This window comes from Elephas maximus, chromosome 6 (assembly GCF_024166365.1).
Source record: "Elephas maximus indicus isolate mEleMax1 chromosome 6, mEleMax1 primary haplotype, whole genome shotgun sequence".
NCBI lineage: Eukaryota > Metazoa > Chordata > Mammalia > Proboscidea > Elephantidae > Elephas > Elephas maximus.
The window spans coordinates 18,867,294-20,020,726 of record NC_064824.1 but is presented as its reverse complement, the minus strand read 5'-3'; the positions used below and the strand labels follow the sequence as shown (position 1 = coordinate 20,020,726).

General features: G+C 42.2%; 8 protein-coding genes and 1 long non-coding RNA gene across 37 annotated transcripts; 7 read left to right on the top strand and 2 right to left on the bottom strand.

Annotated features, from left to right (window-relative positions):
* The first annotated feature begins 54,399 nt into the window (after nt 1-54,399).
* CFAP221 (cilia and flagella associated protein 221) lies at nt 54,400-201,618 on the top strand. Of its 6 annotated transcripts, none has more exons than XM_049889160.1 (24): nt 54,400-54,583; nt 56,296-56,481; nt 58,951-59,051; nt 71,016-71,102; nt 71,266-71,364; nt 73,596-73,696; nt 121,757-121,860; nt 132,755-132,914; nt 143,535-143,655; nt 143,740-143,851; nt 144,036-144,144; nt 146,625-146,712; nt 150,679-150,768; nt 153,015-153,113; nt 156,866-156,968; nt 158,489-158,625; nt 170,765-170,845; nt 171,499-171,606; nt 171,695-171,829; nt 177,869-178,027; nt 179,948-180,039; nt 188,221-188,313; nt 195,250-195,345; nt 201,433-201,618. In XM_049889160.1, exons 2-24 carry the CDS (start codon nt 56,343-56,345, stop codon nt 201,539-201,541), a joined length of 2,523 nt encoding a protein of 840 aa, XP_049745117.1. In that variant the 5' UTR covers nt 54,400-54,583; nt 56,296-56,342; the 3' UTR covers nt 201,542-201,618. The 6 variants fall into 6 exon arrangements, with proteins under 6 accessions (XP_049745117.1, XP_049745118.1, XP_049745120.1 ...); XM_049889161.1 differs by having other exon boundaries at nt 56,266-56,481; XM_049889162.1 differs by lacking the exon at nt 188,221-188,313 and having other exon boundaries at nt 54,402-54,583.
* A 13,951-nt stretch (nt 201,619-215,569) lies between these two features.
* TMEM177 (transmembrane protein 177) lies at nt 215,570-218,766 on the top strand. Of its 3 annotated transcripts, none has more exons than XM_049888931.1 (2): nt 215,570-215,688; nt 217,025-218,766. In XM_049888931.1, the coding sequence occupies exon 2, from the start codon at nt 217,047-217,049 to the stop codon at nt 217,980-217,982; it is 936 nt and encodes a 311-aa protein (XP_049744888.1). In that variant the 5' UTR covers nt 215,570-215,688; nt 217,025-217,046; the 3' UTR covers nt 217,983-218,766. The 3 variants fall into 3 exon arrangements, with proteins under 3 accessions (XP_049744888.1, XP_049744889.1, XP_049744890.1); XM_049888932.1 differs by having other exon boundaries at nt 215,570-215,692; XM_049888933.1 differs by having other exon boundaries at nt 215,570-215,700.
* Nucleotides 218,767-334,375: 115,609 nt separating this feature from the next.
* On the top strand, nt 334,376-579,692 carry PTPN4 (protein tyrosine phosphatase non-receptor type 4). 9 transcript variants are annotated; one of them, XM_049889146.1, is made up of 28 exons: nt 334,376-335,157; nt 386,251-386,405; nt 420,748-420,855; nt 437,640-437,682; nt 437,781-437,859; nt 441,197-441,241; nt 441,500-441,552; nt 442,099-442,219; nt 444,751-444,838; nt 477,425-477,513; nt 489,469-489,532; nt 493,907-494,079; nt 506,992-507,060; nt 508,325-508,405; nt 517,568-517,693; nt 518,934-519,092; nt 527,911-528,070; nt 530,737-530,820; nt 530,912-530,968; nt 537,973-538,129; nt 543,359-543,525; nt 544,641-544,731; nt 544,815-544,876; nt 548,623-548,769; nt 550,280-550,408; nt 553,071-553,219; nt 554,549-554,684; nt 568,051-571,472. In XM_049889146.1, the coding sequence occupies exons 2-28, from the start codon at nt 386,268-386,270 to the stop codon at nt 568,279-568,281; spliced, it is 3,006 nt and encodes a 1,001-aa protein (XP_049745103.1). In that variant the 5' UTR covers nt 334,376-335,157; nt 386,251-386,267; the 3' UTR covers nt 568,282-571,472. The 9 variants fall into 9 exon arrangements, 8 of the variants coding, with proteins under 8 accessions (XP_049745103.1, XP_049745102.1, XP_049745105.1 ...); XM_049889145.1 differs by having other exon boundaries at nt 437,760-437,859; XM_049889148.1 differs by lacking the exon at nt 568,051-571,472 and adding an exon at nt 571,488-579,692 and having other exon boundaries at nt 334,377-335,157; nt 437,760-437,859.
* Nucleotides 579,693-595,384: 15,692 nt separating this feature from the next.
* On the top strand, nt 595,385-816,643 carry EPB41L5 (erythrocyte membrane protein band 4.1 like 5). 11 transcript variants are annotated; one of them, XR_007518074.1, is made up of 26 exons: nt 595,399-595,585; nt 604,508-604,695; nt 627,368-627,472; nt 667,680-667,722; nt 668,668-668,746; nt 671,139-671,183; nt 671,354-671,406; nt 674,290-674,410; nt 674,562-674,649; nt 675,475-675,563; nt 678,339-678,408; nt 688,895-689,064; nt 690,424-690,530; nt 691,828-691,855; nt 702,545-702,587; nt 702,993-703,108; nt 737,104-737,261; nt 744,232-744,329; nt 751,398-751,526; nt 759,512-759,576; nt 766,965-767,055; nt 776,936-777,010; nt 792,299-792,340; nt 792,664-792,797; nt 811,083-811,253; nt 812,714-816,641. XR_007518074.1 is itself a non-coding variant. In XM_049889154.1 (25 exons), the coding sequence occupies exons 2-25, from the start codon at nt 604,516-604,518 to the stop codon at nt 795,162-795,164; spliced, it is 2,226 nt and encodes a 741-aa protein (XP_049745111.1). In that variant the 5' UTR covers nt 595,398-595,585; nt 604,508-604,515; the 3' UTR covers nt 795,165-795,194. The 11 variants fall into 11 exon arrangements, 7 of the variants coding, with proteins under 7 accessions (XP_049745116.1, XP_049745111.1, XP_049745114.1 ...); XR_007518075.1 differs by having other exon boundaries at nt 811,083-811,257; XM_049889154.1 differs by lacking the exons at nt 811,083-811,253; nt 812,714-816,641 and adding an exon at nt 795,065-795,194 and having other exon boundaries at nt 595,398-595,585; nt 792,667-792,797.
* A 69,750-nt stretch (nt 816,644-886,393) lies between these two features.
* Nucleotides 886,394-892,238, bottom strand: TMEM185B (transmembrane protein 185B). The gene has a single exon (XM_049889143.1). The coding sequence runs from the start codon at nt 892,045-892,047 to the stop codon at nt 890,995-890,997; it is 1,053 nt and encodes a 350-aa protein (XP_049745100.1). The 5' UTR covers nt 892,048-892,238; the 3' UTR covers nt 886,394-890,994.
* Nucleotides 892,239-931,949: 39,711 nt separating this feature from the next.
* Nucleotides 931,950-999,672, top strand: RALB (RAS like proto-oncogene B). 4 transcript variants are annotated; one of them, XM_049889142.1, is made up of 6 exons: nt 931,950-932,074; nt 941,642-941,774; nt 982,020-982,185; nt 992,080-992,288; nt 995,736-995,913; nt 998,557-999,672. In XM_049889142.1, exons 3-6 carry the CDS (start codon nt 982,072-982,074, stop codon nt 998,674-998,676), a joined length of 621 nt encoding a protein of 206 aa, XP_049745099.1. In that variant the 5' UTR covers nt 931,950-932,074; nt 941,642-941,774; nt 982,020-982,071; the 3' UTR covers nt 998,677-999,672. The 4 variants fall into 4 exon arrangements, with proteins under 4 accessions (XP_049745099.1, XP_049745096.1, XP_049745097.1 ...); XM_049889139.1 differs by lacking the exon at nt 941,642-941,774; XM_049889140.1 differs by lacking the exon at nt 931,950-932,074 and having other exon boundaries at nt 940,603-941,774.
* Nucleotides 995,909-997,215, bottom strand: LOC126078542 (uncharacterized). The gene is made up of 3 exons (XR_007518072.1): nt 997,058-997,215; nt 996,736-996,857; nt 995,909-996,303 (listed from the first exon to the last, which is right to left on the bottom strand). It is a non-coding gene; the product is annotated as an uncharacterized LOC126078542 (long non-coding RNA).
* A 51,285-nt stretch (nt 999,673-1,050,957) lies between the features above and the next one.
* Nucleotides 1,050,958-1,055,694, top strand: LOC126078066 (serine/arginine repetitive matrix protein 1). Its single transcript, XM_049888103.1, has 4 exons — nt 1,050,958-1,050,983; nt 1,053,457-1,053,566; nt 1,054,065-1,054,207; nt 1,054,530-1,055,694. The coding sequence occupies exons 1-4, from the start codon at nt 1,050,958-1,050,960 to the stop codon at nt 1,055,418-1,055,420; spliced, it is 1,170 nt and encodes a 389-aa protein (XP_049744060.1). The 3' UTR covers nt 1,055,421-1,055,694.
* Nucleotides 1,055,695-1,055,797: 103 nt separating this feature from the next.
* INHBB (inhibin subunit beta B) lies at nt 1,055,798-1,060,543 on the top strand. Its single transcript, XM_049889138.1, has 2 exons — nt 1,055,798-1,056,287; nt 1,058,713-1,060,543. The coding sequence occupies exons 1-2, from the start codon at nt 1,055,852-1,055,854 to the stop codon at nt 1,059,486-1,059,488; spliced, it is 1,212 nt and encodes a 403-aa protein (XP_049745095.1). The 5' UTR covers nt 1,055,798-1,055,851; the 3' UTR covers nt 1,059,489-1,060,543.
* The last annotated feature ends 92,890 nt before the right edge of the window (nt 1,060,544-1,153,433 follow it).

Below are 1,153,433 nucleotides of genomic sequence, written 5' to 3'. Positions count from 1 at the left end.
AGACGACAAGATTATAGAAATGGAGACCAGATTAATGGTTGCCAGGAGTTAAGGAAGAAATGGAGTGAAAGGGAAGTGAGTGTGACTGTAACAGCGCACCACGAGGCACCATGAGGTGATGGAAAGGCTCTGTGCATTGACTGTATCAGAGTCAACGTCCTGGTTGTGATATTGCAGTATATATACCTTTGCCAGTTGTTACCATTTGGCCAGTGGTACGGATCTCTCTATTACTATTTCCTACAACTGCATGTGAATCTACAATTATCTCAAAATAAAAACGTTTAATTAAAAAAAAAGGAGACAATCTAAATATCTAAGAATGAGATAATGCCCAGCTGATTAAACTGTGGTGAATCCATTCAACCAGATATTTTCAGCCATTATACATGATTAAGAAGATTATTTAGCGACCCCATAGGACAGAGTAGGGAGCCCATAGGGTTTACAAAGAGCAGCTGGTGGATTCGAACTGACGACCTTTTGGTTAGCAGCCTGAACTTTTGACCACTGCGCCACCACGGCTCCTTTTTAGCGGTATGGACTATTAAAAGAATACCATGGGAAATGAGAAAAACCGGATGCCAAATTTTACATACAGTATGATTGTAATGATATAAAATGTACCAGCTTTTCAGAGAAAAACACCAGAAGGAAATACATGAAAATATTATGAAAATTACAATAAATTTTAAAATAGTATGTAAATATGTAGAAGAAGGTAAATACTTATACATATAATGTGTACATAGCCCAGCTATCACTAAGTGAGCATGTTAACAGAATTGCCATTTGTTGAAGGAGTAGAAAAGTGTTACTAGTGAAATGGGGTAGTGGTTCAGAGACAATTTATTAGAAGAAGCTAAAATGCTATTTCTTTCAATCAGGGTTTGTGAACTGCGAATCAAACTACTACCATCATTACGGATTCAGTAGAAGTCCCCATTCCATCTCCTTGCCCCCTTTCCTACCACTAGTGCTAACCTCCTCTGCTAGAGACTGACTGTTCTTTGTTCCCACAATAATCATTCTTCCCTTCCTCTATCGTATTCAATATTTTAACTGGGTCTATAATTGTCCATGTAGAGATGATGGCTTCTAATTTCACAGCAACTAAGTTTTGTCCCCACCACCCAGCTATCAGTCTGTGGTGGTTTGCAGTTGCCGTGATGCTGGGAGCTACGCCACCCATATTTCAAATACCAGGAGCAGGAGCACGGCAGTTTTCATTGGAGCTTGAGACTAAGATAGACTAGGAAGAAAGGCCTGGCTATCTATTTCCAAAAATGAGCCGATGAAAACCTTATGGATCACAACAGAACATTTTCTGACTTGCTTGCCTTGGACATATCCTCACGAGCAATCAATCGCTAGAGGGGACATCATGTTTGGTGAGGGCAAAGGAGACCCTTGGTGAAATGGAGTGGCACAATAGCCACAACAATGGACTCAACATGCTGGTGACTGTGAGGATGATGCAAAGATTGGGCAGCACTGACAGCAGCTAACAACAAATTTTGTCCAAGTGACTAGGTTCTAGCAATGATATTGGGTCAAAAGTCACGTGTGGAAATTCTATCTTCTGTCCGTGAAAGAAAAGGAGCACACTTTCCTCTTCCATGTGCGAACATGGTGGTGAGCCATATTCAACCATGGAGACAAGGACAACGTGTGAGGGTAGACTGCTCTGCTGGACTCGGGGGATAAAAACCGTCTGGGCTGTGCTTCTGAATTTCCACATTCCATCACTAGACAAAGTAACTCAGGAAATGAACTGTGAAGGACAGAGAAAGGGCATACTGTTGATAGAATTATTGGTCCCAATACTTCATTCCCCTATAGGAACTTATACATATGACCTCACGGTAGGTGGAGTGTACTTCTTTGCCTTTTAACTTTGAGGTTGACTCTATGACTGTGGTCAGTGGAGTATTTGTAGATTGGATGTGAACAGAGGCTTCAAATAGGCTTGCACAGTTGGGCTCTTCCTGTAGCGTTTCTGCACCTGGGCTAACCTCCTGGTCTTAGGCTGAGGGCCATGTGCAGCAGACCTGAACATGACCCACAGGCTAGAGCCAAGCCAGCTAAGTCCAGCTCACTTGCAAACACATGAATGAGAAAAACTTATTGTTGAATGCCATGGGACTTTTATGAGCATTTTTTACGCAGCATAGCTAACTGATACAGGATGGGAAAGAAAGATTCTAGGGCAGGATCAATGCGTGTGGATAGAGGTGAAGTTTCCCAACAGTGGGAGACAATTCGCACTGTGGGGGGTTGAAGAAAGTGATGCTCCTGCAAAAAGGGCTGTCTTGAGAGCAATGGAGCAAGATTAGAATTGGAGGAACATCAATGATGGGATTGCCTTCTGTCATGGATTGAATTGGTTCCCCCCAAAATACCTGTCAACTTGGCTAGGTCATGATTCCCTCGTATGACTAAATTATTGTCTACCATTTTATCTTCCGATGTGATTTCTCTGTGTGTTGTAAATCCTATCGCTATGATGTAGCGGCAGTTATACTGATGAGGTCTACAAGATTAGGCAGTGTCTTAAGCCAATCTCTTTTGAGATATAAAAGAGAGAAGCGAGCAGAGAGACATGGGAACTTCATACCACCACAAAAGCAGTGCTAGGAGCAAAGTATGTCCTTTGGATGTGAGGTCCCTGCTCTGAGATGCTCCCAGACCAAGGGAAGGCTGATGACAAGGACCTTCCTCCAGAGCCGACAGAGTGAGAAAGCCTTCCCCTGGAGCTGACGCCCTGAATTTGACTTGTGGCCTACTAGACAGTAAGAGAATAAATTTCTGTTTGTGAAAGCCAGGTACTTGTGGTATTTCTGTTACAGCAGCACTAGATGACTAAGACACCCTCCAAGAAGAGTTTAACTTCCTGGATGTTTTTCCCTTAAATTACAGAAAAAACAATAATCAGAAGACGATTTAACTGTTTCTTCCCATCCTATATTTCTTTTTGTTGTGCTCACTTCAGCGGCACATGTTCCATATTTCTTTTGTTGTCACTGCTGTTGAGAATATACACAGCAAAATATACACCAACTCAATGGTTTCTACACCTATAATTCAGTGACGTTAATTACATTCTTCAAGCTGTGCAACCATTCTTTCCTTCCTTTTTCGAGTTGTTCTTCCCCCATAACCTAAACTCTCTGCTCCCTAAGGTTCCTATCTAATCTTTCGAGTTGCTGTTGTCAGTTTGGTCCCATATACAGGCATATCTCACTTTGTTGTGCTTTGCTTTATTGCGTTTTGCAGATACCGCATTTTTTTTTTTACAACTTGAAGGTTTGTGGCAAGCCTGTGCCAAGAAAGTCTATGGGCGCCATTTTACCAACAGTGTGTACTTGTTTCACGTCTCTGTGTCACATTTTGGTAATTCTAGCAATATTTCAAACTTTTTCATTATTATTATGTCTGTTGGGGTGATCTGTGATCAGTGACCTTTGATGTTACTACTGTAAGTGTTTTGGGGCACCACAAAATAAGCCCATATAAGACGGTGAACTTAACTGATAAGTGTTGTATGCGTTCTAACATCTCCACCGACCAGCCATTCCCCTATCCCTCTCCCTCTCCTCGGGCCTTCCTACTCCCTGAGGCACAACAATATTGAAATTAGGCCAATTAATGACTCTACAATGGCCTCTAAGTGTTCGAGTGAAAGGAAGAGTCGCAAGTCTCTCACTTTAAATCAAAAGCTAGAAATGGTTAAGCTTAATGAGGAAGGCATGTCCAAAGCCAAGATAGGCTGAAAGCTAGGCCTCTTGCACCAAACAGTTAGCCAAGTTGTGGATGCAAAGGAAATTTCTTGAAGGAGATTAAAAGTGCTACTCCAGTGAACACACAAATGATAAGAAAGCTAAACAGCCTTATTGCTGATACGGAGAAAGTTTCAGTGGTCTGGGTAGAAGATCAAACCAGCCACAATATTCCCTTAAACCAAAGCCTAATCCAGAGCAAGGCTCTAACTCTTTTCAATTCTATGAAGGCTGAGAGAGGTGAGGAAGCTGCAGAGGAAAAGCTTGAAGCTAGCAGAGGTTGGTTCATGAGGTTTAAGGAAAGAAGCCATCTCCACAACATAAACGTGCATGGTGAAGCAACATGTCCTGATGTAGAAGCTGCAGCAAGTTATCCAGAGGATCCAGCTGAGATAACTGAGGAAGGTGCCACACTAAACAGCAGGTTGTCAGTGTAGACAGAACGGCCTCATATGGGAAGAAGATGTTGTCTAGGACTTTCACAGCCAGAGAGAAGTCCACGCCTGGCTTCAAAGCGTCAAAGGACAGGATGACTCTCGTGTTAGGGGCTAATGCAGCTGGTGACTTTAAGTTGAAGCCATTGCTGATTTACCATTCTGCAAATCCTAGGGCCCTTAAGAATTATGCTAAGTCTACTCTGCCTGTGCTCTACAAATGGAACAACAAGGCCTGGATGACAGCACATCTGTTTATAACATGGTTTACTGAATATTTTAAGCTCACTGATAAAACCTATAGCTCAGAAAAAAAAAAAAAAGATTCTTTTCAAAATATTACTGCTCATTGACAATGCACCTGGTCACCTAAACCTCTCTTGGAGAAGTACAAGAAGATTTATGTTGTTTCCACGCCTGCTGACACAACATCCATTCTGCAGCCCATGGATTAAGGAGTATTTTTGGCCCTTAAGTCTTGTTATTTAAGAAATACTTTTCATAAGGCTATTGCTGCCATAGATAGTGATTCTTCTGATGGATCTGGACAAAGTAAATTGAAAACCTTCTGGAAAGGATTCGCCATTCTAGATGCCATTAAGAACATTTGTGATTCATGGGAGGAGGTCAAAATATCGACATTAATAGGAGTTTGGAAGGAGTTGATTCCAACCGTCATGGATGATGTTGAAGGGTTCAACACTTAATTGGAGGAAGTAACAGCAAAAGTGGTAGAAATAGCAAGAGAACTAAAATTAGAAGTGGAGCCTGAAGATGTGACTGAGTTGCTGCAATCTCACGACCAAACTTTAACGGATAAGGGGTGGCTATTTATGGATGAGAAAAGAGAGTGGTTTCATGAGACGGAATCCACTCCTGGTGAAGAGGCTGTGAACATTGCTGAAATGACAACAAAGGATTTAGAATATTACATAAACTTAATTGATAAAGCACTGGCAGGGTTTGAGAAGACTTACTCTAATTTTGAAAGAAGTCCTACTGTGGGTAAAATGCTATTGAACAGCATCGCATGCTACAGAAAAGTCTTTTGTGAAAGGAGGTATGTCATGGATTGAATTGAGTCCCCTCAAAATATGTGTCAATTTGGCTAGGCCATGATTCCCACCATTTTGTCATCTGATGTGATTTTCCCGAGTGTTGTAAATCCTACCTCTATGATTTTAATGAGGCAGGATCAGAGGCAGTTATGTTAATGAGGCAGGACTCAATCTATAAGATTAGGTTGTATCTTGAATCAATCTCTTTTGAGATATATATATATAAAAAAAAAAAAGGGAGCAGAGAGACAAGGGGACCTCATACCACCAGAAAGCAACAGTGGGAGCACGCCGTGCCCTTTGGACCCGAGGTTCCTATGCTGAGAAGCTCCTAGACTGGGGAAAGATTGATGACAAGGACCTACCTCCAGTGCCAACAGAGAGAGAAAGCCTTTCCCTGGAGCTGGCACCCCAAATGAGGACTTCTAGCCTCCTAGACTGTGAGAGAATAAACTTCCGTCTGTTAAAGCCATTCGCTGGTAGTAGTTCTGTTATGGCAGCACTAGATAACTAAGACAAAGAGTCAGTCGATGTGGCAAACTTCATTGTTGTCTTATTTTAAAAAAATTGCCACAGCCACCACGACTTTCAGCAACCACCACCCTGATCAGTCAGTAGTCATCAACTACCAGACAAGACCTTCCGCCAGCAAAAAGATTACAACTTGCTGAAAACTCAGAAAATGGTTAGCATTTTTTAGCAATAAAGTATTTTTTAGTTAAGGAATGTTGGGCTTTTAGACATAATGCTATTGCACACTTAACAGACTATATTATAGTGTAAACATAACTATTAAATGCCCTGGGAAACCAAAAAAATTCCAGTGACTCACTTTATTGCTCTGCTCTGGAACAAAACCCAGGTATTCTAAGATACTCCTGTAGATAGTTCTCAAAACAGCATAATACTCAGGGCAGACATTTTTTACTAGTTACACTAATACTTGGTTTTAAAAAGATTTCAGGGCATATTTTTGGTTTAAGATTTCAATATTATTTCAAGGCAGTAGCCTCAGGGATTCAGCCAGCTTCCATGGCTCCGGAAATTCTGGAGTCCATGAGAATTTTAAATTCTGTTCTGCATTTTCCCCTTTTGATCAGGATTCTTGTATAGAATCTTTGATCAAAATGTTCAGTAATGGTCTTCACACATGGGGTCACCGTGAGTTGGAATTGATTTCATGGCAACTAACAACACAGGCCTATCTTCCAGAAGCTGACCTCCAACAGTGGAGATAATGCAGGAGCCTAAGCACCAATAATACAAGCCACCATAAGAATGTAGAAATGTGTTTTCCCAGCTGCAAGTGACTCGCTCTTCTCAAGGCTTGTTCATGGTAACTGTTTTATGTTTTTTTTATAACTATTCTTAAATTTCAAATCAAACAGTTCTAGGGCAAAAAAAAAAAAGTTCAGTAATGGTAGCCAGGTACCATTCAGTTCTTCTGGTCTCATGGCAAAGAGGCAGTTGTTCACGGAGGCAACTAGCCACACATTTCATTTTCTCCTATTCCTGGCTCTCCTTCCTCTGTTGATCCAGGCAAACAGAGACCAATTGTGCCTTGGATGGCCACTTGCAAGCTTTTAAGACTCTAGAGCTATGCAGCCAACTAGAAGGTAGACAGAAGCACTAAATGCATTATTGTGCCAACTAACAGAGATGTCCCATGAAACCAAGGCCCTACATCTCCAAACCAAAGAACCAAATCCCACAAGGTGTTTGATTGTACGTAAGCAGCATCAGTAGCTACTCTTTTTTTTGGACATTGTTGTAAATATGTCTATCACGAAACTTTTGCCAATTCTACTTTTTACAGCACTTACAGTAATTGGCTGTGCAACCCTACCTTTAATCCATGAGGTTTTTCCATCACCATAAACCAAAACTCAGTACTCCATAAGCAACAACCCCGACTTTTCCCCTCCCTCCGCAATCACCAATAAACTTTGGTCTCTAGCATCCTATGTATCTTTTACCCTTGGTCCTTTCATGAAATCTAATAAGCCAAGATAACTGGGTGTGGCAGTGGTACACCAACTAAAGAAACATGTGCCTGCTGGACGGAACCAAATTCTGCTGGAAGGTCTGAGTCCAGGGTTTCCTGGTGGTGACCAGCAGTGAGTAAATGAGTGGGGCCCACCGGGCTGTTAGGAATGGCTAGGAGGAGCATGCTGCCCAATGGAGCAACCAACCACCTGGTAGATGACTTGAGGGGAGTGTGAAACAAGCCCCCTTATTACCTAAATTAACCTAGAAAGGGGAGGAAAGCCTGACAAATGGGAGCTATATGCACATATATGTGTATATATAATTATATAACTTATTAAATTTTAAGGAAACCCTGGTGGCCTAGTGGTTAAGTGCCACGGCTGCTAACCAAAGGGTCGGTAGTTCGAATCCACCAGGTGTTCCTTGGAAACTCTATGGGGCAGTTCTGCTCTGTCCTGTAGGGTCGCTATGAGTCAGCACTGGTGTGTTTTTTTTTTTGGTTTATTAAATTTTAAAGTATTATAATTTGCTTGAGTTTACAAGACAGAGGAGTCAAAATGAAAGCATTGCTAAACTTCATATACGATTTTCCTCAAAAAGAAAAAAGAGCTATTCATTCTGAAAAGACCCGTTTAAGCAGTTAAAAATAAACATTGAGTTTGGATAAGTGCATGGGTTTTCTTTTTTTTATTATTGCTTATTATTGTTGTTAGGTGCCATCAAGTTGGTTCCCACTCATACCGACCTTATGTACAATACAAAGAAACACTGCCCGGTCCTGTGCCATCCTCAGAATCATTATATTTGAGCGCATTGTTGCAGCCAATCTCGTTGTCAAGCTCTCATTGAGGGTCTGCCTCTCTTTTGCTGACCCTCTACTTTACCAGGCATGATGTCCTTCTCCAGGGGCTGACCCCTCCTGATAATATGTCCAAAGTATGTGAGACGTAGTCTCAGTATCCTTGCTTCTAAGGAGCATTCTGGCTATAGTTCTTCCAAGATTTGGTGTTAATACCAAAAAGTATATTATGAAAAATAGCAGTTCCTTACCTTAACCTTTCCCTGCTCTCTGGAGGCAATCACTTTAAACTCTTAGGTGTTTATACTCATTTTTACCTCCATATTTTAAAATTATATTCTTAAACTATTATTTCTTGGCTTATTAATTTGAAATATTATCCTAAACTCCCTATTATGGAAGATCAATATTTAGATGTCTTAAAAATCTCCCTACAAGATATACAAATCAAAACCACAATGAGATACCACCTCACCACCACTAGGACAGCTAAGACAAATTAAAAAAAGAAAATAAAGGAAAACAACAAATGTTGGCAAGGATGTAGAGAAACTGAAACCCTTACCTATTGCTGGTAGGAATGAAAAATGGTACAGCCACTATGGAAAAAGCAGTTCGGCAGGTCCTCAAAAAGTTAAACACTCAACAACTATAGCCCACCAAAACCAAACCCATGGCCATCAAAGCAATTTTGACTCAGAGTGACACTATAGGACAGAGTAGAACTGCCCCATAAGGTTTCTAAGGCTGTAAATCTTTACTAGAGTAGACTGCTGCCACATCTTCTGCGGAGCAGCTATGGGTTCCGACTGCTGACCTTTAGGTTAGTAGCCAAGCACTTAACCAGTGCACCATCAAGGCTCCTTTTATAGAACTATCATATGATTCAACAATTCCACTCCTAGGTATATACTCAAGAGACTTGATAGAAGTGATGCAAACAAACACATGTATACCAGTGTTCATTGTAGCACTCTTCACAATTGTCAAAAGGTGAAAAAGGCTTAAACGTCCATCAAAAGGTGAATGCATAAACAAAATGGGGTGCATACATACAATGGAATATTACCTAGCCATAAAGAGAAATGAAATCCTGACACATGCTACCACATGGATGAACCTTGAAAACATTATGCTGAGTGAAGTCAGTCAATTACAAAAGGGCAAATATTGTATTATCTCACTCACATGAAATGGCTAGAATTAGGCAAATGTATATAGAGACCAAAGTCTATCAGTAGTGACCAGGGGAGGGAGGGAGTGGGAAACTGAGAGTCTTTATTTAGGAAGCATTGAATTTCTGTTCATGGTGATGGAAATTTGGCAAAGGATATTGGTGATGATTGCGTAACATGATTGATGTCACTAAATTCCTAAACTTAGTAAACCTAGTGCCGTCGAGTCGATTCTGACTCATAATGACCCTATAGGACAGAGTAGGACTGCCCCATAGAGTTTCCAAGGAGCGACTGGTGGATTCGAACTGCTGACCCTTTAGTTAGCAGCCATAGCACTTAACCACTATGCCCACTAAATTATACACATGAAAAGCATTAAATGGCAAATGCTGTGTTGTATATAGTTTTACAAGAATCAAGAAAGAAAAATGTCCCTACGTATACTTATCTCCCCCATATACTATATGTACTTCTCTTCATTTAATTTTTAGTTAAATAAATGGTCTGTGTTGATGACTTACTTTGACTGCAAAATATTGTTCACGTTGAATTGTGTGTAACGATATGTTTCTTGTCTAACACAACATTTTCTTTATCCTGAGGTCAATAATTGCTTTGCGTTTGCACTTGCTGAGCTTTCTATGTATATACCCTGGTGGCGTAGTGGTTAAGAGCATGGCTGGTAACCAAAAGCAGTTTGAATCCACCAGCCTCTCCTTGGAAACTCTATGGGGCGGTTCTACTCTGTTCTGTAGGGTTGCTCCACAACAACATGTATGGTGAATTTTTCCAAGAGTTCCAGTGGCTCTGTTGTATATCTATCAACAGTTCTACTTGTTTTTCCTCTTGAGATTTCTCTCCCACAATCCTCCTTCCTCTTGTTCCGATCTGGGCAGATACACCACTGTGGTTTGGGGTATCCCCTCCCCTACTCTCTTGGTTAGGGTCCTGTTTCCTGGGTACCTTGTCTTTCTTCTTTTACTCCCTTGTTTTGCTGAAGCACATTCTCTAGTTACTTCCAAATAAAGTGTGGATAGGAGGTAGATTTTTGAACGCTTGCAGGAGTAAAGAGCTTTTTATGAATGTGATTAATTATCAAATCAATTAATAATTTCAGTGGAGAATTCTAGGTTGAAAATAATTTTCCTTCCAAATTTTAAAGGTATTGATCTTTCTCCCTGTGTTGTTGATGAGAAATCAACCTAACTCTGATTCCAAATCTTTTGTATATGCCTCTTTTGTTTTCTCTTTAGAAATATTTAGAAAAATTTTTTGTTCTTAATTATTTTGAAATTCCTTGAGGACATGGTTCTTTTTTTTTTGGGGGGGGGGGTTTGTTGTTGTCTTTTTTTTATTAACTTTTATTAAGCTTCAAGTGAACGTTTACAAATTCAATCAGTCTGTCACATATAAGTTTACATACATCTTACTCCGTACTCCCACCTGCTCTTCCCCTATTGAGTCAGCCCTTTCAGTCTCTCCTTTCGTGACAATTTTCCCAGCTTCCCTCTCTCTCTATCCTCCCATCCCCCCTCCAGACAAGAGTTGCCAACACACTCTCAAGTGTCCACCTGGTATAATTAGCTCACTCTTCATCAGCATCTCTCTCCCACCCGCTGACCAGTCCCTTTCATGTCTGATGAGTTGTCTTCGGGGATGGTTCCTGTCCTGTGCCGACAGAAGGTCTGGGGAGCATGGCCGCCGGGATTCCTCTAGTCTCAGTCAGACCATTAAGTATGGTCTTTTTACGAGAATTTGGGGTCTGCATCCCACTGATCTCCTGCTCCCTCAGGGGTCTTCTGCTGTGCTCCCTGTCAGGGCAGTTATCGGTTGTGGCCGGGCACCAACTAGTTCTTCTGGTCTCAGGGGGATGTAGGTCTCTGGTTCATGTGGCGCTTTCTGTCTCTTGGGCTCCTAGTTGTCGTGTGACCTTGGTGTTCTTCATTTTCCTTTGCTCCAGGTGGGTTGAGACCAATTGATGCATCTTAGATGGCCACTTGTTAGCCTTTAAGTCCCGAGACACCACATTTCGAAGTGGGATGCAGAATGTTTTCATAATAGAATTATTTTGCCAATTGACATAGAAGTCCCCTCAAACCATTTTCCCCAGACCCCCGCCCCTGCTCCGCTGACCTTTGAAGCATTCATTTTATTCTGGAAACTTCTTTGCTTTTGGTCCAGTCCAATTGAGCTGACCTTCCATGTATTGAGTGTTCTCTTTCCCTTCACCCAAAGCAGTTCTTATCTACCAATTAATCAATAAAAAACCCTCTCCCTCCCTCCCTCCCTCCCCCCTTCGTAACCACAAAAGTATGTGTTCTTCTCAGTTTTTACTATTTCTCAAGATCTTATAATAGTGGTCTTATACAATATTTGTCCTTTTGCCTCTGACTAATTTCGCTCAGCATAACGCCTTCCAGGTTCCTCCATGTTATGAAATGTTTCAGACATTCGTCACTATTCTTTATCGATGCGTAGTATTCCATTGTGTGAATATACCACAATTTATTTACCCATTCATCCGTTGATGGACACCTTGGTTGCTTCCAGCTTTTTGCTATTGTAAACAGAGCTGCAATAAACATGGGTGTGCATATATCTGTTTGTGTGAAGGCCCTTGTATCTCTAGGGTATTTCTGGGTTGTATGGTAGTTTTATTTCTAACTGTTTAAGATAACGCCAGATAGATTTCCAAAGTGGTTGTACCATTTTACATTCCCACCAGCAGTGTATGAGAGTTCCAATCTCTCCGCAGCCTCTCCAACATTTATTATTTTCTGTTTTTTGGATTAATGCCAGCCTTGCTGGTGTGAGATGGAATCTCATCATAGTTTTAATTTGCATTTCTCTAATGGCTAATGATCGAGAGCATTTTCTCATGTATCTGTTGGCTGCCTGAATATCTTCTTTAGTGAAATGTGTGTTCATATCCTTTGCCCACTTCTTGATTGGGTTGTTTGTCTCTTTGTGGTTGAGTTTTGACAGAATCATGTAGATTTTAGAGATCAGGCTCTGGTCTGAGATGTCATAGCTGAAAATTCTTTCCCAGTCTGTAGGTGGTCTTTTTACTCTTTTGGTGAAGTCTTTAGATGAGCATAGATGTTTGATTTTTAGGAGCTCCCAGTTATCGGGTTTCTCTTCATCATTTTTGGTAATGTTTTGTATTCTGTTTATACCTTGTATTAGGGCTCCTAATGTTGTCCCTATTTTTTCTTCCATGATCTTTATCGTTTTAGTCTTTATGTTTAGGTCTTTGATCCACTTGGAGTTAGTTTTTGTGCATGGTGTGAGGTATGAGTCCTGTTTCATTCTTTTGCAAATGGATATCCAGTTATGCCAGCACCATTTGTTAAAAAGACTATCTTTTCCCCAATTTACTGACACTGGTCTTTTGTCAAATATCAGCTGCTCATACGTGGATGGATTTATATCTGGGTTCTCAATTCTGTTCCATTGGTCTATGTGCCTGTTGTTGTACCAGTACCAGGCTGTTTTGACTACTGTGGCTGTATAATAGGTTCTGAAATCAGGTAGAGTGAGGCCTCCCACTTTCTTCTTCTTTTTCAGTAATGCTTTGCTTATCCGTGGCTTCTTTCCCTTCCATATGAAATTGGTGATTTGTTTCTCTATCCCCTTAAAATATGACATTGGAATTTGGATCAGAATTGCATTATATGTATAGATGGCTTTTGGTAGAATAGACATTTTTACTGTTAAGTCTTCCTATCCATGAGCAAAGTATGTTTTTCCGCTTAAGTATGTCCTTTTGAATATCTTGTAGTAGAGCTTTGTAGTTTTCTTTGTATAGGTCTTTTACATCTTTGGTAAGATTTATTCCTAAGTATTTTATCTTCTTGGGGGCTACTGTGAATGGTATTGATTTGGTTATTTCCTCTTCGGTGTTCTTTTTGTTGATGTAGAGGAATCCAAGTGATTTTTGTATGTTTATTTTATAACCTGAGACTCTGCCAAACTCTTCTATTAGTTTCAGTAGTTTTCTGGAGGATTCCTTGGGGTTTTCTGTGTATAAGATCATGTCATCTGCAAATAGTGATAACTTTACTTCCTCCTTGCTAATCCGGATACCCTTTATTTCTTTGTCTAGCCTAATTGCCCTGGCTAGGACTTCAAGTACGATGTTGAATAAGAGCGGTGATAAAGGGCATCCTTGTCTGGTTCCCGTTCTCAAGGGAAATGCTTTCAGGCTCTCTCCATTTAGAGTGATATTGGCTGTTGGCTTTGTATAGATGCCCTTTATTATGTTGGGGAATTTTCCTTCAATTCCTATTTTGGTAAGAGTTTTTATCATAAATGGGTGTTGGACTTTGTCAAATGCCTTTTCTGCATCAATTGATAAGATCATGTGGTTTTTATCTTTTGTTTTATTTATGTGCTGGATTACATTAATGGTTTTTCTGATATTAAACCAGCCTTGCATACCTGGTATAAATCCCACTTGATCAGGGTGAATTATTTTTTTGATGTGTTGTTGGATTCTATTGGCTAGAATTTTGTTGAGGATTTTTGCATCTATGTTCATGAGGGATATAGGTCTATAATTTTCTTTTTTTGTAATGTCTTTACCTGGTTTTGGTATCAGGGAGATGGTGGCTTCATAGAATGAGTTGGGTAGTATTCCGTCATTTTCTATGCTTTGAAATACCTGTAGTAGTAGTGGTGTTAACTCTTCTCTGAAAGTTTGGTAGAACTCTGCAGTGAAGCCGTCCGGGCCAGGGCTTTTTTTTGTTGGAAGTTTTTTGATTACCGTTTCAATCTCTTTTTTTGTTATGGGTCTATTTAGTTGTTCTACTTCTGAATGCGTTAGTTTAGGTAGGTAGTGTTTTTCCAAGAATTCATCCATTTCTTCTAGGTTTTCCAATTTGTTAGAATACAATTTTTCGTAGTAATCTGAAATGATTCTTTTAATTTCATTTGGTTCTGTTGTGATGTGGTCCTTCTCGTTTCTTATTCGGGTTATTTGTTTCCTTTCCTGTATTTCTTTAGTCAGTCTTGCCAATGGTTTATCAATTTTGTTAATTTTTTCAAAGAACCAGCTTTTGGCTTTGTTAATTCTTTCAATTGTTTTTCTGTTCTCTAATTCATTTAGTTCAGCTCTAATTTTTATTATTTGTTTTCTTCTGGTGCCTGATGGGTTCTTTTGTTGCTCACTTTCTATTTGTTCAAGTTGTAGGGACAGTTCTCTGCTTTTGGCTCTTCCTTCTTTTCGTATGTGTGCATTTATTGATATAAATTGGCCTCTGAGCACTGCTTTTGCTGTGTCCCAGAGGTTTTGATAGGAAGTATTTTCATTCTCGTTGCATTCTATGAATTTCCTTATTCCCTCCTTGATGTCTTCTATAACCCAGTCTTTTTTCAGGAGGGTATTGTTCATTTTCCAAGTATTTGATTTCTTTTCCCTAGTTTTTCTGTTATTGATCTCTAGTTTTATTGCCTTGTGGTCTGAGAAGATGCTTTGTAATATTTCGATGTTTTGGACTCTGCAAAGGTTTGTTTTATGACCTAATATGTGGTCTATTCTAGAGAATGTTCCATGTGCACTAGAAAAAAAAGTATACTTTGCAGCAGTTGGGTGGAGAGTTCTGTATAAGTCAATGAGGTCAAGTTGGTTGATTGTTGTAAGTAGGTCTTCCGTGTCTCTATTGAGCTTCTTACTGGATGTCCTGTCCTTCTCTGATAGTGGTATGTTGAAGTCTCCTACTATAATTGTGGAGGTGTCTATCTCACTTTTCAATTCTGTTAAAATTTGATTTATGTATCTTGCAGCCCTGTCATTGGGTGCATAAATATTTAATATGGTTATGTCTTCCTGATCAATTGTCCCTTTTATCATTATATAGTGTCCTTCTTTATCCTTTGTGGTGGATTTAAGTCTAAAGTCTATTTTGTCAGAAATTAATATTGCTACTCCTCTTCTTTTTTGCTCATTGTTTGCTTGATATATTTTTTTCCATCCTTTGAGTTTTAGTTTGTTTGTGTCTCTAAGTCTAATGTGTGTCTCTTGTAGGCAGCATATAGATGGATCGTGTTTCTTTATCCAGTCCGTGACTCTTTGTCTCTTTATTGGTGCATTTAGTCCATTTACATTCAGCGTAATTATAGATAAATAAGTTTTTAGTGTTGTAATTTTGATGCCTTTTCATGTCTGTTGTTGGCAATTTCCTTTTTCCACATACTTTTTTGAGCTGAGACGTTTTTCTTAGTAAATTGTGAGATCCTCATTTTCATAGTGTTTGACTTTATGTTAGTTGAGTCGTTACGTTTTTCTTGAGTTATGGAGTTGTTATACCTTTTTGTGGTTACCTTATTATTTACCCCTATTTTTCTAAGTAAAAACCTAACTTGTATTGTTCTATATCGCCTTGTATCACTCTCCGTCTGGCAGTTCAATGCCTCCTGTATTTAGTCCCTCTTTTTGATTATTGTGATCTTTTACCTATTGACTTCCATGATTCCCTGTTATGTGTATTGTTATTTATTATTTTTTTAATTAATCTTAATTTGTTTGTTTTTGTGATTTCCCTATTTGAGTTGATATCAGGACATTCTGTTTTGTGACCTTGTATTGTGCTGGTATCTGATATTATTGGTTTTCTGACCAAACAATATCCTTTAGTATTTCTTGTGGCTTTGGTTTGGTTTTTGCAAATTCTCTAAACTTGTGTTTATCTGTAAATATCTTAATTTCGCCTTCATATTTCAGAGAGACTTTTGCTGGATATATGATCCTTGGCTGGCAGTTTTTCTCCTTCAGTGCTATGTATATGTCGTCCCATTCCCTTCTTGCCTGCATGGTTTCTGCTGAGTAGTCTGAACTTATTCTTATTGATTCTCCCTTGAAGGAAACTTTTCTTTTCTCCCTGGCTGCTTTTAAAATTTTCTGTTTATCTTTGGTTTTGGTGAGTTTGATGATAATATGTCTTGGTGTTTTTCTTTTTGTATCAATCTTAAATGGGGTTCGATGAGCAGCTTGGATAGATATCCTTTCGTCTTTCATGATGTCAGGGAAGTTTTCTGTCAGGAGTTCTTCAACTATTTTCTCTGTGTTTTCTGTCCCCCCTCCCTGTTCTGGGACTACAATCACTCGCAAGTTATCCTTCTTGATAGAGTCCCACGTGATTCTTAGGGTTTCTTCATTTTTTTAAATTCTTTTATCTGATTTTTTTCCAGCTATGTTGGTGTTGATTCCCTGGTCCTCCAGATGTCCCAGTCTGCATTCTAATTGCTCGAGTCTGCTTCTCTGACTTCCTATTGCGTTGTCTAATTCTGTAATTTTATTGTTAATCTTTTGGATTTCTACATGCTGTCTCTCTATGGATTCTTGGAACTTATTAATTTTTCCACTATGTTCTTGAATAATCTTTTTGAGTTCTTCAACAGTTTTATCGGTGTGTTCCTTGGCTTTTTCTGCAGTTTGCCTTATTTCATTTGTGATGTCTTTAAGCATTCTGTAAATTAGTTTTTTATATTCTGCATCTGATAATTCCAGGATTGTATCTTCATTTGGGAAAGATTTTGATTCTTTTGTTTGGGGGGTTGGAGAATCTGTCATGGTCTGCTTCTTTATGTGGTTTGATATGGACTGCTGTCTCCGAGCCATCACTGGGAAACTAGTTTTTCCAGAAAATCCGCTAAAAAAAAATTCAGTCAGATCCCTATCAGAGTTCTCCCTCTGGCTCAGGCTATTCAGATGTTAATGAAGCCACCTGGGGAGGGTGGGGGAGGGATCAGAGAGATAGGAGAGTAGCACCTCAGAATATAGCCAGAGTTGCTTGTCTTGCTTGGAATGACTATTATATGAGATTTCCGCGGGGCGCGTGGCCTATGTGTGCTGTCTGTGTGGAGATTGCCCCCGGGGGGTCTGGCCCACTGGAGTCACGGTCAGATCCTCAGCTGCCAGCCTGGGGCGGTGCACTCCTGACTCCAAAATCAGTCGCTGCCTCCTGGGGACTCCCCGTCCCGCCTACTGCATTGCTGCGCCGCCTCCACAAACCGGCTGGGCTCCCCCCCGGGGTCAGCTCAGGTGAGCGGAGCAGCTCCCCGTGCCTACGCTGCGACCGCGCTTCCTGGCTGGGACGCCACTCTCCCCACTCCAAGACCCGTCACTGTCTCCTGGGGCCTTCTCCCACCGGCTGCGTCGCCACGCCGCCTGCGCGAATCGCCTGCCCCCCCGCCGCCGGGGTCAGTTCAGGGGGGTGGAGCTGCTCCCCGCGCTTCCGCCCCGTCAAAATCCCGGCAGGATGGCTCCCCAGCTGGGACGCTGCTCTCCCTGCTCCAAGACCAGTCACTGCCTCCCAGGGACTTCTCCCACCGGCTGCGTCGCCACGCTGCCTGCGTGAACCGGCTGGGCCCCCTCCCGGAGTTAGCTCAGGGGGGTGGAGCAGCTCCCCGCGCCCGCTCCCCTCCTAAATCCCGGCGGGACGGCTCCCCGGCTGGGACGCTGCTCTCCCCGCTCCAAGACCAGTCAGTGCCTCCCGGGGACTTTTCCCACCGGCTGTGCCGCCACGCCGCCCGCGCGAACCGGCTGGGCCCCCTCCCAGAATGAGTTTGGGGGCCAGGGCTAGGCCTCTTGTTTGTGCCGTCTGCCCCCCTGGGCTTTGCCCCAAATCGGGCGCCGAAGGTCACCTGACTGGTACGCTGGCTCCAGGCTCTGAAAACAATCGCTGCCTCTCCGTATTTGTTCGTTCTCCATCTCTAAATCTGTGTTTGTTGTTCAGGGTTCGTAGATTGTTATGTATGTGATCGATTCACTTGTTTTTCCGAGTCTTTGTTGCAAGAGGGATCCGCGGTAGCGTCCACCTAGTCCGCCATCTTGGCCCCGCCTCCGTTCACATGGTTCTTTTTTTTTAGTCATTTGGAAACTCAGTGAGCCTTTAAATCTGAAGATCTGTGTTCTTTATTTCTGGGAGTTTGTTTTTTATGTTGTATTATTTATTTTATAATTTCCTCCCTTTCAGTTTCTCTATTCTGTCTTTCTGGAATTAATTAATATTAAATATTGGCAATCTGTATCTATCCTCTAATTTTTTTTAAAAAATCATAGAAGAATTTTTTTCTATGATTTTGTCTTTGCATTCTTCTTTCCAGGAAATTTCCTTGACATTATCATTCAAGATTTCTAGTAAATTTTTTGTAATCATATACTTAATTTCCAAGTAGTCTTTCTTATTCCCTAATTTCTTTTTCATAGCATCTTCTTTTTGTTTTAAACTATTTTTATCTGAGGATATTAACTGTGCTTGTGTGCTTTAAGTTTTTTCTCTTCTCTGTGTGGTCCCTCTTTCCTCTAAGTTCCTTTTCCCTGTTTGCTTGCTTTCATCTTGGAATCCTTCCTCAAACGCCGTATTGAAGCTGAAGCACTAGAAACAGCCACTGGAATCTCTGTGGATCTGAGTAGGTTTGTTGACTGGTTACCTTCACTGCGAAATATTCAGACCAGCAGAGATCTCGTATGTCAGATCCATAGGAATTTTCTCCTCTGTGTCTGGGTCTTTCCAGGGTGCTGCAGGCCCACTGAAGAGTTTTTTATCAGTTGCCCCCACTGTAGGCATTTAAGTTACTTTTCTACACTGATAGATACCACTTCTTTATTCACTTTCCATTTTCCAAAGATTTCTTGAAATATCTTCCTCATTGTTGCATTTTGTCTTGCTCTCTTTGAGTTTGTGGGTTTATACCCTTTTATTCCTTTATTGTCCCTTTAAGAGGGTTTCCGGAGGGCAGAGTACATAAACATATGTGGTCAATCTCCCAGTTTTAATTGGATGGAATAAGTACATTAAAAAAATAGATTCTCTACTTAATGGTATTAAGAAATTACTGTTACTTGGATCTTGGCTGAAAGCGGAGAATACTAAAAAGATGTTTACCTGTGTTTTATTGACTATGCAAAGGCATTCCACTGTGTAGATCATAACAAATTATGGATAATATTGTGGAGAATGGGAATTCCAGAGCCCTTAATTGTGCTCATGAGGAACCTGTACATAGACCAAGAGGCAGTCATTCAAACAGAACAAGGGGAATACTGCGTGGTTTAAAGTCAGGAAAAGTGTGCATGACAGTTGTACCCTTTCACTATTCTTATTCAATCTGTATGCTGAGCAAATAATCTGAGAAGCTGGACTATACGAAGAAGAACAGGGCATTAGGATTGGAGGAAGACTTATTAACAACCTGCAATATACAGATGACACAAGCTTGCTTGCTGAAAATGAAGAGGACTTGAAGCACTTACTGATGGAAATCAAAGACTAAAGCCTTCGGTATAGTTTGCACCTCAACATTAAGAAAATAGAAATCCTTACAGCTGGACCAATAAGCAACATCATGATAAAGAGAGAAAATACTGAAATTGTCAAGGATTTAATTTTACTTAGATCCACAATCAACACCCGTGGAAGCAGCAGTCAAGAAATCAAGTGATGCATTGCATTGGATGCATCTGCTGCAAAAGACCCCTTTAAAGTGTTAAAAAGCAAAGATGTCAGTTTGAGGACTAAGGTGCCCCTGCCCCAAGCCATGGTGTTTTCAACTATGTATACAAAACCTGGACAACGAATACGGAAGACTGAAGAAGAATTGACGCCTTTAAATTATCATGTTGGCAAAGAATATTGAATATAACATGGACTGCAAGAAGAACGAATGAATCTGTCTTAGGAGAAGTACAGCCAGCATGCTCCTTAGAAGCAAGAATGGCAAGAGTTCATCTCACGTACTTTGGGCATGTTATCAGGCAGGACCAGCCCCTGGAGAAAGACATCATGCTTGGTAAAGTAAAGGGTCAGCAAAAAAGAAGTCTCTCAACAGGATGGATTGACACGGCGGCTGCAACGGTAGGCTCAAACATAACAATGATTGCGAGGATGATGCAGGACTGGGCAGTGTTTTGTTCTGTTCTACGTGGGGTCGCTGTGAGTGGGAACCAACTGGACAGAGGCTAACAACAGCAACAACACATACACTTTCCTCTTTATTTTCCAAGTTTGACTCTATGCCATCTTTGTATATGGAACTCTTAAAATATTGCTAAAATCATGTAAAAAATTGGGTTTTTAAATATTTACACAACAAAATCTTTCACACAAATTTTATCTTTTTCTGGGATTTTGAATTAAATTTCTTTTTTCTGGTTTCTCAGAAAATTCATAGGCCTTTATCTGCTCAGAAATATATCATAGCTGTATTTCAAGGTTCTAAATGCTTTTGTGTCTCAATACCTATTTTTATTTTTTTTACCTAGCTAAGGTTGGGTCCACTGAAGGTCCTAAGTTTACATCTGTTGCTTGATGATTGTGTGACAAACTTTCACCTTTCTTTTCTTTAAGAAATTTTCTCAGATGGTGGATGTTACATTTTGTAGTGTGTCTTTAGCCTTTGAGCCAACGATTCTCTGATGGGAAAGATACCTTCATTCTTAGGTAGGTTGATTTATACTGTATGGTCCCATCTTGGGACTGGCTCGGACTGAGGGAGAAAATCTATCCTAATCTTTTTTTTTTTTCTCTTGGATACACGGTATTAGAATTGGGAGGAAATTCAATCTCTCTCATTTCTAAAGCATGTAAACTTGGAAGCTCCGAGGTAGTCATATTTTATCCTTTAGAAAGCAACAGAAAAAATCCAGTCTCAAAGACAGAGACTAACAAAGCAGACTCTAAAATAAGAAAAAGGTCAAGAGAGTTCTTTAGTTATTTTAGAGTTTGGTTTGGGGCTCAAATCTGAAAAGTTAAAATCTGGAAGGAGATATAATAAAAATGTATTAAATTTGGAGATGGTGGAAAGATTCTACATCAATTTACTTATCACACTTATTTAAGTACTTGTCCACCCAACTTGAGGTTGGAAAGAAACAGTTTCAAGGGGAAAAAAAAATTCAGTGAGAAATGAGAAGAGGGAACTTATTATCATATAACCAGATCAAAACACAAAATTTTGGCAAATGTTTATGGGGCGCCATCAACTCCATGGCAATGAGTTTATTTTACTTTACCATACACCCAACAATCTGCTCGTCACTGGGGATGTGAAGAGGAATAGTATAAGGTTCCTGCCCTCGAAGGTCACGGTCTCCAGGGGGTTCAGCATGGCCACTTGCCGGAGGGCATAGCGATAAGTGCTATGATGGTGAAAGCACTGGATGTGGGTGTGGCACTGAGGAGGGCAGTCAGGCTGGATGGGAAGGGAAGAACATCTTGCCACAGAAGGGGATGCTTGGAGTGGGAATAACTGTCCAGACGAAGTGGTGGTGACAGAGCAAGGGCCTTCCAAGCAGAGGAGCCAGCATAGGATGGAAAGTCAAGCAGTTATGGGGAGGAACAGTGGGGGAGGTGAGGAGATAGGGTTGCAGAGGAAGCAGGGGTCAGATCATGATGGACCCAAAGAATTTTCAGCAGAAATAACATTATCAAGTCTGCAGTTGTGAGCAGAAAAAGAGGACATTCAAATGGCCAACAGATATTTCAAAAGGTGTTCAATGTCATTAGCCATCAGAGAAATGCAAATCAAAACCACACTGAGATGCCATTTCACTCCCTCTTTTTTTTTTTTAAGATGGCTAGGGAGCCCTGTGGTGCAGTGGTTAAGAGCTTGGCTGCTAACCAAGAGGTCAGCAGTTTGAATCCACCAGCCGCTCCTTGGAAACCCTATGGGGCAGTTCTACTCTGTCCTATAGGGTCGCTTTGAGTCAGAATTTATTTGACAGCAAAGGGTTTGGTTTGGTTTAGGATGCCTAAGATTAAAAAATAAACAAACCAAAAAAAAAAAAAAAATCCCAGAAAATAACAAGTGTTGGAGGGGATGTGGAGAAATTGGAACCCTCTTCAACTGTTGGTGGGAATGCAAAGTAATACAGCCATGGTGAAAAACAGCCTGGCGGTTCCTCAGAAAACTAGAGGTAGATCAGCCATATGATCCAGCAATTCCACCCCTTGGTGTATACCCTAGGGATCTAATAGAAGTGACATGAACAGACATATGCACACCTATGCTCATAGCAGCACTATTCACAATAGCAAAAAGATGGAAAAGCCATCTAAGTGTCAAGCTTAGACTGGGTTCACTAGAGAAGCAACACCAGTGAAGTACGTAAACATACACAGAGATTTATAGCAAGGGAATGGCTCATGTAGTTGTAGAGGCAGGAAAGTCCCAAGTTCATGGGTCAGGCTGGAGGCTTCTCCTGGCTCACTTAGCTGCAGGGGCTGGCAAATCCAAGACTGGCAGGTCAGAAAGCAGGCCTCTGTCTCACAGGCTAAGGAGGTCAATGGATTCCAAGACTGGCAGGCAAGCTGGTAGCTCAAGACCCAAGAATAGCAAGTCAGATGAACAGGAGCAAGCAAAAACCAGAGAGCTTTGCCAGAAAGTCCACCTGTCTTAGTCCTTTAGTGCTACTATTACAGAAATACCACAAGTGGACGGTTTTAACAAAGAGAAATCTATTTTCTCACAGTAAAGTAAGCCAAAAGTCCAAATTAAAGGTGTCAGCTCCAAGGGAAGGCTTTCTCTCTCTGTCGGCTCTGGAGGAAGGTCCTTGTCCTCAATCTTCCCATGGTCAAGGAGCTTCTCAGGTGCAGGGACTCTGGATCCAAAGGATGCGCTCTCCTCCTGGCGTTCCTTTCTTGGTGGTATGAGGTCTCCTACTCTCTGCTTGCTTCCCTTTCTTTTTATCTCTTGAGAGATAAAGGGTGGTATAGGCCACGCCTCAGGGAAACTCCCTTTACATTGGATCAGGGAGGTGACCTGAGTAAGGGTGGTGTTATAATCCCATCCTAATCCTCTTAACAGAAAATTACAATCACAAAATGGACGACAACCACACAATACTGGGAATCATGGCCTAACCAAGTTGACACATATTTTTGGTGGGACACAATTCAATCCATGATACCACCAATATTGGATGCAGGCCACATCCCCAGTGAAAATCCCTTTTAACTGATTGACTCCTCATAACAGATCTCATCGTAGAGGTGATCACATTATAACAGATCTCATTATGGAAGTAATTATTACATCATTACATAGCCACCAAACTACATAAAAACTGCCTATCCACTGAGAATCATGTCCCAGCCAAGCTGACACACAACTTAACCATCACAGTCCAACCCTTGTCAACTTGGCACCCATATACAACTCTAAATGAAGACAATTATAAAGTCATACTTGCACCTAACATGATACAACTAACATGAGTACAAATGAAAACACACCAGCCTTATTTACATTTTATATTTTATAAGTGAAGAAAACAAAAATATTTGATGCACACATACAAAGCAGAAATATTCATAACAATTACAGTCCTTGTTTCTGCAACTGACCACCTGGTTCTAACTGGTATTTACAACTACCTTCTTCCACCCCCCCTCCATTCTGTATTTCCTTTATCCTCAGCAAGCACCTCACATGGTTGTGGTTCTTTGCCTGGTGGGGTGATCCATACCTTCATTTCTGAAAGGCCTGGGCCGTTAGTAGTCATGTTGGAATTTAGTTGCTGTAGTTTTCCACTAATGTTAACCACAGGGGATAGTAGTATTAAGAGACATCCCAAGGGATTTCCTGCATTCCAGGCATACTCTTCTTCACCTCCGTTATGTAATATCAATCTGATTTCTTCTTGGTAATCAGGATCAATCATACCAGCCAATACAGTAACTCCTTTCTTTGCCTGTTGATTTGGAGGCATGAGGTGTCCAAAGTGGCTAGGTGGCATTCTTAACTTCCAGTTCAATGGAATCAGTGTGTGTCTCCTGGTGGGAATATTCCTCCCTTTAAAACTAAGACCTCTGTAACCACACAGCCTAGGGTCACTAGGGGTAATAGTGAATGGTGCCACTCCCATTCCCACCCCTTGATTCCTGGATCCATGAATGCTGGCTATGGGAGAAAAAGCACCATATATTTGACACTGGTTTAGAGCATGTACAGCCTACTGGAGAACATTACCCCAACCTTGCACGGTATTGCCACCTAGCTGGTGCCATAATTGTGTCTTTAGAAGGCCATTCCATTGTTTTTTCAAGCCAGCTCCTTCAGAATGATGGGGAACATGGTAAGACCTGTGAATTCCATGAGCATGGGCCCATTGCCAAACTTCATTTGCTGTGAAATGAGTCCCTTGATCCAAGGTGATGTTGTGAGAGATATCATGACAGTGGATAAGGCATTCTGTAAGTTCACGGATGGTAGTTTTTGTAGAAGCATTGCATGCAGGGAAGGCAAATCCATATCCAGAGTAAATGTCTATTCCAGTAAGAACAAAAGGCTGCCCTTTCCACGATGGAAGTGATCAAACGTAATCAACCTGCCACCAGGTTGCTGGCTGATCACCTTGAGAAACAGTGCCGTATCAGGGACTCAGTGTTGGTCTCTGTAAGCAGATTGGGTGCTCAGGAGTAGCTGTAGCCAATTCAGCCTTGGTAAGTGGAAGTCCATGTTGCTGAGCCCCTGAATAACCTCTATCCCTGCCACCATGGCCATTTTGTTCATGAGCCCATTGGGCAATGATGGGAATGGCTAGGGAAAGAGGATGACTGGCTTCCATAGAAGTCATCTTAGCCACTTGATTGTTAAGATCCTCAACTGCCAAAGTTACCCTTTGGTAAGCATTCACATGAGACATAAATATCGTCACTTCTCTGGCTCATTCAGAGAGGCCTATCCACATACCTGTTCCCCATACCTCCTTGTCACCAAATTTCTAATTATATTCCTTCCAAGTCTCTAATCAGCCAAACCATTGGCCACAGCTCAAGAATCAGTATACAATTGCACAGCTGGCCATTTCTCCTTCGAAGAAAAGGGAACAACCAGGTGCATTGCTCAAAGTTCTTCCCATTGAGAGGATTTCCCTTCACCACTGTCCTTCAGGGAGATCCCAGAAAAGGGTTGTAAGGCTGCCGCTGTTCACTTTTGAGGGTGCCTGTATATCGTGCAGAGCCATCTGTAAACCAGGTACGAGTTTTGTTTTACTCAGTCTGTTGATCATAAGGAACTCCCCATGAGACCGTAGGTGCAGACTGGAAGAGGGCAGATAATGTGACAGGAATGGAGACCATGAGCATTGGGTCACTTCTTCAATGCACTTACTCGAGCCTTCAGGTCCTGCTCAGGCCCGATCTTGTATATACCACTTCCATTTAATGATGATGTGCTGCCAAGCATGTATGACTTTAGGACTTTGTGAGTCAGACAACACCCAGTTCACGATGGCATAGGGCTGCAGGGTTGATATACCTTGAGGTGGGACAGTGAAAGTGTATTGCTAGCCTTGCCAGCTGAAGGCAAACTGCTTCTAGTGGTTCTTCAAAATGGTTATGGAGAAAAAGGCATTAGCCAGGTCAATACATGCATACCAGGTATCAGGAGGTGTATTAATTTGCTCAAGCAATGAAACCACATCTGGAACAGCAGCTGCAATTTGAGTCACCACCTGGTTAAATATTCAATAACCCACTGTCATTCGCCAAGATCCATCTCTTTTTTGCATAGGCCAAACAGGCGAGCTGAATTGGGACCTGGTGGGAATCACCACCCTTGCATCCTGCAAGTCCTCGATGGTGGCACTAATATCTGCAATCCCTCCAGGAATGCAGTATTGCTTTTGGTTTACTATTTTCCTAGGTAGGGGCAGTTCTAATGGCTTCCACTTGGCTTTTCCTGCCATAATACCACTTACTCCACTTGTCAAGGATCCAATTTGGGGGTTCTGCCAGTTGCTGAGTCTATCTATCCTAATTATGCATTCTGGAAATTGGAAAATCACTACAGGATGAGCTCAGGGGCCCGCTGGACCCACTGTATTTTGAACCGGAGTTAACTCCATTAATAACCTGTCGTGAATTGAATTGTGTCCCCCAAGTATGTGTTAACTTGGCTAGCCCATGATTCCCAATATTGTGTGGTTGTCCTCTATTTTGTGATTTGATACATGTTTCCTATGTGTTGTAAATTGTAATCTCTGCTTGCGGATAAGAAAGCAAGATTAGGTTATGCTGCAGAGTATTACTCAGGTCACATTCATGATCCAATGTAAGGGGAGTCTCCCTGGGCTGTGGCATGTATCACCTTTTATTTCACAAGAGATAAAAGGAGAGAGAAACAAGCAGAGAGGGAGGGACCTCATACTGCCAAGAAAGTAGTGCCAGGAGGAGAGCGCATCCTTTGGAACCATGGTTGGTGTGCCAAGAAGCTCCTAGACCAGGGGAAATTTGATGACAAGGACACTCTCCCAGAGCCAACAGAGAGAGAAAGCCTTCCTGGGAGCTGGCGCCCTGAATTTGGACTTCTAACCCCCTAGACTGTGAGAGAATAAATTTCTGTTTGTCAAAGCCATCGACTTGTGGTATTTCTGTTAGAGCAGCATTAGAGAATTAACACATAACCTGACCTCCATATGCCCCTACTCTGACTGGTGGGCCACAGTGACATTTTGGGTCTCTTGGAATTAGTGTCAGTTCAGAGCCAGTATCCAGTAATCCCCCAAAAGTCTGATTATTTCCTTTTACCTGATGAACAGTCACTCTCATGAAAGGCTGTGGATCCCTTTGGGGGAAGGCTGGGAGAAAGATTAACAGTATAAATTTGTGACAGTGTAGTGGGGTCCTTCTTCAAGGGGACACAGCCTACCCTTTATGCAAGGGGTTGTAGGTTGGTAAACTGGCTCAAATCTGGGATTTGATTGAGAGGCCAAGACTCTTTATTCTGGCGATTTGAGTTAGATGGGTGTTCACCTGACCTAGAATACTTCCACTTGTACAAGTCACATAAATATTTAGTAGATTTCTGACCTACTTCACTCCTAGGGACACCATGACAAAGTAGCCAACGCCACAAGTCCATATGAGTCAGACTATTCTGGTTACTGCTTTGACTCCGCTGTGCATTACAGTAACAACCACCACCTCATCTTTGTTGATTGAGTGGCGTCACTTGGCCCCTACCACCATGGGGACCAATCAGCCCCATTGTAGTCTAAAAAAAAAAAAAAGCACCCATTGCTTTTGAGTTGGTTCCAACTTATAGCAACCCTATAGGACAGAGTAGAACTGCCCTACAGGGTTTTCAAGGAGCAGCTGATAGATTTGAGCTGCCAACCTTTTGGTTAGCAGCTGAGCTCTTAACAATTGTGTCGTCAGGGCTCCAAAAACAGGGGTCTGGGTGCACTCTAGCTACAAAACCAAACCCATCGCTGTCAAGTCAATTCCAACTCATAGCAACCCTATAGTATATTGCAGTTGGGTGTCAATCCAGTTACAGCAGTTCCCACTGTCACATCTGACTTACATAAAATAGCAATCACAGCAGTCTTCAAGGATTCTAGGGCTCCCTTCACAAATTTTTTCCTCACCATTGTGGTAAAAGGTGTGTCCTCTGAGCACTCCATGTGTGGGTCTGTGGATCTAATCTAAAAAATCCACTCTAACATGCCAATTTCCCTAAGCCTTTGGATTCCTTCTTCTACAGTATACCAAGGCAGGTCTGGAGCTGCAACTTAAATCAAGTGTGGGCTACTGCATAATCCACGCTTCAGCAAAACAACCAAATAAACTATTAAATCCTTTCCTAACCTCTCAAGCTGAAACATTGAATGAAGTATCTGTGCTTAGTGGGCCCACATCAATAAACTCAGAGTGATCCAACTTTATGTTCCTTGTGCCATTATCCACACACTCTTAATAGTCATTCCCGCGCACATTCCTCAGGTTTCTGTTTGTACATATTAGAAAACTCAAGTAATTCTTTTGGAGTATAGCATAACTTCTCCTGAGTCACACTTTGTGTTTTACCTTTTGGGCCTCATTGGGACTTAAGCCTAGTTATAGGACTAGAACAAGGGGATACTGCATGGTTTAAAGTCAGGAATGGTGGCATGAGGGTTGTACCCTTTCACCATACCTATTCAATCAGTATGCTGAGCAAACAATCTGAGAGGCTGGACTATATGAAGAACAGGGCATCAGGATTAGAGGAAGACTCATTAACAACCTGCATTATGCAGACGACACAACCTTGCTTGCTGAAAGTGAAGAGGACTTGAAGCACTTGCTGATGAAGATCAAAGACCACAGCCTTCAGTATGGATTACACCTCAACATAAAGAAAGCAAAAATCCTCACAACTGGAACAATAAGCAGCATCATGATAAACGGAGAAAAGATTGAAGTTGCCAAGGATTTCGTTTTACTTGGATCCACAATCAACATCCATAGAAGCAGCAGTCAAGAAATCAGATGATGCATTGCATTGGGCAAATCTGCTGCAAAGGACCTCTTTAAAGTGTTGAAAAGCAAAGATGTCACCTTGAACACTAAGGTGTGCCTGACCCAAGCCATGGTATTTTCAATTGCATCTTATACATGTGAAAGCTGGACAATGAACAAGGAAGACTGAAGAAGAATTGACACCTTAGAATTGTGGTGTTGTTGAAGAATATTGAATATACCATGGACTGCCAAAGGAACAAACAAATCTATCTTGGAAGAAGTACAACCAGAATGCTCCTCAGAAGCAAGGATGGCAAGACTGTCTTACACGCTTTGGACATGTTGTCAGGAGGGATCAATCCCTGGAGAAGGACATCACGCTTGATAAAGTACAGGGTCAGTGGAAAAGAGGAAGACCCTCAACAAGATGGATTGACACAGTGACTGCAAAAATGAGCTCAAGCATAACAATGATTGCGTGGTGCAGGACGGGGCAGTGATTTGTTCTGTGGTACATAGGGTCGCAATGAGTTGGAACCGACTCGATAGCACCTAACAACAACAACCTAGGACTAGAAGCAAATATGGGTGGTGGAGATGTGTTCTGAGAACATTCATGCAAGGCATCTGTCTCAGGAGATGCCCCAGGCAATGACCCAGATGCCTCCCCAGAGGATGACTCAGACAAAGGTTCTTCAGACATAGATGGATTAATCTCATCAAATGGGATGAAGGGGCTAATGGTTTTACTGAGAAGGGTAGCTTAGCAGAAAAAGATGGAGTAATCTCTTCAGATGGGAGTGAGAGGGCTGGTTCTGTCAGCAGGAGTGATTTGACGGAATTTAGGGGCTCAGTGTCCCCAGCTTTCAATTATCTGCCCATATGTCCCCATCTCAAATTTCAAGATCCCATTTCTTCCCAATCAATGTCCTCACTTTAACTTCAAACATGATCCGAGGTTGGGAATTCAATTGGCATTGTAATCCAGCCACTCTTACGGTAAGATTCTGGGTTTGGATTTTGGCAACATCAGCTCTGTTACTACAAGAAATAAGACTTTCTTTCAAGGCACAAGTGGAAACTTTGACGTCATTTATGCAGTGCTTGAGCTGTGACTCTGAAACTGAGCTCATCTCTTTCACTACTTTGTCTGGAGAAAGTAGGACTGACCAACGATCTTCCTTATACTTCTCACTTTGACAAAATAGTAGAAAGGTATCAAACATGTGATTACCCAGGGCCTCGCCTCTCACCAATACTTGATCTATTTTTGGTGATATTTTCTTACTTCTATTGCAACCTCATGTCACGGATTAGCAAAGCCTTCTTTACTATTGGAAAGAGGGTCATCAACAACTTTAAGAGTAACCAGACTTGAGAACCAATTTAGAATATTTACCCTTACAATTTTGTTTCTCTAGAACCACTTTTGGTTCCAAATGTCTTAGACTGGGTTCTTTAGAGGAGCAACACCAGTGAGGTGCATAAATATATATATAGAGAGATTTATATCAATGAAATGGACCACATGATTATACAGGATGGAAAGTCCTTGTGTCAGACTGAAGGTTTCTCCTGGCTCACACAGCTGCAAGGGCCAGCAAACCAAAGATCAGAAGGTCAGAAAGCAGGCCTCTGTCTCACAGGCTGCAGAGGCCAATGAATCCCAAGATCAGCAGGCAAACTGACAGCTCAAGTCCCAAGACTATGAAGTCAGATGAACAGAAGCCTGTCACAGGATTCAGAGCAAGCAGAAGCCAGCAAGCTTTGCCCGAAAGCCCACCCATATTGGATGCAGGCCACATCCCCCGGGAAACCATCACTGATCTCATCATGGAGGTGATTACATTATATAAAATCTTGTTATGGTGATGACAACATCATTACAGAGCTGCCAAACGACATCCTCTGTGCCAACCGCTGAGAATCATGGCCCAGCCAAGTTGGGCCACCTAACTATCACAGTGCCCATCAATGAATGAATGGATAAGTAAAATGTGGTACATACACACAATGGAATTTGACTCAGTGATTAAAAAAAATACAAGTTCGCAAAACATCTTGGGACATGGATGAGCCTAGAGGACATTATGTTGTGTGAAATAAGTCAATCACAAAAAAAACAAATATTGTATGTTTTCACTTTTATGAAATGACATGAACAGGTAAATATACAGAAACCAATGTTTATTAGTGGTTACCAAGGATGAGGACATGGAGAAGGAGAGAGGGATTCACTATCTAGATAGCAGATACTAGCTATTTCTGCTGATGGGAAAGGTAACACCAAATGAGGGTGAAATGAACACAACTTGACAAAGGTAAAAGATGTCACTAAAATGTACATTATAAAAAAGGACCTGTTGATAACAACTGTGGCATATAAAATTTTGAAAAAGCAACCAAAAAATATACGTGCAGGTATATATGGATGTATGTAGGCATATATGCGTATGTTGTTGTTGTTAGGTGCTGTTGAACTGATTTTGACTCATAGTAACCCTACGTACAACAGAACAAAACACTGCTTGGTCGTGTGCCATCTTCATAATCATTGCTACGTTTGAGCCCTTTCTTGCACCACTGTGCCAACCCATCTCGTTCAGAGTCTTCCTCTTTTTTGCTGACCCTCTACTTTACCGAGCATGATGCACTTCTCCAGGGACTGGTCCCTCCTGATAACATGTCCAAAGTGTGTAAGATGAAGTCTCCCATCCTCCTTTCTAAGGAGCATTCTGGCTGTACTTCTTCCAAGACAGATTTGTTAATTCTTCTGGCAGTCCACGGTATACTCAATATTCTCCATCAGTTCTTCGGTCTTCATTATTCATTGTCCAGCTTTCACGTGATGAGGCGATTGAAAACACCTGGCTTGAGTCAGCTACCGCTTAGTCCTTAAAGTGACATCTTTGCTTTTTAACACTTTAAAGAGATCTGTTGCAGCAGATTTGCTCAATGCAACGCGTCATTTGATTTCTCAACTGCAGCTTCCATGGCCATTGATTGTGAATCCAAGCAAAATGAAGTCCTTGACAACTTCAATCTTTTCTCCATATATCAGGAGTTGCTTATTGTTCCAGTTGTGAGGATTTTTGTTTTCTTTATGTTGAGGTGCAATCCAGACTGAAGGCTGTGGTCTTTGATCTTCATTAGTAAGTGCTTCAAGTCCTCTTCACTTTCAGCAAGCAAGGTTGTGTCGTCTGCATAATGCAGGTTGTTAATGAGTCTTCCTTCAATCCAATGCCACATTCTTCTTCATATAATCCAGCTTCTTGGATTATTTGCTCAGCATACAGATTGAATAAGTACTGTGAAAGGATACAACTCTGATGCACACATTTCCTGACTTGAAACCACACAGTATCCCTTGTTCTGTTCAAATGACTGCCTCTTGGTGTAAGTACAGGTTCCTCATGAGCACAGTTGAGTGTTCTGGCATTCCCATTCTTCGCCATGTTATCCATAATTTGTTATGACCCACACAGTTGAATGACTTGGCATAGTCAATAAAACACAGGTAAACATCTTTCTTGTATTCTCTGCTTTCAACCAGGATCCATTTCACATCAACAATGATATCCCTCATTCCACGTCCTCTTCTGAATCTGGCTTGAATTTCTGGCAGTGCCCTGTCAATGTACTGTTGTAACCACTTTTGAATGATCTTCAGCCAAATTTTACTTGAGTGGGATAATAATTGCTACATTCTTTTGGATCTCCTTTCTTTGGAATGGGTACAAATCTGGATCTCTTCCAGTCGGTTGGCCAGGTAGCGGTCTTCCAAATTTCTTGGCATAGATGAGTGAGTACTTCCAGCCCTGCATCCATTTGTTGAAACATCCCAACTGGTATTCTGTCAATTCCTGGAGCCTTTTTTTTTTGTTTTGCCAATGCTTTCAGTGCAGCTTGGACCTCCTTTGTCGGTGCCATCAGTTCTTGATCATATGCTACCTCCTGAAATGGTTGAATGTTGACCAATTCTTTTTGGTACAGTGACTCTGTGTATTCCTTCCAGTCTTCTTTTCTTACTTCTTGAGTCATTTAATATTTTAACCATGGAATCCTTTGATATTGCAACCCAAGTCTTAAATTTTGTTTTCTGTTCTTTCAACCTGAGAAATGCCGAGTGTGTTTTTTCCTTTTAGTTTTCTATCTCCAGGTCTCTGAACATTTCATTATAACACTTTACTTTGTCTTCTAGAGCTGCTCTTTGAAATCTTCTGTTTAGCATTTTTACTTCATCATTTCTTCCCTTTGCTTTAGCTATTTGATGTTCAAGAGCAAGTTTCAGAGTCTCTTCTGACATCCATTTTGGCCTTTTCTTTTTTTTTCCTGTCTTTTTAATAACCTCTTGCTTTCTTCACGTATGATGATGTCCTTGATGTCATTCCACAACTCACCTGGTCTTCAGTCACTAGTGTTTAATGTGTCAAATCTATTCTTGAAATGGTCTCTAAGTTCAGGTGGGTTATACTTGAGGTCATACTTTGGCTCTGTGGACTTGTTCTAATTTTCTTCAACTTCAACTTGAACTTGCATATGAGCGACTGATGGTCTGTTCCCCAGTCTGCCCCTGGCCTTGTTTTGACTGATGGTATTGACCTTTTCCAACGTCTCTTTCCATAGATGTAGTCGATTTGATTCCTGTGTTCTCCATCTGTTGAGGTCCGTCTGTATAGTTGCTGTTTATGTTGTTGAAAAAAGGTATTTATAACGAAGAAGTTGTTTGTCTTGCAAAATTCTATCATGCAATCTCTGGTGTCGTTTCTATCACCAGGGCCATATTTTCCAAATACCTATCCTTCTTTTTTGTTTCCAACTTCTGCATTCCAAATGCAAGTAATTATCAATGTATTTTGATTGCATGTTCGATCAATTTCAGATGGCAGAAGTTGGTAAAAATCTACAATTTCTTCATCTATGGCCTTAGTGTTTGCTGCATAAACTTGAATAATACTTTTATTATCTGGTCTTCCTTGTAGGTGTGTGGATATTATGCTGTCACTGACAGGGTTGTACTTTAGGATAGACCTTGAAATGTTCGTTTTGACAATGAACACAACACCATTCCTCTTCAATTGGTCATTCCCACCATAGTAGACCATTTGATTACCTGATTCAAAATGGCCAATATCAGTCCATTTCAGCTCACTAATGTCTAGGATATCAAGCTTTGTTCCGTTTCATTTTTGATGACTTCCAATTTTCCTAGATTCATACTTCGTACATTTCACTTTCCAATTAATGGATGTCTGCAGCAGTTTCTTCTCATTTTGAGTTGTACCACATAAGCAAATGAAGGTCCTGAAAGCTTGATCCATCCACGTCATTAAGGTTGACCCTAATTTGAGAAGACAGCTCTCCCTGAGCCATATTTTGAGTGCCTTCCAATCTGAGGGGTTCATCTTCTGGCCCTATATCAGACAATGTTCTGCTGCTATTCATAAGGTTTTCACTAGCCAATTTTTTCAGAAGTAGATCGTCAGGTCCTTCTGCCTAGTCTGTCTTAGTCTGGAAGCTCAGCTGAAACTTGTCGATCAAGGGTGACCCTGCTGGTATTCGAAATACTGGTGGCAAAGCTTCCAGTATCACAGCAACATGCAAGCCACAACAGTACAAGAAACTGACAGATATGTGGGGAATATATATATATATATATGGGTATATATATATATGGGTATATATATATGTGTGTATACGTAGGTGTATGCATATGTATATGCATGTATGTGACTGCACGTATATTCATAAATGTAATAAAGCACAAAGGAGACATAGTTAGGAATATTTCTTAGACATAACCAAACACCTCACGGGATTGGCTTTCTGGGTTTGAAAGATTAGGACCACAGTCTCATGGGACATCTCAGTCAATTTGCATAATATAGCTCATAAAGCTATGAACCCAAAGACTCAAAGAAGAAACCAGTCTGTAGGGCAAGTAGTCTATACTAACCATAGCCTCATCTACCCTGAGCCCAGAACAACTAGATGGTGCCCAGCTACCACTACTGACTATTCTAATCAAGGCCACAATAGATGGACCCTGATAGAATGAGGGAAAAATGTGGAACAGAACCCCAAATTCCTAAAGAAAAAAAAAGCAGACTTACTGAACTGGTTGTGACTGAAGGACTCCCCTGAGGCTATTGCCCCCAGATGCTCTTTAAACCTTGAACTGAAACTAACCCCTGAGATCACCTTGTAGCTAAAAACAGATTGGCTCACAAAATAATGCATATCACCTGTAAGTACTGTGGTCCTTTAAAAAAGCACCCATATGAGATCAAACACTCAACAACTACTTTAAAACAAAGGTGAGAATGTAAGGAGGCAGAGAAACTAGATTAATAGGAAGTGAACAGCCAGAAGAGAAATAATGAGAATGTTCATGCATTGTGAAGAATGTAACCAATGTCACTGAAGAATTTATGTAGAAATTGTTGAATGGAAGCCTAAACTGTTGTGTAAAGCTTCACCAAAAACACAGTAAAATATTATTTAAAAAAAAAGGTTAGTCAGAGGAAGTTCACCTATGTTAGTCCTAACTCTCAGGAGATTGGAGGCAAACCCATCTGTTGAAAATGAGGGCGGGGGAAGTGGTGAGTGAGGCCAGGAATTCGAAAAGACAGGTGGAGATCTGGAGCAGCCTCTGAGAGACGGTGAAGGAACCAATCGGGACACGTGAAGATTCTGGAAAGGACTCTGGAAAACTCTGGAATTGGCCGGCTCTTCGGGGATAAGTCTGGGACCACAGGACATGATCATCCAGGGAGGACCTCTCTTCAAATGGGCCTTCGAACCTGTGGAACGAAGAATGTTGAGGCTACGTGGGCCCCAGGATACTCTTATTTCCTTGAGCTGGGCAGCCTTCTGTTTGGAATGTAAGCAAGCAGACAGGATCTGAGTGTTGTGGGTTTTACTTTGGACTGCAGGTTGTGCCTGAGCCTGACTGAAGATCAGCAGTGAGACACCTCAGCTTGCTAAGGGCAGAGAAAGAGGGACCCAAATGAGGGCCACTGCGGTGGTCACTCTTGTGATGGAGCCCTAATCCCAGATGTTAAATCTGGCTTTTCAATAAGGTGTGTGAGGAAGAGAGGCTATGCCTTCCTTTGGCATGGAGGAAAGTCAGGGCCCTTCTACCCAGAGTAGGAGCAAGGGGGTAAGGAGGGTGAAGGGAGGTGAGTTCTTTCGGAACTCCAAAAGGTGATGCCAAAGCCTGGAAAAGGACTCCCCTAAGTAGTGTATTAAGTGGTCCCTCCTCCCATTTGTTTCATCCCTGACCCCTTCAATGAAAAGTTCTATGTAATTCACTATTGTTCTGTCTTTCATAAAGGGAGGTTTGGGAAAGAATCTAATGACAGCCCTTGGGTCACCAGAAAACCAGGCAGATTTCTCTATTGGGGTAGAGCATGCGCTAGTTAAGAACACCCGAGCTTGAGCTCTCACCCCCACCTCCATGTCCAAGTGAGTTGCCTTGGACAAATGGCTCCACCTCTCTATGAACCTCAGTTTTCTCATCTGCACAATGGGGGTGATAATTGGTGAGGTAAAAATTAAATCAGATAGTTCAGGGAAGGACTTAACAGAGTGCCTGGCATGAAGAAAGTGCTCAATAAGTTGACCTGTAAGTGATCATCATCATTACTATTACTCACACATTAATTTCAGGGGTGGTCAAACTTTAAAAAGAAATCCAAGAAAACATCTTCAAAAAATCAGAAAATGATTTTTAAGGTACACAAAATACCAGCGACCCTCCTGTGAAAAATAAGCAATAGCCTATCCCCAGGTGACCCTTGCAAGCTGTGATGGTTAGGGTCGTGTGTCAACTTGGCTGAACCATGATTCTCAGTGGTTTGGCAGTCGTATGATATGATCACTTCCATGACGAGATATGATATAATGTGATCACCTCCATGATGGGATCTGCTGTGAGTAGCCACTCAGTTGAAAGGGAGTTTCCTTGGGCACGTGGCCTGCATTGAATATAAGTAGACACTCTGGCAAGGCTAGTGGGCTTTTTGCTCACTCTGGATCCTGTAGCTGGCTCCTGTTTGTCTGACCTCTGGTTCTTGGGACTTGAGCTAACAGCTTACCTGCAGTCTTGCCTGCCCATCTTGGGATTTGTAGATCATTGTAGCCTGTGAGCAAGAGCCCTGCTCTCTCACCTGCCGATTTCGGGTTCACCAGCACCTTCAGCTATGTGAATCAGGAAAAGCTTCCAGCCTGACCCACGGACTTGGGACGTTCTAGCCTCTACAGCAGCGTGAGTCATATCCTTGATATAAGTCTCTCTATATATATGCTTTGCTGGTTTTCCTTCTTTAGAGAACCCAGCCTAAGACATAGGCTTTCCTGAAATTCTGCTCGCCTACCGCCACCATGCTTGTCAGCCCCTGGGTCCAGATGCTCCAAGGAAAGAGGAACCACCATGTACCAGAGACCTCTACATGCTTGGTGGTCTTATGTCTCTGAGCTGTCAGCTGGGAAGGGATGCGGTGAGGAGAGGGAAAGGTGGAAACGGAGGCTGGAGAAGGGCTCAGAACCCAGTGCAGGCAGAAGTCTTTTTGTCTGGCTTGGAAATGGGTTTTCATCAGTTACGTCTGCTTCCTTTGTCTAGCCCAGATTTCCTTTTACCAACTCCGCTGCTCCAATTCCAATATGCAGTGAACACCTATTGTTTGCCCTGTTAATGCAGCTGTCCTGAAACACGATAAACGTTCAGGCAGTAGTTTGCAAATGAGGTTATTTTGCCCTCCTCCGACCCCCCAGAGGATATTTGGCACTGTCTGAAGACATTTTCTATTCACAATGGGGGGGGGGGGGCGGGTGTGACTGGCATCGAACGGGTAGAGATCAGGGATGTTGCTAAACACCCTACAAAACACAGGGCAGCCCCCCACAACAAAGAATCATCCAGCCCAAAGTGTCCATAGTGTCCAAGTTAACAAACCCTGCTTTAAGGAAAAAGCAGCCCCACACATTTAACTCGCTAAGGATATCAGTTGGCAGTTTGCCAGATGCCATGGATTAAAAAGTCCTACCTTGAATGACTATTTTTCCATTGTTTGTTATTCCCATTGTTTGTCACTTATGGGAGCCCTGGTGGCACAGTGGTTAAGAGTTCAGCTGCTAGCCAGACGGTCAGCAGTTCTAATTCATCAGCCACTCCTTGGAAATCCCACATGGCAGTTCTACTCTGTCCTATAGGGTCATTATGAGTCGGGATTAACTGGACAATAACAGGTTTGCTTTTTGTCACTTATGTATATACAACTTAGCAAAGCAACAAGTTCTTTCAAGATTACCTTCGTCATTACCTGTTGCCATATGAAACTGCCACAGCTTATTTAAGACCCCCTTCTACGGACATCATCATTTTGTTAATTCATTCATTTATCAATCAGTCAAGACACACCCATCGAGCCCCCTCGTACACTGTGACAGGCTCTAGGAACGAAGGGATGAACAAGACGAGTCTCAGTGCCCCACCAAGCTCAGAGTGTGTGTCAGAAGAGTCAGGGCAGGATGGGGGAAGGACGGATGTATTGATAAAGGATTACAATATCATTCCAGTTAAAAGTCCTCATGAGATGGGGGTGGGGCAGGGGGAGACATGGTCAATGCTTCCCATGGGAGGCCTCAGAAAACTGCCCCCATCAGCCATTATGACTTTCTGGTTTCCATTTGCAAGGGCCCCTTCTAACACCTTCCTGGATGGAAAAGTGTGCGGGGCGGGGTAGTAGTAAACAGTTTGGCCTTAATGACTCACCATTAGGGGGTGCCCCCGATCTCCTTGAGGAGAAGGGGGAGCAAAGGAATAATAAAAAAAATTATATGAGTATCCTTAAATTTCTTAATCAAGTGTCTGACCACCCAGAGTCAAACAAACAGAAGGAAAGGAGGGTTCAGAGGCTGGGACGTGTTCCAAGCAAAGTAGGTCAATTCTATTTCTACTTATCAGAGGCGTTCTCTGGCAAGAAGTGTGAGCACGACCTCTGGTCTGGATAAGCCCATAAGTAACCAGAGGACCAAGATTGAAACACAGGAAACCACCTCGTGGTAACACAAGACAGTACATGAGTGTTCAATGATTACATGAATATGTAATAGACAGAACCCCAAGTGGTTGGGAATCAAGAGGTCTGGGTTCTGTGCCCAGCTCTACCACTACCTTGCTCGTCTCCCGGCTGGGAAGGTCAAAAGGAGGGCACTATTGCCTCTTCCACCAGTGGGCACTGAATAACATGAATAATGCCACTAGGCATGGGACCCTGGTAGTGCAGTGGTTAAGCATTTGGCTGCTAACCATAAGATTGGCGGTTCAAATCCACCAGCTGCTCCTTGGAAACCCTGTGGGGCCTTTCTACTCTGTCCTGTAGGGTCACTATGAGACAGAATCCACCGCAGTGGGTTTGGTTTTTGGAATGCCTCTAGGCTGTATTTGGGGGCAGTGGAGTTCAGTGGTAGAATTCTTGCCTTCCATGTGGAAGACTCAGGTTCGATTCCCAGCCAATGCAACTCAGGTGCAGCCACCACCTGTCTGTTAGTGAAGGCTTGGGTATTGCTCTGATGCAGAACAGATTTCAGCAGAGCTTTCTAGACTGTGGACTAGGCCTGGCAATCTATTTCTGGAAGATCAGCCCATGAAAACTCTCTGGATCAGAAGGGTCTGATATCCTGCATGGGGTTGCCACGAGCTGGCGGCCGGCTGGATGGCAGGTAACAACAGGCTGTATTTGGCTTTAAATTGTCCCAGGAGGCGTTCCCCCAGTACTGCCACTGAGAGGAGGCTCCAAGGTTACCGGGGAGCTGGGGGCAATCCCCAAATTCCATTCTTCCAAACCACTGCTGCTGGACTGTCATGGTGCTACCAGAAAGATGGGCACCTCCTGAGAGTCAGCACAGATATCCAGCTGGGGAGCAGAGATTTTTTGATAGAATCAAGCAGCAGGGGCCTATAGGAAGCAATGTATCACTGCACATGCATGAACTTACCCTGGACAGAGCTTGGAGACTCAGAATTCGGTCCCCACGCACTTTCCTAGGGGAATTTCTTGGGACAGGGGCCTTAGGGGGCCAGTTTGGAATCCTGGTGGGAGGGGTAATTCTGGAATGTCCCTGGAGCCTTCCAGCCTGGCAGCCCCAATCCAGCTGTCTCTCATTCAGGAATCTCCCAGAGGGAAAGGCCCGGGGTTCTTAGGAGTTTCTGTGGGAAAGAAAAGCCACCCACACCCTGCTGCTTTCTCTTTTCTCTTCAGCCCTCCTCCCTGGACCCGGTTTGTGGGTACCAACTACTTCCAGGAGCCCCTGATACGTAGACTTTAGGAAGCCAAATCCCACAGGGGAGGGGAGGGAGGGAGCTACAAACGGTCCCCATCACAGGTCCGGAAGCTCCAGGCAGAGTTTTAGGAGGTTTTCCCATCTGCGCACCGGTGCAAGTGAAAATGTCAAGGCTTTGGAGCGGACAGATGCCGGTTCCAATCCTCTTATCCTGACATAAGGAGCGCTGGTGGTGCCGTGGTTAAGCGCTCGGCTGCTAACCGAAATATTGGCAGATCGAAGCAGTTGGAACCCACCTACCAGCCCCTCCGCGGAGAAAGATGTGGCAGTCTGCTTACTAATGATTTACAGCCTTGGAAACCCTACGGAGCAGTTCAACTCTGTCCCACAGGGTCGCTACGGAGTCGACTGGACCGCAATGGGTTTGTTTGTTTGTTTTAATCCGGACATGGGGACAAGATATTTGGCCTCTCTGAGCCTCAATTGGGAAATCCTGGTAGTGTAGTGGTTAAGGGCTACAGCTGCTAACCAAGAAGTCGGCAGTTCGAATCCACCAGGTGTTCCATGGAAACTCTATGAGGCAATTCTACTGTGTCCTATAGAGTCACTACGAATCGACTCCACGGCAGTGGGTTTTTTTTTTTTTTCTTTTGAGCCTCAGCTATTTTTTTGCTGTTGTTATGATAACACCAGCCTCGAAAGGTGAGTATGAGGTTTCAATGAATTAATGGAGGCAAAGCGCCTAGCACAGAATAGGCACTGCCAGGGACAGCTCCAGAATTTCTATCCAGAAGGGACTTGGAGGCGCAGCCTGGAGGGTGGGGTCGGGTGCAGGGCAAGGGGATTTATCACAGCGGCCTTAGCCTGGCGCACGCTGTCTTTACTTTTGAGGGAGGAAGTCCTCTGAGAAGAGCTGGTAGATGATTGTTGCAGGGGCAGCGGGGAGAGGGAGAGACGAAGCCCCTCCGCCGAATATGTGCTGGTCTTCCTCCACACCATCCCGGGTGGGACCCGAAAGGCGGCAAGACGGCTCCCCCTTCGGATCCCTGAGAAAGGGGTGCGTACTCACCGCGTGCGCGGAACAGGCGAGAAGCAGCAACAGCAGTGACAGCAGGTGGGGGGGCATGGTGCCCAGCGCGCTCCTCCGGCCGCGCCCCGACGGCTGCGGGTCTGTACCCTTGGAGGGCTCTGGAACTCAACTCCTCCCGAAGGGTCTTAAGCCCCGGCTGGCAACCGCGCGCTGAGGAGCCATGGCTGGGCCACCCGACCTGCAGCGGGCCGGGGCTGCTACTCCTCCGGGAGGTGTCTGCGCGCGCTAAGCCGCCCGGCCCATTGATAAGGACGCGGCGCGGCGGGCGCGCCTCCACCCAGCGGGACTGGCGGGGTTCGGTGGGCGGGCGGGCGCGCGGAGGCTGGCAGGGGAGGAGGCAGAGTGAGGGCGCGGGAACCTGGAGCTGGCTCCCGCAGGCTCGTTCCCGGGCAGCGGAGACCAGGAGGGGGCACGCTGGCAAAGCCTTCCAGGCTGCCATGCCCAACCCCAAATCAAAAACCCTTTGCTGAGGAGTCGATTCAGACTCATGGCGATCCCATGTGTTACAGAGTAGAACAGTCTCATAGGGTTTTCTTGGCTGTAATCTTTACAGAAGCAGTTAGCCAGGCCTTTCTTCCATGACGCTCACCACTGAGTGGGTTTGAACAGCCAACTTTTAGGTTACTAGCCAAGAGCAAACCGTTAACGCCACCCAGGGACCTATACTCCAAGCAGAGGCCCTAAAATTCGGGAAGAGCGTTGGGTCCTAAATTCTGGATCTGCCCTGCCATGACCTTGATCGGTGCCCATGGGCAATTTATGCTGCTATCTGTGCGTCGGCTTTCTAATCTCTAACAATACATTAATAATACCAAGGTTGGGGTTGAAAGAGTTGTGAATTAGTGCCTGTTAGGTAGGGTTGCTGTGTAAACGCATAGTATATATATTCAGTGGGACAGCTCCCTTCCACTTTTCCGATTTTCACTGTATTTTTCTTTTTATTAAAGTCATACACACTCTTTCCAGAAGTTTCGCTCTGCTGAGCACCCTCACACAGGAAAACAATTCTGCTTTGTGATCAGGGGAGACCACAGAGGATCGTCTGATACACAAGGCACTGAGGGGGCTGCGCTGAAGATGAACAACCTGGAGGCTTTGACTTTCCTAGAGTCCCTGGGAAGTGATTCAGGCATCAGGCAGATATTCCTGGTAGCCTGATCCAATGTCCTGGAGGTTGGCATTGACCTTTCAATACAAGGCACCCCAAATAGCTCTTGAAGACTGAATTTTTCATTTCTGTTTCTCCTCCTATCTTGACCTCTCTCCTAGGCACTTAAGTACCAGCTCATTTAATACTTCAATACCCTCTAGGTGGTGTTATGCCTGTTATGGATTGAATTATGTCCCCCCCCCACCCCACCCATAAAAATGTGTATTAGCTTGGTTAGGCTGTGATTTCCAGTATTGTGTGGTTGTTCCCTATTTTGTGATTTTCCTGTGTGTTATAAATAACAATCTCTGCCTGTGGTTAAAAAGGATTAGGGTGGGATGTAACACCCTTGCTCAGGCCACATCCCTGAGCCAATGTAAAGGGAGTTTCCCTGGGGTGTGGCCTGCACCACCTTTTATCTCTCAAGAGATAAAAGGAAAGGGAATCAAGTAGAGAGTTAGGGACCTCATACCTCCGAGAAAGAAGCATGGGGAGCAGAGTGCATTCTTCGGACGTGGGGTTCCTGTGCAAAGAAGCTCCTAGTCCAGGGGAAGATTGACGAGAAGGACCTTCTTCCAGAGCCAACAGAGACAGAAAGCCTTCCCCTGGAGCTGACACCCTGAATTTGGACTGTTGGCCTACTTTACTGTGAAGAAATAAATTTCTTTTTGTTAGAGCTATCTGCTTGTGGTATTTCTGTTATGGTAGCACTAGATGACAAAGACAATGCCCATTTGACAGAGGAGTGCGATGAGGGCGAAGGAGGATCAATGGCATTGCCAGGTACCTGCAGCTTAGAAGCTGAGACCCTAAGCCTGGCTCTACACTTCTGTGGCTGGCCCTGATTCTCTGTAACTGGCTTTGCTTAGACTGCTTAGGCTGTTAAAGTAACATCATGTCCTAGCCCGTAGCAGCCTTCCTTGCTGGAGGAGGGTGTTAATAAGGTGAAGTTGATAAATCACAGCAGGAAGAGAAGGAAAAAAAAAAATGTTTTCAACTGCCAGGTCCAAAATCAATACTCAGTACACATCAACCGAAAGAATACACAACAACTGACTCTCTTGTAGGAACTTTTCTACAGAAATATTTACCCAGGGGGCCCGAGGATGTACGAGCAAGGATGTTTGTGGAAGCACTATTACAGCAGCGGAGAGCCGGTGATAACGTATGTGGAAGAACACTTAGCCCACCTCTCGTCTTTTCTTCCTCCTGGGAATCGCCTGTTGGTACAAACTCCCTGACACCTATCAGTTGCCGTTAAATTGATTCCAACTCAGGGCGACCCCACACGTGGCACAACAGAACTGTGCTTCATAGGGTTTTCAGTGGCTGATTTTTCAGAAGTAGCTCGTCAGGCCATTCTTCCAAGGTGCCTCTGGGTGGATTCGAACTAACCTTTCTGTTAGCGGCTGAGTGTGTTAATGGTTTGCACCACCCAGGGACTCCAACCTCTCCCTACTCTCTCATCAGCCCCTCGACACACACACACACACACACACACAAAATGATGCATTTGGAATAAGGAACTGACATGCATAGTTATGGTCCCTTCTCTCCCTGCTTTTTGACAGCATGCTACCTGCAGAGACTCTGTGACTCAATTGCCCTGGGCCAGCCTCTGGGCGATGGTCAAGGTTCTGCTGGCTATGATTCAGTACTGTCAGTGACAGGATGGAGGTCTGTCTAATTCTGGGGTTCAGTGTTAGAAAACCCACTTGCCCGTGAGTATAAAGCCCATCCTCCAAGAATGACTCTATCACTAATACAAGTGATATTTGGCCTCATTTATCTTAATCTTATTTCTCAATTGGTTCAAGATTCAGGCTGGAAAGAAAAATATTATTTCCTGGGCTCCCTGAAGGCCCAACACCCTAAACTGCATTAGAAAACAGGACATGATTTTCACTGTAGAGATTTCTGTGCTGCTTGAATGTCTTCTGTAGCAACTGCACGAATTGCTTTACTGACTGAAAGGAATAAAAAGAAAGCACAGAAATGCAATCCGTGCCCTATAGCAGAGCCTCATGATCTCCAGTGAAAAAGCCATATCAACGTTTGTTCGGGGAAACTCAAGAAATTTCCGGCCCTTAGAAAGCCATCCTTTAAACGGGACTCTGCCTCTCAGGCCATTGAGAAAAGGGCCTGAAGGGCCCTGTGTGAGGCCCTTGTACAAGACGTGGATGCAGCTAGTGGCTTCATAGAGCTTGTCTGAGAAAAGAATTTCACAATAGGAGGGGAAGAGAAGGGATTGGGGGACTAACAATGTATTTAACACCTGCCATGTGCTAGAGTCTGTTAGGAATTTGGGGTGCTTTATCATAGCTGATCCTCTAAGACTATATCGTGGGAATATGAGACTTTTCCTCCAAGACTATATCGTGGGAATATGAGACTTTATGAGGATAAGCTCTTGCCCTCATTGACACAGTTAACAAGGGGTGGAGTTAAGATTTGAACCCAGGACAGGGCTCAACACATGCCCTTTGCACTGTACTAAGATTCCTCTCAATCATGAAAATGACTTCCTTATCCTTGGACCTTCCAAAGATCTTTTGCATACGTTATCTCAAACAACTCTGTTATCCTCAAAACAACTCTGTGAGGTAGCCGGCAGGGTTCTGGCAGAAGAAAAGGTCACTTGATCAAACGGTTTGACTGAAGAGGTATAATAGCAAAACTATGTACGGAGGTGTGGGCAGGGTTAAGGGAACCAGCAAGGGATGGTGAGGCCCCAGGGATTCGTAACAATGGGCTGAAGGGGCAAGAAGAGGAAACGGTGTCCCCAGGATCTGACAAGAGCTGTCCTTGGGAGAGGGTTTACCTCTGGCAGCTTGGTCATAGAGGAATGCAGACATTGTCAGAACTGTGGCCTGGCAAGGGGGTCAGGTGGTGAAATAAATACCCTGACCTCCCTCTTCTTCTGTCTACGGATCTCGTGGTGATATCTTCCAATCGTGGAGCCACTCAGAAGCCAGAGACAAGGCAGATAGGGAGAAACTGTCCATAAAAAAGTTTAACCCCCTGGGTGGAGAAGGTAGAGAATGGATTTGGGAGGGGGTGAGCTTACAAAAGGAGAATAACCCCACTTGGTAATGTCATTATACCCACTTAACAGATGAGGAAACTGAGATTTGAGAAGCCCAACTCAAGATTACACAGCTAGTAGGTAGAACTGCTGGTACTTGAACTCTGTTTTTTGGTTCTCAGCCTTGAGCTGTTTCTGTGACACTTAAATCTATTACACTCAAATCTAGGGACATAAAACAACAGAAATTATTATTATTATCTCAGAGTTCTGGGGTTGATTGAGCTCATGCAGATGGTTCTTGCTTAGGTTGCAGTCAGACGAGGCTAGGACTGGAATTACCTAAAGACTTGCTTACTTGTATGTTGGGGCTTGGGCTGGACAGCTGGGGCTCCTCCTGCACCTCTCTCTGCTGTCTTCATGTGGTCATCCCACTGTGGAAGCTTCACAGGGAGGATGGACTTCTTACATAGCAGCTCATGGTTTCAAAGGTGTGTGTCCCGAGAGAGAGCCCGCTGGAAGCCATATCACATTTTATGACCTACCCTCGGAAGTCACACACGATGCCACTCCAGCTGCTTTCTATTGTCATGATGACCACAAAACCTGCCCAGATTCAAGGGAAGGTGACCTAGACTCTACTTCTTGATGGGAGAGGGGGAAGGTTCTAGAAAATATGTGAGACCATAAATATTGTTTTTAAAAAATATTTTATTTATCTTTGGTGAAAATATACATGGAAAAACCTGCTCCCATCCAACAGTTTCCAGACATAATGATCAGTGACATTGGTTACATTCTTCATATTGTGCCAACATTCTGGTTATTTCTGTTCTAGTTGTTTCATTCTCATTGACTTAAACTCCCTGCCCACCCCCCCAGTCCCAAACCATCTCCTGTATGCTTTAAAGTAGTTGTTGGGACCATAAACATTGTTACCGCTGCTGTGGGGAAACACCATGATTTGTTGTTGCAGTTAGTTGTCATTGAGTCAACTCCAACTCATGGTGACCTTATGCAAAACAGAACAAAACGTTGCCCTGCTCTGTGCCATCTTTGTGATCGTTGGTGTGTTTGAGTCCATTGTTGAGGCTGTGTGTCAATCCATCTCACTGAGTTTCCCTCGTTTTCCACACTGTACACCCTTTACACTTCATTATAATCCCCATGAGCGACAGAAAGGGGGCTATCTCTTTGATCTTCTCCCCCTTTCCTTGCTTTTCAAATTTTTTATTTTATTTTATTGTGCTTTAGGTGAAAGTTTACAGCTCAAGTTAATTTCTCATTCAGAAATTTATACATGTACTGTTTGGTGACATTGGTTGCAATTCCCACTATGTGCAAGCACACTCCCCCCAAGTTCCCTGTGTCCATTTGTCCAATTCTTGTCCCTTCCTGCCCAGTCGATCTCATATATTTGATTGAACTAAGAAGCATGTTCTTCATGTGTATTATTTTTTGTTTTATAGGCCTGTCTAATCTCTGCCTGAAAAGTGGGCTTTAGGAATGGTTTTGGTTCTGGGTTAGCAGAGTATCTGGGACCATAGTCTTGGGGGTGCCTCCAGTCTCTGTCAGACCAGTAAGTCTGGTCTTTTTTCATGAATTTGGATTTTGTTCTACATTTTTCTCCACCTCTGTCAGAGCCCTCTACTGTGATTCCTGTCAGAGGCATCAGTGGTGGTAGTCGGGCACCATCTAGTTCTTCTGGCTTCAGGCTGTTGGAGTCTCTGGTTCATGTGGTCCTTTAATCCTTTGGGCTAATATTTTCCTTGTGTCTTTGGTTTTCTTCTCTTTTGCTCCAGATGGGATGGGACCGGTAGATGTAGATGATGCAAAAAAGCCACTCGCAAGCTTTTAAGACCCAAGACTCTACTCACCAAAGTAGGATGTAAAACATTTTCTTTATGAATTATGTTTTGCCAGTTGTCCTAGATGTCCCCTGAGACTATGGTCCTCAGCCCCCAGCCCCAGCTACTATGCTTTTGCTGTGGTCCAGTTGTGCTGGCTTCCCCTATATTGTGTGTTGTCTTTCCCTTTTTCAAATTGACACTTGTCCGATATCTAGTTAATGAGTTCCCCTCTTCCTCCCTCCTCACCCTCATAACAATCTAAGAGCTATGGTTGCCAACCAAAAGGTCGGCAGTTCAAATCCACCGGATGCTCCTTGGAAAATGGGGCAGTTCTACTCTGTCCTATAGAGTCACTATGAGTTGGAATTGACTTGACAGCAACACGTTTGTTTGGGTTTATTTTCTTATCACCCCAGTGAGATAGAATGTAAGGGTAAATACAAACCCCTGGGTTAAAAAGGGAAAGAGAACTTTCCCTGCTCCCTTTTCTATCAGTATTTCCTTTAGAAAACATGTAATTATAAATCCTTTCTCTGATTCTTTGAGATGTATGTAAATCTTTTTTAAAGGCTAAATGAGCCTTTTATGAGTTTTGCATCCCAGGAATGTCTTCCTTGGAGATCTTGGAACCATGTCTTTGAAGCTGCAGTCAGACAAGGCTAGGACCATCCAGAGGGGTGGTACCCTGTCTCCTGTCTCTGGGAAGTTAGCCTGGGTGCTTGGCTCCACACTGTCACTTCCTGCTTGTCAAAAAGATATAAGAAGCTTTATTTTTCCTTCAGGTGAAGACAGTTAAGATGCATGGAATGAACTGCACCTGCCTGGCTACGTAAGAGCGTGAGATTTCTTTTGTCTTTGCAATCTGCTTTGCGGATGGCCTGTGATGTGCATCACAGTCTGGCTTAATGTTTAGTTAAGAATAAAACTGTCTCATTCTTTTCTACATTTTGTGAAGAGGATTTATTGGATTAGCAAGAGATTTTATTTTTAATTATTTCCCCAACAAGAAATCATGTCTTAACATACTAGTTTTGCATTTTTCCAACGGTAAATAAACACTTGGAGAACTAATCAAGCACATTCATGTGATAAAGATTTACTGAGTCCCTGCCCTGTTCCAGGTGCTCTGCTAGAAGGATGGAGGCCTAGGGAATTGCTCTTGGCAACCTCAGCCCTATACACAAAGCCATGATGTTATCTACCATCATAGACCCCCTTCCCAGGAGGCCCAGAAAGATGACTGAGGCTGGTGTTCAAGACTTAAGAGGCTTGCACAACCACACATTTAACAGACCTATTGGTTGGTTGAAATAAGAAACTGTGGATGATATTGCAAACTGGTGATAAATCCTATGAGAGCATATAATAGGAGACCTAACCAAATCCTGTGGGGCAGCTCTACTCTGTTCTATAGGGTCACTATGAGTCAAAACTTGATGACAACAGGTTTGGGTTTGTTTTTTTTTTTTTTTGGTTGGTAACTAAGCCTGGAGGGTTAATGTACGAGGTTAAGCTATATCATTGACCATTTTTGTAGGCCAAATACATATGAATATCAATAATTTTATAAGGCGTAACCTAAGAGACATCTATTGGTTTTGTCTGTCCAGTCTCCATTCCCTCTTCGTCTAGTATAAGAACCTCCCGCACCAACTCTCAGACCACGTGGCTTGGGTGGGGCTTGCATGAACAGCAGTCCCCTCTTCCACCTCCCCCCCCCATAAGCATGTGATCCAGACTTGGATGAGGACAGTAACCTCTCCCTTCTCAGCTAACCTCAGTGATTGGTTCAGGTATGAGCGCATGACTCAAGCTGGCCAATAGGAGTAGTACCAACAAACTTAAGTGTTGGCATTATCTTCGAGCTAGTTAACAAGATTGTCATCTAGCTTTTCCGTAACATGAAAGATCCTGGCTGACTATGAAGTCCACACAGAGTGGAGAGATCCAAGAGAAGATGAGAGACAAACTTATCTGGCACCTAGATGGCACAAACAGTTAACACACATCTGCTAACCGAAGGATTGGAGGTTGGAGTCCACCCAGATGTGCCTTGGAAGAAAGCCCTGGTGATCTGCTTCCAAAAAATCGGCCATTGAAAACCCTACGGAGCACAATTCCACTCTGACACACGTAGGGTCACACGAGTAAGAGTCGGGCTGATGGCCACTGGTCTAATTTTTATTTTTTAATACACACAAGCAGGTAATTTTGTTTTATTTGCTGGTTGTTTGTTTTTAAACAAGGCACTTTGACCACTTTTCCCTGACTGGTTACTGCAGGAGTCCTGACATGTACTCAAGGAAGGCTTCCACGGGGAAGTGACTTGTGAGCTGAAGGGGCTGGTTTGGGGAGGGGTGAAGGGAGCACTGGGAGGGTGCGAGGAACTGGCGTCCCCTGGGTGTTTAAGTCTAGGGGCTTCGACCAAATGACTACTCAAGTTCAGTGAACTTGCTCTGCCCCTCGGGTGCTACATAAACCAAACAGAGGCCTGTCTTCTCCTGATCATGAGCTTTACTGGGAGCTGAGCTAATGTATTATTGATGAGCCATAAATAATGGGGCAAGCGTGATTTCCTCTTCAGTCTCGAAGTACAAAGGTATAACACTGACATTTTAATGAGGTTTTTTATGGTGCAGGCTTACTGTTTACTCTCTCGAAATACGGGCTGGCTTTCGCAGGAAAGCAGTTTCCCTTTACTTTTCTTATTTTCCTTCTCCATTTGTCAGAATCCTTTTGAATATTTTTATAAAATATTATAGTTAAAACAAATAAAATAGAAAAGAGCAAATAAAGCCATATCTGAAAGACAATGTGGCCAGTGCTCCTAATCACTGTGTGGCGCAAAGAAAGGTCAGCTTCTCATGGCACACCCCAGCCTCCCAGAGGTCCCACATTTCTGCCTGATAAAGCAATTTGGCATAAAGCAAAGAATGGTGGAAAGAGACAAATCTGGGTTCAAATCCCCACTTAGTCATCAAGAGCCATGTGACCTGGGGCAAGTTACTTTACCTTTCTAAGCCAAATAATGTCCACCTTTCAGTATGCCATGTTAGAAATAAGTCAGTGCAATTAAATTATCCAATTATACAAATTAGGATGCCCTTGGTTGCAAATAATAGCCAAACAACTCACACCGGCTTAAACAGAAGCATCTGTGTTGGCTCATGTAACTGGGAGTCCAGAAATAGAGTGAAGATAGGGTGGACGAACGCATGGCTCAGGCTCTGTTTTTCCATGGTTCTCTTGGCTCTGCCCTCCTCTGTGAGTTGGATTGCCTCAGGCTGGTAGCAAGATGGCTACAGCACTTCTGGGCCTTGTATCCACAATCAATGCATAAGAAGAGAGAATGTGGTACTCTCTTAAGATGTTGACGCTCCTCCATCAAAAAGTGGTGTCTGTGTTCCCTCTTCATATACTTGGGTGGACCCTTGTAACTACACTGCTCAGTAGAATGAGGTGAAAATGATGCTGCACAGTTTCCAAAGCTAGATCATAAAAGGAAACACAGCCTAAGCCTGGCTTTCTTCTAGCATATTTGCCCTTGGATCCCAGCCACAATGTTGTGATGAAATCCAGGCCACATGGAAAGGCCATCCTAGCCAAAAGCCTCATCTAGGCTCCCAGCTCAGAGTTTTAGCATCAAACACCAAATGATGCCTTCAGATAATTCCATTTTCTCACTTTCAGGTCTTCTAGGTGAACCCCAGACTTAATGGAATAGACATAGCCATCTCCGCTGGCCTCATCTGAACTCCTGTCCCACAGAAACCATGAGAGATAAATAATTACAGTTGTTTTAAGCCACTAAGTTTGGGGATAATTTGCTATGGAACAATAGCTAATGAATACACCATAACATTTTTAAACAATACTGCAAGGCAAAATCCATTAACAGCAAAGTCAGAAATTGAACTGGGAAAAATTTGCAACACATATCACAGAATAGAAGATTAGTCTGTCTAACACTGAAGAGCTCCAACAACTCAATAAGAAGAAGACCAAGAACCAATGGAAAAATGGGTAAGGGACATGGACTTGCGGAAAGGGAAACACAGACATCTCCTAAACACATTAAAACATGCTCACCTTCACTCATCATTAGAGAAATACAAATTAAAACCACACTGAAATACTTTTTTTTAACCTATCAGATTGGCAAAAGTATAGAAGTTTTATAATATGTTCTGTTGGTGATGCCATAGGAAAACCAGCGCTCTCATGCATTACTGGCAGGAGTACAACTTAACACAATGCCCATGGAGGGTAATTTGGCAATAAAAAAACCCGTCGTTGTCGAATTGATTTGGAATCATAGCGGCCCTATAGGACAGAGTAGGCCTGCCCCATAGAGTTTCCAAGGAGCGCCGGGTGGATTCGAACAGCCGACCTTTGGGTTAGCACCTGTAGCACTTAACCCCCAGGGCTTCCAATTTGGCAATAGTAATCAATATTACAAATGCACAGACCCTTTGACTTAGCAATCTTCTATGGGGTTTTTCCTACAGATATAAACATATGTATATGAACTAATGATGTATGTACAAGTTAGTAGAAATGATGCATGAATTTGTATAAAAAATCACACAACACTGTTTATAATAGCAACAGATTAGAAACAACCTAAATATCCAACAATAGGGGACTGGTTCAATCAATTATGGAATATTATGCAACCATAAAAAGTAATAAGGAGGCACTTCAATGCACAGACACGGAATGATCACCAGATATATTTTTAAGGGAAAATGCAAGAGTCAGAAGAGTAAGCTAATCGTCATTGTAAACAAGGGGTAAACGTCTTAGATATACGAGAATACACATGCTTGTATGTGTATAACACATCCCTGGAAAGACAAATAACAATCTGATAACACTGATTACCTCTGGCAAAGAAAGCCTGGTGGCTAAAGGACAGGGAAAGCCAGGAAGGAGCTTTTGGACTTCTTGAATTTTGAATTTCCTAGATTCATATATATATGAGTGGTGGTGCATTGGTTAGGGCGCTCGGCTGCTAACTGAAAGGTCAGAAGTTTCAACCTATTAGCCATTCCATGGGAGAAAGATGTGACAGTATGCTCCTGTAAAGATTTACGTCTTTGGAAACCCTGTGGGGCAGTTCTACTCTGTCCTGTAGGGTTGCTATGAGTCAGAATCGTCTTGGTGGCAAGGTTTTTTTTTTTTCCCTTGCCTTTAAAGGGCTGTCAGTCTAGTGGGGCAGAAGACAGGCACCCCAAAATTGTTGATGACAGGGGCCACAGGAGCATGGCACGCCCCTGAACCCAAGCTTCCATGGCTTTAAGGCCCTGGTTGACCCACCTCAGTCCACGCCTCTATTCCCTGTGCTACCGGAGTTTATAGCTTCTGTGCCTGTAGCACACTCATCTCATTGTATCAGTGTTGGTAAAGGCTGGGACACTTTCGTATTCTGTTCATATAAATGCTATGTGAAACAAATGTGGAATACCTAAATGAATTGATTAATTACTAAGTACCTAAGACAGCTATAATTATAGGGCGTGAGTTCAGTGCTTCTCAAACTTTAATGTGCTTATGAGTTTCACTGGGGTCTTATTAAAATGCAGGTCCTGTTTCAGTAGGTGAGGGGCAGGTGAGGAGCCTGAGTTTCTAAAGAGGTCTTTTGCCACAGTTGACACTTTTGAGTAGTGAGTGTTCAGAAATCATTGTATGTCAGCACATTTTCAGCTATAAGAAACAGATGATGGGATCCAGGTACCAAACAACCAGGAGCTCAATGACATCATCCCGGGTCTTCTTCCTGTCTCCCAGCTCTGCTGTTTTCTTCACCAGATTCACTGTATCAAGGGGGCTCCTTATGGCCTCTGACGGTTGCTGCCATTCCAGGAATCACTTCTGGACTACTATGTCCAGAGGGCCAAGATACTGCAACTATCTATGTCTCTTTCTTAGGAAGGAGGAAAGCTTGTTCAGAGGTTTCTGGAAGACTTTCCCTAATGTTGCCATTCCTAAACCAATCTGAGAAGGGAGAGCAAGAATTCTTTGATTAGCCACTGCATAGAGTCAGTCATACTGTGCTAGCTTGTGTGTTGCTGTGATGCTGGAAGGCATGCCACTGCTATTTCAAATACTAGCAGGATCACCCATGGTAGACATGTTTCAGTAAAGCTTTCAGACTAAGACAGGCTAGGAAGAAAGGCTTGGCAATCTACTTCCAAAAATTAAAAATAGTCAGTGAAAACCCTATGGATCATTACAAAGTATTATCTGATAGAGTGCTGGAAGATGAGTCCCCTAGGTTGGAAGGCACTCAAAATACACAGTGGCCGCAACAACGGGCTCGAGTATACCAATGATCGTGAAGATGGTGCAGCACCGGGCAATGTTTCATTCTGTCGTACATGGGCTCGCTGTGAATCAAAGCCAACTGGGTACCAATTAACAACAATCAGGATCTACTCCCGGAACTGGGGAACTGGGTGTATGGGGATACGGTGAGAAACATGAGCAAAGCTGGGGTTCTTTTAGCAAGAAAGAAAGTGGAAGAAGCCAGCAGTGTCCCCTACACTGTTACATAAAATTTGGTTAATTGATTTGTAATATATAATTTAGTTAATTGATTATATAGAGACCTACATTTGGCAATCCTTCTAAGAAAACAGTTAAGTACCATGTTAACTAGTGTTACCCAACACCCATCAAAAAGTGTATGGAACCAAGCATGATTTGAGTTTGGAGTGGAAAGCTGTGGAGCTATGGAAGACAGTATCTGTTGTCCTGATATGTACATCCTTGCGCCGGCAACAAAACAGAAAGACCAAAGGCAACCTATTATGTAAGTAAATAAATTTTTCACCCACTTCAACAGTTATTGAGTAATCAGTGTGAGCAAAGAGCAGTGTCAAGAGTTGTGAGAGATGGAGGAGGACCCTACAGATCAGAAGAGACTTAGAAGGCCTACCAATCTATCACAATGTGTAACTTTTATTTGAATCCTGATTCCAACCGGCAAACTCTAAAAAAGCTATTTTATGACGTTTATGAGACCATTGACCGCTGAATATTGGAAGATGTTAAAAATTATTGTCACTTTTTAAGGTACTTGCATTGTGATTATCTTAAAAAAAAAAAGTCCTTGTCTTTTGGAGGTACACTTTGGCATATTTATAGATAAAATGTTATCTGGGATTTGCTTCACAATAATTCAGTAGTGGAGGGAGAAACAGATGAAACAAGATTAGGCAGGATTTGATAATTGTTGCAGCTGGGTGTTGAAGTTTCATTATACTATTCTGCCTACCTTCATGTATGTTTGAAATGCACTATAATAAAAATGTAAAAAAACAAGCCAAAAAACTATTTGAAAAAGTAGGGGAAGCTCCACCCCCTACGCTTGGAGGCCCCGCCCCTTTCGGGCCCCCTCTTTCCCGCGAGCGGCTGTTTCCGGGTTTCCAGTCTAGCGTGTCTCCCAACTTCCCCATTTCCTCAGGAACGCATTAGTCTCACACCTCGAAAATCGCTCCGTCTTTCCTCCCCACAGGCCTCTCAGGCTGCGCCGAGCCCGCAGAAGTCACCCGCAGCCTGCAGTCCTCGAGCCGCAGCCGCCGGCTCCCCCCACGGCTTTGGGAGCATGGTCGCGTCCGGCCGCCGACCACGAGGCGCGTCCGCGTCGTCCTGGCAACAGCTCGGAGCGGGCGACGCGGCCGGCCGAATCTCGTCCCGGGAGCCGTCTGCAGTGTGAGGGCCTCGGACCTGGGGCCGGGGGTGGCCAAGGGGCGGCCGCCGAGCTGCCGGGGCAGCCCGAGCCCTGGGCGGGGGGGGGGGGGTGTACCTCCGCAAGTCAGCCTGGCCCGAGGTCGGCGGGGAGGTCGGCCCTAAAAGGGTTGAACGAGGCTGGGGGTGGTGCCTGCGTCTGGAGTCTTTCCCTACCCCTAGCACCCTAGCACGGAAACCCTGGTGGCGTAGTGGTTAAGTGCTATGGCTGCTAACCAAAGGGTCAGCGGTTCAAATCCGCCAGGCGCTCCTTGGAAACTCTATGGGGCAGTCCTACTCTGTCCTATGGGGTCGCTATGAGTCCGAATCGATTCGACGGCACTGGGTTTTGGGTAGCACCCTAGCAAGAAAGGATGGGAAAAGGGGGCCCCGAGGAGAGAAGGCCTTTGGCAAGGATGAGAGGGCCCGTCCCGTAGAAGAGGGGGTGGAGGGACTGAGGATGTGTGCGCGCGCGCGCCCACGCAGAAGGGTGACAACCACCTTAGAGCATCGGAGCGTGTGTGAAAACGGTTTAGCTCGCTCTGACTATGCCGGGACTAGGGAGAGAAGGGGTGGGAATGTGAGCTGGGGCCAGTTGCTAGAGGGACTGGAGAGGGGAATGAAGGAGGGGCGTGGGAGATTTTCAGCGACGCTATGGGTTTGGTTTGGTTTGGTTTTGGCTACTGCGAGGGTGGGAGGTGAGATGAGCGCCGATCCTTAAACACCTCCTTCTGTATATTCACAGTATTTTGCTTGATGCTGTAGGGAAGAGGCTCGTAAAATATCTTAGGTCTTGGACTCCTTTAGGAATTTAAAGTCGTGGGCTGTCTCCAAAACACACACACACACACACACACAAATGCACACGTGATTTTACATTCAGTCTTGTCGCAAAGCAGCCCAGTAGCCCGTCCAGAGGCCGCAAGTTAGGAGACTCTGCTATGGAAGATGTAAATTAGTGTGAGATTTGTAAAATACCATCTCAAGGCAATATGTTGTTAATGTCAAACGAATAGTAAAGGCGGTACTTGCTAAAGAGCTTTAAAGGATGTGGGGATCGGTGTGGACTTTTTGAAGAAGGTGGAACTTGGAATGAGTGGGTGAAGGGAAGACAAAGCTAGCAACAAGTGTAGCATAAGGCAGAGCCCACAGGGCTCTTGGAAAGAGCACCAGCGCAAGCGGATGACTGTAGGCTTCCCCACCTCCACCTCGCCCCCTACTGGAGAGGTGGTCCGGAAGGTGCCTCATAAATGTCAGGGCCAGCAAAGAGTGTCCCCAAATGTTAAAGGGTTCCAGGTCACATACATCTAAGACACTGATTTGGGGAAATCCAAGAATAGAAGAGGGCTCTTTAACTGTTTACTTCAGTATTTTCCAAACTTACTTGACGGTGAGATTCCTTACTTTTTTCTTCTCATGCCCTAGTAATAGCTCAAGGAACATCTCATGGAAAACATTTTAGGAAAAGTTATTGAGGAGAGTTAAGGACCATTGAGGGGTTTCAAGCAATGGCATGATATTGGGTTGTGATGTGTGATGTAAGAAAATTAATGGGGCAGCTGTGTGTGGGAACAGAGTGGCCAGCAAAGAAGGGACTGTAACCCATGGCAGTGACAAGAAGCACATTTGTCAAAGACTGAGAGAAGAATGTGTGTGGTTTCTCATAGATGATTATGCTGCTACTGTTTTCATCCCAGGAAATGACCTTTGGCTCTAACAAGAAGACTTCGTTTTTCACGATAAAATGGCAGTGGTGAATACCCCAAGCAGCGAGCTAAAGAATGCCAAAGAATCATTTAGTAAGGTATCACCCCTCCTTTTGAGGAACCTAGTGGAGGAGCCCAAGAAAAGAACAGAAGTACCTAATCACCTCCTAGAATCAAGTAAGTGATTAGAAAACAGATTCACTTCACAGCAACATTTTCCCAGAGAATCCAAAGTCCAGAAAGCGTAATGGGATTCTTGGCACTAATGTGTTTATATTGTTTTGTGGGCTCATAACAGTTTTTTAAATTAAAAACAATGGTTTTATTTTAACTGATAGATTTTGTGGTGTAAATTAGCCACGAAGTTCTGTGGCTTCCACTTCCTCAAGTGCCCTTCCTGTCTGTCTCCACTTCCTGTTTCTCATCCTCAGCCTATCGCCGGGACTACTGTGGTGCTTTCCTCCTTGGACATACCCCCAGACCTCTCTTTACATCTCCATCATTTCTTCTCTAAAACCCTGGCTGGACCTTGTTCCTGTCAGCCCCAGTACTCTCAGTGATTCCCCTTGCATACAGAATAGAGTTGCTATTTCTTCCCTTGGCATTTGGACCCCTTTACTGTCTGATCTGAACCTGCACATCCAGGGCCATCTCCACACTGTCTCTGCATTCCTCCGCGGCTCCAGCCGCACCATGCGACTCCTCACTCCTTGAAGACCACGTGCATTTTACACCTTCTTACCTTTTCTATGCACATCCTTTAGCCTAGAAAACCTGGTAAATCCGATAGTTACTATGTGAAAAGCTAATAGTTTTGCTTGTTATTCTCATTGAATCCATATGACAACCTCATGAAAGGTACATTCTATTTTTATTTTACTATTGGAGAAGCTGAGACTCAGAGAGGTCAAGTGAGTCTTCCCAGGTGGTGCAACTAATAAGTGGAGAGTTGGTGGTCAGGGATTGGAGCCCAGGTCCAGGCTCTCTACTGTCATGCTCTCTTGCTTCCCACTCACTCTCCAAGGCCCATCTGAAATGCTGTAATGGAAAATTTTCTGTGACTCTTTTGCAGAGTACAAATTAGTATACTTGCCCATTTCTGGGCATTAGCAGAAAAAGGCCAGTTTTACATCTATTTTGTGGCCCTAAAAACAAAACAAAACTTTCAGCATTAAAAAAATAATAATAATAATGATAATTTCAGCACTTAAAAAATTACCAAAGAATAACCTCCAGAGATCTACAGTCCCCATCCCAACCCTTCAGTTTGGCCCAAAGCTGAGGACCGCAGCAGGTCACCTGGTGAGGGGCAACCACACAAATCATTTCACAGCCACTGCAGGTGTGTCTGTGGCTCACGTGATTTGGATACAGCCAAAGTTGAATGGTTATCATTTGTAAGGAATTGGACAGGGCCTTCATGTTGAGGGGAGCAGTTTAGTGTAGTGGTCGGAAGCAGACAGACCTGGGCTTGATTTTTAACTACCTCCTGTGGGCAAGTTGCTTTACCTTGTTGAGTCTCAGTTTCTTCATCTGCACAGTAGAAATAATAGCTACATCATAGGATTGGCGTGAAGATTATAGGCAAATGTATACACAGTCCTGCCTGGCACAGAGTACTTAATGTTGAGTTAATTCTGACTCTTGGCAGCCCCACGTGTGTCAGAGTATAATTACGCTCCACGGGGTTTTCAATGGCGGATATTTTGGAAGTAGGTCACCAGGCTTTCTTCCAAGGTGCCTAGGATGGATTTGAACCACCAACCTTTAAGAAGGGGATTATGAGTTCTCCTCAAGTCTCTAAAAAAAAGTCTCTGCTCCTGCCTAAATAAAGAGCTGGGAAACGTTTTGTAGACCTGGACACTTTTGTGAGTTCAACTATTTTAACCTGGTTCTCAGAACTGAAAAAAAAATATATATATATATATATGCTCATGCCACAGTAAAAGCTGTCTGAGACTTTGCTGTCCAGAGCGATCGTTACTCAGAGCTTTAATTGTTATATACCACGTTGTAATTCCCTTCAGAGGAAATCAAATAATAAAAGCTAAATTCTCAGTAATAAAATTAAGCACTTGGTGCTTGTATCTTTGACCTGAGTATTCGTTACATAATAAGAAATTGCAGGGTTATGCAGACCAGAGACAAGGCTTGCACTTTTAAGGAGCTGGTGTTTTATTACAAAGATTTATACAAAGTGTGTGGAAAACAGAATTGTAATAGGTAATAAACAATATATATGATGGTAAAGGAAACCCTGGTGGTGTAGTGGTTAAGTGCTACAGCTGTGAACCAAAGGGTTGGCAGTTCGAATCCGCCAGGTGCTCCTTGGAAACTCTATGGGGCAGTTCTACTCTGTCCTATAGGGTCGCTATGAGTTGGAATCGACTTGACAGCACTGGGTTTGGTTTTGGTTTTTAGTTATGATGGTAAAATCTCCCAGGTGATGTTTAAAAATGGATAGGGAGAAGCAGTCCAGGTTATCAGGAGCAGACAGTTAATCTTGTTGACAGCTGCATCTCCCACCTGAAACTTTCTGTGCTTAAAATGTCCCAAATTAAAGACAGCCTATGTTAATCGGATCTTCTTTAACTTAATATTTCATTTTATGTCTCATAATGTATTTATCTACATTGCTTTTTATAGAGGTTTATGCAAAACTTCTGAATAATAAGATCATAGAGGCAAAACCTGGCATATTGCATTTTGGAGGCTATGAAGTAGAAAAACAGCACCAACAGGTTCTGGTAGGTACTTTCTAAGTGGGATAATTAGTCGCAATAATGAAACCACGTGTGTGTTCTGGGTTTATATTACTCATTCATCTGAACAGCAGCAGCATCAGTAGAAGTACGGGTGTCAGGTGGGCCAGAAAGGTAGCTCTGGGGTGAGAAATTTTTACATTGCATTGATGTCCTTGAGAAGTACCTCCCCACCAACAAAGGCTCCTCCCAGCACTGTTTCCAAATAGATGTTGTTACTGAGTGAGTCTTTGGGGCCAGGTACCGTGTTGTGTGTTTTACTTTATTTTAGTCTTTATAAGAAGTCTGTGGAGGATATATTATTATCCCCATTATGTAGATGAAGAAACGGAGATTCCGGAAGGTTAAATACTTTGTTCAAGGAGACACAGCTACTACGTGATGGAGAGAGAATTTAACTCATGGGTTGCCTGCCTCCAAACCTCTCCTTCCATGCCTGTAGCCCCAGGGGAAGTGGGGGCTCTTTCCTGAGAGGTTCCAGAGAGGCTTCTCTTTAGCCTGGCTTGAGCCAGATGCCATGCCTGAATCAGTCATTCTGGCCATGCTGGCTTCTGCCTGGCCAGGTCTGGGGTGGGGGGGTTACTTCCACTGAGCGGGCTCTGGGAGAGACAGATGGAAGGATGGACTGCAAAGTAGCCAAGCTTATTAGCCACTGCAGGGTCCCACAGAGCTACACCAAAGTCTAGTCCTTCCTGGGTTCCGTTCATCGACCTGGATGTTCAGACTGGGGTCGGCTCTGCGTGACTACAAAGTCCAAGCTCCCATACTAAAATGAACCTCACCATTTGAGTCGGTAACCTCACTAATTCGCACTGGGCAGGACACCTCAGAACTACCCCGCATGGGCCCGAAATCTGAGCCAAACTGGTATAGGACGTGTAGGAGCTGGGTAGAGATGGGCCTTGTCATGTGGGCCCTCTGAGAACTTGGCTTTGTATGTGATGATAGCCCTCTGGCCTTGTGCTCAGCCACCCCAAGGGTCTCCACTTTTAGGCGTGGTGCAGATCTTAGAGTGGATGTTTAGGAAGGAATGCTGATTGTCTTATTAGACCGTGCAGAGTGCAGAGCCTCACGTCACGGGAGGGAGCTGACAAATGGTAAAGCTGTCAGGAGGTGAGTTCCTCTCAGGCGTCTGTAATGAACAGAGGAACACGCAGTTTTCATGTCCCTCATGCGTTTGAAGGTCACTAGAGGGATCAGGCGAGGAACCTATTAGACGTGAAGTGTTTCCTCTCAGGAAAAGAGTTAGAATTTAAAACTATGAATAGGAACTTCACCCATCAACCTCCAGTGGCACCTTTCTGAGAACAGAGCATCAAAGACCATGGTTAATAATTCATTTTGGAACTTTTCCTGGTTATTGGGCTTGGCTGCAACAATGGGCTCAAGCACAGCAATGATTGTGAGGCTGGCGCAGGACCGGCAGTGATTCGTCCTGTTGTCCAGAGGGTTGCTATGAGCCGGAACTGACTCCACGGCACCTAACAACAACAACAATGGTGATGACAGTGTAAACTTAAAACCATTATTATTCATAATTATTCTTTTTCAGCCACATGTATACCGAAAGCTAAAAGAGAATTTTATTTTCTTCCTTTTTACAGCTTTATTGAGATATAGTTCACATTCCATACATTTTGCTCATTTAAAGTTTATAGTTCAATGGGTTTTAGCATGTATTCACAGATTGTGCACCCATCACTACAATATAAATTTAGAACATTTTCATCACCCCAAAAAAGATGTTACTTAACAGTCACTCCTCATTTCCCCACAAGTCCCCCACTCCTATCCCACTGCTGTTGAGTTGATTCTGACTCATAGCGACCGTCTAGGACAGAGTAGAACGGCCCCACAGGGTTTCCAAGGCTGTAATCTTTGCAGAAGCAGACTGCCACCTTTCTCCCGCAGAGCGGCTGGTGGGTTTGAACTGCTGACCTTTCAGTTAACAGCTAAGCACTTAACTACTGCACCACCAGGGCTCCTTACCAATTCGCCAGCCCTAGGCAAACACCTACTTTCTGTCTCTATGAATTTGCCTATTCTAGATATTTTTTTTTTTTAGATATTTCATATAAAGGAATTCACATAATATGTGTTCTTCTATGTCTGGCTTCTTTCACTTAGCTTTCAAGGTTCACCCATGTTGTAGCATGTATCAGCACTTCCTTCCTTTTTCTAGCTAAATAATATACCATTGTATGGATACACCACACATTATTTGTCCATTCATCTGTTGATGGATATTTGGGTTGTTTCCGCTTTGGGCTATTATGAATAATACCACTGTGAACATCTGTGTATATGTTTTTGTATGGAGATACATTTTAATTTCTCTCGGGTAGGATTGCTGAGTCCTGCGGTAACTGTGCTCAACATGTTGAGGAACAGCCAAAGTGTTTTTCCAAAGTGGCTGCATCATTTTATATTCCCACCAGCCACGTGTGAGGGTTCCAACTTCTTTATATTCTCAAAAACACTTGTTATTGTCCATCTTTCTGATTATGGCCATCCTAGTGGGTATGAAGTGGTAGGCCATGGTTTGGATTTGCATTTCTCTAATGACTAATGATGTTGAGTATCTTTTCATGTGCTTCTTGGCCATTTGTATATCTTCTTTGGGGAAATGTCTGTTCAAATCCTTTGCCTATTGGTAAACTGGATTATTTGCCTTTTTACTGCTGGGTTGTAAGGGTTCTTTACATATTCTGAATACGAGTCTTATCAGATATGTGGTTTGCAAATGTTTTAGGCTGGGTTCTCTAAAGAAGCAAAACCAGTGAAGTGTGTATGTATCTATTTATATATAGAGAGATTTATATCAAGGAAATGGCTCATACGGTTGTAGAGGCTGGAAATCCTAAGTCTGTGGGTTAGGCTGGAGGCTTCTCCTGACTCATGTAGCTATAGGGGCTGGTGAACCCAAGATCAGCAGATGAGACAGCAGGCTGATGGCTTACAGGCTGCAGAGGTTGATGAATCCCAAGATCAGCAGGTAAGCTGCCAGCTCAGGTCCCAAGAACCAGAGGTCAGATGCAGGATCCAGAGCGAGCAAAAGTGAGCCAGTTTTGCCAGAAAGCTCACCTATATTGGATGCAGGCCACACCCCCAAGGAAACTCCCTTTCAACAGATTGGCTGCTCATAACATCCCGTGACGGAGGTGACTACATTATGTCAGATCTCATTATGGAGGCAATTACATCATTACATAGCTGCCAAGCTGCATCATAACTGCCAAACCACTGAGAATCATGGCCAAGTTGGCAGACAACCATAACCATCATAGCAAATATTTTCCAATCTGTGGGTTGTCTTTTTACTTTCTTTATGGTGACCTCTGGTGCACAAGTTTGTAATTTTGATAAAGTCCAATTTATTTTGTGTTGTTGTTGTTTGTGCTTTTGGTGTCGTATTTAAGAATCTACTGCCAAATCCAAGTTAACAAAGATTTTACTCCTGTGTTTTCTTCTAAGAGTTTTATAGTTTTAGCTTTTATATGTAGGTCTATGGTTCATTTTGAGTTAATTTTTATGTATAGTTTGAGATAGGGGGTCCAGCATCATTCTTTTGCGTATTGGTATCCAGTTGTCCCACTACCATTTGTTGAAAAGGCTGTTCTTTCCCCCATTGAATGGTCTTGACACCTTTAATAAATATGTATTGAAATGTAATGGTTTATTTCTGGACTGACAATTCTACCCCACCGATCCTATATGTCCTATATGTCTATTCTTATTCCAGTACCACACTAGCTTATAGTTAGTTTTAAATTGGGAGTTGTGAGTCCACTGACTTTGTTTTTCTTTTGCAAGGTCATTTTGGATATTCAGAGTCCCTTGCACTTCCATATGAATTTTAGGATCAGCCTGGCAATTTCTGCCCCCCCCCCCCCCAAAAAGCCAACTTTGATTTTGATAGGAATTGCATTGAATCTGTAGGTGAATCTCAGAAACCCTGGTGGCGTAGTGGTTAAGTGCTACAGCTGCTAACCAAAAGGTCAGCAGTTCAAATCCACCAGGCACTCCTTGGAAACTCTGTGGGGCAGTTCTGCTCTGCCCTGTAGGGTCGTTATGAGTCGGAATCTACTCGATGGCAGCGGGTTTGGTTTTTTTTTTTAATGGTACTACTAAGTTAATGATAGATGTTATAATTTTGTCACTACTTATAAATTAGGCCATTTTCATCTCTTTGGAGTCAGGGGAGGAGGACTCAGCTTTATTAAAATAGACTTTTCTGGGAATCATGTAAGTCATCATTAGCTTGCCAAAACGTCCCTAATTTCAAGAAAAATTGACATTCTTTCCAGGATGGCAATTATTAGAATTGATAAGAATCAACTGGTAATTTAAAAAGTTAACATACAAAAAATATGCAATAACATGACTCTTTTGGGCCATGACATAACTTTTTTAAACTGGTATATATATATGTATGTATATATATATATTTTTTGCTTAGTATAATGTCAGTAATTCCAATAATGCTACTAAATTTAAAATTATTCCTTCATCTTCATAATTTTGTTTATATTAACCACTACTTTATTTTTCTCTAACAGATTCTTTTTTGTATTTTGTTATCCCCAATAAAACTGTACTCTTTAGTGTATATTATCTTGTTTTTAATAGAGTTAAGGATTTCCTTCTGTTCAATTCCACCCATATTTATTAGTAAGAGCATCCAGTATGTGCAAAGCAAGGAGTCCAAGCATTATGGAAAATAAAGTCAAGGACCTTTCTGTGTAGTAGAGGGCATTTTAAAAACATCAAACAACTTGAACATGATAACAAGCAAGCAAGGTGGCATGACGGAGTAAGAAGGAAATGCTCTGTGGAGAGACGATGCCATCTCACCCAATAACCAATTGCTGTCAATTTGATTCCAATTCATGGCAACCCCATGTGTGTCAGAGTACAACTGTGCTTCATGAGGTTTTCAGTGACTGATTTTTCAGACATAGATCTCCAGGCCTTTCTTCTGAGGTACCTCTGAGTGTACTTGAACCACAAGATTTTGGTTAGCAGCCAAGTGCATTAAGCATTTGTACTACCCAGAGACTCCATCTCACCTCTACTGGAAAATTTAAAAAGGGCTTCTGGGGGAGGAGGCATTTGGGATAACCCAAAAGCTATATGAAGTGAAGTGAAGGTATTCAGGGTATAGAGGAAGACGTGAAGACAAGTTTAGGGTGAGCAAGCATGAGGAATATTTGCAGACCAGTGTGCAATCTGGTTTACCTGGACTGTAGGGTTTTTGGAATGATGTAATGGCAGAAAAAAAAAAAAAAAAATTTTTTTTTTTTTTTTTTTTTTGATGGGAAATACGGGCTGTGACTAAATTATCAACATAAGGAGTTGTGTGTAATTCACAAAGCAGCAGGAAGCTAATGAAATGTTTTTGAGCAGGGGAATGATGCTTTGAGTAAGATCAAATTAGTGCAAGTTTAGAGGATAGATGTGGTTCTCAACCTCGTGTTCATTATCACCCCCTAAGGAGAAATTAATGAGAGAAACTAAATATTGAGGAGTAACATCTTGTTGAGCAAGGTTGAGCTTTGAAAGATCGTAAGCCATTGTAATACCTAAGATTTGTTTGCCCTCCCAAGAATCAATTTTCATCTCCTTGAGAACAGAGGCCATGTTTGACTTTTGTACTGCTGCTTCCCCAGTACCTAGCACAGCACCTGACACACAGAAGGCCCTCGGTGCACACCTGTGAATGTAACTGAACTCACTGTATTGGAAGAGATTGACTGGCCAGGGACTTACTCATTCTGTGGAAATACATTTTAAAGCCTAATTAATTATATTGTTTCTATAAGACACTAAAACAGACAGAAATAGATAAAAGTACAAAATGATTTAATTATAATAATATTCTGGATGTCTTGAGAGAGTCAGCCTCCCGTTTCAACCTGCAAAGTTAAGCAGAAGCCTAAGGCGGTTACCTGGAGATTCTTACAAAACAAGGGGAAAAGGCAACCACTCTACTTTTATCTTGGTTTTGCTGTAGGAAACTATGCAGATTTTCCAGGAACTGAGATTGTATGTGCGTTTGAAACCACAATATATTGTTCATTAACATTTGAGATTGATCTTGATCGAGACCTGGTTAGGGAATTTAAAATATTTGATTCACATTGAAATCAGTGTTTCAATTTACTTTAAAATTTGCAATAATGGTTTCAAGGTTACTCAACACCAAAGATTCCTTAAATTATTTTTTTCTTTGTGGAAAGATTCTGCCTGGGAAACTATATTTATTAAGTAAATAATCCATTTTTCCCATGAGAAGACCAATGTTGCTGTTAATAGCCTAAAACAAAATTGTTAGTCTGTACGATTTTAAGTAAATTTCCTTTAGGTTTTATGAAATAGTAACATTAGTTTTTGCTTCCCTATCACAGCCTTTGCAGACCCCCAAGGATCTTGTTTATCAAAATGGCGGTCACAAATCCAGTGATTGAAGTGTACAGGGGAGGGGGGAATTGAAGCCCCGGTATAAACGTAGTGCATCTTTGCTCTCACATTTTGGAGAAATACTTTATAGAATAAAAATGTGAAGTAAAATGTAAGATCAACATGAATTTTAAGATGGAACACTTTAAAGAACTTACAGGGCTGCCTGAATTTTGTCCCCAGATCCTTGGGATTAAGTGTTGGTCTTCTCTGCAGAAAGTTTGTGAAACTCTACCACTGAGGGGAGGTGTTAAAAGACCCCAGCTTGGAGGCTGGAATGTTGTAGTTGGAAAAATACTGTTAAGAGCTTGGGGCTGGCAGTGCACACCCCTCATCCGAAGCCAAGGCTTCCCTGGCAGACAGGTTCTGCCCTGCAGTGTCTGGAGAAAAATAGAATCTCCTGAGGGGAATCAGAAGGCAGAGGGATTGTGTGAGATGCAGAGATGGGAGGGAGGGTGAAGAGACCTGTGAGTCCTGGTTGGGAAATCCCTGTAAATGTGTTAAATTCCTGACTGCTTTGTGTTGGTAATTTTTAAAGGGGGGCAGGGGCTATGTTTCCTATTAGAGTCCATATGGTGCTCTGCGGAAGCAGCAAAAAGGAAGTGGGAACCTGTGGGGCAGGAGCGGGAGAAGATCAGCTCCCATGGGAACAGAGATTTTGGAGGGCTTGGGACTTCCAGTGACCCCAGACTTGGAAAAGAAGGGGAGATTTTAGGCCATTTTATCTTGCCACAAGGGGCAGAGGGGCCCCAGCTAACAACTGGGTTACACATGCTTTATTTTCAAATAAACTTTTAATATTAACTTAAAATATACTTTTTAAGTGCTCTAACATGGTTTTAACATTTTCTTTATTTCCTCCAGATTTTTTTCCTTTGAATTATTATTATTTTTTTCCCTAGTTTTAGTTGTAAATGGAAAGGCAAGAATACCATTTTTTTTCCTCTGAAAGAATATTATTTTTAACAAGTTAAAAAATAGAACTGACTCAGTGATGAAATGTAAAAGGAAAGATAGGGAATATGGTTTGGGCGTTGAGATGTGTCGGGCTGAGACTTTAGGATGTAGTGGAAAGGGCTGGAGACTAGGGTTCTACACCTGGCTCTGCCACTTCACATCCTATAACACCAGGAGCGATACTCATCATAAAGTAAGGGCTTGGGCTAAATAACCTCTTCGAGTCCTTCTAGGACTCAGGCAACACAGTCTTTGATCGGACAAAGAGCACGGATTATTATAGCAACCAATGAGCATTTGAAACAAAAAGTTGAGAACTGAAAAATTAGTACTCTCCAGTATTCCCAATATTTTTTTAGTTGTGTTTTATATGAGCATTTACAGAGCAAACTAGCTTCTCATTAAACAATCAATACACATATTGTTTTGTGACATTGGTTGCCACCCCTATGGCATGTCAATACTCTCCCCTTCTCACCCTTGGGTTCCCTGTTACCAGCTTTCCTGTCCCCTCCTGCCCTCTCCTTGCCCCGGGGCTGGTGTGCCCACTTAGTCTCATTTTGTTTCATGGGCCTGTCTCATCTTTGGCTGAAGGGTAAACCTCAGGAGTGACTTTAGTACTGAGTTAAAATGGAGTCCAGGGCCCATACTCTTAGGGTTTTTCTAGTCTCTGTCAGACCAGTAAGTCTGTTTTTTTTCTTGTGAGTTAGAATTTTGTTCTACGTTTTTCTCCAGCTCTGTCCAGGACTTCCAGTATATTTTTGAAGTTAGTCTCTTAGATGTTTGCTAAAACATGAAGAGCAAGTTGTTCATTTTTTTGACTCAATTTGTTAAGTTTTGCTATTGTTGTTAGAGAGGTCAAAAGTCAACTTTCTTGTCCTCTCTCTTCCTACACTTCTTTTACCTAAATGTCTCAGTTTTTGTTTCATCCTGTTACTTCTTATTTCTCTATTGATCCAAATTAACAATTCCAGGTCAAGGATCTTTTATGGCCCCTGGACACCCTGCTAACTCAGAACTGAAACCATTCCTGAAGTCTACCTTTCAGCCTAAGATTAGACAGGCCTATAAAACAAACAATAACACACCTGAGGAACATGCTTCTTAGTTCAGTCAAGTGTACCAGACCAAATGGGCAACATGTGCCCCAAACAAAGATGAGAGAACGCAGGAAGGGCTGGAAAACTGGGCAAATGGACACGGGGAACCCGGGGTGGAAAGGGAGAGAATGCTGACACATTGCAGAGATTGCAATCTGTCACAAAACAATTTGTATAAATTTTTGAATGAGAAACTAATTTGCGTGGTAAACTTCCACCTAAAGCACAAAAAAATTAAAAAAGCATCTTTTATGGAAAGTATTAGCCAAATGATATATCTTGTACTATCACCAAAAACCAAACCAAACCTGTTGCTGTGAAATTGATTCCGACTCATAGTGACCCTATAGTTTAGAGTAGAACTGCCCTATAGGGTTTCCAGGGAGCAGCTGGTGGATTCGAACTGCCAGCCTTTTGGTTAGCAGCCAAGCTCTTAATCGCTGCACCACCAGGGCTCCGTACTATTACCAGCGGGATCTATTTTGTTTTATGCTTTAAGCAAATCATTCCATGTTTTCTTATTGTTAATTTTTGACTCACTTAACAATACTATCTAAGGAGTTTTATCTAAGGAGTTTTACCATGCCACCTTCATGCACAAATGTGTGGTGGGTATATTTGGATTTGTTCCACCACACTCAGGTTCGAGGAAGCATCTGGTTTCTTTATTTTTCTAAATCAAGATCTAGCTTGGCCCCTTGCCCACAGGTGATGACTGAACCTCTGTTCTCAGGAGTTCCAATGTCCCTCTCCCCTGGGACCAATGTGGGGAGTACGGGGGAGGAGACACTGGCACTGAGCCAGCCCAGCAGCTCAGAGCTCAGACTCTGGTCTCCAACCCATGATGCCACTTGTTGCAAACTGACCTAAATCAAATTACTTATTTCCAATTATCAGGTTCTTTCTGATACTGATATTGATAGACTGATAGACTGACGTTGGGAGGTGGGAGCCATCAGTCCCCTCCCCGACAACCTGCTACCAGTTTTTTGCAATAAAAACAGTTCCTAGAAGAAATTCTGCCACACATATCAACACTTATTAGCAAGCAGGCAAAAAACAATAATTATGCTAGTCATCTCAGAGGAGTCCCAGCTGGGGCACCCTGGAGGGAGACTTCGCTGGCAACAGGTGCAGCAACGTTCCCGCTCAGGATTAGCTGACCTTCCGAGTGGGCCGGCAGAGCTTTTTAAGTGCCAAACTCGGGCAGGACATGCAGAGCACTGGGCATTTGAATGTCACTCTAAAGGGCATTGAGCTTCTAGGCTCACCAGGTTCTCATACCCTTTTTGTTCAAGAGCAGATATGCCTAGATGATATCTCTAGTTAATTCATTTATCCTGAACACCCTTAGGCTAGTAGCAGACCCTCTAGTGTCTCTTCAAATGAGCATAATAAAAACCCTCTTAGTGGCCGTTTCTGGAGTAAGGACCCTTGGTTAGGAGTTTTCAGTGCCAACTAGCCATTCCTAGAGTGCAGATGACTGCTTGGAGTTTTTCAGAGGTTAACAGTCCCTGGGGTACGCATTAAAACCAATTCATGCAGCCTTATTTGCGGCATGGTCTTTACTGAATTACTCTTGAGTAAATTATGGGCCATGTAACTGCTTCTGTTCTAGTTCTCCTTGGACTCCCAGCTCCAGGCCTTCATAGCGCTCCTCTATAACAGAACTCTTTCTCAAGGCTTTCAGCCCTGGGCCAACTGTCCATCTCTCTGTCCCCAGGCAGGCCCCACCACCCCAGGGCTCTGAGTGTGATGGGCACAGGGTCTGGAATCCTGAGGCTCCTGCTCACCTGTCCTTCCAGTTTTTCTTGGAAGGACTGTTCTTGTGGGTCAGGCCCCTCCTACCTCCATCCTAGGGACGTACACCGTCACCACAACTGCCCTTTATGCAGGGCCCCCTCAGAGCTCGAGAGGGGTTTGGGCAACTTTTTTCATTATGCTTCTAGCATATTAAAAAAGAAGATATGCCCAAAAAAGGGTCACAACCAAAAGACAGAAAGAGCCACATAAACCAGAGACTCCATCAACCTGAGACCAGAAGAACTTGGATGCTGCCACCAATGAGTGCCCTGACAGGGAACACAACAGAGAGTCCCTGACAGAGCAGGAGAAAAATGGGGTGCAGAACTCAAATTCTAGTAAAAAGACCAGACTTAATGGCCTGACTGAGACTGGAGGGACCCCAGAGGACAGGCCCCTGGACTCTCTCTTAGCCCAGAACTAAAACCATTCCTGAAGCCAACTCTTCAGGCAAAGATTAGACTGGACTATAAGACATAAAATGATACTCATGAAGAATGTGCTTCTTAGCACAAGTAGATACATGAGACTAAATGGGTAGCTCCCGTCCAGAGTCGACATGAGGAGGCAAAAAGGGACAGGAGTGGGATGAATGGGCACGAGAAGTCCGGGGTGGAAAGGAGGAGTGTGTTTTCACATTATAGGGAGAGCAACTAGGGTCACATAACAATGTATATATAAGTTTTTGTATGAGAAACTAACTCTAACTATAAACTTTCACTTAAAGCACAATAAAAAAGTGGGGGGGGGGCACAAAAAATTGTGGTACAGGCCATTCCTTGGTTACAAATATCCAACTTACATATAATTCGTCTTTTAAAAACCAACCCCTGTAAAGCCTATCAGGAAAAAACTAACTTGGTATTTGGCCCCAGGCTCCCGTGACGGGCCGTGCTTCTCTCGTGTGTGCTGCAGCGAGTCCTTAGGCGGCCACTGGCAGAGGGCAGGCCCCTGCAACCTAGTGTACCTGTAGTGTGATCCGTAAGGGTTTTCACTGACTAATTTTTGGAAGTAGAATGCCAGGCCTTTCTTCCTAGCCTGCCTTAGTCTGGAAGTGCTGCTGAAACCTGTCTACCCTGGGTGACCCTGCTGATATTTGAAATACTGGTGGCGTAGCTTCCAGCATCACAGCGACATGCAAACCATCACAGTACCACAGACTGACAGACGACAAACTAGGAGATGGGTGGTGGAGAGGCTGTCCAAGCCACACTCTTTTTTTCTGATTTTCTGACTGCCTACATGTCATGCAGTCCCCAAGACCAGTGGCATGCAATTAGGGAACCTGTGGGAGTTGGTGAGTGGCTGGCTTCTTAGCTCAGTTAAACCACAGACTAAAGAGAATGCAACAAAAAACACATGCTGCATAAAAGTTTAGGGTGAACGGTGGTGGGTGGAGGGTAATACGTGTCCGGGCGACCCTCATGGGCTGTGGGCTGTGCTGGGCGGTAGGCACCTGGGGCTCATTTTATTATTCTTTAAATGGTGGATGATAAATTTCATACCTTTTAAAAATTTTTTAAATATTTATCTTCAAATTTCTTTAGAAATAAGATGAGGTATAAATAAATGAGACGAATATGCAAACAAAACGTTGTATTTATTCTAAATGCTTGTTTTTCTCCCACAGGATCTGGTCAATGTTTCCGGTGAAGACATACATGTTCATATTTTACCCCCACAAACCAAGTACTTTCAGATCCAGTATGTGAAAAAAGTAAGTGTCCCTTGGCTACCTGTCCTTTCCATGTGTTCTTTGTTGGGCTGGGGTTTTCTGTGTCGTGGGCAGCTTGGGGTGGGTGTATGACGTGTTGTTCACCCCCGGTCCTGCCCTCTTCGTGGTTGGGGGCTTGTCCTAACCAAAGCCACTTGTCTTCTAGGAACACCGCCTGGTCCCTGGCTTGTCCCTCACAGTCACCGTTATATTTTCTCCAGATGAGTGGCGCTACTATTATGATTGCATCCGTGTTCACTGTAAGGTAAGTCTCTTAAATTTTTAGGGGGACAAGGGACAAAAACGTATATTCTCAAGTGAGGGAGAAAGAGAGATTGAATGAAAAGAATAGCCTTTCTAAACAAAATGCCTGGGTGTTACCCTGATAGCCAGTCTGAAGGGCACAGAGGCTTTGTGTAAGGGGCATGTTCCCAGTCAAAAGGTGTTAGGCTCCTGAGAACTGGGGCACAGCCAAGAGACCCTGTTTAGGGCAGGTTTCCATCTGCCCTGTGCCCCAAAACAGATTTATCATATGGGAGGTGATGACATCTTTTCAGATAACTTAAATGCTTTCCATTAAGTGCTGGATTAAAAAATTAACAACTACCCCAAGCTGTGGGTATAAACTGGTAACTGGACCGTGTCTCATGTGGGAATGTCCTCAGAGGGAGCCCTGGGGGTTTGCATGGTGTGGGAGCCTGTGTGGCTTGACCCCAGATCCCTCTGCTGTTTGAGCTCTTAGGAGCCCTGCGTAAGTCACCTAGTTCACTCTTTGGCCCCAGCCAGAACCGACATGGAGTCTTGTCGTCCTTTTCTTAAAACTGTCCATATTACACCTCCCTCGGCACTGCCTTCTGGGCCCAACCCTTGCAACTTGAGAAGCCTTAAGGTTAGGTAAATTCCTGATTCTTCAAAACTGAAATGGAAGGGTATGCTTTAATATCACATGAGCCTTAGTTTAGAAAACAAATGACAAACCAGAATGTTGTTTTCAGGAAGTATTCTGTACCAAGCAGAAGAAAAGTCCCTACGGCAGGCATCATATGTCAGGGCACCTTTCCTGCTAGTTAATAGTAACGCTAATAGTATCACTTCACAGTTGTACAGTACGTTTAGCCTCATAAGGTAGTCATCTGGTTTAATTCTAATAAACATCTCTAAGGAAAGGTGTAAATATCTCCGTTTCGCAAGGAAGAAATGAGGCCAGGACAGCTTGAAAGTCTTGCTCAGGGTCACAGATTATGTGGGGACTAGAAGCAGGCTTCTGCACCCTCTTGCCCATTCATCTTTTAATATTTGGTGTGTCGTAGTCATCTAGTGCTGCTATAACAGAAATACCACAAATTGATGGATTTAACAAACAGAAAATTATTCTCTCACAGTTTAGGAGGCTAGAAGTCTGAATTCAGGGCAGAAGCTCTAGGGGAAAGCATTCACTCTCTGTCGGCTCTGGGGGAAGGTCCTTGTCTCCTTTCAACATCTGTAGGCCCAGTGTCCCTTGGATATCTACGTGTGTCTTAGCATCAATCTTCCCTTGGGTCTAGGAGTTCTCAGCACAGGGACACTGGATCCAAAGGATGCGCTCCGCTCCTGGCTCTTCTTTCTTGGTGGTGGTCAGGTCTCTCTCTGCTCATTTCTCCCTCCTTTTATCTCTTATAAAATAAAAGATGAAACAGGCCAAACCCCAGGGAAACTCCCCTTATACCACATCAGGGCTGTGACCTTAGTAAGTGTGTTGTATCCTACCCTAATCCTCATTAACATGACCTAATCTTTCCTCATTAACATAACGGACAGCTTACTGCCAAACAAAACCATAACCATAGGCATAGAGGTTAGGATTTATAACACATCACAAAATGGAGGACAACCACACAATATTGGGAATCATGACCTAGACAAGTTGACATATTTTGGGGGGACACAGTTCAATCCACAACACAGTGCTACATGGGTCACTGATTCTGTGGTAGTTTCTCTATGTCAGGCCAATAAAGATTGTGTTTCCTTACAATCTTCTGAAATAGAAGCAGTTAGAAATAGAATAGTCTTCCGGGTGCTGCAAACAGTTAATACACTCAGCTACTAACCAAAAGATTGGAGGTTTGAGTCCATCAAGAAGTGCCGTGGAAGAAAGGCCTGGCAATCTACTTCAGAAAAATTAGCCATTGAAAACCTTATGGAGCACAGTTCTACTCTGACACACATGGGGTTGGCATGAGTCGAAGTTGACTCGATGCAGCCGGTTTATCATTATCTTTAGCTTTTCTGAATAGTGATGATCATTTCAAAGAAGTGCACTTAAAATTTTCTATACTTTGCTTATGGCTAAGAAAACTCAATATTTCTCATATTGTACTTAAGTACTCAGATAATTTTTAAGGAAGTATTTTTTAGTGGTAGAAAATAAGACAAGAAATAAAGCATCTACAAGTATATCTTTAAAAAAATTAATCTTCAGTATGGTAGACTTGACCTGTTTTCCATTAATTTTAGGGGGATGACACCTTGCTGGTTCCCATCCATGCCTACCCTGTCATGAATACCCTGGATTTTCCCTCATTTATAAGTCTATCAAATGTTCTCTTGGGGGAAAGGTGAGTTACCGAAATGAACTGCCAAAATATCATAGGCTGTGAAAAGCTAAGACACAGTCACATATATAGAAACTTAGACTTGTGTTTTCCTAATGGAAGATTATCCTTCCAGCTGAATTAGACTGAGTTTTAGTCGTGAAAGGCAAAAACAAAACAAAACAAAATCTTGTAAGCAAGAAAGGGAATTTACTGGGTCATTTAACAGAAAGGTACAGGGTAGATCTTCAGGTATGGCTGGATCTAGGGGTTAAATCAAATTGCAGGAATTTGACTTTCTCCATGTCTTGGCTCTGTTGCCCTGTGCAGGCTTTCTTTTCAAGAGGCAAGATGGTCCTCATGGGGTCAGGATGGCTGCCAGAAGCTCCTGAAACTAGCTGTCAATAGGAGTGATTGGAAGGGCTAGAGGGGCTGGGGAGATTCAAGCAGAAGTCGCAGGATTGGGTCTTCTTGGACAAATTTGGACCACGTGTCTATCCATTGACTAATCTCTGTTTTTGGATGAAGGGGGAAATGGACGCAGGGAAGGCAAAGACAGCAGAAATTCACTATATAATCTAAGTCTTAGATTTCCCCCGCCCTCTTGTTGGGAAAATGGTTGATGATTTCAACTGTAATGTAAGATATGTCTTGTCCTTTCATGAAATAGTGCTCCCAGCAATATAAAGATGGATATTGAGCTGGTAGACCTCGATGCATATGTATGTGTGTATATATATATATATATATAAATATATATATATATATATATATATATATATATATATATATATATATAGCCATGCCAATTGTTAAACGGTGGAATACTGCTGTACTGATTTGGAAATATACACTGTCCTGAGTACCCCCATTCCTGGCCCTTCCTCTTCCCCCCACCTCCCAGTGATTCCTTGACTAAGGAGTTGACCCTAAATAATTATCAGCAGTTGAGGGGTGGGGAGGAAGGAATACGTGGGTCCAACCTTATGTCCATTTTAGTTGGTTGCTGCCTCTGAAGTCCCGATTGATTGATCTTTTGAATATTACCCCATGGTAAAAGGAAAAATAAACAAAGGTTCTGATTCTGAAGGTTTCAGAGTCAAATTGCTAAGTAATATAATAAAGGCAAACCTAGAGTCCTGTGTAAGTCCAGAAGAGGAAGCAAGGAAGCACTTAACTCTGACCGGAGCATGTGGGAAAGCCCTCACTGATACACCCCAGAGATGACATCTGGGTCATGCTAAGTGGACACCACGGGGTGGTGATGTGTGGGTGGCATTCCAGGCAGGGGATAGTAAGTGGCAGGAGAGCATGGACTCTTAGAACTGCCAGAAGCATGGTATATACATCTTGCAGGTGATGAAGAACCACTGAAGGATCTGAATTCTTCCAGCAGGTGACATTTGCTAGATGCCTCTTGGCGTCAGCTTGTTCATGTGGGTGAACACAAGGTCAAGTGAGCATGTAGGTAGCGCTGAGCAGAGGGGTACAAGTTGCCAGTGACCAGGTGGATAGAAAGAGGGGCAAGGGAACCCTTTTGGTGATGGTGGCAGGTTTTTGGACTTGTGTATATGAGCTTTAGGGTCCTTCTTTTTTTTTTAGCACTGCCTGCTGTCCTTCAGAAGGTCCCTGGGGGGTGCAAATGGCTTGCACTCGACTACTGACCTAAGGGTTGGCGGTTCAAACCTACCCAGCAGTGCCACAGAAGAAAGGCCTCTCAATCTCCTTCCACAAAGATTTGAGCCAAGAAAACCAGATAGAGCAGTTCTATTCTGTAACACATGGGGTTGCCATGAGTCGGAATCAACTCAACGGCAGTGGGTTTGGTTTTGGTTTCGGGCTGTCCTTGAGTGGAATGAACATATTGATATGTGGCCCTCCTCCTCCTCAGCACACCTCCCCTGTGAGCTCTGGACTCACCATCTCTGTTTACTTCTCTTTAAACAGCTCTTTAGAAATTGTAAAATGAACAATACACACACAGGAGTATACAGTAATAACATACATACAGTTTAAACAATAATAATAATATAATGAATACTTATCTTAAGACCTAAAACATTACCAAGAACTTGGAAGCCACTATTCTGAATTTTGTGATAACCATTTCCTTGACTTACTCTAGCAGCTTTAAGACGTATGTGTGCACCCCTAAGTAGAACATTGTTGAGCTTTGCCAGTTGTTGGTCTTTATGTAAATGGAATCATATTGTAGGTAAATTATTTTGTAATCTGCTTGTTTTATCCAACATCATGTTTTTGTGGCTTGGCCACGTGAATGCCTGTAGTTGTAGTTTGCTGCTGTGGTATCCGCTGTATGAATTTACTACAGTTTTTCTATCTGCCTTGTTTAGGGACCTGTGAGTTGTTTCTCCTCTTTTTTTTATTTTGTTATGGCAAATACTCCTGTTGTATATCTTTGTACATGTCTCCTGGACACGCGTACCAGAATTTCCCCAGAGCGTATACCTACAAGTGGAATTGTGAGTCATAGCGCAGGTTCCCTGTTACTGTGATGCCAAACTGCTTTCTCAGGTGATTGCAGCCCTTTACACACTTACGTGCAGTGCAGGCGAATCCCTGTTTCTCCTACATTATTGCCAGCGCTGGGTATTGTCAGGCTTTTACTTTTTTAATGACTTGTATATTCTTGGCTCCTTGCTATTCCATTCTCTAGGTATGTCTTAGTCATCTAGTGCTGCCATAACAGAAATACTGCAAGTGGGTGGCTTTAATAAAGAGAAATTTATTCTCTCACAGGCTAGTAGGTTACAAGTCCAAATTCAGGGCATTGGCTCCAGGGGAAGACTTTCTCCTTCTGCTGGCTCTGGAGGAAGGTCCTTGTGCTCAATCTTCCCCTTGTCATGGAGCTTCTCAGGTGCAGGGACCCTGGGCCCAAAGGACACGCTCTGCTCCCGGTGCTGCTTTCTTGGTGGTATGAGGTCGCCCTTCTCTGCTAGCTTTCCTTTACTTTTATCTCTTGAGAGATAAAAGGTGGTACAGGCCACACCCCAGGGAAACTCCCTTTACGTTGGATCAGGGGGTGACCTGAGCAAGGGTGTTACATCCCACCCTAATCCTCTTTAACCACAGGCAGAGATTATGGTTTATAACACATAGGAAAATCACAAAATAGGGACAACCACACATGGCCTAACCAAGTTAATACACACATTTTGGGGCGGACATAATTCAGTCCATGACAATGTACTTTCCCCAGAACATCCTGCCAGAACACTGTCCCACTGCTTCTTCTACCAGTGAATCACCCCTGCCCGCCAACCCCTCCTGACTTCTCCCACTCCTCAGTAGTAAGTGGCATGTACAGCGGCCCCAAGTGTCCAACAAAGGAGAAGCCCTCCTGGCAGGGCCCACTCGTTCTATGCATTTTGAGGCCAAACATAGCCATCTCCTTTAAATGAGCAAATGTAGCAGTTTTTACCAAAATTGAAGTGACAGGAAATAACCAGCTGCCTAGTTCAAAAATTCTTTTTCCTCTCTCCTCTCCTCCCCACCCCCACCAAGTTACTTTTCGGTTGGACAGCAAGCCAGTTTTATGAGTTAAAAATTTCTGAAGTTGGTGAAAATAATTTGCCTTACAATGCAGACATCGGTCTTCAGGTCTTAAAATCTGCTTAACCTCCGTAGAAGCTTTTTCCTGAGCTATTTTGTACAAAATGCTCCTCCCTTGTAATCAGAATGAAAATTTCAGCTACACAGTTTCTTAAAATGATTTATTGTGTATAATGGTGAGAGATTTAAAAAAATCTTTCAAAAGATAAGCGTGCTATTATTTCCTCCAAACATTCTGGCAGCAGGCTGTGCCTTCTCAAGAAATCTGTGTCCTAAAAGATGGCTTTTTACCATTTCTTAACTACCCAAACCATCCTATACTGCATTCAGTATAAAATGTCTGGTAGCAGGACAGGTGGTATTTCACCAGAAATCCTAGGCTACCTTTGGGGGGGATTATCATTTGGATGGGTTATTTATTCAGTGTTCATTCATTAATTCATTCAGCAAACCTTTCTTTTTTTTTTTTTATTGTACTTTAGATGAAGGCTTACAGAACAAACTAGCATCTCGTTAAACAGTTTGTACACATATTGTTTTGTGACATTGGTTACCAACCCCATGACATGTCAACACTCTCCCTTCTTGACCTTGGGTTCCCTATTACCAGCTTTCCTGTCCCCTCCTACCTTCTAGTCCTTGCCCCTGGGCTGGTGTGCCTCTTTAGGCCTGTTTTGTTTTATGGGCCTATCTAATCTTTGGCTGAAGGGTGAGCCTGGGGAGTGACATCTTTACTGAGCAAAAAGGGTGTCTGGGGGCTGTATTTTCAGGGTTTCTCCAGTCTCTGTCAGGCCAGTAAGTCTGGTATTTTTTTCAGCAAACCTTTCTTGAATGCCTGCTCTGTGCCAGGCACAATGTTAGATTCTGAGGACACCGCGATGATTAAGACATGGTACCATGATAGAAGGTGCCTGGGTGGCATAAGCGGTTTGCACTGGACTACTAACCTAAGGGTTTGTGGTTTGAACCTGCCCAGCAGCACTGTGGAGGAAAGGCCTGGAGGTCTGCTTTCATAAAGATTACTGCCAAGAAAACTATATGGAGCAGTTCTGCTCTGTAACACATGGGGCCACTACGAGTTGGAATGGGCTTAATGGCAATAGGTTTGCTTTTTGTTTTACCATGACACCAAAACAAAATCAAACCCATGGCCATCGAGTCAACTGCGACTCATAGCGACCCTATAAGACAGAGTAGAACTGCCCCATAGGGTTTCCAAGGAGCAGCTGGTGGTTTTGAAATACTTACCTTTTGGTTAGCACCTGAGCTCTTAACCACTGTGCCACCATGTGCTCCATGATAGAACAGACAATTCTAATTCAGGGTATGAAGGAAGGACACCTATCCAGCTCTGTTTTAGGCAAGAATGGGTCAGGTGGAACGTGGGAGCTCAGATAAGACTTCCTAGAAGAGAACATGTCTGAACAGAGTTTTGAAAGACCACTAGAGATTAGCCAGCAGAAGAAGGAGTTGGGGGGCTGGGGGAGCGAAGGAGAGAAGAGGGGAATGTTCCAGGCGGAGGAGTAGCACGTGCAAAGTGAGACATGTGAAGTAGCACAGCACGTGTGGGACTGTGTGTAATTCTTGTGACTGGATATGGCTTACAAGAGCAGGGGCAGAGGAAGCAGGAGAGATCTGAGAAGGAAGGGCCTCCTAGGGTTTCCTGTAAAATCTAGATTTTACTCTGAGACCAGACATGCCTGGCATAGTCACAAGAAAAATGGCACAGTCATGTCTGCATTTCAGAAACCTCATCTGGCAGCGGTATGCAGAGAATTGGAGTGGGCATGGCTGGGACTGCTGTAGTGAGCCAGGCACGAGACACAAGAAGGCCTGGGACACTTAAGAAATAGGCAATGGTTGCAAATATCCAAATACAGCAGCACAGTCTTAGGTCAGGTTCCTTGGAAGCAGAGACGAGGATTCAGGTATGCATTAGTTATTAAGGAAAAACCCATAAAGGAGCAAGGGAAGCAGAATGAGGAAGGGGGAGGGGACTGAGACCCCCCCCCAAAAAAAAAAAAACTCTGGCAGCTCCAGAGTTGACCTGCTATGAAGCAAAGGGGCCAGGTTTGTATATCCTCATTCAGTTGGCCGGTTAGGGATGGGTAGGAAGTTCTAATCTCCCAGCCAAGGTCAGGGTGAGAATTGGTAGACACCCACAGCATCTGGGGCTTGGGTGCAGCAGCTGGTAAAGGAGAGTACAGCAGCATCTTTCAGAAATCTACAGATATTGTACAGGAAGACATAGCTAGAGCAATAAGGCAAGAAAGGAAAATTAAGGGCATCCAGATTGGTAAGGAAGAAGTAAAACTATCTCTATTCACAGATGATATGATCCTATACATAGAAAATCCCAGAGATTCTACAGTAAAGTTTCTGGAACTAATAGAAGGATTCAGCAAAGTGGCAGGATACAAGAGCAACATACATAAATCAGGTAGCTCCCTCTACATTCATAGAGAACTCTGAGAGGCAAATCAGGAAAACAATGCCATTTACAATAGCCCCCCAAAAGATAAAATACTTAGGAATAAACCTAACTAGGAATGTAAAAGACTTATACAAAGGAAACTACAAAACAGTACTGCAAGAAACCATAAGAAACAGACATAAAAGGGAAAACATACCATGCTCATGGATAAAAAGACTTAATATTGTGAAAGTGTTAATATAGTTGGCCCTCTGTATCCATGGGTTCTACATGCACAAATTCAACCAACTGCAGATCAAAAATATTCAGAAAAAAATTTTTTCCAAAAAGCAAAACTTGAATTTGCCACACGCCAAGTAGTATGCTGAATCCACGTGAATGAAATGATATGTAGGAATACCCTGCTGTAGCCTCCCGCCATTTCAAGGATCCTTAGTCTCTCTCCAGCATTTGTTGTTTGAGCTTGCAAAGACTGAGAAAGCATTAAGTGTTAGCGTAAGCATTAACAACTATTTAAATAGCTTTTACATTGTATCAGGTATTATAAGTAATCCAGAGATGATTTAAAGTATGCAGGGGGATATGCATATGATATATGCAAATACAATGCTATTTTATATAGGGACTTGAACATCGATAGATTTTGGTATCTGTGGGGGGTCCTGGAACCAATCCCCCATGGATACTGTGGGATGACTGTACTACTCAAAGTGATCTACAAATATAATGTAATCTCAATGCCGATTCCAACGACATTCTTTAATGAGATGGAAAAACTAATCACCTACTTTATATGGAAAGGAAAGGAACCTCGGATAAATAAAACATTATTGAAGAAGAACAAAGTAGGAGGCTGTTGTCATTAAGCTTGTGTGTCAACTTGGCTGGGCCATGATCCTCAGTGGTTTGGCAGTTATGATGTAGTTTGGCAGTCTGTGTAATGATGTAATCACTTCCATGATGAGATCTGATATAATGTAATCGTCTCCATGATGGGATCTGCTGTGAGTAGACAATCAGTTGAAAAGGAGTTTCCTTGGGGGTGTGGCCTACATCCAAAATAGGTAGACTTTCTGTCAAGGCTTGTGGGCTTTTGCTTGCTCTGGATCCTGCAGCTGGCTCCTGTTCATCTGACCTCTGGTTCTTGGGACTTGAGCTAGCAGCTTACTTGGTGATCTTGGGATTGGTTAGCCTTCACAGTCTGTGAACCAGAGGCCTGTTGTCTGACCTGCTGATCTTGGGTTCGCCAGCCCCTGCCTGTACCTGTGTGAGTCAGGAGAAGCCTCCAGCCTGACCCATGGACTTGGGACTTTCCGGCCTCTACAACTGTGTGAGCTATTTCATTGACATAAATCTCTCTCTATGTAGATAAATAGATAGATGCTTCACTGGTTTTGCTTCTCTATAGAACCTAGCCTAAGACAGAGGCCTCACACTCCCTGATCTCAGAATCTACTATACAGCCACAGTAGTCAAAACAGCCTGGTACTGGTACAATGACAGACACATAAACCAATGGAGCAGAATTGAGAACCCAGAACCAAATTCATGTACCTGTGGGCAGCTGATCTTTGACAAAGGGTTGAAGTCCATTCAATATAAAAGGAGCTATTTCTTTAACAAGTGGTTCTGGCAGAACTGGCAGGATCCAATGAAACAGGATCCATACCTCACACCATACACAAAAACCAGCTCAAAATGGATCAAAGACCTAAAACTGTAAAGACCATGGAAGAAAAAGTAGGGACAAAGCTAGGGGCCCTAATATATGACATAAACAGAATACCAAACATAACTGAAAATGTACAAATAGTAGAAGATAACCTAGATAACTGCAACCTCCTAAAAATTAAACACTTATGCTCATCAAAAGATTTTTTCAAAACAGTAAAAAGAGAACCTATAGACGGGGAAAAAAATTTTGGCTATGACATGTCCGACAAGGGCCTAATCTCTAAAATTTATAGAAAACTTCAACACCTCAACAACAAAAAGACAAACGATCCAATTAAAAAATGGGCAAAGACCATGAACAGACACTCAAAGAAGACACTCAGGTGGCTAACAAACACATGAAGAGATGCTCACAATTATTAACTATTGGAGAGATGTAAATCAAAACTACAATGAGATACAATCTCACCCTGGCAAGAATGGTATTGATCCAAAAATCAGAAAACAAGGTTGTGGAAGAGATTGGAACTCTTATATGTTGCTGGTGCCAATGTAAAATGGTACAACCGCTATGGAAAATGATGTGGTGCTTCCTTAAAAAGTTACAAACAGAAATGCCATATAATCCACCAATCCCACTCCTAGGTATATACCCTAGAGAAATAAGAGCCATAATAAGAATAGACATATGCACACCCATGTTCATTGCAGCGTTATTCACAATAGCAAAAAGATGGAAACAACCTAAATGCCCATGAATGGATGAGTGGATTAAAAAAACAAACCAACAAAAACCATGGTACACACATAAAATGGAATACCATGCAATGATAAAGAATAATGATGAATTCACAAAACACCTCACAATATGGATGATTCTGGAGGGCATTAGGCTGAGTGAAATAAGTCAGTTATAAAAGGACAAATATCATATGAGACCACTGTTATAAAAAGTTAAAAAAAAATGTTTACACACAGAAAGTAACATCCTTTGATGGTTACCAGGGATGGGAGGGGGAAGGAGGGAAAATCACAAACTAGATAGCAGACACATGTTAACTTTGGTGAAGGGAAAGGTAGTACGCAATATGGGGAAAGTCAGCGCAAAAAGACCACGACAAAGAAAGATACTGACTGGTGTGCAAGAATAAAAGGCAACTGTGCTGAATAATGTATACAATCCTCCAACAATAGTAATAACAAACAATAATTTACAAGTAGTTACACAGGCAGATATGTATGCTGAATAGGTATGGGAGGGCATGGGCATGTGGGAGTACACTCGTGCATATATAGACTAAGTTGTGGATATTTCTACATGCATATTAGTGTATGCTGCAGGTATAGTCATGTATACAATGGAGCATAGTCAGGGAAACTTCTTAGACACAACCAAACACTTCACGGGACTGAGTTACTGGGCTTGAGGGCTGGGGACCATAGTCTTAGGGGACATGTAGGTCAACTGGCATAACACAGCTCATGAAGTCAACATTCTATGTAGCGTCTGGGGTCCTAAAAGCTTGTGTACGCCGTCTAAGATACAACTATTGGTCTCTTCCCATCTGGAGCAAAGGAGAGTGAAGAAAACCAAAGATTCAAGGAAGCAATTAACCCAAAAGGCCCACATGAACCACAGCCTTCACCATCCTGAGACTAGAAGAACTAGATGGTGCCTGGCCACCACTACTGACCGTTTTGACCAGAATCACAATAGAGGATCCTGGACAGAGCAGGAGAAAAGGTAGAACAAAATTCAAATTCATGCAAAAGATCAAACTTACCAGTCTGACAGAGACTGCAGGAATCCCCAAGACTGTGACACTTAGTCACCCTTCTAACTTAGATCTAAAGCCAGTCCTGGAGATCACTTTTCAGCCAAATAACAAACAGGCCTATAAAATAAACACCCATGGGGAAAGTGCTCCTCAGAACAATCAACTCCGTGAGACCAAAAGGGCAACATTTGCCCAAAAGCAAAGATGAGGAGGCAGGAAGGGGCAGGAAAACCAGATGAATGGAAGCAAGGAACTCAGGGTGGAAATGGGGGGAGTGCTGACATACTGCAGGGATTGCAACCAATGTCACGGAATACTTTGTACATAAATTACTGAATGGGAAACTAGTTTTCTCTGTAAACTTTCACCTAAATCATACACACACACAAAGAAATAACGATAGAAAGTACAGTACAGTACATACATAAGCTAGTAACATAGGCATTTATTATGACTATCAAGACACTTTTTTTGGGGGTTGGTGGGTTATCAAGACATGTATATTATAGGTTATGTATGTACTGTACCATTATACGCCCAGCACAATTGCTTTGTATACAACAGACATGAGCTACACGTTGCGTGTGGGAAGCTATTGCATTTGCTACGCCTCATTGTCCAATTGGGATTTCTGAAATGGGGCCATGAACATATATACAGTCAGACATGGTCCGAATGGGTGTTATGTGGCTCATGAATGTACATGTAAAAATTGTTAAAGTGACAAATGTTTTGTTATATATGTATTTACCACAACTAAAAAAAAAAAAAAAGAGATTTACAGCAAGCAGACTGGCCCTTGACAGACACGTTCAACCAGTCACCCCATGTGGCATCTTCCTCTGGGATTATACTTCTCTGGTGTGATGGCATGAATTCCTTGAGCAGCAGAGCTGATGTGAGCTGTAACCTGGCACAGGTGATCTCCTGGTGGACTGTGTTATTATTGGGTAGCACAGGGCTGATGCACACTAGGGGAACCACTGGGGCTGCCTTCCCTCCCCAGGACATACCGAGTCTAGGAAGGAGGCACAGGCAGCCTCCCGGGACCCCCAATCAGTAGCCTACTAGGAAGTGGGTGGTGGGAGTGGTCTGCCCCACATGCAAGCAATAAAGGGGGTTCATCCTCTGTAGAAAATTTAAAAACAACAATAAAACCCACTAAAAAATGACCTGCTTTTTAATATCACCGTGCACCAACAATTCTAAATGTTACCAGTGATAAAATACTGCTCCTGCAAGGACAGACTGCTCCCATCCTGTGCCTCTGATGCTTGAGAAGAAGGGATCACCTTAAATCACAGTCTGATCTGTGGTCTCCAAGCTTTCCACTCTCATTTTTGTTCACATCACCGTATTTCCTTACCTGTAGGGCCTGTGGGGGGATCTCCCTCAGGGGGCTGCTTGTCAGAGCAGGCTATGAGACCAGAAATGGGTGAATTGTGAAGTGGGTAGAATAGAGGGCCAATGAAAACAAGGGAAATACTCAATGAAATGGATTGACACAATGCCTCAGTAATGGACTTGAGCATACCAATGGTCATGAAGATGGCACAGGACCCAGTAACGTTTTGTTCCGTTGTACATGCGGTTGCCATAAATCAGAGCTCACAACAACATGAACGCTTCCCTCTCTGCACTTGTCCCAGCCATTTGGCAGTTTCTGTGCCCAGCGTCACTGGTCTTTCCTACCCACCTTGCCCCACCCAGGAGCCCCAGTGGTGCAGTGGTTAAGAGCTCAGGCTGCTAACCAAAAGGCTGGCAGTTTGAATCCACCAGCTGCTCCTTGGAAACCCTATGGGGCTGTTCTACTCTGTCTTATTGGGTCGCTATCAGTCACAATCGACTTGATGGCAATGAGTTTGTTTTTATTTTTACCCAGAGGGCAGCTCCCAGGTTAGCTTCTCCTTCAGCTCTACTGGAACCCACCCGCCCCTGTGTCTTGTGGAGATGGGACACCTGACTTTGTTTGCAGTGTTGCCACTGGCTCATTCTGCTCGCATCATTATTTCCTCAACCTCAGTCTTTCCATTTCTACCTCCTTATGCAAAGTCTAAACCCTAGAGTGGTTTTCTAAGGAGTTTTCAGATTGTTGTTGGAGGGAAGTGAAGCAGTGGCCCATCAATCCTCAAGTCCTGTCTCCACTTGTCTTGGCTTTGTCACCCACTCATGCACTCATCCATCCATCCATTCTGAATTTGGCCTGCTAGCCCCCAGTTTGTGACCTCTGATTTAGTGAAGCCCCCGACCTGCTTGGTTTCACCCATATGGTAGTAGTTTATTTTTTTCTAAACATTTAAATTAGCTGCCCACATTTACAAATCAAGATATTTCACATAAAAATTTGGATTTCCAATTCTTTTAAAAATGAGATGGGGAGGATCATCTAGCAATACTGGGCCAACATTTCTGCATGGCACAATTAGCTCAACTGGGGCCAAGTAATAGCTGCCCCGTTTAGAGGGAAATGCCCTTTCCAGCTCACCACAGCCCCCACCACTCTCTGCCACCCCACACTCAGCCCCATCCACTTATTTATATTACCTGTCTAGCCTGAGGACTTTCAAAAAAGAAACTGGGAAGGGGTAAGGCCATGCAGTGATGTTTAACATCACAGACCTCTACGGGTCTGGAGCCGTTTCGCTTGGATTCCAATTTTGGCTGTGCTTCATAATGGCTTTGTGATCTTGGAAATGACAGCCTCTTTGTGCTTCTCAATACCCTCCTCTGTACAATGCAGCTAATAATAGTACCTACCTTGTACAATTATTCTGAGGACGACATGAGTTAAAATAGAATGTATTGATAGTTAATAATAATAGTTAAAGTTTTCAATACTTAATAGTTTGAAGAGTGCCTAACATATAGTTAGTTCTTTGTATTAGCAATTGTTGCTATTATTATATTAAAGAGATTTTTACCTAAAGAATCTACAAATAAGATCCAGCTAGTTTGGCTCACACATTAACAACAACATGTGGAGAAATTGCTCCAGCAGGCTTAGAAGGGGAGGCCTGGCCGGCCAAACTGAGGGTGGGCTTCCGACACCCAACCAAGGTGGCTGTGTAAATCCCCCAAAGTAGCTGTTGGGCTGTACACAAGCTGTGGAGTGTGGCCCCAGAGCAGTCCCACAGAGGGGCAGAGATGGCTGGAGATGAGGGCCTGGCTGTGGGTTTAGAGATAAGAGCTACTTCCTTCTCTTGACCCTTATACATAAAAAAAAAAAAAAAAAAAGCTTTATTGAGATATGAGTCACATATCATAAAATTCACTAATTTAAAATACACAATTCAGTAGTTTTTAATATATTCATACAGCTATACATCCATCACCACAATCAATTTTAGAGCATTTTCATCACCCAGAAAAGAAGCCCCATACCCTTTAGCTATCATCCCCTTACCCCTCATACCCCCCAACCTTAAGTAACATGCAACATGTGGTCTTTTATGACTGGCTTCTTTCATTTATCATAATGTGGCATGTATCACTATTTCATTCTCTTTTAATGGCTGAGTAACATCCCATTGTTTTGGATATATCACATTCTGTTCATCCTTTTATCAGTTGGTAGATATTTGAGTTGTTTTTACTTTCTTGGATTTATGAATAATACTGCAATGAACATTTGTATACATGTTTTTGTGTAGACATATGTTTTCATTTCACTTGGTATGTACTTAGGAGGGGAACTGCTGGGTCATATGATAACTGTGAGGAACCCTGGTGATGCAATGGTTAAGTGCTCAACTCCTAACCAAAAGGTTGGCAGTTCTAACCCACCCAGTGACTCTGCAGGAGAGAAGACCTGGCAATCTGCTCTTGTAAAGAGTGTAGCCTAGAAAGCCCTGTGGGGCAGTTCTGCTCTGTCTCAGGTTTGCTGTGAGTTGGAATTGATTCGACGGCACCTAACAACAACAATATGGAAACTGTAGGTTTAGCATGTTGAGGAGCTGCCAGACTGTTTTCCAAAGCAGCTGCACTATTTTACATTCCCACCAGCAATAGATGAGGGTTCCCATGGCACTTATACTTTTATGTGTCAGAGTACAGCCACCATTTCTAGAGCTAAAAAAGAAACACTACTTTATGGAGAAGGACAAAGGCAATAGGAGAACACAAAAAGTGAATTCAGTTGGAATTGATTTGGACAGAGTTGCCAGATGTTGTAGGATTTGTGTTTAACACCATTAAATTTTCTTTCTTAATTTGGGGTTGCTTCTGGGACTAGATAGCGCCTGGGTACATTTTTCCACAAGGTCACGTAGTGGACTTGTATACAGTCATCAGTTAAATTGTCATTGGCTGAATTCGATTGTTGGAAAATTTCCTTACTGAGATAAGATTCCACACGGACACCTGCCAACTACCTATAAACAACTTTGGTGGTTCAAGATCTTGTAAAATATATTTTGACAGCTTCTGTAAATAACAAGAAGTTGCATTCCAGTTTCTGTCCAACATCTCTAAATCAAACCCAGAATCTCTGGAAGCAGAATTCTTAGCTCCTACTTTTTTTTTTTTTTTTTTTACCCTTCTGTAGTTTGAACTGCGCTTTATAACTAGACAAACCTAACCATCGTGGCTTGTGAAATTTTGTAATAACTCTCTGTCTTAAAGGGTCTTGAAGACAAAATACAATCTCATCCATCCTATATGGACTTCAAACAATTTTTCTGAAGATCAATTTTAAGTCTTGTCCTGCCACTTACATGTTTATATTAAGTGTCAGGACAAGACTTAAAATTGATCTTCAGAAAAATTGTTTGAAGTCCTCCCTTCTCAAAGAGAAGAAATACACATTTTTAGCATGTTAAAGAAAGCACACTCTCTACTTTTACTAAAAAACAACAACAAAAGCCAAACCCATTGCCGTCAGGTTGATTCGGTCTCATAGGGGATCCCATGTGTGACAGAGTAGAACTGCGCCATAGGGGTTTTTTTGGCTGTAACCTTTACAGAAGCAGATCAACAGCCTTTCTTCCGTGCTGCCTCTGAGTGGGTTTGAATCGCCCATCTAACAGTACTTATACTAGGGACTCATTCTGCATGTTCAAAACTCAAAGTTGATTTGAAGGAGCAGCAGCATTTTATGGGAACAATCTGGCAGTGGTGACGTGAGCTCATCAACACATTTGTCCTTTACTTCAGCCCCTGCTCAGGTATATCAAGCAGTTGTTGTTGTTGTTGTTAGGTGCCGTGGAGTCGGTTCCGACTCATAGCGACCCTATGCACCACAGAACGAAACACTGCCCAGTCCTGCGCCATCCTTACAATCGTTGTTATGCTTGAGCTCATTGTTGCAGCCAGTGTGTCAATCCACCTTGTTGAGGGTCTTTCTCTTTTCTGCTGACCCTGTACTCTGCCAAGCGTGATGTCCTTCTCCAGGGACCGATCCCTCCTGACAACATGTCCAAAGCATGTAAGACGCAGTCTCGCCATCCTTGCCTCTAAGGAGCATTCTGGCCGCACTTCTTCCAAGACAGATTTATTTGTTCTTTTGGCACTCCGTGGTATATTCAATATTCTTCACCAACACCACAATTCAAAGGCATCAGTACTTCTTCCTTGTTCACTGTCCAGCTTTCACATGCATATGATGCGATTGAAAATACCATGGCTTGGGTCAGGCGCACCTTAGTCTTCAAGGTGACATCTTTGCTCTTCAACACTTTGAAGAGGTCCTTTGCAGCAGATTTGCCCAATGCAGTGTGTCTTTTGATTTCTTGACTGCTGCTTCCAAATGGCTGTTGATTGTGGATCCAAGTAAAATGAAATCCTTGACAACTTCAATCTTTTCTCTGTTTATCATGATGTTGCTCCTTGGTCCAGCTGTGAGGATTTTTGTTTTCTTTATGTTGAGGTGTAATCCATACTGAAGGCTGTGGTCTTTGATCTTCATTAGTAAGTGCTTCAAATCCTCTTCACTTTAGAGCAGTAGGTGAGCTTATATTTAAAAATTGCTTCAAAATTGATATGCAGGAAAACAATCACTGTCACTTAACAATAGCCTGAATTTTTTCTGTGTGAAAAATTCTCCCATATTTTGCAGTTAAAATTTATTTCATTTAATATCCCTTTGCTGACCTAATACTGATCTAGTAGCAAGAAAAAAAAAATCTCACCCTGATTCATAGGGATTGTATTAAGAGGTATAAATACTTCTCCCTTTTTAAGCACAAGTGGGTACCAACTTGAGATAGTCAACAAAAGGGAACTTTAAATCGAAGACCTAAGTTTTTATTTAAAAAAAATTTTTTCTCACAAAATGTTTCATTCTAGACTTTTCACTTCTGGAAAAATCAATCAAAACATTGAAAAGCCTAAAATGAGGAAAGCCAATGATGATCTTCTTAAAGCCTAACTTAAAAATTTTAATGCTCTGTTTTTCTCCTTTAGACTTTGTACATATTTGATTTGGAAAATTTCTCCACTGGTTTGTATAGGGCAGTGGGGTGGAGCGGCACAAATTTATGATCAGCATCTAGAACAAAGCAACATGTCTACCAGGAGCAGTAGTTAAAGATGCAGGATTTTTGAATTCTGGGAAGAAATATAAGGAAGTGGTGTTTACCTTTGAGGGACTCTGAATCGGGGAACAGAGGACAGCAGCAGGGAACTGCAGGCAGGCAGAGTCAACAAATCAACACTGAGTTGATTATGGTAGGAAAATCACTTCTCCCACCACTCCTGCCCCTCCCTCAGCCAAATGGGCTACTGGCAACTATGAACTGGGGTAGTGGCCCCAGAAAAAGAGTCTGCTTCCGTAACCACCACAGCCCCTGCCTGTACAAAGAGACAGGGCCCCAAGTTTCTGCCCTAAAATCAATAAGACAGACCTCCCTGGGGTCCGTTTGGAGTATGTCCACACCTCCCCCACCCAGACACTGTCAGTTGCAAGCCTACTGCACATTGCCCGAGAAAGCTCATGCAGTGGTCTTCTCTCATAGTCAACACTCTCCCTGCCTCCCTGCACATCCCATAGCTCAGGCTTCTGAAACCAACAGGACAAACCTCCCGGGAAGTCAGTTCTGGTCTGTCTGCTCTTCGTTTCAGTCAGTGCTGAGGACTGCTGACTGAGGCTGCCATATGTTAAGAAGCAGGCATCTTCAGTGGAGGCTACTCCACAGCCAACATACTTTAGGGGATGCTGTGATAGCAATAAGGCACACTTCCCTGGAGGTCCATGTGGAGCATGACAGCACCCCCTCCTCAGACACTGTCACCTGCAAGCATGTTGTGAATTGCTACAAAAGGGCCCTGCAGTGGAGTCTGCTCCCATAGTCAGCACTTTGCGTGCTTCTCTGTGTACCCCATAGCTCTAGCCTCTGAAACAAACAGGACAAACCTCCCTGGGGGTGAGTTAGGGTTAGTCTGCCCCCACTTCCAGTTGGCACTGAGGGCTGCTGTGTGCTAGGAAACAGGAGTCTTGAGTAGAGGCTGCACTCATAGCCAACAATCTACCAGGGGAATGTGATAGCAACAAGGCAGACCTCCATGGGGATCTGACCAGAGTGTGACGCCCCTTTCCCCACCTGGTAATTGCTGGTTGCCAGGCTGTTGTAAACTGCTACAGAAGGCCCCTGCAGTGGAGTCTGGTCCCATAGTCAGCACTCTACCTGCCTCCCTGTGTACCCCATAGCTCAGGCTCTGAAACCAACAGGACAGGCCTCCCTGGGAATTATTTTGGGTCTGTCTGTTCCCCCTTACAGTCAGCACTGAGGACTTCTGACTGAGGCTGCTTTGTGCTAGAAAGTAGATATCCTGAGTGGAGGCTACACCGAAAGCCAGCATACTACGGGGTGGGTTTTGATAGCAACAAGGCAGAGCTACTTGGGTGTCCATTCAGAGTCTGATTACTCTTCCCCCAACTGGTAACTGTCAGCTGCTGGACTGATACAAGCTCCTACAGATGGTTCCCTACGGTGAAGTCAGGAGGTGGGTCACCTAAGTGGAGACTGTTCCCCCAACCACCAGGGGGCCATTGAGGCTCTGAAACCAACAAGGCAAAACCAACAAGACAAATGTCTCAGAGGTCCTTCTGGGGAGTGCCAGCCCCTCCTCCTCCTGAAATGGAGGAAAGTTTGCCTTTACTTCCCCTGAAAGCCAGCTGAGATATAAGCAGCCCCCACAGAGCATGGAAGAAAACCTCACCCAAGATCAGAGGGCAACACCTAGCCCTGAAGGGGGTTCACCGGGTGTGCGTTTTCTGTCTAAAACTATGATTGCAGACACAGAGAAAGGAAGGGAGTAATAACCAAAGAGGGGAACTGTGACCCCTGGTGGACTGATTAGTACACAATATCTTGCCTGAGTGGTGGGGCCCACTGGTAGACAGACTGACCACAGTGTGTTCTCTGGTGTGTTTGGGAGAGATTGAAAATTGTAAAACAAGATCTGGAACTTTTGAATCCCAATTAAATCAGGAAGAGAGAAGGAGCTATCACAGAGAGGGAGACGAAATGGTAAGCAAAGGACGAAGGCTCTGCCCACCTAAGAGTTTCTTACAGAAAGTAGTGCAGGCAAAAACACGAAATACTGGAGAAAACTGAGAAAGTTAACACCCTCAAAATCCACTGCTCCAACAAAAAAATCACAAGACACACAAAGAACAGAGAAACAATAGCCCATCCTAATGAACATAACAAAAGGAGTAAAAGTGCATCTAGGGATGATGAAATAATGAAAGAAAAAAAAGGGGGAGGGGGAGAATACAACAAAATTAAACATAATTAAAGACCTAAGGGAAAACATAGACAAAGAGCTAAAAGAAATAAGGAAAACAATGCAAGAACAAAATGAGGATCTAAAAAAAGATACTGCAATTGAACGGACAATGACTGAAATGAGAAACACAATAGAAGGACTTACCAATAGATTTAATCAGGCAGAAGAAAGAATCAGTGAAGTAGAGGATAGTTAAAATTACAGATGCTGAAGATGAACAAGAATGGAGGCTCAAGAAGGCTGAGCACAGTTTAATGGAATTATGGAATAACAAGAAGAAACGTAATATACATATCATGGGAATTCCAGGAGATGAGAGAAAGGGATAGGAAGAATATTTGAAGAAATAATGACAGAAAATTTCCCCTAATGTAACAAAGGACGTAAATCTACAAATCCAAGAAGCTCAACCCCAAGTACGAAAAATCCAAAGAGATCTATGCTGAGACATGTCATAGTTAGGCTCTCAAAAATTAAAGAGGGAATCCTGAAAGCAATGAAAGAGAAGCCAAAAGTCACACACAAAGGGTATCTCATAAGATTTAAGTTCCTATTTTTCCTCAGAAACATTGAAGACTAGAAGACAATGGAATGATATATTTAAAGTGCTAAAAGAAAACTATCAACCAAGAATATGATACCCAGTGAAACTATCCTCCAAGCATGAAGGTGAAATTAAAACATTCCCAGACAAACAGAAGTTGAGAGAGTTTGTATCCAGCAGGCAGACCAGCCCTAGAAAAAAATATTAATGAGCATTCTGCAGATAGAAGGGAAAAGACACTAGAAAGTAATTCAAAGCTATGCATAAAACGAAAGATCCCTAATAAAGGGAAATGTATGGAAAAATATAAGGGCTAGTAATAAAGTATTCATGGTTGATAATTCTAAATGTTTTGTCCTTCATGTTTTTAATGACAGACATACAAAAGGCAAGGATAAAGTTATGTTACAGGGCACATGAAATATAAAGATGTAATTAGTGATAACAACACAATGGGGGAGGAATGGTATATACATATATATATATATAATTTCTTATATGTTACCTAAGTTAATTCAGTACGACCTTACTATAGAATGTTATAAATACAAGCACTTAAATGTAATATTCATGGTAACCACTAAGAAAATATATAAAAAAGACATACACAAAAGGAAAGAAGAAGGAGACAAAAAAGGCGCACAACAATAAAGCAACAAAACACAAAAGCAAGCAGTACTAAAGGACAAAGACAAAGAAGGCTTAAGACACACGAAAAACAACAAAATGGCAGAAGTAAGTCACTGCTTATCAGTAAATACAGTGAGTGTAAATGGACTAAATGCTTTAATCAAAAGGCACAGAGTGGCAGAATGGATTTAAAAAACTATGATCCATCCAACTGTACGCTGTTTACAAGAAACACATTTTAAACCTAAGGACACAAATAGGCTAAAAGTGAAATGATGAGAAAAAAAAATTCCATGCAAATAATAACCATAAGAGAGAGAGCTGGAGTGGCAATCTTATTATCAGACAAAGTAGACTTTAAGACAAAATCTGTCAAAAGAGATAAAGATGGATGTTATATAGTGATAAAAGGGTCAATAAATCAAGATTTAGCAATCATAAATACATATGCATCCAACATCACGGCACCTAAATATATAAAGCAAGCACTGATAGAATTGAAGGGAGAAAAAATAGTGCTGCAGTGGTAGTTGGAGACTTCAATACACCATTTTCTATATTGAACAAAACATCTAGAAAGAAGACAAAAAAGGAAACAGAGGACCTGAATGACATTATAAACAAACCAGACTTAACAGACATATATAGAATGCTCCCTACATTCTTCTCCGGTGCACATGAATCATTCTCTGGGATAGACCACATTTTAGGTCACAAAGCAAGTCTTGGTAAATTTAAAAAGTTTGAAATCATACAAAGTATTTTCTTTAAGCACAATGGAATGAAGTTAGAAATCAATAACAGGAAAAAAAAATCCTGGAAAATACACAAACACATGGGAATTAAACAACATACTATTAAACTACCAGTGGGTCAAGGAAGAAATCAAAAGAAAAATCACAAATTTCTTAGAGTTAAATGAAAATGACATTTGGTGTCATTTACCAAAACTTATGGGATTAGTGAAGGCAGTACTCAGAGGGAAACTTATAGCAATAAATCACTACATAAAAAAAGAGGAAAGATCTCAAATTAACAGCCTAACTAAACAACTCCAGGAACAAGAAAGGGAAGAGCAAACTAAGGCTAAACTTACCAAAAGTAAGGAAATAACAGATTGGAGCAGAAATAAATAAAATTAAAAACAGAAAAATAGGGAGGATCAATAAAACCAGAAATTGGTTCCTTGAAAAGGCTGATAAAAGTGACAAACCTTTAGCTAGACTGACAAATGAAAGAAGCAAAAAGATGTAAATAACCAAAATAAAAAATGAAAGAGGGGACATTACAATTGACCTGATAGAAATAAAGAGCATTGACACAAAATTATGAACAAGTGCATGGCAACAAACTGAATAGCCTAAATGAAACGGACAAATTCTTAGAGGCAACACAACCTACCCAAACTGACTCAAAAGGAAATAGAGTCTCAACAGATTCACAATGAATGAAGAGATTTAATCAGTGATTAAAAACCCTCCCAACAAAACAACAAAAAGTCCTGGATCAGATGCCTTCAATCTGCAATTCTACCAAATATTTAGAGAAGAATGGACACCAATACTGTTTAAAGTCTTCCAAGAAATGGAGAAGGAAAGAATATTCCTTAATTTATTCTATGAAGCAAACATAGCCCTGATACCTAAACCAAAGACTCCACAAGAAACAACTACAGGTCAGTATCTCTTATGAATATAGATGCAAAAATTCTCAACAAAATACTAGCAAACAGAGCATATTAAAAAAAGTCATACACCGTGACCAAGTGGGATGTTTTTCCAAGAATGCAGGGATAGTTCAACATTAGAAAATGAATCAACATAATATACCACATCAATAAAAAAAAAAAAAAAAAAAAGAACAACATGATAGTCTCTATGGATGCAGAAAAAGCATTGGATAAAATTTAATACCATTTCTTGATGAAGACCCTAAAGAAGACTGGAATAGAAGTGAAATCCCTCGGTATGATTCAGGGCATATATGAAAAGCCAAGAAGCAACATTATACTTACTGGAGAAAGACTGAGAGTTTTCCCCTTGAAACTGGGAACAAGACAAGGGTGCTTGCTCTCACCACTTCTATTCGATATTGTATTGGAAGTCCCAGCCAGAGCAATAAGACAAGAAAAAGAAACAAAAGTTATCTAGATTAGAAAAGAAGATATAAAATTATCTCTATTCATGGATGATATGATCCTATATATAGAAATTCCAAAGAGTCCACAAAAAATCTTCAATAGCTAATAGAAGAATTTAGCAAAGCTGCAGGATACAAGGTTGAGAAACGAAAATCAGTTGGGTTTCTATACACCAGCAATGAAAAATCTGAAAGGGAAATTAGGAAAACAATTTCATTTACAGTAGCATCTAAGAGAATAAAATACCTAGGAATAAATCTAACCAGGGGCATGAATAACTTCTAAATAAAAACTATAAAATACTGCTGAAAGAGATTAAATAAGACTTAAATAAAGGGAAAGATGTTCCGTGTTCATGTATTGGAAGACTTAATATTGTTAAGATGTCAGTACTACCCAAATCCATCTATAGATTCAATGCAACCCCAATCAAAATTCCAACAGCGTTCTTTACAGAAATAGAAAAACTGATCCTCAGCTTTATATGGAATGGCAAGTGGCCCTGAATAGGTAAAACAATGCTGAAAGAAAAAAACAAAATAGAGGACTTGTACTTCTTAATTTTAAAACTTACTATATCGCTACAGTAATCAAAACAGCCCGGTACCGGTATAACAATAGACACATAGACCAATGGAATAGAACTGAGAGTCCAGAAATAAACCCACATATCTACAGTCAACTGATTTTTGACAAGGGTACTAAGTCCACTTAATGGGAAAAGAAGGATCTCTTCCATAAATGGTGCTGGGAAAACTGGATTTCCACATGCAGAAAGATGAAGCAGGATCCTTGCCTCACACCATACACGAAAAGAAATTCAAAATGGATTAAGGACCTAAATGTGAAAGCTAAAACCATAAAATTCTTAGAACAACAAGCAGGGGCAGTGCTGTGAGGCCTAGCTTTCAACAACAGATTATCTAATGTAATAACAAAAGCACAAACAGCAAGACAATATAAATAAATGGGACTTCATAAAAATTAAAAAATTTTGTTCATCAAAAGACTTTACCAAAAAAGTGAAAATGCAAACTACCAACTGGGAGAATATCTTTGGAAACCGTATATCCAACAAAAATCTAATAACCAAAATATATACAAAACTCTGAAAACTTAACAACAAAAAGGCAGATAACCCAGTCATAAAATGGGCAAAAGACTTGCATAGACATTTTGTCAAGTAGGACATTCAAATGGTCACCAAACACCTGAAAAGATGCTCAGCGTCATTAGCCACCAGAGAGAAGCAAATCAAAACCACAGTGAGGTGCTACTTCACTCCCACTAAGATGGCTAAGATAAAAATAAATAACACATGTCAGTGAGGATGTGGGGAAATTGGAACCCTTATGCATTGCTGGTGGGAATGCAGAATGACACATCCATTGTGGGAAGCAGTGTGGCGATTCCTCAGCATCTTAGTCTTCCAGTGCTGCTGTAACAGAAATACCATAAGTGGATGGCTTTAAAAAAGAGGATTTTTTTCTCTCACAGTTTAGGAGTCTAGAAGTCCAAATTCAGGGTGCCAGCTCCAGGAGAAGGGTTTCTTTCTGTGTCAACTCTTGGGGAAGGTCCTTGTCATCAATCTTCCCCTGCTATAGGAGCTTTTCAGTGCAGGGCCCCAGGTCCAAAGGACATGCGCTTTCCTGGTTCTTCTTGCTTGGTAGTAATGAGGTCCTCCTGTCTCTCTGCTCACTTCCCTTTTTTATACCTCAAAAGAGATTGACTTAAGACCCAATCTAATCTTACACATTGAGTCCTGTCTCATTAACATAACTGTTTCTAATCCTGCCTCATTAATATCATAGAGGCAGGATCTACAACACATAGGAAAATCATATCAGATAACAAAATGGTGGACAATCACACAATACTGGAAATCACGGCCTAGCCAAGTCAACACACATTTGGGGGGAACATAGTTCAATCCACAACACTCAGAAAACTAAAAACAGAACTCTCATATGACTCAACAATTCCACTCCTAGGTATATACTTAAAAAACTTGAATGCAGAGACTCAAACAGAGATTTGTACACCAGTGTTCATTGTAGCACTATTCACAATAATGAAAAGGGAGAAACAACCTAAATGCCCATCAGTAGGTGAGTGGATAGACAAAATGTGGTACATACATACAATGGAACACTAGTCAGCCAATAGGAGAAATGAAGTCTTGATACATGCATGCTACAGTATGGGTGGAGCTTGAAGACATGCTGAGCGAAATAAGCCAATCACAAAAGGACAAATGTTGTATGACCTCACTTACATAAAAAGACAAGGAAAGAAAATGTATTGAGACCAAAGTTTATTAGTGGTTTACCAAGGTTGGGAGGGAGGGGGGAAACAGGTATTAACGGTGATGGAAAAATCGCATGGACTAAGGGTAAGGTTGCTCAGCCAGTTATAGTAATTGTCGTCAATAAGTTAGCTGTACTCTTGTAAAACTTTGAATTAGCAAAAGTGTGATCTATTTACAACAACAACAAAGACTAGCTGCTGAGGCTGCTTATGTACAAACACCTCATGTGATCTGGTTCCTTGATGTGGAGGCTTAGGGTCGTGATTTCATGGGACATCCCAGTTAAGTGGCCTAATAATGTGTTTAGAGCTTCTGTTCTACCTCCTAGTTTGGTGTGTAGTGCCTGGGGTCATAAAAGTTTGCAAGAGGTCATTCGATGCACAGCAATTGGTTTCTATTCACCTGGAGCAACAGAGGAAGAAGGAGAGTCAGGAATAGGATGAGGATATGAAATGTGTGGCAAATTGCCTTCATGAACATCTGCCTCTTTTGCCATGAGACCAGAAGAACTGGATGGTGCCTGGCTACAGTTCCTGAACAGTTTGATCAAAGATTCCGTAGAATAATCCTGATCAAAAGGGGGAAAATGCTGGACAGAATTTCAAATTCTCATGGACTCTAGACTCTCTAGACCCACGTAGGGTGGATGAATCCCTGAAACTATTGCCCTGAGATAATCTTCAAGCTTAAACCAAAATATCCCCTAAAGTCATCTTAGAACCAAACAGTAGTTTAGCTTTACTAGTAAAAAAGGTCTGCCTTGAGCATTATGCTCTTTTAAGAACTATCTATATGGGATCAAATTGACAATAGCGTCTCCAAAGATTAGTTACCATAGGGGGTAGTGAGTTTATGTTAATAAGGGAGGAAAAACTCCGAAAAGGAGGGTAAGAATGATTGCACAACTCAAAGAATGTAATCAATGTCACTAAATTGTTCATCCCCCAAGCGTCTGTCAGTTTGTCATACTGTGGGGGCTTGCGTGTTGCTGTGATGCTGGAAGCTATGCCACCACTATTCAGATACCTGCAGGGTCACCCATGGAGGACAGGTTTCAACTGAGCTTCCAGACTAAGACAGACTAGGAAGACAGACCCAGCAGTCTACTTCCAAAAAGAATTAGCTAGTGAAAACCTTATGAATAGCAGCAGAGCATTGTCTGATATAGTGCTGGAAGATGAGCCCCCCAGGTTGAAAGGCACTTAAAAGACAACTGGAGAAGTGACTTGGATGGAGTAAAGCTTTTGGGATCTTCATTTGCTGATGTGGCATGGCTCAAAATGAGAAGAAACAGCTGCAAACATCCATTAATAATCAGAACCTGGAAAGTATGAATCTAGGAAAACTGGAAATTGTCAAAAGTGAAATGAAACACATAAACATCAATATCCTAGGCATTAATGAGCTGAAATGGACTGGTATTGGCCATTCTGAATTGGACAATCATGTGGTCTACTATGCCAGGAGTGACAGCTTGAAGAGAGATGGCGTTTATTCATTATCAAAAAGAACATTTCAAGATCTATCCTGAAGTACAAAGCTGTCAGTGATAGGATGATATCCGTATGCCTACAAGGAAGAACAGTTAACACAATCATTATTCAGAATTACGCACAACCACTAATGCCAAAGATGAAGAAATTGAAGATTTTGATCAGCTTCTGCAGTCTGAAATTGATCGAACATGTAATCAGGATGCATTGATAATACTGGTGATTGGAATGCGAAAGTTGGAAACAAAGAAGAAAGACTGGTAGTTGGAAAATATGGCCTTGGTCATAGAAACAATGCCAGAGATCAAATGATAGAATTTTGCAAGACCAGTGACTTCCTCATTCCAAGTACCTTTTTCACCAGTTTTAACGGCGACTATACACATGGACCTCACCAGATGGAACGCAGAGGAATCTACATCTGTGGAAAGAGACAGTGGAAAAGTTCAATATCATCAGTCAGAACAAGACCAGGGGCCGACTATGGAACAGACCATTATTGCTCATATGCAAGTTCAAGCTGAAACTGAAGAAAATCAGAGCAAGTACATAAAAGCCAAAATATGACCTTGAGTACATCCCACCTGAATTTAGAGACCATCTCAAGAATAGATTTGATGCGTTGAACACTAATGACTGAAGACCAGATGAGTTGTGAAATGACATCAAGGACATCATACATGAAGAAAGCAGGAGGTCATTGAAAAGACAAGAAAGAAGAGACCAAGATGTCAGAGGAGTCTCTGAAACTTGCTCTCGAACGTCGAGCAGCTAAAGCAAAAGGAAGAAATGATGAAGTAAAAGAACTGAACAGAAGATTTCAAAGGGCCTCTTGAGAAGACAAAGTATTATAATGACATGTGCAAAGAGCTGGAGATAGAAAACCAAAAGGGAAGAACATACTCGGCGTTTCTCAAGCTGAAAGAACTGAAGAAAAAAATTCAAGCCTCAACTTGCAATAGTGAAGGATTCTATGGGGAAAATATCAAACAACATAAAAAAAAACATAGGAAGCATCAAAAGAAGATGGAAGGAATACAGAGTCATACCAAAAAGAATTAGTTGATGTTCAGCTATTTCATGAGGTAGCATGTGATCAGGAACTGATGGTACTGAAGGAAGAAGTCCAGGCTGCACTGAAGGCATTTGCAAAAAACAAGGCTCCAGGAATTGATGGAATATCAGTTGAGTTTCAACAAACGGATGCAGCACTGGAAGTGCTCACTTGTCTATGCCAAGAAATATAGAAGACAGCTTCCTGGCCAACTGACTAGAAGAGATCCATATTTATGCCTATTCCCAAGAAAGGTGATCCAACCGAATTTGGAAGTTGTAGAACAATATCATTAATATCACACGCAAGCAAAATTTTGCTGAAGATCATTCAAAAGCAGCTGCAGCAGTGTATTGATAGGGAACTGCCAGAAATTCAGGCTGGATTCAGAAGAGAATGTGGAACCAGGGATATCATTGCTGATGTCAGATGGATCCTGGCTGACAGCAGAGAATACCAGAAGGATGTTTACCTGTGTTTTATTGGCTATGTGAAAGCATTCAACTGTGTGGATCATAACAAATTACAGATAACATGGCGAAGAACGGGACTCCCAGAGTGCTTAATTGTGCTCGTGGGAAACCTGTACGTAGATCAAGAGGCAGTTGTTTGGACAGAACAAGGGGATACTGAGTGGTTTAAAGTCAGGGAAAGGTGTGCGTCAGGGTTGTATCCTTTCACCACACTATTCAATCTGTATGCTGAGCAAATAATCCAAGAAGCTGGACTATATGAAGAAGAACGAGACATCAGGATTGGAAGAAGACTCATTAACGACCTGTGTTATGCAGATGACACAACCTTGCTTGCTGAAAGTGAAGAGGACTTGAAGCACTTACTGATGGAGATCAAAGACCACAACCTTCGGTATCGATTGGACCTCAACATAAAGAAAACAAAAATCCTCACAACCAGACCAATAAGCAACATCACGATAAATGGAGAAAAGATTGAAGTTGTCAAGGATTTCATTTTCCTGGGATCCACAGTCAACACCCATGGAAGCAGCAGTTAAGAAATCAAAAGACGCGTTGCATTGGGCAAATCTGCTGCAAAGGACCTCTTTAAAGTGTTGAAAATCAAAGATGTCATTCTGAAGACTAAGATGCACCTGACCCAAGCCACGGTACTTTCAATCACATCATATGCATGTGAAAGCTGGACAATGAATAAGGAAGACTGAAGAAGAATTGACGCCTTTGAATTATGGTGTTGGCGAACAATATTGAATATACCATAGACTGTCAAAAGAACGAACAGATCTGTCTTTGAAGCACAATCATAATGCTCCTTAGAAGCAAGGATGGCAGACTGCATCTTACATACTTTGGACATGTTGTCAGGAGGGATCAGTCCCTGGAGAAGGACATTATGCTTGGTCAAATACAGCGTCAACGGAAAAGAGGTGGATTGACACAGTGGCTGCAACAATGGGCTTGAGCACAACAATTGTGAGGATGGTGCAGGACCGGACAGTGTTTCATTCTGTTGTGCATAGAGTCACTATGAGTCAGGACCAACTTGATGACACCTAAGAATAACAACAACAAATTGTACATGTAGAAACTGTTAAAATTGGTGTGTTTTGCTGTGTATATTCTCAACAGCAAAAAAGTAAATAAAATTTAGCTATTCTGCCACTCTTTGTCCCTTCATTGATGCATTTAGGCAATTTACATTCAAGGTCATTACTGATAGGCATGTGTTTCTTGCTGTCATTTTGATGTATTGGTGTGTGTGTGTCGTTGACAGTTTCTTTGTTCCACTTTTCTATGCTGAGTTCTTTTTCTTTTCATCTTAATCATTATTGTTGATTTTGTGTTTGCTGAGTCTTTATGTTTTTCTTCTTTTTTTCATTTCGATGGGTAGGTTAGCTTCTTTTGTGGTTACCTTGCAATTTACATCTATTTTCCTAAGTTTAAGCCAATCTTTTGTTTCCTGATATTGTCTTAACTTCCTCTTCATATGGGAGTTCTATGATTATACTGTTTATTCCATCTTTTTTGTTTTGACGTTGTCATCAATTACATATTTACATATCTGGTTCCCTATTTTCAGTCTTTTAGTTTTGATTTATTTTTGTGAATTCCCTACCTGGGTTGCAAACTGGTTGATCTGTTCTAATCTTGGTTTGTTGTCTGAAATTTTTGGTTCTCTACCCAGAAGATTCCCTATAGTATTTCCTAATTTTGGTTGGTTTTTACAAATTCCCTAACTTCTGTTTTTCTGGAAATGACCTAATTTTGCCATTGTATTTGAGAGACAGTTTTGCTGGATATATAATTCTTGGCTGGCAGTTTTCTTCCTTTGTGTCTTTATATATGTCCTCTCATTGCCTTCTTACCTGCATGGTTTCTGCAGAGTAGTCAGAGCTTAGTCTTATTGGTTCTCCTTTGTAGGTGACTTTTTGTTTATCCCTAGCTGCTCTCAAGATTCTATCTTTGTCTTTGGTTTTGGCAAATTTGATTGATATGTCTTGGTGACTTTCTTTTGGGATCTACCCTGTATGGGGTTTGTTGAGCTTCTTGGATATCTTCTTATCTGTCATAATATCAGGGAAGTTTTCTGCCAGCAAATCTTAAACAATTCTGTGTTTTCTGTCACCGCCCCCCCCCCCCCCGCCTTCTGGTACTGCGATCACTTATTGGTTTTTCCTCTTGATGGCATCCCACATAATTCTTAGATTTTCTTCATTTTTTTTTAAATCCTTTTTTAATGATTTTTTCCTCAAATAAATTGGTTTCAAGGGATTTATCTTCAGTCTCACTAATTGTGACTTCCATTGCTTCAGTCTGCTCCTATGACCTTCTATGGAGTTGTCTATTCTGAAATTTAATTGTTAATCTTTTGGGTTCTTAGTTGCTGTCTCTGTGTGGATTCTATCAGCCTGGTAATTTTGTTGTTTTATTCTTGGATTGTTTTCCTGAATTCCTCTATTGCTTTGTCTGTGCGTTCCTTGGCTTGGTCTGAGTTTTGCCTCATCTCCTTCCTGATCTCTTGGAGAGCTTTGTATATTAGTCTTTTGAATTCTATGTCAGGTAGTTCCATTACCTTGTCTTGCTCTGGAAGGTTTCCTGGTTCTTTATTTTGGTCACTAGCTGAAGCCATCTTGAGCTGCTTCTTTATGTGATTGACATTGACTGTTGTTTCCGAGGCATCAATAAGCTATTATGTTTATTTATTGTATGTTTGTTTACTGCGTCCTAGCTCTTTGTTTTGATATGCCCAAGTAGGCTGAGCATGTGAGCTACTTTGGTTATTGGCATCTTTGAAGCTCTCATGCCCTTTCTCCAGATGGTCAGAGCAGCTACTAGGTGTGTGAGCCCAGGAGTGTGTTCACTTTTCTTGTGGGGGTGCAGCACAGGTGTCCAGGTTGTCAGTCACCAAGTGTGTGGTGCCGGCTCTCACCTACAGTCCTTGATGGGCAGGGCTGCATAGGTGTGTTTGGAGCAGGCACAGGTATCTTGTTGCTGTAGGGGGCTATGTGTGGGGCAAGGTAGGGGGCTGACGGCTGCCCCCAGGTGCCTGGGTGGAGGACATGTCCCTATCCCCTAGAGTGCATAGTGGGGGGTGTATTGCAGCCAGTCCTTGGGCACCTGGTGCTGTTGACTGGAGAGACTGGGAGGCACCACTTATGCTCAAACCCCTGTCACAGGTGGCTAGATGGAATGGGTGGTACCGCCAGCCCTCACACTCCTAGTGTGGATGGGTAAGGCCCCTATTTAAGGGGGAGGATGGTGTCAAATGTCATGAATCTGCAGCTCCCCTTTGGATGCTGCAGTTGAAAATGGGCTTCAGGTGTATGCCCAGCTGTTTTATGCTAATGAGGATGTGGGTGTTGACTCAGCCCATGGAGGTCTGGGCAGGGGCGAAGGGTGCTGCAAGTTCTTGGACCCCTTATGCCAGTAACTGGGCAAAGGGGCAAGGCCTCCCAACCCACCCTGAGTTCCCGGCTTACGGGGCGTGCTGTTTTTTAAAGCCGCAAGACTGGTGTGGGTGCTGAGATCCCTGTGTTCCTGGCTTAGGGGTTGTAGCAGTTGTTGAATACTGCCAGACTGGTGTTGGAGCAGAGCTTGGTAGGGGATGGGCGAGAGGAAGGAAGCACTTCTCTGCTGTGAACCTCTGGGAGGGGGAGGGGTTATTTTGCCCCTAAGTGGTAGGTTAGAAGCTTGCACTTAACTTTTGCAGGTCTGATGTCGCTCCTGCGTGGTTCTGGAGATGCGTGCAGGTTCCTTGCTGCTTGGCTGCACCCGATGTGATGGAGCTCATCTTTAGATGTTGCACTTGGCTCAGCCCATGTGCACTGCACAGACTCAGCTAGCAGGGCACTGGCAATCTCGTGATCTGTATACTTTTCCACTGCAGTTGTCTCTCCTTTCACCTGCCACTCAGTCCGATTCTTTAGCTTTGTCTTTGATGATAAGGGTTCCTATTCCTAGGTTGTCATATATAATCGGTTCACTTGTTTTTTTGGGTCTTTGTTGTAAGAGGGATAACAGGAAGCGTCTGTCTATTCCACCATCTTCGCCTGCCTTTTAAATAAAATTTAGAAAAAAAAAACACAGTATTTTTCTTGTTTAGGGCCTTCTAGTCTTTCTATAGGAGTCTCTGGGTGGCACAAATGATTAAGCCCTCTGCTACTAGCCAAAAAGTTGGCCATTCTAACCCACCCTGAGATGCCTCAGAAGACAAGCCTGGCAGTCTGCTTCCAAAAGGTCACAGCCTTGAAAACCCTATGTAGCCGTTCTACTCAGCACACATGGGGCCACCATGAGTAGGACTCAATGGCAACCAACAGTAAAAAACAACAATAATATTCTAATAACTGCTGGTGGGACACCACAAGGCCCGTAACCTGGCAGCTCCTCAGGCCAAACTTCTTTATAGGCCATTTTGCTCTGACGAGTGTGGTTTGAATATAGTCAGCATGTTGTTTTTTTCTACCCCCTTTTCTCAAAGAAGAAAAGGCTATTGGTAGTTTTTCATGGATCCTCTTGTCTTCTCCCAGTGAATGCTATCTTTTTCTCAAAAAAATGAAGTCAGTCTGCAGGAGGCTTTTCATCTCCCTTCACATCACAGTTTAGCTCCTTTCTTTTCCTTTCATGTGGCTTCCACTCCTGAAGGCAACACTGTCTGTTCTCTGCTCTCCAGCCCCAAGACTCTGCTTTCATCTCTAATGAGCCCCCTCTGAATTTATCCCATGTTATCTGTAACTCTGGTGAGTTGTAAGGTGATGTTTTCTATTAAATTTATTACTTATGTGAATATTTTCATTTTTAAAATGAAAAATTTACAAAAGTTTTAACTTTTAAATTAATATTTCATTTTTTAAAAAATGTTTTTGAAATATGAATAGAATATGTATTATCTCTACAAATGGCAAATATTATGTCATCTAGTCAATTCTTTTTCTGAATTCAATTCCTTTTCAGCCCTCAGAGAAATGGCTTAACTTCTTAAGTATGGAAAGGTGACCTCATTTAATTCAGGTTGTAACTTTTTTCACAGGAATTCCAGCTTTTCCCAAACTCCCTGGGGTAGAGTTGATGAGGGGTTTTATCAATAGAGAGGACTAAGTATGTTGAGGAAGAATTGAACCAAGGGCAAGGAAAGAGCTTGTAGGTTAGGCCACCAAGAGAAAAAAATTAAAATTTACCTGACCTTTCGATTCCCTTTGTCTCTAAGACTGGACTAAGCTTAGTCTAAAATGAGGGTGGTTTTTAATTCTCTAGGTAAATTAAAACACCTGTTATTTGAACATTTGGAGTTTTTTGGTGATGCAAACAGTTAAACATTCAACTACTAATTAAAAGGTTGGCAATTTGAACTCATCCAGAGGTGCTTCAGAAGAGAAGCCTGGAGATTTGCTTCCCAAAGTCACAGCCTTCCATAATCCTGGGGAACGTGTAAGTCAAATGTTATGACATAGCTGAAAAGGTCAACATTCGACATCCTACTTTGGTGAGTAGCATCTGGGGTCTTAAAAGCTTGCCATCAGCTATCTAAGATACAACTATTGGTCTCTTCCCGTCCAGCGCAAAGGAGAGTATAGAAAACCAAAGACTCAAGGAAGCAATTAATCCAAAAGACTTAATGGCCCACACAAACCACAGCCTCCACTAGGCTGAGACTCAAAGAACTAGATGGTGCTACCACCACCCACTGCTCTGACAGGGGTCACAATAGAGGGTCCCAGACAGAGCCGGAGAATGTGTAGAACAAAATCCATATTCATAAAAAGACCAGACTTACTGGTCTGATAGAGACTGGAGGAACCCCCAAGACTATGGCATTTAGTCACCCTTCCAACTTGGCTCAGAAGCCGCTCCCAGAGTTCCTCTTTCAGCCAAATAACAGACAGGCCTATAAAATAAACAGTAACACCCGTGAGGAAATTGCTCCTTAGAACAATAAACTATATGAGACCAAAATGGCAACATTTGCCCAAAAGCAAAGATCTTAAGGCAGAAAGGGGGTAGGAAAACCAAATGAATGGAAACAAGGAACTCAGAGTGGAAATGGGGAGAGTGCTGACACATTGCAGGGACTGCAACCAATGCTACAGAATACTAGGTGTATAAATTATTGAACGGGAAACTAATTTGCACTGTAAACTTTCACCTAAAGTACAATAAAGTGTTTGAAGGAGATACAATATTATATAAAGATTCTCTTTAAGCATCTTAAGATCTTAGAAGAAACATAAAATGGTTAGTAAAAAAAGTCACAGCCTTGAAAATCCTGTGGAGCACAGTTCTACTCTGTAACACATGGGGTTGCTACGAGTCAGAATCAACTTGACAACAGCTGGTTTTTGTTTATATGAATATCTAGTTACATAAATTTGTGTTTATCTATTTGACAATATTGTTAAGGATTATGTGCCCATTAAGCTTCTGGTTTGAGCCCCAAATTCCAGTGGGCTTGTGTCTTTGAAAATAAAATAAGCAGCATATGAACGTTCATAAGAACATAAATTATCTTAGATAAAAGAGCGTTCTGCGAAATTTGAAACATGTTTTTACTCTCATGTCTTCATATCTTTTCAAGTTTTTTTTTTTTTTTGGGAGGTTGGGGTGGAATAGGGTAGAGGAATCTAGCTTATCAGGCAATTAATCGTGTGTTTAATTTCCCTCCATTTTCATTGGTCATATTCTAAATATGGCAATTTATATCTAAAACATAAATGCAAATAACCTGCCAGTTACTAGATTTCCTTCCTTCTCTCTGTATGCATGTCAGTACTTCAGAGGAAGCTGGTAGCATTTGAGAAAAGGTCTTGGGATTAGATAGACTTCTCTTGCTGATTGACTAAAGGAAATGTCATCTAAAAAGCTCAACAAGTAAAGTACAGGAGGATCAGTTTCAAGGAGAATGTCAGTATAGAAGAGGACTACTGTGCAGACAATGAAATGTCATTAGGTATCCTTAATATTGGGGATCTAGGGGAGATAATGGAAACCCTGGTGGTGCAGTTAAGAGCTGTGTCTGCTAACCAAAAGGTCAGCAGTTCGAATCCACCAAGTGCTCCTTGGAAACCCTATGGAGCAGTTCTACTCTGTCCCATAGGATTGCTACGAGTTGGAATTGACTGGACGGCAGTGGGTCTTTTTGTTTTGTTTTGTTTAGGGGAGATAATACAGCGTAGCAGTTAAGCGCTCAGATTCTGGAGACTTATTTCATAGGGTTGTTAAAATGGGCAACTGAGTTATAAGCACGATAAAAGCCAAACAACCAAACATGTTGCCATCGAGTTGATGGCGACTCATAGCGACCATACAGGACAGAGTAGAACTGCCCCATAGGGTTTCCAAGGCTCTGGATTTTTATGGAAGCAGACTGCCATGTTTTTTTCCCAGGGAACAACTGGTGGGTTTGAACTGCCAACCTTTCGGTTAGCAGCTGAGCACTTTAACCAGTGCACCACCAGGGCTCCTATACAAGCACAGTGCCTAGTACATATTAAGGACTGTTGTTGCTAATTGCCATCAGTCGATTCTAACTCATGACAACCATGTGTGTGCAGAGTAGACCTGCTCCAGAGGGTTTTTAAGGCTGTGGCCTTTCGGAAGCAGATTGCCAGGCCAGTCTTCTGAGGTACCTCTGGGTGGGTTTGAACCACCAACCTTTCAGCTAGTAGTCGAGCTTTTAACAGTTTACACCACCCATAGACTCCTTATTAAAGACAAGTGTCGTATAAATAAATGAATGAGCGAGTGGGTGAGTGAGTGAATGTATGACTTTAAAATTGCCAAATTAAGATTGCAATCAGAAATGGAATAAGATAATTATCACCAAAGTAAAAATGAAATTGGAAAGATAGAATGTTGTTTGGTTCCGTTCACGTATTGCTATGTAACAAACCCTAACAAGCCATCCTAAAATTAATGATTTAAAATAGCAACAATCATTTATTTGCTCATGGGTCCACAATTTGGGCATGGCTTGATGAGGGCAGCTTGTTTTGGCTCCACACAGAGTCGGCTGGGTCTACTCCATTGAGAACTGAAAGATCCACTTCCAAGATGGTTCACTCACATGGCTGGCTATTATCAGAACTCAGCCTGGGCTGGGGACTGAGAGACTCTTTCTTTCGATGTGGGTTTCTCCACGCAATGCTTGGACTTCCTTACAACATGGTGGCCAGATTCCAGCATGAGTTCCTAGGAGAAGTGGAAACTGCTAGTTTCTTAAAGCCTAAGCTCAAAAACTGGTACAGGATCATATTAGATAAAGGGAAGGAGACATAGACTCTACCAACCAATGGGAGGAGTGTTGAAAATTTTGTGGACTTGTTTTAAAACTGTCACAATATGTGACCCCAAAGCTTACCTACACTATGAGTCTTTTCATGAATCTTCTCTACGTTTTAAAAGGGAAAGAATGCTATACAGACACCTCATTGTTTTTTTACATCTTTTGATCCATAAATGAATCTTACATCAGCGAGCAGCTGACAAAAGAAAATTCCTGTCTAAGTTGACCTAACCCTAAAATGAAAAACTTGGGTCTAGACTTCACTTAGCAATCACTGCATGGTATAGTCTATCTTATAGTTTAACTTATGCATATATCTCTGTGAAACAACTTCCCTTTCTCTTTATGGTGTTTCCTGCAAATTTTATGCCCACATAATAACTAACAGTTAATTTATTGTGCTTTCTGAACCCAGCCATCTGAGAGTAAGTTGGCATTTGACATGCTCATTGATCACCCAGGTCAGCCCACCTTGATTCTCCAGAGAAGGAGCCAAATATTATTTAGGGTAGAATGGCCTGCTCACTCACACTTCAGACATTGAGATTTTCAAATTAGGGAGGATATTTGATTTTATATTATCTACAACAAGTTCACAAGATCATTCATTCTCTCAAAAAAAACTCTTGATTACTTCTTTGACAAACACAATGTTAAATTTTAAGGTAAATGGTACAAATAATATCAGACTAAGGTAAAAAGAAATGTATATAATTAACTGGAAATTAATGTGATGGCTGGCCTTGTACTAGCATTTATTTAGAGAAGAAGCAGGAAATGAATTTGAACTTATAATGTTATCATATTTATTTCCTGTAAGGCAATTCTGTGCTGTCTTCTTCTAATAGGCATACATGATCAGAATATAAAAGTTTAGTATTTCAATGGTTTGGATTGAATTTTATTCAAGAATAGGGAACAATTCTTTAAAAGTACTTTATTTATACATATAGTTGATAAAATGTTTAAATAATGAAATAAAGGAGATAAAAAGTTGTGTTTACTCCCAAATGCACTTTTACCTGCTTTAATATTTTAATTGCCTACCTCTTATAAGTTATAGAATAACTCAATAATTCAAGCTCCTATTTGCTTCTGATGAATAACAGCATAAAATATGTATATTTACTCATTTTTTAAAAATTGTAGGTCACTTTTAATGGTATTTAGCAATGGAAATTTAGTTTAGAGTCTTTATTTTCCTCCTCGCACCAAAACCTAGTAGGATTCTGTTTTCTTAAATATTAAAAACTTCAAAATAAGCTAAACTTTGTTGTCGTTGTTAGTTGGTGGTTGACTCATGGTGACCCCATGCACAACAGGATCGGACTGTTATAATCCATAGGGTTTTTAATGGTCAATTTTTTTGGAAGTACTTTGCCAGGCCTTTCTTCCTAGTCTGTCTTAGTCTGGAAGCTCCACTGAAATGTATTCAGCATCACAGCAATAGGCCAGCCTCCACTGACAGGCGAGTGTTGACGTGCTTTGGCTGGAAACCAAACCCAGGTCTTCCACACGGAAGGTGAGAATTGTACCACTGAACCATCACTGCCCTCAAATCAAACTTTATATGTGTTAAAATTCCTTTGACCCAAATTCTTCCAGACGGACCTTGATTTATGATCATGGTGGCCATTCTCGCTAATCTAGCATCTGTAATATGAACAGCAATGACGGAAGTTCAGTGATCTCACAGAAACTTTTATTATTTGCACTGATATGTCTCCTTCCGAACCATGGTAGTTGGAATCTTGTGCCCCTCGGGAATTGTTTGTTTTTCCAGACTGGTTAACACATCAGGAATTTGGCTTTATTTAATTATCACTAAACAAATACCCTGACACCTTTTCCGTGGGAATTATCAGGGCTCTAAATTAATTGAACACAGGGGATATAATACCAATGGGAAAAGCCCCAGCAGCTTTTGTTTCCGTTCAGGAAAATGGAGACGTGCAGCTTTTAGGAGAAGAGCCCTGAGTATCAGCCTTCCCCTCACTAGGGCTGCTGAGCCGGCTCCTGGGGTTACTGACCGAGGACCACACAGCCCATGTGGCCATATGAGTTGCCAGCCTGAGCCTCAGAGCTTGTGTTTGGGCAGTTTATCGCGTCTCGAGGGGCATGTGTAACTTGTAATGTTACTTTTTTCCTACTCAGTGCTGGCAGAGTAGCTGACATTCTGTTAGAATGGAAATGCTGGTGGTGGGCAGGCTGAAGCCATGTGCTTGCAGGCTCTAGGTTATGAAGCAGGCAGTCGGGGCTTGGAGTTCACTACCACGGGGTAAAGGAAACAACAGTGCCCCAGTGATACAGGAGAGCCTAACCTGGTCTATTGCTTGAAGCCAGGGGAAGGGGCGAGCCTTCTCACCTTTACACTCCATGAAAGAAAGCTGGAAAACCTCTGCTGACCTGTTGTTGGGGGCTGTGGCTTTGTAGCCAGTTGTGAACAGAGGAAGATGAGAGGACAGTAGCCAGCTTATAATCCAGATGTGAGCCCAGTGACGGAGTATACCATAGCCCCCAAAATAACTGCCTGGCAGAACCCCAATATGCAATTACAAAACCCAGTGTAGATTATGATTTTTTACTCATAATGAACCTGGAATCTGAATTCCGAAACACATGAATAAATCTCATGCTAAGAAAGACAGCCAAAAACCCAACAATCAGAATGTGGTTATATGAAAATAATTTTATACAACAGTTTGAACCACACCAAAAAACCAAATCCAGTGCCGTCAAGTCAATTCTGATTCATAGTGACCCTATACGACAGAGTAGAACTGCCCCATAGAGTTTCCAAGGAGTGCCTGGCGGATTCGAACTGCTGACCCTTTGGTTAACAGCCATAGCACTTAACCACTATTCCACCAGGGTTCCCCAACAGTTTGATAAAGACTTTAAAATAGATACACTTGGGACAGTCAGTGAGATAAAGGCAAACTTCTATTTTAAAATGTCAAGAAATTATAAAACAAAAATAGGTAAAAAATTAAAAAAAGAACAGATGAATAACAAAAAAGTTCAGTTAGAAATCTTAGAAATTAAAAATAGAGCCATTGAACTTTAAAATCTCAAAAGGTCAGATAAACTACATACGCACAGTTGAAGAAAAGATTAACAACTGGGAAGGTAATACGAAGGAATTCACCCAGAATACAGCATACATGTTGCTGTTGAGTAGATTCTGACTCATAGTGACCCTATAGGACGGAGTAGAGCTGCCCCATAAGGTTTCCAAGGAGCAGCTGATGGATTCGAACTGCCAAACTTTTGGTTAGCAGCTGAGCTCTTAACTACTGTGCCACCAGGGCTCTGGATATAGCATATATATATATATATATGTATCATAGAAAGATTTTAAAAAATGGAAGGGAAATTAGGAGATAAGGAAGCTAGGCTGAGAGGCTCAACAAACGTGCAATGAAAGTTCCTTCTAAGAACAAAGGGGATGGCAACATTTGAAGAGTTAATAGCGAGAATTTTCCAGGATTAAAGATAAACAACATGAAGGGAGTGACGTCAGTAAAATGGTAAGGTAGGCAGTTCCATACATCCATCCCCATCAGAACCAACAAACTGTCAGGACCAACTTTGTCAGAATGCTGGAAAACAGTCAAAGGTTCATGGCAACCAAGGGGATGGTGAATGAAGAAAATGACAACTTGAAAACATTCTGGCTTTTAAAACTTTTATTGTGGTAAAATATGTATAATAAAATATTTGGCATTTTAATTATTTTTAAGTGTACAATTCAGTGACATTAATTGCATTCTCCATGTCTTACATTTGGGATATAGGGCAATGGTTGCAAAATATGGAGAATGCAATTAATCTTAATTTCTAGTAAAATAAAATTTTAAAAGCCACAAAGTTTTCATCACTCCAAACAAGAATTTTAGTACCCTTTCAGCAATAACAACCCCATTGTCTTTCCCCCAGCTTCTAGTAACAACTAATGAACTTTGGTCTCTGTGCATTGCAATGATATTTTTAATGTAAGATTCTTGAATGCCTTGGCTCAAAAAAAAAAAAATCTTTTCATGACTGTAGAATTCAGGCAGAATATGAGTATACCCGTACTTCTTTGATTTGAGAGAGGTAAGGGTTTTATTTATAATGAGAATTCGAGTACACTTAATAGCCTTGTTACTCATTGTAAAAATTGTTTACATGTCCAATTGAATTATTAGGCTCATGAAGTTGAGGTAGAGATAAAACACGCATTTTAAAAAGTGAACATGTTATTAAGAAATAAAACATGATTGCTAAATTATATCAGTGATATTCTAAAGCTGGATGTGTGGCTTTTGTCACTGCCTTTGCCTTGTCCTCTCTCAGCCCAGCAGCAGTCTTGAAAATGGCAGCTCACTTTTCCAGTGTGGGACCCTGGTTCTGGAGGGAAGAGGGCAGACCTTAAAAAAAAATACTCAACAATCAATTGTGTTTATCTGTTCTAACCTGTCTTGCGGCTATATGAAGGACTGATACAAGGCACCCATCTCTGTTTTACCTAACTCAGAACCCACTCACAGTGGAAAAGTTGTGGGCATTGCTTGAAAATTCTGTAAGGTAACTGAAAAACCTGCAGCTGCCTGGGGCAAAAGGCCACCTAAAACCTGGGAGGAAAAGCCAAGGAAAGAGTTACTTTGGAAACTCAGAGGATTCAAAAGTGCTTGTGTATGCTGGGGAATGTATAACGCTAAGTGCATGCCCAGGACAGAATGAGTGCTCAGAAAAGACCCGAGAAGATTCTTAGCTTTCACCACTGGCTGGTCTTTAGGCCCAGTGCAAGCAAGGAGTGAAGGCAGAGTTATAAACAGCTGGTTAAGTGTTAAAAGCATATCTTAGCACAGAGCCAATCCGCAAAGACTGGGAGAGGTTTTTGTTTTGTTTAGCTCCTGGTGTTCAAGGAAATCGCTGTCAAAACTCTGAACACAAGCTAAAGGAACAGAGACTTCATTGACCACATTTAAAAGGAATAGTTTTTGAAAAATAGTTTGGAAAAGTCACAAAACAAATAGATGAGTACATCCTTCAAGAACAGCAAACCCTGGAGAAGGGAGAGAATCTGATTTCCAGAGTTACCACATTATAATACCCAAATGTCCAGTTTGCAACAAAAAATTACAAAGCATATAAAGAAATAGGAAGTATAGGCCATTCAGAAGAAAAAAATAAATGGACAGAAATTGTCTCTGAGGAAGCCTAGACATTAGACTTACTAGACAAGAACTTTAAATCAACTATCTTAAATATGCTCAAAGAGCTTTTTAAAAAATGGAAAAAGATCTAAAGAAAACAAGGAGAATAATGTCTCCACAAGTAGAGACTATGAGTAAAGAGATGGAAATTATGAAAAGGAATCAAACAGAAATTTTGGAGCTGAAAAGTGCAATAACTGACATGAAAAATTCACTAGAGAGTCCCAAAAGCAGATTTGAGCAGGCAGAAGAGGGAATCAGCAAACTCAAAGACAGGACCACAGAAATTATTCAGTCTGAGGGGCAGAAAGAAAAATGAATGAAGAATAGTGAACGGAGCCTAAGGGACCTGTGAGGCACCATCAAGCAGATCAATATACGCATTATGGGAATCTGAGGAGGAGAGAGAGTGAAAGGATCAGAAAGCATGTTTGAAGAAATAATGGTCAAAAACTTCCCTAATTTGATGAGGGACACGAACCTATGCGTCTAAATGTTCAATCATCAAAAGTCCAGCAGCCTTCTTTGCAGAAATGGAAAATCCAGTCTTCAAATTTATATGGAACTGTGAGGGGCCCTGAATAACAAAAGCAATCTTGAAAAAGAAGAACTAAGTAGGAAGACTCATTTCCTGATCTCAAATTATGTTACAAAGCTACAGTAATCAAAGCAGTCTGGTACTGGTATAATGATAGACATAAAACTAATGGAATAAAATTGAGAGTGCAGAAGTAAACCTATACCTCTATGGTCAATTGATTTCCCCCATCCAATGGGGGAAGAATAGTTTCTTTAATAAAAGGTACTGGGACAACTGGATTTCCACAAGCAAAAGAATGAGCCTAGACTCATACTTCACATCATATACAAAAACTAACTCAAAATGGGTTAAAGACCTAAATGTAAGAACTGAAAAACATAAAACTCTAAAAAAAAAATATATATATATATATATATGAGTTTTAATATGCTTAATATGCTTCAGGACTTGGTTGTTAACAGTGGATTCTTAGATATAACACTGGATGTATGAGCAACAAAAGACAAAATAGATAAATGGGACTTTATTAAAATAAAAAATTTTAACTCATCCAAGGACTTCATCAAGAAAGTGAAAAGACAACCTACAGACAGAGAGAAAATTTTTAGAAACCATGTATCAGATAAGGGATTAATATCCAGAATATGTAAAGAACTGCTACAACTTAACAACAACCCAAGCAAAAAGTGGCAAAGGACTTGAAGAGACATTTCACAGAAGAAGAAATACAATAAGCACATGAAAAGTTGCTCAATGTCATTAGTCATTAAGGAAATGTAAATTAAAACCACAGTGAGATATTACTTCGCACTCACTAGAATGGGTATGCTCAAAAAAAGAAAACATCAGACAACAGCAGGTGTTGGTGAGGATGTGGAGGAACAGAAACCTTCAACTATTGCCACTGGATTGTAAAATAGTACAGCTGCTACAGAAAACAGTATGGCAGTTCCTCAAAATGTTAAACATAGAATTACCACATGATCCAGCAATTCCACTACTAGATCTGTACCCAAAAGAATAGAAGGCAGGAATATAAACAGATACTTGTACACTAATGTTCACTGCAGCACTATTCACAATAGCCAAAAAGTGGAAACAACCTAAATGTCCATCAACAGATGAATGTATAAACAAAATGTGGTGCATACATACAATGGAATATTACTCACCCAAAGTGAGAAATGAAGCCTTGTTACATGCTACAACGTGGATGAACTTTAAAAAAGTTATGCTGAGTTAAATAAGTCAGTCATAAAAGGACAAATATTGTACGATCCCACTTCTATGAAATACTTAGAATAGGCAAATGTATAGAGACCAGATTTAATCAGTGGTTATCAGAAGTGGGCAGGAGGGAGGGGGAAAGGGGAACTCAATGTTCCGGGACACTGGGCTTCTGTTAAGGGTGATGGAAAATTTTAAGAACTGATAAGGGTGATGGTTGAACAATATGATGAACATAACGTCTCTAAACTGTACATGTGGAGATTGTTGAAACAGCAAATGTTTTGTTACATATATATTGACCACAATAAAAAATAAAGAGAGGTCTCAAGTCAATAACCTATCTGTACACCTTAAAGAACTAGAAATAGAAGAGCAACCTAAATCCAAAGCTAGCAGAAAATATTAAAGACAGGAACAGAGTTAAATGAAATAGAAAAGTAATAGAGAGAATCAACAAAACCAAAGTTGATTCTTTGAAAAGATCAGTAGAATTGAAAAAACTTTAGCCAGATTGACTAAGAAAGAGGGAAGACTCAAATTACTAAAATAAGAAATGAAAGAGAAGACATTACTATCAAGATAAAATGAATTATGAGAGATTATGAACAACTGTACACCAACAATTGGATAACCTACACAAAATGGACAAATTCCTAGAAACATACCAACTACCAAAACTGACTCAAGAAGAAATAGAAAATCTGAATAGACCAGTAAGGAGATTGAATCAGTAATCAAAATCCTCTAAACAAACAAACAAAAAGTCCAGAACCAGATGGCTTCATTGGTGAATTCTATCAAACATTTAATGAAGAATTAACGCTGGTCCTTCTCAAACTCTTCCAAAAATAGATGAAGAGGGAACACTTCCTAACTTATTCTGTGAGGCTGGCATTATCCTGATACCAAAACCAGACAAAGACACTACCAGAAAAGGAAATCACAGCTAGTATTTTTTATTAATATAGATGTAAAAATCCTCAACAAAATACTGACAAACCAAGTCCAATAGCATATTACAAGGATCATACACCATGATCAAGTGAGTTTTATCCCAGGAATGCAAGGGTGGTTCAACATAAGAAAACCAGTCAATGCAATACATCACATTAATAGAAAAATCCATCCTAAAATTTATATGGAATTTCAGGGAACCCCTGAATAGCCAAAACAATCTTGAAAAGGAAGAACAAAGTTGGAGGATTCACACATTCCAGTTTCAAAATTTACTACCAAGCTACGGTAATTAAAACAGTGTGGTACTGGCATAAAGATAGATCAGTGAAATAGAGTCGAGAGCCAGAAAATAAACCCTTATGTCTATGATCAATTGATATTTGATAAGGGTGTCAAGACCATTCAATGGGGAAAGAACATTCTCTCCAAGAAATGGTGCTGGGAAATCTGAATATCCACATTTTTAAAGAAGCAGGTTGGACACTTTACACCATATACAAAAATTGATCAAAGACAGAAATTTAAAATGGATCAAAGACCTAAATTTAAGAACTAAAACTATAAAACTCAGAAGAAAACATAGGAGCAAATCTTCATGACCTTGGATTTGGCATTGTGTTCTTAATAATGACACCAAAAATATAGGCAACAAAATTAGAAATAGATAATTGCACTGCAAAGTTAAAGGGGAAGAAACTGGCTGGTGGCCAGAGAAGAAGGGAGGAGCTCACTCATGTCCACAAACTCTAGCTATCTTGGCCTTGGCCTAATAGACAGGACATTACAAAAAGCATGGCGGACTCTCTGAGAGATGCAATTGCTACAGCAGCTCCTGTGGTGCTGGATACGACAACCTCACGCTTACTTAGAAGGCTTGCCTTGTCTTCGGATGAGAGAACATCTGACCAAATAAAGAATTTCTGTTGTTAGCTGCTGTCGAGTCAGCCCCTGACTCATGGCGACCCCACACACAATGGAACCAGTCCTGTGCCATCCCCATGATTGGCTGTGGGTTGGATCGTTGTGATCCATAGGGTTTTCATTAGCTGATTTTTGGACGTAGATTGCCAGGCCTTTCTTCCTAGTCCATCTGAGTCTGGAAGCTCTGCTGAAAGCTGTTCAGCATCATAGGAACAGGCAAGCCTCCACCGACAGACAGGTGGTGCCTGTGTATGAGGTGCATTGGCCAGGAATTGAACCTGGGTCTCTCGCATGGAAGCTGAGAATTCTACCACTGAACCAACACTGCTTCATGAAGAGTTTCTAGCATATTTAAACCAAACACATCCCAAATTGAGGTTCTTCAACACTGTCTAGTTCCTGGTTCTGTGAAGGCCAGGGGCTTCCCAGACTTTCTGTGTTGTTGTTGTGGTTAGGTGCCGTCCAGTCGGTTCCGACTCATAGCGTCCCTATATGTACAACAGAATGAGACACTGCCCTGTCCTGCACCATCCTCACAATCCTTGTTATGCTAGAGCCCGTTGTTGCAGCCACTGGGGTCAGTCCATCTTGTTGAAAGTCTTCCTCTTTTTCTCTGACTCTCTATTTTACAAAGCATGATGTCCTTTTCCAGGGACTGATCCTTCCTGATAACATGTTCAAAGTATGTGAGATGTAGTCTCATCATCTTTGCTTCTAAGGAGCATTCTGGCTGTACCTCTTCTAAGGCAGATTTGTCCATTCTTTTGGCAATCCACAATATATTCAATGTTCTTTGCCAACACCATAATTCAAAGGCATCAATTCCTCTTCTGTCTTCCTTATTCATTGTCCAGCTTTCACATGCATATGAGGCGATTGAAAACACCATGGCTTGGGCCAGACGCACCTTAGTCTTCAAGTTGTCGTCTTTGCTTTTTAACACCTTGAAGAGGTCTTTTGCAGCAGATTTGCCCAATGCAATGCGTCGTTTGATTTCTTTACTGCTGCTTCCATGGGTGTTGATTTGTGGATCCAAGTGAAATAAAATCCTTGACAACTTTGATCTTTTCTCCGTTTATCCTTATGTTGCTTATTGGTCCAGTGGTGAGGATTTTTGTTTTCTTTATGTTGAGGTATAATGCATACTCAAGGCTGTGGTCTTTGATCTTCATCAGTAAGTACTTCAAGTCCTCTTCACTTTCAGCAAGCAAAGTTGTTTCATCTGTAAAGCAGGTTGTTAACAAGTCTTCCTCCAATCCTGATGCCCCGTTCTTCTTCATATAGTCCAGCTTCTCAGATTATTTGCTCAGCATACAGATTGAATAAGTATGGTGAAAGGTAACAACCCTGACGCACACTTTTCCTGACTTTAAACCATGCAGTATTCCCTTGTTCTGTTCAAACAACTGCCTCTTGAGCTATGTACAGGTTCCTCATGAGCACAATTAAACGTTCTGGAATTCCCATTCTTCACAATGTTATCCATAATTTGTTATGATTCATACAGTGGAATGCCTTTGCATAATCAATAAAACAGAGGTAAACATCTTTCTGGTATTCTCTGCTTTCAGCCAGGATCCATCTGACATCAGCAGTGATATCCCTGGCTCCACATCCTCTTCTGAATCTGGCTTGAATTTTTGGTAGTTCCTTGTTGATGCACTGCTGCAGATACTTTTGAATGACCTTCAGCAAAATTTTACTTTCATGTGATATTAATGATATTGTTCAATAATATCCACATTCGGTTGGATTACATTTCTTGGGAATAGGCATAAATATGGATCTCTTCCAGTTGGTTGGCCAGGTAGCCAAATCTTACAGATTTCTTGGCATAGACAAATGAGCTCTTCCAGCACTGCATTTGTTTGTTGAAACATCTCACTTGGTATTCTGTCAGTTCCTGGAGCCTTGTTTTTTGCCAGCACCTTCAGTGCAGCTTCGTTCTCTTCGGTACCAGCGATTCCTAATCATATGCTACCTTATGAAATTACTGGACATCAACCAATTCTTTTTGGTACAGTGACTGTGTATTCCTACCACCTTGTTTTGATGCTTCCTGTGTTGTTTACTATTTTCCTTGTAGAATCCTTCAGTGTTGCAATTCGAGGCTTGAATTTTTCTTCAGTTCTTTCAACTTGAGAAATGACAAGCATGTCCTTCCCCTTTGGTTTTCTAACACCAGTCTTTGTACATGGCATTATAATACTCTGTCTTCTCGAGCCACTTTTTGAAATCTGCTCAGCTCTTTTACTTCATCATTTCTTCCATTTGCTTTAGCTACTTGATATTCAAGAGCAAGTTTTAGAGTATCTTCTGACACCCATTTTAGTCTTTTCTTTCTTTCCTGTCTTTTTAATGACCTCTTGCTTTCTTCACGTATGATGTCCATGATGTCATTCCACAACTTGTCAGGTCTTCAATCAGTAGTGTTTGACGCATTAAATCTATTCTTGAGATGGTCTCTAAATTCAGGCGGGATATACTCAAGGTCATACTTTGGCTCTGCTGGCCTTGTTCTAATTTTCTTCAATTTTAACTTGAACTTGCATATGAGCAGTTGATAGTCTGTTCGACGGTCGGCCCCTGGCCTTGTTCTGACTGATGATATTGAGCTTTTCCATCGTCTCTTTCCACAGATGTAGATGATTTGATTCCTGTGTATTCCATCTGGTTAGGTCCATGTGTATAGTCGCCGTTTACATTTTGAAAAAAGGTGTTTGCAATGAAGAAGTCGTTGGTCTTGCAAAATTCTATCCTGCGATCTCCGGAATCGTTTTGATCATCAAGGCCGTATTTCCCAACTACTGATCCTTCCTTGTTTCCAACTTTTGCATTCCAATCACCAGTAATTATCAACATGTACTGATTGCATGTTCGATCAATTTCAGACTGCAGAAGTTGGTAAAAATCTTCGATTTCTTCATCTTTGGCATTAGTGGTTGGTGCATAAATTTAATTAATAGTGATACTAACTGCTCTTCCTTCTAGGCATATGGATATTTTCTTTTCACTGACAGGATCGTACTTAAGGGTGGATCTTGAAATGTTCTTTTTGATGATGAGTGAAACACCATTTCTCTTCAAACTGTCATTCCCAGCATAATAGACCACATGACTGTCCAATTCAAAATGGCCAATACAAGTCCATTTCAGCTCACTAATTTTTTTTTAATGCCTAGGATATCAATGTTTATGTGTTCCATTTCATTTTTGACAATTTCCATTTTTCCTAGATTCATACTTTGTACATTCCATGTTCCGGTTATTAATGAATGCTTGAAGCTGTTTATTCTCATTTTGAGTCATACCACTCAGCAAATGAAAGTCCTGAAAACTTGACTCCATCCAAGTCATCAAGGTCGACTCTACTCTGAGGAGGCAGCTCTTCTCTAGTCATCTTTCGAGTGCCTTCCAATCTGGGGGGCTCATCTTCCGGCACTGTATCAGACAGTGTTCACTGCTATTCATAAGGTTTTCACCAGCTAATTCTTTTCAGAAGTAGACTGCCAGGTGCTTCTTCCCAGTCTGTCTTAGTCAGGAAGTTCAGCTGAAATGTGTACACCATGGGTGACCCTGCTGGTATTTGAATACGGGTGGCATAGCTTCCAGCATCACAGCAACATGCAAGCCCCCACGGTACGACAAACTGACAGACGCACCAGGGGGACTTTCTGTAAGTCCTGTTTATTCAGTGTTTCCTGGGCTCCCCAAGGCCTACTTGCATGGAAGAGATTGCCTTTTTGCTATCACTGTGAATAGCCATAGAATAAACCTAACAGTATCAAGAGGCAACAAGGACAATGGTTAAGAGTTGACACCAAAGACAGTCAACCTGCATTAAATCATGGTCTGCCACTAAGTAACCAACTGTGTCACCTTGGGCAAAACACTTAACCCCCCTGGTGCTTCAGTTTCCTCTTCTGTAAATGGGGATAATCAGAGTACCAACCTCATAGGGTTGCTGTGCGGATTAAATTAGTTAGTACGGGGAAATGCTCAGACTAGTTCCTAGTGAGTGTTGGCTGTCACTGTTGTAGTTTATCATGTAACTTAAGTTACCAAAAGAGCCGGTTATAAAGAAAAGTAATATTTTTCACTTTTTCCGTTTTTGTTTTGCAGCAAGAGTTACGTTATTCCTTTGCAGTGCAGCTGCCCTGTGGATTTTGAGTTTCACATGACTTTGATTCAGGCACATCAAGCCTTTACTATTGAGCCAACATCAGGTAAGGAGAGTCACAATTTCAAATTTCTGATTCCGTTAGGGGTCTCAGATCAAACAGAGGGTTTGGAAAGGAGACGGTCTCAAGTTCTCAGATAAAATAAGGAACATTTGAAGGTATTATTTTAAAATGTAACATTTAACGAACTTTACATATTTGACATAATATAAATTTTATTCAGACCCTTGAGAATAAGGACATGTTTGTATTATTTGTATCATACATGTACTTTAAGTAATGTCCAGGTATGTCTGTCCCAAGATTAAAACCTGAAGCCAGAAATGAATCCGTTCTATTCTAATTTTTTGCGCCTTGTACAGCCTTGGTTTTATATTCTTCTTTCAACTCAATTTCAAATAAAATGGGAATATTATTTCTTCCCAAGTTTTCAGAATCTTTGTGCAGGGCTTAATGACTTTGTCTCACGTGTCGTGTGAACAGTCTGTGTTTGCATGCCCCAGAGCACAGAGATCCCAGTGCTGCTCAGGACAGTTGAAAGTGACAGTTTTCCCCTAAAGTGGTTTCAGCCTCTTGATGTTTAGGTTTGGGATTTAACTTCTCTCCACAGTGGCCTCCACTGAACTCTAAAATAGTTGTTTTCATTTTTCTGGGTATTTATCCATTTATTTACAACTCTTTCATCATTGCAAATGAGTATTTTGTCCATCGAATGCATGTTCAAAGAAGAAACTTTAAATTAATTTTATTATGAAATGTATATAGGTTTTTCTAGAGCACCAGGAGCCATTCTGAAGTTTTTGAAATATAAGGTAACTGCTATCTATATTGTATAAAACAGGACTTGTTTTTCTTTCTAGTGACAAGAGATTTATTATTTTTAGCTGTTTGGGCCTTCAAAATAAGAGAAAATAAGTAGTTACTAAAATTATGCTAAGCAAGATAATATTTCCGATTAAGCACAGGTAATAACTTTTTTTTTTTAATAAAAGGAGCCCTGGTGGGTTGCTATGAGTTGGAATCAACTCGACGGCACTGGGTTTTGGGTCTGGTGGCACAGTAGTAAAGCACTCGGCTGTGAACTGAAAGGTCAGCAGTTCGAACCCACCAGATGCTCTGCGGGAGAAAGATGTGGCAGCCTGTTTCCATAAAAATTTTTAGCCTTGGAAACCATATGGGGCAGTGTACTCTGTCCTGCCTAGTCGCTGTGAGTCAGAATCGGCAATGGGTTTGTTTGTTTGTTTTTATATTCCAACTCATAGCAACCGTACAGGAAAGAGTAGAACTGCCCCACCGAGTTTCCAAGGAGCGCCTGCTGGATTCGAACTGCCAGCCTTTTGGTTAGCAGGTATAGCTCTTAACCACTACGACATCAGAGATCCTGTTTTTATGTATAGGTAATGTTCTCACAATAGACATTTTGTGTTGAGATTGAAATAATCTAGACTTTGAGAGCCTGAACTAAACTGGTGTCAGTGGCAAGGAAAAGAAATGGAGATCTGGAGAGCTAGCTGGGGATTCTTATGACCTGGCCATAAATCTCTGGAAAATGTGTCCCAAGATACAGAATATCAATCTACAAAAGGAATTTTGAAACACAACTTTTCAAGACCTGAGGACTACATAGATAAGCAAATATAATGCCGAGCATAGTTCAGTTCCCCTTACATGTAAAACACTTTAAAAAAAATTATGCAGGCCTTTTCTTTTTTTTTTTCCCCAGGGTCTCAAATTATAAATTGTACAGCCACACAATTCAGACAAGCACATGATACATGAAATACTTTGGTTTGCTCCACCTGATGATAGGCTTTTCTGGTTGTTCTAGTGCCTTGTTGCATGTTTTTTTAAATTCTGTCTTTAAAGTGAAAGTAAATTGAATATACTAGTTTAGAGTCCAGAGAGAAGTGAGAGCTGGGGGCATCACAATTAGGGATCACCTGGGTTCTGATGGGTAAGGTCATCCAGGGAGTGAGTGTGGATAGAGAAGAAAAGTGGGCTGAGGACAAGCCTGGAGTGCTCAGACACTCAGAGGACAGCAAGAGGAAGGGGGTCCAGGAATAGGAACCAAGATGGAGTAACCAGTGAGCAGGAGAAAACAGGAGACTGTGGTGGCCTGGGAATATGAGAAGATGTGAACGAATGAATGATGAATGAACGAATAAAGGAGAGCCAGGGCTCTCGAATTTGCTATTTGGAATGATCTGCGTTGTGTGTATGGTGTTGCTAAAATGACTTTACAAGCTGTTTTAATAGGCTGGACCCTTCAGACTCCTGGTAGCTATTTGCTGAGGCTTTGTCCATTCTTCAGTCCACCAGTCTCAGGAATTTTCTTGGTTTCCCGCTTTGTTTATGTATCAGTGTGTCTTTGACTGTTCTGTGTTTGAGGCTGTAGAATTTAGTGATGACTTTTAGCCACCTCCAGGAGAAACACCTAGGCTGCTCAGACAGTGGATCAGCGTGGGCTGGCAGATAACCAGCTGGGCTGTGCCCTTCCTGGCTGTCCTGACTTGCTGGGGAGTCTAGCCTGACTCATATGCCTTAGAGTTGGACAGCAGCAGGTCGCAGTAAGGCATTACTAGCTCCGTTTTACAAAATTGGGTCCCAAGACAAAGAACCTTGAGCTAATTTTACAGAGCTAGAGGTGTATTTATAGACAGCATCTCTGGCATGTCTTTAGTAACGATTGTCTCAAAGACTTGTGGAGACATCTGTAGTTCATCAGGCCATGAAACCATGCCTTCTTTAGGAGCTAGAAGCATCATATGTCCATGCCTTTTGGAAATTTTGTGGCCAGGCTTGACAAATGAACAAGTGTCAATAAAATCAATTCCATTTTCAAGATAGTAATTGGATATCATGCCCTCAACTGTAACTAAGCTGGCCATCTGCCCACTAGGCATCCTTAAGATGCAGGTTTGCATTGTAGCCGTCAACAGCTGGATCTGCTGGTGGAGCCAGAATTATCCCGCGCTCAGGAAAAACTAGTAACAGGTTTTGTGACCTTCCTTGTACTGCTGACAAGAAATAACATAAAATTAGAACATCAGGAAAACTGTTGTTATTATTGGGAGAGCCAGCAATACATGACTTTGCTCAGATCTTAGTATTGGAGACCAGCCAAATGCTGTAAAAAAATTGTTGAACTTGTTTACCTGTGACCACTTTGAAATCCTGGACGTTTGCTTAGTGTCACATCCACTAAGGAGGAATGCACCGATTTATATAACTGGTGAATCGTAACACAGAAGGACTTGTTATGCGAGGGCTCCTGGGGGCTATATGCCCAGAGTTCTTGTATGAAGTTTCAATATTTTCATTTTCTCTCATTTTTTTAATTATGAGGAATATATAAGCCATTTACAAGTAATTTTATATCTTGCCTTTCTTTTAAAATAAAAAGTTCTTATAACTTTATGTTGATTTGGGGGTAAGGCCAGTGCCTCTGCCCTGGCCTTGACCTTAGATTCTTTTTACTGTAGGCAGTACCCGTAGGCCCAGGGCCACCAATCCAGCAGGCAGCACATCCAGGCAAAAAACAAGCTCCTTCCCCCAGAATGAGGACCAGGGTGCCCTGGACACTGCACCCTGCATATCGAGGCTCAAGGCACCTTCATGCACCTTTGTGCCCCGGGTGGCTGGTCTGGACCTGAGCTCTTGTCTGATCACGTTGTCTCAGCTGGACTCCTTCTTACTCCTGGCAAGCCCTGCCACTGTGCTGCTGCCCACACCTCAAAATTTAGATTTCTGAAGGAAAGTTCCCTTTTTTGCCTCTTTCTTCTCCAAAGGCCTCTTGGCACCTGGTGGAGGTATTTTATCACCGTGCTCCAAAGCTAGTGCAACAACCCTCACCTGCAGGGACCAGCAGCCTCCAGGAGGCCAGGCAGAGCCAGGCAAGAATGGGGGATGGTTGTCACTGCTTTTCCTGCCCTCATCTCCATACACCTGCAGAGGGGTGAGACAGAAGACCCTCAGAGCCCCGCACAGACTGTGCAGGGGACGGATCACCATTATCAAGGGATAGTAAACACTTAACAAAAGGGACTCTGTGACCTTTGGATCCCCAGCACACAAAGCAGGACCCATAAAATGCTTATTGGTGAATAGCCTCATCACAGCAAAGGTCTACCGATTGTATGACTATGTAGAGAAACGGGGACATACAGATATATCATTGCCAAGGATCACTTAAAGCAAGTGATAGAAATGAATGAGATACTGTCATGGATTGAATTATATACCCCCAAAAATGTGTGTATCAATTTGGCTGGGCCATGATTTCCAGCATTGTGTGGTTGTCCTCCACTTTGTGATTTTAATTTTATGTTAAAGGGATTAGGGTGGGATTATAACACCACCCTTACCCAGGTCACATCCCTGAGCCAGTGTAAAGGGGGTTTCCCTGGGGTGTGGCCTGCACCACCTTTTATCTCTCAAGAGATAAAAGGAAAGGGAAGCAAGCAGAGAGTTGGGGGCCTCATACCACCAAGAAAGCAGCACTGGGAGCAGAGCACATCCTTTGGACCCGGGGTCCCTGTGCCTGAGAAGCTCCTCGACCAGGGGAAGATTGAGAACAAAAACCTTCCTCCAGAGCCGACAGAGAGAGAAAGACTTCCCCTGGAGCTGACACCCTAAATTTAGACTTTTACTTTTAGCCTACTTTACTGTGAGGAAATAAACTTCTGTTTGTTAAAGCCACCCACTTGTGGTATTTCTGTTATAGCAGCACTAGACGACTAAGACAGGTACCAAGGATTATTAGTAGTCTAAATATCTGTGCCACAGAGTCTTTACCTGCTGTGGCTAAGCAAAAGTTGGTTCTTCCCAAGTGAACTGGCAGTCAGAAGTCTCAAGGTTGATATTTAATTTCTTTGCCGTAATTCTCTAGGACTAAATTTTAAAAGGGACCTTTCCAGAGTCAGCCTAGTCCTTGTGTTCTGACCTGTAGATTCGCCTGCATTTGGCATTTTTATGGAGCAACAGAAAGGCCTAGTGCCTTGGGAAACGCATCCCAGAGGCTTGGCATTGTAACGCAATTGCTTCTGCTTTTTTAAGACTTTTTTTCAAGTAGGTCAAGTATCAGTTTTTTGGAGAAATACTTCCTTTTCCTGACATGTTAATAATAATTTAATATGTAAATTATTACTCGTTTTATTTGGCACAAACATCGGGAAGGACACATTTAAAGGATACACGCCGTATGCCAGGCATATATTATTTTCTCCTTTAAACCTTGCCGCATTTTACAGATGAGAAAACTGAGCCTCAGGTAGAGTAAACAAACTAAGTCACAGCGCTTATACAAGGATGAACAAGGATATGAGCCAGAGTCTGTGTAGTCTCTGAGACCTTTCTCTTGGCCGTACCCACTGGGCAGGTGGCAGTGGCCTGAAATTGTTAGCACATGAGTCAGATCGAAGAAAGACCCTGAAGTCTTCCCTTCTGTAATCCATTGAATCTAAAACACTGTTACAGTTTGTCAACAGCTTGTTTATGAATGATTTTAAAATTTTTTATTGCAGTGAAAATATCCTGTAAGTGATTTTTAAACTAGGTACCTGTTACATTTTGATTAAGTAGTTTACTCAAATTCGCATAGATATTGAAACCCTAAATCTTGGAAGTTTAAAACGAATACTTCAAGTGTGTGGGTTAGATGGCTCTCCGACAATTTAAGGAGAATAACGTGTACTTTTGGAGATTTTCGAAGAAAATGTTATTTAAAAACTATAACAATATTGTAATAACACTGTATGGGCATGTAGGAAAATTTTTTAAATGATCCTCATTTGGGCCTTATTCTCCTAAAAAATAATCTGCTTTTAGTTTTCCATCTCCTTGTAGTAACTGGCCATTTTTATGCACATGTTTTACATAATTACAATCAAGGCAAAGATACAGAATTATTTTCTGGTGATTTCCTTTATCATTATATCATTTTTCAAGGTTGTTACATTTGCTTCAGAACACTCATTTTATCAATAAATCAGGTTTTTTGGGTTTTTTTTTTTTTAAGTTTGGTTTATTTCTCATTTTTTTCTCTCCTCTCCATCTGTCCCACCACTTTCCCTGCCCTGTGATTTAACATTATCCCTGGAGTGCGTTAAGGGCAAGAATCTGGAATTTCAGCCAGACGAAATTGGACTGAAACCATAAAATGGTGCTTTTGTTCTGAAATGAAGTAGTAATTTTCAGGGTGCCTTTCTACACTTTTATAACATGAGCTTTCACTCTCCTTTCTGCCACTGTTAGCTTTTGCTGAGCGACAAGCTGTGACTACGTGGCACGCCTTTTACAGCTGTCAACATTTGACAATCAGTGGCAACCATGTTCCCTGCACAGGGCTGGTGTCCTTGTTAATGGAGAAAGCAGCTGTCTGGTTGCCTAGGCTACCTCTCCACAGCCATGCTTGATGTATTAGGTCTGGGCTTGGAGCACTTAAAAATAAATCAGCCAGGTCAAGGCAACCATTAATCTTTGCTCTTTTTTTTTTTTTTAAGTTAATGAGCTGGAGCAATAGAATGTTCTTAGTCTAAAGTCCCAAATGAATTGTGGGTCAAACAAGTATATCTCCTGACCAAGTGGGCGGTCAAGGTGTTGGACTTCAGGGTATCATGGAGAAAGGCAGCTTCCATTCAGCTGAGCTGAGGTCACCTGAGAGAGCCAAGCTTTTCTGCTAATTCACTCTTCCCTGCAGAGGGCTCAGCTAGTGGCCGTCCAGTCAGTTCTGACTCCTGGCGATCCCGTACGTGTCAGAATAGAACTGCTCCACAGGGTTTACAATGGCTGCTTTTCCAGAAGTAGATGCCCAGGACTTTCTCCCTGGGCACCTCTGGGTGACTTGAACCTCCAACCTTTTGATTAGCAGCCAAGCGTTAACTGTTTGCAAAAACCACACAGGAACTCCCAAATGATTAAAAAATCATTTAAAGATTTTGACTCCTGCTCTTAAGAAGTTGACAAATACCTCTTTCTGAAGCACCGTGCTAGAGATCCAGGAAGAGAAAAGAGCTCTGAGGCCTGGTGTCTGTGTAAGGGGCTTCCAGTCTAGCTGGAAGACATATGAACTTTCAAAGGGAATGATTCAGGTAACACATGAGTACTATAGAGCTGACAGAAGTTTAGGGAAGTGCACAGTCTGTGGTTGGTGAGTCAGGAGGAGTCTCATGGAGTGTGTAGACTGATGTGGACTTTGAAGTTTAGGTTCATTCGCTCAGTCAACAAGTATTTATTGAGTGGGGACATGGTAGTAAATAGGCACTTACTTTCATGAAACTTACATTCTGATGTAGGGGAAGAGAGACAGCAAATGAAATAGTTTTAGAAAGTACAATGAAGAAACTAAAAGAAGGTAATGTGTGTAATAGAGCGTGACAGAGGATGGGGGGGCAGTGCCCTTTAGATGGGGCAATCAGGGAAGGCCTCTCTGAGGAGGTGACATTTGAACTAAGACCCTAATGATGAGACAGAGTCATTCCTGTGAAGATCTAGAGAGAGAGCTTTCCAGGCTGAGGGAACAACCAGTTCAAAGGCCCATCTAGAATATAACTTTGTGAGACCTGGGACTTCATTTTGTTTATTGATGTATCTCGAGTGCCTAAAACAGTGCCTGGCACACAATAAGTGCTCAGTAAATACTTGCTGAATGGCTGAATGAAAGGTCCATGTGGCTGAGCACAGTGAGCAAAAGAGTAATATAAAGCTCAGAGGAGAGGTAGACGGGGAGGAGGGTATTCCGAGCATGTATGAGGGAACATACCAGGCCTCTGTGGGGATGGTGCAGAGACCAGTTGTGCAAGGGCAGAAAGCAAACCAAAGAGCCTTCAGTGAAGTCAGAGAGAACATAAGCCCTGGTAGCACTAGTACACCTATCCATCCTCCCTCTCTGCCACCTGCTTTCACCCATCTTTCCCTACCTCCCTTCTTTTTTATGTTTATTGAGCAGTTACCATGTTCGGAGTCCCACTGGCACCAGAGATATAAAGGAAGAATAGAGCATAGCTTGATATTTGACTTTGGAGTGACTGCTGGTCCATCCTGAAGACATGAAAGAACCAAATTACACAAAAATATTTTTAAAAATCCAAACTTGTTTCTGACAAGTTGATTCCAACTCATAGCGACCCTATGGGATGGAGTAGAACTGCCCCATAGGGTTTCCAAGGAACAGCTGGTAGATTCGAACTGCTGACCTTTTGGTTAGCGGCCAAGCTCTCACACAAACATAGGGAAGTGAATTATTGGACACAAATTCTTATGTGTATTTCTAGTTTTTCCTTGTTGCTTTATAGCATTTACATTTACATCTGGTAATTAGTTATTGTGTTGTTGTTAGGTGCCATCAAGTTGGTTCTGACTCATAGCAACCCCATGTACAACAGAACAAAACACTGCCAGATCTTGTGCCACTCTCACAAACATTGCTGTTTGAGGCTATTGTTGCAGCCACTGTGTCAGTCAATCTCCTTGAGGGTCTTCCTCTTTTTCCATGACCCTCTACTTTACCAAGCAAGATGTCCTTCTCCAGGGACTGATCCCTCCTGATAACATGTCCAAAGTATGTGAGAAGAAGTCTCCCACCCTCGCTTCTAAGGAGCATTCTGGCTATACTTCTTCCAAGATAGATTTGTTCATTCTTCTGGCAGCCCATGGTATAGTCAATACTCCTCGCCAACACCATAATTCAAAGGCGTCAGTTCTTCTTCGATCTTCCTTATTCATTGTCCAGCTTTTGCATGCACATGAGGAAATTGAAAATATCATGGTTTGGGCCAGGCACATCTTAGTCTTCAAAGTGACATCTTTTTTTTTTTTTTTAACACTTTGAAGAGGTCTTTTGCAGCAGATTTGCCCGATGCAATACATTGTATGATTTCTTGACTGTTGCTTCCATGCGTGTTGATTGTGGATCCAGGTAAAATGAAATCATGGACAACTTCAGTCTATTCTCTGTTTATCATGATATTGCTCGTTGGTCCAGTTGTGAGGATTTTTGTTTTCTTTACGTTGAGGAGTAATCCATACTGAAGGCTGTGGTCTTTGATCTTCGTCAGTAAGTACTTCAAGCCCTCTTCACTTTCAGCAAGCAAGGTTGTGTCATCTGCATATTCTCAGGTTGTTAATAAGTCTTCCTCCAATCCTGATGCCCGTTTTTCTTCAGCCAGTCCAGTGTTTCAGATTATTTGCTCAGCATACAGATTGAATAAGTATGGTGAAAGGATATAACCATGACACACACTTTTCCTGACTTTAAACCACAAAGCATGCCCTTGTTCTGTTCGAACAAGGCATAGACAAGTGAGTGTTTCCAGCATTGCATCCATTTGTTGAAATATGTCAATTGGTATTCCATCAATTTCTGGAGCCTTGTTTTTCTCCAGTGCCTTCAGTGCAGCTTAGACGTCTTCTTCGGTACCCTTGGCTCTTGATCATATGCTACCTCTTGATATGATTGAATGTCAGCTAATTCTTTTTGGTACAGTGACTCTATTTATTCATTACATCTTCTTTTGATGCTTCCTGCTTCATTCAATATTTTGCCCATAAAAACTAAGCCAAACTCGCTGCCATTGAGTCAATTCCAACTCATAGGACAGAGTAGAACTGTCCCATAGGGTGTCCAAGGAGTAGCTGGTGGATTCGAACTGCTGACCTTTTGGTTAACAGCCAAACTTTTAACCACTGTGCCAGCAGGGCTCCATTTTGCCCATAGAGTCTTTCAGTATTGTAACTGGGGGCTTGAATTTTTTTCTTCAGTTATTTCAGCCAGAGAAATGCCAAGTGTGTTTTTCCCTTTTGGTTTTCTAACTCCAGGTCTTTGCACATTTCATTATAATACTTTGTCTTCTCAAGCTCCCCTTTGAAATCTTCTGTTAGTTCTTTTACTTCATCATTTCTTTCATTCTTAGCTGTTTTATGTTCAAGAGCAAGTTTTGGAGTCTCTTCTGACATCCATTTTGGTCTTTTTTTTTTTTTTTTTTCTTTCCTGTCCTTTTAATGACCTGCTTTCTTCATGTATGATGTCCTTGATGTCCAATCCCACAACTCATCTGGTCTTCATTCATTACTGTTCAATGCATCAAATCTGTTCTCGAGATGATCTCTAAATTCAGGTGGGATATACTCAAGGTTGTACTTTGGGTCTTGTGGACTTCTTTTAACTTTCTTCAGTTTCAACTTGAATTTGCATACAGGCAATTGATGGTCTGTTCCGCAGTTGGTCCCTGGCCTTGCTATGGCTGATGATATTGAGCTTCTCCATCACCTGTTTCCACAGATGTAGCTGAATTTGGTTCCTGTATATTCTGTCTGGTGAGGTCAAAATGAAAAGTCACCGTTGATGTTGTTAAAAAAGGTGTTTCCAATGCATTGGTTGTTGGTCTTGCAAATTACAGTTCTAAGAATTTATTTTTGATTCACTAATACTTACATATACATATATATAACATACCATATATAGTATAATATATATATCAGCTGATATATATGTGTATGTAGATATATATTATATAGGAGTCCCTAGGTGGTGCAAACGGTTCACTCACTTGGCTGCTAAACTGAAAGATTGATGGTTCAAGTCCACTCAGAGGCAGCTTGGAAGAAAGTCCTGGCAATCTACTTCCCAAAAATCAGCCATTGAACACTCTATGAAGCACAGCTCTACTCTGACACACATGGGGTCGCCGTGAGTCAGAATCGACTCAATGGCAATTAGTCTTTACGTAATATATATATGACACAAATAATTATTATAAAGGACTAATGTAGAAATCGATAAATAAGATCAGTGTAAATGTGCGGAAGTTGATTCAATGTAAATGTGCCGAAGTATTTAATGAAAAGACTAGGCAAAGATAATAGACTATATTGCATGTGTTGGCCTCTTTGACTGGAATTGACAGGAAGAGATTATCATGGTTTCTCATTTCTTTCCTCTCAGGAATAATTCCGGCTAATGGGAAGGTGAATGTGACTGTCAAGTTTACACCATTTCAGTACGGGACTGCACAGATCAAAGTGCAGTTATGGATTTCCCAGTTCAACTCCCAGCCTTACGAGTGTGTGTTCACGGGGACGTGCTACCCCAGCATGGCTTTAAAGTAGGCCTTCTTTGGAATGTTCGGTTTACTCTTAAAGTGTTTTTTGAAAATCCAAATCTTCCTTTCTTCCATTCTGTTTTTCGTTCTTGTGACAGAATGCCATCAAACACTTACTTAAAATGAACATAAAATATACTTTGAAATATAACAGTAATTCATAGAATATCTCTGTACCAGTAGGACTAGTTGCTTCTGCAAAAGGGGGTAGAAATGGGTGAGAGAAAGGGGTTTTCAAGACATACTTTCTTTTCACTGATGACATCTGATATGCCATTTGAATTTTTGACCACGTTGCTGTCTATTCAAAAATTTTAATAATGAGGCTAGAACAAAATAACTGTTTTTAGAGTTTAAATATAACACTATAACTAATTGAGTGCCTGCTGTGTGCTCTGCCCAGTGCAAAGCCCCATGGGAAATGTCCCATGCCCTTAGATACAAAAGAGAAGTAGAAATTTGTCACACACGAGAAGACCAGAACTGAAATGTGCTGTACAGAAGTGTCTTTTTTTTTATAAACACCATCAAAATTCGAGTTAGAAGAAAGACGCGAGATGGGATTTTTACTCCATAACAGATCTTTTCTGAGCATCCTCTTTTATTTGAATATGAGCTCATATTTTTATATCTCAATGTATGTGGTTAACATTAAGTTTTTTCTTAATGCACATGATTTTTATAAAAGTTAAAAGGAAAAGTTGTCACAATGTAAATACTAATCTTGAAAAATCCTTAAAATTACTTGGAAAATTAAAAATAAATACCTTAATTTTCTTCCTCTTCCTTTCATAACTAGGGATACATAACATGTTAACACCACTGGGCATATTAAAAGTTCAATAACAATCTTATACCAAAGTATGATTAAATTCCATGCTTTATTATACATTTATTCCATGATTTTCTTCCTAAATGTTTAAAGTAGCCTAAATCAACTGTGGGATTTTAGCATGGGTTGCTGAACCCAAACCTGCAAGAAACCACAATCACTTGGGCAACAAACAAGTAGGACTGAATACAAATGAAGAATAGTGCTCATTTTTCTGATGTCAGCTACTGGCCTAAAAAAAAGTGTTATTTGCCCTCTCTTGTAACGTGCTGCAATGTGTCAACGACTTCTTACCTGTGGGGTTTTTACCTGTACATGTGCTTCCACAGACCCGTTCTCAGATACACAAGCACACCCTTGAAGAGTAGAAGCACAATACAAATGCAGATCACACTGTTTCTAAACTACAGTTCAACCTGTGAAAGCCGGAACCTGTGTAAAGTGGAAACCTGTCAGAGAAGGAAGACGCAAACATTTCCCACTAATAGAGAGTGATAGAAAAGTGATGGTTGCACCCTGTCAAAGGAGGAAAACTTTCGAGACCCGGGAAAACAAGGCCCGTCGAGCTCCAGCTCTTACAGGTTTCACCGTAACGTGTTTTGGTTTCCCAACTAGAGTTTGTGTCGTATTTAATACACTTTTGATTTTTTTCAAGGGCTATGTCTCAAGACCTACATTTCTCCCCAAACTGCAGATAGTACTCTCATGTACAGATTCTACCATGAAGGAAAAGAATTACACTGGCTGTAGTACCCTCGGAAAATTTCAGAGATTGCTTTTCTCATTTCAGAACAGGGTGTGTGGACCTATGCACATCCTAAGTTTAGCACTGCCAAATTCCACATGTAACTCTTTAGTTTATCACTTTCTTAGACCCCTTCATTTCCATCACTAGCACTAGCAATCACATCTCTTTACAAGACTATTTTTCACACTCTCGATACTGCTCCCAGGATTTACGGCAGAGGTGATGGCAGAGCTCACTTGAGATGTGGATGCTAGGCCGCAGCTCAGTCCCCAACTCTGCGCCTCATCCTTGCACGTGAGGACATGTCAGCCAATGTGGGCTTCACCAAATGACAGCTTCTTCCATGCCATGGACCTTTGAGGACACTCTTAAACAGGTGGATGTTAAATCAGAGATTGCTAGCATATATCCCATATTATCCAGTGGGGTGTATTCAGTAGGTACTCAGCAAATGCATATTGACTGTCAGAATGAGTGAATTTTAGTATATTCCTACCTAGTTTCTGTATGGAGTTTCTGGCTGATGCAAACAGTTAAGGGCTTGGCTACTAACTGAAAGGGTGACAGAATCCACTCAGAAGTGCCTCAGAAGAAAGACCTGGTGAGCTACATCAGAATGACAGCTCCACAGAAACTAGCTTATCTAACTTCTGCAATGTCATGGATATGTATAATCCTGTAAAACAGGTGTTACAATCATAAGTTATGTAATCCTATAAAACACATTCTTGTTTAAAGAAGTGCTTGAGAGGCGGGGCCAAGATGGTGGAATAGGCCGATGCTTCCAGAGATCCCTCTTACAACAAAGACTTGAAAGAGCAAGTGAAACGATTATATTTATGACAAGCGCTGAATAACAAAGGCAAGGTTAGAAAATGGACTGAGCGGCAGGGGGAGAAAGAGACAGTTCAGAATCTGAGAGGAGTTACTGGACCTGAATCGCCAAGATCCTTCAAGCACCATTTCCAGAAGCAGCTGGTGCGGGCTGGTAGTAGCGTTCCACCACAGTTTCTTCAGAGAGAAGCAGCCAGCTACACAGCCTACTCACACCTCCGGAACTAGAGAAGAACGTCACTCTTGGCAAAAGCTAAGTACTTGCAGATGTTTTACCATGCCTCCCTGCCCCCAAGCCGGCTTCAGTGGCTGTTGATTTCCCTGGGACTGAGATAGGTCCTGTTGAGTGCCCGGAGCCATGCTCCCAGCCTTGGAGTAAGAATAAATTCACAATTGGGGGAAAAGATAATTTGCCAGCTCCACTTTTTTACCAACCAGGGGAGCTCGGGACAGAAGCGGCTCCTGTCCAGGCATAAATGGTCTGTGGACTTTGAATACCTTTCACCCCTGCATGGACCTGTGAGGGCCTATTTCAGGAGACTAGGCCCTTGTTGGCAGACTGCAACTGTTTCAGCTGTGCGGTAGAGACGTGGGTGTTTGATATTTGACACTGCTTTACCTATTAAACACAGTCTTCATCTACCCACATCAGGGGCTAAGGACTGGTGGCTCCCCTCAAGTCACCCAGCCAACCATGACAGTGGTCCAAGAATAACTAGTATCTCCCAGTCCTTACAACCAAAAACATTGGGTGCCCGTGGTCCATCTGCAGAACCCACGCACCTGTACACTGTAGGAAACAGGGACATGCTTTCCTCACACACACTTGGAGGACAGTTCTTAGCACCCTTCCTTGTTCAGAGCATGACCCCGCACTTCAGATACTTGTACCTACACCAATCACACCTGCCCCTTTAAGACTGTAGGACAGAGCCCGTACCACACACTTGATGATCAGCTACCTGGACACCTGAGCTGAATTCATACAAGAAAAGTGAATGGACTCCTAGACTGATATACCTGATAACAGTTCTAGCCATCTGGTGACAGGACATCAGAGCTTCAAAGGTGAAGATAGTCAAGGTAGCTCACTCAAGCAACCCATCTGGGCATATCAAAACAAAACAAAGCAAGAAGCTAGGATACAATAAGCAAACATAAACTAATACAATAACTTATAGATGGCTTGGAGACAACAGTCAATATCAAGTCACATAAAGAAACAGACCATGATTGCCTCAACAAGCTCTCAAAACAAAGAATCAATGGATCTTCTGGATGAAGGTGCCTTCCTGAAATTACTGGATACAGAATTCAAAAGATTAATATACAGAACTCTTCAAGACATCAGGAACTAGATCAGGAAGGAGATCAGGCAACATGCAGAACAAGCCAAGGAACACACAGATAAAGTAGTTGTAGAAATTAAAAAGGTTCTTCAAGAACATAATGAAAAATTTAATAAGCTGCAAGAATCCATAGGGAGACAGCAATCAGAAATTGAGAAGATTACCAATAAAATTACAGAATTAGACAACTCAGTGGAAAGTCAGAGGAGCAGAATTGAGCAAGTAGAAGGCAGAATTTGTGAGCTTGAAGATAAAGCGCTTGACACCAATATATTTGAAGAAAAATCAGATAAAAGAATTTAAAAAAAAGAAGAAACCTTCAGAATCATGTGGGACTCTATCAAGAGAAACAACCTACAAGTGATTGGAGTACCAGAACAGGGAGGGATAACAGAAAATACAGAGAGAATTGTTGAAGATTTGTTGGCAGAAAACTTCCCTGATATCGTGAAAGATGAGAAGATATCAACCCAAAATGCTCATTGAACTCCACATAAGGTAGATTTTAAAATAAAGTCACCAAGACATAACCAAACTGGCCAAAACCAAAGATAAAAAGAGAATTTTAAGTGCAGCTAGGGATGAACAAAAAGTCATCTACAAAGGAGAGTCAATAAGAATAAGCTCAGACCACTCTGCAGAAACCACGCCAGCAAGAAGGGAATGGGATGACTTACATAAAGCATTGAAGGAAAAAATTTCCAGCCAAGAATCATATATCCAGCAAAACTGCCTCTCAAATATGAAGATGAAATTAGGACATTTCCAGATAAACAGAAGTTTAGGGAATTCATAAAAGCCAAACCAAAACTACAAGAAATACTAAAGGTAGTTCTTTGGGTAGATCAATAATACCGTATCAACCCAAGACGAGAACACTGGACAGAGCAATCAGAGGTCAACCCAAACAGGGAAATCACAAAAATTAATCAAGGTTAAAAAAAAACGCTCAAAACAGGGAAACAGCGAAGTTATTATGTAAAAGAAGACAACATTAAAACAATAAAGAGGGACTAAGAAATGAAGTCATAGATCCTTCCTATGGAGAGGAAGACAGGTGATATAAAGAAACAAAAGTTAGGTTTAAACTTAGAAAAATAGGGGTAAACATTAAGGTAACCACAAAGGAGACTAACTATCCTTTTCATCGAAATAAAATATAAGAAAAAAATAGAGACTCAGCAGAAACAAAATCAACAACACAGAATACGAAGAAAAGACAGTATATAAAGATAAACTACTCAGCACAAAAAAATTAACTGGGAAAAAAGAAACTGTCAACAACACACAAAAAAAGACATCAAAATGACAGCACTAAACTCATACCTATCTATAATTATGCTGAAAATAAACAGACTAAATGCACCAATAAGAACACAGAGAGTGGCAGACTGGTTTAAAAAACATGATCCGTCTATATGCTGCCTACAAGAGACGTACCTTAGACTTAGAGACACAAACAAGCTAAAACTCAAAGGATGGAAAAAAATATATCAAGCAAACAACAATCAAAAAGAGCAGAAGTGGCAGTATTAATTTCTGACAAAACAGACTTTAAAGTTAAATTCACCACAAAGGACAAGGAAGGACACTATATAATGATTGAAGGGACAATATACCAGGAGGATATAACCATATTAAATATTTATGCACCCAATGACAGGGCTGGAAGATACATGAAACAAACTCTATCAGCATTGAAAAGTGAGATAGACAGCCCCACCATTATAGTAGGAGACTTCAACACACCAGTTTCGGTGAAGGACAGAACATCCAGAAAGAAGCTCAATAAAGACATGGAAAATCTAAATGCCACAATCAACCACCTTGACCTCATAGACATATATAGAACACTGTACCCAACAGCAGCCAAGTATACTTTCTTTTCTAGTGCACATGGAACATTCTCTAGAATAGACCACATATTAAGTCATAAAGCAAGCCTTAGCAGAATCCAAAACAACAAAATATTACAAAGCATCTTCTCTGACCATAAGGCTATAAAAGTAGAAATCATTAACAGGAAAAGCAGGGAAAAAAAATCAAACACTTGGAAACTGAACAATACCCTGCTCAAAAACGGCTGGGTTATTGAAGACATTAAGGATGGAATAAAGAAATTCATAGAATCCAACGGGAATGAAAACACTTCCTATCAGAATCTTTGGGACACAATGAAAGCAGTGCTCAAAGGTCAATTTATATCAATAAATGCACACATCCAAAAAGAAGAAAGGGCCAAAATCAAAGAATTATCCCTACAACTTGAACAAATAGAAAGAGAGCAACAAAAGAAACTCTCAGGCACCATAAGAAAGTAAATAATAAAAATTAGAGCAGAATTAAATGAAATAGAAAACAGAAAAACAATTGAAGGAGTTAACAAGACCAAAAGCTGGTCCTTTGAAAAAATTAACAAAATTGATAAACCATTGACCAAACCGACAAAAGAAAACCAGGAGTGGAAGCAAATAAGAAATGAGATGGGCGATATTACAACAGACCCAACTGAAATTAAAAGAATCATATCAGATTACTCTGAAAAATTGTACTCTAACAAATTCAAAAATCTAGAAGAAATGGATAAATTCCTAGAAACACACTATCTACCTAAACTAACACAAACAGGGGTAGAACAACTAAATAGACCCATAACAAAAGTATAGATTGAAAAGGTAATAAAAAAAACTCCCAACAACAAAAAAAAAGCCCTGGTCCAGACGGCTTCACTGCAGAGTTCTACCAAACTTTCAGAGAAGAGTTAACACCACTACTACTAAAGGTATTTCAGAGCGTAGAAAAAGATGGAATACTCCCAAACTCATTCTATGAAGCCAGCATATCCCTGATAATAAAACCAGGTAAAAGACTCCACAAAAAAAGACAATAACAGACCTATATCCCTCATGAACTTAGATGCAAAAATCCTCAACAAAATTCTCACCAACAGAATTCAACAACATATCAAAAAAATAATTCACCATGACCAAGTGGGATTCATACCAGGTATGCAGGGATGGTTCAACATTAGCAAAACAATTAGTGTAATCTGTCATATAAATAAAACAAAAGATAAGAACCACATGATTTTATCAATTGATGCAGAAAAGGATTGGACAAAGTTCAACACCCTTTCATGATAAAAACTCTCAACAAAATAGGAATAGGAGGGAAATTCCTCAACATAATAAAGAGCATTTATACAAAGGCAACATCATCCTAAATGGAGAGAGTCTGAAAGCATTCCCCTTGAGATCAGGAACCAGACAAGGATGCCCTTTATCACCACTCTTATTCAACATTGTGCTGGAGGTCCTAGCCAGAGCAATTAGGCTAGATAAAGAAATAAAGGGCATCCAGATTGGTAAGGAAGAAGTAAAAGTCTCTCTATTTGCAGATGACATGATCTTGTACACAGAAAACCCTGAAGAATCCTCCAGAAAACTACTGAAACTAATAGAAGAGTTCAGCAGAATATCAGGATACAAGATAAACATACAAAAATCAGTTGGATTCCTCTGCACCAACAAAAAGAACATCAAAGTGGAAATCACCAAATTAATACCATTTACAGTAGCCCCCAAGAAGATAAAATACTTAGGAATAAATCTTACCAGAGACGTAAAAGACCTATACATAGAAAACTACAAGGCACTGCTGCAAGAAACCAAGAGACCTACATTAAGTGGAAAAACATACCTTGCTCATGGATAGGAAGATGTAACATTGTAAAAATGTCTATTCTACTAAAAGCCATCTATACATACAAGGCAACTCTGATACAAATTCCAATGCCATTTTTTAATGAGATGGAGAAACAAACCACCAACTTGATATGGAAGGGAAAGAGGCCCCGGATAAGTAGGGCATTACTGAAAAAGAAGAACAAAGTGGGAGGCCTCACTCTACCTGATTTTAGAACCTATTATACTGCCACAGTAGTCAAAACAGCCTGGTACTGGTACAATAACAGATACATAGACCGATGAAACAGAATTGAGAATCCAGACATAAATCCATCCACATAATGAGCAGCTGATGTTTGACAAAGGCCCAAAGTCAGTTAAATGGGGAAAAGACAGTCTGTTTAACAAATGCTGCTGGCATAACTGGATATCCATCTGCAAAAAAATGAAACAAGACCCATACTTCAAACCATGCACAAAAACGAACTCAAAATAGATCAAAGACCTAAATCTAAAATTATAAGGGTCATGGAAGGAAAAATAGGGACAATGCTAGGAGCCCTTATAAAAAGCCCTTATACATGGCATAAACAGTATACGAAACATTACTAGCAACGCAGAAGAGAAACTAGATAACTGGGAGCTCCTAAAAATCGAACACCTATGCTCATCCAAAGACTTCACCAAAAGAGTAAAAAGATTACCTACAGACTGGAAAAAAGTTTTTAGCTATGACAATTCCAATCAGCATCTGATCTCTAAAATCTACATGACACTGCAAAAACTCAGCAACAAAAAGACAAATAATTGAGTTAAAAATGGGCAAAGGGTATGAACAGACTCTTCACTAAAGAAGACATTCAGGTAGCTAACAGATACATGAGGAAAATGCTTACAATCATTAGCCATTAGAGAAATGCAAATCAAAACTACAATGAGGTTTCGTCTCACTGCAACAAGGCTGGCATTAATCCAAAAAACACAAAATAATAAATGGTGGAGAGATTGGACACTTATACACTGCTGGTGGGAATGTCAAATGGTACAACCACTTTGGAAATCGGTTTGGCGCTTCCTTAAAAAGCTAGAAATAGAACTACCATACGATCCAGCAATCCCACTCCTTGGAATATCCTAGAGAATTAAGAGCCTTTACACCAACAGATATATGCACACCCATGTTCACTGCAGCACTGTTTACAATAGCACAAAGATGGAAGCAACCAAGGTGCCCATCAATGGATGAATGGATAAATAATGGTATATTCACACAGTTGAAATACTACACATGGATAAAGAACAATGATGAATCCATGAAACATTTCATAATGTGGAGGAATCTGGAAGGCATTAAGCTGAGTGATGTTAGTCAGTTGCAAAAGGACAAATATTGTATAAGACCACTATTATAATAACTGGAGAAATAGTTTAAACAGAGAGGAAAATATTCTTTGATGGTTACAAGAGCGGGAAGGGAGATGGGTTTTAGATAAGAATTATTTTAGGTGAAGGGAAAGAGAACACACAATACAGGAGAGGTCGGCACAACTGCACTAAACTAAAAGCAAAGAAGTTTCTTGAATAATCTGAACTCTTTGAAGGCCAGTGTAGCAGGGGCAGGAGTTTGGGAACCATGGTTTCAGGGGAAATCTAAGCCAATTGACTTAATAAAATCTATTAAAAAATATTCTGCATCTCACTTTGGAGAGTGGCTTCTGGGGTCGTAAACGCTAGCAAGTGGCCAATAAGATGCATTAATGGGTCTCAACTCACCGGGAGCAAAGGAGAATGAAGAACATCAAAGGCACAAGGTATTTTTGAGCCCAGGAGACAGAAAGGACCACGTAAACCAGAAACTACATCAGACTGAGACAGGAAGAAGTAGATAGTGTCTGGCTACAAGTGATGACTGCCCTGACAGGGAACAGCACAGAGAACCCCTGAGGGAGCAGGAGAGCAGTGGGATGCAGACCCCAAATTCTCATAAAATACCATACTTAATGGTCTGACTGAGACTAGAAGGACCCCGGAGGTCATCATCCCCAGACCTTCTGTTAGCCCAAGATAGGAACCACTCCCAAAGCCAACTCTTCGGAGAGGGATTGGACTGGACTATGGGATAGAAAATGATGCTGGTGAACAGTGAGCTTCTTGGATCAAGGGCACACATGAGACTATTTTGGCATCTCCTGTCTGGAGGGGAGATGAGAGAGAAGAGGGGGTCAGAAGCTGTCCAAATGGACATGAAAAGAGAGAGTGGAGGGAAGGAGTGTGCTGTCTCATTAGGGGAGAGCAATTAGGAGTATATAGCAAGATGTATATAAGTTTTTGTATGAGAGAATGACTTGCTTTGTAAACTTTCACTTAAAAAAAAATTAAAGCACAATAAAAATTAAAAAAACAAATACCTTATTGGTAGCATTTCTGAATATAACGTGATTTTACTACATCTCATTATAAACAACTCCTAATAACATTTGTGGAGTCTCCGAGTGGTGCAAATGGTTAACACGCTTGGCTGCTAACTGAGAGTTTAGAGGTTTGAGTCCACCCAGAGGCACCTCAGAAGAAAGGTCTGGCCATCTACTTCTGAAAAATCAGCCATTGAAAACCCTGACCCGCATGGGATGGCCATGAGTCACAGTCAACTCAGGGGCAATCAGTTCATCAGAATAGCTTCGGTAGGTATGTGAGCAGCACTGTCTCTAGCTATGTATGTTACAAGGCAGTTTTCAGTTCAGAAAAGATCCAGACGGTTAGCCTGGATCTCTTTTGAAAGGTCTGGCCACAAATAGTGGGCATAATTTTTCTTTAACTGAAAAGTAAATCAGTGTAAGATTTTAACAATGTAATAAATTTAGCTGTTGAAAACCAACAGCCTAGAAATCGTGCTAGACCATGAGCATTTTCATTGTATCATGGTTTTCACTCGCTAAGCTCTCTAAGAATGAAAGGAAAAACAGCCATTGGTGGGCTATTCTGGTGTATGCTTAAGCTCGGATACACTGACATTGCATCGTCTTAGTAGACCACTGTTTGAGCACACAGCTTTATTTTCAGTTGAGCTGTAATAATTGGTGGGCTGTAAGTCATGGTATTACCAGAAGGACCATAAAAATAGGAGCCTTGAGTTGTTGGATTATATGCTAATTTAATATCTGTTTTAAACCATAGAGTAGAAGAATTTGAAAGATTAAATACTCTTTCTAAGAAAGTAAACGTCCCTCCAGAAAAGACAATGACACGTATCAATTTTCAGAGACTACCAGTGAAGGCAAAGCCTCAAAAGATGAAGGTAAAGTGGCGTTATCCTAAACAGGATGGAAGGGCTGAGGGAGAAGCAAAATAATTAATTTTCCCCCCTGGTCTGGACTCCTAGGAAATTGAATACCAGAACTTGAGATTTCCAGTAGATTTATCAAATCCATTTGCCGTGGCAACTGTTTTAAACCAAGAACCAGGAAAACTGAAGATCAAAGAATTAAGAGAAGGTAACCTGTCGATCCCCCATAAATCAGCACCTGGGTGAGATATGAAGGAATTCCTGCTCGTCCCCCTTACCATTGACGAACGACAACGAAAGTCGGTTAGCTAGCGGTTGGGTTTTGTTGTTAGAAATGTACTTTTCTCTGGGCAAATGCTTCTCATTCGATTACTCTTTGTTCCTGCCTTCAGTTTTGGACAAAGGCAATGAGATTTCCAAAACGAGACAAATGAAGGAAGCTCTCTTTGAACAGAAAGTCAGACAGGACACTTGTGAAGAAGTCGAAAATCACCTTAAGTGGTAAATATCCACCCATTTTTGTACCAAGTGGCAGCGTGGTTGTTTTTAGGTGATGACTTTTTATGCACAAGACACAATGAAATATAATAGCATTTTATGCCCGTAGGGGAATGTGATGATTCTCTCCTATCCACTGACCCTTTTATTGCAGAATGAAGTTTCTACTGGGAGTAAATTAATGTGACCAAACCGTACTGTTTCCTGAGGGTGACTGGACAGTGGCAGAGCCAGGCTGAATTGTGGGAGAAGCTGGCCCTGCTCCCTCTGCCAGCACTCCCTGGCTCTGGGGCAGGTCGGGGTGACTTGGGTGTCCCAAATCTGCCCGTCACCTCTTGCCCCAACGCGAGCCCCTGTGCTGTGTGCTGTGTGCCCCCGATACCCTCCAGAAAGCCCAGTGATACAGGGTAATGAACCTGGGGTGGGGATGGGGCTAGGGGGAGGCCTGGTGGAGGTTTTAAAATTCAGATGTGAGAATTCTTACTTATGCCTCTGTGCTCAAAATGGAACCTTTTCCACAATTTTTTTTTAAAATACCAGATCATACCAGGCATCCTCATTTGTACAGCTAAGAATACGCTCTGACCTGATCTCAAGGGCCTTCCAAGAAGGTGATTCCGCCACGCTGCTATCCTGCTTTTATGGGAATGGCCTTTGTTTTTGACAGAAATCCCTCTGCTTCCACCTAAAGTCTGTGTTCATGGTCTGGCCTCAGTTAAATGAGAAGTACACAAAGTAACTGAAGACCATTTTTAAAAATAATTTTCCCCCATGTATAAAACTGATACATTGTCATTGTAGAAAACCTGAAAATATATTTTTTAAAAAGTGTAGGGAGGGGGAAAAAAATCAGTTGTAATCCCACTGTTAACACTGGTGCGTTTTCTTTCCTCTCGGCTTATTTGTAGCATACTTGAAATCACACCTAAATTTAACTCTGTATGCTGTGGTTTTCACCTAATATTTTTTTTGAACATTTTATGTTGGAAGATTTGTAAACCACAAGTTACACCCATATACACTTGACCTAGGTTCACTAATTGTCAGCATGTGTACTCCCCTCTGTAAACACACATGGAAACCCTGGTGGTGTAGTGGTTAAGAGCTGTGGCGCTAACCAAGAGGTCAGCAGTTTGAACCCACCAGGCGCTCCTTGGAAACTATGGGGCAGTTCTACTCTGTCCAGTAGGGTCACCATGAGTCGGAATCGACTTGATGGCGGTGGTTTTGGTTTTGTTTTTCTTTTTTATAAAAACACACAGAGACAAACATATGCCACATTTTTTGCTGAGCATTTGAAGTACGTTGCAGACAGTCATGATTTATCACCCCTAAATACTTCCTCATGTAGCTCCTGAGAGCAAAGACATTCTCCTCTGTTGCCATAATGGCTTCCAGGAAACTTAACATTGATACAATATTCTATCAATAATATTATAATAATCAATCCATGTGCACATTTCCCCAGTTGTTCCAATAATGGCCTTTATAGCTGGGGCTTTTTGGTTTTGTTTATGGAAAAGAGGAATCCAGGGTCAATCAAAGAGCATACAATTTGCATTTAGTTTTCGTGTCTTTTTAGTCTCCTTTATTCTAAAAAGCTCTCCGGACACCTCCCCTCCCCTTTTAAATCATAGCTATTTGCGATCTGTGCCAAGCTCCATGATTGATGTGTTTAATACCAGATTTTACTTTAATTGAGGTAAAATTCACATAACATAAAATTCACCACTTTAACTACTTTTAAGTGTACAATTCAGTGGTTTTAGTATATTCACAGTTTGTGCAGTCATCACTACTGTCTTATTCCAGAACATTTCCATCCCTCAGGATGATACCCTAACCCATTAAGCAGTCATTTCCCATTCCACACTCCCCCTGGCCCCTGACAACCACTAATCTACTTTCTGTCTCTAAGAACTTGCCAGTTCTGGACATTTCATGCAAGTGGTGTCATACAATATGTAGTCTTTTCTGTCTGCCTTCTCTCACTTAGCGTAATGTTTTTAAGTTTCATCCATATTATGGCAAATATCCCTACTCTGTGTTCACCTTTTTGAGGAACTGCCCGGTTGTCTTCCACCAGCAATGTATGAGGGTTCCAGTTTCTCCACATCCTCACCAACACTTGTTAGTTTCATTTTGTTTTGGTTTTGATTTTTAATTATAGCCATCCTAGTGGGTATGAAGTGGTATCTCATTGTGGTTTTGATTTGCATTTCCCTAATGACTAATGATGTTGAGCACTCACATTTTCTTATTCGTATATATTTTAGTATGTGTCACTAGAATGTAAGCTTCATTTTATAGAATACGTTCTTCATTGTGGTTATATTGCTGAAGTCTCTACAACTTCTCCCTCATGACGTCTCCTCCGGTGTCTCATCAGCCCTCTTCAGTTGTGGAGTATAGCTGAGACGTTCCTTCCTGAAACTGACCATGGTGTTGCAATGGGTTTTGGAAGTTGTTTTTCTTCTCCCCAGGCAGGTGCACCTTGGTAAAGATCCCATATCTTTTAAATTAAAAAGAGAGCTTATTGAAGAACATCAAAGAGCATGCACAAAATACAAGGTCAGAATCACTGCTACCCTGATATCATTACTTCACTCAATACTTTGATTTCCTGCTATATGCAAGATGCCATATTAGGAGATAGAGAAGTTATAGCTAAGTTGGGAGTAGGGGAGGCTGATAACAAGTAAATTGCTAACTATAAATCAAGGCTGGCTATAAATGTCACGAGAGGCCTGTACTGAGTTTATGGGGATTCAGAAGCCAAAGGGGAAAGAGAGCTCCTCTAGTTGGAAAGACTTCCTGGAAGACATTGTATGATTTTGAGAAGTAGCAAAGAGGAGAGAGCATTCCAGATGGAGGGTATGACTCAAAGTCAGGCTGGACTGAGGTGCCTGAGGTGCCTCTGTCTGTGCTGCACAAAGCATGAAGACAAGAGAGACCCAAAGACAGTGACCAGGAGCCAAGCTAGACCAGATCCAAACAAAAAGTTCCATGACAGAGACACTCAAAGGGGCTGAGCAGAGAGGGGGAAACTGGGTGAGGGCCACACCTGTAGGTTCAGGGTGGGTAGAAACAGGAACTAGGGGACTGTGGAACACCCATGGCTTGGGAGATGGGTGGCTGAGTGCAGGGCAGGTGCAGGAAACACTGGGAGGAGCCATAATGGCTAGAACATAGGCCACACGTGGGGCATGGGAGCTAGGCCTCGGCTGAGGCTCCATGTAGGAGAACTTTGAAGGCCCTGGTGGAGCACTTGGACTCACTTGGTAGGCCTCGTGGAAGCATCACATATGTTTAAGCTTGGGACTGTAGGTAAACTTAAGGTAAACTAACTTGGTAACAATGGGTAGGATGGATTAGGGACAATCCATGTACCTTGTCAGATAAAAAAAAAAAAAAAAAAACTAGTGCCATCGAGTCGTTTCCGATTTAGGAGTATGTTTTTCATGTAGAATACATTTTCCTTCCTGGATTTAGAATCTTTGAATAAATTCCTCTTTTTTTTTTTTTATTTTTCACAAGGCAAACTAAAGAATGTAAAATCATTATACTACATTGCTAAGTTTTAGCATTTAGGAAAGGCACATGACAGGTTTGCATTTAGATTTAGTTTGTTGCATTTTTTAGATTTTTTGCTGTTTTTCAAACAAAATATCAAGTATCTCCTAACATTTTAAAGATAAAAAAAATCCATTGCCATCGAGTCGATTTCGACTCATAGCGACCTTATAGAAAGAGTAGAACTGCCCCATAGCATTTCCAAGGAGTGGCTGGTGGATTTGAACTGCCAACCTTTTGGCTAGCAGCCTGGGCTTTTAACCACTGCACCACCAGGGCATAACGGTGATATAAACATGCTATGGCCAGGTCAATGTGAAATTTAAGGCTGTGATTGCCAGCATTTAGTTGACAGGCAAATGCAACTGTTTATTTTTACAAGTGTGTTTACATTCAGTACTAGTGACTAAGCCATGGTCCCTGCCCTGAAGAAGGGCACAGTCCAGAGAGGCACAAACATATAACAAGATGATTTAAAATGTGCTAAGTGCAGTGTTAGAGATATAATTTTTTGACAATTTGGAGGGGAGGGGTAAGTAAAGGGAGAAGATGGAATGGCTCCTGGGTTTCCAGCTTGGATGCATGTTGGTGGTTCTAAATGGTATCTCAAATATGGGAGGAAAATCTGGCTTTGGGAAAGAAGAAGAGTTTAATTTGAGACATGGTGCATTTGGGGTAATGGGGGCATCTAGGTGGCAGCTGGGGAGCAAGTCTGAGCTGAAGACACAGACTTAGCAGTGATCAGCACAGAGATAGAGGAGACCACAAAACAAATGTGGTGGTCCAAGAAAAGTGAATAGTGTGAGAAAGGCAATGGCTTGAGGAGGGAAATCTAGAGAACTTCATGATTTAAATGGAGAGCAGAGGGGACCATTTATCGTCAGAAAGGTCAGGAGAAATGGACAACATAGAGACAAAGGGAAGAATGAGCTTCAGGTAAAAGGAGAGGGATCAGACAAATGCAAAGAAGGTTCCAAGATGATGAGGCCGGAAAATACACATTGTGTTTGGCAGTTTGGAGGTCATTATTTGCCTTAGGGATGGCCATTTCAGTAGACTTGTGGAGGCAAAAAGTCAAAATGTAATGAACTGAGGAATATGTTGTTGTTGTGTGCCGTTGAGTCAATTCCAACTCGTAGTGATCCTATGTGACAGAGTAGAACTGCCCTATAGGGTTTCCTAGGTTGTAATCCAGGTCATTTTTCCTGTGGAGCTGCTGGGTGGGTTGGAACTATCAACCTTTTTGGTTAGCACCTGAGTGCCTAACCATTGCACCACCAGGGCTCCTTAGAGGAATTTGTGGATGTGAGGAAGTAGAGACAGTTTCTTGAGAAGTTGAGATGTGCAGGGGCAAAGAATGATCATAAGGACAATTAGAGAAGAATGAGAGGGCAAGGAAAGGGTTCTAAATTGGAACAACTTGGGCATATTTATAGGCTCAGGGTAAAGAATAATCATAGATGAAACGGACAAGTAGAAGGATGAGCAGGCAACCCTGAGGCCCCAGTGTAGTTGGAGACCGAGTGTTGTAGAGACTCTATTCTCTGTATCGGGGGGATTTCGCCTGGCAGCTAACCCCTGGCAGGTGAACCAGTGGCAAGAAGCATCCCAGAGATATGGTGGAGAGTTGGGGAAAATAGAAACTGCAGGGGTGGGATGGTAGGAGTGGAGCGTAGAGTCAGCGTTACAGCCGGATGGCATAGACCCTAAAGGATGCTGAGCTTTTTACTCAGAGGAAAAGATCAGGAATATTAAATTCTGAAATGGTCATCATAAATAGAGTTTTAATATAAAGATATTATATTCCTCCTCTTTGTTCCAACTGACAACCTATTTGCCAATTCCTTCTTTAAATAGCCTATTTTATTTTTAGTTGTGGGGGTCTGGGTCTGTCCCCGTGAAATTTGTATTTTGAACCTAAGGTCCACAATCTCAAACTCAACTTCTGGTATGTTCAAATCAGTGTTAAAGGAGCTAGACAGCTCTCCACCCTGGCGAGAATAATACAGCCCTCTTACATCTGGATAGGGTGTTCGTGTGGTAATCGGGACACATTCTGTCCAGTTAATTCTTTAAAAGTAATTATGAACTGTGCACATAAGAGGCAAACTAGTTTTGCTGGTTTCCAAATAAACAAATATTAGGAGTAGTTGTCAGTTCTTTCCAGAAACAGGTTGCCAGATCTGTCTTCTGAAGCACCTCTGGGTGGGTTCTAACCATCAACTTTCTGCTGGTAGTTAAGTGCGTAACCGTTTGCACCACCCTGAGACTTGGCCAAAACTAACCAGATATGCAGTCCCCCTTGCAAAGAGGTCAAGCATGTGTACACACTGGTCCAGGCCCACCCAGCCCTCCACAGAGTGATCGTGGCTCTCAGGGAACAGGAAAGAAAGCTCAGCTGTGAGGAGCTTGGGCCAGAGGCCCATCTGGGAAACAGGCAAGTGGGGGAAGGAGGGCAACCTGGAGACAGTTTCTCCAAGGACAGAGGCAGGTCCCTTCCTGGCCCTGAAGGCACCTGCAGCCTCCACCTCTCAGAAAGAAGGGGAATCACATCAACACTCCATAATTGGATAAAAAATAAAAATAAATTTTTTTTTTTTATCAGCTTAAAATTTCACTGGGGTATTAAACTTCTTTTAAATGAAATCTGTGTAGTTCCCGAATGACAAGATTTCCTAAAACTCTTCCTGTGACTTTTAAATGCCTCAGAAATAACTTCTGGATGCACTGTCCTCTGTTTACACGAAGAAGGTAGCGGGCCTGTACCTCTGTAAAGGCTCGCTTTTTAACGTTAGACGTCTCTAGAATGAACATTGCAGCCTGCAGGTGGCTCCACCACTCCCAAGGGGAGCTAACTCTGTGGGTGGGTTTGACCAGTTCCTTAATGGGTTTCCACCAGTTTTAAAGTCAAAGTTTTATGCACTTGTATTTAACTTTAATATTTTTCATGATTAAAAAACCCAGTTAGATCGAGGAGATCCCATTGAAAACGAGGAATTTCAGCGGCTCCAGACAGAAGTTAGCCACAAACGGGTCGTTCGCAATCTAGACGACGTGGGTAACTTTATTTATAATCTTATTAATGACAACTGTTTATATGCTTATTAAAAAAAAAAAAAAAAAAACTAAAGAGCTCTATAGAAACTATTTTACCAAGAAGCTATCTAGTAATTTTTAATATGCTCACATTTTCAGAATGCTTTTTACTATGTACTTGTAAGTAAAGCATCAAAACTTGGAATTAATTCTTCCGTTGAAATTAACAACAGTATGTGCTTTGGTTTTTCCCTTCCATCACTCCACTTCCTCTTTCTTGTTCTCCTTTCGTATTTCCCGTGTCTTTCCAAGCCCCTGTCTGCAGGTCCCCAGGTGGGTCTCTGGGCCTCTGCTCATTGCCTCCCTCCCCTTGGTAGACAGGATACTAGGTTGTCGGAAGCCAGAAGCCAGAGTCTGGTCCCCACTCTACCACAGACGTGGGCCCTGGGGAAGCCCTCTTAGCTCTGGGGTCTCAGTGCCCTCAACTGCAAAATAGGCCAGTAGCCCTTCTGCTTGGTGCCCTCTCTCGTGGTATCGTTTCCTTTTAAAATTCAAATTTTAAATTTTACCAGTGAAAAAATTCTTCCTAATCTCCCCATCTCCGTTGTCCTCACTTTTCTTTACTGCGTTTGCCACAGTTGAATTATTTTTAGCTCTTTTCTTCTCTCCTGCATCTAGTCTGGCCGCAAAGTCTTGCCAGTAGCCCTTCCACCCTTCATGTCTCACCCCAACCAACAAGCAGGTGTTTGTTCACACTGCTGCCTGCTCCTTCTCCTCTGCAGTTTGCTGCGTGTGCCAGCCTGAGAGTAATTCACTTCCAGTCCCTTTTTCTTCACGTTATTTTTCTGTTCGAGAACCTCCGTTGTTTCCTGAACACTGATCAGCTCAGTCTACTCTAACTTGGTCAATGTTTGCATAGACCCGGGGTTCTCAAAGCATGGTTCCTGGACCAGCAGCATCATTTCCCAGGAACCTGTTCAAAATGAAAATTCATGGGTCCCACCCCTGACCTGATGAATCAGAGACTCTGGGGCTGGGCCCAGCAAGCTGTGCTTTGCCCAGCCCTCCAGGTGGTTCGAATGCAAGCAAATTTGAGAACCACTGAGGAGCCCTGGTGGCCCAGTGGTTAAGAGCTCAGCTGCTAACCAGAAGGTCGGCAGTTTAAATCCACCAGCTGCTCCTTGGAAACCCTATAGGGCAGTTCTACTCTGTCCTGTAGGGCCGCTATGAGTCAGAATTGACGATGGCAGTAGGTTTTTGGTTTGGTGTGGAGCCCAGAGCTTTGTAACGTGCTGAATGCTTTCACCTGTGTTAGCTTACTTGCTCCTTCTAGGCTTGAGGTCGGTATGAACATGTTTATTTTACAGATGTGAGAACCAGCAGGGAACAGCGGAGCTGGAATGTTATTTGCTTTTTGACTTCAAAGCCCAGGCCCTGTCTACAGTCCCTTGGCATGGCCCTTTGCTTCCATCATGTCAAGGTTTTATGGTTCTTCTCCCCCACCCTTTTTTTTTTTTTTTTTAACGACTTTCTTACTTTTACCTTGCCACTTCAAAAGGGCAAATTTGAAGTTTAACTGCTCCAGACTCTGGCGGTGGCTGAGTCAGCATACCCAGGTTCCCTTCCCTCCTCATTTATTCACTGATTCTAGGCCCACGGGGACCCGTCGTGCAGGGGCTGTGTGTGTTGGCGCGCAGGGCAGAGCTAGGCCGTGCTCGTTCCCTGGTGGATCTCACAGTTGCCTCTTCTCAGATTTGATGCTGTGCGGCACCCACCACGGGGGTTGGCTTCTGCATGGCTTTTTATCCTTTGTCCTCAGAGTCAGGGGTATTTGTTTGAATTTCCCCAACTAGACTACGTTCCTTAAAAACCAAACCACACCTTTTGCTTTTGGCTCCCAACTCAAGAAGTATCCCCTACAATGCTATCTGCTGCTGTCGAGTCAATTCCAACTCATAGTGACCCTGTAGGACAGAGTAGAATTGCCCCACAGTGTTTCCAAGAAGTGGATGGTGGATTTGAACTGCCGACCTTTTGGTTAGCAGCTGTCACTCACCATATATGGCTCTTAAACACTGCACTACCAGGGCTCCCCTAGAATGCTGTGTACACTAAAAGTGCTTAGTAAATGCTCATTACATGACAAAATGGATAAATAATAATTTGACTTGGGATCAGGCTCAGAAACAGTACTCTGGTTTTTTTTTTTAGATGCTTACACCGAGAGCTGAAGTTTAAAACTTGCCAATATTTTATGTTCACAGAAAATCGAGGAATTTCATCCCAGTTTTGATCCACTCATCAACAATACCTGGGCCAACAGGTTCAGAGCACTAAGGCGATTTCAGCAAGTAGCACGCAAGGTAAGCTTCAGCACCAGATTGAAATTTTAATTTGTTTAACCTTCAGCACAAGGAAATTGAACAACGAGATTTTTTATGACAGTTTTATTGAGCTGTAATTCACATACCATAAAATTTGTTGTTGTTATTAGATGTCGTTGAGTTGGTTCCAATTCATAGTGACCCTATGTACAACAGTTTGAAGCACTGCCTGGTCCTGTGCCATCCTCACAGTCATTATGCTTGAGCCCATTGTTGCAGCCACTGTGTCAGTCCATCTTGTTGAGGGTCTTCCTCTTTTTCACTGACCCTCTACTTTACCAAGCAAGATGCCCTTCTCCAGGGATAAAATTTACCCTTTTAAAATGTACAATTCAAAAGTACTTAGTATATTCACAGAACTGTATAGCCATCACCACTATCTAATTTTTGAAAAATTTTCTTCACTCCAAATAGAAAACCCATTAGTGGTCACTCTTCAACTCCCCTCTCCCTCTAGCCCTAGGCAAACACTGCTTTCTCTCTCTCTGTATTTTCTTCTTCTGGATATTTCATAAGAATGGAAACATAACAATATGTGGCCCTTTGTAACTGCCTTCTTTCACTTAACATGTTTAAGGTTTATCCGTGCTGGGGCATGTATCAGTATTTCATTCCTTTTTTTTTTTTTTTCCTCTCTTAAGTGCTTTTTATGGCTGAGTAATGTGCCATTGTATGGATATACCGTATTTTATTTATCCATTCATCACTTGATGGACATTTTGGTAGTTTGCACTTTTTGGCTAAAATGAATAATGCTGCTATGAATATTTATGTACCAGTGGTTGTGTGGATGTGTGTCCTGAATTCTCTTGGGTATATACCTAAGAGTGGAATTGCCTGGTCATGTGGTAATTCTAGAACAGGGGGGTTTGGATCAGCTATTTCTAGACAGAAGAGTTGAGAATCCCTGTGGGGCCTTGTCTCTAAGGTCCAGGCTTATGCCTTCCCGTTCAGAGTGTGCCACGTCCTTCACCCTCACACTGGTCTTCCACCTGGCACATTTCTGTCTCCAGTGGCTTTCTGTTATCAGGGTAAAATGAAGGCTTCTTAGCCTTTAATGTTAATGGGGGCTTACAGAGCCCTCTTGTTTGGCTGCAGCCACACCCCTCTGGTCCCCCACTCTCCCTGTTGCTGTCCCAGTCCTCATCTTCTTCCAAACACGTCATGCGCATCCTGACTATAAACCTGTGTCTTTGCTCCTCGTCCTCCAACTAAAATGCCTCTTGGGCCCAGCTCAAGTCTGCCTTTCCTCTAACAAACAGCCCTTGAAAGGTTTAGCACTTAGGGGTTTCCTTCGTGCCTCTTGTATCTTATGCTGCCCGTGGGTCCCTTGTCCCTGCCACTAGAATGTGGCTGCCCAAGAGGGGGTGAAGAGTGGAGCCCCACCTCAAACAGGGGAGATCCGATGGTTAAGACCTGAACACTTCATTCTCAGTGTTGTTTCTTAGGTGCTTTATGATCTTAGACAAGTTCCCTAACCTCTGTGACATAGTTTCCTAATTTGTACAATAGAAAATGTCAGTTGCCATCAAGCCGCCCCAACTCATGGCAACAATATGTGTGTCAGAGTAGAACTGTGCTCCATAGGGTTTTCAGTGGATTACCAGGCCTTTCTTCTGCGGTGCCTCTGGGTGGACTTGAACTGCCAACCTTTCTGTTAGAAGCTGAGCGTGTTAATCATTTGCACCAACCAGGGACTCCAGACCTGTATGATGGAGATAATAATAATACCTGCCTCATGGGGTTGCTGTGAAAATTAAATGAGCAAATATGTACAAAGAATTCCAGAAAGTTTATGTTAAACACTATCTTTCAAGAGGCGGAGCTCACTCTGTCGGGAGAGGTACTTGCCCAGAAGCGAGGCCCGTAGTGAACCAGTTCTCCTGGAGAGGCTTTCCCTGAGCATGCTCTGTGTACATGCAGAGAAGAGGTGGCCCCGTGATGCTCATTGAGAAGAAGAAGGCAGTGGAGGGCACAGCTGTTGACAATGGCAAACAACAGCAAGAGACTGGCCAGGCTGGCTTGCCACAAGCGGGACTACCTTATCCCTTCTGCAGCAAGCCCTCCAACCTGAAAAAGCATGTTGTCAACAGTTTTGTACTTTGTTCTGAGTGATGGCTCAGTCTCTTTTCCTTAATCCCACAGCAAGTCTGTTAGTTCTGTGTCCAAATATGTCCCTAGCCAGATGACTTCTTGCCATCTCTGCAGCTATCACCACAGCCCAGGCCACCATCATCTCTTGCCTGGACCAGTCCCCAGGTACATAGCAGCTGGAGTGGTCTTTTCAGAACTTAAAGATGATAATATCTCACCCCTGGTAAAACCCTCCAAAGGTTTCCCATTGCAATTAGAAGAAAATCCACATTTTCTGTCAAAGCTACGAGGCCACACTGGCTTTCTCTCTGTCCCTTAAACACACCTCCTTTGTTCCTGCCTCAGGGTCTTTGTACTGGCTGATGTGCTCTGCTCAGAACTCTCTGCCCAAGATCCTTCCATCACGGTCTCCTCAACGTTCAAGTCTCAGGTTGAGCATCACCTCCTCAGAGTCTTCCCTGGTTATCCTTGCACAGAGGGCAGACCCCCCTCCAGTCCTGCCCTCGTCCATCTACCCTCTTTCATATTTATCTTATTTATTCATCTAAGGGTTTATTGTCACGCCACCTCCTCCGTGTCAACTTGAAATGTCAGCTCCATGCAGCAGGACCCTTGTTGGCTTCCCACTGTATCTCCAGTGGTCCATTGAAAACCCTATAGAACACAGTTCTACTCCAACACACATGTTGGACACAGAATTGTTGTTGCTGTTAGCTGCTGTTGAGTCAGCCCCCGACTCATGACAACCCATGCACAACGAAACGAAACACTGCCTAGATCTGTGCCATCTCCATGATTGGCTGTAGATTGGACCGTGGTGATCCACGGGGCTTTCACTGGCTGGTTTTCAGAAATAGATTGCCAAGCCTTTCTTTCTAGTCCATCTTAGTCTGGAGTCTCTGCTGAAACCTGTTCAGCATCACTGACAGAGGGCTGTGCGTGAGATGCATTGGCCAGGAATTGAACCTGGTTTCCTGCATGGAGGGCGAGAAATCTACCATGGAATCACCGCTACCCCTGGGCACAGAGTAGCCACTTCATAATATTTGTTAAAGAAAAGAGTCCTTTACAGAATGGGAAGAAGTGTAAATCATGGAACGAATGATTCCTTCATCCCCAGCTCTTGGGCATAGGTCAAACACACGTTCAATAACATCTGCTCTGAATGCAAAGCGCAGGGGTGCACAGTTATCATGCCCTGTTTCTACAGAATCATCCATGTAGTTTGTCCTTCAACTGCAAAAATAGCATGGCAGTAGCATTACTATTTAGACATGTCCAAAAGAAGTGATATACAACTAGCCATTCTTTCCACTCTGGAAATATGTGAAAACCCACCCACCAAACCAAAAAAAAAAAAAAAAAACAACCCAGTGCCGTCGACCAGGCCCCATAAATTCAATGGGACAAGGCTAGATGACAAGCCGGTCTTTTTTGTGTTCAAGGTCTGGGCCAACACTGCCCAGACCTTGAAGTTCCGGTAGTCTCAGTCTGGGGCAGCATGCCCCTCTCCTTGTGAACTCCGACTGAGAATGGGGGTCTCAGCCCTCAGTTGCAGTTGGGGGAAAGTGAATTAAGTTGAATGCCTAAATAAGCATGTATCAATAACTTGAAGTCCTTCTTCTCTCCAATTCCAGGTCATGGTTCATCGACGATTAGTCAGTATGCTGGATGCTGTTCGTGAAATGGACAGAGAGGCCATAAAGCAGCAACTCAGTCAAGAGAAAAAATCGCTGTTAGGTAAAGTGTGCCTGTGAAGCACAGTGATGCTTAGACTGATGGTTTCTTTGAATGTGCAGTTTCTTGGTTATGAAGGTACCTGGGCAGAAACAAAATGATTTCATAAATCACGTGTATTACTTCCCCATTTCGGCTGTAACAAATCAGCCCACACTTAGTGGCTTAGAGTTCTAGACGCCAGAAGTCTAAAATCAAGGTGTCAGCAGGGCTGTGTCCTTCTGCAGGCTTCAGGGAAGCATTTGTTTCCTTGCTTTTTTGAGCTTCTAGAAGCTGCCTGCATTCCTTGGTTTGTGGCCCCTCTCTCATATCGCTCTAACCTCTTGCTTCTGCCATCACATTTCCTTCTCTGAATCTGAGCGCCTGCCTCCCTCTCATAAGGCCCGTTGTGATCACAATGAACCCACCCAAATAGTCTAGAATAATCTCTCCATCCCAAGATCCCTAATGTAACCACAACTGCATGGTCCCTTTTACCATATGCACATGTTGTGGAGATTAAGATGTGGAGATCTTGCGGGTGGGGGTGGTCATTACTCAGCTGACCACATCACTATGATGCAGACAGACCTCCATGCCAAGTTTTCCCGGAACACCACCCCAACGGATAGTCAACAAATGGTCTGAAGGCCAAGGGGTAATATCTGTGAGATCTGTGGTTCCGAACTCCCGTTTTGTGTGCAAACCCTCTTGAATCCAGGGAGACCGGGACTGTCGTCATTTATACTCACCGATGGACTGAGTCTGGTGTTGTCTCGACTAGCATTTGCACGGAAAGCTTTTCATCTCATACTGTGGGACATAAGTCTTTGCCATTTAAAGAAATTTCAACCCTTTGATCCCCAGATTAGCCGGGGCTGTTGGAGGTCTAGTCTCAGCTGCTTCTGGGCATCCGAAATCTATACCACCATCTTCTCCCAATATATGCATTTCCAATCTGCGGATCTTATGCAGGTTCACAGGCAGGCCCTGATCCTTCAGACCGCCTCTTCCCTCTGAGCCTGGGTCAGGCTTCCTTTCCTCTCCTCCCCAGGCAGCAAGCCCTCTCTCCTTTCCTTTCTCTCCACCAATATCCGGGTGTATGTTCTTGTTTTTCAAAACATTTTGCAGTATTTTAATTATTTATTTTTTTCCTCCTGTTACTTCTGTCTCTGGTATTTAAGTTTTAATAAAGAAACTCTCTTTAGGAAAAAGCATTGAAAAGTTTACCTGCAAATTATGTGTGGATATCTGTAAAAGGTCTTCATGTTCTTCTTTAGTTTAACAGAGAATATTCGTAAGAGATGCTTTAATTAGGAATTATAGTTTTGTGGAGTAAAAATTTTTTAAAAATTGGAGAAAGGGTTGAGGTAAGGACTGAAAGAGGAACTAAAAATGGAAAAAAAATATGTGTGTGTGTGTCCTTTTTGAAATGTTGTGTTGTAAACTAATTGGCACATGGCAAATATGCAACTAAAGATGGTGGCTTTACAGAAAAACTTTAAGAAACCCCTGAAAGTACTGTTTTTGTTTTTTACCCATAGAAGAGAAATCCTCCAAGTACCTCTTTCTGCCTGGGATCAGCCAAAACGGTTATTCTTCCCGGTTCTCTGTGACACCCAGTGAAGTGCTGCCCTTCGCCTTCCCATCCTACAGTCCTCCTCAGGCCTTCGACGAATTGGTGGGTGCGGTTTGGCTGTGGGGTGGGGGCCGGGCGTGATCCGATGGTGGTCGGCAAGCCCTAACCCAGTCTCACCCCCTCACCACCTCCTGAGGTTCCCAAGGGAGATCTTGCCCAGGAAACAGTGACCAATGGGAAACAAGGGCCACTGTTGCCATTTGACTGTCCTTATATACCGGACAGAGCTCCCTGGTATATTGAGCTCGGTCCTTCTTAACCCTGAACCCAGCATTGAGCCCCTCCTCACTGCTGAGAGCCAGGTCTGAGAGTAGAAGGGCAAAGAGGGAAACCAGATGACCGGGCCTGGCCCCAGGAAGCAGACTCTGCTCAGCAGAGCCCCTTCTGCTGCTGGGGCAGTTGGGGCGAGTCCATACTGCTGGGACTCGATCTAGTAATTAGGGAATGTGGAATCGACTCGACGGCATTGTGAGGGGGAGCCGCAGAATATCTAGCCCATCCGACTCACAACACTCACCTCTCTTTCCTCTCTTTCTCTGTACAAGTGACAGGAGATGTAATAGCTCCTCCCTCTTCCCCTACAGGCACAGTGATGCATTATAATATAAATAACAGCTTCCACGTTGCATTTACCATGTAGCAGGAAGTATCTTAAGAGATTTAGTTATATCAACTCATGGCAATTTCAACAAATCTATGTGATAGGCTTATCATTTTATAGATGAGGGAACAGAGGCACAAGGTCACATAGCCACTAATAAAATGTGGCCCAAGTTCACGCAATTAGTACTGAAAAGTGTGCTAAATCAGTATTGAAAGCGCATAAGCAAAGTAATTTTTTAAAATTTAAAAAATTTTATTGTGTTTTAGGAGAAGGTTCACAGCGCATATTAGCTTCTCATTCAAAAATTTATACACAAATTGTTTTGTGACATTAGTTGCCGTCCCTACAATGTGTCAGCACTCTGCCCCTTTCTACCCTGAGTTCTCTGGGTCCATTCGTCTGGTATTCCTACCCCTTCTTGCCTTTACTTTTGGGCAGGTGTTGCCCATTTGGTCTCCTGTACTTGATTGAACTAAGAAGCATATTCCTCACGTGTGTTCCTGTTTGCTTTATAGGCCTGTTTAACCTTTGGGTGAAAGGTGGGCTTCAGTTCTAAGTTAGCAGGGTGTCTGGGTGCCGTAGTCTCGGAGGTTACTCCAATCTGTCAGACCAGTAAGTCTGCTCTTCTTTTGTAAGTATGAATTTTGTTCTACATTTTTCTCCCGCTCTGTCCGGGGCCCTCTGCTGTGATCCCTGTCAGAGCAGTCGGTGGTGGTAGCCAGGTACCATCTAGTTCTTCTGGGCTCAGGCTGGTGAGGCTGTGGCTCATGTGGTTCACTAGTCCTTTGGACTGATACTTTCCTTGTGTCTTTGGTTTTCTTCATTCTCCCTTGCTCAGAATATGATGGGACCAATAGATACAGCTTAGATGGCCTCTCACAAGCTTTTAAGACACCAGATGCTACTCACCAAAGTAGGATGTAGAACAGTTACAAATTATGTCAGTTGACCTAGATGTCCCTTGAGACCGTGGTCCCCAGCCCTCGGCCCTAGTAACTCAGTCCTTCAGGGTGTCTGGATGTGTCTAGGAAGCTTCTATGACTTTGCTTTGGTCAAGCTGTGTTGCCTTCCCCTATATTGTGTATTGTCTTTCCCTTCAGCAAAGTTAATACTTGCATTTTATCTAGTTAGTGATTTCCTCTTCTTATCCTTCCCCTCCCTTGTAACCATCAAAGACTGGTTGTTTTTTTTTTTTTCTATATGTAAACCTTTTCTTGGGTTTTTATAATAGTTATCTCATACAATATTAGTTATTTTATGGTCGACTTATTTCACGCAGCATAATGCCCTTCAGATTCATCTATGTTGTAAAGTGTTTCTCAGATTCATCCTTGTTCTTTATTGTTGCATAGTATTCCACTGTGTGTATGTACCATAATTTGTTTATCCATTCATCTGTCGATGGCCACTTAGATTGTTTATATCTTTTTGCTATTGTGAATAATGCTGCAGTGAACATGTCTATTCGTGTGATGGCTCTTATTTCTCTAGGATTTATTCCTAGAAGTGGGATTTCTAGCTTTTTAAGGAGGTGCCGTATCGGTTTCCACAGTGGTTGTACCATTTTACATTCCCACCAGCAGTGCATAAGAGTTCCGACCTCCCCACAACCTCTCCAAAATTTTTTTCTGTTTTTTTAATTCCTACCAGTAATGATTCCTACCAGTAATGTCCTACCAGATGATATCTCACTGTAGTTTCAATTTCCGTTTTTTAATGGCTAGTGATCGTGAGCATTTTCTCATGTATATGCCACCTGAATCTCTCCTTTGGTGAAGTGTCTGTTCATATCCTTTGCTCATTTTTTAACTGGATTATTTGTCTTTTTGTTGTTGAGGTGTTGAAGTATTCTATGGATTTTAGAGATTAGACCCTTGTCGGATATGTTGTAGCCAAAAATTTTTCCCAGTCTGTGGGTTCTCTTTTTACCCTTTTGATGAAGTCTTTTGATGAGCGTAATTTTTTAAATTTTAGGAGGCCCCAGTTATCTAGCTTCTCCTCTGGTGTTTGTGCATTGTTAGTTTTGGTTTGTATTGTATTTATGCCACGTATTAGGGCCACTAGCATTGCCCTTATTTTTTCTTCCATGATCTTTATCATTTAAAGTTTTTATATTTAGGCCTTTGATCCATTTTGAGTTAATTATTTCTATATGGTGTGAGGTATGAGCCCTGTTTCATTTTTTTTACAGATGGACATCCAGTTTTGCCAGCACCATTTGTTAAAAAGACTGTCTTTTCCCCATTTAATAGGCTTTCGTCCTTTGTCAAAATCAGCTGACCATAGGTGGATGGATTTATACCTGGGTTTTTGATTATGTTCCATTCATCTATATGTCTGTCATTGTACCAATACCAGGCTGTTTTGAATACAGTAGATTCTGAGATAAGATAGTGTGAGGCCTCCTGCTTTGTTCTTTTTCTTCAATAATTCTTTCCTTATCCAGGGCCTCTTTCCTTTCTATATAGTGTAGGTGATTAGTTTTTCCATCTCATTAAAGAATGCTATTGGTATTTGGATCAGGATTGCATTATATCTGTAGATCTCTTTGGGTAGGGTGACATTTTCACAATGTTGAGTCTTCCCATCCATGAGCATGGTATCTTTTCCATTTATGCGGGTCTCTTTTGGTTTCTTGAAGTCGTGTTTTGTACTTTTCTTTGTATAGGTCTTTTATGTCCCAAGTTAGATTTACTCCTAACTATTTTGTCTTTTTAGGGGTTATTATAAATGGTATTGTTTTCCTGATTTCCTTTTGAGTTCTGTTTGTTGGTGTGTAGGAATCCAACTGATTTTCGTATGTTGATCTTGTATCCCGAACTCTGGTGCATCTTTCTATTAGTTCCAGTAGTTTTCTTGTGGAATCTTTGGGGTTCTCTATGGGTAGGATCATGTTATCTGTGTATAGAGATAGTTTTACTTCTTCCTTTCCAATTTGGGTGACCTTTATCTCTTTTTCTTGCCTTATTGCTCTAGCTAGGACTTCCAACACAGTGTTAAATAGGAGTGGTGATAAAGGACATCCTTGTCTTGTTCTCACTCTCCAGGAGAATGCTTTCAGCCCTCTCTCCATTGAGAATGACATTGACTGTTGGTTTTGTATTAAAAAAAAAAAACTCACCGCTGTCAAGTCGATTTCAACTCATACCTGCCCCATAGGGTTTCCAAAACTGTAAATCTTTACAGAAGCAGACAACCACATCTTTCTCCCATGAAACTACTGGTAGTTTTGAACCACCTTTCAGTTAGCAGTAGAGCACATTAACCACTGCGTCACTAGGGCACGTATCACTGGGATGGGTTTTGTATAGATGCCTTTTATTATGTTGAAGAATTTCCTTCTAGTTTTATTGAGAGTTTTTATCAGGAATGGGCACTGGACTTTATCAGATGACTTTTCTGCATGAATTGAAATGATCATGTGATTTTCTTCTTTTGTTCTGTTTATATGGTGGATTGCATTCCTTGATTTTCTAATGTTGAATCATTTTTGCACCCCTGGTATGAATCCCATTTGGCTGTGGCGTATTATTTTTTTGATATGTGTCTTAGCTACCTCTTGGTGCTATAACAGAAATACCACAAGTAGATGGCTTTAACAAATTTATTTCTTCACAGTCTAGGAGGCTAGAAGTCTGAATTTAGGGTGCCAGATTCTGGGAAAGGCTTTCTCTCTCCTTTGGTTCTAGGGGAAGGTCTTGTCATCAATCTTCCCATGATCTAGGAGCTTCTCAGAGCAGGGATCCTGGGTCCAAAGGAATCACTCCACTCCCAGTGCCTCTTTCTTGGTGGTATGAGGTCCCTCTCCTCTCTGCTCAATTCTCTCTTTTATATCTCAACAGAGATTGACTCGAAATACAACCTAATCCGGTAGATTGAGTCCTGTATCATTAATGTAACTGCCTCTAATCCTGCCTCACTGACATTGTAGAGGTTAGGATTTACCACACATTGAATAATTACATCAGGTCACAAAATGATGGACAACCGCACAATACTGGGAATCATGGCCTAGCCAAATTGACATATATTTTTAGGGGACACAATTCAATCTGTAACAAAGTGATGCTGAATTCTGTTCACTAGAATTTTGTTGAGAATATTTACATCTATATTTATGAGAGATATTGGTTTGTAATTTTCTTTCTTTCTTTTTTTTTTTTTTTTTTTGGTGTCTTTGCCTGGCTTTGGTATCAGAGTTATGCTGACTTCAAAGAATGAATTCAGGAGTATTCCTTCCTTTTCTATGCTCTAAAATAGTTTGAGTAGTACTGGTATGAGCTCTTCTCTGAATGTTAGGTGGAATTCTTCAGTGAAGTTGCCCAGCTCAGGGATTTTTCATTTGTGTTTAGGGAGTTTTTTTGTTTTTTACCTCTCAACCTCTTCACTTGTTATGGGTCTGTTCAGATTTTCTATCTTAGCTTGTGTTAGTTTAGGCAAGTAGTGTGTTTCTAGGAATTTGTGCATTTCTTCTAGGTTCTCAAATTTTTCAGAGTACAGTTTCCATAGTATTCTGTTATGATCCTTTTATTTCAATTGTGTCTGTTGTAATGTTACCCATCTAATTTCTTATTTGGGTTATTTGCTTCCTCTCCTGTTTTTCTTTTGTCAGTTTGGCCAGTGGTTTGCTGCTCTTGTGAAAGAACCAGCTTTTGGTGTTATTGATTCTGTTATTTTTTGTTCTCTATTTCATTTATTTCTGCTCTAATCTTTATTATTTCTTTTCTTCTGGTGCCTGTGGGCTGCTTTTGCTGTTCTTTTTCTATTTGTTCAAGTTGTAGGGCTAACGTTTTGATTTTCACCTTTTCTTCTTTTTTAATGTGTGTGTTTATTGCTATAAATTGACCTCTGAGCACTGCCTTTGCTTTGTCCCAAAGATTTGGGTATGATGTGTTTTCATTTTCATTTAATTCTAGGAATCTTGTATTCCCTCTTTGATTTCTTCTATTACTCAGTTGCTTTTAAGCAAGATGTTATTCAGTTTCCATTTATTTGATTTTTTTTTGTTGCTGTTCATGTTATTGAATTCTACTTCTATGACATGATCAGAGAGAATGCTTTGTATTATTTTGATGTCTTGGGTTTTATTGAGGGTTGCTTTGTGGCCTAAAATGTGGCCTGTTCTGGAGAATGTTCCATGTGCATTGGAAAGGAATGTACACTTTGCCGTTTTCGGGTGTTCTGTATATGTCTGTGAGGTCAAATTGGTTGATTTTAGCCTTTGGATCTTCTGTATCTTTGTTGAGTTTCTTTCTGGATGTTCTAGAAAGGAATGTATACTTTGCTGCTTTTGGGTGGAGTGTTTTATAAATGTCTATGAGATCAAGTTGCTTGATTTGGCCTTTAGATCTTCTGTATCTTTGTTGAATTTCTTTCTGAATGTTCTGTCCTTTACCGAGAGTGTTGTGTCGAAGTCTCCTACTATTACTGTGGAACTGTCTATTTCTCTTTTCAGTGCTGTTAGTTTTATGAATTTTGGAGCCCTGCCATTGGGTGCGTAGATATTTACTATGGTTATATCTTCTTGGTGGATTGTCCCTTTAATCATTATATGATGTCCTTCCTTGTCTTTTGTGGTTGATTTTGCCTTAAAATCTATTTTATCTGAGATTAGTATTACTACTTCTGCCCCTTTTTGGTTACTATTTGCTTGATATATTTTTTTCCATCTTTTGATTTTTAATATATTTATGTCTTTGTGTTTAAAAGCATGTCTTTTATAGACAGCATACTGATGGGTTGTGCTTTTTTATCCATTCTGCCACTCTCTGTCTCTTTACAGGTGATTTAAGCCATTTACATAGTGTGATTATCAGTAGGTATGAGTTTATTGCTGTCCTATTGATGTGCTTTTTGTGTGTTGCTGATGTTTTCTTTGTTCCTCTTACTTTCTTCTGCTGAGTTCCTTTTGTTTGTGGATTTCCTTGTCTTTCATTATTATAGATTTTGTGTTTCCTGAGACTTTATGTTTTTCTTCTTTTTTATTCTGATGAGTAGATTTGTTAACTTACTTTGTGGTTACCTTGAAATTTACCCTTAGCTTCTGAAGTTTCAAGCATTCTTTTATTAATTGATATTGCCTTGACTTTCTCTCCATTTGAAAGCTTTATAGTTGTACTGTTTATTCCTGATTTTATTGTTTGGATGTTGTCATCATTTACAGATTGATGTCTCTGTTTCCTTGTCTTAAGTCTTTTAGTTTTGTTTTATTATTGAGAGTTCTTTATCTAAGTTGGTATCTGGCTGATAGTGTCCTGTGTCCTAGACTCTGGTTGTAGTCTGATGTTGTTGGTTTTCTAACCGAAGGACTCCCTTTAATAATTCTTGTAAGTTTGGTTTAGTTTTTATGAATTCCCTTAATTTCTGTTTATTTGGAAATATTCTAATTTCACCATCATATTTGAATGAGAGTTTTGCAGGATATGCTATTCTTGGTTGGCAATTGTTTTTCTTTCAAGGTTTTGTATGTTATCCCATTGCCTTCTTGCCTGCATAGTTTCTGCCAAGAGCTTGGTTTTATTGTTTCCCCTTTGTACGTGACTGTCCATTTTTCTCAAGCTATTCTCAGGATTCTTTGTCTTTGGTTTTGGCAAGTGTGATTATGATAAGTCTTGGTGACATTCTTTTAGAGCCTATCTTATATGAGGTTCGTTGAGCTTCTTGGATCATCAACTTTTCATTTTTTCTGATGTTTAAGAAGTTTTCTGCCTGCAAGTCTTCAACAGTCTTCTCTGTGTTTTTTCATTTTCTCCACCTGTTCTGCAACTCCCATCATGTGCAAATTTTTGCTCTTGATTGTGTCTCACATAATTCTTAGGTTTTCTTCATTTTTTTCATTCTTTTCTCTGGTTTTTCCTCAAAGCGGCATCCAAGGATTTGTCTTCAGTCTCACTGATTCAGTCTTCCATTGTTTCAAGTTTACTCCTAAAATCTTCTATTTGAGTCATCCATTTCTGAAATTTTGTTGTTTAACTTTTTGATTTCTTGTTGCTGTTTTTGTGTGATTTCTAATTTTTTATTTATTTGGATAATTTGTTTTTGTATTATTTTCTTCTATTGATTTATAATGATTTCTTCTATTGCTTTGTCTGTGTCTTCCTTGGCTTTGGCTATGTTTTCGTTGGTTTTGTCTGTTTTTCCTTGATTTTGTCTGTGTTTTCCTTAATCTATTTACTGATCTCTTGGGGGGAAAAAAACCCCATTGTTGTTGAGTCAATTCCAACTCATGGCGACCCTATAGGACAGAGTAGAACTGTCCCATAGGGTTTCCAAGCAGTAGCTGGTGGACTTGAACTGCCAGCCTTTTGGTTAGCAGCCTGAGCTCTTAACCAGCCTCTTGAATTCCGTACTGAGTAGTTTCACTGCCAGAAGATCATCTGATTCTTTATTTTGATCATTTGCTGGAGCCATGTTGTCCTGCTTTTTTATTTTTTTATATTGCCTCCTGTCTCTGAGACATTAGGGTATTATTCTCTTTTTTTATTGATTGTATATTTGTTTGTTTCATTCTGCTTCTTTTTTTGTTTGTTTGTATTGATATGTTGGGGCAGGCAGGCCGGGCATGCTTTGCTGCTTGGTCATCTGTGGGCACAATAACTCTCACCACCTGTCCATGTGGGCCAGGCAGCAACAAACAGGGCGAGCCTGCTTCATTGGACACTGGTTTGACAAGGTGTCTGAGGGTGGACTGGGAAGGTGCTATCTGCCTCCTGATGTTGGCCCAGTGGTGTAGAAGCATTCACAGCCCCTTGTCAGATAGACAGGAGTGTCACATGGGGAGTGGTATAGGATTTGCTTACCACCTTTCAGCAGCTGGTCAAGTTGTGGGAGGGGAGGGAGAGTGCAGGCCCTGTGTAGCAGCAGGCCTGAGCCATGTATGCTGTAGGCTTGGGGGCACAGTGAGGGCTGGTGGCAAGGGGGTGTGATGTACAGGACTAAATGGGGGGAAGAAAGAGAAAGAAAAGAGAGAAAAAGAAAAAAAACAAGGGTAGCTGGCAGGTGGGGGCAGGACAGGTGTCACATTCCCGAAGGGCCCATTCAGGAATTCTTAGATTGATGTTATAAGTAGGTTATACCAGACCAAAAACCAAATCCATTGCTGTTCAGCTGACTCCAACTCATAAGAACCCTATAGGACAAAGTAGAACTGCCCAAAAATTTCCAAGGAGCATCTGGTAGATTTGAACTGCCAACCTTTGGGTTAGCAGTGGGACTGCTCCTTGGAGGTTGGAAAGGAAACTGCCAGAAGTGAGGCTCATGAAGGAGGGAAAGGTAGGAGCAACCATCAGATCACAACAATGAGTGGCAGTGATTTAAGGAGTGTGACTGGGAGCCACGCTTCTCTTCTAAACTCTGTAAACCAAAAGTAGACTTATATCCAGGACAGAGGGCATTACAAATGTGATGAGGTGTTCAAGACAATAAATCCAAATTGCTACGTCCTGCTCCATTTCTCTCCACTCTAATCTGCAGCTAATGGTCTCAGTAGAACTGTCCCCATTCAAAGATGATTAACTAGAAAGGAGCCAACAGAGGACTGTTGCATAGTTACGGTGGGCAGAGTGGTGAGAAGTGGGAATGAAGGATGAGGAGAAAAAAGAGAAGGGGGGTGCAGATAAAAACATACTTTAGAAGAGGAATTCACCCAGGAAACAGAGGAAGAGTTCAAGGGGGAGGGGGAAAATTCTCCATCTGCTCAAAGAAATTGCAGATGATATTATCTCCCTGAAATAAGAACTTAAAAGGGAGATTTAAGAGGGATATTCTACAAAATAATTAGCATGTTCTTTACAATTTCATCTCAGTTACCTTTTCCATTAAACTCAAATTAAGATTAATGTTTTCTGTAATTTTAAAACCACATATACAGTATTTGGACCCCATGTCAACAATTACTGTCATTTTTCTACTTGTATATAGGCATGAGACATATCCGAAATCATGTTCACCAAATCTGCATACTAGAATTTTGAAACGTTTTATACTTTTTGTATTGCTTGATTTTTTTTAATTGACCTTTTTCACAAACATGAGAGCATAAATTCAGACCACTTTGATGCACAATCATTATTCCCCTTTCAAAGAGGGTCCTTGGGGAGAATTCCATAAATGCTTGATTGCACCATATCGAATTGTTATTTTTTACATTCAAAAACGTCAATTTCGTGTGGTTCATTCTAGTAGAAAGTCCAGACAAAAGAATAGACTTGGAAATTAGAAGCTTGCTTTCTTTCCATGGACAACCAGAATTGGCTTTTAAATCAGGAACACATCCTTAGGCCAGCAGTGAATTACACCACAGACATCATCTCTATGTTCCTGCCCTGATTTGATAGTAGAGGTAGCTAGTATCCTCCCCAGGCTGATTTTTCAAACAATTGTGCACATCCATTCCACACCGATCCACTAGCTGAAGAACAAAAACTTAAACCACATATCTACTAGTGACTCTCTGGGAAGTGAAAAGAAAGATGAAAAATACTTGGCTGCTGGAGCTTTCCCGTTTGGGAGGGGAGATCAGGAAAGATCTCACAGAGGGGTCAGCCTCCACAAGCCAGTTGCTTAAGAAAGGGAATAGTGTGGGTTTTGGAGACAGAAACAAAACCCAACCTATTGCCATTGAGTTGATCTGACTCATGGCAACCCCACGTGTGACCGAGTAATACTGTTTCATAAGGTTTTCTTGGCTATAATCTTTATGGAAGTGGATCATCAGGCCTTTTTTCCATGGCACTGCTGTATGAATTTGAACCACCAACCTTTACGTTAGCAGTCAATTACAAACCATTTACACCACCAGAGAACTTCGAGTTTAAATGATGGTGCCACCAAGCACCTACTCCTTAACTCTCTAGAGTCTCAGTTTCTTCCTCTATGAAACAAGATATTAAATTCCATCAGCTCTTGTGAAGATTAAATGAGTTAATGCACATAAAGTACTTTGCACATTGCCTGGCATATAGTAAGTGCTCAAAATATGTTAGCTATTATGTACCATCATTATGACTCTCCTTTACCCCCAATCCTTAGCAAGATCAGTGAGCTAGGAACACCAATTCTTCAACTGTTTCTTCGTGAGGATATACCAAACAAGAACAGAGGAACTTGTAAGCTGTTTTTTACCCAACTGGCTAAATGCTTGCTTTATCAAGAAAGCCCATTCATTTATTCCCATACCCATTGCTGTTGAGTCGATTCTGACTCATAGCGACCCTCTAGGACAGAGTAGAACTGTCCCATGGAGTTTCTGAGGAGCGCCTGGTGGATTCGAACTGCTGACCTCCTGGTTAGCAGCCATAGCGCTTAACCACTACGCCACCAGGGTTCCCATTTATTCCCGTAAGAGAGACTTTAATTAAACCCTGGACTGTCTACTTGGACTTCAGGTGTACAGTCACCTATACTACCTCTACCCACATCACTTCTTAGACAAGAAGTGACAACACTTCAGAGAGCACCATTCAAACTGTATACAGGGAGCCCCCGACTTACAATGTGTTCAAGTTATGAACTGCACTTACAATCGTCTGTTTTTTGTTTTTGTACATCTTATCGTTAATAATATGTACTACATACAGTGTTGCAGCATGTAATTTGCTGATATCATTCTCAGATGTTCACTTGCAGATGTTTGATTTTATTATTTACTGTTCAAAACACTGCTGTATAGATTTAAATCAGGGGCTTCAGTTGTTTGAAAACGTGGACCCAAGCGCTGATCACTTTGCTGAAGTCAATAGGCAGATTCGGGAAGCAGTGAGATGTTACCACAAAATACGTGATGAAACAAAAGGACCACACAGACAACTCTCACTAGTTTCCTGACTAGGAACACCATCTCAGTTCCCAGGGAGAACCCAGGTGATCCAGAACCTTCACTAAGTGGAGTTATTACCACAGCTGGCAAAACGCCAACGTCGTCCAACTCTTCACCATTGTAGAAAATTTTTATGATTTGTGTATTCTTTAATGTATTATGTATTAAATAAAGATATTGATAATAAAAACTTTTTTAAAAAAATGAGGGATTCAATTTACATCAGAACCAACTTACGACAGAGTTGACAGAACAGAATCCTGTCTTAAGTCTGGGACTACCTGTATTCTCATAGCAGAAGTAGAATTGGGCCCAATCTTTAGTAAATTGACAAGGAATCTCAGCAGATCTATGTGAAAACAAGGTCCAAAATTACTCTCAAATTATTTCAGCACTACCAATAACTACTTTTCTATGGCAGAAAATGACAGGAAAACTAGGTGTCCATTTTAATTCCCAGCCTGGTTCTTCTTTGTGCATTTTGAGCTAGGTTGTTTGGATGTATTTTTGAGGTTATCTTTGGTGTTCTTCAAGCACCAGCTGGACCATGGGTCCTCCCTGAAACTGAGCATCAAATACCTCCCAGAGGATGGGTGCTGCCTCAGTGCCGCCACACATCAAGGAGCAACTGTGGTCATGGAAAGGGTTACTTTGAGAGTAGAACTGTTCATTTAATGTTTCAAAATGTAGTGGCAATAGAAGCAAAGCTGCTTTTGCTCAGTGTTGATTGTGTGTCATTTATTTGAATTTTCACATTTTAGGCACCTGACGGCCTTGGACTGGTCCCAATTAAATCTTCAGAAGTTCAAATCAAGCAGTCCTATTCGTTCCTCAATTTGCAGGTCAGACCTATTGTATGGTGTTAGTTAATTGGGTTTCATCTGAAGCAAACAAAATATTCTTGAATTTTTTTTATTTTATTAGTTTTGTTCTGTTTTGGATTATACTGAGTAGCATACTGTGTGTGTTTTTCTGCTGTCGTTTCATTGCATGTGTGAAGTGTATTTTTTTTTCCTAATGTGGCTTGTGGAAACCAGTATCTTCACTCTCGATATACCATATATTATGCATACATGAAGCTATCTGAACTCCGTATATTAGAAACTTTAGGAAAAAAACACAAGATCAGGTGAATACAAGTTAGTCAGCCTTGCCTGAAGTCTATCACCACTTTGTTTTTGAAAATGTAAATATTTCAAATTGACAAACCAGTGTTTGGTATATTTCTACAGTTAAGCTGTGTGGTATGGGAGAATAATTACATGTATGGGGACCTCTGGGCTCGGGACTTGTCTAGCACTAAATCCAAATTAGCAATGGCCCCAATTTGAGGTTACAACATGATGCTTGTTTTACCTTTACCATGCTCAGAGATGCTGTTGTTTAGAAGTAGATGTCACCAACCTCTTTTAAGTCTCTCCGATATTTATAGTGGTGCTTGAAAATGGTAACAGGCTCTAAGGATACTCAGCCACTTGTCTTCTTTCGCCCCCAGGTTCCTCAACAGTACAAAATCATGGGGTATAAACCCTTCTCTGTCCAGGAGTCTTCAACAAGTTACAAACCTGAAAAGCTTGCTCGAACCCTGAAACAAGGAGCTGAGGTAACCCCCCTCCACCTTCAAGAATTGCTCTCCATTTCTGCTCTTGTCCTGGCGTCAAGATTAATGCCTGCTGTTGGTCTTTGTACAGGATGAAGTCACCACCATCATAGTCCTTCCGAAACAGGACTCCACAACTCAGCCCTCTGGAAAGACCTCAGTCTTGAACATGAAGCCGCCTGAAGCCTTGGCCAGATCTCCAGAGTATGATCCACTTTATATTTTTGTAAGTTAAAACTGGCAGAAGTTTTTGTTCTGGGTTCCTTTATTTCAGCAATTACTTTATAAGAAAACAGCATCATTAATTGGGAATTTTTTTTTCTGTTTGGAATTTCAAACGTTAAATGATAACTTATCTTTGAAGTTGCTTTCCAGCATTTATTGTTTGTAGAATATCAATGTTTCTATCTTGTAACAATACTAGTATACATTTTTATAGCAATAGCTTTATGATCTTTTCTAATTATATATATGAAGTCTTCTAGTTCCTGAACATAAGATGTCTTTCCATTTATTAGGTTTTCTTTAATTTCTTTCAGCAATGTTTCGTAGTTTTCAGTGTACAAGTCTTTCACCTCTTTAGTTAAACCTATTCCTAGGTATTTTATTCCTTTGAGATGCTGTTGAAAAGATGGAATCGTTTTCTTAATTTCCTTCTGGGATAGTTCATTGCTGTGTATGGAAACAAAACTGATTTTTCAATGGTGATCTTGTATCCTGCAACTTTGTTGAATTCCTTTATAAGCTCTAGTAGCTTTCTTGTGACTTCTTTGGGATTTTCTATGTATAGGATCATGTCATCTGTGAATATTGATAGTTTTACTTCTTCCTTTCTGATTTGGATGCCTCTTATCTTTTGTTTTTGCCTAATTTCCCTGGCTAGAACTTTCAGTACAATGCTGAATAGCAGTGGTGAAAATAGGCATCTTTGTCTTCAGCCTGATGCTAAGGGGAAAGCTTTTATTCTTTAACCATTGAGTATGACGTTAGCTGTGGATTTTTCATAAATGCCCTTTATCATCTTGAGGAATTTCTGTCTGTTCCTGCTTTGCTGAGTGTTACTATCATGAAACAGTGTTGGATTTTGTCATGCATTTTTTCTGCATAAATTGAGACACTGTGGTTCTTTTCCTTGGTTCTATGAATATGGTGTATTACATTGATTTTCTTGTGTTGAGCCATCCTTGCATTCTGGGATAAATTGCACCTAGCCATGGTGTATTTTCCTTTTAATATGCTGTTGGATTTGGTTTGCTAGTATTTTGTTGAAGATGTTTGCATCTACATTCATAAGGTAATGTCTTAGGCTGAGTTCTTTAGAGAAGCAAAGCCAGTAAAGTATATAAATATATATATAGAGAGAAATATATCATGGAAATGGCTCACAAGGTTATAGAGGCTGGAACACCCCAAGTCTGTGGATCAGGTTTCTCCTGATGCACATAGCCACAGGGGCTGGCGAACCCAAGATCAGCAGGTTGGAGAGCAGGGCTCTTGTTCACAGTCTGTGAAGACTGATGTATCCCAAAGACTGGCAGGCAAGACCACAGGTAAGCTACTAGCTCAAGTCTTAAGAACTGGAGATCGGCTGAACAGGAGCCAGATGCAGGATCCAGAATGAGCAAAAACCCACAGGCCTTGCCAGAATATCCACTGCAGACCACACACCCAAGGAAACTCCCTTTCAACTGATTGGCTACTCACAACAGGTCCCATCGTGGAAGTGATCACACCATCGTACAACTATTAAATCACTGAGGATCATGGCCTGGCCAAGTTGACACACAACCTTAACAATTACAGTCCACCCCTTGTTAACTGGACACCTGTACACATCTCCTCAAAACATATGTAGTTTCTGAATAAAGGCAACCATAAAGTCATGCTTGTCTCTAACACGATACAATGAACACACACACAAAGCAGAAATACTAATAATAATTACAGTCCTCATTTCTGCAACTGTCTACGTGGCTGTAAGTAGTATTTAGAACAAGCTTCTTCCACCACCCATTCTGTATTTCCTTTGTCCTCAGCAAGCAGCTCAACTGGTCATGATTCTTTGCCTGGAGGGGTGACCCAAACCTTCATTCCTGAAGGGGCCGGGCTATTAGTAGTCATGTCAGAATTGGGTTTCTGTAGTTTTCCACTGACTTTAATCACAGGGCATGGTAGTACTAAGAGATGCCCTAAGGGATCTCCTGCATTCTAGACATACTCTTCTTTACCTCCATTGTGTAATGTCAACCCGATTTCCTCTTGGTAGTCTGGATCAGTCACACAAGCCAGTATGATAACTCTCTCTTTGCCTGTTGATCCAGAGGCATAAGGAGCCCAAAGTGGCCAGGTGGCATTCTCAGCTTCCAGTTCAATGGAATCAGTGATGTGTCCCCAGGTGGGAGCATTTCTCCTTTTGGAACTAAGACCTCTAGACCTGCAGAGCATAAGGTCACGGGAACAGAAAGCAAAAATCTTGCAAGTGGGTCACTAGGGGTAGTAGTGAGTGGTGCCACTCCCATTTCCACCCCTAGACTCCTGGACCAATGAATCCTGGCTATGGGAGTAACAGCACTATATACTGGATGCTGGTTTAGAGCGTATACAGCCCCTTGCCGAACATTGCCCCAACCCTGCAAGGTATTGCCACCTAGCTGGCACAGTAATTGTGTCTTTAGAAGGCCATTCCATCGTTCCATCAAGGCAGCTGCTTCAGGATTATGGAGAACATAGTAAGACCAGTGAATTCCACCAGTTTGTCTAGCGAAAGTAGGACCAACCAACCAGCTTCCTCATACTCCTCATTCTGACAAAATTGTAGAAAGGTATCACACATGCAATCACTCAGAGCCTCACCTTTCACCCATACCTGATCTATTGGTGGTGATATTTTGCATATTTGAATTGCCACCTCACACCATGGGTTAGCAGTGCTCTCTTTACTACTGGAAGCAGGGTCATCAACACCTTTAAGACTAACTCGAGAACCAATTTAGAAAAGCCATCCTTACAATTTTGTTTCCCTAGAAACACTCTCGGTACCAGATGTCTTTGCTTCTCTAGAGAAGCAAAACCAGTAAAGCATATAAATATACATAAAAAAAAAGAGAGATTTATATCGAGGAAATGGCTCACAAGGTTGTAGAGGCTGGAATGTCCCAAGTCTGTGGGTCACGCTTCTCCTGATGCCCATAGCCACGGGGGCTGGTGAACCCAAGATCAGCAGATCAGAGAGCAGGACGCTTGTTCACAGGCTGTGAAGATTGACAAATCCCACAGATCAGCAGGCAAGACCGCAGGTAAGCTGCTAGCTCAGTTCCAAAGAACTGGAGATCAGATGAACAGGAGCTAGCTGCAGGATCCAGAACGAGCAAACTCCTGCAAGCCCTGCCAGAATATCCACTTATATTCAATGCAGACCACACACCCAAGGAAACTCCCTTTCAACTGATTGGCTGCTCACAGCAGGTCCCATCATGGAAGTGATCACACCATCATACAACTATCAAATCACTGAGGATCATGGCCCAGCCAAGTTAACACGCAACCTTAACCATTACAGGTATGTAGTTTTCTTCCGGTGTCTTTATCTGGCATTGGTATCAGGGTAATGCTGGCCTCATAGAGTGAGATAGGAAGTGTTCCCTCCTCTTCTATTTTTTGGAAGTGTTTGAGAAGGATCAGTGTTAATTCTTCTATAAATGTTTTGCAGAATTCATCAGTGAAGCTCCCTGGTCCTGATCTTTTCTTTGTTGGAAGATTTTTGATTACTGATCCAATCTCTTCAATTCTTATAGGTCTGTTGAGACTTCATATTTCTTCTGAGTTAGTTTAAGTAATTTATATGTTTCTAGGAACTTGTACATTTCATCTAGATTGTCTAATTTGTTGGCATACAGCTGCTCATAATATTCTCTTATAATACTTTTTATTTCTGTAAGATCCATAGTAATGTCCCCGCTTTCATTTCTGATTGTAGTTATTTATGTCTTCTCTCTTTTTTTCATTGTGAGCCTACCATCGATTCGTGAATTTTACTGATCTTTTCAAAGAACCAAACTTTGGCTTCATAGATTCTTTCTACTATTTTTCTTGTCTCTATTTCATTTATCTCTGCTCTAATACTTATTTCCTTCCTTCTGCTAGGTTTAGTTTGTTTTTGCTTTTTCAGTGTCCTAACATGGAAGATTAAGTTACTGATTTAAGATCTTTCTTCTTTTTTAATTTGTACAGCTATAAATTCCCTATAAGCATTTTTTTTTTTTTTTTGGTGCATCCTACAAGTTTGTATGTTATGTTTGCTTTTCCTTCAACTCCAAGTGTTTTCTAATTTCCTTTGTAATTTCTTCTTTAACCCATTGGTTGTTTAAGACTGTGTTGTTTAATTTCCGCATACTTGTAAATTTTCCAGTTTTATTTCCAGCTTTATTCTATTGTCATAAGAGAAGATACTTTGTAGAGAAGAACGTGTACTCTGCTGTCGTTGGGGGTGGAGTGTTCTATATATGTGTGTTAGGTCTGGATAGCTGATAGTGTTGTTCAAGTCCTCTATTTTCTTATTGATCTTCTGTCTAAATGTTCTATGCATTTTTGAAAGTGTTGTGTTGAAGTCTTTGATTATCATTGTATAACGACCTATTTCTCCCTTCAATTCTGTCAATGTCTGCTTCATACATTTTGGGAAGAGCCCTCAGGAGCTCTAATGCTTTTCACGGCAAGTTCTTCCAGCCTGGGTGAGTTGTTACTATATACATGCATTACTTGGAGCAAAACTGAAGTGATCATAATGTGATCCCTCAGACCACTTACTTCTGATAATGACAGCCACCCAGGGAGATCTAAATCATGACGCCATTAGAGAAGATGATATTGCCATTTCCAAAAAGGTCTCATTTATCACACTTGGCCCAAAGCAGATCAGGAGAGTTGGCCAATGGCAGCTTCACATACCCGTAGTCAACCAGTGTAGAAGATGCTCCTGAAGGTCACATGTTCAATTCCTTTCCCCTTGTGGTATGCACCCTTGCTCCATTACCACCCCCATAGGCCAGCCCTATCCCCTGTCACACCATCTTCTTGTATATGTACCTTAGCTCGTCCTCAAATTCAAGGACTTACTGAGGTGTGTGCTTTTTTCTACATTACTGTGGGTATCACAAACTCCCTCAGTGGACATTATTGCCTCCCGCCATCCTCCCTCCTTCATGTCCATAAGTTCAGTCAAGTGCCATCTCCTCATCTTTCCCCCAGTCCCTCATCTTGGCCCTAGATGCAGATCTGCCTCTCTGCACTCACTGCTTATCGGCTTTCCAAGGTTCTTAACTAACCAACACACTTAGTGCATGGACCACATCCAGGTTCTGCCTCCCCTTTCATCTGTGCTGCAATGTCTCCCCTGATCCAGCTTCATTTCCTTTAGGGTGTTGCTTGACAGTAAGATTGGGTTTCCATAGGCCATCTAGAATTGTTTTGTTGTTTAAAAAAAAAAATCACACAAACAAGCAAGTAAACAAATCAAAGCCTCAGCTCAGCAGTTCTTAAACACCTGTAACTAAACTCTGAGTAGATAAAGGCTATTTATATTGTTGTTGAGGACAGGAATAAATTTTTTGTTGTGCAGGCCCTGGAAGGAACATTAAAAAGCTCTGTATTTTAGTATTTTGGAATAATTGCTCTGTGCCTCCATCAGTGCTGCCGGAAAATTAGTAAAAAATGGAATTCTCCTTAAAAACCAGATGCCACATCCAAATGGAGCCTTCCTGAATTAAGAACATTACCAAAAACATTATTAAATGTTGACATTTTCTGATATCAAATGTCATCCTCTTCTTTGTCTTCTCTTTGAAGTAGTTTTTAAGAGGCTATTTTTGTTTTCAAAACCAGAAGCTTATTTTCTTTTTAAAGCCAGTTTGCTCATTTAATAATTCCCCGAATTCGTCACATTCAGAAACAAATACTTAAGCCATTTTATGCTGTCATTGCAGTTATACTTGTTTTCCAGTGAGCTTAGTAAACCCACATGGCATATCATGAAGCTCTTAAACCATTTTTAAAAAATGCTTTGAGAAAGTGACATTTACGAATGATTGTAACATTTAAAAACCTGCAGTCTGCTTCTCTTCCTTAGACGAGATGGCATGGAATCGTGGCGTGTTAGTGCTAGTGGGAGCCACAGGGAGAACATTGGCTGACGCCTTTCCTGTGCCTGGCTTAGAAAGTGGTAAACAGAAAAGGATCTTACTTTTTTTTTTCTCTCTCTCTTCTGTAGAATCCCAGCCCACGATTGTTTGCTGTGATGCACCCTCTGACCTACCCAGAAACCATAATAGATTACCACCTCTGCCCTCACCCCAAGTACAAGTTCACCAGAGAGCTCCATGAAGGCTCCAGCATTCCTTTCACCCAAAAGCAGTTTCTCCATCACACGGTAACGCTGTCAGGGAGTGGTAGGGGACACGGGTGGAACTGAGAAAAAGGTTCGTGGCCACAGCTGCAGAACAGGAGTGGTAACAACTGCAGCTTTTGCATGTACTCCTACAGCCAGCCCTAGAGGGAAGAGGTGAGACTCAGCACCTCTAGCCTGTCATGACTCACCTCTCACCATGTGTTGCCCTTTCACAGTAGCCTTGCTCTTTTTTCCCCTTGAAGGCTACTCCTATGGTTCATTGTATTCATATTACAACCATGTCAGAATGATCACGTGGCCAGCATAACCCCATGGTCTGACCTCTTCTTTCTTTGGCCCCCACCAAGTGTGGAAACATCAAGGGTAGACAAGTGGTGAGGTGACAAAGGCACACTAGGAGAAGTGGCTCCAAAAATTCCTCCTCCACCAGGTGACTGACCTGACCTGAATATCCAGCCGTCTCAGGACATCCCTTGGAGTTTGCCCTCAGGCCCCTCGAGCTCAAAAGATCCCCAACTCTGCCCATTTCCACTGACCACACCCAAAACTGCCTATTCTTCCTTTATTACCTAGTTGCCTTTTTGTTCTATCAACTTGTGCAGCTACTTCTGTTGTAACCGAACAAATGTTCTTGTCCTGTCCTATTAGCCAATCAAAATAAGACGGACACCATACCACCAGTTGCAAGGGAAACAGAAAGTGGCAATTTATTGTTTGCACAAACAAGGAGCAGTGTTGTGCCTAGCAGCCAAAAGACCACATGCTCCCTGCCTCAGGGGAGCTTGGAGCTTTTATGCCCTCCAGTCCCTAAGGGGCAGGGACTGGCATCCAAAATCTGACACCCTCATCCCTCCTGTGCCCATATTTGGAGATCCAGGTGCTGAGTCATGTTGCAAAGGAAGGGACCCTTTGCTTTTCAAGTGGGCTTGGGTGCAGCTGTGAGCCAGAGAACATCTTCCTCTCCGGTAAAGTTGAGGCCAGGGTCCAGTTCAGGGCTACCAGCTCTTCAGGTCCTGCACTTGTTCCTAGATCTTGGTTTGCACATGCATGGGATTCTGGCACCAAATCCAAACCACAGTTAGGGCCATGGCACAGTTGGACAAGCCGCAGCTAGAAACAGCAGCTTGGTGGGCTGCAAGGGAGCGGGGAGACTGCGGTGGAGCAGGGGGAAGCCTCAGCAGTGGCTTCACTGTCACTCTTGATCCCTTCCTCTCCTTCATTCCCCATATCTGACCATCACCAGATTCCATCAGTCTGCCCCTTACACAGCATGTGAGCCCCCTCCGACTGCCCCACGCTATGGCCGCACTGCAGCCACTGGCCCTCTGTGGAAATCTTCCTGAGACACAAATCTGATCATGTCACTTTCCTGCTTGAAAGCCCACAGTGGGTCCCTGCCATCTGGAGGAGCAGCTCCAATCTTGTTCGTTTGGTCCACAAGGCCCTTCAGGATCTGCCTGCCTCGCCCATAAGTCCCCATAGTACCCTGCACCCCACCAAGCCGGGGGTCTCCTGACAGCGCCCTCATGCACGGGGCCACGTGCTTGCATTCACAGTTCCCCTGGTCCGGAGCGCCAGCGGATGAACCACCCCGCTTCTGTGCATGTTGCACTGGCGGTGCAGTCACACGTGTCAGAACAACTGCAAAGCCAAATCTGCCCTTCAGCATGAGGACGCGTGTGCCTGATGTGCCCGAGGAAGGAGGGGGAACTCTGCTCCGTCCCGACTGTAATTCTGTGTTGCCTTGCTTAATGTCCTTTGCTGGTGCAGTTGTTTTTTGGCTTTAGAAAAATGAAATCAAACTTAATGAAACCGTAAACTTTTGAACTAAGCTTTTAAGACCGAAAAAGAGTGCGGCTGAATGAATTGGAAGTTCTTGCTAGATTTTACTTCACTAACCAGCTCCTTGACACTTAGTGTCTCGTGCCGGCTTCCATACAGGATATTATTCCTGGCATAATGCACTGGAAGAAGTTCCAGTCCCTGGTCCTGTCATCCCTGCCCGACACTTCTAAGACGGAGACAACACGGAGGTAAGCCAGCTCATGTTTGTGCCACAGAGGCAGGTGCTGCATGGGTGATGGAGGCTGTCTCCCTGAAAAGTTAAATGCCAATAGTATGTCAACTTATATTCTTAATACAGAGAGATGATTGCTCTTCAGAGAAATGTGACAATGTAACACTGATTTGCATATTTTTAATTTCTCTTAATTGAGGTACACTTAAAAAAATTAATGTCACAAGTGGCTAATTGGTAATTGTTCTGTAAAAGTAGACAGCTGATCCAATAATTCAGCTGAGATATTCAGTCCCTTTTAAAATTTGGTTGTTTCCCCTGAGTGCCCAGATTGCACCCCCTCCCCCGCCACACTCTACATCCAAGTCCAAAGCTCCACTCCTCTCTCACGCCATGACCTGACATTAACTGAGTGCCCGCAGCTATAATCATGGGGGGACACAGCTCTGCTACAGGTACAGCCTACAATGGGTGGACCAGAATACTGTTGGACCAAAGATAGAAGAAATTTAGAGTAACCACACCTTTTAAATTTGCTTATTTAATATCCCTTCAAAGCTCTAAGATATCAAACAAATAGCCTGATGACTTTTCTTGAGGGCTCTGCCCAGCCAATAACCCTCTCCTGAGCCCATTGCCCTTATAACTATAGTTAAATGAGTTACCAGTGAGGAAATGTGACTGATATCCCCAGATGATGACCATCAGTTGTCACCTTTGTTCTACTCCTCTGATCCAGGCTGGGCAGGGTCCTGTCATGGCCCCAAAACATCAGAAAACCTGAGCCCTGTCACCAACCAGGTGAGGTACCTAGAATTTTTATAGCCACCCCACCCCCACTCCACTCCTACCCTGCCGCCAGTGTGTGGTGGATCTTCTGGTTCAGAAAACCAAATTCCTAAGATCCCTCCCCTCACCAAGAACGCCCCCCAGCCTCCAGGAGCTGTGTGACCTCCCACACGCTCCTCGGCCACCTCTCTGGGACCGGTTCTCTTGTTGATACCACAATGAAATTGGATTTGCTACAAAGGTCCCTCTCAGTCTTGACATTTTAGTTTTAGTAGGAAAGCTTCTCAACTGTACAGCTCTCTCTATATACCACCCATCCACACCCCAACTGCCCACCCGAGGTATCTGGGGAGATAGCTGGGATCCAGTGCATAATTCCTTCCTTTATTGCCAGCAGGAAAAGCTCTTCCGGAATTAAAACCCAGCCTGACTTCCAGAGGCTTCTCCGTGTACTGTCCCTTTCGGGTTATTTTCTTAGTGTTTCTCTACTACTCTGCTTTGCCTGGAGATTAAAATGAGATAAACACGAAGCACCCAGTATGGGATCTGGGACATGGTAAAAAAAATAGAAGCTCAAAAATATTAGATCCTTTTCTTTGTGTTCATTCAGACCTCATTGCCATCCCAAAATAAACTCAGCATCTTTGTTGTTCATTTTCACGTATTTCTGAAATCTGAAATCTCCAGATTTGGGGGGAAACAGTGGCACTATAGAAAGAACAAAAGCTTTGGAGTCAGAACTGCCTCCATTACTCACTACCATGTCACCTGCTGTAGGACCTTGGGCAAGTCACTTATTACTGAAACCCATAAGCAACACCTGTGTAGCAAGGGCGATGATCGCGCCCTCATGGGGTTGTTGTGAGGATTCAAGTAAGATGATGTCTGTGAAGTGTCTAGCACCGTGCCTGGTGCACACTTAACTCTGTTCTCTCCTACCCTACGCCCTGCCCTGTAAACCCTGGAGCCACTCCGTTGCCACCAGGTGGCGACGTTGGTCCGCTGCCCTGATGGTGTGTGAACACCATTTTGCTGTGGTGTGTGAATACAAATTGAAGGAGCCCTAGTGACACTTTTTTTTTTTTGGTGACACAGTGGTTAAGTGTTTGGCTGCTAACTGAAGGGTTGGTAGTTTGAACCCACCATCAGCTCCACGTAAGAAAGATGTAGCAGTCTGCTTCTGTAAAGATTATCGCCTTCCTGAAACCAGGAAGGTGGATGAACCCCTGAAACTATTGCCCTGAGGTAATCTCTAAATCTTAAACCAAACAATAAAAAAAACTTAACTAGTAAAAAATGTCTGACTTGAGCATTATGCTCTTTTAAGAACTATCTATATGGAATCAAATTGACAACAGCAACTCGAAAGATTAGATAGGAACCTTAGGGAGCAGTGAATCTATATTAATGGGGGAGTAAGGACTCAGAAAAGAAGGGTGAGAATGGTTGCACAACTGGAAGAATGTAATCCATGTCACTGAATTGTACATGTAGAAACTGTTGAACTGGTGTACATTTTGCTGTGTATATTCTCAACAACAACAAAATAGAGTTATATATTTTTTAAAAAGATTACAGTCTTGGAAGCTTTACAGGCAGTTCTGTTCTGTCCTATAGTGTCACTATGAGTTGGAATCTACTCGATGACAAAAATGAGCAACAGTGAGAAATGGAGAAGTGCCTGTGTCCACCCACTGTCAACATTCACAGGTCTGAAGAATTAGGAGAAAACATCCTTCCCCCCCGCCCCCCCGCCAAGCAATGTCCTTGGAAAAAAATCTCCCGAGATTGTCCTTCCAACATACAGTCAGAATGCAGCTAACTTGGACTTGAACATCAAACATGAATTAAACATGAATTCTAATTGAATTAAAGAAGACTCTTCCGACCATGAATTGTTACTTTTCGCTCATGTGCCTGAGTGCTCTGTTGGGCCAGTTTGTTTCAAATTAAATTTTTTTAACAGATTATACAACCAAAATAGGATTCGATGCTTCCTTTTCATAGATTTCCACTGGATGTAAGAGTCCAGATCATGTTTTTATTTGTAAAAGCAGTTACAAAGTAATAATGTTAGTTCCTTTTTAAGTCCCTACAAATCCCTTAATGGCATTTCCATTTTGCAGCCATTTTGCCTGAATAAATTACCTCCGATTACTTAGGAGGTGTTTCCCTTTGTATCTTTTGCTCCTGAAAATCATCTGTTTGTTGTTAAACCATATGATGTAGTTATGTGGTGTTTGTTTATTACGAGTCATCTTTTAATTCATAATCATAGAAACCTCTCGTTTGGTTTTCTGTACTCTTTAATAAATTCAGAGAGAATGTGTTCAGTTCCTATGGGCTCCCCTCAAATCTGTGCACCAACAACATCTAAAGAGACCATCTAACCCAGTAACTCTCAGACTTTCAGACTTTATAGATGAGTCCAATTCCCAAAAGGGTTTTGGGATCTGATTTAGGGTCAGAGTTTTACTTTGTCAAGTAAGGACATTAGAGTAAAACAAACATTTAAAAAACCCACCACCTACTGTTGCCGCCATTTCTCATTTTCCTTTGTTTTTTTGTTTTTTTTCGTGGTGACAATATACACACCAAAACATTCACCAGGGCAACTTCCGCATTTACAATTCGATGCCATGGATTACGTTTTCCATGTTGTGCCACCATGATCACTATCCTTTTCCCAAGTCCCACCACCATTAACAGTGCCGCCAAACAAAAACTCTCCCTTTTCCCCTCCTTCTCACCCCTGGTAATCATTAATAATCTTTGCTTTCTGTATATTTGCTTATTTCATATAAGTACGATCATACAGTATTTGTCCTTTTGCCACTGAGGTATTTCACTCAGCATGATGTTTTCAAGGTCCATCCACGTTGTGGCATGCATCAGGATTTCATTCTCCACATCTCATTTTTAAAAGAATATATTAAAACACAAAAAAAAGGTAAGAGGAACATGGTCTCAGAATTTAAAAATTGGATAAATGTTATTTCATGAAAAACTCTACATTGTCTTGGTTGTTGCCATTCCATCTCCCCAGAGCAGCCTAGTCTCTGGAAAGTGGGCAAGCCTTTCAACGCCTCCGTCCTCTTCTCAGGAGAAATCCTCTGATCACACATGTTCTAAAGTTTCGGTGGAGTTTCAACAACATTCTTTGTCATAAAGTCAGTAAAAAGCACTAACCTTCTGGATGGCACAATCTCCACTTGATACAGGAACAGTCCTGCCTTCATAGAGGTTTCTGGGTGACCTCTAGGTGCCTTTCTCAGAGCATGGAGACAAATGTTGTCTCAGATGGAAGCCCAGGCTTCTAGGAACAAAAGCAATCACCCAGTCAAACCTCTGTCCTTTATAAGGAGAAGAAATGGAGGCCCAGATTGACAGGCTCTTGTCTTAGTCCCCTAGGGCTGCCATCACAAGATACCACAAAGTGGGGACTCTAAAGCACAGAAACTTACTCTCTCACAGTTTTGGAGGCTTGAAGTCCAAATCAAGGTATAAGCCAAGTTGATTCCTCCTGAGGGATCTGTGAGAGGAACTGTTCCATGCCTCTCTCCTGTCTTCAGGTGGCTCCCGGCAGTCCTTGGTGTTCCTTTGCTGTCTGTAGCTGTATCTTTGCGTGGCATCTTCCCCCTACGAGACTCTGTCTTCAAGTCTGTTCTCCCCTTTCCTAAGGCACCACTCGGAAGGGATTAGGGCCAGCTCTACTCCTGGGTATGACCTCATGCTAACTGATAGCAAAAGATAAACTCTATTTCCAAACAAGGTCACGTTCACAGGTACAGGGGTTAGGACTTCAACATACCTTTTTGGGGGGCACACTTCAATCCATAGCAGGTCTCTTCTCACCACAGCAGAACTGGACTCTGATCCCCACGTGAGTGCTCCTGCAACCACCCTCCTTTAGGGTGGCTCCTGTGTCATCTTGAAGCAGGCAGCCATGAAAAGGTTATTAAAAAAAAAAAAACCAAACCCATGATTCCACCTCATAGCGACCCTATAGGACAGAGTAGAACTGCCCCACAGAGTTTCCAAGGAGCGCCTGGCGGATTCAAACTGCCGACCTTTTGGTTAGCAGCCATAGCACTTAACCACTAGGCCACCAGGGTTTCCAAGGTTATTAAAGGTATCCCATATTCTTCAGAAAAGTCTACTCTTGCTACATTTTTGTTACAACCTTTACAGCACTTCACCATGATTGGCTGGTTCCCTAGGTTTCTTCTCTTCTCCTAGCAGGAAGCGGAGGGGCAGGCGCACTAACTCCGAATTTACCCAATATATGACCTTCCTGGGGTGGCAGTGGGAGCCCTCGCCATTTTTTTAGAGCTGTGCACAGTATCTTTAGAGCCGTGTGCAAAAGCTCATTCACAAAAATTACGCAGACTGTGCCTGCATCACAAGATTGAAGATCCCCCCTCTCTGCTCGTGCATAGGTATGTCCCTCTCTACAAAAGGAGCGAATCTACCCTGGTTAAGCTGAGCTAGCCTTAGGTCAGGAGACCCTGCCTGCCTGCCTCCCAGTTTACAAACTGTGAATAAGCCTTTCTGTTCTTCCAACCCTGCGTCTGGCTGACTTCAATTTACTAGTCTGCTTGACAAGAACCTATTAGCTGACGGCTTCGATCTGACATAACCCTTCATTGTTTGAGCACTTTCTTACTTTCTGGCATAACAAAATATTCCACGTTTATCTTATAGCTACCCTACCCCACCCTAGAATCAGCCTTCTCTCCAAGAAGCCCAGTCTCTTTTAATGGGGAAATGTATTAAAGACTAAGATCTGGGTGCTAGGTGCACACGTCACTATACACAAGCCAGGAAATATATACCTGTATGTGCACATATGCTTGCAAAAAGCCGGCAGTGAGTAAGGAAGACCGAAGAATTGATGCTGTTGAATTATGGTGTTAGCGAAGAATATTGAATATACCAAGGACTGCCAGAAGAATGAACAAATCTCTCTTCGAAGAAGAACAGCCAGAATGCTCCTTAGAACAAGGATGGCGAGACTTCATCTCATGTACTTTGGACATGTTATCAGGAGGGACCAGTCCCTGGAGAAGGACATCGTGCTTGGTAAAGTAGAGGGTGAGCGAAAGAGGAAAACACCCAATGAGATGGATTGACACAGTGGCTGCAACAATGGGCTCAAACATATCAACAATTGTGAGGATGGCATGGGATCGGACGGTGTTTCGTTCTGTTGTACATAGTAGGGTCGCTGTGAGTCAGAACCAACTCAATGGCACCTGACAACAATAACAATGGCACATATATCTACACATACATGTAAAAATACATAAACACATACGTATATGCACATATGTACATACACATGTGCACATAAATGCACGTATGTATACAAAAAAATCAGGGATTCATACTCAATACCTCCAATTCCTTTCCATCCCCATTGTTGTTGTTGTTGTTAGGTGCCGTCGAGTCAGTTCCAACTCATTGCGACCCTATAAGACAGAGCAGAACTGCCCCATAGCAGTTCCAAGGAGCGGCTGGTGGATTCGAACTGCCGACCTTTAAGTTAGCAGCCAGAGCTCTTAACCACTGCATCACCAGGGCTTCATCCCCATATGGTTATTGTTTTCCTTCTCCCATTTCCTATTTGTATGTCCCTTTTTCCACCGTGAGAACCCTGGCTCCTAACACATTTACCTACTTGCTCAATTCTATAATGCAGCTAAAATAATTTCAGAATTCCTTCACCCATAACCACTACATTAAACAAGCAAAATGGAGTTCAGGATTTGTTTGCAATTCTCCTCCTCCCCTAATCCAACACTGTGGGGTATATATAGTCAAATACTGTGTTTACAAATTACTTGGTTTCTTTCTTTCTTTTTTCCTTTTAGTATAATTGTAAAATTTATGTGAAATATTATGTTTCTTTTTTTTGTTTCCTTCCCTTTTGTTATTGATTTAATTTTATTTTTTGAATAACAGGAACTTTACCATGTTTTCCAAAGTTAAAACTACACAAAAAGTTATACTCAAAGAAGTGTCACTTCCTCTCATATTTCTTCCACCCCTTGTTGATAACCAGCCTGGTCTTCTAATTTATCCTTGCTATTTTTTTTTTTTTTTTTTTATGTTTCTATTTGGAGCCTTGGTGGCACAGTGGTTAAGAGTTTGTCTGCTAACCACAAGGTCAGCAGTTCGTAATCCACCAATTGCTCCTTGGAAACCCTGGGGGGCAGTTCTACTCTGTCCTATAGGGTCGCTGTGTATTTCTATTTGTGATGCTAAGCAGAATATATGTATTTTCCTTATTTTCTCTTCTTTCTTATCCAAAAAGTGGCACCACTATATATTCTTCTGCACTTCACATTTTTCACTTAATGTCTCTTGAAAATTACTTTATATCAATTTATAGAGATCCACCTCGTTCTTTATTTACAGCTATAAAAACTATGTACCATTGTTTTTATTCAACCAGTCTTCTATACTTGGCAAGCAGGTACATTTTTGCACAAAAGTAAAACATGGACAAGAGGCCTATCCTGAAGGCATATGTGTGCACCCAGGAATCTTCAGTGAATCCCCTGGTTTTCCATTCCTGCCTCCAGCCTTACCCACAGCCCAGAGCTTTTCTGGGGTCTGCCAGGACATCAGTCCCCTTCTCCCTCTGCTGCAGCCTTTTATGTGTGTCTCCTAAGCGCCTCTTTCTTGGCTCTTTTTCTTGAGACAACACTCTTTCCAGCTTTCAGAGCTGGAAATTACTGAGACCTTTGATTCACTGATGTCCTTTCTCCTGTTTTCTTTGCTGTTGTAGGCCCATTTTTTTTCCCTTTAATATAATTTGAAAGGTTAATAAGGAAGGAGTTGAGACATAAAGTAAGTGCTTGTTCCACCGTCGTGATACAAAATCTGCTGCCAACGTTTAAAATAACAATATATTTTTCTATCTAAATTATTTTAATGTCATCAGTACCCAGGAATTTTTATATAAAGTTCTAAACTTGTAATACGAAGCAATACGTAAGAGGAGGGAAGGAATGTTTGAAACTGAATAGAATGACTAAGGAAGGACACAAACGTAGGGAAAAAAAGTTAAGTACAAGAAGTGAACTATCTAAGTACCTACCCCTCAAAGAACTGGTGTAACTTCAGACCCTACCAACTCAAAAATTCTGATTCTATGTTTTATTCCATTTCCTAACTCTGGAAAACATTGTATTTGGCAACATTCTCCTGAGTTTTCTGGAGGCCTATCCCAGCACCAGCCTTTGCCTCTGGAAAATATCAGTGGGTTTTCGGGAGGGAGAGAGGACAGAGTGGTAGAGGCCTAACCAAGTGGTAAAGTAAAAATGCTTTGGGAAATAATATAAAGACCTCCAAACTACCAATGTGATCATTCATCTTTGGCCGCTCGTGTGATTTTCCACAGCTGTGATTCCTTCAACACAGTTATGCTTCCCGTAGATGTCCCTGCTGTTGTGCATGGCTTACCAGAAGCAGACAGACTGGAAATCATGGAACGGTACTTTTTTGCCTTTGGTCTCTAATGTTATCTGTTTCCCAAAAATATGGTAGGTGCCGTGAGGGATTTCAGAGGAGCACACAGTGCCTGAGCCTAAAACCGGACAAGAGGAGAAGGCCAGCACGCAGCCACACCACTGACTAACCAGGATCAGCTGCCGTCGAGTCAGCTTGAACTCATGGTGACCCCACGTGTGTCAGAGTAGAACTAAGCTCCACAGGCTTTCAATGGCTGGTTTTGGGGAAATAGGCCTTTCTTCCGACGCACCTCTGGGTGGGCTTGAACTACCAATCTCTGGGTTAGCAGCAGAGCACATTAACCATTTGCACTATCCAGGGACTCCATGCCACTAACTAGATAAAGCATGTTAAATTCATGGTAGGGGATAGAGAGACGCTGAGGTCTAAAATGTTTTGGTGTCTGATCTCCCCTCCAGGAGCTCAAAGTGGGGAATGTTGAGCAATGCATACTGATACAGTGTTTTGTCAGATGACTAGCACATAAGGTCTTGATAATTGAAAGCTATTATTATTCCTTGAATCCTTGATGTCCCGAACCCCTTGCCAGTATCTGGCACATGGTAGGCAAGCAATGACTCTTTTTGGAATAAATGTCATATCACACGATAGTAACAATGTGAGAAATTAAGAGAGAAGATATGCGGTTATATGTCCAAAATATCAAATGAAGAGATAGTCATGTCCCAAGAGGTTTCCTAGATGAATTAATATTTCTGACATTTTTTAACTGAGGCAGAGCTCCACCTTCAATTTTTTTAATACCTTTGGGGAATGTGAAAGAACACTTGGATGTGATACTGCGTCTCCGACTGGCAGAGCTGGAGTGTGGCTCAGAGGGCCACCAGTCCGATGCAACAAGATTTCAGGCACATCAAGAAGACCCTTGGCTCCAAAAAGCCCTCTCTACTCTCTATTTCCTGAACTCCTATCACTGAAGAGCCATTCCTTCACCTTTGGACTTTGTTCTAATCAAAGTACAAATATCTCAGGGCAGAGAACACTTTGAGTCTCACCTATAACTCAGTATAAGCTACTCAGAGACTTTGAGTGGCAGGAGCAAAAGTGGAAATGGAAGATTCCTGGTCCACTAGGGAGACTGAGGAAACTTTGAGGAGGGGATGGTGAGAAGCTGAAAACACATACAGTTGGCTTAGCCATTTCACCAAAAACTAAATTAAAAACAATGGTTTTTTGAATGTCCCTGCACATTTCTATTTGACTGGAGTTAAATATTTGCATAAAGGGTTTCATCTCTGTTCACTGAGCAGGCTAAGTCCCCAGTCCAGGGTCTGCTTGATTGTTCCTGCATGTGATTCTGACTCCTGCACAGGTGGCAGCTGCCAGGTATCACTTTGCCTTGAAGCGATGAAGAAGTGTTCTCAAGTATAGCTGCATGTCTTTTGTAAGATGGATGCCTTTGTTTTTATTTGAGAAATGATTCTGGGATGAATCGTTCCTATGCATGGTCTTTCTGAAAATGTTTACCTCACAAATGAAACTCTCATTATTTAACTCCTATCACTTACAAAAATATTATAGGAACTGTATTTATCAATATATTTTTCTAACTGGCTGTTTCTTTGGCATCCTGATTTGCCAAAATTTTCTTTGGCATGCCGATTTGCACTTACTATTCCCACTATTCAAATATATCTTCATTCTTAAAAAAATCTAAGCTTTCATATTCTACAATCAACATTTCCTAACTCATTCTGTGAAGCCAGCATTATTCTAATACCCAAACCAGGCAAAAACATTACTAAGGAAGGATAATTACAGACCAATATGTCTCATGAACATAGATGTAAAAATCCTCAACAAAATATAAGCAAATAGAATCCAACAATGTATAAAAAGAATTATACACCACAATCAAGTGTATGTATGCAGTTTTGTTTTTTTTTTTAATGCAGGGCTGATTCGACATTCAAAAATCAATTTATGTAATCCATCACGTCAACAGGCTAAAAAGAAAAATGATGTGATTATATCAATAGATGCAAGAAAAGCACTTGACAAAATTCAATACCCACTCATGATAAAAACTCTCAGCAGTTAGGAATTGAGGGAAACTTCCTCAACTTGATAAAGAACACCTGCAAAAAACCTACAGTTAAAATCGTACTTAATGGTGAGAAACTAGATGTTTTCCCCCAAAATTTGAGAACAAGACAAGAACATCCCCTCTCACCACTCCTGTTTGACATCGTACTGAAAATCCTAACTACTGCAATTAAGCACGAAAAGGAAATACAAGGTATATAGATTGGGAAGGAAGAAATAAAACTGTCTTTGTTGTCAGAAGATGTGATTGTCTATGTTGAAAAATCCCAAAGAAGTGACAAAAATTCTCCTGGAACTAATAAGTGTTACAGCAAGGTTACAGAATGCAAGGTTAAGATACAGAAGTCATTTGCTTTCCTGTTTACCAGAAATGAACAATTGGAACTTGAAATTAAAAACACAAAACTCTTTACATTAGCACCAAAAAAAGAGAAATACTTAGGCATAAAGCTAACAAAATATGTACAAGATCTATACAAGGAAAACTACAAAATTCTGATGAAGAAATCAAAGAAGATCTAAATAAATGGAGAGATATTTCATGTTCATGGATAGAAAGACTTAATATTATTGAAATGTCAGTTCTTCCCAATTTGATCAATAGTTTCAATGCAATACCATTCAAAATTCCAGCAAGCTATTTTGTAAACATCAGCAAAATGATCCTAAGTTTGTATGAAAAGAAAAAAGACCCAGAATAGCCAGCACAATACTGAAGAACAGTGTTGGAGGACTGACAGTACCCAACTTTAAGATTTAGTATAAAGTACAGTGATCTAGAAAGTGTGGTATTGGTCAAAGAATACACAAGTAAATCAATGGAACAGAACAGAGAGCCCAGATATAGACCCACACAGATGGTGTTAACTGATCTCCGACAAATGACTAAAGGCAAGTCAATGGAGAAAAGACAGTCTTTTCAACAAATGGTGCTGGAAAAACTAGATATCCACATGTAAAAAAAATGAAGCTAGACATTTGATCTTAGACCTTTCGTAAAAATTAACTCCAAATGGATCAGAGGCCTAAATGTGAGAAGCAAAACAACTTCTAGAAGACAACAGTCAGTCAGAAATACAGTCAGAATACTCCTTAGAAGCAAGGATGGTGAGACTTCATCTCGCTTACTTTGGACACATCATCAGGAGGGGCCGATAGCTTGAGAAGGACGTTATGTTTGGTAAAGTAGAGGGTCAGCAAAAAAGAAGACGACCCTCAACAAGATGGATTGACACAGTGGCTGCAACAATGCGCTCAAACATAGCAACAACGATTGTGAGGATGGCGCAGGATCAGGCAACTTTTGGTTCTGTTGTACATAATAAGGTCGCTATGAGTCAGAGCCGACTCAACACACCTGACAGTAACGACAGAAGATAATAATAGGAGAAAATCTGGATGAGCTTAGATTTGGCAATGACTTTTTAGATACAGCACCAAAAGCGGGATCTATAAAAGAAAAAAATGATAACGTGGACTTCATTAAATTATACAATCAGTTGTGATGGCAGCAAAGAAATTCTGATGACTCGAGTGCTGTTAACAATTTATCACTGCCATGTTAAATTAGATGTATGTGATCACAGGAAATGCTTTATTACTTGGCACACTAGACCATGTTTCACACTTTATATCCTCAAAAATGGGTGTTAGTTGATTACTGTTTCTATAATTTTCTTTTGCAAACATATACTAATACTTTCAGTGCAGTTTTACAGGTAAATAATTAGTGAAATCCTAAATGTCTGAGGCTTGTATCTAGTTATTCTAAGCCCTTCCCACATGTAGTTATACTTCGCTAGGGACTTGAGTCCAGATCTGAAAAGGAAAGTTGAGTGCCTTCCACTCAACATACTGCATGGGGACATTCCCAACAGTACCACAGCCAGGACAACACAATACACATTTCCTTCAGGGCCAGAGGAGTAAGTTCCCTCTGGCAGTGCCCGCTAGGGAGACGTTCAGCAGACCAAAACATAGTCAGCACTTCCTTCATTCAGCACTCATGTGCAGACCGTTGTCACCACTTTCCTCAACTTTCACATGGGAATAAAATAGCACCCACTTCATAGAGGGTTGTCAGAATTAAAGGAGATAATGGTAATGTGAGGATGGTTATAACGACAGCTAACATTGATTGAGCACTGATGTGTACCAGGAAACCCTGGTGGTGTAGTGGTTAAGTGCTGTGGCTGCTAACCAAAATGTCAGCAGTTCAAATCTACCAGGCGCTCCTTGAAAACTCTATGGGGCAGTTCTATCCTGTCCTATAGGGTAGCTATGAGTTGGAATCAACTCAATGGCAATGGGTTTAGTTTTTTGGTTTTTTAATGTGTACCAGGCACAGTGCTTTGCTATTATTGTCTCATTTAACCCCTATAATGAGGTCTCATTATTCATACTTCAGAGATAAGGAAACTGCTAACGAGGAAATAATGTTTGCAAAGCATCAGCATAGTAATGCGCATATAGCAGGTGCTCAGTAAAAGTTTGCTTTCAGTCTTAGAGGATTAAACAACTTTTTGCACTTTTCATGGGTATTTCCTGAACACAAAATTGCTATGACCATCTCAGTTTATGTATCACTGCTGAGCAAAGTGTTCCTGTCGGTAATTCCAAACTTTGAAGCCTTTTTTTGCCAGGAAAAGTGTCAATGATTATAGATCTTGGAAGCATTTCTCTTTAACTGAGTGTGGTGGAAACTGCTATCAAAAAAAAAAAAACTATTTTTCTCTTCTTCTAAAATAATAATTAAAAAAAAAAAAAAAGACCGTTGCCATTGTAATAGAGTTGTTGAAACTAGGGACTAAGGTTCCCAGCCTTCCCTGCAATTAAGCTGGCCATTTCACCAGGTGTCAATGGAATGTGAGCATTCTACCACTGGGGTCAAGGCCCTTACAGTGAGTGTGGCGCCTCCACACTGTCTCTCCCCCTTTCCTCCAACTGGAACCCATACAAGCAGTGACCCAGCTTTAATCACCAAACAACAAAGGCTCTGCAACCAAATCTGCCCTGCCTCCTGTTTTTGTAAATAAAGTTTTATTGGAACACAGCCATGCCCATTCATATATGTATTTCCTATGACTCCTTTCACACTACAGTGGCAGAGTTGGGTAGTTGCAATAGAGACCATATGGCCCACAAAACCTAAAATATTTACTCTCTGACCTTTTACAGAAAAAGCTTACCAATTCCTGCTCTAGGGGATAGAAGAACCACAAAAAGATAAAAAAAAAAAAATAATAACAGAGCTCTAAAGGACTTCATGTTGCAGGAAAAAAAAAAAAAAAAAGAGCAACCTACAAATCTGGGATACTTACCTCAAGCAATGACTTGAAAGAGGGAGAAACTTCTTTGTCCCTTAACCCACCTCCTTAATACACTGAGCAAGTGGCAGGAGGAAGTGAGGCAGGCTCTGAGGGAGGAGGAGAAGGTTCACACAGCACCCAGGCAGCCTGAGCAGTTCAATAAACTGATCCTGGACACGAGAGCCAGATGACTTTCACTGAAGTGCTGAGTTCAGGACAAGCCTGTCTGCTGTCAAAGGCAGCACACTTCGTGGGTGTTCCAGAAGTCATCCTCTCCCAGAATGAGTCATAAGACTTCAGCAAAGGCAATACTGCCAACAGTCATAAAGTATGAGTGTGTGACTCAACAGAAGAGCTTGGTTTCACCACGCTTATATATATGTTTCATAAATATTAAATTAATTTTTAAAAACTGATTAAAAGAACATTGATTACTGCTCTCATATGTGCTTGAGATTCATATTCAGTTAAATTACTAGAAAGAGTGATTTTTTTTAGGCTGATTTATTCTCTGCTCCAAAACTGGTGGGTGTGTGTGTTCTTCAACAAATGTATATATTTGAATTGTGCAAAATATGCAAACGCATGAGGCGTGGTCTCTAGATACTTTCAATCCTCTTCTGTATTTAGGGCCCAGCATGTCCGTGGTTCTTCAGTGCAGATTTTTCTAAAGGAAAAGACATATAAATCTGCTGAGACCTTCTTCTTTTCTTGAGTGCTGAGAACTTTTTAAAGCTCTTTATGCCCAAAACAACCATCCATATAATAAACTCATGCCCTCCTTTATAGACCCAACTAAAATCCTGCCTCCTCCCAACCATCTCATCTGTTCCTGATTTATACCCTGAAAGCCTCATTCAGTGGGTACTTGTCACAGGCTGACTTGTACTGTGGATTGTTTGAGGAGGTACCTGTGTCTTCCATACTAGGCCAGCCCAGAAGAACTGGTTTGTACTTAACCATGTTGTCCATCGTGTTTAGCACAGCAGGGCTGGCTAGTCTAGGGATGGAAATGCCCCTGCATTGCTCTTGGCAGCATGCTTTTGTTTGTTTTTAATTTCCATTGTGCTTTCTCCTTTGACCCATACATCGTTTAGAAGGATATGGCTTAAATTAAAAGAAGTTGTGGATTTTCTAGTTATCTATTTTGCTGTTGATTTCTACCCTAATTCCATTGTGGCCAGAGAACATGCTCTGAATGATTTCAGCCTTTGAGAATCATTCAGGCTTGCTTTAGGGCCACAGACCTGGTCAATTTTGGTAAATGTTCCATGTGCACTTGAAAAGAATGTAAATTCTGTAACCCCATTTTAAAAAATTGCTTTTTATTCTCTGGTTATAAATGGTTACTCCTACTATCATTTGTTGGTCAAAAGCAATTTATCAGCTTCTACTTCTCTTTGCTTTTAGACTCAACAAAAATAGATGGAACAACAGTTGAAAGCCATATGAACTGAGTAACTCTAAAATGATCACAATATTTCATTCTATTTTTACTTTGGAAAGGGAAAACAGTTCCAGCTAAACATCTTATTCTTTTTCAGTGAGTTCTGTGAACAGGATATAGACATTATGTTGACTCCAGAAATGATTCAGGTGGAATTCCCAATGTTGGACCACAAAGACTCCAAGAAGGAGAAGTAAGTGAATGTTTTTGTGCCTTGTTAGGAGGTAAGCTTGGATAAAATTTGTCCTACATAAAGTACAAAATGGTTGTGTTGTCTGAATCTAAATATCTCAGGTGTAGAGACAGACACGTTTCTGATGCTGTAGATATTTAGATATATGTATTTTTTCATTTTATGCACATCGTGCCTCTTCAACTGTTATTAGCAAGTGAACTTTTAAACCCTGAATCCAATTTTTCCATTTGCTTATAATTCAATTTCTTATAAAACAGAGATGTGTCTATTTCTTATTAATAGCTGACTGGGTTTCATTCAGCATAAGGAACCCAGACTCTGGAGCCAGACGAGACCTGTGGCTGAATCCCAGCTCCACCATTTATCATATCTGAGATCTTGAACCAAGTTAGTTCTCTTTCCTGGGCCTCTCTTGCCTGATTTGTAAAATGCAGACAATAAAACCTCTTTCACAAGGTGGTTGTGAGGATTAAATGAGATGCCAGATGTGAAAGCGTTTAGCGAGTTGCTTGGTGTGAACCAGGTGGTCAGCAAATGTTACTTCTTTCCTTCGCTGTGCCAGCAGGTGGCTAACTAGCTAAGCAAACACCTTCACAGTCATAAAAAAGACTGGTTTTTTAAGACTCCTGTTGTAATTTAAATAACCACCTATAGTTTATATGTTTTGTAAGTTTGAAACAGTTTAGTTTTTTTTTTAACTTTCTTGTTTAAAAGAAAATGCCTTTTTATTGATATAAAAAATCAAAATACACAGAAAAATATAAAGAATAAAATAAAAATAATCCTACTACCCAAGGGAAGTAACTTTTACATTTTCATTTTATTTTATTATGTTTTAGGTGAAAGTTTACAGCACAAATTAGTTTCTCGTTCAAAAATTTATACACACACCACCAACTGCTCTGACAGGGATCACAATAGAGGGTCCCAGACAGAGCTGGAGAAAAATGTAGAAATTGTAGCTTACACACACAAAAAGACCAGACTTACTGGTATGACAGAGACTGGAGAAAGCCTGAGAGTATGGCCCCCAGACACTCTTTTAACTTCATACTGAAGTCACTCCTGAGGTTCATTGTTCAGCCAAAGATTAGACAGACCCATAAAACAAAACAAGACTAAATGGGCACACTAACCCACGGGCAAGGATGAGAAGGCAGGAGAGGACAGCAAAGCTGGTAACGGGGAACCCCAAGGTCGAGAAGGGGAGAGTGTTGATATGTCCATGTCGTGGGGTTGTCAACCAATGTCAAAAATGATGTGTATTAATGGTTCAATGAGAAACTAATTTGCTCTGTAAACCTTCATCTAAAGTACAATAAAAAAAAATTTTATACACAAATTGTTTGTGAAATTGGTTGCAATCCCTGCAATGTTCAGTATTCTCCCCCTTTCCTTTTCTGCCCTGGGTTCTCCGCGTCCATTCATCCAGCCTTCTGGTCTCTTCCGGCCTTCTTGTCTTTGCTTTTGGGCAGGTGTTGCCCACTTGGTCTCGTATACACGATTGAACTGAGAAGCACGTTCCTCACATGTGTTATTGTTTGCTTCATAGGCCTGTCAATCTTTGGCTGAAAGGTGGACTTCGGGAGTGGCGTCAGTTCTGAGTTAGTGGGGTATCTGGGACCATAGCCTTGGGGGTTCCTCCAGTCTCTTTCAGACTAGTAATTCTGGTTTTTTGTGTGCGAATTTGAGTTCTGTTCTACATTTTTCTCTTGCTCTGTCTGGAACTCTCTATCATGATCCCTGTCAGAGCATTTGGAGATGATGGCCAGGCACCATCTGGTTCTTCTGGGCTCAGGCTGGTGGAGGCTGTGGTTCATGTGGTAGTAACTTTTACGTTTTGATATATGGCCTTCTAAACATTTTTATATACATATGTATACACACATAACAAAAAATAAATCATAATAAACTTTTTTGTTTTCTGTATTTAACAATATATCATATATATGCATTTATAAATATAAATATCATTGTATTTCACTGTGTAGATGTACCGTAACTTATTTAACCAACCCCAGTGATTGGGCACATAGATTCTTTTCAGTGTTTTGCTATTATAAGTAATGCTTCAGCAAACATCTTTGTGCCAGAATTTTCTGCAAAGCTTACCAGATAAAAACATAAATGCTAAATCAATGTGCATTTTAAGGTTTTAAGACAGATTGCTAAATTGCCATCCAGAAAGTACAACAAGGTACCAGCAGGTCAAGGGCGCCTGCATTCAGTGGTAGCTAACTGCCTCCAAGAACAACTGCCAACTTTGCCAAGAGACCAGAAGAACTGGATGGTGCCCGACTACCATTACTGAACATTTTAGTCAAAGATTCTACAGAAGAATCCTGATCAAAAGGGGAAAAATGCAGAATTTCAAATTCTCATGCACTCCAGACTTTCTGGAGCCATGGAGGCTTCATGAACCCCTGAAACCATTGCCCTGAGGTAATCTTTAAACCTTAAACCAAAAATATCCTCTGAAGTCCTCTTAAAACCAAACAATGGTTTATCTTTAACTAGTGAAAAATGTCCACCTTGAGCATTATGCTCTTTTAAGAATTATCTGTATGATATTGCTATGAGTTGGAATTGACTCAGCAGCAATGGGTTATATGGGATCAAATCAATAACAGCAACTCGATGGATTAGATAAGAATCTTAGTGGACAGTGAGTTTATGCTAATTGGAGAGAAAAAACTCAGAAAAGGAGGGTGAGAATGGTTGCACAACTCGAAGAATGTAATCAATGTCACTAAATTATACATGTAAAAACTGTTGAATTGGTGTGTGTTTTGCTGTGTATATTCTCAACAACAAAATAAGTAAAATTGGAAAAACAAAAAAGAGTGCCTGCAATTCAAACACCTGGACAACATGGACTAGTATCTTTTTTTTTTTTTTTTCTTTTTACCAATGTGATAAAAAGATGACTATCTTATTGTTTTAATTTTCATTTCTTTACTGCTAGTGCTATTAAAGTCTCCTGTGCTTACTAGCTATTTTTCTTCTTTTGTGAGAGGACTTTTGGTCTTTTTGCCTATTTTATATTAAGTGTTTATCTATTATTTATTTGTAAGAGTGCTTCATATATTAAGGATAACTACCTTTTCTTATATAGGTTGCAAATTTGTTTTCTCAGCTTGTCTTCTAATTTTGTTTAGGGTGTTTTTTGTTTTGGGGGTAGGGGCGTCACCTTTTCTGAAAGAAATGCCCAGTATCCTGGAGTAGGATGGGGTTTCTTGGCTTGCCTGTGATAATTTCAGAGGCCCACAGCAACCAAGACTTCTCAAAAGTTAGCAGTTTCTGGCAAAAGAGAGTTAATAAAAAAAAACTAAACCCATTGCCATTGAGTGAATTCCAACTCACAGTGACCCTATAGGACAGAGTGGAACTGCCCCACAGGATTTCCAAGGAGCTGCTGGTGGATTCAAACTGCTGACCTTTTGGTTAGCAGCTGAGTTCTTTAACCACTGTGCCACCAGGGCTCCACGGAAAGGGTTTAGGGAATGAAAAATGTTAATGGTATTTCAGTGAGCATCTGCTTTGATCAGTTAATTAATTCAATAAAATATCCTGTTAAACTGCATAGCACCCAGTACCTCTTACACCTCAGCGATGGGATCCACTTGGTCTTTTGTTTCAAGTTTCAAATGGTTGACTAAGAGTTTTAAATACCACCCCCCTTTATTTTCCGTTTCAAAAGTTACCCCGAACATAGAACAGCTCACCCTGTGAGCAGGGTTATGTCCAATACTGTGTATTCGTTTGCACCTGAAGTGCTTTTTCACCTTTTTTACTACGGAGCTACTTTTAAATGCCGCTTGATTATTAAATTATTATTAAATGAAATAGAAGTACTACTTTATATATTCACCCAAAGGAGTGTGTCATTCTTTTCCTTTTTTAAATGAATTTCAACTACTTTACAAAAATAAAATAAACTACCACAGAATAAACTCTACACATTTTCTGCACACCAAATTGTCTTTCAATTTTTGCAGCTTTTCAGAGTCTGCATGCATTTCACACATGTGCCATCAGCATATCCCTGGTATTCTGAGTTCACTTGCTTTGCAGTTCGAATTATTTTGTGTACATTTTTCCATGTGTCAAAATTGTCAAGAGAATGATCATCTTTTTGGCTGCAGAGTATTCCAACAGGTTGATATCCCACAGACTGTTCTCACAGGTTACTTGGTTCTGAAATCCTCTTCACTCATAACAAGCATTACCCTATATTCAGTTTTGCCTTCTTTGTTCTTCCTTGTCCCTCTTCTCATCTCCTTCAGCCTCCACAGCCAGAAGCCAACAGCGTCACCACCATCAGACACACACGCAGCCAGAGCTTAAACATTCAGGGGTAGAAGAGAACAGCACCTCAACAGTGTTTAATTCCCCCACGAAGACTGCTATCCGTTGGGTTTCTGGCAAACGTTTATTCTTGCGGATGCAAAGAATTATCTGCTATCCCCTGGTGGCTGTAATTAATCTGAGAAACTCTTTTCTGCCTCCACAGTGATTTCAGCCCCGTCAAGACCCAGTAAGGGCAGCCATGTTGTGAAAAGCCTTAAACGTCCAAGAAACTGAGATCGCCCGTAGCTGCTGACACATCATTGAATGCTCCTTAGATTACCACTGTCTCTCCAAATCATTAATACCTTTAAGGGCAGATGTGACCTGTGTAGTTTTAGACGTGATTCTCTAAAGTGGTGCTAACTCATTTTTTCAGTTGCTTGTATTAAGGAACATTTTAATTCTCCATTTTCAGATATTTCTGGTTTTCCCAAACTGTCGCATTTGCCAGGACTTCACATTTCACCCTCTTTAGAAAATGTTTTAGAAGCATGGAATTTTTTTAGTTTTTGTTTTGTCTTTTCCATATTTTATTGTGTTGAAAATATATACATCACAAGATACGCCAATTCAATTTTTACATATATAATTTAATGACATTGTTCACATCATGCAACCATTCTCGCTATTTTTTTTCCAGATTATTCTACCACCATTAACATAAACTCAGTGCCCCCTAGCCAAAAGCTCCCTCTTTCCCCCTCCCTCCCATTCCTAGTGGCCACTAATAGAAACATGCCATTGTATATTGTATTCTTCTATCTACTCTACAAGGCAGATCATACAGCTGAGCTCACAGTCTGTAGACTTCTGCCCTTTCAACCAAATATATTCATCATTTCCTCTTAGATATTTGAATGGTAGTAAACCTGACAAAAACTTCTCGGTTAAGTCTCTGTCTTCACCTTAACCCTTGGCCTGAGCCCACCAAAAGGCTAGTTGACCCCTAAGAAGCCCAGATACTTCCCGCCTGTCAGCCCCCAATTGTTCTCACCCCTTAATTGACAGCTGTATTTTATACCACATTAGGTTGAAGTTCTACCCAATAGCCGCCTTGCACACCCAGCAATCCAGGTGCATACCCCTCCCTCTCAGCCTTCTGGAGTCATTGTCGGGGTTAGAGATATTGTGTCTGTTTTATTCATAAAATGGAAAATCAACTAATGCTGATGAAGCATTTAGAAGACAACATGCTTCTAAATGCCTGCGATTTCTCATTTTACCTTCACAACAATGCTGGGAGATAGAAATCAGCACCATTTATACATCAGCAAAGTCCCTGGGTGGCACTAACAGTTAAGCACTCAGCTAGTACCTGAAAGGTTGGCAGTTCAGATCCACTTAGGGGAAGAAAGACCTGTCGATCTACTTCTAAAAAACCAGCCATTGAAAGCCCTGTAGAGCACAGCTCTACTCTGATACACATCAGGTCACCAGGACTTCGAAATGACTGGATGGCGATGGTTTGTTTGGATTTTTTTTTTTTTTTTTTTCTGATACAACAGGAAACAGAGACTCTAAAAGTTGGGATGACTTGTCCATGCTAAGAAAACAGTGCAACTAAGATCAGAAGCCAGGCGTGCGTGACTTACAAGCTGAGTTTTTTCACTATAATTATAGTTTAAAACCTTTTTTTATAAAAAACTCCACTGAGTATCCCGGGCAGCACTGGGCCCAGCAGAGGGGCACTTTATTAATTGTCCTCATGTTCCTTGTCACGTTTTTGATATTTAGAGAGGTGAAAGAGCAAGCCCAGCTACCTGAGAAGGCGGGAGAAAAGGTGCTGGAGGAGATGAAGAATCTGCGGGGGAAAGCGCTCAACCCATACCTGCTCCTGGTGTAAAGCCCACCACCAGTCACTTCCTCTCGTTCACGTTCTGTGCGACACTGCTGTCCGTTCAAGTTCCTAGAGAAAAGAAATGTGGCTATTACATTTTTAAAGTATAATTTGTCTTTTTAAAAATAAAATGTCATTAATATGATGGCAACGTTTGAAGCTTCTTGGTGCAAGGCTTAGTGCCAGAACAAAAACTGCCTGAGAAAGGTGAGAGCCGCTGTGATTAGGGGCTAGGAGCCAGTCCTGACAGCTCGTCCTGAGAGTGGTTTGGAGGTATGGGGCCCAGGGCCGGAGGTGGGATGGGTTTGGGGAAGAATCCCTTCTCCCCCTTGGCTCCCTGAGCACTGCAGATTTTGGCTTTGACAGCCACTCCCAGAAAGAACAGCGTTGGCATGTTCATTGGCACCCCAGGTAGCTAGGCCTGTGGCAGACTGGTGAGAGGGCACTGAGACTGGGGAGACACTGTGGGGCAGCTAGAGTTTGCAGGCTAGCTTGGGAGCCTTTGCACATGGTGTGCCCTAAGCCTCCACCGCCTTCTCACAGCCGTACTCAGCTCAGGCTTCCGGGCCTTCGCCCCCTTGGGCTTTGCACTTACCTCTGACCTAGGGGCTAAGTCTTTCATCTCTGGACACCTAATGCGTGCCACTGCAGAGTGGGTCCAGTCAGTGCTTGCTCAGGGAATTGCTCCCCTCGACAACCAGATTTAAAACTACTTTGTCCACCTGCTTCATTCAGCAGTACCCAATCAACAATTAAGCCCTGACTAATTTCACCCACTCCACGCCTCTTCTTCCTGGGCCCAGCATTGCATTATTTATGTGTACTTTCTTGTTCAGGGCTGGTTACATGACTTTGAATCTGTTCTCATATCAATGCATGTATTTACATCCATTTCAGTTTCTCCACGTATAAACAAGAGCCAATTTCTTTTCTTTCTCTCTCTACCTTCCAAGGGCCATCATAAGGCTGTGGCCCTCACTGAATGGTTGTATTGCTTGTGTTGGAGATTTGGCGCCACCTGGCGGATGCCACAAGAAAGGCCTCTTCTGCCTCCCAAATTGAAGCCTTGGGCTCCCGCCAAATATGGATTATCATCTTGCATTTTTCAGATCAACTTTGGGTGGAAAGACAAGGAAACCTTAGGTATATTTTCTTCCATGATAAATCTCATAGAAAAAAGTCCTTCAGGGAAATCATTGACTCCATGGAGTTTGGGGGCTCCCTGTGGAATCAATATTCAGCTTCTACCAGGGGTCATGGATATAATCAAGGACTAGCTGAGTGAATGAGGCTCACAGGGTCAAACCACGGTCTCTGGAGACCTGCTGGGTCCTTCTCTCTGGCATTTACTCAGATTATCACATCGTTCTCTCTCTTCTCTCTCTCTCTAAGGCCAAATACAAAACCAAAGCACCTCAGGAGAAGCCCCTGCAGTTCCTTCATTTTACACATAATTTTAATAGATTCCTTATATAGGACTTTCTATTGGTGGAGTATTTTCCCAAAGGTCCTCACAAGCTCCTGAGGCACAGAGTACACCCTCAACAAATGTAGCAAGTTCATGAAGTTTCTTCGCCTTTTATAAATAGGGAGTTTTAACAGTATTGACTTTATGGGATTGTTGTGAAGTTAACTGAGGTAATCTTTGTAGCACAGTCCCTGGAACACAGTAAGTGCACAATAAATGTTGGCTCTTATTAGGATCTCAATATTTGTTGAAGGAGTGAAGCTGACTTCATTACCCACCACCCATCTTTCTCATTTCTCCTCCCCACCCTCTACCCAACCATCTCCCATTTTCCAATAGCTAAGTTGGGAGCTGGGCATGAAAGAGTCTTGTTCATATGGTGAGGGGATGAAACATTGCTCTGAAGAGCACCAAGGCTCTCTCTTTGGCCAGCCTCTGGGGGGATGAGCTCAGGTAAATGTTTAAGAGTGGGATGGTTTGGGGTGGGCCTCTCTGAAGGCAGAGGTACGGGCTGATGGGCTCAGTGCTCTCTCACATCCCTTCCAAAGATGTGGAGGAGAGAGAGTCTCAGGTCTTTGTCTTGAGCTTGTAGCCTTCCCCTTCCAGGTCAGACCACAGCCATGTGCCTTTCTCTCACCAGATGGGACCACAGAGAGTAGGTCCATCAAGAAGGCGAGGAGACCTAGCTTTCCTAGAGGACATCTTGCAGAGGTCCCTTTATCCAGAAACATGGAAGAAAGGGGCAGCTACTTACCTCCAAGGTCTGAGAGTCCATGGTGCTCACTCCCCTCCTCACAGTCAATCAGGTCAGAGTATGCACCTTACCCAAGGGGTGTTGACCAACAGGCAGACCAGGGATGCTGGCATGAAAAGATAGGTTGTATAATCAAATTCCTTCTCCCAGGAATCTGGACTAAAGAGTAGAAAGAGACTGAGCATGTTAGCAGCAGGGACAGAACCTGGCCACTTAGGAAGTAGAGAAACAAGTGGGGCAGCCAGGCTGGACTGTGAGCAGCTAAAGTTATGAGGCACGGAGGAAGTGGGCTTATAATGTTTGGAAAACACACGGAACAAAACCAGAGGCACCGAGAGGGACCAGGATGGAACCTGAGCCTGCCTGTCTCTGAGCTGCCCCAGGTCCAGCCAGCCCCAGTTCCAGGCCTTAAAACAACCCTCTTTTTCTTGAAAAAGCTTTAGGGAATCTGTTGTTTACCACCCAAAGAGCCTGACCAGCTCTCGGGACTTGGCCAAGGCATGAATCCAGAGGTCTGGTAAAACATTCTCCAAAAGTTCTGTGTCTTCACAAACAATTTTTGTTTCTGGTACTCTGTTTGAATGAACTTTGTTAAACCCATTGTGAAAAGACTTTAGAGAAAGCATTATGAAATCAAGACCCTGAGATGTATAGAGATGGTAGTCAGATGCCGGGGGCCAGCCTCAGCAAAGAACAGGGTCACCAGAGGAGGGGTAGAGTTTGGCGAAAAAGAATGAGAGGTAGTGTGTCTTATATTTTCATTCTGCAGAAAAAGAAGCCTGCTCTTTATTTTTTACATGGTCTTTTATATCATAAGCTTACAAAAGCATAACATCGCATGATCAACAAAGGGGCAGTATAACATCATTTCCCAGAGACATAATTTTCCAAGTGACACATAGTACAGTTTCGCATATGCACACAAGTACAATGAGTTTTTGTTTAATTGAAGAGAACATTTTGTTGATTTATTTTTACACAAAGTAACAATTGACTTCATACTGCTTTACACTTACGCTTAATCTTGCAATACCTTCCACAGTTTTTATAATAATTAATCTTTTTGCAAAACCATTGCCACATAGGCTTTGTCCATTTTGTCCAGGGTGGCCAAATTCTTGTAGTCCAGCCACTTTGGGTTACGTCATATTGTCCGCGATTATGCCAAGGACAATTAGCCCAATCTCTATACCCAAAGACCAGTCAAGCGCAGCAGTGAGCGGGGTAGACGAGAAGGTCGACCTGTAATTGGCTGAGAAATTGGCTGAGAGAACTCACTGCCTTTTGTTTTTCCACTTTTATGGGATCATGTGTGGGTGGTGGTTTAATCACAAAAGGGCCTAGGTAAATACCAGGATTCCACCATCCTGTTTTTGTTTTCCATAGTCGAGCTATTCGTTTTCCCCCTAAGACAACTTCATGTTGATCCCCAAGTAATACACGGGCTGTCCCTACCCGGGATTTCACCAGGGGATTATGAGTAGGATGCCCCCCTCCAAAGGTCCCTAAATCTATAATGGAATTTTATGCTTATACATTCTGCTACACACAGGCTGAAAATGAAACAGAAACATAACACAGATGACAGAGATATTCCTGACTTTTCAGGAATTCTTCGATGTTTATGCTGGGGGCAGTGGGTGCAGAGGGGCCGCCCTTGCAGCCTGGCTCCCAGCACCTGACTTTTCAGGAATTCTTCGATGTTTATGCTGGGGGCAGTGGGTGCAGAGGGGCCGCCCTTGCAGCCTGGCTCCCAGCAGTCAGACACTGTTCACTCTCCCATTGATCAACAGTGCAAGCTCCTTACACACACACACACACAGTCTGCCCTATCTGTATCTCAACAGCTAAACCCCACAAAAGTACGGTGCACACACAGATTCCCCCAGAGGCAGTCCTAAGATCTAAGCGGGGATGAGACTAGTAGAATGAGGACCCCAGCCAGTAGCATTAAACCCCTTCATGGGTGCTACACCCATCTAGTCCGATGGAGTTGCACACACGAGACATTTACACAGTGCTGGCAAAGTGAAAGCCATTTTATTACTCAGAAAACAGATGGCAAAGAACAGGATCAGATCCACGCTGAGCTGGTCCCCCTGGGCTCTGGAAGCTGCCCAGGCAGGATGAAGATTCCTGTATGCTTGCTCCACTTTGCACCATGGGAGAAGGACCTGCTTATGTCACAAAGGAAACCCACTTACCCTCCCCAAAAACAGATGTTCACTCTTCCGTCACTGGGCGGTTATGCTGTGGCTCAGGTGTCAGCAGGTGTGCCACACTTCAGGTGACAAGTTCACACCACCACTTCAGTATCAGCAAGTGTGTCATGGCTGCTGCTGTTGCGCACTCTCTCTCAGCAGCTCCTCTTGGCCTGCTCTGCTCCCATCACTGACTGGTCTACCTCTCAACCAGCAGCCCCAGAATAGCCCTGGGCCAGCCCCAACCCTAGGCCAGCATCACAATAGCTCTGAAAACAGAACTACTCTGCAGGCAACCCCTGCCACAGGGCGCCCACGGCTTGGCGGGCAGCCCCTGCCACAGGGGACCCAAGGCTTGGCGGGCAGCCCCTGCCACAGGGTGCCCAAGGCTTGGCGGACAGACTGCTGCACAGGGTCGCATGCAGCTGCCTTGGGCCTCTCTCCCAGCCTCTGGGCCAGGGCCCCTTGCCATTGCCTCTGGGTCTTTCCCTGCTGCCTCTCTGCCCTGTAGGCTACTTCAGCCTTTCGCCACTGAGGTTACAGATCTCAGCTCAACCAGGGTTTTTGCTGCCTCTGGGCCCATTCGTTGTCTCCACTGGATGTGTTACAGCTTCTTTGCCTGGGCCTGGGAGGTTCTCAGCACGGTCCTGTGTCCAAAGGCTCTTGACCATGAGGTCCCCCGGTTCTGTGGGGTTAGCCATTTCTTGTCAATTTCAAGGCAAGGCCTTCCTAGTAGGATTGCAGCCCAACCAATCCATGATTACCCAGGAAATGTCAGTCAACTCAGGCCTGGGCAACCTCCCCAGCCAGACCTGTGCCCAAGCTGTTTTTTCCAAAGACCTGAGGGCAAAAGTTCACATAAGGGAGCTTATTACACAATAAAAAGGCAGGCCCTTCTCTATGTGTTTACTCTCCTTGATGGTAGAACTTGCCCCGGGTTAAGGTTGGACCTGAGGATAGGCTGCTGTCAAGGTCCCCATGCTTGGAGTGCCAAGCTGGCCACCCTTGGGGCACCAATGGTCTTGCTGTACCCTTCCCTACCCGCCCCCTAAAGCTCTTGCCCTTACTTCAGGTCGATACACTCACCTCCAACCTTGAGACTAACCAGATTCTCAGGACTTTTCCTGTCACTCCCAGTTGACCACTCTAGACCCTTAAATGAATTGTTTACCCACCTTTCCTTGGGTTCTAAATCTGCAGGACTAATCTCATCTTGCCTCACAGTCCTGTTTACCTCCTACCACCAAAAAATCAAGCTAGATTAGCAGAGAAATTAACCAGAGAACAGGAACTTGGCCACCACCAACACGGGCTGTTCACATTATGACCCACAAGTAGGAAGACAACAGTTATTTAAGAAAATATCTTTCTTCTCGTTCAGTCCTTCCTACCAGAGGAAAAATCCTTTTACAAAAGGTTAAATGTAAGATATCAGCCCATATACGCCCACTTCAAGCAGTTGGAACCACAAGTCTAATCTACATTGGGGGTAGGGCTCTGAGGGGGTGGGGGCAGTTTTGTGTGAAATATGGGGGTGACATTTTAAAACAATGAGATTGAGTCTTAACCAAAATGAAGCTGTCTTAATAACCGATGTTAACTGACAAATTACAGATTTGGATAGTGTATCATTAAGGAAGCCTGCTACGAAGCAGGAAATCAGACAGTTTGAAGAGCACAATTGGTAGCAATTATTGGAACAATAAAGCCATTTGATTCATACCCCAGTGAGCTGATATTCCTCAATCAAATGATTCACAATTATAGTCATCACCGGAAGTCCAAGGTTCTGATGTCAGAAAGACGGTGGAGAATGGAAGTCGATGGGAAAAATAAGGATCATGACGGAGAAGGGGGGTGGCACATAGCGTGGCCGAGGTGCGGGGCGCAGGGTCTGATCCAGGGCCTGTGGTTCGATCCTACGACATATAGCATGTTTAACATGGTGTGTTAAAATGAATGAAAGAATGTTGTATATTGTGGCAATAAGGGAAGCTGGTATCTCATAAAGACAAGAAAGAATTGAAAATCTTTTATATTTGAACAAGGTAAGTTTATGGACTCAGTAAAGTTGGAGTTGAATTGCAAACAGTATCATGAGTTCATGACATTTAAAAAAAAAATCTATCTTTATGGCTCTGCCTTTAAAGTGGTGTTGCTGTTGGTGTCACCCACCCTCAGTGCCAAGTAGAGCGATCTAACACATGTCCATAACACCCAGATTTTGATCTCAAATGTAATTCTCCAGAAAAAGTAATTGGGGATTCTTGAAAATTGGTTAATATCTTGCAACCAGGATAATTAAAGATGAACTTGGAGTACCGTGTTGTCTCCAGAAAGCCAATATGCTTCCAAAAATATCCAGGGTCATTTTAAAGGATAAAGGAAGCAGTTGAAGGGGGTTCCCATCAAGTTGTGACCACTTTGACATTAGGAAGAAAGTAATAGTTCTGTACAGAGCCACATGAGGCACACCAAAGGAAAGACATGTACACATTTTTAATGATGTTTATAGGAAATATCGTGTATCGACCAAGCCAAACTATGTGCATACTATAGTCAAGTTTTGATCAACAGCAAAATGTCATCGTTACAAACCAAACAATAAAAAGATTTATTGCAGTCTCAAAGGAGATGCAGCATCGCATTAGCTCTGCTCGGACAGTGAAAACTTGCGAAAGATTCTTCTATTACAAAAAAAAAGACATAAGCTTGGAAAGTTCAGTTATTTCTACAGAGATTCAGCCTAATAACACCAACTCGTGATGAATCATCTAGAAGTCTCTGGACCTCTGTGCTGGGCACCTCAATCTGCAGAGTCTCAGTGTGAAGTGGCCTGAGATAATGGTTCTGTGCCCATGGGTTCGGTGAATATATTTGTAAGCTTGGGGTGAATAAAGGAATCTACCTGTGGTATTGATACCAAAAAAAAAAAAATTTTTTTTTTTTGTTTTGTTTTAAATAGTGCTGTGGAGAAACCCTGGTGGTATAGCGGCTAAGTGCTACGGCTGCTAACCAAAAGGTCAGCAGTTCAAATCCACCAGGCCCGCCTTGGAAACTCTGTGGGGCAGTTCTGCTCCATCCTATAGGGTCGTTATGAGGTGGAATTGACTTCACAGAAATGGGTTATGGTTATGAGTTATAGTATTGTGGGAGCCCTGGTGGCCCAGTGGATCAAGAGCTTGGCTGCTAACCAAACGTCAGCAGTCTGAATCCACCAGGCACTCCTTGGAAACCCTGTGGGGCGGTTCTACTCTGTCCTATAGGGTTGTTATGAGTCAGATTCAACTCAATGGTAACAGGCTTGGTTTTGGTTATAGTATTGTGGTGCTGGTTAGGTTTATTTGTAATGACAAGTTTTATAATCAGTCCACAGTTTCGTGTGTGCTTCAATTTTAAAATGTTTGAAACAGGTAGGAGAATCTATTTTAAATTTCTTTATTTTATTGGATTCCCAAGAGTTGCTTAAAGGTTTAGAAAATGTTTGCTTATTAGATTTGAAAAACTACTTTGTTTGGGAGGGTTAGTGTGTTTAAGAGAATCAGCGAAATTAAATTTGAAAGCGTGGTTTAAAATGTACGGGAATTTGATCAATTAAGTACTGAAGTAGTGGGGTGTAATTAAGGAAGATTTAATCTGTAAAGCCCCTGGGTTAATAAAGTTTAATCAAAGAACAAGTAGAAAATGTCTTATTTTTATACAAAAATTACTAGATTTATTAATTTTAAAAAACAGTTACTGTCGAGTCGATTCTGACTCATGGTGACCCCATGTGAGTCAGAGTAGAACATTGCTTCACAGGGTTTTCAGTGGCTGGTTTGCAGAAGTAGATTATCAGGCCTTTCTTCCAGGGCGTCTCTGGGGGACTCAAACCGCCAACCTTTCTGAGTTCTTAACCATTATGAACTACCCAGGGACTCCAGATTTATTAATAAAGTAGCAATATTTGCAAATTGAGATTTTCGGCTTGGGAGACACAGGATATTTAAACTTACTACTTCAATAAACTGAATAGTAATTAAAACATATCCCTGACACACATAAAAGTCCCCTCAGAATTAAAAACTCTATCAGATGCCCTGTTATCCATCATTTCCTAGATGCTCATTCCCATATTTATTCCCATTGATCCCCTAATCTGGCCCCGATCAACCACCCCTTGCAGGCCTGCCAAACTTCACTGTGATCCTTAGAACACAGATCTCCATACCTTCATCCCCTTCTCTGAACTTCTCCTTCTCTTGCCGATCAAAACTTGGCTGTCCCCTCTGAGAACACAGCAGCCCTCTTGAAAAAAAAGCCCTCTTGAGTGAAGTTATTTTCTCCCTCAAGCTCTATGGAAATCAGAATAGAATAGGTGTCCTCTTTGCTCCCTATGGCTGTTTTCTCCTTAGCAAACTCCAGCTCCTTGGAAGGGCATGTCCTCATACCATTCCACTACACTACCCATCTTTGGTGCTATTATCTGCCCACCTCCTGGTCATTTGTATGCATTCTTGAATTATTTTAGCACCTGGATTCTTTACTACTCCCCCTTTCACCATTTTTGCCAACTTCAGCATTCAGCATCCAACATCTTGGCCTCTTAACTGAGCTCTTCAATTCTCAATAGTCTCGTCCTCTACTCCATCTCAGCCATCCACCCCCAGAGTCAAACCATTGACCGTGTCATCATCAGTATTAGAATCATCTCTGAGACATCTGTTTCAAGTCTCCTACCCCACCACTGCCTTCTTATACTTCTACTTGGCTTACTACGGTAAGCCTTACATTCCACTGGGCTAATGATCCTGCCTAGAGACAGTGCCTGGCATGTGGTACGTGCCATTTAAGTGTTTAATACATAACTAACCCCCATAGTTCCTTGCTATCCTCCTCACTAGCCTGGAGTTCATGGTCCATCACTAGATAATCACTCCTTTGCACCTATTTTCACTCCCCTTGTCTCTCTCTCTCTCTCTTTCTCCCCAATTTGTTCTTGGCTGGCTAAACCCTACTCTGGTTAATACCAACTACCCACCTACATCCCTGCACTTGAGCACCTGAACATCGTTGGAGAAAATCACACAACCTTACAAGTCTCACATTGCATTTTTGATCACAGATTTCAAATGGACACTGAACGAACGGCAACCATGTTTCCCTGGTGGATTCTTTCTACGTCTTCAAATGGAAATTTTACATCTTTTACACTCTCAAACCTTCACTACCCCCTTCCCACTACACTCTCAGCTGATGATCCCACCCCATGTGTCACTGGAAATAAAAGCAATCAGATAAGAACAGCCTCATCTTCCCACCACGAAATGTCCAGCCTACCATCCCTACGTCCATTGACCATAGCTTCCCTCTTGTTACAGCAAAGCAGTGCTTCCTGTCCAAGCACTCCTTCCACTCCTGCCCTGGGTCCCATCTCCTCTTACTTACCTGAGGAATTCCTTCCTGCCTACAGTGTCCCGTCTCTGGCATCGTCGATTTCTCTCTCTCAATATAATATAAACGTGCCTCCATATTATCTCTTTAAAAAAAAAGAAAACACTTGTCAGACCTCACGCTTGCCTTGAGCTGCCACCCCATCTGTGTTAGTTTCCCAGAGCTGCTGTAACAAAGCACCACAAAGAAGTGGTGTAGGACAACAGAAACTTGTTCTTTCACAGCTCTGAAGACTAGAAATCCAAAACCAAAGTATCAGCCGTGCCATGCTCTCTGAGGTTCCAGAGAAGAATCTGCTGCATGCCTCTCTCCTAGAATCGGGTGACTTCCGGCAGTGCTTGGCATTCCTAAGCTTGTAGATTCGCTACTCCAATTTCTGCCTCCACCTTCACATGGCTCTTTTCCCTCTGTGTGCCTGTGTTTCGTCACCTCTTTCTTATAAAGACACCAGCCATATTGGATTAAGACCCACACTAATCCAATATGACCTCATCTTTACTTGATTACATCTGCTAAGACTCTATTTCTAAATAAGGTCACATTCACAGGTATCAGGGGTAAGGACTTGAACATAGCTTTTTGGGGGAGACATAATTCAACCCACAGCACTATCTCTACTCCCCTTCACAGCTGAAGAGTTCTCTGTACTCCCTGGGTCCATTCCTCACCTCCCATTCTCTCTTCGACCAGTCAAGCTTTGCTGCTCACCTCTCCACCAACAGCTCCTATCAAGGTCACCAAGGACTTGCTATTGCAGTTAGAAAAAATGCGAAGTCCTTTCTCAGACTCACAAAACTCTGGTGATCTGGCCCCTGCCCACTTCTTCCAACTCCCTGCTTATCTTTTCTTCTTGCCTTACTGCAGCCACACTGAGCTTTCTACCCCTCAAACACACTAACCTCATTCCTGTCTTCTTGTTGTTGTTGTTGTTGTTAGGTGCCATCAAGTTGGTTCCAACTCATAGCAACCACATGCACAACAGAACAAAACACTGCCCAGTCCTGCGCCATCCTCACAATCATTGTTATGCTTGAGCTCATCAATGCAGCCACTGTGTCAATCCACCTCGTTGAGGGCCTTCCTCTTTTCTGCTGACCCTGTACTTTACCAACCATGATGTCTTTTTCCAGGGACTGATCGCTCCTGATAACATCTCCAAAGTATGTAAGACACAGTCTCACCATCCTTGCTTCTAAGGAGCATTCTGGTTGCACTTCTTCCAAGGCAGATTTGTTCATTCTTTTTGCAGTCCATGGTATATTCGATATTCTTCACCAACACCACAATTCAAAGGCGTCAATTCTTCTTCTTCAGTCTTCCCTATTCACTGTCCAGCTTTCACATGCATATGATGCGATTGAAAATACCATGGCTTGGGTCAGGTGCACCTTAGTCTTCAAGGTGACATCTTTGCTTTTCAACACTTTGAAGAGGTCCTTTGCAGCAGATTGGAAACCCTGGTGGCCTGGCGGTTAAGAGCGACAGCTGCTAACCAAAAGGTCGGCAGTTCAAACCCACCAGGTGCTCCATGGAAACTCTGTGGGGCAGTTCTACTCTGTCCTATAGGGTCGCTATGAGTCGGAATCAACTTGACGGCTGTGGGTTTGGTTTGGTTTGCAGCAGATTTACCCAACGCAATGTGTCGTTGGGTCTGGGAACTAACGATTTTCTCTGCTGGGCCGTTTTCACCTGGATCTCCATCTCATCCTTCCGTCATTCAGAACTTAGCTCAAACATCACCTTTTCAAGGAGCCTTCCCTAACCACCATAGGTAAAGGGCTTCCCCAGATTTATTTCCTTAATAACCTTATCTCTATCAGAAATGATCTCATTTTCTTATATTTATAGGTGCTAAATAAATTAAAATAATAAATAAATGTGTTGACTGAATAAGCAAACCCTTGCTGAAGTTAATGTCATACCCACAAGTAGCAGAAAGAAAGAATGGTGCAAGGAGTCAGGTCCCTCAGGGAGCAGGGCCAGGGCCTACCAGTTCTGCTGCTGAGGCACCTGGTTGGCTGCCGACCCAGGAGCACCATTCAGGGGCATGTTTGTGGGTCTGGTTCACAGCCCCTGAATGCACCCTTGGGCACTGTCCTCAGTCAGGGGCAGCTGGCAGGGGGAGGCCAGGGACACTGTGGCAGGAACAGATCCTTGTTGCCACTTCCCTGGGCCCACCCTGAGTCGGGCAAGCTCCTCCCAGACCTGGAGCAGAACATTCCTGAAAAGAAAGAGAATCCCAGCAGAGGAGGAGAAGGACCAAGAGACTCCTTCATAGCTGTTCTTTGGTCCCGCCAAATAGTAGCAGAGAAAGGCTTTCTGTATCTGGCAACCTCCCAAACTGAGGGCTGCCTGGGCAGCCTCTACTAACAGGGCCAGATAGTGACCACACTCCAGCCTCACATTAGGGATTTGTAAGAAGGCCTTTGAGGCCATGCAGGCTTCAACTCCAAGAACCTGCCTCCTACACTCAAAGTCACCTAGGGGCTTCTCTCCAGGGCCTCTCCCATCTTGTTATGGCTGGTCTTCCTCAACTCTTTTATCTCTATCTACTCCCACACTCAGGAAAGGATCTGCATGAGAAGGTTCACCATTGTGCTGTTTCTTATCCATGCTTTCATCCCCAGTACTTGGCAGGGTAGGAGGTGAATGAATAATGAATTCATGAGTGGTAGCATTTCAGACAACAAGGAAATGGTGAGTGAGGAGATGTCGGGGACAGTTGCACACCCAAGTACGCAAGGTAGACGACCACATACTAGTGTTATTGGGAAGCCCAGCCTTAAGCAAAACACACATGTCTCATGGGGAAATGTAAGCTCCTGGGGTGCTTTAGTGGAACGAGTGACAAATCAGCTCTGCAGTGGTGTTGGCTGGCCTCTTTTAATATATGCATTGTTAAGCGAGATAAAATTCACCAAAAATTCACCATTTTAACCATTTGAAGTGTATAACACAGCGGTTTTTTAGTATATTCACAATTTTGTGCAATCATCACCACTACCTAATTTCAGAACGTTTCCATCACCCCAAAAAGAAACCCTTCCATTGGTCACTACATTGACGTTTGTCTAGAGACACAATGGTCAAGGGGCAGCTAACCTTCCAAAGTCCAATCCCAAGGACCCACTCTTCTGGGTCTCCTTACATCCTCACTCTTCTGCTCAGGATGGGAGTGAGGGAACCAGAGGAGCTGGAATGGAAAGAAAAATCAGACCAACGAGATCTGTTCCTAACTCTGTCTTTAAGTCAAATTTGTAGGTAAGTCGGAACAAGACCCACTTGGGAGAACTGGCAAGGCCCACTAGGGTGACTTTGCATGGCAGGAGGGATGAAGGCAAATGCGAAGGAAAGGCTCCTATCCTGCCTTGATGCGACCTGCACATGCCCCAAGCCTGTTTTTGGACCTGTAAAATAAGAATAATCTACTTCAGGGGTCAACCAATTTTTTCTGTAAAGGGCCAGGGAGTAAATATTTTAGGCTTGTGGGCCACGCTGTTTGTTGCAGCTCAACTCTGCCCCCGTTGAAAAGGCAGCTACAGGCAATATGTAAAGGAATGAGCACAGCTGTGTTTCCATAAAACTGGTTACCAAAACAGGTAGTGGGCTAGATTTGGCCCACAGGCAAGCCGATTCCTGATCTACCCCACAGAGCTGCCGGGAAGGCGATGGGGACGGGGGCGCAGCGGCTGTAGTAATAATGTAGCTCGGCATATCCGCCGGCGGTGAGCGCTTCTAGGGAGGAAAGGGCACGGGCCCGGCAGTCGGACGGGCGTGGGTCCCGCCGGCGGCACTGTCACAGACCGCCCCGAGACCCTCGCAGGGCCGTCACCCTCCCGGGGCCGCCGATTCCTCTCCTCACCCAACCAGGCAGGCAGCCGGCGTTGCTCAGCCCAGCACTAGCAATGCCACAGAAAAGTCGCACACCCACCCCAAAGAGAGCTCAGTTAAGGGACGGCTAACGGCGAAGACCTGAGCCACCGCGGGCTCTTCCCCCAACCCCTTCCCTGGACCCCGGGCCAGCGTGCTTTGCGGCCGGCCCCGCCCCCAAGAGCCCGCCTCCAGCTCTCCCCGCCCCGTCGCCGGACCGGCGTGCTTTGCGGCCGGCCCCGCCCCCAAGAGCCCCGCTTCCAGCTGTCCCCGCCCCGTCGCCGGACCGGCGTGCTTTGCGCCCGGCCCCGCCCCGGGCACGTTTCGCGGCGCCCGGACGGAGGCGGAGGAGGTGAGTTCGCTCAGACCCGCGCGGTGGTGTCTCGTCACCAGCGTCCCTGCTCGCAGCCTGTTCGCGCCACAGGAGGTAGGTAAGGAGGTGAGAGCAGAACGATGAGCCCCCTGCGAGGACACTACAGCTCCTCCTCGACCCGCGCGGCTCCGCCTGCAAGGCCGTGGTCCTGGGGGCATTGACCTTAGCCAGACCCTTCCCTCCCTGGCCTCAGTTTCTCCATCGAAAAAAATGTCTCGTTGGCCCTTTATCGGTCATATGGACACTCGTAGGAGTTTTTTATTGAAATAGGCCAAGTAATACCTCCCCCCACTGCACACCCATTCTTGTTAGCAGCAATTTCTTTGCTAATAAAACACTTAGATAGGAAGGCAGTATCCTTCAACCAAAGTTAAATAATTATGAATTTTTACTTAAATAATTAGGATAAAATGATTGGAGGTCCAGGATGTGTTTCAAAATAAACCAGTTGGAGGAGAGGGCGTGGGTGGGAGTAGAGATGAAACAGGATTGGCCGTGAGCTGATGATGGTTAAAGTTGGTTGATGTATTTTCAGGCAGCTCCCGGGTTATTAACGAGATTCCTAAGTATGTCTTTAAGTCGAGTTTGTGGATAAGTCGAGACAGGTACATGGTGCTCTTAGTGTCAGTCAAATGTTTGCCTTAGTATATACCTTTATATGCGTATAAAACACTTCTGAACCGCGCAGTGTTTTCATGAATGTCGCAAAACAGTACATGTGTTTTTACAACCATTGTATTTTGAACTCAAACTTTTAATAGGCTTTATGGCAGTCCATTCTTTAGTATGAATTGCCCTTAAGTCGTAACCCGGGCACTGCCTGTATTTAATACGGTGTTCGCACAACGGCCGAATCACATAACGTCCTATTTCACACAACGTGTCGTGGATGTTAAACGACACATGACTGTACATCTAAAGCACTCAGTCTGGTATATACTAAGTATGTAAATTAGCATATGTATTTCATCTAAAAATTCAAGATCATAGGGCTTTACTATGGGATGAATAAGTTGAATGAGACAGTCAGGTACTTAGTGCTATGCCTAGCGTGAGAATAAAAATAAAGATCACAACAGTTACCACAGGGGTGCCTGCCACTGTGCCAGGCACTAAATGTTTTATGTGTGTTAATTTATTTACACATCACAAACATTCTGGAAGCCATGGTCACATACCCATTTGGTGAAAATGATGCACAGAGTGGTTGAGTGGTTTCCCCAGGGTCACAGAGCTAGTATGAGATGGAGCTGGGATTTGAACCCAGGCAGGTCTGGCTCTAAGGGCTATTCGGTACTGCCTTAATTAAAAAGGATATGGGCCTGGGGAATGTTCAGTCTGCAAGCAGACCTGGAGAACTTCTGGCTGACTTCTCTCTCTCTTGGCCTAGGTTGTCAGCGGTGGCAGCACTCATGGCTGGTCCCCTGTGGTGGGCTGCAGTGTTTATACAGAGACACAGGACAGGCGTCTTGGTATCTTCCTGCGCAGGACTGTTTGGGGCCCAAGTCTCATATCACCTCTTCCCAGATCCTGTGGTCCAGTGGCTGTACCAGTACTGGCCTCAGGGCCAGCCCGCCCCACTCTCCCTGGACCTGCAGAGCCTCTTCCAGGAGGTGCTTCAGGACATGGGCGTCCCCTCAGGCCACTGCTACAAGGCCTTCACCACCTTCACCTTCCAGCCAGTGAGTGCCGGCTTCCCACGGCTCCCAGGTGGGGCCGTGGTGGGCATCCCTGCCAACTTTCTGGGTGGCACAGTGACCAACACTGGCCAGCCTGTGGTGGTACATGGGCAAAGAGTGGACTGGCACAGCCCAGAAGGTGCCCGGCTGAGAGATGCCCTGACCCTGTCCCATGATGCCCAGAAGTTTGCCTTGGCCAGGGAGGTGGTGTACCTGGAGAGCAGTGCAGCTGCCCTGCAGTCCCTGCCAGCCCCAGCTTGCCTGGCAGGGACCTGGGCACTGGGTGTGGGTGTCAAGCAGGCACTGGGGCTCTATGGAGGCCCCATGAACTTACGGGCTGCGTTCAACTTGGTGATAGCAGTAGTGGGCTTTGTGGCCTATACCTTCTCCATGGACTCACTCACTCATACCCTGGAAGCGTGGCTGGACCGCCGCACGGCCTCCCTGTCCATAGCCTATGCCCGAGGGGGCGTGGAGTTCTATGAGAAGATTCTGTCAGGCAACCTGGCCCTGCGCAGTCTCCTGGGCAGACGTGGGGAGAAACTGTATACGCCCAGTGGAAACATCAACCCCAGACACTTGTTCCGCATCAAACATCTACCCTATACGGTCCGCCGGGACTCTGTGCTGCAGATGTGGAGGGTGGCCCTCAGCCCAGGCCAGTCCTGAGGGGTCATCACAAAGACATTCCAGTCCTGCAGGTACCACCCTGCCATTGACTCTGGGGGGCTCTCTTGGTGCCTCAGCACCCACAGCCCAACGTCAGAAGCATCACAGGCTCTGCAGTTAAATACCCTGAGGTCTACCCTAACCCACCGCTTGTGAACTCTGTAACCTGGGGCATGTCTCTGTGAACCTGAGTGTTGACTTCCTCAGCTGTAAAACTGGGATGGTGAAAACTACTTTGCAGGATTGTAGAGCTGTATGAAAACATGAACATAAAGATCATGAACACCTGGCAGAGCATTCCATAAATAAACTGGAGGCCCTTCCTTCTTGGTCTCTGAATACCAGTGGACTGTGGGAGTCTGGCCATATCTTCCCCACCAGACATGCTTGCAGGATGGATGTGAGCACTATTAAAGAGTGAGAACCGCCTCATAATTTGCCAAATCCAATTATTCTCTAATGTGTAGAGATGGTGAGAGGTTAGCATGGGCCTGCGAGCTGGGAAAGATAGACTTGAGGTGGGGCTTTAAGGGTAGGGTAGTAGGGCCCTGTGGACACAAGTGACATGCTCAGAGAGGTGTGCGCAGCCAACAGGGCTGCTGGGGCACCAGGAAAGCCACTAGCACCCCTGGGTGAGGGAGGGAAGGTGTTCCGGAATCTGGTGAGATCTGTAATGTGAGAGACCGGGCTGGAGCTCTCGCTGAAGGTAGGGGAAGAAGCCATCGCTAAATCCAAGGCCGTGCAGGGAGGGAGCCCAGGACAGGGAGCTCAGTGATGCAGGCCAGCACAGTCAGCCTCCTGGGGCCCAGAGCATTGTCAGGTCCTGGAGAAGAGGGTGAGCTTGGTTCATAGCGGGCAGTGGGGTGGAGGTGGGGAGTGGACCACACCTGGGGGTCACACTCAGGACCCTTAGGAAGGCTGTGTCCTTGCCCTGTTTGTTCCTCATGAGCCCATCAGGTGGTGGGTAGAGCACATCTCCACTTTTGATCTTTACCTTAGACAAAAGAGGAGGGGGCTGAGCAGAGGAGACCACAGCAGGGCTAGGTGAAGAGACTCATGATCAGCAAGCTAGGCCCAACTTGGACACTCGTGTAATCTTTTCATTGGAGGTTGTGTTTTTCCCTGGAAGAGTTCTGAAGAAGTCAGGACTTGTCCATAGTAACTCAGGGTAAAGGGATGAGGCCACATCCTGGGAGGACATGAAACAGCAAGTCTGGGGAGCCCAGCACAGGTGGCATATGTGAGAGGAGAGGGTCAGGTGGGGTTGATGGTACCTTCCTCCTGGGTCTTTCCCCCTGAGCTGGAGTTTGGCTTCGTCCTGTGTCAGCCCATGTGTCCTTACATCAGGCTGGGCAGACTTGAGTTCCGGGGGCCCCCTACTCAGCTCTCAGGTCCCTGGTGCTAGGACGGGTGCAGGGCCTGGGTTTGACAAATGTATGGAAGGGTAGATGAGGTAGTGAATGGCCGAATGAGCCTATACTCAGGGAAATGCCACTTCATGGGCTCCTCAGGGTATCACCCTGCTGCTGCTGCTGCTGCAGGTCAGGGGCCACAAGGCCACATGGAGCCACCTAATTCTTGGCTGTAGAAGTGCAATGTGGGATCTGAATCTGATAAGCTCCACCTTCTCACCCCTCGCAACCTCATCCCAACCACTCAATACTGTAGGAGCCAAGATGAAGACAGACATTCCTGCTGGTCTGCCCAAATGGTAAGGGTGCCCCAGTGTGGGGGTGGGGAGGGAATCAGCGCCCTGTAACAGCTCTTGCCTCCCCTACTCCAGTTCACAAACTTGCCACTCAGGTGGGCTGTCCCCAGTGCCCACACATGCCTTTCGTGGCACCCGAGGCTCACAGAACCCCAGGCCGCGCAATGCTGCTCCTCACGCATTCCGCACGTCCCACCAAACCCAGCTCAAACCCTTACCCTCCCAGGCAGTTCTTCACTTGAGTCATCCAGCTGTTCTCACCTCTCCCAGCTCTTGAAAATGCAGGTTGCTTTCCTGCTTAAAACCTTTAGACCATGACTTGCTTTCTGGCTAATGCCCCATCTCCACGCCTGGGTCAGCCTCTCCAACCCATCTGGTGCCTCGCTTCCTCTGACCCTTTGGATTCTAGCCTTGCCAGCCTCTTGGTCCCATAATACCCTTCCCCACACAGGCCCCTGCGCTATATCTGTGATCTGGGATGCTCTCTCATTGTCCAGCCCCTTGCTCAGTTACTTAGGGCTCTTGCTGTAGGAGGTACTCAGGGACATGACGTGACACTAGTGTCAGTCCTCCCAGAACTTTCTCCGATCTCATAGCGAATTCCCTTATATGCAGTCACACACTACGCTTCTTCCTGGCTCTGATTGCTAACTGTATGTAAGTTGTCACGTAGTTAGCAGTCTAGCATTTTCTTTGCTGAAATATAATATCAACAGGGGCAGGGATTGTATGTCTTGTTTACTGTTCCTGCAATCTCCATAGGAACCCTGGTGGCTCAGTGCTTAAGAGCTATGGCTGCCAACCAAAAGGTCAGCGGTTCAAATCCACCAGCTGCTCCTTGGAAACCCTATGGGGCAGTTCTGCTCTGTTCTGTGGGGTCGCTATGAGTCAGAATTGACTCGACGGCAATGTTTTTGTTTTCATATTTTCCATAACATTTTTTGAATAAATGAGCAGCACTCTTAACCTACAACAGACACAGCCCTGGCTCCCTAAACCTGTGAGCAATTACAGGAAGGCTGCACAGCATCCTGGACAGTCCCATCGTGGGCCTATGCCACAGGACGCCGTGGACAGCACCATTGTGGATCTGTGCCGCAGGACACCCTGGGCAACGGCATCATGGATGCATGCTTGACCCTATCTTCCCAACTTGGTGGCAGTCTCCAAGGGTAGGGTCTGGTCCCAATCTTCCATGATTTCTGACTGCAGTGGAGACACCAGGAGGCTTGGATCACTTCCTGTAGGGCACAGATTACTACCCACAGCCCCAGGGATAGTAGGAGAAAGGTGAACCCCCCAAATTTTGTGATATATTGTCCCCCTGCACAAAGATCTCAGAGTTTGGCCCCAGAAAGGTTAGCATGCTCTAGGGCTTTGCCGCTGGGCCCTGTGGTGGGCAATCGCCCTGTAAGCATACCTTGCAACTTTCCTTCTCAGGTGTCTGCTGCATGACACTGATGAGCTCTGCCCTGAGTCCCTGGTGACTTGTGGTCCCTTCACCCTCCACGTTCATGGTCTTCTGGGCATGAATGTGGAAAGAGAACAGTCACACACAGACCCAGACTAGGGTGACATACAGAGAGCTACATCATGAAAGACAGAGGTAGCCAGAGTGCAGAGGAGTCATGGCGCTGACATTGCCCCTGTCCCCACCCAATGTCCACAGTGTAGGGCCCCACTCAGCCACGTCTGGAGATGGACAGACACAGGAACACTCAGTCTCCATGTGTGCATAGGCCAGGACCCACATAGACATGTGAGTCCTCACACGGGCCTCCTGTTGGTCTCCTGCCCATCAGGTCTGTATAGTGATGTTTATGGGACCTTTACTGTACTCTTAGAGGCATTTTCTCATTTATCTTCAAATTGGGACATAGCAATGTCAGTTTTACAGGTGAGGAAATACTGCAGAGATGTGAAGAAATTTGCCCAGTCACAAAGCTTTGTAAGTTGCAGAACCAGGATCTGAAATGGACGGTCTGGCTCCAGACTCCATTCCAGAACACCTCGTTTATACAACCTTATTTATCCTGAAGGTTTTATGGTACAAACTTGTAGAGTGAACTCTATAGCCCTTCTTCCCATGATGAGTTAGGAGTGTTTCCAGACTTACCTCTTTTATTAGGAAGTAATGGTCACTGAGCAGAGCCTTCTGGAATTCCAGGGGCTATCCCTTCAGCTAACTGAAGAGGAAGGGGCCACTCAATGTATTGTGTTTAGTGCTTAAATGGTAATAGGGTGGAAAGCATCGTATTAGCTCTAGGCGGTCGCAGCTGAGAATAAGGGGCCTTAGAAGGCAGGGGGACAGACTGGGCAGCCAGCCCTGCCACTTCAGCAGAGTGACCTTGAGCAAGTGATTTCATATCTCTAATGCTGAGTTTCCTATTAAATGGGAATTTTCTTTCTTTCTTTCTTTCTTTTTTACTGTGATAAAATACACATTAACATAAAATTTGCCATTTTAATCATTTTTGTTAGTACATTCACAATGTCATGTAATCCACCACTGTTTCCAGAACTTTTTTATTATCTCAAACAGAAACACTGTACCCATTAAACAGTAACCAAAAGGTTGGCAGTTTGAGTCCCCCCCAGAGGCACTTAAGAAGAAAGGCCTTGCAATCTACTTCTGAAATATTAAAAAAATAATTAGGCATTGACAGCCCGACTCTGACACACATAGGGTTGCCATGAGTCAGAACAGACTTGATGGCTACTGGTTTTTTGTTTTGCTTTTTAATTGCTTTGGCTAGAACTTCCAGTAGGATGTTGAGTAGAAGTGGTGAAAGTGACCATCCTTGTATTGTTTCTGACCTTAGGGGGAAAGCTTTCACACTTTCGCTGTTGAGTATGGTGTTAGCTGTGGGTTTTTCAAAAATACCCTTCATCGTGTTGAGGAAGTTCTCTTCTAGTTTTCTGAGTGTTTTATCATAGAAGCGTGTTGCATTTTGTTAGATGCCTTTCTGCGTCAATTGAAATGATAATACAGTTCCCCCTTCATCCCATTAATGTGGTGTATTACACTGAGGTTTGTAGGTTGAACCACACTTGCATTCCTGGGATAAATCCACTTGGTCATGGTGTATAATCTTTTTAATATGCTGCTGAATTCAGTTTGCTAGACCTAATAGTAATGAACTACGTTAGCTTTTGTTTATCTGGATACGTCTTCATTTCTCCTTCATTCTGGAAGGGTAGTTTTGCCAGATATAGAATTCTTGGTTGACAGTATTTTTTCTTTCAGCACTTTAAACATGTGATCCCACTGCCTTCTGGCCTCCATGGTTTCTGCTGAGAAATCAGCAGTTTATTTTACTGAGGATTCTTTGTACATGATATATCACTTCTCTCTTGCTGCTTTCAAGATTCTCTCTTTGTCTTTGTCTCTCAATTTTACTATAATATGTCTCGGTGTGTATCTGTTTGAGTTTATTCTTCATGGATTTGGTTGAGCTTCTTGGATGTGTATATTTATGTCTTTCATCAGATTTTGGAAATTTTCTGCCATTGTTTTTTTTAAACATTTTTTTCTACCCCCTTTTCTTATCTCCTCCTGGAACTCCTTAGGTGTATGTGTTGATATGCTTGATGGTGTCCCTTAGACTCTGTTCATTTTTCTTTATTCTTTTTTCTTTCTGCTTCTCAGACTGGATAATTTCAATTGTCTTATCTCCAAGTTTGCTGATCCTTTTTTCTGCCTGCTCCAATCTGCTGTTGGACTTCAAATGAATTTTTAATTTTAATTATTGTACTTTTAAGCTCCAGAATTTCTGCCTGATTTCTTTAATTTCTATTTATTGATATTTTTATTTTGTTCATACATCATTTTCTTGATTTCCTTTAGTTCTTTGTCCATAGTTTCCTTTAGCTCATTGAGCATATTCAAGACAGTTGATATAACAACATCTCAGACTAGTAATTTCCGATGTGTGCTCTTTGTCAGAGATGGTTTCTGTCAAATTATTTTTTTCCTGTAATTGGGCCATATTTTCCAATTCCCTTGTATGTTTTGTAATTTTCTGTTGAGAACAGGACCTTCTGAGCATTATATGTGGTAACTCTGGAAATCTGATCCCTCCACTCCTCAGGGATTGCTGATTTTAGCTTGTTGAGGACTGCAACCATCCATCTGTGACTTTTCCAAACTATTTTTGCCAAATGTGTATTCCTTGTTGTGTGTGATCACTGAAGTTTCTTGCTATTGTCTGTAGAGTTAGCTAGTGACCTGACAAAGATTTCCTTAAATGTCTGACTTCAGAAAGGGGAATAAAAAGGGATTTGGGCCCTTTAAATCTTCCAGTAGATGCCTCTGGGGGAAACCTCTGCAGCCAAGAGAACTGAAACCAATACAAGCATCTGCGCCGGTCCCTCAGGGCACCACCAGCCAACCAGAATGCATAACGCTACACTTTTGGAGGGTGAGGTCCCCACTGCTTACCTTGGCAGTAGCCAGCTACCTCAGGAATGTGAGCTGCTGTCCCCACAGCCACCGCAAGGCTGAGGAATGGGGATGGTAGCTGGTTCATGCATGCTGCCCTTTTATGAAAAGTGAACAGCCTTTCCCTTCATCAAGCATTACTCTGGCTGTTGTAAGTGTCTGATCAAGTTCCAGAGACCTGAAATAATTGATTCCAGTCATTCTTTCCATCTCAGTGGTTGCTTTAGGGGAGAAACTGAACCCTACAGCTTCCAACTCTGTCTTATTGTGTCTTTAGTACATATATTACAGGGTTGCTTTGACAATTAAAGTAAAATAAAGTTTGTGAAATGTAATGCCCAGTAAGAGTATATGGTGTAAGGCTTTAAAAAAAAAAAATGATTTCTTCAGTGTTAATCCTTTAAAGTGGTATAGGTACCAGGTTATTCAGGCCTTAGAGTTGCTGCACAAATATCAGCAATTCCTTGAGACTGGAAACCTCCCTGGGAACTCACTCCTTCCTAATACAGGTCTGTGTTTATAACTTTTCAAAGCCCCATAAAGGGCAGTTCCTTAGGTACTGTCAGATGACACCTAATGGGGCATTACTTGGCAGCAGCGGAGATCAAAGGACCCAGGGGACCTTGGGAGAAATACGACTAGGAAAGAGGTCTTTAAAGTAGGAAATGGTGTTTTACAGCTACTGTACTAGTAATTTTTAAATACTAGAACACTCAGTGTTCTAAACATTGTGATAAAATTGATACAGGGGTATGTTCTTGGTGATGTTTGTGGTAGGCAGCCCCAATGATCCTTGCTTCTGGTATTCTTGGCCTTGTATAATCCTCTCTCTTTGCTTTCCTTGCTTCTAACCAATAGAATATGACAGTGTTGAGGGTCAGTTACTTCTGTGATGAGGTTCCAAAAGATTATGACTTCTGTTTTGCTAGCAGACTCTATTGCATTCCAAGTTTGATGAAGAAAGTGGCTGTGTTGAAGAGGCCCAGGTGGCAAGGAACTAAGGGCAACAGCCAGCAAAAGACTGAGAAGCTAATTGTAATAGCCCATAAGGAACTGAATTCTGCCACCATCTATGTGAGTTTAGAAAAGGGTCCTTCCTTGGGGTCAGATGAGACCCCAGCCTCAGCCAACACCTTCACTGCAGCCTGTGAGAGACCCTGAAGCAGAGGACCCAGCTAAGCTATGCATGAATACCTGACCCACGGAAACTGAGATAATAAATACATGTTTTAAATACTATGTTTTGTGGTAATTTGTTATGTAGCAATAAATAACTAATACATATTATGAATCAGCACTGACAAACATTTTTAGAAAGCAGTTTGGCAAAACTTAATCACAAAACTATCTTTTGACCCCATAACTTCATACCTAGAAATTTATCCTGGAGATACAATCCAGTAGAAACTAAATAGTGTATGCCCAAAGATGTACATATGAGCATTAGCTATAACGAAATGGAAACAATTGAAAATTTTGAACAGTAAGGGAGTGGTTTAGGAAATTATGATACATCCACTTTTTAATACTGTTCAGCCACTAATAATTATGAAGACTATGGTAGAAACGTGGGGAAATATTTGTTATAAATAGCAAATTTTTAAAAAATATGAAGTGCTATCTGTATAATGATTGCAATAATGTAAACACGGGTAAGACCTGGGAAGAAATTCACAAAATTAAAGATGATTCTGTTATGGTGGGATTTTCAATGACTTTATTTTAATATCTAAACCCTACTGTGTTCTGAATGAACCTGTTTTATACGAAGATATGAAAGCTGGCTCAGAGAGGGCTGTGAGCCCACTCGCTCTCCCTGCGTCAAGGTGATAGATCTGAGCATCACTGGTTTTTACCCTGCAGGCTTAGGATATGGCCAACCTCCAGTCTGTCAGTTACTGTGGCAACCATGAAGATGTGCTGCTCAGATCTGCTGCTGCAGGGTGAAGAATCGATGAAAGCCCCAGCTTTTACTTCTCTGCATCTACCACATTCAAGCTGAGGCCATGTTCTCCGTGAGCTGCTTCCAGTCAGTGACCAAACATGTTGGCAATACTAATGCTGGTCCATTCCAGTGAGTTGTGGGATTCTTAAAATGGGTGATTGGCTCAAGAACTCCCTAATGGCCTGGTCACCCCTTTCTTAGAATTGTGCTGAAGTCTGAAACTCTTCCTACCCAATCCTTCTTCCTCCCTCTTTCCTTCTCAGGTCTCAGACCTGCATCATGGTATGAAGGTTCCGCCGTCTTCTGTTTCCTCCCACTTTATCTTTCACAGGCATTTTCCCCAATGCATCACATACTCAAGTAATCCTATCTTGGTGTCCTTTTCTCAGAGAACCCAAACTAACAGTTACTTCTCATTGAGTCAGGTGCAGCATGAGGTCCTAGGAACACACCCCTGCCACATGGAGCTAGCAGTCCTGCAGAAGATCAGTGCAGTGAAGGTGTGTGAGGGCCAGGTTAGTGTGGGTGGGGGGGCACCTCACAGCCTGGGGCAGGAGGTGGTCAGGAAGTAGTTCCCAAAAGAAGTGACCCTGGAGCCGAAGCCTCTAAAGGTGAGTTGAAAGAAGCGGATGATAATATCAAACACTGTATAACACTTCCTAATTCATTGTCCAGCTTTTGCATGCATATGATAATGAGGCAACTGAAAATACCATGGCTTAGATCAGGCACACCTTAGTCCTTAAAGTGACGTCTTTGCTTTTTAACACTTTAAAGAGGTCCTTTGCAACAGATTTACCCAATTCCATATGTCATTTGGTTTTTGTTTTTTTTTTCGGGTCAAAGTTTCCACAGTAAATTAGATTCCCATTCTTTTTTATACATACTGTTCAATGATGTTTTCTAGATGTTTCCATTCTAGTTCTGTTTCCATTGATCTAGCTTCCCTCCCTTCCCTACCCACCTTCCTTCCCCTCCACCCACCCCCCCCCCCAGCCCCGCAACTGACCTTCCCATCTTTTTTGTAGGGCAAATGTTGACTGTTTGGTCTCATATAGGTGATTTTTTTTTTTTTTTTTAATAATCACAGTACTCACAGGTGATAGTGTTTATTTCATGAGTCAATCTATTATTTAGCTGAAAGGTAACCTCCAGGAATGGTTTCAGTTCAAAGGTTAAAGAGCAGTAGTCTGGGGGGTTCCTTTTGTCTCTACTGGTCCAGTAAGTCTGGTCTTTATTTAGGAATTTGAGTTTTGTTCTACAATTTTCTCCCGTTTGATCTGGATCCATCTATTGTGTCCCTGGTCAGAGCGGTCAGCAGCGGTAGCCGGGCACCATCTAGTTCTGGTTTCAGGATAGTTGAGGCTGTGGTTCATGTAGGCAATTAGTCCTGTAGGCTAGCTTCTTTTTTCAGTCTTTTTTTTTTTCCCCCTTCATTCTCTTTTGCTTCATATGAGTAGAGACCATTAGTTGTATTTTCAATGGCCACTTGCAAGATTTTAAGACCCCAGACACTATTTACCAAACAGGATGTACAACATGAACTTTATAGACTATGTTCTGCCAACTGACAGAGTTGTCCCAAAGACTACGGTCCTAAGCCTTCAAGCCCAGTAAACTGGTCTGTGAGGTGTTTATGTCTGGGAAGTATCCATGACTGTGCCCCCTATGTGTGTGAATATATGTGCAGCACACACAAACGTGTATTATACATATGCCTACAGATACACCTGCACATGTATATACACACATACACCTCCCTGTGTAAATACAAGCATACATATCTACCTGTGTAACCACTCACATATTTTTTGGCTGTTACTGCTCTTGTAAAGTTGTATGTATGCTATAGCATTTACCAATAACATCCCTTTTAGTTGTGTACTTCTGTGTCATTAACCTTGGTCAAGTTTGTACAACTCACCCCCACATTTGGTATGGCCTTTCCCATTACCAAAAGTAACAAGTGTGTACTGTCTAGAGAGTGATTCCTCCTCCATTCCCCTCCCATCCCTGATAACCACCAAAGAATGTTGATTTCTATATGTATGCCTATTTTTGTCTTTTTCAAGAAGTGGAGTCATGCAATATTTGTCCTTTTTTGATTGACTTATTTTACTCAGCATAATATCCTTCAGGTTTGGTTTATCCATGTTATATGATGTTTTGCAGACTCATCATCATTCTTTATATCTGTGTAGTATTCCATTGTGTGTGTATACCACATTTTGTTTATCCATTCATCTGTTGATGGGCATTTAGGTTGTTTCCATCTTTTTGCTATTTGAATAATGTTGCAATGAACATAGGTGTGAATATGTCTATTCGAGTTGCTGCTCTTATGTCTCTAGGACGTGTACCTAGGAGTGGGACTGCTGGATCCTAAGGTATTTCTATTTCTAGCTTTTTGAGGAAGCACCATACTGTTTTCCATAGTGGTTGTATCATTTTACAATTCCACCAGCAGTGGATAAGGACTCCAAACTCCCCCACAACCTCGCCAGCATTTGTTATCTGTTTTTTTATTCATAACGTTTTTGCAGGGATGAGTAGTTATTGTAATAATAATGGCTATGAGGAAATCCTGGTGGCGTAGTGGTTAAGAGCTATGGCTACTAACCAAAAGGCTGCCAGTTTGAATCCACCAAGCGCTTCTTGGAAACCCTATGGGGCAGTTCTACTCTGTCCTGTAGGTTCGTTTTGAGTCGGAATCTACCCGATGGCACGGGGTTTGGTTTTTGGTTTTTTTAATGGCTAATGAAGGACCCCTGGTCATGCAGTGGTTAAAGCACTTGGCTGCTAACTGAAAGGTCAGCAGTTTGAACCCACCAGCCACTCCATGGGAGAAAGATGTGGCAGTCTTCTTCCATAAAGATTTATGGCCTTAGAACCCTATGGGGCAGTTCTCCTCTGTCATACAGGGACACTATGAGTTGGAATCTGTTTGACATCACTGGGTTTGGTTTTTGCTTTGGGAATGGCTAATGGCCTTGGTGATAGAAATGACACTGGAGGTCACATGATAGAATTTTGCAAGACCAATGACTTATTCATTGCAAATGCCTTTTTTCAATAACATAAATGGCAACTATACACCTGGACTTCACCAGATAGAAAACACAGGAATCAAATCGACTACATCTGTGGAAAGAGACGATTGAGAAGCGGAATATCATCAGTCAGAACAAGGCCAGGGGTCAACTGTGGAACAGACTATTAAGTGCTCATATGCAAGTTCAAGTTGAAGCTAAATAAAAAAAAAAAAAAAACACAAGAGACAAAGTACGATCTTGAGTATACCACATCTAAATTTAGAGACCATTTCAAGAATAAATTTAACGCATTAAACACTAATGGATGAAGACCAGAAAAGTTGTGGGATGATATCAGGGACATCACACATGAAGAAGGCATAAGGTCATTAAAATGACAGGAAAGGAAAAAACACCAAAATGGATTTCAGAAGAGACTCTGGAACTTGCTCTTGAACGTAGAGTAGCTAAGACAAATGGGAGAAACGATAAGTAAAGAGCTGAACAGATTTCAAAGGGCAGCTCAAGAAGACAAAGTAGTATAATGAAATGCAAAGACTTGGAATTAGAACACCAAAAGGGAAGAACACACTTGGCATTTCTCAAGCTGAAAGAACTGAAGAAAAAATTTAAGCCTTGAGTTGCAGTATTGAACATGTATGGAGCAAAATACTGAACGATGCAGGAATCATCAAAATAAGATGGAAGAAGTGCATAGAGTCACTGTACCAAAAAGAACTGGTCGATGTTCACTCATTTCAGAAGGTAGCATATGATCAAGAACCAATGGTATTGAAAGAAGTCCAAGCTGTACTGAAGGCATTGGCGAAAAAAAACATGGCTCTGAGAATTGATGGAATACCAATTGAGATGTTCCAACAAATGGATGCAATGCTGGAAGCACTCCCTCATCTATGCCAAGAAATCTGACTAAAAGAGTTCCATATTTGTTCCAGTTCCAAAGAAGGGTGACCCAACAGAATGCAGAAATTATTGAACAATATCATTAGCATCACATGCAAGTAAAATTTTGCTGAATTAAAAAATGGTTACAGTGGTACATCGACAGGGAACTGCCAGAAATTCAAGCTGGATTCAGAAGAGGAAGTGGAACAAGGAATATCATTGCTGATGTCAGATGAATCTTGACTTAAAGCAGAGGATACCAGAAAGATGTTTACCTGTGTTTCATTGACTATGCAAAGGCATTCGACTGTGTGGATCATAACAAATTATGGATAATATTGCTGTCATGAATTGAATTGTGTCCCCCCAAAATATGTGTCAACTTGGTTAGGCCATGATTCTCGGTATTGTGTGGTTGGCCTCCATTTTGCAATTGATATAATTTTCCTATGTGTTGTAAATCCTAATCTCTACCTGTAGTTAATGAGGCAAGATTAGATTATGTTAAAGAGGATTAGGGTTGGATGTAACACCCTTACTCAGGTCACATACCTGATCCAATGTAAAAGGAGTCTCCCTGGGGTGTGGCCTATATCATCTTTTATCTTACAAGAGATAAAAGGAAATGGAAATGAGCAGAGAGTGGGGGACCTCATACACCAAGAAACAAGAGCCAGAATAGCATGTCCTTTAGACCCGAGATCCCTGTGCTGAGAAGCTCCTCAACCAGGGGAAGACTGATGACAAGGACCTTCTTCCAGGGCCGACGGAGAGAGAAAGTCTTCTCCTGGAGCTGACACCCTGAATTTGGACTTGTAGTCTACTACACTATGAAAGAATAAATTTCTGTTTGTTAAAGCCATCCACTTGCGGTGTTTCTGTTAGAGCAGAACTAGAAACTAAGACACTGCAAAGAATGGGAATTCCAGAACACTTAATTGTGCTCATGAGGAACCTGGACAGGTAGTCATTTGAGCAGAACAAGGGGATACTTCATGGTTTAAAGTCAGGAGAGGTGTGTGTCAGGGTTTTATCCTTTCACTATACTTATTCAATCTGTATGCCGAGCAAATAATATGAGAAGCTGGACTGTATGAAGAAGATCGCAACATCAGGATTGGAGGGAAACACATTAACAACCTGTGAATGCAGATGACACAACATTGCTTGCTGAAAGTGAAGAGGACTTGAAGCACTTACTGATGAAGATTGAAGACTACAGCCTTCAGTATGCATTACACCTCAACATAAAACAAAAATCCTCACAACTGGACCAATAAGCAAGATCATGATAAATGGAGAAAATATTGACGTTGTCAAGGCTTTCATCTTACTTGGATCAATTGTCAATGCCCATGGAAGCAGCAGTCAAGAAATCAAACAAAGTATTGCATTGGGCAAATCTCCTGAAAAAGACCTTTAAAATCTTAAGAAGCAAAGATGTTACTTTGAGGACTTAGGTGTGCCTGATCTAAACCATGGTATTTGCAGTCACCTCATATGCATGCAAAAGCTGGACAATGAGTAAGGAAGACCAAAGAAGAATTGATGCGTCTGAATTATGGTGTTGGCAAAGAATATTGAATATTCTGGACTGCCAGAAGAATGAACAAATTTGTCTTGGAAGAAGTACAGCCAGAATGCTCCTTAGAAACGAGGATGGTGAGGCTTCATTTCACAGACTTTGGACATGTTATCAGAAGGGACCAGTCCCTGGAGAAGGACATCATGCTTGGTAAAGGGTCATCGAAAAAGAGGAAGACCCTCAGTGAGATGTGTTGACGTACTGGCTGCAACGATGGGCCCAAACATAGCAACAATTATGAAGATGGCACAGGCCTGGGCAGTGTTTCATTCTGTTGTACACGGAACACTGAGTCAGAACAAACTTGATGGCACCTAACAACAACAACAGCAATGGCTAATGATCGCAAGCACTTTTTCATGTGTTTTTTGGCCGCTTGAATGTCTTCTTTGGTGAAGTGACTGTTCGTGTCCTTTGCCCATTTTTTTTTATTGAATTACTTGTCTTTTTGTTGTTGCGTTGTAGAAGTTTTCTGTATATTTTAGAGTTTAGACCCTTATCAGATGTGATTTCCAAAGATTTTTTCCTCGTCTGTAGGTTATTTTTTCCCTCTTTTGATAAAGTATTTTGATGAGCATAAGTATTTAATTTTTAGGAGGCCCCATTTATCTGATTTGTTTTCTGTTGCTCCTGCGTTTGTAGTTGTGTTTAGTAATCTCTTTCTGAGAGAAAAAAAAAGTGGGTCCTATGGTTTTGTCCCTATATTATCTTCCAGGAACTTTACAATTTTAGCTTTAACATTCTGGTCCTTGATCCATTTTGAATTAGTTTTTGTGTATAGTGTAAGGTATGGACCCTATTTCATTTTTCTGCAAATAGATGCCCAGTTTTGTCAACACCATTGTTAAAGAGACTGTTTTTTCTCCATTGAATGGACTTTGACCCCTTTTCAAAAGTCAGCTGCCCATAAATGGTTGGATTTACTTCTGGGTTCTCAATTCTATTCTAATGGTCTATGTGTCTGTCATTGAAGTCATTTGATTTCTTGACTGCTGCTTCCATGGGCATTAATTGTGAATCCAGGTAAAATGAAATCCTTGACAACTTCAATGTTTTCTCCATTTATCATGATCTTGCTTATTGGTCCAGTTGTGAGCATTTTTGTTTTCTTTATGTTGTGTAATTCATACAGAAGGCAGTGGTCTTTGATCTTCATCAGTAGGAGCTTCAAATCCTCTTTACTTTCAGCAAGCAAGGTTGTGTCATCTGCATATCACAGGTTGTTAATGAGTCTTCCTCCAATCCTGATGCCATGATCTTCTTCATACAGTCCAGCTTCTCATATTATTTGCTCAGCATACAGATTGAATAGGTACGGTGAAAGGGTACAACCCTGATGCACACCTGTTCTGATTTTAAACCACAATGACAATGAATGAATGAACAAGGATGACTGAAGAAGAATTGACACATTCAAATTATGCTGTTGGCTAAAAATGTTGAATATACCATGGACTACCAGAAGATCAAACAAATATGTCTTGGAAGAAGTACAGTCAGAATGTTCCTTTGAAGAGAGGATGGTGAGACTTCATCTTACTTACTCTGGATATGTTATCATGAGCCACCAACCCCTGCAGAAAGACATCCTACTTGGTAGAGTAGAGGGTCAGTAAAAATGAGGAAGACCCTCAGTGAGATGGATTGACACAGCGGCGGCAACAATGGGCTCAAACATAGCCCGTTGTGAGGATGGAGCAGGACTGGGCATTTCGCTGTATTGTGCGTGGGATTGATATGAGTCGGAGCCAACTCAACGGCACCTAATAACAAGAATATAACACCTGCTTTGTATATATTGACTCACAGCAATCCCCACAACAATTCTATTATCCCCATTTTACAGATGGAGAGATCAAGGCATAGACAGATTAAGTAACTTATCCCAGCTGGACATGGGATCTGAACCCAGGCAGCCTGGCTATAGCATCTGTGCTATGAACCACATACCATGTTAGTTAGTTGAAACAGGCCAGGAAACTAGCCTGTAGAGAAGTTCAAAATGAAACAGTTTGTGTGATTTTTTTATCAGTCAGCGTCCAGCCAGAAACTGAAGCCACGTAATAATTTGAACAGGGGAAGTTTAGTATATAGCATTGTTATTATATAAAGAATTATTATTGCTAGTATAACACGGCATTGGAGTAATGGGAGATTGGCTTATAAGAAGTAAAGACAACTCTAAATAGATGAATAGCAGCTATAAGGAACACCCAGTACGTCTGCCCAGGCCTGAGATCTAGACCTCATTGGAGAAATGCAGTCATGGCTCACTGGGTGGGAGGGAAGTCGCTGAGGTGCCACACTCACAGAACTTGCTGGAAATTCATCCTCTGGGGTAACAGGGAAACCATTCACAGAGAGGTGCCATATCACTGAACTCAATACAAAGCCACCCCAGGGGATGCTAGGGAAGCTATCCACAGGAAGGAGCTTCCCCAGCAGCACTCTGCTGCCAAAGCCCCAGAGTGGTGCCAGGGCAGCTGCTAGGGCAGGGCACACTTCAGGGGTTGGACACCGAGAGGCTACGCTTGAGGAGCCCAGTGTTGAAGAAACTGTGCTGCAAGACCCAGACAGGAGGAGCACACTGGAAGCAGGAAGAGAAAAATCCAGTCCTCCTCCAGTGTCCCTCCAGCACCCTCTACTGGCCAAGATTAACATTGTGCCAGCTGGGGAGAAATATTTAAAGGGCCCATCTATGTTTTCTCAGAGCAGGCAATGAAGGATGGCTTTGGAGCTGAGAGGCAATAAATTGATAACTGGTACAATTTTCAAAGAACAGAACCTAGCATGGGTGGCATAGAGTCCCAGGGACAGTGTGGGGAGAGATGAGGCTAAAGAGACTGGCAGGGACCAGAGTACACAGGGCCTTTGGGGCAGTGCAGTGGAGAGCCTTTGAAGAGTTCATGGCTGGAGGAGGACGTGGTCATGCTTGGATTTTACAAAGTGACTTCAGTGTGGACAGTGAGTTGAGGGAAGCCAGACAAAAGGCAGGAAAACCAGTTGGGGGGACCATTGTAGTAACAGAGAGAGAATGGTGGCTTGGGAGCAGCAGTGGATTTGGAAAAAAAGTGGGACTAGGACTGTATTTAGGGATAGTATTGATGGGATTTAGTGGTTGACTGGGCAGAGGGCTGCAGGAGAGGAAGGGTCAGGGTCCATGGTCGTGGGAGTCTCCAGGTTTCTAGCTTGGGAGACTAGGTACTGGCTGAATCCTCTGCCTTTTCTGTTCCTGGTTGCAGGACTTTCAGTAACTAAGTCCTCATCTCTTTCTGTCTCCTGAGATGTCCCTTCTGGATTGATCATGCCTCCTTGGAAAGACCGTTTTTGCTGATTGAGGCCTTTCAGCTTCCAGAGATGCTCAAGAGCTCCCACGTGGGAGCAGAATGGGTACGAGGAAGGAAAACAAGGCATTGAAAGCAGCCAAAGACTGCTCAGTACAAAGGCCATGGAGGTGTGCAGCCAGTGTGCACTGGTGTGATCCTGTCCACTTCCCCTTCAGGGGCCTCTTCTCCCGTCCTCTCTCCTTTGCACCTTCTAACTCAGCCAAGCCAAACTCTAACAAGCCTAGGGGGTGCAAGCCATCTGGAAGCAATCCCAGCCCCCTGGAACATTTGTTCCCCAGAAGGCTTTACTCCCTGCTAGAGGTCAAGGGTAAATCTTATCAGTGGATCTAGACTCATGTTCTCACCCACCCCCGCCTGACCTTTCACCCCACCTGTTGTACTGCATCGTTGGAAGGACAGGCTGCTAAGGTGGGAAGGGCTGGAGGGCATGGGTCTGGGACCTGGACATCAGCCACAGCTATGGAGCCAGAGCCCACGTGGGGTAGGCTTTATAATCATATCCCCTGTATTCATCAACTGTATTGCTGTCTTCAGACAAAACCTACCAGAGTGTGACACCCTGACAATGATCTTTGTGTTGGGCACAGACTGTTCACAGCATGAGTATAATTACACTCACTTTTGCATAGCCCAATCAAGTGGATACTATGTATCTGCTCACTAGGTTGGTTTCCCAAGACCTCAAGTCAGTGTCAGTGTAGAATTGCCCCTAACTTCATCTACCTGTGGAAAGACGAATGTCCTATCCCTTGTCCTCAACAGCGAGCTCCTCTCTTTTTCTCAGGTCCTTGAGCGTAAGCGCCCTGATCAGGTTCACTTCAGAGCTAAGCCCGGCAGACTAGGGGGCCCCTTCTGGTCCCGCTGCTCTAAGCAGCCCTGCAGGCCTGAAAAGTGTGTGAGGAAGACCCTCAACAAGGTGTATTGACACAGTGGCTGCAATGATGGGCTCAAACACAGCAACAATTATGAGGACGATGCAGGACCGGGCAGCGTTTCATTCTGTTGTACACAGGGTTGCCATGAGTCAGAACTGACACAATGGCACACAACAACAATAACGAGCCCTGCTGGTACAGTGTTAACGCACTCAGCCACTAACCAAAAGATCAGTTGTTTGAACCCACAGCTGATCCACAGGAAAAAGATGTGGCAGTCTGCTTCCGTAAAGATTACAGCCTTGAAATCCCTATGGGGCTGTTCTACTCTGTATTACAGGGTGGCTGTGAGTCAGAATCAACTTGACAGCAATGGGTATGGTTTTGGGGGGGTTGATGACAACACCTGCCTTCTAGTGTTGCTTTATGGATTAAATGAGTTGATATTTGTAAGGCACTTAGAAGAGTGCCTTGCAGAGTTAATGCAGGGGGTTGGCTATAATTTTGGTTCACTTTTTAGTTGCAGTGGTTTGGGGGTTTAATTGCTGCCCTAAGCAGTTGTTGGGAAGTGCACGAACCAAAGCCGCTCAGTGTGACACTTGTGGAAGCGCCTCAGGTGATTCTGATGTACGGTGAGGGTGAGTGGTACTGCCCTGTAAGGTAAGCTCAAGTCCCCTGGCCAGGTTCTCCTTCTGTCTGACTGCCCCACCAGCCTGAGACTCCTTGGAGGGCAACAACTGGGCCGTGCCCACCCTCTCATACTCAGTACCTGACAAAGTGTTTGCTGAATACCTGACTCAGTTGCGATAGGAGAGAGGGTGTGTGACCAGCGGGCAGACCTCAGAGGCCCTGGTCTGTGGAGCTCAGCCCACATTTTCAGGGGGCCACGTGAGGAAGAGCCTGCTGAGACAACGCCTCTAAACCGCAGTCTGGTCCCCTCTGGATAAGGCATCTCAGAAGGGCCCCACAGCGCCTCTGACATTGCTCCCAGCAGCAGCAGCTGGAAGCCACCCTCAGCTGTTGTTGCCCAGGTCAGACCAGCCTGCCTTCTAACTCCCCTGCTCTGCTCAGGCTTCTGGCCCCCCGATGGTCCTGTCCTGGGCCCTGGGCAGGAAGGGGGCTGGCCTTGAGGTCTGGACTCAGCCCTTGCGGAGAATGTATATACAGTGCCCTGGGGTGCGGGGAGGCCCAGGAGACCCACCATGCCCTAGCCTGTTGGAGCTGTCTTCTCCTTGACCCTGGCGACCTGGCTATTTCTCCATCCCCGGTCTCCAGTTAGACCCTTTGCTCCCCGCACCAGGAATTTTGAATCTGGCACTAAGGCTCTCTCTGACAGCCAAATGAATGTTAAGAGCCATCTGGTTGCCCAAACCGGTGGCAGCTGTTGGGAAAATGCTTGCATACATATGAATTGATTTTGTTTGAGATCTTTATTTGAGCAAGGGGAGATTTGCTAAATTATTCAGGTTACATTAACCAGAGGAAGGCAGAACTGGCAGCCAAGGAGAAGGGCAGGAGAAAGGAGCCCAGAGACAACCAAGGGGCCCAGCCAGCAGTTCCCGTGGCTGAAGGAGTAACCCACCATGCTGCTGCCACATGGACTCCGTAGCACCTCGTGAAAGCACCGACATCCCATGACCAGGCCAGCACTGGGCGGCCCTCTGCAGAGTGGGCACAGTTGGGGTCTTGTGCTTACTGAGGTGGGCAGAGCTCTCCTATCTCCCTAGCCCCCTGCAATGAGTCTTCACCTTGGCATGTTCTGCCCAGTCCCACGTCAGGGCTCCCTCCATGAACAGTAGTATAGCTGTAGTGAGTGGCTGCTCTGTGCCAGGCTGCTTCCTTACATTTTCTCATTTAATCACCCCTGAACCCCTGGTATGATTTTCTCATTTAATCATACCAGAAGGATGTTTACATATGTTTTATTGACTATGCAAAGGCATTCGACTGTGTGGATCATAACAAAGTATTGATAACATTGTGAAGAATGGGAATTCTAGAACACTTAATTGTGCTTATGAGGAACCTTCACATAGATCAAGAGGCAGTTGTTGGGACAGAACAAGGGGATACCGAGTGGTTTAAAGTCAGGAAAGGTGTGTGTCAGGTTGTATCCTTTCACCACACCTATTCAATCTGTATGCCGGGCAAATAATCCGAGAAGCTGGACTATACAAAGAAGAAGCGGCATCAGGAATGGAGGAAGACTCGTTAACAACCTGCGTTATGCAGATGATACAATCTTGCTTGCTGAAAGTGAAAAAGGGCTTGAAGCACTTACTAATGAAGATCAAAAACCACAGCCTTCAGTATGGATTGCACCTCAACATAAAGAAAACAAAAATCCTCACAACTGGACCAATGAACAAGATCATGATAAATGGAGAAAAGATTGAAGTTGTCAAGGATTTCATTTTACTTGGATCCACAAACAGTCATGGAAGCAGCAGTCAAGAAATCATACGACACATTGCATTGGATAAATCTGCTGCAAAGGACCCCTTTAAAGTGTTGAAAAGCAAAGATGTCACCTTGAAGACTGAGGTGCGCCTGACCCAACCCATGGTGTTTTCAATCGCATCATATGCATGTGAGAGCTGGACAATGAATAAGAAAGACCAAAGAAGAATTGATGCCTTTGAACTGTGGTGTTGGTGAAGAATATTGAATTTACCATGGACTGCCAAAAGAACGAACAAATCTGTCTTGGAAGAAGTACAACCAGAATGCTCCTTACAAGCAAGGATGGCAAGGCTGCGTCTTACATACTTTGGACATGATGTCAGGAGGGATCAGTCCCTGGAGAAGGACATCATGCTTGGCAGAGTACAGGGTCAGCGGAAAAGAGGAAGACCCTCAATGAGGTGGATTGACACAGAGGCTTTAACAATGAGCCCAAGCATAACAACAATTGTGAGGATGGCGCAGGACTGGGCAGTGTTTCGTTCTGTTACGCATAGGGTTGCTATGAGTCGGAACCTATTCGATGGCACCTAACAACAACAACGAACCCCTTAAACAAAGACAGACCTCAGTCTCCTTGTCCAGAGCAGTTAAGTAACCTGCCATGGACACAGAGCCGTCAGTGGTGGGGCCAAGATTGGGACCCAGGGCGCCCCAATGCAGAGCCTGTGCTGGTTTCTGCGTCAAGGCTGCAGCCTCAGTGGGGAAGAGGTGGGTGGGGGTTTCTACAGTGAGGACATCAGCACCCTCCTATGGAGTACTGAAGCCTCCTGGAGACCCCAGAAGCCTCACCCTGGTGCTGGGGCATTCTGGGTGAATGGATTTGAAGCAGTAGCAAATGGGGCACCCAAGAGCCCCAGCTGGAGCAGTTCAGCCCCTGGGTCTCTATTCTGTTCCTGGGTGCTGCTGGCCTGGAAGTCTCCTACAATGAGAGGGAAATGGAGGGTTCACATTGGATCAGCTTTCTGGAATAGAGGCCTGTGACCCACCCGGGGCTCTTGTTAAATGCAGATTCCCAGGCCCCACCTGCAAACTACTGAATTAAACCCTATAAGGATCCCTGGTGGCGCAGAGGTTAAGTGCTTGGCTGCAAACTGAAAGGTTGGCAGTTCAAGCCCACCAGCTGCTCCATGGGAGAAAGATGTGGCAGTCTGCTTCCATGAAGATTTCAGCCTCGGAAACCCTGCGGGGCAGCTCTACTCCATCTTTTAGCGTCACTATTAGTGGGGATCTACTTGGCAGCAATAGGTTTGGTTTTTGAATTTTTATGGGCAAGACCCAAGAAGCTGCATTTTCTCCAAGCTCCTCCCTGAAGTTTGAGAATCACTGATTTCCCATAAGCCAACATTTAGGTTAATGCAGCCCCTTCTGAGGGAAAAGGCCTAGGCCGTGCCTGAAGCAAAGATCTCCTGCAGGTGCCACGTGACCCCACCCACGTGACCTCTGCCCATCTGCTGGAGCCCTTGAGGACACACACGTGCACACACACACGTGCACACGCATGCACACACACATACTCCATTCCAGAAAGCATTTGTAAGTCCAGTCCAAAAAGAGTGATATCAATTCACCAGTTCCATCGGATCCTGTCTCAGATTTAACCCAGAGGTCCAGAGAGAGTTGGTTGTTCACAGTGGGGCCCGAAGAAGCCTCGAGGCCCTCAGGGACCACCAGGGATGGAGTCAGTGCTGCCAGTGGGTTATGCTCTTTACCACTTGGGGTAAACATGATTGCCCACTGTGAGCTGGTCCCACCTGCTTTCTCACCCCTTTCGAGTTAGGCACAGCCACTTGACTCGTGCTGGCCTGTGAATATGAATGGACATAACAGGTGTCGCTTCCACGCGTGAAAGCATTGCAGAACCAGGGTGGCATTCTCTGTCTTCCCTCCCCACAGTGGGACTCAGACATTGGGTCCCCAAGTAAGGATGATATAGAGCAGAGCTCTCCACCAGCCCATGATGGACACGTTGTTGTTGGGTGCCATCAAGTCGGTTCCAACTCAGCAAACCTGTGTGACAGAGTAGAACTGCTCCATAGGGTTTTCTTGGCTGTAATCTTTAAGGAAACAGATCACCAGGTCTTAACTCCCATGGGTGGGTTCGAACTGCCAACCTTTCAGTTAGCAGCAGAGCACTTAACCAATGTGCCACCAGGGTGTAGTGCACAAATAAACGTTTGTGATTTTAAGGCCCAGTTTTGGGGGTTATTTGTTACCACAGCATCACCTCCCCCATCCTGCTGCTATACCACACAAGGGTTAAATTCACTCTTCCTCGACAATTCCTGTGATTGGGCACCAAACTAGAAGTGGGTTGTAAAGAGGCTCATTAATAGGAGGTGAGAATTCTGCTCCTTTGAGGTAGTCCTGCACGTTCTTAATGCCTATGCCTTTACAGCCTCATGTCAGCTGATGCTGCAAAGGCTTTCTGAAAAACAAACACCAAGAAATAGTTGCACAATACAGACAGAGCTGCTAAGAACGCTTTGCTTGGGGGTGCGTGAGAGTGTCTTTCTTGTTGTGTCCCATCAAGTCAATTCTGATTCATAGTGACCCTACAGGACGGAGTAGAACTGCCCCATAGGGTTTCCAAGGCTGTATTCATTACAGAAGCAGACTGCCACATCTTTCTCCCACAGGGTGGCTGGTGGGTTCAAACCACCAACCTTTCAGCTGAGTGCTTAACCACTGCGCCACCAGGGCTCCTCCTTCCTGTCTTTATCCTTCCTTTTTCCATTGAAAGAGCACAAGCTCAACTAAGGTGACAGTTTAGGAAGGCAAATAAAATGCGATTGGGGAAACTCCATTTCTTAACCTTCTGTACCTTCCCCCTTCAAGCCCTTTCCCTGCGAAGCTGTAAACACTGGGAAGAGGTAAGGCTCTGCTTTCCGCTCACTCTTGGGGCTGTGAGCCCTCCCTCGTTCCCATGGCAGCCTGGCCCGCTTCTGCCGTGCACTTTTCACGCTGCATTTTGTCTCCTTCCTTGTCTGTCTCTCCCAACTGGGCTGTGAATGCCTTGTGGGCAGGGCCGGATCTGATTTCTTGTCTCACAGGCACCTGGCCTGGCACCTGGCCCAGCACCTGGCACACTGTAGGTGTTCAGTAACTGGATGGTGGGGTAGGTGGGAAGACAGAGCAACAGCAGAGAGGTAGGGAGATAGCACGGCAGAGGTGAGGCCTGTGGGCCTGTGACGAACTCAACCCAAAAGCATTTACTGAGCTCCCATTGTGTGAAAGTCACTGTGTAAGGCTCTGGGGAAAAGTCCAGATTTGGAAGACACAGTTTACAAACACTTTCATTTATGTTATTTTTTTGACTTCACAACACCCTGCCTAGATCAGTTGGACACGAATTATCCTTGTTTTACCTTAGAAGAGAGCGAGGCTTACAGAGTGTACGTGAGGAATAGCAAAGCCGTGGCCTTGGGCCACGCATCTTGCTTTGAGTCCTGGCTTTGTGCCCAGCCAGCTCTGTGACCGTGAGACACTTCAGCATCCTGGTTTGTCAGATGGAGGATTGTGTCACTTTTCAAAGTGCCCCAGCCTCGCCTGCAACCTAGACTTGCTTAACACGAAGTCTGTAGGCACCATGAATCTCAGGGCAGGTTCAGGCCTGAGGAGGCAGGCAAGATTAGGGACCGCCTAGTCTCTGAATCCACAGACCATCTTAGAGGACTTGGCTGGGGAGACTTTAGTGCATAAATGGGTAGGTGAGCAGCCTGGATGGGGCAGTGTCCAGAAATCCCAGCTGTTCAGAAGCATACAGGCAGAGGCCATCCTCAGGCATTAAGGCAGACCTGACAGGCCGAGTCCTGGGGAACGAATGGTGGGGCAGACAGCTGTTGAGGGCATTATGAAGAAACCATAAATCCCAGAAGACTAGGCCTAGGAGGACATCTAGGGCATCCCTACGGTCACTGTCCTCAGTGCCAGGGACGGCAGCTCGGCACACACCTGCCCCACCACCACCAACAACCCTCCATTCATCAATGTACATTTATTGAGCACCTACTATGTGTCAGGCCCTGTTCTAGGTACTGGACAAATAGCGATGGATAAAAACCCCTCCCCTTATAATTAAGTGAGGGATGCAGACAGTAAGTAATTAGCAGATGGTAAGTGCTGCTACAGAGCAAGACGGGGGTTGGGGGGAGAAGGGGGAGTGGGGCTTTCCTAAACAGTCTGGCCAGGGAATGCCTATCCTGAGAGGTGACCTTGGAGCAGAGGTCTGCATGAAGTGAAGGAGTGAGCCTTGTGGAAATCCAGGGAAAGACCCTCATGGAAATCTGGGGAAAGGGACCCACAGTGGCAAAAGCCCTGAGGCAGGGGTGTGCCTGGTGTGTTTGAAAAACAGCACAGAACCAGTGTGGTTCGGCAGTGTTGGGGACAAGGGGACACTTAGGGAGGTGGGCGAGAGGCTAGATTGTGTAGGGTCTTGTGAAATAAGGACTGGGGCTTTCCCCCAGTTCATCTGGAAACTTTTGTTTACTCTTCACTCCATAGCCAAGATCTGTTGTGTCTCTGGCTAAGCCTGTTTCCTGTGGGAAGCAGCCTGCCCTGGAGAAGACATGGGCAGCCAGACGTGGGCCTGTGCTGGCCATCTGCCGACTGCTGCTGGCAGCTCATGCGGACCCCAGGCTCCCCAGGACACCCAAAGTCATGGTTCTCAGAGGATCAGGTCACACCCAACCAAAAGAGCCCTGGTGGTACAGTGGTTAAGCACTCAGCTACGAATGGTTCGAACCCACTCTGCAGGAGAAAAGACCTGGCGATCTGCTCCTGTAAGGACTACAGCCTAGGAAACCCTACGCGGCAGCTCTACTCTGTCCTGTAGGGTCACCGTGAGTTGGAGTCAACTTGACAGCACACCACAACAACACACCAGCCAAACCAGTTGCTTCCGAGTTGATTCTGACTCACGTTGACCTCGTGTGTGTCAGAGTAGAACTGTGCTCCAGAGTTTTCAATGGCTGATTTTTCGGAAGTAGATCACCAGGTCTTTGTTCCAGTGTACTTCTGGGTGGACTCGAACCTCCAACCTTTTGGTTAGCAGCTGAGCATGTTAACCGTTGGCACCACCTAGGGGCTCCCCTACATCAACACATGGAACCAAACCCCTTAATGGGGACTGAGGGATCAAGGTGTGGCCCTGCTGGCTCTGCCTCATTTCCCCACGTCCCTGCTTTAGGGATCCAGCCATCTATAACGGTAGGCTAGTCTTTCTCACCTCCACATATTTACACATGCTCTTCTCTCTGCCTGAAACCCCCGCCCCCTCCTAGCCTGGCTCCTTCATCCTTCCTGTCAGACCTACTTCCCCCAGAAAGCCCTGCCTGAGTCCTCCATGCCCTCTCCTCTTCCCTCGGCGCTGCCCCAGCTCCCTCCATTTCTGTCATCTTGTTGAATCACACTGTTGGGCAGTTCCCTGTCCTTCTCCTCCAGACGGCAGCCTCCATGAGGGCAGAGACCATGTCTATCCTGTTCAGGCACCGCTGGCACCCAGCACTGTGGCTGGTGCATAAGAAGATCTCGAGTAGGAGATCTTCAGTAGGAGGAAAGGAAACCAGATTGTTTGTTCACTGCACTGGTGACCAGACAGCAGAATGGAGAGGAATCAGGCTAGAAGTAAAACAGGAAGAGGGGACAGAGGGCCGGGGAACTCAGGCCTTAGAGCAAGGAAGGGGAGTAAGCAGGGAACAGGCCTCATCAGAAGGCTACACTGCGTGGTTCTTCAGGTTACTAGCTTCCACACGTAACCCAGCACTACTGAGTCTGTTTATTTGTGTCCCATTGCACTGCCTGGGCTTTCCTGGACATTTAAAGCCACGGTCAACTCTGGTTTGTCCACAGCGGGAGAATACCACATCCCAGAGGCTCTCTGAGGTCACCAAAAAATCCAGAGACAAGGGATAATATATAATTTGACTTTTGAAGACTTCATGGGATGTTCCCTTCAAATTTAACTTTATAAATACATTTTCAAAGAAATACTAAACTTCAAGAATCATGTCACCCAACCCCCTGATTTTACAGGTTAGTAAACCAAGGCCCAGAAAGTTTGGCTAAGCTGGGCTGGAGCCAGCTGCCTGACTCTTTCTTCAGTGCTTTGCCCATCATGACATATTATTCAGTTCAAAACTACCTTGCAAAGAATGATCCCATCGCTACGTAAGAGGGCAGAAAGGAAAAAAAAAATACAACTCTAAAAATTGGAAACAAACTGGAACAAATGAATCTACCTGTATGCCAGAGTGGTGGCATAACCACAGAGAGAAAAGAATCCTTCAAGCAGTTCAAACCAGTATTTTAAATGTATGTCTTTAGTGGGCGTATAGTCTTAAGACAAAAAGAACAACAGATTTTAAATTGCATTTATTAGTTTTATTACCACTAGATTTATTTGTAGTGATTTTGGTATTATTATTTTGAAACTATTTTAGGTATAAACCCATTGCCGTCGATTCCAACTCATAGCGACCCTATAAGACAGAGTAGAACTGCCCCACACCGTTTCCAAGGAGTGGCTGGTGGATTCAAACTGCTAAACATTTGCTGAGCAGCCAAATGCTTAACTGCTGTGCCACCAGCGCTCCCTTTTAGGTACATTATATGATAAAGCAAGAATTAGAATCAATTCAGCAGCAGTGGGTTTTGGATCATTACCTTTACGAATGAAGACGTTCAGCGTAAGAGAATATTATAAGTAAAAAAAGTTAAATACAAATACCATAATCTGATGTTTGGATTAGAAATATTGTTATGAATTCATGACTTTTTTCCTCTTTGGGCATAAAAAAAAAATGTGTTTTTCCTGACTCTATCCACTGGAAAGGTCTAGAAGTAATGATAACATTGGCAACAATGAGCCCTCCTGCCTCACCCCCCAGGTATTTGCATAAGCACCATTTTTTTTTACGTGTTGCTTTTAAAAAAGTTAGGATAGTGTGCTTACGAAAATACCTCACCGGGGGAGGCGCTGTTGGTAAAGAAAAGTAGAACACACGTTATTTACTTAAAAATACAGTAATAAAAGCCATTTCTTGGAGAAATGGCTGATTCTAGGTCTGGGATAAGAAATGTACAATATAAGCCTAGGACATCTTGTGCCAGAAACCAAGGAAGCCCTCAAAGACTAATGGGGTCATGCTGAAAGGACAGTGGAGTCAACCTGAGGGGCACCTACTGAGCACTAGAAACAGTAATGCCTATAATGGATTGAAACACATCGAAGTATAAAAATCAATGAATTTATAATAATGCTGAAAACATTCTCACTGATGTCATTGGAAACTTCCAGAAGGGAAAGTAATTCTGATTTTGTGGGAATGCCATACATGGAAACCCTGGTGGCGTAGTAGTTAAGTGCTATGGCTGCTAACCAAAAGGTCGTCAGTTCAAATCCACCAGGTGCTCCTTGGAAACCCTATGGGGCAGGTCTACTCTGTACTACAGGGTCACTATGAGTCAGAATCGGCTCAACGGCAACAGGTTTGGTTTTATTGGAGAGGTGTTCAAGAGATTTCTGAGTAGCAGTGATTATGTAGTCAATACTCAAAATGTGCTTCTTGACTTAAACTACTTGAATTGTTGCTCTTAAGGAACCTGCAAACTGAAGGAGCCATGAGGAGTGGTTTAGGACTGACTGCGGACAGAAGACACAGGGCCCAGAGAGGAAAGCTGCTGCTCTGTGTCAGGCAGACTATACTGGATCCTGGATCTCCTTCACTCCCCACAACACTACAGCTCTGGTCTTCAATTTACAAATGAGGAAAATAAGACTTACAGAAAGGTTAAGTACCCGCCCCTGGTTACACAAGTGGGCTAAAATTCACGGTCACAACCCTATCAATTGCAAAACCACAACCTTTTCTCTACTTCTGCCTTCCAGACTTGATAAGACCTGGTAGCAAAATGAAGCGACATTTCGAAGGCCTCGCTCCACATAGGTCTCCTGGCTCCCAGTCAAGTGCTCATGTCACTAAAGGCAGTTTTTCCTGGCAGAGCTCCAGATTTCTCTCTCAGGAGATCTACCTGTCTTTTTTTTTTTTTTTCCTTTGTCTCTCACTGTCAGACCTTTGTGCTCTGGAGTGTTTTCGCTGGCTCGTTTTTGGAAGCAGCTCGCCAAGCCTTTCTTCCTAAGTCTGTCTTAGTCTGGAAGCTCCGCTGTCTTCGCCTGGAAGCTCGCTCGGCATCATAGCAGTGTGCCAGCCTCCATGGACAGACTGGCGGGGGCTGCTCACGAGTGCAGTGACCGGGAAGGCCAGAATTCCACCGCCGAACCCCCACTGCCCCCGGGAGCGGGTCGCTTCATCGCTTTTCTGGCTGTCTTAAAGACCCTTATTTATTCCATGTGTTCACTGTTTACTAGGGATCTGCTGGAGGGGCTGGCTTGTGCTGGGGCTGGGATTACAGGGGTAACCCTGCCGCTAAGGGGCTCATAGCTTCCCTCTCTGTCCACGAGAGGTCCAGACTGACCCCCAGGGACGGGGGGACAAGGACAAGGTGGAGGCATGGGCGAGTGCAGGAATGTGTAGGGTGTTGATATTTTCGAAATGCTGGATGGCTTCCCCTGTCCCCCACCCCCATGTTCTTTTTTTTTTCCTTTCCTCTCCCCATATGAGCGGCCTTGCTCCTTGCCTTCGGGACGACACATGAGAGCAGACAGCAGGAAAATGGCCATAGCTTCCTGGCTTTTGTTTTCCAAAAGCCCTCCTAGGTCTTTATTGCTATTGTTCATTGCCATGGAGTTGGCTCTGGCTCTTGGTGACCCCATATGCAATGTAATGAAATGCCGTCCGATCCTACGCTATCTTCATGCTTGTTGGTGTGTTTGAGTCATTGTTGTGGCCCTTGTGCATAATGCCTTCCAACCTAGGGGCTCATCGGCCAGCTCTATATTGGACAATGTTCTGTTGTGATCCATAGGGTTTTCACTGGCTAATTTTCAGAAGTAGATCTCCAGGCTTTTCTTCCTAGTCTGTTTTAGTCTGGAAGCTCCGCTGAAACCTGTCCACCATGGGTGACCCTGCTGGTATTTGAAATACTGGTGGCATCGCTTGCAACATCACACCAACGTGCACGCCACCACACTACGACAAACGGACAGATGGGTGGTGGCCTGAACCTTTAAGGGAACAGAAAACGCTCACTTGGAAGTGGACAAAAGACCTGGGAGGAAACAACAGGCTAACATAAGTATCCTTGGGTTGGCAAAGGGGATGATTTGGAGGGGAAGAGGCGAGAGATAGGCCCTGTGCCCTACTCCCTGAACTAAGCCCGGGGGATGTGGCAAGACCCCAGGAGGGCCAACGGAATAGGACAGCAGAGGGACCTGGCCTTCATTCACCTGGGAAGCAGCAAGATCTCAGGGGGAAAAAGATGAATAGAGTCTTTCGGAAAATCCTGTGCCCCTCTGAAGTGACAGAGCCACAGAGAGGTTCCCAGGAGTCCAAATGTAACATGTAAAGGAGCCCTCAATCAGGGACAAGGGACCTCTTGGTGGTGACCCCTGGCTGCTACCCAGGGCACCTCAGCAGGTGCCTGTGAGGACAGAGGGTGAAGAGGGCTGGTGGCTGCACATTGCCTGTGTCTTGGCATTATGTAGTTCTACCCTTTCCCTCCACCTCCGGCTAGGACATGATCCTCTGAAGTTATTGAAAACCAGTTATTGCAACTTCCTGGTGGAATTAGGGTTCAAAATAGAAATGTAAAAATTAGAACAAAATAAAGAGGTCTTTCTTGTTCCCCTGAGTTAGAGGCAAACCAAAGTGCTACAGGAGCAGCCAAGGGGACGTGTCAATCACACTGATTGGTTGGAAAGCAGACGGTTTCCTAGTGGAGGTGATAATGAGCTGATTGAATAAAAAAACTGGAGGTTCTCCATACGTATCTTCTAAGATGTCTCCAGAAGGCTGTACCGGTTTAAATTCCCCCCAGTGTCTGAGAGATCCTATTCTAACCAAGACGGTCTCTTTTCCAGGTATATCCCAAGTATCCCTTGGATGCCCAAATCCTTTGGGAACTTCTCAGGGGGCTGGTCTCAGAGCCTGGGTGCATGCTGGTGACTATCCTCAGGGCAGCACATCCACAGGGCCCACAGAAGCCAGGCTGGGCACTGTTTCCAGCAGAGGCCCTAGATGGCCAGCAGGGGGAGCAAATTCACTGCAGTCCAGGGGTGTCCGGCTCAGCAGGAGCCCCAGGGCCTAGAAGGGTGGGTAGAAACCTAGAGGGCTGAAAGATCTTCCTTGTATTTAATAGCATCCCAAGGAGTGGACACCTTTGTGAGCATCAGCCCCAAGCCTGAACATCCATCTGCCAACAACTCTGGGCTCAGCCCTGCATTGTTCTCTAGAATATTTTTTCAGGTACTACCCAGAGTGGTTTCCAGGAATCTCCGGGGATGGCTGGGTAGTGGAGTCACTTAAAAATGGTAGATGGAGAGAAACGATTATGGACAAAGACGCCCATTGCACTAACTGAACTGGGACCACTCCAAGTGTCCTCCTCACTACTACTATTAATGGCAACTATAATAACAGTAACAACTAAAAAAAAAAAAAAAAAAAAATGCAGCCTCACCATATGAGGAAATATTTTCCAGTCATTAGTAACACTGTTTTCAAGAGACATTTAATGACATGGATGAATGCTTACAATACAATGTGCTAGTTTTTCTCCATTTGTCTTCCTGGAGCCACCTCTGCCCTTCCCTGCCCGTCTTTGCACCCCAGGAGGCTGTTCCAGGTGGACTGCCTCATCCCGGCTCCCTTGCCTTCTGGCTGCAGGTTGGGTTCAGCCAATGAGAACTACCAGCAGAAGATGGAAGGGTGGAGGAGAGAGAGGCCAGGACATGTCTTCTGCACTCCCTCCCTGCCCTCCCTGCCTCAGTGCCTCCAGGACTACAGCTACCTCTAGGCAGCCCTCTTCTATGCATGCAGTTCCCTCTGGGCTCTGTGGGTGTAACAGCTTCCTGATATTGCCAGTTCCTGGGTGCCTCAGCAGTCTTCGTTGGGTCCCTTAAGCCTGTCCACACCTCTGTGCATCATCCTTCAGCAACTGCCCTGCATTCGAACCATCTCAGTGGACGCATTGTCCTGCCAGGACTCTGACCAATACACATGTTAAGCAAAAAGAGAAGAATACAGAACATTGTATGGGGGGGAAAGAAGGCCTGATGCTTTCTGCATTGTTTCATGAATCCTCACAGCAGTGCAGAGGAAGCCAGCCTGAAGGAGAGTGGGTTCCAGATTCAAATTTAAATAGGGTTTGAAGGAACATTCTAGTAATGTCTTTATGGAAGGAGAAGAACATGCTGACAAAAGAAAAGTGTAGAAGGTACAGTAGACATTTATTACATTTAAAAGTTGCAATAAGTTACTGCCAGATTCTGTGTGTGTTTTTAATGCACGCTATTTGAATTCTTAAGAATGTGCTTAATTCTTAAGAAAGTGCTTCTGATTAAAAAAAAAAAAAAATAGAATAAGACCTGGTAAAGTAGGCCACATGCTCAGATGACCTGGTTTTTCCCTAACCCAAATTCTAACCCAGCTTAGAATGGGAGGAGCTGACTTAATTTCTTAGAATTCCAGCTCCACCACTGTGTGACCTCAGCTTTTTATCTGTAAAATGGTTATAACAATAAATACCTTATGGGGCACTGTGATGACTGATGGAGTCGCTGTGTGTAAAGTGCCTGGCCCTGTGCCTGGGTCATTATGGGAGCCCAATAAGTGAGAATTCCCCTTCTTATCCCCACGACTATGTTTAGAGCATGAAAGTGACCTAACAGGAAGCCCAAGGCTGTCCTGGGCTAGTGCAGCTGCTCAGAGATGTCATCATTGTTCTAGGCTTCTTCCTTCTCCTGTAACTTTGGTCCTCATGGTCACAAGACTGCTGCTGCATCACCAGTCATTGTATCCATGTTTCACAATAGCTGCAAGAGACCATGGAGAAGTAAAGTTTTTAGCTGGGCACATTGCCACCGTGAACAAAATCAAGGTTCTGTTACTAGGAAGACGGGAACATGGGCTTGGGGAAGACCACCAGCAGGATCACTGTGGGGACTTATGCCAAACTCCATGGTCTCTCAAAGCTGAGGGATCTGCAATGGCTGGGGGCACTTCAGTGACAGCAGTTGATTCTTTTTGGGTCTTTGTCAGCAGGCAGTGCTTACAGAGAAATGTTCTTGGTTCACTTGCCAGAAAGGTGGTTGAGTTACTAGCAGCTGTTGTGAAATTGAACTAATGGCCAATCTCCCAGAAAGCCCCATTGTCTGAGTCTGGTGGGGCAGCAGGGAGTCTCCATGGCAAGCCTTAGTGGGGTGAGATACTGGCCTACAAACTATGCTCTTTTAAACATGCACGAACGTAGTGAGAATAGTGTGCAGGCCCTGGGCCTGTCTGCACTGGGTCCATTCCACATGCCCTCCCCTGCTCTGCATTGCAGGGGGCCGAACTCTGATGGTTTCATTTGGACTTTAGATTGGGTTTGTCAAGGGAAAACATTGGCAGGAGACTGCAGGGTGGGAGGAAGAGAAAAGCCAATGTGTTTCCCTCCCTTTCTTCCTTGGGTTATATCCCCACAGCAGTGTGGCTCCACCTTGCCTAGAAGGCCTGCTGTGGTTTCTGCTTTGCTAAGTGACCCCAGCGCTCTCCTGTGACAGCACCTTCTTGCTCGGCCCCTCCAAACCATGGTGGGTGGTGGCCAACCTCTAATTTCTCTGTTTGGCTTCTCAATTTCCCATCACCTGCATAAGAAATACTGTATATCCAAGTCCCTTTGTCTTAAATACTCAAGTGACTTTTGTCTCATGGTAATATCCTAATGATAGAAATAGTACGATAAATACCCAAATACCACATAGAATTAATAATGATTACCATTTTTCCATATTCGCTTCATCTGTTTTTTATTTTGTGAAAAAAAAATTCTCAGACACCACATTGCTAAATGATTTCAGTACGTATCTTTAAAAATAAGGACATTTTCTTACACATCAAGAATAACATTATCACATCTACCAAAATTATCATGAGTTCCTTATTGTCATTTAATACCCAATCTGTATGCAAATTTTCCCAGTTGTTCCAAAAAGGCACGGTCCACACATTGCATCTGGTAGGTATGTTTCCTATATGTTTTTAATCTTGAACCATTCCCCCACTACAGGATCACACACACTCACATGCACACGTGTATGTACATATGCACACACATGCACGCCCAGGCCATAGTGACACAGTGTGTCATCTGAGCCCCTGAGGAAGTCTGCTTGTGTTCCTGTCTCACAGAGCCCCTTACAAAAACTGCTTCTTCACTTTGAGCCCACAGCCCTTCTCTTGCAGAGCACAGACCCTCTCCTCTCTTCTCTGGCCCCCTACAGACTCAGAGTCACTGTGCCACAGCTTGGTACTTATGCTTTTTTGTTTCCCTCACATTTGTTTTGTCTCCCTAAGAATATGTAAAGGAGGGTGGAGCCAAGACGGCGGCCTAGTCACATGCACCATAACATCCCACTGCACCAAACACACAAAAAACCAAGCAAAACAGGAGCAGATAACAATCCAGAACCCTGAACATCAAAAAAGAAGGTCTAAAAACTGAACCGAACGCCAACTGGAAGGAAAAAGTAAGTGAACACAGCAAATGAGGAGTATCATGGGATGGAGGAGTTCAACCAGCTGTTCCAGCCCCAAGTGGCCATCTTGGAACAAAGCCAGCAGTGACCCCAGGTGAAGAAAACAGGAAGGCAACTTCACAACTTTCCCAAAGGGACAGAGAAACTCTATAGACACACCCAGAGAGAAGCAGAAGCAAGGAGGAAGCCAGGATCCAGAACCACAGATACTCAGGAGCGGTGGCCCTTGACCTCAGGGTGAGTGACATAACATGAGGCAGTGGACCCTTGGAGTGTTGGTGGGAGGTCTCCCACCCAGCTGGACCATGGGTGGCTCCCCTTCTTACACTCAAGCAGGGAGAGCTCCCGTTCACTGGCTGAAGTGGACGCAAGGTGTCACGGTACTTGCATATCCTAGCTGGAGGGACACACTCGCCTCACCCCATCTTCCTGATTGGAGGTGGCAGAGGGTCTTGTACCCTGACTGCCTTGCCTGACCAGGTGACCACAACATAAGCCTCTCCTCTTCCCCACTACCTCACCCAGACCCTTTCACTACCCCCCCCCACCCACTCGACAAATGGGACTGGGCAGAAGCAGCATGGCTGCATGCACAGCCCCCACGCCACCCCTTCCTCCCTCCCCCCATCTGGAGTGAGTTGGGAGTGGTACAACTGTAAGCACATCTGCCCTGCGCACCTCCCTCCCTCACCCCTCCCAGGGAGAGGCAGAGACACTGCAACTACACGCACACCACCCCCACCCCCGGCCTTTCCTCCCTCCCCTGCCCAGTGTGAGATGGAAGCAGCACGAATGCACACCCATCCACCTGCTGCTCTTTCCTCCCTCTCCCCGCCCACCAACAGGTGGATGCAGTGCAACTGAGCACCCATCAACCTGCCATTCCTTACTCTCTCCCTGTACCCAGAAAGAGGTGGAGGAAACATGACTCCATGTGTGTCTGCCTGCCACCCCCTTGCCATCCACACCCCAAACTGGTGAGGTGATGACCATGGTCTCACCCACCACACTGGGTGTTCTGCCTACACAGAGAGCACCACTACCCACTCCTGTACCACAGAACTAAAGAGAGACAGAGGCCAAAGCCCAACCAACCCACCCTCAGCCACCCTGCAAGACCAGTAAACAGAGACCCAAGCTCCTGAACCTACCCACCACCTCACCCATCCAGAGACAGATAGGGAGCACTCCAGCACGGCCAGTCCAGCAACCAGAGCATCACACCAGCCATGCCTGCTAGTATCATCAAAACAAAACAAAAAAACAGGACCCAGCAAATAATTACACAATTAAAAATAAATATAATAACTACTTAATGTCCCAGAGACAACAGATAGTAGCAACCACCTAAAGAAGCAGGACAAGATGGCCCCAGCAAGTGACGAAAAGAAAAGAAAAGAAAACCTCCCTGAGGAAGAAAAGGTAGTGGACCTACCTGATAAGGAATTCAAAAGACTTATGTATAGGGCCCTCAAAGGAAGCAAGGAAAACATAGACAAAACTAAGGAAAATAGACAAAATGAAGGAAAGCAGAGACAAAGCGTTAGAAAATTCAGAAAAACAATATATGAACAAAATGACAAAATAAATAAACAATTGGAAACCCTACAGAAACAGCAACTAAAAATCCAGGAGCTTTACTGTCATGAATTGAATTGTGTCTCCACAAAATATCTGTCAGTTTGGCTAGGTCATGATTCCCTTGTATGATTGTATGACTGTCTACCATTTTATCATCTGATGTCATTTTTCTATGTGTTGTAAATCCTATCACTATGATGTAATAAGATGGATTAGTGGCAGTTATATTAATGAGATCTACAAGACTAGATAGTGTCTTAAGCCAACCTCTTTTAAGGTATAAAAGAATAGAAGTGATCAGGGAGACATGGGGACCTCATAACACCAAAAAAACAGTGCCGGGAGTAGAGCGTATCCTTTGGACCTGAGTTTCCTGCACTAAGATGCTCCCAGGCCAAGAGAAGACTGATGCATCTTGGTGACCTTCCTCCAGAGCCAACAGAGAAAGCCTTCCCCTGGATACAGTACCCTGAATTCAGACTTCTAGCCCACTGGACTGTGAGAGAATAAACTACTCTTTGTTAAAGCCATCCGCTTGTGGTATTTCTGTTACAGCAGCACTAGATGACTAAAACATTAACAATAAAATTTCAGAAATAGACAACTCAATGGAAAGTCATAGGAGTAGAAATGAAACAATGGAAGACAGGATCAGCAAAATAGAAGACAAATCCCCTGACGCTAAACTGTTCAAGGAACATCAAAAAAAAAAAAAAAGAAAAATTAAGAAAGCCTTTAGGTTGTTATGAGTTGGAATTGACTTGACGGCAATGGGTTTGGTTTGATTTTTAAGAGTTATGTTGGACTCTATCAAGGGGAGCAACTTACACGTGATCAGAATCCCAGAAGGGGAGGAGACAACAAAAAGTGCAGAGGTAATTGCTGAAGATTTGCTGACAGAAAACTTCCCTAATGTCATGAAAGATGAGATGATAATCATCCAAGAAGCACAACAAACCCCATATAAGAAAGATCGCAAAAGAAGAACACCAAGACATAGCATATTCAAAATCTCCAAAACCAAAGACAAAGAATCCTGAATACAGCTTGGAAAAATGAAAGCTCACCTACAAAGGGACATCAGTAAGGCTGAGCTCTGGTTATTCAGCAGAAACCATGCAGGCAAGAAGGCAATGGAATGACATATATAAAACATTAAAAGAAAAAAACTTTTTTCTACCAACCAAGTATTATATATCCAGCAAAATTATCCCTCAGATATGATGGTGAAATTAGGACATTTCCAAATAACTAGAAATTAACAGGATTTGTAAAAACTGGGCCAACTTTATAAGAAATGTTACAGGGAGTCTTTTGGACAAAAAGCTAACAACACCAGACAACAACCTGAGATTAAAACACACAAGAACACCAGCCAGATATCAACCCAAATAAAGAATTCTCAAAAATAAAATGAATCTAAAAGACAGGAAACCGGATACGTCCATCTCTAACTGTTGATCACTTCAAATTATAAAGGGGCAATAAAGGGTATAGGGTTAGAACTTCCATATGGAGAGGAAGTCAAGGTGAAATTAAGAAGTAAATGACTGCTTTAAACTTAAGAAGGCAAAGGTAAATTTCAGGGTAACCACAAAGAAAGTTAACAAACCTACTCATTAAAATATAACAGAAGAAAATCATAAAGACTCAGCACACGCAAAACCAAAAACAATGAAGGAAATGAAAAAAAATCTGCAATTGAAAAGAACTCAGCACAGAAAATTAAGCATAAAAAAGAAACTACCAACACCACATAAAAAAAAAAGCATAACAAAATGACAGCAATAAACTCACGCCTATCAAGAATCACACTGAATGTAAAAAGCCTAAATGTACCAGTAAAGAGATGGACGGTGGCAGAATGGATTTTAAAAAACATGACCCATCGATATGCTGTCTGCAAGAGACACATCTTAGACACAAAGGTATAAATAAACTAAAACTTAAGGGATGGAAATAGATATATCAAGCAAATAATAACAAAAAAGATCAGGGATGGGAATATTAAACTTTGATAAAATAGACTTGAAGGCAAAATCCACCATAAAAGACAAGGAAGGACATTCATAATGATTAAAGGATCAGTCCAACAAGAGGACCTAACCATAATAAATACAGACACACCCAATGACAGAGTGCAAAAAAAATACATAAAGCAAACTGTAACAGCAGTGAAAAGAGAAATAAACACTTCCACAATAATACTAGAAGAATTTAACAAATCTCTCTCAGTGAAGGACAGAACAATTAGAAAGAAACCCAACAAAGACACAGAAGATCTAAATACAACAAACAACTTGAACACATGGATATATACAGAACCCTCCACCCAACAGTGGCAAAGTACACATTCTTCTCATACTCATGGATCATTCTCCAGAATAGACCACATTTTAGGCCACAAAACAAGCTTCAACAATTCAAAAACATCAAAATAACGCAAAGCATCCTCTCTGATCACCGCGCTATAAAAGTAGAGATCAGTATCAGGAAGAACAAGGGAAAAAAATTGATACATAGAACTGAATAACACTGTCTCAATCATTTAGTGCTGCTGTAACAGCAATACCACAAGTGGATGGCTTTAACAAACAGAAGTTTGTTCTCTCACACTCTAGTAGGCTAGAAGTCCAAATACAGGGTGTCAGCTCCAGGGGAAGGCTTTCTCTGTTGGCTCTCAAGGAAGGTCCTTGTCATCAATCTTTCCCTGGACTAGGAGTTTCTCTGTGCAGGAACTCTGGATCCAAAGGATGCGCTCTGCTCCTGGAGCTGCTTTCTTGGTGGTATGAGGTCCCCCATTCCTCTGCTCACTTCTCTCTTTTATATTTCAAAAGAGATTAGCTCAAGACACAATCCAATCTTGTAGACTGAGTCCTATTTCGTTAACATAACTGCCAACTATCCCATCTCATTAACATCATAGGGGTAGGATTTACAACACATAGGAAAATCACATCAGATGACAAAATGGTGGACAATCACACAATACTGGGAATCATGGCCTAGCCAAATTGATACACGTATTTTTGGGGGACACAGTTCAATCCACGACAAACACCCTGCTTAAAAACTACTGGGTAACAGAAAAAATTAAAGATGAAATTTAAATAAATTCTTAGAATCAAACAAGAATGAAAACACAACATACCAAAACCTTTGGGACACAGCCAAAGCAGTGGTCAGGGGTCATTTTATAAAAATAAATGCACAGATTAAAAAAGAAGAAGAAGCAAAAATCAAAACATTAACCCTACAACTCAAACAATTAGAAAAAGAGCAGCAAAAGAACCCTGCAGTTGCCAGAAAAAAAAACAATAAAAATTACAGCAGAAATAAATGAAACAACAGAAAAACAATAGAAAGAATGAACAAGGCTAAGAGTTGGTTCTCTGAAAGGACGAATAAAATCAACAAATCAGTGGCCAAATTGACAAAAAAAAAAAACAGGAAAAGATGCAAATAACCTGATTAAGAAATAAGATGGGTGGCATTACTACAGAACTAACTGAAATAAAAAGGATCATAACAAAATACCATGAAAGAATTGTGCTTCAGCAAATTTGGAAACCTAGAGGAAATGGAGAAATTTCTAGAAACATACTACCTACCTAAAATAACACAAACTGAGGTAGAAAATTTGAACAAACCCATACCAAAAGAAGAAATTGAAGGGGTCATTAAAAAAGAAAAAAAAAACAAAAACCTCCCAAAGAAAAAAGGTCCAGTTTCACTGGAGAATTCTACCAAAACATTCAGAGAAGAGTTGAAACCAATTCTATTCAAACTATTCCAGAACACAGAAAAGGAAGGAATACTCCTGAATTCATTCCAGGAAGCCAGCTTAACCCTGATACCAAAGCCAGGCAAAGACATTATTAAAAAAGAAAACTACAAACCAATATCCTTCATGAATATAGACACAAAATTCTAGCCAATAGAACTCAACAGCATATCAAAAAATAATACATCATGACCAAGTGGGATTCATACCAGGCAGGCAAGGGATGGTGCAACATTAGAAAATCAACTTAATCTGCCACATAAATAAAACAAAGAAAAAGAACTGCATGATTGTCTTAATCGATGCAAAAAAAGGCATTTGATAAAGTCCAACACCCGTTCCTTGTAAAAAATCTAAGCAAAATGGCAAGAAGGAAAATTCCCGTATAAAGGGCATTTATTCAAAACCAACAGGCAACATTATCCTCAACAGAGAAAGGCTGAAAGGATTCCTCCTTGAGAAAAGGAACCAGACGAAGATGCCCTTTATTACCACTCTTATTCAACATTGTTTTGGAAGTCCTAGCTAGAGCAATAAAGCAATTAAAGGAAATAAAGAGCTTCCAAATTGGTAAGGAAGAAGTAAAACTATCCCTATACACAGATAATATGATCCTATACATAGAAAATCCCAAAGATCCCATCAGAAAGCTACTGGAACTAATGGAAGGATTCAGCAAGGTGGCAGGATACAAGATCAACATACAAAAATCAGTTGGATTCCTCTACATCAACAAAGAGAACTTTGAAAATGAAATCAGGAAAATACCATTTAAAATAGCCCCCCAAAAGGTAAAATCCTTAGGTATAAATCTAACCAGAGACATAAAAGATTTCACAAAGAAAACTAAGAGACCTACTACAAGGAACCAAAAGAGACCTACATAAATGGAAAAAAATACCATGCTCTTGGATAGGAAGACTTAACATTGTGAAAATGTCAAATATTAGCCAAAGCGATATATAGATAAAATGAATCCCTATCCAAATCCCAAACAGTATTCTTCAATGAGATGGAAAAACTAATCACTAACTTTATATGGAAGGGAAAGAGGCCCTGAATAAGTAAAGCATTATTAAAGAAGAACAAAGGAGGAGGCCTCACACTACCTGATTTCAGAACCTACTATACAGCCACGGTAGTCAGAACAGCCTGGTACTGGTATAACAACAGACATGTAGACCAATGGAATAGAATTGAGATCCCAGACGTAAATCCATCCTCTTATGGACAGCTGTGTGGACAGCTGATCTTCAAGAAGGGACCAAGTCCATTAAATGGGAAAGACAGTCTCTTCAACAAATGGTGCTGGTAAAACTGGTTTTAAAAAAAATGGATATCTATCTGTAAAAAAATGAAACAGGACCCATACCTCACACTATACACAAAAACTAGCTGAAAATGGCTCAAAGACTTAAATATTAAAACCTAAAACTATAAAGATCATGGAGGAAAAAAACAGGGACATTAAAAAAAAACCATGGAGGAAAAAAACAGGGACATTAGGGGCCCTAATATATGGCATAAATAGAATACCAAACTTAAAATGTACACAAAGCAGAAGATGAACTAGATAAATGGAACCTCCTAAAAATTAAACACTTACGCTCAACAAAAGATTTCACCAAAAGGGTAAAACGAGAACCTACGGATTAGGAAAAAAAAAAATTGGCTATGGCATATCTGGAAAGGGTCTAATCTCTAAAATTTAGAGAACACTTCAATACTTCAAAAATTAAAAGACAAACATTCCAATTAAAAATGGGCGTTATGGTTAAGATTGTGTGTCAACTTGGCTGGGCCATGATTCTCAATTCTCAATGTTTATATGTGATCACCCCCATGATGGGATCTGCTGTGAGTAGCCAGTCAGCTGAAAGAGAATGCAAGGGAACTTTCTGGCTTTTGCCCTGTCTGAATCCTTCAGCTGCCTCCTGTTCATCTGCCCTCCAGTTCTTGGGACTTGAGCTACCAGCTTACCTGCTCATCTTGGAATTTCTTGACCTTCACAGCCTGTGAGCAAGAGCCCTGCTCTCTGACCTACTGATCTTGGGTTCACCAGCCCTTGGGGCTACGTGAATCAGGAGAAGCCTCTATCCTAATCCAGGACTTCGGATGTTCCAGCCTCTACAATCGGGTGGGCCGTTTCCTTGATGTAAATCTCTTTCTATATATGTTTATACACTTTACTGGTTTTGCTTCTCTAGAGAACCCAGCCTAAGACAATGGGCAAAGGATATGAACAGACACTTCACCAAAGAAGACATTCAGGCAGCTAACAAATGTAAAGATATGCTCAAGATCATTAGCAATGAGAGAGCTCCAAATCAAAACTACAATGAGATGAAAATCAAAACTACAATCAGATACCATCTCACCCCGATATTACTGGCACTAATCAGAAAATAACAAATGTTGATGAGGTTGTGGGGCGATTAGAACACCTATGCACTGCTGGTGGGAATGTAAAATGGTACAACCCCTGTGAAAAATGGTATGGCGCTTCCTCAAAAAGCTAGAAATAGAAATACCGTATGATCCAGAAATAGAAATACCATAGAACGAATGGACATATACACACGCATGTTGATTGCAGCATTGTTCACCATAGCAAAAAGATGGAAACAACCTAAGTGCCCACCCACAGATAAATGGATTTATAAACTGTGGTACACACACACACAATGGAACACTATGCAATGATAAAAAATAATGACAAATCTGCAAAACGTTTCACAACACGGATGAATTTGGAGGACATTATGCTGAGTGAAATAAGTTAATCACAAAATGACAAATTTTGTATGAGTCCACCATTATAAAGTAACAACAAAAAGTTTACACGTAGGAAAAAAAAATTATTTGATGGTGACCAGGGATGGGAGGGGGACAGAGGGAAAATTACCAAATAGATAGAGGACACATGTTAAAATTGGTGAAGGGAAAGGCAATATGGGAGAAGCCAGCCCAATGTGACCAAGGCAAAAGAAGACACTGAGAGGAACACAAGAATCAAGGGCAACTATGGTAACTACTATAGCAAAGACAATCCTGCAAAAATAGTATTAACATACAATAATTTATGAATGGATGCATGTTGTTGTTGTTAGGTGCCATCAAGTCAGTTCCAACTCATAGCAACCCTGTGCACAACAGAATGAAACGCTGCCTGGCCCTGTACCATCCTCACAGTTTTTGCTGTGCTTGAGCCCATTGTTGCAGCCATTGTGTCAATCCATCTGGTTGAGGGTATTCCTCTTTTTCACTGACCCTCTGTTTTACCAAGCATGATGTCCTCCTTCTGCAGGGACTGATCCCTCCTGATATGTTTAAAGTATGTGAAACATAGTCTCCCCATCCTTGCTTCTAAGGAGCATTCTGGCTGCACTTCTTCCAAGAGAGACTTATTTATCCTTTTGGCAGTCCATGGTATATTCAATATTCTTCACCAACACCACAATTTGAAGGCATCAATTCTTCTTCAGGCTTTCTTATTCATTGTTCAGCTTTCACATGCATATGAGGCAATGGAAAACACCATGGCTTTGGTCAGGCACATTTTAGTCCTGAAGGTGACATCTTTGCTTGTCAACACTTTAAGGTGGTCTTTTGCAGCCAATTTGCCCAGTGCAATGCATCTTTTGATTTCTTGATTACTGCTTCCCTGGGTGTTGATTGCAAATACAAATAAAATGAAATCCTTGACAACCTCAGCCTTTTCTCTGTTTGTCATGATGTTGCTTATTGGTCCATTTGTGAGGATTTTTGTTTTCTTTATGTTGAGGTATAATCCATACTGAAGGCTGTGGTCTTTGATCTTCATTAGTAAGTGCTTCAAGTCCTCTTCACTTTCAGCAAGCAAGGTTGTGTCACCTGCATAACACAGGTCGTTAATGAGTCTTCTTCCAATCCTGATGCCCTGTTCTTCTTCATATAGTCCAGCTTCTCGAATTATTTGCTCAGCATACAGATTGAATAGGTATGGTGGAAGGATACAACCCAGACGCATACCTTTCCTAGCTGTAAACCATGCGGTATCCCCTTGTTCTGTTAGACCGACTGCCTGTTAATCCATGTACAGATTCCTCACAAGCACAATTAAGTGTTCCAGGATTCGCATTGATACACAGGTAGATAAATATGCCAAGTTGTGTGCGAGAGTGTAAGGGAGCACACCCACCAGCAGATACAGGTGTGGCGGTGGATATTTCTACATATATGACTGTAGGTGCTCCTCATATTAATATAGACAGTAGAGCACACAAGGGCCACAGTCAGGGGAACCTCTTAGACGTAAGCAAACACTTCATGGGATCAAGTTCCTGGGCTCAAAGGCAAAGGACCATGACTCAGGAGGCACCTATATCAATTGGCACAACATAATTCATAAAGACATTGTTCTGCATCCTACTTTGGTGAATAGCGTCTGGGGTCTTAAAAGCTTATGAGCAGCCATCTACAACACAACTATTGATTTCTTCCCATCCAGAGCAAAGAAGAGTGAAGAAAACCAAAGACTCAGGGGAGCAATTAGTCCAAAGGACTGATGGACCATATGAAACACAGTCTGCATGACCCCAAGACCAGAGGAACTAGATGGTGCCCAGTTACCACAACCAATGGCTCTGACTGGGATCACAGCAGAGGGTCCTGGACAGAGCAGGAGAAAAATGTAGAAAAGTCAAATTCACAAAAAAGTTACTGGTCTGACAGAGACTGGAGGAACCCCCAAGACTAGGGCCCTAAGACACCTTTCTGACCTGGAAGGCTCAAGGAAGCAATTAATCTGAAAGACAAATGGCCCACACAAACCACAGCCTCCACTAGCCTGAGACCAGAAGAACTAGATGGCGCCCCGGCTACTACTACCAACCACTCTGACCGGGGTCACAGTAGAGGTCCTGGACAGAGCAGGAGAAAAGTATAGAACAAAATCCAAATTCACAAAAAGATCAGTTACTGGTTTGACAGATACCAGAGGAACCCCCAACGGTATGGCCTTAAGACACCCTTCTGACCTTGAACTGAAGCCAGTCCCAGAGAACACCTTCCAGCCAAACAATAGACAAACCCATAGAATAAACAATAATGCCTGAGAGGAATGTGCTTCTTAGAACAATCAATTATACAAGACAAAAAGGGCAATATTTGCCCAAAAGCACAGATGAGAAGGGAGGAAGGGGTAGAAAGTCAGGAAACAGGGAAGCCAGGGTAGAAATGAGGGGAGAGCTGACACTTTGTGGAGAATGAAACCAAGGCCAGGAAACACTGTGTACAAACTATTGAATGGGAATCTAATTTGTTCTGTAAACCTTCACCTAATGCTCAATTTAAAAAAGAAAGAAGAAACAAAGAAATGATTGAATAAATAAAAACAAATAAAGAGTATGTAAAGCGACACAGAGATCGGAACTAAGCCTCTTAGCGACTTTAGACCCCGAAGAGATCTAAGATCATCTAGTCTAAGTCTTGAGTTTCTTCTTTGTAGTTGTACAAATCACATAAATAGTACACGTTACCGCCCATTTTATGGATGAGAAAACTGAGGCTGAGGAAAGCAAAATAATTCATCTAAAAACACATGGCAAGTTGGCAGCAGAACAGCCATCCATGTTTGGTGGATTTTCCACTCTAACATGCGCCCGTCTTTCCTATAGCATCTAGCACTGTTATGAAATGTGGAAAATGCTCACTAAAGGTCTGTTTCCTGTTAGGTACGGCTCTGGATCTGATTTTTAATTGCTAGAGGTGAGTGCAATTGTGGCCACTTAAAGATAGTTGTTGAAAGCTAATGATTGGTGATTTCTGGCTCAAACCCTGCTCCATACTACAACCCCTTTGAACTTTTAGGCAGCCTTTGGTCCATTGGGCACCAGCAGCCTTTGGTGATGGCTAGTAGGGTCATCCAGCTAATCTTAGGGAAAGCTGTTGCAAAAGAAAAATGTCAAAAATTTTGAATAACTGGACTAAAGGGCTCACCTCAACTCCAGTAGACCCAGCCAACACCTCAGCCTTCCCACCACCTCAGGCTACATAAGCAAAGGGCTGGAATCCCCCACAGCTGAGCAGAGCACTGGGGAATATCTTGGCTCTCCCTTCCCCAGTCAAGAGAATCATCCCTTGCAATTGTGGGTGCCTGCAAAAAGCATATTTCTGGGCTGGAGAGAGGTTGTGGGGCTGGAGGGAGCCTGAGGTGCAGCAGCTGGCATGCCCAAGCAGTGACCGTGAGTTTTGTGGGGCAGTGGGGTTCAGGGGCTATCCTACCATGGCTTCGCCACAAGACAGCCCACCCCAGGCAAAGGGACCCCAGCAGCCAGAGGAGGCCAAGCCCAACCAGGAGAGACAGGGGACCACACCAGCTCCGCTCAAAGACGCCATCCTGAGAACAGCAAGCGAGAGCCCCTCTTCCCCCTGCACACACACATATAAATCAATCAGTCAATCCTGACCACCATACTATGAGGTGGATATTGTTCTCGCCATTTTACAGGTGAGGAATCAGGCTCAGAGAAGAGAAGTAATTTGGTAGTACGAAGTGGAGTTAGATTTTGAGACCAGGTTTGTCTGGCTTGAAGCATGGACTCTCTCCAATGCTGCCTCCCAGGAATGGCACCCCAGGGCCCTCTGGGATGGAGGTCTGTGCCCCTGGGGACACAGATGAAGGCATTGCATAGAAGCCAAAGCTGGAGCTGGGCTTTGAAAGACAAATGGGTGCTCTCCAGGCCATGAGGGGAAGGAGACAAGCTGAAGGGCGTTCAAGGAGAAGAGATCTTTGGAAGCAAAGACCTGGGCAGGAACAAGTCTGACAGGTGAGGGCTGAGAGGAGGCAGAACAGGTGGTGTGGTGGGTTCTCCGAACATTTTCTCTGAATGCATCCCTTTTCTACAATTTTTAAAAAGGGAAATGTGTTGGCATCAGTGGCGTGCCGAGGGATGGGGATGGAGGCAGCGGTCTGCCCTGCATGCAGGCAATAAGGGGTGCGTTGTCTGAAGAGAATTTTTAAAACAATAATAAAACCACTAAAAACTGGTGTGCTTTTTATTACCCACATGCACCAGCAACTCTAAACAATGTCAGTGATAAAACTGACATTGTCTGGGCCTTTCCCTTCACCCTCTCCCCTTGGTATGTCACTGGCTGACATGACTCTTGTTAAGACTGTGATAATAAGATGTTACCAGAATCAGCAAGAAAGCAAGGATTAGTTTGTTGAACATGTGACTAAAATGTCAGTGGGTAAATTTCATAAAGATACATACAGAAAGTTAGCATTTATATAAAGCCTGAAAACACACAAAACAATACTATATATTACTTGTTGTTGTTGTTAGGTGCCATTGAATCAGTTCCAACTCATAGCAACCCTGTGTACCACAGAACGAAATACTGCTGGACCTGCACCATCCTTACAATCAATCGTTGTTATGCTTGAGCCCATTGTTGCAGCTACTGTGTCAATCCATCTCGTTGAGGGTCTCCCTCTTTTCCTTTTTTTAAATACTTAGGTATTTAAAAATAAAAATAACAGTTTCGTCGAGTTGATTCTGACTTACAGCAACCTCAGGTGTGTCAGAGTAGAACTGTGCTCCATAGAGTGTTTGATGGCTAATTTTTCGGAAGTAGATCTCCAAAACCCTTCCAAGGCACCTTTGGGTGGACTCAGACCTCCAACCTTCTGGTCAGCAGCCAAGTTTTGCACCACCCAAAGACTATTCTAGAAATACTAGACACCAAATTTAAGATAGTGATTTTCTCTGGTGGGAGGGTGGTGCGGGTCGGAGGAGGCTAGAAGGTAAATGGAAAGGTTGATATAAGGGTAACATTTCACTTCTTAAGCTAGTTGGTTCATTATATTATTCCCCATGCATTTTTAAAATATTATTTTAAAACACACCGATCAGTCAGAGAGTCTCTTGTCTCTACCACACCGGCGCAGGCCCACTGCCAGACTCAGTCTCTATTTTCCATGAGCTGCTTCCCTCCTGGCCTTGAGGCTTGACCTAGCCTGGCACTTTAGGGAACAGCAGTGGTTTAGGATGTCTGAGCACTGGACATGGTAGGGAACGAGACAGGGATGTGGCTGGGCAGATGAGTTCAGAGGACCTCGTGTGCCATATTGGACAACTGGGGCTTTGTGTGAAGAAGAAGAGTGGTTGGGTCAGACCAGCGGCTGGGTGACAGGAAAGAGTCCACACTGGACACACACAGTAGAGCAAGGGTGGGGTCTGCAGTAGTGGGAGGGACGTGGAAGAAAGGGCTGGTGAGGAGAAACGGGCCAATCCAGCCCTGAGGCTGGTCTGCTGTAGGATGGTAGCCAGTTACAGCTGGAGGTGGAGTTTTCCTGGGTAAAAATGGAAGCAGCCAGTGATTGCTATTTATAAAAATAACTACAAAGGCTTGACAACCCAGAAAGAATTCTGACAAAGTAAATTGAGGGCTGTTGGGAAAATGCTTAGTGTTTCTCATCTTCAAAGCATTTCTGAGACGTGAGCTCATGAATCCTCCTCCCAGAACCCTGAGCAGAATAAAGGGAGGGAAGAAGGTGGGGACCAAGCGTGGGTGACTTCCCCAAAGCAGCAGAGACTGGCAGCTGGAGATTCTATCATGGGCTGTCACCCGAATGCTCATTTCTTCAGTCTGCCCATCTACCCTGTCCCCCAGACCCAGCCTGGCTCGGGGTTGGGATGTGGACTTCAATCAGTGGGGCGGGCCACAGGACAAGCAGAGCTGGATGGGCTTTACCAGCATCCCAGCTAGGTTTCTGCAAGCCCAAGGGGGCTGCTAGGATCCAGGTCCAGTTGATAAAGGCAAGGAAACAGGCAGTGGGCAGCCTGGGCCGCTGGTCAGAGGTCACACTGGTTGGGGTACCAGGCAGAGCCCTGGCTGTGGCATATCAGACTTAACTGTGAAGCGCTGAGGTGCAAGCCCAGGCCAGGGTGAGAATTTGAACCCACACAAGGCAATAGGGAGGGGATGGAAGTCGGACAGAAGACAGGAAACGTGTTGCCCCCACACCTGGAGTAAGAGCTACCAGCAAGTGAGTGCCCGGACAACCAGCTGCCGTCAAGGTGGTTCCAGCTAATGGTGACCCCATGCATGTCAGTCGATCTATGCTCCATAGGGTTTCCAGTGGCTGGTTTTTCATAAGTAGATCGCCAGGCCTTTCATCCAAGGTGCCTCTGGGTGGGCTTGAACTGCCAACTTTTTGGTTAGTGCTAACCGTTTGCACTAGTCAGGGCCTCCTGCATGCCAGGAGCGAAGTCTTTTTGCTGCCATCACTGTTAGTCCTGTAATCCTGACAGCATAGAGGCTGTGATCACTCCCCCTCAGAAAGCACAGTCAAGGTTAGCAGAGTAGCAGGCACAAGGGATTTGAACTCAGCTCCCTGGCTCTAAAGCACTCTTCACAAATTCCCTCGCAGACCCCCACTTCTTCAAGCTTCTGCTCTGGAAGCCTTCTTGGATTGGTCCCAGGAAGAAAGCCGTTTGCTCCTCTGTGCCCCTCAGTGGTCCGGGACAGACCCTTTGGGAACACTCATTGCACTGGATTATAAGGGGCTGGTTGGTTGTCTCTCACTGACTGTGCACCACAAAGGACGGAATCCCAGCCCCTCTTCTCTGTCTCCCCAGCTCCTGGCAGGAGCTAGCTTCCTCTGCTTTCTCGTGGTTTCTGTCCACTGTGACTTGGGCTTGCCTAGGTCCCTTCAAGGTCACCTCTAACTAGCAAAGCCAGAGGGAAAAGCCGACAGACCAGAAGTTGAGGTGCCTCTGAGTGGCACCAGAGCTTGGGTCAGACAGCCACTCTTGGGGTAAAATGGCCCAACGGGCAGGTGCCATCCCTGTGGGCAGGGCAGGTGCAGTGACTGATAGGTCCAGAACAAAGACAGGGTTTACTCACAGTCAGGGTGATGCAGTTTGTATTTAGCCAGTTGCCATCAAGTCAATTCCAACTCATGGCGACCCCGTGTGTGCCAAAATAGAATTGCACGCTCCATAGGGTTTTTCAATGGCTGTGATCTTTTGGGAAGTAGATCACCAGGCCTTTGTTCCAAGGAGCCTTTGGTGGATTCAGACCTCCAACCTTTAGTTGATAGCCAAGCGCTTAACTATTTGCTCCACCCAGGACTTCATACAGTCTGTATTGAACATCCACTAAGGCCTAGGTGCTGGGGATACGTCAGGAAACAAAACGGGCAGAAATCCCTGCCTTTGTGGCACTTACATTCCTAGGGGAGACAGACATGTAAACAAATACATCAGGCAATCGGAGAGTGGATGGACTGTGCGGAAAACGAAACAGGGAGACGTGATGGGTGGCTGTGGAGCCTCTGTAGCTAGGGAAGCCCTGTCCCAGGAGCTGACACGAGAGAGGAGCGTGTTCCATCAGGACTTCTCAGCCCAGAATTATGCTTCCAGGGGCCGCTCAACCTGCTGAATATCCGAGTCCTGACCTGCTCAGTGGTGGTGATAACAGGATCTTTACTCCATGAAAAATGCCCTTGACTGAAAGCATTGCTTCAATTTCATGGTTCAGCAAATTTTCCCCAGCCTCCATGCGGAAAGATTATTTCATTGTCTTCAACAGAAGGCGTATTTGTATATGTACATATGCTTGAGAGAAATTTACTGAAAAGATGTGGGTACGAGACCAGATGGCAACGGTTTCCTGGCCAGGATCCTCCCTCAGCAATCTGCCTGAGTTCTTGTTTGCAGCTCTCGGCACCCAGCAGGAGGGAGAAAGGCTGCAGAAGGAATGTGTGGGGCAAAGTCGGCCAGGGCCCAGAGGCCTCGCCACCCCAAAGGAAAGGAGGTCCTGACCTCTGAGCGTGGAGCAGAGGGAAGGCTTTACGGTGCAAGTTAAGGGTCTTGGCAATTAGTAAGGAGCCCTGGGAAAGCAGTGGTTAAGCACGGGGATGCTAACAGAAAGGTTGGCTGTTAGAACCCCCCAGCCACTCTGCGGGAGAAAGATGTGGCAGTCTGCTTCCGGAAAGATCTACAGGTTTGGAAGCCTTGTGGGGCAGTTCTCCTCTGTCCTATAGGGTCGCTAGGGGTTGGAATCCACTCAATGGCAATGAGCTTGTTGGTTTGGATGATCAGTCCAGTCCAGAACATAGATTTCAGATATAAAAGTGAAAGGACATGCAAAGAGAACCGCTCTCTCTTCTAGTCTCTTTCTAAAAAGCCTTTTCCTAGGACCTCAATTGTTGTCCCTGCTCAATGGGAATAATATCTACAATTTTCTCAAGTTTTCGTTTTGTTTTTTTCTCCAAATGTTATAATCTTTATTGAATCTTCAAGTATGTAAAGCACAGTAGTGTTTGTTAAACAAATGTGGAGATAAGGAAGTTTCAAAATGTAAAATCATAAACAGGGAGGCTATGGGAATTGTCTAACCTCTTTCTCCTTCCCCTTTGTTCTCTCCCTCCTTTTTGCAGCAGCTTCCCTTCATGGTTACTATGAAGCAGCTAAGAAAAACAGCAGGCAGAAACCATGCTGTTCTGGATTGAAATGCTTTCCCCCTGGTGGAAAAGGAGCCCTGGTGGTGCAGTGCTGAAGCACTCGGCTGCTAACCAAAAGGTCAGTGGCTTGAACCCACCAGCCACTTCCCAGGAGAAAGATGTAACGGTCTGCTTCCGCAAAGACTGTAGCCTTGGAAACCCTACAGGACAGTTCTGCTCTGTCCTGTAGGATCTAGCTGTGAGTCAGAGTTGACGGCAATGGGTTTTTTATTTTGGTACCTGTGGACATGATCTTGTTTAGAAATATGGTTTTTCTTTTATTATGTTAATGAGGGTGTACCAATATAGGTTATTCCTAAATTTATAAAAGAACTAGAATAGATACACAGGCACACATGGGTAAAGACACACACAATGTGAGGGTCACCTGTAAGCCAAAGAACCAAGAAGCATCAAGGCTACTGACGAGAAAGGAATCAACATGGCTGAAAACCTGATTTGGACTTTTAGCTTCCAGAACTGTGAGAAAGTAAATTTCTGTTTTTTTAAAGTCACCCACTTGTAGTATTTGTGTTGCAGCCCCACTAGGTAACTAAGACTCATGCCAATGAGGAAGATAGACTGAGAGTGGAAAGCCATAGACTGGGGAAAGGAAAAAGACAGGGTGTGGTAGGCACTATGGCCGCCCAAAGCCAGGTCCACTCGTAATCCCCAGAACCTGTGAATATGGTAAGTTACAGGACAAAAGGAAATCAAGGTTGTAGATGGAATTCAGACTGGTAATCAGCTGGCCTTAAAATAGGGAGATTATCCGGTGGGCCACAAGGGTCCTTGAAAGTGGTAGAGGGAGGTGGACCGGAGGTCGGGGCAATTCCATGCGAAGACTCCACCAGACTGAACTATTTGCTCCTGCTGTTGTAGGGGCTCTTGAGTGACAGCAGGTGGGGGCCCAAATGGGGTCTGAGAGAGCTCCGATTGTAGGCAGGACGCATAAGGAGCATTTTTATCTTAAGCAAAAGGAGTAAAATGCCTACGTTTCTAGAGTTTAGAATCCCAGTTTATGTTTCTTCTGGCAAAACCTATACTCTGGCAGAACTGCTATCCTTACCGTGGAATCATGGTTAGGTTGATGTTTATTTTAAGTGTTTTCCCCTCATTTATATAAGCAAAAGATTTAGCCACAAACGGCACCACACACCCCTCTCCATAGGCTCACACCCACCCCATCAGCCCTGGGCAACAGCCTTTTAACCAGGGTCTTTGCCAGCTGCCATCAAGTCACCCCTGACTTATGGCGACCCCGTGGGCCACAAGATCGGACCATTGTGCTCACAGGGCTTTCCCTAGCTAGCTTTTCAGAAGTAGGTTGCCAGGCCTTTCTTCTTACCCTGCCTAAGTCTGGAAGCTCCGCTGAAACCTGTTCGGCATGATAGCGTCACAGAAGCCTCCACTGACAGCTGGGCGATGGCTGCACTTGAGGTGGTTTGGCCGGGAATTGAACCCAGATCTCCTACGTGGAAGGCGAGGACTCTACCACTGAACCACCACTGCCCCCTCACCAGGGGCTGGAGCTCTGTTTTCCCTCTGATGGATCCAGCTGGGATGTGTGAGCGCTTGGTTACACTCAAAAGGATGGGTTAAGTGAGGCCTGAGGCTTCTTACCACTTCGCCAAAGAACTCTGCTGCTTTCAAAGGAACGGAAGTCACATTTCACGGGAAACTGCCATCTTATTCCCCACGTCCTCAGTCCTGCCACACAGCCAGGTCAGCATCCAGTGTGTTCCTGACCCCAGGCGCTCCCTGAGCCCCTGAAGAAGCCCAGAAAAATAGATTGTGAGGGGGAAGGAAAGAACAAAAAAGAAGAGGTGAAGACAGGGAGGGAAATCGTAGAAAAATTATTAAGTGTCTCTAGGTGGTGCAAGCTGTTGGTGTTCCACTACTAACCTCAGAGTGGGTGGTTTGAACACACCCAGCGAAGCCTTGGAAGAAAGGCCTGCCTGGCGATCTGTGCCCATGAAGGTTACAGCCAGGAAGCCCTTTGCAGGAGTTCTGCTCTGTAACACGTGAGGTCGTCATGAGTCGATACCAACAGGAAGGCAATGGGTTTAGTTTTTTTTTTAGGGATCGTGTTATGGATTGAATTGTGTCCCCCCGAAATATGTGTTGTAAATCCTAACCTCTGTGCTGGTGGATATAATCCCATCTGGGAAGAGGGTTTTCTTTGTTATGTTAATGAGTCCATACCAGTGTTGGTTAGGTCTTAAACCAATCACTTTTGAGATATAAAAAGAGCAGAATAGGCACAGAAAGAAGCAAGCACAAATGGGGAAACATAGATGTCACAAGATGTCCAAGGAACACCAGAAAAAACACTGGAAAAGCAGACAAGAGTTTTCCCCCAGAGCGGACAGAGAAAGCCTTCCCCCAGAGGCAGCACCCTGATTTTGGAATTCTAGCCTCAAACTGTGAGAAAATTAATTTGTTTGTGAAAGCCACTCACTTGTGTTTTTGTTACAGCAGCACTAAGAAACTAAGACAGGTTGGTAAATACCCACTTTATAAGTCCTGTGGAGAATAGAAGGGAATTTAGACATAGCCCACAGCCACAAAGAGCTTCTAATTTAGTTTGAGGGTCACCACATGGATCAGCTATAAAGCTATGACTTTTAGTTTCCTATCCAAATCCATTCTCTCCCTACCTTCTTCATTGCTGGCAAGTCCCTGATATTTTCTGTAAAAGCAAATTGAAATGTGTCTTAGTTCCCTATGGCTGCTGTAACAAAAAAATACCACAAGTAGTGGCATCAAAGAACAGAAATTTATTGTCTCCCAGTTTTGAAGTCTAGAAGTCCAAATCAGGGCATCAGCTCTAGGGGAGAATCTTTCCTTGTCTGTTGCCCTGGGCATTCCGGGTGTTCCTGGGCATTCCTTGGTTATCCTTGGCTTGGGAAGGGCCTTCACAAGACCTCTTCCTCCTGAGTGTCTGAATCTCTGTGTCTGTACTCCCCTTTATTAGATGCCACTCAGAAAGTGTTAGGCTTAGGCCCCACCCTATGCTGTATGACCTCACTGACATACTAAAGAAAAACTCTCCCCATACAAGGTCACATTTACAGGTACAAGGGCCGAACATAATTCAGTTCATAACAAAGTGTAACATAGTGTTTCTCAAACTTTCCTGTGATCTTGTTAAAAAGCAGACTCTGATTCTATAGGGCTGGAGGTGGGACATGAGATTCTGAATTTCCAATAAGCACTAAGGTGATGCTGATGCTGCTGGTCCATGGACCACACTTTGAGTAGCAAGAGTATAACATACAGAGGAAAGTGAGCAGATCATAAGCACACAGCTTGGTGGTGAACACTGGGAAATAAAACACTACTTGCATCTCAGAGGCCACCCTTGTGCCCCCTTCCATTCACTACCCCCCACATTGCTCCTCAAAGAAGACAACTCTCCTGAGTTCTAACACCATAAAAAAAAAAAAAAAAAACCATAGATTAGTGTTACTGGTTTTGAACTCTATATAGCATATGTTCCTTGGGGAAAAGCTCTGAGCTTGACTAGGTGTCCAAACTCCATAAGGCCATGTGCTCAGAGAAGGTGACACTCTCCCCAGGTACAGACCTCTGTTGCCCCAAGACAAGCATGGGCACTTGGCTCCCTTTGTCAGTATTTATTTTAGACACTTGCATGTGGAACTCTCCCAGCCAATGAAGACAGTCAGCTAGGGGACTTCTGGGGAGAGCTGTCCTTGTTGATGAAAAAGGTGCACAGGAGAAATATTCTTTTGTTTCTGTTTGACGTTGTTGTGCCTGGAATTGTGGCAGGCACCTTACAACCAAGAAGAGAAATAGCTGAGGATGGAAGAGTAAAAACAGGGCTTGGACTAGGGGGTGGGAGTGAGGCATTCAACGAGGGTGTAAAATTTAATGAGGTGCCAAAAGTCTCGATAAATAATATTTAACGCACTATTTTAAAAATGAAAATTAATGCAAAAAAATCTATGATGAAATTCTTGTAAAAAGGCCAGACTTAATGGTCAGACTAGGACTGGAGGGACCCCAGAAGCCATGGTCCCCAGACCTCCTGTTAGCCCAAGACAGGAACCATTCCCAAAGCTAACTCTTCAGACAGGGATTGGACTGGAATAGGGGATGGAAAATGATACTGGTGAAGAACGAGCTTATTGGATCAAGTGGACACATGAGACTATGTTGGCATCTCCTGTCTGGAGGGGGGATGAGAGGCCAGATGAGGCCAGAAGCTACCCGAATGGACACGAGGAGAGAGAATGGAGGGACGAACTGTGCTGCCTCATTGGAGGGAGAGCAATTAGGAGTGTATGGCAAGGAGTATGTAAATTTTTGTATGAGAGACTGACCTGATTTGTAAACTTCCACTTAAAGCACAATAAACATTAATTTTAAAAAAATCCATGATGAACAAAATATCAAATTTTTAAATAAAGATAGAATAGTTATTACTAACTTTTCCTTTTGCCTCAGGCTCAATATCCCTTGACCCATAGGAGCTATTTTGACGAATGGTAAATAACTAAGGAGCCCTGGTAGCACAGTAGTTAAACACTTGGCTGCTAACTCAAAGGTCGGCAGTTCAAACCCCCCAGCCACTCTGTAGCAGAAAGATGTGGCAGCCTGTTTACGTAAAGATTACAGCCTTGGGAACCCTATAGGCAGTTCTACTTTGTGCTATAGGGTCTTTATGAGTCAGAATTGACTCAACGGCAATGGGCACATAACCAAACAAAGTTGAGGTTCTGTTAGGAAAAGAGGAGGGAAGGATAATGGATTCAAGGAAGACAATAGTGTTATTATTAGTTGCCATTGAGTCACGATGACTTTATGTATAACGGGTCCTGCGCCATCTTCATGATCGTTGGTATGTTTGAGGCCCTCATTGTAGCCATTGTGTCAGTCCATCTCATTGAGGCTTTCCCTCATTTTTGCTGACCAAATATGATGTGCTTTTCTAGTGACTGGTCTTTCCTGATGACGTGTCCAAAGTAAGTGAGTCGTGGTCTCACTGTCCTCCTTTCTAAGGAGCATTTGGCTGATTTCTTGTAAGACCAACAGTATCGCACTATATAAAAAAGGGAATGGCCCTTGATTTGAGTCCCGACTTCAATAATTACCACCCATGGGAACTTGGGAAAATTATATCACCTCTGAGAGTCTGTTTTCTTATCTGTAAAAGAGAGATAATAATATCTGAGAAAGGGCCACATGAACCAGCGACTACATCATCCTGAGACCAGAAGAACTAGATGGTGCCCAGCTAAAACCAATGACTGCCCTGACAGGGAACACAACAGAGAACCCCTGAGGGAGCAGGAGAGCAGTGGGATGCAGACCCCAAATTCTCGAAAAAGACCAGACTTAATGGTCTGACTGAGACTGGAAGGACTCCTGTGGTCATGGCCCCCAGACCTTCTGTTGGCCCAGGACAGGAACCATTCCTGAAGCCAACTCTTCAGACATGGATTGGACTGGACAATGGGTTGGAGAGGGATGCTGGTGAGGAGTGAGCTTCTTGGATCAGGTGGACACTTGAGACTATGTTGTCATCTCCTGCCTAGAGGGGAGATGAGAGGGTGGAGGGGGTTAGAAGCTGGCAAAAAGGACACAAAAAGAGAAAGTGGAGGGAGAGAGCAGGCTGTCTTATTAGGGGGAGAGTAATTGGGAGTGTGTAGCAAGGTGTATATGGGTTTTTGTGTGAGAGGCTGACTTGATTTGTAAACTTTCACATAAAGCACAATAAAAATTATTTTTTTAAAAAAAATAATGTCTGACATGAGTGTTTGTAATATGAGGGTTAAGTGAGATGGTACTTTGCACAGTGTCTGACATAAAGTAGGTACACACATGTTCCTTCACCCAGCCCCCCTCTGACACTGAGCTTGTCTTCAATTACCTCACAAGGGTACCCAGCACATGCTGAGCGTTTAATAGACGTTTATTAATAGACATGCTTATTCATCAACAAAGTAACATTGCTTGTAACAACTGGAGCCCTTTCCTTCTCCTTAATACTAATAATTACGAAATTACCTGTGTAGCCCATTTTTTAGGAGCTCTAGTGGTGCAGAGGGTTAAGCACTCAGCTGCCAACCAGTCAGCAGTTTGAACTCACCAGCTGCTCCATGGGGGAAAGATGTGGCAGTCTGCTTCCATGAAGATTTCAGCCTCGGAAATCCTACGAGACAGTTCTACCCTGTCCTATAGGGTTTCTTTACTTTGACACTGGAAAAAATTTAGCTAGCTATATTTGGATTTCAGAACCCTGGTGGCGCAGTGGTTAAAGCACTAGGCTGCTAACCAAAAGGTCAGTGGTTCGAATCCACCAGCCCCTCCTCAGGAGAAAGATGTAGCAGTCTGCTTCCATAAAGATTTATAGCCTTGGAAACCAGTTGGAAAGCAGTTCTACTCTGTCCTACAGTGTTGCTGTGAGTCAGAATCAACAACAGCAGTGGGTTTTTATTTGAATTTCAGCCATAACAACTATGTTCTTCTTTTACGCGATCTTGATATTCTGTCCCTGTGTTCCTTGGGGAGATTTTCCTCTACCTCTGTTTTTTTTCCAGCAGCATTTTGTCGTATGGGTCCTGGCTCTCAGCCATGTTGGTGCCAAGAGGTGGGGCAAAAACAAATAGACAAATCAAATCATAACTTAAAAAAAAAAGCTACTGAGGATGTACCCAGGCCTCTCCCCATGATTAAATGGCTGTCTTTCCCATGCTGGCTGGGAGGCATCGAGGCGTGACATCAGGCTTTGTTCCAAGCGGGTGGGAGGTGCCAAGGGGAAGACTGCGGCCTGAAAGACTTCCAAGGAAACAGGCTTCTTTTAGAGGCGATCCCACATTACACAGTTGGCAACACTAAGCTGAACATTCCCCCGGTTCCAGGGGGAAATGAAAGACATTCCCCCCATAGCTTCCCTTTCAAGCCCTCACAGCTGGACGACAGGACAGCCAAGTTCCGCCCTTCTCAATGCAGGCTGTCACTTGGATGCCAGGGTCTGGTGATCGATTAGCCAAACAGCCAAAGTGAGAAAGGGCTCATCATGCATCTTTTCTGCTTATCTATCATCATTAAATGCTCCATTTAACGCAAAAGAATCTAACTTTCTCTTTTTTTCTTCTGTTACCACTCAAGGAAGGCCATCACTACCGAGAAAGAAAATAGTCACAAAGGGGAATGAAAAGAAAAGGGACTTCTGAGCAGAAACCCCATTTGTTATTCTGCACCTGAGGGTGTTTTTTATTTCAGGGAATCTGAGAACAAGAGGGCAGGCTCCAGTGTAGGCCCTCTGACTTTACAGATTGAGGGGTAGATGTCTGGGGAGGTGAAGTGACTTACCCAAGGTCACCTGTCTTAGTTATCTAGGGCTGCTATAACAGAAATACCACAAGTGGATGGCTTTAACACAGAGAAGTTTATTCTCTTGCAGTCTAGTAAGCTGGAAGTCCGAATTCAGGGTATCAACTCCAGGCGAAGGCTTACTCTCTCTGTTGGCTCTATAGGAAAGTCCTTCTCATCAATCTTCCCTTGGTCTAAAAGTTTCTCCCCGCAGGAACCCCAAGTCCAAAGGATGCACTCTGCTCCCAGTGCTGCCTTCTTGGTGGTATGAAGTCCCCATGTCTCTCTGCTCACTTCTCTATTTTATATCTCAAAAGAGATTGTCTTAAGACACAATCTGATCTTGTAGATTGAGTCCTGCCTCATTAACATAACTGCCACTAATCCCATCTCATTAACATCATAGAGAGGATTTACAGCACATAGGAAATCACATCAGATAACAAAATGGTGAATAATCACACAATACTGGGAATCATGGCCTACCCAAGTTGACACATATTTTGGGGGGACACAATTCAATCCATGACATCACCCGACTAGTTAAGAGCAAGGGCAGGACTAGGCTCATATCACCTGACTCCTCCTTATCCAGTCTTTACTTACGACACCATATACTTTTCATCAGACCGTTCACAAACTCTCGGAAGAGAATTAATCATTCGAATAGATGATGTGCTTACAAAGAAGAGCAAACTGCAGAGCAGCCCCACTCCTTCTAGTTATATTTAAACCAACCAATCCAAACAGTAAAATTAAAGGACCCAGCTTATTTATCTTGTCATACAAAATTAAATAGTTTACGGGCTGACTTTTCCTAACTCAAAAAAAAAAGCTGAATTCTAACAGTGTGTTTGGACTTTGGCTATTTAGAACCCTGTGTGTGTGTGTGTGCATGTGTGCGTGTGTGTGTGTGTGAGTGTTTCAGGGAAATCACATGATAAAGTATGGTTTGAACCCCAGGCCAAGTCACAAAGGTCAACTTAACCAATAAGTAACCACAGTGGACTCAAAGCAACCCTTCATCATATTGTTTCCATGCAAAAATACATCCCAAGTTTCAAGAGAGAATAGTGGAAATGCAGCAAATCCGCCAAAGCTTCAGCAGGAAGATGTCCCTCCAGGTGCCTGGTGGGGAGCTGGGAGGCGCGACTGTCTAAGAGCTCGGAGGACGTGAAGAGCTGTGAGCTGGGCGTGGACTTTGCATGGAGGCAGAGCAGAGTTCAAGTTCCACTTAATAGCTGGGCAAGTTCCTTAACCTCTCTAAGCCTCTGTAAAATGAGAATGAGAATAATACTTACCTCACAGGTAAATTATAATGACAAAATAAGGCAATGCATATAAAGGACCTATTAAATGTGATAAAAATCACATTTTTTTTTCAAGTGCCTTGCATATATCAACAAAAGCTATCTTTCAGTAATGTTGCTTGGGGGAGGGAAACATTGGGCTCTGGCAGTTTGGAAAGCTAGGGAGCTCCGTTTGGGGCATCTAGGGTAGGGAAAGGCTCCTGCCAGGACCTGGTGGGCAGAGGGGCCCTGGGTTCTCAGCAGAAAATCCACTGGGCCCCTGCCTCCACCCAGCCCCTTAGGCAGTAGAAGTGAGAGCAACTATGGTTCCACCAGTGCCTGGGAGGCACTGAGTCGGGCCCACAGTGGCTAGTCCACGTAACCCTGCTATTAAAAGGGCTGGATTCAGCATTGTGCAATCACAAATCAGCTTCAGTTTTCCCACTTCCCTCTGGAATCATTCTTCCCCATCCCTGGGGGACATCTCCAGCAGTGCCCACAGTGCTTCTGGGCCCTTTCAAGTCTCAGTTCAGTGACTAAAATATAGAAACTTCTCCCCCCCGCCCCAAACTAAGGCCTACTTCAGGCTGAGAAGCTGTAGTGGGTGGGGGGAGGTCTGTGGTGGCTGGCTTCTCCTCTCTCCTGGCCCCACTCCCAGGTCCCATGTTCACTAGCTGGGTTTCTGATGCCTCTGAGGTCAGACCCGGAAGGATGGGGTGAGGGGAAGGAGCACAGCTGCTCCACCTGACATGGGTCCTCTGGGTGTCTGGTACACAGGAGTTAGTTCTGCCCCAGGCCTGTGGCTACAGGGTAGAGCCCCAAAGCCTCTCACACTTGCCTTGAGGTGAGAAAAATCACCAGAACACACCCCTGAGGTTAAGGTGACTAAATGTCCAGGTTTGCCTGAAACTTACAGGTTTCCTGGGATGCAGGACTTCCATTGCTAAAACTGGGACAGTCCCAGGCAAACCAGGAGGGGTTAATCACCTTGCCCAAGGTAGGTGGGCGCATGATACTACACAGCTCTATCCAAAGTGACCCTCTTCCTTGTGACTCTTCAGCAGGGGAGGCTGGTGGGCTACAGCTGGCAGGCCAGGTGTATATTCTCAGCATGTCCTGTATAGATGGTCTGTATTGCCCTAGGATGTGGATTCCTGGCATCTTGTAAATGGTTCTCTGCTTTTGGGGCCTCTGCATAAACTGAGGCCCAACCTTAAATATGGAGTAGAGGGGTTTCTGGTTCCTTGGTAAATCTGAAACTGGAAGGTTCCACTGGGTGTTCTCCTACTGAGAATCCTCAACAGAGAAATAGTGCAATTTGGTAAAGGCCAGGGCTTGGGTTCATCTCTAGCTCATTCCCTCATTATCAGGAGCTGTTACCTTGGACAGGTTATTTAGCATCCCTGTGCTCAATTTTCTCACGTGTGAAATGGGCCAATAATGGTACCTACCTTACAGAATTACCTGGAGGATTACATCGATTAACTTATATAACAGTACCTGAGACACGGTAACTGTTCAGTAAATATTAGCTGATATGAACACTGTCAAGAGATCTAGTGGCACAACGGTTAAGTACTCAGCTGCTAACCAAAAGGTTGGCACCTCAAACTCACCCAGCAGCTCCATGGGAGAAAGGCCTGGCAATCTACTCCCGTAAAGATCACATCCTAGAAAACCCTATGGGGCAGTTCTACTCTGTCACGTAAGGTCATTATGAGTTGAAATTGACTTGACAGCACCTAACAACAACAATTAAAACTTTATTAAGGTTTCAAATCTGTTGCAGGTATATTTTCTTAGGTTATTTTATTATTTTTAAAGTGAATTGATGAGTCAGTGCTGGCGAAGGTGACAGGGAATGGAGATACACTCCTACACTGCTGTCTGGAGTGTAAATTTATGGTCTCTCTGGAAGGTCCTTGAGCAATAAGTTTCAAAAGCCCTAAAAATGCCTTTAACCCAGCAGTCCCACTTCTCAGAATTTATCCTGAGAAAATAATTGGAGAACTGGCTAAGGATTGATGTGAAAGATCATTCATTGTGGTGAACTTAAAACCGGAAAAGACTAGAAACAACACCAAAAAAAATTCCATTGAGTTGATTCCAACTCATAGCAAACCTATAGGACAGAGATAAAACTGCCCCATAGAGTTTCCAAGGAGCAGCCAGTGAATATGAACTGCTGACCTTTTGGTAGCAGCCATAGCTCTTCTCCACTGCTCCAACAGGGCTCTGGGAACAACTTAAATTTTTTAAATGTCTTAAAATAGGGGATTGGTTAAATTTTGTTTTATGCATACAATGGAATGCTATGCAACTGTTAAAAATAATGTATAGGGAGGAAATCACACCCAGCCAGCCAGCAACACCAAAGTCATACTTAGACCAATATCACAAAACAACAACTAAAATAATACAAAGGAAAGGACATAATCTAAAGATAAAGGGAAGATGCTAAGCTACTGATACAGCAAAGGAAAACAAAAATAAAAATAAGGAAAAACCAAACATACATTCAGTAAAGAAGTTTATCAATAAATAAAACCTTAATGTCTTGAAGACAGCAGCCAATTACAAATCATATGAAGAGACAGGAAAAAATGGCTCAAGCAAACAAAATAAAGGGACAGAAAATCTCTCTGAAGAAGAACATCTGATGGAATCACCTGACAAAGACATCAAAAAAAACTAGTATTAACTCTCCTAAAAGATATAAGGAAAACATGGGGAAAAAGTCTAGAAGAATTCAGGGAAAAAAATGCAAGACCAAAATGACAAACTCAATAAAGAAGTAGAATCCTTACAAAATAACAACTAGAAATTCAGAAGCTTAACAATAAAAGAACAGAAAGGACACAGAAGTAGAATTGAAACAATGGAAGGAAGAATAAGAAGTGACATAGAGAACAAAAACCTTGATATTAATCTGTATGATGACAAACAGCAAAAAAGATTGAAGGAAAATGAAGAAAGCCTACAAGTTCTGTGGGACACCATCAAGAGGAATAATATATGCATATTAGGAATCCCAGAAGAGGAAGAGAAAAAAAATACAGAGAGAATTTTTGAAGAAATAATGGCAGAAAATTCCCCAAGTATCATGAAAGACAAGAAGATTTTCATCCAAAAAGCTCAATGAACTGCATATAGAACAGACCTCAAGAGAAATTCACTAAGATATATCAAAATCAAACTTTCCAGAACCAAAGACAAAGAAACAATTTTGAGGGCAGCACGTGAAAAGCAAAATGTCACCTATAAAGTGGTCTCGATAAGGATACACCCTGATTTCTCATCAGAAACTATGCAGGTAAGAAGGCAATGGGATGACATATACAAAGAATGAAAAGAGCTGTCAACCAAGAATTAGATATCCAGCAAAACTATCATTCAAAAATGAGGGCAAAATGAGGACATTATCAGATAAGCAGAAATTAAGGGAATGTGTAACCATCAAACCAGACCTACAAGAAGTATTAAAAGGAGTCCTTCAGGTAGAAAACCGACAACATCAGACAACAACCTGATAAAGACACATGACAGCATCACCCTGTTACCAAGCCAGGTAAAGACATCACAATAGTAAAATAAAGCTGAAAAATTGATTACAGGGAATCCAGAATAAAAACTTGTAATAGGCAACAACATCAAACAAAAGGGGGAATTAGTGGTGTACATATAAAACTTCCATATGGTGAGAAAGTTAAGGCAATTTCAAGATATAACAGATTGTTTTAAGTGTAAAATGTTAAATGTAAACCTTAAGGTAACCATAAAGAAAATTAATAAATCTAAACACCAAAATAAAGAAAAACAAAAAGGCTCAGTAAACACAAAAATAAAAATGCTAAATGAAAGGAAAAATAAAATCCATAAACAAAAAAAAACCTGTTACAGAAAGTAAAGAACAAAGAAACCATTAACATTACAAAAAAACTATAACAAAATGGCTGCAGTATATTCTTCCCTATCACTAATCACACTGAATGTTAATGGATTAAATGTTCCAGGAGGCAGAATTTATATATATATATATATATATATTTTTATATATATATATCCCATCAATATGTTGTCTACAAGAAACATACCTTAGGTACAAGGACATAAATAGGTTAAAAATCAAAGGATGGAAAAAAAACATACCAAGCAAATGGTAACAAAAAGAGAGCAAGAGTGGCAATATTAATATCTGACAAAATACACTTTAAGTCAAAATCCATTGTAAGAGACAAAGAAGAACATTACATAATCATAAAAAGGTCAATTCGGCAAGAAGACATAACAATTATAAATGTTTCCACACCTAACACTAGAGCTCAAAAATTTATAAAGCAAACTACCAGAATTAAAGACAGAAATAGACAGATCTACTATAACACTTTTACTATAACACTAAGTGATTTTAATACATCTTTTTCGATGATAGAACAACTAGAAAGAAAATCAATAAAGACATAGAAGACCAAAATAACACTATTAACCAACTGGACCTAACAAACATGTATAGAACGTACCCTTCAACCAAAGATTGGATGGGTCTATGGGGCCAAGAATAACACACATGAGGAATGGGCTTCATGGTTCAATCATGTGTGTGAGACTAATGGGCACACTAGCCCAAAAGCAAGGATGAGAAGACAGGAAAGGACAGGAGGACTGGAAGAATGGAGGCAGGGAGCCTGGGGTGGAGATGGGGAGAGTGTTGACACATCACAGTGTTGGCAACCAATGTCACAGAACGATTTGTGTACTGGCTGTTTAATGAGAAACTAATTTGCTCTATAAACTTTCACTTAAATCACAATTAAAAGTTAGTATATCTATCAAAAAAAATGAAATTGGAGATGTTACAATAGATCCAATTGAGATAAAGAGGATCACAACAGAATACTATGAAAAACTGTACTCCAACAAATTTGAAAACCTAGAAGAAATGGACAAATTCCTAGAAACACCCTGCCTCCCTAAATTGACACTTATAGGAGTAGAAAATCTAAAAAGACCCATTACAAAAGAAGAGATTGAAAATGGCTGCAAAATATTCCCAACAGAAAAAAGCCCCAGACCAGATGGCTTCACTGGAGAATTCTACCAAACATTCAGAGAACAGTTGATACCAATTCTACTGAAACTCTTCTAAAACATAGAAGAGGAAGGAACACTCTCTAACTCATTCTATGAAGCCAATATCACCCTGATACCAAAGCCAGGTAAAGACATCACAAAAAAGAAAAATTACAGACCAATATCCTTCATGAATCTGTTATTGCTAGGTGCCATCAAGTCAATTCTGGCTCATAGAGACCCTGTGTACAACAGAATGAAACACTGTTTGGTCCTTCGGTCCTGCATCATCCTCACAATCGTTGTTTTGCTTCAGACCATTGTTGCAGCCACTGTATCAATCCTTCTCGTTGAGGCTCTTGCTTTTTTCCGCTGACCCTGTACTCTACCAAGCATGATGTCCTCCTCCAGGGCCTGATCCTTTCTGATAACGCCATCCTTGCTTCTAAGGAGCATTCTTGTTGTACTGCTTCCAAGACAGATTTGTTCATTCTTCTGTCTGTCCATGGCATATTCAGTGTTCTTTGCCAGCATCACAATTCAAAGGCATCAGTTCTTCTTTGGCCTTCCTTATTCATCATCCAGCTTTCACATGCATACGAGGCAATTGAAAACACCATGGCTTGAGTCAGGCGCACCTTATTCTTCAAGGTGACATCTTCGCTTTTCAACACTTTAAAGAGGTTTTTTGGAGCACATTTGCCCAATGCAACGTGCCTTTTGATTTCTTGACTGCTGTTTCCATGGATGTTGATCGTGGATCCAAGTAAAATGAAATCCTTGACAACTTCAATATTTTCTCCATTTTTCAATGCATGGCTTATTGTTCCAGTCGTGAGGATTTTTGTTTTCTTTATGTTGAGGTGTAATCCATACTGAAGGCTTTGGTTTCTGATCTTTATCAGTAAATGCTGCAAATCCTCTTCACTTTCAGCAAGTAAGGTTGTGTCATCTGCATAACACAGGTTGTTAATGAGTCTTCCTCCAATCCTGATGTCCCATTCTTCATATAGTCCAGTTTTTCATGAATAGAAATACAGAAATTCTCAACAAAATTCTACTGAACAGAATTGAACAACATATTAAGAAGATTATACATTACGATAAAGTGGGATTCATACCAGGAATGCAAGGGTGGCTCACCATTAGAAATCAATCAGTGTAATTCACCACATTAAAAAAAAAAAAAGGAAAATAATCACACGATCATCACAATCGATGCAGAAAAGACATTTGATAAAATTCAACACCCTTTCCTGATAAAAACTCTCAGCAAAATAGGACTAGAAGGGAAATTCCTCAGCATAATTAAGAGAATATATGCAAACCAACAGCCAGCATTATTCTCAGTGGAGAAAGACTGAGAATCTTTCTCTTGAGAATGGGACAAGGATGCCCATTATCACCACTCCTATTCATTAGTGTAATAATGAATAGCCAAAGCAGTGAGGCAAGAAAGAGAAATAAAGGATATCCAAATCAGAAAGGAAGAAGTGAAACTGTCTCTATTCGCAGATGACATAATCCTATACATAGAAAATTCCAAGGATTCCACAAGCAAGCTACTGGATCTAATAGAATTCAGCAATGTTGCAGGGTACAAGATCAACACACAAAAATCAATTGGGTTCCGTCATACTAACAAAAAGAATTCTGAAAAAGGAATCAAGAAAACAATACCATTTACAGTAGCCACCAAAATGATGAAATACCTGGGAATAAACCTAACCAGGGATGCAAAAGACTTACACAATGAAAACTATAAAACACTACTACAGGAGACTAAAAGAGACCTATAGAAATGGAAGGACCTTCCATGCACATGGATTGGAAGACTTAATATTGTAAAAATGTCGATACTACCCAAAGTGACCTATAGATACAATGCAATCCTGATCCAAATTCCAACAACATTTTTTACTAAAATGGAAAACTAATCACCAACTTTATACAGAAAGGAAAGAGGCTCCAATTAGCCAAAGCAATATTGAAGATCAAAGTAAGAGGTCTCATACTCCCCAATCTCAAAACATACTATACAGCTACAGTAATCAAAATGGCCTGTTACTGGTTCAATGATAGACACATAGACCAGTGGAATAAAGTTGAGAACCCAGAAATAAATCCATCCATCTATGGACAATGGATTTTTGACAAGGGGTCAAAATCCATTCACTGGGGGAAGAAACAGTCTCTTTAACCAATGGTGCTGGTAAAATTGAATTCCACTTGCAGAAAAATGAAATAGTACCCATACTTCACACCATACACAAAACTAATGCAAAATGGATCAAAGGTCTAAATGTTAAAGCTAAAGCTATAAAATTCTTCGAAGAAAACATAGGGACAAAACTACGGGATCTAATTTAAAAAAAAAAAAAAGATGATCGAACACAACTACAAATGCACAAACTGCGCAAGACAAATTAGATAACTGGGACCTTATAAAAATTAAATATTTATGCTCATGCAGTGCCATAGATCGCTTTTGTGTGGCCTTTCTAGACTTGGTCTTGTAACTTCCACTCAAATGATTGGGCAGAACTGTGTGATAGGATAATTGTGGCCCACCAAGGGGATTGGTTAGTTTTGCCATCCCACTGGGCTTATAATGAGTCACCCCAAAAGCAAGAAAGAAGAAAAGAATCCTACTACTACAAAGGAAGAACAACCAGGAACCAGCGCATCCTTTGGACCTGAGATCCTTGCCCTGAGAAGCTCCTGGAAGCAGGAAACCAAGAGAAAGAGAGCGAGCTGTAAGCCTGAAGATGCTGAGAATTGGAGGCAGGAGAGACCTGGCAGGACAGACCCAGCAGGAGAGACCCAGCAGCAGAGACCAGATAGCAGGAGACAGCACAGTGGGATTCCCAGCCAATGGAGAGAGAAAGCTGAGTGCCTTTGGGCAGAGGCCTAGGGCCAGAGAGCCTGCAAGCATGGCTGGGAAGAGGTTGTCCTGATGGAAGAACTGTATCCCTGAGGGTTCCAGAGCCTGAATTGTAATCTGTCGCTTCCCTAATAAACTACATAATTGTGAATATGGCCTGTGAGTTCTGTGTGGCCATTGCAATGAATTATTGAACCCCGCAGAGAAGTAGAGAGTGCCATGTTAGGGACAATTGGTGTCACAGTTGGTTAAAATGGTGGAGAGAGAAGGGATGTCTGACCCCTACCTCACAGGAATCAGCTTTGGGCTGTTGATCTTGATTCTCCTTCCCATTTGTGAGGTTAGAGGAAGTCAGACATTGCCCCAAGCTATTTTTACAGCTCATCAAAAGACTTTATAAAAAAAGTTTAAAAACGCCCTAGAGACTGCAAAAAAATCTTTAGGAATAATGTCCAGTAAGGGTCTCACCTCTAAAATATATAGAAAATTTCAACAACTCAACAATGGAAAGACAAACAATCCAATTAAAAAATGGGAAAAAGACATGAACAGACACTTCACCAAAGAGGACAGTCAAGTGACCAACAAACACATGAAAGATGCTCATGATCTTTAGTTATTAGAGAGATGCCCATCAAAACTACAATGAGATACCATATTGTTCCAGCTAAAATGGCACTGATTAAAAAAAAGAAGAAAACAGAAAATAATAAATGTTGGCAAGGATGTGGGGAGACTGGAACACTTATCCACTGCTGGTGAAATTGTAAAATGGTACAATACTATGGAAAACACTTTGGCGCTTCCTAAAAAAACTAGAAATAGAACTACGTTATGATCCAGCAATTCCACTTCTAGGTATATACCCTAGAGATCTAATAGAAGAGACACGAGAGGCATATGCAAACCCATTCACAATAGTAAACAGATGGAAACAAGCTAAGTACACATTAACAGATGAATGGTTAAACAAAATGTGGTACATACATACAATGGAATACTATGCAGCCATAAAGAATGATGAGTCTCCAAAACATTTCATAACATGGATGAATCTGGAGAATATTATGCTGAGTGAAACAAGTCAATCACAAACGGTCAAACACTGTGCGATCTCACTTTTATAAAAAGACAAGAATAGACACATATACAGACACCAACACTCATTGATGATTACCAGGGATTGGTAGGGGAAAATCACTATTTAGATTGTAGACACTTGTTATTTTTGATGATGGGAAAGGTAACACCGAATATGCGTGAAGTGAGCACAGCTTGATCAAGGTAAATCGTGTCACTAAGATGTATACAAGAAAAAAGGACATTTTGGTAAATGCCACAACATATATAATTTTGCAACAATAGCAACCAAAAAATATACGTGTGGGTATATATTTATGTATGTATGCACGTATGGGCATAGGTATGTACACTTGGTATATATGCATGTATATATAGGTAATATGGAAATACATTATGGAAACCCTGGTGTTGTAGTGTTTAAGTGCTACGGCCACTAACCAAGGGGTCAACAGTTCGAATCTGCCAGGCACTCCTTGGAAAGTCTACAGGGCAGTTTTACTCTGTCGTATAGGGTCACTATGAGTCAGAATTGACTCGACGGCAGTGGGTTTACATAGGCATTATATGTATGTATGTGTGTCCATGCACATATATTCATATATACAATAAAGCACATGGGGGCACAGTTATGGATACTTCTTAGACATAACCAAACACCTCATGGATTGGTTTTCTGGGTTTGAAGGCTCAGGGCCATAATCTCACGGGACAACTTGGTCAATTGGCATAATATAGTTCATAAAGTTTGTGTTCCACATCCCAGTTTGGTGAGCAGTGTCTGGAGTCTTAAAAGCTTGCAAGTGGCCATCTAAGACACAACTATTGGTTCCTACCTATCTGGAGCAAAAGAGAAAGAAGGAAACTCAAGACTCAAAGAAGAAACTAGTCTATAGTACTGTCTACATGAACCACGGCCCCATCTACCCTGAGACCAGAAGAACTAGATGGTGCCCAGCTACCACTACCAATCATTTTGATCAGGGCCATAATAGAGAGATCCTGATAAAATGGGAGAAAAATACAGAACAGAACTCAAATTCTTAAAAAGTCCAGACTTACTGGACTGGTCGAGACTAGAGGACTCCTCAAGACTATTGCCCTGAGATACTCTTCAAACCGTGAACCAAAGCTATCTCCTGAGGTCACCTTTCAGCTAAGTAACAGACTGGCTCACAAAATAAAGAATATCACCTGTGAGTACTACGCTTCTTTAAAAAATCATTTACATAAGACCAAATGGCCAAGGATTAAAGCAAGGAGGAGAAAGTAAAGGGTCAAGGAAATCAGGTGACTGGCAATGGGACAACCAGAATGGAAATAATGAGAATGTTCATGCGTTGTGAAGGATGTAACCAATGTCACTGAACAATTTGTGTAGAAATTGTTGAATGAGAACCTAATTTGCTGTGTAAACATTCACTAAAAACTGTAAACAATAAAACATTATTTTTAAAAATGTCAAAGATCTATATTCATTGACATGGGAAGATGTTCAGTGCACTTACACATAGGGTGTGCATTTTAAAATAATGTATATTCCAGGGTTTTCTGAGCATAGGGATTATTACAATCTAGCTGAGATCAAAGGGTATATATAGTTTCGTATCTTGCTTTTTCCTTTTTCTTTCTCCCTCTTTCTTTTTCTTTCTTTCCTCCCTCCCTCCCTCCCTTTCTTTCTTTTTTTTGCTTAACATTAGGTAAGAACCTTTTTTTCCTTTTATTGTGGTGAAAATACACACAAGAAAACATTTGCCAATACAACTTCCACTTTTACAATTCAAAGGTGTTGATTACATTTTTCTTATTATGCCACCATTATGCTATTTTCCAAAATATTCCACTGTCACTAACATAAACTCAATGCCCCTCAAATAAAAACTTCCCATTCCACCCTCCCTCCCATCACTGGTAACCACTAATAATCTTTGGTTTCTATACATTTGCTTATTTTATGTAAGGGAAATCCTAACAGTATTTGTCCTTTTGCAATTGACTCATTTCACTGAGCACAATGTTCTTAAGGTTCATTTATGCTGTAGCATGTGGCAGAACTTCATTTTTCTTTATCGGTGTGTAATATCCCATTGTGTGTGTATACCACATTTTGTCTATCCAGTCATCTGTCGATGGACATTTCAGTCATTGCTACCTTTTGACTACTATTTAAAAAATGCTGCAATTAACACTGGTGTACAGACTTCTATTTGCATTCTTCTGGGTACATACCTAGGACCGGAATTGCTGGATTATATGGTAGTTCTATGTTCAACTTTTTGAAGAACTGCGTAACTGTTTTCCGCAATGACTGTACCATTTTACATTCCCACCAGCAATGGATGAGGGTTTCAGTTCCACAGCCTCACCACACCTGTTATTTTCTGTTTGTTTGTTTGTTCGTTTTTTTCATTTTTTTTTTATCATTGCTGTTCTAATGAGGATGAAGTGATATCTCACTGTGGCTTTCATTTACATCTGCCTAACGGCTAATGCAGTGGAAACCCTGGTAGGGTAGTGGTAAAATGCTACAGCTGCTAACCGAGAGGTCGGCAGTTCAAATCTGCCAGGTGCTCCTTGGAAACTCTATGGGGCAGTTCTAGTCTGCCCTATACGGTCTCTATGAGTCGGAATCGACTCGACAGCAACTGGTTTGGTTTTAGTTTTAATGGCTAATGATGTTGAACATTTTTTCATGTGCTTGTAAGAGCCATTTTGCACCAGTTAGCAAAGTTTTTATAAGCTTCAGTAATAATAATATCTCATCAAGGAGGCGTTTTATAATTTAGAGAACCAATCATTTATTTTTAGAGCAGGTCATTCCTAGGTTTTTATTAGAAGTATATTGTTAACATCTTTGTGCATAACGCTTTTCTTTTCATGTTTAGGAGTATTCCTTAAGATTAATACCCCAAAGTCAAAGGACAAAGTCAAAATATACGAGTACTTGTATGTTTTGAGGACAGTCCATAAGTATTTTTAAAGCTTTCAATACACTTTGACAAACTGCTTTCCGAAAAGATTATACCAATTTACTCCAAGTCTTAATTTTGAAGTTGGATGCTTATTCACCTAATATAGTATCTGCAGTTTGCTCTGTAAAGGAAGGGAGATTCCACTGCTCATGTGATGCCTTCGCAAGTTTATTGTCTCAATTGAATATTCACCCCTTAGCATATCTGACCCTTCTGTCCTGATGAAGCTTGGGGGTTTCAGATGAAACTGTGTACCAAATTACCACCAAGACAGCAGAAGACCAGGAAGAAAGGATTCCAGCGTGATGAAACCCCTGCACATATTCATCAATAGATGAATCTGTTTGGCACAAGAGTAACGATTACACATATGAAACTCAGCATAACACTTCACAATAATTTTTAAATGTATTTGAATTTGTCTTAAGAATGTCTTTATTTTTAATTAATTTTGCATATGTTTTTCAGAATTATTGATTATAAAAAATTCAAGTGTGTTGAGAAGGAAGCATTCTAGTGGAAGCTTCGGAAGGGGAAAAAAATGAAAGATAAAAACCGAAGAAGCATCAGAATGTCAAAAACTCTCTTCTTCTACCACAACAGAAGTTAAAAATGTTTGATGACCAAAGCATGAAGTTAAGGAAAAGAATCATAAAACCCCAAAATACAAATAATGAAAATGATAAGAGAAACAAAGATTGTAAGAATCAGATCATATCAAAAGCAGCACATCATTAAGAGGAAAAGATAAATTTCTAGCATAAATAAATTGTTTGAATAACCCTATTTAATGAGCTGAGTGAATCACATATTGAAAAAAAAGATTACATTCTTGGTAGTTCAACCACAAAATATTGACATCAACAAAGATGACATAAAACTAACAATGAGTCACTACTACCAGGACTTTGCCCAAAAATTGTAGGGAGGAAAAAGCGAAAAAAAAAAAAAAGTAGAAGGAAAGGGTATTATGGTAATGTATCCAACAGTTAACCAATAAAAATATTGTATTTTATAATGTCAATAGTATTTGTTAGAATTTAATTTTTTTTTAATTTGCTGTGATTTCTTCTTCTAAATTAATACTCACATTTAAACTTAATTTTTTCTTCATAATTTGATATTTTTCTTAGAGAGGGCCTAAGGTCGTATATGCTTCAGGCTCCGATAAACCTGGATGCGCACCTAGTATGTTTTGGTCACTGAGTACTGCTGTAACACAAATACCACAAGTGGGGATCTTTAAAGATGGAAATGTATTTTCTCATAGTTCTACAGGCTAAGGGAGTCTTATTCCTCACATGATGTCTATCTCCCCACACCCCCTGTCAACACACACTGTGTGTGTGTGTCTCTGTGTCTATTCATGTCTTTTTATAACTCGGAAGTGATTAGGTTTAGGATCCACCCACACTCACATGACCTCAACCAATTAATCAATTACATCACATTAGATTCCATTATGGAAGATGAGTATGTTGTACTACATCCTGGAAAATAATTGCATTATATTACATTGGATATAAGGTAGTTATATTACATTATGGCAGGTGATCTGCTGTACACAAGGCCAACTGATTTAATCACATATAACTACTCTATGACAGCAACCAGATTAGCATTTGGTAGACAACTGAGAATCACAGTCTAGCCAAATTGACACAAAATTAACCAGCACATACTGTGAATGTTAAGTGCTTGGAAATATTCTAGAGAAGATTCCAAATTTGTTCGTTTTTCTCCCTTATCACAACTGGCGTGTTTTGTAACAAGAATGCTGTCCACAGCTAACGTATCTTTGAGAAGGGTTGTTGTCTTAGGGTTCTCTGGAGAAACAGAACCAGTGAGATATTGTTTTTTTTTGTTGTTGTTAGGTACTGTTGAGTCGGTTCCAACTCATAACAACCCTATGTACCATAGAACGAAACACTGCCCGGTCCTGCACCATCCTCACAATCATTGTTATGCCTGAGCCCATTGTTGCAGCCACAGGGTCAATCCATCTCGTTGAGGGTCTTCCTCGTTTCTGCTGACCCTGTACTTTACCAAGCATGATGTCCTTCTCCAGAGACTGATCCCTCCTGACAACATGTCCAAAGTATATAACATGCAGTCTCACCATCCTTGCTTCTAAGGAGCATTCTGGTTGTACTTCTTCCAAGACAGATTTGTTCATTCTTTTGGCAGTCCACGGTGTATTCAATATTCTTCCTGAACATCACAATTCAAAGGAGTCAATTCTTCTTCAGTCTTTGTTATTCATTGTCCAGCTTTCGCATGAATATGTTGCAATTGAAAATACCATGGCTTGGGTCAGGCCTACTTTAGTCCTCAAGGTGACATCTTTGCTTTTCAACACTTCAAAGAGGTCGTTTGCAGCAGATTTACCCAATGCAATGCATCTTTTGATTTCTTGATTGCTGCTTCCATGGCTGTTGATTGTGGATCCAAGTAAAATTAAATCCTTGACAACTTCAATCTTTTCTCCATTTATCATGATGTTGTTTATTGGTCCATTTGTGAGGATTTTTGTTTTCTTTATGTTGAGGTGTAATCCATACTGAAGGCTGTATGTGCTTCATCAGTTGGTGCTTCAAGTCCTCTTCACTTTCAGCAAGCAAGGTTGTGTCATCTGCGTAACTCAGGTTGTTAATGAGTCTTCCTTCCATCCTGATGCCTTGTTTTTCATATAATCCAGTTTCTCAGATTATTTGCTCAGTATACGGGTTGATTTTTTTTTATACTGATTGAATAGTTTTGGTGAAAGGATACAACCCTGATATATACCTTTCCTGACTTTTAACCGCTCAGTATCTCCTTGTTCTGTCCAAACAGCTGCCTCTTGATCTATGTACTGGTTCCTCATGAGCACAATTAAGTGTCCTGGAATTCCTATTCTTTGCAATGTTATGAATAATTTATGATCCACACAGTCGAATGTCTTTGCATAGTCAATAAAACACAGGTAAACATCCTTCTGGTATTCTCTGCTTTCAGCCAGGATCCATCTGACATCAGCAATGATATCCCTGGTTCCACGACCTCTTTTGAATCTGGCCTGAATTTCTGGCAGTTTCTGGCAATATACTGCTGCAGCCGCTTTAGAATGATCTTCAGCAAAATTTTACTTGCCTGTGATATTAATGATAATTGGATAATTTCCACATTCATTTGGATCACCTTTCTTGGGAACAGGCATAAATATGGATCTCTTCCAGTCGGTTGGCCAGGTAGCTCTCTTCCAAATTTCTTGGCATAGACAAGTGAGCACCTCCAGTGCTGTATCTGTTTGTTGAAACATCTCAATTGGTATTCCATCAGTTCCTGGAGCCTTGTTTTTCTCCACTGCCTTCAGTACAGCTTGGACTTCTTCCTTCAGTACCATTGTTTCCTAATCATATGCTACCTCTTCAAATGGTTGAACGTCAACCAATTCTTTTTGGTATAATGACTGTGTATTCCTTCCATCTTCTTTTGATGCTTCCTGCATTGTTTAATATCTTCTATATAGGACCCTTCACTATTGCAACTCGAGGCTTGAATTTTTTCTTCAATTCTTTCAGCTTGAGAAATGGTGAGTGTGTTTTTCCCTTTTGGTTTTGTATCTCCAGCTCTTTGTACATGTCATTATAATACTTTACTTTGTCTTCTAGAGCCACCCTTTGAAATCTTCTGTTCAGTTCTTTTACTTCATCATTTCTTCCTTTTGCTTTAGCTGCTCGATGTTCAATAGCAAGTTTCAGAGTCTCTTCTGACATCCATTTTGGTTGTTTCTTTCCTACCTTTCTAATGACTTCTTGCTTTCTTCATATGCAATGTCCTTGATGACATTCCACAACTTGTCTGGTCTTTGGTCATAAGTGTCCAACGTGTCAAAATCTGTTCTTCAGATGGTCTCTGAATTCAAGTGGGATATACTCAAGGTCGTACTTTGGCTCTTGTGGACTTGTTCTAATTTTCTTCATTTTCAACTTGAACTTGCATATGAGCAATTGAAGGCCTGTTCCACAACCAGCCCTCGGCCTTGTTCTGATTGATGCTATTGAGCTTTTCCATGGTCTCTTTCCACAGATGTAGTTGATTTGATTCCTGTGTGTTCCATCTGGTAAGGTTCATGTGTATAGTCACCGTTTATGTTGGTGAAAAAAGGTATTTACAATGAAGTCATTGGTCTTACAGAATTCTATCATGCGATCTCCGGTATCGTTTCCATCACCAAGGCCATATTTTCCGACTACCAATCCTTCTTCTTTGTTTCCAACTTTTACATTCCAATCACCAGTAATTACCAATGCATTCTGATTGCATGTTTGATCAATTTCAGACTGCAAAAGCTGATAAAAATCTTCCATTTCTTCATCTTTGGCTTTAGTGGCTGGTACGTAAATTTGAATAATAATCGTTTAACTGGTCTTCCTTGTAGGCGTATGGATATTATCCTATCACTGACAGCGTTGTACTTCAGCATAGATCTTGAAATGTTCTTTTTGACGATGAATGCAACACCATTTCTCTTTAAGTTGTCGTTCCTGGCATAGTGGACCATATGATTGTCCAATTCAAAATGGCCAATACCAGTCCATTTCAGCTCCTTAATGCCTAGAATATCAATGTTTATATGTTCCATCTCATTTTTGATGATTTCCAAGTTTCCTAGATTCATACTTCGTACATTCCAGGTTCCGATTATTAATGGATGTTTGCAGCTGTTTCTTCTCATTTTGAGTCATGCCACATCCGCAAATGAAGGTCTCGAAAGCTTGATTCCAACCACGTTATTAAGGTCGACTCTACTTTGAGGAGGCAGCTCTTCCTCAGTCATCTTTTGAGTGCATTCCAACCTGGGGGGCTCATCTTCTGGCACTATATCAGACAATGTTCTTATATTCATAAGGTTTTCACTGGCTAATCGTTTTCAGAAGTAGACTGCCGGGTCCTTCTTCCTAGTCTGTCTGAGTCTGGAAGCTCATCTGAAACCTGTCTGCCAAGGGTGACCCTTTTGGTATCTGAATACTGGTGGCATAGCTTCCAGTATCACAGCAACATAAAAACCCCCACAGCACAACAAATTGACAGACATGTGGGGGCAGTGAGATACATGTACATATAAATAGAGATTTACTTCAAGGGATTGATTAACACAATTGTGAGAGCTGGCAAGTAAAAATTCAATACGTCAGGTGGCAGACTAGAAACTCCTGCTGGCTCACAAAACTGTGGGGTTGGGAAGTCCAAAATCTGTAGGTCAGGTGGCAGTCTGGAGACTTCTGCTGGTCAGTCAACAGGAAGAGTGCAGAGTGGAGAGAGAGCAAGTTCTGCCAAAATACCTGTTTATAGTCTAGAGGCAGAACATACCCTAAGGAAACTCGCCTTTGAACTGATTGATTGATCACTTTGGATTACATAATAGAAGGGGATTATATTACATTACATTATAGAGCAGTAACTAGTCTAGCATTTGGCCAAACCACTGGGAATCATAGCCTAGCCTAGCTGGCACATAAAATTAGCCAACACAATTATACAATGCTAAAAAGACTGTTTTCATAGGTCCTACAGGCAAAAAAAAAATAAATTGATTCACTGAAGATTTCAACATTCACCACACGGATATTTGATGAGCATCTACGATGTAGACCAGGCACTAGGGACCCAGAGATGAATGATAAGACTCCAGTGAGAGAGATGGATGTGCAAACAAGAAATCACTTTATGAACAAGCTCCACTTAGCAGGTGCAATCATAGAGCACCTGTATGTTGTTTTTTCCAACCTGACTCCGGTGTCTAGTCTTTCCCCACCCCTGCATGGTGTCCTGGGCAGGCAACATAGGTCCCTTTGAGTCACAAGAACGGTAAGTGTATGTCTGCCCCAGATAATAATCAAAATGCTAAATTTCATTTAAAGTTAAAGCTTCTCCACCTCCTCACGCTGGGAAGCCTGCGATGGTAGAGAGGGTGTGGTCACCTCGCCCTCCCAAACTCTACCTTCTCCCACCTCCCACTCAGTAGCTAGGCTTTCTGGTGGGTAGTGTGGTAGTGGGGAAGTTGAAGGGACAAGACTAAAGGAGGAAAAGCATCTTATTTGTTTCTGTCGTGACCTGGCATTGGGTTTCTATAGCTACCTTCTCTTTGAGGTGTTTCTGTGGACTTGGAGAAGCCATGGAATTCTGCTGCAAATCTCCCAACGTAGGGTTGCCAGATAAAATACAGAATGCCCAGCTAAATTTGAATTTCAGATGAACTGTCTCTGGTCCACAGAACCACGTACCTTCACCCACTGCCCTCTGGGACAGGGTGTCTTAGACCCTAGGCAGCCACGACTCCACAGACCAGTCCTCAGGTTTTCCCAAACGCAAAAAAGCACAGGAAGGCTCTGCCTGAAGCTCTTCTTACTTACCCTGAGGCAAGGGGGAAGCACTGGAACCCCTCCATGGAGGGGTGGTGGAGGCGGTGGGAATGCCCAGGCCTGTCAGCCCGCTCCATAGAATCCACCCCTACACCTTCCTACTCTGAAAGTGAGTGAAGGGCTAATGCTGGCAGAGGAAGCTTTACATTCCATTAGCTCCTCCTTTATAGAGTCTTGGCACCCCTTCTGGAGGTAGGGCTTCTCAGCAGCTACCCTTTCGTTCTCTGCCTTTGAGGCCTCTGCTGAACATTTTAGACAGCAAGAAAAGTCGCGTTTAGTTTCCAGTTATACTCACTTCCCTGGGTGGTGCAAACAGCTGAGTGCTGGACTACTAACCTAAAGGTTGGTGGTTTGAACCCACCCAGAGACACCCTAGAAGAAAGGACTGGTGATATGTTTCCAAAAAGTTCTACTCTGCGACACATGGTGTCTCTATGAGTCAGAATCGACTCAATGGCAACTAGTCTGGTTTAGTGTTTACCCTCACTTCATGAGAGTGGAGAAGCATTTATTTATTTGTGTCTGAGGTGCAGTCAGAAAGGGCTTCACCCTGGCAGGCCCAGAGCTGCTCAAACTTTAAAGTACTATGAATCCCCTGAGAGCTTGTTAAAAAGTAGGTCTGGGATGGGGCCTCGAATTCTGCATTTTTCACAAGCTGTCAGTGACGTGGTCCCAAGTGGTCCTCAGATATACTTCGAGTAGAGAGGGGCTAGAAGAATGGGAGGGAGGAGTTGCTAGGCCCTTGAGGGGAGCTGGAAGGGACTGGGCATTGTAAGCAGAGGAAACAGCAAGTGTAAATGCAAGGAGGCTTGTAAACATTGCCTTTCTGGGTTCAGCCTGTAGGTCAGAGGCTACAAGGAAACCAAGCCACCCTGATGGAGGGAGGTGGGGAACTGGCAGTAAATAAAGTTCCATAACGGTCCTGAGTGCCTGGAAAAGGTGGAACAGGAAAAGCAGGTCGAGTGGGTTTCACGTGTGTCAGATACTGTAGAAATGCTTTACGAGCTAGTCTACATAATCGCACTTCTCGAAGCCATGCGAACATTAATTACCTGGTGCTTGACCACAAAGTGCCTGTGACTGAGCCCGTTCATGCCTTCCTTTGCACAACGACCAGCTGGCATTGGCTTGCAACAGTCCATGTAGCTCTCTTCCACAACGTGCACAGGAGGTGAGAGTCTCCTGTTAAAGCTTTGCTGTCTCCGCGTAAGATTTAGCGGACAATCAGGAGGTCACATAGCCTATCCTGACAGTGGTGGGCAGAATAATGGTCCCCAAAGATAGCCATGCCGTGGTCCCCAGAGCCTGTGACTATGGTACCTTCCATTGCAAAAGACACTTTGCCAATGTGATTAAGGCTTTTTTTTTTTTTTTTCCAGTGCCGTTGAGTTGATTCCTACTCATGGCAACCTATAGACTTTCTTCCCAGGCACCTCTGGTGGACTCAAATGTTTGCACCACCCAGGGACTCCATGATTACAGTTGCTGTTGCTGTTAGTTGCCATCTAATCAACTCCTACTCATGGCGACCCCATGTGAGTCAGAATAGAACTGTACACCATAGGGTTTTCAAGGCTGTGGCCTTTCTGAAGCAGATCACCAAGCCTCTCTTCCAAGGTGCCTCTGGGTGGATTGGACCCACCAACCTTTTGGCTAATAGCCAGGTGCTTAACTGTTTGGGCCACCTAGGGACTCCTTTCCAAATCAAAACCAAACCCATTGCCGTCAAGTTGATTCCGACTCATGGCAACACTGTAGGACAGAGTAAACTGCGCTATAGGGTTTCCAAGGCTGTAAACCTTTACGGAAGCAGACTGCCACAGCTTTCCCTGCAGAGAGACTGGTGGGTTCGAACCACAGACCTTCTGGTTAGCAGCCAAGTGCTTAACCACTGCGCCACCTGGGCTTTTAGAGTTCCCTTAAGACTCCTGAAATAGACTATACTAGGTTATCCTAGCAGGTCCAATCTAATCACATAAGTCCTTACGAGCAGAAACCTTTCCCAGGTGTAGTCAGAGAGAGAGATGTAACAACAGAAGATCTGAGAGATGGCAGCTCAAGAAGCTTCCTGTTCTGGTTCTGAGATGTAGTGGGCTATGCATGAGACCCAGACAGAGGCCTCTAGATGCTAAGGGTAGCCCCCAGCTGACTGTCTGCAAGGAAACTGAGACTTCAGCCCTATAACCTCGTGGAACCAAATTCTGCCAACAACCAAGTGAGCAAGGAAACGGATCCTCCCCCATAGTCTCCAGAAAGGCATCAGGCCTGCTGATGTGTGCGACTTCTGACCTACAGAACTGTATTGTAACACATTATGTTGTTTTAAGTCATTTAAGTTCGTGGTAAGATCCCTGGGTGGCTCCAACAGTTTGCGCTCAACTGCCAGCCTAAAGGTTGGTAGTTTGAACCCTCCCATCAATGCCATGGAAGAAAGGCTTGGCAATCTACTTCCATAAAGATTACGCCCAAGATGTGTATTTACTATTAAAGTTAAATAAATGTTTGTTTCATGCAAAAAAAAAAAAAAAAAAAAGGTTACATCCAAGAAAACGCTATGGAGCAGAATTCTACTCTGTAACACATGGGGTCATGATGAGTCAGAATGGACTCAACAGCAGTGGGAATGCAAAGTTTGTGGTAATTTGTTATAGCAGCAACAGAAAACTGATACACGCATTCCTGCTGGATATCCCCTGTCCTTGTCAGAGGAAAGCCTCATGCCTACTGATGAACTCTAGCGTCCCTACATTGCCACACCCAAACACTGACTTTTCCCCAGAAGCAGCTGCTGTTTTCTGAGAACAGTGAGCTGTTTGTAAGCCTGAGAAAACAGGATGACAAATCTTCCACAAATCCCTTCGCAAACAGCCCATGTCTGATTTGCATGCCCTCAGATGGCAAGTTGGCCTTTGAATACCTGCCTTTATTCTCCATGCCTTCCTGTCTGGTTCGCTTGGCTTTCTAACCCTGTCTAGAGACAGCATGTGGAGGTACTACACGCTCCCTTAGTGGTTTCAACAGAGAGGCCCCTGCCTAAATGTCTCAATGGTCATCATCGTTCTGACCACAGGGGGCAGGCAGAGCAGGAAGCAATTTTGGAGTTGGTCCAGTCCCACCACCTTGTTATGAATTACATTGTGCCTCCCCCCTCGCAAAAAAATATGTGTTGGAATCCTAGCCCCTATACCTGTGTGGATGTGATCCTGTCTGGAAATAGGGTTTTCTTTGTTATGTTAATTAGACCATACCTGAGTAGGGTGGGTTCTAAACTTAATCACTCTGAATTATAAAAAAGAAAATAGATTAGACACAGATACAGGCATACTTGGGGGGAAGACAGATGCCAGATAAGGATTGCCAAGGAACCAAAGAATAACTGTATCTACTAACAAGGAAGGAATTGACATGGCCGAGACCAGGATTTGGACTTTTAGCCTCCAGAGCTGTGAGAAAATTAATTTCTTTTCTTTAAGGCCACCTACTTGTGATATTTGTGTCATGGCAGCACCCCAGGTAACTAAGACGTATCTCATTTTATATGGAAGGAAGGAAGAAAAAAGGAAGCTACGGTGAAATGCGAGACAATCCCCTTTCCAAGGTGGGCCTGGCTGACAGGACCCCAAGTGGTGCCATCCCACAGAAGTCAAGAAAGCAAGGAAACTTGAGTGGGAACTGGGCCCCATCAGCTAAGGGGGCAACCGTGAGGGCTAACAAAGCTGTTGAAGGCAGAGGACCCACTACAGGCCAGAGAGGTGGGTGGCTCCTGGAGCCCCAGGCAGCCAGAAAAGGAGATGGGACTGGTGCTTCCGTCTGTTTCTGTGCACCCACCCGGCAGGTGACGGGAGGGCTCACTGGGACCAGGCGGCCAAGGTCACACACCAGATAAGGAGAGTTGCCTACACTTCAAAATGAATGCACTCCATTGGGCCAAAACAGTAACCAACTTTCACAAGCGATAAGCATTTGTTAATTTGTACAAGCTGTCCCTCCATGTATATAAATTGTTTCCTAAATGTTAAAATCTAAATCAATCAATTAAGGTCAACCTGTTTTTTTTTTTTTTTTTAGTTTTTTTCTAGGCAATTTGGGAGTTAAAATTTCACAAAATTAGGCAAGTGCCTACTTTTTCTTTTTTGGCTGACAAACGAAGGCTCCCTGGGGATTTACCCACTTCGTGGGGGCCTGATGCTCCCTGATGGCAGAGTGAAGTGCAGTCCAGGCCCCTGCAGCTCAGAGGCAGAGAAGTCATGACTCTGGGGTTTAAGGGGTGCCCAAGGGGTTCAGTCACATAGACTTTCCTGCCCCACCCTGCCTACTGCAACCCTTTTTAGGAGCCTCCCCCACCCCCAAAAGACTGCCCTTGGTTGCTGAACATTCATTACTTAATGATTTCAACAAGTGGCTGTTGACCGCCTCCCCTCTGCTAGGCACCGTAGCACTATGGCAGAGGCTGGTCATTTTAGTCCTCAACCCCCTGGCTATTGACCACGCACCGCAGGCCCTCTAAGTTCTACTATGGTCTCCCAGCCTGACACAAGAGCCTACTTTTTTTGGTGACTGACCTCTTTTTATTTCCTGGGTCTATTTTTGTCCCTCTTCCTTGGCTCAATAAATGCATGGACAATTCAGACCAGCCTCATAGGCAGCCTCCACTCCACCAACCCTCCCCCCTGCCCCCACCGCATTGGCCTCGGCCTTCACGCCAGGAAGGATCCTGACCTACTAATATGTGCTCAGAGTTTCCATCCAGTTCCTGCAGCAGACGACACTCACCCTGGGTGACTGAGTCCAAACACCTGTTCCCTGGCACAGCAGAAGCCCTTCCCCCAGGCCCTGGAGTGGCAGCCCTGACTTTCCATCACTATGGGTGTCCTGACGGCGGGCATAGGCTGCCCATCGTCCCTGAAGTCATTCCAGAACCTGCAAAGCTAGTTCCCGCTGTTCCATGACGATTGAAGCTGACACGCTCTTTCCACTCTGTGTTCAGAGAAAGGGCGCTACCATCTGCAGTGAATCTGTGTGGGAACGTGGGGAAATGGCCGGGCGTTTATTTATGTTGCCCATCCTTAGCTAAGAATATTCTGAAAGGGAAAGTGTTGGATGGTGGAGAGGATACTGGGCTCAGGATTGGGAAAATGAGGCCACAGGCCTGAGCTGAGTGACCGTCAGAAAGCCTTTTCTATGTCAGTTTCTTAATCCAGGGGAAACAACAGGCCTGCTAGAACTTGCTGTGTCCACCTCAAAGGGATGTAAGGAGAATCCATTGACAGGATGTATGTGTATATCACACGCTTTCAGGCCCCATCATCGAGAGCAACAATGAATGCACGTTAGCACGTATCACTGGCTTGTGTCCCCACCAGCTGACAAGAGCCTCCATCACTCTCCCACCTAAGTCATACCCTCGATGTTTTAGGGAGCTCCTGGAGGTGTTCCAGGAGAGGCTCCCCATAATCTCCTCTCTCAAGTCAGTGCCTGAGCAGGTGCTCCTTACTGCAACCCATAACCTGTACAGGAAGCTGAATCTCCGGGTTCTCAAAGCTGCAAAACCAAGAGATGCCAAAATGATCTGTGCCCTCTCAGACCCCATTCCGTGCAGATAGACGTGGGGCTGGGAGTGTCACAACCATACTATACATACCCAGGAACCCATCAGGAATGCTCAAACCTCAAGTTAGGCTCAGAACATCGCTGCACAGGAGCGGGGGAAGGGCAGCTTCAAGCCCTGGGCTAAGGTTTGACATTTGTTTCTGCTGAATTCATGCAGCTGTCTCAAGGGATGAGTATTGACCTCTTCCCCATTTTACCAAGGTCACATGGCTAGTAGGTGGTGGAGTCATGTGGACATTTGTCACTTTGGCTGCTTTGTTGTTGTTGTTAGGTACCATCAAGTCAGTCCAACTCATAGCGACCCTATGCACAACAGAATAAAGCACTGCCCGGTCCTGCACCATCCTCACAATCATTGCTATGTTTGAGCCCATTGTTGCAGCCACTGTGTCAGTCCAGCTCTTTGAGGGTCTTCCTCTTTTTTACTGACCCTCTACTTTACCCAGCATGATGTCCTTCTCCAGGGAACTGATCCCTCCTGATAACATGTCCAAAGTATGTGAGACATAGTCTCACCATGCTGGCTTCTAAGGAGCATTCTGGCTGTACTTCTTCCAAGACAGATCTGTTCGTTGTTTTGGCAGTCCATGGTATATTCAATAGTCTTCACCAACATCATTATTTAGAGGCGTCACTTCTTTGTCTTCCTTAATCATTGATCAGCCTTCGCATGCATATGAGGTGATTGAAAACGCCATAGCTTGGATCAGGCACACCTTAGTAGTCTTCAAGGTGACATCTTTGCTTTTCAAAACTTTAAAGAGGTCCTTTGCAGCAGATTTGCCCAATGCAACGTGTTTTTCATTGGCTGCTTAGCATCTGGATATTCTTAATTTTTGCTTTCTTCTGGAAGTTTCATAGTTTTCACTCTTATATTTAGATCCGTGTTTCAATTTAAATAACCTCTTGCATATGGCTGTCCAGTTGTAGGTATAATTTTTATTTGGGGGAAGCATTGTCTTAATCAGATTCTCTAGAGAAACAGAACCAGTGATGTATATATTATACATAAGCAGAGAGAGATTTGCTTCAAAGGATTAGCTCACCCAACTGTGGGGGCTGGCAAGTCCCAAATCCACAGATCAGGCTGGAGGCTCCTGTAGGCTTGCATCCCAAGATTCATAGGTCAGGTGAAGAGTGCAAAGTGGAGAGAGAGAGAAAAAGAGTGAGAACGAATTCTGCCAAAATATCTTATTTATGGTCTGGAGGCAGAACATATCCTGAGGAACCTCTCCTTTCAACTGATTGATTATATTACATTACACCTTTACATTACATTATGGACAATAATTATAATACATCGCATTAGATTGCATTATGGAACAATAACTAGTCTAGTACTTGGCCAAACTACTGGGAATGATAGTCTGGCTGAGTTGACACATAAAATTGACCACCACAAGCATCAATATAAGTGGAAGGAGGTCCACCTCCCACTATGGAAACAAAGACAAGGGGAAGATATTCCCTCTTTCTACTGTCTGGTTGCTAAAACTTTAACCCTTTAGGGTGACAGGCCAAAGAACAAGATCAGTTAGGGATTATCTGAGGTGGCCAGAAAGTGCAGCGAGAGTACCACTCCTAAGATGGTGGCTCCCAAGGCAACTTCTTAACTGTGCCTCTTTGGGTCCTGCTCTAGCTGGGCCTCCTGCCTGCCCATTAATTCTATGAGTTACCCACTGCTCCTCACATTGATTCCTTTTCTGCTTAAGTTAACCGGAAACGGTTTTTATTTGCAACCAAATTGCTGGATAATACAAGGCAGAATTCTTTTTTAATTGTGCTTTAGGTGAAAGTTCAAAGCTCAAGTTAATTTCTCATACAAAAATTCACACACATATTATTATGTGACCCTAGTTGCAATCTCTATAAAGTGACAGCATACTCCCCCTTTCCACTCAATGTTTCCCCAACCACCTGAGCATCACAGTCAACAGAGATCCAAGACACATCCAGATGGTGAAATGTGATGTAAATATTAGGAAAAATGAAGTTGGTCTGAGTGATGTGGAAAGTTCTCCAATTTTATTGGAAATAAAAAAAAGCTAATGGCAGAACCCAAAGCCCGTTACTGTCTAGCTGATTCTGATTCATAATGACATTTTAGGACAGAATAGAATTGCCCCATAGGGTTTCCAAGGCTGTAATCTTTACAGAAGCACAGTGTCACATCTTTCTCCTGCAGAGTGGCTGGTGGGTTCAAACTACCAAATTTTAGGTTAGCAGCCAAGGGCTTAACCACTGCGTCACTAGAGCTCCTAGTGGCAGAACAGCGTGATAATCTGATCACTTTTGGGTAAAACGTAAGCATATATGATCTGGCAATATACACATAGGCAATGTCTGAAACGAGATACTTAAAACTGTTAACAGTGTTTGCCCTTGAAATTGGAACACCTAAGAGAAGGGAATTTTCTACTCTTAATTTAAAACTTTTCTATACTGTTTACATTAACAGCAACAACAAAAACTATGAATATGTGCTACCTTTATGATTAAGAATAGAAATTAATTTTTAAAAGTCCAATTTCCAAGACATTACTCCCAGATCCCACTACCTGTCTTTCAGTTTGCCATACTGTGGGGGCTTATGTGTTGCTGTGATGCTGGAGACCATGCCACCAGCATATCAAATACCAGCAGGGTCAGCCATGGTGAACAGGTTTTAGCGGAGCTTCCAGGCTAAGACAGACTAGGAAGAAATGCCTGGTGATCTACTTCGGAAAATTAGCCAATGAAAGCCCTAAGAATCACAACAAAACATCATTCAATATTGTGCTGGAAGATGAGCCCCCTAGGTTAGAAGGCACTCAAAATACACAATGGCCACAATAATGGACTCAAACATGTCAACGATCATGAAGATGGCACCGGACCAGGCATTGTGTTGTTCTGTTGTACATGCCGTTGCCCTGAGTTGCAGCCAACTCGACGGTAGCTAACAATAACAGTAATCCGCAGAGCTGGAGTGGGGTTTGGAAATCTGTATTTAATAAGTTCTTTAGAAGACTCTAAAGTGTAGTCAGTGTTGAGAGGCACCATGTTAAGGTATTAAAGATCCCAATAATGTATTAACCAGAGGGGTGATATGTTATGGTGTTATCTTGGTATAAATCATTCCATCAGTCTAGCTCCTGGGGGGAAAAGGATGCTGAAGAAATTCCACAGAACACCTAAGCAATATGTTTCATGGAACAGAAGTGGGTTACTCAGGTGAGGAACAGCAAGACAGAACTAGGATGGCCGAGAAGTGAAGAAGAAAGAGAGAAGGGGAAGATGAGTCCGGCCTCCCCAGAAGGTCAGGCCTGGAGGTCTCACTCTGTCCCCAGAACCTGCCCTGTTTGCCTCCATGTCTTCTGTTCTCACCACTCCCAAGCAAGGACTAGTCACTTATGAACCCACAGACAATTAGGACATTTGTTTTATCTGGAAGGCCCAAATTATGCTGAAAATATAATTCTGGGTTTCTTTCAAAAGACAAGTTAGTGAAAAACATCTGGAATGAAATAAACCCTCAGACCACTTACATAGACCAAAAAGAAACAAAACAAAACAAAAAAAACCCTCCAAATTATGCTATTCTTAACAGTGCTGGGAAAGACAGAAATGAAAGAAAGGGAAGGGAAAAAAAAGACAACCTTCTAAAGGATTTTAAGAGAGGGTAGGAAAAACCGGAGTGTGGGTGGGTCTGAGAGCACTGCGCTTTCACATTCTGGAAAGAAGAAAGTTTATTTCAGTGATGTCGAGTCTCTCTGAAAATAAAGGAAGTTGTATGTAAGGTTCTAAATTACATACTTGAGTCAATGCTGAGAAACTTCACACAAGACAAAAGCCAACTGGTATCTAGATTTCCATTCTTCCCATAAACCAAAAACAAACAAACATGCTGCCATCGAGTCAATTCCGGCTCATTGTAACCATATAGGACAGAGTGGAACTGCCCCATAGGGTTCCCATGGAATGGCTGGATTCGAACATGCTGACCTTTTGGTTAGCAGCTGAGCTCTTAACCACTGCACCATCAGGGCTCCATCCTCCCTATAAAACCAAAACAAAACTCAAACCGTCAAGTCGATTTCAACTCATAGCGATGCTAGAGGACAGAGTAGAACTCCCCCATAGGGATTCCAAGGAGCAGCTGGTGGATCCTCCCCATACCCAGTGCCATCGAGTCCCCATAAAAAATAAATAAATAAATAGACATGGGTAAATAGTCTATTTCTCACCCTCTAATAATGGTTGTCCTCTAAGAGCAAATGATTCTGACAGATACTGTTCTACACAGCAGCACTGGTATTTTGGTCCGTGTGTGGAATTGAAAAAGGACTGAAACCTGCCAAAACTCTTTCAAAGTTAGCAACAACTGCAATTCCTCATTGCAAATCAGTTCATCTCAGAGCGTGTCTGCCTCGGGCCTGTTCCCAAATGTAGAGTTCGTTCCCCAGGGCCCTGTCCTTCATCTCTTCTCTCTCTAGACACTGTTCTCGTGACCTGTGCTACCATCTCAAAACTGTAATTCCAGGGTAGGCTGGAGACCTGAGTTGCAGACCTGTATGTTTAATGGCCTTCTGGATGGTTCTACCTAGAATCTCAGAGGTACAAGAATTTGAAGAAATTCAATTCCTTCAAAACTGGACTCATTGCCTTCTCTTTCAAACCTATTCTCGCTGTCTTTTTATTATTATTATTATTTAGAAAATAAGGCTTTTATTTTATTTCACTAACTGGGGAAAATTCTAGTCTTATTACCAACACTAATAGAAGCTTGATAAGATCCACCTGAAGTTTTTTTAATTTTGTTGTGTTTTAGGTGAAAGTTTACAGCACAAATTAGTTTCTCATTAAAAAATTTATACACAAATTGCTTCACAACATTGGTTGCAATCCCCGCAATGTATCAGCATTGTCCCCCTTCCCCTTTACACCTGGGTTCCCCATGTCCATTCATGCAGGTTTCCTGTCCCTTCTTACCTTCTTGTCTTTGTTTATGAGCAGGTGTTGCCCATTTGGTCTCCTGTACTTTTTTTTTTTTTACTTGGTTAAACAAAGAAGCACATTCCTCATGTGTATTACTGTTTGTTTTATAGGTCTGTCTAATCTTTGACTGAAAGGTGGACTTCAGAAGTGGCTTCATTTCTGAGTTGGCAGAGTATCCAGGGGCCATAGTCTCAGGGTTGTCTCCAGTCTCTGTCAGACCAGGAAGTCTGGTCTTTTTTGTGTGAATTTGAATATTGTTCTACGTTTTTCTCCGGCTCTGTCTGGAACCCTCTATTGTGATCCCTGTGAGAGCAGTCAGTGGTGGAAACCTATTGTCTTTTATATGTGCTCTTGATCTCGATGACTGGCAGTACTATCCATCCAGCCACTTGGCCAAGCCAGAAATCTGGGCACCATCCTCACCTTCTCCCTCATGCCCACCAGATAATAAGTGATTAAGTCATATTGTTTCTACTTGTTTAATATATCAAGGACCTCTGTTCTTTATATCCACATTTTCCACGCTGGCTCAAACACTTATTATCCTTCACCTGGGTTATTACAAGGGCCTGAAACTGGTCTCCCTCCCTTTACCCTTTGCCTACCCCCTAGTCTATGGTAGTCTTTGTAAAGCGCACAAATGATCACAACTCTCACCTCCTGAAAAGCCTTCCGTGGCTCTTCTCTGCTCCCAAGCATGCATTCATGGCATACAAAGGCAAAGCCAGCCCATCTCTCCAGCATTATTCCTGCTCTTTCCTCTTTTTCGGCTCATGCTCTATCCACGCTGGCTACTGGCAGGTACCCTGCAACATCACACTGTTGTACATTTAATAGCTCGTGTGGCACTTCTTGCTTCTCACAGCTCTACTGTAGGAGGCTAATATGTAGTGAAGAGGAGCAATAGGCTAAGCTTTGGTTGCAAGCACTGTGTGTATGATTTCAATTGATGAAACTTATAAGCTCCTTATCTACAAGCTAGGGGTAATAATACTTGCTCAGAGGTGAGTTTGGGGGTGTAAATTCAGTGATGTACATACCAGGCATAGTAGGTACATTGCTGTCGTTAGTTGCCACTGAGTTGGCTCTGACTCTTGGTGACCTTAAGTACAAAACAAAACATTGCCCAGGCCTGTGCCATCTTCATGATTGTTGGTATGTGTGAGTCTATTGTGGTGGCCACTGTGGCACACAGTAAGTGTCCAATCAGTGATAACATCTATTACTTATAGAGCACTCTTCACTCTGTGCCAGAACGGTTCCGGGTGCTTTATTTCCTGGGTGGTGCAAACGGTTAAGCGCTGGGTTATTAAGCGGAAGGTTCATGTTTGAACCCACCCAGAGGCGACTCGGAAGAAAGGCCCGGAGAGCTGCTTCTGAAAGGTCACAGCCATGAAAACACCATGGAGTGCAGTTCTACTCTGAAACACATACGGTCATCGTGAGCCAGAATTGACTTGACGGCAACTGGTTTTGGGTTTATGCTCATTAGTTCCTCTGATCTTCATAACAATCCTATGAAGTGCCATATCCATTGCCTGCTTGATTCCAGCTCATAGAGACCCAATAGGACAGAATTGCTGACTCTTTGGTTAGCAGCTGTGCGCTTAACCACTGTGCCACCAGGGCTCCAATCCTATAAGTACTATTAATCTCATTTTATGGATGGAGAGACAAGCACAGAGAGGTTAAGTAGCTTGCCAACGATCACACAGGTATTAAGTAGCAGAGGATGGATTTGAATCCTGGCAGGTAGTGCCAGAAACTGTACTCTTAACCACTCTCTGACCTGTCTCTTCAGGACTGGTGACCATTTAAATTAATTCCATTTATTTTAGCTATTTGCACCAGAAAATACAGTCTGAGTTCCGAATAAATGCGTCACAAATTGTTTGGGGGAATGCAGAATCTAAGGACTCATCTCTAGGATATTAGCATAAAGCTAATGGGTAGCTTTAAAAAAGTTAAAGCAGTTTAAAAAAATTTAAAAAAGCAATCTCTCAATAATTTGAAGGCTCTTTTTCTCCACTGAATTGATCTAAGAACAAATTGCTTTGATGTCATTGTTACTAAAATAACTCAGACCAAAATAAAGTCTATCATTCTAAACTAAAAGAGTTTGGAAATGGTTTCAACGCGACTTTGACATTTTTTGCTTTTTTTTCAAAATTGCCATTTCACATTGGCGCATTCTGTAGGAGCTTCAAGGCAGGGGTACTCGTGGCTGCTCATTTGGGTAAACTTGAATTTTAGCTGGAGCAAGGTTCTCCATGCTCACAGTATTTACCTAGTTTTTCTTGGGTTGGTTCTTAACCAATCTGTCAACAAACAGAGGTATTCAAGGATGACTTTAAAGATGCACCAAAGAGCTGAAGTGTGTGCTATGTCAACACAAACAAGTCCCCCGTTATGTGGTCCCAACTCCACTGGCACGTGGAAAATCCGCGCCTTGTAAAGAGAAGGAGAACAGGTGTACAGGCTTTTAGATCATCCTCTTCTCCACTGGTCTCCAGACTTCTTTGGGCCAGGGACCGCATTTTATTCGTCTCTGCAAACCCAGACCATGGCCTGGTGCCTGGCACAGAAAAGGCGCTAGACTACGCCAAATGCTCCTGCTGCTGGGGTTAAAGGTCCTTGCTTACCTACTGATTCAACCAGGACTGGTTCAGAATAAAAAAAAAAAAAAATGGTTCAGAATAGGGGTTGGGTATGTGTTAGTCACATAGTGCTGCTGTAAGTCACAAGGGGATGGCTTTAAAGAACAGAAATTTATTTTCTCACAGTTCTGGAGGCAGGGTCTCAGCGATGCTGACTCAGTCCTCATAGGCAGCCTTGGCCATTCCTTGGCTCCTTGGTGATCCCCACAAGGCATCTGTCTTCCCCAAGTGCCTCTGTGTTTAATCTGCTCTTTTTTATAACTCAGAAATGATTGGGTTTAGGATGCTTTCTACACTGATATGGCCTCATTAACATAACCAAGAAAACCCTATTCCCAAACAGGATTACATCCACAGGTATAGGGGTTAGGATTCCAACACATATTTTGGGGGACACAATTTAATCCATAACAGGTTGCTACAAGGGACAGACATCAGCATCCTCCCATATGCGAACCCGGCATTGTTAATAAAGCTGTGCTCATTAACTGTGCCTCTCAAAGCAGTGGAAGAGTTAGCAGTTTTAAAGCACAGAAAGCAGTCCCTGGCACATGGCAAACAGTAACTGTTGCTGCTATTAGACAGTGTCCATATGAGATGGACATCCCAGTTTGTCCAGGTGGTGGGCAGCTGTGCACGGGAAAGGAGGCTTGGAGCACAGGTTGAGATGGGGCTGGGGAGAATGTGTTACCCTAGCAGTTACCTGTTAAGAGACCTGATCTAAGAAGGAGAAATGAAAACCATGGTCAAAAGCCTGCTTCGGTCAGAGCAATAGGGCCAGAGCATTGAGCTGGTGGGACCATGTGAAAATTTCCTGCAGGCCGGGTGAGTTGGGAGAAAGCGACAAGGAACAGGTGTGGAGGGAATGTTGTCTGGCAGTCGTATCTTCCACTGTGCCACGGGGTGGTTTTGAACTGCCAACTTTTCAGTTAATAGATGAGCACAAACCGCTTGCACCATCCAGGCACCCGACAACTACAATAAACCAAACCCGTTGCCGTTGAGTTGATTCTGACTCAGAGCGACCCTATGGGATGGAGTAGAACTGCCCCATAGGTTTTCCAAGGAGCAGCTGGTGGATTTAAACTGCCAACCTTCTGTTTAGCAGTCACCATCTTAGCCACTGTGCCTTCAGGGCTCTAACAATTGCAATACAACGTAATAATTGCTACCAAAAGAGGTAGGTACATGGGGCCAAGGGAGAACAGAGGGGGATCCTCTCAGTCGTGCTTGGATTCTTTGGTTCATTTTTGCTAGGCGCAGGGTTCTGAGTCCCTTTTACAAGGATTCCAGGCATCTTCCCAAGGCTAGCAGCAACTCTTTAAGGCAGCCCTGACAGAAAAAGACTTGGCAGAATGCACACCAAGCCAATGACAGTAGTCAGCTCGTGGGGGTTGGAAAGGGCCCGAGCTTGGAAGCAGCTATCATCGGAGACATTAGCCTTACGTTAATTAATTTAACAAGGAAGATGCATTATTTTAATACTGTTATAATAAAAATTCAATAAATGGAAAATGAATCATATACGTGAAATCTCTTTGTCAATTGTCACACACAGTATAAATGCTAATATACTTGAGGGTGAGAAAGAGACTCAGTGGAGAGGGAGGGGCCCTGAGGCATGGATTATAGGCAATCTGTCGTTCTCCATGTGGCAGACACTGCTGCTTATCCTTCAGCTCCCGGTCTCCCCTTTACCCTCAGCATTAGAAGTGGAGAAGCTCCATGTTTTAGCTGGGAACATGGCATCCGTGGAACAAAGACCGCACCTCTCAGGCTCCCTAGCATCTAGGTGTAGCCATAAGACTAAGCCCTCATTGATGATGAAGCGATGTATGCCAGCTTCAAGAAACCTTCCCTCAAAGGCTGCCGGCACCTGCCTACTTTCTTTGTCCCTTCCTCCAATGGCTGCCTGAAGTACGGGTGTGATAGAGCTCTAGACCATGAAGATGAGAGCCACACCCTAGGGATGGCAGAACAGGGAGCTGGATAGAGCCTGGGTGCCTGAGAACTTCACAGAGCAGGGCCACTGCAGGAGCCCAGGACTGCCTGCCTACCTCCAGACTTCCAAAGAGGGGGAAACGAACCCCTTCCTCGTACTGTTGTTAATTGCCATCGAGTTGGCTCGGACTCATGGCAACCTTGTATGTGACAGAACCTGCACCGTGTTCGTGATCATTGCTGTTTGAGCCCATTGTTGTGGCTATTGTGTTAACCAATTTCATGCAGGGTTTCCCTAGTTTTGTTGGCACTTTGCCAAACATGATGTCCTTTTCTAGCAATCAGTCTTTCCTTACGATGTGTCCAAAGTGAGTGAGCTGAAGCCTTGCCATCCTCGCTTCTGAGGAGCTTTCCTGTTGTTTCTCTTCTAAGACTGATTTGTTCATTCTTCCAGCAGTCCACAATATAGTCAATATTCTTCACCAACACTACAGCTCAACTGCATTTGTGTTTCCTGCCAAACGTATCCTAACAGGTATACCCATTCTTTTCTTTCTCCCTTTCAGAGTCATGCTCGCCCATGTGCTGAGCATCCGACTAGGCACTGCCCATGCCTGTGCCATTTAACCCTCTCTGCTCCTTTTCTCCCTCTTGTAGTTTCTGAGGTTTAGTGCTGGAAGAAACCTAAGACAACCTCTAGATCAATGGTTTCAAACATTTTTAAAACTGTAGCAACTCGCCCCTTCCTCCCCTTTCCCATCACCTAACAATACATTATCCCAAAATTAAAAAAATAAATAAATAAAGGCAAAACACCAGACCTGAGGACACCTTCCCAGAGCCTACAACCCTGGCTCCAGCATGCTTGTGAATCAACAACGCACCAAGTATATTCTCCTCCATCCAGTGGCTGCCCGTCTAGAGGGGGTTAGAGACAAGTTAGCTGACGATTGCAATACATCAAGTAAGTCCCAGTGCGTGCCACCCAATGTGTTACAGGGTAGACCCACTCAAAAGGGTTTTCTTGGCTGGGATTATTATGTAAGCAGATAGCCAGGCCTTTCTTCCACTGTGGCACTGGATGGGTTCAAACCACCAACCTTTCAGTTAGCAGACAAGCACACACTGTTTGTACCACATGGGACCTGACAATTGTAATACAGTGTAATAATCGCTACAAAAAAGGATAAGATCACGGGGCCAAGGGAGCACAGAGGGGGGTCCTCTCAGTCTCTTTTAGGTTCTTCTGTTCAGTTTTGCTTCTCTGCTTTTGCATTAGGCACTTTAGAAGCCTCTCTGCTGGGCTGAGAAGAGGCTGAGGCTGATCTATATGTAGGTCTGCTGTTCCCTTTGGTGAACCCATAAGTGCCTCCCAAACTGTGTATTTATTAGTGGCTGATTGCTAATGACTGTGGAAAGCTACTCAAGCTGAGTTTTTATTAAACGTTGGAGATTTATAGTTATAGGAAAATAAGAACCTCAGAATAAAATATTAGGCTCTTGGGTTTACGTTTGTATTTTCAGGAAGCTAACTGGTCCCTCTCAAGCTGTTCCGGGCATGTTTTTCTCTGATTTCTAAGCCATTATACTGAGCACCACACTCAGACTCAGCTGCTAGTTAAGTTGGACAGGGAGCAGTGATGTGTTAGCATGACAAGGAACCTGCAGCAAGCTAGGCTTTCCCAGGGCTCCAAGGTCCAGCAGGGACAGGGCTGGGATTTGGCCACCACGAGGAGGGTGTGATAGGGACAAGAGCTTGGGCCACCTGGGAATAGGCAGGCCTGGAGGCAGAACCTTAGGCACTCATATGAAGGCTGAGTCGGCCAAGTACACAAGGTCTGGTGTTGGGGACCCTAAAGGAGGGCAGGGAGCAGGAAGGACTAGAGGGTCAAAGGAGTAGACAGAAGTGATTCACTGGCGCTTAATAGGTACACAACAAATATCTCTTGGAGGAAGGAAGGGAGAAGTGAGAGATGGGAGGAAGGAGGGAGAAAGGAAGGGGTTACTGGGACAAAGTGCCAGGCAACCAAAGAGAGGTTGAGATCCAAGGGCTGCTTCAACAGAATAAACAAGACAAGAGCATGTATACGGGGACGCTAGGTACAGCTTCAGCTCAGGGAAAAATATATGTTCACACATACACAGACATATACAGACATATTTACATATATGCGGTACCCAGCCTCCAAGATGGTCCCTAATCCTTGCTTCCTGGTATCTATACCCTTGTGTAGTTTTCTTCTACATTGAATAGGGCTGGTCTGTGTAAGCAATAGGATATTGTGGAAATGACAGTTAGTGACTTCCTAGACCATAAAAATCCATGAGGCTTCCACCTGGCTCTCTTGAATCACTCACATGAGAAGAAGCCAGCTGCCATGTTGTAAGGATGTTCAAATGGCACTATGAAGAGGTTTATGTGGTAAGGAACTGAGGCCTCCTGTCAACGGCCAGCACCAGCCAGCTATGTGAATGACTCATATTGGGCTTCAGCTTCGGGTGACTGTAGCCTGGCCAACATCTTGACTGCAACTTCATGAGAGACCTTGAACCAGACTCACCCAGCTAAGAGGTTCCTGACGCACAGAAACTATGAGGTAATAAATATTTATTGTTGTTTTATGTTAAGGTAACTAGTTAAGCAGCATTAGAGAACTAATATAAAATATATAAACACAGGTAATTTTCTATAAATGTATACTTTATAATATACATACATATATAGTTTTCTTTAAGTATCAAAACAATATATATTTATTGGAAAAATATTCATAAATGTATTGTTATTGTTGTTAGTTGCCATCAAATCAACTAACTAAAGGCTGTGACCTTTCAGAAGCAGATTGCCAGGCCTTTCTTCCAAGGTGCCTCTGGGTGGGTTCAAACCGCCAACCTTTCAACCTCATCTGCACTCTTCTCCCCTTGCTCCCTCTCACCTCAAGTCTGACTTTGGGAATAAGTTGTCCTCAGTTCCCAAGAATTGGCTTTCGTAAGGAGTTAAACGCTTAACGATTTGTGCTACCCAGGGACTGCTTTAGTAAATATAAACCCATTGCCACTGAGTCAATTCCAAGTCATAGCGACCCTTTAGGACAGAGTAGAACCACCCCATAGGGTTTCCACGTCTGTGAATCTTTATGCTAGCAGACTGCCACATCTTTTCTCCGGCATGACAGCTGGTGGATTCGAACCGCCAACCTTTCGGTTAACAGCCATGCACTTAACCATTGAATCACCTGGGTTCCCTTAGTAAATATAGACAAGTAAATTAAAATCATCAAGATTCCACCCTTCCAGAGATGATAATATCATGTGCTAGGCACTGTTCTGAGTGCAATATGTATGTTAACTAATACAATGTTCACAACAAACCTATGAGGTGAGCACTATTATGTATATTAATGTACGGGGAAACGGAAACACAGAGACTTGCAGTAACTTGCCTCAGCTAGCAGAGCAGGTAGGCTTTGGTCCCAGGCAACCTGAGTCCATAGCCTATTTATTTAATCACTGTCTCCAGGATAAGAGAGTCTGGCTGACATTCTGTTGTATTTCCCTCTAGTCTTTTTTTTCTACGTGTATAACTTTCAAGGTGAGCTCATACCCCACACACTAATTTTGCATCACAATTTTTTTCAGTTAACATTACATCATAAATATTTTCCATGTCAGTAAAAATCACTTATATATGCAAATTTTTTAAAATCTTTATTGAGAAATCATGGATATAAAATACACTTCACCAATTGCAAGTAGACACTATAATGATTTTTCTTCCCTATTCTCCCCTCACCCACCCCCTGGTCACCCCCAATTTTCTTTTGTCTAGATGGATTTAGTTATTACAGGCATTTCACATAAGAGGGATCATATTTGTCCTTTTGCCTCTGCCTTATTTCATTTAGCATAATGTTTTCAAGGTTCACCCATATCATAGCATGTCAGAACTTCATTTTTCTTTATAGCTGAATAATATTTCACATAAATATAATTTTTAATGCTTGACTAATATTCACGTGTGGATGGGATGAGCCAATGTTAAGTTAGCCTGTTCCCTGTTATTGGGCATCAAGGTTTCTTCTGCCATGATTTATTAAAATCCTGGGGTGGGAGGGAGCGATTCTTGACAAACTCAACCCAGCATCCTTAATTCAGGTGTGCATTTATTTGTCCAAGGACACGGTGCCAGCTTCAGTAAGTAGCTACAGCTGCTGCGACTTTAACATCTTTAACCTGGCCCTATTAGAAACTTGGAAAACCATTGCCCCTGTAGGTTATTCTAGCCTGTGAGAGCAATGTGCACTTATTCAGTCCCTTGGCTGCACGCTTCTCCCCTAGCCCTCCCCATGTTTCACTTTTAGAATAAACTGTCCTCAGTCCCCAAGAAATGACTCTTGTGAGCAGCAAAAGACTGAGAGCTTTTCTTTACACCCAACCTCCCACATCATGGACAGGCTGACCCCCCAGTGCCTCTCCAGGATGAACAAAGACAGCATCTGAAAATGACCTTTTCCGAGATTGTTTGGTTAAATATTCAATGTTTCTTTTGCTTATTTCCCGAGCCCTTCACTTGATTCTAAATTTGGTTTTAACGACCTGCAAATTCCTAATTGTTTAAATCTTTATTACTCATCACAATTTTTAAGCTCCTTTAAATGAAAATTCCACTCACATGGTATTTTCTACTCACTACAGTGTCTTTTTTGCACACCAGGGAACACAGCTGGGTCTGTATTTAAGAAAGGTACAGAGACCTGTTTGGAGTGGTCCATTAGGCTGCCGTTAAAAAAAAGAAAGATACCAAAAAAATTTAAGCCACAGGTTTAAGTGCTCTCTCTCCCTCTCTCATCCTCTTTCTCTCCCTTTCTCTCTCTCTTCCTTAAACCTGGTCCCCAGGAAGAAAGGAGAATGAATGTTCTAGATGTGTGACTTTGGTAATTAGGGCTAATACTAGCATTAGAAGAATCTGAAGAAATTTTTAACTAGAAATGCAAAACTTGGGTTAGCAAATAATAAGACTTGCCAATTGACTGATTTTGGTCAAAGAAATGTTTGTTTCACTTATAATGGGCAGTTTCTTTAATTTCTGAGAAGGTTCAACTTAAAGAGAATGAAGTATGACCTTAATTTCTGTTTTAATGTATTCCTGGATGTTGTGATTAAAGAAAAAAAAAATTGTATAACTTACTGAGTAAGAGAACAATAGATAATTTTTCCAATGAAAATTATTAGACCACTAGTAGTTTATCAGGTTAATTTATCAAACATTCAGTAAAAGATCACTGTATACAATAAATCTAATCAGGGAGCTAGCAGCCTTTATTAGAAATTGAGACTAACTTAGGGGACTAGGAGCTTTTAAGATCACCACTTGCTGTAATACACTAAAAATTTCTCCTAGACCTTTTTCCTAGCCTGTCTTAGTCTGGAAGCTCCACTGAAAGCTGTCCACCATGGGTGACCCTACTGATATGTAAAATACTGGTGGCATAGCTTCCAGCGTCATAGCAACACACAAGCCATCACAGTATGACAAACTGACAAAAGGAAAAACAACCAGCATTTCTCAAGCTGAAAGAACTGAAGAAAAAATTCAAGCCTCACGTTGCAATATTAAAGGATTCTATGGGCAAAAGTTGAATGATGCAGAAACATCAAAGGAAGATGGAAGGAATACATAGAGCCACTATACCCCCCCAAAAATTGGTTGATGCTTAACCATTTCAGGAGGTAGCATATGATCAAGAACCACTGGCAATGAAGGAAGAAGTACAAGCTCTGCTAAAGACATTGGTGAAAAGCAAGGTTGCAGGAATTGATGGAGAACCAACTGAAATGCTTCAACAAGCAGATGTGTTTACTTGTCTATATCAGGAAATTTGAAAGTTACTTAGCCAACCGACTGGAAAAGATTCATATTCATGTCCATCAAAAAGAGGCAATCAATCTACCAACCTTTCAGAGAAGAGTTAACACCACTACTACTAAAGGTATTTCAAAGCATAGAAAAGGGTGGAATACTACCTAACTCATTCTATGAAGCCAGAATCTCCCTGATACCAAAACCAGGTAAAGACACAACAAAAGAGAAAATTACAGACCTATATCCCTCATGAACATAGATGCAAAAATCCTCAACAAAATTCTAGCCAATAGAATTCAACAACATATCAAAAAAAATAAACAAATAATCCATCATGACCAAGTGGGATTTATACCAGGTATGCAAGGTTGGTTCAATATTAGAAAAACCATTAATGCAATTCGCCATATAAATAAAACAAAAGACAAAAACCACATGATCTTATCAATTGATGCAGAAAAGGCATTTGACAAAGTCCAATACCTACTCATGATTAAAACTCTCAACAAAATAGGAATAGAAGGAAAATTCCTCAACATAATAAAGGGCATTTATACAAAGCCAACAGCCAGCATCATCCAAAATGGAGACAGCCTGAAAGCATTTCCCTTGAGAACGGGAACGAGGCAAGGATGCGCTTTATCACCGCTCTTACTCAACATTGTGCTGGAAGTCCTAGCCAGAGCAAGTATGCTAGAGAAAGAAATAAAGGGCATCTGGATTGGCAAGGAAGAAGTAAAATTATCTCTATTTGCAGACAACATGGTCTTATACACAGAAGACCCTAAGGAATCCTCAAGAAAACTACTGAAACTAACAGAAGAGTTTGGCAGAGTTTCAGGTTACAAGATAAACATACAAAAATCAGTTGGATACTTCTACATCAACAAAAAGAACATCGAAGAGGAAATCACCAAATCAGTACCATTCACAGTAGCCCCCAAGAAGATAAAATACTTAGGAATTAATCTTACCAAAGATGTAAAAGACCTATGCAAAGAAAACTGCAAGGTACTACTGCAGGAAACTAAAAAGGACCTACATAAGTGGAAAAACATACCTTGCTCATGGATAGGCAGACTGAACATTGTAAAAATGTCTATTCTACCAAAAGCCATCTATACATACAATGTACTTCCGATCCAAATTCCAACGACATTTTTTAATGTTGATGGAGAAACAAATCACCCACTTCATATATAAGGGAAAGAAGCCCCGGACAAGTAAAGCATTACTGAAAAAGAAGAAGAAAGTGGGAGGCCTCACTCTACCTGATTTTAGAACATATTATACAGCCACAGTAGTCAAAATAGCCTGGTACTGGTACAACAACAAATACATAGACCAATGGAACAGAATTGAGAACCCGTATATAAATCCATCCACATATGAGCAGCTGATATTTGACAAAGGCCCAGTGTCAGTTAATTGGGGAAAAGATAGTCTTTTTAACAAATGGTGCTGACATAACTGGATATCCATTTGCAAGAAAATGAAACAGGACCCATACCTCACACCATGTATAAAAATTAACTCCAAATGGATCAAAGATCTAAAGTCTAAAACAATAAAGATCTTGGAAGAAAAAATTGGGACAATGTTAGGAGGACTAATACAAGGCATAAACTGAATACAAAACATTACTAAAAATGATGAAGAGAAACCAGATAACTGGGAGCTCCTAAAAATCAAACACCTATGCTCATCTAAAGACTTCACCAAAAGAGTAAAAAGACCACCTACAGACTGGGAAAAAAATTTCAGCTACAACATCTCCGACCAGTGCCTGATCTCTAAAATCTATATGATTCTGCTAAAACTCAGCCACAAAAAGACAAATGACCCAATTAAAAATTGGGCAAAGGCAGCTACAACTGATGACTACCCTGACAGGGAACACAACAGAGAACCCCTGAGGGAGCAGGAGAGCAGTGGGATGCAGACCCCAAATTCTCATAAGACCAGACTTAATGGTCTGACTGAGGCTGGAAGGACTCCGGTAGTCATGGCCCCCAGACCTTCTGTTGCCCCAGGACAGGAACCATTCCTGAAGCCAACTCTTCAGACATGGATTGGCCTGGACAATGTATTGGAGAGGGATGCTGGTGAGGAGTGAGCTTTTTGGATCAGGTGGACACTTGAGTCTATGTTGGCATCTCCTGCCTGGAGGGGAGATGAGAGAAGCCGGCGAAATGGACACAAAAAGAGAGAGAGGAGGGAGAGAGTAATTGGGAGTGTGCAGCAAGGTGTATATCGGTTTTTGTGTGAGAGACTCACTTGATTTGTAAACTTCCACTTAAAGCACAATAAAAATTATTTTAAAAAATCGGGCAAAGGATATGAACAGGCACTTCACTAAAGGAGACATTCAGGCGGCTAGCAGATAGATGAGGAAATGCTCTTGAGCATTAGCCATTAGAGAAATGCAAATTAAAACTACCATGAGATTCCATCTCCAACAAGGCTGGCATTAATCCAAAAAACACAACATAATAAATGTTGGAGAGGATATGGAGAGATTGGAACACTTATACACTGCTGGTGGGAATGTAAAATGGTACAACCAATTTGGAAATTGATTTGGCGCTTCCTTAAAAAGCTAGAAATAGAACTACCATACAACTCAGCAATCGCACTCCTTGGAATATATCCTAGAGAAATAAGAGCCTTTACGTGAACAGATACATGCACACCTATGTTTATTGCAGCACTGTTCACAATAGAAAAAAGATGGAAGCAACTAAGGCGCCCATCAACGGATGAATGGATAAATAAATTATGGTATATTCACACAATGGAATACTACACATCAATAAAGAACAGTGATGAATCTGTGAAACATTTCATAACATGGAGCAACCTGGAAGGCATTATGCTGAGAGAAATTAGTCAGTTGCAAAAGGACAAATATTGTATAAGACCACTATTATAAGATCTTGAGAAATAGTTTAAACTGAGAAGAACACATTCTTTTGTGGTTACGAGAGGTGGGAGGGAGGGAGGGTGGGAGAGGGTTATGTACTGATTATACAGTAGATAAGACCTACTTTAAGTGCAGGGAAGGACAACATTCAATACAGGGGGAGGTCAACACAACTGGACTAAACCAAAGGCAGTTTCCTGAATAAACTGAATGCTTCGAAGGTCAGCAAAGCAGGGGCAGGGGTTTGGGGACTATGGCTTCAAGGGACATCTACGTCAATTGGCAAAATAAAATCTATTAAGAAAACATTCTGCATCCCACTTTGAAGTGTGGGGTCTGGGGTCTTAAACGTGAGCAAGTGGCCATCTAAGATGCATCAATGAGTCTCAACCCACCTGGATCAAAGGAGAATGAAGAACACCAAGCTCACAAAGTACTTATGAGCCCAAGAGACAGAAAGGGCTACATGAACTAGAGACTACATCATCCTGAGACTGGAAGAACTAGATGGTGCCAGGCCACAACTGATGACTGCCCTGACAGGGTACACAACAGAGAACCCCTGAGGAAGCAGGAGAACAGTAGGATGCAGACCCCCAAATTCTCATAAAAAGACCAGACTTAATGGTCTGACTGAGACTAGAAGGTCCCTGGTGGTCAGGGCCCCCAAAACTTCTGTTGGCCCAGGACAGGAACCATTCCGGAAGCCAACTCATTAGACATGGTTTGGACTGGACAATGGGCTGGAGAGAGATGCTGATGAGGAGTGAGCTACTTGCACCATGTGGACACTTGAGACTATGTTGGCATCTCCTGCCTGGAGGGGAGATGGGAGGGTAGCTGGCTTAGAAACTGGCAAAGTGGTCACGAAAGGAGAGACTGGAAGGAGGGAGCGGGCTGACTCATTAGGGGGAGAGTAAATGGGAGTATGTAGTAAGGTGTGTATAAGTTTGTATGTGAGAGGCTGGCTTGATTTGTAAACTTTCACTTAAAGCACAAATAAAATTATTTAGAAAAAAAGGTGATCAAATAGAATGTGGAAATTATCAAATAATATCATTAATATGCCAGCAAAATTTTGCTCAAATAATTCAAAAACTGCTGCGGTCATACATTGATAAAGAACTGCCAAAATTTAAGCTGGATGTTCAGAAGAAGACGTGGAACAAGGGATATCATTGCTGATAACAGACGGATCTTGGCTGAAAACAAAGATACCAAAGAGATGTTTACCTGTGTTTTATCAGCTACGTGAAGGCATTTGACAGTGTGGATCATAACAAATCATGGATAACGTTGTGAAGAATGAGAATTCCAAAACAGTCGGTGGCGCTCATGCAGAATCTGTACATGGATCAAGAGGCAGTCATTTGAACAGGGCGAGGGGACACTGTGTGGTTTAAAAGTGGAAGAGGTGTGTGTCAGGATTGTATTCTTTCCCTTTATTTATTCAATCTATATGCTGAACAAATAATCCTAGAAGCTAGGCTATAGAAAAAAGAATGTGACATCAAGATTGGAGAAAGACTCTTAACCTGCAATATGCAGATGACACAAACTCGCTTGCCGAAAATGAAGACACTTGAAGCCAAGACTGCAGCCTTCAGTATGGATTACACCTCAACATAAAGAAAACAAAAGCCCTCACAAATGAACCAATAAGCAACATCACGATAAATGGTGAAGAAATTGAAGTTGTCAAAGATTTCATTCTTCTTGGACGGACAATCAATGTCCATGGAAGCACCAGTCAAGAAAGAAAATGATGTATTGCATTGGGCAAATCTGCTGCCAAAGACCTCTTTAAACTATAAAAAAGCAAAGATGTCACTTTGAGGACTAAGGTGTGCCTGACCCAAGCCATGGTAAGTTCAGTTGCCTGATATACATGTAAAAGCTGGACATTGAAAAAGTGAGAATTGACACATACAAATGGTGGTGTTAAAAAAGAATATTGAATACACCATGGACTTCCAGAAGAACGAACCAATCTGTCCTGGAAGAAGTACAGCCAGAATGCTCCTTAGAAGCAAGGATGGCGAGGCTGTGTCTCATTTACTTTGGACGTATCATCAGGAGGGACCAATTGTTGGAGAAAGGCATCATGCTTCGTAAAGTAGAGTGTCAGCCAAAAAGAGGGAGATCCTAAGTGAGATGGATTGACACAGTGGCTGCAATAATGGGCTCAAACATAGCAATAATTGTGAGGATGGTACAGGACCAGATAATGTTTCATTCTGTTATACGTAAGGTTGCTATGAGTAGGAGTCAACTCAACGGCAACTAATAACAATTAGAGACGTTGCCTTGACTCCAGGGAAAAATCAGATGTCACTGGCATCATTATTTAAACCAGTTAAATATGTAACAATAATACATCCAGCTTTTAGTACCTCACATTTTGAACACGACAACAGATTTCCATTTTTCTTTCTGTTGTACCCCAGGCATAAGACAAAGTCCCATCAGCACCAAGGTTCCCCAAGGCAGTGATCATTACCCAGGATGGGGCCTGGGAAAGGCGTGGATGACATGTCACTACTGGGTGGGGGAAGGGAGGTGAGCGCTAATATCGATAAAGCATCTCAGGTATTCTGAGATGTCCCTCAGGCGGAGGTGTTGTCACTGTATTAACTGGTCCTCCTGGTACAGTCTCTCCCCAAATCTTATCTTTCCTTCCTAAGTATCATGATATTAATTTTTCCTAAACCACCAATTTTATCATCAGACTCTCCATCTTACACAGTCATCACTGACCAGTATATGCTCATCACACTCTTTGGCTTCACGTTCAAATATCCTTCCTCCCACCCTGACCACTACCAACCCTTCATAAAATTGGAAGTTAGTTAACCATATCTCCTACCACCCCTTGCCTTAACATTACCCTTTGAGAATGAGACTAGAAAATCAGTTTATTTCACCAAGCATTTCTCTGAGTCTTCTAGAGTATACAAGAGTAAACAAAAGTTGGGATCACTGTTCTAAGAACTTTAAAATTCAACTGGGAAGAAGAGAGGAAGCTGGCCTCTTGCAGCATCATGGCTTTGTGCTTTCTTGGGGCACAGACAGTTGAGCCTGGGGTGCGAGGAGGGTCAAGGAAGGCTTCCCAGAGGAACCAGTAGGAGAGCTGAAATGCAAAGGGTGAGCAGGAACTCAGCAAGGAAAGGGCAGGCAGGACATTAAAGGCAGAAAGAAAAGGCTGCATGTAAAAAAGGTGAAGGACTCCTAGTGGAAAAATCCTGTGCTGGGACACTTAACAAATATATTGCTGATGAAAACCTCAGGATCATTCAAGTCCAATCAAGGTGACCTGGGATATCTTCAGACATGGTTTAGAACCAGAGAATGTGGCAATTTAATCCTCTATGTTGAACCTGCTTCTGCTTGAAGTGGTTTTGAACAGAAGGGTGCATCCCAGAAGTGTGAAAGGCAGGCAACCTCCATCCATGTTTATTAAGTACTTGTCCAAGGGAATAGGAGTCCCTGGATGGAGCAAACATACATGCTCAGCTACTAACTGAGAGCTTGGTGGTTTCAGTCCACCCAGAGGGACCTTGGAAGAAGGGCCTGGTGATCTACTTCCAAAAAACTAGTGATTGAAAACCCTGCGAAGCACAGTTCTACCCTGACACACATGGAGTCGGAATTGCCTCGACAGCAACTGGTTTGTTTTGTTTTGTTGGTCCAAGGGGATGGATACATGCATTGGGTGGCCATGAGTACTGTTGCCACTAGGGAGGGGATGCTGTGTTGTGGGCAAGGAGAGACCTTCATTCTCTGTTCTCTAAGCAACCTTCTCCTGACTAGGGACCTTGATACTGAAAAAAAGGTATCATTATAGCAAACATCATTGTCTGGTCCCTAGAAAGTCACATTTGCTTTAAAAAAGAAAATGACCTTTGCTTTATAACTATTAAAAAACAAAAAATAAAACCTTGCCTTCAAGTTGGTGTTGACTCATAGTGACCCTGTAGGTCAAAGTAGAACTGCCCCACAGGGTCTCCAAGGAGCACCTGGTGGATTCAAATGTCAGCATTTTGGTTAGCAGCCAAGCTCTTAACCACTGTGCCACCAGGGCTCCTGCTTTATAACCAGTTTCTAAAAAAAGTTTAGCATGTGGACAGTGCCAAGTGTCGGATCACTGTGGGTGTTCAGATAAGATCAAAGTTTGGGGCCTGTAAATCCAGAACCACACCCTGGGCCATGGTGACCCACCAGGCTCTGCCTGAGTGGTGAGTGGGACTTCTCCTTAAATGCAAGAACAACCTGTGCATGCTGTCACTTGTGTGTCTTGCATTTCCTCTGTCTTCCTCTTGCCCCCACATCTATCTAGAATATAATCTAGGGCAGTGTGACTCAAAGTGCCAGACTGCACATGGTACGATACCAGTCTACAGTGAGATAAATACAGAAACTGAGATGAGGCATTTAGAAATGCTTAGAGAAACTTGACAGAGTAGTGTATTTCTGCTGAATCTAATAAAAATTTGGGACTTGTATCTTAAATGTCTTTGTTTTTCTATTTCATTTTCTAGTAATTTATTTTATTACATATTTAAAAGAAAATACTGGTCCACGATGGGTTAGAAATAAAATAACTGGTTCTTCACCCCCACGCAGTTTGAGAACCACTGATCCAGGCAGCAGGTATAGCAGTTATACATCGGTTCGATTATACAGGTTCAGTGCCCCTGCAAATGGAAACTTGGCCTTGGTCTTCAACCCTGCTGCCCTTTAGAGCCGGAAAAAAAAAAAAAAAAAAAAAAAACTTTACTCATATTTATAGAGAAAAGCCTGGGCTCTACCCTGACCAATCAAATAAGAATGGAGGTGGGATCATGTTGGGGCAAGGACACCTGTACTTACTAAAAACTCCCTGTTGTTGTTGTTAGGTGCCCTGTAGTCGGTTCCCATGCATACCAACCCTATGTACCACAGAACGAAATATGGCCCGGTCCTGCGCCATGCTCACAATCGTTGTTATGCTTGTGTCCATTGTTGCAGCCACTGTGTCAATCCATCTCCTTGAGGGCCTTCCTCTTTCTCACTGACCCTGTACTTTACCAAGCATGATGTCCTTCTCCTGGGACTGATCCCTCCTGATAACATGTTCAAAGTATGTAAGACCCAGTCTCGCCATCGTTGTTTCTCAGGAACATTCTGGTTGTACTTCTTCTAAGAAGGATTTGTTCATTCTTTTGACAGTCCATGGTATATTCAATATTCTTCTCCAACACCACAATTCAAAGGTGTCAATTCTTCTTCGGTCTTCCTTATTCATGGTCCAGCTTCTTGGTGCCTCTAATGTGCAGCTGAGGGAGAAGAACCATCGATCCCGGACATAGTCAATGAATGACCCCAGGCCGAATGAATGAATAAATGCGTCAGCCAGCTAACAGCAGGTGTTTATTACACACCTGAAGCACACCAGACAATGGTGTATCAAGTGCTGAGTAATAGCCTACAAAAGAATGAAGATTGGTCAAGATTTTCTAATTTGATGTTATTGAAGTTCCTATGGACAACGCTAACCCCTAAAAAAGAGCACAGACCAATAAACACACAGTTTTCATCTACAAAAAAGGCAACATTTATAAACTTTAGAGAGATCAAGCCCATCATTCATTCATTTATTTATATTTAAAGTAAACAGTATATTCAGTAATATCCTACCTAATGGGAGAAATTCCTCAGGTTGGTGTCTCCCAGTTGGTCAAAGAAGCCACTAGATGTCACTCAAGGTCCCCCCAGGCTTCCCTCTTTCCCCTAGGCCCCGATCATTTTCCTCTCCAAACCTTGTCCCCTCTGGGCATGGTGCCCAATGGAAGCCAAGCAAAATGTAAGGCACAAAACCTCCTGGTCGGTTGATCTCTTTCTACTACTTTTCCTAACACTCTGGGCATACCTCATTCATTCGTTTATTGGAGATTATTAACTGAGGGCTGATTACATACCAGGCGTTAGGTTAGGCTCTGATCAAATAACAGTGAGTAAAACAACCATGGTCTCTGCCTCCTTGGAGTTTGCAGTTTAATTTTTGTAAGCACTTCTCATACTAATTAGTGTTATTTACTTATGAATTCTCCCTTCTGACCAGAAGCTCTCAGACTTTTTTGTCCACTACACCCAAAATGAGCACTGGTGGCATGATGGTTAAGAGCATGGCTGCTAACTGAAAGGTCAGCAGTTTGAATCCACCAGCCACTCCTTGGAAACCCTATGGGGCAGTTTTACTCTGTCCTATAGGGTGACTCTGAATTGACTCGATGGCAACGGGTTTGGTTTGGTTTGGACACCCAAAACAAGAAAGACATTTTACATCACAAACAACATAGGCAAAAACACATAACAAAAATTAAAGTTACACAATGTAATGCTTGTTTTTATATTGTACCATGCACTCTGATATTTCCTAGCCTATCCTAGTTCATTGCTTTTTTTGAAAATGCTGGTGACAACTCACCGAGTTCATTTCACGACCCACTAATAAGTCATAACCTTAAAAATGAAAAATACTTGCCTTAAGGGCAAAGGCCATTACCTGTATTCCCAATGATTAGCACCCAGGAAAACCAATCCCACTGCCATGGAGTTGATTCTGACTCATAACAGCCCTATAGAACAGAGTAGAATTGCCCCATAGGGTTTCCAAGGCTGTAACCTTTACAGAAGCTATGGTTTGAAACACTGACCTTTTGGTTAGCAGCCAAGCAGTTAACCACTGCGCCACCAGTGCTCCTCCTATTCACAAACATCTACAGATAATGTTATCACAGAAGATACAGGTCCCTGGGTGGTACAAGCAGTGCGTACTTGACTACTAACCTAAAGGTTGGCAGTTTGAATGCACTCAACAGTGCCAAGAAAGGCCTGGCAATCTGTTTCCGTAAAGGTTACAGCCAAGGAAACCCTACGGAGTAGTTCTACTCTGTGGCACATGGCGTTGCCATTAGTCAGAATGGACTCAACGGCAACAGGTTTGGGTTTTCTGGTTTACACTGGTATAGGCATACACCATGCGCACTGTGTGTAAGGGAAAAAAGATGCACATTTATGCTTATATGCAGAGGAAATTCTGGAAGTATACACAAGAATTGGTCAATAGTTCTTAACTTTGGGGAGTGGGAGTGGGAGTAGGAAGTAGTCTTTGATTTTTAAAACCTTACCTTTTTCTGTATAGTTCTTGATCCCAAGGATTGTTGCTTTGGGTTATCTGAGGTTACTCAGCAGAAAAAAAAAAAAAAAAAGAGAGAGAAGGCAGGTAGGAAGGAAAGGAGAGAGGAAGGAAGGAAGGAAGGAAGAATTGTTGGCAAGAGGGAGAGAGCCATGTTGATAGAGTGACAAATCTGGGCCAACTGTCTCAGAGGTATATGCTAAAAAAATAGCTTTTAAAAGAAGTATATTTAAAACAGCTTGTGATTAAGGAAGCCCAAGCCATAGACTTCTGAGATTATTGGGAAAATGTATGACACTTCTTTAAAGGTTATTTTATAAATTGTTTGTTTTGTCTTGCCTTGCTTTAAGCTATGCAGGAGATTCCAGACAGGCAAAAAGATAAAATTCCCCCTTAATTGTCCAGCTAAGTCAGACAGATATCCAATTAAGGTCCCATGTCAGACACAAGGTTAGGGCTCATTTGTTTGATGCCTGTGATGGTTAAGGCTACATATCGTCTTGGCTAGGCCATGATTCTCAATGGTTTGGCAGGTATTATGTAATCATCCTCCATTTTGTGGTCTGATGTGAGCAGCCAATCAGTTGAAAGGACACTCCGTTGAAAGCCAATCAATTTCCTTGGGGGTGTGACCTGCATTCAATATATTTGAATGTTCTGGCAAAGCTGTGTCTAGATCCTGCACCCGACTTGTCATTCTCTGACCCCCAGTTCTTGGGATGTAAGAAAGCAGCCTGCTGCGTGACCTGCAGATGTTGGGATCCTCCAGCTCCCACAACCCTGTGAGCTAACAGCCTTCCACCTGACATACCAATTTTGGGTTCCTCAGCCTTTGCAACTGCATGAGTCAGGAGAAGCCTCCAGCCTGATGTCTGACCTGCAGATTTGGGACTTCTCAGCCTTCACAAATTTGAGCCATTTTCCTTGTGATAAGTCTCTCTCTCTCTATATACACATCACTGGTTTTGCTTCTTTAAAAAATCCAGCCCAAGACAATGCCTGTGTACCTTATATCTCCCACCATCAGTTTAAGCAACAAAATAAAATCACTTAAGGTCATTTTTAAAAATTATTACAATAAAAATACACACAACAAAACTTTCACCAATTCAACAATTTCCTCATGTTCAAATCAGTGATGTTGATCACATTCTTCGTTGTGTACAACTTTTGTCACTATCCTTTTCCAAATTATCACACCACCATTAACATAAACTCAATGTCCCTCTTACGGATTCAATTGTGTACCCCCAAAATATGTATTGAAATCCTAACTTCTGTGCCTGTGATTGGAAACCCTGGTGGCATAGTGGTTAAGTGCTGTGGCTGCTAACCACAAGGTCAGCAGTTCGAATCTGCCAGGCACTCCTTGGAAACTCAACGGGGCAATTCTACTCTGCCCTATAGGGTTGCTATGAGTCAGAATCGACTTGATGGCAACGGGTTTGGTTTTTTGGTTTTGGTGCCTGTGGTTATAATCCCATTTGGGGATGGTTTGTCTTTGTTATGTTAATAAGATAGGATTAGTATAGTGTGTGTCTTACACGAATCTCTTTTGAGATATAAAAGAGATTATACAAGCAAGCAAGAAAAACAGAGATGGGGGATGAGAGATGCCAAGCCACATGAAGATCGTCCAGGATCAAAGAGACAAGGACCTTTCTCCAGAGCCAACTGTGAGAGAAAGCCTCACCTAGAACTGGCACCCTGTATTCAGGCCTGTAGCCTCCTAAACTGTGAGAAAATAAATTTGTTTGTTAAAGCCACCCATTTGTGGTATTTCTGTTGTAGCAGCACTAGATAACTAAGACAGACCCTAAACCAAAACTAGCTCTTTCCCTCTCCCTCCCATCCCTGGTAACCATTAATAATCTTAGGTTTCTGTGTATTTACTTACTTCCTATATGTGAGATTATACAGTATTTGGCCCTTTTTGATTGACTTATTTTGCTCAGCCTGATGTTTTCTAGGTTCATCCATGTTGTAGCATACATCAGGACTTCATTTCTCTTTATGGCTGAGTACTATTCCATTGTATGTATATACCACGTTTTGCATATCCATTCATCTGTTGATGGCCTTTTCAGCTGTTTCCACCTTTTGGCTATTGGGAAAAGTACTGCAATGGGTCCTGTGTTTTTAATATTAAAATTCATACCACTCTGAGCTCTACCTAGCAAGCTGAGTCTAGCTTTCCCTTGGAATTCTCCTCCCCAGCTATCCCCAGTGACTCCAGAACCAGTTGTCATGGAGTCAATTCCGATTCATGGCAACCCCATGTGTGTCAGAATAGAACTGTGATCAATGGTTTCGATCTTTTGGAAGATTGCCAGGGCTTTCTTCTGAGGCACCCCTAAGTAGATTCAAATTGCTAACCTTTCAGTTAATAGCAGAGCACTTACTTCACTGTTTGCACTATCCCAGCATTGCTCATTTCTTTCAAAGGGGTCTTGCTGAGTTACTGATGTTGGAGTGGCTGGACAATTGGACACAGTGCCTCATCAAAGCTCATCCTTCTCCACTGCCTTGTTGTTCCTGCCGCTGCCTGGGGCCATTGCCAAGGCCCAGGAAGCCTGGCTTGGCTGCACAGGCTGGAGCAAATGTTTATTCCTTCCTGGCTGTAGGTACCCAGGGTTAGCACAGGTCTTAACATCATCACACAGTAACAAGACCAGTCCTCCCCTGCCAACACGCTCCAAATGTGGACATAGCCTTTGCCCTTACTCTCTCAAAGCACAGCCAAGGACAGGCTGCAGACAAGGAAAAAATCTCAGTCAATAGCAGAGTCTGCCAGTCTTCAGTAACATTTGGGGCACAGTGGTTAAAGCACTCAGCTGCTAACCAAAAGGTTGGCTGTTCCAACCCACAAGCTGTTCTGCAGTAAAATGATGTAGCAGTCTGTGTCTGTAAAGATTTACAGCCTCAGAAACCCTGTGGGGCTGTTCTACCCTGTCCTATAGGGTCACTATGAGCTGGAATCGACTCAATGGCTATGAGTTTGGTTCGGTCTAGAGAAGTTATCTTTGGTTTTTGAAAACAGCAGCTCCAGAGTAGATGTCTGCATGTGTTTGAAAGATCCTTCTCTGATCGTGGAAAAATATTTACCTGTTTTCATACAGCTATGGAGCCCTGGGTCGCTATGAGTCGGAATCGACTCGACGGCACTGGGTTTTGGTATGGAGCCCTGGTGGTGCAGTGGTTAAGAGCTTGGCTGCTAACCAAAATGTCAGCAGTTCGAATCCACCAGCTGTTCTTTGGAAACCGTATGGGGCAGTTTCACTTTATTCTACACGGTCTTTATGAGTTGGAATTGACTCCATGGCAACAGGTTTGGTTTTGGTTTAAGTGAACAAAAAAATCTTGATAACTCCAAAGTGGTAACTTAAATTATTTTAATTATGTTTCCTAGTTATGTGTAAACATAAGGTTAGGTATAAGCACGTGTAGACATATACTTCACAAAATTACAAAATTCAGTTAATATCACCAGTATAAGGTGACGGATGACGTTTTGCCGACATTAAATTTTCCCTGGCAATGAGAATACGGAACTCACTGCTATGGCACAGGCTTTTTTGTTTTGTGTGTTTATAATTGATTCAATTCTCCTTACATTCTTCTCTATGTGAACTTCCGCTAAGCTTTTGTACAGTGTACCGTGAGGACAATTGACCTTCACTTAGCCAGAATGTTGTCACTTCCACAAGAGGCCTTCTATTCTTTTCCCATCAGCCCAAGACAATTAAAGTTACAGTTCTTGGTGCCACATACAAAATCAAGTGGCAGTGTTCCGTTACAGTGTGGTCATCAAAATTACTCAGAATATGCATATATTAATTTTAAGAGATTGTCATTTAAATAAAAACAAAAAAAATTAAATTTTTTACAGAGAATTTACAAATATCTTTTCTTAGACTCCAGTTTGGGGAACAATGCTGCTTGTGGTCTAGGGACCAGGTTGCTTCTTAGAAATGCAGAGTCTCAGGCCCCACCTAAGACCTAAGGAATCAACCTAAATTTTAAAGGATCTTCAGGGGATCTATATGCACATTTAAAGTTTGAGAGGTACTGTTTATGGTTCATTTCCTAATTCAGTCTTCAGTGGGCCATGTGAGTATAGGGCACAGTTTGAAGCTCTCTTTTTTTTTAAATTCCTCTCTTACATTAGGGTTGCATGTGGGTAACTATAAGGCGAACTCAACTTTCTCTAGGAATAAGGATGAGTATTGGTGACTTCGAAGGGCCTATCCTGTGACTTCCACAAAGGGAGTTTCATATGATTCCATTTACATGACATGTCCGGCATAGACAAATCCATAGAGGCAGAAAGTAGATCAGTGGTTATCAGGGGATGTGGCGTGGAGGAAATGGGGCTTGATTGCTAATGGGTTGGGATTTTTTTATGGGGTGATGAAAATGTTTTGACATGAGATAATGGTAATGGTTGCACAACCTCGTAAATATCCTAAAAAGCACTGAATTGTACACTGATGTTTACTGCCGAATTATTCTTAACAGCCATACAGTGGAAATAACCTAAATGTCCATCAAGAGATGAACAGATAAAATATGGTATACATACCTAAGCTTACCCATTGCCGTTGAGTCAATTCTGACTCATGGCAACCCTACAGAACAGAGGAGAACTGCCCCATAAGATTTCCAAGGAGCAGCTGGTGGGTTCAAACTGCCGACCTTTTGGTTAGCAGCCGTAACTCTTAACCACTGTGCCACCTGGGCTCCATGGTATGTATGTGTGTGTGTATATATATATAAACACATATATATTTTATCATATATACATACATATGTATACACACACACGTACAATGGAATTATTACTCAACCAAAAAGAGAAACAAAGTCCTGAAAAATGCTACAACATAGGTGAGCCTAGAAAACATTACACTGAGTAAAATAAGTCACAAAAGGGCGAATATTGTATGGTCCCTCTTATGCGACACAGAATAGGCAAATGTATAGAGACCAAAGCATATTAGTGGTGACCAGGGGGAGAAGGGAGGGAAAAAGGAGGAGTCATTGCTTAGGGGGCACTGACTTTCTGTTAAGGGTGATGGAAACATTTGGAAATGGATAGTGGTGATGGTTACCCAATATGATGAATGTAATTAATGTCACTGAATTGTACATGTAAAAAAAGGTTAAAATGACAAATGTTTTGTTATATACATATATTTACCACAATAAAGAAGAAGTTCTGAACTGAACACTTTAAAAGGGAGAAAAAAAAATTTTTTTTTAAGTAGTGGCGTCACAGTTTTCCTAAAGAATAGTAGATGGATATGAAATTTACATTTGTGTATCTAAACGGCTCATCCTGGGGAATTTTCCAAAACAAAAGTTGTTCCCTCCAGCCCCCTCCAATGTTAAGCCTCTAGTTACGTTCATGTTATAGGTCAGATTGATATTTTAAAAAGGTCACTGTGGTTACAGATGGCGTCTAGAGGAATGAGCTGGAGGGGAGGGTCTGGAGATAGCAAGGTTAGCTGGGATGCTAGCTACTAGGCTCTACAGGGGATCACTACCATTCATCTGTCAGTTTGTCGTACTGTGGTGTCTTGTGTTGCTGTGATGCTAGAAGATATGCCACCGGTATTTCAAATACCAGCAGGGTCACCCATGGTGGAGAGGTTTCAGCGCAGCTTCCAGACTAAGACAGAGTAAGAAGAAAGACCTGGGGAACTACTTTTGAAAATTAGGCAATGAAAACCTTATGGATCACAATATATGAATAATATATTGTCTGGTATAGACATGTTATTGAGGAAGACCAATTGCTAGAAAAGGTCATCATGTTTGGTAAATTAGAAGGCCAACGAAAATGAGGGGGACCCTCAATGAGATGGATTGACACAATAGCCTCGACAATGCACTTAAACATACCAATGGTCACAAAGATGGCACAAGACTGGGCAACGTTCTGTTATACATAATGTCGCCATGAGTCGGAGTTGACTTGATAGCAACCAACAACAACACAGGTAGGACACCGATAAAGACAAATCTATACCAGATTTAAAAAAAAAATTTTTTTTTTTTTTTTTGTACCAGATTAGTATCACCCAGACACAGCAACCTACCAGATTTGGAAGCTGGAGAAGAGCCGGCCCTGTCTCAACTATCTTATTTCACAGTGCCTGAAATCCCACCAATCAGGGAGTCAAGCATTTCATTCTTTCACCGAACTTTTTTTTGATACCAGGTAGTGTCACCAGGTATTATAAGGGATATGAAGATGACCAAGAGGAGGTCCTTGCCCTCAAGTAGCTCACCATGTAGTAGTGGCCATAAGATCCACACAGTTTAAGTATCATGTAATAAAATGCACGTTGTGATAAGAGCCAAAGGGAGGTATGAACCTAGAACTATCAATGCCCGAGGAAGACAATACTTCTTGCTTCTGGTGGAAGTCCCGTCTGATCTGCGGTTGGAGGATGACTGGATGTTGACAAGTGGAGACGGTGAAGAACAGTTTAGAAGGAACAGCAAGAACAAAAGCATAGAGAAACGGGAGCTAAAGGCAGGAGAAGTCTATTTAGGGAAGGATGTGTGAGCACTGGCTGGAACTGAGCTCTGGGAAAAAAGGAAGTGGAGGAGGTAAAGCAGGAAAAATGCAGACTGACAAGTTGTCTTTTTAAAATGAAAAAACGGAGGGGGGAGGAAAAAGGGGGTAAATAGAAATTGCTGTTTTTCACACATTTGTATAAATTTGCAAGATTTCACCTTGCAAAAGCTACCCCTGATTAGTAAATAGGCATTTTGTCAGCTTGCAGAGGTGATATTTTGAAAGAACTTTTGTACGAAGGGTGGCTCTGGTGCGCTGTTGAACCTAACAGAACGGGTCAGGCAACAGGAAAGGGCATGGGAAAAAAAAAAAAAAAGAACGCGAAAAGGAAGCGGGAGGGCCCTCCAAACCCCCTCCCCCATTTCAACTGAGATCGCCCAGTTCGCAGACATCCATTCTATCCATCAATGAGATATCAGAATGCACTGGGCTACAAACGCTGGCATAATACCAAATCCATATACGATACTAGAATGAATTAACATTTTAAAAGCGCATGGCACACAGAAGGCACCCAAATGTTTGCTTAATTATTGAATGTTTGTTTAGACTTTGTTTTAGGGCCTATATTTAGAAGGGAAAATAATTCAAAACCTATGCCTCTATAAGCCTTGAGGATGGGATGATCTGGGACTAAAAGACCTCGTTTCCCCCCCTTAAAACTTCGCCTTCGTGCTCCTCGGTTGTCTCCCTTAGGTTAGGGCCAGCAAGGGTCGCAGTCCGTGCAGCCAATCGCAGCGGGGCCGCGGGGCGGGGCCAGAGCGCTCCGCCTCCTCCTCCCAGCCCGCCCTGGCCAACCTTTCCAGGTCCGGCTGCCCTAGCACCTGCGTGTCCCTCCGCTCTCCCGCGGGCTCAACCTCTCCTCCCTGCGGTAACGGGGAAGGGGGTCTGGCCTCGCCTCTCGCGAGATCGCCTCCTTAGGCTGCCGCTTGGCTCCCGGCCGCTGAGTGGCGGCGCCTGCGCAGCCGCCATGTTCCGTTGCTATGCTGCGGCCCGGGAGACGGGGTGTGCTTGAGGGAGGAGGAGAGGGAGGAGGAGACGGAGGAGGAGGAAGAAAAGGAGGAGGAGAAGGAGGGGGGCGCTGAGCTCTCTCCTTGCACTCTCACACACAAACGCTGCCTAGGATTACCCGCCCGCCCGCTCTCGCCGCGGTGCGCGCTTTTCCGCTCCGCGCGGCCCCTTCACATTGTTCTCGCAGGACTCCTGGGTCCCCAGGGGCGGCATTTGGAACCTCGGAGGGGAAGAGACTTCGCTTTGGCCGAGGGGTCCGAGGTTCGGGGACAGGACACCCCCAGCCCGGAGCTCCCTCCCCCACGGCACTTTTGGGGGGTGTGGATTATCTCATCCCCGCAAGGAGGTGGGGAGCGGGCGCCGGCTGCCCGCCTCCTGCCCGCCTCCTTGGCGGCGCCGGCCCACGGCAGCCCCGCAGTATGAGGTGGTGCTGGCGGTTCGGGGCCGTGGCGCGGCCGCTGTGGCGGCTGTTGCTGGGGGGCCGCTGAGGGAGACCCCAGGAGCGGCCGGCGGACGCGCTTCTTCACGGCGCGCCGGGCCTCGAGGTGTTTTCTCTCCAGCCGGGAGGACTCGGCTGTGATAAGAAGGTAAGAGCCTCTGGGGTCTCCGCCGGCCTCGGCCCTGCGCGGTGTACGCGAGGCTGTTACCTGGGGCGTGGATGGCTCTTGGAGGGTGAGCCAGGTGGGGAAGGCTGGAGGTACAAGGTTGTTTAAACAGGAAGGGGTGGGAAATGACACTTTTTCTTTCTTTCTTTCCGGGCCTCTGCTCTCGGAGCTCCTGGGGCTTATAGTTGGAATCTCCGTTAAGGGTGAGCGAAAGAAGAAGGGATGGAATAGGTGCAGAGATGGAATGTTCCACAATACCTAAACTCTGGCTCTGGCTTTAGAACCTTAATTTTCCATTGCTGGTAGAATCCCCCCCCCCGTTTTTTTTAATTGGCTCATGGAAGCTATCCCTGCGTGCTGCATGGGCAGATTGGGTAGGGTGGACTTCCCTACCCTTGAAGTTTTAAGCTTATGATTCTCCCGGTACATACTTGTGTTTAGGAATGTGTAGCTGTGCCAGATAAAGTTGAGATGTAGCTAAGTGAACGGAGCGATGCATTTCGCAGGGCTTCCCTAAAATGGAACACGACAGTCGCACAGGTATATGTACGAGTGTCCCTGAGAAATTTAGGATATTTTATGTCTGCATTGTAGAGTGACACCACAAAAAGGACGATTTGCAGAATTTTGAAAGCGCTCGTTAGAGGAGAACCTGTCATGTATCTGCAATATACCAGCTGCTTTTTGAATCAGAGATTTGAGTAATATTGTGTAAGTTTATGTGACCAAATGCTGGGTCCAGCTGAAACAGTACAGCTCATTAGCCACAGATTAAAACATGCTTACGGAGAAAGATCAAAACAAAAAGTCAGTGTATCCGACTTGTAAATGACGGTTTGAGTAGGAAAAAGACTGGAATAGTAAAAGCCAGAAGGTATTGTTATAGTGGTTTCCTGAACCGTAATGTGCCAAGGGGGGGGGGGGGGGAACCGTCTTTTTCACTTTTTTTTGTCGTAAAGAGTGTGTGTGTGTCGGTGTGTGTGTGCGTGTGTTGGGGGGGGAATGACCTTAAAATAAATGATTATTTGGAGTCCAAAGTACTTAATAAGTACTTCGTGCCTACTGGAATAGAGCTAGATGTATCAGTTAAATCTTGAATTTGATGAATACAAATTAAGTTTACAGATTAAGAAAAAAAGGAAGAATTTTTTTTTTAAGCAAAAGTTTCAGTGTGATACAGAACCTCTTCACTAGCTCACCATAAAGAGGGCAATCATTTTGTGGGCACCACAGTTTTTTTGGCAGAATAAGTTTATGCTCTGATTACCACAAAAGCTATTTTTATTTCTCTTCACTTTTTTTTTTTTTTTATGGCACACAGATCTTTGTTAGGTTTTGCATTGAGACATGTGCATGGTCCCATAATGCCATGACCTTAAGTGGTTCATCTTTATATACATGGGAATATTTGTGATTTAGCTAATCTGCTTTGAGCACTTGAGCAGAGATTTTTTTTAAACACAAAGAGGCATCACTATTTTGTCGTTTTCATTAATACTAATTGAGTAGGTTAAAACTTACTAAGTTAGGAAATACAAACTTTCACTAGTTCCTCAAAAGCCATAATGGGTGAGGCTACGCCTTAGTGCCCGTTTTCTCACATCCTTAGCTTCTGGAGTGTGGGTATTGAATTGTCTTAAACGGGTGTTTTTTTTTTTTTTTTCTATATACTAGTTGAATATCTTCAAAAATGTCCCTAGTTACATTGTTATTTTAAATTTATGACACCCAATTTCTAATTTAGGCTAGGCATAAAACCAGCATTGATTGAACACATTTACTAAAAATACTTTCTGGGTCGGATGTACTTAGAATGCAGCGACAGGAAAATTCATTTGAACTCTTCTACTGTGACCAGTGTACATTTCATTATTATTGAAAGACTTGAACAAGTTATAGGATGTCACAAGTTAGATTTCTTCAGTTCAGGCGTAGAAACCTAAATTAAAAAAAAATACATGTAATACTTTATATGGAGTAGTAGTAAAAGCTGTTTTCTTATTTTTTTCTTATGTGGCTCTCAAAGACTTGTTAAACTGTGTTTTGTAGATTCAGAATATTTTAGTTTTATCTAGTAAGCATAATTTGAGTTGTAAAGTGACAGTACAGTGGGCACTGTTATCTACCTGGTTTTTATTTTTGCTTACTGTAAATTCTAAAAAGGGGATCAGTGGTCATGTTTTTGAGTAAATCATCTTCAGAAAGCAGAGTGAAAGACTAATGATACCTTTATTACCAGTAATTTTAAAGAGGCACTGTTACTGAGAGAATTTTTTTTCCCTCTGAGAGTTAATATGGTCGATTTTAAACAACAAGAGAGCTTTTGAAAATATATAGAAATCTCAATCTGTTTGGTAGATACTGTAAAGATGAATTTTTTTAAAGTTCTACTTGAATTCTTGTGTTGGTTATTCCACAACCAAACCAAACCAAACCCACTGCCATCGAGTCGATTCTGACTCATAGCGACCTTATAAGACAGAGTGGAACTGCCTGATAGAGTTTCCAAGGAGCGCCTGGTGGATTCGAACTGCCGACCTTTTGCTTAGCAGCTGTAGCACTTAACCGTTCCGCTACCAGGGTTTCCATATTAGTTATTAAGACCCAAAACCAAACCCGTTGCTGTGGAGTCCACCCCGACTCATAGCAGCCCCGTAGGACAGAGTAGAACTGCGCCGTACGGTTTCCGTGGAGCGCCTGGTGGGTTCCAGCCGCCGGCCTCTCGGTTAGCAGCCCTAGCGCTTAACCAGGACGCTACATCTTAGCTGTTAGGGATGTAAAATTGGTGACCTTCCTAGGAATGGCAAGGCTATGTGATTTAATGTGGCTAAACATGAATTGTTACTCCTAAGTAAAATTTAGTTTTTGGTAGAAATTCACTGGTTATAAACTGAGGTGAATTTTGTTGCTTTTCTGGGCTATTGCATGTTGTGAAGTTTTTTTATATGCTGTAGTCCAGATTTTTAAATTTGTCAGTTTATTAGGATAAGCTGTGAAGTCTTAAAGGTTGGTTTAACAGTCTGGAAATTTTCTTTTTTGGCCAGTAAAGTACTGTAAGAAGGTGATATTTCTTCATTTAATATTCTTTTAGCTCAGATGGTGAGAAAGAATGTTAGAAAAAATATATATAATTACTGTAGAATTTTCATTATTGGTGTGGAAGTATGGTATTTAGGAACAGTGTAATTTATTTCTCTCTCATTATATGATCAGTATAGTCAAATTTAGGAAACCCTGGCAGCATAGTGGTTAAGAGCTACAGCTGCTAACCAAAAGGTTGGCAGTTCGAATCTACCAGGTGCTCCTTGGAAACCATATGGGGCAGTTCTACTCTGTCCTGTAGGGTTGCTATGAGTCGATACGGACTTGATGGCAATGGGTTTTTTATAGTCAAGTTTAAAATGAGATGGGAAAAAAGGAGGAGAAATTTATTATTTACTTTTCCATTTAATTACAGGCGTTTTTTTCAGACTCATTTTTCTTTTCATTATTCCTAAGTAGAAACACTGAAAGAGAGGTGCAAGTATTTAAAGAAATTAGTAGAACAGAATGAAAAGTAGGTACTGTGGACTATCTTGAGGAGAAGATATTAATCTAGGTGGTTTATTGTGTTTGTGCCTTTTAATGAGTAGTAGAAAGAGGAAGGATTCAAAAGGGAAGAGTATTTATTATCTTGTTATGTACCAGACAGTATACAAGTGGTTTTTCCTGTTATCCCACTTTATCATCAGGTTCACTTTGTGAGGTGTAGGTATCATTAATCCCCTGCTGTTCCCCCCTCCTCCGCCCCCGCCGTGGGAGCTAAGAGAAATTAACTTGTCCAGGGTCATACTGCTAGTAGATGGAATTCAAACCAGGTCTTTCTGACTCTGAGCTCATGCTTCAGATCAGTGCTGTACAGTAAAACTTTCTGCAATGATAGAAACACTCTTTCTCTGTACTGTCGGATATAGAAGTCATTAACTGTGTTATAAGCAGTCCCAGCACGGTGTAAACGGTTAAGTGCTTGACTATTAGCCAAAAGGTTGGCAGTTCAAACCTCTCCAGAGAGGCCTTGAATGACAGACCTGGAGATCTGCTTTCGAAAGGTCAGTCTTGTTTTCAAGGAGCAGTTCTTCCCTGATACACATAAGGTTGCCGTGAGTCAGAATCGACTTGACAGCAACTGACTACAGCAGCCATATTATGGAGCACTTGAAATGTGACCATGAACAGCTTGAAATGTGACTAGTGTATCTAAGGAACTGAATTTAACTATTTAAGCTTTAAATACCACTTGTGGCTAGTGATTATAATATTAGGCAGCATAATTTTAGATCTTGCTTATCAAATCAATTCCAAACTTGTCTACTTGACCGTGAAGGCTTTCTACCAACTTCACTAACCCTGTTTCTCATTTTTGCTTTAAAAAAAGATGCTTGTTTTTTTCCTCTGCCCTTGTTTCCTCTGTTTAAACATCCCTCTCTCCAATCCTTGCCCCTCCTCTTTCAGGCCCCCTCAAAATTCACCTTTTTCTGGAAGAATGCTGCTTAATCCAGTCACAATGATCTGACTTTGAATCCTGGTAATAAGTATCCCAGGGTTAATGCATGTATGTGTTTGCTTAGAAATGTCTTATACACTCTTCTTAAGTTTTTATGTGTTACCTACTACGGAGCCCTGGTGGTGCAGTGGTGAAGAACTCGGCAGCTAACCAGAAGATTGGCAGTTTGAATCTACCAGCCACTCCATGGAAATCTTATGCGGCAGTTCTGCTTTGTCCTATAGGGTTGCTATGACTGAGAATTCACTTGATGGCACCGGCTTTGGTTTTGTGGTTTATATGTCCTTAATGAAAATGTAGAAAAAATTAAAAATGGAGGTTGTTTCTTTTTTATTGCCTCATGAGCTTAGTCCATTGCCCAGCATCTGCTTTCAAAAGTTGCTAATTTAAAATATGATAAATACTGTAACAACATTCACCCTTAATCATCACTGTAAGAGATATTTTTGTTAACTTCTGGTCAGTTGTCCATATTTTTTATAAAGTTGTTTTGGTAGAGATACAATTTTGGGTTTAATATATTAGAAACATTGTATTGTGAAGGCAGTGCAATGCAGGGAAAAGACGACAGATTTTGGAGTCAGACAGATCTGTTTGGAAATCTGGTCTGAAACTTAGGGTGGATTTGTATAACCTCTGACCTTGCTTTTTTAACTGAAAAATATGGATAATAATACTTGCCTTGTATTGCTGTAAGGATTAAAATAATATATGTAAAGCATCTGGCACTATGCTTTAAATAGGTGATCAATAACTGGTAGCTGATACTATTTTTCCCTTTTGTTACATCTTCTTGAGTGTAACTGCAATGATTTCTGAAACATTCAGGTGGTTTACTATAATTAAATTAATTACTATAATTTAATCATTTATCTTTTGTTAAGTTTTCCACTATTACAAATTGCAGCTAGTATCTCTGTACTTACAGTTTTTTGTTTTTTTTTTTAATTTTTTCCTCAGTCTAAAGCCCTAGACTGTGACCATGATCCAATGATAAGAATATTTGTGTGTCAGATCTCTCTCTTTAAAAAGTACCTACGGTGGTCGTTCTTTTATTACAGGAAAAATACTAATTTAGTTGTAAAATTATACCTCATTCTTTTAATTGATATTTATTTTGGCTTATTGGGGAATGATATGAACAGTCATTTATATTTTAGTTCATCTAACATTGAATATTTTTTATGGTGGAAGCAGTGGTATAGAAGAAGAAAGACATGATTCTCATTCTTGAGGAGCTTGAATTCTGGGGTGGTAACACGCATGTCAACGAATCATTGCAGTTCAGAATGACGAGTGTATTAAGATCTGGGGGAAATGAGAAATGGCGATTGGGTAAGGTCTTAGTGGATGACTTGGAGTTGACCTGGGTAGAGGGAACGGCGTCTACAAAAAGTCAGAGGTATAAAAGTGTATACTGTGTTTGGAGAAATGCAGGTTGACTGGTTGTATGTGTCTGTCTGTGGGTGAGTGTGGCTCTGTTTATGGGTGTGAGTCTGGGTGCCTCGCATGATTATGTACATATGTGTTGCTGCAGTGGGAGATGAAGCTTTGTGAGGATCCTGTTTGGGCAGTGAGTGAGATTATATTAACACCTTTAGAATACAGGTTCCTAACCGATGTGCCATGAATGGGTTACCAGTATGCCGGAGAGCAAGATACCCTTCAGCCTAAGGGGTCTGGGCATATTGGAGTCCCCAGGGTGTTCACTTTTGCTCTTGAATAGCATCCACGGCTTATCTTGAACCCTGTTGCCTTCGAGGCTTATCCTAGTGTACTAAAAAATTATCATTTTCTTTGGTGTCACATTGAGGAAAGGATTGGGAAGCATTCCCTAGAGGCTCTAAGTATTGGAACGTTTATGGGATCTGTTCACCCCTGGCATCCTTACAGTGTAATTAAAAATGAAACCAATGCCAAATCCTAATGTAAGTATAAAGAAGATCAAGTCAAAGCCCCTACACTCCCACTACTATGTGTGTGTGTGAGAAATAACTTTTTGATGCTCCTGCATTGCTGGTGCCTCTTGGGTAATCAAAATTGACATTGGGGAGGAATTTTAGATCTTTAAATAAGGGAATGATAAGACTAGATGTAGGTTTTGAATGATAACCCTGTACTTCTAGATAATGAATTGGAGTGTGCCAGGATGAGGTTAGAAACAGAGCAGAAAGACCAGTTAGGGTACTATTGCAGTGGTTCAGGTGAGAGATGATGTTGTTAGGTGCCCTCGAGGCGGTTCTGACAGCGACTACACGCACAACAAAACGAAACACTGCTGGGTCCTGTGCCATCCTCACAATTGTTACTATGTTTAAGCCCATTTGTTGCAGCCACTGTGTCAATGCATCTTGTCGAAGGACTTTTTCTTTTTCACTGACACTCTACCTTACCAAGCATGATGTCCTTCTCTGGAGACTGGTTTCTTTGGAGAACATATCCAAAGTACTTGAGATGAAGTCTTGTGATCCTCCCTTCCAAAGAGCACTCTGGCCATACTTTTTCCAAGACAGATTTGTTCGTTCTTCTGGCAGTCCGTTCTTCTGGCGGTCCGTTGTATATTCAGTATTCTTCAACAGCGCCATAATTCAAAGGCATCAATTCTTTTCTGGTCTTTGTTATACATTGTCCAGCTTTCGCATGCATATGAGGCAGTTGAAAACACCATGGCTTCGGTCAGGCACTCGTTAGTCCTCAAAGTGACATCTTTGTTTTCAACACTTTAAAAAAGTCTTTTGCAATAGATTTGCCCAATGTGGTACATTGATTTGTTGACTGCTGCTTTCATGGGTGTTGACTGTGGAAATGAAATCCTTGACAACTTTCAGTGTTTTCTCCATTTATCATGATGTTGCTTATTGGTCCAGTTGTAAGAATTTTTGTTTTTTTTGTGTTGAGGTGTAATCTATACTGAAGGCTGTAGCTATTGATTCGTCAGTAGGTGCTTCGAGTCCTCTTCACTTTCAGCAAGCAAGTTGTGTCATCTGCATAACGCAGGTTGATAATGAGTCTTCCAGCAATCCTGGTGCTATGTTCTCCATATACTCCAATTTATCGGATTATTTGCCTAGCATACAGATTGAATAAGTATGGTGAAAGGATACAACTCAGACGTACACCGTTCCTGACGTTAAACCATGCAGTATCGCCTCATTCTGTTCAAACGACTGCCTCTTGGCCTATGTACAGGTACTGCATGAGCACAATTAAATGTTCTGGAATGCTCATTCTTTGCAGTGGTATCCGTAATTTGTGATGACTATGACTTTGCATAGTCAGTACAACACAGGTAAACATCCTTCTGGTATTCTTTGCTTTTAGCCAAGATTCATCAGACATCAGCAATGATATCCTCATTCCATGCTGTCTTCTGAATCCAGCTTGAATTTCTGGCAGTTCCCTGTCGATGTATTGCTGCAACCGTTTTTGAATGATCTTCAGCAAAATTTTATTTGTGTGTGGTATTAATTACATTGTTCTGTAACTGCCACATTCTGTTGGATCGCCTTTGTTTGGAATGGGCACAAATAATGGATCTCTTCCAGTTGATTGGCCAAGTAGCTGTCTTCCAGATTTCTTGGCATAAACTAGTGAGCACCTCCGGTGCTGCATCTCTTTGTTGAAACATCGCAGTTGGTGTTCTGTCAATTCCTGGAGCCTTGATTTTTGCCTGTGCCTTCAGTGCAGCTTGGACTTCTTCCTTCAGTACTGTTGGTTCTTAATCATATGCCACCTCCTGAAATGATTGAATGTCAATTAATTCTTTTTGGTACGGTGACTGTGTATTCCTTCCCTCTTCTGCTTCGTTCAGTATTTTACCCATAGAATCCTTCAGTTTTGCAACTCGAGGCTTGAATTTTTTCTTCAGTTCTTTCAGCTTGAGAAATACCGAGTGTGTTCTTCCCTTTTGGTTTTCTAACTTCAGGTCTTTGCATGTTTCATTATAATGCTTTGTACTCTCGAGCTGCCCTTTGAAATTTTCTGTTCAGCTTTTACTTCATCATTTCTTCCATTCGCTTTAGCTGCTGTACATTCAAGAGCAAGTTTCAGAGTCTCTTCTGACATCCGTTTTGATCTTTTCTTTCTTTCCATCTTTTTAATGACTCTTGCTTTTTTCATGTATAATGTCATCTTACAACTCACCTGATCTTTGATCATTAGTGTTCATTGTGTCAAATCTATTCTTGAGATGGTCTCTAAATTCAGGTGGGATATACTCAAGGCTGTATTTTGGCTGTCATGGACTTGTTCTGTTTTTTTTTCAGCTTCAACTAAAATTTGCACATGACCAATTGATGGTCTGTCCCATAGTCTGTCCCTGGCCGTGTTCTGACTGATGATGTTGAGCTTTTCCATTGTCTCTTTCAACACATGTAGTTGATTTGATTCCAGTATTTTCCACCTAGTGAGGTCCATGTGTATAGTTGCCGTTTATGTTGTTAAAAAAGGCATTTGCAATGAATAAGTCATTCGTCTTGCAAAATTCTATCATGCGATCCCCTTCTAACATTTGATCTCTCACGTGTGTTCTATCACCAAGGCCGTATTTTCCAACTACAGGTCCTCCTTCTTTGTTTCCAGCTTTCGCGTTCCAATCGGCAGAAATTGTCAGTGCATCTTGATTTCATGTTTGGTCAATTTCATACTGCATAAGTTTATTAAAATTTTCAGTTTCTTCTTTGGCATTAGTGATCATTGGGTAAATTTGAATAATAGTTGTATTAACTGGTCTTCCTTGTAGGCATATGGGTATTATTCTATCACTGACAGCATCGTACTTCAGGTAGATCTTAAAATGTTCTTTTTGATGATGAATGTGATGCCATTCCTCTTCAATTTGTCATTCCTGGCATAGTAAACCTGATTGTCTGCTTCAGAATTGCCAATGCCAGTCAATTTCAGCTCTTTTTTTTTTTTTTTTTTTAATGCCTAGGACATTGATCTTTACACGTTTCATTTTTTTTTTTTTGACAACTTCCAATTTTCCTAGAGTAATTCTTCCTACATTCCCCATCCCAGTTATTAATAGATGTCTGCAGCTGTATTTTCTTATTTTGAGTTGTGCCACATCAGCAAATGAACGTCCCCAAAACTTTACGCCATCCACGTCATTAAGGTTGATTCTACTTTGAAGAGGCATCTCTTCCCTAGTCATCTCTTGAGTGACTTCCAACATGAGGGGTTCATCTTCTGGCACTATATCAGTGTTCCGCTCTATTTATAAGGTTTCCACTAGCCAACTTTTTCAGATGTAGACCACCAAGTCCTTCTTCTTTGTCTTAGTCGGGAAGCTCTGCTGAAACCTGTCCACCATGGGTGACCCTGCTGGCATTTAAAATACAAATGGCATAGCTTCCAGCATCACAGCAACAAGCAAGCTACCACAGTATGACAGACTGATAGACATGTGGTAGGAAAGATGAGAAGAGCCTGGAAAGGAGAAATAAGGATGAATGAGGATATAGGACTAGAACTGAAAACATTAGGTAGTTTTGCTAGAACTAAAAGTTGAATTGGAGACAGAGGAAAAAGAGCTGTTGATGATGGTAAGGTTTCTTCTTTGAGCAACTGGGAAGGAAAGATAAATTTTTATTTTTGAGCAGGTAATTTTTATTTAGCCAAGCATTGTGTTACGTACCAAGGTTATCATGAGTTCACATTTAATCTTTTTTTAAAAATTTAACTTATTTTGAAATAATTTCAAACCTGCAGAAAAATTTCAGGAACAATACAAAAAACTCCCGAATCCCCTTCACCCAGTTTTTAGTCTTTTACTACAGATACGCTGTGTGTGTGCACATCTTGTTCTGCCTGGCTCACTGCAGTGGCTCAGAAGGCCTTTTCCTTCCCAGATGCTCAGAGAAGTGACCATGGTGCTGTCTGTGATGGTTTCCCTCTCTCTGCCGTATCTGATTGGATCCTCAGATTTCAGTGAAACTACCTAATCGTCTCTCACTTCTTGGCCCTTATTTTTACCCCTATTTCCCCATTTCAGGTTCTTAAAACCTCTCACCTGGACCACTGCAACAGCTTCTAACTGGGCCTCGTGCATTATTTCTAATCTTATTAGACTTTTTTTCTGAACCATGCAAGAGCAAATTGCAGACACAATGCCTGTCACCTACATAACACGGTCTCCTACATAACCACCAAATCAGGCTATCGGCATTGATACAACACTGCCTTAGAATTTCCGAATCCCATCCAAATTTTCACAGCTGTCCCAACAGTGCCTCTTTCCTTTTCCATCCATGATCCAGTTCAGGATCACACATTCCATTTAATTTTCAGTCTCTTTAGCCCTTTCAGTTTGGAAGAGTTCTTCAGTATTTCTCTGTCTTTTATGACCGTGACAGTTTTTAAGAGTACAAGCCTTTTATTCTGTAAGATGTTCCTCAGCTTAGGTCCATCCAGTGGTGACTCATGTGCAGACTGAGGGGAGTGTTGGCAGGAGCACCACAGAAATGATGTGCTATTCTCAGTGCATCTCACCAGGAGGCACCCAGTATTGTCTCACCACTGGTGATGTTTAACCTTGAACTCCTTGCTAAGCTCATGTCTGCTGGGTTAATAAAGTCACCATTTTTCCTTTTGTAAATTGAGAACTCTTTTGTGTGAAAATGTCCAAGACTGACAGTGTTGTGTTCCTCATTAAACTTCTACCCACCACAGCCTTAGGATCCATTGGTGCCTCCTGCCCGAATCATCTACTGCTATGAAGGTTGCCATCTATATTTATTAGTTGGCATTTTACTGAAAGGAGATCCTGCTTCCTTCTTCCCCATACATTTATTTAGTCGTTCATTCATATCAGTATGTACACCCGGTTTTCTATTCCTGTTCAGTGGATTTTCTCAAATACTGTCTTTTTATTTTATTTTTATTTTGGTGTGCACAGTTCCCAGACTTAGCCAATGGGAGCCCCTTCAAGGTGGCTCTCCTGTTTTTTTGACATGTCTTCATTTTTTGAGCGTTCTTTACTTTCTGGTACAACAAGATGTTCCAGGCTCATCTTGTTCTTTTCCTGTCTCAGCCCTGGCATCATCCATTTCTCCAAGGAGCCCTCATTTCTTTTCGCAGAGATGATATTTAGAAACCAAGATCTGGGTGCTTAGTATGCTCATTGCTCTTGGGGTGCCATCACTTCTAGGCAGACAAAACAGAGCTAGGAAATATATGTATGCACACATCTGAATCTATCTGTGCATATAGCTATGCATGTGTTTTAAAGTCCACACTCATGCAACTAATTCCAGTCCAGAACTTCAGAGTTCTTTCTAGCCTTCCCCCTTTGTGTATTTGTAAATCTTGTTTCTGACAGTGAGGAGCTGACTCCCATTATCCTCATTATGTTTACGTTTATTTGCTCAGTCCCCTTGTATGTATCAGTCTGCCAACTCCAGGCTAGCTGCCTCCTCAATTGCCGTCTCTGAGGCTGGGGCTCCAGGGTCCAGGGGATCCTGTCAAGTTCATGCCAGGAAGGAAAGGAAATGTCTCATTTAATCTTTTTTTTCCCCCTTCCTCATTTAATCTGAACAAGAAATCTCTGAAAGGTGTTATCCCCAGTTTTAAAGGAGAACAAACTGAAGTTCAGAAAGATGTATGACTTTGAGCTCCTGATCATGTAAGTGTCTGATGCTGAGGCATCTTTTTTCTCCTGTACTGCACAGCCACAGGCTAGCTGTGTAAAAATAGCTTGGAATTCAAAGTGGCAGAATTTAGGTAGTATAAGTGGTAGCTGAAGCAACTGGTGTGACTGTGACTGCTTGTGAAATGTGTGCATAGTCAGGAAGAGGGTCACTGAAAAAGGCCCAACACCATCATTTAATGGTTAAGGGCTCTCCCTACTGGAGGAACCCCTGAGACTGTTGCCCTAAGATATGCATGGAACTTGGCACTGAAGCTACTCCTGGAGGCCACCTTTCAGCCAAATAATTGATTGGTTTACAAAATAAACCTGTGAGTAATGTGCTCCCTTACGTAATCAACTATATGAGGCCAAATGGTCAACATTTACCCAAAAGCAGGGAGGGGAAGGGAAGCTAGATAAATAGAAGCAGAACAAACAGAATGGAAATAATGAGAATGTTGACACATAGTGAAAATTGTAACCAATGTCATGGAACAATTGGTATAAAAATTGTTAAATGGGAAGTAATTTTCTGTGTAAACTTTTAGTAAACCACGATAAAATATTTTTAAAAGTTAAGGACTGAATCACTGAATTGTACGTGTAGAGACGGTTGAACTGGTGTATGTTTTGCTATGTGTATTCTCCACAACAAAAATAAAATAAATTATTAAAAAGAAAAAAAAAGTTAAGGGCTCTCAGAAGGGTAGGAGCCAGTGAAGAAGGCTGAAGGGTGATGGGAGAAAGGAGAGTCTAGTTGTGTGGTAGAAGGTGATAGAGAAAGGACTTCAGAAGGGTATCAGATGCTGCTGAGAGAAAGAGATAAGACCAAAAATGCTTTCAGTTTGACTGTTGGAAAATTACTGATGACCTTAGCTAGTTGGTTTTCGAGTGTGTTCAGGTAGGCCAACTGTATCAGCATCGCATGAGATATTGATTTGATTAAAAATCTCAGACCTTACTGAATTAGAATCTTAACAGGGTGGGTGGGGAGAAGGAAGGTGGTAGCATAGGAAATCTGCTTAGATGCTGCTCAGGTTATTCTGATATATAATAAAGTTTGAGTTTCATTGCTTTAGGTGAAGAGTTGCAGTAGAGGGTTATGATTAGAAACAACAGAGAGAAGTAACATACAATGAATGTGCACTAGATAACAACTTAAGAAATGTGGTCATAAAGGGAAGGAGGAGGTTCTCTTGGGTCATAGTGAAATACAGAACAGAGTCAAGAAATAGATTATTTTTAATGGTCACATACACCTTAACATTTTTGGGGATTAAGAGAAAGAAGCTATTGTGGTTATTTGAAAGATGGGTCAGTGAAACTATACAGCAACACCTATGATCAAAGAAATGCCCTGAATGAATTTTGGTAGGTATCTGGGATATTCCTGCCTCCATTTCAAGTGACTGCCATCTTATGGTGAGTCTTTGCAGTATAATCCAGGGGGCGTTGTTAATCTTGCTAGTTAAATTTGTATTGTGCCTTTTCGTTAAACAGTTGTGTTAATTAAGGGCTTCTCTCCCTCATTTTTTAAAAATTTTATTTTATTTTTGGTGAAAATACACCAAAACCCACTCACATTTCACAGTGTCTAGATATAATGAGGTTGGTTAAATTCTTCACATTGTGTCAATGTTCCCGTTATTTCTGTTCTAGTTGTTTCACTTCCATTTACTTCATCTCCTTGCCCCCTAACCTTCTCATCTATGCTTTAAAATAGCTATTGACCTTTTGGTTTTATATACATATATATGCATATATACACATACAGTAATGCAGTACTCAAGGGTGACAATCTTTACTCTTTGGGCTAAACAATTACTTAGTTTAAAGGTGACTTCTGGGTATAGTTTCAACTTAAGTTTTGAAGAAAACTCAGGGCCATAGTCTTGGGACTTCTCCAGACTCAATAGGTCCGCAAGGCTGGATTCTTAAAGAATTTGAAGCTCTGTTCCACATTTTCTCCCTTTTTTATCAGCATTTGTCTACTGTGTTCCTGATTGTAACGTTAAGCAGTGGTACCCGGGCATCATCTAGTTCTGGTCTCGAGGTAGAGGAGGCATGGTTTATGTAGACAGTTCATCCTGTAGTCCAGTTCCTTCTCTGATTCTTGGGTTTCCTTTTTTCTCTTTTATTCCAAATGAAGAATGACCAGTAGTTGTATCTTAGATGGCCGCTTGTAACCATTTACGACCCCAGACACTGCTCACCATACTGGAAGATAGAACATAAACTTTAAGAACTATATTATGCCAATTAACTGGATTGTCCCGTGCAACCATGGCCGTAAGCCCCCAAACCAAGAGAACTAATCCCATGAGGTGATTATGTCTAATTACTATCAGCATCTGTAGCCCCCCCCTTTTTGGTGGTTGTTATTGTTGCAAAACCATATACAACCCAGCATTTGCCCATTTGTCCCTTTTCCCTATGTATAACCTACTGACATCAGTTACATCACTAATGCTGTGTAAACTTCACCCATTTATTTGGTGCCACCTTTCCCATTTCTGTAAACAAAAAGTGACTACTGCGCCACCTCCCCTCCTCTCTGTAACCACTAACGAACATTAATTTCTGTATATTTACGTATTCTTGTCATTTCATAAGTCTCTTTATAAAAATATGAATTTAAAATGTATTCTTGTATATAGACACTCCGTTGCTGAAGAGTTGATTCTGACTCAGAGCAAGCCTGTAGACAGAGTAGAACTGCTGCCCTATAGGGTTTCCAAGAAGCGGCTGGTAGATTGGGACTGCTGATCTTTTGGCTAGCAGCCAGATGCTTAACTACTGCACTACCAGGGCCCCGTATATAGGCAAGTCACCAGAAACACATTTAGAATTTATGTCCAGAGTTGGAGGTGACTTCAGATGGAAAACGTTTAGCCAATCAAGAGTCAATTTAACAGATTTTTTGAATACCAGCCAGGCACTGTGCTTGCCAGTGGGGATACAGGTTGAATAAAGACGTGCTCTTTATCCACAAGGAGATTATAGTCCTTTGGGTTTTTTTATTTTTATTTTTTGGAGAAACTTGAAATCTTTTATACACCTAGAAATATGTACAGATAAGTCATAGTTATAGTTGACTGTGATAAGTGCAGCAGTATACATTATCAGGACCCTCAGACTTCTCAGTTACTTTTTTCTACTTAAAAAAAATAATTTTGTCAATGGGATAGAAAAAGATGCTGGTGAAGAAGAAGCTTCTTGGATCAAGTAGATGCTTGAGAATATGTTGGCATCTCCTCTCTGGAGGGAAGATAAGAGGGCAGAGGGGTTTAGAAGCTGGCAGAATGGACACGAAAAGAGAGAGTGGAGGGAAGGAGCCGGCTGTCTCATTAGGGGGAGAGCAATTAGGAGTATATAACAAGGTGTATGAGTCGGAATCGACTCAATGGCACTGGGTGCGTATATAAATTTTTGTATGAGAGACTGACTTGATTTGTAAACTTTCACTTAAAGCACAATAAAAAAATTTTTGTTGTGGTAGTAATATACATATATAGCAAAAAAAATGCCATTTTAACCATTTTTATGTGTACAACCCAGGATCAGAATCAACAGGCTACAACTTGGGATCTAGAAGCAACGTAGGTAAAGTCTGGAAGGCTCTCCTGAAGTGGGGAGCATATCCCTCCCTTCTTCATTACAGGACAGCGCTCTCAGCTTCTCTTGGCCATGTAAGCAAGCAGGCTTTTATCTCTGCCATGCACACCCTCTCTTGTCTGTACAGGCCTCCTCTCGGCCCCCTCAGGGTAGGTCTTCCCTCCAGCCCCTCAGGACAGGCCTCCTCTTGGCTGTGCAAGCCCCCTCTCAGCTTGTGCAGGCCTCTGTTCAGCCCCCTCAGGACACGTCTTTTCTCAGCTGCCTCAGTACAGGTCTCTTCTTGGTCCCCCTCAGGACAGGTCTCATCTTGCCCATGCATGCCCCTTCTCAGCTGTGCAGCCCTCTCTGCCTTTGGTTTCCCTACCATTGGCCTCTCCACTGCATACTGACCCAGCTGATAGCCATTGTGGCAGCTTTGTTCAGCTCTCTTAGCTGTATTCCTAGCAGTAGGTTTCTACCATCATTTCCAACTCTGCTTCAGGGCCCCTTCTCGGCCTGTTGCCACTGGCTTTGCAGCAGGGCATCTTCGAGCCCTCTCACTGTCTTCATTGTTAAAGCCCTTGACCTATGTTATGGCTCTTTTAGGAGATTCCTCACTTCATCTCTCTCTGCTTCTCTCCTCTCTCTTCCCTTTTCTCCTTCCTTCTTTCTTCTGAGACCTTTGTGGTGTTGGCTGCATATATAAGTAAACTTCTTGTCAGTTTCAAGGTATGGCCTTCCCAGCAGGGCCGTGAACTGACCAGTTCCCTCTGTGAACCAGTAGTCACTTTATTTGCATAGTCTACAACCGCCTCATTTGTATAGTCTACTGGGTTATAGTATATTGACCAATCCCAACAAGGTGTATAAAATAGACCAATTACAGGGCAGGCAGCAGCCCAGGGCCAAACAAAAAGTATCAAATCATCAAGTTGTTTACAGCTTACCCAGGAAATGTCCATCAACCTGGGCAAAAGTAACAGACCCTCTGGGGTAGAAAACTAGGGCAAAAGTAACTTCTTAGGGTTAGGGGAAAAAAAGTCTCTCAAACTGTTTTTCCAAAGAACCAAGGCAAAACCCCACATAAAGGAACTCATTTCACCATACGTGTCTAAAGTAAGCAAGATAAGTCTTGCCGTTCTCATGAGGACCATTCTGGTTGCATTTCTTCTAAGATTGATTTATTCTGGCGGTCCATGGTACATTCAGTATTCTTAACCAACACCACAATTCAAATGCATTAGTTCTTCTGTCATCTTTTTTCATTGTCCAGCTTTCACATGCATATGAGGTGATTGAAAATACCATGGCTTAGATCAGGTGCACCTTAGTCATCCAAGTGTCATCTTTGTTTTTTAGAATTTTAAGGAGGCTTTTTGCAGCAGATTTGCCCATTGTGATGCATCATTTGATTTCTTGATTGTTGCTTCCATGGGTGGTGGTGTTAATTCAAATAGAATGAAGTCCTTGACAACTTCAGTTTTCTCTCCATTTATCATGATGGTGCTTATTGGTCCAGTTGTGAGAACTTTCATTTTCTTCACATTCAGGTTTGATCCATACTGAAGGCTATGGTCTTTTACCTTCATCAGTAAGTGCTTCATTTTTGCCAAGTGTTATTGAACCCAGGAAGGTGGGTCCTTTTCTGGCACACTCAGACCTGCCAGTAGTCTGGACACCAGCCTTTGAGAAAAAGTAAGTAACTTTATTTGCAATGCACAGAGCAAGGAGCTGAGAGAGAGGTCCTCAGATCTGACTTCCCAAATGGTGGCCATGCAGGTGCACTGGGGTGGGGGCCTTGCCTGTGCAGGCACGCTCCAGGGTTCGCAGGGCCAGGTTACAATTCCCTTCGAGTTGTTGCAATCCTTAATCTTAAGGAATGAAGGTTGATGACTTACTGGCTACTTCCTGCTTACGTGGGGCAAAGTTAGGGATCAAGGCTGAGAAATTGCCTAGCATCTTTTGCTTGTTGTTTAGGATCTGGTGGGGGCAGGAGGGAAGAGACCTTTGCATCTTGAAGGCTTTTTAAAATGAATTGGGTTAAACACTTTAACAGACAAGGTAGGATCAGACATAGCGGGGAGATAAAAATTAGAGGAGTCACTAGGGGCCAAAGCCAGCTGAAACTGGGGAAGAAGGACATAATCCAATCCCACCAAGAGGTTGTTCCTCTGGATTCTGTTATAGGCCTTGGCCTGGTCGAGTTGGCCACTTGGTCAATTGCCTGTAAATTTAGCTAAACCTCATGAGAGGTGTTGACCCGTACACAGCAGGAGGTGCCATCTATTGCACAAAACTTCTCCCTCTTTAGCTAGACTATAGTCTAGAGCCAAGCAGTGGTCTAGTACTACTCTGGACAGAGAGTTTAATGACTGTTTTTGAGCTTTTATGGCTCTCCCAGTGGCTTGTGATAGAAGGTGGATGGTGTCGGAGAGGTTAAGCACAGCATCCTGTAAAGCAGCTAATTGTGGGATAATGGTTAGGTTTCTTAAAATGGACCATGCTATTCCTGTCTCTGTGATGGGGTTATATCCTGTTCCCCTTAAATCCCAGCTGTCTTCAGTATTGTTGGCAGCTCTTCTTCTTGTGTGTATTGGGAGGTGGAGGTTTTATAAGGGCGACGAGGTTATTGGAGGCCACAAGGGTCATGGGAAAGTGACAACTCCAGTTGTACAAGTGCCAGTTGATTTTTTTGGGTTTAGGCATGGGTAAACTAGGCTCCTGCCAGGTGCTGGGGAGGTAAAATTACTGCACAGAAAATAGATTCCTCAGGGTGCACAAACAGAGCCACCCTCTGCTGAGTGGTTATGGAGGTGAGTAGTACTGAACTATGTTCAGAAGTTGGTCAGCCCAGTGATGGAAACTTGGTGGCCTTAATTGCAACCTGGATAGACACTGAGTTCAGCCGTTGAAGAAAGGTGTCTCCAAGTACTAAGGTCTCCAAGGTAATAAGCAAAATCTACAAATGTAGTCTTGTTAAAAGAGGCAGTTTCGGGGACCACTGTAGTCCACCATGCCGAGTCGCGTTCGTCGCAAGTCTTTTTTAATGGGCAGCACTCTTCTAAGGGGTCAGAATTTCCGTTTCCTCTTTTTGGCCCTGGCATTGGAGAGATCCAGGAAACGTTAGGGATAGGGTTTCCCCAGAGAGCTTTCACATCAGCAGAGTAGGTGGGGAATGGATGGCAGATCCAACAATTACTCAGATTACCTCCCCGGGAAACAATTGGAAAGCTGCATGAATCAGTTGTCTTCCCACTTAGCGTGGGTACAAGTGACAGATTGAAGCACCGTAGAGGAAAAGCACCATGGCAAACAGGTGGTGCCCACAGCAGGGAGAGTATGAGAGAAGATACCAGTAAAGAGGATCAACGGAGCACATGTGACAAGGACACCTAGGACTTCTTCAGTCTGCAAAGGTGAAGACATGGGAGAAAAGAATGTTACTTATCTGTCTTTTTGAAGAGTAGTTTCAAGTCAGCTAGTGACTTGAGCTCCCACTCTGGTTCAGGAGGTTGGTTGTCTCTAGTCCCTTGAATGGACTGCACTCTGATGACCAGTGCTGGTAGATGAGGTCTTCAAAGGCTCGTCTGGATTGAGGGGTGCACACTTCACTCTGGTGTGGTGAATCCAAGCCTTATTCCAGCTGTCTTCACTAAGGAATGGGTAGATAGTAGAACCTTGTAGGGGCTGGTCCACTTGGGCTGGACCTGGCTGATGGGGTGGTGGCCGTCCCACCTTTTTACAAGGACCTGGTTCTCCTGGTGTGAAAGGATGAGGAGGGATATCTGCGGGAAAGAAGAGATGACTAGAAGCATACTGGTTAATAGCCTTTAAAGTTTTGTATACCGACCGAAGATACCTGGAAACACTAAGCTCTTGGGTTACTTTAGGATCATCTGAAGCACTTAGCCCCCAGGCCACCTTAAGGAAAGGTTTCCCATATAACATTTCATAAAGGCTCAATTGGAGCCTGCTTCCAGGAGCCACCTAGACTCTCAATAGGGCACTTGGCAGTAGTTTGATCCAGGGCAAGTTGGTTTCTTGGCAGAGCTTGGCCAGTGTCTTTTTCACAATGTAATTCACCTTTTCTGTCTTTCCCGTTGATTAGGGTCTCCAGGAGATGTGTAGCCTCCACCTAATACCTAAAATGTCCTGAAACCTTTTGGGTGACTTTGGATATAAATGTTTCTCCATTATCACTCTGAATTGAATAAGGTAAACCAAATCTAGGAATAAGTTCATTAAGAAGAGCCATGCTTACCTCTGATGCCTTTTCCGTCCGGCAAGGGAAAGCTTCTACCCATCCTGAAAAGTATCTATAAACAGTAAGAGATATTTAAAACCCCTGTAGCTATTGGCATAACAATGAAGCCTACTTGCCAGTCTTCTCCACATCCAGTTCCACAGGCTTGTACCCCAGGCATAGGAGGTGGTGGACCTGTTTTCTGCACAGGTCGCACGTTGTTGCACTGCTTTGCGTTTTAGGCCCTTTAATCATTTTTGTCAGCCATTGGAACATAGCATCTTGGCCAAAGTGTGTATTCTTCATGAGCTGCTTTTATCACTGGGTGCATCAGGTGTCACAGCACTAACACCTGCCTGTGAGAATGATAAAGCCATGCGTCTTTCGAGAACCACGGGTCATTTACCAGGAAACCCCATTTATCAGCCCTGTTTGTATCACACTTAGTGTACTGTGGGTTTGTTGGTGGTTGGAGATCAGGAGTCAGAGCAAGACAGGTGGTAGGGGTTTTTGCCTTGGCGGCTTGTTTGGCTACCTGATCTGCAAGGTGGTTTCCTTTAATTACGTGAAACTCTCCCTCTGGTGCCCAGGGTAGTGCATGACTGCCACTTCTGTTGGTAGGGTAACTGCTTCTAAGAAGACTGAGATTCGCCCGGCATGTTTTATTTCCCTTTTACCTGAAGTTAGGAGTCTTCTTTCTTTCCAAATGGCTCCATGGGCGTGAAGTACCAAAAAGGCTTATCTGGAATCTGTGTATATATTGGCTCACTGGGTAGAGCTTAGTTGAAAGGCCTGGGGCGAGACAGTACATTCTACGTTTTGAGCAGAGGGTCCAGGGGGCAGTGCCTTGGTTTCTGTGGTCTCATGAAGGGTGACTGTGGCATAGCCAGGTTTTCAGACTCCTTGCTCCACAAAGCTGGTTCTGTCTGAACAGCTCTAAATCAGGGTTTAGAGAGAGGCTGATCAGACAAGTTGGGTCTGCAGGAATACACCCCTTCAATAACCTGGACACAGTCAAGTTCGAGGTTCTCATCCTCTGATGAGGGTGGCAGGGTTCCGAGGTTGAGGGTGGAGACAGTCTTCAGCATCACAGTGGGGTTGCCGAGTAGGATAGCCTGGTACTTGCTGAGTCTCCCCTCTGTTAACCATAGACCACGTTTCTGTTCAAGCAAGGGAAGCATACAGTGGAGGGTTAGGACCATGGTAGGTTGGCCAAAAATGAACTTCTTGGATCTCTGTCAGGAGTTCACATGTAGCTGCAACAGGGTCTACTGTGTCCATGGCCTTAGGGTCTGAGTAAGCACCCCCAGGACAATTACTTGTCTCTTGTGAGTGTTCAGTGAAAAGTTTCTTGAAGTCAGGTAACCCTAGCATGGGAACAGACATCAGCTTGTTTGATTTGCTGAAGAGCTATCTGACATTCTGGTGTCCATAGTAAGGGTTCTGAATCTCTCTCTTGGGCAGCCTGATATAAGGGTTTGGTGATGAGTCCAAAATTGGGGACCTAGATTCTACAAAACCCTGCTTCCCAAGGAATTCTTGCAACTATCTCTTAGTGGTTGGGGAAGCCACCTGGGCAATTGCCCTTTTTCAGTCAGGTAAGAGCTCTCTTTCTCCTTGTAATATTTTGTACCCCAGTGTCTAGATTGTCTAATGCTGCTATAACAGAAATACCACAAGTGGATGGCTTTAACAAGGAGAAGTTTATTCTCTCACAGTCTAGTAGGCTAGAAGTCCGAATTCAGGGCATCAGCTCCAGGGGAAGGCTTTCTTTTTTGGTCAGCTCTGGAGGAAGGTCCTTGTCATCAGTCTTCCTCTGGACTAGGAGCTTCTCCGCACAGGAACTCCGGGTCCGAAGGATGTGCTCAGCTCCTGGTGCTGCTTTCTTGATGATATGAGGTCCCCCATTCTCTGCTTACTTCTCTTTCCTTTTATCTCTACACACCAGGGCAACTCCCTTTACATTGGGTCAGGGATGTGACCTGAGTAAGGGTGTTACATCCCACCCTAATCTCTTTAACATAACCCAGTCTTGCCTCATTAACCACAAGCACAGATTTAGGGTTTACAACATGTAGGAAAATCACATCAATCACGAAATGGAGGACAACCACACAGTACTGGGAATCATGGCTTAACCAAGTTGACACTCATTTTTGGGGGACTACACGGTCCTTGGAAACTCTATGGGGCAGTTCTACTCAGTCCTATAGGATCACTATGAGTTGGTGTCGACGAAGGCAATGGTTTTTTTTTTTTTTTTTTAATTCAATCCATAACACCTTGGTCTTTTACATTAGGGGCATAGACCTGAGTCTTTTTCCGTGAGACTTTGTATCTCTGTTCTCCCAGAAAGTTCAGTATTGTAAGTGTACTTTTGTCAGAGAGTTCCTTGCTGGGACTGGCAATCAGTATTTCATCTACATAGTGGAGGACTGTGCTCACCTCAAGGTCCAAGTCCCAGAGGTCTCTGGCTAGTACCTCCCGAAAGAGAGTGGGGCTTTTCTTAAACCCCCGAGGTTACACAGCCCAGCAGTATCAAGTCTTAGTTCATAAGGTAGGATCCTCCTACTCAAAGGCAAGTATCTCTTGGGACTTTTCCTCCAGGAGGACACAATAAAATGCATCCTTTAGGTCCAAAACTGTAAACCTCGTGCAATCCCCTGGGAGGACTGTCAGTAGATATGGATTGGGTACCCCTGGGTCAATGTCCTCTCTTACCTGACTCACTGCCCGTAGGTCCTGCACACACCTATACACTTTAGTGCCTGGCCTTACTGTGGGCTGAATATGGGTGTTCTAAGCAGATACGCAGGGATGAATAAGCTCATGGGCCGAGAAGGTTTTGATCAGAGGCTGCAAGCCTAATTTAAACTCTTGCTTCAAAGGGTACTGGTTGAGATGTGGAACAATGTGGTTTGATTTAAACTTTACCTGGACTGGGGTCACCGTCTTTGCCTTACCAGGGATTCCGGTGGCCCAAACCTGGGAATTGACTTGGCCCTGGAGGTACTGGGGTAGGAGTAAAGACTCTGTAGGGGCAGCCAGTTGCAAAAGGGCCGCCTATAGAGCACAAGGCCTTATCCAGTTCCAGTCCTACTTGGAGATGATCTGCCGAAAAGGTGACTTGAACATTTACCTTGGTTAATACATCTCTTCTCAAAAGGGAAATGGGACATTCAGGCACGTAAAAGAAGCTGTGAGTCAGTTCTGTACCTCTGACCTGACCGTGCATAGGTTGAAAGAATGGTTTACTGGCAGGTTTTCCAGATACCCCGGTAATGGTCATGTTTCTTTTAGAAAGCGGGCCTTTTAGGGTGCTTAAAACTGAGTAGGTTGTGCCCGTGTCTACCAAAGATTCAGTAAGTTGCCTGCCCACAGTCGTCATAACCCAGGGCTCTTCGAGGGAGATGGGAATTGGTTGAGTAAACTCTAGAGGAGCCCCTGGGTCCCCTTAATCTGACTCTTTGGCTTACAGCAGGAGCTGTGTTAGAGGTTTTTTCTTAGGTTCCCGCTCAGATTGTGCTGGCCTTGAGGGGCACTTCCTGTTTCCAGAAGCCTTCTTGTTTGCAGTAGGTGCACTGTCAGGGGTCTCGCTTTCGAGGGGCTTGGTTTTGCCCCCTCCCTTCTGGAGCCCACCAGGACTTAACCCATGGGTTATTCCACGTACAGCTTGTCTGAGTGGTGGGTTACTGTAGGAGCTGCTGCAAGGAATGCAGCTTGTTGTTTCATGTTCTGATTTTTCTTCTTCTTCTTCCCCTGTACATGGTCTCGATTACTGAAGATCTTAAACAAGTCGTGAAGTTTTCATTCCCAAACCTCCTTCTAACTTTTGAAGTTTTCATCTGATGCTGGGGGTGCTCTGGCTGATGAAAGTTGTGTATATTAACCTAGCGTTCTCTGAGTCCTTAGGGTTTATATCAGTAAACTATCAGTAGGCCTCGTACACCTGTTCGAGGAAACCGGAGGGATTTTCTTCACGGCCTTGCTGTACATCCCAAACTTTTCTAAGGCACTTTTGTTTTGGGGCCCCTTGTTACAAACTTACTATTAGACAGTTTTGGTAATGTTCTAGCTACCCTGCCCCTAGCCAGTCATTCGGGTCCCATTTTGCATCAATGGCAGGTTTAGCTTGGGCAGCCGGGAGCTGAATATTGTTCTGAGGGTTGAGATTGTGTAGCTTCTTGGCGTGCCTTTTCTAAGACCATTCTCTGCTCTCTGGAATTAAAAGAACATTTAGGAGTGACTGGCAATCAGCCCAATTAGGGTGATGTTTAGCAAAAATGGGCACAAACAGAGCTTCAGTGCGTTTGGGTCATCTCTGTATGCTGGGAGATTATTTTTCCAATTGTACAGGTCAGGTGGAGAACGGTGTGTGGACCCAGACAAACCCTCTAGGCTGGCCATTGTGATCTAGTCTGGTAGGTATTTGTCTCAGTGAAAATTGCCCTGAGGAGACTTGGGTGGATCCCTGGCCAAATTGCACCCCACTGTGGGTTTGTGCCGGGGAGGCTATTCCTGGGGCAGGACCAGGAGTTTCTGACTCATGAGGGACCTGCGAGCAATTTACATAGGGCTGGTGGAGGGTTCCACCAAAGGAGTAGCGGCTGTTGCTGGTGAGGCAGCGGGGGTCGCCAGTGTTGCGGCTGGCAGGGTTATGGGGCTGCCGCTGGGCCAGGAACCAGTCCTACACCTCCAGGTGGATAAGGAGGAGGGGGCACAGGTGGAGGCAGAGGGCTGAAGGGGTATGGCTCACTCGCCATGGAAGGACTGAGAGTTTCCCATCTGCCGCCCTCTGCCCCTGCAGTCTGCACCATCAGCTTACACTGTATTTGTAGGTTTTTGTTTTGCCAGAGACACGTAAAGTTCTGTACATGGGGAATTTCATCCCATTTTTCCTCTCTTTTTCAAAACAGGTCTAGCTGTAAGATGGTATGATAGCTCAGCAACCCATTTTTCGGCCACTTTTTGTTGGACCTCAGCTTGTATTGTGGCCAGGCAGTGTTACAAAAGAAAATTAGTTTCTTCTTCTTCATAGACTCATAACTAAAGAGGACCAGTTTTTAAGTATACAACCTAAAAGGGGAACATTCCGGAACACTAAATTTGTTGCCCATATCTCACTCACACACACTCTTACTCAGAACTAGAACCAGAACCAGGACCGCAGTGAACCAAAACTAGGGTGCCTTTTCTCTGCCGTCGCCTAGGGGAGTGGCGGTAGGATGAAAAACAAGGATATCTCAGTGGAGCCTCAATCCCCCATAATGGGAATGTCATAGTCCCACCTTCAATCCTCCAGATACTCTCCTACTTCAAAACCCCCAAGCACTTACACTTAAGAAGAGAAATCTCAAGGGCATTTATTTAGTGGCTGTCCAAACCTGAGTTGTTTCCTAATTCTCGAAATAAAATTTCCTGAGGCCAGTTGCCGCCTCAGTCACGAACAAGAGGTTCCGTGTGCTCTGAGGATCGGTGGAGATCCCACTCGAGGGCGAGGGGGTGGTGGGCTCTGGATGGAGGGTCTCCATGATCCTCTAACAGTCCCATCTGGGTCGCCAAGTTGTTATCGAACCGGGGAATGTGGATCCTTGTCTGGCTCACTCAGATCTACCGATAATCTGGACAACGGACTTTGAATAAAACAAAGTAAGTTTAGATGCAGTGCGCAGAGCAAGGAGCAGGGAGGAAGGTCCTCAGATCTGACTCCCAGAATGGGGGGGGGGCAGGGCTTTTGTGTGATTAGGTGGCAAGATGGAGGCTGTGCAGGTACCCTGGGTGGGGAAGGTTTCTTGCACAGGTATGCCAGGGGGTTTGTGGGGCCAGGTTACACAAGCAAGAATGTGTCATCTGCATATCACAGGTAGTGAATGAGTCTTCCAGTCCTGATGCTGTGTTCTTCATATAGTCAGGTTACTTGGATTATTTGTTCAGCATACAAATTGAATAAGTAAGGTAAAAGGACACAGCCCTGCTGCACACCTTTTCCAATCCTGAACCATGCAGTATCCCCTTGCGGTGTTCTAATGACTGTGTCTTGATTCTGCATGAGCACCATTAAGTGGTCTGGAATTCCATTCTTCGTAATATTATCTATAATTTATTATGATCTCAGTGATTGTGAGGATGGCACAGGGCCACGCAGTGTTTCACTCTGTTGGACATAGGGTTGCTATGAGTTAGAACCAACTTGATGGCACCTGACAACAGCACACAGTTGAATGCCTTAACGTAGTTGTTAACACACAGGTGAACATCTTCCTGGTGTTCCCTGCTTTTGGCCAGGACCCATCTGACATTAGCAGTGATATCCCTCATTCCATGTCCTCTTCTGAATCCGGCTTGAGCTTCTGTCACCTCCCTGTTGATACAAGGCTGTAGTTGTTTTTAAATTATTTTCAGCAAAATTTTGCTAACGTAATATTAATGATATTGTTTGATAATTTCTGCATTCTGTTCAATCGATTTTCTGTGGAACGGACACAGGTATGGATCTCTTCCAGTCAGTCGGGCAGGTAGTTGTCTTCTAAATTTCTTGACAAAGACGAGAGAGCACTTGGAAACCCTCAGTTGCCTATCCTAGGTATTACATATAAGTGGGATCATGTAATATTTGACCTTTTGTGTCTGACTTATTTCACTCAGCATAATGTTTTCAAGGTTCATGTCAAAACATGTATCAGAACTTCATTTCTCTTTATGCCTGGATGGTATTCCATTGTATATATGTAGCACATTTTGCTTATCTATTGATGGACATTTGGGTTGTTTCTGCCTTTTGGCTATTGAGAATCAGTTACTTTTTAAATTTATTTAAACTATTTCCATTTTTGTATTGGTAATATGGCTAGTTGGGTCAAATATCAAAATAATATAAAAAGTTATATATTGAGAGAGGAACCCTGGTGATGCAGTGGTTAAAGCACTTGACTCACAACCATGAGGTCGGCAGTTCGAACCCATTAGCTACTCCACGGGACAAAGATGTGGCAGCCTGCTCCCGTAAAGATTTACAGCCTTGGAAACCCTATGGGGCAGTTCTGTTCTGTCCCATAGGGTCACTATGAGTCAGAATGGACTCCATGGCAGTGGGTTTAGTTTTGGTTATATACTGAGAAGCCTTGTTACTGCTCTTTCCCTGTCTGTCCCACCTGTCTGTGTTCTTTATAGGTAACCACTTTTTAAAATATGTAAGTTCTAGCAGTATTTATGCAAATGTAACACAAATATAGATTATTATTTTCCCTACTTTGTGTAAAGTAGCATGCTATATCAATGGATTTATTTTTTATTTTTGTTGTTGAGAATATATGCAGCAGAACATATACCAATTAAACAGTTTCTACATGTACAGTTCAGTAATATTGATTACATTCTTACAAGTTCTGCATCCATTCTCACGCTCTGCTTCTGAGTTGTTCCTCACGCATTAACAATACACTCACTGCCCCCAAATTTCCTGTTTAATCTTGAAAATTGCTGTAGTCACTTCGATCCCATATAGATAGTTCTTAAAAGACCTAAATGCTGAAGGCAGACATTCTTTACTAGTTAAGCTAAACTATTGTTTGGTTTTAAGAAGACTTTAGGGAATATTTTTGGTTTAAGGTTTGAAGATTATCTCAAGGCAATAGTTTCAGGGGTTCATCCAGTCTCCATGGCTCCAGAAAGTCTGGATTTTATGAGAAATTTAAATTCTGTTCTGCATTTTCCCCCGTTTGATCAAAGATTCATCTATAGAATCTTTAGTCAAAATGTTCAGTAATGGTAGCTGGGCACTGTCTAGTTCTTACAGTCTCATGGCAAAGGAGGCAAGATAGTTGTTCATGGAGGCAATTAGCCACACATTCTATTTCTTCCTCCTGTTCCTGACTCTCATTGATCTTCTGATGGCTCCAGGCAAATACAGACCAATTGCTGTGCTTTGAATGGCCGCTTGCAAGCTTTTAAGATCCCAAGTACTACTCAGCATACTAGGAGGTAGAACAGAAACACTAAACATGTTATTAGGCGAATTAATTGGTTTGTCCCATGAAACCATGACCCTAAGTCTGCAGACCAAGGAACCAAATCCCATGAGGTATTTGATTGTACTCAAGCAGCCTCAGTAGCTACTCTTTTTGTTGTGGTTGTTGTTTACAGGTGTACAACTTCTTGACAGCAATTACATTAATCATCTGTGCAGCCTAACCCTTAATCAGTGTGATTTTTCCATCACCATATATTAATATCTTATATGAATTTTTTTCATTTAACAATATACCTTTAAGATCTTTGGTTTCAGTATATAGAGAGCCCACCCCTTTTTCGTTTATTTTAATATAGCAACATGTTCTTATGTGGGTATACTATTAGGCTGTCTAATTCTAATTACTTAAACTTTTACTTCAATTTCTTAGGCCCTTTTACTTGTGTAATTCATGTACGTTCACCTCCGTCTGTATGAACGAGTGCTCTCATGAAGCATTTTTCATTAATGACCTACCTGACTGTCCGCACTGAAAGTCCTCTGGTGCATAATTGGACCACTTCTTCAGATTTTGTGGTCAAGTGAAAGACCTCACCTCCCTTATTTCAGTAGCTTAGATGAAAAATGGAAGAACAAGAGAAAAGGATGAAACTAGTATTTGTTGAACACTGTTGTTGTTACCTATCATGGAGTCAGCCCTTGACTCATGGGGACCCCATGTGTTACAGAGTAGAACTGCTTCATAGGGTTTTCTTGGCCATAATCTTTATAGAAGCATTGTGGCAGGCCTTTCTTCTGCAGAGTGCCTGGGTGGTGGCTTCAAACTGCCAGCCTTTAAGTTAGCAGCCGATCATAAGCTGCTTGTGCCACCCGGTTCCTTGTCAAATTCTGCTAGGTGTTTTTTAGTATATTTGATTTAATTCTTTCAGCAACCCTGTGTAATTGGTAGTAGTATTCCCTTTTTGTAGATGAGGAAGTTGGAGCCTAAGAAGCTGAGTTGCATGTACTTTCGCAGCTAAAAAATAGCAGTTTTATTTATTTTCAGTCCAAAATTTCAGTTTTATTTTTGTTTGCTTAATTTTATTGTGTTTTAGGTAAAAGTTTACAGCATAATTTAGTTTCTCATTTAAAATTTATTCACAAATTTTCTGACATTGGTTGCAATCCCCACATTCTGTCAACACTCTCCCCCTTTCTCCCTGTCTGTTCTTCCGGTTTTCATATCCCTTCCTGCCTTCTCATCTTTGCTTTTGGGCAGGTGTTGCCCGTTTGGTCTCGTATCCCTAATTGAACTAAGAAACACGTTTCTTGTGTGTTATTGCCTATTTTATAGGCCTGTCTACTCTTTGGCATAGTGTTTAAGTGCTATAGCTGCTAACCAAAAGGTCGGCAGTTTGAATCCACCAGACGCTCCTTGGAAACTCTATGTGGCAGTTCTGCTCTGTGCTATAGGGTTGCTGTGAGTCGGAATCCACTCAACAGCAACGGGTTTGGTTTGGTTTGGTCTAATCTTTGGCTGAAAGGTGGTCTTCAGGAGTGTCTTCAGCTCTGAGTTAGCAGGGTGTCCAGGGGCCGTAGTCTCAGGGGTTCCTCCAGTCACTGTCAGACCAGTAAGTCTGGTCTTTTTTTTTTTAATTTAAATTTTGCTTTATATTTTTCTCCTGCTCCGTCTGGCACTCTCTGTTGTGATCCCTGTCAGAGCATTCAGTGGTGGTAGCTGAGCACCATCTAGTACATCTGGGCTTGGGCTGGTGGAGGTTGTGGTAGTTGTGGCCCATTAGTCCTTGGGCCTAACCTTTCCCTTGTCTCTGTGGTTTTCTTTATTCTCTCTTGCTCCAGCTGGAATAGGCCCAGTAGATGTATCGTAGATGGCCACACACAGGTTTTCAGAAGGACTCCAGATGCTACTCACCACAGTCAGATGGAGAACAACTTCTTTATAAACTGTGTTATGCCAATTGAGCTAGATGTCCCCCGAGACCATGGTCCCCAGCCCTCAGCCCAGTAATTCCGTTCCTCAGTGAGTTTGGATGTGTCTGTGAAGCTTTTATGACTTTGCTTTGGTCAGGTTGTGCTGACTTCCCTGGTACCTACTTTACCAAAGTTACTGTTTATCTACTATCTAGTTCCTGTTTTTCCCTCTCCACGCCTCCCCTCCCTCATAACCATCAAACATTGTTTCTTTCTGTGTGTAAAGCTTTTCATGAGTTTTTATAATAGTGATTTCATATAGTATTTATCCTTTCGTGACTGACTTGATGCCCTCCAGATTTATCCATGTTGTGAGATTCATCATTGTTGTTTATTGTTGCATAGTATTCCATTGTGTGTATGTACCATAGTTTGTTTATCCATTCACCTGTTGATGGGCACTTAGGTTGTTTCCATCTTTTTGCTATTGTGAATAATGCTGCAGTGAACATGGGTGTGCGTGTGTCTATTTGTGCGATGGCTCTTTTTTCTCTAGAATATATTCCTAGGAGTGGAATTGCTGGATCATATGGTATTTTCTATTTCTAGTTTTTTAAGGAAGTGCCATATCATTTTCGAAAATGATCGTTCCGTTTTGTATTCCCACCAGCAGTGCATAAGAGTTCCAAGCTCCCCACCACCTCTCCAGCGTTTGTTGTTTTCTTTTTTTTTGAGTTTGTGCCAGTAATGTCGAGGTATAATGGTATCTCATTGTAGTTTTGAGTCGCATTTCTCTGATGGCTAGTGATCTCAAGCCTTTCCTCATCTTTCTGCTTGCTGCCTGAATGTCTCCTTGGTGAAGTGTCTGTTCTTGTCCTTTGCCCATTTTTTAATTGCATTATTTGTCTTTTTTTTGTAGAGGTGTCAGATTTTCCTGGAGATTTTAAAGATTAGACCTTTGTCAGATATGTCATAGCCAAATTTTTTTTCCCGGTCTGTAGGTTCTCTTTTTACTCTTTTGGTGACGCCTTTTGATGAGCATAAGTGTTTAATTTTGAAGATCTTAGTTGGCTAGCTTATCCTCTGGAGCTTGTGTGGTTTTGGTTGTGGTTTGTATCCTATTAATGCCATATTTTAGGGCCTCTAGTGTTGATCCTGTTTTTCCTTCTATGAACTTCATAGTTTTGGGCTTTGTATTTAGGTCTTTGATCCGTTTTGAATTATTTTTTGTGTATAGTGTGAGGTATGGGTCATGTTCAACTTTTTTTGTAGGTGGACATCCAGTTTTGCCAGCATCATTTGTTAAAAAGACTGTCTTTTCTCCATTTAATGGACTTTGGGCCTTTGTCAAAGATCAGATGGCCACAGGTGGATGGATTTACATCTGGGTTCTTGATTCTGTTCCATTGGGCAATGTGTCTGTTGTACCAGTACCAGTACCATACGTGTATAGTAGGTTCTGAGGTCAGATCGTGAAAGGCCTTCTGGATTGTTTTTTTTCAATAATACTTAACTTATCCAGGGCCTCTTTCCATATAAAGATGGTGCTTAGTTTTTCCATCTCATTAAAGAATGCTGTTGGCAGTTGGATCAGGATTGCATTATATTTGTAGATTGCTTTCGGTAGAATTGACATTTTCACAGTGTTGAGCCTACCTATCCATGAGCATGATATGTTTTTCCTTTTATGTAGGCCTCTTTTGGATTCTTGCAGTAGTGTTTTGTAGTTTCCTTTATATAAGTTGTATGTGTCCCTGGTTAGATTTTTTTCTAAGAATTTTATTTTTTTAGAGGCTATTATAAATGGTATTGCTTTCCTGATTTCCTTTTCATAGTTCTATTTATTGGTGTATGGGAATCAAACTGACTTTTGTATGCTTGTCTTACATCCTGCCACTTTACTGAACCTTTCTATTCCAGTAGTTTTTTTGTGGAATCTTTGGACTTCTCTATGTATAGGATCATATCTGCAAATAGGGCTAGTTTTACTTCTTCCTTTCTAATTTGGATGCTTTTTCTTTCTTTTTCTTGCGTTAACTGCTCTAGCTATGACTTCTCGCACAATCTTAAATGCTGGAGGGCATCCTTGTCTTGTTCCTGTTCTCAAGGGAGAATGCTTCAGCCTCTTTCCATTGAGAATGATGTTGTCTGTTGGTTTTGTATAGATGCCCATTATTATGTTGAGGAATTTTTCTTCAATTCCTATTTTATTGAGAGTTTTTATCAGGGATGGATATTGGACTTTCTCAAATGCCTTTTCTGCATCGATTGAGCTGACCGTGTGAATTGTTTCATTTATTCTATTTATGTGGTAGATTACATTCAACAGCCCTATCACCAGTTGAACTTCAGTGTGGCAATTGGGGCAAAACTTCTGAAATTATTTGGGATTATTTACAATTTTCTTGATGTTAATTGTTAAAAGTTCATCAGGCCTTGCCTGGACTCTTGGCAGTAGTCTCCTTAAAGTGCATTCTGCCATTGCTCTTGCCCTTTATCCTTCTCCAAACTCTAGCCAGAGTAATCTGACATTGGCTTCTGATCACATTATACTCCTACCCAGAGCTTTTCATTGTTCCTCCATCTGCCTGTAAGATAAAATCTAAATTCATGATTCACACCTGTCTATCTCTCCAAGCTTACCGCCTGATATTCCCTGGTGATTATTAAAGCACAGTGCAACGAGTGCTAATTAATACTGACTAAACTTTGAGTAAGGAGCTCTGGTGGTGCAACAGTTAAGCACTTGGCTGCTAACCAATAGGTTGGCAGTTCAAATCTACCAGTGCTGTGTGGGAGAAAAGACCTGGCAGCCTGCTCCTGTAAAGGTTTCAGTCTAGGAAACCCTATGGGGTAGTTCTACTCAGTCCTACAGGGTTGCTCTGAATTGGAATCTACTCAGCAGCACACAACAACAACAAACTTTGAGTGAATAAAATGAATGGATTTTCTAAGGGAATTAAAATTATTTGAGAAATAATCAGTTTTAAACGTAATGAGTTTTTTTTTTTTGGATCTATTTTTTAGGTGTTTCTCTAGTATGGGAGTACATTATCATTATCACCAACTATAAAGATTTCCCAATTGTCGTATTTACATTGTAATAGAAAATCTCTCTACTTGGTTTATTGACATTTCCAGTCTATTTTACCATTTCTAGCCTAATACATACTGCTGTCAGTTATAGTGACTTACTTACAGTAGCTGTTAGGGAATCTTCATTGGGAAGGCTTTTGTGATTTAAAAAAGCTTCCTCATGTGATTCTGATACTATTAGTCACCTTGCATCTAGGTATTTTTATGGGTTTTGTCTTTTGTTAGCATATTGTTTCCAAAAAGAATTGTATAGGCCAACAGTTCCTTATATGCAATTCTGAAGCTTCCAAAGCCCTGAAAAACAAGTTTTTGCAACCACTTTGGCAGCAAAACTTGACGTGAGCTGATGTGAAGCTGTTTAGTCTTCATTTATTTCACTTCCAGTGAACATTCGTAAGGTCTTCTAAAGAAAATTTAAATAACAATGTAGTTCAATAAAGGGTGCTACCCTATACCCAAGCAGGAATTTCACTTCATAAAGGTATTCGTGCCATATTACCTCTCTATTATAATTTAAATATTTTAAAATTCAAAACATTTCTGGCCAAAAGGTTTCATAGAAGGTACTGTAGACCTCAACCAATTTGCATTACCAGCAGCTTCCCTAGAGATGGTACTTCATTTTAGCTTTAATTTCTTTTGAGTGATAATGTGGTTGACCTTTTTTTTTTTCATGTTTATTTACTAATTTCTTCTTGCATACATTATTCCAATTCTTTGTTCATTTATCTGCTAGGCTTTTTATTTTTTTTTAAGTAATTTTTATTGTGCTTTAAGTGAAAGTTTATAAATCAAGTCAGTCTCTCACACAAAAACCCATATACACCTTGCTACACACTCCCAATTACTCTCCACCTAATGAGACAGCCCACTCTCTCCCTCCGCTCTCTCTTTTTTGTCCTTTTCACCAGCTTCTAACCCCCTCCACCCTCTCATCTCCCCTCCAGGCAGGAGATGCCAACATAGTCTCAAGTGTCCACCCGATCCAAGAAGCTCACTCCTCACCAGCATCCCTCTCCAACCCATTGTCCAGTCCAATCCCTGTCTGAAGAGTTGGCTTTGGGAATGATTCCTGTCCTGGGCCAACAGAAGGTCTGGGGGCCATGACCACTGGGGTCCTTCTAGTCTCAGTCAGACCATTAAGTCTGGTCTTATGAGAATTTGGGGTCTGTATCCCACTGCTCTCCTGCTCCCTCAGGGGTTCTCTGTTGTGTTTCCTGTCAGGGCAGTCATCTGTTGTAGCCGGGCACCGTCTAGTTCTTCTGGTCTCACGATGATGTAGTCGTTGGTTCATGTGGCCCTTTCTGCCTCGGGCTCGTAATCACCTTGTGTCCTTGGTGTTCTTCATTCTCCTTTGATCCAGATGGGTTGAGACCAATTGATGCATCATAGATGGCTGCTTGCTAGCGTTTAAGACCCCGGACACCACTCTTCAAAGTGGGATGCAGAATGTTTTCTTAATGGATTTTATTATGCCAGTTGACATAGATGTCCCCTGAAACCATGGTCCCCAGACCCCTGCCCCTGCTACGCTGGCCTTCGAAGCATTCAGTTTATTCAGGAAACTTCTTTGCTTTTGGTTTAGTCCAATTGTGCTGACCTCCCCTGTATCGTGTGCTCTTTCCCTTTACCTAAAGTAGCTCTTATCTACTATCTAAATAGTGAATACCCTTCTCCCTCCCTCCCTCCCTCCCACCCCTCGTAACCAGAAAAGAATGTTTTCTTCTCACTTTAAACTATTTCTCAAGTTCTTATAATAGTGGTCTTATACGGTATTTGTCCTTTTGCAACTAATTTCACTCAGCATAACGCCTTCTGGGTTCCTCCATGTTATGAAATGTTTCACAGGTTCCTCACTGTTCTTTATCGATGCGTAGTATTCCATTGTGTGAATATACTATGATTTATTTATCCCTTCATCCGCTGATGGGCACCTTGGTTGCTTCCATCTTTTGCTATTGTGAACAGTGCTGCAATAAACACGGGTGTGCATGTATCTGTTCGTGTAAAGTGTCTTATTTCTCCAGGATATATTCCAAGGGGTGGGATTGCTGGATCGTATGGTAGTTCTAACTTTTTAAGGAAGCGCCAAATCGATTTCCAAAGTGGTTGTACCGTTTGACATTCCCACCAACAGTGTATAAGTGTTCCAATCTCTGCACAGTCTCTCCAACATTTATTATTTTGTGTTTTCTGGATTAATGCCAGCCGTTTTGGAGTGAGGTGAAATCTCATTGTAGTTTTGATCTGCATTTCTCTAATGGCTAATGATGGTGAACATTTCCTCATATCTGTTAGCTACCTGAATGTCTTCTTTAGTGAAGTGTCTATTCATATCTTTTGCCCATTTTTTAATGGGGTTATTTGTCTTTTTGCAGCTGAGTTTCTGCAGTATCATGTAGATTTTAGAGATCAGGCGCTGATCGGAAATGTCGTAGCTAAAAACTTTTTCCCAGTCTATAGGTAGACTTTTTACTCTTTTGGTGAAGACTTAAGTGTTTGATTTTTAGGAGCTCCCAGTTATCTAGTTTTTCTTCTACATTCTTTATAATGTTTTGTATACGGTTTATGCCATGTATTAGGGCCCCTAACGTTGTCCCTATTTTTTCTTCCATGATCTTTATCATTTCATATTTTATATTTACATCTTTGATCCATTTTGAGTTAGTTTTTGTGCATGGAGTGAGGTATGGGTCTTGTTTCATTTTTTTGCAGACGGATGTCCAGTTATGTCAGCACCATTTGTTAAAAAGACTGTCTTTTCCCCATTGAACTGTTTTGGGGTCTTTGTCAAATATCAACTGCTCATATGTGGATGGATTTATGTCTGGATTCTCGATTCTGTTTCATTGGTCCATGTATCTGCTATTATACCAGTACCAGGCTGTTTTGACTACTGTGGCGGTATAATAGGTTCTAAAATCAGGTAAAGTAAGGCCTCCCACTTTGTTCTTCTTTTTCAGTAATGCCTTATTTATCTGGGGCCACTTTTCCTTCCACATGAAATTGGTGGTTTGTGTCTCCATCTCATTAAAGAATGTTATTGGGATTTGGATCAGAATTGCGTTAAATGTATAGATCGCTTTTGGTAGAATAGACATTTTATAGTGTTAAGTCTTCCTATCCATGAGCAAGGTATGTTCTTCCACTTATGTCAGTCTCTTTCGGTTTCTTGCAGAAGTGTTTTGTAGTTTTCTTTGTATAAGTCTTTTACATCTCTGGTAAGATTTATTCTTAAGTATTTTATCTTCTTGGGGGCTACTGTAAATGGCATTGATTTGGTGATTTCCTCTTCGATGCTCTTTTTGTTGGTGTAAAGGAATCCAACTGATTTTTGTATGTTTATCTTGTATCCTGATACTCTGCTGAACTCTTAGTTTCAGTAGTTGTCTGGAGGATTCCTTAGGGTTTTCTGTGTATAAGTTCATGTCATCTGCAAATACAGATACTTTTACTTCTTCTTTGCCAATCTGGATGCCCTTTATTTCTTTATCTACCTAATTGCCCTGGCTAGGACGTCCAACACAGTGTTGAATAAGAGCTCTGATAAAGGGCATCCTTGTCTGGTTCCCGATCTCAGTGGGAATGCTTTCAGGCTCTCTCCATTTAGGGTGATGTTGGCTGTTGGCTTTGTATAAATACCCTTTATTATGTTGAGGAACTTTCCTTCTATTCCCATTTTGCTGAGAGTTTTTATTATGAATGGACCTTGAATTTTGTCAAATGCCTCTTCTGCATCAATTGATAAAATCATGTGATTCTTGTCTTTTATGTTGTTTATGTGATGGATTACATTAATTGTTTTTCTGATGTTGAACCATCCCTGCATACCTGGTATGAATCCCACTTGGTCATGGTGAATTATTTTTTTGATATGTTGTTGAATTCTACTGGCTAGAATTTCATTGAGGATTTTTGCATCTACATTCATGAGGGATATAGGTCTATAATTTTCTTTTCTTGTGGTGTCTTTACCTGGTTTTGGTATCAGGGATATGGTGGCTTCATAGAATGATTTTGGTAGTATTCGGTCCTTTTCTATGCTCTGAAATACCTTTAGTAGTAGTGGTGTTAACTCTTCTCTGAAAGTTTGGTAGAACTCTGCAGTGAAGCCGTCCGGACCAGGGCTTTTTTTTTTGTTGGGAGTTTTTTAATTACCTTTTCAATCTCTTCTCTTGTTATGGGTCTACCTCTGTTTGTATTAGTTTAGGTAGGTAGTGTGTCTCTAGGACACACTAGTTTTTCATAGTAATGTGATATGATTCTTTTAATTTCAGCTGGGTATGTTGTAATATCGCCCATCTCATTTCTTATTCTGGTTATTTGCTTCCTCTCCTGTTTTTCTTTTGTCAGTTTGTCCAATGGTTTATCAATTTTCTTGATTTTTTCAAAAAACCAGCTTTTTTGATCTTGTTAATTCTTTCAATTGTTTTTCTGTTTTCTATTTCATTTAGTTCAGTTCTAATTTTTATTATTTGTTTTCTTCTGGTGTCTGTGGGTTTCTTTTGTTGCTGTCTTTCTATTTGTTCAAGTTAGATAATTCTTTGATTTTGACCCATTCTTCTTTTTGGATGTGTGTATTTATTGATGTAAATTGGCCTCTGAGCACCGCTTCTGCTGTGTCCCAAAGGTTCTGATAGGAAGTGTTTTCATTCTCACTGGATTCTCTGAATTTCTTTATCCCATCCTTAATGTCTTCTATATGCCAGTCTTTTTTGAGCAGGGTATTGTTCAGTTTCCAAGTGTTTGATTTCTTTTCCCTGCTTTTCCTGTTATTGATTTCCGCTTTTATGGCCTTATGGTTAGAAAAGATGTTTTGTAATATTTCAATGTTTTGGATTCTTCTAAGGCTGGCTTTCTGACCTAATATGTGTTCTATTCTACAGAATGTTCCATGTGCACTAAAAGGAAAGCATACTTGGTTGCTGTTGGGTGGAGCATTCAGTGTATGTCTATGAGGTCAGTTTGGTTGATTGTGGCATTTAGATCTTCCGTGTCTTTATTGAGCTTCTTTCTGGATGTCCTGTCCTTCGCTGAAAGTGGTGTGTTGAAGTCTCCTGCTATTATTGTGGAGGTGTCTCTCTCACTTTTCAGTGTTGATAGAGTTTGTTTTATGTATCTTGCAGCCCTGTCATTGGGTGCATAAATATTTTGTATGGTTTTATCTTCTTGGTGTGTTGTTATTTTTTTTTTTAGTAATTTTTATTGTGCTTTAAGTGAAAGTTTACAAATCAAGTCAGTCTGTCACATGTAAGCTTATATACACCTTACTCCATACTCCCACTTACTCTCCCCCTATTGAGTCAGCCCGCTCCCTCCTTCCAGTCTCCTTTCATGACGATTTTGCCAGTTTCTAACCCTCTCTACCCTCCTGTCTCCCCTCCAGACAGGAGATTCCAACACAGTCTCAAGTGTCCACCTGATACAAGTAGCTCACTCTTCGTCAGCATCTCTTTCCAACCCATTGTCCAGTCCCTTCCATGTCTGATGAGTTGTCTTCGGGAATGGTTCCTGTCTTGGGCCAACAGAAGGTTTGGGGACCATGACCGCCGGGATTCCTCTAGTCTCAGTCAGACCGTTAAGACTGGTCTTTTTATGAGAATTTGGGGTCTGCATCCCACTGTTCTCCTGCTCCCTCAGGGATTCTCTGTTGTGCTCCCTGTTAGGGCAGTCATCGGTTGTGGCTGGGCACCATCTAGTTCTTCTGGTCTCAGGGTGATGTAAGTCTCTATTTCAAGTGGCCCTTTCTGTCTCTTGGGCTCGTAGTTATCGTGTGACCTTGGTGTTCTTCATTGTCCTTTGATCCAGGTGGGTTGAGACCGATTGATGCATCTTAGATGGCCGCTTGTTAGCATTTAAGACCCCAGACACCACATTTCAAAGTGGGATGCAGAATGTTTTCATAATAGAATTATTTTGCCAATTGGGTGTGTTGTTATTTTAATCATTATATAGTGTCCTTCCTTATCCTTTGTGGTGGATTTAACGTTAAAGTCTGTTTTGTTAGAAATTAATATTGCAACTCCTGCTCTTTTTTGATTGTTTTCTTGATATAGTTTTTCAATCCTTTGAGTTTTAGTTTGTTTGTGTCTCTAAGTCTCAGGTGTGTCTCTTGTAGGCAGCATATAGACGGATCTTGTTTTTTAATCCATTCTGCCACCTTATGTCTCTTTATTGGCGCATTTAGTCCATTTACATTCAAGGTAATTATGGATAGGTATGAATTTAGTGCTATCATTTTGATGTCTTTTTTTGTGTGTTGTTAGTGAGTTGCAAAAGGAGAAATACTGTATAAGAGCAATATTATAAGAACTTGAGAAATAGTTTAAACTGAGAAGAAAACATTGTTTTGTGGTTACGAGAGGAGGGAGGGAGGGAGGGTGGGAGGAGGGGTATTCACTAATTGGTAGAAAAGAACTACTTTAGTTGAAGGGAAAGACAGCACACAATACAGGGGAGGTCAGCACAATTGGACTAAACCAAAAGCAAAGAAGTTTCCTGAATAAACTGAATGCTTTGAAGGCCAGCGTAGCAGGGGCAGGGGTCTGGGGACCATGGTTTCAGGGAACATCTAAGTCAATTGGCATAATAAGACCTATTAAGAAAACATTCTGCATCCCAGTTTGAAGAGTGGCGTCTGGGGTCTTAAACGCTAACAAGCAGCCATCTAAGATGCATCAATTGGTCTCAACCCACCTGGATCAAAGGAGAATGAAGAACACCAAGGTCACAAGGTGATTACAAGCCCAAGAGGCAGAAAGGACCACATGAACCAGAGGGTACATCATCCTGAGACCAGAAGAACTAGATGGTGCCCAGCTACAACAGATGACTGCTGTGACAGGGAACACAACAGAGAACCCCTGAGGGAGCAGGAGAGCGGTGGTGGGATACAGACCCCAAATTCACATAAAAAGACCAGACTTAATGGTCTGACGGAGACTGGAAGGACCCTGGTGGTCATGGCCCCCAGGCCTTCTGTTGGCCCAGGACAGGAACCATTCCTGAAGCCAACTCTTCAGACATGGATTGGACTGGACAGTGGGTTGGAGAGGGATGCTGGTGAGGAGTGAGCTTCTTGGATCAGGTGGACACTTGAGACTATGTTGGCATCTCCTGCCTGGAGGGCAGATGAGAAGGTAGAGGGAGTTAGAAGCTGGCGAAATAGACACGAAAAGAGAGAGTGGAGGGAGAGAGCGGGCTGTCTTGTTAAACCAAAAAAGAAAACCAAACCCAGTGCCGTCGAGTCGATTCCGACTCATAGGGACCCTATTGGACAGAGTAGAACTGCAGTATAGAGGTTCTAAGGAGCACCTTGCGGATCCCAACTGCCGACCCTCATTAGGGGGAGAGTAATTGGGAGTATGTTGCAAGGTGTATATAAGTTTTTATGTGAGAGACTGACTTAATTTGTAAACTTTCACTTAAAGCACAATAAAAATTATTAAAAAAAAAAAAAGGATACAAGCCTGTTGCACACCTTTCTTGACTTTAAACTACACCGTATCCCCTTTTTCTTTTGAAACAACTGCCTCTTGGTCTTCGTACAGTTTCCTCATGGGCACAATTCAGTGTTCTAGAATTCCATTTGTCATGATGTTATCCATGATTTGTTATTATCCACACAGTGGAGTGCCTTTGCATAGCCAATAAACTACAGGTAAACATCTTTCTGGTATTCTGTGCTTTCAGTCAAGATCTGTGTGACATTAGCAGTGATGTTCCTCATTCCACATCCTCTTCTGAATCCGGCTTGAATCTCTGGCAGTTCCCTGCTGATACACTGCTGCAAACAGATCTTTAGCGAAGTTTTACTTGTGTGTGATATTCATGATATTGTTAAAAAATTTCCACATTCTGTTGGGTCCCCTTTCTTGGGAATGGGCACAGATATGAATCTCTTCCAGTCCATTGGCCAGGTAGGTGTCTTCTGAATTTCTTGGCATAGATTTGTAAGCATTTCCAGCTTTGCATCCTTTTGCTGAAACATCTCAATTGGTATTCCATCAACTCCTGGAGCCTTGTTTTTCACCAGTCTTTTCAGTGTAGCTTAGACTTCTTCCTGCAGTACCATTGGTTCTTGATCATATGTACCTCCTGAAATGTTTGAATGTCAACCAGTTCTTTTTGGTACAGTGGCTATGTGTATTCTTTCCATCTTCTCGTGATGCTTCCTTCAGTTCTTTCAATCTTGGGTAATGCTGAGCATGTTGTTCTGTTTTGGTTGGGTAATGCTGAGCATGTTGTTCTGTTTTGGTTTTCTAACTCCTGGTGTTTGCACGTTTAATTGTAATACTTTGTCTTTTAAAGATGCCCTTTGAAATTTTCTGTTCATCTCTTTTATCTCATTATTTCTTCCTTTTGCTTTAGCTACTCTATATTCAAGAGCAAGTTTCAGAGTCTCTTCTGACGTCCATTTTGATCTTTCTTTCCTGTCTTTTTAATGACCTCCTGCTTTCTTCCTGTGTGTAATGTCATCCCACAACTCATCTGGTCTTTGGTCATTAATGTTCAATGTGTCAAATCTGTTCTTGAGATGGCCTCAAAATTGAGGTGCGATATACTTAAGGTTATATTTTGGCTCTCATGGACTTGTCCTAATTTTCTTCAGTTTCACCTTAAACTTGCATATGAACAATTGATGATCTGTTCCATCAGTTGGTCATAAGCAAGCTTAAGTTGAAACCGAAGGATGATATTGAGCTTTTCCATTGTCTCTTTCTGCAAACGTAGTCTGTTTGATTCCTGTGTCATTCCATTTGGTGAGTTAACATGTGTATAGTCACTGTTTATGTTTTTGAAAAAAGGTATTTTCAACGAAGAATGCGTTAGTCTCGTAAAAGTCTATGATGCCTTGTTTCCATCACCAAGGCTGTATTTTCCAACTACCGATCCTTCTTTTTTGTTTCCAACTTTCACATTTCAATCACCAGTAATTATCAATGCATCTTGATTGCATGTGTGATCAATTTCAGACTGCAAAAGTTGGTAAAAATCTTCAATTTCTTCATCTTTTGCCTTAGAGTTTGGTTGTATTAACTGGTCTTCCTCATGGGTGTTTGTATATTACCATATGGCAGTCAATTCAATATGTATGTATATATTTAATTTTCCTTGAGATTTTTTTCTCTTTGTCCTTTGTGTTTAGAAGTGTGTTGTTTAGTTTCTATGCATTTGGAAAATTTCCTGTTATATTTCTCTTGTTCATTTCTAGTTTGGTTCTATTGTCCTAAGAGAACACATTTTGTATAATTTCAGTTCTTTTAAACATGTTTAGATTTGTTTATGCTTTGGATATGTTTGTTGCTATTTTTCGTGATATCAATTCCGATTAGTGGCAACCCTGTGTTACCTACTAAAACTATTCCATAGGGTTTTCTTGGCTGTAAGTGTAACGGCAGCAGATTGCTGGACCTTTTCTCTGACGGTACCCCTGGGTGGGTTTGAACAGACAACCTTTAGGTTAGCAGTTGAGTGCAAACAGTTTCAGCCACCTGGGGACCTTCAGGGTATGTTAGGGCTCAGGATATGATCCATCTTGGTAAATGCTCTGTTTGTCTTTGAAAAAAATGTGTATCCTACTGTTTTGTGTAGTGTTCTATAAATGTCTATTAGATCCTGTTAGTTGATTCTGTTAGTTGATTGTGTTAATGAGTTCTGTTATTGTTAAGTGTCCAGTTGATTTTCAGCTCATAGCGACCCTGTGTGACAAAGTAGAACTGCCCCATAAGGTTTTCTAGGCTGTAATTTTTATGGGAGCAGATTACCAGGTCTTTGTCTCGTGGTGCCACTGGGTGGGTTTGAACTGTACCATTGCACCACCAGGGCTCCTTGAGTTCTTCTGTATCCTTGCTGATTTCCTGTCTGCTTATTCTATCAGTTGTTGAGAGAGGGGTGCTGATGTCTCTAATTATAATTTATAATTGTGGATTTGTCTGTCTCTCCTTTTAGTTTTATCAATTTTTGATTCACATATTCTGTAGCCCTGTTTGGTGCACACATATTTAGGATTGCTACATCTTCTTGGTAGATTGACCCTTTTATCATTATGTAATGTATTTCTTTGCCGTGATACCTTCTTTATCTGATATTAATATAGTCACTTTTTTCTTTACATGATTATCTTTTTCCATCTTTATACTTTCCACCTGCTTATACTGTTATATTTAAGGAGAGTTGCTTGTAGACCACATGTACTTGGGTCAATTTTGTTTTTTTTTTTAACTCCAATTTGCCTTTTAATTGGTGTTTTTAGACAGCTTCACTTTAATATGATTATTGATATGTTAGGGGTTAGGACTGCCATTTTATTTATTTTTTTATGTTCCCTGTGTTTTTTATTTCTCTGCTTTTCTGTGGTTTACTTGAGCATTTTTTTGAATTCTATTTTTTTCTGTCCAGCTTTTTTTACTGTATCTATATAGCTTTTTAGTGCTTGCTTATATACATGATATACATGCACAGATTGTTATAGTTTACTGGTGTCAACATTTTACCTGTTCGAGTCACATATAGAATGCTTACTTACCTTTTTACTCCTTACTCTTTCCTGTTTCCAACATAATTGTCTTAAATATTTCCCTTACATATGTTGAGAAACACACAAGGCAATGTTATAATTTTTGATTGAATTGTCAAACATAATAAACAACAGGAGAACAAATTTCTGTTATACTCTTTTGTTATTTGTTTCTTCTTAATCTTCCAAGATTCCTTATTTTATCATTCCCTTTCTATTAGAGAACTTCCTTTATGCATTTTTTAGATAAGATTTTATGGTGACAGAAATTTTTTGTGTTTCTGTTGTATAAAAATCTGTAAGCTAACCTAACAGAGTTGTAAAACAGCACAATCAAAGATGTAAACCCAGCCTCCACTGAAAGAACACCCAGTAATCTCTTTAGTCTATTTACAAGCTTTGAATAATTTTCACATAGTACTATTCACAGTTTATATTTATTCTTATGTTAGTTTTGGAGGTTTGTTTTTTAATGAATTTTCTTATCTTTTTAATATCTAGTAGATGCGAAGTTATGTCCACTTTTCATTCCTGATCTTGGTAATCTATATTTTCTCCCCCCCCCCTTTTTTTTTCCTTGATCAGCCTTACTAGGGACTTTTATTAATTTCATTCATTTTATAAAGAACTAACTCTTGGCTTTGATTTTTTCCTCTCTTTTAAGTCTGGTTTGTTTTTCATTGATTGCTGCTGCTGCTTTGTTCCTTCTAGTTTCTTAGAATTTTATTTGATATTCTTTTTCTAGTTTCTTGTGCTACAAGCTTAAATTAATGATTTTGAATCTTTCTTCTTGCTCATGTATGTATTTAAAGCTAAAAATTTCTAAAGCACTGCTTTAGCTGTATCCCACAAGTTGTTACATGTTGTATTTTCATGATTTAGTTATGTATTTACTAATTTCTCTTGTGATTTCTTCTTTGACTCATAGATTATTTGGTAGTATAATTCATTTCCTACTCCAGAGATTTTCTAGCTCAGTGGTCAGTGAATATACTGTTTTGTTTTGTTTTGTTTTTTCCTTAGAAATTTCTTGAGTTTTTATATGTCCTTTGTGCACCTGATAAAAATGCCTGTTCTGCAACTGAGGAATTCTGGGTGCAATATTCTTTATTTTTAATGATGCAGAGAAAAAGATATTATTCTGATAAAGCTTGACCCTTGAATATGTAGTTTTTCAGTGTTCTATGTGACAAATCAAGAGTTTACATAAATCTCTTCTGCTGCACACCAAATTGTGGTGGTTGTCTTGAGCAAAAACTCTTGAAAGATTATTTAAGTTGCAAACTAGTCTTTTTTTTGTTTTAAGAGAACATTTTTAATTGAATAAATTACTAATAAACTATGGGTATTTGTATTTACGCTTTTGGGAGACATGTTCTCAAAAATGAACCCATGAGCGTAAAGGAAAACAATTGACAGTATTTGTTATAAATAGTTAAATGCAAGCTTCCTAAACCCACTGCCGTCGAGTCGATTCCAATCCTAGCAAAAATTAAAAATTGGCTCTCATGGAAACTTGAGAACTTCCCATGACTTATTGTTTTAGAAGATTGGTGGTGTTATTAACAAATGTGATTTCTAATATGATGAAATGTGTAAATGTTTGGAAGAGCCACATATGTCAGTGAATCAGTATTTTCAGAATGACCAAGCGTTATAGAATCACACATGGGTAAGCATCCATTCAATCCGCAAGACAGACCCATGGTTTTTAATATCACAGAGAAAGAACGTTCATTGATATGGCTTCAGAGTCCACATTGAAACTTAAACCAAAACAAAACCCATTGCCCTCTAGTCGATTCCGACTCATGGTGACCCCATGTGTTACAGAGTGGAACTGTTCATAGGATTTTCTTTTTAAAATATTTTTATTTATTTTGTTATTGTTGAGAATATACACAGCAAAACATACACCATTTCAACAGTTTATACGTGTAGCATTTAGTTACACTGATTACATTCTGCAGGTTGTCACCCTCCTTTTCTGAGTCGTTCCTCCCCATTATCATAAATTCACTGCCCCCTAAGTTTCCTATCTAATCTTTCAAGTTGCTGTATCAATTTGATTCCGTATAGATAGTTCTTAAAAGAGCATAATGCTCAAGGCAGACATTTTTTACTAGTTAACCCTTTCAAGATCCAATTATTTTCTGCTTAAAATTTTTTTTTTTTCTCGATACCATGTGTTTTCATTAATGGACACATGCTGAGTCAAGGAGTGTGCTTAGATTTTGGTTAGTAATATGGATTTTTAGAAATAGTGTCTCATATTACATGGTTACTGCAGAAGTTATAATGATCTTGAATCCCGTAATTAGCGGGAGCCCGTCAGTACCTCTGGACCTTGGTTGCTGATGTTTTTCATGGCATCTTCCATTAGGTTACATGAGGAACTCCAGTTTTTCAAATATGACACAAAGACACACACATATGCAGAAACCTACCAGGGCTGCTTAACTATCACCCAGGAAACCATAAATATGCTTACATATTTACAAGGCTAGGGGTACAAAAGCCAAAAGAGAAAAATTTTTAAGCAGTCACACTTCCTGGTTGTACTACCTTACTTGCAAGCCTCATACCCCAGCTGTTTTGTGTCAACTAATGTTTCATTTGCCCTTCACCATTATGTAAGTCCCCACTGGAGGGCACTGTGTAAAAGTATAATCCTGAAAGTACACTACTAAAGAACCTGAGAGCTGGAAAAAGTGGGTGGTATACCATATGTACCACGGGCCATGAAAGGATTAACCTGTTGTTTGGTTAAACTAACAAGACTTAAGGGAATATTTCTGGTTTAAGGTTTAAAGATTATTGTAGGGCAGTAGTTTCAAGGATTCATTCAGTCTTCATGGCTCTAGGAAGTCTGGAGTCCATGAGACTTTGAAATTCTGTTCTGCCTTTTCCTCCTTTTGATGAGGATTCTACTATGAAATCTTTGATCAAAATGTTCAGTAATGGTAGCTGGGCACCATCAAGTTCTCTGGTCTCATGGCAAAGGAGGCAGTTGTTCATGGAGGCAGTTAGGCACACATGCCATATTCTCCTCCTATTCCTGACTGTCCTTCCTCTGTCGTTCTGGAAGAATGGAGGCCAGTTGTGCCTTGGATGGCCACTTGTAAGATTTTTAATACCCTAGGCACTACACATCATACTAGGAGGTACAGTAGAAGCACTAAACATATTATTAGGCCAGCTAACCGGGATGTCCCATGAATCCATGACCCTAAACCTCCAAACCAAGAAACCAAATCCCATGAGATTTTTGGTTGGGCAGAGGAAGTCTCAGCAGCTACTCTTTTTTTTTTTTTGGTTGTAGTGATCATCTATCATAGAACTTTTGCCAGTTCAACTTCTTCCAGGTATACAACTTGTTGATAACAATTATAATAATTAGCTATGCAACCTTATCCTTAATCCAATATTTTCATCACTGTTAATCCACCCTTCCCCCTCTCTTATGCCCCTGGTAACCACTAGTAAACTTTGTTCTCTATACATTTGCCTTTTCTTGTCTGTCTTAGTTTTCTAGTGCTGCTATTACAGAAATACCATAGTGGGTGACTTTAAGAAAGAGAAATTTATTTTCTCACAGTTCAGGACGTTAGAAGTTGAAGTTCAGGGTGCCGGCTTTAGGGGAAGGCTTTCCCTCTCTATCAGCTCTAGAGGCTCTTCAGCTTCTGCTTCCTGGGCTCTCTATGTAACTTGGCATCTGTCTTACCCCATCTCTGCTCGCTCACTTGCTGTTTAATCTCTTATATATCAAAAGAAATTGACTCAAGATACACCCTACGCTAAGTCTGTCTCACTAACATAAGAAAGACAACCCATTCTTAAATGGGATTATAACCATAGGCATAAAGAGGTTAGGATTTACAACCCATGTTTTGGGGGGATGCTGTTCAATCCATATCATCCCACTCTTTGGCCCCTCAAAATTCATATCCTTGCCACATGCAAAACACATTCACCCCATCACACCATCCCAAAATTCTTAAATCAACTCTAAATCCAAAATCTCATATAGTTAATTATCTAAATCAAATATGGGTGAGACTTTAGGTGTATTCCATTCTGGCCTAAATTCTTCTTCATCTGTGAACCTGTGAAATCTAAATTAAGAGTTGTCTGTTTCCAAAGTACAATGGTGGAACAGGTACAATGTAGATATTTCCACTACAAGTGGGAGAATTTGGAGGGAAAGAAGGGATGACAGGCACCAAGCTTGTCCGAAACCCAGCAGAACAATTTAAATTAGCTCTCCAGGCTTGAAAATAATCCCTCTTCTCTTAGGCCAGCTGGGCAATGGCCCTGTTCTTCAGACTCTGGGTGTTGGCCTCACCTTCTGGATTCTACTCTGCTTCCTCCACTTTGGACGGTCCCATTCTCCTAGTCCATCTGAGTAATGACCCCACCACCTCTGCCCTGGCAGCCCCCTGTTTCTCTGTTCTTTTGGCATGGCAGCCCCACCCCTTCAGCTTTGGGCAGCAGCTCCATTTCCCTGGCACACCTTAATAGCAGCCCCGCACTCTGAAACCAAGATGGTGAGAATCCAACTCTTTGAAACCTAGGAGGCTGTGATCCCGCTCTTGGAGATCCAGAAGACCGTGGCACCACCCATTGAAACCCAGAAAGCCCTGCTTCCTGTGTGCCTTCCAATGATTCTGCTGATCACTGAGCTGCTCCAGGGATGGTCCTTTTCTTTTCTTGGAGGACAACAAGAGGTAGCTCCTTTGGCGTATTTCCTGTCTGTAGAATTCCAAGAGGTAGACAGCATTCTTTCATTTCATTCTTTCTGTGTCCCCTTCAGTCTAAGCTGATGAGTTTTCTGCTGTGGTAACTGGTTAGATCCATCAGTCACAGGCTTAGTCTTTTTAACAGAAGATTGTATAGCTACGTTCCTAGTGACCATTCTAGGACACGTGTCCTTAGTTTGTACAACAGAATTTTCCAAATCTGTAAGTTCTGTTTTCTGTAGTTCATTTTTAAGTCCATCTCCTTCCTCTTGAATTTTACTGTAAATGGCAAAGAGAAACCTCATGGCCTCTTTAAGATTTTGTTTAAAAATCTCATCAGCCAGATATCCAGGTTCATCACTAACAAGTTCTACCTTCCCCCAAACATTTGACCATAATTCAGACAAGCTCTTTGCCACTGCCTTAAAAGCATCGCTCTTTCTCTGTCGTCCAGTCACATGTTCATCGTTGTCTTTGGAAGCCTCACCAGAAGCACATTTGCTGTCCACATTTCTGGCCACATTTTGTTGCTGGTGTCATTTGTATTCTCTAAGATGATAGAAATTTTCTCCGTGGCTCTCCTCACTTCCTTCTGACCCCTCACCAGAATTGCCTTTGTTGCCCATAACTCTACCAGCAGTCTCTTCAAGGCAATCTAGGCTTTTACTGTTAGGCACCTTAAAACTCTTGCAGCCTCTACCCATTACCCAATTCCAAAACCATTTCCACATTTTAGCTCTCTATTAGAACAGCACCCCACTCTCCAGTACCAAATTCAGTGTTAGTGCTATTATGTAACAGAAATACCACAAGTAGGTGGCTTTTAAAAACAGAAATTTGTGTTCTCACCATTTAGGAGACTAAAAGTCCAAATTCTATGGGAAGGCTTTCTCTCTCCGTGTACTCCAGAGGAATGCCCTTTTCAGCTTCTGCTTTCTACTTACTTGGAGATCTCCATGTGTCTTGTCATTTGTCTTACCCCGTCTCTGCTCACTCTTCCTTGTTTAATCTCTTTTATATCTCAAAAGAGATTGACTCAAGACACAGCCCACACTAATCCTATCTTATTAACATAACAATGACAACCAAGTCCCAAATCGGATTATAACCACAGATTAGGATTTATAACATATTTTGGGAATTCAATTCAATTCCTAATATTATCTTTTTATATATGTGAGGTCATAACAATATTTGTCCTTTTGTGATAGGCTTTATTTCACTCAGCTTAATGTCCTCCACCTCCATCCATATTGTAGCATATATCAAGACTTCATTTCTCCTACTGGCTGAGTAGTAGTTTGTCGTGTGTACCACATTTTGTTTATCCATTCTTCTGTTGATGGGCATTTTGGTTATTTCCACCTTTTGGCTATTGTGATCAGTGATGCAGTGAACACTGGTGTATCAGTCTCTGTTTGAGTGTCAGGTTTCAAGTCTTTTGGGTGTATACCTAGAAGCGGAATTGCTGGGCCATTTGGAAACCCTAGTGGCGTAGTGGATAAGTGCTATGGCTGCTAACCAAAGGGTCAGCAGTTCAAATCAGCCAGGCGCTCCTTGGAAACTCTGTGGGGCAGTTCTACTCTGTCCTGTAGGGTCGTTATGAGTAGGAATCGACTCAACGGCACTGGGTATGATAGTTTTATTTTTAGTTTTTGGAGGAACCACCGCACTGTTTTCCACAATGGCTGTACCATTTTTCATTCCCACCAGCGATGAGTAAAGGTTTCGCTTTTCCCACACCCTTGCCAACATTTGTTATTTTCAGTTTTTTTAAATCTTAGACATCCTAGTGGGAGTGAAATGGTATCTCATTGTGGTTTTGATTTCCATCTCTCTGATGGCTAATGACACTGAGCATCTTTTCAGGCGTTTGGTGGCCATTCGAATGTACTCTTTGGTGAAAGGAAGCATTCTGACACAATGTTGAATGTTGGTTTTCTGCTTTTGATTTTGACACTAACACAGTGTGCTATGGAGAGGCTAAGCTGGAATATTTTAATTCTGATTAAAAGTGTCACCACACCACCAGTTCCCTTCCAGTTGACTCTGACTAAGAGCAATCCCGTGTGTGTCAGAGTAGAACTGTGCTCTGTAGGGTTTTCAGTAGCTGATTTTTTTTTTTCAGAAATAGATTGCCAGGCTTTTCTTCCGAGGTACCTCTGGGTGGACTCGAACCTCTAACTTTTCAGTTAGCAGCTGAGCACGTTAACTGTATCTCTCAGGTACTCCACCTTTTACAAATAATCATTTCCTCTTCGGTTAAAAATTCAAAAGCAAGAATAAGTTTTCTTAGTTTTCTATTTTGTTTTATTAAGAATAACTTTCAGAATTATGTTGAGTTTGAGGATAATTAAAATGAAGGTTACTGTATTTAAAAAAAAACTCCATGTTTCTTCCAAATCATAAATTTTAAAAAAGAGAAGGGCTCTACACAGTTATCTTTTCTCCTGCTGTCATTCTGTAATGGTTTAAATACTTGCATCCGTGAGGAATTTACAACCTCCCCACACCCCTTTTTTGGCTACTCTTAAGTTTACATGTTTTGAATTGGAATGTGACTTCCTGAAGAATTTGTTTGTATATTAAAAGTTCTTGCTGGAACAGTTAAAAACAAAGCAATAAAACATTCCTTCAAGACATCTTGTAATTTAAGTTTAGATGATAAACTGTATGGTGTCTACTTTATACCTGTAATTTTTATCTCAATGTTTCAAAATTTTTACCTGTCTTAATTGAAAAGTGTATAATCATTTTGTCTTTTAAACCACATCATGTCTTCTATTTTTTCATTAAAGCTTTGTTTTCTTTTTTTTTCCCATCTAACTTAGACCTTGTGTGAACAGTAATGACCTCACGTTTCCGATTGCCTGCTGGCAGAACCTACAATGTAAGAGCATCTGAGTTGGCGAGAGACAGACTGCATACAGAGGTGGTGTGCAACATCCTTCTTCTGGATAACACTGTGCAAGCTTTCAAAGTTCATGTAAGCAGAAGCAGCTCCTGACTTTTTTCCAGTTAATCACGTTGGTTATTGTTAAGGATTGAATTGTGTCCTTCAAAAATATGTGTTACAAATTCCAAACCTTATACCTGTGGTTATAATCCCATTTGGAAAAAGGGTTTTCTTTGTTATGTTAATGGGGCCATATTAGTGTAGGGTATGTCTTAAATCATTCTTTTTTGAGATTTAAAAGGCAGATTAGGCAAGCAGCACAAAAGTAGAGATGGGGGAAGATAGATGCCAGGCCACATGAAGATCTCCAAGGAAAGAAGCTGAAAAAAAGCATGAACCTTCCCCCTGAGCCAATAGGAGAGAAAGCGTTCTGCTAGAAATTATGCCCTGAATTCAGACTTCTAGCCTCCTAAGCTGTGAGAAGATAAGTTTTTGTTTGGTGAAGCCATCCGCTTGTGGTATTCTGTTATAGCAGCACTAGATAACTAAGACAGTTATAAATCTGAATTTAGATATATCTTAAAACTGGAATCATTAAGTTGTAGTACAGTTTGAAACACTTTATTCAATTAAGAAAGTCTTTTAATGTGGGTTTGTAACTACTGTCGTTTAAATTGGGCCTTTTAAAAAGTGTACTTCAGAGGACACTGTTGACAAACCAGCGGAGTATTGTGGTTAGTAGAGTATATTTGCATTGTAATATTGCACATACTGTCTATTAATAAAAATTGTGCTAAACAAAGATAAATGACAGCCCACGTCTTATCTGAGTCTTGTCTGAAATATTTATTCAATGAATATTTGAATAGTTACTATATACAAGATATATTACCCTAGTATATTCAAAGAAATTAAAAAATACCAGTCATGAATCCTGCCCTCACGTTGTGGAGCTTATATTTTAGAGGGGGAGACAATATGTTAAGTAATATTTAAATATATGATGTCAGGTGGCAATAAATGCTGTAAAAAAACAGAACAAGGGAGCGTGCTGTTTTTATGGAGAGGTCCAGGGAGATCTTTCCCACAAGGGAACATGTGAGCAGAAACATGAAGCAAATGAGAGAGGAAACAGCAGCAGAAATAGCACATGTAAGAGCTGTATTTGTAGTGTTCAGGAATGTCATCGAAGTCAGAGTAGCTACAGTAGAATAAGGGAATAAGAAGAGTGGGAAGGAGAGGAGGCTGGGAGGTAGGTGTCAGCCAAATTATCTAAGACTTTCTGAGTCTTAGATAAAGACGTAGATAAAAGCTTTGGATTTAACTTTACAGGTGGGAAGCTCACTGAATGGGCTTATGAGTAATGCGATCTTAGTTATTTTTTTATTTAATAAATGTCGATTGAACTATAACGTGCATGTAGAAAAGTACATGAATCATAGGGATACAGCAGGATGAATTTTCAGAAAGTGAATATACCTATGGAACCATCCCCCAGAAAAATAGAATGTTACCAAAACCTCTGAAACCCACCTCATGCCCTTCTAGTCACCACCTCCCTTGAAGGTAACCACCATCTCCATAGATTTGACTTGACTGATTTTGAATTTCATATAAGTGAGTTCTATTTGTATTTGGCTTCATTTGTTCTGCCTTTTTTTGTGTGTGTGTGTGTGAGTTTCATTTATATGGTGGGTTGGAGTAGTTGGTTCATTTTCATTCCTAAAGTGTGACAGTACCACACTTTACTTACCCATTTGCTTATCCAGTTTACTGTTGGCATGTACTTGGATTGTTTCCACTTTGAGCTCCTATGAACAATATTACTGTGAACAGTCTTAAATGTTTTGATATATGTAAAGATGCATTCCTCTATTTCATTAAAAAAAATTTCAGACCTACAGAAAGGTGAAGTAATAATATAACGAATACCCTTTACCTAGATTGACCTGTTGTTAACATTTTGCACATTTGCTTTATCTTTCTTACTGTGCATGTATTTTTTCCTATATCTTCTGAAACTAAGTGGCAGGCTTCACCCTTAAATACTTCAGCATGTTCTCCTAAGAATCTCCTAAGTCACCACAGGCCCATTATCACACCCTAAAATATAACATTCTGAAAATAATATTATTGAATATATAGTCCATATTTCCTCATTTTCAAGTCTCCAGGATGGCACCTCACCCATTTCATGCTGTATTACCTGGGGATTTCTATGCTTTCAAATCTTCGTTGTTATTGTTAGGTGCCATTGAGTCAGTTTTGACTCACAGCAATCCTATGCACAACAGCTTGGTCCTGTGCCATCTTTACAGTTGTTGTTATGTTTGAGCCCATTGTTGCAGCCTCTGTGTCAATCCATCTCATTGAGGGTCTTCCTCTTTCTCTGCTGACCCTGTACTTTACCAAGCATGTACTTCTCTAGGGACTGATCCCTCCTGGCAACAGGTCCAAAGTATGCAAGACACAGTCTCGCCATCCTTGCTTCTGAGGAGCATTCTGGTTGTACTTCTTCCAAGACAGAAGTGTTCATTCTTTTGTCAGTCCATGATATATTCAATAGTCTTCGCCAACACCATAATTCAAAGGCATCACTTCTTCTTCGGCCTTCCTCATTCTAGTCCAACTTTCACATGCATATGATAGAATTGAAAATACCATGGCTTGGAGCAGGCGCACCTCAGTCTTCAAGGTGACAGCTTTGCTTTTCAACACTTTAAAAAGGTCCTTTGCAGCAGATTTGCCCAATGCATGCATCTTTTGATTTCTTGACTGCTGCTTCCATGGCTGTTGATCCAAGTAAAATGAAATCCTTGACAACTTCAGTCTTTTCTCTGTTTATCATGATGTGGCTTATTGGTCCAGTTGTGAGGATTTTTGTTTTGTTTACGTTGAGGTGTAATCCATACTGAAGGCTGTCGTCTTTGGTCTTCATCAGTAAGTGATTCACGTCCTCTTCACTTTCAGCAAGCAATGTTGTGTTGTCTCCACAACAAAGGTTATTAATGAACCTCCCTCCAATCCTGATGCCCCATTCTTTATATAGTAGTCCAGCTTCTCGGATTATTCGCTCAGCATACAGACTGAATAGGTACGGTGAAAAGCTACAACTCTGACACACACCTTTCCTGACTTTAAACCACACAATATCACCTTGTTCCGTCCAAACAACTGCCTCTTGATCTATGTACAAGTTCCTCATGAGCACAAGTAAGTGTTCTGGAATTCCCGTTCTTCTCAATGTTATACATAATATGTTATGATCCACACAGTCGAATACCTTTTCATAGTCAGTAAAACACAGGTAAACGTCCTTCTGGCATTCTCTGCTTTCAGCCAGGATCCATCTGACATCAGCAATGATATCCCTGGTTCCACGTCCTCTTCTGAATCCAGCCTGAATTTCTAGCAGTTCCCTGTTGATATACTACTGCAGCCGTTTTGAATGATCTTCAGTAAAATTTTGCTTATGTGTGACATTAATGATATTGTTCTGTAATTTCCACATTCGGTTGGATCACCTTTCTTGGGAATAGGCATAAATATGGATCTCTTCCAGTCAGGTGGCCAGGAAGCTGTCTTCCACATTTCTTGGCATAGATGAGTAGGACCTCCAGTGCTACATGTGTTTGTTGAAAGATCTCAACTGATAATTCCATCAATTCCTGAAGCCTTGTTTTTCGCCATTGCTTTCGGTGCAACTTGGACTTCTTCCTTTAGTACCATCGGTTCCTGATCATATGCTACCTCTAAAAATGGTTGAACGTTGACTAATTATTTTTGGTATAACGACTCTGTGTATTCCTTCCATCTTCTTTTGACGCTTCCTGCATCGTTTAATATTTTCCCCATGGAATCCTTCACTATTGCAACTCGAGGCTTGAATATTTTCTTCAGTTCTTTCAGCTTGAGAAATGCCGAACATGTTCTTTCCTTTTGGTTTTCTATCTCCAGCTCTTTGCACATGTTATTATAATACTTCAAATCTTTAGATAATATAAAGTACAAATTTCTATATTAACCAGTTTCTTTCTTTTTAATTTTATTTATTTTGTTTTTGTTGAGAATATACACAGCAAAACATTTACCAATTCAACAGTTCCTACATGTACAATTCAGCATCATTGATTATATTCTACAAGTTGTGTAACCATTCTCACCCTCCTTCTCTGAATTGTTCCTCCCCCATTAATATAAATATAAACTCACTGCCCACTTAGCTTCCTGTCTAACCTTTAGAGTTCTTAAAAGAGCATAATACTCAAGGCAGACATTTACTAGTTAAGCTAAACTATCTTTTGGTTTTAAGAAGACTTCAGGGGATATATTTGGTTCAGGGTTTAAAGATCATCTCAAGGCAGTAGTTTCAGGGGTTCATCCAGTCTCCATGGCTCCAACAATTCTGAATTCCATGAGAATTTGAAATCCTGTTCTTCTTTTCCCCCTTTTGATCAGGATTCTTCTGTGGAATCATTGATCAGAATGTTCCATAATGGTAGCTGGGCACCATCCAGTTCTTCTGGTCTCATGGCAAAGGAGGCAGTTGTTCATGGAGGCAATTAGCCACACACTCTATTTCCTCCTCCTATTCCTGACTGTCTTTCTTCCTCAGTTGTTCCTAGTGAATAGAGAGCAATTGTCATGTTGTGGATGGTGACTCGCAAACTTAAAAGACCTCAGGCACTATGCAGCGAACTAGGGGGTAGAACAGAAGCACTAAACACGTTATTAGGCTAATTAACTGGAATGTCACATGAAACCATGACCCTAAACCTCCCAACCAAGAAACCAAACAAATCCCATGAGGTATTTGGTTGTACATAAGCAGCCTAAGCAGGTATTCTTTTTTTGTGTGTGTCATTATAAATATATCTATCACACAGCTTTTGCCAATTCAACTTTTTACAGGTGTACAGTTTATTGACAGCAATTACAATAATCGGCTGTGAAACCCTCCCTTAACCAATGTGATTTTTCCATCACCATAAGCTGAAACTCAGTACTACATAAGCAATAATCCTCTTTCCTCCTGTGTCCCACCCCTGGTAACCACTAATAAACTTTGGTCTCTACATTTGCCTTTTCTTTTTGTATAAGTGAGACCATACAATATTTGTCCTTTTGTTTTTCGCTTATTTCACTCAGCATGTCTTCAAGCTCTGTCCATACTGTAGCATATATCAAGACTTCATTTCTCCTACTGGCTAAGTTGTATTCCATTGTATGTATGTACCACATTTTGTTCATCCATTCATCTGTTGATGGGCATTTGGCTGTTGTGATTAGTGCTGCAGTGAACATTGGTGTACAAGTCTCTGAGTCTTGGCTTTTAAGTCCTTTAGGTATAAAGGTAGACTCCAATATCCAGCATATTTGAGTTACAATGAATCACACTTATGATCATCTGTTTTTTGGCTTTTGTTCATACATGTGATCATTAAGGTTGTGTGTCAACTTGTCTGAACCATGATTCTCAGTGGTTGGCAGTTATGATGTAGTTTGGCAGTCATATGATGGTGTGATCACTCCCATGATGAGATTTGACACAATGTGATCACCACCACCATGGGATCTGCTGTGAGTAGCCTGGCAGTTAAAAGGGAGTTTCCTTGGGCGTTGGCCTGCAATGAATATAAGTAAACTTTTTGGCAAGGGTTGTGGGCTTTTGCTCACTCTGGATCCTTCATCTGGTTCCTGTTCACCTGACCTCCAGTTCCTGGGACTTAAGCTAGCAGCTTACCTGTGGATATTGGGATTCGTTGGTCTTCGCGGCCTGTGAGCAAGAGCCCTGCTATCTGACTTGCTGATCTTGCGTTCACCAGCCCCTGCAGCTATATGAATCTGGAGAAGTCTCCAGCCTGACCCATGTTCCAGCCTGTACAGCCACATGAGCCATTTCCTTGATATAAATCTCTCTCTGTATATATTTATATGCTTTACTGGTTTTGTTTCTCTAGAGAACCCAGACTAAAACAGCACATCTTATCATTAGTAATATGTACTACATAAAATGTTGCAGCATGTAATTTGCTGATGTCATTCCCAGATGTTCACTTGCACATGTTCAAAGGTAGAATTTATAAAGATACTCATAATAAAAGGCAATAATAGTGAAAAGTAAAAAAAAATTGGTATTCAGCTTATGTCAAAACTGAGTTATGATGGAGTCATCAGAACAGAACCCCTTTGTAAGTTGGGGACTACCTGTAGGTTGGTTCTGACCTAAGTCAGGCTCCTCTTTTTTTTTTTTTGGTAAGTTTTCCTTATCATTGCCTTTTTTATCAGTATCTTTATAAATCTCACCTTTGAACATCTTTATAAATCCAATCTTTTTTTGTCTTTGGGAGTGGAAACATTGCATATAAACTTATAGATATATTTTAATACATACATACGTACAAAAAAATACACAAATCGTGAAAGTTTACTCCAGCAATGAAGAAGAGTTAGACGGCCTTGGGATTTTGTCAGTTGTGGTAATAAGTCCACTCGTGGAAGGTTCTGGATCATCTGGATTATCCCTGGGAATCGTGGTGGCCTTTCCAGTCAGAAAATTAGTGAGAGTTATCTGTCTGGTCCTTTTCTTTTTTTCTTCACATATTTTGCAATAACATCTCACTGCTTCCTGAATCTGCCTATCGACTTTAGCAAAGTGATCAGCGTTTGGGTCCATGATTTCAAGCAGCTGAAGCCTCTGCTTTAGTTTAGAAAGCTGAATCTATATGGCGGTGTATTGAACAGTAAATCGTAAAATTGAACGTCTGCTAATGAACATACGAGAATGATACATCAACAGATTACATCCTGCAACATTGTATGTATTACATATTACTAACAACACGTACAAAAAAAAAAAAAGGATGGTTGGAAATGCTGTTCATTGTAACTCAAATCCGTTGTAAGTTGGGGGCTACCTGTATACCTACGATTGGAATCGCTGTGTCATACCGTAGTTCTGGAGCCCTGGTGGTTTAGTAATTAAGAGCTGTACTGCTAACCAAAAGGTCAGCAGTTCGATCCACCAGCTGCTCCTTGGAAACCCTATGCGGCAGTTCTCCTCTGTCCTATAGGGTCACTACGAGTCAGAATTGACTTAACAGCAATGGATTTGGGTTTTTTTTTATGGTAGTTCTATTTTTAGTTTTTTGGGAACTGCCACAATGGCTGTACCATTTTGCATTCCCATCAGCAATGGATAAGGATTTCAGCTTCTCCACATCCTCCCCAAAATTTGTTATTTATTTTTTAATCTTAGCGATCCTGAAAAAAAAAAAAACCTAGAAATCCTTTAGCGGGCGGAGCCAAGATGGCGGACTAGGCAGACGCTACCTCGGATCCCTCTTACAACAAAGACATGGAAAAACAAGTGAATCGATCACATACATAACAATCTACAAACTCTGAACAAAAAACACAGATTTAGAGACGGAGAACGAACTAATACGGGGAAGCAGCGATTGTTTCCAGAGCCTGGAGCCAGCGTACCAGTCAGGTACGGCACAAGCACAGAGAGCTGCTCCACCCCCCTGAACTAACCCCGGGAGGGGGACCAGCTGGTTCCACGGGCGGTGTGGGACGCAGCCGGTAGGAGAAGTCCCCGGGAGGCAGTGACTGGTCTTGGAACAGAAAGAGCAGCATCCGAGCCGGGGAACCGTCCCACAGGGATTTGGACTGGACGCAGGTACGGCATAAACACGGAGAGTTGCTCCACCCCCCTGAACTAACCCCGGGAAGGGGACCAGCCGGGTCGCGCGGGCGGCATGGGACGCAGCCGGGAGGAGAAGACCCCGGGAGGCAGCGACTGGTATTGGAGCGGGGAGAACAGCGTCCCAGCTGGGACACTCGGTCACGGCACAAGCATGGGGAGCTGCTCCACCCATCTGAACTAACCCCGGGAGGAGGCCCAACTGGTTCTCCGGGGCGGCACGGCCACACGGCTGGAGGGACGAGAAGTCCCCGGGAGGCAGCGACTGATTTTGGAGTCGAGAGTGCATCATCCCAGTAGGGGAGCCTTGACGCTGGGCGTGGGCCTGGAAGCGGAGGATCTGACCATGACTCCAGCGGGCCAGACCCCCCGGGGGCAATCTCCACACAGCCAGCACACATAGGCGACGCGCCTGCAGGAATCTCAGATATAATAGTCATTCCAAGCAAGACAAGCAACTCTGGCTATATTCTGAGGTGCTACTCTCCTATCTCTCTGTTCCCTCCCCCACCCTCCCCAGGCGGCTTCATTAACATCTGAATAGCCTGAGCCAGAGGGAGAACTCTGATAGGGATCTGACTGCATTTTTTTTTTAGCGGATTTTCTGGAAAAACTAGTTTCCCAGTGATGGCTCGGAGACAACAATCCATATCAAACCACTTAAAGAAGCAGACCATGACAGCTTCTCCAACCCCCCAAACAAAAGAATCAAAGTCTTTCCCAAATGAAGATACAATCTTGGAATTATCAGATACAGAATATAAAAAACTAATTTACAGAATGCTTAATGATATCACAAATGAAATTAGGATAACTGCAGAAAAAGCCAAGGAACACACCGATAAAACTGTTGAAGAACTCAAAAAGATTATTCAAGAACATAGTGGAAAAATTAATAAGTTGCAAGAATCCATAGAGAGACAACATGTAGAAATCCAAAAGATTAACAATAAAATAACAGAATTAGACAACGCACTAGGAAGTCAGAGGAGCAGACTCGAGCAATTAGAATGCAGACTGGGACATCTGGAGGACCAGGGAATCAACACCAACATAGCTGAAAAAAAATCAGATAAAAGAATTAAAAAAAAAGAAGAAACCCTAAGAATTATGTGGGACTCTATAAAGAAGGATAACCTGCGGGTGATTGGAGTCCCAGAACAGGGAGGGGGGACAGAAAACACAGAGAAAATAGTTGAAGAACTCCTGACAGAAAACTTCCCTGACATCATGAAAGACAAAAGGATATCTATCCAAGATGCTCATCAAACCCCATTTAAGATTGATCCAAAAAGAAAAACACCAAGACATATTATCATCAAACTCACCAAAACCAAAGATAAACAGAAAATTTTAAAAGCAGCCAGGGAGAAAAGAAAGGTTTCCTTCAAGGGAGAATCAGTAAGAATATGTTCTGACTACTCAGCAGAAACCATGCAGACAAGAAGGGAATGGGACGACATATACAGAACACTGAAGGAGAAAAACTGCCAGCCAAGGATCATATATCCAGCAAAACTCTCTCTGAAATATGAAGGCAAAATTAAGATATTTACAGACAAACACAAGTTTAGAGAATTTGCAAAAACCAAACCAAAGCTACAAGAAATACTAAAGGATATTGTTTGGTCAGAGAACCAATAATATCAGATATCAGCACAACACAAGGTCACAAAACAGAACGTCCTGATATCAACTCAAATAGGGAAATCACAAAAACAAACAAATTAAGATTAATTAAAAAAAAAAAATACACATAATGGGGAATCATGGAAGTCAATAGGTAAAAGATCACAATAATCAAAAAGAGGGACTAAATACAGGAGGCATTGAACTGCCATATGGAGAGCGATACAAGGCGATATAGAACAATACAAGTTAGGTTTTTACTTAGAAAAATAGGGGTAAATAATAAGGTAACCACAAAAAGGTATAACAACTCTATAACTCAAGATAAAAACCAAGAAAAACGTAACGACTCAACTAACATAAAGTCAAACACTATGAAAATGAGGATCTCACAATTTACTAAGAAAAACGCCTCAGCACAAAAAAGTATGTGGAAAAATGAAATTGTCAACAACACACATAAAAAGGCATCAAAATGACAGCACTAAAAACTTATTTATCTATAATTACCCTGAATGTAAATGGACTAAATGCACCAATAAAGAGACAGAGAGTCACAGACTGGATAAAGAAACACGATCCATCTATATGCTGCCTACAAGAGACACACCTTAGACTTAGAGACACAAACAAACTAAAACTCAAAGGATGGAAAAAAGTATATCAAGCAAACAATAAGCAAAAAAGAAGAGGAGTAGCAATATTAATTTCTGACAAAATAGACTTTAGACTTAAATCCACCACAAAGGATAAAGAAGGACACTATATAATGATAAAAGGGACAATTGATCAGGAGGACATAACCATATTAAATATTTATGCACCCAATGACAGGGCTGCGAGATACATAAATCAAATTTTAACAGAATTGAAAAGCGAGATAGATGCCCCCACAATTATAGTAGGAGACTTCAACACACCACTTTCGGAGAAGGACAGGACATCCAGTAAGAAGCTCAACAGAGACACGGAAGATCTAATTACAACAATCAACCAACTTGACCTGATTGACTTATACAGAACTCTCCACCCAACTGCTGCAAAATATACTTTTTTTTCTAGCGCACATGGAACATTCTCTAGAATAGACCACATATTAGGTCATAAAACAAACCTTTGCAGAGTTCAAAACATCAAAGTATTACAAAGCATCTTCTCAGACCACAAGGCAATAAAACTAGAGATCAATAACAGAAAAACTAGGGAAAAGAAATCAAATACTTGGAAAATGAACAATACCCTCCTGAAAAAAGACTGGGTTATAGAAGACATCAAGGAGGGAATAAGGAAATTCATAGAAAGCAACGAGAATGAAAATACTTCCTATCAAAACCTCTGGGACACAGCAAAAGCAGTGCTCAGAGGCCAATTTAGATCAATAAATGCACACATACAAAAAGAAGAAAGAGCCAAAATCAGAGAACTGTCCCTACAACTTGAACAAATAGAAAGTGAGCAACAAAAGAATCCATCAGGCACCAGAAGAAAACAAATAATAAAAATTAGAGCTGAACTAAATGAATTAGAGAACAGAAAAACAATTGAAAGAATTAACAAAGCCAAAAGCTGGTTCTTTGAAAAAATTAACAAAATTGATAAAGCATTGGCTAGACTGACTAAAGAAATACAGGAAAGGAAACAAATAACCCAAATAAGAAACGAGAAGGACCACATCACAACAGAACCAAATGAAATTAAAAGAACCATTTCAGATTACTACGAAAAATTGTACTCTAACAAATTTGAAAACCTAGAAGAAATGGATGAATTCCTGGAAAAACACTACCTACCTAAACTAACACATTCAGAAGTAGAACAACTAAATAGACCCATAACAAAAAAAGAGATTGAAACGGTAATCAAAAAACTCCCAACAAAAAAAAGCCCTGGCCCGGACGGCTTCACTGCAGAGTTCTACCAAACTTTCAGAGAAGAGTTAACACCACTACTACTAAAGGTATTCCAAAGCATAGAAAATGACGGAATACTACCCAACTCTTTCTATGAAGCCACCATCTCCCTGATACCAAAACCAGGTAAAGACATTACAAAAAAAGAAAATTATAGACCTATATCCCTCATGAACATTGATGCAAAAATCCTCAACAAAATTCTAGCCAATAGAATCCAACAACACATCAAAAAAATAATTCACCCTGATCAAGTGGGATTTATACCAGGTATGCAAGGCTGGTTTAATATCAAAAAAACCATTAATGTAATCCATCACATAAATAAAACAAAAGACAAAAACCACATGATCTTATCAATTGATGCAGAAAAGGCATTTGATGAAGTCCAACACCCATTTATGATAAAAAGTCTTACCAAAATAGGAATTGAAGGAAAATTCCTCAACATAATAAAGGGCATCTATGCAAAGCCAACAGCCAGTATCACTCTAAATGGAGAGAACCTGAAAGCATTTCCCTTGAGAACGGGAACCAGACAAGGATGCCCTTTATCACCGCTCTTATTCAACATCGTGTTGGAAGTCTTAGCCAGGGCAATTAGGCTAGACAAAGAAATAAAAGGTAGCTGGATTGGCAAGGAAGAAGTAAAGTTATCACTATTTGCAGATGACATGATTATATACACAGAAAACCCTAAGGAATCCTCCAGAAAACTACGGAAACTAATAGAAGAGTTTGGAAGAGTCTCAGGTTATAAAATAAACATACAAAAATCACTTGGATTCCTCTACATCAACAAAAAGAACACCGAAGAGGAAATAACCAAATCAATACCATTCACAGTAGCTCCCAAGAAGATAAGATACTTAGGAATAAATCTTACCAAGGATGTGAAAGACCTATACAAAGAAAACTACAAAGCTCTACTACAAGAAATTCAAAAGGACATACTTAAGTGGAAAAACATACCCTGCTCATGGATAGGAAGACTTAACATAGTAAAAATGTCTATTCTGCCAAAAGCCATCTATACATTTAACGCACTTCCGATCCAAATTCCAATGTCATATGTTAAGGGGTTAGAGAAACAAATCACCAATTTCATATGGAAGGGAAAGAAGCCCCGGATAAGCAAAGCACTACTGAAAAAGAAGAAGAAAGTGGGAGGCCTCACCTTACCTGACTTCAGAACCTATTATACAGCCACAGTAGTCAAAACAGCCTGGTATTGGTACAAAAATAGACACATAGACCAATGGAACAGAATTGAGAACCCAGACATAGATCCATCCACGTATGAGCAGCTGATATTTGACAAAGGACCAGTGTCAATTAACTGGGGAAAAGATAGCCTTTTTAACAAATGGTGCTGGCATAACTCGATATCCCTTTGCAAAAAAATGAAACAGGACCCATACCTCACACCATGCACAAAAACTAACTCCAAGTGGATCAAAGACCGAAACATAAAGACTAAAACGATAAAGATCATGGAAGAAAAAATTGGGACAACCCTAGGAGCCCTAATACAAGGCATAAACAGAATACAAAACATTACCAAAAATGATGAAGAGAAACCCGATAACTGGGAGCTCCTAAAAATCAAACACCTATGCTCATCTAAAGACTTCTCCAAAAGAGTGAAAAGACCACCTACAGACTGGGAAAGAATTTTCAGCTATGACATCTCCGACCAGCGCCTGATCTCTAAAATCTACATGATTCTGTTAAAACTCAACCACAAAAAGACAAACAACCCAATCAAGAAGTGGGCAAAGGATATGAACACACATTTCACTAAAGAAGATATTCAGGCAGCCAACAGATACATGAGAAAATGCTCTCGATCATTAGCCATTAGAGAAATGCAAATTAAAACTACCATGAGATTCCATCTCACACCAGCAAGGCTGGCATTAATCCAAAAAACACAAAATAATAAATGTTGGAGAGGCTGCGGAGAGATTGGAACTCTCATACACTGCTCGTGGGATTGTAAAATGGTACAACCACTTTGGAAATCTATCTGGCGTTATCTTAAACAGTTAGAAATAGAACTACCATACAACCCAGAAATCCCACTCCTGGGAATATACCCTAGAGATACAAGAGCCTTCACACAAACAGATATATGCACACCCATGTTTATTGCAGCTCTGTTTACAATAGCAAAAAGTTGGAAGCAACCAAGGTGTCCATCAACGGATGAATGGGTAAATAAATTGTGGTATATTCACACAATGGAATACTACGCATCGATAAAGAACAGTGATGAATCTCTGAAACATTTCATGACATGGAGGAACCTGGAAGGCATTATGCTGAGCGAAATGAGTCAGAGGCAAAAGGACAAATATTGTATAAGACCGCTATTATACGATCTTGAGAAATAGTAAACCTGAGAAGAACACATACTTTTGTGGTTACGAGGGGGGGAGGGAGGGAGGGTGGGAGAGGGTTTTTTATTGATTACTCAGTAGATAAGAACTGCTTTAGGTGAAGGGAAGGACAACACTCAATACATGGAAGGTCAGCTCAATTGGACTGGACCAAAAGCAGTTTCCGGGATAAAATGAATGCTTCAGAGGTCAGCGGAGCAAGCACGGGGGTCTGGGGAACATGGTTTGCGGGGACTTCTAAGTCAATTGGCAAAATAATTCTATTATGAAATCATTCTGCATCCCACTTTGAAATGTGGCGTCTGGGGTCTTAAATGCTAACAAGCGGCCATCTAAGATGCAGCAATTGGTCTCAACCCACCTGGAGCAAAGGAAAATGAAGAACACCAAGGCCACACGACAACTAAGAGCCCAAGAGACAGAAAGGGCCACATGAACCAGAGACCTACATCATCCTGAGACCAGAAGAACTAGTTGGTGCCCGGCCACAATCGATGACTGCCCTGACAGGGAGCACAACAGAGAACCCCTGAGGGAGCAGGAGATCAGTGGGATGCAGACCCCAAATTCTCATAAAAAGACCAAACTTAATGGTCTGACTGAGACTGGAGGAATCCCAGCGGCCATGCTCCCCAGACCTTCTGTAGGCACAGGACAGGAACCATCCCCGAAGACAACTCATCAGAAATGAAAGGGACTGGTCAGCGGGTGGGAGAGAGATGCTGATGAAGAGTGAGCTAATTATATCAGGTGGACACTTGAGATTGTGTTGGCAACTCTTGTCTGGAGAGGGGATGGGAGGATAGAGAGAGAGGGAAACCGGCAAAATTGTCACGAAAGGAGAGACTGAAAGGGCTGACTCAAGAGGGGGAGAGCAAGTCAGAGTAGGGAGTGAGATGTATGTAAACTTATATGTGACAGACTGATTGGATTTGTAAACGTTCACTTGAAGCTTAATAAAAGTTATTAAAAAAAAAAAACAAAAACCTAACTCGCTCTTACCAAATCAATTCCAACTCATAGTGACCCTATAGGACAGAGTAGAACTGTCCAATAGGGTTTCCAAGGGTGTCAGTTTTCATGGATGCTGACTGCCACATCTGTCTCCCCTGGAGCACCTGATGGGCTCAAATTTTGGTTAAGAGCCAAGTGCTTAACCATTGTGCCATCAGAGCACCTTAGCCATCCTCCCTCTTACTGTGAAGTCAATTCCGACTCATAGCCACCCTATAGGACAGAGTAGAACTGCCACATAGGGTTTCCAAGGAGCGCCTGGTGGATTCGAACTGCCAGCCTTTTGGTTAGCCAAGCTCTTAACCGTTGCGCCACCAGGGCCATTTCATTGCAGCTTTGATTTGAATCTCTCATATGGCTAATGACGTTGAGTGTCTTTTCATGTGTTTGTTTGTCCTCTTTGGTGAAATGTCTGTTGTAGTCCTTTTTGCCCATTTTATGATGGGGTTATTTGTCTTTTTATTGTTAAGTTGTCAAAGTTTTACATATATTTGATTATTAGATTCTTTTCAGATACTCTCCCAGTTGGTAGCTTGTCTTTGCACTTTCTTGGTAAAGTCATTTGATGAACCAATATTTTTAATGTTTAAGAAGTCCCATTTATTTGTCTTTTGTGCTTTTGTTATTAGATTATACATTGTTAAAAGCTAGGCCTTACAGTGTTGCCCCTGTATTTCCTTCTAATAATTTCATGGTTTTAGTGTGCACATTTAAGTTCTTAACCAATTTTGAATTTGTTTTTTATGTATGATTTGAGGCATGGATCCTGTTTCATTTTAATGCATGTGGAAATCCAGTTTTCCTGGCACCATTTTTTGAAGAGACTCTTCTTTCCCCATTGAATGTACTTAGCACCCTCGTCAAAAATCAGTTCACACATTCTGCATCCCACTTTGAAGAGTGGCATCTGGGGTCTTAAACGCTAGCAAGCAGCCATCTAAGATGCATCAATTGGTCTCAACCCACCTGGATCAAAGGAGAATGAAGAACGCCAAGGACGCAAGGTGATTACGAGCCCAAGAGACAGAAAGGGCCACATAAACCAGAGACTACATCATCCTGAGACCAGAAGAACTAGATGGTGCCCGGCTGCAACAGATGACTGCTGTGACAGGGAACACAACAGAGAACCCCTGAGGAAGCAGGAGAGCAGTGGGATGCAGACCCCAAATTCTCATAAGACCAGACTTAATGGTCTGACTGAGACTGGAAGGACCCCAGTGGTCATGGCCCCCAGACCTTCTGTTGGCCCAGGACAGGAACCATTCCCGAAGCCAATTCTTCAGACATGGATTGGACTGGACAATGGGTTGGAGAGGGATGCTGGTGAGGAGTGAGCTTCTTGGATCAGGTGGACACTTGAGACTATGTTGGCATCTCCAGCCTGGAGTGGAAATGAGAGGGTGGAGGGGGCTAGAAGCTGGCGAAATGGACACGAAAAGAGAGAATGGAGGAAGAGAGCAGGCTGTCTTATTAGGTAGAGAGTAATTGGGAGTGTGTAGCAAGGTGTGTATAGGTTTTTGTGTGAGAGAGTGACGATTTGTAAACTTTCACTTAAAGCACAATAAAAATTAAAAAAAAAAACTGATGAATTAAAATCAAGTCTTTGGATTCTGATGGACTCATGTTTATATTCCAACTCCACAAGTTACTAGCTGTAATTAGTAAAGTTTACTTAGCAGCTCTAAACTTCTGTTTTTTCATGTATGTTGATATTTATTACTTATTTCATAAGATTATAATACACAGAAAGCTTGTACAAGCAAGGCATAAAGTAAAAGCTCGAGAAAAAAAAAATGAGTTGACAGCAGATGTGTGGGTTTATTTCTGGACTCTTAATTCTATTCCTTTGGTCTCTGTATTGTTATACCACTACCAGGCTGTTTTGACTGCCGTTTAATATGTTTTAAAATCAGGAAGTGTGAGGCCTCCTACTTTGCTCTTCCCTTTCATCATTACATTAGCTATTTGGGGCCTCTTTCCATTCCATATAAAGTTGAGAATTGGTTTTTCCTATATTTTAATAGTTTCTTAAGCTTAAAATTTCCTGTATACGTTGCTGTATGGCAGAATCAGTTATCTTTTTTACCCTGAATTCCAAGCCATTTCACACCGAAAAAGGGCTGCAGAGTAATAATGAAAGTTGGATCAATAAAGGTACCATTGAGAATATTATCTGACATACCCTGCAAATTCAGTGTGCTTTTCCAAAAAGTAAGATATTTTCTTTTGTATTTTATCATCTATTAACAGATAGTTGTTATGTAGGTTGCCAAGCAGAGATAATACGAAATGTGTAGAATTCATTTCATATAAATTTCTGGTTGATAGAAACTCCCATGTATTGTTGTTAGGTGTCGTCAAGTTGGTTCTGAATTATAGCGACCCTGTGTACAACTGAATGAAACACTGCCTAGGCCAGCACCATCCTTACAATCATTGTTGTGTTTGAGCCCATTCTCGCAGCCAGTGTGTCAGTCCATCTCCTTCAGGGTGTTCCTCTTTTTCACTGAGCATGAAGTCCTTCTCCAGGGACTGGTTCCTCCTGATGGCATGTCCAAAGTATGTGAGACGAAGCCTTACCGTCCTTGCTTCTAAGGAGCATTCTGGGTGTACTTCTTCCAAGACAGATTTGTTCTTTTTCTGGCAGTCCATCATATATTTAATAGACCTTGTCAACACCATAATTCAAAGGCGTCAATTCTTCTTTGGTCTTCCTTATTCATAGTCCAGCTTTCACATGTCTGTGAGGTGCTTGAAAATACTATGGCCTGGGTCGGGCACACCTTAGTCCTCAAAGTAACATTTTTAGTTTTTAACTCTTTAAGGAAGTCTTTTGTAGTAGATTTGCCCAATGCAATAGGTCGTTTGATTTCTTGACTGCTCCTTCCATGGGTATTGATTGCGGATCCAAGTAAAAAGGAAATCTTTGACAACTTCAGTGTTTTCTCCATTTATCATGATGTTATTTATTGGTCCAGTTGCGAGGGTTTTTGTGTTTTGTTTAGGAGTAGTCCACACTGAAGGCTGCAGTCTTAGGAAAGTATTAGAGGAGTGATGTAAAAAAGTAAGCCATATTTTATGTTATACAAGTCTGTAGAATCCTTTTTTTTTTTGTATAAACTTAATAGTTCTGGTTTTAACTTCATATTAGTTAATATTTAGCTAATTAATTAATATTTAAACTTACCATTCTGTAATTGTTGCTAAATATAAAAACGCTTGCTGTTTCTGATCTAGCATAATTTCCTGGTTGGACAATTTAATTGACAGTGTTGTTAGCTGTCTTTGAGTTGGCAAACCCATGTATAACGGATCAGGCTGTTGTGATCCATAGGGTTTTCATTGGCTAATTTTTAGAAGTAGATTGCCAGGCTTTTCTTCCTAGTCTATCTTAATTTGGAAGCATCATAGCAGCATACAAGTCTTCACTAACAGAATGATAGCTGTACCTGAGGTGTGTTTGCCAGGAACGAAACCCAGGTCTTCCACACGTAAGGTGAGAATTTTAATGCCAAACCATCACTGCTCCTTTAGTTGACACTAAAACCAAAACCCAGCTGGCTGCCGTTGAGTCAGTTCTGACTGATGGCTGCTCCATGTGTTTCAGAGTAGAACTGCACGTAGGGTTTTTAATGGCTGTGAACATTTGGAACTAGATCACCAGTCCTTTCTTCTGAGGCTCCTTTGGGTAGATTTGAAGCACCATCCTTTTGGTTAGTAGTTGGACAGTTAACCATTTGCACCACCCAGGGACTTCCTTAGTTGACAGTAGTGTGTTGCATTTTGCAGTGTAGTAATAAATGTGCTATCTAATTATTCTTTCAGGAAAACAAACTACTGTATATTTAAATGTTAGTTCCGGTAGAGCCAAATATATTACTAGAATGATAAGTAGTATGCAGAGGTGTAGAGCAAGGGGGAGTTAGAGGGATCATTTGCCCCCAGGCCCAAGTCCAGGTGGTCACCAGATGAGGCCTGTGGCGAATCATACCTCCCCTTGCTGAGGTGTAACAAGGGCACCCATTACCCTTCTTACACCTCTGGTAGTGTGGTGCTAGAAACTTTCTCTAGCATTATCTCAGGTCATTAACAAACTTACTTAAAGGAAACAGTATTTGTTAGATATGTAGTCTATTTATTCCTAGGCACATAGTCTGTTTATTCCTCTGGGGATCTGAAGTCAAGTCATTGAAACTAACCGAGCTACTTCATGCTTTTGTGTAGATTGTGTGTGTTTCCGCCTCTGAATGGCGCCCCAGTTGTGTGGCATGTAGCCTGTGCAGTGGCATGTGGCAGCCTGCAAACTAATTAGGACTTCTGTAGTTCTGGTATTTGTTCTTTTGTCCATTAAGTGCCATTAAATGTCAGGAAGCCCCACTGGGGGCAGCTGCCACATTTATAAGGTGACCTCATCAATATCTCCCTATTCTATAACAAGGAGAACCTTTCAGTTTCCTCTGAAAATTACCAAGCAGTGATTTATAAAGTCTTAGCTACTAGAGTCCTTGTTTTTCTTAAAAATTTGGGCACCACAGGTGACAAGTTCATTGTTGCCAGCGTCAGCTTTTTGTCCATCTGATAGTCATCCCGTCAAAGCTGTTTCTGTATATTTTCCTGAAGAAAATTGATGTAGTGAAGGACTTGATGTAACTTTACTAGCCCTTCTTTCTCTTTCTCTGGTTGGACTTAGGGGTGAGATAAACCCATTAGTGTTGATTCAGTTTCAAGTCCTGTTTTCACTGTGACTTTGGCACAGCCATTTATTTTTGCTGTAACTAGCCTGTGGAGTATGTTGTCCCCTTCATGCTCTGAATTCATCATTAATTCACCAAAAACATGTTCCTGTCCCAAAAAACCCAAAAGACCAAACCCATTGCCGTTGAGTCAATTCTGACTCATAGCGATCCTGTAGGACAGAGTAGAACTGCCCCATAGGGTTTCTTAGGAGTGGCTGGTGAATTCGAACTGCCAACCTTTTGGTTAGCAACCATACCCTTAACCGCTGCTCCACAAGGGTTCTGGTATACATGTAATGGAATATTATTCAACCAAAAACAGGAATGAAGTTTTGATATATGCTACAGTACGGATGAACGCTGATAACATTATACTGTTGTTGTGTGCCTTTGTGTCGACCTCAGCTGTTAGTGTCTCAGTGCAACAGAGTAGACCTGCCCCATAGGGTTTCCTAGGCTGTCGTCTTTACAGGAGCAGATCGCCAGGTGTTTTCTCCTGTGAACCAGCTGGTAGATTTGAATCGCCGACCTTTCCATTAATAGCCAAGGCTTAATCATTGCTCCACCAGGGCTCCTCGGTAACGTTATGCTAAGTGAAATAAACTAGATACAAAAGGATCAATATTATGTGAAACTCCATTTATGAAATATTTGTTATTGTTGTTGGAAGCTGTTGAGTCATTTTTGACTCATAGTGACCCCATGTGACAGTAGAACTGCCCCATTTGATTTTCTTGGCTGTAACCTTTGTGGAACCAGGTTGCCAGGCCTTTCTCCTGAGGAACGGCTGGGTGGGTACAAACCACCAACCTTCTGGTTAGCAGCTAAATGCTTAACCATTGCACTACCAGCACAGACAGATTGACAGAGACAAAAATAGAGGTTCCTACGGGCTAGGGGGAGGGGTGAGTGGGGAGCTCTTTCAGAATGGGTACGGCACTTCTGTTTCAGGTGATGAAAAGGCTTTAGAAGTAGTGGTGATCATTGCTTATCATCGTAAATGTAATTAATGATACCGAATTATATACTCAAAATGATTAAAATGGTGTATTTCATTATATATACATCTATTACTACAATAGAATTTTTTAAAAAGAATTAAAAAAATTAAAAAATTTATTTTTTTGAGGAAAAATACTAAACACCAAATAAAATCACTTCAAAGGAAAAAAAAAATGAGATACCACTTCACAGACACTAAGATGGTTTTAATCAAGAAAACTGTAAATCTCAAGTGTTGGTGATGTTGTGGAGAGATCGAAACCCTTGTACGTGGTGGTTAGAATGTAAACAGGTTGGGAAAATGTTTGGCAGTTCATTAAAAAGTTAAATTTAGAATTACCATATGACCCAGCAGTTCCATTCTTAGGTATATGCTCAAAAGAGTTAAAAACTGGTATTCAAACAAAAACTTGTACATGAATGCTTATAGACGCAGTATTCACAATACTAGAAATGTAGAAACTACTCAAACGTCCATCAGCTGGTAAATGGATAAACAAATGTGACATATCCATACAATGAAAATACCATAAAAAGGAACAAAGTACTTACGCATGGTACAACATTGATGAACCTCAAAATCATGCTTAGTGAAAGAAGCCAGACATAAAAGTTCACATAGGATATGATTCTGTTTGTATGAAATTTCCGGAATAGGTAAATCCGTAGAGACTGAAGGCAGCTTCGTGTTTGCCATGGGCTAAGGGCAGCGGGCAGTGGGAATTTACTGCTCAGTGGGTACAGGAGTTCACTTTGGTGTGAGTGAAATGTTGTAGAACTAGATAGAGGTGATGGTTGCTCAAGATTATGGATGCACTAAATGCTACCGAGCTGTGTGCTTTAAAAGTTTAATTTTACGTTAATTTTCTCTTAATAAGGAGAAAGCAAAGGAAAACAAAGTAACTCATTGCTGTCATTCCCGGGGCCCCAAGTCCCTAGCCAGATCACCTTTTTCCACCTTTCAGAGTTTTCTTATGTTGATCTGTGGTAGCATGTCCAGGGTTCTTACTTAAAAACACTTAGTTGGAGTCTACTCCATCTTCTTTCTAGAGAAGGGCATTAGACTCATCTTAGTGCTTTTTAGGAATACTAATGCTTGGACCCACCCCACACCAACTTACTCAAGATAGGAAGGGGGTGAGTGCATAGCATTATTATAAATTTTTTTTCTCAGATGTGTTAAATGGAAACCACCATTGAGAAACTCTTTTGGAAATACATACCTCTTACCCGTGATACATTTTACCAACAGCCATTTGACGCAGTCTGACCAGTAAGACATGAAGGGAAGCTCTTTGTAAGATAACCTTACAAAGAAGGTTCTTCTTTTGCACACAGTCATGTATGAGTGTGAATCCTGGAATTGGTATGACCATCTTGCTAACAAACAAAAACCCACTTCCATTGAGTCCAACTCATAGCGACTCAACTGCTCCCATAGGGTTCCCAAGGCTGTAAATCTTTAGGGAAGCAGACTGCCACATCTTTCTCCCCCAGTGTGGCTGGTGGGTTCAAACCACTGACCTTTAGGTTAGCAGCCGAATACTCAACCACTGCACTACCAGAGCTCCTAACCATCTTGCTAATGGCCCACGAATACAACTAACGTTAAGAATGTATGTAGGAGGCGGAGCCAAGATGGCGGACTAGGCAGACGCTACCTCGGATCCCTCTTACAACAAAGACACGGAAAAACAAATGAATCGATCACATACATAACAATCTACGAACCCTGAACAACAAACACAGATTTAGAGACGGAGAACGAACTAATACGGGGAAGCAGCGATTGTTTCCAGAGCCTGGAGCCAGCATACCAGTCAGGTATGGCACAAGCACAGAGACCTGCTCCACCCCCCTGAACTAACCCCGGGAGGGGGACTAGCCGGTTCCACAGGCGGCGTGGGACGCAGCCGTTAGGAGAAGTCCCCGGGAGGCAGTGACTGATCTTGGAGCAGAAAGAGCAGCATCCGAGCCGGGGAACCGTCCCACAGGGATTTGGACTGCACGCAGGTACGCCATAAACACGGAGAGTTGCTCCACCCCCTGAACTAACCCCGGGAAGGTGACCATCCGGGTCGCGCGGGCGGCGTGGGACGCAGCCAGTAGGAGAAGTCCCCGGGAGGCAGCGACTGGTATTGGAGCGGGGAGAACAGCGTTCCAGCCGGGACACTCGGTCGCGGCACAAGCACGGGGAGCTACTCCACCCATCTGAACTAACCCCGGGAGGGGGCCCACCTGGTTCACGGGGGCGGCGCGGCCACGCGGCTGGAGGGACGAGAAGTCCCCGGGAGGCAGCGACTGATTTTGGAGTCGAGAGTGCACCGTCCCAGTAGGGGAGCCTTGACGCTGGGCGTGGGGCTGGAAGCGGAGGATCTGACCGTGACTCCAGCGGGCCAGACCCCCCGGGGGCAATCTCCACACAGACAGCACACATAGGCGACGCGCCCACGGGAATCTCAGATATAATAGTCATTCCAAACAAGACAAGCAACTCTGGCTATATTCTGAGGTGCTACTCTCCTATCTCTCTGTTCCCTCCCCCACCCTCCCCAGGCGGCTTCATTAACATCTGAATAGCCTGAGCCAGAGGGAGAACTCTGATAGGGATCTGACTGCAGTTTTTTTTTAGCGGATTTTCTGGAAAAACTAGTTTCCCAGTGATGGCTCGGAGACAACAATCCATATCAAACCACTTAAAGAAGCAGACCGTGACAGCTTCTCCAACTCCCCAAACAAAAGAATCAAAATCTTTCCCAAATGAAGATACAATTTTGGAATTATCAGATACAGAATATAAAAAACTAATTTACAGAATGCTTAATGATATCACAAATGAAATTAGGATAACTGCAGAAAAAGCCAAGGAACACACTGATAAAACTGTTGAAGAACTCAAAAAGATTATTCAAGAACATACTGGAAAAATTAATAAGTTGCAAGAATCCATAGAGAGACAACATGTAGAAATCCAAAAGATTAACAATAAAATAACAGAATTAGACAACACACTAGGAAGTCAGAGGAGCAGACTCGAGCAATTAGAATGCAGACTGGGACATCTGGAGGACCAGGGAATCAACACCAACATAGCTGAAAAAAAATCAGATAAAAGAATTAAAAAAAATGAAGAAACCCTAAGAATTATGTGGGACTCTATCAAGAAGGATAACCTGCGGGTGATTGGAGTCCCAGAACAGGGAGGGGGGACAGAAAACACAGAGAAAATAGTTGAAGAACTCCTGACACAAAACTTCCCTGACATCATGAAAGACGAAAGGATATCTATCCAAGATGCTCATCGAACCCCATTTAAGATGGATCCAAAAAGAAAAACACCAAGACATATTATCATCAAACTCACCAAAACCAAAGATAAACAGAAAATTTTAAAAGCAGCCAGGGAGAAAAGAAAGGTTTCCTTCAAGGGAGAATCAATAAGAATATGTTCTGACTACTCAGCAGAAACCATGCAGGCAAGAAGGGAATGGGACGACATATACAGAACACTGAAGGAGAAAAACTGCCAACCAAGGATCATATATCCAGCAAAACTCTCTCTGAAATATGAAGGCGAAATTAAGATATTTACAGACAAACACAAGTTTAGAGAATTTGCAAAAACCAAACCAAAGCTACAAGAAATACTAAAGGATATTGTTTGGTCAGAGAACCAATAATATCAGATATCAGCACAACACAAGGTCACAAAACAGAACGTCCTGATATCAACTCAAATAGGGAAATCACAAAAACAAACAAATTAAGATTAATTAAAAAAAAAATACACATAACAGGGAATCATGGAAGTCAATAGGTAAAAGATCACAATAATCAAAAAGAGGGACTAAATACAGGAGGCATTGAACTGCCATATGGAGAGTGATACAAGGCGATATAGAACAATACAAGTTAGGTTTTTACTTAGAAAAATAGGGGTATATAATGAGGTAACCACAAAAAGGTATAACAACTCTATAACTCAAGACAAAAACCAAGAAAAACGTAACGACTCAACTAACATAAAGTCAAACACTATGAAAGTGAGGATCTCACAATTTACTAAGAAAAACGCCTCAGCACAAAAAAGTATGTGGAAAAATGAAATTGTCAACAACACACATAAAAAGGCATCAAAATGACAGCACTAAAAACTTATTTATCTATAATTACCCTGAATGTAAATGGACTAAATGCACCAATAAAGAGACAGAGAGTCACAGACTGGATAAAGAAACACGATCCATCTATATGCTGCCTACAAGAGACACACCTTAGACTTAGAGACACAAACAAACTAAAACTCAAAGGATGGAAAAAAGTATATCAAGCAAACAATAAGCAAAAAAGAAGAGGAGTAGCAATATTAATTTCTGACAAAATAGACTTTAGACTTAAATCCACCACAAAGGATAAAGAAGGACACTATATAATGATAAAAGGGACAATTGATCAGGAAGACATAACCATATTAAATATTTACGCACCCAATGACAGGGCTGCAAGATATATAAATCAAATTTTAACAGAACTGAAAAGCGAGATAGATACCTCCACAATTATAGTAGGAGACTTCAACACACCCCTTTCGGAGAAGGACAGGACATCCAGTAAGAAGCTCAACAGAGACACGGAAGATCTAATTACAACAATCAACCAACTTGACCTCATTGACTTATACAGAACTCTCCACCCAACTGCTGCAAAATATACTTTTTTTTCTAGCGCACATGGAACATTCTCTAGAATAGACCACATATTAGGTCATAAAACAAACCTTTGCAGAGTCCAAAACATCGAAATATTACAAAGCATCTTCTCAGACCACAAGGCAATAAAACTAGAGATCAATAACAGAAGAACGAGGGAAAAGAAATCAAATACTTGGAAAATGAACAATACCCTCCTGAAAAAAGACTGGGTTATAGAAGACATCAAGGAGGGAATAAGGAAATTCATAGAAAGCAACGAGAATGAAAATACTTCCTATCAAAACCTCTGGGACACAGCAAAAGCAGTGCTCAGAGGTCAATTTATATCAATAAATGCACACATACAAAAAGAAGAAAGAGCCAAAATCAGAGAACTGTCCCTACAACTTGAACAAATAGAAAGTGAGCAACAAAAGAATCCATCAGGCACCAGAAGAAAACAAATAATAAAAATTAGAGCTGAACTAAATGAATTAGAGAACAGAAAAACAATTGAAAGAATTAACAAAGCCAAAAGCTGGTTCTTTGAAAAAATTAACAAAATTGATAAAGCATTGGCTAGACTGACTAAAGAAATACAGGAAAGGAAACAAATAACCCGAATAAGAAATGAGAAGGACCACATCACAACAGAACCAAATGAAATTAAAAGAATCATTTCAGATTATTATGAAAAATTGTACTCTAACAAATTTGAAAACCTAGAAGAAATGGATGAATTCCTTGAAAAACACTACCTACCTAAACTAACACATTCAGAAGCAGAACAACTAAATAGACCCATAACAAAAAAAGAGATTGAAACGGTAATCAAAAAACTCCCAACAAAAAAAAGTCCTGGCCCGGACGGCTTCACTGCAGAGTTCTACCAAATTTTCAGAGAAGAGTTAACACCACTACTACTAAAGGTATTCCAAAGCATAGAAAATGACGGAATACTACCCAACTCATTCTATGAAGCCACCATCTCCCTGATACCAAAACCAGGTAAAGACATTACAAAAAAAGAAAATTATAGACCTATATCCCTCATGAACATTGATGCAAAAATCCTCAACAAAATTCTAGCCAATAGAATCCAACGACACATCAAAAAAATAATTCACCCTGATCAAGTGGGATTTATACCAGGTATGCAAGGCTGGTTTAATATCAGAAAAACCATTAATGTAATCCATCACATAAATAAAACAAAAGACAAAAACCACATGATCTTATCAATTGATGCAGAAAAGGCATTTGACAAAGTCCAACACCCATTTATGATAAAAACTCTCACCAAAATAGGAATTGAAGGAAAATTCCTCAACATAATAAAGGGCATCTATGCAAAGCCAACAGCCAATATCACTCTAAATGGAGAGAACCTGAAAGCATTTCCCTTGAGAACGGGAACCAGACAAGGATGCCCTTTATCACCGCTCTTATTCAACATCGTGTTGGAAGTCTTAGCCAGGGCAATCAGGCTAGACAAAGAAATAAAAGGTATCCGGATTCGCAAGGAAGAAGTAAAGTTATCACTATTTGCAGATGACATGATTATATACACAGAAAACCCTAAGGAATCCTCCAGAAAACTACTGAAACTAATAGAAGAGTTTGGCAGAGTCTCAGGTTATAAAATAAACATACAAAAATCACTTGGATTCCTCTACATCAACAAAAAGAACACCGAAGAGGAAATAACCAAATCAATACCATTCACGGTAGCCCCCAAGAAGATAAGATACTTAGGAATAAATCTTACCAAGGATGTAAAAGACCTATACAAAGAAAACTACAAAGCTCTACTACAAGAAATTCAAAAGGACATACTTAAGTGGAAAAACATACCTTGCTCATGGATAGGAAGACTTAACATAGTAAAAATGTCTATTCTACCAAAAGCCATCTATACATTTAACGCACTTCCGATCCAAATTCCAATGTCATATTTTAAGGGGATAGAGAAACAAATCACCAATTTCATATGGAAGGGAAAGAAGCCCCGGATAAGCAAAGCACTACTGAAAAAGAAGAAGAAAGTGGGAGGCCTCACCTTACCTGACTTCAGAACCTATTATACAGCCACAGTAGTCAAAACAGCCTGGTATTGGTACAACAACAGACACATAGACCAATGGAACAGAATTGAGAACCCAGACATAGATCCATCCACGTATGAGCAGCTGATATTTGACAAAGGACCAGTGTCAATTAACTGGGGAAAAGACAGCCTTTTTAACAAATGGTGCTGGCATAACTGGATATCCATTTGCAAAAAAATGAAACAGGACCCATACCTCACACCATGCACAAAAACTAACTCCAAGTGGATCAAAGACCTAAACATAAAGACTAAAACGATAAAGATCATGGAAGAAAAAATTGGGACAACCCTAGGAGCCCTAATACAAGGTATAAACAGAATACAAAACATTACCAAAAATGATGAAGAGAAACCCGATAACTGGGAGCTCCTAAAAATCAAACACCTATGCTCATCTAAAGACTTCACCAAAAGAGTAAAAAGACCACCTACAGATTGGGAAAGAATTTTCAGCTATGACATCTCCGACCAGCGCCTGATCTCTAAAATCTACATGATTCTGTCAAAACTCAACCACAAAAAGACAAACAACCCAATCAAGAAGTGGGCAAAGGATATGAACACACATTTCTCTAAAGAAGATATTCAGGCAGCCAACAGATACATGAGAAAATGCTCTCGATCATTAGCCATTAGAGAAATGCAAATTAAAACTACGATGAGATTCCATCTCACACCAACAAGGCTGGCATTAATCCAAAAAACACAAAATAATAAATGTTGGAGAGGCTGCGGAGAGATTGGAACTCTCATACACTGCTGGTGGGAATGTAAAATGGTACAACCACTTTGGAAATCTATCTGGCGTTATCTTAAACAGTTAGAAATAGAACTACCATACAACCCAGAAATCCCACTCCTCGGAATATACCCTAGAGATACAAGAGCCTTCATACAAACAGATATATGCACACCCATGTTTATTGCAGCTCTGTTTACAATAGCAAAAAGTTGGAAGCAACCAAGGTGTCCATCAACGGATGAATGGGTAAATAAATTGTGGTATATTCACACAATGGAATACTACGCATCGATAAAGAACAGTGACGAATCTCTGAAACATTTCATAACATGGAGGAACCTGGAAGGCATTATGCTGAGCGAAATGAGTCAGAGGCAAAAGGACAAATATTGTATAAGACCACTATTATAAGATCTTGAGAAATAGTAAACCTGAGAAGAACACATACTTTTGTGGTTACGAGGGGGGGAGGGAGGGAGGGTGGGAGAGGGTTTTTTTATTGATTAATCAGTAGATAAGAACTGCTTTAGGTGAAGGGAAAGACAACACTCAATACATGGAAGGTCAGCTCAATTGGACTGGACCAAAAGCAAAGAAGTTTCCGGGATAAAATGAATGCTTCAAAGCTCAGCGGAGCAAGCGCGGGGGTCTGGGGAACATGGTTTGCGGGGACTTCTAAGTCAATTGGCAAAATAATTCTATTATGAAATCATTCTGCATCCCACTTTGAAATGTGGCGTCTGGGGTCTTAAATGCTAACAAGCAGCCATCTAAGATGCAGCAATCGGTCTCAACCCACCTGGAGCAAAGGAAAATGAAGAACACCAAGCCCACATGACAACTAAGAGCCCAAGAGACAGAAAGGGCCACATGAACCAGAGACCTACATCATCCTGAGACCAGAAGAACTAGTTGGTGCCCGGCCACAATCGATGACTGCCCTGACAGGGAGCTCAGCAGAGGACCCCTGAGGGAGCAGGCGAGCAGTGGGATGCAGACCCCAAATTCTCATAAGAAGACCAAACTTAATGGTCTGACTGAGACTGGAGGAATCCCGGCGGTCATGCTCTCCAGACCTTCTGTTGACACAGGACAGGAACCATCCCTGAAGACAACTCATCAGACATGAAAGGGACTGGTCAGCGGGTGGGAGAGAGACGCTGATGAAGAGTGAGCTAATTATATCAGGTGTACACTTGAGATTGTGTTGGCAACTCTTGTCTGGAGGGGGGATGGGAGGATAGAGAGAGAGGGAAGCCGGCAAAATTGTCAAGAAAGGAGAGACTGAAAGGGCTGACTCAAGACGGGGAGAGTAAGTGGGAGTAGGGAGTGAGATGTATGTAAACTTATATGTGACAGACTGATTGGATTTGTAAACGTTCACTTGAAGCTTAATAAAAGTTATTATAAAAAAAAAAAAAAAAAAAAAAAAAAAGAATGTATGTAGATGAGAGAGATGGGAAAGAAACCAAGACCTATTAGTGTCTATGATCTACTGAATTAGTCCACTCTGGAATTTCCTGTAACTCTATACTTCCATTTTATGAATAAAATATGTCTTACTGTTTTAGCTTTGAGTTTCGATTCTGACTTGTAGCTAGAAGCTTTCTGATATGGCCAATTAGAGGAAAAATTAGTGGTATAAATATACTACTATTTGCTGATGTGTTTTTCTGATATAAATATTTTTCTTATATAAATAATGTAGCAATGAACATATTGGTCTGTGTAGATATTTCCCCCAATACTAGATTTTGTTTTATTCAGGATGGATGATAGAAGTAGTAGATTTTGTTATCGCTCTTATTTAATATTCTCAGTTTGCTTCCCACAGAATTACATCTGTCCACAGTGCTGGCAGCAATAAGTGTTTTATCTCATTCATTGGGCTTTATTTTTTTTAATTGTTTGCTGGTGGTATGTCATTGTAATCTTAGATATTTCTTTTATCACTAAACATGTTGATTAGTTTTTCATTGCTTTTGTTTATTAGTTACATTTTTTTCTTTAAGGAATTATATAGTCATATCCTTTGTACCACAGCTTAGTAGGTGTGGAATCTTCGGGAAGGTACAGTTATTGTCACAGGCAGTCCCCGGGTTACACAAACGAGATCTGTCCCTAAGTGTGTCTTTAAGTTGAATGTGCAGGTAAGTCAGAACAGGTGTATATGGTTCTCATTTAGCCTCACTTTAGTGCAAGAACAGGCTAGAAGCCTTTTCAGTGATGTAAAAGTTGCATGTGCAGCAAGTAAAGGTGATTGTGATGAAGAATTTGTTGCCAGTAGGGGTTGGTTCAGCCATTTAAAAGTGAGGGCAAATTTCCATAATGTTAAAAGACAAGTATATTGTCCATGAGTCAGGAGTTTGTAACCCGGGGACTCACTGTGCTAAAACAGGTGGACATTAAATAATGCTTACATGATAAAAATTAGTGTGAGGTTAAAATGAGATAATTTGTTTAAGTTCTCTGAGTACTTTTATAATTAAAATAGTAGCCCTTTATCAAATTTGCCACAAGCTGTTTTCAGCATTTTTGTTTGCCATTTTATGGCGTTATTTATACACAGAAATTTTAAATTGTAGTTAATATGTCACTTTCCAGTCATAGTTTAAATATAAATAAAGGAAGGAATAAGACAAGTGACATGGAAATATTTCTAAGTTAATGTGGCAACAATGTGCAATCACAAAAAATACCATGATAATAGTCTGAATGCAAAACGCATCTTTAATCAAAGGCTTTATTTGTTATTATAATATTTATTATGTACTCTTTGCACCAGATTGGTTAAGGTTAGATTTCTTTTTTGGAGGGGGAAGGGGCTTTGTTTTTGGGTAATGGAATATATAATAAAACATTTTCCATTTCGACCATTTTTATGTCTTAGATTAGTTTTTTAAGTACTGTGTAACTTGTTGGAAACCCTGGTGGCATAATGGTTAAGTGCTGCAGGTGCTAACGAAAGGGTTGGCAGTTCGAATCCACCAGGTTCTCCTTGGAAACTCTATGGGGCAGTTCTTCTCTGTCCTATAGGGTCGCTATGAGTTGGAATCAACTCGATGGCACTGGGTTTGGTTTTTTTTTTTCTGTTTTTTATGTAACTTGTACCCCCACGTGTCTGTCAGTTTGTTGTACTGTGGGGGCTTGCGTGTTGCTGTGATGCTGGAAGCTATGCCACCGGTATTCAGATACCAGCAGGGTCACCCATGGAGGACAGGTTTCACCTGAGCTTCCAGACTAGGAAGAAGGACCCGGCAGTCTACTTCTGAAAAGCATCAGCCAGTGAAAACCTTATGAATAGCAGCAGAACATTTGTGTGATATAATGCTGGAAGATGAGCTCCCCAGGTTGGAAGGCACTCAAAAGATGACTAGGGAAGAGCTGCCTCCTCAAAGCAGAGTCATCCTTAATGACGTGGATGGAGTAAAGCTTTTGGGACCTTCATTTGCTGATGTGGCACGACTCAAAATGAGAAGAAACAGCTGCAAACATCCGTGAATAATTGGAACCTGGAATGTATAAAGTATGAATCTAGGAAAATTGGAAATTGTCAAAAATGAAATGGAACACATAAACATCAATATCCTAGGCATTAGTGAACTGAAATGGACTAGTATTGGCCATTTTGAATTGGAAAATCATATAGCCTACTGTGTAGGGAATGACAAATCAAAGAGGAATGGTGTTGCATTCATTGTCAAAAAGAACGTTTCAAGATCTATCCTGAAGTACAACGCTGTCAGTGATAGGATAATATCCATACGCCTACAAGGAAGACCAATTAATACAATTATTCAAATTTACGCACCAACCACTAAGGCCATAGATGAAGAAGTAGAAGATTTTTATCAGCTGCTGCAGTCTGAAATTGATCAAACGTGCAATCAAGATGCATTGATGATTACTGTCAATTAGAACACGAAAGTTGGAAACAAACAAGAAGGATCAGTAGTTGGAAAATATGGCCTTGGTGATAAAAACAATGCCGGAGATCGAATGATAGAATTTTGCAAGACCAACGACTTCTTCATTGCAAATACCTTCTTTCACCAACATAAATGGCAACTATATATATATATATATATATATTTTTTTTTTTATACACATGGACCTTACCAGGTGGAACACACAGAAATCAAATTGACTACATCTGTGGAAAGAGACGGTGGAAAAGCTCAATATCATCAGTCAGAACAGGGCCAGGGGCCAACTGTGGAACAGACCATCAATTGCTCATATGCAAGTTCAAGCTGAAACTGAAGAAAATCAGAGCAAGTCCACGAGAGCCAAAATATGACCTTGAGTATATCCCACCTGAATTTAGAGACCATCTCAAGAATAGATTTGATGCATTGAACACTAGTGACCAAAGACCAGACAGGTTGTGGAATGACATCAAGGACATCATCCATGAAGAAAGCAAGAGATCACTGAAAAGACAGAAAAGAAAGAAAAGACCAAGATGGATGTCACAGGAGACTCTGAAACTTGCTCTTGAGTGTTGAGCAGCTAAATCAAAAGGAAGAATTGATGAAATAAAAGAACTGAACAGAAGATTTCAAAGGGTGTCTCGAGAAGACAAAGTATTATAATGACATGTGCAAAGAGCTGGAGATGGAAAACCAAAAGGGAAGAAAATGCTCAGTGTTTCTCAAGCTGAAAGAACTAAGGAAAAAATTCAAGCCTGGAGTTGCAATAGTGAAGGATTCCATGGGGAAAATATTAAATGACGCAGGAAGCATGAAAAGAAGATGGAAGGAATACACAGAGTCATCATACCGAAAAGAATAAGTTGATGTTCAACCATTTCAAGAGGTAGCATATGATCAGGAACCGATGGTACTGAAGGAAGAAGTCCAAGCTGCTCTGAAGGCATTGGTGAAAAACAAGGCTCCAGGGATTGATGGAATATCAAATGAGATGTTTCAATAAACAGATGCATCGCTGGAGGTGTTCACTCGTCTATGCCAAGAAATGTGGAAGAGAGCTTCCTGGCCAACTGACTGGAAGAGATCCATATTTATGCCTATTCCCAAGAAAGGTGATCCAAACAAATGTGGAAGTTATGGAGCAATGTTATTAATATCACACGCAAGCAAAATTTTGCTGAAGATCATTCAAAAATGGCTGCAGCAGTATGTCGATAGGGAACTGCCAGAAATTCAGGCCGGTTTCAGAAGAGGACGTGGAACCAGGTATATCATTGCTGATGTCAGATGGATCCTGGCTGAAAGCAGAGAATACCAGAAGGATGTTTACCTGTGTTTTATTGACTATACAAAGGCATTCGGCTGTGTGGATCATAACAAACTATGGATAACACTGGGAAGAATGGGAATTCCAGAACACTTAATTGTGCTCATGGGGAACCTTTACATAGACCAAGAGGCAGTTGTTCGGACAGAACAAGGGGATACTGATTGGTTTAAAGTCAGGAAAGGTGTGCGTCGGGGTTGTATTCTTTCACCATACCTATTTAATCTGTATGCTGAGCAAATAATCTGAGAAGCTGGACTATATGAAGAAGAACGGGGCATCAGGATTGGAGGAAGACTCATTAACAACCTGCGTTGTGCAGATGACACAACCTTGCTTGCTGAAAGTGAAGAGGACTTGAAGCACTTACTAATGAAGATCAAAGACCACAGCCTTCCATGTGGATTGCACCTCAACATAAAGAAAATGGAAATCCTCACAACTGGACCAATGAGGAACATCATGATAAACGGAGAAAAGATTGAAGTTGTCAAAGGATTTCATTTTACTTGGATCCACAATCAACAACCATGGAAGCAACAGTCAAGAAATCAAAAGATGCATTGCATTGGGTAAATCTGCTGCAAAGGACCTCTTCAAAGTGTTGAAGAGCAAAGATGTCACCTTGAGGACTAAGGTGTGTCTGACCCAAGCCATGGTATTTTCAATCGCATCATATGCATGTGAAAGCTGGACAATGAATAAGGAAGACCGAAGAAGAGTTGACGCCTTTGAATTGTGGTGTTGGCGAAGAATATTGAATATACCATGGGCTGCCAAAAGAACGAACAAATCTGTCTTTGAAGAAGTGCTGCCAGAATGCTCCTTAGAAGCAAGGATGGCGAGACTGTGTCTTACGTACTTTGGACATGTTGTCAGGAGGGATCAGTCCCTGGAGAAGGACATCATGCTCGGCAGAGCACGGGGTCAGCAGAAAAGAGGAAGACCCTCAACGAGTGGATTGACACAGTGGCTGCAACAATGGGCTCAAGCATAACAACAATTGTAAGGACGGCACAGGACCAGGCAGTGTTTCGTTCTGTTGTGCATAGGGTCACTATGAGTCGGAGCTGACTCGATGGCACCTAACAACAACAACAATGTAACTTGTGAAGTTTTTATTCTCAACCAAGTCATTGGTATGGAAACAATTGAAGATATAATAGGAGAGGATCAAAGTTTACCAGATTTAAGTCAAAATTGATTTAATTTTGTTTTTCTTCTAGAAACATGATCAGGGGCAAGTTCTGTTGGATGTAGTCTTCAAGCATCTGGATTTGACGGAGCAAGACTATTTTGGTTTACAGTTGGCTGATGATTCCTCAGACAACCCAGTAAGTTTTCTCTTTGTTCATAATATAAAGTCCTTTCTGATTTATAATAATCACTGATTTATTGAGTTTCTTTATTAATTTGGTTTGAATGATTAGAGAGAATGTAGTTCTTTTGCCTTTGTCCTTCCTTTTATTGGTGGTTTAAATGTAAGAGGTTATTTTCCTTAATGTTTTTATAATTATAAGTCAGTGTATAAATCTAGTGCCAGCTTCTTCACTTACTAAAAAGGCTATACTGGCAAATTCTGATTGAATTCTTTGTAAGTTTATATGGTTATACTCTGAGGGATTTGTATGAAAGAACATGCCAGAAAATAATTCTTTTGATTAGTATAAGAGAATGACTATTTTGAATGAAGTATTTTGTATACTTGAGAAAAACTGAGATGCTGAAGTAATGGCTCTCTGGATCAGTACTTTAGAAATGAGGCCTTGTTATTAGAATGACTGTAGAAAATAAAATATTGTTCATGGGAAAAGTGGGATTTGTTTGTTTGTTTTCCTCCCTCTCTCCTGGTCAGGATCCTAGTCCTGAATCAATTGAAATGTTAAATGCTGACTTTGTGTGAAAACCAGCCATGAAAAAATAGGATAATATGGATAAAAACAAGCCAAGGGGTAGCTAGTCTCAGTGGAAATAAAGCCTTTTATACTGAATTGAGATAAAAACAAACTTCCCTCATACTTTGATAGTTTCACCAGATGGCCTGCGTTTCTCCAAGGACCTAGAAAAGAAATATGTTATATCTTGGTAATAACTCGATTGGGTAAACGTACCAAAACCCATGTAAAAATGAAAGTGAGTAGAAATATCATTTACGAAATGGCCAGGTACAGGTGCATTTTCGTTAATGTTATATTTCATCCAGATTCTATCCCCACTCAAGAAGAAACTATAAGTATTAGACAAATTTCAGAGATAATTTTACATGTTCCTTTCTTCTTTCCACCCATGCCTGTTTGAGTGCACGCTAACTGATCAAAGTGTTTGTATTCACCGAGCTTGAATAATGCTCAGAATTCCTAACATAATATTCTTAGTTAAAAAAAAAACGAAAAACCCATTGCCATCAAGTCAATCCCGACTCATAGCAGTCCTACAGGAGAAGGTAGAACTGCCCCATAGGATTTCCAAGGAGTGCCTGGTGGATTGCAACTGTCGACCTTTTGGTTAGCAGCCGTAGGCCTTAACCACTACGCAGTCAGGGTTTCCACACCACCACTGAATCATCAGAATTGACTCTTGTTATGAAACCTGATGGCCAAACTTGACCTAGTGGGTGTGTGAAGTCATCAGCCTCCATCAAAGGAGGGAGAATACTGTATTGTACCTGGAAGATGGACGTGTAATACACCGTTCATGAGTTTTAGGTTTCTCACTTGTCACGGGTTTTGATATTAGGTCTCTTTTGGTTATAAGTTTCAGGAACCAATTCAGGATAACTTAAGCTAAAAAAGAAAGTACACGGACTAGGAATGGGGTGAAATCAGACCAGTACATTGTTGGAAACTCAGGGAATTCTGAGTTTTAGTGTGTTGTTTGCTTTTCCCTATGCATCAGCTTCACTCTTTAATCTGCTCCTGTTGAATTTCTGTATTCTGCAGTCCACGGTGGGATGCAGGCATTAACAACTTATCCCTGTTTCCTTGGCCTCAGAGTCACCTACCTAAAGAAGAGTGTCATCTTTGTCCTAGTGTCTAATCCAAAATTCTCTGATAAAAATTCTGTCACATAAATTTTTATGGCCAAGCTTGCTGTCATAGGTTGAATCCTGCCTCCCAAAAAGCTATGTTCAAGCCCTAACCCCCAGGACCTACGAACGTGACATTATTTGGAAGTAGTGTCTTTGTAGAAGTAATCAAGTTAAGATGCAGTCATGCCGCTTTAGAATAGGTTCGAATCCAATGACTGGTATCCTTATAACCAGTAAATCCAGTTGCCACTGTGTCGATTCTTAATCATGGCAACCCCCATGTGCTTCATAGGGTTTTCAGTGGCTGGTTTTTTGGAATTAGATTGCCAGGCCTTTCTTCTGAGGTGCCACTGAACCTCCTACCTCTTGGTTAACCACTGAGCATATTAACTGTTTGCATCACTCAGGGACTCTGATATTCTTACAAGAAAAAGAAAACTGGGCACAGACATAGAGGGGAGAAGGCCATGTTAAGACAGAGTCAGAGACTGGAGTAATACAAGCCAAGGAATGCCAGGGATTGCCAGTGACCTCCAGAAGCTAGGGAGGGATAAGGAAGAATTCTCCTCTGGAGTCTTCCAAGAGAACATGGCCTGCCAACGCCTTGATTTCGGACTTCCAGAGCTGCGAGAGAATAAATTTTTGTTGTTTAAAGCCACGTAGTTTGTGGTGCTTTATCATGGCACACCAGGGAACCTGATAGACTTGGCTTAGATCAAGAACTTACTCCTGGTCCAGTCAACTATGGCTGTGGTTTGGGGTTACCTTGAATTTTTTACTGTGTCTTCTGCAGTACCCATGTGGTGTTACACTTCCCAGAAAAGAGAAGGATGTCATTTCTAAGAAAGTACATTGTAAGCTAGGCAAATACCTGAAGGATGTCTGCTACACCTCACTGTGTGCCAGCATTGAGAGGAAAATAGATAATTCTTACATTATCCTGCTGACTCTCACAGGTCAAATCCTCTAGCCATAGGCCTGGCTTTAGATAGATTGGACAAGTGACAAGACAATAAAGAAGGAAGAGACCATCTACTGACCACCATAGTCACTGCTATGAGTATGAAAAACTATTGTTCCTGAGAAAGTATTCCAGAAAGAGTAACATTGAGGTCACATATACCACAAGAGATAAAAATTCCATCACATAAATTTGTATACAAGAAGGCATTCCTATTTTAGGCCTGTTTATAGCTCCGTGAAGGTGGGGAGTCCTATAGGGTCGCTGTGAGTCGGAATCAACTAGATGGCACTGGGTTTGGTTTGGTTTTTGGAAGGTAGGGAAACGGGTATTTTGAGCTAGGTTGATCTCACTGACATCTGCTTTTTCTTTGTCTTAGTTTTCTATCCTGAGCATACCTTATCAAGTGAGATATAGTCTCTGGTCCAAGGGTCCAATTGCTTGTGATCCAAAATAATGTCTTCTAGAAGAGTTATAATCATAGAATTTTAAAGACCCAAAAGAGGCTTTAGGGATTATCTAGTGTAATACCCTTATTTTTCCACAAGAAATTATCCACAGTTCAAGGAAATAAAGCCTGGGCTACTTTTTGACATTAATGAAAGTAGTGAGTCTCCTAACTCCCCATGCCAGGCTTTTCCCACTGTACCGAAATGTTACTATTCAGATATTCAGAAGAATCTGTGAGGTACTGAAATGTGTGCCAGGAAGGACCTTTAGGGCCCAGGTGTTGTAAATATTATCCTGCTTCTCGTTGTCAATGTGAAACAATACCAAGGCTTTGAGGATATTAATGGACTAAGGAATAGAGACGCCATTCTTAAAAAGAGAAGAGTAAGAAACTAACATTTATGAAATACCTATTGTGGGATTGGTCCTAAACCGAATGTCTGTGTATAATAGGACATTTAATTCCCACAATTTCCTTATGGTGAAGGTATCATTAAAATTATTTTATAGATGAGAAACAAAGGCTCACAGAAGTCAGCTAACTTGTTTAATGACACAGAAGTAATTTGGTAGTTGAGAAAGGATTCCAGCTTGGGTCTGTCTGACTCCAAAGCTGTGCTCTCTCTTCACCGTACAGTGCTGCTTCCTAAGAGCTGATATAGATACATCCAAACCCGCTGCCGTTGGGTCAATTCCGACTCCTAGCAACCCTACAGGACAGAGTAGAACTGCCCCATAGGGTTTCCAAGGAGCGCCTGGTGGATTCCAACTGCCGACCCTTTGGTTAGCAGCCATAGCTCTTAACCACTATGCCACCAGGGTTTCTAGGACTTATAAAAACTGACATACTGAGGAGAGGAGGTTACTGTGCAATAAAATTACCAACAGTGATCAAAAGTAATTTGGTGAGATTCCAAAATAATTTAATCTTCACCTGTCTTTAATTCAGAGTTTTTAAACCTTAAAATTTTTCTATGTTTTATATGTAAACATACATATGTTTATATGTATGTGTATATATAGGTATATGCATGTGCGTGTGTGCCCACAGGGACACACACACTCAATATATTCATTTTAGTGGATCAAACTAATACTGCCCTAGGCATATAGACATTGAAATAAATTTGACTTATAATTGAAAAGAAAAGCCACCTAGCTTTTTGTGGTGGTCTCGACAGTAACAGCTGTAGCATCTTAGTTGATTATCCTTTTTATTAGCATCTTCCTTGTTAATTTGTTCCAGTGCAACAAACAAAATTCTTAAAGTTTTTCAAAATTTCTTGTACTTTTCTTTTAAAATGTATTTATCACAGCTTTTCTCTTAGCACAGTATTTTATATAATAATAATAATAATAAATGTTTGTTGAATGAGTGAGCAGAATAAGGTGGTTATAATTCATTATGCATAATTTCTGTAATTTTGTAAGCAGTTAAAGGTAGCTATAGTGAACTTTATCAAAATCCTCTTCATTAGAGCCTTGAGATCATCTTTATTCCCAAATTCAATTACAGTGCATGTTAGTGGGACAAAGGAAGGAGCCTTAGTGATGCAGTGGTTAAAGCGATCAACTGCTAACCGAAAGGTCTGCAGTTCGAAACCACCAGCGGCTCTGAGGGAGAAAGATGTGGCAGTCTGCTTCCGCAGATATTTACAGCCTTGGAAACCCTATGGGTTCTTTATGAGTCGGGAATGACTCGACAGCAGTGAGTTTGGGTTTGGTTAGTGGGACAGAGAGTAGATTATTGATTACTGTTGATTTAATGCTTTCTACAGGTTCATGCCTCTGGTGGTTTGTGTTGTGGTTGTGATATTTTACTGCTTTAATACTGTTTTTATATCCCGTAACCTTGTGGTTCTCAAACTTGAGCTTACATCAGAATCACGGGAGGGCTTTTTAAAATACAGATTTCTGGGCCCTATGCCTAGCGTTTCTGATTCCAAAAATCATTAGTAGAGCTCAATAATTTGCATTTCTAACAAGTTCCCAGGTGATGTTAATGCTGCTAGTCCAGCGACCACATTTTGGAAGTCACTGCTCTAACTCAATAGGCTGTTAATTAAGACAGTTGAACTAAGATATAATTCATTTGGAATAGAGGTACCCTTTGAAGATTCCTTTAACATAACTTAAAAGTCTTAAATTACTTATTTCATCAGGTTTGAGGAAACATAGGAAATATCACATAGAGGATGATCATTATTTCATTAAGCTATGTTTCAGTATAACATGGTCACTAAAGTGCTTACTTTCATCTCATATATGTCTCTGTTTTATGCCTCTTATCTGTTTCTATTGTAATACCTCAATTCAAGCTCTCGTCACCTATTACGTAAACCTCATTGGTAGTTTACTAAATGCTCCATTTTGGGAGGGAATGACGAGGGGACCTGGGGTGCAGAGAAGTGTTTCAGAGAAAAGCCACAGCATCCAGAGTGAAGAGAGGGGAATGCTAGGTTTGAGGTACTGAAAAAAACAAGTTTTGATATGGCTAAAATATACAGCAAGACAAGGGGAGTGAGAGATGAGGTTTGAGCAGTACGTCGAAGGTTACACTTGTCCAAGGTTTATTTACACTACTAACATGAGATTTGTATTTAGGCATGTGAACCTGGTTACAGGGCAGCCAACTAATAATACAGTGCAAACTAGAGGCAGTCGGGAGATTGCTGCAATAATAAAGTTACCGGAAAAGATGATGATTGGCTCTGAGGGATGAAGAAATGTGTGTGAGTGCTGGAGGTATTTAGGAGTAAAGCCAACAGGACTTACTCGTTTGATTAAGACTTCATGAGAGGAAAAGAGAAATCAGTATCTCTAATTCAGTCTTTGGCAACTTGGTAGATAGAAGAACCATTCAAATAGTGTTGTTGTTGGGTTTAACTTTTTTCTCAATTTTTAATTGTTTATTGCTAGCAATAGAAATGCAATTAATTATATATATTAATCTTATATCCTGCAAACTTCTTAAACTCACTTATTAACTCTAGCTTTCTGTAAATTCCATAGGATTTTTCTACAAAGATTATCATGTAGTATTTCCACTCATTTCTTTCAAGTTCCAGCTGCTGCTTTCTCCTGGGTCTTTGGGGGCCTTCCCGTGCATTCATAGTTTAACTGACAGCCAGAATGGAGGTAGATTTTGTATGCGGATTTTGGAACTAATTAACTCTGCTGCTCTCTCCCTTCTAGAATTTCCTCCTCAATTTTTTGTGCAAGTCCTGAACTCTGTCCTCCTGACACCTCAACTCAGTAAGGCTGTCACGTGCCTTATGCAGGATTTGAGATTGCTGTTAGGGAAAAAACTACAAATGTATATATCTCACCCTTTGAACTTTTTCAAGAGTAGATTTAGCTACTGTTTCTATGTGCTTTTTGGTTGCTTTCTGGTGTCAAAAAACTATACATACACACAGAAAATAAAAATGAATGTCATTAACAGACAAGAAACTTTCAGAATTTCTTAAAAGACTGAACGCAGATAAGATTGGATTGGTGGAACGAATAGAAAGATTCAGCAGAGTAGCAGGATACAAGACCAATATACAAAAATTAGTTGAATTCTTATACACCAACAAAGAGAACTTTGAAAAGGAAATCAGGAAAACAATACCATTTATAATAGCCCCTAAAAAGATAAAATACTTAGGAATAAATCTAACCAGGGATGTAAAAGACCTACACAAAGAAAACTACAAAGCACTACTACAAGAAACCAAAAGAGATATACATAAATGGAAAAAACATAACCATGCTCATGGATAGGAATACCCAACATTGTGAAAAATGTCATCCCTACCCAAAGCGATCTGTAGAGATAATGCAATCTGGATCCACATACCAACAGCATTCTTTAACGAGATGGAAAAACTAATCACCAACTTTATATGGAAAGGAAAGAGGCCTTAGATAAGCAAAGCATTATTGGTAGAGTAGGTGGATTTGGCAATATGATCTTCAAGTTCATCTGGAAGAGTATCTGATTAAAAATAGCCAGAAATATTTGGAAAAAGATAAACAGCTTACCCTAAAATATAAAAATACAGTACGATGATATACTTAAAAACAAATACAAAAATATAGTATGATGATATACTTAAAATAGCGTGGTATTGGTATAAACCCCCCCCCCCCAAAAAAAACCGAACCTGTTACCATTGACTCGATTCTAACTCATAGCAACCTTGTAGATACAGGTAAATGGAGTAGAAGAAACAGTCCAAGAACAGATTTTTTTGTTTTTTCTGTGTGGTAAATTATGGTAACAGTAGTACTTCAGATCAGAAAAGGTATTGGAACAGTTGTTGAAGCCTAAAAAGAAACCTTTAGATTCCTGATTATTACCATATACAATAGAAAATTCCAATGTAAGTTTCAATGTAAAACAACAGTATAGAAAGTGGTAGATTAAAATCTGGAACAAGGTTTTCTACTATTTGATCATCTTTGGCAAGAACAGTCCAAGCATTTCTGAAGGAAATACTGACAGATTTCATTGCCTAACAGAATATGCAATGAGAGACACCTTAAAGAAACTTAAAAGACAAGCCATCAACTGTGGGGGAAATACAGTATATATAATAGATTATTAAAATCCGTACCATGTTAAAGAGCTTCTATAAATTACAGTTAAAAGATAACTCAGTAGAAAATGGGGAGATGGCATGAAATGAAAATATGAATGAATGACAAACATGAAAAGTCATTAAACCTCACTTGTAAATCAGAGATATGCTGAATAAAATTACAGGGAGCTAGCACTCTGCGTGACAGATTAGCAAAAATGTAAAGATTCATAATTCCTTACATCCCTATAGCAGTTATAATACTTTCTTGAGCTGATGTTTCATGACTTACAATCCTTGAGGCTAGGAAACTATGCCTTTGTATCACCCCAATACCTGGTATAGGGCCTCACATACGATACAAACCAAACTCGTTGCTGTCGAGTCCGTTCCTACTCGTAGTGACCCTATAAAAAAAAAAAAAAAAGACCCTATAGGCTTCACATAATAAATGATTTAAAGAAGAAATACACACCTTGAACTTGCCACCATGGAAAAGGGTGTAAGCCAGCCAGTCCCTGGGTGATGCAAATAGTTAATGTGCTTAGCTGCTAACTGAAGGGTTGGAGGTTTGAGGACACTCAGAGGTGCTATGGAAGAAAGGCCTGGCAATCTTCTGCAAATCAGCTATTGAAAACTCTGTGGAGCACAGTTCCACCCTGAAAGACATGGGGTCGCCATTGAAAGCTCTATGGAGCACAGTTCCACCCTGACACACATGGGGTTGCCGTGAGTCGAAATTGACACAATGGCAACTGGTTTTAATACATTCGTAAAAATACTGTTAACAAATGAGGCTGTTTACAATAAGAACTCTAAACAGTTTGGGATTAAATTAGTTTAAACAAGCTTACTTAAAAAAATGAAAAGCTATGCGGATATCTTCACAGTTTGTTCCCCATTTGGTGTGCTGTCACTGGGAGCAGTTCTTTAGTTTGTGCATTTGCACCTTGTACGTACATATACATGCATTTATAAAAACCTTTTCCAAAACAATTTTCTTTTCATTATAAGAAAAAAAAATGACCTCTTAGTATAAATTTAAGGCAGTGTTATAAAGAACTGGTCTGATATTACCAAGTTAGTAAAGAGAAAGAAGATCCTATGATAATTTATTTTTCCAGAGGATAGTGGATTATTTGAGGGCTTGGTTGAATTCAAAACAAATAGTTTTTTTATTTTTTTATTTGAGATTGATAGACTTGCCAAATATACTGTGTGCAAACGTGGTTTCTTCTCAGTTTTTCACCTTGGGATGATAGGAAAATACATATATTCTCTACGAAGAGAAGTACTTATTGAACACCTGGTCGATAAGTAACCCCATTAGCTTTCCATGGTTATTGGATCACAAGAAAGGTCAAATTATTCTCTTTAGGGTTTTCACACACGTGTTATGAATTTTCATGCACATGAAACGAGATTAGGTGATCTTTGACCTTGATTCATCTTCTTACATTCTCTTTGACTCATTTTATCTGAGAAGTCGAAAGACAGTCTCCATTGTTGCATTAGTGCTTTGGACAAATTTCAAGAAAGAACTGTTTTTTGATATCTGTATCATTTGGTGGTGTGATGTACTAGGAAGCTGTATGCGTAGAGTTTTTGAGGCTTTGAAGAAATCACCCATTGTCAAAATGTCTTTGCTTTTCTTCCTGTCAGAAATAGACTGAGGATAATACCTGTAATTATAAAGTCCTTTTTGTTTTCCCCTTTTCTTCTTCAGTTATTATTTTCCCTTAAGATGAAGGCTTCAGACAAATGTAAAGCATTCTTTATTTATGCCTCCACCACCCCAAACTTAATTTTGAAATATTTCAAACAACAGAAAAGTATATCATTCTTGTTAGTTGTTATCAAGTACTTCTGATTCATGGCGACCCCACGTGTGCAGAGTAGAACTGCTCCATAGGGTTTTCAAGGCTGAGATCTTTCAGAAGCAGATTGCCAGGCCTGCCTTCCGAGGTGCCGCTGGGTGGGTTTGAATCACCAACTTTTCGCCCAGTAGTCAAGCATTCAGCTGTTTGCGCCACCCAGGACTCCACAGAAAAGTATAGAGAATTGAAAAAAAGAAAAATCAATTTAAGAAATAAGAAATTATAAAACAGTTGAATTCCTATTGTATCCCTCCCTAATCGTACTTACATACATGCCCTTAAAGAAATCAATATCTGTGAGTGTCTTTATACTTTTACTGTTGTTGTTATTAGTTGCCATCGAGTCGTCATTTGTTGCCATCAGGTCAATTCCGACTCATGACAACCCCATGTATACAGAGTAGAACTGTTCGAAAGGGTTTTCAAGGCTGTAAACTTTGAGAAGCAGATTGCCTGGCCTGTCTTCTGAGGTGCCCCTGGGTGGGTTCAAACCACCAACCTTCCCTTAAGTGGTTGAATGCTTAACTGTTTGTGCTACCAGGTACTCCTCATATTTCTACTGCATATGAACATATCCCTAAGATATTTTTATGTGGAGGATTGGTTTGCTTTTTATAAACTTTATACAAAAGATATAAAAAGGTATGTACCCTTTTACAACACTTTTTCATTCAGGAGTGTTTTTGGAAATTGTTTAGGTTGATAGATACAGCTCTAGTTCAGCTTTATTCTCTGCTTTAGAGTATTCCATGGAGACCTGGTAGCGCAGTGGTTAGGCGCTTGGCTAACCGAAAGGTTACCACCAGCTGCTTCTCCAGAGAAAACTTGGCAACCTGCTACCGTAAAGATTACAGTTTAGGAAACCTTATGGAGCAGTTCTACTGTCATGTAGGATCACTGAGTCGGATTCGACTCGATGGCACACAACCACATAGAGTACTCCAGCATACAGTTATACCATTCTTTATTTCACTGCCTCTTCTTGAAAGATATGTGAGTTGTTTTTAGTTTTTTACTGTTACAAACCGTTCTGCAACGAGCATCCTCATGTGCCTGTCCCATTGCATGGCTGTGTGAGGGTTTCTCTTAAGATACATTCTCAGGAGTCTGGCAGACGTTTAGTTTAGAGTCTGATGGGCATGAAATGTTATTTTATTGTGGTTCCCCAATTTCAGGTGATGTTGAGCATCTTTTTATTACACTTATGAACCACTTGTTTTGTTTCTCTGCGGAACGGTTGCCCGCCTGTTATTGCTGATGATCATCATGCTGTTGATTTAACGGTGCCCTTTTCTAGGTAATCAGCTTTTTCTTTCTAGAGAATTGTTAGATTTTTCACTTTGTATTCAATATATTGTAGTTTTACCACCGTAACGTTTCTAAATGTGGATCTATTTTTGTTTTCTTATGTTCAGTATTTAGAATGTACTTTGCATCCAAAGGTTTGTGTCTAGAAAATTTTCAACTATTATCTTTTTAAATATTACTTTCAGCTGTTTCCTCTATTCGCCTCTGAATTTCCTAATAAATTTATGTTTGAGTCTCAATTTTTTCTGCATCTTTAGCTGCTCTTTCCTATTTCTTATCTCTTTGTCTGACTATGACATGCTTGTGTAATGGTTAACGAAGGAGCCCCGGTGGTGCAGTTGTTAAGTACTTGGCTGCTAACCGAAAGGTTGGCAGTTTGAACCCACGTAGCAGCTGTGCAGGAGAAAGACCTGCTTCTGTAAAGATTACAGCTTAGGAAATCCCATGGGGAAGTTCTGCTCTGTTACTTCGGGTCGCAATGAGTTGAAATTCAATGGACGGCACACAACAACAACAATAAAAAAATGGTTCATGAGCTACACTGCTAACAAAAAGATGGAGGTTCTTGTCTACCCAGACACTTCAGAAGAACGTCCTGATGACCTGCTTCTGAAAACTCAGCTATTGAAAATGCTGTGGAGTGCAGTTCTGCGCTGACACACATAGGTTCACAGTGAGTTGGGGTTAACGCCATAGCAACTTGCTTTTCGTTGTTTTGTTTTTCTTTTTTAAATCAGGAGTTTGTCTCATCTCTTCCATTTTTATTTCAGTGACTTTATTTTTAATTTTCAGAATTTCTATTTTTTAATATCCAACTTTCCTCATTTCATTTTAGTCTGTTTCATAATTTTTTATTCTTGTGTAATGGATATTTTATTTCTCCAAATGAAACAAATGGAATACTATTCGTCAATAAAAAGTAATGAAGTATCACTCTATACCCACTAAACCAAACCCAAACCCGTTGCCATCAAGTCGATTCCAACTCATAGTGACCCTATAGGACAGAGTAGAACTGCCCTGCTGGGGTTTCCAAGGAGCGGCCAGTGAATTCAAACTGCTGACCTGTTAGTTAGCAGCCGTAGCTGGCTGTAGCTGTAGCTGTAGCTGTTAACCGCTGTGCTACCAGGGCTCCCTACATCCACTGGGATGCCTGTAATCAAAAAGATGGACAGCGGCAAGTATTGGTGAGGATGCAGAGAAATAGGAACGCTCATATATTATTAGTGGGAATATAAAAAGCTGCAGCCACTGTGGAAAAAAAGTTTGGTAGTTCCTCAAAAAGTTAAACATAGAGGTACCATATGATCAAGCAATACCACTCCTCATCGTATACCGAAGATAATTGAAAACATATGTTCGCACAAAAACTTGTACACAAATGCAGTGTTAGTCTTGGTAACCAAAAGAGGGAAACAGCTCAAATGTCTATCAGCTGATGAATGAATAAACAAAATGTGATATACCCATACGATGGAATATAGTATTCAGCCTTAAAAGGAATGAATTACTGATACATGCTACAACATGGATGAACCTTGAAAACATAATGCCAGCTCAAAGAAACCAGACACAAAAGGCCATATGTCGTATGATTCCATTTATATGAAATGTCCAGAATAGGTAAATCCATAGAAATAGAAAGTAGATTGGTGGTTCCAGGGAATGAGATGGAGGGTTAATGGGGAGTGACTGCTTATAGGTACAGGGTTTCTTTTTCAAGTAATGAAAGTGTTCTGGAATTGGGTAGTGCTGATAGTAGCACACCCTTGGGAATATACTGCAAACCACTGAATTATACACTTTGAAACAGTGAATTTAAAACTGTTTAAACAAAAGCCACATAACCAGGAGAGTGTGGTATTGGCATAAGGGTAGACCTGTAGATCGGTGATACAGAATACAGAGTTCATAATCAAACCTGAATGTGTATAGGTAATTGATTTTCCACAGGATGGCAGAGAATTCAGTGGAGGAAATTGAAGGATAGTTTTTTTTAACAAAAGGTGGTAGAACAACTGGATGAAAAAAATGAACCTCACACAATACACAAAAATGAACTTTAAATGGATTCTAGACCTTAAACTTCCAGAAGAAAATCCAGGAAAAAATCTTTGCAGCCTTGGGATAGGCAAAGATTTCTTAGAGAGGTAACAAAAAGTACTAACCATTAAAAAAAATAAGTAAATGAATTGTATGTCATCAAAATTGGAAACATCTGCTCATCAAAAGCTATCATTAAGAAAATGAAAAGCAATCCACAGACTGAGAGAAAATATTTGCATATATAAACAAATTTTTTTAATTAAAAAAAATTTTTTTTATATCTGACAAAGGACTATATCCAGAATATATAAAGAAATAATACAATTTCAATCACAAGACTGTCAGCCCAGTTAAAAAATGGATAAAATATTTATTCATACCTTTAGTGAAAGAAGATAAGCTCATTGAACTGTGTAGTTAAAATGGGTACATTTCATTGTATATAAATTGTACCTCAATGTCATTGATTTAGACAGTTAAAAAATTTTAAAAATCACATACGGTTCTTAATAAGCACTTTTATACACTATTAAATTCAAAATAACTGTGACCTAGGACTAATATTCTTGGGCTGAATTTTGGGAAAACATACCAAAGAAGTATATGTGTGTATGTAGACTTTGGGTGTCCCAAAAGTCCGAGAGTCATTTATGCATTAATAACTTCAGAAGTATATATGGTACAAAGTGGCAAAAAGCATTATTTGAAAATTTAGTTACTTTAATGTCTTTTGTACTTAGCTTCAATTTTTAATTTTTAAAAAACTTTTTTTTTCAATTATTTACCATCTCCAATCTCTGAGGGATTAAAACATACAAAAAAATTAATGCTGATGGTAAACAAAATGTGGTATATTCATACAACGGGACATTGTTCAGCCATAAAAAGGGGAAGGTATGTTGATAAATACTACAACATGGATGAACCTTGAAAACATTATGCCAAGTCAAAGAAACCAGACACAAAAGACCACGTATTACATGATCCCATCCATTTGAAATGTTCAGAGTAGGCAAATTCAGAGACAGAAAGTAGATTAGTGGTTGCCATGGGAAAATTCAACCTAACTGCTAATAAACGCAAAAAAGCCAAACCCATTGCCGTAGAGTCAATTCTGACCCCTAGCGACCTTAGAGGACAGGGCTTACCTGCCCTGTAGGATTTCCAGGGAGCGGCGGTGGATTTCAACTGCTGACCGTTTTATTAGCAGCTGTATCACTTAACCACTGTGCCACTGGTACAGGGTTTTCTTTTGGGGTGATGGAAATGTCCTGGAATTAGATCGTGGTGATGTAGTGAATATATTAAAGTACACTGAAGTATACACTTTAAAGTGGTGAATTTCATGTTGTATGAAAGATATCTCAATAAAATAACGCAGTATAAAAACGTAATGCTGGGTCTTTGGGCACATGCATTTTGTATTTTGATAAATACTGTTTGGTTGTCCTCCACTGAGATCATACTAATTTATGCCCTCATAAGCTATGCATCAGAGTGCCTGTGTCCTCACGCTCGTGCCGGTGTGGTGTGTAATCAGAAATTTTAATCCTTGCACATGTGATTGTTGAAAAATAGTAAGCTACTGTAGATTACTTTTGTATTTCTCTAATTACGATCAAGATTGAATGTCTTATCAAATACTTAAATTCCATTTATATTTCTTTGCTGTTAAGTTATTATCCATTGCTTGTTTTTCTGCTAAGATTGGTCTTTTTTATACTGGTTTATAGAGCGTCTTTACATATTATCTTTTTTCCCAGTTGTTCGTCTTTTGGCTTAATAATGAATTTTACCATGAATGCCATCTTTACTGCCTAGTAGTACTTGTTATGACATTACTCCATCTTCATGGTTTAAGCCAAGAACCTAATATTAGAGAATGTCCTATCTTATTGGAATCTTTGATGAGGGCCAGTGAATTTCCCAGTGCTTACCACTGTACGCATTGTGTTTGTATTTTTGATCTCAGAATCTTTCAAAAGGGACTGAATAAGGAAGGCAACTTTCAGTTGGCAGCCAAGCGCTTAACCACTGCTCCAGCAGGGATAGGTGAACTGATCCAAAATTTTGAGTTTAGGCGAGCATTAAAGTGAATGCAACTTATGAGTTTTTCTAGAAAATGTGAAGAAAAAAACCCCACTAGATTAGTAAATAGATGGGTGGGAAAATGGATAAATACGTGGATAGATAGGGGAAACCAATGTACTAGGTAGGGATGAAACCCAGCTTAAAAAAACAAAAAAACCCACTGCTGTCGAGTCGAAAGAAGCAGATCTTTTTCCCTCCAACTTTTGAGTCAGTCAGCAAGTTTAGACAGTCCTTCAACAAAGGAAGCCCTGCGCTAGGTGCTAACTATCTAATGTTGAGTGAAACACTTTATCACTGATCTCATAAAGTTCATAACATAATGAAGGAGATGGGCAATAAACGGGAAAACAAACGCACTGTTACAATTGAAAAAATGTTATGAAGGAATTTAATGTTTCTGTTTGTTTAAAGAAAATAACTGGTTAAATAGTGGTTGCGTGATGTATTTCTGATAGGGTGGTCAGTGAAGGCCTTTCTGAGAAGGTAGCATTTATGCTGAGACTCAGGATAACGAAAAGCAGCCAGCCATAGGAAAGCTGGAGAAGGACATTCTATGCAGAGGGAAGCTTGGAATTGAGGGCCAGAAGATGGCGTCTCTGAGAAACAGAAAGAGGCCATTATGGCTGGAGCTTAGTTGAGATGGAGGAAGTAAGCAGAAACCATGCAAACCACAGTAAGGACTTTGGATCTTGCACTGAAAAATTATCAAGCAGAGTTAAACAAAGTAGTGACATTATCAGGTTAATGTTTTTAAAAGCCACTCTAGCTTCTGCCTGCAGAGGAAAGAGGAAGAGGGTAAGAAAAGAAGCAGGGAGAGCTGTTAAGAGGCTCCAGTGACAGCCTAGACCAGAGGTGACGATGGTGGCAGAGTGGATGGAGAGGAATTGATAAATTGTAGATGCAGCTTGAGGGTAGAATCAGCTGGATTTGATGTGTTGGGTGTTGTAGATAACGGAGAGGAAAGACTCATGGATTTCTTCCAGCTGATTTTTCCTGTGCTCTGCATGGAATCAAGGGTGCATTGGAGGAAGTTAGGTTCATAAGTAATGATTACATAATGTTTATTTGTGTAGAGCTTTGAAAATACTGCCACATCTATCACCTCATTTGGGTTCTCTAATTTTTTAACTGAAACATGTTGGCAGTTGAAATGTTTTCCTAATTCAATTAAGTTTTCCTGAAATAGAGCTTAACTTACATTCAAAGGTGCTGAGGCCACTTAAAATTCTCACACAAAAAAAGCAGTCCTTACCAAAGCTACATGTTATCTCTTATGTAATTGGCGTGGGATTTTGGGGGCAGGGGGTGGAGATGTGCTTCATTTTGTTTATTTTTTAGGGAATAGTGTAGAAATTGTAACATTTCTCTTAGTAGATTCTGTAAGTTTTGTGTAAATGACAGTATAAAGCCCACTATATTTTTATGAAGGATAAGGAGAATTTTAAAAATGTCCTAAACTGTTATAAACCATAGTTAAATTAATGGGAACCACTTCAGATTGTTGCAGTTATTAAGCATCTTTACTTTTGGAATCGATTACTGCACGCTGTATAATTTGGTGGGAAAGTGAAATCAAAATCTTAACGCTACCACAAATACATTCAATAATTTCTAGCATAATTGTATTATATTTGGCGTGAACGATGTCTATAATTTAATGATTTTTCCTTACTTAGGCCTTATTTTTAAATGTAATTTTTAGTGTTAATCTACGAATGGAACAGGTTACAAGAGTTGATACATTAGCTTCTCCAGAATAAAAGAAATCATAGTCTTGTTTATTTTTCAGAGGTGGCTGGATCCAAACAAACCAATAAGGAAGCAGCTAAAGAGTGAGCATACATACTTATTTGATGTTTTGCAAGTATATTTTATAAAGATAAAGGATTAATATAATCTGATTAATTAGAACTGCTTTTATTAATTCTAGGAGGATCTCCTTACAGTTTGAACTTTAGAGTCAAATTTTTTGTAAGTGACCCCAACAAATTACAAGAAGAATATACAAGGTAGGTTTATGGAGCACATTTTTCTTGAAAATATTTTCAAAACTCTAGTATGAAAATTCGACATCAGTTAGGCAAAAATAGATTACTGAACTGTAATTCCGAGCTTCCTAAGCAGCACACACAGTTTCTGGATGTTCCAGGATAATGGTCTCAGCCTTCCCTTCCCGTAGCTGGGAAAGCTTTAGTGGATTGGAACCCCAGGGTGGCCCCATCCAGCCCCAGGCGGCCTCCTGAGCCATACAAATACGAAGCTTTTTTACTTGTGAAAAATGGTGAAGAAACACTTCTGTAACTAAAAGAGTAACCAGATTTTGCTGCAACTCAGTTTTTCTAATTTTGTCTGGGTGTGTTTTTTTTTTTTTCCTTCCTATAAAAGCATATTCTATATACATTTTATTTTCATCGAAGAGAACACAGAATTCTATAAAAATATGGTAACCTGTATGTGTGGGAGTCATGGTCAGGACCTATCTTTTTTTTTTTCCCTGTGTGATTTTAATCTTTGGTTCTAAATAAATGTAACAGAATTTGGCAGGGAGTGTGTGAGCATGTTCAGGCCTTAACCTGGCCGTTTTACTTTCCTATCCTTAAGCCTGAGTTTGTGTTATTATCTAATCATGGCATCACTTAGACTTGATGAAATATACGCAAGAATGATCCCCATGAGCACCTTGATAGCATGTGACTGGCAGGCGAAATGTTTAATGTAGAAATAGAGGGGAAGTGACAGTGTGGTGACTCTCTCTGTTACAATAGCCTGAAAGATAACCCTGTGCGTTGCTTAAAAGACAGAATTAGCTTTGAGGGTATCAGTCAAGCATATTCTACCTTCTGTAAAAGTCTCAGTTATCAAAATCAGTGACTATATTCAGAATTACTCTTAGAAAATAGGAGTTAATTTAAAAATCTATACCTAAGCTACCTGTAGACAGGACATTAGATTTTAATGTATTTAGTTACTTTTAGAATGCTGTGGTGGAAACCCTGGTGGCATAGTGGCTAACAGCTACGGCTGCTAACCAAGAGGCTGGCAGTTCGAATCCACCAGGTGCCCCTTGTAAACTCTCTGGGGTAGTTCTACTCTGTCCTGCAGGGTTGCCATGAGTCGGAATTGACTCGGTGGCAGTGGGTTTTTTTTTTTGTATGGTGGAAGTGGATAACAAAATGATAAAGATATTTACATAATTAGCTATAGCTGCTGATCCTAAGGTATTTGTAGAGTTCTCAATTAGGGCAAGTTACATTGACATTCTTGAGACTCCTTTTCTGTGTATTTGTTGGGGGGCAGAGTGTTACTTTTTTTATAACAGGAGATGTTGGGAATATGGATCCTGGATTAGGCAGTCCTGGTGTTTGAAGCTAATAGTACAATTTAAGCTAAATTATATTAAAAAGCAAACTTGTATATCATTTTGCTTTAATGCCATATTCTTTAACCATTTAGGTTTTGTGGTGGTTGTTAAATAATTAAAGTAACAAGATCTTTCATCTTAAACAATTCACAATGTAGTAAAACTTTCCTTAATTTTGGATGAATTCCAAGGGAAATTCCTGAATTAATGAAAATTGTGAATTATAAAGCATTTCTAAATGAACTTTATTATTTCCTGGTACATGTGATAACTTGAAATCAAGTATCAGAATATTCCATTGTATGTTTTATGTAATCAAAATTTTAAATATATAAGAAATATTTGTAATTAAGAGAGAGGTACTTTAAAATTGGATTTATAATGTGTTTAACGTTTAAGAAGAGCTTATTAGTGTAATTAAAATACTGTTAATCGTAACCATGTTCGTAATTTACTTCACTCAGAAACCTACTGTTTACGTATCGGCTGTCTCGTTGTCCAGTGTTTTGCATTTACAACAGTAAAAAATGTACTGTCCAACTATTTTGCACATTAATGACATATATCTGGCGGTAACAAACACCAGTGTACGAGGCGAGAGTAATACTGGCAGTGATGGTTAAGGTTATGTGTCAACTTGGCTGGGCCATGATTCTCAGTGGTTTGGCAGTTATGTAATGATGTAATTTGGCAGTATGTAGTGCATAATTTAAGAGTTATGTAATGATGTTATTTGACAGTTATGTAATGACGTAGTCATCCTCTGTTTTCGCATAAGGCTGATTTCCGCATAATGACCTGGTCTTGGGAACCTAACTATGTCTATAAATGAGGAGTAGAGATATAGACACAGATACACATACATACATACACACACACACGTATACTGTAAAACCAAACCTAAAACCCACTGCTGTCAAGTCAATTCCGACTCGTAGCGAACCTATAGGACGTAGTAGAACTGCCCCATGGAGTTTCCAAGGAGCGCCTGGTGGATTTGAACTGTCGACCTTTTGGTTAGCAGCTGTAGCACTTAACCACTATGCCACCAGGGTTTCCATGTATACTGTATAACAAAATATTTACCAATTCAACAGTTTTTCTATGTATAATTCAGTGACAATAACCAGAATTTTTAATGTTTTTTTTCTCTTGGAATATGTACATTTTTTTTAAGTGGGGTAAGTAAAAGTCTTAAAATTTCCTGTCAAAAGATTTAAAGCCACAAAATTTTGATCTTCTGCCAATGTTGTCCGACACAGATGATTTTGCCTAGTAGGGACTGGAGGGCGATCCATCTTGTAAGCAACCTCTGCAGTCTTGTTATAGAATACTTGCGCCTTTATTGGTTTTTAAGGAAATTGGGCACTTGGTAATTCTAATAATGGTAGAACAATAGTAGGGAAAGGAACCTTTTATGTCTAGGGTCTTCTTTCTGATTAAAGAGGGCTTTCTTCACTGAAATGAAGGTGGAAAGATACTTTTCTACAATCAGCAGCTTTCTGCTGCCTGATACGATGATAGTGCACAGGCCTGTGGTTACATCTGGCTTTTTATCTTAGCAGAATGGATGGTGTTCTTTGGTTGGTCTCTCGTGCATTGCTACCATTGGCTCTTCTGTGTCTCTGACTCAGGTTTTCCATGCTTCCAGCTCTGCTTTCTGCGTACAACAGTCATCTGAGTATTCCTCCCTAATCTTCTCCTCCACGCATTTAACTCTCAAAAATCTTGAGTTTTTTAATGGAAGCTGGTGGAAACAAGACAATTGAAGTACAAAATTTCATCTATCAAAAAAAAAGAATTTTAAAAATCTGGATTTATGAATTTATGGAAACTTACTTTTAAAATATCTTTACAAGGGTCAACGTGTAAATTATAAAAGCAAATATTTAAATATTTCAGTTTTATTGTTAGTGTAAGTATACAGTTTTTTAAAAACTGAAAATGCTGTAATTTCAGTAAATGCTAGCTGTCCTTTCTTTCAGGTACCAGTACTTTTTGCAAATTAAACAAGACATTCTTACTGGAAGGTAGGTGATTTAAAGTTTTTAGTAACGAATTTCGAAATATATTTATTTCTGAATTAAGTAATTCATGTTCATTGCAACGTGAATTATGTATCAAAAAATGGTTACGTTTAGCATGCATTTTTTTCATCAGATAGGTTCATTACTAAATAGTTAAAATGAAAGTCACATAGAAACTTCAAGTGCAAAGAATATAAATTATAGTGCTTTAGAAATGATTGTATTTAACCTTGGTTTATGTATTCTGTTTGGTTTTATTAGATTGCCCTGTCCTTGTAATACTGCTGCCCTTTTGGCTTCATTTGCTGTTCAGTGTAAGTATCAGCTCACTTTTAGGTCAAATAGGATATGATTGTGGGGCCTGTGCATTACCTTAAATGTACATCACCTTTAATACATGGGCTCTTTAGACATATGTTGTTGTTGTTAGTTGCCCTCAAGTCTATTCCGACTCATGGCGACCCCTTGTGTGCAGAGTAGAACTGCTCTATAGGGTTTTCAAGGCTGTGACGTTTCAGAAGCAGATGGCCAGACCTGTCTTCCAAGGTGCCTCTGGGCGGGTTCAAACTACCAATCTTTTGGCTAGAAGTTGAGCGCTTAACCATTTGTATCATCCAGGGACATAGGTCCCTATACAGAAAGAAGTGACTGCAGAGGAAATGTAATGAAATGCCCAACTAATTAATAATTACTTTGTTTCCTGAAATTGCTTGAATATTAAATGAATTGTTTTAACTTGCTTCAACGATAACATTAGAAACAAGTATCTCACTTCCAGAAATTGATGACGTTACTGATTTAGCTCTAATAACTGAAAAATATGTTTATTAAAGTGTGAATATTTTCCTTCTACTTACCAGCTGAATTTGGCGATTACAATCAGTCAGAGAATTTACCAGGCTACCTCTCAGATTATTCTTTCATTCCTAATCAACCTCAAGATTTTGAAAAAGAAATTGCAAAATTCCATCAGCAACATACGTAAGAATTTATTTACTTTTCTGCTTATTTGGTAAACTTAATGGCATCCTTTCTAGAGAAGTATTTTAAATTATTTCTGATTCGTTTTATTTACTTAATATAGAACAGTTACTATTATATAAAATACTATGATTTAAAGAAATGTAGGTGATATATACTAAAATACATGTTATTGCTTATTTCACATAATATATGAGGCATCTTTTCATTTCTGTTAAGAACCATACAGCTGTATGTAAGCAGAAATTCATTTGCTATTATATAAAGTCAGTTCTTAAGAAGGAATTTTAAATATTAATAGTATATTCACAGTATACAGTTCAATCTACTTAGCAATTTTTTCTCTGTTTTTAGCTATATTAAAGGAGTGAGTTCTGTTTGGTAAAGAGCCAAGAGGAGAAAAGGAACTTTAGATAATAATAAATTAATTTTAAAATGTTCCTTTAAAAACAGTAGCATTTTTTCAGTAATAACTATATTCAACTTTCTTTTTTTGCGATACTAATTTTATGTGACATTTTTTTTCCAGAAGAGCCGTTGTATTGCTTTGAATAGACAGTAATATTGTTTATTGATTCAGAGTTCAATTTTTAACATACAATTCAAAGTACTCATGGAGGAACTAAGGCAGTGTTGAATATTGGCTGACCCAGACTGCCTGGGTTGAAATTCACCTGGTAAACTTAATTACTGTCTTTAACTTTGGCCAAATTGCCCTGTCTCTGCTTTTCTTTTCTTATCTGTAAACTGGGGATAATAAGAGTATCTGCCTCTGGAGTTATTATAAGGGTTAAACGGGTTTATATATACTAAGTACCCAGAACAATGCCTGGCTCACGGTGAGCCCCGAGGAAATATTAGCTCCTATTATAATAAAGAAAACTTACTTTCATTTAGTAATAGCCCATGTATCTAAAACAAGTTGGCAAAATATGGCCCGTCACCTATTTTAGTATAGTCTGTGAGCTAAGAATGGTTTTGTACATTTTACATGGATGAAAAAATATGAAAATAAGAATAATGTTTCATGGCATGGGAAAATTTTAGGAAATTCCAATTTCAGCATCTATAAATAAACTCCCATTAGAGCGCAGACATCCTCATGCATTTCCAGATTGTCAGTGGCTGCTTTCACGCTACAGTAGCAGAGTTGAGTAGTACTTCCAACAGGGAACGTCTGGCCTGAAAGCCTAAAATACTTAACTATCCAGCCCTTTACAGAAAAAGTTTATGGACCTGTGATCTAAAATAAGACTGATGAATGAAAATTTTAATAGATTGGCTTAATAAAAGGAGGGGGCTATATTTTGGCCTAAAATTAAATCCCATCTATAATAAAATTCTACAAATAGCATATCTGAAACAAGAGTTTGAAGGTAAACCAGATTTTAAAATTTACCAATAGCGAAAAATTTCATCTGTAAGAAAGAGTACATTTAACGAGAGATTAATTATGTATTTCTGTTTGGTTTAAAGAAATGATTGATCACATCTTTGAACAAATTAAAAATAGAGTCATCCAGTTTAACTTTGGGGGGAGTATTTAACTTAATTTTATAGAAAGCCGAAGTCTCTCTGCTTTTCTTGGTGAGTCGCATTTGTTATGGTCATGTATTGTCAGGCTGTTTACTCCCTCATCTAGTGTCATTAGTGAGTGGAAGATTGATACCTTTGCTTTTGTAATTTGCTGGTTTGCTCTGCTGTAGTCAAATAAGATCGGATAACTAGGATTGTAAGAATTGTGTATGAAATAGGAATAAATCTGTCTATTTTTAAAGGTTTTTCACTTAAAGCAGCGGTTCTCAAACTTGTGTTTGTAAGAATCACCTAGGATACTTGCTACAGATGAACAACTTCGACCGTATCCCAAACCTTCTGTATCAGACTCTGTATAACAGTACTTCTCAAGCTGCCTGTCATGAAAGACCAGTTTTTTCCTCCAGTCTGTCAGGAATGATACATAGAATTTTTGAAAAATACAATACAAATGAATTACTAGAAAAATAAAATGGAGAAATAAGCAAAGACGTAAAAATTACAAGTCCTATTTTTTTATTGTTAGATTCAACAGACATAAAATTATTCTGCCCTGGCCCTCAATTTCTGTATTTTTTATGACTCAGAACCTGTTTGTGCTACTTGCTTTGAGAAGCAGTCCTCTGGAGGTTAGCTCAGAATCTGCTTGTTGAGAAGCACGCAGGTGATTTAAATGCAGATGGTGTATGGACCAAAGGTTTGAGAGACACGCTTGTAAGTTATGTCCAAGAACGAGTGACTTTGTAATTGGCCGCAAGAATAGCTAGGACTTTTAAAACTTGCTGTTTCTTATATTTCTGGATGATTCGGGTTACTGAAAATGTGTCCTCCTGATAAGTTAGATGTTATTGTACAGAATTAAGAAGAATAGTCATGCATGGTGTTTTGTCAAAGATTTCATTAGAATGCTTGAAAATTTTCCGGACAACTACCCTTCTTCTAGTTTGACCATGTTTGTGATTGATCTAATTTTTAACCTAATGATGTTTTTATAGAGGCTTATCTCCTGCAGAAGCAGAATTTAATTATCTGAACACAGCGCGTACCTTAGAACTCTATGGTGTTGAATTCCACTATGCAAGGGTAAGTGTAGAATTCTTACTCTGATGTTGCTCAGTTGGGCTCCATTTTTCATTATTAATTTTTTTTTAATGCCTTAATGAGATTAAGCACCAACTGGAAACACTTGTAAGTGCCGATGACACAGTTGCACTGAAAATGTCCTCTGAGTATTTTCACAAAAACGTATGATTCAATACCTGATGAGTAGGACAAAGTGGATTCTTCATGTTAGTATTCTTAAAGGCGATATTTTATATTATAAAGATAATTTTTGCAGACCGTAAGAGACAGTACCTTTATAATTTTTATTTTATAAAATAAAGGTTAAGTTATAGGAAAAGCAATTCTTGCATATTTAACTGTCATGATAATCCTGATCATAAAAGATGCTCTGACCTCACTGAGGCCAATGCTGTTTCACTTTATTTTTGTCATTTAATGACATCATTATAAATTTTGATTTTTAAAGCACATATTTTGCACATATCCCCTCATCCCTTTACTAAAGTGGAATGTATAATCACTGTCTTTGCCTTTACAGTACTCGGTAACTTCTTTTTCTTTGCTGCCTCCAAAAAGACCGTTACCCTCTTGCCATAAACATATTTGTGAGTGGTCATCCTCATGTATGTGTCTCTTCACCTAGACTCCTTATCATCATTTCCTTTGCTTTTTTCCCTTCGTTTTATAGGTCTTTATTAATGTGGTGAGAATATATACAACAAAGCATTTGCCAGTTCAGCAATTACTATATGTATAATTCAGTGACATCAGTTGTATTCTTCATGTTGTGCAGCCCTTATTGCTATCCGTTTCCAAATTATTCCCCCACCATTAACATAAACTCAGTGTCTTATAAGCAGTAGTTTTCCCTTGTGTCCTTTCTCCCATCCTTGATGATCACTAATAGCCTCTCGTTTCTACGTTTTTGCTTATTTCATGTAAGTGAGATCATACAGTATTTATCCTTTGGCAACTAACTTACTTCACTCAGCATAATGTTTTCAAATTCCATCCATGTTGTAGCATGCATTAGGATTTCATTTCTCTTTAGAGTTGAGTAGTATTCCATTGTATGTATGCACATTTTTTGTTTATTTATTCATTCATCTGTTGATGGATATTTTGTTTGTTTCCGTCTTTTGGCTGTTGTGAATAGTGCTGCAGTGCACATTGGTGTACAGTCATGATTTCTTTATTTCTTTATCAGAATTTCTTTAGAATCTCTTAGTATTACCTATTCTTTATAAATCATCCTTCTTTTTGGGTGGTCTATTACTTTTGAACACAATTCTCTAAAATGTAGCATACCAGTCAGTATTTGTGTAACTACATTTTGTTTATTTTTACTATAAATCTTAAAACAAATAGAACTTTAAAAATGTGAATTTAATATGGTTTAAAAAAAAAAAAAAAGACAACCAAACTCAGTCAGTGTAGTTCTTAGCTGTTTTCTTAGTGTAGTTTAGTACCTGCAAAGACTGATCAATGATATACAATGTTGGACTTTCCTTTTTTTATTTAAATGGCATGACTGGATCTCATACATAATTAAATATAAATGTATTGATTTTATTAAGGTGTTTTTATTTGTTTAAATTATTAAATTGTAAAACTATTTCTCAGAAAACCCTAAATATAGAGTACTAGATTGAAGAAGTTTAAATTTTAAATGGTCAGCATTATTTAATAATGTATTCTGTACCCCCTCTCAAAAAAAATAGGTGCCTTAGTCTGGGTTCTCTAGAGGAGCAAAACCAATGAAGCATATATAGAGAGAAATTTACTTCAATGAAATGGCTCACACAATTGTGAGGGACTGGCAAGTTCCAAATCTGTGGGCCAGGTAACAGGCTGAAGGCCTCTGCTGGCTCAGGAGTTTACAGGTACTGATGACCCAAAATCTGCAGGTCAGGCGGTAGGCTGGAGGCCTGTGCTAGCTTACAGGGTTGCCAAGGTTGGCGAATCCAAAATCTGCAGGTTAGACGGCAGGCCAGACACTTGCAGGCTTACATCCCAAGAACCAAGGGCCAGGCAATGAGAAGAGTGCAGAGTTGAGAAAGAGAGCAAGCTTTGCCATAACATCCACTTATATACTGGAGGCAGTCCACACACCCAGAGAAACTTCCCTTTCAACTGATTGGCTGCTCACATTCAGATCAAAAAATGGAAGGTGATTACATAGAGCCTGCCAAACCACTGAGAATCATAACTTTGCCAAGTTGACATGTAATATTAACGCTCATAGTCTATGCTTGTCAACATGGCACCTACACACATCTCATTAAACCATACATAATTGCTAAATAAAGACAGTTATAAAGTCATACTTGAGCCTAACCTGATACAACTAAAATGTGTACAACCAAAAATGTACTAGCCTCATATACATCTTGTATTTTAAATAAATGACGGAATAAGACGGAAGAAAGCAAAGATGTTTGTACTCTCATTCTCTCTCTCTATATATGTGTATACATACATACATATATGCATACACACATGTATACACACACGCATATAACAAAACAAAGAAGAAATACTCATTACAGTTACAGTCCTCGTTTCTGCAGCTGGTCATGTGCTTGTAGCTAGTATTTAGAATTACCTTCTTCCACCACCCATTTTCTATTCCCTTTGTCCTCAGCTGGTTGTGGTTCTTTGCCTGGTGGGTTGACTCAAACTTTCGTTCTGGGACATTAGTCAAACTTTTATTCTGGAACATTAGTAGTGATACTAAAATTGAGTTACTACAGTTAACTTTAATCACATGGCATGGTAATACTAAGAGACCCCCTAAGGAATCCCCCGTATTCCAGACATACTCTTCATTACCAACATTATATGGTATCGATCCAGTTTCCCCTTGGTAGTGAGGATCGGTTACACCAGCCAACATGGTAACTCCCTTCTTTGTTGATTCAGAGGCATGAAGAGCCTAAAGTGGCCGGGTAGCATTCGTAACTTCATTTCAATGGAATCAGTTTTATGTTTTCCTCTCTTTGGAACAAAGACCTCTAGATCCACTGACCATTGGGTTGAGGGGACAGGAAGCAAAAATTTTGTGAGTGGGCCACTAGTGGTATTAGTGAGTGGTGCCACTCCCATTTCCACTCCTTGATTCCTGGATCTGTGAATCCTGGCTATGAGAGAAATAGCACCATATATTGGATGCTGATTGAGAGCATATGCAGCCTCCTGGAGTACATTGCCCCAACCCTGCAAAGTATTGCCACTTAGCTAGTGCCATAATTGTGTCTTTAGAAGGCCATTACATTGTTTTATGAAGGCAGCTGTTTCAGGATGATGGGGAACATAGTAAGACTAGTGAATTCCATGAGCATGGGCACATTGCTGTTCTCCATTTGCTGTGAAGTGAGTTCCTTAATCCAAAGCGATGCTGTGTACGATGTCGTGATGGTAGATAAGGCACCCTGTAAGTCCATGGATGGCAGTTTTGGCAGAAGCATTGCATGCCAGGAAGGCAAATCCATATCTAGAGTGTCTGTTCCAGTAAGAACAAAATACTGCCCTTTCCATGATGGAAGCTGTCCAATGTAATCAGTCTGCCACTGATTGCTGGCTGATTGCCCCCAGGAATGGTGCCATATTGGGAACTCAGTGTTGGTCTCTGCTGCTGGAAGATTGGACACTCAGCAGTGGCTGTAGCCAAGTTGGCCTTGGTGAGTGAAAGCCTGTGTTGCTGAGCCCATGTCTAACCTTGATTCCCACCACCATGGCCACTTTGTTCATGAGCCCACTGAGCAATGACAGGAGAGGCTAAGGAAAGAGGCTGACTGGTATCCACAGAACACATCATCCTATCCTATCCACTTGATTGTTAAAATCATCCTCTGCTAAAGTCACTTTGGTGAACATTCACATGAAACAAATATCTTCAGTTCTTTGGCTCATTCAGACAGGTCTAAGCACATAACTCCTTGTCACCAATTTTCCAATCATGTTCCTTCCGACTCCCTGACCATCCAGCTAAACAATTGGCCATAGCCCACAGTCGGTATAGAATCTCACATATGGCCATTTCTCCTTCTAAGAAAAATGAACAGCCAGGTGCACGGCTTGAAGTTCTGCTCATGGGAGGATTTTCCTTCACCGTTATCCTTCAGGGAAGTCCCAGAAACGGGCCGCACTGCTGCTGCTGTCCACTTTCAAGTGCTTCCTGCTTTTTGCCCAGAACCATCTGTAAACCAGGCAGAAGTTTTCCCTTCCTCAGTCAACTGATTGTAAGCAACACCTCATAAGGCAATAGGCGTAGACTGGGAGAGGGAAGTTAATGTGACAGGAGCGGGGACCAGGACATTTGGGCCACTCCCGTCCACATGTAGGGTATTTATGCCTTCAGATCCTGCTCGGGTCCAATCTCGTATATACCACTTCCATTTAATGATGGAGTGCTGCCGTGCACATCCAGCTTTATGACTTTGTGGGTCAGACAACACCCAGTTCATGACAGGCAGATCAGACCACATGATAACTTGGTGGCCCATGGTTAAGCATTCAGTCTCTACTAAGGCCCAGTGACAAGCCAAAAGGTGTTTCTCAAAAGGAGAGTAATTATCTACAGAGGATAGCAGGAATTTGTTCCAAAATCCTAAGGATTTACACTGTGATTCACTAATAGGGACCTGCCAAGGACTCCAAACAGCATTTCTCTCTGCCATTGACACCTGAAGCGCCATTGGATCAGCCGGATCATATGGCCAAGTGGCAGAGTAGCTTGCACAGCAGCCTGAACCTGTTGTACAGCCTTCTCTTGTTCTGAGCCCCACTCAAAGCTAGCAGCTTTTTAAGTCACTTGATACATAGGCTGGAGTAACACACGGTTGAAGACAGAGTTGCCTCCAAAATTCAAAGCAGCCCACCAGGTGTTGTGCCTCCTGTTTATTTGTAGGAAGGACCAGATGCAACAACTTGTATGTCACTTTACAAGGGCTATCTCAACATGCCCCATACCACTGGACCCCTAGAAATTTCACTGATGTGTAAGGCACCTGAATTTTTATTGGGTTAATTTATCACCCTCTGACACACAAATGTCTTACCAATCAGTCTAGAGTTATTGATATGTCTTCCTTACTTGGTCCAGTCAGCATAATGTCATCAATGTAATGGACCAGTGTAACATCTTGTGGAATGGAAAGGCAGTCAAGGTCCCTGCGGACTAAATTATGATATAGGGCTGGGGAGTTGATATACCCTGAGGTAGGACAGTGAAGGTGTATTGTTGGCCTTGACATGTGAAGGCAAATTGCTCCTGTTGGTCCTTCAAAACAAGTATGGTGGAAAAGGCATTGGCCAGATGGAATAGCTGCATACCAGGTACCAGGAGATGTGTTAATTTGTTCAAGCATTGAAACTACATCTAGAAAAGCACCTGCAATTGGAGTCACCACATGGTTAAGCTTATGATAATCCACTGTCATTCTTCAAGGGATAGGGTAAATCACTACCCATGCATCCTTCAAGTCCTTGATGGTGGCACTAATCTGTGCAGTTCCTCCAGGAATGTGATATTGCTTTTGATTTACTATTTTCCTGGGTAGGGGCAGTCCTAATTTCTTGGACTTTAGACTGTAGTCTGGGAATTGATTGAGGAGCCATCCTTCTCTATTTTGGTGATTCAAAGTAGAATACAGTTCACTTGACCTATAATTCTTGTACAGATCAAGTAAACTTTTAATAGGTTTCCCATCTGTTTCATTCTTAGGGACACCATGACCATCTAGCCAATGCCGTAAGTCCATGCAAGTCAGACTGTTTTGATTACTGTTTTGATTCTGTTGTCCATTACGATAACCACACCCAGCTTGTCTTTGGTTTTTAAGTGCCACCACTTGACCCTTGCTACCCAGGGGTCCAGTCACCCCCATTGCAGTTAGGTGTCTTAATTCAGCAAGGTCAGTTCTCACTGTAGAGCATTCACAGCAGTCTTAAGGATACAAGGGTCTCCCGTCACAAATTTATTCTTCACAGTTGTGGTGAAAGATATGTCCTCTGGGCACTCCCTAGGTGGGTCTATGAGTCTTAACATGATAAGTCCATTGCAACATTCCATTTTCCCTAAGCTTGTGGGTAACCTTTTCTACAGTATACCAAGGCGGTTCTGGCATTTCAGCTTCATTTAGTGTAGTAGGTCACCTCTTGCTCCACATTTCAGTCAACCAGCTAAATAAAGTGTTAGATCCTTCAGTAAACTTTCAAGCTGAGATGCTGAGTGAAGAGTCTGTGCTTAGTGGGCCCATGTCAATAAACTCAGACTGATCCAACTTTACGTTCCTTTCACCATCCTCCCACAGCCTTTATAGCTATTCTCACATATATTCCCCAGGTTTCTGTTTGTATATATTAGAAAAATGAAGCAGTTCTTTTGGAGTGTAGCATACTTACTCCTGGGTCACACTTTGTACTTCACATCTTGGAGCTTACTGGAACTTAAGTCTAATTATAGGTCTAGAAGGAAAAATGGTGGTGGGGTGAGTCCTGGAGACATTCAACAATGTCTTGAAAGGCGTCTGCCTCAGGCAGTACCCCAGGAAATGCCCTACATGCTACCCCAGTTGATGTCTCAGGCAAGGACTCTTCAGACACAGCTGCATTAGTCTCATCACATGGGGGTGGAAGGAATGGTTTTATGAGGGATGGTGACTTAGCAGACAGAATTGGAGTTAGGGGCTTAGTGTCTCCAGCTTCCAGATTATGTGCCCATAAGTCCCCAACCCAAGTTTCAGGATCCCATTCTTCCCAGTCAGTGCCCTCACTTTAACTTCATATACCATTCAAGGTTAGAAATTAAATTGGCTTTGTAATTCAGCCAATCTTAGGATAAGACTCTGGGTTTGGTTTTTAGCAATATCAGCTGTGTTACTACAAGAAATAAGGCTTTCTTTCAGAACACAAATATCAAGTGTCAGGTCTTTTATGAGGCGCTTGAGCTGTGACTCTGAAGCCCTGAGCTGCTTTTTTTTTCTTCCACTCTGGCTAAAGTCGGACCAATCAGACAACTTCATTATACTTCTCAGTTTGACAGAAATATTGAAAGGTATGAAATACACAATCACCCAGAGCCTTGTCTCTCACAAGTATTTGATCTAGTAATAGTGATGTTTTGTGTATTTGTGTTGCCACATCAGGCTATGAAATACTAGTGCCCTCTTTACTACTGGAAGTAGTCATTAGTACCTTTAAGTATAGCTAGACTTGTATTTTGAAAAGCAAGATGTTTTCTCTCTGCTTTCAGGATATAGGTTGAAGAAGTCAGGGTGTGGATCCAAGTCATTTATAGCAGTTTCCAAAATGCAAATAAAGTCTTAGAACATTCATTATGGTGCTTCTATTATGTGCTTTACAAAATGTTGGCACCAGAATTACGGTTAACAAAGCATCGGTTATCCCGGCCCTCATGGAGTTCACAGGATAGTGGGGGAGAAAAAAACAGAACCAAAAGTATAAGGATATGAAGGGGTAAGTACAGAATGCTGTGGGATTATATGACAGGAACAGCTAATCAAGCCTGGGAGCAGAGGGTAGGAAAGGCTTGATGGAAAAAATAATACATTTTATTGAAGCCAGAAAAATGAAATACATTTAACCAAGAGAATGGTGTTCACTGTGGTGCCATTAAAAGAGAATGTGGAATATTTGAGAAAAAAAAGATTAGTATGGTTAGAATATTATATAAATAAAGAAAAAGAATTCTGTGAAAATAAAGGTAGAATGACAACTTCAGGATTAGAAAGGAAAGAATAGATGTATTCCCTGTTTCATCTTAGAACTTAGATAATCACCATATGTTTTCTTTTTCAAAAAAGCAAATTTTTATGTGAATCTTAGATTTAAAAAATATTTCCTTATAATTTGCTATAAAATTGTTAAAACTGGTGAGTTAACTTTAATATTTTTCTTACAGACCCTAAGTCTGAAGCCTACTTTATGAGTTCTGTGATTAAGACTATCACTGTGAAGATACATTGCTTATAAAAATCTTTCTCTCTGTCCATAAGCATTATAGTTATCCTTGAAAAAAGAAAGGTGAAGGAAAAGTTAACGCCCAAATGCACGCTGAGGAGTGGCCTAAAGCAAGTGGAAGATTGGATCAAAATAGCAGATTGAACACACGTCTGTATCTCTTGTCCAAAATTCCTAGAAATGAATATATACACATGTACATACATACATGTACACACATATATGTGTGTTTGTAGGGTGGTGTATTATGTTTATATATGTATGTGTGTGTCTGTACTTAATTCTTAACAATGCTGGAAAACAAGTACTGCCATTAAGATTTCCTAAAATATGAATTGGAGATATAATTGGATTAATATAGAAAACCACAATTAAAACACCTATCCTAGAGAACTCCTACAGAGGTCATAGTTTTCTAACTGGTTCTCCAGACTCAGAGGCAGTAGATAAAAGGACCAAGAGCCCCTGCCCTCCATACCTCCAAACATTTATTTTGCTTTTGACGCAGCCCAGCCCCTCCCCTTTTTCCCATATCTGCTGAGCTAAGAGCAGAGAACGCCCTTACTCATATACCACAGAAGTGAGTAAGGGTTCATGGTTGGAAAGACAGACAAGTGCCCCAAGCTGATAGTAGTAGTGTAGTAGTGTGATCTTAATCCCTAATCCTTATAACCGGAAGACAAGCTGCCTTCCCTGGCAGCATGTCCTACATTTATCAAAGGAAAAACTATTGTAGACAAAACTGCCACCCTCACATGGGCAAACAGATTCTCAAAAGGCAAAGAGAAGCAATCAGTAATCATCAAATGTCTGAGGGAAATCACTACCATGACATAGAATTACGATATTAAGAAACTCAAAACCAAATATCTTGCAAAGCAGAACTAATAGGTAGATATCCTCTACCTGGAATGGTGAACTAGTAATCTGGACCAGTGTTTCATGCTGGGTTTCCTGAGATCAACTAGATAAAACTAAATAAGATATGCTGCTATAAAGGCATCAGAAAGCTAAGCTGGATATTTGGGATTGCTTTTTCTCTCAATTCCATAGGAAAAAACTGATAAACTAAGAGGCTGTGGCCCTTTTCACGGCTTCATCCTCCTAGGAGAATAGGAATTGAAAGCCAGAGCCTACCAAGATGGGAAATAGCTGGTGACCCACCCTCCCTTATTTTGGATTAGTACTTTAAAGGATTGCACCATATCAGTATAGGTGAGTCACAAGTGGACAGACTCTAGCAGGGAATGTAGCTCATCCTCTAAATAAATTCCTCAATTTGATCTTGGAATTCTAGTGCTTCCAGAAGCCAGGTAGAAGCAAATGTTAATTATTTTTGGAGGAAAATTATCATCATTTCAGGATTTAAATAATCTCCACGATCAGTTTTATAGATTCAATGCATGAAACACAACCAGAAATTATCAAGCACACAAGGAGAGAGAATAACATGAACAAAAACCAATAGAAACAACAGATAATAGAATTATTTCCACAGACACTACGCATAGCAGAGAAAATAGATGCAGACTCTAAAATAACTGTGAGAAGTTTGGCAGAGAACTTGAAATTATAAAAGTGAACCAAATGGAAACTTTAGAACTGAAATATATAAAACCAAAATTAGGAACTTATTGGATGCTCTTAAATACCAGTTGAACCAAAAACCAAACCCATAGCCGTCGAGTCAATTCCAACTCATAGTGACCCTATAGGACAGAGTAGAACTGCCGTATAGAGTTTCCAGGGAGTGCCTGGTAGATTGGAACTGCCAACCTTTTGGTTAGCAGCTGTAGCACTTAACTGCTATGCCACCAGGGTTTCCACCAGTTGAACATACACATAAAAACAAACCTATTCCCATTGAGTCACTTCCAGCCCATGGCCACAGGTCAGGATAAAAACAGTAAACTGGAATATTGTTCAGAAGAAAATAGCCAGGAGGAAGCATGAGGAGACCAAAGGAAAGAAGAACAGATAAAACACTTAGAAGATACAGTAATGAGGTAGAACATTGGCGTCCCAGAAGAAGAGGTGAAAGAGAAGAGGTAGAAGCAGTTTTTGTAGAGAATGTCTCAAGGCAATGAAAGACATCAAGCCACAAATTTGAAGAAACCCCATGAACCCTGAATAAGTAAAGAAATCTGTTTGTAGGTACATTACCATAAAACTGCTAAAAACCAAAGTGAATGAAAAGTTGAAAAAATTTGAAGCAGGCAGGAAAAAGGAAAGGATCAGAAATTAAAATGAAGCTGTTCTTTTGATAGAAATATGGAAAGCAGGCAATAGTGGAATATGTTTAAAGTACTAAAAGAAGATAGCAGGCAAGCTGGAATTCTATAACCCAAGAAAATATTCTTCAAAAATGAAGATGGAGGGGCCAAGATGGCGGAGTAGTCAGGTGCTTCCTATGGTTCCTCTTACAACAAAGACCTGAAAAAACAAGTGAATATGACAGTCTAGGAGCCCTGAACGTCAAAGGGAAAGCTGAGGAATCAGACTGAGTGGCGGGGGGAGGGAGAGACAGTTTAGAAGCAGCGAGGAGTTGCCAGACCTGACTCAGCAGGAACCAGCACCCTGCAGGACGGATCCACTGGCGTGAGCAACATTAAGACAAGCAATGGCATTCAGGGCATGTTTTCCACATGAGGAGAGACTGAGCACCGAGGAGTCCACTCATGCCTCCAGAATCAGATAAAAGCAGTGCTCTCACCGAAAGATAAGTACGTGCATCTAATCTACCATGAGGACCAAAAAACACCCCTTTGGGAAAAACTCTTTCCCATTTACTGGACCTCTCCCCACTCTGCACCAGTACCAAGCCAGCTTCAGTGATAGTCACTTTCCCTGGCCAAAATTAAAACCTGTCGCTTGCTGTGAGCCATTCTCCTGGCCTTAGAGAAGGAACAGATTAACAAACAGGGAAAAAATAATCTCGCTCCCTTAGGCCAGGAACTCAGGGAAGAAACAGCTACTTTGCCTAGGCACAGGCATAAGGGATCTATGGACTCTGAATGCATTTCACCCCTGCATAGACCTGTGTGGGCCCATTTCAACAGCATAGGTCTTCAGTAGCACAAAACAGCAGGGTATATACCTGAAGTCTAACTTCAACTGTTTCAGCTGTATGGTGGAGAGGCAGGTTCGGGACGCTTGGCACTGCTCAGCTTATTAAGCAGGGCCTACACCTACCCACCCACATCAGGGACCTGAGGACTAGTGGCTCCAGCCACACCCCTAGGCACCCACAGTGGGTCCGAGGATAAGTGGTGCCTCTCAGTCCTTACATCCAACAGCATTGGGTGACCATAGTCAGGCTCCAAAACCCACCCAACTACGTGCTCTAAGGAATAGTGATGCACTTTTCTCACAGACCCTCGGGCAGTTGTCAGATCCCTGCCTTGCTCAGCCAGTGACCCCCTACTGCAACCAGATACCTGTGCCTACACCAATTACCCCTGCTTGTCTAAGACTGTAGGTGAGCGCCTGCACCACACACTTGGTGACTGACTACTTGGACACGTGAGCTGAATCCATAATAGAAAACTAAATGGACTCCTGGGCTGATAGACCTAGTAACAGCTCTAACAACCTGGTACATGATGTTAGAGCTTTAAAGGCGTCAATAATCAAACTTGTTCACTTGAGCACACTATTAGGGCATATCAAAACAAAACAAGAAGCTAAGACACAGTAAGCAAAGTAAATAAATAAATGCAATAACTTATTGACAGCATGGAGACAACAGTCAACATCAAATTACATAAACAGGCAGACCATGATGGCTTCAGCAAGCTCCCAAAACAAAGACTTAAGAAATCTCCTGAATGAAGATAACTTCTTAGGATTACCAGAGGTAGAATATAAAAGATTCATATACAGAACACTTCAAGAGATCAAGGAGATCAGATACAATGCAGAACAAGCCAAGGAACACAGAGACAAAGCATTAGAGGAATTTAAGAAGATTAGAGAAGAGCATAGTGAGAAATTCAATAGGCTGCAAGGATCCATAGAGAGATAGCAAACAAATTCAGAAGATTAACAATAAAATTTCAGAATTACACAACTCAATAGAAAGTCATAGGAGCAGAATTGAGGCAATGGAAGTCAGAATCAGTGAGATTGAAGATAAAGCACTTGATACCCACATATTTGAAGAAAAATCAGATAAAAGAATTTTTAAAAAATGAAGAAAACCTAAGAATTATGTGGGACTCTATCAAGAGGAATAACCTGTGAGTGACTGGAGTACCAGAACGGGGGGATAAAAGAAAATACAGAGAGAATTGTTGAAGATTTGTTGGCAGCAAACTTCCCTGATATCATGAAAGGTGAGAAGATACCTATCCAAGATGCTCACTGAACCCCACACAAGGTAGATCCCAAAAGAAAGCCACCAAGACATATTGTAATCAAACTTGCCAAAACCAAAGAAAAAGAGGGAATTTTAAGAGTGGCTAAGGATAAAAGTCACCTGCAGAGGAGAGTCAATAAGACTAAGCTTCGACTACTCAGCAGAAACCATGCAGGCAAGAAGGCAATGAGATGACATCTATAAACCCTTGAAGGAAAAGAAATTACCACCCAAGAATTATATATCCAGCAAAACTGTCTCTCACATATGAAAGTGAAATTAGGACATTTCCAGATAAACAGAAGTTGAGGAAGTTTGTAAAAAACCAAACAAGAAATACTAAAGGGAGTCCTCCGGTTAGAAAATCAATGACATCAAATAATAACCCAAGACTAGAACACAAGTCAGAGCAACCAGATATCAACCCAGATAGGGAAATCACGAACAAAAACCAAAGCTAAACAGGGAAACAGAGACCTCATTATGTAAAAGATAACAACATAAAATCAAAAAAGAGGTACTACAAAATGTAGTCATAGATCGTTCATATAGAAAGGAAGTCAGTTAAGGTGATATAAAGCATAAAAGATGGGTTTCAACTTAGAAAAATAGGAGTAAATATTAAGGTGACCACAAAGGAAAGTAACAATCCTACACATCAAAATAAAAAACAAGAAAAACTTAAGACTCAGCGAATACAAAAGAATCAATGAAAAAGAGGAAAAGACAATATATAAGGAAAAAGACTCAGCACGGAAAGTTAAGTAGAAAAAAGAAACTGTCAACAACACACACAAAAAAAGACATCAAAGTGACAGCACAAAACTCATACCCATCAACAATTACGCTGAATGTAAATGGACTAAATTACCAATAAAGAGACAGAGAGTGGCAGAATGGATTAAAAAAACACAATCCGTCTGTATGCTGTCTAAAAGAGATACACCTTAGACTTATAGACACAAACAAGTTAAAACTGAAAGGGTGGAAAAAAATGTATCAAGCAAACGGCAATCAAAAAAGAGTAGGAATGGCAATATTAATTTCTGACAAAATAGGCTTTTAAGTTAAAGCCACCACAAAGGATAAGGAAGGACACTATATAATGCTTAAAGGGACAATACACCAAAAAGATATAACCATTTTAAATATTTATGCACCCAGTGACAGGGCTGCAAGATACATAAAACAAACTCTATCAGCATTGAAAAGTGAGATAGACAGCTCCACAATAACAGTAGGAGACTTCAACACACCACTTTCAGTGAAGGACAGAACATCCAGAAAGAAGCTCAGTAAAGACATGGAAGATCTAAATACCACAATCAACCAACTTGTCCTCATAGATATATACAGAACACTCCAGCCAACAGCAGCCAAGTATACTTTCTTTTCCAATGCACATGAAATATTTTCCAGAATAGACCACATATCAAGCTTAACAGAATCCAAACCACTGAAATATTACAAAGCATCTTCTCTGACCATAAAGCCATAAAAGCAAAAATCAATAATAAAATAACCAAGGAAAAGAAATCAAAGACATGGAAACTGAACAACATGTTGCTCAAAACATACTGGGTTATGGAATAAATTAAGGACGGAATAAAGAAATTCATAGAATCCAATGGGAATGAAAACACATCCTACCAGAAGCTTTGGGACACGGCAAAAGCATTGTTCAGAGGTCAATTTATATCAATAAATGCACACCTCCAAAAAGAAACAAGGGCCAAAATCAAAGAATTATCCCTACAACTTGAACAAATAGAGAGCAGCAAAAGGAGCCCTTAGGCACCAGAAGAAAGCAAATAATAATAACATCAATTAAATGAATTAAATGAAATCGAGAACAGAAAACAATTGGAAGAGTTAACAAGACCAAAAGCTGGTTCTTTGAAAAGATCAACAAAATCGATAAACCATTGGCCAAACTGACAAAAGAGAAACAGGAGAGAAAGCAAATAACCCGAATAAGAAATGAGGTGGGCAATATCACAACAAACGCAACTGAACTTAAAAGAATCATAATGGAATACTATGAACAATTGTACTCTAACAAATCTGAAAACCTAGAGGAAATGTACAAGTTTCTAGAAACACACTACCTACCTAAACTCACACACACAGAGGTAGAACAACTAAATAAACCTGTAACAAAAGAAGAGATTGAAAAAAAAGAGAGAGAGAGATTGAAAAGCTAGTTAAAAAATTCCCAACAACAACAAAAAAAAAGCCCTGGCCCTGATGACTTCACTGCAGAATTCTACCAAACTTGCAGAGAAGAGCTAACACCACTACTACTAAAGGTATTTCAGAGCATAGAGAAGGGTGGAATACTCCCAAACTCATTCTATGAAGCCACCATATCCCTGATACCAAAACCAGGTAAAGACACCACAAAAAAAAAAAAAATACAGACCAATATCCCTCATGAACATAGATGCAAAAATCGTCAACACAATTCTAGTCAATAGAATTCACCAATGTATCAAAAAAAAATAAATAATAATTCACTATGATGAAGTGGGATTCAGACCAGGAATACAGGGATGGTTTAACATTAGAAAAACAACCAGTGTAATCCATCACATACATAAAGCGAAAGATAAGAACTACATGATCTTTTCAGTTGATAACAGAAAAGGCATTTGACAAAATCCAACAACCATTCATGGTAGTAACTCTCAGCAAAATAGGAATAAAAGGGAAATTCTTTGACATAGTAAAGGGTATTTATACAAAGCCAACAGCCAATATCCTAAATGGAGAGAGTCTGAAAGCATTCCCTTTGAGAATGGGAACCAGACAAGGATGCCCTTTATTACCACTTTTATTCAGCATTGTGCTGGAGGTCCTAGCTAGAGTAATTATGCTAGAAAAATAAAGGGCAACCAAATAGGTAAGGAAGAAGAAAAAAATCTCTTATTTGCAGATGATATGATCTTATATGCAGAAAGCCCTAAAAAACCCACAAGATAACTACTGGAACTAATAGAAGAGTTCAGGAAAGCATCAAGATACAAGATAAACATACAAAAATCAGTTGGATTCCTCTACACCAACAGAGATAACGTCGAAAAGGAAATCACCAAACCAGTACCATTTACAGTAGCCCCCAAGAAGATAAAATACTTAGCAATAAATCTAACCAGAGACATAAAAGACCAAAACTACAAGACTGTACTGCAAGAAACCAAAAGAGACCTACCTAAGTGGAAAAGCATACCTTGCTCATGGATAGGAAAACTCAAGATTGTGAAAATGTCTATTCTACCCAAAGCAATCTATAGATACAATGCAATTCCGATCCAAATTGCAATGGCATTTTTCAATGAGATGGAGAAACAAATCACCAACTTCATGTGGAAAGGGAAGAGGCCCCAGATAAGTAAAGTACTACTGAAAAAGAACAAAGTGGGAGGCCTCACACTACCTGATTGTAGAACCTATTATACTGCCACGTAGTCAAAACAGCCTGCTACTCGTACAACAGCAGATATATAGGCCAATGGAACGGAATTGAGAATCCAGACGTAAATTCATCCACCTATGAGCAGCTGATATTTGACAAAGGCCCAAAGTCTGTTAAATGAGGAAAAGACAGTCTCTTTAACAAATGGTGCTGGCATACCTGAATATCCGTCTGCATAAAAATGAAATGACCCATTGCTCACACCACGCGCAAAAACTGATTCAAAATAGATAAAAGACCTAAATACAAAATCTAAGACGATAAAGATCATGGAAGAAAAAATAGGGATAACACCAGGAGCCTAATAATGTGGCATAAACAGCATACAAAACATTACTAACAATACACAAACACCAAAAGAGAAACCAGATAACTGGCAGCTCCTAAAAATCAAACACGTTCATCCAAAGACTTTGCCAAAAGACTAAAAAGACAACCTATAGACTGGGAAGTATTTTTTGGCTGCAACAAATCCATTCTGTGTCTAATCTCTAAAATCTATAAGATACTGCAAAAGCTCAGCAACAAAAAACAAGTAACTCAGTTAAAATGAGCACAGGATCTGAACAGACAGTTCACCAAAGAAGACATTCAGGCGGCTAACATATACGTGAGAAAACGCTCATGATCATTAGCCATTACAGAAATGCAAAACAGAACTACAATGAGATACCATCTCACCCCGGACAAGGCAGGCATTAATCCAAAAAACAAAATAATAAATGTTGGAGAGGCGGTGGAGAGATTGGAACACTTATGCACTGCTGGTGGGAATGTAAAATGGTACAACCACTTTGGAAATCGATTTGGCACTTCCTTAAAAAGCTAGAAATAGAAGTACCATACCATCCAGCAATCCCACTCCTTGAAATATATCCTAGAGATTAGGAGCCATCACACGAATAGATATAGGCACACCCGTGTTCATTGTAGCACTGTTTATAATAATAAAAAGATGGAAACAACAAAGGTACCTATCAACGGATGAATGCATAAATCAGTGTATATTCACACAATGGAATACTACACAACAATCAAGAATTACTATGAACCCGTGAAACATAACATGGAGGAGTCTGGAAGGGATTATGCTGAGTGAAATTGGTTGCAAAAGGACAAATATTGTATGAGACCACTATTAATAAAAACTCAAGAAAAGGTTTAAACACAGAAGAAAACATTCTTTGATGGTTACGAGGTTGGGTAGGAACAGAGAGGGGTATTCGTTAGATAAGTAGACAAGAATTATTTTAGGTGACGGGAAGGACAACACACAATACAGGGGAAGTCAGCACCACTGGACTAAACCAAAAGCTAAGAAGTTTCCTGAATACAACCAAAAACTTTGAGGGACAGGGTAGCAGGGGCAGGGATCTGGGGACCGTGGTTTCAGGTGATATCTAGGTCAATTGGCATAACAAAGTGTATTAAAATATTCTGCATCCCACTTTGATGAGAGGCATCTGGGGTCTTAAAAGCTATCAAGCAGCCATCTAAGATGCGTCAATTGGTCTCAACCCAACTGGAGTAAAGGAGAATGAAGAACACTAAAGACACAGGAAAATATGAGCCCAAGATACAAAAAGGGCCACATAAACCAGAGAGTACATCAGCATGAAACTGGAAGAACTAGACAGTGCCCGAGTACCACCAAGGACTGCCCTGATGGGGAACACAACAGAATCCCTGATGGAGCAGGAAAAAAGTGGGATGCAGATTTTAATTGTGGTAAAAACACCAGACTCAATGGTCTGACTGGGACTGGAGGGACCCCAGAGGACATGGCCTCCAGCCTCGCTGTTAGCCCAAAACTAAAACCATTCCCAAAACCAACTCTTCAGACAAAGATTAGACTGGACTATAAGACATAAAATGATACTGTTGAGGAGTGAGCGTCGTAGCTCAAGTAGACACATGAGACTACGTGGGCAGTTCCTGTCTGGTGGCAAAGTGAGAAGGCAGAGGGGGACAGGAGCTGGTTGAATGGACACGGGGAACACCGGGGGGAGAGGAGGCGTATGCCGTCACATTATAGGGAGAGCAACTAGGGTCACGTAACGGTGTGTATATAAGTTTTCATATGAGAAACTGACTCAAACTATGAACTTCCACTTTAAAGCACAATTAAAAAAAAATGGCTGTGAACTAAAGACATTTTTAGATACAGAAAGAGAGAGACTTTGTCACCAGCAGACCCATATTAATGGACATTTTTAGGAAGTTCTAAAGGCAGAAGGAAATTTAACCAAGATAGAAGTTCAGAGGTGGCAGAAGAGGTGTTATAAGACTAGTATCGATTTGCGTAGCTACTACCACAGTCAGGATACAGAGCATGTCTGTCACCCCCAAACAACTCACTCATGCTGCCCGTCCCTTCGTATTCACATCTTCCACTCACCCCTCATCCCTGGCAGCCACTGATCTATTTCCTAATCCTGTAGTTTTACATTTTCTAAACTGTCTTATAAATGGAATCTTACAGTATGTAACCTTTTGAGACCACCTTCCTTCATTTACAATAATGCATTCGAGTTTTATTCAAGTTACTGTGTTTCAGCAGTTAATTCTTTTTTGTCGCGAAGCAGTATTCTATCATACGGATGTGCCAGGATTTGTTCATCCTTCCACTGTTGAAGGACATCTGGGTTGTTTTCAGTTTTTTAATTAGTAGAGGTACTACATTTACTAAGTGCTTGACATGTGTCTAAGAATTTTACTAGTAATCTCATTTACGAGGGCAAAGATGTGGCACCCTGCTTCCATAAAAATTTACAGCCTTGGAAACCCTATGGGACAGTTCTGCTCTATCCTTTGGGGTTGCCAGGAGTTGGAATCAACTGGCAAACAGTGCGTTTGTTTTGTTTTGAATCTCAGTTAATCCTTACAACGGCCCTGTGAAGTAGAAGTATTTTTGTGTCCCTTTTATAGATGAGGAAAATGAAAGAAGTAACAACCATATAATAACTATTTCTGTATTTGAGAACCAGTTTGTGGTGTCTTTACAAAACTCATTTTAACGTGCATGTATCTGATGACTTCTCAGATTGGCTAGAATAATTAAATAAATTTTGAATATAGTCCCGTGTAACAGAGAAAAGGATCTGTCCGAGTGGGGCTATACATGTGACTTCATCTTAGAGCGTTTGAATCACACACTGATTTTCTGTAATTCGGCTGTGTGCTTTCATTCATCGTGGCCTATCAAAGCATAGCTTTTTTTTTTTCTTTTTTGCCAACCATCTTTCTGTATCAGGTATTTATATGAAAGCATTGGCAGATCGCTCACTACTTGTATTTTTTTTCGCTGAATAATTTCTGTGAGTTTACATACTCTATTAGGCCTATATAAGTCACAAAGCCTTTTTTTTAAATCATTAGTGAATGTAAAAGCTTAATACTTTTATACCCAACTACATTAAAAATACACCAACATGGAAGTTTTAAATTGATGATATAGGGGCAAAGATAACACAAAACAAAGCTAAAAGCTGAAAGAGAAAATAATTGCAACATGTGTGACAGGAAATTTTTGGCTATATTTTATGAAGAGTTCTCACAAGTGAATGATTAAAAACATCTCATTTGAAATATATGAAAAACATGTAATAAGCATTTCACAGAAGAAATACAGATGACCAATATTATGAAAAATTGCTTGTTTCTCCTAATAACCTAAAAAATAACAATGAAAGAATGAGATACCAATTTTTATCAGGTGAGCAAAAATACCCATTACTGGCCAGAGTATAGGAAAGTAAACAGTGATACAGTGTTGGTTAAAGTGTAGATTGGTATAAGACTTCTGGAAGGCAAATATTAATGTACTTTTTGATGTCTTCAATTTCTTTTATTTTTTATTTTTTTAATTGTACTTTAGATGAAGGTTTACAGAAAAATCTAGTTTCTCATTAAACAGTTAGTACACATACTACTGTTTTATGACCTTGGTTAACAACACCACGACATGTCAATACTCTCCCTTCTCAACCTTGGGTTCCCTTTTACTAGCTTTCCTGTCCCCGCCCCCCACCCCCGCCCTCTAGTCCTTGCCCCAGGGCTGATGTGCCCCTTTACTCTCATTTTGTTTTATGGGTCTCTCTAATCTTTGGCTAAGGGGTGAACCTTGGGACTGACTTCATTACTGGGCTAAAAGGGTCTCCGGGGGCGATACTCTCAGGGGTTTCTCCAGCGTCTGTCAGGAAACTAAATCTGGTCTTTTTCTGTGAGTTAGAATTTTGTTCTATATTTTTCTCCAGCTCTGTCCAGGACCCTCTATTGTGATCCCTGTCAGGGCAGTTGTTGGTGGTAGCCAGCCACCATCTGGGTATACTGGACTCAGTCTGGTGGAGGCCATGGTGGATGTGGTCTGTTAACCCTTTGGACTAATCTTTCCCTTGTGTCTTTAGATTTTTTCATTCTCCCTTACTCCTGGAGGGGTGAGACCAGTGGGAGTATCTTAGATTGCTGCTCACGGGCTTTTAAGACCCCAGGTGCTACTCATCGAATTAGAATGTAGAACATTTTCTCTATAAACTATGTTATGCCAATGGAGCTTCCGGGAAACCCTGGTGGCGTAGTGGTTAAGTGCTACGGCTGCTAACCAAGAGGTCGGCAGTTCAAATCTGCCAGGCGGTCCTTGGAAACTCTATGGGGCAGTTCTACCCTGTCCTATAGGGTCGCTAGGAGTCGGAATTGACTCAACGGCAGTGCGTTTGGTTTTTTGGTATAGAGCTTCCATGACCTTACATCGTACAAGCTGTGCTGGCTTCCTCAGTATTGTGTACTGTCTTACCCTTCACCAAAGTTACCACTTATCTATTGTCTATTTAGTGTTTTTCCATCCCAACTCCTCCCCTTCTTCGTAACCATCAAAGACTGTTTCTTTTTGAGGGTAAACCTTTTCATGAGTTTTTACAGTAGTGGTCTCATACAATATTTGACCTTTTGTGATTGACTTATTTCACTCAGCATAATGCTCTCCAGATTCATTCATGTTATGAGGTGCTTCGCAGATTCATTGTTTTTCTTTATTGTTGGGTAATACTCCTTTGTATGTATGTACCATAGCTTGTTTATCCATTCATCTGTTGATGGGCATCTAGGTTGTTTCCATCTTTTTGAGATTGTGAACAATGCTGCAGTGAACATGGGTATGCATATGTCTATTTGTGTCAGGGCTCTTATTTCTCTAGGATATATTCCTAGGAATGGGATTGCTGGATCATATAGTATTTCTGTTTCTAGCTTTTTAAGGAACTACCATATCATTTTCCAGAATGGGTGTACCATTTTGCATTCCCATCAGCAGTGCGTAAGAGTTCTGATCTCCCACAACCCCTCCAACATTTGTTGTTTTCTTTTTTTAAATTTGTGCCAGTAATGCTGAGGTGAGATGGTTTCTCATTGTGGTTTTGATTTCCGTTTCTCCAATGGCTAGTGATCGCGAGCATTTCCTCATGTGTCTGTTGGCCGCTTTAATGTCTTCTTTGGTGAAGTGTCTGTTCATTTCCTGTTTCTATTTTTTAATTGGATTATTTGTCTTTTTGTTGTAGGGGTGTTGGATTTTCCTGTAGATTTTAGAGATTTGACCTTTGTCTGATTCATAATAGCCAAAAAATTTTTCCCAGTCTGTAGGTTCTCTTTTTGCTCTTTTGGTGAAGTCTTTTCATGAGCATAAGTGTTTAATTTTTAGAAGATCCCAGTTATCTAACTTATCCTCTGGAGCTTGTGTGTTGTTGGTTATGCTGTGTATCCTGTTAGTGCCATGTATTAGGGCCTCCAGCATTGACCCTATTTTTTTTCTTCTATGAGCTTTATACTTTTTGGCTTTATATTTAGGTCTTTGATCCATTTTGAATTAGTTTTTGTGTATGGTGTAAGGTTTCATTTTTTTTTGCAGATGGACATCCAGTTTTGCCAGCACCATTTGCTAAAAAGACTGTCTTAGAATTGAGAACCCAGGTATAAATCCATCCACATATGAGCAGCTGATATTTGACAAAGGCCCAGTGTCAGTTAATTGGGGAAAAGATAGTCTTTTTAACAAATGCTGCTGGCATAACTGGATATCCATTTGCAAAAAAAATGAAACAGGACCCCTACCTCACACCATGCACAAAAACTAACTCCAAGTGGATCAAAGACCTAAACATAAAGACTAAAACGATAAAGATCATGGAAGAAAAAATTGGGACAACCCTAGGAGCCCTAATACAAGGCATAAACAGAATACAAAACATTACCAAAAATGATGAAGAGAAACCAGATAACTGGGAGCTCCTAAAAGTCAAACACCTATGCTCATCTAAAGACTTCACCAAAAGTGAAAAGACCACCTACAGATTGGGAAAAAAAATTTCAGCTATGACATCTCCGACCAGCGCCTGATCTCTAAAATCTATATGATTCTGTTAAAACTCAACCACAAAAAGACAAACAACCCAATCAAAAAGTGGGCAAAGGATATGAACACACACTTCACTAAAGAAGGTATTCAGGCGGCTAACAGATACATGAGAAAATGCTCTCGATCATTAGCCATTAGAGAAATGTAAATTAAAACTATGATGAGATTCCATCTCACTCCAACAAGGCTGGCATTAATCCAAAAAACACAAAATAATAACTGTTGGAGAGGCTGCGGAGAGATTGGAACTCTTATATACTGCTGGTGGGAACGTAAAATGATACAACCACTTTGGAAATCTACCTGGCGTTTTCTTAAAAAGTTAGAAATAGAACTACCATACAACCCAGAAATCCCGCTCCTCCTCGGAATATACCCTTGAGAAATAAGAGCCTTTACACGAACAGATATATGCACACCCATGTTTATTGCAGCTCTGTTCACAGTAGCAAAAAGCTGGAAGCAACCAAGGTGTCCATCAATGGATGAATGGTTAAATAAATGATGGTATATTCACACAATGGAATACTATGCATCGATAAAGAACAGTGACGAATCTGTGAAACATTTCATAACGTGGAGGAACCTGGAAGGCATTATGCTGAGCGAAATCAGTCAGAGGCAAAAGGACAAATATTGTATAAGACCGCTATTATAAGATCTTGAGAAATAGTATAAACTGAGAAGAACACATACTTTTGTGGTTATGAGGTGGGGAGGGAGGGAGGGTGGGAGAGGGTTATTTACTGATTAGTTAGTAGATAAGAACTACTTTAGGTGAAGGGAAGAACAATACTCCATACACGGAAGGTCAGCTCAACTGGACTGGACCAAAAGCAAAGGAGTTTCCGGGATAAACTGAATGCTTCGAAGGTCAGCGGCGCAAGGGCGGGGGTTTGGGGACTATGGCTTAAGGGGACTTCTAAGTCAATTGGCAAAATAATTCTATTATGAAAACATTCTGCATCCCACTTTGAAGTGTGGTGTCTGGGGTCTTAAATGCTAACAAGCGGCCATCTAAGATGCATCAATGAGTCTCAACCCACCTGGATCAAAGGAGAATGAAGAATACCAAGGTCACACGATAACTATAAGCCCAAGAGACAAAAAGGGCCACAGGAACCAGAGACTTACATCATCCTGAGACCAGAAGAACTAGATGGTGCCCGGCCACAACTGATGACTGCCCTGACAGGGAGCACAGCAGAGAACCCCTGAGGAAGCAGGGGAACAATGGGATGTAGACCCCAAATTCTCATAAAAAGACCAGACTTAATGGTCTGACTGACACTGGAAGAATCCCGGTAGTCGTGGTCCCCAAACCTTCTGTTGGCCCAGGACAGGAACCATTCCCGAAGACAACTCATTAGACATGGAAGGGACTGGATAATGGGTTGAAGAGAGAAGCTGATGAAGAGTGAGCTACTTGTATCAGGTGGACACTTGAGACTGTGTTGGCATCTCCTTTCTGGAGGGGAGATAGGAGGGTAGAGAGGGTTAGAAACTGGCAAAACCGGCACGAAAGGAGAGACTGGAAGGAGGGAGCGGGCTGACTCGTTAGGGGGAGAGTAAGTGGAAGTATGGAGTAAGGTGTATATAAGCTTGTATGTGACAGACTGACAGACTGACTTGCACTTAAAGCACAATAAAAATTATTTATAAAAAAAAAAAAAAAAAAGACTGTCTTTTCCCCATTTGATGAGCTTCAGGTCTTTGTCGAAGATCAGGTTACTATAGGTAGATGGATTTACATCTGGCTTCTCAATTCTGTTCCCTTGGTCAGTGTATCTGTCGTTGTGCCAGTACCAGCTGTTTTGACTACCAGAGCTGTGTAGTAGGTTCTGAGGTCAGGAAGTGTGAGTCCTCCTTCATTCTTCTTCTTCAATAGTGCTTTACTTATCTGGGGCTTCTTCTCTTTCCATATAAAGTTAATGATTATTTTTTCCATCTCTTTAAAGAATGTTGTTGGTATTTAGATCGGGATTGCATTGTATTTGTAAATTGCTTTGGGTAGAATTGTCATTTTCACAATGTTGAGTCTACCTGTCTATGCGGATTATATGTTTTTCCACTTATGTAGATTTCTTTTGGTTTCTTGCAGTAGTGTTTTGTAGTTTTCTTTGTATAGATCTTTTACATCCCTGGTTAGATTTATCCCTATGTATTTTGTTTTTTTAGCAACTATTGTAAATGGTATTGTTTTCCTGATTTCCTTTTCATCCTTCTCTTTATTGGTGTATAAGAATCCAACTGATTTTTGTATGTTGATCTTGTATCCTGCTACTCTGCTGAATCTTTCTGTTAGTTCCAGTAGCTTTCTTATGGAGACTTTCAGGTCTTCTGTGTATAGTATCATATCATCCACAAATAGGGAGAGTTTAACTTCTTCATTACCAGTTTGGATGCCCTTTATTTCTTTTTCTTGCCTTATTGCTCTAGCTATAACTTCCAGCACATTGCTAAATGGGAGTGGTGATAAAGGGCATTGTCTTGTTCCTGTTTTCAAGGGGAATGTTTTCAGCCTCTCTCCATTAAGAATGATATTGGCTGTTGATTTTGCATAGATGCCCTTTATTATATTGAAAAATTTCCCTTCTATACCTATTTTATTGAGAGTTTTTGTCAGGAATGGGTGTTGGACTTTGTCACAGGCCTTTTCTGCATCAACTGAGTCGATCATGTGATTCTTTTCTTTCCTTTTATTTTTGTGGCAGATTACATTGATTGATTTTGTAATATTGAACCATCCTTGCATACCTTGTATGAATCCTGTTTGGTTGTGGTGTATGATTTTTTTGATATGATGTTGAATTCCTTTGGCTAGGATTTTGTTGAGAATTTTTACATCTATATTCATGAGAGATATTGGTCTGTAATTTTCCTTTTTTTGTGGCGTCTTTGCCTGATTTTGGTATCAGGGTTATGCTGGCTTCATAGAATGAATTTGGAAGTATTGCTTCGTTTTCTATGTTCTAAAATAGTTTGAGTAGTCCTGGTGTAAACTCTTTTCTGAATGTTTGGTGAAATTCTCCATAGAAGCCATCTTAGCCAGGGATTTTTTTTTGTTGGGAGTTTTTTTTTTGATTACCTTTTCAATGTCTTCTCTTGTTATGGGTCTGTTAAGATTTTCAACATCATTTTATGTTAGTTTGGGTAGGTAGTGTGTTTCTAGAAATTTGTCCATTCCCTCTAGGTTTTCAAATTTGTTGGAGTATAGTTTTTCATAATACTCTGTTGTGATCCTTTTATGTGGTAATGTCCCCCATTTCATTTCTTATTTGGGTTATTTGCATCCTCTCTGGGTTTTTTTGGCCAGTAGTTTATCAATTTTGTTGATCCTTTCAAAGAGCCGACTTTTGGCCTTGTTGATCTTTCTGTATTTCGTTTATTTCTGCTTTGATCTTTATCATTTTCTTTCTTCTGGTGGCTGTGGGTTTTTTTTTTGCTGTTCTCTTTCTGTTTGTTCAAGTTGTATAGCTAGTGCTTTGATTTTGTCCCTTCTTTTTTGATGTGTGCATCTATTGCTGTAAATTGACCTCTGAGGACTGCCTTTGTGGTGTCCCAAAGGTTTGGTATGATGTGTTTTCATTCTTGTTTGATTCTAGGAATTTTTTTATTCTATCTCTGATTTGTTCCATTACCCAGTGGTTTTTAAAAAAAAAATTTTTTTTTTTTTTAAGGAGGGCATTATTCAGTTTCCATGTTACCAATTTTTTTCCTTGCTCCTCCTGTTGTTAATTTCTACCTTGATAGCATTGTGGTCAGCAAAGATACTTTGTATTATCTCAGTGTTTTGGATTTTGTTGAGGGTTGCTCTGTGGCCTAAGATGTGGCCTATTCTGGAGAACATTCCATGTGCATTGGAAAAGAATATGTACTTTGCAGCTGTTGGGTGGAGTGTTCTGTATATGTCTATGAGGTCACATTGGGTGATTGTGTTCTTTAGCTCTTCTGTATCTTTGTTGAGTTTCTTTCTAGATGTCTGTCCTTACTGAGAGTGGTGTGTTGATGTCTTCCATTTCTGAGGTTCCATCCTATAAAATATGTATAAAAGTGTGCAGAAATACATGCCAGGGTTTTTTATTACAACATCGCAAGTGGAGCCCTGGTGGCGCAGTTTTTAAGCATTTGTCTGCTAACCAAAAGGTCGGCAGTTCAAATTCAGCAGCCACTCCTTGGAAACCCTGTGGGGTAGATTCACTCTGTCCTATAGGGTCACTATGAGTCAGAATTGACTCTATGGCAACAGGTTTGGGTTTGATTACTGATATGAAAAGACATGTATGATATACTAAGTACAAAAGGAGAATTACAGAATAATATATTCAAATTTTTGTTGATTAAAGAAATCATGTGGATACATATAATATGTATTTATATTTTGTAGAAATAAAGATCGAGAAGGATGTGCTGTAAAGTGTTAACAGTGGTTATCTCTGAGGAATAAGGGGAAGAGGGGCAGGGAAGATGAGAGATGCCCTTTGATGTTTTGTTTGATGCTTCTGTATTTTTTTGAAGTTTTTTGTAATGAGTGTTTCTTGCTTAAAAATAATTAAGAAAAATATTTTAACAGGTAAATACCACATAGCACTTAGAACTCGTGTTGCTCCCATTCAGAAGTGCCATAAAATCTTAGTGGGTTTGAGTTGTTGTACTCTTAACATCTAGCAATAGAGAGGCCAGAATATTTAAGTAGCTTAGGTAATTAGTTTGTGTATAGAGCAGTTATCAAGGATTTCATTTTACCTGGATCCACAATCAACATCCATGGAAGCAGCAGTCAAGAAATCAAAAGATGCATTGCATTGGGCAAGTGGGCTACAAAAGACCTCTCTAAAGTGTTGAAAAGCAAAGGTGTCACCTTGAAGACTAAGGTGCGCCTGACTCAAGCCATGGTGTTTTCAGTCGCCTCATATGCATGTGAAAGGTGGACAATGAATAAGGAAGACTGAAGAATAATTGACACCTTTGAATTGTGATTTTGGCAAAGAATATTAAATATACATGGACTTCCAAAAGAATGAACAAATCTGTCTTGGAAGACGTACAACCAGAATACTCGTTAGAAGCAAGATGGTGAGACTATGTCTCACATACTTTGGACACGTAATCAGGAGGGATCAGTCCCTAGAGAAAGACATCATGCTGGTAAAATAGAGGGTCAGCGAAAAAGAGGAAGACCCTCAACAAGATAGACTGACACAGTGGCTGCACCAAGGGGCTCAAGCATAGCAACAATTGTGAGGATGGTGCAGGACTGGGTAGGGTTTCATCCTGTTGTGCATAGGATCGCTATGAGTTGAAACCGACTCCACAGCACCCAACAACAACTACATAAAACAGTAGTTTCTACAGGAAAGGGGAGATGGGTCTGTTCACCACGGAGGGAATGTGAAATGAACAATTGGTGTATTGGTGGAAAATGTTAGAACATTTATTCATATTCATCTGAAATCTCATCCATTTTACATTGCAGTTTTTTAGTCTGCTATTTTGGAAACTCTATGGGGCAGTTCTACTCTGTCCTGCAGGGTTGCTATGAGTCGGAATCGACTCGACGGCACTGGGTACTGGGATTGTAAAATTATACACAGATACAAGTATGTGCATCTTAGTGAATTATTATAAGGTGAACATCCTAACTACCACCCAAGTCAGAGGTGGAATGTTGCCAGCCACTCTAGAAGCCCTCCTTGTGTCCTGTCCCAGTCACAGCCCCTCCCTGTGTTGTATCTTTTGATGGTTTTACTACCCAGTTGTGCCTCTCTAGATGCAATAGTTTGGTCTTGCTGTTTTTTTCTAATCAGATAATTTTAAATCTGTTTTAATGTACAGGTAGCCCCTTTTTCCATACTCTGACTTAGAATTTACCTGTTAAAGGATTGGAGCATTTCACCTGTATTTTTTCTCGGTCTGGATTTTGTTGATCACGCATTCATGGTTCAGTTGGTTCAGTTCAACATGTTCTGCCGTCCTCCGTATTTCCTGCAAATTAGCAGCTTGATGCAGAGACTTGATCAGATTTGAGTTTGATTCCCTTGTGTTCTTACAAGGGAAGGCACGTGATGTCTGGTTTTCCCTTTTATATATATATATACATATATATATATAAGCAGTCGTTGAAGCTCAGTGCCTAGATCCATTGTCAATGGAGGCTGCAAATAGAGATATGCTAATTATATCTTTTCATTTTCAATTCAGTTACCCAGGTGTTTAGTTCATATATGAAAGGCAGGAAAAATGGTGTTTGATTTTTTTTTTTTTAATTTACCCAGTTTTCAAGGCAATGAATTGGTTCCCCGTCATTCTAAGATGATATACAAATACATGTTTTATAAAATATCATTATGAAGTCATGGATTAAACATTTTTGATAAGTTTCAATACACTGTAATTCCTTTCCTTATCGAAGCTCAAATTGTCGCAACTCTGGCCACTGGGAATCTCTTCTTTTGGCTCCTGAGTCCTGACCCTAGTAGTCTTTGATTGCTTCCAGACATTTTAAGATGTTCAGGCTCTTCTTGTCTATTTTCTGCCACAGACCTAGAACCAGCCGTTTCTCCCAACAGCCCTGGTTTCTTTTCATGGGAAACGGTATTTCAAAATCTCAGTCTGGGAGTTAAGGATACTTCTTCTTACTGGGTTGGTTGTCATTTCTAGGCCTTTTTAGTAGATAGAGTTAGGATATATTTATATTCATATCTATATATCTATATTGAGATACACAGTATCTTGTTTCTCAGAGGATACAAGGAATTACAGAATTTAGGATTGTTTTTGTTAGGTGCCTTCAAGTCGATTCTGACTCAGCAACTTTATAGGACAGAGTAGAAGTGCCCCATAGTGTTTCCAAGGAGCAGCTGGTGGATTTGAACTGCTGACCTTTTGGTTAGCAGCCAAGCTCTTATCCTGTAGTTATTAATTTCTTTATTCCACATTATACTTAAAACAGTAATTTTAATACTGTCACCATCAATTATTGGTAAATGCTGTCCCTCTTCTCCCTCGTTTTTATGATTGCTCTAAATTTGTATTGTCAGAGCATATAGCCATTGTATACTGTAATCTCTCCCTTTTAATCATCAATTAATCTTAGTTCCAGAAGTATCTATATATTTAAAGCTTATTGCAACTCTTTATAATCAGAGATTATGTGAAATTTGTTCTCTAGTAGTGTGACTTGTTAAGTAGAAGTTAATAATATTACCAGAAATTTAATCTGTCAATTATGAAATGTTTATTTGAGAACCAGGCTCTGTGGAGGAATATTTAGATATATAATACTTCATTGCTGCTCAAAGTATGGTCTGCAGACTGGTGCTGATCCATGAATTGTTACTGGGCCCTGATGAGTGAAGTATAAAAATTGGGAGTAAGCATTTAGAAACTTCTATAGCAGTCTGACATCGCCAACTCATCAAGCATATAATCAGTATATTTTGTTAATGTATTCATCTCTGACAGATTAGAAATTTAGAACAAACAAAACTGGTCCTTTACCACAAATAGTTTGAAATACACTGTTATATAATATATAATCCCAGCCATTGTCATTACAACTACTGCCGTCGAGTCGATTCTGACTCCTAGTGACCCGTTGTCATATAGCTGACAGTAATTGGGTATTTCAGGTAAATATCCCTGAGAGAAACTTGTGTATGTGGGCTAGTGAAGTTTTCACAGGCAGGCTGGACTTGATCTAGGCTTTGATTTGATTTGGGAGAGAGACGTAAAGCCCAGGAGCAGCTTTAACTAAACATGAAGTATGGATGCACAAAACACAGCATGGAACAGGCCTGACTATAGCAGAAAATTTAGAAGGGGGCGATAAAACAAGGGTGGGATGGTTGTTTGGAAGGACCTTAAATGCCAAGCTAAACAGCTAAGACATTTTCCTACAGATGATAAACACTCATTCCACAAATGCATATGAGTCACCCACAGTGAACAAAATAAAAGCCTCACACTTTCTTCAAATAAACAGGTTAAACAAATAAATTCATAGTATTAAATAGTATTAAGTGATATGAAGAAATGTATAGCAAGATATTTTAAAATAAGATGGTCAGAGTACATTTTTCTGGATGTTAGGATTGAATAGCACTTGTGTCCTGAAAGAAACAATACTTGTTCTCTGATTTTGTCTTGCCCACCTCTGGCAGTGCCTTTGGAACTGCCACCTAAATATGGATGTCTGTAATTAAAAACTAGAGTTACTAGATATCCCTGCACATGTTTTTTTAATAAGTTTTTCTACTGGCATAGCAGCTTGATTGACTTATTTGTTTGAGGTTGTTACATCTCTGTAATGGTGTTGGTTTCCCTCAAATGCTTGGTGATCCTTGATTGTGTAGCTCCTTTTTTATTTATGATTCCTCATTCACTTCATTGTGGATGGCCTTCGTTAGATGATGGTGGAAGAAGGAAGGAATGTGTTCCCAGGTAATACGTGCTTTTAGTTTGCCCTTTTCAGTGTGGGGTTCTCCTTCCCTCCTGGAGATTATTAGCCAGCTAGGGTAGTGCTCTAATCCTCTGTTCCCATTGTCCACACATGCTACTTTTGACTGAATGCACACACTTCTGCTTCCTGTAACTCAACCCAGAAAGAACGGATTGTGGAGATTGGTGGACTAATTATGTTAGCTGCTTCTGGCCTGATCATCCTGAGAATAATTTGAGAGCCATCTCTATTTCTTATATTCATTGTCCCTAGGCTTGTGTCTGTTTATTTTGCTGCTGTTTCAACATCTGCAGCAGTAGAGTGGTTTCTTTTGTGCATAGCTTGAGCTGTGGTTTTCTGGACCTTCACCTGCCCGCCATAGATCTGATCGTATCTACTTTTATTTCTGGCATATTGGTAACATACCTTCAAAAATGTTATGGATTGTTTTCAGGTGTCAGGGTTCTTCCTCTTTTCATGTATCTTTGATGTTTTATGAGATTGGGAGCAGAAGGGGAGGTAGGAGCATTTATTTAGTATGCCATCTTCACAAATATAGAACAGAATAAGAACTATGAGCAGATATTTTGGCATAATGCTCTCTTCACTCTTCTTGTTGCCTGACTTATGGATGTCAAGTGTTTGTATACAGAGTTCTCAATATGAGGCCCTTCCATATATAATTTGGATCCTCCTTGGGCCTTTTCTGCTATCTTGATCCAAATTTCTAATTGATGTCCTTTAAAAAATGATTTTTTAAAACTCTGATAATAGTGTACAGTAGTGCTGGTTATAGCTAAATAAAAATGCACTACCAGACAAATTAATACATACTGTTACATTTAATCACTCGTTATGTATTATCCTACCCAACAAGTTAATTTAATAAGATTTTGTTTAATTAGAAATTACTAAAATTACATTTTACAGGATTTGGTCTAGGAAGACAGTTATAAAACCTTGCTTATATTTTCATCAATTAGTTCTATCTTCTGAGCAAATGAATGGTAGAGGGTAAGAGCATGCTGTCTTAGGTTGCCTGGAGAATATTTAAAGGCAAGAAGCAAAGCTGTTTCAAGGTGGATTCGCATCTGATACAAGCATTTTAATTCTACCCGTTTTCTCAGTAGTGTAGGTTACCTATTTCAAGTAGCCCATTTCAGTTAGCATGAAAACTTTCACTCATTCTTCAAGGCATATTTTAAATTTTCTTCTCTAGGAGCTCTGGTGGTGCAGTTGTTAAGCGCTTGGCTGGTAACCGAAAGGTTGGCAGTTCAAACCTGCCAGCCTCCGGTAAAGATGACAGCCCAGGAATCCCTAGGGGGCAGTTCTGCTTTGTCCTATACGTTCATTATGAGTCGAAATTGATTTGATGACAGTGGGTTTAGGGTCTTCCAAACTGTCCAAGAACTGTTCCCCCACTCTGTACTCCCATGTGGTATTTTTATTGTATTATACTAATTAGAGGACTTCGCGTTATACGTTTAGTATTTTTACTACACTTTGTCCTTGACCAGACTCTGGACTCCTCCATGTTTTATTCACCTTTGTAATCGTAGCACCACATTTGCTCAATGATTGGATCATAATAATTTTAGAAATGGAAGAATGAATACTAATGCATCATTCTACAAGATGAGGAGGCCTTTGATTTCTGGATTCTGGCTTTTATCCGAAAGAGTCAGTCCCAGTCATAAACTATGGGAAATCCTGAAATCATTTTTGGTTTTAAAGAATTTTAATAATGCAATATTTAAGCTTAGTTTGAAGTTCATCCTTAATTTTTTTGAGGTAACAATTAACCATTTCAGTTGGTATTGTGCAATTATGTGTTGACTTTGAAAATGTCACATTGTATTCAAAAAATTAACCCTGTTTTTAAAATATATCTTTAACAATTAAAGCCCACGATTTAGATTTATCATGTTTTTATTTTTTTTAAGGATCAGAGTAACAATGAAATTATGATTGGAGTGATGTCAGGAGGAATTCTGATTTATAAGAACAGGGTACGAATGAATACCTTTCCATGGTAAGAACTTCCCTCAGTACTTTTGCATTTACCACTATATGCAATAATTTATATTTTATAAAATAGCTATTGAACTCTTTAATGCTGTCCGCCTACTTGTCTGATACAACTTATGCTTTACCCCACTTTCTGGGCTCCTACTAGAAGATACCAAAATAATTTAATTGTTTATTTTTAAAATTGCTAATTAGAAAATTTTACTTAGGTATTTTTCTCTAAGAGAATCTCTAAATATGTGCTGTAGTATAAAAAATAATAGCTAATGTTAAAGTGTTTACCTATGTCTTGCATCATGCTGAGGGCTTTAAATGCATTCAGTGGTATGCTAGTTTATTACTTGGAACATAGGCATGGCTGCTGCAACAAAGACCCAGTAATACAGTGATTTAAGTTAGCACAAAGTATGGTGGCCCCATGGGGTTTAGAACTCATGTTTGTTTCCTTACCACTCTGCTGTCCTTAGCATGTTCCCCTTGTCCTCATTGTCCAGGATGGCTCAGCACCATTACCGCTTCTGCATTTCAGAACAGAGAAAAAGGAAAGGAGCATCTGCCACTTCCCTTTAAGGAGATGACTTAGAATCATAAAAATCACGTTGACCACATTCTGTGTATATCTAACATATATTGAAATTACTCAATTTTTTTTTTTAAATAAACAATGATTTTCTTTAGGGAAACAAATATAAAAGAAATATAACTTCCTAAAATATTTGATCCTGATTTTTCAGTATTTGTAATTTTGTTTATTTAATTGGTTTTGATAATTACTTGCCTTAATAACACTTTAGTCAAAATATGGTAGCTGACAGAAGCAAATATTTTAGGAAACTGCTACAACATGGTTAAAAAATAAAGATTAATTTCCTAGATAGATCACAAAAACATGAACCATGAAAGAAAAAATTGATGAAGAAATTAAAGAACTTTCTTCAAAAGGAATCCTTAAGAAAATGAAAAGACAAGTTGCAGTCTTCTGCAAAATACATGTTTCATAAAGGAATTATATTTAGAATATATAAAGAACATTCATAGCTGAGTAATAAGAAGATGGCCTGATTAAAAAGACCATGCAAAATATTTGAATGGACACTTCTACTGAAAAAAATATAAAAATGGCAGATAAGCACATGAGAAGGTGCTCAGTTATCACCAAACACAAATTAAAACAGCAGTGAGCTCTACCCCCACTAGAATGGCTCAAATTTTAGAGACTGACAATACCAAGTGTTGAGGAGGATGAGGCTGCATTGCTGGTATTATGCAAATACCCACTTGGGAAATCAGGTGGCAGCTTCTTTAAAGTTAAACCGTTTACAATATGATCCAGCAATTCTATTCCTGAATATTTACTCAAGAGAAATGAAAACATAAATTCAGATACTTATACACAAATATTCAGAGCTATATTATCCATGATAGCCCAAAATGGCAATTCAAATGTCCATCATCTGATGAAAGGACAAACAGACTGTGGTGTATCCACACAATGGAATACTGCTCAGTAAGAAAAAGGAATGAAGTATTAATGACACTAAAATATATGGATGACCCTACCCTCAGGAGCATTATGCTTAGTGTAGGAAACAAGACAAAAGATTACATATTCTTTGTTTCTATTTATGTGAAATTTTATAGAGACTGAAAATGGATCAGTGGTTGTCAGGGACTGAAAATGGGAGAAGGTAATTGACTGCAAAGTGCACCAAGAAAACTTTTTGGGGTGATTAAAATGTTATAATTGTGGGGGTGGCTATGAATTGAATAAATTTTTCAAAAGTCATTGAATTGTTCACTTAAGTGATGAATTTTATTGAATGTGAATTAAAATCAAATGCTTCTGAGAAGATAGTTATTGCGCTCTCATCGTGGTGAATGCACATCTTTGATTTTAAGATAGTCCTGATTTTAATAAAGGCAACTTTTTTAATATTTAATTTAAGTTTTTATTAATTTTATATAAATGTCCAAATCAGAAATAAACACTTTTTTTACAGATGATTTAGGTTAAAACAATACAATGATACTCTAAATTTTTCTGTATTTTCAAAATTCTATATTGTATGCATATTACTGTTTACCATTGTAAAATGATGTAAGGATTCTAGAATAGCTTTTGACAAAATTGCTATGGAAACACAAAGGATGAGACTCTCTCTAAAGCATATTGCATTGTCTTTGTAATATTTGGGATGGTTTTTAAAGGAGGAATTGACATTTCCTCTGTAAAAGGGAAGCATGGAAACAGGGAGTGTGTAGAGGGGGTCAGTCAGGGCATTCGGGTTAGAGGAACCAAGCACTTGCAGAAGCCTAATGGTAAGAACTATGAGTCAGAATCAACTCGACGGCAAAGGTTTGGTTTGGTTTAATGGTAAGAAAGGGCATAGCAAGTTTAGGAATGATGGGGTATTTGTTATATTTTTTTCTTCTGTTGTTTTGGTGGAGGAAAGAAGCAAGAGAACAAGACTTTAGGAAGGTGTTGCTTAAGTTGGATTCAGATTGTGAAGAATCTTACGTATTCTATATGCTAAGAATATTTCATTTTTATAGGTAAATATATTTGGGGCTGGTTTAATGTTGAGAGATAGAACTCATATTTCCAAGTCCTTGTCATACACTGTCAATGATAGGTTAATATCCACTTGCCTACAAGGAAGATCAGTTAATATTATTACTGTTCTTCAAATTTATGCACCAACCACAAAGGCCAAAGATGAAAAAATTGAAAATATATATGAACTGCTGCAGTCTGAAATTGAACAAGCATACAATCAAGATACATAGATAATTACTGGTAATTGAAATGCAAAAGTTGGAAATAAAGAAGAATCAGTAGTTGGAGAATGTGATCTTAGTGATGAAAACAATGCCAGAGACCACATGATGGAATTCTACAAGATGGAAATACTTTTTTTCAACAACGTAATCAATGACTATACTGGTGAACCTCCTTGGTTGACTACCTAAGAATCAAACCAACTACATATGTGGAAAGGGACGATAGAGAAGCTCAGTATCGTCGGTCAAGGCAAAGCCAGGGGCTGACAGTGGAACAGACCATCAATTGTTCCTGTGTAAATTCAAAATGAAGGTGAAGAAGTTCAAAACAAGTGCAGAAAGGTCAAAGTACTGCCTTAAATACACCCTGCCTGAATTTAGAGACCATCTCAGGAATAGATCTGACACATTGATCACTAATGACCAAAAACCAAAAGAACTGTGGGAGGACGTCATACGCGAAGAAAATGAAAGATCATTAAAAGGACAGGAAAGAAGGAGAAGACTGAAATGGATGTCAGAAGAGACTCTGAAACTTGCTCTTAAACACAGAGAACCTAAAACAAACAGAAGAAATGATGAAGTAAAAGAGCTGAACAGGAGATTTCAAAGGTGGCTTGAGAAAACAAGGTAAAGCATGGTGAAATGTGCAAAGACCTGGAGTTAGAATACCAAAAGCAAAGAACACGATCAGCCATTTCTTAAGCTGTTGGAACTGAAGAGAAAATTCAAGCCTTGGGTAGAGTTGGGCTACTAAAAGGTTCTATGAGCAAAAAATTGAATGATACAAGATGCATCAAAAGCAGGAATATACAGTCACTGCACCAAAAAGAATTGGCCAACATTCAGCCATTTGAGAAGGTAGCGTGTGATTAAGAACCATTGGTACTGAAGGAAGTAGTTCAAGCTGCACTGAAGGTGTTGGTGAAAAACAAGGCTTCAGGACTTGACAGAATACCAACTGAGATGCTTCTACAAATAGGACACTGGAAGCTCTTACTCATCTATGTCAACAGATTTGGAAGAGAGCTACCTGGTCAGCCAGTTTGAAGAGATACATGTTTGTGTTCATTCCAAAGAAAAGTGATCCAAAAGAATGTGGAAATTATAGAACAATATCATTAATATCACGTATTAGCAAAATTCTACTGAAGATAATTAAAAAAACAACTGCAGCTGTACATCGACAGGGACCTGGCAGAAGTTCAAGCTAGATTCAGAAGAGGATGTGGAATGAGAGATATCATTCCTGATGTCAGATGGATCTTAGCCAAAAGCAGACAATATGAGAAAGATGTTCACCTATGTTTTATTGGCTATGCGAAGGCATTCAACTGTGCAGATCATAACACATTATTGATAACATTGCAAAGAAAAGAAATTCCAGAACACTTAATTTGTGCTCATGCAGAACCTATACATGGATCAAGAGGCACTTGTTCAAACAGCAAGGGGATACTGCGTGGTTCAAAACTGGAAAGATGTGCAGTAGGCTCGTATCATTCTACCTTACTTATTCAATGTGTATGCTGAACACATCATCTGAGAAGCTGGACTATATGAAGAATGCAGCATCAAGATTAGAAGAAAACTCATTAGCAACATGCAATATGCAGATGACGCAATCTTGCTTGCTGAAAATGAAGATGACTTGAAGCACTTACTGATAAACATAAAAGACTACAGCCTTCGTATGGCTAACACCTGAACATAAAGAAAACAAAAATTCTCACAACTGACTCCATAAACAACATTCATTATAAGTGGAGAAAAAATTGAAGTTGTCAACAATACCATTCTACTTGGATCAACAATTAACATTCATGGAAGCAGCAGCCAGGAAATCAAATGACGTATTGCATTTAGCATATCTGCTTCAAAAGACCTCTTTAATGTTTTAAAAAGCAAAGTTTGACTTTGATGATCTCAAACATACCAACAGTCATGAAGATGGTGCAATACCAGGCAACATTTCTTTCTGTTATACATAAGATTGCCATGAGTCAGTCAACAGCAACTAACAATAATCATACCTGCTACGGTTTAAAAAAGAAAAAAAAAAGTGAGCATTTAAGATATTGACTTGAAAATTTTATACTGTGTTTATTGTTAAATTGTATTTCCAAGACCTAAACTAAATAGATGTGACGTAAAGTTAATAAAACTTCTATTCCGCGTCATCTTGGAATGTTGTAAGGATTTCTTCTGATCCTAGTTACTTCTGGAAGCACATCCTACAACGTTAATTTATTTCCAAGGCAAATCAATAATTTTTTTTAATAATCATCAAATACATGGTTTACTTTTAGTTCTTAAAGTGTGGATCCATTTTTCCAAAAGCAGCATACTTATTAGCAATACCACATGTGAATAAGAAGACCATTTCAACCTTGTCACCTTTATTTAAATTAGCCTTCCTAGAATTTGCATTGGCCCTACAATTATATTTTAACAAAGTATTGTAGAAGTCTACATGAATAACCTTAGGAAACCACAAAAATTACTTCATGAGAACTGATCATGATTACAGCTCTAATTGGTATAGTCTACATTTCAGTTACTTTTATTTCATATTAATATTTAAGATACTCAGACCAAAAATCAAATGGTGAAATTATCAAATTTTCACATAAATGAAGAGTTTAGAGTAAAAATGAAAGTTTTAAAGGTGATAGTTTCATAAGATAAAAGCTTGAAATCTAAATTAAGCTGAGTGACAGGAGACAGACGAAGAAGATCTACTGTATGGCTCTTTGTATAAACTCTAGAAAGTGCAAACTGATCTATAGTGACAGCAAATCACTGGTTGCCTCGATGAGGAGAAATGTAAGATGGTAAAAGGATGTGAGAGAGGCATTACACAGGGGCAGGAGGAATCTTTTGGGGAAGATGGATATGTTCACTATCTCAGTTGTGATGATGGTTTGACAAGTATATACATATGTTAAAATGTTATCAGTTTGTACAGTTTAAATATGTTCATTTTATTGAATGTCAATCATACTTTCAATAAAATGGTTTAAAATGTTAGGTGCCGTTGAATCTGTTCCGACTCCTAGCGACCCGATGCACAACAGAACCAAACACTGCCCAGTCCTGTGCCATGCCCACTGTTGGAGTTACTGTGTCACTCCGTCTTGTTAAGGGTCTTCCTCTTTTTTGTTCACCCTGTACTTCATCAGGTGTGATGTCCTTCTCCAGGGACTGATCTCTCCTGACAACATGTCCAAAGTATGTAAAACATAGTCTTTTCATCCTTGCATCCAAGGAGCATTCTGGTTGTACTTCTTCCGAGACAGATTTGTTCATTCCTTTGGCGGTCCATGGTATATTCAATATTCTTAGCTAACACTACAAGTCAGAGGCCTCAATTCTTCTTAGGTCTTCGTTATTCATTGTCCAGCTTTCACGTGCATATGATGCAATTGAAAATACCATGGCTTGGGTCAGGCGCACTTTAGTCTTCAAGGTCACATCTTTGCTTTTCAGCACTTAAGAGGTTTTTACTGCAGATTTGCCCAGTGCAATGTGTCATTTGATTTTTTGACTGCTGCTTCCATGGCTGTTGATTGTGGATCCAAGTAAAATGAAATCCTTGACAACTTCAATTTTTTCTCCATTTATCACGATGTTGCTTATGGGTCCAACTGTGAGGATTTTTGTTTTTTTTATATGTTCAGGTGTAATCCATACTAAAGGCTGTGGTCTTTGATCTTCATTAGTAAGTGCTTCAAGTCCTTTTCATTTTCAGCAAGCAAGGTTCTGTCATCTGCATAACGCAGGTTGTTAATGCGTCTTCCATCAATCCTGATGCCCGTTCTTCTTCATACAGTCCAGCTTCTCAGATTATTTGCTCAGCATACAGATTGAATAGGTGTGGTGAAAGGATACAACCCTTACGCACCTTTCCTGACTTTAAACCATGCAGTATCCCCTTGCCCTGTCCAAACAATTGCCTCTTGATCTGTGTACAGGTTCCTCATGAGCACAATTAAGTGTTCTGGAATTCCCATTCTTCATAATGTTATCCACAAGTCATTATGATCCACACAGTTGAATGCCTTTGCATAGTCAATAAAAGACAGGCAAACATCTTTCTGGTACTCTCTGCTTTCAGCCAAGATCCATCTGACATTAACAATGATATTCCTCATTCCACATCCCCTTCTGAATCCGGCCTGAATTTCTGGCAGTTCCCTGTTGATCTACTGCTGCAACCGCTTTTGAATGAACTTCAGCAAAATTTTACTTGCATGTGGTATTAATGATATTGTTCAATAATTTCCATGTTCTGTTGGATTGCCTTTCTTGGGAATGCACATAAATATGAATCTTTTCCAGTCCATTGGCCAGGTAGCTGTCTTCCAAATGTCCTGGCATAGACGAGTGAGCAATTCCAGTGCTGCATCTTTTTGTTGAATCATCTCAGTTGATATTCTGTCATTCCCTGGAGCCTTGTTTTTCACCAAAGCCTTCAGTGCAGCTTGGACTTCTTCCTTCACTGCCATTGGTTCCTGACCATATGCTACCTCTTGAAATGGTTGAACGTCAACCAATTCTTTTTGTTATAATGACTCTGTGTATTCCATCTTCTTTTGATGGTTCCTGCGTTGTTTAATATTTTCCCCATAGAGCAGTTCACTTTTGCAACTCAAGGCTTGAATTTTTTCTTCAGTTCTTTCAGCTTGAGAAATGCCACGTGTGTTCTTCGCTTTTGTTTTTCTATCTCCAGATCTTTGCATATGTCATTATACTTTACTTTGTCTTCTCCAGCCGCCCTTCGAAATCTTCTGTTCAGTTCTTTTGCTTCATCATTTCTTCCATTTGCTTTAGCTACTCGACATTCAAGAGCAAGTTTCAGAGTCTCTTCTGACGTTCAATTTGGTCTTTTCTTTCTTTCCTGTCTTTTTAATGACCTTTTGCTTTCTTCATGTGTGATGTCCTTAATGTCATTCCACAGTTCATCTGATCTTCGGTCATTAGTGTTCAGAGCATCAGATCTATTCAAAAATAGATTTGACAGTTAAAAATAAAGACGGAAAAACTAAGCACTAAGAAAATGTCAGAGGTACCAATAAAGCAATAAAAATTGATTATGTAATTGCCATTCCAGTAGACAGTACAAACAGAAAAAAATAATTTCAAAGGAAAGCTAGAAAAGAGAATAAAAATATTATTAAAAAAAAAACTTTAGACCTGTAGAAGATAAAAAATAGAAATCCAATGTGTCAGATATTACTAAAAATTAAACATATTGAATTCTCAATTTAAAAAGCATAGATTATCAAACTGGATGTTTTAAACAACTTTATCGGTATATAATTTATATAGCATCAATTCACACATTTAAAGTATTTTTAGAATATTTACAGAGTACAAGTATCATAATGTAATTTTAAAACATTTTCATCACGCACTAAAAGAAATCCTGTACCTCTTGGCAAACATTCCCTATCTCCTTTCACCTTCCTCTGCCCCTGCTTTCCCAGCCTTAGGCAACCACAAATCTATTTTTTTTCTCTGTAGATTTGTCTATTCTGTATATTTCATATAAATGAATCATATCCTGTGTGATATTCTGTGATTCACTTCCTTCATTTAGCATAATGTTTTTGAGATACATCCGTATTGTAACATTTATCAGTCCTTATTCATTTTTATTGCCAAATAATAGTCCATTATGTGGTTTTAACACATTTTGTTTAACTGTTCATCAGTCGTTTCCGCCGTTTGACTGTTACAGACACTGCTGTTGTGAACATTAGTGTACACACTTTTGTGTGGGCATGTTTTCATTTCTTTTGGGTATATACCCAGGACTGGAATTGCTGGCTCACTGCTACCTTTAACTTCTTTTTTTTTTTTTTTAGTGTCATCATGTTCTTTTCTTAAATAAAATTTTAAACTTTGACAAATTTTTTTTCTGTCCTCAAAGTAGTAAGAGAGCAGTGCCCATAACTTTTAGAAGAAATTGTAGGAGAGTGTCTTTATGAACTTAGATAAGGAATGCTTTTTTTTCTTAATAAAATTTTATTGTGTTGAAATATATACATACCAAAAACATATGCCATTTCTACCATTTTTGCATGTACAGTTCAGCTGCATTATTGCATTCGCTGTTGTACAACAATCACCACTATTTCCCAAAGTGGCTACACCTTTTTGCATTCTCGCCAGCAGTGTATGAGGATTTCAGTTTCTCCACAGTCTTGTCAGGACTATTTTGTCTTTTTCATTTTACTGTGTTTGACGTGGTATCTCTTTGGTTTTGATTTGTATTTCCCATGTGCTTACTTGCCATTTATATATCTTCTTTGGATTAATCAAATTATGCTAATCACTCTCATACTCTCTACAAGAGTCATGGTGAAAGCATAATGAGACAGAACATCTGAAAGTAAAAGGGTTAAAAAAGATACACAAGACACATGGAAACAAACAAACAAAAATTGTCATACTAATGCTGCACAAAATTTTGTTGTTTTTGTTGTGAGTCACGATTGAGTTGATTTTGACTCATGGTGATCCCATGTGTGCACAGTAGAACTGTTTCATAGGGTTTTCAGGGCTGTGGCCTTTCAGATGCAGATCGCCAGGACTGTCTTCCCAGGCGCCCCTGGGTGGGTTCGAATTGCCTATCTTTCGTCTAGTAGTCAAGCACCTAACTATTTGCACCACCCATTTTTCTGGGGGGAAAAAAAATCTGTTATAGCTGTACATACAGAGTATAAATCATACAGGGTACATTTATTAGAAAATACAGGTCATGTAAGATAGATTTTATGCCAAAGAGTATCTAGTTTAGAGATTTGCATTCATTGTTTGATATTTTTCCTGAGATTTGTTGAAATTAAGGTGATTTGAAACCGACTTAGATTTCCTTTCCCTTGATCATTTAGAAACAAGCCGGTTTTTTACTAGTATGAAGGGCTTTAATATAAATTTATTTATGACTTCTAAAATATATGTGACTCTTTATAGCATTTTCTGAATTGAGACACCTGGCTTTCTTTCCTCTTATAGATATTATACTATGTTATAGCCAATCTTATTCTTTTTTTTTTTTTTAACTTTCTAGAAATATACCGTCTGTCATGTGACAGGAGAATTTCCCTAGTTTTCTATATGTCCTTAAGTGTCCCTATCCAATGAAAGCTTAGGATCCAAAATTAAAATTTTCTAAACAAGAAAACTAAACGTATCTCTTCTTCCTCATCCTAAACAGATATGCTAAAGCTGTCTCATCTACTCATTTGCCTTTTAAAGTGACTGAGGTGTGAGAAGTTTATTGTTATTTGGGAATGCCTGAGAGCTTCTTGAATGGTTAGGGCCATGAGTTGTGAAGATCCAAATTTAGAATTACCATGAAGATATTCACTTAGAAGATTCAGATAGGATACCAAAGCATATTTAGCAAAGTGAGATTAAATCTCATTGGCCTCATGACCCTTAAAGTCTTCCAGTTTAAAAAGATCTGAGTGTTACTTATTATGTGGAAATAATGAGACAGATTCATTTTGCTCACATTGATTATATTATTGAAGCTTTGAGAGCCGTCTTACGGCGTTATATGGGTTGCATGCAAGAAGCAAGACAGTGTAAGAGAAGCAACAAAAAAATCATTGTGAGTTTTAAAATTCAGTAAAAATATCTTTAGAATCTTACATAAAACCTTGAAATCTTTTTTTTTCCTCAAGTATTGCTTCTAGTTTTAAAGTGTAAACAGCTATGTTAGTTATTTTTTAGTTCTAACTTGTGAAATGTGTTTTTAAGTATTTCTTTAATAAGATTACCATAAAAATTGGAAAGTTATATATAATTCATAACAGATATCCTGGCAATACTTTCCTCAGTTGAGCACAAAGATTCTAGTTATTTTCCCCTGAAACAACAAAAACTGGAGATTCTTTATGTACTCTATGTTTGTGTCTATCATTGCTGATGTCAGATGCATCCTGGCTGAAAGTAGAAAATACAAGAAAGATGTTTACCTGTGTTTTATTGACCATGCAAAAACATTCACCTGTGTGGATAGTAACAAGTTATGGATAATATTGCAAAGAATGAGAATTCCAGAACACTTAATTGTGCTCATGAGGAACCTGTACATAGACCAAGAGGCAGTTGTTCCAACGGAACAAGACGATACTGCGTGGATTAAAGTCAGAAAAGGTGTGCAGGGTTGTATTCTTTCACCATACCTATTCAGTCTGTATGCTGAGCAAATAATCCGAGAAGCTGGACTATACGAAGAAGAACAGGGCATCAGGATTGGAGGAAGACTCATTAACAACCTGCGTTGTGCAGATGACACAACCTTGCTTGCTGAAAGTGAAGAGGACTTGAAGCACTTACTGATGAAGATCAAGGACCACGGTCGTCAGTATGGATTACACCTCAATGTAAAACAAAAATCCTCACAACTGGCCCTATAAGCAACATCATGATAAACAGAGAAAAGATTGACATTGTCAAGGATTTCGTTTTACTTGGATCCACAATCAGTGCCCATGGAAGCAGCAGTCAAGAAATCAAAAAGACACATCGCATTGGGCAAATCTACAAAGGACCTCTTTAAAGTGTTGAAGAGCAAAGATGTCACCTTGAAGACTAAGGTGCGCCTGACGCAAGCTGTGTTATTTTCAGTCGCATCATATGCATGTGAAAGCTGGACGATGAATAAGGAAGACCAAAGAATAATTGATGCATTTAAATTATGGTGTTGGTGAAGAATATTGAATATACCATGGACTGCCAGAAGAACAAACAAATCTGTCTTGGAAGAAGTATAGCCAGAATGCTCCCTAGAAGCAAGGATGGCAAGACTTCATCTCACATACTTTGGATATATGATCAGGAGGGACCAGTCCCTGGAGAAGAACATCATGCTTGGTAAATAGAGGGTCAGCAAAAAGAGGAAGACCCTCAACAAGATGAATTGACACAGTGGCTGCAACAGTGGGCTCCAGCATAACAATGATTGTGAAGATGGCACGTGACCTGGCAGCATTTCGTTCGGTTATACATAGGGTCGGTATGAGTTGAAACTGATTCAGCGGCACCTAACAAAAGCAAATATATACTTAAAAGATTATTTTTGTAATTGTTTCCTTAATTTGTTAATATTTCCATCTATGTAATATTTTAAATACTCCAATTTATTTTCTCTTTTATCCAGGTTGAAGATTGTAAAAATTTCTTTTAAGTGCAAACAGTTTTTTATTCAACTTAGAAAAGAATTGGTGAGTACTGATCTAATAATAATCAGCGTTAATGAGGTCTTTTAAGAAATTACTGTAATCCTTCATGACAGAGCTTTTCTATTAGTAGAAGTGAAAGTGTAATTGATACTATTGATAGCTATTGAAGTAATCTGAAAATTGTTAATGTTGATTAATTAAAAGCCGCAACAGGGAACTGGACTTGCCCTTTAAATCATTACTTACTCACACACACAACTAGTAAAATTATAAAATTGAATTTTATGTTAATTAATTCACTTTGTGTAACAAAGCATATTTGTTTCCCCCCAAGTGTCTGTGGTTCTGAGTTAAAGCTCTTCTAGATATCAAGTGGTTGTAGTCTCTTGACCTGAAAAGCTGATTTCGCAAGCACAATGTTCAGTGTCATTCCTCAGAGTCCATTTTTCTTTTCCAAGTCCGTGTCCTTTTTCTTTTCTCTACTAAATTTACAGCACTTCCTTTCATACATAAGTTCATTTTAAGGGAGTTAGATGTTTAGTTTTGTTTCTGGGTCATGAACCGAAGGCCGTCACCTCCTTATATTGGAGTGGTAATGCCCTTTTTATATATTAAGTACAACACAATGAGTTATTATGGAAAGTAGTACCATATTTGAAAGAATTTCATCTTATGTATGATTTTATCTATTTTATCAAATTAAACTGACCGTATCCTTGTATTTACGTTATTTCTTAGCACTCTGGAAATCTCGATAAATTAACACAATAAATCTTAAAATCGTACTTGACATAGCTGTATTTTATCAAAGGATATTGATCTACTAAGTAACAACGGTTTATCCTTTATCCTCAGAAAATATGTAGAATTTTTCAAGAGAATTTTTATTAAAATAAAACAACACAGAAAAGCATAAAGATCTTAAGTATGCAGCTTGATAAAGTAAACATGCCCTTATCAGCACCTTCTAGGTTAACATATAGAACCCTACACCTTCCAGGTTAACATACAGAGCCCTACACCTTCCAGGTTAACGTACAGAGCCCTACACCTTCCAGGTTAACGTTACACCTTCCAGGTTAACATACAGAGCCTTACACCTTCCAGGTTAACATGCAGAGCCCTACACCTTCCAGGTTAACATACAGAGCCCTACACCTTCCAGGTTAACATGCAGAGCCCTACACCTTCCAGGTTAACATGCAGAGCCCTACACCTTCCAGGTTAACATGCAGAGCCCTACACCTTCCAGGTTAACATGCAGAGCCCTACACCTTCCAGGTTAACATGCAGAGCCCTACACCTTCCAGGTTAACTTGCAGAGCCCTACACTGGAAGCCTGCTGTTGCCTGCTCCCTGTCATTAACTTTCCCAAAAGGTAAAACGTTGTTCTCATTTATATCACAGTGGATTAGCTTGCTTATTTTTGAACTGTAAACAGTAGACCCATAGGGTATGTTTTCTTTGTGTCAACCTTGTTTCCCTCAACATAGTCTGTTTATTCATCCATGGTGCACATAGCTGTAGTTCGTTCCTTCCCGTTGCTGTGTAGTATTCCACTGAATGAGTAGACAAAATCTTTGCTCATTCTTATGTTAGTGGATGATATGGGTGTTTCTCTGTTGGGGCTGTTTCGACCAGTGCTTCTAATGAATATTCCTGTGTGTATTTCAATAAAAGTGGAAAGAGATAAAATATGATAAATCTTATTTATCTAGAAACTTAGAGAACAAGCAAATATTTTAAATAATTATATTGGTAGAAGGCATCATAGAAGTCAACTTTCTAATTTTTCTTGCCTTACAATACCAGTACTATTGTAACAATAATAACAGCTATAATAGCAAACATTTATTAAGAGCGTACTTACTACGTGCCTGATAATATGCAGAGCACTTTTCCTATTATTTACTCCTCACAACCGTTCTATGAGGTAGTGTATCAGGAATGTGTTCAACCACAAGTAACAACAGAAAAATCCACTAAAAATTGCTTAAACAAAGACAATATACAGATATAAACCAGAAGGTAACCTTTGTTAATATTTTCCCTCTAAAACACTTCTTTGTTTTTTAATACCCAAACTTCATAGAATCTGCATATCTACATTTTGGGGTCATAGTCGACATAGGAAAAAAATGTATGCTTATACCCCAAAACTCATTAGGGCTTTTTAAATAAAATATGTGCGGAAAAAATTTATGTTTTGTTCCAAATACAATTGGCAGAATGTCAAAATTACATTATAAACTTTTTGAAAAGTGTGCTAGTATCAGAAAAGGGGGTGTGGTATATATGCATCTTGGCACTGAGAAGCAGTACCGCATCATATTCAGTCTGAAACAGTCTCTGTCGTTTTGTATACTGTTCATAGTATACGGTGTAGCATTTAAACTGTTTGTTAGCAAGTACAGAAACCCTGGTGGCGCAGTGGTTAAGTGCTACGGCTGCTAACCAAAGGTTCGGCAGTTCAGATCCGCCAGACGCTGCTTGGGAACTCTATAGGGCAGTTCTACTCTGTCCTGTGGGGTCACTGTGAGTCGGAATCGACTTAAGGGCATTGAGTTTGGTGTGGTTTTTTGGTTAGTGAGTACAAAGCAACTGTTAACCATAATTAAGAATTAATTTTCTAGTGATCAAGATGTGATTTTTTAACATATTTATTATATTCTAATGTGATAGCTTGGCTTTATCTAACTCATTGGCATTTTACTGTGTTTTAGTTACAAAGAAAATATCCTCCCGATCTTGTGATAGGCAGAGATTTCTTACAGGATGTAGAAGAAAACCTCCCTGACCTTAAAAGAAAAGATTGACTATGTTAAAATTAAGAGCTCTGTTCAGCATCTGGCTGCTAACCAAAAGGTCGGCAGACCACCAGCCACTCCCTGGAAACCTCAGGGGGCAGTTCTGTGCTGTCCTAGAGTGTTGCTATGAGTCGGAATCGACTTGATGGCAACGGGCTTTCGAGTTTTTTTGGTTCATTAAAAGGCATAATTAAGAGAATAAAATAGTACAGAATATGTATATGATACACACATCCTTGTTGTATATCCAGCCTAATAGAAAAATAGGCTATTGACTTGAATAGACACTTCACAAATGATATCCATGTGGCCAGTAAACCTGAAAAGGTGATGAGCCTCGTTAGTCATCAAGGCAGTGCAAATTAGGACCAAAATGTGATACCTCTACCCACCCACCAGGATAGTAAAATGAAAAAGACTGATAAAGCTAAGGGTTGGTGAGTCTGTGGAGCATACACTGCTGGTGGGAGGAGTGTATATTGATCTACTCATTTTAAAAAGCGTAGGGCAGGATTTCCTAAAGTTGAGCACGTGCATATCTTATGACTCAGTCACACAAATATACACAGACGTACACCAGACAACATACAGAAATTTATGTATAAATGTATGTAGCAACATTATTCTTGTTGGAGACATCAAACGTCTATCAGCTGGAGACATCAAACGTCTATCAACAATATAGCAGGTAAATAAACTGTGGTATATTCATGTAATGGAATACTATGCAGAATGGAAAATGAGTGAATTATTGCTTCACAACTATATGGATGAATGTCAAAAACATAATGTTTAGCAAAAGAAACTATACCCAAAGAGCACATTACTATGTGATTCCATTTATATAAAGTTCAAAAACAAGCATACCTAATCTGTGTTAATAAAAGTCAGAAGAGTGATTACCTTTGGGAGGGTAATGACTCGGAGAACGGGGAGAGAAGGAATGTTTCTGGGGTGCTAGTAATGATGGCAATGGGTTTGGTTTTGGTGTGAATTTAGTAATGGTTCTCTTCTTGGACTGGGTGAAAGTTAAAACGGTTTTGGTCCTTGTGTAAAAACTAAGGTTGTACACTGATGAGATGGGTGCTTTGATGGTTTACTTCAGTAAAACTATTTTAAAAAATTTATTTGTATTAAACTTGTAGAGAAAATTAACGAATGCTTCTATTCTGTTGCTAATGATTTTAAAATTTTAAGTTTTATAATAGTGTTCCCAGGTGCTGAATTTACTTATTCACAGTGTAGACAAATTACAGAATTTGGGATGTTGTTAAAAGGTATGATTATGTATCTTAAAGTTTAATTTAGGAGCCAGGATTGTATCTTGAAACAGAATAGCTAATAGGCTTTGAAATGAATATATATCAAAATTTTTTAACTTTCTTCTAACTATGGTCTAAGGTAAGAGTTCCTCAGAGTTGTAAAATTATTGACTGAGGTCCATATTTGGCAAGTATTTTATTATACTGCTCTTTTTGTCAGATAAGCAAGAAAGATATAAGAGGGATTAGTGTTTGCAAGGCTAGAATAATTTATAGAAAGTAAATTTAATGGAGCGTTAGATTCTGATCACTTCCTGGTATTTTCTGCATTCTGTCATTTGTTACAGCATGAATCTAGAGAAACATTATTGGGATTTAATATGGTGAATTACAGAGCATGTAAAAATTTGTGGAAAACGTGTGTAGAACATCACACATTCTTCCGTTTGGACAGACCACTTCCACCTCAAAAGAATTTTTTTGCACATTATTTTACTTTGGGTTCAAAATTCCGGTACTGGTAAGTATTGCTTCTGCATAAGGCTGTATTGTTGGATTTGTCCTTTAAAATGAAGGTCTACTTTATGGAGCCATAGAATCTGTTACTCATCCATCCATACCTACTGAGTCAAAATTCCATGGAGTGGGGCACTTACATCCATGTCAGTAGAAAGTTCTATAAGTCCTTGTGATATATACATCATGATTGAAAGTCCCGTTGACTATATTCCAGGTCATTGTTTTCTAAAGTAAATTAACTGCATTTGCTTATTTATGATCTACACAGATGTTATAATTTCCATTGTGTCTTCATTAAATATTTACAAGGAAACCGTTCTTTATTCTAAGCCACCTTTATTGTATTTGTAAAAACCAGAATTTTGTATGCATGAGCACATAGTTATTTTGTCCTTTGACCTAGCATATTTTGGAATTATCAAACTCTTTATTGTAAAAAGTTCAAAATAGCTATTAGAGAAAATCAGATTTAGTCATTGAACAATTACCCCAGATTCCTTTTCCTAAAGTTACCGTATTATTTATTCGTAGTAGGTTTTCTTCCCCCCTGAGGACAACAGTCTTTGAGGGAGTAATTCGAAACTGAAGAAGCTAGCTTATTAAGCTCTGATTGTTTTGCCTCTGGAACTCTTAAATGGCCCATGAAAGCTACATTTTAAGTACAATTTGGTATAAGAATCATGTAGGAAAAAATATTCGTGATCTTCTGGTAAAATAAATGCTATTTATTTTTATTTCTACTTTACAAAATATGACTTTCTATCTTCAGTAGATAAAACCCTTGACCATTATGTGTTGGATTAATTCATTTCATATGTTCATGAGGAAAATGTTTAGATGTGGCCCAGAAAATATTTATATTATCAATCTGAAACATTTATAAATGCCCAATTTTTCATTTAGTACAGGACATCTCTTTAAAAATACAGGGCAAGAAAAAAAAAAGTAGTAAAAGTAGCCCAAAAATTCAGTGGCAATAACTAAACAGAATAGGAAAATTCTAACACCTCTGTCTTATTTATCTTGTGCTGCTATAACAGAAATACAAGTGGATGGCTTTAACAAACAGAAATTTATTTTCTCACAGTTTAAAACCCGAAAAGAACCCACTGCCATCAAGTTGATTCCAACTCATAGTGACCCCATGCTGTTGCCAAGGTTATAAATCTTTACAGAAGCAGACTGCCAAATCTTTTTCTCTCACAGAGCCACTTGTCGTTTTGAACTGCTGACCTTCTGGTTAGCAGTCGAGCACTTTAACCACTGTACTATTTTCTCATAGTTTAGGAGGCTAGAAGTCCGAATACAAGGTGCCAAGTCTAGGGGAAGGCTTTCTCTTTCTGTCAGCTCTCGAGGACTGTCTTTGCCTCTTCTGAGCTTCTGCCTCTGGGCAACCTTTACGTGGCTTCGCCTCTCTCTTCCCCCATCTCTGCTCTGCTCACTTGTTTAATTACTTTTATATCTCAAAAGAGCTTGACTCAAGATATACCCTATACTAATCCTGCCTCGCTAACATAACAAAGACAGCCCACTCCCAGTTGGGATTATAACCACGGGCATGGGCCAAAAAACCAAACCCATTGCCATTGAGTGGATTCCAATTTATAATGACCCTATAGGACAGAGTAGAACTGCCCCATAGGATTTCCAAGGAGCAGCCGCTGGATTCAAACTGCCGACCTTTTGGTTAGCAGCCTGAACTCTTAACCACTGTGCCACGAGGGCTCCAACCACAGGCATAGAGGTTAGGATTTACAACACATCTTTGGGGGATATAATTCAATCCATAACAACCCCCCCCCCAAATAAATAAATAAAGGCCCAAAAGATTCTTAAGTAGCTTAGTGTCTCTCACACTTGCCTGAAAACAGTAATGGGAAAATTAAAGTGACACATAACTTCTAAAATTAAAGGTAAGTAGACTGAGGGAGAGAGTGTCAGACCAAGTGCAGAAGTCAAGGAAAAAGCAGAAACCCCTACCTGCTGCTACTAAATCTCACTGGGGACAGAAGGAATCTCTAAGGTTCTATATGAAATGAAAGTACAGTACAAACCCTAAGGGCCTCAATGAACTTAATATATATTCCTAACTAAGTGGCAACCTGGATTAATACACAAGGGACTATACTTACCTTTTCTACCACCCATCTGTGCCAGCAGTATTTCAGTTACCCGTAGGGTCACCCATGGTGGACAGGTTTCAGGAGAGCTTCCAGACTAAGACCAACTAGGAAGGAAGGCCTGGCAATCTTTGGAAAATCAGACAATGAAAACTTCATGGAGCACGATAGAATATTGTCTGATATAGTGCTGGAAAATGAGCCCGCTAGATTGAAAGGCACTCACAATACATAGTGGCTGCAACAGGCTCAAGCCTACCAACGATCAGGAAGATGGTGCGGGACCAGGTAACATGTTATTCTGACGTACGTGAGGTTGCTATGAATTGGCGCTGACTCAGCGGCGATACCTCTAGAGAAGCTCTTCTCCCCCTCACAATTTACTTACGCTATAAAGAAATGAATAGAATGTAGTGACCAGCTTCACTTAAAATTCAAAGGGAAATTCAAACAGGTCTCAGAGAAAATAAGAAAAAAAACTCAAGTTACACACAAAAAAATGCCAGAGCAAACAGAAAATCTAGAAATGATGGCTATGAATATAAAATACAGTTAAACCAGTTTGGAAGAAAATCATCAATGAAACAGAAGAATATTTCTACCATAGGCATTAATGAATAATATGATTTTTAAAAATGAGATTGGCAGGGAGGGGGACAGCACCTGCTATTATTTAGGCCACTATTGCCTTTGGAGGAATGTGGACCTAGTATTGGCAGAGTTTACACTTTCCAAGAGAAGTGAGATTGGAGCCCTGGTGATGCAGTGGTTAAGAGCTCGGCTGCTAACCAAAAAGTCGGCAATTAGAATCAATGTACACTTTGTCAAAAGAAGTAAGATTATGGACTTACTAAACGGTATCTCTGCATTTTTTTCAAAGTTGAATAAAATATCTTTTAACAGCTTTGTTGAGGTAAATGGAGCCCTGGTGGTGCAGTGGTTAAGGTGCGTGGCTGCTAACTGAAAGGTGTTGGGGTTCGAACCCACCAGCTGCTCCGCAGGAGAAAGATGTAGCAGTCTGCTTCCATAAAGATTTACAGCCTTGGAAACTTTAGGGGGCAGTTCTACTGTGTCCTATAGGTCACTATGAGTTTGAATCAACTTAACGGCAGTGAGTTTGAGTTTTCTTAATTGAGGTGTAATTTTCATAGAATAAACTATACATATTTAGAGTTTAAAATCTGTTAAGTTTAGAAATATATATATATATATATCCACGTATCCCTCACTATAATCGAGATAGTGAATATATCCATCATCCCCAGAAGCTCTGTCATGCCCTTTTGGTAACCCCTTCCTCCCGCCCCTCTTCACCTCATCCCCCTCCTCAGGCAACCACTGGTCTGCTTTCTGTCACCAAAGTTTGGCTTCCGTTCTCTAGAATTCTATGTAAATGGAAACATTGCGTGTACTTATTTCTTGTCTGACCTCTTAGCATAATTAGCTCAAGATTCATCCATGTTTCTGCATGTATCTATAGTGCATTTCTTTTTATTGCAGAGTAGGATTTCATTGTTTGGATGCGCCACAGTCGTTCCTTCCTTCGTGTTATGGTGTACGTTTGGGTGATTTCCGTTTGGAGCCTATTACAGATAAAGCTGCTGGGGCGTTTGCGTGGAAGTCTTTGTACGAACATCTGCTTTAATTTCCCTCAGGGAAAGAGCTAGGAGTGGAATGTCCAGATCATGTGGTACCTGTATTTTTAGCTTTCTAAGAAACTACCAAACATTTTTTGTGAAGTGGTTGTACCATTTTACATACCGACCAGCAGCGTATGAAAGTTTCAGTTCTCATCCACACGTTACTGTCTGTCTTTTTTACTTTAGCTGTTCTAATAGGTCCATGATGGTATCTCATTGTGTTTTTAATTTGCATGTCCCAGATGACTAAAGATTTTAAGCATATTTTCGTATGTTTATTGGTCGGTCATCCTTATGTTTTCTTTGGTGAAGTGTCTGTTCAAATCTTTTGCCCCTTTTTTTTAAAATTAGTTTTTCATTATTGAGTTTTGAGAGTCCTTTATGTCTGAGGCATACAAGTCCTTTATCAAATACATGCTTTGCAAAGATTTTCTCCCAATCTGTAGCTTGTCTTTTCACTATTTAACACTGTCTTTTGAGGAGCACAAGTTTGTATTTTTGATGAATTCCAATTTACCCAACTGTTCTTTTAAGGATCTTTTGGTGTTGTATCTAAGAAATCTTTATGTAACCCAAGGTCATGAAGATTTACTCCTTTATTCTCTTCTAAAAGTTGTATCATTTTGGCTTTTCCGTTTAAATCTGGGATCCGTTTGGAGATAACTTTGTATATGCTGTGAGGTATGGATTAAAGTTCGTTTTTTTGCAAATGGATATTCTATTGTTCCAGCACCATTTGTTGAAAAGACAGGTCTTTCTCCACTGAATTGCCTTTGCACCTTTGTTGAAAATCATTTGTCCATATTTGTGTGGGCCTGTTTCTGGACTCTGTAGTCTGTTCCATTGATCTGCTTGTCTTTGTTGACAACAAATCCACACTGTCTTTATCACTCTAGTTTTATAATTGGTTTTATAGTCAAAGTCCAGTAGTGTTACTCTTCCAACCGTTATTTTGCAGAGTTGTTTTGTATAATGTAGTTCCCTTGCTTTCCATCTAAGTTTTAGATTGAGCTTCTACAAAAAAGCCTTCTGATACTTTAATTGATCGTGATGATTCTGTGTATCATCTTAACGATATGCAGTATTCCAACTCATGAAGATGCTATATCTTTTTATTTAGGTCTTTTTTTCTCAGCAATGTTTGTACTTTTTAGTGTACAGGTCTTTTACATCTTTTGTCAGACTTATTTTTTATATTTATATTTTTCATGCTATTGTAAATGGTGTGTTTTCTTTTAATTTCTGATTATTCATTGCTAGTATGTAGAAATGCGTTTGACATTTTTTATGTTGATCTTGTTTCCTGAAGCCTTGCTAAACTCACTAATTTTAATAGCTTTTTATAGCTTCCAGCAGATTTTCTGCATAGATAATAAATATAGTTTTAATTCTTCCTTCTAATCTGGTTGACCTTTCTTCCTTTCTTTCTCCAGTACAATGTGGAATAGAAAGTGGTAGGAGCAAACATGCTTGTCTTGTTCCTCATCTTAAAGTGTTCAGTCTTTCAATATTAAGGGCGATGCTAGCTATAGGATTTTCATAGATGTCCTGTGTAATGTTGAGGAAGGTCCCTCTTACTCATTCACTGAAAATTTTTATTAGGATTGGGTGTTGGTTTTGGTCATGATTTTACTGCAACTACTGAGATGATCATGTAGGGGTTTTTTTGTTTTTTGTTTTTTTTTTTTAAGATAATTTGATTAATTAATACCCATTGTGTTTAAAGTGTTAAGCCAACGCTGCATTCCTGGAATAAACCTCACTTGTCATGATATAGTATCCTTTTTATACAGTGTGTGATTCAGTTTGTTAAAATTTTGTTTAAACTTTTACATTAATGTTCATGAGGGTTATTGCTATATAGTTTTCTTTTTTTAATAATGTCCTTGTCAGGTTTTGATATCAGGGTAATCCTCACTTCATAGAATGAGTTGGGAAATATTCCTACATTTTCAGTTTTCTGGAAGAGTTTGTACAGTAGTGGTTTTACTTCTACTTTAAATGTTTGGTTGAGTTCATGAAACTATGTGGGCAGGAGTTGTTTTTTAAGGAAGGTTTTGAACTATACTTTGTTTCTTTAATAGCTGTAAGGCGATTCTGTTTTATCTTCTTTTTTGTTTGTTTTTATTTATTTATTGTGCATTAGATGAAAGTTTACAGCGCAGATTAGATTCCCATTCAGTAGTTTGCACATACAGTGTTTCATGGCCTTGGCTTCATTCTCTGCAACGTGTCAGCACTCTCCCCGTTTCCGCCCTGTGTTCCCATTTCCTTTTGTCCCGATTTTCTCCCCCTTCCTGCTGTATCATCTTCGCTTTTAGGCAAATTACTACCCTTTTGATCTCATATAATTGATTGTTCTAAGCAGCAAATCCCTCTCAGGTATTACTGTTTAAGTGGAACGTAGAACATTGTCTTTGAGAACTATGTTGTGCCAGCTGACATCGATGTCCCCTGAGTTTATGGTCCTTCTCATTCTTCTTGGACAAGCTCTGGTAGTATGTGTCTTTCAAGAAATTTATCCATTTCATCTAAGTTGTCAAATTTATGGCATGAAGTTGTTCATAATATTCCCTTATTATAATATCTCTGGAATCTATAGTGATGTCACTTCCCTCATTTTTTGTATTGGTAACTTGTGTCTTTGCTCTTATTTTCCTGACCAGCCTTGCTAGAAGTATATCAGGTTGGATTAAATATTTTTAAGTACCGTGTTTGACAAATAAAAGTTTCATTCTATAGCTTGTGGGCTACCTCTTTTCTACCAAGTCTTAAGGAAAGAGAATGTGACCTAAGAATATTAAACTTATCCAAATTACCATTCAAGTCTAAAGCCAACAGGTAAACATTGACTAATATACAAAACCTCGGGGAATGTAGCATCTACAGTCTCTTCTTGAAGGAGCCCTGGTAGCGTAATAGTTAAGCACTTGGCTGCTAACTGAAAAGTTGACATTTTGAAACCAATAGCCACTCTACAGGAAAAACACCTGGTGATTGCTTCTGTAAAGACTGTCATTTTTAGGTGCCATTGCGTCGATTTCAACTCATAGAGTCCCCATGTACAATGGAACAAAACACTGCCCAGTCTTGCGCTATTCTCAGAATTGTTGCTGTGCTTGAGCCCATCATTTCAGCCACTGTTCCAATCCATCATGTTAAGGGTCTTCCTCACTTTCACTGACCCTCTGCTTTACCAAGGATGATGACATTCTCCGGTGACTGGTCCCTCCTGATAGCATGTCCAAAGTACATGAGACAAGGTCTCATCGTCCTTGCTTCTAAGGAGCATTCAGGCTGTGCTTCTCCCAAGAGAGATTTGTTTGTTTTTCTGGCAGTCTGTGGCATATTCAATATTCTTCACCAAGACCATAATTTAAAGGCATCAATTCTTCTTTGGTCTTCCTTATTCATTGTCCAACTTTTGCATGCATGTGAGGTATTTGAAAATACTATGGCTTGAGTTAGGGGCACCTTAGTCCTCAAAGTGACGGTTTTGCTTTCTCAAACACTTTAAAGAGGTCTTTTGCAGCAGATTTGCCCAAATCAATGAATCATTTAATTTCTTGACTGCTGCTTCCATGGGCGTTGACTATGGATTCAAGTAAAATGACATTCTTGACAACTTCAGTCTTCTCTCCATTTATCATGATGTTCCTTATTGGTCCAGTTGTGAGAATTTTTGTTTTCTTTATGTTGAGGTGTAATCCATACTGAAGGCTGTAGTCTTTGATCTTCACCAGTAGGTACTTCCAGCCTCTTCGCTTTCACAAGCCAGGTGGTGTCATCTGCATATCGCAGGTTGTTAATGAGTCTTGCACCAATCCTAATGCTGCATTCTTCTGCATATAGTAGATTATTTGCTCAGCATACAGATTGAACAAGTATGGTGAGAAGATACAACCCTGACACACACTTTTCCTGACTTTAATTTACACAGTATCCCATTATGCTGTTTGAACAACTGCCTCTTGATCTGTGTACAGCTTCATTACGAGCACGATTAAGTGTTCTGGAATTTCCATTCTTCATAATATTATCCATAATTTGTTATGATCTGCACAGTCGAATGCCTTTGCTAATCATTAAAACACAGATAAATATCTTTCTGGTATTCTCTGCTTTCAGCCAGGATCCATCTGACATCAGCAGTGATATCCCTTGTTCTATGTCCTCTTCTGAATCTGGATTGAATTTCTGCGGTTCCCTGTTGATATACTGCTGCAACCGCTTTTGAATTATCTTCAGAAAAATTTTACATGTGATATTAATGATACTGTTCTGTAATTTCCGCATTCCATTGAATCACCTTACTTTGGAATGGGCAGAAATATGGATCTCTTCTAGTCAGTTGGCCAGGTAGCTCTGTCCTCCAAATTTCTTGGCATGGACGAGTGAGTACCTCTAGCACTGTGTCCGTTTGTTGAAACATCTCAATCGATACTCTGTCAATTCCTGGAGCCCCCCTCCCTTTTTTTTGCCAGTGCGTTCAGTGCAGCTTCAACTTCTTCCTTCATTACCATCAGTCTTGATCATATGCTACCTCCTGATACAGTTAAATGTCAACCAATTCTTTTTGGTATAGTGATTCTGTGTATCCCTTCCATCTTTTTTTGATGCTTTCTGTATTGTTCAATATTTTACCCATAGAATCCTTCAGTATTGCAACTCAAGCCTTTCATTTTTTCTTCAATTCTTTCAGTTTGAGAAATCCCAAGCATGTTCTTCCCTTTTGGCTTTTCTAACTACAGGTCTTTGCACATTTCATTATAATACATTACTTTGTCTTATGAAGGGGCCTTTTCCAGTTGTACTTCAGGATAGATCTTGAAATGTTCTTTTTGACAATGAATACAACGCCTTTCCTCTTCAATTTGTCATTCCCGGCATAGTAGACCATATGATTGCCCAATTCTAAATGGTCAAGACCAGTCCCTTTCAGTTCACAAATGCTTAGAGTATCAATCTTTATGTGTTCCATTTCATTTTTGATGGCTTCCAACGTTCCTGGATTCATACTTCATACATTCCATGTTACAATTATTAATGGGTGTTTGCAGCTGTTTCTTCTCATCTTGAGCCATGCCACATCAGCAAATAAAGGTTGCAAAAGCATTACTCCATATATGTCATTAAAGTCTACTCTACGTTGAGGAGGCAGCTCTTCCCTAGTCAAATTTTGAGTGTCCTCCAAGCTGAGGGGCTCATCTTCTGGCACTAGGTCAGATAATATTCTGTTGCTACTCATAAGGTTTTTACTGGCCAGCTTTTTTGGAAGTAGACTGCCAGGTCCTTCTTCCTAGTTTGTTAGTCTGGAAGCTCCGTTGAAAGCTGTCCACCATGAATGACCCTGCTGGTATTTGCAATACCAGCGGCACAAGCCACTGCAGCACAGCAAACTGACAGACAAGTGGAAACTCTGTGGGGCAGTTCTGTCCAGTAGGGTCTCTGAGAGTAGGAATTGACTTGATAGCACACATCAACAGCCCTTCTTAAAAAAAAATCTGTACAATAATAGTAAAATTAAGCCAACCAAAAGATGAATCAAAATAAAGAGAGTAAGAAGATCCCTGGTGGCAGAACTGAGAATGAGGATTAAATCTTTTAAATATGGAACAAATTCTTGACAACTGTGAGAATTATGACTATGGAATAGAATTTAAATGTTACAAACATTGACAAAATAAAAATGGTAATATAACTAAAAAAACGAGGGAGCAAAGGGCTAGTGGGAGGAGGTATTCTAAGAATCTGTATCGTCAAAAATTGAAATGTAGTTTTAAACATCAGTACACTAAGGTTTTCCTAAACCTCTTTCTTCCTTTTTTTTCTTTAATGTACAGCAGTCTTTTTCTTTTAGTTCAAAAGAAATCTATTTAATATTTTTTCATTAGAAGAGCGTACGTAGCATGATCACATTGAAACAAAATTATGTTCATATATTTAGCCTTTTTGTGTGATATTTGGAATGATTTTTACCTGCTCATATGATAATTATTTCTTGAATTAGGACTGTGGTTAATTTTTTTTCTCTTGTTACACTTTTTCATATCCCTTGAATTACTTACAATAAACATGTATTCTTTTAGCCAACTGGTACTTTCTTATTGTTAAAAAAAAGATAAATATCTTACTCGCAGAATGTAACATACTGAGACTGTGGTATAGTTTCACATATTCTTCTACTAACAGTATTAAACCACTAAGCGACATACAGGTCGTCCCCAGCTTATGATGGGGTTTCATTCCAGTAACTCCATCATCAGTTCTGGAACTCATTTATTTTTTGTTTTGTTACTGCCTTTTTTTTTTATCAGTATCTTTATAAATTTGACCTTTAGTTGTCTTTGGGGGTTAGAAACATTACATATAAACTTACAGATATATTTTACATTGTATGTAGTACATATTACTAACAGTAAATCTAAAAACTAAATATTATTAACAGTAAGATGCACCAAAAAACCCATAGGGTCTTAAGTGCTGTTCATCATAACTCAAACACATTGTAAGTCGGGGACTACATGAAATATAAACCTTTCTGCCGTTCATTTCTTAATTGCTTCCTGCTATCTGAATTTAATCTTTGTATCTTTATTATAAAATTCAGCATGTTAATTCACCGTTTTGAGTAACACTCTCCTGTTTGAATCATCTTCACTGGAGAAATAGTGTATCAGTCATGGGTTCAGTCAGAGAAACAGAAAGTACTTTCGGTATTTCGAACAAAAGCAGTATAATTGAGCGACTTGGTTGCACAGGTGTTGGAAAGGCTCGAAAGGCTGGAAGAGCAAAAGGAAGAAAGTAGGGGACATGGAGGAACAAACAGGAAGAAAAGCTATTACCTAAGGCTGGAGTCCACAAGCCTGGACCTTCTGTTAGTTATGGAGGCACCATCATAGTTCTTTGTTGTTGTGTGATTTTTTTTTATTATTGTTGTTGAGAATGTACACAGCAGAATTTATACCAATTCAACAGTTTCTACATGTATAAATCAGTGGCATTGATTACTGATTAAGCTAAACTACCATTTGGTTTTAAGAAGACTGGGGATATTTTTGGTTTAAGGTTTAAAGATTATCTCAGGGCAATAGTTTTGAGAGTTCATCCAGCCTCCATGACTCCAGGGTCTGGGGTCCATGAGAATTTAAAATTCTGTCCTGCATCTCACAGACACTTCTGGATCTGCCAGAGAGGTGCTGCTTTGACCAGGGCTTGAGCCCTCTACAAAGTTCTGTTTCTGCCTGGTAGTGGTATCCCCACTACCACGACAACTGTCAGCATCTGCCCCTTTCCAGCTTTTGGCTTTTTCCACTTTCTGATCTCCCACAAGTGCCTTCTGTTAGCAGAACCTAACAAACAGGCAACCTGAAACCTGGAAAGTGGAGTTTGCAGCAGAACACAGAAGGATAAGACTGGGGCCTAATGGCATTCATAGTATAATTATTAAATTACTATATTAGTGTATATATGTTGGTATGTATACTTAAATTTATATATATGTATAAGTAAACCATGTACATTGATTGTTATGAAAGTTAAGTTGTATATTTGTAGTCCTTCAGAAGTTTAAAAAATATATCCAAAGCACTTTAGTGTATTTTCTTTCATATACTTCCTGGATTTTTATTTTCTCAGCATGTTTGTACTTTCCAGCAAAGATTACATAGGATATTCTAGGCTAGTCCCTATTTTTAGGCCAGAATCTCAGTTTCAATTTTTAGTGTGTGAAGAGGAAGTTTTTCATTTGTAGTGTACCTACCATGGACCACTTTTCAAAGTACGTAATGTTTATTGCTACATCTCTTGTTGTTTATTTGTTTTTAATCATCAAAATGATTAATAGTCTTGTAAATGAGTTAGGAATGGCAGCATGACAAATATGTAGCTGAACACAGTGCTGTCTCTAATGGATATGCACTAAATAAACACTTTTTTCCTCATAACAAGCAGTGATTGCAAATACTAGAACTATTTTCATACTTAAAGCATTAAAATATTAATTAGACTGAGAGATGGAACTGTAGACATCAGAGTTATTACTTCCTTCACCAGCCTCCTCATACACACCCCGATTTCTATTCCTGAATATCCATGGGACTGAAATCATTGCTCTAATGTGCAAATACAAAACAGTGGTGAACCTTAGTTCGTTACCTTCTTCCCAATAATTACAAGTATAGTTTATCCTTCTTAAAAAAAATTTTTTTTTTTTTTCAGAGGAAATAGATGTTATAGGAAATTTCAACTTCTCAAAAGTTTGGTAATGGTACTAACTTCATTTATCCATGGAAGATGGTCTTAAAATTGCTTGCTTACCTTTAGAAACCTGTATTTGGCTGCTTTATATGTATTAGATATCTACATTTGTCTATGGCTATATTTGATATACTAGAAATTTATATTCATTCATACTTATGTAACTTATGCTTCATGTAACAAATACTCTGAGAACAAATCTTTTATTGTCAAAATTGGTCTGAACACATTGGTTTACCACAGGGGACGACCAGTTCCACTACATAAACTGCTTGCTAGACAAATCAGCTTTAAGAAGTCCTCTAGTGCCCAACTCCCAACCATATTTCTATTTTCAGTTCTTTCCTCTACACAAAAATCTGAAGTTGTCTGTGTGTAGATACAAAGGGAGGTGAAACCAACCTTCCTATCTATGGTCACTGGCAGTCAAGGAGGCAGAAGAGCCTGCCTTCCAAGATTCCCCATGTTTCCACCCCTCTATTAAGGAGTAGTGGGAACAGCTAAATCCCAAACCTATGGTGGGGTGTGGGGGCAGGGTACGTAGGGCTTAGAAGAACTGAGCCATGGCAACCCATCTCTGAGACCAGAGGGAGAGTGTTTCTAGGACATAGCAGGGAAGAAGTGTCTCTCATAGAAAATTCTGTCTCTTATACCCACTCTTAAAGAAGCATCTGAATATGAAGTGTCAGTGGAACACATCTTTGTCATTAGTGGAAGTACTATAACTTAATCCATTCAGGTACAACTGGGACATAATCCAGTCTTTTCTTCTGCATTTTATCTTTGCTAGAAATATCTTGTCTCCTACAAAGGTTCCATCTAATGTCGTGTGTTGTTGTTTTATCTTGTGGTTCTCTTTAGGACTTCATTATTGTGCATATTTATGTATTTCAGTGGGAGAACTGAAGTCCAGTCAGTACAGTATGGCAAAGAAAAGGCAAATAAAGACAGAGTATTTGCAAGGTAAGCCACTTCTCTTTTAGTATCTGAATTTTTGTAAAAGAAAGATTAAAATTGTTAAAAACTCTTTTTGCAAATATTACAGAATTAACACATGATACTTTCTTTAATTAAACAAATTATGTTGAGCGAATAATAAATTCGTTTGTTTCATTTATTTATTCATTTTTTTTAAATTGGCATTAACCATGTGCCAAATAATTGTAGCTCTGACTAGTCTGAATCAAGTATTATGTTTATTAATATAATATTTTGTTGGAAAGTTCATCCCCTTTATTTTTTTTTATTTCATTTAGTTCATTGCTGTTAAGAACATACATAGCAAAACATACACAAGCTCGACAGTTCCTACATGTACCTTTTAGCTATTGCGAATAATGCTGCAGTGAACATTGGTGTGCATTTGTCTCTTTGTTTAGCTTTTTGAGGAACCACCAAATTGTCTTCCACAGTGGCTACACCATTTTACATTCCCACCAGCAGTGCACGAGGGCTCCAGTTTCTCCACATCCTCGCCAATACTTACTGGTTTTCATTTTTTTTATGATAGCCATCCTAGTGGGTGTGAAGTGGTATCGAATTGCCATTTTGATTTGCATCTCCCAGATGTCTAATTTGTTTTTAATGTAATTTCTTTAATTTCAAGTTTATATAATTTAACATTTATTCTGTCATTGTTGAGATAATACACAGCAAGACACATACCAATTCAATAGTTTCCACTGTACAATTTAGTGACATTGATTACATTCTTTGAGTTGTGCAACCATTCTCACCCTCCTTTTCTGAGTTGTTCCTCTCCCATTAACATCAACTCATTGCCCCCTAAGGCTTCTGTCTGATCTTTCAAGTTACTGTTGTCCCTTTGATCCTATATAAGTAAATCTTAAAAGAGCGCAATGCTCAAGGCAGACATTCTTTACTAGTTAAGCTAAACTACTGTTAGATTTTCAGAAGATTTCAGACGATATTTTTGGTTTAAGGTTTCAAGATTATCTTAGGGCAGTAGTTTCAGGGGTTCATCCAACCATCATGGCTCAAGGACGTCAGGAGTCCATGAGAATTTGAAATTCTGTTACACGTTTTTCCCCTTTTGATCAGGATTCTTATGTAGAATCTTTGTTCAAAATGTTCAGTAATGGTAGATGGCCACCATCCAGCTCTTCTGGTCTCATGGCAAAGGAGGCAGTTGTTCATGGAGGCATTTAGCCACACATTCCATATCCTCCTCCTATTCCTGACTCTCCTCCTTCCTGTGTTGTTCCAGGTGGATAGAGACCAATTGTCATGCCTTGGATGGCTGCTTGCAAGCTTTTAAGACCCCAGGCACTATGCGTCTAACTAGGAGGTAGGACAGAAGAAGTAAGCATGTTATTAGGCCAATTAACTGAATAGTCCATGAAGCCATGACCCTAAACCTCCAAACCAAGAAACCAAATCCTGTGAGGTTTTTGGTTCTACTTAAGCAGCCCAGCAATTAACTCTCTTTTTTTTTTTTTGGTCACTGTTGTAAATGTATCTATTATACAACTTTTGCCAATTCAACTTTTTACAGGTGTACGGCTTACTGACAGCAATTACAATAATAGCTGTGCAACCTACGTTTAATCAATGCTGTGTTTCCATCACCATTACCCCTCTCTTCCCCCCCGCCACCCCTGGTAACCACCAGTAAGCTTTGTTGTCTATAAATTTGCCTTGTCTTTTTGTATAAGTGAGGTCATGCAACATTTGTCCATTTGTGATTGACTGATTTCACTCAGTATAGCGTCTTCCAGCTCCATCCATGTTGTAGCTTGTATGAAGACTTCCTTTCTGCCACTGGCTGTGTGTCTGTACCACGTTTTGTTTATCCATTCATCTTTTGATGAGCATTAGGTTGTTCCCATCTTTTGACTATTGTGAATAGCGCTGCAGTGAACATTGGTGTACAAGTCTCTGAATCTCTGCTTTCAAGTCTTTTGAGTCTGTATCTGGGAATGGAATTGCTGGGTCATATGGTAGTTCCTATTTTTAGTTTTTTGAGGAAACACCACAATGTTTTCTACAACAGCTGCATCATTTTGCATTCTCAGTGACAGCAGGTAAGGGTTCCAATTTCCTCAAATCCTTGCCAACATTTGGTATTTTCTGTTTGTTTTTTTATCTTAGCCATGGTAGTGGGAGTGAAATGGTATCTCATTGTGGTTTTGATTTGCATCTTTTTGATGGCTAATGATGCTGAGCATCTTTTCATGTGTTTGGTGGCCATTTGCATGTCCTCTTTGGTGAAGTGTCTATTCAAGTCCTTTGCCCATTTTATAATTGGGTTGTCTTTTTGTTGTTGTCAAAGTTTTATATATATTTTGGTTATTAGATTCTTGTTGGGTGTATGATTTCCAAAGATATTTTTCCAGTCAGTAGCTTGTCTTTTCACTTTTTTGACAAAGGTCTTTTGATGAACAGAAGTTTTTAATTTTTATGAGTTCCCATTTATTTATTTCACCTTTTGATATTTGTGCTTTTGTTATTATATTAGACAATCCGCTGTTAAAACCCAGGCCTGAGCATTGCCCCGGCATTTTCTTCTCAGAATTTTTTGGTTTTAGTTTGCACATTTAGACCCTTAATCCATTTTTAATTTGTTTGTCTATGGAGGCATGGATTTTGTTTAATTTTTCTACATGTGAAAATCCAATTTTCCTAGCATCATTTATTGAAGAGACTCTTCTTTCCCCATTGAATGGACTTAGCTCCCTTGTCAAAAATCAGTTAACTCTAGATGTGTGAGGTTTATTTCTGGACCTTCAATTCTATTCCATTGGTCTGTGTGTCTGTTGTTCTACCAATACTATGCTGTTTTGATTACTGTAGCTGTATAATATGTTTTAAAATCAGAAAGTGTGAGTCCTCCTACTTTGTTTTTCTCTTTCAACATTGCTTTAGCTATTTGAGGCTTCTTGCCATTCCATACACAGTTGAGGATTGGTTTTTCTATCTTTGTAAAGAAGGCTATTGGAATTTTCATTGGGATTGCATTGAATCTAGAGATCACTTTGTATAGTATTGGCATCTTAACAATATTAAATCTTCCAATCCATGAACATGAAACATCTTTCCATTTATTTAAATCTTCTTTAATCTCTTTTAGCACTGTTTTATTTCATTCTCTAAGTCCTTCGCATCCCTGATTCAGTTTTTTCCTAGGTATTTTATTCTCTTAAATGCTATTGTAAATGGAATTGTTCTCCTAATTTCCCTTTCAGATTTCTCATTGCTGATGTATAGAAACCCAACTGATTTTTGTTTGTTGACCTTGTACCCTGCAACTTTGCTAAATTCCTCTATTAGCTCTAGATGTTTTCTTATGGACTCTTTTTGGGATTTTCTAAATATAGGATCATTTCATCCATGAATACAGATAATTTTACTTGTTCTTTTTCAGTCTGAATACCTTTTTTTTTTTTTAATGTTTTTTAGATATGTAACAGCTTTTGTTTGACATAATAGCCAGCCATTTCTATATTTATTTAAATGGTATTATTGCATAAACAGTTAAGTTGCTTTTATTTGATTTCCATTTAGTTATCTTTATAATTTAGGATTTAATATGGCCAGTTTTCCTTTCAACAAGCGAAATGGGATGATCAGACTTACGGTTTAGAAAATAAATTAATGAGCAGATTAGAGAATGGATTAACAAATAAAGAAAAAGGTTATAGCAGTAATCCAAGCGAAAAATAATAAAGGTCTGAACCAAAGCAATGACTGACAGAATAAAGAATAGGGAACAAATTTGAGGAACATTTTGTAGGTACAACCAGCAGAAGTTGACCAGTTGGATAGAGGTGTGTTAGAGACAGGAGTATCTGCAAAGACTGTCAAATTTAGATGACCTAAGGAATTTAAGGAATACAAGAGGAAGAACAAATTTATAATGGAAAAAGGAGTTTAATTGACACAGGCTTATTTTGAGATACCTGAGTAACAACCTAGCATGATTGTCCAATACATGATTAAATATTGAGACGAAGCACTCTGAAGGAGGGAGAGTGACCAGTCAGGTGAGTAATTATTCATTCATTCATTCATGTAGCAAATATTTATTGAAGACCTACTCTGTGCTGGGAGCCCTGGTTCAAAGTGGTTAAGAGCACAGGCTGCTAACCAAAAGATCGGCAATTCAGATCTACCAGCTGCTCCTTGGAAACTCAATGGGGCAGTTCTTCACTGGCTTATAGGGTCAGTATGAGTCAAAATCAAACAAAACAACAGCAACATTCTGTGCTGATCATTGTTTCTGGCCTTGGGAATGCAGTAAGGAGTAAGAAGGACATCTTAGCTCCGTGGAGCTTAATTCTGGTTTGTGAGACAGATATGTAAGGTAAATGAAAAATCTAGCCAGTACAAGGCCATGAGGCTGAATAGTATGTTTCAATAATGCTAAATTGGCCAGTGTCTTAGTTATCTAGGGCTGCTCTAACAGAAATACCATAAGTGGATGGCTTTAACAAAGAGAAGTTTATTCTCTCACAGTCTAGTAGGCTACAAGTCCGAATTCAGGGCATCAGCTCCACGGGAGGGCTTTCTCTGTTGGTTCTGGAGGAAGGTCCGTGTCATCAGTCTTCCCTTGGTCTCTTCTCTGCACAAGAACCTCAGGTCCAAGGGACACTCTCTGCTCCCTGCACTGCTTTCTCGGTGGTATTAGGTTCCCATGTCTCTCTTTGTTTCTCTCTTTTATATCTCAAAAGAGATTGGCTTAAGACACTATCTAATCTAATCTTGTAGATGTCATCAATATAACTGCCACTAATCCATCTCATTACATCATAGTGATAGGATTTACAACACATAGGAAAATCACATCAGAAGGCAAAGTGGTATACAGTCATTACAGTATTGGGAATCATGACCTAGCAAAGTTGACCGATATTTTGGGGGGACACAGTTCAATCCATGACAGCCAATAATGGACCAGAGTGAACGAGCCAGAGGGTGGTGGAGGAGATGGTCAGAGAGGTAGGCAGTGGCCAGACCTTGTATGGCCTTGTATTAGAAGCTGGTAAAGACTTTGGATTTTAAGTGGGTTGGGAAGCCAATGGAGGACTGAGGGCAGGGAAGGGATATAATTGACTTGCATAAAAAAAAAAATTAAAGTCCTTATTTTTTAGAGATAAATTAAATTATTCACAAATATGCTATGATTCCTGGGATTTACTTCAAAATAATTGGGAGTGAGAGGGATGGAGTAAGTGGTAGAGATGAAAGGAAATTGACCGTGATGATAATTGTTGAACCTGGGTCTTGGGTACATGGGAATTTATTAAACTATTCTACTTTTGTGCAAGTTTGAAATATTCATAACAAAATAATGGCAAGAGAAGGAAAAAAAAGACCACTCTGGCTGCTGTGTGTAGAATAGATTATATGGGGTTATGAGTGGAAAGAGGATGACCGGGTAATCTAATAATAAACTAGTTGCCGTTAAGTCGATTCCAACCCATAGCAACCCAATAGGACAAAGTAGCACTGCCTCATAGGGTTTCCAAGCAGCGGCTGGTGGGTTTGAACTGCCAGCCTTTTGGTTAGCAGTCAAGCTCTTAACCACTACACCACCATAGCTCCAATCTAATAATAGCTGCATTTATTTAGCACTTATTCTGTGTCAGGTAATTTTTGTATATTTGCTCATAATCACCATAATTCAGTGAGATAAATTACATCAGAAATGAGGAAACTGAGGAACAGCAAGTTTCAGTAACATACCTGAAATTATCCATATAGTAAGGGTACAGCCAAGACTCTTAAGTCAGACATTCCAGGTTCTTACCTATACTTTTGACCTCTACGGTGTAGTTTTTGCTATTCTGCATGAGATAGGTGAATGCTTGACTCCTTTCTTATCTCAAAGATAAAAGAGATGATCCTGTTGCCTGTCTCCCCCATTCAGATGTGAGCTCTGTGAGGGAAGAGATCTTTGTCAGTTTCATTAACTGGGATAGCCCCAGTATGGGCCGTGATAGGTGCTCAGTAAATATTCATTTATTTAATGTGAAGGAAAGAATTGCCTCCATTTGGGCAGAGCAGGATGGATATTATTTCCTGGGGAAGAGTCAGGTTTTGTTTTAGCAAGGTACAAAAAAAAACCAAACCGTACACATTGCTATCAAGTCGGTTCCAACTCATAGTGACCACATAGGACAGAGTAGAACTGCCCCGTAGGGCTTCCAAGAAGCAGCTGGTGGATTTGAGCTGCTGACCTTTTGGTTAGCAGCCAAGCTCTTAACCACTGTGCCACCCAGGCTCCTTGAGCAAGGTAGTAGGAAGAGTGAATTCTTTAAAATGAAAGTTTGTTTTCAGTGAAAATGACTTAAAGAAGGTTGAGTCCTTGAATTTTAAGGTTCATGTGCTAGATGTCTGTGCCATTGGAGGCCTGACAGTTTTAATAAATGATAGAAATTTTTCTTTAATTAATCTCTAGCACTGGGGTTTTTTTTTATTAGTTACGGTTTATTGGGAAAGCAGATTTGCAAAATGAGTAGCACCAAACCACATGTGAAAAGATCCTACGGGAGTTAGAAAATTTTGCTTTTGATTTTACTTTGTTTAATTTTGCTGTTAGTCTTTATTCAAAAGACCTTCCTGCTCATTGTTTTTGGAGTAAAAGGAGTTTTTGTTTGTTTGTTTTACCTTTCCCTCCAAAGTGGAAATTGTGTCAGTATTTTCCTAGTTATAAAAGTAGTAGTTCGTTAGTATTTCTTAAAACTCCAACACTGCTCTCTTAGTCATCTAGTGCTGCTACAACAGAAATACCACAAGTGGATGGCTTTCCCAAAGAGAAGTTTATTCTGTCACAGTCTAGTAGGCTACAACTCCAAATTCCGGGCATCATCTTCAGGGGAAGACTTCCTCTGTCTGTCAGCCCTGGAGGAAGGTCCTTGTCCTCAGTCTGCTCCTGGTTAAGGAGCTTCTCTGTGGAGGAACCTCGGGTCCAAAGGATGCACCCTGTTCCCGGCGCTGCTTTCTTGGTGGCATGAGGACCCCTGTCTTTCTGCTGGCTTCTCTTTTATTTCTCAAAAGAGATTGGCTTAAGACACTATCTAATCCCGTAGATCTCGTCAATATAACTGCCAGTAATCCATCTCATTAAGTCATAGTGACAGGATTTACGACACAGGGAAATCACATCAGATGACAAAATGGTAGACAGTCATATAGTACTGGGAATCATGATCTAGCCAAGGAGACAGGTATTTTGGGGGGACACAATTAAATCCACGACAACTACCAAATAATATGAAGATAAATTTTTACTTCAAAATAACCATTTAAAAATCTTTTTTTATTACACAAGATTTTTCCTACATACATACTCACAGAGATATTCATAAGTATATTTTATTTATTTCAAAAATCTTTTTGTTGGTTGCTTTTATCACTTAACATATTGTGGACATTTTTATGTGGAAAAATCAGTCGTCATTTATAATGGCAGTGAACCTTTCAACGGTTAAATCCTTTCCTCCTCACCTGTAGACTTAACCCTTGGGTTCCTCTCCTGCCCTGGAGTAGGAGCCATTGCCAGCACTGAGACTGTCCCAGTACTATGTACTGAAGTGCTGCTAAAAGTCAGTTACAAGTAATACAGTGAGCTTCTTGGAGTAAGACCATGTTAAAAAAAAAAAAAAAAACATGTTTTCATATGTTTGAATAATAAAATTCAGTTGCATTTTTTTTCTTCATTTTGGGGTTACTCTGATCCTGATTTTTCTCTGAATAATCTACCCCACAGGAAAACAGTCAGTGAAAATGCCTAGATGTGGGAAGGATTCAGCTGGTCAGGGCTATAGCATTTTATTGTGATAAGTTTACTTGAACTTGAAGGATATAATTCATCTCTGCATTTGTTCAAAAAAGACTTGAAATTGGATTATTGTGTGGTTTTTAGATTTATGAGCGAAATATTGTCTGTTTCCCTATTAAATATAAATCTTGGTGCCACATTAGTGGCTTTGTTGTTTCTGCAGGGAGAGAAGAGAAAGTACAGAGATGGCTACCGTAATTGGCACCAAACCAAAATTATTTAAATCTTCCCTTTTACAGTCTTCGATACCCTTGTTAGCAATTAGAAGGCACTAAAGACCTGTCCCGCAGGTGAAATATGCATAAAATGTTCATTTGAAATTGTTTTCCTTGCAGTTGCTCTTGAGACAAAAATGACTTCCTGTTGGCTTTGTTATTTTAATGTAGAATATACTTGCTCTAGTTAGTATTACAACGCATGCACAACACCCTTTTCAGTACTGGCTAAAATAAAGTGTGGTTCTGATTCTTACTGTTGCAGCTGCACCATAACAATATACTTAAACCTTTTTAAAAATTATTTTCCTAGTAAGTTTAACTTTTTTCTTGCTTGATATTTATAAAAATGTATGTGGTTTAATGACCAGTTCTGCTGTAGCATAATGTCCTACTCTGAGAACCAAAGCACAGGATGAATTTATATGTTAAGGTTACTACCATATCAAATGACTGTCTTTATAAGTGTTACTGTTTCAATATTATGATCATACCATGCTTTCAGAAATATACAGATAATTGCATCTGCCTTTTAGTCCTTCATTTTTGTATATGCATTATTAAAATGTGAAATCTGTTGTTTAACAGGCAATTCTATAAACCAAAATATGCATTCAGTGAATTATCAGTGATTCATTAATAAGCCTCAAATAAACCTGTTTCTTTTGTTATACTGAAATTGTATCGAATCCTCCTTGAGATAGTAAGTCATGAGCTGGGACCAGGTTTTAATAGTACTAGGCTGCTTTAATGATTCCTATAAAAAAAAAAAAAAATTTATAGCCCTGAAAGGCTAAGCCTTTGTGGGCTATTTTATAATATTAAAAAAAAAAAAAAATTTTTTTTAATACATCAGAACCTTATTGTGATGACCTGATACGTTTGCCAAAATACCCGTAATAGTTTTAACAGTTATTAAATTGTCGTATAATAATGTCTAAGAAGAGACCAAAAGAGTGTACCCATACAGCAGAAAAATAAGGTACCATGGTCAGAAAATAAATTTACCACATCGCCAACACACTAATGCAGTGTGGTATTTTTTTCTCTGAAATTTCCACATGCGACAGGAAACATAGACAGCAAGCTTGAGTGGGTGGGTCTCTGAGGTTAAAACTGTTAATAACGTAAAATACCTGAAATTTAGTTTTAAATGCAAAGCATTTCCAGTCACGTTAAAAGTGTCCTGAAGCCTCATACTAGGTAAGTATATTGGATTTTTTCCTTTTTCAAATGAGTTTTCCCCCTCTTAGAAAATGAAAGTAGTTGACCTTCTGACTGGAGTTGGTGAACTTAAACTTACAGTTTATATTTAGCAGTCTAATAGTGTGAAGAAAGGACAGGTTATTAACACGAAGAATTTGTATTCCTAGAAGAGCCTTCAATGTTAAGGTTTCTTTTAATAATCTTTACTACTTTTTAAAAACCCGGAACATGAGATAATACACTTTATTGTTCATTTTATTGTGACAAATGTAAATATTTGCACTGCAATATGCAGAAATCAAAAAATTCTCAAATTTGAGCCTATGATACTGGGAAATGTTTGTGTTTTAAATTACTTTGAATTCACTTATGGAAAGTAAAATCTGAGTTGGTGACTTTTTTTTAGCTGATAAAGTTACATGTTTTAGAAAATGCCCATTAATCACTATGATAGCTGACAACATACAAATAATAAAACATATCCTTCTGTTCCTCACCACAGTATAAAATAGATAAACCTATACAGATGGTTAAGGAAAGGGAAAGAAAAAAGGAAATCCACTGGCCTGCCACGTATAAAAAATTTATAAATAAAATGCAACATACATAATTTTGGTTTTGTTCTGACCATATTGAATGAGAGGAGCAGGGTTTAGATTTAAAGACATTCAGGGGATAATATGCTAGGAGTCGTTTAATGTATCCCACCCAAGATGAGCTAGAGTTTCAGATACTTTAGAATAGGAATGGAAACCCTGGTGGCGTAGTGGCTAAGAGCTACGGCTGCTAACCAAAGGGTCGGCAGCTCATATCTGCCAGGCACTCCTTGGAAACTCTATGGGGCAGTTCTGCACTGTCCTGTAGGGTCACTATGAGTCGGAATCGACTCGACGGCACTGGGTTTGGTTTTGGTAGAATAGGAATAGGCGATAGCATCTGAGAAAACCTTTAATAACAAGCTACTCTCTTATTTTTTTCTCTCCTTCCTTTTTTTGTTTCTTCTCTCTCCTTCCCTTATTCTCTCTCTTACTCTTTCTGGCCTATCATTCCTTCATTCTTCATGTAAATCATATATACTTTTTTTAAGGAAATTATTTGGCGAGTAGCCTCTGAATGCGTTAGTTTCTTATGAGTAAACTGTTGATTCATCTAGAGTGTGATCTATTAAGACAGATTCTGGGATTTGATTCACAGTTTGGGGTATAAACATAAAGCTTTTCACAGGTTATTTAAATTATTTTTGCAGATCCCCAAGTAAGCCCTTGGCACGGAAATTAATGGATTGGGAAGTAGTGAGCAGAAACTCATTATCTGATGACAGGTTAGAAACACAGAGCCTTCCTTCACGGTCTCCACCTGGAACCCCTAATCAGTAAGTACAGACTAACATCACATGTACATTTTGCTAATTTCTAAACTATTGGCTGCTTATTTCCATTCCATGAAGATTAAAACCAAAAAATTGAAACACACTGCATTTGAGTCAATTTCGACTCAGAGCAACCCTAATTAAACAGAGTAGAGAAGCCCCGTAGGGTTTCCAAGGAGCAGCTGGTAGATTCAAACTGCCACCTTTTGGTTAGCAGCTGTAGCTCCCTGTAGCTGTTAACCACTGCACACCAGGGCTCCGCCTGAAGATTAGGATATGTAAAGTTTAACTCTTGGTCATCCATTTTTGTTGCTGAGTCCACTCGATGGCAGTGGGTTTGGTGTTTGGTTTTTTGCAGCCAGCCATTTCTCTGTTTGTTACCAGCACCACTAAACAATTACAGCGAGTTATAGAAGACACAAGAAATTTAAACCAGATGATTCAAGTAATTAATTAGCCATAGCTCTGATTAAATTTTCTGGTTAATGAAACAATTAGTTATGATCTGAAAAAAATTTTCTTTTTAGTCCTAAAGAGACAATACATTTGCAGTGGTTAAGCACATGGGCCCTGGAGTCAGTGTATGTTTGAACCTTGGGCAAGTTTTGTAATTCGTCTCTGTCTCATTTTCCTCAGCTACAAAATTATATTTATAATAATAATGTCTTTCTCATAGTGTTGTTATGATAGTTAGATAATATATGTAAAATGCTTAGACCAGTTCCTGGCACTTAGTAAGTGCTGAAATGTTCAATATCATAATAATGATTCGTGTGATTGTGTGACTTATCTGAGGATGGACATACATGGTATTTACTATGGACATACATGGTATTTAATATCTGTTCTTAGGATTTAGAGAAGGTCCCAGAAATAAAAATATTTGTAAAGACTTAAAAATAATTCACACTAGCAGGTATTTCTAAATCTTTTATTCTAATCCCTTTATTTTAGAAAATGCTGAATAAGACACAAAGTTTCAGTGACCGAAGCCTAGAAACATATAGGTAGTTAGAGATAATAGATGACTGAGTAGTAAAATCCTTGGGCTGATTGTTGACTACAGCTCAGATACTGACTTCCCATTCTGTGTTCTTTCTATTGACATCACACTATTTTTGTAAGAGACTTACTTTATCAACACAATTAGTCTTAAAAAACACGTGTCCACTTTCTGATGCAACCATATAATTAAGAAACTTGAAAGCATATTTTCATTCAGCTTTTCTCCTTCTCCATTTAGTCGAAATTCTGCGTTCACACAAGAGGGAGCCCGGTTACGACCCTCTTCGGTTGGACATTTGGTAGACCATGCGGTTCACACTTCCCCAAGCGATGTATCTGTGAATCACAGATCCCCGTCGTCAACACAGGCTAACAGCATCGTTCTGGAATCATCACCGTAAGACCTTCTTTCATTTTGTTTTCTAATCTATATTTTCAAAGGCCCGAGTTGCTTAACTTAAAGTAATTGGGGAGATATGGGAATTTGATACAAGGTTTTATTTATGTGATTTTAAAGAATTGATGTATTTATAAATGTACCTACTTATCCCTCAGAGTTCTTGTAGGACCTGCCCCTTCAAAACTTACTTTATTGTTATTTTGATGACTCAAATGTTACTGAACTTTTTTTTTTTTTTTAATGATATTGTGTTTTTGGTGAAGGTTTACATAGCAGTTTAAGTTCCCATTCAGTGGTTATATTCTTGAACTTTTAATGCATATAATGTGGCACTGAGGTCAGACAGTAGATTAGTGAAAAGTAGAGTTAAAAAAAATTTTTTTTTTCAAGTAAGGGAACCAATCATAAGGGTGAATAAACAGTTTTGGGAAAATTAAATAACAAGGGAGAACTAAGATGACCATCACACTAAAAGTCAGTCATAGAAAGCATACACGTGTTATTGCTAACATTCTTCACATTCCATACGGATACATACAGTCAGCTTCATAATTCAATACTTACGTCTCATCACTTTAAAGCCCAGACTGCTTATCCACACATTACAAGTTAGATAGGTAAGAAGATTCATTAACTATTGAGGAGAAAGAGGTATAAGGTATAGTGAATGTGATGAAGAGTTGCCATGAGTCAGAATCGACTCAGCAGCAGCTGGTTTGGTTTTGGGTGAAGAGTTAAAAAGAGAGTGGGCCTGAGAGCGTGGGCAGAAGAATAGATGGAGCGGTCAGCAAAGCAGCGGTAGGTGCTCCAGGAAAACGTGACCAGATATACGAGAGCCCTGGCTGGCTGTGGGCGGGCCCGGCCGAGGAAGACTGGCTCAGCTGTTGAGACAGGTAGAAGTTTAGCCTTGGTAATGTATATCTTGGTGAAGCATTTTAGTTGTTTGCATGCATTGTGGAGAATGGAGGAGTAGGAAAGATAGACACTGCACCTGTGGGACTGATTTGTTAGTAATGCACGTATACTTTCAAAATTCTAATCCAAAACTTTTTGGTTTGATTTGTAAGTGTGTAGTTTTTAATTATGAAGCTTAAAAACATACAGGAATTAAAGACATGACTGAACTGTGAATTGAGTAATTTGGGAATCACATACTCTCAGGACATAAAGAAGAACCATATGGAGGAATCAAAAACCTATGTTATTAAAAAAAAAAAGTTATTACAATGCAAAAATGATATAACTCTCGCAGTCTAGCCAAATTACCTTGGTCAATTTTTTTCTAAGAGCCTTTTTCAGTGACGCAGACACATACATATGAATGACTACCAAAAACCCACTGCAGTTGAGTTGATTCCCACTCATAGCAACCCTATAGGACAGAGTAGAACTGCCCCGTAGGGTTTCCAAGGTTGTAAATCTTTAAGGAAGCAGACTGCCACATCTTTCTCCCAAGGAGTGGCTGGTGGGTTCAAACTGCTGACCTTTTCATTAGCATCCGAGCGCTTGAACCACTGTACCACCGGGGTTACCTTACATGTGACTATATTTTTTTTTTATATATATTGATATATTCATATGTAAATTTTATACATTTGAAAAACCCCAAAAATCACTTGCTCTGAGAAAATACCTTTGCTCTGCTTCCCTGGCCCCCAAGAATTGAAAATGCTTGGGGCGTTCTCCTTAGACCTGCGTTTTATAAGGCTTATGTGTTCATATTGACTTTTGAATCTGTAACACGGCACTTACAATTCAGCCAGTTTTAACCTCTGTAATAGTGAGAGAGTTCTGAAAAAGCAAACTCAATAGTAAGATACTAATAACTTACATTGGTTACTTACAGTTGGCGTTTACATAACTTATCCCACTGTTCTCAGGAGAACTCAGTAAAATAGGAAAGATTTAATCCCCGACCCACAGACGTGAAAGCTCACATTTACAGCATTTGTCCCAGTTTATAGAACTAAAACTCAGGTCTTCCTACCTGAGCCAGCCAGTAGAACTTTGTATACCAGACAAGTCTTTGTTGCTGTTTTTTTTTTTTTTTTTGTCATTGTTGTTATTTAGAGAAAATACTTTGTAACTTGGAATCCACAGGTTTTAGTTTTACTATTGGCCAAATATGGAAAAAATTCAAGCCAGGCATTTCAACATGGAGGCAGTCCCCGGTTTACGAACGAGACCCTTTCCTAAGTGTGTCACTAAGCTGAATTTGTAGGCGAGTTGAAATAGGTTCTTAACTAGCCTCACTTTAGTGCCAGAAACAACTTCAAGTGTTTTCAGTGATTTTCAGCAAGTGAAGGTGGTGATGATGAAGAATTTGTTGGCAGTAGTGGGTGGTTCAGTTGTTTCAAAGTGAGGGCAAATTTACATAACATTAAAGGACAAGTAAGTCTGTAAGTCAAGTTGTCTGAAAGTCGGACAGTCGTAACCGGGGACTTACTGTGTATTGAAATAGATTGTAAGATCATCTCACCGGTTCCCTATTTTTTGAGTGAGTACGGGGGTACCTAACAACAACTGCAGGGGCTAATAAGAGGTTCGAGACCTGAGTCCTGGATTCATTCACTGGGTAAGGTTGCCTCCTGCACAACAGAAGACTGTTAACTTTCAGGTGTGTTTATTGTGAAAACAAATAGGAGGGCAGTTGTACTGCTTAGAATAAAGTTACCATTTATAGGAGGAGTCTTTGAGACCGCAGTCCACTGTTTATGTCTTCTCTTTAATTGCTTCATTGCTTCACAGAAAATTACACTATTTTAGCTTGTAATTTTCTGAGATAACCAATGACCCAGAGTTCATTTTAAAATACTTAAGATAATTGATTTTAATAAATCCACACAACAAATATTAATGTACTTTTACAAGTATGTAACAAGAAGCCTGAATATTTCTACAGAAATAATCACAACACAAGTGAGTGGGGTGGTTAAGATTTTATTTTTTATTATGATACACATTGCTAATGGTGGCAACAGAGAGCTGCTTTGACTGCAAAATAGGCTGCTTTCACAGCTATTGTTGAAGTACTCGGGGAATTTAAAACTGACTGGGCTGAAACAGGAGCCCTGGTGGCGCAGTGGCTAAGAGCTTGGCCGTGAACCAAAAGGTCGGCAGTTCGAATCCACCAGCCGACACTCCTTGAAGAAACCCTCCAGGGTAGCGCTGCTCTAGCCTATAGGGTCGTATGAGTCGGAATCGACTCCACAGAAACGGGTTTCGTTTTTTTTGTTTCAGGCTGAAATAAAGAACGTTTTGCCCATGGTTTGAACGACAGTCCTCACAGATTTTTTTGCTACTACGTTACAATACAATTTCTATTAGAATTTAAAATATAGCAGTATTACCATTTCTAACCAAAATGAAGTGACTTAAAATCGTCGTTTTTAGGATTGAAGGTCTGAAGCCATGGGCGCAGAGGATGAATCGAATTGGATGCTGTGCTTGTATCAGGAAGAATCATTGCAGGCCCCAGGCTGCTGCAGATGCAGCACTTACCAGCTGTCCGCCTCTGGCTAAAGCCTCCGTTTTACTTCATTTTGAAGTTAAGGTCGAGCCTGGGAGCCTGATTCTGAAAGAGATGCCTACTGTTAAAACAATATGCTCGTTTTCAATTCTGTTCTCAGCTTACGAGCAGACTCTTTTGATATCGTATCATGATAATCATAGCCTGAGAGTTTACTTGCACTCTTTCAAATGCCTTGAGCACCAATTAGTAATCAGTCTTAAATGGGGTTTACTTTGAAATACTTTGAATATCTGTATAAATTAGCCGAAGTGTCAAGAAACCTGAATTTTGAATCAGAATTTTATCTGTATCTGACATAATATAAGCAAAGTATTAAAAAAAAAAAAACATTGCCATGGAGTCGATTCCAACTCATAGCGACCCTATAGGACAGAGTAGAACTGCCACATATTAAAAACCCCAGGGAGACTTGGAGGACACTAGTGTTCACTGTGGTTGAATCAGTCATGATCTCCTGGTATAAAAATAGATCTTCGAATATAAGAGTTTTAAAAGAAGCCATCATTTCTGACAAGTTTTTATTTGTGTCTACCGAGAATATGGTTTTTGTCTGTTGGTTAGTCTTAAATTAGGACAAACTTTATGCTTCTGTGACAGGTATATATATATAGTTGGGCTTTAGCATAAATTTTTTAATTCACAATTTTCAAATTTTATCTTACCCATTTTCTTTTTTAAAGTAACTAAAGTGATCTCTCTGGGGCTGCTTTTCCGTCTGTACTTTCCCTCTGACAGACCTTTTCTAGCTCTCGTCTTTGAAACCCAATGATTGCGCCAGTTGTCAGACCCCAGATGCAGCCCCATCCCTGCTGCTTTCTCTGATTCCTACTTCCCTAGTCCTATCTAAACTACCTGCTGGTAGATGCTGGCCTTTTCTTTAAGCTATGGGCTCCTTCCTTTAGGGTACCAGCTGTTATTTCTAATAGGGCTGTGTTCCACTATGCTGCCTGGTTGGTCTTCCCATGTACCTGGTGTCTCTTCATTCGTTACACTTGGTAGGTTTTTATTTTGGCCTAGGAATAGTATCTTTTTTTAGAACTGGCTATAATTTCTAATGATAATTCATGGTTTACCTATAAAAGTCATCTTCCTGCATGATCTTCTTAGTAGATAATAGATCCCATAGATTGCATACATTAGATATGAAGAAGGAAGTTATCATTTGTTACAGTAAATTGAGTTAATACTTTTGGAGTATATCTTTAAAATGTAAATGTTAATAACCTTTGCCCAACATGTGAATTTCAGGAGTCTGTGTTGGTATCCTTGCTTACCTTTACAGACTTTATTTATACACACACATATACATAGTATGTTTATATGTATATGTTGTTGTTAGCTGCTGTTAGTTCACATTACTCTAGAAACCCTGCTGAAACTTGTTCGTTTATCATAGCGACATGAAAGCCTCCACTGATGGGTGGTGGCTGCACGTGAGTTACATTGGCCAGGAGTTGAACCCGAGCCACCTTCAAGGAAGGCGAGAATTTTACCACTGAATCCCCAATGCCAGTGTCTGTGAAGACGTGCGTGTGTGTGTGTGTTTTTGAGGTTGAAAACATAAAACAGGGAGCCGTTAACAGTGTCACCAGGAGAGCACATTGTTAGATGATGAGAGCTCCCAGACCACCTAACCCCCTGCTGCAGTCAAGCGTCTGGAGAACCTGCCCACCACTCTCTGGGAAGCTATTTTAGCAAGAAAGTTAGGTAGAACTATGAGAGAAAGCAGGTAGCCCATGTCCTGAAATCCAGAGTTTTCCCGTCCTCCTCAGCTGCACCTTGGGCTATCCTCTCAATCTGGACTCTGTTCTTCTTACCTTTATTTATGTGGTTGGAGTGCTGACACCCCATAGAAAGGCAGCAGCTACCACTAGGCTTTGTCCAGTAGTTGACACCTCGTAGTAATGCAGGCCCATTGTTTCCAGGGCTTCTAGATTTTTCATTCTGGCAATCCAGGTTTGTATGTAGTTTTTACAAAAACGATGAATTGGCCAAACAAAATATATGTTGGCCAGACTTGGCCCACAAGCCATGAATGGTTTCTCATCACAAATGCACAATAAAAATCATCTCGGGTTTTTTTTTTTTTTTTTGACTATGCATGCCTAGTTCCCAGCCCCCAAATGCATATTTAACTGCTTTAGCGAAATGCCCCAGAATGTCACGCCATCCTTCTCTTGGAGCTGAGTGTTGCCACTGTCATGCCACTGTCTACTCAGGCATTCCACTGCAGATCAGGCTTGAGTTTGCCCTGCTGTTTTTGGCACTATACTTAGGCCCTTAGCCAGCCCCAGGATAAGGGAATTTGCTCTGACTCCATTCCCATCAGATCTCAACTTTATACCTTTCCCCCCAGGCCTTTAGTTTTGAGGCTGAGTGCGTCCTGGTTGTGACAGCAGTGAGCAAGACCAGGAAGAGGTTTCTCTTCATCTTGCTTCAAAGGTTACACTCAGCCCTAAGTGAGGCTGAGACCTTATGATCAATACATATGGAATTCAGGAGAAGGATGCGGCAGTCGGCTTCCGTAAGAATGACAGCCTTGGAAATCCTACGGCAGTTCTGCTCTGTCCCATAGGGCCGCTATGAGTGAGTCAGAATCAACTCAGCGGCAGTGAGTTTGGTGTTTCTGGTTATGTGGAATCCAGTGACTTCTGGTTTTTGTATTGTTCTGGAGGCTTTTGATCAAATGCATTTTAGAAATGTTGCATCTGTGAGGCTATACCAAGGGACATCCACCTTTACCTGCCCTAATCCCATGCAGTAGGCCATGGTTGAAGCACATGTCCCTATTCTGGTCCAGGGAAACATTTTCCTGGACCAGTAGCACTTGAATGTATTGGATCTTACAGGCTCGGGTTCTTGGCAGTTGAAACTAGCAGGATGAAAACTGGTATGTGTGGGACCTGGAATCCCTGGCCATTGGGGTGATCCTCAAAGAAGCTTCTTCTGAAAAGGAAGAGTATGTTCTCTGATGCAGTCTTACAGACTTACCTGAATTCAGAGAATTTCTGCCCTGAATTACTTCTATGCAGGCTAGGCTGAGTGGGCATTGTTGTTTGCCTACTTAATTTAGCAGTTATATTTTGTACCAGATTATAAAATTTCAGAAGGACTTTATTCTCTCTTAGGAGAAATCTGCCCAGAGGCCCATACGACTACACCATTCATTATTAATCCTGGCCAACTTCATTGGCACTAATCATATTTTTAGCATCATTACCCAGATCTACCAGGTGTCTAGCAAGAGCCTTTAAATAAGTTCACAGCTCTTTTACCAAGGGAGAGCATGGGTATCCAAGGGCCACGCTGACCATAATGTCTGTTTCAGTTATCTTGGGCTAAGTTATGCTACAGTAGCAAATGACCCCAATTTTCAGTGACTTATAACAATAAAAGTTATTTTCTTTCTTACATTATATATATATTATATGGCTGTGGCTCTGCTCCAGGTCATATTCATTCCAGGACCCAGATTGAGAGTGGCCCTTGTTTAGGTCATGACTAGTCTCAGGGCCAAGGGAAAAGAGAAGATAATACAAGCTGATTCTTAAAGCTTCCTTTAAAAAGTGACACATACCACTTCTACTCACATTCCATTAAAAAAACCGTTGCAGTTGAGTCGGCTCAGACTCATACGACCCTGTAAAAAAATAAAACTGCCCCATAGAGATTCCAAGGAGTGCCTGGTGGACTCGAACTCCTGACCTTTTGGTTAGCAGCCATAGCACATAACCAATACGCCACTAGAGTTTCCCGCGTGCCATTTGCCAAAGCAAATGACCCTGATGTCAACCAGAGAGGGTGGAGAATGTTTTGAACAGTTATATAATCTAATACAGTTCTGCTTCCTCAGGACCTTACAATTTGGGTATCAGGCATCTGTTGTTGTTGTTAGGTGCTGTTGAGTGGGTTCCAACTCACAACAACCCTGTAAAACAGAGTAGAACTGCTCCAAAGAGCTGCTGGTGGATTCGAATTGCTGACCTTTTGGTTAGCAGCCTTAGCTCTTAACCACTGTGCCACCAGGGGCCCCTAGTCAGCAAAAGTAAGTAGATACTGGGTGAAATCTGTGCCTGAGAACCACAGCAGCTGCCAACTCTCATCTGTCCTCAGGCCATGGGACAGTAATGTTTTTATTTCCCAAAGGACCTCCTGCCATCTCAGTGATATGTAGTAGCCCCAGTGGTGGTCAGTGTTCACATCAAGAACCATCATCCTCTTGCCGGTTCTTTTAGTCTCTTCCAAACTCTACAGCTTCCATGGTGCTTGCTTTCTAGGAAGCAAGTCGAGCCACTGGTTCCCCCTTCTGGCCTATGGGAAAGATTCACAAGTAATGTTACTGCATGGAGCCCTGGTGGCGCAGTCATTGAGCATTCGGCTGAGGATCAAAAGGTTGGCAGTTCAAATCCACCAGCCGCTCCTTGGAAACCCTATAGGGCGGTTCTAATGTCCTATAGCGTCACTATGAGTCAGAATCGACTCAGTGGCAACGGATTTGGTTTTATTTTTAATGTTACTACGTTGATCCTGCTTGTTCTTAAAAGCTACAGTCTCTACCTTGAAGCTTCCTCTAATATACCCTTTTAGCTCTTTTTTTTTTTTTTAAAATCAAATCCTATTGCCACACATTGTGGCTTATGTTCTCTAGAGTTAATTGGATTTTTGCTTCCTCATCTTAAATCATTACTCCAACAATGTCTCATCCAGTTTTATCTCGTCAGTGATGCTCTTACTCAGATTCTAGTCCTTGCCCCATTACTAAGTGCATTATTCTCACGATTCATGTTTTATTTTAACATAGATTAGGCCAGTCACCTAAATTCTGTGGATTGTAATATAGTTTACAAGTAAAAAACAGCCCACAGCTGTTTTACCTATGGCACAGCCTAACACTTGCTTCTGATTTCTCTTGTCTGTCTTATTCCCCAACTACCCGTGACTCCACTGAAAACTTGAAAAGAAAATCCTTTTTTTTTTTTTGGAAAAGCATTATATTGTTATAATTTATAAATATCTTCATAGGGATACCTTTTAAGTTTACTTTTCATAGGTAGAGATTGTTTACAGATTTGATGAAGTAGGAAATTAAATTTACAACTTAAACTTAAAAGTTAAGGAAGTTTTCAGTAAAAAGTGGCACTTTACAAATAAATATAATATTTTAGAGTCTGTCTCCTACTAGACATTGAAAATATCTAGGATACTTGACCCCAGCTTTTAAAATAAAAAAGTTCTATGAGGCAACTTCCAAAAGATTCATCCTTTTCCTTTTTTCTTATCTAGATCACAAGAGACTCCTGGAGATGAGCAGCCTCCAGCTTTACCACCCAAACAATCTAAGAAAAACAGTTGGAGCCAAATTCATTATTCACACTCTCAACAAGATCTGGAAAATCATAGTGATGAAACATTTGATGTCCCATCTTCTCCAGAAAAATCGACTGTAAGTAGCTGCTTCAAATATTCTCACATTTCTTTGATTTTTTTTTTTTTTATCCTAAATGAAATTTATTTTGTACTGTAGCGTGTTTTAGCTGTGAGTTATATTACAGTACTTTGTCATGATACTTTTGGTCATGAACTGTGCCATGATATAAAATGGTTACAGAATTTTCTTTTATCGGCGTTTTTAAAATGCTTACTGCTCTAGAGGTTAAGTTTTTGACAGATTTATATTGATTTCAGTCTTCTGGCACAGTGGTAAAGAGCTCAGCCTACTAACCAAAAGGTCGGCTGTTTGAATCCACCAGCTGCTTCTTGGATACCCTATGAGACAGTTCTACTCTGTCCTGTAGGGTCACTATGAGTTGGAATTAACTTGATGGCAGCAGGTTTGGTTTTTGTTTGGTTTTCATTCTTGTAAAACATACCAATATTTCCAGAACAAATGTTGATAATTCATTAAATGCCAATAACTTTACTATATAATTCACTTAGAGCAGAGAGTTTGTAATTTTCATGGACCTTTTGACATTGAGTACATGTTCTTAGAGTATGTAAACTCTCTTCTACAAAATATAATTATGAATTATTTGGGTAATTTTGCTTTAGAGAACATGCTTTTATCACAACAAAATGGAAAGTTGTTAGAATCCCCTGGTTTATGAACTTTTGTTGCTTTCTCAAGTAGATACAAATAAACCAAAAGGGAGATTTGTCAGTAAAGTTTAAGGATACGCTGTGTTCATGAAGAAGTATAAAGATACACAGAAAAATATGGATATGTTTCAGGAAAGAAAGTTAAAGGGACATCAAAGAATAAAATAAGATAGAGAGGAGGATCACAGCAGGTATTGGCAGCATGTAGGGTGAGAAGTTTGTGGTGGCCACTGGACTCTTAGCCCTCTCATTTCTCTACCAGTAGCCCTCTCACTGTTCTCAACTCTGTTCTCCCACACTCATTGCTCCACCAGCACAGACACATCAAAAAGAGATCAGAATTTTCATCAAAAATGAATAACAACTTTAGTGCTACCAGTGTGGTAATTGTCGTGAATCCTGTCTCATGCGCTCATGCATTCGTTCACTGATTAGTCGTACTGAGCTCCTGTTGCTTGGCAGACACTTTGGTAGTTAGTGGAATATGAAGACAAATAAGGTGTTGTCCCTGTTGTTAAATAATTTACAGCCTGGTGTGTTTATTCATTCAAAAATTACTTAAGTACCTGCTCTGTGCTGTGCGTTGTTTTAGGCTGTGGGTATGTAACAATAAAATAGAAAAAAAATAGCCCTGCTTTCAAGGGACTTACATTCTGGGGATAAAAGTGAGACAAACAGTAAACAAGGTAAATAATGTAAATATATATCATATTAGTATAAATGCCAATAAGAAAAATACAGCAGGAAGAGGGCTAGGGAATTTCAGGAGTAAAATGTTAAAATTTTAGATAGTGTGAGCTGGGAATGAACTGAGTGATAAGCCATGTAGGTATCTAGTGGAAGAGCAGCAAGTCAGCTGAAGGAATAGCAGGTACAAAGGCAGGAGTGTGACTGATGTGGTCAAGCAATACCAAGGAGCCATTGTGACTAGAGCAAAAGGAGCAGAGGAGGAGACAGGTAAAGGAGACGACAGCCAGATCATAAGAGCCTTCTAGTGTAAGGATTTTGTTTTTTAACCCTGTTACTTCCAAATTGATCCTGATCCCAAGTAGTTGCCTATTAGTTCCCTAATGAACCCCATAAACTGTGAGTATGGTGTGTGAGTACTGCGTGGCCATTGCAACAAATTACTGACCCAAGCAGAGAAGTAGAGAGTGCTGTGGTTTGGGGGGCGGGGGGGAATGGCTGGTGTCAGAAATGATGAAAAAGTTGGAGAATGGAGATGCGTCAGACATCCACCTCATAGGAACCAGCTTTCTGCTGATCCTGATTCTTATTCCTCAGGAATTTAGGCGAGTCTTCCTGGATTACCTCCCCTTAAAAACCATTTCTGAAACATACTCAGTGAAAGAAGCCAGTCACAAAAGGCCATATATTGTATGATTCCATTTATATCAAATATCCAGAATAATATGAAATTTATAGAGACAGAAAGTAGATTAGTGGTTGACTAGGTCTAGGGGGTTTGAGGGGTAGTGTGGAGCGACTTGACTGCTAATGGGTATGGGCTTTCTTTTGGGCATGATGAAAATGTTCTAAAATATATTGTAGTGATAGTTAAACACCTCTGTGACTATGGTAAAAAACCACTGAATTGTATATTATAAATGTGTGAATTGTATAGTATGTGAATTACATCTCAGTAAAGCTGTTTAGAAAAAAGGGCACACATATGAAGCTGAGGGAACATGCCAATTCACATGACACCTATGAGTGCTTGTTGTATGTTAAGCTTCGAGCCAGGTTCTAGGGATATAGCAGTTAATAAGGACACACTGTTCCTCCTAGCTCTTATAATTGCCCATGGAGTGGCAAGAAGGCACTGGAGAATTATCTAGTTGAGATAGCTACAAGTTATCCTTCAAGAAAGTGTATTCTCCTAAACTAGCATTTCAATTAAAATTATGATTTCTTATATATCATAGATAATACAAAAAGGATGCTTCATGTGTATCTGAAGGACGGATTATAAATGAAGAAAATTATGTTATTTCTTTTTGTCTTCTTAAGCCTAATGGTGGTATTCCACATGATAATCTTGTTCTAATCAGAATGAAACCTGACGAAAATGGAAGATTTGGATTCAATGTGAAGGTAATCTAGAACTTATATTGTACCCAACTTTTTAAATTAAGAGTCATATTTGGTAATATTTCACTAAATACTCAACTTGCTCTATTTTAAGGGAGGATATGATCAGAAGATGCCTGTGATTGTGTCCCGAGTAGCACCAGGAACACCTGTGAGTTATCTTAAATTTGCAATTAAATCCTGTTTCCAAGAATATACTTGTTTTATCATTTTTATTTGCTTAAATAAAGGAAAAAAATTAATAATTTCCTTTAATTTATCAAATATTGTTGGCTAAATTTCTGGGAAGTTAGTTTTTACTTGTTCACTGTAACAGTTTTTAAAAGCATTGCTTTCACAAAGAAGCTATATGACTTTTAATGCTCCTAAAGTATTAACGGGTCCTATCAAAATAACCCCTTAAACAACAAAATATAAACAGAGGTATAGTTTGTTTTGTTATGTTTGCATGTTTGTTCTTCATTTAGCATAGTTTACATACATTATATTGGCCTACCTTCTGTTAAAAAAAAAAAAATTACTTTAAATAGAAATGATACTAGTGAATTTTTTCCCCATAAGGACAATTTTTAAGACTTTTTATTATGAACAAAAGTAGAGAAAACAGTTTAATATTCAAAATATATAAAGAATTTGTACAATTCAATAACAAAAAGACAAACCACCCATTTTGAAAAAACAGGCAAAGAATCTGACTAGACATTTCTCAAAAGAAGATATACTAATGGCAAATAAGTATATGAAAAGATACCCAACATCATCAGTCATTACCCGTTGCCATCAAGTTGATTCCGACTCATAGTGACTCCATAGGACAGAACCTGACCCATAGGGTTTATAAGGTGCAGCTGGTGGATTCAAACTGCTGACCTTTTGGCTGGTAGCCAAGCTCTTAACCACTATGCCACCAGGGTTCCTCACTAGTCATTAGGGAAATGCAAATCAAAACCACAATGAGATACCACTTCACACCCATTAGGATGACTATTATCAGAAAAATAATGATGATAACAAATGTTAGAGAGGATGTGGAATCATTGGACCCTCCTCCATTGCTGGTGGGAATGTAAAATGGTGCAGCCATTTTTGCTGTCCCTGAAAAAATTAACATAGAATTAGTGTATGACCCAATTCCACTCCAAGGTATATATCTAAAAAAAAAAATAAAAGCAGGAGCTCAAACAGATACTTGTACACCAAGATCCATTGCAGCATTATTCACAGTAGTCAAAAGGTGGGAACAAGCCAAGTATCCATGAACAAATGAATGGATAAACAAAATGTGGTATATCCATACATGGAATATTATTCAGTCATAAAGCAAAATGAGGTTCTGACTCATGCTACGACACGGATGAACCTTGAAAACATTATGCTAAGTGATATAAGTCAGACACAAAACGACAAATATTATATAATCCCATTTACATGAAATACCTAGAACAGGCAATTGCATAGGGGCAAAAATGTATTAGTGGTTACCAGGAGCTAGAGGGAGAGGGGCTTGGGGAATTATTGCTTAAGTGGTACTGAGTTTCTTTTTGGAGTGATGAAAAACTTCTGAAATGAATAGTGATGATGGTTGCATAACGTGGTAAAAGTAATTAATGTCGCTGAATTGTACGCTAAAAATGATTAAAATGGTAATTATTTTGTTCTGTATATTTTACCACAATAAAAAAATTTACAGGAGAACATAATGAACTCATGTACCCATCATTCAACTTTAACAATTACACACTTTCTGTCCATCATGATAACAATTCTTGATGAATTATGGGTGTATTACCTTTACTGCTGTTTGTATGTAGCAAATAATTGCTTTAAAATTCCCATTTATGTTATCTACTATTATTAATTTCAGTTTTCTTACCTAAATGGTCTTCAAGGACTTTTAAATCAGCACCCTTTATCATTTAACTCTCTTAGTTCTAGTCCTAGGAAAGGTATGAACCAGCAGCCTGAAAGAAAGAGGCCAGCTATGCCTTTTTTGGTGTTTGCATCAACCTCATAGTTGAAGATCACAGTTGAGATTGATCAAGGACATCATATGTCATTTGGTTCTGGTTTTTAAGGACTTTGTTGGTTGCCAATAGCAGGGTACTCATAGAATATGCCTGACTTGAGCATGAACACAAAATTTATCATTGGCTGCTGACCAGAAGGTTGGTGGTTCTAATCCGCCCTTTCTTGGAACAAAGGCCTGGAAATCTACTTCCAGAAAAGAAGCCATTTAAAACCGTATAGAGTACAGTTCTACTCTGACACACATGGGATTGCCATGAGTCTGAATTGACTCGGTGGCAACTGGTTTTTTACAGAGGTGTCTCAAAAAACCCAGTAACAGAAATGCAGCCAGACCTTTAGAAGGAACTTGAAAAATCATTAAGACTCTATTTGTTTCTCTATCTCTTTTTAAGTAGTTGTTCCAGTCTTCTCTCTCAGTGCAAACCAGTTTGTACACTGGATCAGCCTTCTCTCCCAAGCCACTGCAAATAAACATACAGTCTAAATCAAAACTGTACGTAGTAGCACCTTCAAGCCAAGTCCTGTAACACCGCTACAACCACGAGCACACATACACTCTCTACCTTCAAACCAGACGGTGACTCCTAAATTGCTGCTAAACAGAAATTTGATGGCTACCGCTGTTCTGCTCCTCAGTCTGTATGGTAGGATATGATTACTAATAACCCCCAGATTTACGTATTACCAGCCAAACCGCCCAGAGTAACTAAATCTCTCAGTCCAAGTTACAAATTCCTGAGAAGGAAACCCTTACCAGACCCAGCTCGGATCAGATGTCCCCTTCAGGACAAATCACTTATGGTCAGGTCCATAGTTCTATTATTTCTCTGATATCTTTTACCTTAATTACTTGTTTTCTTGAAAATTTATAAGCAGTCTTCACTTTGCACAGAAGTGCAGGACCATGCAAGCTAAAACCAAGCAAAGTGATCTTGATAATAATGGATATAATATATAAAATTACTTGGGACCTGTTATACATGTGGAGGACCAGGACACAGCTGGGGGAAAATAATCCAAAGTCCATTACACTAAGATATTTTCTCACAGATTATATCTTTAATATGGCTTCATTATTAATCTGTATCAGGACTTTCCTAAGTACTCCATGTCTCAGCTGTCAATAGCATACATGGTCATCATAACGTAAACACTAAATATTGATCTAATCAACATTATATAACTACATTGGAAGGAAGGAGACCTGGTAGAGCAACAGTTGAGCACTCAGCTGCGAATCGGAAAGTGGCAGTTCAAAACCCACCCAGCCACTCCCCAGGGGGAAGACCTGACGATTTGTTCCCATAAAGATTACAACCAAAAAAATCCTATTGAGCAGCTCTACTCTGTCACATGGGATTGCTATGAGTCAGACTCGACTTGAAGATACCCAACAACATCAACATTGGAAGGAAGGGAAGACAGGAAGTATTCGTGTGTTTGGGACTGCAGATGAGAGGACAAAAGAGAGCTAAATTCTCATCTATCACAGTAGAAAATTAGTATATAATGCCTAAAATAGAAAACATAAGAAAAACAATATGGAAATGTTATTTAGAGGTATTTAACTACACCAAAAGATAAAGTGTTTGAAGAGTTGCCTCTAGAGAAGGGAGACGTTAGGAAGTAATACCAGTAATGCGTCTTAACCTTACAGACCTAGTCAACCCTTTAGACTAATGTATGACTTTGTTAAAACAAAGATTAAACAAAAACTTCTTTTAATCAAATATATATTTTTTGACTTAACAGTTTCACTTTTAGGAATTACCGCTAACAAAGTAATTGGACTAGAGAACAAAGGATACTTACACAAGGGTGATCACTGTAGTGTTGTTCAGGAGTTAAAAATTAAAAACAATCAAAATTTCTTCATAAGAGTTGATTAAATAAATTACACATTGCTTTGCAGCTTTGGAAATGATGATGTAGTTCTCTATTAATATGAAAATATGTCCATAAGATAGATTTATGGAAAAATGCAGGTTATATTTCCATATACCATATTTCTTTGTAAATAACACATGCCTTCTACATTTGTTTGCCAAACTGCACGTTATTTGAGTACAAATACAGTATATGTTGTTACGAGTTTTTAAGGTATGAATAGTGTACATAGAAAAAGTCTGGAAGCACTGCTAAAAATATTAACATCGTTTCATCTGGGCACGGAATTACTGGTACCTATCACTTCCATATTCATTTTTTGAATTGTCTAAATCGTGACAATGAGCATGTAATGCTCTTACGATTAGAAAAGATAAACCTATCTTTATTTGCATGCCAGTTATAATAGGTAGTGAATGACACAAAAGAAATACTGATTTTCTGAACAGTAAATATCAACAATTTTCAATTAAGTCCAGGATGTTCAGGGAACATTCTCTAGACAGGTTCATTTCCAGACAGAATCCTATGACTCTAAATTTTCTCTTTAGACTATACAAATTATTGGTAATTTTTCCTTTTTGCCAGGTAGAACTATGTGCCATAAATATTGGCTGAATTTTGAATAATTTAAACCATAGGAATTTATCATTTTTATGTTGTTTTGTTAATTTATAGACTACCAGTGTTTATGTTGGAAACTACATTTTGAATCATTGGGGAAAATAAAGAGGACAGAGTTTGAAGTATTTTAATGTCCTTTTTATATTGGACACCTTCTAACGTAGCTAAAGTAATTCTCAAAGTCATGTTTTCCTTCCTATCTTACAGTCTTTGAGCTATTAGCTGTTGCTCCAGCCACATTCATATACAGTTTATCTAGACTTTCCAGACCAGAGTGAAATGCAAATAAAAATTTTTACCTCACAAGAGGAAAGATAAGTATAAGAGAGCTCCCTTCAATGGTGAGGATTAAAAAAAAATTTTCTTCGTTATAGCATATTGTTTAGTGTGATGCCTTATTAGCCTAAATCTCTGAACTGGAAGTAAGAAGATTAGGTTCAAGCTTAAGCAAAGACATCAGTGGATTTATACAAGGTGCAGTAAGAGAAATTCATAGCTGTCCTCTCCCTAACGCATAGACTTTCCCCTGTTTTCCACCAACTGCACTGACCACAAAGTAAGGTGAGAGACAGCTACAGCCCATTACATTTCTCCCAGTATCATGATGAGCTTCCAACTCACCACTCTTCCGGTATCAACAAAAACCTGGGATCCAGTTGGTGCACAAAAGCATCACAGTGCTAGCGTACAGAGGGAATATATGACTGTCATCTGCTTCACTACAAAAGAGAGAAAAGCAACTAGAGAGGATGATCATAGCCTTGTATTTGAAGTTTCCAGAATTCGAAGCTTTGGATTGAATTATTTCATCTTGACAACAGCTCCGAAATAATCACCTGCTCCATTTTCAGAGTTTCAAGTGTCTAAGATCATGCGGTCCGTAGGAGCAGAAGAAAAACTTGGCTCCTAGACCAGTGCTCTTTCCACTAATGATAATACCTTGTTGGATTTTACTTGACTGTGTTTATGATGGAAACGCTGGTGGCATAGTGGTTAAGTGCTGCAGCTGCTAACCAAGAGGTTGGCAGTTCGAATCCGCCAGGGGCTTCTTGAAAACTCTATGGAGCAGTTCTACTCTGTCCTATAGGGTCGCTATGAGTCGGAATCAACTTGAGGGCAGTGGGTTTGTTTTTTTGTTTTTTTTTTTTTTGGTGTTCATGATGAACTTGAATAGCTGTTTTTTTCGTTTCTTCATGCCTTGCAACAGGATATTCCATTTTGTGTAAGGCCCAACCCCATCATTTTTTTCTCTCTTGTCAGTTTATCCTTCAACCTTGAGTCCCATATGTTCTGAGAACACACTATCCATATTTCTGTCCTTTCTCTTAGATCTTTTACTTTAATTGCTTGTTTGATTTCTTGATAATTTATGAGCAGTGTTCACTTTGCACAGCAGTGTAGGACTGCCAAAGCTGAAACCATGCGAAATGGTCTTGATACTAATGGGAAAATTATGATTGTTCCCATTACTTTTAAATTTTTTGTCAAAACATTAAAAATTCTCTTACTGCCTGTTATAAATACATATTGAAATCAAAAATAATAAAACTAAAATTGGTTTAGTATATAATTCAAAACATTAGAAACATTGAGAATTGTACTTCTTTGTGAAAAACTTATCCAGGGTAAGTAGTTTGAACAGTGCTGGCTTCCCTCTTCTGGTCAGACAACTTAAAATCAGTGAGCTTCTCTTCTTACCTTGGCAAGTTGTCGTAACCCTTTGTAGGTTTGGATCAGCTTCCAAGATTTTATCCTGTGCACTTTCAGTGTTGTCAAATTATCCAAGAGTTTCTTCTCTAGGTCTCTAGGACTTCTTCACCCTTCTTGTCACGATCACTTCTCTCATTGATGTTGATAAGTTTCCCTTCATTAAGTTGTTAAACCTCAGCAGTGTCAACATTCCTAAAGTCAGCTCTTTCTTCTATACCTCCATAAATGTTCCATTCAGATTTCATTACCACTTTTTTTTCTTTGCTGCAATTTTTTGTCCAGTTCCTTCTTTAACTTATCCATTTTCACATGATTTTATCACTGAGAGACAAGGAGGCAACTCCATGTTCTGCTGTCTGTGCATGACCTGAATGACAGATGTGCAGTGACTAGTCATTAAAAGACTGATTGGTCACTGATCGTGAGATGTGTGTTATTTACATAATAATTTGTGGCCTGAAAAGCTAGCAGCAAAATTTGTGCTTTATACAGTTACTCACAGGCACTACGTTGTGATAACTGAAACTTGAAGTGCGTGATTGGGGATTGGTTTTGTTTAACTGAACCACAGTAACTGAGATCGGTCCATATCTGGATTTATAAGGGCAAAGTGAGGGCTACCTGTGTGCATGCACCTCGAGATCCCTAATCTTGTCGGAGACCCTAATATCTAGGCACATAAGCATCACCAGGAGAGAAGTTGTTGAATGAAGAAGGAAAAAAAAAACACAGTATCCTCGTGGGAAAGCTAGATTTCTACTTTTCTTAGTAGATGGATGAACAGATAGATAAATTCCTTTATGTAGTTTTAGTTCTCCAGCTGCAGAGTCCGTAAAGATTAATTTCTGTGCCTTACTTTCAGAAAGCCACATGCAAATTTGAAACCTCATGTGCCTTACGTTACAGGCTGACCTCTGCGTCCCTCGATTGAATGAAGGGGACCAAGTTGTACTGATCAATGGCCGGGACATTGCAGAACATACCCATGATCAGGTTGTCATGTTTATTAAAGCCAGCTGTGAGAGACATTCTGGGGAACTCGTGCTCCTCGTTCGTCCTAATGGTGAGTACTCGGGGTGGCAGCACATGCGTTTCTTAATTCACCGGCATGTTTTACTGTACACGGCAGCCAGAGTGAGCTTTTTAACACAGAAGCCGTATCAGATCAGCCTCTTTGCTCAGAATACTGTGGCTTCCATTTACACTTGAAGTAAAACCCAAATTGTTGGAACATTTTCCTACTGCTCAGCCGCACTTGCCCTCCTCCAGCTGTACTGGCTCTCTTGCTGTTCCTCAAATGTTCCAGGCTGTTGTACTTTAGGGTCTTCATACTTGGCTCTTTCTTCTGCCTAGAACACTCTTCTTCATAATTTTTGTATGACTTACATCCTCACTTCGTTTACGTCTCTCTTCAAATGTCATCCGCAAAAAAGGCCTCCTGCCCTCACGACCACAGCTAAAATAGCCTCCCTTTTCCCCCAGTTGCTTTAGTAGTAGTAGAAGGTGCTCAGTAAATACTCATTGAATGAATAAATAAATGTTGAGCTCTGTTCCACTTTTAGAAAACTCCATAACAAGATGCGATTAAAGCATTTTGTTTGTTTTTTTTTTAATGTATGTTTTTAGTAGAAATTGTCATCTTGACTGACTATGTTATCTTCTGATCTGGACAACCGACTTGCTGGATCTTAGTCACAGAGTCCCAGGTTTGGAGAGAGCTGAATCGCCATACGCTAGCTCCTTTGCTGATGCCTGAGCCTCCACTACAGCTTCAGGAATGTCCTGCCCGTGTGGAGTGCTCAGTGGCTCCTGAAGCTGTTCGCTCTTCCTGTGGATGACTTGAACTGTTAATTGAACTAAAAATGCGTATTCTTTCAGTTCCATTGTCCCTAATTCTATCACTTTGCATTACACAGAATAAGTTTAATCACTCTTCCTTCAATTTTTTTGACAATAACTACCTAATCTTACCAAAAGACTCCACCCTTTCTCCAGTTTAACAATCCCGGATCCTTCTGCCAATATTCATGTGCATTGTTTTGAGTTCCCTCAACACTATATTGTTCTCTGGAAGAAAACCCTGTATGACTGTATCCCAGCATTGGATATATTCTTCTAGTTTTGCCCCAAACCGTTTGCTGTTAATCATAGTTTTAGCCACAAGAGTCCTTATTGGTTAGTGCCGTGTTACCAGTCATTGAATATGTACCGCAGAGAAGTAAAATGTAAAACTCTACCTGTTCCCCTTCATTACTTTGTGTCATCTGCATAACGCAGGTTGTTAATGAATCTTCCTCCAATCCTGATGCCCTGTTCTTCTTCATATAGTCTAGCTTCTCGTATTATTTGCTCAGCATACAGATTGAATAGGTATGGTCAGAGGATACAACCCTGATGCACACCTTTCCTGACTTTAAACCAATCAAGAGGACTTGAAGCACTTACTAATTAAGATTAAAGACCACAGCCTTTAGTATGGATTGCACCTGAACATAAAGAAAACAAAAATCCTCACAACTGGACCAATGAGCAACATCATGATAAACGGAGAAAAGATTGAAGTTGTCAAGGATTTCATTTTACTTGGATCCACAATCAACAGCCATGGAAGCAGCAGTCAAGAAATCAAAAGATGCCTTGCACTGGGTAAATCTGCTGCAAAGGATCTCTTCGAAGTGTCGAAGAGCAAAGATGTCACCTTGAAGACTAAGGTGCATTTGACCCAAGCCATGGTATTTTCAGTCACATCATATGCATGTGAAAGCTGGACAAAGAATAAGGAAGACCAAAGAAGAGCTGACGCCTTTGAATTGTGGTGTTGGCGAAGAATATTGAATATACTGTGGACTGCCAAAAGAAAGAACAAATCTGTCTTAGAAGTACAACCAGAATGCTCTTTAGAAGCGAGGATGGCGAGACTGTGTCTTACATACTTTGGACATGTTGTCAGGAGGGATCAGTCCCTGGAGAAGGACATCATGCTTGGCAGAGTACAGGGTCAGTGGAAAAGAGGAAGACCCTCAATGAGGTGGATCGACCCAGTGGCTGCAACAAAGAGCTCAAGCATAACAACCATTGTAAGGATGGCTCAGGACTGGGCAGTGTTTCGTTCTGTTGTGCATAGGGTTGCTATGAGTCGGAACCGACTTGACGGCACCTAACAACAACAACAACAACCTATTCCCCACAACCCCCAACTCTGCAAAATTTTGCAAGTTCCTTTTTGTGAAAAATGACCATCTTTTTGCCTTTTTGATACAAATAGGCATTTTCTTTTTAATCTTGTATGCTTTGTGTTCTTCTCCTTTCATAGTCTGGAATGGACTTTCTAGGAAGATTAAAAGGACTGCAGTAGAACATTCTGTTTTGACATTTCAAGGAGATTGTTCATTTAGGGGAACCCTGGTAGCGTAGTGGTTAAGAGCTGCAGCTGCTAACCAAAAGGTCGGCAGTTCAGATCCACCAGGCGCTCCTTGGAAACTCTATGGGGCAGTTCTACTCTGTCCTGTAGGGTCGCTATGAGTTGGAATCGACTCGACTGCAGTGGGTTTTGGTTTGTTCATTTAGGCCTGATACTTAGGTGATTCCTTATTAGACATTTTCTGTCATATAAGGAAATTTAAATGTTATACCAAGAATAATATTCTTGCAACTATGTTTGTCCTGTGTTCTCCTGATAACAGATTCTGAAGGACGTAACAAATAATATTAACACATTGCCGTTAAGCCAATTCCAACTCATAGCGACCCTATAGGACAGAGCAGAACTGCCGCGTAGATTTTCCAAGGAGTGGTTGATGGATTCAAACTGCCGACCTTTTGATTAGCAACCATAGCACTTAACCACTACACTACCAGTGTTTCCACAAATATTAGCTAATAGTTATTAAGAAGGAGCCCTGCTGGCACAGTGGTTAAAGCACTCAACTGCTATCCAAAAGGTCAGCAGTTCGAAACCACCAGTGGCTCCGAGGGAGAAAGATGTGGCAGTCTGCTTCCATAAGATTTACAGCCTTGGAAACCCTATTGGATCTCTATGAGTCAGAATCAGCTCGACAGCAGTGGGTTTCATTTTGGTTTTGGTAATAGTAATTAAATGCTTTCTATGTACCTGGAGCCCTGGTGGTCCAGTGGTTAAGCATTCAGCTGCTAACCAAAAGGTCAGCAGTTTGAATCCACCAGCCACTCCTTGGAAACCTCATGAGGCGGTTCTACCCTGTTCTGTAGGGTTGCTGTGGGTTGAAATCGACTCAACAGCAGCATGTTCGGTTTCATTTAGTTGGTATGTGCCCAGGCCCTTTGGTATATTCTCTTAATCCTCCCACTCTCCAATAAAGTAGATGAATTATCCCCATTTTAGAGCTGGAGAAACATAGGTGCCCAGACACTCAGTTACCGCTCACAGACTCATGGTCAGTACAGAGCCAGAATATGAACAAAGGTCCATTTGATGAGAAGGCCATAGCATTTTTATTTCTCCTGAGTACCTCATTTATACTTTAAAATAGGAGAGGAGCCCACCTAGGTTCTGCCCCTCACAAAAGATCTTTCTAACATTGTTTTAAGTCAAAATCCAGACCAGGACCTATATTCATTTTCAGTATAGGTCTATCATGTCCATTTTTATTAAACTAACATATAATCAAAATTTAAAAGTATGGTTGCTAAAAAGATGAGAAAATTTGAATTCTTTAATTGTTATTTCTTCTCGAGCAAAATTTGTATTGTGCCTTTTTGTCATTTCATTCTTTATTTCAGAAATGTATTTACCTCAAAAGTACATACATGTCCTGATCAGGAAGCAGAGCCCTTAGACAAGGGAAAGAGCCCTGTCTAGATGAGCCCTTAGACAAGCCTACCTACGCTCCATGCCCTCTACTCTGTCTTTCCTCCAGCTTTGCCTTTCCCTATGGGGTCCAGAGTTTTGTAGAACCAAGGAGGCAAGCCAACCTATCACCTGTGATCTTCCCTCAGTTCTGTGCCCAAACAGCTCTGAAACTACTTCTTGGGCCTGTGTGGACCTCGTCTCTGTATCCATTCTCCCAAGGTGGAGCACATGGTATATGTACCCCTAGGCCCAAGGAGTAGCTAAGAGGCAGCAATTTGCAGAGGGGTGTAGATGAGGTTACACATGGGCCAGGATGTTCACACACATGATTATAGATCCCCACATTTTAAAAAAGGAGCTGACGATGGGAAAAGAAACAGAGTGGGCTACAAGCTAGAGCTAGGGCCTGACTCTGTGCATGCCCCATGATAATAGATTCTGACCTAAAAATCTCAGTTGAAATCTGACCTCCCAGATTGCTTTGAAAATATATTTGTCAAGGAAAGGGGACAGAAAATACTTTGTTTAGCATTCTGTTCAATTTATTTTGTAACTTTTCATGTTTAAACAGATGGCATATGAGCCTCTATTTGTACTTTTGCCCTAGGTTCTGCAAATGCTAAAGGTAGGTCTATTCAGAATTACTTATCAGCAGTTCCCCTTTTTCTACGTGTCTCTTCCCAGTTGTAGACATTTCCAGCCACATTGCCAAGAACCTTATATTTCTTCAAAGCTATAGCAAAGCTTTTCAACTCCATAGCAACTCTCCGTCTCTACACAGGGGCACCAAACCCAGATCTGGTGTGATTCTTCATAAATGAATTATTTTTCCAGATATAAACCTAAAGGGCATATTGGGTGATCCATCGGCCTGAGACCAGAAGAACTAGATGGTGCTCAGCTACCACCAATGATTGCCCCGACAGGGAACACAACAGAGGGTCCCTAATGGAACAAGAGAAAAGTGGGGTGCAGAACTCAAATTCACATAAAAAGACCAGACTTAATGGTCTGACTGAGACTGGAGGGACCCTGGAAGACAAGCCCCCCGGACTCTCTGTTAACCCAAAACTAAAACCATTGTCGAAGCCAGCTCTTCAGACAAACTTCAGACTGGACTATAAGCCATAAAATGATACTCGTGAAGAATGTGCGTCTTAACTCAAGTAGATACATGAGACTAAATGGGCAGCTCCTGTCTGGAGGCGAGATGAGAAGGCAGAAAGGGACAGGAGCTGGTTGAATGGACATGGGAAATCTGAGGTGGAAAGGAGAAGTGTGCTGTCACATTATAGGGAGAGCAACTAGGGTCATATAACAATATGGGTATAAATTTTGGTATGAGAAACTAACTTGAACTGTAAACTTTCACTTAAAGCACAATTAAAAAAAACCAAAGGCCATATCTGATAAATTCCTATCACCAATTCATTAAGATGTCCATGTGATGTTTTTTGTTTTTAGCTGTATATGATGTAGTGGAAGAAAAGCTAGAAAATGAGCCAGACTTCCAGTACATTCCTGAGAAAGCCCCAGTAGATAGTGTCCATCAGGATGACCATTCCCTGCGGGAGTCAATGATCCAGCTAGCTGACGGGCTCATCACTGGAACAGTCCTGACACAATTTGATGTAAGTAATATCACTATATAGAAAAGGTGTTTGCCATACTGTCTAATTAGTTTCATGGTTTTTTTTTGTTTGTTTTTTAAATAATATTTTACTGTGTTTTTGGTGGAGGTGTACACAGCAGTTTAGGTTCCAATTCAACAATTTCTACACAAGCTATTCAGTGGCATCGTTACATTCTTCACAATATGTGAACATTCCCTCTATTTCTGTTCTGCTGGTTCACTGCCCATTAATCTAGTTTCTCCACCCCCTTTCATTCTCATCCTTGTTTTAAAGTAATTGTTGACCATTTGGTCTCACATAGATGATTTAGTGCCATGGTTTTTTAACTGACTAATCTACCATGCTTAATAACTTATAAACTAAGTTATTATAATAACTTGTAAACTAATGATAGGTAATTCTGAGAAATAATTATGTTTGCTATAAAAAGTTGAAAATGCAATTTTTTTTTTAATTGCTCCCAAAATGCTAGTTATGGTTATATAAACAAATGTCTATTTAAAAGAAAGGGCTAAGGAAATTTTATACGTTGTCATCAAACTAAATTTTTCTGGTATTAAATAATTAAATAGTTGTTTTTAGGAAAGATAGCAAATGAGGGTAAGCTGTTATAGACTTAAAAATCTTGAGTTAAAATAACTCTTCTGTATTTAAAATTCATATCTTGTCATATTTAATTCTTTAATTTTTATCAGTGAAGTTGGCTATTGTTAATACTTGTTGCACTGAGGTACATATTACAGATGTGTTTTGGTAACAATAAAACATTTGATGCATGTCAGTTTTCCTTTTAAAAAGTTCTTGGTTTGTATACTATAAACATACCCAAAGTAAATATTTTCTGCAGATTTGCTATTCAAAACTTTGGATTTTTTTCCCTTGTTCTACCATTTTTCAAAATATGACATATAATTCATGTCAGAAATTGTGCAAAATTCAGCTTTGCAAATCTGAGTCGGTACTTTGTTGCCTAAAGTGTATCATTGAACAGATGAAGTACTCAAAGGAAAAACCTGTTTCCTGTTAAGATACTTACAAGTCCAAGAAACAAAACAAAAACTGGTGACTTGCTGGGCTTGTCTTATACTTTTTTTTTTTTTTTTTCTGTTAAGCAACTGTATCGGAAAAAGCCTGGAATGACAATGTCTTGTGCAAAATTACCTCAGAACATTTCCAAAAATAGATACAGAGATATTTCGCCTTGTAAGTATTATCTTCGAATGTCAAGTTTAATCATTTCACATAACTTTATTAAAGCATTCTTACTTTTGAATTTTTTTTTTCAGATGATGCTACACGGGTCATTTTAAAGGGTAATGAAGACTATATCAATGCAAATTATATAAATGTAAGTTTATTTTTATTATGCCTTTTCCATTTGAAATGCAAGAGTCTACTATAAACTTTGAGATTCTTTTTTGTTAAAAGGCTAACTTCAAAAACTGAAATAATATAAAAATAATGTTAGAGAAAATAGTTTGGTACTGGCATATTAATATACCACTGATACAGAATAGTCCAGAAATATTGTCATTGTTTTTAGGTGCTGTCAAGTTGATTTTTGACGTGTAGTAATCCCATGTGACAGAATAGAACTACCCCATAGGCTTTTCTGGGCTGTAACCTTGTGGGAGCAGATCGCCTGGGCTTTCTCCTGGATAGCCACCGGATGGGTTTAAGCCACAATCTTTCAATTTGCAGATGAGCGCTTAACCATTGCACCACCAGGATTCCTTCCAGTCCAGAAATAGACTCAGATAAATAATAGAGTTCTGTTAATGATAGAGGTGGCTTTTTATATTATTGGTGATAAAACAGATTGTTCGGTGAATGGGTTGGGTACAGAATACATCTTTGTAAGGAGGTTTTTTTTTTTCCCATCTAGGAAAAAAAAAAGAATCAGTACTTACTTTTTTTTTTTAACTTTGTAATATAGAAAATTTCAAACATAAAATGGTAGAGAAAAAAGTAAAATGAACCTTCATGTACCCATCACCCAGCTTCAGCAATTGTTAACTAATAACCAATCTTATTTAACCAATACCTCTCCAGTGCCCCCACACATCCATCATTTTGTCATCCGATGTGATTTACCTATGTGTTATATCTCTGTGATGTTAATGAGGCAAGATTAGAGGCAGTTATGTTAATGAGGCAGCGCAGGACTCAATCTACAAGATTGGGTTGTATTTTTAGTCAATCTCTTTTGAGATATAAAAGAGAGAGGTGAGCAGAGACACAGGGGCCCCTCACACCACCAAGAATGTAATGCCAGGAACAGAGCATATCCTTTGGACCCAAGGTCCCTGTGCTGAGAATCTCCTAGACCAGGGGAAGATTAATGACAAGGACCTTCCTCTGGAGCCGACAAAGAAAGCCTTCCCCTGGAGCTGGCACCCTGAACTCGGACTTCTAGCCTACTAGGCTGTGAGAGAATAAACTTTTATTTGTTAAAGTCATCCACTTGTGGTATTTCTGTTATACCAGCACTAGATAACTAAGACAAGGCATATTATCCTATCATGGACAGCACTGTACTTCAGGATAGATCTTGAAATGCTCTTTTTGATGATGAAATGTGACGCCATTCCTCTTCAATATGTCATTCCTGGCATAGTAGACCACATGGTCGTCCGATTCAGAATGGCTAGTACCAGTCCATTTCAGCTCACTAATGCCTGGGATATCAATCTTTATGTGTTCCATTTCATTTTTGACAACTCCCAATTTTCCTAGATTCATACTTCATGTTCCAGTTATTAATGGATGTTTACAGCTGTTTCTTTTCATTTTGAATCATGCCACATCAGCAAATGAAGGTCCTGAAAGCTTTACTTCATCCACGTCATTAATTTGACTCTACTTTGGGTAGACAGCTCTTCCCCAGTCGTACTTTGAGAGACTTCCAACCTGAGGGGCTCATCTTCCGGAACTATACCAGACAATGTTCCACTGCTATTCATAAGGTTTTCACTGGCTAGTTTTGTTAGAAGCAGATCGCCAGGTCCTTCTTCCTAGTCTGTCTTAGTCTGGAACCTCAGCTGAAACCTGTCTACCGTGGGTGACCCTGCTGGTATTCTTCAATGTATAGAGAGCTCAAAAATTAATAAGAAAAATAAAACAGCATAATGAAAAAATGTATAAAAGATAATTCATAGAGAAGGAAATGCAAATAACATTTTTACAAACATTTTTAATGGCTATTTTCAAATCAGTACAAAGGTAGAGAGAATAGTTGGAGAACCCCCATAAACCTGTCACCCGGTTCAACAGCTATCAACAAATGGTCAGTCTTGTTTCAGCTTAACACTACCCCCTGGGTTATTTTTTAAAAGCCCAAATGTCATATCACTTCATTTGTAAATATTTTAATATGTACCTCTCATAAGGTGCATGCTTTTTGTTGTTGCTTTAGCCCACTCACGATACCATTATAACATTTATGAAAATAATAACGTGCACATTTAAATGAAAAATACACTCAACGTAATTCACAAAAAAGTACAAATCAAAGTTGTGAGGAATTAACCATTTTTCACCCATCAGATTAAAAGATCAAAAAGTTTGATAGTACCATAATACAAGTTCGCAATATTTTAAACCTTGGGGTTAAGTGTGCTTTTGGGGGTCAGCATTTTTTTTATTTTAAAGAAGGTTGTTCAGTGCATATACCATGATAAGTAACATCCCCTGTGGGCTATAGGACAGTAGCTTGTAATCAGTATATTAATATTATACAGCAAACTATGGATATTCCCACTGAGTAGGACAAAAAAGTCATAAATGGTCTTAGATCAGTTCTGGTCAGATTTTGCTATCACGTGAGTCCAGGTCAGGTCAGGTTTACGAAAAAAGAAAAAAAGCCTTGGGTTTCAGAATGACAGATAAGAGATTATGGATTTATTAGTGAGTATATGGGAAAACAAGCATTCCTCAAACATTATTGGTGGGAGTGTAAATTGGTATAACCTCTGGAGGGCAAGTTGGCAGTATCTATAAAAATGTTAAAGGCGTATACACTTTGATCCAGCATTCTCATTTCTTCCTCTTGTCCATAAAAATATATTTCTGCATATGCACAAAGGTGTTAGGTTTATAAAAATATTCAGTGCAGCCTTGTTTATGGCAGCAAATAGATTAGCAGCAACTTAAACGTCTGTTAAATGCATTATGGTATATTTCTACAGGAGAGCCATTTTTTAAAATGAAGTTTTATGTACTTACTCAACATGACGTCAAAGATAAAGTGAAAAAAATAAAAGATGCAGAAAAGCATGCTGCTATTTATGTTTTACGGAAAACAGAAGGATAGTCTTGTATGTATGTGTTAAAAAAACAAAAACCCACTGCCCCATAGAGTTTCCAAGGAGCGCCTGGTGGATTTGAACAGCTGACCTCTTGGTTAGCAGCCGTAGCACTTAACCACTACACCACCAGAGGTTCCTATGTATGTGTTATGTATAGATTATTTCTAAAGGGTATGTAAGAAACTATAAATAAATAAAAAAGAATAAATGGTTCTTTCCCTATTCACCCTTTGATATTCCTGAATCTCCATTCGCGCATACATCACCTTTTTTGAAAAATATCAACCTCAGAAGTAGTCAGATAATGATTCATCTTGCTCAAATACTCGTTATCTTGTTTCTGAAAATAATTCAAAATATTATTTTAATATCCTTCAGAGTTATTTTATATGTAAAATCCAAACTAAAACAAATGGCATAATTTTTATTTCTCACCAATTTTGCCAATAAACTGTTGAAAGGTAAATATTTCTATACCAGATCTCTGCCTGACTGAAACTGGGTTCTCTTTAAAACTACTTTTAAAACCATAATAGGTTCATGTTTTGGGAAATATTTAAATTCCTGTTTCCACTAATTGAAAGATAAATATGTATAACTACAAGACATTCCCAAGAAGTTTTCTCTACCTATAAAATACTGTTGATCACAATTTGTTTTACTGATTTTGCGGTTTATTGAGGCTAGTTGTCCAATTAGTAATCATGTAGTAGACGGGTTTAAAATGCCTGATCGTAGTAATACAGCAACAGTGCAAAAGATTTGATTTATGTCCTTTTCTTTTTAGATGGAAATTCCCTCTTCCAGTATTATAAATCAGTACATTGCTTGTCAAGGGCCATTACCACACACTTGTACAGATTTTTGGCAGATGACTTGGGAACAAGGCTCCTCCATGGTTGTAATGTTGACCACACAAGTTGAACGTGGCAGAGTAAGTTATACTCAAATCTTATACTTTGCTTGGGTTTTTCTCAAGTTACGTTGCATATATAGTCCACATATTCAAATTGAATTAGTCTTTTTGGTAACCTTTAAACTTGGCTTCCTGTGTTGTCATAATTAAAAGCATCATGGCTAAATGCCTAAAATTGTTATTAATACATAATAAATGTGATATGTTAGACATTATTATTTAAATGGTTAGCATCTATCTGATAAGGGACTTATATGGAAAATATATAAAGAACTCTTACAACTTAACAATAAAATGACCCCAAAAATTAAAGATGGGCAAAAGATTTCAATAGACATTTCTCCAAAGAAGATAAACAAATGGCCAGTAAACACATGAAAAGATCCTCAACATCATTTAGCCATCGGGGAAATGCAAGTTAAAACCAAGAGAAACCACTTAATATGCAGTAGGAAGGTTAAAATACAAATGACAGATAATAACCAGTGTTAGCAATGATGTAGAGAAATTGGAACCCTCATACACTGCTGGTAGGATTTTAAAATGGTACAGCTGGTTTGGAAAGCAGTCTGGCACTTCCTCAAAAGGTTAAGCATAGCATTGCCATATAACCTAGCAATTCCACCTAGGAATACCCAAGATACTTATTGTACATAGGGTCGCTATAAGTCAGAACTGACTCACCAGCACCTAACAACATCACATACCCAAGAGAACTGAAAACGTATGGCCACACAAGTAATTGGCAGATGAATGTTCATAGCAGCATTATTCACAATACCCAAAAGGGGAAAGAGCCCAGATGGGTAAATAAAATGTGGTATACAATTTTTTTTTTTTATATCTGAATAGTATTTGGTGATAAAAAGGGATCAAGGACTGATGACATGCTGCAATATGGATGAACCTTAAAAACATTACGCCCATTTAATAAAAGCCAGTCAGAAGAGATCAGATATTATTCCATTGATATGAAATGTCCAGAATAGGCAAATTTGTAGAAACAGAAAGTAGATTAGTGATTGCCTACTGCTGGGAGGGCAGGGGAGGGAGGATGCCGAGTGACCACTAATGGGTATGGGGTTTCTTTTGGGGTGATGAAAATTTTCTAAAAGTGATTGTGGTGATGTTTGCAAAACTCTGTGTATGTACAAAAAACTATTGCATACTTGGTTTTTTCAAGCATGCAAATCAACAATTTTTAGTTTATTAACAGAGTTATACAAACATCACCAAAATCAACTTTAGAACATGTTAATTGCTTCAAAAAGAAACCTGTACCCATTCGCAGTAACTCCATATTCCCCCAAAAGTGCCCACCTCAGCCCTAGAGAACACTAATCTAGAGAAAAAATGTTAGTTGTTGACAAATCTAAGTAAAAGGTATGAGAATTTATTTATATTATTCTTGCAACTTTTCTGTAAGTCTGAAAGTTCTTAAAAATTAAAACATGTAAAAAATTAATGAACATAAATCCATAAATATATATATAGGTGTATGTATATTCATTTTTTTTTATGATGTCAGGTTAAGTGTCACCAGTATTGGCCAGAACCCACAGGAAGTTCATCCTATGGGTGCTACCAAGTCACCTGCCACTCAGAAGAAGGAAACACTGCCTATGTCTTCAGGAAAATGACACTATTTAACCAGGAGGTAAGAAGGCAAGGGTATCCATTCATTAGAAATGTGTTCAACATAAAGGCTTTAAAATCTGAACCTTTTTTTTAAGTCTGAATACTGGTTACTAGGAAGTAGTACAAAAAATTACTGAACTCTTTGCTTCTTTGGGAAACTTCAGAATCTATTTAAATCAATCAATGGCAATCTATTTCACTTCTCCTCAATTCTGATACCAACTACATAATGCAGTACTTCTTCCTCTGACCCTTACCACAAGAGCTAGGTCAGATATCAAGTTAAAGGGCACAGTCCTCCAGACTGCAGAATCTGCTCAAGACTTTCAGCTTTCAGCTGCAAGCTTAGAGGTTTACATGACACCCTCATTCTGACCTGCCTGCTCTTACTCCTCTCTCAGGTACAATAATTCACTAGAACAGCTCACAAAGGTCACAAAAAGCACTATACTTAAACGATTATAGTTTTATTATATAAAGGAAACAAATGAAGAGATGCATAGAGGAGATCTGAGAGGGTTCCCAAAGTGGAGCTTCCATGTCCCAAAAACAGACAGCAACCTCCCACGTTCATCAATGTCTTTCACCAACCAGGAGGCCCGTGGAGGCTCAGTGTCCAGAGCCTTTATCAGAACCGCATTGTATAGGCTTGATTGATTGAGCTCAACCTTCAGCACTTTGTCCTGATCTCTGGCTGATATCACTTGATGGATCTTTCTGGCCTGGCCAGCCCTCACCCAAGAGGATCCTCATTAGCATAAACGCTTAGGTATTGTCTGGAGGCCTCATCAAAGACATTTCAGTCACTTGGGAAATTCCACAGTAAATGAATAATTTCTTTTATAAGGATCAGTACAAAGCTGGTTCCTCTGAGGCAGAGGCTAAAGATGTCCCAAATGTCCAACTTTTCCAAACTGCTGTACCACTCCATCATCTCTAATATCAGCTACTCCCCTCCAATCAGTAATCCTCCTCTTGTCTTGGGTTTGTTAATTTGTTGCCACATCCCACAGAACTCAATGAACCATACTTACAGTTAAGTGGTTTATTAGGGAAGTAACAGGGTACATCTCAGGATCGGGATCAACTTGGAAGTAACAGGAACAAAAATTTAGGATGCAGTTCCTCAAACACGACAGCTTCTTTCCACCCTCTGCCACCAGGCCCTGCAGCAGGACCTGCTGGAACCTTGCTGCCTCCAGGCCTTACTGGGGACCTTCTTGGGCAAGCATTACACCTCTTAGCTCCGTGGGTCAGCAAGCCCCACTGCAGCCGTCTCCTGGTTCCTGCCATCTTGCCCCGCTGTCTCTCGCTGTCTTCCATGTTACAGCTCCGCTCTCTCTCTTTCTCTCCAAGTCTCCCTTTAAGCCTAGAGGGATGGCAAAATTGATCAATCCCCTCACTAGGGTTCCATATACCTTATTTTCATGGTCCCACTCTCACAAGGGTACCATACACCAAACTTGAATTATTAGCAAGCTATCCAATCCCGTTGGTGGACCACAAGCACCTGATTTGCACAGTCTCACCCAGTCATTCAGTGGCAATTACAAGACCATGGCAAGAAAAGCCATATAAAAGCCATCCATCACACTGCACACAGTTTTAGAGGTTATCTCTCAGGAGCCAAAAGAAAAAAACAAATTCTTTGGGAAAAGTTAAATTCCTTGTCCCATAAATCTTATGAAGAGTATTCTTTTATAGTAAATATATTTCTAATTTCTGTAGCTAAATATGAATAGTTAGTGAAGAAGGAGCCTGATAAATAATACTTATTACTATTTTATTTTTTTTTAGTATTACTAAAAATCCTCCAGCCACTCCTTGGAAACCATATGGGGCATTTCTACTCCGTCCAATCGGGTCGCTTTAGGTCGCAACCGAGGGCAACGGGCTGGGTTTTTTGTTTGTTTAGAAGAAGAAGGAACTCTGTGGCACAATGGTTGTGAACTCAACTGATAACTGAAAGGTTGGTTCATACCAGCCTTTGTGGGAGAAAAGACCCGGCAGTCTGCTTCCGTAAAGATTACAGTATAGGAAACCCTATGGGGCAGTTGTACTCTGTCACATTGATTCACTAGGGAGTTGGAATCGACTTGAAGGCACCTAACAACAACAGAAGAGAGTACCTCCTACAGAAGAGCAAAGAGCATAAGATTTGAAGGCCCAGGCCTATCCCAGCAATGGTTGCAAAAACACCAAGAATTAAACCTGATTGAACTTTGTGTTTTTATGATCTACAGTTTTTAATCTACATTCACTTTCTGAGATTTTATTTTTTTAATTTCCCAGATTTCACCTGTATTGTGTCAGGATTAGCCCAACTTTATTCACAAAAAAATTCTTTCCTTACCATTTTTCTCCTATAATAATTTTCTAGTTTTCATAAGCTTTCTCTCATTTACTTGATTATCATCGTAATACCTTACAAATATCAAAACTGAGTTATAAAGAGTATTGATTCAAGTAGCGAATACTTATATGGATGTAATTTTTTCTATAAAATGATTTCTTTGCATTTCATTGAAATTTTTGAGTGAAATGAATTTATACGTTACTGTTTTGGGGGTAAGGAGAGGAGTTGGTTTTGCTTTTCTTCTAAAACTGAAATGACAGGAATATTTATTTGTATTTTAATGATAATTCCTAAGTCAACGTGCGTAATTGTTATTTGCACTTAGAAAAATGAGAGTCGTCAACTCACTCAGATCCAGTACATAGCCTGGCCTGACCATGGAGTCCCTGATGATTCAAGTGACTTTCTGAATTTTGTTTGTCATGTACGAAATAAAAGAGCCGGCAAGGAAGAGCCTATTGTTGTTCATTGCAGGTATTCTGTTTTCTGTCTTTTAAGAATGATGTTAGAAATGAGTATTTATGGATAAATGAATGTCATTTTCAAAAGAGAATATGTATTTTATTTGTATTTTTTGTTGTGATTAGCACTTGAATAATTACAGGTAAAGCTATGCCCTGAGGTAGAAGGCAAAGGGTATGTTCCAACATATACTGGCAGAAAATTTATCATAAGAGGTACAATAATACCTTCTGGCACTAACTCTTAGTTCTTTTTTTTTCATATTTTGACATCTCTGAAACTGGGATATTCTTAAAATCGATGGAATCATAGATTTGATGGATTATAATATTATAGGCATTAGGTTTCGTACTAAGGTATAGATTCCTTGACTCCAGCAAGATACTCCTTCCTGGCTCATGACACCTTTTAGGATATTCAGTGAGTACTTCCATCTCTCTCAGATTGGCCCTATCTATTGACATCACAGGGTATGCCACTTCCAAGAACTCCAGGGGAACAGTGGCAGGCTACCCTCCCTTCCTTTAGACCCAGGCCCCTTCTGCCCACAAAGGGTCAAACACAGAGACTACAGCCTTTGCTGCCACTGACCCAGAGATTAGGGGACAAAAATTAATCCTGAACCCTTCCATTCCTGACCACCTTTGTCATAAAGTGATGTACTCAGAGGATGGGTTGAGATATCACTTTATTTTTAAACTTTCCAGCAGTTATTAGGAGGAGACTTTTAACTTTTAAATCACCAAAACAGATTATAGGCCAAATATTTGAGAGGCAAAATGACAGGAATGGTGAAACACATTTGATCATTTTATGTCCTACATCTCCTAATAGCTACCATACCCAGTTGACAGAGAATACTTCCATGCATTGTTCTTGACTGTCTGGATCGCAGCAGTTAAATTAAAATTAAATTTTGGCTAAAAAAAGTCTTTAGAGTGTAAAATATTGTTGTCTTGTGTCATTCGTTAATGATTTTTTATTGTCATTCTGTTATTTTGCATTTAAAGGGGGGGTTGCTCCAGTAAGCATCTCTACCTTGTTCAGATTTTTAAAACTGAATTGTAACTTTTTTAAAGTGGTATTTTTGTAATTAACAGTGGGAGGAAAATACAGACCATTTTATCTATATTAAGTGAGTAAATTAAGAGTGAATTTTCTTTTTTTTCCTTTTTTAAAATATTCTGTAGTTGGTTTGTTACTTTTGTAATATAAAACATTATAATGAAGTTGTTCTTCTACTGTATTCTGATTCAATACTTTAATTTTCCACTCAAAAGCTACAAAAAGTTTAACAGATAAGTAATAGTAAGACCTTGCCCCACATTCGTCTTTTTTTAGTGCTGGGATTGGAAGAACCGGGGTTCTTATTACTATGGAAACAGCCATGTGTCTCATTGAATGCAATCAGCCAGTTTATCCTCTAGATATTGTAAGAACAATGAGAGATCAACGAGCCATGATGATCCAAACACCTGTAAGTACTGTACTTCACGTACATGGTTTTTATTACCAGTATGTATTCTAAACCATACTTTTTTTCTCTTTAATTCCCTGCCAGGAGCTAATAATCCCTAGCACAGGGGTTGGCGAACTCCTGCCCACAAGACAAACCTGGCCCACCACCTGTTTCTATCATTAAAGATTTATTGGAACACCGCTATGCTCATTTGTTTATGTATTGTCTGTGGCTGCTTTCACACTATAATAGCGGAATTATATAGTTGTAACAGATACCACATGACCCACAGAACCTAAAATATTTACTCTCTGGCTCTTTACAGGAAAGGTTTGCCAATACCAGTCCTAGAATATCAATTCTTGAGTTAATTCTAAACAGGCTCAGAGGAACTTACCCTGTATTACTTAGTCAAGTGGAATACTGAGAATGATAGTATCCCTGAAGTGGAAAATCTTGGTCTAACTGCTTTCATGGAAATAACTGTGGTGAAGTTGCCTCTCTTTTTTACATAAGAACTTAATTTACAATAAAATAAAATAGTAGAAATTAAGCTGCTGGCTTACCGTATTTTTCACTGTCTGTGAATTACGCTTTAGGGCTCAAAAAGAGAAATCATGGAATTCTAGAATTAACGTTCAAATAATTTATTTTATGTAATTAAGCTATTATGAGTATTAGCATTGTCATTGTCAATAAAGTTACTGAAGTAGATTTTAGTGTGATCTAGTAAGCATCTGTCTTTTTTTTAAAACTTAATTATAGAAAATTTCAAACACACGGAAGCGGCCAAGATAATATAATGAACACCACGTTGAGTATGCGGACCCGACAGCATTTGCCGTCTTGTTTAATACTGCCACCCAGTATCTCCATATTTGAAGCAAATCCTAGCCATCACATCATTTTATCTATAAATATTTCAATATGTATCCCCTAAAAGATAAGAATTATTTTTCCTTCTAAAATGAAACCACAATATCATTATCACACCTAAATGTAGTTAACGATAATTCCTTAATATTATCTAATAAGCAGTATTCTGGTATCCAGTTGTCTCATAAAAGTCATAGTTTTTTTTTTAATTTAAGAACAGCTTTATCGAGATATAATTCACATACCATAAATATACCATTTTAAAGTGTTCAATTTAGTTGTTTTTAGTATATTTGCAGTTTTTAACCATCACTGCTAATTTTAGAATATTTTCACCCCCCAAAAAAGAAACCGCATACCCATTAGCAGTCACTCCCATTTCCTCTGAGCCCTTTCCTGCACTCCCAGTCCTAGACAACCACTAAGCTACTTTCTGTGTCTGTATAGATTTGCCTATTCTGGATACTTCATTTAAATGGAATCATAAAATATTTGGTCTTTTGTGACTGACTTCTTTCAATTAGCGTAATGTTTTAAGACTTGTAGTATGTATCAGTACTTCATGCCTTTTTATCGCTAAATAATATTCCATTGTATGAATATACCACGTTTTGTTTATCCATTCATCGGTTGATGGATGTTTGAGTTCTTTCTACTTTTTAGGTATTGTGAATAATTCTGCTAAAAATGTTCAAGTGCAAATTTTTGTGTGGACGTGTATTTTCAGTTCTCTTGGACATTTTTTTTTGGACATACACCTAGGAGCAGAATTAGCACACCTTATGGCAACTTTATGTTTAACCTTTTGAGGAGCTGCCTGACCATTTTCCAAAGTGGCTACATCGTTGTGCACCATTGTATGTGAGGGTTCCGTTTTCTCCACATCGTGCTCAACGCTTGTTACTGTTTTTAACTTGGATTGTCATTGTTGAGTTGTAAGGGTTCTTTATATTTTCTGGATACAAGTCATTTGTCGTACACATGATTTGCAGATATTTTTTCCCATCCTGTAGGTTGTCTTTTCACTTTCTTGATGATGTCATTTGAAGAACATAAGTTTCTCATTTTGATGGAGTCCAGTTAATTATTTCTTTTACCACTTGTGCTTTTAGTGTCACATCTAAGAAACCACTGCCTGATGCAAGGTCGTGAAAATTTACTTGCATGTTTTCTTCTCGGAGTAGTATGGTTTTATTTCTCACATTTAGGTCTTTGATCCATTTGGAGCTGGTTTTTATATGTGGTATAAGGTGGGGGTTCAGCTTCATTATTTGGCATGTGGCTATCCAGTTGTCCAAACACTATTTGTTGAAGAGACTCTTCTTCCCTCACTGAATTGTCTGTAGGTCCCGTGTCAGAATCAATTGACCACAAATATAAGGGTTTATTTCTGGATTCCCAGTTATATTCCATTTGTCTGTATGTCTGTCCTTAAGCTAGTACCACACTGTCTTGTAGTAAATTTTGAAATCAGGAAAGTATAAATCCTCGGTTTTGTTGTTTTTCAAGATTTCTTTTGACTATTCTTGGTGCCTTGCATTTTCATACGAATTTTTCGAATGAGTTTGTCCATTTCTGCAAAATGGGCAGCTGGCATTTTAATAGGAATTGCATTGAATCTTTAGGTCAATTTGAAGAGTATTGCCATCTTAACAATATTAAATCTTCCAAATAATGAATGCTAGATATCTTTCCATTTATATAGGTCTGCATTAATGTCTTTAAACAATGTTTTGTCATTTTCAGTGTGCAAGTGTTGAGCTTCTTTTGTTAAATTTATTCCTATTTTAGTCTTTTTGGTGCTACTGTAAATGGAATTGTTTTCTTAATTTTATTTTTGGATTGTTCATTGCTAATGTATAGAAATGCAATTGATTTCTGTGACATGTTCATCTGTTCTGTAACCTTACCAAAATAATTAGCTCCAATAGTTTGTGTGTGCATGCACACACACACAGTTGATGCACAGATCTTTCTAGGATTTTCTATATGCAAGATCATGTCATCTGCAAACAGATAGTTTTACTTCTTCACGTTCAATTTGGATGCTTTGTATTTCTTTTTGTTTTCCTTCTTTTCCCCTTGCCCAAGTGCCCTGGTGAGAACTTCCAGTACAATATTGAATAGCGGTGGTAAGAGTAGACATTCTCGTCTTGATCTTAGGGGGGAAGGTTTCAATCTTTTACCACTGAGTATCACGTTAGCTGTGTGTTTTTCATAATGACCTTTATCAGATTGAGGAAGTTTCCTCTATTTACTAGTTTGTTGAATATTTTCATTATAAAAGGGTGCTCGATTTTGTCAGGTGCTTTTTCTGCATCTGTTGGGCTGATCGTGTGGTTTTTTTACTTTATTCTGCTAATGGGGTGTATTATTTTGATTTTTTTTTAAACTTTATTGTGATATGGGTGATAGTTTACAGTGGAACTTAGTTTTCCTTTCAACAATTTATATTTTAGTGGCATTAGTTACAGTCCCCTCAGTGTGACAACATTTACCCACTTCGTCCCTGGGTTCCCTGTTTCCATTCTTCCATCTTTCCTGCCCCTTCCTGCCTTTTGAACATTGTTTTGGGGCAAATGCTGCCCTTTTGATCTTGTATGGTTGATTGTTCTGAGGAGCACATTCCTCACAGGAGTACTGTTCACTTTATAGGCCTGTCAATCGTTTGGCTGAAAGATGATCTCCAGGAGTGGGTTCAGTTCCAGGTTTGAAAAGTATCTAAGGGCTGTAGTCTTGGGGGTTCCACAAGTCTCTGTCAGGTCAGTAATTCTGGTCTTTCTTATGAATTTGAATTTTGTTCCACACCTTTCTCCTACACTGTTCAGGACCTTCTATTGTGATCCCAATCAGAGCAGTCAGTGGAAGTAGCTGGGCACCATCTAATTCTTCTGGTCTCAGGCTAGTGGAGGCGGCGGTTCATGTGGTCTAATAGTCCTTTGGACTAATTATTTCTCCAAGTCTGATTTTCTTCACTCTTTGCTCTGGACAGGAAGAGACCAATATTTGTATTTTAAATGGTTGCTCACAAGGCTTTAAGGCACCAGCCAGTTGCTACTCACCAAAAAAGTAGGATGTAAAACATTGTCTTTATGGACTATGTTATACTGATTGACCAAGATGTCCATTGAGACTATGGTCCTAAGCCCTCAAGTCCAATAACTAAGTCCTTCAAGGTGTTTGGTTATACCTAAGGAGTTTTCGTAACTTTGCCCCCCTGTGTGCTCTACTATATACGTGGATATCTTGCAGGTCAAGCAAATACATATGTAGAAATATCCTCTACCAAACCTATATATGCTTGTGGGTGTACTCCCATATGCCATCCCACACCTGTTCAGATTACATATCTACCTGTGTATCCACTCGTAAATTATCAATTGTATATGTAGTAGTATTTATCATTGTTGCCTTTTACTTTCCTCCCAATGTCTTCCGTTGCCTTGGTGATGTTGTGCTGACATCCCCGTTATTGTATATTGCCTTTCCCTTCACCCGAGTTAATACATATCTAGTACCTAGTTAGTGATTTTTCCCTCTCTCCCCACCCCACCCCTAGTAACCATCAAAGAATGTTCCTTTCTGTGAGTAAACCTTTTCTTGACATTTTATAATAGTAGCCTCATATAATAATTGTCCTTTTGTGATTGACTTATTTCACTCAGTGTAATGTCCTCCAGGTTCATCCATGTTTTGAAATGTTGCACAAATCCATTGTTATTCTTTAACGTCGACGTGGTATTCTACTGTGTGTATGTACTATAGTTTGTTTATCCATTCATCCGTTAATGGGCACTTAGGTTGTTTCCATCTCTTTGCTGTGGTGAATAATGCTGCGATGAACATGGATGTGCATAAATCTATTCATGTCGGGGTCTCATTTCTCTAGAATATATACCTAGAGAATGGGATTGCTAGATCATAAGGTATCTCTATTTCTAACTTTTTAAGGAAGTGCCATACCGTTTCCCACAGTGGTGTACCATTTTACAATCCCACCAGCAGCATATAAGAGTTGCAGTCTCCCTACACCCTCACCAGCATTTGTTGTTTTTGGTTTTTTTTTTTTTTTAATCATTGCCTTTATTGCCAGGTGAGATGATCTCTCATTATTGGTTTTTTGGTTTAATGGCTAATGATCACGAGTATCTCTTCATATATTTGTTGGCTGCCTGAATGTCTCCTTTGGTGAAGTATCTGTTCATGTCCTTTGCCCATTTTTTAATTGGATTGTTTGTCTATTTTTTGTTGAGGTGTCGAAGTTTTCTATAAATTTTAGGGATTCCTCCCTTGGCAAATATGTCATTGTCAATTTTTTTTCCGAGTCTGTAGGCTCTCTTTACTCTTTTAGAGTCTTTTGAGGAGGCTCCAGTCATCTAATTTATCTTCTGCTGTTTGTGCATTTTTAGTTATGTTTGATAGTCCATTTATGCCATAAATTAGGCCTCCTACCTTTGCCCCTGTTCCCCACCGCCCCCCCCCCCCCCCCGATGATCTTTATAGTTTTAGGTTTTATTTTTAGGTCTTTGATCCATCTTGAGTTGGCTTTTGTATATGGTGTAAGGTATGAATCCTGTCTTGTTCTCCTGCAAATGGATATCCAGTTTTGCTAGCACCGTTTGCTGAAGATACTCTTTTCCCCATTTAATGGATTTTGACCCTTTGTCAAAAGTCAGCCATCCACAGGTATATCCGTAGTCTGTTCCATTGGCCTGTGTGTCTGTCATACCCATACATGCTTTTTTGACTACTGTGGCTGTATAATAGGTTCTGAGATGGGGAAGAGTGAGGCCTCCTACTTTGCTTTTCTTCTGCAGTAGTGCTTTGCTTATCCATGGCCTCTTTCCTTTCCATATAAAGTTAGTGACTCGTTTTTCCATCTCTTTAAAGAATATTAATGGAATCTGGATTGGGATTGCATTGTATCTCTATACCGCTTTGAGTTGTTGTTGTGAGGTACCATTGAGTTGGTTCTGACTCATAGTGACCCTATGTACAAGAGAATGAAACACTGTCCAGTCCTGCGCCATCCTCACAATCGATGTTATGTTTGAGCCCATCATTGCAGCCACTGTGTCAGTCCATCTCATTGAGGGTCTTCCTTCCTCTCTTTCCTTGACCCTGTACTTTACCAAGCATAATGTCCTTCTCCAGTGACTGATCCCTCATGATAACTTATCCAAAGTATGTGAGACCTAGTCTTGCCATCTTTGCTTCCAAGAAGCATTCTGGTTACACTTCTTGCAAGACAGATTTGTTTATTATTTTGGCAGTCCACAGTACATTAAGTATTCTTCGCCAACACCACATTTCAAAGACGTGAGTTCTTTTTTGGCCTCCCTTATTCATAGCCCAGCTTTCACATGCATATGAGGCAAGTGAAAACACCATGGCTTGGGTCAAGCACACATTAGTCTTCAAGGTAACATCTTTGCTTTTCAACACTTTGAAGGTCTTTTGCAGCAGATTTGCCCGATGAAGTGTGTCTTTTGATTTCTTGGCTGCTACTTCCATGGATGTTGATTGTGGATCCAAGTAAAAGGAAATCCTTGACAATTTCAATCTTTTCTCTGTTTATCATGATATTGCTCATTGGTCCAGTTGTGAGAATTTTCGTTTTCTTTATGTTGAGGCGTGATCCATACTGAAGGCTGTGGTCTTCGATCTTCACCAGTAAGTGTTTCAAGTCCTCTTCACTCAGCAAGCAAGGTTTTGTATCATCTGCATATCACAGATTGTTGATGAGTCTTCCTCTAACCCTTTTGCCATGTTCTTCATACAGTCCAGCTGCTTGGATTATTTGCTCAGCATACAAGTTGAATAAGTATGGTGAAAGGATACAACCCAGACATACACCTTTCCTGACTTTAAACCATGCGGCATCTCTTTGTTCTGTTCAAACAACTACCTCTTAATCTATGTACAGGTTCCTCATGAGCACAATTAAGTGTTCTAGAATTAGCATTTTTCAAAATATTATCCATAATTTGTTATGATCCACACAGTCAAATGCCTTTGCATAGTCAATAAAACACAGTTAAGCATCTTTCTGGCATTCTCTGCTTTCAGCCAGGATCCATCTGCCATCAGCCATGACATCCCTGGTTCAGCGTCCTCTTCTGAATCCTGCCTGAATTCCTGGCAGGTCCCTGTCAATATACTGCTGCAGCTGCTTTTGAATGATCTTCAGCAAAATTCTACTTGTGTTTGATATTAATGATATTGTTCGATAATTTCCACATTTGGTAGGATTACCTTTCTTGAGAATAGGCCTAAATATGGATCTCTTCCAGTCGGTTGGCCAGGTAGCTGTCTTCCACATTTCTTGGCATAGATAAGCAAGCACTTCCAGTGCTGCGTTCGGTTGTTGAAACATCTCAATTGATACTCCGTCAGTTCCTGGAGCTGTGTTTTTCTCTGATGCCTCCAGTGCAGCTTGAACGTCTTCCTTTAGTAATATTGGTTCCTGATCATATGCTACCTCTTGAAATGTTCAAACATCAAGCAGTTCTTTTTGGTATAATGACTCTGTGTATTCCTTCCATCTTGTTTTGATGCTTCCTGCATTAATATTTTCCATATAGAGTCCTTCACTATTAAAACTCAAGGCTTGAATTTTTTCTTCAGTTCTTTCAGCTTGAGAAATGCTAAGTGTGTTCTTCCCTTTTGGTTTTCTATCTCCAGCTCTTTGCACATGTCATTATATACTTCACTTTGTCTTCTCGAGATGTCCTTGTACAACTCGTCTGGTCTTTGGTCATTAGTGTTCAATGTGTCGAGTCAAATCTATTTTTTGAGATGGTCTCTAAATTCAGGTGGGATATGCTCAACGTCATACTTTGGCACTTGTGAAGTTGTTCTAATTTTCTTCAGTCTCAGCTTGAACTTGCATATGAGCAATTGATGGTCTGTTCTGCAGTCGGCCCCTAGCCTTATTCTCACTGATGATATTGAGCTTTTCCATCGTCTCTTTCCACAGATGTAGGCAATTAATCCATTTATATCGGGTTTAATTATCAGTAAGTACGAACTTACCATTGTCATTTTATTGTGTGTTTTTTTTTCTAGTGCTCATGGTTTCTTTGTTCTGTATACTTTTCTGTGCTGAATTCTTTTTGTTTATGGCTTTTCTGTTTATTTCCTTCATTGCTGTTGATTTTTTGTTTACTGAGTCTTTATGATTTTCCTCTTTTTTATTTTGGTGAGGTTTTTTTAATTTTCTTTGTGGTTACCCTGAAATTTCGTTTTATCTTTTCAAGTTTAAAACAGTGTTTTATCTTGATACCACCTTGACTTCCTGTCCATATAGAAATTCTGTAACTATGCCATGTATTCCTTCTTTCCGTTTTGAAGGTGTTGTCATTTACAGATTGACATCTCTGGTTCCCTATTTTCCGTCTTGTAGCTTTATTTTCTTTTGAAAATTCTTTATCTGGCTTGGTTTCCAGGTGATGTTGCCATGTGCCTTAATCTCAGGATGTTGTCTGGCATCGTTGGTTCTCTTTCCAAAGGATTCCGTTTAGTATTTCTTTTAAGGTTAGTCTGGTTTTTACAAATTGCCTTAGTTTCGGCCTATCTGGAAATGTCCTAATTTTGCCATTGCATTTGAGGGATAATTTTGCTGGATATATAATTGTTAAGTAGCATATGATCAAGAACTGATGGTATTGAAAGAAGAAGTCAAAGCTGTACCATAGGCATAGGTGAAAAACAAGGCTCCAGGAATTGATGGAATATCAATGGAGATGTTTCAATGGATGAATTCAGCACTGGAAGTGCTTATTTATCTATGCCAAGAAATTTGGAAGACAGCTAGCCACCTGGCCGACTGACTGGAAGAGATCCATGTTTGTGCCCATTCCAAATACGAGTGATCCAACAGAATGCAGAAATTATCAAACAGTATCATTAATAGCACATGCAAGAAAAGTTTTGCTGAAGATCTTTCAAAAGTGGTTGCAGCAGGACATAACAGGGAACTCCAGAAATTCATGTAGGATTCAGAAGAGGATGTGAAACAAGGGATATCATTGCTGATGTCAGGTGTATCTTGGCTCAAAGCAGAGAATACCAGGAAGATGTTTACGTGTGTTTTATTGACTATGCAAAGGCATTCCACTGTGTGCACCATAACAAATTATGGATAATATTTCGAAGAATGCAAATTCTACAGCAGTTCATTATGCTTATGAAAAACTTGTACGTAGGCCAAGAGGCAGTCATTGGAACAGGACAAGGGGATATTAAACCAAAAAGAACCAAACCCACTGCTGTCGAGTTGATTCCGACTCATATATTGCATGGTTTAAACTCAGGAAAGATGTATATCAGGGTGATATCCTTTCACCATATTTATTGAATCTGTATGCTGAGCAAATAATCCAAGAAACTGGACTGTATGAAGACAAATGCGGCATCAGGATCGGAGGAAGACTCATTAACAACCTGCGATGTGCGGATGACATAACCTTGCTTGATGAAAGTGAAGAGGGCTTGAAGCACTTACTGATGAAAATCAAAGACTACAGCCGTCAGCATGAATCTCATCTCAACATAAAGAAAACAAAAATCCGCACACTTGGACCAATAAGCAACATCATGATAAACAAAGAAAATATTGAAGTTGTCAAGAATTCCATTTTACTTGTATCTACAATCAACACCCATGGAAGCAGCACTCAAGAAATCAACTGATGTATTGCATTGGGCAAATGTGCTGCAAAAGTCTTCTTTAAAATGTTAGAAAACAAAGGTGTCACTTTGAGCACTAAGGTTCACCTGACGCAAATCATGGTATTTTCAGTTGCTTCATATGCATGCGAAACCTAGACAATGAATAACGAAGACTGAACATGAATTGACACCTTTGAATTATGGTGTTGGTGAAAAATATTGACTGTACCGTGGACTGCCAGAAGAATGAACAAACCTGTCTTGGGAAAAGTACGGCCAGAATGTTCCTTGGAAGTGAGGACGGCGAAACTTCATCTCATGTACTTTGGGCATATTATCAGTCCCTGGAGAAGGACATCATGCTTGGTAGAGTGGAGGGTCAGCGAAAAGAGGAAGACCCTCAACAAGACGGATTGACACAATGGCTACAACAATAGGTTCAAGCATAACAACTATTGTGAGGATGTCACAGGATGGGCAGTGTTTCGTTCTGTTGTACATAGGGTCACTGTGAGTTGGAAACAACTCAGCTGCATCTAACAAAAACAACAACAACACATAATTCTTGGTTGGCAATATATGTCATCCCTTTTACTTCTTGCCTGCATGGTTTCTTCCCAGAAATCAGACCTTAGTCTTATTGGTTTCCCTTTGTAGGTAACATTTTGTTTTTCTCCAGATGCTCTTGGGATTCTTTCTTTGTCTTTTGGTTTTGGAAAGTTTGATTATAATACGTTTTGGTGATTTTCTTTAGGGGTCTGTCCTATTTGGGGTTCTTCGAGCTTTGAGAATGATCTCTTCTCATCATTCATGATGCTATGGAAATTTTCTGCCAGCAACTCTGAAAATTTTTCTCTGTGCTTTTTTTTTTTCTGTCTCTCCCTTTTTGGAATTCTGATCATGTGTCAATTATTCCTCTTGGTAGTGTCCCACATAGCTCTTAGGCTTTCTTCATTTTTCTTCATTGTTGTTTCTGACTGTTCCTCTAACAGATTCATATCAAGGGATTTTTCTTCTAATTCACTGATTCTGTCCTTTGTTGCTTCAATTGTACTCCTTTGTCCTTCCAATGTGTTATCTATTTCTGAAATTTTAGTGGGAATATTCTGAATTTCTAGTTGTTGTTTTGTATGGTTTCTAATTGTCTAGTTATTTTGTCATTTTGTTCTTTTATTGTTCTCTTGAATTCTTCTGAAGTTTTGTCTGTGCTTTCCGTATCTCTTTCTTGATCTCTTGGAAGGCCCTATAAATAAGTCTTTTGAATTCCTTATCGGGTAGTTCCATTATAATTTCTTCCTCAGGGAGGTTTCCTGGTTCTTTATTTTGGTCACTTGCTGGAGCCATTTTGTCCTGCTTCTGTTGCAATTTGAATATTGTCTGTTGTTTCCAAGGCATTAAGGTAATATTATGTCTATTTATTATATTCTTGTTTGCTGTGTCCTGATTTTTTGTTTTGTTTTGTTTTCTTGTATCTGGGCACGTCAGATGGGTATGCTACTCCAGTCACTTATATGGCCACATGGGAGTGCTCACCACCTGTCTCCAGATGGATGTGGTAGTGGCTGGATGTGTGAGCACAGGTCTGTGTTCACTGGTCTTGTGGGACAGCTGTGGGCAGGTTGGGCAGGTGTTGGCCGCCATCTGTCACTGGTCCAGTGGCTCAGGAGCAGGCAGTGGCACTTGACGAGTGAGTGGGGGGGCAGGTGTGGCAGATGTGGCTGGCTAGTGGGAGCTCAGTCTCCACCTCCTGCTGGATGGGGCTAGTGAGTGGCAGGTGGGCACATGCATGGTTGTGCTTCTGGTGCCTCTCACACAGTGGGGGGAGGGCGTGAGTGACAGGCTGCTGAGCGCAAAGGTGCACTCTCGCCACCCTCTACTGAGTGGAAGAGGGAGAGGGAGGACAGAGCAGTGGGGTAATGCGCATGGGGTTATGCCTTTACTGCCCCTCACCAGGAAGGAGGAGGAGGGAGGGAGTAGTGAGCAGGTGTGTTCATGGTTACAGTGCCACCTTCTCTCACTGGGAGGGGGAGAAAGCAATGGGCACGCATGTGGCTGTGCTGCTGCCATCTCTCGCCAGGCTGAGATAGGTGCAGGCCACAGGAGGGCGTGTGTTCGTGGCCACCCAGTGCCAGGCTGGCTGGCGGGACCCCTCCATTCTGTCTCTTGGCCTGTTTTCAGTTAGTTTCTTCTTCCAGTCAGTGTTCAATCTAGTTCTTTGTTCTTTCATTTGATGCTCAGGGTTCCAGGATTATCCTCTGTATCCTCTGTATCGGTTTCATTTTGTTTCTTGGGTCTTTGCTGTAAAGGAACGGCGTGGTATGTCTGACTAAGCTGCCATTTTTACAACATTGATTGATTTTTGGATGTCAAACTAACCTGGCGTTTTTGGAATAAATATTACTTGTCCATGGTACATAATCTTTTTTGTAAGTTGCTTGTTTTTTTGCTAGAGTTTTCTTTAGGATTTTTGCAACTGTATTCATACATAATGGTTTTGGTTTTGGTTTTTATAGTTTGTCTAAAGCTGGAATTCTGATAAGTTCCAGACAGTGTGATTGGTTTATATGTCTCTTAAATTTCTTTTAATCTATAGCTTCTTCCTCCATATCTTTCCCCCCCCTTGGAATTTATTTCATGAATAAACCGGGTTTTATGTTTATTATAGTTTCTCAGAGTCTAGATTTTGCTAATTGCACCACCAAGATACTGTTCTCTGTATTTCCTAAAGGTGGTTGATTGGATCTATAGGCTCAAGCAGCTTAGATGGTATTTGGTCTTCCTTCAAGATGTACATAATGTCTGTCTTTCATGATGTTAGCAGCATTGGGTGATCATTGCCTGCATTCATTAATTCCTTGGTGTTGCAAAATTATGATATTCTAATTCTGTCATTCCTTCTTTGTTTATTAGCTGGAGTACTTTAAAGAAAAATTCATTAGCTAACTGGTTTGGTTTTTGGATATGTTTTAACCCATTGTAGTTAATTTTTACAGTGATGTTCAAATTATCTCATTTTTCGCCAGTGGGAGCCTATTCATGTTGGATCCTATGTCTTTTTCTCAAGACCCCAGTAGTCTTTAATAGAGTCTTTGCTATCCAAAAAGAGATTTTAGGTCCCGGTTGTACCTTTCCTGCCTCAGACTTGGAATCAGTAATTTCTCCAGGAAGTCCTGTTTCTTTTTATTGAGAAATTATTTTAGGGGCCACAATCTGAGCACTAGGGTTTTTTTTATTGCTTTGGGTTAGCAGCTGTCTCTAGGAATCTTCAATTGCCAAAAATAAGAAAATAAATTTATCTTAAGTTCAAACTGAAGCTTCTGATAAATTCAGGACTACAGCATTTTTACTTAATGTTTTCTATCTTACATCTTTATCTCCTTTCTTCTTTACCAGGAATACTAGTTCTACAATAAAAGAAATGAAACCTTAGAATATAACAGGTATTCACGTGTTTTATTCCACATTACACAATGGTCTCGGAATGACAATGCCATTGCTGAAGAGTTTTCTTTGTTTTTTAACACTGCTCTTTTTCAACCTTAGGATATATCCTACAAGAGTTCTGTAGTCAAATTATAGTTTTAAAGTCACCTGAAATAGCACCTCTCTGTGTGGTTATGCCGTCAACTAGATATACACTTATGTTGATTTGTTTCGTGTTACTTTTCAACTTTTAGGGTTTTTTTAATTAGTTTTGTAATTATGTGCTATATTTACATGACTCCAAAGTCAAATCTATAATAGAAGGAAGGTATATGTTTCAGTTATCTAGTGTGCTATAACAGAAATACCACAAGTGGATAGCTTTAACAAACAGAAATTTATTTTCTCACAGTTCAGGAGACTAGAAGTCCGAATTCAGAGCACCAGCTCTAGGGGAAGGCTTTCTCTCTCTGTCAGCTCTGGAGGAAGGTCCTCGTCTCTTCAGCTTCTGCTTCCAGGTTCCTTAGAGATCTCCATGTGTCTTGACATCTATCTTACCCCATATCAGCTCTGTTCACTTATTCATAATCTCTCCTATATCTCAAAAGAGACTGACTCAAGATGCATAATCCTGCCTTATTAACATAACAAAGACAATCCATTCCTAAATGGATTATAACTACATGCAAAGGGGTTAGGATTTACAACACATATTTTAGGGAAACATCATTCAGTCCATATCATTCCATACTTTGGCCCCCCAAAATTCGTGTCCTTGCCACATGCAAAACACATTCACCCCATCACATCATTCCAAAAGTCTTAAATCAACTCCACATCCAAAATCAAAGTCTCGTCTTCTGAATCATCTAAATCAAATACTGGTGAAACTTTAGACATATTCCATCCTGGGCCAGAATTCCTCTTCATCTGTGAACCTCTGAAATGTAGACTACAAGTTACCTGTTCGTAGAAATACAACGGTGCAACAGGCACAAGGAAGACGTTTCCATTACAAATGGGAGAAATCGGAGGGAAAGAAGGGATAACAGGCACCAAGCAAGTCCAAACCCAGCAGAACAAATTACATTAGCTCTCAAGTCTTAAAAATAATCCTCTCTTCTCTGAGACTTTCTGAGCAATGGCCCCGCCCTCCAGACTCTGGGTATTGGCCATGCTCTCTGGATTCTGGGCGAAGGCCTCTCTGCCCTGGGCTTCAGCTCCACGTTCCAGGCCCTCTGGGATCTCAACTCTGCTCCTTCAGCTTTAGGCAGCCCTATTTTTTATTCTCCTATCCGAGTGGCAACTCAACCCTCTCGGCCCTGGCAGGCCCCATTCTTCTGCCCTTTGGGCATGGAGTCCCCACCACCCCATCTTTGGGCAGTGGCCCCACTCCCCTGGCACACCTTAACAGCAGCTCCACACTCTGGAACCAAGTTGGCGAAGGTCCAACTCCTCGAAACCAAGAAGGACCTGCTTCCTGCGCTCCTTCCAACAGTTCTGCATGATCTCTGCACTATTCCAAAGATGGTCCTTTTCTTGGAGGACAACAGATGTAGCTCATTTGGCCTGTTTCCCACATTTAGAATTACAAGGGGCAGACAACATTTTTTTCCCTTTGTTCTTCCTCTGTTTCCTTCCTGCTCTGGTAATTGGTTAGTTCTATCAATCACAGGCTTAATCTCTTTGACAGAAGATTGTATAGCTATGTCCTTGGTGAACATTCTAGGGCACATGTCCTTAGTTTGTACAACAGAATTTTCCAAATCTTTAAGTTCTGTTTTCATTTTACACAGTTTATTTCTAAGCCCGTCCATTTCCACTACCGTTTTCCTATTTGCAGCAAGAAGAAACTATGTGGCCACTTTGAGATCTTGCTTAGAAATCTCAGCTAGATATCCAAGTTAGTTCATCACTTATAAGTTCTATCTTCTACCAAACATTTGACCATAATTCAGGCAAGCTTTTAGCTACCATGTAAAAAAAAACAAGCTTTTAGCTACCATGTAAAAAAAAAAAAAACACACGTTCATCGTTTTCTTTAAAGCCTCAACAGAAGCACGTTTAATGTCCGCATTTCCAGCCACATTCTGTGCTGACACGGTGTGTAGTCTCTGAGACGACAGAGACTTGCTCTGTAGCTCCCCTTCCTTCCTTCTGACCCCTCACCAGAATTGTCTTTGATGCCCACAGTTCTACCAACAGTCTCTTCAAGGGAGTCTAGGCTTTTACTATTAAACACCTTAAAACTTACAGTTTCTACCCATTACCCAATTTCAGAACCACTTCCACATTTCTGTTACGAGCAGCATCCCACTCCTTTGATGCCAAATTCTTAGCTATCTAGTGCAGCTATCACAGAAATACCACAAGTGGATGGCTTTAACAAACAGAAATTTATTTTCTTACAGTTGGAGGCTAGAGTCCAAATATATAGCGCCGACTGTAGAGGAAGGTTTCTCTGTCGGCTCTGGGGGAAGGTCCTTGTCTCTTTAGCTTCTGCTTCCTGGCTCCTTGGAGATCTCCATGTGTCTTGGCATCTATCTTACTCCATTTCAGCTCTACTTGCTTGTTTAATTTCTTTTATATCTCAAAAGAGATTAATTCAAGATACATCCTTCACTAATTCTGCCTCATTAACGTAACAAAGACAACCCATTCCCAAATGGGATTATAACCACAGACATGGGGCTTTGGATTTATAACACATATTTTGGGGGGACGTAATTTAATCAATAACAGTATATTTTAAAAAACAAATTAGCCTCCGTCCATCTCCTGCACCATAGTCCCTCTTTCCCTTTATAAGGAAACCATTTTATTAATGACTTTCCTTTTTTTTTTTTTTATTGTATACAAAAGATAGACAGATTGATTTCTCCCCTTTTCTTACATAAAAATAATATATATACTTTTCTCTGCCTTGGTTTTCTTGTTTTTATTTCGTTTTGTTCCTTAACAAAACATCCTGGAATCATTCCGCAGCAGTCTGTAGGCTCCTTTTTTGCCAGTGCACTACGCAGGATTTCATGGTGAGAATGCGCGGTAACGCACTACGCAGGATTTCATGGTGAGAATGCGCGGTAACGCACTACGCAGGATTTCATGGTGAGAATGCGCGGTAACGCACTACGCAGGATTTCATGGTGAGAATGCGCGGTACTGCACTACGCAGGATTTCATGGTGAGAATGCGCGGTAACGCACTACGCAGGATTTCATGGTGAGAATGCGCGGTAACGCACTACGCAGGATTTCATGGTGAGAATGCGCGGTAACGCACTACGCAGGATTTCATGGTGAGAATGCGCGGTAACGCACTACGCAGGATTTCATGGTGAGAATGCGCGGTAACGCACTACGCAGGATTTCATGGTGAGAATGCGCGGTAACGCACTACGCAGGATTTCATGGTGAGAATGCACAGTAGGTTACTCACTCAGCCCGCTAGTAACAACAGTTTGGGTTGTTTCAGTTTTTTGTTATAAATAATCCTGCATTCAGTAGCCTCATTTGTGCCCACATCCTTTTGATTTTTGTTCTAATTTATTTTTTGAATAGATTCCTAGAAGTGGAATTGCTGGGTCAAAGGGTAAATTAATTTAATTTTGTTGGATGTTTCCAAATTCCCCTCCATAGGGTTGTAGTATTTTACATCCCTATCAGCAGTGTATTAAAGGATTTTGTCAACAAAAGGATGCGGTCATACTTCTTTACTTTTGCCAGTGTCTTTGGTAGAAATGGTATCTCTATGCAGTTTTAAATTGCATTTCTTTTAATGTGAGATGTTTGTCTTCTTTTATTTTCTAGTTTCTTTGATCAATTCTGTGTTTTCTGTTTGATTTTTCAGAGTCAATACAGATTTGTATGTGAAGCTATTTTGAAAGTCTATGAAGAAGGGTTTGTTAAACCCTTAACATCATCATCAAATAAATGAGAAAGCAAAAGGACTGGAACCCATGTTGGAAAGCTGCTTTCCATTACAGTCACTGTGCCATAATACTGCTTGCAGGAAATGGCGTCTGAACAAAAAATGAAGAACTAACAAAAACTTGGAAACTTCAGCACTGTTGCACTTTACATTTAAAAAAGTCACTCTCTCAAACTCAATAACTCATGTATTTGAAGACTATTTCATGCTTTGCTCCGAACAAATACAGAGTAACTGAGTATGTTCAGGGTAATTTATGAAATTTTGTGTCGGTGCCATACAGACCCCTCCTGGTAGAATTGCCACAGACAGGGTTCAGAGTTCTCATCATCTCTGTTACACACCTGTGTCTTGAAAGCAGAAAGAAGTAAACATCAAGAGTCGGCCGTGGTGTTTTCCTGTGATTCATGTACTTAACTATATACTAATTTTCAGATTTTATTTTTAAAATGTTAGCAATATCCTTCTCAATATTAGCCAATTTACTGCCTGTGGATGCAGCACATTTTTCCCTGTACTCCCCCTGTAGAGACCTGCTGTTCATAAGAAGAAAGGTGGAATTTACTGTTCCCAGGAAGTGCTGCATATTGTCCATTTACCAGCATCTTGTAGAAGTATAAACATGAACTAATGAATCTACGCATTTTCTCGGATTTAATAATGTAACTTATATTTCTCATAAGGCTGGCTTATTCCAAATCATGTGATTTCACATACTCCATGTAAAGGAATGCATGCATTGTGTCTTAACCCCTAAAGTGCCTTGAGATGTCCTTGTACGTCTAATGAAAAGGCACTCATTTGACCCCACTAGGAGGTATGTATGTATATTGTACATTCTTACATTTTTATGAATTTTGAAGACGTTCACATCATAAAAACAGCCTCTTGTATTGATAGTTACACAGTTAAAGAAGGGTAAGGAAATTCTCTTGCTTTCATTCTGAACTCAATGCTTGTACTTTGCCATAAAAAGCGAAAGATAACTTGTGTTCTTTTGAGTGAACGCTCTGCTGCTATGGAATCTTTCAAAATGTGCTCATTCCTTTACTGGGGGACAGGGGTTAAGTTTAGCAGTTCCACATAAAAAGATGCTGTATTCTTCAGATTTCATATTTCTTTTGTCACTGCTTTTAGATGTGGTATCTAACATGCACATAAAAGTTAAACATGTTGATCCTCTAAGGTAAAGTTACAACAGTTGATCATGATTTATTCCTATTGCTAACCAAAACAAAAAATTTGTTTTTTTTTTTTAGCCAAATGATTACTTTTCAGAGTTCGTTTCAGTTCATATCAAGCTTTGTTCACACTGGTTGGGATGCTTCAAATGAGGAATGAAACGTTTTGACTTGTTTCTACCTGTAATCACTCAGTAACCGTAATGAGGGTTTCTTGTCATTTTTGTGTACAGTTAAATTGCTCCAGTTTATACATACTTATTTAAATTATAAGCATGTTAATAAGGAGAGTTCTGGTTGTCCAGCCTGGTGGAAGATCTGATTTCCCTGTAAGGATGTATATATTTTCCTCTTCAGGTTTCTGTTTTATTTTTAAGAGCCAGTTCAATGAGTGAAAAGTTGCTCACCTGCTCAAACATTACTTTACACAATTATTTTATATGGATTGTCGTCAAAATAGATTTAAATATCAATGGTTTTTTTAATATTTCTCTATAGTCTTGATAAAATTTAGAGTCAAATGATAGCTATTTTGGAATGCCATTTAGTATGAGAAAAAAACGTATGTTTAAGAAACTTCAGTATAGTCTAAATGATAGTATTTCCAAGTGTTGAAAAATCATAATAATAATTTTTAGAAGTTACGCTTCTAAACATTAATAACCAAGACACCAAATAAATTATCATTTTAAAATTTGTTTAAAGAGAGAAGTAAACATAGCCTTTATGTCAAAGAGAAATTCTCTTATCTATTTCCAGATTTTATAATCAAGAGAGTGTAAGATAGTAAATAACCATAATCTTATTTAAACATTCCATTCTCTACCAACAGATAAATTAGGTTGCTATGTGGCACCACGATAAGTTGAAAACTGAAAACATAAGACCGTGCTGGGGGAGGTCTACATATTACATAACTGGTTTAGCAGTCGCTTTTCACCGGAGTATTCGTACTGTATAGACAGAACATGGTAACATAGACAAAAAGAGATAGCTGTGTAGATGTAAACCAACAGATGCCATGGTTGGCATGTTCTTTAATTTAAGGTTTGGTCTACACTTCTGAGAGTAACTCTGGTAATTTGTTGGCAATGAGTACTGCTGCCTTTTTCTAATCATTCATGCCTATCTTTAAATGACAATGTATTAGAAGTTTAGAATTACATTTGAATTTCTCATGTATCAATTTTCACCTGGGAGCCACCCTCTATCAGTATTTTTATGTACAGAAAGATCCTTTTTTAAAAGCGTGTTTATTAGGATCTTCCTTAAGTGTAAAATAAATTGTCCTTCACACCTTCTTAAAATGAATATGCTAATTATGTTTCCCCGTTCACCCAAAAGATAAGACTTTATCCAGCACGCCTAAGAATTTTTTGACCTGTTTATTAGTAATCTAAATAGGTTTCTAAGGATAATCCTAGCTTTCAGACTTTGGATAGTTCTAGACCCCACCCATATCAATGCAGTTTTGTGTGGTAAAAGCCCAGATTTCCTGTATCTAAGCTAGTTTCCCCCTCCTCTGGCTACCCCACACCTCCACCATCGCTCCCCACACACACACTCAAGAAAGCAATGCTGATTTCTATTCTGACAAGTGGAAAGAGATACTGATGATCAGTGGACTTTTGTAAATGCTAAGAAGTATTTGTGTCAACCTTTGCCTCCGATTTGGGGTGGCTTTTCCATGTGTATTGAGCATCTGATTTGTATCAGCACTGTGTCCATAGGATTAGGAATATCTTGGAGTAGACTTTATATTCCCCAGGGAAAGGAATTGGTAGTATTTGTTAAGCCAGTGCATCTATTCAAAACAGAGGCAGGGTAAACAGCCTAAGAAACTATTCCTTTTGTGTGGCCTGCTAATGTAAGTGGGAGGAGTAAACAGGGAGGATCCTTTTGAGTAGGAGTAAAGAGAATATTTATCATATGAAAACTGACTTCAAATATGTAAATGTTAAGCCATTAAAACAGTTCCTTGAAGGTTTCAAATACTACCATACACACATAGAAAGACTTCTGTGCATCTGTGTGTGCATTTCACAATGGCTAATGCACACAAACAGGAGCAAAGGATTGTTTTAACTATAGAGTTGTCTGTAATCTGCTGGTAGGTCTGATCCGCTCTAATCAGGTATTTGAGCAAAAGTCTTCTGTCTCCACCAGGAGTAATAAAACTTGAGAGCTGAAAGGGACTTGCAAGATTTTATACGGCCTCCCCCTCCACCACCTTACAGGCAGAAAAACAGAGGGCCCACAAGATTAGGTGACTTCGCAGAGCCTGGTTTTCTACAATCTGAGTTTCCCGGTTCTCATCAGTCGGGTGTTCTCCATATTCTACTAGGACTTCAGTAAATTATAACCTATGTGAATATCATAAATTCTTGTGACTTTTAGTCTGTTTCAGCTCAGAGAAGCATAAGCAGGCAGTGTTTTCACTTAATAACTATGGTGACCTTAGAAGATGTCACCTAAGTTAGAAAATAACTAGGCTTCAGAAAGTGATCCTAACTAGGACGGTGACCCAGTTCGCTAGTCATGCTTCCCGGATAGAACATAAGCTCCTGTAAAGCATTTAGGCTCACATACATGCAGTATGAAAACATCCTGGACTGCAAATTAGAGGACTAATTTTTAAAAGCACTTAAAACCTAAAGCAAAGATTTAGGACGTATGTACATTTATAATCAATTTATGTTCCTGTTGTGAACGTGTAATAGAATTAAAGCATTACTTGTTTTAAAATCTTATCGAGAAGGGAGACACAAACAAGAATTCATAACGTGCCGTTTAATATTTGTATTTTGAATATTTAAATATTCTGATGATAAGGTTGCCAAAGTAGTTTTGAATTTACAAGAATTATTTATACCACAATAATGTGGGAAATGTTTACAGGCTCTATATTATCGTAGTGGTTATTTTGTAGTTCAGATGAATTTGGTTTTAAGTCACTTATAAATAATAAATACTTGATGGTAATTTTTTGTTGGAATAAATATGTCTTAATAATATGACAAGACATGGATAAATTATGCTACAGCATGCTTTTTATGTAAGCTGTCACATCAGAAAAGTAACTGACTTTATATTAATGTCATTTACACTTCACATTGGCTTCAGCTACCCAGCCTCCATTTCTGGAACCATTTTTTGTGGTGTTCCCTCTACGTGGAATAGGTATGTTATTAAAACCCACTGGGATTCATTTTATCAAATATCAGAGTTACTGATCTGTTGGTAAATGTGTATTGATGTCTCAGTGTGATTACAAGTTATAGCAATGACTTTGTGAAATACTTAGAAAATTGTATAGATACGAAGAAATTTACATAATCCAAAAACTTTTCTGAGGTATCATTGCTAATAGATAATCTCCCCAGTTTTACAAAGAACCTATGAAATTAATCACTGAATTGTATGTTTTGGGTTCAACTTACTTTATAATGTCTGCAACTATTACCATCCACAATATTTTATTACACATAGAGTCCATTTATTCTTAGTAGCAATTACTACAATAAGCCTTTCAAAGTTATTAAAAGAAAAAAAAGCCCTATGTCAGCCAGGAATTACTTATCATTTTATTTTTATGATCTTGGTGAAGCTGTGGTGGGTAGACACCAAATAGTTATTTCTGTTTCCATAGCTAGATGTGCTGCTATTTATTTATATGTTTTCCTACTGCAGTATACTGTTAATTTCTGAAGTTTTGTAGTCATTTTTATTTTAGTAATCTAAATTAAGTGGGCATCCAGGAGTGTTATCTCCTGGGGAGCAGTCCATCAACATTGGTTAGATCTGGTTCCGTGCATAAATACGTAAACCAAATTTTTGTTCGTTTGTTTAATTTACAAAGGTGAAAAGTATTAGCAATATTGCAAGTTAAAGATTACAGTTTTAAGGGAGAGTTCAAAAGTTTAACTTCCTGACAGCTTTTAATATTTCCAGTATAAGAAAGAAAATGCTTGGAAGCCTTGTTAGGCTCAAAAAATGTGTCAGCTGAACACTGTAGAATTTTCCTATCTGTCGTGGTGTAAAATGATACAGAAACTATTTTTCTATGAACAAAATTTCAAAACTGTTCACTTCTTTTACTTCATTGTTAAAGAGAAAAATGGTATTTGTATGTCTTTCATGCTGTAGAGAACATGAATGTATCTTTCAAATGTTTTTAGAATTATGACTTTGATTCTAAGGATACTCTTTGTTTAAAAAAAAAAAAAGGTCAGCAAGAGATTGAAAAGAAGGAAGGAAAAAATATATTACACTCCATTAGACAAAATGCAATTTAAGAAGAAAAAGGTAATTTTTATCATAAACAAGAAAAACCATTATTGAAGCATATCTCAAGTAATAATGTACACTGTGGGGTTTTGGGGGCTTTTTTTCTTCTTCTTCCTTGTTTGGGCTCTAAGGTAGGAAATTTCAAAGAAGTTTGCACTTCCTGTTTTTAAATGGAAAATAATTGAATTCTAGACTTCTCTGGAGTATGCGTGAGGGTTAATGTGCCACTGCACGCGTTTACATTGGAGCAGAGTTCCCAGGCTTTGTCACTGTGGCGGCCACAAGTGAGGATGTCATTGTGAGAATGTGACTTTGCTGAAGCCAGAAAGCTGTGCCAAAGATTGACCGCGGTGAATACGTACAGAGGCACCTGCCCTGGGAACGGTTTGGCCCTTTTGTTCTCAGTGTCCAGACAGAAGGATGTACGCCACTCTGACTTGTAGCAGTGCCGACATATACTTAAAAAAAAAAAAAATTTTTTTTTTTTAAGGGTTTATTAATTCAGCTGAACAACAACAGCAACATTTTAAACCACCTTCTTTAGGCATGCTGTTTTTGTCCAGGATCTTCTGTAAAAGGTAGTATTTATTATTTATCACTCATTAAACTTGAATCAACGAGGGCTTCATTATTTTGACTCCACCCAACCTTCTAACTATTTTAAAAATCACTGGTTTCCATTTCCAGTAGACTCTTTGTGAGGTAAATACCCTAAACAACTTAAGGTTATATCAGTCTCCTTCAACCCTGGCGTTCCCAAAATTTAGCAACTACCATTTGTGACAACCTTCAGTAAAATGGCACATTGCTAAAATAAAATTATTACCAGGAAGCCATCAAGGTGGACACAGCCCTGCTCAAACCCTTAGACCCAAATAGATGCCGATTTATGGTTCCCTAAATCCACCACAGTCCCAGTTGAGCCCGTTTCCCATTTTATTAAAAGAAGTTTTTCCTTTCTATTCCTGAATTGCAATGTACCAGTTATTGACCTTCCTGGGCAAAGAAATTTTTCCAACCCAATTTTGGGATTCTCTGGCACCCATCTTTTACCATCCTTCAGAGAGTTGACAAGAATATTCATTTTTCCTGGTATTCTATAGCGTAGATTAAACTTCAGTGCTAAAATTGATGTCTTGAATTTAAAATAGTAGCACTTTATTTCATGCTTACTACTGACTTAATTTATACATTTAAAATAAAAACTATCCTAGGAGTTTTGTAAATATGGAAAAAATTGATTAGTACATAGAACATTGGATTGGACCCAACTTGAAATGCTTTACAATGATCTCTTGATAGCGTATTTGATATTTAAGAGGTAATTTGTGGGATCTTAGCTGTGCTACTTTTCTGTAATTTATTTCGTACAATAAAGACTACCCAGTTGACTGTCTTGCTTCAGCCAAGCTTGGTTTCCGATAAACATTTCTGCGTTGCATTTTTTTATACATTATGTGAATACTTAGAAATCTGTTTTCTTTTGTACCTAAGGGTTAAGTAGATACCACAGCACAAGTTAGCTACCGTCGAGTCTATATCAGCTCATAGTGACCCCCTGCGACACAGTAGAACTGCCCTGTAGGGCTTTCTTGGCTCTTACCTTTATGGAAGCAAATCGACAGGTTTCTCCCAAGGAGCTGCTGGATGGGTTCAAACTACCAACCTTTCCATCAATGGTCAAGCGCTTAACTGTTTGCACCACCAAAGCTCCTTCAAGTAAGTTTAAGCGTGCAAAAATCCTGACACTGTATATGTACTGAAGGATAAGATTTAAGAGGCTAAAACAGTTTACATTAAGCTGTTTTTATTTTCTGCAGTTAAAATGTATCTGCTTAAAAAAAAAAAAGTCCAATCCAGTGTTCCTAAAGCATCGGGACATTTCAGTTACAATCCATATTGTAATCTTTTCAAATAAGAAGTCCTTGTCTTTATTTTCTACAGATAGTTTATTATATACTCATCAAATGATATTTTTAAGTAGTAACTTTACAAATAATTATTTCTATGTAGAGGGTATTTTAATTTGGGATTTTTTTTCTTATAACAGGTGCTATATGTAAATATGAAGGGAGAAAAAGTCATTTAGTTAAAAGGCTAGTTTGTTTCCTGATTACAGTTTTACATTTCTGCTGTCATTTTGTATTTGATGCTGCTGAACTAGTAGCGAATGGATTAGCCCCAGCATTTTTTAGACTTTCTCCCCCAGTGTCACAAAAATGTCTCCATATGGTTTTGTCTTCATAATTAGGAGGCAAAGAAGCTAAGGGTTCATTCAAAATGTACGAGCTTGAATTTGGTCAACACTGGGTACTGTGAAATCATCACGATGGTATGCGTCTGTCATTGCAGCTAAATGTATGCTTGAAAGGCCATCTATATTTGTCTCAATATCAGTGAGAAATTAAAATTCCTACTGCTAATTCATGGGGGGAAAGATCTACAACTACTAAGCGCAAACAGAAAAAATGCTGGTTTGCATTAAAACTGTTTCAATCTTAAGAACAATTTATGTTCTGTACAATGCTATTACACAAACTTTGTTGGCCATATTTCATTTTGATTGAGAAATAGTTGTTCAGGTACAAACGTGAAAAAACTCTAGCTGTGACACTATTGTTCAATGGCAAAATAAAGATGTGCTTTTGTAATGTAAGATCTAGGAGTTTTGAAGATTATTTTATGGGAGTTGTTTGTCTGACGTCTCTCAAAATGGTTATATTCATGAATGGGTGACCAGTAGAGGGAACTGGGAGAATGCTCAGTGTGAAATTTGTTTCTGGAATCACTGACTCCGATAATGGATGTGCTGGGGGGAGGTGGGATGTAGAAGATTAGGGAATGTCTCAGAGAAGTTCTTCCTTCACTGTGGCCACTGCTTGCCTCCTCTCAGCACCAGCCATTCCATTCTGGTTACGGTCATCCTCATATAAGACCCTATCAGTCAAAACCAAGTACCTCTCTTTCTAAACCTGAAGTCATCTGGCTTCATACCTTCCCCAAGGGCAGTTGGGATACCATTTTCTACCTAGAAGAGAAGTACTCAGAAAAAAGGTAATAGACAAGAAGTCAAAAGTAAAGATTTATGATTATACCATGTGTCTGTCCTTGTGTACATGGTAATAAAAATTCAAACAGCATAAGAAAGGTCCAAGATGCATGGTGAAAGCCCCTTCCCCATCCCCTACCTCTAAAAAAGGGTCCCTCGAGCCAATGACGTTATGAGTTTTATGTATTTTTTCTGGGCATGCCTGTGTGTGTATGTATACATTAATTAATGCCAAAGGGATTGTACAGTATATTTAGCAGCTTGCTTTTTCAATTAATGTATCTTGGAAACATTCCCATATCAGCATATTCAAGGCTACTTCATTCTTGGTAATCATTGCCTAGTACTCCATCATATGAATCCACCATAATTTAATTTCTCGATAGACCCTTAGATTGTCTACAGCTTGTACTTTTACAAACAAGGCTCCAAAAACATCCTTATGGAACTATTTTTGTTTATTATTGCAAATGTATCCATAGGTAAATTTCTACCAGTAGGCTTGCCAGGTCACAGGGCACCTGCATTTTTTAATTTTAATTAATGAATATTTCATTTTTTCCAAGGAGATGGCACCAGTTTGTGTTTCCACCAAAACATGATAATGCCTGTTTCTCCACGTTCTTATGATCACTGGTACCAAAGTTATTTGCTTATCTCATAGATGAAATAATAGCGTCTTGACCTGCGTTTCTTCTCTTCAAGTCAGGAGGTTAAACAGTTTTTTATACTATTGATCCCTTGTATTTCTTTTGCTGTAAATTCCGTATTGATATCCTGGGTAGGTTTTTCTATTGGGTTCAAATTTTTACTCATATGAAATGTTGGAAATTAAAGAAATCGCCATATTTGTAGGCAAATAACACAAGCCTTCTACATTTGCCAACTGCAGCCTCCACCCGCAAGATATTTCCGTAAGTGCTGCTGTGCCCATTTTTTTTTTTTTCACGTGTTTTCTAGTCATATGTCAATTGCAAAAGCATTTTCATAGTGTGCTGTCTTTGACTTTACTCTGGGGAAGGGGAGAGTATCCCCACATTTTTAGTACATTTTAATATAAATGTATCAATCTCCTTAATGACTTCCGAGTTTGGGGTATACCTTGGAAGGCTTCTCTTTCATTCCTAGTGACATTGCATTTGTGGCTGAGCTTTCTTAACCACCGTCCCAATAACCTACCCAGTAAATTGGCTCTCTGGTCTCAGTTTTGCTGGAGCTCCTCCAGTTCCATCAGTTAAGTTTAAATTTATCAACATCAGTTGTGTTTATTTCCTGCCCTACATATACGACTTAGTCTTTAGTATATCATTTAAAGAATTACATATTACATAAGCCCCTGAAATGGAGGGTGAAAGGAAAGGTTCAGGTTTGGTTTGGTTTCGAAAGCCTTATAAAGATGTCGTTAAAATTTTTAAGTATTAAATTTAAAAATAATTTGACTTAAAAGTAGGAATCAGCAGAACAGCTATGAGAGACCGACAAATATAGATAATGCACTTGGGGTGTGTTTTTTACAGGAAAAGCTAAGGGATTATCCGTGGACTCAAACCCAAAGAAAAAGCTTTCACCCTACATAAAAGAATCACAATTTGGATATACATTTATATGTTTTAAGCTAAAACAAAGTTCATGTATTTTTTTATTCTTCCTTTAAATGATTTTCCATTTAACCCACCAACTACCAGCTCTGATCCCATCAGATATGTGGGTTTCTACCACCATTTATGTAACAATTCCTCAACCGGTAAGTATTTGGACAGTTTTCAAATGTTTCCTATTAAAAGCAATGCTACAGTTAACATTCTTTTATGCACTCTTTTTCTTTTACATCATGCTTGTACATACAAGTCAACTGTATTTAACTTTTCCCTCAATGTTTTACTAGGATAATTTTCAAACAGACAAAAAAGATGAAAGAATTGGGCAGTGAACATCTATATGTCCCTTGCCTAAAGTCTACAATAAACATTTTGCTGTATTTGCTTTATCATATATCTGCCCATCTAAGGCCCTCCATCCATCAAGCCACCTTTTTTTTTTTTTAATGCATTTCCAAGTGAGCTGCCCAAATCAGTAGTTCAATCCTAAGCACTTCAGTGTTCGTATCATTAACTAGTGTTCAGTATTTGCTTATGCCTCTTTTTTCTACATAAAATATAAGCAAATATTAATTTTACCTTTCAGTAAGTTTTAACAAATACGTATATCTGTATGACCCAAACACGTATCAAAAAACAAAAGGTTACCCATCACTCCAGAAAGTTCACTTTTGCCTCTTACCAGTTGTCTTAGCCTCTAGTGCTGCTATAACAGAAATATCACAAGTGGATGGCTTTAACAGAGAAGTTTATTCCCTCATAGTCTGGTAGGCTAGAAGTCTGAATTCGGGACAACGGCTCCAGGGAAAGGCTTTCTCTTTCTGTCAGCTCCGGAGGAAGGTCCTTATCATCAGTCGTCCCTGGGTCTGGGAGTATCTCAGCACAGGAACCTCAGGGCCAAAGAATGCACTTGGCTTCTGGCACTGCTTTCTTGGCGGTATGAGGTCCCCTGTCTCTGCTTGCTTCTCTCTCTTATATCTCAAAAGGGATTGGCTTAAGACACTACCTAATCTAGTAGACCTCATCAGTATAACTGCCACTAATCCATCTTATTACATGATAGTGATAGGATTTACGACACATAGGAAAATCACATAAAATTGTGGACAATCACACAATACTGAGATTCATGGTCCAGCTAAGTTGGCAGATATTTTGGGGGAACACAATCGAATCCGTGACACCAGTCAACCCATGCTGTCACCTCTACCCACCCCACCCCCTCGAAATCGCTGTTTTGATTTTTTACACTATGGATTAATTAGCGTGTTCTAGAGCTAGGTATCAGTGGAATGATGAAGTCCGTTTATATAATTGAAATGATTAAGATTTGTTTCACTTGGTGTTTCTGAGATTCATCAGTGCTTCTTGTTTGTTTCTTATTATTACATGAATAAGCCAAAAAAAAAAAAAAAAAAAAAAAACCTGTTGTAGTCAAGTGGATTCCACCTGACAGCAACCTAACAGTTCATTTACAGCCTCATTTTAATGGATTCCAAGATGTTTCTGTTTTTATGTTATTACCAATAAATATGCTTTGAATATCCCTGTAACAAGTCTTCTTGTGGACATACATTTTCACTTATCTTGAGTGAATAACTATCTGTGAAGTTGCTAAGTCCACCATGTTTTTTGCTTGTTTTTTAATTGATATTGTTAAATTGGCGTCCAAAATTATGTATCAATTTACAATCTAATCAATAACGTACATGAGTGTCTCCATCTCTACTGGGTATTAAAAGGACATCATGCTTGGTAGAGTAGAGGGTCAGCGAAAAAGAGGAAGACCCTCAATGACATGGATTGACACAGTGGCTGCAACATTGGGCTCAAGAGTAACAAGAATTATGAGGATGGTGCAGAACCGGGCAGTGTTTCATCCTGTTGTACATAGGGTCGCTATGAATCGGGACCAACTGGATGGAATCTAACAACAACAATAGACTCATAATGCCCAGCAAAGGATGGAGATGCAGAAACTCACATTATTGAGTAGACTGTGAATTGATATATAGTAATAATATATTTTTTAAAAGCCTGTTGTCCTTGAGTCGATATCAACTATTAGTGACCCTATAGGACACAATAGAACTGCCCCATAGGGTTTCCAAGGAGCAGCTGGTGGATTCAAACTGCCAACCTTTTGGTTAGCAGTCCAAGCTCTTAACCACTGCACCACCAGGGCTCCTGATATATAATATTTTCTTTCATATAATTAGTAAGATTGAAAATCTTCATACATCTATTGGCCATGCATATTTCTTCTTCGGTGGATTGCTTGTTCAGATTCTTTGTCTATATTTTGTAAGTTGCTCTATTTGAACAGAAAATGATTTGGACTTCCACTTCTGACCATGAGGGAGGAAGAAAGTTTAGAATTATCCTCCCAATCTAAATAACTAGAAAATTTGACAAGATATAGGAAACTTTTCCAACATTGGCCAAAAGCAGAGCAAGATTATAATCCCTGAGAAAAGAGCAACAAATGATGTGAGACTTGCCATCAGCCAGGCTTCCTATAAGGAAACAATTTCCAGACTGGTGCAGAAATGGGGAACCCAAACAGGGCTGGTCATCTTACTGAGTTGAGGAGACAATGATTAGAGTTTGGGGAAGGTGGGGCAGTTATATGGGGCAAAATTCCAGAGAAGAGGAAACTATATATTTACACATAAACTATGTCAAGAAGTTTACATCCGAGTCGCCTGAGTCCTAGACTATCGATCTATACATATAGTGGAACCTGGAGACCCAGTATGCTCTCTACAAGAATAAATATAAAGACAGATAGGTTCAAAGTAAGGGAATGGATCCACATATGTAAAATATCTAGAACTGGCAAGAGTATGTAGAGACCAAAGTTTAATCAGTGGTTACCAGGGGTGGGAGGGAAGGGGACGCTGAGTCTGTTAAGAGTAATGAAAAAACTGGAAATGGATAGTGGTAATGGTCATGCAATAGGATTAATGTAATTAATGTCACTCAATTGCATGTGTTAAAAATGTTGAAATGCCAAATATTTTGTTATATATATTTGTACCACAATTTTAAAAAAGCAAAGGAGTGGAGAAAGATATACCATGCTAATACTAACTGTGGGGGAAAGGACCTAGTTTTACCCCAAATAAAATGGCCTTTGTCCTTGGCTCTGGGGAAATAATCCTTGGAGTAATTAGGGTACCATGATCGGGAACTTCCAGGCCACACCTGGGTGTTTGTGCTGGCAAGTGGGGGCTGACCCTAACCAGCAAAGACTCACTTGGGAGGCCGCTATTTGCTAGCGTCAGGAGGCATGATTTAACCTATCATGCAGGACTGGCCAATGAAAGCCTGGAACACTAAGGTTCAGAGAACTTCATGGTTGGTGAGAACATCTGCTCTCAGGAGGGTAGAGCATCCACTGGGACATGGAAGCTCTGCCTTGGGAACCCTCCCAGACCTCACCTTAGGTGTCTCTTCAATTGTAACCTTTTTGGTGATGATAAATCTGTAGTTATAATTATGGTATACTCTCTGAATTCTGTGAGTCATTCCAGTGAATTACTGAACCCAAAGGGGCAGGAGGAGTCAGTAAGTCAGAAAGTAATGATGTTTTGTGGACTCCCAAGGTTGCAGCTGACATCCTGAAGGAGTAGTGGAAAACCAGCCCTAATTTTGTGGCCAGCAGGGCAGAAGTTTGGGGTGTCATGTGGGTTTCTCAAACTTGAAGCTGGCATCTGGCTACTTGGCAGTCACAAGTATCCTTTTAACTTGGGAGTTTTGACCTAGCTCCAGGTGGCTAGAGTCAAAGGCAGCTGGTGACAAGGATGGAGAAGTGGGGTTATGAGGACAGATCAATGCAATCCACGGTTTGTGAATTGGATTCCTGCCGATCTTTACCATGCACTAATCTAAAGAAAGCTGGAGTAGCTGTATTAACTTCAGACTAAACTTCCACCTTGACAGAACTCTCTCTGTCTTCATTCTCAACCCATCCCATCACCTTACCTTGGGACGCAAGCCTGCAGAAGTCTCCAGCCTGCCAGCCGCTACAATCATGTGAGTCAATTCCTTGAAGTCTTGAAGGGAATCAATCTCTAGATAGATAGACAGGTAGATAGACTGACAGACAGAAGGATAAACAGATATCCCTGGTTCCGTTTCTCTAGAGAACCCTGACTAAGACACCCACAGGAGGCAGAGAAGAGGATTGACTGGGAAAGTGGAAGATGACACTTTCTCCAAACTACTGTGTGCTATGCAACAATTTAACAGAATAATTCTGATTCATGGCAACCCCACGTGTTAGAGTGAAACTGCCCCCATTGGATTATCTTGGCTGTGATGTTTACGTAAGCAGATTGCCAGGCCTTTCTTCTGCAGTGCTGCTGGGTGTATTTGAACCACCAACCTTTAGGTTAGTAGTCAAGCAGAAACCCTTTATGCCACCCAGGGACCTTATACAACTTTTAGTTATGTAAATGCTGGGTAATTCTTGGAGGGAGGCAGCCCTAAAAGGCAGACCAGGTGGCACTTAAGATCCTGTAGCTTGTACACTGGGGTAATCATATCCCTGGGTATGAAGACTCTCCAACAAGTACATGGCCCAGAGGGTAATTTTTTAAAACATTTTTACTATGGAAAATTTTAAACACAATAAATAGTGTTTAAAATAACAATAACAGTTTAATGTACCTATTTCCCAGCTTCAAAAATGATCAACTCACGGTCATTCATGTTTCATTTATTCCCCCACCACTTTTCCACCTTCCATATCATCATCATCATTATTGCTTTTTTATTGAGATAAAGATGCAGAGATAACCAGAGGCAATCCCTCCCATCCCTAGATGCTGCTCCTCCCACCAAAAGATGAATGAAAACAGACAAGATTGGTAGTGACGGCTTTACAACTCTGAATATACTAAAAACCACCGAATTGTACACTTTCATGTATGAGCTGTTTCTGTTCGATTCAAATAAAGCTATTAAAAAAAAGTAGAAGAGGAAAAGCCATTTTCTCTGCTTTAACAATGTTTAAACAAACAAAGAATAAAGAGGTGGAATCTCTTTCTCCTTCCACTTTAAAGTGGTCTGGCTTTGTGACTTGCTTTGACCAATAGACGATGGCAGAAAAGACACTGTGTGACTTCTGGGCGTAGTACTTCATACAGCTTCAGGTTTTGCTCTTTCAGAGGCCTGAGCCACTTCATAAGGAAGTCCGATTACACTGTGACAGAGACACACAGCGAGAACTCAGCCGTTCATTTCCACTAACCTGGCTGAGATGCCACTCACAGGAGTGAAGCCATCTTGGCAACTTCAGCTCTGCCCTCCCACCGCATCCACCCTGCAACACCACGTGGAGAAGAGCCAACGTGGCCCTGCTACACCAGGCCTAAAGTGAAGAATTTTGAGCTATTAAATGGTGATTGTTATTTTAAACTACTAACTTTTGGAGTGATTTGGTATATAAAAAAACAGTTGTCATAGAGTTGATTTCAACTCATGGCTAACCCATGTGTATCAGAGCAGAACTCTGCTCCAAAGGGTTTTCAGTGGCTGATTTTTTTGGAAGTAGATCACCAGGCCTTTCTTCCAAAGTGCTTCTGGGTAGACTCAAATCTCCAACCTTTAGTTGGCAGCTAAGTACATTAACAGACTGTACCACTCAGGGACTCCAATGTGCTATATAGCAACAACTAACTGAAATGGTGTTTACCTGTGTTTTGCTGACTATATGAAGGCATTTGACTCTGGATCATAACAAATTACGGATAACATTGCGAAGAATGGGAATTCCAGAACACTTAACTGTCCCGTGAGGAACCCGTACTTAGACCAAGAGGCAGTTATTCAAACAGAACAAGGAATACTGCGTGGTATGAAGTCAGGAAAGGTGTGTGTCAGGGTTGTATCCTTTCACCATTCTTATTCAATCTGTATGCTGAGCAAATAATCCAAGAAGTTGGACTACACGAAGAAGAACAGGCAACAGGATTGGAGGAAGACTCATTAACAACCTGTGATATGCAGGTGACACAACCTGCTTGCGGAAAGTGAAGACTTGAAGCACTTACCAATGAAGATCAAAGACCACAGTCTTCAGTATGGATTACATCTCAATTTAAAGAAAAAAAAAAAAAATCCTCACAACTGGACCAATAAACAACATCATGATAAATGGAGAAAAGATTGAAGTTGTCAAGGATTTCATTTTACTTGGATCCATAATGAAAGCCCATGGAAGTACCAGTCGAGAAATCAAAAGATGCATTGCATGGGGCAAATCTGCAGCAAAAGTCCTCTTTAAAGTGTTAAAAAGATGTCACCTTGAAGGCTAAGGTGCACCTGACCCAAGCCATGGTTTTTTTCAATCGCCTAACACACATGCAAAAGCTGGACAACTAATAATGAAGACCTAAGATACGTTTCAATTATGGTGTTGGGGAAGAATATTGAATACACCACTGACTGCCAAAAGAACGAACGAATCTGTCTTGGAAGAATTACAGCCAGAATGCTCATTAGAAGCAAGGGTGGTGAGACTTTGTCTCACATACCTTGGACATGTTGTCAGGAGGGACCAGACCCTGGAGAAGGACATCATGCTTGGTAGAGTAGAGGGTCAGCGAAAAAGAGGAAGACCTTCAACAAGATGGATTGACACAGTGGGTGCAACGAGCTCAAGCATAACGATTGTGAGGATGGTGCAGGACTGGGCAGTGTTTTGTTCTGTTGTACATAGGGTCGCTATGAGTTGGAGCTGACTTGACGACACCTAACAATAACAACTGAAATGAATACATGTATAGGTAGACCCCAACTTATGATGAGGTTTCGTTCCGATGACTCTGTGCTAAGTCGGTTCTAACGTAGGCTGAATGCATCATTTTTTTTTTTTTTTTAGTTTTCATTACTTTTGCCTTTTATTATTACTATCTTTATAAATCTGATCATTATTTGTCTTTGAGGGTTGAAACATTACGTATAAACTGGGTCCTTCTTCCTAATCTGTCTCAGTCTGGAAGCTCAGCTGAAACCTTTCCTCCATGAGTGACCCTGCTAGTATCTGAATACCGGTGGCATAGCTTCCAGCATCACAGCAACACACAAGCCCCCACAGTATGATAAACTGAGAGACACTTGGGAGTTTCTTCATATATTTTGTGGTAACATCTCACTGCGTCCTGAATCTGCCTATATAGACTTTAGCAAAGCAATTAGCATTTGGGTCCATTTTTTCGACCAACTGAAGCCCCTGATTTAGTTTAGAAAACTAAATCTATACACCAGTGTTTTAAACAGCAAATCATGTAATTGAACATCTGCGAATGAACGTCAGAATGATAACATCAGCAAATTAAGCACTGCAACATTGTATGTAGTGCATATTACTAATGATAAGATGTACAAAAAAAATGGTTGTAAATGCAGTTTGTTATACCTCAAATATGTCATAAGTTGAGGACTATTTTATCTGTACAGTGAAGGGTGTAATCTTAAGTGTACCATTTGATGAATCTTTAAGTGTATATACGCCCATTTACCACCACTTAGATCAAGATATAGCGTACTTCCAACATCCCAGGAGACTCTCTCATGCCTCTTCCCAGTTAGTAGCCAATCCCATCCTACTCTAGGTAACCTCCATTCTGACTTCTATCACCATAAATTAGTTTTGGCTATTCTTGAACCTCATATAAATGGAATCACATAGTATGCACTTTTGTGTCTGCCATTTTTTGCTCAATTCGTTGTGAGATTCATTCATGTTGTTGAATATAGCAGGCCATTCTTTTTTTTTTTTTTTTAGCACTGTGCAATATTTCATCATTTTACTATACCAAATTTTATTTTTCGAATCCACCAGCCTCTCCTTGGAAACCCTGTGGGACAGTTCTACTCTGTCCTATAGGGTCACTATGAGTCGGAATTGACTCCACGGCAACAAGCTTTTGGTTTATTCTACTCTTGGACATTGAGGGTCTCTGGGTAGTGCAAATGGTTTGTGCTTACTACTGATCTAATGGTTGGCAGTTCACACCCACCCAGTGGTGCTACAGAAAAAAGGCCTGGTGATCTGCTTCTGTAAAGATGACAGCCAAGAAAACTTTACAGAGCAGTTTTATCCTGTAACACAGAATCTACTCAATGGCACTAGGTTTGAGTTTTTTTGGTTTTGGTATTCTTGGACATTAGGCTTGTCTCTAGTTTTTGGCTATTATGAATACATGTCTTCTTGTGGACATACACACTTATTTCTCAGGGGTATACACGTTGTTGTTGTTGCTAGGTGCCATCGAGTAGGTTCTGACTCACAGCAACCTTATGTACAACAGAAGGAAACACTGCCTGGTCCTGCATCATCCCCACAATCATTGCTGTGTTTGAGCCCATTCTTGTGGCCACTGCGTCAATCCGTCTTGTGGAGGGTCTTCCTCTTTTTGCTGACCCTCTACTCTGCCAAGCATGATGTCCTTCTCCAGGGACTGGGACCTCCTGATAATGTGTCCAAAGTACATGAGCTGAAGTCTTGCCATCCTTGCTTCTAAGGAGCATCCTGGCTGTACTTCCAAGATGGATTTGTTCATTTTTTTGGCAGTCCATGGTATATTCAATATTCCTCACCAACATCATAATTCAAAGGCATCAATTCTTCTTCGGCCTTCTTTATTCATTGTCCAGCTTTCGTATGCATATGAGGTGATTGAGAATTCTACGGCGTGGGTCAGGCACGTCTTAGTCCTCAAAGTGATATCTTTGCCTTTGAACACTTTAAAGAGGCCTTTTGTAGCAGATTTGCCCAATGCAATACGTTGTTTGATTTCTTGACGGCTGCTTCCAGGGGCATTGTTATGGATCCAAGTAAAATGAAATCCTTTACAACTTTAAGACAGAGGTCCCCAGGCTTCGGAAAATTCTACTGCCTCGAGCACCGTGGTTGACATGCTTTCCCCCTCCCCCTCCCCTGTAGCTTTACATTAACACCCTGGGCTCCTCTTTTCGCTAACTGCTGCCAAAAACTAGAGGAAATGGGCAGAAAATGGTTTAGGCGCCATGTTGACATTCTGGATAACCTTTTAGCTCATTAAGTACATCATACATAGTAATTTCCCTGCCTTTTGGTAGAGTTTAACTGTCATTTTCTGAACGTGTGATGCATGAATTTACACGTAAACCCCAATGCACCTGCATAGTATGATTAAGAATGTTGCTGATGTAACTGGTATGAACCTCCTGCTTGTAAACCCCATAAAAGTAACCTTCCCTCTCACCCTTGTCGAGCAGTCTTGGTGGCAGCAGCCCCAACTGTTACTTTCCTTGCGCATTGAAATAAAAGCGCCTTTCTGTTCTTCCACCTCGGTCTCTTGTTTATCGGCTAAATCAAGTCATGCAGAGCAGAACCTGGGGTTTGAACCTGGGGTTTCCACCTGGCAACAACTTCCATATTTTATATAGAGAATAACTTTTTAATATCATTAAATACACAGTTGTTCAAATTTCCAACAGTTTCATAGTGACCTTAAAGGTTTTGTTTTGTTTTAACAATTTGTTTGAATAAAGATTAAAATAGGACTCACATATTTCCACCAGTTGATTTACAGGTTTTCTTCTCCAACTGTAGTTTGATTTTGCCTACTGCTCTGGATAGTGTCATTTATCATGCTCCTCTGTATTTTCTGTAAAATGGTAGCTTAAATGGGTAGTTTTAAAGGAATCAATTTTGTTTCCTTGGCTTCCTTATTTTCTCTTTCCTATCACTTGTTGGACTGAGAAGAGGCCTGTGAACTTCCTGCTGGTTCTCCCTTCATACCTCCCTCTTCACAATTACCCTACTGTCCACTTTACAAGTAAAAGGGACTTACTTCTCTTAGCTATCCTGTGCCTATTATGCAATACCTTGGGGTATAAAAACCAAAACAAAACAAACCCCAGAACCAAAAAATGGGACGATTGTAAATATGTCTAGTTATTAGATCTTCCTGGAATCTCTGGGTGGTACAAAAAGTTAACCAACTTGGCTGCTAACTCAGAAGTTGGAGGGTTGAATCCACCCAAGGTGCCTTGGAAAAAAGGCCTGGTCAACCACTTCCAAAAGATCAACCATTCAAAATGTTATGCAGCACAGTTTTACTCTGAAACACATGGGGTCTCCATGAGTGAGAGGCAACTGAGCAACTGGTTAGATCCTCCCTTATCAAGGCATCAGGGATTTATTACAGGGTTTGTACCTTTCCCTATCTCATATATATTTCTGATAAAGGTGATTATGGTGGTAGAATTTTTTTGACCTGTTTGGAGATGTTCAGAATTCTGGTGTATTGCTGGAAACCCTGGTGGCGTAGTGTTGAGAGTTCAGCTGCTAACCAAAAGGTCAGCAGTTCAGTTCCACCAGGTGCTCCTTGGAAACCCTGTGGAGGCAGTTCTACTCTATCCCCCATGGTCACTATAAGTCAGAATCGACTCAGTGGCAATGGGTTTTTTTGTGGCTGCGTGGAGCAGCAGGAAGATGGAATTTTCATTTCTTCCTGCCATGACTGTTGGAGAAGGTGTAGATAAGGGTGAGATAATTTGAAGACATCAGCCCTCACTTCACCTAGGGGACACACTCAAGGCTCCATTTTAGTATATTTAAACTTTTCACAAAGCATCTGAAGAAATTTTAAAAAATCTGCTTCTAAGCGTATTCATGCTAGAATTTTTATCATGCTTCAAGATTAGAAATAGCTTCAAAAGTGTTCACCTGGGAATTGGTTCGTGTTTCAGTTTCACGTTTTTCATGATTTCAAGAAGAAAGTGGTGAGCAATAAAAGGGAATTTCTTCAGCCAGATAAAGGGCATTGACCAAAACCCCACAGGTAACAGAAGGAAGTGGAGTGGCTGGTGTGTTATCTTGTTGGCCCTGGTCTGGCCTCTGAGGGATGCGGGGAACCACTGGAGGGCGTTAAGTGGAGGACCATGCTGGCCGCCTTCGTGTCTTCTACCATTCTTTCGCACACCCCCTCCCCTCTAGCCACACTGGCCCTCCTTGAATAAGCCAAGCGCTTCCTCTCTCAGGGCCCTTGCCCTTGCTGTTCCCCCTGCCTGACTACTTTTCCCCTAGATATTCACAGGGCCACTCCCTTACCTCCTTTAGGCCTTCACTCACATGTCACCTTCTTAATAAGACCTTCCTCCTTCCCTACCAGCACCCAGCTTATGGTGACCTCTACTCATGGGGACCCCAACTCATGGTGTCCCCATGTGTGTCAGAGTAGAAGTGTGCTCCCTAGGGTTTTCAATGGCTCAATTTTTGGAAATAGATCACCAGGTGTTTCTTCTGAGGTGCCTCTGGTGGACCTGAACCTCCAACCTTTCCGTTAGCAGCTAAGTGTACCACCTATAGGTTCTGTCCTCCTTCTCCAGCCAGTCTATTTAAAATTGCAACCCTCTCATTCCCTATTCCTAGTCCCTGCGTCAGCTAGAGAAAATGTGGCATAATGCTTTCCTAAAGATGACATCCTTGGAAACCATATGAGGCAGTTCTACTCCGTGTCCTACGGGGTTGCTATGAGTTGAAATTGAGGGCACACAACAGCAACCCTGCTTTGGTGGTCTGGAGACACTCAGGGGTGCCTTGGAAGACAGGCCTGCCAATGTGCTTTAGAAAGCTCACAGCCTTGAAAACTTTATGGAGCAGTTGTGCTCTGCACTTGTTGTTGTTAGGTGCCGTCGAGTCGGTTCCGACTCATAGCGACCCTACGCACAACAGAACGAAACACTGCCCGGTCCTGCGCCATCCTTACAATCGTTTTATGCTTGAGCTCATTGTTGCAGCCACTGTGTCAATCCACCTTGTTGAGAGCCTTCCTCTTTTCTGCTGACCCTGTACTCTGCCAAGCGTGATGTCCTTCTCCAGGGAGTGATCCCTCCTGACAACATGTCCAAAGTATGTAAGACGCAGTCTCGCCATCCTTGCCTCTAAGGAGCATTCTGGCCGCACTTCTTCCAAGACAGATTTGTTTGTTCTTTTGGCAGTCCATGGTATTTTTCAATATTCTTCGCCAACACCACAATTCAAAGGCATCAACTCTTCTTCGGTCTTCCTTATTCATTGTCCAGCTTTCACATGCATATGATGTGAAAATACCATGGCTTGGGTCAGGCGCACCTTAGTCTTCAGGGTCACATCTTTGCTCTTCGACACTTTGAAGAGGTCCCTTGCAGCAGATTTGCCCAATGCAATGAGTCTTTTGATTTCTTGACTGCTGCTTCCATGGCTGTTGATTGTGGATCCAAGGAAAATGAAATCCTTGACAACTTCAATCTTTTCTCCATTTATCATGTTGCTCATTGGTCCAGTTGTGAGGATTTTTGTTTTCTTTATGTTGAGGTGTAATCCATACTGAAGGCTGTGGTCTTTGATCTTCATTAGTAAGTGCTTCAAGTCCTCTTCACTTTCAACAAGCAAGGTTGTGTCATCTGCATAATGCAGGTTGTTAATGAGTCTTCCTCCAATCCTGATGCCCCGTTCTTCTTCATAAAGTCCAGCTTCTCGGATTATTTGCTCAGCATACAGATTAAATAGGTATGGTGAAAGGATACAACCCTGACGCACACCTTTCCTGACTTTAAACCAATCAGTATCCCCCTTGTTCTGTCCAAACAAGTGCCTCTTGATCTATGTAAAGGTTCCTCATGAGCACAATTAAGTGTCCTGGAATTCCCATTCTTCGCAGTGTTATTCATAGTTTGTTATGATCCACACAGTCCAATGCCTTTGCATAGTCAATAAAACACAGGTAAACTCTGCACACATGGGGTCAAAATGAGTTGAAATCGACTAGGCAGTAGCTGACAACAATAGTATGCTGTATATTTTACTAATTTATCTCATTTATTTTCAGTCTCCCCTGCCAGAGTCTAAGCTCCATGAAGGATGAAGGATTTTTGTATGTCTTGTTTATCAGTTGTATCTCCAGTGTTCAGAACACTTTAATAAATTATTTGTAGAATGAATGGATAAACGTTACCTTATTCCAGAGGACCTCTCTGGTAGTAACCTACAATTTTTCTTCCCAGCTTTATTCTTCCTCATGACACTTATCATCACTTTACATATATTTATGTCTCACTCCCCACTTTTTTTTTTTTTTTTCCCCACTAGCATGAAAGTTCCTTTAATAGCGTGGACATAAGTCTGTTACAGTCTCTAGAGCTGAAGTGAGGGACAGGCACTTGATAAGCTCTCAGCAAATATTTGCAGAATTAATTTCTTGAACGAATGAATAAAAGAGTATAAGAGGCAGATTTCCAAACATCTAGTTTTTTTTTTTTTTAGTGCTGAGCTCAGACAGCGCTAAACCGCCCCTATAGGATGACCAATTTGGGGTCCAGCAGCCCTGTTGGCATAGTGGTTAAAAAGTTTGGCTGTTAACCAAAAGATCGGCAGTTGGAATCCACCAGCGCTCCTTAGGAACCCTACTCTGTTCTATGGGATCACATGAGTCGAGGGACCACAGGCAAAAGGTGTGTTTTCTTAGCTTGAGTGCACACCCTCCGGGGGCGGGGTCTGACGGTGGGAAGCCGCTTAAGTCCCCCAGGTAGGGCTACTTCTAGCTCGGCCCCGTCTGGCATCGCTCTTTTAACCTGAGGCCCTCCCTGCGGGCCGATTTCCGGGGCGGTGTCATTGCCCTTTTAAGACTAGCGCACCCCGCCTCCGTGGGCGGAGCTTGGAGGGGGCTTTAAGGGGTGGGCCTGCGGGCGGCCAGGGTCTTCCAGGGGATTATCGCCGGGTGGGTACGAGTCTCCGGTCCGCCATTTCTTGGCGTCTCCAGAGGCGCCGCCCCTTCTTCGGCCTGCTCGGGACGCGACTCATCTGGTCGCCGGTGCCCGCGCCTCCTCCGCCGCCGCGCCGCCGCGCCGCCGTCCCCAGCCCAGGTATGCGCGGGGCCCGGCGGCTCCGCCCGGCTCCCTTCACGCCCCGCTCCCCGGCGCCCGGGGACCCCGCCGCTCTCGGGCCGGGCCGGGCGCTCGGGGAGGCGAGCGGGCCGCGCCGACGACCCTCCGGCGGCCGACCTTGGCGGCGAGAGCCGGGTCTGGCCGCGCTCAAATAGTAAACCTGCCGGGAGGGAGGGGCGGCGGCGGCCAATGAGCCGGGGCCGCCGAGTTTCGGGCGATACCGCGCGTCGCGGCCGAGGCGGCGGGCCGGAGGGCGAAGCCGGGTTAATGTTTCCCGCGCCCGAGCCCGCTCCCCGGCCCGGGGCCGTCGCTCCCCCGACAGCCCTGGGGTCGCCCGGCGGTGTGGCAAGGGCGCTGGTCATCTCTGCCTCCGGGTCAGCGTCTTACCCGTCCGGCTGGCGGGAGGAGTGGCACGTTAAGCGGACAAAACCAAGCACCTTGAGTTTATGTCACAGTCCAAAAACCCCAGTGGGCTCTGAGGGCTAGTTTCGGCCGCTTTGAAAGTGTGAGGGTCAGGTGCGTTCCCCGGAGTGACGAGGTCTGTGGGAGCAGCCGCCCCCACTCCCGTGTCATTTGTCCTGTTAATGATGGGTTCTTTGTTGTGCAAACTTTTAATTGTATCTACCACTACCTTTATGGTGAGTCTCAAGAATTCATTTAGAAGACCCAGCTCTTCTAAACTGGCAATGTTTTTAACTAATTCTGAAGTATTTATTTAAATTAAGGAAAAAATACTCATAAGACTAACGACTTGCTTGACCTTACCTGATATAAACAAACAAACAAGAAACACAAACCCAGAAAACCAAACCCACTGCCTTTGATTCGATTCCGACTCATAGCGATCCTATAGGATAGAGTATTACTGCCCCATAGGATTTCCGAGACAGTGAGAGCAGACTGCCGCATCTTTCTGCCACGGAGTGGGCTCGAACCGTCCACCAGCCAGCCCTTTAACTACTGCACCACCAAGGCTCCTTTTACCTGGTATAAAAAAAAAAAGGTATAGTAGACTGTATATATAAGGTAGTTTGCAGGTTTTTTTTTTTAAAACTAGCACCGGTAAGTTCAATAGAAAACGATATGTATGTAACTTTTTTTCTGTCGAATTACTGTTTTACAGACATTTTCTGTATTGGTATTACTGGGACAAAGGATATTAACATTTTATGGCACTTGCTGTATATTAGCATATTTATCAAAAGGGTTTGGCCTTCATGGATGAGAGCATACACATTTCAAAACAAACTTCCAGGTTTGGGATATTTAATTTCTTTAAAAAAGCAACTTCCAGTTAATTTAGGTACTAAAATGGATTACTTCTGTTTGCATTTCTATGACTGTATAGGAAAATTTCAAAAATTAGAAAACACAGATTAAAAATCAGTGTTAAAAAGAATTCACATAATCCTACCATCCAGAAAGTAGGCTAAATCTTTTTAGTGTGTCAGGCAAGTTCTTTATTGAGCATCCAGGGGACTTTATGGCAGTGCATTTTCTTTCTTTCTTTTTAAAGTATGCATGTTGCTGTGCTAGCTATTGGGTCATAGTGGTGAGCAAGTCAGGCAAGGTCCCTATCCTTGAGTCTTAGTGGGGGAAGTACCCAGTTTAAAAAAAAAAAAATTAGGCATGTAACTACAGTTTCTTTAAGTGTTTTAAAGATACGGCTAAGGGTACTAAAAGGCATGTAATCTAGACTGGAGAGTCCAGGAATGCTTTTCTGAGGAAAAGACATTTTAAGTAGAAATCTTAAGTTAGCCATTTGAAATGGAAGGTTGTGAAGTGGGATGAAGAGCATTCCAGAAAGATGGAACAGCTAATGCAAAGGCCCTGGGTTAGAAGGTGATTGACCTGAGCAGAAAGTACTAGAGCAGACTGAGGAGTGGGTATGGGAGGAGTCAGGATCCTAGGAGGAGCCAGGTAAGGGAGCAGGGCCTGGGGTTTTGGAAGCCACTGAAGGCTTTATACTGGGAACAAAAATCCACTTGCTACAGCAAGCAGGATGGAATTGGGGGATGGGGAAGAGTGAATATGGGGAAACATTTTAAAAAAGTTTTTAAAACAGTGTATGTTTTCAGAGTCCCTGATGATGCAGGAGAAAAGTGGGGTGCAGAACTCAAATTCTCATAAAAAGACCAGACTTAATGGTCTGAGACTAGAGGAACCCCAGACGACATGGCTCTGCGCTCTCGGTTAACCCAAAACTAAAACCGTTCCGAAGCCCGCTCTTCAAAGATTAGACTAGACTACCAGACATAAAATGATACTGCTGAGGAGTTACATGAGACTGTGGGCAGCTCCTGTCTGGAGGCGTGATGAGAAGGCAGAAAGGGACACGAACTCGTTGAATGGACATGGGAAATCCTAGGTGGGAAGGGGGAGTGTGTTGTCATATTACAGGGATAGCAACTAGGGTCGCATAACAATGTGCGTATAAATCTTTGTATGAGAATCTAACTTGAGCTGTAAACTTTCGCCCACAGCACAATAAAAAAAAAAAAAACAAACACGTTTTTTAAACTTACACGGCACATTAATTTATTCTTACTACAGAAGACTTAAGTACTCCCCCATTACCTCCTCCAGAGATAACCTTAATGGTTTGCATTTAGCCCCTTGCCTTTGTGTATGAGTAGATATGTAAGTGTGTCCATGTAAGTACATACGTATATATTTACTTTTCCCCATCCCAGTGTGGATAATATATATTTTTTTGTGATTTGATTTTTTTCTCTTAAAATTGTTGTCTGTCTTTAAATCACCTGTTTAAACAGCTGTGGTGTGTGCCATTGTACGTACTATGCTGTTTAACCACTCTCTTGTTGATGGGCATATTTAAAATTTTTTAAAGTTAACTATGCCCTGAAAATACTTGTTGGAGCAACTTGGAACACATGTATTAGTATTTCTTCAGGATAGGCTACCAGAAATAGTAATTGCTGAATTTTTGATAATGTGGTCAAATCCTCCTTCAAAGAGGACAGTGTATGAGAGTGATTGTTTTTCCAATTTCCTTTTCAACCAGGGCTTTGAACTGGTTGAGTCATGGGCGACAGAGCGAAACCGGAACAGACTCGAATATTTACAATTTGGGTAATCTGAAATGATAACTGGGACGGGAAAAATTACAGGTCGAAACCCTGTAGTAGGAGACTCAAAAGAGGAATCGTGAGCTCTTTCGGGAACCTGATGCATGAGACTGGATTATAGGCAGGGACTGTGGAGAGCAACACACATTGGAAGCCATAGTCGGCCGTCATCTTTGAGGGAGACACTGCTGTTTCGGACTCTGCTCCAAATCTGACGGGGCAAGAGATGTGGTTGCTATGCAATACGTACACTGCCCGTGTTTTCTCAGAGGGAAATCAGGCTTTTAGCAGGGCTACGGCCCGGCTCACTCCAACTGAAAGAATTCGAGTCTGTTCTGGTTTTGTTTCCTTGGCCATGACTCAGCTGGGAAGAACCTGTTGGAAGTCCTGTTTTCAACACTGGTTATCTTGAGTCTTTTAAATGATGAATGGTATTTTATGACAAATGAGATCTTATTTTAATTTGGATTTCCTTGGTTCCTGTTGAGTCAAAAATCTTTTTATGAATATTATCATTACTTTTATCGTCTTCTCAGACTTGTTTCTTCATAACGTGACTGTTTTTTTCTATTCAGTTATTTTAAGGATTTGTAATGGTTTTTTATTAAATTGGGTATTAATCTTTCAAAAAATATATACTTTTCCCACAAAGCTGTTTAAAAACCTTTCATTCTAATATACTATTTAAGTATGTTTCCTTCAAGTATTTTCTCCTTTTTTTCCCACATTAAATCTTTAGTCCATCTGAAATCTATTTTCATGTAAGGTGCTCTTTCATATTTTTGTAAAAAGAACTTGCTATTTGTGGCGCTGGGTTTTATAGTTCAAAATATATAGTTATTGAAGTTGTAAATCTGGAAGAAAGCTGTGAGTTTGTTTTTAAAATATCAGTATATGGTGGGAATCAGGAAAAATTGCTTTATAATTCATTTGCTTCCTAGGGACTACAGATTTGTTGCACATTTTGAAAATAGAATCTCTTTTTAAAAACAACAACAAAAAAAACTTTTTATTATGGAAAAATTCAACAGACACAAAAAATGAAAAGAGTATAAGGAAGCTGCAGGTACCCATCACCCAGTTTCAACAGTTATTGACCAGTTACCTGGCCAATGTTCTTTTATCTCTATCCCCACTTAATTCCTTTCCTTGTATTATTTTGATGCAAATACTGGATATCACATCATTGCTTCTGTAAATATTTCAGTGTGTATCTGAAAGATAAGGACTCTTTTAAAATATAACTTCAGTACTACTATTGTATATGAAAGAAAGGTAGCACTAATTTCTTGGTTATTGTAAACAATCCAGTCAGTTTCAAATGTGTGTGTGTGTAATTTATTGATTTCTTTGGGAAATTTAAAAGAAGGGTCATGGCCTTGCCAATTTACCTAATTACATAGGAGTAGGCATACTTGTAAAATGAGATAATCCTCAGTTTATACCTGTAGAGTTAGTTATTTTTTAAATTGGTTGTATCTGTTTATTTTAATATTTCAGCATTTGTTTTTATCAAGTTTACAAATGTACCTAGTTTAAAGAGTCAGCTGGTTTGCACAGCTTCTTGTAAACTACAGTATGACAAGAGATGTAATCTCTTTTTTTTTTTGAAATAAGTTTAGACTTACATAACCAAAAAAAAAAAAACCAACCTCGTTGCCGTTCATAGCGACCCTGTAGGACAGAATCGAACTCCCCATAGAGTTTTCAGGGAGTGCCTGGTGAATTTGAACTGCCGACCTTTTGGTTAGCGGCCGTAGCACTTTAACCACTACAGCACGCGGGTTTCCTGGACTTACACAGAGGTTACAAAAATAGTACAGAGGGCTCCCATGTACCTTTTACCAGCTTGCCCCCAGTGACAACATCTGACAACTATTTTAAAAAACAGTTTGTTTGAACCAGAATCCAAAATAGGTCCACACGTTGTGATTGGTTGATAGATATTTTAAGTCTTTTTTTTTTTTTGTAGATTCCATCTCCTGTTTACCCTTGCGATTTGTTTGTTGAGTAAGCTGAATTAAGTTTAAAAAAACAGAAATTTATCGTGTATGTTTTTGTGTTTATATTTTTGTCCAGCCTCTTTTTAGCTGTGATCTTTTATCCTTTCTTTTTGATCTTTAAAATGCAACTTTTGCATGAGTGGTTCTGTGATGTAGTTGGACAGGGACCAAGAATGGGAGTCAGAATATCAGAATTCAAACACCTCTTCTCACCATTTGGAGCCCTGGTGGAGCAGTGGTTAAGAGCTTGGCTGCTAACCAAAAGGTTGGCAGTTTGAATTCACTAGTCGCTCCTTGGACTAGTGAATTCAAACTGCCAACCTTTCGGTTAGCCGCCAGGCGCTCCTTGGAAACACTGTGGGGCAGTTCTACTCTGTCCTATAGGGTCACTATGAGTCAGAATCGACTTGACGGCACTGGGTTAGTCGCTCCTTGGAAACACTATGGGGCAGTTCTCCCCTGTCCTGTAGGGTTGCTGTGAGTCCAAACAGACTCGACGGCAGCGGGTTTGGTTTTACCAATAATGGACTTGACCAGCGGTTTAATTTCTCTAACCCTTAGTTTACATATCAAAATAAAATAGGGTGTTTTTCTGAGGACCAAATAAGATTATTCACTAAGCATATGTTGTACTTGATTATGAGACATGCTAGGTGCGGCACTGGGTTCTGGGTTTTAGGTGGCTGGATATTCAGAAGTCCAGATCATGACATAAAAGTGCTTACAATGAAGGACAGACAGGTAAATGATTAATTCGAATAGATCTGATTAGTGAAGCAGATGATAGGTAATTTCAAGGTTTAGTGGAAATATGATAGGAGTGGTTAACTCTGGCTATCAGAGAATGTTTCTCAGGGCAGATATTAGTGGAGTTAAGAATGAGTAGGGATTCTCTTATAAAGGCTTTAGATGTCTGGGATAGCAAGTGTGATCTTACTTAGGCAGCTGAAGTGAGACTGGGTAGCAAGCTGCAAAGGGAGCATTGGCTGTAAATGAACCTGCAGAGAGACTGGGGCCAGATGTTAACCTATGGGTGTGTTGTGAACTGAAAAGTTATCTGAAATTTTAGGTATTTTTGTGAGATTTACGCAGATAAATGTACAGATGACAAGTATCATGGCTTTGCCAGTCTACCTAATTATGCGGGAATATCCATACTCGTAAATGTGTATAATAATCCTCCATTTATATTCACTAAGCTTTTTTTTTTTTTTAAGCATGGCATAGTGGTTGAGTGCCACGGCTGCTGGTGACCAAAAGGCCGGCAGTTCGTATTCACCAGGTGCTCCTTGGAAACTCTGTGGGGCAGTTCTACTGTGTCCTGTAGGGTTGCTGTGAGTCGGAAGTGACTTGGCAGCAATGGGGTTTTTTTTTTTTTTAATTGTGGTATTGGTGCCCTGGTGGCACAGTGGTTAAGAGCTAGGGCAGCTAACCAAAAAAGGTCGGTGGTTTGAATCCACCAGCCACTCCTTGGAAACCCCATGAGGCAGTTATGCTCTGTCTTATAAGGCTGCTATGTGTTGGAATTGACTCGATGGTAATGGTTTTTTTTTGTTATTGTGGTATTTGTTTATTTTAAAATTAACTTTTATTTTTATCAAGTTTATAAATCTGTCTTATCGAAGGAGTCATGTAATCTGGAGGCTTCTTTTGGAAAACAGCACTCTCCTGAATCCCCTCTGCTGCTTCCCTAGAGTAGCAACTTTCAACTTTTAAGTAATATGCTCTCTTATTGCTACTTCTTTTTTTTCCTCTACGCGTCCATATACTTCAAGTTCTGCAACCGTTCTCACCCTCCTTTTCTGAATTGTTCTCCCCCATGAATATAAATGCACTGCCTCCAAGATTCCTGTCTAATCTTTCTAGCTGCTGTTGTCAATTTGATCCCATATATAGTTATTAAAAGAGCATAATGTTGGAGGTAGGCTTTTTTCACTAGTTAAGCTAAACTGTCGTTCGGTTTCAAGATGACTTCAGGAGATATTTTTGGTTTAAGGTTTCAAGATTATCTCAGGGCAAGAATTTCAGGGGTTCATCCACCCTCCATGGCTCCAGAAAGTCTAGAGTCTGTGACAGTTGGAAATTCTGTTCTGCATATTCCCCCTTTTGATCAGGATTTTTCTGTGGAATCTTTGATCAAAATGTTTATTCACGGTAGCCAGGCACCATCCAGTTCTTCTTGTCTCATGCAAATGAGGCAGTTGTTCATGAAGGCAATTAGCCACATATTCTGTACCCTCCTCCTGTTCCTGACTGTCCCTCCTGTGTTGCTCCCAAGGAGTAGAGACCAGTTGTTGAGTCTTAGATGGCCACTGTGAGCTTTTAAGATCCCAGAGACTATGTACTGAACTAGGTAGAATAGAAGCACTAAACCTGTTATTACGCCAGTTAACTGCGATGTTCCATGAAATCATGAACCTGAACCTCCAAACCAAGGAACCAGATCCCGCAAGGTGTTTGGTTGTACATAAGCAGCCTCACCACCTACTCTTTCATTGTTGTTGTAACTGTATCTATCACAACTTTTGCCAGTTCAGCTTTTTATAGGTATACAGGTTACAGCAATTACAGTAATTGGTTATGTAACCCTACACTTAATGTTATTGCTAGTTCTTGTTTTTAGTGTTAGGATTTATCTGTTGGATTCCTACTGGGGAAGATGAGGAATAAGCTCTTTTTTCCATGCCCTCACTGCCTGCCCCATCATATACCTCTTCTCAGTTATAGTTACTCTGTGGTTAGGTCAATATTCGGTGTTATAGTAGTATGGCTATTTAAATTAATAGCAGCTGAGTCATGTAGTATACGGTGATTACTTTCTCTTTTCTGCACAACTTGTTTTTTTTCTGGAGTTAATAATTGTTATTCGTTTAGTATGTGTTCTTAAATTTTCCTAGTTGTGTAAATTGAACACATTAACTCAGAGGTGTTTCTGTCTTAGTGTGCCGTATTTTTAAATAACCACTATTGAGTCGGAATCGACTGAACAGCCATGGGTTTGAATACCTGTTTTAACTGTTTTCACTAACCTTCATGTTCTTAATAGAGATGAGGAAACACGTAACATCGAAGTAATTTGACATTATAAGGAGCCATTTAAGTAGTAATTTAAAATCTCTATGTAACAGATAGAATATTCAGTTAAATTTTATTAATTCAGTTGTATTTATTTTAGCTGAAATGAGTTTTTTTTTTTTATGAGTTCAAAAAAGAAAGGGAACTTCTCTGGATTGTTGTGATCATCAAAGGATACTCCAGTGTTTGGCATTGTCTCCTAATGTTTGTAGGGCTATACAGCTATTGTATATATCACTCACTTATCCAGAAGACCTGATGAACTTCCGTAAGCATTGCTGTCTCCTGATAGATAAGCTCCTTGTAAATATAGTCCAGTAACTTTAGAAAAACTGCAAGCCTTAGCTCTGTCTTATATATAAAAGGCTTCAGGAAGCCCTGGGATCCCTGGTGGCGTAGTGAGTGGTTAAAGAGCTCAGCTTCTAACCAAAAGGTCAGCAGTTCGAATTCACCAGCTCTTCCTTGGAAACCTATGGGGCGGTTCCCCTCTGTCCTTTAGGGTTGCTTTCAGTCAGAATCAACTTGACGACAATTGGTTTGGTTTTGGGGGGGGGGTGGTTAGGAAGCCCTGAACTAAAGTAGCCAGTTTAAATTATTTTTTTCAAATTTACTTGATTGGGAGCCCTTTCTAATAACAACTACTGTCCACTGGACTTTACTAAATACCTTTTGTGTGACTGCAGGTTTTGAGGAGCCTTTTTCCTGATGTCATCTTTTTCTCTCTGATTTTGTAGTGACAGAAATGCTGAGCTTCTTCCGTAGAACCCTTGGGCGTCGGTCAATGCGTAAGCATGCTGAGAAGCAACGACTTCGAGAAGCCCAACGAGCTGCCACACACATTCCTGCAGCTGGAGATTCTAAGTCCATCATCACATGTCGGGTGTCCCTTCTGGATGGTACTGATGTTAGTGTGGACTTGCCGGTATGTAGGGTTTGGTGAACTTGCAAATTCTGTGTGAGATCACTGTCTTTCTTTGAGCTCTCTACTGATAACTTCCTGGATGTACTAGGTAATATGGGGTAGTACAGGGCAGGCAGTGTAACATACAGGTACATGGATCCAGTAACCTTTGACCAAAAATGCCTGGAATGATAGTATTCCTCTCTGAATTTAGTGGCAATCACTTGAAACATTTAAATGATAGAGCAGTTACTGGCATGAATCTTTTTTTGTGTGTGTGTTTATTTGTGTTCTTCATGTTAGGAATTTTTTAATTACCTCTTCAGTCTTTTCTTTTTGTTATGGGTTTATTTAGTCTTTCTACCTCGGTTTGTGTTAGTTTAGGTAGGCGGTGTATTTCTAGAAATTTGTCCATTTCCTCTAGGTTTTCAAATTTGTTGGAGTACAATTTTTTGTAGTTTCTGTTATGACCTTTTTTATTTCAGTTGGGTCTATTGTCATATCACCCATCTCATTTCATATTCGAGTTATTTCCTTTTGTTCCTGTTTTTCTTTTTAGTTTGTCAATTTTGTTGATCTTTTCAGAGAGCCAACTTTTAGTCTTTGTTGATTCTTTCAGTTGTTTTTCTGTTCTTTATTTTATTTTTGCTCTAATCTTTATTATTTCCTTTCTTCTGTTGTCTGAGGGCTTCTTTTGCTCTCTTTTTATTTGATCGAGTTGTAGGGTTAATGGTTTGATTTTGGGCCTTCTCTTTGGATGTGTGCATTTATTGCTATAAATTGACCTCTGCACACTGCTTTAGCCATGTCCCAGAGGTTTTGGTAAGATGTGTTTTCAGTCTCATTTGATTCTTTGAATTTCTTTATTCCATCTTTGATTTCTTTGATAACCCGGTAATTTTTAAGCAAGGTGTTATTCAGTTTCCATGTATTTGAGTTGTTTTTCCTGTTATTTCTACTTTTATGGCATTATGGTCAGAAAAGATGCTTTGTAATACTTTGATGTTTTGGATTCTCTTGAGGCTTGCTTTGTGGCCTAATATGTAGTCTGTTCTGGAGAATGTTCCATGTGCGTTGGAAAAGTATGTATACTTTGCTGCTGTTGGGTAGAGTGTTCTGTATATGTCTGTGAGGTCAAGTTGGTTGCTTGAATGTGCCACTTAGCTCTTCTGTACCTTTGTTGAGTTTCTTTATAGATGTTCTGTCATTACCAAAAGCGGTGTGTTGAAATCTCCTACTTTTATTGTGGAGCTGTCTGTCTCTCTTTTCAGTGCTGTTAGAGTTTGTTTTATGTATTTTAGAACCCTGTCATTGGCTGTGTATGTATTTATTATAGTTATGTCCTCCTGGTGTATTGAACCTTTAATTATATAGTATCCTTCCTTATCTTTTGTGGTGAATTTTATTTTAAAGTCTGTTTTGTTGGAGATTAATATTGCCACTCCTGCTCCCTTTTTGGTAGTTATTTGCTTGATATATTTTTTCCATCATTTGAGTTTTAGTTTGTGTCTTTGTGTCTAAGGTGTGTCTCTTGTAGGCAGCGTATAGATGGATCTTTTTTTTTTTTTAAATCTATTCTGCCACTCTTTGTCTCTTTATTGGTGCATTTAGGCCATTTATATTCAGTGTAATTATTGATAGGTGTGAGTTTACTGCTGTCATTTTTTGTGGTGTTGATGGTTTCTTTGTTCCACTTAATTTTCTGTGCTGAGTTGTTTTTCTTTACGTATTTTCTTTTTATCTTTTTCATTATTGTTGATTTTGTTTTTGATGAGTCTTTCTAAGTTTAAACCAATCTTTTATTGCTTGATACTGCTTTACTGCCCTCTCCATTTGGAAATTCTTTGACTATACTGTCTATTCCCTCCTTCTTTTTTTTTTGACTTTGTCATCGTTTATGTATTGATGTCTGTGGTTCCCTACTTTCACTCTTTTAGCTTTGATTTGTTTTCTTGAATTCCCTATCTGGGTTGATAACTGGTTGATCTGTCCTGTGTTCTAGTCTTGGATTGTGGTCCGATATTGTTGTTCTCTAACCTGAGGTCTCCCTTTAATATTTCTTGTAATTTTGGCTTGGTTTTTACAAATTCCCTTAATTTGTGTTTATCTGGAAATGTCCTAGTTTCGCCATCCTATTTGAGAGTCAGTTTTGCTGGATTTATAATTCTTGGCTGGCCGTTTCTTTCCTTCAAGGCTTTGTATATGTCATTCCATTGCCTTCCTGCCTGCATGGTTTCTGCTGAGTAATCAGAGTTTAGTCTTACAGATTCTCCTTTGTAGGTGACTTTTTGTTATCCCTAGCTGCTCTCAAGCTGCTCTCAGGATTCTTTCTTTGTCCTTGGTTTTGGCAAGTTTGATTATGATATGTCTTGGTGACTTTATTTTGGGGTGTAGCATGTATGGGGTTCGTTGAGCTTCTTAGATAGATATCTTCATGTCTTTCATGATATCAGGGAAGTGTTCTGCCAGCAAATCTTCAACAATTCTCTGTTTTCTGTTATCCTTCCCTGTTCTGGTACTCCGATCTCATAGGTTTTTCCTCTTGATAGCGGCCCACATAATTCTTAGACTTTCTTCATTTTTATAAAGTCTTTTTTCTGATTTTTCCTCAAATAAATTGGTGTCAAGGGATTTATTTTCAGTCTCACTAATTCTGATTTCCATTGTTTCAGTTCTCCTATGACCTTCTATTGAGTTGTCGAAGTCTGAAATTTTATAGTTAATCTCTTGGATTTCTAGGTGCTGTCTTTGTATGATTATCGCTCTGTTAACTTTGTCGTTTTGTTCTTGTATTTTTTTCCTGAATTCCTCTATTGCTTTCTCTGTGTGTTCTTGGCTTGGTCTGAGTTTTGCCTGATCGCCTTCGTGATCTCTTGGAGAGCTCTGTATATTTGTTTTTTGAATTCTTTCTTGGGTAGTTCCATTACCTTACCTTCCTCCAGAAGGTTTCCAGTTTCTCTATTTTGGTCTCTTGCTGAAGCCATCTTGACCTGCTTCTTTATGTGATTTGATATTGACTGTTGTCTCTGAGGCATCAGTAAGTTATAATATTTATTTATGGTATGTTTGTTTACTGTGTCCTAACTTTTTGTTTTGTTTTGATATGCCCAAGAAGGCTGGGCATGTGAGCTACTTTGCCCGTTGGCATCTTTGAAGCTCTCATGTCCTGCCTCCAGTTGGTCAGAGTGGCGACTAGGTGTGTGAGCCCAGGAGTCTATTCTCTTTTCTTGTAGGGGTGCGGCACAGGTGTCCAGGTTGTCAGTCACCAAGTGTGTGGTGCAGACTCTCACAGTCCAGGATTGGCAGGGCTGCATAGGGGTGTTTGGAGGAGGCACAGGTATCTGGCTGCAGTAGGGAGCTATGTATGGGGCAAGGCAGGGGGCTGATGGCTGCCCCTGGGTGCCTGGGTGGAGGGTGTGCCTCTCCCCTAGAGCGTGTAGTGGGGTTGGGGCTATTGCAGGGGGTCCTTGGGTACCTGGTGCTGTTGTCTGGAGGGACTCGGAGGCATCTCTTACTCTCAGACCCCTGTCGTAGGTGGTACTGCTAGCACTCAGGCTCCCAGTGTGGGTGGGTGAGGGCCTTGCTTAATGGGCAGGGTGGTATCGAATGTCATAAATGTGCTGCAGCTCCCCCTTGGCTGCTGCAGTTGAAAATGGGCTTCAGTTTTATGCCCTGCTGTTTTTTGCTAATGAGAATGTACGGTGTTGAGTCTGCTCACACAGGTCTGGGCAGGGGTGAAGGCCGCTGCAGGCCTGTGGACCCCTTATGCCAGTGGCTGGGCAAAGTGGCCATGGAACTGGTATGGGAGTGGAGAGCCCTGAGTTCCCAGCTTGGGAAGAGTGGCATTTTTTAATACAGCAGGACTGGTGTTGGAGTGGAGTGGGGCAGGGGGCTGGATGAGGGATAGGAAGCGCTTTTCCTCTGTGAAAATCTGGGAGGGAGAGGCATTATTTTGCCCCTGCGCGGTAGGTTAGAAGCTTGCACTTAACTTGTGCGGGTCTGATGGCACTCCTACTTGGTTCTGGAGGTGTGTGCAAATTTGCTGCACCTGATGTGGTGGGACTTGTCTTTAAATGTGGCTGCTTATGTCAGTGCTGTGCAGACTCAGGTAGAAGGGCGCTGGCGATCTCGCGATATAGGTGCTTTTCCACTGATTTTGACTTGTCTGTTCTCCCCTTCACTACTCAGTTCGGTTTTTCAGCTTTGTCTTTGATGATTAGGGTTCCTAGAGTGTCGTATATAACGGATTCACTTGTATTTTGGGTCTTTGTTATAAGAGGAACAGAAGGAAATGTCTGAGTATTCTGCCATCTTGGCCCCTATTTGTGTTCTTCATGATGGCAGGATGTAGTGTAGTCTAGTGGATTTCTCATAATTCTTGTTGAGCAATTATTAAAGCAAATGAGAATCTGTGAGAATGATAACAGTACTTATGTCTGTACTGTAAGCATTTTAATTCTTTATACTTTACTGTGTTTTTCAAAACTCCTTTCATTTTCCTCAAAACAAAACAGGTACTTCCACCACAGCTTGGTGTCCTTGCACAAATGAGTGAAATGAAGTGAGAAAAAGGACTTTCTTCATAGCCATCAGATTTGACTACCTGCCTCTTTAGTCTCAGAGTAGTTTGCATTGTAGGTTTTTCATACACTGTAATCTTTATTTTAAGACAGGCTGTATATCTGAATTTGGGTACTTTTTTTTGCAGCTACAGATGCGTAATCATAATTCACAGGGTAAAACATTCCAATATGTTTAAAAGCGGTTAGTGTATCCTTACAGGCTTTTTTTTTTTAAGCTCTCTGGGTTGGGGGAATTTGAGTGTTTTTCTGAGCTATTTACTAATACTGAATCTTTGGACCCTGGCGGTGCAGTGGTTAAGCACTCAATCGCTATCCAAAAAGTCAGTGGTTCAAACCCAGCAGACCTGGTGATCTGCTCCCGTAGAGATTACAGCCTAGAAAACGCTATGTGGCAGTTCAACTCTGTCCTGTAGGGCCCCTATGAGTTGGAATCCACTTGATGGCACACAATAACAGTCTTTTCTCACGTCTTTGTTTTACATTCTAAGACTTAATAACTACGAAGTATGTTATACGTGATTTGATGTAAAGTACATTGGGTATTCTTCGGTGTTTTCCCTCTCTGCAGACGTTTTCAGCACACACTCTTTTATATGACATTCAGTATAAAGCGTCTCAATGTCTCTGTGCAAATGATAGCCTACATTGCTACAGTAGGTGGCTGGAAAAGCTCTAGAATGCCTTAAACTCATAGGGCGAGAGATTAAGGAATTGGATAGTTTGTTTCCATGAATATTCTGATTAATTTAACAATTTAAAATAAGTATTGAAATATAAAATTAGTCAGAGATTCTGTATTCTTTGCTTTGATGTCATTGTATATTAGGCTGGAAATTTTTAGGGCACTTGCTTCTGGAAAACTTGAAGGCATCTGAATTTTCTTCCTGTAAGGGCTTTTTGATGGTGTGCCAGACATTCCGATATGTGATACTTTGTGAAGATAGTTTTCATGTTTTTTTCTTATTTGATAAATGTCTTAAGAGTTTTGTGTATTGTTCCATTAAAATATCATTAGATACTGTGGTGAAAGCCGGGGGTGGCTGTGTAAGAGACTGGAAAGAAATTTCTCATTACCTAATGTTTGAAATATGACATCTCAGGGTTGTTGATGGAGAGGCTGATAGCAGGAGAGTAGAATTTGTAAAGAAGCTTTTTAAAAAGGCAGTGTACCATGGAGGAGAAGAAACACTAGGTTTTAAAGTAGGAGAACAAATGTCTAGTGACTGGTCCAGAATGGTTTCTTATGCTTCCTGTGCTCGGTAGGGTGTTTGTGATGCTTGATCACATCCAGAAATGCTAGCTGGCCTCTCATGGGAACAACTGCAGTGAAGCAGCCAGAGTTTTAGCTTAGACTCTTTGTGGGACTAGAACAATTGCCTTTTCAGCTCTACAGGTGAAACCTTAGAGTTAGTAATCTAGCTTTATTTTTATTTATTGTGCTTTAAGCGAAAGTTTACAAATGAAGTCGGTCTCTTTTACACATACACATTTTGCTGTGTACTCCTAGGTGCTCTTCCCAGTGAGGCAGCACATCCCTCCTCTCTACCCTGTATTCTCCATGTCTGTTCAACCAGTTCCTGTCCCCCTCTGCCTTTTCATCTCACCTCCAGACAGGAGTCTACTTGAACCACGGAGTTTACTGCTCATCAGGATCATTGTCTATCTTATCGTACAGGTCAATCCCTGTCTGTAGAGTTGGTTTGGGGAATGTTTCCAATCTTGGACTATCAAAGGGTCCGGGACCATGACCGTCAGGGTCCCCCCAGTCTCAGTCAGACCATTAAGCCTGGTCTTTCATGAGAATTTAAGATCTGCATCCTACTGTTCTCCTGCTCCATCAGGGATTCTCTGTTGTGTCCCCTGTCAGGGCAGTGATTGGTGGTAGCTAGGCACCATCTAGTTCTTCCTGTCCCAGGCTGATGTAGTCTCTGGTTTATGTGGCCCTTTCTGTCTCTCAGGCTCATATTTACCTTGTGTCTTTGGTGTTCTTCATTCTCCTTTGCTCCAGGTGGGTTGAGACCAATTTATGCAGCTTAGATGGTCGCTTGCTAGCATTTAAGACCCCAGACACCTTTCGCCAAAGTGGAATGCAGAATGTTTTCTTAATACATTTTGTTATGCCAATTGACCCAGATGTCCCCAGAAACCATAGTCTCCAGGCCCCCATCCCTGCTACTCTGGCCTTCAAAGCTTTTGTTTGTATTCAGAAAACTTTTTTGCTTTTGGTTTAGCCCAGTTGTACTGACTATTCCTGTATTAGGTATTGCCCTTCCCTTCGTCTAAAAAAAATTTTGTCTGCTATCTAAACAAAAAAAAAATCAAGCCCACTGCCGTCGAGTCAATTCTGACTCATAGCGACTGTATAGGACAGAGTAGAACTACTCCATAGAGTTTCCAAGGAGCACCTGGTGGATTTGAACTGCCCAGCTTTATGGTTAGCAGCAGTAGCTCTTAACCACTACACCACCAGGGTTTCTGTCTATTATCTAGTTAGTGAATATTCCTCTCCCTCCCTCCCCACCCTCGTAACCATCAAAAGATATTTTCTTCTGTGTTTAAACTTTGTCCAGAGTTCTTATAATAGTGGTCTCATACAATATTTGTCCTTTTGCAACTGACTGATTTCACTCAGCATAATGCCTTCTCCATTGCCCCATGTTATGAAATGTTTCACAGATTCATCGTTCTTAATTGTTACGGTAGTATTCCATTGTGTGAATATACCATAATTTATTTATCCATTCATCTGTTGATGGGCACCTTGGTTGCTTCCATCTTTTTGCTACTGTAAACAGTGCTGCAGTGAACATGGGTGTGCATGTATCTGTTCGTGTGAAAGCTCTTATATCTTTAGGGTATATTCCAAGGAGTGGGATTGCTGTGTCGTATGGTAGTTCTATTTCTAGCTTTTTAAGGAAGCGCCAAATTGATTTCCAAAGTGGCTGTACCATTTTACATTCCCACCAGCAGTGTATTAGTGTTCCAGTCTCTCCACAACCTCTCCAACATTTATTAGTGTTTCATGGTAGTTGCAATTTGCATCTTTCTAATAGCTGTTGATTGTGAGCATTTCCTACTGTATCTCTTAGCTGCCTGAATGTCTTTTTTGGTGAAGTGTCTGTTCATATCCTTTGCCCATTTTTTAATTGGGTTATTTGTGTTTTTGTTGTTGAGTTTTTGCAGTATTAGGTAGATTTTAGAGATCAGATGCAGATCGGAATTGTTGTAGCCAAAAAGTTCTTCCCAGTCTGTAGATAATCTTTTTAATCTGCTGAAGTCTTTGGATGAACATAGGTGTTTGATTTTTAGGAGCTTCCAGTTATCTAATTTCTTTTCAGGTGTTTGTGCACTGTTATGTTTTGTTTACTGTTTATGCCATGTATTAGGGCTCCTAGCATTGTCCCTATTTTTTCTTCCATGATCTTTATCGCTTTAGATTTCATATTTAGGTCTTTGATCCATTTTGAGTTAGTTTTTGTGTATGGTGTGAGGTATAGGTCTTGTTTCCTTTTTTTGCAGATAGATATCCAGTTATACCAGCACCACTTGTTAGAGACTGTCTTTTCCCCATATAACTGACTTTGGACCTTTATCAAACAGCAGCTGCTCATATGTGGATGGATTTATATCTGGATTCTCAATTCTGTTATACTGGTGTATGTATCTGTTGTTGTACCAGTACCAGGCTGTTTTCATTACTGTGGCTGTAGAGTAGGCTCTAAAATCAGGTAGTGTGAGGCCTCCCACTTTGTTCTTCTTTTTCAGTAATGCTTTACTTGTCTGGGGCCTCTTCCCCTTCCATATGAAGTTGGTGGTTTGTTTCTCCATCTCATTGAAAAATGGATCAGGATTGCATTGTATCTATAGATCGCTGTGAGTAGAATAGACATTTTTACAATGTTAAGGCTTCCTATCCATGAGCAAGGTACGTTTTTCCACTTATGTAGGTCTCTTTTGGTTTCTTGCAGTAGTGTCTTGTTTTCTTTGTACAGGTTTTTCACATCCCTGGTTAGATTCATTCTTAAGTATCTTCTTGGGGGCTGTTATAAATGGTATTGATTTGGTGATTTCATATTCAAAGTTCTGTTTGTTGGCATAGAGGAATCCAACTGATTTATGTATGTTTATCCTGTATCCTGATACTCTGTTGAACTCTTTTATTAGTTTCAGTATTTTTCTTGAGGATTCTTTAGGGTTTTCTATGTATAAGATCATGTCATATGCAAATAGAAATACTTTTACTTCTTCTTTGCCAACTTGGATACGCTTCATTTCTTTACCTAGCCAATTTCTCTGGCTAGGACCTCCAGCACAATGTTGAATAAGAGTGGTGATAAAGGGCACCCTTGTTTGGTTCCTGTTCTCAAGGGGAATGCTTTCAGACTCTCTCCATTTAGGATGATGTCGGCTGTTGGCTTTGTATAAATGCCCTTTATCATGTGAGGCATTTTCCTTCTCTTCCTATTTTGCTAAGAGTTTTTATGATGAATTGGTGTTGGAGTTTGTCACATGCCTTTTCTGTATCAATTGATAAGATCATGTGGTTCTTGTCTTTTATTTATGTGATGGATTACATTGATTGTTTTTCTGATGGTGAACCATCCCTGCATACCAAGTATGAATCCCACTTGGTCATGGTGAATTATTTTTTTGATATGTTGTAAAATTCTATTGGCTAGAATTTTGTTGACGATTTTTGCATCGAAGTTCATGAGGGATATAGGTCTGTAGCTTTCTTTTTTTGTGGTGTCTATGTGATTTTGGTGTCAGGGAAATGCTGGCTTCATAGAATGAGTTTGGGAGTATTTCATCCTTTTCTATGCTCTGAGCCACTTTTAGCAGTAATGGTGTTAGCCCTTCTCTGAAAGTTTGGTAGAATTCTCCAGTGAAGCTGTCAGGGCCAGGGCTTTTTTTTTGGTTGGGAGTTTTTTAATTACCTTTTCAGTCACTTCTTTTGTTACGGGTATATTCAGTTGTTCTACTTCTGTGTTAGTTTAAGTAGGTAGTGTGTTTCTAGAAACTTGCTCATTTATTCTAGGTTTTCAAATTTGTTACAGTACAGTTTTTCATAGTAATCTGATTCTTTAATTTCAGTTGATTCTGTTGTGATATTGCCCAACTCGTTTCTTATTCAGGTCACATGCCTCATCTCCTGTTTTTCTTTTGTCAGTCTGACCAGTGGTTTATCAATTTTGTTAATCTTTTCACAGAATCAGCTTTTGGTCTTGTTAACTCTTTCAATTGGTTTTCTGTTCTCTATTTCATTTAATTCTGCTCTAATTTTTATTATTTGCTTTCTTCTAGTGCCTGAGGGTTCGTTTTCTTGCTCTCTTTGTATTTGTTCAAGTTGTAGGGATAATCCTTTGATTTTGGTCCTTTCTTTTTGGATGTGTGCATTTATTGCTGTAAATTGATGTCGGAGCACTGCTTTAGCTTTGTACCAAAGATTCTGATAGGAAGTATTTTCATTTTCATTGGATTCTATGAATTTCTTTACTCCATTCTTCATTTCATCGATAATCCAGTCGTTTTTGAACAAGTTGTTGTTCAGTTTTCATGTGTTTGATTTCTTTTCCGTACTTTTTCTGTTATTGATTTCTAGCTTTATGGCTGTATGGTCAGAGAAGATGCTTTGTATCATTTTGATGTTTTGTATTCTCTTAAGGATTGCTTTATGACCTAATATGTGGTCTATGTTAGAGAATGTTCCATGTGCGTTGGAAAAGAAAGTATACTTGTCTACTGTTGGGTGGAGTGTTCTGTATATGTCTGTGAGGTCAGGTTGGTTTATGGTAGATCTTCCATGTCTTTATTGAGCTTCTTTCTGGATGTTCTGTCCGTCACTGTAAGTCACGTGTTGAAGTCTTCTGGTATTACTGTGGAGCTGAGTATCTTGCTTTTCAATGTTGTCGGAGTTTTGTGTATCTTGAAGCCCTGCCATTGGGTTCGTAAATATTTAATATGGTAATAACCTCCTGGTGTATTGTCCCTTTAATCATTATGTAGTGTGTCCTTCCTTATCCTTTTGTGGTGGATTTAACTTTAACGTCTATTTTGTCAGATATTAGTATTGGTACTCCTGCTCTTTTTTGATTATTTGCTTGATATATATTTTTTTCCATCCTTTGAGCTTTAGTTCATTTCTGCCTGTAAGTCTTATGTGTGTCTCTTGTAGGTCAATTTATAGCAATGAATGCACACATCCAAAAAGAAAGGACCAAAATCAAAGGATTATCCCTACAACTTGAACAAATACAAAGAGAGCAAGAAAACGAACCCTCAGGCACTAGAAGAAAGCAAATAATAAAAATTAGAGCAGAATTAAATGAAATAGAGAACAGAAAACCAATTGAAAGAGTTAACAAGACCAAAAGCTGATTCTGTGAAAAGATTAACAAAATTGATAAACCACTGGTCAGACTGACAAAAGAAAAACAGGAGATGAGGCATGTGACCTGAATAAGAAACGAGTTGGGCAATATCACAACAGAATCAACTGAAATTAAATTAAATGAATCAGTTCTAACTGAAATTTCCTTTATCATGATAAGGGAAAATTTCAACTGTCTGGCTTTTTAGTGTCTTTTTGGAAGTGCCACAGTAAACTCTTGATTGGTTTAAGAGCTTAGTAATGTTTAGTAAACAGCCTGTCTTGTAAAACTTTGCGTGTCCTAAGTTTTAAATTAATGAGTAAGTATTTCATTAATTAATCAGGAGAATGTATTTTTATATTTGTTTTTGCTGATGTAAATGCTGAAGACTTGTGTAATATATATAGTTGCCCATTTAAATATTTTTCATCATATTTTTATATACTCTTCTGTAATTTGCATTTTCCTGTAAGGAATATTCTTAAAAACTTATTTTAATACATTTTATTTAATACCAGTTTTGGGTAGGTCTGCATCTGATACTGAATGTCTGTTTTTAAATTTCTACACATAATCTTCCTTGGTTTTATATGCAATTTATAATTAAAATTCTAATCACTTAATATTTGGATGAGCAACTGCTTAGTTCCTTTTTATGTCAAGCTATTTTAGTGTACATTTTCTATGATTTTTCTCCGTTTATGTTAACTACCTTTCCATTTGATTTCTCATTCTCTTGGTCTTCAAAGAAAAAAAAAACGCGCGCACACGCGCACACACACAAAATAAAAGTACCATGCATTACTTCCAGTGTTGCTTCCTGCTTCTCTCTTCTTTTCCCTTTTTGTTTTTTTCATATAAGCACTTTCTGTTTGCTCAATAATTAGGAAAGGATTTAGGGAGGAGATGAAATTTGAAGGTGTTTGAATAAGTAAATGGGAAGGGAGGAGGGCTTCTGGGTGAGGCGGCAGTGTGTACACACGCATGGGCTTAGCATTGAATCTAGAGCAGGAACTAGGGAGGCTGGTGTCACTAGAATGAGGCTTGCACGTTGAAAGGACAGTGAGAAATAAGCACAGACTGGAGGCTCTGTCGGACTCAAGCACACCAATGATCATGAATATGGCACAGACCAGGCAGTGTTTCATCCTGTTATACATAAAGTTGTTAATAATGTGAAGGCTATTGAAAATTTTGTATAAATAGCCACTGAAGGTGTTTTGAACAAAATAATTTATTCAGAATTCATTAGGCAGTTATTCAACATCTATTATTCTTAAAATATTATACTTTTAACTGAGGGGAATGTAAAAGTAAATTGTCCATACAGCCTAGGAACTTCAGTCAGCTTGGTATCAATTTCCTGTATTATGGAGAAGAAGAGTACCCTGTGAACCCATCACCTAGTATCGCTGGTTATCAACATTTTGCTAGTCTTATTTTATGTCTCCTCTCCTCCCCTCATGCTAGATTTAGATATTTGAAAGTAAATCCCAGACATCGTGTAATTTCACAGATCTGTATTTCTGGCAGGTAAGAACTTAAACAGTACTGTTAGCACATCTAGTAAAAATTAACTAATTCCTTAATGTTATCTAATATTAGTCCGTGTTTAAATTTCTTTGTCTCATAAATGTCTTTTTACTATTGATCTGTGCCAGACAGTGTCCCACCGTTACGCTTGGTCGATAATGTCTCCAAAGTCTTTTCAGTCTATTAACCACTTTTCTTTTTTCCCCCTGCCATTTTTTTGTTAAAGAAACTGGATCATTTGTCATGTAGAATTTCTTACTTTTGGGTTTTGGCTGACTGTATCCTCATGTGTCTTTTAATGTGTTGTTCCCCCATATTTCCTATAAACTGGTAGTTAGATCGGCGCTCTAGTGGTGCAGTGGTTAAGAGCTTGGCTGCTAACCAAAAGATGGGTAGCTTGAATCCACCAGCTGCACCTTGGAAAACTTTGGGGCAATTCTGCTCTGTCTTACAGGGTTGCTATGAGTTGGAATCAGCTCAGTGACAGCGAGGTTGGTTGATGATTAGATCTAGAACATCCACTAGTTTTATTGGAGCAGAGCCATGCCTGTTCATTTACCTGTGACCTGTGTGTTCCCCCTACAGTGGTGGAGACAGACGGGTAGTTACACAGACCTGCAAAGCCTAAAGTATTTACTGCCTGGCATTTAGGTGGAAAAAGTTTGCTGACTCTTGATCTAGGGTAGATTCAAGTTCCTTTTTTTTTGTGGGGAGGGGACAGGAATTGGTGATGCTACTTACTTCCTGGTGCATCCTGTCAGGAAATACTGTCTGTTCCACTTTCAGTGGTTTTTAGAGTGGCCAAAGGAATCAGACATCCTGTGTGCAGTTTCTCATCAGCCATTCACTGGCTTTTGCAGTCACTGATGATCACTGGCTAGATTATTGTCATCTATATCCTTACTGCTCAAAGTATGATATGATCCTAGGACTAGTAGCACCAGGATCCCTGGAGATTTTGTGAGAAATGCAGAATTGGAGTTCCCACCTAAGACCTGCTGAATCTGTGTTTTAGCTAGTGCTGGCCTAGATCCGTTATTTCATGGGAGGCTGCAGTTCAAAATCCTGCATGCACGGGCTAGAATTCTTGTGTTTATCCAGTATGGACTGTTTGGCTACCTTGAAATATACTTTGTATAGGAAAGGCAGGATAATGACTCTTTATCAGTTTTCGGAATAATGAGTCTATGCCTTAATCTCCCAAAGTGACTGATAATTTTTTTTTTAGTATCATTAAGAATGAATGAACTTTTGTATATTTGTGTTTTATTCCTTTGAAGGTTTTTTAGTAGTGAAGGAATATAATAAGAATAGCATTTAGGTTTAATTTAGAGGTGATGTGCATGGTTCTTTACAGAAAAAAAACAAGCTAGGAGACTACTGCATTAATTATGTTAGTCATTTGGTGCTGCCGTAACAGAAATACCACAAGTGGATGGCTTGAACAAACAGAAGTTTATTGTTTCACGGCCGAGTAGCCTAGAAATCCAAATTCAGGGAATCAGCTCCAGGGGAAGGCTTTCTCTGTCAGCTCTAGAGGAAGGTCCTTGTTATCAGTCTTCCCCTGGTCTAGGAGCTTCTCTGCACAGGAACCCTGGGTCCAAGGGATATGCTCTGCTCCTGCTCTGCTTTCTTGGTGATATGAGGTCCTCAGCTCTCTGCTCACTTCCTTTTCATCTCTTGTAAGATATAGGGTGATGCAGGCCACACCCCAGGGAAACTCCCTTTACATTGGATCAGGAATGGGACCTCAGTTAAGGGTGTCACATCCCACCCTTATCTTCTTTAATTTAATCTAATCTTGCCTCATTAACCACAGGAGAGATTAGGATTTACAACACATAAGGAAATTACAATCACAAAACAGAGGACAAGCACACAATACTGGGAATCATGGCCTAACCAAATTGACACATATTTTGGGGGGACACAGTTCAATCCACAACAGTAATGCAGGCACAGGATGACGGGCTGCAGCCTAGTAGTGATGGTGAGATTGCAAAGGAGTGCTTAGTATATGGATATGGTGGGGGGAGGGATTGAAGAGTAGAACTGAGTCAAATACTGCTCCAACTCTGGCAGAGAGGGTGCTTATCAGTTGTATGGAAGATCATGGATGGGTAGTTGGCTGTCTTGGAGCAGGGGGTAAAGAGTGAATTAGAGAAAAGAGCTTCAGTGGGATGATGTGTTTGGAAGACAGGTTATAGAGGGTTAAAGGAGTCACCGGGGGCAGTATTTTCCTAGACCTGTTATAGTCTGTTACACATTGTTCGATATGTACTGGTTAGTAGTTTGAGGAAGTGCATGAAGGAAACATGGAGGATTGCCATGAGATTTGGCAGTAAAAGGAAGGAAAGAAATGATACAGCAGCTAGGTAATGGTTGATGGAAGAGATTTGAGTTTGTTTGAAGAAGTAGGAGAAGGTTTCTCAGGAATTGATTTTATACACATAGGTAGAGGTGGGAGAAGGAACTTTCTAGGAGGAATACCTTCAATCTGCTGAGACTAAAAGGAAGGCCGATTGAAAAGACAGTATCTTGATGTCTTAAACTTTGCAAAAGAGGTTATGAAGTGTAAAGTCGGGCTGGAAAGATGTGATGACCTGGAATAATTTGTTAGAGGAAAAAACAAAACAGATAAAAGTATTAGAAATGCAGGTCTTGATGAAAGAGCCATAGTGACGCAGTGATTAAGCGCTTGGCTGCTAACTGAAAGGTCAGCAGTTGGAACTCAACAGCTGTTCCCCTGGGGAAAGATGTGGCAGTCTGCTTCCGTAAAGATTTACTGCCTTGGAAGTCCTGTGGTGCCCGTTCTACTCTGTCCTGTAGGGTCACCATGAGTCAGAATTGACTAGATGACACTGAGTTTGGTTTGGTCTTCTTTTTTTTAAACTTTTTGTTGTAACTGTATAATAGTGGTGACACAGTGTTTGTCATTTTGTGATTGACTTATTTCACTCAGCGTAATGTCCTCCAAATTCATCCATGCTATAAAAAAAAGTTTTACAGGTTTGTCATTATGGTTTTGGTCTTGATGCAGCTAAAACGTGAATTTTTAGTGAGCCAGAGCTGTGTGGTTTCTGTTTTATCACTTTTCCTTTTCTACTTGGGTCACTTCCAGAGGAGAAATGGCATACAAAAGTATTAAATAAGACATTGACGCTGCACTCAGGGCTCTCCCATCCATATTCCACACCTGATGCCATACTGGATCCTCCTCCTGTTGCCAAACATGACAGACCATTTTACAGCTCTATGTCTTTGTATAGGCTTTACACAAACTAGCAGTAGGTACAAGGCAGTACAGAGAAAGAACTTACTATCTCTAGGATGACTGGAAGGCAACACAGATGTACCGATTCTTCACAAGCTGGAGTCAGGAGTTCATCAGAGGTGTAAAGGACATTCTAAGCAGAAAGAACTTCATTTTGGCAAGGCTCAGAGGCACAGTTTGCTGGGGAAATTACAAGGGGTAAAAACGGTGGAGTGACAGGAGATAAGACTAAGAGTAAGCAGGCAGGGACCAGTTAGGAAAGATTCTCTCTTTGCACCTTAACGATGATGAAGATGAGGAATAGTTAAAGGGTTTTAAAGAGCAGAGTGACATTGCTTTGTAATTTTAGAAAGATCACGTTGACGACGACTTCTGCCCCTTTGTATTCTGACTGCTGCCTGTCTCCAGTCTTTGTCTCTTTCCTCAACCCCGCCCTAGACTGCCAAGACTTTATATTTTTGTTCTTATTGCTTTTACCTAGGCTGGCAGAGCTCTGTTCACCCTTCAGGGCTCAATTTCGAATATAATTTCTGAAGTTTTCAGTATTTTTAGTCAGAATTAACAACTCTCTCTCAGTTCTTGAGCATTTTGTTTATAGTGCCAGAATAGCAGTTACATTTAATGTGTTTAAATCAGTTGTGTATACATTTATCCTTAGCTGTGTACCTGTCATTGCTTGAGGGCAAACGTGTAAGCATATTCCTTCATGTATGTAACTAGCATCTAGTATGCTGTTAAGTGCATAATAAAATAAACAATTCCTTGGGTCCCTTGGTGGTGCAAACGGTTTGCTCTTGACTACTAACCTAAACGTTGGTAGTTCAAACCCACCCAGCGACAGTGCAGAGTAAAGGCCTGGCTACCTGAGTCCATAAGAGATTACAGCCAAGAAAACCCTGTGGAGCAGTTGTACTCTGTAACACACAGGTCAGAATGGGCCATTTTTTAGTTATGATTGAGTCAAGCGTTCGCTCACCCATAGCGACGTTACCGAGCCAGTGCCTTTCAGCTTGCGGGAAACAATGCGCGCATTATACATTTTTTGGCAACCACACAACCCTCTTGCACGTTATTTTCCTAGGTGTGCTCTGCGCATTATGTGTGTGGGAGCAATATTTATGTGGGTGTGTTATTTGAGAGAAAATACGGTAATAGCATTGTATCTGGGTCAGAATCAGAAATCTTTCTGAAGTCAAGACACTACAGTTAATATATTTTCTTTTCTCTGATATGATTTCATGAAATGGCATAGTTCTTCCTCTTGCTGACTGGAGTCCAGATGAAATTTTAAAATATTCCTGCTGTCCTTGACAATCAGATTAAGATGTTTTGAGAGATTCCGTTTTGGGATGTTAGATTTTTGTTAGCCTGACCATTTGTTAACTTTCTGAACCTGCAGATGCCTTGTGTTCCCTATTGATTGGCCTAGAATTGGCTTGTATTAAGGGGTCAATACATAACCTTGAAAAGCTTTTTGTTCTAAGGTGGCAGCTGTCCAGCTGGCAGAGCCCAGTCTGTCTTTTTTCAGAACACGACTGTCAGATTTAGAGGCCGGTGATGATGCTTTGCCAGAATCAGGGCAAGAATCATTTTATAGCCATGCTTCCTTTTGGCTTTTGAAGCAAATACAGAGTTTGGTGAAATGTGAAATTGATTCTAGAAACGTTCTAAGAGGTAGCTTGCGACTAACATAGTGAAAGCGTGTAGGTTTAGTACTAGATGAGTGAACGCAGCGGAAGACTTCCGTGGCTTCCTTCTGTAGTCTGGAAATATTTTGTGTACCTTTTAGGTGACTGGCAATTGCAAACTTCAGTATAATTGGTATTTTCTACTGAAGTTTGTTAACAATGCTTTGGCATTTAATTAGTTAAATTAAGTATGATTTAAAATCAGACAGTTTCCTCGTTATTTCCAGTAACGACTTGTCCGTGTTTACCCTTTCCATCAGGTTGATAGAACAAGTATGTTAAAATATTTGTTTGTTTTCATGGTGTTTTGCAAACTGGTGTCACATTACTGAGCATGCTTTCCTTCTTCACTCTGCTTTAGCCACACCGGGCTTGCTGTGTCTGGAATATGGCACCTGTGCTTACCCTGCCCGGGGCGCCACCTGGGCTTACCCTGCCCGGGGCGCCACCTGGGCTTACCCTGCCCGGGGCCTTTGCCTTTGACGGTGTCTCTGCCCGGGATGCAGTTTCCTTAGACATTTCTGTGGGTAGTCATGTACTTCACTCCCTTACTTTATTCGGTCTCTCTTCACATGTCACCTTATCAGAAGGACCTTCCTGCTTAAATACTGCCCATCCTTTATTCCCTTACCGTGTTCTGTATAACCTTTACCACTAACTGGCATATTATTTGTTTTTCTCTTCTTGCTAGAATGTGAGATTACGAGGATAATAATTAGCATCAGTCATATCTCTACTTTTCCACTTCTTTTCAGTTCTCACACAGGCTGCGCTTCTTCGACGGATCCTAGCTACCTGGAGCTAGGTCAGATTTCACAAGGTAGAAGGACAGTGCCCTTCAGGCTGCCAGACAGGCAACGTGTGGGAGTCCACACAACACCCTGACTTCTGACCTGCTGGCTACAGATTCATGGGTTTTCCTCTACTCCTTCGGGATGCCAGCTGCAAACTCGAGAGCCCTCCCTGGGCTCTCTCACTTCTGACCTGCTGGCTCTCACTATTCCTTTGGGTTTGATAACTCTCTGGAATGACTCACAGAACTCAAAGAATTTGGGATTTATTGTAGGAAAAGAGAATACAAATGAAGAGATGCATAGGGTGAGTTCTAGGAGGGTTCCCGAAATGAAGCTTCTATGTCCCCAAAAGGGGCGTGCTACCCTGCCATATGCATGGATGTCTTTGACCAACCAGGAAGCCCATGGAGCTTCCATGTCCCAAGCCTTTGCTGGGGCCTCTTTGCATAGGCATGACTGATTGAATCATGTTCTCTTTCCTCCCTGAGGTCAGCTGGTAATCAGGCTACCACGTGGTCTCAGTGGCCTGCCCAGCCCCCCATTTATTTACACAAATACTCAGGTTTTGTTTCGATAACAAAGGTACCTCAGTTACTCAGGAATTCCAAGGGTTTAGTTATCTCTGGTGGTGGAGTGTTTAAGTGTTCAGCTGCAAACCCAAAGCTTGGCAGTTGAATCCACCAGCTGCTCCTTGGAAACCCCATGGGGGCAGCTCTACTCTGTCCTATAGGGTCACTATGTGTTGGAATCGACTTGATGACAACATGTTGATTAATTATCTCTCAGAAGCTCTGGTGGCACAGTGGTTAAATGCTCAGCTACTAACTGAAAGGTCAGTGATTTGAACCCAGCAGACACTCCGTGGTTGAAAGATGTGGCAGTCTGCTTCTGTAAAGATTTACAGCCTTGGAAACCCTATGGGGCAGTTCTCCACTGTCCTGTAGGGTCATCATGAGTTGGAACCGACAGCTTTTTTTGGGTTCACCATCTCTCAGAAAACAAGGGCAAAGACCAAGTTACTTTGAGTAAAGCTAAATTCCTTCTCCAGAGCTTTTTGAGGACAAGTACTTACCTGTTTTGTTGACCCATTTTGTTGCCTAGAGCAGTGACTGCCACATAAGTAAGTGTGCTATTAGTATTTGTTGAATAAATCAAACAAATTAAGAACAACAGTATTTGGGACAGATCATTAACTTTAATATAAAACAGATTAGTTCCTAAAGGAGAAATAGTTAAAATCATTTTCAAACCCAAATTCTTTATGTAATGAGGATTCTTGTCCTACTTGGGGCAAGATACTGAATTAACAAGTCTTGCTGGCTTCCTCCCCCAAGATTAATCCTTGAGAGCATAAAACCTAAGAAATTAAGAGAAAAATCAGAACTCCGAGGAAAGAGGTGTTGGTGCTGGTGTGAGTGTGGTGATGGCTACAGCGGGATTGCTGCTGGTGTGGCTGTGGGTGGGCAGAATGGGGGAGGAAGTCAGTCTGGATTCTGTTATGTGTCCCCTCTTCACCATTGTTACCTTGAGATAAGGAGTCTGAGGGGCTTGATAGTAGTGACTCAGACAGTAGGTTCAAGTGTCCTGAAGTTCTGTACTTCAGGACAACACTCCTAAAGTTGTTAGCTTATGGCTAGTCCACCCTGACTCATGGTGATCCCATGCACAATGCAACAGAACTGCCCAGTCCTGCTCCATCTCCATGATCGGGTGCAGATCAGACCATTGTGATTCATACTGCTTTCACTGGCTCATTTTTAGCAGTAGACTGCCAGGCTTTTCTTCTTAGTCTGTCTTAGTGTGGAAGCTCCACTAAAACCTTTTCGGCATGGTAGCAGCACGCATGTCACCACTGACAGACGAGTGGTGCCTGCGCATGAGGGTCATCGGCTGGGAATCAAACCCAGGCCTCCCTCATGAAAGGTGAGAATTCTACCACTGAACCGGCAGTGTCCCATACCCCTAAAATTTTAAAGACCAGTCGCCGTCCAGTTGGTTCTGACTTGTGGTGACCTCATGTGTGTCAGAGCAGAGCTGTGCTCTGTAGGGTTTTCAATGGCCTGTTTTTCAGAATTAGATTTCCAGGACTTTCTTCTAAGGCGCCTCTGGGTGTACTCAGACCTCCAGAGCCTGTTAACCATTTGCCAAGAACTCCACCCTTAAAATCATCTAAATTCAGTGTCGTTCGCCCACCAAACTCTTGTTGTCCGCTGCTGTCAATTGGATTCCTACTTTTGGGAATCAAAGGAATCCCTTCCTCTCAGTGGTACTTCTGCTTCTCCCTAAGGCTGAGTCTCCCTCCCTAAGGCTGAGTTTATTTCTGATCTGAAGAGTTGTTTGTTGAATGAGAAGTGATTAACTATGATTTTTCTGGTTCTGAAGGCTTTCCTCCCTAGGCTCACCCTTCATCTATCACTCCCTCTGTCTTCCCTCCTAATATTCTCAGAGCTAAATGAAGTTGATACAGTCTAAGTTCAGACCCTTTCTCTTTACACATTATCCAGAGAAAGTAGCTAATATTCCCAAAGGAGTATGGCCAAAATAAGGAGACAAATGAGCACAAGCACCTGAAAAGTCAAATAATAGAAGATAAATGGCATATTCTGTTACAGATGGCCTAGAAGCAAAGGCAGATAAAAAAAATTAAAAGGTAATAAATTTCTAAAAGATAAGAACAAGTATTAGCAATACGAAACAAGAACAAAAACTTAAAAGAACTAAATGGAAGTATTAGGTATGAGAAGTATAATAAAATGAACACAGTTGATGGGATAAAAAAGAAGAATGAATTAAGATAAAGGACAAATTAGTGAGATGGAAGGTTACATTGAGGGAATTCTTCCTATAAAGAGGAAGGAAGGGGCAAAAAATGGAGAATATGAAAGAAAAGTTAGCTAAATAGAAGAAAAAAGAAGTGACACCACCTAGGTAGGAGACTTTAATGACAAAAAACAAATATTTGAGGAAATAATAGAGAAAGATTTAATTAAAGACAGGAAATCTCAGATTAAAAAGGCCCATAAAATACTGGATAGAGTTAAGAAAAAACCCAGACCTATACACATGATAGTGAAATTCAGGGCTATCAGAGATACAGAAAAGCCTGAAAGTTTCCAGAGAGAGCAGATAACATTACAGAGGAACAAGATTCAGATTGACATCACACTTTTCAGAAGCACCATTGACTGCAAGAAGACAGTGGAGTAATATTTTGTGAGTTTAAAGGAAAGTAACTTTGAGTTTTATACCTATTGAAGTGTCGAGGGCATGATTAAAATAGTCTCAAGGATAGACGGCCTTAGGCGATTAGCCTACAAAGACATGGGAAACATTTTGGAGGAAGAACTGAAATGAGAGGGGAAACAAATCTAGGAGATGTTAAGGATATGTCATGGATTGAGTATCTGTCAACTTGGCTAGGTCATGATTCCCAGTATTGTATCCTTGACTACCATTTTGTCATCTGATGTTATTTCCTGTGTCGTAAATCCTATAACCATAATGTAATGAGATGGATTAGTGGCAGCTATATTGATGAGATCTACAAGATTAGATAGTGTCTTAAGGCAATCTCTCTTGAATATAAAAGACAGAAGTGAGCAGAGAGACATGGGGACCTCATACCACTGAGAAAGCAGTGCCGGGAACAGAGTGCATCCTTTGGACCTGGGGTTTCTCTGTGGAAAAGCTCTTAGCCCAGAGGAAGACTGATGAGAAGGGCCTTCCTCCAGAGCCAACAGAGAGAGAAAGCCTTCGCCTGGAGCTGATGCCCTCAATTTGGACTTGAAGCCTATTAGACTGTGAGAGAATAAATTTCTGTTAAAGCATCCACTTGGGGTGTTTCTGTTAGAGCAGCACTAGATGACTAACATAGGACATGTAAATTTGGTATCTTCTGCATTGATCACAGTAGTTTGCTCATTTTCCCATGTTCATTACCACCTTCCAGTTTTGTTATTGCTTTTGCTACCTTGCGTTCTCTTCCAGCTTAAGACTGTCTTCGTGAAGCCTTCACTGATAATTCTAGTCTCCGTGGCTGTCTCGTCTGTAAAATCTGTTTGCAGGTGTAGGTGGTCCCACATAATTTGTACTCAGTTGTTCTAATATGTCCTGTGTATTTTCTCTTTCCAGTTACACTATAAGCTGTTTTAAAGTAAAGACTCCAAAAATTGAGACGGAACAAGAATTTCTCCTTAAACAGCATTGGGTACAAAGTAATACTTGTTGGTTGACAGGCAGCAAAGTACATATAAGTCACAAATTCTCTTTTGACCTTAAATGATTTATTGGAAACTACAATCTTACTTATCACCTGCTAATTGGCAGTACTTTTGAGATTGCCGGTGATGCATTCTGTAAGAGATCTTACATAACTTATGTAACATCTTGTGTTCAGACTTGATGATCTTGTAAGCTGCTTATCGATTAATTTATATTCTTGCCATTTCAGAAAAAAGCCAAAGGACAAGAGCTGTTTGATGAGATTATGTACCACCTGGACCTTATTGAAAGCGACTATTTTGGACTGAGATTTATGGATTCAGCACAAGTAGCAGTGAGTAACTGGTTTTTGGATGTTCCAATATGGGGGCAGAAAGGGAAAATTTCAGATGATGCACAAAGCGCTAAATGCTATGAGACCATGTCATCCGAACTGAATGCCCTTAGTATTAAATAATAAATTGGCAACCTTTATTCTTTAATAATTGGGGTTGGCAATTTTTCAAGCAGGGAAGTTATATTTTACTTAAGGAAATTTTATCTAGAAATATTGTGCAGGATTATTTGGAGTATACAGAAATTGAATTCAGGGGAGTCTGTTGCGGAAACTTCGGGGATAAAGTAATAATAAGCCCTGAAGTAGGTCATTCACAGTAGAAGGGAAATATGGAGAGGAAGAAACAGTGATGGTAAGGATATCAAGACATTTAAGCCTTGTTTTCTGGGAGTCTGTGAACATTGTTTTGTGTGTGTAATTACATAGTAATTGCAGTGTCTAGGATCCATAGAAGAATATATACAACAAGAATTCCCAAGTTCTTTTTGAAGGGCTTTTTTCGTGTGTAATTAGTAAATTAACTGGAATATCTTAGTAAGATACTGTCTTAGTTCTCTAGTGCTGCTGTAACAGAAATGCCCTCAAGTGCTTTAACAAACAAATTCATTTTCTCAGTTTAGGAGCCTGGAAGTCCCAATTCGGAGTGCCAGCTCTAGGGAAAGGCTTTCTCTCTCTCAGCTCTGGAGGAAGGGCCGTGTCTCTTCTGAGCTTCTGCTCCTGGGGGATCTTCCTGTAGCTTGGCATCTCTCCTCCCCGATCTCTGCTTCTTATCTCAAAAGAGATTGACATAGGAGGAAACCTATACTAATCCTGTCTTATTAACATGCCAAAGAGAATCCATTCCCAAATGGGATTATGAATTTCTGAGTTCTGGTCTCTGGATGGTGTTAGTAGAGATGTTTCTGTTTTGTTCTTCTTCTTAATGTTCTTAATTTTTCTTCTATTAGACTGAATCCCCTGTAGTGAATGAGTCTTCTTATCTCTGTTGCTGAGTGTGTAGTAAGCACACAAAGCACTTTCGTTTGTTTCCTTTTTTTTAAATAATTTATTTTTTGTGAAAGTTTGCATAACAAGTTAGGTTCCCATATGACAGTCTGTACACAAATTGTTCAGTGACATTGGTTACACTTTTCACAATGTGTCGGCGTTCTCTTAAATTGTGTTGCTGGTTCTGTTTCTAGTATTCTAGTTTCCCTACTCTTTTCTCATTTTTGCTTTAGAGTAACTGTTGACCTTTTGGTTTTATTTAGATGGTTTTTTAGTAGAGTACCATTCTTACAGGTAATATCCTTTATTTTGTGTGCCACTCTGATATTTGGGTGAAAGATGATCTTGAGATTGTTTCAGTTCAAGGTTTAAAGAGTGTCTCAGGTTGATAGTCTTAGAGAGTCCTCTGGTCTCATCTGGTCCATGTAGCCTGGCCTTTTTTAGGAATTTGAGTTTTGTTTTATATTTTTCTCCCATTCTAACTGGGACCACTTATTGTGACCCTGGTCAGAATGGTCAGTGGCGGTAGCTGGGTACCATCTAGTTCTTCTGGTCTCAGGGAAGATGAGGCATGGCTCTTGTAGGTTGTCAGCCTTACAGACTTGTATCTTCTCTGATATTTTGAATATCTTACTCTTTTGCTCCTAACAAGTAGAGATCAATAATTATATCTTAGGTGGCCTCTTGCAAGCCTTTGAGACCCCAGATGCTACTCGCTTCACTAGGATGCAGAGCGTGGACTTGGCGAACTATATTGTGCCAGTTGAGTTGTCCCATGAGTCTATGGTCCTAAGCTTTCAAACCTAGAAAACCAATCTCAGAAGGTGTTTGGTTATGTCTGAGAAATATCTGTAGTTGAGTCTTCAATGAATATATGTGCCTGTATACTCAAATCTCTATTTACACGTACATTTACTTTTTTTTACCTGGTTTTTATAGATACTTTAACGACGGCACTGGGCACTGGGATAGATACTTTGGAAACCCTGGTGGCGTAGTAGTTAAGTGCTATGGCTGCTAACCAAAGGGTCGGCAGTTCAAATCTGCCAGGCACACATTGGAAGCTCTATGGGGCAGTTTTCCTCTGTCCTATAGGGTCGCTATGAGTTGGAATCGACTCAATGGCACTAAGTTTATAGATACTTCTGTCTCTTGTCGCATACGTATGCAACTGTACCTACCCATATGCCTATACCCATCCATATGTGATCATACTCTGTTTTTTTGGTTTTTGTTGGAATTGTTGACTTACTTCACTTACATTATGCCCCCTGGGTCTGTCCATTATAATGTTTCACAGACTCATTGTTTATGGTTGTGTAATATTCTGTTGTATGTATGTACCATATTTTGCTTATCCATTCATTCATTGATGGGCACTTTGGTTGTTTCCATTTTTTTGCTGTTGTGAAAGAGTTGCAGTGAACATAGGGATACATGTGTCTGTCTGTAGTCACTACTTTTAGGTCTCTAGGATATATACGTAGAAGTGGAATTGCTGGATCATAGAGTAGTTCTATTTCTAGCTTTTTTAAGAAAGTGCAATACTGTTTTCCCTAGTGGTTGTACCATTTTATAGTCTCATCAGCAGTGAATAAGGGTTCTGTTCTCCCCACATCCTCCCCGATATTTGTTGTTACCGGTTTTTTAATCAGTGCGGTGTTAGCCAGGGTGAGATTGTATCTCGTTGTAGCTTTGATTTGCATCTCTTGAATAGCTAATGATCATGAGTATCTTTTCATGTGTTTGCTGGCTGCTTGGATGTCCTTTTTGGTGAAGATTCTGTTCATGTCCTTTGCCCATTTTATAATTGGGTTGTTTGTCTTTTTGTTGTTTAATTGTTGAACGTTTCTATACATTTTAAAGATTAAACCCTTATCAGATACATTGTTTCTGAAGGAGTTTTCCCAGTCTGTAGGTTATCTTTTTACTCTTTTGATGAACATAAATTTTTATTTTTTATGAGGTCCCATTTATTTGTTTTGTCTTCTGCTATTCTTGCATTTGTTTTTATGTTTGTTATCCTATTTTTACAAAAGATTAGGTCCTATTGTTTTCTCCTAGGAACTTTACAGTTTTAGGTTTAACATTCAGGCCTTTGATCCATTTGAGTTAGTTTTTGTGTATGGTGTGAGGTATGGGCCCTGTTTAATTTTCCTGCCAGTGGATTTCTCATTTTGCCAGCACTGTTTATTAAAGAGACTGCTTTTGCCCCAGTGAATGGACATTGACTTCTTGTACAAAATCAGTTGTCCATAGATGGCTGAATTTATTTCTAGGTTCTCAATTCTGTTCCATTAGCCTGTGTATCTTACGTTGAACCAGTATGAGGCTGTGTTGATTACAGTGTCTTTATCAGGGCTTTGAACTGCTTCCTCCTGGTTCAGTCATGGCTGAGGAATCGAAACTGGAACAGACACAGGTTTCTACAGTTTGAATAAACGGGAATGATAACTGGAATGGGGAGAAATTACAGGTCAGAGTCTTGGAATGGGAGGCCTAATAAGCCCTTTCAGGAGCCTGATGTGTGAGATTGAATTATTGGCAGGACTGTGTAGAGCGACATACGTTCAGAGTGGTGTAGTTGCATGCCATTTTTGAGCAGGGCACTGCTGGTTCCAATTCTGCTAAAAATCTGACAGGCAAGGCTATGTAGTGTGTATGCTGCCCTTGTTTTCTAAGAGGGAGGTTGGGTTTCTAGCAGGGCTTCAACCTGGAATTTTCCCTTTTCCTGGTTATTGGTCCAGTTCACCCAAATTAAAAAAAAAAAAAAATTGAGTCTATTCCAGTTTCCCTTCATTGACCTTGATTGAGATGGGAAGAACTGGTTCGAAGCCCTGGGCTCTATAGTATGTTTTGGGGTGTGTGGGACTGCCTGCTTTACTCTTCCTCAGTGTTGCTTTGGCTATTCGGGATTTCTTTCCATATGAAGTCAGTCATTAGTTTTTCCCTTACAGTAAAGAATGTTGTTGGGATTTGTATCAGGATTGCATTGTATCTGTAGGAAGAATGTTTTAGGTAAGACTGACATTTTCACTATATTAAGTTTTCCAATCTGTGAGCATGGAATATCTTTTCATTTATATACGTCTCTTTTAGTCTCTTGTAGTGATGTTTTGTAATTTTCATTGCATAAATCTTTTATGTCCCTGGTTAGGTTAATTCTTAGGTGTTTTATTGTTTTGGGGGCTATTAAAAATGGCATGTTTTTCTTCATTCTTTTTTAGAATACTCCTTGTTACTCTAAAGGAACCCAAATGATTTTTGTGGGTTGATCTTGTACCCTGCAATGTCACTGAATTCTTCTATTAGTTCCAGCAGTTTTTACTTGTGGAGTCTTTAGGATCTTCTGTGGATCAGATCCCCCACGTGTCTGTCAGTTTGCCATACCGTGGGGGCTTCCATGTTGCTATGATGCTGGAAGGTATGCCACAGGTATTCAGATACCAGCAGGGTCACCCATGAAGTACAGATTTCAGCTGAGCTTCCAGCTCTGGAGCCATGGCAAGCCAATCGTTGCGCACCTGTGGAGCTACAGCAAGCCAATAATTGGGCACCTGTGGAGCTACGGCAAGCCAATCTGCTTGCTTCCTAGTCATCTCTTTTGTAGTCCCATAGTCAGACTGGGAAGAAGGACCGGCAGTCTAGTTCTGAAAAGCATTAGCCAGTGAAAACCTTATGAGTAGCAGCAGATCATTGTCTGATATAGTGCTGCAACATGAGCCCCCCAGGTTGGAAGGTACTCAAAAGACGACTAGGGAAGAGCTACCTCCTCAAAGTAGAGTTGATCTTAATGATGTGGATGGAATAAAGCTTTTGGGACCTTCATTTGCTGATGTGGCATGACTCAAAACGAGAAGAAATAGCTGCAAGCATCCATTAATAATTGGAACCTGGAATGTAGAAAGTATGAATCTGGGAAAATTGGAAATCATACAAAATGAAATGGAATGCATAAACATAGATATCCTAGGCATTAGTGAGCTTAAATGGACTGGTATTGTCCATTTTGAATTGGACAGTCATATAGTCTACTATGCCGGGAATGAAAACTTGAAGAATGGTCTTGCATTCATTGTCAAAATGAACATTTCAGGGTCTGTGCTGAAGTACAACACTGTCAGTGATAGGATAATATCCATATGCCTACAAGGAAGACCAGTTAATATGACTATTACTCAAATTTACGGACCAACCACTAAGGCCAAAGATGAAGAATTAGGAGATTTTTATCAGCTGCTGCAGTCTGAAATTGATCGAACACACAGTCAGGATGCGTTGATAATTACTGGTGATTGGAATGCGAAAGATGGAAACAAAGAAGGATCAGCAGTTAGAAAACGTGGCCTTGGTGACAGAAACCATACTGGAGATCGCATGATAGAATTTTGCAAGACCAGTGACTTCTTAATTGCAAGTACCTTCTTTCAGGGACGTAAACGGCGACTGTACACATGGACCTCACTGGATGGAACACACAGAAATCAAATCAACTTACATCTGTGGAAAGATGATGGAAAAGCTCAGTATCATCACTAAGAACAAGGCCAGGGGCTGACTGTGGAACAGACCATCAATTGCTCCTATGCAGGTTCAAGCTGAAACTGGAGAAAATTAGAGAAAGTCCACGAGAGCCAGAATATGACCTTAAGTATATCCCACCTGCATTTAGAGACCATCTCAAGAATAGATTTGACGCATCAAACACTAGTGACCGAAAACCAGACGAGTTGTGGAATGACCTCAAGGATGTCATTCATGAAGAAAGCAAGAGGTCATTGAAAAGACAGAAAAGAAAGAAAAGGCCAAGATGGATGTCAGAGAAGACTCTGAAACTTCCTTATGAACATCGAGGAGCCAAAGCAAAAGGAAGAATTGGTGAAGTAAAAGAACTGAACAGAAGATTCCAAAGGGCAGCTCAAGAAGACAAGGTAAAATATTATGATGACATGTGCAAAGAGCTGGAGATAGAAAAACAAAAGGGAAGAACACTTTCAGCATTTCTCAAGCTGAAAGAACTGAAGAAAAAATTCAGGCCTCGAGTTGCAATACCGAAGGATTCTACGGGGAAAATATTAAGCGACGCAGGAAGCATCAAAAGAAGAAGGATGGGAGGCGGAGCCAAGATGGCAGAATAGACAGACACTTCAGGCAAGCCCTCTTTACAAGGACCTGAAAAAACAAGTGAAACGAGTATATTTATGACAAGCTAGGAGCCCTGAGCATCAAAGGCAAGCTCAGAAAATGAACAGAGGGGCAGGGGAAGGACGAGATGATTCAGAAGTGGAGAGGAGTTACCAGACCTGAATCATGGGGAGCCATCAGGCACCATTCCCAGTGCGGTGGCAGCGGGCTGGTACTACTGTTTGGCCACAGTTTCCTCAGGGAGAAGCATCCGGCCACACAGCCTACTCACACCTCCGGAACCAGAGAAGAGCGGCGCTCTCGGCAAAAGCTAAGTACTTGCGTATATTTTAATGTGCCCGCCCACCCCCAAGCCAGCTTCAGCGGCTGAATTTCCTGGGCCTGAGATAGGCACTGTTGAGCACCTAGAGCCATCCTCCTGGCCTTGGAGAAGGAAAAAACTTGCGTTTGGGGGAAGACATAATTTGTCACCTCCACTAACCGGGGGAGCTCAGGACAGAAGTGGCTCCTGTCCAGTCATAAACGGTCTGTGGACTTTGAGCACCTTTCACCTCTGCATGGACCTGTATGGGCCTATTTTGGGAGAATAGGCTCTTGTTGGCAGGCTCCAACCATTTCAGCTGTGGGGTGGAGAGGTGGGTGTTTGATGTCTGACATTGCTTTGACTATTAAACAGGGTCCTCACCTACCCACATAAGAGGCCTAAGGACTGGTAGCTCCACTCAGGTCACCCAGCCACCCGCGACACAGGTCCAAGGATAACTGGTACCTCTCAGTCCTTACAACCAAAAACATTGGGTGCCCACGGTCCGTCTGCAGAACCCACCCACCTGCACACTCTAGGGAAGAGGGACGCGCTTTCCTCAGAGACACTTGGGGGTCAGCTCTCAACCCCCTGCCTTGTTCAGAGTGTGACCCCTTGGTGCAACCAGATACTGGTACGTACACTAATCCCCCCTGCCCCTCTAAAACTGTAGGACAGAGCCTATACCATATACTTGATGATCAGCTACCTGGACACCTGAGCTGAATTCATACAAGAAAAGTGAACGGACTCCTAGACTGATACACCTGATAACAGCTCTAGCCATCTGGGAACAGGATGTCAGAACACCAAAGGTGAAAATACTGAAGCTGGCTCATTCAATCAACCCATCTGGGCATATCAAAACAAAACAAAGCAAGAAGCTACAACACAGTAAGCAAGCATAAACTAATACAATAACTTAAAGATGGTTCGGAGACAACAGTTGATATCAAGTCACGGAAAGAAACACACCGTGATCTCCTCAACAAGCTCTCAAAACAAAGAATCCAGGGATCTTCTAGATGAAAGTGCATTCCTGGAATTACCAGAGGCAGAATACAAAAGTTTAATATACAGGACCCTTCAAGACATCAGGAAGGAAATGATGCAATACGCAGAACAAGCGAAGGAACACAGATAAAGCAGTTGAAGAAATAAGATTATTCAGAAACATAGTGCAAAATTTGACAAGCTGGAAAAAATCCATACACAGACAAAAATCAGAAATTCTGAAGATTAACAATAAAATTACAGAAGCAGACAACTCAATATAAAGTCAGGAGCAGAATTGAGCAAGAAGGCAGAATTTCTGAACTTGAAGATAAATCACTTGGCACTAATATATTTGAAGAAAAATCAGATAAAAGAGTTAAAAAAAATGAAGAAACCTTAAGAATCACGTGGGACTCTCTCGAGAGAAAGAACCTACGAGTGATTGGAGTAGCAGAACAGGGAGGGATAACAGAAAATACAGAGAGAATTGTTGAAGATTTGTTGGCAGAAAACTTCCCTGATATCGTGAAAGATGAGAAGATATCTGTCCAAGATGCTCATTGAGGTGCATATAAGATAGATTCTAAAAGAAAGCCACCAAGACATATAATCAAACTTGCCAAAACCACAGATAAAGAATTTTAAGAGCAGCTAGGGGTAAACGAAAAGTCACCTACAAAGGAGAGTGAATAAGAATAAGCTCGGACTATTCGGCAGAAACCACGCAGGCAAAAAGGCAATGGGATGACATATTTAAAAAATTGAAGGAAAAACATTGCCAGCTGAGAAGCTGAGAATCATATATCCAGCAAAACTGTCTCTTAAATATGAAGGTAAAATTAGGACATTTCCAGATAAACAGAAGTTTAGGGAATTCATAAAACCCAAACCAAAACTGCAAGAAACACTAAAGGGAGTTCTTTGGTTATAAAATCAATAATATCAGGTATCAGCCCAAGACGGGAACACTGGGCAGAGCAATCAGAAGTCAACCCAGACAGGGAAATAAAAAAAAAAAAGTAAGATTGGAAAAAAAAAAATTCAAACAGGGAAATAGTGATGTTATTACATAAAAGAAGACAACATTAAAACAATAAAGAGGTAGTAAGAAATGTAATCATAGACCTTCCATATGGAGAGGAAGATAAGGCGATACAAAGAATAAAAGTTGGGTTTAATTTCAGAAAAATAGGGGTAAATAATAAGGTAATCACAAAGGAGAGAAACTATCCTACTCATCAAAATAAAATACAAGAAAAAATAGAGACTCAGCAGGAACAAAATCCGCAACAACGAATATGAGGAAAGGACAATTTATAATCTACTCAGCACATAAAATTAAGTGGGAAAAAGAAACTGTCAACAACACACAAAAAAAAGACATCAAAATGATAGCACTAAATTCATATCTATCCATAATTACCCTGAATGTTAATGGACGAAATGCACGAATAAAGAGACAGAGAGTGGCAGAATGGATTAAAAAACAAGATCCATGTATATGCTGCCTACAAGAGACGTACCTTAGACTTAAAGACACGAACAAACTAAAACTCAAAGGATGGAAAAAAATATATCAAGCAAACAACAATCAAAAAAGAGCAGGAGCGGCAATATTAATTTCTGAAAAAATAGATGTTAAAGTTAAATCCATCATAAAGGATGAGGAAGGACACTATATAATGATTAAAGGGACAATATATGAAAAATATATAACCGTATTAAATATGCATTCAATGACAGGGCTGCAAGATGCATAAAACAAACTATCAACATTGAAAAGTGAGATAGACAGCTCCACAATAATAGTACGAGTCTTCAACACACCACTTTTGGTGAAGGAAAGGACACCCAGAAAGAAGCTCAATAAAGACACGGAAAATCTAAATACCAAAATCAACTAACTTGACCTCAGAGACACACACAGAATACTCCATCCAACAGCAACCAAGTATATTTTCTTTTCTGGTGCACATGGAACATTCTCTAGAATAGACCACATATTAGGTCAAAAAGCAAGCCTTAGCAAAATCCAAAACATTGAAATATTACAAAGCATCTTTTATGACCATAAGGCCATACAAGTGGAAATCAATAACAGAAAAATCATGGAAAAGAAATCAGACACTTTGAAACTGAACAATACCCTGCTCAAAAAAGACTGGATTATAGAAGACATTAAGGATGGAATAAGGAAATTTATGGGATCTAATGAGAATGAAAACACTTCCTATCAGAATCTTTGGGACACAGCAAAAGCAGTGCTCAGAGGTCAATTTATGTCATTAAAGGCACACATCCAAAAAGAAGAAAGGGCCAAAATCAAAGAATTATCCCTACAGCTAGAACAAATAGAAAGAACAACAAAACAAACCCTCAGGCACCAGAAGAAAACAAATAATAAAAATAAGAGCAAAACTAAATGAAATAAAAAACAGAAAAACAATTGAAAGAATTAACAAGACCAAAAGCTGGTTCTTTGAAAAAATGAACAAAATTGATAAACCATTGGCCAAACTGACAAAAGAAAAACAGGAGAGGAAGCAAATAACCCTAATAAGAAATGGGATGGGCGATATTACAACAGACCAGACAGACCAGACCCAACTGAAATTAAAAGCATCATATCAGATTACTATGAAAAATTGTACTCTAACAAATTGGGAAAACCTAGAAATTCACTACCTACCTAAACTAACACAAACAGAGGTTAACCCAAACCCAGTGCCCTCGAGTAGAACAACTAAATAGATCCATAACAAAAGAAGAGATTGAAAAGGTAATCAAAAAGCTCCCAACAATAAAAAGCCCTGGTCCGGAGGGCTTCACTGCAGAGTTCTATCAAACTTTCAGAGAAGAGTTAATACCACTACTACTTGAAGGTATTTCAGAGCATAGAGAAGGATGGAATACTACCAAACTCATTCTATGAGGCCACCATATCCCTGACACCAAAACCAGCTAAAGACACCACAAAAAAAGAAAATTTTTTATTTTTTATATCCCTCATGAACATAGACGCAAAAATCGTCAACAAAATTCTAGCCAATAGAATTCAACAACATATCAAAAAAAGAATTCACCATGACCAAGTGGGATTCATACCAGGTATGCAAGGATGATTCAACATTAGAAAAACAATTAATGTAATCCACCACATAAATAAAACAAAAGACAAGAATCACATGATTTTATCAATTGATGCAGAACAGGCATCTGACAAAGTTCAAAACCCGGTCGTGATAAAAACTGTCAGCAAAATAGGAATAGAAGGAAAATTCATCAACATAATAAAGGGCATTTATACAAAGCCAACAGCCAATGTCATCCTAAATGGAGACAGCCTGAGTGTATTTTCCTTGAGAACATGAACCAGACAAGGATGTACTTTATCACTGCTTTTATTCAACATTATGCTGGAGGTCCTAGCCAGAGAAATTAGGCTAGACAAATTAATAAGGGACATCCACATTGTCAGGGAAGAAGTAAAAGTGTCTCGGTTTGCAGACGACATGATCTTATACACAGAAGACCCTAAGGAGTCCTCAAGAAAACTACTGAAACTAACAGAAGAGTTCAGCAGAGTATCGGGATACAAGATAAACATACGAAAATCAGTTGGATTCCTCTACACCAACAAAAAGAACATTGACGAGGAAATCACCAAATCAATACCATTTTCAGTAGCTCCCAACAAGATAAAATATTTAGGAATACTCCCTACCAAAGATGTGAAAGACTTATACAAATAAAAGTACAATACACTACTGTAAGAAATTGAAAGATACCTACGTACGTGGAAAAACATACCTTCCTCGTGGATAGGAAGACTTAATGTTATAAAAATGTCTGTTCTACCAAAAGCTATCTATACATTTAATGCAATTCCGATCCAAATTCCTGCGACGTTCTTTAATACGATGGAGAAACAAATCACCAGCTTGATATGGGAGGGAACGAGGCCCCGGATAAGTAAAGCATTACTGAAAAAGAAGAAGAAAGTGGGAGGCCTTACTCTACCTGATTTTAGAACCTGTTATACCACCACGGTAGTCAAAACAGCCTGGTACTTGTACAACAATAGATAAATAGGCCAATGGAACAGAATTGAGAATCCAGACATAAATTCATCCACATATGAGCAGTTGATATTTGACAAAGGCCCCAAAACAGTTCAATGGGGAAAAGACAGTCTTTTTAAGAAATGGTGCTGGGATAACTGGTTATCTTTCTGCAAAAAAAGTGAAACAAGACATATACCTCACTGCATGCAGAAAAATGAGCTCAGAATGGATCAGCGACCTAAATATATAATCTAAAACAGTAAAGATTATGAACGGAAAAATGGGGACAACGTTAGGAGTCCTAATACATGGCATAAATAGTAAATAGTATACAAAACATTAACAATGCAGAAGAAAAACTAGATAACTGGGAGCTCCTAAAAATCAAACACCTATGCTCATCCAAAGACTTCACCAAAAGAGTAAAAAGACTACCTACAGACTGGGAAAAAGTTTTTAGCTATGACATTTCCAATCAGTGCCTCATCTTTAAAATCTACATGATACTGCAAAAACTCAACTACAGAAAGACAAGTAGCCCAATTAAAAAATGGGCAAAAGATATGAACAGACACTTCACTAAAGAAGACATTCAGGTAACTAGCAGATACATGAAGAAATGCTCACGATTATTAGCCGTTATAGAAATGCAAATCAAAAGTATAGTGAAATTCCATTTCACTCCAGCAAGGCTGGCATTAATCCAAAAGACACAAAACAATAAATGTTGGAGAGGCTATGGAGAGATTGGGACACTTATACACTGCTGGTGGGAACGTAAAATGGTACATCCAATTTGGAAATCGATTTGGAGCTTCCTTAAAAAGCTAGAACTAGAACTGCTGTATGACCTAGCAGTCCCACTCCTTGGAATGTATCCTAGAGAAATAAGAGCCTTTACACAAACATGTATGCACAGCTATGTTCATCGCAGCACTGTTTACAATAGCAAAAAGATGGAAGCAACCAAGGTGCCCATCGATGAATGAATGGGTGAATATATTATGGTATATTCCACAATGGAGTACTACGCATCGATAAAGAAGAGTGATGAATCTGTGAAACATTTCATAACATGGAGGAATCTGGAAGGCATTAGGCTGAGTGAAATTAGTTGCAAAAGGACAAATATTGTATAAGACCAGTATTATAAGAACTCAAGAAATAGTTTAGACAGAGAAGATAATATTCTTTGATGGTTACCAGAGGGGTAGGGAGGGAGGGTGGGAGAGGGGTACTCACTAATTACATAGGAGATAAGAACTACTTTAGGTGACGAGAGAGACAACACACAATACAGGCTAGGTCAGCACAACTGGACTAAACAAGAAGCCAAAAGTTTCCACAATAAACTGAATGCTTCGAAGGCAGGTGTAGCAGGGGTGGGGGTTTGGGGAACATGGTTTCAGGGGACGTCTGAGTCAATTGGCACAATAAAATCTATTAAGAAAAGATTCTGCATCACACCTTGTAGAGAGGCTTCTGGGGTCTTAAATGCTAGCAAGCGGCCATCTAAGATGCATCAATTGGTCTCAGCCTACCTGGATCAAAGGAGAATGAAGAACACCAAGGACACGAGGTAACTACAAGCCCAAGAGATAGAAAGGGCCACGTAAATCAGAGACTACATCAGCCTGAGACCAGAAAAGGTAGATGGTGCTGGGCTCCAACAGATGGCTGCTCTGACAGGGCACACAACAGAGAACCCCTGAGGGAGCAGGAGAACAGTGGGATGCAGACCCAAAATTCTCATTAAAAAACCAGGCTTAATGGTCTGACTGAGAGTAGAAGGGCCCCGGAAGTCTTGGTCCCTAGACCTTCTTTTGGCCCAGGACAGGAACCATTCCGAAAGCCAACTCTTCAGACAGGATTGGACTGGACAATGGGTTGGAGAGGGATGCTGGTGAGGAGTGAGCTTCTTGAATCAGGTGGACACTTGAGACTATGTTGGCATCTCCTGCCTGGAGGGGAGATGAGAGGGTGGAGGGGGTTAGAAGCTGGCGAAATGGTCACGAAAAGAGAGAGTGGAGGGAGGGAGTGGGTTGTCTCATTAGGAGGAGGCCATTAGGTGGTATGTAGCAAGGTGTATATAAGTTTTTGTGTGAGAGACTGACTTGATTTGTAAACTTTCTCTTTAAGCACAATAAAAATTAAAAAAAAAAAAAAGGAACATGGATAGAGTACACAGAGTCATTATACCATTTCAAGAGGTAGCGTATGATCAGAAACCAGTGGTACTGAAGGAAGAAGTCCAAGCTGCTTTGAAGGCATTGGCGAAAAACAAAGCTCCAGGAATTGATGGAATAACAATTGAGATGTTTCAACAAACAGATGTAGCGTTGGAGGTGCTCACTCGTCTGTGCCAAGAAATACGGAAGACAGCTTCCTGGCCAGCTGACTGGAAGAGATTCATATTTGTGCCTATTCCTAAGAAAGGTGATCCAACCGAATACAGAAATTATGGAATGATATTAGTATCACACGCAAGCAAAATTTTGCTGAAGATCTTTGAAAAACCGCTGCAGCAGTATATCGACAGGGAACTGCCAGAAATTCAGACTGCTGGCAGATGGATCCTGGCTGAAAGCAGAGAATACCAGAAGGATGTTTACCTGTGTTTTTTTGACTGTGCAGAAGCATTCAACTGTGTACATCATAACAAATTATGGATAACATTGTAAAGAATGGGAATTCCACAACACTTAATTGTGGTCAAGAGGAACCTTTACAGAGATCAAGAGGCAAGTTGTTCAGTGAGAACAAGGGAATACTGATTGGTTTAAAGTCAGGAAAGGTGTGCTTCAGGGTTGTATCTTTTCAGCATACCTATTCAATCTGTATGTTGAGCAAATAATCTGAATAGTTGGACTATATGAAAGAGAACACGGTATCAGGATTGGAGGAAGACTCATTAACAACTCGCGTTATGCAGATGATACAACCTTGCTTGCTGAAAGTGTAAAGGCCTTGAAGCACTTACTAATGAAAATCAAAGGCTACAGCCTTCAATATGGATTGCACTTCAATATAAAGAAAACAAAAATAATTCTCACAACTGGACCAACGAGCAACAACATGATAAACGGAGAAAAGATTGACGTTGTCAAGGATTTCATTTTACTTGAATCTGCTATCAACACCCACGGAAGCAGCAGTTAAGAAATCAAATGATGCATCGCAAAGGACGTCTGTAAAGTGTTGAAAAGCACAGATGTCACCTTGAAGACTAAGGTCGCCTGACCCAAGCTGTGGTATTTTCATTCGTGTCATATGCATGTGAAAGCCGGACAATGCATAAGGAAGACTGAAGAAGAATTCACGTCTTTGAATTGTAGTGTTGGTGAAGAACATTGAATATACCATGGACTGCCAAAAAAATGAACAACTCTGTCTTGGAAGAAGTACAACCAGAATGCGCCTTGGAAGTAAGGATGGCGAGACTGTATCTTACATAGTTTGGACATTTTGTCAGGAGGGATGAGTCCCTGGAGAAGGACATGATGCTTGGCAAAGTACAGGGTCAGCGGAAAAGAGGAAGACCCTCAATGAGGTGGATTGACGCAGTGGCTGCAACATTGAGCTCAAGCATAACAACGATTGTAAGGATGACTCAGTACTGGGCAGTGTTTCGTTCTGTTGTGCGTAGGGTCGCTATGAGTCGGAACCCACTTGACGGCACCTAACAGCAACAACAGTAATGTGGATTAGATCATGCCATCTACAAATACAGTTTTTTTCTTCCTTACCAATTTGCATACTTCCTATTTCTCTTACTGTATTGCTCTGGCTAGGACTTGTAGTATATTGAATTAAGAGGTTTGATAATGGGCATCCTTGTCTGATTCCCGTTCTCAAACGGAAAGATCTGGCCTTTCTCTGTTGAGTTTGTTGGTTGTAGTTTGCTTATATGCCCTTAATTTTGTCGAGAAATTTCCTTTCTGTTACTATCTTGCTGCGGGTTTTAATCAGGAAAGGATGTTGGATTTTATCCAGTGCCTTTTCTTCATCAATTGATATGATCACATGGTTCTTTAATTTTGTTTTATTTGCATAGTGGATTACATTGATTGATTTTCTAATGTTGAACCACTCTTGTAGTCCTGGTATGATTCCCCCTTGATCATGGTGTATATAATCTTATTGATGTGTTGTTGAATTCTTTTGGCTAGAATTTTGTTGAAAGTTTTTACATCTGTTAATTAGGCATATTGGTGTATAATTTTCTTTTTTTGTGATGTCTTTTCCTGGTTTAGGTATCAGGGTTGTGCTGTCTTCATAGAAAGAGGGGTCATTCCTTCCTCATCTGTGTTTTTGAAGAGTTTCAATAGAATTGGTCTCAACTCTTCTATGAATGTTTGGGAAAATTTCCCAGAGTAGCCATGATCCTCGGCTTTTTTTTTGTTGGTGGTGTTGGCAATTTTTCATGACATCTTCAATCTCTTCTTTTGTAATCGATCTGATTAGATTTTCTACCTCTGTTTGTGTTACTTTAGGTAGGTGGTGCATTTCTTGGAATTTGTCCATTTCTCCTTGGTTTTCAAATTTGTTGGAGTACAGTTTTTCATAGTAATTTGTTATGATCCTCTTTTCTCAGTTGGATCTGTTGCAGTGTCTTCGGTTTCATTTGTTAATTTGCGTCTTGTCTTTTTTTTTTGTCAGTGTAACCAGTGGTTTGTTTATTTTATTGATCTTTTCAAGGAACCAGCTTCTGGTTTTGTTGATTCTTTCCATTGTTTTTCTGTTTTCATTTATTTCCGCCCTAATCATTTCCTTTTTTCTGATAGCTTTAGGCTTCTTTTGGTCTTCCTTTTCTGTTTGTTCAAGTTGTTGGTTTAAGTTACTGATTTTGGATCATCCTTTTTTAATGTAGACATTTATTACTATGACTTTCCCTCTGAGTACTGGTTTTGCAGTATCCTAAAGGTTTTGATACGTTGTGTTTTTGTTTGATTCTAAGAATAGTGTATTATTCAAGTTTTCATGTTTTTTTTTTCTTATTTTTCCTGTTACTGATATCTAGCTTCATACTGTTATGATCAGAGAAGATGCTTTATATGATTTCAGTCTTTATTAAACTTGTTTTCAGAATGGACCTAACTTATGATCTATTGTGGAAAATGATCCATGTGTGCAGAGAAAAATGTGTGTTGTTCTGTTGATGAATAGAGTGTTCTATATATGTCTGTTAGGTCAAATTGCTTTATGTTTTTTTTTTCAAGTTCTCCATGTACTTAGTGATCTTGAAACACCCAAATGTTATTGTGGAATCGCCTGTTTCTTGTTTCATATTAGTTAGTATTTGTTTCATGTGTTTTGGAGCATTGATGTTTGGTGCTTATGTATTTATAATTGTTGCCTTCTTTCTGGATTGACCTTTTTATTACATAATGTCTTCATCTCTTATAATAGATTTTGATTTCACGTGTGTTTTGTCTGATATTAGTGTGGCTTCACCTCCCCCTTTTTTTTTTTTTACTGGTTGCAAGGAACGTTTTTTTCTGTTCTTTAACTTTCAGCCTGTTCATGTCCTTACGTCTAAGGTGTGTTTCTTGTAGACAGCAAAAGGATGGATGACGGTCTTTAATCCATTCTGCCACTCCATGCCTTTTGCGTGGGGGAGTTTAGACCATTTACATTTAATTTTGTCTTAGTTATCTAGTGCTGCTATAACAGAAGTACCACAAGTGGATGACTTTAACAAAGACAGATTTATTCTCTCACAGTTTAGGAGCCTAGAAGTCAGAATTCAGAGTGAAGGCTTTCTGTCTCTATTGGCTCTGGGGAAGGATCTTGTCATTAATGTTCCCCTTGTGTAGGAGCTTTTCAGCTGAGGGATTCCAGGTCCAAAGGATGCATGCTCCTGGCTCTTTGTGCTTGGTGGTAATGAGGTCACCCCTCCTGTACACCATCACTCTGCTCGCTTCTCTCTTTTGTACCTCAAAAGAGATTGACCTAAGAAACAACCTAATCTAGTAGATTGAGTCCTACCTCGTTAACATAAACTGCCACTGATCCTGCTGCATTAACATCATAGAGGTAGGATTTACAACATATAGGAAAATCACATCAGATGACAAAGTGATGGACAGTCACACAGTACTGGGAATCATGGCCTATCCAAGTTGACATACATTTTTGGGGGACACAGTTTGATCTGTACTGTTCCACATTTAGCCCCCCCAAATTCAGGTACTTTTTGTGTATAAAACACACTCACCCTGTCATATCATAGCAGAAGCCTTAAATCAACTCCAAGGCCCCTGTCTACTGCCCCTTTGGCATGGCACCCCCTCAGCTTTGGGCAGTGAATCCAGCCTTATTCTGCAGGCACTCGTGAAAGGCAGCCACACACTCCTGAACCGAGTTGGTGAAGATCTGACTCTTTGAAACCTAGGAAGCTGTGCCCCACTCTTTGAAGCCTTAGAGGCCATGGCTCTACCCTTTGAGACAACTGAGGTCTTGGCTTTATGTTTTGAGAGTGAGGTAGCTCTGCTTCCTGTGCTCCTTGTCTCTCTAGCTTCTATTTTCTGGATCGTTGGCCTCTAGGCTCCTTGGACCTCGCTGCCAACTTCTGCCCTGCTGGCGCAAGTGTTCTAAAGCTCTGTAACTCCACCGATAAGTGCCTGGAGGCACCCCACTCCACCAGTAAACTTCAGCCAGAAGAGTACTCAGCTCTCTTGCTCCGTGGGTAGGCAAGCGTAGCTCTACCAGTAAGTGCCAGTGTTAACAGCTTTCCTCACTTCCTTTTGAGTCCTCACCAGAACTGTCTTTGACATCCATAATTCCGCCAACAGTCTCAAGGCAATCTAGGCTTTTACTAGCAGGAACTTTAAAACTCTTCTAGCCTCTATCCATTCACAGTTTCAAAACTGCTTCCACATTTCAGGTATCCGTTAGAGTAGCATACCACGCCTGGTATCAAATTGCAGCAGTACATTGACAAGGAACTGGCAGAAATTCAAACTGGATTTAGAAGAGGACGTAGAACGAGGAGTACCATTGCTGTTGCAGATGGATCCTGCCTGAAAGCAGAGAATACCAGAAAGGTGTTTGCCTGTGTTTTATTGACTATGCAAAGGCATTCGATTATATGGGTCATAACAAATTAGGGATAACATTGTGAAGAATGGGGATTTCAAAACACTTAATTGTACTCAGGAGGAACTTGTACGTAGATCAAGAGACAGTCATTCAAACAGAACAAGGGGGTGCTTTGTGGTTTAAAGTCAGCAAAGGTATGCGTCAGCGTTGTATCCTCTCACCATACTTATTCAATATGTATGCTGAGCAAATAATGTGATAAGCTTAGCTGTATGAAGAAGAACGGGGCATCAGAATAGGAGGAGGATTCATTAACAGTTTATGTTATGTAGATGACACAAACTTGCTTGCTAAAAGTGAAGATTTGAAGCACTTACTGTGGAAGATTAAAGACTACAGTTTCAGTATGAATTACACCTCAACATAAAGAAAACAAAAATTCTTACAACTAGACTGATAAGCAACGTCATGATAAATGGAGGAAAGATTGAAGTTGTCAAAGATTGCATTTTACTTGGATCCACAATCAACACCCATGGTTATAGCAGTCAGGACATCAAATGACGCATTGAATTGGGCAAATCTGCTGCAAAACACCTCTTTAATGTGTTAAACAGCAAAGATGTCACTTTAAGGACAAAGACGTGTTTTGGATCGTATGGTAGTTCTATTTCTAGCTTGTTAAGGAAGCGCCAAATCGATTTCCAAAGTGATTGTACCATTTGACATTCCCACCAGCAGTGTGTAAGTGTTCCAGTCTCTCCACAGCCTCTCTAACATTTATTATTTTGTGTTTTTTGAATTAATGCCAGCGTTGTTGGAATGAGATGAAATCTCATTATAGTTTTGATTTGCATTTCTCTAATGGCTAATGATTGTGAGCATTTCTTCATGTATCTGTTAGCTACCTGAATGTTTTCTTTAGTGAAGTGTCTGTTCACATCTTTTGCACATTTTTTAATTGGGCATTTCTCTTTTTGTAGTTGAGTTTTTGCAGTATCATGTAGATTTAAGAGATCAAGTGCTGATTGGAAATGTCATAGCTAAAAACTTTTTCCCAGTCTGTAGGTAGTCTTTTTACTGTTTTGGTAAAATCTTTGGATGACCATCTTTAGTAATGTTTTGTGTACTGTTTATGCCATGTATTAGGGCTCCTAACGTTGTCCCCCATTTTTCTTCTATGATGTTTATCATTTTAAATTTTATATTTAGGTCTTTGATCCATTTTGAGTTAGTTTGTGTGCATGGAGTGAGGTATGGGTCTTCTTTCATTTTTTTGCAGATGGATATCCAGTTATGCCAGCACCATTTGTTAAACAGACTTTCTTTTCCCCATTGAACTGTTTTGGGGCCTTTGTCAAATGTCAACTGCTCATATGTGGATGGATTTATGCCTGGATTCTCAATTCTGTTCCATTGGTCTATGTATCTGTTGTTGTACAAGTACCAGGCTGTTTTGACTACTGTGGCGGTATAATAGGTTCTAAGATCAGGTAGAGTAAGGCCTCCCACTTTGTTCTTCTTATTCAGTAATGCCTTACTTATCCAGGCCTCTTTCCCTTCCATATGAAGTTGGTGATTTGTTTCTCCATCTCATTAAAGAATGTCATTGGGATTTGGATCGGAATTGCATTAAATGTATAGATCACTTTTGGTAGAATAGACGTTTTTATAACCTTCAGTCTTCCTATCCACGAGGAAGGTATGTTCTTCCACTTACGTAGAGGTATCTTTGGATTTCTTGCAGAAGTGTATTGTAGTTTTCTTTGTATATGTCTTTTACTTCTCTGATAAGATTTATTCCTAAGTATTTTATCTTCCTGGGGGCTACTGTAAATGGTATTGATTTGGTGATTTCCTCTTCGATGTTTTTTTGTTGGTGTAGAGGAATCCAACTGATTTTTGTATGTTTATCTTGTATGCTGATACTCTGCTGAACTGTTAGTTTCAGTAGTTTTCTTGAGGATTCTTAGGGTTTTCTGTGTATAAGATTATGTCATCTCCAAATAGAGATACTTTTACTTCTTCCTTGCCAATCTGGATGTGCTTTATTTCTTTAGCCTAATTGCCCTGACTAGCACCTCCAACACAATGTCGAATAAGAGTGGTGGTAAACGGCATCCTTGTGTGGTTCCTGATTGCAACGGGAATGCTTTCAGGCTCTATCCATTTAGGGTGATGTTGGCTATTGGCTTTGTATAAAAAAAAAATGCCCTTTATTATGTTCAGGAATTTTCCTTCTTTTCCTATTTTGCTGAGAATTTTTATTGATGAATGGGTGTTGAACTTTGTCAAATGCCTTTTCTGTATCAATTGATAAAATCATGTGATTCTTTTGTTTTATTTATGTGGTGGATTACATTAATTGTTTTTCTAGTGTTGAACCATCCCTGCATACCTAGTATGAGTCCCACTTGGTCATGGTGAATTCTTTTTTTTGATATGTTGTTGAATTCTATTGGCGAGAATTTTGTTGAGGATTTTTGCATCTACATTCATGAGGGATATAGGTCTGTGATTTTCTTTTATGTGGTATCTTTACCTGGTTTTGGTATCAGGGATATGGTGGCTTCATTGAATGAGTTTGGTAGTATTCCATCCTTTTCTGTGCTCTGAAATACCTTTAGTAGTAGTGGTGTTAACTCTACTCTGAAAGTTTGGTAGAACTCTGCAGTGAAGCCATCCGGATCAGTGCTTTTTTTGGTTGGGAGTGTTTGATTACCTTTTCAATCTCATCTTTTGTTATGGGTCTATTTAGTTGTTCTGCCTCTGTGTTAGTTTAGGTAGGTAATGTGTTTCTAGGAATTCATCCATTTCTTCTAGGTTTTCCAATTTGTTACAGTACAGTTTTTCATAGTAATGTGATACGATTCTTTTAATTTCAATTGGGTGTGTTGTAATATTGCCCATGTCATTTCTTATTTGCTTCCAGTCCTATTTTTCTTTTGTCAGTATGGTTAATGGTTTATCAATTTTGTTAATGTTTTCAAAGAACCAGCTTTTGCTCTTGTCAACTCCTTGAATTGTTTTTTATTTCATTTAGTTCTGCTCTAATTTTTATTATTTGTTTTCTTTTGGTACCTGAGGGATTCTTTTGTTGCTCTCTATTTGTTCAAGTTGCAGGGATAATTCTTTGATTTTGGCCCTTTCTTCTTTTTGTATGTATGCATTTATTGATATAAATTGGCCACTGAGCACTGCTTTTCCTGTGTCCCAAAGGTTCTGATAGGTAGTGTTTTCATTCTCATTGAATTCTATGAATTTCTTTATTCCATCCTTAACGTCTTCTACATTCCATTCTTTTTTGAGCATGGTATTCAGTTTCTAGTTTAATTTTTTTTTTTATTAACTTTTATTGAGCTTCAAGTGAACGTTTACAAATCAAGTCAATCTGTCACATATAAGTTTACATATATCATACTCCGTACTCCCACTTGCTCTCCCCCTAATGAGTCAGCCCTTCCACTATCTCCTTTCGTGACAATTTTGCCAGCTTCCCACTCTCTCTATCCTCCCATCCCCCCTCCAGACATGAGATGCCAACACAATCTCAAGTGTCCACCTGATATGATTAGCTCACTCTTCAGCAGCATCTCTCTCCCCACCACTGTCCAGTTCCTTTCATGTCTGATGAGTTATCTTCAGGGATGGTTCCTCTCCTGTGCCAACAGAAGGTCTGGGGACCATGGCCGCCAGGATTCCTCTAGTCTCAGTCAGACCATTAAGTATGGTCTTTTTATGAGAATGTGGGGTCTGCATCCCACTGATCTCCTGCTCCCTCAGGGGTTCTCTGCTGTGCTCCCTGTCAGGGCAGTCATCGGTTGTGGCTGGGCACCAACTAGTTCTTCTGGTCTCAGGATGATGTAGGTCTCTGGTTCATGTGGCCCTTCCTGTCTCTTGGGCTTAGTTGTCATGTGACCTTGGTGTTCTTCATTCTCCTTTGCTCCAGGTGGGTTGAGACCAATCGATGCATCTTAGATGGCCGCTTGTTAGCATTTAAGACCCCAGACGCCGCATTTCAAAGTGGGATGAAGAATGTTTTCATAATAGAATTATTTTGCCAATTGACTTAGAAGTCCCCTTAAACCATGGTCCCCAAACCCCCGCCCCTGCTCCGCTGACCTTTGAAGCATTCATTTTATCCCGGAAACTTCTTTGCTTTTGGTCCAGTCCAGTTGAGCTGACCTTCCATGTATTGAGTGTTGCCTTTCCCTTCACCTAAAGCAGTTCTTATCTACTAATTAATCAGTAAAAAACCCTCTCCCTCCCTCCCTCCCTCCCCCCCTCGTAACCACAAAAGTATGTGTTCTTCTCAGTTTTTACTATTTCTCAAGATCTTTTAATAGTGGTCTTATACAATATTTGTCCTTTTGCCTCTGACTCATTTTGCTCAGCATAATGCCTTCCAGGTTCCTCCATGTTATGAAATGTTTCAGAGATTCGTCACTGTTCTTTATCGATGCATAGTATTCCATTGTGTGAATATACCACAATTTATTTACCCGTTCATCCGTTGATGGACACCTTGGTTGCTTCCAACTTTTTGCTATTGTATACAGAGCTGCAATAAACATGGGTGTGTATATATCTGTTTGTATGAAGGCTCTTGTATCTCTAGGGTATATTCCCAGGAGTGGGATTTCTGAGTTGTATGGTAGTTCTATTTCTAACTGTTTAAGATAACGCCAGATAGATTTCCAAAGTGGTTGTACCATTTTACATTCCCACCAGCAGTGTATAAGAGTTCCAGTCTCTCCGCAGCCTCTCCAACATTTATTGTTTTGTGTTTTTTGGATTAATGCCAGCCTTGTTGGAGTGAGATGGAATCTCATCGTAGTTTTAATTTGTATTTCTCTAATGGCTAATGATCGAGAGCATTTTCTCATGTATCTGTTAGCTGCCTGAATATCTTCTTTAGTGAAGTGTGTGTTCATATCCTTTGCCCACTTCTTGATTGGGTTGTTTGTCTTTTTGTGGTTGAGTTTTGACAGAATGATGTAGATTTTAGAGATCAGGCTCTGGTCGGAGATGTCATAGCTGAAAATTCTTTCCCAGTCTGTAGGTGGTCTTTTTACTCTTTTGGTGAAATCTTTAGATGAGCATAGGTGTTTGATTTTTAGGAGCTCGCAGTTATCTGGTTTCTCTTCATCATTTTTGGTAATGTTTTGTATTCTGTTTATGCCTTGTATTAGGGCTCCTAGAGTTGTCCCGATTTTTTCTTCCATGATCTTTATCGTTTTAGTCTTTATGTTTAGGTCTTTGATCCACTTGGAGTTAGTTTTTGTGCATGGTGTGAGGTATGGGTCCTGTTTTATTTTTTTGCAAATGGATATCCAGTTATGCCAGCACCATTTGTTAAGAAGACTGTCTTTTCCCCAATTAACTGACACTGGTCCTTTGTCAAATATCAGCTGCTCATACGTGAATGGCTTTATATCTGGGTTCTCAATTCTGTTCCATTGGTCTATGTGCCTGTTGTTGTACCACTACCAGGCTGTTTTGACTGCTGTGGCTGTATAATAGCTTCTGAAGTCGGGTAGAGTGAGGCCTCCCACTTTCTTCTTCTTTTTCAGTAATGCTTTGCTTATCCGAGGCTTCTTTCCCTTCCATATGAAGTTGGTGATTTGTTTCTCTATCACCTTAAAAAATGACATTGGAATTTGGATCGGAAGTGCATTCTATGTATAGATGGCTTTTGGTAGAATAGACATTTTTGCTATGTTAAGTCTTCCTATCCATGAGCAAGGTATGTTTTTCCACTTAAGTATGTCCTTTTGAATTTCTTGTAGTAGAGCTTTGTAGTTTTCTTTGTATAGGTCTTTTACATCCTTGGTAAGATTGATTCCTAAGTATTTTATGTTCTTGGGGGCTACTGTGAATGGTATTCATTTGGTTATTTCCTCTTCGGTGTTCCTTTTGTTGATGTAGAGGAATCCAAGTGATTTTTGTATGTTTAGTTTATAACCTGAGACTCTGCTAAACTCTTCTATTAGTTTCAGTAGTTTTCTGGAGGATTCCTTAGGGTTTTCTGTGTATAAGATCTTGTCATCTGCAAATAGAGATAATTTTACTTCCTCCTTGCCAATCCGGATGCCTTTTATTTCTTTGTCTAGCCTAATTGCCCTGGCTAGGACTTCCAGCACGATGTTGAATAAGAGCGGTGATAACGGGCATTCTTGTCTGGTTCCCGTTCTCAAGGGAAATGCTCTCAGGTTGTCTCCATTTAGAGTGATATTGGCTGTTGGCTTTGCATAGATGCCCTTTATTATGTTGAGGAATTTTCCTTCAATTCCTATTTTGGTGAGAGTTTTTATCATAAATGGGTGTTGGACTTTGTCAAATGCCTTTTCTGCATCAATTGATAAGATCATGTGGTTTTTGTCTTTTGTTTTATTTATGTGATGGATTACATTAATGGTTTTTTTGATATTAAACCAGCCTTGCATACCTGGTATAAATCCCACTTGATCGTGGTGAATTATTTTTTTGATATGTTGTTGAATTCTATTGGCTAGAGTTTTGTTGAGGATTTTTCCATCTGTGTTCATGAGGGATATAGGTCTGTAATTTTCTTTTTTTGTAATGTCTTTACCTGGTTTTGGTATCAGGGAGATGGTGGCTTCATAGAATGAGTTGGGTAGTATTCCGTCATTTTCTATGCTTTGAAATACCTTCAGTAGTAGCGGGGTTAACTCTTCTCTGAAAGTTTGGTAGAACTCTGCAGTGAAGCCGTCCGGGCCAGGGGTTTTTTTTTTTTGGGAGTTTTTTGATTACCGTTTCAATCTCTTTTTTTGTTATGGGTCTATTTAGTTGTTCTACTTCTGAATGCGTTAGTTTAGGTAGGTAGTGTTTTTCCAGGAATTCATCCATTTCTTCTAGGTTTGCAAATTTGTTAGAGTACAGTTTTTCATAATAATCTGATATGATTCTTTTAATTTCATTTGGTTCTGTTGTGATGTGGTCCTTTTCGTTTCTTATTCGGGTTATTTGTTTCCTTTCCTGTATTTCTTTAGTCAGTCTAGCCAATGGTTTATGAATTTTGTTAATTTTTTCAAAGAACCAGCTTTTGGCTTTGTTAATTCTTTCAATTGTTTTTCTGTTCTCTAATTCATTTAGTTCAGCTCTAATTTTTATTATTTTTTTTCTTCTGGTGCCTGATGGATTCTTTTGTTGCTCAGTTTCTATTTGTTCAAGTTGTAGGGACAGTTCTCTGATTTTGGCTCTTCTTTTTGTATGTGTGCATTTATTGATATAAATTCTCCTCTGAGCACTGCTTTTGCTTTTTCCCAGAGGTTTTGAAAGGAAGTATTTTCATTCTCGTTGCATTCTATGAATTTCTTTATTCCCTCCTTGATGTCTTCTATAACCCAGTCTTTTTTCAGGAGGGTATTGTTCATTTTCCAAGTATTTGATTTCTTTTCCCTAGTTTTTCTGTTATTGATCTCTAGTTTTATTGCCTTGTGGTCTGAGAAGATGCTTTGTAATATTTTGATGTTTTGGACTCTGCAAAGGTTTGTTTTATGACCTAATATGTGGTCTATTCTAGAGAATGTTCCATGTGCGCTAGAAAAAAAAGTATACTTTGCAGCAGTTGGGTGGAGAGTTCTGTATAAGTCAATGAGGTCAAGTTGGTTGATTGTTGTAATAAGGTCTTCCGTGTCTCTGTTGAGCTTCTTACTGGATGTGCTGTCCTTCTCCGAAAGTGGTGTGTTGAAGTCTCCTACTGTAATTGTGGAGGTGTCTATCTCACTTTTCAATTCTGTTAAAATTTGATTTATGTATCTTGCAGCCCTGTCATTGGGTGCATAAATATTTAATATGGTTATGTCTTCCTGATCAATTGTCCCTTTTATCATTATGTAGTGTCCTTCTTTATCCTTTGTGGTGGATTTAAGTCTAAAGTCTATTTTGTCAGAAATTAATATTGCTGCTCCTCTCCTTTTTTGCTTATTGTTTGCTCGATATATTTTGTTTCCATCCTTTGAGTTTTAGTTCGTTTGTGTCTCTAAGTCTAAGGTGTGTCTCTTGTAGGCAGCATATAGACGGATCGTGTTTCTTTATCCAGTCTGAGACTCTCTGTCTCTTTATTGGTGCATTTAGTCCATTTACATTCAGCGTGATTATAGATAAATAAGTGTTTAGTGTTGTCATTTTGATGCCTTTTTATGTGTGTTGTTGACAATTTCATTTTTCCACATACTTTTTTGTGCTGAGGCGTTTTTCTTAGTAAATTGTGAGATCCTCACTTTCATAGTGTTTGACTTTATGTTTGTTGATTCGTTACGTTTTTCTTGACTTTTATCTTGACTTATGGAGTTGTTATACCTCTTTGTGGTTACCTTATTATTTACCCCTATTTTTCTAAGTAAAAACCTAACTTGTAATGTTCTATATTGCCTTGTATCACTCTCCATATGGCAGTTCTGTGCCTCGTGTATTTAGTCCCTCTTTTTGATTATTGTGATTTTTAACATATTGATTTCCGTGATTCCCTGTTATGAGTATTTTTTTTTTAATTAATCTTAATTTGTTTTTGTGATTTCCCTATTTGAGTTGATATCAGGATGTTCTGTTTTGTGACCTTGTGTTGTAGTGGTATCTGATATTATTGGTTTTCTGACCAAACAATATCCTTTAGTATTTCTTGTAGCTTTGGTTTGGTTTTTGCAAATTCTCTAAACTTGTGTTTATCTGTAAATATCTTAATTTCTCCTTCATATTTCAGAGAGAGTTTTGCTGGATATATGATCCTTGGCTGACAGTTTTTCTCCTTCAGTGCTCTGTATATGTCGTCCCATTCCCTTCTTGCCTGTATGGTTTCTGCTGAGTAGTCTGAACTTATTCTTATTGATTCTCCCTTGAAGGAAACCTTTCTTTTCTCCTGCCTTCTTTTAAAATTTTCTGTTTATCTTTGGTTTTGGTGAGTTTGATGATAATATGTCTTGGTGTTTTTCTTTTTGGATCAGTCTTAAATGGGGTTCGGTGAGCATCTTGGATAGATATCCTTTCGTCTTTCATGATGTCAGGGAAGTTTTCTGTCAGGAGTTCTTCAACTATTTTCTCTGTGTTTTCTGTCCTCCCTCCCTGTTCTGGGACTCCAGTCACGCACAAGTTATCCATCTTGATAGAGTCCCACATGATTCTTAGAGTTTCTTCATTTTTTTTAATTCTTTTATCTGATTTTTTTTCAGCTATGTTGGTGTTGATTCCCTGGTCCTCCAGATGTCCCAGTCTGCATTCTAATTGCTCGAGTCTGCTCCTCTGACTTCCTATTGTGTTGTCTAATTCTGTAATTTTATTGTTAATCTTTTGGATTTCTACATTCTGTCTCTCTATGAATTCTTGCAACTTACTAATTTTTCCACTGTGTTCTTGAATAATCTTTTTGAGTTCTTCAACAGTTTTATCAGTGTGTTCCTTGGCTTTTTCTGCAGTTTGCCTTTTTTTGTTTGTGATGTCTTGAAGCATTCTGTAAATTAGTTTTTTACGTTCTGTATCTGATAATTCCAGGATTGTATCTTCATTTGGGAAAGATTTTGATTCTTTTGTTTGGGGGATTGTAGAAGCTGTCATGGTCTGCTTCTTTATGTGGTTTGATATGGACTGCTGTCTCCGAGCCATCACTGGGAAACTAGTTTTTCCAGAAAATCCGCTAAAAGAAATGCAGTCAGATCCCTATCCGAATTGCCTTTGGGTTGGTTATAACCGCCACCTTGTTCCCTGTAAGGATGAAAATCTGAGATTTGGATTATATATGCTTGGCTGTAGCTGGTTCTGTGTTTTTAGTCCAATTAGGGGTGGATTTTTGGTCCCTGGGGTTTTTTTTTTGTTGTTGTTGTTCCTTCTGTCAGGCCGAAAGAGTGGGTTAGGAAAAGACCAAAAGACAAAAAAAGCGGGGGGGGAAGCCAAGCCGCCGCAGAGCTGTTCTACCTCTGGCTCAGGCAATTCCAAGGTTAATGAAGCCGCCTGGGAGGGGTGGGGGAGGGGTCAGAGAGATAGGAGAGTAGCACCTCAGAATATAGCCAGAGTTGCTTGTCTTGCTTGGAATGACTATTATATATGAGTTTCCCACGGGGCGTGTCGCCTATGTGTGCTGGCTGTGTGGAGATTGCCTCCGGGGGTCTGGCCGTCTGAATCCACCCGCTGCCAGTCTAAATCCTAGCGTGAAGGTTCCCGTGCTGGGACGCTTTACTCCTGGCTCCAAAATCAGTCGCTGCCTCCCGGGGACTTCTCCTCCCGCCAGCCGTGGCTGCGCCGCCCCGTGGACCTGCTGGGCCCCCTCCCAGGGTTAGTTCAGGGGAATGGAGCAGCTCTCCGTGCTTGTGCCATGACAGCGCCCAGTCAAAATCCCGGCGGGACGGTTCCCCGGCTGGGTCGCTGCTCTCCCAGCTCCAAGACCAGTCACTGCCTCCCAGGGACTTCTCCCACCGGCTGCGTCGTCATGCCGCTGGCGCGAACCGGCTGGGCCCCCTCCCAGGGTGAGTTCAGGTGTGTAGGGCTGGGCCCCTTGTTTGTGCCGTGAGCTCCCCTGGGCTCTGCCCTAAATCGTGTGCCAAAGGTTACCTGACTGGGATGCTGGCTCCAGGCTCCGAAAACAATCGCTGCTTCCCCGTGTTTGTTCATTTTCCGTCTCTAAATCTGTGTTTGTTGTTCAGGGTTCGTAGATTGTTATGTACTTGATCGATTCACTTGTTTTTCAGAGTCTGTGTTGCAAGAGGGATCCGAGGTAGCGTCTCCCTAGTCCCCCATCTTGGCCCCGCCCCCCTAGTTTAACTTTTAAGAATTCTACACAAAGAGACAAAGTGGAAAATATTCTTATATTTGTGTTGCTGATTTAAATGTTCCATTGGAATGTGTAATAACAGAGACTTTAACTCCCAGAGAAGAAGAATTTATATGCAATCTGGACCAAATTGAATTGCCTTCAGTTAGATTACAGCAATATATTTGCTTCGGTTTTCTTAACACATGTTTTTTAAAATAATATTTTATCGTGTTTAAGGTGAAACCTTATACTGCAAATTAGATTCCCATTTAACAATTTCTACATAAATTATTCAGTGATATTGGTTACAGTTTTCACAGTGTGTCATCATTCTCATTCATTCCATTCTGGTTGTACCCTTTCCAGTACTCTATAGTTTCCCTTTTCCCCGGTAGTCTACTTCTGAAAAGCATTAGCCAGTGAAAACCTTATGAATAGCAGCGGTCCATTGTCTGATACAGTGCTGGAAGGTGAGCCCCCCAGGTTGGAAGGTACTCAGAAGATGACTGCGGAAGAGCTGCCTCCTCAAAGTAGAGTCGACCTTAATGATGTGGATGGAGTAAAGCTTTCGGGACCTTCATTTGCTTATGTGGCATGACTCAAAATGAGAAGAAACAGCTGCAAACATCCATTAATAATCAGAACCTGGAATGTATGAGTATGAATCTAGAAAAATTGGAAATCGTCAAAAATGAAATGGAACGCATAAACATAGATATCCTAGGCATTAGTGAGCTGAAATTGACTGGTATTGGCCATTCTGAGTCAGACAATCGTATAGTCTTCTGTGCTGGGAATGACAACTCTAAGATGAATAGTGTTGCATTCATCGTCAAAAAGAAAGTTTCAAGATCTATCCTGAAGTACAACGCTTTCAGTGAGAGGATAATACCCATACGCCTACAAGGAAGACCACTTAACACGACTATTATTCAAATTTAAACACCAACCACTAGGGCCAAAGATGAAGAAATGGAAGATTTTTATCAGCTTTTGCAGTCTGAAATTGATCGAACATGCAGTCAAGATGCATTGATAATTACTGGTGATTGGAATGGGAAAGTTGGAAACCAAGAAGGATCAGTAGTTGGAAAATATGGCCTTGGCGATAGAAACAATGCTGGAGATTGAATGATAGAATTTTGCAAGACCAACGACTTCTTCATTGCAAATACCTTCTTTCACCAACATAAATGGCGATTATACACATGGACCTTGCCAGATGGAACACACGGAAATTGAATTGACTACATTTGTGTTAAGAGGCTATGGAAAAGCTCAATATCATCTGTCAGAGCAAGGCCAGAGGCCAACTGGAGTAGACCATCAGTTGCTCATATGCAAGTTCCAGCTGAAATTGAAGAAAATCAGAGCAAGTCCACGAGAGCCAAAATATGACCTCGCGTATATCCCACCTGAATTTAGAGACCATCTGAAGAAGAGATTTGATGCATTGAACACTAGTGACTGCAGACTAGACAAGTTGTGGAATGACATCAAGGACATCATCCATGAAGAAAGCAGGAGGTCACTGAAAAGACTGGAAAGAAAGAAAAGACCAAGATGGATGTCAGAGAAGACTCTGAAACTTGCTCTTGAGAGTCGAGCAACTAAGTCAGAAGTAAGAATTGATGAAGTAAAAGAACTGAACAGAAGATTTCAGTGGACGGCTTGAGAAGACAAAGTAATATAATGACATGTGCACAGAGCTGGAGACGGAAAACCAAAAGGGAAGAACACGCTCAGCATTTCTCAAGCTGAAAGAAGTGAAGAAAAAATTCAAGCCTCGAGTTGCAATAGTGAAGGATTCCATGGGGAAAATATTAAACGACCCAGGAAGCATCAAAAGAAGATGGAAGGAATACACAGAGTCATTATACCAAAAAGAACTTGTCAATATTCAACCATTTCAAGAGGTGGCATATGATCAGGAACCGATGGAACCGAAGGAAGGAGTCCAAGCTGCGCTGAAGGCATTGGCGGAAAACAAGGCTCCAGGAATTGATGGAATATCAATTGAGATGTTTCAACAAACACATGCAGCGCTGGAGGTGCCCACTTGTCTATTCCAAGAAATATGGAAGACAGCTTCCTGGCCAACTGACTGGAAGAGATCCATATTTATGTGTATTCCCAAGAAAGGTGATCCAACCGAATGTGGAAATTATAGAATAATGTCATTAATATCACACGCAAGCAAAATTTTGCTGAAGATCATTCAAAAATGGTTGCAGCCGTATATCGACAGGAAACTGCCAGAAATTCAGGCCAGTTTCAGAAGAGGATGTGGAACCAGGGATATCATTGCTGATGTCAGATGGATCCTAGCTGAAAGCAGAGAATACCAGAAGGATGTTTACCTGTGTTTTATTGACTATGCAAAGGCATTCGACTGTGTGGATGAAAACAAGCTATGGATAACACTGCCAAGAATGGGAACTCCAGAACACTTAATTGTGCTCATGAGGAACACTTGCATAGATCAAGAGGAGAGGTGTGCATCAGGGTTGTATTCTTTCACCATACCTGTTTAATGTGTATGCTGAACAAATAATCCGAGAAGCTGGACTTTATGAAGAAGAATGGGGCATCAGGATTGAAAGAAGACTCATTAACAACCTGCGTTATGCAGATGGCACAGGCTTGCTTGCTGAATGTGAAGAGGACTTGAAGCACTTACTAATGAAGATCAAAGACCATAGCCTTCAGTACAGGTTACACCTCAAGATAAAGAAAACAAAAATCCTCACAGCTGGTCCAGCGAGCAACATCATGATAAACAGAGAAAAGAATGAAGTTGTCAAGGATTTCATTTTACTTGGATCCACAATCAACAGCCATGGAAGCAGCAGTCAGGAAATCAAAAGACGCATTGCATTGGGCAAGTCTGCTGCAAAGGACCTCTTCAAAGTGTTGAAGAGCAAAGATGTCACCTTGAAGACTAAGGTGCCCCTGACCCAAGCCATGGTATTTTCAATCACATCATATGCATGTGAAAGCTGGACAATGAATAAGGAAGACTGAAGAGGAGTTGACGCCTTTGAATAGTGGTGTTGGCAAAGAATATGGAATATACCATGGACCGCCAAAAGAACGAACAAATCTGTCTTGGTAGAAGTGAGGCCAGAGTGCTCCTTAGAGGCAAGGGTGGCAAGACTGTGTCTTACATACTTTGGACATGTTGCCAGGAGGGATCAGTCCCTGGAGAAGGACATCATGCTTGGCAGAGTACAGGGTCAGCGGAAAAGAGGAAGATTCTCAACAAGGTGGATTGACACAGTGGCTGCAACAATGAGCTCAAGCATAACAGTGATTGTAAGGATGGTGCAGGACCGGGCAGTGTTTGGTTCTGTTGAGCGCAGGGTCGCTATGAGTTAGGGTCGCTATGAGTTGGAATCGACTCGACGGCACGTAGCAACAACAACAACAGTTTCCCTGCCGGTTCATTATCATAGATTTTTTTAATATTTGTTTTTAAATAACCCTTTAATTTAGAGCAGCAGCCTCTGTTTCTCATAGAAAAATCATTTTTCACTGAGGCAGTTGTTTTGAAAGGTGGATAACATTTCTCTGTGTTAGGCTCTAAGCTTTCTGAGCAAAAATCGCAGTGTATTTCTCTAACTGAGCAATATAGGTGGTGGTTAAAAGGCAGGAATCATTAATTTGAATCGTTGTTTGCAGCAGGCCTTCAAACTAGCCGTTCCCTGTTCATTCATGCCGACGAAGTGAAAGTGGAACTGACCCAGAACCATAATTGGAACAGGAAAAGTTAGAGTCGAAGGCCTGGAATGGAATACTTGGAAGAGGCATGGTGAGCCCATTCCGGAGCCTGACATGTGAGATGGGATTATTGGCAGGGCTGAGAGAGTCACACATTCAAAGTCGCGTGGTCGGCCGCCATCCTTGAGTGGAGCACCGCTGTCTCCTACTCTGAGCAAAATCAGGCAGGCAAGAGATATTTGCTATGCAATGCAGACGCTGCCCTTGTTTCCTAAGAAGAAGATGAAGTTTCTAGCAGGCCTTTGACCTACAATTTTTCTCGTTCCGGTTATCATTCTGGTTCATCCAGATTGTATACATTCAGGCCTGTTCTGGTGTGGCTTCTTTGGCCGTGATTGAAGTAAGAAGAATTGGTTTGAAGGCCTGGTTTACGGATTATTTGCCTAGAGAGCCCGGGACAAGGGTGAATATTAGTTTCTGTGTCGTCACCAAGCTCCTTTGGTGATTCTTTGGCTTAGTTGTGTCTGATTATGTGTTATTTATACTTTTGAGACGCACAGGTACGTACTTCCTCTTCTGTGCCCAGCTCATGAGGTTGTAATGAAATGTGGCTTTCCGCAAACTTTCACATCTAAGTTACCAACTGAACTTTAAAAGTAGGAAATTAGAAATTAAAAAGTAGGAAATCAGAAGGGACTTTATTTCCTTTTTTAAGATCCTATGAGGGAAGAGAAACATACTCGTTTCACACTAAGCATCCAAAAATCTGTATCTGCGTGCTGCTCTCACCTTTATCTTCTAATGTAATTTAAACTCAACTCCTAAAGATTTTAATTGAAGGAAAATACTACCAGTGCCTGTCTCTGGGCTCTGGATTTTCTAGTCCCTGGGCTAGGAATGTGGAGGAGATGAAAGAAAACAGACCAAAGAATATGCAGACGTGAACTCAGACCTCCCCTAGAAGAATGGCACTCAGAACTCCCCCAGCTCCTGGATCTCACTGTCAACCGTGTTTGATTCTTTATCCGAGTTTTGGGTCATTTTAAGGGAGCAAAATACTCGAAGCTATTACCTACAGGTGGAAAAGAAACTAAAATACATACATACTTGAAAGAAAGCTCTGATCGTTTATCTCACTGGGATGTTTTTATGTTAAATGTGCTGCTTATTCTTAGTAGGCTAGCATGGCACACTTAAGAGACTAGCCTTAAGGAGTTCTAAACATGAGATTTGTTACACCTGTCTAAGAAACACCTTGGATTGTCCTTGAAATAATAAGTGGCCTATATTGTATTGTTTACTTCTTTATAGTCCTCAAATTTATTCTATGAAAAATTTTATTTAGCCTATTGGTTTTCAGTCCACTGTTAATATTCTTCACTCTTTACCAAAACTTACACAGTTTTTTTCCCCCTCCTATTGAAAGAAACTCTGGAAAAAATCAGAAGAAATAATAACATTTTGGGTGGGGGAGAATTATGTGAGGGTGGTGATAGGAATTGGGTATGGGGGGATGGCCCTTTTGCAGGGGTCAGGTAGGACTGTATGCTTTTTAATATTACAGTAACATTACCTAGTACAAAAGATTAAGGGGCCTAGGTTATTGTTTAAAGTAATGCATATTCATTAGAGTAAGTGGAAAATACAGAAAAACACAAAGAAGAAAAAGCATCACCAGCAATATCAGTCTAGAGAGAGTATCTCTGTTACTATTTTGGTATAGATTGTCTTAATCCAAAAGAAAATTCCTGCTTATATATATGTATTTTTTCATGTTGACAAAAATTTACATTATTTTGTAGGCTGCCTTTTAAAATTTAGCAGTATATTGTAAATAATTTTGCAGATCCTTACGTAGTTCTCATTCCTTTTAATTGTGGTATGGAGTATTAATTGAAATGCTGTGTTTTAACTAGTTCATTAGTTGTTGAATATATAGGTTGTCTTAAATTTCCCTGACTTAATTCCTTGTAGGTAATCTGTACACATCCATAATGATTTCTAAATGTGGAATTACTGGGTCAAAGACACATGGTTGTTTGTAAGGGCATTGAGTATTGCATAGTCAAATTACCTCCTAAGGATTGTATTAATTTTTGCTCATTATGGTATGTGAGAGTACCTGTTTCCCTAACCATGGCCAAATGAGTGCCCAGGTGACCCATCATGTACTTGTTTTTAATTGCAGTGTAATTGATAAAACCTGAAGATAGGGCTAACCCCAGGTCCATGGTTCTGGGGAGAAAACAGTGTGGGGAATGAAAACCAGCTTTATCTTCTACCCAGTATGTGGCTGACATCAGGCTGTAGTAGGTATTTAGGACAGTTTTCGAGTATTGGGTTGCTGGGCTGGGCAGTGATGATGGATTGACTTTTTGCTGTCTTAGGTAGGTGACTTTCCTCCTTATTTTTTGGATTGAGGTGTTTCTAAAGTCTTTCTACTAATAGATGGGGTTGTATTCTGCCTGGTGACTGGCTTTGCATTTTGCAAGATTGACCAGCATTTGTAGATTGAAATATGCCTAAAAGTGGTTGCCTGTAGAAATCTCAAAGACTCTACTAAAAACCGTCTAGAACTAATAGAGGAACTAGCAGAGTTGCAGGATACAAGATCAGCACACAAAAATCAGTTGGATTTCTATGCACCAGCAATGATAGATCTGAAAAGGAGATTAAGAAAACAACTGCATTTACAATAGCATCTAAGAGAATAAAATAGCTAGGAATAAATTTATTCCAGAATGTGGAAGACTTATATGATGAAAATTATAAAACACTGCTGAAAGAGACTAAAGAAAATCTCAAGGGTTGGAAGACTTAATATAGTCAAGATGTCAGTTCTACCCAAGTGATCTACAGATAAAATACGATCCTAATCAAAATTCTAACAGCATTCTTTTCAGAAATGGAAAAATGAATCCTCATTTTTACATGGAAAGACAAGAGACCCTGAATAGCCAAAGCAATTTTGAAGAAGAACAAAGTAGAAGGCCTAACACTTCGTGACTTCAAAACATACAGCTGCAATAATTAAAACACCTGGGACTGGTTTAATGCTAGACACGTAAACCAATGAAATAGAATTGAAAATCCAGAAAGAAATCCAGATGTGTTTAGTCATTTGATTTCGACGAGGGCACTAAATCCATTCCGTGGAAAGGGACAGTCTGTTCAACAAACGGTGCTGGCACAGCTGAAATTACACATGCAGAAAAGTGAAACAAGATCCAAACCTTATGTTGTACACAAAAACTAATTCAAAATGGATCAAGGACCTAAATGTTAAACCTAAAACCTAAATGGAAGAATAATGGAGCGACAGAAAACAAAATAGATTACTGGGACCCCATAAAAGTTAAATACTTAGGTTCATCAAAAGACTTTCTTAGAAGAGTAAAGAGATAATCTATAGACTGGGAAAAATCTTTGGGAACGATATAACTGATAAGGGCCTAATATCTAAAATACACAGAAAACTATAACTTAGCAACAAAAAGACAACCCAATCAAAAAACTGGGCAAAGAACATGATCAGACAATTAACTAAAGAGGATATTCAGATGGCCAACAGACACAGGATAAGATGCTCTATGTCATTGGTCATCAGATCCAAACCACAGTGAGATACCATTTTACTCCCACTAGGATGGCTGAGAGTATAACAAGTTTTGGAGGTGATGTGGAGAAATTGGAACCCTCATCCGTTGCTGGTGGGAATGCAAAACGGTACAGCCGTTGTGAAAAACAGCCTGGTAGTTCCTCAAAGTATTAGAGCTGCCACATGACCCAGCGATTCCATTCCTAGGTATATACCCTAGGGGTCTAATAGAAGTGATACAAACAGCTATGCGCACACTTAACGTTCATCGCAGCACTATTCACAATAAACAAAAAGATGGAAATAACCTAAACGCTCATCAACGCATGAATGGTTAAGTAAAATGTGGTATACACATACAATAGAATTCTACTCAGTGATAAAGACAAATGAGTTCCTGAAACAGCTTGGAACATGGGTAGACCTGGAGGACATTATGCTGAACGAAATAAGTCTTACCACAAAAAAGTGAATATTCTACATTCTCACTTTTATGAAATGACATAAACAGGCAAATATATAGAAACTAGTATTCTGGAGCCCTGGTGGTGTAGTGGTTAAGAGCTCAGCTGCTAGCCAAAATGTGGGCAGTTCAAATCTACCAGCTGCTCTTTGGAAACCCTATGGGGCAGTTCTGCTTTATCCTATAGGGTTGCTATGAGTCGGAACCGACTCGAGGGCACCTAACAATAACAGTAATATTCATTAGTCGTTACCAGGGATTTGGGAAGGGGGGTTCACTTTCTAGATAGTAGACACTTATTATTTTTGGTGATAGGAATGATAACACTGAATGTGGGTGAAGTGTACACAGCTTGACAAAGGGAAATGATGTCACTAAAATGTACACAAGAAAAAGACCTCTTGGTAATTGCTATGGCATAGATAATTTTGAAGCAACATCAACAATAACCAAAAAAAGTATGTGTAGGTATATATGTGGACATATATGTGTATATACATATATGTAAGTATATATGTGTGTATCTTTATCAGTGTATGCATAGATATAGGTGTGTATAAATGCATGTATGTGAATGTAGGCATATATATTCATATATACAGTAAAGCTCATAGTGGGTACAGTTACAGATACTTCTTAGACATAACGAAAGCCTTCAGGGGATTGGTTTCCTCGGTTTGAAGATGTGCCGTAGTCTTGTGGAACATCTTGGTCAGTTGGCATAATATAGTTCATAAAGTTTATATTCTACATCCTAGTTTTGTGAGTAGAGTTTGGGGTCTTACAAACTTGCGAGAGGCCATCTAAGATACAGCAGTTGGTCTCTGCTTGTCTGGGGCAAAAGAGAAAGAAGGAAGCCAAAGACACAAAGAAGAAACTAGACTGCAGGACTAATAGCCTACATGAACCATGGCCTCATCTGCTTCAAAACCAGAAGTCCTAGCTGGTGCCGAGCTACCACCACCAGCAGTTCTGATCAGGGCCACAAGAGATGGACCCTGCTACAGTGGGAGGAAAGTGTGGACCCTGGTACAATGGGAGGAAAGCGTAGAGCAGAACCTCAAATGACTAAAACAAAACAAAAAATCAGACTTGACTGGTTGAGACTGGAGGACTCCCCAAGGCTATTGCCATGAGGTACTCTTCATCCTTGAACCAGAACTAGCCCCTGAGGTCACCTTTAAGCTAAGTAACAGAGTGGCTCACATAATAAAGTATATAAAACTAGCACACCCAGGAGGCATCACATGATAGAATATGCAACCTGCACAGCAGTGAGGCTTCTGCTCCAGTCTGTTGAGCCTCAGGCGTTTCAGAAGGGACCCACCTTCACCCTCAATGCGTTAGAACTGGAATAATGCCTTACCCCTAGGTCCAGAGGCATAAAATGTGGCTGGCATGCCGTTTTGGCCAATGGTCATAAAAGGGTTTTAATGGAATTGGACCAACCAGAATGGCAATACGGAGAATGTTCACACGTTGTGAAGAATGTAAACAATGTCACTGAAAGATTTATGTAGCAATTGTTGAATGGAAACCTGAAGGGTTGTGTAAACCTTCACTGAAAAGGCAATAAAATATTATTTAAAAAAAAAATGGATGTCCATCTAGGTTTATTAAAAGAGATGGCTGACTAATAGCTACACACTTGGACTCCAGAGAAAATACTGCACAGTATTTAATTGCCTTTTAGAATGTTTGCTGAACATCCCATTTTCAGTGCTCAGAGTTACTCAGCTGGCACACTGGTAGTTTTGTGAATTTCACTTTTTGGATCTTGGAAGGGAAGAGGCTAGGCAAATAATTGGCCATAAAAAAAAAAATACAGTAGCCCCCTCCTTATGCATGGTTTCGCCCTCCGTGGTTTCAGTTACCCATGGTCAGCTGCAGTCTGCATGGGTTGTGTTCAGGGCACCCTTATTTTCCTTATTAATGGTCCCAAAGTGCAAGAGTAGTGATGCCGGCAATTCGGATATGCCAAAGAGAAGCCACAAAATACTTCTGTTTTATCATTAGTTATTATTGTTAATCTCTTACTGTGCCTAATTTATAAATTCAACTTTATCATAGGTATATATGTACGTATAGGAAAAAACATAGTACATATGGGGTTCAGTACTGTCCGCGGTTTCAGGCTTCCTTTGGGGGTCTTGGAACGTATCCCCTGTGGATAAGGGGCGACTGCTGTAGTTAAAAGTCTGTTTTAACAGTGCTGTCTCTTTACCCACTTTTTGCCTGTCTAGATTTCTGAGACTGGATTCCTTGACTCTGTGAGCTAGTTAGCACAAAAGCACTCTTTCATTTTAGGTGTTTGGAGTTGTAAGCATGTTGGAAAGTGCGCAGTCGTGTATCTTAGTTCCGTGAGTGCTGTCACTGTTAGGGCTTGGTGTGGTGTAAAGGGATTCCTAATGAGGGAGAGTTGGGACGGTTTATCAGTGGAACTATCTGAGATTGGTTTTTGGTTCTGTTTGTGTCATGGACATTTCAGAGTGAAGAGGTTACATAAATCAAAAGGCTATTATTACTCTTTACCTGGAGGTCTGCAAGTCACAATGCTAACATTTTTTGTTTGTAAAGCGAAGACTTTTTATTTCATAGGCAGGGCCATGGTTATGGGAAGGATAGGATTTTATCCTACAGATTTTTTCAAAGAGTACTATTTCTGAGTAGTATCTATTTTGTAAAATTTAGGCGACCTTGTTATTTCACCCGATTATTTATGATCTAATAAATTTTATATTTTTACTGAAACAGTGAAGCAGGCACTGAAATATGATAATTTTCTTCTATTTAATTTTAACAGCTTTGCAAAAGTCATTTATTTGGGAATAATGAGGAGAACGAAGAATCTAAATTTCGAATATCATCTTTGTTACTGAGGGAACAGAAAGAAATATTTTAAGAAATCACATATCTGATTTCAGGTCTTTTTCTGATTGTAAGCTTCCTGTGGTTATTGGGCAGATAATAAGTCTCTCTCACACTCACTCGTTTTTGTTTTCTCTTATAAAACTATTTTGTCGTGGTTATCAACAAAAACATGATGAAAAATAACTTTCGGTAATAAAAATTTAAAAGTTGTATCATCTGCTTAGCACTGAATTTTTGTTTTTGTTTTCAGCATTGGTTGGATGGTACAAAGAGCATCAGAAAGCAAGTAAAAAGTAAGTTGAAAAAATTTGAAATGGAATGTACTGGAGACTCTGATTCCTATTATTAAGGGCATAAGAATCATGTTTCAGGTGAATTTTTTAGCATCTTTGCTTTCCAAAGACAATTTCATTCTAATACAGTGCCCCACTCTGAAAGCCGTATGTGCTTCATGCTAATCTAGATTCACGTGCCTTGTTTCAGGAAACAGGCTTGCAGCTTGCAGATGGCGCTGACTTCACATGAAATGCCTAGCGTTTATTTAGTAATTAGTTGTGCGGAAATTTTCCCGTTTGGCTTCTGTTTAGCATCTGCTCTGCTCTAGATAATATTGTAAGACTTTGGTGATACAATGTTTTGTAATTAAAAACAATTAAATGAAGGCAATTTGCATAAAATGTATTATTACTAACAGTAGTCGGGGAATGTGTATCTAGTCCGTAATCCAGCTTGTCCTGTGTAGTATCAGATTTTCAGGGCAGCTAACTCCTGTCTTCACAAAATAGTGGAGCCAAGAATATAGAGGTTAGTGAATTAGCTGAAGTGAATTTCAAAGTGTGTGGGAGAATTTGCCCTAAGCAATTAATAACATAGGCATTCCTCAGTGCTCTTAAGAAATACAGCTCTGCCAGTTTTCAGGGCTGTTAAATTACACAGTCAAGGCTTTTTCACGTGATGTATTTGGTCCTGAGCTAGAATTAACTTAAAGCTTTCTGTTCTTGGGAGGGTAGACAGATGAGTGTGATAGTACTATAAGATGGTCAGTGCATTTAAAAATCTACTAATTGATCTTTTTACAAACTAACCTGAAATAATGACACAATAACCTACTATCCTCTGTCCCTGCTTCTTCACTAAATTTTTGACAAATTTACTGGCTGAGGCTGAAAATTCTTATTATTTAGATAGTGAAATAAAAAACTAAAGCTTTTTTTTTCCTTTTTTATTTTTAATGTCAGTTGGTTCGCCTTATTGTCTGCATCTTCGAGTTAAGTTTTATTCCTCAGAACCAAATAACCTTCGTGAAGAGCTGACGCGGTAAGACCACCATCTACATTTGTACAGAGGTATTGTGTTGGTTTTGGTGAGGCTAGCTGAAGATGTTGGGAGATTGTCTTTAGAATTGTTCCCAATTTATGGGCAGCTGATGAGATGGATTTCTTGCCCCTGGTAACAAAACCTGACAATAGAATTTCTTTCTAGGTAGTGTTTTTTGAAGTGTATGAATCTTTCCCTTTATCAGTTTTCAAAATAAAGGATTAGTTCTCTAGCATCCTGCAAAGGTGATTAAACAGTTGACTCATAGCGACCCCATGTGAGTCAGAGTAGAATTGTGCTCACTGGCTTTTCGTTTTTGGGGGGGCAGCAAGGGAGTTTATTAAGGAGACTTACAGATGAGGCAAGTCCTCAGCAGCCACAGGACCAAAGGAGATCTCTGTGCCTCACAGTGGGAGGGCAGCAGTTGTATAGTGGTGATGGACAATAGTGGCTGCTAGCCAGGGGCTTACGTAAGAATGACTTAGCAAATTGTAGTGAACTGATGGACCACGTGAAGATGCTCATATTCAGCCTTTCAAAGCCTATTTCCCCTTAAGTCTAAACCTGAGGCCAGCTCTTGTAATCTGACATGTTCCCCCTCTTGTGCCGTATAGCACGAAAGACCGCGTTCCCTCCTCGCTGGGAACAGATAAGAAGTGGGGTTGGCCAGGTGCCATATAGTGCCTGGGCATGTGCAAGAGAGAGGGAAAGTTACTGTGTGCCCAGAACAGGGGAATGCCTCCCTGACAAAAAGAAGTTGGTGGAAGAGAGAAGGCTACCCAATTCCCAGCCTACTTCTCAGAGAACATTCTGGGCTCAAGGCCTTTACTTAGGCGTAGAGGCAGACGATTTCGCCAACAGTCCACACCCCAGCTCCCATCAGGGGCCAGAAAAAGAAGCAAAGCAGTACCAAGTCCTGGTATGCCCATCACCCATTTTGAACGTTGAGCTGCATGTCTGGTTTGGTGCATAACTCTGGTGGGTGTTATATCTGTGCATCATTTGAGGCAGCATTTAATGAGGGTAACTAGTAGGACTGTCCCCAGCAGGTTGATCAGGCCTGCGTGGAGGAGGGTTCCCAACCAGCCACTCCAGTTGTGGCTTAATCCAAGCCCACTGAATAGATAAAAGGGCTGCATTTGTCCAGGCTTATGTATGTATAACACATGCTGATTGATTTATGTAAAAACAGCGTTTTTCCCCCAACATGGCACGTTATATGAACAGCGCACATTACAGTACAATACAAAAGCTGTCTCAGCACAATTGAACAAGGTATTACCTTTGCCAGACCAGGCTAGTTCAGACTTGATGTAGTCAGTCGGTGTACATTGGACTACGTGGTCATATTCTGCAAGTTTTCCACGTCCAGAGTAACATCAAACTCAGTTTTAGAGGCACCGTTCTCAGAGTCAAATCATCCAGTCTTGTGCCATTTACATTTTTAAACACAGGAATTTCCTTCTAAAGTTGGAGCACCCTCCACAGGCAGCTTTTATATTTTAAAGAAATGTTGCCCGTGAGTAGTGGAGTCAGCTGTATTCCTTCACCACAGGATTGCCTCAGTACTCCAGGTTACACATTTGCTTGGTCCATGAAGTGTCCTCCTTGTTGACAAATCAGCTGGAACCATGTAAGGAGTTAGTTCTATAAGTATCATCATCAACTCATGGATTTTAAACAGGATTAGTTGTTTGAATCCATTATAGTATTTATTGATGCTCAAGAAGATCTACTTTGGCTGCTTGGAATTTATCCATGTTGGCTCCTGATTTTCTTTATTTATTGAAATGCCATTATTTAATGAAAAATGTTAGATCCTGATTTGGTTTGAATAGGCTTGAATAAACTCCGAGTAGGTTACATACACTTAGTTTTCTTTTGTCCTGCCTCCTTGGTACCTATTAATGAACTTTATATTGCAAATCCATGATCACATGCACACAGACTATTTCGTGAAGTGAAACAGTTGAGTCATTGGGTCCCTTTAGAGTGGTTTCCTCTTAAACACCTTGCCAGTGAGATTATAGATACTTTCCATAGTTATATCCATGCCTGTGTCCCTTCGTGTCTGTGGTGGATGTGTCATCAGAGTAAAGTTAAATTTGATCACAAAGCTCACTCTCAATAATTTGCTTTAAATGGTCTCTCGTAAGGGTGATGAACTGTACTCTGTGGTGACTTTCCTATTCCTTGCTGTTATCTTGTGGCCATGCTGTCGTCCTTCTGGTGTTCATTGCCCTTTTCTTTGTGTTGTTTTTCCTTTAAAGATTTTATCGTGGGTAAAGTTCTATAATTAGGAATGTTTTTTCCTGAAATACAAGGGTGGGATTATTTTTTCACAGTGTATTGTTCCGTTTAGTTAAATTTGTGCCTTGTATTTAATTTTTAGGTATTTATTTGTTCTTCAGTTAAAACAAGATATTCTCAGTGGAAAGTGAGTATTAATTATTTGAGGTGAACTGCACATTTTCTTGGGTGGCTGAAAATAAATTCCTAGTTAATTACGAATACCAAATGGTTAACTTAAAGTATGTGTTATTTCCATTTTTCTTAAAATGAAGGTTGTAAAGTTGACTAGTCTAACAAGTTCTGTTTTGCTCTCAGATTAGAATGTCCCTTTGATACAGCAGTTCAGTTGGCGGCATATAATCTGCAAGGTAAGCATTTCTTATCTTGACTGTTAAGATTAAGACTAAAGCATGATCCTTGTGTGTGTACCCATTTTAGTTAAGGAATTTAGAAGGTTCAAAGTAATGAACGAGGAAAGAAACAAAACTGTGTTCATCTAAACTAACTTGTATCAATATCCAGCTCTTTGGCTTGTTTTAGAACATGCCTTCTTTTTATTCCGTTTCATTTTTTCCTTCCTTTCCATGTATAGTTTTTTCAAATAAAAATTGCAGTCTACTTGGTAATTCAATAAATGTTACAACTGAACCTTCAGCTAATTTTCTTTCTTTGAAAAGAATGCAGTGATACGTGAGTGAATTATTGCTATAGCCAGATGGTTTGCTTTCTTTAGCCTTATTTCTAAAAATGCATTAATGAAAAATACTTAGAATGTATTTTAAAATTCCTGGTGTTTATTTCAGGAACTAAAAAAAAAACCCCTATTTTCCAATAAATAAAGACTAATGAAAAACTCACTCTTTTGTACCTTGTTAAATTGATCAAATATTGTTAAATGTAGGTTTTTCTTGTAAAAAATTGATAATATAAAAGAATACTGTATCATTTCAGTCCCTGTTTACCAAATGAAAAATATTTTCATTGGGGTATCCATATATACTAGAAGGAAAATTATATTTATCGATTACCTAGATGGTAATATTTTAAAGGTTTTTGGTGATTCCACAGTTGTCCCCAGCCCCTCTAATAATATTTACGTACCATTATATAGATAATAATAAGGCTAACTTTTTAGGTGTTAGGATAAGTAGTATTTTTTGCTTATTTTGTGCTTCCAGTATTTATGAAGGCATATTTTTCTGTTGATGTAGGCATTGGTAATTGGAGGAAATTTCTGTACTCCTAAAATTTTGCCACTAATGTAAATTACTATCTACTTACCTCCATCAAGTCTGTCTCCAGATGTAAAACTTACGTTTTCATCTACAGAATGTCCTCTAGAGACTCCCCTTGGAAATGATATGCCTCTAGCATTGTAATGATCGGAAGTATGTAATTGCACTCATAGTTTTTTTGCAAGCATACTTTTTACATTTCCTTATTTCCTGTATGAGGTTGTTAATTCTAAAAATGATTAGATCTGCTGAAAAGCTGTCGTTTTCATTATCTGTGTTACACTGTTTGTTATTGCTTTGTGTATTCTGTCTGTGCTTCATTATGTAGGTTTCATACAGGCCAAAGTATGTGCTTCTTGAAAATAGGACTTTTATATGTATTTGTGTATTTTAGTAAAAACAGTTAGACGTACATATGCTCAATAAATACTTATTTTTGATTCATACATGGGACTCTGCTCTCTCATATCCCTACTTACCGTAATTCATCCCAAATAACGACTCTTTCCTACTTTCACTTCCATCCATGGCACCTTTGTTTTTATAATTCCTCCAGATTTCATGCTATGTCTTAAGTGTAATAGTTTACCCAGTCCTACTAATTCTTAAGGTCTAAAGTATTGCTCTCATCTTCGTAAAGTGAGCTCCTGGTTTTTCACGTACGATACATATTTTATATCAGAGTAATTTTTCTTTATGAGCTTTTTTTTTTTAAAATACTTTCAAGGTCAGTTTTTCTGTACTATTTCAGTATGTATGTATCCTGAATAACATTATGTAGCTGATTTGGTTTCTGAAAAACAGTGATTCAGACAGAAGAACAGTTTCCTAAGTGATAAAATGGACGTGATAATACTTGTTTTCCAGGGTGGGTGTGACATTAAATGACCTTATGTCTGTCACATGTCCAGTGGTAGAGCAGGTGCTCAGCAAGTCATGAGCTATGACCATTATTATTATTACTTATCTCAGGCTAGTTCTCATGTATTCTTACTCCCCAACTGGGTTTTTCTCATCAAAATGAAAATAATTTTTTAATAAAATAACATTTTATTAAAGAAAAATGTCAAAAGTATAGAAAGTTAGAATTGCTGTTTGCCCTTTCCCTCTGAACCCACATATCACAGGTGAGTGTTTAGTGTTATCCAGTTCTTTTCCTGCTACCCCTTTCCAATTTTCCTAGTTGTTTTTCTTTCAATTATTTATTTAGAATTAATTTTAAATTCCAGGAAGACAGGTACTATATCTTATAATGATACATAGTGTTATGTTCTATGCGTATTAGTTAGATACTTAATGTTGTTGGCTTTAGTTGCTTTTAGTTGATTCCAGCTCATGGTAACCCCATGTGTGCAAAGTAGAACGCTTCATAGGATTTTCAATGCAGTTGTTTTTCAGGATTGCTTAAAATTTTTATTTATTCTTTGTAAGGTCAGAAGGTATTTCTTTATGGAAACTAGAAAGAGGTTTTCAAAAGTGAAACACAATAAAACGTGACTAAATTAAGAAAAACCAAGTTCCGCTGAGTTGATTTCAACTCATGGCAGCCTTGTTGTGTTAGAGTAGGACTGTATCCTACAGAATTTTCAGTGGCTGCTATTTCGGAAGTAGGGCACAGGCCTTTCTTCCCAGGCAACTCTGGATGGGGTCCAATGGCCAGCCTTTTGGTTAGCAGCCTAGTAACCGAGTCAGTTAAGTGTTGCACCACTCAGGGAATAAATTAAGAGAAAGACATTTAATTAAAAATACACCACCTTAAAAGTTCACCTAAAATACAATAAGAAAAAAAAACAAAAAAAACCAATGACAAATACGTGATACGTGTATATAGATTGACAGGCCATAAATGTAAGCTAGCTTTATTTTGGGGAATTGTCTGGGTGTTATGAATTCCTGATAGGTTAAGAAACAATCTTTCTAAACTTTTTAGCAATTTTTATGTATAAAATGGGTTTTGAAGGATTCAGCAGAAATTAGTACTAACAAAATATAACTTTGTGAAACTTATGTTTGTAGCTGAACTTGGTGACTATGATCTTGCTGAGCATAGTCCTGAACTTGTATCTGAGTTCAGGTTTGTGCCCATTCAGACTGAAGAGATGGAGCTGGCTATTTTTGAGAAATGGAAAGAATACAGGTACTTGGCATTTGATCACACTTTCTTTAACATCACGACAATAGTTATTTCAAATTTGTTTTCCTCTGTTCCTATCCTTGGTGTAGAATTTTTTATATATATATTTTATATATGTTGTTATCTAAAAAATTACTATCTTTTTAAATTTCAGAGGTCAGACACCAGCACAAGCTGAAACCAATTATCTGAATAAAGCCAAATGGCTAGAAATGTATGGGGTTGACATGCATGTGGTCAAGGTAAGCCCTGTGTTTGGGTACTGTTTCTTTTCCAATTCCTTTGAGACTCAGGGTGACTGTGGGATTTTTCACTAGCCATTTTTTCATATGCTTTCCCTGTAGTTTGCGTAGCCTAGCGTTGGGTACTTTGGATGTGTGGGTAAAAAGATTGAGACTCTTCTGTAAAATACGGAATGGTTAGAATCCCACAGAAAGGTTAATTTTAAGGAGGAGGAGAAACAAGCAAAATCCCAGAGAAAGGTATGCTAGTGCTTTTAAGTTGACTTTTTTTTCCAGTTGTGAGAAATGTTAAAAAAAAAAAAAATTTTTTTAAAACCACTTTCTATTCTTTTCACTTGAAAGTTATATTACTTTTTATCCCTTAAGGTCAGAGTAAGCGCTGTTAAAATAAAACCAACTTAGGGAGCAGAGGTGAAAGTGCGTAGTTTGAGAGGGGTTTGGTAAACTGCAGAACTGCTTGGGATAGTGATTTAAGTCATTTCTAGTTTTAACTAGCTACCTTTTCCCAGAAAGGCAGTCTTTTATAAAATTTTGTGATTCAGGTGGTTAATACAACATGGGAAGGATCTGAGAAGAGCTTTCTTTGTCTTGGGAGTATTAATTGCCCACCGTGAGTGAAGATTTACTTTAAAACTAAAATGTTTCATTGATAGAACTAAAAGTATATGGGTGTATTTTCTGGAGAAAAGTTATTTTGGATACTCTAATTCTTGAAAATATCTATATTATTAATTTTATTCTGTGTAAAAATAAAACTGAATAGTTGTGTGAAAATGTGAAACTTTTATGCAGATAAAAGTAACCAATTTTTTCTCCCTAAATTAGGCTAGAGACGGGAATGACTACAGCTTGGGACTAACTCCAACAGGAGTCCTTGTTTTTGAAGGAGAGACCAAAATTGGCTTATTTTTTTGGTAAGCAGAGTTAATGCCAGACACTTACTGTTTTTTTTAATGAGTAAAAACATTCGTATCAAGATGATACATAAACGAGAGTTTTGAAATCAAATAATTTTGAAAAGCCTGAAAAGAAAAGCAGCTGCCTCCTGCCATAGCCCGGTTGGTGTTGTCAGGTGCCGTCAAGTCAGTTCCCACTCAAAGCAACCCGTGTACAACACAGCGAAACACTGCCGCCCTGCACAGTCCTCACAATTGTTGCAATGTGCGAGCCCATCGTTGTAGCCACTGTGCCAGCCCATCTCACTGAGAGTCTTTCTCTTTTTCGCTGACCAACCCTGTACTTCCCAAGCATGATGTCCTTCTCCAAGGACTGGTCCCTCCTGATAACATATCCAAAGTATGAGAGACAAAGTCTCACCATCCTTGCTTCTCAGGAGCATTCTGACTGTACTTCTTCCAAGGCAGATTTGTTCAATCTTTTGGCAGTCCATGGTATGTTCATTATTCTTCACCAATACCATAATCCAAAGGCTTCAGTTCTTTAGTCGTCCTTACTCATTGTCCAGCTTTCGCATACATTTGAGGCAATTAAAAACACCGTAGCTTGGGTCAGGGTGCACCTTAGTCCTCGAAGTGACACCATTGCTTTTTAACATTTTAAAGGGGCCTTTGGCACCACTCGCCTGTGAGTTTGTCATACTGTGATGGTTTGCATGTTGCTATGATACTGGAAGCTGTGCCACTGATACATCAAACACCAGCAGGGTCACCTATGGTGGACAGGTTTCGGCTTCTAGACTGAGACCAGGAAGAAGGACCTGGTTATCGACTTCCAGGGTGGCGGGAGGGGGGGAATTGGCCAGTGAAAACCTTAATGGGCACACCCCATACATATGTTTAAATTACCTGTCTTTGTCTTCTCTTTTCTGTGGTTGCATTAAATGTTCCATTGTGAACCGTTTGCTTGCCACACTGTTACACAGATTTCATCTTGGGGCGTCCCTTTCCTGTTTTCTCACCTAGGACCTTGTGTCCTTTTCTCAAGTTTTCTTTTGTTTTTTGGTATGTATTCTCAAGTAACGGCTTAAGATAAGGGTGTAGGTGGTAAACTTTTAGAATCTTTGGATTCCTTAAAATGCCTTTGTTCTTCTCTTATACTTCATTGATAATTGGACTGAGAATGGAGCTTTAGGTTGAAAATTATTCCCCTCAGATATTTGAAGATAGTATTCCATCTTATTTTTGCGGCTAGGTGTCCCTGCTGGGGACTTTCTGAGAGACTTGAGTGGATCACCTTTATAATTGTACCTTAATTGTTGAGGAAAAGGTCCCAGGTTGGCACAAATGGCTTGCACTTGTCTACTAACCTAAAGGGTGGCTGCTCTAACCCACCTGGTGGAACCGCGGAAGAAAGGCGTGCCAGCCTGCTTCTGTAAAGATTACAGCTCAGAATACCCTGTACAACAGTCTTACTCTGTAACATACAGGGTCACCATGAATTGGAATTGACTCCGTGGCAATGGGTTATGGTTTTGTTTGCTTGTTTAATGGGTAAGGAAGCTGGGTTATTTTTTCTACCCACTCCTGGAGTGTTAATTCCTTAATAGCTTGCCCTTTGGGCAGATGGAACTTACTTTATGGACAGAGATTGCCTTCAGACAGACAAAGGAAACATCTACTGTATCACCACATAAAATTGTTGTGAGAATTGAGTTAGCGCATGTAAAGCACTTGGAATAGTACCTGGCACTTTGTGGGTATTAGGTATGTAAAAGGTCTCCACCTTTGGGGTTAAGGAGCCCTGGTGGTGCAGGGGTTAAGTGCTCACTAATACCCAAAAGGAGCTGAAATGTCGCCAGTTTGTAGATACCAGTGGCTTCCCAGGAGAAAGACCTGGCAGGCAGTAAGTTCCTATAAAGGTGACCACCTAAGGAACTCTGTGGGGCAGTTCCGCTCTCTCCTGTAGGGTTGTGATGAGTCACAATTGACTCAGCCCCACACAACAACAGTATGTTAAGTATTTGTTACATGGGTAAATGCTAGCTTCTGTTCTCCTCTTCCTCCTGTTTATTTACTTGTTTGTTATTATTTACTTACTGTTCAGTATAGCTCTTGTAAACGAGTTATGTCTTACAGTTAGAGTTTACATAAGTTATATTTTAAAATGAGTGGGAATGAGAGTCACATTGTTCATAGAAATACAAAGTTCAGATATGGCAGGTGGGTTAGGATTTTAGTACAGGCAAGGAGATAGAATTGTCTCAGGAAAATTGGCCATAAACTGAGGGTTTTTTGCTGTGTAGACCTTTAAATGTTAAAGTTGCATTTTCTCAAAGCGCAGTTGCTGTGGAAAATAGAGCCGTAGGCCGTAACCAGTACTTGGTTTTTCCTTTATGCTTTTTCTTTCCTATGTCCAGTCCCTGTGTTGCTGCTCTAACAAGGAGTCTGTTTCCTGGGCCTGGAGAAGCTCTGCACCAGAGCTGGGGCCTCTGAAATACATGAGGATTTCTTCATGTTCTGTTCTCCTTAACATGGTTAATGTCTGATATATGCACCTGTATAGTTTCGCCAGAGATACTGGTTTGGAAATATATATATATGTTCTGTTCTCCTGTTTTTTTTTTTTTTTTGATTGGAGGCTTTTTGAATGAGCAAAGCAGATCGTTTTTTACGCTCATCAGTTTTCAATTCAGAAGTTAGATGATTAAATGTGCTTGAAGTAAAAACAGTCTTTTTTTAATTTAGAAGGCATTTATTTGTAATCTACCTGTTATTCCCATATTATTATAGGCCCAAGATAACCAGATTGGATTTTAAGAAGAATAAATTAACCCTGGTGGTTGTAGAAGATGATGATCAGGTAGGAATTGTATTTCATTCTTTAGCAGTGACCATGCTGTATGGAAACTTTTATCTCATTGTTTCATAGTCAGAGAACAGAAACTTAGTGTAATGAATAGTTCAATTAAATAATTTCCTGCCTCAGGTCACGGTGTCCTAAAAATAGAGTTTTGTTGCCTTTAAGAATAAAGATAATATAAAAGATTGTTTTTGTTTCTTCATTGATAATATATTTGAAATATGTAGAAAAATTGCATTTAATTGACTTCTCATTTACCTCTTGAGTACCTGATCCAAAAGAATAATCAAAAAGATCTACCTGCCAATATTCTTAAGGTTTTCTAAGCTAATAACCTTTTTTCATTTAAAATCTGATTCCTAATTGATACACATAACAACGTGGATTCGTCTTCAGTGCGTTTTGCTAAGTGAAAGAAGCCAGACTCAGAAGATTGTGTGCTGTGTGCATGGTGCTCTGGGAGGGACAGACCCGTGGGAGTGGAGAGTAGGTCTGTGTATTGCCTGGGATTGGGGGGGGCGGGGTTTGACTACACAGGACATTTTTGGGGTGAGGGGACTAGTCTATATCCTGATGGTCGTTATATGATGATACGTCTGTCAAAATTTATAGAAATGTACATCCAAAATAAAGTAATTTTACTGTATGCAAATTAATAAATAAAAAATTTAAATGCACTTATAGGCAGATACTGATAAAACAAATTGTGTAAAATGTTAACAATTGTTGAATTCAGGTGGTGTGTATATTGTTCATTTTTTCTGTATGTTTTTTATAATGCCGGAAGGATAAACTCTAGTTGCTCAGTTTTCCTTTCTTAGGTATTTCACCCTTGTACCGCTCCCATTTTTACATGCTTTCTGTTTCCCTTCCAGCTTTTATTACGTGCGGCTATATCTTTACATGTTTGTAATCGGTCTGTTCACAATTTATAATTCACTTTTCTCCTCATTATTCGTAATGCATTTTGGTCATCCCATTGTAAACTATCGCAAGCAATAGGTGAAGGTAAAAGTATTTGAGTTTTACTAAAATTTGCAAGGACTGTATTTATGATGATTATTATTTTTTAAATAATGCATTTTCAGTGAAGGTTTACACAGTAGTTTAGGTTCTCATTCAACAATTTCTACACGGGCTGTTCAGTGCCAGTGGTTACATTCTTCATTATTCTTGAACATTCTTAGTATTTCCATTCTGGTTATTCCATTTGGATTTATGATTTAAAAAAATCTTTTGCTTGTAATAATGTTTTAAATTTAATCTCTTAATAGAGCATTTGGCCATATTTGTTTATACTTTTTTTTTTTCTTTTTGGTGGGTATTTTCTTTTCTGTTCTATTGGGCCATAAAGGTGCTATAAGAAAATGTCAGTGTAAATTCCAACATAAATATTAATAAATAAAAAGCTAAGACCAGGTAAGTATTACCCTGCATCATAATCATAGCCCTCTAATGATTTGCTGTGGTGGTTGTTATGGATATATGTAGACCTAATTAAGTATCGTAATAATTGATAAAAAGAGTAATACTGTAGAAGTTACTTTGTTAAAGACTTCTGTGTACTCAGTATAATTTTTCTGGGTATTGATAATTGAACTTGGGTCCGTTTTCTCTAATAAGTACACCTCTGTTGGTCTTTGGGTCTGTACCTAACCAGTATCTGAAACATCAGTAGCTTTTGGTCAGTATTAGTAGAATAAAAGAAATAATTATCAGAAGCTAGGTTGTGTCAGGTTGCTTCTTTTTAGTAGTATGCACTGATGTACAGTTTTCTTCTCATCACCAGATCTTGGTGTTCTGTTTTGATGCTAAAGTTGTTCATATATTAAAAAGAGATACTGAGCACTTAACGTGAAGGTTTTTTGGATACGAGGATGAATGAGAAACATTACATGTCCCAAGGAAATTTTAGTGTAGTAGGACAGCCCAACAAGTACAGAAGCCATTTCAGCAGTATGGTAAATAGTAACACAGGAGTGCGTAATAGACAGGTCTCCAAAGATGTGTGGGCATGTAAACGAATAATTTCTTTATAAGGATCAGCACAAAGGTGACCCCTATGAGACGACGGAGGTTAAAGATGTCCCAAATGTCCAACTTTTCCAAGCTGCAGTCCCACTCCATCTTCTCTAACAGCAGCTAGTCCCTCTCCCCTCAGTACTCTCCATCTCAATCTCTGGGTTCAGCCCTTGGTCTCTGCCCAAAGGCACTCAACTTTCTTGCTCCCTGGGCTGTGAAGCCCACTCTGTCCTCTCACATGGGTCTCTCCTGCCTTGCTGGTAGTGGGCTCTTCTTGCTGCTCTAGAGTTGTCTCTCTTTTAAGGAAAAACTGGCCAGTCCCCTTGGTGGGCCACAGTCGTCTTACTCACACAATGCTGCCCAGTCAGCTGAGTGGGAGTTCAAGACCATGGCCGTGTAAAGTAATTCATGACGCCGCAGCGCGTGTGCACACTGCTTCACTTATAACATTGAGCCGCAGTCATGCAGTGAAATGCTGTGCAGCCAAGAAAAATTAAGTTTTGATGTGAACTGTATGATATAGCAAGTGAATTTTTGGTATAGTAGTGTTTTTGTGTAAGTGTGTTTAATTTGGTAATGTTTAAATATTTGCATAGAAAAAAGTTCAGATGGATTCCAAACTGATAATTGTGTTACCGCAGAGTGATAATCAGTTTTGGATGACTTTGATTTTTTTTCTTTTGTTTTTTTCTTGTTTATGTTTTCTTAAACATGTAGTTCTTATAAAATAAAAGGCAGGGAATGGGAAATAAAAGGGTTCCCAGTATTGGTTTGTTAGGTGCCATTTTAAATTAGTATTTGCTTAGGCTTTAAGGATTTACAGTATTGTCGCTTTATCTTGTGGAGTAGGTATGAATGGTCTCAGAGCTTTTTTGTTTCTTGTCAAAAGTCATGCATTGCTTTACTCATTGCAGCCTAGAGATGGAAGGAGAAATAAGCTTATATGATCTCTGCTCTCAAGGAGATCATAGACATGTAGCATGAAATTAAAGTATGTTTATGATAACGGGGAATTTAACCCCCCTTCCTTATTTCAGACTTTACAAAACACCTATCATACTTCTAGTGTAAAAAAGTATTAGCTGTGAAAGGGTCAGAGGTTCAAATCTGCCAGGCGCTCCTTAGAAACTCTATGGGGCAGTTCTACTCTGTCCAATAGGGTAGCTAAGAGTCGGATTCGACTCGATGGCACTGGGTGGGGGTGGGGTGTGTGTGTGTGTATATATATATATATATTTTTTTTTTTACTGTGCTTTAAGTGAAAGTTTACAAATCAAGTCGCTCAGACAAAAATTTATATACACCTTGATATATACTCCTAGTTGCTCTCCCCCAATGAGATAGCACACTCCTTTTCTCCACCCTGTATCCTCCATGTCCATTCAGCCAGCTTCTGTCCCCCTTTGCCTTCACATCTCCCCTAAAGACAGGAGCCTTCCGCATAGCCTCATGTGTATACTTGATCCAAGAAGCTCACTCCTAACCAGTATCATTTTCCGTCTTACAGTCCAGTCCATTCCCTGTCTGAAGAGTTGGCTTTGGGAATGGTTCCTGTCTTGGGCTAGCAGAAGGTGTGGGGACAATGACCTCTGGGGTGTATTTTTTTTTTTTTTTTAAGCTCAAGAACAGCTCAATTGAATTAGCTAATATTTCTGCATAGGTTTTAACTATCTAATATATTTTTATCTAAAACATTTAATACTGAAAACATACAGAAAGTTGTACGGGAAAAAAATGTTCCTTCTATTCCAGCCCCTGGTTTCCTCGAATACATGTCACCAGATATACTTTTTTGCTTTTTAACAGTTCTGGAACAATTGGGATGTGTCTCACGTAGTGTAGTGTATGGCATCTTAAAATTATTGTTGACCAGGCAGCAGTTGTTGACATAGTTACCATTGGCTGCACATGTGTGAACAAGTCATAGCAACTTCAGTTTAGTTTTGTTGAGCTTTATTAGTAGTTCATGTGTTCTGTTTAATTGCTGTTTAAAATGGCTTAAGAAAGATGACACTGCGATTCAGCATTGAAGCATAGCTCTGAATGCAGGAAAAGCGTTCATACAAAGCTGTGGGGTGGAAAGTGGTCATTAGTGACGTAAATGTGCAAAGCTGAAGGAGTGACCTCAATTCCATGTTTTTTTGCAAAGCAGCAACCTCCTTTTCCGCTTGAAAGTATTTGGCCTCACCTCCTCCACCCCAAACTACCGAATCAGAAGAGAGCATATTAAAAGATCCCCAAGATTTGTATGCTTAATGAAGTGGAAGTAGTACTGTTTAACCAAACCTAAAAAAAAAAAAGATTCTCAAAAGTAAATTAACAGTGATTAGTTTTTAAATTGTTAAGATTTACTACTGAGATACAAAGGATTGTGTATCACACAGCTCAGAAGACAATCATAGAGGCAGTAATGGACTATGTTTAGAAGAAATCTCTTGATGGTACAGAGGATGGTATGACATCAACAGACAAGTTCAAAAAGATTCAGAAGAGGCAGATCCCATATGTGAAAATAGTATATTTGTTTTACTAATACTTTTTTATGTAAGCACAGATGTGATTAAACTATAAATATTGGTATCTAAATCTAAAAGAGCTCTTCCAAGAATAAGAAAATACACTGTGTATAGAAATGTTGAATTGGCCTGTGTTTTGTTGTGTATATTTTCACCACAATGGAAAAAAAATTCGATTGAAAAAATAATAAAATATAACTGTGTGGTAAGAAAATATGGTTATAACTTAGTGACAGTTGCCTTAATAGTGCGTCTTAAAATTGATGGCATTTTAGACTCGATCTAATAGCATATTAGCTTCTCGGATATACATAAAAGTTAGCATACTTTCGTGTTTTCTCTGCCCTCTTTAAGTTTACAGTATAGCTTGGAATTTTTTCCGTATCAACACATAAAGTACTTCCTCATTAAAACAAAACTGCTTAGCAGTCTAGCACCCTCATTTATTTAATCAGTCGTGAATTGGTTGAGAACTTTTATGTTGTATGTACACACCGATTTGTACATTGGCAAGTGTATCTGTAGGATAACTTTCGGGAAGAGAATTTGCTGGGTCAAAGGGTTGTGTACATTTATATTGGATAAAGAAATCACCAAGTTTCAGTCTTACCAATGTACCAGACTGTTCCACCACAGAGCAAGTTATTAAACATTTTACTCTAAAAGTAAAAAATGGAATTTTATTGTAGGTTTAATTTTTTATTTTAGTTATGAGTAATACTGAACATCTTTTCGTACATTTGAGTGATTTATGTATTTTCTCCCAGATTTTTTTTATCCTTCGCCCATTTTTCTTTTGGGGTGTTGGCCTTTTTTTCTTATACATTTAGCTCTTTGTGATAGCAATTGTAAATATTTTATCTGTTCTATTTAACATGGCTTATAGTTGTTTTTTGCCCTGTAGTTTTTTGAACCCCACACATCTGCGAGTGGCTTGCGTGTTACTGTGATGCCGGCAGCTATGCTGTGATGCTGGGAGCTATGCTGTGATGCTGGGAGCTAGGTCACCGGTATTTCAAATACCAGCTGGGTCACCTGTGCTGGACAGGTTTCAGCTGAGCTTCCAGACTAAGAAAGATTAGGAAGAATGACCTGGTGATTTACCTCTGTTAAAAACAAGCCAGTGAAAATCTTATGAATAACAGCATGACATTGTCTGGTACAGTGCCAGAAGATGGGCCCCTCATGTTGGAAGGCATTCAGAATACAACTGGGAGGGAGCTGCCTCCTAGAGTTGACTTTAATGATGTGGGTGGAGCCAAGCTTTCAGGACCTTCATTTGCTGATGTGGCACAACTCAAAATGAAAAGAAACAGCTGCAAACATCCATTGAGAATCAGGATGTAGAATGTAGAAGTATGAATCTAGGACAATTGGAAGTCATCAGAAATGAAATTGAACATATAAAGGTCGACACTGTAGGTATTAGTGAGCTGAAATGGACTGGTATTGGCCATTCTGAATCAGACAGTCATGTGGTCTACTCTGCTGGAAATGACAATGAATAGGAATGGCGTTGTGTTCGCTGTCAAAATGAACATTTTGAGATCTGTCTTGAAGTACAGCGCTGCCAGTGATAGGATAATGTCCATATGCCTACAAGGGAGACCACTTAATATGACTGTTATTCACATTTACCCACCAACCACTAATGCCAAAGATGAAGAAATCGAAGATTTTTACCAACTTCTACAGTCTGAAGTTGATCAAACATGCAGTGTAGATACATTAATAATCGTGATTGGAATGCGAAAGTTGGAAACGAAGAACAATCAGAAGTTGGAAAATATGGCCTTGGTGGTAAAAATGATGCTGGAGATCGTGTAATAGAATTTTGCAAGCCCAACCACTTCTTCACTGCAAATACTTTTTTTCACCAACATAAACGGTGACTATATACGTGTACCTCGCCGGATGGAGTACACAGGAATCAAATCGACTACATCTGTGGAAAGAGACGATGGAGAAGCTCAATATCATCAGTCAGAACAAGGCCAGGGGCTGATTGTGTAACAGACTTTGAATTGCTCATACGCAAGTTCAAGTTGAAAGTGAAGAAAATTAGAACAGATCCGTGAAGGCAAAATGTGACCTTGATTATATCTCATCTGAATTTGGAGACCATCTCAAGAATAGCTTCGATGCATTGAACACTGATGAGCAAGGCTCGACTGGTTGTGGGATGACATCAAGGACATCATACATGAAGAAAGCAAAAGATGATTAAATAGACAAGAAAGAAAGAAAAAACCAAAATGGTTGTCAGAAAAGACTCTGAAACTTGCTCTCGAATGTAGAGTAGGTAGAGAAAAGGAAGAAATGATGACATAAAAGAACTGAACAAAAGATTTCAAAGGGTGGCTCGAGAAGACCAAGTAAAATATTGTAGTGAAATGTACAAAAAGGAAGAACACACTTGGCATTTCTCAAGCCGAAAGAACTGAAGAAAAAATTCAAGCCTCAAGTTGCAGGATTGAAGGATCCTGTGGGCATTATATTGAATGATGCAGGAAGCTTTAAAAAAAGATGGAAGGAATACACAATGGTACTGTTCCAAAAAGAATTGGTTGACGTTCAGCCATTTCAGGAGGTAGCATATAATCAAGAGTTGGTGTTATTGAAGGAAGAAGTTCAAGCTACAAAGCATTGGCAAAAAAAAAAGTTTCCAGGAATCAACAGAATACCATTTGAGATGCTTCAACAAACTGAAGATGCTCACGCTTTTATGCCAAGAAATTTGGAAGATAATTACCTGGCCAGCTGACTGGAAGAGATCCATATTTGTGCCCATTCCAAAGACAGGTGATCCAACAAGATGTGGAAATTATTGAACAATATTATTAATAGCACATGCAAGTAAAATTTTCTAAAGATAATTCAGAAACTGTTGCAGCAGTACACTAACGGGGAACTGCAGGAAATTAAAGCTGAATTCAGAAGAGGACTTGGAATGAGGGATATCTTTGCTGATGTCGGATGGATCTTGGCTGAAAGCAGAGAATATCTGAAAGATGTTTACTGGTGTTTTATTGAATATGCAAGGGCATTCGACTGTATGAGTCATAACAAATTATTGATAATGTTTCTAAGAATGGGAGTTCCAGAACACTTAACTGTGCTCACAAGGAACCTGTACACAGACCAAGAGGCAGTCGTTTGAGCAGAACAAGGGGATGCTGAGTAGTTTAAAGTCAGAAAAGGTGTGTGCCAGGGTTGTGTCTTTTCACCATACTTATTCAGCCTGTATGCTCAGGAAATTATCTGAGAAGCCAAGACTATATGAAGAAAAATGTGGCATCAGGATTGGAGGAAGACTCATTAACAACTTGTATTATACAGATGACACAGCCTTGTTTGCTGAAAGTATAGAGGACTTCAAGCACCTAACTGCCGAAGAGTAAAGACTACAGCCTTCAGTATGGATTACCAAAACCCACCCACTGCCGTGGAGTCGATTCCGACTTATAGCGACCCTATAGGACAGAGTAGAACTGCCCCGTAGTTTCCAAGGAGTGCCTGGCAGATTTCAACTACCAACATTTTGGTTAGCAGCTGTAGCACTTAAGCGCTATGCCACCAGGGTTTCCCTATGGATTACACCTTAACATAAAACAAAAATCCTCACATCTGCACCAGTAAGCAACAACATAATTGGAGAAAAGATTGAAGTTGTCAAAGACTTCGTTTTACTTAGATCCACAATCAACCACCATGGAAGCAGCAGTCAAGAAATCAAATGACATACTGCATTGGGCAAATCAACTGCAACAGACCTCTTTAAAGTGTTCAAAAGCCAAGATTTGCTGATTTTTCAGTCACCTCATATGCATGCAAAAGCTGGACAGTGAATAAGGAAGGCTGCAGAATTGATGCCTTTTAATTACGGTGTTGGCGAAGAATAATGAATATACCATGGACTGCCAGAGGAACTTAACGAATCTGTCTCAGAAGTACAGCTAGAATGCTCTTTAGAGGGAAGGCATGTGAGACTTTGTCTTACATACTTCGGACATGGTGTCAGGAGGGACTAGTCCCTGGAGGACATTTTTATGGGTTAAATTGGGTCTCCTCAAAATATGTGTTTTAAATCCTAACCTCTAAGCCTGTGTTCGAACCCTGGTGATGCAGTGGTTAAGGGCTTGGCTGCTAACCAGAAGGTTGGCAGTTCAAATCTACCTTGGAAGCCCTTCGGGCAGTTCTTATCTTGGATGGTCGCTATGAGTCGAAATTGACTCGAAGGCAGTGAGTATACCTGTGTTTCTAATCCCGTTTTGGCATGAGCTTCCTGTTAATGTTGATGAGGCAGGAATAGTGTAGGGTGTGTTTTGAGTTAAATCTCTTACAAGAGATTAAAAGAGCAGATTAGGGAAGCAGAGATGGGGCAAGAGAGATGCCAAGTCACATGAAAGAGCAGAAGCTCAGAAGAGACAAGTGCCATCCTCCAGAGTCGACAGGTGGAGAAAGCCTTCTCCTAGAGCCAGCACCCTGAATTTGGACTTCTAGCCTCTTAAACTGTGAGAAATGAAATTTGTTTGTTAAAGCCATCCACTTGTGGTATTCCTGTTTTAGCAGCACTAGATAACTGAGAAAGACATCGTGCTTGGTAGAGGGTCAGCAAAAAAGAGGAAGACCCTCAACGAGATGGATTGACACTGGCTGCAACAGTGGACTCAAACATAGCAACAATTGTGAGGCTGTCACAGGACCAGCAGTGTTTAGTTCTGTTGTACCTAGGGTTGCCATGAATCAGAACCGACTAGGTGGCACTTAACAACAGCAGCTATTTATCATTCATTCATTCATTCATCTGTCCCTATTTTTAAACGTGCAATTATTTACTTGATCATTTCTGTTTCGGACGTTTAGGGTTTTGTGTCAGTATTTACTATTTTAAATAAGATTATGAAGAAAATATTCGTATGTAAATTTTGGTGTTTAAAATTATTTTCTTTGCAATGGCAGTATAGTTTAATTGTTACAAATACAGGCTCTGGAGCCAGACTAACTCATGGCCTTTGAGTTGATTTTGACTCATGATAACCCTATAGCACAGAGTACAACTGCCCCATAGGGTTTCCAAGGTGTGGCTGGTGGATTTGAACTCCCTGCATTTTGGTTAGCAGCTGTAGGTCTTAATTGCTGGACTACCAGGCCTCCAGAGTCAGACTGGCTAGGTACAAATTCTGGTTTCCCTTCTTATTAGCTTTGTGACATTGGGCAAGTTGCATAATCTCTTTAAGCCTTTTTTACTTTGAAATGAGGCTAATGATAGTATCTCCTTTTTGGAGTGGTTCGTGTGAAATCCTTAGAAAAGTACTCTGAATGTTAGTGTTGTAATTAGAGTCCTGTGAGTATGATTACTATAACAAAGAGTGGTAGCATTTTTAAAGCTGTTAGTAAATATTGCCAGATTTTATACCACCTTTTTAAGTATAATTACACAATTATCCCAAAGAATGACAGATGAGACCTCATTTTTGTCTCTCTGAGAAGAGATCATATAAGTAGGGGGTAAACCCTTTGAAATAATTTTATATTGTCTGAGAAAATGGACTGCTTGGTTTCAACTCTTTTTTTATAAAGGTAGTTATAAAGAGGGTCTGAATATCAGGGAGTAAACTGGATGCTTTATTGTTTGATTCATGATATTGCTTTGGTTGTATTTGTAGCTCAGTAATAAGAGGTGAGGGAGCCCTGGTGGCACAGCGGTTAAAGCGCTCTGCTGCTAACCTAAAGGTCGGTGGTATGAACCCACCAGCTGCTTCATGGGAGAAAGATGTGCTGATTTACTTCTCTAAAGATTTACAGCCTCGGAAACCCTGTGGGGGTAGTTCTAGTATGTCCTACAGGGTCGCTATGAGTCGGAATCGACAGCAGTGGGTTTGAGAATAAGGCACGGGACCGTATGGCCTTATAATTACCTCTCTTTCCATCCGTTTCTTTCTCAGGGCAAAGAACAGGAGCATACATTTGTCTTCAGACTGGAACACCCAAAAGCTTGCAAACACTTATGGAAATGTGCTGTGGAGCATCACGCCTTCTTCCGCCTCCGAGGCCCTGTCCAAAAGAATTCTCAGCGATCAGGGTTTATTCGATTAGGATCGCGATTTCGATATAGGTTAATTTTAACAACTGTTTGCTATAACTTTCTCTTATAGAGGTAAAAAATTTATTAGCTCACCTCCTTATTTTACAGGTGTGGAAACGAAGACATGGAGAAATAAAATGGTTTGCTAAAGTCTTCCATTGGCAAAAAATAGAAAGGAAAAGGTGTGGTGTTCTGTTATTGGTTGTAATTTCCTGAATGGTCAGGAAAACATAGTAATGGTATGATGGGCTTTGTCTCCCTTTTAATGTTTAGTTTATGTATTAGCCAACTTCCAGCTTAAGTCCATACTAGAGTTCCAGGGCTTCTCTGTCTAACAGCTAGATACCATATAACCAGAAACCAAACCCAGTGCTGTTGAGTCAATTCCAACTCCTAGTGACCCTATAGGACAGAGTAGAACTGCCCCATAGGGTTTCCAAGGAGCGGCTGGTGAATTTGAACTGCTGACATTTTAGATAGCAGCCGAGCTCTTAACTACTGTGCCACCAGGGCTCCAAATACCATTTAAAAAACCCAGACTCGTTGCTGTCATGTTGATTCCAACTCCTAGCGACCATATAGGACAGCGTAGAACTGCCCCATAGGGTTTCGAAGGAGCGGCTGGTGGATTTGAACCGCCAGTCTTTTGGTTAATAGCTGAGCTCATAACCGCTGCAAGAAGGATGATCTGCACTTAGTGAAAAACTGGTCTGCATAACATTTGTGGTCCTTCATAAACCTGAAGTTTCATTACTTCTATAGAGTCGCAGTTTTTGGCCATGAATCAGAAATGTTTCGGCTTACTGGAGAGTAGATTATTGGCGTGAGTTTTCAGCATGCCGTGGGTGTTGGTCACTGTGATTTACAGAAGGAATCGATTGTGTAGAATTCATGTAAAGGAGCTTCTATTTTACATGCATGGAAAATGAAACATTTTCCTTAACAAACTTTAAATGAAAATCAAGAAGAAAGGGAAAGCAGTTTTAAAAAATAGTTCTAAAAAGTTACTCCAAAAAGTATATCGCAATTAGAAAAAGTAATGAAAAATCTTGTGAACAGTCGCCCGCATTGACTGAGGCCTGTGGATGGGGAGCAGAGTCCCATGAAAGCACAGATATTCCGAAGTTATTTAATATGTTCGCAGGTGATGTGCGTGCCTGCGTAAGAAATGTCGGTGTAATCTATGATGCGTGTTTCACATGAGCCCAGAAAGTGACAGAATGACCTGATAAAGAGACATCAGGACTGTTATTAATAGTTCCTTCAGGATGACGTTCTGGACGATGCTTTTAAGGAGAAGCTGCATATAGACTTTTTCTTATTTACGTGTATCTGATTATTGTAGGCCTTAACTCTCTCTTCCCTGTTAACATGCCCGCTTTATTTTAGTGGGAAAACTGAGTATCAGACCACAAAAACCAATAAAGCAAGAAGATCAACAACCTTTGAAAGAAGACCCAGCAAACGATATTCTCGAAGAACTCTGCAAGTGAAAGGTGAAGTGCAACCCTGTCTTAAAGACCTGTTCTCACTTGACAGTTAGGCAGCTATCTGAGTGTTCTCACGTCTGTTTCCGTCAACCAAAGTATTCATATATCAAGTTTGGTTCTGGCATAATCAGTTTCATAAGATAAAGAAAGCATTGCCTGTATTGTTAACTGCGATTTAACTTTCTGTTAATGCCAGTCCAAAGATTGTGTTCACTTTTGTTTGTATTAACTTTTTTAGTTCTTCTGTAGAACATCTTACCTCCCTTTTTTCTCACAGAGATCCTATTCATAATAAAATAGCTCTTAAACCCTTTTCGGAGCTTTAAAAAATGTTGGCGTTTGATGAATAAATTTTAAGTAAAATTATATCATATTGGATTATAATAAAATTTTAATAGTTTTTCATTTAATTTTCAATATACGTCATACATAGGAATTTCCCAGTTTATAAATGTTACTTGCTGTTTAAGTTACTTTAGTTACATAAGAAAAAGCATGATTAACTTTGACAGATAAAGACTTGTTACGTGTGGTTTTGAATCTGAGTGTGTATTAAAATACAGATTGAAGTTTAAGTGTGTCCAGGGTCAAGATCCCCACCACTTGTCTGAAAACAACCATCATGCTCTGATACTTGGCAGTCTTGATTTTTTAAAAAACTGATTTATTTTTCAATCCAGTGTTGCTTTTGCTTTTAGTGTTTGACATATAGTCCATATATTCATAAATTAAATAATGTAATTGTTAGTTCCCGTTGAGTTGATTTTGACTTACAACAACCCCAACGTGTGCAGAATGGAACACTCCATAGGGTTTTCAAGGGTGTTTTTGGCAGCAGGTTGCCAGGTCTGTCTTCTGAGTAGCCTCTAGGTGGGTTCAAACCACCAGCCTTTTGGCTAGTAGTGGAGCGCTTAACCATTTGGACCACCCTGGGACTCATAAATTAACTAATACATAGCTATAAATGAAACCATTTCAATTTATGATTGTTTTAAAACTCCAGGCTATCTCTTATTTTGTACCAATGATGATTCAGACTCACTGAGGTCACTACGAGGCTCGTAGATGGTTGTGCTTTAAAGGAAGAGATGCGTATTCTTATTGCTTTATTTAAAACCAAAAAAGGAAATAATTGCCATTATTGACTTTAATGGCATGAACACCAGAATACTTTTGCGAAATGAAATTTAAATATATGGCTAAGAAATACAGCTTGTTAGTCCAGGTTTGATTTTGATGGATAGTGAAGCAATTTACTTTGTAAGATGAGACTAATGGAAAGTTGTCTTTTTTCTTTTGTCAGCAAACACAGCAAAACCTGAAGAACTCAGGTGAGTAATGTCTTCCAGCTTAGGAATTGATATAGAATGTTTTAGAATTTGTGTTGTTTTTGCCATTAATTAGTTAAAGACCTAGGTGTCAAGGTGTTCCATGGCTTTGGTATTATAGTAGAGTACAGGTAAACATATAATGCTAGATAAAATTGACATGAAGAAAATGAAATAGTTTGAAGGCATAATGTGGGGTAGAGGTGTATGGGCTGTTCATAATGAGAATGATACACGTTTGTTATTGACAAGTGACTGAGGATATAAAGATGAATATAGTATGGTCCTTGCACACAAAGAACTCAAAGAACAAAGGTTGATTTTCAGATAAGGAGTTAATTTTATTCCTGGGATAAACTCTACTTGATCATTGTGTATAATCCTTTAGATTTTATGTTGCTGGATTTGGTTTCCTAATATGTTGCTGATTTTTGCATCTATTTTTGTAAGGGATGGGTCTGTAGTTTTCTTGTGACATCTTTGTCTGGTTTTGGTATCAGGGTAATTCTGGCGTCATAGACTGAGTTAGGAAGTATTCCTTTCTCCTGTTCTTTGGGAAGAGTTTTTAAAGAATTGGTGTTAATTCTTGTTTAAATGTTTGATAGAATTCAATGTTAAACTGTCTAAGCCTGGGTTTTTCTTTGTGTGAAGTTTTTAAATTTCCTAATTTGTTCTCTTTGTTAGGAGTCTTTTCAGATTTTCTATTTCATCTTGAGTCAGTTCTGTAGTTTGTGTCTTTCTAGGAACTTTTCTATTTCATTTATCTAATTTGTTGGCATACAGTTGTTCATAATATTCCTTTATAATCCTGTTTTATTTTTGTAAGATTTGTAGTGTTGTCCCCTCATTCATTCTTGATTTTTAGTCATTGGAGTCTTCTTTCTTTTCCTTCATTAGTCTGGCTAAAGGTTTTTCAATTTTTTTGATCTTTTGAACAATATAATTGTTTTGTTGATTTTATTTTTCAGTTTTCATTAACTTCTGCTCTAACTTGTATTATTTCCTTTCTGCTGCTTATTTTAGGTTTAGTTTGTGCTGCGTTTTCTGATCTCTTAAGGTGGAAGATGAGGTTATTGATGAGATCTTAATTCTTTTTAATATGTTCACAGCTAAAATTTTCTTTTAAGCACTGTTTTAATTTTATCTTATAAGTTTTGGTATGTTGTGTTTTCATTTTCATTTATCCCAAAATATTTCCTAATTTCTCTCATGATTTCTTCTTTGCCCCATTGTTTATCTAGGTTCATTTCAATGTGTGGAAATTAAGTAACAAATTAGATTGCGTCATTTGTGCACATTGTTGTTGTTACTGCTATTTGTTTAGTGACTCTCCTAAACTAATTCTGTAAGGTCTGTATTTGTCATGTGTGGCTACTGAAGTCTCTGCTTAGTGGTGAGCTAATGGTTGAACAGAAATCTCCTTTGACCCCTGGAACCAGTAAGTCTCCCAGCCTTTGCTGTGGGATTCTGTGTGCATGTTGGGACAGGCCTTCAGCACTCATCCAGCCTTTACTTCCTGCTTACGAAGAGCCTGAAGGTCAGCCAGAGGTTAGAACGTTGGGCATGTATAATGGCATATGCTTGCACACAGCCTTTGGATTCCAATGAATATGTCAGAGCTTTTCAAAGCTCCCTATGGGCATCTCATTCCAGAGCTTTTCCTTTAAGTTTTTTGGTCAGCTTGTTGTTTGCCCCAACTGTTAATTGCTGCCTTAGGCAACTATGATGACAAACAGTGTACCTGGAGAAAGGCAAGCTCTGTCAGATAAAAACAGGCGCTGTGAGTGGGGTTTCCCATGGTATTGCCAGACAGGTCAGGTGATGGCAGTTCTCTAGGAATGTGGCTTTGAAAGAGCTCCAACTCCATTCTCACCCCTTCAGGGGCTGATGTTTATTGTGGTTGCAGGCTGTTTATTTTCATAGCTACCTTATAGCTGGAAGGAGGGGAGAGGGGAATAGGACAAGTTAAAAAACAGGCACAAAGCTCACTGTTGAGCTGTTTTTCTTGAATAAACGCTCCCCAGTTGGTAGTAAGCCATTGGTTAGTTGCTAGAGTTCTGAAAAAGTTTATTTTGACATTTTTTTTGGTCAGTGCTCTTGTCGCTTTTATGGAGGAGAAGAATTTTGGAGGTCGTTAGCTCTGTCCCTCCCACTGAGGACACCCTCCGTAGTGCATATTCTTCCATCCGTTTACTGCCAGCATATTTGTATCTTTGTGTCTGAAGTGTGTCTCCTGTAGATAGCAAAATAGATGGATCTAGTTTTCTTTTCAGTCTAACAGTCTCAGCCTTTTGACTGTTACTAATCCATTCATGTTCAATGTTATTCCTGATACGCTCTCATTTACGTCTCCGTTTTTGCCTTCTGTTTTTCATGTCTCGTGTCTTTTTTTGTTCTTATTCCTCCTTAACACCTCCTCTTGCATTAAGTGATTATTTTCTAGTATATCATTTCAATTCCTTAAATGGTTTTTAATTAGGTTATTTGTTCTTTTATTATTCAGTTGTTGGAATTCTTTATATATTCTAGATACAAATCCCTTACCAGAATGTCTGAAATTTTCTCCCATTCACTTTTTTCGTTTGAAACACACAGAGGTTTTTAATTTTGATCGTGTCCAGTTTTTCTGTTATTTTTTCAGTTATTTGTGCTTTTGGTATCACATCTAAGAACCCATTGCCTAGTCAGAGATCGCAGAGGTTTACTCCTGTGTTTTCTTCTAAGAGTTTTATGATTTTAGCTATTATATTTAGATCTTTTATCCATTTTGAATGAATTTTTACATACGGTGTGAAACAGGTGGCTAAATTCATTCTATTGCATATAACTATCCAGGTAGTTGTCCCAGCACCATTTGTTAAAAAGACTACCCTTTCTCTATTGAATGGTCATGGCACCCTTGACCATAGATGTATAGATTTATTAGTGAACTCTCAGTTCTCTTCCATTGATCTGTATGTTTGTCCTTTTGCCACTACCATCCTGTCTCGATTTTTCTAGCTTTGTAATAAGTTTTGAAATCAGAAAATGTGAATCTTCTGACTTAGTTCTTTTTCAAGAGTGTTTTCACTATTCTGGTTCCTTGAATTTCTGTATGAATTTTGGGATCACCAGGTCAATTTCTGAGGAACCCTGGTGATGCAGTGGTTAAAGGGCTCTGCTGCTAACCAGAAGGCCAGTGATTTGAATCCACTAGCTGCTCTGCAGGAGAAAGATGTAGCAGTCTGCTTCTGTAAAACTTTACACCTTGGAAACCCTCTGGGGCAGTTCTCTCTCATCTGTCCTATAGGGTTGCTGTGAGTCAGAATCGACTTGGTGGCAGTGGGTTTGGTTTGAGTGTGGTAGTCAATATCTGCAAAGAGCTTTAATGATTTTTTAGCCTTTTTTGTTTTTTTGGGGGGGGGGGGCGTTGTTTTCTTAATCTCTGTTCTGGGGTTTACAGTATTCATCTTAGCTTACCAGAATCAACTTAAAATTTGTGCTGAATTACTTCCAGTGAGATATAGAAGCTATACTTCTATATTTTCTCCTATAGTTCTAGCCCTGGTGGCACAATGTTAAGAGCTTGACTGCTAACGAAAAGGTTGGCAGTTTGAACCCACCAGCCACTCTGCAGGAGAAAGATGGGGCAGTCTGCTTCCGTAAAGATTTTACAGCCTTGGAAGCCCTATGGTGCAGTTCTGTTCTCTTCTGTAGGGTCACTTTGAATTGACATGATGGCAATGGGTTTGGTTTTTTTTTGTTGTTTGTTTTATTGTTATGCATGTTATGTTTATACATTATAAGCCTATCAATATATTGTATAGTGGTTACCTTATATAATTTTATGTGCTTTGAAGCTGAAGGAAGAAAGGTGAGCAAGTATATACTTACAGAGTTTGCTATATTAACATTCTTATTTACCATTTCTTCTTTCCTTCATTTTTTTCCCTGTGGATTTGCATTACCTTACCGTATGGTGTCACTTCCTTACTCCAGTGTAACTTTGTTCCTGCCTACCTCCTTTGTGCTGTTTTCAGATATATTATAGTCAGCAGTACAGTTGTGTAATACTGTTTTATGAAATTGTTTTATCTGTCAGTTAAAAGAAGAATGGAAATGAAACATGTAATTACATTGTCTTTTATAATTACTTACAATGCAGAATTACCTTTAGTGGCAGTCTTTGGGGTGTGTGTGTGTGTGTGTGTGTGTGTGTGTGTGTGTGTGTGTGTGTGTGTGTACTTGAATTGCTGTCTAGTATGCTGTTCTTTCAAGCAGCCCTGGTGGTGCAGTGGTGATGTGCTTGGCTGCCAACTGAAAGGTCAGTAGTTTGAATCTACCAGCTGTTCCAAGGGAGGAAGATGTTGCAGCCTGTTTCTGTAAAGATTACAGCCTTGAAAACTCTGTGGGGCAGTTCTACTGGGTCCTACTGGGTTGTTATGAGTCGAAATTGCCTTGATGGCAATGGGTTTTTGTTGTTGTTGTCTTTTTAATGCCTTCATTTCAGCCTGAAAGACTCTCTTTAGTATTTCTCTCAGGGCAGGTCTATTAGGTCTCTCATTTTTTGTTTATCTGAGAATTTCTTAGTTTTTCTGTCATTTTTAAAGGATACTTTTTGTAGGTATAAAAAGGGGGACGATCTACTTCCGAAAACCCCATGAGCATAGTTCTTCTCTGACACGTGGAGTCGCCATGAGAGAATTGATTCTAAGCAGCTGGTTTTTGTACGAAATGTGTTCCTTTTCTCTTGTTCTTTCAAGGTTCTCTTTGTCTTTCAGCATTTTCCTATGATTTGTCTGTGCGTAGATCTCTTCACTTTTATCTTACTTGGAGCTCGGTGAGCTTCTGGGTAGTCGGTTGTTTCGCTTATTGTTATAGATAACTTGGAGTTACCATCCCCCTCTTTATTGCTTATCACCAAAATCTTCTTTCTTTTTACACTTGTTCATAATATTCTGTCATAATTCTCTTTGGTTCTTTTTTTTAATTTGTACTTTAGGTGAAGGTTTACAGAGCAAACTAGCTTCTCATTAAACAGTACACATATTGTTTTGTGACATTGGTTACCAACCTCACGGCATGTCAACACTCTCCGTTCTCGACCTTGGGGTCCCTGTTACCAGCTTTCCTGTCCCTTCTTGCCTTCTAGTCCCTGGGCTGGTGTGCCCCTTTAGTCTCATTTTGTTTTATAGGCCTGCCTAATCTTTGACTGAAGGGTAAACCTCAGGAGTGACTTCGTTACTGAGCTAAAAGGGTGTTGAGGGCCATACTCTTGGGGTTTCTCCAGTCTCTGTCAGGCCAGTAAGTCTGGTCTTTTTTTGTGCATTAGAATTTTGTTCTATATTTTTCTCCAGCGCTGTCTGGAACCCTGTGTTGTGATCCTTACCAGAGCAATTGGTGGTGGTAGCTAGGCGCCATCCAGTTGTACTGGACTCAGTCTGGTGGAGGCTGTGGTAGTTTTGGCTCATTCGTCCTTTGGACTAATCTTTCCCCTGTATCTTTGATTTTCTTCATTATCCCTTGTTCCCAAAGGGGTGAGACCAGTGGAGTATCTTAGATGGCCACTCACAAGCTTTTAAGACCCCAGACGCTACTCACCAAAGTAGAATGTAGAACATTTTTTTATAAACTATGTTATTCCAATTGAGCTACATGTTCCCTGAGACCGTGGTCCCCACAGCCCTCAGCCCAGTAATTCGGTCCCTCATGGAGTTCGGATGTGTCTGTGGAGCTTCCCTGACCTTTTACAAGTTGTGCTGGCTTCCCCAGTATTGTATACTGTCTTAGGCTTCACCAGAGTTACCACTTATGTATTGTCTATTTAATGTTTTTCTATCCCCATCCCTCCTTCCGTCTTAACCATCAAAGATTGTTTCTTTTTGTGTTTAAACCTTTTCATGAGTTTTGTAGTAGCGGTCTCATACAGTGTTTGTCCTTTTGTGATTGACTTATTTCACTCAGCATAATGCCCTCCAGATTCAACCATGTTGTGAGATGCTTTGCAGATTTCATCATTGTTCTCTATCGTTGTATAGCATTCCATTGTATGGGTCTATCATTGTTTGTTTATCCATTCATCTGTTGATGGGTGTCTAGGCTGTTTCTGTCTTTTTGCTGTTGTGAACAGTGCTGCAGTGAACATGGGTGTGCATATGTCAGTTCATGTGGTGGCAATTATTTTTCTAGGATATATTCCTAGGACCGAGATTGCTGGATCATGTGGTATTTCTGTTTCTAGCTTTCTAAGAAAGAAACCCTGGTGGCACAGTGGTTAAGAGCTATGGCTACTGAGCAGAAGGTCGGCAGTTTGATTTAATCCGGTGCTCCTTGGAAACCATATGGGGCAGTTCTACTCTGTCCTATATGGTTGCTGTGAGTCGGAATTGACTTGATGGCAGCGGTTTGGATTTGGGTTTTGGAAAGAAGTGCCCTATCATTTTCCAAAATGGTTGTACCATTTAACAGTCCCACCAACAGTGCATAAGAGTTCCAATCTCCCCTCAGCCTCTCCGACATTTGTTATTTTCTGTTTTTTTTTTTTTCATTTGTGCCAGTAATGCCGAGGTGAATTCCCTTTATTTCTATCGGGTTGGTTGCAATGTCTCCACTTTCATGTCTTATTTTAATTATTTGCATATTTCCTTTTCTTTGTCAGTCTAGCAAAAGGTTTGTCAATTTTGTTGATCTTTTCAAAAAATCAACATCTGGTTTTATTATTTCTCTGTTGTTTTTCTGTTTTTGATATTCCGCTCTGTTCTTTGTTATTTCTTTTCTATTTGTAGGTATAGGCTTAGTTTGCTTTTTCTAGGTCCTAAAGTTGCTGAGTTAGGCTGTTGGCTTGAGTTCTTTTTTGTTTTTTTCATGTAGGTGTTTATTGCTATGAGTATCTCTCTTGAGTATGATGTTTGTTGCATCACATAAGTTTTGGTGTGGTTTTACGTTCATTTTCATTTGACTCTAAGAAATTTGTGATTTCTGTTTTGATTGCCTCCTTTACCCATGTTGTTCTTAGGTGCTGTAGAGTGAGTTCTGACTCATAGTGACCATGTGGACTACAGAACGAAACACGGAGGGGTCCTGCACCATCCTCACAATCATTGTTATACTTGAGCCCATTGTTGCAGGCACTGTGTCAATCCATCTCATTGAGGGTCTTCCCCTTTTTCGCTGAGCCTTCACTTTACGAAGCATGATGTTATTCTCCAGGGACTGATCCCTCCTGATAACATGTTCAAAGTACACGAGATGAAGTCTTAACATCCTTGCTTCTGAGGCACATTCTGGTTGTATTTGTTCCAAGACAGATTTGTTCGTTCTTTTGGCAGTCCATGGTGTAGTCAGTATTCTTCACCAACACCATAATTCAAAGGTATCAGTTATTCTTTGGGCTTCCTTATTCATTGTTCAACTTTCACATGCATATGAGGCGATTGAAAACACCATGGCTTGGGTCAGGTGCACCTTAGTCTTCAAGGTGGCATCTTTGTTTTTCAGTACTTGAAAGAGGTCTTTTGCAGCAGATTTGCCCAATGCAGTGTGTCCTTTGATTTCTTGACTGCTGCTTTCATGGTTGTTGATTGTGAACCCAAGTAAAATGAAATCTTTGACAACGTCAGTCCTTTTCCTGTTTATCATGATGTCACTTATTCGTCCAGTTGTGAGGATTTTTGTTTTCTTTGTGTTCGGGTGCAATCCATACTGAAGGCTGTCATCTTTGGTCTTCATCAGTAAGTGCTTCAAGTCTTCACTTTCAGCAAGCAAGGTTGTGTCATCTGCATAACTAGATGTCATATGAGACTCCTTGAAATGGTTGAATGTCAACCAGTTCTTTGGTACAGTGACTCTGTGTATTCCTTCCATCTTCTTTTGATGCTTCCTGCGTTGTTTAATATTTTTCTTGTAGAATCCTTCAGTATTGCAACTTGAGGCTTGAATTTTTTCTTGGTTTCTTTCTGCTTAAAAAATACTGAACGTATTCTTCCCTTTTGATTTTCTGTAACTCCAGGTCTTTGCACGTTTCGTTATAATATTTGCTTTGTCTTCTCGAGCCACCCTTTGAAGTCTTCTGTTCAGCTCGTTTATGTAATCATTTTTTTTTTTCCATTTGCTTTAGGTATTCCCTGTTCAGGAGCAAATTTGAGTCTCCTCTGACATCCCTTTTGGTCTTTTCTTTCCTGTCTTTTTAATGACCTCTTGTTTTCTTCATGTATGATGCCATTCCACAACTCTTCTGGTCTTTGGTCATTAGTCTTCAATGCGTCACATCTGTTCTTGAGATAGTCTCTAAATTCCGGTGGGATATACTCAAGATCATATTTTGGCTCTCATGGACTTGCTCTAATTTTCTTCAGCTTCAGCATGAGCTTGCATAGGAGCAACTAATGGTCTGTTTTGCAGTTGGCCCCTTGCCTTGTTCTGACTGATGATATTTAGCTTCTCTATCATCTCATACCACACGTGTTGTTGTTGTTAGGTTACATCAGGTTGCTTCCAACTCATAGTGGCCCTGTCTACAACAGAACCAAACACTGTCCAGTCCTTCCCCATCCTCACAGTCGTCGTTATGCTCGAGCCCATTGTTGCAGTCACTGTGTCAATCCAGTTTGTTGATGGTCTTCCTCTTCTCGCTGATCCTCCACTTTACCAAGCATGACGTCCTTCTCTCGGGACTGGTCTCTGCTGGTAACATGTCCAAAATAAGTGAGACGAAGTCTTGCCATCCTTGCCTCTAATGAGCTTTCTGGCAATACTGTGTACTGCTTTCAAGACAGATTTGTTAATTCTTCCTGCAGTCCATGGTATAGTCAGTATTCTTCACCAGCACCCTAATTCAGAGACATCAATTCTTTGATCTTCCTTATTCATTGTCCAGCTTTCACATGCATATGAGGCAATTGAAAACACCATGGCTTGGGTCAGGCACACCTTAGTCCTCAAAGTGACATCTTTGCTTTTAAAGCTTAACGGAGGTCTTCTGCAGCAGATTTGCCTGATGGAATACAATGTTTTATTTCTTGACTGCTGCTTCTGTGAGCATTGATTGTGGATCCAAGTAAAATGAAATCTTTGACAGCTTGTCTTTTCTGTTTATCATGATGTTGCTTATTGGTCCAGTTGCGAGGGTTTTTGTTTATGTTGAGGTGTAATCCATACTGAAGTCTGTGGTCTTTGACCTGAGGCAGTAAGTACTTCAAGCCCTCTTCAATGTCAGCAAGCAAGGTTGTGTCATCGGCATAACACAGGTTGTTAATGAGTCTTCCTCCAATCCTGATGCTGTGTTCTTCATAATAAATGTAGTCGATTTGCTTTCTGTTTGTTCTGTTTGGGGAGATCCAGGTGTACAGTCACTGTTTATGTTGTTGAAAGATGATATTTGCATTAAAGAAATCGTTGGTCTTGGAAAGTTCTATCATGCAATTGCTGGCTTTTTTTCTGTCCTTCTTCCTTTGTTTCCAGCTTTTGCATTCCAATAACCAGTAATTATCAATATGTCTTGATCACATGTTTGATTAATTTGAGTGCGGAAGTTGGTAGAATCTTCAGTTTCTTCATCTTGGTCGTAGTAGTTGGTGAGCAAATTTGACTTATAGTCGTATTAACTGGTCTCCCTTGTAAGCATATGGATGTTGTCCTATCACTGACAGTGTTGTACTTCAGGGTAGATCGTCGGTTTGTCATTCCTGGCGTAGTTGATCATACGATTGTCCAATTTAAAATGGACAGTACCAGTCCATTTCAGGTCACTAATGCCTAGGGTTTTGATATTTATGCATTCCATTTAATTTTTGATAACTTCCAATTTTCCTGATTTGTACTTCATATATTGCATTTTCCGATTGTTAATGGATGTTTGCAGCTGTTTCTTCTCATTTTGATTTGTGCCACATCAGCAAATGATGGTTCCAAAAGCTTGACTCCGTCCGTGTCATTAAAGATGACTCCACTTGGAGGAGGCAGCTCTTCCCCAGTTGTTTTTTGAAAGTCTTCCAACCTCAGTTAGCACTATACCAGACAGTGCTCTGCAGCTATTCATAACATGTTTACTGGCCAATTTTTTCAGAAGTAGACCACCAGGTCCTTCTTCGTAGTTTGTCCTTGGTCTGGAAGCTCCACTGAAACTTGTCTACCATGGGTGACCCTGCTGGTTTTTGAAGTATCGGTGCAAAACTTCCAGCATCACAGCAACATGCAAGCTACCGTAGTACAACAACCTGACAGTCAAGTGGTAGACAGTTATGGTAGTGCTGTTGCTCTCTTCAGTTTTGTCAGTGTTTGCTTTATATATTTAGGTGCTCCAATGTTGGGTACATATATACGTGATTGTTAAATCTTGATGTATTGACCCTTCTGTCACTATACAAAGTCCATTTTTCATCACTTCTAACAGATTTTGTCTTAAGGTCTTCTTTGTCTGATATTAAGATTTCCATCCAGCTCTCTTTTGGTTATTGTTTGCGTGGAATATTTTGCGGAGCCCTGGTGGTGCAGTAATTAAGTGCTTGGCTGCTAACTAGAAGGTTGGCAGTTCAGATCTACTGACTGCTCCTTGGAAACCCTATGGGGCAGTTCTGCTTTGTCCTGTAGGTTCACTATGAATCGGAACTGACTCAACAGCGAGAGTTTTTTGTTTGTTTTTATGGGTATAATTGCAAAAAGTGAGGCTTTAAAATTCATACATAATTTTTAAAATGAATTTTCCCCCCATTACAGTGTTCACAATAGCATTTCAACTCAGAGTGATGGCTCCCAACAGGTAAGACAATTTCAAGCTTCTGAAACACTAAAAGCTGTTAATTATGGGAAATAATGTTATTAATGGGGTTTTCATTCTATGTTAGTGATGTAACCATGGGCAAGTTATGTGCATTTTGTTTTCCTTATCTGTAAAGAGGCTCAGTAATGTCTAATCCTCTGTTACAGTATTTTCTAAGATATTCTAAGTAAAACGGTTGTCTATGAAACGTTTGTCTTCTCTGTAAATTGTAGACAGTGAGTAAAAATATTAATATTTAGTTAAATTACCATTGCCTAGATGGTTATGTAAAACCGACGCTTTTGCTTACACTATCTTTATTCATTATGTAGGTAGTATTGTGTTTGGTGAGGTGGTCTTTTATATAGGTGGTATAGATGATCATCTGTATATTTGTGTCTGAAGGCTTGGGGTCTCAGACCTACTCTGCCTGTGATGCCCCCCCTTCCCTGTGGTCCTGTGCTGGTGGAGCTAGAGAACGTTCCACGGAGTCCTGGAATAGACCAACACGACAGGAAATGGTTTGTTAACCCCTGAAACCAAAATAAAATGCTTGCTTAATTTGTATTCTCAATTGCCTGCCATGAAATTAGAGTTCTTTAAATATGATTGAAAGCAAATTATTCATATTTGTGAGCTGAAAAGAAACATAATTGAGTAGCCTTAAAGAGATGGGAATGAAGAAAGGAGTGCAGGTGTGTCTAAGTGAAGGACAGCAGACTCTTGTCCTCATTTTGTTTAGCCTGATCTGGGAGTCGTGGTTGGTTCTCTGTTGAAAAAGACTTCCTTGCTAATTAGTAGATCCTTTTTTTGGGTACAAAATAGAAGTGTGTTCATTATATATTATTCTGTTAATATTATGCTACTATTTCTGATGGGCATTCTACATTAAAGACTGAAGATAAAACCAAAAGGGAAACATGATTATATTCCAGTAAAATAAAACAGGAAATGCTCCATTTTTGGAGACTTAGAGATAATAATCTGATGACAGAGAAGATGTTTATTTAGCATTCCAGGGCCTTTTTCTAGATTAATAGTAAGTACACAAATATGGATAGTTTGTGGCTTATTGGTGTTAATCAGTGGGGTTTATCCCTTCCTAAATAAATGTATGGGGCTTCGGGAGCTCCTTGGTAATTATCTGACTGAGTAGTCATATTGGATATATGTTCACGTTTTGTGTCTGTTTATGAGATGGATCTTGATAATGCTTAGGATTTTTCTCTTTCTCTCTTAGTGCGTTTTGTACCTGAAATCTAATGAGTTTCTGTGGTGATCTCCAGGTTTTGGTCAGCTTTCTGTGCAGCTAGTTCTTCCTTCCTGGTGGTGGGTCAACGGTGGTTGGTGATTATTTTTAGTCTTTGCTATGCCATTTTTATTCATTGTTATTTTGCTTAACTAACTTAAAGGTGCTTTGCTCGTGATGGGTAACTATCACTGGTGGACATATTTTTACTTCACTTCCAAATAACTTGAGATTAATTTCTAAAATTAAGGGGTGTGTGCGTGTGTGTTTTCCTTCCGTTTCCACCCCTCCTTTCTACTTGGGAGTGTGGTCGGGGTACTTTGTGTACATCGGATCACACATTTCAAGTGTAAACAGTAAGGCTTCTAAATGCCAAATTTTAGCCTTTTTTAGACCATTAAAAAGAGTTTTATCAATTTCTTACTCAAAACACGCCTTCAATAAGCAACTGTGTTGTCTCTTAATGTTAGCACTAAGTCCTATCAGCAAGGAAAAATAGTATACTCAGATTTCAAGAATAAAAGAATTATCTGTGTTTGCCTTTTGTTTTAGTATAGAATGAGAGTCTAACTAGTTTGCATCCTGTATTATAACACTAAACCTATATTGATTTTTAAATATTTTTTAATTTCAGTGGGTACATATTTAAATTTGTTTAATTTGATTCATTAGGCACTACTCAGTTCCTTTGTTGCAACCTTTAGAAAGAGAGAGTATCGAATCTACTTGAATATCAAGAAAAGTGAAAACTTTGGAGCTGAGTGTCCTTCTTTCTTATGTGGCTGTGCGGAGACCTCCTTGGCTGAATGGAATAAAGCTGTGGTACTTAACACCTGTGAGGCCTCCGTGCTTGTTGATAGAGGCTTGGACTGAATGTAGAGCTGACCTGGCTTGGGGCTAATGGGTTCCCCCTCCTGTATTTCTAATGCAGTCTGCGTTTCATTGTTTCTACATGGTTTGATTTTCATTAATACTTCTAAAAGACTCTAAAGCAGTCCTCTTTTAGAAAACGATAGGTTGATAAAATTTGAAAATACTCCCTAGGTTTTAAAACGTTGGGCAGATTAACAGGTCACTGTATTTCTGGCAACCCTGGTGGCCTAGTGGTTAAGTGCTACGGCTGCTAACCAAGAGGTCGGCAGTTCAGATCCGCCAGGCGCTCCTTGGAAACTCTATGGTGCAGTTCTACTCTGTCCTATAGGGTCGCTTTGAGTTGGAATCAACTCGACGGCAGTGGGTTTGGTTTTGGTTTGGGTATTTCTGGCAGGTGACTTTGGCAGATAATTTTTAACTGATTTAATCGAAGCCTTCTCCCTCCTCAATTCTTTAGCTTATTCTGGCTGGTGTGTTTTAAATGACACCACTATTTGAGTGAGTGATTTGGTATATCACTAACTTAGAATTATCTGGTATTTAGAGTGTCACCTTTTTGAGAAATGGTTTATGTACTTTAAATCTATAAACTGTTTATAAACAGTGAACAAACAAAACTGATTAATATTTGGAAAATCTTGGCTGAGCTTAGTTTAATTTTCTAAAATTTTAGAGACCCTAAATTGAAGATTGTAAGTGCTATGAGTTAGATCTGATGAACAATTTTTTTTTTAAAGGAAATAAAATTCTTTAGTAATTTTATTTAAAGGCTTCCAAGTTCTGAAAAATCTTTAGTTTATTTTCAGTTTCCCTAGTTAAAAAAGGTAAGGATTCATGTTTTGGTTTAGTTAGAAAAATAACATCTTTAGACATCTTTTGTATTTAGGGTGATTTTTTTTTTTTTTTTTAGTTATGTTAAATATTTGCTGCCCTTTTTGCCATGTCACAAAGCCTTGGCAGCTGTCTTCTGTCTACTGAAGGACTGATGAGTGCTCACCAGGACCCTGCATGCTGCGTGGTGCACGCCCAAAGCTCTGAAGCCTGTGCTGTAGCTCTGTGGGACAGAGGATAGCTAATATGCTTAATAAACCATTTCTTGGTGGAAGTTCATGATCTTGTCATATTATCTGAACCTGGTGAAGTTCTTTTTGAGATCCTGTGAAATTTGATTATAGAAAGAACAATGATTCATCATTATTAATTGGGGACATTGATAAAAGTTTACATGGCCTCTGAGAATAGATTTTTTAAAATGTTCTTTCTGGATTTTATTTCCTGGGTCTCAGTTTTTTGAAATCACTTAATTTGGAGAATATTTTTCACAACTGCCCTTCTCCATATGTGCGTTTGTCCTTATGTAGGATTCTTTCAAATATTTGAATTAAGTAGATGATGACTATTTTTTTCTCTTCTGATTAGAATCTCAAACACCTTTTTTGCCTTTCATTTTAGTAACAACATCAGGGACAGATACAGTGTCTTGCTTTCTATGAAATTTCCTCCTTAGTTAATTCACCTAACTGAATCTGATTACTTATATGTATTTCCATATTGACATTTTCCATTCTGTAAAACTTTGTGGATTTTACTCTCTTTGTTGTTTTTGAATGTTCCCATCGCATGGCGTAGATGTTGATGATTGCTCACGGCAGTGGTGCATGCTGGTCACGTTGCTTTTCTCCGTTATGACCTCCTATACATCCATTTTCTCCTGTTCCTGTTTACTAACTGTACTCCCTCCCACTCCCCAACCATCCAGGCTCTCGGCTGCCAGTGACTGCTGTCAACGTGGTGGAAACCAGTGGAACACAAGGGCCTTGCCCCCACCCCAGACCGCACATAGAAACTACACTGACTTTGTCCATGAGCACAATGTGAAGAATGCAGGAGTCCATCATGATGCTCACTTCCCTGGCCATTCAGCCATGACTGAGATATGAGTGTTAAACCTTGTAGGCGTTTGGACTGTTTTTGTCATGCAAGTTGGTGGTGTACATTTTGTAGTTTATATAGGGTATTGATCATGTGAGGAAAATTTGGGAGAAGCTGTTTTCTGCTGAGTCACTAGATGTGTAGTGCTGTTTGTAATTAATTTTTCTCTGAAAGGGAAAAGGATCTAAAGAACCTATATGCCATCGGTAATAATGACAAAAGATTTTTTGTTGAGGAGTATATATATATCATTGTAATTTTGGAAAGGTTTTTCACGATTGCAGCATGCTAACACATTACTCAGGGGATGTCTTAGGAGAAGGTTTGTGCCTGTGTCACCTCACCCCATGCCATGTCAAATGGACAGTCAAAGAAACAAACACACGACAAGCACACTCAGAAGGAATTACGTCCAGACACGATGCATCATCAGCCTTTGTGCTGTTTTTATACCGCTTACTCTTAGACCCTATTCTTAGTCTTTCTAAAGTTGACTCAGGCCTTAATTTCAGTTAAAATGTCAAAGATTTTGTAATTTTAGTTTTTAAAAATTTACTTTTTAATAAACACAAATATTGCAAGTTGCCAGAAGCTCTAAAAAATCACATTAATAGTGTGTTTCATGTAGAGAGAAATTTAATTACTATTGAATGGCTATTCAAAATGGGAAATGTGTTTACTTTTTTGCTTTTCATGTCATGGACCTGGCAGATTACCCATGTTTGCCGCAGCCTTATAATTGGCTTTATACTACCTTTAAAATAAAACTCTGAAGCCACACAGTCTCAATTTCAGATGTACTGGGTATGTATTCCTGTGTTTCATCCCTTATGGACTTTACAGTGAATCGTCCGAGCTCTTTGGTTTGATTCCTTCCGGTGAATTAGCTGGAAAAAGTACATTTTGGATGTAATGGAAAGTGGTAGAAGGGAAACATTTCTTCTCCTATGTAGTTTTTTCAAATTTTTCACCTATGTGTTTATTTGAGGGTATTTTATAATCTGGGAATTCATAATGCTTCAGTGTACTGAAGCCACGTTATAAACAGCCTAACCCACTTAACCTGTCCTGCTCCCCTCAGAGGGCAGTCTTAACCCTCAAATTAATCTCTGCCAGACAAAAAGAAGGTTTCAGAAGGCATTATTACTGTACTGTTGTTTGCAGATATAATACAGCCTGTCCATAGGAGGTATAAGTACGCAGACAGAGCTAAACAGTATTTCAGGAATTAAATTTGTAGGCAGGTTTCCATTTGTGATTTTGTTATAATTGTATATAATGGGGGGAAGGACATTCAAAGTATTCTTTAGCCATTCCTCTGAATAGCCCTAAATAGCCCAGCTCCCTGTTAAGCCTATCATCATTTAGCATGTTTAAAAATGGTCACTGATATGTGGCTTTCATAGTTGTTTTGGACTTTATATAGCTCAGATTATAATTGGGAAGTATTGTCAATGGTCTCTTTTTTTTTTTTTTTCCTGAAAAGAAAGGAATTATTTGAATTGTAGCATTTTCAGCTTTGGTGTGTGCCATTCAAAATTTCATGGGTATGAATATGATTAGGGGCCCTGTTATTTCTATAGTAGAAACCAAGGGGTCCTAATCGATAACAAAGCTTTCCTGGTCTTTTAGTCCCAGGGTTTGACTTCTCTCACTTTACAACTGATCTTGAGATCTGAAGGTCGTACGCTGATGTAGTACCTCCTATGTATCTTGGAAGCAGAATCTCTTAACTTAGGGAAGTATGGGAGGATTGTCATTGAACAGTAAGCTCTTCAGTTTATATTGAAAGTAGTCATTTCTATACTTAACAATTTGAGTTAATCAAAACTGGTACATTTAAGCAATGGAAGGATAGTATAGTTTTCCTTTGTTTTGCAAACCTCGTTATAAAATAATTAATTCGTGTATTGTATCAAACTGATGATAGAAACTGGGTTGGAAAAGTGGTATGGGAGGGAAGGCAGGAAAGGGGGAAGGGATGGGTAGTCAGGGGCTAAGGCTGGATGGCAGTAGAAGCAAATGTGCTATTTTTATGGAAGTTCCCATATTCTCCAGAATTTCATATCAAACATTGTGAATAAATAATGTGTTCTTGCTACTGGTATTTTCAAGATAGAGAAACATGTTTCCAAAGCTATGAGCAAATTACAGGTAGCTCAATCTAAATTAAGTAAATTGTCACCAACCTATTTATACTGTGCATTTTATTATGTCTAAAGGGTCACTGATCATAAAACCTAGATTATTGTTGTTGCTGTTTGCCATCAAGTCTGTTTGACTCACAGCAACCCTATAGGACAGAGTAGAATTTCCCTGTAGGGTTTTTCAGGCGGTAGTCTTTGATAGGAGCAGATGGCCAGGTCTTCTTTCCCACAGAGCCACTGGTGAGTTTGAACCGCTGACCTTCCAGTTAGCAGCCGAGCACTTAACCATTGCACCATCAAACCAAAACCAAACCACACCTATTGCCGTTGAGTCGATGCCAACTCATAGAGATGCTGTAGGATAGGATAGAACTGTCCCACAGGGTTTCCAAGGCCATAATCTTTACGGAAGCAGACTGTCACATCTTTTTCCTGCCGAGCAGTTGGTGGGTTCAAACTGCCAATCTTTAGGTTAGCAGTCAAGTGTTTAACCGCTGTGACACCGGGGCTCCTAAATCCTGGATTAGGGGAATGGTATTCTCTAGAAGCCCCGTACTTGGTCATCACCGTTTTTATCTTCTGGATGACGTGGTTCAATTTACAAAGGTTTAGCTGATTTTATTAAACATAGTTGATTTTAACACCTTGAATTAGGTTGATTATATTTTATGTGCATTTTATAGACAGAAAAAGAAATTGCAAAGCAAGTGACTGCCACACTTTTGCACACATGAAATTAAACTCACCGGTGAGATTGTTTTTTCTTTTTGTGGAAAAAAGATTTCAAAGGCATTTACCTATCTCTGAGTGTAATCCAATCTTCCTGAATTTGGTAGAATAATCAGAAATACCCTTATTAATGAATTTACAGAAAAAGCAAAGTTTATCTTATTTGCCCTTCTGTGTATATAATATGTGTATATTTTGAAAAGCAGCTGATAGACATTCTGTTATCAGTACAATTCAAGTAATCTTTTTTGGTGTGGCTTTTTAAATTTAACATGCTGACTAAAAATGTTATTTTTTATTGCAGATGGATGTATTTTTATTGCTGAAATTGTCCGGGTGGTAAAAGGTGCCATATAAACATGTCATGCTACAAAACTGGAGTGTCCCCTAATGGAGGCCAGGGAGGCAGCTTGTTTCATAGGATAAAGCAGTTATTTGAGTCTTAATTATGGTAGTTTCTGTTATTTACTAGACTTACATATTTACTTGCTGATATGTTAATAATTATTTTGATAACCTTGGTGTGTTAACACACCACTTTGATGTGTCCTGATGTCATGAATTTCATCTTTCTGTCTTGACAAAACAGGAAAATAGATGGAGTTGGTAGGAAGTGCTAGAACGTGGTGACTTTAGGGGTTTAGGAGGAAGAATAGAATTGGGGAGATGACTGACTTCACAGGATAACAAGACTAAGTCTTGGGCTTTGATTCCTTTTCCTCCCCTGTTGTGTTCACAATTGTAAATTGAAAATGTTGAGAAGCTACGGTCCCACGTTAGTGCAGTGTGCTCTGGTGGAGTGAGCAGTTTTTGTGTGAACGAGGTGACTTTACTGTTCTGGCTGGGGCAACTAGATCACAGTTCATTGCCTTGAAAGGCCATTATTTTGTGTGTGTGCTGCTTTGAATATTGGGTTTGAAAAAAATGACACCAGGCTACATTAACTTATTTATGTTCATGGGGTTTGTCGTGTGGATTTGCAGTAATAAAATCATCTTGCAGCAATAGCACTTCATTTCTTTCTCATCCCATATTTCACTTTATTGTGGAAAATACAGATAACGTAAATTTGCCATTTTAACCGTGTTTCAGTACGATTCAGTGGCAGTAATTGCATTTACTGTGTTGTGCAACTACCACCTCTATTTCAGAAACTTTTTACCACCCCAAATGCTGTACTCGTTAAGCAGTGACTTCCATTCCCCAGTGCTCCACAGTCCCTTACAGCCTTTAATCTACTTCTTTCTCTGTCACCTTGCCTGTTCTGGGTATTTCACATGAGTGGAATCATAGTTTCCAGTACAGTGATGAATAGCAGTGGTGAAAGGAGGGCATCCTTGTCCTGTTTCTGATTCTAAGGGGAAAGCTTTCAGTCTTTAACCTCTGAGTGTGATGTTAGCTGTGGGCCTGCCGTGAATGGGCCTTACCATGTTGAGGATGCTTCCCTCTCCCAGTCTTAGGAGTGTTTTTATCATGAAAAGCTGTTGGATTTTTGTCCAGTGGTTTTTCTGCATCAATTTCGATGATCATGTGGTACCTTCCTGTGTTTTAATATAAATTTTTACCGCATCACAAATATACCTTGCTGCCAGACTTGCTGTGGATGTTTGCATGTGAGATGCTTTTACAAGAGGCATAGACTGTGAAGATACTTCTGCAGTGGTGACTTCTCTTTCCCCCGTGCTTCTGTCTCATGTATAATACATGATTTGTTAGACCGTTTGTAGATAACTATACATTGTGTGAATTTAGATATAATTGCTTTCCTCAGATCCCTTTTTGCAAACCATAAAAGTTTTGTATCCTCTGTTCTGTAAGTTAATTTTTTCCTTCAGCCATATGAAATCAGTATGAGAACTGAGTCTTGCTCAGTTGACATTAACCTTAGTGGTACAGATATTAGGATGCTAAGCATGTCAGTTTCATTGTAAAATCTGTTAAGTACCTCTTCACTTCTTTATTTCTGACCATCACTAATGTAATGCATTCTAGCTGCCTTTAGCTCCTTGGGTTGATGAGGAAGGACGTGCGTATTAGCTTTCTTAGAGTTAGTGAAGAGAAGATTTACAAATAAATTGGTGAAAGGAAATAAAAGTTCCAGGGCTCTTTTAATTATACATTTTTATTTATGTACCGAGATGGAAAAACAAAAGTGTTCCTGTTCTTCTTGAAGGAATTATTTTCACAAATTTTTCTTGTTAGATAATTACGTAAGTTTCTGTGCTCCTGACAACAAGCCAAACCCTCAGTTCTGGATGGTGATGCTTGAATGAACTTCTTACATCTTGTTGCTGACAGCTGGCCAACAGTTTGTTTATATTGGCGTGGAGAAAAGATATCTGACTCGGAGAACAACATTCTCCAAGGAGTGTGACTGAAGACTCCCTTAGTGGTGTAATAAGCCTGTACCTCCTCCTCTTGAAAACAGGTCCAGCAGCTTTTTTGTTGTTGAAGAAATTTTGTTTTGTTTTTAAATAATTTTTAAAAAGAAGAAAGAAGATATATTAGTGTGTGGTTAAAATTTGTAAGAAGTTACAGATCCCTTAAAAAGCTTTGGCTTACCTGACTGATCATTGTTAATAAATGAAAAAATCTTAAATTTTTAGGGGTAAAGTGAAAGACAAGAATGAAAGATAATAGGGAGGTGATTTGCTTGATTGGTCTTGTGATACTAGTGAGAGGAGTATCCAGGCAAATATGTGGAAAACATCCTAGGGTGTGAAACACCGCAATTAGAGAATTCTGTTTGTAGCCCAGCTGTTAGCTTCAAGAATTGCTTAATTGTAAACTCTCTAGGAATTTGGAGATAAGACCTGTATTTAATAAGCTGCATTAATTCTTTCTGGGATACCATCAACGAAACCATTGGGAGTCCCTAGAAAGACTTAGGCAGATTGGGTACCCTCAGCTATGCAGGTTATCACTTTGATGGGAACTGCACGGTCTGGTTGGAGCAATAGCAGTTAAAAATATTGGAGTAGATCCGAAGCCTTTCCAATCTATTCTGTTTGATTAGGTTGGTAGCCTTTGAATATTAGTCTAAGGAATCCGGATTTGGTAAGGAGGCCTGAGGTAATCATTGCAGATTTTTAAGTGAAAGAGTTTGGGTTGCTTGTATTGAAATCACCTTTTTTAATTCACTTAATTATTGGTTGAATGCCTACAGTGTACCTCCTTGGTCCTCACTCTCCTACCCATAATCACTTATAACTAACTCTTTCCTACACCCTCAGATTTCTTGACCTTTCGTCTGTCGTACACATCTGGTTAAATTCTGGATTTAATACTAGTTAAATCTAGCTGTTTAGTGTGCATCAGGATGGTGAATGTGAAAAACGCACACCACTGAATGGTCTCACTTTGAATTCTGGTCACTAAGCTCGAGTGGGCCTTCATGTCGCCTTAAGCCTTCTCATATTCCCTTAATCTGTTTTTTCTTCCTCCCACTCTGCGTGACAGAATTTCTCTTTCAGCCCTTCACAGCCTCCTCAGTTCTCACTCTCAGCTGCTGAGCTTGCTTCCTGTTCTGTTGAGAAAATAAGCAGCACTCAGGAGAGGTCTGTACACTCCCAGCATCTCATCCATTTGGGCGTGAACGCTCCGCTTTCCCTGCTGCCCCTCTGGACGAACTCTTCCTGCTTCTGTTTAAGGCCCACCTCTCCACTTTCCCCTAGACTTTGATGTTAACTTTAGACCGTCATTTCAGCAGTACATACTCCCTTCCAGTCCGTGTTACCAATATCCGCTCTGTACTGGAATATCCCCGTCAGCACAAAACATCCTAATATCGTTAAAAAAGGGACCCTCCTTTGAGTCCTCCTCCCCTTTTGGCAGTTCCCCCTTTTCTTTGTTGCACTCACAGCAAACTCCTCACCTTGATGGAATTGTCTGTGCTCACTGTCTGCTTTTTCTCTTCCTGCTGTCTTTTGCACCGGCTCTAGTCAGATGTTTCTGCCCCTAAGCTACTATGTGTGATTGTGAAGGTTGTACGCTGCACAGATGTGCCACGTTCAAGAATATCATGTTCACATCATATTTATGATGATGATTTTCCAGCAGGTGGCACCAAACTTCCTGTGCTAATAATTGTGCGTATGACAATTTTACAACAGATGGAAGCCAAGTGTCTTTACAGTTTTTACCTCAGAGGGAAGTATAATGTCTTCAGGGAGGCATTGTTTAAATCTGCACAGTGGCTCTGCAGGAAACCCTGGTGACGTAGTGGTTAAGTGCTATGGCTGCTAACCAAAAGGTCATCAGTTCGAATCCACCAGGTGCTCCTTGGAAACTCTATGGCGCAGTTCTACTCTGTCCTACAGGGTCGCTATGAGTTGGAATCGACTAGACGCCAGTGGCTTTGGTTTTGGTTTAATGGCTCTGCATGGGCTAACAGAGTTTACTACCGCTCCACCAAAGTAGCCTTTGTGAAGATTACAAATGACCTTCACATTTCTAACTCAGGGTCAGTCTTCAGTCAAGTTATTAGCATTCAGAACAGTTGTTTTCTTCCTTAATGAAATACGTCGTTCGCTTAGTTGAGGATCACCACTCTTGTTGTCTTATAATATCAGTAGCCATGCATTTTCAGTCCCCTTTGCTAGTTCCACCTTATCATCCCTAAATTCTAAACATTGTCATTTCCCCCAAAGCTCTCTAGGATCTTTTCTGTAATAACTCATTCCCTTGCTAACCTCAGCTAATGCTATGTTTTTTTTTAACATGCCATCGAAACAGTGACAATTCCCCGGCTTTATTGTCAGCCTGCACCTCTTTATTTCCATATTTATATATCCGGTCGCCTATTTGACATCTCTTAGGTATCTAGTACAGGTATCTCAGTTAAAAAAAAAAAAATTTTTTTTTTTTTTCAAAATAGATTTACAGAGAAACTCCTACACACCCCTCACTCACTTCCCCCCAGTGTCCACATCCCACGTAACTACCGTACAGTAGGACTGTTATCAAAACTAAGAAATTAACATTGGTACAATACCACTAACTAAACCTTTTTCAGATTTTACCAGTCTTTCCACAAATGTTCCCAAGATCCGTATTGTTTGTATTTTGTCGTCTCCTTCTGTGACACAAGTTTTTTCTTGTTTTTCATGACATTTTGAAGAGCACTGGTCAAGTACTTTGAGGAATGTTTATTCATTTAGATTTGTTTGATGTTTTCTCATGATTGTATTGAGGCCATGTCCTTGGGAAAGAAATACCACAGAGGTGATATTAAGAAGTCTCAAATTTAACAGCTTCACAGTCAACTCCTGATTTCTCTCCACCTCTGAGCTTTTTATTTACATCTCTGCAGCTCGACGGCAGTGGGTTTTTGGCAGTTTTTCTTAGCTCAGTAAGTGGCAGCTCTGTTTTTAGTGCTGTTTAGGCCAGTTGCCTCGGGTTCTACTGCAGACCTACCCAATCAGAAACTCCTGGGATGGGGCCCAGCAGTGTGTTTTAACATGCCCTCCAGGAGATTCTGCTGTACACTATTATAAGGTTAGCACCTTATAATAATCTTTGTCTCATACGTCTCAATCAGTAACTTCTGCCAGTTCAACAAACTGTATCTAGAATCCACCACTTTGTCACCATTGTTCTATAGGTATACCAGTAAACATTTAATCCAGTAAAGCATTTAATCTTACAAGGACCTGCAAGGTATTTAGGCCAGTGAAAAAACAGAGAGAGGGTAGGTAACCTGTCCAAAGGCGCATTGCTTGTACTTGGTGCATCTGGGCTTCAAACCTAAAGAGCTGGTCCTGGAGTTCAGGCCACTTACCACTGCACTGCCTCCTGAGAGTGTAGAGCTAGCGGGGCACAGATTGTGGGGAGCTCTGGCTGTGCAAGGGAGTGCAACAACAATTCTGCTTTAGAAAGATGACGTGGGAAACAGTGTGAAGAATGACAATCTACACGTCAAATGGTAGAAGACTGGATAATTTAAATATGCTGCATCCACACTAAGCAGTTGTTAAAGGAAAAATTTGCATATGCTTTTATGGGAGGATGTCAACAGTATACAATTTACAAAACTGAGAACATACCTCAGACACTTAAACAACTTAAAAACTTAAGTTGTTTAAGTGTCTGAGGTATGTTCTCAGTTTTGTAAAAACAACCAGACCACATATATATTTGTAAGTGCACAGAAAAAGGTTCTAGGTGGATAAAACCGTGGATTCTCGAAGAGTGGAGATAAGGGAGACATTACTTTTTTTTAAAAACAAGCACGTACTCCTATAAGTAAAAACGAAATACCTCAAAGTATTCCACTTCCAGTCACCATCAAGTAGATTGTAACTCATGGAGACCTCAAGTGTGCTCCATCAGATTTTCATTGACCTTTTTTTTTTTAAGTTTGCCAGGCCTTTCTTCCAAGACACCTTTAGGTGGACTTGAATTTCCAGCCTTTTGGTTAGCAGCCAAGCACATTAGCCTTGTGCTCCACCCAGGGACTTCACCCTAAAATATAGAAGGAAACAATGCAAACTGCTTTATACAGGCAAGTGTCCTTGGAAAGGAAGGAGACGGATAAAAGAACGTCCTTACTTATTCCTTTGCAAATTGTTGAGAAATGGGTGTGTGAAGGGACATTGCCAAAAGCTACAGTTTGCAAATGGGATGTCAAACTGCGTCTTTTCTTCCCTTTTTAAAAAAATATACAATTCACTGATTTTTTAGTATTTTCGCAAAGTTGTACAATCATCAAAAACCAAACCCACTGCCATCAAGTCGATCCCAACTTATAACAACCTTAAAAAACAGTAGAGCTGCCCTGTAGGGTTTCCAAGTCTAAGTCTTAATGAAACAGACTGCCACATCTTTCTCCCACAGAGCAACTGGTGGATTTGAACCTAAACTTTCAGTTAGCAGCCAAGAACTTTACTGTGCCACCAGGGCTCCTTTGCACAGCCATCGTCACTGTCCAATTGCAGAACATTTTCACCAACCCCCAAGAATAAAACCCTTCTCCATTAGCATTCCACCCACCTTCTAGCTCCTAGCAAATTCTGATCTACTTTCTGTCTATGGATTTGCCCGTTCTGGAGATTTCATAGAATCATGTAATATGTGGCCATTTGTGCCTAGCTTCTTTTACTTGCCATTATGCTTTGTTTTTTTTTGCTGTCTATATATTTACTTATTTTTGTCATTTTATGCAAGTGAGATCAGACAGTATTTATCTTTGTGACTGACTTATTTCACTCAGTGTCTTCTACGTCCATTATTGTGGCATGTCTCAGGACTTCATTTCTCTTTACGGCTGAGTAGTATTCCATTGTTGTATGTACCACATTTTGTTTATCCATTCGTTTGTTGATGGGCACTTAGGTTTTTTCCACCTTTTTACTGTTGTGAATAGTGCTGCAATGAACATAAGTACATTTTTGTCGCTACTTTTAGTTCCCTAGAGTCTATACTTAACAGTGGAATTGCTGAGTCATATGGTAGTTGTTTTTTAAATTTTTGAGGAATCTCCCTGCTGTTTTCCACAATAGTTGTATCATTTTCTATTCCCATCAGCAATGGGTAAGGGTTCTGACCTCCCCACATCCTCGCCAACATTTGTTATTTTCTGTTTTTTTGATCATTGCTATTCTGGTAGAGGTGAGGTGGTATCTGGCTAATGACGACGAGCATCTTTTCATGCGTATGTTGGCCTCTTAAAAACCTCTTTGGTGAATGCTGTATGTTTCTAAGGCTTGTTCATGTTGTAGCATATATCAGTGTTTGATCTCTTTTAATGGCTGAGCGGTATTCCATTGTGTGATATACCACATTTTATTTATCACTTCATCAGTTGATGATATTTGGGTTTCCACTTTTTGCCTATTGTGACTAATGCTACTGTGAATGATTTGTGTACAGGTTTTTGTGTGAACACGAGCTCTCAATTGCCTTGAGTATAAATGTATGAATAAAATTTCTGAGTCATATAACACTTCTACGTCTAATATCTGGAGGAACTGCTCAATTGTTTTCCCAATTGTTTCAGTGTATGGGGTTCCAGTGTCTCCACATCCTCGTCAGCACTTGTTATCTCTTGTTTATTACAACCATTCTGGTGGGTGTGAGGTTTTGGTTTCCATTTTTCTGAGAGCTGATGATACTTGTAAATATCATTTCACCATACTTATTCAGTCTGTATGCTGAGCAAATAATCCGAGAAGCTGGACTAGATGAAGAAGAATGCAGCATCAGGACTGGAGGAAGACTCCTTAACAACCTATGATACACAGATGACACAGCCTTGTTTGCTGAAAGCAAGGAGGACTTGAAGCACTTACTGATGAAGATCAAAGACCACAGCCTTCAGTACGGATTACACTTCAACATAAAGGAAACAAAAATCTTCTTAACTGAACCAATAAGCAACATCATGATAAATGGAGAAAAGATTAAAGTTGTCAAGGATTTCATTTTACTTGGATCTGCAGTCAACACCCATGGAAGCAGTAGTCAGGAAATCAAGTGATGTGTTGTAGTGGGGAAATCTGCTGTAAAAGACCTCTCTAAAGTGTTAAAAAGATGTCACTTTGAGGATTAAGGTGTGCCTGAAACAAGCCATGGTATTTTCAGTCACCTCATATGCATGTGAAAGCTAGACCTTGAATAAGGAAGACCAAAGAAGAATTGATTTCTTTGAATTATGGTGTTGGCAAAGACTGTTGAATATACCATGGACTGCCAGAAGAATGAACAAAATCTGTCTTGAAAGAAATACAAGCAGGATGCTCTCCTTAGACATGAGGATGGCAAGATTCGTCTCACATACTTTGGACATGTTACCAGGAGGGAACAGTCATTGGAGAAGGACATCATGCTTGGTAGGGTAGAGGGTCAGTGAAAAAGAAGAAGACCCTCGATGAGATGGATTGATACAGTAGCTGCAGTGACGGGTTCAAGCACAGCAACGATTGTTAGGATGACTCAGGACTGGGCAGTGTTTCGTTCTGTCGTACACAGGGTTGCTGTGAGTCAGAACTGACTCGATGGCACCTAAAACAACAACAGTGATCCTGAGTATTTTTTCATATGCTTATTAACCATTTTTACGTCTTTTTGGAAACATGTCTATACATACCCTTTGCCCATTTTTAAGACTGATTGTCTTTTTATTGTTGAATTTTGAGTTCATTATATATCTTAGATTGCAAGCTTCTTGTCAGGTACACAGAAAACATACATGATTTGAAATTTTTTTTTTCCATTCTGTGTGATATGGTCTACCTCAGAGAACTTTGCATTTATACTTGAGAAGAATGTGTATTCTGCTGTTGTTGAGTCTGTTAGGTCTCTGGTTTGTAATATTGTTCAAGTCTTCCATTTTCTTGTTGATCTTCTGTCTGGTTTTTGTATCCATTGTTGACAAGGGGGTATTGATGCCTCTCCAGCAGTAATTGTTAAATTGTTTGTTTCTCCCTTTAGTTCTGTCAGTTTTTGCTTAATGTATGTTGTGACTCTTTTTATGTGCCTATGTAATTGCCATATCTTCTTGATGAATTGACTCTTTTATCACTGTAAAATGTCTTTTGTCACTCTTGTTGCTATCAGAGTCAGCAGCAGTCCTCAGCGCCAGCCAGAAATGAGACCAGACTAACTCTCATTGACCCCCAGGGAGGTTTGCCCTGTTGGCTTCAGAGGCCAGAACTATGGGGTGTGCAGAGAAGTAGATAGATTCTGACTGTGGAAGCAGACTCTACTGTAGGCCCTTCTGTAGCAATTCACAACAGACTTGCAGGTGACTATGTCTGGATGGGGAAGGGGTTGTTACACTCAAAACGGACCTCCAGGAAAGTCTGCCTTGTTATCAGAGCCTGCCTTGTCATACGCTGACTGTGGGCATACCGTCCACTAAAGTGCCTACTTCCTAGCACACAGCAGCCTCAGTCAGCAGTCCTCAGCACTGACCAAAAGGGGAAGCAGACAGACCACACTGACTCCCCAGGAGATCTGTCCTGTTGGTTTCAGAGGTCTGAGCTATAAGGTGCACAGGGAAGCAGGTAGAGTGTTGTCTGTGAGAGCAGACTCCACTGCATAGGTCTTGTGTAGCAGTTTGCAGTGGGCTTGCAGCCAGCAGTGTCCGGGTAGGGGAGATGCTAGTACAATTCAGATGGACACTGGGGGAGGTCTGCCTTGTTGATTTTAGAGCAGAAGCTTGGGATCCTGTCTCTTAATACAGGCAGGGGCCATGGTGCTTGGGGAAACAGGCTCCTTTTCTGGGGCTACTTCCTCAGTTCACAGTAGCTGGCAGCCCGTTGGCTGGGGGGAGGAGCAGGGACGGTGGTAGAAACAATTTTCCTACTGTATGTGATTTGTTTTTTTGACTCTTGCCTGTCTTCAGTTCCCTGCTGCTTTCTCCTCCTCCCTGATTTCAGAGTCTCTCAAAGCTTCTATTTCTTGTATTTGTGTGGAAGTGTTGAAAAGTTAGTCTGTTTAGGCCACCATCGTCCCAGAATCAACATTTACATTTTTTGTGTGCTTATGCCCTTTTTTTTTTTTTTTTTTGTAGAATGCCTTTCAGCTTAGATTTGTGTGATTGTTTTTCATAACTAGATTCAGATTAAGTGTTTTTGCTAATGTTTTGGTAAGGGTGATGTCTGCCAGATTTCTACTTCTACTCTAATTTATACTGTGACATTTTGAGACTGAGTGACTGCTCTGTTCCTGAACAGTTTTTTCCTCAATGGTATTAGTATCTGCCTTAGTCTGGGTTCTCTGTAGGAGCAAAACCAGTGAAGTGTATATAAATAAATATAGAGAAAAATTACTTGAAGGAAGTGTCTCACAATTGTGGGGGCTGACAAGTTCCAAACCCATGGGTCATACAACAGGCTGAAGACCTCTGCTGGCTCACGTGATTGCAGGGGCTGATGAACCACCAATCTGCAGGTCAGGTGATAGGCTGGAGGCCTCTGCAGGCTCATGGGCTCATGGGGGTTTGAGAATCCAAAATCTGCAGGTCAGGCTACAAGCTGGACGCCTCTGCTGGCTTACATCCCAAGAACCGGGGTCAGACAAGAAGATTGCAGGGTTGAGAGAGAGAGAATACGAGCTTTGCCAGAACATCTGTATGCTGGATGCAGGCCACACCCCCAGTGAAACTCCCCTTCTGATTGGCTGCTCACATCAGATCACAAAATGGAAGGTGATTACATAGTGCCCACCAAACCACTGAGAATCGTGGCCTAGCCGAGTTAACATTAGCCATCACAGCATCCATGGATATTTTTTGCCTGAATCAGTTATTATTACATTGGTATTTGTAATGGAGTGATTTTCTAATTCTGTCATTACTTTTAGAAATATGAGTTGGCATTCTGTAAAGAAGATTATGATGGTTAGTTTTGTGTGCTGACATGGCTAGGCTATGTTGTTAGGTGCTGTTGAGTCAGTTTTGACTCATCGCAATCCTACGTACGATAGAACGAAACACTGCCCGATCCTGCATCATCCTCACGATTGTTACTGTGTTTGAGCCTGTTGTTGCAGCCACTGTGTCAGTCCATCGCATTGGGGGTCTTCCTCTTTTTCACTGACCCTTTACCAAGCATGATGTCCTTCTCCAGGGACTGGTCTCTCCTGATAGCATGTCCAAAGTACGTGAGACAAAGTCTCGTCGTTATCACTTCTGAAGAGCATTCTGGCTGTACTTCTTCCAGGACTTCTTCTGCCAGTTACGGTGTATTAGCATAATGAAATACTAAGTGTTACTGTGAAGGTATTTTGTAGGTGTGGTTAACTTTTAGTAAAGGAGATTATTCTCAATAATGTGGGCGGACCGCATCCAATCAGTTGAGGGCTTTAGGAGAAGAAGAAATTACGCCTCAAGCCTGCAACATCAAATCCTGTCTGAGTTTGCAACCTGCCTTACAGATTTCAAACCTGCTAACCCCTACAATTGCATAAGCCAGTTCCTTAAAATAAACCTTTTAAAATGTGTGTATATATCCTGTTGGTTCCTTTTTGTTGTGGTGAACCCTGACTGACACACATTTAGGTTCTGCGAGTGGTTCTAAATGAACAGAATCTGAATTGGTAATGGGGTTTCTGAAATTAGTTCCCTAATCTGATTAGATATGAAGGTACTAATGATCCTATTTCCAGTAATGAATTGGAAACCGATAGTCTGTGGCATGATACGGTATTTGGGATATGCAAAATACCACCATTGGATACTATAAAAAGGCAATGTTCTGGGTGATCATGTATTTGATATCTTATGACATTTTTGGCAAATGAATAAGTTCAGCTGGTTGCTTCTACCTGCACTGGAGAAAGTAGGAAAAGAAAAGAATGAGCTCAGCATTTCAAATTCTCAATTTTTGCTCTTCATAAATGACCTGAAAGTATCTATGTCTGCCCTGCAAGAAATCCTGATCTCCTGTAGCTGCAGAACTGAGAGTTGTGACAGTCAAACTCAGAGTCTCATCCTGCAGGTGGCTGAATTATAACACAAATTGTATTCCCATCTTCATAGAGCTGTTTAAGTGTGGGCATTGATTGGGAAGGAATATCTCACCATTCTGACTTCCAAGGAGCATTCTGGCTGTACTTGTTCCAAGACAGATTTGTTTGTTCTTTTGGTGGTCCATGGTATATTCAATATTCTTCACCAACACTGTAATTCGAATGCATCAAGCTTTCTTCAGTCTTCCTTATTCATTGTCCAGCTTTTGCATGCATATGAGGTGATTGAAAAAAGCCATGGCTTGGGTCAGCTGCATCTTAAAGAATTGGTTGACATTCAGCCATTTCAGGAGGTGTAGCATATGATCAAAAACTGATGGTACTTAAGGAAGAAGTTCAAGCTGCACTGAAGGCATTGGGAAAGAATGACCCAACAAGAACAAAAAAAGACCCAATGCCATCAAGTCGATTCCAACTCATAGCGACCCTATAGGCTAGAGTAGAACTGCCCCATAGTTTCCAAGGAGCGCCTGGCAGATGGGATCCTGAAAATTCAGATGGTGACATACTGGCCAATCCTGATGAAACTGGGGGCGTTGAACCCTTAAATGTTGCTGAGTCTTCTTTGCCAGCAGAAGCAGCCCTTCCAGCATTTTCTGAGGAGGTTAGTCCTTTTCCTGAAGAACCACCCATTTGCTTCTAGACTCAGATCCTATCAGGCCCCAAAGGATGAAGTACAAAGTGTGACCCGTGACAAAAATGTGCTGCATTCCAAAATAATTGTAAAATTTTTCCAGTTGATACAGATAGATCTGGGGAATGTGTGTGTGAATGGATATTTAAGGGTGTGAATAATAATGATGTGAGAAGCAAGGTGGAATCAGCCTGAATTTGTTGAGATGAGACCGTTAAGCAGAGATTCTGGATTCAGTATTGTAGCTTGAAGGGCTTTCAACAGTTTGGTTGGTTGGCTTAAAGATGACCTACACTAAATGAAGTTGAAGTGCCAGAATTGCCTTGGTATACCGTAGAAGAAGGTATCCAGAGGCTTAGGGAGATTGATATGTTAGAGTGGGTTTATCGCATAAGACTTGCTCACCCACCCTGGAAAGTCTGAGAACACTCCTTCACCATGACTGTGAGAAATAAATTTATGAGGGAAGCCCCAGTATCCCTTAAAGAATTCTGTGGTGATTCTTCTGTGTAAGTTAGAAGTTACAGTGAGAGCTGCTGCTAAGCAGCAGTAGTAGTAGCAGTGGGGATAATTGGATCCCGGGGTGGCAGGGGCCAAGTGGCAGCACATAGTTGCTAAAGACAGGTTGGATGTGGTTACCATAAGATGTAGGCTCAAAGCAGTAATCAGAAGAGTCTCATTCAAAGGAACATAGGTGAAGGCATTGCTCATGATGTCCATAGAAGAGAAATAGATGGGCAGTCTACTAAATTTTGACTTGTCTGTATAGATGGAAGAATTCTAGATCAAACCAACTGAAGTCTTACTCAAATCACAAAACAAGGAGTTGAGGACTGTGGTGAAATGAGTAACAGCTTGAGAGGTTTTTTTTCTTTAAGCCCTGAGGAGTTACCTTGGCCATAGTTTTCTACCCCAGAGGATTTGTTACTTTCATCCAGATTGATTGACATTTCCTGGGTAGGCTGTAAACAGCTTGTGATTTGATACTTTTTGTATCAAATGGGCTGCAGCCTGCCCTGTGATTGGTACACACCTTGCAAGGATTGGCCAATATGCCATGCAAATTAAGTGATTTAGAGTATGCAAATAAAGTTACTATAGCCTACTGTGCCACTGAAGTGCCTGCAGCCTACTGAGAGGGGATTGGCCAGTTTTTGGTCCTGGTGGGAGGATCATGCCTTGAAATTGACAAGGAGTTTGCTTATATGTGAAGCCAGCCCCACAGAGGTTGGCAAAAAGAAGCAGGAGGAAGAGAGAAGAGGAAAGAAACCTTCAAAAAGAGCTGTAACACAGGTCAAGGGCTACACCGCTGAGGGCAGTGAGAGGCCCAGGAGGGGGCCTGCAGCAGAGCCGGCATGCAACAGGCCCAGAAGAGGCCTTGTGGCAGAGTTAATGGCGATGGCAGAAACCTGCTGCTAGCAATGTAGCCAAGAGTTGAACAGAACTGCTACACTGGCTGTGAGCTGTATCAGTTAGCAGTTAGGCCAAAGGCAGAAAGGCCTGTCCTCGGGGCTGAGAGGAGGCATGTAGGACAAAGAGTAGAGCCTGCTTCCTCTAACAGCCAAAAAGCTGAGAGAGCTGTCCTGGGCTGAAGAAGGGAGGGATGTGCTCTCCACTTTGGGGGAGCCTTCCAGACTTTGCCTACATGCTGTCTGATCCTGAGTTGTACCCTGTTACTTGCTTACTAAACAGCTTAATTTTAAGTATGGTCTGCGAGTTCTGTGCAGCCACTGCAACGAACTATCGAGCCCAGTAGAGAAGTATATAGAGTGTCGTCGATAGATTAGCTGGTGTCAGAGTTGGTAAAAAGGTTGGAGAGTGGAGGTGTGTCTGACCTCCACGTCATAGGACTCAGCCTTGGGCTATCCCTGGTCGTTATCCCCCCTGAAGTTAGACAAGTTCCAATGCTACTACTACCACCGTTTTACAGGGACCCTCAATCAGTTCCAAGACTTGAGCAAGTTTTAAGACCCAGAACCCGTAGACTGAAAATCTTTGAAGAAAGATCTCACTATACTACCAAAAAATGTATACTGTTAATCTTCTCCCAGCCTTACCAAAGGGACCTGTGGCCTTTTACCACAGTGACTGTGCCTTGGGGAAATGGAAGTAATTGGACTTTTGGGTGATTACTGGACACTGGCTCTGACTGACACTAATTTCATTAGATACAAAACATCACTGTAGTCCCTCAGTCAAAAAAAAATTTTTTTTTTTTTTTTTAGGGGCTTATAGAGGTTAGGTAATCAGTGGAGTTTTAGCTCAGGTTCATCTCACAGTGGGTCTCTGTCCTGTGTTTATTTCCCCAGTTCTGGAAGGTGTACTTGGAATACATATATTCAGTCACACACATAGTCCCCACGTTAGTTCCCAGATCTGTGGAGTGAGAGCTAATATTATGTTAGGAAAGGCCAAGTAGAAGCTACTGGAACTGTCTACCCAAGAAAATTATAAACCAAAAATAATATTGCATTCTTGGAGCAACTACAAAAATTTGTTCCACATTCAAGGAGTTGAACAATTCAGGGGTGGTAATTCCCACCACATCCGTATTTGCCCTGTGCAGAAAGCAAATGCATCTTCTAGAATGACAATGGGTTATCCTTAACTAGTTGGTAACTCCAGTTATATCTGCTGTTCCAAATGTGGTTTTGTTGCTTGAGCAAATTAGCACATCCCCTGAGACCTGTATGCAGCTATCGATCTGGCAGATACTTTTTTCTCAACACCTGTTAGTAAGGACTTGCTTTCAGCTGGCAAGGCCAGCAATGCACATGCACTGTCCTTCCTCAGGGAAATATCAATTCTCAAGCCCTATGTCATAATTTAGTCCACAGGGACCTTGATTGCCTTTCCCATTACATTGGTAACATTGTGTTGATTGGACCTAGTGAGCAAGAAGTGGCCACTGCTCTAGACTTCTTGGTAAGACATTTGAGTGTAAGAGCGTTGTATATAAATAGAGCAAAAATTCAGGGCCTTCAACCTCTGAAATTTATAGAGGTCCAGTGGTATGGGGCATGTTGAGATACCCTTTTAAGGTGAAGGATGAGTTGTTGAGTCTGTCCCCTCCTACAACCAAGAAAAAAGGCGTAACACCTAGTGGGCCTCTTTGGACTTGGGAGGCAACATTTTGCTTGTGGTACTCTGGACCATGTACTGCCGGTATACAAAAAAACTGCTGGTTTTGAGTGGAGCCTAGAACAAGAGAAGGCTCTGCAATAGATGCAGGCTGCTGTGCAAGCTGCTCCACTTGTACCATATAATCCAGCAGATCCAGTGGTGCTTGGAGCTTCTGGCAGACCCAAGTGGGTGAATCCAGACCGTTAGGGTTTTAGAGCAAACCCCTCTCACCCTCTGTGGATAACTAATTTCCTTTTGAGAACAGGCTTTGGCTTGCTACTGGGGCCTTAATAAAGACTGAATGCTTGAAACTGTGAACAACCACATTAGCATGTGACTAGAGTTACCTGTTATGAATTGGATGGTGTCCGACCCCCTAAGTCTTAAAGCTAGATGAGCATAGCAGCACTTCTATCATCATATGTAGTGGTATACATCAGATTGGGTTTGAACAGGCCCTGAAAGCACAAGCAAGATACATGTCATGTGTTGACTTGTACCCCCCAAAACATCTGTTAACTTGGCTAGGTTATGATTCCCAGTATTACGTGATTGTCTACCATTTTGTCATCTGACATGATTTCCTGTGTTGTAAATCCTATGACTATAATGTAATGAGATGGATTAGCGGCAGTTACATTGATGAGATCTACAAGATTAGATAGTGTCTTAAGCCAATCTCTTTTGAGATAGAGAAGCGAGCAGAGAGACATGGAACCTCATACCACCAAGAAAGCAGTGCCAGGAGTAGAGTGTGTCCTTTGAATCTGAGGTTCCTTCACCGAGGTGCTCCCAGACCAAGGGAAGACTGATGACAAGGACCTTCCTCCAGGGCCAACAGAGAGAAAAAGCCTTCCCCTGGAGCCGGTGCCCTAAATTTGTGCTTGTAGCCTACTAGACTGTGAGAGAATAAATTTCTCTTTGTTAAAGCAATCCACTTGTGGTATTTCTGTTATAGCAGCACTTAGATGTCTAAGAAAATAAATAAACGAGGGAGTGCCCAAATGTCCATGGTTCCCACTCCTAATACATTATTTTCTCTTTCATTCCTTACCTGTGGCCTCATGAGGAGTTCCCTACGATGAAGTTTTCTGAGCAAGAGAAAACTCAGGCCTAATTTACAAGTGGTTCTGCTGATACGCAATTACCACCTGAATATAGACAGTGGCTCCTGTCTGGGACATCCCTGAGGACAGTGGTGAAGGGAAATTCTCCCAGTGTACCTGGTGGTTCATTTTTCTTGGAAGGAGAAATGGCCAGATGTATGAATGTATATTGACTGGGTAGTGGCCACTTGGTTTGGCTAGATGGTCAGGGACTTGAGAGGGGCATTATTGGGTATTGGTAACAAGGCAGTCTGAGTATGAGATATGTGACTAGACCTCTCTGGGAAAAAAAACAAGATATTTATGCCCTATGTGAACGTTCACTAAAAGGTGACCTCAGCAGAGAAGGATTTTAATAAGTGGATAGGATGGCTCCTTCTGTGGATACCACTTAGCCTCCCTTCTTAGCTACCTCTGACATGGCCCAGTGCCTCATGAGCAGAGTGGCCACGGTGGCAGGGATAGAGGTTATACATGGCTCAGTAAGATTGACTTCCACGCACTAAGGCCACCGTGGCTACAGCCACTGCTGAGCAACAGACACCCTGTACGGTACCATTCCCTAATCATCAGCCAACTACCTGGTGATAGGTTCACTATCTTGGCCTGCTTCCAGCATGAAAAATACAGTGCTTTTTGTGTGTGTGTGTGAGATAATGTAGGCAGCAAAACATTCGCCATCGCACTTCCACATATACAATGATTTTAACATTTTTCATGTTGTGCCACCATTATGACTATCCTTTTTCAAAATAGTCTGTCAAAATTAACATAAATTCAGTGCCCACCCCCGATCAGAAACACATCCTGTACTAATACTGCCTTATTAACAGGCGTGTAGATGATTCAGAAAATGAGATTTTGGACTTGGAGTTAAGACTTTTGGGATGATGTGATGGGTTAAATGTGTTTTATACGTGGAAAGGACATGAATTTCGGGAGGCCAAAGAGTGAATGTCATGTATTGACTTGTGTCCCGCAAAATATGTGTTATAAATCCTAACCCCTATACCTTGGAAACCCTATGAGGCCGTTCTGCTGTGTCCTATAGGGTTGCTAGGAATCACCTTGACAGCGGCGGGTTTGTTTTTTGGTTTGGGTATACTTGTAGTTAAAATCCAGTATGGAATGGGTTTTTTTTTTTTTTTGGTCATATTAGTAATTCTTTGTTAAGTCTGATTCTGTAAAGATTTACAGCCTTGGAAACCCTATGGGGCGGTTCTGTTTGGTCCTGTAGGGTCGCTGTGAGTTAGAATCGACTGAAGGGCAGCAGGTTTGGTTTGAGTTTGCACAGTAATTTGGGGAGAGATGATGGAGACCAGAACTAGGGTGGTGTTGGTGGAGAGAAAGCTAAATGGATGTCTTTGAGAAGTATTCAGGATGTAGAGTTATAGCTCGTAGCAGATTGCCACACTTTTCCCCTGTGGAGCAGCTGGTGGGTTTGAACCACTGATTTTCGATTAGCAGCTGAGTGCTTACCCACTGCACCACCAGGGCTCCTGTAGAATTGATAGGATTTTATTATTGATTGAACGAGGAGTAGAGGAAGGGGATCACGGTCGATGGCCAGATTCCTGTGTTGTTCACAGCAGCCACCATCCTGACCGCCTCTAGTCTCTTATTTACGTTGTAGCCAGGATGATGGAGTAACATGCAAAACTCATGTAATTCCCCTGATTTCATTGTTTTTTATGGCCAAGTAATACTCCGCTGTATGGATACACTGCATTTTATTTGTCCATTCATCATTTGGTGGACATTTGGGTTGTTGCCATGTTTGGACTACCATGAATAATGCTGCTATGAACATTTATGTACAAGTTTTTGTGTGAACGTGTTTTCATTTCTCTTGCGTGTGCGCCTACATTGCCCTTAATTTTTTTTTTTTATAATAATTTTTATTAAGCTTCAAGTGAACGTTTACAAATCCAATCAGTCTGTCACATATAAGTTTACATACATCTCACTCCCTACTCCCACTTACTCTCCCCGTCTTGAGTCAGCCCTTTCAGTCTCTCCTTTCTTGACAATTTTGCCGGCTTCCCTCTCTCTCTATCCTCCCATCCCCCCTCCAGACAAGAGTTGCCAACACAATCTCAAGTGTACACCTGATATAATTAGCTCACTCTTCATCAGCGTCTCTCTCCCACCCGCTGACCAGTCCCTTTCATGTCTGATGAGTTGTCTTCAGGGATGGTTCCTGTCCTGTGTCAACAGAAGGTCTGGAGAGCATGACCGCCGGGATTCCTCCAGTCTCAGTCAGACCATTAAGTTTGGTCTTCTTATGAGAATTTGGGGTCTGCATCCCACTGCTCTCCTGCTCCCTCAGGGGTCCTCTGCTGAGCTCCCTGTCAGGGCAGTCATCGGTTGTGGCCGGGCACCAACTAGTTCTTCTGGTCTCAGGATGACGTAGGTCTCTGGTTCATGTGGCCCTTTCTGTCTCTTGGGCTCTTAGTTGTCATGTGGGCTTGGTGTTCTTCATTTTCCTTTGCTCCAGGTGGGTTGAGACCAATTGATGCATCTTAGATGACTGCTTGTTAGCATTTAAGACCCCAGACGCCACATTTCAAAGTGGGATGCAGAATGATTTCATAATAGAATTATTTTGCCAATTGACTTAGAAGTCCCCGCAAACCATGTTCCCCAGACCCCCGCGCTTGCTCCGCTGAGCTTTGAAGCATTCATTTTATCCCGGAAACTTCTTTGCTTTTGGTCCAGTCCAATTGAGCTGACCTTCCATGTATTGAGTGTTGTCTTTCCCTTCACCTAAAGCAGTTCTTATCTACTGATTAATCAATAAAAAACCCTCTCCCACCCTCCCTCCCTCCCCCCCTCGTAACCACAAAAGTATGTGTTCTTCTCAGGTTTACTATTTCTCAAGATCTTATAATAGTGGTCTTATACAATATTTGTCCTTTTGCCTCTGACTCATTTCGCTCAGCATAATGCCTTCCAGGTTCCTCCATGTTATGAAATGTTTCAGAGATTCGTCACTGTTCTTTATCGATGCGTAGTATTCCATTGTGTGAATATACCACAATTTATTTACCCATTCATCCGTTGATGGACACCTTGGTTGCTTCCAACTTTTTGCTATTGTAAACAGAGCTGCAATAAACATGGGTGTGCATATATCTGTTTGTATGAAGGCTCTTGTATCTCTAGGGTATATTCCGAGGAGTGGGATTTCTGGGTTGTATGGTAGTTCTATTTCTAACTGTTTAAGATAACGCCAGATAGATTTCCAAAGTGGTTGTACCATTTTACATTCCCACCAGCAGTGTATGAGAGTTCCAATCTCTCCGCAGCCTCTCCAACATTTATTCTTTTGTGTTTTTTGGATTAATGCCAGCCTTGCTGGTGTGAGATGGAATCTCATCGTAGTTTTAATTTGCATTTCTCTAATGGCTAATGATCGAGAGCATTTTCTCATGTATCTGTTGGCTGCCTGAATATCTTCTTTAGAGAAATGTGTGTTCATATCCTTTGCCCACTTCTTGATTGGGTTGTTTGTCTTTTTGTGGTTGAGTTTTGACAGAATCATGTTGATTTTAGAGATCAGGCGCTGGTCGGAGATGTCATAGCTGAAAATTCTTTCCCAATCTGTAGGTGGTCTTTTTACTCTTTTGGTGAAGTCTTTAGATGAGCATAGGTGTTTGATTTTTAGGAGCTCCCAGTTATCGGGTTTCTCTTCATCATTTTTGGTAATGTTTTGTATTCTGTTTATACCTTGTATTAGGGCTCCTAGGGTTGTCCCAATTTTTTCTTCCATGATCTTTATCGTTTTAGTCTTTATGTTTAGGTCTTTGATCCACTTGGAGTTAGTTTTTGTGCATGGTGTGAGGTATGGGTCCTGTTTCATTTTTTTGCAAATGGATATCCAGTTATGCCAGCACCATTTGTTAAAAAGGCTGTCTTTTCCCCAGTTAATTGACACTGGTCCTTTGTCAAATATCAGCTGCTCATACGTGGATGGATCTATGTCTGGGTTCTCAATTCTGTTCCATTGGTCTATGTGTCTGTTGTTGTACCAATACCAGGCTGTTTTGACTACTGTGGCTGTATAATAGGTTCTGAAGTCAGGTAAGGTGAGGCCTCCCACTTTCTTCTTCTTTTTCAGTAGTGCTTTGCTTATCCGGGGCTTCTTTCCCTTCCATATGAAATTGGTGATTTGTTTCTCTATCCCCTTAAAATATGACATTGGAATTTGGATCGGAAGTGCGTTAAATGTATAGATGGCTTTTGGTAGAATAGACATTTTTACTATGTTAAGTCTTCCTATCCATGAGCAAGGTATGTTTTTCCACTTAAGTATGTCCTTTTGAATTTCTTGTAGTAGAGCTTTGTAGTTTTCTTTGTATAGGTCTTTTACATCCTTGGTAAGATTTATTCCTAAGTATCTTATCTTCTTGGGGGCTACTGTGAATGGTATTGATTTGGTTATTTCCTCTTCGGTGTTCTTTTTGTTGATGTAGAGGAATCCAAGTGATTTTTGTATGTTTATTTTATAACCTGAGACTCTGCCAAACTCTTCTATTAGTTTCAGTAGTTTTCTGGAGGATTCCTTAGGGTTTTCTGTGTATATAATCATGTCATCTGCAAATAGTGATAACTTTACTTCTTCCTTGCCAATCCGGATACCTTTTATTTCTTTGTCTAGCCTGATTGCCCTGGCTAAGACTTCCAACACGATGTTGAATAAGAGCGGTGATAAAGGGCATCCTTGTCTGGTTCCCGTTCTCAAGGGAAATGCTTTCAGGTTCTCTCCATTTAGAGTGATATTGGCTGTTGGCTTTGCATAGATGCCCTTTATTATGTTGAGGAATTTTCCTTCAATTCCTATTTTGGTAAGAGTTTTTATCATGAATGGGTGTTGGACTTTGTCAAATGCCTTTTCTGCATCAATTGATAAGATCATGTGGTTTTTGTCTTTTGTTTTATTTATGTGATGGATTACATTAATGGTTTTTCTGATATTAAACCAGCCTTGCATACCTGGTATAAATCCCACTTGATCAGGGTGAATTATTTTTTTGATGTGTCGTTGGATTCTATTGGCTAGAATTTTGTTGAGGATTTTTGCATCAATGTTCATGAGGGATATAGGTCTATAATTTTCTTTTTTTGTAATGTCTTTACCTGGTTTTGGTATCAGGGAGATGGTGGCTTCATAGAATGAGTTGGGTAGTATTCCGTCATTTTCTATGCTTTGGAATACCTTTAGTAGTAGTGGTGTTAACTCTTCTCTGAAAATTTGGTAGAACTCTGCAGTGAAGCCGTCCGGGCCAGGACTTTTTTTTGTTGGGAGTTTTTTGATTACCGTTTCAATCTCTTTTTTTGTTATGGGTCTATTTAGTTGTTCTGCTTCTGAATGTGTTAGTTTAGGTAGGTAGTGTTTTTCCAGGAATTCATCCATTTCTTCTAGGTTTTCAAATTTGTTAGAGTACAATTTTTCATAATAATCTGAAATGATTCTTTTAATTTCATTTGGTTCTGTTGTGATGTGGTCCTTCTCGTTTCTTATTCGGGTTATTTGTTTCCTTTCCTGTATTTCTTTAGTCAGTCTAGCCAATGGTTTATCAATTTTGTTAATTTTTTCAAAGAACCAGCTTTTGGCTTTGTTAATTCTTTCGATTGTTTTTCTGTTCTCTAATTCATTTAGTTCAGCTCTAATTTTTGTTATTTGTTTTCTTCTGGTGCCTGATGGATTCTTTTGTTGCTCACTTTCTATTTGTTCAAGTTGTAGGGACAGTTCTCTGCTTTTGGCTCTTTCTTCTTTTTGTATGTGTGCATTTATTGATATAAATTGACCTCTGAGCACTGCTTTTGCTGTGTCCCAGAGGTTTTGATAGGAAGTATTTTCATTCTCGTTGCTTTCTATGAATTTCCTTATTCCCTCCTTGATGTCTTCTATAACCCAGTCTTTTTTCAGGAGGGTATTGTTCATTTTCCAAGTATTTGATTTCTTTTCCCTCGTTTTTCTGTTATTGATCTCTAGTTTTATTGCCTTGTGGTCTGAGAAGATGCTTTGTAATATTTCGATGTTTTGGACTCTGCAAAGGTTTGTTTTATGACCTAATATGTGGTCTATTCTAGAGAATGTTCCATGTGCGCTAGAAAAAAAAAGTATATTTTGCAGCAGTTGGGTGGAGAGTTCTGTATAAGTCAATGAGGTCAAGTTGGTTGATTGTTGTAATTAGATCTTCCGTGTCTCTGTTGAGTTTCTTACTGGATGTCCTGTCCTTCTCCGAAAGTGGTGTGTTGAAGTCTCCTACTATAATTGTGGAGGTATCTATCTCGCTTTTCAGTTCTGTTAAAATTTGATTTATATATCTTGCAGCCCTGTCATTGGGTGCGTAAATATTTAATATGGTTATGTCTTCCTGATCAATTGTCCCTTTTATCATTATATAGTGTCCTTCTTTATCCTTTGTGGTGGATTTAAGTCTAAAGTCTATTTTGTCAGAAATTAATATTGCTACTCCTCTTCTTTTTTGCTTATTGTTTGCTTGATATACTTTTTTCCATCCTTTGAGTTTTAGTTTGTTTGTGTCTCTAAGTCTAAGGTGTGTCTCTTGTAGGCAGCATATAGATGGATCGTGTTTCTTTATCCAGTCTGTGACTCTCTGTCTCTTTATTGGTGCATTTAGTCCATTTACATTCAGGGTAATTATAGATAAATAAGTTTTTAGTGCTGTCATTTTGATGCCTTTTTATGTGTGTTGTTGACAATTTCATTTTTCCACATACTTTTTTGTGCTGAGGCGTTTTTCTTAGTAAATTGTGAGATCCTCACTTTCATAGTGTTTGACTTTATGTTAGTTGAGTCGTTACGTTTTTCTTGGTTTTTGTCTTGAGTTATAGAGTTGTTATACCTTTTTGTGGTTACCTCATTATATACCCCTATTTTTCTAAGTAAAAACCTAACTTGTATTGTTCTATATCGCCTTGTATCACTCTCCATATGGCAGTTCAATGCCTCCTGTATTTAGTCCCTCTTTTTGATTATTGTGATCTTTTACCTATTGACTTCCATGATTCCCTGTTATGTGTATTTTTTTTTTTTTAATTAATCTTAATTTGTTTGTTTTTGTGATTTCCCTATTTGAGTTGATATCAGGACGTTCTGTTTTGTGACCTTGTGTTGTGCTGATATCTGATATTATTGGTTCTCTGACCAAACAATATCCTTTAGTATTTCTTGTAGCTTTGGTTTGGTTTTTGCAAATTCTCTAAACTTGTGTTTGTCTGTAAATATCTTAATTTCGCCTTCATATTTCAGAGAGAGTTTTGCTGGATATATGATCCTTGGTTGGCAGTTTTTCTCCTTCAGTGTTCTGTATATGTGGTCCCATTCCCTTCTTGCCTGCATGGTTTCTGCTGAGTAGTCAGAACATATTCTTACTGATTCTCCCTTGAAGGAAACCTTTCTTTTCTCCCTGGCTGCTTTTAAAATTTTCTGTTTATCTTTGGTTTTGGTGAGTTTGATGATAATATGTCTTGGTGTTTTTCTTTTTGGATCAATCTTAAATGGGGTTCGATGAGCATCTTGGATAGATATCCTTTCGTCTTTCATGATGTCAGGGAAGTTTTCTGCCAGAAGTTCTTCAACTATTTTCTCTGTGTTTTCTGTCCCCCCTCCCTGTTCTGGGACTCCAATCACCCGCAGGTTATCCTTCTTGATAGAGTCCCACATAATTCTTAGGGTTTCTTCATTTTTTTTAATTCTTTTATCTGATTTTTTTTCAGCTATGTTGGTGTTGATTCCCTGGTCCTCCAGATGTCCCAGTCTGCATTCTAATTGCTCGAGTCTGCTCCTCTGACTTCCTAGTGTGTTGTCTAATTCTGTTATTTTATTGTTAATCTTTTGGATTTCTACATGTTGTCTCTCTATGGATTCTTGCAACTTATTAATTTTTCCAGTATGTTCTTGAATAATCTTTTTGAGTTCTTCAACAGTTTTATCAGTGTGTTCCTTGGCTTTTTCTGCAGATATCCTAATTTCATTTGTGATATCATTAAGCATTCTGTAAATTAGTTTTTTATATTCTGTATCTGATAATTCCAAAATTGTATCTTCATTTGGGAAAGATTTTGATTCTTTTGTTTGGGGGGTTGGAGAAGCTGTCACGGTCTGCTTCTTTAAGTGGTTTGATATGGATTGTTGTCTCCGAGCCATCACTGGGAAACTAGTTTTTCCAGAAAATCCGCTAAAAAAAAACAGCAGTCAGATCCCTATCAGAGTTCTCCCTCTGGCTCAGGCTATTCAGATGTTAATGAAGCCGCCTGGGGAGGGTGGGGGAGGGAACAGAGAGATAGGAGAGTAGCACCTCAGAATATAGCCAGAGTTGCTTGTCTTGCTTGGAATGACTATTATATCTGAGATTCCCGCGGGCGCGTTGCCTATGTGTGCTGGCTGTGTGGAGATTGCCCCCAGGGGGTCTGGCCCGCTGGAGTCACGGTCAGATCCTCCGCTTCCAGCCCCACGCCCAGCGTCAAGGCTCCCCTACTGGGACGGTGCACTCTCGACTCCAAAATCAGTCGCTGCCTCCCGGGGACTTCTCGTCCCTCCAGCCGCGTGGCCGTGCTGCCCCCGTGAACCAGGTGGGCCCCCTCCCGGGGTTAGTTCAGATGGGTGGAGTAGCTCCCCGTGCTTGTGCCGCGACCGAGTGTCCCAGCTGGAACGCTGTTCTCCCCGCTCCAATACCAGTCGCTGCCTCCCGGGGACTTCTCCTACCGGCTGCGTCCCACGCCGCCCGCGCGACCCGGCTGGTCACCTTCCCGGGGTTAGTTCAGGGGGTGGAGCAACTCTCCGTGTTCATGGCGTACCTGCGTGCAGTCCAAATCCCTGCGGGACGGTTCCCCGGCTCGGATGCTGCTCTTTCTGCTCCAAGATCAGTCACTGCCTCCCGGGGACTTCTCCTAACGGCTGCGTCCCACGCCGCCCGTGGAACCGGCTAGTCCCCCTCCCGGGGTTAGTTCAGGGGGGTGGAGCAGGTCTCTGTGCTTGTGCCGTACCTGACTGGTACGCTGGCTCCAGGCTCTGGAAACAATCGCTGCTTCCCCGTATTAGTTCGTTCTCCGTCTCTAAATCTGTGTTTGTTGTTCAGGGTTCGTAGATTGTTATGTATGTGATCGATTCACTTGTTTTTCCGTGTCTTTGTTGTAAGAGGGATCCGAGGTAGCGTCTGCCTAGTCCGCCATCTTGGCTCCGCCCCCATTGCCCTTAATTTGGAAAGCTATTTTCTGGATATGAAATTTTGGTTGATAGTTTTTCTTTCAATAATTTCAAGATGTTGTTTCATTATCTTCTAGCTTACATTGTTTCTGATGAGAAAATCTGTTGTCATTTTTATTTTACCGTTAACAGAAACTCAGTGCCCTTATTCAATTAAGATTTTCTGTTTATCACTGGTTTTAAGCAGTTTTATTATGATGTGCCTTGGTGTAGTTTTCTTACGTTTCTTGGGCTTGAAGTTTGTTGGGATTCTTAGATCTGTGGATTTATAGTCTTCATAAATTTGGAAAAAACCAGGCCTGTTTCTGGAAATATTTAATCTGGGTCAGTTTCAATTGATTCATTATTCTGTTCAGTATGAGTTGTCTTTTTCTGCCTCTTTGTATTCCTTTTAATCTTTGAGTGGTTGCCTGACGTTGTGAATTTTACCTTGTTGGGTGCTAGATGTTTTTCTACAAATCCCCTTGAGCTTTGTTTTAGGATGCAGTTAATCGAAAGCAGTTTGATCCTTTCAGGTGTAGCATTTATGATTTGTTAGGTGTGTCTGGCACGTACTCAGTCTAGGGATAGTCATTTCCCACTACTGAGGTGAAACCTTCCTGGACATTCTACACAATGCCCTGTGAATTACATTTTTAGTCTTTCTGTGGAAACAGGACCTGGTCTTGCCCCAAAATGAGTACCACTGGTTCCTTCTCATCCTCTCTGTGTTTTTTTTCCCCAGCCTCAGAGAGTAAAAAAAAAAAATTTTTTTTTTTCCAGAGAGTTTCCTCACACACATGCACCGATGAGTCCTCTACTGAGTACTTGAGGTGGACCCTCTGCAGACCTCCAGGGATTTTTCTTTGTGCTGCCCTCCTTTTTGGTATTGACAGAGGTTTTTGACATGAATCAGACCAGCTGGGATACAGACTCTTCCATAAATGTTTTTTCCAACAAAGATTTTTGCTAGTATTTTAAACTCTTTTTATGATAAATTTCTTACTCCAAATAAGTTTTCTATTACCTTTACAGCCTGCCTCTGAATATTGATTTGCTAGATAGCCCAGACTTGCCGGAAACAACCATTGATGATGTAATTGGAGCACATGACACCATGGAACCATCTCAAGCACCAGCTGAAATTAACGTTACAACCATGCAAACTGGATTAGAGGAACGTGAATGTGGGAGTAAGTGAACATTCTGTATTAGATCAGTGGTGTCTTCTTTTTATCTTCCTTTGAAATGAGATGTTTACATCAGTTCCTTCAAGAATATTTTATGCAATAGTTGAATTCTTAAATTTAATTTGGAACAGTTATGCCTTCTGTTTCTTTCTGGTTTAAGGGTACATTGAAATATTAAGGATAACATAACTGAGGCAATTAAGCGTTTTAACTTTTATAAGTCATTAAACATGCGTTTTCAAACTTTACTTTTATTTTCTTTCTTGAGTGAAAATTAAGGAAAAAAGTTTCCTTGAAGGTTTTCTGGGGCAGCATAGGATTCAGTGTTTGGGGTTCTGTTAGTTCCTAGAAAATATTTTGTTATTAATGAGGGTAGTTTTTGCTCAGACCCACAAAAATAAATAATCCAAAAATAATGTTGCTTTCCTTAAATTTTAAAAGGTTAAAAGTTTAGCAGAAGTTTAAAAGGAAAAGAAAATTTCACGTTGAAAATTTTTATGTATTCGGCTTGATCTTAAAATATAACTTTTATCTTTAAAGGAGTTTCCTATTGAATTTCAGTGTCATGCTGGTGTCATTTAAAAACAGCTTCTATTTATGTGGCTATTGGCAGTTTAATTGCTAAGGTAGGCTAAAATCAGACACCATTTCTGACCAACCCGTGGGAAACTGCCAGTGCGGACTATTGTCTCTGAGAGTGTAGAATACAGCAATTGTGTTTAGTGATTTAGAAATAAAAATGTTAGTGAAAAGTTTCACAGTGCTTCTGGTTAATAGAATATACTGAAGTGCAACTGCTAATTGACATTCAAAGTTTATTTTTTTGTTGTTGGCTAAGTAACCACTACAAATAATGGTTAAACAAGTGCTCTGGCACATGGTGGTGGTTTGCACTGACATCTACTGCATTTAAACTGTGCTTGTGAGTCTGAGGTCAGGGCAACAAAAATTAACTTTGATTTATTACATTGGTGATTTCAGAGTAATGTTCTAATTTAATTTTTTAAGGCAGTTATTGGGTTAAGAAAACATCCTCCATTTCTATTCCTCATTTCCTTTCTTTGTAATACTGTCTTCTGGTTAGTTTCCAGTTTTGGTGTTCCTGCCCTGCTGAGCTCCGCCTCTTGTGAGGCATGCGTACTCTCTGTCACTACAGGCATACTTTGTTTTATTGTGCTTCACTTTATTGCGCTTCGCAGATACTGCATTTTTTACAAATTGAAGGTTTGTGGCAGCCCTCCATTGAGCAAGCCTGTTGGAGCCATTTTTCCAACAGCACATGCTCACTTCGTGTCTCTTTGTCACATTTTATTAATTCTCACAATATTCCAAACTTTTTCATTATTATTATATCTGTTATTGCTCTGTGATTGGTCATCGTGGATGTTACTGTTGTAATCGTTTTGGGCGCCACGAACCGCGCCCGCTTAAGGCAGTGAACCTAAGAATGTTGTGTTTGTTCTGACTGCTCCGCCAACTGTGCATTCCCTGTCTCTCCCCTGGCCTCGGGCTTCCCTGTTCCCTGAGACAAAACAATACTGAAACTAGGCCACTTAATGACCCTACAATGGCCTCTAAGTGTCCAAGTGAAAGAAAGAGTCGCTCGTCTCTCACTTTAAATCAAAACCCAGAAACTACTAAGTTTAGCGAGGAAGGCGTATCGAAAGCCGACATAGACTGAAAGCTAGGCCTCTTGCACCAAACAGTTAGCCCAGTTATGAATGCAAAGGAAAAGTCCTGGAAGAAAATTTAAAGTGCTATTCCAGTGAACACACAAATGAGAAGAACTTGAAACAGCCTCATTGCTGATATGGAGAAAGTTTTAGTGGTCTGGATGGCAGATCAAACTAGGCACAACATTCCCTTAAGCCAAAACCTAATCCAGATCAAGGCCCTAAATCTCTTCAATTCTGTGAAAGCTGAGAGAGGCAAAGAAGCTGCAGAAGAAAAGTTCGAAGCTAGCAGAGGTTGGTTCATGAGGTTTAAGGAAAGAAGTCATTTCCATAATGTAAAAGTGTGTTGTAGGGGAAAAAAAATCACAAAGCTTAGTAAAGTAAAAAGAAAGTTTTATTTGACATATATTCAGAAAGACAGAAGTTGAGAGCTGGACGAGCATGCTGCCAGAGCTATGTCTGCCTGAGTCCAGAGAATATCACAGGATAGACAGACGTGGGAAAATGGACAAGCACGCTGCCACAGCCACGTCTGCCCAAGTCCAGAGAACATCACAAAATAGGCAGACACGGGAAAACAGACAAGCACGCTGCCCCAGCCACGTCTGTCTGAGTCCAGAGAATATTACAGAATAGACTGACGTGGGAAAATGGAGAAGCATGCTGCCACAGCCACGTCTGCCCAAGTCCAGAGACTATCACAGAATAGACAGATGTGGGAAAACGGACAAGCATGCTGCCACAGCCACGTCCAGAAGATCTAGCTAAGATAATTGATGAAGGGGGCTACACTAAACAACAGATTTTCAGTGCAGATGATAGAGCCTTGTATTGAAAGAAGATGCCATCTAGGACTTTCAGAGCTAGAGAGGAGAAGTCAGTGCCTGGCCTGAAAGCTTGAAAGGACAGGCTGACTCTTGTTAGGGGCTAATGCCGCGGATGACTTGAAGTTAAAGCCAGTGCTTATTTACCATTCCAGAAATTCCAGGGCCCTTAAGAATTGTGCTAAATCTACTCTGCTTGTGCGTTAGAAATGGAATAAGGAAGCCTGGATGACAGCACATCTGTTTACAACATGGTTTACTGAATATTTTAAGCTCACTGTTGAGACCTACTGTTCAGAAAAAAAGATTCGTTTCAAAATGTTACTGCTCGTTGACAATGTACGTGGTTACTCAAGAGCCCTGATGGAGATGTACAAGAAGATTAATGTTGTTTTCTTGCCTGCCAACACAGGGTCCATTCTGCAGCCCATGACTCAAGGAGTAATTTAGACTTTAAAGTCTTATTATTTAAGAAGTACATTTTGTAAGCCTATTGAAAACCCTAGTGGCACAGTGGTTGAGAGCCACAGCTGCTAACCAAGAGGTCTGCAGTTCGAATCCACCAGGTGGTTCTAAGAAACTAAGGAGCAGTTCTGCTCTGTCCTATAGGGCCTCTATGAGGCGGAATTGACTCGACGGTAACAGGTTTTTTTTTTGTATAGCTGCCATAAATAGTGATTCCTGTGATGGATCTGGGCAAAGTAAATGCAAAACCTTCTGGAAAGGGTTCACCATTCTAGGTGCCATTAAGAACATTCAGGATTCATGGGAGGAGGTCAGAATATCACCGTTAACAGGAATTTGGCAGAAGTGGATTCCCGCGCTCCTGGGTGAATTTGAGGGGTTAAAGACTTGAGTGGAAGAAGTAACTGAAGAAGTGGTGGAAATAGCAAGAGTACTAATATTAGAAATGGAGCCTGAAGATGTAACTGAATTGCTGCAATCTCATGATAAAACCTTAATGAATGAGAAATTGTTTCTTATGATGAGCAACGAAAGTGATTTCTTGAGATGGAACCTGCTTCTGGTGAAGATGCTGTGAACATTGTTGAAATGACAGTAAACAATTTAGAATATTACCTAAACTTGGTTGATACAGCAGTGGCAGAAATTGAGATTAATTCCAATTTTGAAAGAAGTTCTACTGTGGGTAAAATGCTGTCAGGAAGCGTCACATGCTACAGAGAAATCTTGTGTGTGGAAGAAAGGGTTAGTTGATGTGGCACACTTCATTGTTGTCTTATTTTAAAGAAATTGCCCCAGCCACACCAACCTTCAGCAACCACTACCCTGCTCAGTCAGCAGCCATCAGCATTGAGGCAAGACCCTCCACCAGCAAAAAGATTATGATTTGTTGAAGATTCAGATGATGGTTAGCATTTTTTAGCAGTAAAGAATTTTTTTAAATTAAGGTATGTATATTGTTTTTTTAGACATGGTGTTGCACACTTAATATACTACCAAAAAGAACCAAACCTGTGTCCCTGAGTCAGTTCCAACTCATAGCGACCCTTCAGTATAGTCTAAACATAACTTTTATAGGCACTAGGAAACCAGTCGGAATCGATTCAACGGCAGTGGGCAGTGGTGGAGGAAACCAGAAGAACCTTGTGACTCTCTTTATTGCAATATTCGCTTTATTATGGTGATCTGAACCAAACTCAGAGTATCTCAGAGCATGCCTTTAAAAAGATGTAAGACAGCAAACCAAGTAATTTATAGTAATTTAGACTGAGCCAAAAGCAGTGCTAGTTAATGGAAAGTATTTCCAAGGTATAAAATAGAAATATTCTCCTTTATGGAGATGACAGTATTGATTTTATTTACATTCCATTTTATATACATTATATAAATTCAAAATTGAATTCTTTCAGTGCTGTTATAGTATTGTATTACCTGTTTTCATCGAGTTGATTCTGACTCACAGCAACCCTGTAGGGCAGAGTAGAGCTGCCCCATAGGGTTTCCAAGGCTGAGTCTTCACGGAAGCAGACTGCCACATCTTTCTCCCACAGAAGGGTTCATTCCAATCACCAGTCTTTCTGTTAGCAGCCAAGCGCTTAACCAGTGCATCACCAGGGCCCCATGTGTTGTATTAGTATACAACATTTATTGAGACCATACTTGTTCAGAAGATTGTGGTAGATGGGAGAGTGTTATAAAAATGGCGTGTCTGACCTTCTCCAACCCCACAAGGGGGAAGGAGAACCAAGATCAACAGCACAAGGCTGACTCCCATAAGGCGGAAGCCAGACAAGCCTCCTCTTTCCGCCATCTTTACTCATTCTAACACCAGCCTGTCCCTTGCATGGCACTCTGTACTCCTCTGCTGGGTTCGATAAGTCATTGCAATGGCCACACAGAATGCACAGACCGTACGCACATTTATGGGGATTGTTAGGGAAGTAACAATTATAATTCAGGCTCAGGAACACTCAGGATACAGTTCTTCCATCAGGACAGTCTCTTCCCAGCCGTGCTCGCAAGTATGCTTTTGCCTAGACCTAGGCCTCTCCCCAGAGGCACTTAGCTTTCTCTTTTGGTGGGCTGGAAAGCCCGCCACACCGTCTCCTGCTGTCGGGTCCACCATGCTTTCTTCATGTATGATGTCCTTAATGTCATTCTACAACTCACTTGATCTTTTGTCATTAGTGTTCAGTGTGTCAAATGTGTTCTTGAAATGGTCTCCAAATTCAAGTGGGGATAAACTCAAGGTTGTATTTTGGCCCTCGAGGACTTGTTTTAATTTGTTAAAATTTAGTACCAGATAATTTGAAGCGTAAGAAAACCAGGAGATGGCAATTAAATGGAGTGGAAGGGAAGATTTTGAGAAGATCAGTGTTGAATTAGTGATTCTCAACTTAGATTTATATTTATAATTTTTTTTTTTTATATCAAGTGATTTATATTAAAATCACTTGAAGAGTTTGGAAAACTACCAGTGCCTGCCTTCAGAGTCCTACCTAGAGAGATTCTGATATAGTTGGTCTAGTTTGAGCCCAAGGATCAGCGTTTCTTAAAGCTTCCCATCGGACCCTAATGTGCAGCCAGGGATGAGAATCCACTGGGCTAACTCTTGGGTACTTTCAGAAGATCCTTCCACCAGGAGAGAATGATTTCCTAGTCCCCCCCCCCACCCCCCATTTTTCTGCCTGGCTAATATTGAAAGATAAATTTTTATTAGGCATTCAACAATTTTGTGTCAAGTAACAGTGTAAAATTTCAAACTGCATTTATTTAGTCCCTGCAAAAAGTTGTTGGAGGGTGGTTAATTTACATACAGTTCACTTAAAGCTGAATTGTGTTTAGCGTATTATCTTCTCAGGATTAGAGGACTGCATTTGTAATGTGTTCTGCAGCTAGATGGGACATAAGGGTACTGATCCTGCACCACACAAGATGATATAATACGCTGGATCAATGAATGAATACATCTGTGTCCGTGATCAGCTTAACCCATGTATTTATTGATCAGGGTGCTCCAGAGAAACAGAACCAATAGCAGGTTTATTTTAAGGAACTAATTTATGTGATAGTGGAGTTGGGCCTGGCAAATCCAAAGTCTGTAGGGCAGATTGACCCTACAGACTGGAAACTCTGGCAGAAATTCCACGTTACAGTCCTGAGGCTGAATTCATTTTTTCCGAGGCAACCTCAGTTTTTGTCTTAAGTCCTTCAGTTGATTGGATGAGGGCCACCCATATGATGAAGGGTAATCTCCTTAGGGTGAACCGATGGTAAATGTTGATCGCATCTACAAAACACCTTTACGGCAACATCTAGACTAGTGCGGATCCAAACAATTGAGCATCCTAGCCTAGGCGAGTTGACACATAAACTATCACAGTCCACATATGTCTAGTTGTAGGCAGTGTGTATAGTCAGTGCCAAGGAAAGAAAGCAGTTAAGTACTGAGCTTAGACAGGAGTGTGGGTTGTGGTTATAGAAGAAAAGGATTATGCTACAGGTGTTCTCAGCCCTTCCTTGAGTCTCTTGTCTAGGTAAACCTTCTTAAGAGATTCCATATCCACTTGCTTTTAGGAATGATACAGATACGGAGCCCTGTTGGTGCAATGGTTAAGCACGCGGATTCTGTCTGAAATGTTGGCAGTTTGAACCCACCCAGCGGCTCCACAGGACAAAGACCTGTGACGATCTGCTCACATAAAGATTAAAGATTACAGCATAGAAAACCCTATAGGGTACTTCTGCTCTGTCCCATGGGGTCACTGAGTTGAATATCGACTTGATGACACCTTTTTAACAACAACAGATAACAGAGCAGTGTTCTGCTTAAGGTTAACTCTTAGTAATCAAACTAACAGGGTTATGGAAAGAAAATACATTTGTCCTCTTCTATCCTTTTTATCCTGATAATCTGGATTATTACCTTTAATTGATGGTAATTGGGGTTGGGAAAAAGCAATTTAAGCCTATACCTTCACCAGCCTTCTGTTTTTTTTTTTTTTTCCCTAGCTCTGAAAGATGCCTCAGAGAAGCTCAAACAGCTTGAGATGGAGGACAGTCCTTTGCCATCCCCTCATTCCAACATAGATGTTAACATCAACAACCAGGTACTCAGATGTCTCCTTCACGGACCTGTTAAGCATCTACAGAGCTCTTAGAAATCCTCTTTCCAAAGTTTATACTTTTTCTTTTCTTTTGCTGGGAAATCTGTCTTTGCTGCACTTTTATAAACCTGTTCTTTTTTCACTTAATTAAAAAGTGAAATTCGTGTATGTGTAGGAAAAAAGAGGAAACTTGAATAACAACAGTAAAATCATCTTTTTTTTAACCCACAGTAAGCGTTATGACCTAAACCTTTTAGTACAACCCACCCTTTCTCTAATTCTGTTCAACAGGTCTTGATTTAGTTGAAAGACTTGCTGAAAGCCTTCAAAAAATTTTTTTTGTATAGTTTATTTTTTTATTATTGTTGTTGAGAATATACAGAGCAAAAACATAACACCAATCCATGTTTTCTACCTGTAAATTTCAGTGACGTTGATTACATTCTTTGAGTTGTACAACCATTCTCACTGTACTTCTTTCTTTTTTTTTTAATTGTGCCTTAAATGAAGGTTTACAGAGCAATTAGTTTCTCATTAAACAATTAATACACGTTGTTTCCTGACATTGGTTGCCAACCCCACGATGTGTCAACACTATCCTTTTCCAATCTTGAGTTCCCCATTACCAGCTTTCCTGTCCCCTCTTGGCTTCTCATCCTTGCTTCTGGGTTTGATGCCCCTTTAGTCTGGTTTTGTTTTATGGGCCTGTCTAATCTTTGGCTGAAGGGTGAACCTCAGGAGTGACTTCGGTAGTGAGTTAAAAGGGTGTCTGGGGGCCATACTCTTGGAGTTTCTTCAGTCTCTTGTCAGACCAGCAAGTCTGGTCTTTTTTTTGTGAATTTGAATTTCATTCTACATTTTTCTTCAGCTCTGTCGGGAACCCTCTATTGTGATCTCTGTCAGAATAGTCAGTGGTGGTAGCCGGCCACCATCTAGTTGTGCTGGACTCCGTCTGGTGGTCTGGTGATGTAACCCGACACTTCCTGGGCTGCTTGGCATGGGTAGGAAGACACACAGAGCAGATTAAAGTGAAAGAAGAAGCTTTATTTAGTTGGCCAAGTAAAGCAGCACACCAGGACTCGAGTTGCCAAGGTGTTTCCCAGAACAATAGCCCAAGGGGTTTATATGGATAAAGTAAATCGAGCCTGGAGTCCTCAGGAACCCTCCACGGTAGGGCCAGCTTGGTGATTGGTTTGACCCGAGAGGGAGTTCTCAGAGCAGTCCAATCTTCTGCATCTGAAAGGGGGGGCCACAAAGATGTCATTTTTCCCAGGTCCGGGACATAGACAGGGATGTGTTTTTTGGTCTCTGCTGTCAATAAGTCGTCTGAGGGGCAAGATTGTCAGTACTGTGCAGTTCAGGTGGGCCTGAGCTGGTCCAAGACCAGTTTTAGCTGGACCGAAGACCCCAGTCTCTTGCTTTCTTTAACTGAGTCTAAACCGGAAGTATACCTAAATAAGGAGATACTCTAAAAGCAGAGGTTAGTTCCTGTTTTATTTAATAAGGGGATAGCTTCCACGCTGGAAGTTAACCCTCTATGTTACTGAAGGTGGCAGGCTCGGCCCCTCCACATGGCCCCTTGATTATTTAGCATGGCCAGCATACTGCCGGCCTCAGTGGAAGCTGTGGTAGCTGTGGTCCATTAGTCCCTTGGATTAATCTCTCCTTTGTGTCTTTGGTTTTCTTCATTCCTCCTTGCTCCAGGTGGGGTGGGACCAGTGGAGTATCTTAGATGGCCACTTAGAAGCTTTTTAAAACCCCAGATGCTACTCTCCAGAGTAGGATGTAGAACATTTTCTTTATAAACTGTGTTATGCCATTTAAGCTAGATGTCTCCAAGACCATCTCATCCTACTTTTCTCAGTTGTTCCTCCCCTATTAACATGAGCTCACTGCCCCCTAAGGTTCCCGTCTAATCTTTTGAGTTGTTGTCAGTTTGATCCCATATAAACAAAAAACCAAAACCCAGTGCCGTCGAGTCAATTCCGACTCATAGCGACCCTATAGGACAGAGTAGAACTGCCCCATAGAGTTTCCGAGGAGCGCCTGGCGGATTCGAACTGCTGACCCTTGTGGTTAGCAGCCATAGCACTTAACCAGTACGCCACCAGGGTTTCCTGATCCCATATAGATAGATCTTAAAGGAGCATAATGTTCAAGGTGGACATTCTTTACTAGTTAAGCTAAACTATTGTTTGGTTTTAAGAAGAATTCGGGGAATATTTTTTGGTTTCAGGTTTAAAGATTATTTTAGGGCAGTAGTTTCTGGGTTCATCTGGCCTCCATGGCTCCAGAAAGTGTGGCATCCGTGAGAATTTGAAATTATGTTCTGCATCTACTTTTGATAAGGATTATTCTATAGAATCTTAATCAAATCATTCAGTAATTATAGCTGGGCACCATCTAATTCTTCTGGTCTCATGGCAAAGAGGGCAGCTGTTGATGGAGGCAATTAGCCACATGTTCCATTGCCTCCTCCTCTTCCTGACTGTCTTTCTTACTCTGTTGCTCCAGGTGATTGAGAGACCAATTATTGCGCCTTTGTTGGCCACTTGCAAACTTTTGTGACCCCAGGCCCTGTGCAACAAACTAGGAGGTAGAACAGATGTGCTAAACACATTGTTAAGTTAATTAACCAGACTGTCCCATGAAACCATACCCTCAGCCACCAAACCAAGGAATCAAATCCCATGAGATGTTTGGTTGTACATAAGCAACCTCAGCAGCTACTGTTTTTTTGTCATTATTGTAAATATATCTGTCACACAACTTTTGCCAATTCAGCATTTTATAGGTTCACAACTTATTGACAGCACTTAAAATAATCAGCTGTGCGATCCTACCCTTAATACGATTTTTCTATCACCGTGAACCAAAACTCAGTGCTCCATAAGCAATGACCCCGTTTCCCCCTCCCTCCTGTCCCTGGTAATCACTAATAAACTTTAGTCTCTATACATTTGCCTGTCCTTGTCTTTTTATATAAGTGAGGTTATACAATATTTGTCCTTTGGTGATTGACTTATTTTACTCAGCATAATGTCTTTAAGCCCTATCAGTATTGTAGCATGTATCAAGACTTCATTTCTTTTACTGGTTGAGTAGTGTTCCATTGGATGTATGTACTCCATTTTGTTTATCCATTCCCCCGTTGATTGAGCTGTTGCATATCACTTTATTGTTGAGTAGAAACAATATTTTTTAAGAATGCAAAGGCAAATATTCCCTATTTGGCAATGATTGTCTTGCCCTTTATTAGCATGAAGAATAGTTACTAATATTATACTAATATCATTGGTGCATTTTCTTTCTTTATTGTTTCTGGAAATCAGGTTGTTATGCTGGTAGTATTTACCATTCTTTTAGCTACATAGTAGACTAGCTCTAAAAGCACATGTCCCATTTATTATGATCTCAAGCACTGTTCTGGCATCATTTAGATACATTAAAGAGTTGAAACAGAAGAAACCGTTTATAAAATGTGGTTAACACTTATGTGTACATTTAGTAAAAATGTAAGGTAAATCATATCTAATCTTCCAAAACAGGATTCTTAATCTGCAGATCATGAATCTACCCATGAATTAAGTCCCATGAAACTGAACGTAGGTTCTTATCTTTGTATTCATGTATATATTTTTCTGATAAACTGGATCTATAGCTTTCGTCAGTTCTTAAAGGGGTCCATGATGAAAAAAAAAGTTAACCATAACCAATTTTAAAATCACTCCTTGCATCTCCCCAAGGTTAAAACATAAAATAACTTCACTTGGGTTAGGAGGTTTGTATAGTTTTTTGTTTTTTAATTCAACAGTTCCAGTGTTTCTAAGGAACACTCACAATTAGGACCTCTCTGTAAATAAAGTACCATTTTTCTTTTGGATGCTAAAGCAGTTACTGTTGGTCATTTGCACTGCTCTGGACCAGTTCTTTCCAGTTAAGTGATAGCCGAGGAAGAAACACCAGGACAGACCTGAATTGTTAGAATTTGGGTGAACTGGAACAGTAGCCAGAATAGGACAAATTACAGGTCAAAGCCCTGCTAGAAACTGAATCTCTCTCTCTCAGAAAACAAGGGTAACGTACATGTTGCATAGGAGCCAAGTCTCTTGCCTGTAGGATTTTGCTTAGAGTGGGAAACAGCAGTGCCCTGCTCCAGTATGGTGACGGACTGCAAAATCTTGAATGTGTGTCGGTCCCCACAGTCCTGCCAGTTACCCAGTCTCATGCATCAGGCTCCTGAAAGGGCTCACAGCGCCGTGTCTGAGTCTCCCATTCCAGAGCTTCAACTGTAATTTTTCCTATTCTGAATCACCCAAATTGTAAAAATTCGGGTCTGTTCCAGTTTCACTTTATCAGCCTTGGCTGAATTGGTTCGAAACCGTGGTTATTTGACGTGAGTTATAAAAATGCCTCACTGAAAGGTGTTCACACTTCCTAGCGAAGACTTTTTCAGGTGTAGTTTGAGATCTGGGCCTGAATAATTTTAGAGGACACTGGGACCTTTCAGGAAGGGTAGGTGGCTTTCTGGTTGAGAATTTAAGTAGAGTTTGTGTCTGCTTTAACCCCTGACATATTCTCTAACTAAGCTGACTCTGACAGCCAAGGACTCTTTATAGTAGACTGAATATCCACAGTTGTTTCAGATCAGGTCTAATTTGGGCCTTAGGAGTCAGGGTGTCCTTTTAATTCTTTTGGTCTTCTGTTTGCTATATTTTGGCCATCCAAGGCAGACATATAGACATCATAGTAACTGGGCGCTGTTGGAGTTACGTGTGATGATAAAATAGTCGTGACAATATTTAAAAACTCTTATACTCAACTTGTATTTCAGTAATTTTTTTGTATTATGCCACAAGTCCCTGGGTTAGGAACACCGACTTACGGACAACTTGTCCTTGCCCTGTAATGTTTTGTAAATTGCTCTCACTTTCAAACAATTGAACCAACCCCTACTTGCAACAAATTCTTCTTCACCGTCACCTTCACATGCTGCACGTGCAGCTTTTAAATCCAAAGGCATTAAGCCTCTGCTTGCAACTAAAGTAAAGCTAGGTAAGAACTGTATGCACGTGTTTTGACTTAGCTACAAATTCAACTTAAAGACACACATAGGAGCTGAGCTTGTTCATAACCCAGGACTGCCACTATACGTACATTGTCGTAGGGTCGCCGTGAGTCGGAATCAACTCAACGGCACGCAACAGCAGCAGTGTATATACGTGATAATTGTAGAAAATAAAGATTTTTAGGAAAGGAAATTAAAATCATCTGTTATCTCACTACTCAGAGACAACTACAGGTAGCAGTTTTTAGATATTCCAAGTCTAAACTTTCATATTTAGATGAAACATCTACCATTTCGTAGTGAGATTCCAACATCCAAACGTTTTAATGTGTTAGATATAGTTTTCCAAAATAAAAATGGGATGACACTGGTTTTTAAAACTAATATATTGTAGACGTCTTTCTGTATTTCAGCAACACATTACAGACCATAATTAAATTGCGTAGACATTTAGATTGTCCCTCTTAGACATTCAGATGTTGGCTAACTTTCACTGTCACAATCAATGCAATGATAAGTTGCCTTATAACTAAATATTTGTAATCATCTTTGATTATTTTCTTGGGATAAATTCCTAGAAGTAAAAGTCCTGAATCAAAGAGCAGGCATAATTTTAGAGCTTTTGTACTTTCACAAAATTGCCTTCCAGAAAGATGGCCGCTGTTCACGCTCTTACCAGCTGTATGTGTAAGAATGTTTGTTCTTCGTGTAGGCAGGTTGCTTTGAGAAGCCCATAATGTGCAAATATCAGTGGTTTCACAAATAACTTCAACTCTGAGACATAATTGTCTCTGAAAAGAAAATGTCAAAGCATCTGAACCAGCCCTGATTGAAATAGGACATAGGGACTTCTTTCAGCGATTAGGAACCATTCTGAAGACTGGGGGTCACAGAGGTTAGGGGCATAAACCGTCTAGTTCAAGTAGTGATTCTCAGACTTTTATGTATATCAGAGTCACTTGGGGAAGGTTGTTCAAAATTCAGATTTTAGGGTCCCACCCAGAGGGCAGATGTGTGGTGATCACACTAAGAAACACCAAATTAGAATAACCACATTAATTAAATCTTTTCAGACCTGAAAGGGTGGCGTACTATGTAATGCCATACCTAGCAGCAAGCCTGTTTCCCAGAACACAAACCCAGAGCGTCTTAGTCTAAGAAAATATTTAGATTGCATTTGTTGTTTAGGCAGTTGTTAGAATAGCAACAACAGTAAGAATAATGGTAATTATTGTTATTAATGATCATTATTCATTTTAAGTAAAATTAGTTATGCAGGTATTTGCATTTCTTTTGAATTTATTTCTTAATCTGTTTCCTCCTATTTATTTGTTTTTGCAATAGTTACATTGTTGTAACTATGGTCTTATTGACTGGCTTTGTGCTTTATCCTATCTTGTTAGTAAGTCTATACCTGAGGATGACCTGTTTGTGGCTCCATAACATAATCGCAGACACAAGTATCTACCTGGTGATAGCTCCAGAATTACAGGAATTAGCCTCTTTAGGGCCTGATTTAAAATCCAGCCCGAATGTGTGTGATTTAATTCCAGCATTTCTCCTGAAATGTGTAGTCAGTTATTCAGTTGCTTAAAGACAGGAAGTTGAGCTAGATGGTCTCTAGATGTCCCTACCAATTCCTGGTCTATGTTTGTGATTAATGGGCCTCCACTTGAATCTATAGGTAGAGTGGCTTATGCCTAGAATAGGATGTGGCTGCTTAAGATAAATGATTTCTTGGTTCTCTGAATATGATGTTTTCATCAGTCTCTTTCCTACTTCTGTGTAGCTTATCAGGGAGCCCTGGTGGCACAGTGGTTAAGAGCTCGGCTACTATTGAAAAGGTCGGCGGTTCGAATCCACCAGCTGTTCCTTGTAAACCTTATGGGGCAATTCTGCTCTGTCCTATAGGGTCACTGTGAGTTGGAATTGACTTGGTGGCGTTGGGTTTGGTTTGTTTGGTATAGCCTATCAGAGCTGCTTAGTCTGTTTTTAATATCTAGGAGGAAGTAGTGAAGCTGACTGAGAAATGTCTTAATAATGCCATTGAGAGCCCAGGATTGAATGCCGTGAGAGTTCCTCCTGACTTTAAGAGTAACATTTTGAAGGCTCAAGCTGAAGCAGTGCATAAGGTAAGCCACCTAAGAACAAATAATATACGTGTTTAAAATAGACAAGGATGTTAAACAAGAGGAACCTAGTGAGAGATGAGAGAGAGCGAGAAGTACCAAGAAACAAGAAGAGAGACTTGCCTTTCCCAACTCTAAATTTTTATCAAGCTGAATTCAGAGGGAGCAGTCATGAGATTAAAAAGTAAGAGTAAAGAGGCTCTGGGATATAAGAAGTAAAAAACAAAAAAAAACTAAATTTCTATAAAAATGAGTCCCTACACTTTGCCACTTTTGTACTTTTCTAGCCAAAAAACCTAATGATTTTTAGGTTCCCTTCAATGTGGAGTCCCTGGGTGGTGCAAATGGTTAATGTGCTCAGCTGCCCACGAAAAAGTTGGAATTTTGAATCCACCCAGAGGTGCCTCAGAAGAAAGGCCTGGTGATCTACTTAAAAAAAAATCAGCACTTGGAACCCTATGGAGCACAGTGCTTCAGTGACACACGTTGGGTCGCCATGAGTTGGCATCAGCTCAACAGCAACTGGTTTCAATATTAAGCCTGTGATGCTAGAGCTTTCCTTGTGCATATGCTACTCCCCACTGCCCATCTACCTACAATATGGCAAAATTCTGATGTTGTTAGCAACAGGAGTGATAGTTACCAGGTGGTTAGTTGACTGTGACATTGATAAAGATGCAGTGTCTGGGGAGCAGTTCCTATGAGGGTGATGGCATCAGGTTTTTCTGGGCTCTCCTTAACTTTCAAACTTATCCTCAGTACCAAAGCCAGGACAGAGGCCTGCCTCACCAAGTCAGGTTGTGAACTAGCATTTTAAAAGATCTTGTGGAAGGGAAGATGTTCTTTCCCCATGGCACAAGCCTTGAAGAGACCTAAGAGGACTCTGGGAATATTGCCCATGCTTTCTTTCACCCCCCTCCTCCCAATATAAATATCCTTTCTGCAGACACAAGCGTTAAAGAGACCTGAGAGGACTTTAGATATACTCTTTGTCCTTTCTTTCCATATAAACATAAAGCATACAGTGTTTACATATAAAAAGTAAATAAAGAGGCGGGGCTAAGATGGCAGAGTAGTCAGACGCTTCTGGTGATTTCTCTTACAACCAAAAAAACCCCCCCCAAAAAAACAGGTGAAACGATAATATATATGACAAGCTAGGAGCCCTGAACATCAAAAGCAAAATTAGTAAACGGACTAAGCGGCAGGGAGTGGGAGAGACGGTTCAGAAGTGGCGAGGAGTTGCCAGACCTGAATTGCCGGGAACCGTCAGGAGCCATTTCCTGGAGCGTCTGTAGTGGGGCTGGCAGCAGCATGCTGGATGCGGTTTCCTCAGGGACAGACAGCGAGCCGCACGGCCTGCTTACACCTCCAGAACCAGAGAAGAACAGCGTTCTTGGAAAAAGCTAAGTACTTGCATTTATTTTACCATGTCCCCAGCCCCCAAGCCGGCTTCAGTGGCTGTCGATTTCTCTGGGCCTGACATAGGTCCTGCTGCATGCTCAGAGCCATTCACCCGGCCTTGGAGAAGGAATAAATTGACAATTGGGGGAAAAGATAATCTGCCAGCTTCACTAAGCTGGGGAGCTCAGGACAGGAGCGACACCTGTCCAGGCAGAAATGGCCCGCAGACTTTGAATACCTTTCCCCCCTGCATGGACCTGTGTGGGCCGATTTCAGAATAGGTCCTTGTTGGCAGACTGCAACTGTTCCAGCTGTATGGTAAAGAGGTGAGTGTTTGATGTTTGATACCGCTTTGCCTATTGAACAGGATCCTCACCTACTCAAATCAGGGGCCTAAGGACTGGTGGCTCGACTCAGGTCACTTAGCCACCACAACACGGGTCCAAGGATAAATAGTATCTCCCAGTCCTTACAACCAAAAGCATTGGGTGCCTATGGTCTGGCTAAAGAACCCACCTGTGCGCTCTAGGGAACAAGGACACGCTTTCCTCACAGACACTCAGGGAATGGTTGTCAGCCCCCTGCCTTGTTCAGAGTGTGACCCCTGCTGCATCCAGATACCTGTACCTACACCAATCACCCCCACCCCTCTAAGATTGTAGGACAGTACCTGTACCACACACTTGATGGCCAGCTACCTGGACACCTGAGCTGCATCCTTACAAGAAAAGTGAATGGACTCTTAGGCTCATATACGTGGAAACAGCTCTCACCATCTGGTGACAGGACATTAGAGCTTCAGAGGTGAAAATAATCAAGCTAGCTCATTCAGGCAGCCTATTTGGGCATATCAAAACAAAAAGCAAGAACCTAGGATACAGTAAGCAAACATAAGATAAACTGATAAATAACTTATAGATGGCTCAGAGACAACAGTCAATATCAAATCACATAAAGAAGCAGACCATGATTGCTTCAACAAGCTCTCAAAACAAAAATCAAGGAATCTTCTGGACGAAGGTAATGCAGAATACAAAAGATTAATATTGCAGAACCGTTCAAGACGTCAGGAAGGAAATCAGGCCATATGCAGAACAAGTCAAGGAACGCACAGATAAAGCAGTTGAAGAAATTAAAAAGGTTATTCAGGAACATAATGAAAAATTCAGTAAGCTAGAAAAATCTATAGACAGACAGCAATCAGAAATTCAGAAGATAAACAATAAAATTACAGAATTAGCTCAATAGAAAGAGGAGCAGAATTGAGCAAGTGTTTTGGCAGAATTTCTGAACTTGAAGATAAAGCACTTGGCACCAATATATTTGAAGGAAAGTTAGATAAAAGAATTTTTTGAAAAATGAAGAAACCTTAAGAATCATGTGGGACTCTATCAAAAGAAGTAACCTACGAGTGATTGGAATACCATAACAGGGAGGGATAACAGAAAATGCAGGGAGAATTGTTGGCCGGAAACTTCCCTGATACCGTGAAAGATGAGAAGATATCTATCCAAGATGCTCATCATATGCCACATAAGGTAGATCTCAAAAGAAAGTCACTAAGACATATTATAATCAATTTTCCAAAAACAAAGATAAAAAATTTTAAGAGTGGCTAGGAATAAACGAAAAGTCACCTACAAAGGAGAGTCGATAAGAATAAGCTCAGACTACTCGGCAGAAACGATGCAAGCAAGGAGGCAATGGGATGACTTACATAAAGCATTGAAGGAAAAAAACTGCCATCCGAGAGTCATATATCTGGCAAAACTTTCTCTCAAATATGAAAGTTAAATTAGGACATTTCCAGATAAACAGAGGTTTAGGGAATTTATAAAAACCAAACCAAAATTACAAGAAATACTAAAGGGAGTTCTTTGGTTAGAAAATCAATAAAATCAGGTATCAACCCAAGACTAGAACACTGGACGGAGCAACCAGATGTCAGCCTAGACAGGGAAATAACAAAAATAAATCAAGATGAAAAAGCCTTCAAAACAGGGAAACAGTGATGTCATTATGTAAAAGAAGACAACATTAAAACGATAAAAGAGGGACTAAGAAATGTAGTCATAGATCTTCCATATGGAGAGGAAGTCAGGGCGAAATAAATGAAAGTTAGGTTTAAACTTAGAAAAATAGGGGTAAATACTAAGGTAACCACAAAGGAGACTAACATCCTACTCATTAAAATATAGATACAATGCAATTCCAATCCAGATTCCAATGACATTTTTTAATGAGATGGAGAAACAAATCACCAACTTCATATGGAAGGAAAAGAGGCCCAGAATAAGTAAAGCTTTACTAAAGAAAGAGGAACAAAGTGGGAGGCCTCACACTACCTGATTTTAGAACATATTGTAGTGCCACAGTAGTCAAAACAGCTTGGTACTGGTACAACAACAGATACATAGACCAATGGAACTGAATTGAGAATCCAGACATAAATCCATCCACAGTGAGCAGCTGGTATTTGACAAAGGCCCAAAGTCAGTTAAATGGGGAAAAGACAGTCTTTTTAACAAATGGTGCTGGCATAACTGGATATCCATCTGCAAAAAAAATGAAACAAGACCCATACTTCACACCATGCACAAAAACAAACTCAAAATGGGTCAAAGACCTAAATAAAAAATCTAAAATGATAAAGATCATGGACGAAAAAATAGAGACAACGCTAGGAGCCCTAATACATGGCATAAACAGTATACAAAACATTACTAACAATGCACAAACACCAGAAGAGAAACTAGATGCCTGGGAGCTCCTAAAAATTAAACACCTATGCTCATCCAAAGACTTCACCAAAAGAGTAAAAAGATTACCTACAGACTGGGAAAAAGCTTTTAGCTATAACATTTCTGATCAGCGTCTCGTCTCTAAAATCTACGTGATACTGCAAAAACCCAACAACAAAAAACACAAACAACCCAATTAAAAAATGGACAAGGGATATGAACAGACACTTCACTAAAGAAGACATTCAGATAGTTACCAGATATATGAGGAAATGAGCACGATCGTTAGTCATTAGAGAAATGCAAATCAGCACTACAATGAGATTCCATCTCCAGCAAGGCTGGCATTAATCCAAAAAACAATAAATGTTGGAGAGGTTGTGGAGAGACTGAAACGTTTATATAAGGCTGGTGGGAATGTAGAATGGTACAGCCACTTTGGAAACTGATTTGGCGCTTCCTTAAAAAGCTAGAGCTAGAACTACCATACAATCCCACTCCTTGGGATTTTTCCTAGAGAAATAAGAGCCTTTACAGGAGCAGATATATACATACCCATGCTCATTGCAGCACTGTTTAGAATAGCAAAAAGATGGAAGGAACCAAGGTGCCCATCAACGGATGAATGGGTAATAAATTATGGTATATTCACAGGATAGAATACTACACATTGATAAAGAACAATGATGAATCCGTGAAACATATGATAACATGGAGAAATCGGGAAGGCATTGTGCTGAATGAAATTTAGTCAGTTGCAAAAGGACAAATATTGTATAATACCACTATTATAAGAACTCAAGAAATAGTTTAAACAGAGAAGGAAATATTCTTTGATGGTAATGAGAGGAGGGAGGGAGGGAGAGGGGTATTCACTAATTAGGTAGTAGAGAGTTGATTAGAACTATTTTAGGTGAAGGGAAAGATAACAACCAATACAGGAGAGGTCAGCACAACTGGCCTAAACCAAAAGCAAAGAAGTTTCATGAATAAATCGAATGCTTCGAAGGCCAGCATAGCAGGGGCAGGGGTTTGGGGACCATGGTTTCAGGGGACATCTAAGTCAATTGGCATAATCTATTAAGAAAACATTCTGCATCCCACTTTGGAGAGTGGTGTTTAGGGTCTTAAATGCTGGCAAGTGGCCATCTAAGATGCATCAATGGGTCTCAACCCACCTGGAGCAAAGGAGAATGAAGAACACCAAAGACACAAGGTAATTATGAACCCAAGAGACAGAAAGGGCCAGATAAACCAGAGACTGCATCATCCTGAGACCAGAAGAACTAGATGATGCCCAGCTACAACCAGTGACTGCCCTGACAGGGAACACAACAATGAATCCCTGAAGGCACTGGAGAGCAGAGGGATGAGGACCTCAAATTCTCCTAAAAAGACCAGACTTAATGGTCTGACTGAGACTAGAAGGAACCCGGAGGTCATGGTCCCCAGACCTTCTATCAGCCCAAGACAGGAACCATTCCCAAAGCCAACTCTTCAGACAGAGATTGGACTGGACGATAAGATAGAAAATGATACTGGTGAGGAATGAGCTCCTTGGATCAAGTAGACATATGAGACAATGTGGGCAGTGTCTGTCTGGAGGGGAGATGAGAAGGCAGAGGGGAACAGAAACTGGCTGAATGGACGTGGAAATACAGGGTGGTGAGAAGGAGTGTGCTGTCTCATTAGAGCAACTGGGAGTATATAGCAAGTTGTATATAAATTTTTGTATAAGAGACTGACTTGTAAACTTTCACTTAAAGCACAATAAAAATTTAAAAAATGAAATTATGACAAGTTGTGTGAAATCAGATAACTTGGATTTGGATCCCGTTTCTACTTCTGCCACCTACTAGGTTTGTGACATGGGGCAAGTTAGTTAACCTCTCTGAGCCTCAGTTTAATCATTTTTAAAGTAAGGATAATGGTCTACCTTAAATGGGTAATATAAGGATGAGATATGGTAATGAATGAAAAGGACATGGAATGGTTCTTGGCACATAATGCACATTTAAAAGGTGCTGACCCCCAGTAGTAGTAGTAGCAGCAGCAGCAGTAATACTTGTCATTGTCATTACCTTACATTTCAGTTATGCTTTGGGTATTTCTTGACTGAGACAAGAGGGAAATATCCTGAATAGCCTCAGAGAAGAGGGACTGATTTAATACTTAAAAACTTTCAAACAAAGACAGTCTAGAACCAGATGGCTTCATTGCTGAATTCTACTCAATATTTAAGGAAGAAATAGTGACAGTTCTACACAACTCTTTCAGAAAGTAGAAGAGGAAGGACTTTCTAACTCATTTTATGGGGCTAGTGTTACCCGAATAACAAAACCAGAAAAAGATATTTTAGGAAACGACAGACGAATATTCCTCTTGAACAGGAACATAAAAGTCTTTAACAAAATGTAAGCAAATCATTTGCAACAACTTGTAGAAAAGATAGTACATCATGAGCAAGTATGATTTATTTCAGGAATGAAGGTTGGTTTATCATTCAAAAACCAGTGTAACAAAAATTCACCATATTAAAAAAATTTTTCAAACTGTGATCTCAACTGATACAGAAAAGGCAGCTCAGGAGAGTCAACACCTGTTCATAATAAAACTCTCAGCAAACTAGGACTAGAAGGAAACTTGCTTTCCCTAATAAAAGGCATCAACGGAAATTATATAGCTAACATCATACTTGGCTGCAGCAGCTAAAGCGAAAGACAACAGTCTATGTTGGTGATGATGGAGCTTCTATGATGTATATGTGTAAACTGCTGGTAGGAATGAAAATGGTACAAGCAATCTGGAAAATATGCACTTAGCATCTGACCCAGCAATTCCACTTGTAGGTATTTACCGAGGAGAAATTAAAACTTACATTCACGTAGATATTAGTATATGACTATTCCTAGCAACTTTATAACAGTCAAAAACTAGAATCAATCTAAATGTGCATCAACGGGTAAACCGATAGTACAAATTGTGGTATTTCTTTCTATTTGCTGGGTACTATGAGTCGGAATCAACTTGATGGCAATGGGTTTAGTTTGTTTTTTTTTTTTTGGTTATTTCACTACCCAGGAAATAAAAAGAAAGGAATTTGTGATGCATGCAGCATCGTGGTTGACTCTCAAAAACATCTTGTTGCTCTAAAGAGGCAAACACAAAGGATACCATTTACATGAAACTGTAGAAAATACAGTTTGTTTACCACATGCAAGGGTTTTTGAAACAATTACCTAGGAACAGCTCAAGGGAACATTTTGGGGGGTAGTGGAACTGTTCCCTGTGTTGGTTGTAGTTGGTTATGCATCTGCATATATTTTTCAGAATTCATTGAACTGTACACTGAAAATGAGTACATTTTACTCTATGTAAGTGATCATTTTTTTTTTTTTTAAGTGATAGCTCAGTAAAGTGGAGGAGAAAACGGACTTCTTAAGAAACATTTTTTAGAAAGTCCCTCCTAAAATATTCCTTGCATTTGGGAAGACATAAGAAGCCAAATATACAGCTTAACATCTGTTTCTTTTTTTAATCATATAAATTTGAGAAACTCTGATATTGAATCTTTTGGCTAATGCTGTTTTTCTTAAATAACTGGAAGCTGTCTGGGAAGAGCGTGTGAATTTGTGTGGCAACATATGGGAAGTTGGAGCTTGGATTACTGGGTTTGGGTACGGGCTAGGATTAAATGAGGCACAGTACTGATATTTCCATACGGAAGTTATAATTAACTGAAGCAAACTGTGATACTTCTGATTTTACTGGAAAGAAATTTAAATTTTTTGTAATAGTATCCTCAACAAAGATTTAATTTTTTTCATGATTTCATTTTATTAGGTTACAAGAGAAGATAGTTTGTTAAGTCATAAAAACGCCAATGTTCAGGATGCCACTGCAAACAGGTACAGTTCTGAGTGGGCTCAATTAAATTGATGTTCTTATTCTTTCCTCTTAACTTTTTTTTTTCTTTTTTTCCTCCTTCCCTATTCATCACCACATGGTTACAAGATACCTATCCATTCCATAGCTCCTAGTACCTAGTTTTAGATTATTTGAAGATACTCCTGATTAGTCTCCCTACATCCGCATTTTTCTTTACTTGATTGAAATCATACAGCAGAACAATTTTTAAACATATTTATAAATTTACAAGCCATGCTGTTTTCAGTCGCCTCATATGCATGTGAAAGCTGGACAGTGAGTAAGGAATACCGAAGAATTGACACCTTTGAATCATGGTGTTGGTGAAGTGTATTGAATATACCATGGACTGCCAAAAGAACAAACAAATCTGTTTTGGAAGAAGTACAGCCGGAATGCTCCTTAGAGGCAAGGATAGCGAGACTACATCTCACATACCTTGAACATGTTATCTGGAAGGATCAGTCCCTGGAGAAGGACATCATGCTTAGTCACGTACAGGGTCAGTGAAAAAGAGGAAGACCCTCAACGAGATGGATTGACACGGTGACTGCACCGGGGGCTCAAGCATAACAATGATTGTGAGGATGGCGCAGGACCAGGCAGTGTTTCGTTCTGTTGTATGAGTTGGAACCAACTCAACAGCACCTGACGACAGCATAATCTTACAACATACCCGATAAGGAATGTATTTTATTTCTCTCGAGTATCGTAGTTAACTTTAGTGTCATCCTGTCGCCACAGTGGCCTTGCTGTAAATTATTTCTCATCGGCTCTCACATTAACCAAGCAAATTTGTTTGTTGCTCCTTCCCTCTCTTTTCTTTTACCTTTCTTTAATGAATATTATGCGTTTTTTTTGTCTTGTTAGCCTTTTATCCCCTGCTCTGTGCCAGTTTGTGTTATTCATCACCGTGTATTCAGTGTTCTGTGCTAATTTGGTGCTCAAAAAAAGAGCAGTGTTGAGTAAATGAATGCTATTTCTTTTCCTGTTATTCAGAACTTATTCAGTGAAGGGTTTCTGATTAATCATATTCAGTTCTGGATACTGTAATCAGCGTAGCACTTAAGCATATAGCATGCCTTGTATATAGAACTTTGCTGTTAGTACTAAACAGACTTACTCCCTAACTGGTGATCAGAGTAAAACTGAAATTACGACTTAACCTTTTAATTTTAGTAAATCTACTGGCCCACAACATTTTCAGTACTATTATTATAAATGAAACCTTTTAGAATAACCTCATCAAAATTTTTGTCAAGAGGAGGATAATGGGGACAGAATTGGGCACAAAAGTTTCATTGAGCTTTTAAACCTGGAAAGAGCCTAGAAGACGCCTCAAGTTCCTTCCAGAGTTATTTTGGCTAAATGTTCATATTCTGAATAATCTTTTTTTCCTGAGGATTTTAAATGCACCCTTCTAAATATGTTAAATTCTTATATAAATCTGGGTCTGTTTCTGTGCCTTTTCCTGTTCTGTTAATCTCTCCCTTCCCGGTGCCATACCACACGGGTTCTATTACTGTAGCCCCTTTTGTTTAATGACATATTTCAAGCATAGCGAAAACTGTGGAGAGTTACATAGTACAAAGTTGTGTACCAAATAATCAAGCTTTGTCACATCTTAATATTTATCCTATAATAGATTTAGACCTTTTTCCTTTCATTTTTTATTGAACTGTAATTCACAAACCATAAAACTCACCCTTTTAAAGTGAATAATTTAATGGTTTTTTAGTATATTCACAAAGTTATGCAAGTATCACCACTATCTAATTCCAGAATATTTTCATCACTTCATAAAGAAACCCCTTAGCAGTCGTTCTACATTCTTCTTTTCCCCTAGCAATCACTAATCTACTTTCTGTCTCTATGAATTTGCCTGTTGTAGAAATTTCATATAAATGTGACTGGTTCCTTAGTATACTGTTTTTAGGGTTCATCCGTGTTGTACCACATATCAGCACTTCATTCCTTTTTATGGCTGCATAATATTCCATTGTATAGGTGCACCACGTTTTGTTTATCCATTCACCTATTGATGGGCACGTGACTTGTTTCCCCCTTTTGCCAACATAGTGTTGCTGTGAACATTTGTGAACAAGTTTTTGTTTGGATGGCTGTTTTCAGTTCGTTTGGGTATGCACCTAGAAGTGGGATTGCTGGATCGTGTGGTAATTCAATGTTTTAACTTTTTGGGGAACCATCAGACTGTTCCATTACAGCTGAACCATTTTACATTCCCATCAGCAGCATATGCTGGTGTACGAGGGTTTTGATTTCTTCACATCCTCACCAAGTCTTTCATTATCTGACTTTTCGTTGTTGACGATATACACAGTAGAACATATATCAATTTAACAGTTTCTTCATAAAGAATTTAGTGACATTGATTATATTGTTCAAGTGGTGCCACCATTCTCATCCTCTTTTTATGAAGTGATCTTCCCCTATTAACGTAAACTCACTCCCCCCAAGTGTCCTAGTTATTATCTGACTTTTGATGGTAACCATTCTAGTATATGTTAAGTGGTATGTCATTGTGGCTTTGACTTGCAGTTCCTTAGTGACTAATGATGTTGAGCATTGTTTCATGTGCTTATTGGCTATTTGTATATCTTCCTATGAATAGCAGCAGAACATTGTCTGATATAGTGCCAGAAGATGAGCCCCTCAGGTTAGAAGACACTAAAAGTACGACTAGGGAAAAACTGCCCCTTCAAAGTAGAGTCGACTTTAATGACGTGGATGGGTCAAGCTTTTGGGACCTTGATTTGCTGGTGTAGCACGACTTAAAAAGAGAAGAAACAACTAACTGCAAACATCCATTAATAATCAAAACGTGGAATATACGAATTATGAACCTCGGAAAATTGGAAATCATCAGAAATGAAATGGAGCACATAAACATCGATATCCTAGGCATTAGTGAGCTGAAATGGGCTGGTATTGGCCATTTTGAATCAGATAATCATGTGGTCTACTATGCTGGGAATGACAAATTAAAGAGGAATGGCATTGTGTTCATCTTCAGAAAGAACATTTCAGGATCTCTCCTGAAGTACAGTGCTGTCAGTGATAGGATAATATCCATATGCTTATAAGGAAGACTAGTTAAAAGTACTATTATTCAGATTTACACATCAACCACTATGATCACAGATGAAGAAATTGAAAATTTTTTGAACTTCTGCAGTCTGAAATTGATCAAACATGCAGTCAAGATACCTTGATAATTACTGGTGATTGGAATGCAAAAGTTGGAAACAGAAGGATTGGTAGTTGGAAAATGTGGCCTTGGTGATAGAACTGACTCTGGAGATCACGTGGTATAATTTTGTAAGACTGATGACTTCTTCATTGCAAATACCTTTTTCAACAACATAAATAGTGGCTGTACCGGTGGACCTCACCAGATGGAATGCACAGGAATCAAATTGACTACATCTGTGGAAAGGGATGATAGAAAAGCTCAATATCATCAGTCAGAACAAGACCAGGGCCGACTGTGGAAGAGACCATCAATTGCTCATATGCAAGTTCAAGTTGAAGAAAATTAGAACAAGTCCACAACAGCCAAAGTATGACATTGTGTATATCCCACCTGAATTTAGAGACTATCTCAAAAATAGATTTGATGCATTGAAGACTAATGACCAAAGACCAGACAGATTGTGGAATGACATTAAGAACATCACACATGAAGAAAGCAAGAGGTCATTAAAAAGACAGGAAAGAAAGAAAAGACCAAAAGGGATGTCAGAAGAGACTATGGAACTTGCTCTTGAATGAAGAGTAGCTAAAGCAAAAGGAAGAAATGATGGAGTAAAAGAGCTAAACAGAAGATTTCAAAGGGCAGCTTGAGAAGGCAAAGTAAAGTATAATAATGAAATCTGGAAAGACCTGAAGATAGAAAACTAAAAGGGAAGAACATGCTCGGCACTTCTCAAGCAGAAGGAACTGAAGAAAAAATTCAAGCCTCGAGTTGCAACATTGAAGGATTTTATGGGGAAAATACTAAACGATGCAGGAAGCAGCAAAAGAAGATGGAAGAAATACACAAAGTCACTGTACCAAAAAGAACTGGTCAACGTTCAACTATTTCATGAGGCAGCATAGGATCAAGAACTGATGGTACTAAAGTAAGAGGTCCAAGCTGCACTGAGGGCATGGGCAAAAAGCAAGGCTCCAGGAATTACGGAATACCAGTTGAGATATTTCACCAAGTAGATTCAGCACTGGAAGTGCTCACTAGTCTGTGCCAAGAAATTGGAAGACAGCTACCTGGCCAACCGACTGGAAGAGATCCATATTTGTACCTAATCCAAAGAAAGGTGATCCAACAAAATGCAGAAGTTATAGAACAATATCATTAATATCACACACAAGTAAAATTTTGCTGAAGATCATTCAAAAGTGATTGCAGCAGTACATTGACAGGGAACTGCCAGAGAAATTCGAGCCTAATTCAGAAGAGGGCATGGAACAAGGGATATCATTGCTGATGTTGAATGGATCATGGCTGAAAGCAGAGAATACCAGAAACATGTTTATCTGTGTATTGTTGACTATGCAAAGGCATTCGACTGTGTGGATCATAACAAGTTATGGATAACTTTGGGAAGAATGGGAATTCCAGAACACTTAACTCTGCTTATGAGGAACTTGTACTTAGACCAAAAGACAGTCGTTTGAATAGAACAAGGGAATACTGCATGGTTTGAAGTCATATGCATCAGGGTTGTATCTTTTTCACCATATTTATTCAATCTGTATGCTGAGCAGATAATCTGAGAAACTAGACTGTATGAAGAAGAACAGAGCATCAGGATTGGAGGAAGACTCATTAACAACCTATGTTATGCAGATGACACAACCTTGCTTGCTGGTTCAAGAGAAGAAGACTTGAATCACTTACTGATGAAGATCAAAGACCACAGCCTTCAGTATGGATTACACCTCAACATAAAGAAAACAAAAATCATCACAACTGGACCAATAAGCAACATCATGATAAATGGAGAAAAGATTGATGTTGTCAAGGATTTCATTTTACCTGGATCCACAATCAACGCCCATGGAAACAGCAGTCAAGAAATCAAAGAATACATTGGTTTGGGCAGATCTGCTCCAGAGGATCTCTTTAAAGTGTTAAAAAGCAAAGATGTCACTTTAAGTACTAAGATGCGCCTGACCCAAGCCATATGCATGCAAAAGCTGGGCAATGAATAAGAACGATCGAAGATGAATTGATGCGTTTGAATTACTGCACTGGCGAAAAATACTGAATATACCATGGACTGCCAGAAGAATAAACAAATCTGCCTTGGAAGAAGTAGAGCCAGAATGCTCATTAGAAGCGAGGATGGTGAGACTTTATCTCACATATTTTGTACATGTTATCAGGAGGGAGCAGTCCCTGGAGGAAGGACATTGTGCTTGGCAGGGTGGAGGGTCAGTGAAAAAGAGGAAGACCTTCAGCGAAATGGATTGACACAGTGGCTGCAACAGCGAACTCAAGCATAACAATGATTGTGAGGATGTTGCAGGACAGGGCAGTTTTTCATTCTGTTGTACATAGGGTCACTATAAGTTGGAATCGACTAGACAGCACCTAATAACAACAATTGCTTATTTAGTGTTGGCAACTTGTAACTGACAATTATGGTGTTAATTGATAGTTATTTCAGTAAGTTGTCATTCATGTAGTTTGTTCTTATTAGCAGTGTTGTTTTTGCATTGTGATTAAACCACGGGGTAACTGTATAAAAACTGTTGTATTTTATTCTAGATTCATTCTACAATTTTCAGAGAAAAAGAGCTATGGCCACTAACCAAAAGGTCAGCAGTTCGAATCTACTGGGTGCTCTTTGGAAACCCCAAGAGGCAGTTCTGCACTGTCCTTTAGGGTCACTGTGAGTCAGAATCGACTCGACAGCAACGGGTTTTTTTAATTGTGCTTTAGGTGAAAGTTTACATAGCAAATTAATTTTCCAGTCCCCACAGTGTGTCAGCACTCTCCCCATTTCCACCATGGGTTCCCCATTTCCGTTAGTCCAGTTTCCCTGTCCCTCCCTATGTTCTTGTCTTTGGTTTTAGGCAAATACTGCCCTTTTGGTCTCATGGTCAGTTGTTCTAAGGAGCGCATTCTTCATGGATGTTATTGTTTACTTTATAGCCCTGCCTTTCGTTTAGCTGAAAGGTGCTCTCCTGGAGTATCTGTAGTTTCAAGTGAGAAGATTCTTAGGGCAGTAGTTTCAGGGGTTCTTCCAGTCTCCTTCAGACCAGTAATTCTGGTCTTTTTTTTTTTTTTTTTTTAATTTTGTTCTACGTTTTTTACCCGTTTTAACTGGGAGCCTCTATTTTGATCCCAGTAGAGTGGTTGGTAGTGGTAGCCGGACACCTAGTTCGTCTGGTCTCAGGTTAGAGGAGGCTGTGGTTCACGTGGGCCTTTATTCCTTTGGACTAATTGCTCTCTTGAGCCTTTGGTTTTCTTCATTCACCTTTCCTCCCGGCAGGAAGAGACCAGTAGTTGCTTTTTATATAGCTGCTCACATGCTTTTAAGACCCCAGATGCTACTCACCAGGCTAGGATATAGAAGATTGTCTTTATGAACTGTGCTTTAACAATTGACCTAAATGTTCCTAAAGATCATGGTCCTTAAGCCTTCATGTTCCAAAAGTTCAGTCCCTATGTCTAAGTAGTTTATATAACTGTTCTCCCTATACCAAAAAAAAAAAAAAAAAACCCCAAACCCGTTGCTGTTGAGTCAGTTCTGACTCAGCGACCCTATAGGACAGAGTAGAACTGCCCCATACGGTTTTCAAGGAACAGCTGGTGAATTCGAACTGCTGACCTTTTGGTTAGCAGCTTAGCTTTTAACTGGTGCACGTTATATATATATGAGTATACATGCCTCATTTACAAACACAGATGTAGAAATATCCACAGCCATACTGATATATGTAGATGGATGCACTCCCATACCACCACCCTCACCTGTTTAGCATGCGTATTGGCCTGTGTCTATGCCCAAATTATTGACAGGATTGCATACATTTCTGTTGGTTAAAGCCACCCACTTGTGGTATTTCTGTTATAAGAACACTAGATAACCAAGCCAAACAAGTTAGGAATTAAGCATGTAAAAATCATGTATGGAAAAAGCAATGATAGTGAGCAGTATGACAGCAGACAGTGCTATCTGCTCATATACCCTTCCCAATCCACCACATCAAAGATTTTATATCTATGTCAGACGCATGCACGTATTTTGGGGGAACACAGTTAAATCCATAACACCCTTTCTTTGAAAATGCTTCCTATGTCTGTACAGATCCTACATTACATGAATTGTTCTCTTCCCAGTGCTGCATTAAATGAGAATAATATGTCCCTCCCTGAAGATCCTCTTGCTCTGATGCATTCCACACCTACGGAAAATGGTTCTGTTCTAAAGGTAAGAATGCTTTTGCTTCTCAAGTTTTCTCCAAAGACAGTGTTGAGTTGAATCCTATAGTATACCAGGGACATCTGGTGATTTTTTTTTTTTTTTTTCGTGCTTCAGGTGAAGGTTTACAGAGCAAATTAGTTTCCCATTCAGTAGTTTATAGATAAATTGTTGGTGATATTGGACATAATTCCCACAATGTGTCAGCACTCTCCTCGTTACCATCCTGAGTTCCCCATTGTCGTTCGTCTGGGTTTCCTGCCCCTTCCTGTCTTCTCGTCATTGCTCTTGGGCAGATATTGCCCTTTGGGTCTCATGAAGATGATTGTCTAAGGAACACTTTCCTCAAAGGTGTTATTGTTTATTTTATAGCCCTGTTACTTGACTGAAAGGTGATCTCTGGGAATGGCTTCAGTTCGAAGTTAGAAGAGTGTCTAAAGGCCATAATCTTGAGGGTTCCTCCAGTCTCTCTCAGACCAGTAAATTTGGTCTTTTTTATGAATCTGAATTTTGTTCTATATTTTTTTCCCACTCTAACCAGAACCTTCTATTGTGATACCCGGTCAAAGCAGTTGATAGTGGTAGATGGACACCGTCTAGTTCTTCTGGTCCCAGGCTAGTGGAGGCTGTGGTTCTTGTGGTCCATTAGTCCTTTGGACTAACTTTCTTGAGTCTTTGGTTTTCTTCATTCTCCTTTGCTTAGGATGGAAAGAGATCAATAGTTGTATCTTACATGGCCGCTCACAAGCTTTTAGGACCCTAGGTGCTACTCGCCAAAGTAGGATGTAGAACGTCTTTATGAACTATGCTATGCCAGTTGACCTAGATGTACCCCGAGACTGCGGCCCTTAACCTTTAAGCCCAGTTAACTCAGTCCCGCAAAGTGTTTGATTATGTCTAGGATGTTTCTATGACTGTTCCCGCTTTGTGCTTTCTTGTATATATGGCCATATGTGTACCTCATACAAATATATATATGTAGAAATATCTACAGCCAAACTTATGCGTGCACGTGGGTATACTCCCATATGCCATCCCACACCCATTCAGCATACCTATCTGTCTATCACCACATCCCTCACAAGAGTTTCTAGTTTGTTTGTATTTTTGTTTTTTGTGTGGTCTTGGTGCTGGCTATGCTTCCACTCATTATTATTGTTTTGTTTTCTAAAAAAATATACAGTGTTACATGCAAAATAAGCACCTTTTAAGTGCTGCTTTGATGAAAGAGTGAAAGATAGATCTCGTAACGCATAGGTAATGTTGAAATTCATATTCGTATGTACTATAGAGTGTAAGGTCTATGAAAGACTTGATCTGTTTTGTTCATTGCTGTTTTCCTAGTGCCTCAAACAGTAAGTGGCACATAATAGGCACTAAAAAATATTTGTTGATTGAAATAAACCTTTTGCAATAACAAGGACCAATAATTGTATCGCGGCATAACCCAGCTCATCCTAATTTCTGCCTCATGTACCCACTTGCCACACCTGTCCCAGTTCAGAAATTATAGAACCAGTTCATTGCGCTGTGAATGTTTCAGTTTTTTAAGTTAAATTAAAAATTATCCTTGCAAATGACCATTTACCATTTGATACTTTTATTGCATAATGTGATGATTAATGTTATGTGTCAACTTGTCTCGGCCATGATTCCCAATATTGTATAATTGTCCCCCGTTTTGTGATCTAATAGTCTTCTGTTTTGTGTAATAATCCTCCATTTATGTGTTGCAAACCCTAAATCTCTATATGTTAATGCAGCAGGGTTAGTGTGGGGTGTATCTTGAGTCACACCCTTACTCAAGTCACTGCTGTACTCAAGTATCCGATGTAAGAGGAGCTTCCTTGAGGGTGTGACCTATATCCAGTAAATATGGATTCTCTGCCAAAGCTCACTCTTGCTCTGGATCCTGCACTTGGCTTGTCATTATATGACCTCCAGTTTTGGGGACTTGAGGTAGCAGCCTTTCGTCTGACCTGCCAATTCTGGGATTCGCCAGCTACTGCAGCCCCCTGAGCCAACAGCCTGTTTTCTGACCTGCTGATTGTGGGTTCATCAGCCCCTGCAAACATGTGATTCAGGAGAAGCCCCCAACCTGATTCCTGACCCATGAATTTGGGACTTATTAACCTCCGCAACCATGTGAGCCATTTCCTTGCAATCAGTCAATCAGTCTCTCACACTTCACTGGTCTTTCTTCTTTAGAGAACCCAGCCTAAGACATTTGCTACCGAGAGTGGAGTCTTAAAAAAACCCCAGTGCCTATGAGTTGGAATAGAAACAAAATTGTAAGAATGAGTTTTCTAAATTGGTTCTCAAGCCTGGCTAGTCTTAAAGGCACCGATGACTCTGCCTCCAGTAGTAAAGAGGGCACTGCTCATCCATGGTGTGAAGCAGCAATAGAGATAAGCAAAATATCACTAAAACCCACTGCCACTGAGTCGCTTCCGACTCATAGTGACTCTATGGGGCAGGGTAGAACTACCCCATAGGGTTTCCAAGGAGTGCCTGGTGGATTTGAACTGCCGACCTTTTGAAAATATTACTACCAATAGATAAAATATTTGTGAGAAGGCTCTGGATGATTGCATATCAGACACTTTTCAGTAAATTTTGTCAGACTGAGAAGTATAAGGAATCTGGTCGGTTACTCTTACTTGCACTAGACAAAGTGGAAAAAGATGAACTCAGGGTTTCAGAGTCACAGCTCAAGTGCCACATAAAAGACCTGCAAGTTGCTGCTTGCGCCCTGAAAGAAAACATCATTTCTTGTAGTAACAGAGCAGATGTTGTCGAAAACCAAACGAAGAGTCTAATTGTAACAGTGGCTGAATAACAACATCAGTTGAATTCTCAACCTTGAGTAGTGTCTAAAGTTAAAGTGAGGGCATCGATTGGGAAGAAATGGGATTCTGAAAACTTGGGATAGGGACATATGGGCAGAAAATCAGCAAGATGGGGACACTGGGACCCTAAATTTCATTGAATCACTACTACTAATAGCGCCACCCCTCCCATCTGAAGCGGTTACTCCATCTTTGTCTGCTAAGCCACCCTCCCCAGGAAAAGCATTATCCCTTTCACCTGCATTTGATGAGACTAACCCAGCTGTGCCCAAAGCGCCTTTGTCTGAGATGGCACCTGGGACATTGCCTGAGGCAGATGCCTTACAAGACATTGCTGAATGTTCTCAAGAGCCACCCACACCACCCATTTTTGCTTCTAGACCTATAATTAGACTTAAGTCCCAGCGAATCCCAAAAGGTCAAGTTGAAAGTGACCCAGGAGGAGGTACGCTACAGTCCAAAAGAACTGCTTGACTTTTCTAATATATACAAACAGAACGCTGGAGAATATGTGCAGGTATTGCTATTAAGGCATTCAGCCAGCAAGCTGGTGGCAGATTGATTACATTGGAAAGGGCAATGTTTTATTCTTACTGGGGTAGACAGTTACTCTGGATAGGAATTTGCCTTCCTTGCGTGTAATTCTTCTACCAAAACTACCATCTGTGGACTTAGAGAATGCGTTATCCACCATCATGGCATACTACACAGCATTGACCGAGATCAAGGGACTCACTTCACAGCAAATGAAGTGTGGCATTGGGCCCATGCTCGTGAAATTTCCTGGTCTTACCGTGTTTCCTGTCATCCTGAAGCAGCTGGCTTAATAGAATGATGGAATGGCCTTCTAATGACCACAATTACAGCACCAGCTAGGTGGCAGTACTTTGCAGGGTTGGGGCAGTGTTCTCTAGGAAGCTGAATGTGCTCTAGTATATTGTTCCAGTATCCAATATGTGGTGCTGTTTCTCCCATAGCCAGGATTCCTGGGTGCAGGAATCAAGGAGCATAGATAGGCATGGTACCACTCACTATTATCCCTAGTAACCCACTTGCAAAAGTTTTGATTCCTATCCCCATGACCCTATGCTCAGTCTTAGTTCCAAAAGGAGAAGTGCTCCCACCAGGAGACACAATACTGATCCCTTTGAACTGGAAGTTAAGAATGTCACTTGACTTATCCTGCCTCTGGATCAATGGGCAAGGACAAGAGGTGTCATATTGGCTGATGTGATTGATCCTGATTACCAAGGAGAAATCGTATTGATACTGCATAATGGAGGTAAAGAAAAGTATATCTGGAATACAAGAGATCCCTTAGGATGTCTCTTAGTACCACCATGCAGTGTGATTAACGTCAGTGGGAAACTACAGCAACTCAATTCTAACATGACTGCTAATGGCCCAGAACTTCAGAATGGGTGTTTTGGTTTCCCCACCAGGGAAAGAACCACAATCAGCTGAGGTGCTTGAGGGTAAAGGGAATATGTAATGAGTAGTGGAAGAAAGTAGTTCTAAATACCACTTAGGACCACATGACTAATTATGGAAACGAGGACTGTAATTGTATTTCTTCCTTGTTTTATTATATGTGTATGAGTGCATATATGTGTATATACATAGCAGTTATTTTTGTTTTCTTCCCTCATAAAATATAAAACATAAACAGACCTAATGTGTTTTTGGTTGTATGCATGTTAGTTGTATCATGTTAGGTGCAAGTATGATTTTATCATTTTCTCTATTTAGAGATTGTGTGTGGTTTAAGGAGACACATACAGGTGCCAGGTTGGCAAGGGGTGGACTATGATGGGTAATGTTATGTGTCACCTTGGCTTGGCCCTGTTTCCCAGTATTGTGTAATTATCCTCCATTTTGTGATTGGATGTCATTGTCCTCCATTTTGTTACATTGTGTAATTATTCTCCATTTATTTGTTGTGAACACTAAACCTCTGTATGTTAATGAGGCAGGGTTAGTGTGGGGTGTGCCTTGAATCACACCCTTACTATAGGGCTTTATTCAAGTCACAGCTTTACTCAAGCCTTACTCAGGTCACATGCTTACTCAAGTCATGGCCCTACTCAAATATCTGATGTAAGGGGAATTTTTTTGAGGGTGTGACCTACATCCAGTATATATGGATGCTCTACCAAAGCTCACTCTTGCTCTGGCTCCTGCATCTGGCTTGTCATCATCTGACCTCCGGTTCTTGGGCCTTGAGGCAGCAGCCTTTTGTCTGACCTGCCGATTCTCTGATTCGCCAGCTTCTGCAGCCCTGTGAACCGGTAGCCTGCCATCTGATCTCCCCAATTTGGGATTCGCCAGCTGCCACAGCCTCGTAAGCCAACAGCCTGTCAGCTGACCTCCTGATTTTGGGTTCATCAGCCCCTGCAAACATGTGAGTCAGGAGACTCCTAACGCCTGACTCACGGATTTCGGAGTTGCCAGCCTCCCCAACTGCTGCGTGAGCCATTTTCTTGAAATGAATCTCTCTCTCTCTCTCTGTGTGCATACACATAGATACGTGCTTCAGTGGTTCTGTTTCTCTGGAGAACCCAGCCTACAGTACATAATCTACATTTATTGTAGAAATTTACCAAATACTTCATAAAAAGAAAAAAATGGAAATCACTTGTATTCCAGCCACCCAGCGACTGTATATAGTTAGCATTTCGGTGTATCATTTTTCAGACTTTTGGACTTAAAAAAAGATTCAACCTAAAATACCTTCAATCAGAAGCTGTCTTTCTGCCAGTTAAAATGCTAAAAAGACGTATTGACATCTTTAATTATTAATAATCGTTAAATGGAATCTGAGATTTTTTAAAATAGTGAAGGACATTTAGTTCAAAGATTATTTATTATGTATGTAATATGTACCAGACAGTATGCTAGGCTTTGAAGATTAAAAATGAATGAAACATGGCTTCTGCTTTCAACCTGATCGTAGTCTAATGGGAGAGAGAATTGTAAAACACTCTGATAAAGAGCCCTGATTGCTCAGCAGTTAAACACTCAGCTGCTAACTGAACGGTTAGTAGTTCAGACCCACCCAGGGGCTCCGTAGGAAAAAGATCTGGCGATCTGCTCCTATCAGCAAAGTGTTCTAGTAGAGGTATATGCACAGGCTGTTATGGGACACTTAACCCAGCTCACAGGTGTGAAGGGGTGGGATGGGAGGGAAGAGATGTGAGAAGAGAGAGAACAGTTTTTTCAAGTATGTAATTACAGTCGGGTTTAATATTGAAACATGAATAGGGGATTCAAGAAGCATGAAGGCAGATAGACAGAAACAGAATTTATAAATAAAGGGCTTTTATGTTATGCAGTATACCGTAGATTCCTGTTTCTCTTATTTCCAGATTGGAATTTTATCTCTTACTCTTTTTTAAATTCTCCCTATACACACTCATATACACACACACACACCAGAGAGCAGTACAGAATTGTGTCTTCCAGAAGGCGTTTCAAGTACTAATTTAAAATGCCTTAATTAAGAGCTGCTGTGGCTGCTTGTGTGCAACCAAACACTTCATAGGATTTGGTTTCTTGGTTTAGAGGTTTAGGGTCATGGTTTCGTGGGACATCCCAGTTAATTGGCCTAATAACATGTTTAGTGCACCTGTTCTACCTCCTAGTTTGTTGCATAGTGCTTGGCAGGGATGAATTACCCAATAGGAAAAGCAAGCATGTGCTTAGGGCATCAATAAAACAGAGGCACCAGTTGTTCAAAGCAAAGACCCGTAGGTGCCAAGCAGACAGGACACAAAGAAAAGTGAACTAAGTTCACTGACTCATTTTATTTGTTGTAGAATATGTGGAATATTCTTTTTGTAGAAAATGTGTATAGTAAAAATCTTAGTACCCTGCATCCACTAAAAGTTTTATAATCCAGCTCCTCTCATTCCACTGAAATGGTGTACACCGCTTTTGTGTTCAGTTACTAACATTATTTAAAAAAAAAAACCTGTTGTCGTTGAGTTGATTCTGACTCATAGCAACCCTATAGGTCACAGTAGAATTGCACCGTAGCATTTCTAAGGAGCAGCTGGTGGATTCGAATTGTGGTCCTGTTGGTTGGCAACCAGGCTCTTGGTTAGCTAAGACACACATACACGCACACACACAGAGATACGTGTGTGTGTATATATGTAATTCACATATTCTGTTTGAATACATGAGTAAGCAGAGGAGGGGCACCATACATAATCAGTGTCTAGGGCCCTCGCATGCCTTAATCCAGCCCTGGTGCCTGGGGTCTTAACAGCTTGCAAGCAACCTTTCAAGGCACAACAATTGGTCTCTATTCGCCTGGAGCAAGAAAAGAGGAAGGAGAGTCAGGAATAGGAGGAGGAAATGAAACGTGTAGCTTTTTATGAACAACTCTCTCCTTTGCCATGAGACCAGAAGAACTGGATGGTGCCTGGCTACCACTACTGAACATTTTGATCAAAGATTCTATAGAAGAATCCTGATCAGAAGGAGGAAAATGCAGAACAGAATTTCAGATGCTTATAGACTCCAGATTTTCTGGAGCCACGGAGGCTGGATCAACCCTGAAACTATTGCTCTGAGATAATCTTCAAACAGTAAACCAGAAATATCCCATGAAGTCTTCTTAAAACCAAAAAATACAAATCGTAACTAACACTGCACGAACACCAGAAGATAAACTAGATAACTAGGAGATCCTAAAAATTAAATAAGTAAGCTTATCAAAAGACTTCACCAAAAGAGTTAAAAGAGAACCTACAGACCTAAAACTGGGAAAAAATTTTGGGCTGTGACATATGTGACAAGGGTCTAATCTGTAGAATAACACCTCAACAACAAAAAGACATATAATCCAATTTAAAAATGGTTAAAGGATATGAACAGACACTTCACCAGTCACGACATTCAAGCAGCTAACAGACACATGAGGAAATGTTCTTGGTCATTAGCCACTAGAGAATGCAAATCAAAACCACAATGAGATAGGATCTCAACCAGACGTTACTGGTGCTAATCAAAAAAACAAAAAATAGTAAATGTAGGAGAGGTTGTGGAGAGATTGCTGAACTTTTATGCACTGTTGAATATAAAATGGTACAACTGCTATGGAAAACGACATGGTGCTTCCTTGAAAAGCTGGAAATAGAAATACCACAGGATCTAGCCACTCCTAGGAATATATCCAAGAGAACTAAGAGCTGTCACACAAATAGACATGCACACCCATGTTCATTGCAGCATTATTCATGGTAGCATAAAAACAACCTGAGTACCCATCCAAAGATGAATGGATAAACAAATTATGGTACGTATACACAAAGGAATACTATGCAATGATAAATCTGCAAAACATGTCACAACATGGATGAATCTGGAGGCATTATGCTGAGTGAAATTAGTCTCAAAAGGACAGATACTGTATGAGACTACTATTATAAAAACCCAAGAAAAGGTTTACACACAGAAAAAAAAATTAATGGTTATGATGGAGAAGGATGGGGAGAGAAAATCACTAGATAGTAGACAAGTGTTAACTTTGGTGAAGGGAAAGACAACACACAATACAGGGGAAGTCAACACACCTTGACCAAGGCAGAGTCGGAGAAGATTCCTAGACACATCCAAACACTTTGAGGGACCAAGTTACTGGGACTGAGGGCTGGAGATCATGGTCTCAGAGGACATGTATGTTAATTGGCATAACATAGTTCATAAAATGTTCTATATCCTACTTTGGTGAGTAGCATCTGGGGTCTTAAAAGCTTGCGAGTGGCCATCTAAGATACATCTATTGTTCCAATCCCATCTGGAGCAAAGGAGAATGAAGAAAACTATGGTGTCAGGCTACCACCACTGATGGCTCTGACAGGGATCATAATAGAGGGTTCCAGACAGAGTGGGGAAAAAAATGTAGAACAAAATATAAATTCACACACACACAAAAAAGACCAGACTTAACTGGTCTGACAGATACTGGAGGAACCCGGGAGATAGTAGCCCCAGGCACCTTTTTAACTCAGAACTGAAGCCATTTCCAAAGTCCACCTTTCAGCCGAAGATTAGACAGGCCTATGAAATGAACAATAACACACATGAAGAACATGTTTCTTAGTTCAGTCAAGTACAGGAGACCAAGCTGGCATCACCTGCCCAAAAACAGATGAGAAGGCACGAATGGAAAGGATAACTGGACAAATGGACATGGGGAACCCAAGGTATAAAGGGAAACGGGAAGAGTGCTGACACATTGTGGGGGTTGCAGCCAATGTCCCAAAACAACTTAGGTATAAATTTTTGAACGTGAAACTAATTTGCACTATAAAGTTTTACCTAAAGCACAATAAAATTACAAACAGTAGTTTAGCTTATCTAGTAAAGAATGCCTTGAGCATTATGCTCTTTTAAGATCTTTCCATATGGGATCAAGTTGACAACAGCACCTTGAAAGATAGGAACCTTAGGGAGCAGTAAGTGTATGTTAATGGAGGAGGAACAACTCAGAAAACGATGAGAATGTACAATTCAAAAAATGTAATCAGTGTTACTGAACTAAACATGTAGAATCTTGAATTGATGTAACTTTAACTGTATACTCTCAGCAACAAAGTAATTTTTCAAAAAGTATTAATTACAGTTTATGGGGGAAAAGTTCACATGGTGTTCTTTTGCAAACAGTAAAGAAGCACTTGGAATTTAGGCATCTCCTTTACTCACTGTCTGCTGTGCTGAACCTTTTACCTCTTTAGTCTGGTTCAGAATCTAAGAGCCAGAATAGTCTTAACCCTGCCCAATTTGTCTCCCAAAAGAAATAGCTATATGAAAATTCATACTACACGTTAGCCTTTTTAAGTTCTGTATGCTAAGTTCCCCTCCATGGAAAAGGAGAATCGTTAATAACCATGATTCCTGAATGTCTCTGTTTATTTAAAGTAAAGAATACCAATCAGTCCTCGTCAGGATTATAAATTGAGAAGATATGGAAAAGGCTTAGCCTGATGCTTAGTGGGTCCTTTAACAACTATAGATGCTTTTGTCTTTCATAGGATGCTACAGATGAATTGGACGCCTTGCTTTTATCGCTGACGGAGAATCTAATTGACCAGACAGTCACACCTCAGGTAAATATGCTGTAAACAGCAAGATGGAAAGAGATCCTGCCAGATTCCAATTTCTGCCTTTTTGGCAGTTTAGTACAACTTTTCGTTTAAAAAATGTTCAGATTTCAATAACTACTTAGCATTGTCTTTCTGTACTGAAATTCTACCACTTCACATTTGTGTGTTACTGTATAGTAACCACATTACTATAACCCTATTTGTAATTCAGGACCATATTAAGTGGTATTGAATGATCCACAGGCAACACCCATGAAAGCAGCAGCCAAGATATCAGATGATGCGTTGCATTGGGCATATTTGCTGCAAAAGACCTCTTTTAAAGTGTTAAAAAGCAAAGATGTCACCTTGAAGACTAAGGTGTATCTGACCCAAGCCATGGTGTTTTTAGTTGCCTCATAATGCGTGCGAAAGCTGGACAACAAATAAGGAAGACTGAAGAAGAATTGATGCCTTCGAATTATGATGTTGGTGAAGAATATTGGATATACCGTGGACTGCCAAAAGAAGGAACAAATCTGTCTTGAAAGAAGTACAGCCAGAATATTCCTTAGAAGCAAGGATGATGAGACTACGTCTCATATACTTTCGACGTGTTGTCAGGAGAGATCAGCCTCTGGAGAAGGACATCATGCTTCATAAAGTAGAAGAGGAATGAAAAAGAGGAAGACCCTCAATGAGATGGACTGACACCGTGGCTGCAACAGTGGGCTTAAGGGTAACAACCATCATGAGGATGGCACAGGGCCAAGCAGTGTTTCATTCTGTTGTACATAGGATCGCTATGAGTCAGAACTGACTGGGTGACACCTGTCAACAACACCCATATTAAATAACATAAGAGGCAACTTGTGGGGATAAACCGGCATCTAAAGAGTTTTTTTTTTTTTTAAAGAGTTAAGATGATAAGGACATATTTAATTTAAAAAAAAAAAATTCTCCTGAAAGGTAGGAGCATAAAAAATTGGTAGCCTTGAACGTAACAGTCATTATCACAGTATGGAAATACTGTGTTAAGTGCTATGATCATAATACAAATAAGGAACACTTTTTTTCCTCCAGCGACTTAAAGTCAAAATAGTTGAGGTGAAAGGTATACAGATGACTAACTTAGTGCCTTATGAGTCATATGACAAAAATCGCTGTGGGAAGTAGATGCCATTCCGGAGGCTCAGAAGTACAGATGGTACTTCCTGTGGTGCTGGATGTGTGCTTAGATCACTCCTTCTCAAACTTCGTTGTGTATTGGAATCACCAGGAGTAGGACGTATTAAAACACAGATAGCTGGGACCATGCCCAGAGTTTCTGATTAGGTAGGTCTGGGGAGGGGCTGAGATGTTGCATTTCTAACAGGCTCCCCCGTGATGCAGATGTATTCTGGGAACCACCCTTTGGGAACCACCAGTTTAGGTCAATAAAGAAACTTCACCAAAGGACAAGAATTAACCTCTAATCTGGAAAAGTGAACCAGGTAGAAAATAAAAGGGATAGTGACAATATTTAACCATAATAATCCTTTAAATAGAGAAAAGAAGTAGCTTCCAGGATTAATATAAGATGGCTAAAACCTGGAGGAGGAATCTGTGGGTGCTGATTCCATGTCCGTTCTTTCAGTGGGGAGGGGATAAAAAACCAAAACCAAACCCAGTGCCGTTGAGTCGATTCCAACTCATAGGGTGATGGAAATGAAACCGATCTTAAAAAACCAAGCAGTTTTCATACCACCAATATTTTTCTATTTTTTTGAAATCAAAATTGATTACTGTGCATTACAGGTTCTGTACCTGGGCTGTCCATCCTGTTATATGCTTCTCAATTATTAGACATGTGATGCTCCCTTTTAATAATTTTAGCTTTATAACAGGTTTTGATATATTGCAAAACCAGTCCAATATTCTTATACAGCACTTTGGCTCTTTTTGCTTATTCCTTCTTTTACACAACCTTTAACATAATTTTGTTAAGTCCCACCCCACCTCCCCACATCCCCTTGGATTTTTATTTGTAATTGCATTAAATCTTTAAATTAATTTGGAGAAAAAATGTACGTATTTGTGATAATTTGTCTTCTTAGCCAAGAACACTGTGTTTTTCTCATTCAAAACTTCCTTTATCGCCTACTAAAGTTATGTGTTATAGGTTCCCCTTCCCCCGGTGGAAGTTCTGTACTTTCCTATTTTTGTTATTTCCCAGTCCGTCATGCTTTTTATGCTACTATTAATGGGATCTTTTTTCCTCATTCTATTTCAAAACGACTTTAAGAAGGCTATTGTTTTCTGGGGAAAAAAAAAAAAGTTTTTTATCAATTAAAATAAAAACTGAAAAGTTATAGAAATAATAAAGTTTGCATTTTATAGAGGAAAAGGTTTTTATAATCATTTTCTTATACTTTATCTGGGTTATAGTTCTCATTCTTAAGGAGTATCCAGATTATGGTTATAAAATTCCACCTTCCTAGGAGGAAATGAAGGCAGAACTTAAAAGTTTAAAGGAGGAATGTCCATTACTAAGACTAGGAAGAAAGTTCTGGAAGGTCGTGGGACTTCCACCAGTTTGGGAATTGATTCTAAAAGAAATATATGACAAGAAGGTATCTCGTAAGACCAATAGGATTGTCTTAGTCATCTAGTGCTGCTGTAACAGCAATACCACAGGCGCATGGCTTTAACAAAGATAAATTTATTCTGTCACAGTCTAGTAGGCTACAAATTTGAATTCAGGGTGTATGGTCCAGGGGAAGGCTTTTTCTCATTTGGTTCTGGAGGAAGGTCCTTGTCATCAATCTTCTCCTGGTCTAGGAGTTTACCTGCACAGGAACCGCAGGCCCAAAGGATATCCTCTCTTCCTTGCGCTGCTTTCTTAGTGGTATGAGGTCCCCGCTACTCTCTACTTGCTTACCTTTCCTTTTATCTCTTGTAAGATGAAAGGTGGTGCAAGCCACACCCCAGGGAAACTCCCTTTACATTGGATCAGGGATGTGACCTTAGTAACAGTGTTACAATCCCATCCTTATCCTATTTAACATAATCTAATCTTGGAAACTGTGGTGTCCTAGTGGTTAAGTCCTATGGCTGCTAACCAAAAGGTTGGCAGTTTGAATCCACCAGTTGCTCCTTGGAAACTTTGTGGGGCAGCTATACTCTGTCCTGTAGGGTCACTATGAGTTGTAATCGACTTGATGGCAACGGATTTGGTTTTTTGGTTTAATCTTTCCTCATTAACCACAGGCAGAGATTAGGATTTACAATACATAGGAAAATTACAATGACGAAGTGGAGGACAACCACACAATACTGAGAATCACAGTCTAACCAAGTTGGCACACATTTTTGCGGGGACAAAATTCAATCCATGGCAGATAGTATCCATTTTTTAAATGTCAGGTGCCCAAATTAAGTTTAACATACTCCTCAATCCATGGCATATTATCCTCTTGCGTCCACGTCATACTTCTCTTGTGTTTGTTTTGTTTTGTTTCATTCCCCTTCAGCCTCTATTTCCCATCTCCATTCCCCTTTTTCCTTTATTCTCCACTCCTCACCTCCACTCCCCTTTTTCTTCATCCTCCATTCCCCACCTCCATTCTCCTTTTAATAAAATATATCAATTTTTTCTCATCAGTATTTAAGGTCACCAGTACAAGGACTGGTTTAAGTTTCCATAAAATAAGGGGATTTTACTAGATTATAATTCTGTATATAGAAGTAAGATCTAGAAAATTAAACATTAAAAACAATGTAATAGAGGAGGCAGAGCCAACACTGTACCCTAGACAGACACATAATGCCATCCCTCTGCAGCAAAGACCCAAAAAACTAAGTAAAACAGACACAAACATCAATCAGTCCTGAAACCCTAAGCATCAAATGAAGGAATAAAGAACTAGAGCAAACACCAATTGGAAGAAGAAACTGACAGAAAACAGACAACAAGGAGAGATACATGATGTTGGTCCTGCCAACTAACACAGCACAGTATTGCCATCTTGGAGCACAGCCAGCAACAATCCCAGACGGGGAGTGCCAGAAGGCAACTTCATGGAGCTCCCAACAGAAGACAGAGCACCTGGTGATCAGAGAAACACACTTTCCCACCCCTCACCCTTCTGGAGAGTAGAAGCAAGAACCGCCCCCCCATCCCAGGCAGCCCCCAGTTGCCGGGGTCCACAATGTGAGCCACCACCATCACTTCCTCTGGGCCCGCTCTGCCCCCTCCTGCCATGCAGCTTTTTTTTTTTTTCTTTTCTATCTCCCTCCTGCCCAGCTCCTTATGCCACCTCCACCCCTTTCTGATGGCCCCTGATCTGCCACCGTGGCTAGTGACCCATCTGCCTGTTGCCTTGCCAGGTCCAGCCCAGCCCTACCAACCAGTTCCCAGTGCACCACCACTTTTTTGCTTGTTTTTCTTTCTGTTCTCTCTCTTCTTTCATCCTTCCATCTAACCCCATATGCCACCTACCTGCTTCCTGCCAGCCCCCAGTGCTGCGGATAGAGGGCCACTGGCACACCGGACCTTCGCTGCCAGGGTTCGCCCTGTCCACGCTCACTGACCTTCACCATGCCACCATTTTTTTTTTCTTTCTACCTCCCATCTAGCCCCACATGCCACCTCCCTACGTCCCTCCCCTTCCCACCAGTACCCAGGTCCACTCCACCCCCACCTGCTGGCCACTCGCTGTGTGGCTGTAGTTAGAGCATCTCAGGTACACAGGCCTGCCACTGCAACAGGTCTGCATCACCACCACCCCCTCCCCCGCTTCCTTCCACTTGACCAGCTGCTGAATGGTAGGAAGCAAGCCTGTACCACTGCCCTTACAACACCACCATCTTCCTGGCAATGGGCTGTCAATGCTGCCACCCCACTGGACCAACATCAGAAGGCAGACAGTGTCTGCTCAGTCTGCCCTCAGCCACCTCGGCAAACCAGTGTACAGTAAAGCATGCTCCCCCTGCCTGCTGCTGCCCTGCCCACCCAGACAAAGTGATGAGAGCTGTCATATCCACAGACAAGCAAGTGGCAAAGCACGTCCAGCCCACCTACCCTGACAGATCAAAACTAAACAAAAACAAGCAGGATGAAACAAATGAACATAAAATAAGTTAAAAAAATAATACCTTAGTGTCTTGGAGACAACAAACAATATCAGAACATGTAAAAAAAAGCAGGACAAGATGGCTCCAGCAAATGGCCAAAATAATGAGATAACCTTCCAGTAGAAGAAAAGGCTCAGGAACTACGTGATGTGGAATTCAAAAGACTAATATTTAAGGCTCTTCAAGAGATTAAGAAAGAGATCAAGGAAAACACAGACAAAACCGAGGAAAAAATGGAGAAAATCATGAAAAACACAGAAAAAACCAACAAAAACATAGCCAAAATCAAGGAAAACGCAGATAAAGCAACAGAAGAATTCAGGAAAATAATAAAAGAACAAAATATCAAAATAAAGAATTAGGGAATCATGCAAAAACAGCAACTAGAAATCCAAAAGATAAACACCAGAATTTCACAAATGAACGACTCAATAGAAGGTTTTAGGAATGTCTTAGTTATAAAAAAAAAAAACTTTTTTTTTTTCCCCTCTGGTTATCTAGTGCTGCTATAACAAACACCACAAGTGGATGGTTTTAACAAAGAGAAATTTACTTTCTGACAGTAAAGTAGGCTAAAAGTGCAAATTCAGGGTGTTGGCTCCAGAGGAAGGCTTTCTCTCTCTGTTGGCTCTGGAGGAAGGTCATTCTCATCAATCTTCCCCTAAACTAGGAGCTTCACTGCATAGGAAACCCGGATCCAAAGAACTTGCTCTGTTCCTGGCACTGGTTTCTTGGTTGTATGAGGTCCACCCCTCCCTGCTCGCTTCTCTCTTTCATATCCCAAAAGAAACCAGCTCAAGATACAGCCCAATCCCATAGATCGAGTCCTGCCTCATCAATACAACTGCTGCTCATCCCCCATCGTTAACACCATAGAGGCAGGATTTACAACACACAGGAAAACCACATCCGATGACAAAATCGTTGGATAATCACAATTCTAGGAATCACGGCCCAGTGAAATTGATACACACATTTTTGGGAGACACAAATCACTGCATAACATTCCACCCTTTGGCCCCCCAAAAAACACGTCCTTTTAACACGCGAAACATATTCACCCCATCATATCATAGCAAAAGTCTTAACTCCAACTCCAAAATCCAAAAACTCCTCTTCATCTGTGAAATCTAGAATATAGGTTGTCTGCATCCAAAGGTACAGTCGTAGAACGGGCACAAGCTAGACGTTCCCATTACAAATGGGAGAAACTGGAGGGTAAGAAGAGATAACAGACACCAAGCAAGTCAGCAGAACACATTACATTAGCCCTCAAGGCTTTGAAAATAATCCTGTTCTCTGAGACAACTTACACAATGGCCTTGCCTTCCAGACTCTAGGTATTGGCCACACTCTATGGATTCTGAGTGGAGACCCCTCAGCCCTGGGCTTCAGCTCCACCTTGCAGGCCTACTGGAATGGCAACTCTGCACCCTTGGCTTTAGGCGCATCATTCTCCTAGTCCATCTGAGTGGCCACTCCACCCTTAGAAACACCAGAGGCCATAGCTTCACCCTTTGAAACGCCAGGGGTCATGGCTGCTATCCCTTTTGAGACTGAGGCAGCTCAGCTTCCTGTGTTCCTTGTCTCTTCAGCTTCTGCTTCCTGGCTCCTTGGCCTCTCGGCCCTTCGGCCTAACACCCACATCTGCCCTGCTGGGGCAAGCATTCCAAAGCTCTGTAGTTATGCTGATAATTGCCTGGAGGCACCCCACTCTGCCAGGAAGCCTCTTGCGCACAGGCACTCAGCGATCACACTCCATGGGTCAGCTTCAGTGCCTCTGGTTCTGGCCTCCTGGTTCTGCTGCCGCTGGTTCTCTGCTGCTGCTGGTCCTCTATCCATACATAGTTTCAAAGCCACTTTCACATTTCAGGTATCTGTTAGAGCAGCACTCCACTGTCTCGGTACCAGATGTCTTAGGCTGGGTTCTCTAGAGAAGCAAAACAAGTAAAACACATATGTATGTATATAAAAAGAGAGATTTATATCAAGGAAATGGCTCACATGGTTTTTAGAGGCTGTAAGTCCCACGTCTGTGAGGCAGGGAAGAAAATTTTCCTGATTCACGTAGCTACAGGGGTGGTGAACCCAAAATCAGTCGGCCAGAGAGCAGAGCTGCCACAGGCTGTGAAGGTTGATGATCAGCAGTCAAGATGCTGGCAAGCTGCTAGCCCAAGTCCCAAGAACCGCAGGCCAGCTGCAGGATCCAGAACAAGCAAAAGCCCCAGCAAGGTGAGCAGGAAGGAAGTAAGTGGAGGAGGGCAGGGATATGAAGGCCTAGGGGGTGGTGAGTCACCACAGGCCCCACCCCTGCTGGTACCACTCAGCAGATTCCGTTATGGGGGTGATCATGTATCAGCTTTCAATAGGGAAGTGATCACAACATTATACAACTGCCAAAACACTGAGAATCATGGCCCAGCCAATTTGACACACAATCTTAACCATCACAAGGAGCAAATGTGAAATAATGGAAGATACAATCATTGAGATAGATGACAAATCCATGGATGCCACTTTGAGGAAAAATCAGAGAAAAGAATGAAGAAAACCTAAGAATTATGTGGGACACAATCCAGAGGAAAAATTTGCATGTGATTGGAGTTCCACAACAGGGAGAAAATGGAAAACACAGAGAAGGTTGTTGATTTGTAGGCAGACAACTTTCCAAATATTGTAGAAGAACAAAACCTGGCCATCCAAGAAGCTCAATGAACCCAATATGGGCCAGACCCCAGAAATAAGTCACCAAGACATGTCATAATGATACTTGGCGAGACCACAGACAATGAAAGAATCCTGAGAGCAGCTCAAGAAAAATGAAAGGTCACTTACAAGGATAGGTACAGTAAGACTAAGCTCTGATTATTTGGCAGAAACTATGTAGGCAAGAAGGCAATGGGATAATATATAAAACCTTGAAAGAAAAAACTGCTAACCAATAATAGTATATCCTGCAAAACTATCTCTTAAATACAATGGTAAAATTAGGGCATTTCCAGATAAACAGAAATTAAGGGAATTCATGAAAACTAAACCAAACTTACAAGAAATATTAAAAAGAAGTCTTTTGGTTAGAGACCAGTAACAGGCAGCAGCCAGAGTCTAGAACACAGGACAGTGTCAGCCAGATACCAGCCTAGGTAAAGAACTCTCAATGATAGAGCTAAAGGATTTAAAACAGGGAACAAAGATGTCAATCTATAAATGACCACAACGCCAAAACAATAAATGTGGGAATAAATGGTGTAGGTATAAAACTTTCAAATGGAGAAGTCGTCAAGGCGATACCAAGTAATAAAAGTCTAGTTCAGACTTAGGAAGATAAGGGTAAATTTCAAGGTAACCACAAAGAAAGTTAGCAAACTTATCAGAATAAGAGAGAAAAACATAAAGTCTCAATGAACGCAAAATCTATAATAACGAAAGGAAAGTAAATCCACAAAGAAAAGGAACTCAGCACAGGAAAGTAAGAGGAACAAAGATAAGCACCAGAAAAAAACAACAACACAGCAACGTGACAGCAATAAACTTATATATGTCGATAATCGCACAAATGTAAATGACTAAAATGCATTCATAAAGAGAGTGTGGCAGAGTAGATTAAAAAATTCAACCAAGCAATATGCTGTCTACAAGAGACACACCTTAGTCACAAAGACACAAATATGTTAAAAAATCAAAGGATAGAAAAAAAAAATGTCAAGCAAACAGTAACCAGAAAAGAGCACTAGTGGCAATAGTAATCTCAGATAAAATAGACTATAATGCAAAATCAACCATAAAAGACAAGGAAGGACATCATATAACAATTTAAGGTACAGTCCACCAAGAAGACATAACCTTAAACACCTACGCACCCAATGACAGGGCTCCAAAATATATATAACAAACTTTAACAGCACTGAAAAGAGAAGTAGACTGTTCCACGATAATAGTAGGAGACTTCAAAACACCACTCTCAGTAAAGGACCTAACATCTAGAAAGAAACTCAACAAAGGTACAGCAGATCTAAGGGCCAAAATCAACCAGCTTGACCTCACAGACATATATAGAACACTCCACCCAACAGCAGCAAAGTGTACATTCTTCTCCAACCTGCATGGAACATTCTCCAAAATAGACCACATTTTAGGCCACAAAGCAACCCTTCATAAAGTTTGGAACATTGAAATAATACATTCTCTCTGATGACAGTACGACAAAAGTAGAAATCAACAGCAGGAGTAGCAAGGAAAAAAAATAAAACTACATGGAAACTGAATAACACCTTCCTTAAAAACAACTGAGTAATAGAAGAAATCAAAGAGAGAATTAAAAAATTCCTAGAATCAAATAAGAATGAAAGCAAATCATACCAAAACCTTTGGGACACAACCAAGGCAGTGCTCAGAGGTCAATTTACAGCAATAAACACTCAAAGAAGAATGGGCCAAAATCAAAACGTTAGCCCTAAAACTCAAACAAATAGAAAGAGAAGAGCAAAAAATGGTCACAGGCCCCAGAAGAAAGGAAATCATAAAGATCAGAGCAGAAATAGAGTACAGGAAAACAATAGAAGAAGTCAACAAGACCAAAAGCTGGTTCTTTGGAAAGATCAACAAATCAAAAAACCATTGGCCAAACCAACAAAAGAAAAACAGGAGAGGTAGCAAATAACCCAAATAAGAAGTTAGATGGGAGACATTACAACAGACGCAACTGAAATAAAAAGGATCATAACAGAGTACTATGAAAAATTGTACTCTAATGAATTTGAGAACCTAGAGGAAATGAACAAATTTCTAGAAAAGCACAACCTACCTAAACTAACAGAAATTGAAAATCTGGACAGACCCATAACAAGAGAAGAGACTGAAGAGGTAATAAAAGAACTCCCAACAACAACAACAAAAAACCATAGCCCGAATGGCTTCACTGGAGAATTCTACCAAACATTCAAAGAAAAGCTCACACCAGCACTACTCAAACTATTTCAGAGCATTAAAAAGGAAGGAGTATTCTCGAATTCATTCAAGAAACCCAGCATAACCCCAATACCAGTGCCAGGCAAAGGCAACACAAAAAAAGAAAATGACAGAACAATCTCTCTCATGAATATAGATGCAAAATTCTCAAGAAAATTCTAACCAATAGAATTCAGCATCATATCAAAAAAATAACATGACCAAGTGGGTTTCATACCAGGTATGCAAGGATGGTTCAACATTACAAAATCAATCAATGTAATCCACCACATAAATAGAACAAAAGAAAAGAATCACATAATCATCTCAATCTATGCAGAAAAGGGATTTGATAAAGTGCAACACCTATTCCTCATGAAAGCTCTCAATAAAATAGGAATATAAGGGAAATTGTTCAGCACAGTAAAGGGTATCTGTCCTGGTGGTGCAGTGATTAAGAGTTTGGCTGCTAACCAAATGATTGGCAGTTTGAATCCACCAGCCACTCCTTAGAAACCAAAAAATTCTACTCTGTCCTATAGGGTGACTACGAGTCAGAATCGACTCAAAGGCAGTGGGTTTGGTTCGGTTTTGGTTATACAAAACCAACAACCAGTATCATTCTCAACCAAGAAACAAGGATGGCTTTTATCACCACTGTTATTTAACACTGTGCTGGAAGTCCTAGCTTGAGCAAAAAGGCAAGAAAAAGAAAGAACACCCAAATTGAAAAGGAAGAAGTAAAACTCCTTTTTCTCAGATGATATGATTCTATACCTAGAGAATGCCAAAAATTCCACAAGGAAACTACTGGAACTAATAGAAAGATTCAGCAGAGTAGCAAGATACAAGATCAGCATACAAAAATCAGTTGAATTCCTATACACCAACAAAGACAATTTTGAAAAGGAAATCAGAAAGACAATACTCTGTATAAAACCAAAACCAAACCTGTGGCTGTTGAGTTGATTTTGACTCATAGTGGCCCTATAGCCCCTAAAAAGATAAAATACTTAGGAATAAATCTAACTTAGGATATAAAAGACCTATACAAGGAAAACCACAAAACTTTATTGCAAGAGACCTACATAAGTGGAAAACATACCATGCTCACGGATAGGAAGACTCAACATTGTGAAAATGTCAGTTCTCTCCAAAGTGATCAACAGATATAATGCAATCCCAATCCAAGTATCAACAGCATTTTTTTAATGAGATGAAAAAACTAATCACCAACTTTAAATGGAAAGGAAAGAGGCCCTGGATAAGCAAAGCATTATTGAAGAAAAAGAACAAAGTAGGAGGCCACACACTACCTAATCTCAGAACTTAGTATACAACAGGGTAGTCAAACAGCCTGGTATTGGCACAACAGACACATAGATCAGTGGAACAGAATCAAGAACCCAGATGTAAATCCATCTACCTATGCTCAGCTGATCTTTGACAAAGGACCAAAGTCCATTTAGTGAGGAAAAGACAGCCTTTTAAAAAAATGGCTGTGTTAGTCATCTAATCCTGCTATAACAGAAATACTACAAGTGGATGGCTTTAACAAAGAGAAATTTATTTCTTCACAGTAAAGTAGGCTAACAGCCCAAATTCAGGGTGTCAGGTCCAGGGGAAGGCTTTCTTCCTCTGTAGGCCTTCTCATCAGTCTTCCCTCGGACTAGGATCTTCTTCGTGCAGCAAACCCAGGTCCAAAGGACACACTCTGCTCCTGGCACTGCTTTCTTGACGGTATGAGGTCCCCTTGTCTCTCTGCTCGCTTCTCTCTTTTATATCTCAATAGATTGCATCAAGACACAGTCCAGCCTTGTAGATTGACTCTTGCCCCATTAACACAACTGCCGCCAATCCTCCCTCATTAACATCACAGAGGCAGGATTTACAACATATAGGAAAATCACACAATACTGGGAATCTTGGCCCAGCCCAGTTGGTACAGACATTTTTGGAGGACATAATTCAATCCATGACAATGGTGCTTGGAAAACTGGATGTCCATCTGTAAAAAAAACTGAAGCAGGACCCCTACCTGACACCATACACAAAAACTAACTCAAAGTAGGTCAAAGACCTAAATATGAAACCCAGAATGATAAAGATCATGGAAAAAGAAATAGTGCCCAGCACCAGGGGCCCTAATGCCTGGTGTAAAGAGAATTCAGAGCATAACTAACAATGTACAAATACCAGAAGAGACTAGATAAGTGGGAGCTCCTAAAAATTAAACACGCTCATCAAAAGATTTCACCAAAAGAGAAACAAAGAGTAAAAAGGGACTGGGAAAAAGTTTTTGGGAGGACATATGCTACAAGGGCCTGATTTCTAAAATCTGTAGAGTACTTCAACATTTCCAAAAGAAAGAGACAAATGATCCAGTTTAAAAATGGGTAAGGGATATGAACAGATACTTCACCAAAGAAGGCATTCAGGCAGCTAACAGAGAAATGAGGAAATGCTAGCAATCATTAGCAACTAGAGAAATGCAAATCAAAACTGCAATGAGGTGCCATCTCACCCTGACATTACTGGCACTAATCAAAAAAAAAAAAAAAAAGAACCAGAAAATAACAAATATTGAAGAGGGTGTGAGGAGACTGGAACTCTTATGCATTGCTGGTGGGAATGTAAAATAGTACAACCACTCTAGAGGGTCCCGGTCAGAGTGTAAGTAAAATGTAGAACAAATTTCAGATTCACAAAAAAAGACCAGACTTACTGGTCTAACAGAGACTGGAAGAGCCTCCAAGACTGTGGCACCTGGAAAAGACACCGTGCTAATTCAGAACTGAAGCCATTCCCAAAGTCCACCTTTCAGCCAAAGATTAGACTGGCCTATAAAACAAACAGTAACACATGTGAGGAACGTGCTTCCTAGTTCTGTCAAATACACAAGACCAAATGGGCAACACTTGCCCAAAAGCGAAGGCAGGAAGGGACAGGATAACTGGGCAAATGGACATGGGGAAGCCAGGGTATAAAGGGAAAGGGGGCGAATGCTGACACATTGTAGGGATTGCAAGCAGTGTCAAAAAACAATTTGTGTATACATTTTTGAATGAGAAACTAAAAATAATGTGTACCAAAATATCAATAAAAAAATAGGTATTATAAAAAAAAGAATGTAATAAAGGCCATGTGACTCACGAGCAACATGGGTGTTTTATTGCCGTTTCCTCATGCATGATTGGTCATTAGAGAACCACCTGTGTATAAACAGTTGTTTTTTTTCCTGTGTACTTTCTTCCTTTGTGCTATTCATTTGGATTAATCACAAGCCATTGTTCAGAATGCTACCAAGAAGGCTGTGGTTATTTGTAATGAGCTGAAATTTCAGAAAATAAACGTGATACTGGGGGTGTGGGAGGACACTCATTAATTAAACCAAGAATAGTAGTAGCATTCTCGGAGCCAGGGGCAGATTATTCAATAGGCAAGGTAAGAACGGCCTACTTTGCTTACCAGATCATCTGTAGTGAACAATTTAACATGGGTTTCAGCACAACAACCAAAAAAACCAAACCCACTGCCATTGAGTCGATTCCGACTCATCACGACCCTCTAGGACAGAGTAGAACAGCCCTGTAGAGTTTCCAAGGAGCACCTGGTGGATCTGAACTGCGGACCTCTTGGTTAGCAGCCGTAGCATTTAACCACTATGCCAACAGGGTTTCCCAGCACAACAAAGATGTGGTGAAATCCATGGGAAATTGTTCACTGCAGGTTAGTAAGTAAGCACAAGTAAGCCTGTGCTTACCTTGCTTTGTGGGTCATCAAATGCTGTCGGGGACTGTAAATTTTAAAAGAGGGCTTGATTCTATAGGAAGCTGCTGTGGGGTTAAAGGGAGAGAGATGCCAGCCATACCTGGAAACAGGCTCACTATGATGGATCTGGTAAGCAAGGTAAGCACTGTGTTTACCTTGTCTGTTGGATAGTCTGCCCCTGGTTGGAGCAGTACGTTTTTAGGTTAGAGATTCTTAAAATGATGACAGTTTGTTAAAGGGGAAGGTGTAGCTGCTGTGTCATAGAAAAAAAAAAATTTTGGATTCAGAAGTCCATGTCAGCTTAGGGGGACCATAAAGAACTGCCTTCCTCCTTACCATGTGTGGGCTTTAAAATTAACTTTCCCCAAAGAATTTGGTCTTTGTACTTGATTCTTGAGGGATAACCTCTCAAACCATGGAAATTCTCCAGTAATAAAAGTATCTTTGATGAAGCCTGTAGACCACACCTGAGGGTTTATGCTAATGAGGTTACTCAGGGTGGGGTTGGCCAGGCCAGGAAGTCCACTGATTGATATCAGCTGACCTGGAGCTGGGGCAAGCATGATTCAGTCAGTTCTGTCCATATAATCAAAAAACCCGTTGCCATCTAGTTGATTCCGACTCATAGTGACTGTATAGGACAGAGTAGAACTGCCCCATAGGGTTTCCAAGAAGTAGCTGGTGAATTTGAACGGCCGACATTTTGGTTAGCAGCCACAGCACTTACCCCCTGCACCACCAAGGCTCTGTCTACATAATTAAGACCCCCAATAAAAGCTCTGGACATGGAAGCTCCATGGGCTTCCTGGTTGGTGAAAGACATTGATGCACATGGGCGGGTAGCGTGTTCCTTTTTGGGACATGAAAGTTGCACGCTGGGAACTCTCTCAGACTTTGCCCTGTGTGTCTCGACATGTATCCTTTTTGCTGTAATAAAACTGTGCTTTCTAGAGAATTATCAAAGCCCCTCAATAGTAGGAGCTAGCAGGTCAGAAGTGAGGGGGCTGATGGACCTCTGCTTGTGGCTGGTATCTGAGGGAGTAGAGGGAAAACTCCAAATTTGGCACCAGCAGGTCAGAAGTGAGAACTCCCAAGCTCAAGGTTGGCATCTGAGGTGTTGGGCAGACTTGGCAGCCTGGAGGACTGAGCCCTTTAACTTGAGCTCTGACGTAGCTCCAGGCTGTTAGTCAAAGGAAGAAGTGCTGCGTGTTCAGCTCTTGTCAAAATGGAAGTGGAACAAAGGGGAACAATTGATAATAAATCGATTTTGATTTTTCCCCTCAGTTATTATGAGTCAGAATTGAGTCAACAGCAGCTGGTTCGGTTTTTGTTTTTTATTCAGTTTTGTTTTTTTATTCAGTGACAAAGTGGGATTTGAATTTCCACTCACCATGTATTTCATGATAGCAGAAATATTGTGAATGTAATTATGACAATGTCAGTCTTCTTTAAAGTAAATACATATGTAAATTTTTTTAGGTGTCTTCACCATCCATGATCACACCCCGCTGGATTGTGCCAGTAAGTTCATGATTTTTGTCATTTTTCTTTTGGTTACGCATTCAAAGTGAGATCTGAAGTTGACCATCAGGTTCTCGTTTTTCCTTAAAAATGGAAGGCTTGTTACCAGAGCTCTGTAACTGAGCTTTAATGGCTTCAAACTAGTGACTTTTCTGTTCGTAAATGCTTAGGGTGACAAACTCAACAACAAAAAAATCTGAGGTGAAGGATGGTAAGGAAAAAACACTGTGGTCACCCTGCTCTTGAGTGAAGGTGGTTTGGAGCTGAAGTGCTGGGTGGACACTGTTGCCTCTTTGTTCAGACATGTTGTGTATTTCCCGCAGCAGAGTCGTGTCATTTCTAATGGACTTGCAGGAAACGGAATGTCCTTGTCTGGGAAGGAGGGACATGATAATAAAGAAGCAATCTCCTCGCTGATCTCCCCGCCAGCACCGTTCTTGGTCGATGCTGTGACTAGGTGAGGAAATTCATTACAGTTCTTAGACATTTGTTAGGAGGAAAAAATAATAATATTAAATACATATGTATAAGCAACATGGTCAGTTCTTTAGTTCAGCTTACTTGAAGTTGGATAAATCTTTTGAGTAATGTTTTCTCCTTTTTCTTGTCAGTCACAGTTTTCTACTAAATTATGAAACAGACCTTCCTTATTATGGTTTCTTTACAAAGTTATCTTTGCTAGGTGTTACGGAGTGAATTGTGTCCCCCCAAAATGTGTGTAAATTTGGCTAGGCCATGATTCCCATGATTGTCCACCATTTTGTGATCTGATGTGATTTTCCTGTGTGTTGTAAATCCTGTTTCTATTATGTTAATGAGGCAGGACTTAATCTCCACGATTAGGTTGTGTTTTAAGTCAATCTCTTTTGAGATATAAAAGAAGCGAGTAGAGAGATAGGGGGACCTCATACCACCAAGAAAGAAGCATCGGGAACATAGCATGTCCTTTGGACCTAGGGTCTCTGTACTGAGAAGCTCCTCCATCAGAGGAAGATTGAGAACAAGGGCCTTCCCCCAGAGCTGACAAAGAGAAAAAGCCTTCCCCTGGAGCTGGCACCTGAATTCAGACTTCTGGCTTCCTAGACTATGAAAGAATAAATTTCTGTTTGTTAAAGTCATAAATGCTAGGGCAGATGTGGGCAGAGAGGCCCAAGGGGCCGAGGAGTCAAGGAACCAGGGGCCTCAAAGGGTGGAGTTGCCACTCAGATGGACCAGGAGAATGGGGCCGCATAAAGCAGAGGGAGCAGAGCTGCCGTTCCAGCGGGCCTGGAAGGCAGAGCTGAAGCCCTGGGCCAGGGGGCCTCCACTCAGAATCTGGGAAGTGTGGTCAATACCTAGAGTCTAGAGGACAGGACTATTGTTTAAATGGTCCCAGAAAACAAGCCTTGAGGGATAATGTAATATGTTCTGCTGACTTGCATGGTACCTGTTATCCCTTCTTTCCCTCCAGTTTCTCCCATTCGTAATGGAAATGTCTAGCTTGTGCATGTTCCACCATTGAGCTTTGGAAGCAGATAACTTGTATTCTAGGTTTCACAGATGAAGAAGGATTTTTGGATTTTGAACTTGGAGTGATTTAAGAGTCTTGCTATAATATGGGGTGGATATGCTTTACATGTGACAAGGACATGAATTTGGGAGGGCCGAAGGACGAAATGTCGTAAATTGAATTGTCTCCCAAAAATATCTGTCAGCTTGGCTAGACCATGATTCCCAGTATTGTGTGGTTGTCCACCATTTTGTCATCTGATGTGATTTTCCTACATGTTATAAGTCTTACCTTTATGATATTAATGAGGTGGGATTATTGGCAGATATGTTAATGAGGCGGGACTCAGTCTACAAGATTAGATTGTGTCTTAAGTCAGTCTTAAGTGAGCAGAGAAACAGGTGACCTCCTACAACCAAGAAGGTAGTGCCAGGAGCAGAGCATGTCTTTTGGACCTGCGGTCCCTGCACTGAGAAGCTCCTAGACCAGGGGAAGATGTATGACAAGGACCTTCCTCCAGAGCCAAGAGAGAGAAAGCCTTACCCTGGAGCTGGTGTCCTAAATTTGGACTTCTAGCCAGCTAGTCTGTGAGGGAATAAACTTCTGCCATCCACTTGTGGTATTTTTGTTACAGTAGCACTAGATGACTAAGACACTAGGTGAAGACTTTAACAGGCTTATCTTTAAAGATATATATTTGTTTTTAAATCAAGTTGTATCTCTTTTCTTTGAAGCTTTACTTATCATGCCTACTTATCTGGATGGTAGTCAGTGATGAATGGTGTTGTCCATCAGTACAGATGAAGAGACAGTGTGAGGGTGGCTAGGAGATTGTCAGGGTGAGGGCTTCTAGAGAACTTTTACTGACAGCTCTTTCAGCCCATTTTACTATATTCCTTGCCACAAAAAAATTGGACTCAAAAGAGCTTGCTTTGTTCAGCATCTTGCTGTTCAACTTTTGATTGCTGGGATCATAAAAAGTTTTTTTTCTTCACCTATTTTGCAAAAGATTTATAATTGCCTTCATGCTCACCTTACACCTGTTCTCTAGTTATGCCTTTGCTTTCTCATGTCCTCCTGATATTATGAAGCGGGTCAATTGCAGTAACTGCTTTTTCTTAGAGATAATGAGGAAAAAATGATTAGAGATGATTAACTTAAGAGAAATTGATAGCTTAATTTAAAATTGCTCTATTACCACCACAGTTTTTAAAGTAAAATTATTATTCATTCAGCAGGCATTGCTTGGATCTGGCACTGAAGATAGCAGTGAACAAGACAGACATGGGACCTGTCTTTGGGGAGCTTGCAACTACAATGTTAGTTGTCAAGTAGCACTTTACACAATGTTTTTTTTATAGTGCTTTAGGTGAAAGTTTATAGCGCAAGTTAATTTCTCATATAAAAACTTATACACATATTGTTACGTGACACTAGTTGCAGTCCCCACAATGTGACAGCACACTCCCCTTTTCCACCCCAGATTCCTTGTGTCCATTCAGCCAGTTACGATCCCTTCCTGCCTTTTCATTAGTTTCCGGGCAGGAGCCACTCACTTGGTCTCATGTATCCAGTTGAACTAAGAAAGCACTCTCCTCACGAGTGTTATTTTTTTGTTTTATACTCCAGTCTAATCTTTGTCTGAAGAGTGGGCTTCAGGAATGGTTTCAGCTCTGGGTTAACAGAGCATCCGGGGGTCATAGTTTTGGGGGTTCCTCCAGTCTCTGTCAGACCATTAAGTCTGGTCTTTATATGTGAATTTGAGTTCTCTGCACTTTTCTTCTGCTCTGTCCAGGACTCTCTGTTGTGTTCCCTGTCAGGGCAGTCATTGGTGGTAGCTGGGCACCATTGGTCTCAGGGTGATGGAGCCTCTGGTTTACGTGGACCTTTTCTCTCTTGAGCTAATATTTTCCTAGTATTTTTGGTGTTCTTTGTTCTCCTTTGCTCCAGGTGGGTTGGGACCAATTGATGTATCTTACATGACCGCTCCCAAACCTTTAAGATCCCAAACACCACTCATCAAAGTGAGATGCAGAACGTTTTCTTAATAAACTTCGTTATGCTGGTTGACCTCGATGTCCCCTGAAACTACGGTCTCCAGGCCCCAGTACCAGCTACACTGTCTCTCAAAGTGTTTGGTTGTGTTCAGGAAATTTCTTAGCATTTGGTTTAGTCTAGTTGTGCTGACTTCCCCTGTATTATGTATTGTCCTTCCCTCACCTATGATGATTCTTGTCTACTATCTAGTTAGTGAATTCCCCTTTGCTCTCTCCCCCACCTCGTAACCGTCAAAGAATACCTTCTTCTGTGTTTAAACTTTTTCTTGAGTTTTTATAATAGTGGTCTCATACAATATTTGTCCTTTTGCAGCTGACTAATTTCACTCAGCATAATGCCCTCCAAATTCATCCATGTCGTAACGTGTTTCCTGGATTCATCCTTGTTCTTTATCATTGCATAATATTCCATTGTGTGTATGTACCATCATTTGTTTATCTGTTCATCCATTGATGGGCACCTAGGTTGTTTCCATCTTTTTGCTATTGTGAACAGTGCTGTAATGACTATGGGTGTGCATATATCTGTTTATGTAATGGCTCTATGTCTCTAAGGAGTAGGATTGTTGGATTGTATGGAACTGCTGTTTCTTTTTAAGGAAACGCCAAATCGATTTCCAAAGTGATTGTACCATTTTACATTCCCACCAGCAGTGCATAAGTGTTCCAGTCTCTCCACAACCTCCCCAACATTTATTATTTTCTGTTTTTTGGATTCGTGCCGGCCTTGTTGGGGTGTGATGGAATCTCGTTGTAGTTTTAATTTGCATTTCCTTAATGGCTAATTATCCTGAGCATTTCCTCAGGTATTTGTTAGCTGCCTAAAGGTCTTCTTTGGTGAACTGTCTGTTCGTATCCTTTGCCCATTTTTTTTTCTCTCTCTCTTTTTTTTTTTTAATCGTGCTTTAAGTGAAATTTTACAGTTCAAGTTAGTTTCTCATACAAAAATTTATACACACATTGTTACGTGATCCTAGTTGCTCTCCTTGGAATGTGACAGCATACTTCTCCTTTCCGCCCCCGATTTCCTGTGTCCATTCAACCAGCTCCTGTCCCCTTCTTCCCCCTCCTCTCGCCTCCAGACAGGAGTTGCCCATTTAGTGTCATGTATCTACTTGAGCTAAGAAGCACTCTCTTCACGAGTATCATTTTATGTCTTACAGTCCAGTCTAATTGTCTGAAGAGTTGGCTTTGGGAACGGTTCCAGTTCTGGGCTAACAGAGAGTCCAGGGGCTGTGTCTTCTGGGGTTCCTCCAGTCTCAGACCATTAAGTCTGGTCTTTTTACTAGAACTTTAGTTGTGCACCCCACGTTTCTCCAGCTCCGTCAGGGCAGTCATTGGTGTTAGCTGGGCACCATCTAGTTCTTCTGGTCTCAGGCTGATGGATCCTCTGGTTTATGTGGCCCTTTCTGCCTCTTGGGCTAAGATTTTCCTTATGTCTTTGTTGTTTTTCATTCTCCTTTGCTGCAAGTGAGTTGGGACCAATTGATGCATCTTAGATGGCCGCTCGCTAGCTTTTAAGATCCCAGATGCTATTCACGAAAGTAGGATGCAGAACATTTTCTTTTTTTTAATTTTTATTGTGCTTTAAGTGAAAGTTTACAAATCAAGTCAGTCTCTTATACAAAAATTTATATACACCTTGCTATATACTCCTAATTTCTCTCCCCCTAATGAGACAGCCCACTCCTTCCTTCCACTCTCTCTTTACATGTCCATTCCACCAGCTTCTAACCCCCTCTTCCCTCTCATCTCCCCTCCAGATAGGAGATGTCAACATAGTCTCAAGTGTCTACTTGATCCAAGAGGCTCATTCTTCACCAGCATCTTTTTAGAACATTTTCTTAATAAACTTTGTTATGCCGGTTGTCCTAGAAGTCCCCTTCAACCCTGGTCCCCAGACCCCCACCCCTGCTCCTCTGTCCCTTGAAGTGTTTGGTTGTATTCAGGAAACTTCTTAGCTTTTGGTTTAGTCCTGTTGTGCTGATTTCCCCTATATTGTGTGTTGTCCTTCCCTTCACCTAAGGTAATTCTTTTCTACTATCTAGTGACTATCCCTTCCCCTCCTTCCCTACCCTCGTAACGATCAAAGAATGTTTTCTTCTGTATTTAAACCTTTTCTTGAGTTCTTATAATAGTGGTCTTATACAATATTTGTCCTTTTGTGACTAATTTCACTTAGCATAATGCCTTCCAGATTCATCCATGTTCTGAGATGTTTTGCGGATTCATCTTCGTTCTTTATTTTTGGGTATTTTTCCCTTGTGTGAATGTACCATAATTTGTTTATCTGTTCGTCAGTTGATGGGCACCTGGGTTGTTTCCATCATTTTGCTATCGTGAACAGTGCTACAGTGAATATGGGAGTGATGTATCTATTGTATGATTGCTCTTACTTCTCCAGGATATATTCCAAGGAGTGGGATTGCTGGATCATATGGCAGTTCTATTTCCAGCTTTTTACGGAAGTGCCAAATCAATTTCCAAAGTGGTTGTACCATTTTACATTCCCACCAGCAGTATGAGTGTTCCAGCCTCTCCACAACTTCTCCAGCAGTTATTATTTTGTGTTTTTTGGATTAATGCCAGCCTTGTTGGGGTGAGATGGCATCTCATTGTAGTTTTGATTTACATTTCTTTAATGGCTAATGATCCTGAGCAGTTCCTCAGGTATCTATTAGCCGCCTGAATGACTTCTTTGATGAAGTGTCTGTTCATATCTTTTGCCCATTTTTTAATTGGGTTATTTGTTATTTTGTTGTTGAGGTTTTCCAGTATCTTGTAGATTTTAGAGATTAGACGCCGATCAGATGTATTGTAGCCAAAAATATTTTCCCAGCCTGTAGGTTGTCTTTTTTGATGAAGTCTTTTGATGAGCATAAGTGTTTGATTTTTAGGAGCTCCCAGTTGTCTGGAGTTGTCTAGTTTCACTTCCGGTGTTTGTGCATTGTTAGTAGTGTTTTTTGTTCTGTTTATACCACGTTTTGGGGTTCTTGTGTATGTTGTTGTGTTGTTATTGTCAGGAGCCGTCGATTCGGTTCCGACTCATAGCAACCCCATGCACAACAGAAAGAAACAGTGCCCAGTCCTGCACCACCCTTACAATCATTGTTATGCTTGAGCTCATTGTTGCAGCCACTGTGTCCACCTTGTTGAGGGTCTTCCTCTTTTCCGCTGACCCTGTACTCTGACAAGCATGATGTCCTTCTCCAGGGACTGATCCCTCCTGACAACATGTCCAAAGTATGTAAGACGCAGTCTCGCCATCCTTGCTTCCAAGGAGCATTCTGGCCGCACTTCTTCCAAGACAGATTTGTTCATTCTTTTGGCAGTCCATAGTATATTCAAAATTCTTCACCAGCACCACAATTCAAAGGTGTCAACTCTTCTTCGGTCTTCCTTATTCATTGTCCAGCTTTCACATGCATACAATGTGATTGAAAATACCATGGCTTGGGTCAGGCGCACCTTAGTCTTCAGGATTATGTTTTTGCTTTTCAACACTTTGAAGAGGTCCTTTGTAGCAGATTGACCAAATGGAATGTGTCTTGATTTCTTGACTGCCGCTTTCATGGCTGTTGATTGTGGATCCAAGTAAAATGAAATCCTTGACAACTTCAACCTTTTCTCCGTTTATCATGATGTTGCTTATTGGTCCAGTTGTGAGGATTTTCACTTTCTTTATGTTGAGGTGTAATCCATACTGAAGGCTGTGGTCTTTGATCTTCATTAGTAAGTGCTTCAAGTCCTCTTCACTTTCAGCAAGCAAGGTTGCTTCATCTGCATAACGCAAGTTGTTAATGAGTTTTCCTCCAATCCTGATGCCCCATTCTTCTTCATACAGTCCAGCTTCTTGTCTTATTTGTTCAGCATACAGATTAAATAGGTATGGTGAAAGGATACAACCCTGACACACACCTGTCCTGACTAAACCAATCAGTATCCCCTTGTTCTGTCCGAACAACTACCTCTTGATCTGTGTAAAGGTTCCTCATGAGCACAATTAAGTGTTCTGGAATTCCCATTCTTCACAGTGTTATCCATAGTTGGTTATGATCCACACAGTTGAATGCCTTTGCATAGTCAATAAAACACAGGTAAACATCCTTCTGGTATTCTCTGCTTTCAGTCAGGATCCATCTGACATCAGCAATGATATCCCTGGTTCCACGTCCTCTTCTGAAACCGGCCTGAATTTCTGGCAGTTCCCTGTCGATATATTGCTGCAGCCATTTTTGAATGATCTTCAGCAAAATTTTGCTTGCGTGTGATATTAATGATATTGTTCAATAATTTTCACATTCAGTTGGATCACCTTTCTTGGGAATAGGCATAAATATGGATCTTTTCCAGTGAGTTGGCCAGGAAGCTGTCTTCCATATTTCTTGGCATAGATGAGTGAGCACCTCCAGCGCTGCATGTGTTTGTTGAAACATCTCAATTGATATTCCATCAATTCCTGGAGCCGTGTTTTTCACCAATGCCTTCAGAGCAGCTTGGACTTCTTCCTTCAGTACCATCTGTTCCTGATCATATGCCACCTCTTGAAATGGTTGAATATCGATTAATTCTTTTTAGTATAGTGACTCTGTGTAATCCTTCCATCCTCTTTTGATGCTTCCTGCGTCATTTAATATTTTCCCCATGGAATCTTTCACTGTTGCAACTCAAGGCTTGAATTTTTTCTCCAGTTCTTTCAGCTTGAGAAACGCCGAGCGTGTTCTTCCCTTTTGGTTTTCCATCTCCAGCTCTTTAAAAAAAAAAAAAAAAAAAAAAGGTGTCATTATAATACTTTACTTTGTCTTCTTGAGAGGCCCTTTGAAATCTTCTGTTCAGTTCTTTCACTTCATCAATTCTTCCTTTTGCTTTAGCTGCTCGACGCTCAAGAGCAAGTTTCAGAGTCTCTGCTGACATCCATCTTGGTCTTTTCTTTCTTGTCTTTTCAGTGACCTCTTGCATTCTTCATGGGTGATGTCCTTGATGTCATTCCACAGCTCGTCTAGCCTGTGGTCACTAGTGTTCAATGCGTCAAATCTTTTCTTGAGATGGTCTCTAAATTCAGGTGGGATATACTCAAGGTCATATTTTGGCTCTCGTGGACTTGCTCTGATTTTCTTCGGTTTTAGCTTGAACTTGCATATGAGCGATTGATGATCTCTTCCACAGTCGGCCCCTTGCATTGTTCTGACTGATGATATTGAGCTTTTCCATTGTCTCTTTCCACAGATGTAGTCAATTTGATTTCTGTGTGTTCAGTCTGGCGAGGTCCATGCGTATAGTCGCGGTTATGTTGGTGAAAGAAGGTATTTGCAATGAAGAAGTTGTTGGTCTTGCAAAATTCTGGCATTCGATCTCCAGCATTGTTTCTATCAGCAAGGCCATTATTTTCCAACTACTGATCCTTCTTCTTTGTTTCCAACTTTCGTATTCAAATCGCCAGTAATTATCAATGCATCTTGATTGCATGTTCTATCAATTTCAGACTGCAGCCGCCGATAAAAATCTTCCATTTCTTCATCTTTGGCCCTAGTGGTTGGTGCGTAAATTTGTATAATAGTCGTATTAACTGGTCTTCCTTGTAGGCATGTGGATATTATCCTGTCACTGACAGTGTTGTACTTCAGGATATATCTTAAAACGTTCTTTTTGACGATGAATGCAACACCAGTCCTTTTCGAGTTCTTATTCCCAGCATAGTAGACTATATAATTGTCCAATTCAGAATGGCCAATACCAGTCCATTTCAGCTCACTAATGCCTAAGATATCAATGTTTATGTGTTCCAATTTCATTTCTGATGATTTCCAGTTTTCCTAGATTCATACTTCGTACATTCCAGGTTCCGATTATTAATGGATGTTTGCAGCTGTTTCTTTTCATTTTGAGCCATACCACATCAGCAAATGAAGGTCCCGAAAGCTTTGCTCCATCCATGTCATTAAGGTCGACTTTACTTTGAGAAGGCAGCTCTTCCCCAGTCTTCTTTTGAGTGCCTTCCATCCTGGGGAGCTCATCTTCCAGCAGTATATCAGACAATATTCCGCTGCTATTCATAAGGTTTTCACTAGCTGATGCTTTTCAGAAGTAGACAGCTGGGTCCTTCTTCCTAGCCTTTCTTAGTCTGGAAGCTCAGCTGAAACCTGTCCTCCGCAGGTGACCCTGCTGGTATCTGAATACCAGTGGCATAGCTTCCACTGGTATTCTTGTGTATAAGATCCCTATTTTTTCTTCCATGATCTTTATCATTTTAGATTTCATGTTTGGTCTTTGATCCATTTTGAGTTAGTTTTGTTCATGGTGTGACGTTTGGGTCTAGCTTCATTTTTTTGCAGATGGATATCTAGTTATGCCAGCACCATTTTTTAAAGAGTCTGTGTTTTCCCCAATTAACAGACTTTGGGCCTTTGTCAAATATCACCGTGCTCATCGGTGGATGATTTTACATCTGGGCTCTCAGTGCTGCTCCAGTGGTCTGTGTATCTGTTGTTGTAGCAGTACCAGGCTGTTTTGACTACCATCACAGTATAATAGGTTCTAATATCAGGTAATGTGAAGCCTCCCACTGTGTTCTTCTTCAGTGATGCCTTACTTATCTGGGACCTCTTTCCTTCCCATACGAAGTTGGTGATTTGTATCTCCATCTCGTTAAAAAATTACCATTGGATTTGGATCAGGACTGAATTGTATCTGTAGATGGCTTTGGGTAGAATAGACATTTTCACAATGTTGAGACTTCCTATCCGTAAGCAAGGTATGTTTTTCCACTTACATAGGTGTCTTTTGGTTTCTTGCAGTAGTTTTCTTTGTGTAAGTCTTTTATGTTTCTGGTTAGATTTATTTCTAAGTATTTTATCTTTTTAGGGGCTATTGTAAATGGTATTGATTTGGTGTTTTCCTCTTCGAAGTTCTCTTTGTTGGTGTAGAAGAATCCAACTGATTTTTGTATGTTTGTCTTATATCCTTATACTTTGCTGAAATCTTCTATTAGTTCCAGCAGTTTTCTTGTGGATTTTTTAGGGTTTTCTGTGTATAAGATCATATCATCTGCAAATAGAGATACTCTTTCTTCTTCCTACCAATCTGGATGCCCTTTATTTCTTTTTCTAGCCTAATTGCTCTGGCTAGGGCCTCCAGCACAGTGTTGAATAAGAGTGGTGATAAAGGGCATCCTTGTCTGGTTCCTGATCTCAAAGGGAATGCTTTCAGACTCCCTCCATTTAGAATGGTATTGGCTGTTGGCTTTGCATAAATGCCCTTTATTATGTTGAGGAGCTTCCCTTCTATTCCTGTTTTGCTAAGAGTTTTTATCATGAATGTGTGTTGAACTTTGTCAAATGGCGTTTTCTGCATCAGTTGATAAGATCATGTGGCTTTTGTCTTTTGTTCTATTTATGTGATGGATTACATTGATTGTTTTTCTAATGTTGAACCATCCCTGCATACCTGGTGTGAATCCCACTTGGTCATGGTGAATTATTTTTTTGATATGTTGTAGAATTCTATTGGCTAGAATTTTGTTGGGGATTTCTGCATCCATGTTCATGAGGAATATTGGTCTGTAATTTTCTTTTTTTGTTTTGTCTTTAGCTGGCTTTGGTATCAGGATTATGCTGGCTTCATAGAATGAGTTTGGAAGTACTCTATCCTTTTTTATGCTCTGAAGTATCTTTAGTAGTAGTGGTGTTAACTCTTCTCTGAAAGTTTGGTAGAATCCTCCAGTGAAATCATCAGGGCCCAGACTTTTTTGTGTTGGGACTTTTTTAATTACCTTTTCAATCTCTTCTTTTGTTATAGGTTTATTTAGTTGTTCTACCTCTGTTTGTATTAGTTTAGGTAGGTAGTATGTTTCTAGAAATTTGTTCATTTCCTCTAGGTTTCAAATTTGTTAGAGCACAGTTTTTCATAGTATCCTGTTATGATTCTTTTAATTTCTGTTGGGTCTGTTGTGATACTGCCCATCTCATTTCTTATTCGGGTTATTTGCTTCTTCGCCTGTTTTTCTTTAGTCAGTTTGGCCAGTAGTTTATCTATTTTGTTGATCTTTTCAAAGAACCAACTGCTGTTCTTATTAACCCTGTCAGTTGTCTTTCTATTTGCCATTTCATTTAGTCCTGCTCTAATTTTTATTAATTGCTTTCTTTTTGTGCCCAAGGGCTTCTTTTGCTGCTCTCTTTGTATTTGTTTGAGTTGTAGGGTTAATGTTTTGATTTTGGCCTTTTCTTCATTTTGGATGTGTGCATTTATTTATATAAATTGACCTCTGAGCACTGCTTTTGCTGTGTCCCAAAGGTTCTGGTAGGATGTGTTTTCAGTCTCATTTGATTCTGTGAATTTCTTTATTCTGTCCTTAATTTTGTCTATAACCCAGTAGTTTTTGAGCAAGGTATTATTTAGTTTCCAAGTGTTTTATTTCTTTTCCTTTCTTTTTCTGTTATTAACTTCTGCTTTTATGGCTTTATGGTCAGAAAAGATGCTTTGTAATATTTCAGTGCTTTGAATTCTGTTAAGGCTTGCCTTATGGCCTACCGTGTGGTCTATTTTGGAGAATGTTTTGTGTGCACTGGAAAAGAAAGTATACTTGGCTGCTGTTGGGTGGAGTGTTCTACATATGTCTGTGAGATCAGGTTGGTTGATTGTAGCATTTAGATCTTCTGTGTCTTTACTGAGCATCTTTCTGGATGTTCTGTCCTTCACTGAAAGTAGTGTATTGAAGTCTCCTCCTATTATTGTGGAACTATCTATCTCACTTTTCAGTGCTATTAGAGTTTGTTTTATGTATTTTGGATCCCTGTTGTTGGGTGTGTAAATACTTATTATGGTTACGTTCTCCTTGTGTATTGACCCTTTAATCGTTATATCATGTACTTCCTTATGCTTTGTGGTGGATTTAACTTTAAAGTCCATTTTGTCCGAAATTACTGTTGCCACTCCTGCTCTTTTTTGTTTGTTGTTTGCTTGATATATTTGTTCCATCGTTTGAGTTTTAGTTTATTTGTGTCTTTAGGCCTAAGGTGTGCCTTTGCATATAGACAGATCGTGTTTTTTAATCTGTTCTGCCACTCTCTTTCTCTTTATTGGTGCATTGAGTCCGTTTACATTCAGCGTAAAAGTATAAGTGCTGACATTTTGATGTCTTTTTTTGTGTGTTGTTGACAGTTTCTTTGTTCCACTTAATTTTCTGTACTGAGTCGTTTTTCTTTATTTTCTTTTCATCTTTTTCATTGTTCATGGTTTTGTATTTACTGAGTCTTTATGTTGTTCCTGTTTTTTATTTCGATGTGTAGGATTGTTAGTTTCCTTTGTGGTTACCTTAATATTTACCTCTATTTTTCTAAGCTTAAACCAATCTTTTATTTCTTTATATGGCCTTGACTTCGTCTCCATATAAAAGATATATGACTACATTTTTTCGTCCCTCTCTTTTTTCATTAATGTTCTCATCTGTTATATATTGACATCTCTGTTTCACTATTTTCAGTGTTTTAGCTTTGATTTATTTTTGTGACTTCCCTATCTGGGTTTATATCTGGTTGCTTTGTCATGTATTCTAGTCTTGGGTCCTGATCTGATGTCAGTGATTTTCTAACTGGAGCACTTCCTCTAGTATTTCTTGTAATTTTGGTTTGGTTTTTGCAAATCCCCTAAACTTCTGTTTATCTGGAAATGCCCTAATTTTTCCATCACATTTGAGAAATAGTTTTGCTGGATATATAATTCTTGGCTGGTATTTTTTTTATCTTCAAGGCTTTATGTATGTCATCCCATTGCCTTCTTGTCTACGTGGTTTCTGCTGAATAGTCCAAGCTTAAGACTAAGCTTATTGACCCTCCTTTGTAGATGACTTTTCATTTGTCCCTAGGCATTCTTAAAATTCTCTCTTTATCTTTGGTTTTGGTAAGTTTGATTATAATATGTCTTGGTGACTTTCTTTCGGGATCTACCTTGTGTGGGGTTCAGTGAGCATCTTGGATAGATATCTTCTCATCTTTCATGATGTCAGGGAAGTTTTCTGCCAAAAATCTTCAACAATTCTCTGTATTTTCTGTTATTCCCTCTCCACCCCCACCCCCCCACCCCCACCCCAGTTCTGGTACTTCAGTCACTCGTAGGTTATTCCTCTTGATAGAGTCCCAGATAATTCTTAGGGTTTCTTTATTTGTTTCAATCCTTTTATCTGATTTTTCCTCAAATAAGTTGGCATCAAGTTCTTTATCTTCAGTCTCACTAATGCTGGCTTCCATTGCCTCAATTCTACTTTTATGATTTTCTGTTGAGTTGTGTAATTCTGAAATTTTATTGTGAATCTTCTGGATTTCTGTTTGCTGTCTCTCTCTGTGGATTCTTGCTGCCTGTTAAATTTGTCGTTGCACTCTTCTGTAATCTTCTTAAGTTCTTCTATTTGTGTGTGTGTTCTTTGCCTTGTTCTGCGTTTTGCCTGATCTCCCTCCTGATCTCTTGAAGAGTTCTGTATGTTAATCTTTTGTATTCTACCTCTGGAAGATTTCTTGATTCTTTGTTTTGGGGGCTTGCTGAAGCCATCATGGTCTGCCTCTTTATGTGATTTGATATTGACAGTTGTCCCCAAGCCATCAGTTAGTTATCATATTTATTTATTTTATGTTTGCTTACTGTGTCCTAGCTTCTTGTTTTGATATGCCCAAGTGGGCTGGTTGTGAGCTAGTCTGATTTTGGCACCATTTACTCTCTAATGTCCTGTCACCAGGCGGTTAGATTTGTTACTAGGTATGTGAGCCCAGGAGTCCATTTACTTTTCTTGTATGTATTCAGCTCAGGTATCTAGATAGTCACCAAGTGTGTGGTGCAGGCTATTACCTGCAGTCTTAGATGGACGTGGGTGATTGGAATAGGCACAGGTATGTGGCTGCTGTAGGGGGTCACGCCCTGAGCAAGACAGGAGGCTGACAGCTGCCCCTGGGTGTCTGGAAAGAAAGCATGTCCCTGTTCCTGAGAGCTCGTAGGTGGGTAGGTTCTGTAGCCGGATTTTGGGCACCCAGTGGTGGTGGTTGTAAGGACTGAGAGGCACCACCTATTCTTCGACCCCTGTTGCAGGTGGCTAGGTGGTGTGGGTGGAGCGACCAGTCCTCAGACCTTTGCCCATTTTTTAATTGGGTTTCCTCTTTGTTGTTGAGGTGTTGCAGTATCTTGTAGATTTTAGAGATTAGACCCTTACTGGATATGTCAGAGGCAAAAAAATTTTCCCCAGTTTGTAGGTTTTCTTTTTACTCTTACAGTGAAGTCTTTTGACGAGCATAATTGTTTCATTTTTAGGAGCTCCCACTTACCTAGTTTCCCTTCTGATGTTGGTGAAATGTTAGTTATGGTTTGTATTCTATTTATGCCAGGTATTAGGGCCCCTGGCCAGCACCATTTATTTGTTAAAAAACTGTCTTTTCCCTAATTAACAGACTTTGGGCCTTTGTCAATATCAGCGTGCTTATAGGTGGATGATTTTATGTCTGGGTTCACAATTCTGTTCCATTGGTCTATGTATCTGTTGTTGTACCAGTACTAGGCTGTTTTGACTACTGTGGCAATATAGTAAGTTCTAAAATCAGCTTACGTGAGTCCTCCCACTTTGTTGTTTTTCAGTAATACTTTACTTATCCAGGACCTCTCCCCGTTCCATATGAAGTTGGTCATTTGTTTCTCCATCTCATTAAAAAATATCGTTGAAATTTGGATCGGGATTGCATTATATCTGTATATCGCTTTGGGTAGAATTGACATTTTCACAGTGTTGAGTCTCCCTATCCATAAGCGTGGTAGGTCTTTTCACTTATGTAGGTATCTCTTGGTTTCTCGCAGTAGTGTCTTGTAGTTTTCTTTGTACAGGTCTTTTATGTCTCTGGTTAGGTTTATTCCTAAGTACTTTATGTTCTTAGGGGCTATTGTAAATGGTATTGATTTGGTGATTTTCTTCTCAAAGTTCTCTTTGTTGGTGTAGAGGAATCCAGCTGACTTTTGTGGTTTATCTTGTATCCTGATACTTTACTCAAATTTAATAGGTTACTTTTCTAAGCATTTTATGCCTAATAATCACCCCTGTAAAAACTGAGATTGCGTTCAGAGGGCCTGGTGGTAGTGCTTTGTGATTGAGTTTACACAATAAAGTGTGAGTTAAGGACTTCCAAATAAAAATTATAGAGGAAAGAAGAGCTTACCTTTACTCCTTCCCAAACCCCGACAAAGTAGTAAGAAAGGAATTAGAGAGGAAAAAAAAATGAGAAATGGGTGGAACAGAATAGTCAGAAGGCAACCCACATGTATACTGGTGCCTGATTTATGGAAGAGGTGATGGCACAGTGCTGTGGGGAGGTGCACTTTTCAGTAAGTCACCTGGACAAGGTAGATAACCATGTGGGAAGGAAATTAATCTTATCATACCCTACCCTATATCATACCCTACCCTATATCATACCCAAATATCTGTTCTGGATAGATTGCAGATCTAAATGTAAAACATGAAATCATGAAGTTTTAAAAGAAAACTTTTAAACATGATGAACAACTCTGTGGCCTTGGATTAGGCGAAGAGTTTTTAAACATGTTACAAGGAGCTCTAGCCATACCGGAAGGATTCATAACTTTGGATTATATCAAGAACTTCTGATCATCAAGATATAATTGCAAGAGTGTGAAAAGGACCAACACAGAGTAAGAGAAAATTTTTGTACACTCGCTCTCTGTGTGTGTGTTGTATGATAAAGGACCCATACCTGGAATATATAAAGAGTTTCTACAGGTGAGTAAAAAAATAATCTGTAGAAAATGCACAAGAGATTGAGTAGGCAGTTCACTAGAGGATATCCAAATGTCCAGGAAGTATATGTGAAAAGGCACACAATTTGACCAGTTACTGGAAATGCAAATTCAAAGCACCATGTGATACAACCAGAATGACTGAAATGAAAAAGACAGAGAGTACCAAGTATTGGTGAAAATATAGGGCAGTAAGAACTCCCATACACTGCTGGTGGGGTTTAAATTTGCATGTTGAAAATAGATTTGTCAGTATCTCCTAAAGTCGAACACACCCAGTGACATAGTGATTCTATCCTTATGTGCATACCTAATAGAAATGCAAATATATGTTCATTAAAAGACATGTACAAGAATTTACTTGAGAGGTGGTTGTTGAAAAGCCAACCCGGAGAGTAATAATTAGAAGCTCTCCACCCCCCAACCCCAGAACCGCCCCTGTGCAAACCCCCCTTCCCTCCTGTCCCTGCAGGCTGTGTTTCACTCCCCTCCCCTCCCAGAGGCACTTGCCGTCTGTACAATCCCGATCCAGCTCTGCTTTACCCATCTCCCCATCCCAGATGCACAGGCCATTGCCCCCGCTCACCAAAAAACCCACTGCCACCAAAAAACCCACTGCTGTTGAGTCGATTCCAACCCTTAGCGGCCCTATGAGACAGAATAGAACTGCCCCATAGGGTTTCCATGGCTATAAATCTTCACGGAAGCAGACTGCCACATCTCCCATGGAGTGTTAGTAGGTCGGAACCTTGGACCTTTGGGTTAGCAGCCAAGCAATTTAAGCTCCTGCCTGCAGGACCCCCCGCCCCCCGCCCCAGAATATAAAAGCATGTACAAGAATGTTTATAGCAGCTGTATACCTAATAGCCCAAGCTGAAAACTTTCCAAGTGCCCAGCATCAGTCAGCTAGGTAAGTGCGGGAATACTCTGTAGCAGTGAGGATTAATGAACTATAGCGGCAGCATAGACAGAGTATATAAACATAATTGTATTATTTTATATTGTTGTATAACAAATCACCACAAACTCAGTGGCTATCTTAGTTATCTAGTGCTGCTATAACAGAAATACCACAAGCGGGTGGCCTTAACAGACAGAAATGCATTTTCTCACAGTTTAGGAAGCAAGAAGTTCGAATTCAGGACTAGCAGGATGGAAGCCACAGTTTTATATAATTTGACCCCAGAAGTGACATTGACTTAGCGCTGTCGGTTAAGCGGTCACATCCTGCCCAAACTCAAAGGGAGGAGATTACATGAGAATGGGAATACCAGGAGATGGGGATCTTTGGGGGCCGTCCTAGAGTCTGCCTGTCGTAATAATGGTAAGCGAAATAAAGTTCAAAAAGACACACAGCTCTTAGAGTTCCCCGTGAGCAGGGCAGTGAGTGGAAAGAGGCCCAGAATGGCTTTAGGTGCTGGTGATGTTGTTTCTTGACCAGTGTGCTGTGTTTGATTTGCAAAAAGTCATCGAGCTGTAAACTCGCCATTTGTGCACCTCAGTGGATGCACGTTAAAACGTATCACGGAGGACAGTTAGAGCCTGGGCTAGTTGTGCATCGGCATCACCTGATGACGCCTCGGTAAAACAAGGGCTGCTGGGCTCTGCCCTCAGAGCCTCCGATGCGTTAAGGTCTAGGCTGGTGCCTGTGAATTTGCATTTCTAACATGTCCCAGGCACCACACTTTGAGAACCAAAACCAAATGCAAACCCACTGCTATCAAGTCGATTCCAACTCACGGTGGCCCCATGTGTTACAGAGTAGAACTTGTAGAACAAGTGGAACTCGGCTGTAATCTTTACGGAAGCAGATCGCTAGGTCTTTCTGGTGCAGGAGGCTACTGTTTGTAAGTCTTGTTAGTACTTCTTGACATTTTAAACTAAGTACATATGTTACTTTGATATTTTAAGTTTTGAAGAAACCAGAATAGATGTCATTACATCCTTGGTCCCTTACACAATGCCATATACTTTTATTTTTCACTACCTTTGACAAAGTAGATTAACTGGTTTACGAACTCAGACACAGCCACCTGGGGCTATAGAAGGAGACCATCTTCCCTTGGTGTTACCTGAGGATATTGCCATCCTGCTGATCACTGTACTATTCTTGATATTTACAATAATATCCTTAACTCATTAAAAAATGATTAAATATATATTTGATGTATTTTATTCAAGGAAGTAGGGGAAATTATGGTATCTGTAGATTTTATTTCAAAACGAGGTGAGCCTTGTTTATCTAGACAGTTACCTTCTGTGGAGTACCGCGTTGTTAGATCAGGCGTTCCTGTGTATTCATTTAGGTCTGTGATTGACTTTCCTCTCAGCATGCCCCACTGGCACTGGTAGAGGAATGCTTGTTGCCCCCACTCAGAACAGCCTCACTGAATAACTCATTCTCTCTTCTGTTCAGCTCTGCTCCAACTTTGGCCACAGAAGCCATCTTGAAGCAGAAGTGTTTACTGACAACTGAGCTCTAAGGGCTTGCACCTTCCCACCTGGAACTGGAATGCCCAGCACTCTCCAGCAGGTCGTCCTGGAATTAATTTCAGCTGGAAGATGTGGGATTCAAGAGCTTGTCCTTGTAGGTAAAAAAGCTCTACCGAGATTTGACTTCAGCTCTATGGAAAAACAGCTACATATTCCGTCCAACTGGAAGAGTTTAATCACACTGCATTTCTAGCCAAATGAGGGAGTCTGGTATTTTTATGTGATTTTCTGAAAGTTGTTAAATTTCTTAAACAAAGAAATTACTTTCCTTGTAGTTTTCTTCGAACTCTTGGTTCCGCCCAGTGGTTGTAACAGTTCATAAGAACTCCGTAACAAGGCCGCCTTCGGTAGTCATCAGCCTTTTGAATGTTACTTTCCTCCCTGTCATCAGAGTGAGTGTCTTTGATCTGAATGCCTGTTAGGGAGATTGCACTTTTCCATCTGTTACCTGGAAATCAGGAATTTCGGAAGTTCCTGAGGACACTATGTAGATAGATTGTTAAAGGCCAGCTCTTTTGTAATTATAACAATACTAAAGAGAAGTTTAGAACTCAGAGGGTTTTCGAATGTCTTCCATACGTTCAACCTCTTAGTGGACTGTTGTGTGCCGTCAAGTCAGTTCTGGCTCAGAGCGACCCTGCAGGACAGAGTAGAACTACCCCCTAGAGTTTCCCAGGCTGTAATCTTTCTGGAAGAAGACTGCCAGGTCTCTTCTCTCACAGAGCCGTTGCTGGGTTTGAATCTCCGACCTTTTGGTTGGCAGCGGAGCTCTTAACCGTTGCACTGCCAGGGCTCCTTTCTTACTGGACTAGCTATCTTAGTACTCCAACTCTGCATCAAGGTAACTGTCACTTTGAGAAGAACTACAGGAGGATCAGTTGGCTGGTCATTTTTTTCATCCCTGCCCCCCCGCAGGAAGCAGCCGTGTGCACTACACACATTCCGTAACTTCTCAGCCTAGAAATTGGGTGAAGGGTGGGTTGCAATTTAAGACACTGTGGGGTGAGAGGCCTGCAGTATTTACTTCATGTTTCCGCACTCCTTCCCACACAGGTGGAGGCTTGCAGGCCAGTTTAGACTCAGTCAAGGAGGGAGCGGCGCACTGCTTTCTAGCTGGACACAGGCTCCAGTTCCTTTCAATATAAATTGAATAAATTTAGAGCTTGCAAACTCTGAAAACAAAACAGACATCAGGACAGAAATAGGGAGTGGGGGCAGAGTATGGGGGATTTCATTTCTTGAATATCTATGCAGCATACTGAAAGAACTCACATTAAATTAGGAACTTTTCATTTAAAAAAGAATTCTCTAGAATTTCCTCATCTCTTTTTGTCTGTACAAAACATTGTATAGGTTCACAAACTTGCCTGGCTAGAGAAAATCTGAGTTCTGAGCCATTTTACTGTTAGTAGTGACTTTGAGCTTTACCTTTTCTTCCCCAAAAAATGTTTCTGGATGCAAAAGTAATACATGCTTGTTATAGAAAATACAGAAAAGTATAAAATAACCACCCATCATACCAACACCTAGAAACAACACTGTTTCTCTTTAAAGCTTTAGAATGAGTGAGGCTGCAACAATGGGCTCAAGCATAGCAACAGTGGTGAGGATGGTGCACTTGTTCTGTCGTGCATAGGGTTGCTGTGAGCCGAAACCGACTCGATGGCACCTAACAACAAACGACAAGGTAAACCTCAGTTGCTTCAAGGAATGAGCATATCTGGAAGCCTTGTTGATGAAGTCATTGTTAATCTCTCGTTATTGGGGACTGATGTTGAGCAATACCTTCAGAAATTTGTTTTGGGGTTTTCTCCCCTATCATGTGTATATAATTGAGCATTTATTTGTACTGCTCAGTGTGAAAGAGCACCAGGTTTTATGATCTTTAGAACTCCGTGGTTTGGACTCTCCTGGGCTCCCTGTAGCATAATCCTGTGCTCAGGCAAATAAGCACTAGTGTCTGGCTGCAGAGCTCAGGAATTTTAATCCTGCACTGTTTCCCAGGGAGCTGGAGAGACAGGGAGCCGCTTTTGCATCAGACAATTTTGTTGGAGGAAAGGAAGTTGGCACTTCATGCTGGCTGCCTCACCTTCCCCATATTATGCCCAGCTTTTGAATTTTAGTGGTGAACATCTTCCCGGTGCTAAGTTGTTAAACACATTTTCTCACAGCTGTAAGTGACACGTGGGACCAGGGGTCTGGCCCAGGACATGTTGTACAGGACCAGCGTACTGACCACCCAAGATGGACTGGAAGGTTAAAGTTGGACTCCCAAGGTTTAAAATGCCTAAATTTCCCATCCAGTTTAGGAGGTAACATCACCCTTACTTTAAACTTTCCAAAATTTAGGAGTGAAGTAGCCAAATGTGTTCCATAATCTTTGTGTCTCCAGGTACTTGCATTCTTGCCAGTCAGAATATTGATAGGAACTTGCTTAAAATTCATTTGAATCTCATGCTAAAAGAAAATGTTTTCGTGCCCTGACGCGAAGTGGTAAACATGGAAATTAATACTTTAATGATGCGTAAGTCCTGGCAGATGAGATACGTGTCCGGTAAAATTTCCTGTCATGTCTGTTGCTGGTGCCACCCCCGAGACGCTGTAAGGGTTCTTCTTGTTCTGCTCACCTGTGAAGTGGGGGCTACTAAGGATGTCTGGGAATGTGTCAGATAAAGAAAACCAAACTCAGTGCCGTCGAGTCAATTCTGACTCATAGCGACCCTACAGATGTGTCGGATAGGGAAGGGGTAATGTCTTTCTCTGCATGTGTGAGTCGGTACAGGGTGCCATCCCAGAGAGAGATTCCAGGTGATAGTGGGAAGAAGGTAGGCTGAAGTGGAGGAAGAGGCAGCTGATGTGGTGCTACAGGCTGGTGACCTTCCAGGCACAGGACTCAATTACAAAAGCTAAAAATCCATCTCACACCTGAATCACCTAGTAAACTAAGTAAAGCTCCGATCCTCTGATGAGGCGAAATAGCCCTACTGACCAGGGCTTTCAACCCTTTTTGAGAATTTGCATTTCCACCCCAGATGTAGTGAATCAGAATCTATATTTTTAGCAAAATACTGAGTTGATTCTTATGTTTAACTTCCTGGCAAATTCTAAGCTGGAAGCATGTTAGAATTGCAGATTCACGGCACGGGTTCGCACCAGGTTTGAAACCCTGCTACTGACTGATCAAAATGAGTGTTAGATGGAGCGAAAGTTTTTTTGTATCTAGATGAGGTTCTGGAAACCCTGATGGCGTAGTGGTGAAGTGCTACGGCAGCTAACGAAAGGGCCGGCAGTTCGAGTCCGCCAGGCGCCCCTTGGAAACTCTATGGGGCAGTTCTACTCTGTTCTGTAGGGTCGCTGTGAGTCGGAATCCACTCAACGACACTGGGTTTGGTTTTTTGGTTTAGATAAGGTTCCCATGCAGTAGTACAATATAGCTAAAAAGAAATATTGACAGCACTTAATTAAGTCAGCATAGAAGGCTGGTAGCACTCCTCCCTTGGAAGGCTGCCTGGAGGTGGTTTACAGCTGTGATAACAGACTCAGGTTGGCAAAAAATGAACAGAAGGCTGCTGTAGCCACAGGGCTCAACCACTCTGCGCTTGCTTTCTTTCCGGACTTTCAGGTACTAGATTTTACTCTGGTAACTCATGAGAAACAAAGATGATAAAATGTAGGACTATTAGCAGAGCTTAAGAAGGTGCTTAGAAAGCGGAGGGTATGCTGTCCTGCAGTTGCCTCCGTGGTCTGGGAGGATTCCAGGGCCTGTTGTTGCCGACAGCTTCCTGGTGGTTGGCCGTGGGCACTGCTGTCACAGCAGTGCTCTGCAGGAGGGTCTGCTGCCCTCCTCGGGGTGGCCAGGCTGCCTTGGGGAGCAGAAAGGGGATAAACCTCAAGTCAGTCCCTTTTATAGCCCCGGGAGGGAAGGGAGAATTGGCATGGGTAGTTTAAAATAAGGCATGTGGCGTTCAGTTATGGGTCTTTGCTCTTCCTCAGAACTTGCAAAATAATAAATGTGATCCTATTTCTTAGTGACTTTTTGTCAGTGGTATCCCCTTTGTCTATAAAGGAAGGGCTCATGTTATTTCATTCCTGCCTTCCTGGAGATTGAGCTTATTTCCTTGGATCTTGAGAAATTCAGACATTTCCTTAGCTGCTTTCCTAAAATTTTTATCTTGTTTCAAAGAAAAGTCCTTTTAAAAACAACTGTCTTTTTTTTAGTCTAATTTTTTGTCTTTACCTTGACTTACCTTTGCACAGTCCCAGAAGTTCTGTGGACATTTAAGGATGAAAGCCCCTGGCTTGTTCCTGGAATCTAGACTGCTTATTCTCTTCTGCTTCTCAGTTCTGACAGGAACCTGTGCCTCTGTCTTCTCTTAGATAAACCCCAAAGTGAAAGCTCGGGTGTCACTTAAGAAATGTTGTCAGAGAGAAATAGCTGGCAGCGACTTATAGAGAAAACTCCTCCGGGTTTTTCTGTCAGTAAGGGTCTTGTCTGTCTCCTCCTTCACAGCAGGGGTCGGCAGACTTGCTGTAAAGACAAGGATGGTAAATATCCTCCCCTCTGATGTTGCAGCACAGATGGTGGTAAACACTGAGCATGGCTGCGTTCCCATAAAATTCTCTTCACAAAAACAGCCGCTGACCTGAGATTTCCAGCGTTGTAAAGTAGTAGAGATGGCTCCCTGGGAGTCAGGTATTCAGAGTGGTGCTGCAGCCAGTCACCTGTCACTTGGAGGCACCCAGCATTTCTAGACCTTGGAGTCCTCATTCTCGCTTGCAGTCTGGACAGGGTGTAGTCATGTGCTCCTGGCTCTTAGAGCCTTTGAGGTGAGAGCTCACTAATTTTTATTCACTTGTACTCAGCCTTTTAGTCGCTTAGAAATCTAGAATTCTTGCACACTGAAGAATGTGCATTTCTGTATTATTTGTCTTTTTTTTTTTCATTTCCCTCTCAAAAATGTAAGCACTGTAGTTCTTGAATGATTAGAAGAAAGTTGGAAATTTTTCCCATTAGCCCCCTGGATGAGAAAATGTGTTTGGCTTATAGAAGTTTGCCCTGAGCTGAACTCTGCTGTGTTAACATGTTAACAGAGCTGTGCCTGTTTCCCAGTTCTGAAAGGTGGGGTCCGGAAGTCCCTGCTCTGTCACAGGGAACAGTAACGCAGTCACTCCTCAGGATCTCTATCAGAGAGCTGGCCTGCTAATAGCGCGGGTCCCCTGCTCCTTCTTTCTCCATGTCTGGGTATGTTAGGTGGTTAGGAGGACCTCACTGTTTTGTGTTTACTTTTTATATATGTAATGCTTTGCAATAGCTTTTATAGTGTAATTTATTTTTATATCAAGTGCACTGTTCACGTGTTCACAGTTTTCTACAACTTGTATTAAAAGCACTGCACTGGACTGTGAGTTTGTACACTGAAATGAGAACTGTAGATTGGACCCCACTCAAATAAAGCTTTTGTGAAAGAAACCTCATGTTCTTAGGAGCTGTTTCAGTTTCTTCGATGTGCGATGCCTTTTCCTCTCCTCGGCAGCCTGGCTAGACCAGACTCACGGTTAGCAGGAGCCTGAGAGAGGCGGGAGCTGGAAGTGGTGGCCGTGAGTAGAGGCAGCATCACGGTTCCCAGTGTTCATTTCAGGATGTGTGGTGTAGATTTGGGAGTAGAGGCATTCTCAAAATTTAAAAACCACATTGGTCATACCCAGCATATCCCAGAGGGGACAGTGGTCATTGGAAGGAGGCTGCATGGCACAATAGAAAGCACTGGCTTTGGGAGTCAAAACCAGGCTCTACTTCTTGTTACCCAGGAGGCCTTGAATGAATTATTTAACAAATCTGTGCCTCACTTCCCTTGTCAGAAAGATGGGCATGATACACGCAGCGTACAGTACAGTGTCTGGTGGAGAGTCGGTCAGCACAGCCCTCTTCTTTCCTTCGCGGCCCCCTCTCCTGCTTTCTCTAGGTTTACATTGGGCCACCCAGGGAGGAACAGTGCTGCCTGGGCTTTTTCATACCTCTGCTAGGCAGGGTAAGACTACACCATAAGAATATAAGCAGGGCTTCTGAGAAAGGGCTTTTGTGGTCAGCTTCGAGAACAGCTTTTTTTTTTTTTTTTTTTCTTACCATTGCAGGTCCGTAAGGTCAGTGGCACACCCGGGCCCAAGAAAGGGAACTTGCCATGAGTTTGGTGGCAGTGTGGTTGCTCAGGGTTGTCTCTCCCTAGCCCCACCCCTGCCCAGGCACATGCTCATTCCAACTGTGCTTAGATTCCAGGACTCCAGCCAGAGAAGAAAACCAGAGGGTGGCAGAGGCAGCCTTTCTCTTCCACAGCAGTGGGCGCTACAGCACTCCACCGTCCACACTCTAGCTGCCACCCCAACAGCCCACCACAGTGCAAAGATAAGGGCTAGTGCTTGTACTCTAGCTAGGAAATCAGCATGTTATGACAGAAACAGATTTTTAAGATTACCTAGTCTCAACCTCTTAGTGTATAGATAAGGAAACAGATCCAGAGAATAAAAAGGAACTTACGTGCCCCACATCACATGACAAGGCCCAGGAATCCAGGTCACTGGGTTTCCAGGATACTTTCTCACTGTTTTCCTTTTTGTCTGCTTCCCTCAGCACTGCTTGTAGCAATTTGTTTTTCTCCTGCATCCCTGAGGCCCTTCCTGCCAGGATCCAGACTTTCCACAGGAGAAGCTTATCAGTTTCAACCTCCAGGGCTCTATGTAGTGCCTTTCCAAGGAAAAGCAAAGCAAGTACAATATGCATCTGGAGGGACCCATCTATTTTCTTAAATGATATTTTGTTATGTTTTTGGTGAAGGTTTACACCAGGGCTTTGAACTGGTTCTGCCCAGTTCAGTCATGACCAAGGAAGCATCAACAAAACAGACCCAAATTTTTAAAGTTATGGTAAATTGGAAAGATAACCAGAATGAGAAAACTTAACAAATCAAAGCCCTGCTAGAAAACTTAATCTCCCCCTTAGAGAACAAAGGCAGCATATGAGTTGCATAGCAACCAAATCGCTTGCCCTCAGATTTTGAACAGTCAGAAGCAGTGCTACCCCATTCAAAGATGGCAGCACCCCACTCAAAGATGGCAGCCAACCTCACCACTTTAAATGTCTGTTGCTCTCCTTTAGTCCTGCCAATAATCCAGTCTCATGCATCAGGCTCCAGAAAGTGCTCACTACGCCTTCTGAGTCTCCCATTTGTAGGCTTCGACCCATAATTTTTCCTGTTCCAGGTACTGTGCCAAATCTGCCAAATTGTAAAACTTTGGGTCTGTTCCTGTTTCCCTTTGTTGGCCATGACTGAACGGGGCAGAGCTGGTTCAAAGGCCTGGTTTACACAGCAGTTTAGTTTCCCATTCAACAATTTCTGTACAAATTGTTCAGTAACATTGGTTACATTGTTCACAATGTTTGAATATTCTCATTATTTCCATTCTGGTTTTCCCATTTCCATTAATGTCGTTTCCGTGTCCCACTCTTATTTTTGTTTTAAAACAATTGCTTACCATTTGGTCTCGTATAAGTGACGTTTTAAAGGACCACAGTACTCACAGGTGATATTCCTTATTTCGTGAGCCAGTTTGTTATTTAGCTAAAAGGTGACCTCGGGCTTGTTTTGGTTCAAGGTTTAAAGAGTATTTCAGGGCAGTAGTTTTAGGGAGTCCTCTTGTCCCAAATGGTCCAGTAAGTCAGGATTTTTTAAGAATTTTAGGTTCTGTTCTGCATTTTTCTCCCATTCTATCAGGATTCATATTTTGTAGCCCTGATCAGAATGGTTGGTAGTGGTAGCTGGGCACCATCTACTTCTGGTCTCAGAGTAGATGAGGCCTTGGTTCATATAGATTATTAGTCCTAGGAAGGAACCCTGATGGCACAGTGGTTAAGCACTTGGCTGCTAACCTAAAGGTCAGTGGTCCGAACCAACCAGCTGCTCCATGGGAGAAAGATGTGGCAGTCTGCTTCCGTAAAGACTACAGCCTAGGAAACCCTATGGGGTAGTTCTGTTCTGTCCTTTAGGGTCGCTATGAGTCAGAATCGACTTGCCAGCAATGGGTTTTGGTGTGTGTTTTTTGGTGATAACATATAAAGAGGGAGGGACGGAGATGCATAGGGGCAGAGTGTATGTATACCATTGTAACTAAGCTGGTATTTTTCAGACTAGTTTGTTATAAATTTAAGGTGTTAATTGTAACCTCCAAGGTAACCAATATCAAAATAACTAAAAAATACGCAGAAACGGTGAGGAGCAAAAAAAGTCCACCCAAATACAAGAAAATACAAAAAAGAGTAATGGGGTTAAGAACAAAAAACATGAGACATACAGAAAACAAATAGCTAAATGGCAGAAGTAAATCCTTATCGGTAATTTAATGTAAGTAGATTAAAAGGCAGAGATTGGTAGATTGGAGGGGAGGGGGGAAGATCCATCCACATGCTGTCTATAAGAGACTCAATTTAGATACCAAAAAACCAAACCAAACTCATTGCCATCAAGTCAAATCTGACTCATAGTGACCCTGTAGGACAGAGTAGAACTGCCCCATAGGGTTTCCAAGGAACGACTGGTGGACTTGAACTGCCAACACTTTGCTTAGCAGCTGAACTCTTAACCACTGCGCAACCAGGGCCCCATACAAAGACACAAAAAGGTTGAAAGAGGATGGAAAAAGATGGTCCATATAAATAGTAACCAAAAGAGAGCTGGGGTGGTGTCATGGATTGAGTTGTGTCCCCAAAAAAATGTGTGTATCAACTTGGCTTGGCCATGATTCCCAGTATTGTGTGGTTGTCTTCCATTTTGTGACTGTAATTTTATGTTGAGAGGATGAGGGAGGGACTGTAATACCACCCTTACTCAGGTCACCTCCCTGATCCAGTGTAAAGGGAGTTTCCCTGGGGTGTGGCCTGCATCACCTTTTCTCTCTCAAGAGATGAAGGAGAAGCAAGCAGAGAATTAGAGACCTCATACCACCAGGAAAGCAGCACTAGGAGTGGAGCGTGTCATTTGTACCTGGAGTCCCTGTGCCTGGGAAACTCCTCGAGCAGGGGAAGATTGAGGACAAGGACCTTTGTCCAGAGCTGACAGGGAGAGGGCCTTCCCCTGGGGCTGGCGCCCTGAATTCAGACTTCTGGCCTGCTGGTCTGTGAGAGAATGAACTCTTTGTTGAAGCCATCCACTTGTGGTATTTCTGTTACAGCAGCACTAGATGACTAAGACAGGTGGCTATATTACTATCAGACAAAATAGGCTTTAAATTCAAAAGGTTACAAGAAACAAAGAAGGACATTATATATTTATAAAAGTTGCCATACAGCAAGAAGATGTAACAATTATAAGCATATATGCACCTAATAACAGAGCTCCAAAATACATGAAGCAAAAATTTGACAGAATTGAAGGGAGAAATAGATAGTTCTGCACTAATAGTGGGAGGCTTCAATATCCCATGTTCAATAATGGATAAAACATCTAAACATAAGACCAGTAAAGAAACATGGGACTTGAACAACACTGGCATCACTGACATATATAGAATACTCCACCCAACAATAACAGAAAACACATTCTTCTCAACTGCATTTTGAACATTTCCTAGAATAGACTATATGTTAGACCTCAAAACAAGTTTTAATAAATTTAAGAAGATTGAAATCATACAAAGTATCTTTCCAATCACTATCAAATGAAACCAGAAATCAATAACAAAGGAAAACTAAAAAAGTCACAAATATGTGGGAATTAAACAACACACTCAAAACAATCAATGGATCAAAGAACAAATCAAAATGGAAATCACAAAATATCTTGAGATGTATGAAAATGAAAACACACCAAAATTGATGGGATGCAGTGAAAGCAGTAGCAGAAGGAAGGAAATAATAAAGGTCACAGAGAAAATAAATGAAATGGAGAATAGAAAAGCAATAGAGAAAATTAATAAGACCAAAAGTTGGTTTTTTGAAAAGATCAAAAAAATTGATAAACCTTTAGCTAGAGTAAAAAAAGATTCAAATAAAAAATGAAAATGGAGACATCACTACCGATTTTATAGAAACAAAAAAGAATACCATGAACAATTGTACATCAACAAATTGTACAACTTAGATGAAATGGACAAATTTCTAGAAATAAACTACCAGGCTAACTCAAGAAGAAATAGAAAACCTGAACAGACCTAGAACAAGTGAAGATATTGAAAAAGTAATTAAAAAAAAAAAAAATTTCCCAATGAAGAAAAGCCCAGGACCAGATGGTTTCATCGATGAATTCTACCAAATATTTAAAGAGGCACTAATACCAATCCTTCTCAAACTCTTCCAAAATAAGAGGAAGGAGCACATCCCTACTCATTTTATGAAGCTAGCATTAATTTAATATCAAAGTCAGAAAAAGGCATGACAAGAAAAGAAAACTACATGCCAATATTCACAATAAAATATCAAATTGAACTTAGCAGCATAGAGGGATTTATCCCAGGAATGCAGTGTAAATACACCACATTAATAGAGCGAAAGGAAAAAAAAACACATGATCATCTCAAGGCAGAAAATTCATTTGACAAAAAATCCAACACCCTTTCATGATAAAAACACTCAGTAAACTAGGACTAGAAGGAAACTTCCTCAAATGATAAAGGCAGTGTATGAAAAACTCACAGCTAACATCAGACTCAATGGTGAAAGACTGAAAATTTTCCCAGTAAGATCAGGAATAAGACAAGGATGCAAGGATGCCCATTTTCACAGCTTCTGTTCAACAGTACTGGAAATAGTAGCCCAAACAGAAAAGAAGGAAGGAAGGAAGGAAAGGGCATCCAAGCTGGAAAGAAAGAAGTAAAATTATCTCTATTTGCAGATGACATGATCTTATATATGGAAAACCTTAACAAATCCAAAAGATAATAATAAATAGCTGTTAGAGCTAATAACTCAGTAAAGTTGCAGGGTACAAAGTCAACACAAAAATCATTGTATTTCTATACACTAAGAATAACTAAATCAAAAAGGAAATTAAGAGAAACAATTCCATTTACACCCAGAAGAATAAAATACTTAGGAATAAATTTAACCAAGGAGGCGAGTGACTTGTACACTGGAAACTAAAACTTTGCTGAAAGAAATGAAAGAAAAGCTAAATAAATGGAAAAACATCCCATGTTCCTGGATTGGAAGACTTAATATTATTGAGATGTTAATACTACACAAAGCAATCTACTGATTCTATGCAATTGTATCGAAATTCCAAAGGTCTTTTTTTTTTTTAAGAAATGGAAAAGTTGATGCTCAAATTCCTATGAAATTGCAAGGGTCTCCAAATAGCCAAAACAAATCGTGAGTAAGAACAAAGTTGGAGGACTCACACTGATTTCAAAACTTATCACAGAGCTTTAGTAATCAAAACAGTGTGGTATTGATGTTAAAAGAACGAACAAATCTGTCTTGGAAGAGGTACAACCAGAATGCTCCCTAGAAGCAAGGATGGTGAGACTGCATTTCACATACTTTGGACAAGTTATCAGGAGGGCCCAGTCCCTGGAGAAGGACATCATGTTGGGTAAAGTAGAGGGTCAGCGAAAAAGAGAAAGACTCTTAACAAGATGGGTTGACATAGTGGCTGCAACAATGGACTCAAGCATAACAAAGATTATGAGAATGGACAGGACCGGGCAGTGTTTTGTTCTGTTGTACATAGGGTTGCTATGACTCGGAACCAACTCGGTGGCACCTAACAAAAACAACAATAGCATTGGCCTAAGGATAGATGAATAGACCAATGGAATATAATAAAGGTCCAGAAATAAATCCATTGCTGATGTCAGATCTTGGCTGAAAGCAGGGAGTACCAGAAAGGTGTTTACCTGTGTTTGGTTGACTATGCAAAGGCATTTGACTGTGTGGATCATAACAAATTATGGATAACATTGCAAAGAATGGGAATTCCAGAACACTTAATTGTGCTCTCAAGGAACCTGTACATAGATCAAGAGGCATTGGTTGGAACAGAACAGGTGGATACTGCATGGTTTTAAAGTTAGGGAAGGTCTGCGTCAGGGTTGTGTCCTTTCACCATACCTATCCAATCTGTATGCGGAACAAATAATCCGAGAAGCTAGACTGTATGAAGAAGAATGAGGCATCAGGGTTGGAAGACGACTCATTAACAGCCTGTGTTACGCAGATGATACTACCTTGTTTGCTGAAAGTGAAGAGGACCTGAAGCACTTACTGATGAAGACCAAAGACCACAGCCTTCAGTAGGGATTATACCTCAACATAAAACAAAAAACTTCACAACTGGGCCAATAAGCAGCATCATGGAAAACGAAGAAGAGATTGAAGTGGTGAGAGATTTCATTTTACTTGGATCCACAATCAACACTCATGGAGGCAGCAATCAAGAAATCAAAAGACGCGTTGCATTGGGCAAATCTGCTGCAAAAGACCTATTTCAAGTGTTGAAACGTAAAGATGTCACCCTGAAGACTAAGGTGCGCCTGACCCAAGCCATGGTGTTCTCAATCACCTCATATGCATGCAAAAGCTGGACAATGAATAAGACTAAAGAATTGACGCCTTTGAATTGTGGTGTTGGTGAAGAATATTGAATATACCATGGACTGCCAAAAGAATGAACAAATCTGTCTTGGAAGAAGTACAACCAGAATGCTCCTTAGAAGCAAGGGTGGCGAGACTACAACTCACATACTTTGAACATGTTATTAGGAGGGATCAGTTCCTGGAGGAAGGACATCATGCTTGGTAAAGTAGAGGGTCAGTGAAAAACAGGAAGACCCTCAATCCACTGTGTTGATTGACACGGTGGCTACAACAGTGGGCTCAAGCATAACAAGGATTGTGAGGATGGTGCAGGACCAGGCAGTGTTTTGTTCTGTTGTGCATAGGATCGCTATGACTCAGAATCGACTCGAAGGCACCTAACAACAACAACCTGACCAACTGATTTTCCGCAAGGGTGCCATGTCCATTCAATGGGGAAAGAATAACCTCTTCAACAAATGGTGATGGGACAACTGGATTTCCATATGAAGAATGAAGTTGGATGCATACCTCACACCATGTATGAAAATCAACCCAAAGTAGATCAATGACCTGAATATGATAGCTAAACCATAAAACTTTTAGAAGAAAACACAGGGGTAAATCTTCATGACCTTGGATTTGGCAACAAAAGAAAAAATAGATAAATTGGGCTTTGTTAAAATTAAAAACATTTATGCAGCAAATTATATCATCAAGAAAGTGAAAAGATAACTTACAGAGAAAATATTTGCATATCATACCCCTGATAAGGGCTTAATGTCCAGAATATATAAAAAAAACTCTTACAGCTTGACAACTCCATTAAAAAATGGGCAAAGGACTTGAATAGACATTTCTCCACAGAAGATACACAAATGGCACATGAAAAGATGTTCAACATTAGGGAAATGCAGATGAAAATCACAGTGAGGTACCACTTCACATCTATAGGATGGCTATCATATAATAGTAAGTGTTGGGGACGATGTGGAGAAATTGGAGCCCTCATGCATTGATGGTGGGGATGTAAAATGGTGCATCTGCTGTGGAAAAGTTTGGGGGTTCCTCAAAAAGTTAAAAATACATTTACCCTATGATCCAACAGTTCAATTCCTAGGTATATACCCAAAAGATTTGAAAGCAAGGACTCAAAAAGAGCCCTGTACACCAATGTTCACTGCAGCATTATTCACAATAGCCTAAAGGTAGAAACAACCCAGATATCCATTAACAGGTAAATGGATAGACAAAATGTGGTACATACATACAGTGGAGTATTAAGCAGCTATAAAAAGGAATGAAGTTTTAATACATGCTACAACATGGATAAACTTTAAAGACTTATGCTGAGTGAAATAAGACACACAAAAGAATTCTTTATATAAATAGAATATTGTATGATTTTAAATTTTTTATATAAGTGGAATATTGCATGATTCCACTTATATGAGGCAGTTAAATGAATGAGGTATATGAGGTACTTAGAATAGGCAAATTCATACAGACAGAAAGTAGAATAGAGGTTACAAGAGGCTAGGGGGAGGATGTAATGGAGAATTATTGTTTAATGGGCACAAGTTTCTGGTTGGGATGATGTAAAAGATCTGGAAATATTAGTGGTGGTTTATTGCATTGTGAATGTACTTAATGCTACTGAATTGTACACTCAAAAATGGTAAATTTTGTGTTATGTATATTTTACCACAACTTTTTTTTGTTAAATGCAACATGGGTCACAGGTTTGGATCCAGGAACAGAAAAAAGGCATTCATGGAAAAGCATGTGAAATCTGAATAAAATCTGGAACTTAGTTATAAAAATAAGAGTAAAATAGAGTGAATCCACACAGTTTTGCAGTGTTCTGTGACTTCTCCTGAGCAGGACTAGGACTAAGGTGAGGCGAATGAGGCCCTGGAGCACAGAATTATGGGGGTACTCACTCTCAGGGTCGTGTGGGTGCGCACCCTGCACTTGCATGCCCGCCCCGCACTCACATGACCCTGATGGTGAGTGCTTCCTTAAATGTTGCACTCTAAGCTCCTCACTCACTTCACCCTAGCTCAGGCCCTGCTCCTAACACCTGGACACTGGGGCCCAGGATCATAGAGAGCATTTGGGTTAAGATCTCCAGGACAGAGCATTTCTGCGCTGTCATGCCACCCTCTGAATCTGACTGCAGAGCCTGGAAAGCTGTGCTCTGGGGAAGTTGGGGTAGATATCTTGACCTACACAGAGACACCCTCAGCAGTCACAGCTGCCTGTTGCTGGGAACAGAACAGCAGCCCAGATTTGATTATGGGGCTCAGGCAGGACCAGCTGGCACCTGTGAACAGGTAGTCACAAACCAAACCAGAAAAAAACAAACTTGTTGCCGTCTAGTTGACTTCAACTCATAGCGACCCTGTTGTTGGTGGTGAGGTCGAGTTGGTTTTGACTCAAAGCAACCCTATGTACAGCAGAATCAAACACTGCCCAGTTCTGAGCCATTCTCACAGTCATTATGCTTGAGCCCATTGTTGCAACCACTGTGTCAGTCCACCTTGTCCAAAGTCTTCCTCTTTTTCGCTGACACTCTACTAGGCATGATGTCCTTCTCCAGGTACTGGTCCCTCCTGATAACATGTCAAAAGTGAAACAAAGTCTCTCCATTCTCAATTCTAAGGAGCATTCTGGCTGTACGTCTTCCAAGATAGATTTGTTTGTTTTTCTGGCAGTCCGTGGTATATTCAATATTCTTTCACCAACACCATAATTCAAAGGTATCAATTCTTCTTCGGTCTTCCTTATTCATTGTCCAGCTTTTGCATACACATGAGGCAATTGAAAATTACATGGCTTGGTTCAGGTGCACCTCAGTCCTCAAAGTGATATCTTTGCTTTTTAACACTTTAAAGAGGTTTTTTGCAGCAGGCTTGCCCAATGCAATACATCATTTGATTTGACTGCTGCTTCCGTGGGTGTTGATTGTGGATTCAGGTACCAAGGACTGAATAAACTACCAATGAAATAGATACTTCCCCCACTATGTAGATGTGGAAATGAAGCACAAAGAGGTTAAGTGTGATGGTTAAGGTTGTGTGTCATCTTGTCTGGGCCATGATTCTCAGTGGTTTGGCTGTTAAGATGCAGTTCAGCAGCTATGTAATGATGTAATCACCTGCATAATGAGACCTGATATAATGTAATCACCTCCATGATGAAATCTGCTATGAGCAGCCAATCAGTTGAGAGGGAGTTTCCTTGGTGGTGTGGCCTGCATCCAATATATGCGGACTTTCATGGGCTTTTGCTCACTGTGTATCCTGCATCTGGCTCCTGTTTATCTGACCTCCAGTTCTTGGGACTTGAGATAACAGCTTACCTGCCGATCTTGGAATTCATCAGTCTTAACAGCTTGTGAGCCAGTGGCCTGCCAGCTTACCTGCCCATCTTGGGTTCATCGGCCCAAGAAGCTATTTGAGTCAGGAGAAGCCTCCAGCCTGACCCATGGACTTGGGACTCTCCAGATTCTACAACCATGTGAGCCATTTTCTTGATATAAATCTCTCTCTATATATATGTGTGTGTTTGTGTATACACACACATACATGCTTCACTGGTTTTGCTTCTCTAGAGAGCCCAGCCTAAGACATTTGGTACCGAGAATGGTTCTAAAGAGACAAAATGGTAGGATGAATTTTCTAAATTGGTTCTCAAGTCTGGCTAGCCTTAAAGATGTTGATGACTCTGCTTCCAGTGAAGAGGGCACTGCTAATCCATGGTGTGAGGTGGCAATAGAAATATGCAAAATGTCATCACCAACAGATCAGGTATTGGTGAGAGGTGAGGCTCTGGGTGATCGCATGTTTGATACCTTTCTACAATTTTGTCATAATGAGAATTATAAGGAAGCTGGCTGGTTGGTCCAACTTAAGCTAGACAAAGTGCTGAAAGAAAGAGATGAGCTCAGGGCTTCAGAGTCACAGCTCAAGCGCCACATAAATGACCTCAAAGTTTCCACTTGTGCCTTGAAAGAAAGCCTTATTTTTATAGTAACAGAACTGATATTGCCAAAAACCAAACCCAGAGTCTTATCATAAGAGTGGCTGAATTACAATGCCAATTGAATTCCCAACCTTGAATCATATCTGAAGTTAAAGTGAGGACATTGATTGGGAAGAAACTTGGGATGGGAACATATGAGCAGATAATCAGAAAGCTCGAGACACTGAGCCCCTAAATTCCATTGAATCACTCCAGCCAACAGAACCAGCCCTCTCACCCCCATCTGAAGAGATTACTCCATCTTTGTCTGCTAAGCCGCCCTCCCCAGTAAAACCATTAGCTCCTCCACCCCATCAGATGAGATTAACCCAATTGTGTCTGAAGAGCCTTTGTCTGAGTCATTCCTTGGGGAGGCATCTGAGTCATTACCTGGGGCATAGCCTAAAGAAGATGCCTTACAAGACATTGCTGAATGTTCTCAAAACACATCCCCACCACCCATTTTTGCGTGTAGACCTATAACTAGACTTAAGTCCCAGCGAGCCCCAAAAAGTGAAGTACAAAGGAGGAGGTATGCTACACTCCAAAAGAACTTCTTCACCTTTCTAATATGTATGAACAGAAACCAGGGGAATATGTGTGGGAATGGCTATTAAGGGTGTGGGATAATGGTGCAAGGAACATAAAGTTGAATTACTCTGAGTTTATCGATATGGGCCCACTAAGCACAGATCTTTTGTTCAGTGTTTCAGCTTGAGAGGTTAGGAAGGGATCTCATAGTTTATTTGGTTGGTTTCGTAAAGCATGGATTATGCAATGATCCACACTAAATCAAGTTAAGTACCAGACTTGCCTTGGTATACTGTAAAAGAAGGCATCTAAAGGCTTAGGGAAATTGGCATGTTAGAGTGGATTTATCAAGTTTGACCCACAGACCCACATATGGAGTGGCCAGAGGACACACCTTTTACCACACAGTGAGGAACAAATTTGTGAAAGGAGCCACAGCATTCTTGAAGACTGCTGTGATTGCTATTTTATGTAAGTCAGATATGACAGTGGGAACTGCCCTAATTAAGACACCTAACTACAATGGGGACAGTTCTACTCTGTTCTGTAGGGTTGCTATGAGTCAGAATCCACTGGACAGCAGTGGGTTTTAACTACAATGGTGGCGCAATGGTTAGGAGCTGGGCTGTTAACCAAAAGGTCTGCAGTTCAAATCCACCAGCTGCTCCTTAAAAACCCTATGGTACAGTTCTACTCTGTCCTATAGGGTCACTATGAATTGGAAACAACTCACTGGCCTATAACAACAACAGCAACATAACAACTACAATGGGGCTGATTGGATCTCATGGTGGTAGAGGCCAGGTGTCAGCACTTAATTGACAGAGACAAAGTGAGCATGGTTACTGTAATAGACAGCAGAATCAAAGCAGTAGTCTGACTCGTATGGACTTTTTTGCGTTGGCTACTTAGTCATGGTGTCCCTAGGAGTGAAAATAGACCAGAAATCTACCAAATATTGATCTATACAGCAGAAGAATTTTAGGTCAAGTGAGTGACAGTCTAACTCGAATTGCTAGAACAGTCACAGCCCCTTAGTCAAATCCCAGACTTGAGCCAGTTTATAGACCCACAACTCTTGAGGAAGGACCCCACTACACTGCCAAAAATTTATACTGTTAATCATTCTCCCAACCTTCCCCAAAGGGATCTACAGCCTTTTATTTTACAAGAGTGACTCTTCACTGGGGAAAAGGAAATAATCAGAATTTTAGGAGATTTTAGGCTACTGGCTCTGAACTGACACTAATTCTGGGAAACCCAAAATGTTGCCATGTCTCACCAATCAGAATGGGGGTGTATGGAGGTGAGGTTATTAATGGAATATTATCTCAGATTCTGCTCACAGTGGGTCCAGGGGGTTCCTGAACTCATCCTGTAGTGATTTCCCCAGTTCCAAAATGCATAATAGGAATAGATACACTCAGCAATAGGCAGACCCCCACATTGGGCCCCTGACAAATGGACTAAAGGCTATTATGGTAGGAAAAGCCAAGTAGAAGCCGTTATAATTTCCTCTGCCTAGGAAGATAGTAAATCAAAAGCAACACTGTATTCCTGAAGGGATTGCAGAGATTAGTGCCACCATCAAGGACTTGAAGGATGCAGGCAAAGTCATTCCCACCACATACCAATTCAACTTGCCTATTTGGCCTGTGCAAAGAACAGATGGATCTTGGAGAATGACAGTGGATTATTGAAAACTTAACCAGGTGGTAACTCTAATTACAACTGTTCTTCCAGATGTGGTTTCATTGCTTGAGCAATTTAATAAATGTCCTGGTACCTGGTGTGCAGCTATTGATCTGGCTAATGCCTTTCTCTCCATACTTGTTTTGAAGGACCACCAGAAGCTGTTTGCCTTCAGCTGGCAAGGCCAGCAATACACCTTCACTGTCCTATCTGAGAGGTATATCAACGCTCTGGCCCTATGTTATAATTTAACCCGCAGGGACCTGGATCGTCTTTTCCACAAGACATCACACTGGTCTATTACACTGAACATTATGCTGACTGAACCTAGTAAGAAAAAAGTATCGTTGACTCTCGACTTATCGGTAATACATTTGTGTGCTAGAGGGTGGGAATATAATCCAACAAAAATTCAGTCACCTTCCACCTCAGTGAAATTTCCAGGGGCCCAGCAGTGTGGGGCATGTTGAGATATTCCTTCTAAAATGAAGGGTAAGTTATCGCATCTGGCCCCTCCCACAACTAAAAAGGAGGCACAACACCTCATGGGCCTCTTTGGATTTTGGAGGCAACTTTTTCCTCATTTGGGTGTGTTACTCTGGCCTATTTATCAAGTGAGTAGAAAAGCTGCTAGTTTTGAGTGGGGCCCAGACCAAGAGAAGGCTTTGCAACTGGTTCAGGCTGCTGTGAAAAGGAGGGTTTTAACAATCAAATGGATAGTATGATGTGTTCTGTGGAAATCAGTCATCCGCTTTCCCCAGCCACTTCAGTCATTGTCCAATGGGCTCATGAACAAAGTGGAGATGGTGGCAGGGATTGAGGTTATGCATGGGCTCCACAACATGGACTTCCACTCACTAAGGCCAACTTGGCCACAGTCACTGCTGAGGGCCCAATCGGGCAGCAGCAGAGACCAACGCTGAATCCCCGATATGGCACCATTACTCAGGGTGATCAACCAGCAACCTGGTGGCAGATTGATTACATTGGACCGCTTCCATCATGGAAAGGGTGGCGTTTTCCTACTGGAATAGAAACTTACTCTGGATACAGATTTGCTTTCCCTGCATGCGATGCTTCTGCCAAAACTACCATCCATGGACTTACAGAATGCTTTATCCACCATCATGGTATCCCACACAGATCAAGGGACTTATTTCACAGCAAATGAAATGTGGCAATAGGCCCATGCTCATGGAAATCACTGGTCTTACCATGTTGTCTATCATCCTGAAGCAGCTGGCTTAATGGAACAATGGAATGGCCTTCTAAAGATACAATTATGGCACTAGCTAGGTGGTAATACCTTACAGGGTTGGGGCAATGTTCTCCAGGAGGCTTTACGTGCTCTAAACCAGTGTCCAATATGTGGTGCTATTTCTCCATATCCAGGATTCATTGGTCTAGGAATCAAGGGGTGGAAATGGGAGTGGCACTACTCACTATTACCCCTAGTGACCCACTCACAAAATTTTTGCTTCCTGTCCCCATGACTTTATGCTCTGAGTGTCTATAGGTCTTAGTCCCAAAGGGAGTTACTGTATTGATCCTGGTTACCAAGAGGAAACTGGATTGATACTACATAATTCAGGTAAAGAAGAGTATATCTGGAATACAGGAGATCCCTTAAACATCTCTTAGTACTACCAGGCCCTGTGATTAAAGTCAGTGGAAAACTATAGCAACTCAATTCCAACATGACAACTACTGACCCAGACCCTTTAGGAATGAAATTTTGGGTCACCACACCTGGCAAAGAATCACAACCAGCTGAGGTGCTTGCTAATGGTAAAGGAATACGCAATGGGTGGTGGAAGAAGGTAGTTCTAAATACCAGCTACGATCACATAACCAGTTGCAGAAGTGAGGGCTGTAATTATTATATTTCTCCCTTGTATGTGTACATCAAATATTTTTGTTTTCTTCCTCAAAAATATGGAAACAGGGCTGGTGCATGTTCAGTTGTATGCATGTTAGTTGTATCATATTAGGAGGAAGTATACTTTATAATTGTCTTCATTTAGAGATTGTGTATGGTTTAGGGAGATGTATATGGGTGCCAAGTTTACAAGGAGTGGACTGACATGGTTAAGGTTGTGTGTCAACTTGTCTGAGCCATGATTCTCAGTGCTTTGGCAGTGAAGATGTAGTTTGGCAGCTATGTAATGATTTAATCACCTCCAAAAAAAAAAATTTTTTTTTTTTTAATAATGAGATCTGATATAATCACCTCCATGATGAGAACTGCTATGAGCAGCCAGTCAGTTGAAAGGGAATTTCATTGGGAGTATGGCCTGCATCCTGTATATGTGGACTTTCTGGCAAAGCTCATAGGCTTTTGCTGGCTGTGTATCCTGCATCTGGCTCCTGTTCATCTGACCTTCAGTTCTTGGGACTTGAGATAACAGCTTACCTGCTGATATTGGGATTCATCAACCTCCACAGCCTGTAAGCCTGCAGCTTGCCAGCTTACTTGCCAATCTTGGGTTCGTCAGCCCTGGCAGCTATGTGAATCAGAAGAAGCCTCTAGCCTGACTCATGGACTTGGGACTTTCCAGCCTCTACAACCACGTGAGCCATTTCCTTGATATCTCTCTCTCTCTTTCTAGATACACACACACACACACACACACACACACACACACACACACACACGCTTCACTGGTTCTGCGTCTCTAGAGAACCCAGCCTAAGACAGGTGCAATGCCCTTGGTGACAACATGGGGGCCCTACAAAGCTGAAAAAGACCTAGCTGGCCAAGCAAGAGGGGAGGTTAGTTCTCTTTTCAGAAGGTCACCAAGTTTTCAGGAGAGAGGAGCCCCTGTAGGGTGTGAGGCACACTGGAAAAGTGAGAGAGACTATTACAGAATAATTCGGTGTTGACTCAAACATGTCCAAACCAAAAAACCAAACCTATTGCCATCAAGTCGATTCTGACTTACAGCAACCCTATAGAACAGAGTAGAACTGCCCCATAGGGTTTTCTTGGATATAATCTTCATGGCAACAGATCGCAAGGCCTGTCATCCATGGCACTATTAGGTGGGTTCAAACCACCACCCTTTTGGTTAGCAGTTGAGCATAAACCGTTTATGCTACCCATTCACCTTTAGGTAAGATCAACTTTGACAGCATCTCCTCACCAGGAAGAGAATCAGCTCCCAGGACAGGGGGCTCTGGTTGTCACTATGAGTGGAATGCTTTCACTGGCCCCTCCTCCTGGAACAGTTAGGAGTCATTAGCACAAGAACTGCACTCGTTTTATGGAAGCCACATCTTACAGTTTTATCTTTGTAGCCTCCAATTATGCTCTCTGCCACTAACAAGCCACCTTAGTGGCTCCCTCCTCTCCCCCAGGCCTCACCCTTGGGCCTCCCTCCCATCCACCAAGCCAGACACTGGCTTTTTTTCACCAGATCCACGAGAGGCTGCCTGACTTGGGGTTTAGATGGGAGGGAGTCATTGGGCCTCAGGGGGCCTGGAGCATCTTTCCCACAGGGAAAGGCACCCCAGACTGTGGCCAGCCCATGGCTCAGATCCTCGCTTGCTACACTCTCCAGCAGATGACTACTGTGACTATAGTCACAGGCTGAATTTTGTTAAACAGAATTTAAAAAAATATTTTTATTACGAACTGTATCACACAAAGAAGTGCCCAAAGTAAGTGCCCAGCTTTACACGTTATTAGCAAGCAAACACTTGCTTACCGACTCATCTCAAGAAAGAATTTTGGCACTGCCCAGACGTACTTCCAGGCCTCTTCCCAACCCCCTCCATATCCCCAGACAACACAGCCCCGACTTCTATTGCATATTGGTATTATCAGCTGCATGGCGACCCCATGCACAACAGACACACTGCCAGTCCAGCACCATCCCCAGGATCTGTGGTGGACTTGACCGTTGTGATCCATAGGATTTTCACTGGCTGATTTTTGGAAGCAGTTCGCCAGGCCTGTCTTCTTGGTCTTAGCCGGGAAGCTCTGCTGAAACCTGTTCAGCATCGTAACAACACGGAAGCATCCGCTGATAGATGGGTGGTGGCTGTGCATGAGGTCCATTGGCCACAGTTGAACCTGGGTCTCCTGCATGAAAAGCGAGAATTTTACCACTGCACCACCAATGCCTCCTGGCTTATTACTTCCCTGCTTTTCTTTATCCCTAAACAGCGGCATTTAGTGTTGCCTGCTTTTGAAGTCCACATAAATAGACTCATACTGGATGTATTCTTCTGAGCGTCTCCGAATCAGTGTTCATGAATGCATTCAACAGCCATTTATGGAGCATCTCCCATCTGCTGGGCACTCTACTAGCTGTTCGGGGCACAGGACAGTGGTCCTGCCTTCATGGAGCCCCATGCTCACCGTGCCTTCCCAGTAGCCCCGAGGCCACAGTGGCCCTAAGGAGGCTGACCATCCTTTCTCTGACATTCTGGGAGATTCTTCCTGGGTTCTCTTCAGAATTTTGCAGCCTCCATTTCTTTCCTTCCTCCTCCCTCCCCCATGGCCCAAGTCCATTCGGGGTCTCTACCCTTTTTTTGTTAACTCCAGGCTTTAGCATCTTGATTACATACTTTGCTCCCGGGATTCTTCATGATTTCTGGTTGTTTCAAAAATCAAGTCCTCTCTGTCTTAGTTACCTAGTGCTGCTTTAACACATACACCGTAAGTGGGTGCCTTTAAGGGACAGACATTTATTTTCTCACGGTTCTGGAGGGTAAATTTTCAAATCAGGGTCTCAGCTGTTTTGACTCCTCCCTTGTGGGTGCCCTGGGCATTCCCTGGCATGTAGACAGCCTTTACCTGGTGTCTGTCTTGCCCCCTATGTGTGTGTCTCTGTGTCTATTCTGGTTTTTTTATAACTCGGAAGTGATTAGGTTTAGAATGCATCTTACACTGGTGTGACCTTATCAACGTAACAGAAGAAAACTCTGTTTCCAATCAGGAGCTGCAGGCTAAGCAGCCACAGAGGCCCCTACACTGAAGGCCAGGAGAAAACAAGGCTGGGAGCAGGCCCCTTGGGGCCTCCAGATCTGTCCATCCAAGCAGGGTCTCCTACGCCCCCAGGGCTCCAGGGGGTGCAGAGCTGGCCAGGAGAGAACACCAGTAAGCCCCAAGGACTCTCTTGTTTGCCTTCTCAGACCTGCTTTCTTGCTGTGCTCCTGGGTTTATATCTGGCCAGGAAGTCAGGTGGGTAGAGATTTGCTTATCCAACACCAAGTTGAGTCAGCCTTTGAGCAGGGGTCAACAGGTATTTATGGAGCACCTCTGTGTGCCGGGTTAGACTGTGCACCACATAGTTCCCCAGTGACCTGGAATCCCCCTGCCACCCATGCTGGGAGGGCAAACAACTACAACAGCAAAGGCCTGGCGATCTGCTTCTGAACATGAGCCAGTGAAAACCCTCTGGATCACAGCCGTCCCATCCGCAACCAATCACAGGGCTGGTGCCAGTCCAGGCAAGGTTTCATTCCATTGTGCATGGGGTCGTCATGAGTTAGGGACCAACTTGACGACAGCTAACGAGAACAAGAAACACAAGGAGGTCTCTTTCACATCATTTGGCAACAGATCCAAAAGGAAATTTGATTGTAGGCCTCTTTACCCACAGGCTTGGGCTCTCGGTATTTTATGGTGATGGAAGGAGACCGTGGGGCCTGGATCGCAAGCAGATTCTTGGGGGTGAAGGGTGGGTTGGGGGCAGGGCAGGGAGTGAGGCTCCCCCAGACGAGACGGTGGTGGCCTGGTTGTCGACAGCACAGAGAGAAGCAGCGCTGGAGTCACCTTTCCAAGGGAAAGCACGGAGATTGTCCTGGCCTCTGGGTTCTGGCGCTTCTGCAGGCCCAGGCCTCTCTGGAGGCCCAGCTCAGGACGAGGTTTAGAAGGACATTGCATCAGGCCCACCAGAGAGCTGGCTGGGCCAGGCCCAGAAGAGCAGACACTGGGCTCCCACCCAGGGGACTTGTGGGGTGATTTGGGGCCAGCTGTTCCTCCTGTGAGGACTGGGACATGTTATCGGTCTAGACAGCATGTAGACAGCAGCCACGCTGGATGTGGCTGGCAGTAACAGAGGGGCAGCCGGTGCATCAGGGTGGGTTTAGTAAGAGGGGTCCCCTCCACTGGTGCTTAGGAAAAACGCACCTGGACTTTGATCAGTCCAAGCACTTCCTCCTCTTTTTGAAACCCAGGCGGAGTGTGGTTGCCCCTCGCCTGTTCTGAGGCCGCCCCCTGGCTACTCTGCGACCCCCAAGACTGCTCCCTTATGTTTAAGATCTTTCCCCTTGGGTAGCGCATTTCAGAAGCACCTGCATTACAGTTAAACTTGGTGACCCGGACCTGCCTCATAGGAAATGCTTCTGCCACAAGATGACACTGTTACCGGACAAACTCCTCTGCTTTCCAGACCCAATGACCCACCTTCATGTCTCAACCGTCAGGCCCAGTCCGCCAGCAGGGCAGGTGAGGAAACCGAGGCCCAGAGAGAGGTGGAGACTTGCACCACATTACAGAGAGCAGTGGACTCCCAGAGGAGCCTCCTGCAGACCAGAAGGAAGCAACGTCCCTGGCCACATCCTAGGGTCAGAGCAGGCCTTGGGAGGAGGCCAGCCTGCCATGGGGCTCACTGAAGGCTGGGGAGGTGCGCAGGAATGAGCCAGGAGCCATGCTGTCCAAGTGTGGTCCCAGGGACACCTGCATTAGACTCACCTGGAGAGCTCATTAAGCAGACCCCTAGGTGAGTCTTAGTCCCAGGGATTTTGGAGACCTGCGGCAAGATGGGCAGGGCTCTGTGGAGAGCGCATGGGGAGCTTTTAAGAAGTCCTGATGCCTGGGCCCCTCCCGAGACCAAATCAGTCAGAATATCTGCGGTGGGGCCCAGGCAGCAGTATTCTTCTGCATATTTAAAATAATGTCTCATCTCATCACAAGGGAGCTGCCTGGCAGGACTGACTGCAGGACTGTCAGGCCAGAGCAGAGAGGGCCCAACTGCAAGTGGCAAAAAGCCCCTGGGCCACTCTACCCCCTGCCCTATCCAACCCCCGCCCCAGAGTTGGGCCACACCATGGAATCCACCACACCGTGGAATCCAGGCGATGGCCTGGTCGGTGGCTGGAGGGGCCCTCCTTCCAGGGTCTGCAGAGCAGGCAGGGTAAGGCACTGGGTGCGGGGGTCCTTAAGAGCCCTGGAGTGAGGCGGGAAGGACTGACCGGCTCTGGGACGGCGGGGAAGGTGGCTCCGGGGGAGGGGGGGCGTCCTCCTAGCGGCGGAGGGGGGACCCTTCCCCCACCCCGAGTGTTACAGCCCCCCCCCCCTCCGGCAGCAGCGCTCCCCGAATCCCGGGGCCGAGGGAGAACGACCGTCGCCGCGCTCTCCCGGCTCCCGGCGCTCACCCCCGCGGGGGGCGCCGATGTCGGGGCGAGGGGGGCCTGGCCGACCCTCCCATGGCGCGACCTCTCCTCCCCCCCTCCCCGCTCTCCCGCCGCCCTTAAGCCCCCTTCCCCCAGAACCCTCTGTGGTCTTGTTTCTCCCCCAGGACTGACTGTTCGCTGAGCAGAGCTCAGGGAACGCGGGGCTCTGTGAGCCACTCTAGGTCTGCCTGTGCCCCACTCCGGGTCATGCCCCAGCATCTCTGCCCTCCAGCCCCTGTCTGTCCAAGCACCGGAGCTCCAAGCCCGCGGGCTCTCTCTGTCCACTTGTGGGGCAGGAGAAGGAGCCTGTGCCTGGGGGTGTTCTGTGGCTTTGGAGAGGTGGACGATGCCAATGCGGACAAGGCTGTTGCTGGCAGCTGATGGAACTTTGATTTCTGTGTTTGCAGTTGTCCTCTACTCCCCTGACGTTAGCCGGGGCCTCCATGCAGGCACTGTGCCCCGAAGCTGGCCTCCCGAAGATGCCCGCCAGGAGGCAAGCCTCGCGTTACAGCACTTCTGCTGAGACTGAGAGAACTACACAGCGTTGAGATGCTGCCATCTACAGGTTGTCACGCATAGTGCAGGGAACCTGGAGGTCTGGGAGCTCAAAACTACTTTGACCCAAAAATGTTTTCCTGTGAATTTGTTGACATTTGCACGGAGGGTACAGACCAGTGCTGTGTACCCTCAGGCACCTTAGTAGAAATCAAGGCGGCGGGGGAACCAAACTATATTCCAAGTCCATTGCCGTTGACGAACAGAGACAGCTCTGAAGAACAGTTTACAGAATTTGAGTCCAAAGGGGTCAAAATAACTGCTCGCAGTAGTGTGGGATTTTCCTTCAGTTGTCACACTGCTCAAATGGTCGAAAATTTAGAAACTTATTTGGCTTAACAAGCCTCCTCTTCCATCAGTCACTTCCTGGAGGGTATGGATTCACTTGGCCGACTGAGACCCACTTCACAGAGGAGTAAACCTTTCACCAGCCTCCCTGTGTCTGTGGGCAGTTGTGAGGCCATCAGGCCACTTGGAAGCCTGGTCCCTTCTGCAGGGAGAGCAGCATCACTGGCTGACAGAGAACGGGCTTTGAAGCAGCTGAGGATAGTGAGGGCCAGAGAAGAAAAACAATCTGAAATAAACTCAGCCTGCTTTATAATGGTACCGGGGATGTGCTCAGGCCCAGGAAAGGAAAGGTTACTTACTTTTCTTTCCTCTTCCTCCCTCCTGCATAGGCCAACTCTGGGCTACTGCTCTTACAGGAGGTGAGTGGGCCTGGGGCCCAGCCTCAGCATATGCCTGGCACACAGACATTGCTCACAGGAGAGATGATCTTGGAGGCTTGGAAGGCACCCACAAGGGCCTGGGGTCCCTGGGTCCTCGTGGCTGGGGTTTTTTTTTTATTATTATTATTGTGCTTTAAGTGAAGGTTTACAAATCAAGTCAGTCTCTCATACAAAAATCCATACACACCTTGCCATATACTCCTAATTGCTCTCCCCCCAATGAGACAGCACACTCCTTCCCTCCACTCTCTTTTCGTGTCCATTCAGCCAGCTGCTGACCCCCTCCGCCCTCCCATCTCCTCTCCAGACAGGAGATGCCAACATAGTCTCATGTGGCTACTTGATCCAAGAAGCTCAGTCTTCACCAGTATCATTTTCTATCCCACTATCCAGTCCAATCCCTGTCTGAAGAGTTGGCGTTGGGAATGGTTCCTGTCTTGGGCTAACAGAAGGTCTGGGGACCATGACCACTGGGGTCCGTCTAGTCTCAGTCAGATCACTAAGTCTGGTCTTTTTATGAGAATTTGAGGTCTCCATCCCACTGCTCTCCTGTTCCTTCAGGGGTTCTCTGTTGTGTTCCCTGTCAGGGCAGTCATCATTTGTAGCCAGGCATCATCTGGTCTCAGGCCGATGTAGTCTCTAGTTTATGTGGCCCTTTCTGTCTCCTGGGCTCATAATTACCTTGTGTCTTTGGTGTTCTTCATTCTCCTTTGCTCCAGGTGGGTTGAGACCAATTGATGCATCTTAAATGGCCGCTAGCTAGCATTTAAGACCCCAGATGCCACTCTCCAAAGTGGGATGCAGAATGTTATCTTTTCTTTTTTTATTATCTTTTATTGAGCTTCAAGTGAACATTTACAAATCAAGTCAGACTGTCACATATAAGTTTATATACACCTTACTCCGTACTCCTACTTGCTCTCCCCCTAATGAGTCAGCCCTTCCAGTCTCTCCTTTCGTGACAATTTTGCCAGCTTCCAACTCTCTCTATCCTCCCATCCCCCCTCCAGACAGGAGATGCCAACACAGTCTCAAGTGTCCACCTGATATAATTAGCTCACTCTTCATCAGCATCTCTCTCCTACCCACTGTCCAGTCCCTTACATGTCTGATGAGTTGTCTTCGGGAATGGTTCCTGTCCTGGGCCAACAGAAGGTTTGGGGACCATGACTGCCAGGATTCATCTAGTCTCAGTCAGACCATTAAGTATGGTCTTTTTGTGAGAATTTGGGGTCTGCATCCCACCGATCTCCTGCTCCCTCAGGGGTTCTCTGCTGTGCTCCCTGTCAGGGCAGTCATCGGTTGTGGCCGGGCACCAACTAGTTCTTCTGGTCTCAGGATGACGTAGGTCTCTGGTTCATGTGGCCCTTTCTGTCTCTTGGGCTCTTAGTTGTCGTGTGACCTTGGTGTTCTTCATTCTCCTTTGCTCCAGGTGGGTTGAGACCAATCGATGCATCTTAGATGGCCGCTTGTTAGCATTTAAGACCCCAGACGCCACATTTCAAAGTGGGATGCAGAATGTTTTCAGAATAGAATTATTTTGCCAATTGACTTAGAAGTCCCCTTAAACCATGGTCCCCAAACCCCCGCCCTTGCTCCGCTGACCTTTGAAGCATTCAGTTTATCCCGGAAACTTCTTTGCTTTTGGTCCAGTCCAGTTGAGCTGACCTTCCATGTATTGAGTATTGTCCTTCCCTTCACCTAAAGCAGTTCTTATCTACTAATTAATCAGTAAAAAACCCTCTCCCACCCTCCCTTCCTCCCCCCCTCGTAACCACAAAAGTATGTGTTCTTCTCAGTTTATACTATTTCTGAAGATCTTATAATAGTGGTCTTATACAATATTTGTCCTTTTGCCTCTGACTGATTTCGCTCAGCATAATGCCTTCCAGGTTCCTCCATGTTACGAAATGTTTCACAGATTCGTCACTGTTCTTTATCCATGCGTAATATTCCATTGTGTGAATATACTACAATTTATTTACCCATTCATCCGTTGATGGACACCTTGGTTGCTTCCAGCTTTTTGCTATTGTAAACAGAGCTGCAGTAAACATGGGTGTGCATATATCTGTTTGTGTGAAGGCTCTTATTTCTCTAGGGTATATTCCGAAGAGTGGGATTTCTGGGTTGTATGGTAGTTCTATTTCTAACTGTTTAAGATAACGCCAGATAGATTTCCAAAGTGGTTGTACCATTTTACATTCCTACCAGTAGTGTATAAGAGTTCCAATCTCTCTGCAGCCTCTCCAACATTTATTATTTTGTGTTTTTTGGATTAATGCCAGCCTTGTTGGAGTGAGATGGAATCTCATCGTAGTTTTAATTTGCATTTCTCTAATGGCTAATGATCGAGAGCATTTTCTCATGTGTCTGTTAGCTGGCTGAATATCTTCTTTAGTGAAGTGTGTGTTCATATCCTTTGCCCACTTCTTGATTGGGTTGTTTGTCTTTTTGTGGTTGAGTTTTGACAGAATCATATAGATTTTAGAGATCAGGCGCTGGTTGGAGATGTCATAGCTGAAAACTCTTTCCCAGTCTGTAGGTGGTCTTTTTACTCTTTTGGTGAAGTCTTTAGATGAGCATAGGTGTTTGATTTTTAGGAGCTCCCAGTTATCTGGTTTCTCTTCGTCATTTTTGGTAATGTTTTGTATTCTGTTTATGCCTTGTATTAGGGCTCCTAAGGTTGTCCCTATTTTTTCTTCCATGATCTTTATCATTTTAGGCTTTATGTTTAGGTCTTTGATCCACTTGGAGTTAGTTTTTGTGCATGGTGTGAGGTATGGGTCCTGTTTCATTTTTTTGCAAATGTATATCCAGTTATGCCAGCACCATTTGTTAAAAAGACTATCTTTTCCCCAATTAACTGACACTGGGCCTTTGTCAAATATCAGCTGCTCATATGTGGATGGATTTATATCTGGGTCCTCAATTCTGTTCCACTGGTCTATGTGTCTGTTGTTGTACCAGTACCAGGCTGTTTTGACTACTCTGGCTGTATTATAGGTTCTGAAATCAGGTAGAGTGAGGCCTCCCACTTTCTTCTTCTTTTTCAGTAATGCTTTGCTTATCCGAGGCTTCTTTCCCTTCCATATGAAGTTGGTGATTTGTTTCTCTATCACATTAAAAAATGACATTGGAATTTGGATCGGAAGTGCATTGTATGTATAGATGGCTTTTGGTAGAATAGACATTTTTGCTATGTTAAGTCTTCCTATCCATGAGCAAGGTATGTTTTTCCACTTAAGTATGTCCTTTTGAATTTCTTGTAGTAGTGCTTTGTAGTTTTCTTTGTATAGGTCTTTTACATCTTTGGTAAGATTTATTCCTAAGTATTTTATCTTCTTGGGGGCTACTGTGAATGGTATTGATTTGGTTATTTCCTCTTCGATGTTCTTTTTTGTTGATGTAGAGGAATCCAAGTGATTTTTGTATGTTTATCTTATAACCTGAGACTCTGCCAAACTCTCCTATTAGTTTCAGTAGTTTTCTGGAGGATTCCTTAGGGTTTTCTGTGTATAAGATCATGTCATCTGCAAATAGAGATAATTTGACTTCCTCCTTGCCAATCCGGATGCGCTTTATTTCTTTGTCTAGCCTAATTGCCCTGGCTAGGACTTCTAGCGCAATGTTGAATAAGAGCGGTGATAAAGGGCATCCTTGTCCGGTTCCCGTTCTCAAGGGAAATGCTTTCAGGCTCTCTCCATTTAGAGTGATGTTGGCTGTTGGCTTTGTATAGATGCCCTTTATTATGTTGAGGAATTTTCCTTCAATTCCTATTTTGGTGAGAGTTTTTATCATGAATGGGTGTTGGACTTTGTCAAATGCCTTTTTTGCATCAATTGATAAGATCATGTGGTTTTTGTCTTTTGTTTTATTTATATGGTGGATTACATTAATAGTTTTTCTAATATTAAACCAGCCTTGCATAAAAAAAAAAAAAACTTTCATTTATTTATTTATGTTTTTTGTTTATGCATACCTGGTATAAATCCCACTTGGTCGTGGTGAATTATTTTTTTGATATGTTCTTGAATTCTATTGGCTAGAATTTTGTTGAGGATTTTTGCATCTATGTTCATGAGGGATATAGGTCTGTAATTTTTCTTTTTTTGTGATGTCTTTACCTGGTTTTAGTATTAGGGAGATGGTGGCTTCATAGAATGAGTTAGGTAGTATTCTGTCATTTTCTCTGCTTTGAAATACCTTTAGTAGTAGTGGTGTTAACTCTTCTCTGAAAGTTTGGTAGAACTCTACGTGGCTGGTTTTCACCTGAGAATGTAGAGGGTTGCACTAGGCTGGGGTTATGGAGCATGGGGAGCCCTCAAGGGTGGGACCAGTGGTCAATGCCCTCCAGCGGCTGACAAGCATTCTCCAAGACGGCACTTCTCAAAGCGTTATCTGAGAATCCAGGTGGTTCCAGAGACTGCTCAGGGAGTCCACAACATCAGAATGGTTTTCATAGTGGTACTAAGACAACCTGTGGGGACATTGCTACTGATTGTATAAACTAAGCCAAGCACTCCTCCAGTAATGATGTAGGTGCAGTAAAACCTGTGAAAGCCAGAATCTGTGCAAGGTGGAAACATGTCAGAAGGAAAATCCAAATATTTTCCACTAAAATAAGCCATAGAAAAGTGGCCAGACTGCACCCTATCAAATGCAGAAAACTTTCAAGGCACACAAAAACAAGGCAATCCTGTCGCGTTCAGGCTTTCACAGGTTTCACAGTAGTGTAAAAGCAAGCAGTTAGAAAGAGATATGCCAAACAAACACTAACCAAAAGAACTCGGAACGTGGAAACACTGATGATGGCTGTAAAACGTGATGAACACAATGTCACTAATTTGTACATGTAAAGAATATTTAAATGGCGTGTGTTTTGTTACATTTGTATTTACCACAATAAATTAAAAAAAAAAAAAGAGCATATAAAAAAAACAAGAGTCAGAAAAAGAATTATCAGGAATAAAGATAGATATTACATGCTAGAGTAAATTCACCAAAAACACATAACAGTCTTAAATGGGTATGCACTAAACAACAGAATTTCAGGATACATGAAACAAAAACTGATAGAGTTACAAAGAGAAATATGTAAATCTTCAGTTATCACACAGATGTCAACATCTTGCTCTCAAATAATGAAAAAAACAAGTAGATGGAAAAGCTGTGAGGATATAGGCAACTTGAACGACACTATCAACCAAAGTGGCCTAACTGACATTTATAAAACACTTCATCCAATAACACAACAATACACACTGTTTTCTAGTGCACACCAAAGATTACCAAGATAGACCATATTCTGTGCCACAAAACAAGTCTCAATAAATTTTTAAAAAGACTTAAACCATACAAAATATATTGTCTGACCATAATGGAATGAAACTAGAAATTAATGACAGAAAGATCTCTGGAACACCCCAAGTATCTGGAAACTGAACAATCTACTTCTAAATGACTTACTGAAGAAAGCATCAAAGTGAAATCAAAACATGTTTTTAACAGAATTTAAATAAAAACAAAAATCTTGCAATTTGCCAACTGCAGTTAAAGTAGTACAAAGGAGAAAATTTATAGCACTAAACATCTATATTAGAAAAAAAAAAGAAGTTCTCAAATCAATGATCTCAGCTTAAATCTTAAAAAAAAAAAAAAGGAGGTGGAGCCAACATGACTGCCTAGACAGGCACATCACGCCATCCCTCTGCAGTAAAACAGATACAAATGAAGGGATAAAGAAATAGATCAAACACCAAATGGAAGGAGAAAGTAAAAGAAAACAGAGAATGTGGAGAGCTATGGACTGGAGTTTCCCTGCCAACTAACACAGCACAGTGTCACCATCTTGGAGCACAGCCAACAATGACCCTGGACAGGGAATATGGGAAAGCAACTTCGTGGTACTCCCAACAGGAGACATAGCACCCAGTAACCAGAGAAACACTCTTTTCCTCACCCTTCTGTCCCATACAAAACCCCTACCCCTTCCCAAGAGGCTACGCTGTGCTACATGGCTAGAGCTACCAGAGCACTGCCAGGTGGAGTCTGCCCTACCCCCACTCACCACCTCCTGGCGGCCCATTTTATATATTCATTTTCCCTTCCTTTCTTTTCTCCCTCACACTTACCCTATATGCTACCCTCACCCCTCTGCCACAGAAAACATTGTACCACTTGGCTACAGAGATACTGGCTACCTCCCACCTAGACCCATATGCCACATTTCCCCTCTTTCATGCCAGTCCCTAGGTCCACCCCACCCCCACCCACTGGCTACCCTTATATTTTTTCCTTTCTCTTTTCTTTCTCTCCCCCACCTAGACCTGTACACCACCTCCCCCCATTCCCACCAGACCTCACTGTGCAACTGCGGCTAGAGTATTCCTGGCTCAGGCCCACTGCTGCATTGACCCTGCACTGCCCCTCACCTCCCACCACTCGACTAGCTGCTGAATGATAGGAAGCGAGCCCATACCACCCCCCATCCGACACCCCCACCCAACTGGTGAGGGACTGTGAATGCTCCCACATTGCTGGACCAATATCTGAAGGCAGGCAGCGCCTGCCCAGTCTGCCTTCAGTCAGCTCACCAAACCAGTGTACAGCAAGGCAGTCTTGCTCTGCCTGCTGCTGCCCTGCCCACCTGGTGAGAGCTATTGTGTCCACAGACAAGCATGCAGCAAAGCACGCCGGGCCCTCCCACTTTGACATATCAAAACCAAACAAAGAAGCAGGACAAAAAAAAAATATGCAATCAATAAGTAAAGAAAATAATACCTTAATGTCTCAGAGACAGCAGACAATATCGAGACATATAAAAAAGCAGGACAAGATAATTCCAGCAAGTAAGCAAAATAGAAAATCAGATGACCTTCTGGTAGAAGAAAAGGCAGTGGAACTACCTGGTATGGAATTCAAAAGACTACTAATCAGGGCTGTCTAAGAGATTAGGAAAGAGATCAAGGAAACACAGACAAAACCAAGGAAAAAATAGATAAAATCATGACAAACACAGACCAAACCAACTAAAACAGCCAAAATCAAGGAAAACACAGACAGAGCTATAGAAGAATTCAAGAAAGTAATATAAGAACACAACATCAAAATAAATAATTAGAAATCATACAACAACAGTAACTAGAAATCCAAAAGATAAACAATAAAATTTCAGAAATGGACAACTCAACAGAAGGCTTTAGGAGCAAATTTGAAACCATGGAAGACAGAATCAGCAAGATTGAAGACAAATCCATCAATGCCACTTTGCTTGAGGAAAAATCAGAGAAAAGAATGAAACAAACTGAAGAGTTATTTGGGAAACAATCAAGAGCAAATATTCACATGTGATCAGAGTTCCAGGACAGGGGGAGAATATGGAAAACACAAAGAAGATTGTTGAAGATTTGCTGGCAGAAAACTACCCAAATATCATGAAAGACAAAAAGCTGACCATCAAAGAAGCTTAATAAACCCCATATAGGCTAGACCCCAAAAGAAAGTCACCAAGACATATCATAATCACACCTGCCAAAACCAAAGACAATTCTGAGAGCAGCTCAAGAAAAATGAAAAAGTAACTTACAAAGGGGAAACAATAAGACTAAGCTCTGATTACTCAAGAGAAGCTATGCAGACAAGAAGGCAATGGGATGACATATATAAAAACTTGAAAAACAAAAACTACCAACCAAGAATAATATATTCTGCAAAACTCTCTCAAATATGATGGCGAAATTAGGACATTTCCAGATACACAGAAATTAAGGGAATTCATAAAAACCAAACCAAAACTTACAAGAAATATTAAAGAGTCTTTTGGTTAGAGAACCAACAATAGCAGACAACAACTGGAGTCTAGGATGCAGGGCAGCATCAGCCAGATACCAATCTAGGTAAAGAACCCTCAATAATAAAACAAAGATAAAAGACTTAGGGAAACAGAGACATCAATCTATAAATGATGACAACAGCAAAACAATGAAAGGGGGAATCAACACTACAGGTATGCAACTTTCAAACAGAGAGGAAGTCAAGGTGATATCAAGTAATAAAATTCTGGTTCAAACTTAGGAAGATAAGGGTAAATTTCAAGGTAACAACAAAGAAAGTTAAAAACCTACTCATCAGAAGAAAAACATGAAATCTATAATAATGAAAGAAAAGAAAACCCACAAACAAAAGGAACTCAACACAGGAAAGTAAGAGAAGCAAACGAAATGTCAGCACCACAAAAAAAAAAAAAAAAAGCACAACAATATGACAGCAATAAACTCATATCTATCAGTAACCACACTGAATGTAAACGGCTTAAATGCACCTGTAAAGAGACAGAGAGTGGCAAGTGGATAAAAAAGCACAACCCATCAATATGCTGTCTACAAGAGACACATCTTAGACCCAAAGACATAGATATATTAAAAATCAAAGGATGGAAAAAAATGTTTCAAGCAAATAGTAACCAAAAAAGGGCAGGAGTGGCAATACTAATCTCAGATAAAATTGACTTTAAGACAAAATCAACCATAAAAGACAAGGAGGGACATTATGAAACTATTTAAGATAAATTTCACCAAGAAGACATAACCTTAATATCTATGCATCCAACGACAGGGCTCCAAAATACATAAAACAAACTCTAACAGCACTGAAAAGAGAAATTGGAAGTTCCACAATAATAGTAGGAGACTTTAATGCAGCACTCTCGGTAAAGGACAGAACATCTAGAAAGAAACTGAACAAAGGTACAGAAGATCTAAGGGCCAAAATCAACCAACTTGACCTCATAGACATATATAGAACACTCCACCCAACAGCAGCAAAGTATACATTCTTTTCCAACACACATGGAACATTCTCCAGAATAGAGCAAACTTTAGACCACAAAGCAACCCTCCATAAAATCCAAAACATCAAAGTAATACAAAGCATCCTCTTTGTTCACAATGCCATGAAAGTACAAATCAATAACAGGACAAACGAGGGAGAAAAAATCAAACACATAGAAACTGAATAACACCTTCCTTAAAAACAACTGAGTAATAGAAGAAATCGAAGAGGAAATAAAAAAAACTAGAATTAAATGAGAAAAAAAAAATATTATACCAAAACCCTTGGGACACAGCAAAGGGACTGTTCAGAGGTCAATTTATACCAATAATGCACACATCAAAAAAGAAGAATGGGCCAAAATCAAACGTTAGACCTACAACTCAAACAAAAAGGAGAACAGCAAAAGAAGCCCACAGCCACCAGAAGAAAGGAAATAAAAAGGTTATAGCAGAAGTAAATGAAATAGAGAACACAAAAAGCAATAGAAAGAATCAACAAGACCAAAAGTTTGTTCTTTGAAAAGATCAACAAACCAAAAAAACACTGGCCAAACTGACAAAAGAAAAACAGAAGAGGAAGCAAATAACTCACATAAGAAATGAGACGGTGGATGTTACAACTGACCCAACAGAAATAACAAAGATCATAGTGGAGTACTATGAAAAATTGTACTCTAACAAATTTGAGAACCTACAGGAAATGGATAAGTTTCTAGAAACACACTACCTGCCTCAGCTATCACAAGCTGAGATAGAAAATCTGAACACACCCATAATAAGAGAAGAGATTGAAGAGGTAATAAAAAAAACTCTCAATGACAAAAAAATATAATTTTTTTTTTGTGTGTGTTTGCCTGGCTTTGGTATCAGGGTTATGTTGGCTTCATAGAATGAATTCAGGAGTATTCCTTCTTTTTCTATGCTCTGAAATAGTTTGAGTAATACTGGTGTGGCACAGTACTACAAAGTAGGAAGCCCTGGCCCAGACAGCTTCACTGGAGAATTCTACCAAACATTCAGAGAAGAGCTCACACCCAAACCCACTGAAACCAAACCCATTGCTGTCGAGTTGATTCCAACTCATAGCGACCATACAGGACAGAGTAGAACTGCCTCATAGGGTTTCCAAGGAGCGGCTGGTGGGTTGGAACTGCTGACGTTTCAGATAGCAGCCGAACGCTTCACCACTGCGCCACACCAGTACTACTCAAACTATTTCAGAGCATAGAAAAGGGAGGAATACTCCTGAATTCATTCTATGAAGACAACATAACCCTGATACCAAAGCCAGGCAAAGACAACACAAAAAAATGAAAATTATAGACTTTTATCTCTCACAAATATAGATGCAAAAATTCTAAACAAAAGTCTAGCCAATAGAATTCAGCATCATATCAAAAAAAAATTATATATCATGACCAAGTTGATTCATACCAGATACAAAAAGATGGTCCAGAAACATTAGAAAATTGATCAACATAATCTACCACACACAAATAGAACAAAAGAATCACAGGATTACTTCAATCAATGCAGAAAAGGTATTTGACAAAGTGCAACAATATTCCTGATGAAAAACTCAGTAAAATAGGAATAGAACGGAAATTCCTCAACATAATAAAGGCCACCTGCCCTGGTGGCACAGCATTTAAGAGTTTGGCTACTAACCAAAATGTCGGCAGTTTAAATCCAACAGCCACTCCTTGGAAACCCTATGGGGCACTTCTACTGGGACCTAGAGGGTCGCTATGAGTCAGAATCAACTTGGTGGCAATGAGTTTGGTTTCGTTTTGGTTGTACAAAACCAAAAGCCAACATCACTCTCAATGGAAGGAAGCTGAAAACATTCCCGGGAACCAGACAAGGATGCCCTTTATCACCACTCCTATTTAACATTGTGCTGGAAGTCCTGGCTAGAGCAATAAGGCAAGAAAAAGAAATAAAGGGCATCCAAATTGGAGAGAAAGAAATAAAACTATCCCTATTCTCAGATTATATGATCCTATGCATAGAGAATGCCAAAGATTCCACAAGAAAACTACTGGAACTAACAGAAAGATTCAGCAGATCAAGAACAACATACAAAAGTCAGTTGGATTCCTATACACTGGCAAAGAGAACTTCAAAACGGAAATCAGGAAAACAGTACCATTTATAGCCCCTAAAAAGATGAAATACTTAGGAATAAATCTAACCAGGGACATAAAAGACCTACACAAAGAAAATGACAAAACACTATTGCAAGAAATCAAGAGACGTACATAACTGGAAAAACATACCCTGCTCGTGGATAGGAAGACTCAACGTTGTGAAAACATCAATTCTACCCAAAGCAATCTACACATACAGTGCAATCTCGATCCAAATACCAACAGCATTCTTTTTTTGTTTTAACTTTTATTGTGCTTTAAGTTAAAGTTTACAAATCACGTCAGTCTCTCACACAAAAATATACACCTTGCTACATACTCCCAATTGCTCTCCCCCTAATGAAACAACCCACTTCCTCCCTCCACTCTCTCTTATCGTGTCCATTTCACCAGCTTCTAACCCTCTCTACCCTCTCATCTCCCCTCAAGGCAGGAGATGTCAACATAGTCTCAAGTGTCCACCTGATCCAAGAAGCTCACTCCTCACCAGCATCCCTCTCCATCCCATTGTCCAGTCCAATCCCTGTCCGAAGAGTTGGCTTTGGGAATGATTCCTATCCTGAGCCAACAGAAGGTCTGGGGGCCATGACCACCGAGGTCCTTTCAGTCTCAGTCAGACAATTAAGTCTGGTCTTTTTACGAGAATTTGGGATCTACATCCCACTGCTCTCCTGCTCCCTCAGGGCTTCTCTGTCATGTTCCCTGACAGGGCAGTCATCGGTTGTAGCTGGGCACCATCTAGCTATTCTGGTCTCAGGCTGATGTAGTCTCTGGTTTATGTGGCCCTTTCTGTCTCTCGGGCTTGTAATTACCTTGTGTCCTTGGTGTTCTTCACTCTCCTTTGATCCAGGTGGGTTGAGACCCATTGATGCATCTTTGATGGCTGCTTGCTAGCGTTTAAGACCCCAGACGCCTCTCTCCAAGGTGGGATGCAGAATGTTTTTGTAATAGATTTTATTATCCCAATTGACTTTGATGTCCCCTGAAACCATGGTCCCAAACCCCTGCCCCTGCTATGCTGGCCTTCGAAGCATTCAGTTTATTCCAGAACCTTTGCTTTTTGTTTAGTCCAATTGTGCTGACCTCGCCTGTATTGTGTGTTGTCTTTCTTGTCACCTAAAGTAGTTCTTATCTACTATCTCCTTCCCTCTCCCCTCTCGTAACCATCAAAGAATATTTTCTTCTCTGTTTAAACTATTTCTCGAGTTCTTATAATAGTGGTCTTATACAATATTTGCCCTTTTGCAACTGAATAATTTCACTCAGCATAATGCCTTCCAGGTTCCTCCATGTTATAAAATGTTGCACAGATTCATCACTGTTCTTTATCGATACTGTGTGAATATACCATAATTTATTTATCCACTCATCTGTTGATGGGCACCTTGGTTGCTTCCCTCTTTTTGCTATTGTAAACAGTGCTGCAATGAAAATGGGTGTGCATATATCTGTTCGTGTAAAGGGTCTTATTTCTCTAGGATATATTCCAAGGAGTGGGATTGCTGGATCGATGGTAGTTCTATTTCTAGCTTTTTAAGGAAATGCCAAATCCATTTACAAAGTGGTTTACCATTTTACATTCCCATCAGCAGTGTATAAGTGTTCCAATCTCTCCACAGCCTCTCCAACATTTATTGTTTTGTGTTTTTTGGATTAATGCCAGCCTTGTTGGAGTGAGATGGAATCTCATTGTAGTTTTGATTTGCATTTCTCTAATGGCTTTTTTAATGGCTAATGATCATGAGCATTTCCTCATGTATCTGTTAACTACCTGAATGTCTTCTTTAGTGAAGTGTCTGTTCATATCTTTTGCCCATTTTTTCAATTGGGTTATTTGTCTTTTTTGCAGTTGAGTTTTTGCAGTATACCAACAGCATTCTTTAATGAGATGGAAAAACTAATCGCCAGATTTATAAGACAGGAAAGAGGCCCTGGATAAGCAAAGCATTAGTGAAGAAAAAGAACAAAGTAGGAGGCTTCACACTACCTGATCTGAGAACCTACTATACAGCCATAGTAGTCAACACAGCTGGTTCTAGCACAAAGACAGACACATAGACCAATGGAACAGAATCAAGAACTCAGATGTAAATCCATCCACCTGTGGTCAGTTGATCTTTGACAAGGGATCAAAGTTCATCAAATGGGGAAAAGACAGTCTTTTTAACCAATGGTGCTGGCAAAACTGGATGTCCATCTGTACAGAAATGAAACAGGACCCATACCTCACAACATACACAAAAACAAACTCAAAATGGATCATATACCAAAGAAAATGTAGGGACAATGCCTGGGGCCCTAATACAAGACAATACGAACGATAATTAACAATTCACAAACCCCAGAAGATAAACTAGATAACTGGGAGCTCCTAAAAATCTTTGACAGTTATGAGGGAGGGAAGGGGTGTGGAGGGGAAATCACTAACTAGACAGTAGACAAGTGTTAACTTTGGTGAAGGGAAAGACAATACACAATATAGGGGAAGTCAGCATAACTTGACCAATGCAGAGTCATAGAAGCTTTCTAGACACACCTAAACACCTTGTGGGACTGAGTTACTGGTGCTGAGGGCTGGGGATCATGGTCTAGGGGAACATCTAGGTCAACTGGCACACCATAGTTCATAAAGAAAATATTCTGCATCCTACTTTGGTAAGTAGCCTCTGGGGTCTTAAAAGCTTGTGGGCAACCATCTAAGATTCATCTATTTGTCCCATCCTGTTCAAAGTAAAGGAGAATGAAGAAAACAAAGACACAAGGAAAATATTAGTCCAACGGACTAGTGGACCACGTGAACCACAGCACCCACCAGCCTGAGCCCAGAAGAACTAGATGATGCCTCGGTACCGCCACCTACGGCTCTGACAGGGATCACAATAGAGTCTCGGACAGAGCAGGAGAAGAATGTAGAACAAATTTCAAATTCATAGAAAAAGACAAGACTTACTGGTCTGACAGAGTCTGGAGGAACTCCCGAGACTGTGGCCCCTGGACACCCTACTAACTCAGAACTGAAGCCTCTCCTGAAGCCCACCTTTCAGCCAAAGGTTAGACAGGCCTGTAAAGCAAACAGTAACACACATGAGGAACATGCTTCTTAGTTCACAGCTCAGTCAAGTACAGGAGACCAGTGGGCAACACTCACCCAAAAGCGAAGACGAGAAGGCAGGAAGGGACAGGAAAACTGGAGGAATAGACGCGGGGAACTTGGGGTGTAAAGGGAAAGGGGGAGAGTGCTGACACATTGTGGGGATTGCAACCAATGTCAAAAAACAATTTGTGTATAAATTTTTGAGCAGGAAACTAATTCGTGCTGTAAACTTTCACCTAAAGCTCAAAAAAAAATTTTTTTTGGAAACCAGAAAAAGGAGAAAATAATTAAATCCAAAATAAGCAAAAAAAGGATATGGTAAAAAAAAAAAAAAAAAAAAAGCAGAAATTAATGAAATAGAAAGCAGAAAAACAATGTTATTGTTATCTGCCGTTGAGTCGATTTCCAGCTCATGGCAGCCCCGTGTGTGCAGAGTAGAAGTGCTGCATAGGGTTTTCAGGGCTGTGACGTTTTAGGGAAGTAGATCTCCAGGCCTGTCTTCCAAGGCACCTCTGGGTGGGTTTGGGCCACCAACTTTTCAGCTATTCATTTAGCACTTAACTATCTGTGCCACCCAGGAACTCCTCAGAAAAATGATAGAGGAAATCAATGTAAACGAGAGATTTTTTTTTTGAGATCAATAAAATTAATAAACCCCTAATGAGTTAGATCAGAAAAGGCGAGAAATCACAAATTGCCCATGTCAGAAACAAGAGATGACATCACTTCAAGATCAGTAGATCTCAAAAGGAGAGTAAGAAAACATTATGCCAGTAAATTTGACAACTTAAATGAACAAATTATTTGAAAGAAAAATCTCACTGAACAAACAGCCTGAATAGTTCCATATCTACAAACGAGATTGAATTTTTAATTAAAAATCTTCCCACAAAGAAAACTCCAAAACGAAATGGCTTCGTTGGAGAACTATACTAAATATTTAAGGAAGACACAGTACCAATTCCACCCAAACTTGTCTAAAAAACGGGAAAGGATGGAATACCCCCAGTTCACTCTATGAGGCTAACATTTCCTCCAGACAAATACTTTTCAAGAATAGAAAACTACAGACCAATATCCCTCACAAAGATGCATAAATTCTTATAAAAATTTTAGCAAATTGAATCCAACAACACATAAAGAGGATTATACATTACCATGACCAGTAGGATTTAGTCTGTAGCAAAGCTGATACAGCATTTGCAGTGTGAAGAATTACTTAGCATGTTGTTTCTCGCCGTGGTCTTGTAACTCCCACCCAGGTGAAGGGGTGAGGCTGTGCAAATAAGATCGTTTTTGCCACCAAGAAGATTGGTCAGTTTTGCCTTAAAAGAGAGCCACTGTCACAGCAGAGAGAAGAGCCCACCGCCACCAAGCCAGGAGAGACTGGCAGCGGAGACCCACAGGAGATGGTGCAGTGGGCTTCCCGGCTCATGGAGCAAGAAAGCGGAGTGCCTTTGGGCAGAGGATAAGAACCAGGAAGTCTATGCCCGATCCACGTATTTGGGACTCGCCAGCCTCCACAACCATGTGAGCCATTTCCTTTATATGGAACGTGAGTTCTGTGAGATGTTGCAGTGAATTAGGGAACCCAAAGACAGGAGGGAGAGTGCTGAGGTAAGAGGGAGTAGTTGATGTCAGAGATGAAGGAGCGCTACAGCAGCTTGGAAGTTAGACATTTAGGACATGTTTGACTTCCACCTCATAGGAACCAGCTTTATACTGATCCTTATAAAAGAAACGATCTGGGAGGCGGAGCCAAGATGGCGGACTAGGCAGACGCTACCTCGGATCCCTCTTACAACAAAGACACGGAAAAACAAGTGAATCGATCACATACATAACAATCTACGAACCCTGAACAACAAACACAGATTTAGAGACGGAGAACGAACTAATACGGGGAAGCAGCGATTGTTTCCAGAGCCTGGAGCCAGCATACCAGTCAGGTACGGCACAAGCACAGAGACCTGCTCCACCCCCCTGAACTAACCCCGGGAGGGGGACTAGCCGGTTCCACGGGCGGCGTGGGACGCAGCCGTTAGGAGAAGTCCCCGGGAGGCAGTGACTGATCTTGGAGCAGAAAGAGCAGCACCCGAGCCGGGGAACCGTCCCACAGGGATTTGGACTGCACGCAGGTACGCCATAAACACGGAGAGTTGCTCCACCCCCTGAACTAACCCCGGGAAGGTGACCAGCCGGGTCGCGCGGGCGGCGTGGGACGCAGCCGGTAGGAGAAGTCCCCGGGAGGCAGCGACTGGTATTGGAGCGGGGAGAACAGCGTTCCAGCCGGGACACTCGGTCGCGGCACAAGCACGGGGAGCTACTCCACCCATCTGAACTAACCCCGGGAGGGGGCCCACCTGGTTCACGGGGGCGGCACGGCCACGCGGCTGGAGGGACGAGAAGTCCCCGGGAGGCAGCGACTGATTTTGGAGTCGAGAGTGCACCGTCCCAGTAGGGGAGCCTTGACGCTGGGCGTGGGGCTGGAAGCGGAGGATCTGACCGTGACTCCAGCGGGCCAGACCCCCCGGGGGCAATCTCCACACAGACAGCACACATAGGCGACGCGCCAGCGGGAATCTCAGATATAATAGTCTTTCCAAGCAAGACAAGCAACTCTGGCTATATTCTGAAGTGCTACTCTCCTATCTCTCTGTTCCCTCCCCCACCCTCCCCAGGCGGCTTCATTAACATCTGAATAGCCTGAGCCAGAGGGAGAATTCTGATAGGGATCTGACTGCAGTTTTTTTTTTAGCGGATTTTCTGGAAAAACTAGTTTCCCAGTGATGGCTCGGAGACAACAATCCATATCAAACCACTTAAAGAAGCAGACCGTGACAGCTTCTCCAACTCCCCAAACAAAAGAATCAAAATCTTTCCCAAATGAAGATACAATTTTGGAATTATCAGATACAGAATATAAAAAACTAATTTACAGAATGCTTAATGATATCACAAATGAAATTAGGATATCTGCAGAAAAAGCCAAGGAACACACTGATAAAACTGTTGAAGAACTCAAAAAGATTATTCAAGAACATACTGGAAAAATTAATAAGTTGCAAGAATCCATAGAGAGACAACATGTAGAAATCCAAAAGATTAACAATAAAATAACAGAATTAGACAACACACTAGGAAGTCAGAGGAGCAGACTCGAGCAATTAGAATGCAGACTGGGACATCTGGAGGACCAGGGAATCAACACCAACATAGCTGAAAAAAAATCAGATAAAAGAATTAAAAAAAATGAAGAAACCCTAAGAATTATGTGGGACTCTATCAAGAAGGATAACCTGCGGGTGATTGGAGTCCCAGAACAGGGAGGGGGGACAGAAAACACAGAGAAAATAGTTGAAGAACTTCTGACAGAAAACTTCCCTGACATCATGAAAGACGAAAGGATATCTATCCAAGATGCTCATCGAACCCCATTTAAGATTGATCCAAAAAGAAAAACACCAAGACATATTATCATCAAACTCACCAAAACCAAAGATAAACAGAAAATTTTAAAAGCAGCCAGGGAGAAAAGAAAGGTTTCCTTCAAGGGAGAATCAATAAGAATATGTTCTGACTACTCAGCAGAAACCATGCAGGCAAGAAGGGAATGGGACGACATATACAGAACACTGAAGGAGAAGAACTGCCAACCAAGGATCATATATCCAGCAAAACTCTCTCTGAAATATGAAGGCGAAATTAAGATATTTACAGACAAACACAAGTTTAGAGAATTTGCAAAAACCAAACCAAAGCTACAAGAAATACTAAAGGATATTGTTTGGTCAGAGAACCAATAATATCAGATATCAGCACAACACAAGGTCACAAAACAGAACGTCCTGATATCAACTCAAATAGGGAAATCACAAAAACAAACAAATTAAGATTAATTAAAAAAAAATACACATAACAGGGAATCATGGAAGTCAATAGGTAAAAGATCACAATAATCAAAAAGAGGGACTAAATACAGGAGGCATTGAACTGCCATATGGAGAGTGATACAAGGCGATATAGAACAATACAAGTTAGGTTTTTACTTAGAAAAATAGGGGTATATAATGAGGTAACCACAAAAAGGTATAACAACTCTATAACTCAAGACAAAAACCAAGAAAAACGTAACGACTCAACTAACATAAAGTCAAACACTATGAAAGTGAGGATCTCACAATTTACTAAGAAAAACGCCTCAGCACAAAAAAGTATGTGGAAAAATGAAATTGTCAACAACACACATAAAAAGGCATCAAAATGACAGCACTAAAAACTTATTTATCTATAATTACCCTGAATGTAAATGGACTAAATGCACCAATAAAGAGACAGAGAGTCACAGACTGGATAAAGAAACACGATCCATCTATATGCTGCCTACAAGAGACACACCTTAGACTTAGAGACACAAACAAACTAAAACTCAAAGGATGGAAAAAAGTATATCAAGCAAACAATAAGCAAAAAAGAAGAGGAGTAGCAATATTAATTTCTGACAAAATAGACTTTAGACTTACATCCACCACAAAGGATAAAGAAGGACACTATATAATGATAAAAGGGACAATTGATCAGGAAGCCATAACCATATTAAATATTTACGCACCCAATGACAGGGCTGCAAGATATATAAATCAAATTTTAACAGAACTGAAAAGCGAGATAGATACCTCCACAATTATAGTAGGAGACTTCAACACACCCCTTTCGGAGAAGGACAGGACATCCAGTAAGAAGCTCAACAGAGACACGGAAGATCTAATTACAACAATCAACCAACTTGACCTCATTGACTTATACAGAACTCTCCACCCAACTGCTGCAAAATATACTTTTTTTTCTAGCGCACATGGAACATTCTCTAGAATAGACCACATATTAGGTCATAAAACAAACCTTTGCAGAGTCCAAAACATCGAAATATTACAAAGCATCTTCTCAGACCACAAGGCAATAAAACTAGAGATCAATAACAGAAGAACGAGGGAAAAGAAATCAAATACTTGGAAAATGAACAATACCCTCCTGAAAAAAGACTGGGTTATAGAAGACATCAAGGAGGGAATAAGGAAATTCATAGACAGCAACGAGAATGAAAATACTTCCTATCAAAACCTCTGGGACACAGCAAAAGCAGTGCTCAGAGGTCAATTTATATCAATAAATGCACACATACAAAAAGAAGAAAGAGCCAAAATCAGAGAACTGTCCCTACAACTTGAACAAATAGAAAGTGAGCAACAAAAGAATCCATCAGGCACCAGAAGAAAACAAATAATAAAAATTAGAGCTGAACTAAATGAATTAGAGAACAGAAAAACAATTGAAAGAATTAACAAAGCCAAAAGCTGGTTCTTTGAAAAAATTAACAAAATTGATAAACCATTGGCTAGACTGACTAAAGAAATACAGGAAAGGAAACAAATAACCCGAATAAGAAATGAGAAGGACCACATCACAACAGAACCAAATGAAATTAAAAGAATCATTTCAGATTATTATGAAAAATTGTACTCTAACAAATTTGAAAACCTAGAAGAAATGGATGAATTCCTTGAAAAACACTACCTACCTAAACTAACACATTCAGAAGCAGAACAACTAAATAGACCCATAACAAAAAAAGAGATTGAAACGGTAATCAAAAAACTCCCAACAAAAAAAAGTCCTGGCCCGGACGGCTTCACTGCAGAGTTCTACCAAATTTTCAGAGAAGAGTTAACACCACTACTACTAAAGGTATTCCAAAGCATAGAAAATGACGGAATACTACCCAACTCATTCTATGAAGCCACCATCTCCCTGATACCAAAACCAGGTAAAGACATTACAAAAAAAGAAAATTATAGACCTATATCCCTCATGAACATTGATGCAAAAATCCTCAACAAAATTCTAGCCAATAGAATCCAACAACACATCAAAAAAATAATTCACCCTGATCAAGTGGGATTTATACCAGGTATGCAAGGCTGGTTTAATATCAGAAAAACCATTAATGTAATCCATCACATAAATAAAACAAAAGACAAAAACCACATGATCTTATCAATTGATGCAGAAAAGGCATTTGACAAAGTCCAACACCCATTTATGATAAAAACTCTTACCAAAATAGGAATTGAAGGAAAATTCCTCAACATAATAAAGGGCATCTATGCAAAGCCAACAGCCAATATCACTCTAAATGGAGAGAACCTGAAAGCATTTCCCTTGAGAACGGGAACCAGACAAGGATGCCCTTTATCACCGCTCTTATTCAACATCGTGTTGGAAGTCTTAGCCAGGGCAATCAGGCTAGACAAAGAAATAAAAGGTATCCGGATTGGCAAGGAAGAAGTAAAGTTATCACTATTTGCAGATGACATGATTATATACACAGAAAACCCTAAGGAATCCTCCAGAAAACTACTGAAACTAATAGAAGAGTTTGGCAGAGTCTCAGGTTATAAAATAAACATACAAAAATCACTTGGATTCCTCTACATCAACAAAAAGAACACCGAAGAGGAAATAACCAAATCAATACCATTCACGGTAGCCCCCAAGAAGATAAGATACTTAGGAATAAATCTTACCAAGGATGTAAAAGACCTATACAAAGAAAACTACAAAGCTCTACTACAAGAAATTCAAAAGGACATACTTAAGTGGAAAAACATACCTTGCTCATGGATAGGAAGACTTAACATAGTAAAAATGTCTATTCTACCAAAAGCCATCTATACATTTAACGCACTTCCGATCCAAATTCCAATGTCATATTTTAAGGGGATAGAGAAACAAATCACCAATTTCATATGGAAGGGAAAGAAGCCCCGGATAAGCAAAGCACTACTGAAAAAGAAGAAGAAAGTGGGAGGCCTCACCTTACCTGACTTCAGAACCTATTATACAGCCACAGTAGTCAAAACAGCCTGGTATTGGTACAACAACAGACACATAGACCAATGGAACAGAATTGAGAACCCAGACATAGATCCATCCACGTATGAGCAGCTGATATTTGACAAAGGACCAGTGTCAATTAACTGGGGAAAAGACAGCCTTTTTAACAAATGGTGCTGGCATAACTGGATATCCATTTGCAAAAAAATGAAACAGGACCCATACCTCACACCATGCACAAAAACTAACTCCAAGTGGATCAAAGACCTAAACATAAAGACTAAAACGATAAAGATCATGGAAGAAAAAATTGGGACAACCCTAGGAGCCCTAATACAAGGTATAAACAGAATACAAAACATTACCAAAAATGATGAAGAGAAACCCGATAACTGGGAGCTCCTAAAAATCAAACACCTATGCTCATCTAAAGACTTCACCAAAAGAGTAAAAAGACCACCTACAGATTGGGAAAGAATTTTCAGCTATGACATCTCCGACCAGCGCCTGATCTCTAAAATCTACATGATTCTGTCAAAACTCAACCACAAAAAGACAAACAACCCAATCAAGAAGTGGGCAAAGGATATGAACACACATTTCTCTAAAGAAGATATTCAGGCAGCCAACAGATACATGAGAAAATGCTCTCGATCATTAGCCATTAGAGAAATGCAAATTAAAACTACGATGAGATTCCATCTCACACCAGCAAGGCTGGCATTAATCCAAAAAACACAAAATAATAAATGTTGGAGAGGCTGCGGAGAGATTGGAACTCTCATACACTGCTGGTGGGAATGTAAAATGGTACAACCACTTTGGAAATCTATCTGGCGTTATCTTAAACAGTTAGAAATAGAACTACCATACAACCCAGAAATCCCACTCCTCGGAATATACCCTAGAGATACAAGAGCCTTCATACAAACAGATATATGCACACCCATGTTTATTGCAGCTCTGTTTACAATAGCAAAAAGTTGGAAGCAACCAAGGTGTCCATCAACGGATGAATGGGTAAATAAATTGTGGTATATTCACACAATGGAATACTACGCATCGATAAAGAACAGTGACGAATCTCTGAAACATTTCATAACATGGAGGAACCTGGAAGGCATTATGCTGAGCGAAATGAGTCAGAGGCAAAAGGACAAATACTGTATAAGACCACTATTATAAGATCTTGAGAAATAGTAAACCTGAGAAGAACACATACTTTTGTGGTTACGAGGGGGGGAGGGAGGGAGGGTGGGAGAGGGTTTTTTTATTGATTAATCAGTAGATAAGAACTGCTTTAGGTGAAGGGAAAGACAACACTCAATACATGGAAGGTCAGCTCAATTGGACTGGACCAAAAGCAAAGAAGTTTCCGGGATAAAATGAATGCTTCAAAGCTCAGCGGAGCAAGCGCGGGGGTCTGGGGAACATGGTTTGCGGGGACTTCTAAGTCAATTGGCAAAATAATTCTATTATGAAATCATTCTGCATCCCACTTTGAAATGTGGCGTCTGGGGTCTTAAATGCTAACAAGCAGCCATCTAAGATGCAGCAATTGGTCTCAACCCACCTGGAGCAAAGGAAAATGAAGAACACCAAGTCCACATGACAACTAAGAGCCCAAGAGACAGAAAGGGCCACATGAACCAGAGACCTACATCATCCTGAGACCAGAAGAACTAGTTGGTGCCCGGCCACAATCGATGACTGCCCTGACAGGGAGCTCAGCAGAGGACCCCGAGGGAGCAGGAGAGCAGTGGGATGCAGACCCCAAATTCTCATAAGAAGACCAAACTTAATGGTCTGACTGAGACTGGAGGAATCCCGGCGGTCATGCTCTCCAGACCTCCTGTTGACACAGGACAGGAACCATCCCTGAAGACAACTCATCAGACATGAAAGGGACTGGTCAGCGGGTGGGAGAGAGACGCTGATGAAGAGTGAGCTAATTATATCAGGTGTACACTTGAGATTGTGTTGGCAACTCTTGTCTGGAGGGGGGATGGGAGGATAGAGAGAGAGGGAAGCCGGCAAAATTGTCAAGAAAGGAGAGACTGAAAGGGCTGACTCAAGACGGGGAGAGTAAGTGGGAGTAGGGAGTGAGATGTATGTAAACTTATATGTGACAGACTGATTGGATTTGTAAACGTTCACTTGAAGCTTAATAAAAGTTATTATAAAAAAAAAAAAAAAAAAAAAAAAAGAAACGATCTGAAAGGAAGGAAGAAAAACTACACAATCGTCTCAAAACATGCAGGAAAAGCCTTTGACAAAATTCACCATCAATTCCTGAGAAAAGTTTTCAGCAAACTAGGAATAGGAAACTTTCTCAACCTGATTACAGACATCTGCGGAATACCTACGATGAACATCATACTTAATGACGAAAGACTATTTTCTACATACAATCAGGTGCAAGTGGAGAATATCTGCTCTCACCAGTTTTATTCGACATTGTACTGGAGGCATCCCAATTGGAAACAACGAAGTAAAACTATATTCCTAGATGATATGATCACAGCAAAGTAAAACGATATTTATTCACAGACAACATCATCGTCTAAGTAAAAAATCTTACGGAATCTTTAAAAAAACAAAGCTACTAGAATGAATGAATAAGTTTAACAAGGTTGCAGAATGCAAGATCAACGTAAAAAATCAATTGTATTTCTACATACTATTAAAAAATAGAAGTGAAATTAAAATAACAGTATTCTTTAAAAAAGCACCAAAAAAGATGAAATAAGCAGGGATAAAACTGATAAAACATATGCAAAACCTAGACACCGAAAGGAACACTTCAAAATGTTGCTGAGAGAAAGACATCGATAAAGGGATCAGAAGACTTGATACTGTTAAGGTGTCAGTTCTCCTTCAAAATGACCTATAGATGCACTCCCAATCCCAAATCAAAATCTCATGAGGGCTTTTTTTTTTTTTTAAGACTGACAATATGATTCTAAAGTTTCTGAAATTCTTATGGAAATGCAAAGGTTAAAACAACTTTGAAAAATAGGAACAAAGCTTGAAGACTTACACTACCTCACTTTAAACTTATTATAAAGCTACAGTAATCCAGCCAGGGTGGTACTGGTGTACAGATTAACAAATACATCAGTAACAGAATAAAGAGTCCAGCAAAAGACCAACATTGTAAGCAACTGTTTTGTCCTTAGGGCAGCTGACCTGGGCCTGGGGTGGCCAGAATCCCAGGTCATCAACTCAGCCTCCAGCAGCCCTGTCCATGTCCCTTGGGGTCATGTGAGATATATTATCAGTGTCTATGGGTGTCATGGTGTGAGGGAAATCTGGAGGCACTCTTTTATTGCACTTGTCCCCCTGCCTACCTCCACTGAGGTCTTCCTTGGTTGCCAGGGTTTGGTTATAGAAGAAATGTTCTCTGATGCTCTCTGCAGTCTCTTGTGGACAGCAGGGTCATGGCAACCTGAGGCAGGCAGCTCAGTCGTGGGCTCTGGGCCATGAAGTGTCCACTGATGGCCATGAGACTGTCATCCCTGGTCCTGGAGATCCTGCGCCAGGTGGTGGCAGCACTGCTGGACCTCCCAAGTCCTGACCCCCATGAGATGCAGTGTGAGATGGTGGGGTTTATAGTTGCAGTTGAGTTTTTAATTAGTACAATCCTATTTTATTCAAGGAAAACAAAACTAAACAAAGAACTGGCCACATCAGTTTCTGTCCTTCTAGAGGAAAGACATCAAATTTTTGCAAAGCTCGCCTTGATTGAAAATGAATTTGGAGGCCTAGAACAACATTAACGGAAGACAGATTCGAGAACACAATATCATAAATACAAACATAAAATACAAAAATAATTGGAGGCAATTAACAAAGAGCTCAAAACTTCCAACTCTTTATTTGGGCTTAGTAGAGAGAATTTTAGAAAAGATGTGAAAAATGAGAAATCTAAACATTTAGGCAAGTTGGGCTACTGGCTGGCATTACCAGGAAGATCAAGAAGATGAGTGAAAACACATCACATTTGAAGCAGCTGCAGCCACAACAGTCTTCAAAATCCATTAACGGAAAGAAGGACAACTGCAGACAGCACTAAAAGATGCTTTGGAGGACAATTTCCATCTTTAGGGAAGCATAGAGTTGCTCTCACAGAAAGCCAAAGGATGGAGAGGAAGAAAGACAAACCTAGGACTCAGCAAGAAAGGTCAGAAACCTACAGCTACCATCATTTGTTGTTGTTGTTAGGTGCTGTCGAATCGGTTCTGGCTCATAGCGACCCTATGTACAACAGAACCAAACACTGCCCGGTCCTGTGCCATGCTCACAATCATTGTTATGCCTGAGCCCATTGTTGCAGCCACTCTCTCAATCCATCTCATTGAGGGTCTTCCTCTTTATCACCGATACTCCACTTTACCAAGCATGATGTCCTTCTCCAGGGACTGGCCCATTCTGATAACATGTCCAAAGTACATGAGACAAAGTCTCACAATCCATGCTTTTAAGGAGCATTCTGGGTGTTCTTCCAAAACAGATTTGTTAGTTCTTCTGGCAGTCCAATTCAGTATTCTTTACCAACACCATCATTCAAAGGCATTCTTCAGTCTTCCTTATTCATTGTTCAGCTTTTACATGCATATGAGGTGATTGAAAATACTGTGGCTTGGGTCAGGCACACCTTAGTCCTTAAAGTGACATCTTTGCTTTTTCAATCCTTTAAAGAGGCTTTTTGCAGCGGATTTGCCCACTGTAATATGTCATTTGATTTCTTGACTGCTGCTTCCATGGGCGTTGATTGTAGATATAAGTAAAATGAAATCCTTGACAACTTCAATATATTCTGTTTATCATGGTGTTGCTTATTGGTGCAGTTGTGAGGATTTTTGTTTTCTTATTGTTGACGTGTAATCCATACTGAAGGCTGTGGTCTTTGATCTTCATCAGTAAGTGCTTCAAGTCCTCTTCGCTTTCAGCAAGCAAGGTTGTGTCATCTGCATAACGCAAGTTGTTAATGAGTTTTCCTCCAATCCTGATGGCCCGTTCTTCACATGGTCCAGCTTCTCGGATTATTTTGCTCAGCATACAGATTGGATAATTATGGTGAAAGGATACAACCCTGACACACACCTTTTCTGACTTTAAACCACAGTGTCCTCTTGTTCTGTTTGAATGACTGCCTCTTGGTCTATGTACAGGTTCCTCATAAGCATAATTAAGTGTTCTGGAATTCTCATTCTTTGCAATGTTATCCATAATTTGTTGTGATCCACACAGTCAAATGTCTTTGCATAGCCAATAAAAGACAGGTAAACATCCTTCTGGTAATCTGTGCTTTCAGCCAACATCCATCTGACATTAGCAATGATATTCCTCATTTCACATCCTTTTCTGAATCCAGCTTGAACTTCTGGCACTTCCCTGTCGATGTGCTGCTTCAACCACTTTTGAATGATCTTCAGTAAAATTTTACTTGTGTGTGATTTTAATGGTATTGTTTGATAATTTTTGCATTATGTCAGATCGCTTTTCTTTGGAATGGGCACAAGTATAGATCTTTTCCAGTCAGTTGGCCAGGAAGCTGTCTTCCCAATTTCTTGACATAGACGAGCGAGCACTTCCAGTGCTGCATCCATTTGTTGACATATCTCAATTGGTATTCCATCAAGTTCTGGAGCCTTGTTTTTCACCGTGCCCTTCAGTGCAGCTTGAATTTCCTCCTTCGGTACCATTGGGTCTTGATCATATACTACCTCCTGAAATGGCTGAATGTCAACCTGTTCTTCCTGGTACAGTGACTCTGTGTATCTGTTCCATGTTCTTTTGATGCTTCTTACATTGTTCAATATTTTCCCCATAGAATCCTTCAATATTGCAACTCAAGGTTTGAATTTTTTTCTTCAGTTCCTTCAGCTTGAGAAATGCCAAGCGTGTTCTTCTCTTTTTGATTGTCTAACTCCAGGTCTGTGCACATTTCATTATAATGCTTTATTTTGTCTTCTCAAGCCACCCTTTGAAATCTGCTCAGCTCTTTTACATCATCATTTTTTCTGTTCCCTTTAGCCACTCTGGGTTCAAAATCAAGTTTCAGAGTCTCTTCTAACACCCATTTTGGTCTTTCTTTCCTGTCTTTTTAATGGCCTTTTGCTCTTCATATATGATGTCCTTAACTCATCATTCTATAACTCGTCTGGTCTTCAGTCATTAGTATTCAATGCTTCAAATCTATTTTTTAGATGGTCTCTAAATTCAAGTGGGACATACTCAAGGTCATATTTTGGCTCTTGTGGACTTGCTGTAATTTTCTTCAGCTTCAACTTGAACTTGCATATGAGCAATTGATGGTCTGTTCCTCAGTCAGCCCCTGGCCTTGTTCTGGATGATGATATTGAGCTTCTCCACCATCTTTTTCCATGGACGTAGTTGATTCGATTCTTGTGTTTTCCATCTGGCAAGGTCCATGTGTATAGTTGCCTTTTATGCTGTTGAAAAATGTATTTGCAATGGATAAGTTATTGGTTTTGCAAAATTCTATCATTTGGTCTCCAGCATCATTTCTATCATCATCAAGGCTGTATTTTCCAACTACTGATCCTTCTTCTTTGTTTCCAACTTTTGCATTCCAATCACCAATAATTATCAATCATATTCATTGCATGTTTGATCGGTTTCAGACTGCAGAAGTTGGTAAAAATCTTCAGTTTCCTCATCTTTGGCATTAGTGGTTGGTCATAAATTTGAGTAACAGTTGTATTAACTGGTCTTATGAATATTATCCTATCACTGACAATGTTGTACTTCAGGGTGTATTTTGAAATACTCTTTTTCATGATGAATGTAATGCCATCCCTCTTCAATTTGTCATTCCTGGCGTAGTAGACCATTTGATTGTCCTATTCAAAAAGGCCAATACCGTCCATTTCAGCTGACCAATGCACAGGATATTGATCTTTATGCATTCCATTTTATTTTGACAACTTCTAATTTTCCTAGATTTGTAATTCATACATACTGTATTCCAATTATTAATGGATGTTTGCAGTTGTTTCTTCTCATTTTGAGTCATGCCACTTCAGCAAATGAAGGTCCTGAAAGCTTTGCTCCATCCATGTCATTAAGATTGGCTCTACTTTGAGGAGGCAGCTCTTCCCCAGTCATATTTTGAGTGCCTTCCAGCCAGAGGGGCTCATCTTCTGGCACTATATTAGACAAAGTTCTGCTGCTATTCATACGGTTTTCACTGGCCAATTTTTTCAGAAGTAGACCATCAGGCCCTTCTTCCTAGTCTGTCTTAGTCTAGAAGCTCAGATGAAACCCGTCCACCATCGGTGAACCTGCTGGTATTTTAAATACTGGTGGCATAGCTTCCAGCATCACAACAGCATGCAAGCCACCACGGTATGACAAACTGACAGATGCATGGGGGCTACCATCATACTCAATGGCAGAAGACTGAAACTCTTCCTCATAAGATCAGGAAAAAAACAAGGATGCCCACTTTCACCACTGTTATTCAACATTGTACTGGAAGTCCTAGCCAGAGCAATTAGGCAAGAAAAAGAAATAAATAGCTTCCAAATTGCAAAAGAAGTAAAACTATCTCTATTTGCAGATGACATGACTCTACATATAGAAAATTCCAAAGAATCTATAAGAAAGCTACTAGAACTAACAAATTCAGCAAAGTTGCAGGGTACAAGATCAACACACAGTAATCATTTGCGCTTCTACACACCAGCAGTGAACAATTTGAAAAGAAATTAAGAAAATAATTCTATTTACAATTGCATCCAAAAGAATAAAATACCTAGGAATAAATTTAACCAAGGAAATGAAAGACTTGTACACTTGGAAAAAAAGTACAAAACATTGTTGAAAGGAATTAAAGAACAAAATAAACAGAAAGACATCCCATGTTCATGTTCATGTATGGAAGACTTTTAATATTATTAAGATAACAAAGCGATCTACAGATACAGTACAATCCCTATTAAAATTCCAGCAGTCTTTTTTAAAGAAATGGAAAAGTCAATGCTCAAATTCATATGAAATTGCAAGGGTCCCTGAATAGTAAAAACAGTATTGAGGACAATGACAAAGTTGGAGAACTCAGACTTCTGAATTAAAAAACTTACCATGAAGCAATAGTAATCAAAATAGTGTGTGTTGGCATAAGGATAGACATATAGACTAATGGAATAAAATTGAGAGTCCACAAATAAACCCATACATCTATGGCCAAATGATTTTCAACAAGAGTGCCAAGACCATTCAATGGAGAAAGAACAGTCTTTATAACAAATTGTGCTCAGGCAACTGGTTATTCACATGTAAAAGAATGAAGTTGGACCTCTACCTCACACCATCAGTGGCATCACTAGGGTTGGTGTCGCCCAGTGCAGTAACTCATGGTGTCACCCCCACACCCCACCATGGACCTCCTCTCATACATAGCGTTTTCCCCACTTCCTGTTTTAGACTGTCAATTTCTCTATCTAGTTATCAAAGAGCTGTGGATTCAATAATTGTCATACATGTAAGTTTATTATCAATTTTAATCATAGAATAATATGTGACTAATATAAATGTAAATTGTTTAAATGTAATGTTTCTTAGGTTATATGATATTAACAGAATTGTTTTGTAAAATCTTTCTACAATGAATTACAACATTATTAGTAATAAGCGGAAGACTTTTTTAATTTACTCCTTCTCCTTTAATTACTAGCTCATTCTCAAAAAGAGTTATTGATACAGGCTCACAAATACCACTTACCACAGTATTGTAGTAAAACACCAGAAAATCTGACAAAATCAGCAACTATAAGAACACCAGCAGCAGCAAAAACAATGCATGCATGTAGCTCGTGCATACAAACCACATGGTTGGAAGCATCACTGTAATCGAGTAATAATGACAGCTCTAACTGCAGGACATTAGAAGGTTCAAAAAGTAAATTAGTGCAGCACTTTTAGCCTGGTAGGTATATTGATACATGTAAGCTGGGCTTGGAGCCCTGGTGATGCAGTGGTTAAGAGCTACAGCTGCTAGCCAAAAGGTCAGCAGTTTGAATCTACTAGCTGCTTCTTAGAAACCCTATGGGGGCGTTCTACTCTGTCCTATAGGATCGCTATGAGCCAGAATTGACTCGACCAAAAAGGGTTTGATTTTGGTTTATTAAGCTGGGCGTACAAAAAATGTTTTTGTTGTTATAGTATAACTACAGGGATATTTTTATTAAAAATTTAAATTTCTGCTGAAACACTGCACAAAAATTCTATAGACAGTTATTTTGGTGTCACCCCCTCTGACAGTGTTACCTGGTGTTGTCTGCACCCCTGCACCCCCTAGTGATGCCACTGCACACCAGATACAAAAATTAACTCAAAATGCAGCAATGACCTAAATCTAAGAGCTAAAACCGTAAAACTCTCAGAAGAAAACATAGGGGTAAATCTTCATGACCCTGGATTTGCAATGGATCCTTAGATATGATCCAAAAGCATGAGCAGGAAAGGAAAAATGAGATAATTGGGATTCACTAAATTTAAAACTTTTATGTATCATAGAACATTATCAAGAAAGTGAAAAAGAGGAGGCGGGGCCAAGATGGCAGAGTAGTCAGATGCTTCCTGTGGCCCCTCTTACAACAAAGACCTGAAAAAACAAGTGAATCAATTATATATGACAACCTAGAGCCCTGAACATCAATGGCAAAGTTGAGGAATTGGACCAAGTGGCAGGGGGAGGGAGAGATTATTCAGAAACAGCAAGGTGTTGCCAGAACTGACCCAGTGGTAACCGGCACCCCGCAGGTCAGATCTGCTGAGGCAAATGCGCAAGGCAGGCAGTAGTGATCAGGATGCATTTTTCACATCAGGAGAGACCAAGCAGTGGCGAGTCCACTCATGCCTCCAGAATTAGTGAAAAGCAGTGCTCAACTGGCAAAAGTACACTTGTTTAACCTACCATGCAGATCAAAAAACACCTCTTTGGGAAAAACCTCTCTCCCATTTACCTGCTACCTTCCCACTCTGCACTGGGTCTGAGCCAGCTTCAGAGATTGCTGCATCCCCTGGGTCGGAAGTAGGACCCATTGTGCACCCTGAGCCAGTCTCCCAGCCTTGGAGAGGGAACAAATTAACAAACAGGAAAAAATAACCTTCCAGCTCCCCTAAGCTGGGAACTCAGGGCAGAAATAGCTCCTTTGCCTAGGCATGGGCATAAGGGGTCCACAGACTTTGAATACCTTTCACCCCTGCATAGACCTGTGTGGGCCCATTACAACAGCATAAGCCCTCACTAACACAGTAAAACAGGGTATATACCTGAAGTGTAACCTCAGCTATATCAACTGTATGGTGGAGAGGTAGGTTCATGACATTTGACACTGCTCTGCCTATTAAGCAGGGCCCTCACCTACCCACATCAGGGCCTGAGGACTGGTGGCTCCACCCATGCCACCCAGCCACCCACGACAGGGTTCTAAGAATAAGTGATGTCCCCAGTCCTTACAGCCAACAGCACTGGGTGCCCATAATCTGGCTGCAAAACCCACCCACCTATGTGCTCTAGGGAACAGGGACACACTTTCATCACGGACACTCAGGGGCAGCTGTCAGCTCCCTACTGCAGCCAAATATCTGTGCCTACACCAATCACCCCTGCCCATCTAGGACTGTAGGTGAGGGCCTGCACCACACACTTGGTGATCGACTACCTGGACACCTGAGCTGAATCCATACAAGAAAAGTAAAGAGACTCCTGGGCTCACACCTGAAAAAAAAACACCTAGTAAGAAATCTAACCACCTGGTGAAAGGACGTTAGAGCTTCCAAGGTGCCAAAATTCAAACTAGCTCACAAGCAGCCTATTTGGGCATATCAAAACAAAACAAGAAGCTAGGAGACTGTAAGCAAACATAAAATAAATAAATACAATAACTTACTGATGGCTCAGAGACAACAGTCAATATCAAATCACATAAACAGGCAGACCATGATGGCTTCAGCAAGCTCCCAAAACAAAGAATCAATAAATCTTCCAGATGAAGAGAATTTCCTGGAATTACTGGAGGTAGAATACGAAAGATTAATATACAGAACTCTTCAAGAGATCAAGAAGGAGATGAGGCAAAATAAAGAACAACCGAAAGGCACACAGACAAAGCAATAGAGAAACTTAAGAAGATTATACAAGAGCATAATGACAAATTTAACAGGCTGCAAGACCCACAGACAGACAGCAAACAGAAATCCAGAAGATTAACTATAAAATTTCAGAATTAGACAACTCAGTAGAAAGTCATAGGAGCAGATTTGAGGCAATGGAAGTCAGAATTAGTGAGATTGAAGATAGCGCTCTTGACACCAACATATTTGAGGAAAAATCAGATAAAAGAACCTAAAAAAATGAAGAAACCCAAATAATTATGTGATACTATCAAGAGGAATAACCTATGAGTGACTGCAGTACCAGAATGAGGGTGGGGGTGGGGGATAACAGAAAACACAGAGAGAATTGTTGAAGATTTGTTGGCAGAAAACTTCCCTGATATCATGAAAGATGAGAAGCTATTTATCCAAGATGCTCATCGAACTCCACATAAGGTAGATTTTAAAAGAAAGTCAACAAGACATATTATAATCAAACTTACCAAAACCAAAGATAAAGAGAGAATTTTAAGAGGAACTAGGGATAAATGAAAAGTCACCTACAAATGAAAGTCAATAAGAATAAGCTCGGACTACTCGGTACAAACCATGCAGGCAAGAAGGCAATGGGATGACTTATATAAAGCATTGAAAGAAAAAATTGCCAGCCAAGAATCATATATCCAGCAAAACTGTCTCTCAACTATGGAGGTGAAATTAAGGCATTTCCAGATAAACAGAAGTTTAGGGAATTTGTAAAAACCAAACCAAAACAACAAGAAATACTAAAGGGAGTTCTTTGGTTAGAAAATCAATAATATCAGGTATCAACCCAAGACCAGAACACTGGACAGAGCAATCAGATGTCAACCCAGAGAGTGAAATCACAAAAATAAATCAAGATAAAAAAATGCTCAAAATAGGGAAACAGTGATGTTATCATGTAAAAGAAGACAACATTAAAACAATAAAGAGGGACTTAGAAATGTAGTCATAGATCTTTCACATGGAGAGGAAGTCAAGGCAATATAAAGAGATAAAAGATTGGCATAAACTTAGAAAAATAGGAGTAAATATTGTATCCTAGCCAATCCCCACTTGTCTGTCAGTTTGTCGTCCTGTGGGGGCTTGCATGTTGCTGTGATGCTGGGGGCTATGCCATCAGTATCCAGATACCAGCAGGGTCACCCATGGAGGACAGGTTTCAGCTGAGCTTCCAGACTAAGATACACTAGGAAGAAGGACCCGGCAGTCTACTTCTGAAAAGAATTAGCCAGTCAAAACCTTGTGAATAGCAGTGGAACATTGTCTGATATAGTTGGATATAGATATAGTTTGAGTGCCTTCCAGGTTGGAAGGCACTCAAAAGACCACTGGGGAAGAGCTGCCTCCTCAAAGTAGAGTCAACCTTAATGACGTGGATGGAGTAAAACTTTTGGGACCTTCATTTGCTGATGTGGCACAACTTAAAATGAGAAGAAACAGCTACGAACATCCATTAATAATCGGAACCTGGAATGTACAAAGTATGAATCTAGGAAAACTGGAAATAATCAAAAATGAAATGGAATGCATAAACATCAATATCCTAGGCATTAGTGAGCTGAAATGGACTGGTATTGGCCATTTTGAACTGGACAATCATAAAGACTACTATGCTGGGAATTACAACTTGAAGAGGAATGGTGTTTCATTCATTGTCAAAAAAGAACATTTCAAGATCTATCCTGAAGTACAATGTTGTCAGTGATAGGATAATATCCATATGCCTACAAGGAAGACCAGTTAATATAACTATTATTCAAATTTATGCACCAATCACTAAGGCCAAAGATGAAACAATTGAAATTTTTTATCAGCTTTTGCAGTCTGAAATTGATCGAACCTGCAATCAGGATGCATTGATAATTACTGGTGATCGGAATGCAAAAGTTGGACACAGAGCAGAAGGATCCCTAGTTGGAAAATATGGCCTTGGTGATAGAAACAATGCCTGAGATCAAATGATAGAATTTTGCAAGACCAATGACTTCTTCATTGCAAATACTTTTTTTCACCAACATAAACAGTGACTGTACACTTTTTTTTTTTTTTTATACACATGGACCTTGCCAGATGGAACACACAGGAATTAAATCGACTATATCTTTGGAAACAGACCATGGACAAGATCAATATCATCAGTCATAACAGGGCCAGGGGCCGACTGTGGGACAGACCATCAACTGCTCATACGCAAGTTCAAGCTGAAATCGAAGAAAACCAGAGCAAGTCCACGAGAGCCAAAATATGACCTTGAGTATACCCCACCAGAATTTAGAGACCACCTCAAGAACAGACTTGATGGATTGAACATTAATGACCGAAGACCAGACAAGTTGTGGAATGACATCAAGGACCTCATACATGAAGAAAGCAAGAGGTCATTAAAAAGACAGGAGAGAAAGAAAAGACCTAAATGGACGTCAGACGAGACTCTGAAACTTGCTCTCGAATGTTGAGCTACTAAAGCAAAATGAAGAAATGATAAATTAAAAGAACTGAACAGAAGATCTCAAAGGGTGGCTCGAGAAGACAAAGTAAAGTATTATAATGATGTGCGCAAAGAGCTGGAGATAGAGAACCAAAAGGGAAGAACATGCTTGGCATTTCTCAAGCTGAAAGAACTGAAGAAAAAATTCAAGCCTTGAGTTGCAATAGTGAAGGATTCCATGGGGAAAATACTAAACGATGCAGGAAGCATCAAAAGAAAATGGAAGGAATACACAGAGTCATTATACCAAAAAGAATTAGCCGACGTTCAACCATTTCAAGAAGGAGCATAGGATTAGGAACCGATGGTACTGAAGGAAGAAGTCCTAGCTGAACTGAAGGCACTAGCGAAAAACAAGCCTCCAGGAATTGACAGACTATCAACTGAGATGTTTGAACAAACAGATGCAGCACTGGAAGTGCTCACTCATCTATGCCAAGAAATGTGGAAGACAGCTTCCTGGCCAACTGACTGAAAGAGATCCATATTTATACCTATTCTCAAGAAAGGTGATCCAGCCGAATGCGGAAATTATCCAACAATATCATTAATATCGCACACAAGCAAAATTTTGCTGAAGGTCATTCAAAAGCAGCTGCAGCAGTATATCGACAGGGAACTGCCAGGAATTCAGGCTGGTATCAGGAGAGGACATGGACCTGGGGATGTCATTGCTGATGTCAGATGGGTCCTGGCTGAAAGCAGAGAATACCAGAAGGGTGTTTACCTGTGTTTTATTGACTATGCAAAAGCATTCGACTGTGTGGATCAAAACAAATTATGGATAACATTGTAAAGAATGGGAATTCCAGAACACTTAATTGTGCTCATGAGGAACCTGCACCTAGATCAAGAGGCAGTTGTTCAGACAGAGCAAGGGGATACTGAGTGGTTTAAAGTCAGGAAAGGTGTGTGCCAGGGTTGTATCCTTTCACCATACTTACTCAATCTGTATGCTGAGCAAAGAATCCAAGAAGTTGGACTATATGAAGAAGGATGTGGCATCAAGACTGGAGGAAGATTCATTAACTACCTGTGATAAAGCAGATGACACAACCTTGCTTGCTGAAAGTGGACTTGAAGCACTTACTGATGAAGATTAAAGACCACACCACAGCCTTCAGTATGGATTACACCTCAACATAAAGAAAACAAAAATCTTCACAACTGGGCCAACAAGCAACATCATGATAAATGGAGAAAAGATTGAAGTTGTCAAGGATTTCATTTTACTTAGATACACAATCAACACCCATGGATGGAAGCAGCAGTCAAGAAATCAAAAGACTCATTGCATTGGGCAAATCTGCTGAAAAGAACCTCTTTAAAGTGTTGAGAAGCAAAGATGTCACCTTGAAGACTAAGGTACGCCTGACCCGAGCCATGGTATTTTCAATTGCATCATATGCATGTGAAAGTTGGACAATGAATGAGGAAGACGGAAGAAGAATTGACGCCTTTGAATTATGGTGTTGGCGAACAATATTGAACATACCATAGACTGCCAAAAGAATGAACAGATCTGTCTTTGAAGAAGCACAACCAGAATGCTCCTTAGAAGCAAGGATGGCAGACTGCATCTTACATACTTTGGACATGTTATCAGGAGGGATGAGTCCCTGGAGAAGGACATCACGCTTGGTAAAGTACAGGGTCAGTGTAAAAGAGGGAGACCCTCAACGAGATGGACTGACAGAATGGCTGCAACAGTGGGCTCAAGCATAGCAATGATTGTAAGGATGGTGCAGGACCGGGCAGTGTTTTGTTCTGTTGTGCATAGGGTCGGTATGAGTCACACACACCTAACAACAAACAACAACAACAGCCAATAAAATTCAACAACATATCAAATAATAGTAATGATAATTCACCATGACGAAGTGGGATTCATACCAGGTATGCAGGGAAGTTTCAACATTAGAAAAACAATCAATGTAATCAATCACATAAATAAAACAAAAGACAAGAACCACATGATATTATCAATTAATGCAGAAAAGGCATTTGACAAAGTCTAACACCCATTCATGATAAAAACTCTCAGCAAATAGGAACAGAAGGAAAATTCCTCATCATATAATAAAGGGTGGTGGCATTTGTATAAAGCCAACAGCCAACATCATCCTAAATGGAGAGAGTCTGAAAGAATTCCCCTTGAGAACAGGTACCAGACGAGGATGCCCTTTATCATCAGTCTTATTCAACGTTGTGCTGGAGGTCCTAGCCAGAGAAATTAGGCTAGAGAAAGACATAAAGGGCATCTAGATTGGTAATGAAGAAGTAAAAGTATCTCTATTTGCAGATAATACGGTCTTATATTATAGGAATATATAATAGGAAACCCTGGTAGCATAGTAGTTAAGAACTACGGCTGCTAACCAAAAGGTTGGCAGTTCGAATCCACCAGGCGCTCCTTGGAAACCATATGGGGCAGTTCTACTCTGTCCTATAGGGTCACTATGAGTTGGAATCGACTCGATGGCAATGGGTTTCAACGGGTACGTTCTTATACACAGAAACCCCTAAAGAATCCACAAGAAAACTACTGGAACTAATAGAAGAGTTCAGCTAAGTATAAGGATACAAGATAAACACAAAATCAAGTTGGATTCCTCTATACCAACAAAGACAATGTTGAAGAGGAAATCACCAAATCAATACCATCTACAATAGCCCCTAAGAACATAAAGTACTTAGAAATAAATCTGACTAGAGATGTAAAAGACCTATACAAAGAAAACTACAAGACACTACTGCAAGAAACCAAAAGAGACCTACATAAATGGAAAAACATACCCTGCTCAAGGATAGAAAGACTCAACATTGTTAAAATGTCTTTTCTACCCAAAGCGATCTACAGATACAATGCAATCCCAATCCAAATTTCAGTGGCCTTTTTTAATGAGATGGAGAAACAAATCACCAACTTCATATGGAAAGGGATGAGGCCCCACATAAGTAAAGCATTACTTAAGAAGAACAAAGTGAGATGCCTCACACTACCTGACTTTAGAATGTATTATACCGCCACAGTAGTCAAAACAGCCTGGTACTAGTACAACAACGGATACATAGACCAATGGAACAGAATTGAGAATCTAGACGTAAAATCATCCACATATGAGCAGCTGATATTTGACAAAGGCCCAATGTCCATTAATTGGGGAAAAGACAGTCTCTTTAACAAATGGTGCTGGCGTAACTGGATATCCCTCTGCAAAAAAGTGAAACAAGACCCGTACCTCACACCATGAACAAAACTAACTCAAAATGGATCTGAGACCTAAATTTAAAATCTAAAATGATAAAGATGGAAGAAAAAAATAGGAAAAATGCTAGCAGCTGTAATACATGGCATAAACAGAATATAAAACGCTACTAACGATGCACAAACACCAGAAGAGAAACTAGATAACTGGGAGCTCCTAAAAATCAAACACTTATGCTCATCCAGTGACTTCAACAACAGAGTAAAAGACAACCTACAGACCGGGAAAAAGTTTTTAGCTATGACATTTCCGATTAGCACCTGATCTCTAAAATCTACAAGATAAGGCAAAACCTCAACAACAAAAAGATAAATAACCCAATTAAAAAATGGACAAAGGATGTGAACAGCAACTTCACCAAAGAAGACATTCAGGCAGCTAAGGGATACATGAGAAATGCTCATGATCTTTAGCCATTAGAGAAATGCAAATCAAAACTACAATGAGATTCCATCTCACCCCAACAAAGCTAGCATTAATTCAAAAAACATAAAATAATAAATGTTGGAGAGGTTGTGGAGAGACTGGAACACTTATGCACTGCTGGTGGGAATATAAAATGGTACAACCACTTTGGAAATGGATTTGGCGCTTCCTTAAAAAAGCTAGAAATAGAACTATCATACGATCCAGCAATTCCACTCCTTGGAATATATCCTAGAGAAATAAGAGCAGTCACACAAATAGATACACGCACACCCATGTTCATTGCAGCACTGTTCACAATAGCAAAAAAATGGAAATGACCTAGGTGTCCATCAACGGACGAATGGATAAATTATGGTATATTCACACAATGGAATGCAATGCAAACAATTGTAAACAAAAACAATGAATCTGTGAAACATAACCTGAAAGAATCTGGAAGGCATTATGCTGAGTGAAATCAGTCGCAAAAGGACAAATACTGTATGAGGCCACTATTATAAGAACTCAAGAAAAGTTTAAACACAGAAGGAAACATTCTTTGATGGTTACGAGGGCGGGGAGGGAGGGAGAGGGAAATTCACTAACTAGATAGTGGGTAAGAATTACCTTAGGTGAAGGGAAGGACAACACACAATAAGGGGAAGTCAGCACCACTGGACTAAACCAAAAGCTAAGAAGTGTCCTGAATACAACCAAACACTTCGAGGGACAGAATAGCAGGGGCAGGGGTCTGGGGACCATGGTTTCTGGGGACATCTAGGTCAACTGGCATAACAAAGTTTATTAAGAAAACTTTCTGCATCCCACTTTGGTGAGTGGCGTCTGGAGTCTTAAAAGCTAGCAAGTGGCCATCTAAGATGCATCAATTGGTCCCAATCCACCTGGAGCAAAGGAGAATGAAGAACACCAAAGATACAAGGAAAATATGAGCCCAAGAGACAGACAGGGCCACATAAACCAGAGACTCCATCAGCCTGAGACCAGAGGAACTAGATGGTGCCAGCTACCACCAATGACTGCCCTGACAGGGGACACAGCAGAGAGTCCCTGATGGAGCAGAAGAAAAGTGGAGAGCAGAACTGAAATTCTATTAAAAACACCAGACTTAATGTTCTGAGACTGGAGGGACCTGAGAAGACATGGCCTCCGGACTGTCTGGTAGCCCAGTACTAAAACCATTCCCGAAGCCAACTCTTCAGACAAAGATTAGGCTGGACTATAAGACATAAAATGATACTGGTGAAGAGTGTGCTTCTTGGTTTAAGTAGATACATGAGACTTAATGGGCAGCTCCCATCCAGAGGCAAGATGAGAAGGCAGAGGGGACAGGAGCTGGTTGAATGGACATGGGAAATACAGGGTGGAGTGGAGGAGTGTGCTGTCACATTGTAGGGAGAGCAACTAGGGTCATATAACAATGTGTGTATAAGTTTTTGTATGAGAAACTGACTCGAACTGTAAACTTTCACTTAAAGCACAATAAAAAAAGAAAAGAAAAGAAAGTTAGAAAATAACTACAGAATGGGAGAAGACGTTTGCAAATCACATATCTGGTAAGGGTCTAGTATCCAAAATATACAAAGAACTTCTACAATTCAACAACAAAAAGGCAAACAACCCAATTGAAAAACAGGTATTTCTCCAAAGAAGATATAAAAATGGACAAAAAACACATGAAAAGATGCTCAACATCATTAGCCCCTGGAGAAATGCAAATCAGAACCACAATGAGGTATAACTTCACCCCCACTAGGATGGCTATAATTTAAAAAAAAAAAAGGAAAATAACAAATGTTGGCAAGGATGTAGAGAAATGGCAAGCCTTGTGCATTACTAGTGGGAATATAAATGATGCAGATAATATGAAGAACTGGCAATTCCTCAAAAAGTTAAACATAGAGTTACATGACTCAGCAATTCCATTCTTAGTTACATACCCAAGAGAGTTGACAACAGGTACTCAAAGCAAATACTTGTACATGCAAGTTCATGGCAACATTATTTGCAACACCCACCAACCAGCAGTTGCAGGGTTAAAGAAATTGTGGTATACACATACAATGGAATAATGTTTAGCTATGAAAAGGAAAGGAGGCCTGGTGGTGCAGTGGTTAAGTGCTCAGCTACTAACCAAAAAGTTAGCAGTTTGAGCCCACCAACTTACAGCCTTGGAGGTCCCATTAGGGCAGTTCTACTCTGTTCCTGAGTTGGAATGAACTCAGTGGGAATGGGTTTGGTTTTTATAAAAAGGAATGAAGTACTGATATGTGGTACAACATGGATGAACTTCAAAAACATTAAGCTAAATGAAAGAAGACAGACAGAAAAGGTCACATATTGTATGATCTGTTTATATGGAGTGTCCTGACTAGGTAAAGCCATTGAGAGAGAACAGAGTGGTGGTTGCCAGGGCGGTGGGGAACGGGGGCAAGTGTAACCCATACGGGTCTTCTTTTGGGATGATGGAAGTGTCTGGGAACTAGGTAAACGCCGTGGTTGCACACACTGCGAACGTGCTCAATGCTACCGGGTTAGTCACTTTAAGATGGTTAATTTTATGTTATGCGAATATCACCTCAACGAGAAAAAAAAATCTCCAAACGGAGGAATCTTCAACACGGTCAGAAAAATCACAAAAAGAAGCAGAAACGGCTCTGCCGAAACTTTAAGCCCTTCTTGAACTGCATGGAGAAAAAGAAAAGAATTTTCACTAAAAAAAAAAAAAAAATTTTTTTTTTTAACCAATTTAGAGCAAGTTTCCCACAAAAAGAGAATTTTTTCAAAGCTCGCTCCCTACCCTCCCAGAAACAAGGAGGGAAGCCAGAAATAGCTCACGTTGTTTACAGTAAAGTGTGAGGAGTATTCCAGAAAGGACCAGGGCGGCGAAGGGGCCTTCCTTGCTGAGCTGGAAATGGAATGGGGATTTGACGCAATCTTGTGCCTCGGGGCCTGGCGCGTCCTAGGCCATTTCAGGAATCTGCTCTGCGAGCAGTCTGCGTTCTCCAGGCTGCAGGACGCCACCCCGGAAGTGGGGAGGGCTGGGGCCAGCGCCCAGGTCTCCTCCCTGTGGGAGCCAGCGGGCCCACGGAGACCTTGCCTGAGTGACGGGAAGTCGGCGCGGCTCTGGAGTCAGGCGGACAGGAGGCGGGCTGCTGACCCCCAGGGCTTCCTCCTGGCTTGTTTGTTGGGGCAGGTGCAGCCTCTCCTACCCCTCGCAAGGTGCCAGGCATCAGGTTCCCACACTCTTCCTGGGCCTTTGAAGAGCCCCAACGTAGCCACATAAAAACACAACAGGGTGGTCCCTCAGGCACAAGAGGGTGTACGGGCCCCCACAGCTTGTTGGGGAATTGGGGAGGATAGCACAGGGTGAGGGGGTCGCTGGGGTTGGCCCAGGCCCCCAACCCCTGCACTGAGACCTGGGCAACTGCAGACACAGCTAAGGGGCTAAGCCAGTGCTGCTGGCGAGAGGGCTGGAGAAACAAAGGCGCTAGGACGCGAGGGAGGGGGAAGTGCAGGGAGGCTCGTGCAGGTGGGAGGGCAGCCAGAACCCCCCGCTGGGGAAGACGAGGACCCTCAAACCAGGAGGCCTCAGCCCTGGCTGACCAGGAGGGTGGGGCACTCAGGAGCAGGGAGCGGGCCCTGCATAGGCCAGGCCCCCACTTCCAGCAGGCTCGCACTGCCTTCCGAGAGCCAGCCCCAGCGTTGCTCCCGCAGCACCCCCTGAGGCGGAGGAGTTTGTGCCCCTCCTGCAGGGCCAGATCTGTCCAGGGAGGCGGAAGGTCCGGCCACACCTAGAGGGCTCTGGGCTTTGCAGCCACCTGCCTGCTGCTGGGGCCTGGGACTGACTTTGAGCTTCTGAATGTAGTTTTTTTGGGGGGGGGAAGCATTGAGGCCCCTGGCCCAGATCTGCCTGCTGCCTCTCTGTCCCGCCCTTCCTGCCTGGGCCTAACACACCGAGGGGCTTTGGTCTTGCAGGGCTCATGGCTGTCCACCTAGTGGGAAGTGATGCCTCTGGCTGCCCTGTACCCATCTCCACCATGGCCTTGGAACCTTTGCCCTCCCGGTGACACTCCCAGTGCCTGTGCTGCCCTGGCTGCTGAGCCAGCTTCTCGGCCAAAGGATTTCTGGACGCTTCCTCACCTCCCTTGTCTCTGTTCTGGTGGCTCACTGCTTATCCTCTTGGGACAGTCCAGGAGGCGATATAGAGCCTCACTCACTCACAGATCCATTTGTTATTTCACTCACTATATGCAAGGCTAGTGATCAGTCCCAGAGAGGAAGAGCTTGGAGGCCTTCCCCTCTGTCCCACTCAGAGCTCATCTGGGCGTCAGAATCGCCCACACTCGCTGGCAGTGAACGGTGCAGGTGATGTGTGGTGACCCCGCTCAGTCTGGGTCCTCCCCAAGCCTCTGTGTTGTTAGCCGCCTTGGAGTCGTCCCCGAGTCCTGGCAAACCCGTGCACAGCAGAACAAAACTCCGCCTGGTCCTGCGCCATCCCCATGATTGGTTGTGGCTTGGATCATTGTGATCCACAGGTTTTCACTGGGTGATTTTTGGAAGTAGATCACCTGGTCTTTCTTCCTAGTCTTTCTTAGTCTGGAAGCTCCACTGAAACCTGTTCGGATTCATAGCAACATGCAAGCCTCCGCTGACAGGCTGTACGTGAAGTGCATTGGCTGGGAATTGAACTCAGGTCTCCTGCACGGACGGCGAGAATTCTACCACTGAGCCATCACTGTCCCCTCTAAGCCTCTATGGACAGGCTCCAACTGATCGCTAGATGTGAACCACCTCCCTTTGTTGCACAGATTCGTGCAACTTGGTAATCAGAGGGGAACTTAACCTTGCATAGGATTTGAAGACAGACCTCCTGGCCCCAAAATCCTTCCACTGAAGGACGGTCCCAGGGGCCTGAAGTTCCCTGTCACAGAACTTTCCCCAGATGAAGACACTCTGTTTCCAGTAGCCTTTGGGTGAAATGCAATTGCTCTGGGAAGGGTGCCAGTAGTGTGGTCCAGCAGATGGTGCGGATTCTGCTGTCAAATGAGTACTCCCCCTCCAAGGCAGGCTGTGAGCAGATGCCGCCTGAGAGATTCCGGGTAGTGGAAGCACCCAGGTCACTGGGAGCAAGCTGGACAGCCCTGTCTACACTCCACCCCCACCCCGATGCCAAGGAGTGGGTGACTTGGAGGGAGGTAACCATTCCTTGTAGTTCAGAAGGGCTTTCCAGACTGGCTCATTCACCCTGTGCTGAGGTGGTGCCAAGGGTGGGCAGGGTTCTAGGGTCAGATGCCCTATGACCCTTATGGTTGTGGGTTGAACGGTGTCCCCCCAAAAGATGTGTTCAAGTCCTAACCCCAATACCTTGTAAATATGACCTTATTTGGAAATATGATCTTTGCCAGTATAATCAAGATGTGGTCACACTGGATTAGAGTGACCCTAATCCAATGACTGGTGTCTTTATAAGAGAAAGGAAAGGGAGATTTCGATACAAAGACACAGATACGCAGGGGAAGAGGCCATGTGATGATGGAGGCAGAGATTGGAGCGTTGCTCCATAAGTCAAGGATTGCCAGCAACCACCAGAAGCTAGAAGAAGCAAGGCAGGGTTCTTCCCTTAGAGCCTTCAGAAAGAGCATGGCTCTGTCCACACCTTGATTTTGGACTCCTAGCCTCCAGAGCTGTGGGACGGTAAATCTCAGTTGTTTTAAGCCACTGAATTTGTGGCGCTTTGTTACAGCAGCCCTAGGGAGCAAATACATCTCCATGCTGGGGTGGCTACTTTTGGCCTGTGCCTCTGCCTCATGCCCTGACAGCCAGGGTTTGGGAGTGTGTCTGTTGGTGAGTCACCGGGGGAAGCAAGGTGGGACCCCACCCAGAGCTTCCTTCTCTCATTCAAGAATTGTTTGTTGATCACCTACTGGCCAACCATGGGGGGTCTGGGAGTAAGTGCAGGGGTGCACGATCATGGAAGGTTCCTGGAGAGCCGGGGCAGCCTGCTGGCGGAGGCTGCCTGCAGTGTGTCCACAGAGCATGGCCTGTGAGGCTGGAGGGGACGCTGCAGGGCAGGGACAGGTCCTTAGTGGAAAGCCGCTTGGTGTTTCAGCCCCGCTCAGGAACACCTCCACCACCTTGTCTGACAGTCTGTCGTACTAGGTGGCTTGCGTGTTGCTGAAAGCTATGCCACCAGTATTTCAGCTACCAGCAAGGTCAACTGCTCATGGTGGACAGGTTTCAGCGAAGCTTCCAGACTAAGACAGACTGGAAAGAAAGGCCTGGTGATCTGCTTCTGGAAATCAGCCAATGAAAACCCTGTGAATCACAACAGAATCTTGTCTGGTTCACTTACTTTGGACATGTCATCAGGAGGGATCAATCACTGGAGGAGGACATCATGTTTGGTGAAGTAGAGGGCTAGTAAGCAAGGGTGAGGGAGACCCTCGGTGAGATGGATTCACACAATTGCTGCAACACGGAACATGCCAGCCATCATGAAGTGATGTAGCACCCGGCAGCATTTGGTTCTGTTGTACATAAAGTCACCATGAGTGGGCGTTGACTCGCCGGCAGCTCTATCTGAACACCTGAGTTGGGCTGGTTCTTCTGTATCCAAGACATCACTGTGTTCGCAGTGGTGACAACCTTGGTGATTTCACAAAGTGGACTCCCAAGGCTCAGAGATCAGTGGCTTGTACCAGGTTACACAGCTCTTATGGTGGGGTGGTAGGTGCTATTTAAACTCAGGTCTCCAGCCCCCTGACCAGAGCTCTTTTGTCCAGTATCCTTTGCTGCTAGAAGTCTTGTGTTTTGACCCCAGGAAGGTGGGGAGCAGTTTGATAGCTGCACTTCTGTGTTTTCAAAGTGCCAAGGTGAATGGAGGGAAATAAGTCAGTTTGCATCTGAGAATCGTTTCCAACCCTGATTCCTTCTGACACTCTGAACCTGGGGCATTATGACCAGAAGCATCCTGACTGATATTTTTCTCATTGTACCCCATGTCCCTGGGCCACTATCCATGTGACACCTCCATTTTGGCACCAGGCTAAGTACTGCCCCTCGTTCTCTGGGCAGCCATAGCTGAGGCCCTGTTTGGATCCAGGTGGCCCTACCCATGTCCCAGCACCTGGGTCACTGTATTTGCATCACTGGAGAAGCCTCACTGCGGGACCCTGCTCTCAGGCCTGGGTGCCCTGTGGTGTGACTGGGGATTTCTGGAGGGCAGAGACTACATCTGGCACACAGGTGCCCAGGACGTGTGTGCTGAGTGTGATGCTGGGTTCCCCACCTTCTGGTCTTTTGTGCTTAGTGTGTCTTTGGCACTTGGCTGATCCATTGCTTGACCTTGTAGTGTGTGGGCGTGGTCTCCCAGGCTGGGCTGCTGTCTTCCTTGAGGGCCTGCACTGTGTTCCTTTTTGGGGCTCTCCCTCTCACAGACACCGGGGATCAACCGCCAGAGCAGTGGCTGGCCTGCCTGGCCGGCTCTGAAATGCCCCCTTCTCACTGCCAAGGCCATCGAGTAGGGTTTGTGGGTTGGCAGGGCCTCAGAGACATCCAGCCATATCCTGCCTCCCATTCACGAAGCCCCGGGGAGGCCATCCGGATATGGGACTGGACGCTCTGGCCCTGCTTGGCCTCCACACTGAATGAGGGGGCAGCCTCCTGAGGCTGGGCTGGTCCTAGGTGGTCCTGCCCTGATCTCCCAGCTCATGGGAGTGGGGCTGAGGTTCTCACACCCCCGTGGGTCGCAGCTCACAACTCTGGACTGGGGCAGAGTCTAGTCTGATCCTCAGGGTTAGCCAGGAGACCAGGGAATGAGAGCCAGGCAGAGAACCAGGACTGTATGGGGGGCTGGGCAGAACTGGAACCAAGGGAGACATGCAAACCAGGTCTTGCATAGAGAAATGGGCCTTACGTGGTGTTCCAAATAGTTAATGCCTAGGATAGCAAAGGTCCCAGCCAAGGAGTCCTGTCATTAAACATGCTAGATGAGAGGTAGGGGTGAGGGGAGTGGCCGGGCAGCCCCAGCTGAGTCTCAGACTCTCAGTACTGGCCTGAGGCAAGTGCCACCACCAGGATGGGAGACCTTGGCTGCTGGTTACACAGTGTATGGGGGGTGGGCTGGTGGTGGGTCTTTGATCTTCCTGCACTGCTCACTCCCCTGGTTCTGACGGTGAGAGGTGGGACACCAGCCATTAATGACCAGTCATGTTTCACCTCTATATAGTTCTCAGGCCAAGACGAGGCCAGAGGAGGAGGGTCACAGTGTGATGGAGGGGAAGGAGGGTTGGCAATGCCCAGAGGTGGCCCTGGTCCAAGAGAGCAGGCCTCTGTGACAGGCTGTGGGGGCCCAAGCGGGGCTGGGATGGGATGAAGCATGTGATGGGGTGTGCGGTCCAAGAGTCTGCATGCGCACCTTGCTGATGCTCCCTGGAAGCTTAGGGTGTCGGGTGCGAGCCAGGGGCTGGGCGTCCTGCCAGGGCTGAGGCCTAGGGCTCAGGGTCTGAGGATGGTGAGACATGTGGGTGATGCAGAGAAGGCGGGGCTGGGTGAGGGAGACAGCTCTGTGCTGTTCGGGTAAAAAAAGGTTTCAAAACCCACTTCCCACTCCTCCTCACCTCTGTGAAGCTATTTAACAAACAGGACATCCTGAACACACAGGAAGGTGGCCTGTAAGCTCTGAGATGTGGTTGGCCATCCCCATTACCCCATGCTAAACCAAAAACCAAACCCACTGCAGTCAATTCCAACTCATAGCGACCCTATGCTAGTCAGGATCAATCAATCCAGCCAATACTATAACCCCCTTTTTGACTATCAGGGGAAAGAACATTGCTGCCACAAAACGGAGGCAGAGGAACAGGGTTTTTACTGCTAGAATTCAGGTTCCCGCCCCCCAGCCAACCACCTGGCTCCTCTTACTACTTTCATGTCTAGTGGTGAACTAAATGAAGGACCCCAGCAACCCTACACCAGCAGGGGCAACAAAGAGCTCAGACCCCCAGAAAGGAAGACGTGAGACCCGCTAGGTTAAGTAACCCAGCTGACCACGACCAAGGCCACACTGGGCATAACAGCAGAGGGAGCGTCTTGTGATCTATTGCAGAAATAAGGAGTAGCCTGTAATGTTTTTCCTTCCCTGATATGTCATGTGTATTTCAATATATTTCATAGCCAAGTGCATCCTGACTGATACTTTCCTCACTTTATTCCATGCTCCCGGGCCACCGCCCATGTTATGACATTTTTCTTTTCTTTCCTCTCTCTCTCAGCTCTAAGGCAGCAATTCCCAGAGCTTTTGTTTATGGGAGCTGTATCTATCAACATTTATCATGGTAGAAATTAAAGCCAATAACTTTTAAAATATTTATTAAAAAATAAATCCATTACCTTGATAAAAATAGCATATTTTTATGCAAACCGTATTTTCCAAACCAAAAAAAAAAAAAAAGGTAGTGAGAAGAATGGCATCGTTTCGCACTTTAGCAAACCTCTTTAAGGTCTGGCTTAATAGAAGGCAGCTGCATTCTCCTAGCTGCTCCTCCATCAGCCCGGCGCAGTAGGTTGCCTCGGCTCAAGTAGACCAAGACAGCCTCGCCTCCCCGTGGCGTTCATCGGGAAGGGTGCTGCACCTCGGCAGAGGGCATGTCACGGGAGCCAGCTTTGATCCGTAGATTCTAGACTATATAGAGGAGTCATGACAGGACCCGGGGAGGAAGAGACACCTCCCAAACACCCTACATTAGGAGCAGGATGAAGTACCCGCGGAAACAGTTGTGGGTTGACTCCCTGCCCCCTCTGAGAAGGGCAAGCACTGTCGCTACGGGGCACAGTTATGTCAGATGAGGGCATTCTTTCTGATATGAGAAAAAGAGCGTATGTTGGGCAGCCTAGGGAGTATAGGGTGGGGGCCTTTGGTCAGTATCTTTGGTCACCCAGCATCTGAGCACCCTTCCTCTTTGGCCAGTCCTCCAGAGTGAATTTTGGCAAAGTCCTGCCTCCTCTTACAGCTGAAGGGGCCAGAAAATCTCTCCCCCCGTGTTCCGGAAGCACAGAGTGGATGGATGCAGCATCCCCGAGGCTGACCCAGGCATGTGCCCACTCCCGGTCCTTTAACGGTAGAGCTCATGGCAAAGATGGTTGAGGGATTATTCACAGCAGCGGGGACGACACTGGTGGTGCTGTTTTGGTGGCAGTGCCATATGGCCAATGGCAGTGGTCCCAGCTGTGGCATTCTCACCAGATGGCTCCTGAGGCATGACCCTGACTGGGCTTCCAGCTATGCAGCTTCGCTTGGCTCCTGCATGCTGGCTGAGCCACCTCCAGCCTTGCTCTCAGCGCTGTGAGCTACTTGTGTCCTCCTGATCGTGTCCTTTTCCTAAGTCAGCCAGGTCATTTTCATGTGCTTGTCTTCGGAACCCTGGTGAGGGCTGGGGTAAGTCAGCTTCTCTCCCTTATCTAGACTGTTGCTAAGGCCTGTCTTGACTCTGCTGTCTCTCCCTGGTTCCCAGTGCCTCCTACCTCTCTGGTCTCTTCGTGCCCGGCCTGACCCTCCCAAATCATCCTGCATATCCCCCCAGAGAAGCCCTCAGGATACAGCACTTTCATTAACACCCTGCCGTGTGTGGAGCCCCCGGCAACTCTACGCTGGTTTCAGAAGGGGTCTGAATGCAAAGCCTTCCACATCTTGCCTCAATCCCCCCAACAGATCACCTTCTAATTAAAACAATTAATTTTGAAAAAATTACATAATGTTTGTAAAATACCAGGAAAAAATTTGTACCACAGATTTTGTGATCCTGTTCCAGTCTTTAAAACTTACTTTCTAACATTTTAAACGTATGGGCTGATGGCCACCTGAGCAGATTGTTATCACTCCACGGGGGGCATACTGCCCCACCCCACCGGTGGTGGGCTTGGCCACGGGCTTTGGCTGACTGACTGAGCAGACTTTACACCGAACGTGAGCAGAGGCTGTATTTGTGCTCGCAGGGTTTGGCTTGGCCTCTTGTGCTCTTTCAGCCTGGGACGAGATTAAGGGATGTGTGTGGAGCAGGCCTGGATCAGCTCCACAGCCTGCAGTGTTAACACGGCAATCAATTTACAGACCCAAGAGCAAGAATTTGTAGTTGGAAGCCACTGAGATTTTGGAGGTTGTTTTGCACCAAAAGCTGACAAATACATGAGCTTACAGGAGAGATTACAGAACCTGACACATGCTAAGTACTACCGCCGTCACTGTGTTGCAAGGCAATTAGGTAAGTCTCCAGGCGTGGCTGAGGCTGTACTAACTTAAGCAGGCCAAGCACCACTCTATAATCCGTCATTCTCTGCGGTTTTTAACCTAATGATCTTGAGGGAGGAAAAAGGTCTGATGGAGAATGGCCTCTCTGAGTGTGAAAGCTTGTTATCCCACCCCAGAAACTGGCTCTCCAACACCAGGTGAGTAGAGCTGGCGAGGGAAGCAGGAGGGTAGAAGGAATTGTACCGGGTGTCAGCAGCCTGGAAGTATAGCCAGTAAGGGCTGATCCCACTGCAGCCCCCAAACCTGCTCAACACCTCCAGCAACACGTGCAGCTTACTGAAATGTAAGTCAAGGTTTCTGAGAGTCTTTGGGAGTGAAAGGGAGATCAGGGGCACTGGTTCCTGAAATCGACGAGGATGACCGGGCTGGAGTTCCCGGTGAAGGTCACCTGAGGCCAGTGGCATCCTCCCAAGTGTTCTGCATAACCTGCTCTGGGCTGGTTCCCTCCCACTGGCAGGCAGCTGTGCTGAGCACCATCCCACTGTCATGAGGAAATGCGGCTCAGAATTACTTCATTAGAAACTTGGGGTGGGCAGGGGCCACCTTTGAGTTGTTCTCCACAGTATCCCCACTCCCTGGCTTGCACATGCTCCACAAATACTCGAGTAAATGAATGAGTGAAACATGTCTCACAAAATGTTACGTCCACTGCTACTCAGGGCTGCTTCCTGCATCCTGGAGGCTAGAGTAACTGACAGTTGTGTCAGCCTGAGACCTCGACTCAGTCCTAGCCAACTGCGCTGGGCTGTGGTGCCCCCCGACTTCAAGAACCCTGATCCCAGGGCTGGCCTTTGTGGGAGCATTCTGTAGTTCATTTAAAAAAAAAAAAAAAATTTTTTTTTTTTTTTTTTTTTTTATCATCTTTAGGGCAAAAACAGAGAACTCAAGTTTACCTTTTTCTTTTTCTCTAAACGGAACTGGTGTGCCCACAGTCAGGGCAGTGTATAGTTATTTACTTACTTCACATGGAGTCCAATTTAGATAATTTGTAAAATGCTGCGTATGAAAATTGCTTCCATCCATACCTTTTTAACCTCCAGCTGGAATCAACTTGACCACAACTAACAACTCCAAGTGTTCGCTCGTAGCAGCAGAACATGGCTCTCGCAGGACCCGGAGTCTGCCCTTCTGATTCCCACAGTACTCCCAGTATGGAAAGAAACTGCGTTCTTGTTTCTTAGATAACTTAGAACCATTCTGCTTCCCCTCTTGCTGATGGATCAGAGTTCGGTTGGACCTCAAAATAGTACTTGATCCTGCTACCATTTTTGGTTATTGCCACTCTTCTCTAGCTTTCAAATGACAAGTAATGCTCTGTACTACAGCCAACTAATATTCTAAAAAATGGGCAACCCACTCTTTGCTTATTTTGGTGGTTCCTCAAGAGATACTACTACTACCTGTGTGTAAAAATTCAAGGTGCTAAATAACTGTGTCACTTTGTGGCCTGATTGACACTGGAGCAGAGTTGTTGGCATGCTACCTGTTCCCAAAGGGTGGTAGCCCCTCCCTCGAAACCCGATGTCAACTCTGACTCATAGCGACCCTACAGGACAGAGTAGGACTGCCCCACAGGGTTTTCAAGGAGCAGCTGGTAGATTCAAACCGCCGACTTTTTGGTTAGCAGCTGAGCTCTTAACCACTGTGCCACGAGGTAATTTAAAATTGTCCAGGCTAGCGTCATCTACCATCTGGCTTCTAAGACCCATGGGGATTTTCAATCCCTACATTTATGCCTGAGCCGTGGTGGCACACTGGTTAAGTGATATGGCTGGTAATCAAAGAGAGGTGGGCAGTCAGAATCCACCAGCTGCTCCTCGGAAACCCTATGGGGCAGTTCTACTCTGTCCCGTAGGGTTGCTATGGGTAGGAATCGACTCGATGGCAACAGGTTTTCTTTTTTTTTTTATATTCATGCCTACTACTTTGATAAGATCCCACACCAGGTACATATTCATGTTTTAAACAATCTTTAAGGACATCTGCAGTAGACACGAATCTTCACATACAACCTTAAAAAAAATACTCTAACATAATACATTGTACTGTATAGAACCAGAATTAAACATATTACATTGCAAAAATATTCATATAAATACTATATATCCATGATTCACTCCCTTAGAAAGATTCATCTCTTACGATATTGAAGGCCAGTATCAGCAAGGTCCACAGAAGAACTATCTTTAACAGCAGGAACGCTAAAAGTAACTGTGAGGTTTATAAACAAGTGGTGGCAACGACAGGTCTTTATATTTGCTATTATGTCACAACAGGAGCAACTCGAAATACAATTTTACACTAGCAGTGTACTAAAAAAAAACTTAAAAAAATAATACCTTTGATAGGTCTATTAGCACTTAAAAAACAAAACCAAACAGCTGTGTAGTTATTCCTTTTAAGGACTTGCTAAAACAACTCAAGTGACTGCTCCCAGCTAGGTCTGTAAGCACCCGCCCAGACAGCAAGTTCCCCCACACGTGTACACACACCGCGCAGCACAACCACGTATTAAAATATCTACTGAAATCTCTGGGGCATGCTGAGAGACATCAAACTCAAACAAGGCTGAGACGCAGGGGCCTGGAACCCCGTTTTCTGCTCTGGGTGTGGGAACAAAGACAACAGTAAGGTGGGTTTGCGTGTGTGTATGTGTGTGTATGGTTTCCACCCCACTTAGGGGCCCTCCCTAGAACCAGAGTTTAATCTGGCATGTCTATATTTAACTTGGGAGGTGGGGGAACATATTTCCCAGGGCTCTGGGTTATAACTACCCTGGCCTTCTTTCCAAACATCGGGGCAATTTTAGGGGCTTCTGGAACCGATGTTTCTTCAATATCTTCACTATCTTCATGATGGAGGTCATATGAAATGTTCCCGTATTCTCTTAAAAATGGGAAAATTTCAAGCAGAAACTGACAGAAATCTCTACGAATGCCAAACCACCAATGATTGCCCCCCTTTCGCCTAAATGTCGTGGCCATTAAGGTTATTAGTGACAGCCAAAGGGGGACAAATATGGATATATAAGAGAATGTATTGTGACCGTCCACTCTGTGAGCCAGCAGGACCTCGAAGGTGAGAAGGGGCACGACGATCGTTATCCAGCTCACGGCCATGGTCACGTGTGTTCTACGCTGCTCCGCAACCACATCCAGGGACCGCAGGAAGAGCAGCGACCAGACGATGTAATAGAGCACGACCAGGCAGAGGAAGGACATGAGGACCCACAGCGGCACGAACACCACCAGCCACGGCCAGTGGATAATCCTGTCCAGCCTCAGAGCGATGAAGATGAACTGCAGGATGTTGACAGAGCACAGGATCTCCAGCTCCAGCGACCGATCATGTCGGAAACCCCAGACGCAGGCGGCCACGGACACGGGGGACACAAAGAAGAGCGGCATGAAGACCAGCAGCCAGAAGTGGGTCCCCCTCTCCACCCTGTCGCACACCAGGACCTCGAACATGAGCAGCAGCAGGTGGATGCCCACGGAGATCAACATGGCTTTGAACTCCACACAAGCCTCCCCCTCGGTGCGGTAGCGAGGGTTGCGCGCCCAAACACCTGCGCCCACAGAGGCGCCCGCGATGACCATGAGCTTCCACAGCCATATGGGCGCGAAGACGGCCCAGTAGCTCCACTGGATGACGCCGTCCAGGCGGAGGGGCAGCAGCACGGAGAAGAGCAGCAGGCAGGTGTAGATGAGGAACTTACTGGGGTTGAAGTCCTGGAAGAGGCCCCGGGGGTTCATGGCGGAAGCCGCCGCCCGCCCGGGCCTCCTCCCCGCCCCCGCGCGGAGGGCGCCGCGTCCCCGGCCCGCTGCGGCTCTGGCCCGGCCCGCTGCCGCGCTAGGTGGGCATCCGCCCGAGCCGGCGTGGAGGACGCCCCGGCCTGCGGCCCGGAGGAGCCGGACCACGTGCGCGCGCGGTCACGTGGCGCGGCCGGAAGCGGGGCGGGCGTGGCGTGCGCGCTCCGGGGCGCCCTGCGGGCCGCGGGCTCGGGCTGGCGCGGCGGCTAGGAGCGGGGCGCTCGGCGGGGCGCGGCGCTGCGCGGCCCGGCTACAGGCCCGCGGGCAGCCGGCCGGGGGCCCTGGGCGCCCGCCTTCATGTCGCACACCTTCAGGAGCACCTCCTGCGGGCGACGCCGGCAGGGGCGGAGGGCGGCCCGGCCCGGGTCCCGGCGAGCTGCTGACGGCCCGGCCCGACCGGCGGCGGCGAGCGGGTCGCGGCCCCGGGCGGCCGTTTCCTGGCGGCGCCGGGAGCCGGAGGCCGGAGTGAGCTCACATCCTCCGGCCCGGCCGGGGGCGGGGCCCGCCGCCGGTGCCCCACCCGCGCCGTTGCCGGCCTCGGCTCTCCACCAACCGGCCCAGGGGGGCAGGCGCCCGCGATCGGGCTCCAGCCCGGGCGCGAGCAGCGGGGAACGGCGTGTGCGGAGTGCAGGAGCCCGAGTGCCCGCGCGAGAGCGGGTGGCCGGCGCGTAGGGGAGTTTGTGAGCGAGGGGAGGGTGCCCCTAACTGTATGAGTGCACGGGACTGTGCGGGGCGGTCCGGTCTGTGTGTGTCCCTGGGCCAAGGGGGTAGGCCCAAGTGTGGGTCAGTGCCTTGGGCTGGGGGGTTTTGCCTCGATGGGCAGTGGACAGTTCCTGGTCGGCCTGGGAATTGGCTGGGGCAGTACCTAGGCGGCATGGGTGGTTTTGCACGCCAAGAGGCCAGGTGCTGGGGGAGGGTGCTAGGCCCCACAGGGCCCCCTAGACATAGTCCAAGGCAACAGGTGAGGAAACTGCCCAGAGAGGGGGCTCTTCTGCCCCGGGTCACCCAACAGGTTAGGAGCAGAGTTGGGACTCGGATTAAAACCACATTTTGGCTTGTCTGGCCTTGTCTTGGTCTATTTTTCAAAACCATGTTGGGGAAAAGGACACTGGACCGGTCAAGACATTTGGGCTCTAATCTAGGCCCAGCCAGTTGAGAAGCCTAGGCAAATTCACCGTGTTATCTCTGGACCTCAGTTTCCTGAGGAAGGGAGGCTGGCCTGAGTGGCCTCCAGGCAGCAGGTCTGAGATTTGGAGCACCTGTCTCTGGGCCAGCCGGGCAGACCCAGGAGGATTTCTGCCTCTCTTCTTTGCTCTCCTGCTGCTCAGAAAGCCCCAGTTGCTTGTCTTTTTTACCTTTGAGCTCCCACTCCATCCCCTGTAGCCTAGTCTGAAACCAGGGTGTGGAATGCTGACACTTTAGTACTGGGTGCTGAGGGGGGGAGAGGTTATCAGAGGAACATATCACTGGGTGTCAGACTCCACTGGGTAACAAGGAAGGGATAGATTCTGTGCCTATCGGGGCTTCCAGACAGAAGCCAGGCAGCTCTCCTGTGCCCTCACAGCACGGTCCCCAGTCCATGCAGAGGGAAGTAGGGGTCATGGTTCGCATCCAGGAGCCAGCTCTCCCCAGACGTGGCCAGTGTCAACAGGATGTTGGTGTGAGTTGGGCAGTCCCAGGCCTCAGAGATCTGCCTACAGCTTTATCTGCTTCCACCTTGACCAGGGGCAATCTGGTGGCCCTGGGGAAGGGCTCCTAGCTGAGTGAGCCTTGCCAGTACTCAGGGCTCAATGCCGAGTCCTGATTTCATGACGGAGACTGTCCTCAGAGCCCTTGGTCATTGGAGGGGCCACTGCTCTGGAAGAGACCAGGGTGACAGTGCTGGGTCTCCAGGGAGCCCTCGGTGACATCTGGCCATGCTCCCAGACTGACTGTGCCAGCCAGGTTCCAGATGCCCAGAGGACTGGCACAGTCAGCCTGGATGGGATTAAGACTCCTCCAAGGGGCCTGGGCCACAAGAAGAAGGATCCCCTTGCTGAATGTTTTCCTGAGTGGGGACCTTGGGGAGGGAGTGACTTGTGAAAAAGCCCAGGGAAATTTCCCCCTTCATACCGATTTGAGCCGTCAGTGTCTTCACAAGGAAGCCGTGGCTTCCCTGGCCCTTTGCGTCTGTCCCTGTCAGCGCCCAGCTTTACCCCTTGGCCGCAGGCCTCCCTAATGCGACATGCTTTCCCCAACTCTGCCTGCAGTAGCCTGCTCAGCCTCTCCCTGCCCCCAGCACACACCCACACAACCTCTCCAGGGAGGTAGTGTGCTCAGGGAACGTGGGTCCAGAGTCCCCAAGGCCTGGGTGCTGACTACAAGCTCTGTGACCTTGGTAAGTAACAGCCATAGTGCCTTATCTGTGAAAGTGGGATAACCTCACAAAATTGTGACAACAAAATGAAATAATGTGGGAAACCTAGAATATGCTCCATGGTCCTGTCTCAGTGGTGGCTGTTGTTACTGTTTCCATGCAGATCAGGTGTTCCCTCCTCCAGGAAGCTCCTCCCCAATGGCATGATCCTGAGGCTTACCCCACAGAGTGCTGGATCTTTCCTGCTCATCTGGCTTCCCCAATGGGCTGTGACTGCCCACGGAGGGACCCATCTTTCATCTCTGCAGTTTCTAGCACAGGCCTCTGCAGAGTACGTGTATCTGGGAAGGGCAGGAAAGCTGGGGCTGACAGGGCAGCTTTTCTGGTGCTGAGCAGCAGATGAGGGCAGAGTTGGGAGACAAAGCAGCTTGTCTAAAGCTCACTGGTCTCCATTTGCTGGGCAGTGTCGCCAGGCTTACAGGAAGACGTTCCAGAGCGCACCGGCCGCTTGTGGTGGGACTGGGCTGGATATTTTAAGCACTCTATCATTTGTTTTTTTTTTGTTTTTTATCATTTGACACTAACTTTCAAAGGCTTAGTTGGCAAAGGCAATAACCTCATTTTACAGATGAGAAGACTGAGGCCGACAACACTGACCAGAGTTCTTGCTAAACTGAGGGCTGCAGAGTTAATCCTGAGCCCTTCGGTTGGCCCTGTTGGTCTGGCCCCGTTGGCAGGTTCAGTCAGTGAGAGTGGCCCACTGAAAAGCCGGACTCTGGCTGGGACCCCTGGGTGTTTTAGCAGCTTGTCTCTGCTGCATTCATTCCTTAACTCATGCATCCATTGAGCCAGGCTGTACTGAGCACCTGCCCTCTGCCCGGGCCCTGAGCTGGGCAGGGGGCGATCAGTGAGCTATGCCTATGACCTTTCCCAGGCTGGCACCATCTCAGTTCTGGGCTCACCTCCTTTAAGATGCCCTCCCTGGCCACCCCGTTTTTATTTCTACTCTTTCCTGTATGGTCACTAAATACACACTCATTTGAGAAAATCTAGAAAATGCAGAGTCGTTTAAAGAAAAAAAAAAAAAAAAAACCCTAATCTTGACACCTACAGAAAATCACTGTTGACATTTTAGTGTATTTCCTTTCCGTTGGTCTCGGCAAAGAGATGGCGTGCTCCGCGTACAATTTTGCTCTGCTTTTCTGCTGAACATCAATTCTCAGGCTCATGTATTTTTGCCTTTTAACAGCTCTGAATCTCGCACTGTGTAACGGATGGTGTTCTAGGGGCACTGTTAGCCTGCGCTGACATCACACTCCCCCACAAGGGGCTTGTGCTTGCTTCTCATAGTCACCTGGGGCACTGCCAACTCCAGAGGACTTTAAATTGGATTCAGTTAAAGTCTTTGCTTGAGCGTTTTGTTTTGTTTTTTGAGACCCTGTCTATATAGTACAAGTTGAGACTCAAGTTTGCGTGAGCCAGGGCTTGTTCAATGCTCAGAGGCAATTTCTTTCCCTCCTTCCACCCATGGTCAAGGTTGAGACATGCAGGTTTCCTTCCTTTCCTTTTCTGCCCGACCAGACTGTTTAGCATCGTCTTTTGCACCAGGGAATAGCTTTTTGGTGTCCCAGCTTTATTTATGTCTCTTATTAGATACTCCATCCTCGGTAACTTTCTGCCTTCATGGTACAGGAAGCAAGGTTGTGTTGTACAATCGGTGGCACCCTAAATGTGGTGAAATGCCATGAATAGAAACGTGTCAGATTATCATAAACGCATTGGGAGCATCTCGGTAATGGTCACACCAGATCACATCATAGGTTGTCCAATACCTTACCTACCCATTCCCGTATTGAATATTTTGATGATTTCTGCTCTTTTCTAAGGTGAGGAGAAAAGTCTTCATCACTGTGGTCTTCGTTTGCATTCAGATTATTTCTTTAAGGTAGGCTCCCAGTAAATAAAATTGCTGGGCTAGAGGAATATTTTAAAGACCCTTGATACATGAAGCCTCGTGTTTTTAGAGGTTGTTTTCTTCTCTTCTGTGTTGTCTTTACAGCAGTGGAGTCAGCGCCAGCACTAGGGGTGTTAATCTGCCTCTACTAAGAGCAGCTGCTTGAGCTCGTGTGGTCTGGACAACTCCACAGGGGTGAAGGATTAAGGTTAACACGGTAAAGAGGCTGCAATCAAAGGTAGGCTCAAGCCTAGGGTTGTATAAGATTAAAAATCAACTTAAACATAGGAAAGGCTTTGGCATGTCTGTACGTGAGCGTACGTGCAAACGCAAAACCCACAGCTGTCTAGTGGATTCCGACTCGTAGCGGCCCTTAGGGCAGAGTAGAACTGCCCTATGGGGTTTCCAAGGCTGTGAATCTTTACGGAAGCAGACTGCCACGTCTTTCTCCCACAGAGCAGCTGCTGGGTTTGCACTACTGACTTTTTGGTTAGCAGCTGAGTGCTTTAACCACTGCACCACTCAAGCTCCTTGAGTGTACATGCACTCAGTGATTTTTTTGGTGTCAGATCACAATAACCTCCCAGGGTTGTAAACTGATAAACAGAACGCTGGGATAATTTAACTTGAAGCATCCAAATACAGTTAAATACTGCTAATTCAAACTAATGTGTTTCTTTATAGGGGTGGGTGGGCAGCTTCCTGAAGTATGGAATATTGTTAAAACAAATGGCGGGCAGTTCAGGTTATCGATTGTGAGTATTTAAATTGGTGCTACTCTTGAAAAATGTTGAATTGGCAAATGTTATGTTATCTATGTTTTTACAATAATAAAAAAAGAATCGGTGCTACTGAAATGTTTTAAACAGTTTGCGTGTGTCATTTGAACACTCTTCCCTGTCTTGTTTGCGCTATTAATTTACTCAGCAAAGGATTTTTTCATTGGACAAAGGTAATCTGCGGCTCTGCTGTTATCTAGATTTGTTATAAATTCCGAGTTAGCGTGGCCTGGAGGGATGATGTGTTTACTGGGGTAGAAACACACATTGGTAAATTTAATCCTAATTTCATTCCGGGTTGCCTTTCATTCTTTGACTGGCTGGTACCAAATAGCAAAAACAATAAACAAATAAGTGGCTCTGCCTGCCAGGCCCTGGAGTTATCTGGTTGAATACTGTGGGGCTCTTGCCTTTAAGGAGCCTTAGTGGTGCAGTGGTTAGGAGCTTGGCTGCTAACCAAAAGGTCAGCAGCAGTTAGAATCCACCAGCCGCTGCTTAGGAACCCTGTGGGGCAGTTCTGCTGTGTCCTGTAGGGTTGCTATGAGTCCGAATTGACTCGACAGCAATGGATTTTTTTTTTTTTGTCCTTGCCTTTGAGGGGCTGTTAGTCTAGCAGTGCTGGAGACAGACACCTCAGCATTGTGGGTGACAGGGGCCACAGGAGCATGGCACTCCCCTGCACCCAAGCTTCTGGCCTTACAGCCCTGGTTGACCCATCTCAGCCCACCTCTCTGGCCTCATCTCACTGCTCACTGGGCTCGTGTCGCCACACCAGCTTCTTTTTGTTCCTCAAACCCCAGCCCCGTTGCTGCCTTGGGTGAGCATTCGAGACTGATGTATTTGGACAGCTGCCTTTTGGGGAGCTATGGCTTGAGGGGCCTGGGCTCACGCACTGCTTCAAGCCCTTCACTCAGCCCTCAGCAGTTACAGCTAGACCCGTCTACTAGGACCCTGCACATGCCAGGCCTTATGGAGGAAAGCAAGCCAGAGGCCCGTGGTCCCTGCCCCCCAGGACGGAGTACTCTGATGTACAGTCAGAACGCGCAGACACAAAACGTTAAACAACCCTGAAAGGGCCAAGCAGAGGTTATTGGGCTGAAAAAGACTGAAAGTCAAGTAAAAACTAGAGAAAACAAGCTGCAGGGTGAAGATGGGGCCAGCGGGGTGACTGGGGCGTAGGTGGTGCAATCAGCTGTAACAGAACTCTAAATGAGACCAATGTTGAGAGGGTCGTCTGGTGTATTTAAGCACGAGCTGAAGAAGGGAGTGTTTGGAATCAATGATAACATCTGCTACACAGGATAGAAAACCAAAAAAAAAAAAAAACCAAACCCACTGCCGTCAAGTCGATTCTGACTCATAGTGACCCTGTAGCACAGAGCAGAACTGCCCCACAGAGTTTCCAAGGAGCGCCTGGCAGATTCGAACTGCTGACCTCTTGGTTAGCAGCTGTAGCACTTAACCACTACGTCACCAGGGTTTCCACACAGGATAGAAGTGAGGATTAAATGAGATAATAGAGATATAAGGCCTAGCATAGTTAGTAGATGCTCAATGTACGTACACGCTCCTCTATGTGCACACGCACACACATGCACCCTGTGTGGCAGGGAAATGGGGCCAGCTTCAGATCTGTGTTGCAGTCAGGTGGGGTATAACTGCAGGAGAACTTCAATAAGTAACCCAGGTGACTGGCACCTAATCACTTCTCCACACTGGGTCTGGTTCTGCTTTATAAATTAAGGGGCCAGGGTAGATCTGGGATTTTCAAATGCAGGCAGGATCCTAGGCCTCAGCCCAGACCCACTGAATCAGAATCCTTGCAAGTGGGGCCCAGAATCCAAATATTTTTAAAGCTCCTCAGGTGATTACAGTATGTAGCTGGGTTTTAGAACCCCTCAACCGGATAGCCCTCCCAAAGCCATTTTTGCGCTAACAGTCTGTTTTTCTGTCCCCTAATGCCCCGTACCCCCGTGGGAGGCCTTGTATCAGTGTGTCTGGTCCCGAGCTCATCTTGAGCTCTCACCAGAGGTAGGGAGGCTCTTCTGGGACTGACTCACCATTTAAACCTGGAGCCGAGACCCCTCAGTCTAGAAATAAATCTGTATTAACTGTCTGGTGCCCTGCTCCGGAGGCCGTCTGTCTGGGAGGAGGGGAAACAGCTCTCCTCTGAGACCTGGGATGCCTTCTCACCGCATGTCAGCCGAATCTCTACTGAAGATGAATCTCTGAAGGTAGAGACACATTGTAGGATTAAAACCATGACCAGGTAATCCCTGCCTTCTCACACAGCAGCTTCACAGTGTCCCTGCTGCTCTGCTGTTGATCTGACAAAAGCACATGGAAGTTATTTATTGTCGCAGAAGTTCCTTCCGAACTGCCTGAAACAGCCATAAACACCCTGGCCTTGTCTAGGGAGGCTTTTTGTTCGCTTCCTGAGTTCCTCTTGCAAACACAGCCCAGGGTTTAGAGAAGTCTGCGAATCTAGATTTGCCCACACGGAATGGTAATGTCTTGACCTCAGAATGCTCTCACAGAGAAGAGGGTGTGAGAAAGGTTCTACTTTACAGTTTCTAAGTGGGTGATTTTAAAAACTCAGTAAAAATGGAAGTGGTTTACAACTGCTAGTATCAGAACAACAGATACATTAGCAAAAGGAAAAAGAGTCATAAACGACTCCGTGGGAGTGTGTATTGGGGTGTACAGGGAGCAGAGATACAAAGAATACCTAGGATTCAAAAAAATAAAAAATTATGAACGTATTGTTGTTGTTCGGTGCCGTCGAGTCAGTTCGGACTCATAGCGACCCTGTGCACAACAGAACGAGACACTGCCCAGTCTTGTGCCATCCTCACAATCACTGTTATGCTTGAGCTCATTGTTGCAGCCGCTGTGTCAATCCACCTTGTTGAGAGTCTTCCTCTTTTCTACTGACCCTGTACTCTGCCAAGCATGGTGTCCTTCTCCAGGGACTCATCCCTCCTGACAACATGACCAAAGTATGTAAGACACAGTCTCACCAGCCTTGCTTCTAAGGAGCGTTCTGGCTGTAAGGAACATATTTAGAAGTGAATAAACTGCCCATCCCCCCCCCCAAAAATTTGTTGGCATCCAGTCAGTTTTGACTCACAGTGACCCTATAGGACAGAGTAGAACTGCCCGATACGGTTTCCAAGGAGCAGCTGGTAGATTTGAGCTGTCGACCTTTTGGTTAGCAGCCAAGCTCTTAACCTCTGTGCCACCAGGGCTCCACAGATGGCCCAATTTTCCCTTTTTGGGGTTAAAGGAGCTTCAGAGGAGGAGGCAAAACAACTGCTTTCACACTTAAACAGAGTAGTAATGATAATAACGGTGATAAGGATTGTAGTTAAGTATCACCGCTTATTTAGCAAGGTATGTCTACCTGAGCAGGAAGAATGGCCTGGTGATCTACTTCTGAAAAAGCCAATGAAAACAATTCGATCCACAACTGATCGTGGTGATGGCTCAGGACCAGGCAGTGTTCCGTTTTGAGTGGGATTGCCGTGAATCTGGCCAACCCCACAGCAGCTAACAACAGTCTGCCCCAGGGGTGGTGTTGAGATGGAGGTGGGGAGGAAACTGAGGCTCAGAGAGGTCAAGTGCGTGACTGAGATCCCAGAGCTGGAACTCGAGCCCAGGTATCCCTGTCCTCTGCTGCCCCGTATCCACGGCAAGCACAGCAAATGAGACAGAATTAGTGTCCTCACTAAGGGTCATCTGGGTGCCATCAAGTTGATTCTGGTCATGGCCACCCCATGTGTTACAGAGTAGAACTGCCCACAGAGCTTTCTTGGCTGTAATCTTTACAGAAACAGATCGCCAGGCCTAGCTTTCACGGTGCCGCTGGATGGATTCTACAGATGAAGGAAAAAACTTAGAGGATTTCTGTCTAACAGCTGGTGAGAAGTTATTTTTAAAGATTTATTTCCAAATAACCAATTTCTAACCATTAAAAAAGTTTGTGTATTCACAATACAGGTGAGGTCAGCACAACTAGACTAAACCAAAAGCAAAGAAGTTTCCTAAATAAACTGACAGCTTCGAAGGCCAGCATAGCAGGGGCAGGAGTTTGGGGACCATGGTTTCAGGGAACATCTAAGTCAATTGACGTAATAAAATCTGTTAAGGAAACATTCTGCATCCCACTTTGGAGAGTGGCGTCTGCGGTCTTAAACACTAGCAGGCGACCATCTAAGATGCATCCATTGGCTTCAACCCACCTGGATCAAAAGAGAATGAAGAACACCAAGGACACATAAACCAGAGACTACATCAGCCTGAGACCAGAAGAACTATATGGTGCCCAACTACAATTGATGACTGCCCTGGCAGGGAACACAACAGAGAACCCCTGAGGGAGCAGGAGAGCAGTGGGATGCAAACCCCAAATTCTTGCAAAAAGACCAGACTTAGTGGTCCGACTAAGACTGGAAGGACCCTGGTGGTCATGGCCCCCAGACCTTCTGTTGGCCCAGGACAGGAACCTTTCCCAAAGCCAACTCTTCAGACAGGGATTGGACGGGACAATGGGATGGAGAGGGATGCTGGTGAGGAGTGAGCTTCTTGGATCAGGTGGACACTTGAGACTATGTTGGCATCTCCTGCCTGGAGGGGAGATGAGAGGGTGGAGGGGGTTGGAAGCTGGCGGAATGGACACGAAAAGAGAGCTTGGAGAGAGGTAGCGGGCTGTCTCATTAGGGGGAGAGCAATTGGGAGTATAGGTGTATATAAGTTTTTGTGTGAGACTGACTTGATTTGTAAACTTTCACTTATACTTACTTAAAGCACAATAAAAATTAAAAAAAAAAAAAAAGTTTGTGTATTGACTCCGGGTGAGTAGAGAGGTGAGTGGATGAGGCCCCTTCTGGATGAAATAGTTCACATGTTCTTGGCAGTGTGTGGGTGTGGGATTATGGAAGAAAGCCTCAGGCTTGACTTTGTCCCAGCCCTAGGGCCCGAGGTTGATAGTGCTACTGCATACCCACAGGAGAAACGAGTTGGGCGAGGCTATGGGTGACACATTCCCGCACAGCTTGTTCTTCTCCTTTTTTGTGTCTTGGAGTCAGGGCATTGAAATCCACATTTCCGTCATGGCTACCACAAACCGACCAGCATATTTTGCGTATTTCGTCCGGGCAAGGATCTGTCGCGGCCACTGTGTTTTCCTGATCGTTCAGTATGTTGTTGTTGTCGCTGTAGAATCAGCTCCGACACATGGTGACCTTACTGTGCACAACAGAATAAAACTTCGCCTGGGCCTATGCCGTCTTCACGATGCGTCTCAGTCATCTAGTGCTGCTACAACAGAAATACCACAAGTGGATGGTTTAACAAAGAGAAGTCTATTCTCTCACAGTCCAATAGGCTACAAGTCGGAATTCAGGGTTCCGGCTCCAGGGGAAGGTCCTTGTCATCAGTCTTCCCTTGGTCTGGGAGCATCTTAGCACAGGTACCTCAGGTCCAAAGGATGCGCTCTGCTCCCAGTGCTGCTTTTTTGGTGGTATGAGGTCCCCATGTCTCTCTGCTTGCTTCTCGCTTTTATATCTCAAAAGAGATTAGCTTTAAACACTACCTAATCTTGTAGACCTTGTCAATATAACTGCTGCCAATCCGTATTACATCATAGTGATAGGATTTACAACATATAGGAAAATCATATAAAATGGTGGACAGTCACACAATACTGAGAATCATGGTCCAGCTAAGTTGACAGATATTTTGGGGGGGACACAATTCAATCCATGACAATATGTTTGAGCCCATTATTGCAGCTATCGTGTCAATCCATCTCTTGTTTTTGCTGACCCTCTGCTTTACCAAACGTGATGTCTTTTTCTAGTAATTGGTCTTTCCTGATATAAGTGAGCTGAAGTCCCGCTATCCTTGCTTCTAAGGAAGATTCTGGTTGTGTCATTCAGTATAAAAAAGCAAACCTGTTGCCCTCAAGTCCATTCTGACTTATAGCAGCCCCATATGACAGAGTAGAACTACCCCATAGAGTTTCCAGGAGCTGCTGGTGGAACCAAACTGCTGACCTTTTGGTTAGCAGCCGACTCGTAACCACTGTGCCATAAGGGCTCCATCATTCAGTATATTGTTGCTGGTAGGTGCTGTTGAGTCGATTCCAACTCATAGGGACCCCATGTACAACAGAATGAAATACTGCCTGGTCCTGTGTCATCCTTGTAATTGTTGCTATTTCTGAGCCCATAGTTGCAATCCATCTCGTTGAAGATCTTCCTCCTTCTCACTGACCCTCTATTTTTCCAAGTGTGATGTCCCTCTCCAAGGACTGGTCCCACCTGATAACATGTCCAAAGTATGTGAGAAGTCTTGCCAACTTTGCCTCTAATGAGCATTCCGGCTGTATTTCTTCCAAGACAGATTTGTTTGTTCTTCTGGCAAAAAAAAAAAACCAGTCCGCGGTATATTCAGTATTCTTTGCCAGTACCATAAATCAAAGGCATCAATTCTTATTCAGTCTTCCTTATTTCTTGTCCAGCTTTCACATGCATATGAGGTAACTGAAAACACCTGGCTTGGGTCTGGCGCACCTTAGTCCTTAAAGTGACACCTTTGCTTTTTAACACTTTACAGAGATCTCTTGCAGCAGATTTGCCCAATGCAATTCGTCATCTGATTTCTTGACCGCTGCTTCCATGGGTGTTGACTGCACCCAAGCAAAATTAAATCCTTGGTAACTTCAATATTTTCCCTGTTTATCATGATTTTGCTTATTGGTCCAGTTGTGAAGACTTTTGTTTTCTTTATGTTGAGGTGTAATCCGTACTGAAGGCTGTAGTCTTTGATCTTCATCAATAAGTGCTTCAAGACCTCTTCACTTTCAGCAAGCAAGCCTGTGTGATCTGCTTTATCACAGGTAGTTAATGAGTCTTCCTCCAGTCTCCTGATACCATGTCCTTCTTCATATAGTCCAACTTCTTGGATTATTTGCTCAGCATATAGATTAAGTATGGTGAAAGGATACAACCCTGACACACACCTTTCCTGACTTTAAACTATACAGTATCCCCTTGTTCTGTTTGAACGACTAACTCTTGATCTATGTACAGGTTCCTCATGAGCACAATTAAGTGTTCTGGAATTTCCATTCCTTGCAGTGTTATCCGTAATTTGTTATGATCCACACGGTCAAATGCCTTTGCACAGTCAATAAAACACAGGTAAACATCTTTCTGGTATTCTCTGCTCTCAGCCAAAATTCATCTGACACCAGCATTGATATCTCTCGTTCCACACCCTCTTCTGAAAGCGGCTTGAATTTCTGGCAGTTCCCTGTCAATGTACTGTTGTAACTGCTTTTGAATGATCTTCAGTAAAATTTTACTTGTGTGTGATATTAATAATATTGTTCGATAATGTCTGTGTTCTGTTGGAGATCACCTTTCTCTGGAATGGCATTAAAAAATTTTTTTTTCTTTTCTTGAGCTGCCCTTTGAAACCTTCTGTTCAGCACTTTGACTTCATCTTTTCTTCCTTTCATTTTAGCTACTCTACATTCAAGAGTACATTCGGAGTCTCTCCTACCATCCATTTTGGTCCTTGTCCTTTCATTCTTTCTTGTCTTTTTAATGGCTCCTTACTTTCTTTGTGTATGATGTTCTTGATATCATTCCACAACTCATCTGGTCTTCGGTCATTAGTGTTTAATGTGTGAAATCTATTCTTGAGATGGTCTCTAAATCCAGGTGGGATATACTCGAGTTCATACTTTGGCTCTCATGAACTTGTTCTAACTTTCTTCAGCTTCAGCTTGAACTTGCATATGAGCAATTGATAGTCTCTTCTACAGTCAGCCCCTGGCCTCGTTCTGACTGATGATATTGGGCTTTTCCATCATCTCTTTCCACAGATGTAGTCGATTTGATTCCCGTCTTTTCTGTCTGGCGAGGTCCATGTGTATAGTCACCATTTATGTTATTGAAAAAAGGTACTTGCAATGAAGTCACTGGTCTTTCAAAATTCTCTCATGCAATCTTTGGCGTCGTTTCTATCACCAAGGCCATATTTTCCAACTACCAGTCCTTCTTCCTTGTTTCCAACTTTTGCATTCCAGTCGCCAGTAATGATCAATGCATCTTGATTGCATGTTTGATCAACTTCAGACTGCAGAAGTTGGTAAAAATCTTCAGTTTCTTCATCTTTTTTTTTTTTTTAATTTTTAATGTGCTTTAAGTGAAAATTTAAAAATCAAGTCAGTCTCTCATACAAAAATTTATATACACCTTGGTATATACGCCTAATTGCTCTCCCCCTAATGAGACAGCTCGATACTTCCCTCTGCTCTCTCTTTTCATGTTCATTCCTCCAGCTTCTAACCCCCTCGGGCCTCTCATCTCCCCTCCAGATAGAGATGCCAACATAGTCTCAAGTGCCTACTTGATCAGTTTCTTCGTCTGTGGCCTTAGTGGTTGGGGTGTAAATTTGAATAATAGTCGTATTAACGGATAGGATTAATAATCCTATCACTGACAGTGTTGTACTTCAGGATAGATCTTGAAATGTTCTTTTTGATGATAAATATGATGCCATTCCTCTTCAATTTGTCACTCCTGGCACAGTAGGCCATATGATTGTCTGATTCAAAATGGCCGATACCAGTCCATTTCAGCTCACTAATGCCTAGGATATTGATCTTTATGTGTTCCGTTTAATTTGTGACCACTTCCAATTTTCTTAGATTCACACTTCATACAGTCCACCTTTTGATTGTTAATGGGTGTTTGCAGCTGCTTCTTCTAATTCTGAGTCATGCCACATCAGCAAATGAAGCCCCCATCTTTAAGGTCGACTACTTTGAGGAGGCAGCCCTTCCTCCGTTGTATTTTGAGTGCCTTCCAACCTGAGGTGTTCATCTTCCAGCAGTATATCAGACAATGTTTTGCTACTGTGCATAAGGTTTTCACTAGCCAATTTTTTTAGAAGTAGACTGCCAGATCCTTCTTCCCAATCTGTCTTAGTCTAGAAGCTCAGTTGAAACCTGTCCATCAAGGGTGACCCTCCTGGTATTTGAAATACCAGTGGCAAAGCATCCATTATCACAGCAACACGCAAGCCACCGCGGTAAGACAAACTGACAGACACATGGGGGTCACTGAGTTTTGAAACCTGAATATACAGGAACTCGGATGTAAGTCGAGGGCTATATCACAGGGTTCCATTCTGATGATGACTCTGTCATACGTCAATTCTGATGTAAGTTGAATACCTTATTTTTATTTTTTTACTTTTCATTCTTATTACCTTCTATTATCAATATCTTTATAAACCTGATTTTTATTTTTATTGTCTTTGGTGGTTGGCATGAGAATGATAACATCACCAAATTATGCTCAGTGGTTTTTTTTTTTGGTTTTTTATTGTGTGTAGTACGTATTACCATAAAATGTACAAAAAAAAAAAAAGGCCGTCTTAAGTGCAGTTCGTCGTAACTTGAATACATCCTAAGTCGAGAACAACCCGTAATAATTAGTCTTTTCTCGCCTTCATCTCTGCATGGAACATGCAGCCCAGGAAGTTGCCGTGGAGAGAGCAGGGTGTCAGGCCCTGGCTAACTTTGGCTCCCTCCTTTCATCTGAAGTTGGGTGTTGGCCTCAGGCTTTGTGTCCTTTTCACTAAAAGCAGGATCCTTGAGCAGGGCTGGCAAAGGGCCTGGTTTTAGGCCCTTTTCTTCCAGCTCCTCGGTTTACTGTTGTGTGCCTGGCCCCAGTTTTCTCGTCCTGCTCTATTTTCGTTGGCAAGGCTGCTTCCTGGTTTAGGGCCCAAGGTGATGGATTCTCGGTCTGTTTACAGCATAGAAAACCAAAATTAAACCAGTTGCCAAGGAGTCGATTCCAACTCATGGTGGCCCCGTGTGTGTCAGAATAGAACTGTGCCTGTGGAGTTTTCAATGGCTGAGTTCTTTCTAAAGCAGAACACCAGGCGTTTCTCCTGAGGCGCCTGTGGGTGGGCTCAAAGCTGCCAACCTTTTGGTTAGTAGTTGAGCGCTTAACTGTTTGCACCACTCAGGAAGAGTGCAGAGTGAGAGTTAAAGCTGGGGCTTGATGCAGGGCAGCCCTGGCCTGAATCCACCTCTGCCACTTACTGGCTGATCTTAGACAAACAGCTTGGTCCTTGTGCCTCTGTTTCCTTTGGCTGTAAAATGAGGTAATGGACACATGTGGGGTAGCACGTGGGGCCACGCACATTGTAGGACTTGGCTGAGTTCAGGCGTGTGACGTGGTTGGAGCAGTACTGGCCTGTGGTGAACCTTCTCTCATTGCTAGCTGCTCTTGTGTTTAAAAGCGAGTATTATTACAGCAGCCTCTGTCTTGGATCATCGTCCCTTGATCCCGTCAGCAGAGTCTGGGGAATGCTGGCTGCCGGCTCTGGGGTTCACAGGGCCAAGGCTTCCTCATCCACCAGAAGTTTCCCTCTTGCATTAGAAGGAGGTCTCCAGAAACTGCACTCTAAGCTGTCAAGTTCAGCATTTTGTATGTGGCTTTGGAGAAGGGAGTGTGATTTTATTGCCCCTTTGGTGGGAAAAGTCACTTAATGTTTGGGTCTGTGTGGAAAACTGACCCCCATCGTGTGGCGTTGTGGCACTTCTGGTATCTTTCCATGAGGGGCGGGTGGGAGCTCCAGGCTTTTCAGAGCCACAGGCCATCTCTAGATAGCATATGAGAGGGTGGTGCCCTCGGGTGCCCATATCCCTGCCCCCAGCTTTCATGTTGTCTTAAATTCTCATTCGGACACAGCTAGGTTCCTCTTTTAAAGTAAAAGATAATAATATCCAGCACTTAAATAACATATAAACCCTGGTGGCGTAGTGGTTAAGTGCTACAGCTGCTAACCAAAGGGTCGGCAGTTCAAATCCACCAGGCGCTCCTTGGAAACTCTATGGGGCAGTTCTACTCTGTCCTATACGGTCGAGATGTAGGTACAGTTATTACCCACATTTTTGCATATGGGGACCCTGAGGCTCAGAGCAGATAAAGACTTGCTCAACTCAGACAGCCTGAAGGTGAAAGTGGCAGAGCGGGACCCACAGATGGTCAGACTTGAGTTCACCTGTGAAACATATGTACATGGCCTCCCACCACTGATTTTACTTTATAACTTCTTTTATTTTTGTTGTTGTTGTTGAGAATATACACAGCAGAACAGACACCAGTTCAACGGTTTCTACATGAACAATTCAGTGACGTTGATTACATTCTTCTAGTTGTGCAACCATTCTCACCCTCCTTTTCTGAGTTGTTCTTCCCTCATTAACATGAACTCACTGCCCCCTAAGATTCCTTTCTACTCTTTCGAGTTGCTGTTGTCCATTTCATCCCGTACAGATAGTTCTTAAAAGAGCACAATGCTCAGGGCAGACATTCTTTACTAGCCTTTTCGTTACTGTTGGTTTAACAGTATACCAGCTACTTTTTAGGCCTCTGGACCTTGTAGATAGTAGTTATTCCAGTTCTAATGCAGTTAGCGTCAAGGTGGGTCCCTTTTGAAATGCGTGAAGCTGAGCAGACTGGAGTTGCAGCCTCGTTGTCATGTGGGCTGAGCATTCTATTAGGTGATGCTTCCTGAATGTGTCAGTTTTGTAAACTTTTGCCTTTTTTCCTCTTTATTTCTGTGAGATAAAGCTTGCAAGCATAATTATGGCTTTCCCGTGTGATAGTTAGAGAGCCCTTTTGGGTTTGCTGTGATTTTTCTGTGTCAGATTTGGAAAACCAGAGGTTCCTTATGTAACCTAATGGAAAGGCGCCTATAATAAATTTTCTATTTAGTTCTCATTGGTATGTTGTCATACAACAGATCGTTGGCACCAGAGTGACACTTGCCTTATTGATGGCTTGTATTACCAGACCATATTTCTCAAAATCCATATTACCAAGTAAAAATTTAAACATACTCAATTACTAAACATGCATTCCAACACTAAAAACACATGCCATCAAAAAAATATTTAAAAAAAAAAATGACAGTGTGAGGGCTATTTAAACTAAACTCTTGCTGGGCTTTAAGAAGACCTCCAGGCATATTTTTGGTTTAAAGTTTAAAGATTTTCTCAAGGCAATAGTTTTTGGGTTCATCCAGCCTCCATGGCTCCAGAAAGACTGGAGTCCATGACAATTTGAAATTTTCTTTTGTATTTCCCCCTTTTGATCAGGATTCTTCTATAGTATCTTTGATCAAAACATTCAGTAATGGTAGCCAAGTACCATCCAGTTTTTCTGGTCTCATGGCAAAGGAGGCAGTTGTTCATGAAGTCAATTAGCCACACATTCCATTTCCTCTTCCTATTCCTGACTCTCCTTCTTCTTCTGTAGCTACAGGTAAATAGAGACCAACTGTTGTGTCCGGGGTGGCCTCTTACAAGCTTTTAAAACCCCAAGCACCTAAAAATAGAACTACCATATAACCCAGCAATTCCACTCCTAGGTATATACCCCAAAGACTTGAAAGCAGAGACTGAAACAGACTTGTACACCAATGTTCGTTGCAGCACTGTTTACAATAGCCAAAAGGTGAAACAACTTAAATGCCCATCAGTGGATGAAAGGATAAACAAAATGTGGTACATAATACAATGGAATACTACTCAGCCAGTAAGAGAAATGAAGTCTTGATACATACTACAATATGGATGGAGCTTGAAGAATTATGCTGAGTGAAATAAGTTAATCACAAAACGACAAATATTGTATGATCTCACTTGTCTAAAAAGACAAGAAAATGCAAATGTATAGACACCAAAGTTTATTAGTAGTTACCAGGGGCAGGAGGGAGGGGGAAAGAGGGAGAGTTATCGCTTACGGAGTACTGAGTTTTGGTTTATGGTGATGAAAAAATTGCATTAATTAAGGGTAAGGTTGCATAGCCGATTATTGTAAGTGTTGTCAATAAGTTGTATACCTGTAAAAAGTTGAATTGGCAAAAGTTGTGTGACAGACATATTTACAATGACAAAAAAAAAAAGAATAGCTGCTGTTTATGTACAACCAAACACCTCATGGGATTTGGTTGCTTGGTTTGGAGGTACAGAGTCATGGTTTCATGGAAAATCGCAGTTAACTGACCTAATAATGTGTTTAGTACCTCTGTTTTACCTCCTAGTTCATTGCATAGTGTCTGGGGTCTTAAAAGCTTGCAAGAGGCCACCCAAGGCACAATAATTGGGCTGTATTTACCTAGAGCAATATAGAAAGATGAAAAGTCAGGACTCGGAGGAGGACATGGAATGTGTGGCTAATTGCCTCCATCAACAACTGCCTCCTTTGCCATGAGACCGGAAGAACTGGATGGTGCCTGGCTACCATTACTGAACATTTTGGTCAAAGGTTCCATAGAAGAATTCTGACCAAAAGGGTAAAAATGCAGAACAGAATTTCTAATTCTCATGGACTCCAGTCTTTCCAGAGCCATGGAGGCTGGATGTGTGATGGTTAAGATTATGTGTCAACCTGGCTGGGCCATGATTCTCAGTGTTTTGGCAGTTGTATAATGTTGTAATCACTTCCCTGTCAAAATCTGATATGTGATCACCCCCATGGTGGAATCCGCTGAGCGGTACCAGAGGGGGTAGGGCCTGAGGCTGCTCACCACCTCCTCAGCCTTCACCTCTCCATCTTCCACCACCTACTTCCTTTTCTGCTTGCCTTGCAAAGGTTGCTGGCTTGTTCTGGATCCAGTAGCTGTCTCTTGTCTGACCTCTGGTTCTTGGGACTTGAGCTAGCAGCCTACCTGTCCATCTTGAGATTCGCTGATCTTCATGGCCTGCGAGCAAGAGTCCTACTCCCTGACCTGCCTATCTTGGGTTTGCCAGCCCCTGCAGCTATGGGAATCAGGAGAAACCTTGCGATCTTACCTACCGATCTTGGCGATTCCTTGACCATCACAACCTGTGAGTGAGATCCCTGGTCTCCATCCTGCTCATCTTTGGTTCACCAGCTTCTGCAGCTCTGTGAATTGGGAAAGGTCTGTATCCTGATCCAAGGACTTGGGATGTTCACAACCCCTACAGTTGCATGAGCTGTTTTCTGGATATAAATCTCTCTGTATATATTTTTATGCTTTACTGGTATTGCTTCTCTAGAGAACCCAGCCTAAGACACTCTGAGATAATCTTTCAACCTTCAACCAAAATTATTCTCTGAAGTCTTCTTAAAACTAAACAACAGTTTAGTTTAACTAGTAAAGAATGTCTGCCTTGAGCATTGTGCTCTTTTAAGGACTATCTATATGGGATCAAACTGACAACAGCAACTCAAAAGATTAGATAGGAACCTTAGGGGGCAGTGAGTTAATGGGGGAGGAATAACTTAGAAAAGGAGGGTGAGAATGGGTGCACAACTCAAAGAATGCAATCAATGTCACTTAATTGTACATGCAGAAACTGTTGAATTGGTGTATGTTTTGCTGTGTATAGTCTCAACAACGATAACAAAGACCCCAGGCACTATGCAAAAAAGTAGGAGGTAGAACAGAAGCATTAAACATGTTATTACCCAAATTAACTGGGATGTCCCATGAAACCATGACCCTACACCTCCAAAACAAGGAACCAAATCCCACGAGGTGTTTGGTTGTACACAAGCAGCCTCAGCAGCTATACTTTTTTTTTGGTCATTGTCGTAAATTACCTATCACAAAGTTTTTGCCAATTCAACTTTTTACAGGTGTACAACATATTGACAGCAATTACATTAATTGGCTGTGCAAGCTTACCCTTAATCAATGCGATTTTCTCCCACCACTTATTGAGGAGAAAGTAGCATGTCTTGAGCACCTACTGGGTTCCAAGCATGATGTAGGAATATATAACTAAAATCCCTGATCAACTCCTTTCTCCCAAGATTGAGGAACATGGGGCTCTGCCCTCCTCAGCCAACTGTGCCAGGCTGGAGCTGACAGGATGAGAGGCTGACAGGGCCAGGCTGGGCTGGTCCATCCCAGGAGAAGGATGGAGGCTGGGGACGCCTCAGGCACCTTCAGGTGCTGTTGGCCCAGGTGCAGCTGCCCCTCGCGGGAGACAACAGAGGAACACATCTGCTTATTAGTGGGCTGCCAGGCGGCTGGCTGAGCGCCCTTCCCGCAGGGCCTTCCTGGAGCTCTCCAGCCAGGTGTCCAGGCACAGACCCCAGAGCTGCTTTCACAGGCTCATTCCTCAGGCAGATTCGATCCAGGTATCTGACAACTTCAGCTTCAGGGTCATGGCCTCCACATCTAAGCCCCTGTAGGACACCCAGGAACTCAGCAGTGTGGATAGTAGAATCCAAAAACCAATTAATTTGGGGCTTGGGGGGAAATCCATCTGAACAGTGGTTTGGCCAAACTTTCAATCATTTGTAAGACAGAAGGGCCAGGTTGTGCTGTGGCTATAGCTTGGGGCTGGCTGTTGCCAAGTAGGACAGGCCCCTTGCAACAACTCGTCCACCCTTAACAGAGTCTTCCCTCCCAAGTGAAGTGGGGCTGTACGTGGGTCAAGGGGATCTCCAGGCAGCTCCCAGAGCCACTGTTCTTGAACACCTAGCAACAGCCTTGGTTCAGCCCATAGTCAGTTCCTGGGGTGCCATATCACATAGCCAAAGTGAGAACAAGGATCAGAGCCCAGTGCTTGGAAGAGCGTTGAGGGGGCAAAAGGCCATGGTGAGCTTGCTGCCTCAGCCACCTTAAAAGACAGTCCAAGGTGCACAGGAACCTTAGGGCTGACCTGGGGGCCAAGGAGGCTAAAGCATGAACTGAATTGCCCCTCTAATCACTCTGGAACAAGTGCCGTGAGTGTGAGTTGGGATTATCCCCCAAACTGTAACCATCTGCAGGCTTCTTCTGTCTCTTAAGATGAGTTTGCTCAGCAGCCAGTGCAAGATAGATGCTTTTGGTCCTCACTGGCTAAGGTCCTTGTTTCCCTGGTGACTTCTGTGTACTTCTCCAAACTCAATAGAGACACATTGTCCCTTACCCTGACTGGTGGAGAGCTCCAAATGCATTTGGCTGCACTCATTTGGGGAGCTGCGCTCATTGGGGCCGGAGCCATGTACAGTTCTCAGGGTGAATGTTAGAGAAAGAGACAGCCTGCACCTTTGGTGTGCTCCAGCATGTGCAGGTCTGCATATGGGTGCGCACACACACACACACACACACACACACACACACACACTTCACTTAGGAACACTGATCGCAGCCTCAGAGGGACCAGAGCAAGGGATGCAGATTAAGGCGGAGTAAAGGAGTGCTCAGCTCAGGGAGGGCTCCTGTGGGAAGGAGAGGTGAGTCATAGAAGGGTGGTGATCAGGGCCAGATTAAGGCATGTGAGGGCCCTAAGCACTGATAATATGTGGTGCCCCTTATTGGGTGAGTGTAGCAAGCGTTAGACTAGAAAGAAATAGTATACTCCCAAGAGACCCACCGAGATAAGGAGTATCAATTACTGGGGAGGGACCCGAGGAGACAGATGTCAGTGAAGGCGTTGAAGTGGTAGGGGCATCATCACTTTAACAATCTTGCGAGTGGGTGCCCTCATGACCCTTCGTGAACTTTATTTCCGATTTGCACATTCTCATACACTGGAGCTGTTATCAAAGTCATTTAGTGCCCCCCAGTTCCCTTCCACTGTGGCACTCACTTTTCCTTGTGTCCTGTCTGCTTGGCATCTATGGGTCTTTGCTTGGACAACTGGTACCCCTGTTTTGTTGATGCCCTAAGCATGTGCTTACCTGGCTTATTGGACAATCTGTCCCTGGTGGTGATGATGGGTTTACCTCCCAGAACCGTCTCGTGAAGGCTGAGGTTCTAGGGTTTCCCACACTGGCACCTCAGCAGCTCGGGAAGGGCTTTCTACTTGGAGGTTTCTACAAGGGTTTCCACCCTGTAAAACACTACCTAAAACTGCTCAGGAAATTTCCTGTTTCCTTTTTTTTAGCAGGCCAAACGTTCTTCCTGTCACTCCAGGCTTTCTGTTCTGATGGGTTTTTCTAAACATATCCCCCAGTGCCTCTATTAAACAATCCTATTTAACCTTGTCAAACACTTCAATGCTTTTCTGCCTCTGGGCCTTTGTTTATCTTAGTACCTCCTGCCTGGATGGCCCTCCTTTTCTCTCTCCTTCTTTTGTGTTCCTCAGAATCCTCTTCGCTTTCTCAAGCTCCATCTCTTGCAGAAAACACCTGGCTGCCTACTTCACTCTACTATGATGTCTCTTGCTCTAAAGTCCTTAGAAATCCTCTCTCTCTCTCTTTTTTAAAGTTTCATTGTGCTTTAAGTGAAAGTTTACAAATCAAGTCAGTCTTTCACACAAAAACTTATATACACCTTGCTACATACTCCCAATTGCTCTCCCCCTAATGAGACAGCCTGCTCTCACCCTCCACACTCTCTTTTTGTGTCCATTTGGCCGGCTTCTAACCCCCTCTACCTTCTCATCTCCCCTCCAGACAGGAGGTCCCAACATAGTCTCAAGTGTCCACCTGATCCAAGAAGCTCACTCCTCACCAGCATCCCTCTCCATCCCATTGTCCAGTCCAATCCCTGTCTGAAGAGTTGGCTTTGGGGAATGGTTCCTGTCCTGGGCCAATAGAAGGTCTGGGGGCCATGACCACCGGGGTCCTTCTAGATTCAGTCAGACCATTAAGTCTGGTCTTTTTATGAGAATTTGGGGTCTGCATCTCACTGCTCTGCAGCTCCCTCAGGGGTTCTCTGTTATGTTTCCTGTCAGGCCAGTCATCAGTTGTAGTTGGGCACCAACTTCTGGTCTCAGGCTGATGTGGTCTCTGGTTTATGTGTCCCTTTCTGTCACTTGGGCTTGTAATTACCTTGTGTCCTTGGTGTTCTTCATTCTCCTTTGGTCCAGGTGGGTTGAGACCAATTGATGCATCTTAGATAGCCACTTGATAGCATTTAAGACCCCAGATGCCACTCTCCAAAGTGGGATGCAGAATGTTTTCTTAATAGATTATGCCAATTGACTTAGATGTCTCCTGAAGCCATGGTTCCCAAACCCCTGCCCCTGCTACGCTGATGTTCGAAGCATTCAGTTTATTCAGGAAACTCCTTTGGTTTTGGTTTAGTCCAGTTGTGCTGACCTCGCCTGTATTGTGTGTTGTCTTTCCCTTCACCTAAAGTAGTTCTTATCTACTATCTAATTAGTGAATACCACTCTCCCACCCCCCTCCCTCCCCCTTCTCGTAACCATCAAAGAATATTTTCTTCTCTGTTTAAATTATTTCTCGAGTTCTTATAATAGTGGTCTTATACAATATTTGTTTTTTTGCAACTGACTAATTTCACTCAGCATAATGCCTTCCAGATTCCTCCATGTTATGAAATGTTTCACAGATTCATCGCTGTTCTTTATCCATTGTGTGAAAATACCATAATTTATTTATCCATTCATCCGTTGATGGGCACCTTGGTTGCTTCCATCTTTTTACTATTGTAAATTTAGTGCTGCAATGAACATGGGTGTGCATATATTTATTCATGTAAAGGCTCTTATTTCTCTAGGATTTATTCCAAGGAGTGAGATTGCTAGATCGTATGGTAGTTCTATTTCTAGCTTTTTAAGGAAGCACCAAATCGATTTCCAAAATGGTTGTACTATTTTACATTCCTATCAGCAGTGTATAAGTGTTCCAGTCTCTACACAACCTCTCCAACATTTATTATTTTGTGTTTTTTTGATTAACGCCAGCCTTGTTGGAGTGAGATGGAATCTCATTGTATTTTTGACTTGCATTTCTCTAATGGCTAATGATTGTGAGCATTTCCTCATGTATCTGTTAGCTACCTGAATGTCTTCTTTAGTGAAGCATCTGTTCATATCTTTTGCCCATTTTTTAATTGGGTTATTTGTCTTTTTGTAGTTGAGTTTTTGCAGTATTATGTAGATTTTAGAGATGAGGCACTGATTGGAAATGTCATAGCTAAAAACTTTTTCCCAGTCTGTAGGTAGTCTTTTTACTCTTTTGGTGAAGTCTTTGGGTGAGCACAGGTGTTTGATTTTTAGGAGCTCCCAGTTACCTGCTTTTTCTTCTGCATTGTTAGTAATGTTTCGTATACTGTTTATGCCATGTTTTAGGGTGAAATTCTCTCTTCTTTTGAGGCCTCAGTTTCCTTTCCTGTAAATGGGACGATATGATATCATGGATTTGTCGTGTCACTTGAGATGACCCTCACAAAGGTGGCTGACACATAGTAGGTACTAAGTACTTCACTATTTTCTTGCTCTATGCCAGGCACAGGGACACAGATGTACTATGCAGTCCCCAGCCTGTTGAGAGTGAGCAGGGCTGGGGTATAAGGAAGGCTAGATGAAGGGCACCTTGCCCATCTAGGAAGGGGGTTGGAGTGGCAGGGAAGACTTCTGGAGGGACCCACTACTTGGACTGAGATTGAGGACAAGTAGAGACAGTCAAGAGCACCAGGGGTTTAGCAGGAGGGGAGGGCAGTATGGCAGAAAAGGAGAGGCGTGAAACTACTGGGGGAGCCCCAAAGTTGGAAGGGGCTGGAGTCTGGGGTGCTTTCTGAGGAGCAGCAGGAGAGGAGGCTGGCGGCCTGGGTGAGCCCTAGACAGATGGGCCCTGTGGGCTGGGCTGAGTCTGGGCTTTACCCAGGAGGCAGTGGAAGTCACTGAAGGTGGTGAGTGGGGCAAAACCTGGTCTTGATGGTGCAGAGCAAGTCAGGAGAGGCAGACCCAGAAGAGGCAGGCTCAGCAGCCTGTGGAGGGAGAATGTAGACCCAAGGGGAGGGCTGTGTGCAGACAGCCCTGACTCAGGCTTAGTCAGTGATGCTGGCCTAGGCCTCCCTGCTTCCTGCAGCTTCAAGTTGTCTTCCTGGAATAAAAGGTGGAAACTTTGAGTTTACTCTCTGGGATTGTTGTTGAACTTTGTCTGGGTTAGGCAGGTGGATGGGCCTTCCTAGGACCCGCAGTGTTCATTTCTCTATTCAGTCTTCATTTTCTTGTGCTCATGGTAATACAATTCTACAGTGGAACATCTTGTTTGTCTTGGTTGGGTGTTGCTTGTCCATGGAGTTTGCTCAGTTCAGTCTCCTCCTGTATCTACTCCTCACTAGGGAGGCTGTTTCGTGTGAGCAGAGTGTGTGGAGGCTTCTAACGCCAGCAAGCACTGGGGGCAGAAGCCAGGGAGGAGAAGGAGGGCAGAGGCTCCCTGGGCTCCCCCATCACAGTGCTGCTGGGGACACTCACCAGGCCATGCGCCCCATGAGTGTCTGTGCCTGGTGCCATGCCTGGTAACTGGTAAATGGTCAATAATCCTTAAACGAATGCTCGGCGATTGCTGGAATCTCTGTGTCTTCAAGCTGTAGGTGCATAGTAAGTACATGATACATTCCTGCCCTTTCTACCCTGCCCCAGAGTCTGTTTTTTTTAAGAAAATATTTACCATTTCAACCATTTTTTATGTGTACAATTCAGTGACATTAACTACATTCTCCATGTTGTACAACCATCACCGCTATTTCCAAATGTTCCATCACCCCAAACAGAAGCTCAGTGCCCCCCAAACAATGACTCTCCCTTTCTCCCTCCCACCTGCCCCTGTATGAAAAAATCAGTTGCCATCAAGCCGACTCATGGTGACCCCATGTGTATCAGCGTAGAGTGGTGCTCTGTAAGGTTTTCTTTTTTTTTAAAACTTTAATAAACAAATTTTCAATGTATTATGAGATATTTTAAACCACTGCAACATTATTCTTTTCTTTATGCCTTCATTCCAGCATGTTCATGCTTTTTTTTTTTTTTTTGCTTTAAAGAACATGAACTTATTTTCTCACAGTTCAGGAGGCTGGAAGTCTAAATCAGGGTCTTGGCCATGTCAGTTCCTTCTGTAGGCCTCTCTCCTAGGGTCTGGGTCTGCTGGCAACCCCTGGCATTCCTTTCCTTCTAAGGACAGGTCCTCACATGGCCTTTGTCTTCCCCGTGTGTGTGTGTTTGTGTCTATTCCGCTTTTTATTTTATTTTTTGTCATTGTTGTTGAGAATATACACAGGAGAACATTCAACAATTTCTACATGTACAATTCAATGACATTGATTACATCCTTCAAGTTGTGCAACCATTCTTACCCTCCTTTTCCAAATTGTTCCTTATCCATTAACGTAAACTCCCTGTGCCCTAAGTTTCCTATCTAGCAAGTTGTTGTCGTTGATTTGATTCCATATAAATAGTTCTTAAAAGAGCGCAGTGCTGAAGGTGGATATTCTTTACTTTTTAAACTAAACTTTTGTTTGGTTTAAAGAAGACTTCTGGGGGTATTTTTGGTTTCAGGCTTAAAGATTATCTCAGAGTAATAGTTTTGGGGGTTCATCTAGCCTCCATAAGGCTCTACAAAATCTGGAGTTCGTGAGAACTTGAAAGTCTGTTCTGTATTTCCCCCCTTTTGATCAGGATTCTTCTATAGCTGGGCACCATCCAGTTTTTCTGGTCCTGTGGCAAAGGAGGCAGTTGTTCATGGAGACAATTGGCCACCTATTTCATCCCTTCTTCCCCTTCCTGACTCCTTCTTCTGTTGCTCCAGGCAGATTGTTGTACCTTGGGTGGCTGCTTGCAAGCTTTTAAGACCCCAGAGCTAGGCAGTGAATGAGGAGGCAGAACAGAAGCACTAAACACAATTTTCTGCCAGTTAACTGGGATGTCCATGAAACCATGACCCTAAACTTCCAAACCAAGAGACCAAATCCTATGAGGTGTTTGGTCATACATGAGCAGCTCAGCATCCATAGGGTTTTCAATGGCTATCATCTTTCAGAAACAGATCACCAGGCTTTTCTTCCGAGGTGCCTCTAATTGGACTCAAGCAGCTAACCTTTAGGTTAGCAGCTGAGCACTTTATCCCTTTGCACCACACAGGGACTCCAAAAAATTTTGGTCTCTATGAATCTGCCTATTTGAGATATTTCATGAGTGGGATCATACAGTGTTTGTTCTTTTGGGGCTAACATTCATTCAGCATAATCACCCTACTGTCTTAATGTTGTGGATCTCAGGCCAGGAGTGACAAGCAGTGGAGGAGATTACCATCTCACTCTCATCAAAGTCTCACTCCTTAGTGCATTCCAAGGGGTCACATGTTACCTGTCTGGGCCCGGGTGACATTCCAAGGGTCACATGTTACCTGTCTGGGCCCGGGTGACTGATGAGTGTTCATGCAAGGGGGAGGGGCAGGGAGAGGTGTTGCCGCTACTCCCAGTCTCTGAAATGTGTTGGCCTCTTTCTGGAAATTGCTTACTTTCATTATCACCAAGCTTGGCAGCCGTTGGGGAATTTCTGGAGGGAGGGGGACCCTGGAAGGAAACCACCCTCGACCTGTTGTTTTCCCAGAGGCGCAGACACAAAGGAAGGATGGCGTGGAGGTGGTGCCGCAGAGTGGAATTGTTTTCCTCCTAAGAACAATCCAGCTCATATCAGAAAAAGGAAGGCTGTTATCCTTTAATCTCATGTTTATTTTCCTCCAACTGATGGTTTAAATTGTGTGGGGTTTCAGCAGCTGGGGGTGGGGATGGAAGGAGGGCCGTTTGTGCAGTAAGTAGAGGCAATCAGGTGGGTGTGAGCTCCCTGGTGCAGTGGGTAGTACCCAGATCAGCATGCAAAGTGGCATGGTGACCCTGAACTCAGTTGTTATCTGCATAAAGCACTACAAGCTCAGAGAGGTGAAGGGACTTGCCCAAGGTCATGCAGCATTTATCAACAGAGCTGCACTTGAACTCATGTCTCTGTGATGCCTAAGTCATGGTAAAAAAACAAACAAACAAACAAACCCAGTGCCTTTGAGTCAACGCCAACTCATAGCGACCCGATAGTCATGGTACAGCATACCCCTAAATGGAAGGGACAGCAGGCCCTACCCTGGCCTGCTGGTCCCAGGACTTGTTCTAGATCATTCCAGGCCTTCCATCTATCAAAGCTTACTATTTCCACGTCCTAACCTCCTTGATGCCTTCTCCTGTAAGTGCTAACGAATCAGGGAGAGGTCTGCTTGCAGGCACAGTGTGTGAGTGCTGTCAGACCTACTGGAGGCAGCCCCCTCACAGTGGGTCACTGTGTCCCTCAAATCACCGTTTCAGGCTGCCACTTGCTCTGCCTTTGGGTGGGCCAGAGAGAGCTGGGCTCCAGAGGAAGAGGGAGGCTGCTCTCCTGGGAACTGGGAATAGGAACAGAGCCAGTGCCTAAAGCTGGAAAGGAAGCAGCAGCCATGAAGGAGCCCATTTTTCCCCAGTCCCAGGGCTGGCATTTGGCCTTGATCCTGTGTAAAAGCTCATGCACCAGAAGAGAAAGCCACAAGGGCTGTGATTACCTGGTGGTGAGAAACCTGTGCCATGTACCTAGCTCCTTTAGGCCCCTCCTGACGGAAGGGTCCGTCCCTGAATCTGCCCAGCCCAAGGGGATGGGATGAGGAGGGCCTAGCTTTAAATAACCTACAAAAGCCACAGGGCCCAAGGTACCCCACGGGGAGAGAAACAGCCTGTTTGCCTGCCAGGGAGCCAAAAGATGGGGAAGAAAGTGAGCTAAGAACAGAACATCCACTGAGTGTCTGCTATAAGCATGCTCTGCCAGGTGTGTGGGCCCCAAGATAAAAGAAATGACGTGGCCCACAAGGCTGTTAGGGGCCAGATTGGGACCAGGCCCTTTGCTTTGCAGTAGTTAATCCTCCCATCAACCTCCAGGACATAGTATTCTTCTTGCAGAAAAGGAAACTGAGGCTCAGAGATATAGCATGTCTTGCCCAAGGTCCCCTAGCTGGGATACAGCACAGCCAGGATTCAATAGTCTGTCCAGGCTAGAGCTGGCTACACTGCACTAAGTTGGGCTGGAGCATTGGGTGCTCAGCCTGCAGCACTCTGACGATTTCAGCTGACAGCTCTCACGTACACAAGATAGCAGCCCGCGAGGCATGCAGTCGGTTGTGAGGACACAGGCACCTCAGGTCAGAGCAGGCCTGAGCATGGACAAGGCTTCTTGGAGGAAGAGGTGGGGTTGGATGAGGCCATGCTGCTCTACACTGTGGCCCCAGGCCCTGACAGGTGTAGGCTAGTGGGATTTGTTAGCAGAGGGCATAGAGGTGGGCCTACTGCTTCAGGGAGAGCTGTGAGGTCCAGATGGGCTGGCCTGGGGGGCACCCTCCTCACCCTTTTCCCTGAGGGGCAGTGCCGTGTGCTGTCAGCTGCCCTGTGCAGATGGCAGGATCCCTGGGTGCCTTGGGGGGCGTCCCTCTGCTCACTAGCCAGTTCTCAGGTCTGCCACTCTGACCTCTCTCTTGGTAAGACCTACAGCTTGGGGATTTTGACAATGTAAGTAGGTGTGGGGCAGTAAGATTTGTCTACCCAGAGATCCCTGAGCTTGGGTAGGGTTGTCAGATTTAACAAATAAAAATACTGGATGATCAATTAAATCGGAATTTCAGATAAACAATAAATACATTTGTAGTATAATTATGTCCCTTGCAATATTTTGGACATACAAATACTAAAACTTATTTGCTATTTATCTGAAATTCCAATTTAACTGGACATCCGATATTTAATTTGGCAACCCTAGTCTTGTCCACTGAGAGGAGGGGTAGGTAGATGGATGCTTTGGTGTTCCAGGCCAGGGGTCTATAGCTGCAAGGCAGAGCCAGGGTCTGGCACAGACACTGGTCTTCAAGGCCAGGGCCCAGCATATCACAGCTCCTCTGAGACGCATGAGCCACTACCCTGTATGAGCGGGCAGGGGAGACAGCAGACTCTGTAAGTGCCAGGCAGTGAGGAAGAGGGGTGTACGCTTGGCACTGCTCTCTGTACCATGGAACATATGCAGCAGCAGGCTGGCCTGTGAGCAAGTTGGGGTCTGTCTTAGGCTGGGTTCTCTAGAGAAGCAAAACCAGTGAAGCATCTATAGAGAGAGAGAGAGAGATTTATATCAAGGAAATGGCTCACGTGGTTGTAGAGGCTGGGAAGTTCCAAGTCCATGGGTCAAACTGGAGGCTTCTCCTGACTCACACAGCTGTCAGGGCTGACAAGTGCAAGATCGGCAGGTAAACTGGCAGGCCGCTGCAGAGGCTGACAAATCCCAAGAATGGCAGGCAAGCTGCTAGCTCACGCTCCAAGAACTGAAAGTCAGATGAACAGGACCTGCTGCAGGATCCAGAGCGAGCAAAAGCCCATGAGCCTTGCCAGAAAGTCCACCTATATTGGATGCAGGCTGCACCCCCAAGGAGGCTCCCTGTCAACTGATTGGCTACTCACAGCAGATCCGTCATGGAGGTGATCGTGTGATATCGGATCTCATCATGTAAGTGATCACACCATCATACGACTGCTAAACTACACCATAGCTGCCAAACACTGAGGATCATGGCCTAGCCAAGTTGACACAAAACCTTGAATATCACAGGGCCTGTGTTCCAGACTGGGCAAGCTGTTCTCTGCTGGGGACTTCCTCACCTCCTGCTGTGTTCTGGCTGCCAAGCATTCTCTCCTATGTCCACCACCTCAGGCCTGCCTCCCCAGGGCACCCCCCAATTCACGAGTGGCACTTACTCATCCTTGAGCCTCCATTCACTTATAAATATGTGTGCAGGCTTACTGGTTTGCCCTCAGCTCCTAATAGAAAGGTTGGCAGTTCAAATCTAGCCAGCAGTGCTGTGGAACAAAGTCCTGGTGATCTGCTTCTGTAAGATTTGAGTCACAGAAAACCCAACGGAGCACAGTTCTACTCTGAAACACTTGGGGTTGCCAGCTGAGCTCTTAACCACTACGCCACTCGCGGCTGCTAAGAGGGATTAAAGGAACTCAGGTTTAAACATGAATGGCTGACAACAGTCTTTCAGATAAGACTTTTTGTGGTTAACTGAGGGACTTAATCTCTTGTGTTTAAGTGTCAGGTGATCTGGGGAGAGATTCTTTAGCCGAAGAAACCTTTAGATGCTTGCATCCTCTAAGGAAGTTCATGGAGACAGCTTCAGGGCTCTGACAAGAAGCGGTCAGTAGGCCTGGGCCTCCACGAGCCGGGAGCTGGCCTGGCTCCACCAAAGGTGAGCGAGCCGCTTCCTCCAGGAGAGTGCCTCAGTGACTCCATCTTGTCTGGGTGCCCTGGTGCTGGGAGCCCACTCTGGGCTGAGTAGAACCAGACGGGACCTTAGAGGCACTTTTCTCTGACAGCCGGGGCCTGGTGCAGCTCCCACTGGTCATGGGCACCTAGCAAAGACTTGTTAATTAACTGGCACTTTACAGACAAGGAAACTAAGGTCCAGAGAGGGGAGTGACTTGTCCAAGGTCATGCAGCCTTACAGCCATGGGTAGGAAGGAGTGGAGACCAGGAGAAGAGTGTGGCTTGCACCGCTCAGCAGCTGTGTGGTCTCAGGGTCTGTCAGCCTGCCTGGCCGCAGGGACAACTAGGTGACCACACCTCCTTCACAGGGCCATGCAGGGTGGAGGGTCTATGAGAGGATGTGGGTGAGGTGCTTCGCATGGGACCTGTCGGGCGCCTGGGGACAGCCTGAACTGCCGAGGAAGGGGCAGTCCCCAGGTATGAGTTGAAAGGGTCCCCAGGGCCTCACCTGGCTCCACCCCTCCCCCCGCCCTGACAAACACATCCCTTGGTGAGGGCAGGGAGGAGCAGGGCCAGTGGGGCAGATGGCAGGGCCCCTCTGACCAGTCTGTCCTTTGTTCTTCCCACAAAGCTGAGGCCTCGGTCTGGGTATGCACTACTGGTCAGAGCTTCCTGCCACGTGTGGCTCCTGTCTGCAAATCTCTCCTTGGCCACTGTAACAAGTTTAAACCCTGCAGGAAAACATAGAAAATGCAGAAAAAAGGCAGAGGTGTGCCTTTTAATGGCTTGGTGGTCTTTCTTCAGGAGGATATTTGGGTGGAACAGTGACCTGGGGGTATGAGTCTGCTGATAATAGCATTGCCTTCTTTCCAAAGCAGGGGTCCCCCAGCCCACGTTTGTTTCTTCCCCCACTGGCCACTGTTGGCCTTGCCTTGCTCACTGATCAGATGCAGGGAAGAAATTGGGCTGTTAATGAAAAATAAATAGTGAAAGAACCACTGCCCTGGAGAAGGGCTGAGGGCTGAGGAGAGCACTTCACCTCAGAAACACACCAGCACCCCGTCTCCCTGGGAAGCTTGATGAGCCTTAGAGGAACAATGGGGCAGGCTGTACATCAAGGGCCTAGGGGAGCCCTGGGTCACACTGGGAGGAGGCTAGGATTGAGCTGAGTGCCGGGACAAGCACTAGAGCAGAGCAAGTACTGGCCTGCCTCCCAAATCTGTCCGGCCTGGGTTTGACCTCTGGCTTCACCCCCAAAGCCCTTCGTGACCTCTTGACCCTCTGAGGTCCAGAGTCTTCATCTCTAAGGTGAGGAATGCCAGCTTCACGGGCTTGTTGTGAGGGGGTCTGAGGGAAAAAATGTTGAGTGTCTGGCAGCGCCATGCTCTTGGTAGGCTTCCCACCAACATCGTTTCTTTCCTCATCCCTCTTCCTAAGTTTTTATATCCTCTTTGTGTGTCTCTCTGTCTGTCTAAGCTAGCTGCTCAGAGCTGGTTGACTCCATGGGTCATACACATCTACAGATGAGGAGAAGGCCTGGGTTGGGGAGGCAGATCTGGCTGGGTGTCATCAGCATGTACCCGAAGGGTGAGATGCAAGTGTAGATATCATTTTCCAGGGTGGGGCAGAGGCTGCATCTGGAACCTAGGAGAGCCAACATTTAAGGGGCTAAGGAGGAGTTCCATGGACGAGCCCTGACCAGGTGCATCTGCAGTTGTAGCAGCATCCAGAAGGTGCTGGATACTCTCAGGGGAACACCCTGACGAGTGGGGAATGGAGGGGCTAACCAGGGTCTTCCCATGATATTAAATGAGGTTGGCGTCCTGGTTTCTCTCCAAAATATTTTATTTTGGAGAGAAATCAGCAGAGAATCTACAAGCTCAAATCTGGTTTTATGCCACAATCCAGCCACCCCCTGGAGGGCCTTCTCTGGTCATCTGGAGGTCAGGGTGAGATCCTCAGCGTTGTTATTGTGCAGGTCTGAGGAAGCCTGAGGCACGTGTCTCTGCGAAGATGGGAGGGGAGAGAAAGAGCAGGCACACAGTGGGGACAGCCATGGTGATGAAGATGAGACAGATTTCACTCCATTTCTGGGAGATAGCTTTGCAAGCTACGATGGCAGAAAGACAAGTCCAGCTAACTCAGTAATTTAAAATAGAAATGAGTCATTTTTTTTCCAAATGTGTTTCCCAAGTAGACTCATTTCTTTGGAAGATGAAAGCTTGTTCTCATGACTTGGGCCTCTCTCTGACTTTCCAGCAGAGCAATGCCCAGGAATAGCTGGCTAGTTCCTGCTGGCTAGAAGGGACCACATAGAAAGATGGGACTAGGGAAGGAGAAGCTCTCTGCTAAACAGCAGAAAGTGGCTTAAACACACACACACAGTAAATATGTTACAAGGAGCCCTGGTGGCATGGTGGTTAAGCACTCGGCTGCTAACTGAAAGGTTGGCAGTTTGAACCCACTAGTCGCTCCATGGGAGAAAGATGTGGCAGCCTGCTTCCCTAAAGACTGTAGCCTAGGAAACCCTATGGGGCAGTTCTACTCTGTCCTATAGGGTCACTGTGAGTTGGAATCAACTCAACAGCAGTGGGTTTGATTTTTTTTTGGTGAATGAACCTGTAAGAGAGGAATAGGACTAGAGAACAGGATTCGATAGCAGGAAGTGAGGTGAGCACATTTGGACACCGAGAGGTGGAGAAACAGACTAGAGACAGGACTGAAGTGCTAAAGATTAACCCCACCTACTTTTGCCGCTTGGAGTAGATTTTCTCCATAGCATTCAGTAGGTGAGAATGGAATTCATTAATTCATGCATTCATTTTTGCCTTCTGTAGATTGGCCGCCCCCTTTCCGCTCTAATTGAGGCTGTCACCACGTATCAAATGCCCATGAGGGGTGTGGGAGCTTGTTGGACTCTTTCTAATAAAGCTATCTATTTATATGGCACTGCCAGCTCGTGGGAGTGAGTCTCTAAAGTTGGCTGATGTTCTAGGAAATTCGTCAGCTCTCCCTCCCCTGTTCCTGCCTGACCTTGAGCACTATCTCCCTGGTGCCAGAGCACCTCTGGGGTCCTGACTTCCAGCCTTGCCTCTGACTCCTCCTAGATTTGGCAGGAGGACTCTCCTGGCTATTCGTCAGCTCTCTTGCTCCCATCCTCCTTCAGCCTCCCCAAAACTCCCGTTATCTGAGGGGAGATCTAATCTCTCCAGCCTCCAGCCCCATGGACCTCACTTTGCCTGGACCTGGGAACAACCTCCTGACCTCTGTTCTACCTCTGCCCTCTTACAGCCCATTCTCCACACAGCAACCAGATGATCCTTTTATAACCTAAATCAAAGCATGTTACCTGCCTGGCTTGAACCCCCTCAATAACGTCCTATCACACTTAGAATAAATTCCAAACTCCTTAATCATAACCTAAAAGACCCTGAGTAATCTGGCTTGTGCCTCCCTCTCCATCCTTTTGCAGCGTCACTTTCCCTCTGCTCTTGTTGCTGTTGCTGTTAGCTGCTTTCAAGTCAGCCCCTGACTCATGGCGACCTCATGCTCAACAGAAGGAAACGCTGTCCAGTCCTGTGCCATCCCCCTGATTGGTTTTAGAGCAGACCGTTGTGATGCAGAAGGTTTTCATTGCTGATTTTCAGAAGTAGTTTGCCAGGCCTTTCTTCCTAGTTCATCTTAGCCTGGCAGCTCCGCTGAAACCTGTTCAGCATCATAGCAACATACAAGCCTCTACTGACAGACAGGGGGTGGCTACGCATAGGTGTATTGGCTGGGAATTGAACCCAGGTTTCCTGCATGCTGTTGTTAGGTGCCGTTGAGCCAGTTCCAGCTCATAGCAACCCTATGTACAGCAGAATGAAATGTTGCCTGATCCTGTACTGTCCCCACAATCGTTGCTGGGCTTGACCCCATTCTTGCAGCCACTGTGTCAATCCATCGTGTTGAGGGTCTTCCTCTTTTTCACTTACCTTCTACTTTTTTTTTTTTTCTACTTTACCAAGCATGATGTCCTTCTCCAGGGACTGGTCCTTCCTGATACATGTACAAAGTATGTGAGACATAGTCTCACCATCCTTACTTCTAAGGAGCATTCTGGCCGCACTTCTTCCACGATACTTACTCATCCTTCTGGCAGTCCAGGGTATATTCAATATTCTTCGCTAACACCACAATTCAAAGGCATCAATTCTTCTTCAGTCTTCCTTATTGTCCAGCTTTCTCATGCATATGAGGTGATTGAAAACACCATGGCTTGGATCAGGTGCACCTTAGTCCTTAAAGTGACATCTTTGCTTTTTAACACTTTAAGGAAGTCTCTTGAAGCAGATTTACCCAATGTCATGCTTTGTTTGATTTCTTGACTGCTGCTTCCATGGTTGTTGATTGTGGATCCCAGTGAAATGAAACCCTCGACAACTTCAGTCTTTCCTCTGTTTATCGTGATGCTGTTTCTTGGTCTAGTTGTGAGGATGGAAGGTGGGAATTCTACCCCGAACCTCCACTACCTCTTTCTCAAGGGCACCAAGGTTTTTCCTGCCTTAGGACTGAGTGTGTGCATACTCGTCCCTCTGCCTGAAGACTCACCTTTGCTTCCCCTCATCCCCAGATTTTTCCAAGATTGACTCCTTCTCATCCTTCAGGTCCCAGGCCAAATGTCTGCTCCTAAGACAGACTGTTTTGGGCCACCCAGTCTAATTTATAATTACACTGTTGGTAATCACCGAGTCGCTTGTACATTTACTGATTCCTCATCTGTTTTCTTGTCTGAGTTGTTCACTGCCGTTTTGCAGAGATTTGCAGCAGTCTAAGCAAGGCTAAGCTGTGCTGCGTGAAGAATGGCTGAATCTTGGTGACTTCAAACCACAACGGCTTGTTTCTCCAGCACAGCTGGCAGGGAGCTCTGCTCATTATAGGGACCCAGGGTGATGGAGCAGCTGCACCCCCCTCCCCACAAACATTCCCAATGGTGATGCCAGAGAGAAAGCGAGTTTTGGTGCTCTGGAGAGAATTGCATTGGCAGCTACATTCTCCAGCCTAGAAATGATTTACATGGCACTTCTGCTCGCAGTTCATTGGTTGGGGTAGTCACATGCCCTACCCAGGCACAAAAGCCAAAAAACCAATCCCTTTGCGGTGGAATCGATTCAGACTCATAGCAATGATATAGAACAGAGTAGAACCGCCCCATAGGGTTTCCAAGGAGTGGCTGATGGATTCAAACTGCTAACCTTTTGGTTAGCTGCCAAGCTCTTAACCACTGGACCACCCAGCCACAAGGGAGCTAGGAAGTTCAATGCTACCCAGTGCCCAGAAGGGTGGGAGAAGTGGAAATATTTGGCAAACAGCACTAAAGACTCCACCAAACCAAATCAATTGCCCTTGAGTGGATTCCAATTCATGATGAACCTCTATGTGCCAGAATAAGACTGTGCTCCACAGGGTTTCCAGTGTCTGGGTTTTCAGAAGTACATCACTAGGCTGTTTTCCTGAAGTGCCCCTGGATGGACTTGAACCTCCAACCTTTTGGTTAGCAGGTGAACACGTTAACAATTTGCACCATTCAGGGACTCCAAAGACGCACAAAACTAAACCAAACGCATTGCCTTCAAGTTGATTCCAACTCAGTGACCCTATAGGACAGAGTAGAACTGCCCTGTAGGGTTTCCAAGGGGTGGCTGGTGGATTCCAACTACTGACCTTTTGGTTAGCAGCTGAGCTCTTAACCACTGCGCTACCAGGGCTCCAAGACTTGCATAGTACTCGATAAATACTTTAAAGGAGGGCTGTCCAGAATGCTTTTTCCATAGCTGCAGTGGGTGGGAAGGACCTTCCAGGGTCCTGCTGGGAGCCTTGTTCTCATGCCCTTTAGGACCCAGTGCTACAGGAGGTCAGAGTTCTAGCTAGAGACATGCAGTAGACAAGAGCACCTTGAGTCCTGGCATGAGCAACCCCAGATGCAGTGAGGCCAGTGGCCTCCCAGTGCCCGTCCCTGGCGGGGCACGTTTTGGGATGGTGTCCCTTGTGAGACAGCCCTTCCAAAAGGGCCCTCCACTCCTCTCTGAATCTACCACACCCAGCTCAGGGCCTGGCATATCCTGGGAGCTGAACTGACGTTGGTGGAGTCCCAGTGGAGATCTTTCAGTGCTCCAGGGTCTGAGGTGGGTGATCAGATGTGGGCAGAGAAATAGGAGGCAGAAACCTGAGTGTGGCATTTCTCGAAAAGCCCAGTGTGTCCTGTGTAGCAGTCTGTTACTAAAACAAAAGAAAGGGGATTATACACTCCAGGAGAAGTGAGAAAGCCACCTATGGTGCTGTGGGTCCTGGGGGGACCGGACAGGCCTGATGTGTCTGTGACCCTGATCCTGTCCTCTGAGTTTCTTGTTTCACTTGGGCAGGGCTCTGTGGGCAGCTCTCTCCCACCTAAACCTGCAGGCCCTTTCCCCCAGGCTGTGCACAGCGTGAGTTTGTTTAGTGATGGTGTTGCATGTGCCCAGTGCGAGTGGGCCTTGGGAGGTTGTGGTGTACATCACGGCCTCTGGTGGCCAGCATGATTTCAGCTCACATCTACTGAGCACTCACCAAGCTCCTAGCACTGTACTGAGAACTTTACATGTAGTCTTGTTTAATTCTTCCCACCTACAACCTGATGAGGAAAGTACTGCCTTTATTGGACAGCTAGGAAATGGAGGCCCAGGGAGGTTAAGTAACTTCTTAAGTAACTGCTAGTTATATGGTAGGAACCCTGGTGGTGAAGTGGTTAAGAGCTCGGCTGCTAATTAAAAGGTCAGCAGTTCGGATCCACTGGCTGCTCCTTGGAAACCCAATGGGGCAGTTCTATTCTTTTCTATAGGATCTCTATGAGTGAGTTGAAATTGACTAGACAGCATACAGCAACAACAAATTACATGGTGAGGTGCTCTGATGGTGCAGGGGTTGAAGCTCTTGGTTGCCAACTGAAAGGTCGGCAGTTCAAATCCACGGGAGAAAGATGTGACAGTCTGTTTCTGTAGATTATAGCCTTGAAAACCCTATGAGGCAGCTCTACTCTGTCCTGTGGGGTCACCATGAGTCAGAATCGACTCGCCGGCAGTGGGTTTGGTTTTGTTATATAGTGGGAGTCCCTGGGTGGTGCAAACGGTTGACGCACTTGATGCCAACTGAATGTTTGGTGGTTTGAGTCCACCCAGAGTAGTCTCAGAACAAAGGCCTGGTGATCTGCTTCTGAAAAATCAGCCACTGCTAACCCCATGGAGCCCAGTTCTACTCTGACACAGAGAAGTCGCTGTAAGTTGTCACTGACTCAACAGCCACTGGGAAGTTACACAGCAGGACCTTTGAACCTATGCTTCTTGACTCCAAACCCATACACTTAATTACTCCACAGGAAAAGGTTTGGGTCTGATTTTCCTTCTAGGTTATACAAAGTAGAGATATTCACCTTTGAGACGTTCCCTACTTTCCCTTTAGAATGGTTTCTGTCATATAATTAGCACTCCAGGTAAGTCTTTAATGTGCATAAGAAAGGTAAAAACTGAATGCTTAAGATCCTAGACTAACACTAGGATATTCTTCTGATCGAACGTTTTCTTTGCCTCTGTTAAGACTTACTTAAGATTAAAGTGAAGCTTCTGTGCTTTTGGATATAGATGTTGGTTGAGGGACTACATCAATTAGTTGCTTATACAGGGCAGTTTAATCAAGGCAGAAAAGCTTCTAATATAATGCATATGTACCTTAAAGTGTAATTACCAACCAGGAGAGAATTAATGTTTATATGCCAGACACTGCACTAGCTGCTGTGGATATAAAATTGAATAAAAGATCGTTCCCTTCCCTAGAGATTGTAGAGGCAGACATTTAATCAAATGTGATACGGTGTGAGGTTTGTGTAGGGGTCACCAAACCTGCTCGTGGGGAGGATTCAACTTTAGGAAGGGGCAGTTAGTTAGGAAAGTCAACCTGAGGTGGAGCCCTTTTTGGATAGAAAATTATCAGTCCCCGGGCTTTGGAGGGCGGGGGCGGGCAGGCTGTGGGAGAAAACCTGTTGGTTGTGAGCCTCCTCCTATGCGACTTGCCTCAAGTTGTTGCCAAGCATTGGTCAAGACACTGCACTACTGCTAATGGGAGGTCATTTGTCAAGCGAGTTATGGCTGCTGACGGGGTCCCGCCGCAGGGGACCCCGGCAGGCGTCCCAGCAAACAGCTCTCCGGACCCTTCCACAGATATTCCACGCCACACCCGCGCGAAAGCACACTTCTCCACGTCGTAGCTTTAAAACCTGGGTTTCTACTTGTCAGGTAGGTCGTTCCCTTTTGCTTTTCCCTACTTTGGCCTTGCCCTGGCCGACGTCCCACGACCGGAGCACCGCTCCCTCGCCCTCGCTCAGCGTCCCTGGACCAGCTCGCAGCTCCTCCACTGCAGCCCCGGTCACGCGCGCCTTGCCCGGCTGGGGAAAGAGAGGAAAGGGAAGTGGGCGGGGCAGACATGCGAGCCTGCCCCTCCCGCCTGAGGCGGCTTCTCATTGGCGTAGCTTCCTCCTCAGCCTCCCGGCGCTTGAAGGCTCCGCCTCGGATTGGCTGATAGGCTCACGCTGGGCGTGGCCTACAGGGGAGGGCGGGAACGGAAGGGTGGGCGCGCTCTCGAGAGGAAGGGTTGCCTAGGCGACGCCGGGGGCGCGCTCGAGGGGTGTGGAGGCGAGCCAGCCCCGCTGAATGACAAATCGGTTGGGGACGGCTGGGGTCCGGCCCGGGAGGAGGCGAGAGAGGGGGCGGGGCGGACGGCCGAGGCGGCGGGCGCGGGACGTGTCCCAGGTAAGGGCGCCCACGCCGCGCAGGCACCTCGGGGGGTGGGGCGCGGGCTGCGGGAGCGGGCGCGCCGCCCTGCGCCTGGCGGCTCCTGGCCCCCGCGCTCCCCGCTCTCCCCGCGCTGGGCTGGGGCCGGGCTGGGGCCGGGCTGGGGCCGGGCTGGGGCCGGGCGCGTCCCCTACCGAAGCCGGAGGGCGACGCCCCGCCGCCTGCCCCGCGCCGGCCGGGAGGGTCGCCTGGAGAAAGCCCCTGGGGCTCCCAGCCGGGCGGAGGCTCGGGAGGCGGTGGCCCAGCCTCGCCCTTTTCACCGATCCTTCCCTTTTTCCCCTCAGATGGCCTCTGCTTCCATTTCCTGCCCTTTCGGGCCTCCAGCTGGACGACGGGCCACTTCCTCAGTCCCTTAGTTGCCGCGGTGGGCTGAACAAGAGCTATAAAGTGTTGCAAAAACTTATTATTGCCTTAGGAACTTGTGCGGAAGTGAGGCTGTGTTCTAAAAGCTGTTTTGTTTGGTTTTGGTTCTGTCTTGCAAATGGGTGTGAAGTTGTTTCTTTGATAGGGGCCAGCCCCGAGTGCACTGTGGTTTCTTAAGGGAAGCGCTCTGGACTTTAGCCGTTTTCCTGGACCAGGCATCGACACCCCTGTTCTTGTCTTCTTAGACGTGTATAAGATGATCTGTGGTTGGTTCGCAGCTGTTAGTGGCAGGGAAAGCAGCGCTGAGACTGCTCCTGTGAGCACTTCTCTTCGTGCTCATTATCAGATGCATTTTAGAAACGTTGACCATCAGGGTTGTTATCAGGTGAGGTTTCTGGGGAGAAGTTCTTGTGTCTCGTGGACTAATTTAGGATTGCCAGTGGAAGAGACTTGACTCATTTGTTCGTTTAAGTTATCTGTGATTTGACCCCTGCTTGGAACAGGCGCTCCTTGGAAGCCCTGAGGGGCAGTTCTACTCTGTCCTGTAGGGCCGCTGTGAGTCAGAATTGACTCAGTGGCAGTGGGTTTGGTTTGTTTTTTTTTGCTTGGAACAGGTTAAGTTCTCAGAAATGGGGTGACCATGAATGCGATCATTGAATATATTGGATAGAACAGGAGAGTTGGGTTTGAAAACCTAGGTTTGGTGCTGGTTCTGAAACTTTCCTAGTGGTGTGATCTGGAGCATGGTTTTTCACCCCTCTGTTTTTTTGAATGCCAGATCCCACAACTGTAAAAAAAAAAAAAAAAAAAGATAACTGTATGCCCAGCTCGCTAATTGTTAGAATTGAATGAAACAAGGACCGTTTAAAGTTTTCATTGTGACAGTGGGGGTTGGAATAGGGGTAGGGGTGGGAAGAAGGCTGTGAGTGGGGCATCTTTGGCCAGGATACAGATCCCTTGTCCATGTTTTAGTCAATACAACAACCTAGACTACAGAATGGGAGGGACCTTGGTGAACTCTTGTAAGGTTTCCATGTAACTTGTCTCAAGATGATATACAGGAGTCCCACTTTCATTGACTCCAGTTACTTCTATACAAACAGCCCGTCTGTTAGACATGCAAGACACTGGGGTTTTTTTTTTTTTTTTTTTAATGAACGCATGTTGCTTGAAAAGTCTGAATGTTAGATCAAAGAAAGAAAGTAACCAGAGAAATGGAGCTCTTTCCTAAACACATGGGGTAGGGGGAAAACTATGAGCATCAGCTATCTGCTTGGCACACACCCACTGATCTAATCAATGTGATGTTAATTGCCTAGCATTCAGCTCTGACTCATGGCAGCCTTATGAATGGGATTTTGCCCATTCCATCTGTGCCATCTTCATGATTGTTGGTATGTTTGAACCCATTGTTGGGGCTATCGTGTCAATTCATGTCATTGAAGGTTTCCCTCATCTTCCCTAATCCTCCACCAAACATGATGGCGCTTTCTAGTGATTGGTCTTTTTTGATGATGTGTCCAAGGTAAGCTAGTCAAAGTCTTACCATCATCACTTCTAAGGATCTAATCAAATCTGCTGCAAAAGACCTCTAATTTAAAGTGTTGCAAAGCAGTGATGTCACCTTGAGGGCTCAGGCGTGCCTGATTCAAGCTATGGTATTTTCAGTCACCTCATATGCATGTGAAACTTGGACAGTGAATAAGGAAGACCGAACGAAGAATGATTGATGCCTTTGGTTTATAGTGTTGGAGAAGAATATTGAATATACCATGGACTGCCAGAAGAATGAACAAATCTGCCAGGAAGAAATACAGCTAGAATGCTCCTTAGAAGCGAAGATATCAAGATTTCGTCTCACATACTTCAGACATGTTATCAGTCCCTGGGAAGGACATCAAGCTTGGTAAAGTAGAGGATCAACAAAAGAGAGGAAGACCCTCAACGAGATGGACTGACACAGTGGCTACAACAGTGGGATCAAATATAGCAAGGATTGTGATGATGGCTCAGGACTGGGCAGTGTTTTGTTCTGTTGTACATAGGGTCGCTATGAGTTGGAACCAACTCGACAGCACCGAACAAGAATAATCAATACCTGATTAATGTTTATCTTTGAAGATTTAACCATTAGCTGTCTCCTTTAGCGCCTCAGTTATTTTGGTAATTAGGAATATAAATATGGGTGTATATATGCACATATTCTTAGATGTTCCAAAGAGTAGAGGGGGTAGTTGGTAAGGGGTGTGTGAGCTTGAGATGGGCAAGAGTGGAAAGACAGATGAGGAGAATGAGGAAGCTGAATGTCAAAGAGGGAAGATGTATGTGGTCAGTACAGCAAGCACAAAATGCCAGCCAGGCCTCAGTTTCAAGTTCATGCCACTTAAAAAAAAGTAACTGCCAGTAATTTTCCAGAGTGTCGTCTGTTATGATTGTAAATGAATCTCTTTTTGGAGTTGTTGTGTTTTTGTTTTTATTTGGAATCTAAATGCAGAAAAAGATTCTGTTAATAGTTGCTAACATGTTGTTTTTATCTATGCTTTGTGGGCAATTTATATGCAGTATATTTCAGGCTCACTAGATTGGGAATTGACATAAAAAACAAACAACAAACCCATTGCCGTCGAGTCGATTCCGAGTCATAGCAACCCTACAGGACAGAGTAGAACTGCCCCATAGGGTTTCCGGGGAGTGGCTGGTAGATTTGAACTGCTGGCCTTTTAGTTAGCAGCTGAGCTCTTAACCACTGAGCCACCAGGGCTCCTGGAATTGACATAGCAAATATTAAATTAGACCTTATCCAGATTAGAATATTCCAACCTATGTAATTTTACTTGATATATGTCCTGAGTTGAAGGAAATGTAGTAGTTAGGTACTGTGTGGCTGGCTACATCTAAAGTTTGCTGTTTGTATGAATTTTCCACTGTTGTGTAACAAATTAACCCAAAGTTAGCAATGTAAAACAATAGATATTTATTATCTAACACAGTTTCTGAAGTCCAGGATCCTGGGAGCAATTTGGCTGGGTGCTTGTGGCTCAACATCTCTCCTGGGGTTGCAGTCATCTGAAGGTTTGACTGGGGCTGGAGGGTCTGCTTTCAAGACGGTTCACTCACATGGCTCTTGGCTGGAGGTCTCAGTTCTTTACTACATGCTCCTCTCCATACGGCTGTTCACAACATGGCAGCTGACTTTCTCCCCAAAGCAAGCAGTCTGAGAGAGGGATAGGTAAGCAAGATGGAAACTGCAGTATCTTTTATAACTTAATCTTGGAAGTGACACAGTAGCACTTCTTCTAGGACACAGAACACACTGTTACAGTGTGGGAGAAGACAATGTGAAGGGGAAGTCGGAGGACATCAGCTTTCTTGGAGACTAAAAACCAAACCAAACCCACTGCCGTTGAGTCGACTCAGATTCAAAGTGACCCTATAGGACAGGGTAGAACTGCTCCATAGAGTTTCCAAGGAGTGCCTGGGGGATTCGAACTGCTGACCTCTTGGTTAGCAGCTGTAGCACTTAACCACTACGCCACCAGGGTTTCCTCTTGGAGACTAGCTACTACAATTTATTTAAAAAATGTTTTTAAGGTTTAGCCCAGACATTATTGGAAAATCTTTTTTTTAGGTGCTTGCTAAAGTATATAATACTGTAGGAGATGAAAATACAGCCAGAGTTTTTACTATTCTAGAAAATTTTAATATCATATTTGAATCTTTATGTTCTTTCTTCTAGTTCTTCATTGTCAGATGCTAGAGTTTATTAGCCAAATATGCAATTGCTCTGGAAGTTAAATTCTTGCTGATCCCTAAACCAAATGGAACAGCTGTTTTTTTTTTTTTTGAAACCCTAAAACAAGTTGGTAAAAATTATTGCCAAAATGACTTCCTTGATAAACAGCTTAAAACTTGTCATTAGTCATCTGTGTATTCTGAAAAAGTTTAAGAGAACCTAAACCCTGGCCCCAAGCCCCTAGTCCTTTTTTGAAACCCTCAGACATTTTAATTATCCACCTGGATAAAAGAAGAGCTTTATTCTTTTAGACTCTAGAAATCCTTCTGAGGTGTCTGCGGGCGGAGAGCAGAGTATAGGACTAAGTGGTCTGAAGCCTGAGCCTGAAGTCTGGCTTTGCCACGGGACCTTGGGCCGGTTATGTAACTCCCCTGAGCCTTTGTAAAAGGAGGGTTTTTTGGGTAAATGATCTCCAAGTTTCCTTTCATCTCTAAAAAGTCCGTGATTCTTAAATTTTCACATAACAAATATCCTTTGAACCAAGCATATTTATAACAAACGATATAATAAATCACATTAATTTACAAGATGATGCGCTCCTTTGAGAATCGTTTTTGTTTGTCCCGACCCAGTTGAAGGTTGTTAGAGTCACCGTTGGACAGAGTTGAAAAGCCAGCACAATTTACATTTCCTCTGCGTCCTATTTTACGTCTTTTCCCATCCCGTGTCCTAATTTATGAGCTAGTACTGTTTCTTTCATCCTTTCACTCCTGTTAGCACCCGCACCCCCTGCTCGTAAAAACAGGAAAGGATTGGCGACCAGAATGTTAGCTGATGCTGTTGTCGTTGTCGTTAGTTGCTGTAGCGTCCATCCTGACGCATGGCAACTCCAGACGTGCAGAGTAGCACTGCACTCCACACGGGTCTCAAGACTGTGACCTTTCCGAGGCACCGCTGGGTTTGAACTGCCAAGCTCTTGGTTCGCGGGGTAGCGTTTAAACATTTGTGCCACCCAGGGAGTCCTGATCCTATTACTGGGAATTTATTTTAGTCAATATAGTACCTCAACTAATACTTATGTATCTGTCATATGTTCATTCAGTAAGTCCTGCCGTATTTTAACCTCCTTAATAGTTGTAAAAGGTGCCTGGGTGGCACAAGATGTTTGTGATAGGCTACCAGCCTCAAGGTTGGCGGTTCAAACCCACCCTTTGGCTCTGCAGAAGAAAGACCTGAGGGACTGCTTCTGTAAAGACTATAGCCAAGAAAACGCTGTGGAGCAGTTCTGCTCTGTAACACATGGGGTCGTCGTGAGTTGGGGGCTGACTTACAGCAGCTAAAAACAGTAATTCCCAAATCCGTCTACGTGGTCCATACCCACTGCCATCCCCCTAGTACAGGACACCATTGCCTCTGGCCTGGCCTGCTGCGTCTTCCTATCCAGAATGACCCTTTCAACATGCAAGTCTGATTATGTCATCTGTTTGCTTAAAACAGTTCCGTGGCTTTCCGGCCCTCTCAGGAGAAGTCTAAAATCCCCAAACTTGGCCCTCTGGTTTTTTTTTTTTTTAAACAATATTTTATTGTGTTTTCAGTGAAGGTTTACCCAGCAGTTTAGGTTCCCATTCAACAATTTGTACACAAATTTACTTACCTTCTAGTCTTCTCTTGCACCAGGCTCTGCTTCTTTCTCTCTGCTGTGGATAGCTACCAAGGTCCTTCTTCAGTTTCCTGACTCTGCCTTGCTCCCTCCTGTCTCAGGTCTTCAAAAAATGAAATCCAGGAAGAAGAAAGAGCATGTGAAAAGGATCCTAGGTAGGAAAGAACTTGACATATTCAGGGAACTGAAAGAAAGAGGAGCTGGTTGGGGAAAGGTCCCTCCAGGGCTCTCTAGGCCATGGTGAATAGAGGGTTTGGATTTTATTCGTGGGGAGCTGCTACAGAGCTTTAAGCACACTTTAATTTACAGTTTTAGAAACTTCACGCTGGGACTGTGTGGAGAATGGACTGTAGAGGTACTGGAGTGGCAGTGAAGAGGTCACTTAGGAAGCCATAGCTGTAGTTCAGTGGGTAGTGGCTGGGGCTAGGGCTGGGGTGGAGGAGACGGAAGAAGTGGACGGATTTGAAATGTATTTTGGAGATGGAATCAAAATTGATCATGAATTGAGCTGCCATTGAATCAAAGATGATTCTCAGGTTTCTGGCTTTAGTAATGACTTGGATACTACTAGTGGCTTTAGTAACTAATAGATGGGGTGTAGTGGAGAAGGAGCAGATTTTGGGGGGAAGAGCCAAGAGTTCTATTTTGGGAATGTTAAGTTTGAGATTCTTCTAAGACACCAAAGTGGGGAGAGATGGCAGTTAGGCTGAGCAATGTGCGTCTGGGCATTGGCCAGGGAGGGGGCGGTGTGGGGGGCTTGGGCTGCTTTTTAAAAGTTTAGAAGCTGTCTATAAAGCCACTGGAATGGACGAGTTTGCCTCGGGAGACAACACAGAGATCAGAAGGGCTAAGACCTAGCTTGGAGGATTACCAAGTAAAGAAGAAAGACCTGGCATAAGGCGCTGAGAGCCACCAGAGAGCAGAGCTTCAAATTGGTTCCATCAGGTTTGAACCCTTACTGAGAATTTGCATGTCTAACAAGTTCCCGGCTGAGAATTTACATCTCCCCCCGACCCCATACTGAATCAGGATCTGCAGTTTAATAAGATCCCCAGGTGATTCTTACGTATAACTTCCTGGGAACTTGTTAGAAATGAGAGTTACTAAGAGCAGTGGGAGAATGTGGTGTTACTGAAGCCAAAAAGGAAAACATCGAGGAAGGAGATGCCAAGACAGATCTTTCAGTTGGCCCACTAGGGGCTGTCCCCTTTCTCCATGCAAAGTTTTATTACAGTTGCTACATGTTCGTTTAAAAAGGGGTGGGGGAAGAGGAAAAGTTTTTATTGGAGTTTGCAACATGGAGTTTGTTGGCAACCTTGACATGAAGTTATGCTGGGGGAGGAAGCTGGATCCCAGCGGATTTCATAAATGAAACTGTGGGGAAAAGCAAACACAGGGCCTTGCTTCTCACAATGAGGTCTGTGGACCTGGAGTATGTCAGCAATGCAGAATCTCGGGCCCCATACCAGACCTGCTGAATCAGAATACGCATGTGAGCAAGGTCTGCAGGCAATTTATGCCTGCATTGAAGTTTGGGAAGGACGCACTGGTATAGGTAAGCAGGGCTGTAGAGTAATTGTGCCATTAACTAGAGGGACATGGAGGATCAAAGGGGGGGTGCTATGTGTGTCTTTAGGGTGATGTTTAAGTAGAACGTGTCAATCCATCTGCAATTGGGGATGATCCCGTCGAGACATAAAGCGGACCAGGAGGTCCTAAAATAATAGCCACACTGTGCCTAATGGTCTCAGTTCTTCTCTCTGGGAACAATGTGCTGTCTGTTGAGTGAGCATAGGGAGGGTGGACAGGAGGATCAGTGAGATTTCTGGGGAGTGTGGAGTGAATGCCTGTTCCAGCTTTGCGATCATAAATGACTCTGAAGTGAAGTTCAGTAAGGCTGGTTACGTGATTTTTTTCCCTCCCCAGCAATATTTGCTTGCCAGTTGTAGGCTCTGATAAGTAGAATAGTGAGTGTGACAGAGGAGAAGGGAGCAAGAGAGATAGGCGAGGGTATTTGCAAAAGGGCTTTTATAATGCCAGGCTGTGGAATCTAAACTGGTTAAGGGGGAAAGTGGAACCTGGTTGTGGTGGGGAGGGGGTTTCATATGCAGAGGGAAAGTGCTTGGGCCAATGCTCCCAGGTGTCAGGAAGCCAGAGAATTGTGGCAATGAGGGTATTTGATGAGATGAGCTAGAAAGATGGGAGAGGGAGGGGGGGTTAAAGGACATACTGTTTCTAGGGATGATGAAATCAGGGTATGATCATGACAGTGTCAAGTGGAATGAAGGAAAAGGTCTTTGCAGAGGAGGTCAAGGAATTGAGAGCCCAGGCTACCGGATGGGTCATCTGTATGGATGTAGAAGCCACTGAGGATGAGGAGAGTTGGGGTAGAAAGGCAGTCTGTGACCCAGGAGCAGAAGTCTTCAGTAAATGAGAGATGTGATCAGGAGGTCTGTAGATGTAGGTGGGAAGCGCAAGCCTCAGAGAAGGTGGGGATTGTTGGACTAAGGGAAACACTGAATTGGAAGTCACAGTGGGGAGCAAGGCAGGATACTTGTCCTTTCTGGCCCTGAGGCATATGGCAGCACCTGCTTAAGACATGGTGTCCCCAGGGTATACCTGGGTTCAGGCAAAGCCAAAAGGCGGGGGAACGTTCCTAGAAGAGGTGGAGAGCCTGGAAGAGTTTGCACACATTCCCAAGGGCCTGGGGGAGGGGTTTAGTCATTTCAGGGATGGGTACGGTTGTCTTGGGGTGAGAGTACTACAGGGTTGCTGTGGGGTTGCCGTGGAGTCGCTACAAGTCGGAATCACCTCAACAGCAACGGGTTTTTTATTCAAAAAAGCAGTTAAGTGCTTACTAAGTGCCAGCTATTGTGATACGGGTTTTTTTTTCATTTAATCTTCTTAACCTCAAGGATATCGATATCCTGGGTAGTTGACAAATCAGGCGGAGGCCAAGAAATACTCAGTAATTTATCCAAGGCCATTAGCTGCCTAATGGTAGGCTGCAGACTTCACGTCCAGTGTTTTTCTCCTGTCCCATATTGTAGTTGGTATAGAGCTACTTTTGTTTTAGAACTTGTGTTCTCTGCTCCCTTTGCATTTCTGCCTCTTCAGTAAGCTTCCTGGCCCTTAGGGCTGTGTCCTGAAAATAACTTAGTTTTTAGCTTCATTCTTGAAGGGCTTTCTCACCAGCCCCAGTCCGTAGCTCAGGAGTGTGGACTCTGAGCTGGACTTCTGGGGTTCCAGTCCCAGCCTTGCCGTTTACGAGCTACGTGACCTTGGGCACACTGTACTAACTCTGAGGGCACGCAACGTACCAGTAGGTGCTGCAGAAATAGTAGTTCAGGTAGTCCCCAGCATACGACAGGGTTCTGATCCAGTGACTCTGTCATATGTTGGTTCTGATGTAAGTCCAATACCTCTTTTTTTGTTTTTTAAATTTAGTTTTCATTATTATTACCTTTTCTTACCTGTATCTTTATAAATCTGATCTTTATTTTTCTGTGGGGGTTGAAACATTACATATAAACTTACGATATCTTTTAATACCCACATCCATACATAAAAATGCACAAATCATAAAAACTTACTCGGCCGATGAAGAGCTGGACAAGGTTGGCATTTTGTCAGTTGCGGTAATAGCTCCATCTGTGGAAGGTTCTGAATCATCTGGATTATCCCTGGGAACGGGGATGGGTTTCTAGTCAGAAGGTTAGTGGGAGTTATCTATCTGGTCCTTTTCTTCTTTCTTTCTTATATTTTGCAGTAACATCTCACTGCTTCCCGAATCTGCCTGTTGACTTCAGCAAAGCGATCAGCACTTGGGTCCATGTTTTCGAGCAACTGAAGCCCCTGATTTAGTTCAGAAAACTAAATCTGTATGGCAATGTTTTTGAACGGTAAAACATAGAATGTCTGGGAGTGAAGACCTGAGAATTACGTGCTGCAACACTGTATATGTAGTACCTGTACATATTACTAACGATCAGATGTACAAATTACATGCTGCAACACTGTATGTAGTACATATTACTAATGATAAGATGTACAAAAAAAAGGACCATGGTAAGTGTGGTTCATCATGTGTAACTCAAATACATCGTAAATTGAGGACTACCTGTAGTAGATCTCTAAACAGGGTTTTATCTAGATAAGTAATTCAGAATAGTGACATGAGTGCTAGTTCCAAATTTGCCCTTCAGCTACTAAGAGATGAAATAGCTCTAATGTCTCCAAGGCGTTAAAGCAGACCTGCTGCTTTTGCAGGTAGAAGGAACTTCAGAGTGCATCTGTATAAATTAGTAGGCCTCTCAAAGACCAGACTTACTGCTCTGACGGAGACTGGAGAAAGCCAAGAGAATGGCCTCCAGACACCCTTTTAACTCAGTACTGAAGTCACTCCTGAGGCTCACCCTTCAGCCAAAGATTAAACAGACACATAAAAGGAGACTAAATGGGCACACCAGCCCAGGGGCAAGAACAAGAAGGCAGGAGGGGACAGGAAAGCTGGTAATAGGGAACCCAAGGTCAAGAAGAGGACAGTGTTGACATGTTGTGGGGTTGGCAACCAATGTCACAAAATAATATGGGTATTAATTGTTTAATGAGAAACTAATTTGCTCTGTAAATGTTTATCTAAAGTACAATAAAAAAATGAAAAGGAATGATGGGATATCACTGTTTTGTATACCCTTAATGAGATCTTGGAGCCCTGGTGGTACAGTGGTTAAGAGGCTGCTAACCAAAAGGTCGGCAGTTCGAATCCACCAGCTGCTCCTTGGAAACCCTATGGGCCAGTTTTACTCCATCCTATAGAGTTGCTATGAGTTGGAGTTGACTGGATGGCAATGGGTTTGGAATGAGGTCTTGGATCTAGGCAGTGATCGTCGATAGCTGTTAATGTTACAGAGAAAAGAGCCGTGAACGTCATGTACCTCCAGCTGGAAGTACACACCACCACCTATGAAATTTTCTTACCCAAAAATTGAACCTGCATCTGATGAAGCCTTTATATCTAACTGTTGGTTTGCAGAAAATAAAAGGAGACAGAGGAATTTGTAAAATGTCACCACAGAAAATCATCCTGAATATGGGAAATTTCAACAGGACAAAAATCTGTTTCTTCAACCAAAAAAAAGGGCGGGGGGAGGGAGAAAACTGTAGATTAAAATATTCTTAAGAGACATAGCCACCAAACGTAAAAAAAAAAAAAAATTAGTAGGCTTCTCTGCCGTTTGTTAGTTGCTGTCGAGTGGGTCTGTAGCTCATGGCAACCCACGCACAATGGAACGAGATGCAGCTGGGACTGTTGTGATCTCTACGGTTTTCATTAGCTGACTTTTGGAAGTAGTTTGCCAGGCCTTTCTTCCAGACCTCTCTAAAAACTAAACCAAACCCATTGCCGTTGAGTCGATTGTACAAACTGAGGAAAGAAACAACATTATCAATAATCAACAAGGTTTTAAGGGAACTAAAATTGCAAAAAATAAAATCAGTATATGGGTACTTTGCCTGTAATCAACTGAGCATGTATCGAGGGTCTATAACTGTCACACTGTGAGAAAAAAGCCTAAACCTCTTGCCACTGAGTTGATTCCGACTCGTAGCAAACCTGTAGGACATAGGGTTTCCAAGGAGCAGCGGGTGGATTCAAACTGCCAACCTTTTGGTTAACAGCCAATCTCTTAACCACTGCACCACCATGGCTCCCCAGACCTGTCTAAGGATAGCAAAATCCCCAGATTCCATGGAGTGTCTGGTGGCGATGGGGGGGAGGGGCAGAGGTTGTGTTGGTGGGAAAGACTTAATCAGAAATAACTATACATTAAAAAAAAAAAATCAGCTTGCAAATTACCTCCCCCCCCCCCATTTTTTGTTGCTTTATAGTTCAGAAAAACCATCAGGTAAATTAATAGTTCAAAGCTTACCACTTGCCCTCTTGAGGCTTCAGAACCCAGGTGGAGAACTTTGGTTTTTTTATGCAGCATTTATTGAGCATATACTAAGTCCTAGGCACATGGGGCAAATGAAGGTGAACAGACAGCTTGAGTGCCCAGAGAGGCTGACCTCAGCTAGGATGGAAATTGCTGGTTTATGTCAGTGTACCAGTGGCCAGTGTTGACAGGCATGTGGGCACGCTTAGACCGGGGGCCAGCTGTCCCGGGGCGGGGGGCAGAATCTAGGAAGATGGTGGAGGAAATACGTAAGCTGAGCGTTAAGTTGCAGGAGATCCCTCATCAGGGCGAAGGGCAGCCCTGACAGAACAGCATGGGTGCTGAGGTACAAATCAGGGGCAGGGGCTCATGACAAACACTTTGCTTCAGAGCCTTCTGTTTTTTATTTTAGTTTATTTTTGGAGGAGGAGAGGCAGATAAAGAGATACTTACGAAGGAACAGAAATAACTAAAACAAATTTCCTTGGGCACACAGGAGCGCTAGTTTGAGGTGGTTTGCATATCTGATTTCAGACAAAAAACAGCAAACAACTGGAAAGGAACTTAGATCATGTAAGGCAGTACCCTCACTTTATAGCTTTGGAGGCTGAGTCATGTATGTATAAGAATGTAAAGATATCCTCTTCCCTGGTACTGATGACAATAGCAGCCGGTGGAGGGAAGGGAAAATGGAGTCTCCTTCTTAAAGTTAATGTGTGTAGGAAACGCTGAACCCACAGAAAGAGCAACTGTGAGAACTGTGATTTGTTTCTGGCCAGGACTGTCACGTTTAATGAAAAGCAATAAGAAAATACAGATTTACCAAATACAGAAGTTCAGACTGAGATCTTGGCTTATTAGAAAGATTTAACAAAGGCTCAGTAGCAACCCTGGTAAGTTTGGGTCTGCGTAGAGACTGTTACCTAACCAATAAAGCTGCTTTGGTGAGTGAGCTGAGCTGCTAAGAGTTTTTTTTTTTTTTTTTTTAATTGTGGTAAAAATATATATAACAAAACACGCCAACTCAACGATTTCTATCATTCTCCCACCACCATTAACATAAATTCAGTGCCCCCTAAACAGAAACTCTGCCTGCCCCCCTTCTTCCACTTCTGGTAGTCTTTGGTTTCTGTATATTTGCTTATTTCATATCTATGAGATGATACAGTGTTTTTCCTTCTGTTACCGGAAGCAGGTCCTGCCCCGCTCTTCTGGCCAGCAAAGACACAGGGAGGTGAGGAGGGAGGAAGAGTGTTTACTGCAAGCACGCAGGCAAGGAGGACGGAGGTGTACACCTCAGAGCAAGCTCCCCAGCAAAGGCAGGCAGAGCCTTTTACACCTTCCCGCACAAGGACGTACATACAAACGTCACTGACTACATAAGGGCATCATGGTGTGCAGGCGCAGTAAGACAAGTGGCATTTTTTTCCTTTTAGGTACGGGAAATGGCGGATAAGTCCCGGCCTGGGCGGAAACTATGGGATACTTGGAGGCTAGTAAGCTGGGTTTGACTGGCTTAAGGCAGGAACTGAGCCGCACGCAGCGTTCAGGGTCTTTGAGGACAGTGGACAGGAGGGGACGGGTTCTGCTTGATAATGGCTGGACCCACATCGTTGCCATCCAGTGGATTCCAAGGAGTGGCTGGTGGATTTGAACTGTCAACCTTGTGGTAGCTCGCTGTAGCTCTTAACAGCTGCACCAGCAGGGCTCCACGATAATGGCCAAGCAACTGCTAACTGAGCCACGCGCATCGCTGTCAGTCACTTAAGGTTTGATGATTGTGGACAGGAGGGGGAAGCCTTGCTTGATGATGGCTGAGCAGCTACTGGCTGCTCTGGCTATCGCGTTTGCAACTGATTTATTTCCCTCAGCATGTTTTCAGGGTTCATCCATGTTGTGGCATGTATCAGGACTTCATTTCTCTTTATGTCTGAGTAATATCCCACTGTATGTATAGACCACATTTTGTTTATCCACTCATCTGTTCGTGGACACTAGGGTTGTTCCCACCTTTTAGTTATTGTGAAAACTGCTGTGATGAACACTCGTGTAAGAGCTACTTTCATTTTGTTGCCGTCACTTAGTCATTCAACAGGTCCAGCCTGCCATGTGCCAGGTCCTTTGCTCCTTTCTGATAATACAAGTAAGACCTGGTCAGATAGAAGAATCACTGCCGAATGGAAAACAATCCAATTATAAAATTTCTTTGAAATCTTTATTTAAATCAATGGGGGAAATGAAATTCTTATAAAAATTAGGTTACTTTAATTTTTAAAGTATTTATAATTGTAGGAACTTTGCATATTATAATGATATATCAAACCGCTAAGACTACAGTTTTTTTTTCTACTGAGACTTAGTAAATAAACTTACTTTTCTTTATGATTTGATAATCTGTTTTAAAGGCTCATGTCAACTCATAACAATAACCTTAAAGACTTCAAATAAATCCTTAGATAACAATCTTAAGAGATTCGCATTCTGTAGTGACAGACTCTCAAGGCTTTAAAAAACGTGAATTAATGTTAACCATTTGCTAAGCTTTGTTTTTGAAATAAGGAAATGGTGCTTAAACTTTTTAAGCTTTTAACTCTAAGTAATGGAGATAAAAATACAGATGAGTCCAAGTCCTGAATTTTATACTGTATACTAAAAACAAGAAAACCGAGTCGTTGCTGTCAAGCTGATTCCGACTCGTGGTGACCCCATGTGCCGCGGAGTAGAGCTGCTCCATAGGCTTTTCTTGGCTGTGATCTTTGCAGAAGCAGACCTCCAGGCCTTTCTTCCACAGCACTTCTGGGTGGGTTCTAACTGCTAACCTTTAGGTTAGTAGTCAAGTGCAAACTGATTGCACCACCCGGGGTACCATGTTATATACACATATATGTATATATATGTACGTATGTATATACACACATACACAGATACACACACACACACACACACAGCATATATACCAAAAAAAACCCCACTGCCGTTGAGTCAATTCCAGCTCATAGTGACCCTACAGGACAGACCAGAACTGCCACTGCTGTATAGGGCTTCCAAGCCTGTAAATCTTTTTTTTTTTATTGCACTTTAGATGAAGGTTTACATAGCAAACTAAAATTTTTTTCTCATTAAACAGTACACATATTGTTTTGTGACATTGGTTAACGACCCCACGACATGTCAACACTCTCCCTTCTAAACCTCGGGTTCCCGATTACCACCTCTCCTGTTCCCTTCTGCCTTCTAGTCCTTGCCTCTGGGCTGGTGTGCCCCTTTAGTCTCGTTTTGTTTTACGGGCCTGTCTGATCTTTGGCTGAAGGATGAACCTTGGAGTGACTTCATTACTGAGCCATACTCTCAGTGTCTCTCCAGTCTCCATCAGGCCAGTAAGTCTGTTTTTTTTCTGTGAGTTAGAATCTTGTTCTACATTTTTCCCCAGCTCTGTCCGAGACCCTCTATGGTGATCCCTGTCAGAGCACTCAGTGGTGGTAGCCGGGCACCATCTAGTTGTACTGGACTCAATCTGGTGGAGGCCATGGTAGATGTGATTCTTTAGTCCTTTGGACTTAATTTCCCTTATATCTTTAGTTTTCTTCATTCTCCCTTGCTCCCGAAGGGGTGAGACCAGTGGAATATCTTAGATGGCTGCTCACAGGCTTTTAAGACTCCAGATGCTACTCACCAAATTAGAATGTAGAACGTTTTCTTTATAAACTATGTTATGCCAGTTGAATTAGATGTTCCCCGAGACCATGGTCCCCACATGCCTCAAGGGGTTTAAATCTTCACGGAAGCAGACTGCCACATCTTTTCTCCCGCAGAGTGGCTGCTAGGTTTGAATCACTGACCTTTGAGTTAAGCAGCTGAGTGCTTAACCACTGTGCCACCAGTGATCCAGTGTGGCATATATACTATATATATAAGTAGAGGGTCAGCGAAGAAGAAGAAGACCCTCAATGAGAAGGATTGACACAGTGGCTGCAATCATGGGCTCAAGTATAACAACGATTGTGAGGATGGCGCAGGACCAGGCAGTGTTTCAATCTGTTGTACATAGGGTCGCCATTAATCGGAACTGACTCGACGGGACCTAACAACGACGTTGTAGTTTGGGTAAAATTCATGTTATTTAGGCTGCAGCATGATTTATATTGCTGTTATGTCCCTGGGCGGTGCAAATGGGTTTATAGGGAAACATTCCGTCAGTGAACAATGAAGGGCCCACCAAGTGCTGATTACGGAGGGCCCAGGAGGGAAAGAGGCAGGCCTGATGCTTGCCCTTGTGTAGTGGAAGAAACAAACAAAAAGCAACTAAAAATAGAAAAATAAAAGAATTGCAAGTTGTAATAAGTGCAGTGAAAGAAACAAAGGGGCTGAGTTGGAGGGTGATGGAGAGGGAGTGACTTGAGGGGCAGTGGTGATCCTGGAAGCAGCGTCATTTAAGCTGACACCCACAGGAGAAGACTTAGGATTGGGAGGGGTCATAGGGTGGCAAGAAGAGTGGTAGGTGATGAGAGAGAAACGTTGGGTTCCGGAGACATCATTTGAGCTCCTGAAGCAGGCTTTTTTCCTGGACATTTCAGTTATGTGAACTGATAAATAACTTTTTCATTTAAGCCACTGTCAGTGCGGACAAGACTCCTAAGTATACAATGGGCTAACCCAAAATACATGGGCTAGAGTATTTGAATTCCCTGGAACTACCTTTAGCTGAACTTGCTACGTCTAGTGTTCACGCTTTATTCATTCAGAATGAAACAGTTTTGTGTCGTATCACTTCTCCGTGCCATTGCCTGGGTCCGAGTTCTTAGACTTGAGTTGTATGTGCGTTGTCAAAGCCCTGTGTACTGTAAGTTAGAATTCTCTTGGTTGGAAATGACAGAAACATGAAACATAAGGTAAATAAGGTTAGACAGCAAAAGGGGATTGCTTCATTGGGAGAATACCGGTGTATGTCATTGATTTAAAAAAGAAATGAAAAAATCAAGCCACAGGAAGGGGACAGAGGCTACAGTGGGGACTCAAGAGCAGCTGGAAAGAGGGACTGAAAGCTGCCAAGACTGCCTCCACGTTTCTCTCCGTGTGCCAGCTCTGTCTGTCTTGGCTGTAGATCATCTTCCACCACTTGGCAAGAAGCATGGCTGTCAATATGTAAAATTGGTGGCCTGCGGACATGCATTGTTCGTTTACACAGTACTTGTAAGAATTGATCTAGTTACTAACACTTAAAAGAGGGAGATTTCACAGAAAAATGCAAATTCCTAGTGTCTCTTAACAAGTCAGAAGGCCTGACCTTCCTAAATGGAAGCCATCATCAGGTAGTGCTGAGGAGTTGCTGTCCCTTTGGAAGGGGCCTGCGCTGTCTGAGAGGCCACAGCCGCCCTGATGCTCTTACTCCTGCCCCCATCAGGCTTCTGTAGGGCATGGCTGGCTCCTTCTCCCAGCTTTTGCTGTGCTGGGCCCAGCCCTCTCAGTCTCAAACCCAGCAATCTGAGGGAAATGACTCCTTGCCCTCCCTTGGGTCAAGTGCCCTTCTTTGGAACAGCCAGTTTCCCCCAGGGGATGGGGGCCACATACCAACCTGGCATACTTACATACTCACCCCACCCTCACCTCCTCTCCTGGAGTAACCATGAGGTTGGGGAGGGGAGGCAGTTTCTGGAAAAGGGATGCTAAGCAGACAGCACCTTAAATTATGTATCTGGGATCATTTCCATGTTATTTAGTGAAGTCTTTTTTTTTTTAACTCATTTTTCCCACCAGATGTACCTTTGCCAAAAGGGCCTGTTCTTGTTTTTGTTGTATGTGTGAAATGCTATTACTTTAAGCAGTCATCTGCTCTTTAATTTTGGAGGAGACTTGAGAGGACTTCAGAGAAGCTCTAGTGATTTATGGCAGGAAATAAAATAGTAATGGAAGTACCGCTGACCTGCAGTATTTGCAGATTCTGTATGTATGAATTCACCAACTCTCTAAAATTCATGTGTAACCCTAAAATCAATAACTCATGGAGCTTTCATGCTCATTTGCAGACACGTGCAGAGTGGCAAAATTTTGAATCACCCGATACGTGTGTTCCCAGCTAAGACTGAAAAAAGCTACGTGCTGTCTTCTTGTTCAGCTCTTATACTGTAAACAGGTGGCCTTTTTGTGGTCTATTTACTGCCACATTTTTCACATTTCTGTGCTTTTCGTCGGTGATTTTGCTATTTGAAATGGCTCCCAAACATAGTGCTGAAGTGCCGTCCAGTGTTCCTAAGTACAAGAAGGCTGTGATGTGCCGTATAGAGAAGATACAGGTGTTAGAGAAGCTTTGTTCAGGTGAGTTATAGTCCTGTTGGCTGTGAATTCAACGTTAACGAATCAACAGTATATATTAGATAAGGTGTCCAAACAGAAACACACACGAAACAAGGCCGTGTGTTGATCGTTTGATGAAAATGTTGTGACCTGAGGCTTGCAGGAACCTAACCGTGTATTTTGCTAGGAGCAGGGGTTCAGTATTTGCTAATTCAGTGCTCCTGGCGAGTTTATAGAACGTGACTACAGTGAATAATGAGACGTGACTGTATGTGCTTGCTCTTTATAGGAACGATAGCCACATGGTTTGACTACACTAAATCGGGAGATACAGAATCTTGTCGTAGGTTGTTTACCCCACCACGTAATATGGAAGATTTGGGGTGTTTAAACAAATCTTCAAAAAATTTTCCTGAGTTGATTTTCTGGGTTTTGTTGAGAGAAGATCGAGAAGTTTGTACAGTTTTTCTTAATGTAAAGGATGGTAACTGGACCGTTCTTACAAAACTAAAGTAATACTTCAGTCCTTTGAGTGTATCCATGAAAAATAAATGTTTCGGTCGGAAGTTATGATGTAACATGGCTTGTCTGTTTGTTTTTATGGATGACCTAAGCTAGAATTGCAAAAAGTTGCCACAAATATAGTAACAATCCTCCAAATCTGATTTAGTGAAAAATAAAATTTAGGTATTGATAGAATTGTGTTTAAAAAACAAAAACCTGTCTCCTGGCTTCTCCAGTTTCTATTCAGCTCTGAGTTGTGAAAATCCAGTAATACACTTTAAAATCAGAATCCCCCTTTTTTCTTCTTTAATTTTATTTTATGACTTGAAGTGGGCATGTTGTTTTAAGCCTTCATTATTTTGTTCTATCTTTTGTAAAATTCTAAGCGTTCTCAAGATAATCTTTTAATTTTTCCCCCTATTTTCTATTTCTGAAGACTTTAAAGCTGTATAGTAAGTATGTGGAAATGATCGTACCTGACTTTGAAGTACTGAAGATAAGTAAAACATTGTTATGTGATTAAGAGGCTTGCTCTGTTAGGAGATAAATAGGAAGAGGAAAAGCATTTACCTGGTGGATTGTATGAAAAGTTAGAGGCTATCTTAGGGATGGCATCAGAAGGTTGACTGATGGTATTTCATTGCTGCATCTAGGTACCAAGCCTAGATTATGTACCAGATTGTGAAAAGTGAATCCATTTTCCTAAGTCATCAAGATAACCTGCAAAAACAAAGGTGGTAGCATAGTGTTGACTGTGAACTACTAGGTATTAGAAAATAAGAATTCCTTTTTAAAGTTAAGCTCATGGTTCCACCCAGATTAGTATCTGCTTCTTATAGAATTAAGGTTAGAAAATGGCTCTAAACAAACAAACAAAAAAACAAACCTACTGCCATCAAGTCGATTCCGACTCATAGTGACCCTATAGGACAGAATAGAACTGCCTGATAGAATTTCCAAGGAGCATGTGGGCAGATTTGAACTGCTGACCTCTTCGTTAGCAGCCGTAGCACTTAACCACTACGCTACCAGGGTTTCCAAAATGGCTCCAATCTTGGTTAATTCAGTTCATGTTTAACTGTGTTTTCTGTGATAAATATGGATGAAACAGTAGTTAGCAAAATATGGGATCTGTTTTTCAAAGAGCTTAAAGTCTAATGCAATGGTTTTCTATCCAGGAGTGAATCAGGATCATCTGGGCGACTGTCATGGATTGAATTATGTCCCCTTCAAAATGCGTGTATCAATTAGGCTGGGCCATGCATGATTCCCGGTATTGTGTGACCTTCCTTTATGTTGTAAACCCTACCTCTTTGATGTTAACGAGGGAGGATGGGCGGCAGTTGTGTTAGTGAGGCAGGACTCAACCTACAGGATTGGATTGTGTCTTGAGGCAATCTCTTGAGATATAAAAGAAAGAAGAGAGCAGAGAGACAGGGGGACCTCATACCACCACGAAAGCAGTGCTGGGAGTAGAGCCTGTATTTTAGACCTGGAGTCCCCGCATAGAGAAGCTTCTTGACAAGGGGATGATTGTTGAGAAGGCCGACAGAGAGAGAAAGCCTTCCCCTGGGGCTGACACCCTGAATTTGGACGTTTAGCCTACTTTACTGTGAAGAAATAAATTTCTCCTTGTTAAAGCCACCCACTTGTGGTATTTCTGTTATAGCACCACTAGATGACTAAGGAAACAGGCCGCAGGGCCCCATGCTCCTAAATTGGACTCTCTAGGCCAGTGGCACCTGTATTTTTGTCTTTATTATTTTTTGTAACTTTCTTTTTTCTTCTAAACATTTTATTGTGGTTTGGATGAAAGTTTACAGAGCAAATTAGTTTCTCGTTCAACAGGTTATACACATTTTATTTCATGACGTTAGCTGCAATCCCCCTGTCAGTGTGTGACAGCCCTCCACCACCTTCCTCCTGGGTTCCTTGTTTCCATTCGCCAATCTTTCCTGCCTCTTCATACTTTCTGAATGTTGTTTTTGGGCAAATGCTGCCCTCTTGGTCTCGTATGGTTGATTGTTCTGAGGAGCACTGTCCTCATGGGTGTTATTGTTCACTTTATAGGCCTGACTATTGTTTGTCTGAAAGGGGATCTCCAGGAGTGGGTCCAGTTTCAGGTTTGAAGAGCATCTAAGGGCCATAGTCTCGGGGGCTCCACCAATCTCTATCAGACCAGTAAGTCTCGTCTTTTTTATGAATTTGAGTTTTGTTCTACATTTTTTTCCCACTCTGTTCAGGACCTTCTATTGTGATCCCTATCAGAGCAGTCACTAGTGGTAGCTGGGCGCCATCTAGTTCTTCGGAGTCTTTTTTATTTTCTTCACTCTTCTTTGCTCTGGATGGGAAAAGACCAATAGTTGTATCTTAGATGACTGCTTGCAAGCTTTTAAGACCCCAGTTGCTACTCATGAAAGTAGGATGCAGAACCTTGTCTTTATGGACTATGTAATGCTGATTGACCTAGATGGTCCCCCAAGACTATGGTCCTCAGCCCTCAAGTCCAGTGACTCAGGCCCTCAGGGTGTTTGGTTATGGCTAAGGAGTTTTCGTAACTTTACCCCCTGGGTGTTCTACTCTGTATGTGGATATCTTACAGCACATGCAAATACATATGTAGAAGTTTCCTCTGCCAAACCTATATATGCTCATGGGTGTCCTCTCATACGCCATCCCACACCTGTTCAGCTTACATATCTATGGATCTATTCACTCATATTGTTTGTTATTACTGGTATTGCAGGATTGTGTATGTAATAGTATTGACCGTCGTTGCCTTTTACTCTTGTGTACTTCCCAGTGTCTTCCTTTGCCTTGGCCATGTTGTGCTGACATTCCCCTTATTGTGTATTGCCTTTCCCTTCTCCTAAGTTAATACGTGTCGACTATTTAGTCAGTGATTTTCCCTCCCTCCCCGCCCCACCCCTGGTAACCATTAAGGAATGTTTCTGTGTGTAAACTTTTTCTTGACTTTTTATAATAGCAGTCTCATACAATATTTATCCTTTTGTGATTGACTTATTTCACTCAGCATAACGTCCTCCAGGGTCATCCATGTCGTGAGATGTTTTGCATAGTATTCCGTTGTGTGTATGTATCATAGTTTGTTTATCCATTCATCTGTTGATGAGCACTTAGGTTGTGTCCTTTTTTTTTTTGCAATCATGAATAATGCTGTGATGGACATGGGTGTGCATATATCTATTCCTGTCATGGCTCTTATTTCTCTAGGATATATGCTAGGAGATTGCTGGATCATAAGACATCTCTATGTCTAACCTTCTACAGAGTGCCATACTGTTTTCTATAGTGGTTATACCATTTTACAATCCCACTAGCAGAATATGAGAGCTCCAGTCTCCCCACACCCTCGTCAGCATTTGTTGTTTTCTGTTTTTTAATATCATTGCCATTATTGACAGGTTCAGATGATATCTCATTGTTGTTTTGATTTGCATCTCTCTAATGGCTAATGATCAAGAACATGTCTTCATCTATTTGTTGGCCACCTGAATGTCTTCTTTGGTCAAGTATCTGTTTATGTCCTTTGCCCACTTTTTTTTGTCTTTTTTTTTTTTATTGTGCTTTAAGTGAAAGTTTACAAATCAAGTCAGTCTGTCATACAAAAACTTATACATACCTTGCTATGTAACCCTAGTTGCTCTCCCCCTAATGAGACAGCACACTCCTCCTCTCCACCCTGTATTTCCTGTGTCCATTCAATCAGCTCCTGTCCCCCTCTGCCTTCTCACCTTGCCTCCAGACAGGAGCTACCCACATAGTCTCATTTGTCTCCTTGAGCCAAGAAGCTCACTCCTCAGCAGTATCATTTTCTGCCTTATAGTCCAGTCCAATTCCTGTCTGAAGAGTTGACTTCAGGAATGGTTCCAGTCTTGGACTAACAGAGGGTCCAGGGGCCTCTGGGGTCCCTCCAGTCTCAGACCATTAAGTCTGGTCGTTTTATAAGAATTTCACGTCTGCATCCCACAGTTCTCCCATTCCATCAGGGATTCTCTGTTGTGTTCCCTGTCAGGGCAGTCATAGGTGGTAGCAAGGCACCATCTAGTTCTTCCAGTCTCACTTTGCCCACTTTTGAATTGCATTGTTTGTCTTTTTGTTGTTGAGGTGTTGAAGTTTTCTATAAATTTTAGAGATTAGCCCCTTTGCAGACCAAAATTTTTCCCCAGTCTATAGGTTCTCTTTTTACTCTTTTGATGTGCAATAGTGTTTATTTTTTTATAACTTTTTATTGTGAAATTCTCAGACATATACAAAAGTAAAGAGAATGTATAAAGAACTACCTTGAACCTTAACTCAGCTTTAATAGTTACCAGTTTATGGCTAATCTTACTTCATCTATACCCCTGCTCACTCTCTTCCTCTTTATTATTTTGAAGTGAATCTAATATCATTGAACATCATTTGTAAATAATTCAGTACGTATCTGTATCCAAATGATGAGGATTCTTTTGTTTGCTAGACAAAACCAAACGTACTGTCATGTCACATAAACATTTTAAAACAATAATTCCCTAATAGTATCAAATTCAGTCAGTGTTCAAATTTCTCTAATTTTCTTATATACTTATTTGTTTAAATTAGGATGCACATACAATCCTATGTTTCAACTGGTTGATACATCTCTTAGGTCTCATAATTTATAGGTTCCCTCTCCATCTGTCCTTTTTTTCCTCGCAATTTATTTGTTGAAGAAACTGGGTTGTTTGTCTCATGTAATTTCCTCTAGTTTATATATTGCAGATAGTATTTCTTTGGTGGTGTTTAACATATTCCTTTGTCTTTTGTCATACCTGTAAATTAATAGTTAGATTTAGAAGTTTTTGGGCAAGCTTTAGCTCGTCACAAATATTTAATAATATCGTGTTCAGGATGCACGTTCTCTGCTGTCAGGCTCTCTCGTTTATGGTAACGTTAGCAGCTCTGGGTGCTGAATGCCTAGATCTTTTCATACATAAGGGGTTGCAAAATGGTAATAGTTGGAATTCTATTATTCTTTTTATTTGTTGGAATATTGCTATAAAGAGAAACTTTGCCTCATCTATTATTGGTTACCCAATAGTACAGTTTGTATAGGAGAAGCATGATACATTTTTTAGTCTTTCCCTTTATTTATTGGAAACACTGGTGGCGTACTGGTTAAGTGCTACGGCTGCTAACCAAAGGGTTGGTAGTTTGAATCCGCCAGGCGCTCCTTGGAAATTCTATGATGCAGTTCTACTCTGTTCTATAGGGTCGCTATAAGTTGGAATCGACTTGATGGCACTGGGTTTGGTTTGGTTGGTTTTTGTTTATTAGTTTTAAAAATACAGTAATGAGTTGGTTCACTTAATTCTCCCAAGGTAGACAATTAGGTTTTTTTTTTTTTTTTTAAATTGTGTTTTACTCAACAAATTTGATGTGTTTCAGTCCTTTGCAGTTACTGTCTTTAGTGATGCTTAGGTTGTCCATCTTTGACCAGTCTCTTCAAGTTGTCTCCTGAGCGTGTGTGTGTGCATTTTTTTTTTTTTTGTAGTTTACAGTATTTATTGTTAAACTATACAAAGTACCTTTGGGAAGGGCTGCCACTCTATTAGTTTATCTTCTAGAATCAATGTTCATGACAGAACATTCAAGAGATAACATTTCCTTAATGGAGCATCAGTGAGAAATGTGGCGTGATGTGTGTTATGGAAAGTAGTTTAAAATATGCCCTCATTTTTATTTCTTCATGTTCTTCACGCATCATTCATTCCTTTATTCATTCTCTAGGAATTTCTAGTTTTCTAACCCACTTGTAGGCCAGAGCTCTAGACCCTGGAGACACACTCCTGAATAAGTTACAACCTCTTTGCCCGAGGAGTACACATAGACGTGCTTACAAATAGCTACAAGGTTTGTGATGTGTCGTTAGGATGACAGTGATAGAGGGATTTAGGGAAGGAGGGCTGTGCCTTCAACATCTGTTCTCACGCTTGTGTACACCGTCCCTTAGTTTGTTTCTTGTCACAAATGTTTAGTAATTTGATGTTAGATGATGCTAAGAAGTAGGTGGACTCCATGTAGGTTTTCAGCACTAACGGAAAATGATGTCTAGACCGAATAGACACTTTCACTGCAGCCACTGCATATGACTTTTCCATTATTCAACCTTTACAAGTCTGCAGTTCATCTGTGTCTTAGTCTCTTAGCGCTGCTATAACAAATTACACTAATGGATGGTTTTAACAAGCAGAAATTTATTTCCTCACAGTTTAGGAGGCTGGAAGTCTGAAATCAGGGCACCGGTTCTAGGGGAAGGCTTTCTTTCTCTGTTGGCTCTGGGGGAAGGTCCTTGGCTGGCTCTGGGGGAAGGTCCTTGGCTGGCTCTGGGGGAAGGTCCTTGGCTGGCTCTGGGGGAAGGTCCTTGGCTGGCTCTGGGGGAAGGTCCTTGGCTGGCTCTGGGGGAAGGTCCTTGGCTGGCTCTGGGGGAAGGTCCTTGGCTGGCTCTGGGGGAAGGTCCTTGGCTGGCTCTGGGGGAAGGTCCTTGGCTGGCTCTGGGGGAAGGTCCTTGGCTGGCTCTGGGGGAAAGTCCTTGGTTGGCTCTGGGGGAAGGTCCTTGGCTGGCTCTGGGGGAAGGTCCTTGGTTGGCTCTGGGGGAAGGTCCTTGGCTGGCTCTGGGGGAAGGTCCTTGGTTGGCTCTGGGGGAAGGTCCTTGGCTGGCTCTGGGGGAAGGTCCTTGTCTCTGTTCAGCTTCTGTTCCTCTGTTGTCTCTGTTCAGCTTCTGTTCCTCTGTTCCTTGGCAGTCTTCACATAGCATCAGCCTTTCTCCATTTGTCCTTCCTTGGTTGTGTGCCTAATCTGCTTTTCAATCTCAAAAGTGATTGGTTTAAAACATACCCTATACTGTTATGGCCTCATTAATATAACAAAGAAAACCCTATTCCCAAATGGGATTACATCCATGTGTATAGAGGTTAGGATTCCAACACATACTTTTGGGGGACACACTTCAATCCATAACAATCTGTTTCCTATTTTATTTCGTATTTGAGAAAGCCGCTTTTTGGGGAGGATCCTTCATGACCCCAATGGAAGTGGTGCATGTCATTGAGAATGACTGTGGCATGTAGCATGGTGCTGTTTACAGTTTGTTTTGCAGAGGAATCCCCTGGGGATTTTGTTAAAATACAGATTATGATTCATAGGTCTGAGTGGGCCTGAGATTCTGCATTTGTCACAAGCTCCTAGGTATTGCTGATGCTGCTGGTTGGTGGACCACACTTTGAGTAGCAAGGGCTTATAAAACAGACCAAGACCTTAATGTAAAAATTGTTGTCATAGCTGATCTCCAAACACCTTCAGGGGCACTGTGGGAAAAAAATCCTAACAACTTAATGTGCTATTCTCCTGTTTTAATTCTTTTAACGAGATTTAATATTCTGTTGATTTTGTAAAATTTCTAATATAGTTCATGTTCATTAAAAAATTTAAGTAAAATTGAGAAGTTGAGGTGTGTAAAAGAAAATTAAAGTTATTCCACTTGGAATCAGACTCCTTTAGGGCCAATATTAACAGTGCATATCTTATTATAATTTTTCCTCATTTATATGTAAACAGATACCTAGAATTTTTTTTTTAAATAAATGACATCAAATTTTATGTTTTCTGCAACTTGATTTTTTTTCACTGGATTTTTCCAGGTTAGTACATGTGGATCTCACTCATTCTCTATAATCTAAAATTTGCTTCTACCATAATTTATAGAAATATTCTTTATTGATGGATATTAGGTATTTTATGGATTTTTATAACATTCTGTGTAATAACAGCAACACCTTGTAAGTATATCCTTATATATAAACTATGCTAAGAATAAATTCTTAGCATAGTTTCACATTTTTTATTTTAGTAGCCAGTTATTTTTTCAAAAGGTTGTGACAGTTAATATGATCACGGTCTTAGTTATCTAGTGCTGGTACAACAGAAGTACCACAAGCGGATGGCTTTAACAAAGAGAAGTTTATTCTCTTATAGTCCAGTAGACTAGAAGTCTGAATTCAGGACGCTGGCTCTAGGGGAAGGCTTTTTCTCTCTGTCAGCACTGGAAGAAGGTCCATGTCATCAGCCTTCCCTTGGTCTGGGAGCATCTCAGCACAGGAACCTCAGGTCGAAAGCACATGCTTTGCTCCCGGTGCTGTTTTCCTGGTGGTATGAGGTCCCCCACTGTCTGCTTCCTTCCCTTCCCTTTTATCTCTTGTAAGGTAAAATGTGGTGCAGGCCATAGCCCGGGGAAACTCCCTTTACATTGGATCAGGGATGTGACTTCACCAAGGGTGTTACATCCCACCCTAATCCTCTTTAACCACAGGCAGAGATTATGATTTATAACACATAGGAAAATCGCAAAATGGAGGACAGCCACACGACACTGGGAATCATGGCCTAACCAAGTTAACACATATTTTTGGGGACACAGCTGAATCCATGACAATTACCAAAAATACTCATTTCCCCAAATTTTTGACAACACTTTTTAATTTGGGCCAAGCTGATGTTTCAGTTGTATTTCCTTGACTACTAGAGAAATTGAGTATGGTTTCATGTATTTATTATCCATATTCACTTCCTTTCCTGTGAATTACTTATTTTTTTGCTCATTTAAAAAAAAGGGGTTGTTTTAAAAAAAATTTTTATTGTGCTTTAAGTGAAAGTTTACAAATCAAGTCAGTCTCTCATACAAAATTTACATACACCTTGCTATATACTCCTAATTGCACTCAGCCCTAATGAGACAGCCTGCCCCTTCCCTCCACTCTCTTTTTATGTCCATTCCATCAGCTTCTGACCCCCCCTGCCCTCTCATCTCCCCTCCAGATAGGAGATGCCAGCATAATCTCATATGTCTACTTGATCCAAGAAGCTCATTCTTCACCAGCATCTTTTTCTATCCCATTATCCAGTCTAATCCCTGTCTGAAGAGATGGCTTTGGGAATGATTCTGTCCTGGGCTAACAGAAGGTCTGGGGGCCTTCTAGTCTCCGTTACACCATTAAGTCTGGTCTTTTATGAGAATTTGGGGTCTGCATCCCACTGCTCTCCTGCTCCCTCAGGGGTTCTCTGTTGTGTTCCCTGTCAGGGCAGTCATCGGTTGTAGCCAGGCACCATCTAGTTCTTTTGGTCTCAGGCTGATGTAGTCTCTGGTTTATGTGGCCCTTTCTGTCACTTGGGCTCGTAATTTTCTGGTGTCCTTTGTGTTCTTCATTCTCCTTTGGTCCAGGTGGGTTGAGACCCATCGATGCATCTTAGATGGCCGCTTGCTAGCGTTTAAGACCTCAGATGCCACTCTCCAAAGCGGGATGCAGAATGTTTTCTTAATAGATTTTATTATGCCAATTGATTTAGATGTCCCCTGAAACCATGGTCCCCAAACCCCTGCCCCTGCTACGCTGGCCTTCGAAGCATTCAGCTTATTCAGGAAACTTCTTTGCTTTTGGTTTAGTCTGGTTGTGCTAACCTTGCCTGCATTGTGTATTGTCTTTCCCTTCACCTGAAGTAGTTCTTATCTACGATCTAATTAGTGAATAACCCTCTCCCTCCCTCTCCCTCCCCTGTCTCGTAACCATCAGAGAATATTTTCTTCTCAGTTTAAACTATTTCTCGTGTTCTTATAATAGTGCTCTTATACAATATTTGTCCTTTTGCAACTGAATTTCACTCAGCGTAATGCCTTCCAGATTCCACCATGTTATGAGATGTTTCACGGATTCATCACTGTTCTTTATTGATGCATAGTATTCCATTGTATGAATATACCATAATTTATCCATTCATCTGGGGACATGATCATTATCGTTTTAGATTTTGTATTTAGGTCTTTGATCCATTTTGAGTTCGTTTTTGTGCATGGTGTGAGGTATGGGTCTTGTTTCATTTTTTTTGCAAATGGATATCCAGTTATGCCAGCACCATTTTTTAAAAAGACTGTCTTTTCCCCATTTAACTGTTTTGGGGCCTTTGTCAAATATCAGCTGCTCATATGTGGATGGATTTATGTCTGGATTCTCAATTCTGTTCCATTGGTCTATTGTATCTGTTGTACCAGTACCAGGCTGTTTTACACTACTGTGGCAGTATAATAGGTTCTAAAATCAGGTAGAGTGAGGCCTCCCACTTTGTTTTTCTTTTTCAGCAATGGTTTGCTTATTCGGGGCCTCTTTCCCTTCTGTATGAAGTGGGTGATTTGTTTCTCCATCTCATTAAAAAATGTCATTGGAATTTGGATTGGGATTGCATTAAATCTATAGATCGCTATTGGTAGAATAGACATTTTTACCATGTTAAGTCTTCCTATCAATGAGCAAGGTATGTTTTTCCACGTATGTAGGTCTCTTTTGATTTCTTGCAGAAGTGTTTTGTAATTTTCTTTTTTTTGTATAAGTCTTACATCTCTGGTAAGATTTATTCCTAAGTATTTTATCTTCTTGGGGGCTACTGTAAATGGTATTGATTTGGTGATTTCTTCTTCAATGTTCTTTTTGTTAGTGTAGAGGAATCCAACTGATTTTTGTACATTTATCTTGTATCCTGATAGTCTGCTGAACTCTTCTATTAGTTTAGTAGTTTTCTTGACGATTCCCTAGGGTTTTCTGCGTATAAGATAATGTCATCTGCAAATAGAGATACTTTTACTTCTTCCTTACAATCTGGATGCCCTTTATTTCTTTATCTAGCCTAATTGCTCTGGCTAGGACCTTCAGCACAATGTTGAATAAGAGTGGTGATAAAGGGCATCTCTGCCTGGTTCCCGATCGCATGGGGAATGCTTTCAGGTTCTCTCCATTTAGGATGATGTTGGCTATTGGCTTTGTATAAATGCCCTTTATTAAGTTGAGGAATTTTCCTTCTATTCCTATTTTGCTGGGAGTTTTTATCATAAATGGGTGTTGAACTTTGTCAAATGCCTTTTCTACATCAGTTGATAAAATCGTGTGATTCTTGTCTTTTATTTATATGAGGGATTACATTAATTGTTTTTCTAATGTTAAACCATCCCTGCATACCTGGTATGAATCCCACTTGGCCATGGTGAATTATTTTTTTGATATGTTGTTGAATTCTGTTGGCTAGAATTTTGTTGAGGGTTTTTGCATCTAACTTCATGAGGGATATAGGTTTGTCATTTTCTTTTTTTGTGGTGTCTTTACCTGGTTTGGTATCAGGGATATTCTGGCTTCGTAGAATGAGTTTGGGAATATTCCCTTTTTCTATGCTCTGAAATACCTTCAGTAGTAGTGTTGTTACCTCTTCTCTGAAAGTTTGGTAGAACTATGCAGCGAAGCCCCCAGGGCTTTTTTTTGTTGAAGAGTTTTTTGATTACCTTTTCAATCTCTTCTTTTGTTATGGGTCTATTTAGTTGTTCTACCTCTGTTTGTGTTAGTTTAGGTAGGTAGTGTGTTTCTAGGAATTCATCTATTTCTTTCTAGGTTTTCAAATTTGTTAGAGTACAGTTTTTCATAGTAATCTGATATGATTCTTTTAATTTCAGTTGGGTCTGTTGTAATATTGCCCATCTCATTTCTTAGTCGGGTTATTTGCTTTCTCTCCTGTTTTTCTTTTGTCATTCTGGCCAATGGTTTATCAATTTTGTTAATTTTTTTCAAAGAACCAGCTTTTGGTCTTGTTAATTCTTTCAATTGTTTTTCTGTTTTCTATTTCATTTAGTTCTGCTCTAATTTTTAGTATTTGCTTTCTTCTGGTGCCAGAGGGTTTCTTTTGTTGTTCTCTTTCTATTTGTTCCAGTTGTAGGGATAATTCTTTGATTTTGGCCCTTTCTTCTTTTTGTATGTGTGTATTTACTGGTAGAAATTGACCTCTGAGCCCTGCTTTTGCTGTGTCCCAGAGATTCTGATAGGAAGTGTTTTCATTCTCATTGGATTCTCTGGATTTCTTTATTCCATCCCTAATGCCTTCTCTAATCTAGTCTTTTTTGAGCAGGGTATTGTTCAGTTTCCAAGTGTTTGATTTCTTTTCCCTGCTTTTTCTGCTATTGATTTCTGCTTTCATGGCCTTATGGTCAGAGAAGATGCTTTGTAATATTTCAATGTTTTGGATTCTGCTAAGGCTTGCTTTATGACCTAATATGTGGTCTATTCTAGAGAATGTTCCATGTGCACTAGAAGAGGAAGTATACTTGGCTGCTGTTGGGTGGAGTGTTCTGTATATGTCTGTGAGGTCAAGTTGGTTGATTGTGGCATTTAGATCTTCCGTGTCTTTATTGAGCTTCTTTCTGGATGTCCTGTCCATCACCGAAAGTGGTGTGTTGAAGTCTGCTATTATTATTGTAGAGTTGTCTATCTCGGTTTTCAATGCTGATAGAGTTTGTTTTATGTATCTTGCAGCCCTGTCATTGGGTGCATAAATATTTAATATGGTTATATCTTCTTGTTATGTTGTCACTTTAATCATTATATAGTGTCCTTCCTTATCCTTTCTGATGGATTTAACTTTAAAGTCTATTCTGTCAGAAATGAATATTGCCACTCCTGCTCTTTTTTGATGGTTGTTTGCTTGATGTATTTTTTTCCATCCTTTGAGTTTTAGTTTGTGTGTCTAAGTCTAAGGTGTGTCTCTTGTAGGCAGCATATAGACAGATCATATTTTTTAATCCAGCCTGCCACTCTCTGTGTCTTTATTGGTACATTTAGTCCATTTACATTCATTGTAATTATGGATAGGTATGAATTTAGTGCTATCATTTTTATGTCTTTTTTTGTGTGTTGCTGACAACTTCTGTTTTGCACTTAATTTTTTTGTGCTGAGTAGATTATATATTGTCTTTTCCTCATATTTGTTGTCGATTTTGTTTCTGCTGAATCTTTATTTATTTGCATTTTATTTTGATGTGTAGGATAGTTTGTCTTCTTTGTCTTTGCCTCATTATTTACTCCTATTTTTCTAAATTTAAGCCTAACTTTTATTTCTTTGTATTGCCTTGTCTTCCTGTCCATATGAAAGATCTATGACTACATTTCTTAGTCCTTCTTTACATAATAGCATCGCTGAGCGTTTTTTAAAATCTTGATTTATTTTTGTGATTTCCCTGTCTAGGTTAACATCTGATTGCTCTGCCCAGTTATTGATTTTCTAACCAAAGAACTCCCTTTAGTATTTCTTGTAGTTTTGGTTTGGTTTTTATGAAATCCCTACACTTCTGTTTGTCTGGAAATGTTCTAATATCACCTTCTTATTTGAGAGACAGTTTTGCTGGATATATGATTCTTGGCTAGCAGTTTTTTTCCTTCAATTTTTTAGTGTAAGTCATCCCATTGCCTTCTTGCCTGCATGGTTTCTGGCGAGTAGACCGAGCTTATTCTTATTGGCTCTCCTTTGTAGGTGACTTTTCGTTTATCCCTAGCTGCTCTTATAATTCTCTCTTTATCTTTGGTTGTGGCAAGTTTGATTATATGTCTTGGTGACTTTCTTTTGACATCTGTCTTATGTGAGGTTTGATGAGCATCTTGGTTAGGTATCTTCTTATCTTTTACAATATCAGAGAAGTTTTCTGCCAACAAATCTTCAACAATTGTCTCATATTTTCTGTTATCCCTCCCTGTTCTAGTAGCCTAATCACTCATAGGTTATTTCTCTTGATGGAGTCCCATATGATTCTTAAGTTTTCATTTTTTTAGATTCTTTTATCTGATTTTTCTTCAAATATATTGGTGTTGGGTGCTTTATCTTCAAGTTCACAAATTCTGCCTTTTACTTGCTCAATTCTGCTCCTCTGAGTTTCTATTGAGTTGTCTACTTCTGTAATTTTATTGTTAATCTTCTGAATTTCTGATTGCTGTCTATGGATTTTTCCAGCTTATTAAATTTTTCGTTATGTTCCTGAATAACCTTTTTAATTTCTTCAGCTGCTTTATCTGTGTGTTCCTTGGCTTGTTCTGTGTATTGCCTGATTTCCTTCCTGATATCCTAAAGGGTTTTGTGTATTAATCTTTTGTATTCTGCCTCTGGTAATTCCAGGAAGGCACTTTCATGTGGAGGATCCCTTTATTCTTTGTTCTGAGAGCTTGTTGAGGCGATCATTGTCTGTTTCTTTATGTGACTTGATATTGACTGTTGTCTCCGAGCCATCTATAAGTTTCTGTAGTAGTTTATTTTATGTTTGCTTACTGTATCATAGCTTCTAGCTTTGTTTTGTTTTGATGTGACCCGATGGGTTGCTTGAGCGAGCTGGCTTGATTATTTTTGCCTTTGGAGCTCTGATGTCCTGTCCCCAGATGGCTAGAGCTATTATCAGGTATATCAGTCTAGGAGTCCATTCACTTTTCTTGTATGAATTCAGCTCAGGTGTCCAGGTAGCTGCTCATCAAGTGTGTGGTACAGGCTCTGTCATACAGTCTTAGAGGGGCAGGGGTGATTGGTGTAGGTACTGGTATCTGGTTGCAGCAGGGGGTCATGCTCTGAACAAGGTAGGGGGCTGAGAATCGTCCCCCAAGTGTCTCTGGAGAAAGTGTGTCCCTGTTCCCTAGACCGTACAGGTGGGTGGATTCTGCAGACAGACCAACGGCACCCAAAGTTTTTGGTTTTAAGGACTGGGAGGTACCAGTTATCCTTGGACCTCTGTCACAGGTGGCTGGGTGACATGAGTGGAGCCATCAGTACTTAGGGCCCTGATGTGGGTAGGCGAGGACCCTGTTTAACAGGCAAAGTGGTGTCAAACATCAAATACCCAACTCTCCACTGCACAGCTGAAACAGTTATAGTCTGCCAGCAAGGGCATAGTCTCCTGAAGTAGGCCCACAGAGGTCCATGCAGAGGGGAAAGGTACTCAGTGTCCATGGACCATTTATGCCTGGATAGTAGCCGCTTTTGTCCTGAGCTCCCCTGGTTAATGGAGCTGGCAAATTATCTTTTCCCCTAGTTGCGAATTTATTCCTTCTTCAGCGCCTGTAGGATGGCTCTAGGCACTCAACAGGGCCTATCTCAGGCCAGGGAAATGAACAGCCATTGATGCCGGCTCAGGGGTGGGGAGCACAGTAAAATATACGTAAGCACTTAGCTGTTGCCAAGAGCGCCATTCTTCTCTAGTTCCGGAGGTGTGGGTAGGCTATGTGGCTGGCTGCTTCTCTCTGGGGAAACTGCAGCCAAATGCTAGTACCAACCCGTCACAGCCACTCCCGGGAATGGTACCTGAGAGCTCCTGGCAATTCAGGTCTGGTAACTCCTCTCTGCTTCTGAACCATCTCTTCCTCCCCTGACCCCTCAGTTCATTTTCTAACCTTTCCTTTGATGTTCAGGGCTCCTAACTTGTCATAAATATACTTGTTTCAGTTGTTTTTTCTGGTCTTTGTTGTAAGAGGACTTGCCTGAAGCGTCTGTCTATTCCGCCATCTTGGCTCTGTCAAAATTGGGTTTTTTGACTTACTGCTTTGCAAAAGCTTTTTATTTATGAGGGATGTTATTACCTTTCATCATGTGTTGCTAATATTTTCTCTCAATCTGTTCAATCTTTGCAGTGTTCTGCCACTATTCAAAATTTTTCCGCTTTTGTGGAAAATTTGAACTTTCTTACCATGTTTGATTCTCAACATCTTTCCATTGTTGCTTCCTGTTGGGAATGCTTGTTTGAAAAAAATTTACAAAGCTAATTTTTTTTTTCTCCTGTTAAGCTTGAGCTTTTGTAAGTAAACCTAAATTTTCCTACTTAGTCCCATTTCTTAATGTTTAAATTCATAACCTACTATATAATCCACCAAGTATGGTACCACATGAGGTAGTGTTGAATTTGGAATAACTGATAAACCAAAACCAGCTGCTGTGGAGTCAGTTCCAATTCTTGGCAATCCCACGTGTGTCAGAGTAGAACTGTACCCTGTAGGGTTTTGAATGGCTGATTTTTTTAGTAGGTCACTAGACCTTTCTTCTGGGTGAGCTTGAACCTGTAACCTTTCTGTTAGTAGCCAAGCGTGTTAACCATTTGTACCACCCAGGGACCCTGAAATAGCAATTGCTTAATAAATTTCCCCTCCCCTTATTCCAGGTTTTTGCTCCACTAGGCAGAGCAAAGAATAGCCTACCCTTCTCCTCTTTTAATGAGTGGTCATCATTTTGAGTTTGTCTGATATTTCCTCATGGTTAGATGTCCTTCTCATGGGATGTCTGGAGGCACGTGATACCCATTTGCCTCTCATTGATGATGTTAATTTTGATCACTTGATCAAAGTATTTTCTGATTTTGCCACTGTAGAGTTACTATTTATTCACTCATAACTAATAAGTAATCTGTGGAGAGACACTTTAAGACCATGCAGATGCCTTGTTCCTCATCCATATTCCCCCTTTAGATTTAGCTCCATTGATATTCTTGCCTGAACCAGTCTTCACTATGATAGTTGCAAAATGATAGATTTCCAATATAGGCACACCCTTGACATCTGCCAGTCAATACTTGGTGTTTTACTGTAAGCAGGAGCCCCCATGTGTGACCTACATATCTAATATTTATTACAGGTATTACTCATAGATTCCTAATTTTTCAATGGATTGTTTCCATTACTGTCTTTAATTATTTTGGTACTTAAATTATCCTGGATTTTGGGTTGCCTTCCTTTTTGATTGTTATTTAAAGGATTAAAAAACATGGAAAATGTTTTGGGAGACTCAAATAGTATGATTATGGCCTGTTAGTAATATCAGAGTTTCCTTCAAGTCATACTATCTGAAGAAAAAGTGTTAAATGTAATTATTTGCTTTTGAATAGTGTTTGATCATTGTTATGTGCATTTGTGTGCATTCTCATTTGGTTTTCATGACAACCCATGATATAGGCAAGGGGGCATTTGGACTCCATCTACTAACCCATTTTCTGCTAGTTTAACAAAAGACTGTTGTGTATAGTAGCCTGTGGGACTAAAGTTCAATAGAAAACAACCCCTTGCTCCTAACACACACTTGCATGGTTTTATATATTGTGATTTGCTTTTTTTTTTAATTAAAAAAAAATTATTGTGGTAAAATGTATGTAGTATAAAATTTGCCATTTTAACTATCTTTAAGCGTACATTTCAGGGGTATTAATTACATTCACATGTTGTGCAGCCATCACCACTATTTATTTCTAAAACTTTTTCTATCACCCTAAAAAGATGTTCTCTACTCATTAAACAATAACTCACCACTCCCCCCCGCCCAACCTTTGCCTCTGGTAACCTCTAATGTACTTCTTGCCTCTGTGGATTCGGCTGTTACAGATATTTCATGTAAATGGAATCATATAATATTTGTTCTTTTTCATCAGGCTTATTTCACTTAGCACAATGTTTTCAAGGTTCATCCATGTTGTAGCATGTTATAGAACCTCATTCTTTTTTATAGCTGAATAATATTCCATTGAATGGATATACCACGCTTTGTCTGACCGTTTACCTGTTGATGGACACTTGGGTTGTTTCCACCATTTGGCTATTGTGAATAATGCTGCAATGAACACTGATGTCCAAGTATCTGTTTGAGTCCCTGCTTTTGGGTATATGCCCAGGAGAGGAATAGCAGGGTCATATGGTAATTCTGTCTTTAACTTTTTGAAGAATCACTGTCTTAGTCCTCTAGTGCTGCTATAACAGAAATACCACAAGTGGATGGCTTTAACAAAGAGAAATTTATTTCTTCACAGTAAAGTGGGCTAAAAGTCCAAATTCAGGCCTTCGGGTCCAGGGGAAGGCTTTCTTTCTCTGTCAGCTCTGGAGGAAGGTCCTTGTCCTCAATCTTTCCCTGGTCAAGGAGCTTCTCAGGCACAGGGACCCTGGGTCCAAAGGATGTGCTCTGTTCCTGCCATTGCTTTCTCGGTGGTGTGAGGTCCCCAACTCTCTGCTTGCTTCTCTTTTATCTCTTGAGAGATAAAAGGTGATACAGGCCACACCCCAAGGAAACTCCCTTTACATTGGATCAGGAATATGACCTGGGTAAGGGTGGTGTTACAATCCCACCCTAATCCTTTTAACATGAAATTACAAATACAAAATGGAGGACAGCCACAGAATACTGGGAATCATGGCCTAACCAAGTTGATACACACATTTTTTTGGGGACCTAACTCAATGCATGACAGTCACCAAACTGATTTCCACAGCAGTTGTACCATTTTACATTCCCACAAGCAGTGTACGAGGGTTCCACTTCCGTCACATCCTTGCTGACACTTGTTTTTTTCACTTTTCTGGATAATAGCTGTTGTAGTATAAAGACATGTACTGTGAAATAGGTGAGATTTATTGAAAGTAAAGACGCAGCTCGGGCGGGAGAGACACTGAATCTCATAATAGTGAAATCAGCACTCTGCAGTGGGAAGCTACAGAAACATATTTGTGAGAACAAAGAACTTAAGGTACATTATTATTGTTATTATTTATTATACTTTAGATGAGGCTTTACAGAACAAACTGGTTTCTCATTAAACAGTTAGTACACATAGTGTTTTGTGACATTGGTTAACAACCCCACAACATGTCAACACTCTGCCTTCTCAACCTTGGGTTCCCTATTACCAGCTTTCCTGTTCCCTCCTGCCTTCTAGCCCTTGCCCCAGGGCTGGTGTGCCCCTTTAGTCTCATTTTGTTTTATGGGCCTGTCCACTCTCTTTGGTTGAAGGGTGAACCTCAGGAGTGACTTCAGTACTAAGTTAAAAGGGTGTCCGGAGGCCATAGTCTCTGGGTTTCTCCAGACTCTGTCAGGCCAGCAAGTATGGTCTTACTTTTTGAGTTAGAATTTTGTTCTACCTTTTTTTTTCCAGCTCTGCCTGGGATCCCTTATTGTGACCCCTGTCAGAATAGTCAGTGGCGGTAGCCAGGCACCATCTAGTTGTACTGGACTCAGTCTGGTGGAGGCCGTGGTAGATGTGGCCCATTAGTCCTTTGGACTAACCTTTCCCTTGTGTCTTTAGTTTTCTTCATTCTATAAGGTACATTATTTGGATTGGAAGCTACAAACTTAAATGAACATAAGGCGGGCTTACTTGAAGTGAGGATTTGAAAGGAGTTGGTTTGAAGTACATATGTGTCTTACTTAGATTGGTTACAACATGATAACTGCAAAGCTGCCTGATAAAAGGGGTGGTAACCAGGTGATTATGACACAGTTACAGGACACACTTTTCTTAGAAACAACTTGCTCATGCAAAACTTTTCCTGTGGGTATTTGCAAGATTCAGGTAAGGTTCGGAGCCAAGATCATTTCTTAGAGACATTATTTCTACATCCTTAGCTTAGGAAAACATTTCCTTAGCTCATGGTTAAGTCTGTACTGTTACTAGGGCAAAGCAGAATTTAATATGAAGTCGGGCATCCACCTTAAACCAGCTGTTTCAGATTCATTGGGCTCCTCAGTTCTTTATTTCCTTGCACATAGCCATGCTAGTGACTGCAAAGTGATGTCGTTTGGTGATTTTGGTTTGCATTTTTCTAACAACTAATATTGAAAATCTTTTCGTATGCTTATTGGCTGTTTGTATGTCTTTTTTGGAGAAATATCTATTCAAGTCCATCACCATTTTTATTTGGATTGTTTGTCTTTTTGTTGTTGAGTTGTAAGAGTTCTTTATATATTCTTCTGGACATTAAGGCCTTATCAGAGATATGATTTGCAAGTATTTCTCTCATTCTGTAAGTTATCTTTTTATTTTCCTAATAATGTAATTTGATGCGTGTGGTGAAATGAGTTCCTTTATGTAGGCTTTTGCCTTGGTTCTTTAGAAAAACAGCTTGAGAGATTATTCCCCTAAGCCCTGAAGAGTTACCTTTGTTCTCATTTTCTACCCCAGAGGATTTGTTTCTTTTGTCCACGTTGATTGACATTTCTTGGGTAAGCTGTAAACAACTTGTGGTTTGATACTCTTTGTCTGGTGCAGGGCTACAGCGTGCCCTGTGATTGGTATACACCTTGCAGGGATTGGCCAGTAGACTATCCAGGTGAAGTGACTATAGACTATGCAAATAAAGTGACTATAGACTTTGCCAATGAAGTTACTCTAGCCTACTATGCAAATGACGTATCTGTGGCCTATCGAGAAGGGATTGGTCAGTTGTGGTCCTAGTGGGAGGGCCATGCCTTGAAATTAATGAGGAGTTTGTATATATATGCAGCCAACTGCACAGAGGTTTTTTCAGACATGAAGCTGGAAAAAACGAAAGGAAGAGAGAAGAAGCAGAGAGGAGGCAAGGAACCTCCTAAAAGAGCTGTAATGTGGGTCACTGAAGACAGTGATAGGCCCGGAAGGGGCCCAGTGGCAGAGCTGGTGGCGACAGGCCCAGAAGGGGCAAGAGGAACCTGTCCTGAGGGGGCCGAGGGGGCGCCTGTCCTCACAGGGCTGAGAAGAGGCATACGCAGCTGAGAGGGGGCATGTATGGCAGAGAGAAGGGCTTGCCCGCTTGCTTGCAGGGCCGAGAGGAGCTAAGGGAGCTGTCCTGCACTGAGGAAGGGAGACTTTGCCTGTCTGCTTCCTGATCCTGATCCCGAGTTGTAGTCTATTGATCCCAGTCTCGAGTTGTACCCTGTTATTTCTTCAATAAACCACTTAACTGTAAGTATGGTCTGTAAGTTCTGTGTGGCCATTGCAACAGATTATCAAACCCAGAAGAGAAGAGGAGAGTGCTGTGGAAGGGACAGCTGGTGTCAGAATTGGTAAAAAGGCTGAAGAGTGGAGATGTGTCTGACATCCATATCATAGGGATAAGCCTTGGGCTAATCTTGGTTTGTATTGAAAAAAAAAAAACCTGTTGCCATTGAGTCGATTCCGACTCATAGTGGCCCTATAGGACGGAGTAGAACTGTCCCATATGGCTGCCAAGAAGCACCTGGTGGATTCAAACTACCAACCTTTTGGTTAGCAGCTGTAGCTCTTAACCACTATGTCACCAGGGTTTCCCCGATCTGTATTATCTCCTCTGAAATTCGACAGGTTCTGATGCTATTACTACTCCCACTGTTTTACAGTGCATAAAAGTTTTTACTTTTAACAAAGTTTAATTTATCCATTTTTTCTTTCATTGCACATGCTTTTGGTGCCATATCTAAAATTTGTTACCAAATCCCAGGTCACACAGATTTACCCGTATGTTTTCTTCTAGAGGTTTTATGGTTTTAGCTTTTATATTTAGGTCATTGATCCATTTTGAGTTAATTTTCATACATGGTATGATGCATGGGTCCAACTTCATTCTGCTTCATGTGAATATCTAGTTGTCCTAGAGCCATTTATTGAAGAAACTCTTCTTTCCCATTGAATGTTCTTGGCATCCTTGTAGAAAATCTGGTGGTCATAGATGTATGGATTTATTTCTGGACTTTCAATTCCATTCCATTGATCTAGTCATATATCCTTATACCAGCAAACACTGTTTTGATTACTGTAGCTTTGTTGTAAGTTCAAAATTGAGAAACGTGAGTCTTCCAGCTTTGTTCTTTTTCAAGATTGTTTTGCTATTCACGTCCCTTTGAGGATTGACTCTTCTATTTCTTTAAAAAAGACTATTGGAATTTTTATATTGCATTGAATCTATAGATTTCTTTGTGTAGTAATGACATCTAAGCAATGTTGTCTCCCAATTTCTGAACATAAAATGTCTTTCCATTTATTCAGGTCTTCTTTAATTTCTTTTTAGCAATGTTTTGTATGTGATTTGCTTTTAAAATACGTTTTTCTTTAATAAATATGTTTTCTGGTATTTGGCTTTATACTAAGAAGTACAGCCCTATCTAATATTAATGTATCAGAGAATATTAGGTGGGAAAACTATTTCCCATTTCTCTTTTATCCCACTAAGCCATCTACACGCAGCTTTCTTAGTTCAGAGTGTTTTTCTGTATGTGGGGCTATGTGTTTATCCTTACTGATCAAGGCCTTATGAGCTGTATTAAGCTGGAGGACCCACTCTGCAATGGCTCTCCATTTTCTCTAGGATAAAACAAAGTTTTATGCCATACCTTCTGCTGCAGTATCGTCTGGTACCTGAACCAGATGCCTCTCTTGGCTTTGCGCATGCTCTATTATTTCTGCAGTGCTCTCCCCTCTCATCCTCACCTGCTCGTGAGCTCTTATTCAACTTTACAGCTTTTCCTAATTTTCTTCTCCTAGTGTTCATTGTGTTTTTCATAATGTATTGAATGGAACCATCTTTATCATTGTATGTAAGAAATTATATTGTAATGCTTCCTTTATGTAAATCTTTCCGAGGAGATTGAATTTTCTGAGGGCAGAGACCCAATGCTTGGCACTACTTGTCACACTGTAGCACTTAAATGTATTTTGAACAAAAAGAATCCAACTACTGAACTTTACTTCTTGTAGGTAGAAAGATATTAAAAGGTGCCTCCTTGGTAGGTTTTTTGAATCCCCTGTAATTTATAATTGTAAGGTAGTTGTGAGAGCCATTTTGGAGTTGGAATTAGGGGCCAAAATTCCCCTTGTTGGAGGGTCCGCGTTGGGGCTGTTGTACAATGGTGGGAGTAGTAGCCTCAAACCCTGTCTAACTTCAGGCTGGGTAATGACCAGGATCAGCCCAAAGCTGATTCCCATGAGGCAGAGGTCAGACACACCTCCACTCTCCAACCTTTTTACCATCCCTCCTCCCAAGATACTTCCCACTTCTCCTCTGCATTGGATAACCCATTGCAGTGGCCACATAGATTCACAGACCATAGTTACAGTTAAGTGGTTTATTAAGGAAATAACAGGGTACAGCTCCAGATCAAGGTCAACAGACTACAACTTGAGATCAGGATCAGGAAGCAGGTAGGCAAAGTCTCCCTTCTTCAGTGCAGGACAGCTCTCTTAACTCCTCTTGGTCATGCAGGCCTCCTCTCGGGGTCCTGAGAACAGGCATCCTCTTGGCCCCCTGAAGACAGGCCTCCTCTTGGCCCCTGAGGACAGGCCTCCTCTCGGCCCCCTGAGGACAGGCCTCTTCTCGGCCCCCTGAGGACAGGCTTCCTCTTGGCCCCTGAGGACAGGCCTCCTCTCGGCCCCCTGAGGACAGGCTTCCTCTCAGGCCCCTGAGGACACGCTTCCTCTTGGCCACCTGAGAACAGGCTTTCTCTCAGGCCCCTGAGGACAGGCCTCCTCTCGTCCCCTGAGGACAGGTTTTTCTCTGCCTCCCTCTGGACCAGGTTCTCTTGGCCCTTCTGGACCTGTTCCACTGGCTCTGCTGCAGAGCCCCTTCTGGGCCTCTTGGTGGCTTCAGTGCTACAGCCCTTGACCCATGTTACAGTTCTTTTAGGAGGTCCCTTTCCTCCTGTCTCTCTCTACTTCTCTCCTTTCTTCCTTCTGCTTCCTCCTGCTGCTTCTCTTTCTGCCTGAAAAGTCTCTGGTGGTTGGCTGCATGTTTACACAACTGCTAGTCAATATCAAGACCTGGCTTCTCCCAGTGGTGCCACAAACTGACCAATCCCCTCTCAAAAAGCCACTGACCCTTCATTTGAATAGTAGGCTATCAAAAAAAAAAAAATAGTATAGCCTAATCACCAATCCCTTCAAGGTGCATATCAATCACAGGGCAGGCTGCTGCCCATGACTAGACAAAAAATACCAAACCACAAGTTGTTTAGCTTACCGGGAAATGTCAGTCAGCCTGGACAAAAGTAACCAACCCTCCGGAGTAAAAAACTAGGGCAAAAATAACTCTTCAGGGTTTAGGGGAAAAATCTCTGCAGGTGTTTTTCCAAAGAACCGGGGCAGAAGAAACTCATTTCATCACAGCTATCACTTTTATTATCCCAAAGAGTTCATTGAAAGTTTGGAAGTGGTCTCAGCCCCTTACATATAGTTCTGAAATTGTTAGCAAAGTCAGTGGGGAAAGTATAATCTTTTTGTAAAAAATGAATGTTGATGCTGAAGTCAGGGATGAAGTGTATTGGTATCTGCAGATTGATTACATTGAAATGCATCAAAAAAATAAGATAGATTGATGGATAAATAGATGATAGATTAGTGGATTGGTGATAATGAAAATGGAGCAAAGTGTAAATTGCAGAATCCAGCTGGTGGATGTATGGGTTTACTGTACAGTTCTTTCAACCTTCCTGAACATTTTAAACTTTTAATAATAAAACACTGGGGAGAAAGGATGCTTGTGTTATTTATTTTTGAGCACTATATTGTGCTTTAGGTGAACCTTTACACAGCAGATTAGTTTTCCATTCAATAATCCATACACAGATTGTTCTGTGACATTGGTTGCAATCCCCTCAAAGTGTCAGCACTCTCCCCATTTTCGCCCTGGGTTTCCCATTTCCATTCGTCAGGTCTTCCCGCCCCTTCTTGCCTTCTCATTTTTGCTTTTGGACTCTTTTGGTCTCATTTGTTGATTGTTCTAAGGAGCACATTGCTCACAGGTGTTATTATTTTATAGGTCCTCTGTTATTTAGCTGAACAGTGACCTCCGGGAGTGGCTTCATTTCCATGTTAGAGGTTGTTTTAGAAGCTTGTGTTATTTTTGAAGAACACATTTATTGGCGTTGTTGTTGTTATTAGGTGCTGTCAAGTCAGTTCTGTCTCATAGTGACCCCACATACAAGAGAACGAAACACTGCCCGGTCCTGCGCTGTCCTCAAAATCATTGTTATGTTTGAGCCCATTGTTGCAGCCACTGTGTCAGTCCATCTTGTCGAGGGTCTTCCTCTTTTTACCAAGCATGATGTCCTTCTCCAGGGACTGGTCCCTCCTAATAACACATCCAAAATACATGAGACTAAGTTTTTTTTTTTTTTTAATTTTTATTGTGCTTTAAGTGAAAGTTTACAAATCGTGAGACAAAGTTTTGCCATCCTCGCTTCCAAGGATCACTCTGACTGTATTTCTTCCAAGAATTTATTGCCTACACGTATCTATTATGAACATTAAATCATCAACTTGATCTTCCTGAGCATCATTGTTTTTTTCCTAATATTTCTCCTCCTCAAGGGGCCATTGGTGGTACAGTGGTAGAATTCTCGCCTTCTGTGCGGGAGACCTGGGTTCAATTCCCAGCCAGTACACCTCACGCACCCCTCCCACCCATCTGTCAGTGGAGGCTTGTGTATGGCTGTGATGTCGAATGGGTTTCAGCAGAGCTTCCAGACTAGGAAGAGAAAGAAAGGCTGGCGATCTACTTCTGAAAATCAGCCAATGAAATCACAGTGGTCCAACTGATCTGCACCTGCACCTGGTGCAGGACTGGGCAGCATTTCCTTCGCTGGGCATGGGGTCGCCATGAGTCGGTGCCGTCTGGACAGCAGTGACAGCCCAGACATCTCTTCTCTTCTGCCTTGTCACTTCAGCTTTCAGTTTCCGTGTCACTCCCCCTGGGAAGTTTTCCCTGACCTTCCAGACTGTTCAGGTGGTTCTCTCTGTATTTCCATAGCGCCTTTTCTGCATACTCAGGCCACAGAATTTATCACCTTCTACTGTTATCCTTTATATTATTAATCTGTCTGAACCAGTAGACTTTCTTGGGGGCAAAGACTATGTTTCTGGAACGCTTTCAACTACCAGTAACAACAAAACCAGCAATAATAAACAGACTAACAGTGGCTTAAACCGCTAGGAGCCTGGAGGTGGGTGTGTCCAGGATTGGTTTGGTGACTTGGCCCTGGGCTGGCACCTCTGCTTTCTTCTTATTTTTGTCCTCATGATGTCAGGGTGGCTGAAGAAATTATGTGGATTGAAATATCCACTATGGTTATTTTAGTTTTTGAGCTGGGAGTTGGCAAATATCTATGGATTTGTCAAATAGTTTTCAATGTATTTATTATGGTTTCTTGTAGAGAAGTTGGAGCCCTGGTGGCGTAGTGGTTAAGCTCTTGGCTACTAACCAAAAGGTCGGTAGTTCAAGTCTACCAGCTGCTCCTTCGAAACCCTGTGAGGCAGTTCTGCTCTGTCCTGTAGGGTCGCTATGAGTCGGAATGAACTCAACAGCAGTGGGTTTAGTTTGGTTTTGGTCTAGAGAAGTTGACTTTGTTTTTTGAAAATAGCAGCTCAGGAGTAGGTGGCTGCATGTGTTTGAAAGATCTTTCACTGACCCTGGAAAAATATTCACCGGTTTTCATACAACAATAATAACTCACAGAATAAGGTAGCTTCAGATAAATGGTGTGCCACATTGATGGTCTGGAGGTACTAACCTCAGCTCTAAAATAGTTGCAGACCAAAAAAATTAGGCCAAAAGTACAGTAGCTTCACATTCCTAAGCTGCAGCCTTTTAGGGAGGCTGGCCTCTTATCCCATTTATTCTATTTTAGTCCCAATCCAGCTGTGCTTAATTATTTGGTTAATTGCTTAACTCGCTTATTAATAAGCACACAGTTAGAAAAGGGGGAGTGGAAATGATGCCTGGTATAGGCAAGTAAGCTGGTTAAAAAAAAAAAAGTTGCCATTGAGTTGATTCTGACTCAGTGACCCTATAGGACAGAGTAGAACTACCCTATAGGGTTTCTAAGGAGCAGCTGGTGGATTCGAACTGCTGACCTTTTGGTAAACTGAGGGTCATGTGTAAAATGGGGAAAAAGAACAAGAGTGGCTACCCTGATTGCCACTCAGGGTAGCCCAGGGCCATTCACGTACCTGTTGTACAAGGTGTGAAGAGCCTTAAATCACTCTAGACAAGGTTTAACTATGTTCAGTCAGCTCTGATAAAAACAGCAGGGAGATACACGTGAAAAGGAAGATGCAAAGCTTTATGTAAGTATGATTTCAAGCATGTTTAAAATATAGGAATATATAGATTAAAATACTGGAAGGAAATACACTGTTAATAGTGACTGTCTCTAGGTGGTAGAATTATAGGTGATTTTTTTTAAAGATAGTTTTTGTGTATTTTCTAAATTTTCTACAATGAGGATCACGACTTTTGATTTTAAATAGCTTTATCTTTAAAAACATATCCCAGACATTCAGATAGTTCTTTTTTACATCCACCTGGTCTTTTTTTGATGTCATTTATCATATATTTTGGTCTTGTCTTTGTTAAAATTAAGTAGTCCTTTTTATAATGCCTGTGTGAAGAGGCCCTGCTTGTTACGTATGGCACGCTCACTGGTGGGGAGTTTTCCATGTGTTGGTAGTTTGGAATTTCAGGCTCCTAAATTTTTTTTTTTAACTGGTGGGGCCTTAGCCCCAGAGCCCTATGCTGCCTTCCTGGTGTGCAGCCCCGACCCCCAGCTTTGGTTTAGCTCTGCCTGGTGCTCCGGCCTGCGCGGCCAGCCGGGACCCCCCTTTATGTTTGGCTCTTGGCTTTGGAGGAGTGCTGTGGTTACAGACTTTCAGGGGGGCCTCCCCCGCGGCCTGGGCTCAGGCAGACAGCTTCCTCGTCATCTCTTTCCACTGGTGGGCTTGTCCAGTCTTTACCTGCAGGGCCTTTTTAGGGGTCTCAGCTCCCTCTCACCTCCTGTTGGCGCCTACTCTCTTGCCCTGTGTGTTTGTTAAATCCTGAATCACCTGCTTGGGGATCTGTTGGAGCCCTGGTGGTGCAGGGGTTAAGAACGTGGCTGCTAACCAAAAAAGGTCAGCAGTTCGAATCCACCAGCCACTCCTTGGAAACTCTATGGGGCATTTCTTCTCCGTCCCATAGGGTTGCTATGAGTTGGAATTGACTCGACAGGAACAGCAGCTTTTGGGGATCTCTTACATTCTTTTGAGGTCAGCTGTGCATTTAAGAGCCCTCTCAACCTGGCTGCCTGTTAGAATCACCAGGGACGCTTTCGTAAATTCCCACACCCAGGCTGCAGTCCAGACCAATTCAGTTAGAATCTCTGGGTGGGACTCCACGCATCAGTATTTTATTTTATTTTTAAATTTTATTGTGGTAAAATACGTATAACAAAACTTTGTCATTTGAACCATATTTAAGTGTGCAATTTAGTGACACTAATCGTCACCACTATTTCTGAAAGTTTTCCGTTACCCCAAGGAGAAATGCAGTGTGCTTTAAGCTGGGTTCTGGGTTTAAGCAGTAACTCCCCAGTCCTCTCCTCCCCCAGCCCCTGGTAAGTTCTGATAAACTTTACCTGCCCTAGGTGATTTCATGGAATAGTGATATACATCGGTCCCTTTGTGACTGACTTATTCCTCAGCCCGTAGTGTTTTCAAGGCTCATCCACGTTGTAGCATGTGTCAGAACTTCTCTCTATGGCCCTTTATGGTATATACCACATTTGTATCCAGTCAGCTCTTACTGGACACTTGTGTTGTTTCCAAAGTGTCAATATTTTTTTTTAAAGCTCCCTAGGTAAGTACAGTGTGCAGCCAGGGTTGGAAATCACTGATTTATAATGGTGTTAGTTTTACTTTACCCAGTGATTTAAGTGCGTGTGTGTCTGTAGGTGTATGTATATATGTATTTTTATAGTGGGAGTGTTTTCAAGTTATTTTATAAGCAATAATAGAAAAAGAAGCACCTCTTGTTATTATAATTAGAAAAAATCCTCATGGAGTTAGGTAGAAGGGAAACCAACATTTGTTAAGCTCTGACTGTGTGCACTGTGCTGAGGTTTTTCGCATGTTATCTCACTTAATCCTCAGAAGAATCCTGCAAGATAGGCGGTGTGTTTCCTCATATTTGCAGCTGGGAAAATTGACTCAGAGAAAGTGAGTAATTAGCTCTAGGTCACACACCTTACAAGTGGCAGGGCCAGACCCGGACCCGTGCGACACCCAAGCCCATGCCCATTTTCTTATGCTGTGGTGTGTGTGAAATAGAGGGATTTTCCTATACAAACTGGTTAAAATAAAAAGTGGCATTTGGGTTAGAATAAGCTCAAAGTATCTTATCAAATTCCTTATTTGGAATACTTTATGCCAGGCCTGTTCCACTCATTTTAACTCACTTCCAATGAAATTAAACTGCTTTTGACTAGTAGGTTGTTATTTTAGAAATTTAACTTATTTAAGCTGAACAGATTTCAAAGGGTGATTCAAGAAGACAAAGTAAAGTATTGTAATGACATGTGCAAAGACCTGGAGTTAGAAAATCAAAAGGGAAGAATGTGCTCAACATTTCTCAAGCTGAAAAAACTGAAGAAAAAATTCAAGCCTCAAGTTGTAATATTGAAGGATTCTATAGGGAAAGTACTAAACGACCCAGGAAGCATCAAAAGAAGATGGAAGGAATACACAGAGTCACTATACCAAAAAGAACTGGTTGACGTTCAACTATTTCAGGAGGTAGCATATGATCAGGAAGCAATGGTACTGAAGGAAGAAGTCCAAGCTGCACTGAAGGCATTGGTGAAAAACAAGGCTCCAGGAGTTGACAGCGTATCAATTGAGATGTTTCAACAAACAGATGCGGCGCTGGAGGTGCTCACTAGTCTATGCCAAGAAATATGGAAGACAGCTTCCTGGCCAACTGACTGGAAGAGATCCGTATTTATGCCTATTCCCAAGAAAGGTGATCCAACTGAATGTGGAAATTATTGAACAATATCATTAATATCACACACAAATAAAATTTTGCTGAAGATCATTCAAAAGTGGCTGTAGCAGTAGATCGACAGGGAACTGCCAGAAATTCAAGCTGCATTCAGAAGAGGATGTGGAACCAGGGATATTATTGCTGATGTCAGATGCATCCTGGCTGAAAGCAGAGAATACCAGAAAGATGTTTACCTGTGTTTTATTGACTGTGTAAAGGCATTTGACTGTGTGAATCATAACAAATTATGGATAACACTGTGAAGAAAGGGAATCCCAGAACACTTGTGCTCGTGAGGAACCTGTATATACACCAAGAGGCAGTCATTCAAACAGAACAAGAGGATATTGTATGAAAAGATGTGTGTCAGGGTTGTATCCTTTCACCATACTGAGTCAGTCTGTATGCTTAAGCAAATAATCTGAGAAGCTGGACTATATGAAGAACTGGGAGGGCATCAGGTTTGGAAGAAGACTCATTAACGACTTATGTTATGCAGATGACACAGCCTTGCTTGCTGAAAGTGAAGAGGACTTGAAACACTTACTGATGAAGATCAAAGACCACAGCCTTCCTTATGGATTATGCCTCAACATAAAGAAGACAAAAATTCTCACAACTGGACCAATAAGCAATATCAGGATAAATGGAGGAAAGATGGCAGTTGTCAAGGATTTCATTTTACTTGGATCCACAATCAACAGCCATGGAAGCAGCAGTCAGGAAATCAAAAGACACATTGCATTGGACAAATTTGCTGCAAAAGACCTCTTTAAAGTGTTAAAAAGCGAAGATGTCACCTTGAAGACTAAGGTGTGCCTGATCCAAGTAATGATGTTTTCAGTTGCCTCATATGCATGCAAAGCTGGACAATGAATAAGGAAGACCGAAGAATTGGTGCCTTTGAATTGTGGTGTGGGAGAAAAATACTGAATATACCATGGACTGCCAAAAGAATGAACAAATCTGTCTTGGAAGACGTACAGCCAGAATGTTCCTTAGAAGCAAGGGTGGCGAGATTATGTTTCACATACTTTGGATGTGTTATCAGGAGGGAACAGTTACTGGAGAAGGACATCATGCTTGGTAGAGGGTTAGTGAAAAAGAAGACCCTAGATGAGATGGATTGACACAGTGGTGGCAACAGTGGGCTCAAGTAGTGTTTTGTTCTGTTGTACGTAGGGTCGCTATGAGTCGGAACCAACTCGACAGCACCTAACATCAATTCATTTTAGTTTATAGATTTCTATAAACGTGGAGTAAATAATTTAGCTATAATTCATTTAAGTATGTCATAAAGGGAAAAGAAAAAAAAAATCTGTTGCCCTTGACTCAATTCTAACTCGGAGCAACCCTGTAGAACAGAGTAGAACTGCCCCATAGGGTTTCCAAAGATCGGCTGGTGGATTTGAACTTCTGGCCCTTTAGTTAGCAGCCTGAGCTCTTAACCACTGTGCACCATAAAGGGATACTTATTTAAAAAAAATGCATCTATTTATTCCTCTTAAGATCACCCTCCTAATCCATGTGGAGGGTTGTGGTGTATATGCCCGCCCACAGGTGAGCACTGGGGGGCAGAGAGGCAAGGATGAGCAAAGAGGAAAGAATAAAGAGATGGGGCTTGGGGGTTCCCTGTGGTGTCAGATGTCTGGGGTCAGGCCAGGAAATTGGGATTCAGAGCTGTTTGGTTGTCTGCCTCAGTGAAGCTCCATTGAAGATGTCTTGGGTTTAGTGAAGAGTTGTTTTCCGTCCTCTCCACAGTGACACAGGCCTTGGATGCGCGTACCCACTTCTTCTCCCTTGTCAAGCGTTCGCTCTTGTCCTGCCTCTGCTGTGATGAATGACTTTCACAGTTATCTATGTCCAGAGCCTAGAAGAATCACTGTTCTGTGGAAATGGACATGCTAGGCATTTCTGGAGGGTATGCATTTCGTTTGATTGTAGTTGGGTAGGAACCAGACTGCATCTAAGTCCTTGTCCTTTTCACCCACAGCTCCTCAACTGGGTCTTCTGTCTACGTGTTAGAACCCCAGGAAATTGGCAGGATGGCTGCAAACAAGAATAAGAGCCAGAGCTCCTTGGCCCTTCACAAGGTGATCATGGTTGGCAGCGGAGGTGTCGGCAAGTCGGCCCTGACGCTTCAGTTCATGTATGATGAGGTAAGACGCGCCTCAGTCACAGACCGCCTCATGTCCTGTCAGCAGCTGTAGCAGTCCTTTCTCCAGCTGTGTTTCTGTTCCCATTTCTCCAGGTGAAGGAAGATCATGGAGCAAATTTGTGTTAAGGTGGTTTCCAAATAGTTTTATAGGATTCTGTGTAACTTAACCAGCATAAGATCTGGATTGCTGACTTAGATAAGTAAAGAGCCCCTAAGGAGCCCTGGCGGCACAGTGGTTGAAGTGCTTGGCTGCTAACCAAAAGGTCGGCAGTTCGAACCCACTAGCCACTCCATGGGAGAAAGATGTGGCAGTCTGCTTTCATAAAAGATTTTTGGCCTTGGAAACCCTATGGGGCAGTTCTACTTTGTACTATAGGGTTGCAATGACTCAGAATTGACTTGACGGCATTGTGTTTGGTTTTTTGGTTTAATGATCCGCTGGGTGGTGCAAACAGTTAAGCGCTTGACTACCAGCTGAAACGTTGGTGATCTGAATCCACCCAGAGGCACCTGGGAAGACAGCCTTGGTGAGCAGCTTCTGAAAGACCACAGCCTTGACAATCCTATGGAGCAGTTCTACTGAGTCAGAATCAGCTTGACCGTAACTAACAACAATAATTTCAGCTTTGGCAGGCGTGTCAGAGGTCTCTGCGTGTGTTATTTCCGTTGTTATTCTTTGAGCTTGCTCTCTGACGGGCAAGCGAGGAGGAAGGGACCTTTGTACAGGTGTTTCTAAATAATAGATCTGATATTTAGCTGTGTGACTAGTCAATTTTGGAAGGGATTGAATGGGGTAGCCAAGTTGTCATTAAAACTAACTGTTTTCTCAAGCGATGGGCATCAAATTCTCCCTAGTTCTCACCATCCCTGTCAAAAGTAACATTGTTTTCTTAATGGGGATAAAGCACCTGGTGTTGAATCCATGTGACAACACTGCCTTGATTACCATGGCAACAGAGGTCCCTGCTTGACTGTCCTTTGCTGGTACTACAGGCAAAGGGTTCAGACCAGAGCTGAAATGTCAGGGCTTGTATTGCATTTACTTACATTGTGTTTACATGAACATATATTTCATAAAATTTGTGAAAGAAAGATATTTTAGCACAGTCAAGATTACTACTCTTTTTGCTAGACTTTCCCTCAGTCCAACTTCCTCTTATGTTAGGTCCATAGGCATTTTGCGGATCAAGCTGAGGGAAGTTGAATTAGGGATACACTTAGTTGGGGTTTAGTGGGATATTGTAGTTTGGAGTCACTTTAGTGTGTAGTTATTACTAGCTGTCCTGGTGTAGGAATGGCTTCCAGAAATACTCCTGCTGCCCATTGTGCTGACTAAGCTGGCATTGAGACGTGAGGTGCAGGGCCAGGGCCTGTACCCTGGTATGTAGGTGTCCTGTAGCACCTGGGACTGAAAGTGTGTGGGTATTGGAGAAGAAGCAAGGGGTGAAATGACGGAGCTAGAAACTGGCCTGAGCTTCTCACAGTGATGCATTTGACAGCAGTCCTAAACTTTAATTACTAGCAATGTCATGCACTTGCAAAGATGAAAAAAACTTTTCTAAACTGTCAATAAAAGAGACGTTTCAATCAACCATACTAGAGGAAAAACTGAATTTTTTTTTTTTTTTTTAATTTTCTATAGGAAATACTGGACCCTTGGTAGTACAGTGGTTAAGAGCTCAGCTGCTAACCACAAGGTCAGCAATCCAAATCCACCAGCCACTCCTTGGAAACCCTGTGGGGCAGTTCTACTCTCTCCTGTAGGGCTGCAGTGAGTCAAAACTGACTTGGTGGCAACGGGCTTGGATAGGAAATATGACAAAACAATTGGCCTGTGACAAGGTATTTAGGTTCCTAGGGCTGCTATAACAAACGACCACAAAGTGGGTGGCTTTGAAGAACAGTAGTTCATTTTCTTGCAGTTTTAGAGGCTTGAAGTCCAAATCAGGGTTTCAGCCATGCTGGCTCCTTCCGTGGGCCTCTCTCCTCGTTTCCAATGGCTCTTCCTTTGCTGTTTGTACATGCTTCTGCCTCTCCTATGTGTGTGTCTCTGAGTCTCTACTCCCCTTTATGAGACACCACTCAGAAGGGACTAGGTTTAGGGCCCACCCTACCACCCCCATGACCTCATTAATGTAACAAAAGAAAACCCCTGTTTCCAAACAAGATCACAGTCATAGGTACAGGGGTTAGGGCTTCAACATACATTTTTGGGAGGTACAATTCAATCCATAACATAAGGTAATCAAACAGTATACAGCAAAAGAAAAAAATTAAGAAGGTATTCTAGAGTTAACTTAGGTAGTTAATAAAAATATGTTATTTTGCTGGATTTTGTGATGTTAGTGGTATTTAGTTTTCTATTGCTGTGTAGCAAATTACCACAAATTTAGCAGCTTAAAACAACACACGTTTAGCATCTGACAGTTTCCGCGGGTCAGGGAGTCATATGTCCTTAGCTGGGTCCTCTGCTCAGGGCATCATAGACTGCAGTCTAGGTTTGTGCTGGGCTGTCGTCTCATTTGAGGCTCAGGTCTTCCTCCAAGCTGGCTGGTTGTTGGTGGACTTCAGGTCCTTGCCGTTATAAGACAGAGGCCCTTAGCTCCTGGGGGTGGCTGGCCGCTCCCTGGTGTGTGGCCCGTTTTCTAGGCTGTTCACAACTTAGTAGCCCGCTTCTTAAAGGAGTCTCTCTCCAGTCTGCTCAGGGTCACAGAAGTAGTCTATCACCTTTGTCACGTTCTGTTAGTTAGAAGCAGTCACAGTTCATCCGTTCCTAGTGAATCGTGACTCATGGAGGATCACCTTAGGGTGTGTCTGCCACAGTGCTTGTCAGTTTTTAAAACTTTATGATGGATTGTGATTTCTTTTCTCATTATAGATAAATACTCACTTTCGTACCCAATATCATATGTGTAATTTTGTAAAGTCCAAACCAAAAAATTGCTTGCTGTCAATTCCAACATAAAAAACAGACCAAACCCACTGCCATCAAGTCGATTCCCACTCATACTGGCCATGTAGAACAGAGTAGAACTGCCCCATAGAGTTTCCAAGGAGTGCCTGGTGGATTCAAACTGCCAACCTTTTGGTTAACAGCTGTAGCTCTTAACCACCATGCCACCAGGTTTTCTTTATCACAATGTACCAAAAACCCAAGCCAAACCTGTTGCCACTGAGTAGATCCCCAGCTCATAGCAACCCTATAGGCCTCCAAAATGAGTAAGCCTCAGGCCAAAACCTGGAGCTCCTCCTGAGTCGTACCCCCTGTATTTTACAACAAAAAGCTTTAGTTTTTGATGCCTGCTTTTCTGTGTCTTATTTGTAGGGGCTACAGTGAAACATTCTAGCATAATCTGCCCAATTTACCCAAAACGTTTTTGCATAAGAGAAGAGAGGCAAGTTGGGAAGCCCACTTTGGAAATCTTTTTTGTTTACTTGTTTCTGCTTAATAGCCTGTAATTTGCTTATTAAAAGTCCCTTATTTTTCTTCTGTAACAGAAGGCAAGAAGGGGAATTAGGATGAGGGAGATAGGATTAGAGCAGGGTTGTACCCTCCAGGGAATATTTGACAATGTCTGCAGACATTATTCGTTGTCACAACTGTGAGAGGTGCTACTAGCCTCTAGAGGGTAGAAGCCAGGGACACTGCCCAGGACAGCACTGCACCCACCCACCCCTCCACAACAAAGAATTATCTGGCCCAAAATGTCAGTGGTACTGAGGGTGAGAAACCCTGGATTAGAGGCAGAGCTATGTCAGGTTGGAGGGGAAGATTACCGTGTGGGTGATTAAGAGGCCCCAGGAAGCCAACTCTAAGTGTAAGCTCAGAAGCTGAGGCCCAACTTTACTTTGAGACTGGAATCCATTCTGCTCAGCATGGCTGCTGAAACCTTAGAAGTCTAGCCATAGAAGACTAGGAGAGCTTAGCCTGGAGATGTCATTTTGTTATATATGTTTATATGTGTGCATATGGCAAGTTGTTATTAACTGCTGTCTAGTCAGTCCCCAACTCATGGAGACCCCATGCACAATGAAACGAAAAGCTGCTCAGTCCTGCGCCAGCCCCACGATTGGTTGCAGATAGGACTGTTGTGATGTACAGGGTTTTCATTGGCTGATTTTCGGAAGTAGATTGCCAAGCCTTTCTTCCTAGTCTCAGTCTGAAAACTCTGCTGAAATCTGTTCAGCATCATAGCAACATGCAAGCCTCCACTGACAGATGGGTGGTGGCTATATATGAAGTGCATTGACAAGGAATTAAACCAAGTTTCTTCATGAAAGGGGAAAATTCTACCACTGAACCACCATTGCCCCCGTATGCCAAGAGGGGGAGAGAAAAGATGCATACACAAGAGTTTTTTTCTCTTCTCCTTCCTCACAGAAGCAAGGAAAGCTATGCTTGACCTTTGCATATTTTTCTCAGGGCTGACATATTAGAGGACCAGAAAACAGCAGTTAATAGAGAAATGGTAAAATAAAAGCAAGGTGCGGAAAGAATAGAGATGAAGCGATGTGTATTTTGGGGTCGTTAATTGATTTTTTGAAACAGTGCTGTCTAATAGAACCTTGTATGATGATGAAAATGTTTTATACTGTCCAGTATTGAGGAGCCGCATGGAGCTATCGAACATTTGAAATGTAGCCAGTACCTACTATATTGGACAGTATAGCTCTACAATTATCATTTTGGAGCTTGAAGAGGGAGCAGTGATTCCCAAACCTAGCTGATCGTGGGATCTCCTGGGGTCCTTTTAAAAGAATACCTTTTAGATCACATTCCTGGAATTGAGAGCTGCGACTCTTTATTTTATGAATCTTTCCGGATGATCCTGATGTGTGGCCAAGTGTGGAAACTCCTGCCTGAGACATCACCCAGTCCAGCCTGAGTTTACAGAAAAGGAAACTGAGTCCCATACTAGGGGATGCCAGTTATCTAAAGTCTCATGGGTCATTAGAGCTCTGTTCTTAGTCCGAAGCTTTACGTTTAGTTTTTTTTTTTTTATTATATGGTGATATTGAATTATGGAAGGAGCACAGATCCTGAAGCCTTTATTTTTGCCTTAGTTTTAACTTTGAGAAAAATTGGAGGGAAGTATACCGTTGTGGTGGAGGGGGATTTTAACCATTTTATACTTGGCCTAAGATACTTGACTTTTTAGCTCTTTGCCTTTTCTGGGGAAGTGAGGTTGGTGATGGTGAGGCTTCAGCAGCAGCCACTTCAAACTTTCCATCGCTGGTCGGTGAGCTTAGGCTTGATAACAAGGGGTTCCTGTATCATTTGTCTTAGATTTGTGGGTCCTGGGCATCTGAAACTGATTTATATGCAGCCCTGCAAGGCCGAGAGAATCTGTATGGTTCATGCTCATAGATGAAAAGAATTTGGTGATTTCCTTTTTCTAGCTGAAAAGAAACATTGGGGTTATAATCTAATGTCCCAATAATAAGCTCCCTTTTCTCTTAGCACTGTCTAAAAGTAATAAATGTTTACTCAGATAAAGGAAAGTAAGGAGATTTATTGAAAGTTCAGTAACCATCTGGACTGGGGAAAACTTCTGATTTTACAGAGTGAACAAATGCTTCCAAAATAGTGAAGCTGCGGAGACATTTTAAAGGGTGAGAACAAAGAACTTGAGGTGCACTATTTTGATTGGACATTACAAACTTAGATTAACACGAGGGAAGTTTACTGGAAGCGGAGGCTGGGGGTGGTGGTGAGGTTACAGGACATTTCTCTCTTAGAAACAGCTTGCTAAGTGAAATTTTCCTTGTCAGTAGTTGCCTAGGAGACTCAGATAAGAGTAAGCATCAGGGTCTTCTTCCTGAGACATTGTTTCAGCACCTATGGAACAGTTTATTGTTATTCTCTCAACTTAACCACAGAGAAAAGGAAAAAAAAAAAAAAACGAAAAACTTTCTTTAGTTTACTTTTAGTTATAGGCCTTAAGGAATGAATTAGGGATTTTCATATAATAAAAGAAAGGCAAGATGGAGTTGGGCCCCAAGCTCTAATGTAGCCGTTTTTACTTTAGTCAAGTGCCTCAGTTTACTTGCTCTTACTTATTCCCTCCTTTTGATCAAGGATTGCTATGAACACCCTTTGATCAATTTTTGCATGAATGTTTCTTCTGCATGGACTTGAAGAGTTTCCTTCTTTTTGTGTACTTTTTCCACCTTCCCAACTCTGGCCCCTGGTAACCACTAATCTACTTTTTGTCTCTAGATTTGCCTATTCTGGGCAATTCACATAAACAGAATCATATGATATGGGGCCTTTTGTGTCTAGTTTCTTTCACTTAGCATAATATTTTAAAGGTTCATTCATGTTGTAGCATGTATCAGTACTTCATTTCTTTTTTTAAAAAATTGGTATGTAATTCACATACCATAAAATTCACTGCTTTAAAACGTACAATTCACTGGTTGTTAGTATATTCACAATGTTGTGCAATCATCACCACCATCTAATTCCAGAATATTTTCATCACTCAAAAAGAAACCCCTTACTCATTAAGCAGTGACTCCCCATTCTTCCCTCCCTCCAGCCACTAATCTACTTCTGTCTCTATAGATTTGCTTATTCTGGACATTTCATAAAAATGGAGCTATACAGTATATGTCTTTTGTGTCTGATTTCTTTTAGTTAACGTAATAGTTTTAAGGTTCACCTATGTTGTAACATGCATTAGTATTTCATTAGTTTTTATTATTGAATAATATTCCATTGTATGGACATACCATATTTTGCTTATTCATTCATCAGGTGATGGACATTTGTTTCCACTTTTTGGCTATTATAAATAATGTTGCTATGAATGTTTGTGTACAAATTTTCATGTACCCATGTTTTCAGCTCTCCTAGGTATATACTTAGGAGTCCAATTGCAGATCATATGGTAACTCTGGAAACCCTGGTGGTGTAGTGGTTAAGTGCTACAGCTGCTAACCTAAAGGTCGGCAGTTCAAATCCACCAGGCGCTCCTTGGAAACTCTATGGGGCAGTTCTGCTCCGTCCTGTAGGGTTGCTATGAGTTGGAATCGACTCAACAGCAATGGGTTTTTGTTTATGGTAACTCTGGGAGCCCTGGTTGCACAGTGGTTAAGTGCTTGGCTGCTAACCAAAAAGTTGGAGGTCCATACCCACCAGCTGCTCCGTGGGAGAAACGTGTGGCAGCCTGTTTCCATAAGATTTACAGTCTTGGAAACCCTATAGGCCAGTTCTACTCTGTCCTATAGTTGTCTTTTCACTTCCTTGGTTAGTGTCTTTGAAGCATGAAAGTTCTAAATTTTGATGAAGCCTAATTTATTTATTTTTTCTTTCGTCTTTTTTGCTTTTTGTGTCATACCTGAAAAAACCTGCCTAATCCAGGGTCACAGAGATTTACATGTATGTTTTCTTCTGAGAGTTTTTATAATTTCAGCTCTTACATTTAAATCTTTGATCCATTTCGAGTTAAATTTTGTATGTCATATGAAGTAGAAGTCCAACTTCATTCTTTTGCATTGGACAGCCAGTTATCCCAGTATCAATTCAATGTTAATAGTGTGTTGTCATTAAGTTATCTTTTTTCTGAATAGCTTGATTTCTAACATTATTAACATAATTAATTTATAACACAATATAAGGAAAATATATCATTATTATAAATAATACATCATTGAGGGAAGTTTAACATTTTTTTCAAATTTTTTTGCCTTTAGTCTTCTTAAATAGAATGTGTTGTATCAAAATATTCTGTTCTACTTGGCTACCACCACTGAGTGCTCTGACACGGATCACAATAGAGGGTCCCGGAGAAAGCTGGAGAAAAATGTAGAACAAAATTCTAACTCACAAAAAAAGACCACACTTATTGGTCTGACATACACTGGAGGAACCCTGAGAGTATGGCCCCCAGACACCCTTTTAATTCATGACTGAAGTCATGCCTGAGGTTCACCCTTCAGCCAAAGATTAGACAAAATGAGACTAAATGGACACACCAGCCCAGGGGCAAGGCTGAGGAGGCAGGAGGGAACAGAAAAGCTGGTAATGGAAAACACAAGATCAAGAAGGGATTGGCAACTAATGTCACAAAATAATATGTGTAGTAATTGTTTAATGAGAAACTGATTTGCTCTGTAAACCTTCATCTAAAGCACAATAAAAAAAATATTCTGTTCTAAAGTCTCTTGAATAAATTCCTTCTGTGTGTCACTACATTACCAATTTAATATGCAGTTAGCTTCATTTACTTCAGTTTTTCAATTTGACAACTTTTAAATTCATTTGTTTGTCCTTCCTGGGTGCCTTTAAAAAATTTAGAAAATGCAAATACATACATACGTTCACATATATGTATATACACGTGTACACACACATATACATATTCTTTTTTAAAAAAATATTTTGTGTTTTCGGTGAAGGTTTACACAGCAGTTTAGGTTCCCATTCAGTAGTCTCTATACAGGTTGTTCGGTGATATTGATTACATTCTTCTCAATGCATGAACATGCTCATTATATCCATTCTGGTTGTTTCATTTCCATTAATTTAGTTTCCCTGCCCCCTTACATTCTCATCTTTGTTTTAAACTAATTGTCGACTGTTTGGCACACATGCATACTCTTATTCTTTACTCTCCCTATTTTCCTTGAGCAAAGATAGACTACTATATTCTGAAGCTCTCTCCATATTCATACGTGGTTATCTTCCTCATTTTTTTATAGCCGCATACTATTTCATTATGTGATCCTTATTACTGGGCATTTGGGTGGTGTTTAATCTTTTGGTATTACATACAGTGCTACAGTGAATAACCTTGTATACTTCTTTGAGGTGTCTCTGCATATTAGATTTCTAGAAGCAGGATTGCTGGGACGGAGTTTAAGTGCTTCTCTGATTTTATTAGATATCCATCAGGGTTGTACCATTTTTACCTTCACTAGCAATGTAAAAAAGTACCTTTCTTCTAGAGTATGTTGTCAAATTTTTGGATTTTTGTTGGTCTGGTAGGTGAAAAATAGTGTCTTTTATAGTTTTAATTTGCATTTCTTTCATTAGTGAGGACGAACAGCTTTTTATGTGTTTAGGGTCATGTGTATTTATTTTTCTGTAAATTATCTGTTTATGTGTGTTACCCATTTTTTCCCATTGGATTGTTCTTCTCTCACTTTTTTTTTCTTTCCTAATTCTGTTTCTAGGAACTCTATGTATTTAAACAGATTAGCTCTTTCTCATACAGTTCTAATTTTTTTTTCTGTTTGTCATTTGCTTTTGTGTTTATTGTGTGTATGCCATATAGAAATTTATTTTTAATTTTTATATAGTTTAATTTATCAGTTTTTTGTTATATGGCTTCTGGGTTTTAGTTAAAGTGGCCCTCCTTGCTTCAAGGTAATGAAGGCATTCACCCATATTTCCTTCTAGTGCTCCAGTGGTTTCATTTTTAACATTTAATCTTTGGCCCATTTCTTTATCATTTTGTGTAGCTGATCATGTTGTGTAGTTATTTAAGCCTCTTGGTACCTCTTGTCCAATTACCTTTTGGATGAGTTTTCTACTTTTGTTGGTTATGAGTGAGAGCTGCTTCTCATCCTTGCCAATATTTTTATTATAATTTCATACTGGCATAATATTCCCAAGTGTTCTTTGTGCTTAATTTTTTTCATCTGGAAATGGGGTATCTGCCCCTGTTGTTTAAAAAAAAAATGGTAGAACCAAGAGCTACAAAGACCCAAAATGTTATATAATGACTTATTGTTATTTTATAGTGCCTCTCACAGTGTGATAGCTATAGACACTCAATACCCACTCAGTTGATTATAGGAAAAGTACCCATGCATTTTATTTTTTGCAGATTTTAGGCTTCTTAAAACTTTGTTGGTTATTGATAACGTTCTTTCTTTGTTTCCTCAGTTTGTAGAAGACTATGAACCTACCAAAGCTGACAGTTACAGAAAGAAAGTGGTTCTTGATGGTGAAGAAGTCCAGATAGATATTCTGGACACTGCGGGTCAGGAGGACTATGCAGCCATTCGAGACAACTACTTTCGGAGCGGGGAAGGCTTTCTCTTAGTGTTCTCAATCACAGAACATGAGTCCTTTACAGCAACGGCCGAATTCAGGTATGTTTGAAATGAAATAGCCAACTCTTCCAACATGGGGGCTATTTTCTTTCTTTCATGCAGCCCAGACTTAGAAGAACTTGGGGTTCCACCACTGCGTGTAGTAGTAGAGGGCCAAGCTTGGTATGAGGAAGAATTCCTATGGCTTTCCAAATCCTGGCGCATTAGAGTCCACCATTTGTTGTTCTCTCTGGGCTTCCCTGTTTGTGATTTCTGAATATTAAAATCTTGTTGTTTCTGAAAGAGGGTGAAAGTGTTCTGTATACCTAAGAACCTATAATTCAATCACAAGAGAAAGGGATAAGATGTAACTATCTTTTTTATAATTTTACTAGAAAAGTAACAATTTTGATCTATTTTGGCGTTTATGAAACAGTGGCAGAGAATGAAAGATTTGAGTCAGTGTGACTCAACTAAGTAAGGACATTTAGTATAGGTAAGTGGAGAGAATCTGGGTGCTGGAATCAGACAGACTTGGGTTTGAATCCCTGCTCTGCCACTTGCTAGCTTCGTGGCTGTGGGCACATTTGTTTAACGTTGGAGATCGTTTCCTTATCTGAAAACACGGTTGTTAGTTAATGAAATGAAATGGTGCACTGGACCGTGAATTCCCTAAGGGCAGGAACCCTGGCTGCCCGTCGTTATGTGGTGTCGCCAGGCCCTCTCCCAGCATGACACGCGGTGCGTGCAGAAAGCAGAACATTCACTGTTAGCAGTCATTTATAAAATGTGGTAGTTAAAGATCTTAAGTGCATTTTGTATTAAGAATTTTTAGGCCTTTTCAGTATAATTTTTCTCATCTGTATCTCTTTCTTTACCTCATACATAGCCTTCCACTTTCTCTTACACAATTTTTATTTTATTTTTTAAATCTACCCTCCTTATAAACATATCTATCCGGATTGAAATTAGAATCTAACAGTGAACTAAAAAGGAAAAAAAAAACGGTAATTTTTTTTCATTCTTTAGCGAGTTCTGGTCAGAAAGTAAGGTGCTCAGCCAGCATGAAAATGAGGAAGCTTAATGTCCCCCCAGGATTTGGAAGGAAGCATCACTGAGCCGGGGAGGCCTCAAGGGGTGGACATAGGTAAACCCACAAAGAGAGTGGACGGTAACGAGGCAGTGCCTCAGTTCTTATGCCTCATAGTTTCAAGTCTTTAAGGAGTCGAATATTTCAGTTCTCTGGACTTATAGTGTGTATGCTGAGGTGATCAGTGAAATCACTAGAACTCACTATGAGAAATTGTATTAATTTTCCAACTTTTAAGACATACCTAGAGGTTTCTATGTTTGGATATAGCCCACATACTTACATTGTATCTGCATCTACATAATGTATAGATTTTTAATTCTATTTTTTATGCCTCCTGGAGGGTAAAACAGGACAGATGCACACACTTCCTTATTTTGTTCCCTGTCCTGAGGCTTTTGGTTTCCCATGGCCCCATGACTCACCAGGAAAGAAGTGTCGGGCAGTAGAAGAGTCATCTCCAGAGAGCAGAGGATGCTACCCTGCCCTGGGTTACCACGTGCACACAGATAGTATTTGTACACTCTGATAGAGTTGTAGCAGAATCTCATCTCAGCTTGGGGAAGGATTTTGGTTGTTATATTAGAAAAAGGACAGATGAATGCCTAAATCAAAAAGAAGGGGAAGCTAATTCTTTTGACTTGCACTCTTGACATTTAGATACAAGTCCCAGAGCTGCCCAGGTATCTCAGAGGGATGGAGGTGGATTATCTAGACTTTTGTGGTTAATCTCAGTCACTTTATTTTATGCCTGTTAACATGTGTAAAACACAACATTTCTGTATTTATCTTCTAAATGGAAAGGCCCCAATGTAAAATGAAACATTGATGGACTCTGTCCTCCTTGAAACTCCCTGGAGAGTATTCTGTGAACTGGAAAAATAGGCTTGTCACAAGAGACTAGAATTCCCATGTTTTTAATGTTTGTTAATGAGATAATTTTACATGCCTCACAAGACTAAGGAGCCAGAAGGCTATCAGTTTTTATTTTTCATAGTATGTATTGATCACATAATTTTAAATATATCATGTTCTTTGACCCCTGTTGAAATGTAGGGAATAACAAAGCTATTTAAGGGGCAAATTTTTAGTACCTACTTGTTTTTCTCGTTTTTTGCTTGTCTTAAAATATTTGCTATTTGGTACTTAAATTAGCTACATGAAAAATTTTTTAAACATTTTAATTATTGTGAAGTGTTACTCTACATCAGGTAAAAGTTAGTGTAAATCTCCACAAGGTACATTTTTGAAGGGGACTCCTGGAATGTAGAAGCAGAGATGTCTCCACTGGGCCAAAATGTTGGAAGCAGAATATTTAATATTTATTTTCTTCATATTTGGTTTTGATATAATAATTTTAGATAACTGGTTATTTTTAGTAGAGGCACAATTTAATGCGCTGCCAGTAAGTTTTTTGGAGAAGATATTTTAAAAGTACTTTTCCATAGGGCTTGGAATATTTTTTTTTCTCACTTTGTAGAAGAAAAATAATGCACGTTGAAGTAGGATTATGATCTCACATAACTGTCCCCATCTGTCACGTGTAACATTTACTGTGCAAACTGTGTGTGTATGGGGGGAGGTAGTATATACACACATGTAGATAGAAGCGAAACCCAAGTGTCAACCGAACAGACTGAGGCTCCCTCTGGTATCAGTTTCTGTTCTGGGCTGTTCTATTCTGTAATATTCCATTTCACTGGAACAAAACAAAACAAAAACACTTCTGGTTGTGATCCATAAATTGACTTCATGACCCTCTAATAGGCCGCCTTCCATTTGAAAAACAGTGGGTTTCATAACTCTCAGAATGATATCATCCCACTTTTTCAGGAGGCATAGTTAAGCATTTTATGGAGCTACTTCTTTTGGCTGCTTTTATCGCAGAGGTTCACTTTTTCTGTATTATAAAAGATGCTTATATCTTGGGGGTCCTTTGAAATGCAGATTCCTGGACCCCTATTTAGGCATCGGCTTCACTAGCACTACTGTTGAGCCCAGAGATCTGCATTCATAACAAGCACCCAAGGTAATTCTGATGCAAGCAAACCGAAAACCAGACCTGAGAAAGCACTTGTCTGGTTTATGACTGGAGCCTGGTGGCTCAGTGGCTGAGAGCTCAGCTGCTAACCAAAAGATCGGGAGTTCGAACCCACCAGCCGCTCCTTGGAAACCCTGTGGAGCAGTTCTACTCTGTCTATAGGGTCACTACGAGTTGGAATCGACCCGACAGCCACAGGTTTGGTTTGGTTTTGGTTTAGTTTATGACCACAGCTAGGGAGTGCTTCCTTGGAATAGGCCCTAAATGTAGACATTTGTTTTCATGCCTTAGGAAAGCTTTTCATTTTAGGTGGGTTGACAACCCTGAGTTCTTACTATAGCTTTCTTAGCTGTTGTATTTTTGATGTATACCTTAGGGAACAAATCCTCCGTGTTAAGGCTGAAGAAGATAAAATCCCGCTGCTCGTGGTGGGAAACAAGTCTGACTTAGAGGAGCGGAGGCAGGTGCCCATTGAGGAGGCCAGGAGTAAAGCTGAAGAGTGGGGTGTGCAGTATGTGGAGACGTCAGCTAAGACGCGTGCCAACGTGGACAAGGTAGGCGAGTGCCCCCAGTGCTTCTCTTTGAAGCTGACTTGAGAAACAGCAGAGTGTAGACCTCTTGCCCATTGGTTTTATGGGAACACGGCAAGACTGATTTCTCCAGATGTTGATGCCATTATCATGAAGAGTGTTGGAAGAGCTTGACCCTGGATTTTGAAAAACCCAGAGTCTTTTTGTTTTGTCCTGAAGCTTTGTTAGAGTGTATTTAATGTTGACATAGCTCTGGGAAGCATGGTAGGATGAGGCCATTGGCCTGTGAAGGTTTTACTTGGAAGACTGACCTAAGTAGCTTCCCTGTGCTCTTTCATCTTCCTAGGCTGGTTGTTCTCTGGTAGCAGGCTGGATGTCTCGGGCTGCTTCGTGGGAGGCTCCACAAGAAGTGGCCTGGAAAGAAACATGCTTTCTTGATTTTGCTCTGAGTTGCTGGTTAGATTTATTCTTTGAACCTTATTGTCCACTGACAGAGCCAAGGTTCTGCGGTTTTGTCTTTATAACTTAGCCACTAATTGCCAGGAATCATTTCTTTCTCCTTGTCTCTCTTCATTCCATCCCAAGCACACTTTCTCATTCAAATCTCTGAGCTAATGAAAGGATGACCTTGACAATGATCAAGGTTGACAACAACCTGCAAATTCACCTACTGGGGATGGCTGTTGTGCGCGCGCACGCACACACACACACACACACACACACACACACAATTAAGGCTCGAGACGTTGCCACACAGATAAAGTAGGCAACCTGAACGATCAAGCTTTCCCTTCTGCCTTCACCCCCTTGTTTCATAACCCATGCTCCTAAAACCTAAACACGTACCTCTTGGGAGCCGAAGAGCGGATAGGTCTGCTGTGTGTCACTCAGCGTCAGTGTCTGAATCCCCCAGATCTCTCCTTCCACTTCTGTTCCTTGTGAAGAAATAATTCTCCCAGGTTTCTTATCTGAAGAGAGAGATTTATAACCCAGTTTTACCCCAGCTTCAGGTGACGCCAGGGGTACGTTGGTGCTTCAGATGCTGGGATTGGAGGAGTCACTTTAGAAGCACTTTTGGGGCCTCTGTAACACCATAAATCTGTTTAGCCGTTGTCTGAGTGGGCAGTGTTAGGTTGTTAGCTACTTTCACTTCACACTGTTACCTCACCTCTTAGGTTGATTCTGGTGCTGGTCCACATCTCTTTCTTTCTTCTGAACTGTGTCCTAGCTGTAGAAGCCACACGGGAAATCTAGACATATCCTTCCTTTTTAAACAACTCAGGAAGACTTTCCCGGCATGGGAGAATGGATATATACTTCTTTGAAGGGATGGGGGTGGGGTGGAAAAGGGGGACAGCTGCACGCAGGCTTGTCATTTCCCCCTCCTCCATTGGACCAGCCTGACCTGCCAAACAGGAACCAGAAGAAACTTGTGACTGGCAGCATTGTAGTCACTTGTAAACAATTTGCACCAAAGAAGGTTGTTGATAAGATCAGCCGATGAACAACTTTGTCATCATTTTACTTTGGACGCCTTCCCTTCCCCTCCTCCGGCCTTTTGCTCTTGGAACAAAAAGAAAAAACCTGTAACATTTGAAGCTATTCTCTGCTGCTGTTATGGGCGTGTGCTTTCCTGAGAGGCCTGATCCCAGGGGAGTTCTGCTTGTTGCTGGTAGACAATGCAGGCAAGTCCCACACAGGCAGGGAGCTTGATCCAAAGGGCAAGGAAAAGAAGGTCTGTCTGTGCAAATAAGAGAGAAGCTTGTGGTTTGGTGTGCTTGTCCAAAGGTAAGGGCCTATGCTCAATCTCACTTTCAGGCTCCGTCATTCTCTACGTCTACTTGGGCATAATCAGTACTCTGGCGTGATTGCCAGTAGCAGAAGTCACAGCCCAAACTATTCTAACAAATTACAATCCGTATCTAAATAACAAACTAGCGTTCAAAGGACAAGTCTCATCAGTTCTTGATAAAGTTTCTTTCTGCTAACAGAGTAGAATGAGAGTAGGTATACATGGGGAGGGGTACACGCGGCAGGACCTCTCTGCCCCTCCTCTTCCCAGTTTCATAGTACAGGAGACTTCAGTTCATTGTGATTTATTCCCTCCTGTACCCCTCCCATGTCCCCAGGCCTGGTGTTGTGCAGTTATGCTGGGAAACTGTTCACGCCTAAGACAGTTTCCCCCTTTCTCGGGTCATTTACAAAGAGTAAATGTGGTACTGTGAAGCCTAAAGTGCCTCGTAGCAGGTGCTCATATCCTTTCCTTTTCTGATGGTTTGAAATGCTAGAAAGTCTGGCTGCTGCTGTCACTCTTAAGATTTGTAAATCTCACAAACCGCTGGAGATCTATTCTATGCTATTCGTTCCTTTCATTGTACTGGTCGTAAGAAAGGATTTTATCGTTTTGAAATAAGCTCTTGAGTGGTAGAAACAATATGATGATTCTTGCCAGTTGTGTGATGCAAGCAGAAAAGTTTGCTTTATGTACTTAGAATATGTTCTTAAGGTTAGTTATTCTTGCTTGTTTTAGATGACACCTCATTTATAAAAATGTTTGGCTTTATGCTTAAGATATAATGACGTTTCCTGCTCAGCTGGATTATTTCATTAAATCATTAAGTGGCTTTTTCCTCCCTATTCTTTTTATCCCTTCCTCCCCACCTCCAGGTGTTCTTTGACCTAATGAGAGAAATCAGAGCAAAGAAGATGTCAGAAAACAAAGACAAGAATGGCAAGAAAAGCAGCAAGAACAAGAAAAGTTTTAAAGAAAGATGTTGCTTACTGTGAATACCAAGATGGTAGACAAAGCCTAAAGTCAGTTGCCACTAAGGACACGGGCCGGGTTTGTAAGAGAAGATGTATTTGACTTCCTTGGTTTGCTCCCCGCTCTCCCCAACCTCATTCACGTGTGCTTCTTTCAATGGGGGAAACATCTGGAAATCAGTGGCTGGCGGACAAAATAAGTCCTTGTCCATGCGGTGGAATGGCTACTTTGTCAGAGGTTTTTGAGTTCTTTTTTCCTTCCTCCCAAAACTTCAACCACATATGTAATGCTACAGGTAGGAAATAGTCTTCTAAAAAGAAAAAGGACTATCATAGCATTGTATTTTTTCCTAGTTTTATAACATTACCACCTTTTGTTTTGAATCTGTCTCATCAGGTTTAGGAAAAGGGGGTGGGTGAGGCTCCCTCCTTCTCAGTGTAGCAGTAATATTCAGAAAAATTCCGTAAGCTCTAATGCCACTGAGAAACTCAGAGGTTTCAAATGTGAGTTTCTTGGCAATACCGTGTGGCTCTGAAGCACAGCTAAAAGAATGAATTTGAATTGGGTCAGATAGGTCAGCACCAAGCTCGTGAGTCCTTCTTCCATATGAGCAATTAAAATTGTAAGCTCTTTTCTTTATATTTAAAAGTTGGCCAACTATTGTCTGTGTTGGCTGTTCGTGTCCTGGAGCATCCTGATTTTTGGTAGGAACTTGTGTTTTAGTAGACTAAGTGAAGTTTCAAGAGTAGCATACTTTATAAATGATACACATTTCTAATTCAGGTTTTTTTTTTTTTTTTTAATTTGCCTACATCCTCTATTAATTGCCAGTCCCATTCTGTTAGGCCCCTTCTTCCCCACTAGTAATTATCACGTTCTGTCCACTTCTCTCTGCTTTCAGCAATCCACTCCTCTTCTTCTGTTTCCTTAAGTGTAACAAAGATCCTTCTGAAGAATGCGTTGAGTTAAAACTGTACTCTAAAATCATGGCGCCAGAGCTTGTGCAGACATTGTGCTACCTCTCATAGGACTGCTCAGCCGCTCCTAAGTTCAAATGAGAAGAAATGGGGAAAGCTAAGGTGGGCCACTACTCCGTTACTTCTGAAAACTGGCTGCTGTTTTTAATAGTTTTCTTTGGAGACAGCCATACAGCTAGTTAGAAAAATATTTTTACTGATGAGATACAGCTAATTCTTCTTGTATCAGTATTCTAAATTCAGCAATCAGAAAACTTGTCAGTAAGAGAATTCTGTGATAAAAACCCAGTACTCAGGATATTTTATCCCTATTTTTTCAGAAATGACATTTCGTGTATGGGTGCCAAAAGGAAAATGGGGTGGGGAGAGTGGGAAGCTTTCAAATTTACGATTATTACAGAGATTGTAGAAATTATGATCTGTCTGGAAAACCATCTTATGTCACCTCCCAAAGAATCATGGACTTTTTGCAATAAAAAATGCAGACAAAATACGCTTTTTCTGCCTTTTTATTTTATCCTTTCGTTGTGCATGTGAAATGCAAGCATTAAAGGAATTGACAGTAAGTTATTCGTTATTTTTCGTATCGGATGCTCAGTAACAGAAAAGCCTTATTTCTATTAATCCTTTGAGTTGGACTGTGGGAAATGAAATTATAAGTATAAACAGTAATTTTAACTTCATCTTTCCTTTGGAAGAGCTGATTGCCCTTTTTATTTAAAATTTAAAAAGCTGAAGGCAGTTACATTCTTAAATTATCTTAAAAAAGCTTTTTTTTCCCCCTTCCTAGTTTGCCAGCCGCTTGATATCAGTTCTGGTCAAGAAGAGATAGTTTAGAATACGCCAGATAATTAAAGATGGTATGAATTGTTTCATGCTACAAAAATTTATTCTTGGTATATGCTATTAGCATATTTCTAAAATTGTATTTAACTGGATAGCAATCAGACATGGACCTTCCTATCAAAATACTTTATACATATGAGATTCTTTTATATAGAAAAATAAGGAAGCAATGCAATTTATGAATTCGAAGCATAATTGCTTGCCAAGTGATTATATCTTGTGTCCTTAGCCTAGCATTATTTTTCTAAAGTATTCATTCCAAAAGTGTTTGAGTGCTGGCTTGTTAGCAGGGTCTGTTCTAGGTGCTGGGCACATGGTATTGACTAGGACAGGCAAGATAGCAACTCTTCCCATACTTAGGCTTCTGTGAGCAAAGAGACAAGTAAATGAAAATATCAAGGAATTGTAAGTTTTATGACGATAATACTGAATAATATGATGGGGAATGGCCCTGGAGGGTAAAGCTGATGTAGGATGGGTGGTCAACAGGTTTCTGTAAGAGAGACATTTAAGCTGAGCCTGCATGATGAGAAGGAGACAGCTGTGTGAAGAGCAGGGGCTGGGGGCGTGGGGGCGGGTAGGCACTTCCCAGGGAGCAGCTACTCCAAAGACCCTGAGGTGTTCAGGAAAAAAACTAATATTTATGTATTTATTATAAATAAATACCTACCTACCTAGTATTTGGCTGGAGCATAATGAGGGAGGGACATAATATTAGAAGAAGATGTAACATTCTGTGATTTCATAAAGTAACTTAAGGAAAAATTACCTAGACATGTAATTCCCTATAAGTATTGTATTTCACCAAATCTAAGATACCATTGATTGTGAGATGTCACTGTAATTTATGTACCACTGAGAAAAAAATCTTGCCAGTTAAATGAACCCATCCTGATTTCAGTGACATTAAAAAAAAAAAAAGTGGAGAAACATGTATGTTTTAGAATAGGTGAATTATGCTGTATGAATTTAGCATTAAATGACAGTAATGAAACATAAAATTCACCTCGATTGGTCTAGAAGCTACATTATAGTAAAACAACATCGAAGCTTAACCATGGATAAGTATTAACATGAAGACTAGTGTGTACAATTAGTGTTATAGAAGTAAACTTGATTTTGATATTTTTATTTAAAAAATGTTTTTATTGTACAGATGTACATAACACATTGGCACCAATTCCATTAATTATGCTGTGAAACCATCACCAGTATCCATGGCCAAATTCTTCATCACTATAAACAGATAGTCGATGCTTCCAAAATAACAACTCCCCCTTCCCTCCTCCTTGTGAATTCTTTTTATTTTTAAATTTCATTAAAATTATTTAATCAAATTATAACTGCATTGTTTAGAATTCCAGTCGTCTAGAAGTGCGTATAATGGAAGCTCTTTAGTTCTGCCCTTCCCCACCCCAGTCCTGTTCCCCCAAAGTCACATTTAACCATTTCTATTCTCAGATCATTTGTTAGGAATTCTGTATATCTCAATTATATTCTTACACCATTATCTCTGGAGTTTTCAACCTCAGACATCACCAGTAATGAATTGGCTGCACGGTCAAGGATTTAGCTCATTTTGTACCACTCACTCCACTCCCATTTTTGATAGTCATATCACTGTTTTAATTCCTCTTTTGATGACTCTTGTAGCTTTTAAAACTATAAACTTCTGTTTATTATTCTGCCCACTCTTGACACCATCTCTCAATTCCTCATGTTGAAGTTGAAGATATGTACCCCCTTCTATTGCCCAGCTTTTGTCTGCTTTTCCTTCTCTGTTATATCTTCATATTATCAAGGTGGATGATATATATATTCCATTCGGTAACCATAATTAAGACTTTTGTGCTTTATCTGTAGATTGATTCTGAGAGTTGAAGACCAGTCAACAGTAACTTGTATTATTAATGATCTATGTAAATATGCCACCACACGTCTGTCAGATTGTTGAACTGTGGTGGCTCCTGTGTTGCTGTGATACTGGAAGCTTTGCCACCGGTATTTCAGATACAGCAGGGTTACCCTTGGTGGACAGGTTGCAGCTGAGCTTCCAGAATAAGACAGACTAGGAAGTAGGACCTGGCAGTCTGCTTCTGAAAAAACAGGCCAGCGAAAACCTTATGAACAGCAATGGAACATTGTCTGATACAGTGTCAGAAGATGAGCCCCTCAGTTTGGAAGGCACTGGGGAAATATGACTGGGGAAGAGCTGCCTCCTCAGAGTAGAGTGGACCTTAATGACATGGATAGAGTCAAGCTTTCAGGACCTACATTTGCTGATATGGTACGACTCAAAATGAGAAGAAACAGCTGCAAACATCCATTAATAATTGAAACGTGGAATGTACAAAATATGAATCTAGGAAAATTGAAAGTTGTCAAAAATGAAATGGAATCCATAAACATTGATATCTTAGGCCTAAGTGAGCGGAAATGGACTGGTATTGGCCATTTTGAATCAGACAATCATATGGTCTACTATGCTGAAAACAACTTGGCGTTGCATTCATTGTCAAAAAGAACATTTCAAGATCTATCCTGAGGTACGCTGTTAGTGATAGGATAATATCCATATGCCTACAAGGGAGACCCGTTAATATGACTATTCAGATTTATGCACCAACCACTAAGGCCAAAGATGAAGAATATATAGGTTTAGGAAAATATCAGTCCCTTTCTTCTTTTCATCTTTAACGATTAAACCCTATTCCTTACTTCAGGTGTGGGTTAAGGAGCTTTGTATTCTTCCGGAAACAGAAATCAGCGTCCATTGTAAACTGCTTCCATTTCTACCAAGCTGTTTTGGGCAAACTCACTGGGGACTTCCTACTTGCAAGAGCAAAAAAAAAAAAAAACAAACCCAAAAAACCAAGCCTGTTGCTATCGAGTCAATTCCGACTCATAGTGGCCCTAGAGGACAGAGTAGAACTGCCCCATAGGGTTTCCAAGGAGCACCTGGTGGATTCGAACTGCTGACCTATTGGTTAGCAGCCTGAGCTCTTAACCGCTGCACCACCAGGGCTCCCTTGCAAAAGCAGAGGGGTCTTTTTCAGTCTTGATAGCATTTGCTAATGTTTTCATGACTTGGTTTTCTCTTGTTCCCGTGGGCCTCTCTAACTGTTCTGGGACACATTACTGGCTTCACTCTCTGCCCACTCTCTCTCTTTCTTTTTTAATTAGGCTTACTGAGGTATAATATGCCAACAGTAAAGTTCCTCCCTTTTAGGGTACAGTTCTATGAATTTTGACAAATGAATATGGTTGTGTAACCATCACCCCAATCAAGATACAGAATGGTTCCACTGCCCCATCTTACCCCATCGTAATCCAGATACTGCCCTGAAGCCCAAATCTGACCATCTGTCCACACTTAACTCTCCTGTGGCTGCACATACCGCCGGTTCTAGCACACTGGTTGCCCTCCGCCTTCTTCCCACTCTTCTCTCAGACCCTCGAGGCTTTCCCAGGCCTTCTCACTGCCAGCTGGCTCCAGAGCACACCAAGGGCTTTCAGGTAACATGCACTTCTCTGTGGCTTTCCTTGACATTTGCTGTTAGCCGTTTCACATCAGTAATTACTTCTTTCCCTGTGTTGCCTTAGTCCCTATTGTGGTCGCATGAACACAGCCCTCAGACTATAGAAACCTTGCACTGCTCCACTTTCTGTCTCTCGTGACCAATGTCATTTTTGGCTCATTGTAGGGCCTTAATGAGTGATTGCTAAAGTGAATTAAATAGCTTAAATGCCAAGTTGTATAGCCTTGATGAGTTTCAGGGAAGCGCAAACGGTTAAGTGATCAACCACTAGCCGTAAGGTTGGCAGTTTGAGCCCACCCAGAGGAACCTCAGAAGACAGGTCTGGTGATCTGCTTCTGCAGGGGCACAGCCTTGAGAACCCTATGGAGCAGTTCTACTCTGTACCCATGGGGTTGCCATGAGTTGGAAGTGACTTAACAGCAACTAACAGTAACAACGACATAGCCTTCATGAAGAACTTAATTCAAGTTTCTTCGTAAAGTGATGATTGCCCTTTAGAGACAAAGTGAATTAAGAGCCAAAGCAGTTATCTTAGAAAGTCTGGCAAGGATATATTTCTCTAAGTCCAGATTTGAAGACTGATTGATTTTCTCAGTCCACACCTGTGTGAGCTTTCTGCCACACTGAATGTGCACATTTGCTGTCTGCCTTGATTCTCTCCATCCTTAGCTTCTGTGTTGTTGAGCTAGCCTTCGAATTCCTTTCTGTCCTGTTCTTCTCAGCAACTGCGGTGAAATGAGTTCCTTTATGTGGCCTTTTGTCTTGGTTCTTTGGAAAAATAGCTTCAGAAAAATTTCCCCTAAGCCCTGAGGAGTTACCTTTTGCCCTAGTTTTCTACCCCAGAGGGTTGGTTACTTTTGTCCAGGTTAATTGACATTTCCTAGGTAAGCTGTAAACAACTTGTGATTTGATACTTTTTGTCTCAGCCTGGGCTGCAGCCTGTCCTGTGATTGGTATGCACCTAGCAGGGATTGGTCAATAGACTATGCAAATGTGGTGACTATAGCCTACTATGCGAATGAAGTGTCTGTGGCTTACTGAGAGGGGATTGGTCAGTTTGTGCCCCACCCCTGCTGGGAGGGGCCATGCCTTGGGATTGACAAGGAGTTGTGCACATAAGCAGCCAATCACACAGAGGTTTTTCATATAGAAAGAAGCAGGAGGAGAAGCAACAGGAAGAAGCAGAAGGAAGAAAGAAGAGAGAACCAGAGAGAGAGAGGAGGCAGGGAACCTCCTAAAAGAGCTGTAAAAAGGGTCAAGGGCTGTAACATTGAAGACAGCAAGAGGCCCAGAAGGGGCCCAGTGGGAGAGCCAGTGGCAATAGGCCCTGAAGAGGCCCAGCGGCAAAGTCAGTGGTGACAGACAGCAGGGCCAAGAAGAGCCTGTCCTGTGAGGACCAAGAGGAGGCTTGTCGTCAGGAGGCTGTGAGTAGGCCTGTGTGGCCAAGAGGAGCTGAGAGAGCTGTCTTGCACTCAAGAAGGGAGACTTTGTCTACATGCTTTCTGATCCTGATCCCAAGTTTTACCTGTTACTTCCTTAATAAACCACTTAACTGTGAGGTCTGTGAGTTCAATGTAGCCATTGCAACAGATTATTGGACCCAGATTGAGGTCTGTGAGTTTGGTGTGGCCATTGCAACAGATTATTGGACCCAGAAGAGAAGTAGAGAGTGCTGTGGGAGGGGCGGCTGGTGTCAGAACTGGTAAAAAGATGAGAGAGTGGAGGTATATCTGACCTCCACCTAGTGGGAATCAGCTTTGGGCTGACCCTGGTCATCATCCCCGCTGAAGTCAGGCAGGTTCTGACACTAGTACTGCTACCCCCATTTCACAGTAACCTTTGCTGGCTCTCCTTCCTTCTCCCCAGTAGGCTCCAAAATGTAGAATTTCTCATTAAAATTTTGTTGTTGAGAATATACACAGCAAAACATACGCCAATTTCAGCAGTTTCTACATGTACAATTCAGTGACATTGATTACATTCTTCAAATAGTGCAACCATTCTCACCCTCCTTTTCTGAGTTGTTCCTCCCCCGCTAACATAAACTCAGTCCCCCCCTAAGTTTTCTGTCTAACTTTTCGAGTTGCTGTTGTCACTTTGATTCCATATGGATGGTTCTTAAAAGAGTATAATGCTCAAGGCAGACATTTTTTACTAGACTGTTGTTTGGTTTTAAGAAGACTTCAGAGGATATTTTTGGTTTAAGATTTAAAGATTATCTCAGGACAACAGTTTTAGGGGTTCATCCAGCCTCCACGGCTCCAGAAAGTCTGAAGTCCATGAAAATTTGAAATTCTATTCTGCATTTTCCCTCTTTTGATCAAGATTCTACTATGGAATCTTTGATCAAAATGTTCAGTAATGGTAGTTGGGCACCATCCAGTTCTTCTGGTCTCATGGCAAAGGAGGCAGTTGTTCATGGTGGCAGTTAGTCACATGTTCCATTTCTTCCTCCTTTTCCTGGCTCTCCTTCTTCCTCTGTTGCTCCAGATGAATACAGATCAATTGTTGTGCCATAGATGGCTGCTTGCAAGCTTTTACTTTTAACTCTCCTCCTCTAGTTGTCTATTTTTTTCTGACCTCACTCACTTTGAAGATAAACCAGTCAGTAGATGGCTTTAGTGGTTTCCTCTTCCAGGTATCTTCCCATTTCAGCCCACCCTTGCACCTTGCCTTAGCACATGGCTGAAGCACTACCCCAATTGTGCTTCTCCCTGCTGTCTAAGGAAATAAATACATGTGATTTAGGCAGCATTCGAAGCAATTGGTGGAACTGCCTCAAATAGGCATGCCATCTAAGTTATTTAGGTTTAAATCACTGAGCATCAATGCTATGAAAATGTAACTTTATGACAAGGCCTCCTACACACACACCTTTCCCCCAACTGTTACCCCAAACCTCCCTGTAGAAATTCTGGAGCCACTCTTGGTCAAAGCTCCAAAGACCCCAATCCATCTTGACCGTTTGACATCCTCTCATATTGCACCCTTGTAGTTTGGGCTCTCTCATCCTTTCTCCCCATACTTGATGTAAGAGAGATTGCCCGGACACGGGAATCAGACACGCTGTGTTTGAACTTTCACTTCAGCTGTGTTAGGTCTGCAACCTGAGCACATCTGTAAAGTGGAGATGGCTGTAGCTACCTAAAAGAGCCCTGGTGGCTCAAGGACACCTGGTAGGGAGCTAACATCTGCCTGGAGGATGCTCAGCAGGGAAGGGGAGCACAAATAGTGAACACAGACGACAAGGAGGAGCTGAAGGAAGTACAACAGGGATTCTAAGGAAAGGGAGTGACTATCCAGGCCAGGGGGACCATGCAGACTTCTGGGAAGGGGAGCCCTGACGTGGCCTTGAAGGACTCGGGGCTGCTGTGAAAGGGAAGGCGCTGCAAGCTGTGCTCTAGGCGAGGGCCAATGTCCATTCGGGCGGGGGTGGGGGTGCAGCTCCATAGGGTGGCGGCACTGAGAGGAAGGATAGAAGTTTGTCAGACAGAAATGCAAAGAGGGAAAGATTCCAGGCAGAGAGAATCAGCTTTGTGTAGTCCCAATCTTTACAGTCACCTTAGGGTAGCTTTGTTGTTGTGGCTGTCAGTTCTGATACATAGCAACCTGTCCGATAGTAGAACTGAACCATAGTGTTTCCTAGGCTGTAATCTTTGAGGCAGCAGACTGCCAGGTCTCTTCTCCCAAGAAGCAGCTGGTGGGTTTGAACGGCTGACCTTTTGGTTAGCCAAGTGCTTAACCATTGCGCCACCAGGGCTCCTTTAGGTAGCTGTAGCCATCTGCCTTCAGCAGAGGAAGTCCTGTCGGGCATTTGTTGTTGGAAATGCGCACAGATGCCTCAGGTTTTTTCACAGGAAATGGACTGAAATTGTGACGCAGAGAGCCATAGATTGTGTATCCTGTCTTTTGTAGGAGTTTCCTAGCAATATTTCCATGTTACGGGATGAAGGAAAATTTACTGAGGTAAGAGACCACTCACCTGTGACTGGAAAGCAGCTTTAAAAGTTGAAATTTCTTTCTAAATCTATTCTAGAAATGTCAGTGAAACGTGCGTGTCTGACCATAAGAATAAACTGGCAGAGTACTTGGCACGTAAAAAGTGTGCAGGGAAGGCTTGTTCAATGTGTGAAACTCACAATATCCATAAGCCTGGAGAGAACAATAGTTATCCCTGGGAATGGCCTGCTTTCTTGCTTTTTATACAAATTAAATAGACCTTGTATGCATCTAATTGAGAGAGGAAATGGGGGCGGGCTTGCTCTGTGGTCCCTTGGATGCCACTGAAGGGTCAGAGTGTTTTTTGGAAGGTGGAAATATTGTGGGTCCGAGATTTAAATGTGGGTGGAGGCTACAGAGGAGAAGCTGGGCCCTGGTGCCCCACAGGTTGGCTACCTGAACGCGAGTTCTCTGGGTGGGTTCACTTTGTGGTAAGCAGTTTGGGTTTATAAGCACATAGCTCAGCCAACACTTAGATAAGACTGGGATACATTTTTTGTTTTTTTTTTTTTTTAAATTGTGCTTTAAGTGAAAGTTTACAAATCAAGTCAGTCTCTTATACAAAAATTTATATACACCTTGCTATATACTCATAGTTGCTGTCCCCCTAATGAGACAGAACACTCCTTCTCTCCACCCTGTATTTCCGTGTCCATTCATCCAGCTTCTGCCCCCTCTGCCTTCTCATCTCCCCTCCAGACAGGAGCTCCCACATAGTCTCATGTGTCTACTTGAGCCAAGAAGCTCAATCCTCACCAGTATCATTTCCTATCTTATCGTCCAGTCCAAACCCTGTCTGAAGAGTTGGCTTTGGGAATGGTTCCTGTCTTGGGCTAACAGAGGGTCTGGGGGCCATGACCTCTGGGGTCCTTCTAGTCTCATTCAGACCATTAAGTCTGGTCTTTTTACCAGAATTTGAGGTCTGCATCCCACGGCTCTCCTGCTCCTTCAGGGGTTCTCTGTCGTGTTCCTTGTCAGGGCAGTCATCAGTTGTAGCCGGGCACCATCTAGTTCTTCTGGTCTCAGGCTGATGTATTCTCTGGTTTATGTAGCCCTTTCTGTCTCTTAGGCTCATAATTACCTTGTGTCCTTGGCGTTCTTCATTCTCCTTTGGTCCAGGTGGGTTGAGACCGATTGATGCATCTTAGATGGCCGCTTGCTGGCATTTAAGACCCCAGATGCCACTCTCCAAAGTGGGATGCGGAATGTTGTCTTAATAGATTTTATTATGAAGACTGGCATACATTTTAATGCTACCATATAAACTAGTAATGAACTTTATTTCTGAGCTGAATCTGGGAGAAAGCCACTCTGATAAAACTGTGTTTATCAAAAGGAAGTAGACTTTTTCCTACTTTACCTGTTCATCAGAAAAACAAATGCCACTCTTCTCCCTCCAAAGAAAATAAAGACAATCAAACAAGTTGGCAAATGAGTATAAAGACCGATGGGATCCACCTGGACTTTACATTGTAGCAAAGTGGCATACTGGGATAAGTTGTAAAGTTATGTTAGAGAGGCTGTATGCTGACATATACAGCCCTCTGGATGGTTTGTGGAGAACTGGAATCCTGATGTTAACAGGTGCTTCTTTCAAATTGCCTTACTGCAAAATAATAGCAATTATCAGGAGGGAGATTATTATTATTATTTTAAATGAGTCATTTAAAAATATGCCTTTTAAGAAATACATACTGTGAAGTGACTGTTGTTTGTATTTCGGCTATTTGGAATGCTCATCAGAGCTTTTATAGCATTTTTAAAATTCCATAGACTCTAAAACATTTATGAAATATATTTTATTCACTGCCACACTGAATGAGTATATTACTACTAATAAAGAGGCATATTTAACATTTACTGTGCATTTATTTGGCCATTTATTCTATCGTGATTGCCAGAATTCTTGTCTGTTGAGAAGTGGTCTCTCTAGATTGGAAAGTCTTTGAATTGCTGTATCTGTTTCCACTGAAACATTCCTGTGTTCCAGTGTTCCGTGGACCAACAGAGCCAGAGAGGACCACTAGAGGTCATTCTTCTGCTTCAGTCAGGTGCGCTCCGAATGCTCCCAAGCAGGCTCCCTCCAGAGCCTTCTAACATCCACTGCACGGTCCAGTGGAAGGACGTTAGAAGTACATGGGAGTGACCTGGGCTGTCAGGGACAATTGTGGACTCTCCTTCGCTAGACGGAGGACCAGGAGCTCAGCAATCTCCTGGACAGGTTAAGTACATATTTATGCAGGATTATGTGTGCCAGGTGCTAAAGTGGGTGGTGGGAGGGACTCAAATCAGCCTTGAATCAGCTGACAAAGTCCTGGGTGCTGTGGGGGTGGGTGGTGCTCGTGGTGAGGGTCATTTCATGGACTGGAGTCCATTAGACACACATCCTGCCCTGTGAAGCTTTGGATCAAGCACTGGGGATGCAAAATGGAGTAGAACACAGCCCTGACCTAGAGAAGCATCTGGGTTGTTGGGGAATGCAAGCATGTGCAGAGATAGAAGTGATAGAATGTTGTGAGAGCCATGTTAGTGGTCTGTATGTGGTGTTATGGCAGAATGGTGGAGGGATAACTAGCCTAGTCTGGAAAGGAAGGGAAGGCTTCCTGAAGGAGGTAATGATTGGATGGTGAAAGGGTGAAAAGGGAAGAGCTAGGCAAAGAAGGGAGGGAGTTTTTTCCAGGCAAAGGAAACTAGGAGCAAAATGCAGAGAGGTGGTGAGGCAGCCTTGAGTATAGGGGCTCCAGGCAGTTTCATCGTCCTGACAGGAAAATGGGGAAGGCAGAAGCGGCAGGGGCTGGAAAGGCCAGATGGTGGAGAAGCCCCGGAGGTCATGTTGAAGAGTGGGGACTCCCTTCAGTTGTTGAAGGACCTTTGGGGGTGACCTCTCAGATCAGCTGTGCAGTGGATCATGCTGGGCCAGTGACCACAGCTGGTATAGTCCAAGTGTGCCCCACAAATCTCTGGTCAGATCCCTCCTTTACCTTCTGCTGTGTGACTCCATCCTTAAAGGTAGGATCACAGACCCTGCCATCTTGAGTTGTTGTAAGGAATTTCTTTTTTTCTTTTTCTTTTGGAAGCAGCTTGTGGAAAGAATGTGGGTTTTGAATAGAGCGGCTTCAAATCTTGGCTCAGCAACAAAGCTCTGTTCCCTTTGATGAGCTCCTAAATCTCTGAGCCTTGTGTTTTCATCTCCAAAATGTGGATCGTGATACTTTTCTCCTTAGGCCCCTTGAGAAGCTTTAATGAGAGAGAGAGAGCACATAAATATATGTACAGTGTTTAGCTGATAGAAGATGCTGAGTAAAATGGTACAGGACGAGACTCATCTTCATTAATAATATTTTAAAAGGCATGTAAGGCCAGAGAAAGTGAGATCGGTTAGCCTCTTGCAGTTGCCTAGTTGAAATGTTTGAAGACGAGGGTTTGAACTAGAACATTGGCCAAGGAGAGGCTGAGAATGGGTTGGAGTTGAGAACTTTTTAAGAGGTAAGATTAGACTATGATGTCGAGGTGGAGGAACCTGAGACAACTCCAGGTTTCTGCTGTGGGTGATTGGAAGGCTGATGGGGCACCATTAGAAAATGAGCAGGATTCAGGTGGAAAGAGGGAAGTAAGCCAGGGAAGGGTACATATGGACAGCCAGCTGCATATTGAAGTGAATATTGTCCAGGGTACTGCATGACTGGCGAACAGGCCACCATGTCTTCTCTCAGGACCAGGCACCCAGTGTTCTCTTCCTTATCGACAACTCATCTCTCATGCCTCGTTCCTCCCTGTCTCCTTATTGCCTCTGCTCTGCTGCTGCTAGTACTGACTGATTGTCTGCACATCTCAAGTTCCTTCTCCATCACTGGACACCCTTGGTTGGTGGGTGTATTAATTATCTATTGATGCGCAAATACAGCAGCTTAAAACCACACACATTTATTAACTCATAATTTCTGTGGGTCAGGGGTCTGGGTACAGCTTAGCTGGATCCTCTGCACAGAGTCTCGTAAAGCTGCACTCAAGGTGGCAGCTGGGCTGCAGTCTCATCTGGAAGCTCGACGGGGGAAAAATCTGCTTCCAAGCTCACTCAGGTTGTGGGCAGAATTCATTTCTTTGTGGCTGCAGAACAGAGAGTCTCAGTCTTTTGTTGGCTGTTTACCGGAGGCTACCCTCAGTTCCTAGAGGCCTCTTGCAGTTCTCTGCTGGGTTCACAGCATGACAGTGAGCATCTTCAAGGCCAGCAGGAGAGAGCGAGCGTAAGTTCACCAGCAAGTTGGAGTCTCATATAACATAATCATGGGAGCAAAATCTCATCACCTTTGCCATACTCTGTTGATTAGAAGCAAGTCACAGGTCTTGCCCAAGGTCAAGGTAAGGACACTGCACAAAGGTGTGAACATCAAGAGGTGGGGATCTCGGGAACACTTTAGTGGGCTAGTCACCAGTGCAGAGGCAGGCCCTGGGAGTTAACCCGCAGATGAATGGCTTCTGTTGGGTCAGGGCTCAGTACTCGGCACAGGTGCTGTGGCCAGAAGCAGGCAAGGTCACCCTGCTTGGAGCATGGCAGCCTTTATACTCTACCTGCCTCTAGGCACTTGTTCCAAAGGGCCACTGGCACTGCAGGTTCACGGCATCATGTCCTGTGTGCTGAGACTCAGAGGCCAGGAATCCACTCGTGCTCTGCAGGGCAATGGGTTTCTCTTTATGTATGGCCTTTCTGGCCCTGGGTTTGTAGTTCTGCCAAGATGATTTGCTAGGCCACAATTTTGCAAAAGGATTGGTCAGCTTACTATGCAAATAAGGTTTGTAAAACCCTTTCAGGGATTGCTCAATTAACTATGCAAACCAAGTGTTTGTGGCCTACCTAGGGGATGGTTCAGTTTTGCTATCCTGCTAGGCTTAAAAGGACCGATCCCACAGAGGTCGGGGGGATGTCACTACCATCAAGAAGAATATCCAGGAATGGAGCACGTCCGTTGGACCTGGGTTCCCTGTGCTGAAAACCTCATAGATCCAGGAGACAGAGCTGTAACACTGGCGATGGGGTGAGATGGCATGAGACGGCATGAGTGGTGTGAACCAGGAGACCAGTGTGAAATAACTGTGGTAGGCCTCCTGGCTCATGGAGTGAAGCAGCTGTACTGGGCTTGCTGACCCATGGAACAAGACAGCTGAGCACCTTTGGGCAGGAGGCTTGCTGGCGGAGTGGGGTGCCTCCGGGCACTTGATAGCAGAGCCAAAAGAGCTGTAATACTTGCCCGAGAGAGGCCAGGGCAGAGGCCAGGCCAAGTGGGGCCCAGCGGGAGAGGCCCAAGCACAGACTTCTGGCTAGCATGCCCAAGAAGGAATTGAGAGCTATCTTGGTTGGAACCTGTCCTGATTGACAAACTCTCCTGAGTTGTTCCTGTTACTTCCAACTTGATCCTGATCTTGAGTTGTAGCCTGTTATTTCCCTAATAAACCACACCATCATGAGTATGGTCTGAGCTTTGTGTGTCCACTGCAGCGAATTATTGAACTCAGCAGAGAAGTAGAGAGTGCCATGGGAGGGATGGCTGGTATCAGAAATGGTGAAGAAGTTGGGAGAGTGGAGGTGTGTCTGACCTCCGCGTCGTAGGAATCAGCTTTGGGCTGATGGGGATTCTCATTCCCCTCCTGAAGTTGGAAGCCCTCTGATGCTACTACCACCTTACAGGCTCACACAGCAGCAAAAGCTGTAGTGGGTACGACTACAAGCGGCTCATCATAAGACTTGCTTACTTAAGTAGGTGCTTTCGATACAACTATTTAAAGTGACAACATTTGGACTCTCTCTAAGCTTTTTTCATCTCCCACTTTTCCAGAATTGGAAATTGCACACTCACTGACTGTTCTTTACCAGTTTTAAATACTGTATTCAATCTGCTTTTCAGCAGCTCATTGCCTTCTTTTCTTTATCTCTTTATTATTATTTATAAATCAGGGCTTTAACTTTATTGGAATTATTTGTGAGGATATATGTGACAACGTTCTTATTCTCTCTTCTAAAAAGACCCAGCATTCTCAGCTTTCTGAAGCTACAAAAAGTTTTGACAAAAATAACTAACAATAGTTTGACGAAATTATTAGCATACTACATATGAGAATGTTTGTCTCTCTAATTTAAAGGGAAAGGCCGTTTTGTGCTTCAGTTTCCTGGTCTGTAAAATGAGGGAGGCTGATCTGAGTGTCCAAGGCTCTGAAATTCTGGGCTGCCCCTCACAGCATCCAGGTGAGGATCAAAGGAGAATGGGAGCGTGTGAACGTGTGGGCTGCGCAGACAGACACCGCCAGTGTTGCAATCATAGCACAAAGGCTTTCATTGTGATGCTGTGACTACTCGATGTGGAGTTTTTTCTGCAGTATTTTAGACTTTGCTTGTAATACTTCAGTTTGTAGGTGACTTTCTGGAAACTATTCCATAAAGTGAGATTCCAACATAATTTAGTGACCCTAGAAACCGAGGCTAGGTAGAGGATTGAAATGTTTTATAACAAATTTTAGATCCTTGGCATTCCTTGACTGTGCAATTTTATCACTGATTGAATATTTGCACACCTTTCCTCAACTTGGTTATGTGCTTGACTTATTGCTACCGTTCCACCAAAGTCTTTTGGGTATTTTTACCCAAGTGCCAGGGAGAAGTTGATACAGCAGCCTTACTTCCACTCAACACCAGCCTGAATGTTCCATTCAGTTAGTCTAGTATTCCTCAAAAAACATGCACAAAATACTGACTCTCAGAAATGCAAATGGACTTTTCAGGAAAAAATGGTTCTGAGCAAATATATTCATGAAATACTGCTTGTTAGAGTGCACCTTTTGGAGGTTCAAAGTGTTCATTGTTGTTTTTGTTAGATGCCGTGGGGCGGTTCTGACTCCCAGCAACCCATGTACGACAGAAGGAAACGCTGCCCAGTCCTGCGCCAGCCTCAGAATTGTTGCTATGTTTGAGCTCATTGCTGCAGCCACTGTGTCAGTCCATTTTGTGGAGGGTCCTTCTCTTTTTCACCGACCTTCTGCTTTACCAAGCGTGTTGTCCTTCTCCAGGGACTGATCCCTCCTGATAATATTGCCAAAGTACACGGGACAAAATCTTGCCATCCTTGCTTCTAAGGAGCATTCTAGCTATACTTTTTCCAAGACAAATTTGTTTGTTCTTCTGGCAGTCCATGGTATATTCAGTATTCTTCGCCAGCACCGTAATTCAAATGCATCAATTCTCCTTCAGTCTTCCTTATTCATTATGTAGCTTTTACAAGCATATTAGGCAAATGAAAACACTATGGCTTGGGTCAGTGCGCACCTTAGTCCTCAAGGAAGCGTCTTTGCTTTTTAACACTTTAAAGAGGTCTTTGGCAGTAGATTTGCCCAATGCAATACGTTGTTTGTTTTCTTGACTGCTACTTCCATGGGCGTTGATTATTTCGGATCCAAGTAAAATGAAATCCTTAACAACTTCAATCTTTTCTCTGTTTATAATGATGTTGCTTATTGGTCCAGTTGTGAGGATTTTTGTTTTATGTTGAGGGCTGTGGCCTTTGATCTTTGTTAAGGCCTCTTCACTTTTAGCAAGTGCTCATTAAAACCCATTGTCATCAAGTTGATTCTGACACATAGCAATCTTATAGGACAGAGAAGAACTGTCCCATAGGGTTTCCAAGGAGCAGCTGGTGGATTCGAAGTGCCCACCTTTTGGTTAGCAGCCGAGCTCTTAACCACTGTGCCACCAGCACTCCAAGTGCTCATTAGTATACTTTAACTACTTTTAATCTAGTGTTTTCTGGGCTTGTTTGAACAGGAAATCCTATCTTTTTTAATTTAAAAAATTTTAACAAAAAACAGTTATTAACGTCTAATAGATCAGAACAGTAGTTTGACAGCTGCTGTATACATTTTTTTTTTTGTATACATGCACAGAATGCTTTCTTTTGGACGTTTAGCTTCAAAGTAAGCATAGTCTGGAAGATTCTAGTACTAGCCGCTGCTGCTTAAATCCAATAACCTGATTCCTTTACAATTATACTGCTTTTAAGAAATACGCGCACTCCTTTAATAAACTTATTCCCTGTGTTTTCATGGTTAGTTTAGAACTCAACTCCTCTTGCAGTTCATGATTGCGACACAGACAGCCAGAGATCCCTAAATTTGGAAGCTATTTCAAGATCATCTTGCCTTTCCTCTTGACTACCCGCAGTCGGAAACCCCCACAGCCCATTCAGTGACTCCCCAATCTAGTGGCTGGTTCACTCTGCCCTGATTCTGCGGGACGACCTACCTGGCATTTTAAACGTTAGTTGCCTTGAGTGCTTAATCTCCACTTGCTGTGATTTACATTTGAAAGTTATCTAAAAAAGGAATTTGATTAGGAAAAGAGAATTTCTGATGTTAAGAGCCTCAGAAAACCCGAGTTTGAAAAACTGCTTCTCTTTCATGGTCAGTGCCTTCTGCCCCCCTTTTTAGTTTATTGGTCTGTTTTCTGATTAAAAAAAAAAAAAAAAAAACTACAAAATAAAACTGTATGTTTGAAGAATGTTTTATCTTTTGTGAGCACTTTCACACTCATTGTCTTATCAGATCCTCTTAGCAACCCTAAGCAGTAGGCAGCCATTGGTTGTCAGTGTCCTCGCTGGGCACACGGGTACCTGGGCACAGTGACCCAGCAAAGGCCAGGCTCGATACCGGACTTCTAGATTTCCAGAAACGCGCAGGCTGGGAGGTGGCTGAAGGCAAGCCCGGGACTGACTGGCTTGTGAGATTCTGAAAGGGTTCCTCTATCTTCCTTGTTCCTTCCTCTCTTCTCAAATAAATGACCCTTCTGCCTACATTTGGGGGGCTTCTCCCGGGATGAAACTTTCAGGTGCTTGTCATAATATAGTCCCTCCTTCTTCCTTGGTTCCATTTACATTTATGTGCAAAGGGCATTGGAAGAAAGAACGGCTTTGCAGTAATCCCTGAGCTAGGGTGTGTGGTGGCACAGTGGTTAAGAGCTTGGCTGCTAACCAAAAAGGTTGGTGGTTCAAACCCACCAGCCGCTCTGTGGGAGAAAGATGTGGCAGTGTGTTTCCTTAAAGATTTACAGACTTGGAAACCCTATGGAGCAGTTCTACTCTGTCCCATAGGGTTGATCTGAACCAGAATCTACCCTACTGCAAGTTTAGGCTGAGTTGTGGGCACCAAGGCCCACACTACCCTTTTTATAAACAGTTATCGCCACCTAGTGGCCACAGAAAGTCTGCTTTACCAAGAAAACACTGCATCTGACAAGCATATTGTGAACTGATGGTGTGAGGAGCTGTCTGAATCACTCCCTTGAAAAAGGTCCAAAGGCAGTTGTTTAGTTTAATGACCTGCATTATTATAGGCTTTGAATGTTGTGTGTGCGCCAAGAAAAAGGGTGAAACAATACACAAACTCTGAAGTGAAGTTTCCCTCCAGAGTGGAGCAGACAACATAAGCTCTACTGTTTCTGAGGGCCGGTGGTTTCAGCCACATTTTTACGGCATTAATCAATTTGTATTGTAATTTATAGGAACACTGTTCCCACACTGAGTTTTGTTTACTGACGGAAGATCTGGAAGTAAAGGAAGCCCTAACCCTTTCCTGGAACCTCGGCAAACTCTTCCTCCACACAGCAGAGAAGCTGTATGAGAAACCCAGCCCCCAGCAGCCGGGTTGGGAGGAATGCCCGCCTCGGAAAAGTCTCCTGCTCTCACCCTCCCCCAGAGAGCACCCAGACCTTGTTTTAAGAAACATGCCCGCCAGGGGGGTCAACGGTGGCCTCCCTTCAGTAGCTGCAGTGACATGGCGTTGTGGCCGTGATCAGCTGTGATGGCCTTTACTCCAAGGACTGCTGCCTGTATCTTCGCCCAAACAAGCTGACACTGAGGGCTGAGGTGGACGCGTCATTGCCTTATGTGGGGGATTCTGACTGTGGCTGACGAGCTGCTGAAAACTGTACTTTTTTTCATTCTGGTGAATATATCTGTAAGAAAACATTTGCCATTTCAGCAATTTTCAGGTGTACAGCTGAAATGACATAATCATGTTCATCACGTTCCACCCTCACCCTTGCAGACTGTCCTTTCTGTACACCTGACTTGGGTGGGTGGGAAACCGTGGGCAACTGTCTTGACTTTTGTGCAGTTTGCTGGTCCACAATGTTAGGGCCACATGTGCATGGCTTAGAGCTACGATGTGGGTGGCTGTCCCTGAAAGAAGCAGGGGTTGGCCCTGGGCATCGAGCTTAGCTCCAAGCCCCTGCCATTCAGCCTTACCTTCGCTAGTTCAGGACTTAGTTGGAGAGGAATCCACGGGCACATAACTCAGTTGTGACCGTGTGCTGCTTTCGATCATAGCAGTGTCTTGTTACCTAGCTAAAAGTAGCTGTGTGCTTCTTGCTCTATACTTTCACACCTTTTCTTCCTGGCTCCCAGACCTCTTCTGCACTCCCCAAGCTGCAGATCCTTGCTGAGTTCAAGCATCAAAAGCCATCTTTGGCTTATCCTGTTCATTAAACGTAGGTGCTGTGTCAGCCGGGTTGCCTGCTCCACCATTCGGAGCCTCACCTCTGCCATCTTCCCCTCTTCATTCATCTGCTCCCTTCCACCTCTTCCCCACCTGTAGTCGATGGTTCCCTGGACTATCTCCAAAGCACTTTCTTTCATCCCTTGATTGGGGTTTTATTTTTAAGAAGAAAGCCAAGCACATTTTAAACAGCCACAACCAGATGGAGCGAGCTCTCGGGGCAACATAGAGGCAATAAAACAGCGCAAGCTGATGTGGCTAACCTAATGAAGATTCTAGGGCTCGCTGCCAGCTCCCACTAACCTTGGATAATACTTTTGTTGGGTAGGAGGCAAATAACCTAGGGCAGTGTTTCCCTAACTTGTCCTGTCCTTTGACAACTGACCAAGCCTGCGCCTTCCCTTATCCCTGAGCCTTTTCCTTCTCTGTCTGGAAACTTCTTCGCTCCTTATGCTTCATGGCAGTTTTTTCTTCCTGGTGTCCTCAGAGTCCCTTGGAATCCCTTGGTTCTGGCTCTCTGCTTCCCACCCCCACGGCACACACACAGACTGACTTAGCTTGTTGCTTCATCATTATGTCATTTCCTGCGAACCGTAAGCCTTTCCTTCCTCTCCTCCAGCCTGGGTTAGGCTAGCTGACAGCAGCCTCTGGCCCTGATGGCACCACAGGCTGGGCCAGCCCTCCAGGATGGACACGGGTCGTCCTGACTCTTCCCTTGGCCTCACTCACCAACTGGTCAGAGTTCACGCTGTCATTTCTTGTCTCTTGGGTTTTGGCCTCACTCACCAACTGGTCAGAGTTCACGCTGTCCTTTCTTGTCTCCTGGGTTTGCTCTGTCCTGATGCCTCCCACTGCCACCTTCTCAGACCCGCGTGGCTGCCCAGCTAGATTACTACAACAATCTTTTAGTGCATTCCTGGCCTCTATGCTCTTTGTCTTTTGGGGCAGTCTTTTATACTAGTGCTAGAGCAAGCTTTCTAAAATACAGGTCTGATGATGTCACCCCTCAGGTCGGAGATATGCATCGGTGGTGGAGCACGTGGTCTGGTTGTATGAGAGTTTGCTGAGTGCTGAGCTTTTGTGTGAGCACATCCTCCCTTCTGAACCACGCTCCTCCTGCCTCTGCCATACACTTCACCCAAATGTACCCTATCTCTGTGTCCCCAGGCAAAACTACACACTAGTTCCTCTCTGCAGTTGTGGTTGTTGGTTGCTGTTGAGTCGGCTCCAACTCATGGGGACCCGTGTACAAAAGAACAAAACATTGCCTGGTCCTGCGCTGTCTTCCCGATGGTTGGTATGCTCAAGTTCACTGTTGTGCCACTGTGTACTTCGAGTGGCTTTCAACCTGGAGGGCTCATCTTCCAGGCTATATTGGACAATATTCCGTTGTGATCCACAGGGTTTTCACTGGCTAATTTTCAGAAGTAGATTTTAAGGCCTGTCTTCCTAGTCTGTCTTAGTCTGAAAGCTCCGCTGAAACCTGTCTGCCATGGGTGATCCTGCTGGTGTTTGAGATACCAGCGACATAGCTTCCAGCATCATAGCAACGTGCAAGCCACCACGGTACAACAAGCTGACAGGCGGTGGGGTCTGCGGTATAGCCCTTGGTAGATGCCTCCACAATAGCCAATACCAAGTAATAAACTAGGTAACGTGATTGGTAGCTCAAGTTCATTCTCCTTCCCTAATATTCTATTGTGTTTTTGTTGAATGCTTACACAGCAAATTAGGTTTCCATCTGATAATTTCTATATGCGTTGTTCAGTAACATTAGTTACATTTTTTACAACTGTCAACATTCTCCCTAATTGCTTTCTGGTTGTTCTGTTTCCAGTGCTCTAGTTTCCCTGCCCCTTATCTTCTTTTTTTTTTTTTATCTTTGCTTTAGAGTAATTGTTGACCTTCTGGTCTCCTATAAATGGTATATTAATGGAGCACGGTACCCACGGGTAATATCCTTTATTTTGTGTGCCAATCTGTTATTTTGCTAAAAGGTGACCTCAGGATAGTTTTGGTTCAAGGTTTAAAGAGTATCTCAGGGCTGTAGCCTCAGGGGCCCTCTAGTCTTAACTGGTCCAATAAATCTGGACTTTTTAAGAATTTGAGTTCTGTTCTGCATTTTTCTCCTATTTAGAACAATCGGTAGTGGTAGCTGGGCACCATCTAGTTCTTTTGGTCTCAGGGTAGATGAGGCTGTGGCTTGTGTAGGTTATTAGTCCTATAGACTTTCTTCTCTGAATCATTGGTTCCTTCTTTCTCTTTTACTCCTAATGAGTAGAGACCAATAGTCGTATCTTAGCAGGCTTGCCTTTTGATGAGTGAGTTTTACGGAATGGCATGGAAGTGAGTGCAGTGACGTGAGCAGAGAGGGAATAATAAGCTGGCTGATCTTTATGGAGCACCTACTACATGCCAAGTATGCTCTGGGGGCTTACACATGGCATTTCATCTAATCCTCACACAACCAGGGACCTGGGTTCATACCATCACCATTTTAGAGATGAGTGAATGGAGGCCACGGGAGGTTAGAGAACGTGCCCACATCCACACAGCTGACACGTGGGGAGCCAGGCCTTGAGCTCAGGTGTGTCTGGCTCCAAAGCTTCTGCTCCAGGTGAAGATTCTGCAGGAAGTAGATCTTTACTGACTGCTGGGGAGGGGTAGATGAGGGTTGGTGAGGTCAGGTTGTCTAATGCCAAGCTAAGGAGCAGGGCTTGATGAGAGAAGTCTCAGTAGCTGTTGTTGGCTTAACAGATACGGACAGGTGGTGAGAGGTGTTGGAGGAAGACTATTCTGACTGGGAGGTGGTGGGCAGTCTGAACAAAGCCGGGGAAAGAGTCAAGAAGTATTTCAGAAGTGGATAGGGAAGGATATGGACAGTGACCTAACGTGGGGTGGGAGGGGGAAGAAAGAGGCATCGAGGATGCCTGGTGACTCTGACCTGGGGACTGGGTCGTGAGCAGGGACGACTGGGGTGGACTTTGGGCAGATCGTTGAGTTGAGAGGACCACAGCATGTCCTGATGGAGTTATCCAGATGGAAGCATCTGGAGATGTGATCAGAATCTTGAGGTCATTGGTATATTGACATTAGGAAAGGCCGTAGAAAGGGTTAGGTGTGCCAGACAGGGTGCACGGAGTCACAAGAAAGGCCAGGGGGAGGCCAAGGCCACAGCAGCATGTGGGGAGAGGCAGGCAGCCAGAGCCAGAGCAGGACTCTTGCCAATTGAAACTCCATCCTTTTTTTCTTTTTTAAAAAATCTTCCTCTTATGGAAATCTTTCCTACCTCAGCTGAGTCTGGGAGGTCTTGCAACTTTGTAGGAGAACCCAAAGGTGCCTCTTTACCAGCTGTTTCCCCCTTGTTCCTGCTCCCCAGTTGTTTCTGGCGCCCACATCTCATTTCTCTCCGTGGTTCTCAAGCTTCTTTAGTGCAGGGGCTATGGCGATTCCTGTCTGCATTCCCCATAAGGCCTTGCTTGGCACAGGTGACTTTATAAGACTTCTTGGGCTTCATTTAGTGCTGCCCTGGACCCCACCTACAGAAGCACATCCTTCACCAATAACTCTTTTCTGCTCCCTAAGGGAAGGGATGATAGGAAGCACTTTTTCTTTTCTTTAAACCAAAAACCCAAACTATACCCATTGCTGTCGAGTCGATTCTAACTCATCGAAACATAGGAACCCTATAATACAGAGTAGAACTGCCCCATAGGGTTTCCAAGGATGGAATCTTTATGGAAGCAGACTGCCACATCTATCTCCTGTGGAGTGACTAGTGGGTTTGAACTGGTTGGCTAGCTTAACCATTGCACCACAAAGGCTCTTCTCTAAACCAGGGGTCGGCAAACTTTCCCTGTAAAGGGCTAGAAAGTAAATCTTTTCACTTTTTGAATCATCTGGGCTCTGTGACAAATAATCAACTCTGCCCTTGTAGTTCAAAAGCAGCCAGAGACAATAAGCGAATGAATGGGTGTGGCTCTTCCAATAAAACTTTATTTAGAAAAACAGATGTTGGGCCAAGCCTGGTCTACGGGTTGTAGTTTGCTGACCCTGCACTAATCCATTTCTTACTATTGTGTTGGATAATAGCCAACTTTCCAGGACCAACAAGGCTAAAAGGTGGGGCTGGGAGGGTGGGGGTGGTAACGGGTGGGGGAAAGAGGAGGCCTCGTGGGGAGCTGTCTGCTTAATCCCTCGTTTTCTCTTACCGTATTCCCCGTGACTTTGTTGTTCATAATCCAGAGCCTTGTTAGGTCTGCATCAGGCACTCACTCCTCCAACTCCCGTTTTCCAACCATCCTCCTTTCATATGGATTCAGTGTGTTTTCCAGAGCCTGCCCTGAACAACGTACAAGTGTTTGCTATGATCCTTCTCTCCAAGAAAATAGCCTTAAGTTACAGTAAGAGGGATACCAAAACCCAAAACCAAACCTGTTGCTGTCGAGTCAGTTCCAACTCATAGCGACCGTACAGGACAGAGTAGAACTGCCCCATAGGGTTTCCAAGGAGCGCCTGGTGGATTCGAACTGCCGACCTTTTGTTAGCAGTGGGAGCTCTTAACCACTGAAAGACGTAACCCCACAATTCAGTAAACATGTGGTGGGCACCCCTGTGAGCTGGGCAATGTGCCAGATGCAGCTGTACCAAGGTGCCTGGGATGAATCCTGTTCTCAGGTGCTAAGTAGGGCCTCTGGCTTGGGGGAGGGCAGTGGAAGGTCAGGACAAGGCCCAGTGTGACGGTTAAGATTGTGTGTCAGCTTGGCTGGGCCACGATTCACAGTGTTTTGGCAGTTGTATAGTGCTGTGATCACTTCCCTGTTGAAATCTGATATGTGATCACCCCCATGACGGAATCTGCTGAATGGTACCAGCAGGGGTGGGGCCTGTGGTGGCTCACGGTCCCCTCAGCATCTTCCACCGCCTACTTCCTTTCTGCTCACCTTGCAATGGTTGTTGGCTTGTTCTGGATCCAGCAGCTGTCTCTTGTCTGACCTCTGGCTCTTGGGACTTGAGCTAGCAGCCTACCTGTCCATTTTGGGATTCGTCGATCTTCACGGCCTGCAAGCAAGAGCCCTGCTCCCTGCCCTGCCTATCTTGGGTTTGCCAGCCCCTGCAGCTGACTCAGGAGAAACCTTGCAGTCTTGCCTGCTGACCTGGGGAATTCCTCGACCGTCATAGCCTGTGGGTGGGGTCCCTGCTCTCCAACCTGCTCATCTTGGGTTCACCAGCTTCTGCAGCTTTGTGCATTGGGAAAGGCCTCTATCCTGATCCAAGAACTTGGGACCTTCCAACCCCTACAATTGCGTGAGCTGTTTCCTTGATATAAATCTCCCTCCATATATTTATATGCTTTACTGGTATTGCTTCTCTAGAGAACCCAGCCTAAAACACCGGGGGTCCTTCCTTTTCCTGAGGCTTAGGGCTTGAAGCCCCAGACTTGGTAACACCATCAGCGGCCGTGTGAAATCAAATGCCTGCAGCCCTAGCGTTCCCTCTTCTCCAGTGCTACAGCCCCTCCCACTCCCCAGAGACTCTCTTCCACCTTAAACAGCCCAGACCCGACTGGCAGGGACCACTTCCACTGGGAGCTAAGGGCCCTACCTAGCCCCAGCTGGCTCCCCTGTTTACCCTAACAAGGGAGCTGAAATTTCTTCTCCTTGGTCTGTGAGGTTAGCACGTATCTCCAGATGGCTCCTGTTAAATGCAAATACATAGTTGATCCCAGAAAGATGACAATAAAACAACTTACCATTTAGTAAATACCTACTAAGTGTCAGCAGGAGCTCCCGGGGGGGCAAAGGGTTAAGTGTTCACCTACTATCCGGAAGGTTGGCAGCTCAAACCCACCCAGAGGCGCCTTGGAAGATTGATTTCCGAAAGGTTACAGCCTTGAAAACTGTATGGAGCACAGTTCTCCTCTGACACACATGGGGTCACCATGAGCAGAAAACGACTCAACGGCACGTGTCAGCCACTCTAGAAACAAACAAACAAACAAAAGCCCAAACCAGTTGCCTTTGAGCTGACGCTGACCCGTGGCAACCCCATGTGGTCAGAGGAGAACTGTGCTCCGTAGAGGTTTTCAGTGGCTGATTTTTTGGAAGCAGATCACCAGGCCTTTCTTCTGAGGCACCTCTGGGTGCCAGTGACAGGAAAGCCAGGTGCGGTCTGACTTGAGAGTTGGGCTTAGGGCCACACTGCCTACCTGCGGCTGGGCCTCCCCTCCAGGGTGTTTTCCCTGGGGGGACAGGGGCTTTGCCCAGCATGGTGACCCACCTCTCCATTAACATCAGCTGGACTGGAGGTGTCTCCAAGAGCCTTTATTGATTACAGTGAAGCATTTGTGTCTCAGACGGACGTGACTGCTTGAGAACAGGCCCACGGAGTTCAAAGCCATCAGCGTGTTCCTCCATTTCCTGCACGCCCCCAGCCTGTGTTTACAGCCTCATTAGACCCCTGGGCTTGCCAGAGCTCAGCTCCTGACTCTGCAGCTGACCCAGCCGCCTCCATCTTCCCTCCGTGAGCCTCTGCGGGGGCTGCGGGAGTGGTGGGCGCTGAACGTTCTTGGTTGAACTTGGCAGACTAATGTCAGAGATGGGCGAAACGTGCCCATTGCCTCTGTCCCACAGCAGTGGTGCCTATGCCAAGAGGGGGCTGCCTAGAGACTACCACCCTCAACCTTGCCTGAGGAGTCATCATTAACTCCAGTAAGGAAAGGAGAAGGGTTAGGCTTTGGGCAAATCAGGAATGAATGAGCTTCTGTTCTCTAACCTGACCACATGTGTTGGAGGGAAATAGGCACCTCACTTTCCTGCTGTAAACACACCTTGTGCAGGTAGGTACTTGTCTGCTCATCTCTCTTGCATGGGAGAGATGCCCTCCTCATGTCCTGGCACCTGTTGAGTCTTTGCTGCATAAAGGACACAGCAACCTTGAACTAGCTCCCTGTGCTTCTTTCAGCGGGGAGTGAAATGAGCCATCAGCAGGGCTCCGATCTCTTACCAGAGCCTGGCAAGGCCCCTGGGAAGGCAGGTCAACGTTGAGCAACCCAGACACAGCCTAGCATTCATTTCCAGATGCCTCCAGGGCTCAATTGTTTTCACCCTCTCTCCCCACCCCTCTCTCCCCATAGTTACAGATTTGGCAAGATCTGCACACATGTACGTGGACCCATCTCTCCCTGGATCATTTAGGTCTATCAGTCCAGCTTTTCTCTGGCTGTCTCTAGTGCTGATGGTTTTCCACAGCTGCACAGGACACAGCTGCTAGATTAGAGCAACAGGCAATCGATGGGCAGCACCCACATGTCCTCCCGTGTGGGCAAACCAGCTCCCACATTTTCCATGAGTGGGATAGGATAAATCAGCCCAACCTTCTCGGAACAGGCCTGGGAAGCTCTCTCTCTCTCTTTTTTTGTTTTAATGGAGGACAATATCCCTGTTTGTGATGAAGGGAGGGTGTGGGAACTTAGGGATCATATTGAAAAAAGCCAGTTCCTAGAATCAGAATCAAAGGAAAAATACTGAGATCTCCTCAAGATACATTGATCTTAAGAAAACCCTTTTCGTGCAAGTGTTTTGTGATTGGCTGCTAACCTAAAGAAGGGTGGTTTGAAGCCCCCCAACAACACCACCAAAGAAAGCCTGGAGATTTGCTTCCATAAAGATCGCAGCCCAGAAAACCCTATGGAGACATGGAGTTTCCATGAGTTGGAATCGCCTCGATGGCCACAGGTTTGGTTTTTGGTTCTTAAGCGTTCTGGCTGTCCTAGGCCAGCAAGGCTTTACTCTGGATCTGGTGAGGTGAGGTTGTGGCTGATGCCAGCAAAAAGTGTGGAACGTGAGGCTTTGAGGGAGCATCTGAAATGCCATTGTTAGGGTTCTGTCCCTTTTAATCATAAAGGTCTGTGATGTTGTGAATATAGTACGTCTTCCATTCTGGTCAGCAGGCAACTACAAAGGTGGCGGGGGTGCTGTCCTGTGGCAGAGATGTAAGGAAAGACTTTCTATCTGGGTGTTACGAGCATAGGACCAGCCAGGGAGAATAATGGACTCAACATCTTCAGAGTTTTTCCACAAGATTTGCTGAGAAGACCCAAGCATGAGGGGTGGTTCATTGCCATCACCTACGTTCCTCATGACCCCAGATGACAGGACTCTTCTTTATTGAGCCCTCACCTGATGGCATACATGACTGTATTTCCACCAAGCCCATTTCCTTTTCCTCCTGGGCACCCAGCTAGACTGCTTTTTCTGGCCTCCCTTGCTACTGGGTGTGGCTTTGCAGCGGGGGCCTGACCAATGAAATGTGGGTGGAAGTGTTGTGCACTGCTTTAGGCCTGGCCCGTAAAACTTCCCACGCGATTCCCCATGTGCTGTCTTCTTGCAGGGGTGGTACAGACACCAGGGGAAGGAGCCTGGGTCCCTGAATGACTCTGTGGAAGGTGGCTACTGTTCAGGAACACTGCCGTTGGATTTTGAATGAATGACAAATAGACTTTCATTGAGCTGAGCCCCTGAGATAGATAGGGGGTTTGCGTCTTATAGCAGCTTGACAGCTAGCATTGCTCGCCCTGACGAGTAGACACTGATCAGGCCCCCACCTCCTAACTGGTGCTTTTGTTTCTAGCTTTATGGGGTTGGTCAGTGTCCTCTATGTGAGTTTCAGTTCTTTCCCCTTAGTATTTCTCCATTCTCTACTCCCCTTTCTCCTTTTATCTCTTACCAGAAAGGGTAAAGTATGGAAACCCTGGCAGTAGAGTGGTTAAGAACTATGGCTGCTAACCAAAAGGTCGGCAGTTCAAATCCACCAGGCACTCCTTGGAAACTCCATGCGGCAGTTCTACTCTGTCCTACTAGGGTAGCTCTGAGTCAGAATAGACTCGATGGCAACAGGTTTTTTGGTTTGGTCTTTTCCTTTCAAATCTAACCTCATCTGCTTTTGCCCTTGATTCTGACTCCACCTGTTCCCTAATTCCTCTTCCCCTTCGCCCTCTGAATATTTCTTCTCTTGTACAATTTCCATGTTTATCGTTCATGTCTTCATTACTTCTTGTCTACCAATATGTTCAATTAGCCCTTGTCTTAAAAAAAAATACCTCCCATCTGAATGTAAGTTACTCTTGTGTCTATTTCTTTTCAATGTCAGAATTTTTGAAAAGTGGTCTCTCTTTGCTGCTTCCTCACTTCCACTACCTTCTCCTCCTCACTCAGCTTGTTGCCTTCTGACCTTTGTCCCACCACCTTTGGTTGGGGACCAGCTCAGAGGCCCCCTGGCTGCTGCATTTGCCAGTGTCTTCACAGTCCACACGCCCTATCCTATCTGTGGCCCTCAGCACCTTTGGCCAGGCACTATATGCCTTCCTGGTCCTCTGAGACGCTTCCCTCTCTGGCAGTGGCTGGTCCATGTGTAGAGAGGGAAAGGATAAGTATTCCCCAGACTTCCCTAAGACCTTGTATGTTCTCTATCATCTCTCCTTTCATAGTCTGTATTATTGACTCTCTTAGCTTCAGCTGCCACCTTCACGTAAGGTGATGCCCAAGGTCATACCCAGACCTGTGGCCCCAATCAGGAACCTACCACATTCTCCACTCCAGGTCCTGGGTCTCTTCTAGGACCTCACATTGAACCACAGCGCGTGCGCACACACACACTCTCACACACACACACACGCACATGAGAGATCTTGGCCTGATTCTCGGTTCTGCCCTGCCCAGTGACACTGGTCCCCTAAACACCCAAGCTTGATGCCTGCTATTTTTGGGGTGTCCTGTTAGCGCAGTCTACCCAGTGTCTTCTGAGCCCAGCCCTTCCCTCATGTTGTTGGGGCTTCTGCAGTGGCCCATGCCCTCCTTGTCTTTGCTTAAGGCCTCTCTAGTGGCCAACCGACTGCCTCCCTGCTTCTCACCTCCCTTCTACCCGATCTCTCCTCCGTACCAGACTGGCCGGGTGGCAAGTGTGTGTGAGCTGTCATGTTCCTGGACACAGTGCCAAGAGTGGGAAGAGTGTGGGCTTGAGCAGACCTGGATTCCTGTCTTGGCCCTGCCACCTAGAAGCTGTTGACTTTGGCAAATTAATCTTTCTGAGGCTCAGTTTTTTGTGTGTAAAATGGTGATAACACCTCCTTTAACAGGGGTGTTGTGAAAAATTAAATAAGGGAGGTACTTAAAGACCCTAGAGCATACAGCAGGCGTCCAGTGAATGGTAACTGTCTTCCTCCCTTATTAAAACTGTGCCGCACCACCTCCTGCTCCATGGCCTTGCTGATCTGATAGAGAACCCCAAGGCACTAAACCATTTTCTTTTACCTCTCATTTTTAAGCTCTTATTTCTAGAGCACTTGTAAGCGCTGAACTTGTATTCCATAGCTTAAGTCTTCTCCCTGGGAGAAAATTGTTGTTGTTAGTTGCCATTGCCCAGCTGCCTCTTGGAAACCCGATGGGGCAGTTCTACGGTGTCGTTATGAGTCGGAGTTGACTCGATGGCAATGGGTTTGGTTAGGCTCCAACTCTTGGCAACCCTGTGTACAACAGAACAAGATGTTGCCTTGTCCTGTGCCGCCATCGTGATCATTGGTATGATTGAGCCCATCGTTGTGGCCGCTGTGTATTTTCGGTGCCTTCTAACCCAGTGGCTCATCTTCCAGCGCTATATCAGGCAATATTCTCTGGTGATCCATAGGGTTTTTATTGGCTAATTTTTGGAAGCAAACACCAAGCCTTTCTTCCTGGTCTGTCTTAGTCTGGAAGCTCTGCTGAAACCTGTCCACCATGGGTGACCGTGCTGGTATTTGAGATACTGGTGGCATAGCTTCCATTGTCACAGCAGCACACCACCCACCACAGGATGACAAGCTGACAGGTGGATGATGGGGATGAAAATGAGGTCACCGGAAATTAATTTCATCACCTGCAGAGGTGGTGGCCGGCAGGAACTTTGAAGAGAGGGACACATGCTGTCCGTGAGCACTGGGGGTGCTGGGCACACTGCTGAGGGTCAGACTGAGGCGATGGCGTCCCAGGGGCTGCCACCCAGAGCCAGTGTCTAGACTTAGGATGTGAGAGGGGGAATCCCATACAACTTTTATATCCTCTGCAAGTCAGCAAAATTACACCAGCAGCCTTGGGTCTGAAGGTCGAGTCCTCAGGTGGCTCCCAGCAGGCCAGTGATGGCCTAATTGTCACTCTCCCAGTGTGATGCAGTCAGGAGGTCAGTGGGGCATGTGTGTCCAATGCTGGCCCTAAACTCCTGAGCCAGGCCTATTGAAAAGATAAAAAATAATAAATATAAAAGAGTAGTTGAAATGCCTACTGAAGAGGGGTGCCGGCTTTTGCAGAAAGCTCTCTATGTCTCCAAAGGAGGGCCTCCTCTAGGATGTTTCAGGGCCTGGTCTTCACCTGACCAGTGCCTTTCTCAGATCAGCTGTTAAGGATGGTCTGGCCTTTGGGATAATGAACACTGGAGTGTTATTCTGGGTACTGCCACTCACACACTGTGGTGACCTGGGCCATTTAGCCACTGAAGCCCACAGAGGCTCCATCTTAAATGTGGATCTGCATAGCTCATGTCTGTGGAACTTGGGGCCTGCTTTGCTGTCTAATCAAACCTCACGAGAGCGTCATGCAGGCAGAAGGGCTAGCTCTACCCCCATTTCACAGATGAGCCAACTGAGGCCTAAGAAGGGCAGCACATAAAGTCATTCTCGGTTTGGTGCCAGGCCCCTTTGTGCCCAATGACTTGACTCCCCTAATCCTACCCATCTTTCTAAGGGTGGGTAAGGCTTGATGATGTAATTAGCATTAAGCCCAGTGTTAACAGGCTGGGAGGTGTGCCTGCCACAAACACCCCTTGTTCCCCCTCTGCTTTGGATTTCCATTAAACCTTAAAAAATAAATAAATAATCTGGGGGGAAAAAAAAACCAAAAACCGACCTTCCAGGGATGGAAAGTTGAATGGGTGCTCTTTAGGCAATGATTGCCCCTCATTTGATTTTCATCCTTTCCTCACACAGAGCAAAATTTGTGTACACCTAAAACCAACTTCTTTTAGACTCTGCAGGTATGAAGACCTGACCCCTCACAGTCACCTCAGACTCAACATGTCGCACGTAACAGATGCCTGAGCACCTTGATGGCTGAGAAGAAGCGCAGGCAGAGGAGACTCCCTGACGATGGGAAGGCACAGGTTCTAGAAAGCATGGGTTTTCAAGAGAAAAGGCTCTGTATAGGCGGTAGAAGGTACACATTCACTTGGTGTCTTAGTCATCTCGTGCTGCTATAACAGAAATACCACAAGTACATGGCTTTAACAAAGAGAAATTTATTCTCTCACAGTCAAGTAGTCTAGAAGTCCATATTCAGGGCGTCAACTCCAGGGGAAGGCTTTCTCTCCCAGCTCTGGAGGAAGGTCCTTGTCATCAAACTTTCTCAGGACCAGGAGCTTCTGGGCACAGGAACCTCAGGTCCAAAGGACCCACTCTGCTCCCTGCCCTGCTTTCTTGGTGGTATGATGTCCCCATATCTCTCTGCTCACTTCTCTTTTATATCTCAAAAGGGGCTGGCTTAAAACACTACCTAATCTTGTAGACCTCATCAGTATAACTACCACAAACCCATCTCATTAACATCATAGTGATAGGATTTACAACACATAGGGAAATCACATCAGATGACAAAATGGTAGACAGTTATACGATACTGGGAATCATGACCTAGCCAAGTTGACAGATATTTTTGGGTGACCTGATTCAATCCATGACACTTGGTCTGCCCAAGTGTCCAAGGCTGTTTAATAACAGGGCCAAAAAAAACCTTTAAGCCTAGTGACCTGTGTAGTAGCTTCATGCCACTCTATTGCTAGCCACCATTGCTGTGAAGGCAGAGAGAGCTGGGATTTCAGGAACATGCTGGCACTTGTGGGGCAAGATGGGTTTCACCTTGTTGTAGTCCTCATTTGTAGCTTCTGGAACATTCAGCAGCTGCATGGAGGAGAAATATCTTAGTACTTTTTTTTTTTTTTTTTAATGGGCTCTTTTGAAAAACATTTTAAGGACAGGTATATTATTGTAATGGGTGGTTAAGTCATATGAGGGACAAGTCTGAACACAAACCTTGGTCATGGTTTTGGGTCTAGTTTTCATTTTTATGTGAAGACAAAGTGATGTAAGGAACTCATGTTAAATTACCTGGAAATGAGTTTGGTCAGGCTGGTGTAATCATGAGAACTCCTTACAGCCACATTACCCCTTTGGGTTCCCCAGCGGATGTGAGGCATACCTGGCAGACCATGGGTGGAGTTCCCTACGAGGATCTCCTGAGGCCTGGCGTACCCCCTCCAAGGTGTCCTCTGAGCATTGGGGCTGGTAGCTGGGTCTTCAATTGCCCACAGATCTTTGTTTTCTCTGGGAAGGGCAGAAGGCAGATGGCAAACAAGTGGGAGCTGCGACTCATCCGTGTGATGTACGCTTATTCAGCAAGCAGGGGTCTGTCAGTACCTGCACACCGGGCCCTGGGCAGGGCACTCAGGGGCTTACAGAGCAAATACAACACAAGCGGCAGTGCGCAGAATGGGAAGGGTGGGGTCCCCCTTAGCTTTGCACTGAGCAGGGTGACCTTGGACGGGGTGCTCGCAGGCTCTGAGCCTGCTTCTTCTGCTCTGGAATGGAGACTGTAGTGCCATTTGTAGGGACTCAAAGAGTCACTGTGTGTGAGGCACTGAGCATGGTCCCTGGCACAGTGTGCAGTTATGGTTTGCTCTGCTGTTACAGTAGCAGCTCAGTCCTTGACAGTGGGTAGCCCTGAGACCAGAGGGGAGGTGGCGATGCAAACCAGTACAGAGGAAAGAATGGAAAAAGGAAGGAGCACCTTTGGGGAGGACTTAGCATTGACCTTGAACTTGAAAAATGAGTAGGAATTTATTAACAGCAGAAGCAGGGGTTAAGCACTACGGCTACTAACCAAAAGGTCAGCAGTTCAAATCCACCAGCCGCTCCTTGGAAACCCTATGGGGAAGTTCTACTTTGTCCTGTAGGGGGACTATGCGACAGAATCGACTCGATGGCAACAGGTTTATTTTTTAAAAGCAGGGAAGGGCATGCCAGTAGAGGTACCACCAAAAACAAGAAGGTTTGAGAGGGCGTGGCGTGTACAGGGAACGGCAGGAGTTTTAATGTGGTGGCATGCTAGCTGATGCTGGAGAGCTGGTGAGGAGGCCGGGCTAGCTGGGAAAGGTCACCGGCTAAACAGTGCTTAGCCAACTGGCTGACGTCGAGTTGATTCGGACTCATGTGACTCATGGCGATTCCATGTGTGTCATTGTAAAACTGTGCTCCACAGAGTTTTCAATGGCTGGTTTTTAGGAAGTAGATCACCAGGCCTTTCTTTGGGTGGACTTGAACCACCAACCTTTCAGTTAGCAGTGAGTGTGTTAACCATTTGCATTACTCAGGGATTCCAAGAAAAGTTTCAACTGTGTCTTAAAAGCAGTGGAGATTTAGGGAGATTTTTCATAATACAGGCTAGATGGATTGTAAAACCATGGATTCTGTTAGCAGGAATGTTTTCCTTAAATTGAGTTTTTAATACTTAGCCAGTATTCCTTCTTTGAGGCCATGACCCCTGGCTCCGAGGAGGTGTTTCTGTTGCTATGCTGTGCTGTCCTGTGGTGGTGGCTGGACTGTGTTCCACGTGCGGGAGAGCACCAGGACAGCAGGAAGAGCCCCGAGTGCATCACCCAGCTTCACCAGTCCTCAACTCCGACCTGAGTTTTTGCACAAGAGCAGTGTGGTCAGATTTGCATTTTTGGAAGCTGACTGGTGGCACTGCAGGAGCCCCATGGAAGGAGGCGGGCTGGTGGCAAGAATTGCTGGTCAGAGTAAGTCGCTTGGTTTAGGCAAGTGATGAGCAGGGCCGAAACCAAGACAGAGGGAGACAGAGAGCAGAGAGTCGTGAGAGATTTTAGAAATAGACCAAACAGGATTTGGTGGCCAATTGAACGTGAGAGGGAAAGGTGGGAGAAGGGCATTAGGTGATTCCATTAACCATAAGCGTTAGAGGGGGAGGGAAAGGTTTGGAACAGAGGAGAGTCCATTCATGGCCCTTGAAGCCCTGCGTGACCTCAGAGAGAGAGAGAGACCAGAGTCAGGGAGAGAGAAATGTTACAGGAAGCCAGCCCAGACCCCAGATTTTACTTCTCAGACCGCATATGCATTGCAGGGTGTCATGAATTGAGTTATGTCCCCCCAAAATATGTGTACCAATTTAGCTGGGCCATAATTCCCAGTATTGTGTGATTGTCCACCATTTTGTCATCAGATGTGATTTTCCTATGTATTGTAAATCCTGTCACTCTGGTGGATTAGTGGCAGTTATGTTAATGAGGCAGGACTCAATCAACAAGATTAGAGCATGTCTTAAGCCAATCCTTTTTGAGGTATAAAAGAGAGAAGCAAGCAAAACGACATGGGGACCTTAAACCACCAAGAAAGCAGCACCGGGAGCAGAGTGCATCCTTTGGACTGGGGGTCCCTGCGCTGAGAAGCTCCTAGTCCAGTGGAAGACCTTCCTCCAGAGACAACAGAGACAGAAAGCCTTGCCCTGGAGCTGACTCCCTGAATTTGGACTTCTAGACTATTGGACTGTGAGAAAATAAACTTCTCTTTGTTAAAGCCATTCACTTGTGGTACTTCTGTAATAGCAGCACTAGGTGACTAAGACACAGGGGAACTTATAAAAACCTTGCCAATTCAACAACTAATAGCGAATAAGGAGACCTTTCTGAGAGTTTAAATTAGAGGCTTAGATTTTAAATATATTCTGTAACTAAAGTCAAGTCAATTAACGCATTCCTGTGTCTGTCCTTTAACATATGTGTGAGTGAGTGTGTGTGTTTTATGATGTGCTCACAAAAAGGCAGAAGCTCTATAACCTGAGAGGTGCAGGGGTTTGAGCCCTTAGTGCTGAGGTGCCACAGGAAGTACTGTGTGCAGATGTTTGCAGCTTTGGAAGGAGCCTCATCTGGCTCACCACTGGTGCTTTGGTGAGGAGTTCAGTGGTCACCCACTGAGGGCCTGCTTCGTGCTCAGGAACCCACACACTGTCTGATCTGCACACAACAAGCCTTGGAAGTGCTTTCAGGAAGTCCTTCCTTTGTGCAGAGCCCTTCCATAGCTCTCATTTACCATGGCTGGTGGCTCTTCTCCATAACCTTCCAGGCCTTGCCCGCCCATCTTTCCAGACCTGGGTCCTTCTGGAGGCTCTCATCACCTGGCCTGGTGGCCGCTCGATGCCTGTGGCTCTGCCACACCCTTGCTCCTGGTTCAGTTTGCCTGGAATGTCTTTTGCCTCCAACACTTCTACCTCTAAGCCTTCTTCCAGGTCTCACACGTGTCTGAACCTCTTCCTTGAAGTCCAGCTGCCCTGCCCTCAGCGCGGACTGTCTCCCCTGGACTCCCAGGCTGCTTCTGGCCGCTCATTCGCAAATACCCAGTACCAGTTGCCGTACAGTTAATTCTGATTCGTGACAACCGCTTATGTGTCAGAGCAGAAATGTGCTCCATTGGGTTTTCAATGGCTGATTTTATTGGAAGTAGATTGCCAGGCCTATCTTCCGAGGAGCTTCTGGGTGGATTTAAACTGCAAATCTTTAGGTTCGCAGTCAAGTGCGTTAATGGTTTGCATTACCTAGGGACTCCTAGCTCAAGTGTAGACCCTCAAAAATGTATGTGGGTTGATTAATAGATTGGCCAATAAGGTTAGTGTGTGATTGATAAATTGATATTATGTACCAGGCTTAAAAAAAAAAAAAAATCAATCTGATTCAGAGATGGCTAGGAAAAAAAGTGACTTGGACAAAAGTGGGGATTGTAGCAGTTGATGTAAACCTCCAGGTTTGGGAGCAACTTTGATGTGCAGTCTTGATCAGGTCGTAGCCTTTCTTCCTGTCTTTCATCTGTGAAACACAGAGGTTTGCCCCAGCCCTTTGCTCCTTGAAGGATGTGGCAAGGAACAATGAAGCACTAAAGCTAAAAACATGTACAACTCTTGGTTGGAAGCTATGATTCTTATCCGGCTTTTGATGATCTGAGAGTAGGGACCTCCCAAGCAAGCCCTTCTGCCACTTTTGCATAAATATGTTCTGTGTGTGTGTGTGTGTCTATGACACTCCTGTGGATACACACCCACGCATACAGTCACAGATCCTGCTACTATATCCTCTGAGAATGAGCCATCCATCCACTGCTTGTGGCTCTGTCAAAGGGGTAATCCCAGCCGCTGCCAGGCTTGTCACTATTTGCAACTCTACCAGTTGGTTAGCTCCAGGTAGATTGCCCAGATGGGCCCACCCTGTTATTGTTGGCTTCAGGCCATTGGGCTCTCTCAGCTACTGTCACTCCCCAGATGTTAATGTCTGCATGAAATTCCAGGAAAGGAAGGGATTCAAAGAGGTCATCTGGTTCTCCCTCCTGCCTTGAGGCAAAACCACACCTAAGTTGGTCCAGATAGCCAAAGATTGGGCTTCGTCATGAACTGGATTGTGACACCCCCCAACTAAAAAAAAAAAAAAAGTCAGCTTAGCTAGGCCATATTCCCAGTAGTGTGGTTGTCTTCCATTTTGTGATCTGATATAATTGTCCTATGTGTGGTAAATCCTAATCTTTGCCTGTGGTTAGTGAGGCAACATTAGTTTATGTTAGAGGATTAGGGTGGGATGCAATACCCTTACTCAGGTCACAGCCCCAATCAGATGTAAGGGGAGTTTCCCTGGGGCGTGGTCTGTATCGCCTTTTATTTTACAAGAGATAAAAGGAGAGAAAAGTGAGTAGAGAGAGGGGAACCTACTAACATCAAGAAGGAAGAACTGGGAGTGGAGCGTGTCCTGTGGACCCGGGGTTCCTGTGCTGAGAACCTCCTAGACCCAGGGGAAGATAGATGAGGATTTTCCTCCATAGTGGACAGGAAGAAAAAGCCTTGCCCTAGAGCTGGCACCCTCATTTCAAACTTCTATCCTCCTAAACTGTGAGAGAATAAAGTTCTGCTTGTTAAAGCCATCTACTTGTGGTATTTTTGTTACAGCAGCACTAGAGAACTAAGACAGGCCTGTTGGTGAAACCTGCAGAGAAGACTCCCCCGGGTAACTGGTTCAGCACTTAACAAGCCTTTCCATCAGGAAGCACCTGATGCTTCCTTGTTCAAGTCTTGCTGCTACTTGTCCTCAGGGGGGTTTTGGATGCCCACCTCTTGACTATCTGTTGTGAGTTTCAGAAATTGCTGGCTGCAAGGGCAGAGAAAGCCAGCAACTCTGAGCGTGTATGGGGTATTTGGAGATTTTGCCACTTGGTCAAATCGTCTCCTGGGGTGTGGGAAGGTGGGGTGCTGTCAGAAGACAACGGCATCTCCTGTCTAACGTTCCTGTGGCAGCCACTGGTTCTGTGGTGTTCCATCTTGCTGGTGGACAGTGGGTCTGGTTCAGAATTCTAATGAGTGCAGGCTCTCATTCAGGAAGAGACGACGTTTCAGCTGGAAGAAATGAGGACAGAGTAGGAGGATGGAATCAGCCAGAACTTGCATTTCTTCATCTAACAAATCCTTGTGGAGCCCTCACGGCAGGCTATGCATTTTACCAGGAAGAAATTAGAGCCAGAGGACTCCCAGGTTCCTGTGGCCTGCTTAGAGGGGCTCCAGCCCGAGGCAGCAGGGCCTGGGGAGCGTCAGTGCATCAACAGACATGTTTTGAACATATTCGTGGAGCCTGGCTTGTATGCTGTTTGCTCCCAGGTGATCTAGTGGACTGCAGAAGACAGTGTGCTGCTCCTTTTGCCGCTGTGCTTTCCTGCCACACAGTGTTCACACCTGTCCTGGCCTGACGTGGAGCAGACACTCAGTAAAACTGGGGTGATGGTTCAGAGAGCCAGCCATACACCATCTCCACCTCTGCTCTGGAGCGCCCGGTTCATGCCACAAGGCTCCAGGCACTTTTCCTCTGCCAGCTCATGTAACCCTGCTGACACCTTCATGAAGGGGATTCTTATCCCATCTTATAGACAAGGCCGAGTTTAGTGGTGGTTCAGTGGTAGAATTCTTACCCTCTGTGAGGGAGATGTAGGTTCGATTCTCAGCCAGTGGACATTATGCCCAGCCCCCACCTGCCTGTCGGTGGAGGCTTGTGTGTGGCTATGATGCTGGACAGGTTTCAGCGGAGCTTCCAGACTGAGATGGACTCGGAAGAAAAGCCTGGTGATCTACTTCTGAAAATCAGCCAATGAAAACCCTGTGGATCACAACGGTTCTATCCCACTGTGCGTGGGATCGCTCAGGGGCCGGCTTGATGGCAGCTAGCAACAATAACATAGATGAGGCCTGTAGCTCTGCCAGACTCCACCCGCGGGACACTGGGCCAGTTACTGACCTCCTGAGCCTCTGTTTCCTCATCTGTAAAATGGCAATAATGATAGATTTGTGGTAAAGATTCAATGAGATATGATACAATAAATGTCTGTCCTTACCCATTCTTTGGCCTGATTTGATTCAGGAGCCCATGAGCCACGGACTGAGGCTAGCTCTGAGCTCTGCACATGGTTGACAGTTGGTATTAGTGAATGATATGTAAATTAAAATAAAATCTTTGCATTCCCCATAGAAACCGGGATTGGAAGAGATCAGACTGCACTGGTTGGCATACTTCTCTGACTTAGCCTGTTGGACCTCGGGGACTTGACTGCACACTGGCACCTGTGGCTTGTTAAGACCTTTCTCTGGAGCTCTTTGAATGATCCTTTCCTGCAGGTGTGGATGGTGCCTGCATAGGGAAGGTAGGGGTTACAGGGCTGCTGCTTTGTGGGTGGGAAGGTTGAAATGCAAGATTTGGAATGACTTGTCCAAGGAAACACAGAGAGTGAGTGTTGGCACTGGGACCCATGACCCTTCATGTCAAAGTCCTACATCAGCCTTTACCTGGTGGGGGAGACTGGAGGGCACATATTCCAGGCACTGTCTGCCTTGACCTGATGAAGGGTGCAATGGAGCCAGAGCCCCAGTACCAAGCCCCGACAGACAAAGGGCCAGAGTCAGCACGAGCCTGGGGGCCTGTGGGCCTCTAAGCCATTGGTCCAGAGAGCGTCAACCAAGTGACTTCTCGTTGTTTAGCACAGGTACCATTCAGCTTCTCTTGGTCTTGGGAGCCAGCTTCTCTTCTGTCTGTAGATGTGCAGGCATCGAGGGACAGGTGCAGGTGCATTGTCAGGCCCAGGTAGCACTTTCCCCATTGGAATTGACTCCCAGTGTGAAGTAGCCTTGGAGCCATCTTGATCTTTCTTCAACTCTTGAAATACAACCTCCTGGAGGGCCACTGGAATCCTAAATGTCACCAATGAGGAACTGAGTCTGGGAGGGGTCTCAGAGGTGGGATAAGCTGGGACTGAGAATTTTGGAACCCTTCTCTGTGTCGGTCCTGGGGTCCGCTCTGCACTCCTCAATTATGTGTTGATATCGATCCATATACTTTCACAGCACAATTACTGAAAGGTCATTAATTAGGTTTCACACCGTGCACACACACCCAGCATAACAACGATTGAAAACACCAAATTCCAGTTGTCAAAAAGCTAGCAGACCAGCCTGTCCTCTGGCTAAACAGAGGGCCCCTTATGCTGGAATATTATTTTCTCATGGTTTGGAACCATTACATCAGCCTGGATGGAATAACATTGTTTAACTTCAGAGGTGTATTTATTTTGGTTTGGAGTTCAGATAGTTTAGCCGTTAGCCCGAGATTGAGCAAACCCCCCGACAAAGCCACTAAAGTTTGAAATGAACCGCTTTGCTGTTCCCTTCCTCCCCTTCCCAAAACAAATACATTTCAGATCTAGTTCTCATCTCGTGGCAAAGCTGGTGACCTCAGTGCTGATAGATGTTGGAGGCATCCGTATTTTTTTCTGAAGGTGATTGGCCAACCTGGCATCGACCAGCTGGGTGCCAAGTGGGCAAACAAGCCCCCAAACCCAGTAATGTTTGGGGATTCCACCAGCAGCTTCTCTGAAGACAGATTGTGATCTTTTTACTGCCCCTTCAGAAGCTCAGCTCTTCTCCTGAAGCAAGTTTGGATAGGGGAAGTTGCTAGGCACACGATGAGCACTTACCAAGTAGGCGAGCCCAGGGGGTTTGGGTCTCCAGGTAAGAGCTCCTGAGTGCCCAAACCAGTTGCCATCAAGTGGCCTCCAACCCCTGGTGATGCCATGTGGGTCAGAGCAGAAATGTGCTCCATAGGGTTTTCAATGGCTAATTTTTCTGCAAGTAGATCTTCAGGCCTTTCTTCTGAGATGCCCCTGGGTGGACTTGAACCTCCAACCTTTTAGTGAGCAGCCAAGTGAGTTAGTAGTTTGCACCACTCAGCGACTCCTTTAAGTACCCCATTAAACCCGTTGCCATTGAGTTGATTCCGACTCATAGTGACCCTATAGGACACAGTAGAACAGCCCCATAGGGTTTCCAGGGAGTGGCTGGTGAATTTGAACTGCTGACCTTTTGGTTAGCAGCCAAGCTCTTATGGAGGCTTTTAATTGTTTTCTTCTGAGCCTCAATTCCCAGAGAACCCACAGAGGTGGAAAGGGCTATGGTACCTGGGCAATCTCCTCTCTGTTGGAATGTAAGCAGCTGGGGAACAAAGAATTGTTGAAAATGCTGTCCTCACCAAATGTTGGTGATCGCTGAAGCTGGGCAATGGGTGCATGGGGGTTCGTTATAACTATTCTCTCTATTCTCACATGCATTTGGAAATTTCTTTAAGCAAGTTAAAATAGAATCCTAGCCTCTACTGTTTTTGCATATATAGGGAGACCTAGGGTGAGTGAGCCGGAGGCCAGGGCAAGAGGGAGAGTGGTAAGGGTGGATGAGGAGGTTAGGGTCCTGACAGCATACTCTACCTCCAGGCTGGGAGATGGAGCCACGGCCACACGTGTGCTGCTGGAGGAGTGTCAGCGAAGCGCGGTTAAAGAAAACTAAACGGGAAGTGGTAGTTGAGGTGTTTTTGCTCAAAGGGATGCTTTTGGGTCTCTGGGGCATTGTGCAGAGAGGACTACACAATAGGCTAGAAATCTCGAGAGCTCATGGGAGCTAGGAGGCCTCAGATCACCTTCAGCCCCTAAACACATCAGCCCTCCTCTGGAAGGGAGGATGGCGTGCCTCCACAGCAGGTCTACCCCTCAGCTCAGGGAGATGAGCTTCGTGCTTCCTTCTGGCTGGTGGCTGTCAGTCTTGAACTACACAGAATCACCCGGGCAGCTTTTAAACCCCGCAGTGTCCAGGCAGAGGCCCCCTACATAGGAATCTCTGGGGGTGGTTCTTAAGGCTCCTGTGCTCTCAGGTCAAGGTGGAGGGCACCCGTCTGACCTCTGCCAGACTCCGTTGGCCTCAGAATTGCCTGCTCCACCCAGCAGAGCTGAGGAACGGGGGCAGCGTCTTTCCTCAGAACTCTTCTCTGTGTTAAACTGCATTAAATGCCATGCCATAGAGACATAGATGGAGTTGCCACAACTTCAGTGTCCCTGGGTGGTGCAAACGGTTAACTCGCTTAGCTGCTAACCAAAAGGTTGACAGTTTGAGTCCATGGAGAGGCACCTAGGAAGAAAGGCCTGCTGATCTACTTTCAAAAATCAGCCATTGAAAGCCCTATGGAGCACAGTGCTACTCTGACATGCTGGGGGTTGCCATGACTTGGAATCAACTTGATGGTGGCAACTTTTTTTTTTTTTTGGCCACATTTTGATGTAGTATTTCTCTAACGTGGTAATTTGTCCATCCATAACACAGATTCTCATTAGTGTAGAGACAATTGCTCCAACCGGTGAGTGGTGACTCCCTACCCACAGCTGGGGGTGGGAGGAGGCCGGAAGGAGAGGCTCTAGGGGTCAGTGGCTTTCACACTTTCTCGGCCTTAAACTCAATGTAACAAATCCATTTGACGTTGCCATGTAGCACGCACAGACACGCAAATATATGACATAGACTTAGGCGCCACTGAAGCAAAGGTTTCCGAAGTAACATTTACCTTTTTATGTATAATCTTTCTATTTTCTATTATACTTCCTTTTATTGCATTTAAAAATGTAGGTCTTCACCCCCTAAATTGAATTCATGACCCGCTGCAGTTTGGAAAGCACTGCTGGAGGCCGTTAGCAAAACTAACATTCCCGGTCTACGTGGCCACCATCATTCCCCACCAGCAGCGTTTTCCTCTTCTCTGCCCTTGCCTGTGGTGGAGAACTTCTCTTAGAAACAAGTTAAAGCAAAATCTAACCCTGGTCCAGGCATCTGTGGATAGCCCTTTCCTCTTCTGATCCCCAGGAAGAGGGAGAAAGAGGACAGGCACAAGGAGGGTGGGGGATGCCTGAGGAAATCCAGGTTAGGATGTGGGACTGACTCAGCAACACCAGGTGTCCCCCAAAGTCAAGGATATCTGATGGAGAAGCAAAAGGGACAGGAGGGGGCAATGTTCTTTGCTCTCAGTGACCAGCTCCAGCAGAACTGGCCACCTGAGCTTAGCACTTGACCATTTGCTCCTTCCCTGCCTCACCTGTCAGATTCCCCCCTCCTTCGCTGGCTGTTCCTTTTCTGCCTCCTCTGCTGGCTCTCCCACCTCTAGCGGCTGGGGTGCCCCGGGGCTCAGCGCTGGGCCCTCTTCTCTTCTCCATCCACACCTTCTCCCTGGTGAACTCATCTAGCCCCTCACTTTCAAAAACATCTCTCTGCTGGCAACTCCCAAATTTGTATGACCTCTGCCTGGAACTCCAGCCTTCCACGTCCACAACCTGCTCAGCAGCTCCAGTGGGTGCCGAAGGGGCCCCTCAAAGCTGACACATTCAAACGGAGCTTTTTATCGACGCTTCCTCCTCTTCCTACCTTCCCACCCCTATGGGAAGATGGAGCCACATCTTACTCAGCCCCCAAACCCGGGAGCCGTCCTTCATTCTCTCTTTCCCTCACGTCCACACCCAACCCATCGTCCACACCCAACCCATCGGCAAGTCCTGTCAGCACCAGCTGCAGAACAGAGGCCAAACGCAGCCACTTCTCACCACCTGACCCGTGAAGCCCCTGTCCAACCACCGCCAGCGCTCGCCTGTCCTGCTGCAACGGCTGCTTCCATCTCCAGTCTACCGTCCACCCACAGCCAGAGTAACCTCCTCACTGCAAATCGAATCACATCTGTGCTTGATAAAACCCTCTCAAACCTTCTCATTGCACTTAGAACAACACGCAGGCTCCCTATGATGGCCCACGTGGGACAGAAGGTTAGCTGCCCACCCATTACTTATACTATGCTTATTACTTTCTGTCCGAACCCTTGCTCTGTGAAGCACCCAGCTAAATGTCTGTATTTGCCAGCCTCTTTGACATTTTTGCTGCTGTTAGTTATCGTCAAGTTGATTCTCACTTACAGCGACCCCATGTGTGCGGAGTAGAACTGCTCCCCAAGGTTTTGTAAGCAGATCACCAGGCCTTTACTTCTGAGGCACTTTTGGGTGGAATTACATCACCAGCCTTTCGGTTAGTAATCCAGCAGTTAACATTCGTGCCACCCAAGAATTCTTCCTTTACACTTAGGGTGGCCAATGAGATAAAAGCAGAGCTGTTGAGTAGGACTGCTCTTTAAAAGGGAGCTGATGCAGCTAGAAGGCTACAAGGTTTTGCTCTTCCACTTTTCCTCCTTCCTACTGCTTGAAATGGAGCCCTGGTGGTGCAGAGGTTAAGAGCTCAGCTGCTAACCAAAAGGTCAGCAGTTCGAATCCACCAGCCACTCCTTGGAAACCCTATAGGGCAGCTCTACTCTGTCCTATATGGTTGCTACTAGTTGGAATTGACTTGATGGCAATGAGTTTGGTTGGGGGTTTTGACTGCTGGAAATGGAGGAGCAATGGATAATGCTCCAGCAGCCATCTTGTGATCATGGAGCAACCTTAATGATGGAAACTTCATAATAATATGGTGGAAGAAAGAAGGCACCTGGATCCTTGATGGCCATCCATGGAGCCACCAGTCCAGGACTTGACTTCCTAATTCTGGGTTTCTCTTGTATGAGAAATATCTTATGTGAGTCACTGACTGGGGCTAAATTTCATCTTCAGGAGCAGGACTTGCCAAGCTCAATGTGATCTGTCCTCTACTTCTCCTGTTTGCCTCAATCATTCTACCCTTGCTTTACCATGTTCCAACCACATTGGCTTTCTGTCTGTTTCTTGAACATTCTGAGCTCAGTCCCATTCCAGAGCCCTTTCCCCAGAACTCTCTGACTACTCTTTCTTCTCCGTTGATCTCACTTCTTCAGAGAAGCCTTTCCTGACTTACATAGCCCCTGATCAGTCCGCTTCTCATGAACCTCCCTTCAAAAAGTTCATGGTACTTTTTACTCTTTGAAATCATTTACTTAAAAAAAAAAAAAAACCTTTTTTTTTTTTTCCATTTTCCCCTTTAGATTGTAAATTCCATGACAGAGATCTTGTTTGTCCTGTTCACTGCTATATCTCTAAGACCTGGTATAGGATAGGCACTCAGTATTTGTTAAATAAACAAATGGACTAAGATGACTTTTCAGAATAGTTTTTGGAAGGAATTTGTCTTGGATGTTGCCATACATCTCAGAATGCTTTCTTACCATATTTGAAAATAGTTCAACAAACCCCTGTGGCCCACCCGTGACCTGCCAGGCCTAGTGACAGTTGTAGGAGGATGAAGACAGCACAGCTCCTTATCCCCCAGAGCCTCAGAGCCAAGGCAACCTGAGAACGAAGCATCTATGTAAGGGAATGAGGCTCGCCTGGTCATCTCTGTGCTCTAGAACAGTCAGTTCAGAGGCTCGTGGTCCACAGAGCCTACCCGCCTGCCCCAGGCTCTCTCCCAGGGGCTGATGCTTGTGGAAGGTTCTGGAGAGAGCCACCCCACCTCTCCTCAGCGCCTCCCTTGTGAACCTCTGACAGAAAAGTGGGCTGTGCCCTCCTCCTGTCCAGTCTCTTTCTGTAGACCACACTTTCCTTAGGTTTCCAGGGGAAGTCACTCCAGGGGTATCTGGGAATCATTTTCTTTTTTGTGGCTGTGGGTATGCAGGAAAATCAAATGTGCCCGCGCAAATACACAGGCTTTCCCGCACGAGGGATCCAGCGGGCAGGGGCTAGTGTCTACTGTGCGATGTGAAGCCCTGGTCTCCAGTGTCAGACATGCCCAGGTGAAGAGTGGTCCTAATGGAAAAGCCTGTCGCTCTTGACTTCTTTCTCCCTCACTGTCTCATCCAACCAGTCACAAACTTCTGTGAATTCTGCCTTCTAAGTATCCCCTGAAGTCAGTAGTAAATTTTTACAGGGCAGAAAAGGGCTATAATACTGAGTTTCGATTCCTTACAATCTTATTGGCAAAAGCATTCTGAGGCTGGTCACTGTGTTCCTGTATTGTGGTGCCCCAGTCCTAAGGCTGCACTCACACACACCCCAACACACGCAGCACATACACACCACACACACCCCAACATGTGCAACACACACACACACCACACACACCCTAACACATGCAACACTTACACACCACACACACCCTAACACATGCAACACATACACACCACACACACCCTAACACATGCAACACATGCACACCACACACACCCTAACACACGCAGCACATACACACCACACACACCCCAACACGTGCAACACACACATACCACACATATACCCCTACACACGCAGCACATACACACCACAACACCCCAACACGTGCAACACATACACACCACACATACACCCTAACACACGCATCACATACACACCACACATATCTCAACACGTGAAACACACACACACCACACACACCCCCAACACATGCAACACATACACCACACCATAACACCCCCAAAATACTCCACAACACACACACCTAACACAAACACACATCTCAATACATACAGAACAACACATACCACAGCATACACCCCAACACACTCCACAACACATACCTCAACACACGTACACCCTAACACATACACTAACACACACCCCAACATACACCCCCGATACATCTCAGTACACACACACCAATACTCAGACTAGCCCATGCGCTCCAACATCCAACACACACACACACCATCGAGTCTTGTGAATTCCGTCCTGCAGTGGCCTTCTCAGATACACCACCGTCCCGTGGGCCCTAAGTCATAGGCTGGACCTCACTCTGGGCCCTAATTTCTATCTCTTGGCCTAAGATTAAGGTCTGGGGCCCCCATGCCCAGGTAATCCTTTCCCCAGGGACGGAGGCCTTATCGCTGCCCTGGAACCCGGGGCTGGCCCAGTGCTAGGGCAGCGCTCCCCATGCAGCCTGCATGCCGGCCATCCTTGGCTTCCACACTTGGGGGCTGCCCAGCTGAAGGGACCCCCCCCCCCCACCCTGCAGCTCTGGCTCCCTGTTAGCCTGAACTGGGACAGAAAACAGTGCTTGTCTGCATCCTCAGTGTCTTCCTTCCCCATTAGTTTGTTCATTAAGAGAACATCTGCCTCCTGCCGCCCAACCACCCGCCTCCTGCCGCCCAACCACCCACCTCCTGCCCCAAATTGCCAACCATAGTGCCCTCTCCTGGGGACTCCTCGTTCGGGGAGCACTCTGCTACATGTGGCACCCTTGGCCATCCCTCCTTCTGTCACCCCCAGCTGCAATGATGCTGCCCTGTCCAGGTTTTCCTTCCACGTCCTTGACCGCTGCTTTTCTGTCTCCTTCTTTTCCCTTTGGAAACCCTGGTGGCGCAGTGGTTAAGTGCTACAGCTGCTAACCAAAACGTCCCAGTTCGAATCCACCAGGCACTCCTTGGAAACTATATGGGGCAGTTCTACTCTGTCCTATGGGGTCACTCTGAGTCGGAATCCACTCGATGGCAATGGGTTCAATTTTGGTTTGGTTGGTCTTTTCCCTTCTGCTTCCTAAACGGGTGGCGTCCTGTCTCAGCTTTAGTCTCCTCGTATCAGCGAACAGGCTGCAGAGAACAGAAAACTCCAGATAACAATAGCTTAGACCCCCAAGGTTTTCTTCTCAATGGGAGAGGACAGCAGAGGAAGCTCAAGGCTGGCAGGGCGGCCCTGTGAAGTCACCATGACCTGGTGCTGGTCTCCCTGCTCTGCTGTCCTCAGTGCTGGGGCAGTCTGCTCCCTGAGAGGCCCTGGCAGACACCCCTCCCTGGCCCAGGGTGGCTCTGCCCTACCTCCTTCAGGCTCACGTCTTCCCTCCATCCTCTGCACATCCACAGCCTCTCCCACTCTGTGCTCCTAACACACTGCCTTCCAGTGTGGCTGGGGGCTTGCTTCCAGGTGCCTGGCCCTCGCTTGATGGTAAAAGCTGGACGGTGTGGGCAGTCCTGCCATTGCCCCTGTCAGTGCTGTCTTCTAGTAGGCTCTCTGTGAGAGTGCATTAAATGACGAAGAAAAGAACAGCTTTGAACAATAGACAGAGATATCTGGAAGGGTTGGAGATCATGCAGAGGGGTCCTGGACCCAGGACAGGTCCTTGTCCTCGTGGCTGGAGAGGTTAATTATCCCCAATACGCACAAGATAAATGGGTGTGGCCAAGAGGCTGCACAGACTTAACTCATAAAGGATTCTTGGTTAGCTGAGCTCAAGGAAATCACCGTTTTACTACATTATTTACAGATACAAGTCATGCCATAAAAAAGAGACTTTATAATCAAGCACATTCCTACCTTCTTCTGGCTGATGACAGTGAATGTCAGCTGGTGTTTGCGTGGCTGTGTCCTCAATGAAAACACAGGCACCGGCAAGTTCTTCTTCTTACTTTTAATTAAGTTGCTTGCTTTCTGCTGTCATTTCCAAATCAGTAGGAAGTTGTGGGGCTATGGAAGGATTAGCCACTTGAAGGTAGCTGAAGATCAAACGAAAGTTTAATGTTTTGTATTTCTTCACCCTGAAGAGGCTTGCTCCTTTTCTTCCTCATCTTTCTTTCTTGCTTGCTTTTTCTTCCTTCCCTCCCTCTCTCCCTTCCTTCCGCTTTCCTTTCTCTCCCTCCCTCCCTTCCTGCTTGCCTCTCTCCATGCCTCTTTCCTTCCTTTTTCTCCCTTTCTCTCTCTCTCCCCTTTCTTTTTTGGAAAAGTATGTAGGGGCGAATCCTCAAGTCTCTGCCTTGAGATCAGTTAGCACTAAAAACTCTCTGGGCATGCAGGCCCCACTGGCAGGTGGAGCCCGAGGCCGCTGCCTGGGAGCCTGGGCTCTGCTCGGGTTCTATTGGCCTGTGCTACTGTGGCCTGACTCTGGGAATCTTTTACCAATTTAGAGAGCAGTGCACAATAGGTGTTTGTCCTTCAATAGGCCAGAACTAAAACACTTTACCCCCTTCACAGCGGGGGCTCCTAATTAGATATAAATACATTTATCCACCAAGCAAAAATCTGATCCTTCCCTTTTCATTCATTTTTTTCTCCAGCATTTCAACCCATAATCTAATGTATGGGAAAGGGAAGCACTGAAAGAGCTGAAGGCGCCCAAGGAGGTGTGTGTGAAATGCTTCTTTCTCAGATTAGCACCTGACTGAGGGGCCTGGGGCTGGGGGTGGGGACCAAGTGTGGGGAGCGAGAGGGGTGATGGGTGTGAACAAGCGCGCGCCTGCTCCCTGGCTCCGCCCTGAGCCTGGGCCCAAGGGAAAGGGCTGAAAATTGAGAGGACTGGAAATTAACAGAGCTTTATGAGCCAATCAATAGGCCCAGGCTGGGAGGGAGATTAAGCTTGTAATGGCTCTGGTTTTTTTTCTTCTTCTACAACCACAGTGGATTCCCCCGCGGAGTTCCCTTCAATGGCCAGCCAGCCTGATTTACTGATTGCGAAAATTCAATTAGAGTCTTAGGAAGGAAGGGGAGAGTGTGTGTGAAGCACAGCCTCCTGACGGTCCTCTTTTTGAGCTACTTTGCTGCGAGTTTCATGGTCTGGAATTTTATGATGACAGAGTGAGGGCACACGTGCGGCTGGGAGCGTGTGGGCCGCTGGGAATAGAGGGCCTCAGAGTGTATTATTATCTATACACATAGATGGACTAACGTGTTTATTGGTTTAGTTTAGAAAGCAAAAACTATGTCTTGTCTATACCTGTATTTTGTTGTTGCTGTCAGTCGCCGTGGAATCGATTCCGACTCACAGAAGCCCCACGCGTGCAGAGCAGAACTGCTCCATGGAGTTTCCAAGGCCACGATGGACCCTGTCACCCATTACCGTCAGTTGCCATTGAGTTGACTCTGACTCATGGTGACCCCGTGTGTGTCAGAGCGGAGCTGTGCCCCACTGGGTTTTCAGTGGCTGATTTTTCAGAGGTGGATCGCCAGGTCTTTCTTCTGAGATGCCTCTAGGTGGACTCGAACTTTCAACCTTTTGGTTAGCAGCCCAGCACGTTAACTCTTTGCACCCCGTGAGGACTCTAAGAAATGCTGTCTTGGATCGGCCTTGCAGTTTTCTTCGATGGTGGCTCATTGGACAGGCATTGTCCTCCAAGGAATGGATTGCCAAGGTCAGTTTTGAGGTTCAGGAACCACTGAGCACCAACAAATGCTCTTTAAGGGAGTTAGGTACTTGAACCCAAGTGTTGCCAAAGTGGACACAGTTGGGTTTGGAGACCAGAAGCAAAGAAACCTTAGAAATACTCTAGTTTTCCTTTGTCGACTGCAAAATAACCAACTCATTGAGTTCTCGGCCATACACGGGCATCTGAGAGCTGTTATACAGTACAGGGACTCCCATGGCAGAAACGGGGTGGGAGGGATCCTCAACAATTCCTGCTTAACCCTCCCACGTCCCATTAGCCGCCCAGTCCTGGTGACCTGATGGTCCTCACTGTCACCATCATCTGGCCTTCAGCTTCTCTCCCCTGGTCTGGGTCCCTCAGCTGCCAATGTCCCCCTCTGCAAGGGGTCACATGCCCTTCTGGCCCTCCCCTGGCTTAGCCACACTGGACTTACCCTTGTTCCTCACCTACACTGCACTGCCATGCCTTTCATCCCGTGACTCCTCTCCTTCACTACCTTTCCTATCTCATGTCCACCTGGAAAATGCTTCAAGGCTCATGGCAAATCCTGCCTCCCCTGACACTCCTCCTGGCAGACTGGGTGTTCCTTCTCCTTGCCCCCTGTACTTCCATCACCCCACTTATCATCACGAGCCATAAATATTCATGCATGGCCTCCCCAGTAGACTTTGGGGATGTGAGGGTCAGAGACTCTGATCTGCATTCATGCATTGCCAGAATGCAGTGCTTACTGAATGAATGGGAAGGAATTCTATGCTGGGAATAGTTGTGATGAGCAATTTGAAGTGGGCCACTAACCAACTGCTGTATTTAGTGCTTCTTATCTTTTTTTTCTGGGAAATATACCAGTGTGGACAACCATCCCCATGGGCCTGCTGTTGAAATATTTGCCAAGTGTTCAAAACACATCAAATCCTACTCTGGCTCCGCCTCCAGTAGACCCCTGCCCTTGCTTGGGGAAAGTGGAGGAGGGTTCCTCCACGGCCTTTCAAGTTAGATCCCTACGGCTCCTTGGTTTTACTGAGAATGGGACCCAGAACACAGTGACTTGCATGGCTCTTGCTACCAAACAAACAATAGATTTCAGAGGCTGGGGAACGGAGAGAGTCAGCTCAAAAGTAACTCTCCAGATGAGAAGCCCTATGACATGGCTTTGTGTTAAAGCCTAGTTTAGCAGGTGAAGTGGGAGAAGCAAAGGCGCAGTGTGCCTGAGTCGCACATTTACGCTCCTTGAGAAGCAGTGCTGAGGAGGCCAGAGTACACAAGTGCTGCCTGAGTCTCAGTCCCACTGTTGGTCATCAGAAGGATCTTGGTGGAGCCACACATTGGCACCTCAGATCCTTTACCCACTGTTGTTAGCTGCCGTCTAGTCCATTCTGACTCATGTCCGTCCATGTGTGCAGAGTAGAGCTGCTCCATAGGGTTTTCAAGGCTCTGAACTTTCAGAAGCAGATCACAGTTTTCTGAGGAGCTGTGGGTGGGTTTGAACTGCCAACCTTTTGGCTAGTAGTAGAGTGCTTAACTGTTATCCTCCCTCAAGATGAATCAGCTCATAAACCATCATTGAATCAGGCACTGCACTGGGTGCTGGGGAGCTAGAGGAGAGTAGTGTAGAAGGAGCTCACAAATTGCCTGAGATGACAGGGACCTAAAGTACTTGCCGAGGACCCGGTGGGATCTCAGGATGCAGCCAGCTCCTGCCTCTCAAGGGTCTCAGTGACTGGTCGCAGTTTCACTGCCCTGGTGGGAAATATGGGGCTATCTTATCAAAACAGCCCTCCCACCATAGCTCTCCATGCTCATCAAGGACTTGACTCAGGAGCTCCAAGGCATGAAGTGATTTTGGGCCATTCTGTGGGGCTCCATGTCGGTATCTGAGCCTTTACAAAGGTAAGCTTGCTTCCTTGGTACCTGGCTGCAGACCTGGGCTGCCCATCTCTTGTACCTTGGGCTGCCGTTGGGGCAGGACTGTGAGTCTGGTCTGGCATGCAGCTCCTTCCTTTCAGCCCACTGATGTGAACCAAAACCAAACCAGTTGCCATTGAGTTGACCCCAACTCATGGCGACCCTATGTGTGTCAGAGAAGAACTGTGCACCATAGGGCTTTCAATGGCAGAATTTTGGAAGTAGATCGCCAGGTCTTTTGAGGCACATCTGGGTGAGTAAAATGTTTGCACCACCTGGAGAAGACATTCTCTTTACCCCTACAGGGGCCAAGTGGCCAGAAACTGCACAAAGGTTCTCAGTTCTTTTTGGAAACAAGCCCTGTGATGGTTAAGATTGTGTGTCAACTCCGCTGGGCCATGATTCTCAGTGGTCTGGCAGTTGTATGATGTTGTGATCTCCCCCATGATGGGATCTGCTGTGAATAGCCACTCAGGTGAATGGGAGTTTCTGGGCATGTGGTCTGCATCAAATCTAAGTGGACTTTCTGGCAAGGCTCTTGGACTTTTGCTTACTCTAGATCCTGCAGTTGGCTCCTACTCATCTGACCTCTGGTTTTTGGCACTTAACTAGCAACTTACCTGTGGTCTTGCCTGCCAATCTGAGGACTCCTTGATCTTTGCAGCCTGTGAGCAACAGCCCTGCTCTCTGACCAGCCAATCTTGGGTTCACTAACTTCCGTGGCTCCGTGAATCAGGAGAAGCCTCCAGCCTGACTTGGGACATTCCAGTCTCTACTACTGCATGAGCCGTTTTCTTGATATAAATCTCTCTGTATACATATTTATATGCTTTACTGGTTTTGCTTCTCTAGAGAACCCAGCCTAAGACAAGCCCTAAGGCTCCAGTTTTCATGGTTTACCTTGTCACTTTTGGATATTTTCATCATCCCCAAATTGACAATTATAGGATATGCAAAAAAATTGGCATGAGTACAAATGCTCTAAGCCTCCCCACCCTCCTGCGTGCCTGAATCCACAGTGTCACCATGTCTTCTTCCTGCCTTCCCTATTGGACCAGAGTCCCTTGATGGCAGCCAGGATCCAGCATCCTGAGTGGGGGCTGCCGGCCCGGCAGCCCATGCCCAGGACATTGGCTACAACCCTGACGTGCGTTACTGTATTCAGAACTGACAGGTGCCGTCACATCCCTGGCACAGACCAGAGGCTGAGGTCATTAATGGACAGAGAACTCTGCCCAGTGCTACATGAGGCTTTGAAGCCCAGGAACAGGTTCTTGCCCCTCAGGAGGGGGTGGGGAGCCCCCTCTCCCCTGAAAGCACAAGGTGATCTGGAAGGACTCAATTTACACCCTTGGCTTCCGCGGGCTGGGGGATCAGCAGAGGGCGGGATAATCCCAGCTTCTCGAGCAGATGGTTTCTGACTACCGCTTGACCCAGTTCCCTCCCAGCAGATGACCAGCAGCAGGGCTGGTGGCCGCTCTGCCAGGGAAGCAAAGTGTGGACCCTCCTCTCAATCTCCCCTTCCCTCCCCCCACCCGTGGCTTTTGCGTGTCTCCAGCTCAGAGGGTCAATGGGCAGGATGCTGGACCTTCCTCAGGGCATGGGGTCCTCCCCCACACCTCTCCCCTCCCTCAGCCCCATCCAGCCCAGGTGGGGCTGGCAGTAGGAAGGGCAGGAGCTGAGCAGGCCAGGAACACTACTGTGAGGGCTTGTGGTGGCAAGTGGGGGCTGTTACACCCTTCACTGGCTGAAGGACTTCTCTCACTCATTCGGCAATCATTCATTCACTGAAGCTCCCCCTGATCATGCCAGGTCTGGCACCAGGCAGGGCCCTTGAGGCCTAGTCCCTGTCCTCTAGGAGCCCAAGAGGCAGAGAGGTGGCCAGATAGCAAGTGACAAGATAAACGCAAATAACTATTCAGGGCACCTCCTTCCTGCGTGTGGATCACTGGTTCCAGGACAAGGCGCAATGTGGAAATCCAAGAGGGCAGAGTGGCGTGTGTTTGGGATGGGAGCTCTGAAGACAGCTCTAAGGCAGTAGAAGGGCTTCCATCTCAGGGACCCTCCAGAGCCTCGCTTTCTGACTCCCGGTGGCAAACTCAGACTGGCTCCAGTTTTGCCCTGTGGAGCGGCCTGAGCACCTTCGGGTCGGTTTCTCTGACTGGGAGGGAGGGGGCGCTCGGTCTCCAGGCTAGCGGGCGTCGGCTAAGCTGAGGTCCCGGGCCAAGCTCCCTGGAGTCCCGGAGAGGTTCACAATGAGGGAGGAGGGCCCCCGAGCTGAAGGCCACGCTCGGCCTGGGTCCTCCTCGGTTCACCGATATTCTAGGAAAGTCGGGGTTGTTTCGGGGTGCGGCCGAGGTGGGTGGAGGTCCCCGAGCAGGAGAGGGGTTGGGGTGTGTTCCTGGCCCCGAGTGCTGCGCCCTGTGGGCATTGTCGTGTGGTCTCCTCACACCATCAGACCCGGGGGGGGCGTGAAGAGGGGCGCAGGATACCGCATTGCACTTGGGGTTCTGGACGGGGCTGAGGGTCAGGTTTCCACTGACAGCGTCTCTGGTCTAACGGCTCGAGGTCGGTGTGGCAGGGCTGGCGGTGGTACCTCGGCAGAGTCTGGAGCCCTCCCTTACTGGGTTCTGACTGCTAAGTGCTTGGACCAGCTGCCTCTGTTTGGGCCCCCTCCCGAAACACCTGGTGCGGTATAGGTGTCATTGTTTCCCCTTCGCAGACGAGGGGGTAGAGACCGGAGAGGGTGACGACTCTGCCCAAAGGCACTCCTTAAAAGTTGGCAGTAGCAGGGTCTGGCCTCGAACCGGGGTTTGTCTGAGACCAAGGTTTGTCAGCTGGGGTTTGTGTGTGCTAGAGACCCCACCAGCCCAGCAAGCTCCGGAGCTCAGAAGCCTCTGGCCCGCGAGGCTGGGTACACGAACAGTCCCGGAGTTTACCGGGGCCAGGACCCGGCGGAGGCAGGGGCAGGCCAAGCCTCTGGCGGCCGCCCCCTCTCCCGCCCCTCCAGCCCGCGGGGCCCACGCTTTGCCCAGTGAGCCAGCGGTCGCTGGGGCGTTGGGTGAGGCCACTGCAACCCGGGAGCGGCGTTCGCCAGCGGAGCCTACCCGTGCCGCAGGGGGCAGTGCCGCCACCCCCGCCTTGCCAGCCCCGCGAGGGAGCGCCCGGGGAGGGCCAGGGGCAGTCGCCGGGTGGCAGTCGCCTCTCCGGTGGGTCGCGGAGGTGGCTGGGGTGGGACAGGGCCTGCGCGGTTGCGGGGAGGGGGCGGTTGCGACCAGGGGCTAGCGCTCGCAGCCTCCGCCCGGAGCCCGTCGGTGCCGCCAGCCGCCCAGCTGGGCGAGGGTCCGGGGCGCCCACGTGGTGGGAAAGTTTCAAGGCAGCAAAAGTGGCCCGGGATTGGGGTGGGGGGGAGAGGGCTGGCTTGCCCCTCCTTCCCGGGAAGGCAGAAAGGAAAAGAGCGGAGGGGAGTGGGGGTGGGGCGGGGGGAGCAGGCGCACCGACCTGAACAGATTCCGCCCCTCCTCCCCCCAGCCGAGCAGGAGGCGCGCACCGTCTCCTCCCGCACGACCAGGACGAGCCTCGCTCCCCCCGCCTTTTATTACCCCTGCCAGCTTCTATCTCAACGCGCGCGCACATACGCAGATTGTGCGGCTCCCCCCCCCCCCCCCGGAGAGGAAAAACGGGGAGAGTAAAAGAAGAGAGGGCAAAGAGAAGAACTCCTGGTCGGCGGGCTCTGCACTCCCGGGCCGCAGCCGGGCGCGGGGACGCGGCGTCACTAGCCCGCTCTCTGCCCGCTCTGCGGCGTGTGCCAGTGTGAGCGCGAGCAAGGCCACCGCACCCGGGGACGCCGCGAGACTTTTCGGCGCTCGAGCCGATCCTGCCGCCGCCGCGGTAGACCGAAGGAGAGAGCGAGAAGGGCCTGCCTCCGCGTCGTCCTCGTCGCCCGGCGCCGAGCGCCCAGTGGCCCGGCACAGGCAGGCGGAGGAGGGAGAGAGGCCGAGAGGAGGCGAAAGGAGCAGAGGCCCCGGGGAAGCGCGCAGCGGCCCGTCCGCCCGCGGATGCGGCGCCCCGGGAGCCTGGAGACAACTTTGCCGTGTGACGCGCCGGGAGGACTGCAGGGCCCGCGGCCGGGGGCTCGGCGCAGCCTCTGAGCGGGCTCGCGCGGCCGACGCTCCCCGGCGCTCCCGGCGCCGTGCTCGTTCCGCCGCCTGCCCGCGGGCCCTCGGCGAGGACGACTCGCCCGCCTCCGCCGCTGGCCCTTCCTTGGAGCGAGGCTGCAAGGGCAAGGCGCTCAGGTGCCAGCGCGGGGGCCCGCCGCAGCGCCCGCTGCAGCGCCGCGCCAAGCCGCTCTCGAGCTCCGCTCCCGGGGCTCCGGCGCCTTCGCCTTCCGTCTCGGCCAAGTTGCCTCGGCCGGCCCTTTAGCCACCTTCCCCGCCCAGCGGCCGAGGAGTCACTGCCGCCGCTTTCGCTACACCGGAGTGAGGGCTGCGGGGCCCCGACGCGGAGGATGGGGAGAAAGCTGCAGATGCCAAGGCACCCGGAGACGCCCGTGCGGCAGTGACCCACCAGCCCCCGCGGCCCGCCCGCTGCTGCCTCGACCGGCGCGCCTCTCCAGCCCCCGCAGCCCTCGGCACCCCTTGCCCGCCGCGCGGAAGCTCCAGCGGCCCGGCCGGCTCCCTCTCCCTGCGAGCCGGCAGCGGCCCTCCCGGCGGGCGGGCGGGCGGGCAGGCGGGCAGGCGGAGGCCCCGGCCGGCGCGGGGCGGGGCGGGGCGGGGCGGCGCTCCCGGAGCCCGTAGCCGGGCCCTGCGCTAGGCTCGCCTCGCGGCGGGCGCCCTCGTCGCCAGCGGCGCACCATGGACGGGCTGCCCGGTCGGGCGCTGGGGGCCGCCTGCCTTCTGCTGCTGGCAGCCGGCTGGCTGCGGCCCGAGGCCTGGGGTTCGCCCACGCCCCCGCCTGCCGCGCCGCCGCCGCCGCCGGGAGCCCCGGGCGGCCCGCAGGACACCTGCACTTCGTGCGGCGGTTTCCGGCGGCCCGAGGAGCCGGGCCGGATGGACGGCGACTTCCTGGAGGCCGTGAAGCGGCACATCTTGAGCCGCCTGCAGATGCGAGGCCGGCCCAACATCACTCACGCTGTGCCGAAGGCCGCCATGGTCACGGCCCTGCGCAAGCTGCACGCGGGCAAGGTGCGCGAGGACGGCCGCGTGGAGATTCCGCATCTCGACGGCCACGCCAGCTCGGCCGCCGACGGCCAGGAGCGCGTGTCTGAGATCATCAGCTTCGCCGAGACAGGTGGGTTAGGCCCTTGGGCCACCGGTCGCGGCCCGTGTTCCCTCCCCCACTCCCTCCCTCCTTGCCCGCGCCGGCCGTCGCTGCAGCTGCCAGCGCGCTCCAGGGACAACCGGGACTTCTGGCCCGGCCCACTCGCCTGTATATTTGCGCGCTCTCTCCCGTTTGCGTTTCATTTCTCCCAGATTGCAGACCCCTTCCTGCCTCCATCGCCTAGCGCCGTGCCCTCCGCCCCGGCTCTCCGGAATCCGGCCCCAGCGCCTGGGTGCGCGCCCCCCTCCCGGCAGATGCGTGCGGCCCTGGCTCCGCGGGCTTTTGCTTGGCGATTACTTAATGTTTTTGTTTCCCAGGAAGTGTAGGCTTAGCAGTGTGGACAGAGATGTGTGTGCTTGTTGATATACGTGGGCCGAAGGAGTATGTGTGTGTGTGTGTGTGTCTCCCTGCCTCCCTCCCTGCCTGCCTGCCTGCCTGCCTGCGTGAGAGGCCCTCGGGGCCGCTTCCATCGCCGGGTGGCGTGGGCTTGCCAGGATTGCTGAAGCCTCGCTGAGGAGAGCTAGGCAACCTCTCTTCGATTGTGTGGGCATCGGAATCGGGCGGAAGGCAGGCTTCTCAACAGGTTCCATCCTTGACGCAGAGAAAGATGCGGCTCGGGGGCAGCCCGGTGCCTTTGGGTCGGCTGACAGCGGCAGCAGCCACCTCGCCTAAGAGCTTCTGAGTTCGTAGTTAACAAAGGGTTGGAGTTCTTTCCGGAATTTCCCCCGGCCCCAGATGGTGAATCTCTACCACTGTCTTAAATATAAACATCAGGGAGAAAAAAAAAAATCTTTGGGAACTTTAAGAGGAAGAGGAAAGTGTGCTTCATTCGAAATGGTGCAAGCGCTTTCGACTCTGCTGTCCTTTTCAGGACTTGAATGAGCCAGGCTGGCTTTTGTGCCTGCAGCTCAGCCCCATTTGTGCGAGGGGACTGCAGAGAAGGTCTCCGAGGGGGGAAGCCCCTGTGCGAGCAGGGAGTGGGGACGGAGAGCCTGGGGGCGGTCTGTGTCCCTGGCTGCAAGTGCTCCCCACCCCGCAGCAGCAGGCAGCCGGTGCTGGAGCCGCCTGGGGATGAAAAGGGATGAGAAGTTTTGCATGGCCGAGTGTGGAGAAAAGCAGAGACAATTGGGCTGGTTTGTGCTCAGAAAGAAACGCACTGTCGTTTTAGCTGTCCGCTGGAGTCAGGGGAGCTCCGCATGCAATTAGAGGGCTCTTAGAGGGCTCAGATAAAAAGGTGCTTTGGGGGCTGGGGTAGAAATGTGATTCGGGAAGGTCGAGGAGGGCCTTTTGGTCCCAGTGGCACAAAATGACAGCGGGGGCTGTTATATTTCTGGTCCGTTTCGTGGAGCCAGCTCTTTGACTTATAAATAACAGATTCAGGTCACAGGCAGCTCATCCAAGACCAGCTTTTAAGGCTGCCGTTTCCCCCATTTCAAAGTCAGATGTCTGTGTTATTAGGGAGCCAGGCGAGGCCTGAGAAGGGGGCTTAGGGGGGCAGTGGTGAGAGATTTGATAAAACCAGCCCTGGCCACGCAGTCACCTGATTTGTTCTTCCTGCAGAAAAGAAAGAGAAAAGTGGAGATTGTCAGAGGGAAGGGTCACTGAAATGTGATGTGGGATGAGAGGAGGTGGCTGGGGGTTGGCACCACCTCTCCTGTTGAACTGAATTATTGAGAAGCTAACGAGCCAGCCCCCTTGTTCCTTGGCGACTTTGAATGTGCTGTGAGCAGGGAGCCAGGGTCTGGTGAAAGGATTGAACCTCCAGTGTCTTGTCACTTAGAGAAGCACTCAGAGCGAGGGACTTTGCAGCCCTTGGACCCCTGTTCCAGTGTCAGAAACCTGCGCAGAGCCTGCTTGTTTGCAGTGGAGGTTTTACTGGGGGTTGGATCAGATCTCGCTTAGGTAAACACAGCCAAGAGGCGGTAGGTGGCTCAGCTGGGTTTTGCAATGCCCTAAGTTAACTTAAAAAAAAAAAAGCCCTCCTGAAACACCCCCGCCACCCATCATCAGTGCAGTCCTGGGTTTGTTTTTCAGATTTCACAGATACCCATAACAACTTGTTAAGATCTTGGCCTCCTGACAAGTTCCTCTGTTGATCTTTGAGGCCTGACAGCCTGTCTGCAGGGGCCCTGGCCTGGGAGAGGTGAGGCAGGATTTCATGGGCCTGGACCCTCTCTCTCTAACCTGGTTGGGGTTTCTCAATAGGAAATAATTTTCTTTGCCTCTCCCAGGTTACAGCCAGAGGCCCTGGCCCCAGGAATGGCAGTTTTGGTCAATAACGTTTTCCATCTGTGTGGAGAGTCGGCATTCCAGCACTGTGCAGTCCAGAGCCCGTTTCCCCCACTGCCTTGCCTTCTCCTTGAATTAACTCGGCCTGCTCTCCCCTTCCCCGCAGATGGCCTCGCCTCCTCCCGGGTCCGCCTGTACTTCTTCATCTCCAATGAAGGCAACCAGAACCTGTTTGTGGTCCAGGCCAGCCTCTGGCTGTACCTAAAACTGCTACCCTACGTCCTGGAGAAGGGCAGCCGGCGGAAGGTGCGGGTCAAAGTGTACTTCCAGGAGCAGGGCCGCGGTGACAGGTGGAACATGGTGGAGAAGAAGGTGGACCTCAAGCGCAGCGGCTGGCACACCTTCCCACTCACTGAGGCCATCCAGGCCCTGTTTGAACGGGGTGAGCGGAGGCTGAACCTGGACATACAGTGCGAGGGCTGCCAGGAGCTGGCCGTGGTGCCGGTGTTTGTGGATCCCAGTGAGGAGTCACACCGGCCCTTCGTGGTAGTGCAGGCACGGCTGGGTGACAGCAGACATCGCATCCGCAAGCGGGGCCTGGAGTGCGATGGCCGCACCAGCCTCTGTTGCAGGCAACAGTTCTACATTGACTTCCGCGTCATTGGGTGGAATGACTGGATCATCGCGCCCACTGGCTACTATGGGAACTACTGCGAGGGCAGCTGCCCAGCCTACCTGGCGGGGGTCCCTGGCTCTGCCTCCTCCTTCCACACGGCAGTGGTAAATCAGTACCGCATGCGGGGCCTGAACCCCGGCATGGTAAACTCCTGCTGCATCCCCACCAGGCTCAGCACCATGTCCATGCTCTACTTTGACGACGAGTACAACATCGTGAAGCGGGATGTGCCCAACATGATCGTGGAGGAGTGCGGCTGCGCCTGACGCTCCCGGGTGGGCTTCTCCCAGCCCCTCTGGGAACGGGGTGCACGGCAGGCTGTGCGCGGTCCTCCCATTGGGCTGGAGAGCTGGTGGCAGAGTGAGGCCTGACCTATTTTTCTACTGCATAGAGTGACCTGTAGAAAGCAGAGTGGGGACCCTCAATGGACATGAAATACTTTAAAATGCACTCGTAACATGCACAGACGCATCCTGCCACCCACACAGCAGCCTCCAGGATACCAGCAAATGGATGCGGTGACAAATGGCAGCTTAGCTACAAATGTCTGTCAGCCTGAGAGAATGGGGTGAACAGCCACCATTCCCACCAGCTGGCCTGGCCACTCTGAATTGCGCCTTCCGAGCACACATAAAAGCACAAAGACAGAGACACAGAGAGAGAGCGCAGAGAGCCAGAGAGGAAAAGCCAGTGCGGGGGCAGGGAGCCGATGGGCAGGCAGAGGGCTGCATGTCCCCCTTTGCTTATACAAGGCCTGCTCTGCCTCCCTGCCTGGGGTCCTTCCTGCCACAAGACCAAGGAGCCTTGTAGAGGTGGAAGAGGGCCAGAAAGGACCCACCTGCCAGGGACCATGAAGCAGGGGCAGTGACCATTGGACTGTTGGTCACTTGGGTCCCTGACATGACTTAGTGTGTTTTTTGGGGGGTGGGGAGGGGGAAGGTGAGAGGGGTTTTAATTTGATGCTTTAACTGATCACTAGCAGTTGACAGGTCATCTCTGCCAGTTGTATAACGGAAAAGGGGCTTTTCTACCAGGTATGACCTTTAAGTTAAAAATATAATTGTTCTAAATGGAAAAAAAAAAAAAAGTTGCAATCTGCGTCCTTCACTGGGGACGTCTATGACTGGTTGAGGGGGGGTGGGAATGACCCCTAGGCGTGTGGACGAGTCCAGAAGAGGAATGGTGGTGTGGAGGCATTCTGGAAATGCTCTGGGTGCCCCCTGCTGTGGGGGCACCAGGGGAGGAGAGCAGCTTAGCTGACCTTGGAGAGGTGGGGAAGGCTTTCGGCCACTTGGCAGAAGTTGCCAAGGTGGGCCCCAGCCACCAGGGCTGGCCAGGGGCCTGGCCCCCCCGCCCCCCCGCCCACCCACCCACCTGCCCCATGCAGCACTTGCACACCTGCCTGAGCACACACGCTGTAGCACTTGCTGATCTCCACGTGTCCAGAAGTGGCCCTTGGCAGAGCACGGAACTTGCTCACCCTCTAGATAGCCAAGTGCCACGTGAACTATGCAATTTAAAGGGTTGACCCACACTAGACGAAACTGGACTCGTACGACTCTTTTTATATTTTTTTATACTTGAAATGAAATCCTTTGCTTCTTTTTTAAGCGAATGATTGCTTTTAATGTTTGCACTGATCTAGTTGCATGATTAGTCAGAAACTGCCATTTGAAAAAAGAAGTTATTTTTATAGCAGCAAAAAAAAAAAAAAAAAAGAATACAGTTAAATGTATTATACATAATTTTGGAACCAAAGAGGCCAAGAGATCAGTTTTCATTTTTATTAGATGGTGAGACCATCTTCTATGATGTAGATGTTCTGAACAACCCCTCGAGCGGCCTGCCAGCATTTCAGGGTATAAATGGATTTTGTTTATTCAGTTTGATGTGTCTTTTCTATCCTTACACACCTAGAAGGTAGAGTAAAAACGACAGTGGTAGAATGCAGGTGTGTATCTTTAAATCTCCAACTTTATGTTTATTTAATAAAGCTTCCTTTAGGTTTTGTTTCATCATAATTTAAAACCAAACAATTTTCCCCATAGACTTGCTGTTAAAGTATTTTACGTCTGTGTACAGTTTAAGAAAATAAAAGATGGAGTGCCACAGGCTTCTTGCCTTGTGTGATATTTGGGGGGCGGGGGGTCTGGGTGGGAGGTGGGTGGGGGGAGGGGTGAGTCCAGGTGCCAGGCTTTGGCACCAGGCAGCCTCCAGGCTTGCTCCCGGCACTCTCTGAGTCCTTGCCATGAGCACGTATGTCAGTCAGAGATTCGAGGAAAAATGGCAGGAGATCAAAATGAAGGACAATTAGCAAATTCATGAATTACACATTTGTTTACTCTTCTAGACCCAGGACTAATTATGTTTCACCAAGGCTTCATATATTACCATTTGAAAGTGCTGGTTGAGGCCCATTCCTGGAAGGGGATGTAAAACCTGGGAGATTGAAGCTTACCTGAGGAAGTGAGGTACTTAACCTCCGTTTACTAACAGAGACCACAGTCCAGAAGGGTTTGTGGAAACAGCGCCATGAGTGTGTTAATCTTCCTTTTTTTTCTGTGTGTGAGGGAGGAGGGCTTGGTGGTTCAGCGGAAGAATTCTCGCCTTCCATGTGGGAGATGTGGGTTCGATTCCCAGCCAGTGCACCTCATGCGAAGCTACCACCTGTCTGTCAGTGGAAGCTTATGTGTTGCTCTGACGCTGAACAGGTTTTAGCAGAGCTTCCAGTCTAAGATTAGGAAGAAAGACCTGACGGTCTACCTCCAAAAATCAGCCCATGAAAACCCTGTGGATCACAGTGGATCCACAACCGATCGTGGGGATGGTGCCGGACCAGGCAGCATTTTGTTCCATTGTGCATGGGGTGACCAGGAGTTGGGCCAACTCCACGGCACTTAACAACAGCTGGGGTTTTAATTGGTGTTAGGTGGTGGTAGCTATAAAAATAGTCCAACTCCAACCGCAGGTGTGACTTAGATGGCAACTACGTGCTGCTAACATGCACCTCACATCAAGCGTTTGTGGGAAGTGGGTTCATCTTCGTTTTCCAGAGTCTGGAATCTGAAGCTCAGAGAGGTTCAGGGCCTGTCTGAGGTCACACATCCAGGATAAGGGCCCAGTTGCCATGACTGCTCCACCATGACTGCAGTCTTCAGGCCATGCCCTCTCCTGTTGGCCCTGCAGGGCCAGTGGGGCTGCCTCTGGGGGTTGGGACACATGTGGTCTTTCCCGAGAATCCCAGGACATATGAGCAGGTGGGACCGTAGAGATTATCTAACCCCACCGAGTAGCAATGGGGAGATTGAGTGAGGCCCAGGCAACGGAGGCAGGGTGGTATCTTAGTTCACACAGCCAGCTGGTGGCAGGGGTGACCTTCTGGCCTCTATCTTTTCCAAACCAAGAACTCACTGTCTGCCAGGCTTTCAGGTGGACTTCTTGATCTGCAAAGTTGGGACGGTATAAAAATTAATGGGGGCAAAGAGGCAGACTTCACAAATGCACGCTGGCCTGGCTTTCCAGGGTGTGGGCCACACTCTAGCTGCCCCTCTGCTCCACAGTGGGCTCGGCCCAGCCCCTTGGGTTTTTGCAGGTGGCCACCAGGTGGGCCAGCGTAAGAGCACCGTGCTGTTTGGATGCTGAGCACCTGTAGGGTCCTTCCTGGGCTGAGCTTCACAGGATGATCCCATGGGTCCCTGTAGTAGCCCCAGGAGGGCCCTAGGGCTGCATGGTCATGTAGCCAGTGGGCCAGCAGACACGGTCCTGGAGCAGCTTTCCACTGGCCTTCTCTGGCACGAGTCCTGTGGGTCCCGGCGTGCCTGGGGTCATGGTGTGTACCGGTACCTGTTCTGAGGGGTGCAGTGAGGATGGCCACACACTCCTCCCTGGGCTGGGCCTTCTCCCTGTCATAGGGCCAGGCAGCTTTCTGTGCTTCTGGGGTCACTGGCTTCCCTTTTCCTTGCTTGCTCACTCAGCCCTCCTCTTCTGCCTGGTGTTCCTTTCTATTCTCCCCCCTTATCTTCTCAGCAGACCTGCCCTCAGGGACCCACTCCCTGCAGATGCACCCAGAGTCCAGCTGCCAGGCCCAGGGAGCAGGCATCCCACACTGCCCAGCACCTTTGGCTGAAATCGGCCTGCTGGATTTTAAGATACTTCCTTCCCTCCCTCCCTCTGGCTACTAGGCCACTCATTCTCACCCCCAGGCCCCCCTGGAAGCAGTGGGACAGGCAGGGCTAGCTGGAGCCAGAAGACCACCACCCCCACTGGCCTCCAATGTCCCCACCCCCAGCCATTGAGATGCCTGCAGTTCCACCCTGCAGGGTTCATCTCTTGACTAAATGTCAAGATGCCCTGGATCCTCAGGGGCTCAGGGGCTCCTTGGCCTGTGGTGGGGTGGAGGGAGCCTGTTAGCTATTCTTCCACACTGATGTGGGGTGGGGTGTTCCGGCACTGGGGTGAGGGGAGCCCCAGTGGAGACTGCGCCTTCCCCAGGGACAGCCGCCCCTCTTGTCCCCGGTTCCCCAGTCAGTCAGACTAAGGGTCCAACACTCAGAGGCCCAGCCTGAGGCCCGGCTCAGAGGGGGGCACCCAGCCAGAAGGGCAGTCATAAAGGAGGGCCTGCTATGTGTCAGTTACCTGTTACATATGGTGACACCATTACTGCCTGGTACAGAGGCCCAGGGCACTGGGATCCCACAGGGTCACACACCACAACCCAGGTGAGGGCCCGGGAGAGGACTTCGGTGGGGCTTGCAGGGAGCATGGGCCCTGTACTGTGGCCAGCCCTGACCCACCTGGAACTCTGGCCAGTCCAGCACCACCTGGCCATGCTTCTACAAGGCTGGGGGACAGGAGAAGCGGGTGGGAAGGTCACAGGCACCACCCGGCCATGCAGACAGCTTTGGGTGAAGAAAGTGCCTTTGCAGGCAAAGAAATGGGACCAAAACTCTCTTCCTAGGGGCAGAGGCCCTGGGGGCACCCGCAGTCCAGTTGCTAGGCTTTCAGTGGGGTGTTCTGAGGAAATCTGCAAGAGGAGCTGGGGTCTGCCCTACTCCGAGGGTGGATGAGCTGCTGTGTGAGCCGCTGCTCCACGTGGGGCTGTAGGGGAGCTGACGGTTGTGTGTTGGCTGTGTATGTATGTGAGGGGGTTATGGTTGTTCATGGGTATGGATGGGTCACTGTGGTTGTGGTTGAGTGATGTGCTGTTTTATGATTGTATAAAACCATAGTGGTGTAGTGGTTACAAGCTATGGTGCTAACCCAAAGGTAGGCAGTTCAAATCCACCAGGTGCTCCTTAAAAGCCCTGTGGGGCAGTTCTCCTGTCTTTTAGGGTCACTATAAGTAGGAATTGACTCTACGGCAATGGGTTTGGGGTTTTTTTTTTTTTAATGTGACTGTCTATATGCCGAGCTTTGTGTAGGGCTCCTGACGTGTAATGGTGGCTGTGTGTGGTTGGCTGTATCTGAAGTTGTGAGTTGTGTGGGTGGTTGTGTATGTGTGTGAGACTGTGTGTAGGTGAGCAGGGTGTGAGGTACGTGGCATGTGGTTGCATCGTTGGCTGTGTGATTTGCTTCCTCACCAAGAGGCTTCCTGCCCAGATATGTCCTTCTATAATTGGGGTACTTATGCTGTTAAATGTGGGCCATTTTGTGAGTTCCACTCGCAGTTAGCATCCACAATCACAGTCAGGCCCAGCAGGTGTTGGGTGGGTTGGGCCAGGTGGTCTTTGTGGGTGCCCTTGGTGTGGCTTCACAGCCCTGCTGCCCTGGCCTGGCCACCCAGTGCAGGAGTGGCATGGGTGGGGGCAGAGTGGGGATGGGCCCAGGGGTCTCCACTGTGTCCTTGCAACCCAGAAGCAGGAGCACTTCAAAAGTGGGAAGACACCACCGGGGTCTGTCATTCGATAAACATTTCTTGGGAACTGTTGTTAAGTGCTGGGGGTTCACACATCATCTTGCAGTCAACCTCACAGCACTTGGAGAGGGGAGGGTGGGTATGAATACCCCATTTTATAGATGAGAAGACTGAGGGCAGGAGCAAGGGAGCCATTCACCGATGATTGCACAGCTCACCAGTAGTAGCAGAGCTAGATTTGGCCCCAGGCAGCTGGTTCTAGAGCCACTCACAGCCACTGGGCTGCCCAGGAGGAGGGATGGGGGTGGGGCTGGCTGTTTGGGGTTTGCCTGGAGGGCTGGGGCTCAAAGTGTTTTGGATAAACGTTCATTTGGGAGGGGACCACTGTCCCCATCCATGACTCCAGACTGAACAAAGCAGGGCAGGAGCAGGAAAACTGGCCCAGTGGTGGGGTGGAGGTGGCCCGAAAGACTCCTCATTGTGAATAGTCACTGGGAGCCTACCAGATTGGCCACCCTGTCAGTGTCCTCATCTGTAAAATGGGGACAATGACAATGCTGACCTCGGGGGGCTGTCGTGAGCCTTAGCGTGCTCAGAACAGGGTCAGGCACCGTATGGTTTTGTGTTGCTGCTTTCCAGCATATTCTTTGTGTCAGGGAGGGTGCCAGAGGCCCAACCAGAGAGCCCCACCCTTTTCCCACAAGGCTGTCACTAGACCAGACCTCTTTCGGTCTCAGTTATTCATTCAATGAATATTCATAGAGGTGGTGACTTCAGCATTAGCTAACACTTACTGAAAATTTGCTGCCATCAGATAACAGTGCTTGGCAACACCCCGGTGTTAACCTTTACAACCTCCCTGTCGAGGTGTGAGGGTGCCCATTTTACCGATGAGGAAGCTGGGCTCAGGGAAGCTGAGTGTCTTGCTTGAGGCCTCAGCTGTTCCAGGGGAGGAGCCGTGCCTGTGGCCTTCCTGATTCTGCCTCCTTTCCCTTCAGTGTCCGCCAGAGAGCTGCTGGGAGGGCAGAGGGGACAGGTCCACTGAGGGGCTGTGAGTGAGCAAGTCCCAGAAGGCCTTCGAAGTCCCTCAGCTGGCCCCAGCCCTCCTCCTGCTTCATCTCCTCCCTGTAGCGGGCACATAAGGGCCCACTTCCCAGATCAACATGTGCCCACCTGGGACGGCCACTCCATGGGCAGGAATGGGGACCTGGGGCCCCCAAGGACCCTCGAAGAATCTGATGGGGTCACAGACCCACTGAGAAAATGCACATGGACCAAGTGTGATTTCAAGGCGGGGCGGGGAGGGTCTTAGAAATCACCAGGCTAGATAACCATAGAAGCAGAGAGAGAGAGATGAATGAATGAGTCAATGAATGAAGGAATGGCAGAAGGAGCCTTTGCTATACCCACCCCTTCTTTTCAGGGAGCTCCTAGAGCCCTCCGTCCTACCTGCCGGCGGGATGCAGAGGCAGACTAAGGCAGGGTGTGGGGGAGCACGCGCCGCTCCTCATTTTTCCCTCCTATCCTTTCTCCCCGTTCTCACCTCACTCTCTTTTCAGGCCCCTTCACCTCATTTCTGCTCCCGGTGTGCTGCCCAGCCCAGCCCAGCCTCTCTTAGACTGGAATGAGGGGCGTGGGGAGGCTAGGGTTTGCCACGTCTGCCCTCCCTTACTGCAGGGCCTGCAGATGGGAGAGCAAGTCAGGGTGGGGCCTAGGATGTGTTTGTGTGTGTGTAAATCTGCATGGCATCTCCACCCCCTAAGGGAGCCCCGGGGCTTGTGGAGAGAGCCCTACACCTCTTGGAGCCCAGAGCCTGCTTTCTGGGCCCCTGGGGACACCCAGGCAAAGGTCTACTCGCCCCCAGACCTCAATGTCTTCATTTATGTGTCGGGGTTCTGCCCACAGGCCTTGGAGGGCAGTTCTGAGGGTCAAGTGGGATGCGGCGGAAAGAGTAGCTGACGAGTTGTCGGGCTCCGTGCTGGGCTTTAGGAGGTCACATCACTTCTCGTAATAGCTAAACAAGGAACTAAGTTACTCTCTGCATTGACTCTCCTGCCTCGCCACTGAGTTCCTAAGGGGCAGTAGGTTCTAAGCACTAGCTCTGAGAAAGCGTCCTAAATTCCCTCCCCTGGAAGGGGCTCTAGTGACGGCTAGACTCCTTTGAGGCCGGTGTCCTTCCTAGGAGGGGCTCAGTGACCCCCTCAGTACCAATGGTACGAATGGCACTGAACAAGCCCCTGCCCCCAAGCTGCTCCCTTGTAAGCCCGGAACCTGTTCCCTAGGGTACAGCTTAGTCCTGGGAAGTGCAACGTATCAGGTACGCTCTAGGCAGGTCCTGCCTTTGGGGGTGGACAGCACAAGCCAGCACTGCAGTTGGGGTCCTAGAAGGTCTGTTTGCACAACATGTGCTTGGCATTTGCCCACCCCTCTGGGGTGCTGTTCTAAGGGAATATCAGACACATTCGCTTCCCTGCATAAAACCCTTCCATGGCTGTCTTAGTCTCCTAGTGCGTGCTGCTATAATAGAATTACCACAAGTGGATGGCTTTAACGATGAGAAATTTATTTTCTCATGATCTAGTAGGCCAGAAGTCCAAATTCAGGCGTCAGCTCCAGGGGAAGGCTTTCTCTCTCTCTGTCAGCTCTGGAAGAAGGTCCTTGTCGTCAGTCTCCCCAGGTCAAGGAGCTTCTCAGTGCAGGGACCCCGGGTCCAAAGGACGCGCTATTCTCCTGGCTCTTGTTTCTTGGTGGTATGAGGTCCCCCATGTCTCTCTGCTCGCTTCTCTCTTTTATATCTCAAAAGAGATTGGCTTCAGACACAACCTAATCTTATAGATTGAGTCCCGCCTCATTAACATAACTGCCACTAATCCCACCCCATTAACATCATAGAGGTAGGATTTACAACACACAGGAAAATCACATCAGATGACAAAATGGTGGACGATCACACAATACTGGGAATCATGACCAGGCCAAGTCAACACACATTTTTTGGAGGACACAATGCAGTCCATAACAGTGGCTTCTGAAGTCTGATGTCTGATGGGCTTACCAGAGCCCAGGCCAGCCGGCCCACCTCCCCCACCTCCTGTACTTCATGCTCAGGCTGCTGTCCCCATGTCCCCGTGTTCCCATGCACAGCTCATACCCTCACCTACTGGCCTTCCAAAGGCTGCCCTCTTTGCTCGGGACATCCTTTCTTCCCCTCTTTATGTGGCTAATGGCTATCCATGCTTCAGGTCTCTGGGCAGGAGCACTGCCTCCCAAGGTTCAGGAAGCTCCTCTTGCTGTCTCACCTGTGGTCACTGACCATGTACAAACCTGCCTGCCCAGGGAGGCTGTGAGCAGGGCTGGGGGAGCCTGTGTTGCCCCTACTACATCGTAAGTGCCCGAGGCACATTTGTTAAACGGGTAAAGGAACACCAGTCTGGGGGTGAGAAGTCTCATCTTGCTTACCCGTTTTCCTGCTGGAGCAACTGAGGCTGATGGTGCAAGTAACCACACCTCTTATTTTTCTCCCTTCTAAGAGCACCCCATGCCCCACAGGTGATTCACGTAATAGCATTTTTAAAGCCTGTAATTTCCCCAAGCGTTTGGGCTGCAGGGTGAAGTTCAGCCTCATTTACAAGCTGCTGCCGCCACCGGCCAAGGCAATGCCAGCCCAACTGGGTGGTGACCTATTCCACTGGCTACTGTAAAATACCCTTGCTGGGTTCCAGCTCCTCCCTGGGACTCCTGGCACCCCGAAAAAGGCATTCCTCCCTGTCCTGTCTTCCCCTCTCGGAAGAGTGTGGTTTGCCACCCGAGGGTGTCTCAGAAAAGCTCAGCTCTAATTAATCAATCACCGAGAGATGAATTGGTTACAGTGGAGCCACGCTTCCCTGCGGTGACTGCTGTATTAATGGCTGCCAATTATTTTCAGCATTAATAATTAATGCTTTAGCCGGGCCGGAGAAGGAGCTGGAATGTACACAGGTCCCGCATCAGTGCCCCGGCCAGCCTGCCACCGAATGCTGCTCATGGTCTTGTGAGGCTCTAAGCAGGACGTCCCACTGATGGTTCTCTGCTATGTCAGCATTAGGGAGAGGACTGAACCAGGAGTCAGGGCCCAGGCTCTGGGCAGGGTGGGCTGTGAGCTGCACGAGGGCAGGGGCCATGTCTAATAGTGCACAGCCGTATTCCTGGCCCCTGGAACAGTACCTGGCATGTAGGAGGTGCTCAATAAACACTTGTTGATTGATTGCCTTCTCCACGTCCTGCCACTCAATTGCTGTGTTTTTTTTTTTTTTTTAACCCTTGCTAGCCTGTAGTTTTCCTATTTGAAAAGAGGGTGTCTGCACTAGATGGTTCATTCATTCATTCCTCTCGTATTCACTAAGCGCCTATTTTATGCAGGCACAGAATCAACTCCCTACACAGTTCCTGGCAGCCACTCTCCTTGGAGAAGCAGCGCCCTGGATATTTGGAATGGCACCAGGAGAGGCAGGTCATACTGAGCTGGCTTCCACTCCCAGGCAGAGGCCCAGGCCTGCTGCCAGCCGGCTGTGTCCTCATGGCCTCCACTTATAGGGTTCTTATAGGGACGCTTTGTGGCTGGGAGCACTGTGCCTTAAGCCATGATGGTATGAAAAAATGTTCGCTTAGGCGCACCACTTCCCCTCTTCTGCACTTCAGTCTGGGGGTGGGTGCTGACACACGCTGGGGCCCACCAAAGGTCCAGGGTGGGCAGGGGGAGGTGGCTGGCATGGTGAGCCAGAGATGTGCTGGTGTGGTATTGGAAAGGCTGGTGATCCCCACCAGGGGGGCATTTCTTTGTAAATTGAAAGAAGCCTCCTCTTCTGTCTTCTGTGAATTGTGGGAAGGCAGGCCCTTCCAGTTTTAGTGGTGTTTGCGGGGTGGGCAAAAGCTGACGATGTTTCAGGGCCTGGTTAGGTCGTAGGACTGTAGGGAAGTTATCCCACCTCTCATTCTATACATGGGGAAACTGAGGCCCAGAGAGGGCCTCTGACTTACACGAGGCCCTACAGCTAATGCAGCTCAGTTAGTAGCCGGGTAGTTCCCAAGTGCTTGCTCTGGGCACAGGGCTTCCGGGCCTCTGCTGAGCAGAGGCAGAATCCCCAGGATGCCGTACTCACCTGGCACTGGGATGCACATCTGTGTGCACAGGGCTCTCCAGGGCAAGAAGTAGGGGTATGGGAGCACTGAGGGGGAGGTGGGCACAGGGAGGGCTTCCTGGAAGAGGCAGCCTTCAGCTGGATGGCCCTAGCCAGGGTACCTTCCTGCAGGTTCCACCTGGGGCCACGGGCTCCTTGCTCCCTTGTTTCCCAAGAGGCTGCATAGACCAGGGAATTAGAGCTTGGCCTGCAGCAGGCTGTGGTATGGCTCTGGAGACTCCCAGCTCTACCCTGTCCTAGTTGCGTGCCCTTGGGCTGGTTACTTAACCGTCGTGTCTTAGCTCCCTCATCATAAACTGGGGCTAGCTGGTATTGAGCTGAAGGCTTGTTGCACAGATCAAACGAGGAGATAATAATAGTAACAGCCACCACTGACTGAGCGCTCACTGTAGGCCAAGAGCCCTTTACATGTTTTCACCAGTGCACCAGGGAGGTGAAGAAACTGAGGCTCAGACAGGGGAAGTGACTTGCCCAAGGTCACACAGCATGGAAAAGCTGGAATTAAATCCCAGATCCTGGGATGCCATCCTCCAAGGCCCAGCCCAGCCTGTGGGGTCTGGTTCTTTGAATGCAGGCCTCCCCTGAAGCAGAGCTGGGGAAGCAGAAACTCTGAAAGTGGTGCCAAGTGGGGCTCCTGAGGGACCAGGTTGCCCAAGGAACCTCCTGAGAGAGTGTTGATGTCTTCACACTTGGTGTCAGTCCGACCTAAGCCCGGCCACTCTCAGGAACAGCCTTTTGTTGGGTCCAGTCCATGGAACTCAAAGTATCCCTTGGCCTCATCTAGAATGGCCACTTTCCCCACAGGCAGACCCAGAGTGCTCTGAGTATGCGCTTTTGGCTGGGCTCTGGCCAGGCCCTTTCCCAGCTCAGTCTACTCTTAGCCTGTGACACTTAGGTACCATGAGCCAGCCCCTGCACCTCCTCGAGGCTCTAGGCCAAGAGGTGCAAGGGGATCAGGTATGGCCTGGAGCTGGGGCCTGGCCAAGTGGACTCTGAGACCCAGGAGGTGGAGGAGGGGTCAGGAGGGTACCAGGGCCTCTCCCTATCCCTAAATGCTTTCCTAAAACTGCCCTGTTTGGGCCCTTATACAGAAGCCATTGGTAATGATAGGCAGAACTCAAAGGGGAGGTCAGTGCTCAGGCCAGGAGAGCCAGGAATAGAATGGGAGCCATTTACTGAGAGCTTTCTATGTACTAGACACGATGTAAAGACATGAAACATCTTTCATCACATTTCTTTGTCTGGAACCCAAGAGGCTATTATGGGAACCCAGAGGTAGGGCCCCCCACGTGTTTGTCACTTTGTCATACTGTGGGGGCTTGCGTGTTGCTGTGATGCTGGAAGCTATGCCACTGGTATCCAAATGCCAGCTCAGTATCATCAGTTAGAACAAGGCCAGGGGCCGGCTGCAGAACAGATCATCAATTGCTCACGTGTAAGTTCAAGTTGAAACTGAAGAAAATTAGAACAAGTCCACGAGAGCTAAGGTACGACCTTGAGTGTATTCCACCTGAATTCGGAGACCATCTCAAGAATAGATTTAACATGTGGAACACTAATGACAGGAGGCCAGATGAGTTGTAGAATGACATCGAGGACATCATACATGAAGAAAGCAAGAGGTCATTAAAAAGACAGGAAAGAAAGAAAAGACCAAAAGGGATGTCAGAAGAGACTCTGAAACTTGCTTTTGAACGTCAAGCAGCTAAAGCAAAAGGAAGAAATGATGAAGTAAATGAGTTGAACTGAGGATTTCAAAGGGCAGCTTGAGAAGACAAAGTAAAGTATTTTAATAACATACTCAAAGACCTGGAGGTAGAGAGAAGAACACACCCAGTATTTCTCAAGCTGAAAGAACTGAAGAAAAAATTCAAGCCTCGAATTGCAATATTGAAGGATTCTACGGGGAAAATATTGAATGACGTGGGAAACATCAAAAGAAGATGGAAGGGGCTGGTCTGAGTGTAGTGTGGGGCTTACAACAAGAGTAAAAAGATAACCTACAGACTGGGAAAAAATTTTGGCTATGGCAAATCCAACAAAGGTCTAATCTCTAAAATCTACAGGAAAATCCGACACCTCTGCAACAAAAAGACAAATAATCCAATTAAAATATGGGCAATGGAAATGAACAGACACTTCATCACAGAAGACATTCAAGCAGCCAACAGACACATGAAGAAATGCTCAAGATCACTCGACATTAGAGAAATGAAAATCAAAACCACAGTGAGATACCATCTCATCCCGTCATTACTGGCACTAATCAAGAGAACAGAAAATAACAAGTGTTGGAGTGGCTCCGGGGAGAAGGGAACTCTTATGCAGTCCTGGTGGGAATGCAAAATGGTACAACCAGTATGGAAAACAATATGGCATTTCCTTAGAAAGCTAGAAATAAGAATACCACATGATCCAGCAATCTCACTCCTAGAAATATATTCTAGAGAAATAAGAGCCATCACACAAATAGATATATGCATACCCATGCTCATTGCAGCACTGTTCACAAGAGCAAAAAGATGAAAACAACCTAGATGCCCATCAACAGATGAGTGAATAAACTATTGTGCATGTCATGAACTGAATTATGCCCTCCAAAAATGCGTGTATGAACTTAGCTGGGCCATGATCCCCAGTACTGTGTGGTTGTCCTCTATTTTGTGATTGTAATTTTATGTTAAAGAGGATTAGAGTGAGATTGTAACACCCTTACTAAGATCATATCACTGATCAGTGTAAAGGGAGTTTCCCTAGGGTGTGGCCTGTACCACCTTTTATCTTACAAGAGATAAAAGGAAAGAGAAGCAAGTGTGTGTCAGGGTTGTACCCTTTCACTATATCTATTCAATCTGTATGCTGAGAAAATAATCTGAGAAGCTGGGCTATATGAAGAAGAGTTGGGGACCTCTTACCACTAAGAAAGCAGTGGCAGGAGCAGAGTGCATCCTTTGGACCCGGGGTCCCGGTGTGGAGAAGCTTCTAGTCTGGGGGAAGATTGATGAGAAGGCCAACAGAGAGAGAAAGCCTTCCCCTGGAGCTGACACTCTAAATTCGGACTTTTAGCTTACTTCACTGTGAAGAAAAAAATTTCTCTTTGTTAAAGCCATCCACCTGTGGTATTTCTGTTATAGCAGCACTAGATGACTAAGACGGTACATACACACGATGGAGTACTATGCAGTGATAAAGAACAATGATCAATCTGTGAAGCATCTCACAACATGGACAAACCTGGAGGGCATCATTCTGAGTGAAATAAGTTAATCACAACAGGACAAATATTGTATGAGACCACTACTGTAAAAACTCATGAAAAGGTTTACACACACAAAAATAATCTTTGATGGTTACGAGGGAGGGGAGGGTAACCAAAACCAAACCAAACCCAGTGCCGTCAAGTCGATTCCGACTCATAGTGACCCTATAGGACAGAGTAGAACTGCCCCATAGAGTCTCCAAGGAGTGCCTGGCGGATTCGAACTGCCGACCTTTTGGCTAGCAGCCGTAGCACTTAACCACTGTGCCACTAGGGTTTCCGGAGGGGAGGGTGGGGATGGAAAAACACTAAATAGACAATAGATAAGTGGTAACTTTGGTGAAGGGTATGATAGTACACAATACTGGGGAAGCCAGCACAGCTCGTCCAAGGCAACATCACGGAAGCTCATAGACACATCCATACTCCCTGAGGGATCGAATTACTGGGCTGAAGGCTGTGGGGACTGTGGTCTCGGGGAACTTGTAGCTCAGCTGGCATAATACAGTTTATAAAGAAAATGTTCTACTTTCTGCTTTGGTGAGTAGCATCTGGGGTCTAAAAAGCTTGTGAGTGGCCATCTAAGATACTCCACTGGTCTCACCCCATCCAGAGCAAGGGATAGTGAAGAAAACCAAAGACACCAGGGAAAGATGAGTCCAAAGGACCAATGGACCACAACTACTATAGCCTCCACCAGACTCAGTCCAGCACAACTAGATGGGGCCCAGCTACCACCACCAACTGCTCTGACAGGGATCACAATAGAGAATCCCAGACAGAGCTGGAGAAAAATGTAGAACAAAATTCTAACTCACACACAAAAAAGACCAGACTTAATAGCCTGACAGAGAGTGGTGAAACCCTGAGAGTATGGCCCCCAGACACGCTTTTAACTCAGTAATGAAGTCACTCCTGAGGTACACCCTTCAGCCAAAGATTAGACAGGCCCATAAAATAAAATGAGACTAAAGGGGCACACCAACCCAGGGACAAGGACTAGAAGACAGGAAGGGACAGGAAAGCTGGTAATAGGGAACCCAAGTTTGAGAAGCGAGAGTGTTGTCTTGTTGTAGGGTCGGTAACCAGTGTCACAAAACAATATGTGTACTAATTGCTTAATGAGAAGCTAGTTTGTTCTATAAACCTTCATCTAAAGTACAATTAAAAAAAAAAAAGTAGAAGATGGAAGGAATACATGGAGTCACTATACCGAAAAGAATTGGTGGACGTTCAACCATTTCGGGAGGTAGCATGTGATCAAGAACTGGCTATACTGAAGGAAGCATTGAAGGCATTGGTGAAAAACAATGCTCCAGGAATTAATGGAATACCAACTGCGATGTTTCAAGAAATGGATGCAGCACTGGAAGTGCTCACTCATCTATGCCAAGAAATTTGGAAGACAGCTACCTGGTCAACCGACTGGAAGACATCCATATTTATGCTTATTCCAAAGACAGGTGACCCAACCGAATGCGGGAATTATCAAACAATGTCATTAATATCACACGCAAGCAAAATTTTACTGAAGATCATTCAAAAATGGCTGTAGCAGTATATCGACAGGGAATTGTCAGAAATCCAGGCTGGATTCAGAAGAGGACGTGGAATGAAGGACATCATTGCTTATGTCAGGTGGATCTTGGCTGAAAGCAGAGAATACCAGAAAGATGTTTCCTGTCTTTTATTGACTGTGCAAAGGCATTTGACTGGATCATAACAAATTATGGATAACATTTCAAAGAATGGGAATTCCAGAACACTTAATTGTGCTCATGAGGAACCTGTACATGGATCAAAAGGCAGTGGTTTGAACAGAACAAGGAGATACTGTGTGGTTGTAAATCAGGAAAAGTGTGTGTCAGCGTTGTACACTTTCACTATGCCTATTCAATCTGTATGCTGAGCAAATACTCCGAGAAGCTGGACTTTATGAAGAAGAATGGGGCATCACGGTTGGAGGAAGACTCATTAACAACCTGCGTTATGCGGCTGACACAACCTTGCTTGCTGAAAGTGAAGAGGACTTGAAGCACTTACTGATGAAGATCAAAGACCACAGCCTTCAAAATGGATTACGCCTCAACATAAAGAAAACAAAAATCCTCACAATTGGACCAACGAGCAACATCATGATAAACGGAGAAAATATTGACGTTGTCAAGGATTTTATCTTACTTTGGCTGCCATAGGCAGCGTCCCTCCTTCCTCTGCTGACGGCTGTCCTTCCATGACAGAGGAACCTCATTTTCCCCATCAGTAAAATGAGCTAATAATAGGATCCACAAACAATACCTATGGACACAGCAGTCAAGAAATCAAACGATGTATTGCATTGGGCAAATCTGCTGCTAAAGACCTATTTAAAGTGTTGAAAAGCAAGAGGTTACTTTGAGGACTAAGGTACACCTGACTCAAGCCATGTTATATTCAGTTGCCTCATATGCATGTGAAAGCTGGACAATGAATAAGGAGGACCTAAGAAGAATTGACACCTTTGAATTGCGGTGTTGGCAAAGAATATTGAATGTACCATGAACTGCCAAAGGAAGGAACAAATCTGGCTTGGTAGAAACACAGCTAGAATGCTTCTTAGAAGCAAGGATGGCGTGATTACGTCTTACATACTTTGGACATGTATCCAGGAGGGACCAGTCCCTGGAGAAGGACATCAAGCTTGGTAAAGTAGAGGGTCAGTGAAAAAGAGGAAAACCCCTGACGAGATGGATTGACACTGTGGTTCCAACTATGGGCTGAAGCAGAACAGTGACTGTGAGGATGGCACAGGACAGGGCAGTGTGGTGTTCTGGTGTACATAGCGTTGCTATGAGCCGGAACTGACTCCATGGCAGCTAACAAACACAACCAGAGGTGGGGCATCTAAGCTAGCCCAGAGGCCTGGGGGTGGGTGTCTTTGCCCACTGATGCTGGGAGGACCTCACTTTGAGTAGCAAGGCATCTTTGAAAAGCCTACCCTGAGGCTACCGCCAGGCTAGGGAATAGCTTTGGGGAGCCATCTATAGCTGGTCAGGACTTCTTTTCTGCCCTGGGCACTTTGGAAAGTGCAGGCCCTCTGGGAGTTGCCTGAGGGCCCTGGACAGGTCTGGAGCCTGCAGTCTCTACCTTGTGCCCCTGTGATGGCTCTCCCAGAGCTGCCTGGTGGTCTGTGATTCTCATCTACCCTTGAAGGTCTCTGAGGCTTTCACGAGGCCAGCCTCACTCCACCTCTGGGTCTGAAACAAGGCTGACACTGGCTGGCCTGGGTCATTCCTCCCCAGACCTTCAGGCCCCCTGCCCTTGCTTGCTGTTTGGCTGTCATGGGCAGGGTCCCTCCTTCCTCTGCTGACAGCTGTCTGTTCATGACAGAGGAACCTCATTTTCCCTATCAGTAAAATGAGCTAATAATAGGCCTACCTCACAGGGAGACCAGGCACCTGAATAAGACGCTCAGTGTCTGATGGGTAGCACTCAGCGAGCACTTGGTGTTGATGGCTATCATTTCTGTGAGGAGGAAGGGACCGAGGATGGCCTGTCAGGCCAAGCTGGCTCCATGTCTGACTTCCCAGGAGTGGTCACTTCCTCTCTGAGCTTCCCTGTGTTCCATTCACTTCAGAGCTTCTCAGTGAGTGTCTACAAGGGGCAGGTGCCATGTTATGTGGTCGCTGTCCTCCCGAAGCTCATGGCCCAGTGAGGGCAACTTGGATGGGGGAAAGCTTCCCTTGGGCGGAAGGAGCTCAGCTGAGTGCCAGAGAAGGAGCTAACCAGGGGAGAGGGGGTGTAGAGTGGGCTGGGGGGAGCATTCTAGGCAGAGGGAACAGCCTGTGCCAGGTCTCAGGTTGAAGGAACCTGGTGGAGTGAAAGTGAGGTGAGCTGGGAGGGCATATTGTTGCCCGAGGCGTGAGGGGCAGGCGCGGGGCCCGGCCATGTGGGCCAGTGTGCATGGAGGCCTGGGCTGGAGCTGGCTGGTGTGCTGACGTAGGCTGAAAGAAGTCCCTTCTAGTTGCCTTGTGGACTGGACCTTAGGTCACAGAGGTGAAGTGAGAGCAGTGAGGAGGCCCCAGCAATGTCCAGGGCAGAAGCCGCCATGAAGGTGGACAGAAAGGCATGGACTTGGATGGCCGGACAGGCAGGGCTTGGCGATGAGCAGGGAGAGCCTTTCTTGTGGAGACGGAGACCAGGAGGGCACAGGACTGGGGCCCCACGGCTGCGTAGGGGCCTGTGGGTTGCCGAGGCGTAACTAAGGTACTGCATGCAGAGCGTGAGCCCTGGGCCTGCTTGAGGAGAGGCTCTAATGCGCAGTTTCTATTGGCCGTTGAAGTTTCCATTGCCAGCTGTGAGAGATGGTGCAGCAATTTAAAACTAATTGCCATAGGCGCTATTTTCTGTGGATTGACCCCTGGTGGTGTAGTGGTTAAGAGCTCAGCTGCTAACCAAAATGTCAGCAGATAGAATCCACCAGCTGTTCCTTAGAAACCCTATGGGGCAGATCTACTCTGTCCTGTAGGGTTGCTACAAGCCGAATCCACTCGACTGGCAACAGGTTTTTTTTTTTTTTTTTAACGACCACTGGTGGTTGTGGCCCTCCAGGTTGCCCCAGGTCCTGCCTTCACCCCTGACTTCTTCTGCTTCCTGGGCTGTCCTAGGACCACACCCCAAGGCCAGCAGTGCATTTTGTCTTGTCAGCTGCAGGCCTCCTGTGCTGGGGGGCCATGAACTGGGGCTTCTCTGTTTGACTCAAGGGTGACACAGCCAGTCACCGTCAGGTCACAGAGTTGTTCACAGGTCTTGGCCCATTTCATCCTCTGCACAGCCTCGTTTCTTGTGAACTCCGACTCATGGCAACCCCAAGTGTGTCAGAGTAGAACTGTGCCCCATGGCTGACTTTTCAAAAATAGATGGCCAGGTCTTTCTTCTGAGGTACCTTTTGGTTAGCGGCTGAGTGTCTTTACTGTTTATACTACCCAGGAACTCTGTGAAAGAGGATATAGTTCTTTTTATGGGCCAGGACTCCTTCGGGGCTGGTTTCCATGAGAGCTGAGGTTGGTGTGTACATGTATGTGCGCGCACGCGCGTGCCTGTGTTTGCGTCCACTTTGTGAAGCACTTTGGGGGATAAGGCAGGTTGTATGCTGGGAGCATAAATTTTTGGAGGAGGAGCCAGTGAGCTGATGAAGGTTGGGCAGCAGCTTTGCAGATGGCTTCCCAGATGAGATCCCTTCAGGCCTCAGGACAGTCTCCAAACCCCCCAGATGATGAAAGGGGCAGATTTTTTGTGCACTGGGCATGGACGCTGGGTGTAAGTCTGCCCGACAGCTGCCTGGGACTCATGGGGGAACAGATTAGGCAGGGGGAAGCCACAGGTCAGTAAAGTCGGGCATTTGTAGAAATTGTGGGGAGGGCTCTGGATGCAAACGGCTGTGAAGACTGCAGCTTCAGCCTAATGTCCTGGGATGTCCGCGGGTAGGGAGTCATTTGCGAGCTCTTCTTGAGAAACAGGCCCCACAAGGGGAGTGATGGCTCCAAGCCACACTCGTGGAGGGCCCGGATTCTTTCTCTAGCCGGTGCAGTCAGGTTTGACCTGCCTGTCTCACTTTGCATAAGGCATTCCAAGCAGCCCATACAAGGCAAGGACACTGTGGGTGCTGATGGGGAGGCAGAAAGAGCTGGCTGTTGAGAGGAAATACACCCAGGCAGGCCCCAAAACACTTAGAACGCCTCACAAAGGCCCCACTGGAGCAGTCTAGGAGGAGGGCAATGACCTCAGCTCATTACCTCTTCACTGGCCTCTGGGGAATGGAGGCCCAGAGACAGCATGTGGCCTTCCCAAGGTCACACAGCGACTCAAAGACAAGCAGGAGCAAACGCAGCCGGCAAATTCAAGGACGCTCATGAACCAGAAGCCCCTCGACTCTCTCTCCTCCCTTCCTCTCTCCTTCCTTGTCACTGGAGAAAAATGCATGTGACTATCACTACAAGGCCAGCTGTGCCCTCAGAAATTCCTAACCCGTGAGAATCTCCTGGGGGTGAGGGGCCCCTGCCCTCAGAAGGGCCTGTGGTAAACTGCTGGGATGAACTATTTCTAAGGTAGGAAAAGAGAAACTAGATCACCAAGCCCTGGGGAAGGGCTGTGGCTGGCACAGAAAATAGCCCATTCCTGTCAGCAGGCGGACGGGGCTGGGGGTTTCTACTGATAGCTGGGGTTGGGGGCTGGTCCTGGCGGGTGTTTCTGGGGCCAGGGCTTGTCCTTGGAACCTAGGTCCTCAGTGTGTGAACTCAGACAAGTCCTGTGGAGGGCCCAAGGTGTCTGCAGCCTACAGGCCACGCACTCCAGCTGCCACGTTCTGTTTGTCTCTGGGGCTGAGTGTCCGCCTTACTCATCTGAGTTATCTCGTTTCAAAATGCTGCTCTGTTCCTGGAACAGAGCTGGGCATCACTGTGGGAGCCTGAGTCATTTGCGCCGTGTGAACCTACCTGCCCCCATGAGCCCGGAAGGCGCTGGGCCTGAACCTGGGCCAGCCCCACGAGACTGGGCTGAGAGTACTCAGGGGCTGTTTCAGCTCAGCAGAGGCCAGACATGGGCACTGAGGGTCAGTGGGTGTGAGGGGGAATGAGGAGGGCAGGGAGGAATCCAGGAGGAGGAATACTGCCAGGCAGCAGCTGGGTGAGGTGTGGAGGGAGGAGGAAAGAGGCAGTGGGTGGGGTGGGTGGGGGAAGGGGATGAGCTGAATTGAATTTGAGGGTCCAGCATAGTGCTTAAAATTGTGGGGTCTAGAGCTGGGCTGCCTGAGTGGAAATCCCAGCTCCACCAGACGCTGTGTGTCTTTGGACAAGTGACTTTACCTCTTTGAGCCTCAGTTTCGTACCCTGTGAAATGGGGCACATAATAACAGTGTTAGCTTCACAGGATTAAATGAGATAATGCATATTAAGTGCTTGTCATGAAATAAATACCCAGTAAATGTTAGCTGTCATCATCCTCATCCTGGGCATTATAATTGCCATTGGCATTATAATCAGGAGGTGATAAGGTCTGGCTCCCAGGAGCTCAGCAGAGAGGTCCCAGGCGGAGAGAGGGATGTGGGCGTATTCCCCATATTGGGCCATATAGGTGCTGGGGGGGGGCAAACAAGAGGTAGATGAGGTTCTTGGGATAATTGTGTGGGGGAGAGAAGGGGAGGGAGGAACTTAGTGCAAGATCAACCTTTAAGGGCCGGGTGGACTGACAGAAGGCCAGAAAAGACAGTGTGCTACCAAGGAGGGTCTCAGCTCAGCAGCCTGGCCCAAGTGCCAGGCCTTTATGACTCCATAGTTGCTTTTTAATTTTTTTTAATAACAGCATTATTGAGATATAACTCACATACCATGCGATTCACCTACTTAAAGTGTGTGTATAATTCAGTGGTTTTTAGTGTATTCACAAGGTTGTACAACGTTCACCACTAATTTCAGAAAATTTTCATCACCTCCCCTCCAAAAAACTCCATACCTGTTAGTAGTTACTCCCCACAACCCCAGCCCTAAACTAGGCAACCATTAATCTGTTTTCTGTCTTTATAGACACTTCTGTCTGTATTATGGTTATTCATATACAGGGAATTATGTATAATATGCAGCTTTGTGTCTGGCTTCTTTCACTTAATGCAATGCTGTAGCACATATCAGTTCTTCATTCCTTTTTATTGTTGAATAATATTCCATTGTATGGGTATACCCCATTTTGTTTATCCATTCATCAGTTGATGGGCATTTGGGTTGTCTTTGACTACTACAAAAATGTTGCTGTGAACATTTGTGTGCAAGTTTTTGTGTGGGCGTATGTTTTCAGTTCTCTTGGCTCTATACCTAGGAATGGAATTACTGGGTCACGTGTTAACTCTATGTTTAAACTTTTATAGGACTGCAGACTGTTTTCCACAGCGCCTGCACCATTTTATATTCCCACCAACAATGCATGATGGTTTCAGTTTTTCCACATCATCGTCAGCACTTGTTATTGTTTGTTTTTGATTATAGCCATCCTAGTGGGTGTGAAGTGGTATCTTATTATGGTTTTGATTTCCAAATCCCTGGTGGCTGATAATATTGAACATCTTTTGTGGGCCTATTGGCCATCTGTATATTTTCTTTGGAGCAATGTCTATTCTGATCTTTTGCCCATTTTTTACTTGGATTTATCTTTTTGCTATTGAAATGTAAGTATTCTTTATATATTCTGGGTATAAGTCCTTTATCAGATATGTGATTTTCAAATAGTCTCTCCTCTTTTGATTTTTATTTTATTTTTTTACTTTCTTGGTGGTATCCTTTGAAGCATGAAAGTATTAAATTTTGATGAAGTCCAGTTTACGTATTTTTTCTTTTGTGCTTTTGGTGTCATATCTAAGAAAGCTCATGAAGATTTACACCTACATTTTTATTCAAAGAGTCTTATATTTTAGTTTTTAACATTTAGGTCTTTGAGTTAATTTTTATGTATGTTGTGTGGTAGGGAGCCACCTTCATCCTTTTGCCTATGAATATCCAGTTGTCTCAGGAACATTTGTTGAAAAGACTATTCTTTCCCCAGTGAATTGTCTTGGCAACCATGAAAACGTTATCAGTTGACAGGAATGTGAGGATTTATTTCTGGACCCTCAGTTCTGTTGTGTTGGTCTCTCCTTATGTCAGTGCCACACTGTTTAACTATTGTAGCTTTGTAGTAAGTTTTGAAATTGGGACGCATGAGTCCTTTAACTTCACTTTATTTATTCTGGGTCCCTTCACTACCTGTATGAACTTTAGAATCAGCCTATCAATTTTGGTGAAGAAGCCAGCTGGAATTTTGATAGGGATTGTGTTGAATACGTAGATCAGTTTAGGGAGCATTGCCGTCTTAATAAACATCCCAAACCATGAAATGAAATCTTCTTTTTTTCTTTCAACACTGGTTTTTAGTTTTCAGAGTATATGTTTTGCACTTCTCTTTGTTAAATTTATTCCTAAATATTTTATTTTTTTTTTTTATGTTATTGGTGGCTTGCGTGTTGCAGTGATGCTGGAAGCTATGCCACCAGTATTTCAAATGACAGCAGGGTCATCTGTGGTGGACAGGTTTCAGCAGAGCTTCCAGACTGAGACAGACTAGGAAGAAAGACCTGGTAATCAACTGCTGAAAAATTGGCCAGTCAAACATAGTGCTGGAAGATGACCTTAATGGGGTGGATGGAGTAAAGCATTTGGGACTTTCATTTGCTGATGTGGCACGACTCAAAATGAGAAGAAACAGCTATAAACATCACTAGTAATCAAAACATGGCATGTACAAAGTATGAATCTAGGAAAATAGGAAGTCGTCAAAAATGAAACGGAATGCTTGAAGATTGATATCCTGGGTATTAGTGAGCTGAAATGAACTGGTATTAGCTATTCTGAATCAGACAATCATATGGTCTTCTATGCTGAGAATAACAAACTGAAGAGGAATGACGTCACATTCATTGTCAAAAAGGACATTTCAAGATCTATCCTGAAGTACAACACTGTCAGTGATAGGATAATATCCATATGCCTACAAGGAAGACCAGTTAATACGACCATTATTCAAATTTACCCACCAACCATTACTGCCAAAGATGAAGAAATTGAAGATTTTTACCGACTTCTGCAGTCTGAAATTGATCAAACATGCAATCAAGATGCATTGATAATTACTAGTGACTGGAATGCAAAAGTAGGAAACGCAGGAGCAGTAGCTGGAAAACATGGCCTCGGTGATAGAAACGACACGGGAGATTACATGATAGAATTTTACAAGCCCAAGGACCTATTCATTGTAAATACCATTTTCAACAACATAAACGGTGACTATACAAGTGTCCCTTGCCAGATGGAATACACAGGAATCAAATCGACTCCACCTGTGGAAAGAGAGGACGGAGAATCTCATCAGTCAGAACAAGGCCAGGGGCCGACTGCGAAACAGACCATCAATTGCTCATATGCAAGTTCAAGTTGAAGCTGAAGCAAATTAAAAGAAGTCCACGAGAGCCAGAGCATAACCTTGAGTATGTTGTTGTTGTTAGGTGCCGTTGAGTTGGTTCTGACTCATAACGACCCTGTGTACAACAGAACACAACACTGCCTGGTCCTCACAAACATTGCTATGTTTGAGCCCATTGTAGCATCCACTGTGTCAATTCATCTCGTCAAAAGTCTTCCTCATTTTCTCTGACCCTCTGCCTTACCAAGCATGATGTCTTTTTCTAGGGACTGGTCCCTCCTGATCACATGTCTAAAGTACTTGAGATGAAGTCTCACCATCCTTGCTTCCAAAGAGCACTCTGGCTGTACTTCTTCCAAGACAGACTTGTTTGTTCTTTAGGAAGTCCATGATATAGTCAATATTCTTCACCAACACCATAATTCAAAGGCATCAGTTCTTCTTTGGTCTTCCTTATTCATTGCCTGGCTTTCCATGCATATGAGGCTGTTGAAAATATCATGGCTTGGGTCAGGCACACATTAGCCCTCAGAGTGACATCTTTGCCTTTCAACACTTTAAAGAGAACTTTTGCAGCAGATTTGCCCAATGCAATGTGTCTTTTGATTTCTTGACTGCAGCTTCCATGGGCATTGATTGTGGATACAAGTAAAATGAAAACCTTGACAACTTCAAGGTTTTCTCTGTTTATCATGATATTGCTTACTGATCCAGTTGTGAGGATTTCTGTTTATGTTGAGGCGTAATTCACACTGAAGGCTGTGGTCTTGGATCTACATTAGTAAGTGCTTCAAGTTCTCTTCGCTTTCAGCAAGCAAGGTTGTGCATCTGCATATCACAGGTTGTTAATTAGTCTTCCTCCAATACTGATGCTGTTTTTCTTCATATAGTCCAGCTTCTTGGATTATTTGCTCAGCATACAGATTGAATAAGTATGGTAAAATGATACAACCCTGACGCACATCTTTTCTGATGTTAAACCTCTCAGTATCTCCGTGGTCTGTTCCAGCAACTGACTGCCTCTTGATCTATGTATAGGTTCCTCATGAGCACAATTAAGTGTTCTGGAATTCCCATTCTTTGTAATGTTATCCATAATTTGTTATGATCCACACAGTCGAATGCCTTTGTACAGTCAATAAAAGACAGGTAAACATCTTTTTGGTATTTTCTGCTTTTAGCCAAGATCCATCTGATATCAGCAATGATACCCTCAATCCATGCCCTCTTTTGAATCCAGCCTGAATTTCTGGCAGTTTCCTATCGATGTATTTGTGACCATTTTTGAATTATCTTCAGTAAAATTTTACTCGAGTGTGATATTAATGATATTGTTCAATAATTTATGCATTTTGTTGGATAAACTGTATTTGGAATGGGCACAAATATGGATCTCTTCCAGTCAGTTGGCCAGGTAGCTGTCTTAAAAATCTCTTGGCATAGATGAGTGGGCACCTCCAGCATTTCATCTGTTTGTTGAAAGATCTCAGTTGGTATTTCATCAATTCCTGGAGCATTTTTTTTTTTTTTTTTGGCCAGTACCTTCAGTGCAGCTTGGACTTCTTCCTTCAGTACCACCAGTTGTTGATCATATGTTCCTCCTGAAATGCTTGAATGTTGACCAATTATTTTTGGTATAGTGACTCTGTATTTCTTCCATCTTCTTTTGATGCTTCCTGGGTCATTCAATATTTTGCCCATAGAATCCTTCAGTTTTACAATTTGAGGCTTGAATTTTTTCTTCAGTTCTTTTAGCTTGAGAAATGCCAAGCGTGTTCTTCCCCTTTGGTTTTCCAACTCCAGTTTTTTCACATTTCATTATAGTACTTTACTTCTCGAGTCTTCTCGAGCTGCCCTTTGAAATCTTCGTTTCAGCTCTTTTACTTCATCATTTCTTCCATTCACTTTAGCTGCTCTACATTCAAGAGAAAGTTTCAGAGTCTCTTCTGACATCTGCTTTGGTCTTTTCTTTTTTTCCTGTCTGTTTAATGACTTTTTGCTTTCTTCATATGTGATGTCCTTGATGTCATCCCACAACTCATCTAGTCTTCGGTTATTAGCGTTCAGTGCACCAAATCTATTTTTGAGGTGGTCTCCAAATTCATGTGGGATATATTCAAGGTCCTATTTGGTTCTAGTGGACTTGTTTTAATTTGCTTCAACTTCAACTTAAGCTTCACACGAGCAATTGATGGTCTGTTCTGCAGTCAGCAGCTGGCTTTGTTATGACTAATGATATTTGAGCTTTTCCATTATCTCTTTCCACAGATGTAGTCGATTTGATTCCTGCGTTTTCCACCTAGTGAGGTCCATGTGTAAAGCTGCCATTTATGTTACTGAAAAAAAGTATTTGCAATGAATAAGTTGTTGGTCCTCTAAAACTCTATCTTGTGATCTCTGGCATTTCTATCACCAAGGCAATATTTTCCAACTACAAATCCTTCTTCTTTGTTTCCAACTTTTGCATTCCAATCACCAGTAATTATCAATGCATCTTGATTGTATGTTTGATCAATTTTAGAGTGCAGAGTTGGTAAACAATCTTCAATTTCTTCATCTTTGGTAGTAATGGCTGGTGGGTAAATTTTAATAATAAAAAAACAAAAATGATAAATTATATTAACTGGTCTTCCTCATAGGTATATGGCTATTATCCTATCACTGACAGCATTGTAGTTCAGGATAGATCTTGAAATTTTCTTTTTGAAGATGAATGTGATGCCATTCTTCTTCAGTTTGTTATTCCTGGCATAGTAGATCATATGATTGTCTGATTTGGAATGGCCCATACCAGACCAATTCAGCTTACTGGTGCCTAAGATATCAAATTTATGTATTTCATTTCATTTTAGATGACTTCCAATTCTCCTAGATTCATGCATCGTACATTCCACGTTCTGATTATTAATGGATGTTTACAGCTATTTCTTCTCATTTTGAGTCGTGCCACATCAGGAAACGAATGCCCCAAAAGTTTTACTCCATCCACATCATTAAGGTCATCTCTACTTTGAGGAGGCAGCTTTTCCCTAGTAGTATTTTGAGTGACTTCCAACCTGAGGGACTTATCTTCCAGCAGTATATCAAACAATGTTCTGCTGCTATTCATAAGGGTTTAACTGGCCAATTTTTCCAGAAGTTGATCATTAGGTCCTTCTTCCTAGTCTCTTTTTAGTCTGAAAGCTCTGCTGAAACCTGTCCACCATGGATGACCCTGCTGTTATTTGAAATACCAATGGCATAGCTTCCAGCATCACAACAACACACAAGCCACCACAGTAAGACAAACTGACAGACATGTGGTAGGCCTTGAGTATATCCTACCTGAATTTAGAGACCAACTTAAGATGATCCCCAAATAGGATAGATTTGATGCATCGAACACTAATGACTGAAGACCATTTGAATTGTGAGATGACGTTAAGGACATCACACATGAAGAAAGCAAAATGTCATTAAAAAGACAAGAAAGAAAGAAAAGACCAAAATGGATGCCAGAAGAAACTCTGAAAGTTGCTTTTGAAGGCAAAGTAGCTAAAGTGAATGGAAGAAACGATGAAGCAAAAGAGCTGAACAGAAGCTTTCATAGAGTGGCTCGATAAGACAAAGTAAAGTATTATATTGAAATGTGCAAAGACCTGGAGTTAGAAAATCCAAAGGGAAGAACATGCTTGGCATTTCTCAAGCTGAATGAACTGAAGAAAAAATTCAAACCTCAAGTTGCAATATTGAAGGGTTCTGTGGGAATTCTAGAACACTTAATTGTACTCACACAAGTTTGAAAAGACCAAGGGATACTGTCTGGTTTAAAATTAGGAAAGGTGTGCATCAGGGTTGTATTCTTTCATCAGATTTATCTAATCTTTATGCTGAGCAAATAATCTGAGAAGCTGGACTATATGAAGAACGTGGCATTAGGATTGGAGGAATACTCATTAACAACCTAAGAAATGCAGATGACACGACATTGCTTGCTGAAAGTGAAGCGGACTTAAAGCACTTACTGATGAAGAGTGAAGACTACATAATCCATAATCAGTATGGATTACATCTAATATAAAGAAAACAAAAATCCTCACAACTGGACCGATAAGCAATATCATGATAAGTGGAGAGAGTATTGAAGTTTTCAAAAGTTTCATTTTACCTGGATCCACAATCAATGTCCATGGAAGCAGCAGTCAAGAAATCAAATGAAGTATGGCATTGGACACATCTGCTGCAAAAGAATTCTTTAAAGTGTTAAAAAGCAAAGACTAAGCCTGACCCAAGCTATAGTATTTTCAATTGTATCATATGCATGGAAAGCTGGATAATGAATAAGGAAAATTGGATAAGAATTGATGCCTTTGAATTACGGTGTTGGTGAAGTATATCAAATATATCTTGGACTGCTAGAGGAACAAAAAATCTTGGAAGAAGTACAACCAGAATGTTCTTGGAAGCGAGGATGGCAAGACTTCCTCTTATGTACTTTGAACATGTAATCAAGAGGGACCAGTCCTTGGAGAAGGACATCATACTTGGTAAAGCAGAGGGTCGAGGAAAACCCTTTATGAGATGAACTGACACAATGGGTGCAACAATGGGCTCAAACATAGCAAGGATTGTGAGAATGGGGCAAGACTGTGCAATGTTTTGTTCTATTGTACAGACAGTTGCTATTAGTTGGGACCAATCTGATGGGCACCTAACAACAATAATTGTAAATAGGTCTGTTTTCTTAATTTCATTTTCAGTTTTTCATTGTTACTGTATAGAAATACAGTTGATTTTTGTAGATCGATTTTGTGTCTTGCAACCTTGGTGAACTCATTTATTGGTTTTAATAGTTTTTAGTGGATTTCTTATGATTGTCTATATTTAAGACCATGTCATCTGCAAATAGAAATAGTCTTACTTCTTCCTGTCCAATCCGTATGCATTTTATTCCATTTTCTTACCTAACTGTTCTGGCTAAAACCTGTAGCACATGTGCTTTTGCGTAGAAAGTAGGGGAGGGGAGGTTCACTTGGGCCGACACTTTATCTGTCCAGAGAGTCCTGACTTGCTCCACCCAGCTCCTTGTAAGCCTGGGGAGCTCCAACTATACACAGGTGCACACGTGCGCGTACACGCATGTGCGCTTGCACACACACATACCGTCTCCTGACCCCTGACCTCACTATTCACCTGCCTTCACAGCATTTTCTTGCCTTTCATTGCTAATCTGTACCAATGTCTTCCCACTTCCCTGGACTCCAATTGCTGTCCTCTCCCCTCCCAGATCATGTTTCCTCCAACCCCAGAGAAGGCACCTCTTTGTTCAACCCAGTTCCTGGCACGCTTTCACCTAGCTCCTACCTTTGAAGGCAGTCATGTCTTCCCCTGGTGTTCCTGGCCAGGGCTGCCGGTCATGAGGACGTGTGGTTAATGAGGTTGGGTGAGTGAGCAGAGTCCCTGAGGCCAGGCAAGGAGGCAGATCCAGTAGTAGAAGTCTGCAGAGTCAAGGGCCTCCATGAAGCTCAGCAGGAGGTTGCTGCAGGTGTGGGTGTGGGGTATACCAGGGGTCATCTTCCCGAGGCTCACTGAATTCCTGAGATCAGTAGGGCAGGAGTCAGACTGTTGTCAGCCAATCTTCAGGGTATCCCATGAGGCCAGGCAGCCATCAGTTTCCCACACCAGACAAACGAGTTTCTCCCAGAGTGGGTAAGGCCTGGCTGAGAAGGTTGCAGAACCACTGCCGGGGAGCAACAAGGACTTCCAGAGATCAGGAGTGCTGCTAGAGATAAGGGATGGGCAAGAGTTCCAGGTTAGAATGCAGGAAATAATTCCAGTAACTCCACAGAGAGAGATGTCCCATTGAGCCTTGGCAAATTTCCAGTACTCAAGAGGAGGCCAGTGGTGCGAGAGAGATCAGAAGAGCGTGAGGCGATCAGGGGAGCTAGCCAGGGCTTACCAAGCACAAACCAGGTGGCCCGACTCTCATTTGCTGTTTTCATAGCTAGCTCAGGGGACACTGCAAGGAGCTTTCAGCAGGACATTCGTTAAATTCTTTGAAGACACCCTTGTGAACTTGATGGAGAAAATCTGGAGTGTGGAGAAGTTGATTTAAAGATGGCAGCTTCCTTTGTTTCTTTTTTTAACCAGTGAATGTAGCATATTAGTGTTGACCTAAAAGGAACTCTCTAGGCCACAGAGCCTGCTCCTCAGAATATTGCCTGGCACTGTGTAAATATCATAAAGGCACAATGGTCTCATAAGTCTGGTTTGTCTGTGTTAAAGAAAACAAAAACCAGTTGCCGTCAAGTCAGTTCCGACTCTTGGCGACCCTAGGTGATGCAGAGTAGAACTGTGCTCCACAGGGTTTTTGAGGCTGTGACCTTTTGGAAGCAGATCACCAGCCCTTTCTTTTAAGGTGCCTCTGGGTGGCAGCCACTGGGTGGATTTGAACTGCTAACCTTTTGATTAGTAGCTGGCTTAACCATTCACACCACCCAGGAACCTCATCCTGGGTTAAGAAACATTACATAAGCTTCTTCCCTGTAGGACTTCTCAGAGCCTTCATTGTATTATTCTTCCTGTGAGTTTTCAGAAGGGACTAATACACTGTGTTTCCCTACTTAGTTTCACTAGGGGATCAAAACATGATGCCTCCTTGTGGAATATCCTTGGCCCAGTGATTCCCATATCTCACCTTGGGACATGGCAGACCCCTGGGCTTAACTCCTATTTAACAGACTGGGAGAAGCTGCTGGGGAAAGGATCAAGTCTGCTTTTAAGGGGAAGAGTGAATGACGGGGCATAGAATAAGAAGTCAAGAAGATCTCTAACCAGGTATCAACATGGGGAGAAACCAAAACCAGATTATTGGGGAAAAAGAGTAAAGGGTAGAATGATGCCACCCTGACACACACACACACACACACACACACACACACACACACACACACACACACACAGTTATATGTTTCCCATGGACATATATAAAGAATAAAAGAAGTCTGGGTGGCTCTACCCCCAATTCCTATGGTTATAGTTGCTAAGGTAGAAAAAGTGCCTTGGATAGGCCTGATTTCCAGGAGAATTTTAGTAATATCTATAATGTTTTAACTTTTAATCACAAGGATAATGTATTCATGCATTTACTTGCAAAAAATTAATTGCTCTAAAAAATACAAAAAAGGAAAAGAGAAGCTAACCAAAATGGCTCACTACAATAAACCAACAAAACACAAAAACAAGCAGTAATAAAGGACAGAGACAAAGAAGGCTTAAGACACACACACACAAAATAACAAAATGGCAGAAGTAAGTCACTTCTTACTAGTAATTACAGTGAATGTAAGTGGACTAAATGCTCCAATCAAAAGTCAGAGACTGGCAGAATGGATTAAAAAAAAATGATCCAACAATATGCTGTTTACAAGAGACACACCTTAGACCCAAGGACACAAATAGGTTGGAAGTGATAGGATGGAAAAAAATATTCCATGAAGTAATAAAAGAGAGTTGGAATGGCAATATTAATATCAGACAAAGTAGACTTTAAGACAAAATCTATTAGAAAAGATAAAGAGAGACATTTATATAGTAATAAAAGTGTCAATTAATCAAGAAGATCTAACAATCGTAAACATACATGCTCCCAACATCGGAGCTCCTAAATATATAAACCAAAAACTGATAAAATTGAAGGAAGGAATAGACAGCACCACAGTATTAGTTGGGAAACTTCAACATACCACTTTCAATATTAAACAGAACATCTAGAAAGAAAATCACAAAGAAACAGAGGACCTGAGTAACACTATAAATCAATTAGACTTAACAGACATATAGAGAACATTCTACCACCAATAAAACAGTATACTTCTACTCCAGTGCACATGGACCATTCTCCAGGACAGACCACATGAAGGAAGTCTTGATAAATTTAAAAATATTGAAATCATACAGAGTGTTTTTTATGACCACAATGGAGTGAAGCTAGAAATCAATAACAGCAAAAAAAAAAAAAAAAAAAAAAAACCCTGGAAAATACACAAACATGAAAATTCAACAACACACTATTAAACAAACTACCAATGGATCGAGGAAGAAATCAAAAGAGAAACCACAAATTTCTTAGAGTCAAATGAAAATGAAAGCATGACATACCAAAACTTATAGGCCACAGTGAAGGGAATACTCAGAGGGATACATATAGCAATAAATGCCGCTTTGAAAAAAGAGGAAAATCTCAACTCAACAGCCTAACTCGACACCTCCAGGAGCTAGAACGAGAAGAGCAAAGTAAGCCTAAACCAACCAGAGGTGAGAAAATAAGAAAGATCAGAACAGAAATAAAATAGAATCAATAAAACCAGAAGTTGGTTCTTTAAAAAGGTCTATACAACTGACAAACCTTAAGCTGGAGTGACAAAGAAAAAAAGACAAAACATGTAAATTACCAAAATAAAAAAAGAGGGGACGTTACAACTGACTCGATGGAAATAAAGAGAATTATGACAGAATATTAGGAACAACTACCTGGCGACAAACTGGATAACCTAGATGAAATGGACAAATTCTTAGAAGCACACAACTTACCCAAACTGACTCAAGGAGGAAATAGTTTCAACAGATCCATAGCAAGTGAACATATCAAATCAGTGATCAAAAACCTCCAAACAAAACAAAGTCCTGGACCAGAGGGCTTCGCTGGGAATTCTACCAAACATTTAGAGAAGAATTGACACCAACACTGTTTAAACTCTTCCAAAAGATAAAGAAGGAAGGACTAATTCCTGGTTCATTCTATGAAGCAAACATAACCCTGATACCAGAACCAGACAAAGACACCACAAGAAAAGAAAATTACAGGCCAGTGTTGCTTGTAGGCATAGATACAAAAATCCTCAACAAAATACTATCAAACAGAATTCAACAGCATGTTAAAAAAGTCATACAGCATGACCAAGTGGGATTTATTCCAGGAATGTAGAATGGTTCAACATTAGAAAATCAATCGACAATATACACCACAGAGTAGAATAAAGGAAAAGAACCACATGATCATCTGTATGGATGCAGAAAAAGCATTTGAGAAAATCCAACACTGTTTCTTGATGAAAACCCTAAAGAAAATTGGAATAGAAGGAAAATTCCTCAATATGACTCAGGGCATATATGAAAAGCCAACAGCCAACATTATGCTTAATGGGAAAGACTGAGAGCTTTTCCCTTGAAATTGGGAACAAGACAAAGGTGTCCACACTCACCACTTCTATTCAGTATTGTATTAGAAGTTCTAGCCACAGCAATAAGACAAGAAAAATAAATAAAATGTATTCAGATTAGAAAAGAAGTAGTAAAATTATCTCTATTCGTGGATGATATGATCCTATATAGAAAATCACACAGTCCATGGGAAAACTAGGGCTAATAGAGGAATTTAGAAAAGTTTCAGGGTACAAGGTCAACAAACAAAAATAAGTTGGGTTTCTATACACCAGCAATGAGAAATCTGAAGGGAAATTAGGAAAACAATTCCATTTACAATAGCGTCTAAGAGATCAAATACCTAGGAATAAAACTGACCAGGGATGTGAAGCACTTATACAATGAAAACTATAAAACACTGCTGAAAGAGATTAAAGAAGACTTAAAAAAATGGAACAATGTTCCACGTTCATGGATTGGAAGACTTAATATTGTTAGGATGCCAATACTACCCAAAGCCATCTATAGCTTCAGTGCAATCCCAATCAAAATTCCAACAGCCTTATTTACAGAAACAGAGAAGCCAATTCTCAACCTTGTATGGACTGGCAAGAGGCCCTGAAGAGCTAACACAATGTCCAAAGAGAAGAATAAAATAGGAGGGCTCATGCTTAATGATTTTAAAGCATATCGGACAGCTTCAGTAGTCAAAACAGCCTGGTACTGCTGTAACAATAGACACATACGCCAATGGAAAAGAATTGAAAGTCCAGAAATAAACCCACACATCTATGGTCAACTGATTTCTGACAAGGGTGCTCAGTCCATTTGATGGAAAAAGAAGAGTCTCTTCAATAAATGGTGTTGGAAAAAAATGGATTTCCACATACAGAAAAATAAAACAGTATTCATGCCTCATACCATACACAAAAACAAATTCAAAATGGATTAAGGATCTAAATGTGCAGTCTAAAACCATAAAATTCTTAGAAGAAAATGCAAGGGCAATGCTGTTAGACCTAGCTTTTAACAATAGATTACCTCATACAATAACAAAAGCACAAACAGCAAGTAAGACAAAATAAATAAATGGGAACTCATAAAAATTAAAAATTTTGTTAATCAAAAGTCTTTACCAAAAAAGTGGAAAGACAAGCTACTGACTGGGAGAACATCTTCAGAAACCATATATCCAATAAGAATCTAATAATCAAAATATAAATAAAACTCTGACAACTTAACAAAAAGACAATCTAATTGTAAAATGGGCAAAGGACTTGAATATACATTTCACCAGTGAGGACATTCAAATGGCCACCAAACACACGAAAAGATGCTCAACATCATTAGCCATCCGAGAGATGCAAATCAAAACCACAATGAGATACCATGTCACTACCTCTGGGATGGTTAAGATAAAAAACAAAACAAAACAAAAATGAATGTTGGCAAGGATGTGGGGAAATTGGAACCCTTATCCATTGCTGGTGGGAATGCAAAATAGTACAGCCATTTTGGAAAACAGTGCGGAGGTCCCTCAAAAAACTAAAAATAGAACCATCATGTTGTTGTTAGGTGCCATTGAGTTGGTTCCGACTCATAGTGACCCTATGCACAACAGAACAAAACGCTGCCTGGTCCTGCGCCATCCTTACAATTGTTATGCTTGAGCTCATTGTTGCAGCCACTGTGTCGATCCACCTCGTTGAGGTTCTTCCTCTTTTCTGCTAACCCTGTACTTTGCCAAGCATGATGTTCTTCTCCAGGGACTGATCCCTCCTGATAACATGTTCAAAGTATGTAAGACGCAGTCTCGCCATCCTTGCTTCTAAGGAGCATTCTGGTTGTACTTCTAAGACAGATTTGTTCATTCTTTTGGCAGTCCGTGGTATATTCAGTATTCTTCACCAACACCACAATTCAAAGGCATCAATTCTTCGGTCTTCCTTATTCATTGTCCAGCTTTCACATGCATATGATGCGATTGAAAATACCATGGCTTGGGTCAGCAAAGGTGACATCTCTGCTTTTCAACGCTTCAAAGAGGTCCTTTGCAGCAGATTTACCCAATGCAAAGCATCTTTTTGATTTCTTGACTGCTGGTTCCGTGGGTATTGATTGCGGATCCAACTTCAATCTTTTCTCCATTTATCATGATGTTGCTCATTGGTCCAGTTGTGAGGATTTTTGTTTTCTTTATGTTGACGTGCAATCCGTACTGAAGGCTGTGGTCTTTGATCTTCATCAGTAAGTGCTTCAAGTCCTCTTCACTTTCAGCAAGCAAGGTTGTATCATCTGCATAACGCAGGTTGTTAATGAGTCTTCCTCCAATCCTGATGCCCCGTTCTCCTTTGTATAGTCCAGCTTTTTGGATTACCTGCTTAGCGTACAGATTGAATAGGTATGGTGAAAGGATACAACCCTGACATACACCTTTCCTGACTTTAAACCAATCAGTATCCCCTTATTCTGTCGAAACAACTGCCTCTTGATCTATGTAAAAGTTCCCCGTGAGCACAATTAAGTGTTCTGGAATTCCCATTCTTTGCAACATTATCCATAATTTGTTATGATCCACACAGTTGAATGCCTTTGCGTAGTCAATAAAACACAGATAAACAGCCTTCTGGTATTCTCTGCTTTCAGCCAAGATCCATCTGACATCAGCGGTGATATTCCTGGTTCCACACCCTCTTCCGAAACTGGCCTGAATTTCTGGCAGTTCCCTGTTGTTATACTGCTGTCGCCATTTTTGAATGATCTTCAGTAAAATTTTGCTTGTGTATGATATTATTGTTCTATAATTTCCACATTCGGTTGGATCATCTTTCTTGGAAATAGGCATGAATATGGATCTCTTCCAGTCAGTTGGCCAGGAAGCTGTCTTCCATTTTTCTTGGCATAGACGAGTGAGCGCCTCTAGCGCTGCATCCCTTTGTTGAAACATCTCAATTGATATTCCGTCCATTCCCGGAGCCTTGTTTTTCACCAATGCCTTGAGTGTAGCTTGGACTTCCTCCTTCGGTACCATTGGTTCCTGATCATATGCTACCTCTTCAAAGGGTTGAACATCGACTAATTCTTTTTGGTATAATGACTCTGTGTATTCCTTCCATCTTCTTTTAATGCTTCCTGTGTCATTTAATATTTTCCCCGTAGAATCCTTCACTATTGTAACTCGAGGCTTGAATTTTTTCTTCAGTTCTTTGAGCTTGAGAAAAGCCAAGCGTGTTCTTCCCTTTTGGTTTTCTATCTGCAGCTTTTTGTACATGTCATTGTAACACTTTACTTTGTCTTCTGGAGCTGCCCTTTGAAATCATCGTTTCTTCCTTTTACTTTAGCTACTCGACATTTGTGAGCAAGTTTCAGAGTCTCCGCTGACATCCATCTTGGTCTTTTCTTTCTTCCCTATCTTTTCAATGACCTCTTGCTCTTTTCACGTTTGATGTCATTCCATAACTCGTCTGGTCTTTGGTCACTAGTGTTCAATGCGTCAAATCTATTCTTAAGATGGTCTCTAAATTCAGGTGGGATATACTCAAGGTCATATTTTGGCTCTTGTGGACTTTCTCTGTTTTTCCTTAGTTTCAGCTTGAACTTGCATATGAACAGTTGATGGTCTGAGAAGGAACAGCTGCAAACATCCAGAACCACCATATGACCCAGCAATTCCACAAAGGCTTCAAAGCAGAGACTCAAACAGAGACTTGTACCCCAATGTTCATTGCAGCACTACTCACAATAGCCGAAAAGTGGAAATATCCAAATTACCCATCAACAGATGAATGGATAAACAAAATGTGGTACATACACACAATGGAATACTACTCAGCCAGTGGGAGGATGAAGCCTTGATACATGATGCTGTAGTATGGATGGAGCTTGAAGACATTATGCTGAGTGAAATAAGTCAATCACAAAAGGACAAATATTGTATGACCTCGCTTATTTAAAAAGACAAGAAAAGGCAAATGTATAGAGAACAGTCTTTATTAGTCATTACCAGGGATGGGAGGGAGGGGGAATGAGGGGAAAAATCGCATTGATTAAGGGTAGGGTTGCACAGTCCATTATTGTAATTGTTGTCAATATGTTGTAAACCTATACAAAGTAGAACTGGCAAGGTTGTGTGATAGATACATTTGCAACAATGGCAATAATAATAACAGCAGCTTAGGCTGCTTATGTACAATCAAAAGCCTCATGGGATTTAGTTCCCGCTGCCCCTGGCTTTGTCTCCAGGTTGTGACACGGAAAGGAAAACCTCTACCAAGTCCCTGTGCGGGCTGCTACAGAGAACTGGAATGTGGTAAAACCCAAACAAATCCCCTTGCCATTGAGTGGATTCCAGCTCATAGCGACCCTATAGGACAGAGTAGAACTGCCCCATATGATTTCTAAGGCTGGAATCTTTACGGAAGCAGACTGCTACATCTTTCTCTCGCAGAGTGGTTGGTGGGTTCAAACCACTGACCTTTCCGGTTAGCAGCTGAGCGCCTTAACCACCGTGCCACCAGGGCTCCTGGAATGTGAGACTCTGGAGCCAGGCAAAGTATGGAGGCTTAGGGTTTGGAGATGGACAGACCCTGGGGGCATCTACAGGGGAGAGCCATAAACACGTCTTCCACCAAGCTAAGAGGAAGACCAGCCGCCAGCAGGCTCGTCAGGCTATCCCGTTGACTCCCACGGTGACCCTGCACAGGGGACATTACTGTCTGCGCTCTGAGGGTGGAGATGATTTGCCCGTGTGTGTCAGACTGGGCAGAGTAGATATTGGACCCCTGGTCTCCATAAGGGATATCGTTCCCTGGTCTCCCTCAGAGGGATGGGGACGTCCTGGGGACCCTCGCTTGGGCTGTGGGCCCAGGAGGACTATGGTGCTTCCTGGCTACAGCACCACTACCATGTGAGGCATTTTTGCAGCTGATGCTTGTACCTCTGGCAGTGTCTTCCTCCCTGTCTTGGAAGCTCACTCCCTGCAGAAGACACCAGCCCCTCCAGCTGTCTAGGGGCCCAGGATATGGAGAGTCCAGAGTTTGGACAATGCAAGTGTCCCCTCCAAACTTTTGGGGCATCTACTCCTAAAGCAGATGTCCTCAGATTTCCCCTCCCCCCACATCAGCTTCCTCAGGGAGAACCCCCCTCCGTGTCCCCGGGCCCTTGGGGTTGGCAAGGTGGGGCCCCCTGGGGGCCGGCGGAGATAGCTCATGCTGGCTGCCTTTCCTTGCCCCAGTGGCCGATAGAGATAGCCCCTTATCGCTGTTGTGTCTTGCTGCTGCCTGGGGGCTTCTGGGTCTCCACTGCGGTGGGGACTGGCCAGGGCAGGCTCAAGTCTCCTGTCCCAGTTCCTCGCCATGCTCCTGCTCTGCTCCTGGCCCACCCCTGTCTGCCCTCCAGGCACATGTATCCTCCCAAACAACACCATGTGGACCCGCAACCCAAGCCACATTTGCTGCCTCCTGGCTGAGAGACAGCAGGTTGGGGCCCCCCATGCTGTGGGCAGAGGGTACTTCGTGGCTGGGCTGGATGTACTGAATGGTGAACCCCAGACAGAGGCTGAGGAGGCAGTGCCCCAGGCTTTGTGTCAGTGTCTCCTGAGGCTCTGTTACTGCCCTCGTTGCTGTGTGGCATTGGCACATCCTGGGTGCTCTCCTCACCCCTCCCACAAGCGCATAGTGAACCCGAGATCCTCTGCAGCCTAAAGGGAAGGGCGGGTCCAGCCTGGTCCGGCTGCAAGGTGTGGCAGGCCAAGGGTCTGCAGGCTCCCCTTCCCCCATTTAAACCTGGCCCTGAAGGGGGCAGCTCAGCCACTGCCCTGCAGGGTGGCCTCAGGGAGGACACCACCAGCACCCCTGGGCCCCACCTTGGTTAACTTCAGTTTTGTCATTTGAGAAATGAGCAGGTTGGACCAAGTGCTTTTTAAAGCCTTTTCTGTGAGTCCCACAATCCCTGGCCCTGAGCAGGGCCTCTCACCCCACAGGCTCACCCCTAGCCTTTCCTCCCTCGTTTCCCCACCCTTGCACTCCACCTTGGCCCCAGGAGGACGTTCTGAGCTGCAGCCTCCCACTAAGGGGTGGAATGACAGAGTCATTAAGCCCAGGGCCCTTTTTAAAGGTGGACGTTTAAAGTTGAAGGGCTTTGGCGGTTGGGGATGTTGAGACAGTAGTTAAGCCCTGAGCTCTGGGGCCAGGCTGTCTGAGTTTGAATCCGGCTCCACCACCTTTTAGCTTAAGCACTAATGGTGGAGGCTGAGGCACTGTGACAGGCTGGTAGGACCACCGAAGAGGAGTTTCTGGAGGTGCGAGGGACTCTCCTGTATCGCTCGTCCAAGCCTAGAAGGCCAGGTCACCACTGCATCTCAGGCGGTCTCCGTGGCCCCAGCCAGCCTGACCCTGACGACCTTGGCATTCTTCCTCTGGTCTCTAATCTCCCCTCACCCGCGGTGGTCCCCCCTCCCCTCTGCTCTGTCTGCCTGGGTGGGAGCTCCCCTCCCTCCCTCTTCTCTGGGCCATACCCACCCACCTTTCTCCCTATCCCCCTTCTGTGATCTAAAAATAAATGAGCACAAAGAAATGGTCTCTTGGAAAGACTCAGCCATAGGCGAATGCACTTTTCCACCTGGGACGAGGACAAAGTGTGGGCTTTAGGCCCAGCACACCTTGGGGGTTTGCTGTGGCCCCACTCAGCAAGGCCCACTGTGTACTAGGTACCTGCTGGGAGCTCAGCACTGTGCTTGGACGGTTACCTGTAATCCACGTCACAACTCGAGTAGGGAGGAATTGCTATTTTTGTCATTTTGTAGGGAGAAACTGAGGCACAGCTGGTTAAGTGACATTGCAAATGACAGCTAGGATTTAAACCCAAGCTCACTGGCCCCAAACGAACCTCTTAACCATGATGCTGTTAAAGCACTCAGCTTTCCTGAGCCTTAGTCTCTTCATCTGTAAAATGGGGGCATGGCACATCACTTGTAAATACCAAAAAACCAAACCCGTTGTGGTCAAGTCAGTTCTCACTCGTAGCGACCCTATAGCACAGAGTAGAACTACCCCATAGGGTTTGCAAGGCTGTAATTTTTACAGAGGCAGACTGCCACATCTTTCGCCTGTGGAGCAGCTGGTGGGTTTGAACCACTGACCTTTTGGTTAGCAGGTGAGCACTTAACCATGGCACCACCGGAGCTCTTCATAGGGCTGTTTTAAAGATTTGATGGTATTTTAATTTTAAAGGGTCTGGCATAGTACCTGGTATATAGTAGATGCTGAATAAGTGTATGTTCCTTTTCCTTCCTGTCTTTACTATGGGGCTGAATTCTCCAGTGGCATCTGGATATGAGCTCTGTGACTGGGTTGGAGTAGAGGTGTTGAGGAGGGGAGGCCCGCAGAATGTAATCCCTCCCGTACACAAGGCCCTGGCAGCCCCCGTCCTGCTCACAGCCTCCATGAGTCACCACTGTGGGCAGTGGGAAAGCAGCACTGCAGACCCTCTCCCCTCTCGGACTCGGTGGAGCCAGCCCCACGTTCAGCCTGTTGGAGCCCCTCTGCTGCCCTCGCTCCTGCCCCCAGGAGTGGAGGACTCCTTGCAGGAGTCCCAGGAGTTCTCGATCCCTGTGGTCCCTGAGTCTGGGGCGGCAGGAATTGAGCCTGGTGGAGAGGAGCGGCCAGGCCCGATTAGCTGTCCTCTGTCCCCGCATGGCACCATGCCCACATACGGGGCCTCTCCACCCCTCAGCATCCCCTCCGTCTCCAGCAGCCCCTTAGCCCCAGACTGATGCTGTCAGCACACCTCACAGAGAGAAAGCAGGAGCTATGTGACAGCTCTCTCTCTAAACCTCAACTCCCACGTCTCCATCTGCCCTCATCTCCTCTGGTACTGCAGATAGGAAGGGCCTCATCTTCTCTGAAGGCCAACCCCTCGTCTTAGGCCCTGCACCTGCCTGAGGCCTCTGTGCTGTATCAGCACCTCTCTCCTGGACCATGCTTACCTATATGGACACCATCTAGAACCTCTAGCCACAGCATCATTGCTCTGCACCCTGTTGCGACAGAGCTTCTCCAGATGGGTCCCTGTTCACTCTACCTTCAGCCCTCTCACACCTGGCCCCCGCCCAACTGTCCCCTTTCATCTGTCTGTGTCCACAGCCCATCACTGCAAGGCTCCCAGGCCCAGTGGTTGCTCTCTGTCCTCAAAATCCGTCTTGTATTTACCAGCCTGTCTGTCTCCACACCAGTAACTTGTTTCAGGCGCCCACCCTCTCCTGCAGCAGGACCTCCTAATCGGGCTCTGTCTTCTTCCAGTCCTTCTTCACTCAGTTCTCCTCCCAGCAAACAGAAGGAACTTTTTACAGCGATGGGTGTTGCCATCCTGCTGGGGAAGGAGCCAGACCCCATACCAGGGCCCGGCATGGCTGCATGGTCAGACCCGCCTCCACCCATTACCCACATCTGGCCACCTCTCTGCTTGCCCCCGCACCCCCCGCCCCCAATATCCATATCCAGCCACTTCCTTGCCCTCTTCTCCCACTGTCCAGGTTTGGCCATCTTGCTTGCTCAGAACTGCTGTTGCCATGCACACACTTCGTTTCCAGCCCCAGAACATGCCTAGCACTTTCCAGCCTCAGCACCTTTGCACATGCTGTTCCCTTTGTCTGGAATGCCCTTCCCTTTACTCTCAACATGGCTTCCAGGGCATCCCCACTGTCCCTCTTGCTTCGTCTGGTGAGGCCAGCTGGAGGCTTTCACTTTGCACTCTCCTTTCTGTACCTGGCATCCCCTCACTTTTCCTTTGGCCTGGCTTAGTGAATATGGCTGCACCCACATTTGCAGTCAGAACAACAGAGGCCTCGTGGCAAGAGTCTAAACACCCAAAGAACCTTAGTCCAGACAAGAGCCTTGCTCTTCTGCCCTTCTCAGGAGTTCCCTGTCTGGGGCAGCCACGGGTTATCTGCGTGCAGCTCCCCTGCCAGAGAGAAATGGGGAGCCCTGTTTTGTAGGCTGGCTGCTTCCTCTAGCCTGTTTTTCCTCATTACCATGTGGTGCACTTGAAAACATCCTAGCCAGGCAGACCTGGGTTTGCATCTGATATCACTTTATTCCAGCTGGGGACTCTTGGCCTCTTACTCAAGCTCTCTGAACCTTAGTTTTCTTGTCTATAAAATGGGCTAATAAGTACCTACCTGCAGAGTTGTGAGGGTTAAACAGTCAGGATTTGTAAAATGCCTGACTCATGGAAGGTGGCATCAGGTGGTGATTTTTCTTATGATCATGAATCACTTGGCCAGGGAGTGCTCCCTGATGTGGTGGTGGTTGGGGCAGGGGGATGACAGGCTAGCAAATGCACATGCTGGGTGTATGGCCCAGGGCTTCTGCAAAAGAAGAAGATGCAACCCTGCCTTCAGGCAGCCAGCTCTCTGAGTGGGACCAGGAGAAAGCCTTGCAAGCCTGTGCACCAGGCTGAGCAATGGTTAGATGCCGCGTGACTGTCCTGGCAGGGGGTCAGAGCAGGAAGCCATGGCTGGGATGAGGGTTTGCAGGGACGGCTTCCAGGGACAACGTGGAGCTAGCTTAAGGCTTGGCAGGGTGAGGGCTGTGGGTAACTGGAGAGATGAAAGGAGGGCCTGGTATGGTATAAGTGGGGAACAGTCCAGACACTGGCCTGGCATGAGCCGAGAGTCTATGCTGGGGTGGAGTGGCAGGAGAGGCTGGGAGGGAGCAATAGTGTGGGTGGTGTCAGCCTTCAATGCCTGGCCCAGGGAAAAGGGAAGGAAGGGCAGAAGAGGGCAGTGGGTGCATCCCTGACACACATAGTCTTGCAGCCACACCTCTGAGGTGGGAAGCAACAGTGCCTGCAGGTTTTAGGCCAGGGTGCAGGGTGGTCATGGAGAAGAGGCCTGAGGCAGGCAGAGGTGGCAGAGGTGGGCTGCAGAAGGCAGGGGGCTCTGCCCACCTGTGCGTACTAGAGGGGAGGGGAGGAGTAAGGGGGTAAGATCTGAGAGTGGGCTGGCCTCTGCACCTCAGAGGGGCAGGTAATGGGACCACTCAACTTCTGGCACCCTTAGCTTCAGCCCTGTGCCCTGGGGCTCCGATGTTCTCTGTTCATTCCTACTTGCCTTCCCTCTGCTCCAGCCAAGGTTGTTCCTTAGACCTAAGCCTTGAAGCTGGGAGAGGTGGGCTGGCCCGCAGGACTACAGCATTGGCCCAAGGCTGCCTTCTGCGGCAGACCCAGAGCACATGGCCCTGGGCTCCCAGCCAGGCACAGACTTCCACTCCCTCCATTGGTGAACCTGGCTGTGAGTCCTGAGCTGAGCTGCGGGGTGCGGCCGTGTGGGCACAGGTCCTACTGCTGGTTGCATGTAGATAGGCAGTCTGCTTCCGGGGGTCCCAGGGAGGGCGTGTGCTTCAGGTAGCCCCCGAGGGTCCCCACCAAGCCCAGGTCCCACGGAGCCTACCCCAGAGGAGCTTCTGCCCTCAGAAAGCCAGCAGTTCATTGAACTCCACCCAGGAGCTGGTGTATAAAGAGAGAAGGAGAGAAGGGTGTCTGGTCTGGTGGAAACGTCTCCCTGCCTGATCCGAGACAACACTGAACCCAAAAGCATGTGGTGCAGCAAGACGGGGGTGGGGGTGGGGATAGGGCATGTGTCAGGAGCAAGGCCAGCTAATCTGAGCAGAGGCTGGGCACCTGGGCCTGGGTCAGCAGGAGCTAGAGCAAGGAGCTGACTAGGGCAGGTGCCCCTGAGTCCTCACTAGCCCATCAGCGGAGCGCCCCTCCCTCCCAAGGTATGGTGTGCCCAGCCCTGGACAAGAAGCCCCCTCAGGAAGCTGCTAGGGACACACGTGGACATTTAGACATGGGTGTGAGAAACAGACCCCCAACAGGACGTCTCAGAGAAGCCCCTGGTCGGGCAGTGTGTTCATATTGGCTGCAGACACTCAGCAGGAAACAGTACCCTCATTCCTTTCATCAGCTTGTACTAAGCACTTGCTGTGTGCTGGCACTTGCCCAGCATTGGGGCTCCAGAAACAAAATGGTGGGGAAAAAAACCCCACAAAAAACATGACTTTCCTATTCTACTGCACAGGCCCCGCACGTGCAATTCTCCTGCTCTGCACAGTGTCCTCCTGGGCCAGCCCTTGTCCCCTGCTCTTAGCTCTGATTTACTAGCGTGGGACCTCAGCCTAGTCATTTCACCTCTCTAAGCCTCAATTTCTTAATCTGTGAAATGGGGATAATAACAGCTTCTTTACATGGTTGTGGTGAGCATTAAGTGATGTAATTCATGTATAGCACACGTCCCTGAGCTGGGCATGTAGAAAGCCACTCAGGAAATATTATCAGGTGAGGGAACTGACGTTCAGAGAGGTTAAGCTACTCATCCAGGGACACTAAACTGGTAAGTGGCCGAGCCTGGGTTTGAACCATGACAGTCCTTGGCAAACTAGGTAGAGGGGCCGGCCACCCATCCCCTCTTGTCTGCTGAACGTTTCTTGCAGGGCTTCGGCGTCCCTCTACCTGGTGACAACCCCCTTACCACTCTCAGCCATGCACAGATCCTGCCCCTGGGGCATCCGGCAGGTGAGCGAACCCCAGGAGTTAGGAAGATGACTGGGTTGTGGGCCAACTCCACTGTTGATTTACTGGGCAATTTTAGGCAAATTCATTAACTACTCTGAGCTTGCTTCCACCTCCATCTAAAGAGCTAAAACACACTCGCCAAGTCCTTGCCAAAGCATCTCACGTAGGCTGTCCTACCTCCTGTGACACTCCTTAGCCCCGGGCAAACTGGAATGGTTGGCCACCCCACAAGCCTCGTGCATTAGCTCCTAGGGTCCTCAAGATCTCCATAAGACAGGTTGAGTCGTGCGTCATCATCCCATTTCACAGACTTGAAAAGCAAGCTTGGTGCAACTTCAATTTTGGTTGGTGTTAGATACTGCTATCATTGTTTCAAGACAAAGCACTTTGAAATGCATATAGATCCACACCAGAGTCCTGGGAGCTACCTGTTGGTCTGTTCAGATCTTTCCATTTGTGGGGGATACCCGAGGTAGAAGTGGTGACCCAAGAATGAGGGCCAGCACTGGGCGACTGTGGGCTCTGGGGACATGTCCCAGAGGTGCCTGGGCCTGGCCCAGTCAGAAAGTCCCTGGGGGAATGAAAGACCCAGCTGCCTCAGGCCCCAGGGCCCCACCTACGAAGCTGTTCCAGAAGATGGGGGAGCCCAGAATCCTTACCTCCAGGAAGGCCTGCTGCCTGAGCTGCTGCCCTGGGCTGTAGGAAATCCCCATGGCACCACTGATTCGTTGATTTATTCATGAAGCAAATACTTACGGGGAGCCCACTTTGTGCCAGGCTCAGGGCACTCAAGGAGGAGCCAGAGATGGTCCCTACCTTTGTGGGGCCGGCATGTCAAATAGAGACTGAGGTTAGTTAGTGACGGGCGTGTTCAGTACCATGGAAAAAGGGAGCCCTGAGCTGATGCAGGGGACCACTCTGGGGAGCATGAGGAGTGCATCTGAACTGAGATCCTAGGACAATCAGGAGTAACCAGGGGAGGTCTATGAGATTGTAAATAGGCCGATCTCAGCTGTGTGACCTTGGGCAAATTGCTTGGCCTCTCTGTACCTTGGGCACCTCCTCTGTTGATGGGAGGGTTCAGTGGGTACTGGGGGGAAGCAGCTGGCAGAGATAGCTGCTTAACTGGAGAAGCAGCTACATTCGACTGGCTGCTTGTGTGCTTGGCTGTGCCCTGGGGCTGTGGGGGGCGGGGGGAGGTGTAGAATGGAAGAGACTGTCTGGGACCTGCTAATCCAAGAGCCACCATCACTGCAGAAGAGGAACCTGGCACCACTGCAGCCAACACCTGGGGGCAGGTGGTAACTTCAGTCTGGTGGAGAGATAAGGCTAATAAATGCTAAACAATTAGAGGACAATTACAGCTTAATTGTGCCCTCTTGCTTCCGGGCCTTTTGGATCTACCCAGAGCTGTCTTCCCTGAGCTCAGCAGCCACAGTTTCTCACTCCTGGCAATGGGCTCTTTGTGAATTTTAAAATGACAGGTTCTACACCAGTGGTTCTCAAAGCGTGGACCCTTGACCAGGAGTATCACTGGGGAGCTTGTTAGAAATGCATATTCTCAGGCCCCACCTCAGACCCACTGACTCAAAGACTGGGGTTGGGCCCAGCTGTCTATGCTTGTACAAGCCCTCTAAGAGATGCTGATGACCACTGGTCTGAGAAAGCCTGAAAACCACTGGGCTGTACAGTTTTAGACTTGCAAAGTCCCATTCAGTCCATATAATAGTAGCAATGACGGTAGCTGCTAATGTTTACTGAGGGTCTTCTGTGCAGTTAGCCATGTGGTCTCGTTCAGTCCTCATGACGACCTGTGTAAAGTAGTCGTGGTCATCACCCCCATTTCACAGATGGGCAAACCGGAACTTGCCCCAGCTCACACAGCTGGTAATGGCAGAGGCAGGGCTTGAACCCTGCACTGGGCTCCGAGGCTCACAGCATGAGTGGTTCATCAGGACACTCCGAAGCTCAGTGGGCTGTGATGACGTGGCCAAAGTTGTGACAAGCCAGGTCCCAAATGTCCAGCTCTGCCGTTCACCTCGCTTTGCTGCTGAGGTCACGTAACTTCACTGACCTCAGTTGTCCCATCTGTAAAAAGGAGGCAACAATACCCACCTCGTGAAATGGTTGTCAGATAATGAAGGAAACTCCTGGTAGGCAGGAAATATACAACACATGCTGGTGAATCCTTTTTTTTTGGAGCTTGTAAAGAGAGGCAATGGCCCCATGCCTCAGTTTACCCATTAGGACCAAGGGAAGGAAGTTCTCTGGTCCAGCATCTCTCTCACTCCACAAGTTGGATGAAATGAGCATTATTTGACATTGAGAGGCAGTGGGTGTGCTGGAGCACACAGCCCCTGAGGCTTAGAGGTCGGGATTTAAACCTTGGCTGGGCTACCTTCACTGTGCAACCTTGGGCAGGATACTGAGCCTCTCTGGACTCAGTTTCCTCATCTCTATAAAAGGGCTGAGCCCAGGTCTCCCAGAAAGTTAGGCATGTGGGTAGGTTGGATTTTAGGTCCCACCTGTGTAACTTCCATTCCTTCGCTCATACGCAGTGCTCCCCCCTCCAACCACCAAGAGTTTGCAAAACTCCCAGGCATGACATGTAATCTCTCTGTGCCTTGGTTTCTCCATCTGAAAAATGGGGATGATAATCAGCCTGAGTCACATGATTGGCCTGTGACTACTCTGGGTCAGGAGGACATTCCCTGGAACCCTCAAAGGCTATCTCTAGAAAGGGCTGCACTTTCAGGACCAGGGGTAAGCCTCACAGCTCCTTCTCATCTCTGTAGCCCCCGGGGCAGCCCAGGTGCCCTGAGGATAGGAACTGGTCTGGGGAAGAAGAAGCCATGGTGGAGCTTCCCAGGGTTGGGGGACGTCCGGCAGTGAGCTGAGTGCATCTGGCCGTGACACAGCAAGATGCTCAGTTGAGTCTACTACCTCTGGCAGACACAACAGAGGGGCCCAGGAGGGCAGAGCCCTGCTGGCCTCACATGTTGATTGACCGATAAGGCCTGGCTGACGTTTAGGGAGCGGTATCTCCCCCAACCCCAAGGAGACCTGTCTGAGTGGGAGGGCAGCCTTCGGATGGGGTTGATGGGAGGGAATTTCCTCTGCTGGGAAGGTGAACCCATTCCTTCTCCCTTTCTTGAGGTATTGGGGGAGGGCACAAGCAGAATGGACTTTTGACCGAGGTGGGTTAGAGTCCAGGTTCTGCCTGTCATTCCCCAGTTGAGTGACTTTGGACCCATTCTGCCACCTCTCTGAACTGATCATCTTTCACTTGCAAAATGGGGTGAGGCCTTGAGGATGGCTGCCCTGCAGGACACCTGGCATGGAGCAGGCACTCAGTGAGTGTGCCAGGATTGGGCCTACAAGACCCTCACCCTCAGAGACCCCTACCCTCTGCTGGGCAGCCTGGCTGGCCCCACAACCAACTGTACCAAGGCCTCTTTTCAGGTGGCCAGATGGGGCATGGAGAAGCCTGCATATGCCCTGTGAGCACCCTTGAAGTCCTAGGGGATGCCCCGTGTCCTGATGTATGTCCACTCTGGGAGCCCCACTAGGGGTCAGGCCTCAGGGCTGGTCCCTGAGGGCTGCCAGGCCTCCTGAAGAGGGAGTCTGGCCTTGCAGTCCCTGCAGTGGGCCTGTCCAGGGTCACCCATCAGGGCAGCCCTTGGTGATGCCCGGCTCTTCTCCCACCTCCTCTCTGCAGAAAGACTGGGATCAGAAGGCTTCAGGCCAGGTGAGGAGGCAACACAGTTGAGGTCTCATCCTCCCCGGGCCTCAGCCAGACGCTTGGGACCCCGTGGGGCCTGTCTGCAGAAGAAGTGTGGACTTGAGACTCAACCAGACGGATTTTCTCTACTGAGGACAAGCCCTGCCAATGGCAGGGTCAGCAAACCTGACCTTGGGTACCCTGGGGCCTGGGCCAAAAAGGAAAGTGAGCTGTGTCTTCAGTGGTGGGAGAGGTGAGAGCTCCGTGCCGTGTGCTGGCTTGTAAGTGCTGTGCACACATTTTCTCCTGCCCCACTGGCCACTCTGACAGGGACAAAGTACAGGACCTGCAGAGTCCCAGAAGGAGGCTGACCCCTGGTCTCCAAGGACAGGCCCCTGAGTGGTTCTGACAAAGGCCCAAAGGGAGAAGAAAACGCTTTGCGACTTGCAAAGTACTTCCAGCTCTGTGTGATTCTGTCCCTGGGATGTGGCTTCCAGAACCACTGCTACTAGAAAAATGTCACTAGGAACGGCAGATGCTCAATCTGGGAGAGCCGTTAGGGAGGAGTGGCTGGGCTGGGCTGGGGGCGGTGGGGGAGGAGGCTGGAGGCCTGGCGGAGGGAATGCAAATTGGCATCATGAATTATGCATCAGCCCAAGCTTCTCACACGTTCTGCTGAATGAAATTGTGTGTGCCTGGAAGGGGGAGGGGAAGGCAGGACAAAGATGAGCAGGGCCTCGCCTTGGGACGTAGGAAACAGCGTAGTGCCAGGTGTCCAGGGGGCCCGGGAAGGTGCCTGGGCAGGAGTTGGAGACGTATTCCTGATGTCTCCTTTCTGCAGTGTGACTTCAGGCCAGTCCCTTCCCCTTTCTTATCAGCCCATAATCTAATCAAAATAACCTTGACCGAGAACCTCCGTCAGGTCTCACAGTGACTGCAAGGGCCGATTAAGCTGGACAGTTTAAGGAGTGAGCTATCTGAGGGGAATTGTCATGATTTTATGAAAGGGCTAAGAATTATTACTTACTTTTTTTATCATGTAATATATTGTAATGGTAGATATTATACTTACTATTTATCGAGTAATTACTCTCTGACTGCAGAACTAGATGCTTTACGTTTATTTCTCACTGGATGCTCACAACCATCCTTGTGGCCAGGGGCTATTACTGCCTCCATTTTATAGACGGAGAAGCGGGGCTCTGAGAGGTTAAGTTGCTGGCCGAGGGGCACACAGCTGGGTAAGGGGTGGAGTCGGCCTAGGGTACAGCCCCTTGACTGCAGGACTGCTGCCTTGGGCCACTGGGGGGTGGGGCGATAGGGGGTGGGGGGTGGGGGGTGGGGGGTGGGCGGTGGGGGGGTGGGGGGGTGGGGGTTTGGCTGCGGCTCTCTGGGCCCACAGCAGGTCAGTCTGGTTTCTGAGAAGGAGCAGCCTGTCTTTTCCAGGGCAGTGAGATCCGGGGAGCAAGCTGGGGGACTCCAGGAGACCAAAGCAGTCGTGTTCGTTCTGTGTGGTTTCCCAGAATGTCCGATAAGGTGCATGTTATTAGTTGTAACTCATGGTGACCCCATGTACACCAGAACAAAATGTCGCCTGGTCCTGTGCCATCTTCATGATCATCAGTATGCTCGAGTCCACTGTATTTTAAGTGCACTTCCAACCTAGGTGGCTCCTCTTCCAGCACTACATTGGACAATACTCTGTCGTGACCCTCGGGGTTTTCATTAGCTGATTTTTGGAAGTAGATTTCCAGGCCTTTCTTCCTATTCTTAGGTGCCATCGAGTCGATTCCAACTCACAGCGACCCTATGAACAACAGAACAAAACACTGCCTGGTCCTGCGCCATCCTCACTGTTGTTGCTATGTTTGAGCCCATTTTTGCAGCCACTGTCAATCCACCTCATTGAGGGTGTTCCTTTTTTTTTTGCTGACCCCCGACTTTACAGGAGCCCTGGTGGTGCAGTGGTTAAGAGCTCAGGCTGCTAACCAAAAGGTCGGCAGTTGGAATTCACCAGCTAATCCTTGGAAACCCTATGGGGCAGTTCTACTCTGTCCTACAGGGTCGCTGCAAATCGGAATCAACTTGACAGCACACGACAACAGCTCCTTTAGCAAGCATGATGTCCTTCTGTCTTAGTCTGGAAGCTGTGCCGAACCCTGTCCACCATGGGTGACCCTGCTGGTATTTGAAATGCTGGGGGCACAGCTTCCAGCTCACAGCAGCACACAGCCCCCACAGTGTGACAGACTGACAGGTGGTGGGCTAAGGGGCTAGCCCTAGAGAAAGCCCTCAGTTAGGACTCCCTGAAATGTATTGACGCTTTCAACTAGGAAAAAAAAAAAAAAGAGCCGGTGTTTATTGAGCAACTACTGTCTTCTGGGCTCTGCGCCAGGTGCTCAGTGCACGCTGATAAGCCACCACACCCCTGGGGGTAGTAGCTGTTGTCACACCCATCTTCTAGATGTAAAGGTCATTTCTTCGCACTCCGCTCCCTCTGAGTCAGGCCAACATTGTGTAGGCACAGTAGCATAATGGACAACTTCAGCTCCCTGTTGTTATTTCAAGTCAAGGACTTAAGAGCAATAAATTAAAAACGGGGGTGGGAGCAAATACTGTCTCATTCCCAGGTTGCAACTGGATGAAACACTTGGATTTTGGAACTAAATCCAAACGAAACCCACTGCCAGCGAGCCGATTCCAACTCACAGCGACCCCATAGGGTTTCCAAAGCTATAAATCTTTATGGAAGCAGACTGCCGCTAGTGGTTTTGAACCGCTGACCTTTTGGTTAGTGGTCGAATGTGTTAACTACTGCGCCACCAGGGCTCCTTTGTAACTAAATAGTGATGATCAAATTAGAGAAAAAGGCTGGATGGTGACTAGTACAGCAAAAACATATTGTGTTTCTGGTTTGTTTCAAAATATTCCTATGATCTGAGTGGTCACTTACCTACTGCCCCAAATCGTGTATCTCAATATTGTTTCATCCACGCACCCACCCACCCATCCATCCATTCACCTATCCATCCAGCCATCTACCCACACACTATTATTGAGTGCCTGCTATGTGCCAGGCATTGCTCTAGGTGAATAACACAGACAGAGCCCTGCCCTACTGAAGCTTCTACTCTAGTTGGGGAGACAGGCAGTAAGCAAAATGAATGCGTGAACAACGGCATGTCTAATGCTGATAGGTGCTATGGAGAGAAAGAAAGCAGGGATAGGGTATCAGGAGTGGGAATGCTCCTTGTAAGTACATTTAATGCACTTATTTTACACTAAAACCTCCTCATTCTAAGAAATCTCTTAAATCCGACCAGTGTGTTGTGGTGGAGTGTATGCCTGTGAATTCCTCCACAGAGGGAGGAGGCGAGGGACTTTGGTTTGTTCACACCTGGAGCCCTAGTCCCGCGTGCAATGCTGGCCCACAGCAGGTGCTTAGTATGTGTTTGTTGAATGAATGACTGACACACTGTCAATGCAGTAGTGAAACAAGTGTGCACGTGGACATGCATGTGTTGCCTCCCTTCTCTCCCCTGTGAATCTTCTGAAAAATGCTATGTCACTCCCTCTTCAAGAACCTACCCTCCTTCTGGGCTCTGGAGACCTGCCTGGTGCCACTTGCCTGCTCCTCTGCTGGACACTCTGGCCTTTGGGTCTCCTCCGATCTTGAAGCCATTTGGTCTCTGGTGTATCTGTAGGTGGTGTGGGGTTTGTCTGCCCCAGTCCGTTCCAGCCCATGTGGTCAAGGCCTCGCCTGACTCTGAGCTCATGGTCAGTGGCATGCAAGGGCCTCTGGTGCTGAATCCAGGAGTTGGGTGCAGGGATGCTGTTAGTTACCAGGGTCGAATCTACTGGTTTAAGCAGACCCTAGGATAGGAAAAGGTCCCTGCGTGAGCAGGAAGAGGTGCTGTAGCGACAGTGCTCTGCTTTTTGTCCCCCGATGGCTAGCCAGATACTTTGGTTAATAGAGGCTGTTACAAGTTTTCTCCCTTCTCCACCCTTCCTTCCCTTAATATCTGAAAGAGTCTTGTTCTCCACAGGATGCCACAGTTACTCAATAACGCTATGTTTTCTTCCTGGGGAGGTACAAGATAATACTCACTGATACTAATTCATGATTCATGATGTGAGAAAGTAAACAAATGGGTCAAAGTTAAAAAAAGAAAAAAAAGAATGTATGACACAGCTTCCCTGCCAGGCACTACCTTAGGCAATAAGGATTCAGATAACAGGTGTGCGTGAATAGCAAGCTGCCCCAGCCTCTTACAGGACAGAGCGAGATGGCTTGAACCTCAGGCCAGAGTGAACCTAACCCAGTTGGGTGGCGGGCAGGATGGGGAGAAGTCAGGGAAAGCTTTCTAGAAGAGGTGACATCTGAGCTCACTATGAAGGATGATGTGGAGGAGGGAGGTAGACGGAGAAGGTAGTGAAGGATGTCCCTGGAGCAGGGACCAGCCTGAGCAGAAACAGGGATGTGAGAGTGAGCCGGACAGGTTCAAACAGTGTGAGCCTGATGGCGGTCAGCTTTGCGGGGGGGGGGGGGGTGGTGTGGAGAATGGGGTTGGTGGGCTAGTCACCAGTCCTTCTTTGTTGGCCATCAACTCACCATGAGTAGGGCGTAGTGGAATCTACTTTTCAGTCTTGGTTATATTGCTACTAGCTGATTTTGTATCTTGAAATAGTTGTCATTTGTCATCATGACTCTATCTACCCAACCATCCATTCACTTAGTCATCCGCACACCCCTCCAACCATCCATCCATCCACCCACCCACTCATCCATCCATCTGTGATGCAGGCCTCCATCTACTTTCCCAAAAGTGTTGATGGTAACTTACAGCATCAGAGTACACAATATCGGAATTAGGGCAAGACAGCACCTCTAGCTTCTGACCAGCGCTGCAAGGTCATTAACTGGAGGCAGCCGAGTTCCCAGCTGCGTTGGACTTGAGAATTGCTGCACTCGAAAGGCAAAACCTGAGTGTCCTTGAAAACGGCCCATCCTGCCTTTGCCTGGGCTGGCGCTACCCTCCCTGTCTCTCCATCTCACTACCCTCATGGTGGGGGGTGTCCCTCACTCCCCGGCCGAGCCCTCTACCCCTGAGAACCTGGTGGTCAGCCTGCCCACCCGCCTGCCACCTTATCATGGCTGTTTAGTGTTACTAGTTATCTCCTCTTGTAGGAAGGCCTCTCCTGCCAGCTCCCACTCCCTCTGCGGCTGGCTCCTGCCCTCCCCCTGCCCCGATGGCGACTGCCAAGGTCACCAATGACCTCCTAATTGCCAGATCTGACAGGCACTTGAGGCTCTTATCTCTCTTGCCCTCTCTGTGGCATTTGAAAGGGCTGACCCCGCAGCCTCCTTAGCACTGGCTCTTGGCGTCTGGGGCTCCCAGGACCTGCTGTGCTCCTGATCCCTGTGCCCCAGCAGGCTCTGCGCCCTCAGCCCTCTAGTTCCCAGGGCTGAGACTAGTTGCACACTCTCATGGGAGTGTGCCTCCTCTCTGCCTCTCAAAGCTGCAGAACAGAGTCAGTGCTCCTCAGCACCTGGCCCCTACCCCCCTCCCTGGCCTCATCTCCGGATGTACCACGGCTCACCAGGCACGCTGTCAGTCAGACATTTTGCCAGGTTACTCTAGGAAACAGGTATTAGTGGTTCCATTTTACAGGTGAGCAAACTGAGGCTCCACAAATGAAGATACTTGCCTAAAGCCATTTAGGAAGAAAGTGGTGGAGCAGGTGTGCCAGCTCAGGGCTGTGAACTTCCAAGCCCATGTCCTGAGACTGCCTCCCTCAAGGAGAAGGGACAGGGCCCCCCCAAATTAAAGACAAACAAAAGGTGCAAAGTCGTATTGCTTAGGTCTCTGGCCTATCACCAGGATTTTATGTCTCTGTTTCTCAGTTGAGAAGACAAAGGCTTGGAGTATTAAATGACTGCCCAAGGTCATGTGACAGTCAGGATTCAGAATAGTGACTGGGAATCCCAGTTCTGTCACTTATGCTAGCTGTGTGACCTTGGGCAAGCTACTCACCCTGTCTGTGCCTCAGTCTCCTCATGGAGATAAAGTCCATTATTTTTTCTCAAATGGGGATAATAATTGTATGTCCTCTTAGTCCAAATTCAGTGTCAGCTGTTTCATTCTACACCCCCAAAGGCCATTCACTTCCTAGGAATTATGTTTTTTTTTTTTTTTTTTTTTCATGTTCTTCCTCATGCTGTTCTCTTCATCTAGAATGTTCTTCTTTTCATAACTGCAAGTCCAGGAACAGAGCCGCCTCTGGAGTGCACCACTCCAGCACCATTTCCCACAGTTCCCTTGGCTCTGCCTCCTGTGGGCTGGTGGCCCCTCCAGACAGGGAATGAGACACCTGCAGCAGCTCTGGGCTCATGTCTGGGCAGTACAGTGACTAGAAAAGAAGGGAGAGTCACTCCTGATTCTGGAAGCTGTCTTAAAAAGAGAGGGAGAATGATCCAGAAGCCCCCAGAAACCTCTGTTCCAGCCTCATTGGCCAATGCCTGGACCAGTCACCACCAGGGGTGGCGGTGGAACCATTGTTGGGGCTGTCAACCAGGCCTACTTGTAAGGCTGGGTTTGGGTCAGCTTGGGGAGGTGGAAGGGGGCACAGGAGTAGCTTGTGAGGTGGTGGGATGTGGGCACAAAGTCAGGGTCCTTGTGGGAAGGGTGGATGAGACAGCAATGCTTGGCAGACAGGTGATGTACGGGTGTACTGTCTGTTATTTCATTACTTTCTAATTCCTAGGGAACTTGTCTACTACCCTCACGAGACTGTCTTGTCCAGGGATGGTGGGTGAGGCTGGCTCTTGTCCTCTCTGTACCCCACCCTCTGCATAGGCAGCCATTCATGCTAGGCACCCATTTAGTAAATGCTTGTGGAATGGATGGACAATGCTGTCCTAGAACATAGCTGTCATCCATCCATCCATTCTTTCCTGGAAGCCCCTTCCTTAAACGAAATACTTTACAGGAACCTAATATCAGGAATGGAGCTCTGGTGGGGCAGTGGTTAAGGGTTTGGCTGCTAACCAAAATGTCAGCAGTTCGAATCTACCAGCCGCTCCTTGGAAACCCTATGGGACATCTCTACTCTGTCCTATAGGGTTACTATGAGTTGGAATTGACTTGGTGGCAACAGATTTGGTATTTTTTAATATCAGGAACATGCTGGAAGTGAACAGCTCAATTTGAGGGAGAGATGGAGGCCCCAAAGCCCTGCTTGGCAATCTCTCCCATCTTCAGGAATCCCCAAGGATGCTGACGTGGGGTGTTCTGGATTGAATTGTGCCCCCGCAAAAAAAAAAAACTATGTGTTGTAAATCATAACTTCTATGCTTGTGGTTGTAATCCCATTTGGGAATGAGTTGTCTTCGTTATGTTAATGAGGTAGGATTAGGATAGGGTGTGTATTGAGTCAATCTCTTTCGAGATATGAAAGAGATTAAACAAGCAAGGTAGGAAGCAGAGATGGGGTGGACACATGGAGATCTCCAAGAAACCAGGAAGCAGAAGCTGAAGAGATAAGGTCCTTCCTTCAGAGGCAACAGAGAGAGAAAAACTTCTTCTAGAACTGGTGCCCTGAATTTGGACTTCTAGCCTCCTAAACTTTGAGAAAGTAAGTTTCTGTTTGTTAAAGCCATCTGTTTGTGGTACTTCCGTTGTAGCAGCCCTAGATAACAGAATTTGGTACTGGAAGAGTGGGGTGCTGCTTTAACAGATACCTAAAATGTGGAAGTGGTTTTAGAATTAGGTAATGGGTAGAGGCTGGAAGAGTTTTAAGGTGCCTAATAGTAAAAGCCTAGATTGCCGTAAGAGACTGTTGATAGAATTATGGGTGTCAAAGGCAATTCTGGTGAGGGCTCAGAAGGAAGAAAGTCTCTATCATCTTGGAGAATACATATGGCACAAGCAACAGGATATTGCTATAATGTGGACATTAAATGTGCTTCTGGTGAGGCTTTAAAAGAAAATGATGAACATGTGACTAGACAGTGGCAAAGAGCTTGTCTGAATCATGTTCAAATGTTTGGTGGAAGGTAGAACTTGCAAGTGATGAACTTGTATATCTGGCTGATGAGATTTCTAAGCAAGAACTTAAAGGGGTTCTGTGGTTTCTTCTTACCGCTTACAGTAAAATGTGAAAGGAAAGAGATGGACTTAAAAATGAACTGTAAAAAATGAAAACAGAACTGAAAGATTTGGGAAATTTTGTTTCATAAACTAAGGACATGTGTCCTAGAATGTTCACGAAGGACGTGGCTACACAATCTTTTGTTAAAGAGACTAAGCCTGTGCCTGATGGATCTAACCAACTACCACAGCAGAAAACCCATCAGCTTAGACTGAAGGGGACAGAGAAAGAACAAAAGGAAAGAATGCAGTCTGCATCTTGGAATTCTATAGACAGGAAACAGGTCAAAAGAGCTACATCTGTTGTCCTCCAAGAAAAGAAAAGAACCATCCCTAGAGCAGCTTGGAGGTCAGCAGAACTGTTGGAAGGAGCATGGGAAGCAGGGCTTTCTCTGTTTCAAAGGGTGAGGCCACGGTCTCCTGGATCTCAAAAGGTGGTGCCACAGCCTCCTAGGTTTCAAAGAGTCAGGTCTTCACCAACTTGGTTGCAGAGTGTGGTGCTGCTGTTAATGGTGTGCCAGTGGGATGGTGCCACTCCCCAAAGCTGAGGGGTGTGGGGCTACCATGCCCAAGGGGCAGGAGAATGGGGCCTGTCAGGGCTAAGAGGGTGGGGTTGTCACTCCGACTGACTAGGAGAATGGGGCTGCCTGAAGCTGAGGGAGCAGAGTTGCCATCCCAGAGGGCCTGGAAGGCGGAGCTGAAGCCCAGGGCCAAGGGGCCTCCACCCAGAACCCAGAGATCGTGCTAACACCCAGAGTCTGAAGGGCAGGGCCATTGCCCATATGGTCTCAGAGAAGAAGGGATTATTTTCAAGCTTTGAGAGCTAATGTAATTTGTTCTACTGAGTTTTGGACTTGCTTGGTGCCTGTTATCCTTTCTTTCCCTCCAATTTCTCCCATTTGTAATGGAAAAGTCTACCTTGTGCCTGTTGCATTACTGTACTTTGGAAACAGATGACTTGTAGTCTAGATTTTACAGGTTCACAAATGAAGAGAAGTTTTGCCCCAGGATGGAATACACCTAAAGTCTCACCCGTATCTGAACTAGTTGATTCAGAAAATGAGATTTTGGACTTGGAGTGGATTTAAGACTTTTGAAATAATGTGATGGGGCGAATGTGTTTTGCATATGGAAAGGATATGAATTTTGGGGGACCAGAAGGTAGAATGTTATGGATTGAATTGTGTCCCTCTCTGCCTGTGGTTATAATCCCATTTGGGAATGAGTTGTCTTTGTTGTGTTAATGAGACAGGATTAGTGTAGCATGTGTCATGAGTCAATCTCTTACACAATATAAAAGAAGCAGATTAAGGAAGCAGAGATGGGGTAAAATAGATGCCAAGACACATGAAGATATGCAAGGACCCAGAAAGCAGAAGCAAAAAAGAGAAGGCCCTTCCTCCAGAGCTGACAGAGAGAGGAAGCCTTCCCCTAGAGCCGGTGCCCTGAATTTGGACTTCTAGCCTCCTAAACTAGGAGAAAAGTTCCTATTTGTTAAAGCCCTCCACTTGTAGTTACAACAGCACTGAAACATGGGCTATGAATTCTGAACGGGCAGGTCCATGCCCCAGAACGCTGGGTGGCTGGTGCCTGCCTAGATCCCTCTGACTAATATCAGCTAAGAACATTTGCCTCAGAGGAGGCCAGGTGAGGCTGGCAGGGGAAGTGGGCTCCAAAGAGTGCCTGGTCAATACACTTTGGAGGAAAATTGGAGCAAGCTCTCCCCTTACTTGGGCTGCGCGAAGTACATCCTTTTGTGGGTTGCAGCTGCCTACCCAGAGGATCCCACTGGGGCCGGCGTGCCCTGATGCTGATGCTGCAGTGTCCAGGCCAGTCTGGCCCCTGGTTTTGGGTCTGGCCCCTCGTCTGGGGTGCCATGGCTCAACAGGACTTGGGGAGATGGATCTCAGACAGGAGGTCATAGTGGGTAGCCCTGGCTGCATTTATGTGTTCTCACCTCCTCCTCCTAATGTCAGCCTTCTGACCCATCTGGAGTCGATGAGGCTTTCGAGAGGGGTGGGGATGCAGCTGAAGCTGGCCCAGGTCTGGGGGAGGGCGGTGGAGAGGAGCTGGCCCGCAGTGGCAGCTCCACTAAGATATCCCATGGGTGCTGTCCAGATAGCAGTCACGCCACGCTTGAGGCTGAGGTCCCCGCCCAGGCTTCTCAGTGGGTGGGAGAGGTAGAAGGTGTGGGGAGACTCACCCTCTGGGGTCCCCGCTGCAGGAGGGGTGACGTGAGGACAGATGCTGAGTCTGCAGACCCTATTGATGGGGTGGAGACTGAAAATTTCTCTCACACTCTGGGTACATCAGTGTTTATTTTCTTTAATAAATGCACACATACTTTTGTGTGTATTATAATTTCACAATGAAATAATTGAAAAAGAAGACTTTACCGCTCTCTAAATATCCTTCAGACCTTTAGTTAAAACGCCAAGAAGGGGACGTTAAAACCAGTTGCCGTTGAGTTAACTCTGACTCATAGCGACCCTATGGGACAGAGTAGAACTGCCCCATAGGGTTTCCAAGGAGTGCCTGGTGGGTTTGAACTGCTGACCTTTATGGTTAGCAGCCAAGCTCTTAATCACAGTGCCGCCAGGGCTCCACGAAGGGGACATTAGTGGTCCTAAACTCCTTTTAGAATACCTCCTCTTCCCCACTCTTCCTCTCTCCCCTTTGGCAGACACTGTTAACATCAAACCCAGTATTCATTCTCCATGTCTTTTTTTTCTGACAGGAACCTGACTTTATTCCAGATGGCTAAGTGCCCAGCTCAAGGGCCACATCCTCACTCTCCTTTACAGCTAGTGTCGGTCAAAGGGACATGAACAAAAGTTGTTGGGTGGGGCCGACTCAGCTGGAAGTTATGCCCTTTAGTGCACTGTCTCACCTTCCCCCAATTCTTTCTGCTTCCTGCCTGGAGTGAGGACTTGATGGCTGGAGCTCCAACAGCCATTTTGGAACACAATGCAAACTTAAGGGTAGAAGCAGCACTGAGGTGTGGAGCAGAAAAAATGAAGATGTCTGAGACCCTAAGGACTTTGAGGAGTTGGCATGCAACTTCTAGATAGCCACCTCAAGATTTCTTTATGTGGGAGAGAAATAAACCTCTGTCTTGTTGAAGCTACTTGTATGTGTTTTCTGTTTGTAGTGATTGATTACAAAAGTGGCTGTAACCATTCACTCCTTCCTATACCCACAGCCTTGCAAAGTGACTTTTCAGCTCCTCTATCAGAGATGGAGCCGATTTCCCTACCCTTTGAATCTGGCCTGGCTCTGTGACTTGCTTTGCCAACAAAATGGGACAAAAGTGACTGTGAAACAGCTCTAAGTCTAGGTTTCAAGAGGTCTTGCACACTTCTGCTTGCTTTCTTGGAACCCTACCCAGCTGGCCTTTTGGAGGATGAGAGATACATGGCTCAGCCCTCCTCATTGCCCTAGCTGACCACCAGTCAACCCCCAGACACGTGAGAGAGGCCACCCTAGACTAATTCACCCCCAGCCGATCCATCACTGATGAAAATGCGTGAGCAAGCCCAGCCAAGATCAGCCTACGACCTGTAAAGACCAGAAGAATCTCTCAGCTAAGCCCAGCTGAAATTACCGACAGGCAGAATCTTGAGCTAAATAACTGGCAGGTGTTTTTAAGACTCTAAGTTTTGGAGTGGTTTGTTATCCATAACAAATCAATAGCTAAACGATACACTCCTATATGCACCAAGCTTAATTACAGATAAAGTTGAATATTAAAAAAGGCAGCCATATTTTCCTCTTTATTCTCACCACCAACCCCAGGGTACATCTTCCCTCCATCTATTACCCCACTCCCTTCTTTCTTTTCCTCCTGTCTTCCTTCCCTCTTTCTTGCCTTCCATCTATTCTTGGAATCTCAGACTCTCTGTGCTGGGATGGGCCTTCTCATTCAGTTTGATTTCCTCGGTTGGCTCACGAGAGGGGAAGTCACTGCACACATGGTCACACCACTGTGTTTGTCCTCTACGTGGAGGGTCCTGCTACAGGGCCAGGTGCATGGGGTAGGAGTTGGGGATATGTCTGCTTGCCTCAAAACCTGACATCTAAGAGCTGGATGGGAGATCATCCAGTCAAGATTTGGCAAAATCAAAGACCCACAGGAAATACAGTGAGCACAGAAGCCAGGTGTGGGTGATAGGGAGGGGTGGAGACTGCAGTGAACTGTGTAGACCCCGTCTAGAATGGACTCACCTACAGCGGATGGATGTAGGATTGTTGGATCTTTACATTTTCCCAAAGAAGCTAGAACTTCAGGTATTTTTTAAATGTAAAATCTTGATGTTTAAATGTTATCAACTAATTTAATTTAAAAAATGTCATTTGTGGGTCAGCATTGGACTGGCCAAAGAAGCCATACCTCAGGGTCTCTGTACTCAGGCATCCAGAGTGTAGATCAGATGTGACCCCTGTCCTAACTTATACAAGACTTCCCATCTGGGTGGCTCTGTGGCCCTGGCCTCGGCCAGCCTTCCCTGCTGATAGGTCCTCTGTTGAAATGATGCCAGCCCCTCTGAGGGCCCACCATGGGCCTTCTAAAGCTGCTTAGGGATGTCCAGCCACTTCTCTGGGACCTCCCTTGGCTAGAAAATTCCTTCTGAAGAGGTGCAGTCAGAGCCTCCATGGCCTCCCCCTGCTTCCCTCTCCAGACGACCTGGGCTGTAGCGACCCCTCCTGCTCCTTTCCAGCCCCCGTGAAAAACCTCCCTGACTTCAGCTTGCAGCTCCCGAGTTGTGAGTCGGACCAACCCAGGTTCAGATTCCAGCTCTGTGTCATCTTGAGGACATTGCTTAACCATATCTAAAGTGAGAGAGATGAAATGTTCTCAGGTCGATTGAGTGCCTGGCGCATGGTCTGGCTTGAGGTGAGCGGCCGCCAAGAGTTTGCTGAATGGACGGATGCTGTGCAGGGAGGTCGGAGTGTGAGGGGTGGGTTGTGTGCCTGTGTATCAATGTCCGTCCACAGGTGTCTCCTGGGTTTGTACACCAGCACCTTTCCCCCCACTCCCCAGCCTGCAATTTCCTTCTTAACTGAGTTGTTTTTGCTTTGCATGTGTGCTGCGTGTGTGTGTATATGTATGTACACACACACCTGTGTGTGTGTGTGCGTGCGCATGCGTGCCTGTGTGTGCGTTTGTGCATGCATCTGGCAACCTCTAGGTTGAAACAGTTGTAGGACTGCCCCTGTTAAATTGCTAAGTATAGAAGCTTCCTTCAGGGTTGACCCCAGTCCCACCTTGGGGCTCTTCTCCCTTTCACCTCCTGGGACTGCACCCTGTCTCTCTGCCCTGTCCCTGGCCTCCTTGGGCTCTTCTAACCCAGGCCCTGGTCACTGAAGAGTCCAGTCCCTGGACTCTCCCGTTAGCCTGATGGAGTGAAAAACAGGGAAGACCCAGGACACCTGGGAGGGTCATGGGGCTTTGGACTCAGACCTAGGTTTGACTCCTGGCTCTGCCCCCTTCCATCGGTGACCTGGAACTCCCTCCGCCTTCCTGAGTCTGTGTTTTCTCGTCTCTAACCAAGAGGGGCAGTGGACTATGGGATGGATGCCTGACTTGCAGGGGTGTTGGGGAATCTGGTGGAAGATGTGTGTAAGTCACTTAGCACAGCGCCTGGCTGCCGTGGGGCCACTGCTGGGCTCTCCAGCCCTGCTGGGCCTCAGCCAAGCCTTGGGAAAGCCACAGCAAGCAGGCAGGGGGTGGGGGATATTCCTGGGGGGCCAGGGCTAGGCTGCTCCTGGGAGCCCTTCAAATCATTTCCAGAGGCAGCTGCCTGTGCATAAGGCTGGAGCTGATGATGAGCCAAGGGTGGGGGGCGGGGGGTGAAGACGGCTTCAAGCGAGCTCCAGGGACTCATGCCAGGAAGTGCTCCCCAGGCGCTCACCCGCTCATCACTCATTCACACGTGCAGGGCACTTGGGGCGCTCTGGAGGGGCCCTGTGTGTGCATGTGTGTGTGTGAGTGTGTGCACACGTGTGTGTGAGTGTGCATGTAGACATGCATGTGCACACCAGGGCCGGAAGTGAAGACCAGGGGAGAGGCCACCACACTGAGGTCTGAGGGTCTCTGTGAAGCCACAGGCCAAACAAGGGGGTGGGAGGGGCACGAAGGAGTACCTGCTATGTGTCGGAGGCTGTGTGGCTCCACAGTCATGACCTTGCTTTGTCCTCATAAAGACTCGTGGGGGTGGACTGCCCTGGCCTTTTACAGAAGAAGAAACTGAGCCCAGAAATCTTAATACTGTGTCCAAGCTCACTCTGCTAGTTGGTGTCCAGGCTCTACTCCCACCTGGGCCTTCACTGGGCTTTGTGTTAGCATCCTATGGAGGGGCCTTGCTCACTATGGGGACACCAAGAGAACAGGGGCATGCAGGCTGGCTAGGCTCTGACCATCCTGGCCAGTTTTCTACTTCCTCTTCTCTTCCAGCGAGACAGACCCAAGAGAGAAGACTGTTGGTATGGATCAGGAGCTCTTACTGCAGCTCTCAGCTCTGATGCTGACCTTGTGAGGATCTTAGCCTCAGTTTCCCCAACTGTCAGATGACAATGATGGTCCAGGCTGCTGACCTTGAGGGCTGTGTGAGGACAAGGTGGGTCCTGCACAGGGAATTACCCTAGAAAGAATGCTCCTTGGGATATGAAGATGGCTGGGCCAGTGGAGATGGGGGAAGCCTGGGGAAGGGCCTCCTCTCCTGGTCTATGAGGGCGACTGGGTGCTGGACCAGCAGTAGCAGTAGGCGAAGGCCCCTGGCCCCCCTAGAGAGCAGGGCTGATGCCTTACTAGGAAGACCCTGGGCAGGAAGCTGTCCTCGTGCACAGAAACTGTCCAGTGTACTGCAGTGACCTTCGGGGAGGCCAAGGGGACAGGAGTGGGGCAAGGACAGCAGCACCTGTTCAGAACTGGTGACTCCCCATTTCCAGAGGGGGCATCTGAGCCTCAGAGAAGTTAGGGGTGCTCCAAGGCCTTGTGCAGTTTATGGTGGCTACAGGGTGTGCAGGGGCCCCAGGCATCAACCAGAGGCACAGAAACTGGGTCCTGCTTTTATTGGTTTGATCTTTATACTTGGTAGGCAGCTCGCCATGTGCCCACTAGGGCTCTCCCATGGCACCAGCTTGTGGGGGACCCAGGTATGCTCTAACCCCTGGGAGGCTGGTTCATCATCACTCATCCGTTTATCCCGCAAAGGCCCTGACCATCTCCGTCCAGGTGGGTGGCATGCTCTGGATCCTGGGTGGGTGTTCTGTATGTAGGCACCATGTTCTATGCAGCAGCTGCCATGGGAGCTCCTGTGGGCAGTTCAGTGGCTTGTCCTCTGCATGGCCCCAGCTCTAGCTGGCAGCCTGTCACAGGCTGGCACTCAGGTGAAGGTCAGCAGACATGTGGGCAGGTGCTGGGCCACTGATAGGACTCCACCAGCCTCATGGAAGCTGACTGTTGGGCAGGACAGCTGTTGAAAGCTCACTCAAGCTCCGGCGTGAAGGACTGTTTCAGCTCAACAGGGTTGAAGCACACAAAGAGGAAAACTTCCTTCAATGAGAGGAGCCTCAGGAGGGTCTGAGGTCCCGAGTCCTGGGTGTGGACACATCTTGGATGGCGGGACCTTCCTGGAGCCCGTTGAGCCCTGCAGAAACCATCCCTGGAGTCTTTCCAATAGGAGGAGCAGATGGAGTTGGGAGGGCTCTAAACGTAGGATTGAGACCAAGCTCTGTCCCCTGCTGCCCTGGTGACTTAGGGTAAATCAGTTAACATCTCTGAGCCTTGATCTCCTGTCTGTAAAATGGCAATGATAGTAGTGCTACTCCTCAGATTGCTGTGAAGATTAAATGAGATAATACAGGAAAAGCACCCAGAACGGTGCCTGTTGCTGTTAGGTGCCGTCGAGTCGGTTCCAACTCATAGCAACCCTATGTATGACAGCATGAAATACTGCCGATCCTGTGCCATCCTCACAATGGTTGCTGTACTTGAGCTCATTTTTGCAGCCACTGTGTCAGTCCATCTCATCGAGGATCTTCCTCTTTTTCACTGACCCTCTACCAAGTATGATGTTTTTCTCCAGGAACTGATCCCTCCTGATAACATGTCCAAACTACATGAGGTGAAATATCACCATCCTCCCTTCCAAGAAGCATTCTGGCTGTACTTCTTCCAAGATAGATTTGTTCATTCTTCTGGCAGTCCATGGTGTATTCACTATTCTTCGCCAACACCATAATTCAATGGCATCAATTCTTCTTTGGTCTTCCATATTCATTGTCCAGCTTTCACATGCATATGAGGAGATTGAAAATATCATGGCTTGGGTCAGGTGCACCTTAGTCCTTAATGTGACATTTTTGCTTTTTAACATGTTAAAGAGGTCTTTTGCAGCAGATTCACCCAATGCAATGCGTCTTTCGATTTCCTGACTGCTGCTTCCATGGCTGTTGATTGTGGACCCAAGTAAAATAAAATCCTTGACAGCTTTGATCTTTTCTCCTTTTATCATGATGTTGCTTATTGCTCCAGTTGTGAGGGTTTTTGTTTTCTTTATGTTGAGGTGTAGTTCGTACTGAAGGCTCTAGTCTTTGATCTACATCAGTAAATGCTTCAAGTTCCCTTCACTTTCAGCAAGCAAGGTTGTGTGATGACACTGCATATTGCAGGTTGTTAATGAGTGTTCTTCCAATCCTGATGCTCCATTCATCTTCATATAGTCCAGCTTCTCAGGTTATTTGCTCAGCATACAGATTGAATAAGAATGGTGAAGGGATACAACCCTGAGGTACACCTTTCCTGACTTTGAACCATGCCGTATCCCGTTCTTCTGTTTGCACGACTAAGACAGTCGATGTACAGGTTTCACATAAGCACAATTAAGTCTTCTGGAATTTCTATTCTTTGCAATGTTATTCATAATTTGTATGATCCACACAGTCAAATGCCTTTGCATAGTCAATAAAACACAGGTAAGCATCTTTCTGGTATTGTCTGCTTTCAGCTGGGATCCACCTGACATCAGCAATGATATCCCTCATTCCAGGTGCTCTTCTGAATCTGGCTTGAATTTCTTCTGGCAGTTCCCTTTTGATATATGTTGCAACCACTTTTGAATTATCTTCAGCAAAATTTTACTTTTGCGTGATATTAATGATATTGTTAGATAATTCCTGCATTCTGTTGGATCCACTTTCTTTAGCGTGAACACAAATATGGATCTCTTCCTGTCAATTGGCCAGGTAGCTGTCTTCCAAATTTCTTGGTGTAGATGAGCGAGCACCTCCAGTGCTGCGCCCATTTGTTGAAACACCTCAACTGGTGTTCCGCCAATTCCTGGAGCCTTGTTTCTTGCCAGTGCCTTCAGAGCAGCTTGGACTACAGTGCCCTAATGACCAAAGACCAGACGAGTTGTGGAATGACATCAAACATGAAGACAGCAAAAGGTTGTTAAAGATGGGAAAAAAAGAAAAGACCAAGATGGGTGTCAAAAGAGACTCTGAAACTTGCTCTTGAATGTAGAGTAGCTAAAGTGAATAGAAGAAGTGACGAAGTGAAAGAGCTGAACAGGAGATTTCTAAGGGTGACTCGAGAAGACAAAATAAAGTATTATAATGAAATGTGCAAAGAACTGGAGTTAGAAAATCAAAAGGGAAGAACATGCTTGGCATTTCTCAAGCTAAAAGAGCTGAAGAAAAAATTCAAGTCTTGTGGTGCGATATTGAAGGATTCTATGGGCAAAATATTGAATGATGCAGGGAGCATCAAAAGAAGATGGAAGGAATACACGGAGTCACTGCACCAAAAAGAATTGGTTGACATTAAACCATTTCAGGAGGTAGCATATGATCAACGACTGACGATATTGAAGGAAGAAGTCCAAGCTGCATTAAAGGCTTTGGAGTAAAACAAAAACAGTGCCTGGTATAAATAAATGTTAGCTACTCCTATCATTCATTCACTCATTTATTAATTCAATTCATTCCCACAAATATTTATCAAGCACAAACTGTATGCTAAGCCCTGGGGATACAGCCAAAAACAAGGTTCCCAACCACAGGTTCTCTGCATGTGGCATGAGTTCTGGGTAGGAACCTGATTTTTAAATTGACAAGTAATAACAATGATGAGAGTCTCAAAACCGGGGCTGAGTGAGAAGAGTCACCCTACTCTCTCAGTGCTTCCCGGCAGCTAGCGGTCTGAAACCGAGTCCATAGTCTGCTGGGGCCATGTGTCCCCTGAATGTGGAGTCAATCAATAGGGCCAGGGATAGGTATCGAGAATGGGGGTGTCATTGCTTGGGGGGCACTGAGCTGTAATGTGCAATGGAACAATTGGAAACAGACAGTAGTGAGGGTCACACAACATGATGAAAGCAATCAATGTCACTGAATTGTCCATGTAAAAATGTTGAAATGACAGATGTTCTGTTGTATATACTGGCAGCGCCCGTGTGCTTGTGAGCACAGAGATGCAGCCATTTGATTGAAGAAAGGGGGTTCCTTGTGATGAAGTACAGACTGAACTGCGTGGAACCAAGGATGCTGGGAGGGGCGGTGCTTGTGGTCACCTGTACCATCCCCTAGACCCCACTGGGCCTCCGGGGCCGGGCTGCCCCTCCCTCAGTGCCTCAGCTCCTTGTCTCTGCCCAGGCTCCCTCAGGGTTCCTGCAGCCTCCCCGCACATGGCCTTGCGTGTCCTTCTCCTGCCTCAGCCCTTGAATCTGACTGGTCCTGTCTTCTTTCTGCAGGGGCTCCAAACCCTGTGCCTATCTCTCCTTGATTATCAGGAGCCTTGCTGACCCAGCGTGCCCCACAAACAGCTCTTCCTTCTCCCAGCCCAGCTTGCAGGGTGCTCAGGAGGGCAGGTTAAGACATACCTCAGTTGTCTATGCGCAAAACAAATGAGATCTCTTCCCCCAGGACCAGGTGACTTAAAAAAGAAAAAAAAAAATTATTTTTATTGTGGTGAGTATAGATATATAACAGAACATTTGTCATTTTGACATTTTACACGGACAGTTTGGTGACACTGTTTACTTTCACTGTGCTGTGCAGCCCTCACGGCTGTTGCCAGTTTTCCCATCACACTTAGCAGAAGCTCAGTGCCCTCCAGCACTGACTCCCTCTTCCTCCCTCCCTCCCCCCTACAGATGACTTTCTTCCCTCCTTCCCCTCTCAGCAAAGGTGGGTGCTGTGGGGAACAGAGAGACAGAAGCCCACAGACGTAGACTCCCCCGCAAAAACAAACCAGTTGTCATCAGGTTGATTGCGACTCGTGGCAATTCCATGCGTCTCACAGTGAACTGTGCTCCATAGGGTTTTCGACAGCTGACTTTTTGGAAGTACATCACCAGGCCTTTCTTCTGAGGTGCCTCTGAGTGGATTCGAACCACCAAACTTTTGGTTAGTAGCCAAGTGCTTAACCATTTGCACCATCCAGGTGGCCTGGACATAGACCCAGACCCTGTCTTGGGGTCTCCCAGAGACAATGACAGCAGGTGGGATGCCGGAAGTCAGAAGGCCGGTGCAGTGTGATCCGGTCCAGGGCCCTGGCAGGGTCCCCACCAGGACTCTGTCTTCATTGGCCCCACAGGAGCGGCTGGGACAGCGAGCCTCCCCGGCATGGGATAAATGCTGTCTGCTGTTGCTGGTGAGCAGAGCTGAGGCCAGGGGCTGGGAGGAGTGCTGTTGGGCCTGATGCTTCCAGAGATGAAACAATGGGATGCCTTTGTGTGTGGTTGCAACCTGCCCAGGAAATGCCGAGGACGCTTGGCTTTTATGTCCCGACCGTGTAGCCTGTCCCACCCCGCCCTTAGGTGAGGTCATCTCTCCCCTGAGGCCTCACCAGCCCACAGCCAGTCCCCACCCCACAGCCTGGCTCAGGTTCCTCCAGGCGGCATAAAGGTGGACCTGCGTCAGAAAGTCTGCTGGTCCCGCTGGAGCCCTGACAGCGTGCTCCTCACCTGTAAGACAGGTGCATGATTTGAGCCCTACCTAACTGCAGGTGAATTAATGAGAAAGCACAGATGTGTAACAGCACTTCTATGGTTTATCACTTGTCTTTGTCATTATTGTCATGATCAATGTTAGTGCTGCTATCACTGCTTGTGGCTGAAGCTCCACTCCGAGCTCCTCTAAACTTGTTTCTATCATAATTTTTAATAAATACGTTTGTTGACCACCCACGATGTGTCAGGCGCTGTGCTGGGTTCTGGGTATCACAGACCCAAGGCTAGGGACAAAGCATCCTTTCCGTCCCTGCTCCGAGGTAAGACAGTTGGATGTTTCAGAGGCTGATCTTCCCAGAAGAAGACAGGGTGGCCAGAGGACAGAGGCCCTGACCCTCCGTGCCCTGTCCAGTGGGAGGTGAAAAGTGTCATCTTCAGTTCAGGGAACTGAGGGGACTTGGCCATGGAACCACCAGGGGTCGACACGGTGGGCTTACACCCACGCATTTGCCTTCTCCACACCATCCCAGCTGCCTCTGGGATGCTGCACACTGGCCTGGCCAGGTCCAGCTGAAGGTCAGGAACCCTAGGGAATGAAAAAGAAAGTCAACCCCACTTCTTAGGTTCAAATACCATTTAAGGCAGTACTGACCACCTACTGTGTGCCTGCTGCTATGCGGGAGAGACGCAGAACCAACAGGTCCCAATCTGAGCTGCTTTTCTTCCTCTACAAATGGATTTCCTTTTCTGTCTTCCCAAATGTGGAAAATTCATTCATTCATTGGTCACATTTCAGGCACAGTGCCGGGCACTGGAGACTCAGCAGGGAATGAAACAGAGCCCCTGCCCTCATGAGATTCGCATTCTGGTGTGTGGGTGGGCTGGGTTTAGGGGAGTCGAAGCCCAGATAAATCCCTGTAGAGTGTGCCAGAAGGTGCTGTGGGGTAAGGACAAGAAGGCAATGAGCATGCCAGTCCCCTGAGCTGCTCGGATGGAAGCTGCTGAGCCCCTCTGACTTCTTCCAGGGCCTCACAACATCCAGATTTTGCTAATTTTGCCAAAGAAGTGGGTCCCCTTTCCTCCAGCAGCCTTGCTGCCTGTATCCTGGCCTTTGTCCTTCTTGCTGGGCCACTGCCTCCCACTCCGTCTGCCTTCTGAAGACACCACTGCTCACGCCCCAGAGTCCCCTCAGGCTGCTGCTCCTCCATGGCAGAGACCGGCTCCCTCCTGGTCTCCTCTCCTGCTGACACGGATCCTCAGTTCCAGTCACACCGCCTTCCCTCGAATGCACTAAACACCCTTGTGCCCTTGTACACCCTCATGCCATTCGGCAACCAGTTCTCTCCACAGGGTCTCTTCCCCCTAGTTAGCTTCTTTAGGGACTGACGTAATCTCTCAGAGCCTCAGTTTCCTCATCTGTAAGATAGGGGTAAGCGTAGGCTGCAGTGGCGATTGAATGAGGGGTGTATGCAGAACACTGCACAGTCTGTGGCTCATGGAAGGGGCTGGGCAGGTGCTGGCTTCCTCCTCTGCTTTCCTCTGAGTGACAGGGAGCCACGGGAGGGGCGGGCAGATTGGAGGAGCAACAGGGACTGTGCGGAGTCTGAGGGCAGAGACAGGTAGCGGGACGGAGATGTCCAGCGAGGCAGCTAGAGAACCTGTGTGAGAGAGGATGTTAGAGAGTGTGCACGCTGTGTGTGAGTGTGCAGGTGGGTATGTTAGTGAGTGTGTGTGAGTGTGCATATGTGTAAGTGTGCGTGTGTTAGTAAGCACGCCTGTGTATGAGTGTGAGTATGCTAGTGAGTGTGCATGATGAATGTGTGCATATGTGTGTCATGTGTGTTAGTATGAGTGTGTGAGTGTGTTAGTGACTGCATGATGAATGTGTGTGTGCATATGTGTAAGTGTACGTGTGTGTTAGTAAGTCTGCCTGTGTATGAGTGTGTGTATGTTAGTGTGCATGATGAATGAGTGTGCATGTGTGTGTGTATAAGTGTACATGTGTGTTAGTAAACATGCCTGTGTATGAGTGTGTGTATGTTAGTGAGCATGCCTGAATGAGTCTGCGTATGAGTGTGTGAGTGGGGGTGGAGGGCCCCAGGGAGGGCACTTCGGGTGGAGACCAGAGCTAAGACACTGCCCAGGTGTGCAAAGGGAGCTGTGGGCTGTGGCTAGAAACAAGGGGTGATCCCAGGGAGACCCAATTCCTGCAGCCCTGGAGCCTGGTGCTTCGCTGGAGGGTTGCGGGGCCCTGGGGAGGGGGTGTGTGGAAAGGAAACTCTCCCCACCCTCCGCTGCCTCCAGAAGCCTCACCCAGGGTCCCTGAACCCAGGCTCCTTCCAGGAGGAAGTGCCAGGATTGGGAAGCCTATTCTCTCAAATGTTTCCAAACTCACCTGGAGAAGTAGACTTGGCTGGGTGAGCTTCTGGGCTCTAGGACTGTGTACACAAGTGTGTGTGCACTTCTTTGTGTGCCTACAAATTTGACATGCATTTGTATGTGCATCCAGGTTTGTGTCTGTGGGCGTGTGTGTGCCCTGTATGTGCATACAACGTGTGAATGCCCTTGGATGCACAGGGCCGCCTTGCGCCTCAGCTTGGACAGCCGCACTCCTGAGGGCTGGGCAGGGGGTTTGTGGAGACCTCTCCTGCCTGTCTTTGGCCATACTTGCAGAGGCTGTGTAGACTGCAGAAAGTGAGGTTTATTTGAAAATTTTCTGAAATTCTGAGAACTTTGGGGCTGTCCTCTGCTTTGAGACAGAAAGGAGAAAATAAGAAAGGAAAATTAGGTTAGGATGGGGGTTCCAGCTGAGAGACAATTTTCGAGGTGCATTCTGGGGCATAGGATAGTGGGGATAAGGGTGGTGGGGGAAGGCAGGGGTCTCGTGCTGGCTCCTTCCCACACCGGGCCTGGGGAAGTGCACGAAGTCAGGGTTATTAGGCTGTGGAGACAGGTTCGGCCTCTGAGACAGGCAGATTTGGTTGATTCCAAACTTCTAAGGGACAAATATGGTCCTCTCTGAGCTTTTGTTTCCTTATTCATAAAATGGTGCTATTACCTGCCTCTAAAGCTTGGGAAACCAAAATAAAATATTATAATGACATGTGCAAAGACCTGGAGATAGAAAACCAAAAAGGAGAACACACTTTGCATTTCTCAAGCTGAAAGAACTGAAGAAGAAATTCAAGCCTTGAGCTGCAATATTGAAGGATTTTATGGGGAAAATATTAAATGACTCAGGAAGCATCAAAAGAAGATGGAAGGAATACACGGAGTCACTGTACCAAAAAGAACTGGTTGATGTTCAGCCATTTCAGGAGGTACCATATGAGCAGAAACCAGTGGTATCGAAGGAAGAAATGCAAGCTGTGCTGAAGGCATTGCCGGAAAACAGGGCTCCACGAATTGATGGAATACCAGTTGAGATGTTTCAACAAATGAATGCAGCACTGGAAGTGCTCACTCGTCTATGCTAAAAAATTTGGAAGACAACTACCTGGCCAACTGACGCAAAGAGAGCCATATATATGCCTATTCCCAAGAAGGTGATTCAACTGAATGCGCAAATTATCGAACAATATCATTAATATCACGCACAAGTAAAATTTTGCTGAAGATCATTCAAAAACAGCTGCAGCAGTATATTGACAGGGAACTGCCAGAAATTCAGGCTGCTTTCAGAAGAGGACGTGGAACCAGGGATATCATTGCTGATGTCAGATAGATCCTGGCTGAAAGCAGAGAATACCAGAAGGATGTTTACCTGTGTTTTATTGACTATGCAAAGGCATTCAACTGTGTGGATCATAACAAATTATGGATTACATTTAGAAGAATAAGAATTCCAGAACACTTAATTGTGCTCATGAAGAACCTGTATATAAATCAAGAGGCAGTTGTTCGAACAGAAGAAGGGGATACTGCATGGTTTAAAGTCAGGAAAGGTGTGTGTCTGGGTTGTATCCTTTCACCATACCTATTTAATCTGTATGCTGAGCAAATAATCCGAGAAGTTGGACTATATGAGGAGGAACGGGACATCAGGATTGGAGGAAGACTCATTAACAACTTGTGTTTTGCAGATGACGCAACCTTCCTTGCTCAACGTGAAGAGGATTTGAAGCACTTACTGATGAAGATCAAGGACCACAACCTTCAGTATGAATTACACCTGAACATAAAGAAAACAAAAATCCTCACAACTGGACCAATAAGCAACATCATGACAAATGGAGAAAAAATTGAAGTTGTCAAGAATTTCCTTTTACTTGAATCCACAATCAACAGCCATGGAAGCAGCAGTCAAGAGATCAAAAGATGCAGAAAATCTACTGCAAAAGACCTCTTTAAAGTGTTGAAAAACAAAGATGTCACCTTGAAGACTAAGGTATATCTGACGCAAGCCATAGTGTTTTCAATGGCCTCATATACATGCAATGGCTGGATGATGAATAAGGAAGACCGAAGAAGAATTGGTGCTTTTGAATTGTGGTGTTGGCGAAGAATATTGAATATATCATGGACTGCCAAAGAAGGAACAAATCTGTCTTGGAATAAGTACAACCAGAATGCTCCTTAGAAGCAAGGACGGTGAGAATACTCGAGACTACTTTGGACGTGTTATCAGAACATGTCCCTGGAGGAGAACATCATGCTTGGTGAAGTAGAGGGTCAGTGAAAAAGAGGAAGACCCTCAATGAGATGGAATGACACAGTGGCTGCAACAATGGGCTCAAGCATAACAAGGAGTATGAGCACAGGACAGGACCGGACAGTGTTCCATTCTGTTGTACGTAGGGCTGCTATGAGTCAGAACCAACTTGACGGCACCTAACAACAAGAGCAAATTTTGGGAGGCTGGGACAAAATGAGGCATGAGATACTCTTAGCCTAGTGCCTGGCACATACTAAGTTATAGATGAAGTCATAGAGGCCCAGGCAGGTTAAGAAATGTGGCCAGGATCACCCTGGCAGCAAGTGAGAGTTGGACTTCAGCCCTAGCTTCTCTGGAGCCCCAGCCCACAAGCTCTCCAGAGATCCATGCTGCTGTGACAGGAATTCATTTAGGACAGCAGAGGCAGGGTGTGTCATGGACTTACCCACAGGCTCCTGGTCCCCACCGCTCCAGCTGCCATGACAGAGAGCCCTGGGACTCTGACTGAGGCCAGAGGTCCGCTCCCTGCCTTAGGAGAGCTGGCCCAGCATGTGTCAACACGCAGAAGACTGTGTATAGGGCCTTCTGGTCAGCTGAGCTTTCTCTGGTATTGAGTCTGCCTTCCAGGGAGAACGGTTCTTGGTAGTTAACAGATTCCCTGGGCAGGGGTGGTTATTGAGCACACCCAGAACACCAGTGGGGAAGGTGTCCCTGTGGCCTTGCCCTTGATGTATCATTTCCCCTGTCTTAGTCACCTAGTGCTGCTATAACAGAAATACCACAAGTGGATGGCTTTAACAGAAGTTTATTCTCTCGAAGTCTGGGAGGCTAGAAGTCTGAATTCAGGGCACCAACTCCTAGAAAAGGCTTTTTCTCTCAGTTCTGGGAGAAGGTCCTTGTCATTGATCTTTTCCTGGTCTGGAGTTTCTCACTGCAGGAACCCTGTGTCCAAAGTATGTGTTCTGCTCCCGGTAATTCTTTCTTGGTGGTATGAGGTCTCTTTGTCTCTCTGTTCACTTCTGTCTTTTATATCTCAAAAGAGATTGACTTAAGATAACAACATAATCATATAGATTGAGTCCTGCCTCGTTAATGTAACTGCCTCTAATCCTGCCTTATTAACACCATAGAGGTAAGATTTATAACACATAGGAAAATGTCATCAGATGACAAAAGGGTGGACAATCACAAAATACTAGGAATCATGGCCTAGCCAAGTTGACACACATTTTTAGGGGACACAATTCTGTCTATAACATCCCCTAAGCCCCACACCACACCTATGTTCTCTCTCCAGAAGACCTCACAAAGCACAGTTTTCATAATTTCTGGCCTTCCTCACCTCTGAGGCCTCACTGCTGGTTCCCCCACCCCTGGGGCCCCACTTTTGGGTTTGCCCACTCCCATCCATTGCCCAGGTGGCCCTGCAGGATGAAGGTCAAGCTCCACGGGATTCTCCAAGTGAGGTCTTGTCCTTTTTACCCATTCCCTTGAACTTTCTGCTCCTGTCAAAGGGAACTTGTTGGGATTTGCCAGTGTTCCAGAACGTTCCACACCTCTGTGTCTTTGCCAAGCTGTTCCCACTGCCTGGAGCACCTTTATCCCTATCATCCTGGCGAATACTTCCTTACCCCTCAAGACCCGACTCGCCTGTGATCTCTGCTCTGAAATTCTTTTCTGAAGCCCCCTCCCAACTCTTGGGGCCCGCTTTGGGGCAGATGCTCATTTATGTGGCCATCACCCCCACTCCCTGGTGTTACCTCAGTGACCAGCACAGTCCTTGGTATACAGCAGGTGCCCAGTGGATGTGTGCTGGCTGAGTGAGCAGCTTGCAGATGGGCATGGTGGCATGGTGAGTCTGGCCTACTAGAGCCCAGTGTCAGATGCAGGTGTGGCGCAGGGAGCCCAGTTCCTATTTGTCCTCACCTCTGTGGCACAAAGCCAGGCCAGCCTGGGAGTCCCTCTCTGTTGCTCTTGCACAAAGGCTTCCTGTAATTCCCCACCCCTCCAGAAAACAGAGAGCTTCATTAAATACAAAAGCAAAACAACCCAGCCGGGTACACCCCTGCTGAGCTGAGCCTCCAGGGCGGGTGCTATGGAGGGCACCCCCTCAGTAAGCCTCCCTTCCACCTGGCTCTTGGGCTGCCTCCAGCTGGGGTGGGCTGCACTCCATCCCACTAGGATGCTGCTTGGTGAAAGGGGAGGTTTCCCTCAAGTGGGCAGTACTGGGTCTGTGAAGGTGGTGCCCGGGAGCTGCAGACCCACCTCATCCATCACTGCCCCCAGGGGCCAGGGCTTCATCTCTACACAGCAGGCTCTCTTGGCCTGGTCATGGGATGCCCGAGTCCAACGTCTCCTGGCACCAGCCCAAGCCTGTCAAAGGGGCCTGGTTCTTCCTCCTCTTCATCAGTTTGGGGCTCATTCCTGCCATGCCTGGAGAGTGGCTGGGCCAGGGGTGGAGGTGAGTGAGGGCCTACCAATGGGCTGTGCTCTCTCTGTGCATCTTGGTGGAGGAGAAGGCTCCAAGGGAAGCTCACTTAGGCCTTCCCTGCACCTGGGCAGGTGGGGTGGAGTGCTGACCACAATGATCAAGGCCAATATTTGGTCTCTTATGCCTCTTCCTGGAACACTCTTCCCAGCTTTTCCCTACTTACTTCTCTTGCTCATTGGTCAGCACGCTGCTCAATTGCTTCTCCCCGGGGAGCCTCCCCCTGGCTGGATTGGATGTCATAGGTATTTCAAATACCAGCAGGTTCACCTGTGGTGGACAGGCTTCAGTGGAGCTTTCAAAACTAAGACAGACTAGGAAGAAAGGCCTGGTGATCTACTTACAAAAATTAGCCAATGAAAACCCTCTGGATCACAACAGATTGTCTGATAGAGTGCTGGAAGATGAGCCCCCCAAGCTGGAAGGCACTCAAAATACAGTGCCTGCAACGATGGACTCAAACATACCAATGATCATGAAGATGGCATAGGACTGGGCAGTGTTTCATTCTGTTGTACGTGGTGTCCCCAGGAGTCAGAGCCTACTTGACAGTGACAAACAACAGCTACATGTCTCCAGAAAAGAGTTGCCAATGCTTTAAAATTTACAGCTTCTCTTGAAAAATTGGGAGATGTAGCAATGCTGGGCCCGCATTTCCAAATAGCAATGATGGCGGGAGCTGAGTCCCACCTCTGCCTTTAGGTAGGGCAGGGTCTCACAATTCCCATCCTGCCTGGACCCATCTGCATTAGAGTTTCCCACCCCAGGCCCCAGAATGTAAATTCCTCCAGGGCAGGTCCTGAGATCTCAGTCATCTATCAAGTACAAGCACAGCATATGGGAGGCACCCAGTAAGTGTTTGCTGGGTGTATCTGCAGGCGGCATCACAACAGACTAAAGGAATGAGGAATTGTTGTCCAGAGAAGGGGAGGTAGACCTGAGGCCTGAAGGAGTGGTAGAAATTAGGACCATGTAGAAAAGGGCCTTCCAGGTAGAAGGAACAGCCTGAACAAAGGCTCAGAGATCAGAGAGGACATGGCACATTAGCTGGAGGTAACAAGGGCTGGCTGGAGATCAGATGTCTATGGGGACATGGCAGTGGATGAGGCTGGAAAAACCTGAGTTGAATGTTGAAAGGCAAGCAGGTATTTACAAGGAGCTAAATCAGCCTCAGGAGGAAATTCTAGGAGGAGGAGTCTGGGTGTGCAAACACAGCAGAGAGGTGAAGGAAGCATGGCCCTCATGGTGCGGCATGGCAAGGAACTCACTGCAAACGGAGCAGTGGGTGTGTGCCAGGGAGGAGTCAGGGTGTTGATGCAGAAGAGATGAGGTAGGATAGAGGGGTTGAGTCAGGCCGAGGTACAGAGGGCTTTGCAAGCCTAGCTAAGGATTGCTGGTTTTTTTTTTTTTTCCTCCCTGAAAGCAATGGGAGTCATTTAAAAGGAGTGATGTGGTTGGATTTTTGTGTTAGAAAGATTGCTTTGGTAAATCAACAATTGTAGTTGTCAGTTTTGATATATACTTCCCAGAAGCTGATAGATTAAGTAGACAAAAAAGATATAGAAAAATTGATAAATACAATTAATAAACTCAAAGGCATACATGCATACAAAATGTTGCACGAGCAGAGAATGCAATTTTTTCCAAGCACACATGAAGCATTTATAAAATTTGTCCTTGCTCTGGGCCTCAAAGGAGTCCTCAGTGCATGTCATATAGTCAGCATCGTACAAACTATGCTTCCTGATTAGAGTGTGATTCACTGATTACCATGCCATAAAATCATAAATCACTGACCAAAGGGTAATGGCGAACATTCCGTATATCTGGAAACTATATAACATACTAGTAAACTACCCTGGACTAAAGAGGAAATCATCAGGGAAAATGATAAAATGCGTAGACCTAAATGACTGTAAAAATACTGTATGCCCAAATTTTGAGACATAGTTAAAAAAAAGGACTTACAAGAAAATACATAACTTTAGATACATTTCTCAAAAACAAGAAATATCAAAACAAATGAGCCAAGCATTCAACAGAAGAAGTTGGAAAAGAGCAATAAAGCAAAATAAAAGAACGAAAAAGGAATGCAAAAATAAGAGTACAAATCAAGGAAATGGAGAACAAAAAAAGAGAGACTACTGAAAACCAAAATCTGTTTCTTGGAATAAATTAATATGACTGATGGAGGAAAAAAGAATAAGATGCAAATAAAATATGTAATGAAAAAATAAAACTACAGGGAAATGATATTCTAAGGATATGATAGTATGAATAATCAATCACACAGTACACTGATAAATCTGTGCAAAACAGATAAATTCGTAGAAAACACAAAGTGATGAATAAGCTCAAGAAGGAATAGATAACTTGAATAATAAGTCAATAGTTATTAAAGAAATTGAAATGATAATCACAGGCCTTTTTACCAAAAAAAAGTCCAGGCCCAGATGGTCTTATAGATGAGTTTTACAAACTTTCAAGGAATAGATAATTGCTCTTCTGGTTAGCAGCCGTAGCTCTTAACCACTATAAAGGCAATTTAAAAAGGTTAAAAAAAAATTGAAGAGATATTCTATATGCATGAGTGGAATAGGATAACATGGTAAAGATGTTAACAATCCCTAAGTAACCTATAAATTAAGGGCAATCCTAATCAAAATTTTAGATGACTTTCTCAAAGAAGTCAACAAACTCATTCTAAAGCTTGTATGAAAAAAAAATCCGTGCGTAGCTGAGAAAATCAATTTTGGATAGCACGGTTAGGAACGTGTAGCAGAGACTGCTCTTACTGTCTCTCTATAGCCTTACATAAGGAGCCCTCGTGGTCAACAGCTAAGTGCTTGGCTGCTCACCAAAAGACTGGCAGTTCCAACCCACCCAGTGGCTCCGTGGGAGAAAAACCTAGAGATTTGCTCCTCTTAAGATCACAGCCTAGAAAACCCTATGGGGCAGTTCTACTCTGTCACATGGGGTCGCTGTGATTTGAAAATCAACTCAATGGCACCCAACGACAACATATCCTTATATAGAATCCCCCAGTTTTAACCAAGCATGTAGCTGACCAGCCTGTTACCCCATTTCCTAGCATCCCTTGCAGCTAGATGTGACCTGTAACCAAGTCCTGGCCAATGGAATGTGAGTGGGAGTGTAATCAACTTTGGGCCGTCTCTTTCGGTGCAGTTCAATAGCTGCTATTCCAAGACCTGTGAAACGGTCTTGTTTCATCTATCTCCCCCCTTTGTTTTGCTGTAATATTTTTAAGCAAACCCAAGACATCACATTATTTCACCCATAAATACTTAAATTTTCATCTCTAATAGATAATAAGGACTAAAAACAATCGTGACTGCAATACCGTTATCAAATCTAACAAAATTAATAATCATTGCTCAGTATTATTATCCAACACTCAGTCTGTTTTCAAATGGCAAAGACTTTTTAAACAAAGCCTTAAAAGCACAAACCATCAGGCAAAAAAAGAAAGACTTCACAATATCAAAATTAAAGATTTCAGTTCAATAAAGGACATCAAAGGCACAATGAAAGAGAAATGGCAGGATAGGGAAACCAACAAGGAGTTGATGCCTAGGCCTGTGCTGTTCCGAGTGCTGGTCTGCAACAAGATAAGGAGGTTGCCCCTGAATGTAAACCAGCTATGGTCACTAAGCTCACTGTTTAGTTTAGCTGAGTTTTTTTCATAACAAGACTCTCAATGAAAGAAGCAGTCCTTTGATTTAACAGACAGTTCTTAGATAGACAGCCAGTCCCCACTTTGAGTTGCGCTCATCAAGAGTATTCTAAGAACTCCAAATCAACAAGACTGAAAACTTACTGGAAAAATGGGTAATAGTATGAATAGGGAATTCTCAGAAGAGGAATCCCAAATGACTAATACATTTGTGAAGAGATGCCCCAACTCACCAGTGATCAGCAAAATGCAAATCAAAACAAGGCGTTACCATTCAGCAGCCATCAGAATGGCAAATTAGCAGGGTGGGTACTGGACACAGGTGCTGGCAGGTGTGTAGAGAGATGAACCCTTGTGTAGGAGTATAAACAGGTACAGCCTGTCTGGAAAATATTCTTTATTTTAATTAAATATGCACACATTCTTTGGCCCATGGATCCTGTTCTTGGATATATATCCCAGAGACATTCTTCAAAACAATTCCAAACGTGAACAAGAATGTTCATGGTGGCATTCGTTATGGTGGCTGGAAGTCATCAGCAACCTAGGTGTGCAGCCCAAGGGAGCGGGTACATGAGCTGTGGTGGGTGCAGACTTCGAAGCAATGAACTCAACATATGGACAGCATACTCACAGTGCTGAGTGCAAAAGAATAGAAAGAGGGAGATTGTCACATTATACCAGCGATTCTCAAACTTTGGTCTCAGGACCTCTTTACACTCTTAAAAAATTATTGAAGACCTCAAAGAGCTTTTGTTTATATGGATTATGTCTATAACTATTTACCATATTAGAAGTTAAAACTGAGAATTTAAGAAATATTTATTAATTCATTAAAAATAATAAGCCTAGTACGTGTTAGCATACATCAGTTGCCATCAAGTCATTTTTGACACATGGTGACCCCATGTGTGTCAGAGCATAAATGTACTCCATTGGGTTTTCAATCGCTCTGATCTTTCTGAAGTAGATTGCCAGGCCTTTCTTCTGAGATCCTTTGATGTGGACTCTAACCTCCAACCTTTCAGTTGAGTGTGCTAACCATAACATACATATTTTATGAAAGACAGCTATATTTGCCAAAATTAAAGAAAAAAATAGAACTGGCATTGTTTAACACTTTTGCAAATCTTTGAAATATCTGGCTTAATAGAACACAGCTGGAGTCTCATATCTGCTTCTACGTTCATTCATAGCACATGCTGTATGGCCTCTGGAAAACTCCACTGTACCTCATGAGACCATGAGATGAAAAAGGCAAATAGTGTCCTTGTATTACTATGAAAGTAATTTTGACCTCGTGGACATGGTCCCTGCACCTGAGATACAAAACAATACAAAATAAAATGAAGTAAGAAGGCAGTCTTCAGTGGCTGCTGAGTGGAGACTGTATAGCCAGGCTCTGTCTTCATCTAGGTTTGTGGGCAAAGAGTGAGAACGTCCCTCTCCTCTCCTGACTTTCTCAGATGTTCTACAGACCCCCGGGGAGGGCCCCACTACCATCAGACAGCCCAAGGGCTCCTGGGCTGAGGCTGGGCGGGAGTGGATAGACCCCTACCTCCCCACTACTGCAGTGCTACAGTCCATGCTGCAGGCCTGAGAGGAGATATCCTAGGTGACCCCAAAGGCCCTTCCAGACCTCTAGACCATGACATGATGACCCCTTGGTGGCCAGCCGTTGACCCAGAGCTCTGGGCTTCACATCACTGGCAAAGTTCTACAGCCTCTCCCTTGACCCTGCCAGGCACCTCATATGTCCTCTTGCCAGCTGTGAGCAGCCCCCTCTGTGGGGCGATGACCCCATGTGCTTCAAAGCAGGGCCAGCAGACTCCACTCATGCCCTTCCGGGACATTTAGGGCCATCCCAGGCACCCAGAAGCAGGCGGAATTGAACTGAGGGCCCATGGCCGGTGCCCACTCCAAGTCTCACCCATGTCCCGGGGCACTAATCCCAGGACTGGCTGGCATCTCGCTGGAGGTACCACCATGCCCTGCGCAGGCCGGAGGTCTGGGAGAGGCCTCCGTTCAGTTCTCTGCTCTGTGCTCTACACCACATCCCCCATCTTGGCCTGTTCTTGTCTTTGCCCAGCTCACCCCTATGTGTTCCTTATCACTGCCCAAGTGCCCCTTTTCCTGGGCCCAGAGCCCTGTGCTCCCCTTGCTTGTGGCCTGCAGGTGAGGGTATCTAGGGGCCATCTGTCCCTGGCAGCGCTGTGAGCAGTTGAGAGCAAGGATGCTGTCTTGTTTGTTCCTGAGTCCCTAGAGTGGCTCCACAGTAGGAGCAAGGTATCCGAGAAATGAAGGCGGGAATTGGAGGACTGTGCAGGCCTTCTACGGGTTGTAAGGGGGTAGGTGGTTGGGGGCTTCTGGACAAGAAGGAACAGAGCTAGTTCCGGTCAAGTCCTCCTAGTCCACCAGGGCCAGGTGGTCCTGCCTTCCATCTCCTTCTCACAGTCAGCGCCCTTCCTGCCTAGATTCTTTTTTAAAAAGTATGAAGCATTCCAAGCAGGGAGAAAAGTAGAGAACAATGCACTTAACAATGTGATTAATAATCATGTCCACCACCCGACTGTCAGTTTGCAGGACTGTCGTGGCTTGCACATTGCTGTGATGCTGGAAGCTAGGCCACTGGGCTTTCAAATACCAGCAGGGTCACCCATGGTGGATAGGTCTCAGCAGAGCTTCCAGACTAAGACAGACTAGGAAGAAAAGCCTGGTGACCTACTTCTGAAAATTAGCCAGGGAAACCCTGTGGATCAGCATAGAATATTGTCTGACAGAGTGCTGGAAGTTGAGTGCCCTAAGATGGAAGTCACTCAAATGGACCGCAACAATGGACTTGAGCATACCAACAACCGTGAAGGTGGTGCAGGACCGGGCAATGTGTTGCTCCTTTGTACCCCATGAGTCAGAGCAACAACAATACTCATATACCACAGGCTTGAATTCAGCCAGATGTCCCGGTTGTTAAATACTAAAATATATTCATTCGGCCTGGTAAATGGCTGCTCCCCTGAGCTCTCCGAAACCAGGACCCTCCCCCAGACATCCCTGCCATTTGGCAACTAAAGGGTCAATGCCCAGCCTGGCCTGCATGTGTTTGGAGGGGAGAAGACCCAAGGTGCCTATATACTGTTGAGTCACCCCTGACTCATGGCAACCCCATGAACAACAGAACAAAACACACCAGTTGAGGACTGAGCTTTTTGTGATCCATAGGGTTTTCACGGAGTGATTTTCAGAAGTAGATCACCAGGCCTTACCTCCTAGTCATTCTTAGCCCGGGAGCTCTGATGAAACCTGTTCTGCATCATAGCAACATGCAGACCTCCACTGACAGACTGGTGGTGGCTGCGCATGAAGTGTGTTGGCTGGGAATCAAATCCTGGTCTCCCCTCATGGAAGGCGAGAATTCTGCCACAATCACCAATGCCTCTGCTTATATCTTTCTTCCTTCCCCTTGCTATCTAGTCGATTCCCACTCATAGAGGCCCTGTAAGAATGGAGCAGAGCTGCCCCATAGTGTTTCCAAGGCTATAAATCTTTACGGAAGCCAACTGCCACATCCTTCTCCTGTGGGCTTATATTTTGCCAGCTGTTAGATATTTGAAAGATTCCCTCTGTAGGACCCACTCCTCAGCTGTGTCAGAGCTGAATGTATTTTCATTTTTTCTTTCTTTCAGATTGTCTTTAAAGAAATAAAAAAAAAAAAAAAGTTGACAGCTGAAGCTCCCTGTGGGCCCCTCCTCATCTCAGCCCTTCCCTCCCCGCTTCCCCAGAGGTAATCACTGTAATGGATTTGTTGTTCTTCATTCCCTTGCACGTGGTGATGTTTTTACTATATAGGTAGCTATTCATAAACAAAATACTGCACTGTTTTGCATCGTTTAGAGTTTGGCGTAAGTGCTGTTAGTTGTACACACCCTTCTGTAGCTTCTTTGCCCACCGTTGTTTGGGGAGCAGTCCGCAGACACAGGTAGCTCTGGTTTATCATCTCACTGTTGAAGAGTGTCCTGTTGGATGGATACATCACAAGTTTTAAAATCCATTTTTTCCTGGGTGGAGATTTAGGTTGCTTCCAATTGTTTTTTTGCTTTTGCAAGCAATGATACAATAAACATACTTGTACATGTTTTTTGATGCACATATGCATGGATTTCTGTTGGGTGTCCTTCCAGTTATCTACGGCTGTATAACAAACTACTCCAAAATCTAGTGGCTTAAGACAACCACCATTTTAGTATATTTTAAAATGTTGTGCATGAGGAATTTTGAGCAGGACTCAGCTGGGAGATGTTTCTGTTTTACATGGAGTCACTCAATGGGGTCACTCTGGGCTGGCCTAGAAGATGCAAGACAGCTTGGTTTGGGGGTGCGGTGGGAGGCAGGGAGGCTGAGCTTAGCTGAGACTGTCAGCCCGATCTCCTGTCTGGATCTCCAGCGTGGTGGTCTCAGGGCATCAGACTTCTCATACGGGGGCTCAGGGTTCTAAAGTGAGTGTCCCAGCAAACGTGGCAGATGCTGTGCGGCCTTTTACGTCACGAGGATCACTTGCACTGAACTCATTGATGGAAGTGGTCACAAACCAACAAGGATTTCGGAGGAAGAGACACAGACCCCATCTCTAGATGAGAGGAGTGTCAAATAATTTGCAGCCATTCTTAAAAATTGCCATTTACTCAAGAGTAGAGCTGCTGTGTTTTAGGATACATGCATCTTCAGCTGTGTTTGTTGTTAGTTCCTGGCTCTGACTCATGGTGAGTCCATGTACGACAGAACAAAACATTGCCTGGTCTTGCACTGTCTTCATTGGCATGTTTGAGTTCATTGTAGCCATTTTGTATTTGGAGTGCCTTCCAATCTAGGGGGTCATGCACTATATCTGTCTTAGTAATCTAGCCTTGCTGTAACAGAAATACCACAAGTGGGTGGCTTTAACAAACAGAAATTTATTTTCTCACAGTTTAGGAGGCTAGAAGTCCAAATTCAGAGCGTGGGCTCAAAGGGGAGGTTTTCTTTCTCTTTGGCTCTGGAGGAAGATCCTTGTCTCTTCGGCTTCTGCTTCCTATTCCTTGGAGATCTTTATGTGGTTTGGCATCTCTCTTACCCCATCTCTGCTTCTCTCTTGCTTATTTGATCTCTTTTACATTTCAAAAGAGATTAACTCAAGACACACCCTACACTAACCCTGTCTCATTAACATAACAAAGACAACCCATTCCGAAATGAGATTATAACCACAGGCATGTTGTTGTTAGGTGCCACTGAGTCAGTTCCCACTCATAGTGCCCTTATGTACAACAGAACAAAACACTGCCTGGTCCTGCCCCATCCTTACAATTGTTATGCTTGAGCCCATTGTTGCAGCCAGTGTGTCAATCCACCTTGTTGAGGGTCTTCCTCTTTTCCACTTAGCCTGTACTTTACCAAGCATGTCCTTCTCCAGGGAGTGATCCATCCTGACAACATGTGCAAAGTATGTAAGATGCAGTCTCGCCATCCTTGCTTCTAAGGAGCTTTCTGGTTGTACTTCTTCCAAGACAGATTTGTTCATTCTTTTGGCAGTCCATACTATATTCAATATTCTTTGCCAACAGCACAATATAAATGCGTCAGTTCTTCTTCTATCTTCCTTATTCACTGACTAGCTTTCACATGCATATGATGTGATTGAAAATACCATGGCTTGGGTCAGGTGCACCTTGGTATTCAAGGTGACATCTTTGCTTTTCAATAATCTAAAGAGGTCTTTTGCAGCAGATTTGTCCAACACAATGCATCTTTGATTTCTTAACTGCCGCTTCCATGAGTGTTGACTGTGGATCCAAGTAAAATGAAATCCTTGACAACTTCAATCTTTTCTCTGTTTATCATGATGTGGCTTATTGGTCCAGTTGTGAGGATTTTTTTTCTTTTTGTTGAGGTGTAATCCTTACTGAAGGTTGTGGTCTTTGATCTTCATCAGTAAGTTCTTCAAGTCCCTTTCACTTTCAGCAAGCAAGGTTGTGTCATCTGCATAATGCCGGTTGTTAATGAACCTTCCTCCAATCCTGATGTCCCGTTCATCTTCATAGAGTCCAGCTTCTCAGATTATTTGCTTGGCACACAGATTGAATAGGTGTGGTGAAAGGATACAACCCTGACGCACACTTTTCCTGACTTTAAACTACTCAGTATCCCCTTATTCTGTCCGAACAACTGGCTCTTGATCTATGCACGGGTCCCTCATAAGCACAATTAAGTGTTCTGTAATTCCTATTCTTTGCAATGTTATCCGTAATTAGTTATGATCCACAGTCAAATGCCTTTGCATAGTCAATAAAACACAGGTAAACATCCTTCCGGTATTCTCTGCTTTCAGCCAGTATCCATCTGACATTAGCAATGATATCCCTGGTTCCACATCCTCTTCTGAATCTGGTTTGAATTTCTGGCAGTTCTCTGTTTATATACTGCTGCAGCCACTTTTGAATGATCTTCAGCAAAATTTTGCTTGTGTGTGGTATTAATGATATTATTTGATAATTTCTGCATTCGGTTAGATCACCTTTCTTGGGAATAGTAATCTATTCCAGTCGGTTGACCAGGTAGCTGTCTTCCAAATTTCTGGCCATTGACAAGTGAGCAATTCCAGTGCTGCATCCAATTGTTGAAACATCTCAATTGACATTCCCTCAATTCCTTATTCTTCACCAGTGCCTTCAGAGCAGCTTGGAATTCCTTCCTCAGCACCATCGGTTCCTGATCACATGCTACCTCGTGAAATGGTTGAACGTCAACTAATTCTTTTTGGTAAAATGACTCTGTGTATTCCTTCCATCTTCTTTTGATGCTTCCTGTGTTGTTTAATATCTTCCCCATAGAATCCTTCACTATTGCGACTCAAGGCTTGAATTTTTTCTTCAGCTCTTTTAGCTTGAGAAACGCCAAATGTGTTCATCCCTTTTGGTTTTCTATCTCCAGCTCATTGCACGTGTCATTATAATACTTTATCTTCTCGAGCCGCCCTTTGAAATCTTTTGTTCAGCTCTTTTACTTCATCATTTCTTGTTTTGCTTTAGCTGCTCGATATTCTACAGCAAATTTCAGAGTCTCCTCTGACATCCATCCTGGTCTTTTCTTCCCTGTCTTTTCAATGACCTCTTGCTTTCTTCATGTATGATGTCCTTGATGTCATTCCAGTACATGCCACATCAGCAAATGAAGGTCTGGAAAGCTTTACTCCATCCCCATCATTAAGGTTGACTCTAGTTTGAGGAGGCAGCTCTTCCTCAGTCTTATCTTGAGTGCCTTCCAACCTCGGAGGCTCATCTTCTGGCACTAATCAGACAATGTTCCGCTGCTATTCATAGGTTTTCACTGCCTAATTCTTTTCAGAAGTAGACTGCTGGGTTCTTCTTCCTAGTCTGCCTTAGTCTGGAAGCTCAGCTGAAACCTGTTCTCCATGGGTGACCCTGCTGGTATCTGAATACCGGCGGCATAGCTTCCAGCATCATGGCAACACGCAAACCCCCACAATATGACAAACTGACAGCCATGTGGGGGAACCACAGGCATAGAGGTTAGAATTTACAACACATATTTTGGGGGAACAAAATCAATCCACAACAATATTGGACAATATTCTGTTGAGATTCACAGAGTTTTCATTGGCTTATTTTTGGAAGTAGATCACCAGGCCTTTCTTCGTACTTTGCCTTAGTCTAGAAGCTCTGCTAAAACCTGTCGACCATGGGTGGTATTTGAAATACTGGTGGCGTAGCTTCCTGCATCACAGCAACACATAAGCCACTACAATAGGGCAGACCGACAGGTCAACATTACCGTTGTTGTTAGGTGCTGTCCAATCAGTTTCAACTCATAGCGACCGTATGTGCAACAGAATGAAATACTCCCGGGTCCTTCACCATCCTCACAATTGTTACTATGCTTAAGCCTGTTTTTGCAGCCACTGTGTCAGTCCATCTCACTGAGGGTCTTTCTCTTTTTTGCCGACCCTCTACTTTACCAAGCATGATGTCCTTCTCCAGAAACTGGTCCCTCCTGATAACATGTCTAAAGTATGTGAGCCATAGTCTCACCATCCTTGCTTCTAAGGAGCATCCTGGTTTTACTGCTTCCAAGACAGATCTGTTCGTTCTTTTGGCAGTTCACGGTATATTCTGTATTCTTCATCAACACCACAATTTAAAGGCATCAATTTTTCTTCTGTCTTCCTTATTCATCATCCAGCTTTCACATGCTTATGAGGTGATTGAAAACACCATGGCTTGGGTCAGGTGCACCTTAGTCTTCAAGGTGACATCTTTGATTTTCAACACTTGAAAGAAGTCCTTTGCTGCAGATTTGCCCAAAGCAATGCATCTTTTGATTTTTTGACTGCTGCTTCCATGGGCGTTGACTGTGGATCCAAGTAAAATGAAATCCTTGACAAATTCAATCTTTTCTCTGCTTATCATGATGTTGCTGTCATGGATTGAATAGTGTCCCCCCAAAATATGCATCAGCTTGGTTAGGCCATGATTCCCAGTATTGTGTGATTGTCCTCCATTTTGTGATTGATATAATTTTCCTATATGTTGTAAATCCTAATCTTTGCCTGTGGCTAATGAGGCAAGATTAATGAGGCAAAATTGAATTATGTTGCAGAGAATTAGGGTGGGCTGTAACACCCTTGTTCCGGTCACATCCCTGATCCAATATAAAGGGAGTTTCCCTAGGGTGTGGCTGCACCACCTTTTACCTTAAAAAAAATAAATAAATAATTTTTTTTAAAATTTTGACTATCTTCTAATTTGCCAAGTCTTTTTTCTGCCTGATTAAATCTGTTGGTAAGTCCTTCTTTTGTATTTCTGATTTCAATTATCGTCCCTTTCAGTTGCAGTGTCTTTTTTTTAGGTCCCCATTTTGTTCTTGCATTGTTTTCCTTATTTCTTTTAGACCTTGGTCTAGGTTTTCCCTTAACTCTTTAATTATGTATAATTTTGTTGTATTACATTCTTCCATTCTTTTCATTATTAGACTATCCATAGATGCACTTTCACTCTCTTCATCATGTTCATTTGGATGGGTCACCATTTCTTTTTTCTTTGTGTGTCTTGTGATTTTTTTGTTGGGGCACTGGAATTTTCAAGGATGTTAACTTTTATCTTACAAGAGGTAAAAGGAAAGAGAAGCAAGCAGAGAGGGTAGATCTCATACCACCAAGAAAGCAGCACTGGGAGCAGAGTTCGTCCTTTGGACCTGGGTTTCCTGCAAGGAGAAGCTTCTAGTCCAGGGGAAGATTGATGACAATGCCTTCTTCCAGAGCTGATAGAGAAAGCCTTTCCCTGGAGCTGACACCCGGAATTTAGACTTCTAGCCTACTAGACTATGAGAAAAGACTATGAGAGAATAAATTTCTGTTTGCTGAAGCCATCCATTTGTAGTATTCCTGTTATAGCTGTGCTAGATGACTAAGACATTGCTTACTGGTCCAATTGTGAGGACTTTTTTTTCTTTATGTTGAGGTGGAATCCATACTGAAGGCTGTGATCTTTGATCTTCATCAGTAAGTGTTTCAAGTCCTGTTCACTTTCAGCAAGCAAGGTTGTATCATCTGCATAATGCAGGTTGTTAATGAGTCTCATGGAATACCTTGGTCAATTGGTATAATATAGTTCGTAAAGATATATTTTACATCCTAGTTTGGTTTTAAAAGCTTGCAGGTGGCTATCTAAGATACAACTATTGGTCTCTAACGGCCTGGAGCAAAAGAGAAAGAAAAGCAAATACTCAAGGAAGAAACTAGTCTACAGGATAAACAGTCTACATAAACCATGACCTCATCTATGGTCCTGATCCTTCAAATCCAGAAAGTCAATCCCTTGAGGCATTTGGTTATGTCTAAGAAATATTCATAACTGTGCCCCCTATGTGCTTTATTATATATACGAATATATGTGCATACAGTATATACACATTTGCATACAGCTATATATACACATATATACATACCTATACACATGTAAGGAGCCCTGTTGGTGCAGTGGTTAAAGCACGTGGCTACTAACCCAAAGGTTAACAGCTGAAACTTTTTTTTTTAAGCACACATGTTTGCCTACATACATACATTATATACCCACACATATTTTTTTGGGGTTGTTTTTGCTGTTGTTTCAAAATTATATATGCCATAGCAAGTGTCAACAGGTCCTTTTTTCTTGTGTACTTTTTAGCGACATCTTTCACCTTCATCAAGCTGTGCACACTTCACCCTCATTTGGTGTTACCTTTCCTATCACCGAAAATAACAAGTGTCTGCTAGCTAGAGAGTGAATCCCCCTCACTCCTCCCGTTCCTGGAACCACTAATGAAAATTAGTTTCTGTATATTTACCTGTTCATGTCATTTCATCAAAGTGAGGATATACAGGGTTTTTTTTGTGTGTGTGTGTGATTGGCTTATTTCACTCAAAATAATGTCCTCCATGTTCCAAGATGTTTTGGAACTCATATTTCTTCATTGCTGAGTAGTATTCCATCATATGTGTGTGCCACATTCATGCGTTGATAGGCACTTAGGTTGTTTCCATCTTTTTGCTATTGTGAATAGCACTGAGATGAACATAGGTGTGCATATGTTTATTCGTGTCACTGCTATTAGATCTCTAGGGCATATACCTGGGAATGGAAGTGCTGGGTCATGTAGCAGCTTTAATTCTAGGTTTTTTTAGGACTGTTTCCACAATGGCTGTACCATTTTTGCCTTCCCACCAATGATAGATAAGGGTTCCAATTTCTCCATATCCCCTTCAACATTCATTATTTTCTGCCCCCGACCCCTTTTTTTCTTGGCCATCCTAGTGGAAGTGAAGTGGTATCTCATTATGGTTTGATTTGCATTTCTCTGATGGCTAATGACATTGAACAACTTTTCACGTGTCTATTGGCTATTTGAATACCTTCTTTGGTGAAGTGTCTGTTCATGTCTTTGCCCAGTTTTTTATTGGGTTATCTGTGGGTTGTATCTTGTTCCAATTTATTTGTAAGAGTTCTTCATATTATTTGGATACCAATCCTTTGTCAGACATATGCATTGTAAATATCTTCTTTTAGTTTGTGGCTTATCTACTCACTTTTAAAATGCCTGTTTTCTTTTTTTGTAGACAAATTTTTCAGCTTAATGTTGTTAAATTTATTATTCTTTTTCTTTATGGTTTGTTTGTGTTTTTGTATTTTTAACAAATCCTTCCCTATTTCTTTATTTAACCCAATATTATCTGCTATGATACATCCATGGGTTTGTTTTCCACCAGTGAGACCAGATTCTTACTGTCCTTCCCTGAGCTCAGTCCCCTTTTCACATCTTGCTGGTGTGGTCCCCTCTGCCTGGAACGCCATTATTGCCTTCTAGTCATTCATACAAATTCTGCCCATCCTTCAAAGCCTCAACGAAAACCTGTTCCTTCCAGGAAGCTTTCCTGTACTCTCTCCTCCTCCTGTCCCTGCCTTCCTTCCCTGACTCCCAGAACCCCTGGGGCCTGTCTTAGCCTCTCTATATTCGCTGTAGCATTTGCTGATCAAGATTTGGATTTGCCAGGTTGGCTTTGTACGGTTGCTGTTTCCTTCTCTCGGAGTCCCTGGGTGGTGCAAACGCTTAAAGTGCTTGCTGCTAACCAAAGGGTTGGCGGTTCGAGTCCACCCAGAGATGCCCGGGAAGAAAGACTGTCAATCTACTTCCAAAAGAGCAACCACTGAAAACCCCGTGGAGCAGTTCTACTCCACTCTGACACACTTGGAGTCTCCATGAGTCAGAATCGACTCCATAGCAACGTGTTTGGTTTTGGTTTCCTGCTCAGCACTGGGCCTGCACACAGGAAAACTGTCTCTTGAGTTTGGCTGCAGAGACCCTGGGCTATACATCAGCCGAAACACTGGATTTTTAACAATGTTCATAAAAATACAACACAATATTAAAACAGCGTAAATTATGACCTACACACCATAAGACATCCCAAGAGAAAGCAACACAGTTTAGGGCAAGAGTCAAAGAAATAAAACACACGTGCAGTTTTTCTTGGTCACTAACTCTGCTGCGATTAACCAAAACTTGGCTTTTCTGCTTTTGAGGAAAACAGTCCTCTGGCGTTTCTGGGGCTAACGGACAATACCTTCTTCACAATGTCCCTGGTTTGGGCAACTCTGGGCCTCCCTGGCAGCACCAGGGGCCTTTGGCTCTGGACAGAGCTGCCTTCTCAGTGCTTCTGCAGAATACCTCACCCTCAGCCTATTTCTTGGGTGCTTAGCCTCACATGGGGTCTGTATTTGTTTCCTAGCACCACCATAACCAAGTATCACAAACTGGGTGGTTTGTAGGGTCAGAAATTTATTGTCTCATAGATCTGGAGGCTCAAAAAAAACCCAGACCTATTGCCATTGAGTCAATTCCGTCTCATAGAGGCCCTGTGAGGACAGAGTAGAACTGCCCCATAGGGTTTCCAAGGCTGTAATCTTTATGGAAGCAGATTGCCACAGCTTTCTTACCTAGAGCAGCTGGTGGGTTTGAACCGCTGACCTTTTGGTTAGCAGCCGAGCGTTTAACCACTGCACCACAACCTGGAGGCTAGAAGTGTGAATTTAGGGCGTTGACAGGGCCATGCTGTCTCCAAGGCTGTAGGGGAAGATGCTTTCTCCTCACTCCCAGCCTCCAGTAGCCCCAGGCGCTCTCGGCCTGCAGCTGCAAGCTCCGTGGCCATTTTCCCTGTTTCTGTGCCTCTTCTCCTCTTTTGTGAAAAAAAACGACTCCTCCTCATGGAGACCCCGTGCGTGTCAGAGGAAAACTGTGCTCCACAGAGTTTTCCATGGTGGAGTTTTCAGAAGACCATCAGGCTTTTCTTCCAAGGTGCTTCTGGGTGAACTCAGACTTCCAATTTTTTGGTTAATAGGTTCAGTGGTAGAGTTCTTGCCTTCCATGTGAGAGACCCAGGTTCGATTCCTGGCCAACGTACCTCATGCATAGCCACCACCGATTGGTCAGTGGAGGCTTGGGGGTTGCTATGATGCTGCACAGGTTTCAGTAGAGCTTCTAGACTAAAAAAAAAAAAAAAAAAAAAAAAATTTTTTTTCCTAGACTAAGACCAGGAAGAAAGGTCTGGTGATCTACTTCTGAAAATCAGCCAGTGAACACCCTGTGGATCACAGTGATGTAATCCGCAACCAATCATGGGTTTGGCGCAAGGCTGGACAGGGTTTACCATGGGTTGGGGGGTCAACCCCACAGCAGCTAATGACAAATCTAGTGTGACCTCTCGTTAACTGGTGACATCGTCAATGACCCTATTTCCAAACAAGGTCACATTCACGGGTACTGGGGGTTAGGACTTCAACATACCTTTTTGGGTAACACAATTCAACCCCTAACAGGGTCTGTACTCTTTCCTGAACACAGTACCCCTGCCCCCGGCCACCTCTCTGCCCCGCCATGTCCCTTGCATTGACTGCACGGCCAAGGATGACTGAAGAGGCAGGCACCAGGTTGATGTCCACACTGGTACCCACAGGGCAATGCCCAGAAAGGTGCTCATTCCAATCAGGGGACGGTTACCCTGGCAACCAAGTTTTTAGCCACTTGGTACTTACAGTTTCTTCCTCCCTCATACAAAGTTTACTGTGTAAGAACGTGTAAGATAATTTTGAGCCCAGGAACTCAGGAAAAAAACATTTTGGGGGGTGTAATCCGAGTTGTGCTCTCAGGACATTAATCTGCTTGTCGAGTGACGGCTAGGTGGTGGCTGGGAGAGGTGTGTGGAGGCAGAGCAGGCGCTAGGGGCTTTGCAATGCTAAGGCAGTGGTGGCGTGAATGAGGATGGGGTGCAGGTACACCAAGTCCCTGAGACTGAGTGACAGTGAAAAGAGGCCCCTTCTACTCGAATATTCTAAAGAGTCTCTGAGGCTGTGGCTAGGAAGGAGACTTGAGTTAGAGACAGGAGTCAGGGAGTAAGGGGCAGGGTCATGGTTGGACTAGTCCGGAGCAGGCAATTTTTGGTCCTGATGCAGTCCAACTGTTTTTGAGGGGCACTCCACCCCAGGCCAAATCCAACCTGCTGACTCTATTGGCAGGTGATCCCTCAGGTGCACCAGGCCCTCCAGGCCCTTAATACCTTAGAAAACGCAGAAGCAGAGCCAGCCCCTAAAGTTTTTGCCCTGACCCACCCTCCCCAGCACGGCCTTCGTTGGACAAGGATGTGGGGGGCAGGGATGGAAGGGTTGCTTATGTGGTTGTCAGGGGTCAGGGAGAGGCAGACCGTGGTGCTAGAGAGGAGAGGCAAGAAGAAGGCAGACATGTGAGGGTGAAGAGGGCTCAGCAGGTAGAGGAAGGACGCAGAGGAGGGTGCGAAGGCTTCTGGTGAGGGAGGAGGCTGAGGACTGGCGGGATGGGGACCCTGAGTGCCAGGGGCTGAGCAGGAGAGCTGGTTTGGGCTCAGAGCTGAGTTAGCCTTGTGAGGCGTTTAGGAACACAATCTCTGGAGCCAGGCCAGTCGGGTT

Coding starts and splice junctions, on each gene's coding strand:
- CFAP221 (XM_049889160.1), top strand. CDS start 56,343: ATGGCAGTGGTGAATACCCCAAGCAGCGAGCTAAAGAATGCCAAAGAA. Junction 143,656..143,739: donor CAAAGCCTCAAAAGATGAAG/GTAAAGTGGCGT, acceptor CTGGACTCCTAG/GAAATTGAATACCAGAACTT. Junction 195,346..201,432: donor AAAGACTCCAAGAAGGAGAA/GTAAGTGAATGT, acceptor TTTGATATTTAG/AGAGGTGAAAGAGCAAGCCC.
- TMEM177 (XM_049888931.1), top strand. CDS start 217,047: ATGGCTGGTCCCCTGTGGTGGGCTGCAGTGTTTATACAGAGACACAGG.
- PTPN4 (XM_049889145.1), top strand. CDS start 386,268: ATGACCTCACGTTTCCGATTGCCTGCTGGCAGAACCTACAATGTAAGA. Junction 519,093..527,910: donor ATCGTTCTGGAATCATCACC/GTAAGACCTTCT, acceptor TTTCTTATCTAG/ATCACAAGAGACTCCTGGAG. Junction 544,877..548,622: donor TCAATGCAAATTATATAAAT/GTAAGTTTATTT, acceptor TTTTCTTTTTAG/ATGGAAATTCCCTCTTCCAG.
- EPB41L5 (XM_049889153.1), top strand. CDS start 604,516: ATGCTGAGCTTCTTCCGTAGAACCCTTGGGCGTCGGTCAATGCGTAAG. Junction 675,564..678,338: donor AAAATTGGCTTATTTTTTTG/GTAAGCAGAGTT, acceptor ATATTATTATAG/GCCCAAGATAACCAGATTGG. Junction 767,056..776,935: donor AAAATGGTTCTGTTCTAAAG/GTAAGAATGCTT, acceptor TGTCTTTCATAG/GATGCTACAGATGAATTGGA.
- TMEM185B (XM_049889143.1), bottom strand. CDS start 892,047: ATGAACCCCCGGGGCCTCTTCCAGGACTTCAACCCCAGTAAGTTCCTC.
- RALB (XM_049889139.1), top strand. CDS start 982,072: ATGGCTGCAAACAAGAATAAGAGCCAGAGCTCCTTGGCCCTTCACAAG. Junction 992,289..995,735: donor ACAGCAACGGCCGAATTCAG/GTATGTTTGAAA, acceptor TGTATACCTTAG/GGAACAAATCCTCCGTGTTA. Junction 995,914..998,556: donor CGCGTGCCAACGTGGACAAG/GTAGGCGAGTGC, acceptor CCCCACCTCCAG/GTGTTCTTTGACCTAATGAG.
- LOC126078066 (XM_049888103.1), top strand. CDS start 1,050,958: ATGTCGGTATCTGAGCCTTTACAAAG. Junction 1,053,567..1,054,064: donor CTCTGGTCTAACGGCTCGAG/GTCGGTGTGGCA, acceptor GCGTTGGGTGAG/GCCACTGCAACCCGGGAGCG. Junction 1,054,208..1,054,529: donor GGGTGGCAGTCGCCTCTCCG/GTGGGTCGCGGA, acceptor TCCTCCCCCCAG/CCGAGCAGGAGGCGCGCACC.
- INHBB (XM_049889138.1), top strand. CDS start 1,055,852: ATGGACGGGCTGCCCGGTCGGGCGCTGGGGGCCGCCTGCCTTCTGCTG. Junction 1,056,288..1,058,712: donor CATCAGCTTCGCCGAGACAG/GTGGGTTAGGCC, acceptor CCTTCCCCGCAG/ATGGCCTCGCCTCCTCCCGG.